The 1,010,356-nt window shown below is 44.8% G+C and overlaps 10 protein-coding genes and 2 long non-coding RNA genes across 28 annotated transcripts in view; 5 read left to right on the top strand and 7 right to left on the bottom strand.

Moving 5' to 3' along the window:
- LOC147125075 (uncharacterized) overlaps window positions 1-12,608 on the bottom strand; it is a 200,179-nt gene extending 187,571 nt beyond the window's left edge. Inside the window, exon 1 of the mRNA XM_085997025.1 lies at window positions 12,242-12,608. Within this exon, the coding sequence (XP_085853151.1) occupies window positions 12,242-12,304 (63 nt within the window). The 5' untranslated portion in view covers window positions 12,305-12,608. The remainder of the gene's footprint in view (window positions 1-12,241) is intronic.
- Window positions 12,609-36,845: 24,237 nt separating this feature from the next.
- LOC147125074 (tumor necrosis factor ligand superfamily member 10-like) lies at window positions 36,846-52,668 on the top strand. Its single transcript, XM_085997013.1, has 5 exons — window positions 36,846-37,169; window positions 48,707-48,856; window positions 50,320-50,365; window positions 50,786-50,866; window positions 52,146-52,668. Exons 1-5 carry the CDS (start codon window positions 36,999-37,001, stop codon window positions 52,577-52,579), a joined length of 882 nt encoding a protein of 293 aa, XP_085853139.1. The 5' UTR covers window positions 36,846-36,998; the 3' UTR covers window positions 52,580-52,668.
- Window positions 52,669-54,920: 2,252 nt separating this feature from the next.
- Window positions 54,921-298,900, bottom strand: LOC147125073 (ATP-binding cassette sub-family C member 5-like). Its single transcript, XM_085997000.1, has 30 exons — window positions 298,221-298,900; window positions 273,193-273,362; window positions 271,223-271,378; window positions 240,522-240,669; window positions 207,968-208,201; window positions 205,796-205,969; window positions 194,152-194,299; window positions 192,184-192,332; window positions 191,327-191,434; window positions 183,361-183,726; window positions 170,718-170,789; window positions 160,159-160,283; window positions 155,334-155,406; window positions 147,650-147,853; window positions 143,782-143,907; window positions 141,328-141,439; window positions 136,190-136,402; window positions 115,930-116,114; window positions 115,315-115,461; window positions 102,309-102,438; window positions 94,698-94,851; window positions 87,616-87,744; window positions 85,767-85,953; window positions 77,625-77,714; window positions 75,002-75,191; window positions 73,939-74,098; window positions 73,668-73,746; window positions 72,059-72,172; window positions 64,626-64,790; window positions 54,921-62,155 (listed from the first exon to the last, which is right to left on the bottom strand). The coding sequence occupies exons 1-30, from the start codon at window positions 298,260-298,262 to the stop codon at window positions 62,045-62,047; spliced, it is 4,461 nt and encodes a 1,486-aa protein (XP_085853126.1). The 5' UTR covers window positions 298,263-298,900; the 3' UTR covers window positions 54,921-62,044.
- A 1,938-nt stretch (window positions 298,901-300,838) lies between these two features.
- Window positions 300,839-662,571, top strand: LOC147125071 (ecto-NOX disulfide-thiol exchanger 2-like). 10 transcript variants are annotated; one of them, XM_085996960.1, is made up of 18 exons: window positions 322,583-322,719; window positions 357,283-357,347; window positions 477,868-477,915; window positions 530,561-530,704; window positions 530,852-530,910; window positions 553,933-554,067; window positions 579,097-579,252; window positions 590,702-590,908; window positions 600,438-600,671; window positions 602,111-602,323; window positions 606,720-606,826; window positions 608,828-608,942; window positions 631,412-631,596; window positions 636,498-636,605; window positions 639,147-639,203; window positions 641,499-641,604; window positions 651,554-651,639; window positions 660,589-662,571. In XM_085996960.1, the coding sequence occupies exons 6-18, from the start codon at window positions 553,977-553,979 to the stop codon at window positions 660,724-660,726; spliced, it is 1,803 nt and encodes a 600-aa protein (XP_085853086.1). In that variant the 5' UTR covers window positions 322,583-322,719; window positions 357,283-357,347; window positions 477,868-477,915; window positions 530,561-530,704; window positions 530,852-530,910; window positions 553,933-553,976; the 3' UTR covers window positions 660,727-662,571. The 10 variants fall into 10 exon arrangements, with proteins under 10 accessions (XP_085853036.1, XP_085853086.1, XP_085853060.1 ...); XM_085996910.1 differs by lacking the exons at window positions 322,583-322,719; window positions 530,852-530,910 and adding an exon at window positions 300,839-300,998 and having other exon boundaries at window positions 477,868-477,960; XM_085996934.1 differs by lacking the exon at window positions 530,852-530,910 and having other exon boundaries at window positions 322,585-322,719.
- Window positions 310,922-322,645, bottom strand: LOC147125072 (uncharacterized). 2 transcript variants are annotated; one of them, XR_015079523.1, is made up of 3 exons: window positions 322,261-322,645; window positions 315,678-315,762; window positions 310,922-311,147 (listed from the first exon to the last, which is right to left on the bottom strand). It is a non-coding gene; the product is annotated as an uncharacterized LOC147125072 (long non-coding RNA). The 2 variants fall into 2 exon arrangements; XR_015079522.1 differs by lacking the exon at window positions 310,922-311,147 and adding an exon at window positions 311,715-313,963 and having other exon boundaries at window positions 322,261-322,638.
- On the bottom strand, window positions 642,558-666,593 carry LOC147125070 (uncharacterized). The gene is made up of 2 exons (XR_015079527.1): window positions 666,441-666,593; window positions 642,558-649,708 (listed from the first exon to the last, which is right to left on the bottom strand). It is a non-coding gene; the product is annotated as an uncharacterized LOC147125070 (long non-coding RNA).
- Window positions 666,594-687,415: 20,822 nt separating this feature from the next.
- Window positions 687,416-712,535, bottom strand: cetn2 (centrin, EF-hand protein, 2). Of its 2 annotated transcripts, XM_085996876.1 has the most exons (7): window positions 711,770-712,535; window positions 700,923-701,081; window positions 699,977-700,105; window positions 699,266-699,403; window positions 696,783-696,861; window positions 696,374-696,436; window positions 687,416-687,812 (listed from the first exon to the last, which is right to left on the bottom strand). In XM_085996876.1, exons 1-7 carry the CDS (start codon window positions 711,779-711,781, stop codon window positions 687,772-687,774), a joined length of 621 nt encoding a protein of 206 aa, XP_085853002.1. In that variant the 5' UTR covers window positions 711,782-712,535; the 3' UTR covers window positions 687,416-687,771. The 2 variants fall into 2 exon arrangements, with proteins under 2 accessions (XP_085853002.1, XP_085853010.1); XM_085996884.1 differs by lacking the exons at window positions 687,416-687,812; window positions 696,374-696,436 and having other exon boundaries at window positions 696,495-696,861; window positions 711,770-712,530.
- A 13,141-nt stretch (window positions 712,536-725,676) lies between these two features.
- On the top strand, window positions 725,677-741,330 carry nsdhl (NAD(P) dependent 3-beta-hydroxysteroid dehydrogenase NSDHL). Its single transcript, XM_085996865.1, has 7 exons — window positions 725,677-725,802; window positions 726,031-726,192; window positions 734,541-734,687; window positions 734,791-734,919; window positions 736,919-737,061; window positions 737,764-737,866; window positions 739,211-741,330. The coding sequence occupies exons 1-7, from the start codon at window positions 725,782-725,784 to the stop codon at window positions 739,541-739,543; spliced, it is 1,038 nt and encodes a 345-aa protein (XP_085852991.1). The 5' UTR covers window positions 725,677-725,781; the 3' UTR covers window positions 739,544-741,330.
- Window positions 741,331-746,243: 4,913 nt separating this feature from the next.
- LOC147125067 (SLAIN motif-containing protein-like) lies at window positions 746,244-786,407 on the top strand. 4 transcript variants are annotated; one of them, XM_085996827.1, is made up of 8 exons: window positions 746,245-746,840; window positions 754,179-754,324; window positions 770,241-770,390; window positions 776,106-776,246; window positions 778,069-778,374; window positions 780,545-780,682; window positions 782,346-782,682; window positions 784,164-786,407. In XM_085996827.1, the coding sequence occupies exons 1-8, from the start codon at window positions 746,353-746,355 to the stop codon at window positions 784,228-784,230; spliced, it is 1,773 nt and encodes a 590-aa protein (XP_085852953.1). In that variant the 5' UTR covers window positions 746,245-746,352; the 3' UTR covers window positions 784,231-786,407. The 4 variants fall into 4 exon arrangements, with proteins under 4 accessions (XP_085852972.1, XP_085852961.1, XP_085852981.1 ...); XM_085996846.1 differs by lacking the exon at window positions 770,241-770,390 and having other exon boundaries at window positions 746,244-746,840; XM_085996835.1 differs by lacking the exon at window positions 780,545-780,682 and having other exon boundaries at window positions 746,244-746,840.
- Window positions 786,408-791,573: 5,166 nt separating this feature from the next.
- On the bottom strand, window positions 791,574-808,184 carry vamp7 (vesicle associated membrane protein 7). Of its 3 annotated transcripts, none has more exons than XM_085996775.1 (8): window positions 808,064-808,184; window positions 806,327-806,489; window positions 803,135-803,192; window positions 802,577-802,714; window positions 799,462-799,552; window positions 796,666-796,733; window positions 795,680-795,749; window positions 791,574-794,107 (listed from the first exon to the last, which is right to left on the bottom strand). In XM_085996775.1, exons 2-8 carry the CDS (start codon window positions 806,470-806,472, stop codon window positions 793,911-793,913), a joined length of 768 nt encoding a protein of 255 aa, XP_085852901.1. In that variant the 5' UTR covers window positions 806,473-806,489; window positions 808,064-808,184; the 3' UTR covers window positions 791,574-793,910. The 3 variants fall into 3 exon arrangements, with proteins under 3 accessions (XP_085852901.1, XP_085852906.1, XP_085852915.1); XM_085996780.1 differs by having other exon boundaries at window positions 808,004-808,082; XM_085996789.1 differs by having other exon boundaries at window positions 793,921-794,107; window positions 795,680-795,772.
- A 130-nt stretch (window positions 808,185-808,314) lies between these two features.
- On the top strand, window positions 808,315-863,187 carry polr1d (RNA polymerase I and III subunit D). The gene is made up of 5 exons (XM_085996799.1): window positions 808,315-808,587; window positions 832,007-832,104; window positions 848,952-849,028; window positions 861,019-861,101; window positions 863,058-863,187. Exons 1-5 carry the CDS (start codon window positions 808,546-808,548, stop codon window positions 863,115-863,117), a joined length of 360 nt encoding a protein of 119 aa, XP_085852925.1. The 5' UTR covers window positions 808,315-808,545; the 3' UTR covers window positions 863,118-863,187.
- A 79-nt stretch (window positions 863,188-863,266) lies between these two features.
- LOC147125064 (endothelin receptor type B-like) lies at window positions 863,267-905,946 on the bottom strand. Its single transcript, XM_085996812.1, has 8 exons — window positions 905,612-905,946; window positions 880,558-881,110; window positions 877,894-878,006; window positions 873,539-873,743; window positions 871,159-871,308; window positions 870,290-870,423; window positions 867,722-867,830; window positions 863,267-864,904 (listed from the first exon to the last, which is right to left on the bottom strand). Exons 2-8 carry the CDS (start codon window positions 881,017-881,019, stop codon window positions 864,758-864,760), a joined length of 1,320 nt encoding a protein of 439 aa, XP_085852938.1. The 5' UTR covers window positions 881,020-881,110; window positions 905,612-905,946; the 3' UTR covers window positions 863,267-864,757.
- Window positions 905,947-1,010,356: the final 104,410 nt, after the last annotated feature.

Genomic DNA, 1,010,356 nt, shown 5'->3' with positions numbered 1-1,010,356 from the left:
GCATATCCAAGTACTTTTTAAATGTGATGAGGGTTTCTGCCTCTACCACCCTTTCAGACAATGTGTTCCAGAGCCCTACTGCCCTCGGAGTGAAAAACTTTCTCCTCAACTCCCCTCTAATCCTTTTACCAATTACTTTAAATCTATGCCCCCCTGGTTATTGACCTCTCTGCTAAGGGAAATAGATGCTTCCTATCTGACACAAAGCTGGGTGGGAGGGTAAGTTGTGAGGAGGATGTCGTGAAGCTCCAGTACGATTTGGACAGGTTGGGTGATTGGGCAGAAACATGGCAAATGCACTATAATGTGGATAAATGTGAGGTTATCCACTTTGGTGGCAAAAACAGGAAGGCAGATTATTATTTGAATGGCAATAGATTGGGAGAAGGGGAAGTGCAAAGAGACCTGGGTGTTATTGTGCACCAGTCGCTGAAGGTAAGCATGCAGGTGCAGCAGGCGGTTAAGAAGGCAAATGGTATGTTGGCCTTCGTAGCAAGAGGGTTCGAGTACAGGAACAAGGATGTCTTGCTACAGTTGTACAGGGCCTTGGTGAGACCACACCTTGAGTATTGTGTGCAGTTTTGGTCACCTTACCTGAGGAAGGACGTTCTTGCCATGGAGGGAGTGCAGCGAAGATTCACCAGGCTGATACCTGGGATGGCAGGAATGACGTATGAGGAGAGATTGTGTCGATTGGGCTTATACTCACTGGAGTTTAGAAAATTGAGAGGGGATCTCATCGAAACCTATAAAATTCTGTCAGGTCTGGACAGACTAGATGCAGGAAGGATGTTTCGGATGGCCGGGGAGTCCAGAACCAGGGGTCATAGTCTAAGGATAAGGGGTAAGCCATTTAGGACTGAAATGAGGAGGAACTTCTTCACCCAGAGAATGGTGAACCTGTGGAATTCTCTGCCACAGAGGGCGGTGGAGGCCAGTTCATTAAATATATTCAAGAAAGAGTTGGATATATTTCTTGAGGCTAAAGGGATCAAGGTATATGGGGAGAAGGCAGGGACAGGGTACTGAGTTTGGATGATCAGCCATGATCTCATTGAATGGCGGAGCAGGCTCAAAGGGCTGAATGGCCTACTCCTGCTCCTATCTTCTATGTTTCTATGTTTCTATGTTTCTATCTAGGCCCCACATAATTTTATACACCTCAGTTAAGTCTTCCCTCAGCCTCCTCTGTTCCAAAGAAAACAACCCCAGCCTATCCAAACATTCCTCATAGCTAAAATTCTCCAAACCTGGCAACATCTTCGTAAATCTCCTCTGTACCCTCTCTCGTGCAATCACATCTTTCCCGTAATGTGGTGACCAGAAGCACAAGGGGACAGGACCTTGGAACATCATGTTGACTGCATTTCTATCAAGAATCCATTTGAAATCTTATACTTTTTGTCCATTTTTAATCTATTCTGATAGTTTTTTAAATATCTGACAGAGAAGACAACAACAGGAACATCAGAGACAAGGTTAACTTAAAAGGACGGAAATGCTGGAAGAACAGGCAAGTAGGAAATGTTGCCCCAAATGTCCTGAATTTAGACATGATACATAAACAGGAGCTCTTAACAATAAGTACCATTGCAGAATTTCTAGAAGAAATAATTTGTAGAAGAAAGAATGGAGTAGGTGTGTTTAATATTTGCTTAAGTATTGGGATTTTGATTCTCACTATAAAAACCGACCCTCTAACTTGATTAAGCAATCTGTTTATTCTGTAAGTATAGGCAAGATCTGTTTTATTGATTCCCACTATAATTCGAAATAATTTTGTTTTGAACATTGTCTTTTGTATATCTAACCATACAGGAAGCGTGGAACAAATTGTAAAGCAGATTATTTTATAATGTGTCACTTTAGATTTGCTGAGAAAATGCCTACTTTTTAATCAGGCTACTTATTTGATAATTGTCATTTGGCTGACTCAATGAAATTCTTCAGTGGTGATAAAAGTTATTTGTTTTAACCACATTTGGCTGACTCCTATTTCAGAGAATTACATAAAATAACATAGAAATTATGACACAGAGACAGGCCATACATCCCAATCAGTCTATGTTGCCAATTATTCTCTACATGAACAGTAATCTTAATTAACCACATGAGCAGTAGTCTTGATCCCATGTACCCACTCTGTTTCAATATCTGTTTATTACATCTTTCCTTCAAACCACCTATCTAACTTGTTCTTAAATGTTGACATGAGCCGGAATTTTCTGGGGCGTAGGTGGGCAGGATTTGATATTTGATATTTTTGACAGCGAGTCAGAAACCTGCTGTCAACTTGCTCCCATGCGCCTTTCCTGATGTCGGGTCTGTCAGCGCTGAGTAGACCCGACAGGCAGCGGTGGGCAACTCAATTCAGGTAATTAGTGGCTTGTTTAGAGCCACTTAAGAATGATTTTCAGCTTACCTTTTGTATTTGACAGCTCGCCCATGAGGTCCATGCTGGTCGTGGACCACGTCTGTCAAGCTGAGGCGGGAGTTCAGTGGCCAGTGAATCAGCTGATGAGTTGACACATTCAAATGTCAAGTAAAAGCTCCCACCTTACAGAGATATCTTCCCTCGGCCACAAGCTGCTCCTCACTGCATTTCCACAACAGATTCACCGTGCTGCAAGTCTTTACACAAGTCTCCATCCAGTCTGACCTCATTACCTCTCTCACCATTGACAGATCGCTTCTGTCATCTCTACTTCACCTGCCCTCGATTCCATCAGCATGGGTGCCCTTTATACTCTCTCACCTTGGTCCTCAGAATCCCACTACGATCAGCCCCAACACGAGCAGCACCAGGCACACAAGCAGCACCAACAACAACACTAACCTTCTCCGCAGTCAACTGATCCTGCACAGGACAGAGGGCATCAGCAGCCGACCACATTGCTGCCCAGGAGGCCAGGGATGGCCTCACCATGGCCACATTTACTTCACTTGACGCTGTACACCCTGGCTGCCACATGATGCGCTAGGTTGGCACCACTCCACACCAACACCATAAAGCATCCCTACAATGCCCAAGCCATTCTTTTCACACACATGACCATTGTGTCTCACCATTCACTGCCACTCACTAAGCCACTTCCAAAGGTGCACACAAATCTGTCCAAGAACACAGTGGCCTAGAAATTCGGTATAGCCCCGTTTGGGGCGTTAGATTTGGCGAAGTGCAAAGACTACCGCCAGTTGCGACTTAGCGCCACCTGGCGCGATATTGGGTCGTTGCGCCCCTGATGGTGTTTGCGGCGGTAAATCAGGCGCTGCACGCGACTCTTAAGGCGCTAACGCGGAGGCGCTACCCAATATCGCTGCGGCGCGGCAGAGCGCAGGTGCGGTCAATAATCACTGATCCCGAGACACACTGGCGCCGGACAGCTCTTAAAGGGGCGGGTCAATTAGGATCACCAGACAAAGCACTTCCTGGCACACCTTAAATTCGGTTCAGACTTACCAGAGGTACTCCAGGCTGTGCAGACATGCTGAGGGTGAGGCAGAGGTCTGAGCGCTTTGATGAGGTGGCCCTCCAGGCTTTGGTTGGCGCTGTGGAGCGCCACCGTCAGACACTGTACCCTGAGGATGGCAGGAGGGCGCCACCTGCTGAATACTGGCGCGCCTGGAGGGAAGTGGCTACCAGAGTGGCATCCAGGAGCGTGGTCCATAGGAGTGCGGTCCAGTGCAGAAAGAAGTTCAACGACCTCACTCGGGTCGTCAGGGTGAGTGCATTTTCCACGATCTTATTCATCCCTCCATGTGCATCTGACTTTATGGCTAGAGGGTGTCCGAACCCCCAGAGGCCATCTGTCAGCCAGCACCTGTGGCCCTTTCTGGAAAGACACATGCACATGCTGCTCACTGCATGATGTGAGGGCTATTCAACTATGGAGGGCAGGTGATGTGTGCTCACTTCATGATGTAAGGGCTATTCAATCATGGGGGGCAGGTGATGTATGCTCACTGCATGATGTGAGGGCTGTTCAACCATGGGGGGCAGGTGATGTATGCTCACTGCATGATGTGAGGGCTATTTAACCATGGGGGGCAGGTGATGTGTGCTTATTGCATGATGTAAGGGCTATTCAACCATGGGGGGCAGGTGATGTGTGCTGACTGCATGATGTAAGGGCTATTCAACCATGGGGGGCAGGTGATGTGTACTGACTGCATGATGTAAGGCTATTCAACCATGGGGGACAGGTGATGTGTGCTCAGAGCAGCATGCTACAGCAATTCCCATCCTTTCTCTTGCAGGCGAAGCTGGGCCAAATGAGGCGCGAGCAAAGGCGCCATGGAGGAGGTGCGCCTAACATCCAAGCCCTCAGCGAACTGGAGGAGAGGGTCCGGACGATCATGGGGACCCGGCTGAGTGCTCCTGTCACCTCTGCATCTGCCGACCCCATAGTGGCCTATGATGGTAAGGTTCTCACCTTTTGGATCTCTCCCCTACCACTTGTTCCCCCCACCAGCACGATCTCTGATTGTCGACCCACTCCAGTACATTGCAGCACTCATGCCTCCCTCGCTGCCATCCTGACCTGACGCTAAAGGCACTCCTGTTCCTCCCTCCTTTCAGCTGCTGACTCGTCCGAGGAGGAGGCGGGCCCTCAAGCTGCAACTATGGGTGACTCTGGAGGCGATGATCACGAGGAAGCCGGACCATCTGAAGAAGCCTCAAGCGAGACAGCGCACGGCGGACTGGGGGCACACCTTCTCGGGAGGGGAGCGGGGGGGCCAGCTCGGACGAGGAGCCAGTTGCGGGCACCAGCGGGCTGCAGCAATGCAGGGGGAGTAGGGAAGCTCGGGGGCCGTCTCCCCGGAGGGCGAGTCAGGTGACGATGACTGCTGCACAGAATGCAGAGGAGGTGCGTGCCCTCTCGCAGATGAGCGCCCAGGCTGGCCGGAGGCACACTGAGCTCATGGCTGCAGTGGCCAGGTTGCCTGAAACCATCGAGACACTGGCGACCAGTGTCCAAGACATCGGTGCAGCACAGGCCCGGAGTGCGCAGGACTTCGGGTCAGCATTGGAAAGGTCTGTCCAGGGCTTCAGCGGAGCAATGGAGAGGACTGTCCAGAGCTTCAGCGAAGCAATGGAAAGGAGTGTCCAGCGCTTCTGCGGAGCAATGGAGACGAGTGTCCAGCGCTTCAGCGGAGCAATGGAAACGAGTGTCCTGGGCTTGGCCGAGGCAATGGAAAGGACTGTCCAGGGCTTCACTGAAGTAATGGGACCTGCCATGCAAGTGCTAAGTGCTGCCACGCAGTCACTTGCTGGTCTCCGACAGACGCAAATGGAGGCCACGTGACCAGTGACTGCTGCCACCCTCGATGGCTCAGGCATGATTACCTGGGGCCCTCACAGCACCACAGCAGGCCAGCAATCTGTGCTCCAACAGATTGCTCCGGATGCTGAGGTGTTGCCCCATGGGAGTGCCAGTGTGTTGATGGAGCAGGGAGGTGCTGTCCTCTCTCAGGATGACAGCATGCCTGCTGCCACCACTGGCACTTCACCACTGCAGCTGCCAGCACCTGCAGGACAGACTGCCTCCACCCATGCACAGGTGGAGCAGTCAGCTGCTGGGCCCTCTAGGCCCAGAGGTCGTCCAGGACGCACCTCAGGGGCATCTGCGCTCAGGGACAGTCAGCAGGCCTCCCCCAGCCTTGCCGCAGCCACTGGGGTCCCCTTAAGGAGGAGCTCCAGGGTGGGAAGGGGCCAGAGTAGTAAAAGACCATGATCCCCATCAGGGGGCAAGAACTGAGGGGTGCCCCTGTCCAGGTTGACGCAAGCCCAGACGAATGTTTCTGCTGATTGTAATGTTTTATTTCACCAGTCTCACGGGAGGGAGAGACAAATGTTTATGCTGATTGTAATGTTTTATTTCACCAGTCTCACGGGAGGGAGAGACAAATGTTTTTGCTGAATGTAATGTTTTATTTCACCAGTCTCACGGGAGGGAGAGACAAATGTTTCTGCTGATTGTAATGTTTTATTTCACCAGTCTCACGGGAGGGAGAGACAAATGTTTGTGCTGAATGCAATGTTTTATTTCACCAGTCTCACGGGAGGGAGAGCCAAATGTTTTTCTGTGTGAGTTCTGATTTCTGATCGTTTTGTTTAATCATGTTGGAAGGGAGCACTTTTGTTGTAATAAACACTTTGTTCATTTAAAATGGCCATGCCTGCTCTTTACATGCATCTTGCCCTTTACAGGCTTGGGGGTATGAGGTCAGTTCCATTCCTGTTCTTGGATTGGCTACAATCATTCCGTCAGAGGGGCCTAGAAGCAATTTCTGATCAGCCTCAGACGCACGGCCCTTCCAGCTAGTACCTCCCTCCCATCCTCCTCCTCCTCCTCCTCCTCCTCCTCTGCTGGGGTGGCAATGTCTGCTGGCATTGGCTGGGAACGTAGGATAGCAAGGTACTGGAGCATGCAGCAAATAACCACGAAGCGTGAGACTCGATCAGGCGAGTACTGCAGTGCTCCTCCGGAATGGTCCAAACAGCGGAACCGCTGCTTCAGCACGCCGATTGTGTGTTCCACAATGTTCCTCGTGCGCTGACGGCTCGCTTTGCAGTGTTCTTCAGCAGGGGTACTGGCCATCTGGAGCGCGGTCATCAGCCACGGCCACAGAGGTTAGCCCTTGTCCTCGAGAAGCCAGCCTTCTGGGTGATTCGGGGACTCGAAAAGGTCTGCAAAGTAGTCTGGCGCAGGATGAAGGCATCTTGGCTGCTGCCTGGGAACTGCGCATTCACTGCGAGGATCAGCTGTCGGTGGTGACAGACCTGATGCACATTCAACGAATGAAACCCCTTGCGGATGCGGAACTCCTCCGGATTGAATACAGGCGCCCGCAAAGCCACGTGCGTACACTCAATCGCACCCTGCACCATGGGGAAGCCCGCTATCTCTGCGAAGCCCTCTGTGCGCTTCCGGTGCTTGTCCGGGGTCATTGGGAAGGAGATGTACTGCCGCCTCCTTTTCAACAGGGCATAAGTCACTTGATGGATGCAGCAATGCTCCGCAAACTGGGAGATGCTGGCTATGTCTCCAGTTGCAGCCTGAAAAGAGCCGCTCGCGTAGAAGTTCTGGACAAAAGTCATCTTCACAGCCACCAGCAGAGATGTCCTGGACCTTCTCTGAGGCTGCAGATTTTTCCGAAGCAGGTGGCACAGCTCAGTCACCACCTCCTTTCTAAAGCCCAGCCTTCGGACACAGTGCTCCTCCGGCATGTCCATGTAGGAAAACTGCTGTTGGGAAACCCTGCCAGCATAAGGTCTGGTGTGGTGACGTCTGTTGGGCCAGCTCCGTCTGGCCATGCCTGCCCCCCTCTCCCTGCATCTCAGTGACCTTTGCAGATGATGCAGCAGCAGGACGTTCCCCTCCAATGCAGGCCCCATAATAAGTGCCCACAGGAAGGTTCCCCATTGTCAAGGCTCACCAACAGCAAGGCGATGGTCAGATGGCTGCCGTTCCTCTGCCAGCGTGGGCCCAGTGGTCAAATGGCTCTCAGTGTGCAGGTCAGCAACTCTTTGTAGCTCTCGAGGAAGTTGTGCACCAGAAATGTCTGCCGTTTTTAAACCACACCAGTCCCCTTTAAATAACGCTCCTCCAGCCCGAAAGCGACTTGGTAAGGCCCAGGAAAACTGTCACTAATAGCGCCAGGCGCTACGGAGGGGGGCGCCACTGAATTTCCCGTCTGGGGCGCCCAAAAGGCGTTGCACACTCAGATGACGTCATAATTAGCCTGTGCCCATGAGCGAGCGCTAAGCGTTAGCGCCGGCGCTAAATGCATGCTCAATATGGGGCGAGGCGCTAAACGCCTTGCGCCCCACCGGAATTTGGCTATCGCCCCAGTTATTGCCCTCTTTAGGTGCTAATCCCTGGCGCAACCAACCGAATTTCTAGCCCAGAGTGTTGAAAATAAAGGTTTCAATGTTTGACACCACATTAACAGAAACTTTACATGAACGTTGCATAAAACACCCAAGTGCCTATCCTTGTGTGTTGTTAGTTGGTATGATTGCACTAGGATGAGGGTAAGTGTGAGGGGTGGCTAGTGAGATGGGGATGTGATAATATAATAGAGAGATGGATGGGTGGAGGTCTAAGGTAAGTTGGTGTGAGTAAGGATGTGCAGGAGTAGAGCAGGGAAGGCAGAGTGATGGGGATGTAATGAGAGGCACAGCAGGATGAGGTTGAGTGTGGCTTTGTACTAACATTTCATGATCTACTGAGATCATTGATAGGTTTGCGCCACTGCAGCCAGATCCTCCTGACCACATCCCTGCTTGTGCCCTCCTGTAAAATGTACAACCAGGCTGTGTTGTTGTCCTAGGGAGGTCTCTTCCGCCCATGGGAAAAGAGGCCCTCCCTGCGTGCTGTGACTCCCTCCATAAGCATATGGGAGAATGTGGGTGCAACCCTGTACCTTTGTGCAGTCATTGTCAATGTTTGCAGCACCTCAATGCTGTAGAATACTGACAGCACAAATGTCAAAATAAATTTGGACATGGTCCCTTTAAGGAAACCGGCTGATGATGCATCATCAAATGGTGTCACCAGACCCAGTTCCTCTAATTAGCCAGGGAAACCGTGGCTAACAAGGGAAATTAGGGATAGCATAAGATCCAAGGATAGGACATATAAATTGGCCAGAAAAAGCAGTAAACCTGAGGATTGGAAGCAGTTTAGGATTCAGCAAAGGAGGACAAAGGGATTAATTAAGAGGGGGGAAATAGAATATGAGAGTAAGCTTGCAGGGAACATAAAAACTGACTGTAAAAGCTTCTATAGATAGGTGAAGAGAAAAAGATTGGTGAAGTCAAGCGTAGGTCCCTTGCAGTCAGAATCAGGGGACTTTATAATGGGGAACAAAGAAATGGCTGACCAATTAAATACATACTTTGGTTCTGTCTTCACAAAGGAGGACACAAATAACCTTCCAGAGATGTCGGGGAACATAGGGTCTAATGAGAGGGAGGAATTGAATGAAATCAGTATTTGTAGGGAAATGGTGTTAGGGAAATTGACAGCATTGAAGGCCGATAAATCCCCAGGGCCTGATAATTTACATCCTAGGGTACTTAAGGAAGTGGCCCTAGAAATAGTAGATGCATTTGCTGGTCATCTTCCAAAATTCTATGACTCTGGAATAGTTCCCATGGATTGGAGGGTAGCTAATGTAACCCCACTATTTAAAAAAGGTGGTAGAGAGAAAATGGGGAATTATAGACCGGTAAGCCTGACATCGGTAGTGGGGAAAATGCTAGAGTCCATTATAAAAGATGTAAGAGCAAAGCACTTGGAAAACAGTGACAGGATTGGACAAAGTCAACATGGATTTACAAAAGGTAAATCATGCTTGACTAATCTACTGGAATTTTTTGAGGATGTAACTGGTAGAATAGATAAGGGAGGACCAGTGGATGTGGTGTATTTGGACTTTCAGAAGGTTTTCAATAAGGTCCCACATAAAAGATTGGCATGCAAAGTTAAAGCACATGGGATTGGGGGTAAGGTACTGACTTGGATAGAGAACTGGTTGGCGGACAGGAAGCAAAGAGTTGGAATAAACAAGTCTTTTTCCGAGTGGCAGGCAGTGACTAGTGGGGTACTGCAGGGATCGGTGCTCGGACCCCAGCTATTCACAATATATATTAATGATCTAGACGAGGGAACTAGATGTAATATCTCCAAGTTTGCAGACGACACAAAGCTGGGAGGGCGTGTGTGCTGTGAGGAGGATGCAGAGAAACTCCAGTATGATTTGGATAGGTTGGGTGATTGGGCAGATGTATGGCAGATGCAGTATAATGTGGATAAATGCGAGGTTATCCACTTTGGTGGCAAAAACAGGAAGGCAGATTATTATCTGAATGGCAATAGATTGGGAAAAGGGGAAGTGCAATGAGACCTGGGTGTCCTTGTGCACCAGTCGCTGAAGGTAAGCATGCAGGTGCAGCAGGCGGTTAAGAAGACAAATGGTATGTTGGCCTTCATAGCGAGAGGATTCGAGTACAGGAGCAAGGATATCTTGTTGCAGTTGTACAGGGACTTGGTGAGACCACACCTTGAGTATTGTGTGCAGTTTTGGTCGCCTTATCTGAGGAAGGATGTTCTTGCCATGGAGGGAGTGCATCTAAGATTCACCAGACTGATGCCTGGGATGGCAGGAATGATGTATGAAGAGAGATTGGGTTGATTAGGCTTATATTCACTAGAGCTTAGAAGAATGAGAGCGGATCTCATTGAAACTTATAAAATTCTAACAGGACTAGACATACTAGGTGCAGGAAGGATGTTCCCGATGGTGGGGAAGTCCAGAACCAGGGGTCAGAGTTTAAGGATAAGGGGTAAGCCATTTAGGACTGAGATGAGGAGGAATTTCTTCACCCAGAGAGTGGTAATCCTGTGGAATTCTCTACCACAGAAGACAGTTGAGGCCAACTTATAAAATATATATTCAAGAAGGAGTTAGATATATTTCTTAAGGCTAAAGGGATCAAGGGATATGGGGAGAAAACAGGGACAGGGTACTGAACTTGGATGATCAGCCATGATCTCATTAAAAGACGGAACAGGCTCGAGGGGCCGAATGGCCTACTCCTGCTCCTATCTTCTATGTTTCTATGTTTCTATGAAAAGCACTGGGTGGGCTTAACAAGTCCTATCAAGGGAAATTCATTTCACAGAGCAGGATGGAGCCAGCACTGGGGTTGGGACCTGCCATTGACGTCGTCCACCACGGACCTGCCAAGGTGAACAAAATCCCGGCCATGGTCTCTGCTTCAAGCATTAACTCTGGTAGTACATTCCACAGCCTGACAACCCTCTGTGTAAAAAAAACCTTTCTCCTTCTGTCTGTCCTAAATCTCTTGCATTTGATCTGAGATCTATGCCCCCTTTTCTAGACCCCACAACCAGTGAAAACAGTCTGTTTCTATCTACTCTGTCCCATCGCTTCATAATTTTAAACACCTCTGTCACATCACCCCTTAATCTTTTCTGTGCTAACAAAAACAGCCCCAGTTTTTCAAGTCTTTCTTCATATATATCTCATAATGAGGCACCATCCTAGTAAATCTGCACTGTGTCCTCTATTGCCTCAAGATCCTTCCTATAGTGTGGGACCCAGAACTGTGCAGAGTAGTCCCAACTGTGGTCTTACTTTATATGAATCCGCCATTGCATTTCAACTTTTATATACTGTACCTCTTGCTAAAAAGCCCAGTATTCCATTAGATTTTTATGATATTATCCACTTGAGGCACTGTTTTTAATGTCTTGTATACCTGAATCCCCAAATCACTCTGCTCTTCCACATTATCCAGTTTTCCCCCATTCAAAGTACAATTATTACTTTTTTAACTAAAACGTACCTCCTCACATTTACTGACATTGAATTCCATCTGCCACTTTATTGCCCATTATCCCCACCTGATCAATATTCCCTTGCAGCTTCCTTTGGTCCTCAGAATGAGTTATTATGCCTGAATCGCAATGTAGTCTCTTCCCCCCAAAGGGGCACAACTCAGACAGGTGCAGGTTGGCAAGAGCCTAAGCTTAAGGAGCCCTTAGTGTGCATAGGGTACTACCGAAGCTTATCCAACGTAAACCTGCACAGCTTATCAACATAAAGCACTGGTTAGCTTCCTGCTGCTTGTCAAGCATTGCAGTGGGAAGAATCCCAGCCGCCCCCCGCCCCCACTGACAGGTCTACCCCTCCAGGTCCCATTAATGAGCTAGGTTGACGATCAGCCGAATGGCCTCCTTCTGTGCCGTAAATTTGTAAGATTTCTATTTCTATGATTTATATCAGTGGTCCATTGAACCTGCCCGGCTCACATAAAGGATTACAAAAGCAAAATACTGCGGATGCTGGAAATCTGAAATAAAAACAGAAAATGCTGGAAATACTCAGGTGGTCAGGCAGCATCTGTGCAGAGAGAAACAGAGTTAACTTCAGGTCGATGACCCTTCGTCAGAAATGGAAAAAGCTGGAGATCATAAAGGATTGCTGAGTCTGCCCTGGATGGTTAAAGTGGTTACAATCTCCCATCACCAAACAAGTCCTATTGAAGCCAACCCAACCCCAAAGAGGTCCTGTTTAGCTCCCCTCCTCGTTAGGCAACTTGGGAACACTCCCTCGGCAGACGAGTGATCAACACGACATTGAATTCTCAGAGTAATTTTTTTAAATTCGCAAAGCCACAACCAGCTTTATTAAATATTTTACTCACATCTCTCTCCTGGACCTTGCGAAGGGCCGCATCTTTGGAATACGAGGACAGGTAGGCTTTCATCTTGCCTGGCCCTCGGGGTGTGCGCTGCACTCGGAGGCTGGCCGGGGGAGCGAGGGCCGCCCGGGCTGTTTCACTTCCACCCTCAAGCGGTTTGCAGAGGCTCTGGTTGCCACTGGCCTTGGTTGTTAAGGAACTATTTACCCGTTGTCAAGGCCGGGCGTTCTGTTGAATCGGGCTATCTCAAAGCTCTGGCGGACTCCGGCCTGCCCCCCGCGACTGGTCAGCTCACCCTCATCAACAACAACAACAACAAGCAGCACCTTTTCACCCGCGCTGTTTATCGGTGTCACCATGGAAACGGCATCAGGGCCGGCGAGAGTTGGAAGCCTTGGTGCCAGCTAAACAACTCCTTAGCAACCAAGATTACAATAAAAACAGAACATGCCGGAGGTGCAAATCCGCCAATAGCTCCCCCTCAAGAAAAAGGATGATCGCCTGTCTGGGATGATTAAAATGTGATTTTTTTAATTCGTTTATAATGGGTGGTTCTGCTGCACAGGACGGGAGGAAAAAGACTGGGAGAGCTATAGTGATAGGGGATTCTATTGTAAGGGGAATAGATAGGCGTTTCTGCGGCAGCAAATGAGACTCCAGGATGGTATGTTGCCTCCTGGTGCAAGGGTCAGGGATGTCTCAGGGCGGCTGCAGGGCATTCTGGAGGGGGAGGGTGAACAACCAGTTGTCGTGGTGCATTTCAGTACCAACGATATAGGTAAAAAATGGGATGAGGTCCTAAAAGCTGAATATAGGGAGTTAGGAGGTAAATTTAAAAATAGGACCTCAAAGGTAGTAATCTCAGGATTGCTACCAGTGCCACGTGCTAGTCAGAGTAGAAATAGAAGGATATTTCAGATCAATACGTAGCTAGAGGAATGGTGCAAGGGGGAGGGATTCAAATTCCTGGGACATTGGAACCAGTTCTGGGGGAGATGGGACCAGTACAAACTGGACGGTTTGCACCTGGGCAGGACCGGGACCGATGTCCTAGGGGGAGTGTTTGCTAGTGCTGTTGGGGAGGGTTTAAACTAATATGGCAGGGGTTTGGGAACCAGTGCAGGGAGACAGAGGAAAGGGAAGCAAGGATAGAAACAAAAGACAGGAAGAAGAAAAGCAAAGGTGGAAGGCAGAGAAATCAAGGGTGTAAATCAAACAGGGCTACAGTAAATAATAATTCTAAAAGGACTAAGAGTTTTAAAAAAATAAGCCTGAAGGCTTTGTGTTGTAATGCGAGGAGCATTCGTAATAAGGTGGATGAATTATCTGTGCAAATAGATGTAAACGGATATGATGTAATTGGAATTACGGAGACATGGCTCCAATGTGACCAAGGCTGAGAATTCAACATCCCGGGGTATTCAATATTCAGGAAGGACAGGCAAAAAGGAAAAGGAGGTGGGGTAGCATTGCTGGTTAAAGAGGAAATTAACACAATAGTAAGGAAGGATATTAGCTCTGATGATGTGGAATCTGTATGGGTAGAGCTGAGAAATACCAAGGGGCAGAAGATGTTAGTGGGAGTTGTATACAGACCCCCAAAGAGTAATGCTGAGGTTGGGGATGGCATTAAATGGGAAATCAGAGATGCGTGCAATAAGAGCACAGCAGCTATCATGGGTGACTTTAATCTACATATAGATTGGGCTAACCAAATTAGTAACAATATTTTGGAGGAGGAATTCCGAGAGTGTATATGGGATGGTTTCCTGGACCAATATGTCGAGGAACCAACTAGAGATCAGGCCATCTTAGACTGGGTATTATGTAATGAGAAAGGATTAATTAGCAATCTTGTTGTGCGAGGCCCCTTGGGGAGGAGCGATCATAATATGATAGAATTCTTCATTAAGATGGAGAGTGAAGTCGTTGACTCGGAGACTAGGGTCCTGAATTTAAATAAAGGAAACTATGATGTATGAGGCGTGAGTTGGCTAGGATGGATTGGGGAATGTTACTTAAAGGGTTGATTGTGGATAGGCAATGGCAAACATTCAAAGATCGCATGGATGAACTACAGAATTTGTTCATCCCTGTTTGGCATAAAAATAAAACAAAAAAGGTGACTCAACCGTGGCTAACAAGGGAAAGTAGAGATAGCATAAGATCCAAGGAGAGGACATATAAATTGCCAGAAAAAACAGCAAAACTAAGGATTGGGAGCAGTTTAGGATTCAGCAAAGGAGGACAAAGGGATTAATTGAGAGGGGGAAAATAGAATGTGAAAGTAAGCTTGCAGGGAACATAAAAACTGACTGTAAAAGCTTCTATAGATATGTGAAGAGAAAAAAATTGGTGAGGTCAAGCGTAGGTCCCTTGCAGTCAGAATCAGGGGAATTTATAATGGGGAACAAAGAAATGGCTGACCAATTAAATACATACTTTGGTTCTGTCTTCACAAAGGAGGACACAAATAACCTTCCAGAGATGTCGGGGAACATAGGGTCTAATGAGAGGGAGGAATTGAATGAAATCAGTTTTTGTAGGGAAATGGTGTTAGGGAAATTGACAGCATTGAAGGCTGATAAATCCCCAGGGCCTGATAGTTTACATCCTAGGGTACATAAGGAAGTGGCCCTAGAAATAGTAGATGCATTGCTGGTCATCTTCCAAAATTCTATAGACTCTGGAATAGTTCCCATGGATTGGAGGGTAGCTAATGTAACCCCACAATTTAAAAAAGGTGGTAGAGAGAAAACGGGGAATTGTAGACTGGTAAGCCTGACATCGGTAGTGGGGAAAATGCTAGAGTCCATTATAAAAGATGTAATAGCAGAGCACTTGGAAAACAGTGACAGGATCCGACAAAGTCAACATGGATCTACAAAAGGTAAATCATGCTTGACTAATCTGGAATTTTTTGAAGATGTAACTGGTAGAATAGATAAGGGAGAACCAGTGGATGTGGTGTTTTTGGACTTTCAGAAGGCTTTCGATAAGGTCCCGCATAAGAGATTGGCGTGCAAAGTTAAAGCACATGGGATTGGGAGTAAGGTACTGACTTAGATAGAGAACTGGTTGGCAGGCAGGAAGCAAAGAGTTGGAATAAACAGCTCTTTTTCCAAGTGGCAGGCAGTGACTAGTGGGGCACCGCAGGGATCAGTGCTAGGACCCCAGCTATTCACAATATATATTAATGATCTAGGCGAGGGAACTAGATGTAGTATCTCCAAGTTTGCAGACAGCACAAAGCTGGGTGGGCATGTGTGCTGTGAGGAGGATGCAGAGAAACTCCAGTACGATTTGGACAGGTTGGGTGATTGGGCAGATGCATGGCAGATGCAGTATAATGTGGATAAATGCGAGGTTATCCACTTTGGTGGCAAAAACAGGAAGGCAGATTATTATCTGAACGGCAATAGATTGGGAAAAGGGGAAATGCAACAAGACCTGGGTGTCCTTGTGCATCAGTCGCTGAAGGTAAGCATGCAGGTGCATCAGGTGGTTAAGAAGGCAAATGGTATGTTGGCCTTCATAGTGAGAGGATTCGAGTACAGGAGCAAGGATGTCTTGCTGCAGTTGTACAGAGCCTTGGTGAGACCACACCTTGAGAATTGTGTGCAGTTTTGGTCACCTTATCTGAGGAAGGATGTTCTTGCAATGGAGGGAGTGCAGCGAAGATTCACCAGACTGATACCTGGGATGGCAGGAATGATGTATGAAGAGAGATTGTGTCGATTAGGTTTATATTCGCTAGAGTTTAGAAGAATGAGAGGGGATCTCATTGAAACTTATAAAATTCTAACAGGACTAGACAGACTAGGTGCAGGAAGGATGTTCCCGATGGCGGGGGAGTCCAGAACCAGGGGTCAGAGTCTAAGGATAAAGGGTAAGCCATTTAGGACTGAGATGAGGAGGAATTTCTTCACCCTGAGAGTGGTGAACCTGTGGAATTCTCTACCACAGAAGGCAGTTGGGGCCAACTTATAAAATATATTCAAGAAGGAGTTAAATATATTTCTTAAGGCTAAAGGGATCAAGGGCTATGGGGAGAAAGCAGGGACAGGGTACTGAATTTGGATGATCAGCCATGATCTCATTAAATGGCGGAACAAGCTTGAGGGGCCGAATGGCCTACTCCTGCTCCTATCTTCTATGTTTCTATGTTTATGGGATGTGGGCATCGCTGGCAAAGCCAGCATTTATTGCCCATCCCTAATTGCCCTTGAGAATGGATCAGAGCTGGTGGAATTCATTCATGTCATTGCCAACACAATGGGGGTCTCCCATTAATGGAAAGTTTTTTTTAATTTCACCCCCCCACCATTTACAAATGATAGAAGCAGAAATAAAAAGGCAGAAACTACTGGACGTAGAGGGCAAATGAATCAGCCTCCGAAGGAGAAAATTGTTAATTATTTGGGTATCACCCTTTATGAGAACACCCAGCACTGTTCATCTATCTTTCTCTTTGAAATGCAGATCAACCTCTGCATTTTCAGGATCTTCTGTTTTTTGTAAATATATGTCGTTTTTTCTGACAATTACAATATAATGAAAATTACATAATTATTTATATCAATTTTGATACCGAATACCAGAAGCAGAACTGAATGCATCCTCCATCTGGACTTTGGAGAAATCAAATCTTACACTAAAATTTTCTATAGAACACATATATCAAATAAAATAACATATTTGAATCATCTCTTCCATTGTTGTTCAGCCATAAAATATTAAGGAATTTACAAATCTGAGTATCTAGGTTAAAGTCAAAGTCCTGATTTGAGATGCAAATAATCTAATCTTTGAGCCAATGATTTGAATTCAGAAATTGTTTTACTACTCATCTCTTACCGTACATATTTCTGGAAAGTGGAACTAGCTCAGGGTGTAATTTAAAACTCTTTTCACTCACCCCATCCCCCTCATATGCCTTCACTCTAACCTTAAAAGAGCACCTTCTGCTACACTGGTGTGAATTGTGGTTTTTCTGAGCCTGATTTAGTCTGAGTCAATTTAGTACAAATTATTGTTGAATTAAGGGTTCCACACTCATTAGAATCTGAGAAGAGTTTTCCAACACTAATTTCGGTGTAGCCTGATCCTGCTCCTATTTCGTGTGTCTAATTCTGTTAGATTCAGGAGATGGTTCTGTGATAGTAGATTGGCGGTTAGGATCAGGTCAGCCATGATCTTATTGAATGGCGGAGCAGGCTCGAGGGGCCGATTGGCCTACTCCTGCTCCTATTTCTTATGTTCAGTCATTGGAGGGAAGGAGACATTCTTCCTATGGGACAGGGCTGGATTTGAACTCTATTCCAGGAAGTAAAAATGTCTGCACCAACTCATTCCACTTAGATTCCCGAGAACAAAATATTTAGGGGAAGTCCTCTGTATCTAATCCTCAGAGAAGACCTTTATAAATAGAATTATATGGACCTTGCAAATGGAAACAGACCACAGCACTGACAAGCAAAACTGAAGGATAGCACTCTGCAGACAAAGCTCATCCTTGATGTCATCAGCTGTTAGTCCTCTTGAAAGGTCGTAAGTTTGATCCCTGGTCTGCATTCTGATAGCTGATCTCTGGCTGAGGTGGCATCAGGGGCACTATAATTGTCCTTAGCACCCTTGGGCTAGGCCAGGGAAATCTACCAGGGTTTTTGGTCCTGATTGCAATGTAGGGATTCCTGTTGAAAGTATGGCATATGTGACATCAAGTAAGGAGAGGATTCAACTCACTCATCAACAGAATGACCAATTAGGCAAGATACAAGAAGGTTGTTGGTACCAATGCAAACAGCCTAGCATGACGAACGAATTGGAAACTGAGTATTCAAAAGAGAAGGGGGTAAAAATCTATTAAAATATTAACTTTTGTAAAGATGTCTGGAACCAAAGCAAAATTCTTGTGCATTTTATAGCTAAATTAAGCACATTGTAACTTCAAAGTCGGTTTGCAATGTATCTGTGACTAGCCACTGATGTTGCTCATGGGTAGTCTAGGCTCTGGAGTATGGTGTTCAGCTACAAAAATAGATAGGTGTTTAAACTAGTCTATCCCTTTCAGGCTGCTCTTCAGATTCCTGTGGGGATAAGGTTTAAATAGACAAGACCTGAGATCAATTAGTAGCTATATGCTGATGGAATTTCTATTGACTGATATCTACTTGTAAATCCCCAGCTCCTGGCCTAGGGCAGAAGCCTGTCTATCAAAATCAGAAAAACTACTAGGAAATAATTTACTTTCTTTTTAAAATATTTTTGACACTCTGAAGTGTGGCACATACATGCTACATACATTGTTATGCATATATAATCATTTCTGTGCACAGTTAGCAATTACTGTAAAATTGTTATTTTAGTGTTAAACTATTTCTACTATTATTCACATTGTGCAATGTATTTTTATTACAAGCTCCAAGGATTATCACTCAAATCATCAATAAAATAATTAAGGGTAGAACAAAGAGTAAACCCATCGGCAATTTTGAATCACATTTTTAAGCACTAAATATATGTGCAATTAAATAATTTTGGAAGATAAATGTTTATGAACAACCTACCACATCATTCTGCTAAATTTAAATTACTCTAGCTCATAAAATTACTGGAATTCATCATTACTATCATACAATTACAGAAAAATGTTATACTGTGTAAACAATATATGATTTTTTACAAACAAGCTATTATGATTACATCATGTAATGTAGAAAAGCTAAAGGAATGGTAACAAATATTATAGAAATTGAAATTAAATTCTGACTATTTTGATAAAATACATAGCACAAAGCAAGCCTTCTCAATGCAAACATCAGAGAAGAGGAACCATAGGGTAATGGTGCATAAAATTTGCCAGTCCAGTTTAGAAAATAAAAGGACAGGATGCAGAAACATATGTAACACTGTTTCTTGTAGATTAGATTTTTTTAATGCTATCCTGACACCTCATCAACAATGCCCATTTAATAAAATCAGAGCCGGCTTAATACCTCTGAACTGACTTATGGTAAATGTGGTTGATATTTTCTACAGTGAAGTAAATGATTATAATGTATATAAACAAATAGTTCGAAGTATCAGTTATAATGATATGAGCAACTATGGCTACTTTTCTTTCTGCTGGAGATTTTTTTCAGTCAGCCTCAGCTCCACCTTCAGCCTTGATGTGCTTTGAGATAATGCCGTCCTTAGTTTTTGAAAATGTATTTATTTACCAGGCATTATTAGCCTATGGCATTTCAATGCCCACTTGTTGCAAGAAAATTAATTTGCCAAGAACTATTTCCTTTTAATAAATTGCTTCACTAAAAGATGAACCACACAGTCCCTGGAGCATCTCTTATGCCTCGGTGAGCTTCAAAGCACCACTTTGCTTCAGTTCCTGCATTTGGAAAATAATCTAAACTGATTTTCAACAGTCTGGTCATCCATTTCTGGTTATTAAGATGTTTAATTTTCCTGATTTAATTTTAGGTTCTACTGGATACCTTAAATTATCAATAAATTAACAAATGTTAAAGCGTGAAATTTGTGCATTATTGCCTGGGTGGTAAATCTGTTTAATTACTGTCCATATATCTTCAACAGCCACAGACAGGGTAATTTCACTGGATATATTTACTGGTACACAGATGGTGGCCATAATCCCCAGAGTTAAGCTGTTTTGTTCCAGATAATATGTATTAGTCAGTTTAACAATTTATTTTAATGGGAAATATAATTTACCATAACTAAAATCGAACTAAAAGGACACAGTATATTTATGGAAAATCGGTATTCATTAGCTAAAGGCCTTTCATATTGCAGGTAATTGCCCACCAAGGAACTGTATAATGACAATTTTATAGCAAATTATCGACACCCATTAAATGGACTTTAAAAGTACCTGTATCTACAGACAGCTTTCTATGAAATCAAATTCTCAATTAGTGTACAGTGCCAAGATCCACTGAAAACTGGTTCCTGTGCTATAATCCTTTGATTACTTTCAGTGTTTTTCTTCATGTTACATGGAACTTTCCACATTACTGCAAATAGCCCTAGAACCATTAACATGTAATGAAAATCAGTAACTATTGTTGTGCCTATGATTCAATGTAATCCAGTGCTCCAGTATACTCCTGGCACTCCACTTCGGACAAACACATAACATTGATTATTGAAGCAATTTGCCAAAGTGTTATAAATGTGGGTGAGCACCTTGGGACCAGTGACCACAATATGATAAGGTTTACAGGGAAAGTCAGTCCATAAACTAGGACATCAGATTGGATTAGGGCAGATTTAAGAAAGATTTTTAAAAATGAGTACTACATTGTCCACTTTTCAGCCTTCTATCCACACGCAATAAAGCCCTAAAATATAATCTCTAGGGCTTCTGCAATTTCCTTCTGAGGACTGAGCTAGTTGCAGTAAGGTGGAAGGAAAAATTGGCACACTGGCCTGTACAGCATCAGTGGCATGTTTACAAAAAATAGATTGCAAAGGTATAGAATAATTATATTCCATTAAATAAATAAACTACTAGTAGCTTTAGCATGCCATGGATGAATAAAGAGGTTAGAAACCAATTAAAATTGAAGAAGTGGGCCTTCGTTGTCACTGGGCCAAAATCCTGGCACACCCTATCTAACAGCATCATTAGGGAACCTTTACCACATGATTGCAGCCGCTCAAGAAGAAGCCCCACCACCACCTTCTCAGGGTGGCTAGGGCTGGGCAATAAATGGCAGCCTTGCCAACAGTACTCACATCCCAAGTGTGAATATTGAAAAAATGTGGACCATAATAATAAAAACAAAACTAAAGGAGAATATAAAAAAATGAGAAACCAAGTTAAGACCGGGAAAAAGATTGTGTATGAGGAAATATTTCCAAAACAGTCAAAGGAAACAGTATTTAATAAGTATATCAGTAAAAAAGAATTGTTAAAAGCAAGGTGGTACCTCTGAGAGAAGAGGATTGTCAATTTGTAGATGATAATGAAAAAAATGGCAGAGGTATTTAATAAGTACTTTGCAGCGGACATTACTAAAGAGAAGGATATTGGAGAGGAGGTGTATCCTGAAATGGTTAAGAGTGAGATGAGCAATATTATGATGGATAAACGGAAAATTTTAGATAAGTTAGACTGAAGGCAGACAAAGCATCAGAGCCCTACAGGATACATCCTATGATCTGGAGAAAGAAATTGCAGAAGCCCTAGAGATTATATTTTAGGGCTCTATTGAGTGTGGATGTAAGCAAGAAGACTGAAAGGTGGCCAATGTAGTACTCCTTTTAAAAAACTGAGACAAAGCTAATCACAGAATCAATCACAGAAACCCCACAGTGCAGATAGAGGCCAATTCGGCCCATCGAGCCTGCACCGACACATATCCCACCCGATCCCCGTAACCCCTACACCAACACATATCCCACCCTATCCCTGTAACCCCACGTATTTAATCCCCCTAACACTAAGGGTCAATTTATCATAGCCAATCAACCTAACCCGCACATCTTTGGACTGTGGGAGGAAAACGGAGCACCCGGAGAATCTGGGTAATGGTAGGCCAGTTATCTTAACTTCTGTTGTAAGGAAAATTTTAGCGTCCCTAATTAAGGATGAAATTACCATGTATCTAGATAACAAGAAAATAGTTAGAAGTAACAAACAGAGATGTTAAAAATGGATGATTATGCTTAACAAACCTAATAGAATTCCTTGAGGAAGTAATAGACGTGGTAAATAGAGGAAATGCAATAGATGTGTACATGAACTTTAGGAAAGCTTTTGACAAGGTACCATGTAGGAGATTATTACAGTAAATAAGGGATGTGGAATTAGGGGAAGATAACAAACTGGATTAAACATTCATTAGAAGGGAGGAAATAGACAGTATGGGCTGGATTTTGTCAATGGGGGCGCGTTGGGGGTGGGACTGCTGGTTTTCGGGTTTCAGTCCCACCTCCAACGATGTCTGACCAACCCATGCTATTTTCCCTTGATTGACCTTGTTAAGCCCACCCTGCGGGCTTAGCTGGCCAATTAAGGGAAAGCCAGTGACAGACGTCAGGGTATGACGTTTCATCTGTCAACATGATAATCTCTGTTCTAATGTGAGCCCTTGTACTGAAGGCTCACCAAGACTTCTCTCCTCAGCAGAAAGCAGGTGGCTGCTGCATCTGAGAATGCAGCAGCCATTCTGTCATCTCTGCCGTTGAGATGAGGCACCTCCGGATCCCCAAGGGTTGAAGCCTGCAGGAAGAAGCAAAGGTAAGTAAACTTTTTCTAACACTTTACACTCACCTCTCACACTTACCTCTCCACACTTGCACCCATCACTCACCTCTACAGCGGACTTTTCGATCCCTCTCACCCCCACAGACCCAATGCTCACCTCGCTGACCCTGGCGAGGTTTGCAGCCATCGGGAAGCCCGCACTTGCAGGGGTAAAATGGGGATAAGCCTCAAAACTGCCTGTTAACTACCTGTTGACATGCAGTTAATTGACCCTAATCCCCTTCCCACCTCGAGGAGACGGGTCCCTGCGCAAGTCGGGGACCCGCCTCCCGGGAAGATGGCATGGAGACGGGTTGGGAGTGGGGTCGGTACCCACTCCGTTTCTGCCATCTTCTCGGCAGTCCCGCCTCCATACCCGCCTCCCCAGGGCTGGGAAAATTCCCCCCTAAGAGTTAAGGGCAGTTTTTCAGTGTGGTTGGAAGTGGGTAGTGGTGTCCCACTGGGTTCCGTTCTGAGGAAACTTCTGTTCACTGTGTATATCAAAGATGTGGATAGTGGCCTAAGAGATTTAAGAAAGAACTTGCCTTTATATAGTACCTTTCATGGCCTCAGGACATTCCAAAGTACTTTTGAAGTGTAGTCACTGTTGTAATGTAGGGGAACACAGCAACCAATTTGTGTACAGCAAGGTCCTACAAACAGCACTGAGCTAAATGCCCTGATAATCTGGTTTAGTGATGTTGGTTGAAGGATAAATGTTGGCCAGAACACCAGGAAAACTTGCTGCTCTTCTTCAAATAGTGTTATGGGATGTTTTATGTCCACCTGAGAGGGTCTTGGTTTAACATCTCACCATAAAAGACAGCATCTTCAACAGTACTGCACTAGAGTGTCAACTTAGATGGTTTTCTCAAGTGTCTGGCGTGGTGCCTGAATCCATAACCTTCTTCGTCCCATACTTTTATTAGTGAATCATTAACTACAGAAAAAAACTGACATTCTCCTGTTTTTCAGTGAGAATTTCATCCTGTAATACTGTTGGCATTGCTCATTTGTTCAGTGTTCTATTTTCATTGTGCAGTGCACAAGCACTGATCAGACAACTCAGAGATAAGAATCAATACTTATTGCCCCTTTTTAATTGTATTTTCTCTTTGTAGCAAGGCTTTTAGTTCTGAGCTAGTTGTGAGATTTCTTTGCATGGTCTTCAATTTTATCCCCAAGTCTTAAGCCCCTTTTGGCCTCCATGCTCTCACCTGAATCCTCCATTCCTTTCTGCCGGTATCCTACTCTCTGCCAAATCCTCCACTCACATCTGCTGGCCTCCCCTAATCCTTCACTTTCTCCTACTGTTCTCCCGCTCGCTCCCCAAGTCCTTCATTGTCTCCTATTAGTCTCCTGCTCCCTCTCCCCAATTCGCAAGTGTTGTTCCTGCTGGCCACCTGATCTTTATGCTACCCTAAACTTTTATTTTTAAAAATTCATTTTTTAAAATCCCCTAAGGACAAATGAGAACACATCATGGCCTCACCCCTCCCTATCTCTGTAACCTCTTCCCACCTTGCAACCCCCTCCAGAACTCTGCATTCCTGCAACTCTGGCCTCTGGTGCATACCTCCCTCCCTTTGCCCCATCATTGGCGGTCGTGCTTTCAGCTACCTAGGCCCACGCTCTGGATTTCCCGCCCTAAACACTTACACCTCTCCATCTCCCTCATCTCCTTTAAGGCCCACCTCTTTGACCAAGTTTTTGGTCACCCCTTGTAATAGCTCCTTCTTTGACTCAGCATCCATTTTTATCTAATTAAACATCTGTAAAGCGCCTTGGGACGATTTTCTTTGTTAAAGGTGCTATATAAATGCAAGTTGTTTTAGTTGCTTATAGACACCAACATTGAGGTTCAATTCCCCATTAGAGATATTAAAGAAATTTCTACATTTTATTTTAACATTTTCTTTCCTCAGCAATAGCTTATCAATTGCAACCACAATGAATTAACATTTTTTCAAGTTAGTGAGAATTTCTTTTCAGCTTCGTAAATTTTCCTAGGTAAATTCTACGCTCGGCAAGGTGAGGTATATTGACATTTCAAAATGAATGACTTCTCATTTCAGGCACTCAGTTTCAAAATCGAGCAGGTGTAACTACGTAGGTATGAAGGGCGAGTTGGCTAAGGTAGATTGGGAAACTACATTAAAAGGTATGATGGTAGACAAGCGATGGCTAGCATTTAAAGAATTAATACATAATTTACAACAAATATACATTCCTTTAAGGCACAAAAACCCCACAGGAAAAGTGGTCCAACCGTGGCTAACAAGAGAAGTTAAAGATAGTATTAGATCAAAGGAAGAGGCTTATAATGTTGCCAAAAAGAGTAGTAAGCCTGAGGATTGGGAGAAATTTAGAATTCAGCAAAGGAGGACCAAGAAATTGATAAAGTAAGGGAAAGTAGAATATGAGAGTAAATTAGCGAGAGACATAAAAACAGACTGTAAAAGCTTCTATAGGTATGTAAAAAGGAAAAGATTAGCGAAAGTAAATGTGGTTACCTTACAGGTTGAGACAGGAGAAATTATAATGGGGAATAAGGAAATGGCAGAGAAATTAAACAAATACTTTGGGGATGATTTTGCCAATGGGGGCGCGTTGGAGGCGGGACTGCTGCTTGTCGGGTTTTAGTCCCGCCTCCATCGACTTGTGGCCAACCCGCCCTATTTTCCCTTGATTGACCTTGTTAAGCCCGCTCAGCGGGCTTAGCACACCAATTAAGGGAAAGCCGATGACAGAGAACGTCAGCATATGACGTTTCATCTGTCAAACATTTTTGACAGATGAATTGTCATCATTTGACAGCTTTGAGAAGCTGTCAAACACTGACATTCTCTGTTGTTTGGTGAGTTCTTGTACTCAAGGCTCACCAAACCTATTTCCTGAGCAGAAAGCAGATGGCTGTTGCATCGGAGAATGCAGCAGCCATTGTCATCTCTGCCGTGGAGATGCCGGAGCCTCCAGATCCCCAACGATTGAAGCTTGCAGGAAGAAACAAAGGTAAGTAAACTTTTTCTAACTCTTTTCACTCACCTCACATACATACTGCTCCACACTTGCACCCATCACTCACCTCCACAGTGCACTTTGGACCCCTCTCACCCCCACAGACCCACTGCTTCCCTTGCTGACCCTGGCAGGGTTTCTCGACATCGGAAAGCCCGCACCTCTGTTGGAAAAATGGGGATAATCCTCTTAACTGCCTGTTAACTACCTGTTAACAGGCAGTTAAGTGGCTGTAATCCGCTTCCCGCCTCCAGGAGACGGGTCCCAGCATTCTGCCATTTTCCCGGCAGTCCAGCCTCCAAACCTGCCTCCCCAGGGCTGGCAAAATCGCCCACTTTGTGTCTGTCTTCACAGAAGAAGACGCAAAAAAGCTCCCAGAAATAGTGGAGAACCAAGGGTCTAGCGAGAATGAGGAACTGAAAGAAATTTGTTTTTGTAAAAAAATAGTATGGGAGAAATTAATGGAACTGAAAACCAATAAGTCTCCTGGACCTGATGGCCTACATCCTAGGGTTTTGAAAGAGGTGGCAATAGAGATAGTGGATGCATTGGTTGTCATCTTCCAAAATTCCACAGATGATGATACAAAGCTAGGTGGGAAAGTAAGTTGTGAGGAGGATGCAAAGAGGCTTCAAGGAGATATAGACGGGCTAAGTGAGTGGGCAAGAACATGGCAAATGGAATATAATGTGGAGAAATGTGAAGTTAGACACTTTGGTAGGAAAAATAGAAAAGCAGAGTATTTTTTAAATGGTGAGAGATTGGGAAATGTTGGTGTTCATAGGGACCTGGATGTCCTTGTACATAAATCACTGAAAGTTAACGTGCAGGTACAGCAAGCAATTAAGACAGCAACTGGTATGTTGGCCTTTATTACAAGTGGATTTGAGTATAAGAGTAAAGACATCTTACTGCAATTATATAGGGTCCTGGTGGGACCACACCTGGAGTATTCTGTACAGTTTTGGTCTCCTTACCTAAGGAAGGATATACTTGCCATAGAGGGAGTGCAACAAAGATTCACCAGACTGATTCCTGGGATGTGGGGGGATTGTCCTTTGAGGAGAGATTGAGTAGACTAGGCCTATATTCTCTGGAGTTTAGAAGAATGAGAGGTGATCTCATTGAAACATACAAAATTCTTACAGGGCTTGACAGGGTAGATGCAGGGAGGATGTTTCCCCTGGCTGGGGAGTCCAGAACCAGGGGTCACAGTCTCAGAATAAGGGGTCAGCCATTTAGGACTGAGATGAGGAGAAATTTCTTTACTCAGAGGGTGGCGAATCTTTGGAATTCTCTACCCCAGAGGGCTGTGGAGGCTCAGTCGTTGAGTATATTCAAGACAGAGATCAATAGATTTTTGTACATTAAGGGAATCAAGGGATATGGGGATCAGGCAGGAAAGTGGAGTCGAGGTAGAAGATCAGCCATGATCTTATTGCTTGGTGGAGCAGGCTCGAGGGGCCAAATGGCCTACTCCTGCGCCTATTTCTTATGTTCTTATGTAACACCAGTCTTTAAGTAGAGTTGTTGGAGAATGGAATAATTAGCCACATGGAATATCTGAAGCAGAGATCTTTGCACCTTTTAAGGAAGAAAGCAGGTCTGTAGAATTTGTTTTGGATTACTGTAGCACAGAGCCAGCACATGCACAGTGGGCCAAATGGTCTCCTTCTATGCTGTAAAAAATTGGTGGTTCTAAGGTTTTAGATGCAATGTATGCTGCCCCTTCAATCTACCTCTGTACCAAACGGCCATACACCTGGCCTCCCTGAATGAGAACACCAAATTAGGGTCAGTTTTGTGTTGTGGGCCTATGCCCACTAGGAACTGATGCAAGACTGCCAAAACTGATTTCTGGTGGGATTTTTGCAGCCATCAGACAGAGGAGACCTTGATCTGATCAGTCTGGGCTGATTCAAAACCAGGTTCCAAAAAGGAAAGATCCAATTACTGGGATTTATATATTGAGACTATGAAAGTTTTAACTAAAAAACATTCTTCGAATAGTTTCCTCTGATGAGAGACATACCGCCTTTTCTTCATAAACTATGCTGATGCATATGTTAATCTGTTTATTTTTACAAGTTCACATTGAATTAGAATAATGCATAAATCAAAGTTACAGCAATGCATTAATGAGTTACCGGAGGAAAAGGTCATTGAAGCAAACCTTGGATGCTGGGAATTATTGACAAGAGCTATGTTATGTATCTTGTGTTTCAAATTTTTTAAGAAAGTCCAAAAGAGATTAAAGATGCTTTTAACATTATTAATGTGGGTGTTCAACTTCTAATCTTAGAACCGAGTGAAATTAAAATATATAAAAAAAGAAAAACTTGCATTTATATAGCGCCTTTCACGGCCACCGGACATCCCAAAATGCTTTACAGCCAATCAAGTACTTTTTTTGACGGGTGGTCGCTGTTGTAATGTAGGAAACGCAGCAGCCAATTTGCGCACAGCAAGGTCCCACCAACAGCAATGTGATAATGACCAGATAATCTGTTTAATGATGTTGATTGAGGGATAAATATTGGCTACCAACTGAGCCACGGCTTTTTTTTATTCATTCCAGGATGTGGGTGTCGCTGGCAAGGCCAGCATTTATTGCCCATCCCTAATTGCCCTTGGGAAGGTGGTGGTGAGCTGCCTTCTTGAACTGCTGCAGTCCTTGTGGTGAAGGTACTCCCACAGTGCTGTTAGGGAGGGAGTTCCAGGATTTTGACCTAGTGACGATGAAGGAATGATGATATATTTCCAAGTCAGGATGGTGTGTAACTTGGAGGGGAACTTGCAGGTGATGGTGTTCCAACGCGCCTGCTGCCCTTGTCCTTCTAGGTGGTAGAGGTCGTGGATGTGGGAGGTGCTACCGAAGAAGTCTTGGCGAGTTGCTACAGTGCATCTTGTAGATGGTACACACTGTAGTCATGGTGCACCGGTGGTGGAGGGAGTGAATGTTGAAGGTGGTGGATGGGGTGCCAATCAAGCGGGCTGCTTTGTCCTAGATAGTGTCGAGCTTCTTCAGTGTTGTTGGAGCTGCACTCATCCAGGCAAGTGGAGAGTATTCCATCACACTCCTGACTTGTGCCTTGTAGATGGTGGAAAGCTTTGGGGAGTCAGGAGGTGAGACGCTCGCCGCAGAATACCCAGCCTCTGACCCGCACTTGTTACCATAGTATTTATGTGGCTGATTCAGTTAAGTTTCTGGTCAATGGTGACCCCCAGGATGTTGATGGTGGGGGATTCGGCGATGGTAATGCCGTTGAATGTCAAGGGTAGTTAGGCTCTCGCTTGTTGGAGATAGTCATTGCCTGGCACTTGTGTGGTGCGAATGTTACTTGCCACTTATCAGTCCAAGCCTGAACGTCATCTGTATCTTGCTGCTTCCGGGCATAGACTGCGTCATTTTCTGAGGAGTTGCGAATGGAACTGAACACTGTGCAATCATCAGCAAACATCCCCAACTTCTGACTTTATGATGGAGGGAAGGTCATTGATGAAACAGCTGAAGATGGTTGGGCCTAGAACACTGCCCCAAGAAACTCCTGCAGCGATGTCCTGGGGCTGAGATGATTGACCTCCAACAACCACAGTCATCTCCCTTTGTGCTAGGTGTGACTCCAGCCAGTGGAGAGTTTTCCCCCTGATTCCCATTGACTTCAGTTTTACTAGGGCTCCTTGATGCCACACTCGGTCAAATGCTGCCTTGGTGTCAAGGGCAGTCACTCTCACCTTACCTCTGGAATTCAGCTCTTTTGTCTATGTTTGGACCAAGGCTGTAAAGAGGTCTGGAGCTGAGTGGTCCTGGTGGAACCCATACTGAGCATCGGTGAGCAGATTATTGGTGAGTAAGTGTCGCTTGATAACACTGTCAATGTCACCTTCCATCACTTTGCTGATGATGGAGAGTAGACTGACGGGGCGTTAATTCACCGGATTGTATTTGTCCTGCTTTTTATGGACAGGACATACCTGGGCAGTTTTCCACATTGTCGGGTAAATGCCAGTGTTGTAACTGTACTGGAACAGCTAGAGGCACGGCTTGTTCTGGAGCACAAGTCTTCAGCACGACAGCCGGGATGTTGTCGGGGCCCATAGCCTTTGCTGTATCCAGTGCGCTCAGCCATTTCTTGGTATCACGTGGAGTGAAATTGGCTGAAGACTGGCTTCTGGCCTCAGGAGGAGGCTGATATGGATCATCCACTCAGCACTTCTGGCTGAAGATGGTAGCAAAGGCTTCAGCCTTGTCTTTTGCACTCACGTGCTGGGCTCTGCCATCATTGAGGATGGGGATATTCATGGAGCCTCCTCCTCCCATTAGTTGTTTAATTGTCCACCACCATTCATGACTGGATGTGGCAGGACTGCAGAGCTTCAATCTGATCCGTTGATTGTGGGATCGCTTCACTCTGTCTATAGCATGCTGCTTCCGCTTTTTAGAATGCATGTAGTCCTGTGTTGCAGCTTCCCCAGGTTGGCACCTCATTTTTAGGTACGCCTGGTGCTGCTCCTGGCATGCTCTTCTGCACTCCTCATTGAACCAGGGTTGGTCGCCTGGCTTGATGTTAATGGTAGAGTGAGGGATATGCTGGGCCATGAGGTTACAGATTGTGGTGGAATACAATTCTGCGGCTGCTGATGGCCCACAGCACCTCATGGATGCCCAGTTTTGAGCTGCCAGATCTGTTCTGAATCTATTCCATTTAGCACAGTGGTAGTGCCACACAACATGATGGAGGGTGTCCTCAGTGTGAATACGGGACTTCGTCTCCACAAGGACTGTGCGGTGATCACTGCTACTAATGCTGTCATGGACAGATGCGTCTGTGACAGGCAGATTGGTGAGGACGAGGTCAAGTAGGTTTTACCCTCGTGTTCATTCTCTCACCACCTGCTGCAGGCCCAGTCTGGCAGCTATGTCCTTCAGGACTCGGCCAGCTCGGTCAGTAGTTGTGCTACCAAGCCACTCTTGGTGATGGACATTGAAGTCCCCCACCCAGAGTAAATTCTGTTTCCTTGCTATCCTCAGTGTTTCTTCCAAGTGGTGTTCAACGTGGAGGAGTACTGATTCATCAGCTGAGGGAGGGCGGATGGTGGTAATCAGCAGGAGGTTTCCTTGCCTATGCTTTACCTGAACTCTTGAGACGTCATGGTGTCCAGAGTCAATGTTGAGGACTCCTAGGACCACTCCCACCCGACTGTATACCACTGTGCCACCACCCCTGGTGCTTCTGTCCTGCCAGTGAGGCAGGACATACCAAGGGATGGTGATGGAGGAATCTGGGACATTGGCTGAAAGGTATGATTCTGTGAGTACATGTCAGCTGTGGCTCAGTTGGTAGCATCCTCGCCTCTGGGTCAGGAGATTGTGGGCTCATCGTCCCACTCCATGTGACTTGAGCACAAAAATCTAGGCTGACACTCCAGTGCAGTACTGAGGGAGTGCTGCACTGTCGGAGGTGTCGTCTTTCAGATGAGATGTTAAACCAATGTCTGCCCTCTCAGGTGGATGTAAAAGATCCCATGGCACTATTTCGAAGAAGAGCAGGGGAGTTATCCCTGGTGCCCTGGCCAATATTTATCCCTCAATCAACATCATTAAACAGATTATTTGGTCATTATCACATTGGTGTTTGTGGGAGCTTGCTGTGCGCAAATTGGCTACCACGTTTCCTACATTACAACAGTGATTAAACATACTTCATTGGCTGTAAAATGCTTTGAGACGTCTGGTGTTCATGAAAAGCGCTATATAAATGCAAGTCTTTCTTTTATGCCAATGTCGGGAGACGAGCGGCTGAGCGGCAGCGGTTATTTAAAGCAACGGCGAGGACCAGGTAGGCCTCAGAGCGGTGAGAGCGGACCTGCGGGAGATGAGACGGCTGAGCGGCGGCAGTTATTTAAAGCAGCGGTGAGGACCAGGTAGGCCTCAAAGCGTACTAATCTCCAATCTCCAATCTCCGAGCTCAGAGGGAGGGAGAGAAGTAAAAAGTAATCGAAGTGTGACGTCACCAGAAAGCAGGTAAGTGATTGGTTGGTGAGTATTTCTCTCTTTTTAAACTTTAACTCTGTGGTTTATAGTTTTTAAGCTCTCTGTGGTGTAGCGGGGACTGCTGGTAAACCAGGGCCCTTAAATATAGCATTTAACTGTAGTGTAATTGGTGGGATTGATTTGATTTAAATTAATTTCAATTAATTAAAGGCTAAGTCATGACAGGAGAGCCCGGCCCCATGGTATGCTTCTCCTGCGCTATGTGGGAACTCAGGGACACTTCCTGTGTCCCTGACAACCATGTGTGCAGGAAGTGTGTCCAGCTGCAGGTACTGGCAGACCGCATTGCGGTGCTGGAGCTGTGATTGGATAATTACTGGACCATTCGCAATGCTGAGGACGTCGTGGATATCATGTTTGAGCAGTTGGTCACACCGTAGGCAAAGGTTGGATAGGCAGAAAGGGAAGGGGTGACCAACAGACAGAGTACTAGGCGCAGCCAGGTAGTGCAGGGGTCCCCTGTGGACATCCCCCTCTCAAACAGATACACCACTTTGAGTACTGTTGGGAGGGATGGCTTATCAGAGGAAGGCAGCAGCAGCCAACTTCCTGGCACCAGGGGTGGCTCTGCTGCACAGGATGGGAGGAAAAAGAGGGGTAGAGCTATAGTAATAGGGGATTCTATTGTAAGGGGAATAGATAGGCGTTTCTGCGGCCGCAAACGAGACTCCAGGATGGTGTGTTGCCTCCCTGGTGCAAGGGTCAAGGATGTCTCAGAACGGCTGCAGAACATTTTGGAAGGGGAGGGTGAACAGCCAGTTGTCGTGGTGCATATAGGTACCAACGATATAGGTAAAAAACGGGATGAGGTCCTAAAAGCTGAATATAGGGAGTTAGGAGGTAAATTAAAAACTAGAACCTCAAAGGTAGTAATCTCAGGATTGCTACCAGTGCCACGTGCTAGTCAGAGTAGAAATAGGAGGATATTTCAGATGAATACGTGGCTAGAGGAATGGTGCCAGGGGGAGGGATTCAAATTCCTAGGACATTGGAACCGGTTCTGGGGGAGGTGGGGCCAGTTCAAACCAGACAGTTTGCACCTGGGCAGGACCGGGACCGATGTCCTAGGGGGAGTGTTTGCTAGTGCTCTGGGGGAGGGTTTAAACTAAAATGGCAGGGGGTTGGGAACCTGAGCAGGGGGACAGAGGAAAGGGAAACAAGGGTAAAAACAAAAGATAGGAAGGAGAAAAACAAAAGTGGCAGTCAGAGAAATCAACGGTTTAAATCAAACATGGCCACAGTAAATAATAATTCTAAAAGGTCTAAGAGCGTTAAAAAAACAAGCCTGAAGGCTTTGTGTCTTAATGCGAGGAGCATTCGTAATAAGGTGGATGAATTAGCTGTGCAAATAGAGGTAAACGAATATGATTTGATTGGGATTGTGGAAACATAAATCCAGGGTGGCCAAGGCTGGGAACTCAACATCCAGGGGTATTCAATATTCAGGAAAGATAGGCAAAAAAGATAGGGAGGTGGGGTAGCATTGCTGGTTAAAGAGGGGATTAACACAATTGTAAGGAAGGATATTAGCTCTGATGATGTGGAATCTGTATGGGTAGAACTGAGAAATACCAAAGGGCAGAAAACGTTAGTGGGAGTGGTATATAGACCTCCAAACAGTAATGCGGATGTTGGGGATGGCAGTAAAAGGGAAATTAGAGAAGCATGCAATAAGGGGACAGCAGTCATCATGGGTGACTTTAATCTACATATAGATTGGGCGAACCAAATTAGTAACAATACTGTGGAGGAGGAATTCCTGGAGTGTTTACGGGATGGTTTCCTGGACCAATATGTCGAGGATCCAACCAGAGATCAGGCCATCTTAGACTGGGTATTATTTAACAAGAAAGGATTAATTAGCAATCTTGTTGTACGAGGCCCCTTGGGTCGGAGCGATCATAATATGATAGAATTCTTCATTAAGATAGAGAATGAAGTAGGTGACTCAGAGACTAGGGTCCTGAATTTAAATAAAGGAAACTACGATGGTCTGAGGCGCGAGTTGGGTAGGATTGATTGGGGAATGTCACTCAAAGGGTTGATGGTGGATAGGCAATGGCAAACATTCAAAGACCGCATGGATGAACTACAGAATTTGTTCATCCCAGTTTGGCATAAAAATAAAACAAAAAAGGTGACTCAACCGTGGCTAACAAGGGATATTAGGGATAGCATAAGATCCAAGGAGAGGACATATAAATTGGCCAGAAAAAGCAGTAAACCTGAGGATTGGGAGCAGTTTAGGATTCAGCAAAGGAGGACAAAGGGATTAATTAAGAAGGGGAAAATAGAATATGAGAGTAAGCTTTCAGGGAACATAAAAACTGACTGTAAAAGCTTTTATAGATATGTGAAGAGAAAAAGATTGGTGAAGTCAAGCATAGGTCCCTTGCAGTCAGAATCAGGGGACTTTATAATGGGGAACAAAGAAATGGCTGACCAATTAAATACATATTTTGGTTCTGTCTTCACAAAGGAGGACACAAATAACCTCCCAGAGATGTCGGGGAACATAGGGTCTGATGAAAGGGAGGAACTGAAAGAAATCAGTATTTGTAGGGAAATGGTGTTAGGGAAATTGATGGGATTGAAGGCCGATAAATCTCCAGGGCCTGATAATCTACATCCTAGGGTACTTAAGGAAGTGGCCCTAGAAATAGTAGATGCATTGCTGATCAACTTCCAACATTCGATGGAATCTGGAACAGTACCCATGGATTGGAGGGTAGCTAATGTTACCCCACTATTCAAAAAAGGTGGTAGAGAGAAAACGGGGAATTACAGACCGGTAAGCCTGACATCGGTAGTGGGGAAAATGCTCGAGTCCATTATAAAAGATGTAATAGCAGAGCACTTGGAAAACAGTGACAGGATCGGACAAAGTCAACATGGATTTACAAAAGGTAAATCATGCTTGACTAATCTACTGGAATTTTTTGAGGATACAACTGGTAAAATAGATAAGGGAGAACCAGTGGATGTGGTGTATTTGGACTTTCAGAAGGCTTTCGATAAGGTCCCGCATAAGAGATTAGCGTGTAAAGTTAAGGCACATGGGATTGGGGGCAAGGTATTGACTTGGATAGAGAACTGGTTGGCAGACAGAAAGCAAAGAGTTGGAATAAACGGGTCTTTTTCCGAGTGGCAGGCAGTGACTAGTGGGGTACCGCAGGGATCGGTCCTTGGACCCCAGCTATTCACAGTATATATTAATGAATAGATGAGGGAACTAGATGTAATAGCTCCAAATTTGCAGATGACACAAAGCTGGGTGGGTGTGTGTGCTGTGAGGAGGATGCCGAGAAACTCCAGGATGATTTGGACAGGTTGGGTGATTGGGCAGAAACATGGCAGATGCAATATAACGTCGATAAATGTGAGGTTATCCACTTTGGTGGCAAAAACAGGAAGGTAGATTATTATCTGAATGGCAATAGATTGGGAGAAGGGGAATTGCAACGAGACCTGGGTGTCCTTGTGCACCAGTCGCTGAAGGTAAGCATGCAGGTGCAGTAGGCGGTTAAAAAGGCAAATGGTATGTTGGCCTTCGTAGCGAGAGGGTTTGAGTACAGGAATAAGGATGTCTTGCTGCAGTTGTACAGGGCCTTGGTGAGACCACTGATGTGCCATCTTTCATCACAACCACATCTTGAGTATTGTGTGCAGTTTTGGTCGCCTTATCTGAGGAAGGATGTTCTTGCCATGGAAGGAGTTCAGCGAAGATTCACCAGGCTGATACCTAGGATGGCAGGAATGACGTATGAGGATAGATTGTGTCGATTGGGCTTGTACTCGCTGGAGTTTAGAAGAATGAGAGGGGATCTCATTGAAACTTATAAAATTCTGACAGGACTGGACAGACTAGATGCAGGAAGGCTGCTCCCGATGGTCGGGGAGTCCAGAACCAGGGGTCACAGTCTAAGGATAAGGGTAGGCCATTTAGGACAGAAATGAGGAGGAATTTCTTCACCCAGAGAGTGGTGAACCTGTGGAATTCTCTACCACAGAAGGCAGTAGAGGCCAATTCATTAAATATATATTCAAGAAGGAGTTGGATATATTTCTTAAGGCTAAAGGGATGAAGGGGTATGGGGAGAAAGCAGGGACCGGATACTGAATTTGGATGATCAGCCAGATCGCATTGAATGGCGGAGCAGGCTCTAGGGGCCGAATGGCTTACTCCTGCTCCTATCTTCTATGTTTCTATGTCAGGCTGTTGCTTGACTAGTCTGCCAGACAGCTAACACTTTAAAGTGACAAGTTAACGTAAGAAGCGTCAGACTACGGTTATTTGAGAGTCTTAAATTGCAATAGCTATTGTAAGATTTTGGACCATATTTTCCGATTGGAGGCTTCCCGCGTGCGGAGGCCTCTGATCTGGAAAAAATCTACGCACTTACCTGAGGGCTCCCGAGGTGCATATAGTTCCGATCCTGGGCCTCTCTGACTCCAAGTGCGCAGGGCCCATGTATCCCAGAGGCGCTTGCGGTTCGCAAGTCTCCCTGGGATCACGTGGGCCATGGGGAGCCAAAGAAAGAAGGGAATGTCCCTTCATACACTTGACAGATAGACCTGTCAAATATATGAATGGAGATCAATGAAAAAACATAGTAAAACTTTAAATAAATTTTTTTAAATCTCCTTTTTAAAATTAGTTGAAATTACAATAAATTAAATATTTTAAACAAAAATTTTATTTTTTGAAAAAATAATTAATGTTTTTTACGGGGCTAAAAATAAACGTACTTTTTTAAAGTACTTTTAAAAGATAAATGACTGGAAAAAAAATTTAAAAACTTTTTTCAACTCTTATCCTGGTAAAAGCAGGCCTTACACCTGCTTAAGAATTCTAAGGGTTTTCTGCGGGCGGAGGGGCTCCAGAAAGGGGAACTCTCCACCCGCAGAGGCCTTTCTCCAGGGCAGGCGTCCGATCTGTCAAGAGCATTCTTGACAGATCGGAAATGCCAGTTTTCAGCGCATGTGCTGTGCATGCCTGAAACCGGCATTTCCGATGTTCCTACGGGTGGGTACACAGTGCGTACACACCCATAGGGATCGGAATATCCGGGCCATAGAGTTATGATTTTTAAACCATTTAGTCATTTTTTTTTTGCTATCAAACTTGTTGCACCTACCCTGAGCTTGACTGTGATTACACAGCTAGCTTTCAGAATAACTTTAAAGACATTGTAAATGACTAAAATCTCAAAGGGAAGGGTTGGAGTTGCTAGGCATGAGACCACTCCCAGGAGACGCTGTGAGTGCCAAAGAAAATCTCTAACGTCACTCAGCTCAGGAACGCTTCCGTGTTCGCTTGGCGTTGATCTCGGTTTGCGGCATTTTCGGGAATTTCCATCTCCCACTCAAAGTGGGTTAATGCTGCTGAAAGTTCGCAGTGTCAGGTGAAGAAAATGACCTCGACGCCACTGGTGGATTACAATGACCAAAAACTCGCCGAAAATCTGACGGGTGTTGAAAACAGAAAATGGGGCATTTGTATGCTCATTTTGGGATTTATAGCTTTTGGAGAAATGTGTGCGACTTTCTACTTTTTCTGCTATTTCACTGATCAGATCGATCAGGTAAGAACAATACCAACTGTTGGCATTGCCTATAAAATATGTTAAAGACATAAACCGATGCAGAAACAGAAACTGTTGTACTGTTATTAAATTTGCAATGGCTTCCAACTTCCAACTCGCTCAGTACAAACAAGTTTATTTTTTTAAGTGCGTAATAAGCGATTTAGGGTTTACAGAAAGGCATCAAAATAGAACCAAGATGTCGGGCTGCAGGAAATATTCATCACTGTGGTGATTCCACTCTTCGCCGACAAAAGTACTAATTTAAAAAAAAGTTTTTCGCAGCTGTTTAATCCTGCCGAACATTTATATAACGCAGGAGTCGCAGACCCTATTAACAATAGAGCTTTTGCAAACAAATGAGAGTTAAATTTAAAAATAAAATGAATCTATAACTTAATGAAAACGAAAGCAGCAACTTTTCCACTGCGCCATGTACATTTCAAGCGCACTTCGGAAAGGGTGGAGTTCGGGGAATTCTGATCCTTGAAATGGATCCGCTCACTACATTCATTTATGAAGGCATAATAATTCAACATCTCCGCAGTTACATTCACAAACAAGCACAACCATAATCACTACAGTGAAACTGGCAGAAACAATCACAAATTACATCCTTTGTGACTGTGACAAAGGTAAACTATCACTCCTCATCCTTCTCGACCTGTCTGCAGCCTTTGACACGGTTGACCACTCCATCCTTCTCCAACACCTCTGCACTGTGGTCCAGCTGGGTGGAACTGCACTCGCCTGGTTCCATTCTTAACTAATCGTAGCCAGAGAATCACCTGCAACGGCTTCTCTTCCCACTCCCGCATCGTTACCTCTGGTGTCCCCCAAGGATCTATCCTTGGCCCCCCTCCTATTTCTCGTCTACATGTTGCCCCTTGGTGACATCATCCGAAAACACAGCGTCAGTTTCCACATGTACGCTGACGACACCCAGCTCTACCTCACTACGTCTTCTCTCGACCCCGCCACGGTGTCCAAATTGTCAGACTGCTTTTCCGACATACAGTTCTGGATGAGCAAAAATTTTCTCCAATTAAATACTGGGAAGACCGAAACCATTGTTTTCGGTCCCCACCACAAACTCCGTTCCCGAGCCATTGACTCCATCCCTCTCCCTAACATCTGTTTGAGGCTGAACCACACTGTAACCTTGGTGTCATATTTGACCCTGAAATTAGCTTCCGTCCACCTATCTGCAGCATAACAAAGACCGCCTACTTCCACCTCCATAACATCGCCCGTCTCCGCCCTTGCCTCAGCTCATCCGCTGCTGAAACCCTCATCCATGCCTTTGTTACCTCTAGACTTGACTATTCCAGTGCACTCCTGGCTGGCCCCCCACATTCCACCCTACGTAAACTTGAGGTCATCCAAAACTAGACTGCCTGTGTCCTAACTCGCACCAAGTCCCGTTCACCCATCTCCCCTGTGCTCGCTAATCTACATTGGCTCCCGGTTAAGCAGCGCCTCGATTTCAAAATTCTCATCCTTGTTTTCAAATCCCTCCATGGCTTCACTCCTTCCTATCTCTATAATCTCCTTCAGCCCCACAACCCCCCATCCCCCCCCCCCCCCCCCAAGATATCTGTGCTTCTCTAATTCTGCCCTCTTGAGCATCCCTGATTATAATCGCTCAACCATTTGTGGCCGTGCCTTCTGTTGCCTAGGCCCAAAGCTCTGGAATTCCCTGCCTAAACCTGTCCGCCTCGCTACCTCTCTTTCCTCCTTTAAGATGCTCCTTAAAACCTACCTCTTTGACCAAGCTTTTGGTCACCTGCCCTAATTTATCCTTATGTGGCTCGGTGTCAAATTTTTTGTCTTAATATACTCCTGTGCAGTGTCTTGGGACGTTTTACTATGTTAAAGGCACCATATAAATACAAGTTGCTAAAGAGAAATCCACTTACATAGCATAATTCTGTCTCCATAGTGAAATTCACACAGACACAATTTCAATCTCTGTATACTGTACACACAAGCACCAATCCAATTCTCCGTACACTGAAATTCTCAGACACAATTACAATCTCTGTACACCATCAGCCTATGCAATGAAATTCACACGCAGGCACAATTCCACCGTGTACACTGAAATGCACCTACAGTTCGCTCAGTTCTACAATAAAAGAGATGTACAAGACAGTTCTTTTGAAATAATTTTTTTCAACAGCCCCGATCCCATTTAATGTTTGAAATAACTTATTTGACACCTATTGTCCAGGCATATTAATGTCCAGCACTAATTGGTATAACAGTTGATGAACTCATATTTGCTTTTTTAACATATATTTGCAGCCCATACTCACAAAGCTGTGATTTTTGTATGCCATTTCCAACCCTTGACCACCACAGAACTACAAAACAGGCTTACTTTGCAAGTGCTAAGTAAGTTCCAGTTGTTAAGGAAGAAATTTTAAATAACTTCAACTAATTTACCATTGAACGACTTCACCCATTCTGTGCTTCCGGGTAAGCAGCTGTGTTTGCCATTAATTTACAACCAGAAGTGCTTTTTTGGTGGTTGATCTGAATATAAGTGCTGATGTTTATTTATTGGACTAATGTTGGCATTTTTATTCCTACCTCATTCCTCTTCTATGTTTTGTTAGGTTATTTTTACTCCTGTAAGGTTTGGATCACAGGTCACACACAGATTACCCAAAGGGTCCTAGGAGTTGTAAAGCTTTTTATTAGAGAGCTACAGTTTAAGTTAAGTACAACACGCAATCAAGATAGACATAGTAGACATACGACTGTGACAAGCAGCTGGTATCGGTCTCGATGGGACAGACGGCTGGCGTGCGCGAACAGCTCTTCCCTTCCCTTCACCGTCTGTGCTAAAAGCTCTTTTGATATCTCTTTTACTCTTTTTAGGGGTGTGCCCAGGGTAGATTATCAAAGATACAGTCAACAACCTTTCTAGCACACAAACAGCAGACAGCTAGTCTGGAAACAAGGTCACCGCCACGGTACAGAATGTTATAACATCCGCAGTGAACCAAGAACATAAGCAAATTTTAAGCATCTATCCAATTATTCTAACACCAGTCTGAAGAGACTTTTTTGTCTCAAGTTATTTCTCCCAAGTCACGATTTCTTACACTCTTTAGGTTCCTTTCCCTCCTCCCACCCCAATTGATTGTTGTAGAAAAAACCCTGCATCCAGACCCCTGATGGTGAAAGAAAGACTTTGAATTTATATAGCACCTTATCATGTCTTTCAAAATATTCCAAAGCTCTTTACATATAATGAATTACTTTAAATCAATAACCATTGTTCTATAGGCAAATGCAGCAACAAATTTGCACAAAGCAAAGTCCCACAGACAGCAATAAGATGAAAGAGCAGTCAATCTATTTTTTTGGTGGTTTTAATTCAGGAAAGAATTTTGGCTGTGCATCCCCTGCTCTTCTTTGATTATTGAATGGGATCTTTAACATCCTATGCAAGGTTGACAGGACCTTTGTAGTGTCCGTGTGTAGATAAAGACACTGAAGACAGGAGTTGGTTCATAGGTATTTACTAAGCAAGTCTGGGGGGGGGGGGTTTCTAAAGGATATACACAATACACAGGCTTATATAGCCCAAGTGGCAATTACCGGCATTACGCACACCTGGGGCTCTTAAAGGCACATATACCATAATTGCTCTTAAAGGCACATACACCACAATTCCTCCCCTTCTAGCTAACTAGTACATCATATTTTAAGTAATTATTAATTACATATTATATGCAAAATAATATACATTGCTGTATTAATTAATTATAAGTTAGTCTCTCAGGAGGCTTCCTGACTCGGTCCGGATAACGCCTCGGGGGTGTAGTAGTTTCTGGTGGTGTAGTAGGTTCTTCTGGCAAGGCTGATTCGGCTTGAAGGCCAGTGTTGGGTTCATCGGGCTCCAGTATCACCGGATCGGAGGTAGATATGGGTATCTCTACTTCATCGTTAGATGTATAGAGTGCTGGTGTAGGTTGTCCCTTTTCGGGTGACTTGATGATTTGGTCAGCATGGCGCCTTATTATGCTGTCTCCGATGTCCACGGTATACATCAGTGGTCCTAATCGTGTGCAGATAGTTCCAGGCTGCCATTTCTCGGTACGGTAGTCCCGGGCCAAAACCGGTTGGCCTATCTGGAAGGCCCTAGTTGGCCTTTCATTCATGCCCTGAAACTGCCGGTTCTCCACGTCCCTTCGGATGTTGGGCTTGACCAAATCCAGCCGGCATCTTAGGTTTCTATTGTAGAACATCATGGCGGGAGCTTGGTTAGTAACCATATGCGTTGCATTCCTATATGCAAATAAGAAGTTATCCACCTTGTGCTGAAGTTTTATGTCTTCATTACCCATGGCCTTGATGGCCTTCTTGAAGGTCTGGACAAACCTTTCAGCCAATCCATTGGTGGCGGGATGGTATGGGGCGGACGTGTAGTGCTTTACCCCATTGTTCTTTAAGAACTTTCTGAATTCTTCGGACACAAATTGCGGTCCATTATCAGAACATATCTGCTCCGGCAGCCCATTCCTGGCAAATATGGTCCTTAATACTGTGATGGTTTTTTCCGTGGTGGTGGAGGACATCTTTATTACCTCCGGCCACTTGGAGTGTGCATCAACTGCGATTAAGAACATTGAGTCCATAAATGGACCAGCAAAGTCGATGTGCACCCTTTGCCAGGGAGATGAGGGCCACTCCCATGGATGTAGAGGGGCCTGTGGCGGAGCATTTTGGACCTTCTGGCATCCTAGGCAGCTCTTGGTCATGTCTTCGATGTCTCCATCGATACCTGGCCACCATACAAACGCCCTAGCTAGGTTCTTCATTTTCACTCCACCCAGATGCCCCTCGTGAAGCTCCTTTAGCACTTTATCCTGGAGTTTGGGTGGAATCACCACTCTGGATCCACACATCAAGGTTCCTCGGCACACTGACAGCTGTTCTCTTCTTTGCGAGAATGCTGGCAACAGTGGTTCGCCATGTGCTGGCCATCCCTTCACTGTTAAATCGTAGACCCGTGAGAGAGTAGGGTCATTTCTTGTCTCCCTTTCAATGGCAGAATTTGTCACCGGTAGACATTCCACTATGGTAGAGTGGAATATCTCTGCTGGGTCTACTGTAGGTGCCTCTTCTATCGTTGGCAACGGTAGGCGTGATAAACCGTCAGCATTCCCATGCTGTTTTGACCCTTTGTATTCAATGTTGTATTGGTGTGCCCCTAGAAAAAGGGACCACCTCTGTAGTCTTTGTGCCGTCATAATGGGGACACCTTGTTTAGGGTTGAATATGGAGATGAGGGGTTGATGGTCAGTCAGCAAGGTAAATTTTTGTCCGTGTAGGTAATGGTTGAATTTCTTCACTCCCCATACCAGGCTGAGTGCTTCCCTGTCTATCTGGGCATAGTTACGCTCAGCTGAGTTCAATGAGCGTGACGCAAAAGCTATCGGCCGTTCCGAGCCACAGGGAATCTATGGGACAATACCGCTCCTATGCCGTAAGGGGATGCATCGCACGCCAGTCTGATTGGTAGTGATGGGTTGTAATGAGCCAAAATTTTCTCGGATGTGATTAAGTCTTTACATTTATGGAAGGCACGTTTACAGTCTTCGTTCCATTTCCAAATCACTCCTGTCCGTAGAAGATCATTAAGAGGGTGTAGAATAGTTGATAAGTTCGGTAAAAATTTATGATAGTAATTTATTAATCCCAGGAATGACCTTAATTGTGAAACATTTTCAGGTGCTGGGGCTTTTATAACTGCTTCAATTTTTTCAGGTGACTTATGCAACCCTTCCTTATTAATTATGTGGCCACAATATGATATCTGATTTTGGAAAAATTCGCACTTGGGGCGATTTGCTCGTAGGCCTCGTTCTTTCAGCCTAGTGAGCACCTGCTCCAAATTGGCAAGGTGCTCGTTGTCGTTTTCTCCTGTTATAAGGATGTCGTCTAGGTAGCATTGAGTCCCCGGAATCCCTTGCAGGACTTGCTCCATAGCTCTTTGCCAGATAGCTGGAGCTGATGCTATTCCAAAAACCAGTCGATTGTACTGGTACAGGCCTTTGTGTGTGTTTATTGTGAGATACTTTTTTAGAGGTCTCCTCAACCTCCATCTGTAGATATGCCTGTGCCAAGTCAATTTTTGTGAAATGTTTCCCTCCGGATAGTGAGGCGAAAATATCTTCTATCCTCGGAAGAGGATACTGTACCGTGTGAAGGACCGGGTTTACAGTCACCTTAAAGTCCCCACAGATGCGAATTTTTTTCTGTTCCTCAGAGTTATTTTTCAATGTTTTTTTCATGACTGGAACGATGGGTGTTGCCCATTCGCTCCAATCTATTTTGGATAATACGCCTGCTTTTTCCAAATTCTTCAGCTCTGCCTCGACTGCCGGACGTATTGCGTATGGCACCGGTCTTGGCTTAAAAAATTTTGGAATTGCTGTATCTTCCACTTTTATTGAGGCGGTGATGCCTTTCAAGGTTCCTAGTTTCTCTTGAAACACTTCTTTGGTGTTAGCCAAGATGTCTTTTAATCGTTCAGGTATGATGTCATCATTGTTTTTTTCCTTACTGGTCACCGTCAGTGCCTGAATGGAGTGCCAGTCTAAACGTATCTTCCTTATCCATTCACGTCCCAACAACGGTGGACCACCATCTTGTAGAATGTATAAATACAACTTTTGTATTTCTTTGCCATTGTATACCACAGGCACCCTTATTTTTCCTTTGGGGTAGACTTTCTGCCCCGTATATGTTTTTAAGATAATGGATGTGTCTTTTAGAGGTATGTGCGAAAATAGCCTCTCGTAATCTCGTCTATTTATTACGGTTAGAGCTGATCCTGTATCTAGCTCCATTTTAACTGGGGACCCTGCTATTGTGAGGGTAACCCAAATGGTTTGGTAATCCTCTTTGGCAAGTACATTATGTAATTTGAGACAGCTTAGTCTCTTGTTGTATCTCTGCAGCTCCTTTTGCTGCTGCTTCGTATGATACAGCCATACTGAAAGCTTTGTCCAATGTTAAATCTTTTTCAGAAAGCAGTCTTTTTTGTGTTCCTTCACTTAAGAGACCGCAAACAAATTTGTCTCGAAGATAATCCGATAGTCCTGCTCCGAATTGGCAGTACTTTAATAGCTTTCTTAATTCGTTTAGGTAATCAGCGTTACTTTCATTCTTGTGTTGATTTCTCTTGAAGAACTTGAATCGTTCCGCTATCAGCAGCGGTGTTGGGTTTAAATGCTCCTGCAGGGTATCAACAATTTCTTTAAAAGTCTTGTCCTTTGGTTTGGCTGGAGTGATTAAATTTCGTAACAGCCCGTATGTCTTCGCGCCCATTAAGTTCAGAAGTACTGAAGCTTTTTTTTCATCTGTTATTCCATTTGCAGTGCAATAAACCTCTACTCTTTCCACGTATGTGGTCCAATCTTCTATTTCGCCATCAAAAGCCTCAATATTACCAGATTTAGGCATTTCAGAAAAGATATGGCGCTTCCCGCGCTTTTTTTTTCTCTGTAGCAACGATATGGCGCTTCCCGCGCTTTCCCGCCGCTGCTACCGATAACAACGCTGTTTTACTGTGGTTTCCGTTTATTCACTGTTGGAGACTCGTTCCCAACGGAGGTCTAAACGCTGACCTGCTTGCCACGCCGGCCGTCTCTCGAGTGCACCCTCCCAGTCCGTTATTGCTTGCCTCCGATTTCGCTGCCTGTCTCAGCTGTAGAGCCCGCCACTGGAGCTCCAGCCTGACGCCCAGGAAGGATTAGCGCAGTATCTGTCACCAGCTTGGCCAGCTGGTGAAACCACAGTTTCTCTTACTTCCTTGAGTCTTCTGGACGCTGGAGGAATCGATGTCCTTGAGGTGCTGCCGAATTGCAGGTAAGTCCGTTTCCACTTCGTCGCCACTGTAGTGTCCGTGTGTAGATAAAGACACTGGGCCAGAAATTCCAGGCCAGAAGCGTGAGTACGGTCGGCTTACTCACGCTTCTGGCCGTTGGAAATGCCGGCGTTCAGCATGAACAGCGCATGCGGGGAACGCCGGCATTTCCAGACCTCGAGCGCGTGCGACTGCACAGGCAGCGCTTGCGCAGTGAACTTCGTGGATTTCATTCATGAAATCCGTGAGGGTAAGTCCTTAGAAGTTACACTTGTAAAAAGCAAGTGTAAAGTTGTTCATTGGCTGCGGAGGAAGATATATTTTATCGTGGAGCTTTTGAAATGCAATATTTTTGTTTGGGAAAGGGAGGGAAGTTATTTTAAGAAATTTTAAGTAAGTTTTAAAGTTTAAATTTTTTTTTTTTTTTAAAGGGTTTTCAGAACGGTAGGTAGAAGGAGCAATTGTGGCTGTGTGAATGGAATGTGAGAATGAGTTATGTATGTATGTCCACATATATTCCTTTACGTATACGTATGTATGTTTTATATTCCTTTACTAATGTGTATGAATGTATGTTTTTAATTATGATTTTCCAATAAGTTACTTTCTCTGAAAGTCATAATTAAATAATACATTCATACACATAAATAAAGGAATATATACATAACACGCAAAGGAATATATACAGACATACATACTTTCAGAAGCTCCACGATAAGAAATATCTTCCTCCGCAGCCTGTGGAGCAACTGTACCCATGCTTTTTCCATGTGTAAGTTGTAATGACTGGACCTCACTGAAAGCATTAACGAAAGCGGCGAATTATACTGCGCACGCGCTGCCTGTGCAGTCGCACGCGTTCTGCCTCTGAACCCCTTCGTTCAGAGGACAGGAAATGCCGGTTTTCCCCACATGCACTGTGAATGCTGAAAACCAGCATTTCATCCGGCCAGATGCGTAAGTACCCCGACCGTACTAGCGCATTTGGAAGGGAATTACTGGGCCAACATTTTACATGTCAATAAAATAAAAAATTTAACAATTGCACGACTTGCCCCCTCGCATCTGCGACTGAGGGCCCAAGGAGGTGCATTGCGCAAGAGGTCATCATCGTACGTATCCTCACACTGTTCCCTTTGGGGAACTGTATGAAGTGGTGGAAGGATTTATGGCCGTGATTAACGCTCATTCCGTGACCGTAACCATCTTTGAACCAGCCATTAGGGTGGTTAGTCCTATGGCGGGAGGGTTTTACGGGCTCCCACAACCCATCTGAGGGGGGAGGGGCCACCAACACCCACGGACGCAAGTATCCCGCTGGATGTCCACCCAGAATTTAAAGTTGGAACTCCGACTCCACTTGCCGGGACTGTCTGGAGTGGGGTTCAAAACCCTACTCCTTCTGGCCCAGCGGCGGGGATGCTTACTGCTACGCAAAAGGCCCACTCCGCACAAAAGGTGACACCCATACGTTTCCTGCGCCTTTTCCCTCCCCGTGACTGGAGCCCTATGCTGCCATTTCACGTTGCTAATTGGATTGGGCCTTTGTCATAGCGGTAGGATCCCCGCCGCTGGGCCAGATCAGGGTAGGGTTTCGAACCCCGCTCCAGACAGTCCCGGCAAGTGGAGTCGGAGCTCCGGCTCTAAATTCTGGGTTGACATCCAGTGGGATATTTGCGTCCGTGGGTGTGGGTGGCCCCCCCTCCTTGTATAGCTTGTGGGAGCCCGTAAAACCCTCCCGCCATAGGACTAACCGCCCTAATGGCTGGTTCAAAGATGGTTACGGTCACGGAATGAGCGTTAATCATGGCCATAAATCCTTCCACCACTTCATACAGTTCCCCAAAGGGAACAGTGTGAAGACACGTATGACGACGACATTGCTAAATAAATAAATGGAATTAAAAAAATTCTTTTAGGGCTTTTAAAAGTCTTTAAATTGCTTTAATTCTCTTTAAAACTACTTCAGATTACTCAAAATAATGTAAACATTTAAAAAAGTTTATAAAAGTTACCAAAATCTTCAAAAAACTTCCAAAAACCTATTTAAACTGCTGCTTTGCATGTAAAAATCCTTAGCAGCTTGACAGAAACATTGGGGGCGTGTCCAGTGAAACTGAGACCTCAAGGGGCGTGTCTCACTTACACTGCACGCTCCTGGCTTCGTGCTGGCTGCACTCCTGGGCGGCGTGACGTCATACGCTGCCCGGGAATGTGCTTTCTATTTCTGCAAGTTCAGGCGTCCCAGAAGCTGATCGGCACGAGCGCGGGGTAAGTGCAAATATGGGGCTTGCACGCGCTGCAAGCCCCGTTCTGGAATTTCTGGGCCACTGAAGACAGGAGTTGGTTCATAGGTATTTACTAAGCAAGTCTGGGGGGGGGGGTTTCTAAAGGATATACACAATACACAGGCTTATATAGCCCAAGTGGCAATTACCGGCATTACACACACCTGGGGCTCTTAAAGGCACATACACCATAATTGCTCTTAAAGGCACATACACCACAACCTTGATTTAACATCTAATATGAAGGATGCACTTAAGATAATGCGGTATTCCCTCAATACTGTACTAAAGTGTCAGTCTAGATTATGTGCTGAAGCACTAGAATGGGATTTGAATGCACAATCTTCTGACTCAGACATGAGAACTCTACCAGCTAAGCCAAAATGAAACAGTGTTGGCCAACATCCATCTGCTAGGAGGTGTAGTGAGAGTATGTTGACCTGATTGATAATTTTTCTCTTATCTGTTAAGAGTTTGCCTTGTTTCTATTCAGTGCCTTCCCAACAGCATAGCTGAACTTGGATATTCACTGAATAGGGAATTATCCTGTCCATGCCATGACACAGTACCTTATTATAGTAATCTGGGATGTTATGATTAAGGTTATCCACCAGGTGGTGCTGTAGCCAATGCTGCTGCTAAGGTCAGGGGTTGCTTCCTGCTAAGGTCAGGGGTTAGCTTCCTGTTAAGGTCAGGGGTTAGCTTCCTGCTCAGGTCAGCAAAGGTGCAGTGCCTGGAAGCAGGCCTGCCTGGTTGTCTCGCAGTCGTTCAATAAAGTACTCGTCTTAATCCTCATACCTCGCCTCTTCGAGTTCTTTGTCTCACTACATGGATTTATCACATTTATTAAAGCAAGCTTGACTTATTCCTGACTTAGTTCACCACTGGAAGCATGAAAACATCTCCAGGAAGGTATTTCTCTCCCCCTCTACCAAAGATTCAGTGGGTATATACCAGGTGTGGTCCTGAGCTAGGCCTTTGGTTCAATCCCCAGTCTATGCTGAGTTAGGTGATCTCAGCAGGATGGTGATGGAAGAAGTGTTGTCAGGCTAGGGAGAGGAAAATCTGCTAGAGCTCGTCTCCTGAACAATACCTAGTGGTTCCTGGATGAATGTGCAATCGTGGTGGATACATTGGGTAAGGATGTTGGCAAATCGACTGTGATGCCCTTATAATTGAACAGTCAGTCAATATTCACCATCTGATTTCAGACATTAAAAATGGCCAACTGGGTGAGGTACTAGCAGGTCGTCAGGACTTCCCAGCACCAGTTACCACCTTCTTGAGAGAAGGCAAGAAAAAAAAGGGATAAAATAAAACTAAACATAGCAAATTAATCATTCCTTCTTTTTCATAACCAGATGCAGCAGAAATTGAATTCTGATCATTATCCAGGCCGATGTCTCCAGTACCTGAATTCGTACGTCGATGATTTAGGAGAGAGTGAGGTGGCTGTTGAAGATCTTATATGTGATAGATGGCTCAAGAATGTTAAGTTTGTAATCAACCAGGTAAACTCTATACTGATTTTCATCCTTGTGGTTAGAGCACTGAATTTTTGAGTAGTTTCAAAAAATAATAGATTTGTTTTTACAGCAGCTTAGCATTAAATGTATATCGTTAATGCTGAATAAATGGCTAAAGTGACAGTAAAAATATAAGGCCCAAGGAGACAACAAGATGATTAATTTATATTGGGCCTTTAATGTAAAGAAGTGTCCCCAGGCACATCACAAATAGGCATAAAATAAATGATGCTGATCTAGGAACGGAGAGATTAGGAGGACTGACCAAAAACCTGGTCAAAGAGGTGGGTTTTGAGACGGTTTTTAAAGGTGGAGAGAGAGGTTGAGAAGCAGAAGGGAGTTGCAGAGAGTAGGACAAAAGTGGCAGAGGGCTCTGTTACCACTGGCGGGACAAAGGGCGCAACAGAAGACTGGATTCAGAGGAATAGAAACATAGAAGATAGGAGCAGGAGTAGGCCATTCGGCCCCTCGAGCCTGCTCCGCCATTCAATGAGATCATGGCTGATCATCCAAATTCAGTACCCTGGCCCTGCCTTATGAATACAGCATTATGAAGGGCTGGAGGAAATTGCAGAAAGAGGATGGAGCGAGATAATGAATGGATATATAGATGAGGACAATGATTTTAAATTCAATACACTTGGGCAGGAAACCTGTGTAGATCAGCAAAGACAGGGTTGATGGACAAGCGAGAGTATAGGAGAGAATACAGGTGGCAGAGTTTTAGATAAAGTTGGCGTTTATCTACACTCCTCATTGAACCAGGGTTGGCCATCTGGCTTGATGGTGATGGAGGAGTGAGGGATATATCGAGCCATGAGGTTACAGATTGTGGTGGAATACAATATTGCTGCTGTCGATGATGGCCCACAGCACCTCATGGATGCCCAGTTTTGAGCTGCTAGATCTGTTCTGAATCTATCCCACTTAGCGCAGTGGTTGTGTCACCTGTGAAGATGTCTGTCTGTTCAGAACCTCTGAATGTTTGATATGGCTCTGCCTGTCTGTCCATCTAATATGTCAGTCTGAAATCACAAGATAATTATAGATAAGAGAAGCCATCCACCCCATTTTAATTCATCCATCCAGACAAATTCTAAAGTCTCCCCTTTGTAGCACCTTAAACGATGTATGTCCTTCCTGCGGCACATCTGTTTTTCTGTGCAAAGTGAGCTTTATGAACTCATGAACTAAATATAAATTGCAGTGATGTTTTGTTCAGAATAACCTGATGTACAGACTGGCCCAGCAAGGTAAAAACTACCTCATGTCATCACATGAATGACAATAGCCAGGTATTTCAGCTGAGCCCCTTTAGTTCAAGCCCCCTGTGCAGACAGTTAATTATTTAATAAAATTTAAAATAAATTGCCTTTTCATTTCTTTTCGTACACTTTGGAACAGAAATGCTTCCTTTAAAATGCTCATTTTATTTAATTATTTTTCAGCGTCTGCAATCTGATGTGAAGAATTTGATATACAAGGAATTGAAAGGTGAGGTTTACCGAAATAGAGATACAATTATGCACTTTTTTTTTGAGGTGTCTAGTAGGCTGACCGACAGTCTGTTTGAGGTGTATGATGCAGCAGTGAATTAGACTGCAGAAGTCTGGCCCTCACCTGTTTTTTTTCTGCCAGCTTGAACAAACCACTAGAGAATGCCTAACAGCAGGACTGGGTCAACTTTCCCTTCGCTATCTCCATATCTGCCTGGGGTATCCCAATACTTAGCCAAGATTGGGAATTCCCCATACAGCGAGGAGAGAATTAGCAAATAGTTAATCTGAGGAGTAATATGTTAATGCACGACATTGCTGAGTTGTGAAAAGTGTATTAAGTTAGTGCATCTAGAGTCAGTGACATTTTAGTAAAGGTAAATAAAAAGATATTTTAACACAATTTCTTTCCCTTTAGCACACAATGCAACATTCCTGGGTCCTGACAAACCAGCTATCCATTTAATTGCACAGCACAGAAACAAGCCTCCAAATAATGGTAAGCAATGCTTTGCACTAACCAATTGCATTGTTCTCAAGGAAAAGTATAATTCATTTCTCAGCCAAAAGAATTACAACCAAATGTTTTCATTTCCTACACTTACTAATCTGAACAAGCCAAAACAAACCGAATATAATATTCACCATCTCATTTTCAGGCAGCGTTCCCATCAGTGGTTTTGGTTTTCTAAATTATAATTAAAGGTACAACAATGTTACAAGTTAAAACTCTCTTTGCAGTTTTAAAGTTTCTCACTATTTCAAAACATTCATCTATTAATAGGGTGACACAATGATTACCATGTTTATCCTTTCACTTCTAGACCCTGAATTTGAATCTAGAGTGATGGGATAAAAAATGTCTTTCTCTGCAGGCTAAGGGTCATTTGTGCAATGAGTTCCTCATGAGTGTGAGCCTACATTACAAAACTATCCCTGATTTGGCATAACATTGGCACTATATTGGCAATCTCATTCAGAAATACCACAAGGATGGCTGCTGTGAGAAATGTTAAATGTCATACTGGTGCAGAAGGTGCTCTTTTTAAGATTGAAGTTAAGGCGGGTTAGAGCACAGATTGATATCTATAGGGCCAACTAAGAGCCACACACTACCCCAAGTGGTAACAGGAGGGTCCTGATGTCCTATTTTAGCCTGGGACCTGCAACATTATGCCACACCTTATTTACAGACCGAGTTGAGTTCTCTGTTGAGAAAGCCATCATCATACCACAGCAGTTTCAGTGCTCAAGCAGTTGGGTTCACTCTTGGTGGCTATATAAACCTAAGCCACCTGTACCCTGCAAAGGATCATAATTTCCCACCTTGCTGTCTGAATATCATAAACACCCCCCTCCCCCCACCACCACCTTTAGGCATGGTAGTGTGACTCTGCCGGTATTTCCCTGTATTTCTCTCGCTTTTGTTAGAGAGAAAAATGGAGATGGGTTTCTCCCAACATTCATAACATTAATTAAGGTGCCTCTGTGTAAACTATAGACCTTATATTGATTGGGCGGACTCACCTGTTTCCATGTTGTAACTTCTATATATTTCTATTGCAATTAGATTTTGTAGCAAGAAAAAGACATATCCCTATGCATTAGCAGAAGATTAATACATATTGTATGATTACATATTGTTTTATATGGTGCAATGCTCCTGCCCTTTTAAGACAGTGCATCTTCTGACTTGCTGTGAGCAGTGTCACAGGAGATTTGTCAAAATATTTTTTTAAAGATGCGTTTAATTCCATATTCTGACATTTTCTTGGCAGCGCCATCTTACTTTGCTCGTGCCAATGGACATGATGTACTCTACTGGAAAGACATAAAAGGATTTACAGTGCGTGAGGGTGCCATAAAATACCATCATGGAGAAATTACCATTCCCAAGGATGGCATCTACTACATATACTCCCAAGTTTCTTTCCGGCATGTACAGAAACCAGACAGAGAGAATCAACATTACAAGCTCTTTCTACAGTACATTTACAAGATGTCCATGTATTATTACGAGCCTATTCTTTTAACTAAAGCTATTTTCACCAAATGTTGGTCAAAAGAGGCCAGGTTTGATGTGTACACAAGTTTTCAAGGAGCCCTCTTTGAACTACAGCAAGGGGACAAACTATTCATAAAAGTAACAAATGCAAGTACTGTGGCTGTTAATGAGGGGTCAACATATTTTGGTGCTTTCATGATTTCTTAGATGTAATGATTAAATCTGTGACTACATCAGCCTAAACTGAAATTCTGTAGAACAGTCTGCAATTGATATTAAATTTTATTCCAGCTTAAGACTCTGTCCTTATGGTTTCAGATCTCCCCTGCCCCCAAAAAACATGATTACAGTCTCCTAAGTAGAAAAGAATACAGTAATATATTTTTAATGTTTACAATCCTGCTGGAAGAGTTCCCCTGCTGTTTGTAGCAAAATCATCAATGTGAATATGAGGAACGCGCTTACAATTTTGACTACAAATAGCACACAGATAAAAGCTTCCTTCTGCGTTATGCACAGAATCCAAGTCACGTGCACTGGGCACATCTAAATCAGACAAAAATGCATGGGCTAAGTCAATTGATCCATTGTCAAATAATGGAGTAACCTTGAGTTTATAAATGAAACAGTGAACTATGAGTGTTGGAAGTGAACTGCGAGTGTTGGAAGTGAACTGCAGGTGAGTTAGCATCTGAAAGAGAAACATAGAAGATAGGAGCAGGAGTAGGCCATTCGGCCCCTCGAGCCTGCTCCGCCATTCAATGAGATCATGGCTGATCATCCAAATTCAGTACCCTGTCCCTGCTTTCTCCCCATATCCCTTGATCCCTTTAGCCTTAAGAAATATATTCAACTCCTTCTTGAATATATTTAATGAATTGGCCTCTACTGCCTTCTGTGGTAGAGAACTCCACAGGTTCACCACTGGGTGAAGAAATTCCTCCTCATCTCTGTCCTAAATGGCTTACCCCTTATCCTTAGACTGTGACCCCTGGTTCTGGACTCCCTGACCATCGGGAACATCCTTCCTGCATCTAATCTGCCCAGTCCTGTCAGAATTTTATAAGTTTCAATGAGATCCCCTCTCATTCTTCTAAACTCCAGCAAGTATAAGCCCAATCGACCCAATCTCTCCTCATACGTCATTCCTGCCATCCCAGGTATCAGTCTGGTGAATCTTCGCTGCACTCCCTCCATGGCAAGAACATCCTCAGATAAGGCGACCAAAACTGCACACAATACTCAAGATGTGGTCGGAAAGGTGTTTTGTGTCTGACCCTTCATCAGGTTGTGCTTTTTCACCACTTTCTCTTTTAATTAATGAAGTGCTGTCACCTGCATATTTATATCAACACAATACCTAAGACACAACTTTTGTTAAATTCTGTTTAAAATAACATTATAACTACATTAACAATTAAAATTTCAGTTGAGTTCATTGTCCTGAATCTTTTGCTGATGACAGTGCACAAGTGAGTTTATAGGTTAGAAATCTCCTGTTTGTTTATTGTGCCCAAAAATATCAGACGCAAATTTGAATACAAAAATAGGACCGAGGGTAAAATCAGGATGGTATTTATCTCATTAGTAGATCTGGCTCAGGTGCTGTGGCACATTTGAGTTTTTGCTTCATTGTACGGCCCCGTGAATTGGTAGAATGCAGGTCGTAATGGCTGCAGTTTACCACATGGAAAACTTTTAAACTTGGCTCCCCCACAGGGGATGGAGCGAGCAGAATCTTCTTGGGGAGGAAGAAAAAAATTGGAGCAGGACACCTGCAGGTTTTACTGTGCAGTTATTAAATCACATGATACCCTCTAATTGCACTTGTGAAAAAGTGATTATGGATGACCCTTACTAGCAATTTAACAAGCATGAGTTATTAAAAACAAACCTGTGCAGCATAAAAACTAAGGGCAAGATTCTAAAGAGGAGGATGGGAGTCTCCGAGGTGCTCGGGAAACCTGGGGGGGGAAAAAAAGACTTGCATTTATATAGCACCTTTCATGACCGCCGGATGTCCCAAAGCATTTTACAGCCAATGAAGTACTTTTTCAAGTGTAGTCACTGTTGTAATGTAGGGAGGCCGGGTTTCCCGCAGGCCCTGCCGACTTTAATGGCAGGGCCTGATTTGCATGTGATGCCTCAGTTTCCCGCCTGCAGCCAGCCAGATTGAGAGGCTGGCTGGCTGTGGGCGGGTAGACCTGTGGCACTAGGCCGCAGAGAGGGAGGGATCCTGTGGGGGCTGGGGGCCAGCCGGCCACAGCAGCATGAGGGAGGACGGGGGGGTCAGAGGACGATTGCGAGCCGGGAAGCGGCCGCAGCAGCGGTGGGGGGTGTTCAAGGATGATCCCATTTTTTACATTTTAACTACTCCCACGCTCCAAACCTACCCATTTTTTTTTAGGTTAAAATTACCCCCTAAGTTTCTGAAGGCTTTAGAATTAACAACCTAGTCATTTTTTTTTTAAATGGAGAAATATTATCTAACTGATTTTAAACACGTCAGCATTCTACAGTAATACAGAAAAAAGACAATAGCCACCACTACATTATAAAAATAGTTTTATTGTTTTATAAGTTCCATTTTACATCCAAGGAAGTCTTTGATTACATCATCATACAGAGAGACAGATTTATGAATGGAACCATGGCAGGTAAAAATGGCAAAAAAAGGCAGTAATTTGTTAGGAAGCTGTGAAGGATGAATCGAGCTGAATATTTTACTGCCCCATAGCTGAAAAAGGGACAAGACCTTTCAATCTCGTGTGTGGGTATTATATATATATATATCTCAATACCTTTACAGCAAACTAGTACACATATAGGTCTCTGACAATTTTGAGTACAAGACATTTGTAACAATATCATCCAGAAAAAATACTGTAAATATTCATGCATTTCAGCAGTATGCACCAAGGTAGTACACAACATGCAAACACTCAAATATAAATACTGTGCATGAAGATAGTCATTGCAGCAACATTATCTTCCTCAGCTTTGGTTAAAATGTACAATCAATGAATTGTGCAGAATATCTCATTTATCAAGTAATGATAGACTTTAGTCCAATAGCTACAAATACACTGTCAAATTAAATGTACCTGATCAAACATGACGAAAGCACCTATTTCTGATGGTTTAAAGAGGCAATGGCCCACTCAAGTTTTTTTTTACTGAAAACCTTGGGTGAAGAGTCAAGGCCCATATTGCAAAGCTTAAAAAAGGAGAGAAGACAAGCAAAATTGACTAGTAGCTTTTAGATAACCCAAGCTTGGGTTTTAAAGCTTGTAGATTGTTGGAAGAAGAGAGGACTAAGTCAACGTAAGGATAGTTTTGAGGTTCAGGGAAAGATTATTAATAGACTTTGTGATGTTTTTATTTCAGCACTGCGAGGGTGCAGGGAGAAGAAAGATGTGTGTAGGGCAGTGTATTAGGAGCATAAAAGGAAAAAGAGAGCAAAGTTCACAGTAGTAGAGGTAAAATATAGAAAGTGACGAAAAAGATTATAGCAAACACTATGGGAGAGAATTTCCACTGGGTTTTCCAATCTCCCACCATAATTTTGGTGGAATATCGGGAGAAACACTGGAGAAAGTGTAATTGACTGTTTTTAGCCATTTACACCATTGTACCAGGAATTCCGCCGAAGTTACAGCAGTAGATTGGGAGAACCGCTACAGAAATTCCAGGTGTATGCCTTTAATCATACAAGTGGTTGATGTAACAAGTAGTAACATTCTGAGTACCTGTTACACAGATACAGTCACTGTACCTTTACACAGAGAGAAAACAATCTGTTAAAAGTTAATTTGGCAGTTGATGGGACACATTTACACTTTACACATTTGGAGCGCATCGCTAACGGCATCAGAGTCTGCTTCCCTCACTTGAAGGGGAAGGGCCAATGATGGTGCACAACCTACTTGTCGGCAGTTCTGCGTTGCAAGGCAACCTGGGTGACTGCCATTACAGCCCCAAACACTATCACAAAGTGGAGGGCTTGGACATCTTGCAGCAAAGAAACATCAAAAACTTTGAGCAGGTACCAGATTGGTGCAAATATTAAAGGTTGGCCTACCTGAAAACCATTCCCTTTAATTAGCGCTCCCCAAGCGGCCAGCCAAATCGACAACACTTCCTCTTCCTGCCGTTGTTCACGTCCGGCGCTACAGCAGGGGGCGGGAAGCAATTTCACATCCGGGGCGATAACGAGGCGCTGGGCACTCTATGACATCACAATCTGTGAGGCAGTAGAGGCCCAGGTGGTAAGAATTACCGGCACGGAAGTTCGTGAGCGTCACTGCATTCGCCGCGCCCGGTCACTAACCCCTTAGCACCCCCCCCCCCCAGGCACTAACAGGAGGTGCTAACACAGAAACATAGAAGATAGGAGCAGGAGTAGGTCATTCGGTCCCTTGAGCCTGCTCCGCCATTCAATGCAATCATGGCTGATCATCCAAATTCAGTACCCTGTCCCTGCTTTCTCCCCATATCCCTTGATTCCCTTAGCCTTAAGAAATATATCTAACTCCTTCTTGAATATATTTAATGAATTGGCCTCAACTGTCTTCTGTGGTAGAGAATTCCACAGGTTCACCACTCTCTGGGTGAAGAAATTCCCCCTCATCTCTGTCCTAAATGGCTTACCCCTTATCCTTAGACTGTGACCACTGGTTCTGGACTCCCCCGCCATCGGAAACAGCCTTCCTGCATCTAGTCTGTCTAGCTAGTCCTGTTAGAATTTTATAGGTTTCAATGAGATCCCCTCTCATTCTAAACTCTAGCGAATATAAGCCTAATTGACCCAATCTCTCTTCATGCGTCATTCCTGCCATCCCAGGTATCAGTCTGGTGAATCTTCGCTGCACTCCCTCCATGACAAGAACATCCTTCCTCAAATAAGGCAACCAAAACTGCACACAATACTCAAGCTGTGGTCTCACCAAGGCCCTGTACAACTGCAGCAAGACATCCTTGCTCCTGTACTCGAATCCTCTCGCTATGAAGGCCAGCATACCATTTGCCTTCTTAACCGCCTGCTGCACCTGCATGCTTACCTTCAGCGACTGGTGCACAAGGACACCCAGGTCTTGTTGCACTTCCCCTTTTCCCAATCAATTGCCGTTCAGATAACTGCCTTCCTGTTTTTGTCACCAAAGTGGATAACCTCGCATTTATCCACATTATACTGCATCTGTCATGCATCTGCCCAATCGCCCAAATCATACTGGAGTTTCTCTGCATCCTCCTCACAGCACACACGCCCACCCAGCTTTGTGTCGTCTACAAACTTGGAGATATTGTATCTAGTTCCCTCGTCTAGATCATTAATATATATTGTGAATAGCTGGGGTCCTAGCACCGATCCCTGCGGTACCCCACTAGTCACTGCCTTTTACTCGGAAAAAGACCCGTTTATTCCAACTCTTTGCTTCCTGTCTGCCAACCAGTTTTCTATCCAAGTCAGTACCTTACCCCCAATCCCATGTGCTTTAACTTTGCACGCTAGTCTCTTATGCGGGACCTTATCGAAAGCCTTCTGTAAGTCCAAATATACCACATCCACTGGTTCTCCCTTATCTATTCTACCAGTTACATCCTCAAAAAATTCCAGTAGATTAGTCAAGCATGATTTACCTTTTGTAAATCCATGTTGACTTTGTCCGATCCTGTCACTGTTTTCCAAGTGCTCTGCTATTACATCTTTTATAATGGACTCTAGCATTTTCCCCACTACCGATGTCAGGCTTACTGGTCTTTAATTCCCCATTTTTTCTCTACCACCTTTTTTAAATAGTGGGGTTACATTAGCTACCCTCCAATCCATGGGTACTGTTCCAGAGTCTATCAAATTTTGGAAGATGATCAGCAATGCATCTACTATTTCTAGGGCCACTTCCTTAAGTACCCTAGGATGTAGATTATCAGGCCCTGGGGATTTATCGGCCTTCAATGCCGTCAATTTCCCTAACACCATTTCCCTACAAATACTGATTTCTTTCAGTTCCTCGATCTCATTAGACCCTATGTTCCCCGACATCTCTGGGAGGTTATTTGTGTCCTCCTTTGTGAAGACACAACCAAAGTATGTATTTAATTGGTCTGCCATGTCTTTTTTCCCCATTATAAATCCCCCTGATTCTGACTGCAAGGGACCTACGCTTGACTTTACCAATCTTTTTCTCTTCACATATCTATAGAAGCTTTTACAGTCAGTTTTTATGTTCCCTGCAAGCTTACTCATACTTTATTTCCCCCCTCTTAATTAATCCCTTTGTCTCCCTTTGCTGAATCCTAAACTGCTCCCAATCCTCAGGTTTGCTGCTTTTTCTGGCCAATTTATATGTCCTCTCCTTGGATCTTATGCTATCCCTAATATCCCTTGTTAGCCAATGTTGCGTCACCTTTTTTGTTCTATTTTTATGCCAAACGGGAATGAACAAATTCTGTAGTTCATCCATGTGATCTTTAAATGTTTGCCATAGCCTGCCTATTCACCGTCAATCCTTTAAGTAACATTCCCCAATCCATCCTAGCCAACTCGCGCCTCATACCATTGTAGTTTCCTTTATTTAAATTCAGTACCCAAGTCTCTGAATCAACTACTTCACTCTCCATCTTAATGAAGAATTCTATCATATTATGATCGCTCCTCCCCAAGGGGCCTCGCACAACACGATTGCTAATTAATCCTTTCTCATTACTTAATACCCAGTCTAAGATGGCCTGATCTCTAGTTGGTTCCTTGACATATTGGTCCATGAAATCATCCCGTATACACTCTAGGAATTCCTCCTCCACAGTATTGTTACTAATTTGGTTAGACCAATCTATATGTAGATTAAAGTCACCCATGATAACTGCTGTGCCCTTATTGCATGCATCTCTAATTTCCCATTTAATGCCATCCCCAACCTCAGCATTACTGTTTGGGGGTCTGTATACAACTCCCACTAATGTTTTCTGCCCCTTGGTATTTCTCCGCTCTACCCATACTGATTCCACATCATCAGAGCTAATATCCTTCCTTACTATTGTGTTAATCTCCTCTTTAACCAGCAATGCTACCCCACCACCTTTTCCTTTTGGCTGTCTTTCCTGAATATTGAATACCCCTGGATGTTGAATTCCCAGCCTTGGTCACCCTGGAGCCATGTCTCCGTAATCCCAATTATATCATATCCGTTTACATCTATTTGCGCAGCTAATTCATCCACCTTATTACGAATGCTCCTCGCATTAAGACACAAAGCCTTCAGGCTTGTTGTTTTAACACTCTTGGACCTTTTAGAATTATTGTTTACTGCGGCCATGTTTGATTTACATCCTTGATTTCTCTGACTTCCACTTTTGCTTTTCTCCTTCCTGTCTTTTGCTTCTATCCTTGCTTCCCTTTCCTCTGTCTTCCTGCACAGGTTCCCAACCCCCTTCCATTTTAGTTTAAACCCTCCCCAAACCCTAACCAACCGAATTTCTCCCCCTCAGTGCCTGATTGTATTTCTCCATACTACTGATTATTTGACTTTCTGACATGAATACTCATTAATATATTCTTTTTGTTGCTTTGTTGAGCAACAGAAGTAAATGAATTGCATACATATATTATACACAAGATCCTAATATTTACAATGAAAAGATTGCTGCAGGCAAGAAGTTTATAATTCACTCGCTGTTCATTTGCCCTTGATTAGTTCATTGGAAATTATGAATTTCCCCATAATAAACATGAAACATTTTATAGAAATATTTCTAAATACATAACAAAAAGTAAATGCTAGTATTTATTTAATTGTAATGAGATCAGTACTTTAGAGGTTTCAGTGCTAGTGCTGACTATCTCACAGGATGCGATGTCTTTGAGGTTATTTACATAACACTGTTAAATGTTAATATTTTACAAATATAACAGTTCAAGATGTTTAACCTTTTCCACAGAAAAAAAGTGATTAATATAAGAACAGTCCTCAAACGTTCAGTCACCCTTCCTCCGCTCCTCAAAAATCAATTGACAGACTTGCTCTGATCCAGTCAGCATGTGCTACAGCCACGAGAGCCCTATTTATTATTGTCAAAGCATAGCAGAGACTTTAAGGAACTCTGGATATTGATGTCTGCTCAATGGTAGACACTAGGATTATATTTTCTGAACATTGACTATGAATGGTCAGAAAATGTGGTCCTGTATCAGTATCTACTGATGTACTATGTATTATTAAACACACTGATATTAATGAATAGTCCTGACCCTATCCTCCACAGCTTGTAAATGTTGAAGGTTCTTCAACAAACACTGATAAAACAAGACAGATAAAACAATCAATGTTTTACACTACCAGGTAACCCAATTGGGTTTAATGACCTTACCAGCTCTATTGGGTTTCATTGAAAAGCTTTCTTATGGCAAAAAACTCTGGTTGCTATGGAGATACATGCTGAAACTTTTAATCAAGAACGTTACCAGAAGCTTCTCACTCCAAAGATTTGTAAATAGTGACCCAGTGACAGCTGCAGCTGTGTTCAGGAGCATATGCCTGTGAAGCAGCTACCTGATTGGCAGTTAGCTACACATCACTGGATGTCACCACTCTGCTGGTTCCAGTTACACAGAGCCTCAAATTGCACAGTGGACCATTAGTGCATAAAGGGCTTGTAATGAACCGCAAATCATTTTTGAAAATCATTTTTTTTTAACTGAAGGATCTATGGCACCTTGTAATTTCCTGTTAACTGTTCCTGAACTGCATGCATTTTGCTTTCATAGAATGGTGCACAAGTGTGAAATATTGGTGTCTGCTCCAAATAAGAGAACTGTGGAAATTAAATTAAGGATAATGCCAACCCCCAGGAATTCTTCTACAGAGTGAATCCACAACTAATAATGAAGAATGACTTTTTTTAAATGAATGTTATACTCCCCTTTATGAAGCAAGTAGATGGGCCCAAAGTGCTGGTGTTCTGTATAAAATAACAGAAGACTTACTGGTGATAACACAAAATTGTATTGACAAAAAGTCACTAATTCTGGTAAACCAAAACTAGAAAGGGTAAAGTCCTTTAAAGGGAAAGAAAATGCATTTGTTGTGGATTTTGTACCGTTTTTAGCAAAATAATTGCTGGGTTGCAAGATTTCCTTGCCCGCCAATGTTTCATTGAATCTTACACTTCTGATACTTTGTTTCATAAATGTGTATTTACCATTCATTCCTTCTGGTTAACATTCAAAGATTAGCTTTTGGCAAGGGGCAGTTAATTTAAAAGGAAGCCCTGCTCTTCAAAGTAGAAAAGAATTTATCAATTTAAAAATAACCCAAAGCTGCTCTGCACATATTTTAAAACTGGGATCAGATCTGTTCCATTCCCGAGGAGCAGTATACTGCAGAACTGCACTTAAAGCACTCTTAAGCCAATTACTCTGTGTATATTTCATTAGATATTCCCCCTTTAAAGACATAACCACTGTGCAAATTATATGATGGTCTGTGGTGGCTGTAAGATACAATAAATAAAGTATGCATTATTGACATTTTACTTTGAATCACTTTATCCATCCACAAAGCATCCCCAAATTTTTTTCAGCTTCTTATGATAGGAGGTCCCTCAGAGAGGCTGCATCACATGGTCAGGCCGCGACAGTCTGGTGAATTCCGACTTGGCTGCTGCTCAAGGAGACTAACCGCTGGATGGTGGCGCTATTATCCTGTTCTCCACTGTGCTGAGCATTGCATGGAATCTTGAATTATCATCGGAGAGCAGGACACCTGGGCTGTCAAACTCAGCAACCTAATAAGTAGAGAAAGTGATTCTTAGCATAAAAAGCTCTGTTACTGGTTGCCATTTACGGTCATCAGAAATCAGTGCTCCTAATATTGTCAATTAAAAAGAACAATTCTTCCCCCTCTCCCACCCCGCTGCAGGAACTAAAACAAATCCTTTTAATTACAGATGTACCCTCTCGTGAACGCACTGCTTCATTCTGGGGTATGTCTGGACAAATGGTGAGAATCTCCCAGTGCCTTGCCCAAGTGGTCATTCTTTGTATGTGAGCCTTGATAGCAAGTGTTGGTTGGGTATTCGGATGTTAGGGGACCTCTTACATTTTTAAGTCTTTTTATCCCTTTTACTCCAGATATTTTTGGTTTCTTTATATCAGACTACTCTTGTAGGTAAGTCCAGGGTCAGACTGGCTCCCCCAAAAGGAAAAGGGGTGCAGCAATAATACAGCGCTATGGAACCATTCATGGGAGCACTGGGATACCTCCCAAATTCCCATATGGGCAATCCACTCCGAGTAAGTCTTCATTCCCTATGTACTTGAGAGTGTTTAGGACTTGCCCTGATATCTAAGAATGTTTAATAGTGTGTTTAATAAATGTTTGATGCATTTAAGGGGAGGCTAGATAAGCACATGAAGGAGAAGGGAATAGAGGGGTATGCTGATAGAGTGAGATGAGGAAGAATGGGAGGAGGCTCGATTGGAGCATAAACACCAGCATGGACTTGTTGGGTGGAATGGCTTGTAACTGTGCTGTACATTCTATGTAATTCTATGTCATAGTATGCCCAGGATAATGAGCAGAAAGTCCTCCTTTGGATTTGCTGTACTATTGATTCTATGCTGTGCCTCCACAGGATTCTCCTCATCTTCAAGAAGTGGCAGAATGACAATATACTAGATCTTGTTTTAGCCTTTAACTGGCAAATACATTTATTGGCCAGTAAGTGAAGAAATTAATAAATAGCAAAAACATAATGACCCACATTTTGCTGGTAATAATAACGGCAAGGCTCGGTGTTATAACAGGGTAAATCTGACAGCAACTTCTAGCGTCCGCACATGCGCAATTAAATGCGGAAAACCAGAAGCTGCTGTCAGAGATACCCCATTACTCCACAGGGTGCGCTGTTGCAGTCCTCACCAATAGACCCGGCATTGAAGTGACTGCAACAGTGTGAACCTTCTGTACTTGCCCACTAGTTCAACACTAAAAGTGGCTGAAAAAGCATTAGGAGTAAGTGAGTTTTTGACGACGTAATAAGTGATAATTATTTCTGAACAACCTCTCTGGCCCTGAAAAATTAATTTTACAAGTATGGAGTCTCAGTCCCTCAGAAGAAAATGAATGTTGGAGATTTTTAAAAATATATATATATTTTGTTTTTCTTTTATCTTTCTCCCTTAATCCCATCTTATTTCCCAATCTTTATTTCGCTTTCTGTACATCATTTAAATCTGATTTATATTTCCTGCTTTATACTTCCTGGTTTGGACTCTGCTTGTCTCAGTGCAGATTCTTCAATCTGATTGGTTGAAGAGCCTTGCTGTTTCTTGTTCTGCTCACAAACACCACAGATCCCCTGTAGAGGGCACCATGCTGAAACAGACACTGGTTTAGTGGAAATCTCCGCTGACAAGCCCACAAAAACTCTGTGGGCAACTGTCAGTGAGGTGAATGGCGAGTACCGTTCCTTCACCACTGAGAGCAAAATCAGGGCCAACATATTTTCCCAGTAATTGTTAAACTTTACTAACTGCCCATATATAATGGAAAATAATAGTTTGCAACTCTGCACTAAACTAATTGTAATCAATCTTCTTACGTACTGAATCGTTTTTCTTTTTCTCATGAACTACAGGAGTTATCTACCTTAACTAATACCTTTTCAAAGTCTCAGATAGATTGTCTTTGATTAAATTGATTTATTTGAACAGTACGAGCTAATAAATACCCCAGAAACAATTACGTGGGCTTTGTTGAATTTAAGTAACTGTCTGTTAAATTCAAAAGCAGCCAACAATCAGACACTTATTTGAACAAATATCATCACATAATTCTGTTTGAGTTGTGGCTTGGCTCCTCCCTCAAGCAAACTGACTTGAGATAACTGACTCATCTTTGAAACACTGTATTGAGTTAAGCCGTGACATGATTTCTGTGAGTGAAGCTGGTTTTAAGCTCTTTCTGTATTGTGACTGAATACCAAGCTAAAACTTAGACAAAAAATGTTCATTTTATCATAGGGGCGACATGGTCACTCCATTCCATCTCCTAAAGCGACGTTCACCTGTGCACTCTCAAGCAGGGATCATTTTTATTCCGAGCAGGAACCTTGGGTGTGTTTTTCCCCTCTTTAACCCAGGGGGGCTGAGGCCAATTGTAGCAGAAAACAGAATTTCAAAATAAATCAGCTTTCAGTCTCCAACAACTGATCTAGTTGCAAATGTTAACTCTGACAAGCAAAAATATCTTACCTCCCCTTGGTCCAGCACCATGATCCTGTCACAGTTCAGCACTGTGTGGAGTCGATGGGCTATGATCAGCATTGTACAATCGGAAAAAGCCTCCTGAATGGTCTTATGAATCAATACATCGGTATCTGTATCGATGGCAGCTGTGGCTTCATCCAGCAGTAAAATCTACATTGAAAGAACACATTTCAAAGTTACAGCACTGAGCTGGAAAGTACCATTTGGTGGAATGCAAAACAGAAGAACAGATGAAAAAAAAGTGCATGCAACTTATGCTCACCATGACCCCTAACCAGCCAGGCAATTTCCTGGGGGAGACAAAAAAAAATAGAAAAAAATTCTAGGGAATTTTTGGAAACTCAGGAGATTCCTCTCCAACCCCCGCACCCCCCCACCGCCACCTCCCCAAAGGTGATCAAACAACTTCCAGGAGACCATGGTGACTGGAGGATTCATCCCCCAGAACCACCTACCTTCTACATGTAGTTATGTTGGCCACACTCAGAAACTCATTATCCAGCTCCCTTTTGAATCCTTGTAACGAATCTGAACTAATTGCATGAGCTGGCAACTTGTTCTCGAGGTATAAGTCTCTGAAAATAAGTACTTCCTGACATCTAACCTAGTTCTGTGCTCATGTAACTTATACACTTGTCCGCTGGTCCATCCTAACCTATGTAACTTAAATAGCCAATCCACATGGACCAAATCTAATCCTTTCATTATTGTAAAGACATTAATCATATCTACTCGAAGTCTACACTTTTCTAGAGCAAAAAGCCCAAGCTCTCTAAGCCTATCATAGTAACTAGAAGTCTTTAAACTAGGTATCAATCTAGTGGCTCCCCTGAACCTTCTCCAGGGCTTCTATATTATCTACCATGTGAGGGGACCAAAACAGTACAATACATTCTAAATGAAGCCTAACCAAGGTCTTGTACAAACACAGTATAGCATCTTTTGTTTTCTATTGACCCAACCTAGAAAAACATCCCAAACACAATTTGCTTTTGCAATAGCTTCGTGACACTAGTCTTGGACATAGAATCATAGAAGTAGGCCATTCAGCCCATCGAGCACTCAGCTAGTCCCACTCCCCTGCCCTTTCCCCTTAGCCCTGCAAATTTCTTTCTTTCAGATACTTATCCAATTCCCTTTTGAAAGCCACGATTGAGTCTGCCTCCACCACCCTTCAGGCAGTGCATTCCAGATCATAACCACTCGCTGTGTAAAAAAGTTTTTCTTACGTCACCTTTGCTTCTTTTGCCAATCACCTTAAATCTGTGTCCTCTGGTTCTCGACCCTTCTGCCAATGGGAATAGTTTCCCTCTATCTACCCTGTCCAGACCACTCATGATTTTGAACACCTCTATCAAATCTCCTCTCAATCTTCTCTGCTCCAAGGAGAACAACCCCAGCTTCTATCAACGTAACTGCAGTCCCTCATTCCTGGAATCATTCTCGTAAATCTTTTCTGCACCCTCTCTAAGACCTTCACATCCTTCCTAAAGTGTGGTGCCCAGAATTGGACACAGTACTCCAGTTGGGGCCGAACCAGTGTTTTATACAGGTTCATCATTATTTCCACACTTTTGTACTCTATGGGCTCGATTTTCATTGAGCCGTGGAGTCGGGCTTGGAGGCATGCGGGGGGTTAAAATCACAAAAACTGGAGGGCGGGACCCCCCCCCCCACCCACCCCGCCTGGTTCCCAACTCCGAGCAATTTTAATTCAGGCGTGTCTGATGGTCCCGACTCCGTTCCACATCCAACAGGCGGGACTGGTCTTTAAGGCCCTTAATTACTACTAAATGGCCTCTATAATCCTATTTTAACAGGCCCTTGCAACTTTAACCCTTCTCCCAAGTAAAACACGCCTGGTGGGAATCACGAATGTGAAGCCTGGCGGGAGCACTATTGGATTGCTGACTATCAACTGCAGGTCAACCATTAAAGAGGAGATTTGATCACCCATCATTTGCAGGTGGCAGGACTTACTGGTCTCAGGCCTGGGGCAACTTTTCGAAGGCTTAACCACACCTGTGGAAGGTTGGAGCCTCACACCATCTCCAGTGTGGCCTCCTGGGAAACCCCTCTCGCCACCTTCACTCAGCGCTTCCGCAACGGAGGCATATACCAGAAGCATGGAAGCCATTTATTTCCTTCCCATCTGGGCATTAGAGGAGCTTGAGCACCAGCCGCAGCAGCAGCAGAACCAGGAGCAACAGCAGCACCAGCAGCACCAGCAGCGGCTGCTGCTCACCCACCTGAGGCTGCACAGACCAGAAGGGGCCAGCGCCTGGAAGCCCGTCGGCACAGGAGATACCCCCCAAACAGGGTCTACAGACGCAGGGTCACCTATCTCAACATGTCTGAGCAGCAGTGCCAAAGGCGGCTCCGACTTTCGCAAGAGGTAGTGACTGACATCTACGCAATGCTACAGCAAGACCTGCTGCCCAGAGGACCAGGTGGACAAGCATTACCAGTGGCCATCAAAGTCATCACCGCACTCAACTTTTTTGCCTCAGGCTCATTCCAGAGATCAGCAGCAGACATCAGCGGCATCTCCCAGGCGGCCGCACACACTTGCATAACGCAGGTAACCGATGCCCTCTTGGCCCTCGTGCACAATCACATCCATTTCACCAAGGATCGAGCAAGTGTCACGGCACGAACGGTTGGATTAGCTCATCTGGCAGGCTTTCCAAGGGCACAGGGCGTCCTTGACTGCACACATGTGGCCCTTAGGGCACCCCATCGCAATCCAGGTATTTTTATCAACCGCAAGGGCTTCCACTCCCTTAACGTTCAGCTGGTGTGTGACCACAAGAAAGAGATTTTGCATGTTTGTGCCATGTACCCTGGCAGTTGCCATGACTCCTTGATACTGCGCCAGTCTAGTGTGCCTCCGCTATTCAGTCCACCAGAACAACTTAATGGATGGCTACTTGGAGTCAAGGGCTATCCCCTGAGGACGTGATTGATGACGCCGTTGAGGAGTCCATCCAACGAAGCTGAGGAGCGCTACAACTCCAGCCACATTTCCACCAGGTCCATTACTGAACAAACCATCGGTTTGCTGAAGATGCGCTTCAGATGCCTGGATAGATCAGGTGGAGCCCTGCAGTACTCAGCAGCCAGGGTCTCAAGAATCGTCGTGGTTTGCTGTGCACTTCACAACATGGCACAGCGTCGTGGCTTGCAGATTCCTGAGGACCAAGTGGCTCCTCACATATCCTCCTCAGATGAGGAGGGGGAGGAGGAGGGCGAAAACGAACATCCTGCAGAGGCCCATCAACCAGCGGCAGCATTACGCGAGAACATTGCTGCCTGGGATGCAAGGAATGCACTCATACTGGCCAGATTTGCTTAGCCTAGTCAATCAGACACTTTTGCCTCGCAGCTTCTTATCTGAGCAGCCAAGACCCTGCGGATTCCTAGCTATTTGACCAGCATACTGACAATTGCAAGTAATCCTAAGCCCTCAATGTGAAAGTCCCATTCGCGAAATGACACATGCCACAACTACAGCAGTAGCCATCATACTTTTTATTAACATTATTAATCTGATGGCTTTTTCTAACAATACATCAAATTTCACCCAAGTGACTATCCTTGTGACTACTTGTGCTTTATCTTCCTCTTACGCGTGCTCCTACATAGTGGTTCCCCTGTGGCTTCAGCAGACGTGGAGGCCTCTTGCTCACTTTCCTGTTGCTCCTGTCTCGACACCTTTGGCGGGCGTCCTCTGGGGTGGCGAGCTTGTGAGGGCTCGTCAACAGTCTGCTGCTCCTGCGGCTGTGCAGGGGTTGAGACGTCTATCTCACTTGGGTGTGGACTCCGGTGGGGCTCTGACCGACGGCTCTGCAGTGGCATGGAAGTGTGAGCGCTTGGAGAGGAACCCCCACTTCCTTGAGGTCTGCCAGCAACTTCCCTCTCATGGGTCAGCTCCCCCTCCACGCCTGCAAGTGGCTGGAGAGCACCTTGCTGCACATCAGGGGGGGTCATGGGGACCCGTATCTGCAATGGCAGTACTACTCAGAAGGACTTCCATGAAGATCTGGTTTCTATGTTCAATAGATGCCCATCGCTCCTCAAGAGATGTCATTCTACTCTGAACAATGACCATGTTTTCCATACCCTGGCGACCAAGCTCCTCCATGGCTGTAGCCCGCCTCTCCTCTACCTTAGCCATCCTCTCCTGTACGGTAGCCAGCCTTACCACGGAGGAAGCAATCGTTTCCACAGAGGTAGCCATCCTTTCAGTGTTGATGCGTTCATGCGCCAATGACTCCACAAAGGCTCTGCTCATGTTCGCTATGGACTCCTCCATTCACTCCACACTCGCAGCGACCCTAGAGACAAAACCTGCCAGAGACTCCTGCATCTGTGCCTGGAGTTCCATCACCTCTGATCTTATGGATGGACCCAGAGGCAGAGGGTCAACATGCTGCTGAGCCGAGCTGGCAGAGTCCTGCGCCCTCCAACTAGGACACTCCACTGCTGTCCCTGTCTCCACAATCTGCTGATGCTCACTTGTGAGCTGTGATACACCAGGTGACAACACTACTCTATGTCCCGAAGGTCCCACTGAGGTGCGAGTATCTGCGCTGGTGCTGGGTGCACTGAATTCTGCTCCCTCAGAGGTTGCAGCTTCCTCTGAGGAGTCTGGCTGCTCAGCCTCTTCTTCCTGGCTAGGGGGGACGGATGCTTGTGATGGTCCTGTGGGGGAGTAAAGGAAAGAGTCAGAGATGTGACGCAAAGGCTACAGGCACATAGCTTTTTGCAGATGCTCATAAGTGCATCTGTTACAGCTTCACAATCATTATCAGTGACTCATGCAATGTCAGAGAGATGGGAAACTTTTCTGTCACCAGCTTGCTGTGTTGCACCCGTCTGTCCGTCCCCCATGCGCGAATCATCCTCAATGCTGATGATTTCCAGGGCGGCCTCCTCCCAGGAGGTCAGGTAGGATATTGAGGGTGGCCCTCCTCCTGTCCTGGCTCGCTCTCTCTTGTTGTGAGCTCTCTTTTCCTGCAATGAGGGAGACAAGTGGAGGTTGAGTGAGAATGAAGGAGTGAGTGTAGAGATTGCATAGCACAGATCCTTAGAAGGAGACAAAGATGGAGTGAGGATGCAAGACCAAGGGCCCTCCCTGTGTGTTGTCAGTTGTGTTCAAAGCATCAGAGTGATAGGGAGTGTGAGGGCTGCATGGTGGAATAGTTATGTGAATGTGAGCATAGAGAGAGAGGGAATGGGTAAGGGTGCATGGATGTCAGTGTCAAGTGGGGTGTAGAGGAAGAGATTGCTAAAGCCGAGTGCTGGTGAGGAAAGGCAATGGGGATCAGATTGAGGGTGATGGGAAATTCATACTTTTCCAGTGCGCTGAAGGTCATGAAATCTTTCCTGCACCGTATTCAGGTTCGCCGTGTGACTCCCAAGGAATCGACCTCCTCAGCCACCTGCATCCACACAGCCTTGGTCTGAGTGGGAGGCCTCTTCCTCCCTGATGAAGGGAACAGGACCTCCCTGTGGGCCCTAGCCCCATCCACCAATGCCTGCAGTGCCGCCTCGTCAAAGCGAGGAGCTGCTCTTGCCCTCCCACTTGTCATCTTTCCTGCAGGTCCCTCTGACACCAAATGGAGGAAGCTTGGAAGCCTGCAGAAGAAGCAAGGCTTGCTGTGGACCTTAAATGCAGCAGCAATGATGACGTCATCGGAGGGGACTTTCAGTTATGAAAAACCCCTTTGCAAACAAAGGCTTCCCACACGTTGGAAATCAATTGGCCAATTGAGTTAAAATTGCATCAATCTCCCACATCCATTTAGATTCGTGTGGGAAACACGAAATTCGGATAACACGACAACAGCCCGCACCTGAGTTAAAATTGTGCCCTATACCTTTAGCTGAGAATGACACCTATCCCTGTTTTCCCGTGAACTAATTTCTTTAAGCACGTAAAAATATTTCTGCTTAAATCTGATTTGCATTGTACATTTTGGCTTAGTTTTACTCTTCTTTTAACTCTAGGGACATACATGGCTTCCTTTTGTACAAGGGTGGTTTTGATGGCATTCCGTTTTTCTACCATGCTGCGTAGGAACATAGGAACAGGAGTAGGCCATTCAGCCCCTCAAGCCTGTTCCGCCATTCAATGAGACCATGGCTGATCTGCGATCTAACTCCATATACCTGTCTTTGGCCCATATCCCTTAATACCTTTGGTTAACAAAAATCTATCTATTTCAGATTTAAACTTAACAATTGATCTAGCATCAATTGCCATTTGTGAAAGAGAGTTCCAAACTTCTACCACCCTGTGTGTGTGCAGAGGTGTTTCCTAATTTCACTCCTGAAAGGTCTGGTTCTAATTTTTAGACTATGCCCCCGAGTCCTAGTCTCCCCAACCAGTGGAACTAGTTTCTCTCTATCTACCCTATCTGTTCCCTTTAATATCTGAAAAACTTCGATCAAATCTAACCTTCTAAATTCTAGAGAATACAACCATAATTTGTATAATTTCTCCTCGTAATTTAACCCTTGCAGTCCGGGTATCATTCTGGTAAACCTACGCTGCACTCCCTCCAAGGCCATTATATCCTTCCTAAGGTGTGGTGCCCAGAACTGCTCACAGTACTCCAGATGTGGTCTAACCAGAGCTTTATATAGCATTATTTCTACCCGGAGTGGGCCTTCGGCATAGCAGTAGCATCCCCGCCGCTGGGCCAGAAGGCGTAGGGTTTCGAACCCCGCTCCAGACAGTCCCGGCAAGTGGAGTCGGAGCTCCGGCTCTAAATTCTGGGTTGACATCCAGCAGGATACTTGCGCCCGTGGGTGTGGGTGGCCCCCCCCCTCGTATGGGTTGTGGGAGCCCGTAAAACCCTCCCGCCATAGGACTAACCACCCTAATGGCTGGTACGAAGATGGTTGCGGTCACGGAAGGAGCGTTAATCGCGGCCAGAAATCCTTCCACCACTTCATACAGTTCTCCAAAGGGAACAGTATGAAGACACGTACGACGACGACTTCTACCCCCTTGTATTTTATTCCTCTAGATATAAAGGCTAGCATTCCATTAACCTTTTTGATTGGCTAATTGGACTGCCTAATTAATCAGGTTCAAGTCACTTACTATCTTTGCAAATCTAGCCCCCTTAAAATCTGGCATTAGCATTACATTTTCAGCAGCTTATGTTACCTTGAAGCCTCCTCTTCTCCAAAAACATAAGTAGCTTTCTTAATTTTTGTTCATTATTTAAATTCCTGATACAGAATCACCTCTGTACTTTAGTACCTGAAATATCTCATCAAAAACTCTGGATTTCAAGCCCATATCTCATGGCTTGTTAACCCTTCAAGCTGATTGGCCGTTCTTCACTTCAACCAATATTTTTTCCAGCATGAAAGCTGCTGAAGGATACCTTTGAAACTTTTACCTTGCTGTGCTGAAGCAGGGCCCGAGCCACACACAATAGCTGCCTCTCTCCCACAGAAAAATTATCTCCATTTTCCATGACTTCAAAGTCAAATTTCCCATTCAGTTGAGCTACCTGTGAAATCCATACATCCAAAAATGTGATACATTAATAAAGTCAATTCAATTGTTCCAGACTTTGTCTTTCAAGAACTGAAAATCTATTTCCTTTCTTATCACAAATATTTTGGTAAATTTTTGATTTCATCAATCTGAGAGATGTTAATTCCAAACAATGGAACACATTCCCATTTTAGGCACTGATTGTTAGCATCAAGCAATTCCAGGTCAGGGGTGGCACAGGTTAGATGCCGAGTAAAGCTTCCCCTTTTCTGTTCAATAATGCACCTCATCTCTAAAGAGTACCACCTATTGGCAGGTGACAGTTGTAGTTCTGAGCTTATCCTGAGGGCAAACTGAACCCAATACAAAATCCCTTACTGCGGCTTGTGACTAGTGAATTTTAATGCAACTGAATGAATGTCACTTGTATGGAATAAAACTTACTGATCAGCAGGAGTGTATATTCTATCATTTGTTTTAAGTTGTACTTAAGATTTTACAAGGAGCTGCCAGCGCAGAGAATGTCATTGTGTGAATGTGAGTTCAAAGTATTCATTCAGTTATGTCAGAGACTAACCAATAACTCATCACTGAAAAATTTCTCGGAATTTTTTCCTATGGGCCGTGTTTGAATCCAGACCAAACAAATGGGGTTCAGACTTGTCTCTGATGATGGATCCTTTGTATAATAGGTGTGATTTCAATGCAGCTTTCAGTGACCTAATTTCCACATCATTGTGCTGTTCTCACTAGTTGATAGGATTGTAACAATCTCTGCACAAGAAAATGGAAAGTAACACACTGTTGCAGCAAGATGTGCTCCTCTGGAGTTGGGAAAGCTTCAGAAGAGTGCATCTTGCTGCAGTAAGGAAACCCAGTCAATCAGTGGAATACAATTGGGAAACCTAACTAATCAATGGAATAAAATGAAAACCCTGCCATTTGAACGAATAAACCAGGCAAAGTCCAGCTTATCAAGGGAGTTGACCAAATTTTAAAAATTCTATTTGTACTGGAATTAAAGCAAATCAGTGACATCACAGAGCAGAGTCATCAAAGTCTCTTGAACTACAAAAACTGCACAAAATATTCCTTCAAATAGTTGAGCTGCTAATTTGCTCCATATAAATATAACTTGCCACAAGGTAGTAGCGTTATATGATGAGCCTGTCATTCAAGCTATCCTGACAGTCTCACTGTAGAGTCTTTAAAAAATGAAATGACACCTCTTTGAAGCACCATAGGACATTTTTCTATGTTAAAGGTGCTCTCTCAATGCTTGTTGTTGTCTTTATATGAATCCGTTGAAAAATAACAACACTAAAGACAAGTATGCTGCTCTGTGATGTGACAAGGCAGCCTTGTGATCTCACAAAGTTATAACAATGGTTATGACATCAGAGGAGACACTATGACCTAATTAAATATTATAGACAAATAAAACCTACCAGGTACATGTGATACAATCAAAATTTGTTACTTGTCACTCGTATTTAACTAGTACTTACACTTTCTTTCATGTGAGCTCTTCCTAATGCATCCCAAATTTGAGCATCAGTGTACTGATTATAGGGGTCAAGGTTTGACCTGAAAATAAACACAGAATCATAAAAATCTCCATAATGTGTCTTCATGGTTAATATAGCTGTGATGCTGCCCCGAGGATCCAGGCTTCAGCTATACGAAGATTTTTTTCACATATGCTACAGTCTACACTCCCCAATCTATTATTCCCAAGATACCAGATCGCTAGCACCCTTAGTTTCATCAGATACATACCTGACAGTCCCAACAAAGAGCATGGGTTCCTGTGGGATAATGGCTAGCTTCTTTCGCAGGTCATCTAATCCAATGTCACTAATCTTCACACCATCTATTGTAATGGAGCCACTGCAAATTTCTACCAGTCTGAACAATGTCACGCCCAGGGATGATTTCCCTGTGTATAAAACCATGACACCGAGTAAATTAATACTTTTTGTTAGTATTCACCTTCTTCCCTCAAGTTTCTTTCCATTCATAAAATGACTCAGTCATCACATAATCTCCTCCAGCTAAGTGGGTGAGGCAGTAATGACTATAGTGGGAAGTATGAGGGCATTAATTTCCTCCTCGCCACCCACATGATTTAATTATTTTCCATCTAGAAATGTAACAGAAAATGGCTAAAACTTACATACTTAATTGAACGACAGGCAGTCCTGGGACTCAATCTCATAACCTTTTGTTTGGGCATCATGTCTTGAAGCACTAGAGCTATTTCCCCAAATGGTTTAGTTATTTAAGGTACTTTTTAAACTAATGAGAAAGCTTCTTACAAACTTTTAAATGGCATCACAACAATAAGGTTCTCCGACAGCTCAGTGGTGTCAGATACACCAGGAGATTCTTCCTTTTATGTACCAATTCATAATGACAAATGTCAGCAAAGTAAGTTCCTGACTATTTGCAGAGCAAAACTGCTTATTTAATAACAATGATAATGGTGGAGAAATGTAGTCTATCAAGATTTTACACTAAACATCCTTCCAGACAGCTTTGATAGCAGAAACTTAAAAAAAAACTTCAGTCTAATCCTTTAGTAAAAATTAAATCTGTAATCTGAATTATTAACTGCACACAGTGCCAATTCGGAGAAACAAAGGGTCCTTTATTAGAACCCAATGATTCAAGATTCAATGTCCTGATTCCAGGTTAACTGTCAGAATGATGTCGCTTAGGTTAAAATTCCCCACCATTATTTAATATAAATAACACCATTTGAAAATGTTTGACAACCTCTTCAATTAATTTCAACATTTTTCAAAAATAATTTATAATATAAAAAAGAGAAAATACACACCTGAGCCTGTTCTTCCCACAATTCCAATCTTTTCCCTAGGTTTGATGGTAAATGTAACTTTCTTCAGCACAAGTGGTAGGTTGTCACGGTAACACATTTCCACTTCATCAAACTGGATTTGTCCTTCCTGAGGCCAGTCAGGGGGAGGTGCTGTCTCTGGAATATGGGATGGTGCTTCGGATTCCAAATTCTGAAAGTGATACAGAATATAAAAGATGACAATACCAAATTGTAACAGTAACATGGCAGTCATCAAACAATAAAGGGTTTGATGACAAAAGATGGTTGGGGCAAACGTCTTGTGTAGAATCCTCTCTTCATTAACATGAAGTTTCTTCCCTGTGATATCATGAATTAAGAGGTGCTATATTACTGCTCACAGGGTGCCTCTGATCAGCAGCTTATAGGCACAACACGGAAAACAAGGCAAGACAAGGAGGCACTGTATAATTGTACAATATAAATTCCCCATCAAGATTGTGTCGCAGTTCAGTAGAAAGCAATTGCACGTTAAATTATTCAGTGATGAATCACTTCTTACAGACTTCTGAGTGGGGTGTGTAGATCATTCTGTGTGGAAGGAAACCCTAAGATTTAATCATGAGGTAAAATACTTCGGAAGTGTGGTTATTATTTAATGATTTTAATATATTATTAAGGTGGCATGACCTGTTTGGACACCATTCACACCTTTGACTGCTGTGATTATCTCTCTGCCGAGGTGCGATAAATGGCAGTTGGAAAGGTTACCTGTAAACATCTGACATGATTCTCTGACTATATAAGCTGTGTCTTTATGCATTTCTCCACTTCACCTGAAGAAGGAGCAGCGCTCCGAAAGCTTGTGATTTCAAATAAAGCTGTTGGACTATAACCTGGTGTTGTGTGACTTCTTACATTAAGGTGGCAAGTAGTGGACAGGGATAAACAGGCTAAGAGACAGACAAAATCAAAACAAACAATGGTTCAGAAATTCGGGTCGGGGGCTTCCCGCGGGTGCAAGCCCCCGATCTGCACTTACCTTGCGCGCCGGCCGTTGAGCTGAGGACCCACGTGGAATTCCAATCCGGGGCCTGGTTCAGCTGCCGGCACGCAGTGCTTGCGTATCCCAGGGGCGCAGTTAGTTCGATGTGTCCCCTGGGATCACGTGGGCCATGGGGAGCTAATCGGAGCAGGGAATGCTCCATTCATAAGTCTGACAGGAAGTGCTGTCAAGACTTATAAATACTACGGCCCCAAAATAGCACTAAATCTTCAAATACATTTTTAAAAAACATCACATTTTTAAAATAAACTATAAATTACATGAAATAACTATTTTAAACAATAATTTAAATTTTTGAAAAAAATAATTTTATTTTCTAACGAGGCTAAAAATAAACTTACCTTGCTTTAAAGTATTTAAAAATAATAAACCTATGGAAAAAATGTTTTAATTTTAATTAATTCACCATTTACCTTGTAAAAAGCAGGCCTTATGCCTGCTTTTCACATTTCTAAATTCTGCAGGCTTACCCTCCCGGGAAAACCTGTGAGAAAAACCGAAGTTCGATGCACACGCGCAGCCTCTCCTGCGCACGCATTCGACCTCTGAACCCCTTCGTTCAGAGGAACAGAAGTGCCGGTTTCCCACGCATGCGCAGTGCATGCAGGAAACCGGCACTTCCATTGGGCCTACGGGTGAGTAACCCGTGCGTACTCACCCGTGGAGACCCGAATTTCTGGACCATTGATTAAAGGATACTATTGATATTGAGCCAAGAGCTGAAAATCCGTGGCCCTTCTGGTGCACACCCATAATTCAGCCAGGAGTGCACCGGAAGGTATGGAAGTTAGACCAAGATCTAATATTCAGGGTTTTGGCCTTGTGTTGGGGACTCAGCATACCTTGTAAGTGGTAGAGCCACCGCGCATCTCCGAATTGTGTTTGTGGAGTCCACCAGGGGGTCCAGGCTGGACTATGTGAAAGACCAAAGTGACAGTGTAAGTCAGTGTGTGGAAAGACCTAAATGGAAAAGTGACAACAGGCAAAGTTGACTTGGAAGTATATAGCCAATACTTCATTGCCACTGGGTCAAAATTCTGGAACTCCCTCCCTAACAGCACTGTGGGAGTACCTTCACCACATGGACTGCAGCAGTTCAAGAAGCCGGCTCACCACCACCTTCTCAAGGGCAATTAGGGATGGGCAATAAATGCTAGCCTTGCCAGCGACGCCCACATCCCATGAATGAATTTTAAAAAACAGCTGTAGCACTGGCAAAGAGGAAAGCATGATGGCAACATCTGTAATGAAGACTGACTGATTGTGCCATTAGGTCAGGATTCATAGTTTTTAATAAAGTTCTTTTATTCACACTGTCCCACATCTCAGATCTATGTGATTTTGATAGAACAGATATCTAACAGAGCTACAGTAGCATGTATCTGGGGGGAAAAAAGGCGATTTGATTTTGAAACTTACCACTGTGGGACAGAGACACAGCTAAATACTTCACACACAAGCAGTTATTGAACAATAATATTTCCATTTTAAGTACATTTTACATGTAAGATTTAACCTGTAAATTACTGGAACCAGTGTAAATGTGATCTGAGCTGCAATCAGAGCTACAAAACTCACCGTTATGTAATGCCTGATCCTTTCTACTGATGTGAATCTGGCTTCTGATTCTGATGCTAAGCGGACTGTAAACTGAAAGAGTCCTGTCAGCTGATTGATAAAAACAAAGGGAAAGGAGATATTCTTATGAGAAAAAATAAATTGTCAGTAGAGTGTATTTTATTAGCTAAAAGACTAATTTAGTCAGAGATACTAGGCAGCAGTTTGTTGAAGTAAAAATTTTGATCAAAAAAAATTGCATGTAAAAGCATTTTGGTGAGGACAGAGGCACCTTACTCCAACACATTATGCGGTGACATTCTTAAGGCAGAGATCTGTGCCCTCAGTCCCTCACGTGATGAGTTCCCGATTCCAGCTGTGCCCAGGGACAGCATGCCTCTTTTTATATTGAGAAAGTGAGGTGAAAGGCCAAGGCCCATGGTTCAGGACATTAAGGTTGATATGCATGAGGAAAAAGATGCTAAATCAAGCAGTAATGGTTAGATGACATTAAGCTTGGATTTTAAAAGCCTGTAGATTGTAGGGGAAAGGGAAGACTGAGGAAGTTAAGCAGTTCCATAGATGTATGTTCCTGAGAAAGAATGAGTTTGAATGGAAGACTGTACGATGAGTCCCTGGGGTCAATTTTAACTTGGGGGCAGAAATTAGGGGTGCGGGAGATGAAGCGGGTGGCTATCCATCTGGTCGCCTGGAGCGTGAGGCCCAGAAGATTTTCACTCCAAGGCCTCATTTGAATACCCCAAAATTGTTTGGTACCTGAGGCCAGCGGGAATCACATCAACGACAGCAGGCGGGAATGGAAAGTCGCAGGGAGAGGGGGTTAACCACGGGCAACATATGTAAACAGTCCCCGGCAAGGTAAGTGAGAAAGGAGAGAGAGAGAGAGAAATTAAGAATGGTGGGCAGGGGAGGCTGGATGTATCTCTGTGGGCCAGGAGGAACACTCCTGCTCTGCCTGGCCCACAAAGAGTCCATATAAAGTTATTTTTTCAAACTTACCTTGGCCTCTTCTGGCCACTCCACAGACTCTCGCCATGTAAACCTGTAATCCATGCTGTGCATCATGTGATACTAGAACATTCACTAATAATGTCACAAATGAATCTTATCCCTTTTTCTCTTTCCTTTCCTGAAGGCAGTGATTCATGTGGAGGTCACTTTCACAGAATAACGGTTCTTCAGTACCTCACACAAATTGCCATTATTCGTTAGTGAACTTATAGGCCTAGAAATTCAGTTTGGGGCGGCCAGCTCGCTCGCGCCCAGAAAGTACCGCTGCGCGCGGAGCCACTTGCGCCCGCCGGAAATTCAGTTTCAGCGCCCCAACTCGAAGGCGGCCGCTATTCAAGGGTTTCGGCGCCCCCGCTTGGGGCGCTGAAACTGAATATCGGCGCGCTAGGTGCCGCAGCGCCACCCGCTGCGGAGTGGCAGGCTGCGGTACTGCAGGCCTTCCTCCCTCTCTTAAGGGGGAGGTGCCTGCAACAGCGAGATCGCCGCTTGCTAGTGCCGGCAAATGAGCCCGGCACCACGGAGAAGTGCCGGGCTCCCGGAAAACAGCCGGCAATGCCGCGGGGGGGGGTGGTGGAGGAGGCCGGGGAAGGAGGTGCGGGCAGGCGGCCGCTGAAAAAGTGGCCGACCGCACCTCCGCCTTAACTCACCCCACTAACGTTACAGGACGGCCCCGTTTTCTGATCGCTGTTTGCGGCCGCTGCGGAAGAGGCGGCCGCAACTAAATATGGCGGTCAGGCCGGTAGCGGGGCGGTAGCGGGGCACTGCGCACACCGATGACGTCATCGGTGGCGGCGCAGCACTACTGGCTAACGCCGCCATTAGCGCAGCGCTGAATATCGGCGAAAGCTCAGCAAGTGGCGCAAAAGCCCTCTTTGGGCGAAAACTGGGCGCAAAGCCTACTGAATTTCTAGCCCATAGAGTCATGGGCCTAGAAATTCGGTATAGCCGCGTTTGGGGCACTAGTCCTGGCGATGCGCAAAGTTTAGCGCCAAGCGCAATTTAGCGCCACCTAACACGATATTGGGTTGCAGCGCCCCTAAAGGTGATTGCGGCACTAAATCAGGCGCTACACGCTACTCTTAAGGCGCTAACCCGGCAGCGCAACCCAATTTCGCGGCGGCGGGGCGCAGCGAGGGTGCGGTCAATAATCACTTTCCCTGAGACACAGTGGCGCCGGCCAGCTCTTAAAGGGGCAGGTCAATTGGCATCACCAGACACACTCACTGCCTTGTAGGCCTTCAAAGCGGTGGGAGCCTACCTGTGGCGCACCAGCCTAGCAAGACATGGAAAGGGTGAGGCAGAGGGCGGAACGCCTCACTGATGGGGCATTGGATGCTTTGGTTGGCGCAGTGGAATCAAGGCCAAGGAAGATGGTCGGAACGTGATTTATGTTTTGGACAGTCTCCCGGGTGTGAGAGGCAGTTATGTGTCAATGTATTAGTTTTGCTTTCTTGTGCCATAGCTTTCTCATGTTTGAAGGAACCACATTTTGTGTAATGAAACACTTTCTTCATTTACAATGGCCATGCCTGCTATTTACATGCATCGTGCCCTTCACAGGCTTGGGGGTATCAGACCGGTTCCATTCCTGTTCTTGGAATGGCAGCAAGCATTCCGTGAGAGGGGCCTAGAAGCTACTTCTGATCAGCCTCTGACGCGCAGCCTGAGAAGAGCCGCTCGCGTAGAAGTTCAGGCCAGCAGCCATCTTCTCAGCCGCCGACAGAGATGTACTGCACCTTATCTGAGGCTGCAGATCTGGCTGAAGCAGCTGGCACAGCTCAGTCACCACCTCCTTTCTAAATCGCAGCCTTCTGACACACTGCTCCTCCAGCATGTTCATGTAGGAAAACTGCTGTCAGATAACCCTGCCAAGCGTAAGGTCTGCTGTGGCGATGTCTGTTGGCCCTCCTCCGTCTGGCCATGCCCGCCCCCCTCTCCCAGCGTCTCCGTGCCCTTTCCAGATGATTCAGCAGCAGGATGTTCCCCTCCAATGCAGCCCCCATAATAAGTGCCCACAGGAAAGTTCCCCGTTGTCAAGGCTCACCAACAGCAAGGTGATGGTCAGAAGGCTGAAGATCGTCTGCCTGCGCTGGCTCAGTGGTCAAATGGCTCTCAGTGTGCAGCTCAGCAACTCTTTGTAGCTCTCGAGGAAGTTGTGATCCAAAAATGGCTGCCGCTTTTAAACCACACCAGTCCCCTTTAAATAACGCTCCTCCAGCCCGAGAGCGACTTGGTAAGGCCCAGGTAAGCTGTCACTAATAGCGCCAGGCGCTACGGAGGGGGGTGCCACTGAATTTCCGGTCCGGGGCGCCCAAAAGGCGTTGCACACTCAAATGACGTCACAATCAGCCTGCGCCCATGAGCGGGCGCTAAGATTTAGCGCTGGCGCTAAATGCATGCTCAATATGGGGCGAGGCGCTAGGCGCCTTGCGCCCGCTCGGATATTGGCTAGTGCCCCACTTCTCGGCCTCTTTAGGCATTAATCGGTGGCGCTAACAATCGAATTTCTCCCCCATAGAGTTATACAGCACAGAAAGAGGCCCTTTGGCCCATCGTGTCCGCGCCGGCCATCAAACCCTATCTATTCTAATCCCATTTTCCAGCACTTGGTCTGTAGCCTTGTGTGCTATGGCATTTCAAGTGCTCATCTAAATGCTTCTTGAATGTTGTGGGGGATCCTGCCTCTACCACCCTTTCAGGCGGTGAGTTCCAGATTCCAACCACCCTCTGGATGAAAAAGTTTTTCCTCAAATCCCCTCTAAACCTCCTGCCCCTTACCTTGAAACTATGCCCCCTGGTTATTGACCCCTCTACTAAGGGGAAAAGTTCCTTTCTAACTACCCTATCTATGCCCCTCATAATTTTGTACACCTCAATCAGGTCCCCCTCAGCCTTCTCTGTTCTAAGGAAAACAACCCCAGCCTGTCCAGTCTCTCTTCATAGCTGAAGCGCTCCAGCCCAGGTAACATCCTGGTGAATCTCCTCTGCACCCCCTCCAATGCAATCACATCCTTCCAATAGTGTGGTGACCAGAACCACACACAGTATTCCAGCTGTGGCCTAACTAGCGTTTTGTACAGCTCCATCATAACCTCCCTGCTCTTATATGCTATGCCTCGGCTAATGAAGGCAAGTATCCCATATGCCTTTTTAACCACCTTATCTACCTGTCCTGCTGCCTTCAGGGATCTATGTACATGCACACCAAGGTCCCTCTGATCCTCTGTCCTTCCTAGGGTCCTACCATTCATTGTGTATTCCCTTGTCTTGTTAGTCTTCCCAAAATGCATCACCTCACACTTTTCAGGGTTAAATTCCATTTGCCACTGTTCTGCCCATCTGACCAACCTGTCTATATTGTCCTGTAGCCTGAGGCTTCCCTCCTCGCTATTTACCACTCCACCAATTTTTGTGTCATCTGCGAACTTACTGATCATGCCTCCAACATTCATATCTAAATCATTAATGTACACTACAAACAGCAAAGGACCCAGTACCGATCCCTGCGGTACCCCACTGGACACAGGCTTCCAGTCACAAAAACAACCTTCGACCATCACCCTCTGCCTCCTGCCACTAAGCCAATTTTGGATCCAATGTGCCAAATTGCCCTGGATCCCATGGGCTCTTACCTTCTTGACCAGTCTCCCATGCGGGACTTTGTAAAAAGCCTTACTGAAGTCCATGTAGACGACATCAACTGCACTACCCTCATCCACATACTTAGTCACCCCCTCGAAAAATTCAATCAAATTGGTTAGACATGATCTACCCCTGACAAAGCCATGCTGACTATCCTTAATTAATCCATGCCAAGTGGAGACTAATTCTGTCCCTCAGAATTTTTTCCAATAATTTCCCTACCACTGATGTTAGGCTCACTGGCCTATAATTCCTTGGTTTATCCCTACTACCCTTCTTGAATAATGGTACTACGTTAGCTGTCCTCCAGTCCTCTGGCACCTCCCCTGTGGCCAGAGAGGTTCTGAAAATTTGTGTCAGAGCCCCTGCAATCTCCTCCCTTGCCTCACACAACAGCCTGGGATTCATCTTGTCTGGGCCTGGGGATTTATCCACTTTTAAGCCCGCTAAAACCGCTAGTACCTCCTCCCTCTCAATACTAATTTGTTCAAGTAGATCACAATCCCCCTGCCTGATTTCTATGCCTACATCGTCCTTCTCCATAGTGAACACAGATGCAAAATATTCATTTAAAACCTCACCCACATCTTCCGGCTCTACACACAGATTGCCACTTTGATCCCTAATGGGCCCTACTCTTTCCCTGGTTATCCTCTTGCCCTTAATATACTTATAAAACACCTTGGGATTTTCCTTTATTTTGCCCGCCAGTGTTTTTTCATGCCCCCTCTTCACTCTCCTAATTTCTTACTTAAGTACCCCCCTGCACTTTCCATACTCCTCTCGGGCTTCCACTGTTTTTAGTCCTTTGTATCTGCCAAAAACCTCCCTTTTTTTCCTAATCCATTCTTGTATATCCCTTGACATCCAGGGTTCCCTGGGCTTGTTGGTCCCACCCTTGACCTTTACTGGAACATGTTGGCGTTGTGGGAACATAGAAACATAGAAGATAGGAGCAGGAGTAGGCCATTCGGCCCTTTGAGCCTGCTCCGCCATTCAATGAGATCATGGCTGATCATCCAAATTCAGTACCCTGTCCCTGCCTTCTCCCCATATCCCTTGATCCCTTTAGCCTTAAGAAATATATCCAACTCTTTCTTGAATATATTTAATGAACTGGCCTCCACCACCCTCTGTGGCAGAGAATTCCACAGGTTCACCACTCTCTGGGTGAAGAAATTCCTCCTCATTTCAGTCCTAAATGGCTTACCCCTTCTCCTTAGCCTATGACCCCTGGTTCTGGATTCCCCGGCCATCAGAAACATCCTTTCTGCATCTAGTCTGTCCAGACCTGACAGAATTTTATAGGTTTCGATGAGATCCCCTCTCAATCTTCTAAACTCCAGTGAGTATAAGCCTAATCGACCCAATCTCTCCTCGTACGTCATTCCTGCCATCCCAGATATCAGCCTGGTGAATCTTCGCTGCATTCCCTCCATGGCAAGAACATCCTTCCTCAGGTAAGGTGACCAAAACTGCACACAATACTCAAGGTGCGGTCTCACCAAGGCCCTGTACAACTGCAGCAAGACATCCTTGTTCTTGTACTCGAACCCTCTTGCTACGAAGGCCAACATACCATTTGCCTTCTTAACCGCCTGCTGCACCTGCATGCTTACCTTCAGCGACTGGTGCACAAGAACACCCAGGTCTCTTTGCACTTCCTCTTCTCCCAATCTATTGCCATTCAAATAATAATCTGCCTTCCTGTTTTTGCCACCAAAATGGATAACCTCACATTTATCCACACTATAGTGCATTTGCCATGTTTCTGCCTAATCACCCAACCTGTCCAAATCGTACTGGAGTTTCATGACATCCTCCTCACAGCATACCCTCCCACCCAGCTTTGTGTCGTCTGCAAATTTGGAGATATTACATCCAATTCCCTCGTCCAGATCATTAATATATATTGTGAACAGCTGGGGTCCTAGGCCCGATCCTTGCGGTACCCCACTAGTCACTGCCTGCCACTCGGAAAACGACCCGTTTATTCCAACTCTTTGCTTTCTGTCTGCCAACCAGTTCTCTATCCAAGTCAATACCTTGCCCCCAATCCCATGTGCCTTAATTTTGCACGCTAACCTCTTATGCGGGACCTTATCGAAAGCCTTCTGAAAGTCCAAATACACCACATCCACTGGTTCTCCCTTATCTATTTTACCAGTTACATCCTCAAAAAATTCCAGTAGATTAGTCAAGCATGATTTACCTTTTGTAAATCCATGTTGACTTTGTCCGATCCTGTCACTGCTTTCCAAGTGCTCTGCTATTACATCTTTTATAATGGACTCTAGCATTTTCCCCACTACCGATGTCAGGCTTACCGGTCTATAATTCCCTGCTTTTTCTCTGCCACCTTTTTTGAATAGTGGGGTAACATTAGCTACCCTCCAATCCATGGGTACTGTTCCAGAGTCTATCGAGTTCTGGAAGATGACCAGCAATGCATCTACTATTTCTAGGGCCACTTCCTTAAGTACCCTGGGATGTAGATTGTGGGTGTTGGTCAGGCTATTCACCCGTGGATGGAGAAGGAAGAGATAGCACAGGTGAACCTGATCTTGGCCTCACCCAATGTTTAGACACCCACTTTCCAGGATGGGCCAATGTACAGCAATCAAAAGCAGGAGCCCTGGCTAAATGTTCTCCTCCACTGCTCGGGCCACTGAGGACAAGCGTAGTCACTCTGGCTGAAATCTTACAAGTTCATTATAAATTAAACTAAACTAATAAGGGGGAAAATTTGGGTTGTGCCCCCTTTGGGGTGCTAACTTCACCGGAGGCGGGGTGCTACTGGAAGTGCTCCCGCTCCCTCTTGGGGCATTCCCATTCAATATCGCGGCACTACGTGCAACAGCGCCACGCGCATCGGCATGTTGCGCCGCGGTACTACAGGCCTCCCCCCTCTGATTAAAGGGGAGGGGCCTAGCGCAGTGTGCACCGGGGCCCTGCTGGACCACTGGGGAGTGGGGTGCCGGCAAAAGAGCCCGGCACTCAAAAGGAGTGTCGGGCTGACCGATCGCGGCCGGCACCCCGCGGGAGGAGGTCAGAGAGGGCAGGTGCTGGCAGGCGGCCCAAAACAAAATGGCCGCCTGGCACCTACCCTTTAATTTGCACTGCCCCGGCCGCAAACATGGTACCCTGACCCTGTCAAACATAGCGTCCGGCGGTAAGTTTGTGGCCGGGGCGCTGCGCATGGCAATGAAGTCATCGCCGGAGGCACAGTGTCGTGGGGCGCTACCGGCTACCGCCGCCGCTAACCTCCCGCTGAATTTCGCTCGGGGCACTAACGGGAAGCACAAAGCAACCGAATTTTTCCTCCTAACTGTTTTATTAAATGACAGCTATCGGGGCACGAGTTCAATGCTGGAACCTAATTATAGGGGCCATCATCTAACTTTTCTGACCAGCTTCCAGTTTTGTTACTCATTCACAGGTAAATATTACAAATGACTTGCAGTTGGGAGTTTCTTAATTTGAAGTTACCTGGACTGCATGGGAGATGGCAAGGCCTGCATAGGCTGGTGGAATTCTTCCATGCATGAAAACCACCATTGCTGACACCACGGTGATGAGTATGATGCTTATGAGATCGAGGCGGACAGCCAGCCATCGCATGCCGCAGCTGAATAGGAAATGTGGACTTTGATTACAATCCAGTAGCTCCTGGTACCTGAGAAGGAGTGGCACCAACACAGAATTAAGTGGCAATAAGTCTGATTTCTGCAACGCTGGGTGTGTATTACAGATGTGCACTGAGATTAACTACATCAACCAACAGCAAAACAGCTTCAATAGTTATGCAGGATGTTCTGCCACCAGATGTCAGCAGTGTCGTTTCTACACGATTATTTAGTAGCTACACTCATGACATCTACCAGCACAAAAGCAGGTATTACCAATTAACTGGCAAAACGTGGCTAAAATATGTGTTTTGGTTATATTTTTCTAATTCAAGCTTCGGAAACAGATAGAGACTATATTCACCTTAGAGAACAATATTTATTCTACGTCTATTTTTATTTAGTATAGAAATTGTGTTAATTTGACATCAAAATAGTGTGATTTTAGTGCCTGCATGTTTTACAAATAACATTTAATTTTAATTTTTGTTATTGGCTTTTCATAATTTTATGTACAAATGCAAGTTTCATGATCCTGCATTGTGTTTTCAAGCGGCTAATGGATTGGTACATTAAATTTGTTGTCATGAGAGAAGAAAGAATGTGCATTTTTTAGTGCCTTTCACATCCCCAGGACATCCTAAAGCACTTCACAGCCAATTAAGTACTTTTGAAGTGCAGTCGCTGTTGTCATGTAGGCAAACATGGCAGCCAATTCACCCACAGCAAGGTCCCACAAACTAAATTGAGATAATTGACCAGATAATCTGTTTTAGTGATGTTGGTTGAGGGATAAATGTTGGCCAGGACCCTGGGAGAACACTCCTGTACTTCTTCAAATACTGCCATGGGATCTTTTGCAACCACCTGAGCAGGAAGACTGAGCCTCAAGATGATGACTCATCCAAAAGAAGGCAGCTCGAACCGTGCAGCACTCTCACAGTCCTGCAATGAAGTGTCAGTTTACATTATGTGGAATGGGTCTTGAAACCACGTCTCTCTGACTCAGAACACTTTAGGTAGATCAAGGCAATTTGATTCTTATTGATCACTGGCGTTCACTGATGCAAGGAATACATGGGCTGCTACCTATGTCCAACATGATGTCCGTTCCACCTACCTATAATAATACATTAAAATTTTACATCTACACGGACTTCCTGTCCACAAAACCTTACTTGCAGTTGTCTTGTTTTTGTCATACATTTGTGTCAACTTTTTCCACTATAAATTCCTATGTCCACATTTATAATGGAAACTGCCTGTGTAAACTTGTCACACTGTAATTATTCTCTCCAACCAGAGCCTCAGTTCCAGCCAACTCTACTTCTCTTGGTTCCCACATTGCTGTAAATTTTGCTATTTAAATATAAATATTAATAGTACGATGTGAAAAAAGGAAAGGCTGTATGGCTTTAAAATGGGGATTAAATTACAACTGTGCACTGGTCCAATTATCCCCCGCACTCTAATCCCATTTTATCTGATGACTACACTTGGCATCGTCTCTCCATGTACAATACCACAGAAGACTGACATGTTTAAAATATAATCCTTTCTATAGCTCTTTGTGACTATTATATAGGGGCTCTACTATATTTTAATGTAACTAGTTAATATCTATTTGATCTTTTACATATATTAATTGTGCTTCGTTGTACAGTTAATATATTTTAGCGTTTTACTTTGATGAGAAAGTATTTGCTACTCACTTTTGCAGGAACTCACTTTCCTTGTCATAAGCGTGGATGGTGGCCAAACCCTGGATACTGGAGGTAATGTGAGATGTAAACGGTGACTGGCTGATACTGTCCATACGCTTAAGCTCACGAACTAACACCCTGCCAAGAGGCACAGAATTCAGCATATTACTACCAATTATTCACTTCCTTTCCACTCCAATTTTTTTCCGGAATGATTATTTGCACTGCTTTTTTGACTTTCTCTGCGCATGCGCGCCCATTTGGTACTGTGCATGCGCACTCGATTCTTCGGCTCTGTGCGGAGAAGGTCAGGGGATTGGATGGATGGGGAGTTGGGGAGGAAAGAGGGGCTCAGAGGGGAGAGAGGGAGCAAAGAGGATTGAAGGGGGGGAGAGGAGAAGGGATCAAAGGGGGGGGGAGAGAGGAGAGGGGATTGAAGGGGGAGGAGAGAGCAAAGGGGATCGAAAGGGGAGGAAAGAGGAGGGGGGATCAAAGGGGGGGAAAGGAGAGCAGATCAGAGGGGAAGAAGGTCAGGAACTTGTTGGGGGGTGGGGGGAAGGTCCTAACCTGGGAGGGTGAGCCCTGTCTGTTCTCTGAAAGCAGTAGTGTTAGCACTGTGAGCTCTGTCTGGAGCCTGGCTGTCACAATGAATGGATCAAATTACACATTGCAAAGATCTTGATTACTCAGGCAGGCAGGATCTAATTACACATTCCAGACAAACTGCTGAGTGTGTCTTGTCCTCCAAGGGGACCAATCAGAAATCTGGTCTTGTCATCGAAGGGGACTAAACAGAACTTTGGTACTGCAAATACATGCTGCCATTTTTTTCCTCTTTTCTTCCCTTTTGACCCAAAACAGAAATGTACTGAGATACGGTTCCAAAGTTACTGGCAGCCCTCTGTTACTTCACTCTAGTGCCCATTCTTCATCTGTGAGCCTAGATAGTGAATATTCGACTATATGTTTCGCAGCCAAGTCCAATCATTCAATGTCCATGCATGTACCCTTTCCAGCAGAGTAGAAACACTGGTTGATTTTTTTCTGCTCCCTAACTCAGCGACAATGAAGCTAGCTGTAGAGTCCCAGCAGTATTTGAGCTGAGATCAGCTCACTTACCCCATAACAGGAGTGTTATGGAATTCTCTCCACTTGCCTGGATGAGTGCAGCTCCAGCAACACTCAAGAAGCTCAACACCATCCAGGTCAAAGCATCCTGCTTGATTGGTACCCCATCCACCATCTTAAACATTCACTCCCTCCACCACCGACGCACCATGGCTGCAGTGTGTACCATCTACAAGACGCACTGCAGCAACTCTCCAAGGCTTCTTCAACAGCATCTCCCAAACCCACAACCTCTAACACCAAGAAGGGCAAGGGCAGCAGACGCATGGGAACATCACCACCTCCAAGTTCACCTCCAAGTCACACACCATCCTGACTTGGAAATATATCATCGTTCCTTTATCGTCGTTGGGTCAAAATCCTGGAACTCCCTCCCTAACAGCACTATGAGAGTACCTTCACCATATGGACAGCAGCGGTTCAAGAAGGCGGCTCACCACCATCTTCTCAAGGGCAATTAGGGATGGGCAATAAATGCTGGCCTTGCCAGTGAAGCCCACATCCCATGAACATAAGAACATAAGAAATAGGAGCAGGAGTAGGCCAATCGGCCCCTCGAGCCTGCTCCGCCATTCAATAAGATCATGGCTGATCTGATCCTAACCGCCAATCTACTATCACAGAACCATCTCCTGAATCTAACAGAATTAGACACACGAAATAGGAGCAGGATCAGGCTACACGGCCCCTGGGCCCGCTCTGCTACCCACAGGGCCATGTCCGATCCGAACCTAGACTCATGTCCAAATTCCTGCCCGCTCCCCGTAACCCTTAATTCCCTTTACTTCTAGGAAACTGTCTATTTCTGCTTTAAATTTATGTAATGCTGTAGCTTCTACAGCTTTTTGGGGCAGCATATTCCGTGGCAGCACGGTGGCATAGTGGTTAGCACTGTTGCCTCACAGCGCCAGGGCCCCGGGTTCGAATCTGGCCTCGGGTGACTGTCTGTGTGGAGTTTGCACATTCTCCCCGTGTTTGCGTGGGTTTCCTCCGGGTGCTCCGGTTTCCTCCCACAGTCCAAAGATGTGCAGGTTAGGTTGATTGGCTATGATAAAATTGACCCTTAGTGTTAGGGGGATTAAATACGGGGATAGGGTGGGATATGTGTTGGTGTAGGGGTTACGGGGATCGGGTGGGATATGTGTCGGTGCAGGCTCGATGGGCCGAAATGGCCTCTATCTGCACTGTGGGGTTTCTGTGATTCTGTGACCTACCACCCTCTGAGTGAAGTAGTTCCTCCTCATCTCAGTTTTGAAAGAGCAGCCCCTTATTCTAAGACTATGCCCCCTAGTTCTAGTTTCACCCATCATCGGGAACATCCTCCCCGCATCCACCCAATCCAACCACTTCACAATCTTATATGTTTCAATAAGATCGCCTCTCATTCTTCTGAACTCCAATGAGTAGAGTCCCAATCTACTCAACCTCTCCTCATATGTCCATCCCCTCATCCCCGGGATTAACCGAGTGAACTTTCTTTGTACTGACTCGAGAGCAAGTATGTCTTTTCTTAAGTATGGACACCAAAACTGTGTGCAGTATTCCAAGTGCGGTCTCACCAATACCTTGTACAACTGAAGCAATACCTCCCTATTTTTATATTCTATCCCCCTAGCAATGAAAGCCAACATTCCATTGGCCTTCTTAATCACTTGCTGCACCTGCATACTAACCTTTTGAGTTTCGTGCACCAGGACCCCCAGATCCCTTTGTACTACAGTACTTTCCAGTTTCTTGCCATTAAGATAATAACTTGCTCTACGATTTTTCCTGCCAAAGTGCATAACCTCACTTTCCAGTATTGTATTCCATCTGCCAAATCTCTGCCCACTTACTTAGCCTGTCTATGTCCCCTTGCAGGTTTTTTATGTCCTCCTCACTCACTACTTTCCCTCCCATCTTAGTATCATCTGCAAACTTTGATATGTTACACTCGGTCCCCTCCTCCAAATCGTTAATATAGATTGTAAAGAGTTGGGGACCCAGCACTGACCCCTGCGGAACACCACTAGTTACTGATTGCCAGTCTGAGAATGAACCATTTATCCCAACTCTCTGCCTTCTGTTAGATAGCCAATCCTCTATCCATGCCAGAATATTACCCCCAATCCCATGATTTTTTATCTTAAGCAATAATCTTTTGTGTGGCACCTTGTCAAATGCCTTTTGGAAGTCTAAATACACTACGTCCACTGGTTCCCCTTTATCCACCTTATATGTTACTTCCTCAAAGAACTCCAGCAAATTTGTCAAACATGACTTCCCCTTCATAAAACCATGCTGACTTTGTCCTATTAAATTATGATTATCCAAATGTCCTGTTACTGTCTCCTTAATAATGGACTCCAAAATTTTACCTACCACAGATGTTAGGCTAACCGGTCTATAGTTTCCAGCCTTCTGTCTACTGCCCTTTATAAATAAGGGTGTTACATTAGCAGTTTTCCAGTCTGCCGGGACCTTTGCTGAGTCCAGGGAGTTTTGGAAAATTATTACCAATGCATCCACAATCCCTACCGCCACTTCCCTCAAGACCCTAGGATGTAAGCCATCAGGTCCAGGTGATTTATCCGCCTTGAGTCCCATTATTTTACTGAGTACCACTTCCTTAGTGATTTTGATCGTGTTTAGCTCCTCCCCCCCTATAGCCCCCTGTTTGTCCAGTGTTGGGATATTCTTCGTGTCCTCTACTGTAAAGACTGATACAAAATATTCATTCAGTGTTTTTGCCATCTCCATATTTCCCACCATTAATTTCCCGGTCTCATCCTCTAAGGGACCAACATTTACTTTAGCCACCCTTTTTCTTTTTATATAACTATAAAAACTCTTACTATCTGTTTTTATATTTTTTGCTAATTTATCTATCTTCCCTTTCTTAATCAATCTTTTTGTTATTTTTTGCTGTCTTTTAAAGTTTTCCCAATCCTCTATCCTCCCACTAGATTTGGCTACCTTATATGCCCTTGTTTTTAGTCGAATACTATCCTTCATTTCTTTACTTAGCCACGGATGGCTGTCTTTTCTTTTACACCCTTTTCTTCTCAGTGGAATATATATTTTTTGGAAGTTGTAAAATAACTCCTTAAATGTACACCACTGATCATGTATCGTCTTACCCTTTAATCTATTTTCCCAATCCACTCTACTCAATTCCGCTCTCATGCCTTCATAATCTCCTTTATTCAAGCTTAGCATGCTTGTTTGAGATCCAACCTTCTCACCCTCTAATTGAATATGGAATTCAACCATGTTATGGTCACTCATTCCAAGGGGATCCTTTACTGGGACATTTTTAATTAATCCTGTCTCGTTACACAGGACCAGATCTAAGGTTGCTTGCCCCCTGGTCGGTTCAGTTACATACTGCTCAAGAAACCCATCCCTAATACACTCAATGAACTCATCCTCAAGCCAGCCCTGCCCAATTTGATTTGTCCAATTAATATGATAGTTAAAATCCCCCATAATTATAGATGTTCCCTTATTACAAGCCTCAACTACTTCCTGATTGATACTCCGTCCAACAGAGTTGCAACTGTTCGGAGGCCTATAGACTACGCCCAATAGTGTTTTTTTCCCCTTATTATTCCTTACCTCCACCCAAACTGTTTCATTATCCTGATCTTTTGACCCAATATCATTTCTCTGTATTACAGTGATTCCTTCCTTTATTAACATAGCCACCCCACCTCCCCTTCCTTCCTGCCTGTCCTTCCTGATCGTTAAATAACCTGGTATGTTTAATTCCCAGGCATTGTCACCCTGCAGCCATGTTTCTGTAATGGCCACAAAATCATACCCATATGTAGTTATTTGTGCCATTAACTCGTCTATTTTGTTACGAATGCTACGTGCATTCAGATAGAGAACTTTCAAATATGTTTTGTGACACTTAGTTCCTGCTTTTGCCCTTTTTATTACTTTACCTTTTACTCCATACCTTCTGCCCCTTCCTGACATGCTCTGGTTTTTAATTTCCCCACTGCTACCTAAATCTATGACCTTCTCTGTTGTCATTTTTATTATTTGCTCTCTAGGAACCTCCCCCCGCACTAGTTAGTTTAAAGCCCTCTCTACAGCCCTAGTTATATGATCCACCAGGACTCTAGTCCCAGCACTGGCCAAGTGAAGCCCGTCCCAACGGAACAGCTCCCTCCTGCCCCAGTACTGGTGCCAGTGTCCCAGGAAGCAAAACCCATTTCTCCCACACCAGTCTTTGAGCCACGCATTTAACTCTCTAATTTTATTTGTCCTAGCCAAATTCGCTCATGGCTCAGGTATATTATTACCCTTGAGGTTCTGTTTTTTAATTTGACCCCTAGCTGCTCATACTCCTTTAACAGAACCGGCTTCCTAGTCCTATCTACGTCGTTTGTACCAACATGGACCACGACAACTGGATCCACCCCCTCCCACTGCAAGTTTCTTTCCAGCCCAGAGGAGATGTCCTTAACCCTGGCACCGGGTAGGCAACACAGCCTTCGGGACTCTCGCTCTCAGCTGCAGAGAACTCTATCTATCCCCCTAATAATACTATCCCCTACCACTACAACATTTCTATTTACTCCCCCCTCTTGAATGGCCCCCCATTCCACGGTGCTGTGGCCAGGTTGCTCATTCTCCCTGCAGTCCCTGCTCCTGTCCCCACAGGGAGTAAGAACCTCGAACCTATTGGACAAGAGCAAGGGCTGCGGCTCCTCCAGCTCTACCTGCTGGATCCCCGTACCTGCCTCACTCGTAGTCACACCGTCCTGTCCCTGACCATGGGCTACATCTGAATTAATTAACTTCATAGGTGTGACCACCTCCTGATACACAGAGTCCAGGTACTTCTCCCCCTCCCTGATGTGTCGCAGTGTCTGAAGCTCAGACTCCAGCTCATCAACACGGAGCTGGAGTTCCTGTAGCAGCAGACACTTGTCACAGACGTAATCACCATGAGCCTCAATGGGGTTCACCGGCTCCCACATCTCGCAACAGTAACACATCACCTGCTCCATTCTATGTAATTAATTACATTTTTTATTCTTAGTTATGGACACCCTCTGCCCGATTTTAGATGCTAGTATCCCCTTTAATTAATTGGATTTAAATTAAATCAATCCCTCTAGTTACACCAGTTAAATGGTTTACCAACAGTGACTCTGCACCAGAAAGGCCTTATTAACTCCAACCCACAGAGTTAAAGTTTGAAAAGAGCACCTAACACCCCACTTACCCTAACTCACACTTACCCAAACTCAGAGCACTCTTTGATGACTCGCACTCAGTGCTTGCTCGCACTAGGACTGGTCTTTTTATACTGTTTGTTTGTTTACAGCCAAATGAGTCACCCCTGCTGATTGGTTAGAAAACTGGTTTCCACTGCCTGCTGTGCCAATTTACTCCTACTGCAGTGTAACCTTGTTTTACTCTTCTTAAACCAACAGAATCCCAAATATTTAACTTTTCCCCTTGAATGAATAAAAAATACATGAATCAAATCAGGGAACCATCCTAGTATGTATGGCTCAGGCCCAAACAACACAGTTCATTCAGTCAGCCACAATGATAGCCCCCCGAAATTGATTTTTTTAATTACATATTTTTGGTTGTCAGCCTCTTGATGGCATTATTAGAACATCACTGGTTTTGTTGCCCACACAGCAGTTGAGGCATACAACTCTCATTAAAAGAACATTATCTTGTTAACACAGAGTTTGGTCAATATTATTGTGTCATAGCTCCTAAAGTTCATCTTTAAAAAAAAAAAAGTTTATGCAATTGTTAAAACCAATAAAGCGAAGATTAAGTCATGGAAACAGATTATATCCCACCTATAGTCCAATAGTAGTAAATAATGATTCTGTTTGACAGGCTAGGAACTCGGACTAGCTGCAAGACTCCTCGAACAGAGCAATCTCTCCTCTCCATTAATATTAGATTTATTGAAATAGGGAAATGAGCCAAAGGGACGTTACCTTGAGATCCTGTTAACTATCATGAAGATAATGCTGAGTGGTAACACTGAAATGAGGAACCACGGGAAGACTGAGCTGACGACACCGAGACAGAACAATATAAGAATGATATTCTGAATCAACATCTCAGTCTGAGTGGTCAGCCGCACATCCACTGAAAAGAGAACAGGTAGAATATTTGAGTTGAGAAACTTTATTTTCCCTTATGACACATGTGCACAATATTCCTATGTGTGCTCTTTCTCAACAGATATACAATAATTATAAAGGAGAAGGTATACAGAGAAATTGAGCACCACAGATTAAAGACAATGGGGGAGAAATTGGGTGAGCAGCGCCACCTGTTAGCGCCTAAAGAGGCAGGCAGTGGCTGTAGCGCCACTGGCTGCGCCTCCCGCGATATTCAGGAGGGGCGCTAATGGTGGCGTTAGCCTGTTGCGCTGCGCCGTCACCGATGACGTCATCGGTGTGCGCAGCGCCCCATTCGTGCCCCGTTTGCGATATTTGGTAGCGAACGGCGCAGTTGCGCCGTTCGCTACCCGCGCCCGGTTCACGGGGCCTTACTGTGCCGGCAGCGGCGCAAGTTAAGGTGGAGGTGCGGGGTGGCCACTTTTTCGGCGGCCGCCTGCCATCACCTCCGTCCCCGGCCTCCTGACCCCACCCCCCCCTGCGGCATTGCCGGCTGTTTCCCGAGAGCCCGGCACTTCTCCTTGGTGCCGGGCTCATTTGCTGGCACTCGCGAGTGGGGATCGCGCTATTGCAGGCACCTCCCCCTTAACAGTGGGAGGAAGGCCTGCAGTACCGCAGCGTGCCGTGCCGCAGCGTGTGGCGCTGCGGCACGTTGCGCTGCGATAATCAGTTTCAGCGCCCTAAGAGGGACGCGGAGCGCCTCGAGCCTCGCCCCGTGTCCCTTGAGGGGCACTGAAACTGAATTTCTGGCGATTGGTATTACTCCGATCGCTGCGCTAAATCCTGCGCTCAGGCGACTTTTGCGCCACTTTGGCGCCCCAACCCAATTTCTAGGCCATTACCTCTTCTGTATGAAATGGAGCTCCTGCTGCAGTCGACTAAAATGGTGTAACTGGCTGGTGGACATGTTTAGGATAATGAAAGCCAAAGGGGATACATAGAAAAGCAAACTAATCTGAAACTAACTATTACTAAGGGGTTACAGAGTGCATTGTGCTTCAAAGCTCTTTGCAGGGATCTGACACAATACTTCCATCTTCCAGCATGACCAGAAAATGAAATGAGCCAACTAACTTTTTACTATGGCTGCTGACAGAATATAATCTTCCATAGGGCTAGGCTGTTCTAGTCAACTATTCATCCCCTCCAGAGGTGCAATATTCCACTACTGTCATGCGCTCTCCTGCAAAGAGATGTTAATACTCGCTTGTTGAAAGCAATTAAATTGGAATGACAGTTGACATGAGCATTTATGCCTTTACCCTTTGGCTTTTACTTCCAGAGCTAGAAAATCACATTTATAATTGTTACTCAGAGAAAAATGCACAATGGTGTGCAGCAAGACTCATCCTGAAAAATGTCATAAATCTAAATTTAGTAATCATGAATCATAATCATTTTGTGTTTGTTGAATACACTATAGTTCCCACTGTTGCCCGGTTTTATTCTCTACCTTTTGATGTACTTGATATCGCTTAAGTTTATATGAAGATTGTTGTGTATGTCCCTTTAAGGGAATAACTGGTCTCAGACTGCAGTACCGGCAGTGACCATCCCTGTATAAAAGGCCCTGGCAGGCTTCTGTAGTTTCAGTTTCCAGATTGTCTCCATTCAGTAAAGACTTGTTAAACCAACTCCTGCATTCCGTGTCTCCATTAACACACGGATTTAATACTGGCGACGAGTAAGAAACGAACTTACCTGCAACTCAGCAGCACCTCAGACGACGTTATTGAAGGTCGAAGTTGGAAAAGAAAAAAAAAAATAATCCAAAGAAACTCGAGAAACGGGTGTCGACCGTGGGCAACCGCCCTCCAAATCATCGGATTGAAAACTTGCAGGGGAGACTGTCAAGAGCCAGGCTTGGTTCCCCAGTCTGTGGTTTCCCAGCGAATCGGGCTGGTGGCAGGTAGTGCACTGATCCTTCCTGGGCTGCGGCGGGCTAGAGCTCGATCGGGTGGCTCTGCAACGGGGCCGGGCAGCGAGTCGGGAAGCAGAGAGAGAGAGAGGGAGGGTGGAGCACACAGGGCGCGGCCGGTGCTTCGCAGCCGGGCAGCGTTTGGACCTAAGAAGAGGGAGGGAAGTGTCCCAGAGGGTCCGCTCCACGACGGGAACGGTTAAAAATAAAAATACCGCGGAGAGCGGCGTTGACAGCAGCGGCAGCGGCGGGAAAACGCGGGAGGCACCATCTTAACTCGGCGGGGAAGAAGGAAAAGCGCGGGAGGCGCCATTTTGATCCATCGGGGACGAAGGAAAAGCGCGGGAGATGCCATCTTAGATTTTCAAGATGCCAAAGACTGGCGATATCACTGCCTTCGATAATGCAATGGAAGACTGGACCACGTATGTGGAAAGAGTCGAGGTATATTGCGAGGCAAACGAAATAGCCGAGGGGAAAAAGGCATCGGTATTGCTAAATTTAATGGGCGCAAGAACGTACGGCTTATTGCGGGACCTGATTACTCCAACCAAACCGAAGGCGAAGAGTTTTAATGAAATTGTTGCTATCCTACAGGAACACCTAAATCCTACACCGCTGCTGATAGCAGATTTAAATTCCACAGGAGAAATCAGCATAAAAATGAGAGCAATGCTGATTACCTTACGGAACTACGCAAGCTATCAAAGCACTGCCAGTTCGGAGCAGGACTGGCAGATACCTTACGGGACAAATTTGTCTGTGGACTCCTGAGTGAAGGAACCCAGAAGAGGTTACTCTCAGAGAAAGAGCTGACGCTAGATAAGTCTTTCAGCGTGGCAGTATCGTATGAAGCAGCAGCAAGGGGAGCTGCGGAAATACAACAAAAGCCACAGGAATACGGCACCCACGAAATGACACGGGGATTTGCAAAATGTTATCGCTGCGGCAGAACAAACCATGACCAGAAGGACTGCTGGTCCAAGGACAAAATATGCAGGCAATGCGGAAAGATGGGACACATTGCACGAGTTTGCAGGTCTGAGAAGAAGACCAACGACAATAAAAAGGCTACTAAGGAACCGTACAGGAAAGTACAAAAGATGACGGACAGTAGTTCCGAAGACCAGATGAGCGATAGTGAATCCGGGAACAAGAGACTAAGCTGTCTCAAACTTCACAACGTAATCGCAAAAGAGGATCACCGAACCATTTGGGTCACCCTCACGATAGCAGGGTCTCAAGTCAAAATGGAATTGGATACAGGATCAGCTCTAACCATCATGAATCGACGAGACTACGAGCGGCTATTCTCACACATACCCTTGAGAGAGACATCCATTGTCTTGAGGACGTATACGGGGCAAAAAGTATACCCCAGAGGAAAAATAAGGGTGCCTGTCGAATACAACGGCAAGAAAATACGGAAATTGTATCTCTACATTCTGCAAGATGGTGGACCACCGTTATTGGGACGTGAATGGATCAGAAAGATAAGTTTAGACTGGCACTCCATTCAGGCACTGACGTCACTCCTGGACAATTGTCAACAATCTTAGCTGACGCCAAAGAGGTATTTCAACAAGAACTGGGCACTCTTAAAGGCGTAACCGCCTCGATAAAAATAGAGGAGAATACAATTCCCAAGTTTTTCAAAGCAAGACCGGTACCATATGCAATTCGCCCAGCCATCGAGGCAGAGCTGGAGAATCTGGAGAATGCAGGCGTGTTATCTAAGGTAGACTGGAGCGAGTGGGCGACACCCATCGTTCCTGTCTAGAAGAAAACGTTAAACAATAAGTCTGAGGAGTCAAGGAAGATTCGCATCTGTGGGGACTTCAAGGTGACGGTGAACCCAGTCCTTCACACAGTACAATATCCTCTTCCAAGGATAGAAGATATCTTCGCCTCACTATTCGGAGGGAAGCGTTTTACAAAAATTGACCTAGCGCAAGCATATTTGCAGATGGAGGTTGAAGAATCCTCTCGGAAGTATCTCACGATAAACACTCACAAAGGTCTTTACCAGTATAATCGACTGGTATTCGGAGTAGCATCAGCTCCAGCGATATGGCAAAGAGTGATGGAACAAGTCCTGCAAGGGATTCCGAGAACTCAGTGTTACTTGGACGACTTCCTAGTGACAGGTGAAGATGACAGTGAACACCTTGCCAACCTAGAGCAGGTGCTCACTAGACTACGTGAACATGGGCTATGAGCCAATCGCCCCAAGTGTGAGTTTTTTAAGAAACAGATATCGTATTGTGGCCACGTGATTGATGAAGAGGGGTTGCATAAGTCCACTGACAAAATTGAAGCGGTAGTTAAGGCTCCAGCGCCTGAAAATGTGTCACAACTGAGGTCATTCCTCGGATTGGTGAATTACTACCATAAGTTTTTGCCGAATTTGTCCACAATTCTGCATCCACTGAACGCCCTACTACGAACGGGAGTAGCATGGAAATGGAGCAATGAATGTAAGCGGGCCTTTCAGAAGAGTAAGGACCTAATCACTTCAAGAGAAGTATTGGCTCACTACAACCCATCACTACCGATAAGACTGGCGTGTGATGCGTCTCCCTACGGCATTGGGGCGGTACTGTCACATAAATTCCTTGATGGTTCTGAGAGGCCGATAGCTTTTGCGTCACGCTCGTTAACTTCAGCCGAGCGTAACTACGCCCAGATTGACAGAGAGGCCCTCAGCCTGGTGTGGGGGGTGAAGAAGTTCAATCACTACCTGCACAGTCAGAAATTTACTCTACTAACTGATCATCAACCTCTCGTCTCCATTATCAACCCTCAGAAGGGCGTACCGATAATAATGGCACAACGGCTACAGAGGTGGTCCCTTTTCCTAGGGGCACACCAATATGACATCGAGTACAAAGGAACTAAACAGCATGGGAATGCTGATGGATTGTTGCGCCTACCGTTGCCGACGGTGGAAGAAGAACTGGCAGTGGATCCAGTGGAGTTATTCCACTCGACTATTGTCGAATGTCTCCCTGTGACGAATGCAAACATAGAAAAGGAAACACGAAATGACCCGACACTCTCCTGGGTCTATGATTTAATGGTGAATGGATGGCCAGCACATGGCGAACCACTGCTGCCAGCATTCTCGCCGAGAAGAGAACAGCTGTCAGTGTGCAGAGGAACCTTGATGTGTGGATCCAGAGTAGTAATTCCACCCAAATTGAAGGATAGAGTGCTCAATGAGCTTCATGAGGGTCATCTGGGAGGGGTAAAAATGAAGAACTTAGCCAGAGCGTTTGTGTGGTGGCCGGGAATCGATAGAGAAATCGAAGAGATGACCAAGAGCTGTACAGGATGCCAGAAGGTCCAAAACGCCCCACCACAAGCCCCTCTACATCCATGGGAGTGGCCCTCATCTCCATGGCAAAGGGTGCACATTGATTTTGCTGGTCCCTTTATGGACTCGATGTTTTTAATTGCGGTGGATGCACATTCAAAGTGGCCAGGGGTAATAAAAATGTCCTCAACCACCACAGAAAAAACTATCACAGTCTTACGAACCATATTCGTCAGGAATGGGCTGCCTGAACAGATTTGCTCTGACAATGGACCACAGTTTGTGTCTGAAGAGTTCCGGAGGTTCTTAAAGAACAATGGTGTTAAGCATTACACATCCGCCCCATATCATCCAGCCACTAATGGATTGGCCGAGAGGTTTGTTCAAACATTCAAGAAGGCTATCAAGGCAATGTGTAATGAAGATATACCCCTACAACACAAGGTGGATAACTTCTTGTTTGCCTACCGGAATGCGACACATGCGGTTACCAACCAAACTCCAGCCATGATGTTCTTCAATCGAAGACTACGATGCCGCTTGGATTTGGTTAAGCCAAACGTCCGAAGAGATGTGGAGAACAGGCAGTTTCAGAATATGAATGAAAGGCCGACCAGGAGTTTTAAGATAGGTCAACCAGTCTTGGCCCGGGACTACCGCACAGAGAAATGGCAGCCAGGAACGATCTGTACACGGCAAGGACCTCTAATGTATACCGTGGACGTTGGAGAAAGCATTATAAGATGCCATGCTGACCAGATTCTAGAGTCACTGGAAAACCTCAACTCCACACCACGATCTGATACACCTGGCGATGAAACCGAAGTACCAATTGCATCTACCGCAGAATCGGTGATATTGGAAGCAGGCGAACCAAACAACGACATTGATCCCGACTCAACCTTGCCAGAAGAACCTGATATCCCAAAGAGGCGTTATCCAGACAGAATCAGGAAGCCTCCTCAAAGACTGAACTTATAATTGCTTAATTTCAACTAATGTATCTAGCAACCGTAATTGTAATTAGTTATTATTTAGTTGTTAAATGAATGTTATGTTCTGTTTATCTAAAAGGGGAGGAATTGTTGTGTATGTCCCTTTAAGGGAATAACTGGTCTCAGACTGCAGCACCGGCAGTGACCATCCCTGTATAAAAAGCCCTGGCAGGCTTCTGTAGTTTCAGTTTCCAGATTGTCTCCATTCAGTAAAGACTTGTTAAACCAACTCCTGCATTCCGTGTCTCCATTAACACACGGATTTAATAAAGATGGTTGCAAATTTTCTTTTGAAAAATCCAATTTAAGAGAATTTACAATTTTGTTAGTTATTTATTATTTTTCACTCTTCAGAAAGACACTGATGCTAGAGCTAGTAACAACAGAGCTAATCATCTGATAATAGTATCTGTCGGCTGCATTGTGCAGTCAGAAAGCCCTTCTTATATTGCATTAGGACCTCAGTCTGAGTGGCACCGATATGCAATGTCAACAGAGCACTGTTTCCAGAAGGTCCAACAGAAGTTTATATCCTGTCAGGAGCCATAGAAAAAAAATTGCTTGGCCTAGATCATTCCCTTATTCAGCTTGGAAGAGAAAAGAATAAAGACAGATCACTGCAAAGAGGATCTCACAGCACAAACGAGTCTGTGGTGATGTAATTGCATCAGTAATTTCTGCCACTGAAAGCTGGACCTAGGCAGGATTGCTCTAGTTTTTAATTTATTTATTTATCTCCCATTTTGACATACAGCTGTGTACAGGGCATGGAGTAATGCTCTAGCAATTACAAACTCAAAGTTTTGCGAGATGCTCCTTTGCAGGGATGCTTTCATGTGCTTGGCTGTTAGTTCTGGGCTGACACCCAACTTGTACAGTCACTTCTCATATCAACGTGCACCTAAAAGCATTTCATACCGATATGAAAGTGGCAGTATAACTGCACTCCGTGAGCTACCTGAGGATACAGTGAATGACTAATTTCACTTCTTTTTTCCTCTATATGTGAGAAATGCCCAGCCTTAGCTTGCTGTTTCTCCTTAACAATTGTTAGAGGTATGATAATTGCCACATGGGAAACAGACATGAATGCACATCCTACAACCTGTGCTACTCAACACAGTATTGAAGTTTTAACATAGTAAGTAAATAAAAAGTGTATCTATTTAAAATTTTATACAACCAGGCCTTACCTTCATCCATATCCTTAGCAAACCTATTTAGAATGCGTCCCAGAGGTGTTGTGTCAAAAAACTTCATTGGGCTCCGAAGAATTTTTTTAAATAGAGCATCATGTAGCTTGGAGGAGGCCCGGAGTGTGCACTGTTCAGAATAGATGGTACATACAGTAATTACTAAAGATTTAAATAACCAATAGCACAGTAGAACTCTGATACTATCAATTCCTCCAGCAGGAATAAGCTCACCATCACTGAATGCTATTTAACGTGTGATGGAAAATACTTACGTACTGGATTCATAAATAGGATTTTGGTAGCCCAATGTTTAAAGGCCCTAGCCTAGATCGTCTTCTCCAGTTGTAATGTCACCAGAAGTGTGGTAGGGTGGGACTTCCGCCTGCCTGTTTGACCTGGCGTTGACCCCAATGAATTTTCTCGGATCAGCTTAATTTAAACAATAAAGGTGAGCGCACAATGGTCTTCCCATCCCTGTGGCTGTTTAAAGGGAAAGGCATCATGAGCAACTGTCTTTGTTCTGGGAAGCAGGATTGCCAGTTGTGAAATACTTGGAATTTCTGGTGCAGAATGCACAGCCCTCAAATTTTCAATGCCATTCATAGAGGTACTGCTGATTCAAAATAGGATAACAACAGCAGAGAGATCAAACAGAAGGAGGGTGTGGCACACAACCCATTGAGAAGGAATAGCCATGATTCAGAGAAATACACGATACCATGAACAGATTTCTAATATTATTAATAAAAGACATACTGGGTTTAAAAGACACAAGTCTCAGCAGACAGGCTGTAAATAGAAATACAGGCTTCCGAGAAAAAGATCAGTTGATAACAAAGTTGTAAACAGGCTTTGAAATGGGAAAGGGATATTGACCAAGAAACTAAGACCCTATTGAAAAGCAAAGACTTGCTTCCGAAGAGTCTAGAGTTTGGGTGTAACACAATGGGAAGACCCAAGTTAAGTGTTAAGAGCTAACATGTTGGAACAGAAACACAAACATTAAAAGAGGCATGTGCCTTTGAAAACATAGCATGAAGTAAAGAAACCTGCTGGTCAAATAGTTTTATGTTAAACTTGGATGACAGGAAACACGATTAAATATGCAACCAATTGAGATAGCTAGAAATGCATGAACCACCCTGGTCAAAGTGTCTTTAATTTAGATATAGTAAAAGCCATACCAACAAGACTTTGAAGATATAACTTCAATAGAGACACCAAGCAATTACATTGTTTTTGTGTGAAACGTGGACTACTATGGAGACTCAGCATCTGTTAAAACCAGTAAAGCCAAAATTAAGAATTGAATGGAAAGCATTTTGTAAGAATGACATCAAACAGAAACCATAGCTGTCATTGTTTTTATGAAGGTTTTTGGAACACCTAAAAGTAGAGAAATAATTATGCATGCAATAGTAGAATTGATAGTAAAATAGAAAGCATTCGAAAGAGGTATCAATAAAGACAATTAGCTGACATCAGCAGAGAACATCAAAGAAGAAACCACTGCTAAAAGAGTATAAAATAAGACCTTGTTTAACAGAAGTCAGAACACGCTGAATGGGCAGGGCATTGTATTGATTTCCTTGTGGGTTCAATGATGAGACATTTATATAAAAGAGAATAACTTTTAATCTAAGGTTTGTTCAAGAATTCATACAGCTTTTCAGGACACACCATGCTTGAGCTGCAGCTAAAGTGAAACTAAAAAGCTCAGCCTGCTTGTCTGTGTCACATGACCTCTGCTGCTCAGGCACAAGCAATCAAACACAGACAAACATGCTGTAAGGCATAAGTAGTCAAACACAGACAAATATCATCACTATTTGCTGATATCATTACATCTCCCTTTCTTAAAACAAAAGTATTTTACTTTTAACTAACAACATGTTTTCTTTGTATTAATCTGCATTTTAACTGTAACATTTAATGAACTTACATTATCATTATCATGATCAAAGTTTTTTACCCTTGATGCGCTATCAACAATACCAAAGACTACGAAATGGACTTATATGAAGTAGGCTTTTATTGACTAAGAACTAGAGCATGCCTCTGCAAGTGAATCCATCCTAAGAGCTCCCGGGGGAAGGGTGGTGAGTCACCTTTATACCCGGGCTTAGGGGTGGAGCCAGGGGCTGAGACATGCCTGGACTTGTACAGGGTTAACAGTGGTTTACCACACAGGCATGTACAGGTTAACAGTGGTTTACCACATTCACCCCTCGTTTAAAAAAGAGTCCGGCGGGGTGAAGTGTTTCAAAAGTTCATATACGAAAGTCTCTCCGGGGCTCTTGTCTGCCGTAATGATCTTCATGGTGCCGGTTGCGGCGGTTCTTTGCCCGCGGCCGCTTCTCGCGTGGGACGGAGCACTGGCGTGTCGTCCTCTCGGGGTAGGGATGGCACCGGCATGTCGTCAGTTCGTGGTAGACACCCCGGTGGTGCGTCGTGGGTAGTGGTGGTGGGTGGAGGTAGTGGATGGTGATCGATGGTGTTTCGGGTGGTAACTGAGGGTGCGAGGTCTCGAATTGAGACTGTGTCCTCCCGCCCGTCAGGATACGCCACGTAGGCGCACTGTGGGTTGGCGTGGAGGAGGTGAACCTTTTCGACCAGGGGGTCCGTCTTATGGCTCCTCACGTGTTTCCTGAGCAGGACGGGTCCCGGAGACGTCAGCCATGGCGGTAGTGATGTCCCCGAGGTGGATTTCCTGGGGAAGACGAACATCTTCTCGTGAGGGGTGGCGTTTGTGGCACTACAGAGCAGTGATCGTATGGAGTGGAGCGCATCGGGGAGGACATCTTGCCAGCGGGAGATTGGGAGGCCCTTGGATTTTAGGGCGAGCACGGCGGTCTTCCACACCGTTGCGTTCTCCCTCTCTACCTGTCCGTTACCCCGGGGGTTGTAGCTGGTAGTCCTGCTCATGGCTATGCCCTTCTCGAGCAGGTACTGGCGCAGCTCGTCGCTCATGAACGACGAGCCCCTGTCGCTGTGGATGTAATTGGGGAAGCCAAATATGGCGAACAGGTCGTGGAGGCACCTGATGACTGTGGCGCTGGTCATGTCCGGGCAGGGGATGGCGAAGGGGAAACGGGAGTACTCGTCAATAATATTGAGGAAGTACGTGTTGCGGTCAGAGGAGGGAAGGGGCCCCTTGAAATCGACGCTGAGGCGTTCGAAGGGGCGGGTGGCTTTAATCAGGTGTGCCCTGTCTGGCCTATAAAAATGCGGTTTGCATTCGGCGCAGACCTGGCAGTTCCTGGTCATGGTCCTGACCTCCTCGATGGAGTAAGGCAGGTTGCGAGCTTTAATAAAGTGGAAGAACCTGGTGACCCCTGGGTGGCAGAGATCATTGTGGAGGGTCCGTAGCCTATCGACTTGTGCGTTGGCACATGTCCCACGGGATAGGGCATCTGGGGGCTCATTAAGTTTCCCGGGCTGGTATAAGATATCGTAGTTGTAGGTGGATAACTCGATCCTCCACCGCAATATCTTATCATTTTTGATTTTCCCCCTTTGTCTGTTGTTAAACATAAATGCTACTGACCGTTGGTCAGTGAGCAGGGTGAAACGTTTACCGGCCAGGTAATGCCTCCAGTGCCGTACAGTCTCCACTATCGCCTGGGCCTCCTTCTCAACTGAGGAGTGTCGAATTTCGGGGCCCTGGAGGGTCCGTGAAAAGAAGGCCACGGGTCTCCCCGCCTGGTTAAGGGTTGCGGCTAGGGCGAAGTCGGATGCATCGCTCTCCACTTGGAAAGGGATGGGCTCATCCACTGCGTGCATTGTGGCCTTCGCAATGTCCTCTTTTATGAGGGTGAAGGCCGCACGGGCCTCTGGCGTCAGGGAGAAGGAGGTTGACTTGATGAGGGGCCGGGCTTTGTCTGCATAGTTGGGCACCCACTGGGCGTAGTAAGAGAAGAACCCTAGGCATCTCTTCAGGGCTTTTAGGCAGTTGGGGGGGGGGGTAGTTCCAGGAGGGGGCGCATTCGGTCGGGGTCGGGGCCGATGACTCCGTTTTCCACCACGCAGCCCAGAATAGTGAGGCGCGCGGTGCGGAACATACATTTTTCTCTGTTGTATGTCAGATTCAGCCGTTGGGCCGTACGGAGGAATTTTTCTAGGTTGGCGTCGTGGTCCTGCCGGTCATGGCCGCAGATGGTGACGTTGTCTAGATAGGGGAAGGTGGCCTGCAGCGCGTTCTGGTCAACCATCCGGTCCATCTCCCTTTGGAAGACTGAGACCCCGTTGGTGACGCCGAAGGGGACTCGGAGGAAGTGGTAGAGGCGACCGTCAGCCTCGAAGGCCGTGTACTGGCGGTCCTCAGGCCTGATGGGGAGCTGGTGGTATGCCGACTTCAGATCAATCGTCGAGAATACCCGGTATTGTGCTATCTGGTTGACCATGTCAGATATCCGGGGAAGTGGGTATGCGTCTAATTGCGCGTATCGATTGATTGTCTGGCTGTAATCAATAACCAGGCGCTGTTCTTCGCCGGTCTTTACTACCACCACTTGGGCTCGCCATGGGCTGGTGCTGCCCTTGATAATCCCTTCCCTCAGGAGTCTTTGTACTTCTGATTTAATAAAGCTCCTATCCCCGGCACTGTACCGCCTGCTTTTAGTAGCAATTGGCTTGCAGTCTTTGGCGAGGTTAGCGAACAACGGGGGGGGTTTGACCTTCAGGGTGGACAGGCTGCATACTTTGCGCGGCGCCGTGTTTAAATTCTGCTGGCTGCAGACTGTAAGTGGGGGCAGGGGCCCGCCATATGCCATCGTGACGCTCTCCAGATGGCACTGGAAGTCTAATCCTAGCAGTACGGGAGCGCAGAGCTGTGGCAGGACGAGGAATTTAAACTCTCTGTACTCCACGCCATTCACTGTCAGAGTCGCTACACAGTAGCCGCCGCCGTCCGCCGTATGGGACTTTGAGGCCATAAAGACCTGGTGGCGTGTGCGCATAACCGATAGGGAGTAGCGTCGCACCGTGTCGGGGTGGATGAAGCTCTCCGTGCTTCCGCAGTCAAAAAGGCAATTTGTGGCATGGCCATTTACCTTTACGTTCATCATGGACCTGGCTAGTTGATGGGGCTAGATTGGTCCAGGGTGATGGAGGCCATCGTCGAGGTCGGTGGGTCGCTGTAGTATTCGCCCGCGCCGAGGGCCTGGTCCCGAGATGGTGTCCAAGATGGCGGCCCGCACGGCTCACACGTGGTTGGTGGGGTCCAAAATGGCGGCCTGTACGGTTCACACGCGGCGCTGCTGGAATTGGGGGTCGATTTCGCCTTGCACACTCTCGCGTAGTGGCCTTTCTTGCCGCATTTGGAGCAGGTCGCGTCCTTTGCTGGGCATTGCTGTCTGGGGTGCTTGGCCTGGCCGCAGAAGTAGCATTTCTGGCCTCTGGTCATTGCAGCTGTAGTTGGGCTGCTGGCGGCTTGTGGCCTTACCGGGTCCCAAGATGGCTGCTCCCGTGGCATCCACGTGGCCATCCGGTCAGGGGGGTAGGCGTCCATGTTCTGGAGGGCCACATCTAACGAGTTAGCGAGGGCCACCGTCTTCTGCAGGTCGAGCCCCCTCTGTTCCAGCAGCCTCTGCCGAGTATAGTTGGATCTGATGCCGGTTACGTAGGCGTCTCGGATCAGGTCTTCCGTGCATTCCTTGGCCGTCACCGCTTTGCAATTACAGTCCCGGCCGAGGATTCTCAGTGCCAGTAAATATTCAGCGCCCGATTCCCCGGGGCGCTGTTTTCGGGTAGCCAGGTGTCTGGCGTAGACCTCGTTAACAGGCCTCACGTATTGTTCCTTTAGCGTCGCGATAGCGGCCGCGTAAGTAGTGGCGTCTCGGATGATCGAGTAGACTCGGTGGCTCACCCGTGAGTTCAAGACAAGCCGTTTCGCGTCATCTGTAGTGACAGTAGTGCTGGAGGCCTCAGGAAGGCTTCGAAACAGCTCAGCCAGTGTTCAAAGTTATTGGCTGCATCTGCTGCTTGAGGATCCAGGTCTAAACGTTCCGGCTTCAAGATTTGCTCCATGTTGAAAATTAGTCAATAAAATTGATGCGCTATCAACAATACCAAAGACTACAAAATGGACTTATATGAAGTAGGCTTTTATTGACTAAGAACTAGAGCATGCCTCTGCTAGTGAATCCATCCTAAGAGCTCCCGGGGGAAGGGTGGTGAGTCACCTTTATACCCGGGCTTAGGGGTGGAGCCAGGGGCTGAGACATGCCTGGACTTGTACAGGGTTAACAGTGGTTTACCACACAGGCATGTACAGGTTAACAGTGGTTTACCACAACCCTTGCTTTGTGTGTTCACATGAAATATGTCAATACACTAGAACTTGAAGAAAGAATAAGATAACATTACTTCCTTCTATAACAATAGTCCTTAAATTTGCTCAATGAGTCTCTCAGGAGGCTTCACGTGTCTTGAGGATTTTCTGATTGATTGTCCTTGAATCTGAGTTGTTGCCTCAGATGATTGGTTCTCAGCTGTGTGATCAGGTTGTTCAACAGTATCAGTCTCTTGACCTGCTGTGGCTGGTTCCATGAGAAGATCTCGACGATTTCTTCTCAGAACAGCACCCTCATCTGTCTGAATGGTGTATGATCTTGGTTGAACTTCACTCAGGACAGTTCCCTTCTCCGTCCATGTGTTTGTTTTGTCTTTGAACCTTACTTGGTCACCAGTGTGGAGTTCAGGTAGGTTTTGTGTTCCTCTGTCATAGTAGTACTTTTGCTTTTCTTTCTGTTGTTCTTTGAACTTCCTCACTTTCTCCCCCTCTTTTGTTTTCAGGAGGTTCTCCGGGATGGGTAGGTTTGACCTTAGCCGACGTCCCATCAGGAGTTGGGCTGGTGACATACCACACTCGAGCGGCGTTGTGCGGTATACAAGCATGCTTTGGTAGAAGTCAGTTCCACTGTCTTTTGCCTTGTACATCAGTCTTTTCACTGTCTGGACCGATTTTTCCACTAGTCCATTGGACTGTGGATAGTGAGGACTTGACGTTGTGTGGACAAAGTCCCACTCTTTGGCAAAGTGTCGGAAATTTGCATTGTTAAACTGGGGTCCGTTGTCTGTTAAGACCTCGCTTGCCACGCCATGTCTGGAGAATATGGCTTTCATACTTCTTATCACAGCTTCTGCGGTGGTGGTGTACAGTCTACAAACCTCTGGATACAGGGAGTAATAGTCTGTGACGACAAGATAGTCCTTCCCTTGACATACGAATAGGTCAGCGCCTACCTTCTGGTAAGGTCTGTCTGGTGCTGGGTGTGGCTTTAGTGGTTCTACCGGATTGCTTGCTCAATATTTCAGGCATATTGTGCAGTTTGACACCTCATTTATCACATCTTGGTTCATTCGTGGCCAGTACATCACCTCTCGTGCTCTTTTCTTACACTTTTCGATTCCCAGATGTCCTCCGTGGATCTTTTTTAGCATCTCTTTTCTCAGACTCTTTGGGATAACTATTTTACTTCCTTTGTAGATGATGTCTTCGACCACTGATAGTTCCGCCCTGCAGTTCCAGTACTCTGCTATGTCAGGTGAGCAGTCTTGCTTCATGTTGGGCCATCCATCCAAGGTGCTTTTCTTCAGTCGTCTCATTGTTTCATCTTTGTTTGTCTCAGTCTTTATGAGCTCCATTTTTGCATCTGCTATGGGCAGTGCACTTGTGATCATGTCCACGTAGGCGTTCACTTTTTCATCCATTTTGGTGTTTGCGGGCTCACTTGGGTCAACAGCTCTGGACAACGTGTCTGCTGTATACATCAGCTTACCCGGTGTGTACGCAACATTCAGTGTATAGCGTTGCAGCCTGATCATCATTCTTTGTATTCTAAGCGGACAGCTATTTAGTGGCTTTTGGAACAATGCAATCAAGGGCTTATGGTCAGTCTCTACACTGATTGCTTGTCCTGCCACAAACTGGTGAAATCTTTCACAGGCGTATGTGATGCTGAGCAGCTCCTTTTCTATTTGAGCATATCGCGTCTCCGCGTCTGTCATTGAGCGCGATGCATATGCAATAGGTTGCCAGTAGTCATATTGTTGCAGAAGAACAGCACCGAGCCCACTCTGTGATGCATCTGATGATATCTTGATGGGTCTCGCTGGGTCATAAAACCTCAGAACTGGTTCCTCTGTGAGCAGTTTCTTTAGATCGCTCCATGACTTCTCATGCTCATGATTCCATTCCCATTCTATGTTCTTTTCAGTTAGTCTTCTCAGTGGTGCTATTTTTTCCTGAGAGGTTGGGTATGAATTTACCCATGTAGTTGATCATTCCATTAAACCTCTGCACGTCTTTTTTGCATTGTGGCCTTGGCATATTCTCAATGGCGGACACCTTTCTGGGATCTGGTCTGATGCCCTCACTGCTAAGGATATCTCCCACGAATGTCAGTTCTGTCACCCCGAGCTGGCATTTCTCTCTATTCAGCTTCAGGTTTGTTTTCCTTGTTGCTTCCAGCACTTTTTTCAGTCTCTCGTCATGCTCAGTTCTCGTGGTTCCCCATACTATGATGTCATCCATTGATGTATCAACTCCCTCCAGGTGCTCATAGATCATATGGATAGTCTTGTGATACACTTCAGGAGCTGAGGCAATGCCAAATGGTAACCTTAGGAATCTGTATCTGCCATATAGAGTGTTGAACGTGCACAGTCTTGAACTTGCTTCGTCCAGCTTCATCTGCCAAAATCCTGAGGATGCATCTAACTTGCTGAAATATTTTGCATTTGCAAACTGTGCCATGATTTCCTCACGTGTAGGAAGCTTGAAGTGCTCTCTCTTTATTGCTCTGTTTAGATCTCTTGGATCCAGGCAAATTCTGAGCTTTCCATTCTTTTTGTCCACTACGACGAGGGAACTCACCCACTCAGTTGGCTCATCTATCTTCTGAATCACGTTCAGGCTTTCTATCCTGTCCAACTCTGCCTTCAGTTGCTTTTGACGAGCAAACGGAACTTTTTGCATGGATGTATGACCGGTGTCATACTTTTATCTACTCTGATCGTGTGTTCTCCTGGAATGCAGCCTAGACCCTTAAATAGGTCTTTGTACTCTTTCATGAGTTCATCATAGACTGTCTCTCCTTCGCTTTCCACAACGAGGACTCTCTTTACCAGGTTCAGTCTCTCACAAGCTTTTAAACCTAGTATGGCTTGCACATCCTTTGGCACCATGATTAATGCTAGCGTGTGCTCTCTGTCCTTGTGTGTTACTTTGACAATGCATTTTCCTTTCACTGGTATATCAGTACCTGAGTATCCGGTCACTTTCACTTGTATTCCATGTAACTTTGGTCTGGGTCTAATTCTCTTAAAATCGGTCTCTGATATCACATTAACTTGTGCTCCAGTATCCAATTTAAATGGAATGTGTATGTCGTTCACTTTTAGTGTCAACATCCAGTCTCTTTCTTCTTTTTTGTTTTCAGACACCACATCTACATAGAATTCCTCTATCTCGCTTTCATCTACTGTATGGACCTTGCTTTGTTGCACTTGGTTCTTACAGCAACGGGCATAATGGTTGTTTTTGTTGCATCTATTGCATGTTTTACCATATGCTGGACACTTTCTTGGTGGATGCTGCGTACCGCATCGACTACATGACTTCCGATTGTCCCTTTCATTTTCGTTTGCTGGCCACGTCTCTTTTTTCACATTGGCGCTCTCTTTGTTAAACGGTTTGTATCCATTCTTTCTCACTGCATCCACGTTGCAGCTACTGTCACTGAACAGCTCCTTTGCCTGCAACTTCACAGTCTCTGTAGCCCTACACAGTGCTATGGCTTTTCCCAGGTCTAGATCTTGCTCTCTTAGCAGTCTTTCCCTTAGACCATTATCTGGAATACCACACACCAGTCTGTCTTTTATCAGTGAGTCTGTGAGTCCCCCAAATTCACACGATTTGCTTCGGTTTCTCAGTTCAGTCACATACTGATCAATAGTCTCGCCGATTTTCTGTACACATGTGAAAAATTTGTGCCTCTCAAAGGTCACATTGCGTTTAGGTATGCAGTAGGCCTCAAACTGTTCCATTATTTTATCTAGCTTCATTTTGTCTCCATCAACGGCAAATATGAAATTATTATATACCTCCAGCGCTGCATCACCCACTACATATAAGAACACGGACGATTTCTGTTTATCACTTTTCTCGTCAGCTCCGGTTGCCGCTAAATACAACTCTAAACGTTGTTTGAACCTTCTCCAATTTTCAGCCACATTACCTGACAACTGAAGCGTCACCGGTGGGAGTAAACCTTCCATTTTTCACTTCGTTAGCTATTCTCCAAGGTAAGTAACGATTTTCACTTCTGGCTTGCTAATATGTGGAGAGCTGATTTCGCTTACTTGCCACAGCTCCTTTCACTGTCCCATCGAGTTGCTAACTTCCGATTTTTTCTCTTCATCTCTTTCAATCGAGCCACTTCTGACACCATGTATTGATTTCCTTGTGGGTTCAATGACGAGACATTTATATAAAAGAGAATAACTTTTAATCTAAGGTTTGTTCAAGAATTCATACAGCTTTTCAGGACACACCATGCTTGAGCTGCAGCTAAAGTGAAACTAAAAAGCTCAGCCTGCTTGTCTATGTCACATGATCTCTGCTGCTCAGGCACAAGCAATCAAACACAGACAAACATGCTGTAAGGCATAAGTAATCAAACACAGACAAATATCATCACTATTTGCTGATATCATTACAGGCATCTCTCAACTTTCCAGAGGCATCTCTGTAAGTCTTTAACTATGAGTCTCAGGAAGTCAGATTGATTTTGGTGGATGTTCTGGATTTAGAAATAAGTAAGAAATAAGAAATGTAATGAAGTAAAGATTTGAGAATAAGGATCTCTGAGAAATAAGAAATGTAAGCTAATTGTATTTTGAATTGTTAATGTTGCGACTGATTCAACAGATGTTAACTGAATGTCGGCTCTTAAATAAAACTATACGGCCTAGAAATTCGGTGGCACCCCATTTGCGGTGCCAATCTTGCCAGGGCACCGGAAGTACCGCCCCGGAAGGAGTCGCGAGCGCCTGCCGGAAATTCAGTTTGAGCGCCCCAAACGGAAGCGCAGCGCTACTCGAGGCACCCTACATCCGTCTTGGGGCGCTGCAACTGAAGTTCGCAGCGCAACGTGCCGCAGCGCCACACGCTACAGTACTGCAGGCCTTCCTCCCCTTCTTAAAGGGGAGGGGCCTGCTGCAGCGCGATCTAAGATCGCGAGTGCCGGCAAAAGAGCCCGGCACCGAGGAAAAGTGCCGGGCTCTTGGGAGACAGCTGGCACAACGCGGGGGGGGGGGGCAGCTCAGGAGGCCGGGGACAGCTGCGCGAGGAGGTGCTGGCAGGCGGCCAGCAAAAAAAATGGCCGCCCCGCACCTCAGCACCTCTACCGCCACAGGTAGGCCCCCCTGAACCAGTCACAAATTGCGACCGGCGTTACAGCAGGGGGTGCTACCAAATTTCGCAATCGGGGCAGTAGCGGGGCGCTGCGCAGCGCTAACGGCTAGCGCTGCCATTAGCGCCCCGCTATATTTCATGGGAGGCGTGGCCAGTGGCACTAAACCCACTAAGTGCCATCTTTGGGCGCTAACTGGTGGCGCAGCCCACCGAATTTCTAGGCCTATATTTTTAGAATTGTCTCAAAGAGTAATTCTGCATAGACTCGCGAACCCACAAATTCTGTACACTCTTTTGTAAGGAGTTGCAGAATTCTGGGGGATATTCCGGACCCTTATAATATCCGGAAGGTTACAGTCTAGTTCAACTTATTAAAAGTACTATCCGGAGGACGGTAACATCTTTAGTCGCTCCTTTCCTTTAGGGAGAGATAGCCTGAACCTTTAGACCCATTTAGGCGTCTTATGGAATTCGGCTATCTCCAACTTAAGTTGAAGGTGAACGTCTGGGGAATACGCCTGATATGGAATAGCCCAAAAGGGCTAGGACTGTAATTATCCCTTCACCATTGCCGGCTGCAAGAGTCATTTGTGCCAAACTGGTATGGGAAATCTTCTCTTGGTTAACACAGCCCCTTATTTCATGAACAGTCCTATCTACATCTTCCCCCTTTCCATTTCAGCATCTACCCTTCTCAGTACACATCAACTCATGCAACTCCCATTCATGCCAACTCATTAAATCTGAAGCCCTGTTTGGAATGTTGGCGAGGAAAAGTATTAAAGGGAATTGCCCAAAGTAAGTGGTCCTGGCAGCAGGGGCCATCTCCATAACACCCCCTTCCCATCCCCACCTCCCCCACATGGCTACTCAATGCTACAGGATATTTACTGACCTTACTATGTCAGGCAAGGTAAAAATAGTCAGTCACACCATCCAAGGATGTACACCTAAGCACATTTATCACTTACAATCATGTCTCCTTCAGTCTTGAATTTCTTCAAGAGCTTACTATTAATGTCCAAGTGGTGCCATGGACTGTTTTGGAAGTGGCTTAGATGAGATGGCATGAATGGGCGATGTGTAGCTTGATGCACACTGAGAAGGGTCTGTAGATGCTGACATGTTTGTGATGGGCTGACTTAGGCGTGCATTTCAGCTGCCCAGCAGTGGGCCCGGGCTAAGATTGCAGTAACCACAGCGACGGCGGGAACGGGACAGCAAGTCTTTCCCCACCATTTTTGGGATGCTGCTGCCCCGCATCCACCGGACAGGAAGCCTCAAAATCTCCCCTTTATTTTCTAGCTTGCATCCGAGAAAATGGACAACTTAGGAATAGCAGAGCACTTCTGTGATGATGCACAGAATCCTAACTAAAACAAGCATTTTGCTTATTAGAATGAGGGGCATGATTCAACAAATATCCAGTAATACAGCAAAAGTCAGGAGCTAGGTTTCATTACCAAGAAGGTTGTAACAGTGGGATGTTCATCGATGACCCTTAATATTCTGTCTTGATCAAAATTTAAATAGATATTGAATGGGAGGAAGAGGTTTGTTTTTACAAATAACACATTTCAGCACCTTAACAAATGTATAACCACGGAGAGCCTTGAAGAGTAGTACGGCCACCATGGAGAGAGCGTAGACGCAAGTGTAAAATTTCTGATTCGGATGGTCTCTCATGCTGTTGCTGATGTAGGTCACATTACCTTCAGTAACTGACGTATTCTGAAAAATAATGTCAGGTACAATGTTCAAACAATCTCTTAAGGAGTCAGTCCACAATGATTGAGGCCAATGTTAACGTTGCTGTCCTCAGTTCATCGAGATAGTTATCGCTGTGTACGATATGAATGCAACACTGAATTTTGTTTTTTGTTTAAGCTTTGCGGTTCTGTTGCAGTTTGAAGGCTTTATGTGACATAGGGCCTAAAGCACTAGTTTGTGATACAGGATCTGCAGCTAATATCAGTTTATTTTTAACATAACAAATTATAAACAAGTTAATGACCCTGAATGCTTGACAGTTCCCTATTGTGCAATTAACAAAGGGCTGCAATTTGAGAACTTTTTAAGCCAGGCTAGATATGAACAGGGTTATTGTGTCTGCATGTTTCAATCATGCTAGTTGTAGCTTGCTGAGACATCTGTATTTGTTACTATATGTACCATGTTATAGCACTTAAAACAACTCACCCCACTGCCCTGCTTAATCCAGTAGCTGAGCCACCAGTTACTGAAAGCTATGCTGCCTGCTGTCAGTACGAACAGAAGAATGTTCACAAGGAAGATGAGAGTACCTCCTGCAGCCTTGATGTAAATTCCATAGGTTGACCAGGACACAGAACCACCAGCTTTTTCCTCTGCTTCCATAAGCTGGTCTGGTAGCAAAACAAATTGTAAATATCAGCACAGTACTTTTTACAATTGAAACTTTACTCTCATGTAACTCTCTTTCATTCTGTTTCACTGCAACTCTCGATTTCACTGAATTTGATGCACTTAACTTTCAGTACACTACATTTAGGTCTGTGGTTGAGTGTGTTATAAATTTCCTCAACTAAATTCTTTATTTAAGTGACTAAGGGGCTTGAATGAATATTAGGCACATTATAATATGTTTTAATATTTGCATGTAAGCATACTAAAATTGTTAGAATCTGACACAGCAAATATCCAAGTGAGTAAGATAAGGCGACAAAGGAAGAAGTGTGTTTTTTGTGACAGATTTTCAGGTGAAACACATTGGTTACAAAAAGAAAAATTGTTGCAATCCAAATGATCAGAATTGTAAAGAATTCTGTAAATTGTGTCTGACTAACTTGATTGAATTCGTATTCGTTGATGAGGTAACAGAGAAGGTTGATCAAGGTAGTGCAGTAGATGTATATATGGACATTCAGAAGGCATTCGGCAAAGTGCCACACAGGAGGCTTATTAAGAAGGTGGAAGCCCATGGAATTAAGGGGAAAAGTGGTGGTATGAATACAAAATTGGCTCAGTGACAGGAAGGATGTTTTTCGGACTGGGAGGTGGTTTGCAGTGGTGTTCGACAAGGATCGGTTTTGGGTTCATTACTCTTTGCAATTTTTATAAACGACCTGGACTCAAGTGTAGGGAGCAGCATTATAAAGTTTGCAGATGACATGAAGCTTGGCAAAGTAGTAGTTCATGATGAGGATAGTTATAGGCTTCAGGATGACATAGACAGGATGGTGAAATGGGCAGAAGCATGGCAAGTAGAGTTCAATGCGGAGAAGTGTGAAGTGATGCACTTTGGGAGGACTAATATGGAAAGACAGTATACAATAAATGGCACAATTTTGAAAAGTGTAGAGGAGCAGAGAGACCTTGGTGTCCATATACACAAATCCTTAAAGGTGGCAGGGCAAGCTGCTAAGGTGATTAGAAAAGCATATGGGTTACTTGGGTTTATAAATAGAGGATTAGAATATAAAAGTAGAGATCATGCTAGAACTTTATAAATCACTGGTTAGGCCTCAGCTGGAGTATTGTGGACAATTCTGGGCACCACACTTCAGGGAAGATGTAAAGGCCTTAGAAAGGGTACAGAGGAGGTTTACCAGGATGTCACCAGGGATGAGGGACTTCAATTATGAGGAGAGGTTGGAAAAGTTAGGACTGTTCTCCTTGGAACAGTGAAGGTTAAGAGGTGATTTAATAGGAGGTTTCCAAGAGGATGAGAGGTTTCAATAGAGAAAATAGGGAAAAAATATTCCCTCTGGTGAGTGGGTTAATAACTAGAGGTCATAGATTTAAAGGGGGGAATTTTAACCCCCCCCAAAAAACACGGGTGGGTTGGGGTCGGGTGGGAATTTAAAGTGTTAAAAATCTGAATCCTGACCGGAACCCATCTACAACCCGCCCACTTCCAGTTTTAATGGAGGTAGGATGGGGGGCGGGCAGCCAACCCGCTCTCAGTGGCCCATTTAAATATTATAATGAGGCTGGCGTGCCTCAGTTTTAACCACCATTTTAAAGTTAACAGTGGCTGGTCGGGTTTTGCAGGCCTCATTAAATCCGCCAGCTGAAGTAAGGCGAGGACTCCTGGATCCAGGAAGTAAGTGTAAAGGCACTTGCCTCCTGGATCCAGTGTCCTTGCCTAATCCATCCCGCACGATTGGAGGCCCCCCCGACGAGGCCTCCGATCCCCCCCCCCACTGCCTCCGATTCCCCCCTCCCCCCAGGCCGCCGATCGCCTTCCCAGCCTCCAGCCTCCCCGCAATGCTCCTCTGGCCCCCTCCCCATGCTCCTCTGGCTCCCCGATGAACCCCCGTCCCCCACGCGATGCTCCTCCGACCCCCCGATCATACTCTGCCCCCACCCCCGTGCTCCTTCGGCCCCCCGATCATACTCTGCCTGCGCCCCCCCCCCCCGCTCCGTGCTCCTCCGGCCCTCACTCTCTGTGACCTAGTGCCGCAGGCCTACCTGCCCACAGCCAACCAGCCTCTCCATCTGGCTGGCTGCGGTTGGGAAACAGAGGTTTCAAATGCAAATCAGGCCCTGCCGTTAAATTTGGCAGGGTCTGCGGGAAACCCATTCCTCTGGGTTTCCCGACCGCTTCCAAGTAGCACACCCCCCCACCCCCTGCCAACCTGCCAATGTATTCAAATTTAGGCCAAAATCATTGGAAAATAATCTAGAAGGATGAAGAGGGGAATTTTTTTTCCTCCAGAGAGTTGTCGGGATCTGGAACACTATCTGAAAAGGTGATGGAAGCTGATCCCATAAATAATTTGAAAAGGGAGTTGGACAGGTACTTGATGAGGAACTTACAGGGTTACGGACAAAAAGCTGGGATGTGGGACGAAGCATGACTGCTCTTTCAAAGAGCCAGCATGGGCACGGCGGGCCAAATAGCCTCCTTCTGTACTGTAAGTTTCCGTGATTCCAGTTTCTATGATTCTATGAACTCAAAAATCATCAGGAATTCCAGAGATTGGGGATTTTTTCAGAAGCATTGGAAATGGTCAATGCCCACTTCCATCATGGGAGGGAATTGGGGATGGAACTGGGCATTGACCATTTCCAATGCTTCCCAGTTCCCATGGATTGGAGGGTAGCTAATGTAACCCCACTATTCAAAAAAGGTGGTAGAGAGAAAACGGGGAATTATAGACCGGTAAGCCTGACATCGGTAGTGGGGAAAATGCTAGAGTCCATTATAAAAGATGTAATACCAGAGCACTTGGAAAACAGTGACAGGATCGGACAAAGTCAACATGGATTTACAAAAGGTAAATCGTGCTGGACTAATCTACTGGAATTTTTTGAGGATGTAACTGGTAGAACAGATAAGGGAGAGCCAGTGGATGTGGTGTATTTGGACTTTCAGAAGGCTTTCGATAAGGTCACGCATAAGAGATTAGCGTATAAAGTTAAAGCACATGGGATTGGGGGTAAGGTACTGACTTGGATAGAGAACTGGTTGGCAGACAGGAAGCAAAGAGTTGGAATAAACGGGTCTTTTTCCGAGTGGCAGGCAGTGACTGGTGGGGTACCGCAGGGATCGGTGCTAGGACCCCAGCTATTCACAATATATATTAATGATCTAGACGAGGGAACTAGATGTAATATCTCCAAGTTTGCAGACAACACAAAGCTGGGTGGGCGTGTGTGCTGTGAGGAGGATGCCGAGAAACTCCAGTATGATTTGGACAGGATGGGCGATTGGGCAGATGCATGGCAGATGCAGTATAATGTGGATAAATGCGAGGTTATCCACTTTGGTGGCAAAAACAGGAAGGCAGATTTTTATCTGAATGGCAATAGATTGGGAGAAGGGGAAGTGCAACGAGACCTAGGTGTGCTTGTGCACCAGTCGCTGAAGGTAAGCATGCAGGTGCAGCAGGCGGTTAAGAAGGCAAATGGTATGTTGGCCTTTGTAGCGAGAGGGTTTGATTACAGTAACAAGGATGTCTTGCTGCAGTTGTACAGGGCCTTGGTGAGACCACACCTTGAGTATTGTGTGCAGTTTTGTTCGCCTTATCTGAGGAAGAATGTTCTTGCCATGGAGGGAGTGCAGCGAAGATTCACCAGACTGATACCTGGGATGGCAGGAATGACGTATGAGGAGAGATTGGGTCGATTGGGCTTATACTCACTGGAGTTTCGAAGAATGAGAGGGGATCTCATTTAAACTTATCAAATTATAACAGGACTAGACAGACTAGATGCAGGAAGGATGTTCCCGATGGCGGGGGAGTCCAGAACCAGGGGTCACAGTCTAAAGATAAGGGGTAAGCCATTTAGGACAGAGATGAGGAGGAATTTCTTCACCCAGAGAGTGGTGAACCTGTGGAATTCTCTACCACAGAAGGCAGTTGAGGCCAATTCATTAAACATATTCAAGAAGGAGTTAGATATATTTCTTAAGGCTAAAGGGATCAAGGGAGGTGGGGAGAAAGCAGGGACAGGGTACTGAATTTGGATGATCAGCCATGATCTCATTGAATGGCGGAGCAAGCTCGAGGGGCTGAATGGCCTACTCCTGCTCCTATCTTCTATGTTTCTATGAGGGAAGCATCGGTGACCAGTGGCCTCTTAGATAAGTGGATAAGGAACACAAGGGTTAAAAGCTTGTAGGATGAAAGAAGCAGTATCTTCAAAAAAAGGACAGTGCTGACTTCAGGGAAGGAATCTATGGGAAAGAAATTACTGAACTTCCGTGCCGGATGCAGTGATGGCGTTGGTTAATAGATAAATTTGAATTATATATGACCACTACACAACCATATGGCTAAACCTAAAGGATGTGCGCCAAAGGTGGGGTGCCTGACAGACAATTAACAAAACTCTTCACACAAGTGTCTGCTGAGAGAGTGTCTTAATGAATGCAGAGGCATAGCAGTGAACAGTAAAGCGAACATACTGAAACATTATTGCACTGTAATATTTATTTTTCCACCAATGCAGCCTGTTTGCTTAAAAGTTAATGTTCAGAACACACCATTTAACTTGCTTGAAATAAAATAAAAGTTGGATTATTTCTATTAATATCAACAGGGCCAGAAAATGAAGAATGGAAAATATTAGATTTCCACAGAGAGCGGATCATTAAACAGTATACCCTAGAGCCTAGCAGATAACAAGCCATTAAATGGCTCCCATACACTGAATCAACAGAGGCTAAGAGACAAAGTGGGAACCGTTTAATGTCGAATAACCTCCTCAGCTTTGAAATTTAAGATTTTACAGAGATAGTGTTCGTGAGATAGTGTTGTACATGGCCTGGCTCCTCTAAAGTGATTTTGACCTCGACAGTGCCTGCCGCAAAAATAATTCACTCAGGGATGACAGTGCATTTTAAAACTGTCATCCATCCTGATTACTAACTTTGGCGCTTTAAATTGATCACTGAAGGGGTCTTGTTGCCCTGTAAAGCGAGCTCCATTTTGCTGTGAGACCTCACATAGATGAGGTGAAATTACACTGAGGATGTACTGGGTCTTCGGCAATAGTGTGAAATGGGCAATAGTGAATTGGCAGCCTGTTTTATACTGCATTCAAAGTCAACGAAAAAGAATATTATCTGGGAAAGAAAATGGGCTGTGCTTCATTGTTGCCGATTTTGCGCTACCACCAAAGACCAATATCACCCCCACTACGTCACCACCAATCCGGTCTGCTGCCACAAAATTTGTATTTTAATAGATTTTAGATTAAATGCTATACTAAATGCCCCAACGCTACAGTGCAATGTTTTCGGCACAGCAGCACAACGTTTACTGTATACCAAACTTTCCCAACATTTCACACAACTTTAGTTTACTCAGATCATCTTTTAATCCAGCTCCCTTCAAAATTCCATTTCATTTTAAAATAGATTTTCCCTTTTTGTATCAGAGATGAGAATTTCATATTCAGCCGCTTTGTTTTCAATAGTGATAGTCACTTTACGGCAAAAGTTCCTTGCTTTTTGACAAACAAACATGGAAGCAGGAGCTAGCCCAGGAATATCAATGTCTCCATTTATCCATATTCCCATCTTTGGTGTACATCTTTTACTCCTCGTCAGAATGTTTAAACCTGCACCTTTATCCTATGTGAAATGAATTCAGGCAGTTTCACCTCAGTTCCTGTAGTAACTGTGAACCCACAGCAGAAAGCTAACACTGAGCAGTAATTTCACTAAGAAAGGCCTCAAGGATGGCAGTTGTGGGAAATCGATTTGCCCCACAAGTGTGGGGAAGAGGGATTCTCTTCTGAAGTTAGAATAGAGAAGAGGTAGCTATACTTTGCAGCTGGGGATGTTGGATTTGAATTAGCAGTGCTTGATGCTGAAACAGAACATTTTCCATTCACCGGAGTTAACATCCCTCAGCTTGACAAGGACGAAGCTTCAAAATAAAATTAAGGTTCTTCTATGTGCTTTGTGTTGATTAATACAAGACAGCTTTGTTGGCATAGAACATAAGAAATAGGAGCAGGAGTAGGTCATTTGGCCCCTCAAGCCTGCTCCACCATTCAATAAGATCATGGTTGATCTGATCATGGCCTCAACTCCACTTTCCTGCCTGCTCCCCATACCCCTTGACTCCCCTGTAACTCAAATATCTGTCTATCTCCAGCTTGAATATATTCAATAATTCCACCTCCACAGCTCTCTGGGGTAGAGAATTCCAAAGATTCGCGACCCTCTGAGAGAAGAAATTCCTCCTCGTCTCCGTTTTAAACGGGCGCCCCCTTATCCTGAAACTGTGCCCCCTAGTTCTAGATTCCCCCACAAGGGGAAACATCCTCCCTGCTTCTACCCTGTCAAGCCCCCTCAGAATCTTATATGTTTCAATAAGATCACCTCTCATTCTTCTAAACTCCAATGAGTATAGGCCCAATCTGCTCAACCTTTCCTCATATAGCCTTAAGATAGCTTAATCACCCTAAGTATACAGTAGAGTTCCTCTATAAGGCTGTTCCAAGGGAGCCATTCCAAAAGTGACTTTTAAAGAGTGGATACCATAGATGTATTAATGAAGATACCACAAGTGGTTTTATATTTCAGGCTATGCAATATCAGGATATATCTAGCATGGTGTCTGTTAGTAAAGGTGTCATAATCAACCAGTGCTATGTCAAAGATCATAATGTATTAGACAGCCTTATAAAAAGAGTCTGCTGTACTCATCATATAGAAAAGCAAATTGCAGAGTTTATAACATAAGTCACATTACTGTTTTACTTGCCTTTCTGTGTTTCTTCTTCTGGAAAAAAATCCCGACTAATTAAATCATCTGATGCTTCACCATGCAGATCTTCATCAAACTCCTTCTCACTGTTGAAATCTTTTACCATCTCTACCCTGGGCTCCAGATCTCTGGGTTCTGTCCTGAACAAATAACTTAAATCACCCTCACTCCATTCAATGCTGTCCTCATCATGCATTTGGATAACAACAGGCTTCCATCGAAAAACTGCAGACTTTTTACCATTCAACATCACTTCTGGTTTCTCCTCAGGATCTATCTGCCTGCAGTCCTTTACTTGTTCTTTTATGCTCTTTTCCTGTTCTGGTACTAAGCTGCCCACCATTTCTTTTCTAATTTCAGTATTGTTCGCACTTTCTGCAGCTAGCACAAGGTTCATGCTTGTTAATACAAGGAATGATAGTTAACACATAACACAATAGACTAGTACCAGTAATGGAAAGGTAAGATGTAGGAACTGAATGGATCAATAGTCGACCTGTACCAGCAGAGGGATCACAGATATGAGCCTACAGCCCTGATCCAGAACTTCAGGGTTCCATTCTATTTCCTAGATTTATGCAGGCTTTTGACAGTAGTGGTACCAAACTTGTGGATACTGAATAGCAGAGGGATTATATTTCATAAAACTAACAAATTGTGGTAGATTTTGACATATAACCAATTTATGAACTATACAATTATTTAAATCAACATATACATTTTTTATTCTTATTTTCTCCTTCTGAAAATGCTGACTCATGCTGGTTTATGCTTCCACAGTTGGTGGCAGCTCCAACACAGAGGCCATTCTTCACAAAAGACCTTGACAGTGAATGTCAAAGTGCTATTTTAATTATATTAATCACTCCACCATTGGTGGCCGTGCCTTCAGCTGCCGAGGCCCTAAGCTTTGGAATTCTCTCCCTAAACCTCTCCACCTCTCTCTCTTCCTTTAAGATGCTCCTTAAAGTCTACCTCTTTGACCAAGCTTTAGGTCATCTGCCCTAATATCTCCTTCCGTGGCTCAGTGTCAAATTTTGTTTGATAACGCTCCTGTGAAGCGCCTTGGGATGTTTTACTATGTTAAAGGCACTATATAAATACAAGTTGTTGTTGTGTTCAATTGTGGGGGGCCTTCACAGTCAAGTCTGACCCTTTGCTTATCCAACATCCATACATGAACACTTTCCAGCAGATGCCACTGGAAACCCTGATTCTTCCTTGCCCAGGGTTGCTTTGGTCAATTGTAACTGCCCTACTAACACCCTGGCTCAGATTAGCTAATCGAGCACAGAACTGTGATAAAACTTGGGACCTTCTGGGTCTGAATGGCTCAGTACCATACCACACGTTGTATACTGCATGTTAGCTTGACTCATTTGGTAGCATTCTTGCCTTCTGGCTTGAGTGTATAATTTTGGCTGACACTCCAGTGCAGTACTAAAGGAGTGCAGCATTTTTGAATGTGCCATCCTTTCAAGCAAAGTTTTGTATGCCTGTTTGGGTACATGTTCTGAAGATTAGCAGAGTATTTTTTCTTGTATCCACAACCAATATCACCTAAAGACAAATTGATTGGTTCTACATGAAAGAAAATATACAAATGAAAGTATATTATATACCGACTCAGCTATTATGAATGTTATAACATGTTTTAGTAGTGCTGAAGATATTAATATTAGACAACAATAATAGCTTACAAGTTTTATTATTTTCTTTATCCTTTCAGAAGGGAAAAGTTCTTCCATTTTCTCCCTGTATCTCCACTAAAATTAATATGGACTAGCTGCTGAAAGATGCACGAAAGGCCAGAAAGACTCTCGTCTGATATGCCGATGCTCCCCAAGCAGGGGGGGCCTGGCCGCCACTCCGCCCCAAGCAGGGGGGGCCTGGCCGCCACTCCGCCCCAAGCAGGGGGGGGCTGGCCGCCACTCCGCCCCAAGCAGGGGGGGCCTGGCCGCCACTCCGCCCCAAGCAGGGGGGGCCTGGCCGCCACTCCGCCCCAAGCAGGGGGGGCCTGGCCGCCACTCCGCCCCAAGCAGGGGGGGCCTGGCCGCCACTCCGCCCCAAGCAGGGGGGGCCTGGCCGCCACTCCGCCCCAAGCAGGGGGGGCCTGGCCGCCACTCCGCCCCAAGCAGGGGGGGCCTGGCCGCCACTCCGCCCCAAGCAGGGGGGGCCTGGCCGCCACTCCGCCCCAAGCAGGGGGGGCCTGGCCGCCACTCCGCCCCAAGCAGGGGGGGCCTGGCCTCCACTCCGCCCCAAGCAGGGGGGGCCTGGCCGCCACTCCGCCCCAAGCAGGGGGGGCCTGGCCGCCACTCCGCCCCAAGCAGGGGGGGCCCGGCCGCCACTCCGCCCCAAGCAGGGGGGGCCTGGCCGCCACTCCGCCCCAAGCAGGGGGGGCCTGGCCGCCACTCCGCCCCAAGGAGGGGGGGCCTGGCCGCCACTCCGCCCCAAGCAGGGGGGGCCTGGCCGCCACTCCGCCCCAAGCAGGGGGGGCCTGGCCGCCACTCCGCCCCAAGCAGGGGGGGCCTGGCCGCCACTCCGCCCCAAGCAGGGGGGTGTTGTGTCCATCAGTAGTAAGACACAAGACTGCAGGAGAACGGTACAACAGGTGTTTACTCAACGTGGCTCACTCTGGAACTGAACTGTACAGATTACTACTCAGTGTTATATACCGGTGTGGTCACTGCCGGTACTACAGTATACATGAGCTGTAAAAAGTAGTTCCCCCCTTAAAGGTATATACATTACAATTCCTCCCCTTTTAGATTAACAGTACCATAACACTCATTTAACAATTAAATATCAAACTAATTACAATTAACACTTTTAACATACAACGTTAGCTGAAAATAGTCCATTTATATATTCAGTCTTTGGGGAGGCTTCCTGATCCTTTCTGGATAGCGCCTTTCCCGAGTGTCTCGCTCTTGGTGCGGAGGCGATTCTGGCACTCTGTCGTCGGTTGGGTCATCAGCTTCTGATGCTATTGTTTCTGGGGTAGATGCGACCTGTACGTCGGGTTCCTCACCAGGTACGTATGGGCGAGGCATGGGGTTGACTTGTTCCTGTGACTCTAGGATCTGGTCAGCATGGCGTCTCACGATGTTCTCCCCAACATCCACTGTGTACATTAGTGGGCCCTGCCGTGTGCATATCGTTCCTGGCTGCCACTTTTCTGTTCGGTAGTCGCGGGCCAAGACTGGTTGCCCTACATTGAAGCTCCTTGTTGGCTTCTCATGGATGTGCTGGAATTGCTTACTCTCAACATCTCTTCGTACGTTTGGTCTGAGCAAATCCAGGCGAGATCTTAACCTTCGGTTAAAGAACATCATGGCCGGGGCCTGGTTGGTGACTGCATGTGTCGCATTCCGGTAGGCGAACAGGAAATTATCCACCTTATGCTGCAGCGGAATGTTGGCATTGTACATAGCCTTTATTGCCTTCTTAAAGGTTTGTACGAACCTCTCAGCCAATCCATTTGTGGCTGGATGATACGGGGCGGATGTGTAATGCCTTACCCCATTCTTCTTCATAAACCTCCGGAACTCTTCGGACACAAACTGTGGTCCGTTATCGGAGCAAATCTGTTCTGGCAAGCCGTTCCTGGCAAAAATGGTCCGTAGGACTGCAATAGTTTTCTCCGTGGTGGTGGAGGACATTTTGATGACCTCAGGCCATTTCGAGTGCGCATCCACGGCTATTAAAAACATTGAGTCCATGAATGGACCAGCAAAGTCAATATGCACCCGTTGCCATGGAGATGAGGGCCACTCCCATGGGTGTAGAGGGGCCTGTGGTGGTGCATTTTGGACTTTCTGGCATCCTGAGCAGCTCTTGGTCAGGTCCTCGATTTGTTTATCGATTCCCGGCCACCACACATAAGCCCTGGCAAGGCTTTTCATTTTTACCCCTCCCAGATGACACACATGAAGCTCATTGAGCACTCTATCCCTTAACTTGGGTGGAATTACCACTCGGGATCCACACATCAAGATCCCCCGGCACACTGACAGCTGTTCTCTTCTTGTTGAGAATGCTGGCAACAGTGAGTCACCATGTGCTGGCCATCCCTTCACCGTCAAATCGTATACCCAAGACAATGTCGGGTCATTTCGGGTCTCCTTTTCTATACGAGCGTTAGTTACCGGTAGGTATTCAACTATAGTCGAATGAAATATTTCGACAGGATCCACTGCTGGTGCTTCCTCCGCAGTAGGCAGTAGCAGGCGTGATAGCCCATCAGCATTTCCATGCTGTTTCGTGCCCTTATATTCAATCTCATAGTGGTGCGCCCCTAGAAAGAGTGACCATCTTTGCAGTCATTGCGCAGTCATCACCGGAACGCCCTTCTTCGGATTAAAAATGGAGACAAGAGGCTGGTGGTCAGTCAGCAAGGTGAATTTCTGCCCGTGCAGATAGTGATTGAACTTTTTCACTCCCCACACTAGGCTGAGGGCCTCCCTGTCAATCTGGGCGTAGTTACGCTCGGCTGAGGTTAGTGATCGTGACGTAAAGGCTATTGGCCTCTCTGAGCCGTCCGAGAATTTGTGCGACAGCACTGCTCCAATGCCGTAGGGTGACGCATCACACGCCAACCGAATTGGTAGTGCTGGGTTGAAATGGGCCAATACTTCTTTCAATGTGATTAGTGTTTTGCTCTTCTGGAAAGCTCGTTTACATTCGTCACTCCACTTCCATGGCACTCCAGTTTGCAGTAGGGTGTTCAGTGGGTGTAGTATTGTAGACACATTTGGCAAGAACTTATGGTAGTAGTTTACCAGCCCGAGGAACGACCTCAGTTGTGACACGTTTTCCGGTGCTGGAGCCTTGACTACTGCCTCAATCTTTTCTGGGGACTTATGTAACCCCTCTTTATCGATAACGTGGCCACAATACGAGATCTGTTTTTTTAAAAACTCGCATTTGGGGCGGTTAGCTCGGAGCCCATATTCCTTCAATCTAGTGAGCACCTGCTCCAGGTTGGCGAGGTGATCACTGTCATTTTCGCCCGTGACCAGGATGTCGTCCAAATAACACTGGGTCCCTGGGATTCCTTGCAGGACTTGTTCCATTGCCCTTTGCCAAATAGCCGGAGCTGATGCTACCCCGAATACCAGCCGGTTGTATTGGTAGAGGCCTTTATGGGTGTTGATTGTGAGGTATTTTTTTGATGCTTCTTCTACCTCCATTTGCAGATACACCTGGGCCAGATCAATCTTAGTGAAACGTTTCCCTCCAGATAGCGAGGTGAAAATATCTTCAATCCGCAGAAGTAGATATTGCACGGTGTGAAGGACTGGGTTAACTGTTACATAGAAACATAGAAGATAGGAGCAGGAGTAGGCCATTCAGCCCTTCGAGCCTGCTCCGCCATTCAATGTGATCATGGCTGATCATCCAAACTCAGTACCCTGTCCCCGCCTTTTCCCCATATCCCTTGATCCCTTCAGCCTCAAGAAACATATCCAACTCTTTCTTGAATATATTTAATGAACTGGCCTCCACCGCCCTCTGTGGCAGAGAATTCCACAGGTTCACCACTCTCTGGGTGAAGAAATTCCTCCTCATTTCAGTCCTAAATGGCTTACCCCTTATCCTTAGACTATGACCCCTGGTTCTGGACTCCCCGGCCATCAGAAACACCCTACCTGCATCTAGTCTGTCCAGACCTGACAGAATTTTATAGATCTCGATGAGATCCCCTCTCAATCTTCTAAACTTCAGTGAGTATAAGCCCAATCGACACAATCTCTCCTCATACGTCATTCCTGCCATCCCAGGTATCAGCCTGGTGAATCTTCGCTGCACTCCCTCCATGGCAAGAACGTCCTTCCTCAGGTATGGTGACCAAAACTGCACACAATACTCAAGGTGCGGTCTCACCAAGGCCCTGTACAACTGTAGCAAGACATCCTTGTTCCTGTACTCGAACCCTCTTGCTACGAAGGCCAACATACCATTTGCCTTCTTAACCGCCTGCTGCACCTGCATGCTTACCTTCAGCGACTGGTGCACAAGGACACCCAGGTCTCTTTGCACTTCCCCTTCTCCCAATCTATTGCCATTCAAATAATAATCTGCCTTCCTGTTTTTGCCACCAAAGTGGATAACCTCACATTTATCCACATTATAGTGCATTTGCCATGTTTCTGCCCAATCACCCAACCTGTCCAAATCGTACTGGATTTTCCTGACATCCTCCTCGCAGCTTACCCTCCCGCCCAGCTTTGTGTCATCTGCAAATTTGGAGATATTACATCCAATTCCCTCATCCAGATCATTAATATATATTGTGAACAGCTGGGGTCCTAGGACCGATCCTTGCGGTACCCCACTAGTCACTGCCTGCCACTCGGAAAACGACCCGTTTATTCCAACTCTGCTTTCTGTCCGCCAACCAGTTCTCTATCCAAGTCAATACCTTGCCCCCAATCCCATGTGCCTTAATTTTGCACGCTAATCTCTTGTGTGGGACCTTATCGAAAGCCTTCTGAAAGTCCAAATACACCACATCCACTGGTTCTCCCTTATCTATTTTACCAGTTACATCCTCAAAAAATTCCAGTAGATTAGTCAAGCATGATTTACTTTTTGTAAATCCATGTTGACTTTGTCCGATCCTGTCACTGCTTTCCAAATGCTCTGCTATTACATCTTTTATAATAGACTCTAGCATTTTCCCCACTACCGATGTCAGGCTTACCGGTCTATAATTCCCCGCTTTTTCTCTACCACCTTTTTTGAATAGTGGGGTAACATTAGCTACCCTTCAATCCATGGGTACTGTTCCAGATTCCATCGAATGTTGGAAGTTGATCAGCAATGCATCTACTATCTCTAGGGCCACTTCCTTAAGTACCCTGGGATGTAGACCATCAGGCCCTGGGGATTTATCGGCCTTCAGTCCCATCAATTTTCCGAACACCATTTTCCTACAAATACTGATTTCTTTCAGTTCCTCGCTTTCATCAGACCCTATATTCCCCGGCATCTCTGGGAGGTTATTTGTGTCCTCCTTTGTGAAGACAGAACCAAAGTATGCATTTAGTTGGTCTGCCATTTCCTTGTTTCCCATTATAAATTCCCCCGATTCTGACTGCAAGGGACCTACGCTTGACTTCACTAATCTTTTTCTCTTCACATATCTATAAAAGCTTTTACAGTCAGTTTTTATGTTCCCTGCAAGCTTGCTCTCATATTCTATTTTCCCTTTCTTAATTAATCCCTTTGTCCTCCTTTGTTGACTCCTAAACTGCTCCCAATCCTCAGGATTATTGCTTTTTCTAGCCAATTTATATGTCCTCTCCTTGGATCTTATGCTATCCCTAATTTCCCTTGTTAGCCATGGTTGAGTCACCTTTTTTGTTTTATTTTTGCGCCAAACTGGGATGAACAAATTCTGTAGCTCATCCATTCGGTCTTTGAATGTTCGCCATTGCCTATCCACCGTCAACCCTTTGAGCGCCATTCCCCACTCAATCCTGCCCAACTCGCTCCTCAGACCATCGTAGTTTCCTTTATTTAAATTGAGGACCCTTGTCTCTGAGTCAACTACTTCATTCTCCATCTTAATGAAGAATTCGATCATATTATGATCGCTCCGACCCAAGGGGCCTCGTACAACAAGATTGCTAATTAATCCTTTCTCATTGCATAATACCCAGTCTAAGATGGCCTGATCTCTGGTTGGTTCCTCGACATATTGGTCCAGGAAACCATTCCGTAAACACTCCAGGAATTCCTCCTCCACAGTATTGTTACTAATTTGGTTGGCCCAATCTATATGTAGGTTAAAGTCACCCATGATGACTGCTGTGCCCTTATTGCACGCTTCTTTAATTTCCCTTTTAATGCCATCCCCAACCTCCACCTTACTGTATGGAGGTCTATATGCCACTCCCACTAATGTTTTTTTCCCCTTAGTATTTCTCAATTCTACCCATACAGATTCCACATCATCAGAGCTAATATCCTTCATTACAATTGTATTAATCCCTTTTTTAACCAGTACTGCTACCCCACCTCCCTTTCCTTTTTGCCTATCTTTCCTGAATATCGAATACCCCTGGATGTTGAGTTCCCAGTCCTGGCCATCCTTGAGCCACGTTTCTGTAATCCCAACCAAATCGTATTCGTTTACCTCTATTTGCGCAGCCAATTCATCCACCTTATTACAAATGCTCCTCGCATTAAGACACAAAGCCTTCAGGCTTGTTTTTTTAACACTCTTAGACCTATTAGAATTATTATTTACTGTGGCCACATTTGATTTAAACCGTTGATTTCTCTGACTGCCACTTTTGTTTTTCTCCTTCCTATCTTTTGCTTTTATCCCTGTTTTCCTTTCCTCTGTCTCCCTGTTCAGGTTCCCAACCCCCTGCCATTTTAGTTTAAACCCCCCCGAACAGTGCTAGCAAACCTCCCCGCAAGGATATTTATCCCGCTCTGGTTCAGGTGCAACCCGTCCGACTTGTACAAGTCCCACCTTTCCCAGAAGCAGGCCCAGTGATCCAGGAAACTAAAGCCCTCCCTCCTGCACCAACTCTTTAGCCATGCATTCATCTGCTCTATCCTCCTATTCCTATACTCACTAGCACGTGGCACCGGGAGTAATCCAGAGGTTACTACCTTTGAGGTCCTGCTCTTTAATCTGCTACCTAGCTCCCTAAATTCTTGTTGCAGGACCTCATCCGTCTTCCTACCTATGTCGTTGGTCCCAATGTGAACCACGACCTCTGCCTGTTCCCCCTCCCCCTTCAGAATGCCCTGCAGCCATTCAGTGACATCCTTGACCCTGGCACCAGGGAGGCAACAAACCATCCTGGAGTCACGTCTACGGCCACAGAACCGTCTATCTGTTCCCCTTACGATAGAATCCCCTACCACTATTGCTCTCCCACTCTTTTTCCTCCCTTCCTGAGCAGCAGCAACACCCCCGGCGCCAGGATGTTGGCTGCTGCTGCCTTCCTCTGGCGAGTCATCCCCCTCAACAGTATCCAAATTGGTATACCTGTTTAAAAGGGGGATGGCCACAGGGGTCTCCTGCACTACCTGCCTGCTTCTACTACTCCGCCTGGTGGTCACCCATTTCCCTCCTGCCTGTGCAGCCCTACCCTGCGGCATGACCAACTCATCAAACGTGTAATCCACGACCCTCTCAGCATCGTGAATGCTCCACAACCCATCCATCCGCAGCTCCAGCACCTCAATACGGCCCGTTAGTAGCTGCAGCTGGATGCATTTCCGGCACACGTTGTCATCAGGGACACTGGCAGCGTCCCTGAATTCCCACATAGAGCAAGAGGAGCATAACACGGGGCTGGGCTCTCCTGGCATGACTTACCCCTTTAATTAATTTAAATTAATTCAATACCACCAGTTAAAGATATACTCTAGGGCGCTTATTTACCAACTGTCCCCACTACACCACAGAGACCCAAGAAAATATAAACCGCAGAATTTAAGCTTGTAATAAAAGAGATACTCACCAACCAATCACTTACCTGCTTCCTGGTGACGTCACACTTGGATTACTTTTTACCTCTCTCCTCTGCTGTTGAATTGGTCACTGCCCCCTCACAGGTCCGATGCTCTGATCGGGCCTCACCTCGCAACTGCCGCCGATTTCAAACTGCCGCCGCTTTTAAGCTCTGCCGGTCACTGCCCCCTCACAGGTCCGATGCTCTGATCGGGCCTCACCTTGCAACTGCCGCTGATTTCAAACTGCCGCCGCTTTTAAGCTCTGCCGGTCACTGCCCCCTCACAGGTCCGATGCTCTGATCGGGCCTCACCTCGCAACCTTAAAGTCCCCACAGATGCGAACCTTCCTTGGTTCCCCAGGCGTGCTGCTGAAAGACTTTTTCATCACAGGGACGATGGGTGTAGCCCACTCGCTCCAGTCTACCTTGGACAGTACTCCTGAACGTTCCAAACTCTCCAGCTCTGCTTCGACGGCTGGGCGGACCGCATAAGGTACCGGTCTGGCCTTAAAAAATGTTGGGCTTGCGTTTTCTTCGATTTTAATTGTTGCTGTCATGCCTTTTAGTGTTCCGAGTCCTTGCTGGAACACTCCTTGCGCGTCGGTTAGGATCTTTGACAGTCGCCCAGGTGTGACGTCGTCATCCTTTTTGGCAGCCACAGTCAGTGCTTGTATGGAATGCCAATCCAGCTGTATTTTCTGGATCCATTCACGTCCCAGTAATGGTGGTCCTCCATCTTGCAATACATACAGGTCTAGTTTTGGTGTTTCCTTGCCGTTATATATAACGGTCACTCTTATTTTTCCTTTGGGGTAGACTTTTTGCCCCGTGTACGTCTTCAAAATAATTTTTGTGTCTCTCAAGGGTATGTGTGAGAATAGCCGCTCATAGTCCCGTCGGTTTATGACTGTTAGGGCTGATCCTGTGTCCAATTCCATTTTTACCTGGACTCCTGCTATCTTGAGAGTGACCCAAATGGTTCGGTGATCCTCCGTTTTGATCACATTATGTAGTTTCAGACAACTCAGCTCCCTGCTTTCGGAGTCGGTATCACTCTTTTGTTCGTCTGAACTATTCTCCGTCACCTTATGTACCTTCTTGTAGTTTACTTTTGGAGATTTCTTATTGCTGGTTTTCTTTCCCGACCTGCAGACTCGTGCTATGTGTCCTACTTTTCCACACTGTCTGCACACTTTGTCTTTGAACCAGCAATCACTGTGGTCGTGTGTTGTTCTGCTGCAGCGATAGCACTTCTCTGTTCTGTATGACATTTCGTTTGTGCCATATTCTTGCGGTCTCTGTTGTATCTCTGCAGCGCCCCGTGCTGCTGCTTCATATGATACCGCAATGCTGAAAGCCTTGTCCAGCGTAAGGTCCTTTTCAGATAAAAGCCGTTTCTGGGTTCCTTCACTTTGAAGCCCACACACAAACTTGTACCTTAAGGTATCTGCCAGTCCCGTTCCAAACTGGCAGTGTTTCGATAGTTTGCGCAGTTCTGTTAAATATTCAGCATTGTTTTCATCCTTATGCTGGTTCCGTTTGTGAAACTTGAATCTTTCTGCTATCAGCAGCGGTGTGGGGTTTAAATGTTCCTGTAGTATCGTCACTATGTCTCCAAAACTCTTTTCCACTGGCTTCGCTGGGGTTACTAGATTTCGTAATAAGCCATACGTCTTTGCACCCATTAAATTTAACAATACCGGCACTTTCTTGTCATCTGACACCTCATTTGCCTTGCAGTATACCTCTATTCGTTCGACATATGTAGTCCAATCTTCGACTTCATTGTCAAATGCGGTGATACTGCCACTCTTCGGCATTTTGGGTGTGGTTTAAAATGGCTTAAAATGGCGTCTCCCGCGCTTTCCTTCCTCCCCCGCTGCTGCCAACGCCGCTCTCGGCGGTCCTCGTGGCAATGGCGGCGCCCTGTAGGTTTCGCGCACTTCTCCTGCGCTGCTGCCAACGCCGCTCTCGGCGGTCCTCGTGGCAATGGCGGCGCCTCGCGGGTTTCTGCGCGTCTCTCTCCCTCTCGACGCTGCTCGGCCCCTGAACACCGGCTGCGCCCTGTGCGCTCTGCCCTCTCTCTCTCTCCCGTCGACGCTGCTCGGCCCTTTGCTGTGCCGCTCGGTCGGGCTCTAGCCCGCCGCTGTCCGGGAAGGGTCTGCGCACTACCTGTTGCCAGCCCGTTTCGCTGGACCACCGCGACTGGAAAGCCAAGCCTGGCTCTCAACAGCCTCCCCCGCAATTCTCGAGTCTCTGCTGGATGACTGGGCGGTTGCCCGTGGTCGACGCCCGTGTCTCTGGCCTTGACCTCCAATCTACTGGTCTCCAGGAACGAATCCCTGGGAGGTGATGCAGAGTTGCAGGTAGGATCGAATTTGCCTCGTCGCCAATGTTGTGTCCGTCAGTAGTAAGACACAAGACTGCAGGAGAACGGTACTGTTAGATCCGTGTATCTTGATGTTGTGTCCTTCAATAATTAGACAAGACACTGCAGGGAACAATCAACAGGTCTTTACTGAATGAGGGTTACTCTAAAACTAATTGTACAGATCCCTACTCAGGGTTTATATACAGGTGTGGTCACTGCCGGTACTACAGTATACATGAGCTGTAAAAAGTAGTTCTCCCCTTAAAAGGTACATACACTACAGGTACAACAGATGTTTACTCAACGTGGCTCACTCTGGAACTGAACTGTACAGATTACTACTCAGTGCTATATACAGGTGTGGTCACTGCCGGTACTACAGTATACATGAGCTGTAAAAAGTAGTTCCCCCTTAAAGGTATATACATTACAGGGGGGCCTGGCCTCCACGCCGCCCCAAGCAGGGGGGCCTGGCCGCCACTCCGCCCCAAGCAGAGGGGGCCTGGCCTCCACGCCGCCCCAAGCAGAGGGGGCCTGGCCTCCACGCCGCCCCAAGCAGGGGGAGCCTGGCCTCCACTCCACTCGTAACAAACAAGCCTAAAATAAGGAACTAAACTGTTGGATGGAGGAGGAGGAGGAGAAGGAAATTCTGATCTACCACTTTATGGAGTTGTGTGTTAATGCTATAACCTATTGCATTTAACTGCCATCACATATTTTGCTGATTACAATTTCCTTAATTGTCAGGAGTTTTCTTCAGTACCAGCTGCATGATTGGGAATTGTTTTATTTGGCTTCTTCACTGATTAGAACATCTGCTATACCTACAAAATATACAATCTATGCTTAATTTTAGCACTCAAGGGCCTAGAAATTGGATAAGGCCCGAAAACAGGCAGTTGAAAGTGGTCCAGGCAGCAGGCAAAATTTGTGCTGCCTGCTCATTATAATGATTAGAGCACTGATCTCAGTGCTAAACGTGCTGCTGATTGGCTTACCATTCAACAGGGGGACCAATATCTGGTGCAGTCTAATGGCCAGTAAAGTTTGACAGGAGTTAATTGAAATTATGAAAGGAATTTACAAAATATACTACAGAGATGGGTTCAAATATGAGGGGACACAAGTTAAAAAAAAGTTGAAGGGAACTCAGATCAGACTTTTTTTTTTCAAACAAGATAACATGTGTGGAATAAGTTACCAGGGAAAGCCATTGAAGTGAAAAGTGTAAATTAACTCAAGAAGCAATTAGATATCTATTCAGAGAGAAAAAGGATTAAAAGGAGATTGTAGGGTAGGGTTAAGAGCAATCAAAAGACACGCTTGTTGAACCAAATTGTCTTTACCTGTTCCTAAAAATTCTCAAGTTCATTATTTTCAAATCTACATTCACTTGCCTCCATTCTCGTCTGGCTCCATTGTTTGAAACGTTGTGCTGGAATCTGCCGGACTCTGTTTTGACATCACTGGTAAACTCTGCACAGACTCGCTCACTCTTACATCACTGCCTTGCAGCTTGATATATGATCTACTTCCAAAAACCTTAACCTGGTACATGAAATCTCCCTCAGACACCACCTTGCGGATCACTACTGTTCCATATCCTCGACCTGATGAGAAAGAATTTATGAAAATATTTGCTTGCAGAGGAACACCTAACTTTCTGCTTCATTAGACTTACAATCGAAACAGGGAATCTCAAACAGGTACATATTTGAGAAACTCAATTCAGAGACATGCAGGGCTGGATTTTCATTGAGGAGTCGGGTAGGAGGCGGGACTACAACTTTTGGAGTTGTAGTCCCGCCTCCATCGAGTTGTGGCCAACCCACGTGATTTTGACTTGATTGACCTTGTTGAGCCCGCCCAGCGGACTCAGCAGGCCAATTAATGACCACCCGGCAACAGGTGACGTCACAGATTAATATTTAATCTGTCAAGACCTTTTGACAGATGAAATATCAGTGTTTCACAGCTGTTTGAGCTGTCAAACACTGACAATCTGTACTCTAAGTTAATTCCTTCCTCTCAGGCTGATTTGGAGATCTCCCCAGAACAGAAAGCTGAATGCTGCAATTTTTGACAGCTCGCAGCCATTCTGCTTTCTGTGCCGGTGAGATGAGGGACTCCCGAGAACTGAAGGAAGGAAGGCTATAAAGGTTAAGTAAAGGTTAGTAGAACTTCTTTAAACAATTAACACACACCAAACACACTTACCTTTGCACTCATGCACCCATCACTCACCTGAACACCGAACATCTCGACCCCTCCAAGCCCTTCATCTCGACGGTCCACCTCCTCTAACTTGGCGTGGTTTGGAGCCGTCGGGAATCCCACACTTCAACATTAAAAATAGGGATTAGGCTAAAAACTGCCTGTTAACTACCTGTTAACAGGCAGTTAATTAGTACTAATCCCTTCCCACTTCGGGGAGGTGGGTCCCAGTGCGGGTCGGGTGCCCGCCTCATATGAAACGGGCATGGAGGCGGGTTGGGTACGGAATGGGTTCGGGACCCCCGATTTCGGGATTTTAACCCCCCACACAATCCCGCCTTCTCGGCCCAATGAAACTCCTGCCCATAGAGTTCTATTACTCCTTCAAATACCTCTCTGTATTTTCTTGAAAGGACTCAAACATTGGCTGTCCTACGCCTCTGTCTGTGTAATAGTAAGTCATCTGGGTAACAAGTTAATAGTTTTAAATGATTTACAGTAATAAAGAATTGGCCTGCAAAATGCACTTGGCCACAGAGTTCCTCCTTTGTGGCAGGTTTAAAATAACAGGTCAAAATATTTAAAGCAGTATCAGCCCACTGATACCATTAAAGGGACATGTTGCATTGAAACCTTTAGGGGCTCATTTTAACTTTTATCGCCGGATGAAAAACAGCCGATGCAAGTCAGCCACCCGTTTTACACCCCGGCCGATCACCTACCGCTCGTTTTACACCCCGCCCGATCACCTACTGCCCATTTAAACACCCCGCCCGATCACCTACCGCCCATTTTACACCCACCCGATCACCTACCGCCCGTTTCACACCCGCCCGATCACCTACCGCCCGTTTTACACCCCGCCCGATCACCTACCGCCCGTTTTACACCTGCCCGATCATCTACCGCCCGTTTTACATCCGCCCGATCACTTACCGCCCGTTTTACACCCCGCCCGATCACCTACCGCCCGTTTTACACCCCCCCGATCACCTACCGCCCGTTTTACACACGCCCGATCACCTACTGCTCGTTTTACACCCTGCCCGATCACCTACCGCCCGTTTTACACCTGCCCGATCACCTACCGCCCGTTTTACACCCTGCCCGATCACCTACCGCCCGTTTTACACCCGCCCGATCACCTACCGCCCGTTTTACACCCGCCCGATCACCTACCGCCCGTTTTACACCCGCCCGATCATCTACCGCCCGTTTTACACCCGCCCGATCACCTACCGCCCGTTTTACACCCGCCCGATCACCTACCGCCCGTTTTACACCCGCCCGATCTACACCCCGCCCGATCATCTACCGCTCGTTTTACACCCGCCTGATCACCTACCGCCCGTTTTACACCCGCCTGATCACCTACCGCCCGTTTTACACCCGCCCGATCTACACCCCGCCCGATCACCTACCGCCCGTTTTACACCCGCCCGATCACCTACCGCCCGTTTTACACCCGCCCGATCACCTACCGCCCATTTTACACCCCGCCCGATCACCTACCGCCCGTTTTACACCCGCCCGATCATCTGCCGCCCGTTTTACACCCCACCCGATCACCTACCGCCCGTTTTACACCCGCCCGATCACCTACCGCCCGTTTTACACCCGCCCGATCACCTACCGCCCATTTTACACCCCGCCAGATCATCTACCGCCCATTTTACACCCGCCCGATCATCTACCGCCCGTTTTACACCCCGCCCGATCACCTGCCGCCCGTTTTACACCCCACCCGATCACCTACCGCCCGTTTTACACCCCGCCCGATCACCTACCGCCCGTTTTACACCCCGCCCGATCACCTACCACCCGTTTTACACCCCGCCCGATCACCTACCGCCCGTTTTAAACCCCGCCCGATCACCTACCGCCCGTTTTACACCCCACCCGATCATCTACCACCCGTTTTACACCCCGCCAGATCATCTACCGCCCATTTTACACCCGCCCGATCGTCTACCACTCGTTTTACACCCGCCCGATCACCTACCGCCCGTTTTACACCCCACCCGATCACCTACCGCCCGTTTTACACCCGCCCGATCACCTACCGCCCGATCACCTACCGCCCGTTTTACACCCCGCCCGATCACCTACCGCCCATTTTACACCCGCCCGATCACCTACCGCCCGTTTTACACCCGCCCGATCACCTACCGCCCGTTTTACACCCGCCCGATCACCTACCGCCCGTTTTACACCCGCCCGATCATCTACCGCCCGTTTTACACCCCGCCCGATCACCTACCGCCCGTTTTACACCCCGCCCGATCACCTACCGCCCGTTTTACACCCCGCCCGATCACCTACCGCCCGTTTTACACCCGCCCGATCACCTACCACCCGTTTTACACCCCACCCGATCACCTACCGCCCGTTTTACACCCGCCCGATCACCTACCGCCCGTTTTACACCCGCCCGATCACCTACCGCCCGTTTTACACCCCGCCCGATCACCTACCGCCCGTTTTACACCCGCCCGATCACCTACCGCCCGTTTTACACCCCGCCCGATCACCTACCGCCCGTTTTACACCCGCCCGATCACTTACCGCTCGTTTTACACCCCGCCCGATCACCTACCGCCCGTTTTACACCTGCCCGATCATCTACCGCCCGTTTTACACCCCGCCCGATCACCTACCGCCCGTTTTACACCTGCCCGATCACCTACCGCCCGTTTTACACCCCGCCCGATCACCTACCGCCCGTTTTACACCCCGCCCGATCACCTACCGCCCGATCACCTACCGCCCGATCACCTACCGCCCGTTTTACACCCCGCCAGATCATCTACCGCCCATTTTACACCCGCCTGATCACCTACCGCCTGTTTTACACCCCGCCCGATCACCTACCGCCCGTTTTACACCCGCCCGATCACCTACCGCCCGTTTTACACCCCGCCCGATCACCTACCGCCCGTTTTACACACCGCCAGATCATCTACCGCCCATTTTACACCCGCCTGATCACCTACCGCCCGTTTTACACCCGCCCGATCACCTACCGCCTGTTTTACACCCCGCCCGATCACCTACCGCCTGTTTTACACCCCGCCCGATCACCTACCGCCCGTTTTACACCCGCCCGATCACCTACCGCCTATTTGACACCCCGCCCGATCACCTACCGCCCGTTTTACACCCCGCCCGATCATCTACCGCCTATTTGACACCCCGCCCGATTTTCTTTTCCAATTGGGGTGTAAAATGGGCAGCCAATTTGCTTTCGGTCATTTTTCACCCTGCGATAAAGGTTAAAATGACCCCTATTTGGCTTTTACTCTGAAGTTAGCAGAGTTCTTTTATCACACAAAAGAAAAGGCTAATTGTTATTATTTTAGTCAAGGCCAAACAAATTAACTCTTGAAATAGCTATTTTTTTTTTAATGGAGTTTCATCTGGTGTCCATCCATCTATTTATAGCACCATGAGCTGTGGGAACTGCATGATTACCAAGTCAATCATCAATGGCCCTCTTTTCATTGGGTGCTGCTCTCTGGTAATGTCTTCTCTTGGTAATATTGTTCCCGTCATCGAAAAGTTACATTTGATCCCATATGTAGCGGCAACACTCCTACACCAACTCTGCACCCGGTTTTCCTACTCAGTGCATCCACTACCCCAATGGCTGGTCTGCGAGACTTCACCCTAGGCCTCGACTTCAGCTTTGGACCCAATCCTGGCCTGCACCCTAAGCCTGGATTTACTGCACTCACAGTAAACACAGAGGCCAGCCTTACCCTGAACCTCAGCCTCAGCTTGCACCCACTCCCCAAACCCATCATGTCCGTATCCAATCTGGGACCTAGTCTGAGTCTAAGTCCGAGCCTGAAACATCTCCCACATCTACACCAACCACAACCCAAAGTCATAACTTAACTGCAGCTTTTCCCCACAATGCTGTGCCGCAATGCCCAACTACCCCCAGTTCGGTCTGTGGTCTCCAGTTCAAATATCAACTAGTTTTCTAGTTAAATAAAATCTTTGTGTTTACATGCAGTTATATAGTTACAGATGATACATATACATTTAGAATCTTGTGTTAGTATATATTACATATATCATATTAATTGATATAACCTATCTCACATACATATACAGATATATATGGACACACATATGATAGAGACAAACTCCTCACCCATCAGAAAAGGACTTCAACCTAGCTTCCTCCCCCATTGAAAACACATTTTAACCACATGCCCTCCCCTTTTCTTAGAAAAGGACTTCAACAAGCCACTGCATCATCAAGTTAAGTCTGTGGATGTTATTATATTTACGGATGGTTTTTCATCCCTCATACCTTCCTTCTTCTTTCCATGCACAATGGACACCGACTTGCTCATAGACAGAAGATTTCCAGGTTTATTTCCAGCTTTCTTGGCAGTGTTTCTTAAGTTCTTCTGAATAAGGTTCTGGAATTTAATGTGGTACATTGATGTCAATTATCTGACATATCATCGGCCCGAATTTCCTCTTGGTTTTTCTGCACAAGAATGGCAGAAGTACAGTGTAATGCCAATTTTCAGTGCACTAGATTGAGGAATTCAGGCGTAAATGACTTGTGCCTGTTTTTACGCTATGCCCGATCTTCTGTGCCGATTCAGCAAAACCTCCACCAAAATCACTCATTAACATCATTCCACCCTCATGCAAAAGACTGGAGAATGTGAGTCTTCTGTAGTTACATCAGTTGTGAATGGGCTGTAAATTTACACCCAAAGTTTTAGGTGCAGTAGGACCCAAAGTCAAATTTCTGGTGACTTGTGGCTTTTTTAATTTATCCTCACTGAGACCAACACTGTATTTTCTGTATCTTTGTATGCATTTTTATGCCATCTAAATGAATTACATTAAAAACTGAAAAGCTTTCACAATTGCATTTTATTGAACATGCTATGCGTAAATGATGGTTTGATGGCAAAACTGTCAAATACTGAACAACATTAAAGGGCTGGCTCTCGGAAGCTGGGCTGCTTAGTGCATGCATACAAATTAATATTCCGTCATACAGGTGGACAACGCATCTTGTTCTCATTGGCAGCAGACCATCTTACCACGTCTCACTTTGATTGAGTGTACCCACGAGCTATAAGCTGTTATTGGACGTCAGGCTGCTATTGCACACCAAACTGAATCATGCCTAGAGCTAAAGCTTGAATTATTCGAGAGCTATGCAAAAGTAGCAGCATAACTCTGGAGTCTGATCAACAATCTGATTTAATTTTACTTTAAAGCAGGAAGAATGAAACTCCTGGCTCTTGAAGGTTTTAAGTCAGTTTTCCAGTTTGTAGACAGCATTGAAGTTTGAGTATTCAGCAGGGCTTTGGGTCAACACCCACTACCACAGCTCAGCAATAAAGTATATTGAAAATGCTGAAGAGTTTTTGTACCTTTAGCCCCGTATATTCAGCTAATGTTTCGTTCTTAGTCTGCTTTTGTTACAATGTACATACACGTACATGAATGTACATACATCAATGTGCCTGCACCACCCAACTGACTTCCAGAACCTGAACATTTTAAGAAATATAACTCCAATCTATGCAGCTACTGTTCATTCAAATACAAACCAGTCTTGGACTGTTTCAGTATAACTGTCGGCTTAAATGCAAAAATGTCTGATTTTTCACTTTTATCATTTTGAAAACAAGAGTGAAAATCAATATCACACACTTCATGTATTGGTTGGCAAGGCATTGAGGTTAAGACATTCAATTATCAAGCAACCTATCCTTTGCTCCTCAGTTACCAGAATCTATACTTATACTTTCCTATATTACAACAGGTGATTCTACTTCAAAAGTACTTCATTGGCTGTAAAGCGCTTTGAGACGTCCGGTGGTTGAGAAAGGCGCTATATAAAAGCAAGTCTTTCTTTTTTACTGGGTTGGGAGGTTACTGCAGATGCCAATGTTCTACTACCAAATCTACTAAACTGCGCATTGCATCAAAATCTCAATGGAAATACAAGCAGACACCTGGGAATATCAAGCATGATATTTCAGTACAAAATTCTTAACTACATCATGTCAACATGTACAATAGTAAATTATTGAAAATAAATTAGGATGACCCCAATGGCTCAGCATAGTTTATCCAGTGAGCATCTGACCCACGCAGACCGGGAAGGTCTCTGTTTCAATCTCTGGTCTGTGCTGAATTAGCTGATCTCTGCTAGGATAGATGCCTCAGGGGTAGGAAGGGGAAAATAATTCAGAGCTCTCACTCCTGATCACCACCCAATAATCCTCTTAGATGGGCACATGTGTATGCCTGATAAAGATAGGCAGAGTGCCCGCTATGATTGGATAGCACTTAGGTGAGGTACTAGGTAGCAACGGGCACCTGTGAAATCAAACCCCAGCAAGGAATCTACACCTTCAGAAGCGGGGAGGATATAAAACTCAGAAGGAAAGAATAATAAAAATAATATAAATTACCAGAATTATTTACCAATTTTTAGAGCTTCTTCATGATAAATATTTACGAGCAGGGAGGTGTAGACTACAAGTGAACAGACCCACTCCACTATTGTTTTTCCAGGAAGCTGTCGTGTATAAGTTTACAATGTTAAATTAAATGAGACGTCCAGTGGTCATGAAAGGCGCTATATAAATACAAGTCTTTCTTTCTTTCCTTCTTTTCCATCCCCTGGAACTTCATTCAGCTGTCTATCTGACACATGACTCAAGGTGTACTCTATGCTGATGGTGTCCTTCTCTATGGAGATTATTTGTCACCGTGTTACACTTACAGCTTGCTGCATGCTATTAAATAGGGCAGCATAGTCTTCATTAAGAGTCATCAGTTCCTCATGTGTGCCTTGTTCTGCAATACATCCATCCCGCATGAATAGCACTTCATCACAGTCTACAAGATACTGTAAAGGATAAGCAATCAAATACATAAGAATTGAAAAAAATATATATTTCAGTTTTTAATCCCCCTTCCTACTTCTTTATTAATATTCAGATTTCATTGAATTTGGATCAAATTATTGAGTGAAACTAATTGCGAACAAGTATGTGCTTTATCAGGGCAAAAATAAGACAGAATGCGTGTTATCAAAAAACTTTGAGTTAAATCAGAGTTAATCAGGAAAACTTTGAAAAGAACAAATAATTTCCTTAACCTAAATAACCGTAGCTGTATTCACAAATTATAATGCTAAAAAGGAGCCGACGTGCATCATTAACGATTCCTTCACTAGAAGTTTCAGCTGTGGCTCAGTTGGTAGCACTCTCGCCTCTGAGTCAGAACGTTGTGGGTTCAAATCTCACTCCAGGGACTTGAGCACATAAAGTTAGGCTGACACTCCAGTGCAGTGCTGGGGGAGTGCTGCACTGTCGGAGGTGCCGTCTTTTGGATGAGACGTTAAACCGAGGCCCCGTCTGCTCTCTCAGGTGGACGTAAAAGATCGCATGGCGCTATTTCGAAGAGGAGCAGGGGAGTTATCCCCGGTGTCCTGACCAATATTTATCCCTCAATCAACATAACAAAAACAGATTATCTATTGCTGTTTGTGGAATCTTGCTGTGCGCAAATTGGCTGCCGCGTTTCCCACATTAAAACAGCGACTTCACTCCAAAAGTACTTCATTGGCTGTAAAGCGCTTTGAGACGTCCGGTGGTCATGAAAGGTGCTATATAAATACAAGTCTTTCTTTCTTTCCTTCTTTTCCATCCCCTGGAACTTCAATCAGCTGTCTATCTGACACATGACTCTATACTGATGGTGTCCTTCTCTATGGAGAAAAGATGAAGCACTCCCTCTGCCAAACAGGAAAGTGGCTGTTGTATTGCAGAACCTGCACTATGCTGATAATGCTCTGACGAGGCCACCTTCCATACTAGTGCTTCCGACATGTCTTCCTTTTTCCTCAACCGAGGATTCCCCTCTACCTGTGGTTGACACGGTCCTTGACAGTGTCCGTTCTATTTCCCTTCCCCTCCCTCCCGGAATCACAATAGGGTTCCCCTTGTCCTCATCTTTCACCCCACCAGCCTCCACATTCAACGGATCATCCTCCGCCATTTCCGCCAGCTCCAGTGTGATCCCACCACCAAACGCATCTTCCCCTCACCTCGCCTTTCAGCATTCCGGAGGGACTGCTCCCTCCGCGACACCCTGGCCCACTCCTCTATCAACCCCAACATCCCTTCCCCCGGCACCTTCCCGTGCAAGCGCAGGAGATGCAACAGATGCCTTTACCTCCTCCCTTCCCACTGTCCAGGGCCCCAAACACTCCTGCCAGGTGAAACAGTGATTTACTTGTACTTCTTGCAATGTAGTATACTGTATTCGTTGCTTACGATGCGGTCTCCTCTACACTGGGGAGACCAAACGCAGATTGGGTGACCGCTTTGCGGAACACCTCCATTCAGTCCGTAAGGGTGACCCCGAGCTTCTGGTTGCCTGTCACTTTATTTTTCCGCTCCACTCCCACTCTGACCTCGGCCTCCTACACTGTTCCAATGAAGCTCAATGTAAGCTCGAGGAACAGCACCTCATCTCTCGATTAGGCACTTTACAGCCTTCTGGACTCAACATCGAGTTCAGCTATTTCAGATCATAACCTCTGCCTCTATCATTTTTTTTCTGTCTCATGTGGCAGCTGTTGGTCATCCTGCCAGTGCCATTTACACTTCATCTAGAGTCCTCTTTTGTTTTTTAACTTGTCCCATTACCATCTCCTTTTGCCTTGTACCATCATCCCTTTTGTCTCTTAGGACTAGAAATTCGGTGGGCTGTGCCACCAGTTAGCGCCTAAAGAGGGCACTCAGTGGCTTTAGCGCCACTGGCCACGCCTCCCGCGATATTTAACGGGGCGCTAATGGCGGCGTTAGCCTGTAGCGCTGCGCCGCCACCGATGACGTCATCGGTGTGCGCAGCGCCCCGCTACCGCCCCGATCGCGATATTTGGTAGCGCCTGCCTCTGTAACGCCGTTTGCAAATCGCGCCCGGTTCACGGGGCCTACCTGTGGCGGTAGTGGCGCAAATTAAGGTGGAGGTGCGGGGCGGCCATTTTTTCGGTGGCCTCCTGATCCCCCCCGCCCCCCGGGCAGTGCCGGCTGTGTCCCGAGAGCCTGGCACTTCTCCTCAGTGCCGGGCTCTTTTGCTAGCACTCGCGACCTCTGATCGCGCTGGTGCAGGCCCCTACCCCTTAAGAAGGGGAGGAAGGCCTGCAGTACCGCAGCGCGCCGTGCCACAGCGTGTGGCGCTGCGGCACGTTGCGCTGCGATATTCAGTTTCAGCGCCCCAAGAGGGACGCGGGGCGCCTCGATCAGTGCCCCGCGTCCCTCTTGGGGCGCTCAAGCTGAATTTCCGGCAGGCGCAACGGCTCCGATCGCAGCGGTAATTCCGGCGCCCAGGCGAGCTTGGCGCACCGAATTTCTAGGCCTTAATCTCTCCTGCCTTCCATCCCATCACAGACCTTTCCTTTTGTTCTTTCCTCCCCTCCCCCTTTCCCTGCCCCTACACTTGCTTAAAAACCTGTTCCATCTCCAACTTTTCCCAGTACTGACAAAGGATCTTCGACCTGAAACGTTAACTCTGTTTCTTTCTCCACAGATGCTGCCTGACCTGCTGAGTATTTCCAGCATTTTCTGTTTTTATTGCTGATAATGGTTCCTGGTTTTAGGAGTTTAACCTTAATTTTGGAATTTATCTTTTGGGGATTATTTATCAGTTTCAATTGGGTTCACACTAAAGGTAGTTTACTGGTTAAGCACAGTGGGGTAAGATTTTGGCAGGGGTTCTCCCGATCATCTGGCGTAACTTCGGCGGAGAATTAGTGGAAACTCAAGCGAGCATCAGTATCATACAAAGCTATTTTTTCCTTAGAGACTGACAGGTTAAATTAAAGGCCTCAGTACCAACAATATAAAAACACCTACAAAGCCAACAGCACTTGGTCACATTTAAAATATAGTAAAACATGGTCAAATTACTACATGGCTTTCCCCCCACCTTATTTTACAGAGACAAGGGGCAAGAAACGGAAGGATCAGCAACATCAGAGGGATCAACAGGAGAACACCCAGGAAAGTGCTTATGTGAGGCTTGTGGTAGACAATGTCAGTCAAGTATCGTCCTGAATAGTCATCAATGCACCCATCTACCATGAACTTGTGCTCCCTTCATTGTTGACATCATCAGCCTTGAGTACAAAGGAAACACTCGTACTATATTCTAACTGAAGGGTGAATTCCAGATCACCAGTGGCAACTGAAACAGTTTTATGCTCCCATAAACACAAGCACTGTCTCATTTATATTATAGCACTGTCAGTGGAATCAGGGCTGCAGTTAGAAGATGCACAGTAACATAAAGGGGCATTCGTAATTCAAGAAAACTGAAACAGACAACTAGGATACTCACAAACAAAATTGCTTGTCATTCAGATTTTTTTTGAAATGCTAATTTTGGTTTGTGTTACAAGATGGCTTCAATAACAATATATATTACAAGGATGCAATGTAACTGTTCAACATCAAAGTGAAAATTGTATTGCTGGCTTGCATTGGCAGGATGTACAAGTAGTTTCATCTCCTAAATCCCCTGTTCACACAATATGTATCTTCAGGTTTAATTATAATGAATGTTATTGAATTTGTACCTACCTGAAGCTGATGGGTTACAAAGAGAACAGTCTTCCCCTTCATTCCTGATTTAATAGCACTGGTAAACATGTGAGCTCCGACATGGGCATCTACTGCACTCAGTGGGTCATCTAGCAGGAAGGTATTTCGATCACTGTATAGAGCACGTGCAAGACTAATCCGCTGCCGTTGTCCTCCACTGAGGTTGGCACCACGTTCTCCAACCTGTGGTGAAGATTTGTGAACCTAATGATATCTGAATATCTGAGAGTGATTTTTTTAGCTACAACTACCGTGAGGATTTTTGATCTTTTAACAATGTTGAATTGCGCTTTTTAAAAAAAAACACATTCAGTGAATTCCACCTCGCTCAAAAATGTTACTTAACGCAATGATACAATTAAAATGGATGTCCAGCAACTTAGGCTACAAGTAACGTAAAAATAAATTACAATTACCAGTCATAAATCGAGCATGCATGGTTGATTGTTTTACATCATGCGAAATTTCAGGTTTTTATAATAGCTTTGAGCGCCCATAATGTAATTATGTAATAACTTGCCTGACCCACAAGAAAATACAAAAAGAAACTTGTTCAGATCAAAACACACATTTTCAGCAAAGGGACTGTATTAGCTTTCGTCAATGATTTGGCAGTTTAATTATCAGTAGTGATGGGTGTAACAGTTAAAAACATACCAGTGGGGGTGCTACAACTGGCTCGTGTCCCTGACCCAGAACAGTGAGTGAAGGAATTCAGCCAGGGTTCCTGGTCCTGATTGATGTCCAGTGATCTCCTGTTAGAAAATATACTGCAGTGGTCACTGGGAGAGGACAGAATCTGGTTCTGTTGTACCTGCCCATATCTGAGCTACCAACACTCATGTTTGAGATCGCACATGAAAAATGGCTATTTGGATGAGGGGCAAGAGGGTTGCTAGTACCCATGAAACCATACCCCAGCATGAATAACAATTCGCAAAAGAGTGGAGAAAAGGGGATAAAAGTTCAGATATGCTTAGATAAAACAGTCAGGCCAGGCGGCATTCAATTTGTATTCCCACTCTGCACTAGTCACTAAAAGGACCTTGTATTCAAGCAGGATTCATACAACTGTGTGGAGTTTGCACATTCTCCCTGTGTTTGCATGGGTTTCCTCCGGGTGCTCCGGTTTCCTCCCACAGTCCAAAGATGTGCGGGTTAGGTTGATTGGCTATGATAAATTGACCCTTAGTGTTAGGGGGATTAAATACATGGGGTTACGGGGATAGGGTGGGATATGTGTTGGTGTAGGGGTTACGGGGATCGGGTGGGATATGTGTCGGTGCAGGCTCGATGGGCCGAAATGGCCTCTATCTGCACTGTGGGGTTTCTGTGATTCTGTGAACTGGGTTATCGTGTTATAATGTCTCCCTCGCCCATTTTCTGTGTCCCCATCCTGACTTCTCACACTGTCCCTTGGCTTCTCCCTACTCCCTTTCCCAGCATCTCACTTCTTTTTAACAATCTCCAAAGCTGCTGGTTGCCAAAGTTATTCATTCCTAAGGAAACACATTCAGTCCTGCCCTTGGCTGATTTTCATAATTCAGTAATAACTTCCATATGGTAAAAGCACAACCTACAGATACTTACTTATGGAAACTAAAGTTTCCTTAAATTGTTAACAAGAATCTGTTCTGCATACCATGTCTGTGCATCAGAGCAGCCATACACCAGTGAGTAAAAACTTCCTCTCCTCCCTCTTTCAAAAGCCTCCTTAAAATTCACCTCTCGGATCAAGCCTTCAATCATCACTCCAACCCCCTATTCACCATTGCTCAGTGTCTGGTCATTTCTGCCTCTATAAAGCACTTTGGAACATTTTACTACATTAAAGGTGCTATAAGTGGGCAAATAGTTTTTGTAAAAATAAGATAATGAGCTGAAGTTCTACAACAACAACAACTTGCATTTAAATAGCGTCTTTAATGTAGTAAATCATCCCAAGGCACAGAGAAGGCCTTAAAGGATAAGAGAGAGGTAGAGAGGCGGAGAGGTTTAGGGAGGGAATTCCAGAGCTTAGGGCCTAGGCAGCTGAAAGCATGGCTACTGTTGTGTATGTACCTTTAAGAGAGAACTGCTTTTATACTGTAGTACCGGCAGTGACCATACCTGTATATAAAGCCGTAACAGGCTTCTGTACTATCAGTTCCAGCATACCCTCTGTTCAGTAAACACCTGTTATTATCGTTCTCCTGCAGTCTGTGTGTTATTGATACGCGGACACTACACTGGCGACGAGCAGGTTCGAACTCACCTGCAGTACTGCATCACCTCACGGGGATCCATCCCTGAAAAGAAGCTTCTTGGAGGTCGAAGTCAGAGCAACGGGCGTCGACCGCGGGCAACCGCCCAGTGATCCATCGGAGTTCAGAGAATCGCAGGGGAGGCTGTGGAGAGCTGGGCTTGGCTCCCCAGTCAAGGTGTTCCAGCAAATCGTGCTGGTAGCAGGTAGTGCGCTGACCCTTCCGGACTGCGGCGGGCTTGAGCTCGATCGAGCAGCTCTGCAAAGGGGCCGTGCAGCGTCGTCGGGAAGGAAAAGAGAGAGAGGGTGGAGCACACAGGGCGCGGTCGGTGCTCAAGAGCCAGGCAGCGTTAGAGAAAATAAAACGAGGGGAAGGAAAAGAGAGACGCGCCGAAGCCGCGGGGCGCCGCCATTACTCTTTAGAACGCTAGGAGCAGCGTTGGCAGCAAGGGGAAGAAGGAAAAGCACGGGAGGCACCATTTTATTCCATTGGGGAAGAAGGAAAAGCGCGGGAGGCGCCATTTTAATCCATTGGGGAAGAAGGAAAAGCGCGGGAGGCGCCATTTTAAACCACCCAAGACGCCGAAGAGTGGCAGTATCACTGCTTTCGACAATGAAATAGAAGACTGGACCACGTATGTGGAAAGAATTGAAGTGTACTGCAAGGCAAATGAGGTGGCCGATGGAAAGAAGGCGTCGGTATTATTAAATTTGATGGGCGCGAGAACGTACGGCCTATTGCGGAATTTAATTACCCCAGCTAAACCAATGGAGAAAAGCTTTGAAGAGATTGTCAATATCTTACAGGAACATCTAAACCCTACACCGCTGCTGATAGCAGAAAGATTCAAGTTCCATAAAAGAAACCAGCACAAAGATGAGAGCAATGCTGACTATCTTACGGAACTACACAAGTTATCGAAGCACTGCCAGTTCGGAGCAGGACTGGCAGATACCTTAAGGGATAAGTTTGTCTGCGGGCTCCAGAGTGAAGGAACCCAGAAACGACTACTTTCAGAAAAGGACCTGATGCTAGAAAAGGCTTTCAGCGTGGCAGTATCCTACGAAGCAGCAGCACAGGGAGCTGCGGAAATACAACAGAAACCACAAGAATATAGCACTAACGAAATGGCATATGGAGCAGAAAAGTGCTATCGCTGCAGCAGAACAACCCATGATCAGAAGGACTGCTGGTTTAAGGACAAAGTATTCAGGCAATGTGGAAAAGTGGGACACATAGCAAGAGTCTGCAGGTCGGGAAAGAAAACCAACACTAAAAGAACTACTAAGGAAAAGTACAAGAAAGTAAAAAAAATGACAGACAGTAGTTCAGAAGATCAGGAGAGTGATAATGACTCCGCGAGCAGGAGACTAAGTTGTCTAAAGTTACACAATGTGATCGCAAAGGAGGATCACCGAACCATTTGGGTCACCCTCATGATAGCAGGGTCCCAAGTAAAGATGGAATTGGATACAGGATCAGCCCTAACTGTCATGAATCGACGAGACTATGAGCGGCTATTCTCACACATACCCTTGAAGGACACGTCCATTGTATTGAAGACATACACGGGGCAAAAAGTCTACCCCAGAGGAAAAATAAGGGTGCCCGTTAAATACAACGGCAAGGAAACACAGAAACTGTATCTATATATACTATACTACAAGATGGAGGACCACCATTATTGGGACGTGAATGGATCCAAAAAATACAATTGGATTGGCATTCCATTCAGGCGCTAACTGTGGCTGACAAAAAGGATGACGACGTCACACCTGGACGACTGTCAAAAATTCTAACTGACGCGAAAGAGGTGTTCCAACAAGGACTTGGGACTCTAAAAGGAGTAATGGCAACGATAAAAATTGAAGATAACGCAAACCCAAAATTTTTTAAGGCCAGACCGGTACCGTACGCGATCCGCCCAGCCGTTGAAGCAGAGCTGGAGAGTCTGGAGCATTCATGTGTGCTGTCCAAGGTGGACTGGAGCGAGTGGGCCACACCCATCATTCCTGTAATGAAGAAATCATTGAGCAGCACGCCTGGGGAGCCGAAGAAGGTTCGCATCTGTGGGGACTTTAAGGTAACTGTGAACCCAGTCCTGCACACAGTACAATATCCACTTCCATGGATAGAAGATATTTTCGCCTCACTATCTGGAGGGAAACGCTTTACGAAGATTGATTTGGCCCAAGCGTATCTACAAATGGAGGTGGAAGAAGCATCTAGAAAATGCCTCATGATAAACACTCACAAAGGTCTTTACCAGTACAACCGACTGGTATTCGGGGTAGCATCAGCCCCGGCTATTTGGCAGAGGGCGATGGAACAAGTCCTGCAAGGGATCCCGGGGACCCAGTGTTATTTGGACGACATCCTGGTTACTGGCGAAAATGACAGTGAACACCTTGCCAACCTGGAGCAGGTGCTCACTAGATTACAAGAATATGGGCTACGAGCCAACCGCCCCAAATGCGAGTTTATCAGGAGACAAATCTCGTATTGTGGCCACATGATTGATGAGGAGGGGTTACATAAGTCCCCAGACAAGATTGAGACAGTAGTCAAGGCTCCAGCACCGGAAAATGTGTCGCAACTGAGGTCGTTCCTCGGGTTGGTGAAATACTACCATAAGTTCTTGCCGAATTTATCTACAATTCTGCACCCACTGAACGCCCTGCTGCAAACTGGAGTAGCATGGAAATGGAGTGATGAGTGTAAGCGTGCCTTTCAGAAATGTAAATGCCTAATCACTTCAAAAGAAGTATTGGCCCACTACAATCCAACACTACCGATTCAGTTGGCATGTGATGCGTCTCCCTACGGCATTGGAGCGGTGCTGTCACACAGATTCCTTGACGGTTCAGAGAGGCCAATAGCCTTTGCGTCGCGCTCGTTAACCTCAGCCGAGCGTAACTACGCCCAGATTGACAGGGAGGCCCTCAGCCTGGTGTGGGGGGTGAAGAAGTTCAATCACTATCTGCACGGGCAGAAATTCACCCTACTGACTGATCATCAACCTCTGGTCTCCATTTTTAACCCAAAGAAGGGCGTTCCGGTGATGACGGCGCAACGGCTGCAAAGATGGTCCCTTTTTCTAGGGGCACATCAATACGACATAGAGTACAAGGGTACGAAACAGCATGGAAACGCTGATGGGCTGTCGCGCCTACCGTTGCCTACGGCAGAAGAAGCACCTGCAGTGGACCCTGTTGAGATATTCCATGCGACCATCGTCGAATGTTTGCCTGTTACAAATGCAAGTATTGAGAAGGAAACCCGAAATGACCCGACACTCTCTCGGGTCTATGATTTGACGGTGAAGGGATGGCCAGCACATGGCGACTCACTGTTGCCAGCAGTCTCGCCAAGGAGAGAACAGCTGTCAGTGTGCTGGGGGACCTTGATGTGTGGATCCCGAGTGGTAATTCCACCCAAGTTGAGAGATAGAGTGCTCAATGAGCTTCATGAGGGTCATCTGGGAGGGGTAAAAATGAAGAGCCAAGCCAGGGCGTTTGTGTGGTGGCCGGGAATCGATAAAGAAATCGAGGATATGACCAAGAGATGCACAGGATGCCAGAAAGTCCAAAACGCTCCACCACAGGCCCCGCTACACCCATAGGAGTGGCCCTCATCTCCATGGCAGCGGGTACACATTGATTTTGCTGGTCCATTTATGGACTCAATGTTTTTAATCGCCGTGGATTCACATTCAAAATGGCCGAAGGTCATCAAAATGTCCTCCACCACCACAGAGAAAACTATTGCAGTCCTACGGACCATCTTCGCCAGGAATGGCTTGCCAGAACAGATTTGCTCCGACAATGGACCACAGTTTGTGTCCGAGGATTTCCGGAGGTTTTTGAGGAATAATGGGGTAAAACATTACACATCTGCCCCATATCATCCAGCCACAAATGGATTGGCTGAGAGGTTTGTTCAGACCTTTAAAAAAGCAATAAAGGCGATGTATAACGACGACATACCACTACAACACAAGGTGGATAATTTCTTGTTTGCTTACCGGAATGCGACACATGCAGTCACCAACCAAGCTCCAGCCATAATGTTCTTTAACCGAAGGTTAAGATGTCGCCTGGATTTGCTCAAACCAAACATAAGACAAGATGTTGAGGATAAGCAATTCCAGCACATCAATGAGAAGCCAACCAGGAGCTTCAAGATAGGGCAACCAGTCTTGGCCCGCGATTACCGAACAGAAAAATGGCAGCCAGGAACGATATGCACACAGCAGGGACCACTAATGTACACAGTGGACGTTGGAGAGAGCATCGTGAGACGCCATGCTGACCAGATTCTAGAGTCACAGGAACAAGTCAAACCCATACCACGAGCATGCGCACCTGGTGATGAACCCGAAGTACAGATTGCGTCTACCTCAGAATCAGTGGGATTGGAAGCTGACGAACCAACCAATGACAATGAGCCAGAATCGACTCCGCCACAAGAACAGGATACGCGAGAAAGGCGCTATCCAGCCAGGATCAGGAAGCCTCCTCGAAGGCTGAATTTATAAATGATTACTTCAGTTGATGTATATAGTACAGAGAAAATTGTAATTGAAATTCGTTATTATTTAATTGTTAAATGAATGTTATGTACTGTTTATCTAAAAGGGGAGGAATTGTTGTGTATGTACCTTTGAGAGAACTGCTTTTATACTGTAGTACCGGCAGTGACCACACCTGTATATAAAGCCGTAGCAGGCTTCTGTACTATCAGTTCCAGCATACCCTCTGTTCAGTAAACACCTGTTATTATCGTTCTCCTGCAGTCCGTGTGTTATTGATACGCGGACACTACAGCTACCAGTGGTGGAGCCATTAAAATCAGGGATGCACAAGAGGCCAGAATTGACTCCATTATCCCAGCTCATGCTTTTGTGGATGAGTGGGTTACTGTCAAATTTTAGGTCTCGTTACTCCCTTCAAAGTATTTATAATGAATGAATGACTTGCATTTATATAGCGCCTTTCACAACCTCTGGAAATCCCAAAGTGCTTTACAGCCATTAATTTACATTAATTTAACACCTTCTGACCCAATTCTAGTAATCTTTCATATCAAAATGTGTAGCATCATAGACCTCATCAAATGTATATATCCTTACAAATCCTGCTGCAGTAATTTTCAAACAAACAGCAAACAATAAAGCTGCACACTGTAGTGGCTCAATGTATTCTTGGGTTAACAACATAGATTAAATTCTCTGATCCCATGCGCCCCATGGGTAGCCGAGCGCAAAGAAGGTTTAGGTTGAAGAATCAGTGCTACAGTGCTGTAGGCTCTATCTATGACCTGTGCTCCCTTTAGTGTGGCTCTCCACTGGGAACATGGGAACCGTGAATTTGAACATGTGTCAAATCAGAGTAGTTTACACTGGTGCACAAAATACTTACCTCAGTCATGTCTCCACAAGGTAGATTTTCTATGTCAGGATACAGACAACAAGCCTCCAACACGTTATTATACCTGAGGAGATGTAAAAAAGGAGATAATGTTTGTTTTCTTGCTGGTCCATGCAGTAGTTAATGATAATATAAGTTTAACAAAGTCCAACTATTTTTCTGCCTGCTTAGAATGCTAAAAATCCAATATACTCTTTCATTTTATGTAACACCTGAGCGCCATTTCCAACGTTCTGCTTTTAAAAGGAGAATGTGAGTGTAGAGAAGCTGACTACTTGAAGTTCTCAATGTAACATGATCATGTTGGATTTTGTATAATGCCATCACATTGGGGTCGATTTTCAGTGTGCCGTGAGGCAGGCTTTTAGGCGTGTGGGGGGCTAAAATCCCGAATTCGGGGGCCCCGACACCATCCCACCCAAAACCCGCCTCCATGTAAATTTCAAAGGAGGCGGGTACCCGCCACGTGCTGGGACCTGCTGACCCGAGGCGGGAAGGGATTAGTGCCAATTAACTGCCTGTTAACAGGTAGTTAACAGGCAGTTTTTAGCCTAATCCCTATTTTGAAGGTTGTCATGTGGGATTCCCGACGGCTCCAAACCACGCCAAGTTAGAGGAGTCGGGCCGTCGGGTTGAAGGACTTGGAGTGGTCGAGATGTTGGTGTTCAGGTGAGTGATGGGTGCATGAGTGCAAAGGTAAGTGTGTTTGGTGTGTCTAAAGTGTGTAAAGAAGTTTAAATGACCTGTACTTACCTTTACAGCCTTCCATCCTCTAGGTTTCAGGAGTCCATCATTCAGCCGGCACAGAAAGCAGAATGGCTGCGATCTGTCAAAAGTGACAGCCTGCAGCTTTCAGTGCCGGCGAGATTTCTAACTGAGTCTGCGTAGAAGGACTCAGGTTAGAAGTAAGACTGTCAGTGTTTGACAGCTTCAAACAACTGTGAAACACTAATATTTCATCTGTCAACACGTCTTGACAGATGAAATTTCAGTCTGTGACATCACCTGTTGCCGGGTGGCCCTTAATTGGCCTGCTGAGCCCACTGGGCGGGCTCAACAAGGTCAATCAAGTGAAAATCGCGTGGATTGGCCGCATCTCGATGGAGGCGGGACTACAACCCGAAAGTTGTAGTCCCGCCTCCTTCCTAACTTCTGAATGAAACTCCAGCCCATTGCGTTTGTGCCTGCCCAATAATGCATTGTGTTACGAGTGGCGTCATTTATCCAGAGTCAAACCAGTGCCAAGCACAGTAAGGTAAATTCATCACCCGGTGCCTCCTGTGGGGAGCTGCACTTAAAAGGATCGTGGGTTGAAGATAGGGCAAAAACACTGTAGCATTCATTCTCCAACTTGCACTCACTTCACTCCCCACTGGGAGCACATAAACAATTAATTTATCCTAGTGAGTCTCAAGAAAATATCGTTTAAAACAAGAAGTTTTCCATATATAATGAATTTCATTATCAAGAGTTTCCTACTGCTGATTTCCTAGCAGTTTCATTCAAGGAAGAAAGCAGCATGCTTATTTACAGAAACAATCATCCCAGTTTATGACTGCTACATTCTTAACCAATAAATTTGTGATTGCTAGTTTAATATACAGAATCATTGTATTTCTTGTCTCTTCAGGTTGTGAGGTTGACATGGCACTAAAGCTTCACAGGATAGGTTTAGCTACTGAAACCAATTGTTTCCTCTCGCAGAACTTGAATGAACACTTTTAAAAAGTGTAATTTATGGTTCGTTCACACTACAAATTTAGCAACGGTGCAAAGCGATTTTAGCTTTGCATCAATGATAAATGGGTGGAGCGTCAATCAGATGTGAGGGCCTAACCGACTCTGAAGCAAAACAGAATGAGCTGATGGAGCCTCACTCTGCTTCGCCATGGCATCACATTGAATTGTGAGGAGTGTTGACCAGGATACTGCCTGTACTTTGACTAGAACATCCACCTGAAGAGATAGGCAGGCAGGACTTCTCAAATGAAGGATGGTGTGGAGATGCCGGAGTTGGACTGGGGTGGACAAATGTAAGAAGTCACACAACACCAGGTTATAGTCCACCTGATGCAGGGTCATCCAGACTCGAGTCGACATTGGCCTGTTCTCTCTACACAGATGCGGCCGGACCTGCTGTGATTTCCAGCCAAAAAAAATGTTTTTTGTCTGTTTTTTTGTTTTTCATACAGACCCCAGCATCTGCAATATTTGACCCCTTGTGACCCCACCTCATTGTTCTTTGATGTAATGTTTCCCTGACTGACCTGTTTGGACACCATTCACACCTTTGACTGCTGTGATTATCTCTCTGCCGAGGTGTGACAAATGGCAGTTGGAAAGGTTACCTGTAAACATCTGACATGATTCTCTGACTATATAAGCTGTGTCTTTATGCATTTCTCCACTTCACCTGAAGAAGGAGCAGCGCTCCGAAAGCTTGTGATTTCAAATAAAGCTGTTGGACTATAACCTGGTGTTGTGTGACTTCTTACAAATGAAGGATGGCACCGATGACAATGTTGCACTCTGCGAGACTCAAGGGTCCTAACTTGCCATGAAAACCCAGTGTTCAGCAGACTCACTGAGGCACTGTCAGCACTTCTTAAAGGGACACACACATCTTTCGGGTAAGTTTGCATTTAAGCTTTTGGACTGGACTTTTTGATTTTATTGAAGTAGTGACTTGCTGCAATACATGTTAAAAATAATTTCAGTTGGATGCTTGCAAGGGCTCGGATGGTAAAGAAAGGCCTCTGAGAAGACAAAAAGTGCTGCAACTACTCAGCAGGTCAGGCAACATCCGTGGAGAGAGAAACAGAGCTCATGTCTCAGGTCGAGATGCTACCTGACCGGCTGAGTATTTCCAGCATTTTATGCTTTTATTTCAGATTTACAGCATCCGCTCGCAGAGGGAAGAGGAGGACGCAGAATGGGAGGAAGCAGAAGAGGAGGAGGCAGAAGGAAGGATGCAACCTAGACAGCCTCTTTCTGGCCGGGATATCCAGGATGGAATCATCCCCCTGCAGTACCAGTGACCACAACCCCAATTCCCTTTTCAACATTTGTCCCACACCTTATCTTCCCTCTGTTACTGACCATCACAGCGTCCTCTTGGCCATAATGCTGAAAGAAAAGCCACCACAAAGCAAACTTTTCAATCCAACTTTATACATCCATCCATCCAATATGACATTAAGAAATCAACTCATCACCCTTATGCATTCTCTTAGTGACTGTCTTGTGTGTGCCTTTGCCTATCCTACTGATGTCACACAGTGCTACCCAGTGGCTGCAGCATGGCTGGTGGAAGGCTGCTGACTTTCAGTGGGGGGCACTGCAAATGGCCTTTCTGGTCGACCTTGAGGAGCTGGTGGCTGGGAGTGTGAAATCGAGTGAGGTGTTTCTTCTTCTTCACTCTCCTCTCCCTCTTCTTGGCCAACCACTGGCTGGGCAGGCTGCATTTCTTGGGTGTGTAAAATGAGGAAGACACAAGGGTGGAGTTGTGATGAGGGAAGGGTGGGAAAGAAAGAGGTCTATGTGAGAAGGAGGGTAACGTATGAGGATGCCAGCATCTTGTATCCTTTCAGGCCTGCCGCTGGCCAAGGGCTCAGCCATGACCCTGCCAAGAATGGCCAGCACCATCTCCTCCAAGGGGGTGAGGTGAAGCTAGGAATGGGATGTGTGCCTCATGATTGGTGCAGATTGTTGGTAGGTGAGTGATTGGGCGGGGGTGGGTGGGGTTTGGGGGCGGGGGGAGTCATGCATCGAGCAGTATGAGGGGCTAATAATGCAGTTGGTAGGAGACAGCTTTTGAAGATGCATTCACTGACCTTGCCCACTGGTCTGAGATCATGAAGCTTGTTTGGGCACTGGAGCCAGGTGGTGGGGGCAACACTGCTGGCAGGGATGGCCTCAGTAATGTGGTCCCACATCATTCTTTCTGGAGGGCCCCCTGGCTCCTGTGGGTAGAGGACCTCTCTTGCAGTGTTGACCCCCTGCACAAAGCTGGAGTGCTGTGTGCTTCTTCCCTGGCTTGTTAAACCATTTATGTTAGTGCCAAAGCACTTCTACCATTTTTTGAGGTGCAGAAGGGAATTAGACTTTAAGAGCTGATGATTCCTAGTTGGGAATGTATTTTCAAATGTTAATTTTTTTTTTAAGGCAGTAGAGCTGCAAGGGCTGAAATGTGCATTTTTTGACTTCATTTTTATTTTTTATCAGTTCAGAAGGCATTGCCCTTTTAAGCAAATGACAATGCATTGCCCCTTTAATATCCCACAATGTCAAGCAAAATCATAGTGTTGCTTCCAGAGGCTGTTGGAAGATGCAACACCGCTTCTAGACACCACATTCAGGACCGATGCCTGCACTAACGCCACCAGGAGGGCATTACATGGTCTGTTTAGTGCTGGGCTACTAATCTTTAATCCCCAGCTTGAATTTTTCTCGACTATAGCACGACCATTTTCAGCGGCCGTTAACCCAAGGCAACTTTCGTGTCGCAGTCGAATTTCTAAAGCCTTTATCTTTGTGACTCTGTCACTTTCACACAGTGCAGCTGAAAAGAAGCAAGGAAATCACATTGTACAGGTAACCTGTAGCTCTCTATATGTAAATGAACTGAAGTAGAAAAATGCATGTGTGTGGCATTTAGGCAACATCAAAGAGCCTGCCAACATTCATTGTCGATGCTCACACATGAAGGACGGCTGCCTGGGTGAAACGGTGAAGAGCCTCTGGCACCTGTGGAACTGTATTCCGGAAATCATCAGCAAGGACACAATTATCCCCCAAAATAATGGTGAACTCTTACCTTTCTTCCTCATAATTTTTGCCAAACAAGATATTATCACGTAAAGATGTGTTAAGAAGCCATGCCTGTTGAGCTACATAAGCAAAAGTGCCTCTCACTGCAACGGTCCCTTCAAGTAGTATCAGCTAAGAGTTGGATAAAAGACACCACAGTCAATAAAATGCAATCAAACACACAGGTGAACTCAAAGTTTGTATTAGCAAGTTTTTAATTAATTTAGCATGGATTTATTGGTGAACTTGCACTGACAATGAACAGGAATTTACATTAAGAAATTTGATAAGACTTTTAAAAATATAGGCATTGTATGATCACCAGATCTCCCAGTGAAAATAAGGATAAAAGAAACAGATAAAAACAATATGCAGCTTAGCAGTAGATCACATTTTCTTCAAAAAGTAAAAGAAACAGAACAACTCATGTCACCTAAAATAGCATCACCGATGGTTAGCGAATCTATGCATATTAATGTACTATTTATTCACTATGGGGGTGGGGGGAAACACATAAACAGCAACAACCCAAGTAACTTTCATTTAAGTAATCTTATTACCCAAGACATAACCCTTTGGCTGAAATTAAGGGTTTATATCAGGCACTTTTACAAAATTTTCATGTCACTTATTTTTCCACAAAAAGTTGTCTATACCTACAAACAGGAAGTAGCTTGCTTGTATTAAAAACCCAGCTGCTGTGTGATATTAGTAGAATCCTGGTAGGAAAACAAAACAAGTCAATTTATCTAATGCACATCAGTGCAGAGAAGGTTGTGCCAAACAAGATTCAAAATTAGACTCAATTCGTCTATTATAGATATTAAAAAATCCAACACGTTTTATTTGTATGCTTTAAAGTAGAGCTGTAGCAATGGAATTTATTACATGCTTTGGTTATGTTGTGGCTTTATAGTTTTATTACTGCCCATTTGGTGGTTGTAGAAATGTTGGGGTCGATTTTAACTTCCCCCACCTGGAGGAAACTATTTGGGGGTCAGTTAAAATGAAGCGGGGGACTTACCCACTCCTTTCACGCTGATTGCAAGTTTAAATTGCAGGCATAAAACATAAGAAATAGGAGCAGGAGTAGGCCATGCGGCCCCTCGAGCCTGGTCTGCCATTCAATAAGATCATGGCTGATCTTCAACCTCAACTCCACTTTCCCACCCGATCCCCATAAGAGTCCAAAAATCTATCTATCTCAGTCTTGAAGATACTCAACGGTTCAGCACCCCGCCCTAAGGTGACGGGGTCCAATTTAAATATGCAGATCGGGCTCTGGATGTCATCAGAGCCCTATCTGCTATTTTAACCCGAGCCCTGAATGGGGGAACTGCGATGGCCAAACCTGCCAAAAACAGGAGCCAGGATCAGACAAGGTCCAGCAAGGCAAGTTTAAATCATTTTTTAAAAAATTTTTTCTCAAGTTTCCTTGTGTGGGTCAGGTGGAGCAGGAGTGCTCCTCTGGAACCCACAGGGAAATCGTGGGCCTCCCATGCCATGGGAATCCCCCTTTCCCCGACAGAGATTCTCCTGGGACCACTCCCTTGGGTCCCAGGTAGCAGACTTCTGCCGCCTGCTTTTGACGACGGGGCAGCCGACTTCCCGCCATTTTGGTTGTGAAGTCAGCAAATGGCCCTTAAAATCGGTTGAGCCTCCCTGATACCATTCCCAGATGCGTTGGCGGCTCACTTTTCCGCATTCTTGCCCAGGAGTTAAAATTGAGCCGATGTGTTTCAGTAGTTTTTTTCCTTTGCTTCCTGTATTACCTCTTACAGCACATTCACTGGATATGTACCTCATTACGTAATACTCTGTAAAGTTCTGGTCGCTACAGTACAAAAAGGATATTTTAGCTAGTGAAACGATACAGAAAAGAGCAACCAAAATGATTGAGGGGATAGAGTGATTGGATTATTAGGGGCAACTATGTAAATTGAGCATGTTCTTACTGGAAAAGAGAAGGTTGAGAGGTGATCTGATTGCTGTTTTTTAGGATTCTAAGGGGATTAGATAATGTAGACCATGACAACCTATTTCATCTTGTCCAGAACAGTAGAATCAGAGGACACGTCCTGTGCTTGAAGAGGGGTCAATTCAAAACTAATCTGTGGAAACAATATTTCAATGAGAGAAATATTTTTGTTAGGCAAGGTTATTAAGTAAGAAGTCACACAACACCAGGTTATAGTCCAACAGCTTTATTTGAAATCACAAGCTTTCGGAGTGCTGCTCCTTCGTCAGCAGCGCTCCGAAAGCTTGTGATTTCAAATAAAGCTGTTGGACTATAACCTGGTGTTGTGTGACTTCTTACATTTGTCCACCCCAGTCCACACCAAGGTTATTAAGGAATACGGAACCAAGGTAGATGGAGTTAAGGTATAGATCAGCTATGATCTAACTGAATGGCGGAACAGGCTCGAGGGGCTGATTGGCCTATTCTTATTCCTATGAGTGAGTGGTCAATCTATAGGGAGATGGTGGAAGCAGTTAGTATTGATTCATTCAAATACAAATTAGGTAGATTTCTTCCAGAAAATAACATTTTGGGATACAGTATATATGAGTAATTTGAGACATGACTTTTGGTAAGCGTAACATGCTTGGGGGGGAAAAGGTGACTTTGGACCTATGGTTCCTAAAGCTCTCCACCACTGGTGTTCACCTCGTGTCATTTCCGGGTTTGTTGTAGACTAATTAATTAAGGTCAATTGCAATGATTAGTCAACAACTCCCTTATCATTGTTTCAGGCGACTACCGGGATGGTAGATGGCGAATGAGATGGACCTTTTTCATCCAGTTCCTCATTAAGTTCCTATATGGTTGGCTGCAAGCCTCTTGTTAAAATAAAAAGCAGAGTGTATCACTGTTAGAGGTAGAAAGCAGCAAATTTTAGTATAATATATTCATTATGTTACGGAGTAGAAATCAAAGCTGTTGATGGTTTAGGGATAAATTAATGGATCCATTTATATAGCACCTTATCAAGTCTCTCTGAAAAATCTAAAAGAGCTGCATATATGATGAATTACTTTAAAATGCAGAAGTTAATGGAAAGGAAAATCAGGAGAGGTGTATAACGGGTGGCTGATCCAATATCGCCCATTTTACACTATCACCGAAAGTGAAAATGATCCCCAATAGTCTCTTCTGTGAATCTCTGAGCCATTATCTATCATGTTTGAAAACAGGCACTTCTTGCAGGGATATTCTAAAGTTAAATGCTGTTAAATATTTATAAATGATAATTATGCTATTTTAATGACGACTTTTTTTGTTAAAAGTAACATATTTCAGCTCTACTTAATAAGCTTGATATACTTTAATGCAACATTTCCAATATTAGTTCTCATTAGGAAGTAGGTTTAACTGTGATCTTGTCGGATACAACCTCCTTGGCTCTGGCTCAAACATGACAGGAACCTCGGTCCTTGCCAGGCCAGGATGACCACCAATTTTTTTAATCCAGTTGTCCAAAATGAATACTTTGAGAAACTAGCAAAGCATAACCTATGATTTCATACATCAATCCATCAGGTGACTACCTAAAATCCAAGCATAATTTGGAAAAATAAGTAAGACTTCAAGGGGGAGAAATTCAGTTGATTGCGCCACCCGTTAGTGCCTTAAGAGGGCGATAAGTGAGGCGCAAGGCAGCTAGCGCCCGGGCATGGCGAGACCTGCGCCTCTCGCGAAATTAAGCAGACATTTAGCGGCGGCACAAAACCGCAACGCCTGCTCAGCTGCGCGCGCAGCTCCTGACATCATTTCATGGCGCAATGCCCTTGGGGCGCCCCAAACCGGAAATTCAGTGGCGCCCCCCTCCTTTCCGCCTGTTGCTCCCAGCGACTGGTTGACTGGAACAGTTCCCAGTCGCTGTGGGGCGCTATTTAAAGGGGTCTCTTCCTGGCTTCTTTGTGGTAGCCATTTTTGGACCACTCCTTCTGTGAGAGAAAGAGAGATTTGCAGAGAGACAAAGGGAGAGAGGTTTCTGCATTGAGTCAGCGCTCAGAGGTACTTTTGGCTTGGGCCCAGAACTTTGTAGTTGGTTTGCTTTTTCACTGGCATAACCTTGAGTGGCCACATACTATGGGGGCTGCAATGGGTAGAAACGTTGGGCTTCTCCATTACATTGAAAGGGCTCAGAGACGCCGAGAGAGAGTGCCAATCATGGCCAGACGAAGGAGGGCCAACAGGTGTTGGCACAGGAGACCTTACCATCCCAGGGTTTTCCGCCAACAGTTCTCATACCTCAACATGTCTGAGGAGCAGTGTTTTCGGAGGCTGCGATTCAGCAGGGAGGTGGTCACTGAGCTCTGCCACCTGCTTCAGCCAGATCTGCAGCCTCAACTGAGGAGCAGGACGTCTCTGTTGGTGGCAGTGAAGGTGACAGTGGCTCTCAACTTCTATGCCACCGGCTCCTTCCAATCCGCTACTGGGGACATTGCCAATATCTCCCAGTTCACAGTGCATTGCTGCATCCGTCAAGTCACGAATGCCCTCTTTAAAAGGAGACGTCAGTACATTTCCTTCCCCATGACCCTGGACAAGCAACAAGAGCACGCAATGGGATTTGCAAGAATAGCAGGCTTCCCCATGGTCCAGGGCGCCATTGACTGCATGCATGTGGCTTTGCGGGCGCCGCAAGAGAATGCCGAGGATTATCACAACCGGAAGGGGTTCCATTCGTTGAACGTCCAGTTGGTGTGTGACCACAGACAGCTGATACTCGCTGTCAATGCCCGCTTTTCAGGCAGCAGCCACGACGCTTTCATCCTGCGCCAGACTTCTGTGGCAGACCTTCTCGAAGCCCCGGCTCACCCAGGTGGCTGGCTTCTTGGGGACAAGGGCTATCCTCTGTGCACCTGGCTGATGACCCCGCTCCGTGCGCCCAGCACCCCTGCTGAAGAATGATACAATGAGAGCCATCAAGTGACCAGGAACATCATTGAGCACACAATCGGCGTGCTCAAGCAACGGTTCCGCTGTCTGGACCATTCCGGGGGAGCCCTTCAGTACTCACCTGAGCGAGTCTCCCATTTCGTTGTAGTGTGCTGCATGCTGCATAACCTGGCAATCCTCAGGACTCAGCCACTGCCACCAGACATTGGAGCACCAGCGGAGGAGGAGGAGGAGCACCAAGACGGGAGGGAGGCACAAAGTGCAAGGGCCATCCGTCAGCGGCTTATTGCAAGTCGGTTCTAGGCCCCCTCTGAGGGAATGGCTTCTGCCATTGAAAGAACATGAATGGAACCATTCCGCAACCCCTAAGCCGGTCAAGGCAACAAATAGTTCAAAGAGCAAACATGCACATTCTGAATAAAGACACTTCTTTATTTAACAAACTGTGTGCCCTTCCCGCATGACAAAGTAATAGAGAGAAACCCCCAAAAAAGCAGTCAGACACATAACTGGCTCTCTCAACCTGGAGACAATGAACAAAACAGTAACCAAAAAATGACCATGATCCTCGGCCTTCCATAAAACATTTAACAGCATTTTGCCACACCTCCTACTTTTTGCCCTTCGAGGGTGATCTGCTTCGCTTGCGAGATTCGCCCCTTCCTACCGTGCAGCTCCTCCGCAATGGGACCCCAGTGGCTGCAGCAAGGCTGGGGGAAGGCTGCTGAGTGTCAGAAACTGAGTCGGCAGATGCCCTTGAGGGACGGCCTGGACCAGCTCTGGGCCTGGAGGGCCCGGCTGCTGACTGCGCCAAGCCTGCATGGGCGGCAGCAGTCTGTCCTACAGGTGGTGGCAGCTGCAGTGGAGAAGTGACAGTGTTGGCAGCAGGAATGCTGCCATCCTGACAGAGGACAGCAACTCCCTGGTCGGACGACACACTGGCACTCCCACGGGACAGCACTGCAGCATGCGGAGCAATCTGCTGAAGCACAGACTGCTGGCCTGTGGCGCGGCGAGGACCCCGGCGATTCGTGCCCAATCCAGCGAGGGTGGCAGCAGTCAGTGCTCGTGTGGCCTCAATCTGCGTCTGCATCAGACCAGCCACTGACTGCATTACACCACTAAGCACTTGCATGGAAGCCGCCTGTGCTGCGCCGAAGTCCTTGAGACTCCTTGCCTGTGCTGCGCCAAAGTCCTGCAGGCTTCTTGCCAGTGCTGTGCCGAAGTCCTGGACACTCCTTGCCAGTGACTCACTGGATTTGGGCATCCTTGCCACTGCAGCCATGAGCTCAGTGTGCCTGTGCTCCGCCTGGGCGCTCATTTCAGCGAGGAGCGGCATCTCTTCTGCGCTCACTGTAGCAGGACTCGAGGCCAGACTCTCCCTCCGGGGAGAAGGCCGCCGAGCTTCCCTACCCCCCCCCCCGCATTGCTGCAGCCCGCTGGGCCCCGGAGCTTCACCCTCCTCAGACCATTCCACCCTGCTCCCCTCCAGGGAAGACGTGTCCCCATTATGGCCATGAGCTGCCTCATCTGAGAGTGGCACTGATGGTCCAGCTTCCTCTTCCTCCTCGCCTTCAGAGTCACTCACAGTGGCAGCTTGAGGGCCCGCCTCCTCACCTGGTGAATCAGCATCTGAAAGCAGGGAGGTACAAGAGTGGCTTTAGCGTGAGGCCAGGGCGGCAGCGAGGGAGGCATGAGTGCTGCAATGCACTGTATTGGTTCAATAGTGGCAAAGGATGCTGGTGTGAGGCACAAGTGGAAGGAGAGAGGTCAAAAAGGTGATGACCTTACCATTGCTGTCCAGAACAGGGTCGGCATCTCCAGTGGCGATGGGGCCAATCATCTGGCCTGCCATAATCCGCTGGACTTGCTGCTGCAGATTGGTGAGGGCTTGAAGGTGAGTCCGGCCTCCCCCGGTCCGTTGCTGCTGCCTCCTGTTATGGGCCAGCTTGCCCTGCAAGAGAAAGGATGGGCTCGGAGTACAGTGTGAAGCCCTGATCTTGGCTGCACTGCCTCCCATGGTCAAATAGCTCTTACAGTGTGTAAAGTGCTGAATGTGCGTGTGAGTTTCATGAAAGGCCCATAGGTGTTGGATGAGGGCTGGGCATTGGGGCTTTCAGGACCCTTTGGCCATAAAGTGAGGTGGACATGCAGGAATGAAGAGGATACTGAAAAGGGTACTCACCCTGACGACCCGAGTGAGGTCGTTGAACTTCTTCCTGCATTGCACAGGGGTCCTAGGCACCATGCTGCTGGAGGTCACTCTGTGAGCCACCTCCCTCCAAGCTTTGTGATAGTCATTGGGCAGCGGCCTCCTGCCACTGTCCAGGAACAGGATAGATCGCCTGCACTCCACCGCACCAACCAGAACCTGCAAGGCCCCCTCACTGAACCGCTGCGCTCACTCCCTGGCCCTCTCCATGGTCCTAGGCGTTAGAATGTGGCAGCAGGTCTGTCCAGGCCGAGAATCAGGGCTCCGATGCGCAGGGTGTGGCTGCAATCCAAGATCGAACCTCCACTTTAAGAGCTGACCGGCGCCAGCGTGTCTGCGTGCAATTGTTAACTGGCCGCACCTGCGCTGCGCCTGCCCTCGGTGGTAGCGCCTCGCTTCTCCGGCTTAGCGCCTTAAGACAGTCGTGCAGCGCCTGTTTTAGTGCTCCAAGCACCTCCTGGGGCGAAGCAGTTCAATTTAGCAGTAGGTGGCGATAATTTGCGCCGGGCGCTAAATTTCGCGCCCGCTCGAGTATTACGCCCCAAACGTGGCGATACTGAATTTCTCCCCCCAAATGTTATAAAAGTGAATTTTGAACATAAAAGAATCTTAATGAAAGCTTAAGTGTCATCTCTAACCGTCATTTCCACATTATGAAGTGTATTCTCGGTGGAAAACGGGTTAATAATACTCCATGTATGTAATACTTTACTGAAAAAGACAATTATGGATGGTCTTTAAAAATTCAAACAGAATCAACAAGAGCAGCCATGTGGACTTTTTCACATATTTGTCAAGAACATTGCAGTCTTCACAGCCAACCATAACATTTACTCATTGTCTGCTGTTTCAATTAATTTATAAACTATCTCATTGCTCTTTCCTACTGCAATTTGTCAACTATACACAGCCCATTAACTTCATATTTTAAACAAAGATTGTCATTGAGTTGAGGAGAATGGGGAGGTAAACAATATTGGGAACAGCCAAAGTCATTTCCAATATCAATGAACAACACATCAGTGGACATAGGACATAATAAAGCTTGGAACAAGGAAAGAAAATTTGGCCCATCAAGGCTGTTCCTTCCAAAATCCATGCACAATTATATTATCTTGCATTCTATTCAACTCATTTAACCTAGAAGACAGGAACTCAGAGTTCTAATTCTCACTAATTGCATTTCACAGGCAATGCATCCAATTTGCCATTATGCTCCATAGAATATTTGACCATCTTAGGTCTACATTTATCCTTATAACCTTCAATTCTATTTCTAAATAGGTATTTATCTACCATTTTTTAAATGTCCTTACATACTATTAACTGCATTTGCTGTGAGTCTACATCTGCTGGGGGGAGCGGGGGAAATGTTATCTGCTTGTAGTCTCCAATGTTGCTTTAAGGTTCTTAATTTTGTGCGTATTTTCTCTCGATCTATGATCCCAGTTTAAGTTAGTGCCTTGTTTTTCTCCACATTATTCGTCCATCTTTTCATTTTATTGACCTGAATCATTCCACATTATTATTCTTTTATCCAATGAAAACAAATTCAGTTCTGTCAGTCTCTGTTTGTAATTTAAAGTATTAAATCCTGGGATTATGCAAACTGCTTTCTCTAAATCCTCCTTAACATATCAATGTCTTATTGAAGGTAGTAACAAAATAGCATGCAGTGTTCTAAAGGTACCGAACTTTGACTGATATTGCAAGCTCAGAAGTAAATCATTACCTTTCTCACTTTTGTAATTCAAATTAAATTAGATTAACTTTACAAAATAAAATATACTGCATTGTGTTAACTAAATCCATTTCTAGGCAATATTGATATAAAACAAATTCCTGATGCAGTAAAAGGTTTTCAGGTCACAATTTAATCCTCACTTACTGAGTCTTGGTATAGCGAGTCCTGTTTTGCACAAATGACGTTTTAAAAGAATCTAAGAATGTAGAATTGAGGAAAGGCTATTTAGCCTATCCGGCTCACCTTTTCATTTAGGCCCATTTAGAGGAATTATCAGACCATTTTCATATCCCTTCTCTTTAAAGTAGGCCCCTCTTGAATGAGTTATAAGCTTTTTTTCACCTAACTTATTAATTATAACAGGACTGCAATGTAATACAGGTAGACTATCCTTTATCCGAACTTCCGAAAACCTCTAAAAACCAAAAGTTTTTTCGTTCAGTGTAAGTCGTGCGCACGACATGACCAGAGTGGCGCACGACTTACGCTGAGCAGGGCAGAGGGTCACAGAGTTCCCTCCTGGGTAGGAGATTGCAGGCCGAGCCGAGCAGTGTGAAGGAGGTACCGGGAGAATGAACCCGACAATACAGCAGCCTGTCCGATAGCTGCAGCGGCCTGTCCGATATTCTTTTCTCCCCCCCCGACCCCCACCCCCGACCCCCCGCCGACCCCCCCGCCGACCACCACCCCCCGCCGACCCCCACCCCCGACAAATTTCCCAGTCTTATAAAATACCTTCTGAAATCCGAAATTTTCCGAAAACCGAAACACGGCTGGTCCCGAGGTTTTCGGATAAAGGATAGTCTACCTGTACTTTATGAATACAATTCAACCATGATCTCTTAGTGGACAGTTATGCATGTTGCCCACGTAATGGTGTGTGTTCACCTTCAAGGGCACCAATTCACTACGCCAAAATGCCTTCTCACAGATGAAATAGTTGTTTACAATTGAACAGGAGTGACTGTGATTTATTTGGCAGATTGCTTTGCCTCCCTTTTCTTTGACAGTTCAATAATGCACGAAAGTCTTAAATTGTTAGAAATAGAGACTGTCTGCCTTCAATGTCTGAAGTATCAGGATCGGCATGTTTCCAAATAACTTTGAAACGTCAACCTATTCTAACAACTGGATTTAATGCATCTACATTGGAACAGAGGATCTAATTACTAAACATGAGATTTTAATTATTAAAACATCATCTGAAAGGTGAAGATGTGTTCTCTAAACAATCATACTCTAGTTATGACTGAGCATGCGATGGGTAGTACCTGTGAAAACATGTGACATGCAATATTCATTGAAAGCACGGTTGCTGATTACATTGGGTTTACATGATGTGAAAATATGCCACGAGTGGAAAGAAATGTTATGGAAATGAAAATGATGCATCAAGCAGTAATCCTACCATTAACTTTGTTCTATTTGCTTCACCTTGCTCTCTTCCAACTCTTCTGGGCAGCTTCTCCAGTGATTGAAGGCTCTTTCCAGCTCTTAATGTTATTCACAGCTTAATCTGTTTTAATTCTATGTTAAACTTTTTTAAAAGAGAAATAAGACCTATGATGTACTTGTAATCTTTAACGGTAAGGCACACTATCAAACAAGAGACCACTTTGTTTATTCAGGATAACAATTGTAAAGATTTCGGAGGTATATTTTTTAAAAAAAAACAATTTTATTTCAAATGGAACCAGGTCTTACCTGGCCCAGGATAGCGGCTATCAGGGAACTTTTTCCACTTCCCACACTGCCACAGATTCCCACCAGTTTACCCTAGAAAATAAAAGGGGGAATAAAAGTTATAATGTATTGAATGGGGACATATTCCCAGACTTTTAAGATGCAAGCAGGAACAGGTAATGTAGATGCAAGACGACTAGCTGGATGGCTGCTAGAGGATCAAGGCTATCCACTGCAGCTATGGCTGGCACAGACCATCAGCACCCTTAAACAAAGGACCAATCTTCACTCAGAGGGTTGTGAATCTTTGGCATTCTCTACCCCAAAGGGCTGTGGATGCTGAATCGTTGAGTCTATTCAAGGCTGCAATAGATAGATTTTTGGACACTAGGGGAATCGAGGGATATGGAGATTGGGCAGGAAAGTGGAGTTGAGGTCGAAGTTCAGCTATGATCTTATTGAATGATGAAGCAGACTGGAGGGGCCATTTGGCCTACTCCTGCTCTTAATTCTTATGTTCTTGTGTTCTTATGTGATAGTGCAGCCCAGCCAAAAGGTCCAAAATTATTGTTGCCTGCCGTATATTATAACACCTTTTTCCTGCAAAGGGACCTTGGCATGGAGCGGGGAGGCGGGGGTTGAGAAGACAGGTAGTGTCAACCAGTGGCAGAAGATGACCTCAACCAAGAATGGGAAGACATAGTTGCGCAACCAGTCTCTCAGTAAGTGTCCGAAAGTGGGCTCTATTAGTTGATATATTTACATATGCACAGCAGGTATTTTCACATGTGCCCCATATCCTGGACAATCCCTTCACATGATGGATGATATAGTGGCCTTGGAAAAGGTTCAGAGGAGAGCTACAAGAATGATTCCTAGCTTAAAATAACTGTAGTTACTCAGATAGGCTTAAAGAGTCTATTTACTTTAGAGCAGCGTAGACTTAGAGGCAACCTGATAGAGGTATATAAAATAATGAAAGGGCTGAATTGTGTGCCTATATTGTGTACATATTCAATAGGAATAAAAAGATCACTGCAATTCGGTCTAACTACACACTCTCACTAATGATAGACCTTCCCCTTAATCACCAGAAACTCCACTGCTCCTTTGAAAATCACCGATTAATTGAACAAGCATTACCTTTCTCATGCATAAATTGTTTATCAATCATGTGCTTAAAAAAAATCCTCATAACATAAACAGCAAATTCGACTTTTTATATCATATATCAAGGAAGGAATCCATTATCAGTTCTGTGTCAAAAATTCTGTATTTTTGTCTTGTTTTGGCTTGGTGATTATCCTTTCAAATCCAGTCACAATATAAAGTCAGCTGCAGTTAATTTCCATGTTCACAACCTAAACTGATACAAATGTTTTAAGGTTTGTAACCTGTCTCCAAGGTTATAGGCTTCAGAGAGGAACCAGGCTACATAATTCAAACATAAACACTAGTGTTTGATTGGTTCAATTATGTATTTGACTGCCAGTTCTTTTTTGATTGGCCAGTTATTTAAATCGAGGGAGCTACAGCAACTATTTGAGGCATTTAAGTAAATTGAATTGTTCACATCAGAGAGAATTGGTTTGGAACCTGCGGGACGGGCTTCACTTGGCCAGTGCTGGGACTAGAGTCCTGGCGGATCATATAACTAGGGCTGTAGAGAGGGCTTTAAACTAACTAGTGGGGGGGAGGTTCCTAGAGAGCAAATAATAAAAATGACAACAGAGAAGGTCATAGACTTAGGTAGCAGTGGGGAAATTAAAAACCAGAGCGTGTCAGGAAGGGGCAGAAGGTATGGAGTAAAAGGTAAAGTAATAAAAAGGGCAAAAGCAGGAACTAAGTGTCACAAAACATCTTTGAAAGTTCTCTATCTGAATGCACGTAGCATTCGTAACAAAATAGACGAGTTAATGGCACAAATAACTACATATGGGTATGATCTTGTGGCCATTACAGAAACATGGCTGCAGGGTGACAATGCCTGGGAATTAAACATACCAGGTTATTTAACGATCAGGAAGGATAGGCAGGAAGGAAGGGGAGGTGGGGTGGCTATGTTAATAAAGGAAGGAATCACTGTAATACAGAGAAATGATATTGGGTCAAAAGATCTGGATAATGAAACAGTTTGGGTGGAGGTAAGGAATAATAAGGGGAAAAAAACACTAGTGGGCGTAGTATATAGGCCTCCGAACAGTGGCAACTCTGTTGGACTGAGTATCAATCAGGAAATAGTTGAGGCTTGTAATAAGGGAACATCTATAATTATGGGGGATTTTAACTATCATATTAATTGGACAAATCAAATTGGGCAGGGCTGCCTTGAGGATGAGTTCATTGAGTGTATTAGGGATGGGTTTCTTGAGCAGTATGTAACTGAACCGACCAGGGGGCAAGCAACCTTAGATCTGGTCCTGTGTAACGAGACGGGATTAATTAAAAATGTCCTAGTAAAGGATCCCCTTGGAATGAGTGACCATAACATGGTTGAATTCCATATTCAATTAGAGGGTGAGAAGGTTGGATCTCAAACAAGCGTGCTAAGCTTGAATAAAGGAAACTATGAAGGTATGAGAGCGGAATTGAGTAGAGTGGATTGGGAAAATAGATTAAAGGGTAAGACGATACATGATCAGTGGTGTACATTTAAGGAGTTATTTTACAACTTCCAAAAAATATATATTCCACTGAGAAGAAAAGGGTGTAAAAGAAAAGACAGCCATCCGTGGCTAAGTAAAGAAATTAAGGAAAGTATTCGACTAAAAACAAGGGCATATAAGGTAGCCAAATCTAGTGGGAGGATAGAGGATTGGGAAAACTTTAAAAGACAGCAAAAAGTAACAAAAAGATTGATTAAGAAAGGGTAGATAGATTATGAAAGTAAATTAGCAAAAAAAATAAAAACAGATAGTAAGAGTTTTTATAGTTATATAAAAAGAAAAAGGGTGGCTAAAGTAAATGTTGGTCCCTTAGAGGATGAGACCGGGAAATTAATGGTGGGAAATATGGAGATGGCAAAAACACTGAATGAATATTTTACATCAGTCTTTACAGTAGAAGACACTAAGAATATCCCAACACTGGAGAAACAGGGGGCTAAGGGGGGGAGGAGCTAAACACGATCAAAATCACTAAGGAAGTGGTACTCAGTAAAATAATGGGACTCAAGGCGGATAAATCACCTGGACCTGATGGCTTACATCCTAGGGTCTTGAGGGAAGTGGCGGTAGGGATTGTGGATGCATTGGTAATAATTTTCCAAAACTCCCTGGACTCGGCAAAGGTCCCGGCAGACTGGAAAACTGCTAATGTAACACCCTTATTTAAAAAGGGCAGTAGACAGAAGGCTGGAAACTATAGACCGGTTAGCCTAACATCTGTGGTAGGTAAAATTTTGGAGTCCATTATTAAGGAGACAGTAACAGGACATTTGGATAATCATAATTTAATAGGACAAAGTCAGCATGGTTTTATGAAGGGGAAGTCATGTTTGACAAATTTGCTGGAGTTCTTTGAGGAAGTAACGTATAGGGTGGATAAAGGGGAACCAGTGGACGTAGTGTATTTAGACTTCCAAAAGGCATTTGACAAGGTGCCACACAAAAGATTATTGCTTAAGATAAAAAATCACGGGATTGGGGGTAATATTCTGGCATGGATAGAGGATTGGCTATCTAACAGAAGGCAGAGAGTTGGGATAAATGGTTCATTCTCAGACTGGCAATCAGTAACTAGTGGTGTTCCGCAGGGGTCAGTGCTGGGTCCCCAACTCTTTACAATCTATATTAACGATTTGGAGGAGGGGACCAAGTGTAACATATCAAAGTTTGCAGATGATACTAAGATGGGAGGGAAAGTAGTGAGTGAGGAGGACATAAAAAACCTGCAAGGGGACATAGACAGGCTAAGTAAGTGGGCTGAGATTTGGCAGATGGAATACAATACTGGAAAGTGTGAGGTTATGCACTTTGGCAGGAAAAATCGTAGAGCAAGTTATTATCTTAATGGCAAGAAACTGGAAAGTACTGAAGTACAAAGGGATCTGGGGGTCCTGGTGCACGAAACTCAAAAGGTTAGTATGCAGGTGCAGCAAGCGATTAAGAAGGCCAATGGAATGTTGGCTTTCATTGCTAGGGGGATAGAATATAAAAATAGGGAGGTATTGCTTCAGTTGTACAAGGTATTGGTGAGACCGCACCTGGAATACTGCGTACAGTTTTGGTGTCCATACTTAAGAAAGGACATACTTGCTCTCGAGTCAGTACAAAGAAGGTTCACTCGGTTAATCCCGGGGATGAGGGGATGGACATATGAGGAGAGGTTGAGTAGATTGGGACTCTACTCATTGGAGTTCAGAAGAATGAGAGGCGATCTTATTGAAACATATAAGATTGTGAAGGGGTTGGATCGGGTGGATGCGGGGAAGATGTTCCCGATGATGGGTGAAACTAGAACTAGGGGGCATAGTCTTAGAATAAGGGGCTGCTCTTTCAAAACTGAGATGAGGAGGAACTACTTCACTCAGAGGGTGGTAGGTCCATGGAATATGCTGCCCCAAAAAGCTGTAGAAGCTACATCATTACATAAATTTAAGACAGAAATAGACAGTTTCCTAGAAGTAAAGGGAATTAAAGGTTACGGGGAGCGGGCAGGAATTTGGACATGAGTCTAGGTTCGGATCGGTCATGGCCCTGTGGGTAGCGGAGCGGGCCCAGGGGCCGTGTAGCCTGATCCTGCTCCTATTTCGTGTGTCTAATTCTGTTAGATTCAGGAGATGGTTCTGTGATAGTGGATTGGCGGTTAGGATCAGATCAGCCATGATCTTATTGAATGGCGGAGCAGGCTCGAGGGGCCGATTGGCCTACTCCTGCTCCTATTTCTTATGTTCTTATGTAGTTAGGCTACACCAATGTACCTTCCACAGTGGTAAGTAGAAGTGGTAACAAGAGACACAAATAATCCATGTGTTAGGGTTAATTTAAAATAAAATTGATTCAGTATAGAAATTGCAACTATTTGTCAGTTTCCTTTCAAAGAGCCAGATAGTATAGCTTCTGCAGTACATGTGTTATTGTTACAAATTTGGGTTTGCTATAGATACCTTCTCCTGTTCAGTGATGTTAATCGATCCTGTAATTGGATCCCATATCCGTTATATGCTGAAGTTGGCTTACACTGCCCAATATCTTTAACCCAAGGGATGTAACAGTGGCCCAGAAATTGGTGTTGGGGGCTTCCCGCGGGTGCAAGCCCCCGACCTACACTTACATAGCGCACCGACAGTTGAAGCCTGGCCCTGCGTGGATTTCCTGTCAGTGGCCCGGTTCAGCTCCCGGCGCACTGTGCTTGCGTGATCCAGCGGCGTAATTAGTTCGATGAGCCGGCTGGGATCACGTGAGCACTGGGCAACCAATCGGAGGTTGCAAAAGTTAATTCATGAGTTTGATAGTAAGAACTGTCAAACTCATGAAAACTCCGGGTGCCCAAAACAGTACTTAAACTTCAAATAAAAGTTTTTAAAAATCCCACTAATTAAGTGAACTATTAATAACTGTAAAAAACTAATTTAAACAATTATTCAAATTTTTGAAAAAAATAATTTTTTAACAAATCGGGTCTAAAAATACTTACCTTACTGTAAAGTCTTTAAAAATAATAAACCAGTGGAAAAAAAATTCTAACTTTAATTGATAGACCACTTACCTTTTAAAACTAAGTACTTACGTCTGCTTTTTTCTCGCATAAAAACTGGAGGCCTTATCGCACGGGCAACCCTGTAAAAAAAAAGGAATTTCAGCGCGCACACGCAGACTCCTGCGCGCACGCGTTTGACCTCTGAACCCCTTGGTTCAGAGGAAAGGAAATGCCGGTTTTCCGCGCATGCGCTGCGCATGCTGAAAACCGGCACTTCCATCGGGCCCACGCGTGAGTACACGGTGTTTACTCACGCGTTGGGACCCGAATTACTGGGGTATCATGTGTCCGGCTTGATATGTGAATGGGATATCATATCTTTGCATATGTTCCCACTTATGATTGGACTCACTTAATTCAATCAGTATAACTTGTTTTATCATAATACAAAATAATCAGCACACTACACTTTCCCATAATAGTAGATTGTCTTGCTGGATTAAACAAAATAACTTTAAACTACCATCCAGCATCTTAACCTGCTGAGTCTGGGGAAAGCTTGCCCTCACAGCTTTCTGTTTAAAATCCTAATTCACTGCAAGTGTCTCAGTCTCTTTTTTTTATTTCACTGTGTTCGCAACCTGAGGAGAAGGCAAAGGTCAGACAGCCGCTGCTATGTACCTGGGGCCAGGGACCTTCTACCATAGTGATTCTGATGAAAAGTACATCCGAAACATCATAACCTGTCTTTTCTCTATACCGATGCTGCTGTGCATCTCTAGCATTTTCCATTTTTATTTCAGAATTCCAGCATTTGCAGGTTTTTTTTTTAACCTTTTTATGGTAACTAACCGCAAACTTGGTACATCTTCCTGTTTAGCCTTGGCTTTCAAAAAGATGAGATAAAAATTGAATACATAAGTAAACCAAGATTTAATTAAGGCCGCATATGCATATATTTCAATGAAACATTCCAGATTCAGTCCTCAACAATTTAATAAAAATGCATTTTTACTTACTGAATAACCATAAATTAGTCATAGAGTCATAACGGCATAGGAGGCCGCCATTGGGCCCATCGAGTCCATGCCGGCTCTCTGTAGAGCAATCCAGTCAGTCCCATTACCCCGTTCTATCCCCGTAGCACTGCAAGTTTATTTCCCTCAAGTGCCTATCCAGTCTCCCCTTGAAAACATTGATTGTCTCCGCTTCCACCATTTCCGTCGGCAGCGAGGTCCAGGTCCTCCCCACTCGCTGCGTAAAAAAAGTTTTGCCTCACATCTCCCCTGTATCTCTTGTCCAAAACCTTAAATCTGTGTCCCCTAGTCCTTGTACCATCAACTAGTGGGAACAGCCTTTCCCCGTCTAGCCTATTCAAACATGTCAATTTTGTACACTGCTATCAAATCACCCCTCAACCTCCTTTGCTCTAATGAAAACAAATCCAGCTTCTCCAACCTGTCCTTGTAGCTAAGATCCCCCATCCCCAGAACCATTCTGGTAAATCTCCTCTGCACCCTCTCAAGTGCCTTCACATCCTTCCTAAAGTGTGGTGACCAGAACTGGATGCAATACTCCATTTGTGGCCTAACCAGTGCTTTATAAAGGTTCTGCATAACTTCTCTACTTTTGTACTCAATACCTCTATTTATGAAGCCCAAGATCCCATATGCTTTGTTAACCACTCTCTCAATATGTCCTGCCACCTTCAGGGACCTATGCACATTAACTCCCAGGTCCCTCTGTCCCTGCACACTCTTTAAAACTGTGCCATTAAGTGTATATTGCCTCTCCCTGTTCCTTCTGCCAAAATGCATCACCTCACACTTCTCTGTATTAAATTCCATCTGCCACTTGTCTGCCCATTCTGCTAGCCTTTCTTTGTCCTGTTGCAGTCGATTGGTATCATCCTCACTGTTTGCCACACCCCCAAGTTTGGTGTCATTGGCAAATTTAGAAATTCTACGCTGTATTCCAATATCCAGGTCATTTATATATATATATCAAAAAAAGCAGTGGCCCCAGCACTGACCCTTGGGGAACACCACTGTCTACCATCCTCCAGTCTGAAAAACAGCCATTTACCACAACTCGCTGTTTTCTGTCCTTATGCCAATTCCTTATCCAAGCTGCCACTGACCCAACTATTCTATGAGCCTCAATTTTGTTAACCAGCCTTCAATGTGGTACTTTGTCAAATGCCTTCTGAAAATCCATTACATTCCCTTCATCAAACCTACCTGTTACTTCATCAGAAAATTCAATTAGATTAGTCAAACACAATCTGCCTTTTACAAATCCATGTTGGCTCTCCTTAATTAGCTTAAACCTCTCCAAGTGCCTGTTAATTTTTTTCTTGATTATTGTTTCTAAAACTTTACCCACCACTGATGTTAAACTGTAGTTACTAGGATTGCCCTTACACCCTTTCTTGAACGATGGTGTCACATTTGCCACTTTCCAATCCTCAGGCACCTCCCCCATATCTAGGGAAGATTGGAAAATTATGGCAAGCCCTTCCGCTATCTCCTCCCCCAATTCCCTTAGAAATCTGGGATGCAAGCCATCTGGACCAGGTGACTTGTCCACTCTAAGCATACCCAGCCTTTCTAGTACATCCTGTCTATCAATTTTCACCCCTTCCATTGCTTCTACCTTTTCCACTTCTACCGATATTTTGTCAGCATCCACCTCCTTAGTAAACACCGATACAAAGTACTCATTGAATATTCTAGCCTTGCCCTGTGCCTCTAAGCATAGATCACCTTCTTTGTCCCTAATAGGCCCCACCCCGCCTCTTACTACCCGCTTAATGTTTACATGCCGGTAGAAGATTTTTGGATTCCCTTTTACGTTAACCGCCATTCTACTCTCATATTCTTTCTTGCCAATCTTATTTTCATCTTCACTTCCCCTCTCAACTTATTGTATTTGGTCTGGTTCTCCCTTGAAGAATTCACCTGACATTCATCATACACCCTCTTTTTTTGTTTCATATTCTTCTCTATCTCCCTCATCATCCAAGGAGCCCTTTCTTTGGTTCCCTTACCCTTCCCTCTTGTTGGAATGTACCTAGCCTGTACTTGGAACATCTCCTCCTTAAAGATCACCCATTTTTCCATTATAGTTTATCCTGTCAGTCTTTGGTTCCATTTTACTCTGGCTAGATCCTTTCGCATCCCATTGAAGTTAGCCCTATTCCAGTTTAGAAGTTCTCATAATATATTAGATGCTATACACCCCTGTTATAAAACAGTGTATCCTCCAGCTCACTGTGCACAATGCCATGGGAGATTTGCTAGTCTCGTAACACACACACATTTAGTGTAAGTCCATCATGCTCCAGTCACACTCCAGACATCATGGCCGGAATCATCATGAATAATCATCATGGCCAGACATCATGTTCCAACACCATCATCAAGTTTGCGGATGACACCACGGTAGTAGGCCAGATCACCAACAACGATGAGTCAGCCTACAGGGAGGAGGTCCAGCATCTCGTGAAGTGGTGCGCCGATAACAACCTGGCCCTGAACACCAAGAAAACAAAAGAAATCATCGTGGACTTCAGGAAGTCCAAAGGCGGAAGTCACACCCCCATCCACATCAATGGGGCTGTGGTAGAAAGGGTGGACAGCTTTAAGTTCCTCGGAGTCCACATTACGGAAGACCTCTCCTGGTCCCTCAACACCTCCTCTCTGGTGAAGAAGGCCCAGCAGCGCCTATATTTCCTAAGGAGGCTGAAGGGATGTAATCTGTCACCCCTGATCCTCTCTAACTTTTACCGCTGCACAATAGAGAGCATCCTGACGAACTGTATCACAGTATGGTATGGCAACTGTAGCTACTATGACCGGAAAGCCCTGCAGCGGGTAGTCAAAACTGCCCAACGCATTACCGGCACCCGGCTACCGACCATAGAGCACATATACCAGAAATGCTGTCTACGGAGGTCACGGTCCATCATCAAAGACCCTACCCACCCCAGCCACAGTCTGTTTGCCCTCCTGCCATCTGGGAAACGCTACAGATGCATTCGCACCCGTACGACCAGATTTAGGAACAGCTTCTTTCCCAGGGCTGTCATCCTACTGAACCCCACAAATAAACTCTAAAGCCTGCACATCTGCCAATGCACTTTATATGGTTATATTTATGTTAATATACTACAAGCCAAATGTATGTTGAATGGTTAAATGTCTTAATCCAAATGTACACTCTCGGAAGCCGCAAGCCTACATTTTGTTGTACTGCACTTGTGCACTAACAATGACAATAAAAGTTGATTTGATTTGATTTGAATTTTGCCGGCACTCAGAGTGCAGTTTTGGAGGCGGGTCCACTGTCAAAATCACAGATTGACAGCAGGTCAGTATCCCACTGTAAACCTGCCTCCTTCTCAGTTTCCCAAGTGTCGGGTCTGTCATCCCTGAACAGACCAAACACCAAGCAGCAGGTCAGCCAATTTAGATACTTAAGTACTTGTTAAAAGGTAGTTAAGCACCATTTTCCCATGTACTTACCATTTTACCAGCTTTTTTATGAGGTTCCCGGAGATCGGGTATCATGTCGTGTTCTCAATGACTCTACATTGCTGTGAATAGGTGACAGATGCAAAAGTGGTATAAAACCTACCATTTCACAGCTGTTCATTTCCCAATCTTAGAAGCTGGAGCCTTCATGATTTGGAACCCACTTTTGAGCTTTATGCAGTTTGGAAGTGTTTGAAGTAAACTCTCTATTCATTGTCACCTCCTCGGAGCAACCTCTCTCACCATTGACAGATCACTTCTGTCATCTCAACTTCAGCTACCATCTATTCCAGCAGCATTGGTACCCTTGAAAAAATCTCACCTTGGTCCTCAGACTCCCACCACGAACAGCCCCAATACCAACATCACTAGGCACACCAGCATCACCAACAACAAGACCAACTTGCTCCGCAATCACCTGATGCTACACAGGACACAGGGCATCAGAACCCAACCACATTGCTGCCCAGGAGGCCAGAGATGGCCTCACCATGGCCAGATTTACTTCATTTGATGCTGTACACCCTGGCTGCCACATGATGCGCCAGGTTAGCACCACCCCACACCAACACCATAAACATAGAAACATAGAAGATAGGAGCAGGAGTAGGCCATTCGGCCCTTCGTGCCTGCTCTGCCATTCAATGAGATCATGGCTGATCATCCAAATTCAGTACCCTACAAAGTCCAAGCCATTCCTTTCACACTCATTACCATTGCGGGGGTGGGGGGGGGGGGGAGGTGGAGGGGCTCTTATATCTCACCATTCACTGCAACTCACTAAGCCACTTCCAAAGGTGCATACAAATCTGTCCAAGAACGCAAAGTGTTGAAAATATAGATTTCAATGTTTGACAGCACATTATCAGAAACTTCACATGAACATTGGCTAAACCACCCAAGTGACTACCCTTGTGTGTTGTTAGTTGGTATGTTTGCAGTAGGATGAGGGTGAGTGTGAGGGGTGGCTAGTGAGATGGGGAAGTGATAATGTAGATAGAGAGGGATGGGTGGAGTTGCAAGGTAAGTTGGTGTGAGTAAGGATGTGCAGGAGTAGGGTAGGGAAGGCAGAGTGATGGGGATGTGACGAGTGGCACAGCAGGATGAGGTTCAGTGTGGCTTTGTACTAACGTTTCGTGATCTACTGAGATCATTGAAAGGTTTGCACACTACACCCAGGTCCTCCTGACGACATCCCTGCTTGTGCCCTCGTGTGCAATGTGCAACCAGGCTGCATTGGTCTCCTGAGGAGGGAGGAGTCTTCCTGCATGCTGTGACTCCCTCCATAAGCATATGGAAGGAGTCATGGGAGAGCCTGGGTACGGCCGTGCACCTTTGTGCAGTGCTTGCCAGTGTTTGCAGCACCTCAATGCTGTAGAACACTGACAACACAACTGTCAAAATTAAGTTGGACATGGCCCCTTTAAGGAAACCGGCTGATGACGCATCATCAAATGACATCATCAGACCCGCTTCCTTTTAATTGGCTGGGAAACGTGCTGGGTGGGCTTAACAAGCCCCATCAATGGAAAAATTTTCTCACAGCGGGATGAAACCGGGAGCGGGGTCGCTGTCCGGTACCTACCTCGACCGCACTTAGCCTGCCTCAGTATGCGAAATCGTGGCCCATATTCCAATGTGCTACACTGTGTTACAAAAGTTTTTTGAAAATTACAAACAAAAGCAATCACTTAATGGCAAGAGAAAATGCTGGAAAAACTCAGCAAGTCAGGCAACATCCGTGGAGAGAAATTTGAGTTGACGTTTCGGGTTTGAAGAAGGGTCAAACCCGAAACGTCAACTCAAATTTCTCTCCACGGATGTTGCCTGACTTGCTGAGTTTTTCCAGCATTTTCTGTTGTTATTTCGGATTTCCAACATCTGCAGTATTTTGCTATCCCACTTAATGGCAAGGTTCTCTTCACCTGCAGCCTGAAATTTACAGCACTTTCTAATCTGCAAAGTTCTCTGACTAACTTGTTGACTCAAAGGGACATAACTCCACCTTTACAGCAGAATAATACATTTTAGCTCTACATGGTATAACACTTCTTTCCTTATTAAACAGCATATGATCTAATTTTGCATGAGCAGCACCAAGGTTTGTTTGCTTGTATTTGAAATGTTTTTAGGTTTTGCAATGATTCACTAAATTTGTATTACTAACATTTCCCATCACATTGGTACAGTGGAGGGGGAACTTTACCAATCTTGGGATTAAGGCACATTATTGAAAGATTACTGAGAAATTTTTAGTTTGCGTTCAGCCATGCTGCACCTGACCAGAAGTTAAATAGTTGTCCCCTTCCCACCGATGACATCCCTGATAAGCACAAACATGCATCGTAAAAGTACATTTTAAAAAGTTACATTTCTGCTTCGAAATAAAGTTTGTAGCTGAAAAAAATGGTCTATATGTTCCTAATGAAAGACTTAAAACAGAACAGGAATCCTGATGCACAGCATCTTGAAAACATTATTAAGTATACCTGTTCCACAGTTAGGTTGATGTTGTGCAAGGCTTTCTGGAGTTTGGGTTTTGGAGATGATAAGTTAGCATGTATGTTGTCACGGGTAAATTGCATTTTAGTGCCAAGTAACAGATGATCATTTTGTTCAGCAAGTGAGTTTTCTGGGTCAGCTTCAATATACAGATTCAGCTTTTTCTTGCTCAGCACTTTCTCCTTCCTTTCTTTCACCTTCTTCATTTCATCCTTGTTTACGTTTGATTGCCTCTCTAAGGAGCAGGTACTGCTGCTTTCCCATGCCAAGCTAGCGTCACAAAACTCTATGGCAATATGTGGACAATCGGGCTGTTTCCTTACAACTTCTAGTTCTTCCATTAAAAGCAAATGCTGAAGAGATGAGAAGAGGAGACAAATTGTGATCAAAGCAATGCACAATGTTCCTAAAATATTGTTAAAATACTGAGTTTAGTACTTGTGGAACATCCAAAAATTCAAGGTGGGAAGGAATTTCTTCCCTCTGATTTAGACTTCCAAAAAGTGAAAGTAGGACATTATACAAATGCAAGCTGTTGTTGTTGATTAACAGCTATTTAATAGTTGATTGGCCTCGATCATGAGGTGGATGAAAAGTGGCCAAATTCAATTCATTTGGGACTCTTTAAAGTCAGCACCTCGCATCTCTCCCAACAAAAAGAACCTTACATTTTATGTACGTATTTGGCAATATCAGCCATTTTCATTGCATTTACAGGTTTTTTTTTTCAAATTCAATCATGGGCTTTTGCTCATTGTTTTCTCCTAACTTTTCCTTCTTGAAGGCTTTGCTCTTGAAAGTTCTTATATTAACATCCAAAATATTTGACACTGACTTCAGGTACAGCGTTCTCAGTGAGAAACTATACTGGAAATCAATGGAAATAAAAATTGGGAGAAATGTAAAATGGGCTGCCGACTTGCTATCTCCCATGCTAACAAAGCATTGAGATTTAGTTCTAGGGGTATAGAATTCAAAAGCAATGAAGTTATGTTAAACTTATATAAGACCCTGGTCAAGCCACACTTTGAGTAGCACAGTTCTGGTACCCATACTATAATTAACAACTATTTAATAGTTGATTGGCCTCGATCATGAGGTGCTATCAGGAATAATATGAACCCTCAATGAACCCTCCTACACTAGGGTATGGTCCCCATACTATAAAAAAGGACAGAGAAGCACTGGAGAAAGTGCAAAAAATATTTACAAGGGTGGTACCAGAACTGAGAGATTATAGCTATCGGGAAAAATTGAACAGGTCGAGGTTTTTTTTCTTTAGAAAAGAGGAGATTTCGAGGTGACCTGATAGAGGTTTTTAAAATTATGAATGGATTGGACAGGGTAGATGTGGAGAGAATGTTTCCACTTATAGGAGAATCCAAAACTAGGGGCCATAAATAAAAGATAGTTACTAATAAATCCAATAGTGAAATAAGGAGAAATTTCTTTACTCAGAGCAGAACTCGCTACCACAGGAAGTGGTTGAGGAAAATAGCTTAGTTGCTTTCAAAAGGAAACTAGATGAGTACATGAGAGAAAAGGGAATAGAAAGATATGCTGAAAGGCTGAGATGAGGCAGATGGAATGGGAGGAGACTCGTGTGGAGTATAAACACTAGCAGAGGTGACTTGGGCCAAATGGCCTGTATATTCTATGTAATTTTACACTACTGCACAAAGTCAAGACCTACCCCAATGAGTGGGCCATTCTATTTCTGGTGTCTACCATACCCTAGTGTAGGAAGGTTAATTGTTTGCTTGATGGCATAATATCTCATATTTAAAGCCTAATGCTAATTTTCAGTTCATTGGGAATGCAGGCTTGCATATCAAGACTAATTTTTGTGTGTAAGTGTTGGGGAAAATCCCAATTGTAACAAATACCACGGTGGAATTTTCTATTAAAAAAACTCAAATGCAACCTGTATGTAGCAGATTAACACTATTACACACAGGAATAAGAGTCAATTAACAACCTGCAGTAGTAGTTCTTATTATAGTATTAACATCCAAAATATTTGACACTGACTTCAGGTACAGCGTTCTCAGCGAGAAGCTATACTTGAATCAATGGAAATAAAAATTGATTCCCTGATTGTAATATTTAAGACTGTGATAACTCTGTTGTTTAATAAGCAAAGTCTCTGATCCTTTCAAACTTCCTATTAAGGAGGAATTTTGGTGATCGGCAATTTTCTTCCTTGGAAAGACAAGTCAAACTTTGCTGGATTTTAAACTGTATGTTGTGGGCAAATTTACTCACTCAGATACAAAATTATTCTGTGAACAGCCAAGCTGACCCATTTTTACACAGCAGAGAGTGACCTAGTCGTGTGTATCACGTGACCACATCAATCTTCAGCTCCTGAATTTTCAACAAAATGGCCTTCGGAACCGGCTTTCAACCAATAAAAGCTTTATTTGTTAGAACAGTGTTTTCCAATAGAAATTGCTGACTAGCCATGGCTGTGGCTACATCAACACCATTTTAGCCACATGCATTAATTTTTGTAGAAACCACCTTACATACACTCTCACAATACAGGTAAACATACTTCACATGTGCATATTTACTTAACAAGCATCTACTAACCATTCAGTAATCAAGGAAGTAAAGCACTCACAACGATCAAAAAACACTCACACACTCTGCTTTTATCTTATTATTTACCAACAAATGCATAAAAAGGCAAATAAATAAAGCACAGAAACTTTATTCAACTTTAAACTAGAATCTGTCCAGGGGATCTGTGGGAGTCAGAGCTGGAGGATTTACTAAAAAAAAGTCAGTAAATTAAGTAAACTCACTATCACTCAGTGGAAAGCAGAGAACTAATAATAGTTGTGGCAATGTAACAGTGATTCAAACAAACACAACATGTACTATTTTGTAGGAAAGTAAATTGAATAACAGTGGGGAAAAAACTATTAAATTGCTAATTTATTACTGTGATACTGTGGCGGAGCCACTAAGGGACTCCGATCAAATGTATATAATTCCCTTTAACAATATGTTAGCTGCAGCCTGAGTCTGTATCTTTGTATATACTGTTTGCATGTACAGAGCGCGGTCCCTTTAAGAGCGCGGGCAAACGCGATGACGTCACGCCGTTCATCACGTGATCCCCCACCGGCGGGAAAAACGTGATGACGTCATGACGCCAGCCACGGGACCGCCCAAGCAGTCCTCGTGGAGCATCTGAACTGACTAGACCGTATTCGTAGTTCTATTGCAACTGTTTGTTCAACTCAATTAGTTTTACATTAAACATCGTTTGTTTGATCGCCTGAGTCGACCTCAGTCTCTTGATAGGAACTAGACATTCCTACATTGGTGACCCCGACTTTTGCGAACGGTTTTCGCAGAAGGAACGAAGCATGGAAACAAGCGCCGTTGCATTGAAGCTGCCGCAATTCTGGGAGCAACAAGCGACCGCGTGGTTCATCCACATCGAAGCCCAGTTCGCATTACGGAACATCGTTGCGGATCAGACCCGATATTTTTACGTGGTCTCCGCACTCGACAGCTCCACCGCGTCGCGGATCGTCAGCCTGCTTGAGAACCCCCCGGACGACCGCAAGTACGAAACAATCAAGGTGCGGTTGTTACAGGTCTTCGGGCTCACGAAGTCGGAGCGCGCCCGCCGACTGCTCGCTATGCCCGGCCTCGCGGACTCCAAGCCGTCTGAGCTCATGAGCCAAATGCTCACACTCCTTGGCTCCAAACCGGAATGCTTCCTCTTTAGGGAGCTCTTCCTCAGTCAGTTACCGGAACAAGTACAAGCTGCCCTGGCCAGGTCCGAAGTCACAGACTGCGCAGCGCTTGCTGCCGAAGCAGACAAGATTTTCACGGTGACGCAGCAGTACTGCGCTGCCACGAGGTGCCCATCCCCCACAGACACCACCTCAGCTCCTCAACCTTCGGGGCTGTGCTCCTACCACGTACGGTTTGGCGCGAAAGCCAGATGTTGCCGCCCTCCCTGCAGCTTCTCTCCCAAAAAAACCCAACTGCAACCCCGGAAAAAGAAGAACGGGTCTGACGGGTGCCCCGCGACTGCAATGGCAATCGGAAATTCTGGCAAGCTATTGTTCATCACCGATTCCATCTCTGGTCGGCGATTCCTATGCAACACCAGCGCACAGTGCAGCATTATACCCGTGTCCGCTATTGATATTCAAGCTGGGAGGCAGGGCCTCTCACTCAAAGCGGCTAATGGCGGAGCTATCTGGACCTTCGGCAAACGGCGGGTCCAGGTGTGCTTCGGCGGCCAGCGATTTGTTTGGGAATTTGTTACGGCCAGGGTTTCACAAGCCATCCTCAGTGCGGATTTACTGTGCGCCAACGGCCTTCTGGTCGATGTGAGGAACCGGCGGCTGATCAACGCGGCCACGTTTCACTCCATTCCTTGCCACTGTGGTACCACCATGTCGCGCATAGTCTCCTGCGCTTTCCCAACTCCGGATGAGTTCGCTCGCCTGCTCGGTGAATTTCCAGACCTGACCAGACCTACGTTCTCCTCTACGGCCACGAAGCATGGTGTGGAACACCACATCACTACCACCGGCCCCCCGGTCCACGCGCGGGCCCGGCGCCTCGAACCCGGCAAGCTGGCGGTCGCGAAGGCGGAGTTCGCTACGATGGAACGCCTGGGGATTATTCGCCGGTCCAATAGTCCCTGGTCTTCGCCTCTCCACATAGTTCCGAAACCTGGCAGCGGATGGCGGCCATGCGGCGACTATTGGCGACTTAATGACGCTACCACTCCTGATCGATACCCGATCCCCCACATTCAGGATTTCTCTGCTCATTTGGCTGGGAACACCGTGTTTTCCAAGGCGGATCTGGTCCGAGGCTACCACCAGGTCCTGGTACACCCGCAGGACGTGCAGAAGACCGCAGTCATCACCCCATTCGGCCTTCTTGAATTTTTGAGGATGCCTTTTGGGTTGAAGAACGCTGCCCAGGCCTTCCAGCGCCTCATGGACTCCGTGCTGTGGGGCCTAAAGTTCCTTTTCGTCTATTTAGATGACATCCTCGTGGCCAGTCGAAATAAGAAGGAACACATCGTGCACTTACGCACCCTCTTTCGTCGCCTCAGCCAACACGGCCTGATTCTCAACCCGGCCAAGTGTCAGTTTGGTCTGCCCCACATTGATTTCCTGGGACATCGCATCACATCGGAGGGAGCGGTGCCTTTGCAAGCAAAGGTAGAGGCGGTGACATCCTTTCCGCGCCCGCAGACCATCAAGGCCCTGCAGGAGTTCCTCGGGACCACCGCTTCGTGCCTAAGGCAGCTCTGCTCATGCAGCCCCTGTACGAGGCCCTCAAGGGCAAGTCTGGCAAGGATCCAGTAAGCTGGACGGTTGACATGGACCGGGCGTTCGTTGACACAAAAGGCACCCTTGCCAACGCGAACATGCTGACGCACACGCTGCCAGGTGCCACCATTGCCCTCACCACCGTGTCAGACTACACCATCGGCGCAGTGCAGGAACAGTGGGTAAATGGAACGTGGCAACCGCTGGCGTTCTTCAGCCGTCAACTACGGCGAAACGAGCGGAAGTACTGTACCTTCGACCGGGAGTTGCTAGCTCTTTTTCTGGCCATCCACCATTTCCGGTTCTTGCTGGAAGGATGTTCTTTCACTGCTTCTGTAGACCATAAGCCACTAACGTTCGCTATGGCCAAGACTGCCGAACCGTGGTCAGCCCGACAACAACGTCAGTTAATGTTTATCTCTGAATTCACTACTGATATTCAGCACGTGGCCGGTAAAGACAACCTGGTGGCGGATTGCCTCTCCCGCGCGACCGTTCAGGCAGTCCAGCTCGGCATCGACTATGCCCTCATGGCTGCGGATCAAGCCTCGGATCCAGAAGTGCAAGCTTACCGAACCAGCCCCTCTAGCCTCCAAGCGGCCGATGTCAAATTCCACGCCGCAGGCACCACGCTACTTTGTGACGTCTCCGTAGGAGATCCTCGCCCTATCGTGCTGGTCGCCTGGCGCTGAAAAGTGTTTGACGCCATACACGGGTTGTCACACCCTGGCATGAAGGCCTCGCAAAGGCTGATGTCATCCAAGTTCGTTTGGCGGGGCATGCATATGGATGTCCGCGACTGGGCCAACACCTGCGTGGTCTGCCAAGAGGCCAAGGTGCAACGTCACATCAAAGCTCCATTGGCCACCTTCGCTGTTGCGGAGCGACGGTTCGATCACGCGAATGTGGACCTGGTGGGGCCACTTCCACCTTCTCATGGGTTTACACATATCCTTACGATGGTAGACCACACCACTAGATGGCCAGAGGCAGTTCCCTTGTCATCCACCACTTCGGCAGACGTAGCCAGGGCATTCATCTCCTCTTGGGTCGCCCGTTTCGGGGTACCGGCGGACATCTCTTCTGATCATGGACCGCAATTTTCCTCTGAGCTCTGGAACGCAGTGGCTCAGGGGCTCGGCATCAAGCTACATCGCACCACAGCCTACCATCCACAGGCGAACGGCCTGTGCGAGCAGTTTCACAGGTCACGCAAAGCCGCACTGAGGGCCAGCCTCCAAGGCGCTGGATGGGTGAACAGTCTACCATGGGTCCTGTTGGGTCTTCGCACGGCACCCAAGAAAGATCTTCGCTCATCCTCGGCAGAGCTCGTCTATGGCCAGCCGCTACACATACCAGGGGATTTCCTTCCGACTCCAACAGAGCCATGGTCCGCATCCAATCAACTCATCAGCCACCAGGAGGCCGCCAGGTGTTTTGCACCAGTACCAATGTCGCATCACGGCTTTCAGAGCTCCCACGTCTCAGCAGAGCTGAAGAACGCCGAATATGTGTTCATCCGCCACGACGCTCATCGGGATCCGCTCAAGGCCCCTTACACTGGTCCTTTCCGCGTGCTGGAGCCGGGAGACAAAACTTTCTCGGTGGATATCAGAGGTAAACCGGACCACATTTCGGTTGACCGGTTGAAGCCGGCACACTTGGACCTTGACCGCCCGATCGAGACCGCACAGCCACCAAAACGTGGCCGACCGCCCACAGTCGCCGTGCCAGATCAAGCGCAACCGCCCGCCAGCCCACCCGCCGTCCAGCAGCTTCCACTCCAAGTGTACAGAAGTCGCTCTGACAGGCTTGTCAGGCCTCCTCGCCATTTCACTTTTTCTGTTAAAGACAATTCTGGGGGGGCGCATGTGGCGGAGCCACTAAGGGACTCCGATCAAATGTATATAATTCCCTTTAACAATATGTTAGCTACAGTACAGCCTGACTCTGTATCTTTGTATATACTGTTTGCATGTACAGAGCGCGGTCCCTTTAAGAGTGCGGGCAAACACGATGACGTCACGCCGTTCACCACGTGATCCCCCACCGGCGGGAAAAACGTGATAACGTCATGACGCCAGCCAAGGGACCGCCCAAGCAGCCCTCGTGGAGCATCTGAACTGACTAGACCGTATTCGTAGTTCTCTTGCAACTGTTTGTTCAACTCAATTAGTTTTACATTAAACATCGTTTGTTTGATCGCCTGAGTCGACCTCAGTCTCTTGATAGGAACTAGACATTTCTACAATACAATCATTTCTCCTTTCTCAGCTAATGACAAATGTCACGATGCAATGACGCCTCAATTATCCACCAATTCCCATTATCTATCAAGCAGGTTCCTGTCATTATGGCAGGTAATGGAAGTTGTACTGTATATGTTTGTGACAGCGTGCAAGCAAAAGTTTACAAAACCAGCCAAGGAGACAGTCTTTTTCTAGGACCGGCCTACGGTCTATAGGTTAACAACTTAAATAGAATGCAATTAAAATATTCAATAAAATATTCAGCTGTAATCAATAAATAACATTTTACTAGCTTAGCATCTGCTTAAATGCTTCAGGAATCTTGTACACACTTCAAAATTTGTGTGGTAAATTAATATTTCATTGTAACTCGAAAGCTATACCTTAAATCTGCCCACAGCAACAGATGCCTCAGACAGGGCTTTTACAGATATGGGTGTGATCTTCAGGGCAAAGGTCATTGCATTAAAGACTGCAACAATTGTAAATGCCTACAGGGATAAAAGAAAACAAAATTAGAATTTGTAATAAAACAGAAAATGCTGGAAGCATGCAGTAGGTTAGTCAGCATCTGAAACAGCAAAACAAGTTGACATTTCAGACGAAATATTTCATTAGAATGATTAGAATCAGTGCAGGTTAAACATCCAGCATTCTTTTTGCTGATACATCTACTGCAAGTTTAGTTCCAAGATGAACACATGGTGGATCTTTAATAAATCACATATCTGGTCCAGTTACCCATATTCAAAAAGAACAAAATGTTCAGAATGACTCGTGGGATGGTAGTCTGGCAGGGCTGGGCACTGTGAAAAGTCAGGATGCTGCTTTACACTTGTGACAGAGAAGGAGTAACAAGCAAAGCAATAGCCTGTATGAACCTTTCTCTCACACCATGTCATTGCAGATCAACGTTGAGAGAGTACTGAGAGAATGTAGCTTCTCTGTTCTCTTGGTTGGGAATTATATATTAGATTGTGACTGTAAATTAATTACAATTTTGGATGCAATTTGAGCATTGTGGTCATGGCAACCATCTTTTGGATGACTTTGAGTGTTTCCACAAAACTATGAACTTTCTTGAGGTCCTGGCTAAGGATACAATGCCACACTCAAATAAAAAGAAAAGTCTCGGTCTAGTTGTAGGTTAACCAATTATAGCCCACATTAAATAGACCAGAGCCGTAACAGTGGAGCTGAAGAAGCTGCCATGTTACTACATTCCTGTGATTGTGCTTACCTGAGCTGCAGTGAGATCATATCCCATTACCATGTGCAGTGTGAATGTGCAGCTACTGGATACTACTACCACAATTGGAGCAACTCCAACTGTGATGCTCTGCATATAGCCTGCTTTCTCCAGAAAATGTCTCTCTCTGCTTCTGATCACTGCAACAAAATATGAAGATAATCAAGCATGTTTTCCAAGGTGATCCAGAAAAATTGTTCACTTGGGGAGGGGTTCAAATACCAAAGGACAGAAGTTAATAATTATGAAGTTAGGACTAAGAAGGGAAGTCATGTGGAACTTTAAAAAAAAAAGTACGATAGACTTCTGGAATAAGGTAACTGGAGTATTAATTGGTTCAATATGCAATTAGACACATTTCTGGAGGGATATGGTGGAAGGTAAATAGAGTAGAGATCCCCAAAAAGGGACAGATTTGTTGAACCATATTGCCTTTTCTTGTTCCTAAAACTTCTGAAGTTCCATCAGGCTTCATGAGTTTTCTCTATAATCCATTTTAATGACATTTATACTCAGATTGGCTAAAATTCAGTTGCTATGGACAGCTATTTAAAATATGTTTGCAGTCGCATTTTCTTTAGCATCAGTGATCCTTTCAATGTAAAAAAAAATGTCTGGGATCATGGCTCACAACTCAAAATACTGGTAGTTCTTTCTGTTTCGCCTCAGCATAGGTGAGACTCAGGGGCACTGATAAGAACCTCCAATTTTATGGAATAGATAAGTAGAAAAGACTGGAATGTCCACTGTCAAGAAGCCAGATACAATTATTTTTTCCCCATCACAGAATTAGCTTTGTCTACCAAATCGCATGTGCTGCAGGCATTCTGCATACTCAGCGATTCTGGCTGCCTTCCATATATGACAGCCCTCAGGCACCCTGTCTGTCTTCCATGTCTGTCTGCCTGCCTGCCTTTTTACCTTGACTTGTCTCAGAACAAAATAAACTATTTTCAAATCTCACTTAATTTTCTGCAAAAAAATTAATTAATTAGTTTGAAGATGTGTCTCTCAGATTTTTAATTGAAACTATAAATCATCTCCTAGCTATGTCATATAGTCGTAGGTCATTGGCTCATCCATATGAGGAATTACTGCTATCAACCATGTTATCGCATTTTACAACCAAAGTCCAGACATATCACTGACAGCTGGAAAGAATTAATCATGGCAAGTTCATTTTTTTCTGTGAAAACTGAAAGCAGTGATCAAACCATCTTAGTTCATTCTCATGTATGTTTTAGCAACCAAATATGAAATGGGATTGGGAGAGCTCTTGGAGTGGATCAGAAGCCCACCCTTCTCTACAATATAGTGGAGATTTAAACTAGGGGAAAGGGAGAAAATGTAAATAAAGATACAAAAAGGAAACTACAATAATAGTTATGTTAATTATTATACCAATGAAGGCCCCTGTACTAGCAGATCCAGCACATGTTCTGCAAGGTCAGACATTTCCACTTCTAAATAAGTCAATCTTGTTAAAGCTGAATACCAGAAATAAAAAATCATATACAGAATACAGTATCCCTAATGTGCACGGTAATGTAGTGGTTAGTTACGGGATTTAGTAATCCAGAGACCTGGAATAACAATCCAGAGAACAAGAGTTCAAATCCCACTATGGCAGTTTGAGAATTTGGATTCAAAAACCTGGTATTAAAAGTTCGTATCAGTAAAAGTGATAATGGATTATTGTAAAAAAAAACTCAACTGGTTCACTTTAGGGAAGAAAACCTGCCGTCCTTACCCGGTCTGGCCTATATGTGACTCCAGTCCCACGCCAACATGGTTGACTTGTAACTGCCCTCTGAAGTGGCTCAACATGCCACTCAGTTGTATCAAACCACCACCTTCTCAAGGCAAATAGGGATGGGCAAAAAATGCCAGCCTTGCCAGCAACACCCGCATCCTGAGAATTATTATTTTTTAAACCATTTGTTCTCACAGTAAACTTACAGTGAACTTTCTCGGCAAACAATTTTTCCCAGGTGTACATCTTGATGAACCTGATGCAGTTTAGAATCTCATTCATCAGTCGCACACGTCTGTCTGTGATTGTAATGCATTGCTTCCTGAAGTAAGTTGTCAGCCTGGACATAAACATCTGGGAAAAAGGAACATTGTCTGTCAAAGTTAAATCTGGAAGTGAGCTAAGGTGGTAAATCCATAAGGAAGTAAATCACCATTAGTATCTTTTTTCCAAGCTTGTGTTCTCAGCACACGCATTCTTAACACTATCAACTGAGATTGCTACCACAACAGCCTCAGCTGATAAAGATGGCAACCAGACATGTAGCCTCATGTAATGCTGATGGCAATACATTTGCTTAGAACACAGAGATAATAGTGATTAATAGCACCAGTACTGAAAAGGTTAATCCTTGAACAACATTTGATAAACAAATCACAACTCACTTGCAACAAAAACAGAAAATGCTGGTAAATACACAACAGGTCAGTCAGTATCTAGGGCCAGAAGAGACAAATTAATGTTCAGGCTTCTTCAGAACTGAAAAATTAAAAATGAACAAGTATTTTAATAAAATCAGAACAAAGGGGCGTGGAGGGAAACGAAAACAAACAGAGAGAGGAAGCATCAGTGGAATGGCTGTAACCTGCCTAAAAGAAAAACAGGTGGTGGTTAGATAACTGAAATGATCTTTACAGCAGGCAATGGAAAGAAGCTTGAAAGAAATTAAAGACATCATAGGAACAAAGAACATGTGACTGGCTAAGGCAGTGAGAGGCTTGGTTTTAGCCTGCTGTTTTTCTCTTTTCGTGGTAGTGGACCACGCAATGTTTTGCCTGCATTTCCGGTTTTAATTTCACATCTGATCTGCAGGCTTCCTGTGTTTTCAATATCTACATATTATCCCTTCTTCCTTGGGTTGCAGTTCATAGCTTTAGCTATTCACATGTTTTTTGATTCCCTGATGTCTTTACATCAGGAAATGGAAATAACCATTAAAGAACATCGCCGTCATCTAACAGTCTACTGTTTTTCTTTTCAGTAGATAACAGTTAATTTCATCAATATTTCTCTGTGTTTGGTTTTTTCTCTCCCCTTCCCTCTGTGCTGATTCTATTAAAATGCTTATTCATCTTTCATTGTTCACGTCTGAAAAATGAAAGATGACTGACCTGTGTGTTTCTAATATTTCTGACTTTATTTTAGATTTCTAGCATTTGCAGCTTTTTGGCTTTTGGTTTGCATTTCTCACTTGCAGTCCACTTCTACCCTGGATACCACTGAACTGGTTTCTGTTTGTAAAAACCTTATAACACAGCCCATTTTAATATCTACTAGCAGAGCACCTGTGGTGTTGACCACAGTAAATTAGAGGATTAGCTGTTTTATAAGGACAGGAGGATTACACCATGTAAAATGGAATCACAGAATCACAGAATCACAGAAACCCCACAGTGCAGATAGAGGCCATTTCGGCCCATCGAGCCTGCACCGACACATATCCCACCCGATCCCCGTAACCCCTACACCAACACATATCCCACCCTATCCCCGTAACCCCACGTATTTAATCCCCCTAACACTAAGGGTCAATTTATCATAGCCAATCAATCTAACCCGCACATCTTTGGACTGTGGGAGGAAACCGGAGCACCCGGAGGAAACCCACGCAAACACGGGGAGAATGTACAAACTCCACACAGACATGTATTATTCTGGTGCAAAGGTGTAGCTGTATGTAATCTGATATGTCTCTTTAGGGCTAGCTGTAAATACGTACATCCCAGGCTCAATTAGAGGCTAATTGCTGGGGAAATAGATTGGCAGCTGGTATAAATCTCCAACATCTCACCAAGGATAGAAGAAAGCATCAGGAAATGCCTGATTAACTTTCTCTTTTTTATATATATATTTGGGCTGATAAGTGGCAGGTAACATTCGCGCAACAGAAGTGCCAGGCAATGACTATCTCCAACAAGCGAGAGTCTAACCACCTCCCCATGACATTCAACGGTATTACCATCGCCAAATCCACCACCATCAACATCCTGGGGGTCACCATTGACCAGAAACTTAACTGGACCAGCCACATAAATACTGTGGCAACAAGAGCAGGTCAGAGGCTAAGTATTCTGCGGCAAGTGTCTCACCTCCTGACTCCCCAAAGCCTTTCTACCATCTACAAGGCACAAGTAAGGAATGTGATGGAATACTCTCCATTTGCCTGGATGAGTGCAACAACACTCAAGAAGCTCGACACCATTCAGGACAAAGCAGCCCACTTGATTGGCACCCCATCCACCACCTTAAACATTCACTCCCTCCACCACCGGCGGACCGTGGCTGCAGTGTCTACCATCTACAAGATGCACTGCAGCAACTCGCTAAGGCTTCTTTGGCAGCACCTCCCAAATCCACGACCTCTACCACCTAGAAGGACAAGGGCGGCAGGCGCATGGGAACACCACCACTTCCAAGTTCCCCTCCAAGTTACACACCATCCTGACTTGGAAATATATCGCCATCCTTCATCGTCGCTAGGTCAAAATCCTGGAACTCCCTCCCGAACAGCACTGTGGGAGTACCATCACCACACGGACTGCAGCAGTTCAAAAAGGTGGCTCACCACCACCTTCTCAAGTGCAATTAGGGATGGGCAATAAATGCTGGCCTTGCCAGCATTGCCCACATCCCATAAACGAATAAAAAAAAATATATTATATATAAGAAAACAGAGATGGCAGAGTTAGCTCCAAATCCAACTTCCAGCTGTTTTTTGAGACCGCCAAAAGTTGAAGTACAATTTTGTCTCAAATGCTTGAAAACATCATGAAGTGAACAGTGTTCAAGCAACCATCTGTGGACCCCAATAGGGTAATGTGGAGCATCTATGGACCACAAATTGACCACTCTCATCGCCTAGTGGACCCCGCCATGATACAATTGTGTTGCCCTGCAAGATGTTTCTGTACAAGTTTACACTTGTGGAATAAAATTTCAAGTACACAGATAATTCGATGGGACTCCAACAAAATGGTATAAATTGAGCCCAAATATTTTGGAATAAAATACACACATTAGATCTGCTTGTACGCACTCCACTATCCCTACTTGAAATATTCTACCTCTTCGTATGACTACGGGGGTAAAATTTTGATGGATGTTCTCCTACTCGTCCATTGTAACTTCAGCAAAAGAGTCGCAGAAACCCCGGAAAACCAGCATAAATACCAGTTCTGCTGTTCCCTTCCACTGAAGTTATGGCAGCTGATCGGGAGAACTGCTGCAGAAATTCATCCCTATCTCATTTACAGTGTAATATTTTTTTTTCCTAGATCTGTCTTATAGACAAAAAGTTTCAAAATTTGTGCTAAAATATTCCAAAAATATAAAAAATTAGAAATTTATTCTAAGTGCCAAATAAGTCTTCAAGTTACAGAGTGGGTGTGTAGGGATGTCATTCAAACAATATTTGGGCACAGGGTACTATAGAAAATCTGCAAAGATTTGCATAAATTTTAACACAGAACAATGATATTGGACGAGTCTGCTAATAGTCATTGTCAAGCAAGATCAAGTTATAATACCATCATTATTCCTAAAAGTGGCTTTTGCATTTTGAGAGCACGTTTCTTTCCAAAACATCATCTTTGTTTGCTTATGAAATTAAAGCAGCTTTTCTAAAAGGGCTCTTTTTGTTCCACAACTCCCAATTAGTTGTGTTATGACAAGTTCATTTTAGTTTTTACTGTGCCATTGGCTGCTATCTTTCAAAATCTTCAAAGATGGGCGACAAAAGAAGCACCTATCATTGATGGTTCCAGCTATACCAATTGTTTTACAAGAGTATCTTGTTTTACATTAACCTATGAAAACTCAAGGACTGCCTTTAAAAGTTCATATCTCAAGAACGAAAGGTGTAATTTGTGCTTGCGCAATGTAGATTTCTTTAAGCAGGTGACACTATAACAAAGGAATAGGATTGATGAGAAAGAGAATCAGGAAGAGATCAATGAAGTAGGGGCAACACAAATTGGCAGAGTAAAAGAGAAAGATAGATTGGGAAAGGTTCATACAAAACAGAAAGTATTTTTTAAGAAATGGTCAATGGAATAGGAATAGGACTACTGTGTTTCTATGTCTTCTTTGTAATGACAATCTATTTAGTCAAGCTCTCTCTACTCATTCACACTTGGATTTGAACCCTGATCCTAGAGGGGAAAGTATAGTTACTGTAAACCTCTGCCCCAACACAATTCCACAAGAATTTACCTTTAATAACTTTAAGTGAAATGGAAACAGAAAAACAGATAGCTTCTGTAATGATCAGTAACATGTCATTCTAGAATGGTACACTAGGTGGAGCTGTATGTTTAGCTGTATGTATATAAGAGTGGGACTACCAACGATGCACTAGGCTACCCAGAAGGCAGAAGTCAAGATGGATGCTGTACAAGTCCACATGGCATGGATAAAGTGACTAGCTAGAAGCTAGCTGTTCATAATGAAAACGGCTAGTTATTAATGAACATAACATGGTACCAGGAGTTGTAAAATCTGCTGAATATTGTGAAATGCGACATGGAGAATTTGAAGCCACCGGAGGGTTTGAAACTCACGGGGAATGTCGACTGCAATTGGCGGACTTTCAAACAACAATTCGAACTCTACATTTCCGCCATTGGATTCGGTACGATGCCAGATGCAAGGAAAATAGCGTTGCTGCTCACGGTTGCAGGCCCGCAGGCGATAGAGGTATTTAATACATTTGTATTTAATCAAGAGCAGGACAGAAAAAAATTGGACGATGTGCTAAAGAAATTTGATACACATTGTTCTCCCAAAAAGAACGAAACTTATGAGAGGTACGAGTTCTGTTCACGGACATAGCAGCAAAATGAGACTTTTGATAGCTTTGTGACCGATCTGAAACTGAAAGCACAGACATGTAATTTCTCTGAACTGAAATCATCCATGATTTGTGACCAGATTGTGTTTGGTATTCATGATAAAAAGGTCAGGGAACGTCTGTTGAGAGAAACCGAACTAACATTGGAAAATGCTGTGAAAATATGCCAAGCCAGTGAACTAGCTCAAAAGCACACGAAGACTTTCAGTGAAAATAATAATAATGCGATTGTAGTAAGTGATAGTGCTGCTGTCGGTGCTGTGTCCTACAAAGGAAAGAAACGTGGGCAGAGCAGAAATGAAAAGCAATCGGAGGAAGGAATTTTTAATTGTACATGCTGTGGTTACAAACACCAGTCACGAAAATGCCCAGCATTTGGAAAAATGTGCACAAAATGTCATGGAAAGAATCACTTTGCCAAACAATGCTTTTCAAAAGTAAAAACAAAGAAAGGGCAACAAGTCAATATAATTGAGGACACTGATTTCAGTGAGACATTTTTTGTACGAATGGTGTCATGTGACAATATCAAAAAGGATACAGAAAATGTGCAGCCCTCAGGAATGGACAATGCTGAACATAAAGTTAATGCAGTAAAAGAGAACAAATGGATGATGCCACTGCAGGTAAATGGAGCATTAGTTACATTGAAACTAGACACTGGGGCAAAAGCAAACTTAATCAGTATGAATGACATTAAAAATATGAAAGAAAAGCCCAAAATACAGAAAAAGTCAGTACTACTGTAGAATTATAATGGATAGAAAATAGATAGCTTAGGTGTATGCAGACTTAAAGTGACAGTCAAAGACAAAGTGCATCATCTCATGTTTTCTGTTGTGGCTGAAGGAAGTGATTCACTACTAGGTGACAAAGCTCGTGAGGACTTAGAACTGGTCAAGAGAGTCTACCGTATAAACTGTGCCATAAACAGACCAGATGACTCAGTGGATTCTGTAGTGAGTAATTTCCAGGATGTGTTCAAAGGGTTTGGAGTTCTACCATTCACTTACAAGATCCAGCTAAAGGAGGATGCTCAGCCAGTGGTACATGCTCCACGGAGAGTTCCAGCACCCCTGCGTGATAGGCTCAAGAAAGAACTGGACAGAATGACCACACTAGGAGTCATCAGGAAAGTCGAAGAGCCAACAGACTGGGTTAACTCCATGGTATGTGTAAAGAAAAAGAACAATGATCTAAGAATATGCATGGATCCAAAGGACTTAAATGCAAACATAAAACGTGAACACTGCTAGATTCCCATGCGAGAAGAAATCACCAGTGAAATGTCAGGTGCCAGATACTTTACAAAGCTCGATGCCTCACAAGGATTTTGGCAACTAAAACTGGATGAAGAGAGCACCAAATACTGTACCTTCAACACACCATTTGGCAGGTATTGTTTCCTCAGAATGCCTTTTGGGATAATATCTGCATCTGAAATCTTTCATAGAGCGATGGAACACATAATTGAAGGTCTGGAAGGAGTTCGGGTCTATGTTGATGACATCATCATCTGGGGCTCCACACTGAAAGAACACAATGAGAGACTGACTAAAGTGCTACAGAGCATACGCCGGAATGGACTGAAGCTCAACAAAGCCAAGTGTTAGTTTGGCGTCCAGGAAGTCACTTTCCTAGGAGATAATCTATCTGGTAAAGGAATAGAGCCAGATATGGAAAAAGTAAACGCCATACTCAACATGCCCCGACCCACTGACAAAAAAGGAGTGCTACGCATCATGGGGATGATAAACTTCATTGGAAAGTTCATTCCTAACTTGTCAGCCAAGACAGCCTGTCTGCGAGACCTGCTACATAAAACAAATGAGTTCGCATGGACAGAAAGACATGAACAAGAGTGGATGGAACTCAAAACAGTGCTGACAACCACACCTGTACTCACCTTCTTTGACCCAACAAAGAGAATCAAAGTGTCAACGGATGCATCAAAAGATGGCCTAGGCGCGGTCTTGCTACAAGCAGAGGGTGAAGATTGGAAGCCTGTTGCCTATGCCTCCAGGTCTATGACTGATTCTGAGTGTCGATATGCCCAGATTGAAAAGGAATGTCTAGGCTTGGTAGTTGGACTAGAAAAGTTCCATGGCTACATATATGGACTTCCCACCTTCACAGTTGAGACAGACCACTGCCCACTGGTTGCCATCATAAAAAAAAACCTGAATGAGATGTCTCCAAGGATTCAACGACTCATGATGAAGCTGCAAAGATATGACTTTGAACTGATCTACACACCAGGCAAACACATTGGCCCAGTAATTCGGGTCGGTGGCTTGCCGCGCGTGCAAGCCCCTGATATGCACTTACCCGACGCGCTGACATTTCACCTCCAGGGACGCCTGGAATTCGTGTTTGAAAAAGAAGATTCCCGGGCAGCGTCTGACATCACGCCGCCCAGGAGTGCAGCCAGCGCGAAGCCTGGAGCGCGCTGTGCAAGTGAGACACGCCCCTTGAGGTCTCAGTTTAATAGGACACGCCCCCAATGTTTCTCACAAGCTGCTAAGCATTTTTACATGCAAAGCAGCATTTTAAATAGGTTTTTGGTATTTTTATGAAGCTTTTGGTAACTTTTATAAACTTTTAAAAACGTTTACATTATTTTGAAGAATCTGAAGTAGTTTTAAACAGAATTAAAGCTATTTAAAGACTTTTAAAAGCCCTAAAATAATTTTTTTTATTCCATTTATTTATTTACCAATGTCGTCGTCATACGTGTCTTCACATTGTTCCCTTTGGGGAACTGTATGAAGTGGTGGAAGGATTTATGGCCGTGATTAACACTCATTCCGTGACCGTAACCATCTTTGAACCAGCCATTAGGGTGGTTAGTCCTATGGCGGGAGGGTTTTACGGGCTCCCACAAGCTATACAAGGAGGGGGGGCCACCCACACCCACGGACGCAAATATCCCACTGGATGTCAACCCAGAATTTATAGTTGGAGCTCCGACTCCACTTGCCGGGACTGTCTGGAGCGGGGTTCGAAACCCTACCCCGTCTGGCCCAGTGGCGGGGATCCTACCGCTATGCCAAAGGCCCAATCCGATTAGCAACGTGAAATGGCTGGAATGAGCACAATTCACGGCATTAAAAGAACTCACAATTGAACTGATGACCTCAGCAATCTCCTTAACGAGGTGGAGGCGCAGCGCCTGCTCATCATTGGTAATGAGAAGTCAAAGGCGCCGCAAAAAGGACAGATGATAGCTTGGTCTTTCAAGTGGCAGCATAGGGCTCCAGTCACGGGGAGGGAAAAGGCGCAGGAAACGTATGGGTGTCACCTTTTGCGCGGAGTGGGCCTTCTGCGTAGCGGTAAGCATCCCCGCCGCTGGGCCAGAAGGAGTAGGGTTTCAAACCCCGCTCCAGACAGTCCCGGCAAGTGGAGTCGGAGCTCCAACTATAAATTCTGGGTGGACATCCAGCGGGATACTTGCGTCCGCGGGTGTAGGTGGCCCCCCCCCCTCAGATGGGCTGTGGGAGCCCGTAAAACCTTCACGCCATAGGACTAACCACCCTAATGGCTGGTATGAAGATGGTTATGGTCACGGAAGGAGTGTTAATGTGGCCAGAAATCCTTCCACCACTTCATACAGTTCCCGAAAGGGAACAGTGTGAGGATACGTACGACGATGACCTGTTGCGCAATGCACCTCCTTGGACCCTCAGTCGCAGATGCGAGAGGGCAAAGCGTGCAATTGTTAAATTTTTCATTTTATTGGCATGTAAAATGTTGGCCCAGTAATTCCCTTCCAAACGCGCGAGTACGGTCGGGGTACTTACGCGTCTGTCCGGAGGAAATGCCGGTTTTCAGCATGCACAGCGCATGCGGGGAAAACTGGCATTTCCTGTCCTCTGAACGAAGGGGTTCAGAGGCAGAACGCGTGCGACTGTACAGGCAGCGCGTGCGCAGTAAAATTTGCCGCTTTCATTCATGCTTTCAGTGAGGTCAAGTCAATACAACTTACACATGAAAAAAGCATGAGTACAGTTGCTCCAGAGGCTGCGGTTGTTTGGGAAAGGGATTAAAGTTATTTTAAGAAATGCTGAGGTAAGTTTTAAAGTTTATTTTTGTTTTTTAAAACGGGTTTTCAGTACTGTAGGTAGAAGGATCAATTGTGGCTATGTGAACTGAATTTGCTGTGTTTATTAAATGTGAAAATGACTCCAACATTTTTAAGAAAGAAACTTTTCATCAGTAATATATTCTTTTAAGTAATTATGTATGTATGTCTGTATATATTCCTTTGCGTGTATGAATATATTCCTTTACTTATGTGTATGAATGTATGTATTTAATTATGACTTTCAGAGAAAGTAACTTATTGGAAAATCATAATTAAAAACATACATTCATATACATAAGTAAAGGAATATAAAACATACATACATATACGTAAAGGAATATATGCGGACATACATACATAATTACTTATTACTGATGAAAAGTTTCTTTCTTAAAAGTGTTGGAAATGTTACATTACTCATTTTAGAACACTCATTCTCACATTCAATTCACACAGCCACAATTGCTCCTTCTACCTACCGTACTGAAAACCCGTTTAAAAAAAAAAAAAAATTTAAACTTTAAAACTAACCTCAGCATTTCTTAAAATAACTTTGCTCCCTTTCCCAAACAAAAATATTGCCTTTCAGAAGCTCCACGATAAAATATATCTTCCTCCGCAGCCTTGGACCAACTTTACACATGCTTTTTTCAAGTGTAACTTGTAAGGACTTACCCTCACTGAATCCATGAATGAAATCGACGAAGTTCACTGCGCACGCGCTGTCTGTGCAGTCGCACGCGCTGTGCCTCTGAACCCCTTCGTTCAGAGGACCGGAAATGCCGGCGTTCTCCACATGCACGGTGTTTCCTGAACGCCGGCATTTCATCCGGCCAGATGCGTGAGTACCCAGACCGTACTCACGCATTTGGACCCGAATTACTGGGCCATAGTGTTAGCAGATGCACTATCCCGAGCACCCACAATGAGTCATGTGAGCTCTACTGAAGAAGACGTGGATGTTCATGTGAGTATGGTCACTGCTGCGCTGCCCGTGTCAGACACAAAATCAAAGCAAATAGCAGAAGAAACAGTAAAAGATACAGTATTACAAACAGTAATAGAGAACATTCACAATGGTTGGCTAAAAAGTTCCTGTCCAAAGTACTATCACATCAGGTCAGAGTTGAGTGTCGCAAGTGGACTATTACTAAAACAGAACAGAATAATCATTCCACAGGCTCTACGTCAAGACATGCTCAAAAGGATTCATGAGGGACACCTCGGAATTGAAAAATGCAAAAGGAGAGCAAGAGACACTGTTTATTGGCCTGGCATAAATAAGGACATTGAGAACATGACAGGCGAATGTGAGACATGTCAGAAACACCAAAACAAACAAGCAAAGGAACCAATGATAGTAGCTGACTTACCAACAGCACCATGGCAAAAGGTTGGTATGGACCTTTTTCATTTGAATGGTAAAGAATATCTAATAGTGATTGACTACTATTCTAACTATCTTGAGATGGCGCTGCTCTCAAGCACCACAGCAAGCAGTGTCATAATGCATGCTAAATCCATCTTCGCCAGACATGGAATTCCCAGGATTGCCGTTAGCGACAATGGTCCGTGCTTCAACTGTAAGGAGTGGCAACAGTTTGCAGCACAGTATGACTTTCAGCACATCACATTCAGTCCTTTGTATGCTCAATCGAATGGTAAGGCAGAAAAAGGTGTTCAAGTTCTCAAACAGCTACTGAAGAAAGCGACAGAAAGCAAGTCTGATCCTTATCTCGCCCTGCTGAGCTACCGAGCCTCACCTTTAGACTCTGGTTCTTCACCTGCTGAACTCCTAATGGGTCGCAAGTTGCGTACCACGCTACCCTGCTGTGCAAAAGAAAAGCAGAGTAAGGAACTAAGACAGAGACTTCAACTGTTAAAGCTGAAACAGAAATCATACTGTGACAAGTCATCCAAAACTGAAACCATTGACAAGGGATGATGTTGTCAGGATTGAGGATCCAGATGCATGGTACAGGAAAGCTACAGTTCTTGAGGAAGTAGGACCAAGGTTAGAACTGAGGAAGGACAGATTCTCAGGAGGAACCGCCGTTCCCTCCTAAAAACACAAGAGACTATCCAAGAGCAGATTGATGACAATGCCGCAACTGCATCTTGTCAATTACCACCAGAACAATCTAACACAAACACACATACAGGCTCTCATGAAAACACATCAGACTTACCCGTGCTGAGAAGATCCACACGTGAAGTAAAGAAGCCTGATAGACTTAATCTTTGAGTACAAAGAAAACTATAATGAAAATGTATTGACTGTTGTGAAGATGTTTATGTCGTTATGATTGATTAATATTGATTTTGTTTAACCTCAAAGAAAGGGGGATGTAATGATCAGTAACATGTCATTCTAGAATGGTACACTAGGTGGAGCTGTATGTTTAGCTGTATGTTTATAAGAGTGGGACTACCCACGATGCACTAGGCTACCCAGAAGGCAGTAGTCAAGATGGATGCTGTACAAGTCCACATGGCATGAATAAAGTGACTAGCTCGAAGCTAGCTGTTCATAATGAAAATGACTAGTTATTAATGAACATAACAGCTTCCTTTATCATTTTCATCTATATTCTCTATCAATCTAACCCACTAGAAGAGAATTATGTACAGTGCCTACCAGTAATGGATAGATAAGAATGAAGACAGCTGATCCCAGCAGGGCAGTAGGTCCAAGGAACAATGCAGTGTAGATGATTCCTAGTATGGCAACAAGGGGGCCTCCCGTCAACATGGATCCCACAGAGGCCACTTCAAAGAGTCGCTGTCCATCGTTTGAGCAGATGTTCACCAACTGAAAGAGAATGACAAGCTCAATGGAAATCTCGTCATCTGGTCAGCTAGTTTATACTTCCCTATATGCAATTGAATAGTGAGAGTTGAAAACTCCTCCCATCAGGACACAGCTTAACGTGATGCCTTCAAGTAATAAAATATCCCAAAGTGTTTCACAGAGGATGAAGATACCAAGCAGTAAAACAACAACAACAAACTTTATATATATAAATCACTTCACACACGCAGCAAGATTTCTTAAGTGTGTTTATCAATAAAGAGAGGGATATAGTGGACATTAAGCTTGAGGAGAGGGGAGGGGATTGGTGAGGTTAGGATGGGTAATCAAAAACACAGGTGAATAGGAGTGTTGAAAGCAGGAAGGGAGGTGGCAGGGCTGAGAATCAAGAATTCCAGAGGGCAGGTGTATAAGGGCTGAACAGGTGGCCATCAATGACGGAGTGAAGGAAGTGAGGGATGACAAGTCTGGTGTTAGAGGAGCGAAGGGTGTGTGCTGGGACATGAAGCAAGAGGAAGTCACTAATGTAGTGTGTGGTGAGGCCACAGAGGGATTTGAAAATGGGGCCAAGAATTTTGAAATTGTCACACTGGAGCAAGGAATTCAGTGGCATTTCGAAAGGACAGGGGGGATGGAAATGTGGGGCTTAGTGCATATGAGGACATGGGCTGAAGTTTTTCAGACGAGCTAAAGCTTGTGGAGGATTGTTGCAGGGATGTCAACTAGAAGAGCATTGCAAAAGTCAAGCTTTAGGTGATGAAAGAGGAAAGTTAGGAGAGATAACCATGGTTGACTCACTCCCACTCTGCCCTCACCCCTGCACCACTACCTCAGCTATTCATGCATTGTCTGTGACTTGAAATTGTTTTTAATTTATATGCCTCCTATTATGTCATGTAAATATTATATCAGCCATTTAGCCATCTCCTGTTTTCCACTTCAGCCCTTTACAGCTTTATTTATTCATTTTCTTTTGAGTGTGTGTATGAGTCGTGTGTTTTCCTTCCCCCTCATTTTGTTCTGTTCCTTTTTAAATGCTATTCATCCGCAATATTTTTCTGTACTGACAAAGGGTCTACACTTGAAACGTCAACTCCTCTGTTCTCTACAGATGCTGAATGATCTGCGAAGTGTTACCAGCACTTTTGGTTTTTCTTTCAGATTTCCATCATCTGCAGTTTCTTGCTTCTTGTCTTTTGTAGGCATGGTTGAAAAGACTGTTTTCAAAAGCTTCCTCAAAACCTGAGACAGAAACAGTAAGGCTGAGGGTTCCGAGAGGGAGTTCCAGAGAGTACGGCTGAGGCTGATGGTGGAGTGACGGGAGGGTGGGATGCGCAAGAGGAGAATCTTAATTTGTTTTGCTCTCTCCTTCACTTTCATCACTGCTCCATGTTTGTTTCTCGCCCTCCTCATTTTCATGCCTCTCCCTCCTCACTTTTGCCCCATTCTCCCCCACCTCCCCCCCCACCTCACTTTTGGCTCTCTCTCCCATCCTTTACTTTTGTTTCATCCCTCCCTTACATTTTTCATTTATCTTTCTTTTCCCTCAATTTCATCTCTTTTCTCTTGTTTTTGTATTTCACTTATGCTTTTGACCTTCCCTCTTCTCCTCTTACTCATTCCTCATTTTATCTCTGCAACACTTGTCTTTTCCCTTTGTTTTATACAGTATTGGGACTGTCACATGTGAAGAGGATAGCGGCAGGGAGCAGGACTTTAAGCAGAATGGGGAGCCAAACTTTAAACTAAGCCAGGGGAAGGGTTGCTGAAATAACATTTCACAGGCTAGCTCAGGCTAAAGGTTGCTCAAAACTTTCCTGACCATCCTGAATATGGTTATGCTAGTAATTCTGAGAAAAAGATTTCATCAAGCGATTTTCCTTGCTAGCTGTATTAATTCTGTTTCAGATGCTCCTCTGCCACTTGAGTATTAAAATAGATAGATCTAGATAAATAGAAAACGTTCTTGTACGCGACACACAACGAGGAAATGCTTACTTCTCCAACCGTCACAACTTTAGTGTTTCGTAGTTTAAGAATTTTTTCAAAGGCCAGGGTAAGTAACGCTCCCCGGAGTCGAGTTCCAGTTCGATAGTTTAAAGCCCACGTCAGAGCAAATGACCATGAACGCACCAGCTCTGCTGTAAAAATGCCCAACACTAAGAGCAGCCCATACTGAAGGTTTGATTCTGAGGCTTGTGCATACTCTAACAGTCTCCTAATGACAAGAGCCTGTTGGAAAAACACAAAGTGTCAATATCTAGATCATCAAATCAAATCAAATCAACTTTTATTGTCATTGTTAGTGCACAAGTGCAGTACAACGAAATGTAGGCTTGCGGCTCCCGAGAGTGTACAATTTGGATTAGGACACTTAAACATTTCAACATACATTTGTACATATATATTAGCATAAATATGACCATAATAAAGTACTTTGCAAGATATTGAACTGTTAATATGCAAAAAAAATTAAGTCAATGCTCTTAGCACATAGGAAAGGAACTATATGGCAGTGCAAGGTTTTAGCAGATTGTAGCTGATGCAGTGAATGCTTTTTTCAAGGAGTGACATTGAGAACGAGAAAAGTCTAGAATACATTTAGATAAACATAAATTCAATGCAAGATTTCAAAGTTTCAATTATACATGGAATGTACGATTTTGCAATTTCATTTTTTGTTTAAGAATGTAACTGTTTTCCATTTTTCAAAACATCTTGGGAGCTAAATTGGATAGCCCTGAAAACAGGCCTGGAGATCACGATGCACGATTAACCCGCGCCCGTTGATTGCAATGCAGGCAGCACACCAACTTCATGCTGCTCTGCATCCAGCCAGCACTAACCGCGCTGTTCATTGGCTGGACGCATCAGGAGGGGGCCAATATCGGGAGTAGCTAGCACCAGTGCTTAAAGCTAGCCTGCACCTCTTAAAGGGGAGGTACATTGTGGTTGGAGCAGGTGCTGGAAGTCGTGGTTGAAGAGAATCAGACCTGAAAAGAGTAAGGAATGGTACAGCAGGGGGGGAGAGCAGGCTCCAAGGTTTTTTTGATGCTGCACTTGGAGGTCTTGGTGGAGGAAGTGGAAAAGAGGAGAGATGTCCTGTATCTGCAGGGGGGAAGGGGGCCCTCCAGACACACAGTCACAAGGCAGTGGGAGCAGATATCTGTGGAGGTTAATGCTAGGAGTCAAGCCCCAAGGACCTGGCTGGAGTTCTGCAAGAAGTTCAATGACCTCACATGAGTGGTCAAGCTCAGTGAATGCATCTTCAAATGCCAGATCCTACTAACTGCACCAGTAGCCTCAGCCACTGCTCAAATCACCACAACCCCATCACTCACCTACCAACAATCTCTATCAATCAGGCTGCATACCTAACATTCATATGCTTCACCTTGCCCTCACACACTGCTGCAAGCCTCACACTCACATCTCACAGCTCACACACACACTGCCAACTATTCAACCATGACAACCACATCAGCCAAACACATTGCACGACACTGACTGACACACTTCCCTCTCTCTTGCAGGACAAGGTTGCACACAACTGAAGGCAGCAGGCGCTAACCGGAGGGGGGCAGGTGCCTGCTTGTCATAACCCCCATGGAGGAGATGGCGCTGGCCATTATTGGGATGGTCACTGCTGCCAGCGGTGGGGCTGAAACCATCGATGATGACGGTATCCTCAAACCTAATCCTCCTTCTCACATCCACTTCCCCCTCATCCCACATTCTCTTCTGATTTACAAGCTGCAGATAGTGTAAGCATGCACCTCTTACTTCCCACCACCCCCACGCCCCGGCTCCCGCACCACAACCTTAGCCTTGTACCTTTTTCCTTTCAGATTTCCAAGAGGTGCAACCTGGTCAGGCAGTGGAGGAACACCAAGAAGAGAGTGATGATCAAGACACAGCACCATCACTTGATTTCACACTCACAGCCGCCAGCTCAGATACTGACACTATGCGTATCTTAGAGGATAGATTAGAGGCAGGATCTGCATGTGGTGAGACATTTAGCACAAGTGGTCTGCAGCCAGGGTAGAGGGCAAGGACTGTGCAGTTGCCAGCTTGCCAGAGGGCGAGGTCACTGATGGGTTGTGCTGCAGAGCACTCGGATGAGGACTTCAATGGGGCGGCCTACAGAAGGCGGCTGATGGGTATGCACAACAAAATGCTTGGTGCATTGGGAAACCTGTAGAAAGCCTGTGGTTAATGTGAAGGAGCACAGAGGAGTCCAGCACTGACTTTTTGCAGAGTTTGGAACCCACTCTTTCCAGCATGGAAGTGGTGATCAACAGCAATGCAAACTCAGACTGCTGCCATCATGGCTGTGGATTACAGTGTGTAAAGGGGCTTGCAGAATGTCACAGCAGTCCAGGAATCCTTCAACAGATTACTAGGATTGCTGAGGTGCCACCCTGGGGGAGTGGCAGTGACTCCATGGAGCACAAACCTGCTGTCCTCTCTCAGGAAGACAGAATTCATCCTCCCACCCCTGCCACTCCGCCAGTGCCCTTGCCTGTCAGCCAGCCAGCCCAGACTGCTGCTGCCTATGCCAAGATGATGCAGTCCGTAGCTGGGCCTTCCAGGCCCAGAGCTGCTTGAGTACATCCATCAAGGCCATCTGCAGTCTCCTCCACTGAAAGTCAGCAGCCTTCCAGCAGCCATGCTGCGGCCACAGGGGTAGCACTGCGTAGGAGCACTAGGACGGGCAAAGGCACATGGAAGACAGGCACTAAGGGAATGCACACTGGTGATTAGTTGACTTTTGTATGCAATATGGCATGATTTGATTTATAAATTTGGTTTGGAATGTTTATTTTGTGGTGGCTTTTATTTTTGCATTGTGGCCAAGTGGATGCTGTGATGGTCAGTGACAGAGGGAAGGTAAAGTTGGTGAATGTGGAATTGAGGTTGCGGTTACTGGTATCGCACTCGATGAGTTCTTCACAGACAGCCTGGGCAGAAAAGAGCTGTCTAGGTTGCCTCCTCCCTTCCTGTTCTTCCTCCTCCTTGTGCTCCTGCTCCTCAGAAGTAAGAGAGGGTGGGGGGACAGGAGGTGACATTCAGGTAAAGGGATTGAGGAGCTCACCAAGAGCATTGCTCTATCAACTGTTCCATGACTTGTCTAGCTGTAATGAGTTCTCCTGACCCAGTCCGTGGTTCTCTCTTGCTTTCACCAATTCCTCCTCGTTTGATGATGTCGCTTATTGTTGCTGTGTTTCCTCCAAACCTAATCCTCTTTGCATTGCAGGTTGTGCGGAATGCAGCAAAATACAATGTTGCGGCCCACTTTGCCTGGGCCATATATTAGGGATTACCAGAGTGATCAATGCATCTGTTGGCAAGATAATGTATTGGTTTCTCTGGCAAGGAGGGCATTGTTAATGTGTTTGATGCAGTTGTGCACTACAGACTGGGAGATACGGATGATGTCCCCTGTGGCAGCCTGGAAGTAGTCTGTGGTGTAAATGTTAAGGGCAGTGGTGATTGACAGTTATTGGCAAAGCATGACCCACCCCCGGTCTACCAGGCAGCAGGTCCTGTTGTAGCATGCTGCACTGGTCAGCAACAAACTGCCTGGTGAAGCGCAGCATCCTCCTGCACTGCTCCATAGAAATATCCAAGAAAGCCACTCTCTTGGCTTATAGACCATGTGGGATGGATAAGGCCTTCTACAAGCAGCCCTCTCTCACCTGCTATCTTCTAGCAGGCTTAACTGCTTCAGGCTGCTCCTTTTCCTCCAACTGTTTGTCCATCCAAAGGAGTGAAGCAAAAACAGTATAGTGCTTAATGAGGATAGGTAAAGGGAAAAACAAATCAGAAAAAGTGAACTGGTAGCTCAGAGCTGACTTGGAAATGCACTACTCACAATGGCCCAAAGATCCTACTGACCTGAGTGCCTGCAGGTGAATACAGCTGCCCGTCATGTAAATCAGTTTGTGAAGTCAATGGCGCTATATTTTACTTAGTGGATTGGCCACTGGGCGGGACTTCTGACCCGCCCAGTTAAAATTGCGCCAGAGTCCATATGATATCATCGGGACCCTATTTGAATGGATTCGTGAGACATCCACCTCTTGCTAACGGATGAATTTCCAACCCTCAGTCAGCTGCAGAGTCAAAATGCTGGTCGGTTCTGCAGAAACAAAATGGCAGTCGGCCAGTTTCTGGTGGGAACGGACAGTAAGTTGATTTTCCCGTTTTTAACCGATCACCCACCCGTTCCCGCTGGTATTATTGGGTAAAAATCAGGTCCATGTAAAATTGAACCAACGTTACCATTGTACTACTGGGCTGAGTTATGTCATTTTATGAGACATGGTTGTATTATAAGAAACAATCGTAACAAAGTGATTCTGAAGTTTATAACCGGGCTCTTTCTGCACGTGGAAAGTACTAAATAAACAGAACTCCATGACAACCTTTTTTGGTATCTCTGGTAAGCGAAGAAAGAAGTGGTTTTCAATCAATGTTGCACATTGCTCAGGTTGCTGGCAGAATATATATTTAAAATCATATTATTTAGTTTGGTTTAATGCAGAATAACTCAAGCAAGCTAAATGTGGCAGTATACATAAACCTGAGGCACAAATGAATCATTCCTCTCGCTACCATCAAAAGCCACCTGAAAGCCTACTTATCCACCATGACTTTGGTCACCTCTCCTAACTCTTGCCTTGCTATCGTACAGCATTTGTTTTATATCTCTGTGAAGCAACTTGGGAAATATTACTACTTTAAATGCAAGTTGTTGTTGGACGACTGGAGAGTGATGATTAAAACCAGTAGCACTTATTGTGAACATTACTAAGTAATATCACTCCCTGTGTTAATGTCATAGAAACATAGAAGATAGGAGCAGGAATAGGCCATTCGGCCCCTTGAGCCTGCTCCGCCATTCAATGCGATCATGGCTGATCATCCAAATTCAGTACCCGGTCCCTGCGTTCTCCCCATACCCCTTGATCCCTTTAGCCTTAAGAAATATATCTAACTCCTTCTTGAATATATTTAATGAACTGGCCTCCACCGCCTTCTGTGGTAGAGAGTTCCACAGGTTCACCACTCTCTGGGTGAAGAAATTCCTCCTCATTTCTGTCCTAAATGGCCTACCCCTTATCCTTAGACTGTGTCCCCTGGTTCTGGACTCCCCGACCATCAGGAACATCCTTCCTGCATCAAGTCTGTCCAGTCCTGTCAGAATTTTATAAGTTTCAATGAGATCACCTCTCATTCTTCTAAACTCCAGCAAGTACAAGACCAATCGACCCAATCTCTCCTCATACGTCATTCCTGCCATCCCAGGTATCAGCCTGGTGAATCTTTGCTGAACTCCTTCCATGGCAAGAACATCCTTCCTCAGATAAGGCGACCAAAACTGCACACAATACTCAAGATGTGGTCTCACCAAGGCCCTGTACAACTGCAGCAAGACATCCTTGTTCCTGTACTCAAACCCTCTCGCTACGAAGGCCAACATACCATTTGCCTTCTTAACCGCCTGCTGCACCTGCATGCTTACCTTCAGCGACTGGTGCACAAGGGCACCCAGGTCTCGTTGCACTTCCCCTTCCCCCAATCTATTGCCATTTAGATAATAATCTGCCTTCCTGTTTTTGCCACCAAAGTGGACAACCTCACATTTATCACATTATATTGCATCTGCCATGTTTCTGCCCAATCACCCAACATGTCCAAATCATCCTGGAGTTTCTCGACATCCTCCTCGCAGCACACACGCCCACCCAGCTTTGCGTCATCTGCAAACTTGGAGATATTACATCTACTTCCCTTGTCTAGATCATTAATATATATTGTGAATAGTTGGTGTCCAAGGACCAATCCCTGCGGTACCCCACTAGTCACTGCCTGCCACTCGGAAAAGGACCCGTTTATTCCAACTCTTTGCTTTCTGTCTGCCAACCAGTTCTCTATCCAAGTCAATACCTTGCCCCCAATCCCATGTGCCTTAACTTTACACGCTAATCTCTTATGCAGGACCTTATCAAAGGCCTTCTGAAAGTCCAAATACACCACATCCACTGGTTCTCCCTTATCTATTTTACCAGTTACATCCTCAAAAAAATTCCAGTAGATTAGTCAAGCACGATTTACCTTTTGTAAATCCATGTTGACTTTTTCCGATCCTGTCACTGTTTTCCAACTGCTCTGCTATTACATCTTTTATAATGGACTCTAGCATTTTCCCCACTACCGATGTCAAGCTTACTGTAATTCCCCGTTTTCTCCCTACCACCTTTTTTGAATAGTGGGGTTACATTAGCTACTCTCCAATCCATGGGTACTGTTCCAGATTCCATTGAATGTTGGAAGATGATCAGCAATGCATCTACTATTTCTAGGGCCACTTCCTTAAGTACCCTAGGATGTAGATTATCAGGCCCTGGGGATTTATCGGCCTTCAATCCCATCAATTTCCCTAACACCATTTCCCTGCAAATACTGATTTCTTTCAGTTCCTCCCTTTCATCAGGCCCTATGTTCCCCGGCATCTGTGGGAAGTTATTTGTGTCCTCCTTTGTGAAGACAGAACCAAAATATGTATTTAGTTGGTCTGCCATTTCTTTGTTCCCCATTATAAATTCCCCTGATTCTGACTGCAAGGGACCTACGCTTGACTTCACCAATCTTTTTCTCTTCACATATCTATAAAAGCTTTTACAGTCAGTTTTTATGTTCCCTGCAAGCTTATTCTCATATTCTATTTTCCTCTTCTTAATTAATCCCATTGTCCTCCTTTGTTGAATCCTAAATTGCTCCCAATCCTCAGGATTATTGCTTTTTCTGGCCAATTTATATGTCCTCTCCTTGGATCTTATGCTATCCCTAATTTCCCTTGTTAGCCACGGTTGAGTCACCTTTTTTGTTTTATTTTTGTGCCAAACTGGAATGAACATTTTCTGTAGTTCATCCATGCAGTCTTTGAATGTTTGCCATTGCCTATCCACCGTCAACCCTTTGAGTGACATTCCCCAATCAATCCTACCCCACTCGCGCCTCAGACCATCGTAGTTTCCTTTATTTAAATTTAGGACCCTAGTCTCTGAGTCAACTACTTCATTCTCCATCTTAATGAAGAATTCGATCATATTATGATCACTCCGACCCAAGAGGCCTCATACAACAAGGTTGCTAATTAATCCTTTCTTGTTACATAATACCCAGTCTAAGATGGCCTGATCTCTGGTTGGTTCCTCGACATATTGGTCCAGGAAACCATCCCGTAAACACTCCAGGAATTCCTCCTCCACAGTATTGTTACTAATTTGGTTAGCCCAATCTATATGTAGATTAAAGTCAGCCATGATGACTGCTGTGCCCTTATTGCACGCTTCTTTAATTTCCCTTTTAATGCCATCCCCAACCTCCACCTTACTGTTTGGAGGTCTATATACCACTCCCACTAACATTTTCTGCCCCTTGGTATTTCTCAATTCTACCCATACAGATTCCACATCATCAAAGCTAATATCCTTCCTTACAATTGTGTTAATCCCTTCTTTAACCAGTACTGCTACCCCACCTCCCTTTCCTTTTTGCCTATCTTTCCTGAATATCGAATACCCCTGGATGTTGAGTTCCCAGCCTTGGCCATCCTGGAGCCATGTTTCCATAATCCCAACCAAATCGTATTCGTTTACCTCTATTTGCGCAGCCAATTCATCCACCTTATTACGAATGCTCCTCGCATTAAGACACAAAGCGTTCAGGCTTATTTTTTTAACGCTCTTAGACCTTTTAGAATTATTATTTACTGTGGCCATGTTTGATTTAAACCGTTGATTTCTCTGACTGCCACTTTTGTTTTTCTCCTTCCTTTCTTTTGCTTTTATCCTTGTTTCCCTTTCCTCTGTCCCCCTGCTCAGGTTCCCAACCCCCTGCCATCTTAGTTTAAACCCTCCCCCACAGCACTAGCAAACACTCCCCCTAGGACATCAGTTCCAGCCCTGCCCAGGTGCAAACCGTCTGGTTTGAACTGGTCCCACCTCCCCCAGAACCGGTTCCAATGTCCCAGGAACTTGAATCCCTCCCCCTTGCACCATTCCTCTAGGCACATATTCAGCTGAAATATCCTTCTATTTCTACTATGACTAGCACGTGGCACTGGTAGCAATCCTGAGATTACTACCTTTGAGGTCCTATTTTTTTATTTACCTCCTAACTCCCTATATTCAGCTTTTAGGACCTCATCCCGGTTTTTACCTATATCGTTGGTACCTATATGGACCATGACAACTGGCTGTTCACCCTCCCCTTCCAAAATGTTCTGCAGCCGCTCTGAGACATCCTTGACCCTTGCACCAGGGAGGCAACACACCATCCTGGAGTCTCGTTTGCGGCTGCAGAAACGCCTATCTATTCCCCTTACAGTAGAATCTCCTATTACTATAGCTCCACCCCTCTTTTTCCTCCCGTCCTGTGCAGCAGAGCCACCCCTGGCGCCAGGAAGTTGGCTGCTGCTGCCTTCCTCTGATAAGCCATCCCCCCCCAACAGTACTCAAAGTGGTGTATCTGTTTGAGAGGGGGATGTCCACAGGGGACCCCTGCACTACCTGCCTGCGCCTAGTACTCTGCCTGTTGGTCACCCGTTCCCTTCCTGCCTGTCCAACCTCTACCTGCGGTGTGTCCAACTCGCTAAACGTGCTATTCATGACTTCCTCGGCATTGTGAACGCTCCAGTATGCATCCAGTCGCAGCTCCAGCGCCACAATGCGGTCTGTCAGTAGCTGCAGCTGGATACACTTCCTGCACACGTAGCTGTCAGGGACACAGGAAGTGTATCCAGCTGCACCACATAGCGCAGGAGGAGCATACCACGTGGCTGGGCTGTCCTGCCATGATTTACCCTTGAATTAATTGAAATTAAATTAAATCAATCAATCCCACCAATTACACTACAGTTAAATGGTTTACCAACAGTCCCCGTTACACCAGAGCGACCTTAGTAACTATAAACCACAGTGACATATTGTAGATATAGGGCAAATATTTGAGGTAAAGGAATATTTTAGATCTGAACTGACTGATTGTCCTTACTTTTGATTTCAGCATCCAACCAATTCAGGGAGTAAAATGAACAACGCTGCAAAATTGAGGCTTCGTAATTCCAGAAAAGGGGGTGAATAATGTAATTAAACCAAAAACATTATTCATCATAGTCAGCCATAAAGCAGCCATTTAATTTTAATAAAACAATAGGCTTGCAATTACTGATTACTTAAAACATCCTTCAGTAATACAATGGGGTCATCTCATTTTTAGCATATGTTGAAGTATTTTCCCAGTGTCTTATGGGATTATGATGGTCGTGAAATGGGATCACATTGCCAAGGAATCTCAACGAATTGATGAAGTACAGTCCAATTTATAATTAGTACTGTACTGTTAGATCCGTGGTTCAGTGGATAAATAATTACACGGATGCTGTACATAAACAAATAACAGGTCTTTACTGGAGGGTAATCTCTAGACTGGGGTACAGAGGCATGCGCACAGCTTATATACCGGTGTGGTCACTGCCGGTACTACAGTATACAGGAGCTGTAAAAAGTAGTTCTGACTTAAAGCATATACACTACAATTCCTCCCTTTTTAGATTAATAATACCCCCTTAATATTCAAATAACAATTACATTTTTACATGTACATTCAATAACAAAAGTCCATTTATAGATTCAGTCTTTGGGGCGGCTTCCTGACCCTTTCGGGATAGCGCCTTTCCGGAGGTTCTTGTTCTTGGTGCAGCGGCGATTCTGGCCCCCTTTCATCGGGTAGTTCATCGGGTTCCACTGCTACTGGGTCTGAAGTAGATGCTACCGGTATGTCGGGTTCATCCCCAGGTACTCAACTCCATTGTATCAAAGAACCTTCCAAGTGGGCCAGGAGTTGCTGATGATAAGGAGCCTGATGCTGAATGAGAACCATCATCTTCTTGAATGGAAGCAGAGGAACTCTGGGCTGACTGCTGTGAGCTTTGAGTGAAGTTGTTGCATTTGGATAAATGCTGCTGCATCTTTGTGGCATTCTTTACATGTGGCTTTCTACAGTGTTTGCACATGTACACAGTCTTTCCATCTTTAATGCCTGGGGTAAAATGCTTCCACACATCCGACGGTAAACGTGGCATTGTTCTATGCAGAGAAATAAAGGGCATTCATCTCTGTGTCGAACTGCGGTCAATCAGCACGATTGCAACAGGGTGAGTACATTTTTGCTGATGCTCCATGTGATGGAAGCATGACCTGTACACACACGACGCTACATCACCAATAGTGTATTATTTTGTATATTTTAAATTGAAGGACAACAGAGTTCAACAAGTAACTGGTTTATTTGGTATAAAGTCTGATTTACTTACTGCATCATCACAACATCAGCAGAAAACAAAATGACTTCCCTCAGGACCCCTAACCTGGATCTTAAAAAAACTATAGCAGTCTTACAGATGCCTGCAGGCCAATCACAATTCGATATGCAAATATTACAAATAGAGGGAGCTAATCGCTCATCCACTCATCCAACCAATCAGGACACATTTGTTCACAATCACACACAAAACTTGTAATTATTAAAACAAGCCAAGTAAGAAGATAAACATATATTGATTAAGAAATTCCTTAATAATTAAGATTCCATCTCTGTTAGTAATTTTAAGAGAGGACCTGTGGAAAAAAAAGAAAGAAATACAAAAAAAACAACATTATGCTAGCATGTGCTTTTTTGGGCAAAATTCCCAAAATTCCCAAGCTAAACTTCCCGTGGAAAATTTCCTGAAATTTACCGGAAATTTAGCGGAAACTTTCCACCCCTTTGTAACCCTATACTCGAGACATGGGGTTGACGCATTCCTGTGATGCTAAGATCTGATTGACGTGTCGTCTCACAATGTTCTCCCCGACATCCACTGTGTACATTAATGGCCCCTGCCTTGTACATATCGTTCCGGGTTGCCACTTCTCTGTTCGATAGTCCCGGGCCAAGACTGGTTGCCCTACATTGAAGCTCCTTGTCGGCTTCTCGTTGATGTGCTGGAATTGTTTGTCCTCAACATTTCTTCGCACATTTAGTCTGAGCAAGTCCAGACGAGATCTCAACCTTCGGTTAAAGAACATCATGGCCGGGGTCTGGTTGGTAACTGCATGTGTCGCGTTTCGGTAGGTTAATAAGAAATTGTCCATCTTATGTTGTAGTGGAATTTCCTCGTTGCACATGGCCTTTATCGCCTTCTTAAAGGTTTGTACGAACCTCTCAGCCAATCCATTGGTGGCTGGATGATACGGGGCGGATGTGTAATGCCTTACCCCATTCCTATTCATGAATTTTTGGAACTCGTCGGACACAAACTGTGGTCCATTATCAGAGCAGATCTGCTCTGGCAAACCGTTTCTGGCAAATATGGTCTGTAGGACTGCAATCGTTTTCTCTGTAGTGGTTGAAGACATCTTTATCACCTCAGGCCACTTTGAATGAGCATCCACTGCTATTAAGAACATTGAGTCCATGAATGGACCAGCGAAATCAATGTGCACCCGTTGCCATGGAGAGGAGGGCCACTCCCATGGGTGTAGAGGGGCATGTGGTGGTGCATTTTGGACCTTCTGGCATCCTAAGCAGCTCTTAGTTAGGTCTTCGATTTGTTGATCGATTCCCGGCCACCACACATAAGCCCTAGCTAGGCTTTTCATTTTCACTCCCCCCAGATGACCTTCATGTAGCTCATTTAGCACTCTCTCCCTTAACTTGGGTGGAATCACCACTCTGGATCCACACATCACTGTCCCCTGGCATACTGACAGCTGTTCTCTTCTGGATGAGAATGCTGGCAACAGTGAGTCGCCATGTGTTGGCCATCCCCTCACCGTCAATTCATATACCCGTGACAGCGTCGGATCATTGCGGGTCTCCTTCTCTATATCCGCATTTGTTACTGGCAATCGTTCAATTATCGACGAATAAAATATCTCGATAGGGTCCACTGCTGGTGCTTCCTCCACAGTAGGCAGTGGCAGGCGCGATAGCCCATCAGCGTTCCCACGCTGTCTCGTGCCTTTATATTCGATTTCATATTGGTTCGCCCCTAGAAAAGGGGACCATCTTTGTAGCCGTTGCGCAGTCATCACCGGAACGCCCTTCTTTGGATTAAAGATGGAGGCAAGTGGTTGGTGGTCAGTCAGCAAGGTGAACTTCTGCCCATGCAGATAGTGGTTGAATTTTTTTACTCCCCATACGAGGCTGAGGGCCTCCCGGTCAATCTGGGCGTAGTTGCGCTCGGCTGAGGTTAGTGACCGAGACGCAAAGGCTACTGGCCTCTCCAACCCGTCTGGGAATTTGTGCGACAGCACCGCTCCAATGCCGTAGGGTGATGCATCACATGCCAAACGAATTGGTAGTGCTGGGTTGAAATGGGCCAACACCTCTTTTGATGTGATCAATTCTTTACACTTCTGGAAAGCTCGTCTACGTTCGTCATCCCACTTCCATGGTACCCCTGTTTGCAGTAGGGTGTTCAGCGGGTGTAATACCGTAGACAAATTTGGTAAGAACTTGTGGTAATAGTTTACCAGCCCGAGGAACGACCTCAGTTGTGACACATTTTCTGGTGCTGGAGCCTTGACTGCTGCCTCAATCTTGTCAGGGGACTTATGTAACCCCTCTTCATCGATGACGTGGCCGCAATACGAGATCTGTTTCTGGAAAAACTCGCATTTGTGGCGATTAGCTCGTAGCCCATATTCCTTTAATCTGGCGAGCACCTTCTCCAAGTTAGCAAGGTGATCACCGTCATTTTCGCCCGTGACCAAGATGTCGTCCAAATAACACTGGCTCCCTGGAATCCCTTGCAGGACCTGATCCATCGCCCTTTGCCAGATAGCCGGAACCGAGGCTACTGCAAACACCAGCCGGTTGTATTGATAGAGACCTGTAATGAAATCTCTTTGTCTTGATCCTGTATTCGTTTTGCACTCATGTATATTACCCTCCCCCACTGTGTATAGTTTCACTTCCTCTTTCCCAACTAACCTGGGAGGTTCCAGGTCTTGGCTCTTGGCTCCGCCCCTGACTTCCCTTACGTAAAGATCCCAGGATCTGTATGACTCATTCCTGTGAACCAGTCGGCATGTTGAGATGGGAGCTCTGATCTTAGTGATTAAAAGCCAACTTGTTTAAGTCTATAACTTCTAGTTTTGTGGTTATTGAAGACCCATCAATTTTAATCACTAAAGAATACTAGGATGGATCGACTCCTAAAACCAGAGCATCTGGACTTGGATCCACATTCTGCTGAAGCATCAAATCAATTTGGACACTGGCTCAAATGCTTCGAACTCTTTGCGGGGGCCTCATCCGCTAGCGAGGTAGATAAACTAAGTCTACTGACTACTCGTGTAAGTCATCGGATTAATTCGTTCATCCGGGACGCCACCTCTTACACGGAGGCCATCACTATCCTGAAGGCCCAATACCAGAGGCCGGTAAATGAAGTGTACACCAGACATCTGCTGGCTACACGCAGGCAGCGACCAGAGGAATCAATGGACGATTTCTTACAGGGCCTAAAGGACCTGGTCCGGGACTGTAACTGCAAGGCCGTGATGGCCAACGCGTACTCTGACGAATTGGTCCGCGATTCCTTCATCACGGGCCTCAAATCAAATTATATCCGGCAGAGACTGCTGGAGAAGGAGGTCCTGGACTTAAAAAAGGCAGTGGCCACTGCGCGATCGCTGGACGTGGCCCAGAAAAACTCTGACTCTTATTCTTCCGGCCATGTGGCCCTCACCGCCTCGTGCGTGCCGAGGGGGCCGCCATCTTGGAATCAGCCATCTTCCCCATCCAGGTCTCAGACCAGCTCTACGCCGCCGCAGTCCCCACACAGAAGTTCACCCAGGAGTCCTACTACAGCGGCAATGTCTCGAGGCCCGAAATGCTACTTCTGCGGCCAGGCCAAGCACCCCAGACAACGATGCCCAGCGAAGGACGCTACATGCTTCAAATGTAAGAAAAAGGGGCATTTTAGCAAAGTCTGCAGGGGGAATCCGATTTCCAACTCCGTCACCGCCTCGTGCATGCCGTGCGGGCCGCCATCTTGGGATCCGCCATCTTTTCCCAACTCAACGGCCGCCCAGGGCCCAACAGTGGCTTCGATCACGGTGGATCAATCCAGGCCACACCCGTTATCAAAATCCATGATGGACATACAGGTAAACGGCAATTTAACTAAATGTTTATTTGACTGTGGGAGTACCAAGAGTTTTATCCACCCTAGCCTAATGTGGAAGTACAGTTTCTCACTTAGACACAAAATGGCTTCCTAAGCATAGAATAAAAACTCAAATGGCTGACAGCATGATTCACTAATCAGTTTCAAGGGGATGAGACAATTTTAGGAATGCTACATACATACTCCTTATCTGTGACAAGCTTAACAAGGAGCCTCGTTTACCAAACAAATAGCCAAGGACAGGATAAGGTAAACATCGGCCCACAGGCTCAGTTGGTACAGTGGGAGAACAGAAGGATCCCATAATAAAGGATTAATTAATCTTATCTCAAGGTATTTCTGTTCGTTATTCTAACGAAGCCTGGAATACGTTGTTCCAATAATTCGCAAGGTCTGTGCCTTTGTAATCAGGTATGATTCAATACTATGTCATGTGGCATAGAAAGCCTGTTTTGTTTCTGTTTCTGTACTGTATAAATGTTACAAATTCTGTATTACTTTGAAGAGGTCTGATGTAGCCCTTGACTACACAACTCTTCCCTTGCAAGCAAATAAAGCCTGTCTTTAATGATACTTTGTGTTTAAGAGTCTTACTCGGGAGTCGAGACTTCGACAGTATTACTTGGAGGTTCCACTGAGATCGCTTGCTGCCTTTCGGTAAGTCACGGACAAGGACATCGTGAATCTCTAATGACAGATCCTGAATGGCCACAGTGATGTTTTATCACATAAAAGGATTTCTCATTAAATATTGAATTGGTGTGGTCTGTTTCTTCCGACGGGAGTACTGCGATCTAGTTAAGACTCATGTTTCGGACTTGAGTTGAATCCTGTAAATTTGCTTCTTTTATTGTTGACCACTGAAAGGAGGAGAATACTGACAACTCAAGTCTTTAAAGAAAAAGTATCGGGCAAAGAAGGCAAGAGGAAAGTCGACAGGGCTGAGTCCCAGACAGATAAGGTACCAAGTTAAAACTGCAGTATCAAGGGTGGGTCCCTTGAGCCAGGGCTGAGTCCCGCGGCAGAAAGTATCGTTTGAGAATTGTCACTGTAATTTTTTTTAAGATCTGTATTATCAGGTCCAGGATTATTCTCCGTTGAGATACCTTCTACGAGGGTTCAAGCCCCTCGCATTAAAGCATAAGGATTTTATATGAACATAGAGGTTAAGAATTATCACAACCATTGTTTTCCGTTTTGTTCGTTGATTATTGACAACATTAAGACAGAAGACTCTCACATAAAGTATAAGTTAAATGTTAAGGACTCAGCTTGTAGTGGCGTACAACGCAAACTGAGAATTGACTATTTGTTTAGTTTAGAGTATAAGATAAATGTCTGAATATTTGGTCTGTTTGCCTGTTTGGGCGGCTGCATTACTTGTCATTTCTTTGACTGTTGTTATTACTTGTTATTTTTCATCACTTATGGTCCTTTGGACAGTCAGTAACAGTCGTAAGGGGGTAAGGGGTGAAACTTGCGATCTAGAAGAAGAGAGCCTAGTTAAAAAAAACAAAAAAAACATACAAACTAAGATGGGAGCTGCACAGAGCAAGATACCAGGAAAAAAAAGGAACTCCCGCTTCTTATGTCTTTACCTACTATGGTCAGATATCCATAAATGATTTACCTAAGTGGGCTAGATGGACCAAGAAAGACAGACACCCTTTCCCCGTGGATGGTGAATTATTATTATTATTTAATCTAGATAGAATCACGTGTCTAGAAAACTGCCTAGCAGGCAGAGACCCACGTAGAAGGGGTGCAAAATCAGTAAATTGGTCTGCCTTCTCAGACTGGAAAAGGGAAGCAGAAAAACGTAAAGAGCGCAGCATATTAACTAGCAAAATTGAGAACAAAAATAAGAGATCTAATGAATAAATTGATTAAACAAGAAGAGATTACACTAATGCCTTTAAGACAAATCCCGAAGCCCACCGCCCCTCCTTGTGAATATCCTCCCATTCCCACAACTCATTCCAGTAATGACGAGGATGAGGGATGGTTCAGAACACCAGCCCCGCCTCCTGACTACGAAGCACAACAACCAGCCGCAGCAGCTGCTGAACCACCTGACCCCGGTGCTGCAAGGCAGGAGAACAGACCCAACACTAGGTCTGTGACTGCCAGTCAATCAAACCAAGGAGGAGCTGAACGAATTGGTGCTTTTCCACTCAGACGTTTCCCCAATGTCCACAATGTTGACGGAGCTCCAGTCGCTGTCCACTGCTCATGGACAGCTGGTGAGCTTAGGACAATAATTCATGAATTACCCGATCCCACAGAGAACTTAGAAAAGGCAATTAATGAGCACAAAAGTATTATCTGCCACCAGCCCACCATTGTGGATGTTGACCAGCTATTTAGAGCTTGGTTAAAAGATACCAAATACTGCCTTTTGACAGAAGGCGCAGGCCAGGATAGGTTTCAGCTTTTCGAAAACCATAGAACAAATCAAGGCTGGAATCCAGAAACCTTACCTGATGATGCATTCTGGACTGAATTATATAGAGTAATGCATGTCAAATTCCCTAAAAGGATGAATTGGACAAAGATAATTGAGACAACTCAGAAAAGGGATGAAGACGTTGAGGATTATATGGAAAGAATGGAAGCAGTTATGGGACAGCATTCGGGTATGGCAAAAGAAAATTATCAAATCCCTTTAATTAATGCCCTTGTAAACGGCCTCAGAACAGAACTTAAGGAACCGTTGACTTTAGTTTGCCTTGACTGGAGACATAAAACCATTCCTGAATTGACACAAATCTTGAAAGGAATACAGGAAAGGAATAAAGATCAAAAGAGTAAAATTTCTTTGTTAATGGAGCAGGCAGCTTCTCCAGCCCCGACCGCCCAGACTACTATTTACTACCAGGGTCAGAACAGGGGACGAGGTAGAGGATATAACAGAGGTAGATTCAGAGGCAGGGGTAGAGGTGGTGGTGGCAGGGGCCAGTGGAACGGAGGAGGAAATACAAGCACATGTTTTAATTGTGGTCTGATTGGCCACTGGAAAGCCAATTGCCCTTACCCAACACCGCACAATCAAGGTTGGGAAGGTACACCCAACAATATGAGTACCCAAGCCCAGCTTCACAATCGTCCGCAGGCAAATTTCACTACAGGGAATCCCTGGGAAACTCAAAATACGGGAGGTTAATCCGGAGTCCCAGTGCAAAATTATTCAGCATGACGCAGAGACGCAGCCCCAGACGTTAGCCACCTCCTGCAGTTACCCTTAGTGTCAGTAAATTCTAGAGAGGAGCCATATCTGTCTATACAAATGCAGGGCAAGAAAGTCCCTTTTCTCGTCGGCACAGGAGCCACAACCTCACTATTGACAAAACAATACGCTACAGGAATTCCATACACTGACAAGGATGTTACCTGCATAGGACTTTCTGGTGTCTCACAGACTCTGACATGGTCACAACCGTTACAAATACGAGCAGATAATTTTTCTGCCCAACATGCTTTTTTGTTATCAGACGACGCCCCCATGAACCTTTTAGGGAGAGACTTGTTGTGCAAAATGCAGACAACAATAATTTGTTCAGAAAAGGGACTGCAGATACACGTTCCGACTGATAGATGTACTATGTGCCTTTTACAAGAACATCTGGCACATGAATCTGCATTGCACTGCCTTTTATGAAGGCACGGGAAAAGACATGACTATAAAAGACAGTTACTCAATTAGATCCCGTTGCACGTGGGTTGCCTGGATGCCTGCCAATTCTAGCTGCTGCCTATTACGCTGTACAACAGGCTCAAGGCATCACGCTTAATCACCGAACTGTTTTGTTTCTACCACATTCAGTGGAAGTACTGTTATCAAAATACGCCACTCAGCATCTAACATCAGCCCGTAGCAGCAAATATGAGGTTGAACTGTTATCCAACTCCAATCTCATAATTCAAAGATGTTCAGTTTTGAATCCAGCCACGCTGCTACCAACAGAAGAGGACGGAATCCCGCACTGCTGTGACACGGTTACCCAGTTAGCTACCAAGCCCCGAACAGATCTATCTGAAACTCCTGTTCCTAATAGTGACTTGGTATTCTACGTAGATGGATCGGCCCTTAGGGATGATAAAGGATCACCGAGGGCTGGGTATGCCGTTTCAGATGATCATTCAGTTGTGGAAGTGCTCTCACTACCTCAATCATTTTCAGCGCAACAAGCAGAACTCTTCGCTCTTACCAGAGCTTGTATATTGGCTACTGATCAAACTGTTAACATTTATACCGATTCCAGGTATGCTTTTGGAGTTGCTCACGATTATGGACAGATCTGGAAATTAAGGGGGTTTCTAACTTCCTCAGGATCAACTATTAAGAATGCTGAGCAAATCAATAATCTTTTAAAGGCTCTAGTGTGCCCCACTAAGATTTCAGTTATTAAATGTTAGGCTCATACAGGCAGTCAGGATCAGATATCCTTGGGTAACGAGCAATCAGATAGAGCTGCTAAATCAGCCGCTCCGTCGGATACAGGGCCACAGGTCTCAGCCTTTGTTTTGCGTCAACAAAAATCAGATAATGACCCACCTTCTATTAATGATGTTTTAGCCTTTCAGTCACAGGCTAACCCAGACGAAGTGTTAGCTTGGGCAAGGGATTCTTGCTTTAAAACGCCTGAAGGGGTATGGGTTCACCATGACGGCCGCATGGTGGCGCCTAAATCTTTACTCCCATGGATTGCCCGATGCGTTCACGAGTTCACGCATGTGGGCAAAGGAGGGATGGCAGACTATATTAATCAAACATGGTATGCACCAGGTATTTCGGCAATTGCAAAACAAATCAGTGAAAGGTGCACCACATGCCAGGAAATGAATCCAGGTAAAACAGAGAAAGTACAGCCTGCCTCCCACCCGAATCCATCAGGCCCTTTTGTAAATTTGCAAATGGATTTTATTGAATTACCTCCATGTTTAGGAGTTAAGTATGTGTTAGTAATTATAGATATGTTTTCAAGATGGGTCGAAGCCTTCCCATGTAAAAAGAATGATGCTGTAACAGTAGCAAAGTGCTTGTTAAAAGAAATCATACCAAGGTTTGGAATACCTATGCAGCTTTCAAGCGACAGAGGATCGCACTTCACTGGAGCAATTATAAAAGAACTATGTAAAGCTTTGCAGATTAACCAGCATTTTCACTGCAGTTATTATCCACAATCCGCAGGACTGGTGGAAAGACATAATGGAGTGCTGAAGAATAAACTTTCTAAACTTTGCAATGAAACTGGACTTAAATGGGTCGAACTATTACCCTTAGCATTGATGATAATGCAAGCAGCAACTAACAGGACAAATGGACTGTCTCCACATGAGATTGTTATGGGACGACCCCTAAGACTGCCATTCTCAGCACCATTTACGGTGAAACAAATGGACATGGCTATGCTAAACTATTGCATTGCATTAACTAAATGTATTTCCAGCTTTCACCAACAGGTAAAGGAAGCTCAAACGAGTCCAGCAGAGGGAAAGTGCCACGACTTGAAACCAGGAGACGACGTCTACGTGAAGGTTTTTTAAAAGAAAGAACGGTCTGCAACCACGCTTCGAAGGACCATATCAAGTGCTCCTAACAACAAACACAGCCATAAAAGTCAAGGAAAGATCTTCCTGGATTCACGCATCCCACTGCAAGAAGGCACCGAATAGAGACAATTGAATTTTGAAAGACTCTAACAATGAAGACGTTACTTATATTTTGTATACTAATCGGACTACTGAGTCTAATATGCCAAGGAGATGGGGAAAGATCCCGAAAGAAACGAGAATTACACGTGAATACTTTTTTGTACATGTCTTACGAATATGCTAGACGCAGTAAGTCAGTATGAAAACCCAAAGAACCAAGGCTGGGCTGACTGGATAGTGGGAGGATGGCTGGGATCAGTAGGACAAATATTATTGCATGGACTGGTAGTAGTAATAGCCCTGATTGTATGCATTGCTCGGTTTGTCGCAACGATTAAGTGTTGTTGCAATAGGTTAGGCAAGGCAGTCTTGCCTGCAATGAATATGATGATACAGAGAGAAGTAAAGTCAGTAGAGGAAAAGAATGGTCCCCTAGATGAGGAACTGAGACGATTGAATAAAATACAATTATAAGGATTAGAAGACTTAGACAAAATATATACATATATATTCCACATGCTCTCCTCTTTCTGTAAAACATATTTTTCCACTCAAATGAGAACTGCAGGCTAATATAAGCTGCAGGAAAATTAGAACTGCAGGCTAATATAAGCTGCAGGGAAATTAGAACACTGCAGGCTAACATAAGCTGCAGAACTATACAAAGACATAAACCTGAAATCAAATCAAACATAATTAAACCCTACAAGAACACACGCCCAAACACTAATAGACAGAGAAGAAAGACGATCTTAGACAAGGTCAACCATCAATACAGGTAAATCCCGGGGATGGTTCAAAACGGCAAAGAAGTCGGTATCCTTGGCTAAAATCTAAATTTGGTATGAGGACCGATAGGAAGAGGTTAATTTCAGTTATGTTGTCCTAGTAAGGACAAAAGGGAAGAATGTGGAAGTACAGTTTCTCACTTAGACACAAAATGGCTTCCTAGGCATAGAATAAAAACTCAAATGGCCGACAGCATGATTCACTAATCAGTTTCAAGGGGATGAGACAATTTTAGGAATGCTACATACATACTCCTTATCTGTGACAAGCTTAACAAGGAGCCTCGTTTACCAAACAAATAGCCAAGGACAGGATAAGGTAAACATCGGCCCACAGGCTCAGTTGGTACAGTGGGAGAACAGAAGGATCCCATAATAAAGGATTAATTAATCTTATCTCAAGGTATTTCTGTTCGTTATTCTAACGAAGCCTGGAATACGTTGTTCCAATAATTCACAAGGTCTGTGCCTTTGTAATCAGGTATGATTCAATACTATGTCATGTGGCATAGAAAGCCTGTTTTGTTTCTGTTTCTGTACTGTATAAATATGTTACAAATTCTGTATTACTTTGAAGAGGTCTGATGTAGCCCTTGACTACACAACTCTTCCCTTGCAAGCAAATAAAGCCTGTCTTAAATGATACTTTGTGTTTAAGAGTCTTACTCGGGAGTCGAGACTTCGACACTGGTACGGCGGCGCTCATTAACGGTAACCCCTACACGGAGCAGAATTGCTATGGCTGCTAAGCCCCACACTTCGGACATTTTGGGCTACTGTGTGGTAACACTGACTGTAAAAGGCACGGACTACAAGGATTTTAAACTCCTCGTGATGCCAGAACTCTGTTAATGTAATCTTGGGCCTGGACTTCCAGTGCCACCACGAAAGTGTCACGCTAGCATATGGCGGGTTCCAGCCGCCACTCACAGTCTGTGGCCTATTAACCTTAAAAATCAGCCCGCCCTCTTTATTCGCTAATCTCGCTCCGAACTGTAGGCCCATAGCGACCAAAAGTAGACGGTACAGTCTGGAAGACAGACACTTTATCAAGGCGGAAGTGGACAGACTCCTGCGGGAAGGCATTATTGAATGCAACACCAGCCCGTGGCGTGCCCAAGTAGTCATAGTTAAAAATAGCGAAAAGAAACGGATGGTAAGTGACTACAGCCAGACTGTTAATATTTATACCCAGCTGGGCGCCTACCCTTTACCCCGCATATCAGAAATGGTCAAGCAGATTGTGCAATACCGAGTCTTCTTGACTATCGACCTCAAATCCGCGTATCACCAGCTCCCCATTAGAACGGAGGACCGCCCATACACCGCCTTCGAGGCGAACGGGCGCCTCTACCATTTTCTCAGAGTGCCCTTCGGGGTAACAAATGGGGTCTCGGTCTTCCAACGTGAGATGGACCGCATGGTTGACGAGAATAAACTACAAGCTACCTACCCCTATCTGGACAATGTCACTATCTGCAGGCACAACCAGCAAGACCACGATCTAAATCTTGCGAGATTTTTAAAAACTGCCCTAAAGCTGAATCTAACCTACAACGAAGACAAATGTGTCTTCAACACAACCCGTCTCTGTATCCTCGGCTGTGTGGTGGAAGATGGGGCAATTGGACCGGACCCTGACCGATTACGCCCCCTAAAGGAACTGCCCCTGCCACACAATCCCAAAGCTTTAAAAAGGTGCCTGGGATTTTTTTCGTATTATGCCCAATGGGTGCCCAATTACTCTGATAAGGCCCGACCCCTCATTAAATCGACGTCCTTCCCACTATCAGCTGAAGCTCAGGAGGCTTTCACCAGTATTAAACAGGACATTGAAAGGGCTGCAGTGTGTGCAGTGGACGAATGCATTCCCTTTCAAGTCGAAAGCGATGCGTCAGACTTTGCCTTAGCTGCGACCCTCAATCAGGCTGGGAGACCTGTGGCCTTCTTCTCCCGAACCCTTCAGGGACCTGAAATCAGGCACTCTTCTGTCGAGAAGGAGGCATAGGCTATAGTGGAGGCAGTGCGGCACTGGAGACACTACCTAGCCGGCAAACGTTTCACCCTGCTCACCGACCAGCGGTCGGTGGCTTTCATGTTTAATAACACACAAAGGGGGAAAATCAAGAATGACAAAATACTCAGGTGGAGGATCGAACTATCCACGTTCAACTATGATATTATGTACAGGCCGAGAGCCCTTAATGAACCCCCAGACGCCCTATCGCGGGGAATGTGTGCCAGCATTCATACGGACAAATTACAGGGTCTCCACAACGACCTCTGTCACCCAGGGGTCACCCGACTATACCATTTTATGAAGTCCCGCAATCTGCCCCACTCCATCGAGGAGGTCAGGGCAATGACCAGAGCCTGCCGCAAGCCTCGTTTCTACAGGCCTGACCGTGCACACTTTATCAAAGCCACACGGCCATTCAAGCGCCTAAGTCTGTGTAGTGTCCGTGTGCAGATCAAGACACTGAAAACAGGAGTTGGTTCATAGGTATTTACAAAGCAAGTCTGGGGGGGGGGGGGTTTCTAAAGAATATACACAATACACAGGCTTATATAGCCCAAGTGGCAATTACCGGCATTACGCACACCTGGGGCTCTTAAAGGCACATACACCATAATTCCTCCCCTTCTAGCTAACTAGTACATCATATTTTAAGTAATTATTAATTACATGTTATATGCAAAATAATATACATTGCTGTATTAATTAATTATAAGTTAGTCTCTCAGGAGGCTTCCTGACTCGGTCTGGATAACGCCTCGGGGGTGTAGTAGTTTCTGGTGGTGTAGTAGGTTCTTCTGGCAAGGCTGATTCGGCTTGAAGGCCAGTGTCGGGTTCATCGGGCTCCAGTATCACCGGATCGGAGGTAGATATGGGTATCTCTAATTCATCGTTAGATGTATAGAGTGGTGGTGTAGGTTGTCCCTTTTCGGATGACTTGACGATTTGGTCAGCATGGCGCCTTATTATGCTGTCTCCGATGTCCACGGTATACATCAGTGGTCCTAATCGTGTGCAGATAGTTCCAGGCTGCCATTTCTCGGTACGGTAGTCCCGGGCCAAAACCGGTTGGCCTATCTGGAAGGCCCTAGTTGGCCTTTCATTCATGCCCTGAAACTGCCGGTTCTCCACGTCCCTTCGGATGTTGGGCTTGACCAAATCCAGCCGGCATCTTAGGTTTCTATTGTAGAACATCATGGCGGGAGTTTGGTTAGTAACCATATGCGTTGCATTCCTATATGCAAATAAGAAGTTATCCACCTTGGGCTGAAGTTTTATGTCTTCATTACCCATGGCCTTGATGGCCTTCTTGAAGGTCTGGACAAACCTTTCAGCCAATCCATTGGTGGCGGGATGGTATGGGGCAGACATGTAGTGCTTTACCCCATTGTTCTTTAAGAACTTTCTGAATTCTTCGGACACAAATTGCGGTCCATTATCAGAACATATCTGCTCCGGCAGCCCATTCCTGGCAAATATGGTCCTTAATACTGTGATGGTTTTTTCCGTGGTGGTGGAGGACATCTTTATTACCTCCGGCCACTTGGAGTGTGCATCAACTGCGATTAAGAACATTGAGTCCATAAATGGACCAGCAAAGTCGATGTGCACCCTTTGCCAGGGAGATGAGGGCCACTCCCATGGATGTAGAGGGGCCTGTGGCGGGGCATTTTGGACCTTCTGGCATCCTAGGCAGCTCTTGGTCATTTCTTCGATGTCTCCATCGATACCTGGCCACCACACAAACGCTCTGGCTAGGTTCTTCATTTTCACTCCACCCAGATGCCCCTCGTGAAGCTCCTTTAGCACTTTATCCTGGAGTTTGGGTGGAATCACCACTCTGGATCCACACATCAAGGTTCCTCGGCACACTGACAGCTGTTCTCTTCTTTGCGAGAATGCTGGCAACAGTGGTTCGCCATGTGCTGGCCATCCCTTCACTGTTAAATCGTAGACCCGTGAGAGAGTAGGGTCATTTCTTGTCTCCCTTTCAATGGCAGAATTTGTCACCGGTAGACATTCCACTATGGTAGAGTGGAATATCTCTGCTGGGTCTACTGTAGGTGCCTCTTCTATCGTTGGCAACGGTAGGCGTGATAAACCGTCAGCATTCCCATGCTGTTTTGACCCTTTGTATTCAATGTTGTATTGGTGTGCCCCTAGAAAAAGGGACCACCTCTGTAGTCTTTGTGCCGTCATAATGGGGACACCTTGTTTAGGGTTGAATATGGAGATGAGGGGTTGATGGTCAGTCAGCAAGGTAAATTTTTGTCCGTGTAGGTAATGGTTGAATTTCTTCACTCCCCATACCAGGCTGAGTGCTTCCCTGTCTATCTGGGCATAGTTACGCTCAGCTGAGTTCAATGAGCGTGACGCAAAAGCTATCGGCCGTTCCGAGCCATCAGGGAATCTATGGGACAATACCGCTCCTATGCCATAAGGGGATGCATCGCACGATAGTCTGATTGGTAGTGATGGGTTGTAATGAGCCAAAATTTTCTCGGATGTGATTAAGTCTTTACATTTATGGAAGGCACATTTACAGTCTTCGTTCCATTTCCAAATCACTCCTGTCCGTAGAAGATCATTAAGAGGGTGTAGAATAGTTGATAAGTTCGGTAAAAATTTATGATAGTAATTTATTAATCCCAGGAATGACCTTAATTGTGAAACATTTTCATGTGCTGGGGCTTTTATAACTACTTCAATTTTTTCAGGTGACTTATGCAACCCTTCCTTATTAATTATGTGGCCACAATATGATATCTGATTTTGGAAAAATTCGCACTTGGGGCGATTTGCTCATAGGCCCCGTTCTTTCAGCCTAGTGAGCACCTGCTCCAAATTGGCAAGGTGCTCGTTGTCGTTTTCTCCTGTTATAAGGATGTCGTCTAGGTAGCATTGAGTCCCCGGAATCCCTTGCAGGACTTGCTCCATAGCTCTTTGCCAGATAGCTGGAGCTGATGCTATTCCAAAAACCAGTCGATTGTACTGGTACAGGCCTTTGTGTTTATTGTGAGATACTTTTTAGAGATCTCCTCAACCTCCATCTGTAGATATGCCTGTGCCAAGTCAATTTTTGTGAAACGTTTCCCTCCGGATAGTGAGGCGAAAATATCTTCTATCCTCGGAAGAGGATACTGTACCGTGTGAAGGACCGGGTTTACAGTCACCTTGAAGTCCCCACAGATGCGAATTTTTTTCTGTTCCTCAGAGTTATTTTTCAATGTTTTTTTCATGACTGGAACGATGGGTGTTGCCCATTCGCTCCAATCTATTTTGGATAATACGCCTGCCTTTTCCAAATTCTTCAGCTCTGCCTCGACTGCCAGACGTATTGCGTATGGCACCGGTCTTGCCTTAAAAATTTTTGGAATTGCTGTATCTTCCACTTTTATTGAGGCGGTGATGCCTTTCAAGGTTCCTAGTTTCTCTTGAAACACTTCTTTGGCGTTGGCCAAGATGTCTTTTAATCGTTCAGGTATGATGTCATCATTGTTTTTTTTCCTTACTGGTCACCGTCAGTGCCTGAATGGAGTGCCAGTCTAAACGTATCTTCCTTATCCATTCACGTCCCAACAACGGTGGACCACCATCTTATAGAATGTATAAATACAACTTTTGTATTTCTTTGCCGTTGTATACCACAAGCACCCTTATTTTTCCTTTGGGGTAGACTTTCTGCCCCGTATATGTTTTTAAGATAATGGATGTGTCTTTTAGAGGTATATGCGAAAATAGCCTCTCGTAATCTCGTCGATTTATTACGGTTAGAGCTGATCCTGTATCTAGCTCCATTTTAACTGGGGACCCTGCTATTGTGAGGGTAACCCAAATGGTTTGGTAATCCTCTTTGGCAAGTACATTATGTAATTTGAGACAGCTTAGTCTCTTGTTTCCGGAGTCGCTATCGCTATTCTGGTCTTCGGAGCTATTGTCCGTCATCATTTGTACCTTCCTGTACTTTTCTTTATTGATTTTTTGTTTTCTGTCAGTGGATTTATTTTGTCCAGATTGGCATACCCGTGCAATGTGTCCAATCTTACCACATTGCCTGCATGCTTTGCCCTTGAACCAGCAGTCCCTCTGGTTATGGGTGGATCTGCCGCAGCGATAACATCTTCCGAACTCCTGTGTCATTTTATGGGTGCCGAAGTCCTGTGTCTCTTGTTGTATCTCTGCAGCTCCTTTTGCTGCTGCTTCGTATGATACAGCCATACTGAAAGCTTTGTCCAATGTTAAATCTTTTTCAGAAAGCAGTCTTTTTTGTGTTCCTTCACTTAAGAGACCGCAAACAAATTTGTCTCGAAGATAATCCGATAGTCCTGCTCCGAATTGGCAGTACTTTGATAGCTTTCTTAATTCGGTTAGGTAATCAGCGTTACTTTCATTCTTGTGTTGATTTCTCTTGAAGAACTTGAATCGTTCCGCTATCAGCAGTGGTGTTGGGTTTAAATGCTCCTGCAGGGTATCAACAATTTCTTTAAAAGTCTTGTCCTTTGGTTTGGCTGGAGTGATTAAATTTCGTAACAGCCCGTATGTCTTCGCGCCCATTAAGTTCAGAAGTACTGAAGCTTTTTTTCATCTGTTATTCCATTTGCAGTGCAATAAACCTCTACTCTTTCCACGTATGTGGTCCAATCTTCTATTTCGCCATCAAAAGCCTCAATATTACCAGATTTAGGCATTTCAGAAAAGATATGGCGCTTCCCGCGCTTTTCTTTTCTCTCTGTAGCAACGATATGGCGCTTCCCGCGCTTTTCCGCCGCTACTACCGATAACAACGCTGTTTTCCTGCAGTTTCCGTTTATTCACTGTTGGAGACTCGTTCCCGACGGAGGTCTAAACGCTGACCTGCTTGCCGCGCCGGCCGTCTCTCGAGTGCACCCTCCCAGTCCGTTATTGCTTGCCTCCGATTTCGCTGCCTGTCTCAGCTGTAGAGCCCGCCGCTGGAGCTCCAGCCTGACGCCCAGGAAGGATTAGCGCAGTACCTGTCACCAGCTTGGCCAGCTGGTGAAACCACAGTTTCTCTTACTTCCTTGAGTCTTCTGGACGCTGGAGGAATCGATGTCCTTGAGGTGCTGCCGAATTGCAGGTAAGTCCGTTTCCACTTCGTCGCCACTGTAGTGTCCGTGTGTAGATAAAGACACTGAAGACAGGAGTTGGTTCATAGCTATTTACTAAGCAAGTCTGGGGGGGGTTTCTAAAGGATATCCACAATACACAGGCTTATATAGCCCAAGTGGCAATTACCGGCATTACGCACACCTGGGGCTCTTAAAGGCACATACACCATAATTGCTCTTAACGGCACATACACCACAGTCTGGACTTCAAGGGACCCCTTCCCTCTGCCGACCGTAACGTATACTTCCTCAATATCATTGATGAATATTCCCACTTCCCCTTCGCCATTCCCTGCCCAGACATGACCAGTGCCACGGTCATCAAGTGTCTCTGTAATCTATTCTGCATGTTTGGCATGCCGAACTACATACACAGCGATAGGGGGACGTCATTCATGAGTGACGAGCTGCGCCAGTTCTTGCTCTCGAAGGGGATAGCCACTAGCAGAACCACTAGCTACAACCCCTGGGGTAATGGGCAAGTGGAAAGGGAGAATGCTACTGTTTGGAAGGCTGTCACGTTAGCCTTAAAGTCAAAAGGCCTTCCGACCTCCCGCTGGCAGGAAGTCCTCCCAGACGTGCTCCACTCCATAAGGTCTCTGTTATGTACTGCCACTAACGCTACCCCTCACGAAAAGATGTTCGTTTTCCCCCGGAAATCCACCTCGGGCATATCTCTACCCGCGTGGCTGACGTCTCCGGGGACAGTACTATTGCGGAAGCACGTGAGAGGCCATAAAACGGACCCCCTTGTGGAAAAGGTACAGCTCCTCCATGCAAACCCTCAGTACGCCTATATCGAATACCCTGACGGGCGAGAGGACACTGTTTCCATAAAAGACCTCGCTCCCTCGGGGAGCGGAGAGAACGATGGGAGACTACCCGATGAAGACCTACACTACAAAGAGACAGGACGCCCAGAGGTATCAATACCCAACTTTAACCTGGAGGACACTGCAGATGACCTGGAAGACACTGCGGAGGCCCGGGCAGCAGAGGAACCAGAATCCACTCCCCTAGAGGCACCCCAACCGGCTTTGCGCCGATCACTGAGAACTGCAAAACCTCCTGACAGAGACTCACTTATACCAACTTTTAAGAAACATCACCCCGATGGACTAAATCTATAGAAGGGGTGAATGTAATGAAATCTGTTTGTCTTGATCCTGTATTCGTTTTGCACTCATGTATATTACCCTCCCCCACTGTGTATAGTTTCACTTCCTCTTTCCCGACTAACCTGGGAGGTTCCAGGTCTTGGCTCTTGGCTCCGCCCCTGACTTCTCTTACATAAAGATCCCAGGATCTGTATGACTCATTCCTGTGAACCAGTCGGCGTGTTGAGATGTTAGCTCTGATCTTAGTGATTAAAAGCCAACTTGTTTAAGTATATAACTTCTAGTTTTGTGGTTATTGAAGGCCCATCAAGACCTTTATGGGTGTTGATCGTAAGGTAATGTTTCGAAGCTTCTTCTACCTCCATTTGCAAGTACGCCTGGGCTAGATCAATTTTGGTGAAGCGTTTACCACCAGATAGCGAGGCGAAAATATCCTCAATTCGTGGAAGTGGATATTGCACCGTGTGAAGGACTGGGTTCACTGTCACCTTAAAATCCCCACAGATGCGGACCTTCTTTGGTTCCCCAGGCGTATTACTCAACGACCTCTTCATTACAGGAACGATGGGTGTAGCCCACTCACTCCAGTCTACTTTGGACCGTACTCCTGAACGTTCCAACCCTTCCAGCTCTGCTTCAACTGCTGGTCTGATCGCATAAGGCACTGGTCTGGCCTTCAGAAACTTTGGGCTTGCATTATCCTCTATTTTAATTGTTGCTGTTATGCCTTTTAGTGTTCCGAGTCCCTCCTGGAACACTTCTTTTGCGTCAGTTAGCATTTTTGACAGTCGTCCAGGTGTGACGTCATCATCTTTTTTGGCCTCCACCTTCAGTGCCTGTATGGAATGCCAATCTAAATGTATCTTCCGGATCCATTCACGTCCTAGCAGTGGTGGTCCTCCATTTGGCAATACATATATATCCATTTTAGGTATTTCCTGACCTTTATATGTCACTTTCACCCTTATTTTTCCTTTGGGTAGACTTTTTGCCCCGTATACGTCTTCAAGATAATCTCTGTAGCTTTCAAGGGTATGTGTGAAAATAGCCGCTTGTAGTCTCTTTGATTTATGACTGTTAGAGCTGACCCTGTGTCCAATTCCATTTCCACTTGGACTCCGTCTATCTTGAGTGTAACCCAGATAGTCTGGTGATCCTCCAGTTCGGTTACATTATGTAGTTTCAGACAACCCAGCTCCTTGCTTCCGGAGTCTGTGTCACTTTTCTGTTCGTCTGAACCACTGTCCATCACCTGGTGTACCTTTTTGTACTTTTCCTGTGGAGATTTCTTACTGTTGGTTTTCTTCCCAGACCTGCAGACTCTTGCTTTGTGTTCTGCTTTCCCACACTGTCTGCACACTTGGTCCTTGAACCAACAATCTTTCTGGTCATGTGTTGTTCTGCCGCAGCGATAGCACTTCCCTGTTCCATAGGTCATTTCATTGGTGCCATATTCTTGCGGTCTCCGTTGTACCTCTGCAGCGCCCCTTGCGGCTGCTTCGTGTGATACTGCCATACTGAAAGCTTTGTCCAGCGTAAGGTCCTTTTCTGATAGAAGCCGTTTCTGGGTTCCTTCACTTTGTAGCCCACACACAAACTTGTCCCTTAATGTGTCTGCTAGTCCCGCTCCAAACTGGCAGTATTTCGATAGCTTGCGCAGTTCCGTTAGGTACTCAGCATTGCTGTTGTCTTTGTGTTGGTTCCTTTTATGGAACTTAAATCGTTCTGCTATCAGCAGCAGTGTGGGGTTTAAGTGGTCCTGTAGGATTTCTACTATGCTTTCAAAATTCTTGTTTACCGGCTTCTCTGGGGTTATTAGATTTCGCAGTAACCCATAAGTTTTTGCACCCATGGAATTTAACAGAACCAGTGCTTTATTAGCATCTGGCACTTCATTCGCCCTGCAGTACACCTCAATACGTTCCACATATGTCGCCCAATCTTCGACTTCATTGTCGAACGTAGAGATACTGCCACTCTTCAGCATCCTTGGTTGTGCGTTAACTATCACCAATGGCACCTCCCACGCTTCCCCTTCTTCTCCGCTGGCACAAAATGGCATCTCCCGCGCTTTCCTTCCTTCCCGCGCTCGCCCGTCTTCTCCGCTGCGGCTCAATGGCGTATCCCGTGCTCTCCCTGCTTCTCCGCGACTCAATGGCGTCTCCCCTTGCTTCGCCCCGCGGACCCTGATCGGCCCGTGATCCCTGGCTGTGCTCTGCGCGTTCTTCTCTTGATATTTGTCAACACCGCTCAGTCTAGAACCCGGCTGTTTCTTACCCTCTCTCCGGTTTGCAGTATTTTCCCTCGACGCCGCTCGGTGATCAACCCCCGGCTGCGCCCTGCTCTCTTCACCCTCTTTCTTACCCCGTCGACGCTGCTCGGCTCTCTCTCTCTGCCGTCGGTCGGCTCCAGCTGCCGCTGCTCGGGAAGGGTCTGCTCTGGACCTGTCGTTGGTCTCTTACTGCTCGTTGTGGCTGGGGAACCAAGCCCGGCTCTCCACAGCCTCCCCAGTGAAGTTGGATCTCTGCCTGACTGCTGGGCGGTTGCTCGCGGTCGACGCCCGTGTTCCTGGACTCGACTATTTTTTTTTTTAATGTTGCAGGTAGATTCGCATCGACACTCGTCGCCACTGTTAGATCCGTGGTTCAGTGGATAAATAATTACACGGATGCTGTACATAAACAAATAACAGGTCTTTACTGGAGGAGGGTAATCTCTAGACTTAGGTACAGAGGCATGCGCACAGCTTATATACCGGTGTGGTCACTGCCGGTACTACAGTATACAGGTGCTGTAAAAAGTAGTTCTGACTTAAAGCACATACACTACATGTACAAAATTCACAGATCGAGGAAGCACTTCAGTCACTAGTGAGTTTCTTATTTTATTTATACTCCAATTAAAACCAGTCTGCCAATAAACAGATCATAAATTCAAATCAGTCTCAGTAAAAAGTACAGATTATATTTTATCCAAAATCAGAGCATAAAGACTGCCAGGAAAATAAATACTTATTTTCTTGTCTGGTCTGTAAAATTAATAAAATTCCATCAAACAATAAGAATAAAATGCAGAATACTGTTGCAGAGAGCAAGGCAATCTCTAACTTTCAAGTACCTTTGAATTCTCAGTAAGAGTTTTACAAACATTCTGACAGCCTTGCTTCATTAAATGTGCTATGACTCATACTTGTTTTGCACCAATTAATAATTTATTCCTTATTAAGAACTCGGTTATTTAATTCAGCAAGACAGTCAAGCAGGTTTTTACAAGGACTTACAACTTACTGTAGTTTATTCATCAGCACTCGTCTGATCTGCTACAGTGAAACAAGATCCTAAAGGCAAAAATGGAACAGAGACGCAACATCTATCTTTCTACATTTCTGCAGTGTTTTGAAAGAAAACTGTTTACAATCCAGCTATCACAGTACATAATAAAGACATTTTGCATCTTGAAAGTATGGAAGTGCTTAATATGGTGGACTGTCCCAAATTAAAGTCCAAATGTTGTTACTGTCTTGTAGTATCTAGCTCAAGTGAACCACACAGTATAACTCGTGTTTCAGAAAGTTTATCAAAGGAAATATCACTCACAGGACCAACAAAGCTAGCTAGCATTGTAATCATCAGACAACCAACAGCGATGAAAGCCCTTGTTTGACAGAACCGCCACGCTACTCGTCCCAGTGAGGCCTTCTCTCGTCCATGCTGCTTCAGTTCATCCTGCCATAGCTTCTCAAATCTGTATTAACAATCAACAGAATTGAATAGATCAACAAACTAGAAATAATGCAGGGCAGGATATACTTGTGATTTTTTAAATAAAATTAAACAGGATGTTTTAAAACAATGTAATGAGTACAGGTGCTTTTATAACACAACTTAAAAAGTATCTTTGTATAAAAACCTTGTAAAGTCAGTCGCATAATCAATATTATGTATTTGGTCAAGACACAAAAGTTTATGATTCTGCTTACTGAAATCACTCCGAGGCAGCCCTGCAAACATATTACCTACACAGAGCTTGAACTCACATTCCAACTGGATTACAATCCAAACAGACTAACTCTGGGATAGCACTACATATTGACTAGCAGCTGTGGCTCAGGGGGCAGCACCCTCGCCTCTGAGTCAGAAGGTTGTGGGTTCAAGTCGCACTCAGAGATGAGCAATAAATCTAGGCTGACACTCCAGTGCAGTGCTGAGGGAGTGCTGCACTGTCGGAGGTGCCGTCTTTCAGATGAGATGTTAAACCGAGGCCCCATCTGTTCTCTCAGGTGGACGTAAAAGATCCCATGGCATTATTTCGAAGAAGAGCAGGGGAGTTATTACATTTTTATTATTACATTTTTACTTATATTTTTTATCCACACCTTTGTTTTGGCCTTTCCCCCCCACCTTTCTTTTTTTTCTCTCTCCCACATGGCAGCTGTCTCCCATTCTGCCAGCGCATTTCACACCTAATCTAGAGCTGTCTTTTGTCTCCACTAGTCCTATCACCATCTCGTCTCGTTTTGAATACCTCTTAATGTCTCTTCTCTTTTGTTCTCTCCCAGCCTGGCCTCTTAATCTATTTCATTTCCTGTGCTTCTTTAGTCTTGTGTAAGAAGTCACACAACACCAGGTTATAGTCCAACAGTTTTATTTGAAATCACAAGCTTTCGGAGCACTGCTCCTTCGTCAGGTGAAGTGGAGAGATGCATAAAGACACAGCTTATATAGTCAGAGAATAATGCAAGATGATTACAGGTAATCTTTCTAACTGCCATTTATCACACCTTGGCAGAGAGATAATCACTCTCTGCCAAGGTGTGATAAATGGCAGTTAGAAAGATTACCTGTAATCATCTTGCATTATTCTCTGACTATATAAGCTGTGTCTTTATGCATCTCTCCACTTCACCTGACGAAGGAGCAGCACTCCGAAAGCTTGTGATTTCAAATAAAACTGTTGGACTATAACCTGGTGTTGTGTGACTTCTTACATTTGTCCACCCCAGTCCAACACCGGCATCTCCACACCATCTTTAGTCTTGACAAAGGGTTTTCACCCAAAACGTTGACTCTATTTTTTCTCCATGGATGTTGCCTGGCCTGTTGAGTTTTTCCAGCATTTTCTGTTGTTATTTCGGATTTCCGCATCTGCAGTATTTTGCTATCGTACTAGTGTTTGGTTCACTGCCACATCTCTTCTCGGAATGCCTACCTTGAAGTTCTGCTCTTCTCTTCGACGGGATCTCCGTTTGGCTCTTCAACCTTGTTCATCCTCATTACTTTCAGTTTCCCTTCTCGTGTTTGATCAGGTATCTGCCAAGACTCGGTTTCACAGCCACATAATTTTCCTCAGCAACTGTCTCTGGTTCTGACTTATTCCACGTGGATTCCAACTAAACTTCCACCCTTCATGTTTCGGATCCACCCAGGATTACAAATATCTCCAAGATATTCATCGTTCCTCGAACTACTGCTCTCGCCGCGTCTTGAGATCCACGCTCACCTGCCACATGAACACTCTCGACCTCTCTCTTCAGCAGCACCGACGCACTCTATCTCAAAGCTGTCCGGGTCCACAGTTCCATTTCATCCTTCGACTCATCCGACGCTTCAACAAAAAACTTTTTTTCTTCCTTTTCGATGTCAAGGATCGCAAGCTTCATCAACTCTTAAACATCAACGCCCCTCCGGAACCTTCTTCCCCTTCACTTTCCTCTGACCCCCCTTCTCCCAATCTCACCCCATTTTCACTATCCCCTCTGATCTTCCTCTCGCTGACCCCGAACGATCAATCCTCAGCAAAGGCCTGAGCTTCATCCCCTTACGCCCCCACCTCAATGAATTTCGAGCTCGGCACGATGTTGAGCTCCTTTTCCGCCGCCTTCATCTCCGTGCCCACTTCTCTGGCCAGGAGTCTTCCCCCCGCACGGCTGACCCTTTCTCCCGCTTTCAGAATTCACGTTCTACCTGGACCCCTCCCCCTGGCCTCTTACCCTCTCTAGATCTTTTCATCGCTAACTGCCGCTGTGACATTGGCTGTCTCCATTTCTCTGCTCCCCTCACTCACTCCAACCTACCTCCCTCTGAACTTGCAGCACTCCATTCTCTTAGATCCAACCCTGACATTGTCATTAAACCTGCTGACAAGGGTGGTGCTGTTGTTGTTTGGCGAACTGACCGCTACCTAGCGGAAGTTAAATGCCATCTCTCTGACATCTCCTCCCACCTCCACCTGAACCATGACCCCACTACCGAACATCAAACCACCGTTTCCAAGACTGTCACTGACCTCATCTCTGGAGATCTTCCCCCTGCGGCCACCAACCTCATAGTTCCCCAACCCCGCACAGCCCGCTTCTAGCTCCTTCCCAAGATCCACAAACAAGACTGCCCTGGTAGACCCATCGTTTCAGCCTGTTCTTGCCCCATGGAACTTTAACAGTTTCCAGTTTCCTGGCCCCAGCCACTTCCTTTTCACCATGGACGTACAATCCCTCTACACCTCCATCCCTCACCAGAATGGCCTGAGGGCGCTCCGCTTCTTCCTTGAACAGAGGCCCGACCAGTCCCCATCCACCACTACCCTCCTCCGCCTGGCTGAACTTGTTCTCACATTGAACAACTTCTCCTTTAACTCCACTCATTTCCTCCAAATTAAAGGTGTTGCTATGGTTACCCGCATGGGTCCTAGCTATGCCTACCTTTTCGTGGGATATGTGGAACAATCTTTGTTCCAGTCCTACTCGGGTCCCCTCTCTCACCTCTTTTTCCGATATATTGATGACTGTATCGGTGCCGTTTCCTGCTCTCGCCCTGAACTAGACAATTTCATTCACTTTGCCTCCAATTTCCACCCTTCCCTCACCTTCACATGGTCCATCTCTGACTCTTCCCTTCCCTTCCTTGACTTCTGTCTCCATCTCTGGGGATAGGTTATTGACCAACATTCACTACAAGCCCACTGACTCCCACAGCTACCTGGACTACACTTCCTCCCACCCTGCCTCCTGTAAGGACTCTATTCCATTCTCCCAGTTCCTCCGTCTCCGCTTCGACAATGTCACCTTCCACACCAGTGCTTCCGACATGTCTTCCTTTTTCCTCAACTGAGGATTCCCCTCTACCGTGGTTGACACGGCCCTCGACCGTGTCCGTTCTATCTCCCGCACTTCTGCCCTCACCCCTGCCCCTCCACGGGTGTTGCCTGGCCTGCTGAGTTTTCCCAGCATTTTCTGTTGTTATTTCAGTTATCCCCAGTGTCCTGGCCAATATTTATCCCTCAATCAACATGACAAAAACAGGTTCTCTGGCCATTATCACATTGCTGTTTGTGAGAGCTTGCTGTGCGCATATTGGTTGCCACATTTCCTACATTACATTACACTTCAAAACTACTTCATTGACTGTAAAGAGCTTTGGGATGGCCGGTGGTCGTGAAAGGCGCTATATGAATGCAAGCCTTTCCAAGTATTGTGCGAGGTATTGAGATTTCATTACAGGTTTTCTTGGCCTTCCCTGAAAAAAATGATTGATACAGAAATGACAGCAGTAATTATAAGCCTGCCACTTTTTGCAGAGCCCAAAGGCAATAAGTAAGGACCGGTTTGTGCTAACATGGGCTAATTTTACAAATTCATGCCTCCACTGTGGAGCATTACCTGCTAGAAGTGCACATCAACAATTTGGGCACAGAGGGCAGATGGTCCCACAGAATTTTCCATCTAAACTTTGTGCTGGGGGTGAAAATTTACTCTATGCTGTGCAGTTTTGCGTCACAGAAATTACCGGGTGGCTTCCCCAAAATCAAATAGTCCATGTTAAAATTGTACGGGTGGCCGCACGACTGGTGTCCTTCGTTTCGGTCAGCACAAAATTCACATAAAAATGTATTATAAAAATTAAAGCTTATAATATTACATCTTTAAGAGGCTATCTGGAAGAACTGCTGTGCTGTAATATGTGATTATGTAATATGGAAAATGTAACAAACAATGAATCAGACGTGATCAATAGCCCGGAGCTACAAGCCTCCAAGTGAGTGTTATAAGGAAAGAACTGGGGTCTGTTTTTACCCATGTTATTGCTGAGGATGAGCTGCGTGGGAACTACTCCTGGACTTGGCCACTCTCAATCATGATTTTGTTGTTCCAGCTTTTCCTCACTATTGAGATCTGCTGCCACAATGTTTACCCTTGACCCCCCTGCCTCGTACCAGAGCTTCCAGATCACTTCATCACTTTCAGCTTATCCCAGTTCTCAGAGTCCGACTGAGAATCAGGCAAAAAGTCAAGTGCTCCAAATTAACTCTCACATAAGCATGGAATTTCAAATAGGAAAACTCCAAACTTGGTGTCTCCATAGTGAATGTAAATTGCTAATGCTAAGATCATGTTTGGTCCTGAAAAATGATGTACCACACAAAAGATTGACTTTTCTTTTCCTATCTGGTTTAAACTTAAAAATACATAAAATAGCTCTTCTAAAAAAAAAAGACCTCCAGCCAAAAAATGGACAAGTGGCAATCCCAACTAATTGAGTTGTACAGTACAACGTATGCTATGCATATGTGAGATTGAATAATCGAGAATTTAGCCCCGAGATGTCAAAAGTAATTTAAGAAGGGCTAGTTAAACATTAAGGTAAAGTTAATGATTGCAGCTCCCTCGATGGACAAGTACACTTCTAAGCCATACAGATCAGGGGGTCCCAGCATGGTTCTCATTCTGAGCTGAATTAGCTAGTTTCAATCAGGGCAACACATGGGTTGCTAAAATAGGTTTTAGTGCCCCTGGATTTTTGGAGAAATTAGCCAGGATTCCCAATCCTAATCAGTAACTCTGCTAGAAAATGTGCATGTATGGATGTCGGATGAGGGCAGGATCATGTGTGGCCGTGATGCTTCCAACAATCAAATAGCCTGGCAAATGTCCTAAGTCAACTAGATACCATAGTGACTGGCATCGTAGAACTTTACCCCATTAAGTCGTCAGTGCATTCAGGAGAAAAGTCAGTCAGAGAGCATATTAGAAGAAAAGAGGATTTTTTTTTAAATGAATAAAAATTAAACATTTTAAAAATTCACAAAGATTTAAGGCTAAATCTTTTAAAACCCTTCACTGTCGCAAATCTATGTTTTTGAATTTTTGTTCTCATGCAGGGAATGGAAAACTTTATGGAAAATATGTCTCTCTGTATTCTATTTCAACGATGTGCTTTAACCTCAACCTCAGAGGATCATTGCCTTAGGCTGGTCCCAAAGGTCAAAAGATTGTGTACCAATCCACTTCGCCACTCAGCCCGAAAGATTTGCTTTTCTTCATTAAAAAACAAATTTCAAGAGGACAATAAGCAGATATTCTACCAATGTTCTTCCATATGATGTTAACTCACGCATCCAGTTCTCACAAATACCTTGTGGTGAAAAAAAAAATCAGCAAAAAGAAAAGTGTTGCTGCATTGTGACATATATATTACCATGCATCTGTCTGTTTGAAAGCTATGACCAAGCTGTTTCGGGGCAAGAAAGTAGGCATTGGTAACTGATATCTGTAATGTATATACCTTTAAGGGGGGAACTACTTTTTACAGCTCATGTATACTGTAGTACCGGCAGTGACCATACCTGTATATAGCACTGAGTAGTAATCTGTACAGTTCAGTTCCAGAGTGAGACACGTTGAGTAAACACCTGTTATACCGTTCTCCTGCAGTCTTGTGTCTTACTACTGACGGACACAACATTGGCGATGAGACAAATTCGATCCTACCTGCAACTCTGCATCACCTCCCAGGGATTCGTTCCTGGAGACCAGTAGATTGGAGGTCAAGGCCAGAGACACGGACGTCGACCACGGGCAACCGCCCAGTCATCCAGCAGAGACTCGAGAATTGCAGGGGAGGCTGTTGAGAGCCAGGCTTGGCTTTCCAGTCACGGTGGTCCAGCGAAACGGGCTGGCAACAGGTAGTGCGCAGACCCTTCCCGGACAGCGGCGGGCTAGAGCCCGACCGAGCGGCACAGCAAAGGGCCGAGCAGCGTCGACGGGAGAGAGAGAGGGCAGAGCGCACAGGGCGCAGCCGGTGTTCAGGGGCCGAGCAGCATCGAGGAGAGGGAGAGAGACGCGCAGAAACCCGCGAGGCGCCGCCATTGCCACGAGAACCGCCGAGAGCGGTGTTGGCAGCAGCGCAGGAGAAGCACACGAAACCTACAGGGCGCCACCATTGCCACGAGGACCGCTGAGAGCGGCGTTGGCAGCAGCGCAGGAGAAGCGCGCGAAACCTACAGGGCGCCGCCATTGCCACGAGGACCGCCGAGAGCGGCGTTGGCAGCAGCGGGGGAGGAAGGAAAGCACGGGAGATGCCATTTTAAGCCATTTTAAACCACACCCAAAATGCCGAAGAGTGGCAGTATCACCGCATTTGACAATGAAGTCGAAGATTGGACTACATATGTCGAACGAATAGAGGTATACTGCAAATGAGGTGTCAGATGACAGGAAAGTGCCAGTATTGTTAAATTTAATGGGTGCAAAGACGTATGGCTTATTACGAAATCTAGTAACCCCAGCGAAGCCAGTGGAAAAGAGTTTTGGAGACATAGTGACGATACTACAGGAACATGTAAACCCCACACCGCTGCTGATAGCAGAAAGATTCAAGTTGCACAAACGGAACCAGCATAAGGATGAAAGCAATGCTGAATATTTAGCAGAACTGCGCAAACTATCGAAACACTGCCAGTTTGGAACGGGACTGGCAGATACCTTAAGGGACAAGTTTGTGTGTGGGCTTCAAAGTGAAGGAACCCAGAAACGGCTTTTATCTGAAAAGGACCTTACGCTGGACAAGGCTTTCAGCATTGCGGTATCATATGAAGCAGCAGCACGGGGCGCTGCAGAGATACAACAGAGACCGCAAGAATATGGCACAAACGAAATGTCATACAGAACAGAGAAGTACTATTGCTGCGGCAGAACAACACACGACCACAATGATTGCTGGTTCAAAGACAAAGTGTGCAGACAGTGTGGAAAAGTAGGACACATAGCACGAGTCTGCAGGTCGGGAAAGAAAACCAGCAATAATCTCCAAAAGAAAAGTACAAGAAGGTACATAAGGTGACGGAGAATAGTGCAGACGAACAAAAGAGTGATACCGACTCCGAAAGCAGGGAGCTGAGTTGTCTGAAACTGCATAATGTGATCAAAACGGAGGATCACCGAACCATTTGGGTCACTCTCAAGATAGCAGGAGTCCAGGTAAAAATGGAATTGAACACAGGATCAGCCCTAACAGTCATAAACCGACGGGACTACGAGCGGCTATTCTCACACATACCCTTGAGAGACACAAAAATTATTTTGAAGACGTACACGGGGCAAAAAGTCTACCTCAAAGGAAAAATAAGGGTGACCGTTATATATAACGGTATGGAAACACCAAAACTAGACCTGTATGTATTGCAAGATGGAGGACCACCATTACTGGGACGTGAATGGATCCGGAAAATACAGCTGGATTGGCATTCCATACAAGCACTGACTGTGGCTGCCAAAAAGGATGACGACGTCACACCTGGGCGACTGTCAAAGATCCTAACCGACGCGCAAGAAGTGTTCCAGCAAGGACTTGGAACACTAAAAGGCATGACAGCAACAATTAAAAGCGAAGAAAACGCAAGCCCCAAATTTTTTTAAGGCCAGACCGCTACCTTATGCGATCCGCCCAGCCGTCGAAGCAGAGCTGGAGAGTTTGGAACGTTCAGGAGTACTGTCCAAGGTAGACTGGAACGAGTGGGCTACACCCATCGTCCCCGTGATGAAAAAGTCGTTGAGCAGCATGCCTGGGGAACCAAGGAAGGTTCGCATCTGTGGGAACTTTAAGGTAACGGTGAACCCAGTCCTTCACACCGTACAATATCCACTTCCGCGGATTGAAGATATTTTCGCCTCGCTATCTGGAGGGAAACGCTTCACTAAGATTGATCTGGCCCAGGCGTATCTGCAAATGGAGGTAGAAGAAGCATCAAAAAAAAACTCACAATCAACACCCATAAAGGTCTCTACCAATATAACCGGCTGGTATTCGGGGTAGCATCAGCTCTGGCTATTTGGCAAAGGGCAATGGAACAAGTCCTGCAAGGGATCCCAGGGACCCAGTGTTATTTGGACGGCATCCTGGTCACGGGCAAAAATGACAGTGATCACCTTGCCAACCTGGAGCAGGTGCTCACTAGATTGCAGGAATATGAACTCCAAGCTAACCGCCCCAAATGCGAGTTTTTTAGAAAACAGATCTCGTATTGTGGCCACGTTATCGATAAAGAGGGGTTACATAAGTCCCCAGAGAAGATTGAGGCAGTAGTCAAGGCTCCAGCACCGGAAAATGTGTCACAACTGAGGTCGTTCCTCGGGCTGGTAAATTACTACCATAAGTTCTTGCCAAATTTGTCTACAATACTACACCCACTGAACACCCTACTGCAAACTGGAGTGCCATGGAAGTGGAGTGACGAATGTAAACGAGCTTTCCAGAAGAGCAAAACACTAATCACATCGAAAGAGGTATTGGCCCATTTCAACCCAGCACTACCAATTCGGTTGGCGTGTGATGCGTCACCCTACGGAATTGTCGCACAAATTCTTGGACGGCTCAGAGAGGCCAATAGCCTTTGCGTCACGATCACTAACCTCAGCCGAGCGTAACTATGCCCAGATTGACAGGGAGGCCCTCAGCCTAGTGTGGGGAGTGAAAAAGTTCAATCACTATCTGCACGGGCAGAAATTCACCTTGCTGACTAACCACCAGCCTCTTGTCTCCATTTTTAATCCAAAGAAGGGCGTTCCGGTGATGACTGCGCAACGACTACAAAGATGGTCACTCTTTCTAGGGGCGCACCACTATGAGATTGAATATAAGGGCAAGAAACAGCATGGAAATGCTGATGGGCTATCACGCCTGCCACTGCCTACTGCGGAGGAAGCACCAGCAGTGGATCCTGTCGAAATATTTCATTCGACTATAGTTGAATACCTACCAGTAACTAACGCTCATATAGAAAAGGAGACCCGAAATGACCCGACACTGTCTCGGGTATATGACGTGAAGGGATGGCCAGCACATGGCGACTCACTGTTGCCAGCATTCTCGACAAGAAGAGAACAGCTGTCAGTGTGCCGGGGGACCTTGATGTATGGATCCCGAGTGGTAATTCCACCCAAGTTAAGGGATAGAGTGCTCAATGAGCTTCATGAGGGTCATGTTGTGTATGTAACTGTTCTACCTTTAAGAGAACTATTGTATGTAACCGTCCACCTTTAAGAGAACTATTTTAGGTGTGGCACTACTTTATCTTGGCTGCTGTATACTGTAATACCGACGGTGACCACACCGGTATATAAGTGCTGTGTCAGGATTTATTGGGCAGATTCGCCCTGACCTTCGAATAGTAAAGTCCTGTTAAAGTTACTCTTGTAGTCTGTGTATTAATTCGCCATAATACCTACAGACTTTACAGTGGCGACGAGTTCGATCTTACCCTGCGGCAACAATACTTCCGAAGCAGTTAACGAGCGTCGAGAAGAGGCACCCGCCCTCGTCGTTCTGCTGAGAGAAAACTCGAGTCTGCAGAGCAAGGAAGAAGGAAGAATTCAGACACGAAGCCTTCCATCAGCAACAGGCACTGATTGTCCCTTCTGCCATGGTGGTGAGTGAGCCGATCAGCACGAGAAGCAAGTCGGCCACGGTGACTGAGTAAAGGGAAAATAAAAAAATAAACGGAGGATAAGGGCGGTGAACTCGACCACGGTCGGGGGAAAGGAGCCGGACAGAAGCCGGGCCCAGAGGCGCTGAGACTGGGGCAGCGTGGAGCACGGAAGCCGCGGTACAAGCGGGCTGGGAGACGCAACGGCGTCGTGAGACAGCTAGACCGCGACCGGCGAAAAAGGCCGGGCAGCGACCGAGGCCACGAAGCGCTGCGACCGGGATCGTAAGGCGCGGGAAGATATAAAAATAAATAAATCGCGGAGAACTCAGCCGCAACCGGGGAGGAAAGCACCGGACTGCGAGAGGGCTGGGAGGCGCGATTGGAAGCCGCTGAGGGAGAGACAGAGCCCGAGCGAGCGGGAGAGAGCCCGAGCGAGGGAGACTGAGCGAGATCCAGCCCAGCGGCTGAAACTGTTCGCCGTCAACGGGTTGTACCCAGCGCCGGTTGCCGAGAAAAGGGAACAAGGAACGCACTGAAGCCGACGCGCAGGCTGCGAACCCCGAAAGCCAGCGGTCGTCGCCCGAGGGAAAAGCTTACCCCTCCCGCCAGGGGAAGAAACGCGGGAAGCCGCCAGTAGGCGGGGAAGAAGACAGAAGCGGGAAACCGCCATTTTGAAAGTGGGCGGGGAAAGAAGACAAGCGCGGGAAACCGCCATTTTGGAAAAAAAAAGTTAAAGAAATATTTCGTTGTTGTTTCTCAGGAAGAGGGTGAAGATGCCTAAGCGTAGTAACATCAACGGTTTCGATTCCGATGTGGAAGATTGGGCCACGTATGTAGAACGCATCGAGATATATTGTAAGGCCAATAAGATAGCAAATTATGACAAAGCTCTAACCTTACTAAACTCAATGGGTGCGAAGACATACGGGTTATTGAAGCATCTTCTATCACCAGCTAAACCGGCGGATCAGTCTTTCGCTTATATTGTTGCTGTCCTGAAGGATCATTTGAACCCCGCACCGCTGATGTTAGCGGAACGATCTAAATTTTACGTGAGAACGCAACTAAAAGAGGAAAGCAACGCAGAGTACCTGGTTGAACTGCGTAGACTAGCAAAATACTGCCAGTTTGGGGTAAATCTGTCAGAGGCACTGAGAGACAAGTTCGTGTGCGGAATGTCGAAGGAAGAAACACAAAAACGACTGCTCGAAGAGAACGATCTTACACTTGAGAAGGCTGTCCTTATTGCAGCATCGCACGAAGCCGCAGCGAGAGGCACGGCGGAAATGCAGCGGAAGACAGCGGTACTCAGTATGGATCAAATGACTTCGGGTACAACGAAATGTTATCGTTGTGGGAAGACAACACACGATCAGAACCAATGCTGGTTTAAAAACCAGGAATGTAGGAAATGTGGCAAGCCTGGTCACATAGCTAAAGTATGCCGGTCAGGAAAGAAGACCAGCAATAATAAGTCACCGCAGAAGAAGTACAGAAAGGTACATAAGGTGACTGGGAAGAGTACAGATGAACAGAATTCGGATTCAGACTCCAACAGCAAGGAACTGGGTAGTCTGAGGATTCACAATGTGAGTAAAGAAGCTGACCGACAAACTATCTGGGTCACACTACAGATTGCAAAAGTCCAAGTGAAAATGGAAGTGGACACCGGATCGGCGTTGACGGTCATGAATAAGGAAGATTACAAAAAGTTGTTCAAACATATTCCCCTACGGGATACGGAGATAGTATTGCAGACATACACGGGGCATAAAGTATACCCCATCGGAAAGATAAAAGTCAAGGTGAGACACAAGGGCAAAGATCACCGAGGAATGGACATGTATGTGCTACCCGAGGGAGGTCCACCACTTCTGGGACGGGAGTGGATCAGGAAAATAAAGATAGACTGGCACTCACTAAACACAATGACGGTAGATTCCGGAAAGGAAGATGTCAAACCTGAACGGTTGTCCAGAATATTGGACGAAGCTAAAGAGGTATTTCAGCAAGGACTGGGAACACTGAGAGGAATTAAGGCAAAAATCAAGATTGCAGAACATGCAAGCCCAAAATTTTTCAAAGCCAGATCGGTACCTTACACGATACGACCTGCTGTGGAGGCAGAACTGGAAGAGCTTGAACGTTCAGGGGTACTGTCTAAGGTGGACTGGAGTGAGTGGGCCATGCCCATTGTTCCCGTCATGAAGTCTTCATCAAGTAACAAGCCAGGGGGACCGGGAAAGGTCCGCATCTGCGGAGACTTCAAGATCACAGTTAATCCGGTGCTTCACACGGTACAATACCCGCTTCCGCGGATTGAGGATATCTTTGCTTCATTGTCTGGCAGGAAACACTTCACCAAGATAGACCTGGCACAAGCATACTTACAAATGGAAGTCGAGGAAGAGTCGCGCCAGTATCTCACAATCAACACACACAGAGGCTTGTATCGTTATAATAGACTGGTTTTTGGGGTAGCTTCGGCTCCAGCAATTTGGCAGAGGGCCATGGAGCAGGTCTTACAGGGGATTCCAAGCACTCAGTGTTACTTGGACGATATCCTGATTACAGGAGAGGACGAGGAGGAACACCTCGCAAATTTGAAACTGGTGCTCACCAGGTTGAAGGAATATGGCCTTCGAGTTAATCGCCAGAAATGTGAGTTCTTCCAGAAACGGATCTCGTACTGCGGTCATGTCATTGACCAAGAGGGGCTGCACAAGTCACCTGACAAGATAGAAGCTGTCGTGAAGGCCCCTGCCCCGGAAAATGTATCACAGTTGAGATCGTTTCTGGGGTTGATTAATTATTACCACAAGTTTCTGCCAAATCTATCCACGGTGCTGCATCCGCTGAATGCTCTGTTGCGGAAAGAAGTACCATGGAAGTGGAGCGAGGACTGTAAGAAGGCCTTTCGCAGAAGCAAGGCGTTGATTACCTCTGAGGAAGTGTTGGCTCATTTCAACCCAACGTTACCTCTTCGTCTAGCTTGTGATGCTTCCCCTTATGGAATTGGAGCAGTACTTTCACACAAGTTACCAAATGGCTCGGAAAGGCCAGTCGCATTTGCGTCCCGATCATTGACCTCCGCTGAGCGAAATTATGCTCAGATAGATAGGGAGGCCCTCAGCCTTGTGTGGGGAGTAAAGAAATTCAATCATTACCTGCAGGGCAAGAAGTTCACATTACTGACAGACCACCAGCCGTTGGTGTCCATATTCAACCCTAACAAGGCCGTTCCCACGATGACAACGCAAAGGCTACAGAGGTGGTCCGTGTTACTTGGGGCACACCAATATGACATCGAATACAAAAGGTCCAAACAGCATGGAAATGCTGATGGGTTATCGCGCCTACTGTTGCCAGTAGTAGAAGAGGCGGCTACAGTGGACCCGGTAGAGGTGTTCCACTCATCCATAGTGGAATGTCTACCAGTAACAAATTCGATGATCGAAAATGAAACAAGAAATGATCCGACTCTCTCACGAGTCTACGATTTAACGGTGGAGGGATGGCCAGCACATGGCGAACCAACGCTGCCCGCATTTTCGCAAAGAAAAGAACAGCTGTCAGTGTGCCGAGGAACCTTGATGTGTGGATCTAGAGTGGTGATTCCACCCAAACTTCAGCATAAGGTGCTAAAGGAGCTTCATGAGGGGCATCTGGGTGGAGTGAAAATGAAGAACCTAGCAAGAGCGTTTGTGTGGTGGCCAGGTATTGATGGAGACATCGAAGAAATAACCAAGAGCTGTCTAGGATGCCAGAAGGTCCAAAACGCGCCACCACAAGCTCCTCTGCATCCATGGGAGTGGCCCTCATCTCCTTGGCAAAGGGTACACGTCGACTTTGCTGGTCCATTTATGGACTCAATGTTTCTAATCGCGGTGGATGCACACTCCAATTGGCTGGAGGTAATAAAGATGTCCTCCACCACCACGGAAAAAAACATCACAGTATTACGGACCATATTTGCTAGGAATGGCCTGCCGGAACAGATCTGTTCTGATAATGGACCGCAATTTGTGTCCGAAGAATTCAGGAAGTTCTTAAAAAGGAATGGGGTCAAGCACTACACGTCAGCCCCATACCATCCCGCCACCAATGGATTAGCTGAAAGGTTTGTCCAGACCTTCAAGAAGGCCATAAAGGCCATGGGTAATGAAGACATCAACCTACAACATAAGGTAGATAACTTCTTGTTGGCGTACAGGAATGCAACACATGCGGTCACAAACCAAACTCCCGCCATGATGTTTTTCAATAGAAGACTAAGATGCCGGCTGGATTTGATTAAGCCAAACGTCAGAAGGGACGTAGAGAACCGGCAATTTCAGGGCATGAATGAAAGGCCAACTAGATCCTTTCAGATAGGTCAACAAGTTTTGGCCCGGGACTACCGTACCGAGAAATGGCAGCCTGGAACTATTGGGAAAAGGCTAGGGCCGCTGATGTATACCGTGGACATTGGTGACAGCATCATAAGGCGACATGTTGACCAGATCATAGGGTCATCCACAAAGGACCAACCTACTCCACAACCTTACACGGCTAATGTTGAAGCAGAGATACCCAGAGCACCTACCTCCGATCTGGTAATACTAGAATCAGATGAACCTGACACTGTCCTTCAAGCCAAATCGACCTTGCCAGAAGAACCTACTACCCCGCCGAAAACTACTGCACCACCGAGGCGTTATCCGGACAGAGTCAGGAAGCCTCCAGAGAGACTGAATCTGTGAACTGTTTTGCATAAGTTGTATATATGTTATGATGTTATGTTAATAGGGAATAAGTATGTTGTAAGCTAAAAAGGGAGGATTGTTGTGTATGTAACTGTTCTACCTTTAAGAGAACTATTGTATGTAACCATCCACCTTTAAGAGAACTATTTTAGGTGTGGCACTACTTTATCTTGGCTGCTGTATACTGTAATACCGACGGTGACCACACCGGTATATAAGTGCTGTGTCAGGATTTATTGGGCAGATTCGCCCTGACCTTCGAATAGTAAAGTCCTGTTAAAGTTACTCTTGTAGTCTGTGTATTAATTCGCCATAATACCTACAGACTTTACAGGTCATCTGGGAGGGGTAAAAATGAAAAGCCTTGCCAGGGCTTATGTGTGGTGGCCGGGAATCGATAAACAAATCGAGGACCTGACCAAGAGCTGCTCAGGATGCCAGAAAGTCCAAAATGCACCACCACATGCCCCTCTACACCCATGGGAGTGGCCCTCATCCCCATGGCAACGGGTGCATATTGATTTTGCTGGTCCATTCATGGACTCAATGTTTTTAATAGCCGTGGATGCGCACTCGAAATGGCCTGAGGTCATCAAAATGTCCTCCACCACCACGGAGAAAACTATTGCAGTCCTACGGACCATTTTTGCCAGGAACGGCTTGCCAGAACAGATTTGCTCCGATAACGGACCACAGTTTGTGTCCGAAGAGTTCCGGAGGTTTATGAAGAAGAATGGGGTAAAGCATTACACATCCGCCCCGTATCATCCAGCCACAAATGGATTGGCTGAGAGGTTCGTACAAACCTTTAAGAAGGCAATAAAGGCTATGTACAATGACAACATTCTGCTGCAGCAGAAGCTGGACAATTTCCTGTTCGCCTACCGGAATGCGACACATGCAGTCACAAACCAGGCCCCGGCCATGATGTTCTTTAACCGAAGGTTAAGATCTCGCCTGGATTTGCTCAGACTAAATGTACGAAGAGATGTTGAGAGTAAGCAATTCCAGCACATCCATGAGAAGCCAACAAGGAGCTTCAATGTAGGGCAACCAGTCTTGGCCCGCGACTACCGAACAGAAAAATGGCAGCCAGGAACGATATGCACACGGCAGGGCCCACTAATGTACACAGTGGACGTTGGGGAGAACATCGTGAGATGCCATGCTGACCAGATCCTAGAGTCACAGGAACAAGTCAACCCCATGCCTCGCCCATACGTACCTGGTGAGGAACCCGACGTACAGGTCGCATCTACCCCAGAAACAGTAGCATCGGAAGCTGATGACCCAACCGACGACAGGGTGCCAGAATCGCCTCCGCACCATGAGCGAGACACTCGGGAAAGGCGCTATCCAGAAAGGATCAGGAAGCCTCCCCAAAGACTGAATATATAAATGGACTATTTTCAGCTAACGTTGTATGTTAAAAGTGTTAATTGTAATTAGTTTGATATTTAATTGTTAAGAGTGTTATGGTACTGTTAATCTAAAAGGGGAGGAATTGGTAATGTATATACCTTTAAGGGGGGAACTACTTTTTACAGCTCATGTATACTGTAGTACCGGCAGTGACCACACCTGTATATAGCACTGAGTAGTAATCTGTACAGTTCAGTTCCAGAGTGAGCCACGTTGAGTAAACACCTGTTATACCGTTCTCCTGCAGTCTTGTGTCTTACTACTGACGGACACAACAATATCAACCACCAAACTCAAGCTGAACAGGTAAATGGAGAGCTGTTTCAACACGCAAGAATAGCTGGCTAAACAGTCTAAGCAATATATAGGCCAGTGGGCATTATTAACTAGTCAATATCAAATGTTGGTGTTCTGTACACTTGATTGACTATTTATAAAGCATAAAATAACCTGCACAACATTCCTTAAAGTGAAATTTGACTCAAAATCCTTACCAGTATATAGGGTAATGTGATGATATGAGACAAATGCAAAAGAAAAAATTCTAAAATTTGTGGAGTACAACTGTATTAACCAGAAGTAAAGGATGTGCGCCCACAATGCAACAGAACTCTTTGAAGTTTAAAACATCAGTTTAAATGCACTTTGTGGGAAATTGGCAGGCTGCAAAAGACAACTTCTTTTCCCCACCTCAGCAATCGCTCACTGTAAAATCAGAATGTTAAGGTAACTGAAGCAAATAAAAAACCTGCTGTTTTTCATTTTACTGTAAATGCAAAACCTGCCCAAAACAATACGAGTCTCAGCCCTGAAGTTTTCATTCTTTCACAATATTCTGTAATATATTTCTGGAAAATGAAGCATAAGTAAGGGAGATGGCAACTACATGTAACTAATATTAATGCAGCTACCATGGCATTATTCACAGAATGAAATAAAAAGGAAATTGATGCAAAATTACATCAAATTAATTATTAAAAAGCTTGCGTATGTTTGCATTTCCTGTTGCTCATGTTACTATTTAGCATTTAACCTATGTAAATATTTAGAATCCTGTATGTAAACAATTGCCTGTAACAATGTAGATGCAGGCTCTGGCGAGTAGGTGGCATTGTGGAGCAGGTTCCTAAAGTCCTTTCTAGTACCATCTTGCATATAAAACTAACTTCCATTCATCAACTGACTGTGGGCAATGCCTTGGATAATTTACTGGTTAAAGTGTAAATAGTGTATCTCCTGTTGTGTTGCTGATAGGAATTCTGGTGAAATTGGGCTGTATTTTGCGACCCCTACGGGTGCGTACGAGGTGCGCACGCGCCTGTAGGGGCTGCGCAAGTTCTGGGTTTTGGCATGCGGAACTTGTGATCTGTCACGAATCCTCTTGACAGATCCTCCGCATCCCCAGGAGTTGGGCCTCTGCGGGTGGAGAGTTGCGTTATTTGCCCAACTTCCGCCCACTGAATGTCGGTGAAATTCTTACACCTGGTAAAAGCAGGCATAAGGCCTGTTTTTACCAGCATAAGAGTTTTAAAAAATAGAAAAATAAAATGTTATCACTCATTTATACATTAAAAACCCTGTCCAATAAGGTAAGTTTATTTTTAGCCCCGTTAAAATATATAGGGCCTGAATTTCTGATTGGAGGCTGCCTGCGGGTGGATGCCTCCAATCGGAAAAAATCTACGCATCTGCTGGCTCCGTAGGTCCCGAGACTTCTGATCCTGGGCCTCTGCTCTACAAAATGCACAGTGCCCAGGTGTCCCAGGGACGCATTGCGGTTCGCAAGCGTCCCTGGGATCACGTGGGCCATGGGGAACCAATCAAAGAAGGGAATCCCCCTTCACACTTTTGACAGGTCTCTACGCATAGACCTGTCAAAAGTATGAATGGGGAGCACTTAAAAAAAAGTTAAATATTAAATTATTTTTTTTTAATCACATTTAAAATTAATTAAAATTACATTAAATTAAATATTTTAAACAAAAATTTAATTTTTTGAAAAGAATTAAAGTTTTTTACAGGGCTAAAAATTAACTTACTTTTTTTAAAAGTACTTTTATTTTTTTAAACTCTTATGCTGGTAAAAGCAGGTCTTACGCCTGCTTTTACCAGGCATAAGATTTTTAAAGGCTTTCAGTGGGCGGAAGTTGTGCAGAAAGCGGAACTCTCTGCTCGCGGAGGCCCTTCTCCCGGGCAGGCGTGCGAGCTGTTAAGAAGATTCCCTTCTTTTATTGGTTGGGCCGGCCCACGTGATCCCAGGGGCACTTGCGAACCGCATGCGCCCCTGGGATACGTGGGCCTCTGCCCGCGGGTACCCGGAGAGACCCAGGATTGCAAGCCTCCGTATCTCCCAGGCCACCAGGTAAATGCGTAGATATTTCACAGGTCGTCGGCATCCGTCCGCGGGGCGCCTCCGATCGCAAATGTTGGGTCACTGTGTTTCCCAGGAAGTAGATATAGTTTGGTGCTGAAAGTGAGGGCGTTAATTAATTAATTGCTGAATGTCCTACTGGCCCCAAAGCCTAATTGCATCTTTTCAGTTGTTCTCTTTTCGGTGATTAATTTGCAGTTGGCCCACTCTCGTCAATTGTATCTATTCAGGGCACATTTAATTAATTAATTCATTACCAGCTAGCGTGATTTCTCCCCAAAGGATGTACTCAGGACAAATGTATTCAACTTTTTAATTCATGCCTGGCCTGGTGCCACTGGAGCCCAACTGCATTTATTTAGGATCGATTGATTTATTTAATGAATTAGCAGCTGCTGCCCCCCAAAAAAGCTCCATTGCATTTGTTGAGGTCCCAATTACTTATTAAATTCCAGGGTGATCCACTGCTCCGAAATCCTGAGTCCATGTATTGAGGGCAGATTTATTCATTTAAATTGAGTTTGGTTGTTCCGCTTCCGAATCCTGAATCCATGTAATGAAGGCAGATTCATTTGTGTATATATTGGTACTCCCGTATTTATTGACATGGTTCATTGCTGGCTGGCTTCTGTCCTGCCCCAAAGCCCGATATCATCTTGTCCCATTCCACCAGGTAAAATTTATCAAGACTTACATTTATTAGTAAAGTTAATCGTTAGCTGGCCTGCTGACTCCAAAGCTTAGATCCATTCTGGTCCACACTCACAAAGACCAATAGCATTTATTTAGGTCATATTTATTAATATATTAATTGCACCTGGCCCGCTAGCCCTGTATTTAGGCTGCATTTATTTATATAGTTTATTTAATTAATTAATTGCCAGCTGGCCTATTGTTCCTGAAACCTGAGTTTATCTGTTCACACCATCTTTGTCTGAAAATTAAAAGTTCCATTCACTTTTAAAAGATTATATAACGTTACAAAATACTCTTAATGGAAGGGTAGCTGGAGGATAGAGTTTGAGATACAACAATGTCACCTATGGTTGGAGGACTGAAAGGTTAGTATAGTTATAATATAACAGATGATACGTTAGTCCTTATGCTTATAGGGAGCTCAAAGGGTTGGATAGGTGACAGAGAGTTATAGTTGAAACAATTACTTGCCAGCCTGATCTATTTCAGAATGGCTTTGGTCCAGGATAGTCTTCCCATCAACCTTCAGACCAGTTTGTGTTGGCCCTTGGGCACATCAATACATGTCCTACCCACTCCAGTCTGCTACACCTGTATATCCTGCAGGTGGTCTATCTGTTATCCAGTATTTACACCTGGGCTTGCAAAATGTAATATTAAAATTGTCAACATATCAGAATACTGTACTTTTTTCTTTCTATAATAACTTGAGTGTTCTAATCCATTATCAGAGAATGCATGAATATAGGATAATACACAGGCTAGCTTATGATAAAAGATAGTGGGGGAGAAATTGGGTGGAGCCGCAAACGGGGCGCCAAGCTCGCCTGGGCGCCGGATTTAGCGCAGCGTTTGGAGCAGTAGCGACCGCTGGAAATTCAGCTTGAGCGCCCCAAGAGGGACACGGGGCAAGGCTCGAGGCGCTCCGCGTCCCTCTTAGGGCGCTGAAACTGAATATCGCAGTGCAACGTGCCGCAGCACCACACGCTGCGGCACAGCGCGCTGCGGTACTGCAGGCCTTCCTCCCATTCTTAAGGGGGAGGGGCCTGCACCAGCGCGATCGGAGATCGCGAGTGCCAGCAAGAGAGCCCGGCACCAAGGAGAAGTGCCGGGCTCTCGGAAAACAGCTGGCAATGCCGCGGGGAGCGATCAGGAGGCCGGGGACGGAGGTGCTGGCAGGCGGCCGCCGGAAAAAACGGCCGCCCCTCACCTCCACCTTCATTTGCGCCACTGCCGCCACAGGAAGGCCCCGTGAACCGGGCGCCATTTGCGAACGGCGCTACAGAGGCGGTCGCTGCCAAATATCGAGATCGGGGCGGTAGCGGGGCGCTGCACACACCGATGATGTCATCGGAGGCGGCGCAGCGCAACAGGTTAACGCCGTCATTAGCGCCCCAGCTAAATATCGCGGGAGGCACAGCCAGTGGCGCTAAAGCCACTGAGTGCCCTCTTTAGGCGCTAACTGGTGGTGCAGCCCACCGAATTTCTAGGCCAGTAAGCTCTTCCCAGTCCTCCTCCTTCCCCATTGAAAAACAGTAAGTCAGCAATGACTTGGACAACAGCATGTAAATGGTGCTTTGAGTCTGCAATGAATGCAATATAAAAATTATGAATTCTATAATGAGGCAGAATGCCATTTACATCAGATTTTATTTCCAATATAAACTGCAGCATTTGTAGATTTTGTATAATACTGTAATATGTTAAGTATTTTGTAGTTTCCTTGCTATTCTGGATTGTAAAGCATTGCCTCTTTAATTTTAATATTGAAGTTAACGTTGTTTGCAGCTGGGTTTTTTTTAAAAGATGGAAGTAAATGTAGATAATAAGGGATAGTAGCAGGAGGGCAGAAGAGGCAATGCAGCACTCCCTCAGTACTGCTCTGAAGTGTCAGCCTAGCTTGTGTGGTCAAGTCTCTGGAGTGGGACTTGAACCCACGACCATCTGACTCAGAGATGAGAGTGCTTCCACTGAGTCAAGACTGACACCCAACAGGGAATTAGACAAGCATTTGAAGAAATATTAAAGAGTACAGGGAAGCAGCCAGGAAATATGATTGGAGCAAATAGCTCTAATCTTGAGCTACCACTAGCTCAGGCAAAATGGGTTCCTTCCATGCTGACATTACCATGATCCTCTGATAATAAGTCAGTAAACTACAAAAAGTAATTAATTGTGTGAATAACTTTGACAGTTTTAACAGTGATAAGACATTATGTAAATGGACATACTGTACTTTTCTTTTTATAATAACATGAGTGTTCTAATCCATTATCAGAGAATGCATTGAATATATGGTAATACATAGGCTAGTGTGATAAAAGATAGTGAGCTCTTCCCAGTTCTGCTCTTTCCCCATTCCAGTGTCCTTACCTAAAAAGAGACTGTTTATGCCACATCATATCTCTGCACTAAAATATGTCTGAAAGGGGGCAAGGAATCGAGAATAAGACATTTGCAGTGACTGTGAAGTCCAATGTGTACAATGGATTACCCAGCTGGCTATTGATAAAAACATGACAGAAGGTGGGTATTAAGGAGGAATGTTACACGCGAAAATAAATTCCTCACGTTATTCTACTTATGACCTATCGGGGCAGAAGCAAATTTTCTCGATGTATAATTTAAATGGATTAAGTTCCCAAGATCTTTTTTCTTCATTTCCAATGAGTAGACTCTAAATGCTTGGGAAGTTTTGATTGTCTGATTGAGGTATCTTGTTAATAACTAATGGGTTTTTCTGTAGCTTTCAAATTTTAACTCTACTGGACTTTATTTGTTTCTTGCATTAAAAGCATCTAGTTTAAAATGAATTTCCCCTACGAGTTCTGGGATCAATTAGTAATTGTGCAAAGGAAAATTATTGACCAGAATAACAAATTTCTTGGCAAACTGAATATATACATTACAAAAATCGCATGAATACTATTACAGAGGAATAGTGTGAAACAAGAATCTTGATCCAAGACAAGAGACCAAAATAGCTGCAGGCTGCTGCTGGTGCCATACAGACTGTACACCAAGGGAAAGCATCTGCAAACTGAATGACTATCAGCATGAAAAAATTTCATGTGGAAAAACCTTTCAAGCATTTTGTTTTCTCCTAGTTCCACTTTATGTTCCATAATTGCATTGAGACAAGCTATTATAAATTTCAAGGCTGTTCTAAATAATATCTCAGGTTCAGCATCACCATTCTCTTCTGTATGTGGATCCCATATTCCTTACAGTCAGGAGATTTTGTTTACTGCCCAATATCTAGTCATACAATAGTGTGACCTGGGATAATAACAATGAAAACACCTTGTTATATAAACTGGATACCATAATCTCACGTGCCTCCACAGGCGCTTCACCAATCCTCCGAAAGGCGAACTGATCAGCAATTTAATGAGACAAAGTCAAATGTAAATCATTAAATTGGTTTATTTTGCAATTGTGACGTGAACGTACAGCGTAACAATTATAATAAGTCTCATTCACTTTAACTTAATTTCAGTAAAACTCCTCGTAGAATAGAAAATAAAATAACATGCCACACTATCCCCATTAGCAAGCTAAATATTCACATTTTTGAGTCAGCTCTTTCTCTGAATCTGACCAGCTGTATATTGAAGGAAAAGGCCCTGGCCCCCATCTGAATCTCTGTTTCAGCAGATCTTCTGGGACTGACTCCAGAACATGTGTTTCTGTCATTTGTTCCTAGCTGGCCAGGAAGCCAGCAGTTTGTTCTCTGATTCTCTCCTTATCCAGCAGATTTCCCATTTGATCTGCCAGGCAGAACAGCTAACATGCCCCAGCCAACCCTCCCTGGAAAATGTGGGTCCCAGACAGACAACTTAATTCTGTGTATGCATGAATTCAGCCTCCCCCCAGCTTTTCTTGTGCAAATGCTGACTGGAAGTCTCCAGGATGTGATAACGTTGGCTGCTGAAGAATCCTGAGCGGGGTAGGCCCAACGCCTGTCCTGCTCATCAGGAACCAATTTTGTAGAGGGGACCTTCAAACAGACATTAGGTCTCTCATTAACATACTTAAGGGACCGCACCCCTGTTTTAGACATCCACCTGGGCTGTCGAAAAAACGGTCTTCACAAGGTTAGCAGTGGGACCAATGCCTGCACAGATTGTGCACGGGCTGTCCCACTGCTAAACTGGTACAATTTGCACCCGTTTTACGCCTCAACAATGGGTACAACACATACTAATTTCTACCCCTATATCTTTTTCACATTAAATTTTAGATGGGCTAATATATTATGAATCATTGACAACTGTTTTCTAAAAGGACTTTTGTTGACTTTGCCTGCGGTACAGCAAATACAATCTAGGGATATATACACTTGTGTGGGGGCTCTCTATAGCCAGCGAGTCTCCTGAAGGGAAGCCACTATAACTTGATTGCATCAGCAATTGAGTCAGATTTTTGAAATGTTGAACACATGTATGTTTGTATTCTCTGATCAATGCCAGGCTATTTGATGCATAAATTAAGCTCTCTATAGGTAGGCCAGAGTGATTGATCTAGTAATTAAGCAGATAAAGTAGGCTCTAGTTCAAACACCACCCATCTGAAAGGTATAATTGATTGTTAAAGCCTGGTTTAAGTAGTATAAGGGCTACTGGCTTCCCTGGACTTTCAGTTTTTTGCGTTAACTGGGCTATTTGCAACACAGTAGAAGTGCCGCAATACGATCTCCAAATAGTCAGTTAAAAGATTCTCTAGGTATTTGGTTACTTATTTTTGGGACAGTTTAAAGCATTATATTGTTGATCATTATTCTCTATTCCTATTGCTTCTGTATAATCAGAAATCTTGGAGATATCAATGTTTTACAGTTTCTGCTTTTTTTTTTAAAGAGAGGAAAAGAACGTTTGTTGAGAAGCCTATGCAAATTTTGATCCAAATGATTAAGTAAAAGGATTTTTTAAAATCCTGTGGTATGCTATTCCCATTCATAGCATGCATAAGGATGTATGCTTCTGATCACTGGAGGTGTGGATCTGCCGATAGAAACTACACTTTGCTATGAACATGGATAGAAAGAGTTGGGAAACACCCTGAATTTTAATACTCTTCTATATCCGTGACTTGATAACTGTGATGAAGTGAGCAAATGACAAAGATCATTCACTTATGCAAAATGAAAGCTTGTCATCACTAGTGTAGAGAAAATTCTCTTCTGGAGAATTAAAGGAAGGTTCAGACAGCAAGGGCTCTGCTCAAACAGAAAGTGCTGCTGAGCCAAACTATCCCTAAGGCTTAAAAATAAGAAGTTTTGGAAGGCGATATTGATGAAAAACCAAGTGATGCATATCACATTCATGGAATTAATCTGGAAATCTTTAATTAAAATTCAGACTCAAATGGGAATGCTCATGTAGGCCCAATTATGTCTTAACCAATGAACGGCCATCTTGAATAATGGTCACAATATTCAGCTGCATCCTTTTGTGGTACAGAATCTGTATAATGGTGGACTAATTATAGTCAGGAAACTTATGAATACAGGATTTAACCAGGAATCAAAAGAATCACAAGTTACTGTGAGTGTTAAAGGATGTGCTTAGCATATCTTTGTTTCCAGAGCAATTGTACCCGGAGGACGAGATCAACCAACATGGGATAAGCTGTAAAAGGAAGTTCTCTATTTCAGGAAACTGGTAAACAATCCCATTAGTGAGAGCCCATCCTAAATGGGAGATGCCACTAGTTAAGCTTAAAGCTCTTTATTCAAAACTGCTGAAAGGCTGATGCGTACGGTTAGCTCTTTCCTTCAGTAACAAACTGCAGTTCAAGACACTAGATGTGTTCCCTGAATTAACTGTTTTAGCAAGTATTGCTATTGAATAAATAGCTGAGATTCCCAATGTAATTTCCTACACTAAAGATGTGTGAACAAGTCACTGAGTTAATTGAGGTAAAATTAACTAGTTACTAAGTTCCACAATAAACAACAGACAGAATCTTAAGAGAATTTGGCAGAGGCACAGTTCAGTAAATGTTGAGTCTTGTCGCAAAGCAGAATAGCCAAGAAAATCTTACTAAACTCCCTAATCTGATTTGATGGAGGGACATATATCTACTTATTGGTCTCACTATTGGAAAACTGCTAATGTAACACCCTTATTTAAAAAGGGTAGTAGGCAGAAGGCTGGAAACTATAGACCTGTTAGCCTAACATCTGTGGTTGGTAAAATGTTAGAGTCCATTATTAAGGAGACAGTAACGGGACATTTGGATAAACATAATTTAATAGGACAAACTCAGCATGGTTTCATGAAGGGGAAGTCATGTTTGACAAATTTGCTGGAGTTTTTTGAGGAAGTAACATACAGGGTGGATAAAGGGGAACCAGTGGACGTAGTGTATTTAGACTTCCAAAAGGCATTTGACAAGGTGCCACACAAAAGATTATTGCTCAAGATAAAAAATCACGGGATTGGGGGTAATATTCTGGCGTGGGTGGAGGATTGGCTCTCTAACAGAAAGCAGAGAGTTGGGATAAATGGTTCGTTCTCAGATTGGCAACCAGTAACTAGTGGTGTTCCGCAGGGGTCAGTGCTGGGTCCCCAACTCTTTACAATCTATATTAACGATTTGGAGGAGGGGACCAAGTGTAACATATCAAAGTTTGCAGATGATACAAAGATGGGAGGGAAAGTAGTGAGTGAGGAGGACATAAAAAACCTGCAAAGGGACATAGACAGGCTAAGTGAGTGGGCTGAGATTTGGCAAATGGAATACAATACTGGAAAGTGTGAGGTTATGCACTTTGGCAGGAAAAATCATAGAGCAAGTTATTATCTTAATGGCAAGAAACTGGAAAGTACTGTAGTACAAAGGGATCTGGAGGTCCTGGTGCACGAAACTCAAAAAGTTAGTATGCAGGTGCAGCAAGTGATTAAGAAGGCCAATGGAATGTTGGCTTTTATTGCTAGGGGGGTGGAATATAAAAACAGGGAGGTATTGCTGCAGTTGTACAAGGTATTGGTGAGACCGCACCTGGAATACTGCATACAGTTTTGGTGTCCATGCTTAAGAAAAGACATACTTGCTCTCGAGTCAGTACAAAGAAGGTTCACTCGGTTAATCCCGGGGATGAGGGGGTGGTCATATGAGGAGAGGTTGAGTAGATTGGGACTCTACTCATTGGAGTTCAGAAGAATGAGAGGCGATCTTATTGAAACATATAAGATTGTGAAGGGGCTTGATTGGGTGGATGCAGTGAGGATGTTCCCAATGATGGGTGAAACTAGAACTAGGGGGCATAATCTTAAAATAAGGGGCTGCTCATTCAAAACTGAGATGAGGAGAAACTTCTTCACTCAGAGGGTGGTAGGTTTGTGGAATTTGCTGCCCCAGAAAGCTGTGGAAGCTACATCATTAAATAAATTTAAAACAGAAATAGATAGTTTCCTAGAAGTAAAGGGAATTAAGGGTTACGGGGAGCGGGCAGGAAATTGGACATGAGTCTAGGTTCGGAATGGTCATGGCCCTGTGGGTAGTGGAGCCTGGTTCTGCTCCTACTGTGTTCTAATTCTGTGTTAGATTTCAGGAGATGGTTTTATTCCTGTTCCTGGCTGGGGTGGAGATCGCCTTTACAGAAGGTAAGTACTGTAGAAAATATAGGGACAGAGTGATCTCCTGGAAGAATTTCGATCGCCTAGATGGGTCGGAGAGGAATTTCCCAGATTTTTTTCTCCCAAATTGGCCATTGGGTCTTTATCTGGTTTTTCGCCTCTCCCGGGAGATCACATGGGTTCTGGTGGATGCAGAGTGATAGAAGATTTGAGGTTAGGATCAGATCAGCCATGATCTTATTGAATGGTGGAGCAGGCTCGAGGGGCCGATTGGCCTACTCCTGCTCCTATTTCTTATGTTCTTATAAGTAGTTGACCATGTTTTAAACTAAAGCTTCTAATGGCTCAAATAGCCAATACTATGATGTTAGAAGTAACGTGGAAGAAGGAATAGACTCCAAGAGAAGTTAAAGATCACCAATTGAGAAGGATCTCAATCAATTTTGATATTAAGTCGTCTTAATTTTGTGATTTTACTTGTATTCTTCTAATTACAGCTCGGAATAGATTCTATTATTCTGCCTTTATAGCTGGTATAACCATACCAACTAGGTTACTCATTTTAATGGAATGATTTAGCATTAATTTACATATGCCCCAGGACTGTTATGTATGGAATGGTAGCGTGACATATCCCAAGTGTGATTGAGTCTACCATAGTACATTGTAAAGAAGGACATATCATCTCCTCTTTCCAAGGAGGGAGGGGTGATTTGTAGGGAAAATTCCCTGTAAATTGCATGAAGTGTGTTCTCAAAATGGAGTTTTAGTAAAAGTGGCCACACAATATGGTAGTTAAAGTGAATGCTGGGAAAACTAGCATTAAGTACTGAGCTCAGGAACAGCTTGTTAGTGGGACATAACTGTCATGCCCTGTCTAATCCTGTGAGGATGCTTTGTTAAATGAAGATTGAAAAGTTAGGGAGTAAAAAAAAATTGAACTTGGTATGCGTAGGCATTTGTGCCTCATTAACTTTGACATCTTACAGAAACTTTACGTGACTGTTCACAGTGAGTTGATACCAAAAGAGCTGAACCCTTCATGTCACCCATTTTGGTCAATTGAATGGAAAGGGGATTCACTTTGAATTTACGGTATATAAGTGGGTGCTTGGCACACCTCTCAGCAGACTCTTTCTCAGGTGTCATTTCTTTTAATTTAGAAGATTCTCTGTCTTCTATAGTAATCTTTATCTAGCAGACGTATAAGGGTACTTTCACAAGAACAAAGTATATTCAGGACAGAGAGTAAGAGGTCATATAAGTCAGATACAGGCAGAGGTAAATGTGTCACTTAACTTGTACAGTTAAGTGAGATCAAGAAAGCCAGCTAGCTCAGATACCATCATTCATGTGTAAAGCAGATTCAGCCAAAACAGAGAATCCAAGTTGAGCAGATAACCCCACTGTCCCAGAGAAGGAAGATCAACTCAACCATGCTGCTCATAAGGACAAAATAGTATAAGCTCTTGAAACACTGATAACCACATGCACGTCGACTCTAATCTATTCAATACACAATGCTGTTAACAATCTAAGGAGTTTCTCACCAATTTGCAGTAGTTTCAAACACTGATCTCAACTAATGTTTGAGATTCAGCAATCCAGTTAATATTGAATTAGAGTAATACATTGAGCTGCCTTTACAACCTGTTATTCAACTTGTTAAGTAACTCTCTTAATTGTTATTCCAGTTGCTAGGTAGCCTATAACAATTGTTATCTATTAATTGTTTGTGTACTCATTGTATAAATTTAAGTGATAATTGTGATTTTGTAGTTAATAAATAGTTGTTGATGCATGACTTGTCATGCAATTTCTTTTTTAATAATTTGACAACAAAGGGTTCATCATTCATTCACTTAGTACCTTGTACAGCGGTTGGTGCTGTTCCCTGCATTTCTCTTGCAATTGACGTGTAGTGAAGAGCATGTCCATTGTGCCCCTTAGTGGGTGGAATTCGCATTGAGACTCTGGGAGGAGCTCTTCAGCCACTGGGAAAAGACGATTGAGGAGGATTCTCACGATGACTTTCCCTGTGGCAGACAGCAGGGAAACTCCTCTGTAATTACCGCAATCGGACTGGTCACCTTTCTTGAAGATGGTCATAATTACAGCGTCTGAGATCGCCTGCCATGCTCTCCTCCTTCCAGATAAGAGAAATTAGTTCTTGAATTCACGCCAGTAGTGTTTCTCCACCATGCTTTAGTGCCTCGGCAGGGATTCCATCTGCTCCTGAGGACTTGTTTTTCTTCAGTTGTCGGATGGCCTTTTCAATCTCTTGCTGGGCTCGGGTTGTGTTGAGGTGGTGGCGGGTAGCATGCTGCGGGATGCTCTACTCGGAGCTCCGACATGACAAGAGAGCCCCAGGTGGGCAGAGGAAACGCTTCAAGGACACGTTCAAAGCCTCCTTGAAAAAGTGCAACATCCCCACCGACACCTGGGAATCCCTGGCCCAAGACCGCACAAAGTGGAGGAGAAGCATCCAGGAGGGCGCCGAACACTTCAGGTCTCTTTGCCGGGAGCAAGCAGAAGCCAAGCACAAGGAGCGCACGTCAGCCCAAGCACCCCACCCACCCGCCCCTTCAACCACCGTCTGCCCCACCTGTGACAGAGATTGTAGGTCCCGCATTGGACTCATCAGTCGCCTGAGAACTCATTTTTAGTGTGGAAGCAAGTCATCCTCGGTTCCGAGGGACTGCCTAAGAAGAAGACGGCGACTTAGTAGCTAGCGGGTATCCTAATTGAGGGTTGGTGAGGTGAACTTGAATTCAATCTGAATTGGATGATGCAATACAGTTCGGCAAACCAAACTTCGGCATCAGTCACTCCTTGACTTAAACTAGGCACTAAGGAACCATTAGTGATGAGATAAGGTGAGGAGGTTAAGAATTTGTCTGGTTGCTTGACATATTTGTAGGGATACCGAAACCCAATGTTCTTACACTAGGTTGTTGCAATGCCGTGACACACAATGCAACAGGATGTGGATTTGTAAATCCAGGTCTAAGGTCAGACTAGCCATTGATGAAGGGGAGAAAACAGAGGAAGAATTGTTGAAACAGACAACTCATTACTACTGTCAAGCACCTTCTGTTGGGCAATTACAGAATGGTATTAGCAATGGTCTAGGAGACCACTAGCCACCTGATGCAATGAGGGGAGGGGTTAAAGAAAATAGAAAATTATAGTAACAAAACAGCTAGATAAAAATATTAAAGCAAAAATAACTAATACAAGTCATATCTCATCTTTTGGTGTGAGGGGATTCTTGATCAATATACAAATTGCTATGGTAGCCATAAAAGTGTTAACAAACATCATTCTACTTCAAAATATTTTAAAACATTTGTTACCAATCCTTTGTTGCCCTGAGGACATTAAAAGTCAACCTCATCATGTGGAACTGCACGTGTAGGCCAGAATGGATAGGGAGGGTGACAGCTTCTCTTCCCTGAAGGATCATGATCATTCTATCTGCTGCCAGCCCACTAATTATCAGATTTATTGAATTCAGTTTAACAACTTGCCATAGTAGGATTTGAACTCGCACCCTCTGGATTGCTATTCCAGTACCATAACCACAAGGCTACTGTACTCAAAGACCTCATACTGTACATGCTACTTTTGCAGATGAACACCGGTGCATCTTATTAAGTGAATACAAAAGTCAGCTTTGAAAATTATAAACAACAGGATCGATCTTGTTGCTCTGATCTCTATATAGAGTTACTGAAATGGCATGACAAAATGCAGCAATAGAAGCAATTCCAGACACTTACCGTCGAGAATTTACTTCAGAGGATTCATTGCAGGACAAGTTCCAGAGATCAGTCATTTCCAGCCGAGAATACTTGTAGGCCTTCCATGCTAGAGGAGAAAGCCAGTTCAGGGTCATGAAAGAGAACAGGCCTGAATTGTCAATTGGATGCTTGTGCCTGTAAGAAAAAGGTACCCTTTTAAACTGGCATCAACTGAAAGTTTCTTAACCATTTGACACTAGTGCATCTGTCAATTAGCCGTATTAGACAAGTAAAGCTTTTTATCTGGATGATAATACATACATTATGGTTAAGATATTATTTTGTTCACTGTAGTGTTAGTACATACAGCAGGCCCAGCTAGCTCACTCATTATAGCATAAGACTCTTAATCTCAGGGCCATGGGTTCGAGCCCCACGTTGGGCGCTTTATGTCTACCTCCAAAAGGCGTTTGATAAAGTGCCACATAATAGGCTTGCCAGCAAAGTTGAAGCCCATGGAATAATAGGGACAGTGGCAGCATGGATACGAAATTGGCTAAGTGACAGGAAACAGAGCGTAGTGGTGAATGGTTTTTCGGATTGGAGGAAGGTGTACAGTGGTGGTCCCCAGGGGTGGGTACTAGGACCACTGCTTTTCTTGACCTATTAATGTCTTAGACTTGGGTGTACAGGGCACAATTTCAAAATCTGCAGATGACACAAAACTTGGAAGTATAGTGAACAATGAGGAGGTTAGTGATAGACTTCAAGAAGTCAGACAGGCTGGTGGAATGGGCGGACACGTGGCAGATGAAATTTAATGCAGAAAAGTGTGAAGTGATACATTTTGGTAGGAAGAACGAGAGGCAATATAAACTCAAGGGTACAATCCTAAAGGGGATGCATGAACAGAGACCTGGGGGTATATGTGCACAAATCGTTGAAGGTGGCAGGGCAGGTTGAGAAAGCGGTTAAAAAAGCTAATGGGATCCTGGGCTTCATGAATAAAGGCATAGAGTACAAGAGCAAAGAAGTTATGATGAACCTTTATAAAAAAACTGGTTCGGCCTCAACTGGAGTATCATGTCCAATTCTGAGCACCGCACTTTAGGAATGATGTGAAGGCCTTAGAGAGGGTGCAGAAAAGATTTACAAGAATGGTTCCAGGGATGAGGGACTTTAGTTACATGGATAGACTGGAGAATCTGGTGTTGTTTTCCTTAGAGCAGAGAAGGTTGAGAGGAGATTTGATAGAGGTGTTCAAAATCATGAGGGGTCTAGACAGAGTAGATAGAGAGAAACTGTTCCCATTGGTGGAAGGGTCGAGAACCAGAGGACACAGATTTAAGATGATCGCCACCTGATGTGCACTGCACATTATAAGAATTTCCAGAAGCAATGCAGCTCTAACAGCCTGCATACTAGCTGCACGCAAACCTCATTAAATGTCCCCAAATTAGGGCACCATCCCATAATGTGCCTGTAGAATGCTACAGGTTCTGAGCACTCGCAGCACTGGAAGAAAAGCCCATGCCCTAGTGATAGGTGTTGCTTCTTAAAGGGATGAAATGTTGTGTCCATCATTGCTAGCCCCTGCCTTATTTTTCTCACCCAAATGGTAATTTATATTTCAGTGTACCTTATATCTTAAACATACAAACCATCTGCTAGATCTATTCCTTTTACCATGGTTATTTCATACCAGAGTGCCTTCATGGGTATCCATCTGTATTTGCATGATTGGGAGAGGAGGTGGAGGTTTAGAGGAGGCATGCAGATAGCTGTTAATATTGCATCTGCCTTCAACTTGTATACCACGGAGTTCCTCCTAATTACAGATGTGCATATATCCCAACCTGTAGTGCAGAGTTGCATCGCACAGATCACAGATGTCTTGGTTGCTCACACGACTCAAGTTCCCTTGGGAAAATCAGTTTGTCTGGATCCCCCAAACTGTATGGTACTGTCCTACTACTGATGCTCTGGTCTGGTCTGGCATGTTTACTTACTTATATGTTGTTCGGAAGGGTTTGAATAGATGGAGACTTTGGTGGTACTTCCCCTTGTGCATTTTTCCCTCTTCCTCCAGCATCTGTAGGTTAGAGCTGGCAGAATTGCTGAAGGGAAACCCTTCTTCTTGACGTTCTTTCTCGGGTGCATTTGGGTAAAACACCTGATTCTAACAAGAGAAAAACAAAGTTGTAGGAACATCAGAAATATGTTTGATACCTGTAATTATATGGCAGAATAATTTGTGTCTTCTACCGTATTGAATCAATCACATTTTATTTGGTGCTGGCAGTATAAGGAAACTGATGGATTAGATTAGCTTTAGGGATTTGGATTTGAACCCAACCCAGATTGATGGAATGAAAATCTTTGTTGGCTATATATCAAAATGAAATGGGTTTGTATAATTCCAACCAGTTCCTAGTGGGCTAGGACGCACATGGGCAAAACTGTTTGTAAATTCATATTAAACTAACCATCTCAATCAGACAATCTGTGGCAAATGGGGAAAAAAATAAACTGGGCAGTAAGGGATTAACTTCTGATAATAGAGAAAAGGTAGATTGTTGGAGCCGAATTGTGAAAGCTTTCTCAGCATCTTGTCAGGTTATAACTGAACTTGGAGAGCTTCATGCTAACATTGGGTTCCTAAAATGGGAAAGTGCTTTATTTTCCATCACTAACATCATTCACAAAAGAAAAATCACCAAAATGATGAGCTCAAAAAAAAAATGTGGCAGTTGAAGCATGTGTTTTTTACTCTGCGCCTAACTAGTAATTTTGTTTTGTCAATACAGATCCAGCACTGATCAATGTAATACAGTTGCGAGACATACACTGCATGCATAACTTTAACACTGATTTACTTCACACTCAAATAAAACACGGGTCCACTTCTGATCAAGATTGCCAACATAATACCATAACAATGAATCTAAACCCCAGCCCTCTGCCTGTTTGTTTCACCTTCCCATCAACTGCTCCAGTATGAATTGTCTATTTCTCATATTATCTATTTAAACAAATTGCATACAAAACAAAACCTCAGAGTTTTTTCTCCAGGACCATCCAAAGCTTTCCATAGTGCTAATGGATTTAACGTGCTATTTTCCATTTACTGTACCTACGCATTATGTTGATATTTTGCAATTGGAAAGAGAAGAAAACTTCAGGAATTATTAATGTATTTCCATTGCCAGTCTATGCATCAAGCTGTGTTTAAAGGGTTTGTTAATAAATACTGGCTAACTCAGAATTTGGAAAGACTTACTCATATACTCTGCATTCATTTTATATAGACACCCACTAACCACTAAGCAGAAATAATAGCATTGCTTCCTAGTTTATTACCAATTAAGCAAATATTTTACTTCAGCAAACTGTCCCTTTGTTCGATTCTTAAATTGGTTAATACTGAAATTTGCAATAGAAAGATAATACAATGTTCCCCATTGAGATTTGTTTTACTTCAGTTATCCTTCTCATGGAAGTTATTGTAATATTATTGCAGTAACCCATTTACAAGTGGCAAGCAGATTGGCCCATAATCAGAATAAACCAGGTGCAAAGTTAAGAGTTGGCTTACTGCCAAGAGATAAAATGCAGCAGCACTTTATTGCAACTTTAATGGGTAATGCTTAGACACACTTTATAAACACATGTCCTGGGAGTAAAAGAATGATACTGAGTTTACAGCACTTCTGGTGTGCAGAGGTGGTGGAGTCGTAAAGTTGTCAGCATTTTTTTCTTTCTCTACTCTGAAAAAGGAACATTTTTAGCATCACAGATAAACCTTGGCTTGTACAAATCTCCTGAAAAAGAAAATAACCAATGCTGAACTAAATACACCAAGTTAGCCACTTATTGTATTAAGGAATGAATTCAATCACCTGCAATTTAACTTTGTAATTTTTTTAACATATAAACAAATAGCATTGCTCACACTACAAGCTAAAATCCAACCGGCTTTTGTTACTGCCCATGGTCTTAAATCAACCCACTGCATTTTGGTTTAAATTGTGACAAGATTCTCTTATTTTTTTTCTCTCATCACTTTTCTCTTGTTGGACTCCTTACTGTGGTATTATTCCATGGAATCTTTTTGGTATTTCTCCCAAGTGGGAATTATTCATGTGTGAACTTTGACAGCTAACATTAGTAGGATATTTAACCATGGGGGCATCAAAGCTGGTCCAAACATGTCCTCACCCAACACCGTCACATGCACACTTCCAGCAGAGTGTGCCGCATAGTGATCAGGAGTGGGAACCCGGACAGGAAGTCCCCTCCCTACCTTAGTGGAACAGCAGTCTATTGCTGCTCTGGTTCATATCAGCTAATTCAGCACAGACTGGGGTTCCAACTTGGACCTTCCTGGTCTGTATGAGTAACTACTTTTTGGATATATTCACAGCCACTGGGGGAGTGACCGTGGTAAACTATCCCTCCTCATCCTTCTCGACCGGTGTACAGCCTTTGACATGGTTGACCACACCATCCTCCTCCAATGTGTCTTCTCTGTTGTCCAGCTGGGTGGGACTGCCCTCGCCTAGTTCCATTCTTACCTATCCAGTGGTAGCCAGAGAATCACCTGCAATGGCTTCTCTTCCTGCTCTCGCACCGTCACCTCTGGTATCCCCCAAGGATCTATCCCTGGCCCCTATTTCTCATCTACATCCTGCCCTTCAGCATCATCATCCAAAAACACGTCAGGTTCCACATGTACGTTGCCAACACCCAGCGCTACCTCGCCACCACCTCTCTCGACCAATGTTCCCTCTAATTTTTTTGGGCGCCGTGCGGGCCATTCAAAATACCGCGTAGGCACGGTATTTACAATGAAAAGCCAGGAAGCTGGCTGCACAGGATCCATGGAGCACTGTGCGGTCGCGAGAATGTTGCTCTCAACCCCTCTACTGTCTCCGATTCATCAGACTGCTTGCCGACATCCAGTACTGGATGAGCAGAAATTTCCTCCAACTAAATATTGGGAAGACTGAAGCCATTGTGTTCGGTCATTGCCACAAACTCCGTTCCCTAGCCATCGACTCCATCCCTCTCCATGGCAACTGAGGCTAAATCAGACCGTTCGCAAACTTGGTGTCGTATGTGACCCCGAAATGAGCTTCCGACTACATATCCGCTCCATCACAAAGACTGCCTACTTACACCTCCGTAACATCACCCGACTTCGCCCCTACCTCCGCTCATCTGCTGCTGAAACCCTCATCCATGCCTTTGTTACCTCTAGACCTGACTATTCCAATGCTTTCCTGGCCGGCCTCCCATCTTCCACCCTACATAAACTTGAACTCATCCAAAATTCTGCTGCCCATATCCTAAGTCGCACCAAGTCCCGTTCACTCATCACCCCTGTGCTCGCTGACCTACATTGGTTCCCTGTCTGGCCGCGCACTTCAGTTAAAAAATTCTCATTGTTGTTTTCAAATCCCTCCATGGCCTCGCCCCTCCCTATCTCTGTAATCTCAGTCAGCCCCACAAACCCCCCAATCCCTCCCCCCCCCCCCCCCGCTGAGATATCTGCGCTCCTCTATGTAGTGTATGTACCTTTAAGAGAGAACTACTTTTACAGCTCCTGTATACTGTAGTACCGGCAGTGACCACACCTGTATATAAGCCTTGCGCATGCCTCTGTACCCCCAGTCTTGAGACTACCCTACTCCAATAAATACCTGTTGATTGTTAAGTTACAGCATCCGTGTGGTTATTGAAAAACATCATACTCTCAGAATCACGGATCTAACAGTGGCGACGAGTGTCGATTCGAATCTACCTGCAACTCTGCATTTCCCTTCGAGGATTCGCTCTGGAGGACAGTGGAAAAAAGTCGCGGCCAGAAGCACGGGCATCGACCACGAGCAACCGCCCAGTCGTCCGGCAGAGAGTGAACATCGCAGGGGAGCCTGTGGAGAGCCGGGCTTGGTTCCCCAGCCACGATGATCAGCAATAGACTGACAGGTACAGCGCAGACCCTTCCCGGACAGCGGTGGCTGGAGCCGACCGATGGTGGAGAGAAAGCCGAGCAGCGTCAACGGGGTAAGACAGAGGGTGAAGCGCACAGGGCGCAGCCGGGGGTTCAAAACCGAGCGGCGTCGAGGAAAAACAACACTTAGAGAGAGAGAAGGTAAAGCAGCAGCCGGGTTCAGGACCGAGCGGCGGAAACGGGAAAGGCGCACAGAAAAAAAAAAAACGTGCAGGGCACAGCCAGGGCTCAAGGGCTGAACAGTGTCCGCGGGGAGAAGAAGGGAGAGCGCGGGAGACGCCATTGAGCCGCGGAGAAGAAGGAAGAGCGCGGGAGACGCCATTTTTAGAAGCCGCAGCGGAGAAGAAGGGCGAGCACGGGAAGGAAGGAAAGCGCGGGAGACGCCATTTTGTGCCAGCGGAGAAGAAGGGGAAGCGCGGGAAATGCCATTTTTGACAGTTAAATCACACCCAGGGATGCCGAAGAGTGGCAGTATCTCTACGTTCGACAATGAAGTCGAAGATTGGGCGACATGTGGAACGTATTGAGGTGTACTGCAGGGCGAATGAAGTGCCAGATGCTAGGAAAGCACTGGTTTTGTTAAATTCCATGGGTGCAAAAACTTATGGGTTACAGTGAAACCTAATAACCCCAGAGAAGCCTGTGGACAAGAATTTAGAAAACATAGTAGAAATCCTACAGGACCACTTAAACCCCACACCGCTGCTGATAGCAGAACGATTTAAGTTCCATACAAGGAACCAACACAAAGACGAAAGCAATGCTGAGTACTTAATGGAACTGCGCAAGCTATCGAAACACTGCCAGTTTGGAGTGGGACTAGCAGATACGTTAAGGGACAAGTTTGTGTGTGGGCTGCAAAGTGAAGGAACCCAGAAACGGCTTCTATCAGAAAAGGATCTTACGCTGGACAAGGCTTTCAGTATGGCAGTATCACACGAAGCAGCCGCAAGGGGCGCTGCAGAGATACAACGGAGACCGCAAGAATATGGCACCAATGAAATGTCCTATGGAACAGGAAGTGCTATCGCTGCGGCAGAACAACACACGACCAGAAGGATTGTTGGTTCAAGGACCAAGTGTGCAGACAGTGTAGAAAAGCAGGACACATAGCAAGAGTCTGCAGGTCTGGGAAGAAAACCAACAGTAAGAAATCTCCACAGGAGAAGTACAAAAAAGTACACAAGGTGATGGACAGTAGTTCAGACGAACAGAAAAGTGACACAGACTCCGGAAGCAAGGAGCTGGGTTGTCTGAAACTACATAAGGTAACCAAAATGGAGGATCACCAGACTATCTGGGTTACACTCAAGATAGACGGAGTCCAAGTGAAAATGGAATTGGACACAGGATCAGCCCTAACAGTCATAAACCAAAGGGACTACAGGCGGCTATTTTCACATATACCCTTGAAAGCTACAGAGATTGTCTTGAAGACATACATGGGGCAAAAAGTCTACCCCAAAGGAAAAATAAGGGTGGAAGTGATATATAAAGGCCAGGAAATACCTAAAATGGATATATATGTATTGCCAGATGGAGGACCACCACTGCTAGGATGTGAATGGATCCGGAAGATACAATTAGATTGGCATTCCATACAGGCACTGAAAGTTGAGGCCAAAAAAGGATGACGACGTCACACCTGGACGACTGTCAAAAATGCTAACTGACGCAAAAGAAGTGTTCCAGGAGGGACTCGGAACACTAAAAGGCATAACAGCAACGATTAAAATAGAGGAAAATGCAAGCCCAAAGTTTCTTAAGGCCAGACCGGTGCCTTATGCAATCAGACCAGCTGTTGAAGCAGAGATGGAAGGATTGGAACGTTCAGGAGTACTGTCCAAAGTAGACTGGAGCGAGTGGGCTACACCCATCATTCCTGTAATGAAGAGGTCGTTGAGTAATACGCCTGGGGAACCAAAGAAGGTCCGCATCTGTGGGGATTTTAAGGTGACGGTGAACCCAGTCCTTCACACGGTACAATATCCGCTTCCACGATTGGAGGATATTTTTGCCTCGCTATCTGGAGGTAAACGCTTCACCAAAATTGATCTAGCCCAGGCGTACTTGCAAATGGAGGTAGAAATAGCCTCGAAACAATACCTTACGATTAACACTCATAAAGGTCTCTATCAATACAACTGGCTGGTGTTCGGGGTAGCATCGGCTCCGGCTATTTGGCAAAGGGCGATGGATCAAGTCCTGCAAGGGATTCCAGGGACCCAGTGTTATTTGGACGACATCCTGGTCACGGGCGAAAATGACAGTGATCACCTCGCCAACTTGGAGAAGGTGCTCACCAGATTAAAGGAGTATGGGCTACGAGCTAATCGCCACAAGTGCGAGTTTTTCCAGAAACAGATCTCGTATTGTGGCCACGTCATCGATGAAGAGTGGTTACATAAGTCCCCTGAAAAGATTGAGGCAGTAGTCAAGGCTCCAGCACCGGAAAATGTGTCACAACTGAAGTCGTTCCTCGGGCTGGTAAACTACTACCATAAGTTCTTACCAAATTTGTCCATGGTATTATACCCACTGAGCACCCTACTGCAAACAGGGGTACCATGGAAGTGGAATGACGAACGTAGACGAGCTTTCCAGAAGTGTAAAGAATTGATCACATCTAAAGAGGTGTTGGCCCATTTCAACCCAGCACTACCAATTCGTTTGGCATGTGATGCATCACCCTATGGTATTGGAGCGGTGCTGTCGCACAAATTCCCAGACGGGTTGGAGAGGCCAGTAGCCTTTGCGTCTCGGTCACTAACCTCAGCCGAGCGCAACTACGCCCAGATTGACAGGGAGGCCCTCAGCCTAGTATGGGGAGTAAAAAAATTCAACCACTATCTGCATGGACAGAAGTTCACCTTGCTGACTGACCACCAACCACTTGTCTCCATCTTTAATCCTAAGAAGGGCGTTCCAGTGATGACTGCACAACGGTTACAAAGATGGTCCCTGTTTCTAGGGGCGAATCAATATGAAATAGAAAATAAAGGCACGAAACAGCATGGAAACGCTGATGGGCTATCGCGCCTGCCACTGCCTACTGTGGAGGAAGCACCAGCAGTGGACCCTATCGAGATATTTTATTCGTCAATAATTGAACGATTGCCAGTAACGAACGCGGATATAGAGAAGGAGACCCGCAATGATCCGACGATGTCTCGGGTATATGATTAGACGGTGAGGGGATGGCCAACACATGGTGACTCACTGTTGCCAGCATTCTCATCCAGAAGAGAACAGCTGTCAGTATGCCAGGGGACAGTGATGTGTGGATCCAGAGTGGTGATTCCACCCAAGTTAAGGGAGAGAGTGCTAAATGAGCTACATGAAGGTCATCTGGGGGGAGTGAAAATGAAAAGCCTTGCTAGGGCTTATGTGTGGTGGCCGGGAATCGATCAACAAATCGAAGACCTAACCAAGAGCTGCTCAGGATGCCAGAAGGTCCAAAATGCACCACCACATGCCCCTCTACACCCATGGGAGTGGCCCTCCTCTCCATGGCAACGGGTGCATATTGATTTTGCTGGTCCATTCATGGACTCAATGTTCTTAATAGCAGTGGATGCTCATTCGAAGTGGCCTGAGGTGATAAAAATGTCCTCAACCACTACAGAGAAAACGATTGCAGTCCTACGGACCATATTTGCCAGAAACGGCTTGCCAGAGCAGATTTGCTCTGATAATGGACCAGAGTTTGTGTCTGAAGAGTTTTGAAAATTTATGAGAAGGAATGGGGTAAGACATTACACACCCACCCCATATCATCCAGCCACAAATGGACTGGCTGAGAGGTTCGTACAAACCTTTAAGAAGGCGATAAAGGCCATGTGCGACGATGAAATTCCACTACAGCATAAGGTGGACAATTTCTTATTAGCCTACCGAAACGCGACACATGCAGTTACCAACCAGACCCGGCCATGATGTTCTTTAACCGAAGGTTGAGATCTCGTCTGGACTTGCTCAGACCAAATGTGCGAAGAAATGTTGAGGATAAACAATTCCAGCACATCAATGAGAAGCCGACAAGGAGCTTCAACGTAGGACAACCAGTCTTGGCCCGTGACTACCGAACAGAGAAATGGCAACCCGGAACGATATGCACAAGGCAGGGGCCATTAATGTACACAGTGGATGTCGGGGAGAACATTGTGAGACGCCACGTCGATCAGATCTTAGCGTCACAGGAACGATTCAACCCCATGTCTCGCGTACCGGGGAATGAACCCGACATACCGGTAGCATCTACCTCCGAAGCAGTAGCCGTGGAAACCGATGAACTAACTGACGAAAAGGGGCCAGAATCGCCTCCGCACCAAGAACAAGAACTTCAGGAAAGGCGCTATCCCGAAAGAATCAGGAAGCCGCCCCAAAGACTGAATCTATAAATGGACTATTGTTGTTTAATGTATATGTTAAAATGTTAATTGTTATTTGAATATTATGTGTACTGCTAATCTAAAAGGGGAGGAATTGTAGTGTATGTACCTTTTTAAGAGAGAACTACTTTTACAGCTCCTGTATACTGTAGTACCGGCAGTGACCACACCTGTATATAAGCCTTGCACATGCCTCTGTACCCCCAGTCTTGAGACTACCCTACTCCAGTAAATACCTGTTGATTGTTAAGTTACAGCATCCGTGTGGTTATTGAAAAACATCATACTCAGAATCATGGATCTAACACTCTAATTCTGCCCTCTTGAGCATACCTGATTATAATCGCTCAACCATTGGTGGCCGTGCCTTCTGTTGCCTAGGCCCTAAGCTCTGGAATTCCCTGCCGAAACTTTTTTTAACATTCATTTATGGGATGTGGACGACGCTGGCAAGGCCAGCATTTATTGCCCATCCCTAATTGCCCTCGAGAAGGTGGTAGTGAGCCGCCTTCTTGAACTGCTGCAGTCCGTGTGGTGAAGGTACTCCCACAGTGCTGTTAGTTAGGGAGTTCCAGGATTTTGACCCAGCCACGATGAAGGATCGGCGATATATTTCAAGTCAGGATGGTGTGTAACTTGGAGGCAATGGTATTCCCGTGCGCCTGCTGACCTTGCCCTTCTAAGTGGAAGAGGTTGCAGGTTTGGGAAGTGCTGCCGAAGAACCCTTGGCGACTTGCTGCAGTGCATCTTGTAGATGGTAGACACTGCAGCCACGGTACACCGGTGGTGGAGGGAGTGAATGTTTAAGGTGGTGAATGGGGTGCCAATCAAGCAGGCTGCTTTGTCCTGGATAGTGCTGAGCTTCTTGAGTGTTGTTGAAGCTGCACTCATCCAGGCAAGTGGAGAGTATTCCATCACACTCCTTATTTGTGCCTTGTAGATGGTGGAAAGGCTTTGGGGAGTCAGGAAGTGAGACACTCGCCACAGAATGCCTAGCCTCTGACCTGCTCTTGTTGCCACAGTATTTATGTGGGTGGTCCAGTTAAGTTTCTGGTCAATGGTGACCCCCCAGGATGTTGATGGTGGGGGATTTGTTGATGGTAATGCATTTGAATGTCAAGGGGAGGTGGTTCGACTCTCGCTTGTTGGAGATAGTCCTTGCCTGACACTTCTGTGGCGCGAATGTTACCTGCCACTTATCAGCCCAAGCCTGAACGTCATCCAGGTCTTGTTACATGCGGGCATGGACTGCTTCATTATCTGAGGAGTTGTGAATGGCACTGAACACTGTGCAGTCATCAGTGAATAACCCCATTTCTGAGCTTATGTTGGAGGGAAGTTCATTGATGAAGCAGTTGAAGATGGTTGGGCCTAAGACACTGCCCCGAGGAACTCCTGCAGCGATGTCCTCGGGCTGTGATGATTGACCTTCAACCACCACAGTGATGCATTATGATTAATCACAAAGCTATATAAAATGATCCTCACCAAAATGAAAGACTTGTATTTATCTTGCACCTTTCATGACCTCAGGACATACCAAAGCGTTTACAGCCAATTAAGTACTTTTTAAAGTGTAGTCGCTTTTGTAATGTAGAAAATGTGGCAGCTACTTTGCACATATCAAAGTCCCAGAAACAGTAATGTGATAATGACCAGATAAGCTGTTTTTTTAATGATGTTGGTTCAGGGATAAATATTAGCCAGGACAACAGGGAAAACTCCCCAGCTCTTCTTCAAAATAATGGTGTGGGATCTTTTATGTCCATTTGAGGGACAGACAACTGACAGACAAATTCTCAGAGCTGAAGCAGCTCCTCCATTGAGACTACACCTCACGGTTTCTTTTCACCTCTCATCTGAAAGACGGCACCTCTGACCGTGCAGCATTACCTCAGTACTGCACTGTAGTGCTGGCCTAGATTTTATGCTCAAGTATCTGGTGTGGGACTTGAACCCATAGTCTTCTGACTCAGAGGTGAGAGTGCTACTACTGAGCCACAGCTAATCTAATCAGGAGAGGGAGGTTGAGAGATAGAGGGGTTTAGGAAGGGAATTCCAGAATGTGGGGCCTAGTCGGCTGAAGGCACGGCCACCAATGGTGGGTCGAAGGAAGTGGGAGATGCATGACAGGCAGTGTCACATTGGAGCAGCAGGGAATGTTCTTCTGAAGTTGGGACAGAAGCATATTGTCAGTCCAGAGTAGTGAGAGCTTTACTGTTGATCTGGCTGTGCTATGCTTGACCTGGGGGTGCTTGATGCCAACACTGGAAGCTTGAAATGGGAAGAGTTCTATTCCTCAAATTAATATCCCTCGCCTTGATGAACACAAAAAAAATTATAAAATAAACTTTGAAAACTATTCACCACAGATACCACCCATGTGTTTTACTCACTTGGCATGTAGCCTAAGAATAGAATAATATACTAAAGCACAACAACCTAAACTTCATTACACAACAGAACCGTAGAAAATCACTGCAAAAATTCTAACCATCACTCAAAAGTATGTCAGGGCTCCCACTGAAGTATCCAAACTTCTTCATGTAGGTCAAAGCAAATTGTTGAAAAAAGATCGATCTCAATTTTATAAATGTTATTTGGTGGAAGAAAAGAAGCAATTAAAAATAGCATTTTTAAATGAATATTACACTTGCAGAATTTGCAAGCATCAGGCTCCTACACTGAGATTTTTTTCCTCAACAACAACTGGCATTTATATAGCCCTTCAGTGTTGCAAAATGTCACAAGGTTCTTCACAGACATAGACAAAAATAACTGGACACTGAGACAAAGGAGGAAATATTAGGAGAGGAAGGTGTTGAGGCAAAAGTCATTAGAAAAGGAATGACAGTGTGGGGCCTAGATGGCTGAAGGCTCAGCCATCAAGTGTGGGGCAAAGGGAGGAGAGAGTGCACAAGAGGCTAGATTCAGAGGAGTGGAGAGTTTGGGGGTGGGAGGGTTGCACTGAAGGAGGCTACAGAGATAGGATGGGGCAATGATATAAACACAAATATAAAAATTTTATATTTAAGGTGTTGAGAGATCAAGGGCCAATGTAGGTCAGTGTGTATAAGGGTACTGTACAAGTAGGAGTTGGTGCGAAATAGGGTACGAATAGTAGAGTTTTGGCTGAGCTGAACTTTACAGAGGGTCGAGGATGAGATAAGAAGGAGTAGGCCATACGGCCCCTTCGAGCCCACTTGGCCATTCAATAAGATCATGGCTGATCTTCGACCTCAACTCCACTTTCCCACCCGATCTCCATATCTCTTGATTCCCCTAGAGTTTAAAAATCTATCTATCTCATCCTTGAATATACTCAACGACTCAGCATTCACAGCCCTTTGGGAAAAGAGAAATCCAAAGATTCACAACCCCGAGAGAATAAATTCATAGAAACATAGAAGATAGGAGCAGGAGTAGGCCATTCGGCCCCTCGAGCCTGCTCCGCCATTCAATGCGATCATGGCTGATCATCCAATTTCAGTACCCGGTCCCTGCTTTCTCCGCATACCCCTGGATCCCTTTAGCCTTAAATATATACAACTCCTTCTTGAATATATTTAATGAATTGGCTTCTACTGCCTTGTGTGGTAGAGAATTCCACAGGTTCACCACTCTCTGGGTGAAGAAATTCCTCCTCATTTCTGTCCTAAATGGCCTACCCCTTATCCTTAGACTGTGACCCCTGGTTCTGGACTCCCCGACCATCGGGAACATCCTTCCTGCATCTAGTCTGTCCAGTCCTGTCAGAATTTTATAAGTTTCAATGAGATCCCCTCTCATTCTTCTAAATTCCAGCGAGTACAAGCCCAATCGTCCCAATCTCTCCTCATACGTCATTCCTGCCATCCCAGGTATCAGCCTGCTGAATCTTCGCTGAACTCCTTCCATGGCAACAACATCCTTCCTCAGATAAGGTGACCAAAACTGCACACAATACTCAAGCTGTGGTCTCACCAAGGCCCTGTACAACTGCAGCAAGGCATCCTTGTTCCTGTACTCAAACCCTCTCGCGACAAAGGCCAACATACCATTTGCCTTCTTAACCACCAACTCCACCTGCATGTTTACCTTCAGTGACTGGTGCACAAGGACACCCAGGTCTTGTTGCACTTCTCCTTCTCCCAATCTATTGCCATTCAGATAATAATCTGCCTTCCTGTTTTTGCCACCAAAGTGGATAACCTCACATTTATCCACGTTATATTGCATCTGCCATGCTTTTGCCCAATCACCTAACCTGTCCAAATCATCCTGGAGTTTCTCGGCATCCTCCTCACAGCACACACGCCAATCCAGCTTTGTGTCATCTGCAAATTTGGAGATATTACATCTAGTTCCCTTGTCTAGATCATTAATATATATTGTGAATAGCTGGGGTCCAAGGACTGATCCCTGCGGTACCCCACTAGTCACTGCCTACCACTCGGAAAAAGACCCATTTATTCCAACTCTTTGCTTTCTGTCTGCCAACCAGTTCTCTATCCAAGTCAATACCTTGCCCCCAATCCCATGTGCCTTAACTTAACACGCTAATCTCTTATGCGGGACCTTATCAAAAGCCTTCTGAAAGTCCAAATGCACCACATCCACTGGTTCTCCCTTATCTATTTTACCAGTTACATCCTCAAACAATTCCAGTAGATTAGTCAAGCACGATTTACCTTTTGTAAATCCATGTTGACTTTGTCCGATCCTGTCACTGTTTTCCAAGTGCTCTGCTATTACATCTTTTATAATGGACTCTCGCATTTTCCCCACTACTGATGTCAGGCTTACCGGTCTGTAATTCCCCGTTTTCTCTCTACCACCTTTTTTGACGAGTGGGGTAACATTAGCTACCCTCCAATCCATGGGTACTGTTCCAGATTCCATCGAATGTTGGAAGATGATCAGCAATGCATCTACTATTTCTAGGGCCACTTCCTTAAGTACCCTAGGATGTAGATTATCAGGCCCTGGGGATCTGTCCGCCTTCAATCCCATCAATTTCCCTAACACCATTTCCCTACAAATACTGATTTCTTTCAGTTCCTCCCTTTCATCAGACCCTATGTTCCCCGACATCTCTGGGAGGTTATTTGTGTCCTCCTTTGTGAAGACAGAACCAAAATATGTATTTAATTGGTCTGCCATTTCTTTGTTCCCCATTATAAATTCCCCCGAGTCTGACGGCAAGGAACCTATGCTTGACTTCACCAATCTTTTTCTCTTCACATATCTATAAAACCTTTTACAGTCAGTTTTTATGTTCCCTGCAAGCTTACTCTCATATTCAATTTTCCCCTTCTTAAGTAATCCCTTTGTCCTCCTTTGTTGAATCCTAAACTGCTCCCAATCCTCAGGTTTACTGCTTTTTCTGGCCAATTTATATGTCCTCTCCTTGGATCTTATGCTATCCCTAATTTCCCTTGTAAGCCATGGTTGAGTCACCTTTTTTGTTTTATTTTTATGCCAAACTGGGATGAACAAATTCTGTAGGTCATCCATGCGGTCTTTGAATGTTTGCCATTGCCTATCCACCGTCAACCCTTTGAGTGACATTCCCCAATCAATCCTACCAAACTCGTGCCTCAGACCATCGTAGTTTCCTTTATTTAAATTCAGGACCCTAGTCTCTGAGTCAACTACTTCATTCTCCATCTTAATGAAGAATTCGATCATATTATGATCGCTCCGACCCAAGGGGCCTCGTACAACATGATTGCTAATTAATCCTCTCGTTACATAATACCCAGTCTAAGATGGCCTGATCTCTGGTTGGTTCCTCGACATATTGGTCCAGGAAACCATCCCATAAACACTCCAGGAATTCCTCCTCCACAATATTGTTACTAATTTGGTTAGCCCAATCTATATGTAGATTAAAGTCACCCATGATGACTGCTGTGCCCTTATTGCACGCATCTCTAATTTCCCTTTTAATGCCATCCCCAACCTCCGCATTACTGTTTGGAGGTCTGGTCTATATACCACTCCCACTAACGTTTTCTGCCCCTTGGTATTTCTCAGTTCTACCCATACAGATTCCACATCATCAGAGCTGATATCCTTCCTTACAATTGTGTTAATCCCATCTTGAACCAGCAATGCTACCCCACCTCCCTTTCCTTTTTGCCTATCTTTCCTGAATATTGAATATCCCTGGATGTTGAGTTCCCAGCCTTGGCCACCCTGGAGCCATGTTTCCGTAATCCCAATCAAATCCTTTTCGTTTACCTCTATTTGCGCAGCTAATTCATCCACCTTATTACAAATGCTCCTCGCATTAAGACACAAGGCCTTCAGGCTTGTTTTTTTAATGCTCTTCGACCTATTAGAATTATTATTTACTGTGGCCATGTTTGATTTAAACAGTTGATTTCTCTGACTGCCACTTTTGTTTTTCTCCTTCCTATCTTTTGCTTTTATCCTCGTTTCCCTTTCCTCTGTCTCTCTGCTCAGGTTCCCAACCCCCTGCCATTTTAGTTTAAACTGTCCCCCAGTGCACTAGCAAACACTCCCCCTAGGACATTGGTCCCGGCCCTGCCCAGGTGCAAACCGTCCGGTTTGAACTGGTCCCACCTTCCCCAGAACCGGTTCCAATGTCCTAGGAATTTGAATCCCTCCCCCTCGCACCATTCCTCTAGCCACGTATTCATCTGAAATATCCTTCTATTTCTACTCTGACTAGCACGTGGCACTGGTAGCAATCCTGAGATTACTACCTTTGAGGTCCTATTTTATTTATTTACCTCCTAACTCCCTATATTCAGCTTTTAGGACCTCATCCCATTTTTTTTTACCTATATCGTTGGTACCTATATGCACCACAACAACTGGCTGTTCACCCTCCCCTTCCAAAATCTTCTGCAGCTGCTCTGAGACATCCTTGACCCTTGCACCAGAGAGGCAACACACCATCCTGGAGTCTCGTTTGCGGCCGCAGAAACACCTATCTATTCCCCTTACAATAGAATCCCCTATTACTGTAACTCTACCCCTCTTTTTCCTCCCGTCCTGTGCAGCAGAACCACCCCTGGTGGCAGGAAGTTGGCTGCTGCTGCCTTCCTCTGATAAGCCATCCCCCCCAACAGTATCCAACACGGTATCCAATACGGTATATCTGTATCCCTGAATTTCCACATAGCGCAGGAGGAGCATACCACAGGGCCGGGCTGTCCTGACATGACTTACCCTTTAATTAATTCAAATTAAATCAAATCAATACCACCAATTAAATTATATACTCAATGGCCCTTGTTTAACAACTGTCCCCGCTACACCACATAGACCCTAGAAACTATAAAACACAAAATTTAAGCTTGTAAAAAAGGAGAGAGAGAGAAATACTCACCAACCAATCACTTACCTGCTTTCTGGTGACGTCACAGTTCGATTACTTTTTACTTCCCTCTCCCGCTCTCGGAGCTGAGATTGGAGATTGGTAAGCCTACCTGCTGCTGCCGCCGCCGCCTCGGGGTCGCGTTTAAATACCGCCGCCGCTTCCCACACAGGTCCGCACTGCTGCCGCTCCGGGGCCTACCTGCTGCTCTGCTGCCTCGGGGTCGCTTTTAAATACCGCCACCGCCGCTTCCCACACAGGTCCACACTGCTGCCGCTCTGGGGCCTACTTGCTGCTCTGCCGCCTCGGGTCACTTTTAAATACCTCCTCATCCCAGTCCTAAATGGCCAACCCCTTATCCTGAGACTATGCCCCTTAGTTCTTGACTCGTAACCAGGGGAAACAACCTCGCAGCATCTACCCTGTTAATCCCCTTCAGAATCTTATATGTTTCAATGAGATCAATGCTCATTCTTCTAAACTCCAGAGAGCATAAGCCTAATCTACTCAAGCTCTCTTCATAGGACAACCCTCTCGTCCCAGGAATCAATCTAGTGAACCTTTGTTGCACCGCCTGTAACGCAAGTATATCCTTCCTCAGATAAGAAGACCAAAACTGTGCACAGTACGCCAGATGTGGTCTCGCCAAAGGCCTGTACAATTGTAGCAAGACTTCCTTACCCTTGTACTCCAACCCCCTTGCAATAAAGGCCAACATGCTATTTGCCTTCCTAATTGCTTGCTGTACCTGCATGCTAACTCTGTGTTTCCTGTACAAGGACACATAAATCTCAACACCAATATTTAATAGTTTCTCACCATTTAAAATAGTGTTTTTCTATTATTCCTACCAAAGTGAATAACCTCACATTTCCCCACATTATACTCCATCTGCCATCTTATTGCCCACTCACTTAACCTATCTATATCCCTTTGCAGGCTCTTTGTGTCCTCCTCACAGCTTACTTTCCCACCTAGCTTTGTATTGTCAGCAAACTTGGATGCATTACAGTCAATCCCTTCACCTAAGTCATTAATATAGATTGTAAATAGCTGTGGCCCAAGCACTGATCCTTGCGGCACCCCACTAGTTACAGCCTGCTAACCTAAAAATTACCCGGTTATCTCTACTCTCTGTTTTCTGTCCGTTAACCAATCCTTTATCCATGCTAATATATTACCCCCAACCCCGTGAGCCCTTGTCTTGTGTAGCAGCCTTTTATGTGGCACCTTATCGAATGCTTTTTGGAAATCCAAATATACTACATCCACTGGTTCCCTTTTATCTACCCTGCTAGTTACACCCTCAAAAAACTCTAATAAATTTGTCAAACACAATTTCCTTTTCATAAAACCATGTTGACTCAGAAAATCATAATATGATTAGGCAAAGTGCCCTGTTACCACTTCCTTAATAATGGATTCCAACATTTTCCCCGACGACTGATGTCAGGCTAACTGGCCTGTAGTTCCCTATTTTCTCTCTCTTTCCTTTCTTGGGGTTACATTTGCTACCTTCCAATCCGCTGGGACCGTTTTAGAATCAAGGGAATTTTGGAAGATCTCAACCAATGCATCCACTATCTCTGCAGCCACCTCTTTTAGAACCCTAGGATGTAGGCCATGAGGTCCAGGGGATGTGTCAGCTTTTAGTCCCATTAGTTTCTCAAAATCTTTTTCTCTACTGATATTACTTTAAGTTCCTCACTCTCATTAGCCCCTTGGTTTACCATTATTTCTTGTCTGCTTTTTGTGTCTGCTACTGTAAAGACAGATACAAAATATTTATTTAAAGTCTCTGCCATTTCCTTATTATAATTTCTCCTGTCTCAGCCTCTAAGGGACCAACACTTACTTTTGCTACTCTCTTCCTTTTTATATACTTGTAGAAGCTCTTACAATCTGTTTTTATACTTCTTGCTAGTTTACTCTCATTCTATTTTCACCCTTTTTATCAGGTTTTTGGTCATCCTATGCTGGTTTCTAAAGCTCTCCCAATCTTCAGACTTACTATTATTCTTTGCAACATTATAAGCCTCTTCTTTTAATCTAATACTATCCTTAACTTCTTTAGTTAGCCACAGATGGAATACTTTTCCTGTGGAGTTTTTATTTCCCAATGGAATGTATGATCAGAATAGTTGAGTCTGGAATTAAAAAAGGTATGGATGAGGGTTTCAGCAGCTGATGGCCTGAGGTTGGTGCAAAAGATGGAAGTGGAAATTGGTGGTCTGTGTGTTGGATAGGATATGGAGTCATAATCTCAGCTCAATGTTGAAGAGGATGCCAAGGTTGCAAGTAGTCTGGTTTAGCCCAAGTCAATAGTTGGGGAGTGGGATGGAGTCAGTGGTAAGGATACTGGGGTGTTGATGATGATAGCTTCGGTGTTCCCAATGTTTAGAAATTGCAACCTATCCAAAACTAGATGTCAGACAAGCAGTCTGATAGCACAGAGACATTGAAGAGGTTGAGAAAACTGATGGAACGATGGTCAAGGATGTTATCAGCTTACATGTGGATGCCAACCATAAGGTTGATTTTAACTCTTCCTCGCGAGGCGTAAAACAAGCAGCCGACCAGCTGCCGCCCATTTCCTGCTCAGCGGGAACAATTAAAATCAACCCCCACATGTCAGAAGCATTATAAAAAGTTATTTTTTTACCTTCAATTAACTTGCTCATCCTTTAGCACGTGGATAGCATGTTTAATGAGTTGGTCACATTGCAGGTAAAGGCTGCACAGGCAGGAAGGGAATGGGTGACCGCCAGGCAGAGTAGTAGGCGCAGGCAGGTAGTGCAGGGGTTCCCTGTGGACATCCCCCTCTCAAACAGATATACCGCTTTGGATATTGTTGAGGGAGATGGCTTATCGGGGGAAGGCAGCAGCAGCCAACTTCCTGGCACCGTGGTTGGTTCTGCTGCTCAGGACGGAAGGAAAAAGAGTGGGAGAGCTATAGTAATAGGGGATTCTATTGTAAGGGCAATAGATAGGCGTTTCTGTGGCCGTAAACGAGACTCCAGGATGGTATGTTGCCTCTCTGGTGCAAGGGTCAAAGATGTCTCGGAGCGGCTGCAGAGCATTTTTGAAGGGGAGGGTGAACAGCCAGTTGTCGTGGTGCATATAGGTACCAACGGTATAGGTAAAAACCGGGATGAGGTCCTAAAAGCTGAATATAGGGAGTTACGAGGTAAATTAAAAAATAGGACCTCAATAGGTAGTAATCTCAGGATTGCTACCAGTGCCACGTGCTAGTCAGCGTAGAAATAGAAGGATATTTCAGATGAATACGTGGCTAGAGGAATGGTGCAAGGGGGAGGGATTCAAATTCCTGGGACATTGGAACCGGTTCTGGGGGAGGTGGGACCAGTACAAACTGAACGGTTTGCACCTGGGCAGGACTGGGACTGATGTCCTAGGGGGAGTGTTTGCTAGTGCTGTGGGGGAGGGTTTAATCTAAAATGGCAGGGGGTTGGGAACCTGTGCAGGGAGACAGAGGAAAGGGAAACAAGGATAGAAGCAAAAGACAGGAAGGAGAAAAGCAAAAGTGGCCGTCAGAGAAATCAAGGGTTTAAATCAAACATGGCCACAGTAAATAATAATTCTAAAAGGTCTAAGAGTGTTAAAAAAAAAAAACAAGCCTGAAGGCTTTGCGTCTTATTGCGAGGAGCATTCATAATAAGGTGGATGAATTAGCTGCGCAAATAGATGTAAACGTATATAATATGATTGGGATTACGGAAACATGGCTCCAGGGTGACCAAAGCTGGGAACTCAACATCCAAAGGTATTCAATATTCAGGAAAGACAGGCGAAAAGGACGTGGGGTAGCATTGCTGGTTAAAGAGGAGATTAACAGAATTGTAAGGAAGGATATTAGCTCTGATGTGGATTCTGTATGGGTAGAGCTGAGAAATACCAAGGGGCAGAAAACGTTAGTGGGAGTTGTATACAGACTCCGAAACAGCAATGCGGAGGTTGGGGATGGCATTAAATGGGAAATTAGAGACCCGTGCAATAAGGGCACAGCAGTTATCATGGGTGACTTTAATCTACATATAGATTGGGCTAACCAAATTGGTAACAATACTGTGGAGGAGGAATTTCTGGCGTGTATATGGGATGGTTTCCTGGATCAACATGTCGAGGAACCAACTAGAGATCAGGCCATCTTAGACTGGGTATTATGTAATGAGAAAGGAATAATTAGCAATCTTGTGGTGCGAGGCCCCTTGGGGCGGAGCGATCACAATATGATAGAACTCTTCATTAAGATGGAGAGTGAAGTAGTTGACTCAGAGATTAGGGTCTTCAATTTAAATAAAGGAAGCTACGATGGTATGAGGCGCGAGTTGGGTAGGATTGATTGGGGAATGTTACTCAAAGGGTTGACGGTGGATAGGCAATGGCAAACATTTAAAGATCGCATGGATGAACTACAGAATTTGTTCATCCCAGTTTGGCATAAAAATAAAACAAAAAAGGTGACTCAACCGTAGCTAACAAGGGAAATTAGCGATAGCATAAGATCCAAGGAGAGGACATATAAATTGGCCAGAAAAAGCAGTAAGCCTGAGGATTGGGAGCAGTTTAGGATTCAGTAAAGGAGGACAAAGGGATTAATTAAGAGGGGGAAAATAGAGTATGAGAGTAAGCTTGCAGGGAACATAAAAACTGACTGTAAAAGCTTCTATAGATATGTGAAGAGAAAAAGATTGGTGAAGTCAAGCATAGGTCCCTTGCAGTCAGAATCAGGGGAATTTATAATGGGGAACAAAGGAATGGCAGACCAATTAAATACATACTTTGGTTCTGTCTTCACAAAGGAGGACACAAATAACCTCCCAGAGATGTCGGGGAACATAGGGTCTAATGAGAGGGAGGAACTGAAAGAAATCAGTATTTGTAGGGAAATGGTGTTAGGCAATTGAAGGCCGATAAATCCCCAGGGCCTGATAATCTACATCCTAGGGTACTTAAGGAAGTGGCCCTAGAAATAGTAGATGCATTGCTGGTCATCTTCCAAAATTCGATAGACTCTGGAACAGTTCCCATGGATTGGAGGGTAGCTAATGTTACCCCACTGTTCAAAAAAGGTGGTAGAGAGAAAATGGGGAATTACAGACCAGTAAGCATGACATCGGTAGTGGGGAAAATGCTAGAGTCCATTATAAAAGATGTAATAGCAGAGCACTTGGAAAACAGTGACAGGATTGGACAAAGTCAACATGGATTTACAAAAGGTAAATCATGCTTGACTAATCTACTGGAATTTTTTGAGGATGTAACTGGTAGAATAGATAAGGGAGAACCAGTGGATGTGGTGTATTGGGCAGATGCATGGCAGATGCAGTATAATGTGGATAATTGCGAGGTTATCCACTTTGGTGGCAAAAACAGGAAGGCAGATTATTACCTGAACGGCAATAGATTGGGAGAAGGGGAAGTGCAAAGAGACCTGGGTGTCCAGTCACTAAAGGTTAGCATGCAGGTGCAGCAGGCGGTTGAGAAGGCAAATGGTATGTTGGCCTTCGTAGCGAGAGGGTTCGAATACAGCAACAAGGATGTCTTGCTGCAGTTGTACAGGGCCTTGGTGAGACCACACCTTGAGTATTGTGTGCAGTTTTGGTCGCCTTATCTGAGGAAGGATGTTCTTGCCATCGAGGGAGTGCAGCGAAGATTCACCAGACAGATACCTGGGATGGCAGTAATGACGTATAAGTAGAGATTGGGTTGATTGGGCTTATACTCGCTGGAGTTTAGAAGAATGAGAGGGGATCTCACTGAAACTTATAAAATTCTAACAGGACTAGACAGACTAGATGCAGGAAGGATGTTCCTGATAGCGGGGGAGTCCAGAACCAGGGGTCACAGTCTAAGGATAAGGGGTAAGCCATTTCGGACAGAGATGAGGAGGAATTTCTTCACCCAGAGAGTGGTGAACCTGTGGAATTCTCTACCACAGAAGACAGTTGAGGCCAATTCATTAAATATATTCAAGAAGGAGTTAGATATATTTCTTAAGGCTAAAGGGATCAAGGGATATGGGGAGAAGGCAGGGACAGGGTACTGAGTTTGGATGATCCGCCATGATCTCATTGAATGGCGGAGCAGCCTCAAGGGGCCGAATGGCCTACTCCTGCTCCTATCTTCTATGTTTTCTATGTTTATTTCCCAGTGTCTCACTTTGTGAAGTGCCTTGCTATATTACATTAAAAATGCTACATAAATCCAAGTTATTGACAGTAAAAAGTGTACATGGCTCTCACCAGACTGCTGCTCAGATTTTGGGGCTTACCACCTCAAATTCTTAAACACAGATTCTTAAACTCTTAGGGCTGGATTTTGTGAATGGAGACAAGTTGAAGGCGGGACTGCTGCTTGTTGTGTCAATGTCCCACCTCCATCCTCGCCTGAACAACCAGAGGGATTTTCCCCTGATTGAGCTTGTTAAGCCCGCCCTGCGGGCTCAGCAGGCCAATTAGGGAAGAAGTCACTGACAAAGCATGTCAATGTCAGATGTGCTATCTGTCAAGGCTTCTTGAAAGAAGAAATGTCAGCTCTGTGAAGCTGTCAAACACTGACATTCTCTGTAGTTTGATGAGACCTTGTGTTCAGGACTCATCAAACCTTTCAACTTTTTAAATTTCACATGGCTGTTGGTTCAGAGGTTCCAACAGCCAGTCTGTGAAATCGACAAGGAGGATGTCAGCTCTCCCGATCCAGCATGGCTGAAGGCTGTAGGAAGAAAACAAGGTAAGTAAACAATTTTTTTTAACTTATCACTCGCCTTGCATACTTACCACTCCACACTTGCACCCATCACTCACCTCTACATCTTACTTCCAGGTGCCTCCGACCGCCGCAGACCTCCTCCACGTCTCTTCCAACCAGGCGGGGTTCTGAGGTCGGGAAGCCTTCACCTGTGAAGGTAAAATGGCACTAATCCTTTTTAAAAAGGATTAAATGCCTTTCCCGCCTCCAGGAGACGGGACCCGAAGCAGCACATCTTCCCGCCTCCTGGCAAAAGGGCATGGAGGCGGGATCGGGGTGGGTTCGCCATCCGCCCCCACTTTCTCCGAATTTACTGGCTGTCCCGCCTCCATGCCTGCCTCCTTGGGGCTTAGAAAATCCAGCCCTTAGCTCCTTAAACATTCCTACACAGTCTCTGCCATGGTTATAAATAGGCAGGAACAAGGTCATCCAGTTTTCTTACTTTTCTTCTCAAGGTGAATGTCATGGCTGATCTTCGACCTCATCTCCACTTTCCTGCACTATCCCCATATCCCTTGATTCCCTTAATAGTCAAAAATCTATCGATCTCTGTCTTGAATATACTCAATGACGGAGCCTCCACAGCTCTCTGGGGTAGAAAATTCCAAAGATTCACCACCCACTGAGTGAAGAAATTTCTTCTCATCTCAGTCCTAAATGGCCGACCCCTTATTCTGAGACTGTGACCCCTGGTTCTAGACTCCCCAGCCAGGGGAAACATCCTCCCTGCATCTACCCTGCCAAGTCCTGTAAGAATTTTGTATGTTTCAATGAGATCACCTCTCATTCTTCTCAACACTAGAAAATATAGGCTTAGTCTACTCAATCTCTCCTCATAGGACAATCCCCCCATCCCAGGAACCAGTTTGGTGAACCTTTGTTGCACTCCCTCTGACAAGTATATCCTTCCTTAAGTAAGGAGACCAAAACTGTACATAATACTCCAGGTGTGGTCTCACCAGGGCCCTATACAATTGTAGTAAGACATCTTTACTCTTATACTCAAATCCTCTTGTAATAAAGGCCAATACACCATATTTGCTTTCCTAATTGCTTGCTGTACCTGCATATTAACTTTCAGTGGTTCTTGTACAAGGACACCCAGGTCCCTCTGAACACAAACATTTCCCAATCTATCACCATTTTAAAAATACTCTGCTCTTCTGTTTTTTCTACCAAAGTGGATAACTTCACATTTCTTCACATTATATTCCATTTGCCATGTTCTTGCCCACTCACTTAGCCTGTCTATATCCCCTTGAAGCCTCCTTGCATCCTCACAACTTGCATTCCCACCCAGCTTTGTATCATCAGCAAACTTGGATATATTACATTTGGTCCCCTCATCCAAATCATTGATGTAGATTGTGAATAGTTGAGGCCCAAGCACTGATCCTTGCAGTAACCCCACGAGTTACAGCCTGAAAATGACCCTCTGATTCCTACTCTCTGTTTTCAGTCCGTTAACCAATCCTCAGTCCATGCTAGTATATTACACCCAATTCCATGAGAGCTAATTTTGTTTAATAACCTTTTTTGTGAGGAATCTTATGGAATGTCTTCTGAAAATCCATAAATATCTACATAAATGCCCTGGTGCCCGGCACCCACTTAGAATAACTTACTCTAAAACTACATTAAATCCCACTTGATTGCAAGTGGAACACTGGTACCAAACACTGAGACTATGATGGAGCCGGATAATCTTTATCGTTGCCTTGCTGTCAATAAATACATTGTAGAGTTTAACTGTGTGCAGGACCATGAAAACACGATTTTTTGTTTTGGGATTGATGGGATGTAATTTGGTTTCACATTTTAAAATGAAATAATCGTGTGCAAGTTCACGATTGGCACCTGTGAAAAAAATAACTAACAAAATAATAAAAAGATCTAATCTACCGTGTCGACACAAAAAATGCAGTGGGGGCGGGCGAGTGCTGCAGACATTCGCTTGCCTTTATGGCGTTTGCCCTGTGAATAAAGACCCATTTATTGAGGGGACTCCCTCAGTCACATCACAAAACGCTCCTGACACTGCTAAGGAAGACCTTTATGTTCAGCGTGATTTTAACGTCCTTTTTAGTGTTCGTAGGTGAAGTGGCTGTTTACAAAAAAACATGTGAATTGATGACAGAGGTACAAATTGTAAACATCAAAAAAAAAACTCTCAAAAAGCGTTCTTCGCGTGAAAATAAGAAAGTGGGGAGAGGAAAACACAACCTCACAGAACAATTCAGGGCGATCTGTGCATCGATTTTTAAAAGCTCCAAGATCTTCCGCCTTTATTTGAAATTTAGTTACTAAAGTGTTGCTGTTATGTTGCGATTATAAGATAGCACGCCAATAATAAATGACTCAGATAATCATGCGCTCAATAGTTAAACCGAGTTAAGGCTAGTGTTGGTCTCTACATGACCGTACAGAACTAGACCAACAGTGAAGCTGTTGAATATACCTTCTGAAATTCCAAGACTATTTAAAGTGGCAGCGCTATCATTACAGTGTTATGAACTACTTATGTGGACTTACAGCCGTGGGATCAGGACTGAAACAAGCCTCGGCCTTTTCCATGCAAGTCTAAGTGGTTGTTGTAGAAGTAGATCTGTCTCCGCATCTGTTGTCCTGTGTTCCCACAATGTGATCAGAATCAGCTGGAACTGCAGACACTACCCTCTGTCGTGTCGTCATTGGCACCAATGCCAATCACATTGCGACGTTCACAGCCCTAGTAACAAGGTCACATGAACATAAACAAGTATAGATCGCAATGCAACAGGCAATTGGAGAAAGGAATCAGATTCAAAGGGATTACATGTGCCGGGGGAATCATAACAGAATTATCGGGGGTAGAGCAATATATGTATGGAGAATCGCAATAGGACAGTCACAATTTGGACGACATATAGGTAGAAATTACAATATAGCGTTCAGTCATGGGGCAACATAACTATATAAGACAATTACAATAGAGCATTCTGTGATGGGATAAGGTCATCATAGAAGTCACAAAAGTCAGTGATGATCCAACAGTTACATTCACATCACCACAGTCGACGCTGGGACAACAATTATACCGAAATCACAGTCAATAATGGGACAATTTAACTATATGAGGAATTAGAACAGGTCAGAATATTACAATATAAGACAATTAATTCCATACAGGACTGAGTCACAATCCCATTAAAATATGTAATAAGTGATAACCACCCATACAGGGCGAATACATGTGAATATTAGTGATTACATAATGCAAGTCACTAAAATGGTCATAGCACTTCACAAGGAGTTGTAAATCCCTATGCTATAAACACATATAAGAGTGATTAAAACGTGACTGATAGTGAAAAAGAAACTGGATAAACACACTAATCACAGCATAGCTGTTGTAGTAATTGTGCTATATTTACAGTATAGACTAGGCACGTGGGCCATCATCAAACACAAGTGCATAGAACTACACATGTGGCAGTGTTTCCGTTAGAGAAGTAGATTCAATTGGATCCGACTACCCTAGATTAGGCAAATAGGTATTCGGTGAAATTTGATGTGGAGAAATGTGAGGGCATACATTTTGGAAATGAAGGGACCAAGTGTACTCTTTTGTGTTGGGTGTTTAAACAATTGGTCTGTAAATTAATAAAACCTTAAAGTAACCTTAACAAATTAAATTAAAATTTAATTGGCCGGGGTGATGATGCACTCCAGTCCCCGCGGCGCCCACCGGTCGCGGAAGGAGGGGCCGAGTGCAATGTATCCAGGTTTGCTGACGATACAAAACTAGGTGGAAAAGTAAGCTGTGAGGAGGACACAAAGAGCCTGCAAAGGGTTATAGACAAGTTAAGTAAGTGGGCAATAAGGTGGCAGATGGAGCATAATATGGGGAAATGTGGGGTTATTCACTTTGGTATGAAGAATAGAAAAACAGAATATTTTTTAAATGGTGAGAAACTATTAAATGGTGGTGTTCAGAGAGATTTAGGTGTTCTCATACAGGAAACACAGAGTTAGCATGCAGATACAGCAAGCAATTAGGAAGGAAAATGGCATGTTGGCCTTTATTGCAAGGGGGTTGGAGTACAAGAGTAAGGAAGTCTTACTACAATTGTACAGGGCCTTGGTGAGACCACACCTGGAGTGCTGTGCACAGTTTTGCTATTCTTATCTAAGCAAGGATATACTTGCCTTAGAGGTGCAAGGAAGGTTCACTAGATTGATTCCTGGGATGAGAGGGTTGTCCTATGAGGATCGATTGAGTGGATTGGGCCTATACCCTCTGGAGTTTAGAAGAATGAGAGGTGATCTCATTGAAACATATAAGATTCTGAGGGGGATTGACAGGCTAGATGCTGAGAGATTGTTTCCCCTGGCTGGAGAGTCTAGAACTAGGGGGCATAGTCTCAGGATAAGGGGTCAGCCTTTTAAGACCGAGATGAGGAGAGATTTCTTCACTCAGAGGGTTGTGAATCTTTGGAATTCTCTGCCCCAAAGGGCTGTGGATGCTCAGTCATTGAGTATATTCAAGGCTGAGATAGATAGATTTTGGATTCTAGAGGAATCAAGGGATATGGAGATAGGGCAGGAAAGTGGAGTTGAGGTCGAAGATCAGCCATGATCTTATTGAATGGGGGAGCAGTCTCGAGGGGCCATATGGCCTACTCCTGCTCCTAATTCTTTGTTCTTATATAAGGACAGGACATATACACTAAATGGTAAAACTATAAACTAAGTGGATGAGCAGAGAGACTCCAGAGTTCAGATAAAGATCTTTAAAATTGGGGGAACAAATTTATAAAGCCATAAAAGCATATTGGATCCTAAGTTTTATAAATAGGGACATAGAGTACAAAATCAAAGAGGTAATGCTAAACTTATATAAATCATTGGTTAGGCTGCAGTGAGAATACTATGTGCAGTTTTGGGTGGCCTACTTTAGAAAGGATGGTAAGGCCATGGAATGGGTATAGGAATGATTGGTTTCAGCTTTGGCTCATTGGTAACACCTTTACCTCTGAGTCAGAAGGTCATGGTTACAAGTACCACTCTAAGACTTGAGCACATAATCTTGGCTGATACTTCAGTGCAGTACTGAGGAGATGCTGTCTTTTGGATTAGATATTAAACCGAGGTTATGTCTGTCTTCTCAGGTAGATATAAAAGACCCCATGGCACCATTCAAAGAAGAGAAGGGAAATTCTCTTGGTACGCTGACCAACATTTATCCCTCAAGAAACACCACTGGAACAGTTTAATTGGTCATTTAAATCGTTGCTGTTTGAGGGACCTTGCTGTGCACAAATTATAATAGTGAGTACAATTCAAAAAGTAATTAATTGGCTGTGAAGTGCTTTGGGACATTCTGTGGTCACAAGTTCTGTCTTGTTTTTACTAAGATGGTACCAGGGAAACTGGCTTTAGTTATAAGAAGATACTAGAGAAATTGGGGCTCTTTTCATTAGAATAAACATTGAGAGGAGATTTGATAGAGATATTGAAAAATGTGAAATGTTTCGATAAAGTAAATAGGGGAAACAATTCCCACTGTTGGTGAATTGGTAACTGGAGACCATAAATTTACGATAATCATTAAAAGAGCCACAGGCGAGATTAGGAGAACCTTTGACACAAAGGGTTGTTTGGGGCGTGGAATGTCCTATTAAGAACTGTGTGGAAGAAACATCTATAATAGCTTTCAAGAGGAAAATGGATAATGTTTTGAAAAAAGAAAAATGTAAAAGGGAAGGATATGGGAAAAAAAGAGGAATGGGATTAAATGGATAGCTCTTTCAGAGATCCAGCATAGCATGATGGACTGAATAATTTCCTTCTATGCTGTAAAGTACTATGATGTTGTGCTTCTATTTAAACATGGAATGTAATAGACAAAATTAATACAGGCTCAAGCACACAGGGATTCTCGTCAAAGTGCAAGGATGCATTTACACACTATCTTTAGTATCGCAGCAAAGTGGTTGCAGTAGCATTACTAGATCATATTAAACTTCAGAACCAGAAGTGAAACTCCCTGTGCCAGATCACAAACCATAATGTAAATTCAATTTGCTGCAGTTTGGGTTCAGAAGCGCAGAGTAGAGGAAAGGTATGGCTGGAAGTTTGCTAGGAAAGCGTGAAAAATGGAAATTGAAGGGAAAAGCTTTGTAGAATTGGTTGTTCCTCCTGGGATAATACTGATTTTTATAATTGCTTAGAAATTTTACTAACTGTGTGATACGTCATTGTGTACATACAATGTTACAATCACAATGTCACATCGAGATTTTGTACCTATTTGGCCTGGAGGTAGTTTGGGGTTCATTTATAATATGACGTTGCTATGAAATTAATTTTGGTTCATTCGGTGTTAACTTCTAGTAACACACAAGCTATTGGGATGCTGTTTAGGGCAATTAGCTGGAATACCAGTTGTCTCAGAATTGTGTTTTTCACAAATCAGATTAACTTGAGGCAATGGGGCAGGGGGTGGCTGTTAATACATTCTTGAGAGGTTTGCACCTATAATATTGAATGGGTTTCATTCATTGAATACAACCGGAGGCCTAGCTAAACAGGCAATGTAGGTGCCATGGCTCCCATACCAAGGTGGGGGGAAGGTTCCTCATTTGAGATGGTAGTATTTGATTTTTCAGTTCAGTGAACCAATCCTTAATGAAAGCCAGGGGCCGGGCAGATGCTAAGTTTTTGGTTTCCTCTCTCTGGGAAAAATGAAAGTCCAGCACAGATTTTGGGTCAGGAACAGTCCAAGAGGGAGAGATGGCTCTTTTACTAAAGTTAGTGCGAGTCAATTCAGTGATGCTGACTTCTAAAGTAAGACAGTCTCATATCAAAATGCAATTTTGTGTAATTTAATATTTCTCATTACAAGAAACAATAGGAAAAAAGTAAATTTCGCTGTGAAAACAGTACTCTGTTGATTCATGTATTTCATGCAATAAACCAGTTTGTTGGTTTACAATTGGCCTTGTCTCAGAGTGCTTTTTAATCCGTCTTCTGCAAGATGGGAGAAACGCAAGTGGGGGGCAAATGTGATATCACAGCATCTAATACACATAATGTAGGGTCATTTTACAGTCTCTGGGTCATGCTATAGTTTAATTAGATATTGGGTAGTAAAGATACCCTCCAGTTCACAGGGGATGAGAGATCTGCTTAAGGGAGTGACCAATGACCAGGAACGCCCAAAAAATATATTGCGCAGACCAGAAGTTTGTAACAAATGTCAGCAGGCTCCATAGCCCTTTCAACCCAAGAAGTAAGATCAGGGTTTGCAGGAGCCAATATGAATCTGCTCTTCAAACCCTAAGCAAACCCGGCAGTAAATCGCTCCTATTTTGTTTACTGGACTGTGACACTTTTCACAATTTGAGATGGGGTTGGAGCAGTCACCATGTTACATGGATATTAATGTTGCATATTATATTGGTCCAAGAGCATTAAAATATTAAAAATGTATTGGGGAAGTAGCTATTATTAAATAAAATACTCTTTAATTTTACAAGAATTTATTTGGGGATCTGTGGGGTATTTTATTTAAACTATTATTCCAGTGTTGAATTTCAAAAGTATTGTTACTATGAGTATCCAATAGTGCTTTAATATGAACTAAGACAGCATCTGGTGTACTTGTGCGAGTTTGTACATTGTGGATGGATTGTTGGCGCACTTTGAAAGATCCTGGAATAATGGCCCAGATGTGGGGACCCTTGAACGGCACAAAAGAAAGAAGAAATTATGGAGTAAGTGACTTACACCATTATTTATGCCACTCCATATTTTCCTGAGACTTTCGGGTCGCTCTGTCATTACCCGCCACAAAAACAGCTGGAAGGTAATTATCACAGCCCCCACCCCACCATGAAATCAATGGTGATTGCAATTTTCTTGCATTTAAGCCAGTTTTCACTCCACCGCCACTGAAAAATAATGGCGCTGGAGGCCTGGCAGTGGCTTGATTTAATGGCACAGAAATGGCTGGAATGGCACAGTTCATGGCGAGCAACGTGAATTGAACTTTTTTCTCTCACCCTTTAAGATCACACTATATTTGTGCCGCAATTTGCTGGAAATGCGAACTGATAATGGCACAGCGATATCAACATTGCATCTGTGACCTCATGAATGTTGTGCCCAATAGTCCATCTCCTTAAACAGAAATTTAAGGATAAAGAAACAGAGTGAATGACAAAAAGGAAATAGGGTCAATTAGAGTCAAATTAGATACAGAAAGAGAAATATAGGGAAAGAAATAGAGTGGATAAACAGAGAGAGAAAAAATGACAAAGGAAAAGTAAAAAGAACAATCAGAAGAAGAGGACTTTGTAACCAAGTTGTGTTTGGGAATTGTTGTATTGGTCCTTGAGAAGTTAATAATGAGTGAATGGCAGGGTAGGTGTGCGAAATGTACAAACATTCTTACTCATATCCCAAAATGATTCTCTACCTAATTTGCCTTTCTGAGTGTCAAAATGCTTTGGATCCTGAAAATTATTGCCTTCTGACACTAACAGGAGTGTGGATGGCAAGACTGGCACAACAATACTGCCAAGATAGATTTTTAAAAAGTTTAAAAAACCTTTAGGAACAATTCACTACCTGCTGGAGTGAAACTCCACAGCTTCATTTGTTCCCTTTCTGGCCCACCAAGGTTGAGTTTCATGTCAAGACCATAAATCACGTCATTAACAGGGTCATTACAAAATGAATTAGCAGCTCTAAATGGCAGCGGCAAGATTCATTCGTATTTTTGGCGCAAATTGAGCAATTTCATGACATGCAATTAATTTCAATGGAGAGGCTCACGGCGAGGTTGCTATCTTTTCTGTTTTGATGAGGCTAATGGCGGAGTTGCACAAATCGCCCAACAATTTGTGGAGAATCGGAACTCGTGGTGATCTCTTCTTCGCCACAAATTGCTGGATTTTTTGAGAACTAATAATGGCATGTGCCGTTAATTTGTTATTTTTCCAGCAACTTCTGGGCCATTGACTTTATAATGCATTCACAGATTGCATTTAAATCAATAGCAAAATACTGCGGATGCTGGAAATCCGAAATAATAACAGAAAATGCTGGAAAAACTCAGCAGGCCAGGCAGCATCCAAGGAGAGAGAAACAGAGTTAACGTTTCAGGTCGAAGACCTTTTGTCAGAACTGGAAAAAAGGCAGGAAATGGAAAGCAAGTTTAGGGGCTGGAAAAAGGGGGAGGGGATGAAAGAACAAAAGGGAAGGTTAGTGATAGGATAGAAAGCAGGAGAGATTAAGAGACATTAAGAGATATTCAAGGCAAGAGGAGGTGGTAATGGGACAAGTTAAGGAAAAAAAGGATGGCTCTAGATGAAATGTGAATTGCGCTGATGAAAGGTCTTTGACCTGAAACGTTGACTCTATTTTCTCTCCACGGATGCTGCCTGACCTGCTGAGTTTTTCCAGCGTTTTCTGTTGTTATTTCGGATTTAAATCATGTATTTAATGTGTTTGTTAATCAGGACATGGGGGGTGAAATTTGGTATCGCCCATTTTGAGGCGCGAATATCGGCTGGGCGCAAAGTTTAGCGCCCGGCACAAATTATCGCCGCCGGCTGCAAAATTCGCCTTTCTCGCCCCTGGAGGTGATCGGAACGCTAAATCAGGCGCTACACAACTCTCTTAAGGCGCTAAGCCCAAGGAGCGAGGTGCTACCTCAGAGGGCGGGTGCAGCGGAGGTGCTGTCAGTTAGCGACTGAACACAGACACACTGGCGCCAGTCAGTTCTTAAAGGGGAGGGTCGATCTTGCTCTTCAGCTATGCCCTGCTCACTGGAGCCTTGAATCTCGGCCTGGACAGACCTGTGGCGAAATCTTCCAGCCAGGGGCTATGGAGAGGGCCAGGGAGCGAGCACAGCGCTTCAGCGAGCGTGCCTTGGAGGCTTTGGTTGGTGCGGTGGAGCGCAGAAGATCTCTACTGTACCCAGAGAGTGGCAGGAGGCCTTTGCCAAGTGAATACAGAAAAGCGTGGAGGGAGGTGGCTCACAGAGTGACCTCAAGCAGCATGGTGCCTAGGACCCCTGTGCAATGCAGGAAAAAGTTCAGCGACTTCACTCGGGTCGTCAGGGTGAGTGTCTTTTTTCAAAACCTCCTCATCCCTCCATCTCCACCTCACTTTATGGCCAGGGGGTCTTGAAAGCCCCAATGCCCAGCACTCATCCAACACCTATGGCCCTTTCATGAAACACACATGCACATTCCACTCTTTGCATACAGTAAGGGCTATTCAACCATGGGAGGCATTTCAGGCAAGATCATGGCTGCATAGAGTAAGGGCTATTCAACCATGGGAGGCATTTCAGGCAAGATCATGGCTGCATATTTGCTCAGACGCTGTCCTTTTTCTTGCAGTCAAGCTGGCTCATAATAGGAGACAGCAGCAACGGACCGGTGGAGGGCGGCCTCACCTTCAAGCCCTCAGCGATCTTGAGCAGCGCATCCACAGGATTGTGGCAAGCCGGATGCTTGGTCCCGTTGCCACTGGAGTCGCCGACCCCGTTCTGGCCAGCACCTTTTTGTCCTCTCTCCTTCCACTTGTTCCTCACAACAGCAGCCTTTGACACTTTCAATCCAAATCAGTACATCGCTGCACTCATGTCTCCCTTGCTGCCGCCCTGTCCTCACGCTAAAGCCACTCTTGTACCTCCCTGCTTTCAGATGGTGATTCACCAGGTGAGGAGATGGGCCCTCATGCTGCCATTGGGAGTGAAGGTGAAGGCGAGGAGGAAGAGGAAGCCGGACCATCAGCGCAACCCTCTGCCGAGGCAGCCCATGCCCATACTGGGGACACGACTTCCCTGGAGGGGAGTGGGGGGGAATGGTCTGATGAGGGTGAAGCTCCAGGACCCAGCGGGCTGCAGCAACGCGAGGGGGTTAGGGAAGCTCGGGGGCCTTCTCCCCGGACGGCAAGTGTGGCCTCGAGTCCTGCTGCACTGAATGCAGATGAGGAGCAGGTCCTTGCTGAAATGAGCGCCCAGGCGGAGCAAAGGCACACTGAGCTCATGGCTGCAGTGGCAAGGATGCCCGAATCCATTGAATCACTGGCAAGGAGTGTGGAGCACTTCGCTGGAGCACAGGCGGCTGCCACACAAATGCTAAGTGCTGCAATGCAGTCAGTGACTGGTCTCATGCAGACACAGATTGAGGTCATGCGAGCACTGACTGCTGCCACCCTCACTGGATCGGGCAGATTTCCTTGGGGCTCTCACCGCGCCACAGCAGGCCAACAATCTGTGCTCCAGCAGATTGCTCCGCATGCTGAGGTGCTGCCCCGTCGGAGTGCCAGTGTGTCGGTCGAGCAGGGAGTTGCTGTCCTCGCTCAAGATGACAGCATTCCTGCTGCCAACACTGTCACTTCTCCACTGCAGCTGCCACCACCTGTAGGACAGACTGCTGCCGCCTATGCAGAGTTGGAGCAGTCAGCAGCCGGGCCCTCCAGGCCCAGAGCTGGTCCAGGCCGTCCCTCAAGGGCATCTGCAGTCTCAGTTTCTGACACTCAGCAGCCTTCCCCCAGCCTTGCTGCAGCCACTGGGGTCCCATTACTGAGGAGCTGCAGGGTAGGAAGGGGGCAATTTCGCAAGGGAGGCAGATCACCCTCGAAGGGCAAAAAGTAGGAGGTGTCGCAAAATGTATTTCATTGTTTTGTTGAAGGCCGAGGGTCGTGGTGAAATTTTTGTTACTGTTTTGGACATTGTCTCCAGGTTGTGAGAGCCAGTTATGTGAATGACTTTTTTTTGGTGTTTCTTTCTATTACTTTGTCATGCGGAAATGAGACACAGTTTTTGGGAAATAAAGAAGTGTCAGTATTCAAAATGTGCATGTTTGGTCTTTGCACTCATTGTTGCCTTGACCGGCTTAGGGGTTGCGGGATGGTTTCATTCAGGTTGTTTGAATGGCAGAAGCCATTCCCTCAGAGGGGGCCTAGAACCGACTTGCTATGAGCCTTTGACAGATGGCCCTTGCACTTTGTGCCTCCCTCCCGCCTTGGTGCTGCTGATGACCATCCTCCTCATCCTCCTCCTCCTCCTCTGTTGGTGCTCCAATGTCTGGTGGCATTGGCTGGGTCCTGAGGATTGCTAGGTTATGCAGCATGCAGCACACAACAACGAAGTGGGAGACTCGCTCAGGCGAGTACTGCAGGGCTCCTCCAGAATGGTCCAGACAGTGGAACCATTGCTTGAGCATGCCGATTGTGTGCTCAATGATGTTCCTGGTAGCTTGATGGCTCTCGTTGTAGCGTAGCTCAGCAGGGGTGCTGGGCGAACGGAGCGGGGTCATCAGCCAGGTGCACACAGGACATCCCTTGTCCCTGAGAAGCCAACCTCCTGGGTGAAGCGGTGCCTCGAAAAGGTCTGCCACAGAAGTCTGGCGTAGGATGAAGGCATCGTGGCTGCTGCCTGGAAAGTGGGCATTGACAGCGAGTATCAGCAGTCTGTGGTCACAGACCAACTGGACGTTTAAGGAATGGAAGCCCTTTCGGTTGCGGAAATCCTCGGCATTCTCTTGTGGTGCCCGCAAAGCCACATGCGTGCAGTCAATGGCGCCCTGCACCATGGGGAAGCCCGCTATCATCGCAAAGCCCGTTGCGCATTCTTGCTGCTTGTCCGGGGTCATGGGGAAAGAGATGTACTCTCATCTCCTTTTAAAGAGGGCATTTGTGACCTGATGGATGCAGCAATGCACCGCGAACTGGGAGATATTGGCGATGTCCCCAGTAGCGGATTGAAAGGAGCCGGTGGCATAAAAGTTGAGAGCTACTGTTATCTTCACTGCCACCGACAGAGACGTCCTGCTCCTCAGTTGAGGCTGCAGATCTGGCTGAAGCAGGTGGCAGAGCTCAGTGACCACCTCCTTGATGAATCGCAGCCTTCGCAAACACTGCTCCTCAGACATGTTAATGTACGAGAACTGTTGACAAAAAACCCTGGAAGGGTAAGGTCTCCTGTACCGACGTCTGTTGGCCCTGCCCTGTCTGGCCATGATTGCCACTCTCTCTCTGCGTCTCTGTGCCCTCTGAATGTGATGGAGAAGTACGACGTTCCCATCCATTGCAGCCCCATAGTATCTGGGCAATCAAAGCTATGACAGTCAAAAAGCAAAGTACCTGCAAAGTTCTGGTCAGAAGCCAAAACTACCTCAGACAGCGTTGACTCAATGCAGAAGTCTCTCTTTGTCTCTCTCCAAATCTCTCTCTCTCTCAGAACGAGTGGTGCAAAAATGGCTACCACACAAAAGCCAGGAAGAGGCCCCCTTTAAATAGCACCCCCCCCAGCCCCACAGCGACTGGGAAGCGTTCCAGTCAACCTGTCGTTGGTCGCGCCAGGCGGAAAGGAGGGGGGGCACCACTGAATTTCCAGTCCGGGGCGCCCCAAGGGCATTGCACTCTCAAATGACGTCAAAATCTGCGTGCGCAGGAGATTGGGCGGTATTGTTTAGCGCCGCCGCAAAATGTCCAATTTCGCGAGAGGCGTAGATATCGCCGCGCCCGGGCGCTAGTTGGTTTGCGCCCCACTTAGCGCCCTCTTAAGGTGCTAACGGGTGGCACTACCAACTGAATTTCCCCCCCATGGTATTTACAACCCCATGAAGCCCGAACCTTTAATAAATCAAGACTTTGAAATGCTAATAATGAGAAGGTTGTTCTGGACAGCAAAACTTACATGTTGATTTGGATGTGTAGCTTCTTTGGTTTACTTATTTTGATTTTAAAACAGAATTTTGTCTATTGCATGCCATGTTTAATCCTTAAATGTAATTGGTTAAGGAGCTAGACTGTTGGCCCCGTCGTTCACTAAGGTCCCAGATTCCCCGTTATCAGCTCACACTTTCAGCAGTTTGCGACGCAAATTTTTTTCGAATTTAAGGATGAGGAAAAAATCCAACTCACGGGGCACGCCCCGCTCCAACATAAAATTTCACGTGCAGAAATGTAGTTTACATCAGAATCTAAGTTAGAACCAGGCGGTAGTAATGTAGCATGGTTGTTGAGTTCAGCACGTCAATTACCACCGTACAAAGAACTCGCAGTTAGTGGCTCTATCAGTACATTGGCTATGCCACTTCTGATTCGCTATGTCCGCTGCGGCCTATTCCAATTAGAAATGCGGGAAAATATGAAGTAAGTTATCAACAGGGAGATTGGCGTGTTGACGGCGTAATTTGCAGTGTATGTTGGTGATCTCACCGTTACAGGAAAATCTGGGGCCAATGTGCTCCTACTTCGAAATAACACTTGAGTATGTTACCAGAATAGCTCTAGATACATTCATGTGAAAAACTTATGGCTATTGGAGTCTACTCGACCTTACCCGCCTCTTTTACGAAAAAGCTGACTTATTTTTCCTTACAACTCGTCGTGAGTCTAAGCTTCCTACTACACAGATACAAGAACAAAACCAATTTCAAGGTTCCTGCTGCTTGTTATTGTTGGTTTTAAAACAATCGCTTCAGTTCGCCAACTAGCACGAGCCTGGAGTTTTAGCTTCATAGTGTCAGAAACGTGGCTTACTCTAGGCAGTGAGGCTCTTTGCTGTGAAACAGAGTGTGAAGGGCGAGGGATTTCATCTGGTTTGAGTGGCCCTGGGCGGGTACACAAAGGACATATGCAATGCCTAATAGAGATTAGAGATTGTTGCGTCAGAAACAGCGCCGCCCGGGTAATACGCTCGCTGCTCAGCACTGATAACAAAAAGATTGGGCTCAAAGTTAAGGGAAAAGTCGGGAATAACTGGAACTCAAAGTCAATTTGTGCAACTACAATAAGAGAAAGCGATCGTTTTACAACAGCAATCGTTCACAAATTGATTCGTTAATTTGTAGAATGCGCAATATAGACTCGCAAAAGAAAACATAACAATCATGGTTTTAATTTAACCCACGTGAACTTTTAGACAACGTATCTGCTAAATTGACGTTTTCAGGACGGTCAGGCTATGATGCAGTCGGGTCTATAAGGGCAGTAGATATTCATGTCTCTTTTAGGTTAAGATAATGCATTTTCACCATTAATGGTTCGGTTATGACGAGTCATTTTCTATCATGGTCTCCAGATCATTTGGTAGGTAAGCCTAATAAAATCTTGTACGCGATTTTTTTCTGCTTTACAAAGTAAGTGGTAGCTCAACACACTGGTAGAATAAGTTTTCGCATGTGATTCTTCACTTAACCAGTTCCCAATCAGACCTCTTAAACCCTCGTTTTAAATTTTAATTACGGTTTAGCCATAAACATATCGCTCAGAAAAGTGGCAATTGCACATAGGATCCCACTCCATATGCTGACCGTAATTTCACTCTTTCGGCTGCAATGAAGGTTGAGGGGCATGTTCACAGTTTCGACCAGCCCGTTGAGTGATCATTCGGCACTTTTCCTTCTGCAGCGAGAGAAAATAAGCAGGTAGGTCCATCTCCAAGACGTCCTACCAAGAACAAATTAGGTAGACTTGTTGAAGTGAGTAATTGGGGAAATATAACTCAAATGTGGGATAAAAATCTAAAATTCTTTAATCTCCCAGACCACAGCCAAGATATGAGGTTGAAAAATCCCTACGCTTGAATTTGAACATCATTCCTTACCACTCAATAATGTAACTAATGATTGTGTATGTACAAGCAGTTTTCAACCTTCTTCAATTGTAATATAACACGTGTATACTGTTGCAAAATAAGATTGTCTTATCTTAGCACTGCCTCCTTTTAATAATTGCTATTTCAATGATAGGCACTTGTGCAATGTCACTAATTCATTGTGACTTATAACCCTGCAGTTCTTGCATTACAAATACATCAAAATATAATCAATCTGCTATAAGCACAAAATGAGCCTGAACAAGGGCTGTTGCAATCTGATGCAGTTTTTTGAATATAACATTAATTCAGGATCCCTACTACAGCTATTGACCTAGCATCAATATTTTACTTAAGATCCAAAATGCAGTAATAGTGATCACAGGAACTTTACCAGAAACAAATATCAAAAGGAAATATTAATAGTATAGGTGTGCGGTAGCATCAGTGTTTTATTTATCCAAAACAGTTACATTTCTATTAATACATGACCTCTGCTGGCCTGGGAGAGCATCCAGAATAGTTCATGCTCACAATTCCTCTGCTTCCATACCACTCCTTGAATATGTGAGCATATTCCTCACCTATATGTTTTGGACAGTTTTTTTAAATGAGGTATACAGAATTTACATACTTTCCCAGATCATGGTACATGAATGAATGCTAAATTACAGATTTATGGTAGTTGCTGATACACATATTAAGAGTTTTCTATACAGTTCAGTACATTTGGGTGGCATTAATTGCTGAAATGGCTGATTCTGATTTCAACCTGCTCTTCTGAGCATTTGCCTGAAGCTGACGGGGTCCAACAATTTCATTGTGCTCCCACTGCAATTTTAACTTGGGGCTGAGCAGGGAAGGCACTGTGGCTTTCCCTACAGGCTGAAGCTAGTCAGCTAGTGTAGTGGTTATGTCAATGGACTATTAATTCAGAGGTCTGGACGAAAAGGTCAGTTCAAATCTCACCATGCCAGTTTGACAAACAGTTTTAAAAATTGGAAATAGAAAAAGTTGTTTTGTCATAGCTGATTCACTAATGTCCTTTAGGGAAGGAAACCCACCGCTCTTATCTGGTCTGGCCTATATGTGACTCAAGTCCCATGTAAATGTGGTTGATCACCTTCTGAAGTGACCTAGCAAACCATTCAGTTGTATCAAACCACCACAAAGAATAACAGCATGGTGGGATAACCTTCAGTACAAACACTGTGGCGATTCAAGGCGGCGGCTTTTCAGCACCTTCTCAAAGGCAACTAAGGATGAGCAATAAATGCCGGTCTTGCCAGTGAAACCCACCATCCAAGAATTACTTTTGTTAAAAAAGAGGATTGGCACAAGAGACTCAAAAGGTAATTTTTTTGTTTTTCTTTGTGGGGCCAGGAGGAGCAGGAGTGCTCCACTGGGCCCCACAAATAAAGTTTAGGCCTCCCCTGCCCCAGACTCCCCCTACCCCCATGCCTCCTGCAAGACCCTCCCAGAACCCCTTTTCCCACATCTACCTGCATGTTGGTAGGCAGCCATGGGTTGCCTGATTTCCTGCAGGCTGCCAGCTTTGTCCACTTTCCACCTGTTCTGGGTGGCATGGTAATGAGGCCTGGCAGTTAAAATACCTGTGGACTTGTGCTGCTGCTGGGCAGGTGGGAAATTAATTCGCCAATACAGTTTCCTGCCAGAAACCTGCATGACTCTGAATGCATGGCAGATGTTTTGATTGTTCCCACACATGCTATTCTTAGATTGTAGGTCATAATCGTCGCTGAAGATTCTGAAAAGGTTTTTTTCTCTCCACTCCTCTTCTCTGACGGTCTGTGTCATGTTGTGGTAAGGTTCCATCAGCACTATTTACCCTCTGGAACATGATCTAAGTGGCCATTCATCAGTTGTGAGCCTCAAAATACAGTATGCATTAAAAGACTATTCAACCATTGTGAGCATCTCTACCCACTGAAACTAGTAAACTGTGCACAGATTTGGGATCAAACCTTGGACTATGTTGATCTGTATGACTCAGTATCACACTAGCACTATTCATTGATCCACTAAAGGATCAGGGCAGATCTGAAAGGCTGTGTTGGAGGATTGAATTCTTAGTAACATGCTGCTCTGGGATACTGAGTGCCAAAGAGAGGGACCAATGGGATGGTGGGGGTGGAGGGGAAGAGAAAATGGTCCATGCATACAAGGTGCATGCCTATTTGATACTCATAATATCCCTGAATTATTAAGTTGTCGATTTCTTTATCACAGGGTCCTGATGGATCTCAAGGTAATCTTCTACATTGCTGTTAAATAAACTGATCGGATTTCAAATATGCAAAATTGGGAATTCAAATTTGAAAGCACAGAAGTTATATAACTGATCGACTGCTAATGCTTTATTGTGTTAGTGCTTTATGTTATCTCTTTTACCGATTGTAGACATTCATTTTTCCAATGCAGGTTGATCTCCCATAGCATTGCTCATCGATAAAAGTAAAAAGACATTTTGTGTCTCATTTCCTCTGTCTCCCTGTTTCTAACTCTTCTTTGTCTTTCTGTTTGTTTTCCATTTTTGCTGTCTCCGTCTTTTTATTTGTCTCTCTGTATGGCTCTTGTACACTTCTTTCGTTGTTTCTGTATCTCACTGCTGGTAACTACTTTTCTTGCACTCTTTCTCTCCCACTTTCTGTAAGAAAAATAGGCAAATCTACATAACCTTGTCATATGCTCTGAATCACTGACAATGTTCTGAGGTATGATATCCAACTCAGTTATTTAAAATTACCACTCCTAGGATATTCCTGAAACACAGAAAAAAAAAATCATTGTCCAAGGTGGCTACCTGTCCTCCCATATTCCCCAAGTTGTTGCTGACGAGCAACAGATTTGAGTCTAATTTTGCAGTAATCCTGCAGGGTATGGGTATAGCAAGCAAAAACAATAAAACCTGAAGAAATAACAGTCTATTCTCGTATAGAAAGACTGAAAATGGGGATAGAAACTGTGAAACAAAGGATCTATAATTGGAGAGAATGATTAACCAGCATGTAAAGTCTTTAAAGAAGAAAATTGTGTTTTTACAGAGACGTAGGAAACTGTATGCCCATCTGTTCTAAATTCTTCACATTAGGAGGGTAAGTCATTGCAGCAAATTGAATTAATGGATCTAGAGACAACTCTGTTTTTGGGGAAAAAGGGAAATGGTGAGAAGGCAGGTATTGAAGTTTAGATCAATTGACAAGGGAAGCATGATGTATAATTGTATGCTATTTTATGCTGAGCATGAGAGCACTGGCACAGTACAATGGAGCAGGGACAGACATAGGCTAAGTCCCATTCTCCTTTATTTTTGATCGGAGTCATGTCAAGTGATGATGCACTGAGCTTCGAAGGAGAAACTCAAGAGTGCTCAGTGGGGTCTGGATGGTCTCTGATGCCTCCTGGCAGTTAGCTACAAGAAGTAGTGGCAGCGACCCGGGAGCAAGCTATGTGCTCACCCCATCAGCTGCATGCATCAGGCCAGGTAGTTAAAGGAAAGGGGAATATAATATTTTAAAAAAAGAGAAAAATATATACCAAAGAGTGATTGATGGTCTACCTTGTATGGAATTTATTTTAAAATAAGTAAGTAGCTGAGTCATACTGACTGGTAAGGTCCTAGGTTTGATCCTCGTTGGTACTGTTGGCTGATCTCAGCTGGAGTGGCAGTAGGAGTTCTACAATTGCCCTCCGCACCCCTAACTGCCCTCACCATCTTTGCAAAAACTGACCCAGAATTCACACTCCTGATCACTATCCAGGGAGCGTTACTGGAAGTGCAAGTTTATGGGCATGGGCGGGGGCAGGATTTGATGTGTTTGATGCTCATGCAGATAAATAGCCTACTGGCACTCACTATCGAGGCTCACCTGAATAATAGCCACTTGCGCAAGTATTGAAAGGTTCCTGTGTACTGAAAGGTTCCCGTGGAACAGTATTCTAGTGCGAAATCAATACTTTAGGAATGGAGGATAGGAAAAGAATGAAAATGTAAAGGATGTTAGGGGGTTCTTGTTACCATGCAAACATTCCTAGAAGTAAAACCTTATCCTTACTAAAGTGTTAGCTTGGCTCAGTTGTAGCACTCTTGCATAAAGCTATGGATTCAAGCCCCACTACATGACTCAAGCACATAATCTAAGATGAGATTTCAATGCAGCATTGAGGGAGGGGCCATCTTTTGAATGAGACATTAAACTGAGGTCCTGTCTGACTGTTCAGATGGATGTAAAAGATCCATGACACTTTTTTGACAAAGAGTAGGGAGTTTTCACAGTATCCTGGCCAGCATTTATCCTTCAACCAACATCACCAAAACAGATTATCTGGTTAGTTACTCATTTGCTATTTGTGAGGCCTACCTTGCTGTGCACAAATTGGCTTCCACATTTGCCTCGATAACTTCAAAAAAGGAAAGTAATTTGCTGTGAAACATTTTGAAATGTCCTGAGGATGAAAAACACTATATAAATATAAATTCATTTGTTATATTTTTCTTTTTAACTAAAAGGAAATAGAAATCTTAATTCAGAATAGAACCTTTTTAATACAGGGGTATCTGACTATTGGACTACATGGAGTCAACTGAGGTGCATTCTATTTTATTCTACCCTCTCCCAAATGGTTTAGGTTGAATATTATTTTGGAATGTAGTCCACCTAGCATGATACACTCTGATGTGAGATTGAGGCTACTTCTAAACATTGTTATTCATTTGCATAGAGGCTCATTTAAAATGTTTTTTTTTAAAATCCTTGTACACTGGGATATTATTGTATAGAATCCTAGATACTTACAGCACAGGAGGCCTGTCGTGCCTGTGCTGGATCTAAAAGAGCAGTTGTGCCAAGTCCCACATCCCCGCTTTTTGTCCGTAACCCTGGAAGTTCCTCATCCTCAACGACCTGTCCAACTCCCTTTTAAAATGATTTCTGGAATCTGCTTCCACCACCTTTTCAGGTAGAGCATTGCAGTTTCTGACAACTGAGTGAAAAAAAATTCTCATCTCCCCTCTAGATCTTTTGCCAATGATTTTGAATCTATGGCCTCTGGTTATTGACCCACTTGCCAGAGGGAATAATTTTTCTATATCTACTCTATCAAAACCTCTCATCATCTTGTAAACCTCCATTAGGTCACCTCTCAACCTCTGTTCCAAGGAGAACAGTCCTAACTTTTCCAACCTCTGGGCACCAGCATATAGGAGTAGAAAAGAGGAATAAGGTGCATGAAAGAGTGAGTGTGTTGGATAGTACTAGAGAATGAAGTAGTACTAGAGGCGGAAGTAGTACCACATTAGATAAGAGACTAAAAAAGACTACGAAAAATTCAAAAATGGGTTTAGAATGCATGTACGTAAACGCACAAAGTGTGGTGAATAAGGTTGGTGAGCTACAAGCACAAATAGCCGTGGGGCAATATGATGTGGCAATAACGGAAACGTGGCTTAAAAACGTTGAGGACTGGGCACTTAATATTCAAGGGTACAAGGTGTTCAGAAAAGATAGGGAAGGAAAAAAGGGAGGTGGGTGGCTGTGCTGATTAAGGAAGACATTGTGATGTTGGAAAGGGAGGATGTTCTTGAGGGGACAAGTACAGAATCCATTTGGTTAGAGTTGAGGAGCAAAAAGGGTATGATCACGCTATTGGGGGTATTCTATAGGCCTCCAAATAGTGAGGGAGGTAGAGGAGCAAATCTACAGGGAAATCGCAGCGATATGCAAGAGCTATAGAGTGGTGATATTGGGGGACTTTAATTACCCAAATATCGATTGGGATAATGCTAGGGTAATGCGAAAGGGCGTGGAGGAATTTCTGAAATGTGTTCAGGAGAATTTACTTGACCAGTATGTTCTTGGCCCAACTAGGAAGGAGGCATTGCTGGATCTGGTGCTGTGGAATGAGGTGGGCCAGGTTGACCAAGTGTCTGTGGAAGAACACTTGGGTACGAGTGATCATCGTATTATAAGATTTAGATTAGCAATGAAGAGGAGCAAGGAACAATCTAGAGTGGAACTTCTAAACTGGAATAGGGCTAACTTCAATGGGATGCGAAAGGATCTAGCCAGGGTAAAATGAAGACTGACAGGAAAAACTCTAACAGAACAATGGGTGATCTTTAAGGAGGAGATGTTCCAAGTGCAGGCTAGGTACATTCCAACAAGAGGGAAGGGTAAGGGAACCAAAGCAAGGGCTCCTTGGATGACAAGGGAGATAGAGAAGATGATGAAACAAAAAAAAAGGGTGTATGATGCATGTCAGGTGAATTCTTCAAGGGAGAACCAGACCAAATACAATAAGTTGAGAGGGGAAGTGAAGATGAAAATAAAATTGGCAGAGAGAGAATATATGAGAGTAGAATGGCGGTTAACATAAAAGGAAACCCCAAAATTTTCTACCGGCATGTAAACAGTAAGCGGGTAGTAAGAGGCAGGGTGGGGCCTATTAGCGACAAAGAAGGTGTTATATGCTTAGAAGCGCAGGGCAAGGCTAGAATACTCAATGAGTACTTTGTATCTGTGTTTACTAAGGAGGTGGATGCTGACAAAATATCAGTAGAAGTGGAAAAGGTAGAAGCAATGGAAGGGGTGAAAATTGATAGACAGGATGTACTAGAAAGGCTGGGTATGCTTAGAGTGGATAAGTCGCCTGGTCCAGATGGCTTGCATCCCAGATTGCTAAGGGAATTGAGGGAGGAGATAGTGGGAGGGCTTGCCATAATTTTCCAATCTTCCCTAGATATGGGGGAGGTGCCTGAGGATTGGAAAGTGGCAAATGTGACACCATTGTTCAAGGGTGCAAGGACAATCCTAGTAACTACAGGCCAGTCAGTTTAACATCAGTGGTGGGTGAAGTTTTAGAAACAATTAACGGGCACTTGGAGAGGTTTAAGCTAATTAAGGAGAGCCAACATGGATTTGTAAAAGGCAGATCATGTTTGACTAATCTAATTGAATTTTTTGATGAAGTAACAGGGAGGATCGATGAAGGGAATGCAATGGATGTTGTCTACATGGATTTTAGGAAGGTGTTTGACAAAGTACCACATAGAAGGCTGGTTAACAAAATCGAGGCTCATGGAATAGGTGGGTCAGTGGCAGCTTGGATAAGGAATTGGCTTAAGGACAGAAAACAGTGAGTTGTGGTAAATGGCTGTTTTTCAGGCTGGAGGATGGTAGACAGTGGTGTTCCCCAAGGGTTAGTGCTGGGGCCACTGCTTTTTATATATATATATTTTAACACCTGGATATTGGAATACGGAGTAGAATCTCTAAATTGGCCAATGACACCAAACTTGGGGTTGTGGCAAACAGTGAGGATGATACCGTCAACTGCAACAGGACAAAAGAAAGGCTAGCAGAATGGGCAGACAAGTGGCAGATGGAATTTAATACAGAGAAGTGTGAGGTGATGCATTTTGGCAAAAGGAACAGGGAGAGGCAATATACACTTAATGGCACAGTTTTAAAAAGCGTGCAGGGACAGCTGGACATGGGAGTAATGTGCATAGGTTCCTGAATGTGGCGGGACATATTGAGAGAGTAGTTAGCAAAGCATATGGGATCTTGGGTTTCATAAATAGAAGTATTGAGTACAAAAGTAGAGAAGTTATGCTGAATCTTTATAAACACTGGTTAGGCCACAACTGGAGTATTGCATCCAGTTCTGGTCACCATACTTTAGGAAGGATGTGAAGGCCCTTGAGAGGGTGCAGAGGAGATTTACCAGAATATTTCTGGGAATGGGGGATCTTAGCTACAAGGACAGGTTGGAGAAGCTGGAATTGTTTTCATTAGAGCAAAAGAGGTTGAGGGGTGATTTGATGGAGGTGTAGAAGATTATGACGGGTTTGGATAGGCTCAATGGGGAAGGCTGTTCGCACTAGTTGATGGTACAAGGACTAAGGGACACAGATTTAAGGTTTTGGGCAAGAGATACGGGGGGATGTGAAGAAAAACTTTTTAACGCAGCGAGTGGTGAGGACCTGGAACTCGTTGCCGACGGAAGTGGTGGGAGCGGAGATATTCAATATTTTCAAGGGGAGACTGGATAGGCACTTGAGGGAAATAAACTTGCAGGGCTACGGGGATAGAGCGGGGGAATGGGACTGACTGGATTGCTCTGCAGAGAGCCGGCATGGACTCGATGGGCCGAAAGGCCTCCTTCTGCGCCGTTATGACACTGCTCATAACTGAAGTCCCTCATCCCATGTAACATCCTGGTAAACCTCCTCTGTACTCGCTAAGGCCTGTACATTTTTCCTTTAGTGTGGTGCACAGAATTGCCCACTAAACTCCAGCTGAGGCCTAACCAGTGATTTGCAAACTTCTAGCATGATCTCTTTACTTTTATATTCTATTTCTCTATTTATAAACCCAAATGCTTTTTTAACTGTAGTGATCAATAGCATGTCATTCTATAGTGGACACTAGGTGGAGCTGTATATAGCTGTATGTCTAAGACTACACTACCCAGCTGTATGATATTAAGACTACATTACCCATGAGGCACTAGGCTACCCACAAGGCAACAGTCAAGATGGCAGCCTGCACACAGGAGCACACATGGAAGCATCTACAAGATGCTGTACAAGTCCACATGTGTTCAATAAAGTAACTAGCAAAAGCTAACTGTGTTCATAATAAGTGTCTATTTATTAATGAACATAACATTAACCACATCAACTTATCCTGCCACCTTTAAATATTTGTGTATATGGACATCAAGTCTCTCTGGTCATCTTCACTTTTAAAAATCGTGCTATTTATACTATACTGCCTTTCCATATTACTTCTCCCAAAATGCATCACTTCACACTTCTCCCTATTGAACTCCATCTGCCAGGCTTCTGCCCATGTCACCATCCTGTCTATGTCATCCTGAAGCCTATAACTATCCTCATCACTACTACTGTACTTTGCCAAGTTTCGTATCATCTGCAAACTTTATAATGCTGCTCCGTACATCTGAGTCTAGGTCGTTTATAAAAATTGCAAGAGTAATGGACCCAAAACTGGCTAGCCTGCAGTTTCCTGGTTTATCCTTCTCTTTCTTGAATAGTGGTATAACATTAGCAACACTCCAGTCCTCTGGCATTACTCCTGTATCCAATGAGGATTGAAAGATTGTGACCAATGCCTGTTATTTCTACCTTTGCTTCTTTCAGCAACCAAGGATACATTCCATCTGGACCAGTAATGCTAATCTTTTTAGTACATCTCTATATATTACTATTCTGTCCATAACTTCCCTCTCTTTTAGTGTAACCTTTACAGCACCCACTTCCTTTGTTACTCATTTAATAATTTAGCCATGTCCTCTGCCTCTACATGAAGATGCGTTTTTTCTGAAAATAGGATTTAAGGGTAGAAATATTTCTAATGAGGTTTCTATCACTTGCTACTTGTAACATTACTGGTTATATAAGATTCAGTTTGTTACTGACGTGTGTAATAAATACCAATATAGTTAGCCCTAAGTTTGGAAACCTGCCATAGTGGATTGTGGAAAATTCTGTCTGTTTTCAGCTCAGCGATTGGAGTGCACCTTTGAGGTATTTCACTTGTGTGGAACAAAGTAACCCAAACCACACAGGCTTTCTTTTAATGATTTATAAATAAAATTATCACCTGACTTATAATGGTCCGTTTGCCTTTAGAGTAACTCCTTTTAAAAATTCTTAATATGTAAACCAGACACAAAGTACATTTTCTTACACTTATTTCTGTATTATAATTGAGGTATTAGTAATTAAGGTTTTAAAATATTTTTTGAAAAACAAAAATAGTATTCCAACCACAAATCCCACCTTCCTTCCTTTCAACATTTTGATTTTCGACTTGTCAAAATATGGCAACCCTGTCTACACGACTTAATAACTAGTTTACTTTAGTATTTTGTGAACTTGTATGCCGATTAACAAATCTCAATCTTTCGCTGATTTTCTGGGAAGTGAATTAGTGATGGACAAATCAAACTGCAACACTGCCACAGCAATTATTAAGTAGACTGGCTAGGATGGTTTTCATGATTTTGTTTGAATAAAAGGATGGTAACGTTGAAGAGTCTATGTACAGTCACTGATGCATATTTTAGAAGCGTTTTATTTTATTCTAATAAAAAGGTAAAACTTTCCGTATAGTCTATGACGCGTGAACCTGAAATATTCAGGAAACTTAAGTCTATACTTCCGCTAATACAGTAGCAAAATACTATACTTCCGCTTGTTGATACATATTTGACCCAGTAAGCCCTTTCCATTCTAAATTGCTAATATTATTACCATATTTGTCATTCCTGTCGTTAACTGAAAAGTCATTTTAAGAGTATCTGATTTAATTATCCGACACTGCAAGACCGGAAAACATGGCATCAACACACACAAGCTGTTATTTCTGTTTCAACTCCAATTGATACGTTTCATTTTACTTCAACCAGTTGAGTTTCTGGCACTTTGTTTCCACAACTGAGCATTGTTTTTTACATAACCCCTATAAAACGGATATTTCTCTATATTCTAGACGTTAATCTTGTTATGCGTTATCGCAGAAATCTGAAAATCTATAAATATTTTTTGATTCTGTTGCTTGTAGCATTCGAAGGATAAAGTTTAAACTTATTTAAAAAAAAAACTCTTAAACGAATAACCTCGTGAGTAAAATTAACCTTTTAAAAAAAAAACTTGGCAATACGACCAGGGAGGAACCCTAATTCAAATCTTCGTGAGTTCTGGCTTTATTTCACACAATTTGTACGAATCCCTCCATCAGTAATCTGTGTGACGGGTTGAGGTGTTTGTTTAAAAGGGTGCCATTTCGCAAACTCGGGGGCGCACGCAAATGTCAGGAAAAAAGGCGAAGTCCAGGCATTCCGGTGTTTAACCCCTTTTGTGGGATCGCACACGCGTTTATAAGCAAAAATCCCTTCAAGGAGATTAGTCCTCACCTGAGAGGAAATAAAACGAAGTGAAATCCGATTTCCTCTTTCTTTTTCACGTCCCCCTTCGCACAGTCAGAGGCGAGCGGTTGTATATATTTACCGGAATCATGTATAACAAGAAAAAATTACTGAGTACGAATAAAATCAATATAATGAAGATCAACAAGACAGGAACCATCCGCTCGAGCTCTGCGTCCACTGAAAACATGTCCGGGTGGGCGGTACCGGTTCCTCCTCCCGATCGTCTCCACGGTAACCAGACAACCCCCGATAGCGCTGCGCTTGCGTAGTCTGAGCGGCGAGGTGTGCTGCGCTGGTAACCTCCTCCCTTCGGCCCAATCACATGATCGGGGTTGGAGTGCGGCCCATCTTGTCCTGCCACAGCACCTTGTCGTTTAACTGCATGGAAACGCGGAACCGTCGATAAGGTCGGCAGTCGAAGCGGCGAGGAGCGCTCAGCGAATGGTGAGTGTTTTAAGAGTTAAACCAGTGATTGCAATTATGACTGTGTGTCTTTCATTTCATTGTAATCCGTTCACTTCAGATGCTTTATTTTCTTGTGCAGCAAATGGCGAGCTTCCCATTTTTGATTGTTGAATATGTATAGCTGTTAATGTACAATACTTTACCCCTCCCCCACACACACTCCCTGTGCATACTCCTGTTTTTTTTCAAATGTGAAACGAATTGACTAGTATTTAATTGTTTTGAGTCCACATCGTGCCTGGTTGTAACACCAAGCGCCTCCTGCCGGAGAGTGTTTGTAGATAGCTGGAGCCGGGTGGTCCGGCTGGTCCCCCGTTCCGTGAATCAGCGTATTGTTGTTGCTATGGGTTATTGCGTTAGTCAGGGTTTGAAGATTTAAAAAAAAAAAAAAAATTCTTGTAAATTTAAAGATGGGCTTTAATTCGGTGTAATGTACTAGCACAGATACAAGTGGAATAAAAACAGGAAATGCTCAGCAAGTCCGGCAGCATCTGTGGACCGAAAAACTAGTTAATGTTTCTGACCTTTTCTCAGAACAGCGACAAGTGGACATGGCTTTTTTGAGTGCTCCTGTTATAATCGTTGTAACTTTAAGGTAGCGACAGAATAAATGTTCCACAAACTCCTAATACTGAATCTTATAAAGTAAAATTGGAAGAGAATGAAGGAGACAGTAAAGTTTACATTATTTGACATTCAGTTGTGTTTATAATTCTCTGCAAAATTATTATTTCTCAAACGGATACTTATGTTGGTGCTTTTTAATAACCATTCTTGTTGGTCATATAATTTGAAGAATAATTTCTTGCCAATCTTCGAAATGTTTGGATTTTTAAAATCTTTAAAAGTGTTTTTGAACAATAGAGACTAGGCCATACAGGTGTGTTCCAAACCTTTTTCCGGATATAAAATTATACTCCAGCCAGTCTCCTGTCTGAGTATGTAAAAGAAATGCTACAAAAACACTCTTTTTAAATTCTCAAAATCGATATAGAACACTAAAATTGGTACTTTAACATCCCAAAGGTGGGCAAAAACAAAAGTGGGTTAATCAGATGGTTTATATAGTTATATAATCAAATTCCTAAAATTGTTTTGTTTGTGTATATCAAATTTCTTTTGCATTCTTGAAATGTATTTTCCTATCTTTTTTTAAAGTTTCTTATTTTACAGCAAATAGACTGCCCTTGTAGGTAGGATGATCACTCTGCTCCAGGTCTTTACCAACACCCAGGGAGCTTGACCTTTAGCCATTTTTAAAATTCAGTCTTTCTGTGGGGCATTGCCTCACCCCCATTCCTAGGTCACTTGCCACAACGATTGTGGTTGTGGCACTGGTGTCATCTCTATTGGTTAATTAAAAATGGTGCTGCCCCTATTCAGTTTATTTTCCTATACCATACAAACAAGGTGGGAACTTGCTGTGTTGTAACTCAACCATACGTATCCTGCTACATCATGGTATTGTTTGTTGGGTTGCTACTGCCTGGTCCTTACTTAGCCTGTTGTGATACTAAAATTGTTTTGGTTTCTTTACCCAGTGTGAAGTTTAATCTGTAATCTGGACTGAGAGTCCAGATAAATTAAGAAATGATTGCTGCAAATTCACTTCAGTAAATGTTCTCTTAACATTTAATGGATTTAGTTTTGGTGAGTGCCATTGGTTTGAGCACAAGTAAATTGTTGCTTCTGTAAATCAGAAGATTCAAGTGGACATGAGGCAAAAGCATTTTACTACTTCCCGATCTGAGCAGTTTAGACTTTTGCCTTGTTTGGTATTTGAAACAGATGTCAAATTCTCATGGTAATTTGGCTGAACATTAGTTCTTTTTGTAGCATTAAGTGTTCCAGGCAAAGCAGGACTCTTAATTGGTCTAAACTCACAAGAAATATTCAGATAAGTGTTGGATCATCTTGGAATTCTGGTTAAGTGGATGTGTGGTGCCACTTCCAAATCCTATTTGGCTAAAACAGCTGTTGCTGATGCTTCTCCATTCTGCTGTCTCAAAGTGGGCACTGAGTCTTTTTTAAATGGTTTGTGAATTTTTAGTTTTATGAGACTGTCTCCTGACATTTTAAGTTCCCATACACATTAATCTAGGAATGGCTTGGGTAAAAACCCATAAATTCAGTGAATAATAAGTTTTATATTAACTTGTTCTCGAGACTTGGGCAAAACTTGATTTTATTTGCCCTGAGGATGATGTTGGCGCTATTTGCTGAATTGTATTTGTGCTGCTGGTGCTCCCTCACTGATGTTGGTGTTGGGTGAGGAATTCCAGGATTTTGACTGGGCATTGATGAAGGAACCACATTATATGTTCCAAGCCAGGATGGTGTGTGACTTGGCAGGGAACTTGCTGGTGATAGTGTTCCCATAGTGTCAGGACTGTGCATTACTTGGAGGGGAGCTTGGCACTGATCGTATTCCCATGATGGGTTGTTGTTGCTCTTCTTGGTAGATGTCGTGGGCTGGGTGGTGCTGCCAAAGTAAGTTTGGTAAATTGTTGCAGTGCATCCTGTAGATCGTACTTAGTGTAGCCACTGTGCTGGTTGTGCAGGGAATGTTTATTGAGCGCAGCGGTGGGGATGCCGATCAAATGGGCTACTTTGTACAGGATGGTATTGTGCTGCTTGAATGTTATTGCAGCTACACCCATCTAGTGAGTATTGAGTATTCCATCACACTTCTGACTTGAGCCTTGTAGATAATGGAGAGGCATCCAGGATCAGGTGAAGAACCACTCATTATATCTAGCCTCTTTCCTGCTTTTGTAGCCACATGGTTGATGGGCTTGGTCCAGTTAAGATTCTGGTCATTGGTGACTCCCAGGATGTTGATTGTGGTGGACTTGTCAACAGTGGTGCCATTAAAGGTCAAGAGAGGTGGTTGGGCCCTTTGTTGTTTGAGATGATCATTACCTGGCATGAATGGTACCTGCCTCTTGTCAGCAGATACTGTCCTGGTCCTACTGTAGGCTGGCATGGGCTGCTTCATTTACTGAGGAAGTGTGACTGGCGCTAAACACTAGAATTCTCAGCCAACAGCCCCACTTCTGGCCTTATTATGGATGGAAGATTATTGATGATGCAACTGAAGATGGTTGGGTGAAGGAACTCCTGCAGCAATGTTCTGGGACTGTGATAATTGGCCTGTGCCAACCATCTTCCTTCGTGTCGAGTATAATTCGAGACACTTGGGGAATTTCTCCTTGACCCTGACTGACCTTAGTTTTATTAGGGATTCTTAGTGCCATACACGGTTGAATGTTACCTTGATGTTGAGGGTAGCTACTCTCATCTGTCCTCTGGCATTCGGCTCTTGTGTCCATGTCTGGATCAAAGAAGTGACAAGGTCTGACAAAACACGAACTGAGCATCAGTGAGCAGGTTATTGGTGAGTTGGTGTTGCTTGTTGACACTATTGAAAACTGCTTCCATCACTTTGAGGAAGATGATTGGTGGTAATTGGCCAGGTTAGATTGGCTTGCTTTTTGAGTATAGGATTTATGGAGAGGCTGAGGCCTTTGTGTAAAGACTTCAGTGAAGATATTAAAAGCACAAAATAACAGTTCAGAAAATGGTTTCTGTGGATTGAGTTTTTCTTTTTGCAATTGTATAGTGTCAAGAAAAGCTGCAACACATTTTGCTGCAACTTAAGTTCTCCACTTTATTTTAATTTTTAATCTCCATGGTGTGATGAAATATGCCATTCATCAGGCACTCTGTATTCTGTGTTTGATTGTGCCTGTGACAAGCAGGGGAGTTTAGTTTCAGTTTCATTTCCTTACCTGTATTGTGTGTAGGGCTCCGCCCATACCTGGCCCCTACTTAAGCAGGCCCCAGCGTGTCTCACAGGCAGTACAGCAGATCTCTGGATGAGAGACACTTCTCCACTGTGTATTACTTTCTGAGTTAATAAAAGCCTTGCTTTGCTCCGTTAACGTTGAGTCTCGGATTCATTGAGGCACATCAATTTTATTAACTCAACTTTCAACGCAATGGATCAACTCTTGAAACCCGAACGTTTGGATTTGGACCCGCATGCTTCGGACGCATCGGCACGATTTGGACACTGGTTTAAGTGTATGGAATTCTTCCTGGACAATTCCGCAGCCATCACAGACGCTACGGACGCTGAAAGTATGAAACTCGGAATCCTGCGGAATTGGGTAAGCCACCGGGTTTACCCCCTCATCCAAGACGCCGACACGTACCCGGCCGCCTGCGACATCCTAAAGGCGCATTACCAGCAGCCTACGAACGAGGTGTACGCTAGGCATCTGCTCGCTACTCGCACACAGCGACCTGCTGGATGAGTTCCTAGTCACCCTGAAAACGCTTGGCAAAGACTGCAAGTGCCAAGATGTAAAAGCCGCAGTGTACACTGACGAGCTTGTTCGTGATGCCTTTATCACAGGCCTCAGCTCCACTTACATCCGGCAGAGACTACTGGAAAAAACGGGATTGGACCTCAAACAGGCTGCGGACACAGCGCGATCCCTGGATGTGGCCCAGAGAAACTCGGACGCCTACTCTTCAGCCCACGCCGCCACGTGTGCACCAAGGGCGCTGCCATCTTGGAAGGCATCTTCCCAGCCCGACACCGTCGGGGCCCCGCTCTCCTCCCCCCAGAAGCCCTACGACAGCCGTGACGCGTCGGGGCCCCAACTGCTACTTCTGCGGGCAGCCGAAGCACACCAGAAACCTGTGCCCGGCGAAAGGCACCACCTGCTTTAAGTGCGGTAAGAAGGGGCACTTCGGGAAGGTTTGCAGAGGGAACCCCGCTGGAAAACCAGCCACCGCCGCGTGTGCGCCGTGGGAGCGGCCATCTTGGACGCCATCTTGCCTGACCTCGTGGGGTCCGCCATCTTGTGAGCAGACAGCGTGGACGCCATCTTGTCTCGATCAGGGCCCTACAGTGGCATCGGTCACAGTGGACCAGACCAGACCAGACCGCACCCGCTATCCAAATCCATGGTGGACATCAAGGTAAATGGGTGCGGGGTTAAATGTTTAATTGACAGTGGAAGCACGGAGAGTTTTATCCACCCTGAACTAGCACAACAACTCTCTCTAACGGTGGTCCCTGCTCGGGGCACCATCTCTATGGCTGATAAAACCCAGACATCGACCATTATGGGTTACTGCGCGGTACAATTGTCCGTTAACGGAACTGTATACGATAATTTTAAATTACTAATCCTGAAGAGTCTATGTGCGAGCGTGATCTTGGGCCTGGATTTCCAGTGCCACCACCAAAGCATCACGCTCAATTACGGTGGGTCCCAGCCGCCCCTCACAGTGTGCGGTCTGGCTACCCTGAAGGTAAAGCCGCCTTCGCTATTCGCGAACCTTACTCCCAACTGCCGGCCAATAGCGACCAAAAGCAGGAGGTACAGCTGGGAGGACAGGCGGTTTATCGCGACCGAGGTGGACAGGCTGCTGAGGGAGCGCGTTATTGAACGCAGCAACAGCCCGTGGCGCGCCCAAGTGGTGGTGGTGAGGGGTAGCGAGAAGAAACGGATGGTGATCGACTATAGCCAAACGATCAACATGTACACCCAACTAGACGCCTACCCGCTACCCCGCATATCAGAAATGATGAACCAAATTGCCCAATACCGGGTGTTCTCCACCATCGACCTCAAGTCAGCGTACCACCAGCTCCCTATCAGACCAGAGGACCGCCCGTACACCGCCTTCGAGGCAAACGGACGCCTCTACCAATTCCTCAGAGTCCCCTTTGGGGTGACCAATGGGGTCTCGGTCTTCCAGAGGGAGATGGACTGCATGGTTGATGACCACCACTTGCAGGCAACCTTCCCCTACCTCGACAACGTCACCATCTGCGGTCACAACCAGCAGGATCACGACTCGAACCTCGAGAGGTTCCTGAAAACCGCACAAAAACTCAACCTCACTTACAACGAGGACAAGTGCGTTTTCAACACCACGCGCCTCTGCATACTAGGCAGCGTGGTGGAGAATGGGGAAATCGGACCAGACCCCGACCGATTGCGCCCCCTACGGGAGCTGCCCCTGCCCAACACTCCCAAAGCCCTGAAAAGGTGCCTGGGGTTATTTTCTTATGCCCAATGGGTCCCCAACTACTCCGACAAAGCCCGCCCCCTCTTGAAAGCATCCTCCTTTCCGCTCTCTGCTGAGGCCCACGCCGCCTTCAAAAGCATTAAGCGGGATATTGAACGGGCCACGCTACAGGCAGTGGACGAGAACACTCCCTTTCAAGTGGAAAGTGATGCGTCTGACTTTGCCTTGGCGGCCACCCTCAACCAGGCGGGGCGGCCCGTAGCTTTCTTCTCGAGGACCCTCCAAGGGCCCGAGATCAGACACTCCTCCGTGGAAAAGGAGGCCCAAGCCATCGTGGAGGCAGTGCGCCACTGGCGCCACTACCTAGCCGGCAAACGCTTCACCCTACTTACCGACCAGCGGTCGGTAGCGTTTATGTTTAATAATAAACAGAAGGGGAAGATTAAAAATAAGATTCTCAGGTGGCGGATCGAGCTCTCCACCTTCGAGTATGACATCATTTACCGGCCAGGGGCCCTTAACGAATCCCCCGACGCTCTCTCTCAAGGGATGTGTGCCAGCGCCACCGGGGATCGGCTACAGACCCTCCACAATGACCTCTGCCACCCAGGGGTCACACGGCTGTTCCACTTCATAAAGTCCCGCAACTTACCCTACTCGATTGAGGAAGTTCGGTCTCTGACCAGGAACTGCCGCACTTGCGCCGAGTGCAAGCCTCGGTTCTACCGCCCAGATAGAGCCCACTTAAAGCTACACGGCCCTTTGAGCGGCTCAGCTTAGATTTCAAGGGCCCCCTCCCGTCAGTCGACCGCAATGTTTACTTCCTGAACATTGTGGACGAATACTCCCGTTTCCCATTCGCCTTCCCCTGCCCAGACATGACCAGTGCCACGGTCATTAAATGCCTCAACAGCCTGTTCGGTATGCCGAGCTACATCCATACGGATAGGGGGGCGTCCTTCATGAGTGAAGAGCTACGCCAGTACATGCTGTCCAGGGGGATCGCCACGAGCCGTACCACCAGCTACAACCCCCAGGGTAACGGCCAGGTGGAGCGAGAGAACGGGACAGTATGGAAAGCAGTCACTCTAGCTTTAAGGACCAAGGGCCTCCCTATCTCCCGCTGGCAGGAAGTCCTCCCAGATGTGCTCCATTCGATACGGTCGCTATTGTGTACTGCCACTAATGCCACGCCTCATGAACGAATGTTTGTCTTTCCCCGGAAATCCACCTCGGGCGTATCCATGCCGCCCCAGGTCCGGTATTTGTACGAAGGCATGTGAGGGGCCACAAGACGGACCCTCTCGTGGAGTCAGTGCACCTACTCCACGCCAACCCCCAATACGCGTATGTCCGGCACGCCGACGGAAGGGAGGACACCGTGTCCATAAAAGACGTCGCCCCAGCCGGTAACGACGACAACCATGACAGCAACAACGATCACAGCAACTCTTACCCACCCACTATCCTTTCATCATCCCTGGAAGAACATCGCCCAACGGTGCCCCCACCAACTACCCCTTCAACAACCCTGGCGGCGCCCCCGGCAGAGACCCAGGAGGCCACCGGGGACACCCAGCCGACACCCGCGGCACCACAACAGCTACGTCGGTCACAGAGGACTATCAAACCCCCGAACAGACTAAATCTGTAGAAGGGGTGAATGTGATGAAATATGCCATTCATCAGGCACTCTGTATTCTCTGTGTTTGATTGTGCCTGTGACTGACAAGCAGGGGAGTTTAGTTTCAGTTTCATTTCCTTACTTGTATTGTATTGTATGTAGGGCTCCGCCCATACCTGGCCCCTACTTAAGCAGGCCCCAGCGTGTCTCACAGGCAGTACAGCAGATCTCTGGATGAGAGACACTTCTCCACTGTGTATTACTTTCTGAGTTAATAAAAGCCTTGCTTTGCTCCATTAACGTTGAGTCTCGGATTCATTGAGGCACATCACATGGTATTAGCAGTTTTTGCCTATTTAGGGTGTTCTGTTATCATGTTCTTTGGGAACATGATGTTCCCACTCCTTGTGTACGAAATATAAGAGCTTGATCTAGTATTTAAAAAAACCTGACTCCTCCTCATTATAAATTGCACAACAATAGTTGCAGAAGGGTGGCAACATTTTTTTTCTATTTAAGATGTTGATATTAATTCTTTAATGTCTCTCTGGAATATTTGAACAAACTTAAAGGCTAACAAATAATGCTGAATCCAGTTTTCCTCAGAGAATGTGGATGATGCCTTGATGTCGAGGGTAGTCACTCTCACCTTGCCTCTGGAATTCAGCTTTTGTGTCCATGTTTGGGCCAAGGCTGTAATGAAGTCTGCACATAGTAACTTATTGTTTGAGGAAGGAGTCCTCTACGCATTTGGGAATTCCATTTACTCCTTTTCTGTCACAATCGATAAGTGGATAATTGAAATTTCCACAGCAATAACTTTGGTAGGAATAACTATGTTCCCCCTAACTTTGTGTGCGTGGTCCCTTTAACGGGCTGCGTGGCTCATTCAAAATCTCCCATTTGCAAAGCCGGACCCGAGCTGCGCGGGACCTGCAGACAGCTGCATGACTGCGTAGCTTAGTGGGAATGTTGATTCCTACTCAACTTTGTAATCTGACTCCAGGTTTCCTCTTGCATTTCCTTCCTGCAATTTGGAGGTCTGTAATACACCCCTACTAATGTTAAAAAGTCCTTTTCTTTTATCTTATCATTAACCCTCTCTACAGCATGCATTCCCTCTTTACCAATATTTTCTCCTTTCCTATCTTTTATATCCCTCCTAAATATTCTGATATTTTTGCTTATTTTCCTATCTTGTCCAGTTTGCAGCCAGGTTTCGGTTGATTTCCTTTCTGTGGAGGGGGATGGAGATCTTCTCACAGTGGAGTAACGCGGGTGCCTTGTTTTCTTCACCGGCGGGGGGGGGGGTTCGTGATTTCTATTGCAACATTGGAGGGGTTGCACTGTTTGTACGGCTCCTCTGCTGCTCATGTGCCATTCAACTGGGGTTCTCAGCTTTTTTCGTGATCCAGAGAGAAGGCTGCTTGTTGGCTGTTTTATTTTGCTCGGTCTCTTTGATTCTTGCTCAGCGAGAGGGAGAGATTCTTGCTCGGTGGTGGGGTGGGTGTTTCTTGCTGAGTAATAGTGGGGTGGGTTGCTATTTTTGCTCAGCAGAAGAAGGATGTTTGCTGACTTAATTCTATGCACCTTTACCACTTGCTTCACTTGTATGTATTTAATATAATCACTCTAAGCCTACCATGAAAAAGATACTTCTGACTCGGGGTTTCCATTTTCTTCTTCCATTGAATATTACGGTTCGTCCCTTTCAGTTCCCTCTGCATTGCAGATTTTGGTGAAACTTGTTCGTCGGGTGCGTGATGCTGTTGCTCGGGGTTGCAATTCTGCCTTGGGGGATGGAGAGCTGCGATTCCTGCTTAGAGAGGGGTAGAGGTTCATTGTTTCTTGCTTAGTGGTTAAGGGTGGTTTTTTAATAGCAGGTGATGTACATTCACCACTCATTTTCAGTTCTGATTGATTGTACACGGGTACTCTGCTGCAAAGCCAAAAGCTTCCGACGTTTTTTTCTCTGCATCGTTTTCCATTCCTTGGGTGCCATTGCGTTTGGCACGTCCTCTGTTTTAACTTCTGGTTTCTAGACCACATTTTGAATTGATACTCTGTGCGTGGCAGGCATTAAGGAATTCTCCCAAATACTTTGAGACATGTATTTTAGGATTTTTTTAATAAACTGATTTCTGAGCGCAGATGTTTATTTATAGTACTTTCTGCTCTATTTAATGGCTCCAGGGAGGCCACAACCTCTTGTTTTAAGAAAGCAGTTAATGAAGCTTATTTAGGGTTGTGATTGGGGTGGTCAGGCAATGTGAATTCATGCCCCATTGCTTTCAACTTGCCACATAACAATAGCCCGGATCTTGCGGTAGTAATGATGGCGAAACTGTCAGCATTCGCCTCATTACTCCTCTGAAAGTGACGGCAACTTCTGGAGTCAGCGCATCGGCAGATAAACGCGGAAAAAAAATAATTGTTTGTGGAATGTCAAATTTTTCCATTTAATATGGTAAGATATACATGTCTTTTAATACATATATATTTATAAGAGTTTGTTTGCTATTCAGCTTCTATCTTAATCCTATGTGTATGTCTCGATCTTTATTTTGTTCTGTCAAAATTTATAAAAAAATAAATTATAACCTGTGCAGTTTACTTCCTGGTTTGCTGCCTGTGAGACTTCTTCAATGTGATTGGCTGCTTAGCCTGTTTGATGACATCACTGTTGCTGGACGCTGGAGATTCACTTGATTTGGCGCCAGATTCAATCTAAAGTTGGGAGAGCTGAAATTCACGTGACAGAGATTGCTGGATCTTTGTAGGCAGCTTTCTTCGAGTCAGCGGCAAGCGTTGTTGCTTCGCTGCTGACAGCAAATTCTGGGCCATTCTATTTAAAGTGTCACTCACTGCTGGAATTCTGAGACCACGCAATGTTTTTAATATAATATTAACTCTCCACCCATGCTGCAAACACCAAATGAAACAAGCTCATGGAGTTCTTTGTCTGCAGGATCAAAACCACCTATGCAGCTGCCTCTACTTTGCATTTCCCTCCTTTCCAATCTCCTTTGCACCCTAGCAACTTCCATCTTTCTGTAGATATTTCTTTACATTAAAGTGCATTATTAGTGCAAATTGTTATTTGCTGCCTTCTATTGGGTATTCCATGTAGCTCTATATCTCTGTTTGGGGGTGGTGGTGGTTGTTAATTTCCTCCTCCTGTTGGGTATTCCATCTGGATCTATATCTCTGTTGGGGTTGTTGATTCTCTCCTCCTGTTGGGGGTTGTTTTTGATTTCCCTCCTCCTGTTTGGTATCTATATATATAAATCGGTACTTCTGTCTGTCATCGCGTGTGCGTCTGTCGGGTATGCGCTCGAAAGTTACAGGGCGTACCTACGCGCGCGTTACCTCCAAAGAAAGCTTACGCTTCCGAGATGGTTTTAAGCGTATTTACGTTTCGGCCGGGCTAAAATCGCGCCCGCGGTATCCCAAAAACCTTAACATTCCGCTCATTAGCATCTCATTATCCGCTCATTAGCGACAGAGTGACCTCGAGCTCGACCAATCGTACACCGGGTTGCTGGCGTGTGCCGCCGGGCCAATCGGTGCGTGTGTGGCCGGGCCTTATCCTTGTGAACCGAGGTGAGTCGCCGCCATCTTGATTCCAAACTTTTCCTTTTTCCCGCTTTCTGCGTCTTAAAAAAAAACGTTGCTTTTAAAAGACATTGTTTTTAAAAAAAAAAAAAAATGATTTAGAAAGTAATTAACTTATCTAATCTCATTAATTTTCCTACCATTCCCCGTTTTTCCAGGTAGGCCTAGAAGCCTCGGCGTCTCCTCTGCACCCACGCCCGAGCTAGGCACCTCCCGGCCCCACTCGAAGGCTGGAGGGCCGAGCCTCAGCCCAGCGCCGCTAGGGTGCGCGCGCAGCAGGAGCTGAGACGCGGCGTCTCTCTCTGGCTCGGCCGGGGGGCGGGGCTTGCTGAGCGTCCAGTGTTACCCTGGCAACCGGGCCCGCCGGACGTCTCGCACAGCTGCAATCGGCGGTCTTCACCTCCGGGGGGGGGGGGGGGCGCGCGCAGCAGGAGCAGCTGAGACGCGGCGTCTCTCTCTCTGGCTCGGCCGGGGGGCGGGGCTTGGTCAGCGTCACGGTTACCCTGGCAACCGGGCCCGCCGGCCGAGCCAGAGAGAGACGCCGCGTCTCAGCTCCTGCTGCGCGCGCAATCGGCGGTCTTCACCTTGGGGGGAGGGGGCGCGCGACCCTGGGGGGGGGGCCCCCTCCCTCCCTTCCCCGCCCTTCTCCCCGCCCTCCCTTCCCCCCCCCTGCCCTCCCTTTTCCCCCCCCCCCGCCCTCCCCTCTCTCTCTTTCCCCCCCCCCCCCCCCCCAGTCGCGCTCTCTCTTTCTCTCTTCCCCCCCCCCCCCCCCCCCCCCCCCCCAGTCGATCGCTCTCTCTTCCAACAACAACATGCCCTCGAAAAAGCCTCGGCACCGCCGGGCACTTCAGCTAGTTCCATATATAGCCTATCTCTTGGGTTAATTGTGTAACTTGTTGGGGCATTGTATGAACTATTAAATCTGAATTACAGACACGAATTAATAATGCTTCCCATCCCCTCTTGCAGAGAGAGAATCTGTTGAATGTTGTGAGTAACGATAGATGCAAAGTCAAAATTTAAGAACAAGTTACAACTGGTGTTCCTGAATTTATGTATGCTTTAAGATTATTTTATAATTATTTTTGCCAAAGGGAAAAGTTGAAATCAAAATAAAAAAGATCAAATGCAGCGGGGTTTGGGAGTTCCTGAGTCTCTTTTTTTTAAATCTTGCTTTCAAAACCTGTTCTATACGTCCGTGCTGTAACCCAATGTCACTTGCCTAGAATGCTAGAGTAGATGTTGGGAGAGATATAATGGCCTCTCCTTCACCTCAGTTAAATCTTACAAAGGTCACATTTTAAGTGCACTAAGATCCTTGAAATCTAGTATTGTCAGAAATGTGCCCTGCGGTTCTTAAAACATACCCTTGTCAGTCTTGTGTGGTCATCTCTGCATCGACTCGGCTTTTTGTTCCCTTGCCTTTTTTTCTCAAAAAGCAATCCTATATAATTGGTTTTGGTTTGAGTGTCACTCTGTATCCCAGCTATTTGAGACTCTTTGTGCTTCAATGCTAATTCCCTCTGTAAAGAGAATGCATTTAATTTAAAATATTGCAGGAACACAGCTACACTCAAGACCTCAATTAATACAGGTATAATAGAAAAACAATTTAAGATTGTAGACGTTCTCTCAGCTGGTTATTTGACTGAATTTTACGATAGTACAGTATTTGCAGTGAATTGCAACACCTTTCATCTAACTGCATAATACAAAGAATATGCTATGTCTGAACCTAATCCAATTATAAAAGTGAAAAAAGATTAATTGCTGATTGCATTTGCACAGTTGATCTATTTTAAGTTAAATAGAACCTAGCTCTTTAGTTTTCACTCTTTGCACTGTAAATATATTAACTAAATGAGCAGATTCATTTTCTTAGTAAATCTTGTTTCTCATTTAAATTTTTATTGCTTTTTAGTGCTTGGTTGTCATTAGTAAACTGATGTATTTGCTAACTCTTTTATTAAAAGAACTTTGTTGAACCATGGCTTACAATTTATTAACATTCATCAAAGAAGTGAGTTAGTGTTCTGTTTTTAAAAAATACATTGAGCAAGAAAATGATTACATTTAAATTAAAATGAGAGGGGGGAAAAAGAAGTGCAAATTGATTTGGAGAAATAATGAAAAGGAAGTTGAATACAAAAAGGAACAAAATAACATCTGGAGTATTGTAGGTACAAACAAGGGAAAGAGAGAAATAAAATGAGACCACAAGGACTGTTGATATTCCAACATAGTATCCCATGGAAGGTGTAGAACTTGCATTTACAGCTTTAGTTCCTCACAGTGCACATCTCTCATCTTAACCACACCACCAGGGCTGTGCACAGGAGCAGATGTGGCAGCAGGCAGTAGTTTTATTGGTTGTTTGAAACTTTTTGTAGAGAAAAAGAAAAGAAAGACTTGCGTTTATATAGTGCCTTTCACGACCACCAGACGTCCCAAAGCACTTTACAGCTGATGAAGTACTTTTTGAAGTGTAGTCACTGTTGTAATGTAGGAAACGCAACAGCCAATTTGTGCACAGCAAGCTCCCACAATGTGATAATGACCAGATAATATGTTTCATGTGATGTTGATTGAGGGATAAATATTGGCCAAGACACCGGGGATAACTCCCCTGCTCCTCTTCAAAATAGTGCCATTGGATCTTTTACGTCCACCTGAGGAGGGCCTCAGTTTAACGTCCCATCCAAAAGACGGCACCTCCGACAGTGCAACACTCCCTCAGTACTGCACTGGAGTGTCAGCCTAGATTTTTGTGCTCAAGTCTCTGGAGAGGAGACCTTTTGCGGAAGATTTGCATACCTGAGTGTGGGTGCAACCAAAATAGAAATTGTCTTCACAGTTAATATTGCTTGGAAACTTTCCTGTTTGTTTTCCAAAGGAATCCTTGCTGTTAAGAGAAATTCCAATAGGTAGGTCTGAGCGGAAACATTAGGCCGTATTTTGCAGCCTCTACGGGTGCGTACAAGGTGCATACGCGCCCATAAGGGCCGCGCAAGTTCCCGGTTTAGGCATGCGAAGCGCATGCGCTAACGCCCAGAACTTGCGATCTGCCAAGAATCATCTTGACAGATCGTAGCCACCCCCAGGAAAGGGCATCCGTGGGTGGAGAATTGGGCTATTTGCCCAACTTCTGCACACTGAATGCCTGTGAAATTCTTACACCTGGTAAAAGCTTTTACCAGCGTAAGACTTTTAAAGGATATCAAAAAACTTTTTTTCATTCATTTAAACATCATAAACTTACCTTATTTTACAAGTGTTATTTTTAGACCATTTAAAATAAGTAAATTATTTTTTTCAAAAAAAATTTGTTTTAAATAGTTAAATGCAATTTTGATTAATTTTAAATGTGATTTTAAAAAAATTATTTAAATGTAATTTTGGGGGTATTCCAATTCATACCTAATGGAGGTTCCATACATGCGGATTCTCCATAAGTATCATTGGTTGGTTGAGCCAGCCCACGTGATTCCCAGGGGCGCTTGCGAACTGCATGCACCCCTGGGATAAGTGGGCCTCCATGCAGGCCTACGCATAGAGGCCCAGGAGCACAAGTGTCCGAACCTCCGGGACCATCAGGTAGGTTCGTAGATTTTTTGCAAGTCCGAGCCCGCGGGAAGCTTCCGACCACAATTTCAGGCTCATTCCAGAACTTCGGGTGAGTACGCGCTGGGTACTCACACGTAGGCCCAACGAAAGTGCCGGTTTCGTGCATGCATTGCGCATGTGCGGGAAACCGGAACTTCCGTTCCCTTAAAAGAAGGGGTTCACAGGTCGAACGCGTGTGCCGGAGAGGCAGCGCGTACGACTGGAACTTCCATTTTTTTCCCCAGGTTTTTCTGGGAGGGTAAGTCTCCAGCAGCTACGCTTATAACATAACGTAAGTGGTGAATTAAGTAAAATTAAAACCTTTTTTCCACAGGTTTATTATTTTTAAATACTTTTTAAAGAAAGGTAAGTTTATTTTTAGCCCCGTTAGAAACGAATTAATTTTTTCAAAAATGTAAATTGTTGTTTAAAATAGTTAGTTATTTTATGTAATTTATAGTTAGTTTAAAAATGTGATTTTATATAAAAAAAAATTTAAAAAAAATTATTTGAAGTTTATGTTTTGGGGCTGAATTGTATTCATAGATTTGACAGGTCTTCCTGTCAAATCTATGAATACAGATTCCCTGCTACCATTGGCTCTCCGTGGCCCACGTGATCCCAGGGGACGCTTCGAACTAACTGCGCCCCTGGGATACGCAAGCACTGCGCGCCGGCCGTTTGAGCAGGTCCAGGATCGGAATCCCACGCGGGCCCACAGCACAACGGCTGGCGCGCTAGGTAAGTGCAGGTCGGGGGCTTGCACCCGCGGGAAGCCTCCGACCCGACTTTCTGGGCCAGCCACACATCTATGCATCAGGATTGTTTGGGCAGTGCAGAATCATAGAATTTGATAGCATGTAAGGAGGCATTCAATCCATTGCATCTGTGCTGGCTCTATGTAAGACCGCTGGCTCTATGTAAGACCTATCAACTTAGTCCCTTTTCCCTGCCCTTTTTTTTAAAAATAAAGTTTTTTTCACATTTTTAAGTTATGGCTTCCACCACTGTTTCTGGTTGAGTTTTCCCTGTCTTAATAGCTCTCCATGTACAAGAAATTCTCTTAACATGTCCCTGCATTCTTTTGGTGGTGACCTTAAATTTATGTTTAGTTGCTGATTCATTGGCCAGTGGAAAGAGTTTTTCATACTTTCCTCACCAAAGACCCTCAGAATTTTAACATCTATCAAAACTGCTTTTAACCTTTTTCTCCTAGCGAAGAGCCACAGTTTCTCTAGTTTCTTCTAACTAAAGCATCTCATCTCCAGGGTCATCTTTAAGTTTTTTCTGCACCCCGTCATGAATTTTTCATAAATTAAGGGATCTGGACTGGACACACTATTCTAACTGCTGCCTAAACAATTTGTGTATGTCTAGCATTGCCTATTTGATTTTTACTCTGCATATGTATAAAATCTAGCATCTCTTTAATTAAAAAAAGGATAATTTGATAAGTTTAAAAAAAAAAAAAAAAAAAAAATATTTGTTTAATATAAATAAGTTCTGTCTTTACTCTTTCACACAACGGTCCCAACACTGACCACTGGAGGATACCAGCCCTCCAATTAACCACTATTGGGTTTTCTATCCTTTAGCCAATGTCCTATCCAATATGCCATATTCTTTTTAATACCACGAACCTTAATTTATCATCCAGCCTCGTGTACCTTATCAAACGCCTTTTGAAAATCCATATACATGATATCCTCTGTATTTCCTTTATCAGTGCACTCAGTTCCTCAAGGAACTCTTAAATTTTCCAGACATACAAATTCCCTTTTACAAATCCCTACTTACTAACCTTAATTAACACTCTCTATGAATTTTGTCCTGTGCTATGACCACTAGTAGCTTACCCACTACTGATCTTAGGCTGGAAGTAGGATTCTTTTAGGCTGCAGTTCACAGTCTTGGCTTTACCAAACCAACTGTCGTAGCTTAGCATAGTTGTTTTGATCTCTGTACATCTTCAATTTTTTCATCATGACCAGAGTTACAGGCTGCACTTGATGTCGATGACAGAATTTGGAGATCATAAGTGATCATCATTTGGTGCCATAAGTTTAAACAGCAACAACTTGTATTTATAGCACCTTTCACGTAGTAAAAAGTCCCCAAGGTGCTTCACGGGAGTATTATAAGACACAAAATTTGACAACCAGTGTAAGGTGTTGATTCAAGTTATGCAAACTTTAACTAACTTAGAACGCAGTAACAGGACTCTGAAATTGAAACTCTGTTTACAAGAAGCATGAACAAATGGATATGATTTTATGCAAAACCTTTGTAAAGAGCTTTTCAACTACCCTAATAATTGGGATAGAATCAGTGTAAAAGGCATAGAGAGCGCAGAATTCTTAAAATGCATTCAGGAGAACTTTTTAGCCAGTACGTAGCAAGCCCAACAAGATGGAGGGGAGGGGCAGGGAGGGGGGTGGTTCTGGACTTGAGTTTAAGGAATGAAGCTGGGCAGGTGGAAGGGTGGTGGTAGTGATCATCATTCGGTTAGATTTAGCGTAGTTATGGAAAAGAACAAAGATGGACCATGAGTATAAGTTTTCTATTGGGGAAAGGCCAATTTTACAAAGCTGAGATGTGATTTAGCAAAAGTCGATTGGAAACAGCTACTTGAAGGTCAATAAGTGTCAGAGCAGTTGGTGGCATTCAAGGAGGAGATGGTGAGGGTTCAGTGCAAATATGTTCCCACAAAAAAAAGGGTGGGACTCCCAAATCTAGAGCCCCCTGGATATAAAGGAGCATACAGAGTAGGATAAGGCAAAAAAGGAAAGCTTATGTCTGATACCGAGAGCTAAATACTGCAGAAAGCCTAGAGGAGTAAAGAAAGTGCTTGGGGTGAAATTAAATAAGAAATTAGGAAAGCAAAGAGAGGGCATGGAAAAAATATTGGCAAGTAAAATCAAGGAAAATCCAAAGATGTTTTATAAATACATAAAAAGCAAGAGGATAACTAAAAGAGTAGAGCCTATGAGAGACCAAAAAGATAACCTGTGTGTGGAGGCGGAAGATGCGGGCATGGTTCGTAATGAATACTTTGCGTCTGTTTTTGCAGAAGAGAGGGACGATGCAGGCATTGCAGATGAGGAGGTGTGTGAAATATTAGATGAGATAAACCTAGCGAGAGGGGAAATATTAAGGGGTTTAGCATCTTTGAAATTAGATAAATCGCCAGGCTCAGATGACATGTATCCCAGGCTGTTAGAAGCAAGGGAGGAAATAGCTGAGGCTCTGACCATCATTTTTGAATCCTCCCTGGCTACAGGTGTGGTGCCGGAGGACTGCTAACATTGTACCATTGTTTAAAAAGGGAGAAAGGGATAAACCGAGTAATTACATGCCAGTCAGCCTAACCTTGATGGTGGGCAAATTATTGGAAAAAATTCTGAGGGACAGTGTTAATTGTCATTTAGAAAATCACAGATTAATCAAGGACAGTCAGCATGGATTTGTTAAGGGAAGGTCGTGTCTGACTAACTTGATTTGAATTTTTTTAGGTGGTTACAAGGAGGGTCGGTGAGGGTAGTGTGTTCATGTAGCCTGTGTGGATTTTAGCAAGGCTTTTTACAAGGTTCCACATGGTAGACTGGTCAGAAAAGTAAGAATTTTAGCTATGAGGAAAGATTGGATAGGCTGGGCTTGTTTTCTTTGGAGCAGAGACATATTGAGGTGTACAAAATTATGAGGAGCCTCGATAGAGTGAATAAGAAGCACCTATTTCCCTTAGCAGAGAGGTCAATAACCAGGGGGCATAGATTTAAAGCAATTGGTAAAAGGATTAGAAGGGAGTTGAGGAGAACTTTTTTACCCAGAGGGTGGTGGGGGTCTGGAATTCACTGCCTGAAAGGGTTGTAGAGGCAGAAACCCTCATCACATTTAAAAAGTACTTGGATATGCGCTTAACATTATTCCCCATGTCAATTATCACTTACCAAACTTGAACTCATTTAGAATTAATTCCTTTTCTACAATTACGACTAATCAATTGTCCCACCTCATCAGATACGCATACACTCTAATTTTCAGCAGCATTTGTAAAAACAGATACAAAATATTTATTCAATATTTCAACAAACTTTCATCCTCCTTAACTAGATTTCCCCCTCTTCATCTCTCTAATTGTAAGACCATTCTAAGAAGAATGGGGTTATTTTCCAATCTTCTTTCATTTCTCTATGCTGTCTATATTCCTCAGGATATTTTGTGGTGTTAGCCCTAATTTTAGTTTATACCTTCATATTTAAGTTTGCTTAGTTTTAATCTGTGCACTGATGGAACTTCTAATCTTCGTAACTCCTTTTTACCTTTTTATAAATACCCCCATACCAAGGCTCCTACAACCAAATGTCATTTCACTGTTGCCTACTGGCCCTCCGATTTCAACATGAATAGCTTCTGTCTGTCCTCATCCCAAAACCACCTCCCTGCCTCGTCTAGATCCCTGCCGTGTTTATATCATTCAAGTTTTCTCTGTGTTCACTCGTGTGCTCGACTTGGTTGCTGCTCCCTTTCTCCATCTCTGTCCCTTTTCAAAATCATCATCATCTCCCCCCTCCTGGAAAAACCCACCCTCAACCTATCTGTCCGATGCAACTACTAATCAATTGCTCCCAAAACTCTGTTCAAATCTGCCCAGTCTGGCTTCCTTTCCCCCACCCCCCTCCCAACTGTTCTCATGGCATGACAATAGCTAGTAACAAATGATACATTTTATCAGAGACTTTCAACTTTTTTGTTTGAGGCCCCCATCCCGAATTATAAAAATTCCACGGACCCCCTTTAACATAAAACAACTTGTATTTATATAGCGCCTTTAACATAGCAAAATGTCCCAAGGCGCTTCACAAGAGCGTTATCAAACAGAATTTGACACCAAGCCACATGAGATACTAGGGCAGATGACCAAAAGTTTGGTCAAAGAGGTAGGTTTTAAGGAGTGTCTTGAAGGAGGAAAGAGCGGTAGAGAAGGGGAGATGTTTTGGGAGGGAATTCCAGAGCTTGGAGCCTTGGTGGCTGAAGGGCATGGCTGCCAGTGGTGGAGCGATTAAAATCGGGGATGCTCAGGCCAGAATTGAAGGAGCACAGATTTCTCGGAGGGTTGTAGGACTGGAGCAGATTACAGAGATAGGGAGGGGCGAGGCCATGGAGAGATTTGAAAACTCATACAATTAAACATATAGGGCTAGAAATTGGGCACCTTGGTGCCTCCCGTTATCACCTCTGGGGGGGCAATAACAGAGCACTAATCACTTACCAACCGGGCGCGGCGAGAAGCTCCACTCCCGCTATAGGAGGTTTGCGGCGGCGGTATGACGTTGCACCCCGATTTCCTTCCCTCGGATATCGTGATGTCATCGCCTTGCGTATCGCCCCGGTAGCGCATCGGACCCGAACTTTGGTTCCGCCCCCTGCAGCATCACCGGGCGAAAACGGCTGCAGGAGGCGTTCATCGGGATGCCGGGCGCTTCGGTTTTGATACTTAAAGGCGAGGTGGCCGAGGTAAGTGGAAAATATTCTCAAATGCTCTTTGATCGCTGGCGAAGAAAATTGGGAGGAAAAACCCCCCAAAAAATCAACCCGGCATGCTGCTACAGTGCATCGGGCTGATCGGGCCGGATCGCGGCTGCCGTCAGGACCAGGTAAGTGTTTTTCCTTGCAGAGCCTGCAGCGGTGCCCTTCCCTTTAAGGGAGGACAGGAGCCTTCCAATACGCTTGATTTAGTGCTCCACTTGCTTCCTGGAGCGCGAAACCAAATTTTTTAAAAGTTGAAAAACATTAGTGCATGGCACTAATGTTTTTTAACTTTTAAAAGTTCGTGCCGCAAAAGGGGCAATACTGAATTTCTCTGCCATAACCTTTAGGGATTAGTGATGGATATTAGGACTATGTGTACAGTTAGAGGTTGGGTATTACGTAAGTGTTTTGCGTTAGGATTTTATGATTGCGGGTTAGGGATCGGGGTTACAGTTAACATGTTCAGATTAGGGTTGGGGATACCAATATTGGGAACAACACTCTGGAAGGTATGGGGAGCTGGCCCTGACCAGTCACCATTTGTCCATCATTTACAGATGCTCCCTGAGAGTTCCCAGTACTTGCTGTTGTTCCCAATGCTTGACGCTTGCACTGCGCTTTCCAGCTGGGGTGAACCCCAGAACCGAGCAGGTCCTCCAACCAATCTGAGTGTGTGAGGGGCGGGATGTTGTACAGAATCTGGTCATTTTTGTCACACCTCTTAAAACCTTCTCATGGACCCCTGGATGAAAACCACTACTTTATGACTTTGGCTGTGGTATGTTATCTCACCTTTTCCTCCTCTGCCTCTCCATAGCTTTCGATACAGTTGTCCAGATCATCCTCCATCATTCAGTTTTATGGGACTGCTCTTGCATGGTTCCATTTTTACCTACCAATGCATCTCCAGCAATGACTTCTTTGCCCACCCACGCATTGTCATTCTGGAGTCCAAAAATGATGGTGGGCTTCTCCATTTCCTTATCTGCATAATGTCCCTTGTGGCATCAAGGAGCCCTAAGAAAATTGAAGTCAATGGGAATCAAGGGGAAAACTCTCCTGGAGTCATACCTAGCACAAACTTTAAACTAACTTGGCAGGGGGATGGGGTACAGAGTGGAGCTATAGTAGGGGGTGATTTACAGCCAAATACAGAGGAAAAAACAAGTCAGCTGGGAAGGCAGAGCAAATATGTGAAGGCAAAAGGGAATATGGCAGGGCTGGAAGGCATTTATTTTAATGCAAGGAGTCTTGCAAATAAGGTGGTTGAACTGAAGTTGTTGTTGAACACATGGGAGTACGATATTGTTGCTATCACGGAGACATGGTTGAGGGAGGGTCAGGACTGGCAGCTCAATATTCCGGGGTATAGAATCTTCGGGGGAGGGGGTGTTGCAATATTAATTAAGGAGTCAATTACTGCTGTAAGGAGGGATGATATATTAGCGGGTTCCTCTAATGAGGCCTTATGGGTAGAACTTAAAAACAAAAAGGGGGCAAGCACTTTGCTGGGAGTGTACTATAGGCCCCCAAACAGTCAGGGGGAGATAGAGGAACAGATATGTAGGCAAATCTCAGAGAAGTGAAAATAATAGGAGGGTAATAGTGGGGGATTTCAACTTCCCCAATATAAATTGGGATAGTCAGAGTGTGAAAGGCTTAGAGGGTGCAGAATTCTTAAAGTGCATCCAGGAGAGCTTTTTGAGCCAACATGTAGAAAGTCCTACAAGAGAGGGGGCGGTACTGGACCTAATTCTGGGGAATGTAGCCGGGCAAGTGGTGGAAGTATCAGTAGGAGAGCATTTTGGCGACAGTGACCATAATTCGGTGAGATTTAAGGTGGTCATGGAAAAAGACAAAGACGGCCCGGAAATAAGGGTTCTAAATTGGGGGAAGGCCGATTTTAATATGAGAAGGCAGGATCTGGCCAAAGTGGACTGGGAGCAGCTACTTATAGGAAAATCCACATCAAAACAGTGGGAGACTTTCAGAAGGGAAATAGAGAGAGTACAACGCCAACATGTTCCTGTAAAGGTCAAGGCTGGGACCAACAAGCAAAGGGAACCTTGGATGACAAGGGATATACAAAAATGCATTAGAAATAAAAGGGGGGCTTTTGGCAGTTACGAAAGACTAAAGACGGAAGAAGCCCTAGAGGTGTATAAAAAGTGCAGGGGCATACTTAAAAAAGAAATTAGGAGGGCGAGGAGGGGCCATGAAATAACACTGGCGAGCAAAATAAAGGAAAATCCTAAGATGTTTTATAAGTATATTAAGGGCAAGAGGATAACCAGGGAAAGGGTAGGGCCCATTAGGGACCAAAGTGGCAATCTGTGTGTAGAGCCAGATGATGTAGGCGGGGTTTTAAATGAATTTTTTGCATCTGTGTTCACTATGGAGAGAGACGATGCAGACATAGAAATCGGGCAAGGGGACTGTGACATACTTGAACATATTAGCATCGAGAGGGAGGAGGTGCTAGCGGTTTTAGCAGGCCAAAAAGTGGATAAATTCCCAGGCCCGGACGAGATGTATCCCAGGCTGCTGTGGGAGGCAAAGGAGGAGATTGCAGGGGCTCTGACACAAATTTTCAGAACCTCTCTGGCCACAGGGGATGTACCAGAGGACTGGAGAACAGCTAATGTAGTACCATTATACAAGAAGGGTAGCAGGGATAAACCAGGGAATTACAGGCCAGTGAGCCTAACATCTGTGGTAGGGAAATTATTGGAAAAAATTCTGAGGGACAAAATTAGTCTCCACTTGGAGAGGCAAGGATTAATCAGGGATAGTCAGCATGGCTTTGTCAAGGGTAAATCATGTCTGACAAATCTGATTGAATTTTTCGAGGGGGTGACTAGGGGGGTGGATGAGGGAAATGCTGTGGATGTGGTTTACATGGACTTCAGTAAAGCTTTTGACAAAGTCCCGCATAGGAGACTGGTCAAGAAGGTAAGAGCCCATGGGATCCAGGGTGCCTTGGCGCGTTGGATCCTAAACTGGCTGAGTGGCAGGAGGCAGAGGGTGATGGTCGAAGGTTGCTTTTGTGACTGGAAGCCTGTGTCCAGTGGGGTACCTCCGGGATCGGTACTGGGTCCCTTGTTGTTTGTGATCTACATAAATGATTTGGATGAGAATGTGAAAGGTATGATCAGTAAGTTCGCAGATGACACGAAAATTGGTGGGGTGGTAAATTGTGAGGAGGAAAGCCTCAGGCTACAGGACGATCTAAACGGGTTGGTCAGATGGGCGGAAAAGTGGCAAATGGAATTTAACCCTGAAAAGTGCGAGGTGATGCATTTTGGACGGACAAATAAGGCAAGGGAATACACAATGAGTGGTAGGACCCTAGGAAGCACAGGGGGTCAGAGGGACCTTGGTGTACATGTACATAGATCCCTGAAGGCAGCGGAACAGGTAGATAAGGTGGTTAAAAAGGCATATGGGATACTTGCCTTCATTAGCCGAGGCATAGAATATAAGAGCAGGGAGGTTATGATGGAGCTGTACAAAACGCTGGTGAGGCCACAGCTGGAGTACTGTGTGCAGTTCTGGTCACCTCACTATAGGAAGGATGTGATTGCTTTGGAGAGGGTGCAGAGAAGATTCACCAGGATGTTACCTGGGATGGAGCGCCTCAGCTATGAAGAAAGACTAAACAGGCTGGGATTGTTTTCCTTGGAGCAAAGAAGGCTGAGGGGGGACCTGATTGAGGTGTACAAAATGATGAGGGGCATAGACAGGGTAGACAAAGAGGAACTTTTCCCCTTAGGGGGGTCAATAACAAGGGGGCATAGATTCAGGGTAAGGGGCAGGAGATTTAGAGGGGATTTGAGGAGGAACTTTTTCACCCAGAGGGTGGTTGGAATGTGGAACTCAATGCCTAAAAGGGTGGTAGAGGCAGGAACCCTCACAACATTCAAGAAGCATTTGGATGAGCACTTGAAATGTCATTGCATACAAGGCTATGGACCAAATGCTGGAAAATGGGATTAGACTGGACAGGGATGGATGGGCGGCGCAGACACGATGGGCCGAAGGGCCTCTTTCTGTGCTGTAAAACTCTGTGACTCTATGAAGGGAAGATGGTGGTGGTTGTTGTTGATCAATCATCTCCGCACAAAGGAAGATGGTTGTGGTTGTTGATCAATCATCTCGGCCCCAGGACATCGCTGCAGGAGTTCCTCAGGGCAGTGTCTTAGGCCCAACCATCTTCAGCTGCTTCATCAATGACCATCCCTCCATCATAAGGTCAGGAATTGGGGATGTTCGCTGATGATTGCAGTGTTCAGTTCCATTTGCAGCTCCTCAGATAATGAAGCAGTTCTTGCCTGCATGCAACAAGACCTGGATGACATTCAGGCTTGGGCTGATAAGTGGCAAGTAACATTCGCGCCACAGAAGTGCCAGGCAATGACTATCTCCAATAAGCGAGAATCTTCAATAACCTTCCCATGACATTCAACGGCATTACCATCGCTGAATCCCCCACCATCAACATCTTGGGGGTCACCATTGACCATAAACTTAACTGGACCAGCCACATAAATACTGTGGCAAAAAGAGCAGGTCAGAAGCTGGGTATTCTGCGACAAGTGTCTCTTCTCCTGACTCCCCAAAGACTTTCCACCATCTACAAGGCATAAGTCAGGAGTATGATGGAATACTCTCCACTTGCCTGGATGAGAGCAGCTCCAACAACACTCAAGAAGCTCGACACCATCCAGGACACAACAGCCCGCTTTATTGGCAACCCATCCACCACCTGAGGAACTCCTGTAGCGACGTACTTAGGCTGAGATGATCGGCCTCCAACAACCACAACCATCTTCCTTTTGTGCTAGGTATGACTCCAGCCAACGGAGAAATTTTTTCCCCCCTGATTCCCATTGACTTAAATTTTACTTGGGCTCCTTGATGCCACACTTGGCCAAATGCTGCCTTGATGTCAACAGCAGTCACTCTCACCTCTGGAATTCTGCTCTATTGTCCATGTTTGGACCAAGGCTGTAATGAGGTCTGGAGCCGAGTGGTCTTGGCGGAACCCAAACTGGGCAATGGTAAGTGCTGCTTGATATCACTGTCGACGACTCCTTCCATTGCTTTGCTGATGATGAGAGTAGACTGATGGGGTGGGAATTGGCCGGACAGGACATACCTGGGCAGTTTTCCACATTGTCGGATAGATGCCAATGTTGTAGCTGAATTGGAACAGCTTGGCTAGAGGTGCGGCTAGTTCTGGAGCACAGGTCTTTAGCACGACAGCCAGGATGTATCCAGTGCTCTTGGCTGTTTCTTGATATCACGTGGAGTGAATGGAATTGGCTGAAGACTGTCTTCTGTGATGGTGGGGACCTCGGGTGGAGGCCGAGATGGATCATCCACTCGGCATTTCTGGCTGAAGGTGGTTACAAAAGCTTCAACCTTGTCTTTTGCACTTGCGTGTTAGGCTCTGTCATTATGGAGCCTCCTCCTCCCCTTAGTTATTTAATTGCCCACCAACATTCATGATTGGATGTGGCAGGACTGCAGAGCTTTGATCTGATTTGTTGGTTGTGGGATCGCTCAGCTCTGTCTATCGCATGCTGCTTCTGCTGTTTAGCATGCATGTAGTCCTATGTTGCAGCTTCCCCAGGTTGGCACTTCATTTTTAGGTCTTAGACATTTTTAGGTACACTGCTCCTGGCATGCTCTTCTACACTCCTCATTGAACCAGGGTTGGTTGCCTGGCTTGATGATAATGGTAGCGTGAAGGATATGCTAGGCCATTAGTTTACAGATTGTGGTGGAATACAATTCTGCTGCTGATTGCCCATAGCACCTCATGGATGCCCAGTTTTGAGCTGCTAGATCTGTTCTGAATTTATCTCATTTAGCACGGTGGTAGTGCCATACAACACGATGGAGGGTGGTATCAGTGCGAAGATGGGACATTGTCTCCACAATGACTGTGCTGTGGTCACTGCTACCAATAATGGCCCAGAAATTCCAGAACGGGGCTTGCAGCGCGTGCAAGCCCCGTATTTACACTTACCCCGCGCTACTGCCGATCAGCTCCAGGGACGCCTGGAATTGGTGTTTCCAGAAGAAGAATCCCGGGCAGCGTATGACGTCACGCCGCCCAGGAGTGCAGCCAGCGCGAAGCCAGGAGCGTGCAGTGCAAGTGAGACACGCCCCTTGAGGTCTGTTTCACTGGACACGCCCCCAATGTTTCTGTCAAGCTGCTAACCATTTTTACATGCAAAGCAGCAGTTTAAATAGGTTTTTGGAAGTTTTTTGAAGATTTTGGTAACTTTTATAAACTTTTTTAAATGTTTACATTATTTTGAGTAATCTGAAGTAGTTTTAAACAGAATTAAAGCAATTTAAAGACTTTTAAAAGCCCTAAAAGAATTTTTTTAATTCCATTTATTTATTTAGCAATGTTGTCGTCATACGTGTCTTCACACTGTTCCCTTTGGGGAACTGTATGAAGTGGTGGAAGGATTTATGGCCATGATTAACGCTCATTCCGTGACCGTAACCATCTTTGAACCAGGCATTAGGGCGGTTAGTCCTATGGCGGGAGGGTTTTACGGGCTCCCACAAGCTACACAAGGAGGGGGGGCCACCCACACCCACGGACGCAAATATCCCACTGGATGTCAACCCAGAATTTAGAGCCGGAGCTCCGACTCCACTTGCCAGGACTGTCTGGAGCGGGGTTCGAAACCATACCCTGATCTGGCCCAGCGGCGGGGATCCTACCGCTATGACAAAGGCCCAATCCGATTAGCAACGTGAAATGGCAGCATAGGGCTCCAGTCACGGGGAGGGAAAAGGCGCAGGAAACGTATGGGTGTCACCTTTTGTGCGGAGTGGGCCTTTTGCGTAGCAGTAAGCATCCCCGCCGCTGGGCCAGAAGGAGTAGGGTTTTGAACCCCACTCCAGACAGTCCCGGCAAGTGGAGTCGGAGTTCCAACTTTAAATTCTGGGTGGACATCCAGCGGGATACTTGCGTCCGTGGGTGTTGGTGGCGCCCCCCCCCCCCCCCCCTCAGATGGGTTGTGGGAGCCCGTAAAACCCTCCCGCCATAGGACTAACCACCCTAATGGCTGGTTCAAAGATGGTTACGGTCACGGAATGAGCGTTAATCACGGCCATAAATCCTTCCACCACTTCATACAGTTCCCCAAAGGGAACAGTGTGAGGATACGTACGATGATGACCTCTTGCGCAATGCACCTCCTTGGACCCTCAGTCGCAGATGCGAGGGGGCAAGTCGTGCAATTGTTAAATTTTTCATTTTATTGACATGTAAAATGTTGGCCCAGTAATTCCCTTCCAAATGCGCGAGTACGGTCGGGGTACTTACGCATCTGGCTGGATGAAATGCCGGTTTTCAGCATGCACAGTGCATGTGGGGAAAACCAGCATTTCCTGTCCTCTGAACGAAGGGGTTCAGAGGCAGAACGCGTGCGACTGCACAGGCAGCGCGTGCGCAGTATAATTCGCCGCTTTCATTAATGCTTTCAGTGAGGTCAAGTCATTACAACTTACACATGAAAAAAGCATGGGTGCAGTTGCTCCAGAGGCTGCGGAGGAAGATATTTATTATCGTGGAGCTTCTGAAAGTATGTATGTCTGTATATATTCCTTTTGCGTGTTATGTATATATTCCTTTACTTATGTGTATGAATATTATTTAATTATGACTTTCAGAGAAAGTAACTTATTGGAAAATCATAATTAAAAACATACACATTAGTAAAGGAATATAAAACATACATACATATACGTAAAGGAATATATGTGGACATACATACATAACTCATTCTCACATTCCATTCACACAGCCACAATTGCTCCTTCTACCTACCGTTCTGAAAACCCTTATTTAAAAAAAAAAAAAAAAAATTTTAACTTTAAAACTTACTTAAAATTTCTTAAAATAACTTCCCTCCCTTTCCCAAACAAAAATATTGCATTTCAGAAGCTCCACGATAAAATGTTTCTTCCTCCGCAGCCAATGAACCACTTTACACTTGCTTTTTTCAAGTGTAACTTCTGAGGACTTACCCTCACGGATTTCATGAATGAAATCTACGAAGTTCACTGCGCAAGCGCTGCCTGTGCAGTCGCACGCGCTCGAGGTCTGGAAATGCCGGCGTTCCCCGCATGCGCTGTTCATGCTGAACGCCGGCATTTCCAACGGCCAGATGCGTGAGTACCCCGAGCGCACTCACGCCTTTGGCCGCGAATTTCTGGCCCAATGTCATTGGAGAGATATATCTGCAACAGGTAGATTGGTGAGGATGAGGTCAAGTAGGTTTGTCCCTTGTTGGTTCTCTCCCCATCTGCCACAGGCCCAGTTTGGCAGCTTTGTCCTTCAGGACTTGGCCAGCCAGTGGTGCTACCGAGCCACTCTTGGTTATGGACATTGAAGTCCTCCACCCAGAGTACATTTTGTGCTCTGTTTCAGTGCTTCTTCCAAGTGGTGTTCAACATAGAGGAATACTGATTCATCAGCTGAAGGAGGGCAGTAGGAGGTAATCAGCAGGAGGTTTCCTATGCCATGAGTCGATGTTGAGGACTCACAGGGCCACTCCCTCCACTGTGGCCACTGTGCCGCCACCTCTGGGATGGTGACTGGAGTCTGGGACATTGGCTGAAAGGTATGATTTTGTGAGTATGACTATGCCAGGCTGTTGCTTGGCTAGTTTGTGGGACAGCTTTCCCAATTTAGGGACAGCTGTTAGTGAGGAGGACTTTGCCAGATCGACTGGGCTGGGTGTGCCTTTGTCGTGTTCGAATCCAGTGCCAAGGTAGATGCCGGATGATCCGTCCGGTTTTATTATTATTTTTGTTTTTCATAGCGGACATTAGTGAACCAGATGGGTTCTTATGGTAGTTTCACTAGCTTTTTATTCCTGATTTATTTAATTAAGTGAATTTAAATTCCCCAGCTACCGTGGTGGGATTTGAACTGGCATCTCCGGATTATTAGTCCAGGTTACTAATCCAGTAATATAACTACTGTGCCACTGTACCCTGCTAATACCCAATAAATTACAGTAACAAAGTTGGACCTGGCTTTTATTTAGAACTTTTTGAATTATCTTGTTTCTTTCAGTACTTCAAAGATGGTTTATTTGCATCTCATGCAAGTCTAAGTAGCAGCTATCACCAGGTTAAGACACCAAGGACCATTTGAGCAGAATACAACCAAAGTTGAAAAGGAGAAGAGGAGAAAATTAAGTGAATCAGTTAGTATTTGTAAGGTAATATCAAGTTTGGGGTTTAAAAAACTGAGGTTATAGAATGAAGGAAAGACTTGTGGAGGTAAAGATTGCCATAATTTTGAGGCCTGTCAAAAGAATGCATGTGATGAATCTTAATTGCAGCACAGATATGCAGGATTAGAATGGAACACAAAATGAAAGTTGAGTGCTGAGAATCATACTACTGATAAAGTGGAAAAAGACCAGAAAGGTTCTAACAGAGATAGAAAGGGGTTGGATACTGTAAGTGAAGAATTGCTTTTCAGACGACAAGCTTTGTTTTGTATCTTGTCCAGGAGTGCAAGAGATATCAGAAGAGCCTCTACAGGTATGTTGGTTTTTAAGTATTGGCTAGACTTGGATTTAGTAGAGAATAAATGTTGTTGAGGAACAATTATAAGCGTTCTATTTGAGGTCAGAGGAGATGGCGAGGCCCAGAATGTCTAGTTGAAGGGCATGGGGTGGAGCCATCAAACGTAAGAGATGGTAGCTGTTGTTTAGACTTGGTTGAGATATAAAATAATTATCTTCGAAGAATTGAATAAAAAGCAAGAGTTTCACTGCTCCATTGAATGGCATGGGAAAAAAATCAAGGTGTGGTGGTGACTGAGTATTGCGAGAGAATGGGCCGAGTCTGGTCAAAACTTGTTTGTCCAGTTGCAAGCGCAGGATGGTGCAGTTGACTTGTGGTGCATCTGCTGCTTTTAAAATAAGAAAATACAATGTTCACAAAACTTCACAGCTTGAAATTATTGTAAAATTTGGAATGTATGTTTCTATACAGTAAATATGTATCTCATTTAAAGGTTATTAGAATGAGGCAAAGACTTGTGGAGGTACAGATTGCCATAATTTTAAGGCCAGTCAAAAGAATGCGTGTGATGAACCTGAATTGCAGCACAATTATGTAGGGATAAGGAAGAGCTTACTGGATTAGAATGGAACACTAGATAAAAATTGAGTGGAGCACTGAGAATCACACTACTGATCAAATGGAAAAAGACCAGGGAATTTCTGTATCACACTTAAGTATAAATAGAAAGAAAGCCTATCTGCAGAGAAACATCCCAATGAACACACAGTATATCCTAGTTTCAGGAGTTACACTTAATAAAAAGTATATGAAGAAAGACAGTCTGACCTCTAGTTGATCTAAGGATCTGCCCAAGAACAATTAGCTTCTAAAAAAGACTTGCTCATTACAAGTTGCACACAGCTATACTGTACTTTAATGCCAGATAATATATTGGGCGTGGTACAGTACAATTTCATAAAATAGCATAGCCGTTGATCTACTGTGAGCCGTATTGTAGTTACTGAACTTTATGGCCATTCTGCAACTCAACAAACTTGGTGTGTCAAAAATCTATGAATACTAAAGTGGAGGCTCTTTCTTTGGTGTAAAAAATGGGCTAGCTTATAAGAGACAAAATTGAGCTTCTGAACAGTTTCTGCCTGCTTGAGTCTATTGAACTTTTGTGATGTGAATAAACTGTCTTTTGTGAAGAATTGAGGAAGCAAGATTTTTATTACTCTTTTGAAAAGCATGGATGAAGTCATTGAACTTTTTTCATTTGGGAGTTCAGACTTTAAGATTTTGTGTTTTCAAAGAGCTGAGCAATTTGCCTCCGAGGCAGTAAGCGGATAAATAGCCTTCAAAGGCTTCCTCAGAAGCAATAAGCTTCTGCGAGAAGTGTGTCAACTTTGATCAAAGAAGTAAGTTTCTGAGGAAGCCTTTGAAGGTGAGAGAAGTAGCAAGGCAGAGGCGTACAAAGATAATTTGAGTGGAGGGGTATGATTGCTGAAGGCTCCATTACCTATGGTGGAATGGAAGGAGTGGGGACAGACACACAGCTGTCAAGAATCAGGGCAAGGAATGTGAGCTGGGACCTAAAACTGTATGGGGTTGCAGAGGTTGAACTTGGCCATAAAGGGAATTATAAATGAGGACAAGGATTTTCAAATCAATATGCTGGCAGATAGGAAGCCAGTTGACACTGGTGATGAGTGTCGTAGGTGAATGGATGTTTTACGGGATTGGTTTTAGGTAGCAGAAATTTCTGAGTTGGTGTTTGTGTAAAGTGTAGCTCCGGAGATCATGAAGCGGGGCTCTGGGACTCGTCTGCATTTAGCTGGAGGAGGTTCTAGCTCCTCCCAGACTTGATATTGGACAGACAGCACAGCAACAGTTGTGGAGTTGAGGGTGATGAGGTAAAGCTGGGAGTTGTTGGCATACATATGGAATCTGACCCCATGCTTACAGATAATGTTGCTAAAATGCAGCACTTCTATGAAGAATACTAGGTAAAAGAATGGAGCCTTGGGGCGTGCCAAGGTGACTTGCAGGGACGGGAAGAACGTCCATTGTAATCTATCCAGAGATAGGTAGGAATGGAACCATGAAACGGCGATGCCACAGAAGAGGACCACAAAAGACAGGCAATAGCAGGATGGAGTGGTGAATCATATTGAAGGCCCTGGAGGTTGAGAAAGATGAGGAGTGATAATTTACCACTGTTGGAGTTGTGCGGAATATCATTGGTGACTTTGATCAGGGTGGCACTAATCTATGCACTGCAGTGAGATGACGTGAGATATTGATCAGGAAAGTCTGCCTCTGATGAATTGTCAAATAAATGGGTATTTTTGTGCATTTGCAGCACAATTTGCATGTTGTGGACATTTTAAACCCCTTTGGAGATTTCAAGCAATGTCCATATCAAACAGAAAATTGGTATCAAACAAAACAGATCCTTGAGGATTGTTGCTGTTAATTTTCATTAATGATTTAGAGGAGAGCTTAAATGGAATCATTTTAAAATTTGTTGAAGCCATGAAAATGTGTGTGTGTTTGTGGGGTTGGGTGGGGGTTAGAAATTCAGATCAGTAGGTAGCAGGCTGATTTAGACAAGTTAGAAGAATGACCAGTGTGTGGCAGATGTCACTTAATGTGGACATGTGCAATATCATGCTTTTGGTATTGGGACTCCAGGCATGTTTATACCATATAGGTTTATCCATCAAAAGTAACAGATCAAGGAAGAGATCTGGGGGTAATAGTTGATCAAAAATGGACAAGCAATCTCTGGTGTTTACGGTTGTACCACTAGGATTATCAAATATAAAATGTAGAGCAATATATTTGGGCTAAGAAGGCTTTATTATGACTGCACTTGGAGTATTATTGCGCTTTGGTCTGCATATACAGTGAAGGCTCTGGACAAGGTGCAGAGGAAGGTAACCAAGTGATATCTAACATTAGTGTTCTTAGTTATGACATTAACAACAATTTCCATTTATGTGGTGCATTTTAATATAGAGAAACATCCCAAGGGATGTGAGAGCTTGGCCAAACAAGTAGATTTTAAGGAGGAGCTTAAAGGAGAAGAGGGATGGGCAGAGATGGAGGGATTTAAGGAAGGAATTCCAGAGGATGGAGCCTAAGCACCTGAAGGCGTGGTTACCAATCTGAATTGGTAGTGAGGGTATGACGTTTGTGGTGGGGACTGAAGACGATGGCTTTGGTCTTCCCAATGTTTAACTGGAGGAATTTAAGGCTCATCTAAGATTGGAATCGACATGATAGCAGAGAGGCAGATGGTAGAGCTAGGTGTCCTCAGCATGTATGTGGAAGCCATGTCTGCATATCATGTTGCCAAGGAGCAACATGTAGATTGTGGGTGGGGGGGTGTGTCAAATGTCTGGCCTGTGGAATAGTTATATCTAGCCTGTGGTGTCCTGTGCAGAGTCTCCTGGAATGGGAGATGAATCCCCTGGGTGCTGCTTCTTGTGCCTTTTTAAATTTCAAAAAGAAAGACTTGCATTTAAATAGTGCCTTTCAGCCCCAAAGCGCTTTACAGTCAATGAAGTACTTTTGAAGTGGAGTCACTGTTGTAATGTAGGGAACGGGGCAGCCAATTTGCGCACAGCAAGCTCGCACAAATAGCAATGTGTTAATGACCAGATAATCTGTTCTTTTAGTGATGTTGCTCAAGGCATAAATATTGGCTAGGACACTGGGGAGAACGCCCCTGCTGTTCTTTGAAATAGTGCCATCGGATCTTTTACGTCTACGTGAGAGCAGACGGGTTTAACGTCTCACCCGAAAGACGACACCTCCGACAGTGCCGCGCTCCCTCAGCACTGCACTGGAAGGTCAGCCTTTTTGTGCTCAAGTCTCCGGAGCAGGACTTGAATCCACAACCTTCTGACTCAGGCGAGAGTGTTACCCACTGAGCCATGGCTGACCTGATTTTGTGCTGTAGCAGCTCCACCCCCACGCTTGCGCGGTTGGACTAGAAGAGAGTGACCAGAGCCTAGGGGGCAAGAGATTGGGACTTGGTGGGAATAAGAGACTGAGATTGGGACTGAGGAGAGGGGGGCGGGAGGTGGAGGGAGCAAGAGACTGACATTTGGACTTGGTGTGGGGAGGGGGCTGGGTACTGGAGGGCATTTAGGAGAGTGGGGCTCGCGGAGGGAGAGGGTGAAGGGCCTGTGGGTCAGAGAGAGGATGACGGGGAATTGGGGGTTGGGATGGAGCTCGGGAGAGGTAGACTAGATGAATGGGGGTTGGAGAATAGGGCTCGGGTGGGAGGAGACAGCGAGACCATGGAATGCTTGTTGGGATATTGGGGCTTGGGCGGAGGGAAAAGGAGAGACTGTGGTTCAGGCGATTGGGGCTTGGGCGGTGGGGTATGTGTGGGGCCCAGCTTTTAACCTGCTTTAGTGGGGGGGGGGGGGGGGAAACTTCTCGCATCTTAATTGTAACTTCTCCTTCCTGTCTTTTTCTACTGGACTCAACTCTAGTATAAATAGTTCTGTAAATTAAAAAGTGTTTCTCAATTTATTATCTTGATTTAGCACCAGTTTGCCATATCATCCTGGCGCGTATCTTCGGGTAGAGCTGGAACCAGTACTGCTTTCTCGTGAGTAATCTTCTCTTGCATCAAATTGTGAGGATGATAAGGTTATTGTGGCTTCATTTTTAACATGCTAATTTATTATAGCCAAGTATTCAGGAGCAGCTTGATGACTAATACTGCATGCTTCTGTTTTACTTGCATCATGTTGATGTTTCTCATTTTCTCTTGGCATAGCTTCAAATCTCAGCACTTGAGACTAATGCATGGCCTAGCTGTTTAAGTTTAAAAATACAGAAATGCATGGGGAAATTCAGTGGATGTAGTAAACATTGACTTCAGTACCTCCTTGGTCGAGGTACCGCATAGGAGATTATTACAGAAGATTAAGGGTTTCTGGAATTGGGGTAGGACAGGAAACTGGAGCAGGACATAAGAAATAGGAGTAGGCCATAGGGCCCTTTATGAGCCTGTTCTGCCATTCAGTAAAATCATGGCTGATCTTCTACCTTAACTCCACAATACCCATCCTGCTTGATTACCTTTAATATCCAAAAATCTATCGATCTCTGTCTTGAATATACTCACCGACTCAGCATCCACAGCCCTCTAGGGTAGAGAATTCCATAGATTCACAACCCTTTTGAGTGAAGAAATTTCTCCTCATCTCAGTCCAAAATGTCTGACCCATTATTCTGAGACTGACCCCTGGTTCTAGACTCCCCAGCCAGGGGAAACATCCTCTCCGCATCTATCCTGTCTAGCCCTGTAAGAATTTTATATGTTTCAATGAGATCACCCCATCTTCTAAATTCTAGGGAATATAGACCTAGTCTCCTCAATCTCTAGTATTAGGCCAATCGCTGCCCCCCCCCCCCCCCCCCCCCCCATCCCAGGAATCAGACTGGTGAACCTTTGTTGTACTCCCTCTAAGGCAAGTATATCCTTCCTTCGGTAAGGAGACCAAAACTGTACACAGTACTCCAGGTGAGGTCTCACCAAGGCCCTATATAATTGCAGTAAGACTTCTTTACTCTTATACTCCAATCCTTTTGTAATAATGGTTAACATACGATTTGCTTTCCTAATTGCTTGCTGTACCTGCATGTTAACATTCAGTGATTTGTGTACAAGGACACCGAGGTCCCTCTGAATAACAACATTTCCCAATCTCGCTCCATTTAAAAAAATGAGATTTTGTGCATGTGTGAAATTTTGAATGGGATGTGCAACCCATTAATGGGACCGCACAACCCCCAAAAAATTAGGGGGCACATTGGTTACAACATCAAAACACTTCTGTTAGATTTCCCTTTCATAAATCTGTGTTGACTCTGCCCATCTGATGATTTTCTAAGTGCCCGGTTACCACGTCCCTGATAATAGATTCTAGCATTTTCCCTATTACTGATGTCAGGCTAACCGGTCTATAGTTCCCTGTTTTCTCTCTTCCCTCCTTTCTTGAGTAGCTGGGTTACATATGCTACCTTCCAATCTGCGAGGTCAGTTCTAAAATCTAAGGAATTCTGGAAGATCAAAACCAATGCATCCACTATCTCTGTAGCTACTTCTTTTAAAACCCTAGGATGCAGGCCATTTGTCAGCTTTTAGTACTATTTCTTTACTAATAATTTCTTTAAGAGCCTCATTCTCACTGGACCCTTGGTTCCCCACTATTTCCGAATGTTTCTTGTGTTTTCTTCCATGAAGACAGATATAAAACAGGAGGAGAAGGACTTCAAAGAGGGGATTTGAGAACCTCTTTTATGATGTCCCAATGTCCTGAAAGGTATTTCACTGCCAAGCCTAGGGAAATGGCAGGTTACATCAGGTTATGTTATAGTGAGGGCCCACAAGTTGAAAGGTATGCAGGTTTATTAACAACCGGGAGTCCCAGCATGAACAATTATTTTGTGTGGGTTACTGGTATGGAAGTGGAGGGGGTGGGTGGCAGGCGAAGGAATATCTTCTAAAACCTAAATTTAGATTTATTTGGTTGTTGCCTTGGCCACTTTATTTCGTTGCCCTTGTATGATTTTACTCCTATGTATCTGAATACAGCCAGCACGTCCTCCAGAAATGGCTTCTCTTCCTGCTCCTACAGTCATCTCCAGATTCCCTCAAGGTTCCATCCCTGACCACCACCTCTTCCTCATCTACTACATACTGCCTCTTGGTAACATTTTCAGGGATCACCCTGATCTACCTCTCCACCAGTTCTCCTGATCCTACGACTGGTTTTGTTGCCAGACTGCTTATGTGACCATCATTGAGCCACAACTTTTTCCAGGTTCACATTGGGATGACCAAAGCCATCATTTTTGGCCCCCACTGTAAACTTCACTCCCTTGCCACTGATTTAATTTCCTTCCTCAGTTACTTGAACATTTTAACCAGATCGTATGAAACCTTGGTGTCCTGTTTGACCCTGAGCTGAGCTTTAAATACCACATTCTATCCATCACCAAATGATCTGAGCCTGGACACAATTGTCCAGCTCTGCCCCCCACAGCTGAAATTCTTATCCATGCTTTTGTCCCTTTTGACTTGATTATTCCAATTCCTTTCTTTCTGGCCTCCCATCCTACACAAACTTTAACTTGTCCAAAAGGCAGCCACCTGTATCGTGTCCTATGCTAATTCCTGCTCATCCATCACCTCCACACTGCCTCACTATTCCCCAATATATTAAAATGGAGCTTCTCATCCTTGTGTTCAAATTCCTCCATGGTTGTGGTACATCCTACCTCTGTACTTGCTTCAGCTATATATTTCCTACCAAGCTCTTCATTCCCTTGACCATGAAAGAAAGAAAGACTTGCATTTATATAGCACCTTTCTTCTCCACTTCTCTCTCCTTCTGAAAAGTCTTTTCGGAACCCATCTTTTCAGCTAGGTTGTCGATGACTGATCCTAATCTTTCCCTTCATGGCTCAGCATCAGTTTCCCTGTCTCTTTCCATTTGTGAAGTGCCTTAGGGTGTTTTCTTACCTTAAAATTACTATATAAATTGATATTCATCGTGTCTGTTTACATAACCACTATTTTATGATGATTACATTGTAACATGATTTGCAAAGCTGCAGTAATTTTAACAGGTGACGTGATCAGAGGATATGAGCTTGAACTAGGAGCATATGGCTGAGGAAGCTAGTGTAACAAGCGACATATTGAGCAGTCTTAAACAGAAGCATATCCTGTGACCTTTGTGTACTCCAGTATCCTCTTCTGGGTATATCTTGGCATGGTGTAGGAATATTGATGATCCATTCTGTATGCTTTGCTGGGTTTCAGTATTGTTTAACATATAGTGGAATTATGTAATCGAGCATCAAAAATGAGATAGGAGAATTCTGTTTGTTCGTGATCTTGTTCTTGCTATTCCTGAAAATCGTGTTGTTAAGTGAGAATTAAAACAAGCCGTAAACAGGATAACTGAAAATACCAAGATCAGCAAGTGGAAATTTCTATTTTTTTATGTACATTTAATGTTGACTTTGAATTACTTGGCTTAAGCCCAGCCAGCAGTATACCTGTTGCTTTACAGACATTAAATTGAAAGAAAAAAGGACACGAGAAGTGACTGTACGTGCATTTTATTTTAAGGAAATTTGGATGTTTTCTAAATACTGGGATAGTGTTTTTGAGGGTTAAGCACTGCACTTAACAAAAGCTTTTTATTAGATCTAGGTTAGGGCAACAAGACTCCCTGCAGAAAGCTATTTGTCACTAGGACAGGACTTAAAGCACTGCTTGTTGTTCAGAGATTTTATCCAGCAAGACTGCTCTTGTTGTACATCATTTTGTGTCAGAAGCCTTCGTGTAATACTTCCTATCCATCATTCATATTTCTTGGTCTTTCAACTTCAATATTCAGCAGCCTGCACAATAAAACATTCCAGGCATGGTGATGTAAGCAATCTGAGTGGTCTGTATTGACGATGATGCTGATTACAACAGTGACTCCACTTCAAAAGTACTTCATTGGCTGTAAAGTGCTTTGAGATGTTCGGTGGTCGTGAAAGGCACTATATAAATGCAAGTCTTTTTTTTATGCCAATTCTAGACATCACACTTTAGGAAGGATGTCAAGGCCTTAGAGAGGATGCAGAGGAGATTTACTAGAATGGTACCAGGGATGAAGGACTTTAATTATGCGGGGAGACTAGAGGGTTGTCTTCCTTACAGCAGAGAGGGTTTGTGGTAAACCACTGTTGTTGTTGCACACTGTTGTGCCTATGCATGCCTCAGCTGACTCCGCCTCTGGCTCCACCCACATACCCGGGTATAAAGGTGACTGCTCTGCAGCCCCCTGCCCTTTTGGATACCAGGCAACCACGAGCGGCATGCTCTGTTCTTTGCTAATAAAAGCCTATTAATTAACTCTCTGTCTTTTATGAGGAATTGATAGCGCATCAATTTTATTAGCAAAACAAAATGTCGGGTCCAAATGCTGAACAGCAGGAGCTGCATCAACTGACGGCGCCAAACGCTGAGCAGCAGGCGCTGCTGCGAGCCCTCAGACCAACATGCCTGGACCTAGACCCCCCAAGAAGCGGGTTCGGCTACCAAATTCGCACAATGGCTGCGCTGCTTCGAGGCTTACCTGGAAGCCTCAACTGTGACCCTAGACGAAAACAAGCTGAAAATCCTGGCCTCAAAGGTGAGCCACCAAGTTTATACACTAATCCAGGACGCGACGACCTACGCGGCGGCTATCGATCTGCTTAAAGGGCAATACGCACGCCCGGTAAATACGGTCTATGCCAGGCACCTCTTAAGATCCCGCAGACAGCAGCCTGGGGAATCGGTGGAGGCCTTCCTACGGGCACTACGGATACTCGGCCGAGGCTGCGATTGCAAAGAAGTATCAGCCGCAGCACACACGGAGGGACTGATCCGAGATGCTTTCGTTGCGGGTCTAAGGTCCGACTACTCCCGGCAGAGACTGTTGGAGAAGGGAGAAATAGACCTGAAAAAGGCAGTGTCCCTCGCGCTCTCGCTCGACGCGGCCCACAGGAATATGGACGCTTTCTCCCCTAACCGCTCCACACCGTGGACGCCGCAACCTTGGGTCATGGGACCGCCACCTCCAACTGCTGCAGCGATGTCCAAAGCACAGAAATGTTATTTTTGTGGCCAGGCAAAACACCCCAGAGCACGCTGCCCGGCGAAAAACGCTACCTGCTCCGGCTGCGGGAAGAAAGGACACTATGTCAGCGCCTGCAAAGGTAAAACCGCTAACGCCAGCAGCGCCGCGTGTGAACCGTGGGGGCAGCCATCTTGTCCGCCATCTTGGGCTCCCCCAGCCGCGTGGGGATCGGGATCATGGGCTCCGCCATTTTGGACGCCTCCAACTTCAATCACGGGGGACCCGGACTCAACCACCGCCTCATCTGACGACCACATCGACTCGCTTGACCATACGCTGGCCTCCGTGACGCTGGACCAATCTCTCCCTCATCAACTGTCCAGGTCCATGATGGACATTACGGTGAACGGCCGTGCCACTACCTGGCTTTTTGACAGCGGGAGCACGGAGAGCTTTATCCACCCTGACACGGTGCGCAGTCACTCTCTCCCGGTCCTGCTGACGCGCCATCGGATCTCTATGGCTTCCAAAGCCCAGTCAGCGGACGTCGGTGGCTACTGTGTAGTGACCCTTTCAGTACGGGGCACAGAATACAAAAATTTTAAACTTCTGGCCCTGCCCCATCTCTGCGCTGCCGTTCTACTGGGGTTGGATTTTCAGTGCCACCTTAAAAGTGTCACATTAGCGTACGACGGACCCCTCCCCCCACTCACAGTCTGCAGCCAGCAGCTTTTAAATCGCGCATCAGGGTTAAGGGGAGATTTGGTAGAGGTGTTCAAAATCATGAAGGCTTTTGATAGAGTAAATAAGGAGAAACTGTTTCCAGTGGCAGAAGGGCTGGTAATCAGAGGTTAAAATTTTAAGGTAATTGGCAAAGGAACCAGAGATGACGTGAAGCATTTTTTTACACCGAGTTATGATCAGAAATGCACTGCCTGAAAGGGTGGTGGGAACAGATTCAGCAATAACTTTCAAAAGGGACTTGGATAAATACTTGAAGGTGAAAAATTTGCAGAGCTATGAGAAAAGAGCAGGTTAGTGGGACTAATTGGATAGCTCTTTCAAAGTGCCGGCACAAGCACGATGGGGCAAATGACCTCTTTCTATGCTGTATCATTCTGTGATGAGCTGTAAAAATGTTAGTAAGCTCAATGATGCAACTAAGAAAAGGCAAACCTAATTACTGTAATATAAATTTTCGCAGCATTAGAAAAATGCAGGAATGAACATAACGAAGTGTACAGGAGGTGAGACTGATGCAATACATTACCTATAAGCCTGAAAGAGGAATACATAAGTACTGGTAACTATAATGGTATCAGTGGTGGAATTCAAAATGCCTCGATTTTGTTCTATATAAATAACTGATAGAAAATTCTGAGGTGGTCATATGTGGCTCACAAGCCCATGTAATACAGGTAATGAATCCCAGACAACTGTTTTATTTGCACTTCTTGCTCGTTAGCTTGTTCTGTTTAATTTTTGTGGGCTTGGAGATTTGGAAGGAGCAGTTCTCATCAGTTGGCAGATAAGTCTTAAATAACAATGCCAAGATCTGTTTGTTAATATCAGCAGCTTGATTTATGCAAATTAATGGTAATTTTGACTTAATATTATTTGCAGCCAATGAGTCTCCACGGTATGCATTTAAGCAGCTCACAAAAATGACCAGTTTGGACACTCCTACTTCTACTGATGCTGCGTGCTTGATTCCTGTCAGTGTGCAATAAGAAAATTACAACAAAAAGCTACTTTTTCAGCAGGAAATATGATCTGATGCATATTTCCACATGAGTTCAGCAGAGTTCACAAATGACTTAGTCAGTTCACGTATGGAGCCAAGGCATGTGAATGGTGTTAAGGTACAGATCAGCCATGATCTCATTGAATTGCAGAACAGACTCGAGGGACTGAATGGCCTACTCCTGTTCCTGTGTTCCTAAATGATTATAGATAGATTTAATCTCCTCGAACTGAGGTTGGGTGCAGAATGCCTTTGTGAACTGTGTAATAAGAACTGTGTATCTGTGGACTGTGAGGGTGGTTACGGCTAGAGTGTGCCTGTGGGGAAGGGGAGTATTTCTAAGTGATTGTTCTGGTGGTTATTGGAAAAGTGAAGGTTGTTCTATTGAATATAAATAAAACTAATTATCACTTTTTAAAGCTAATTTGTACAACTGAAACGATGGCTTGTTTAAAAATGTACCAGAATGTACCATTTTAAAAGTAAAAATTCAGAATATCCTGGGGAGAATGTACTTTCCCATCCGCCCCACCCCCTGCCCCCGGAACCCCTTAAAAATGTGCTTACCAGAGGCATCCGGATGGGTGGTCAGCAGTATGCATGATTCTAAATTTTCTGCCTACATCCTTACAGTATACTTTTGTCAGAAAGAACCAAGTGCCACTACAGTTGCACAGTCTGTCAATGCCAGTTTCTTTCGAGGGCTTGAAATACTGTGCAAAATGTAATGGCAAATTCAAAATCACTGGGCACAGTGTCAAAAATTGATTTTGTCTATGTTGTATTTTTATTCTCTTCCCCCCTCAAATTTTAGGGGATAAAATCGATTTCTCCCTTTTTGGGGCTGTGCGTTTCATTAAGCCAGTGGTTCTCTAGAATCAAACCAGCTGCAGAAGGCTGGTTTGACTCTTCGGACTGCTAAAATTGTAATTGCAAGCTTATTTACCCGCTTGCTTTGTTTTGAAGTTAGTCAAGCAAATGAGGGAAAATCTTAGTCTATCTAGGTGTTAGAAAGTTACACCTGGCCCTAGAGAAGGAGCACATGGTGTTCGCCGATACACTTGAGGCCTTCTGCGACCAATGGGGACTAGAGTGTGTAGTCAACATGGGTGGAAAAATTCTTATTTAATTTGATAAGCTTCCTTTGTTTTTATGATTTTTGGTTTACAACAGCAACTTGTATTTATATAGCGCCTTTAATGCAGTAAAACGTCCCAGGCGCTTCACAGAAATGTTATAAGCCAAAAAAAATTGGCACCAAGCCACATAAGGAGAAATTAGGGCAGATGACCAAAAGCTTGGTCAAAGAGGTAGGTTTTAAGGAGCGTCTTAAAGGAAGAAAGAGAGGTGGAGAGGTTTAGGGAAGGAATTCCCGAGCTTTGGGCTGAGGCAGCTGAAGTCCTTTAATTTAAATAATGCAGAAACATTTTAACCCCTGGAGAAGGCTGCCATGTAAATTCATGGGGCCAAATTTTGCGGTCAGCATTGAACAAATGGCACCAGCCATTCATTACACTTTCGCTTGCCCACAGACTTTCTGTGGGATTTTTGCACTGCAGCCTGCTGTGAATAGAAAGCCATTTTGGTGCAGCACCCTCTACAGGGGTTCTGGAATCTGTGAACATGGCAAGCAACTGTGTTTCCTTAGCCAATCAAATTGAAGGATTGTGACTGAGCAGCACAGAGTCCGAACCAGGAAGTGTAAGTTACAATAGTTGATTCAGTGTCAAATCATGTATAGAAAGCAAAATAAAGAGAAGGAAAGAAAGATGGGATTAAGAGAGAGAGAGAGAGATAAGAGACAAAGAGAAAAGTTACTTGAATTTTAAAAAAAAAAAGTGAAGGAATGAGACTCCTCGCTTGTAAAATTAATTTTCAGGGTTTTTTTGGCAGTAATTAAGACTTATCACACCATTAATAATGTACTTACACTGGAATGAACAAACCTTAACTTTTACTGGTGAGTTTAGTGGCTATCTAGCACGTAAGTACCGCAACTTCACACCCTTCCATGCATTTGAATACTGAGCCTCTTGGCGAGATACCGGTATAACAAAGCTTCTGGAGGAGTAGGGCACTTGGACAGCAACTTTCTGATTTCCTCATTTTAACTGTGCATGTGCAGTCACTGGAAGTTGCAGTCTGATTTACACTTAACGGTGAGTGCTGATAGCCTCTGTTATTTTTACTGAAAAATCCAGGCCATAGTGTTTAGGTGTATTATGCTAAGATAGGATTCTTTATATAATGAGAGAGCAGAATGAGTTCTTCCTCCAACAGGATGGTGGGAAAATCAGAGGGTAGGTCAAACTGCTAATATCACGCATCACATGTCACCTAGTCTGGAAGCAGGAGTGGTGCAGGGTGATCTAATGAAATTGACTCTGGACCCCACAAAGTCTCATGGCTTCAGGTCAAGCATAGACAAGGAAACCTCCTGCTGAGTACCATCTACTGCCCTCCCTCGGCTGATGAATCAGTACTCCTCCATGTTGAACACCACTTGGAAGAAGCACTGAGGTTAGCAAGGGCACAGAATGTACTCTGGTTGGGGGATTTCAATGTCCATCACCAAGAGTAGCACCACTACTGACCGCGCTGGCCGAGTCCTGAAGGACATAGCTGCCAGACTGGGCCTGCGGCAGGTGGTGAGAGAACCAACAAGAGGGGAAAAACCTACTTGACCTCGTCCACACCAATCCACCTGTCGCGGATGCAGCTGTCCATGACAGTATTGGTAACAGTGACCACTGCACAGTCCTTGTGGAGAAGAAGACTCGTCTTCACACTGAGGACACTCTCCATCGTGTTGCGTGGCACTACCACCCTGCTAAATGGGATAGATTCAAAACCGATCTAGCAGCTCAAAACTGGGCATCCATGAGGCACTGTGGGGCAGCAGCAGCAGCAACAGAACTGTATTCCACCACAATCTGTAACCTCATGGCCCGGAATATCCCTCACTCTACCGTTACCATCAAGCCAGGGGACCAACCTTGGTTCAATGAAAAGTATACAAGAGCATGCCAAGAGCAGCACTAGGCGTACCTAAAAATGAGGTGGCAACCTGGGATGCTGTGACACAGGACTACATGCATGCTAAATAGCAGAAGCAGCATGCAATAGACAGCGCTAACCGATTCCACAACCAACGGATCAGATCAAAGCTCTGCAGTCCTGCCACATCCAGTCATGAATGGTGGTGGACAATTAAACAACTATCGGGAGGAGGATGCTCCATGAGCATCTCTATCCTCAATGATGATGGAGCCCAACACATGAGTGCAAAAGACAAGGCTGAAGTGTTTGCAACTATCTTCAGCTAGCAGTGCGTGAGTGAATGAGGGGTAAGGCTTGCAGATACGGTTTATTCAGCAGGGTAAGGGCTATTTACCGTATAACTATTCGGACTTGCTGTTTATTCAGAATAACTTGCATTTAAGTAAGTAAGTAGTCAGGAAGCTACACTGTAAACTAAGTGACCTAATTACAAATGTAATTAAATCTAATTAAATAAATCAAGGTCATATAAGGATGGCAGTGTACCACAACTGCAGCATGTGGGAGTTTGCAGTAAGTGCCTGCATCTTGAACTTCAGCTCAGAGTTTTTGAGCTGGATTTTGCAGTGCAGATATTGCGGGGCATCAGGAATGGGGAGAGTTACCTGGACACTGATCCAGGAGGCAGTTGCACCCATTAGGTTAGGTAGTGGTACAGGTCTGGTTAGTGGTCAGGGACAGGAAGGTGTGATTGCAACTTGGGCAGGTAAGGGGACCCCAGGTGCAGTGCTTGAGGAGCCTCAGCCTTTGCCCTTGTCCAACAGGTATGAGGTCCTTGCTGCCTGTGTAGATGAAGGAAAAGCCTGCAGGATGGATGAGCAGGCTGACCATGGCACCATGGTGCAGGAGGTCATTCCAGTGGGGGGAGTGAAAGGGAATGTAATTGTGGTAGGGGAAGTATAGTCAGGGGGATAGATACTGTTCTCTGCAGCCACGACTGAGAGTTTCGAAGGTTGTGTTGCCTGCCCGGTGCCAGGGTTAAAGACATCTCACGGCTGGAGAAGAACTGGGAGAGGGAGGGTCCAGTTGTCATGGTCCACATAGGAACCAACGACGTAGGTAGAACTAGGAATGAGGTTCTGCTGAGGGAGTTGGAGGAGCTAGGATCCAAATTAAAAAGCAGAATCTCAAAGGTGGTAATCTCTGGATTGTGTCCTGAGCCGTGCGTAAATTGGCATAGGGACAAACAGATTAGAGGTTTAAATGTGTGGCTCAAAGAGTGGTGTGGGAGGCAGGGGTTTCAGTTCATGTGGCACTGGCACCAGTATTGGGGAAAGAGGGAGCTGTTCTGTTGGGACAGGCTCCACTTAAAATTTAGCAAAGGAGGACCAAGAAATTGATAAAGGGAAAATAGAATGAAACTAAAACAGCGAGAGACATAAAAACAGACTGTAAAAGCTTCTATAGGTATGTAAAAAGGAAAAGATTAGCAAAAGTAAATGTGGGTCCCTTACAGGCTGAGACAGGAGAAATTATAATGGGGAATAAGGAAATTGCAGAGCAATTGAACAAATACTTTGTGTCTGTCTTCACGGAAGAATACGCAAAAAACTTCCCGGAAATAGTGGAGAACCAAGGGTCGAGCGAGAATGAGGAACTGAAAGAAATTAGTATTAGTGAAAAAGTAGTACTGGAGAAATTAATGGGACTGCAAGCTGTTAAATCCCCTGGACCTGATGGCCTACATCCTAGGGTTTTGAAAGAGGTGGCTACAGAGATAGTGGATGCATTGGTTGTCATTTTCCAAAATTCCATAGATTCTAGAACGGCTCCCGCGGATAGGAAGGTAGCAAATATAACCCCACTATTAAAGGAGGGAGAGAGAAAACGGGGAACTGCAGACCAGTTAGCCTGACATCAGTAGTAGGGAAAATGCTAGGATCTACTATTAAGGACGTGGTAACAGGGCACTTAGAAAATAATAATAGGATTGGGCAGAGGCAACATGGATTTATGAAAGGGAAATCATTTTTGACAAATCTGTTAGTTTTTTGAGGTTGTAATAAGCAGAATAGATGAGGGGGAACCAGTGGATGTGGTGTATTTGGATTTTCAGAAGGCATTCAATAAGGTTCTCCACAAGAGGTTATTTAAAAAAAAAAAGTTAGGGCTCATGGGATTGGGGGTAATATACTAGCATGGATTGAGGATTGGTTAACGGACAGAAAACAGAGTAGGAATAAACGGGTCATTTTCGGGTTGGCAGGCTGTAACTAGTGGGGTTACTGCAAGGACCAGTGCTTGGGCCTCAACTATTCACAATCAACATCAATGATTTGGATAAGGGGACCAAATGTAATATATCCAAGTTTGCTGATGATACAAAGCTGGGTGGGAATGTAAGTTGTGAGGAGGATGCAAGGAGGCTTCAAGGGGTTATAGACAGGCTAAGTGAGTGGGCAAGAACATGGCAAATGGAATATAATGTGGAGAAATGTGAAGTTATCCACTTTGGTAGGAAAAATAGAAAAGCAGAGTTTTTTAAATGGTGAGAGATTGGGAAATGTTGGTGTTCAGAGGGACCTGGGTGTCCTTGTACACGAATCACTGAAAGTTAACATGCAGGTACAGCAAGCAATTAGGAAAGCAAATGGTATGTTGGCCTTTATTACAAGAGGATTTGAGTATAAGAGTAAAGACGTCTTACTGCAATTATATAGGGCCCTGGTGAGACCACCACACCTGGAGTATTGTGTACAGTTTTGGTCTCCTTGCCTAAGGAAGGACATACTTGCCATAGAGGGAGTGCAACGAAGGTTCACCAGACTGGTTCCTGGGATGGGGGGAATTGTCCTATGAGGAGAGATTGAGTAGTCTAGGCCTATATTCTCTGGAGTTTAGAAGAATGAGAGGTGATCTCATTGAAACATACTAAATTCTTACAGGGTAGATGTAGGGGGGATGTTTCCCCTGGCTGGGGAGTCTAGAACCAGGGGTCACAGTCTCAGAATAAGGGGTCGGTCATTTAGGACTGAGATGAGAAATTTCTTTACTCAGAGGGTGGTGAATCTTTGGAATTCTCTACCTCGGAGTGCTGTGGAGGCTCAGTAGTTGAGTATATTTAAGACAGAAATCGATAGATTTATGAATATTATTGGAATCAAAGGATATGGGGATAGTGCAGGAAAGTGGAGATGAGGTAGATGATCAGCCATGATCTTATTGAATGGCGGAGCAGGCTCGAAAGGCCAAATGGCCTACTTCTGCTCCTATTTCTTATGTTCATATTTGTATTGCATCATTAACGTGGAAAAACTCCCCAAGGTACTTCACAGAAGAGTGAGCAGGTGCAAATGTACGCAGAGCCAAAGAAGGGGATATTAGGATTGGGTGATCAAAGGCTTGGTCAAAGAGGTGGGTTTTCAGGAGGTTCTTAAAGGAGAAGAGAGAGGTAGACCCAAGATAATCAAGCTTGGCTTCCGTAGGTGTTGGACTTTAAGGAGTTAAGACCAACTAAATACATATTTTGGTTGTCTTCACAAAGGAGGACACAAATAACCTCCCAGAGATGCTGGGGAACATAGGGTCTGATGAAAGGGTGGAACTGAAAGAAATCAGTATTTTGTAAGGAAATGGTGTTAGGGAAATTGATGGGACTGAAGGCCGATAAATCCCCAGGGCCTGATAATCTACATCCTAGGGTACTTAAGGAAGTGGCCCTAGAACTAGTAGATGCATTGCTGATCATCTTCCAACATGAGATGGAATCTGGAACAGTACTCATGGCTTGGAGGGTAGCTAATGTTACCCCACTATTCAAAAAAGGTGGTAGAGAGAAAATGGGGAATTACAGACCGGTAAGCCTGACATCGGTAGTGGGGAAAATGCTAGAGTCCATTATAAAAGATGTAATAGCACAGCACTTGGAAAACAGTGACAGGATCGGACAAAGTCAACATGGATTCACAAAAGGTAAATCGTGCTTGACTAATCTACTGGAATTTTTTGAGGATGTAACTGGTAAAATAGATAAGGGAGAACCAGTGGATGTGGTGTATCTGGACTTTCAGAAGGCCTTCGATAAGGTCCCGCATAAGAGATTAGCGTGTAAAGTTAAGGCACATGGGATTGGGGGCAAGGTATTGACTTGGATAGAGAAACATAGAAACATAGAAGATAGGAGCAGGAGTAGGCCATTCGGCCCTTCGAGCCTGCTCCGCCAGTCAATGAGATCATGGCTGATCATCCAAATTCAGTACCCTGTCCCTGCCTTCTCCCCATATCCCTTGATCCCTTTAGCCTTAAGAAATGTATCCAACTCTTTCTTGAATATACTTAATGAACTGGCCTCCACCGCCCTCTGTGGCAGAGAATTCCACAGGTTCACCACTCTCTGGGTGAAGAAATTCCTCCTCATTTCAGTCCTAAATGGCTTACCCCTTATCCTTAGACTATGACCCCTGGTTCTGGACTCCCCGGCCATCAGAAACATCCTTCCTGCATCTAGTCTGTCCAGGCCTGACAGAATTTTATAGGTTTCAATGAGATCCCCTCTCAATCTTCTAAACTCCAGTGAGTATAAGCCCAATCAACACAATCTCTCCTCATACGTTATTCCTGCCATCCCAGGTATCAGCCTGGTGAATCTTCGCTGCACTCCATCCATGGCAAGAACATCCTTCCTCAGGTAAGGCGACCAAAACTGCACACACTACTCAAGATGTGGTCTCACCAAGGCCCTGTACAACTGTAACAAGACATCCTTGTTCCTGTACTCGAACCCTCTTGCTACGAAGGCCAACATACCATTTGCTTTCTTAACCGCCTGCTGCACCTGCATGCTTACCTTCAGCGACTGGTGCACAAGAACACTCGGGTCTCTTTGCACTTCCCCTTCCCCCAATCTATTGCCATTCAAATAATAATCTGCCTTCCTGTTTTTGCCACCAAAGTGGATAACCTCACATTTATCCACATTATAGTGCATTTGCCATGTTTCTGCCCAATCACCCAACCTGTCCAAATCGTACTGGAGTTTCACGACATCCTCCTCACAGCATACCCTCCCACCCAGCTTTGTGTCGTCTGCAAATTTGGAGATATTACATCCAATTCCCTCGCCCAGATCATTAATATATATTGTGAACAGCTGGGTCCTAGGACCGATCCTTGCGGTACCCCACTAGTCACTGCCTGCCACTTGGAAAACGACCCGTTTATTCCAACTCTTTGCTTTCCATCCGCCAACCAGTTCTCTGTCCAAGTCAGTACCTTGCCCCCAATCCCATGTGCCTTAATTTTGCACGCTAATCTCTTATGTGGGACCTTATCGAAAGCCTTCTGAAAGTCCAAATACACCACATCCACTGGTTCTCCCTTATCTATTTTACCAGTTACATGCTCAAAAAATTCCAGTAGATTAGTCAAGCATGATTTACCTTTTGTAAATCCATGTTGACTTTGTCCGATCCTGTCACTGCTTTCCAAGTGCTCTGCTATTACATCTTTTATAATGGACTCTAGCATTTTCCCCACTACCGATGTCAGGCTTACCGGTCTATAATTCCCTGCTTTTTCTTTACCACCTTTTTTGAATAGTGGGGTAACATTAGCTACCCTCCAATCCATGGGTACTGTTCCAGAGTCTATCAAGTTCTGGAAGATGACCAGCAATGCATCTACTATTTCTAGGGCCACTTCCTTAAGTACCCTGGGATGTAGATTATCAGGCCCTGGGGATTTATCGGCCTTCAGTCCCATCAATTTTCCTAACACCATTTCCCTACAAATACTGATTTCTTTCAGTTCCTCCCTTTCATCAGACCCTATGTTCCCCGGCATCTCTGGGAGGTTACTTGTGTCCAAGACAGAACCAAAATATGTATTTAGTTGGTCTGCCATTTCATTGTTCCCCATTATAAATTCCCCTGATTCTGACTGCAAGGGACCTACGCTTGACTTCACCAATCTTTTTCTCAGAACTGGTTGGCAGACAAAGCAAAGAGTCGGAATAAACGGGTCTTTTTCCGAATGGCGGGCAGTGACTAGTGGGGTACCGCAGGGATCAGTCCTTGGACCCCAGCTATTCACAATATATATAAATGATCTGGATAAGGGAACTAGATGTAATATCTCCAAATTTGCAGACGACACAAAGCTGGGTGGACGTGTGCGCTGTGAGGAGGATGTCGAGAAACTCCAGGATGATTTGGACATGTTGGGTGATTGGGCAGAAACATGGCAGATGCAATATAACGTGGAGAAATGTGAGGTTATCCACTTTGGTGGCAAAAACAGGAAGGCAGATTATTATCTAAATGACTAGATTGGGAGAAGGGGAAGTGCAACGAGACCTGGGTGTCCTTGTGCACAAGTCGCTGAAGGTAAGCATGCAGGTGCAGCAGGCGGTTAGGAAGGCAAATGGTATGTTGGCCTTCATAGCGAGAGGGTTTGAGTACAGGAACAAGGATGTCTTGCTGCAGTTGTACAGGGCCTTGGTGAGACCACATCTTGAGTATTGTGTGCAGTTTTGGTGCCTTATCTGAGGAAGCATGTTCTTACTATGGAAGGAGTTCAGCGAAGATTCACCAGGCTGATACCTGGGATGGCAGGAATGACATATGAGGAGAGATTGGGTCGATTGGACTTGTACTCGCTGGAGTTTAGAAGAATATGAGTGATCTCATTGAAACTTATAAAATTCTGACAGGACTGGACAGACTAGATGCAGGAAGGATGTTCCCGATGGTCGGGGAGTCCAGAACCAGGGGACACGGTCTAAGGATAAAGGGTAGGCCATTTAGGACAGAAATGAGGAGGAATTTCTTCACCCAGAGAGTGGTGAACCTGTGGAACTCTCTACCACATACCACAGAAGGCAGTGCAGGCCAGTTCATTAAATATATTCAAGAAGGTGCTGGATATATTTCTTAAGGCTAAAGGGATCAAGGGGTATGGGGAGAAAGCAGGGACCGGGTACTGAATTTGGATGATCAGCCATGATCGCATTGAATGGCGGAGCAGGCTCGAGGGGCCGAATGGCCTACTCCTGCTCCTATCTATCTTCTATGTTGCTATGTTTCAAAGGAGTTCGTAGCCCGCTCAATATAAAAATAATTGGAGGGAACATTGATTACTGGCGCATCAGTCTACTCTCAATCATCAGCAAAGTGATGGAAGGTGTCATCGACAGTGCTATCAAGCGGCACTTACCAATAACTTGCTCATTGATGCTCAGTTTGGGTTCCGCCAAGACCAGTCGGCTCCAGACCTCAATACAACCTTAGTCCAAACATGGACGAAAGAGTTGAATTCCAGAGTTGAGGTGAGAGTAGCTGGCCTTGACATCAAGGTAGCATTTAACCGAGTGTGGCATCAAGGAGCCCTAGTAAAACTGAAGTCAATGGGAATCGGGGGAAACTCTCCACTGGCTGGAGTCATACCTAGCGCAATGGAAGATGGTTGTTGGAGGCCAATCATCACAACCCCAGGACATCGCTGCAGGAGTTCCTCTTCAGCCTTCTTTATCTTTGACTTTCTCTCCATAAGGTCCAAAGTGGGGATGTTCATTGATGATTGCACAGTGTTTAGTTCCATTCGCAACGCCTCAGATGATGAAGCAGTCTATGGCCGCAAGTGGCAAGACCTGGACGACATTCAGGCTTGGGCTGATAAGTGGCAAGTAACATTCGTGCCATTCAGGCTTGTTTGGCAATGACTATCTCCAACAAGCGAGAGTCTAACCACTGCCCCTTGACATTCAACGGCATTACCATCGCCAAATCTCTTTTCCACCCCCCCCCCCCCCCCCCCCCAAACCTATCAACATACTGGGGGGGTCATCATTGACCAGCAACTTAACTGGACCAGCTACATAAATACTGCGGCTACAAGAGCAGGTCAGAGGCTGGGTATTCTGCAGCGAGTGTCTCGCCTCCTGACTCCCCGAAGCCTTTCCACTATCTACAAGACACAAGTAAGGAGTGTGATGGAATACTCTCTTCTTGCCTGGATGAGTGCAGCTCCAACAACACTCAAGAAGATTGACACCATCCAGGACAAAGCAGCCTGCTTAATTGGCACTCCATCCACCACCTTAAACATTCACTCCCTCCACCACCAGTGCACCATGGCAAGATGCAGTGCAGCAATTCCCCAAGGCTTCTTCGACAGCACCTCCCAAACCCGCGACCTCTACCACCTAGAAGGACAAGGGCAGCTGACTCATGGGAAGACGTTCCCCTCCAAGTCACACACCGTCCTGACTTAGAAGTATATCACCGTTCCTTCATCGTCGCTGGGTCAAAGTCCTGGAACTCCCTCCCTAACAGCCCTATGGGTGTACCTTCACCAGAGGGTCTGCAGCGGTTCAAGAAGGTGGCTCATCACTACCTTCTCGAGGGCAATTAAAACTGGGCTTTGCTAGCGATGCCCACATCCCAGGAATGAATTTAAAAAAAAATGCTTATTCACACTGAACCTGACAGTACCAAGATAGTGTACTATCCTGAGCTGAGCTTCAAATTCACTAAGACAGTTTGCTGCCACCTCTGCTGCAGGAATGTTTGGTACAACAAAGGCATAATTAATTCGGGCAACTAGTGTACTGAAGTTTTTCCCAGTGCAGTACTTTCATAGTCAACAAACTGCAGATCCTGAAGCTACTGGCATCTTTTTTGTATGGATAAAAAAGAGTAAGTATATGTGGGGAAATATTTAATTTTTAATGAAAAAATACAATTATTGTTTTCTGTGGATAATGCACTTTGTTTTTAAACCAAATGATTGCATTGGTAGCTGCATAAATTATAGAACAACCTGAATACCATACAAACAAAATTACAAATATCTAAAATAGAGTCATGCAATTGGAGGTGGGGGGTGGGGGCGGGGTGGGTAACCTTGGGTAATCCTTCACATCGAAACATTTGCATCAATTTCTGGTATTAGAATACTGTTTGGGAAGAAAAACCAAGGTGGTAGCGATACAGTAACAATGCGATTAAGTCATGGTTTTATTGTACCAGAAACCGAGAAGCTGAATGGCTCAAAAAACATGGCATAATATGCCTTAGAGTATCTTGATATTTTCAGTTTGTAGCCTAGTTGCAATTGAATAAAAGCATGCATTTCTGGAGTTCGGGTAAAGGCACATTATTAAAGGAGCACACAGCTGTGTAATACACCTAACTCATGGTATAGATGATTGGCAAGTGACCCAAGCTGCCAAGTATGGAAAGCGTTGGCACTGTCTTTCCCCCATTTAGAAAACCAGATGTTTGACGTTTATCTTATGTTGCATGTGATGAGTGACATTTTACAGATTTCTGCTATTTCCAAAAGCACTTTTTTGCTGCTAAAAAAGAACTTGCATTTATATAGTGCCTTTCGTGTCCTTGGGATATCCCAAAGCACTTCACAACCATTGAATTATGTTTAAAGTGTAATTGCTGTTGTTTTCTAGGGTAAATTTTTCACATCTATTAAATACCCTGGAGCTATTTGCAGGATTTTCAATTATCTTTCCTGATGTGATCTGCATAGTATAAATTCAAGTACTGCCATGAGCTTTTTAAAATTTCAGTAAGATTATATATTTTTTCATCAAAAATAGCCTCTTTGTACTAGATGCGACAAAGTTGTGAACTCATTCTTTGCAAACAGACTTGTGATTTCATACATAGAGCAGAGGAAATCCCTCCCCCACCATCCCTTTATATTCATTGCCCCTTTTCTGTGATCATGTGGAAATCCATTTAATCCTAGATATTAACGCAAGCTATTCCTGATTTTTCAGTACTTTTCTGTAAATTGCTGCACTGCAGTTGAAGTGGGGATATGGAGATCGGCATGCTAAAAATATGAACCTTGATTCACATCAAAATAAGTGACAAGTACAGTAAAGACACTGCTAAGCTGAATTAATATGATTATTGCCTTGACATTTATATTGATAAGCCTCTTGCATTTACAGGCTTTGCAATTTTTATGGTTATTTGCTGTCAGTCAGTATTGACACTTAAACAAAATGTAAATGACTTGAACCTTGCCTCTAGCACTCAAATTTCACAGCTCTGAAATGTATTCATTTAGACTGTAGTTTTAAAATAGGAAAAAGAAAATGCCAGAGAGGGAAAAGTGCTGGCTGCTTTGATATAAAGCATGACTTGGGTGCTCTGTTGAATCAGTGTTGATGGGATATGACAGCTGTGTTCAGATCTCGATAAGTTGGATACACACAGTTGTTGACTGAAGGGGAATGAAAATCAGATCTTCCAGTTGCAGTAAATTTATGTTTTTGAGAGCCTAACTGTTGTAAAAACACCTGTGTATTAGCAAAAGCTCGTTCTAAAAACCTATTATTAATGACCGTTTTCGATGTGATGTGCTGTCCTGTGCAAACAATGGACTGAAGTTGGATAATTATGTGAAAATAGAATGCAGAGAGGAAAAAGAATGAAAAGCAAGTATATTGGCTCTAGATAATGCACATAAGCAATACTTCAACTTGCTTCGTAGTATCTTTTGAACAACATGATATGGCTTGATATTTGAAAGACTTTCTTTTGCAGCTTGATAAGTGATTGAGCTGCTGGCACTTCGGCACCAAAAATAGTTCTTCTGATAACATATGAACATAAGAAATAGGAGCAGGAGTAGGCCATTCGGCCCCTCGAGCCTGCTCCGCCATTCAATGAGATCATGGCTGATCTGCCTCAACTCCATTCACCGGCCCTATCGCCATATCCCTTGATGCCCTTACGAGTCAGAAATCTATCGACTTCTGTTTTGAATATACCCAATGACTGAGCCTCCACAGCCCTCTAGGGTAGAGAATTCCAAAGATTCACCAGCCTCTGTGTGAAGAAATTTCTTCTCATCTCCGTCCTGAATGGCCTACCCTTTATCCTGAGGCTGTGGCCCCTGGTTCTAGACTCCCCAGCCAAGGGAAACATTCTCCCAGCATCCACCCTATCGAGCCCTGTAATAATTTTGTATGCTTCAATGAGATCCCCCCTCATTCTTCTGAATTCAAGAGAATACAGACCTAGTTTACTCAATCTCTTCTCATACGACAGTCCCGCCATCCCAGGAATCAATCTCGTGAACCTTCGTTGCACTCCCTCTATGGCAAGTATATCCTTCCTTGGGTAAGGAGACCAAAATTGTACACAGTACTCCAGGTATGGTCTCACCAAGGCCATTTACTCCTGTACTCAAATCCTCTTGTAATGAAGGCCAGCATACCATTTGCCTTCCTAATGGCTTGCTGTAACTGCACATTCACTTTCAGTGACTCATGGACAAGGACACCCAGGTCCCTTTGAGCATCTGCATTCCCCAATCTTTCACCATTTAGGAAATACTCTGCCTTTCTGTTTTTTCTACCAAAGTGGATAACTTCACATTTATCCACATTATATTCCATCTGCCATGTTCTCGCCCACTCCCTGAGCCTGTCGAGATCCCCTTGAAGCCTCTTCACATCCTCTTCACAACTGATACTGCCACCTAGCTTCTGATAAAGGATAAAACAGGGATTTTTTTTTGTATGCAAGTTGTTTAGCTACATAGTGCTAATGGCTATTATTGCTCACAATTTGGATAACAAAACAAAAGGGAAGACTAAGAAATAGTAAGCAAGACTAAGCTGGTGAAGGGATAAGACACATCGCTGGAACAGCAGTGAAGTTTTTTATTCTTGTGCTTGCAAAAGTTGACTTGGGATTGCTTGTTTCTGATACAGTATGAAAGCGTAGAAATGGGTTTCATTCGCAGCACTGACATCCCTTGTGTTGATGGATGAATTCTGATTCTATTTACCGCTTTCTTCTGTAACTGGCTTGGTGATTGTCTCCTGTTGAAAACAGTTGAAATTCCAGTGTGTATACATAGCCTATTATGCTCAAGGCAAAATGGTTTCCTACCTTCTCCCACAATGATAGCACTGGAGCATTTATTCTGATGCAAATTATGGACATTTCTAAAATGCCTTTTTTATGTTCAATTTGCTAACTGAATGGAGCAGCAATTTCTCATAAATATTGTAATACACCATGTAGATTAGCAGATGCCTTCAAAAAAACTAGAGGTTTTAAAATTAATGTATGCATATCTGATTTTTGGCATGTCACTGCTCATGTCATGAATTTTTTTACAAGGTATGGACTGTAGTGCAGTAACTAAAGACTGTATGTAGTTCAGAGGTAGGATCTGTTGATTCAGTTTTGCTTTTTTTAAAAAGCACCTAAAGCAACATTTTTCTGCTATTCGGATAAAATTTTATTAACGATATGCAAGTTTCTAAACATCAAGTTTTATGGTTAAAATTGACTCAGTATGTACGTAGTTAAAATAAATTTGACACTGGCAGTTTGTGAACCATGTACAGGATGGATGGTTGTTGGAGCTGCTTAAAAGTTGTGGTCTGATGAAATCTTAATGAATTGTAATTCCTTGGGGCATGAATCAATTTATTCCGTGACGCAAGCTTTTGAAATTTTGATGCTGCATTTTGTAGGATTTGGACAAAGAAATAATGAAGAGGTGGCGCAAAGGATAGAAGCAAGACATTTACTGTACTTTTGAACAAGGCCAAAAGTATAAAATTGTAACATGAGGACCAAGGAGATATATTGGAATTATGAGGAAAATGGAAGCCGAGCAGTGCATAAGGACATCAAAATGGTGGCGGGAGTTAACTTGAGTTGCTAAGTAAATTATTGATAACATTTTCTGCAAATAATCATTTTTTTGTGTCGTCTTGGAAAAGTCTTCGTATTCCCTTTTGTGGTTCCTCTGGATTATGTATCCTTCTCAGGCCAAGACAATGTTCATACTCTCAGATCGCTCTTAATGCTGATTTCTAACGTGTCTGCTCGGAAATGAGTGAAAGTGGCCTGTTATGCTCTCGCTAAAATTCCTCACCCCATCTGCCCCCTTTCTCTACCTTGGAAAGTAGCATTCTTGTACTTGGCACTACCTTCTGATGGAAGGTCAGAACCACATGGAGCATGCACCTCCCATAGCTCGGATTACTGCATATTGGACTACCAGGCATTAAACTACTATCCAGTATATTAAAATATTTGATAGTTGATGATTTCGAGAACATAAATGGCAAAGTAGCTTTGTGAGTTGCAATTTTTAAAAAATTGATACCATGTCTTTATGTATTAAAGAGTTTATCTCTCAATATACAGTACTCATTTTCTCATTAGGTATTTGGGCCTAGAAATTCAGTATAGCCACTTTTGGGGCAGTAAAGTCGGGCGGGCGCTAAAGTTAGCGCCCGCCGGAAAGTGGAGGCCACTTCGCCGATATTCAGTAGCTTTGGCCAAGGAGTTTGGGCGAGCGCTGAAACTGGCGTTGCACCCCTATCTTTAGGCGCTAAGCCGGCGGTGCAGAGTGATAACGCCGAGGCCGGGCGCAGCGCAGGTGTGGTCATGTTTTGATTGACAGCAGACACCCTGACACCAGCCAGCTCTTAAAGGGGGAAGGGTCGACTTGGTCTGCTGCCACGCCCTGGATACTGCAGCCCTCCAGCTAGGCCTGAACACTGCTGCTGGACCCAAATAGCACCTGAAGCCATGCAGAAGGCCCGTGAACGAGCGCAGCGCTTCTCAGAGCATGCTTTGAGGGTGCTGCTTAGGGGTTTGGAGAAGAAAAGAGATATCTTGTGCCCGGACAGTGGCAAGAAGGCTCCCAAGAGGCTGTACAGGAGAGCCTGGAGGGAAATCGCCCAGAGGGTCACAGCCAACAGCGATGTCCCCAGGACTGGTGACCAATGCCGCAAGAAGTTCAACGACCTCACTCGGTTGGTCAGGGTGAGTACCCTTTCCAGTGTCCTCCTCATCCTTGCATGTGCACCTCACATTATGGGCAAAGGGACCTCAAAGGCCTAATGGCCAGCCCTCCTCCAGCAGCTATGGCACTGGCATGATCATCAGTAGCACTTTCTGCACTTGACACACTGGCCAAGCTATTCGACCATGGGAGGCAGTGCACACAACAGGGCACCACACTGTACTTAGAGGCCGTCCTTTCTCTTGCAGGCCAAGCTGGCGCAGAATCTGAAGAGCCGGACTGTCACCGGGGGAGGCCGTGTCCAGTTCCAGGAGCTCAGTGACCTGGAGGAGCGCGTGGCTCGACTCATGCGTGCCCGGGTGATTGGCCCCGTTGCTATTGGAGATGCTGACCCTGTGCTGGGCCCCAATGGTAAGGACATGACCGTTTGGACCTCTCTCGTTCCCCTTGCGCTTCAGATCTACATCCTTTGCCACTGTCCCACCAATGCGCATAATGCCACCACTCATGCCTCCCTCGCTGACGCCCTGTCCTCACTCTAAAGCTACTCTTGCGCCTTCCTGCTTTCAGCTGGTGAGGAGGAGGTCCCTGAAGCCGCGAGTGTCAGTCCCTCGGAGAGGAGGACGACGAGGACCAAGAGGAAGGCGGCACATCGGGGGAACCCTCATCCGCGCCAGGGGATGGCAATGGAGGGGACACGTCTTGCCTGGAGGAGAGCCAGGGGGAAGTGTTGCAGGGGTGTGTAGCTCCTGTGCCCAGTGGTGTCCAGCCACGCGGGAAGGGTCGGGCAGCACGGCTGCCTTCTCCCCAGAGGGGGGGGAAGTGTTGCAGGGGAGGGCAGTTGCTGGGCCCAGTGGCGTCCAGCCACGCGGGAAGGGTCGGCCAGCTCGGCGGCCTTCTCCCCAGAGGGAGAGTCCGGCCTCCAGTCCGGAGACGGTCCTCGCCCAGGAGGTGCGCCTCCTTGATCAAATGTCCGCGGATTCGGAGCGGCGCCACACCGAGTTCATGGGGGTTGTGGGACAGTTGCCTCAGGCCATTGAGTCCCTGGCTCATAGTGTGGCCGATTTTCGGGGACTCACAGGCCAGGGGTGTCGAACAACTCGCGGCAGCACAGGACGCGAGTCGAGAGTTCATGAGTGGTGCCGTGCAGACACTGGCTGGTCTGATACAGGCACAGACCAGGGCAGTACGGGCACTCACTTCTGCCACACTCGCTGTGTCACGGACGCATCGCCAGGGCACCCGCCGCGCTGCTGCAGCACAGCGGTCTGGCCTTCACCAGATTTCTGCGCTTGCTGCAGTGCCAGCCTGGCCGAGTGCCAGTGTCTCTGGCGACCAGCGAGCGCCTGGCATCAGCCAGCTTGCCCCCATTGCTGCAGCCGCCACTGCCACTCCCCCAGCAAAGCTGCGACGAGCTGCTGGAGAGACTGATGCTGCCCAGCCACAGCTGCAGCAGTCAGCAGCCGACCCCTCCAGGGCCGGACCTCGTCTAGGCCGACCCCCAAGGGCATCTGCCGTCACGCTTTGTGCCCCTCAGGAGCCTTCCCCCAGCCTTGCAACACCCACAGGGCCCAGGTTGAGGCGGAGCAGCAGGTCGGGCAAGGGCCGGAGAAGCCTGCACAAGGACTCGCCCTCTCGGCACACCAAGTAGAGTGTGTTGCCAGATGTTTTTTTAGATGGGGGTGTTTGTGTTCTGTATGGGGGGGTTTGTCTTGGTAAGGCCGAGGATGAAGGCCAATTGGATGGACAAGTTTTGTTATTCCTCCGCAGGTTGTGGGAGTGAGATATGTTTTTGACTTTTTTGGGGGTCTTGTCTGTTTTTGTGTTTCATGTGGGAAGGGCCCTGAGTTTGTTAAATAAAGCTTTTTATTTATTCAGCTTGTCCAGGTGTCATGTTTCAAGTGGTTGTTGCGTTAACCGGCTGAGGGCTTGCGGAGCGGCTGCATTCAGGTGCGTTCATTGCCACAAGCCATTCCCTGAGAGGGGGCCTAGAAGTGTCGTTCAATAAGCCGCCGGCGGACGGCCCTTGGACCTTGTGGCTCCCTCCTGGGCTGGTACTCCTCCTCCTCCTCCTCGTGGTCCTCCTGCTCGTCCTCCTGAGGTGGTGGTCCAACGTGAGGTGGCAGTGCCTGAGTCCTGCGGATAGCCAGGTTGTGCAGCATGCAGCAAATGACGACGAACTGGGAGACTCTATCCGGCGAATATTGTAGAGATCCGCCGGAACGATCCAGGCAGCGGAACCGTTGCTTGAGGACGCCAATCGTTTGCTCTATGATGTTCCTTGTGGCTTGATGGCTTTCGTTGTATGCCTCCTCCGCAGGGGTCCTGGGCGCGCGGAGCGGGGTCATGAGCCATGTACACAAAGGGTAGCCCTTGTCCCCGATAAGCCATCCCCTTGGGGGAGGCTGTGCCTGGAACATGTCAGCCACAGTAGTCTGGCGCAGGATAAATGCATCGTGGCTGCTTCCTGGAAAGCGGGCATTGACAGCTAGGATGCGCTGCCTGTGGTCACACACCAGCTGTACATTGAGGGAATGGTAGCCCTTCCGGTTGCGGTAATCCTCGGCATTGTCAATAGGTGCCCGCGTAGCCACATGCGTGCAGTCAATGGCGCCCTGCACCATGGGGAAGTTGGCGATCCTGGCAAATCCGACTGCACGCTGCTCCTGCCTCTCTAGGGTCATGGGGAAGGAGATGAATTGGTGTCTCTTTGCGAAAAGGGCATCGGTGACCTGCCGGCTGCAGCGATGCACGGCGAACTGGGAGATGTTCGCTATGTCCCCAGCAGCGGCTTGGAAGGAGCCGCTTGCATAAAAGTTCAGAGCCACCGTGACCTTCACTTCCACTGACCGAGACGTCCTGCACATCAGCTGTGGACGCAGATCTCTGTGAAGCAGCTGGCAGATCTCTGCAACCACCTCCCTTCTGAAGCGCAGCCTCTTAACACAATGCGCGGCAGTCATGGTGAGATAGGACACCTGCTGCCGGTATTCCCTGAGTGGGTAAGGCCTACGTTGCCGACGCCTGATGGCCCCTCTGCGTCAAGGCATGGCTGCCCCTCTCACACAGCGTCTGCGAGCCCTTCGCACATAATGCTGGAACTGAGGGTTGGAACCCCATGCAGCCCCCATAATATACTTGCAAACAGTGAAATCACAATGAGTCAAATTTCCAAGCTCTGGCCAGAAGCCAAAAATACCCCTCCTGTCTGTTCCTTGGTCTCTGTCCAGAAATCCAAAGCACTAAAGTCATTGCAGCAAAATGGCTGGCCTTTATAGTCCAGTCTGAGTGCCCTTTAATTAGCGCTCCCAGAGGCCCACAGGGCCTCTGCTGCGTTCCACTTCACAGTTCTTAACAGCGCCACGCCCACATTGGGCGGGCGCCACTGAAGTTCCGGTTTGGGGCGCACAAACAGCGTTGCACGACGAAATGCCGTCATAAGCTGCGCGCGCAGCTGAGCGGGCGCCAACACTTTGCGCCGACGCTAAATGTCAACTGAAGTTGGGCGTAGGCGCAGATCGGCCTGCGCCCGGGCGCTAAGTGCCTAGCGCTCGAAATCTTCTACTCTTATGGCGCTAACGGCTGGCGAACGCAACTGAATTTCTAGGCCTTGATGCCTAATAATTGGGGGTCTAAAGTTTGTGCTGCTCTACATTTTGCCATGAGTTAAATTGACTCTGGATAGGGTTTTTTTTTAACCGTTCTGCCTCCTTTTGAAAACAATTGGATCTCTTGCATAACTTTCTATAGTCAAGGCCACAGTGGTTTTTCTACCTTCTATTGCTACCATTGGTTTCTGTAACACTGCACTCGTGCATTTATTCTAAAGCAAATTGCGCATATTTCGAAAATACCTTTATGTTTAATTGCTAACCTGAATGGAGCAGCAGTTTCTCAAATATCGTAATACGTCATGTAGATGAGTAAATGCCTTCAAACAACTAAAGGTTTTAAAGTTAATGTATGCATATCTGCATATGACTGCAGGTGGAATAGGTTACTGTTGAATCTTAATGCTGAAGTTTAATGCTAAGCTTCAGAGCTTCTGCCAGCCGTTAATCTGAATTATTTGAGTTGCTTGCAGCAACTGCCCTTTAATGAAGTACTTGGATTATAAATGTTTAGTGAGCTGAGAATACTGGGGTTTGGGTTCTATTTTTTTCCTAGGTTATACATTAGCTTTCTCCAAATATACCAACAAAACCAAGCTATGCATAGCAGTAGATAAACATTATGGCCCAGAATTTGCTGGAGTGGGGCAGCTCGTGGCATGCTCCATTAGTTCGACCGTTTTCCTCGCCCTTCAGCTCAATTTTTTTTTTGCGCCTCAAATTGGTGGAAGTGCAAACTGATAATGTGGTGAGGTCAGTGGGGTATCTGGGACCTTGGTGAACGATGGGATCAACAGTCTATCTCCTTCACCAATTAAATTTAAGGATCGAGAAAGAAACTGGAACAACGGAGAAGGAAATTGGGTGAATTGGGTCAAATCGGGTACAGAAAGAGAAATGGATAAAGAGATAAAGGAAAAAAATTTAAAGTTTTAAATCTCTAAGACCAATTTACTACCTGCAGAAATGAGACTCCACAATTTCAACTGTTCTCTTTCTGGGCTGGAGAGGTTGCGTGGTATTGCAGGAACATAAATTTCATCATTAATAGGGTCCTTTGCTGTTGAGAACCAGCCCTAACTTTCTGCAATTAGTTTAATTGGTAATTAATGAGAAATGCAACAATTTTTTTGCGACTCACTGGGCGGTTGAATGGTGAGCTGCCGTTTTCGCCATAGTTTGTGGCACAAATCGTCCAGCAATTTGTGGTGATTTGCAACTTTTAAAAATATTTTATTCATTCATGGGATGTGGGTGTTGCTGGCAAGGCCAGCATTTGTTGCCCATCCCTAGTTGCCTTTGCGAAGGTGGTGGTGAGCCATCTTCTTTAACCGCTGCAGTCAGTGTGGTGAATGTACTCCCAAAGTGCTGTTAAGTAGGGAGTTCCAGGATTTTGACCCAGAGACAATGAAGGATCGGCGATATATGTCCAAGTCAGTATGGTGTGTGACTTGGGTGGTGGTGTTCCCATACACCTACTGCCCATGTCCTTCTAGGTGGTAGAGGTCATGGGTCTGAGAGGTGCTGTCGAAGAAGCCTTGGGGAATTGCTGTAGTGAATCTTGTAGATGGTACACACTGCAGACACGGTGCGCCAGAGGGAGTGAATGTTTAAGGTGGTGGATGGGGTGCCAATCAAGTGGGCTACAGTACTTTGTCCTGAATAACAACAGAAATTGCTGGAAACTCAGCAGGTCAGGCAACATCCGTGGAGAGAAATTTGAGTTGACTGGAAAGAAAATAAAATAGATCGAAGGCAGGGCTGCGATCGAACAAAAGAAGTAAAAGAGACAATAAAAGGTATTTGAAACCAGACGAGATGCTAATATGCCAGTGGAGACAAAAGACAGCTGAGATTAGGTGTGAAGTGTACTGGCAGGATAGGAGACAGCTGCCAGGTGGGAGAGAGAAACAAAAGGAAAGGGGGGGGGGGGGGGAAGGATTTCCAGCATCTGCAGTATTTTGCTATAGTACTTTGTCCTGGATGGTGTCGAGCTTCTTGAGTATTGTTGGAGTTGCACTCATCCAGGCAAGTGGAGAGTATTCCATCACACTCCTGACTTGTACCTTGTAGGTTGTGGAAAGGCTTTGTGGAGCCACTTGCTGCAAAATACCCAACCTCTGACCTGCTCTTGTAGCCACAGTATTTATGTGGTTAATCCAGTTAAGTTTCTGGTTAATGGTGACCCCCCAGGATGTTGATGGTGGGGTAATGGACGATGGTAATTACATTGAATGTCAAGGGACAGTGGTTAGACTCTCTTGATGGAGATGGTCATTGCCTGGCACTTGTGTGGCGTGAATGTTACTTGCCACTTATATCAGCCCAAGCCTGGATGTTGTCCAGGTCTTGCCACTTGTGGGCACGGACTGCTTCATTATCTGAGGAATTGCGAATGGATCTGAACACTGTAATCATCAGTGACCATCCCCACTTCTGCCTTTTATGCTGCAGGGGAAAGTCATTGATGAAGCAACTGAAGATGGTTGGGCCGAGGACACTGCTCTGAGGAACTCCTGCAGCGATGTCCTGGGGCTGTGATGATTGGCCTCCAACAACCGCAGCTATCTTCCTTTGTGCTAGGCATGACTCCAGCCAGTGGACAGTTTACCCCCTGATCCCCATTGACTCTTTGGTGCCACATTTGGTCAAGTCACATTTGATGACGAGGGCAGTCATTCTCGCCTCACCTCTGGCATTGAGCTCTTTTGTCCATGTTTAGACCAAGGCTTTAATGAGGTCTGGAGCTGAGTGATCCTGGTGGAACCCAAACTGAGCAGCGGTGAGCAGGGTATTGGTGAGTAAGTGCCACTTGATAATCCTGTTCACGCCCCGTTCCATAACTTTGTTGATGATTTGAGTGTAGCCTGATTGGGTTTTCATTGGCTGGATTGAATTTATTCTGCTTTTTGTGGACAGGACATACCTGGGCAATGTTCCACTTTGTCTGGTAGATTACTGGACTAGCTTGGCTAGAGGTGCAGATAGTCCTGGAGCACAGGTCTTCAGCACTACAGTCGGGATGTCGTCTGGGCCCGTAGTCTTTGCTGTCTGGGGTGCAGGGTATCTCTTTGTCGCCACAAATTGCTGGACGATTTGCATACTAATAATGGGGGCGCATTAAACTCAACGTTATTTTCCCAGTAAATCTAATGTAGATGTACTTTATGATCAAATTATTGTGAATATATTATGAAAGTGTTTTATAAAACTAGATATTTTGTGCAATCTTGGAAAAGGACATAGTTCGGAACTTTTGTATGACAGAATATAAAGTTATCTATGAAGTAATTTTCTGCGTAAAGGCTTCAAGATAGCTTTTTCACTTCTGCACATTCATTGTCTTGGTCATCGGGGTACTTAATTGTACAGTCGTTGGAATTGTAGTTGAAATAGCTGCAGATACTTTGTAGCTGTGCATAATGCAAAGACTGCATGCAGATTGATAGTAAATAACACTTGGCTGCGGTGCATGTTTAAATGCTGTTGTATGTTGGTTTTTATTAAAAGTGCTAAAGTATTGAGATTAATTTTTAACCTCTACTGCAGTGATCAGAGGTGCATATTTTAAACTGTTGATCTATAGATTATGAAGTGCATTGTAATACTGATTAACAGAAACGTATCAATGTGGCGCATATTTTACATGGTAACATCTCCCACAGCATTGCTTGTGATGAGTTGAAATCTGTTGTTTTGTGTTATCTAATGCAGAATGTATTATCAGGGACACTGATATGTGCATAAATAGGGCAAATTGTGTTTTTATTACTGTTTTGGAAATTTTGTTATTTTCAGGCTTGAATTCTAAGTTTGTGAATATTTACAGGGAAGCTGTAAATCAGTGACTTTGAACAGTGATAAGTTCGTAAAGTTTTATCACTTTTTTAGAAAACCCAGGATACAGAAGAAGATGGTAGAGAAGATGTTCCAAGTTGCACATTGATGAGAGAGAGCTTTTCTGAACTAGATCCAGCTGTAGAGGGCTATAGCGGTGAGGTTTTGGGTGTTGGGATACTGCTCCTGAGGTTTGGGGATCAGGGTCATGGAGTATGGGAGCAGTAGTGGTGGACTTGCAAAGGAGAACCCAAAAGGGGATTTTAGGATTCGAGGTACTGGAAGGTGTTTTAAAATTCTGATGTTTAGGAGCTTTGAGAAGGAGGTACCCTAATCTGCTGGGAATGGAAGAGAGGTGTTGGTAGCACTGTGGGGGAGAATCCTAGGGTGTGGTAGCGATGTGAGGTCAAACATAATATGGCAGCACATAGGATGGCAGAGGTGAGATATGGGGCTGGAGTACTGGGAGCGGGTTTTGGGATGTGGGTCAATAGTGGATGGAAAAACATAAATGCTCGGTGTGGAAGCGTTGGGAGTGTTGAGGTGGCAGAAGGTAGTGGGAAAGAGGGAAGCTGTTGATGCTCAGGTCAGGTGGAGATCTGACCCTATCCGGAGGTTTCTTGAGTGTTTCCCAAAGAAAGAAATTTGCATTTGTATAGCACCTTTCATGACTGCATGACGTCCCAAAGTGTTTTACAGCCAATGAAGTACTTTTGAAGTGTAGCCACTGTTGTAATATAGGTAACATGGCAACCAATTTGCGCACAGCAAGCTCCCACAAACAGCGATAAAATGAGTGGCGAGATCATCTGTTTCAGGTGTTGGTTGAGGTATAAATGTTGGCCCAGAACAGCGGGAGAACCCCCCTGCTGCTCTTAGAATAGTGCTGTGGATCTTTTGCATTGAGAACTCCAACATATGCAGCGAAGACACAGGACTTGATGATTCCTGCACCCTCAATTCTACCAGCCAAACTTAAGGAAGTTTCTTAATTGGAGAAACCATAGCTGAGTGTGTTAAATAATACAAATTTTCCCATGTGACTGCTGTGGATACCCTGTGGATAAATAATTCCTGCTCCCCCCACACCCCACCAGATGTCACTGCTGTCCCTTCCCCCCCCCCCCCCCCCGGGATATCAGTATTATTTAAAATAACTGCTACGTACTTAATTTAATTGGGTTTTCCCACTGCTGATGAACAAAACCCTCCCTCCCTCCTGAATTACATTCAAGGTCAGGTTTCAGGGCTTTGGATTTTTAATAAAGGTTTCCCAAGGAAATCGTGTTTATTACTCACATCTGTACCATCTTGAGAGCAGTAATACCGTTTCTATGATTAGTTGTTGGGATCTGCACACAGTATACTAGATAGAATTTTAACAATGCTTTATTTATTCTGCCAGGACCAGTCGGCTCCAGACCTCATTACAGCCTTAGTCCGAACGTGGACAAAAGAGCTGAATTCCAGAGTTGAGGTGAGAGTGACTGCTCTTGACATCAAGGCAGCATTTGACCGAGTGTGACATCAAGGAACCCTAGTAAAACTGAAGTTGATGGGAATTGGGGGGTGGGAGAGCTGTCCACCGGCTGGAGTCATACCTAGCTCAAAGGAAGGTGGTTGCTGGAGGTCAATCATCTCCACTCCAGGACATTGCTGCAGGAGTTTCACAGAGCAGTGTCTTGGGCCCAACTGTCTTCAGCTCCTTCATCAATTCCCCAATCAGAAGTGGGGAAACTTAACTGGACTAGCCATGTAAATACTGTGGCTACAATAGCAGGTCAGAGACTGGGCATTCTGCGGCGAGTGTCTCACCTCCTTGACTCCCCAAAACCTTTCCACTGTCTACAAGGCACAAGTCAGAAGTGTGATGGAATACTCTCCACTTGCCTGGACGAGTGCAGCTCCAGCAACACTCAAGAAGCTCCACCATTCAGGACAAAGCCCGTTTGATTGGCAGCCCATCCACCACCTTAAACACTCCCTCCTCCACCAACGCACAGTGGCTGCAGTGTGCAATGTTCCAGTTAAGCTGCGTAACCACGCAGCTGTCAGGAGGTTTCGCGCAGGCCGATCACCGGCTTTTCGGTGGGACATTTTGCGCATGCGCGAAATATTAAATCGACCGCGCAGTCTGTTAAAGTGACCACGCACCCAAAAAAAAAGGAACATTGGCAGTGTGTACCATCTACTAGATGCACTGCAGCAACTCGCTAAGGCTTCTTCAACAGCACCTCCCAAACCCGCGTCCCCTTCCACCTAGAAGGGCAGCAGGCACATGGAAACACCATCACCTGCAAATTCCCCTCCAAGTCACACACCATCCTGACTTGGAAATATATCGCCGTTCCTTCGTCGTTGGGTCAAAATCTTGGCATTCCCTCCCTAACAGCACTGTTGGGGGAGTACCTTCACCTCACAGGCTGCAGTGGTTCAAGAAGGCGGCTCACCACCACCTTTTTTAGAGCAATTATGGGTGGGGAATAAATGCTGGCCTTGTCAGCGACGCCCACATCCCATGAACGAATAAAAAAAATACGTTGTTGCAAGGGGGGTTGTATACTACCTTTATTTGCCTTTTGTGTTGTAGCTGAGCACTGTGCTACCGATTTCACCAATTTATTTGTTATATATATGTCTCGGATGTATTTGCTCACCACTTTCGGTTTAATACATTGTGCCTCTTTTGGTTCCTTGCTTACATACTAATTATTTTATACTTAATGAATTGCCTCTCCCACCCATTAACCCAGTTATCTGAAAGATCTAAATCCTTCTCTATATGGATGCTTTGTTCATTATGTGCTTCCAGTTTTGATATCTGCAATTTTGTTTTGTATTGCACTCTTATCCTGGTCATTAATCTATTGAAGTTTTGTTTTTAGCATGTATCAGTTGTATTGCACCTTTCAAAGGCCACACTTAAGAGCATTGCACCAACATCCATATGGCACAAATTTAAGGATTGGTTTTAAAGGCATTCCTTAATACCCCTAATAGTAAATGTAATGGTATATACATTCGAGGCATGTATCTTGAACCTGTTTGGCTCGGCTTGGGTCAGCTGTAATGAGTATCGGGAGTTATGGGTTTAGGTTAGGAGAGGAGTAGCAGTCAGGATTTCAGATAGGGAGATGGAGGCCTGTTCCATCTGTCCACTGGATGAGCAAAGTACAAGCTATTTTCATCTGATTTTGTAAAAGCAGTGCTGTAATAAAACGTAAGGAAAATAATTTTTTTCCCCTTGACACAACATTAACCCTTTGGGTACTTGATTTTTATTTTTGTTTACAAAATTGGCATTTAAAAATCTAGCATTCCAGTGTGAATATTTTAGATAATTTCATGCTTTGTTGCAATAAAATTGCATCAGAATTGTCTACTGTATCAATTGAAGCAATAAAGGATTCTATTTGTTTACAATTATTGGTTAAATTTGTACATGTACTTTAAAGAAAAAAATCCTGTCTTAAAGCATTATTCATACTAGCTCTGTGACTTACTGCTAAATAAAACTACATTGGCTCAGACATTCCTGTGAATATAATAATTCAAACCAGATGAAAGGACTTTCAATTTTCACTGAAGGGCAAAGAGAAAGGTAGCTTGTAATAGCCTTAAAAGTCAACATTAAATTTTAACAAATTACATTGTTAAAATTATCTATGAAAATCCATGGTATGTCATTTGGTTCCAATTAAATAAAAGGAACCTCCAGCTCTTTTCACCAGCAGCCAGAGGCATGAATGTAAACGTGGAACTCAAAGTAATGGAAAAGCTACAGTATTATGGAAATAGAGCAAGCGTCTTAAACAGACTCGATTAATAAATAAACAAGCTCGTGCTTCAGCTTCTGACTGATGTTTCCTTGCCCAAGTTTGGAGACTCTGAAATTTAGTAGTTAATCAAATCAGCCTGATTACCTGCCATAATAATAATAATCAACTTTATTGTCATTGTTAGTGCACAAGTGCAGTACAACGAAATGTAGGCTTGCGGCTCCCGAGAGTGTACATTTAGATTAAGACATTTAAACATTCAACATTCATTTGGGTTGTAATATTGAAATAAAGAATAGATTTGCCTTTCTAATCTAGGCTTTATTAACTTAAAAATCCTGTCGCACATCTTCAACACCCAGTCCCAACTAAAGGCTGGAAAGAACTGAATTTAAGATGGCCACCACAAATCACATGACATCAACTACCAATGAGATTACAGCATATATCCCAAGGCAGGAAACAAACAACCAATCACAATACTTCTTACTAAACATAAAGAATAATCACCACAAATACATTAACATAAACATAATAAAGTGCATTGGCAGATGTGCAGGCTTTAGAGTTTATTTGTGGAGTTCAGTAGGATGACAGCCCTGGGAAAGAAGCTGTTCCTAAATCTGGTCGTTCAGGTGCGAATGCATCTGTAGCGTCTCCCAGATGGCAGGAGGGCGAACAGACTGTGGCTGGGGTGGGTAGGGTCTTTGATGATGGTCCGTGACCTCCGTAAACAGCGTTTCTGGTATATGTGCTCTATGGTCGGTAGCCAGGTGCCGGTAATGCGTTGGGCAGTTTTGACTACCCGCTGCAGGGCTTTCCGGTCCTAGTAGCTACAGTTGCCATACCATACTGTGATACAGTTCGTCAGGATGCTCTCTATTGTGCAGCGGTAAAAGTTAGAGAGGATCGGGGTGACAGGTTACATCCCTTCAGCCTCCTTAGGAAATATAGGCGCTGCTGGGCCTTCTTCACCAGAGAGGAGGTATTGAGGGACCAGGAGAGGTCTTCCGTGATGTGGACTCCGAGGAACTTAAAGCTGTCCACCCTTTCCACCACAGCCCCATGGATGTGGATGGGGGTGTGACTTTATTTCACAACTTAAATTGCCCCTGAATCCCATCTTCCCACTATCATTTTTAAGAAGACAGTTACTTTCACCATTTACTTATTTATATATTTGAAAAACTCCTGTTCATCGCAATCTAGCATTCAGTGCTGTTTTGGTTTCTCATTACTTATTCGCTTTTGCTTATCTTATAATTTACCCAAGCTTCCTGCACACTTAATGCCACCTGCTATTCCCTAAATACTATTTATATCCTTGTTCAATCACATTAGTGTCTGGTGCCTTTTATCTGTTTTGATTTGGCTTGAGTGAATTTTGATTTTACCTGTACCAGTATTTTCTCACTTCCTACTATTTTGTTGTAGATCTCTCGGCAATTAACATTTTAAACACGTTTGTATTCCCTCGATATCCCTTTTAAAGTGCAGTATTTTTGTGCCCCTGTTGTCTTTGAGCTAATGAATGTTTCATTTCTAATATGATCCATGGATCCAGATGCTGAAGATTTGGTCTACAATAGCGGCTCACCATGTTGGCTGTTGGACAGATTGAATAAGAAATTAATCATGTACCCTTTTAGAAATGTCCACTTCTCTTTTAATTTCTCCTTTTGATTTTTTCCCAATCAATAATCCTTCATGATTAATATTCTGGCCTCTTTTTATAGACTGTCCTGGTCTGCAAAAAAACTTTCCCTTTTTATCCTCTTTCCTGTCCAGGAGGTCGATAACATCAAAGATTAATTATCTTTTCTCTGCTGTCTCTGATCTCTGTGCTTGCCAACCAGCAGCATTATTTCTGATGGGCAATGTTTTGGCGGCCTGATATCTTTGTTGGTGTTTGCTGACAAAAATCAGTGTGGATTCACCCATCAACACTCCTCCCACAGCCTCCTGCTGCGAATGGAAGTAATTCTGGGTGATACATACTGCAGACAGGGAATTCGCAAGAGAAAGGGTATCTCGCAGCTGCTATCCTTTCTGTTAGCAGCAGCATTTAGCTAGGAGAGAGTGTGTGGGGGGAGGGGGTGGAATAGATGGCGATGAAAGGGTGAGAAAACAGAGTGATGCTGGGAGGGGGGCTAGGGAGAGGGAGGGAGGAAGAGCGAAAGAGAGGGGAGAATTGGGGAAGAAAGCTGGAAGTTGTACATTGGAGTGTGGAAGAAGAAAGTCCCAACATTAACTGAGGAAAGAGGACAAGAAGAGTGCAAGCATGAACTGAAGAGGGGAGAAATGAGTGCCAGCTTGAACTGGCGGAGTGGGGGATGCGGTGGGAGTTACCAGCATGAACAGAGGGTGGGGAAAGAGTGCCAACATAAATTAAGGGGAAAGAGCGGTGCCAATTTGAAGGTGGAGGGGGGTTGTAAAAACGAGAAGAGTGCCAGCTTGTATTGGGTTGGAGGAGCGGTGAGAAATGTGCCTGCTTGAATTGAACAAAAGAGGGAGAAGAGTGCCAGCAAGAATTGGGAATGTTGGAAGTGGGGAGAATGTTTCTATGAAAGAGCGGGGAATTGGATGAAGTACAGTGTCCCTACGAACTAGGGCAAGAGGATTGGATATGGAACGGGATTACGGAGTTAACCTTTAAAAGAAAAAACAGACTTGCATTTATATAGCACCTTTCATGTTCACCGGACGTCCCAAAGCGCTTTACAGCCAATGAAGTACTTTTTGAAGTGTAGTCACTGTTGTAATGTAGGAAATGTGGCAGCCAATTTGCACAGCAAGCTCCCACAAACAGCAATGTGATAATGACCAGATAATCTGTTTTTAGTAATGTTGATTGAGGAATAAATATTGTCCAGGACACCAGGGATAACTCCCCTGCTCTTCAAAATAGTACCATGTGATCTTTTACGTCCACCTGAGAGTCGACGGGGCCTCGGTTTAACGTCTCATCCGAAAGATGGATATTTTTTGGGGAAGTAATGATCTGGTTGGTCTGCTGAAAGTCACTTCATTTTTTTAAACTAAAAGTGCTCAAAATTAAACAGAATCCATCACTTTTAGAGTAAACTGTATCTTCTGCACAATTGTTTGATTAGAATGGGGAAAGTTTGGGATGCTGTTTCTTGAAATGTTCTAACTTGGGGTACCCTATTACACAGAAGAGGTGTCTGTTTGCTGATATTGAAAATAAGGCTGAATTCAAAACATTTTTGCATAAATAGAAGCTTACAGTTTAGATAAATAGTTTCGATACTGCATTCTTGCAAGTATGGCACAAACCTAACCATCCATTTTAATAAAAAGGAAATTATTTGTCCCCCAATATTTTTACCACCTTCCCTTTCTCTTCCTCTTTCAGTCTCCCATCTTGAGTATCTGCTATTACTGCTGTGTAAGCATCCCTTAAGGCATGCTTGAGAGCAGCCTGGTGTAACTTGTCCATTGACTGTCTTTCCTTCTTTCTGTCTTTTGATCTTTCTCGCTCGCTGTCGTTCTTTCGCCCCTGTTCTTTTTCTCCCCCCTCAAACAATTTAGCAAATATTGGGATATTGTAGAAGTGAACCCATATCCTTTTGCTCTGCTGCATATTGGCAATGGATTGCCTACCATTCATGATTTATAATGGAAATAAATGACCTTTACTTGTAGGGGCTTGGTTACAGTTTTGATTTTAATCCAAAAGGAATAAGTACTTTTGAAATTTTGTGCTGACTACTTCATTGATGGTGCCTTTGAACAAGATTTTTTTTCTTGCCAGAGATGAGCTGTATTCATTTATAGCTGTTTGACAAAATCATTATTTTATAAAGTATATTTTCCAGCAGAGAGAACATAATGTGTATATTGCTTCACAACATTTTGGAAAACTGCCTGTCTGAAATGAAAATATCTCGCACATTTTATTATTCTGAATCCATGTACTCCTAATCAGTTTTCACATTTATGATTCCCTGAAGTTCTGATCCAATGCAAACAATTTATTTCAGGAAGAAGAAAAGAAAGAAAAATAAGACTTGCATTTATATAGCGCCTTTCATGTTCACCGGACGTCCCAAAGCGCTTTACAGCCAATGAAGTACTTTTGAAGTGTAGGAAATGCGGCAGCCAATTTGCTGTTTGTGGGAGCTTGCTGTGCTCAATGTGATAATGACCAGATAATCCAGTTTTTAGTAATGTTGATTGAGGGATAAATATTGGCCAGGACACAGAGGATAACTTCCCTGCTCCTCTTTGAAATAGTGCCATAGAATCTTTTACATCCACCTGAGACATACCATCGGCTGTTTTTTAATTGCTTTTCATAAAACCGGCTTAAAAGTAGTGTATAAAAAGCTGGTGAACAGGATGCTTTAATTAAAACAAAAGCAAAATACTGCGGATGCTGGAAATCTGAAATAAAAACAGAAAATACTGGAAAACACTTCAACCAGGCAGCATCTGTGGAGAGAGAAACCGCGTTACTGTTTCAGGTCGTTCATCGACCTGTGAATGCTGGTAGGTAAGGGTATGAAAAAGGCCATTTTGGGTTTTATAAACCGGAACGTACAAGTAAAGGGGTAATACATTTGTGTATCCTCACGGCTGGAGAAGAACTTGGAGTGGGAGGATCCAGTTGTCGTGGTCCATCCATGTCGGAACCAACGACATAAGTAGAACTAAGAATGAGGTTCTGTTGAGGAGCTAGGGTCTAAATTAATGAGCAGAACCGTAATAATCTCTGGATTACTACCTGAGCCATGTGCAAATTGGCATAGGGTCAAGCAGATCAGAGAGTTAAATGCGGGGCTCAGAGTGGTGTGGGAAAAAGGGGTTCCAGTTCATGGGGCACTGGCACCAGTACTGGGGAAAGAGGGAGCTGTTCCGTCGGGGTGGGTTCCACTTAAACTGGCCCGGGACCAGCATCCTGGCGAAACAAATAACTAGGGTTGTAGATGGGGCTTTAAACTAAAAAAAAAAGGGGGGTGGTCAAGTAAGGGGAAATTTAGAAATCTAAAAAAGGTCAAGGCAATAGAGCAGTGTAGCGATTTGGGTAAAACGAAGCAGAGTGTGACAGGAAGGGATAGAGAGTTTAATGGTCGCAGAGAATAAGGTCAAAGCAGGGAATAATGGTATAACATTTTAATTAAAGGCTCTTTATCTGAATGCACGAAGCATTCGTGACAAGATCGACGAACTAGTGGCACAAATAGAGATAAATGGGTTTGATCTAATAGCCATTACAGAGACATGGTTGCAAGGTGGCCAAGGTTGGGAACTAAATGTTCCAGGGTACTTGACGTTTCAAAAAGACAGGCAGAATGGAAAAGGAGGGGGAGTATCCCTGATAAAGGATGACATGAGGACAGTAGCGAGAAAGGATCTCTGCTCGGAAGATCAGGAAGTAGAATCAGTATGGGTGGAGATGAGGAATAACAAGGGGCAGAAAACACTGGTAGGAGTAGTATATCTTCTTAGGCAGTCCCTCGGAGCTGAGGATGACTTGTTTCCACATTAAAAAATGAGTTCGCAGGTGACTGATTCGTCCAATGTGGGACCTACAGTCTCTGTCACAGGTGGGGCAGACGGTGGTTGAAGGGGCGGGTGGGTGGGGTTCTTGGGTTGACTTGCGCTGCCTGTGGTTGGCTTCCGCTTGCTCCCGGCGAAGAGACTTGGTGTTCGGCGCCTTCCCGGATGCTTCTCCTCCACTTTGTGCGGTCTTGGGCCAGGGATTCCCAGGTGTCGATGGGGATGTTACACTTTTTCAAGGAGGCTTTGAGGGTGTCCTTGACACGCTCAAGGAGTAGTACAGGAAACTTTTTTTTATCCGGCACGGACGGGACCGACGTGGTGCCAGTTCATCAAAAATTCCGGATAACCGAACGCTATAGTAAAAGATACGGAGAGCTGACCGCTCCGTATAAAGCAACAAACCCTGTTGCTTAGCGACAAGTTCAGAACAATGGCCACAAGTTGCAAGCGTCTCTGTAGCTTAGCAACAGCTGCAGCCACACCCTTGCACAGCAACAGATGGAGGAACGCAAGTCAATATGAAGTAAAACCTACTCCTGAATTTTGCCGGTTAACCGAGATTTCCGGTTATTTAGGTGCCGGTAAATCGAAAGTTTCCTGTATATAGGCCCCCTAACAGTAGCTATACCGTTGGACAGAATATTAATCAAGAAATAGTAGGAGCTTGCAACAAAGGTAATGCAATAATCTTGGGGGACTTTAATCTTCATATAGACTGGACAAATCAAATTGGCAAAGGTAGTCTGGAGGACGAGTCCATGGAATGCATTCGGGACAGTTTCCTAGAACAATATGTCATGGAACCAACCAGGCAGAGGCAGCAGGCTATTTTAGATCTTGCATTGTGTAATGAGACGGGGTTAATTAGCAATCTCATAGTAAAGGATCCTCTCTGGCAGAGTGATCATAATATGATAGAATTTCACATTAATTTTGAGAGTGACTTGCCCAAGTCCGAGACTAGAGTCTTAAACTTAAATAAAGCCAATTACATAGGTATGAGGGGTGAGTTGGCTAAGGTAGATTGGAAAAATAGATTAAAAGGTATGGCAGTAGATAAGCAGTGGCTAGCATTTAAAGAAATATTTCATAATTCTCAACAAAAATACATTCCATTGAGAAACAAAAACTCCATGGGAAAAGTGATCCAACCGTGGCTAACTAAAGAAGTTAAGGATAGCTTTAGATTGAAAAAAGAAGCTTATAATGTTGCACCAAGTAATAGTAAGCCTGCGGATGGGAGAGTTTCAGAAATCAGCAAAGGTTGACCAAAAAATTGATAAAAGGGGAAAACATAGAATATGAGAGAAAACTAGCAAGAAATATATATGCAGATTGTAAGAGTTTCTACAAGTATGTAAAAAGGAAAAGAGTAGCAAAAGTAAACATTGGTCCCTTAGAGGCTGGGACAGGAGAAATTATGGGGAATAAGGAAATGGCAGAAATGTTAAACAAATATTTTGTATCTGTCTTCACAGTTGAAGACACAAAATGCATACCAAAATGATGGAGATTCAAGGGTCTAATGAGGGTGAAGAACTTAACGTAATTAATAGAAGTAGAGAAAAAGTACTAGAGAAACTAATGGGACTAAAAGCTGACAAATCCCCATGACCTGACATCCTACATCCTAGGGTTCTAAAAGAGTTGGCTGAAGAGATAGTGGATGCATTGGTTTTGATCTTCTAAAATTCCCTAGATTCTGGAATGGTCCCAGCGGATTGGAAAGTTGCAAATGTAACACTGCTATTCAAGAAAGGAGGGAGAGAAAAAACAGGGCACTACAGGCCAGTTAGCCTGACATCAGTCGTGGGGAAAATGCTGGAATCCATTGTTAAGGAAGTGATATCAAGTCACTTAGAAAATCATAACCTGATTAGGCAGAGTCAACATGGTTTTATGAAAGGGAAATCGTGTTTGACAAATTTATTAGAGTTTTTTGAGGATGTAACTAGCGGGGTAGATAAAGGGGAACCAGTGGTTGTAGTATATTTGGATTTCCAAAAGGCATTCGATAAGGTGCCACATAAAAGGTTATTACACAAGATTAGGGCTCATGGGGTTGGGGGTAATATGGTAGCATGGATAGAGGATTGGTTAACAGTCAGAAAACAGAGTAGGGATAAATGGCTCTTTTTCAGGTTGGCAGGCTGTAACTAGTGGGGTGCCGCAAGGATCAGTGTTGGGGCCTCCGCTATTTACAATCTATATTAATGACCTAGAAGAAAGGGACCGAGTGTAATGTATCCAAGTTTGCTAATGATACAAAGCTAGGTGGGACAGTAAGCTGTGAGGAGAGAACACCGGCCGGAATTTTGCCGGCGCTTGGGGCGGGTTTGGAGGCGGGACATCTGGCAAAATCGCAAAGATTGACCTGGCAGGAAACCCGCCTCCAATCAATCTTCCCAAATGTCTGGTCCCCGATTTGCGCATGGATCTGACAACTAGCAGCGGGAAGAGGATTATAGCCACTTGACTGCCTGTTGGAGATTAATGGGCTCTTTTTCAATTTTGACACATCTACTTTGGGCTTCCTGACATCCAGACACCACGCTGGGTAAGTGTGGCGTGTTGTGAGTTTGCTGTAATGTTTCTGCATTGATGACAGTTGCAGAAGTGGTGTGAAGGAGCCAATGGTGCACTGGTGAGTTTGAGGTAAGAAAATGTTGGGAAATTCATTTTTAATGCATTTAGACTTTTCTGTGGGTAACACAATTGTCTAGTCCCACCTCATTTGGGAGAACCTCTTACCAGTGACAGATCACTTATGGATCCTAACCTGCAGCTGCCATCTGTTCTAGCCTAAGGAGGGAGTCACTGGAGAGCCTGGGTGCAAGAACTCACCTGTGAAGTCATTGTCCGTGTTTGCAGCACCTCAATGCTGTCAAACACTGAGAAATGAGCGGTCAAAGAAAAATTGTGCATGGTCCCTTTAAGAAAACCGGCAGATGACACATCATCAAATGACGTCATCTGACCGGCTTCATCTTAATTGGCCAGCAAGCCCACAGGGCGGGCTTAACAAGGCCAATTGACGTAAAATCACGTCTGTGGGCCGGATGTAGTTGGGGGCGGGACTGGAACCCGGAAGCCACCTGACCCGCTCCCAAGCAGCAGCAATTGATAAAATCACGGCCAAACAGTCTGCAAAGGGATACAGATAGACTAAGTGAGTGGGCAGTAAGGTGGCAGATGGAGTATAATGTAGGGAAATGAGGTTATTCACTTTAGTAGGAAGAATAGAAAAACTGAATTTTTTTTAAATGGTGAGAAACTTTCAAATGTTGGTGTTCAGAGAGATTTGGGTGTCCTCATGCAAGAAACACAGTAAGCTAATATGTAGGTACAGCAAGCAATAAGGAAGGTAAATGGCATGTTGGCCTTCATTGCAAGGGGATTGGAGTATAAGAATAAGGAAGTCTTGCTACAATTGTGCAGGGCCTTGTTGAGATGACACCTGAAGTACTGTGCACAGTTTTGGTCTCCTTATCTAAGGAAGGATATACTTGCCTTGGAGGCAGTGCAATGAAGGTTTACTAGATTGATTCCTGGGATGAGAGGGCTGTCCTATGATGAGAGATTGTGTAGAATGGGCCTATGCTCTCTAGTTTAGAAGAATGAAAGGTGATCTCATTGAAACATGCAAGATTCTGAAGGGGATTGACAGGGTAAATGTTGAGAGGTTGTTTCCCCTGACTAGAGTGTCTAGAACTAGGGGGCATAGCCTCAGGATAAGGGGTAGGCCATTTAAGACTGATGAGGAGGAATTTCTTCACGGAGGGCTGTGAATGCTGAGTCATTGAATATATTCAAGGCTCAGATAGATAGATTTTTGGACTCTAGGGGAGTCGAGGGATATGGCGATCGGGCAGGAAAGTGGAGTTGAGGTCGATGATCAGCCATGATCTTATTGAATCAAGGGGTCGTTTGGCCTACTCCTGCTCTTATTTCTTATGTTCTTATAAGGTTGAAAGCTACAAATGAGAGAAGGACTAAGCTCTTGAAAGGATTCAATTCTTAACATTTTTTAATTGCTGTATCTGCTTACAAAAGCATAATCTAAAAAGTTCCTCAAGATAAACTACAGACTGTTTTCAAAATAAGTAGTGAAATAACTGCAAAAGCTTTAGGGCATTGATGAACGAAATGTAAGCTTTAGCTAGGTCAGATGTTTCTTGTCAGCCTAAAAGCAGCAATGAGTGATTTTGTATGTAGAGAGAGAGGAATAAATCTGGCCATTCATCATCTTGAATATCAGATGACTTGCATGTAACCCATATAATCAAACTGGGAGGTTTTTACAAACAATAAGTACAACTGATGAATAGTTTTTCTTCCCAGTGTTAAAATATGTCTGTGGGCTCTTAAAGAGACAATGGCCTATTTTGCTAACTGAATTTTAAATGGTGTGTGCAACATTTTTTAACCTAGTTAAGAATTCTGATTCTGCTGCTGGTATCGACTCCAGTTTAGCGGTGCCGGTCGCTTCTTTAAGCGGTCTAGTTGCCTGCTTTTTTACGGAAGCTTCTTTCCATTGCTCTATCAGTTTGCGCGATACTGGACCCGGGAGCATAACAATGAAACTCCATTCTGGTTTGGGCCATATCGGCATGTCTAAAGAACGTGTATTCCTTTAATTTCTCAGAAGGTGAATTGAGTTAATAATTAGATGAGACGTTTGGTTTGTTTCATTAAGCTGTTGTATTCTGCAGTAGGCTAAACAAACAACGCTAAGTATGATAGACACTTTGTACAATCAGTATAAACATCTGTCCCCATAGCATTACAAAAATAAGTAAAACACATATGCTAGCCCCACAAACTCTACCTGACCAGACTAGGGGATCCATGCTTACTGCCTGTGACTTTTGGTACCTGTGTTAATTCTTTAAAAAGCCTTTTTCCAAACACCAGCAGAGATCAAAGAAATTTGTCAACACCAATAGACATTGCTAACGAATGACCAATCTTTGGAATCTGTGCTAAATATAACTGCCTATCCAACATTATAATTGCCTCTCCCCTGCATATGGATGGCCAACCCTGTATGCAGCTGTTTGGGGAAACTGCTCCCTTTCAGGCAAGCTTTTGCCAAAAACACACAGTAAGACAGCTTGTCCTATTCTTGAATAAATATGGCCACAGAATCCCAAACTGTGATCTATAGTGTAGTACACAGCAGTAAGGCTATCACTTCTGAGCAATGCAAAACGGATTCCAATGCGTACTGACATGAAAATGACAGTACAACTCGTCAAGTTGGTGATGTGACTCTTAAACACAAAGAAACAAAAGCTGTGCGACTAATTTCTTTTCTGAAATGCCATATTTCATTTTGAGGGGAAAAAACACACTCCTTTGCTATATCAGACTTTGCAGGATAGAAAAATGTTTCAGTTAGCTTTATAAATCTAAACTTTAGTTTAAAGTTGCTTTCAGGGTCAAGAAAATGTAATGTGATGTATTTTCTTTTCTGAATAATATATATTGTATAAGGGATGCACACAAAATACACCTGTTCCCATTGATATTGTTGTTAAAAACAAAACACCCTTTATGGATATACTTTGAAACCACATCCAGTAGTAATTAAAAATTGTTACAAACTATACCCATAGATCTTGAAAGTACAGTAATTTATCTTGAATTCAAAGTTTCTGAAATGCATAGTATCTCTGGAGTAGTAACTGTTTCTGTACTAGCTTCCTTGTCCTAAATATCTTGGACAAATTACAGAATATGATTTTGTTCAACATGTCTATTCCCAGTGTTTGCTTAATAGCTGCAGCTGTCATGAACCTGGAATTTCAGGGATTGAAGCTTCCAGTGCTTATTTGAAACTGGTGGGTGGGGAAACTGAAATCATGGTTGGCTAGGGGTCAAATTGCAGACACGTGGCCCATGCGTATGGGTGAAATCAGGCAAGACATCAGAATGAAGAATTGTAATGCTGCTTGGTCATCTTTCATTTTCATAGCAGACAGTTCATATTTGTTTTGGCACTGGGTACAGTCAGGTTCAACCCAGATTGAAATGGACATTAGCTATAATAAGAGAAACTTGGAAGAAAAACTGCTGCGCCTGCTGCCTGAGGTTGTGCTCTCCTCAACTACTGCCAGGAAATTATTGTTTGCCATCGGTCTGCTCGTGAGACCAGACATGCATCAAAAAAAGGTGCATTTCAAAATGCAGACAATAAAATATTGCAACTGTATTTGAGTTTTCAGTAGGATCTGCTGGAGTCTGAGCAATTCACTTTGGATATACATGGTGTAAAATGGCTGCTGCACATTCATTAAAGTAGGTTTATTTATGCAATTTGAGTATATATTTATGTAATGTTTGATCTCTTTTTCTCTCTATGTTTTGTTTTAATTTTAAATGGATTTTTTCAGACGAGATTACATGAATCAAACTGTTACTGGTCAACATCAATTGATCTATTATTTGTGGCCATCCCATTTTTAATCACTTTTAAAACAAAGCACTTTGAATTAAAGCCTTGAAAAGTCCTTTTTTTGTTATACAAGGCATCCAGAAGACAAAAACAAAAATTTCAGAAACTCTGGTGCTGAAAGTGGAGTTATCACAGATATAATGGTGATAGTCTTTGGGGGAGGTGGTTGGGAATCTGCATAACTCTGGCTGTTACGGAGTCTCTGTCCTTGTAAGAAATATCTTTGCAAAGCCCCTTGGCAGAAATGAAGAGAAGCCAGGAAGGGAATATAACAATTTGAGATGCACCATGTAATAGTGAAGTATGGGTGGAAATTGGAAGCATAGTTAATTAAATTTTCCAGATCAGAAAGGGTGGGAAGTGCTACCAATGCAGTCATTTATGTAACAAAGGGAAGAGGTTAGGAAGGGGCTTGAGTAGAACAGCAACAGAGTGTTCCATATATCCTAGAAAAAAACTTGAATATCTGAGACTCATGGAGGTTGCCACAGCAACATCTTTTACCTGGAGGAGTTAAGAGAAGTTGTTCAGGATGAGAACAAGCTCAGCCATGCCCAGGAGGTCAAGCTCAGCCATGCCCAGGAGGTCAAGCTCAGCCATGCCCAGGAGGTTAATATCGAATGCAGAAAGATTGGGCTGCTGTTCAAGGAAGGAGTGGTGGGTCCATGATGTGACTGATCTCAAAAAGAAGCACTTTGTGATTTCCAAAGGATTGATAAGTCACTGTAGAAATGCAAGTTCTTTCTTTCCTTTCTTTGCATATGCAAATGGCGTAGTAACAGATTGGGGCTTCTGAAGTTAGTTGCAGCTTCTGATCAAGTACGAACTTCAGGCTGCTGTTCTGCAGAAAGAAGTGACTCATACCTGGACTTGTTAGCACAATCCAATGCATTCAGTGTATTACAGCACAGACCAGCAGGATTGGATTTATTATCACTGCTACGGAAGCTAAATCGGCAATTATTAGGATTAGATTTTGATTGAAATTGTATTTTTGGGAACAGGTAGAAGTGGTGTTGGAATCTTTTTTGATAAAACAGTGGAGCATGGTTGCGATGACTCAAGATGGCAATGAAAAGCAGGATCTCTTTCAAGAACCCCACCCCGCTGCCCCACCACCCACTCAAAGCTACTCCAAAATTTGGCTCTGATGAAGCCTTTGTGGTTCTGCTTCAGAGTGCCCTTATAAGTTATATTAGTTTTAAGTGTTATCCATGCTGTTGAGGTTTGCATAACTGTTGCTTCCAGGCCACCTTTGGTCCTGGATCAGTAACTCATGGGTTATAAGTAAAAAGGGGAATATCCAAAGTTTGGAGGATATCTATAAGAGTTTGTATGAAAGGAGAAATCTTACTATGACTGTGTGGCTCCCAGAGACTCCAAGTTATCCTCTCCCTTTCCGATTGGACCACTTGTGGGACTCATCATGAAAGCAACATTGTCAACTGAGATGGACCAAACTACTCAGGGTAGTGTCCTAGGTCTGACTATCTTCAGCTGCTTCATCAATGACCTTCCCTTCATCATAAGGTCAGAAGTGAGGTTCTTTGCTGATGATTGCACAGTGTTTACCTCCATTTGCAATTCCTCAGATAATGAAGCAATCCATGCCTGCATGCAGCAAAACCTGAAATGAAGAGTTTAATGTAGTCTGATACTTTGAGCACAGATTTTAAAATGGAAAATAATCCTTGTATACCCAGTCGTCTTTTCGTCTTCCTCACTTCATCCCTTTCCCTTTTGGAGTTCTTTTCCTGCAGTATTTGGTAACTTTCTCGCATGTAATCCACAATTTAAAAAAGGACATGACTGCTGCCAACAAAGTTGAAGTAGTTGTGCATGCTCAGTTTGTGTTTTTTTGGTTGTTCGCTAACTGAAAAAATATTTTCGCCATTACAAAAAAAACACTTCCAGAGAGAAAGGAGGGGAGGGGGTGGTGAAAAGAGATCGCTACTGCTGAACAGAGCCGCATCAGGAAAAGAAAATCTGCGCCAGCAAAACACAGTAAACATCCATTAAACCTGTTGCTATGGGAACCCGCATGGGTCTTAGCTATGCCTGTCTTTTCGTGGGATATGTGGAACATTCTTTGTTCCAGTCCTACTCTGGTCCTCTCCCTCACCTCTTTCTGGTATATTGATGACTGTATCGGTGCCGTTTCCTGCTCTCGCCCTGAACTAGATAATTTCATTCCCTTTGCTTCCAATTTCCACCCTCCCTTAGCTTCACATGGCCCATCCTCGACTCTTCCCTTCCCTTCCTTGACTTCTCTGTCTCCATTTCTGGGGATAGGCTATTGACAAACATTCTCTATAAGCCCACAGCTACCTGGACTACACTTCCTCCCACCCCACTTCCTGTATGGACTCTATTCCATTCTCCCAGTTTCTCCGTCTCCGCCGCATCTGCTCTGATGATGCCACCTTCCATACTAGTGCTTCCGACATGTCTTCCTTTTTCCTCAACCGAGGATTCCCCTCTACCATGGTTGACACGGCCCTTGACGTGTCCGTTCTATTTCCCGCACTTCTGCTCTTGCCCCTTCCCCTCCCTCCCGGAACTACAATAGGGTTCCCATTGTCCTCAACTTTCACCCCACCAGCTTCCACATTCAACAGATCATCCTCCGCCACCTCCAGTGTGATCCCACCACCAAACACATCTTCCCCTCACCTCCCCTTTCACCATTCCGAAGGGACCACTCCCTCTGCGACACCCTGGTCCACTCCTCTATCACCCCCAACACCCCTTCCCCTTTGCCCAGCTCCTTCACGTGCAAGCATAGGAGATGCAACACTTGCCCTTTTACCTCCTCCCTTCCCACTGTCCAGGGCCCAAACACTCCTTCCAGGTGAAACAGTGATTTACTTGTACTACTTGCAGTTTAGTATACTGTATTCGCTGCTCACGATGCGGTCTCCTCTACATTGGGGAGACCAAACGCAGATTAGGTGACCGCTTTGCGGAACACCTCCGTTCAGTTCGTAAGCTTGACCCCGAGCTTCCGGTCGCCTGTCACTTTAAGTCTCCGCTCCACTCCCACTCTGACCTCTCCATCTTTGGCCACTTACACTGTTCCAATGAAGCTTGAGGAACAGCACCTCATCTTTTGATTAGACACTTTACAGTCTTCTGGACTCGACATCGAGTTCAACAATTTCAGACCATAACTTCTACCCCTACCTTTTCATTTTTTTTCTCTCTCACATGGCAGCTGTCTATCATTCTGCCATTGCCATTGCCACTTCATCTAGAGTCATCTTTTGTTTCTTAACTTGTCCCATTACCATCTCCTTTTGCCTGCACCATCATCCCTTTTGTCTCTTAATCTCTCCTGCCTTCTACCCTATCACAGACCTTCCCTTTTGTTCTTTCCTCCCCTCCCCCCTTTCCCTGCCCTTACACTGGCTTAAAAACCTGTTCCATCTCTTTTTCCAGTTCTGACAAAGGGTCATCGACCTGAAACATTAACTCTCTTTCTCTCCACAAATGCTGCCTGACCTGAGTATTTCCAGCATTTTCTGTTTTTAATCCATTTTTATTCATTTTCTTCTCCTTTCCCTTCACACGGAGCTTGTGCTCCGTACAAATAAAACTCCAAAACCCTCCCCCCACAAATTAATACTTAAACCAACCCACGCCATTATACATTATCAAACCAACTCATAGCTCCATAGATTTCAATGATTTAGGTATGCGATATGATTATTATTATACATTCATACTTAAACCAACACAGATTTATGCGCAGCTTCTGGTTCGTTGGCAGCAGTCACTATGTTTATAAAAAAAAAAAAAAATTTTTAAATGAAGGAATGTTTGACACAATTTTGTCTCATTTTTAAAAATTGGTTCTTGCTGGTCAGAAGACATGCACAGCGTTAAATTAGTTACTGCTAGCCTGTTTGCTCAGGCTGCAAAAAGAATACTTTGATAAAGTCTCGCATAAGAGGTTAGTGTGCAAAATTAAAGCACATGGGATTGGGGGCAATATACTGGCATGGATTGAAAATTGGTTAACAGACAGGAAACAGTAGGAATAAATGGGTCTTTTTCAGGATGGCAGGCGGTGACTAGTGGGGTAACGAAGGGATAAGTGCTTGGGCCCCAGCTATTCACAATATATATCAATGATTTGGATGAGGGAACCAAATGTAATATTTCCAAGTTTGTTGACGACATGAAACGAGATGGGATTGTGAGTTGTAAGGAGGATGCAAAGAGGCTTCAAGGCGATTTAGACAAGTTGAGTGAGTGGGCAAATACATGGCAGATGCAGTATAACGTGGATAAATGTGACGTTATCCACTTCGGTAGGAAAAACAGAAAGGCAGAGTATTATTTAAATGGTGATAGATTGGGAAATGTTGATTTACAAAGGGACCTGGGTGTCCTTGTACACCAGTCACTGAAAGCAAACATGCAGTTGCAGCAAGCAGTTAGGAAGGCAAATGGTATGTTGGTCTTCATTGCAAAAGGATTTGAGTACAGGAGCAAGGATGTTTTACTACAGTTATACAGGGCTTTGGTGAAACCACACCTGGAGTACTGTGTGCAGTTTTGGTCTCCTTACCTACGAAAGGATATACTTGCCATAGAGGGAGTGCAGCGAAGGTTCACTAGACTGATTCTCTGGGATGGCAGGACTGTCATATGAGGAGAGATTGGGTCGACTAGGCCTGTATTCACTAGAGTTTAGAAGAATGAGAGGGGATCTCATTGAAACGTATAAAATTCTGACAGGGCTAGACAGACTGGATGCAGGGAGGATGTCTCCCCTGGGGGGGTCTAGAACGAGGGGTCACAGTCTCAGGATATGGGGTAGCACATTTAGGATTAAGATGAGGAGAAATTTCTTCACTCAGAGGGTGGTGAACCTGTGGGATTCTCTACCACAGAAGGCCGTGGAGGCCAAGTCACTGAATATATTTAAGAAGGAGATAGATACATTTCTAGACACAAAAGGCATCAAGGGGTATGGGGAGAGAGCGGGAATATGGTATTGAGATAGAGGATCAGCCATGATCATATTGAATGGCGGAGCAGGCTAGAGGATCAGCCATGATCATATTGAATGGCGGAGCAGGCTTGAAGGGCCGAATGGCCTACTCCTGCTCCTATTTTTCTATGTTTCTAATACACATTCCAGGCTGCTTGCTGGACGGACCTCCAAGACAAGGCCTTAATTTGCATTCATCACTCACTGCTATTATCCTTGAATGGGAACCCATCTCACTGATCAGTCAAAATTTTGGAACTAGTCAATGGGTCAAACCATTCAATTACAAGCACCCTTTTATTTGATAACTAAAGTTGTGGGCAAATATTTTAAATCTTGTGAATGTTTGAGATGTTAATGTAGTTGAGCAATATACTCTCAAATTCCTCTACAGATAGTCCAGAAAAACAAATGACATTAAAGAGCTATATCTTAGAAATCTTATCTTATCTATATATATAAATCGGTCCTTCTGTCTGTCTGTCCTCGGGTGTGCGTCTGTCCGGCTATGCGCTCGAAAGTTATAGAGCGTACCTACGCGTGCGTTACATCAAAAGAAGGCTTACCGTTCCAAAATGGTCGTAAGCGTATTGACGTTTCAGCCGGACAAAAATCGCGCCCGCGGTATCCAAAAAACGTTCAACATTCCGCTCATTAGCATATCATTATCCGCTCATTAGCGATAGAGTGACCTCGAGGTCGACCAATCGTACACCGGGTTCCTGGCGCGTGCGGCCGGGCCCTCCTACGGTCGAGTGACGGGACGATTGACCAATCCTACGCTTTGGTGACCTGACGGTCGACCAATCGGTGCGTGTGTGGGCGGGCCTTATCGTTCTGAACCGAGGTGAGTAGCCGCCATCTTGATTCCAAACTTTTCCTTTTTTCCCGCTTTCTGCGTCTTTAAAAAAAAAACATTGCTTTTAAAACACACATTGTTTTTTAAAAAAGTTAATTACTTTCTAAATCTTTTATCTAATCTCATTAATTTTCCTACCTTTCCCCGTTTTTCCAGGTAGGCCTCGAAGCCTCGGCCTCCTCCGCACCCACCCCCGAGCTAGGCACCTCCCCGGCCCCAGTCAACAAGCGGCCCCAATCGCCGCCATCTTTGTGAAGGCTGGAGGGGCGGGCCTCAGCCGAGCGCCGCTAACCCCCCGCCACCTTAGTAAAGGCGGGTGGGGCAGGAGTCAGCGCGCGCGACTTGAGTCCGGCCTGGCCTCACGCGGTAGGTTGCACGGCAGCATCTCTCTCTCTGCTCTTGAAGCCGGCTCGGGCGGGGGGCGGGGTCTCTCTGTTCTTGAAGCCGGCTCGGGGGGTGGGAGCGGGGTCGGGCGGGGGGCGGGGTCTCTCGGCTCTTGAAGCCGGCTCGGGCGGGGCTCCAGAGGTCGGGGGCGGGGCTCGGGGATTCCCCCCCCACCCCCCCCTGCCCCCTCCCCTCCCCTCCTTTCCCAACCCCTTCCCCCCGCTCCCTCTCCCCTCCCTCCCGCCTCCTTCCCCGCCTCCCCCTCCATGTCCCCCCCCCGCTCGCGCTCTCCCCCCCCCCCCCCGCTCGCGCTCTCCCTCCCCCCCGCTCGCGCTCTCCCTCCCCCCCGCTCGCCGCTCTCCCTCCCCCCCCCCGCTCGCGCTCTCCCTCCCCCCCCGCTCGCGCTCTCCCTCCCCCCCCGCTCGCGCTCTCCCTCCCCCCCCCCGCTCGCGCTCTCCCTCCCCCCCCGCTCGCGCTCTCCCTCCCCCCCCGCTCGCGCTCTCCCTCCCCCCCCGCTCGCGCTCTCCCTCCCCCCCCCGCTCGCGCTCTCCCTCCCCCCCCCCGCTCGCGCTCTCCCTCCCCCCCGCTCGCGCTCCCCCCCCGCTCGCGCTCCCCCCCCCGCTCGCGCTCCCCCCCCGCTCGCGCTCTCCCCCCCGCTCGCGCTCCCCCCCGCTCGTGCTCTCCCCCCCCCACTCGCGTTCTCCCCCCCCGCTCGCGTTCTCCCCCCCCGCTCGCGTTCTCCCCCCCCGCTCGCGTTCTCCCCCCCGCTCGCGTTCTCCCCCCCGCTCGCGTTCTCCCCCCCCGCTCGCGTTCTCCCCCCCCGCTCGCGTTCTCCCCCCCCGCTCGCGTTCTCCCCCCCCGCTCGCGTTCTCCCCCCCCCGCTCGCAGTTCTCCCCCCCCGCTCGCGTTCTCCCCCCCCGCTCGCGTTCTCCCCCCCCCGCTCGCGCGCTCCCCCCCGCTCGCGCGCTCCCCCCCGCTCGCAGCGCCCCCCCCCGCTCGCGCGCCCCCCCCCCCGCTCGCGCGCCCCCCCCCCCCCGCTCGCGCGCTCCCCCCCCGCTCGCGCGCCCCCCCCCGCTCGCGTTCTCCCCCCCCCGCTCGCGTTCTCCCCCCCCCGCTCGCGTTCTCCCCCCCCGCTCGCGTTCTCCCCCCGCTCGCGTTCTCCCCCCCCCCCCCCGCTCGCGTTCTCCCCCCCCCCCCCGCTCGCGTTCTCCCCCCCCCCCGCTCGCGTTCTCCCCCCCCCCCCGCTCGCGTTCTCCCCCCCCCCCCGCTCGCGTTCTCCCCCCCCGCTCGCGCTCTCCCCCCCCCCCCCCTCGCGCTCTCCCCCCCCCCCCCGCTCGCGCTCTCCCCCCCCCCCCGCTCGCGCTCTCCCCCCCCCGCTCGCGCTCTCCCCCCCCGCTCGCGCTCTCCCCCCCCGCTCGCGCTCTCCCCCCCCGCTCGCGCTCTCCCCCCCGCTCGCGCTCTCCCCCCCGCTCGCGCTCTCCCCCCCCCGCTCGCGCTCTCCCCCCCCCCCGCTCGCGCTCTCCCCCCCCCGCTCGCGTTCTCCCCCCCCGCTCGCGTTCTCCCCCCCCCGCTCGCGTTCTCCCCCCCCGCTCGCGTTCTCCCCCCCCCCGCTCGCGCTCTCCCCCCCCCCCCCCCCCCGCTCGCGCTCTCCCCCCCCGCTCGCGCTCCCCCCCCCCCCCCGCTCGCGCTCCCCCCCCCCCGCTCGCGCTCCCCCCCCCCCCCGCTCGCGCTCCCCCCCCCGCTCCCCCCCCCCCCCCCCGCTCGCGCTCCCCCCCCCGCTCGCGCTCCCCCCCCCCGCTCGCGCTCCCCCCCCCCGCTCGCGCTCTCCCCCCCCCGCTCGCGCTCTCCCCCCTCGCGCTCTCCCCCCCCCCCCGCTCGCGTTCTCCCCCCCCCGCTCGCGCTCTCCCCCCCCCCCCCGCTCGCGCTCTCCCCCCCCCCGCTCGCGCTCTCCCCCCCCGCTCGCGCTCTCCCCCCCCGCTCGCGCTCTCCCCCTCGCGCTCTCCCCCCCCGCTCGCGCTCTCCCCCCCCCGCTCGCGTTCTCCCCCCCCGCTCGCGTTCTCCCCCCCCCCGCTCGCGTTCTCCCCCCCCCGCTCGCGCTCTCCCCCCCCCCGCTCGCGCTCTCCCCCCCCGCTCGCGCTCCCCCGCTCGCGCTCCCCCCCCCCCCGCTCGCGCTCCCCCCCCGCTCGCGCTCCCCCCCCCCGCTCGCGCTCTCCCCCCCCGCTCGCGCTCTCCCCCGCGCTCTCCCCCCCCCCCTCGCGCTCTCCCCCTCGCGCTCTCCCCCCCCCCCGCTCGCGCTCTCCCCCCCCGCTCGCGCTCTCCCCCCCCGCTCGCGCTCTCCCCCCCGCTCGCGCTCTCCCCCCCGCTCGCGCTCTCCCCCCCCCCTCGCGCTCTCCCCCTCGCGCTCTCCCCCCCCCCGCTCGCGCTCTCCCCCCCCGCTCGCGCTCTCCCCCCCCCGCTCGCGCTCTCCCCCCCGCTCGCGCTCTCCCCCCCCCGCTCGCGCTCTCCCCCCCCGCTCGCGCTCTCCCCCCCCGCTCGCGCTCTCCCCCCCCGCTCGCGCTCTCCCCCCCCGCTCGCGCTCTCCCCCCCGCTCGCGCTCTCCCCCCCGCTCGCGCTCTCCCCCCCGCTCGCGCTCTCCCCCCCCCGCTCGCGCTCTCCCCCCCGCTCGCGCTCTCCCCCCCCGCTCGCGCTCTCCCCCCCCGCTCGCGCTCTCCCCCCCCGCTCGCGCTCTCCCCCCCCGCTCGCGCTCTCCCCCCCCGCTCGCGCTCTCCCCCCCCGCTCGCGCTCTCCCCCCCCGCTCGCGCTCTCCCCCCCCCCCCCCCCCCGCTCGCGCTCTCCCCCCCGCTCGCGCTCTCCCCCCCCCGCTCGCGCTCTCCCCCCCCCGCTCGCGCTCTCCCCCCCCGCTCGCGCTCTCCCCCCCCCGCTCGCGCTCTCCCCCCCCCGCTCGCGCTCTCTCCCCCCCCCGCTCGCGCTCTCCCCTCCATGTCCTCCCCCCCCCCCCCCCCCCCGCCTCGCGCTCCCCCCCCCGCTCGCGCTCTCCCCCCCCGCTCGCGCTCTCCCCCTCGCGCTCTCCCCCCCCCCCTCGCGCTCTCCCCCTCGCGCTCTCCCCCCCCCGCTCGCGCTCTCCCCCCCCCGCTCGCGCTCTCTCCCCCCCCCGCTCGCGCTCTCCCCTCCATGTCCTCCCCCCCCCCCCCCCCCGCTCGCGCTCCCCCCCCGCTCGCGCTCTCCCCCCCCCCCGCTCGCGCTCCCCCCCCCGCTCGCGCGCCTCCCTCCCCCCCGCTCGCGCGCTCCCCCCCCCCGCTCGCGCGCTCCCTCCCCCCCCCGCTCGCGCGCTCCCTCCGCCCCCCGCTCGCTCGCCCGCTCCGCCCCCCCGCTCGCTCGCCCTCTCCCTCCCCCCCCCCCCCCCCCCCGCTCGCTCTGCCCCCCGCTCGCTCTCTGCCCCCCGGCGCGCCCCCTTCTTCCCCCCCCCCGCGCGCTCTCCGCGCTCGCTCGCTCTCTCTCGCTCTCTCTCTCTTGCTCTTCCAACAACAACATGCCCTCGAAAAAGCCTCTGCACCGCCGGGCACTCCAGCTAATTTAATATAAATAGATAACAGTTGGTCTGAGACCTTCAGAATATGAAGCTAATCAGAAGGCAATATGAAGTTAATCAGAAGGCTATGTGATAGAGTATAGCCACATAAGTCATGATCATAATTCAAAGGTCAGTGTTATGTTGAGGCTTAGAACAAGGCAAATTGTTGTTGGGACATTTTGAGGAGAATAATAAAGTTTGTAATTACTGTAGTTACACTGTTTTAACTGTATATTGTTCATTTACCTGATTGATGCTCATTAAGACTTATTACGGCGTTCAAAAATTGACTTACACTGGAATGGACAAGCCCTAACTTTTTCTGACGAGTTTATTGGGTATCTATCGCGTAGGTACCTCAATTTCACACCCTTCCATGTGTTTGAATGCCGAGTCTCTTGGCGAGACACCGATATAGCGACGCTTCGGGAGTAGCTGGGCAACTCGGACAGAAACTTCCTGATTTCCACAGTTAACTGCGCATGCCAAAAGTTGCTGTCCAATTTACATTTTAATAACGGTGGACACTGATAGCCTCACCGTTATTTTTATCGCAAAATCCAGGCCATTGTTTTTGAAGTGCAGTCACTGTTGTTTTGTTTGCACATGTGGCAGTCAATTCACACATAACGGGGGCCCATAATGGAATACTGAAAAATCTTTGCTGTAAAAATGCTACCAGGTTTACAGAAGTAGATTGTTACTAATATAGCAAAATTTCCATTTTAAACTTAAAATGTTTAAGTCAGCAAGGTTAGTTTGGATTAGGCTCCATGTATTGTTAACAGCTTTCAATATTTTTATATTAAAGTCTAGTTAGTTCTGCTCTCTGATAAGCTCAACTTCAGCAAAGATTTCTGAATCTTATACACCTCATCCTTCTGAGTCTGTATAGTAAGGTTTGTAGTCACTTTCCTTCTGGGATGCTTGGGTCTGCCTCCGGGACATCAGAATGATGAATCTCCATCTAACATTGTACTAGTTTTCTATTGAATGCCTGTTCTCTTGGTAGCACTAACCTTGTTTTAGTTACCAGAAACTTAACTTTTTTTTGCATACAAGTAATCCTCTTTCAAAACCCTCCTTAAAACCCATTATATTGACTAAACTTCTCCTAAAATCTAATTTAGCTTGGTGTCTATTTTGGTTTGTTTAAACCTCTTGTGAAGTACCTTGAAACATTTTTCTGCATTAAAGTTGCTATATAAATGCAAGTAGTTGTTGGAAGTGACAAATCATGGATGGTGGTTTCAGTTGTAATGGCGATAAGGTAGAGATGTACATGAGCAATGTTGACTTTCAAAGCAGAATAAACACTTCTGATTGTGGCTCAGGCTATAAACTACAGACCAAATTTATTGCCAATAAATAGTTATGACAACAGTAGCAAAGAAAAACAATAATGTGCAGAACATTACTAGTCCTCTTCAAAATATGGAAAATAATAAAAAGTTGCATCTCTTAATTTGTTCTCTGGATAGGGATAATGCTGGCAAAGATGTATTGCCTATCCCCAGTTGTCCTGAGAAGGTGGTAATAGACCTTGAATTGCTGAATATTTTGTGGTGATGGTGCTGATGACAATGAAGGAATGAAAGGCTATGTCCAAGTCAGGATGGCATATGATTTAGAGGGGAACTTGCAGATGGTGGGTTTCCATGACATTATTTTTCTTGTCCTTCTTGGCTTTAGAGTTTGCAGGGCTACAAAGTACAGTTGAAGTAAGCTTGGTGAGTTGATGCAATGCATCTGTAGACAGTATATACTACAGCCACAGTGTACCAGTGGTGGAGGGGGATTTTATTTGAGTTCAGTGGCAGAAGCACCAATCAAGTGGGTTTATTTGTCCTGGATGAAGTTGAGCTTCTGGAGTGAGTAGCAACTGACTCCATCCCTCTCCCTGACCACTGTCCGAGGCTGAACCAGACAGTTCGTAACTTTGGCGTCCTATTTGATTCTGAGCTGAGCATCCGATCCCATATCACAGAAATCACAGAAACCTCACAGTGCAGATAGAGGCCATTTCGGCCCATCGAGCCTGCACCGACACATATCCCACCCCCGATCCCCGTAACCCCTACACCAACACATATCCCACCCTATCCCCGTAACCCCACGTATTTAATCCCCCTAACACTAAGGGTCAATTTTATCATAGCCAATCAACCTAACCTGCACATCTTTGGACTGTGGGAGGAAACCGGAGCACCCAGAGGAAACCCACGCAAACACGGGGAGAATGTGCAAACTCCACACAGACAGTTACCCGAGGCCGGATTCGAACCCGGGTCCCTGGAGCTGTGAGGCAACAGTGCTAACCACTATGCCACCGTGCTGCCCTATCCTCTCCATCACCCTCTCCGTAAAATCTCCCGTCCCCGGCTGAAACCCTCATCCATGCATTTGTTATCTCTAGACTTGACTGTTCCAATGCTCTCTGGCTGACCTCCCACCTTGCACCCTCCGTAAACTTGAGCACATCCAAAACTCTGCTGTCTGTATCCTAACTCGCACCAAGCCCCGTTCACCCATCGCCCTGTGATCGCTGACCTACGTTGGCTCCTGGTCTGGCAACATCTCAATTTTATAATTCTCATCCTTGTTTTCAAATTCCTCCATGGCCTCGCCCCTCACCCATCTCTGTATCCTCCTTCAACCCTACAAACCCCCAAGATCTCTGCGCTCCTCCAATTCTAGCCTCTTGCGCATCCAGTTTTCATTGCTCCACCATTGGCGGCTATGCTTTCAGCTGTCTCGGCCCTAAGCTCTGGAATTCCCTCCATAAACCTCTCTGCCTCACTACCTCTTTATCCTCCTTTAAGACGCTTCCTAAAACCAACCACTTTGACCAAGGTTTTGGTCAGCTCTTCTAATATCTCCTTGTGTTGCTTTGTGTTAAATAATGCTCCTGTGAAGCACCTTGGGACATTTTACTACGTTAAAGGTGCTTTATAAATGCACGTTATTGTTGTGGCTGCACCCATCCAGGCAAATGATGAGTATGCCATCGCACTCCTGACTTGAGCCTGTAAATGATGGCGAGACATTGAGAGGTCAGGAGGTGAGCCATTCATTTTAGAATTCTCAGCTTCTGCCTTGTTCTTGTAGCCATGGTGATTCTATTAAGCTTCAGGTCCATGGTGGTTGATGATGGGGGCTTTGCAATGGTAGTGCTGTTGAAGGTTGGGAGGAGTGGTTGAACCTTTTCTTTGTGGTGATGGTCATTGTCTAGCACTGGTGGCACAAATGTTACATCCCACTTGTCAGCTGAAGCATGGTGGTGTTCAAGTCCTGCTGTAGGCTGGCATGGGCTGATCCATTATTGGCCAAGTGACGAATGTAGCTGAAAACTGTAGAATCATCAGCGAACAGCCCCGCTTCTGATGTTGGGATGGAAGAAAGGTTAGTGAGAAAGATTCTGAAGATGGTTGGGCCAAGGATGTTGCTCTGAGAAACTCTAGAAGTGGTGTCCTTGGCCTGTGATTGCTGTCCAAAGTCCACGATCATCCTGTGCAACAGGTATGACTCCAGCCAGAGTTTTGGCCAATGGTCCTTGGTGCCATACTTGGTCAAATGCAGCCTTGATGTTGAGTGCTGCTAATCTTGCCTCCCCTCTGGATTCAGCTCTTGCGCCCATCTCTGGACCAAGGCTGTGATTAGGTCAGGGGCCAAGATCTAAAGAAACCTGAACTGAGCATCTGTGAGCAGGCTATTAGTGAGTAGGTAGTACTTGATGGCACTGTTGGTTACTTCTTCCATCACTTTGCAGATGATTGGCAGTACTGAGCTGGGTAAGATTATCCAGTGTTTTGTGGATATAATCTGCCCAGGCAATTGTACACATTACCAGGTAGCTGCAGCTTGATTAAGGAGTCAGCTAGTTCTGATGTGTAGGTCAGCAGCACTATAGGGTCCGTAACCACTGTTAGGTTCAGTGTACTCGGCCACTTCTTAATGGCATGTGGAGTGAACGGAATTGGCTGGACTCTGGTACCTATGGCATGTGGAGTGACTGGAATTGAATGGACTCTGGTACCTATGGCATGTGGAGTGACTGGAATTGAATGGACTCTGGTACCTATGGCATGTGGAGTGAACGGAATTGGCTGCACTCTGGTACCTATGGCATGTGGAGTGAACGGAATTGGCTGCACTCTGGTACCTATGATGTTGACATCAGGAGGGGGGCAAAGTAGATTTATCCACTTGGCATTTTTGACTGATGTCTGCTGCACCGTGGTTGAAGATGGAAATGTTCATCGAGTCTCCTCATTCTGTTAGTTGCGTAATTGTCCTGTGCTGAAGCTCAGTGTAAAACTATACCTGAATCAAGATGCTAATCTTCTGCATTCTTCTGCCTATCTCTGTCTCTGCTGAATTCAGGCAAACCTGTTTAAGATATACTGTATGTTCTTCAATATTTGACTGGAACGAAGGTGATCAAACAATGTATCTCTTGAACTCCCATCAGGTATGTGCTTTAAGAGGCACGTAGGATGTTTATATTTGAATTGATCAGTTTGGCCCTTGGAAAATTAACCTGTTCCAAATGCTTTGGATGAACCATCTCCCATTCCCTCATCTCCGAAAAATTGTTTATTGTAACCATCACATATCAAGGACTTCACGAATCTTACCACAGATGGCTTGTCTGCAACAATCTTGATGTGCATCAGCCAGATTATGTCATGTCTTTAATTTAGTCTAGTTTTTTTATCCCTGAAGGTACAATAATAAAAATACAAACGAAGAAGAAAAGCCAACACCAAAACATTGCATTATGTAACCAGGGGCTCCTTGGGAGTGTGTCCGATCTCCCACACCGAAAAATTTAAAAATAATTGTAGCTAGAAGAATGGCAGATTAATTATACCATGTTCAGGAGTGCATTGTTGTAGTGTACTGCTCCATTGTTTTAAATGATCACTGAACTTCCAAGAACATATATCCTAAACTGCTTGGTAGTTTTAGTGTAAAGCTCCATCTCTGAGGGGAGAGAAAACTTTTCCAGAAGTAGAGGAGCTTTTTAGGGAATGATATTGAGGAGGATCGTTGGAGCCCAAATTGCCCCGACTTTCCTAGCTAAAGAACTTATTTAAAAAAAAAAAATCAACTGTGCAATTCTTGTGTTCACTTCTGAGAAGTCCCAACCAAAATGTTTAGCAATCAAATGAAATCTTCAACATTAGAAATTAAAAACAGTGCCGTTTGAATGATGATAAATGCATTATAGTTCAAAAACTGCAAGACATAGATTTGCCCAGGTCACATGCAATACAATTCCCATAGTTTTATATTGGGTATTTAAATCCATAATTAATGCATTCACAAAATTTCAACTGACTCGCAGCTTCAGAATGCAGTGTATAAATCCTCTGGTTTCAAAGGATTCTGTATAGAAGACTGTTATTAATAATTGAATAGGCACATTTGATGCAAAGCATGAAATATATTAATGACTGCAGAGATACTGACTAGGGAAAGATACTGAAGGTATAATCACAGTGGGAAAGGGGGATAGACCTTGGATCCAAAATGCTATGTTAATAAGTTTAAATGACATCACAATATGAGAGCACTTTTAATGATTAATTTTAAATGCAATGCATACCAGTTAATGGATATCATGTTAATGTTTGGTGGAGGGTGTAGTTGTTCAGTAACAGATTCATTTTCCTATACCTGTACTTTGATTCTTGCCACATCAACTGAATTAGCTGGACTCAAAAAAATTAAATCCAGATGAAACAAAAGCACTGGTTGAGTTAAATTTGCTTGTAGATATTTTTGCCTATTGATACATCCTGATGATTGCTGATTGTATTTTAGTAAAGAAATGAAATGTAGTGGGTGTGATTGACTAATTGCTGTTCAGCTATCCCAGTGCTAAGGTGCATATTCTCTTAGTAAAATAAAAAGGAGCTGTTGGAGTATAAAGGCTTTCATTTTTAAGCAGTTATGTTGGCATTTTCTTCATATATATTTATATTCCCTTTCTGTTTTTATGTATGCAGTAGTTTGTGCTGAGTTGTAGTTCCAATGGTAGAAGTCACCAAGTGCCCATTGTTTGTGGGCTCCTGGAGATTGACTATCAGCAGGGTATTGAACGGGGCTTTCACAGACAAACTTGACCAAATTTCCCACCATGTATTTTAACAAAGCTGATTGAGAAATAATTTATTTCTGGGAGGCAGTCAGTAATGGTCAACATTTTCTCAACAGTTCAAGCACTCAATCCTTCCCTACGAATACATGCACACCTACACATGCATCTTCCACACCCAGCATTGTTTCTCTTATTAGGTACCGAAGAGCCCTTTTGAGGCAGTTGAATGGAATTACTGTATTGTAGGCAATAGGTTCCTCTTCCATTTCAAGCCTTGATCACTGATATTTAGAAATGGGTGGTGTTAAATTGCTTTACCTTATTTTGTGGCATGTGACAATGTTGCCCATTTCCTTTGTTTGCTTTGGACATTGAACCATTGGTAGGACTAATTACAGTACTTGTTTCAGTGTGACATCCACATCATCAAATGCCATAATTTTCAGATGGTCGGTTCCCCAGTCGGTTTCTTCTCACTGGTACTTCAATTTTAATCAACAGCATGTTTTAAAGTGCCAATGAATGACTTTCCAGCTGGCACAGTAACCAGCTGGTCTTATGGTTAACAACTATTCTGCTTACCACCCATTTAATATTAGTCTGAATTGAAGTACCAGTGAGGGGAGGGGAGTGGAGCTGAGCATGTGTTTAGTCTGCAAGACCAGCTGTTACATTACCAGCTGAAAACTTCACATTCACCATTGTGCTTGACGGAGGGAGACTGAACACCAGCAGCAGTAACAACAACAACTTGCATTTATATAGCATTTTTAACATCCTAAGGTGATTCACAGGAGCGTTCTCAGATAAAATTTGGTACCGAGCCACACAGAGATATTAGGACAGGTGACCAAAAGCTTGGTCAAACAGAGGTTTTGAGGAGCAACTTAAAGGAGAAAAGAGAGGGCGAGGCTTTTTTTGTGGAGCGGGGAGTAAGAAATGTAAGTGCAGACTGTTGTCAATTCAGCTGTAACTTCAAGTTTAAAATAAAATAATTCTGGAACCCAGACCTTCAATTCTTCTCGTTGTAAAAGAGGTAAAAAACAGTGCATATGATTATTAACCTGTCAACATACCAAGGAAGGTGTATTCCTGTGACTTTTGACATTTTTCCTGCAAGTGCTCCTGATTTTCAGCCATTTTACCAAGATAAAATCACTTGCTTTGGATTTGGAACAAGTAACTAATCCCAGGTAGCATAGTGGACTAATCTACCCAAGATAAATCTAGCTTCTTGCCTTCCTCCAAAACCTCTGGAGCACTGTACTCTACTAAAACTTAAACCTTTCTTTTGAATCTTTGTTCACCTTTACCAGTGGAAGGGGAAAGGTTCCATTCTTCTTATGACCAGCCTGTGAACTGTTTCACCAATTAAAAATGGGACAGTCTCCTCATTGAATTAAATCCAGAGAGTTTAATCAGAATTTTTTTGAACCTGTTTGGCACTGTTGAACCAAGAGTTTGCAATGCAGATTGTTTGGGATTTTGAACTAGAGCTTTTTGTTAATTTGTTTTCCATTGATACCAAGATACCTTTCGCTTCTTGTATTATTGTTCATGACTCCAGAAGCCATGAATTTATGCCCCACTTTGGAAGGTTGGAACTGGAAGATTAGTATTACTATTGTTGAAGGTTGGAAGGCTATTTACTCCATAACATAGAGTTTTGCTACTAGTATCCACCTTTGGGACAACGATGGAAACTAATAGACTAAAATGATCACGTAGCTGTTGCTGGGTGTGGCACAGGCTGTTGCTGGGTGTGGTGTCTTGTTTTGCACACTTTGTACAAAAATAATAAATTGCAGGACAACGGAGTATTACAGTTTAACTCATTTATTAAGCAATAGGTCTGTGATGTTACTCATACAGCACAGTGGGGACAAGATGGAGTTGGGACCCCTGGCCTGGGTCTTCTAAACAATAGTAGTCCTTACATATGCCTGCAGGCCAATGACAACTCAGCATGTGATCACATGTGAATATAATAGGTATTCCTTACAAATGCCTGCGGGCCAATGATAATTCAAAATGCAAATGTTACATCCCCTTTTAAAAGAAAAATGTTATGCATTCTGCATTACTTTTGAACCTTTCTTCTACCTAATGTTCTCGGTAGCATAAACATATAAGTAAACTCAGCATTTAACGAGCGCTGAAAACATCTCAACGTTTCAATAACGATGTACAGTTTTTTTTTTAGGGCAGCGATCCGCCTACACCCTTTGACAGTTCACAAGTCAAGGATAACTCTAGGCTTGGCCTCTCGTCCCGACCTTGTGTGGTATGGAACTGAGCATGCTCCTGAATCGGTCAACAAATCCGGTTCAGGTTTAGGTTCAGGTAAGTATGATGTGTTTTGTGTATTGCTCTGTTCATCACACTCTGTTGAACTGATCCTCTCGTCGGAATGACGGTGTTGTTCCTTGGTGATCAGGAGGTGGCTGCGATTGCGGCGGTACACCTGTCCTTCTGGGGTGCAGACGTGATACGATCGCTCAGTGTCAGCTGGCTGGATGACGACTGCTGGCTTCCAGTAGTCATGCTCCTGGATTCTGACGGATTCTCCATTGTGCAATGGCGGCAGTAGTGTAGCTGACCTGTCATAGTATCTCTTTTGGTGTTGCTGTCACTGTACACGTTTTGCATGCACTTGCTTGCAGCTGACGACCTCTGGCTGCAGCTGCTGGTTGGTGCTCGGAAGGATTGAGCTAAGTCTGCGGCTCATCAACAGCTGTGCTGGTGACTTGAAGTTGTCAACCGGAGTGTTGCGGTACTCAAGGAGACTGATGTAGGGGTCTCTTTTGTCCGCTTTGGCTTTGTCCATGAGTGTTTTTGCAATCTGGACAGTTTTTTCAGCAAGGCCATTACTTCAATTCAATTCAATTTTATTTATCATTGTGCAGTACACACGTTTGCTGCATATATGAAATGTTGATTTTTACGAGTCCTCCCAACATTGGAATAAATATGGCATAGCAATGATAAAAATACTAATAGAAATACAGTAATAATAAAACAACAGTAATAAATAATAAATTATTCGTTCATGAGTCTTATGGCCTGAGGGTAGAAGCTGTTTCGAAACCTGCTGGTACGAGACCGTATGCTTCGATATCTCTTACCAGACGGGAGCAGGGTGAAGAGGTTGTGGCTGGGGTGGCTCGCGTCTTTGATTCTCAGGGCCTTCCCCCCGGCACCTCTCGGGGTAGATATCCTACACAGCAGGTAGTTTAATTCCTATAGTATGTTGTGCAGCTTTCACCACCATCTGTAGAGCCTTGTGGTCTGTGGCGGTGCAGTTGCCATACCAGGTAGTGATGCAGCCGGACAGGATACTCTCGATGGTGCACCGGTAGAAGTTGGTGAGAATCTGGGGGGCCATTCCAAATTTCTTCAGTCTCCTGAGGAAGAACAGGTGTTGGCATGCCTTCTTGGTTACGACGTCGATATGATGTGACCACGTTAAGTCCTCTAATGAATACACCCAGGAATTTGAAGCTGCTAACCCTCTCCACCTCAGCCCCTTCGATGTAGATTGGGGTGTGTCCCTCCCCCTGCCGCTTCTTGTAGTCCACGATCATCTCCTTTGTTTTGCTGATGTTGAGGGAGAGGTTGTTGTACTTGCACCATTCTGCTAGGGCTCTCACCTCCCTGTAGCCTGTCTCGTCACCATCTGTGATCAGGCCTACAACGGTAGTGTCATCAGCAAACTTGATGATGGAGTTGGAGTTGTGCGTGGCCACGCAATCGTGAGTAAACAGGGAGTACAGAAGGGGGCTGAGCACACAACCCTGGGGAGCTCCTGTGTTCAGGATCAGTGTGGAGGAGGTATTACTGCCTATTTTCACCACCTGGGGTCTGCCCATCAGGAAGTCCAGGATCCAGTTGCATAGGGAGGTGTTTAGTCCTAGCTCACTGAGCTTGTTGACAAACTTGGAGGGGATAATGGTAGTGAATGCTGAACTATAATCAATGAACAACATTCTCACATAGGTGTTCCTCTTATCCAGGTGTGAAAAGGCAGTATGCAGTACAGTGGCGATGGCATCATCCCTAGATCTGTTTGGGCGGTAGGCAAATTGGAGTGGGTCCAGTGTATCAGATAGTAAGGAATTGATGTAGGTTTTGACCAGCCTCTCAAAGCACTTCATGATGACAAGTGAGTGCTATGGGGCGGTAGTCGTTTAAACAGGTTACTTTTGTTTTTTTGGGGACTGGAATAACGACGTCATCTTGAAGCGGGTGGGGACTACAGACTGGTACAGTGAACGGTTGAATATATCCATAAACACGGCTGCTAGCTGGTCAGCGCATGCTCTAAGGACACGCCCAGGGATTCCATCTGGACTGGGTGCTTTGTGGGTGTTCACTCTCTTAAAAGTCTTACTCACGTCAACCACTGAGATTGAGAAGACCCAGTCGTCCTGTGCCGCGGGCGCCCTTGTAACAGGCCAGTTGTTGTTGGCCTCAAACCGGGTGTAAAAAGTGTTGAGCTCGTCTGGGAGAGAGGCATTACTGGGCATGACACAGCTGGGTTTCCCTTTGTAGTCCGTAATAGATTGTAATCCACGCCACATCCTTCGCAAATCTGAGCTATGATAGTGTGACTCCACTTTGTTCATGTATTGTCTTTTTGCATTTTTGATGGTTTTCCTGAGTTCGTACCTTGATTTCTTGTACTCATCCATGTCCCCAGAATTGAATGCGATGGACCATGCTTTTAACATAGCACGGATATCGCCATTTACCCATGGTTTCTGGTTGGGAAATGTTCATACAACAATCCTCGGAACAACGTCGTCTATGCACTTGTTTATGAAACTAATGACTGAATCTGTATATGTGTTGATGTCATTGTCCGAGGCATTCCGGAACATATCCCAGTCAGTGGAATCAAAACAGTCTTGTAACAGTGTCTGATTGATCCGACCAGCGTTGTAGAGATCTCATCACAGGCTTTTCCTGTTTCAGTTTTTGCCAATAGGTGGGTAGCAGCAGGATGGAGTCGTGATCTGATTTGCTGAAGGGAGGGCGGAGGAGGGCCTTGTATCCATCCCGGAACGGAGTGTAAACGTGATCTAGTGTGATCTTGGCTTGCGTTGGGCAGGTAATATGCTGATGGTACTTGGGCAGTACTTTCTTCAGATTGGCTTTGTTGAAATCGCCAGCCACGATGAATGCAGCCTCTGGATGGGAAGTTTCAAGCCTGCTAATGGTCCCATACAGCTCGTTTAGTGCCCTATTTGCGTTGGCCTGTGGTGGAATATAAACCGCTGTAATGATCATGGATGAGAACTCTCTCGGGAGGTAGAAGGGTCGGCATTTGATCATCAGGTGTTCGAGGTCGGGTGAACAAGAAGATGTAAGTAGTTCCACGTCGGAACACAGGAGTTGTTGATCATGAAACATACTCCGCCCCCTCTATTCTTCCCCGAATCCTTTGTTCGGTCTAGCTGGTGAATGTTGAATCCCTCTGGTTGAATGGCCGAAGCTGGCATCGATGGATCAAGCCAAGTCTCAGTGAAAATCAAGACATTGCAGTTCTTAATGTCTCGCTGGAAGGCGAGCCTCCCCCTCAGTTCGTCCAGCGTATTGTCCAGTGACTGCACATTCGCCAGGAGAATACTCTGAAAGGAGGGGGGCGATGTTCATGTCGCCTCAGCTTCACTAATACACCTGCTCGTCTGCTCCGCTTGCGCCATCGTCGCTTCCTGATCACAGGAATGAAGTCCGGTAAGCTGGTGGGAGGGTAGATGGTAGTAGCAGCAGAATCCCAGTTCAAAAAATCGGGGGTAGGTCCTACATCCCCGGACGATCTTATGTCCAGAAGTGATTGACGGTCGTACCAGATAAGCGAAGAAACAGTTCGTACAAAAGTGTTTAATAATAACAAAATGATAAATAAGGTGGAAAGTTGGGGACGAGCTCGTAAAACGGCGGCTACGCTCGTCGACGCCATACTGGGTTTGGTGAGGGGAGGAGAGAGACCTGGCTGCGGAATCTAGAAGAGGAGCGGTGAGAGGGCGAGAAAGGATCCTGGGAGCGGGTCCTGGCTAGTTAGGGGTGGCGGGGCGGGCGGCAAGGCTGGAGCCCGGGAGCAGGTCCTGGCCAATGGGAGGGGCAGGTGGAGCGGCGAGGCCTGGGCCCTGGAGTGGGTTCTGGCCGGCGGGGGGAGCGGCGAGGTTGGGGCCCGGGAGCGGGACCTGACCAGCGGGGGCGGGGAGCGGCTAGGCTGGGGCCCAGGAGCGGGACCTGACCAGCGGGGGCGGGGGGAGCGGCGAGGCTGGGGCCTGGGAGTGGGTCCTGTCCAGCGGGGGCGGGGAGCGGCTAGGCTGGGGCCCGGGAGCGGGAGCTGACCGGGGGCGGGGAGCGGCTAGGCTGGGGCCCAGGAGCGGGACCTGACCAGCGGGGGCGGGGGGAGCGGCGAAGCCGGGCCCAGGAGCAGGTCCTGTCCGGCGGGGGGAGCGGGCGGAGAGCGGCGAGGCTGGGGCCCGGGAGCGGGACTTGACCAGCGGGGGCGTGGAGTGGCTAGGCTGGGGCCCGGGAGCGGGTCCTGTCCAGCGGGGACGGGGAGTGGCGAGGCTGGGGCCCGGGAGCGGGACCTGACCAGCGAGGGCGGGGAGCGGCTAGGCTGGGGCACAGGAGCGGGACCTGACCAGCGGGGGCGGGGGGAGCGGCGAAGCCGGGCCCAGGAGCAGGTCCTGGCCGGCGGGGGGGAGCGGGTGGAGAGCGGCTAGGTTAGGGCCCAGGAGCGGGACCTGACCAGGAGCGGGACCTGACCAGCGGGGGCGGGGGGAGCGGCGAAGCCAGGCCCAGGAGCAGGTCCTGGCCGGCGGGGGGAGCGGGCGGAGAGCGGCTAGGCTGGGGCCCAGGAGCGGGACCTGACCAGCGGGGGCGGGGGGAGCGGCGAAGCCGGGCCCAGGAGCAGGTCCTGGCCGGCGGGGGGGAGCAGGTGGAGAGCGGCTAGGTTAGGGCCCAGGAGCGGGACCTGACCAGCGGGGGCGGGGGGAGCGGCGAAGCCAGGCCCAGGAGCAGGTCCTGGCCGGTGGGGGGAGCGGGCGGAGAGCGGCTAGGCTAGGGCCCAGGAGCGGGACCTGACCAGCGGGGGCGGGGGGAGCGGCGAGGCTGGGGTCCGGGAGCGGTTAAACAGTAGAATACTTAAAAAATAAAATTTAAAAAAAACAACTAAACTACTAATACTCAAACTAGAATGCTAAATACTAAACAGTAGAATACTAAAAAAAAACTTAACAGTACGATATATTAAAATACAACATTAAATACATTAAATACAACATTAAAATACCAGTTGGGGAGGAGCTCGTAAAACAGCAGCCATACAGGCCTGCGCTATATCCTGTCAATCAGGATCAGACTTTGAGGGTAATGTGGGCTTGACGTGACATGTGTGAAATCCCATGCCTTGGCAAACGACTCGAACTCTTGATTTGTATTGGGGGGCCATTGTCTGAGACTAAAGTCTCTACCATACCATGCCTGGCAAAGGCTGCCTTTAGCTTGTGGATCACAGCTGCAGATGTGGTGCTGTGAAGCTTGTCCAGTTCAAAAAATCTGCTGTAGTAATCAACAGTCACTATGTCGTTCTCGTTGTCCCATGTGAACAGATCCGTTGCCGCGACCTGCCAGGGCTTGTCTGGGATACGGTGAGGTATCATGGGCTCTTTGACATTTGATGGGCGGCGTTCTAGACAAATGGAACATTTTCCAACAATGTCCTCAATGTGTTTGCACATTCCGGGCCAAAACATAATGTCACGTGCTCTTTGTTTGCATTTTTCCATGCCCATATGTCCAGCATGAATTTTTGTCAACATCTCTTCTCTGAGACTGGTAGGAATGATGATTTTCTCCCCTTTGAAGACGATTCTGTTGATTTGTGACAGTTCGTCTCTGGTTCCAGAATTCAGATATGCTTTGAGGGCATTGCCTCCTTTCCTCAGGCCATCCTTCATGTATGACTTTGCTCAGCAGTGTGAGTTGTGCATCTTTCTCTGTTCCTGCTCTGATCTCCTTCAGTTTTGAGTCACTCACAGGTAAGCTGTTGTACACCATGTGCACCTGCACATCCATGCCTTCACTGAGGCTAAGAGACTTTCTGGAGAGCGTGTCTGCGACAGGAATGTCTTTGCCTGAACGGTGAATGATTGTGAAGTCGTACTTCTGTAGCTGAAGGATCATTCTCTGTAGCATTGGTGGGGCTGCGGCTAGTGGTTTCCTCATGATTGACTCGAGGGGCTTGTGGTCGGATTCCACAATGACTTGTCGGCCGTAGACGTACTGGTGAAAACGCTTACATCCAAACAGAATTGCATATAGCTCTTTCTCGATTTGAGCACAGTTGATTTCACTGTCTGAGAGAGATCTGGAAGCGTAGCCAATGGGCTTTCCTCCTTGCAGTAATACTGCGCCTAGTCTGTACTTTGACGTGTCCACTTGTAGTCTGAGCTCTTTGTTGGGGTCGAAGTAGGCAAGAACTGGTCCTGGTTCTCTGGTGATTAGGTCTTTCATTTTCTGAAATGCTGTGTCATGTTTGTCCCACAGGAACTCATTGGATTGTTTGAGCAACTGACGCATGGGTGCGTTGATTTCGGAGAGGCTCGAGGCAAACTTGGCTAAGTAGTTAACCATGCCTAGTACTGTCTCTAGCTCTGCGCGGTTCTTCGGCGGCTCCATCTTCTTGATGGCGGAGATTTTCTCTGGATCTGGCTTAATGCCATCAGTTGAGAGGCGATGCCCGAAATAACTGATCTCGGTGGATCCGATTATGCAATTCTCAGGGTTGAGCCGGATACCTTTCTCCCGTGATCTTTGTAGCATCGCACGGAGGTTCCTGTCATGTTCCTCTCTATTCCTGCCATAGGTGAGGATGTTGTCTACGATTGCGACTACTCCGTCGAGGCCTTCATAGGTTTCGTCGATTTTCCGCTGGAATTCATCCTGAGCTGAGATAAGACCAAATGGTAAACGCAGAAATCGGTAGCGTCCAAATGGTGTGTTGAACGTTGCTAGCTTAGATGACTCTTCCGTGAGCTTGATAGTCCAGTATCCTGATCGTGCGTCCATTACACAGAAGTAACGTGCTCCCACTAGCTTGGGTGTGATGTCATCTAGCGTTGGTAGAGGGTACCGAGGGCGTTTGATAGCCTTGTTCAAATCTCTGGGGTCGAGACAGACTCTGAGCTTGCCTGTACGTGGTTTCTCAACCACTACTAACGCATTGACCCACTCTGTCGGTTCTGTTTCCCGGACGATGATTTCTGTATTCTCCATGCTCTGCAGCGCCTCCTTCAGGCGACTACATAGAGCAAGGGGTATCCTTCTCGGTGGGCAAACCACAGGGGTTGCTGCTGGGTCAAGGTGAATAGTCCGATTCCTTTGAAAACGTCAGCAAACTCCTCCATGACTGTCTGCTTCTCAACTGGTGCTGTCAATGATAGCACTAGCTTGATGAGGTCCATGTCTAAACATGCCTTTAGACCTAGCACTGGAGGTGCTCGAGTGTCAACAATGTAAAAGTCCAACATCCTGTCGCTTTCTTTGTACTTGCATTTCATCACGCATGTGCCTTTTACAATGAGCTGCTCACCCCCATAGCTGGTCAGTCTGCGTGAGGTGGGCTGTAGCTCACACTCATCCTTCAAGCTGTGATACTCACTCAGAGGAATTACATTAACCTGCGCTCCAGTGTCTAGTTTAAACCTAAGTTTTCCTCTATCAATATCGGCAAAGGCTTGCTCAGTCTCTGAAATCTGTTTTTTCCTGTGACACAATCAATAAACAGTTCCTCTGCATTTGGCTCTCTATCTGGCATTTGGCTGTCACTCACTGTGTGTACTGCTTTCCGAAAACAGTCCTGCAAACTTTAGCAAAGTGGTTCCGTTTACCACATTTTGCACATTGCCTTCCTTTGGCAGGGCAGTACTCCTTTTCCCCATGCATCTGGTTTCCACAATATCCACAGTTTTTGAAGCGTTTTATGTCTGTGTCGCTCATTTTTAGAACTCTCTCTGTTCTTTCTGTTCTGAAACACGCTCTCTGGGCATTGTTCTTTGGTGTGTGTCTATTAACTGCGTGCACTGTCTGTTCACTCGAGCTGCTCGTGGCGCCGGTTATGGTTTTCAACTGTGCTTGGGCTATCTCGTGCGATCTAGCTATGTCCATAGCTTTGTCCAGCGTTAGCCCGGACCCAACATTCAAAAGTTTCTCTCTCACTTTAGATGAATGTATTCCAAACACGATGCGATCTCTGACCATCTCATCTTTATCTGCATGTACACAGTCTTTTACCAGCAGTTTTAACTCAGTCATGAACTGTTTAAACGACTCACTAGCTCCTTGTACTTTCTCCTGAAAGTTGTACCTAGCGAATATCGTATTTGTCTTGGGCATCACATATGTTTCAAAACGGTCAAAATAACTTTTCAGTACTTTTGCTTCATCCGCGGTGAGAGACCATGTGTTAAAAATGTGTCTCCCTTTTTCTCCGATCCACAGGAGTAGGTAGCTGCATCTTTCCTCCTCCCCTTTGCTTTTCAAGGGACCCGAGAATATCAACTCCACGTATTGCTTGAACTTGCGCCATTCTCTAGGTAAGTTCAAAGATTCCCAATTCATTCGAGGCGAGGGAGCTCCAACGATGTCCATTTCAAATCCCTGTTCTGACACCATGTCTTGTTTTGCACACTTTGTACAAAAATAATAAATTGCAGGACAACGGAGTATTACAGTTTAACTCTTTTATTAAGCAATGGGTCTGTGATGTTACTCATACAGCACAGTGGGGACAAGATGGAGTTAGGACCCCTGGCCTGGGTCTTCTAAACAATAGTGGTCCTTACAGATGCCTGCAGGCCAATGACAACTCAGCATGTGATCACATGTGAATATAATAGGTATTCCTTACAGATGCCTGCAGACCAATGATAATTCAATATGCAAATGTTACATGTGGCACAGGCTGTTGCTGGGTGTGGCACAGGCTGGGCTGTGGTAGAGATGGTACCAATTGCCACTTGAGTTGTCTGGCAGTTTAATACTGGGAATTGATGCATTGATTTGTTGAACATGTAACTGATATTTTGATAGAACTTTAGTTTCCTTCACTGTTTGCTTTTGATGTAGATGTCATTTTGTATGTCCTAAATCTAATGCTTTTTGATTGACAAAATGAATTTCAACACTAGAGCCATACAGCACTTTCTGCGTGAGCAGCTAGATCCAGAGACTTGGAATACAGTCAGAGAATCAGATGTGTCTGGCTGGACCAGGCAAAACTTTTCCAGATGTGATGATCCTTTTTCTTTTATTGTATCCAGCAGTTTAGGACCATTGATCTGCTTTCAGCACACATTTCCATTGTTTTCATCCCTCAAGATGCCACGTTTCCATTTGACCAGTACGAAACATACGGCTATTTGTTCCTCTCTCCCTAACTAGAGGTTTAACTCTGTTTCCTTGTGCCAAGGCTGCCATTATATGCTGGAAAATTGTGGATTCATGGTGGGATTGGCTCTAGGGGCATGGTAACATACCCTGCAGAGGAGATGCAGAGGAGATACAAGTCGGAAGATGGGAATACACAAGACTAATTAAGTATTTTAATGTTGTGTTTTAAATCCTCTGAGATCCCTGCGTTCCTCCAATTCCGGCCTTCTCTTCCCCGATTTCTTTCGCCCCACCATTGACGCTATGCCTTCAGCTGCCTAGACCCTAAGTTCTGGAATTCCCTCCCTGAATCTCTCTGCCCTGCTTTTAAGATGCTCCTTAAAACCTACCTCTTTGACCAAGCTTTTGGCTCGGTGTTGAATTTTGTCTGATAACGCTCCTGTGTGTAGCACCGTGGGACGTTTTACTATAAAGATGCTATATAAATGCAAGTTGCAGTAAAGCAAAATGTCTTCATGCAATTTTTTTTTTCCAAAGGGGATGAGCTGATTGGTAGTTTAGGTACTTAAGCTTCGATATTATTTCCTCATGGACTGGTAAATAATCAATTTGTTAAGCTAATCAAACGCCAAACATCCATTGTATTGGAAAGTCTTTGATTCCTTTTCATGGCTGTGAACAGTGAGACATATAGACTGACATAAACCGGTTTTTGAAAGAGAAAGTTTTATAAAGCATTGAGGCCCAGCTAAAGGCTGCGAGAAGGATACAGTGTAACCAGGTTAGAAATTAGTTTTACGTCGAGCAAGACAACCCACTTGATGTGGACAAGTGCAGTGTGCTTTTTTTTTTATTATGTGAAGACAAGTTGTGCTGATTGAACTAAGTAACTCTGATCATAATTGTTGCTCTGTATGTTCAGTCACTGAAATAAAACCGCTCACCGAGTTGTATCGAGCCTCATCTCACTGTTCAATCTGTGGATGGCAGACCAAGTGAAGAAGTGTATGTGTGAAAAGCACAGATATTCATTTCAGGACACAAATGGGGTACTATTTGTTACACCCCGGTGTTAGACAATTGTGCAAGCAGATATAGGGCAGTCATAGAATGATACAGCACAGGAGGAGGCCATTCGGCCCATCGTGCTTGTGACGGCTCTTTAGTAGAGCTATCCAACTCATCCCACTCCCCCGCTCTTTCCCCATAGCCCTGCTAATGGTTTCCCTTCAAGTATTTATCCAATTCCCTATTGAGAGTTACTATTGAATCTGCTTCCACCACCCTTTCAGGCAGTGTATTCCAGATCACAACAATATGCTGTGTTTATTAAAAAAAAAAAAAAAAAAAAAATTTTTTTTAAGTCGTCGCTGGTTCTTTTGCCAATCAGTACCCAGAATTGGTAAAAGAAGCAATGAAAGTGTTGCTACCTTTCCCAACAACATACATTTGTGAAACATCATTTTCTGCTGTGGCAGAAATGAAGACAAAGTACAGGTCCTGTCTGGAAGTGGAGAATTATTTACGTGAGTCAGTCAAACATCACACCAAGGATAGAAAGACTCAGCAATGAGAAGCAAGCACACCCATCTCACTGATATCTGTAAGTAAATACTGGTTTTCTTAAAAAGCATTATTGAAACACTCTTTACATGCAGCACTTTCATAACATGAATATTATATAGCATTATAATTTAGATGGGGTGGGGGGATCAGTGATTACTAATCCATTTGAAAAGGGCCCTTCAACCAAAAGTTTGAGAACCACTGCCATAGAGGGCTTTTATCAGGGAAAAACTGGGCCAATTGGGGTGCCGGTGAATTCTGGCAGAAAGGGCACCTCAATTGGATTGCAATCCCACAAAGCTGTCAACATTATGGAATGTCTGAGGAAAGGTCATCGACCTGAAACGTTAACTCTGTTTCTCTCTCCACAGGTGCGGCCTGACCTGCTGAGTATTTCCAGCATTTTCTGTTTTTATTTCAGATTTCCAGCATCTGCAGTATTTTGCTTTTGTAACATTATGGAATTGTTAGTAATAAAGTTGAACTTTTATTTATTTTTCCCAGAGTGATATCAAAATAGTAATTTACAGTTCCAAACCAAGCTAAGTGAGTTCTGACTATAAATTATTCAATTTGACAGATCTGCAGATGCCAACAGGTGGGGGGAGTATGCAACCTATGCCAACTTCCATCAAAGTATTATGTTCAGACTGGTTATGTGAGTGAGTGACGCCATTGAACCTGAGAAGGTATCATTATTTGTAACACAGTTCTTAATTCAAATAATCTGGGAATTTAACTTTTTCGTGGCAATAAAATCCCATATTGCTGTATAATTTACATTGCTTAATTCAAATGATTGGATAATTGAACTTTCCTTGGTGAAAAGACTGACTTTGAATTCTGAGAACTAGACTGTATATTACTATACAGGAAACTTTGTGCTATCCGGCACCCACGGGACCGAGCTGCTGCCGTTGCCTCAAAACTGCCATACTCTCCAGAGTTAATGTTGAGAGATACGGAGATTCTTATCTCCGTATTTGACAACAAACACTGTTGCTTAGCAACAGCTTCTAAACACTCGTGTGTGGCCCTAAAGCTCTGTAGCTGAAGCTGTTGCTATAGTTACAGACCTTGCACAGCTTGACTGTTCAAACAAAGCAAAAAAAACAAACAAAAAGAATAAAAAACGGCGGCTGATTTTTGCCGGTGGCTCCAGATTGCCGGATAGCTCACCTCCGGATAGCACAAAGTTTCCTGTAGTTTAAATTGCAAGATGGCATCACATTGCACTTTGAAAAAAGGAAGACTTGCATTTATATAGTGCCTTTCACGAGCACCGGACGTTACAAAAGCGCTTTACAGCCAATGAAGTACTTTTTAGAGTGTAGTCCCTGTTGTAATGTCGGAAACACGGCAGCCAGTTTGTGCACAGCAAGCAGCAATGTGATGACCAGATAATCTGTTTTTATTATGTTGATTGAGGGATAAATATTGGCCAGGACACCGGGGATAACTCCAAAATCGTGCCATGGGATCTTTTACATGCACCTGAGAGCAGACTCAGTTTAATGTCTCATCCAAAAGACGGCTCCTCTGGTACAGTACAGTACTGAGTGTCAGCCTAGATCTTGTGCTCAACTGGAGTGGGACTTGAACCCACAACCTTCTGACGCAGAGGCGAGAGTGCTACCCACTGAGCCACAGGTAATTCCTTCCTTTCAAATGTTGTGGGCATATATTATGGCCTTTTTTGAGTTTTTGGGGGGCAGTCAATTTTTTTGAAGCTCTAGTTTTCTAGGTTAGCATGTATGCAAAATAAAAAGGGTGCATAATTTTAAAAACTGCATTTTCATAATGGTCATGGAATGCAGAGTAGAATAATTCAGGTAAGGACTTGTTTGTTTCCTTATTTAAATATATTCTCACACTCATGCATACACTCACGCATATATACACTCTTCCGTGGCTCAGTGGGCAGCACACTCCGCCTCCGAGTCAGAAGGTTGTGGGTTCAAGTCGCACTCCAGGGACTTGAGCACATAAATCTAGGCTGACACTCCAGTGCAGTGCGGAGGGAGTGCTGCACTGTCGGAGGTGCTGTCTTTCGGATGAGACGTTAAACCGAGGCCCCGTCTGCTCTCTTGGGTGCACGTAAAAGATCTCATGGCACTATTTCAAAGAAGAGTAGAGGAGTTATACCTGGTGTCCTGGCCATTATTTATCCCTCAACCAACATAACAAAAACAGATTATCTGGTCATTATCACATTGCTGTTTGTGGGACCTTGCTGTCTGCAAATTGGCTGCCACGTTTCCCACATTACAACAGTGACTGCACTTCAAAAGTACTTCATTGGTTGTAAAGCGCTTTGAGACGTCCGGTGGTCGTGAAAGGCGCTATATAAATGCAAGTCTTTTTTCTTTTTCTCTCTCGCACATGGATTTTCGTGTGCTCTCGTGTTCTCTGTTGCTCTCTTGCTCTTGTTCTTGTTCAAATGTCCTTGATATCTTTCTGCACTTAATCACGATCAAAATGCCTGGATAATGTGGCCTTCAACTGAGATATATTGGTGTTATTAGTTGGATATGTAGTTTTAAAATGAGAAGGTGCAAGATTTAATTTCCCTTTCTGCCCCCCCAACCCCCCACCAATGTTGAAGTTAACACTGTATGATAAATACATTGGGATTTATGTATGTTCCTACACAGGAACTTTATTGAGCACAGATGGCACACTGTTCATGTGATGTTAGATGATGCATGCATTAATACTATTTTCTGCAATATTATATGACGCCTTTGAGAGTGAAGTGGGATAATAGAAGATCTGACCTTGATACTCGACGAATGTCAGACTACTGCATATTATTATGGTGACTGCACACAGATGGATTTAATTTAGACCATGTCAAAATAAATGCACTATACACTGAGCTAGGGCTGAATCTTACCAAAAATTATGTTCCGTTGCAACAACTTTATATAGCAAAGTTTATATTTTGAATAAATTTGGGAGAACTTTAATCTGATAACATCTCCTCTGAGTTACTGAGATGAGATTGGGCTTTGTTTTTGATTGAAACTGTTAATGGTGAGCATTTTATGTGCTGGAGAAAGAGAATACATGACTGCATTGAGTGGTAATCTTGCAGCCGTATACAGAAGTTGAACAGAGATTGTAACCGGTCATTGCTATATTGAATATTTGCTTCCATTCAAACATTCAAAGAATGAAAGGCAACCTTTGAAGGATTTTTGACTGAGATCTGTTGGTACTGTGAACAGTTAGGGGGAAAAATTCAGTATCGCCCTTTTTGGGGCGCCATTATCGGCCGTGCGCAAAGTTTAGTGCCTGGCGCTAATTATCGCCTCCGACGGCAAACTTGGCTTTTATCGCCCCTGGAGGTGATTGGAGCACTCAATCAGGCGCTTCACACCAGTCTTAAGACGCAAAGGCCGAGGAGCGAGGCGCTTCCTCAGAGCGCTGGCGTAGCAAGGAAGGGCAAATCAAAATGAACCTGCATAGTGCTGCTCAGTACTCAAAAACTCCTTCACACAGCGTTGAATCTCTCCAGAAGTCAGTCTCTCCCCCTCTTTCTTTTTCTCTCTCTCTCTCTCTCTCTCTCTCTCTCAATGCATGGTGCAAAAATGTCACCAACAAAAAAAGGCAGGAAGCAGTCGCCTTTAAATAGCGCTCCCCCAGTCCCTTTCTGACTGCAAAACACTCCCTTCAACCTGTCGTTGCTAGCCGTAAGGCAGGGGGCGCCACTCAATATCCAGTCCGGGGCGTTGCGCACTCGACTGATGTCACGATCTGCCGGCGCAGGAGATTGTGGCGGTAGTGTTTAGCGCTGCCGCAAAATGTCTAGTTAATTTTGCGAGCGGCGCAAACGTCGCCGCGCCTGGGCGCTAGTTGCTTTGCATCCCATTAGCGCCCTCTTAAGGCGCTAACAGGAGGTGCAAACAACTGAATTTTTCCCCCTTAGAATTGGTCATCTTGGAGAACAGTAAGAGTGAGAAGTTTGTATAAGAGACTTATGCCGATGTTTTGTAAAGGAGTGTATTTTTCAAAAAACAATCCAGCTTGATACGGTTTTGAATACAGTAGCCATGGATAAATTAATGGATTGTATTAGTGCATCTTTATTATATATATGTTTATTCATAATACAGTGCCCTACATCTTGAATCATCCATGTTACTCCTTTGGATGCTGTGCAAAGCATCAATAATCTTCTGGACTTGGTGCATAAAATTGTATACAATATTCGAAATGTGGTCACACAGATGGTTTGTGTATTAGTAGAATAACTTGTCTTGATTTTTTGTCAAAATATCCTCGGGTTACATTCCAGTAAATAATTAGCCTTGTTAAGTTTCATGTCGCTACTATCTATCCTACTTACTATCCATCTCTCTCGTCCTGCCTCTTGCCCTCTCTCATCCCCCTCGCACTCTCCCCACCCCCTCCCACTGTTTTGAGTACAGTCTTGATTATACAGTAACGGCCACTGAAGTAGATATAATTCTCAATTTATATGGTAGGATCATTAAAAACCATCTTGGTCAACCTTTTTCCATGCAGTATTCTTTAGTATCTTTTTAACTGTATATGAAAGAGCATAAAAACTAATCCTTGCAACAATAGAAGGGTGTTTTTTTATGGGATCAGGGCGTCACTGGCAATGCCAGCATTTATTGCCCATCCCTAGTTGCCCTTGAGAAGGTGGTGGAGAGCCGCCGCCTTGAACCGCTGCAGTCCGTGTGGTGAAGGTACTCCCACAGTGCTGTTAGGGAGGGAGTTTCAGGATTTTGACCCAGTGACGATGAAGGATCAGCGATATACTTCTAAGTCAGGATGGTGTGTGGCTTGGAGGTGAACTTGGAGGTGGTGGTGTTCCCATGCGCGTGCTGCCCTTGTCCTTTTAGGTGGAAGAGGTCGCGGGTTTGGGAGGTGCTGCCGAAGAAGCCTTGGCAAGTTGCTGCAGTGCATCTTGTAGATGCTACACACTGCAGCCACGGTGCACCGGTGGTGGAGGGAGTGAATGTTTAAGGTGGTGGATGGGGTGCCAATCAAGCGGGCTGCTTTGTCCTGGATGGTGTCGAGCTTCTTGAGTGTTGTTGGAGCTGCACTCATCCAGGCAAGTGGAGAGTATTCCATCACACTCCTGACTTGTACCTTGTAGATTGTGGGAAGGCTTTGGGGAGTCAGGAGGTGAGACACTCGCCGCAGAATACCTAGCCTCTGACCTGCTCTTGTTGCCACAGTATTTATGTGGCTAGTCCAGTTAAATTTCTGGTTAATGGTGACCCCCAGGATGTTGATAGTGGGGGATTCGCCGATGGTAATGCCATTGAATGTCAAGGGGCACTGGTTAGACTCTCGCTTGTTGGAGATAGTCATTGCCTGGCACTTCTGTGGCGCGAATGTTACCTGCCACTTATCAGCCCAAGCCTGAACGTCGTCCAGGTCTTGTTGCATGCGGGCTTGGACTGCTTCATTATCTGTGGAGTTGCGAATGGCGCTGAACACTGCAGTCATCAGCGAACATCCTCATTTCTGACTTTATGTTGGAGGGAAGGCCATTGATGAAGCAGCTGAAGATGGTTGGGCCTAGGACACTGCCCTGAGGAACTCCTGCAGCGATGTCCTGGGGCTGTGATGATTGACCTTCAACCACGACAACCATCTTCCTTTGTGCTAGGTATGATTCCAGCCACTGGAGTGTTTTCCCCCTGATTCCCATTGACTTCAGTTTTACTAGGTCTCCTTCATGCCAGACTCGGTCAAATGCTGCCTTGATGTCAAGGGCAGTCACTCTTCCCTCGCCTCTGGAATTCAGCTCCTTTGTCCATGTTTGGACCAAGGCTGTAATGAGGTCGGGAGTCGAGTGGTCTTGGCGGAACCCAAACTGGGCATCAGTGAGCAGGTTATTGGTAAGTAAGTGCCGCTTGACAGCACTGTTGATGACACCTTCTAACACTTTGCTGATGATTGAGAGTAGACTGATGGGGCGGTAATTGGCCGGGTTGGATTTGTCCTGCTTTTTGTGGACATGACATACCTGGGCAGTTTTCCACATTGTTGGATAGATGCCAGTGTTGTAGCTATACAGGAACAGCTTGGTTAGAGGCGCGGCTAGTTCTGGAGCACAAGTCTTCAGCACGATAGCCGGGATGTTGTCAGGGCCCATAGCCTTTGCTGTATCCAGTGCGCTCATCCGTTTCTTGATATCACGTGGAGTGAATCGAATTGGCTGAAGACTGGCTTCTGTGATGGTGGGGACCTCGGGAGTAGGCTGATATGGATCATCCAGTCGGCACTTCTGGCTGAAGATGGTTGCACACGCTTCAGCCTTGTCTTTTGCACTCACGTGCTGGGCTCCACCATCATTGAGGATGGGGATATTCTTGGAGCCTCCTCCTCCCTTTAGTTGTTTAATGGTCCACCACCATTCACGACTGGATGTGGCAGGACTGAAGAGCTTTAATCTGATCTGTTGATTGTGGGATCGCTTAGCCCTGTCTATAGCATGCTGCTTCCGCTTTTTTAGCATGCATGTAGTCCTGTGTTGCAGCTTCCCCAGGTTGGCACCTCATTTTTAGGTACGCCTGGTGCTGCTCCTGGCATGCTCTTCTACACTCGTCGTTGAACCAGAGTTGGTCCCCTGGCTTGGTGGTAATGGTAGAGTGAGGGATATGTCGGGCCATGAGGCTACAGATTGTGGTGGAATACAGTTCTGCTGCTGCTGGCCTACAGCGCCTCATGGATGCCCAGTTTTGAGCTGTTAGATCTGTTCTGAATCTATCCCATTTAGCACGGTGGTAGTGCCACACAACACGATGGAGGGTGTTCTCAATGTGAAGACGAGACTTCGTCTCCATGATGACTGTGCGGTGGTTACTGCTGCCAGTGCTGTCATGGACAGATGCATCTGCGACAGGTAGATTGGTGAGGACGAGGTCAAGTAGGTTTTTCCCTCGTGTTGGTTCACTCGCCACCTATCGCAGGCCCAGAATGGCAGTTATGTTCTTCAGGACTCAGCCAGCTCGGTCAGTAGTTGTGCTACCGAGCCACTCTTGGTGATGGACATTGAAGTCTCCCACCCAGAGTACATTCTGTACATGCCCTTGCTACTCTCAGTGCTTTTTCCAAGTGGTGTTCAACATGGGGGAGGGCGGTAGGCGGTTATCAGCAGGAGGTTTCCTTGCCCATGTTTGACTTGAGGCCATGAGACTTCATGGGGTCCAGAGTCAATGTTGAAGACTCCTAGGGCTTCCTGACTGTATACCACTGTGGTGCCACCCCTGGTGGGACAGGACACATCCAGGGATGGTGATGGAGGAGGTCGGGACATTGGCTGAAAGGTATAATTCTGTGAGTATGACTATGCTTGACTAGTCTGTGGGACAGCTCTCCCAATTTTGGCACATGTCCCCAGATGTTGGTGACGAGAACTGGGCTGGGTGTGCTGTTGCCGTGGCCGTAGCCGGTGCCGAGTGGTCCGTCTGGTTCCATTCTTATTATTTTGTTTCGTAGCAGTTAGTTACAACTGAATGACTTGCTAGGCCTTTTCAGAGGGCAGTTATGAGTCAACCACATTGCTGTGGGTCTGGAGTCATTTATAGGCCAGACCAGGTAAGGACATTAGTGAATCAGATGGGTTTTTACGACAATCCGATAATTTCATGGTTACCATTACAGAGACTAGCTTTTTTATTCCAGATTTATTTAATTAACTGAATTTAAATTCCCCACCTGCCGTGGTGGGATTTGAACTCCTGTCTCTGCATCATTAGTCCAGGCCTCTGGATTACTAGCCCAGTGATATTACCACTACGCTACCATTCCCACTTGTATGACCCAAGTATTTACATCTTATCTGCATGTACCACATACTTGATTAATTAACATTTTCAAAATCAGTAGCAGTCAAGAGTACTTGATGAAGATAAGTTTTGTTTGTGCCCATTTTGGAGATGTGGGCTGAAAAGGCTTATGTAATTATAAAGAAAAATTGTTGTCTTCTTGAATGTCTATTGATGGAAATTCACACATGGATAAGCAGAGCTCTAATTAAATATTCGTGAGGGTTCTTTATTGATGTAAGTTTAGCCAGATGTGTCTCTCTTCTCGCAGTATGCTGTTGATTCCTGTTTTTTTTCTTACTGTTACTGTAACCAATACCACAGTCTGCCTTGGAGGAACAGTGGAACCTCAGCTGCCATTCTCCGAGCCATATAGCCAAAATTAGTGCAATAAAATAAAAGATGTAGCTTGGGTCTTTCTGAAAGCCAGACAGTGTTGATAGTTGTTGTCGTGAAAGGATATTTACTAGTCCTAGCCCCTTTGGGGCTACCCCGGATCAGGCGTATTTCTCAGACGTTCACTTTCAACTAAAGTTTGAGGTAGCCGAATCCTAAAGACGCTTAATTGGGTCTAAAGGTCTGAGCTATCTCTCCTTAAAGGAAAGGAACAACCCGAGAATGTTGCCGTCCTCCAGAAAGCGCTTTTAATAAGTTTAGCTAGACTGTAACATCCCGGATATTATGAGGGTCCGGAGAACTCCTTCAGAATTCTGTAACTCTTCACCAAAGAGTGTACAGAGATTGAGTTTGCGAGTTATTGATACAGAAGACTTATGTGAGACAATTCTAAAAATATATAGATTTATTATTAAAAGAACCGACATGCAATTTACAGTTGGTGAATCAGTCAATCGCAACGTTAACAGTTCTAAAAAGAGGAAAAAACACGATATTTTTAAGAGAATCTTACTTTTAAATCTTAACTTCGCTATAGTATTACAGTTCTTAAAGTTTTCTGTACAGGATATCCATCAATATCAAATATCTTTGATCCCCGAGGTACAAAGAGTGGTAGACCACAGAGCCGTCTCTGAAGTCGAGAATCGCTTTGCCCGATTAAAGCGACTCTGATATCCCATTTGAGACTTCAATATTTATACCCTTTTTCAGTTGTATTTCCCTTAAGGTTTCTGCTGACCCAGGTTCATTATCTCTATTCATCTTTCTGCTGACCTCTGCAATTCTTTACTGCTACATCAGCTTGTAATATTCCAGAATCTTGTCGCATCTGCAGGTATTCTGGGTTCACCATATAAAATGGTGTGAAGGGCAGGTGTCCCTTATTTTGTCATCTTTTACGAGGGCAGATGCTCCTTTATATTATGTGCCATCTTTACGAAGTTTAAATTAAAACACCTTATCCAGGGTGGACCATTGTTTTTTGTTCCCAAAGGTCAGCTACTCTGAGCCATGCACCTTCTGTTTCAATAAGGTTATTTATTCAGGGTCAACAACTTGTCCTGCTTCAATAAGGCCAGAATTCTTTCATAAGAGAGTGTATTTTTCTAAATAGGTTATATGGCTTGTTCCTTCGCAGTCTCCTCTTGATAGAGTTGGCTAAAAATAGCATGACACTGCTATTGAGAGGGCATTTACACTTTTTCAAGACTGGTCCAAAGTTTGATTTCTTTCTATGAGATAAAGCACTCTTTTCTAAGGTTGACCACCTCAAAAACTTGCAAGAGGAACTAATAGAACACTATTATAACTCCAGAAGGAACTGAAAAATGTTGTGCACGCAGTTTTGTTTCAGCTTAGTTGCTAGACTGTAGGTATTTGAGTACATGATTGAAAATAGCCAGACTTACGAAACTTGATTGTGTTTTTCTCAAACAAGGAGGAAAGGTGGTAAATGCCCAGGAGGAATTTGTTCAGCTACCTTTGGGATTTGGAGAGATGCAGAACTTCACCCCAGGCAGTCAAATAAAGGGGATGAGTTGATGATCATGGTCTATCCATATTTTACATAGTTTGCAAAAGGTACAGGCCTTTCTTCATTACAAGTTTATGTTCTCCTTTTCTGAAGACATCTCTCTAGAGTTATTGGATCACTGCTGTGATTTTGTTGGTGCAGAGAGGACTTGTATGATCAGACAGTCAGATAAAGTATGCTGTTTTCCTGCAGCTGACCGGTCTGGATATTTAGCCAAATATTTCCCCTTTTATTAGTCCTATGACAGTTACAGCCTTTCTAGTTCATAAGCAGTTTCTTACTCTCCCACCAGCTTCCTTCACAGGCTTAACGATCCATCTCTGTCAAGTGCCTGACACTGCTGTGACTGCTCAATAAAGCTAACAAATCTGCTTTTCTGGCATCTGCAGATGACCACACAGATTTAAACTTCTGGGCTTTGTAGATGATTCCAAATGCTGTGGTAAAATTGGCTAAAAGTGTCTCCGTTTACTCTCCTCTAGCGCAGCCTGTCACTGACTCAACTGAAGAATGGGGTTCTCTCAAGCTGATTGTTTGCTTGTTCCAATTGCTAATTGAGTTATTAATTGAAGTGCAAGGACTCCTACACTTTGCTGATTAGTGCTGGCTGCTCAGAACTGATTAGTCAAGAGCTGGGAACTTCTTGCTAATGTGAACCCATTTGATTGGCTTTTCTGTTTGATCTGTTCAACTGTAATAACTCTTGATTGCCTGCTGTGTTATTGGACATTATACTTGCAGAATGGGCGTGTAATTGGTAAATTAATTTCAATATCGATAAATATGAGGTGGTGCGTGTTGGTAGAAAGAATAAAGAGGCCACATACTGCTTGGATAGTGAGGGGGTGATTTTATCTCAGTTGCGGGCTATTGTGTTATCCGAATTTCGTGTTTCCCACACAAATCTAAATGGATGTGGGAGATTGATGCAATTTTAACTCAATTGGCCAATTGATTTCCAAAGTGTGGGAAGCCTTTGCAAGGGGGTTTTTCATGACTGAAAGTCCCCTCCGATGATGTCGTCGCTGCTGCATTTAAGGCCCCACAGCAAGCCTTGCTTCTTCTGCAGGCTTCCAAGCTTCCTCCATTTGGTGTCAGAGGGACCTGCAGGAGAGATGACAAGCGGGAGGGCAAGAGCAGCTCCTCGCTTTGATGAGGCGGCACTTCAGGCATTGGTGGATGGGGCTAGGGCCAACAGGGAGGTCCTGTTCCTTCATCAGGGAGGAAGAGGCCTTCCACTCGGAGCAAGGCTGTGTGGATGCAGGTGGCTGAGGAGGTCGATTCCTTGGGAGTCACCCGCAGAACCTGGACACAGTGCAGGAAAAGATTTCATGACCTTCAGCGCACTGGAAAAGTGAGTGTGAATTTCCCATCACCCTCAATCTGATCCCCATTGCCTTTCCTCACCAGCACTCAACTTCAGCAATCTCTTCCTCCACATCCATGCACCCTTACCCATTCCCCCTCTCTCTATGCTCACATTCACATAACTATTCCACCATGCACTCCCTCTCACTCTGATGCTTTGAACACAACTGACAACACACAGGGAGGGCCCTTGGTCTTGCAACCTCACTCCATCTTTGTCTCCTAAGTATCTATGCTATGCATACTCTACACTCACTCCTTCATTCTCACTCAACCTCCACTTGTGAGCTCTCTTTTCCTGCAATGAGGGAGACAACAAAAGAGAGCGAGCCAAGACAGGAGGAGGGCCACCCTCAATAGCCCACCTGACCCCCTGGGAAGAGGCTGTCCTGGAAATCATTGGCATTGAGGATGATTCGCGCGTGGGGGACGGACAGACGGGTGCAACACAGCAAGCTGGTGACAGAAAAGTTTCCCATCTCTCTCTTTGACATTGCATGAGTCGCTGATAATGATTGTCAAGCTGTGACAGATGGACTTATGAGCATCTGCAAAAAGCTATGTGCATGTAGCCTTGGCATCACATCTGTAACTCTTTCCTTTACTCCCCCACAGGACCATCACAAGCATCCGTCCCCCCCTAGCCAGGAAGAAGAGGCTGAGCAGCCAGACTCCTCAGAGGAAGCTGCAACCTCTGAGGGCGCAGCATCAGCAGAATTCTGCGCACCCAGCACCAGCGCAGACACACTCACCTCAGTGGGGCCTTCGGGACATAGAGTAGTGTTGTCACCTGGTGTATCACAGCTCACAAGTGAGCATCAGCAGATTGTGGAGACGGGGACAGCAGTGGAGAGTCCTAGTCGGAGGGCGCAGGACTCTGCCAGCTCGGCTCAGCAGCATGTCGACCCTCTGCTTCTGGATCCATTCATGAGATCAGAGGTGATGGAACTCCAGGCACAGATGCAGGAGTCTCTGGCAGGTTTTGTCTCTAGGGTCGCTGTGAGTGTGGAGCGAATGGAGTCCATAGCGAACATGAGCAGAGCCCTTGTGGAGCCATTGGCGCTTGAACGCATCAACACGGAAAGGATGGCTACCTCCGTGTTAAGGCTGGCTACCGTGCAGGAGAGGATGGCTACGATAGAAGAGAGGAGGGCTACGGCCATGGAGGAGCTTAGTCGCCAGGGTATGGAAAACATGGTCATTGTTCAGAATAGAATGACATCTCTTGAGCGATGGGCATCTATTGAACAGAGAAACCAGACCTTCATGGAAGTCCTTCTGAGTAGGACTGCCATTGCAGATACGGGTCCCCATGGCCCCCCTGATGTGCAGGAAGGTGCTCTCCAGCCACTTGCAGGCGCTGAGGGGGACCTGACCCATGAGAGGGAGGTTGGTGGCATACCTCAAGGAAGTGGGGGCTCCTCTCCAAGCGCGCTCACTTCCATGCCACTGCAGAGCCCTCGGTCAGAGCCCCATCGGAGTCCACACCCAAGTGCGATAGACGTCTCAACCCCTGCACAGCCGCAGGAGCAGCAGACTGTTGACGAGCCCTCACAGGCTCGCAACCCCAGAGGACGCCCGCCAAAGGTGTCGAGATAGGAGCAGCAGGAAAGTGAGCAAGGGGCCCTCCACATCTGCTGAAGCCACAGGGAAAGCACTACGTAGGAGCACGCGTAAGAGGAAAATTCTGCACAAGTAGTCACTTTGGTGAAATGTTGTGTTTATTGTAAAAATGCCATCAGTTGGTTCTTGTACATAAAAATTCTGATGGCAACTGTTGCAGTTGTGGCGTGTGTCATTTCGCGAATGGGACTTTCACATTGAGGGCTTAAGATTACTTGCAGTTGTCAGTATGCTGGTCAAATAGCTAGGAATCCGCAGGGCCTTGGCCATTGTCGATGCTCAGGTAAGACGCTGCGAAGCAAAAGTGTTTGATTGACTAGGCTAAGCAAATCTGGCCAGGATGAGTGCGTTCCTTGCATCCCGGGCAGCAATGTTCTCGCGTAATGCTGCCGCTGGTTGATGGGCCTCTGCAGGATCTTCATTTTCGCCCTCCTCCTCCAAGGAGGAGGAGGAGCAGGAGGAGGATATGTGAGGAGCCAGTTGGTCCTCAGGAATCTGCAAGCCACGACGCTGTGCCATGTTGTGAAGTACACAGCAAACCACGACGATTCTGGAGACCCTGGCTTCTGAGTACTGTAGGGCTCTACCTGATCTATCCAGGCATCTGAAGCGCATCTTCAGCAAACCGATGGTTTGCTCGATAATGGATCTGGTGGAAATGTGGCTGGAGTTGTAGCGCGCCTCGGCTTCGTTGGCTGGCCTCAATGGCGTCATTAGCCACGTCCTCGGGATAGCCCTTGTCTCCAAGTAGCCATCCGTTAAGTTGGTCTGGCGGACTGAATAGCACAGGCACACTAAACTGGCGCAGTATGAAGGAGACATGGCACAAACATGCAAAATGTCCTTTTTGTGGTCACACACCAGCTGAACGTTGAGGGAGTGGAAGCCCTTGCGGTTCACAAAAACACCTGGATTGCGATGGGGTGCCCTAAGGGCCACGTGCAGTCAACGACGCCCTGCACCCTTGGAAAGCCTGCAGATGAGCTAATCCAACCGCTCGCGCTGTGACACTTGCTCGATCCTTGGTGAAATGGATATGATTGCGCGAGGGCAAAGAGGGCATCGGTTACCTGCGTGATGCAAGTGTGTGCGGCCGCCTGGGAGATGCCGTTGATGTCTGCTGCTGATCCCTGGAATGAGCCTGAGGCAAAAAAGTTGAGTGCGGTGGTGACTTTGGCCACTGGTAATGGTTGTCCACCTGGTCCTCTGGGCAGCAGGTCTTGCTGTAGCATTGCGCAGATGTCAGTCACTACCTCTCGTGAAAGTCAGAGCCGCCTTTGGCACTGCTGCTCAGACATGTTGAGGTAGCTGATCCTGCGTCTGTAGACCCTGTTTGGGGGGTATCTCCTGTACCGACGGGCTTCCAGGCGCTGGCCCCTTCTGGCCTGTGCAGCTTCAGGTGGGTGAGCAGCAGCCTGGTTCTGCTGGTGCTGCGGTTGGTGCTCGAGCTCCTCTAATGCCCAGATGGGAAGGAAATAAATGGCTCCCATGCTTTGGTATATGCCTCCATTGAGGAAGCGCTGAGTGAAGGTGGCGAGAGGGGTTTCCCAGGAGGTCACAATGGAGATGGGTTTTGAGGCACCAACCTTCCACAGGTGTGGTTAAGCCTTGTAAAAGTTGCCCCAGACCTGAGACCACGAAGTCCTGCCACCTGCAAATCATGGCTGATCAAATCTCCTATTTAATGGTTGACCTGCAGTTGAAAGTCATCAATGCAATAGTACTCCCGCCAGGTTTCACATTCATGATTCCCACCAGGCGTGTTTTACGTGGGAAAAGGGTTAAAGTTGCAAGGGCCTGTTAAAATAGGATTGTAGAGGCCATTTAGTGGTAATTAAGAGCCTTAAAGACCAGTCCCGCCTGTTGGATGCGGGACGGAGTCGGGACCATCAAACACGCCTGAGTTAAAATTGCTCGGAGTCGGGAACCAGGCCGGTGGGTGGGGGGGGGGGGGGGGGGGCGTCCCGCCTGCCATTTTTTGCGATTTTTAACCCCCCGCCCGGCTCAAAGCCTGCCTCATGGCCCAATGAAAATCAAGGCCTAAGAGTCTGAATGGGATAGAGGAGCAAAGGGATCTAGGGGTACACATTCACAAATAACTAAAAGTAGTGACACAGCTTAATAAGGCCATTTAAAAAAAAAAGCAAACCAAGCATGGGGTTCATTTCTAGAGGGATAGAATTGAAAAGTAGGGAAGTTATGTTAAACTTGTCTCGAACCTTGGTTAAACCACACATGCAGTACTGTGCACAGTTCTGGCCTCCATATTATAAAAAGGATATAGAGGCACTGGAGAAGCTAAGATTTGCTAGAATGATATCAGAACTGAGAGGATATACTTATCAGGAAAGGCTGAACAGGCTGAGGCTCTTCTCTAGAAAAGAGAAGGCTGAGCGGTCTTTAAGATACTGAGGGTATGATAGGGTAGACGTAGTGAAAATGTTTCCACTTGTAGGGGAGTCCAAAACTGGAGGCCACTTATAAATCCAGTAGGGCATTTAGGAGAAACTTCTTTACCCAGAGTGGTTAGAATGTGGAACTCGCTGCCAGAAGGAGTAGTTGAAACTAGATAAGCACGTGAAGGAGAAAGAAATAGAAGGATATGCTGATAGAGTTAGATGAAGAGGGGTGGGAGGAGGATTGTGTGGAGCATAAACGCCCGCATAGACCAATTGTATAAATCTCGGCCGAATGGCCTGTTTCTGTGCTGCAGACTTGATGTAACGATGATGTGCTTTGGACTCTTTTTCTGGTTTTCAATGTTCACACTTTTTGGATGTTCTAAGCATCACTAAGTTATTTGTCAGTTTTGAATTTTTAGCTTCTCCACTTTCAAAATTACTTGTAGATTTCTGCTCGATTTATGCAACTTCGAGACATTTCTAAAACAAAAAGCAAAATGATGCAGATGCTAGAATTCTGAAATAATGGATTTCTCAGAGGATGCCGAGAAACTCCAGTATGATTTGGACAGGTTGGGTGATTGGGCAGATGCACTACAATGTGGATAAATGCGAGGTTATCCACTTTGGTGGCAAAAACAGGCAGGCAGATTATTATCTGAACGGCAATAGATTGGGAGAAGGGGAAGTGCAACGAGACCTGGGTGTCCTTGTGCACCAGTTGCTGAAGGTAAGTATGCAGGTGCGGCAGGTGGTTAAGAAGGCAAATGGTATGTTGGCCTTCATAGCGAGAGGATTTGAGTACAGGAGCAAGGATGTCTTGCTGCCGTTGTACAGGGCCTTGGTGAGAGCACACCTTGAGTATTGTGTGCAGTTTTGGTTGCCTTATCTGAGGAAGGATGTTCTTGCCATGGAGGGAGTGCAGCGAAGATTCACCAGACTGATGCCTGGGATGGCAGGAATGACGTATGAAGAGAGATTGGGTCGATTAGGCTTATATTCGCTAGAGTTTAGAAGAATGAGAGGGGATCTCATTGAAACTTATAAAATTCTAACAGGACTAGACAGACTAGATGCAGGAGGGCTGTTCCCGATGGCGGGGAGTCCAGAACCAGGTGTCTCAGTCTAAGGATAAGGTCTAAGCCATTTAGGACTGAGACGAGGAGGAATTTCTTCATCCAGAGAGTGGTGAACCTGTGGAATTCTCTACCACAGAAGACAGCTGAGGCCAATTCATTAAATGTATTCAAGAAGGAGTTAGATATATTTCTTAAGGCTAAGGGGATCAAGGGGTATGGGGAGAAAGCAGGGACAGGGTACTGAATTTGGATGATCAGCCATGATCTCATTAAATGGCGGAGCAGGATCGAGGGGCTGAATAGCCTACTCCTGCTCCTATCTTCTATGTTTCTATGTATAAACAAAAAATGCTGGAAGCACTTAGCAGGTCAGGCAGCATCTGTGGAGAGAGGAAGGCAAGGTTAACATTTCAGGTCTTCTAACCTTTCATCAGAACCTTGGTCGGAGCAATCATAATATGATAGAATTCTTCATTAAGATGGAGCATGAAGTTGTTGACTCAGTGACTAGGGTCCTGAATTTAAACGAAGGAAACTACGATGGTCTGAGGCGCGAGTTGGGTAGGATTGATTGGGGAATGTCACTCAAAGGGTTGATGGTGGATAGGCAATGGCAAACATTCAAAGACCGCATGGATGAACTAGAGAATTTGTTCATCCCAGTTTGGCATAAAAATAAAACAAAAAAGGTGACTCAACCATGGCTAACAAGGGAAATTAGGGATAGCATAAGATCCAAGGAGAGGACATATAAATTGGCCAGAAAAAGCAGTAAACCTGCGGATTGGGAGCAGTTTAGGATTCAACAAAGGAGGATAAAGGGATTAATTAAGAAGGGGAAAATAGAATATGAGAGTAAGCTTTCAGGGAACATAAAAACTGACTAAAAGCTTTTATAGATCTGTGAAGAGAAAAAGATTGGTGAAGTCAAACGTAGGTTCCTTGCAGTCAGAATCAGGGGAATTCATAATGGGGAGCAAAGAAATGGAAGACCAGTTAAATACATATTTTGGTTCTGTCTTCACAAAGGAGGACAGAAATAACCTCCCAGAGATGTCAGGGAACATAGGGTCTGATGAAAGGGAGGAACTGAAAGAAATCAGTATTTGTAGGGAAATGGTGTTCGGGAAATTGATGGGATTGAAGGCTGATAAATCCCCAGGGCCTGATAATCTACATCCTAGGGTACTTAAGGAAGTGGCCCTAGAAATAGTAGATGCATTGCTGATTATCTTCCAACATTCGATGGAATCTGGACCAGTACCCATGGATCGGAGGGTAGCTAATGTTACCCCACTATTCAAAAAAGGTGGTAGAGAGAAAACGGGGAATTACAGACCGGTAAGCCTGACATCGGTAGTGGGGAAAATGCTAGAGTCCATCATAAAAGATGTAATAGCAGAGCACTTGGAAAATAGTGACAGGATTGGACAAAGTCAACATGGATTTACAAAGGGTAAATCGTGCTTGACTAATCTACTGGAAATTTTTGAGGATGTAACTGGTAAAATAGATAAGGGAGAACCAATGGATGTGGTGTATTTGGACTTTCAGAAGGCTTTCGATCAGGTCCAGCATAAGAGATTAGCGTGTAAAGCTAAGGCACATGGGATTGGGGGCAAGGTACTGACTTGGATGGAGAACTGCTTGGCAGACAGAAAGCAAAGAGTTGGAATAAATGGGTCTTTTTCCGAGTGGCAGGCAGTGACTAGTGGGGTACCGCAGGGATCGGTCCTTGGACCCCAACTCTTCACATATATTAATGATCCAGACAAGGGAACTAGACGTAATATCTCCAAATTTGCAGACGACACAAAGCTGAGTGGGCGTGTGCTGTGAGGAGGATGCCGAGAAACTCCAGTATGATTTGGACAGGTTGGGTGATTGGGCAGAAGCATGGCAGATGCAATATAACGTGGATAAATATGAGGTTATCCACTTTGGTAGCAAAAACAGGAAGGCAGATTATTATCTGAATGGCAATAGATTGGGAGAAGGGGAAGTGCAACGAGACCTGGGTGTCCTTGTGCACCAGTCGCTGAAGGTAAGCATGCAGGTGCAGCAGGCGGTTAAGAAGGCAAATGGTATGTTGGCCTTCGTAGACAGAGGGTTTGAGTACAGGAACAAGGATGTCTTGCTGCAGTTGTACAGGGCCTTGGGTGAGACCACACCTTGAGTATTGTGTGCAGTTTTGGTCGCCTTATCTGAGGAAGGATGTTGTTGCCATGGAAGGAGTTCAGCGAAGATTCAGCAGGCTGATACCTGGGATGGCAGGAATGACGTATGAGGAGAGATTGGGTCGACTGGGCTTGTACTCGCTGGAGTTTCGAAGAATGAGAGGGGATCTCATTGAAACTTATAAATTCTGACAGGACTGGACAGACTAGATGCAGGAAGAATGTTCCCGTTGGTAGGGGAGTCCAGAACCAGGGGTCACAGTCTAAGGATAAGGGGTAGGCCATTTAGGACAGAAATGAGGAGGACTTTCTTCACCCAGAGAGTGGTGAACCTGTGGAATTTTCTACCACAGAAGGCAGTAGAGGCCAATTCATTAAATATATTCAAGAAGGAGTTAGATATATTTCTCAAGGCTAAAGGGATCAAGGGGTATGGGGAGAAAGCAGGGACCGGGTACTGAATTTGGATGATCAGCCATGATCGCATTGAATGGCGGAGCAGGCTCGAGGGGCCGAATGGCCTACTCCAGCTCCTATCTTCTATGTTTCTGTGTTTTGAAATGTTAATCCTATCTTCCTCTCTCCACAGATTCAGCCTGAACCTGCTTCGTGTTTTCTAGCATTTTCGGTTTCTACTCTAGATATCTCTGTTGTCTCTCCCCTACCTCCCCCACTTTGCAGGTTCCAGCACTGTCATATTTTAAAATAGGGTTTCTTTTAAGCTACATTATTTTCCAGCTCATCTATGTGGTACAGAATCTGACAATTTAGATATTAAAAATAGTGTATTGTAAGAGAATTAAAAACAGTGAAAATCAGGGCCACTGATTTATAGAATTTGACTTATTTAGTTACCATTTTTACCGAATGGAAGTCCTAGAGTTTTACTGGTGTTTTGCTGATTGAATGTGGTCATTCTGGTTTTTTTTTACATGAAAACAGTAAATCGATTACCTTGATAATTAAAAGATAAATAAATAAATAAATCTGATATTGATTTTATAACGAGTAGTTTTTCTTTGCCAAGAGGCAGTCCCTGGTACCTTGTCGTAATGGTCATTCTTTAGGTATGAGACTGTGTCAGCAGGTTATTCTGTTGCAGAGAGCATCACCGCCAAAGAAAATTATTTTCTCACCAGACATTCACACACGCATGTTCCCAGAAGTTGCTGCTAGATAGCAATCAGCAGTGACTGATTTTCCCTTTCCGACATCACCTAAGAGTAATTGTAGCCCTCTACTGCAATTTGACCGAGCTTAGCACAACGAGGGGATTGAAACTTGTGACTTTCCTGGTCTGTATTGGTTTGCTACTTTATGCCTTAATCAGAGAGCCTTTGAATATTTTTTTATGCCCATCATTTCATCAGTCTTCTAATGTAATATGTCCAGTTACCATTGTAATTTTATATACTATAAAAATCACAGACCATTGTTCAGAATGCAAACCATTGCATAACATTGCTTTGCAACAGAGGGTAATTTTACACATGGCACACAGACAACATTTTAATACTTGGCACATTTTGGCGAAGCTCTTGGTGGATTTGAATTCACAAAACACCTTCTTGGTCTTGTTGAATACTCTTACAGTAATGTATTTAGGCATCTGCTTTGAGGCAGCTTCTGTCTTTTGCATAATTATTGTTCACTAAACACACATGAACACATGGGTAAAAGCGATAACTATCGTCTGGTTTGCCATGAGAAATTCCATGTGAAATCCAGTAATATACAGTTCATAGATGACTAAATATTCTGTGGAGAAATGTTGATTCACTCGTATTAGAACCATGGGAAAGTCATTTTTAAATCTTGACCAGCTACAATTTACAGATGAAGAATACAACATTTGGGAAGCAGAGCTTTTTTTATTGCATCAGTTTTGAGTGCCTATCCGTTATAGGTCGGTAGTCGGCAAGAAAGTGATCGGAATGGGAATTTCATAATCACATCTTTTTGTGGGTTGTTTTTAAAGAGTGGCCACTTAAAACCTCTTGAACCCGGACTAAAATTTGAACATTCCTAATCAATTTCTTTAATGTGAAGATTATAGTAGCATCACATTTGTAAGGTTCCGTTTGTGACAGTACCTCTTAATTAACTTGCAGGATATTTCTGCTTCGCTCCAGTTTTCAAAGTACAATCGTGGTCCCAAACAACAGGAATGATGAATGATTCACATCACCTCAATGCAGGGATTTTCCAAATACAGAAGAATTTGATAAATTAATGTCCATTGCAGTGTCTTTGTTCTGACAGTTTCACTTTGATGTTCATAGATTTATCTTGGCTTGACTTGCATTGTAGTTAGACATCAATAACTGCATTAACTGCCACAGTAACTTGTCATACAGCAGGCTTTTCAATTTAACGGTGCTGAATATATTTAACATTTTGTTTTCATGTTTGTACAGATACAGTACTGTAAATTTGCTAATACATTAAAATCTAAATCCGTGTTCTTCCTGGATTAAGGCTGTCACCAGATACAATTCATTTCATCTAGCCTTAATCATACAGATTCAGGGGTTAAGTTTAAGAGTAAACACCTCCCGTGCCATGTATCTCGAAATGTTAAAATAGTAACTGACTTGCCATGCTGTTAAGTACATAAGAACATAAAAAGTAGGAGTAGACCATAGTAATTGATCTCATAGTAAAGGATCATCTAGGAAAGAGTGATCATAGCATGGTTGAATTTCAAATTCAGTTGGAGGATGAGAAAGTTGTATCTCAAACCAGTGTCCTGATCTTAAACAAAGGCAATTACAATGGCATGAGGGCAGAACTGGCTAAAGTGGACTGGAAAAATAAGTTAAAGGGTAAGACAGTTGAAATACAGTGGCGGACATTTAAGGAGATATTTCATAACTCTCAACAAAAATATATTCCAGTGAGAAAGAAAGATTTTAAGAGAAGGGAGCACCATCCGTGGCTAACTAAGGATGTAAAGGATGATATCAAATTGAAAATGAAGGCATACAATGCTGCCAAGATTGGTGGGAGACCAGAGGATTGGGAAATTTTTAAAAACCAGCAAAGGATGACTAAAAAAAAAGATGATGAATTATGAGAGTAAACTGGCAAGAAACATTAAAACAGATAGTAAGAGCATCTACAGGTATATAAAAAGGAAGAGGGTAGCTAAAGTAAACATTGGTCCCTTAGAGGATGAGACTGGGGAATTAATAATGGGGAACGAGGAAATGGCAGAAACTCTGAACAAATATTTTGTATCCGTCTTCACGGTAGAAGACACTAACAACATCCCAATAATGGATAATCAAGGGGCCACAGAAAGGGGGGAACTAAAGACAATTACTATCACTAAGGAAATAGTACTTGGTAAAATAATGGGACTAAAAGATGACAAGCCCCCTGGACCAGATGGCCTACATTCCAGGGTCTTGAAAGAAGTGGCTGCAGAGATCGTGGATGCATTGGTTGCAATATACCAAAATTCCCTGGACTCTGGCGAGGTCCCAGTGGATTGGAAAACCCCAAATGTAACACCCCTATTTAAGAAAGGAGGGAGACAGAAAGCAGGAAACTATAGACCAGTTAGCCTAACATCTGTCGTTGGAAAAATGCTGGAGTCCTTCATTAAGGAAGCAGTAGCAGGGCATTTGGAAAATCATAATACAGTCAAGCAGAGTCAGCATGGTTTTATGAAAGGGAAATCATGTTTAACAAATTTGCTGGAGTTCTTTGAGGAGGTAATGAGCAGGGTGGACAAAGGTGAACCTGTGAATGTGGTGTATTTGGATTTCCAGAAGGCATTCGATAAGGTGTCACATAAAAGGTTACTGCATAAGATAAGAGCTCATGGAATTGGGGGTAATATATTAGCATGGAGAGAGAATTGGCTAACTAACAGAAAGCAGAGAGTCGGGATAAATTGGTCATTTTCCGGTTGGCAAAAGGTAACTAGTGGGGTGCCACAGGGATCGGTGCTCGGGCCTCAACTATTTACAATCTACATTAATGACTTGGATGAAGGGACCGAGTGTAATGTAGCGAAGTTTGCGGATGATGGGTGGGAAAGCAAGCTGTGTAGAGGACTCAAAGAACCTGCAAAGGGATATAGACAGGCTAAGTGAGTGGGCAAACATTTGGCAATGGAGTATAATGTGGGAAAGTGCAGGGTTATACACTTTGGCAGGAAAAATAAATAAGCAAATTATTATTTAAATGGAGAGAGATTACAAAATGCTACAGTTCAGGGGGACCTGGGGGTCCTTGTGTGAAACACAAAGTTAGCATGCAGGTACAGCAAGTAATCAAAAAGTCAAATGGAATGTTGGCTTTTATTTCAAAGTGCTTGGAGTATAAAAGCAGGAAAGTCCTGCTACACATGTACAGGGTATTGGTGAGACCTCACCTCGAGTACTGCATACAGTTTTGGTCTTATTTAAGGAAGGATATACTTGTATTGGAGGCAGTTCAGAGACGATTCACTAGGTTAATTCCAGAGATGAGGGGGTTGACTTATGAGAAAAGGTTGAGCAGGCTGGGACTATACTCATTGGAATTTAGAAGAATGAGGTGATCTTACTGTAACATATAAGATACTGAGTGGGCTCGACAAGGTAGATGCAGAGAGGATGTTTCCCCTCGTGGGGAAATCTAGAACGTGGGGGCACAGTTTTAGAATAAAGGGTCGCCCTTTTAGAACTGAGATGAGGAGGAATTTCCTCTGAGGGTTGCAAATCTGTGGAATTCTCTGCCCCAGAGAGCTGTGGAGGCTGGGTCATTAAATATATTTAAGGTGGAGATGGATAGATTTTTCCAAGATAAGGAAGTGAAGGGTTATGGGGAGCGGGCGGGGAAGTGGCTTTGAGCCCAAGATCACCCATGATCTTATTAAATGGCGGAGCAGGCCCGAGGGGCCAAGTGGCCTATTCCTGCTCCTATTTCTTATGTTCTTATACGGCCGCTAGAGCCTGCTTCACCATTCAGTAAGATCATGGCTGATCATCGACCTCGGCTCCACTTTCCTGCCCGTGCTAGTTATATCCTCAAAAAAAAAACTCAATGGAGTTGCCAAACGTGATTTCCCTTTCATATAACCATGTTGACTCTGCCTAATCCCCTTCACAAGGTGAGAAGAGCCTCAGCCTAGCCTTTAGGATTGGTACAGCTGCATTGTCAGTGTTGAGGTTTTTATTGTTACTGATATGAACATCTACACACAATATCTTTAATGTCCTGCAGTGTCACTATTTAGAACAAGAAAAGTAAATAATCAATACAAACAAAATAGAAATGTTTAAACAGCAGACTGCTTTTAATATAAACCACAACCTGTTCAATAAAACAATTTCTTGCAAGAAATGATCTTTCCTTTCAGCTGGATTATATGTACAATCTGGCTGAGTTATTTTCTTTATAAATTACCTGTGATCGCTGTTGCCTGAGCGTTGGGGGAGGGTAATGTGGTTGGAAGGTATGGAAATGAATCAAAACTTGCATTAGAACCCAGTGATATTATGGAAGTACAGGAAACTCTCTTTTTTATCCGGCACCGACGGGACCGTGTTGCCGGTTTATCAAAATTTCCGGATGACACAGAGGGTTATCTACCGAGGCTATTTTTAACAAAGAAACATTTAAAAAAATCAAGAAATGTGCAGTACACAGTAATTGGGTACTCACCTACAGAATGTTGTTAAATGGATGGTGGAAGATGCTTGATTAAGTACAGTACTGCCAGCTGAGGGTAATCTATAACTCTTTAATTACTTAACAGTAAAACAAAACTTAAACGACTGTACAGTACAGTATAAAGTACTGAAGTTGACTGTACATTTATTCCAAGTCAACTGGTTCATCAGGAATATCCATGTCAGTTGGGTCATCAGGATCATGCACTTCAACAGATTCTTCAGGCACTTCCACTGATTCAACTCTTGGAAGCTTTCCTAAACATGTCCCGGATGTTTGCTTGCTTAGTGGACTCTTGCCTTTTTTGTAGAAAGGTGGAATGCAGAATATGGAGGTGCATAACTTCTTGGGCAGAATAGCAAGGATGCCTTTCAGCAAATTTGAGGAATAAAGCAAATCCTTCTGCAGCTTTAGCCCAAGAAATCATCATCTCTTCAGAAATCTCATCCTCTTCACTTTCCATCTCGCTTACCTTTTCTTTCTTTGGATTCAAAACATTCGCCATTATTTCATCACCACTTAGCATATGCACAACAGCAACTTCTCTATCTGCATCAACCCAGTGCTCAATATCACTTACACTGAGGTGACGTAGAGGGTTTGCTGGGTCTACATTTTTCACCATGCCAGCCATTTCCATTATTGTACTCCTCTTGGGACGAACATTGAACCCATGAAATTCCTCCTCTGAAGAAGAACCTTCAGCAAACATTACAGAAGGCCACAATTTGCGGCAGGCTTGTCTCAAATTGTGACCTTTCACCAAGTTCCAGGAACATGCAGCATTAAAGATGGCATCTTTAAGATTGTATTCCTTCTGAAATGCGTGAATATTGTCATCTTGGCTTATCAGTTTACGTAGGAAGTCTTGTAATGACACTTGAGATTTTGGATAACGCCCTGGTCCATAGGTTACAACTTGAGAAGTTACATTTGGTGGCAAATAAATGGTGAAAATATTTAATTAATTAATTCAATTTTATTTGTTATATATGCAGCAAATGTGTGCACTGCACAATGAAATGTTGATTTTTAACGAGTCCTCCCAACATTGGAATAAATATGGCATAGCAATGATAAAAATACTAATAGAAATACAGTAATAATAAATAAAACAACAGTAATAAAAAATAATAAATTATTCATTCATGAGTCTTATGGCCTGGGGGTAGAAGCTGTTTCGAAACCTGCTGGTACGAGACCGTATGCTTCGATATCTCTTACGGGACGGGAGCCGGGTGAAGAGGTTGTGGTTGGGGTGGCTCGCGTCTTTGATGATTCTCAGGGCCTTCCCCCGGCACACCTCGGGGTAGATATCCTGCACAGCAGGTAGTTTAATTCCTATAGTATGTTGTGCAGCTTTCACCACCATCTGTAGAGCCTTGCGGTCTGTGGTGGTGCAGTTGCCATACCGGGTAGTGATGCAGCCGGGCAGGATACTCTCGATGGTGCACCGGTAGAAGTTGGTGAGAATCTGGGGGGCCATTCCAAATTTCTTCAGTCTCCTGAGGAAGAACAGGCATTGGCATATCTTCTTGGTTACGACGTCGATGTGATTGGACCACGTTAAGTCCGCCGTAATGAATACACCCAGGAATTTGAAGCTGCTGACCCTCTCCACCTCAGCCCCTTCGATGTAGATTGGGGTGTGTCCCTCCCCCTGCCGCTTCCTGTAGTCCATGATCATCTCCTTTGTTTTGCTGATGTTGAGGGAGAGGTTGTTGTACTTGCACCATTCTGCTAGGGCTCTTGCCTCCTCCCTGTAGCCTGTCTCGTCGCCATCTGTGATCAGGCCTACAACGGTAGTGTAATCAGCAAACTTGATGTTGGAGTTGTGAGTGGCCACGCAATCGTGAGTAAACAGGGAGTACAGAAGGGGGCTGAGCACACAACCCTGGGGAGCTCCTGAAACCAACTCGGATTCATGCGGATGGGCTCTACAATTATCAAGCAATAAAATGCATTTGCTATCTTCAGGTTTCCCTATTTTACGGAAATGTTCCCTCACAGATGGAACAAAAATATGATGGAACCAATTCGAAAAGATTTCTTTATCCATCCAAGCATTTCTTTGAGCTTTGTACTCAACAGGTAAGTGCCTCACATTTTTAAATGCACAGGGATTTTCATACTTCCCAATGACTAGAAGTTTAACCCAGTGTGATCCAGCAGCGTTCGCACATGGTTACACGATCTTTATTTTTCTTGTAACCTGAAGCATTAGCCTCACTAACCCCAGCAAGCGTTGATTCTGGTAAAAACCTCAAATAAGCCAGTTTCATCGGCATTGTATAGCTGTGCTGGCGACAAATCATGTTGCTGTACAATCCGATTGAAATAATCGCAGTATTCTTCTGCGGGGTCGCGATCAGCTGATTTCTTCTCCCCGGAAATATCGAGTCGTCGTATCCTATGCTGTACCTTGAAGCACGTTAGCCATCCCTCGGAGAAAGCACACTTGTCAGTAAGCTCTATCTTTGCGTAGAAATCCTTCGCTTTTTCGATCAGCATGGGTCCAGAAATCGGAACACTCTCTGAACGCTTAAGAGAAAACCACTCAAAGCATGGTATCCAGCTCTTCAAGCTTAGGCTTGCGAAGCGTACGCCGTTTCTCTACACCCTTGGATGTCTCCGAGCTTGAATAAAACTTGAGCAGCTTATCCTTCTGCGATTTGATGTCATAGATTGTTGACGAACCGATTTTGAATTCATTCATAATGTTGATTCGCTTCTCTCCCCTTTCTAGTCGTTGGCATATGTCGATTTTCTGTTTTAAAGTTAACACCACTCTCTTCCTTTTGCTTGGACCAACTTTTGGGATTTCCATAATCCATAATACCAGCAGCGTGGGAGACGCACAGTACCCCTGTAAATTGGCGGATCAGAAGAGACTACCGGCAGCGCGGGAGAGTCAGACTCCTGTTACGGGGTGTTGAGGTGTTCCGACTTCCGACAGCGCAAAGAAGCCGAGTAGTGGCAATTTGGACTACCCCCACTGACTAACTCGGCCACCGCGGAAGACTTGGACTTGGCAACATTGCCGGTTATTGAGGTGTTGTTTTCGGAGCGAGAATTTTGCCGGTTAATAGAGAATTCCGGATATTTAGGTGCCGTTTAAACGAGAGTTTCCTGTAATGTTACTGCGATCAAACATTTGAACTCGGTAGAAAACACTTTGTGAGCTACTGAATTCATTACTGCATCAATAAAAACAATCCATTATGAATTAACACATTGGCCCAGAACTTGGTGTCGGGGGCTTGCCGCGCGTGCAAGCCCCCGATGTGCACTCACCCTGCGCGCCGACATCTGAAACCTGGCCCGCAGTGGATTTCCTTTCAGTGGCCAGGTTCTGATGTCGGCGCGCTGTGCTAACCTGACCCAGCGGCGTAGTTAGTGCGATGTGCCGGCTGGGATCAGGTGAGCACTGTTCAGCCAATCAGGGGAGGGGAAACTTCATTCATAAGTTTGAGAGTAAGAACTGTCAAACTCATGAAAAGTACTGCACCCCAAAACACTACTAAAACCTTAAATAAAATTTAAAAAAACATCCCAATCATTAAATTAAGTATAAATAAGTTTAAAAAAATAATTTAAACAATAATTATTTTTTTGAAAAAAATAAATTTTTAATAAAAAGGGTCTAAAACTAAACTTACCTTATTGTAGATTATTTAAAATAATAAACCTGTGGAAAAAAAAATTCTAAATTGCACTAAAACACCACTTACCTGTAAAAATAAATACTTGCGTGTGCTTTTTACAAGCGTAAAGACCGGAGGCCTTTACACATGCGCAAATCCCCCAAAACAGAGGAAATCCAAGACGCACGCGCTGCCCCCTACAGCGCACGCGCTAGCCTCTTCAACTCTTGGGTTGGAGGAGAGGAAATGCTGGTTTTCAGCGCATGCGCTGTGCATGCTGAAAACCGGCATTTCCTCCGGCCAGATGCGTGAGTACCCCTTCCGTACTCACGCGTTTGGGGAGGAATTACTGCCCCATTAATTCCTCAGTGACAAAAATCATGTCCATTTAGTGCTTTCCCATAAACGTCAGCTGACTATTTTCTCATTTAGACTTTTTCATTTGTATCCTGGAAGGGATACAATAAGAATGTGAAGATTTCTTCTTCTCCAAATAATGGAGTAAGATTTACAGACCAAATACTTATGAAATCCTAAAGTTTGTGGGTTTTTTTTCATTTGTTCATGGGATCTGGGCGTCGCTGGCAAGGCCAGCATTTATTGCCCATCCCTAATTGCCCTCGAGAAGCTGGTGGTGAGCCGCCGCCTTGAACCACTGCAGTCCGTGTGGTGAAGGCACTCCCACAGTGCTGTTAGGTAGGGAGTTCCAGGATTTTCACCCAGCGACGATGAAGGAACGGTGATATACTTCCAAGTCAGGATGGTGTGTGACTTGGAGGGGAACTTGGAGGTGGTGGTGTTCCCATGCGCCTGCTGCCCTTGTCCTTCTAGGTGGTAGAGGTCATGGGTTTGGGAGGTGCTGCCGAAGAAACCGTGGCAAGTTGCTGCAGTGCACACTGCAGCCCCGGTATGCTAGTGGTGGAGGGAGTGAATGTTTAAGGTGGTGGATGGGGTGCCAATCAAGCGGGCTGCTTTATCCTGGATGATGTCGAGCTTCTTGAGTGTTGTTGGAGTTGCACTCATCCAGGCAAGTGCTGTCAAGGACATTCACTCTCACCTCACCTCTGGAATTCAGCTCCTTTGTCTATGTTTGAACCAAGGCTGCAATGAGGCCAGGAGCCGAGTGGTCTTGGCGGAACCCAAACTGGGCATCAGTGAGCAGGTTATCGGTGAGTAAGTGCTGCTTGATAGCACTGTCTGGTTGGGCCACTGATTTCAGGGGAGGGCCAAAAATTGTAGTTGAAGTCAAAATTTGCAGGGTCATAGCCCAGGATACTCAAACAACTGAGTGCCTCTTAATTTCAGCTATAAACACTGATAATTACAGCACAGTATTCTGAATGCCATATTAAAGCTCAAGAAAGTTATAGTGAATAAGGAACTTAAGTTAGTTGTAGGTATCAAAATCATCACTCCATTTCTGAGAATGTGAGCCACTTGAGATACTGAGATAGGTGACCAAAACCTTGGGAAAGAGGAAGATTTTAAGGAGCGTCTTGAGGAGAGAGGCGGAGAGGCTTAGAGGGAATTCCAGAGCTTGGGGCTTAGGCACGACCGCCAATGGTGGAGCGATTAAAATCGGGGATGTGCAAGCGGCCAGAATTGGAGGAGCGCAGAGATCTCGAAAGCTTGTAGGACTGAAAGAAGCTACAGAGATAGGGAGGGGGTGAGGCCATGGAGGGATTTGAAAACTAGGATGAGAATTTTGCCAGACCAGGAGCCAGAGTAGGTCAGCGAGCGCAAGGGTGATGGGTAAATGGGACTTAGTGCAAGTTAGGATACAGGCAGCAGAGTTTGGGATGAGCTCCAGTTTGTGGAGGGTGGAAGGTCGGCCAGGAAAGCATTGGAACAGTCAAGTCTAGGGGTAATAAAGGCATGGATGAGGGTTTCAGCAACAGATGAGCTGAAGCAGGGGCGGAGTCGGGCAATATTACGGAGGTGGAGGTAGGCGGCCTTGGTGACGAGTCAAATACGACACCAAGGTTAGGAACAGTCCAGTTTAGCCTCAGACAGTGGCCGGGGAGAGGGATGGAGTCGGTAGCTAGGGAACGGAGTTTGTGGCGGGGACCGAAGACAATGGCCAAGATATTCAGACCACGGGCCTCCCGCGGGCGGAGGGCTGCGATCTGGAAAAATCTGCGCCTTTACCTGAGGGCTCCCGGGAGGTGCACAGTTTCACTGCTGGGCCTCCAAACTGCTGGTGTGCAGGGTCCACGTAGCCCAGAGGCGCAGGTAGTTCGCAGCTGAGAAGGGAGCCAATCAGAGAAGGAAATCACAAAGGAAGACCTGTCAAATATATGAATGGAGATCACCCCCAAAACATAGTAAAACTTCAAATAATTTTTTTTTTTAAATCACCTTTTTAAAATGACTTGAAATTACATATATTAACTATTTTAAACAAAAATTTTAATTTTTGAAAGAAATAATTAAAGTTTTTAACGGGGCTAAAAATAAACTTACCTTTCTTTAAAGTATTTTTAAATGATAAATCAGTGGAATATTTTTTAAAACTTTTTTCAACTCTTATCCTGGTAAAAGCAGGCCTTACGCCTGCTTTTACCAGGCGCAAGAATTGTAAGTGTTTTCTGCGGGCGGAGGGTCTCCAAAAAGCGGAACTATCCGACCGCAGAGGCCCTTCTCCCGGGCAGCCCGAGGATCTGACAGATCGGAAATGCTGGTTTCCAGTGCATGCTCGAAACCGGCATTTCCAATGTCCCTACGGGTGGGTACACAGCGTAGGGATCGGATTATCCGGCCCAATGGCTTCGGCCTTCCCAATATTTGTTGGAGGAAATCTCTGATCATTCAGTACTGGATGTTGGACAAGCAGTGTGACAAATCACAAACAGCGGAGGGGTCGAGAGGTGGTGGTGAGGTAGAGCTGGGTTTCGTCAACGTAGATGTGGAACCTGAAGTATTTTCGGATGATGTTGCCGAGGGGCAGCATGTAGATGAGAAATAACTTCACAATCAACCTTTGTTGCCAAGGTTACTGCCTAGTTACTGAGCATTCCACTTCAAAGGTTCAATTATAAAAATTCTACTACTTGGCTTGATAATAATATCTGATCTATGTTAGGACAAATGAGCTGTGGAAATGGTTGTAAATATTTGTCGAAGTGTTATCGAAGTTTGCCCCTGTTTGTCACTGTTGGAATTGTGTTCTACAAAGCCTCTGTCCACCCGCTGATGGAATTATGTGCCATGTTTATGCCAGAAGCCTAAGAGCTGCTCTGGCTGCACCTCAACGTTATGTATTAATCAAAAAAACCTGTCCGGAATACTGGTGATGAAATGCCATTCATCACTTTTGCTGTTTGTGGAACCTGTTTTCTTGCCATTGCTTGGAATGTCGTTCCTTCTATATGGAAGTTTAGACATCAAAATACCTGTCACTTGCTCAACTTGGATTGCTGGAGATTGCGTTAAGAGATGGGAAATTTCTGACTGCCTGTTGATACTGGTGTACTTTTCTGTGTTCTCAGCAACTACCAGGGCCAGTTTCATCTGTTGTGATTATTGTTGTTTGCATCCTATTATGTCACTTAATATGCACACACAATAAAAATGGATGGAATTCGAATTTCAAGTTCCCTTTTTAAAAAAAAAAGTTATTTTTAAAAGTACAATACTTTAATTTCCAGAATTTGCAGATTTTCCTTTTTAATTTACAGCTTTAAAAGAAAATGCTGGAAATGCACAGTAGGGCAATCAACATCTGTAATAAGAAAAGACCGATTATGGTGTTTCAGCTGTGTGGCCTTCATGGCTAAGAGAGAAACGGGTATTTAAGTAAGGCTGGAAATGTAGAAAGAAATGGGTTGGGGGCAAGAGGGGAGAGAACCAAGAGATACACCAATCACAGAGAGGGAATTAAGGTGTTAAATAATCTGCAAACTGCTAAATCGAAAACAGGTGATTAAGATAGTCAGTGAGATAATAGACATGTAGAAAGGAATGGAAATCCTGGGACAGCCAATTTTGATTTTTCCTATCATTTTGTATTGTGTAATGCTATTCCTACCTTTTATCAGAAACTAAAAATTAAATGGATGTGGAATCAGCAGTTTAATGCTATCTTAATGAGGGCTTAAAACAAGACCCAGTGAAATAAACAAGCTCTGAATGAGTGAAAGGGATCATTTATTAGTCAGCAGTGTTATCTTATTGATAAACAATTAAGAGTGCCAGGAAAAAAATGCAAACCACTGCAAACTTGCAAAATACAATTGCAATGTGTTGGTATGGTTACATCAAAATAAGACAATTCCATTAATGAGGATTTTTGAGAATTTTATTTGGTCTAGATTTACTTGCTTAGAATTCCCTTCACCCTTTGTTGCTCTGACACACAGTAAGTATAGGATGATGATTTGTTTCGGTATTTCTTTGCCACTTATTTACTTGAATAGCCCTACTGTATTTCACTGAGTAGAACTGCTAACTATTCAAAACATCATTAGTAAAATTAATGGGATTATAAAATTCCACTGCTACTCAGACTTGTTTATAGAAAGTTTAAAAACACAACACTTGAACGTAAGTGAATGATCAGTTGCAAATCTGATCTCTTCATTAGAATAGCGCAGCTGAGGCTCGCAAGTCAGTTTTTCATGATATATACGCTCGTTCCAAATTTGCTATTAATTTTTGTAGTAGTTTTTTCTGCCTCCCCTTATTTATGTTAACTGCATGAGTGGTGTTGCTTGGGACATTGGAATCATAACCAGGATACATACAGGAAACTTTTTTTTATCCGGGACCGACGTGGTGCCAGTTCATCAAAAATTCCGGATAACCGAAAGCTATAGTAAAAGATACGGAGAGATGAGAGCTCTGTATAAAGCAACAAACCCTGTTGCTTAGCAACAGGTTCAGAACAATGGCCACAAGTTCCAAGCGTCTCTAGCTTAGCAACAGCTGCAGCCACACCCTTGCACAGCAACAGATCGAGGAAGGCAAGTACAATATGAAGTAAAACTTAGCTGAACCTACTCCTGAATTTTGCCGGTTAACCAAGATTTCTGGTTATTTAAGTGCCGGTAAATCGAAAGTTTCCTGTAAATGTTATTATGTAGTCTTTTCTTTATCTTCAGTTAGTTTTCAACCTGTTTAATTGCATGATATAAAGTTTGGTTTCTTGGCTTCACTAAGCTTTGTTAAATAGAGATTAAGGGGCAAAATTGTATCCATTCCATTTCCCTTTGAAGTGAATATGAAGTGAAGCTTCGCCCTGTACCTTAAGATATTGAAAGCAGCAGGAATCCCTTGCTGGAACCATTCGTACAAGCTTCTTATTGATTATTTTTATTCTGCAAAAACTCACAAAAGCTGTTGCTCATCATTAAGTAATGAATGATTAAAGAAGCTTAATGTATTTCTTGAATATTCCATGCTATGTGTATTATGAAAATTAACAAGTTCAAGCATTAACAAATGGGGTGTTTGTTTCTGAAGATTTTTTAAATCTGTAAAATATAAATGAGCTTGTAAAAGCTTTTTTATTTTTTTTCAAGCTGTGCACGTTTGTTGGCGCTAGTGGTTATTGGTCTGGTCCTGTACAACTTGAGTATATAATACAAGAGGCTTATTGGACTCCCTACGGTTTAGTGTTTCCTAATGGCAGGAGTGGTGAAGCAAAAGAAGCAGTGTCTGTTTAGATGGGCTATGCATAAGAATGTTTTTGGTGCATACTGTATTGATGTTCAAGCTTTTTAAAGTAGATTTGAAGTGTATTTTTAACAAAAAAAACCCCTATTTTGTCAGCCATCTTTAATCACTAATTTAATTTTTGATTTCCAATTTTCTAATTTTAAAAGCATAGTGTACTACCTCCTATAAGCTTTGTCTAGTACACATGCACTTTTCAGGAATGGTTACTGGATAGAAAACTGGAGTGGGAGCTTCGGACTGATTTTATTCCTGCCCCACTCCCCCACCTTCCTGTGTCCAGGGGAGTTGAAGCCAATTGTGTTTGTCCCAGCTAATTCATCACAGACCAGGAAACAAACCCGTGAATCTATTGGCTATGGCTTGGTACTACATTGGGTGATGTCTTTGCCCATTGGGAAGCTTAATGTGTCTACCTGTATAGAATACTATATTTGCCACCTTGGGGGAAAAAAAGCCACCAGTGCCTCTGGTAGGATCAGGTTTCCTTCTCACGACATTCTGTGTTGCCTAACTTTCTTGAAAATTAGCAGCTTTAAGTTTTCTTCAAAACAGAAGAATTTAGAGCTCAGTTTTTCCTGTTGTGCCAATGGGCAAAAGACCTCTTGGCACCAACAATTTTGCGGTCAGCGGCAAAGGAATAGCATTCGCTGTTCCCCATTGTTGACAGCGGCCCACAAAGTTTTTTGGGGCTTTTGAGCTGAGAATTGCTCTAATCCGGCGTCTGATCCAGTGTGGTGCGCTCTACCGGGGATCTGTGGTGTTTGTGAGCAGGAAAAGAAACAGCAAGGCTCTTCACCCAATCAAATTGAAGAATACTCACTGAGACACGCAGGCTGGAATTTTGCTGGCGCTCAGTTTGGAGGCGGGACTGCTGTCAAAATCACAAAGATTGACCGGGTAGGAAACCCGCTGTCACCCCGCCTCCAATCAATATTCCCAAGTGTCGGGTCCCCGATTTGTGTACGGACCTGACACCTAGCGGCGGGAAGAGGATTATAGCCACTTAACTGCCTGTTAACAGGTACTTGATAGTTGTTAGCAGGCTCTTTTTCCATTTTGCCGCTTCTGCCTCAGGGTTCCCAATGCCCGGACACAACGCCAGGTAAGTGTAGCGTGTTGTGAGTCTGCTGTAATGTTTCTGCATTGATGACAGCTGCAGAAGTGGTATGAAGGATCCAATAGTGCACTGGTGAGTTTCAGAGGTAAGAAAATGTTGAGAAAATCATTTTTAATGCACTTACACTTTTCTGTAGGTAACAAGTTTTGAATTGGATGTCTAGTCCCACCTCATTGGGAGAACCTCTCTCACCAGTGACAGATCTCTTCTGTAATCTCGCCTGCAGCTGCCATCTGTTCTAGCCTAAGGAGGGTGTCACTGGAGAGCCTGGGTGCAAGAGCTCACATTTATACAGTGATTGTCAGTGTTTGCAGCACCTCAGTGCTGTCAAACACTGAAAAATGAGCTGTCAAAAAAAATTGTGCGTGGTCCCTTTTAAGAAAACCGGCAGATGACGTGTCATCAAATGACGACATCATCGGACCAGCTTCCTCTTAATTGGCCGGCAAGCCCGCAGGGCGGGCTTAACAAGGTCAATCGACGTAAAACCACGTCCGTGGGCCGGATGCAGTTGGGGGAGGACTGGAACCCAGAAACCAGCTCCCAAGCTGCATCTGTTTACAAAATCGCAGCCGCAGAGTCTAAACCAGGAAGTATAAAGCTGGAAATACAAATTAGATTTAGGTCATGTACAGAAAGTGAAATAAAGATTGGGAAATACAGATGGGATTAAGGGAGAGATAAAAGAGGCAGACAGAAAAAGTAAAAAAAAATTATTTAAATTTTTTTTTAAAATCTCCAACACTAATTAACTTCTGAAGAAATGAGAATCCACACTTGTAAAATTAAATTTTCAGGTCCGGCTGGGTTGCTTGGCAGTAATTATCATTTATCACACCATTAAAAATTCACCAGCCCTAACTTTTTATGACTTCTTTAGTGGGGAACTAGTGGGCAAGTACCCCAAGTTCACGCCATTGCATTGATTTCAATGCTGAGTCTATCGGCGAGTACTACGACGCACCTTGTGGAGGAGTGGGGTATCTCTGACAAGAGTGCTACCACATGAGGCACAGCTGACACTTAATTTGTGGTCTGACATCAAAAAATATTATCAAATTTATTGAATTCAGTTTCACAATGTGTCGTGACGAGATTTAACCTCAATTTCTGGGTTGCTAGTCCAGTACCATGACCCTACCATACTTTTTGGGGACTAAGATGTGTGGAGGGGGCTTTGTTGGACAAAATAAAATCCAGCTGATGCAAGGATGGAAGACTGTTACTAGGGCTTCACTTCATATTGAGTTCAAAGGAAAATCACCTAAGATAAATGGGTCCTGAAAGGAACATCCTTGGGTTACTCCGTTCAATTCAATGAGTAATTCAGGAGATCCATTTTATTCAAACATTTTTGTTTTCCTAGTTTCTTTAATGCTTCTTTTCATTGACTGATGTATTTTCAGCCATATAGGGTCTGGGAGCACTTGGAAGGGGTTCCCAGGATCACTGGAAAGGGAGGTAAAGGAACATTGGTGCAGGTGCCAGGATCTGAGAGAGGAAAAAGACTTGCATTTATATAGTGCCATTCATGACCAGCGGACGTCTCAAAGCGCTTTACAGCCAATGAAGTACATTTGAAGTGTAGTTACTGTTGTAATGTGGGAAACGCGGCAGCCAATTTGCGCAATGTGATGATGACCAGATAATCTGTTTTTGTTATGTTGGTTGAGGAATAAGTATTGACCAGGACATCGGGGATAACTCCCCTGCTTTTCTTAGAAATAGTGCCGTGGGATCTTTTACGTCCACGGGGCCTCTGTTTAACGTCTCATCTGAAAGACGGCACCTCCAACAGTGCAGCACTCCCTCAGCGCTGCACTGGAGTGCCAGCTTGGCTTTATGTGCTCAAGTCCCTGGAGTGGGACTTGAACCCACAACCTTCTGACTCGGAGGCCAGTGTGCTACCAACTGAGCCAGGGGTCCTTGAATCTAGGAGCATCGTGTGGGGGGGGGGGAGGGCGGGTGCAGTTCTGCAATCAGGAATCACTGGGAATGCAATGTAGGGGCTTCTGAGCACTGAGAAGGGGTCCTGAGGATCTGGAAGTGGGGAGGATGGTCCTGGAGTCCATCTGAAGGTGGATTTGGGGCAGTGAAAAGGTAGAGTCTGTTAGTATTTGGGGGTTGCTAGGAACATTCTGAGGGAGCAGGGTATTGCTGTTTTGTGAAGATGAGACATCCAAGAGAATGGGACCCAAATTGCCAATGACCCCATTAGAACCATCAGTTCTCAACCCACACAGCATTTCTGCCTGTCAAATCCCTCCCCAACCCTTCTGCGCAGCCCCTTTATCTTCCTCAAATATTCTGTCACCACTTTGCCCATTGTCAGCTGATTCCTTTGCTGACTTATACAGTCTTGAACTACTTCAGCAAAAACAAAAAATACTGAAAACAATGCGCCAGTCATTATCTGTGGAGATAACAAATATGTTAATGCTTCAGGCATGCAACTTCAGAACTGAATAACAAAGTTTCATAAACAAAAAATTAGGTCATAAAACGCTCCATATGTGTAACTGCATGTCAACATCACAGCAGCTCTTGTGCTTTTTACATTATAAAATTATTTGGAAGGCATATTCATTTTGTTATAACGTAACCAGTTAAACTAATTATGTTTGTGTTCTAGCATGTTTTAACCTAAGCCTGTGTGTATGTATGTATGTATTTTTATATATATATATATATATATATATGTACAGTATATATCTCCATTGTCCAAAATATAAATATATAAATTCATTTTCAATTAAAATTATTCCTACAGGAAAAAAGAGATGTCTCCAAAGAGTGCTGTTCAGCTGTTTAAGGTGCTGGTGAGCAGCCCTGACCAGCAATTTAAACAGCTGATCAATGAACTGTAAAAGCCCACTGTATTGCTGAGCCTGTGATATACATCAAACTTTTACAGTATTGAAGTTGACTGGCTTTTTTAGTCACCTCAGCAGATTTAAAGATCTCATTGAAACTTATAAAATTCTAACAGGACTAGACAGACTAGATGCAGGAAGGATGTTCCCGATGGCGGGGGAGTCCAGAACCAGGGGTCACAGTCTAAAGATAAAGGGGTAAGCCATTTAGGACAGAGATGAGGAATTTCTTCACCCAGAGAGTGGTGAACCTGTGGAATTCTCTACCACAGAAGGCAGTTGAGGCCAATTCATTAAATATATTCAAGAAGGAATTAGATATATTTCTTAAGGCTAAAGGGATCAAGGGATATGGGGAGAAGGCAGGGACAGGGTACTGAGTTTGGATGATCAGCCATGATCTCATTGAATGGCGGAGCAGGCTCGAGGGGCCGAATGGCCTACTCCTGCTCCTATCTTCTATGTTTCTATGTATTTCTGAAACTGGCACTCTGAGCATAGCACTGCTCAACATTCACCATTACTTTAAACAATACTCTGTTCAAGAGGGGTTAGATACTGGGCTGTATTTTGCGACCCCTACAGGTGTGTACGAGGTGCGCCCGCGCAAGTGCCGGGTTTAGGCATGCGCTAAAGCCAGGCACTTGCGATCTGTCAATGACAGATCCTCCGCATCCCCAGGAAAAGGGCCTCTGTGGGTGGAGAGTTGCGCTATTTGCCTAACTTCCGCCCGCTGAAAGGCCGTGGAATTCTTATGTCTGGTAAAAGCAGGCGTAAGGCCTGCTTTTACCAGCATAAGAATTTTTAAAAAATAGAAAAATAAAATTCACTCACTTATACATTTAAAAACCCTGTCCAATAAGGTAAGTTTATTTTTAGCCCTGTTAAAACATAAAATTAAATGATTGTTTAAAATATTTAATTAAATGGCATTTTAATTAATTTTATATAAGTAATGTTTAAAAAAAAATTTAATTCATGTGTTTGTGTATTTTTTAAGTCATCCCCATTCATACTTATGACAGTTCCGTACGTACAGAACTGTCAAAGGTATGAATGGGGATACCCTTCTTTCATTGGTTGGGCTGGCCCACGTGATCCCAGGGGCGCTTGTGAACCGCATGCTCCCCTGGGATACGTGGGCCTCCACATTTCTACCAGGAGAGGCCCAGGATCGCAAGCCTCCGTATCTCCCGGACCACCAGGTAAATGCGTAGAAAATTTGATGATCGGAGGCATCCGCCCATGGGAAGCCTCTGATCGCAAATTTAGGGAACCAGAGCTGCCTGAGTGGTGACCTAATAGAGGTCTTTAAGATTAGGAAGCATTTGATGGGTTAAATAGTGTATGATTCTTACCAGTAATTGGCTAGATAATGGCCCATAATTTGCTGTAAACAATAACAGTGAAGGTAATGGCGCTCGCAGTTATTTATGCGCAAATGCTACAGCAACTTCAGGTGAGGGAAGAGTGCGGTTAAATGCGGAAATCCAAATGTTGTCAGAGATGTGCGCTCCACTGTTAGCTTTGCAAAAACGGCATCTCACATGTTTGGCTCAGTATTGAAATGCATCGAACGCCGTGAAGTTGCTTTGTTTGCCCAGTAGATACAAGCTAAACTGGCTGCAGAAAGTTGAGTCTTGTCCATTTCAGTCGCAGTACCCTTTTAATGACGTGATAAATGTTAATTATTGCCAATCAACCTTTCTGACACTGAAAATGAACTATTACAGATGTGAAGGTTCATTCCTTCTTTTTCTTTCTGTTGCACTCTCAATCCAATCTGTCTTTCCAGCATTTTCTGTTGTTATTTCGGATTTCCAGCATCTGCAGTATTTTGCTATCGTACTAGTATTTGGTTCACTGCCACGCCTCTTCCAGGAATGCCTACCTTGAAGAAGTTCTGCTCTTCTCTTCGATGGGATCTCCGTTTGGCTCTTCAACCTTGTTCATCTTCATTACTTTCAGTTTCCCTTCTCGTGTTTGATCAGGTATCTGCCAAGACTCAGTTTCACAGCCACATCATTTTCCTCAGCAACTGTCTCCGGTTCCGACTTATTCCATGTGGATTCCAACTAAACTTCCACCCTTCATGTTTCGGATCCACCCAGGATTACAAATATCTCCAAGATATTCATCGTTCCTCGAACTACTGCTCTCGCCGCATCCTGAGATCCACGCTCAACGCCATGTGGCGCCACATGAACACTCACAACCTCTCTCTTCAGCAGCACCGACGCACTCTATCTCAAAGCTGTCCGGGTCCACAGTTCCATTTCATCCTTCGACTCATCCGACGCTTCAACAAAAAACTTTTTTTCTTCCTTTCCGATGTCAAGGATCGCAAGCTTCATCAACTCTTGGACACCAACGCCCCTCCGGAACCTTCTTCCCCTTCACTTTCCTCTGACCCCCCTTCTCCCAATCTCACCCCCTGCCACGTTTTCACTATCCCCTCTGACCTTCCACTCTCTGACCCCGAACGATCAGTCCTCAGCAAAGGCCTGAGCTTCATCCCCTTACGCCCCCACCTCAATGAATTTTGAGCTCGGCACGATGTTGAGCTCTTTTTCCTCCGCCTTCGTCTCCGTGCCCACTTCTTTGGCCAGGAGTCTTCCCCCCGCACGACTGACCCTTTCTCCCGCTTGCAGAATTCCCGTTCTACCTGGACCCCTCCCCCTGGCCTCTTACCCTCTCTAGATCTTTTCATCGCTAACTGCCGCCGTGACATCGGCCGTCTCCATTTCTCTGCCACCCTCACTCACTCCAACCGACCTCCCTCTGAACTTGCAGCACTCCATTCTCTTAGATCCAACCCTGACATTGTCATTAAACCCGCTGACAAGGGTGGTGCTGTCGTTGTTTGGCGAACTGACCTCTCCCTAGCGGAAGCTGAACGCCAACTCTCCGACACCTCCTCCTACCTCCACCTGGACCATGACCCCACTACCGAACATCAAACCACTGTTTCCAAGACTGTCACTGACCTCATCTCCTCTGGAGATCTTCCCCCTGCGGCCACCAACCTCATAGTTCCCCAACCCCGCACAGCCCGCTTCTAGCTCCTTCCCAAGATCCACAAACAGGACTGCCCTGGTAGACCCATCGTTTCAGCCTGTTCTTGCCCCACGGAACTTATCTCTTCCTATCTCGACTCTATCTTTTCTCCCCTTGTCCAGTCTCTTCCCAAATACATCTGCGACTCTTCGGACGCCCTCCGCCACTTTAACAGTTTCCAGTTTCCTGGCCCCAACCGCTTCCTTTTCACCATGGAAGTACAATCCCTCTACACCTCCATCCCCCACCAGGATGGCCTGAGGGCGCTCCGCTTCTTCATTGAACAGAGGCCCGACCAGTCCACATCCATCACCGCCCTCCTCCGCTTGGCTGAACTTGTTCTCACATTGAACAACTTCTCCTTTAACTCCACTCATTTACTCCAAATCAAAGGTGTTGCTATGGGTACCCGCATGGGTCCTAGCTATGCCTGCCTTTTCGTGGGATATGTGGAACACTCTTTGTTCCAGTCCTACTCAGGTCCCCTCCCTCACCTCTTTTTCTGATACATTGATGACTGTATCGGTGCCGTTTCCTGCTCTCGCCCCGAACTAAACCATTTCATTCACTTTGCCTCCAATTTCCACCCTTCCCTCACCTTCACATGGTCCATCTCTGACTCTTCCCTTCCCTTCCTCGACTTCTCCGTCTCCATCTCTGGGGATAGGTTATCGACCAATATTCACTATAAGCCCACTGACTCCCACAGCTACCTGGACTACACTTCCTCCCACCCCACCTCCTGTAAGGACTCTATTCCATTCTCCCAGTTTCTCCGTCTCCGCCGCATCTGCTCCGACGATGCCACCTTCCACACCAGTGCTTGCGACATGTCTTTTTCCGCAACCGAGGATTCCCCTCTACCGTGGTTGACACGGCCCTCGACCGTGTCCGTTCTATCTCCCGCACTTCTGCCCTCACCCCTGCCCCTCCCTCCCGGAACCACGATAGGGTTCCCCTTGTCCTCACCTTTCACCCCACCAGCCTCCACATCCAACGGATCATCCTCCGCCATTTCCACTACCTCCAAAGTGATCCCACCACCAAACGCATCTTCCCCTCCCCTCCCCTTTCAGCATTCCGTAGGGACCGCTCCCTCCGAGACACCCTAGTCCACTCCTCTATCACCCCCAACAGCCCTTCCCCTTCACCTGGCACCTTCCCGTGCAAGCGCAGGAGATGTAACACCTGCCCTATACCTCCCCCCTCCCCACTGTCCAGGGCTCCAAACACCCCTTCCAGGTGAAACAGCGATTTACTTGTACTTCTTGCAATCTAGTATACTTTATTCGCTGCTCACGATGCGGCCTCCTCTACATTGGGGAGACCAAACTCCGATTGGGTGACCGCTTTGCGGAACACCTCCGTTCAGTCCGTAAGGGTGACCCCGAGCTTCCGGTCGCCTATCATTTTAATTCACCACTCCATTCCCACTCGGACCTCACCGTCCTTGGCCCCTTGCATTGTTCCACGGAAGCTCAACGTAAACTCGAGGAACAGCACCTCATCTTCCGATTAGGCACTTTGCAGCCTTCCGGACTCAATATCGAGTTCAACAATTTCAGATCATAACCTAGGCCCCTATTACATTTTTACTTTTTTTTTTATTCCACCCCTTTGTTTTGGATCTTCACCCCTCCCCTTTTTTTTTCTCTCTCCCACACGGCAGCTGTCTCCCATCCTGCCAGTACACTTCACACCTAATCTTGCCGTCTTTTGTCTCCACTGTCCTATTACCATCTCGTCTGGTTTTGAATACCTCTTAATGTCTCTCTCACTTCTTTTGTTCCATCGCAGCCCTGCCTTCGATCTATTTTATTTCCTTTCCAGTTTGAAAAAGGGTTAGACCCGAAACGTCACTCTAATTTCTCTCCACAGATGTTGCCTGGCCTGCTGAGTTTTTCCAGCATTTTCTGTTTTTCCCTCCCTTTATCTCTTTCTGTACCTGATTTGGCATTGAATTCACCCACTTTAATTTACACTTCCTTCTCAGTCCTTCTCAGCAATTTCACAATCCTTCAATCTGATTGGTTAAAGAGATACACAGTAGCTTTCCCTGTTCACTCTGGTCCCAGATGGCCTACTCCTGCTCCTACTTCTTATGTTTCCCTTGCTGCGCTGTTATCGGCTCCCACTTTCAGCAACTTGCCACGCAAAATATTTGTACAGATGCTCTGCCACAGCAAATTATGGCCCATTAACGAAGGACACACGTTTAATGTAGTTACAGAAAGAATTAAATGGGATTTTGGAAAAAAAAATGCACAGAAGATTGTTGGTTTGTGGCAGAGAATTCCATATCCTAAGGCCATAATTCTTCTAAAAGGGAATTAGATAGTTGTTTGAAAAAGTGAAATATTAAAGAATATGGGCCTTGGGTATAAACTATTGAGAACATTTATTGAACAAACACCTTGTATGTTGTGACTGGATTTAAAAGGACAGCCATCAAGCCAAAATTAAGTGATGCTTAATGGATATTCCCCAATGTGTCCTTCAAGGCAGTGTCCACAGCTAGCTTTCCTAATGGATATTTCCTCAACGGTTGAAGATCTTGATTGGGCCACCATGTGATTCAGTGTCATAACACAGCTGGAAAGTAGCTTTCATTGAGATTATATAAAAAAAACTATTGACAGTCTAGAAATAATTATTGTAACTTAAATATCACTTTCAGGGAAAATGATGCTCCTGAGGACACATGTCGTCATCATCATCCTATTTTATTTTCCCTTCCTGACTTCCATTTATTGACCTATCAAAATAGTTTTACTTTGCAAGTTTTTCCTCAGAATTATATCATTTGCTTTTCGAATTTATAGCTAGTTTGCAGGAGGAAAGTAAAGTGGATGCTCTTGGACACCATAATCTTTTCCCTCATGAATGGTCTCTCCACAAGATACTCACAAAATGGATCTCGATGCCTATTGCTTTCAACCTGGTTGTATCTACAATGATGTGGTAATTTCTCTTGCTGATAACATTAGAATTGAGGAAGACCAGTCAGAAGGCAAACAGTTAATTATTGATCATGTTTGACCTGACTGTTTGACGCTGCCTTTCAAGGAGTCCAAATCCAATGATGGCTTTCCAAGATAGTCAAATTTCTGTCTTGGGCTCAAGGTCAGAGGTTGGACTTTCGGCATCTTATTAACACTGCTAAGCTTGCCACTTTTGTATCTCAGATACGTTTTTTCTTCTTCTTCTTAGGCAGTCCCTCGGAACCGAGAATGACTTGCTTCCACATTAAAAATGAGCTCGCAGGTGACTGATTAGTCCAATGCGGGACCTACAGTCTGTGTCACAGGTGGGGCAGACGGTGGTTGAAGGGGCGGGTGGGTAGGGTGCTTGGGTTGATGTGAGCTCCTTGCGCTGCCTGCGCTTGGCTTCCGCTTGCTCCCGGCGAAGAGACTCGAGGTGTTTGGCGCCTTCCTGGATGCTTCTCCTCCACTTTGTGCGGTCTTGGGCCAGGGATTCCCAGGTGTCGGTGGGGATGTTACACTTTTTCAAGGAGGCTTTGAGGGCGTCCTTGAAGCGTTTCCTCTGCCCACCTGGGGCTCTCTTGCCGTGCCGGAGCTCCCGAATAGAGCGCTTGTTTCGGGAGTCTCGTATCGGGCATGCGGACATTGTGACCCGTCCATACGTTTTTTACCACATTCCTGACTGAAATCTGTGTGTCTTATAAAAAGTTCCCTCCTATTGTTTCTTGTAAAATGCTTTCATTTTGTGATGTGAACTTAATGCTCTCCATAAGCATTGACCTCCATTTTAAACCACTTGCTACTGGTCATTTGAAATATTTATTCTTTAATTATTTTTCCTAACCAGTTATTTCTCCATGTATTATCAGTGAGTTTCAAGCTATAGATTTTAGCAATGGCAGTCCCTTAAGAAGAGATTAGTCCTTCAGCTTAATTTTAGGATTTTGTTGTAGGTAGTCTTTGAGTTTGATAGCAAACTTTTATGTTTATCCACAAAATCCAGCCGATAGTTTGAATTCCATTGCACTGGGAAATCTGTTCTTATATGTCAATAAACTAATCTACATATACCGATCGGGTCTTTATTCTTATAAGGAAAGGAAGGTCATTCAGTCGTGAGTAATTTGAAGAGCATATTTTACTCCAGAAATCATGCACCCAGAGCTATGTTGTTCATCTGAGACATTGCAGAAAAAAAGTGACCACTTTTCTGTATTGTTGTAGTTGTTCAGAAATGCAACTACCAAAGTGAAGTTATTTGAGGAGGTATAAAATTTCAATTTTGGAATTTATTTCTTTATTTGTAAAACAGCTGAGTTGGTCATTTGCAACTTTGAGAAATGGAAAATATATATTTTAATTGTGTACTTTAACATGTCGCTTCAAATCATGAACTTTATTGATTGGGTTTGTTTTCTTTTTTAAACAGGAAACTCGTTGATTGGCTGAAAGAATCATTCTGGACAACTTTAATACTGTATGGAACAGCTTGATTTTGACTATAGATGCCACCGAATACTTCGTAAATATCCTTCTTTCAAAGGAGTGGCTCAGAATATGCAGATTAGTCTATATAGAAAAATTTGTAAATGACATGCACTTCCCATCCACAATCCTTACGTCGTGCTTTTTAAGGTCAACATTTAACTTTGAAATTGCTAATATAAACATTTAAAATAGAAATTTGCATGAAGCATTCCTGTGTAAGGCAGGGACAGGGTACTGAGTTTGGATGATCAGCCATGATCTCATTGAATGGCGGAGCAGGCTCGAGGGGGCGAATGGCCTACTCCTGCTCCTGTCTTCTATGTTTTAAATAATGCTGCATGTCATAAGCAAAATACTGCAGATGCTGGACATCTGAAATAAAAACAGAAAATGCTGGAAATACTCAGCAGACCAGGCAGCATCTGTGGAGAGAGAGCAGCATTGACGGTTCAGGTCGATGATCTTTCATCAAAACTGGAAAAAGTTAGAGGTAACAGGATTTAAGCAAGTACTGAGGCAGGGAAAGTGGGGTGGCGGGGTAAGGAAAGAACAAAAGGGAAGGTCTGTGAGGGGGTGGAAGGCAGAAGTGATTGTGACAAAAGAGATGATGGTGCAAGGCAAAGGGGAGTGATAATGGGACAAGTAAAGAAACAAAAGATGGGTCTAGAGGAGCTGAAAATGACAAAAGCCGAATCATTACCAGCAACAGCTATCTGAAAAATGGAAGCAGTGGTTATGATCTGAAATTGTTGAACTCGGTATTGAGTCTGGAAGGCTGTAAAGCGCCTAATGAAAAGATGAGGTGCTGTTCCTCGAGCTTCTGTTGAGCTTCATTAGAACTGTGTAGGAGGTCAAAGACAGAGAGGTCAGAGTGGGAGTGGGACGGAGAATTAAAGTGACAGGCGACCAGAAGTTCACGGTCACGCTTGCGGACTGAACGGCGGTGTTCCACTAAGCGTTCACCCAATCTGCGTTTGATCTCCCCAATGTAGAAGAGACTGCATCGTGAGCAGTGAATACAGTATACTAAATTGAAAAGTACAAGTAAATTGCTGTTTAACCTGGAAGAAGTGATTTGGGTCTTGGACTGTGGGAAGGGAGGAGGTAAAAGGGCAGGTATTGCATCTCCTGCACTTACATGGGGAGGGGGTGTTGGGGGTGATTGAAGAGTGGATCAGGATATTGTGGAGGGAACGATCCCTTCTGAATGCTGTGAGGGATGGGGAAGATGTGTTGGCATCACGCTGGAGGTGGTGGATATGGTAGAGGATGATCTGTTGAATGTGGAGGCTGGTGGGATGGAAGGTGAGCACAAGGGTAACCTTATTGTGGTTTTGGGAGGGAGGGGAAGGGGTGAGAGCAGAAGGCATTCCTTGAAGAGAAATGGCAGTGAATTAAACCCTAATACAAAAGCAAAATACTGCAGATGTTGGAAATCTGAAATAAAAACAGAAAATGCTGGAAACACTCAGCAGCTTAGGAAGCATCTGTGGAGTGGAAAACAGAGTTAACGTTTCAGTTCAATGACCTTTCGTCAGAAGTTAGAGATGTAACAAGTTTAAAACCAGTACAAAGCTGGGACAAGGGGAGGAGAGGAAAGAACAAAAGGGCAGGCCTGTGAGGCATTCCTGGATGAGAAGTGGCAGTGAATTAAACACTAATTCTGCTCTAATGCGATGGTAGCCAAGGGGTGTGGGAAGAATTGGGGGAGGGGATGGAAAGGCTGGCACTGAAGGCCACTTTCCCCCATCCCCACTCTTAAAAACAGCCTGCAGCATTTGGCAGCTCCTTCTCCCACCGTGCCACCCGCTAACTCCCACCCAACAAGAAAGAAGAAAAAGACGAGCAGCAGAAGATAGAGAAAAGCTAAAAGATATGTTAATGAGTGAGAAGCAGGAGAGACAGACAGACAGGTATAAGAGAAAAATAGCAACATGAAGACAGCAGAGAGGTAAAAGAAACCATGTTCTCTAACTTAACTGTGTGCAACACCATGGGAGATCAACTAGTAATACATTAAACATTTTACATCTGCACAGAAGTCCTGTCAACCTTTTTCATTATAAATTCCCACGTCCACAATTATAATGGAAACTGCCTATGTAAATTTGTCATTCTGTAATTTAACCCTCCCGACACTAGTGGTGATGTACCTCAGTTTTGAATCTGCAAGCTCCTTAGCCAGTACTGCAGAGAAATTCATATGCTCCAACCAACTCTACTTCTGCTTCCCAAATTGCTGTGTATCTTGCTGTTCAGCTATGAATTATAATAGAAAATAAAAATAAGGACAGAATGTGCAACTTTAAAAGGATTGTGTTACATCTGTGTGCCCTGGTCCAATTATTAACCCCAGTTAACCTGATAGCTACATTTTCTCTTAATGCCCTGTGTGAAAAGCTATGGGAGACAGACTAGTTTTTAATTAATTTTATTTTAATTTTCTTTTTAAACTCTCATCTTTCTATCATCTTATGTGTCACAAATTAACTCTGACCTCTTCAATTCTTTGTACATAGTCGTCCCTCTCTTATTTTACAAACCATTCATACCTACTGTTTTAAAATGGCCTCACTGCCCTTTTAAAATTGTAAATCCTCAATTCTGTGTGGGGGAGGGTAATTATCCTAACCTAAAACTACTTGCTACAAATAAGTCATACTGTAATTTGATTATACATGAATATTAGATGCATGCAACAAACTCCGAGCAAAATCAGTTGATGATGTGTTAATTAATTCCTTTGAAAAATGACTTGATTAATGCCCGAGTAGAAATGTAATTAATGGTTAAGGAATAGGCATTGATTGAGAAAATAGGAAATTCCAGCCAATACTTTGGTTACTGTGACTAAGGAAAAATTATGAGTGAAGAGCTGGAGATGGATATATATTCAGTTTTTCTTACTTCCATTTGGTTGGGAGAAATTTTACAGATTTTTTTTCTTGGGAGTATAAGGGGTTTTCTCTGATACTGGTCCCCCGTTACACACGGTTCTTGGACATCAGGATTTATAAAAACAAAATACACACGGCACAGGGTTTTGGCTCAACCTTTGATTCGTTGGTTTATTGAAGTTGTTGGTTTCTGTTGGCATTCGTATTCAAAAGATTCAAGGCCCGGCCCATTGTCTAGGCCTGCACTGAAACTCATTATTCGGGGGCCATGGTCTAAGGTGGACAGTGTAATCCCTTAAGGTACATGAATATGCAAATGTTCTTGTATCTTCCCTTTAGATTCGTATATTAGATTGTCTGTGAGCCAGTCTCTTGAAGGTTCATAGTTTTGGCTGCAGTGTTTGAATTAACCCTTTATTGCCTAGTTCTTTTTGCAGGCTGTGCACTTCTGGGTTTTTATCTTTCATAATCCAATGTTTTTACTGTTGGGGAGGAATCGATCCTACAGGAGATTACCATATTGTGCAGCAACACAAGAACATAACATAAGAAATAGGAGTAGGAGTCGGCCCTTCGAGCCTACTCCGCCATTCAATGAGATCATGGCTGATCTTCTGTCTCAATTCCATTCACCAGCCCTATCGCTATATTCCTTGATGCCCTTACTAGTCAGAAATCTATCGACTTCTGTTTTGAATATACCCAATGACAGAGCATCCACAGCCCTCTGGGGTACAGAATTCCAAAGATTCACCACCCTCTGTGTGAAGAAATTTCTTCTCATAGAGTCATAGAGTTTTACAGCACAGAAAGAGGCCCTTCGGCCCATCGTGTCCGCGCCGCCCATCCACCCCTGTCCTGTCTAATCCCATTTTCCAGCATTTGGTCCATAGCCTTGTATGCAATGGCATTTCAAGTGCTCATCCAAATGCTTCTTGAATGTTGTGAGGGTTCCTGCCTCTACCACCCTTTCAGGCAGTGAGTTCCAGATTCCAACCACCCTCTGGGTGAAAAAGTTCCTCCTCAAATCCCCTCTAAATCTCCTGCCCCTTACCCTGAATCTATGCCCCCTTGTTATTGACCCCCCTACTAAGGGGAAAAGTTCCTCTTTATCTACCCTATCTATGCCCCTCATCATTTTGTACACCTCAATCAGGTCCCCCCTCAGCCTTCTTTGCTCCAAGGAAAACAACCCCAGCCTGTTTAGTCTTTCTTCATAGCTGAGGCGCTCCATCCCAGGTAACATCCTGGTGAATCTTCTCTGCACCCTCTCCAAAGCAATCACATCCTTCCTATAGTGAGGCGACCAGAACTGCACACAGTACTCCAGCTGTGGCCTCACCAGCGTTTTGTACAGCTCCATCATAACCTCCCTGCTCTTATATTCTATGCCTCGGCTAATGAAGGCAAGTATCCCATATGCCTTTTTAACCACCTTATCTACCTGTTCCGCTGCCTTCAGGGATCTATGTACATGTACACCAAGGTCCCTCTGACCCTCTGTACTTCCTAGGGTCCTACCACTCATTGTGTATTCCCTTGCCTTATTTGTCCGTCCAAAATGCATCACCTCGCACTTTTCAGGGTTAAATTCCATTTGCCACTTTTCCGCCCATCTGACCAACCCGTTTATATCGTCCTGTAGCCTGAGGCTTTCCTCCTCGCAATTGACCACCCCACCAATTTTCGTGTCATCTGCGAACTTACTGATCATACCTTTTACATTCTCATCCAAATCATTTATGTAGATCACAAACAACAAGGGACCCAGCACCGATCCCTGAGGTACCCCACTGGACACAGGCTTCCAGTCACAAAAGCATCCTTCGACCATCACCCTCTGCCTCCTGCCACTCAGCCAGTTTAGGATCCAACGTGCCAAGGCACCCTGGATCCCATGGGCTCTTACCTTCTTGACCAGTCTCCTATGCGGGACTTTGTCAAAAGCTTTACTGAAGTCCATGTAAACCACATCCACAGCATTTCCCTCATCCACCCCCCTAGTCACCGCCTCGAAAAATTCAATCAGATTTGTCAGACATGATTTACCCTTGACAAAGCCATGCTGACTATCCCCGATTAATCCTTGCCTCTCCAAGTGGAGACTAATTTTGTCCCTCAGAATTTTTTCCAATAATTTCCCTACCACAGATGTTAGGCTCACTGGCCTGTAATTCCCTGGTTTATCCCTGCTACCCTTCTTGTATAATGGTACTACATTAGCTGTTCTCCAGTCCTCTGGTACATCCCCTGTGGCCAGAGAGGTTCTGAAAATTTGTGTCAGAGCCCCTGCAATCTCCTCCTTTGCCTCCCACAGCAGCCTGGGATACATCTCGTCCGGGCCTGGGGATTTATCCACTTTTTGGCCTGCTAAAACCGCTAGCACCTCCTCCCTCTCGATGCTAATATGTTCAAGTATGTCACAGTCCCCTTGCCCGATTTCTATGTCTGCATCGTCTCTCTCCATAGTGAACACAGATGCAAAAAATTCATTTAAAACCCCGCCTACATCATCTGGCTCTACACACAGATTGCCACTTTGGTCCCTAATGGGCCCTACCCTTTCCCTGGTTATCCTCTTGCCCTTAATATACTTATAAAACATCTTAGGATTTTCCTTTATTTTGCTCGCCAGTGTTATTTCATGGCCCCTCCTCGCCCTCCTAATTTCTTTTTTAAGTATGCCCCTGCACTTTTTATACTCCTCTAGGGCTTCTTCCGTCTTTAGTCTTTTGTAACTGCCAAAAGCCCCCCTTTTATTTCTAATGCATTTTTGTATATCCCTTGTCATCCAAGGTTCCCTTTGCTTGTTGGTCCCACCCTTGACCTTTACAGGAACATGTTGGCGTTGTACTCTCTCTATTTCCCTTCTGAAAGTCTCCCACTGTCTTGATGTGGATTTTCCTATAAGTAGCTGCTCCCAGTCCACTTTGGCCAGATCCTGCCTTATCATATTAAAATCGGCCTTCCCCCAATTTAGAACCCTTATTTCCGGGCCGTCTTTGTCTTTTTCCATGACCACCTTAAATCTCACCGAATTATGGTCACTATCGCCAAAATGCTCTCCTACTGACACTTCCACCACTTGCCCGGCTACATTCCCCAGAATTAGGTCCAGTATCGCCCCCTCTCTTGTAGGACTTTCTACATGTTGGCTCAAAAAGCTCTCCTGGATGCACTTTAAGAATTCTGCACCCTCTAAGCCTTTCACACTCTGACTATCCCAATTTATATTGGGGAAGTTGAAATCCCCCACTATTATTACCCTATTATTTTCGCACTTTTCTGAGATTTGCCTACATATCTGTTCCTCTATCTCCCCCTGACTGTTTGGGGGCCTATAGTACACTCCCAGCAAAGTGCTTGCCCCCTTTTTGTTTTTAAGTTCTACCCATATGGCCTCATTAGAGGAACCCGCTAATATATCATCCCTCCTTACAGCAGTAATTGACTCCTTAATTAATATTGCAACACCCCCTCCCCTTTTACACCCCCCTCTGTCTCGCTTGAAGATTCTATACCCCGGAATATTGAGCTGCCAGTCCTGACCCTCCCTCAACCATGTCTCCGTGATAGCAACAATATCGTACTCCCATGTGTTCAACAACAACTTCAGTTCGTCCACCTTATTTGCAAGACTCCTTGCATTAAAATAGATGCCTTCCAGCCCTGCCATATTCCCTTTTGCCTTCGCATATTTGCTCTGCCTTGTTTTTTTCTCTGTATTTGGCTGTAAATCACCCCCTGCTATAGCTCCACTCTGTACCCCATCCCCCTGCCAAGTTAGTTTAAACCCCCCCCAGCAGTGCTAGCAAACCTCCCCGCAAGGATATCGGTTCCCCTCTGGTTCAGGTGTAAACCGTCCGACTTGTACAAGTCCCACCTTTCCCAGAAGCAGACCCAGTGACCCAGGAAACTAAAGCCCTCCCTCCTGCACCATCCCTTTAGCCACGCATTCATCTGTTCTATCTTCCCATTCCTATACTCACTAGCACGTGGCACCGGGAGTAATCCAGAGATTACAACCTTTGAGGTCCTGCTCTTTAATCCTTCACCTAGCTCCCTAAATTCTTGCTGCAGGACCTCATCCCTCTTTTTACCTATGTCGTTGGTACCAATGTGGACCACGACCTCTGGCTGTTCACCCTCCCCCTCCAGAATGCCCTGCAGCCGCTCAGTGATATCCTTGACCCTGGCACCAGGGAGGCAACAAACCATCCTGGATTCACGTCTACGGCCACAGAAACGCCTATCTGTTCCCCTTACTATAGAATCCCCTACCACTATTGCTCTCCCACTCTTTTTCCCCCCTTCCTGGGCAGCAGGAGCACCCCCAGTGCCAGGAAGTTGGCTGCTGCTGCCTTCCCCTGGTGAGTCATCCCCCTCAACAGTATCCAAAGCGGCATACCTGTTTGAGAGGGGAATGGTCACAGGGGTCTCCTGCACTACCTGCCTGCTTCTATTGCTCCTCCTGGTGGTCACCCATTTCCTATCTTCCTGTGCAGCCCTTCCCTGCGGTGTGACCAACTCACTAAACGTGTTATCCACGAACCTCTCAGCATCGTGAATGCTCAACAACCCATCCACCCGCAGCTCCAGCGCCTCAATGCGGTTTGCTAGTAGCTGCAGATGGATGCATCTCTGGCACACGTGGTCATCAGGGGCACCGGCAGTGTCCCTGAATTCCCACATAGAGCAAGAGGAGCATATCACGGGGCTGGGCTCACCTGGCATGACCTTCCCTTCACTTAATTTAAATTAATTTTCTATCACCAATTAAAAATATCTCTAAGGCGCTTGTATAGTCTACCAACAGTCCCTGCTACACCAGAAAAGACCCTAGTAACTATAAACTACAGAGTTTAAGTTTAAAAAAGAGAAATACTCACCAACCAATCACTTACCTGCTCCCTGGTGACGTCACACTCTGATTACTTTTTACCTCTCTCCTCTGCTGTTGATTTGGTCCCGCCTCTGCTGAACCCGCCGGTTTTAAGTGCCGCCGGTCGCGCTGCTGCTCTCCCACAGGTCCAAGCTCTCTGACCTCGCCTCTGCTGAACCCGCCGGTTTTAAGTGCCGCCGGTCGCGCTGCTGCTCTCCCACAGGTCCAAGCTCTCTGACCTCGCCTCTGCTGAACCCGCCGGTTTTAAGTGCCGCCGGTCGCGCTGCTGCTCTCCCACAGGTCCAAGCTCTCTGACCTCGCCTCTGCTGAACCCGCCGGTTTTAAGTGCCGCCGGTCGCGCTGCTGCTCTCCCACAGGTCCAAGCTCTCTGACCTCGCCTCTGCTGAACCCGCCGGTTTTAAGTGCCGCCGGTCGCGCTGCTGCTCTCCCACAGGTCCAAGCTCTCTGACCTCGCCTCTGCTGAACCCGCCGGTTTTAAGTGCCGCCGGTCGCGCTGCTGCTCTCCCACAGGTCCAAGCTCATCTCAGTCCTGAATAGCCTACCCTTTATCTTGAGGCTGTGGCCCCTGGTTCCAGACTCCCCAGCCAAGGGAAACATTCTCCCAGCATCCATCCTATCAAGCCCTGTAAAAATTTTGTATGCTTCAATGAGACCCCTTCTCATTCTTCTGAATTCAAGAGAATATAGGCCTAGTTTACTCAATCTCTTCTCATACGACAGTCCCGCCATCCCAGGAATCAATCTCGTGAACCTTCGTTGCACTCCCTCTATGGCAAGTATATCCTTCCTTAGGTAAGGAGACCAAAATTGTACACGGTACTCCAGGTATGGTCTCACCAAGGCCATTTACTCCTGTACTCAAATCCTCTTGTAATGAAGGCCAGCATACCATTTGCCTTCCTAATGGCTTGCTGTAACTGCACATTCACTTTCAGTGACTCATGGACAAGGACACCCAGGTCCCTTTGAGCATCTGCATTCCCCAATCTTTCACCATTTAGGAAATACTCTGCCTTTCTGTTTTTTCTACCAAAGTGGATAACTTCACATTTATCCACATTATATTCCATTTGCCATGTTCTCGCCCACTCACCGAGCCTGTCGAGATCCCCTTGAAGCCTCTTCACATCCTCTTCACAACTGATACTGCCACCTAGCTTTGTATCATCAGCACATTTGGAAATGTTACATTTAGTCCTCTTATCCAAATCATTGATATAGATTGTGAATAGCTGGGGCCCAAGCACCGATCCTTGCGGTACCCCACTAGTCACAGCCTGCCATCCTGAAAAAGACCCATTTATCCCTACTCTTTGTTTTCTGTCTGTTAACCAATTCTCAATCCATGCTAGTATATTACCCCCAATTCCATGTGCCCTAATTTTGTTCACCAACCTCTTGTGTGGGACCTTATCGAAGGCCTTCTGAAAATCCAGATACACCACATCTACCGGTTCCCCTTTACTCCACTAGTTACATCCTCAAAGAACTCCAATAGGTTTGTCAAACAGGATTTCCCTTTCATAAATCCATGTTGACTCTGCCCAATCTTACTATTAGTTTCTAAGTGCCCAGCTATCGCATCCTTTATAATAGATTCCAGCATTTTCCCAACTACTGAGGAGGCTAACAGGCCTGTAGTTCCCCGTTTTCTCTCTCTCTCCTTTCTTAAATGGCGGGGTTATATTTGCTATCCTCCAATCTGCAGGAACCGTTCGAGAATCTATAGAATTTTGGAAGATGACAACCAATGCGTCCGCTATTCCAATGACCACCTCTTTCAAAACCATAGGATGTAGGTCATCTGGTCCTTGGGATTTATCGACTTTTCATCCCATTAATTTTGCTAGTACTGTTTTTTTACTAATTTCTTTAAGTTCTTCATTCTTGTCACACCCTTGGTTTTCTTGTATATCTGGGAGGTTTTTTTGTCTTCCTCCATGAAGACAGAAACAAAGTATTTATTTATTTAATTTCTCTTCCATTTCCTCATTCCCCGTTATAAATTCTCCCATCTCTGACTGTAAAGGACCTACATTTACCTTCGCCAGTCTTTTCCTTTTCACATACCTATAGAAGCTTTTACAATCCGTTTTTATATTTTTTGCTAGTTTGTGCTCATATTCCATTTTCCCTTTCTTTATCAATTTCTTGGTCCCCCTTTGCTGATTTCTAAAAAGATCCCAATCCTCAGGCTGACTGCTTTTTCTGGCAACTTTATAAGCTTCCTCCTTTGACTTAATACTAGCTTTAGTTTCTTTTGTTAGCCATAGTTGGATCACTTTTTCTTTTGGGTTTTTATGCCCTAGAGGAATATATGTTTGTTGCAAATTATGCATTATTTCCTTGAATGTTAGCCATTGTATGTCCACCTTCATAACTTTTAGTGTAGTCTCCCAATCTACCATGGCCAACTTGTCCCTCATAGCCTTGTAGTTTCCTATGTTTAGATTGAAGACCTTAGTTTCAGATTGGACTACATCACTCTCAAACTTAATGTAAAATCCAATCATATTATGGTCACTTGTCCCTAAAGGCCCCTTTACCACAAGATTATTGATTAGCCCTTTCTCATTACACAGTACCAGATCCAGAATAGCCTGTTCCCTGGTTGGTTCCTCCACATACTGATCCAGGAAACCATCTTGCATGCATTCCAAGAATTCGTCCTCCACACCATTAGTACTAATTTGATTTGCCCAGTCAGTATGTAGATTAAAGTCCCCCATGATTACCGTATTGCCCTTGTTACATGCACTTCTAATCTCTTGATTGATACTGTGCCCTACATTACCATTACTGTTTGGTGACCTATTCACAACTCCCACCAATGTTTTCCGCCCTTTGCTGTTTCTTAGCTCCACCCAAACTGATTCCAGTTCTACATCACGATCTGCCAAGCCAAGATCTTTTATTTCTACCGTACCGATCTCATCCCTTATTAACAGCGCTACGCCACCTCCGTTTCCTTTTTGTCTGTCCTTCCTAAATGTTGAGTACCCTGGAACATTCAGTCCCAGCAACCATGTCTCTGTAATGGCAATTACATCATACCCATTTACTTCTATTAGTGCCATTAATTCATCCACCACTTAGGTTCCCAGCCCCCTGACAAACCAGTTTAAATCCTTCCCAACAGCACTAGCAAACCCCCCTGCGAGGATGTTGGTCCCATTTCTGCCGAGGTGTAACCCATCCAGCTTGTACAGGTCCCACCTTCCCCAGAATCTCCTATTTCTGCTCTTGGTAGCACGTGGCACTGGGAGTAATCCTGAGATTACTACCTTTGAGGTCCTGCTTTTTAATTTATTTCCTAGCTCCCTATATTCTGCTTGCAGGACCTCGTCCCTCTTTCTACCTATGTCGTTGTTATCGATATGGACCATGACCTCTGGCTGTTCCCCCCCCCCCCCAACTTCAGAATGTCCTGCAGCCGCTCAGTGACATCCTTGACCCTGGCACCAGGGAGGCAACATACCATCCTGGAGTCACGTCTGCAGCCACAGAAATGTCTATCTGTTCCCCTTATGATAGAATCCCCTATCACTATTGCTTTCCCACTCTTTTTCCTCCCCTCCTGTGCAGCTGAGCCACTCGTAGTGCCACGGACTTGGCTCTTGCTGCATTCCCCTGAGAAACCATCTCCCCCAGCAGTATCCAAAACAGAAAATCTGTTGGCAAGGGAGATGGACCCAGGGGACTCCTGCACTACCTTCCTAGTTCTTTTACTCTGTCTGGCGGTCACCCATTCCCTGTCAGCCTGTGCACTCTTTACTTGCGGTGTGACCACCTCGTTAAACGTGCTATCCATGAAGATCTCAGCCTCGCGGATGCTCCACAGTGACTCCAGCCACAGCTGCGGCTCTGAAACGCGGATTTCGAGTAGCTGTAGCTGGAGACACTTCCTGCACACGTGTTCGCCCTGGACACTGAAAGTGTCCCTGACTTCCCACATAGCACAGGAGGAGCACTCCACGCTGCCGAACTGCCCTGCCATGTCCTACCTTTAATTTACTTCCTTTAAATTAAAAAATACTAAATACACTAGGGACCTTACTTCAATTTAAACACTACTTACTCTAAACTAGAGACCTTACTTTTACTTTAACGACTGGACTGTAGAAATATTCACCAGGTCCTACTTACCAATCAGCTCCTTCCCTTGTGCCGACGTCACTTTCGAATGTTGTCTGCTGAGGTCCGCTCTCGCTGCTGCTCCCAATAGCTCAGTCTGGGCCTCGAGCCTCGGGCTTTATTTCCTCGCTCCTCCTTCGCCTGTTCCCTCACAGAAGCATTATTGGTATTAGAATACATTTTGCTACAATTATGCTAAGCTTTTGGTATTGGTACCACACCATTGTGTATGCTGTATTGATGTCTAGTGCGTAGTATAACACTGCTACTTAGCGATGTAAAATATGATATCGGTAGTGAAACTACTTGGAGAATTGTCTTTTGTACTGTTACTGATGTTCACGACTGCAAACTGCAACGTAACTGCTGCCAACATGTTTCTGGCAGCAGATGAAACAAGTACATAGTGAAAAGGGATGGAAGTTTATTTGGTAATTATGAGTTAGATCTGTACACTTTGACGTTTCTAATGATTGGAGTTCCATTCGTTCAGTAAAAATGAAAATGGGAAGTATAGCATACAAAGAGACCCTCTTATTTCAAGTGCATATATATGAAACTCCCAGGTCCATGATATTCAATATTTCTAAATGGTGCAGTTAGAGGCTTTGCTCTGCATTCACATCTCTGAACACAGTTTTTGGCATTGCACCAAACCCAACTGTATAATTGGAGCATTACAAAGTGTGTCACCTGCTTAACTGCTCCTGGCTGCAGGAGAGATGGGGGTGGTGTAGCCATTTGCAATTATGGGATGAGATGATGATACAGCATGTTGGATCACTAACTTGTGAGGTGAAGATGAGATTTCTCTTTCCCTTTGCTCCATTTCGGATCTGAATGTATTGTTATGGAAAGGTACAACGTGAAAGGAGAAAAAAAGGGAAGTCTGATGAAGAGATGTTATTAGCCGCTGTTGTGCATCTCTGAAAATTGTATTGGTTGAAGCCAGATCCATACTTAGTTAATTAGATTGGGAATTGAAATTAAAAAGATGGAGCTGCATTGTTAGCAAAAATGGTGGAGTAAGTTCAGTGAGCTACATGGCTTCTTCCTGTTGCTGTTCATCTGTGGATGGAGGAACAATGGGGACAGTGCCAAGCAGGTGAAAAATTCGGTGGAGGCATTTATGTAGTTGTTGGCTGAGGCCAGAATGATTGATTGTGTCTAATTTCCCCCTATGTTTGGCTGAATTGTGTATTTGGAATTCATTACTCTACAAGAAAAATGCCCATTTGGATGAAGTATTAAAATGTTGCCAATAATCTCTGGACCATATACCCTTTCATTTCACTGCCTTCAAGAGAGATGGGGAGAAAAGGACACCGCAGCTGTGCAGCCTCAGAGGTTGCAGCATAAGGCAAAGCATGGCACACTCTCTTAAAATAATTAATTTTAGTGAAGAGAGGTGCCTTTAGTGATGCATTACTACTGGCCCTGTCCTGCTGTAGCACACAACAAATATCCAGTGAGACTGTTGTAGCATAGTTGCAGTACTGCTGTGCATGCTGGTACCAGTGCAGTGAAGTGTCTGTACAGTTCCAATAAAATGTATCCATTAGTAATGCTAATTTTTTTTGAGTGCATCAGATTTCACAGGTCACTTATCATATTCTGAAGTGCTTCAGAAAATAGTTGTAAATTAAGTAGTAATTTCTAAACAATGGCCCAGAAATTCGGGTTGGATCTTCCCGCGGGTGCAAGCCTCCGACCTGCACTTACCTAGCGCGCCGGCCATTGAGCTGTGGGCCCACGTGGGATTCTGATCCTGGGCCTCCTCCAACTGCTGACACGCAGTGCTTGTGTATCCCAGGGCGCAGTTAGTTCGATGTGTCCCCTGGGATCACATGGGCCATGGAGAGCCAATGGTAGCGGGGAAATGCCCATTCATAAAATTGACAGGAAGAGCTGTCAAAACTATAAATACTATAAGCCCCAAAACTTCACTAAAACTTCAAATAATTTTTTTTTAAATCACATTTTTAAAGTAACTATAAATGACATAAAATAACTATTTTAAACAATAATTTAAATTTTTGAAAAAAATAATTACATTTTCTAACGGGGCTAAAAATAAACTTACCTTTCTTTAAAGTATTTAAAAATAATAAACCTGTGGAAAAAATGTTTTAATTTTAATTAATTCACCACTTACCTTGTTAAAAGCAGGCCTTGCGCCTGCTTTTTACATGTGTAACTCCTGGAGACTTACCCTCCCGGAGAAACCTGCAAAAAAAACGCAAGTTCCATGCGCACGCGCTGCCTCTCCGACGTACGCGTTCGACCTCTGAACCCCTTCCTTTAAGGGAACGGAAGTTCCGGTTTCCTGCGCAGTGCGTGCATGAAACCGGCACTTCCGTTGGGCCTATGGGTGAGTACCCCGTGCGTACTCACCCGTGGAGACCCGAATTTCTGGGCCAATGTGGTTAAGATATTTAAGCATGCAGTGCCGACCGCCTCACTTTGTTTCCTTTTGCTTTTTTTGTCCTCAAAAGTGTGTTGAAGTATAATCACGTTGCCCCATTCTACCTTAGAGCAACAGCTGTTCTTGCAGCAGTTGAGCTCCAGTGGATTGGAGCAGATACTTAATCAACTGATATAAAAAATTGGTTTCTCAAACCTCTGTGACATTATTTTTTAAAGGGTATTGGGTGAAAGCCTTGTTTATTCATTAATCTTGCACAAGTATTTTAATAAAATCATATAGAAATATCTTAGAACACAAGCTGCTACCAATTGTCACTTCTTATGATTTTTTTGTTTACAAAGTAGTTTCCCCCCCCCCCCCTGCCCTTATCCAATTCGTCAAGCCAGGGGAGCCGAATTCTCCATAACAGCTGTCAGTGCTGCTTCATGATTAGCCAGCAGGTGCTACACTTTAAGTGTAATGAGCTTGATAGTTCGTATCTTTTCTCCACACAAGACGGGGAATTACATCTGAAATTCATGTTGACAACTGGCAAAGCTTAACTGATGTAGGCAGCTAAGTTTGAGTGATAAAGCTTGCAACCTTCAGATTACAGGTTGGGCCATCAGCTGCTGCAGAGTGTTTTAAAATAGTTTAGATGTCATCAGTTTCAGGATGCAGTTAATAAAAAAAAATACAGTTCTTTCTGATATTGCTATATTACAAACTGATCAGTGCAATATTCCTCACGGTTGTATGCTCAATCTCTGCTTGTTTCTTCTTCCCCATCCCCATTTCAAAAAGCCTTAATTTCCTTCGATTTATTATTTTGTTGGAATCACAAAAAGACAGGAACAATTATTCAGTCACAGCATTGAAACGATTCTAGCAATGCACAAAACAAAGGCCATTACTGTCTTTGTAAGAGGAAGATAAAGAAGCTGTTATTTAGGCTGAAATCAATTAGCTGATGTGATTCAGTATCTAAAATCCTGGCTGTATTGATTAACCAATTACTATATCAGTTGAAGAAATCCATCTTTGGGATATTGAATTCCAAGTAATTTTGCTAAATTCTACAATAATTTCTTCCTTGACCGAATGCACTTTGCTTTGATTGATTCAATGTTAAGATTGTTGTGGGCTCCAAGGTCAGTATCAGTCATCCTTAAAACTATGCAATGCAGCCTGTGCCTATCCAAGTTGTTTGCCTTTGCCACCCTCTAGTTTTGATAGCAGCTCAGCAAGCTGTGTTGCGTCTGGAGGAGTTCTTTGCAGGCATGCAAATCATGAGCTCCTGATTTGCTGCCTGCATACTGCTTCTGAAGGCATCGATGTATGAAATCCCTTATGAATTCACAGATGAGCATAGTGCTAATTGCTTTCCCACCTGCCCTTCCCTTCCCCTGAACAAGTCAGCTCTTAACTGTCACTCACTCAAGACAGATGGTGACACATCCAGCACTGGATCAGAAGAGCCAATTCTAGCCTGTGCCCTGAAGGTTCCTGTAATTTCCATTGCCTCCCTTTTGTGTGGCGGTATTAGTAGGATCTCTTATTTGTCTGTGCTTGCAGTTAGCTCTGTTGCTTGTGTGGTGCTGAGATTTTTAGGAGCATTAAAACAGAGCGTGGCTTTGACAGCTCTTTTCCCAGTCTATGGAACAGAAAGCACATTCTGCTCATTAAGAAGTGATTGGGAATGTACCTTGTCCAGTATACAGGTAATGTAGGTCCTTTGGTATGCTTCAGATATTGTTTCATTGTGCATGTTCTCTATTTTGCTGACGATTTTCCTGTGGAATGCTGTCTGAAAGTCGTAGGGATTCAGAGCTGAAAGATGCTGTCTGAGGTTAACTGCCTTTTTGTCTCTAAGCAATTTGTTGATTTAAAATACCTTTGTGTTTTCTGTTTTAAATCTTTGTTTGAAACTATCAATGTTTAATTTTGTTTTTGAGACTTAACATTTTTCTATTGGTAGAAGCAATTGATAATTCTGCAGTGCAAGAATTTCAGTCTTTGTGCTTCTTAAACCTTTATCATTTGTTTTGGCTTTACTGAATCCAGTATTCTTGCAGAATAATTACATGATGTAATATTGTTTGCCGGTTGTTATTTTTAGCTCCCAGCTTTGCTATGAAGGTTAATGGGGATTCATGACCAATAGCTTTTTGTTCGAGTAGCTGCTGAATATTATGTGTAATTAAATGGTGAGGAATGATTGAACTATATCATTGCCTTTTGATTCTGGGAAAGGACGATACTTCATTGTGTATTGCAGAGAATCTGTATGAATTACACTGTTACTGGACTTCTATTTATCAAGATGCCCATGCCGTACAGAAATGGATTGTCGTTACCATAGCCTTTTAAAGGGTAGAATGCACTATAGGGAGATGACAACATAGTTTAAACTAATGCAGAAATACTTGTGTTTTAATTTATCAGAGGTTTGATTGTGTGTGGATTTGAATACTGTATCTGAAAGGTCCATAGAGGTGTCTTTGTACTGCTGGCTGGCATTTAGTCAGTTGAATCCTCCTGTCATTTTATCAGCCTGTGAATCGTCTAGAGTTGTTCATCAACCTCAGTGTTTTCATTGGGAGGTAGGAAATGATGACTGGCAAAAATGGTATTGTACAAAATTACCCACACAGTGATGTGCTGAAACCTTTTTTTTAAAAAAAAGATGGTTTTCAAAAACGTACTTTCCTTTTGAGACTGTAGAATTTTATATCTGAAAATGTTGCTTGTTTCTTGTAGTTAGACTTTATCATCAATCTAGTTATACTAACATGCTGATTTTTTGTTGTTGCCAGAAATGTAATATAGCATAAATTGTGCTTGGTCTCTTGTAATATATTCTTCAATACATAGATGTAGCGGCTTCAAGAAAATAAAAGATAAACTTTATTTTAAATCATTCAGGCAGTTTGTGATACTAGCCTTGCAATTTGCCACATGATGAACTCTTGATCTTAAGCGTGAAGGAGCCAAGTAGAAGGAAGTTTTTACAAGAGAAAGGGAAAACTATATATCAAGTCAATCAGCACACAGTCTAACACCTCTAACTCAGCCAACTAACTTGAATGGCATTGCAAATAAGTCAGCCACCTACCATCTAAGTTGAGAAATGGTTCACCTCTGAGGTAGAAATTGAATCAGGAGAAACTAACTTATAAACTTGCATTAATATTGTGCTCGTTGCATAAAGCAATGTCTCCGAGCACTTTACTGGGGGGAAGTGGACACTGAACAGGAAGTGAGAAATTTAGAGTCAGACGGAAGGCATTGTTGAGAATATTTTAGAAGATAGTAATTTCACTTCTGTCAGAAGTCAGTTTAGGAGAGCAATAATGGCGCTATATTTCTAGTAGATTAATGCGTTTCTTGACATTTCAGCAATGTTACTTTATCTAATTGATTTATGCGAAGCATGCCAAAGCTAATGGTGTATAGAAAGCATGTTCTGCTTGGTGCAAAGAATATTCATTCCTCTGAGTTAGGATACTTTAAAGGGGATTATCAGCCTGGAGGAGCAACTTTTAAGGCAAAATAGTCCTCTTTCCCCAACCCGCCCACACAGAAAAAGCATTTTGTTTTTACGAAAAGATTAATGTGTCTTTTCTTACTGAAGATATTTCAGTTTGTGCCTATTACAAAACGTCCTGCTGGAAATCCAATTAAAAATTTGCTGATCTTTGAAAGACATAAGAAACGTTGGATAATTTGGGAGCATGAAAAGGCCTGCCTCTCTCTAGTTGACCTCAACTTTATCTTTCTGCCTTCTTGCTATATCCTTTAATTCCCTTTTTCTCCAGAAATGTATATTCAGTGGTCCCTCAAACACATATTCACCATTTGTCTCCCTAGTAACTTTTTCTTGATGTTTATCATTAGCGGCCTTGTTACATAAATATCATACAATTTTTATAGGCTGTGACTAAAATTGATTTTTTGGTTGTTGTGGGAAATATGTAAGTCAGCATTCAGCATGTGTGGCAGTTTGCATCAGAATTTTCCATATGTTAGTCTCTGGAATAACACAACTGGATAGCTAAAGAAAAGTGCAAATGTAGCACTTACATATTTGTGAAAAATTGAGATTAGAAATTATTAGGTCACTCTGCACCCAGACATATGTTCGAGTGTTTGAGGCCAAACTTAAATCTAAATCACATCAATCAGAATAGTGTCACTGTGTATTGAAATTTGTTGAGCCTTAGTAAGCATTGAATTCTCATTCATCACACACCAAATTGAAGTGCATCAATCAGAATCTTATATTGAAGATGGCGTAGACATTAAATTTCAACATATTTTCTTTAGATACAAAATGAGGAAGCATGCCTATTTGAATATAGAGCTATATACAGATGCTTAAGTACTTTAGGTTCTGTTGAATTTACTAGTTTTAATATTGTACAAAAATATCTAGTGAATGTAATCAAAAAATATAATGGGGAGGTTGTGTTTTTAATTAGGTAACGCTAAGGTTAAAGAAGTTGGTTCCGAACAGTGTCTGGTTTACAGACTTCGCTGACCTCATTTCTTAACATATCATTTTAAATCACATTTTAAATGTCATTTTATATCAGCAAGTCTGAGTTGACACAAATTCATAAATACTACAAACCATTTCCCCCATTCTATTTTATGAAAATATTATGCACAGGCGCGATGGGCCAAATGGTCTCCTTCTGTGCTGTAACATTCTATGATTCTATCTTCTATGTTTCTATAGCAGGGACAGGGTACTGAATTTGGATGATCAGCCATGATCTCATTTAAATGGCGGAACAGGCTCGAGGGGCCAAATGGCCTACTCCTGCTCCTATCTTCTATGATTTTACAAAACTGCTAATATTTTTCCTGAAATTTGTTGGTAGCCAATCACACTTTTTTATGGTTTGATAAATGCTTATACCACTTAGTTTTTGTGCTAAATATTTACTCAAAGGGTTTTCATGCCATTAGAAAATTGGCTTTAAAAAAAAAAATCAGCATGATTTCTGACACCTCTCCCCACATTAATGTTCTTTCCCCTTTAGTGTGAATTAATTTATCTGGCTGAACCTGCTGACCTTCAGAGCTCATGGAGTACGCACATTGTTTGAATTTTTATTGTGTTACCGGATGTCATGTGGAGATTGTTTGGGGTCCCGGAAATGGACCTTAAGGGAAAGGGCTGGTTGCTATTTCACAGATCACAGAAATCACAGAAACCCCACAGTGCAGATAGAGGCCATTTCGGCCCATCGAGCCTGCACCGACACATATCCCACCCGATCCCCGTAACCCCTACACCAACACATATCCCACCCTATCCCCGTAACCCCACGTATTTAATCCCCCTAACACTAAGGGTCACATTTTATCATAGCCAATCAACCTAACCCGCACATTTCTGCAAAGAACCTTTGACATTTTGTGTACAACAATTTCAAAGAAACTTTATCATTGCTTATCACTAGACTTATCAATTAATAACCATTTCATATTCCAGTGCTGCATTTAGCAAGAACCTTGTGTTCAGAAGGCAACACTGTAATATAAATGAAGCGGGTGCATACTTTTGGACAATGAATACCACCGAGCAACTCCAGAAACGCAGTTCCACTGATGTTGCCAAATCTGTCCTGCAGTCTAAATGGGGCAAATTCAGTGCCACAGAAACCAGATTGTTTTGTGGGGCATTAAGTATTTCAATAATTATTGGTTATCATGAATTTTTAAAAATAATCAGAATCATGCAGAAACAAACCATGTGCCAAAACTATAATTGTTTCAAATAAAGGAATTGCGGTAGAAATTGCAGCAAATGGTGAACTGTACAGTTTTTTAAAACAATACACGGTATTTTGGTAGTCAAATATATTGCACTGATGCAGGCAGGAACAGATTTACTTTAGGATAAACTACTATTTTAAGGAAGCAGTGGTACACTTTTAGGCCCGTGATAGCCTGTTTCTAAAGATGCTAATGATTAGAAATGAGTGTACTGTAACTATTTGCAGTATTTTCAGTTACAGTGATGGTTTGATTTGTAAATGTAGTAAGTAGAAAATATTTTCTGTGGCAAACCTCACCAGCCAGATGAATGTCAGTTCATTGCTATTTTTCTGATATAAAACTTGGTTATATTTCCTTAGGTTGACTTTTTTCACTCCAAATAAACAGATAGTAGTTGAAAGTGCAAATGTCAGTTTACTAATACAATAGGTGAATCCGTAATTTGAATGTGTAGTCTGTGTTTGCTGGATACCTGAGACACATTTGTGTTGTTTAGCAATGCAAACGAAATGTGCTAAGTTCCAAAGGTGGCTTTTTTTTTTACAAGAGATAAATAACAAGAAGTTGCTAGTCTTTTGGTATATACTTACATTATCCATTCTTTACTTGCTGCTATGCTATAAATGAGACACGGATAAACCATCTACAGATGTTCATACATAATAGACTCTAGTCTGAGTTTCATTTTCAGATTAACAAGCAATGATGCTGAAAACGTACACATTAGAGTAGATTTTTCTTTGTCTCAAATCATTGGCTATATGTATCTTGAAAATGGAATAATGTGAGACTTTCACTTTAACAGCAAGTGCTATCCTTGCTATTGGTTCCTGAATCTTGGGAGCATGTGGCAAGAAAAACATCAAATAGGATCAGTGACAAGGGAATCAGTTTGATCGGAATATACATTTCTGGAGAAAAAGGCAATTGCAGCATTTTGCCATACATGGAAAAACAAATAATTAGCATTTACACATTTGTTTACAATTGCCTTTTTTAATTTCTGCAAAATTTGTTAGAAAATTACTATTCAAGGCCAGTGACACTAATATTGTTTGATCCTGTCATCTTGGAAACCTTAACCAGATTATCAATTTAGTTGAACTCACAGTACAAATTTAATTAATATGGGGAACTTGGAGACTTACCAAGCTTGTGAATTTTTCACTTCACTCCTTGCTGACGTCCTTGCTTTACCCACTACAAACTACAGCTCGACCTGAATGCTGCACCCTTACCAAGCTTCTCAGCCCTCTCGAGCTCCTCTGGCTTCCCATATCCCAGAAACTTACTTTTAAAATCCTTGCTTTCACCTTGAAATCTCCAAGAGTAATCTTGCCTTTCTCTACCTTAATGATCTTCTGCAGCTCTATATATCTCTGTGCATCCTTTGATCTTTTAATATCTGCTTATGTGAGGAATGCTATTGAAAATGTAGGTTTTTAATCCAACCATTTTGCTGCATTTCATCCATGCCGATTAAATATTTAGAGCTACTGTTAGTCTCAAAGTGCAGACTTTTGCAGAAACAGATGGACATGGACAATGTAGAAGTGAGTTGAGAAAATGTGCATCTGTAAGAATCAGCCCCTGAAAACTAAAGTGAGCCAGCACAGCTGTACCAAATAGGAATTCAGGGTTTGTTTTGGGGGCTTTTACAGTGCACAGTAATTAGGCTAGTTTGCAAATATTCATTGGTATTGTTAAATAGATTCAGAAAGAGGTGAGTGCAGAAAATAATGAAGTCCCTCTGGCTGTTCAGTATGGTGAGGGACATTACAGGTGAATAAATAGGTCATAGGCTACATTTCTGCCCGTCATGTATCATAATTAAACTTCCACAGGCAGGTTATTGTATTTGAGTAAATGCTTTTGTTATTGTCATTGTACGCTGGAAGATTATTACAAATGTTGTTTACTTAACTGTAATAAGTGTGTTCTTTGCAAACAATCTAATTTAACAAGCTCCTAATTTTTAACATCATTTTAAACAGTGATCTTAACTGTATTTGCATCCTAACTGCACGCTCTGAACTTGTGCATCACAATGGGTGACTGTTGCATCGGTAGGATGGGTGATTGGAACTTTTGTAACCTTTTTTGCAGAATAGATAGAATTGCTCTTGTTGCTGTTTTGGTGAAATGGACAACTGATGTCTCTACATGAGCTTTACTCAGAATAATGTATAACTAATGTAAATCAGTGGTACAACTTTTTACACGCACATCAGGGCAAGCAATGATCGATGTTCAAAACTGACTTATAAAAGGTCTTTGAGCTCTCTTCGCATCTTATGTTGCTGATTATCTATCCTTCAACCAACATCACAAACAGATTATCTGGTCATTATCACATTGCTGTTTGTGGGACTGCGCTGTGTGCAAATTGGCTATCACATTTCCTACGTCATAACAGTGACTACACTTCAAAAGTACTTTGGTACTTCATTGGCTATAAAGCGCTTTGGGATGTCCTGAGGCCGTGAAAGGCGCTACATAAATACAAGCCTTTTTTTTTCTTATACATTGGCAGGGCTTGACCCTCCTTGGAGTTGGAAAAATTCTTTGTCTATGCTGATAAAAGTGAAATTAGCAAAGTTAAATAGCTTTAGCAAAGTGAATTATAGTATGCCTAATGACAATTTCAGTTTCTGTCATATTCCAGTACTCTGAACAACTGTATAAGCACACCACCAAACCTGTAAGCTGTTGTAGACCATATAGCTGATATAATTGCTGCACACTTGACTATCCCATTACCTCTACGCAGTCAGTGAATGCTGATGCAGATCTTGTGATGCAAACATTAATCGGTCAGACATTGAAAATTGTTACAAAAAGAAAATACTGCAGATGCTGGAAATCTGAAATAAAAACAGAAAATATTGGAGACACTCAGCAGGCCAGGCAGCATCTGTGGAGAGAGAAACAAAGTTAACGTTGCAGTTCGATGACCTTTTGTCGGAACTGGAAAAAAGCAGGAAATGGAACAGATTTTAAAGCAAGTTTAGGGGCTGGGAAATGGGGGAGGGGATGAAAGAACAAAAGGGAAGGTCTGTGATAGGATAAAAGGCAGGAGAATTAAAGAGACATTAAGAGATATTCAAAGCAAAAGGAGATGGTAATGGGACAGGTTAAGAAACAAATGATGCTCTAGATGATGTGTGAATGAAAGACAGCTGCCATGTGGGAGAGAAGAACAAAAGACACAAACAAAAAGTGTGGATAAAAAATATATATATATGATAGGGGCCGAGGTTATGATCTGAAATTGTTGAACTCTATGTTGAGTCCAGAGGGCTGTAAAGTGCCTAATCGAGAGATGAGGTGCTGTTCATAGAAACATAGAAGATGGGAGCAGGAGCCGGCCTCGAGCTTACGCTGAGCTTCCATGGAACAATGCAAGAGGGTGAGGTCGGAGTGGGAGTGGTGCGAAGAATTAAAGTGACGAGCATGGGGTCCGTCCCCCTTACGGACTGAACGGAGGTGTTCCGCAAAGCGGTCACCCAATCTGCGTTTGGTCTCCCCAGTGTAGAGGAGACCACATCATAAGCAGCGAATAAAGTATACTAAATTGCAAGAAGTTCAAGTAAATCGCTGTTTCACCGGGAAGGGGTGTTTGGAGCCCTGGCATGTGTTGCATCTCGTGCCGGGTGAAGGGGTGCTGGGGGTGATAGAGGAGTGGACCAGGGTGTCGCGGAGGGAGCGGTCCCTACGGAATGCTGAAAGGGGAGGTGAGGGGAAGATGCATTTGGTGGTGGGATCACGCTGGAGGTGGCGGATATGGCTGAGAATGATCCGTTGAATGTGAGGACAAGGGGAACTCTATCGTGGTTCCGGGAGAGAGGGGCAGGGGTGAGTGCGGAAGATAGAACGGACGCGGAAGATAGAACGGACACGGTCGAGGGCCATGTCAACCACTGTAGAGGGGAATCCTCGGTTGAGGAAAAATGAAGACATGTTGGAAGCACTGGTATGGAAGGTGGCATCGTCAGAGCAGATGCGGCGGAGACGGAGAAACTGGGAGAATGGAATAGAGCCCTTACAGGAGGCAGGGTGGGAGGAAGTGTAGTCCAGGTAGCTGTGGGAGTCAGTGGGCTTGTAATGAATGTCAATAACCTATCCCCGGAGATGGAGACGGAGAAGTCGAGGAAGGGAAGGGAAGAGTCTGAGATGGATCATGTGAAGGTGAGGGAAGGGTGGAAATTATCTAGTTCAGGACGAGAGCAGGAAATGGCACCGATACAGTCATCAATGTACCGGAAAAAGAGGTGAGGGAGGGGACCCGACTAGGACTGGAACAAAGAGTGTTCCACATATCCCACGAAAAGGCAGGCATAGCTAGGACCCATGCGGGTTCCCATAGCAACACCTTTGATTTGGAGGAAATGAGTGGAGTCAAAGGAGAAGTTGTTCAATGTGAAAACAAGTTCAGCCAGGCGGAGGAGGGTGGTGGTGGATGGGGACTGGTTGGGCCTCTGTTCAAGGAAGAAGCAGAGCGCCCTCAGGCCATCCTGGTGGGGGGATGGAGGTGTAGAGGGATTGTACGTCCATAGTGAAAAGGAGGCATTTGGGGCCTGGAAACTGTTAGTGGCAGAGGGCGTCGGAAGAGTCGCGGATGTAGGTGGGAAGAGACTGGACAAGGGGAGAAAAAATAGAGCTGAGATAGGAAGAGATAAGTTCCGTGGGGCAAGAACCGGCTGAAATGATGGGTCTACCAGGGCAGTCCTGTTTGTGAATCTTGGGAAGGAGGTAGAAGCAGGCTGTGTGGGGTTGGGGAACTATGGTGTTGGCGGCCATGGGGGGAAGATCTCCAGAGGAGATGAGGTCAGTGACAGTCTGAAAATTGTTCATACGTCTGTGCTACTTAAAATACCAAAGAGAATTTGCAGAAATTAATCTTCATACTTTAAGCTTTGCTTCATACTATTTGTGTAGCAGATATTGTAGTGTACCCTACCTCATGCATGCATGCTAACCTTGTGACATGGGTTCGTAATCGGTTGGGGTGTAGGGATAAAGGCAACATTCTCTGATTGGCAGGATGTGACAAGTGGTGTCCTCCAGGGATATGTACATGGGCCTCTGTTTTTCACCACATATATAAATGACTTGGATGAAGGAATAAATTGTTGTATGTCTAGCTTTGCAGATGCCAGTAAGTTATGCAGATGAGAGCAGGAAGTTACAAAGGGACATAGACAGACTAAGTGAGTGGGCAAGACTATGGCAGGTGAATTTCAGTGTGTGGAAGTGTGGTCATCTACTTTGGATCCAAGAAAGACAAATTGGAATATTTTCTTAATGGTTAGAGACTAGGAGCTGTGGAGGAGCACAGTGATTTGGGTGTCCATGTGTGTAGATCACTAAAAGCTAGTGCACAGGTACAAAAAGTAATCAAAAAGGCTAATGGAATGCTGGACTTTATCTCAAAGAGGTTGGAATACAAAAGCAAGGAAGTGATGCTTCAGTTGTACAGAGCCTTGGTCAGACCCCATCTGGAGAACTGCGTTCAGTTTTAGGCATCAAACCGCAGGAAAGATATATTGGCCTTGGAGTGGGTACAGCACAGGTTCACCAGAATCACACCAGGACTTGCAGGGTAAAATGATGAAGACCGGTTACATAAACTTGGTTTGTATTGCCTTGAGTTTAGAAGGTTGAGGGGTGGTCTAATTGAGGTGTTTAAAATTATAAAGGGATTCGATAGGGTAGATACAGAAAAATTATTTCCTCTGGTGGAGAAATCTAGAACGAGGGGGCTTAATAAAATCAGAGGTAGGCCTTTTAGGATTTAAATCAAGAAGCACTTATTCACACAAAGGGTAGTGGAAATCTGGAGCTCTTTCATCCACAGTTATTTGGGGAGACAGAAATACTTGCATTTATACAGCTTTCCAAGTGGTAATGGTCGCGGGTTTAGGAGGTGTTGTCGAAGAAGTCTTGGCGAGTTGCTGCAGTGCATTCTGTGGGTAGTACACACTGCAGACTGCTTTGTCCTGGATGGTGTCTGCGACTTAATGTTGGGCAGCTGCTTGGACACCTTTGACATTGGTGGGATAGACAGTGGCAATGAAAAGGTAAAGCTGGGTGCTGTAAGCATGCATAAGAAAATGAACCTTATGTTTATGGATTTTTTTCCTAAAGCTAGCATATAAATGAGAGGGGGGGGGCAGAAGTTAAGGCAGCCGTCTTGATGATTCACTCCACAATAAAGCTAAACAATTGGAGGGTCAATGTTTGCACCTTTACTGATAATACAGCTTCCTCACATTGTTGGGCACTGCCAGTTCTCTGAATAAATGCAATACCACCCAAGCAAAACAAAAATATTCTTCACAGCCAATTAATTTTTAAAGCAAATTTTGTTAGTAGCATTCTGTTTCTAATTGCTGTTGTATCTTTAGGTTTCTGTTTTTCACAGTAATATTATTAAATGCTATGTTTTGCTGACTTGTCCAGCATGTCTTGACCTTGGTTATATTTATTCTTGCTTCACTCCAACATTACATGCAAAACTGCCTTAATTAAATCAAGCTACACTACAAAAACTGTACACCAGTCCCCAATGTATTACTTAATCACAATGTGATGGCTTTGAGAGATTTCATCCACTTCATCAACTTTCATTACATTTATACTTTAAAGCTCTAATAAATCATTGGATGTTATATCTTAAGCATATCATTAAGCATGTCATTTGTTGCTCTATAATACATCTTTAGGTAACTAAATAAGTATTTTTTCCAATCTCTCCCAGTAACCATCATTAATAATAACAGAACTGTGGTGTGCACTGATAATTAAACAGAGCTCACGTATTGCAGGCCAACGAGATGCAATGCTGCCTCATTAACAGACAAGTAAAAAAATATTGCGTGTGCCTAATGCATGTCTTTACACAGATGGTTAAACCCTGACCATGTCCTGTGTGCTATAGGGCAGCAATCATGTCCATTTGTAGTTGTCCCAGCTGTTCACTATAGGTGGCATTTATTTGAATCTCTCTGGTGGTGATGGCATGTTAATGGGGTCTTGGTCCTGTGTAATGGTGTTAACCACAGAATTTCACAGGAAAATTAACGAATGATATTTCTTGGAGAGCAACGATCAGTGTTCATCATCCGATGATTATAACAGCAAATTCTTGAGTTTTAATGTGTTAAGGAAGGGTTATTTTAACTAGTTCTTTGGTATGCTAAACAGATTCAGGCCATTGCCTCTTTTGTGGCCTGCATAAATCTATTTAAAATTACATTGATTTTGTTTTGCTAATGTACCATTTCAAAACGTGTCAAATAGACTTCTTTTTCATTAGTATTCAGTCACCAGAGCTTTTGTGAGATAAATAGTTTGCATTTTTGTCCTTGATGTTTCTAAAAAATCTGTCAACGGTTCAGGCTTACTTTTAAATTGAAAATTTTGTAGCTAGTATCACAATGAGTCTTCCCCTAGCTTTTATAATTTATCTATCAAATGGAAAGGGAATACCCACTGTACATCACCAGAATGGCATGAGTGATTACATTTCTCTTTTTAACCATTAAATACTTATTAAAATATACATTAAAAGTAAGGTTTGCTGTTACTCAAAACATCATTCTAATTAATTAAATAAGTGTGATCTGTTTGAGCAGAAATTGCCACCCTTGTCTAAAATTACCATCCATATGTCAGAGCTGTCGCCATCTCGGAAGTGTTGCAAGAGATCACAGTGAGTGAGACATGCTATAAATCTATTTATCCATAAGGATTAGTGTTTATCTTTCAGAGTGAGATACATCAAAATAGATTAAAAAGCAATAAGCTGCAAATGCAAACATAAAAATGCAGGTAACACTCAGTAGATTTATCAGAATGGAGAGAACAGGTAAATCAATGCTTCAGGTGTAGGACAGTTCTGATGAAGGGTCCCCACCTAAATCATTAACTTATCTATGTTCTCCACAGATGCTGACTGACCTGCTAAGTGTTTCCAGCATTTTCTGTTTTTGTTTCAAAATAGATTGTATTTTTTTAAAGACCAAAATAAATTACTTTCACTCCAAGTGAGTGGTATTTCATCACACGCAGATTGGGTATAAACCCTTGTAAGGAGCATGTTGAGGCTTCTACTCTGGCCACTATCTCAGGCTGAACCAGACCTTTGAAACCTCTGTATCCTGTTTAAACCAGAGCTGAGCTTCCAACCCCATAGCTTCTCCATCATGATGACCATCTACTTCCACTTTCATTACAGCTCCTGTCCTCCTCTTGGTTCCTGTCCTATTATTCATTATTATTCAGTGATTTTGGTATTTTCTTCTGTTTATTATCGTTTTCTCTTCAGGCAAGACTCAGCTTTGGGTTATTTCTTTCCTGTTATCCATTTAGAAATGTACTTTTTCCTAATTCCTTGTCATTCACACTCTTAACGCTCCACTCTTTCTTCTCTGCGGCCATTTAGTTTTTTCTTTCTTTGATAGCTTGCTTCTTCCAGATTTTCCATTGTTCCAAGTGTCCTCTGTTTTCCTTTTCCCTTATTCCTCAATCGGAGTTTATCACCTCCATGAATAAGGCACTGAACTCGCTGCCTATGCAACCAGGTCTCGAGCTTCTTGCCTTTTGACCATCCAGGTCTCAATTTCCTCTTCCCTGGCTTGCCACTGAATTTGCTTCGTTCTCCAAGCCTCTCACTTGCAACTCTTTTTACCTGGAAACGTTGTGATATCTTTCACACCATACTACTACTAGATCATATAGTACCAATAATTTGAACAAGCATCCCTGAACATGGAGCAAACCCAGCTCTCATACTTAGTTGGAGTAATCTACATTAAAATAAATACATTTTGTACATGAGCAATGTCAGTACTGTCGAGCACAGCTGCTATAAGCTAAATCAAAGCCTGCCTAGTTATTTACTTTTCTATTTATTTGTTCTTGGGATGCACATCCCTAGTTGCCCTGAGAAGATGGTGATAACAATTGCTCTTACAACTGGGTGACTTGCTAAGCCCCTTTAAAGGGCATGAAGAGTCAACCATGTGGTGTGGGACTGGAGTCGCATGTAAGCCAGACCAGGTCAGGGTTGGCAGCAGGTTCTTCTCCCTGAAGGACATTAGTGAACTAAAATCAAACTACTCCAGACGCTTAAAATTTGAAAGCGTAAACAGAAATCGCTGGAAATACTCAAGACCTGAAATGTCGAATGACTTATTTCTCCACAGATGCTGCCTGACCTGACAAGTAAAGCTTTTTCTTGCATTAGTGAACTGGATGAGTTTACGATAATCTGGCAGCTTTCATGGTCATTATTTTCTGGTGCCAGCCCACAAATTACCAAATGTATCGAATTTAGCTGTACAACTTGGGAACTCCCAACCTCTGGATTGCTAGTCCAGTGCTATAACCATTAAACTACTGTATCCATAGAGAACTACGAATAAAATTGAGTTTCAATAACATAACAGTGTATGTTGATATCATAAAGCTATTTTTAACCTGTCCTGAGCTTTGGCAAACTTTGACGACAGATCTGAGTAGCATATATTATGTTACCATGTTATTCCTAGTAACCATTTAAGCATCTGTATCCTGACCTATGTGTTGCTAAATCCTAGGCATACGGCACAAAATTTCACACATTAATCCAGCTATTTAAGAAACGTTTCACAATCTCAGGCATTTTAATACCTTGTTTAAATTATACTTGAAATGCAACAGATCTTTTATCATCATTGGAGTGTGTGGGGTGTGTGGGGAGTGGGGGGTGTGGTAGGATTGCACTGTTAACCATGTCTGTAAGTTCAAGTGTGGTAACGTTTTGCTAGTAAACTCTTCAGTTCTAATACTTATCCACTGTGCTGTTTATATCAGTGATATTGGAGTAGTGTTGTAGCCAGGAATTTGATTTAAGTCATAGAACCTGCTACTCGAGACACTTTCAGACAGATTCTTAATAGCACCTCAAGCATCTGAAATATTATTCCTGACCCTTTAATAAGTTCTGTGCAAAGTGTATTTCGGTTACCAAGGGCCAGGTGATGCTGTGAGTTGGTGTGCTGCTGTAGTATGCTCTGGAATGACAGTGACAAAAGTTTAGTTATCATCTGCCATGTTCAGAAGTGGGGTGCAGGATGGGGATGGTGGGATTTTGACTTAAATTCTGATCTGTTTGCTGCTGTTAAATATTAATTGAAAGTTTCAACAGTCTACCCACTAGCTCAAAGTGTATCCAGTGAGTAAAAGCCTTGGGTTTGATGCTGGTCTGCTGAGTAGGTTGATCTTAGCTAGGGCAGTAGCAGAGCATTCCAGATGGCCTCGGCGCCCTGGGTTAGGGAGCACGAATCTGCTGAGGGTCCACTTAACTGTAAGCTGGATGAGTGCCAATTCTACACACAAACTGCTGGAAGCAATCAGTAGGTGAGACAGCATCTGTGAAGTAAGGGAAAATTTTCAGGTATAACCAAAGATGATAATGTTTTCTAAACCGAATCTGGGGACACGCAGGGTGGGAGAACAACAAAATAGCCAGGACGCGTTTCAAGAACACCAGCATGACAACTTTGTTGCTTCTGCTAGTGGAATATGCATAGAGACAACGCCATTTTCACTTTACCCCAAATCTCGAATCTTGCGTGTGTTCTGGCAATAGTGCTGTTACCATCTATACTTGTCCCCGAATACCCTAACTATTACTTTCTCAATTTTAAATCTGTTCTAAACAGTCTGAGTTTCCATATAAGGTGTGAAACACCCTCTGTCTCAGAAGGTTTCAGAAACCTCTTCCCGGTGGGAGAATTTAGAGCTTGCCTTATTCAGCAAAAAACACATCATGCACCATACTAATCTGAGGTGAAGTAAATCCACTCCCCCACCAGCTCTCGCTGCGCCCTCGGCTTCTCCCGCGCATTTTAAAGGTTCTGCCCTTCAGCCAGTCACTCTTGGCCAAAACATGGGGTCAGGTGACTCAATCCCCCAGAGTGAAGTGTGGCCTCCGCTATCAATGGGGCCTTTTCTCCGCCGCGCTGCATTGTGGGAAGGTGGGGGCCACCATCATTGCCCCCGTTCAACTGGCCCCAGGAATCCGTTCCTGAGCTCAAACCAGGCAGGAACTAGCCGTGAATCTCCTTCCGGGTTTCTGTACATTCGCATTTAAAAAAACAAAGACTGTATACGGGGCGTGTTTTTTGAACCGGGGCCTCCTCCGGGGATATCGTTTGCCCAGGGACACAGTACCTAATCTGGCGACTGTCCCCAGAAAATGGGGACGTATGGTCAGCCTAGTATAACCCTTCATCAGAACTGGAAGATATTACAGACCAACAGCTTAAAAGGAGCAGAGGAAAGAAACGGGGTTGGGGGGTGGCGGGGGGGGGGGTGGTGGTGGTGCGAGAGAAAGAGAGACCACGCACAATAAAAGAAAAAGAATGACTTGTAACTAGATGGAGAACAAAAGATGATTAAATGACAGAAGTGATAATAGTGTATTACAAAAGAAGACATGGTGTGAGAAATGAGAGAAATAAAAGATATATATGAAACTCAATGTGTGAATTATTAAAGCAGGGTAGCTAAGTGCAGAGGGAAGCATGAGAAATTGTCAAAAGGGAGCAGGCTTCAGTGGCAAGCAGTCTGGTGGAAGAAAAAGGCAGGCCAACACCAGGGTTGCAGACCACCCAGCCAGCAGTGTACTGATAGGGGATCCCAGCCCAAGCATCAACCCACTTCCTCCCTAATCCCTGGAAATGCTGGCATACCCATCATACATTCCCTGTACCTATTGTCAGAGAGAAAATGGGAGCTATGGTTAAGGTCTGAAGCTGTTGGTCAATATTAAGGCCAGAGGGCTCCAAACTTCCTCATAGAAAGATGAGGTGCTGTTCCTTAAGCTTGAGTCAAGCTTCATTGGAACAGTGTAGAAGGCCAAGGAATAGAAAGATCAAAGCAGGAGTGGCACGAAGACTTGGTGGTAAGCAGCAGGGAGCTCTGGGTCACAGCTGGGATAGAGTACAGATGTTCAGCAAAGAAATCACCTAATCTGCATTTGATCTCCCCAGCGTAGAGGAGCCATAATAAAACACATTGGCATGTTCAGAAGAAAGTCACAAATGATACCAGTTTAGGGAAGAGAGCCATCAATACTTGGTTTGGTTTTAGCTTTTCTGCTGGGTAGCTTGAACTGAACTTGAGGTATTTACAGTTGTTGAAGTGAGGTAAGAAGGAATTCTCCAATCCGATGCTATTGATTGAATTATGTTGCTCCAGGATGTTCTCCCTCCTTCAGGTAACCCCAGTGGGGGAAAAAAATCATGCCATTGAAATAAAACAACGAAGGAGGCAGGCGTATTCCTTCCAGTAAAAGGGGAAAGCAATTGCTGAAGAACATGAGAAGTTTATAATCCTGAAGCACCATCAAGCACTTTCCTTAAGCACAGTAGTCTGGAACTTTCTGAGCATTAATGTGAGCTGACTGTGACCCTTCTAGTGCCTTTGTGTCTCTAGTGCTTTCAAGTGTGTTCCTTATATCCACTGAGGCATGTATAATGTTCTTATACAGTGCTACTCAGTCCATGAAGTACCCGCAGGAACTGCTCTAGGGTTTCAGTGCTGACTTTCACTTGCATCAATAGTGTTTGTTCAGTGGTGCATAAACTAACTCTGTCGAATTACATGGGTAACACAAAAAATCCTGCTGTATGTATGTACACTAAGCACAAATGGTTTAAACTAACCATGACATCTGGATTAATCATGGAAGCACTTTAAGTTGCAATTTTTTTGTATTACAATTTACATAAACCACAACATTGAATCAAGACCATATAGCAGTATCGGTGAGAGAATTTGCATTTATAAGGCACCTTTCTCATCCTTAAAACATCCCAAAGTACTTCACAGCCATTGAATTGTAGTCCCCATTGTAGGTACACGTGGCAGCCCATTTGTGCAGAGCAATGTCCTATAAAGAGCAGTGAGTTAAATAACAAGATAATCTGTTTTGGTGGTGTTGGTTGAGGCATAAATGTTGGCCAGGACACCAGGAGAATGATTGCTTTTCTTGGAATAGAGCCATAGGATCTTTTATGTCCACTTGAACAGGCAGTCAGGACCTCAGTGTAACGTTTCATCCAAAAAACAACACATCTGAACGCAGCACTCCCTCAGTACTGCACAGAAGTGTCAGCTGAAATTAGGCGTTCAAGTTTCTGGAGTAGGGTTAAACCCACAAGCTTCTGATTCAGCAAGAGTGCTACCATTAATCCAAGGCCAACACTTAAAAGTTAGAAATGGCAAGTTATTACTGGTTGCACTAGTCGTTTTTAAAAAGAAAATTCCCACTTGAGTTGAAGAAATATATATTTAACTGCAACAGCAAAATACTGTGGATGCTGAAAATCTGAAATAAAAAGAGAAAATGCTGGAAATACTCAGCAGGTCAGGCAGCATCTGTGGTCAGAGAAGCAGAGTTAACATTTCAAGTCGATGACCTTTTGTTAGAACTGCTCCCAGGTATTGTGACAATGCAATGATAGGTGCAGTTATCAAATTACAGTATTTGACCTTTTTTGTCCAAATAGTCCATAAATCATTCCCCTAAAACAGATACTAGCCATTAGGTCACAAAATAGTCAGACTGGTGATCTACCAGTTTGTTTTTATGATTTCTTTCTCTGTTTTCATTTGTTGCAATTTTTTTTAATTTGGAAAGAAATAACAATAATCTGGAGATATCCGAATTTCAGCAGTGGTTCCATTGCATCACTGTAAAGACGCAAGTGACACACCACTGGCATTGTTCACATCAAAATGTTAATGTTAGCTGTAATAGTGCAGATTTGAACCAAAAGCAGCTTGTCCATTAAAGAGCCCATCTCCTGTCCCATACTAAGTCCAGTTCACCCATTTCCCCTGCCCTCCCCAACCTTCCTGTCCTCCGATGTAGAATTCTTGTCCTTGTTTACTATTGCCTCTGTGGCTCCCTCACCCTACCTCTGCATCCTTCCCTAGCCCTTTATCCGAGCTCGCACCGCTTTAAAAAAAATCTTTCAAACCTATCTTTTCACCCATGCATTTTGGTCAGCTCTTCTAATTTCTTCTGCTGCTGCTCAATCCTGTCTTTCTTGTGGATAGCAGCTTATTACATGAGAGATGCTGTTCAAAAGCCAGTTGCTGAGTAGGGTTTGCACTTTGCTGTTGAATTAATGGAGATATAAATGTGGTTTGCTGTAATAAAAGCTAAACGTAAACTGTTGGTCTGAACATGAAATAGAAGAAGGGGAACATCAATGATGAGTTTAGTTCTCCGATCAGGTTCATAAAGTTTTACGGGAAAAATGCAATATATAGCTTTTCATGTCCCTTGCTATTGCTTTCCACGCAAGCATCAAATCAAGCCAACCAAAGCAAAAGTAAGTCCTGTCATATGGACTGGAAGCTGTCTTCAAGTAGTGGTAATATATTTTAGTGTGTGAAGGAGCAGCCTGTTGTGGCAGGACTGATTCTTACAGTTTCCCATCATTAATCCCCTTCTGACGCACATTCTCTGCTTCTGTGAAGTGTTAGTTCCTGGTTGAGAAATGGCAAAATTAATAGGTTGCTTATAGGTCAATCTGGAATTTGTTTTGCCCTAGTAGAAATGCCTTCAGGAGAACAAGGGAGAAAATTGATGAGGGAAAATAGAGTCTCATGTTCTATCGCAACAGTTACTGAGTTATGTCACCAATATAGTGATTTTAAATTCCTTTCCAGGAAGCAGAGGCATCTCCTGTCAAAGCAGAGGAAGATGGAATATGACATGAATTAACATTTGTACATTTCCTGAATCTCAATGATTGACAAACAACAGAAGGCTTATTTAGCTTAACTTTCCTAATGCAGGCAAGATACTTCTTTGAAAAAAATTAAATTTAAACAAAAGCACAAAGGTGGATGTGATCTGCTGGATTTGCCTCTTAGTCCCATTATTACACACTAAGGGAAATGATTCAATCAAATTTCTAATTAAACACATGGGGGGGAAAAAGCATTGGTGTGCTGCTAAGAGTATGTATGAGCATTATCTGGATTATTTTTTTCATCAATTTCTGTAACATCAGCAATAATTCATGCAGATTCTCTTAAATTGCTGATTGGCATATGAAACCAATTAAGAAATGATTCACATTAAGAGCTTTAAGGAGTAAAATAAAGCCTTACAACATTAGTTCAGAGCTCTTTTATTTTCAGTTGTGAGTTTGGAGTTTAGTGATTTTAGAAAGTGAAAAATTATTGTAGTATACACTGGAATTCAAGACAAAAGAAACATAAAGACCTATAATTAAGTGGCGGGAGCATACATGACCAGGTTATAAGTGAGGACTGGCAGGTCAATTGTATTTTGTCCTTCTGTTCTTAACTACAGTTTGCCATTTAACACTTGTTATCTTCTAGCAATAACATATTTAGTGTCCTATGACAAGTTGTCGTTAATGACAGATAGCTTGATTGAAGTGTAAAACTGCTATCGACTCGCCATTCCTCACTTGCAACCTAGTCATGCAATGCCCATTGTAATTTAATTATAATCCTTTGTTACTTTATCGTGAATCCCAATGTATAGTACACAATAGTCTTTTTTGTCTATTATCATTAAACATTAAATCCATAAATGACAATAAAACCGTACAATAAAATGGCTGAGAGCAGTTAATAGGGCTTTACTTGTTGCTGGTGAAACATTGCTAATTGTTTCATATGTTGATCAGCAGTTTAAGGGATCTGAATGAATTGTTACTGATGTTACAGGCAAAATCACATAAACTGATGAAATAACTCATCCTGATAATACTCGTACATTATCTCAGCAGTACCCCAACACCTTTCTTCATGTCTTTAATTTATTAGAACTTGAAAGTATTTAAAAAAAAATATGTATTAAGACAAGCAAGGTCACAGCTGCCTTTGTCTTACTAATTTAATTTTGTTTTCAAAAGTATCTTATGAAAATTTAGCTAAATAAAGCTTCTGTTAATGTGGGAAAATGGGAATACACCATGCTTTGGGAGGAGATGCCACTACTTCCTTGAGATGAATTCAAAATTAATACATTAGGACATGATGCCATAGCTATAGAATATGGGACCTTTTTTTCTTTGTCAATTTTCTCTCTTCCCCTCAACTTCTAGAAGCAATTATTCCTGGCTATTAGGGAGGATCAATTTAAAAAAACAACATATCCTATCGTAGGTTGTATCATTTTTTTGTACATTACACAATTGAGTACTTATTAAGCAGATTTTAGCATAATGACAAAGAAACTTGTAAAGTCAGTGTCACTATATTAGAATTTTAGTGAACTTTTAGGAGAGGTGATGTTGCCACTAGGTCACTACTTGTGTAAATGTTGAAATTTAGACTCGATCAGCTGTCAACAAAAGCCTGATTGACTGGAAACCAGCTTCCTGGTCTTTGTTAGTGCCATTCTATGTCTGGACTCTAGAGGATACATGATGGTAGGTTGAATTGAGAAACCCCAAGACTTTTCTTTCCTCACCTATGTGGAAGCACCTGCCTGACCTCTGCCAAGTTTCCCACAGTGGCGCAACAGATTACAAACTCATTGTGCAACAATTACGAGAACACGCTCGAAGCGTACAAATCTGTGAATATATTTCCATTAGTGTTTTGAAAGATAGAGTGGCATATTGTGTTAATAATCCAAATGTGTTCTAATGTGGAGTGATAGGGCACATGTATTCATCCATAATTTGTCAAATACTAACTTTGGATTTCAGCCATTCCACTGAGGTTTCACCTAGCAGAGACAATGAGCTGGATTTTGCCAATGTGGGTGCGTTGGGGGCGGGACTGCTGTTTGTCGGGTTTCAGTCCCGCCCCCAACGGCGTCTGGCCAACTCACGCTATTTTTCCTTGATTGACCTTGTTAAGCCAGCCAATTAAGGGAAAGCCGGTGACACACGACATCAGCGTATGACGTTTCATCTGTCTCAAATTTTTTGACAGATGAATTGTCAGCGTTTGACAGCTTTGAGAAGCTGTCAAACACTGACGATCTCTGTTCTATGGTGAGCCCTTGCACTGAAGGCTCACAAAAACCTATTTCCTCAGCAGAAATGCAGCAGCCATTCTGTCATCTCTGCTGTTGAGATGAGGCACCTTTGGATCCCCAAGGGTTGAAGCCTGCAGGAAGAAGCAAAGGTAAATAAACTTTTTCTAACACTTTACACTCACCTCTCATAAAGACACTTGCACCCATCACTCACCTCCACAGCTGACTTTTCTATCCCTCTCACCCCCGCAGACCCACTGCTTGCCTCGTTGACCCTGGCGACGTTCGGAGCCGTTGTGAAGCCTGCACTGGCAGGGGTAAAATGGGGATAAGCCTCAAAACTGCCTGTTAACAGGCAGTTAATTGGCTCTAATCCCTTTCCCCACCTCGAGGAGATGGGTCCCTGCGCGATTCGGAGACCCGCCTCCCAGGAAGATGACACGGAGGCGGGTTGGGAGCGGGGTTGGTATCCGCTCCCAGTTTCTGCCATTTTCTTGGCAGTCCCCCCTCCCCAGGGCTGGGAAAAATCCCCCCAATGGATTTCCTAACTGAGATGGAAAAAATTGGGAGGGGATATTAGTTTTTCCCCAGTGGCTGGCTCGAAGTGAAACATTGGCAGGCACCTAGAAGCAGTTAGTTGGCTGCCTATCCTTATTGGGGAATCCTCTAGGGAAACCAAAAAGGAGTTCAGTAAAATTATTTTAAAATGCAAGAATTTACGGGTCAATTTTACCTTTACATTTTTGAATTCCAGCTTTTACTGAAACGTGTCACTGGGATCAATGGTAGCAATGTAAATTTGCAATACAAACTAAACACATCTTCCCCTCCCCTTTCAACATTCCGAAGGGACCGTTCCTTCCGCGACACCCTGGTCCACTCTTCCAACACCCGCTCCCCTTCCCACAGCACCTTCCCATGCAAGCGTAGGAGTGGCAACACCTACCCTTTTACTTCCTTCCCGCTGTTCAGGGCCCCAAACACTCCTTCCTCTACATCGGGAGTTCAAACGCAGGTTGGATGATCACTTTGCTGAACACCTTCATTCAATCCGCAGGTGTGACCCTGAGTTTCTGGTTGCCTGTCATTTTAATTTTCCGCCCCACTCCCACCCTGACCCTCTGTCCTTGGCCTCCTGCACTGTTCTAATGAAGCTCGAGGAACAGCACCTTAGCTTTCGATTCGGGCTCAACATCAAGTTCAACAATTTCACATCATAACCACCGCTAGCCAGTTTTTCGGATAGCAGTTGTTGGTAATGATTCTGCTATTCATGTAATCTCTCCTGCCTTCCACCCTATCACAGCCCTTCCCTTTAGTTCTTTCCTCACCTCCCCTCTTTATTTGCTTCTGTACTTACTTAAAACCTGTCACATCTAACATTTTCCAGTTCTGACAAAAGGTCACTGACCTGAAACATTATTCTGTTTCTCTCTCCACAGATGCTGTCTGGCCTGCGGAGCCTGGCCTCCGCTGTTTTCTGTTTATATTTGTAGCAATGAAAAATTGTGGCATTACTTGCTGTTAAGTTGTAACCTGTTGTGAATAGTTCATAACCTTTGGCTAAAACTGTCAGTAGCGTTAACATTTGACAATGTTGTCTCAAACATGGCACCCCATTGATTATTTTAAAGGAGAAAGTAGCTGGTCGGTCGGTGTGAGTTCCCAAAGCAGAATTTTTTTCTCCTCCATCCATCTCACTAATCTGAAGTTGAAAAAATAAATTGAAATCTAAATGGTTAAATTCTACTCTTTTTTTTGTGCCCTCCCTTGAATAATTAACTTAATTTTTAAGAAATTCCAACAATGTTCCAGACCTTTATAACTACTTGAGTCTTATCTTTAACCTTTACACAAATTGGGGCAGTAACTAGTGTTAACATTCATTTAAATTCTAATTTAGTTACATTTTCATTACAACAGCTTTCTTCAGTCATTGTGCTGAAGTCCACTTTTTAAGTATTACTTAATTACTATGTAATTTACATAATTATTAATGTCATTGAGCTTTTCAATGATACTAGTTCTCAAGCATTCGCCTGTGAAGTAAAGCACGTTCTAAATCATAATTATTGCAGTCAACATAGCAGATGGTGCTGTACCCTGTAGGCTGGCTGACATTATTAGGAAAAGGATTATATTTTAAAATGGGTAATTTGTTTTATTACTGTGGAAGTTTATTAATATACCCATATTTGTTATAGTCTTATTTCATATTAATATGGTTGTTGAACAAAAAAAAATTCAAACCTAAAGCATAGAAATTTAAATTATCAGCCCATAGTACAATCAAATGTTCAGATGGTTTATAGGATGAACCGAGTGGATATGGGGGCTGAAATGTAATTAAAGTTTTTCAAATGGATTTATGTAAAGACTGAAAGTTGCCCTTTCGGTTACTGTCCCCTCTTTTACTCAATGGCTGTAAATGGTATTGCACAATTCTCCAAAACAGTCATAGATGGCTTCTCACAATTTAACTCGATTTTATTTTCAGATTTCTAAACTAAATTCATGTTGAAAATTCAGCGTTACATTATTTTATTGTTTGGCTTTCTTAATGGTTAATAAAAGGAGAAACGTAACATTTTTACTTCAGCGATATAGCAATGTTGAGGTGAAATTGATGTCTGAGCATTAGGAGACATTATTAAACAAATACTAACGCCAAAAAGGTTACAGTTTCCAAACATAATGCTCTAATTTACTTTACCTACTGTGGCAACTTACCACTCGATGCTTTTTCTAAGAACCTGGATGTGGACTAAATGTAGTCTGTAAATTAGTACTGATGTCCTCAAGCAATACTGTAGCCCTTTTACTGACCGATACAATAAAAGTGCTCTCGAAACCCCCATAGTGTTTATTTTAAATCAAATGCACAGTCGAACCAATGAAAATGAGTTAACTTGGGTGTCAATTTGGAGATAAACTAGTTACCAGTACCTCCAAATATTAAGGACAATCATGATGTATAGTAAGTGGATTTTAATTCAAGCGACAGGTTTCCAGTCCCTTTTGATCTCCTTTCTTGCTTTCTGCCGTTTTTCTGCCTTCAATGGTAAGATGCATCTGCATATTACACTAAAACTGCATTAAAAGTGGCTTTGGGGAGGGAGGATGAGTCAGGTCTCTCTTATTTCATCATCACTGAGCCTTCAGCATCTGTATTTTGATACCATTGGAGCTTTCTAGCATTTCTGCTCATAGATGCACAATTCTAATGCAGACCATTTCCAATATTAGGAGCTTGGCTGAGGACCACTTCTTGGGTCAAAGTGTGTTGGCCAATATTGCAGCAGCAAATTCAGTGGGGGAAGGGAGCAAGCTCAGGGCCTAAAGGATTCTGGGGGTGGTTGGACTACATTCTGTATTGATTTCTGTGATTCTGACCATTTGTCTGTGAAAACTGTAAATCAGTGGCCTTGATTATTGTGTTCGGTTGCTTTGCAAATGCACTGAATAACCCACTTTTAGTGCCGATAGCTGATCTCTGCTAGTTGGGGCCCTACAGTTTTTTGTTTAAGCAGTTTCCGCAAGCACTAATAGGAGTTAATGAACTTGATCACCAGCTGAAATGATGGAAATCATTGTGAGACATCTGCTGCCAGTCATTCTCTTACACTGTTGGTCTCAGTATTCCCTCCATTGATTCCCTGACTCTGTCATCCATGATTTCTGTGAAAATAAAATGTATTTAAGTAAAATTAATCAAAGGAGATAAACCATAAAATGGTACTTAAGTGAGTACTAATTCTTTTAACTGTAATTTTAAAAGGAGTTCTGATAGTGGAAGTTTTTCATTGAGCATTACCAGTGTTTTATATCTCAATTAGTTGTTGACCCTCCTATTATATGCAAAAAAAATTGTATTTCAGAAAGTGATGGCAATACACAACAGGCTCATCAGCATTTGATAATGGGAAAAATAATAACATTTCAGGTGTAAATCTTGATCAGAACTGGTAGATTGACATACAGGTATCTTGCTTTTAGGGGCTTTCTTGTGTTTAGTGATTGATCTCTCTACCAATTTCCCTGAAGCACTCGTTTTTTTTTCATTTCTCTTTTCAGATGTTGAAAGACTTACTGTGTTTCCAGCATTTTCTCTCTTTATTATCAATTTCCAACATTTTTTTTTAACCTCTACTTTAAGTTTTCTGTCCCTAGTCTGTACTATTCTCCAAGCATTTCCATTAATATTTGATTTAACATGAACAAAAAATGGCAGATGAATTTTAATATATACAAGTATAAAGTACAGCAAATAGGAAGAGAAAATGGGCACGCACGTATTCCATGAATGATAGTGAAACAGCTAAAGATGTGGTTGAAAAGACTAGGGCCGGCGGGTCCGTGGCGGGCAATGTCGGTGTAGGGTCCTGACCCCGCTGCTGGCTCCATCCTGGCCTCTGAAATGATTTTCCAGAGATTGGGCTTGTTAAGCCCACCGAGCGTGTTTGCCAGCCAATTAGAGGAAGCGGGTTTGATAACGTCATCAGCCAGTTTCCTTAAAGGGACCATGCCCAAATTTAGTTTGACATTTGTGCTGTCAGTGTTCTACAACATTGAGGTGCTGCAAACACTGATGAGGACTGCACAGAGGTGCAGGACTGCGCCCAGGCTCTCCCATGACTCCCTCTACATGCTTATGCAGGGAGTCACAGCAGGCAGAGAGGTTCTCTTATCTTCCCATGGGCGGAAGAGACCTCCCTAGGAGATCAACACCGCCTGGTTGTATATTGCAGAGGAGGGCCCAAGCAGGGATGTGGTCAGGAGGACCTGGGTGCAGTGCCGCAAACGTTTCAATGATCCCAGTAGATCACGAAACGTTAGTACAAAGCCACACTCAACCTCATCCTGCTGTGCCTCTCATCACATCCCCATCACTCTGCCTTCCCTACCCTACTACACATCCTTACTCACACCAACTTACCTTGCACCTCCACCCATCCCCCTCTCTCTATATTCTCACATCCCCATCTCACTAGCCACCCCTCACACTCACCCTCATCCTAGTGCAATCATACCAACTCAATCATACCAACTAACAACACACAAGGGTAGGCACTTGGGTGTTTTATGCAATGTTGATGTAACGTTTCTGTTAATGTGGTGTTAAACATTGAAACCTTTATTTTCAACACTTTGCATTCTTGGACAGATTGGTATGCACCTTTGGAAGTGTCTTAAGGAGTTGTAGTGAATGATGAGACATAACGGTACCACCACCCACCCCCCCCCCCCCCCCAGCAATGGTGATGTGTGTGAAAGGAATGGCTTGGACATTGTAGGGATGCTTTATGGTGTTGGTGTGGGGTGGTGCCAACCTGGCACACCATGTGGCAGCCAGGGTGTACAGCATCAAGTAAATCTGGACATGGTAAGGCCATCCCTGGCCTCCCAGGCAGCAATGTGGTTGGGTGCTGATGCCCTGTGTCCTGTACAGCATCAGTTGATTGCGGAGAAGGTTGGTGGTGCTGCTGGTGTTGGGGCTGATCATGGTCGGATTCTGAGGACCAAGGTGAGAGAATTTCAAGGGCACTCATGCTGATGGAATAGATGGCAGGTGAAGTAGAGATGACAGAAGCGATCTGTAAATGGTGGGAGAGGTAATGAGGTTAGACTGGATGGAGACTTGTCTAAAGACTTGCAGCATCCTGAATATGTAGTGGAAATGCAGTTTAGAGAAGCTAGCAGTTTAGGGAAAAATCTCAATCTGCTGGGAGCTTTGACTTGACATTTGAAGCTGGCAACTCTTCAGCTGATTCAATGGCCACTGACCTCCTGCCTCAGCTTCACAGACAAGGTCTAGGCACAGCGGGACACCGGTAGGTGACCTGTCAAGTCCAAAAAGCTGGGGAAAAAAACATTGATAATTTGCTGTAAACAAGCCACTAATGATTTTAATTGCCTCCCCCCGCTGTTGCGTGTCGGGGTCTGCTCAGCGCTGACAGACCTGACATTGGGAAAAGCGTGTGGTGGCGGGTTGACAGTGGGGTCCCGACCCGCGGGGGGGGGGGGGAAAACCACTTTCCCACCCGACCCGCCACCGATCACGCCCGCTGTTCCCCCGCAAAATCCAGCCCTAGGAGTCAGACTTGATGCTCAATATGTCTAATCAATGCAGAACAGCAATCAGCAAAGCCTGTAGAATGTTGAGCTATATACCTAAAATAGTACAATATTCAGGAAGCTGTGATCAAACTGTTCAGTGTTTTGGTCAGACCGCAGCTCAGTACTATGTACTTCTTCTTAGGCAGTCCCTTGGAACCGAGGCTGACTTGCTTCCACATTAAAAATGAGTTTGCAGGTGACTGATTAGTCCAATGCGGGACCTACAGTCTCTGTCACAGGTGGGGCAGACGGTGGTTGAAGGGGCGAGTGGGTGAGGTGCTTGGATTGACATTAGCTCCTTCCGTTGTTTGCGCTTGGCTTCCGCTTGCTCCCGGCTAAGAGACTTGAGGTGTTTGGCGCCTTCCCGGATGCTTCTCCTCCACTTTGTGCGGGCTTGGGCCAGGGATTCCCAGGTGTCGGTGGGGATGTTAGACTTTTTCAAGGAGGCTTTGAGGGTGCCCTTGAAGCGTTTCCTCTGCCCACCTGGGGTTCTCTTGCTGTGTCGGAGCTCCGAGTAGAGCGCTTGTTTTGGGAGTCTCGTATCGGGCATGCAGACAATGTGACCCGTCCATCGGAGCTGATTGAGCGTGGTCAAAGCTTCGATGCTGGGGATGTTGTCCTGAGCAAGAACACTGACATTGGTGCGCCTATCCTGCCAATGGATTTGCAGGATCTTGCGGAGTCAGCATTGGTGGTACCTCTCCAGTGCTTTGAGGTGCCTGCTGTACATGGTCCATGTCTCTGAGGCATACAGCAGGGCGGGTATCACTGCTGCCCTGTAGACCATGAGCTTAGTGCCGGGTTTGAGATCCTGGTCTTCAAACACTCTCTCTTCCTCAGGTGACCGAAGGCTGCACTGGCACACTGAAGGCAGTGTTGGACTTCGTCGTCGACGTCTGCCCTTATTGACAGTAGGCTCCTGAGGTATGGAAAGTGGTCCACGTTGTCCAAGGCCTTGTCGTGGATTTTGATAATCGGGGGGGCAGCACTGTGTGGCGGGGGCAGGTTGGTAGAGGACCTTTGTCTTACGGATGTTTAGTGTAAGGCCCATGCTCTCGTACGCTTCGGTGAAGGTGTTGACGATGGTTTGGAGTTCGACCTCCGAGTGAGCGCAGATGCAAGCATCGCCTGCATACTGTAATTCGACGACAGAGGATGGGATGACCTTGGATCTGGACTGGAGGTGACGGAGGTTGAACAGTTTCCCGTTTGTTCTGTAAATTAGCTCCACTCCAGTGCTCAGTACTGTGCCCAGTTCCATTGTCAAGAAACAAGGGATACGTTCAAGCACGGGAGACTGTGCAGATAAATTCCATAAGGCTGATTCCTAGTCTAAAAGGTATACATTATAAAGCAATACTGGAGAAACTTGGGCTTTTCAACCCAGAGAGGAGTTGTCTTGAGAGTTAATCTTATAAAAAGTATGCAAGATAGTTAATGGTATGGAAAAGGTAAATCTAGAATATTAATTAAATTGTGAAAGCAAGAGAAGGGGACAGAGGTTCAAACTAGTAAAAGCTAAATTTAAGATTGTTGGCAAGTTCTTCACGTAAGAGTGATCAACATATGGAATTGACTTTCAGATACAGCAATGGATGTGAAAATCGCGTAATAATTTAAGACACAATTAGATCCTGCAGTGGGGAATATAAGTTTTTTCTGGATTGATGAAGATCATCCAAGTGGTCCTCCTCATCTATAATTATCCTGTGAACTGTTGGCGCAAAGCATCAAAACTTGTTAGATTCAAAAGATTATTTGCAACAGACTTCAAGCGATAGTCTACCATAGGTTTATATCTGGATTTCTCACTTATTATCTGGACTGAGGGTTTATGGTTATTATGTGTGGGTGGCCTTCAAGACAGGTTCACTGTATATCATTAGACTAGAGAAATATAAAAATTGGATGTGTGGATTTCTTTATAACTACATCACCTGGATCAATCTTAAATATGTAAAACTGTTATCTATATACTAGAACATAAAGATGTCCTGAGATATAAATAGTATCCAGAGATATTGCTCTGGAAACATTACTGTATTGCCAGATTCTGCCATAAACATGGTGGAAAGATGTTAAAAGGCCCCAACATACAGAGCATTATGCCTCTACAAAAATATTTTGGTGAATTTATTTGAATGCACCACTGAGAAACGAAACACTTCTCCATTTCAGACAGTCAGCATCAAGCACTCCCATGTCAAGTACAGCACAGCAAGCCGTAGAGTAAATCTTTCTTTATTCTAATACAGGAAACTCTCGATTTACCGGCACCCAAACAACCAGAAATCTCGGTTAACCGGCAAAATAATTCAGGAGTAGGTTCAGTTTAGTGGCCATTTCTTGATTCTTGGCTGTGTAATCGGTGGGGCGGGGGGGTTCCTGCACTTGTTGCTAAGCAACAGGGACGCTTGGTCTGTGGTCGGGCTTCTTGCACCTGTTGCTAAGCAACAGGGAAGCTTGGATTTGTTGCTGTGTATGGAGCTCCGTACCTTTTAACTATAACTCTCTGTAATCCGGACTTTTTGATAAACCGGCACCACGCCGGTCCCATCGGTGCCGGATAAAAGAGTTTCCTGTAACTTGATTATGTCCCAACCTCAGAAGATCAGCTCCTCTTGCAACAATGTGACATTTTCTACTCCAGCTGTTGTGGCTTTTCAGAGTGAGGTCGGCAGTTAATGTTGAATTCACTGCATCGTTGTGACATGGACCCAAGTCCACTAGGAACTGAGTTGAGACTGGTCAAGCTCATTTGAAATAGTGAGAGAACTTTTATCCCCTCAGTCTGAACTGGATTCAACAGAATCCAAAAGTGAAAGGGCAATGTGCTAAGCTACCCATGAGTACCAATTACACTTGTTAGAAGGGATGTAACTGTAGGGAGATTACTTTGAATATAGAGTTTATACCACTGTGCTTTTTGAATGTTGTGGAATGCAAACCCTTGTGTTAAAACATAACCAAACTTCTCCATAGGGCCCAAGAGACAAACGTGGTTCGAACAGCTGTAAAGCAGAACCACTTGCATTGATATTAAGCAGCAGGTTTTTGAGAGTGCACCCACTGACGAGTATTACATTTCACACAGTTACTCTACTTACGCGTTGATTGGTAAGCGTTATTTATGTCCTGATCCCTGATGGAGTGTGCCAAAAATGATTCATTGCAGGTCAGGTTAAAAAAATTTTAAGGCTCCCAATAGGTGCCTGTACAAAATAACTCTGCACAATTCAGTGCCAGCTAGCAGGTGTACTTCTCAAAGAGCCCGCTTGATGTCTGTATTCACAGGCTAAAAAAAATTGTGGATGATGATTCGGTGTAAACTAATAGATATAGTAATTGTATGGAACATGGTTCAGCACTGCACTGTTTCGTGTTCCAACTTGCAGTGTCTCTGAGTGACTGACTACTGATTGATGCTCACTGATCCTGAACAATGAGTTCCCATTTTTGCAGTCTTGGGTAGGAAGTGAGCAGAAGACCAATGATCTCGGGCAGAGGAGGAGGAAAAACTAGTTGGTCGCTTCACTCTGGGTAATGTTTTATGAAGCTGCTAGCAAATGGATCAAGAGCCGCATTGGCAAAGTCCTGAGAACTAGTCAGGGAGTGGTGTGTGATAGTCGGAAAACTAAATAAGAAACTGCTGTCTTCTCAAATCTGTATGAAGTAAAGTGGCAAGAAGTTTAAATATAAAAGAACTACCCTCTACACTGATATTCCCCTTTAATACTACCTGACCAAAAATTTGTATTTTCTGGTGGCTGCTTTTTTTTATAAACCGTGTTACTGGACTTGTAATCCAGAGGCCTGGACTAATGATCTGGAGACACTAGTACAAATCCCATCACGGCAGCTGGGGAATTTAAATTCAGTTAACTAAATAAATCTAGAATAAAAAGCTAGCAACAGCCTGACATAGTCATACCCACAGAATCACACCTTGTCCATGCTTGGACCAACGCTGTAATGAGGTCTGGAGCCAAGTGGTCCTGGTGGAACCCAAACTGGACATCAGTGAGCAGGTTATAGGTGAGTAAGTGTTGTTTAATAGCACTGTCAACGACACCTTCCATCACTTTGCTGAGGATTGAGAGTAGACTGATGGGGCGGTAATTGGCCAGTTTGGATTCGTCCTGCTTTTTGCGGACAGGGCATACCTGGCAGTTTTCCACATTGTCAGATAGATGCCAGTTTATAGCTGTATGCAGGAATAGCTTGACTTGAGGCGCGGCTAGTTCTGCAGCACAAGTCTTCAGCACATCAGCCGGGTTGTTGTCGGGGCCCACAGCCTTTGCTATATCCAGAGCGCTCAGCTGTTTATTGATATCACGTAGAGTGAATCGAATTGGCTGAAGACTGGCTTCTGTGGTGGTGGGGAGCTCAGGAGGAGGCCGATATGGATCATCCACTCGGCACTTTTGGCTGAAGATGGTTGCAAACGCTTCAGCTTTGTTTTTTGCACTCATGTGCTGGGCTCCACCATTGTGGTGGTTGGAGGTCAGTCATCACAGCTTTGGGACATCGCTGCAGGAGTTCTTCAGGGTAGTGTCCTAGGCCTAACCATCTTCAGCTGCTTCATCAATGACCTTCCCTCCATCATAAGGTCTGAAGTGGGGATGTTCACTGGTGACTGCACAGTGTTCAGTGCCATTCACAACTCCTCAGATAATGAAGCAGTCCATGCCCGCATGCAGCAAGACCTGGATGACATTCCGACTTGGGCTGATAAATGGCAGGTAACATTCGCGCCACACAAGTGCCAGGCAATGACTATCTCCAGCAAGCGAGTGTCTAACCACCACCCCATGACATTCAATGGCATTACTATCACTGAATCCCCCACCATCAATATCCTGGGGGTCACCATTGACCAGAAACTTAACTGGACCAGCCACATAAATATTGTGGCAACAAGAGCAGGTCAGAGGCTGGGTATTCTGTGGCGAGTGTCTCACCTCCTGACTCCCCAAAGCCTTTCCACGATCTACAAGGTACAAGTCAGGAGTGTGATGGAATACTCTCCACTTGCCTGGATGAGTGCAGCTCCAACAACACTCGAGAAGCTTGATACCATCCAAGACAAAGCAGTCCGCTTCATTGGCATCCTTAAACATTCACTCCCTCCACCACTGATGTACCATGGCTGCAGTGTGTACCATCTGCAAGATGCACTGCAGCAACTCGCCAAGGCTTCTTCGGCAGCACCTCCCAAACCCGCGACCTCTACCACCTAGAAGGACAAGGGCAACAGGTGCATGGGAACACCACCACCTCCAAGTTCCCCTCCAAGTCACATACCATCCTGGCTTGGAAGTATATCATCGTTACTTCATCGTCGCTGGGTCAAAATCCTGGAACTTCCTCCCTAACAGCACTGTGGGAGTACCTTCACCACACGGACTGCAGTGGTTCAAGAAGGTGGCTCAGCACCACCTTCTCAAGGGCAACTAGGGATGGGCAATAAATGCTGGCCTTGCCAGTGACGCTCATATCCCCTGAATGAATATTTTTTGGGGCTGAAACTTCAACAGGCAGATGTGAAGCGGAGCAGAACCCAGTGCCGCTGAAACTGAAGGGCACCGACCCTGTTCCAAATTGCAGCTATGGGTTCATTAGCATATTCGGTGTGGCAGCTACTACCTGAAAAGGTAAATTTAGAGAAGCCCTCCCTGATCCGCCTGTCTGAAGACTGAATGGCACCTAGCTGCTCCACTCAGTCATCTCTGAGACCCTTCTCAGGGAAGAAAGAAACAAACATGGAAAGATTTTTGGCTTGAATGGGAGTCATTTCTCTAGCAGAATAAGGTAATCAATCCCCTCTGAGATAAATTACCTTATTTCTGGCGACGTCTAGGAGACTTTCCTGGTGTCTCAGCAGGTTTCACATCAGTTCTCAACTGAAATGAGTTACACTGAGGCTTTTTAAGGGCAGAATTCCTGTGGTTCCTGGGAACTCGCCAGTCATGATCCCTGACATTGGTGAGGGGTGAGGGATGGGTGGTGCGGGTGAGCGGGCGGAAGATCTGTACACGGCCTCACCTATTAGAAAATGTCAAAATCCAGGTACAAACCAGTTCTGCCCCATTTTTTGGTCCCCACTCTGGTGCTCTGTGCCAAATCTTGGAATTTTAGCTCTAGTGTATTTGTTAAAATGTTCCTGGAAGAGAATACTTCTGGATGAGAGGGACCTGTGCTCAATCGGTGTTATAAGGCAATTTTTCAGAAGAAATCAGTTCAGCTACAAGTTTTAGTTGGATGCCTTGTGCAACAGTGAAAATTGAATGAAGCCTGTGAATTCCGATTTGAAGTAGCTGAAAGCTGTTTATGTTCATACGATTGCAATGACATGAGAGTGGGTAAATGATATCGCCAAAGATTAAAATTAAATTGGATCTCAGTGCTTGTATAATGAAGTGATGTTTGGAAATAATATGCATAAAAAATAGTTTGTTTTCCTCTAATGCCTACAGGCATTCAGTCATTACTGGAGAAAACAGTTTTTTTCAACAGCATTTCATTTGAATTAAAAGGGAAAGTGTCAGGAGTCATGCCGCTGTTACCATCCTATGAAACTTATGACCTAATAGAGCATACAATTTATTTCACAACAACAAAGTGTTTTTTTTTTAAAAATCTTCAGACAAGTATCAATAGAGTTTTGAATACAAAATCCATAGTCTTTTTTTTATTCGTTTATGGGATGTGGGCGTCGCTGGCAAGGCCAGCATTTATTGCCCGTCCCTAATTGCACTTGAGAAGGTGGTGGTGAGCCGCCGCCTTGAACTGCTGCAGTCCGTGTGGTGAAGGTACTCCCACAGTGTTGTTAGGGAGGGTGTTCCAGGATTTTGACCCAGCGACGATGAAGGATCGGCGATATATTTCTAAGTCAGGATGGTGTGTGACTTGGAGGGGAACTTGGGAGGTGGTGGTGTTCCCATGTGCCTGCTGCCCTTGTCCTAGGTGGAAGAAGTCGTGGGTTTGGGAAGTGCTGCCGAAGAAGCCTTGGCGAGTTGCTGCAGTATTAAACTACTTTGGCATAATGGCCTATTTCTGTGCTGTAAATTCTAATGTAATTCTATGTAAAAATGTGCATCAAAGGGAAAACACTTTAGGGACTGGATTGGAATCCATATTAGCAGAGAAAGTTGCATGTATTTAAAAAAAAATATTCTCATGAAATTTGGAAATTGGTTAAATTAATTGCCCCAGTCTATATCTTCTGTCAATAACACTCCATGCACAGTACAGGCAGAAGGCTGACTAATGTGGTAAGGAAGGAGATGGTGCTAAGATGCCTTGTTTCGTTCTCCATAGTAGTGCAAGTACAATTAATTGCTGAGTGCTAAATGAACATTTTGCAATGGAGCTGTGTTCTTATGGACATTTAAGGAAGACTTTTTATAACACCTTATCTTGACTATTCTATTAAGAATTTTAAGAGAATTTGTTTGCATTACATGTAGTTGAGTACGTCCCAAAAGTCTACTTAATGAGCAATTTCAGAATTGAACTACTGACACTAAATAAAAAGCAGCCTCTGGTACAGTGTTATATGGATGTAAATTCTCTCTTCAGAACTACCTTCTCAGTGCCATTTGATTATTGCCCCTGAAAAACATTCACCGCACCAATGCGGATACTGCGTCAGTAGATTATGATACGGAGAGATTGAGTGAACATTTGAGGGATGGAGTTTGTGTTGTATCCGTTCCACTCTATTCAGTTTTCTTCGGCTTGAGGGACTGTTTGCAAATACTGTCTGCTGAAAATATCATTGTTCCTGTTTGAATAATGAAGTCTTTGCTCCTAATTATAACATAATGCACATATGCTAATTTTTAGAAATCAGTGCTGCAACGTGAGCTGCCGTCAATGGGTAGTTTGTAATAATCTTCCTGCTTGTTTTGTGTACATATCAACGGTCAGCTTACTGGATTCTCTTATTTTCTTGTTGACACCAAGGATAAAATAGCCTAATATTGAAACTACTTATTTTTAGCCATAGAGTCATAACAGCCATTCGGGACAGATTTTATTTATAAACCGTTCTCATTCATAAGGCAAGTAGTTGGAGAAGGAAAAAAACTTCCTATTCTGCATCTGATGATTGTTTTAAAATTGAAGACCTAAGTGAAAGCAAAATAAATGGTGCAACGTTTCTCTATTGTGAGAGACAACAGGACATGCCTGTTCCAGACAAGAGAAAGAACAGAAGGCCTGCCGCAGACTGAGTCTCTGATGCAGCATCATGGGGGAAACCTGAAAGCCTGAATGTTACTTTTTTTTGTAAAAGAATCGTGTTCCAGGACACAAGATAAATATGAATTGAGGAAGCTCATTGTAGCCATCCATTCAGAAATAAACCTACAGTCCCTGCCTCTCCATCGCAGAATCTAGCTGACTCTTAGACAATTCAAAGGTTTTTTCCTGCAGTGCCATGGCTGGAATGATAGACTGCAACATACCAAGTATAGTTGTCAAGTGTAGTAATTAAGTAAAAATGATCACCTAGCTATAAAGTATGTACTTGATGTTTACTAACTAGTTCATTATAGCGAGGCTACAATATAGTAGGATTTTAGTTCTATGGGTGTAAGAAATATGCACAGCCCAGTGTGGTATAAGTGTATCATGATGTATTTAGTTTCTATTGAAGATTTGCTTGTGTTGTAAAATTTTTAATATTTTAATTCTAATCCAATCAAAGTGTTTTGCTACTTATGAGATTTGTCTGTAACATTTTCCAAGGGTGTTTTTTATAGATGGACAATTAATAATGAAAATAGAAAAAAAACTGCTTCTGTTCCTTAAAATGATTTGATTTTTACAGTGCTGAATAAAGAGATTGTTCATAAACATGGTTAGCACAGATACTGAAGCTTTCTTAAATTTGAGCATTACAGCTGAATAAAATTGTGAAGAATTTGCAAAATATGGATATTTCAACAGGATTGTATGTATCTTCTGAATATCTTGGGAAAAAATAGCCATGGAGAAAAAGCGGTGTCCTCTATTTAAAGTTTCATGCTTTCGGTTTTCTTTTTTGTGAAAATAAATAAGGTCTCAATAACCTGACTAAACAGGAAGGCACAGAGAAGCTGAATCTGTTCAGTCTTTCCTTTTTGAACTCCATGTCAAACTAAGGGGGACTAATTGGATAGCTCTTTCAAAGAGCTGGCACAGGCACAACGGGCTTAATTGCCGCCTCCTGTGCTGTATGATTCTGTCCGCTTGTTGCCTGATGCACTCATAGATTGTGTTTCGGTTGTACCTTTTAACCACTAGTTAATACATTTTCTCCTTGTACACAGAGGCTAATGTGCTATCCTTATTCTCTGACTTTTACAGGGCTTAACCAGTTGCCCTTTGACCCTGCAAACAACAACGAACCACTGCAGTTTAATGATGCAAATAGCCCACTGGTGACAGAATGTTCCATTGACCGTTACAGCAAACCAATCAAGAAAAGGAGACGGAATAGTATAGCTGCAGGTAAGGACAGCTAGACTGGCATTTCCTGCTTTATTGTGGCTCATCAAATTGTCTTTAGGTGTAATGTTGTTATTGCTTTAAATCTGTGGCAAAGGTTACGCAATAGGAGAAAAAAACACGCATTTATATGCCTTATTGTGTCCTCAGAACTTGCAAACATGCTTCATAACCAATTGATTATTTTTGAACTGAAGTCCCTTATGCAGGTGAGTGCAGCAGCTTATTTGCACACAACAAGGTTGCATAAATAGAAAGTGAATGAATGGTTATATGATCTCCCACTCTTCGAATAGTACCATTCACCTGAGCTGGCAGGCACAGCTCTGGTTTAACATGTCGTCCAAAAACAAGTAATATGCACAGAATATACGATTTTACCATTTCCTTAATCTCTTCACAGTAAGGTAGGCTATTACAGTCTTTTATAAAAATATAAATATCAAAGGCCCAATTGTTTGGTAATGAAAGTCCTCTATATTCAGTACTAGACTAAACTGGCCACCCTGTGTATTGCCATTCAGTGTAATGCACTGCAGAGACCAGAGGTATAGGTGGTTAGTTCCAGCTGAAATCAATTTCAAACCTCTCCAAAGTTCAGGCATTTCTTTACTATATTGCAGCAGTTTATACAACTGATTGTATAAACTGCTGCAATATACAGGAAACTTTCAATTAACCGGCACCTAAATAACCGGAAATGTCGGTTAACCATCAAAATTCAGGAGTAGGTTCAGGTAGCTTTTATTTTTTTTACTCCATTTGTTGCTGTGCAAGGCTGTGGCTGCAGCTGTTGCTGAGCGACAGAGACGCTTGCAACTTGTGCCCATTGTTCTGAAGCAAGCAACAGGGTTTGTTGCTTTATACGGAGCTCTCAGCTCTATATCTTTTACTATAGCATTCGGTTATCTGAAATTTTTGATGAACCGGCACCACGTCGGTCCCGTCCGTGCCGGATAAAAAAAAGTTTCCTGTAGTAAAGAAATGCCTGAACTTTGGAGAGGCCTGAAATTGATTTCAGCTGGAACTAACCACCTATACCTCTGGTCTCTGCAGTGCTTTACACTGAATGGCAATACACAGGGTGGCCAGTTTAGTCTAGTACTGAATATAGAGGACTTTTATTACCAAACAATTGGTTTATATAGTCAATTATTGTCAATTTATCAATCAACTGAGGATGTATATGACTTTAAAATCATTGCAATTCGTGTAATAAATCCCATCAAATCGGGTACAGGATAATGGTTATGTTATTGACTAGTAATCTCACCAAATTGAGAATTTGAATTCAGTTTTAAAATAAAATCTGGAAATAAAAAGCTGGTAAAAGTGAAAGTAACCATGAAGCTGTCGGATTGTTGTAAAAACCCAACTGGGTCACCACGGTCCTTTTGGAGAAGGAAACCTGCCTGGCCTGGTCTATATGTGACTCCAACCCCACTCCAATGTGGTTGACTCTTAACGGCCCTCTGAAGTGGCCTAGCAAGCCACTAATGGCGGTTCAAGAAGAAGGCCCACCGCCACCTTTTCAGGGCAACTAGGGACCTGCAATAAATGCCCGTCTTGCCACTGGCACCCACATCCCAAGAATGAATTTTTTTTTAATTCAAAGTTGAATTGTTCCCACTCATGTTTAAAGTTATCATTTGTTCTGTATTATGTGCACTGGGAATTTCCTTGGAGCTTCTCCCATGCTCCTCCATAACTTCCAATATATGGAAAATAGCAAGAGGAAACTCACGTCAGATGCAGCACATTGGTGCACAAATTTAATTTTAAAAAATAGATCTTTAAAAGATGTTTAGTAACTAATGTCACAAGCAGTTTTGATTTTCCATGGCTTCAAAGTAATTTATTAGCAAACCCCTTTTTTTTCTTTTAGGAATCATCCAAAATATAATTGTACTGTATATCTCTGGCAGAGCAATGATTTTTTAAAATCCAAATCAATATCTTTTCTTTTTCATATTGTTAAGAAGAAGCTGAGTCAATTAGGGAAATAACTGCTTCTTGAAGTTTCACTGCAGATACTCTAAGAAGGCATTGTAAAATATGCAAAGCTTCAACCCTGCAGTTACAGGCAATTTATTATGGGTTTCTTGTCCCTTCCAACTTGCACAGATTGCTTGGGGTCAGAAATATGCAAGACTAATAGCAACATTCTTTTGGGATGTTTTGTGGCAACACTGAGTATCAAAAGCATCGTGCACCATCAAATGAGCTAGGATTGCCACGTGGAAGGGGTCTGTTGCTCAATGCAATATACTATAAGTGTTCTGGAGTATGTTTTTTGGGGGGAGGGGATTAGAGAGATGGTCAAAATAATTTGAGTTTCAGATTAGTTTTTCAAAATGGCCGTGACATACAAATGAGCTGACACAGGAATTTGGGGAATCCTTCGGCTTCATCACATTGTACCTTGTTTACAAATGAGGCTTGCTATTTTGTGGGTTAGCATTATCGCCCTAGAGCTGCTTTAATAGTAAGTGAGGCCCATGCCAGTGCCCAGAGATGTGGGTATCATCAAGCATGCCAGTCAAATTGGGTGCTGCCTGTAACCACTATTAAACATGTTTTGTGGAGAAAACGAAGTGCACGATGAGTAAAGTTCCCCACCTTGGGTAACGTAATGGGACCTTATCGTAGTAATTGAATATGGACATCTAGAGAGATGTGCAGAATTATATAATGTTTTGTTTCCTTCCTGAGAGCTATTAAACTAATTTATTGATTTTACCTGTATTGTAATTATCTCTCTCTAGTTATACCTGAACAGAGCATTCTGTAGAACTTGAGGAATCTTGAATTTTACAGAATAATAGGCCTATTTAAAGTGAATTTAAATGCAGCAAGTCAATGGTTCATCTTCCCAACCCTGCACCGTCACATCAGGAGCCCCCAAAAGAATCCAGCCTTAAGTGCTTCTTGTTCCTCGTCTAACCACTCTCCCTTGGTGACATCACCCACATGACATGAGGTCAGCATCCACATGTAAGCTGACAAAATAATCTACTACTTCTCCACTCCCTGCGATTTCCTTTGGCTAAACATTGGGAAGACTGAAGCCATTGTTTTCAGTAACACTGAAATGAAGTTCCCACTCCATATCCTGTCCATCACATTGCCTCACCCTCCCTATCTCTGTAACCTCTTTCAGTCTCTTTCTCTCTCTCCCCCCCCCCTCCCCCACCCCCCATCTCTTCATTCCTCTGATTCCAGCCTCTTGACTATCAGCTCTCCCTTTGCCTCACCGTTGGTGGCTGTGCCTTCAGCCGCCTAGGCCCCACGCTCTGAAATTCCCTCCCTATCTGCTTTCACCTCACCTCCATTTACATTCTCCTCAGAACCCGCCTGTTTGACCAAACTTTTGGTCACCCTTCCTAATCTCCTTTGGCTCAGCGATATTTTTTCCTTATGCCTGTGGAGCCTTGGGATGTTTTTCCACGTTAAAAGTGCTATTTAAATTCAAATTTCTTATACATGAACCTGGGTATTTAATTAGTGCCTTAGTTTTATTTGAACGCATCTGTTGTTTATAAAACTGTAAATATTATTTGAGTTGCAAACTTTGTTTTTTACGGTATAGTCTTGTGAGCTGTTTGATGCAGAGGTTTCTTATCCTTGAAAATTAAGAGAGTGCCATGTGATGCAGGACAATGAGTTTAATTGATTTCATAATGGAGGATCTGAAGGTACATTGGATCATGTAAAATGACGTAGTAATACCAACTTCGCATTAAATTCTGATTGCAGGGTAATTCTGCCACTGGTACATATGCTAACATTTTGATGTTTAGTTCCTACAAATAAAAGAAAGTTGTGCAAATAAGGATGTACCTTATTCAAGCCACAGAAACCCCAAAAAATTAGATAAATATTAAAATTGAAAATATTGATGTACTTCGAAAATACTGCGACTAAAATTGAAGTGAAGAACTAAATTAACATGAAAATCCTCTCTCAGTTCAGTTCAGTTCAGCTCTCTCTCTCTCTCGAGGCCCTACGGAGATGGACAAAGAATACATTTGGTTGGGCGGGGGGGGGGTGCGGGTGGTGGGGGGAGAAATGACAAAACTTCAAATCATTTATGTAGTGAAAATAATAACATTTTAAATATAGATAGATCCCACCAGGTTACTCTCCTTGCACAGTCGATAAAATCTATAATGTCGCTGAGACTCAGAGCTGAGAAAGGAACTTTCTGCTGCTCCACATTGTCACCCTGTAGCCAACGCATGGAACTGCAGACCTAAAATGGTTCTTTAAGTATTCTAGCATCACAGACTGTTGCATTAATGGGAAAATCCTATTAAAGCATGCAAGGCAGATGTCACAAGGTGTGGACGCAATTAACATTGGGAACATTGACTTAGGACTTTTGATTGGAAATAAAAATTTACATATATATGAGTTGAGGGCAATGGCAGTAAACTATTACTTTGAGGATGAATGAAATAGGTTATCTAAGGAAGCTTTTTAAAAATTAATTCATGGGATGTGGACATTGCTGGCGAGGCTAGCATTTATTGCCCATCCTTAAATGCCCTTGAGAAGGTGGTGGTGAGCAGCTGCCTTGAACCGCTGCAATCCCTGAGATGAAGGTACTCCCACAGTCCTGTTGGGGAGGGAGTTCCAGGATTTTGACCTAGTGACGATGGAAGAACGGCGATATATTTCCAAGTCAGAATAGTGTGTGACTTGAAGGGGAACTTGGAGGTGGTGGTGTTCCCATGCGCCTGCTGCCCTTGTCCTTCTCGGTGGTAGATGTCACGGGTTTGGGAGCTAAGGACATGGCTGCACACTTGAGGTTTCTTTGACCTGATGGGGAATAGTTCATGTCATGTATCCCTTCACCTGATCAATCCGCTCTCTCCTCTTCGCTCTTCTCTTCCCCTCTTCGCTCCTCTCTTCCCCCCTTCGCTCCTCTCTTCCCCCCGTCGCTCCTCTCTTCCCCCCCGTCGCTCCTCTCTTCCCCCCGTCGCTCCTCTCTTCCCCCCGTCGCTCCTCTCTTCCCCCCTTCGCTCCTCTCTTCCCCCCCTTCGCGCCTCTCTTCCCCCCCTTCGCGCCTCTCTTCCCCCCCTTCGCGCCTCTCTTCCCCCCTCTCTTCCCCCCTTCGCGCCTCTCTTTCCCCCTTCGCGCCTCTTTCCCCCTTCGCGCCTCTCTTCCCCCCTTCGCTCCTCTTTTCCCCCCTTCGCTCCTCTCTTTCCCCCCTTCGCTCCTCTCTCTCTTTCCCCCCCTTCGCTCCTCTCTCTCTTTCCCCCCTTCGCTCCTCTCTTTCCCCCCTTCGTTCCTCTCTTTCCCCCCTTCGCTCCTCTCTTTCCCCCCTTCGCTCCTCTCTTTCCCCCCTTCGCTCCTCTCTTTCCCCCCTTCGCTCCTCTCTTTCCCCCCTGTCCCCCCTCCATTATATCTACTCTTTTGCTAAGGGCAAGGTTTAAGAGTTTTCTGTTTGTTGGCCTTCTGCAGAGAGTAATTTATTCACGGAGGTGGAAAGCAATGGTGTTACATCTTGTGGCTGAGCCTTTGTGAGCCTGAAGCAGTCATTTAATCTGAGATAGTCTGGCCAAGCATTGATGACTATCCTCTTTCCTGTTAATCAGTACCAGCATAGAGTCACAGTTAAGTGAGATGAATTGAGCACTATTAATGGCAAGTGTTCAATTCTGGAAAAACTGGCTGGCAGATTAAAAAGCATTGTAGACTATATTGCTGGCAGCAGGAGTGTACCTTGCTGACATACACCTCCTGCTCCTAGCAGTGCTGCTCTCCTTCAATTGAGACGTGCAAGTCTCAATTGAACAACTGGAGCATTGCTGCTGAAATGTTAGGCAAGTGTCAGCTTAGTTGTTCCTGCCGAGAAAGCTAGCAGCACTGTCTGTTTTCTTTTTTTTAATTCCCACTTCACCTCCAGTAGATCAGCTGTTTTTGTCAACAGAGGAATTAATTAAAGACGGAGCTCGGCAAGACAGATCAAATTGAGCTGTGTGCTTTTTTTTTATATTCGTTCGTGGGATGTGGGCGTCGCTGGCAAGGCCAGCATTTATTGCCCATCCCTAGCTGTGCTTGAGAAGGTGGTGGTGAGCCGACTTCTTGATCCGCTGCAGTCCGTGTGGTGAAGGTATTCCCACAGTGTTGTTAGGGAGGGAGTTCCAGGATTTTGACCCAGTGACGATGAAGGAACGGCAATGTATGCCCAAGTCAGGATGATGTGTGACTTGGAGGGGAACTTGGAGGTGGCGGTGTTCCCATGCGCCTGCTGCCCTTGTCCTTCTAGGTGGAAGAGGTCGCGGGTTTGGGAGGTGCTGCCGAAGAAGCCTTGGCGAGTTGCTGCAGTGCATCTTGTAGATGGTACACACTGCAGCCACGGTATGCCAGTGGTGGAGGGAGTGAATGTTTAAGGTGGTGGATGGGGTGCCAATCAAGCAGGCTGCTTTGTCTTGGATGGTGTCGAGTTTCTTGAGTGTTGTTGGAGCTGCACTCATCCAGGCAAGTGGAGAATATTCCATCACACTCCTAACTTGTGCCTTGTAGATGGTGGAAAGGCTTTGGGGAGTCAGAGGTGAGACGCTCGCCGCAGAATACACAACCTCTGACCTGCTCTTGTTGCCATAGTATTTATGTGGCTGGGCCAGTTAAGTTTCTGGGCAATGGTGGCCCCCAGGATATTGATGGGGGGGTCACCATTGACTAGAAACTTAAATGGAGTTGGACACCCTGTTTTAGACAATCATAGATAATGCTACAGCAAAGCATATCAATCTTTGTTTATCTCTCCTGTTTTACATGATGCATTCCTACTCCATGTACTTACTATAAGCAAAAGATTGAACCGACAACCTGTTCCCAGGCTTCTGCCAGTGTCTCTGTTGAGCCAGCTGTAAGAAAATGTTACCACTATTCCTCTTGCAGTGCAAACTCCTAGGCCACCTGTGACTTTACTGGTGACCTGGCTGAAATTGGGAGCTTTTTGTGTGTGGGGGGGCATAAACTCACTGAAGGTTTTAGGGGTCTTCTCATACTCGTCATCTAGGACTATAAGCAAGCCCTCGCTTCCTATGTGCTGGTGTGATCTTTTTATATGCACAATATCTGACAATGCAGAGCCGAAGGTCGAGCAGATCATCCTTGTTACTGTCATTTGCTCATTGGAGAAGACGGGTCTCTCGTTCTAGCATTCAGGTTACAGAAGAATAATTGCTCTGTCAAACATATGGCTTTGGTATAATCTACAAATCCAGTTTATTAAACAAAAAATAAATTAAACTGTAGTCATTAAACCATCAGATTTCACTTAATGAGCACCACCTCAATTCAAAAATAATAAAAATTGCAACATTTCACGAGCTCTTCCAATAGCACTGAACTGAGCCAGCATCCGTACCACAAAACGTGCACATGAAGTTTAGTCTACTCCACTGAGACTTTGCTTGTTCACTTCTACACAGGTTGTGTAGTGTATGTGCCTTTAAGAGCCCCATGTGTACTGTAATGCCGGTAATGGCCACTCGGGCTATATAAGCCTGTATATTGTGTTGTATCAGTTAGTTCCCCTCCAGACTTTGTTTAGTAAACACCTATGAAACCAACTCCTGTCTTCAGTGTCTCTATCAACACACAGACACAACAGTGGCGACGAGGATGCGATTTAACAGTGAAGGGATGGCCAGCACATGGCGAACCACTGTTGCCAGCATTCTCGCAAAGAAGAGAACAGCTGTCAGTGTGCCGAGGAACCTTGATGTGTGGATCCAGAGTGGTGATTCCACCCAAACTCCAGGATAAAGTTCTAAAGGAGCTTCACGAGGGGCATCTGGGTGGAGTGAAAATGAAGAAAAAGAAAAAGCTGTGGTTTCACCAGCTAGCCAAGCTGGTGGCAGGTACTGCAATAATCCTTCCTGGGCGTCGGGCTGGGGCTCCAGCGGCTGGCTCTACAGATAGGCCAAGCAGCGAAAGCGGAGGCAAGCAGTAACAGACGGGGAGGGAGCACTTGGGAGACGGCCGGCGCTGCAAGCAGGTCGGCGTTCAGACCTAGAGAGAGAGTCCGGCGGGAACGAGTCTCCAACTGTAAATAAATAAATAAAAAGAACGGAAACCGCGGGAAACAGCGTTGTCATCGGCAGCAGCGGCGGGGAAGCGCGGGAAGCGCCATATCTTTTCTGCAGAAAAGAAAAAAGCGCGGGAAGCGCCATTTTATTTCTAGGATGCCTAAGTCTGGCAATATTGATGCTTTTGATAACGCGATAGAGGATTAGACCACATATGTGGAAAGAGTGGAGGTATATTGCACCGCAAATGGAATAGAAGATGAAAAAAAAACTTCAGTACTGCTAAATCTAATGGCCGCAAAGACATACGGGCTGTTACGAAATTTAATCACTCCAGCCAAACCAAAGGACAAGAATTTTAAAGAAATTGTTGATACCCTACAGGAGCACTTAAACCCAACACCGCTGCTGATAGCGGAACGATTCAAATTCTTCAAGAGAAATCAACACAAGAATGAAAGTAACGCTGATTACCTCACCGAATTAAGAAAGCTATCAAAACACTGCCAATTCGGGGCAGGACTAGCAGATTATCTTCGAGACAAATTCGTCTGCGGTCTCTTAAGTGAAGAAACACAGAAAAGGCTGCTTTCTGAAAAAGATTTAACACTGGACAAGGCTTTCAGTATGGCTGTATCATACGAAGCAGCCGCAAGAGGAGCTGCAGAGATACAACAAAAGACACAGGACTTCGGCACCCATGAAATGACACACGGTTTCGAGAGATGTTATCGCTGCGGCAGATCCACCCATGACCAGAGGGACTGCTGGTTCAAGGACAAAGCATGCAGGCAATGCGGAAAGATTGGACACATTGCACGGGTATGCCGATCTGGACAAAAAAAATCCACAGACAGGAAAAAAAAAAATCAATAAAGAAAAGTACAGGAAGGTACAAATGATGACGGACAGTAGCTCCGAAGACCAGAAGAGCGATAGCAACTCCAAAAACAAGAGACTAAGCTGTCTCAAATTACATAATGTAATTGCCAAAGATGATTACCAGACCATTTGGGTTACCCTCACGATAGCAGGGTCCCCAGTTAAAATGGAGCTAGATACAGGATCAGCTCTGACCGTCATAAATCGACGGGATTACGAGCGGCTATTTCCGCATATACCTTTAAAAGACACATCCATTATCTTGAAAACATATACGGGGCAGAAAGTATACCCCAAAGGAAAAATAAGGGTGCCTGTTGTATACAACGGCAAGGAAATACAAAAGTTGTATTTATACATTCTACAAGATGGTGGTCCACCGCTGTTGGGACGTGACTGGATCAGGAAAATACGTTTAGACTGGCACTCCATTCAGGCACTGACGGTGACCAGTAAGAAAAAAAACGATGATGACGTCATACCTGAACGATTAAAAGACATCTTGGCCAACGCCAAAGAAGTGTTTCAAGAGAAACTAGGAACCTTGAAAGGCATCACCGCCTCAATAAAAGTGGAAGATGCAGCAATTCCCAAGTTTTTTAAGGCAAGACCGGTGCCATACGCAATTCGTCCAGCAGTCGAGGCAGAGCTGGAGAATTTGGAAAAGGCAGGCGTATTATCCAAAATAGATTGGAGCGAGTGGGCAACACCCATCGTTCCAGTCATGAAGAAAGCATTGAATAATGATAAATCTGAAGAACAGAGAAAAATTCGCATCTGTGGGGACTTCAAGGTGACTGGAAACCCGGTCCTTCACACGGTACAGTATCCTCTTCCGAGGATAGAAGATATTTTCGCCTCACTATCCGGAGGGAAACGTTTCACCAAAATTGACTTGGCACAGGCATATCTACAGATGGAGGTTGAAGAGGCCTCTAAAAAAATATCTCACGATAAATACACACAAAGGTCTGTACCAGTACAATCGACTGGTTTTCGGAGTAGCATCCGCTCCAGCTATCTGGCAAAGAGCTATGGAGCAAGTCCTCCAAGGGATTCCGGGGACTCGATGCTACCTAGACGACATCCTTGTAACAGGAGAAAATGACAACGAGCACCTTGCCAATTTGGAGCAGGTGCTCACTAGGCTGAGAGAATGGGGCCTATGAGCAAATTGCCCCAAGTGCGAATTTTTCCAAAATCAAATGTCATATTGTGGCCACATAATTAATAAGGAAGGGTTGCATAAGTCACCTGAAAAAATTGAAGCGGTCATAAAAGCCCCAGCACCTGAAAATGTTTCACAATTAAGGTCGTTCCTGGGATTAATAAATTACTATCATAAATTTTTACCGAACTTATCAACTCTTCTACACCCTCTTAATGAACTGCTACAAACAGGAGTAATTTGGAAATGGAGCGAAGACTGTAAACGTGCCTTCCATAAATGCAAAGACTTAATCACGTCCAAAGAAGCTTTGGCTCATTACAACCCATCACTGCCAATCAGACTGCCGTGCGATGCATCCCCTTACGGCGTGGGAGCAGTATTATCGCATAAATTCCCTGATGGCTCGGAACGGCCGATAGCTTTTGCATCACGCTCATTGAACTCAGCTGAGCGTAACTATGCCCAAATCGACAGGGAAGCACTCAGCCTGGTATGGGGAGTGAAGAAATTCAACAGTTACCTACACGGACAAAAATTTACCTTGTTGACTGACCATCAACCCCTCATCTCCATATTCAACCCTAAAAAGGGTGTTCCCATTATGACAGCGCAAAGGCTACAGAGGTGGTCCCTTTTTCTCGGGGCACACCAATACAACATAGAATACAAAGGATCAAAACAGCATGGGAATGCTGACGGGTTATCGCGCCTACCGTTGCCAACGGTAGAAGAAGCACCTACCGTAGACCCAGTGGAGATTTTCCACTCTACCATAGTCGAATGTCTACCAGTAACAAATTCTGCCATTGAAAGGGAAACTAGAAATGACCCGACTCTCTCACGAGTCTACGATTTAACAGTGAAGGGATGGCCAGCACATGGCAAACCACTGTTGCCAGCATTCTCGCAAAGAAGAGAACAGCTGTCAGTGTGCCGAGGAACCTTGATATGTGGATCCAGAGTGGTGATTCCACCCAAACTTCAGGATAAAGTTCTAAAGGAGCTTCACGAGGGGCATCTGGGTGGAGTGAAAATGAAGAACCTAGCCAGGGCGTTTGTATGGTGGCCAGGTATCGATGGAGACATCGAAGAAATGACCAAGAGCTGCCTAGGATACCAGAAGGTCCAAAACGCTCCACCCCAAGCCCCTCTACATCCATGGGAGTGGCCCTCATCTCCCTGGCAAAGGGTACACATTGACTTTGCTGGTCCATTTATGGACTCAATGTTCTTAATCGCGGTTGATGCACACTCCAAGTGGCCGGAGGTAATAAAGATGTCCTCCACCACCCCGGAAAAAACCATCACCGTATTAAGGACCATATTTGCCAGGAATGGGCTGCTGGAACAGATCTGTTCTGATAATGGACCGCAATTTGTGTCCGAAGAATTCAGGAAGTTCTTAAAAAAACAATGGGGTTAAGCACTACACGTCCGCCCCATACCATCCCGCCACCAATGGATTGGCTGAAAGGTTTGTCCAGACCTTCAAGAAGGCCATGAAGGCCATGGGTAATGAAGACATAAAACTTCAGCACAAGGTGGATAACTTCTTGTTCGCATACAGGAATGCAACACATATGGTTACAAACCAAACTCCCGCCATGATGTTCTTCAATAGAAGCCTAAGATGCCGGCTGGATTTGATCAAGCCCAACATCAGAAGGGACGTGGAGAACCGGCAATTTCAAGGCATGAATGAAAGGCCAACTAGAACCTTCCAGATAGGTCAACAAGTTTTGGCCCGGGACTACCGTACCGAGAAATGGCAGCCTGGAACTATCTGCACACGACTAGGACCGCTGATGTATACCGTGGACATCGGAGAAAGCATAATAAGGCGCCATGCTGACCAGATCATAGAGTCATCCGAAAAGGGACAACCTACACCACAACTCTATACGCCTAACGATGAAGTAGAGATACCCATATCTACCTCCAATCCGGGGATACTGGAACCCGATGAACCCGACACTGGCATTCAAGCCGAATCAGCCTTGCCAAAAGAACCTACTACACCACCAGAAACTACTACACCACCGAGGCGTTATCCGGACCGAGTCAGGAAGCCTCCAGAGAGACTGACTTATAATTAATTAACTGCAGCAATGTGTAGATTATTTTTCTTGTAACATGTAATTAATAATTACTTAAAATATTATGTACTGGTTGGCTAAAAGGGGAGGAATTGTAGTGTATGTGCCTTTAAGAGCCCCATGTGTACTGTAATGCCGGTAATGGGCACTCGGGCTATATAAGCCTGTATATTGTGTTGTATCAGTTAGTTCCCCTCCAGACTTTGTTTAGTAAACACCTATGACAGGTTGTAGTACAGGAAGAAGCAAACTGCTGTCGGCTGGTATGAAATATAGTTCGTGCCCATTTGAAGTTCAAACTGGACCAATGGTGACTTTCTAATTTCCTTTCACAATTAAATAAGGCCGTCGTCAATCACCTGTAGGATTCAAAACAGAGATTGCATGCTTCCATGGGTCCATGGTCCCTGGTGGGTCAACAGCCCTGGTCTATGTATGCCCTAGGATCAGATTTAGCTAGAATTATAGAATGTTACAGCACAGAAACAGACTATTTGGCACTGGTGTTTTTCTCCTCTTAAGCCACCTAGTGTAATCCCACACTCCTGTTCACTCCCCATGCCTTTTAATATTGCACTTTTTTTCCCTCGAGACACTGTAATTCCAGTTTAAAATAATTTAAGGACTCTGAGACTTCACCTCCAATGCTTTCAGATGCCAAGACCCGTCGCCCATTGATCCCAGGACCAGCTCCATTTATCCCAGAATCTTTCTTTCCAATGTTTGGGCCCTCCAAGATCCTGGGACCCCTTCAAAATACTGCTGGACACTGAGACCCCATTACAGTACTGCCAACCCCTTCTCAGTGTTTCCTGATCCCAGTGCCAACCCCATTCCAATAAATCAGTATCCCTGGGAATATTACTTCGTCTAATACCCATGTTCTTCTAAAAACTCCAACTCACCTCTGAGTAACACCACAGGCGATCCGCTACTAGATATAAAAGGTATAGCAGGTGAAATTCAACTCCAGATTTCTTTCTACATTAAAGGCTCTATATAAATGCAAGTTGTTGTCAGTTTTTTAATCTTGTATTTACTATCTGATCCTCTTATCCAACATTTATTCCCTCCTTTTCTAAAAATGTTGACTCATCTTTGCCATTGTTTTGCAAACTTTGAATCCGGAGGAGTGATACGTGATCATTGGGCACACAATGTGATGGTCAAAAAACAGTCCCATGAACGACGTCATCCCATAGCTCCTGCAACCACAGCCGTTGCGTAAAGTGAGAGTATTTTCAGAGTAACAAATTATGTAAAATATTTTACCTGGCAGTATTTTCAAGATTCGTGTGTGCAGATCCTGTGTCGTATTGCATGTTAGATTTTGCACTAGCAATTGCTGCATTAAAATCTATCTAGCTTTTTTATATTTGCTTCTATTATTTTAAAACCAATTTTAATCTATCCTAGTGATCTCTTTACAAAAAGAGAGGGATGCATAGCAACACAAATTTGAAATATGGTAATTTGAAGCACTGCTGGGGAAAGTCTTTTGAAGAGGCACAGCAGCTTTTAATCTATTGATTTGAAAGGCAAATGAATGAGATTTATCATTCTGCTGTACCAGATTACAAATCAGCAGCTGATGGCAGTAATAATTGCTCTGTGTGCAAAAGTGCAGCTATATCTCATCAGAAAGCACAACCACTCCAGGTATCACTAAAGCAATCAGGAATAGAATGGCATTCACCGCAGGGGTGTCCGTGGTTGAAATGACAATCTGTAGGATGCTGAGCTGCTGACATTTTCCTAATCTTTGTTGTGAATATGTAATGGACTGCTGTTCCTAATGAACTGGATAGAAACACCACAAGAAGCCAAGATATTGCATTCCAGTGGACTTAAAAATAGGTTGATTATTTTAGAACAATTTTGGAGAAGGCGGGCCTAGGCCTTGTTTTTAATTTTTATATTTTTTGAATCCTTTGCTGAGGTACCCCAAAAAGGGTGACATTTTTGTTTTTGCATGAGGTTTAAAAACAGTCAAGACGTAAAGAGGACTTCACTCATTTCTATTCCATATGGAAAATGGCAGTGTTAGTGTTGAGGATGCTGGGAGCAGTATTAATGTCAGTTAGCATCTTCCACAGTGGCCAATAAACAGCACTGATATATTACTGCTGCCAGTACCAGTGGGAGAATGATCAAACAAGGATCCAATTAACAAAAGTATCATTGCACATTTCAAATTTTAAACTTCACATGCCACAGTGCAATAAAGTACGCAAACCAGATTTCATTAACCCTGACACTCTTACAGATTGTATCTTTTAAAAAAAAATCTGATAGTGTAAATCAGGATGTCCATGGAGGACTCGATCCCTACAAATTAAAATTCACAATGAAAAGTGGAAACCCAGCAGAGTGGGAGAGCTATAAAAAACAACAAAGAAAGTATTAAGAGCTGCAAAAAAGAATTCAAAAAAACTTGCAAGAGATATTAAGGCTAACTAATAGTTTTTATAAATATATTAATAACAATACTGTGGAGGAGGAATATACGGGATGGTTTCCTGGACCAATATGTCGAGGAGCCAACTAGGGATCAGGCCATTTTAGACTGGGTATTATGTAATGAGAAAGGATTAATTAGCAATCTTGCTGTGCGAGGCCCCTTGGGCCGGAGCGATCACAACATGATAGAATTCTTCATTAAGATGGAGAGTGAAGTAGTTGACTCAGAGACTAGGGTCCTGAATTTAAATAAAGGAAACTACGATGGTATGAGGCGTGAGTTGGGTAGGATTGCTTGGGGAATGTCACTCAAAGGGTTGACGGTGGATAGGCAATGGCAAACATTCAAAGATCACATGGATGAACTACAGAATTTGTTAATCCCAGTTTGGCATAAAAATAAAACAAAAAAGGTGTCTCAACCGTGGCTAACGAGGGAAATTAGGGACAACAAGATCCAAAGAGAGGACATATAAATTTGCCAAAAAAAGCAACAAACCTGATGATTGGGAGCAGTTTAAGATTCAGCAAAGGAGGACAAAGGGATTGATTAAGAGGGGGAAAATAGAGTATGAGAGTAAGCTTGCAGGGAACATAAAAACTGACTGTAAAAGCTTTTATAGATATCTGAAGAGAAAAAGATTGGTGAAGTCAAGCGTAGGTCCCTTGCAGTCAGAATCAGGGGAATTTATAATGGGGAACAAAGAAATGGCAGACCAATTAAATACATATTTTGGTTCTGTCTTCACAAAGGAGGACACAAATAACCTCCCAGAGATGTCGGGGAACATAGGGTATAATGAGAGGGAGAAACTGAAAGAAATCCGTATTTGTAGGGAAATGGTGTTGGGGAAATTGACGGGATTAAAGGCCGATAAATCCCCAGGGCCTGATAATCTACATCCGAGGGTACTTAAGGAAGTGGCCCTAGAGATAGTAGATGCATTACTGGTCATCTTCCAGAATTCGCTAGACTCTGGAACAGTACCCATGGATTGGAGGGTAGCTAATGTTACCCCACTATTCAAAAAAGGTGGTAGAGAAAAAACGGGGAACTATAGACCGGTGAGCCTGACATCGGTAGTGGGGAAAATGCTAGAGTCCATTATAAAGGATGTAATAGCAGAACACTTGGAGAACAGTGACAGGATCGGACAAAGTCAACATGGATTTACGAAAGGTAAATCATGCTTGACTAATCTACTGGAATTTTTTGAGGATGTAACTGGTAAAATAGATAAGGGAGAACCAGTGGATGTGGTGTATTTGGACTTTCAGAAAGCTTTCGATAAAGTCCCGCATAAGAAACTAGCGTGCAAAGTTAAGGCACTTGGGATTGGAGGCAAGGTATTGACTTGGATAGAGAACTGGTTGGCAGACAGAAAGCAAAGAGTCGGAACTAACGGGTCGTTCTCCGAGTGGCAGGCAGTGACTAGTGGGGTACCGCAGGGATCGGTCCTAGGGCCCCAGCTGTTCACAATATATATTAATGATCTAGACAAGGGAATTGGATGTAATATCTCAAAATTTGCAGACGACACAAAGCTGGGTGGGCGTGTGTGCTGTGAGGAAGATGCCCTGAAAATCCAGTATGATCTGGACAGGTTGGGTGATTGGGCGGAAGCATGGCAGATGCAATATAATGTGGATAAATACGAGGTTATCCACTTTGGTGGTAAAAACAGGAAGGCAGATTATTATCTGAATGGCAATAGATTGGGAGAAGGGGAAGTGCAACGAGACCTGGGTGTCCTTGTGCACCAGTCGCTGAAGGTAAGCATGCAGGTGCAGCAGGCGGTTAAGAAGGCAAATGGTATGTTGGCCTTTGTAGCGAGAGGGTTCGAGTACAGGAACAAGCATGTTTTGCTGCAGTTGTACAAGGCCTTGGTGAGACCACACCTTGAGTATTGTGTGCAGTTTTGGTCGCCCTATCTGAGGAAGGATGTTCTTGCCATGGAGGGGGTACAGCGAAGATTCACCAGGCTGATACCTGGGATGGCAGGAATGACGTACGAGGAGAGATTGGGTCGATTGGGCTTGTACTCGCTGGAGTTTAGAAGAATGAGAGGGGATCTCATTGAAACTTATAAAATTCTGTCAGGACTGGACAGATTAGATGCAGGAAGGATGTTCCCGATGGCCGGGGAGTCCAGAACCAGGGGTCACAGCCTAAGGATAAAGGGGTAAGCCATTTAGGACAGAGATGAGGAGGAATTTCTTCACCCAGAGAGTGGTGAACCTGTGGAATTCTCTACCACAGAGGGCAGTGGAGGCCAGTTCATTAAATATATTCAAGAAGGAGTTGGATATATTTCTTAAGGCTAAAGGGATCAAGGGATATGGCGAGAAGGCAGGGACAGGGTACTGAATTTGGATGATCAGCCATGATCTCGTTGAATGGCGGAGCAGGCTCGAGGGGCCGAATGGCCTACTCCTGCTCCTATCTTCTATGTTTCTATTAAGAGAAAGAGAGTAACTAAAGGATATGTGGGCTCATTAAAGACGGTCCCAGGTGATACTGTAATCGAAAATAAGGAAATGGCACACTAGTTAAATGGATACATTGCATCTGTCTTCACAGTAGAGGAATAGGACAAAATACCATTGGTACAAGTGAATGTAAAAACCACCCCAGGGTGTTAAAAGAAATAGATGAGGAATTACAGATGTGTTGGTAATAAACTCCAAGTTCTCTTAATTTGGGAATTGTGCAGTTGGATTGGAAAATTGCTAATGTCTCTCCATTATTTAAGAAGGGTGAGAAAGAGAAACCAGGTAATTACAAACCTGTCAGTCTAATGTCAGTTATGAGGAAGTTACTAGAATCTGTCATTGGGGACAGAGTGACTGAGCACATGGACAAATTTGAGATGATCTGAGAGAGTCAGCATAGATTTGAAAAGGGCAAGTCATGCCTGACTAATTGAATTATTTGAAGAGGTCACTAACATGACGGATAAGTGAGTGTCTATGGATGTTATTTATATGGACTTCCAGAAGGCATTTGATAAGGTTCCACACAAGAGATTATTAGCAAAAATGAAAGCACACGGGATAGGAGGCAACCTTGCAACATGGATTGGAAGTTGTTTGGGAGGTAGGAGACAGAATAGGGATAAAGGGTACGTACTCTCACTGGCAGGATGTGACAAGTGGTGTTCTCCAGGGATCTGTACTGGGGCATCAGATTTTCATATTTATCAATGACTTGGATGTAGGAATAGAGTTGTATATCCAAGTAGCGCAGATGGTAGCAGGAAATTACAAAGGGACATAGACAGAATAAGTGAGCGGGAAACAATGTGCCAAATGGAGTTTAATGTGGGAAAGTGTAAGGTCATTCACTTTTGATCCACGAAAGACAAATTTTCTAAATGGCGAGAAACTTGCAACTGTGGGTGAGCAAAGATTTGGGTGTCCATGTGCACAAATCACAAAGCTAGTGGGCAGGTACAAAAGATAATCATAAAAGGCTTATGGAATATTGCCCTTTATCTCAAGGTGGTTGGACTACATAAATTATGAAGTTATACTTCAGTTGTACAAAGCTTTTGGTCAGAGTACTGTGTTCAGTTTTGGGCACCGAAACTCAGGAAGGGGTACAGTGCAGATTCACCAGAATGATACCAAGGCATAAAGGGTTAAATTATGAGTACTGGTGGTATAAATGTGGTTTCGAAGGTTGAGTGGTGACCTAATCAATGCCTTTAAAATGACAAAGGGATTCGCTAGAGTAGATGCACAGAAACTATATCCTCTGATGGGGAATCCAGATCAAGGGGGCATAAACTTAAAATTAGAGCTAGGCCATTTACGAGTAAAATCAGGAAAAACTTTTTCATGCAAAGAGTAGTGGAAATCTGGAATTCTGTCCCCAAATGCCTGTGGATTCTAGGTTAATTTAAATTTTTAAGACAGAAATCGATAGTTCTTCTTGTTAGGTAAGTATATCAAAGGTTCTGGAGCAAAGGCAAGTAAATGGAGTTGAGATGCAGATCAGCCAATAGAATGGCAGAATAAGCTCGAGGGGGCTGAATGGCTTGTTCCTATATGTACAGGGAAAGTGTTATATATTTATCAATTGATGCTGCTTTTATATTAGAATTATTGTTGGAGGAAGTCCCAGCTGTAGCATGAACATTATAATGGGCCGGATTTTGCAGTAAGCGGCAAGCGAACGGCACTCACCATTCATTACGCTTACCCTCAGACTTTCTGTGGGCTCATACAGTACGATTTACAGTTGTCAGACAGTTAAAGCAGTGCGGCATCCTCTACGGGGGATCTGGGACCTGTGTGAACGGGCAAGCAACTGTGTATCTCCTTAACCAATCAGATAGAAAAACCTTACTGAGGCAAGCAGAGTCTAAACTAGGAAGTGTAATGTAAAATCATGTACAGAAAGTGCAAGGAAGATGGAATTAAGAGAGGGAGATAAGAGTCAAAGCGAAAGTTAAAAAAATATATTTTAAAAAAATCTCCAACAATAATTAAAATCTGAAGGAATGAGACTCCACACTTTTTTAAAAGTAAATTTTCAGTGCCAGAGCAGTTGTTTGGCAGTAGTTAAGACTTCTCATGCCATTAAAAAAAATTACTTACACTTGAAGCCCTAACTTCCTGGCGCGTCTAGTGGGTAAGTACCACAACACCACGCCCTTTATGTACTTTAATGCAGAGTCTCCCGGCGAGGTACCAGTATAACGAAGCTTGTGGAGGAACAGGGCAAATCCGACAGCAACTTGATTTCCACATTTAACTGCGCCGGAAGCCGCTGTCCGATTTCCTCCTTACTAACGGTGAGCACTGATAGCCTCACCATCATTCTTACCGCAAAATCTGGGCCAATGGAAACGTAGTGGGATTAGTGAATTGAGGTGACCGTGGATGCTCTTTAGATCTGGTTGCAGGCGGGCTGTGGTTTCAGCCCATGTTATATAGAACTTTTCCTGGCATCTGGTCTAAAACCATAAATTTAAAGTTGTAAAAATAACTTGTAAGCAGCTGTGGTTTCAGCATTGCTGTCAATGGCCTAAAATCCATCTTGCAAAGTAAGCAGGGCAAATTCAGAGCAATGGATGGTTTAATGCATTGCGCAGAGCTGCTTTCTCTGACGATTCTGCAATGCATGTACAATATAACAAACACAAGCCAGATGGATAAAATTTTACCAGTCAGTTGAATCCTTTTATCATACATACAGCAGGACTTGTCTTCTGGATTTCTGAGATCTCTGCAGGCGAGTGCATCTGTTGCTTGAATTTGATGGTCCTAATTAAGTCATGTATGCTGTGAAGTCTCCTAGCAAGCCTTTTTTGTGTTTTTATGATGTGTTTTTTTCGCTCAGAAAATAATGAAGAATGTTGTGAAAGAACAAATTATGTTTTGTCTTGCGCCTAGCTATCAGGTGGCCTGTTCCTTCCTCCCCCACAGCCTCTTCTGCAGTGGGCTTTGTATAGAAGGGTCACTGCACATTGAGACATGGAACTGGCAATAAAACTGGATGCCTGAGAGGACTCTGCAGTAGAAATAGATCAGCTAAAGTGTTGACTTGACAACCTTGCCACATTTATCAGAAACAAATATTGTCACAATAAGACGGCTGCCTGATAAATACCTCAAAGGAATGCAGGAAATGGCACAGCCAAAGTGTAAACTTCAGCAAGAGACAGATGGCAGATCTCTAAATGGGATCAACATGTACCTGAGCTGAATTTAAAAAGAGGACTGTACAAAATAGATGAGACACGGCCCAGCAAAATAACTGATGTGTAGTCCTTAGCTCCCTCTATTCCGTTAGAGAAATAAATGGGTATAACCTTCAGCACCAATCTCCTTGATGGTCTCATCAGTGTGATGGGGCAATCATGTCTGTACTCAGTGTGCCTACCAAATAGTAGAATTCACTACTATAAATTGTAATTTATATGTAATAAAGAACCAAGTGTCTGAAGGTACTGTATCTGACTCGATACTCATAAGCTCACTTAAACTTTGCACACAGTTTATGACACCATCGAATCAGTTGATCGAGATTACAATGCAGCAATTCACTTATTCTTTGTGCAGTGCAAAATAAATGATTTAAAATTGCTACAGCTCCTGAGCATATTGTTCACTATTATATCCAGTGTCCCGTTCTTTTATATTTATGTTCATATGAACCTATTCGTATTGAGTTATTAAAGAAATGATGGCTGCATTAAGCGTCTGTCATTGACGTTTGCTTTGATGCTAAAATGGTAGCAGTCAGGTGTTGGGCCCCCACCAAACAGGCATCTACCAATTCCACTCCACTTTGATATTTTTGCTAGCCTGAGTTTTTTCTAATTAAAATTTTATTTAATTTAACAACCATTGTATTGCACATGGATGTGACTGGGAATAAAAAATGAATAGTACAATGTTTGCTACATATTTGAAAGTTGAAAAATTAGAGAGAGGACTTCAGCCTGGGTGTATTTTTTGGCAGCCTGCCACACAAAAGGATCACATGACAGAGGAATGGTGTTTGGCATCAGGGAAGGGGGGAGGGGGATTTAAAGAGAAAAGAAAACATAACTCAAATGGAAAGGAGCAATCTTAAATCTGTGCTTAACAGCCACTCCAAGAGAGATTATTTTAAACAGTAGTGTCCATCTGTGAACAGAGGCTTCACACTTGTCATTTTTCTAGTTATGAAGTATGATTTATTTCAGTTTTTAATAAATTACTGCAGCATTAGCATTCTACTATTAGTGTGAAGCTGAGTAGACCCTACTTCTATGCATTTCAGAGAAATTGCTCAAGGTGGATGCTTATGCACTTAGTTTTGTCATAGTTACAGGAAATGTTTTTATCTTGGACGTAGGTTGATGTATGTAATATATTTATGAAAATGTGGAGCTGAGGGTGGAAATGCATTTATAATAAAGTGACCTCTTCATCTGAAAACAGTTAGCTGGTGTACTAATGCAATTGAGGCTCCATTTAAATTGCTTAGAGTCGTGGAAAACAGTCTTTCTGCTTATCCTTGAAATCAAATGTGCAAAGGAATTTGAAAAATGTATATTGTATAGAAGATTGATTTCAAACTGTGTTCCAAGATCATCAAATTCGTGTCTGTTTGGGACCAGGCTATTGTGAGTAGTGTGTTGAGAAATCTGTTGATGTATAATAGTATAAAATGTTGGCAGCATTGTTAATTGATACTAATTACTGTATCAATAATGTTAATAGTTTGAGAAAATTTGTCTTTTTAAAAAAAAAAAATCTAAATACCTATTGCATAAAGGTTGTTAAATTATTATATTTGGCTTCTTGTACTAGCTTCTTGGTTGTATAGACTATAGTATTGTATTTTTCAACATGTGACAAATGAATGTAAACTGATTGCTGCTCCCAGTGGAACACTATGCCCAAAGGAAATGCAAGTTGGACAATTGTCTCCAACCCCTGCTCCCCACTAGGATTGCAAGATCACTGAATCTGCCCTTTAATCTCTTTCCACTGTGTGAGCTTTATCTTAATAGTTTACTGTACTACATCTCTGAGGACCACCTTTTCTTAAACTTGCTCAGACTCTCGGCCAGAATGTGGGACTGAGCATTCGGAGCTACCACTTCCAACTGGTGAAACCACCTGGCTTCTACTGAGAAATTAATTAACAAATGAGGGGAAAAATTGACCATGGCAGGAAAAAAGTTTGGCTCTTGTCCTCCTGCATAACAGTTTCAACCATTTTTTATTTTATTTAGATGTTCTATTCTGGTCAAATTAAAATAAAATAGAAATATAGATATTTTTTTAATCCATGAATATCCAAGGCATTGTGCATTGGTGTTGCTGCATGTGAGAGAGCAACTGAGTGATGCTGCAGACCAGCAGAGCGCAACTTTGACTTCGTAACCGAGTTTTCAAAATCAGATGCATTGCTGAGAGGAGCTGATAAATGGAGGCCATTTACTACTTCAGATGGAGCGCGGTCATTGGCTGCAGGGATATAGTACATTCACATGAGTTTGATAGTTGGAGTCTATTAGTATCTACACTACTGAGATCTCCACATTTAATCCAAAAGGCTGTGTTTTGTTAAATCTGATGGGTTAAATCTGTTTTTTTTAAATATAGTCCCAAACGAGTGTCGAATCGCTTTGCCGATTTAATTCCCATTTGCAACTATAAATAAAGTATCAGTTGCTCCCCTGGTGGCTGAGTTGGTAAATGCATATGAAGGTGTGCATCTGAGCTATACAGGCTAGGAAAGCCCCAGGTTTTGTCCCTGGTCTCTGTTGAGTTCACTGATCTCAGCTGGGATGGCGATAGAGGCACTAAAATTGGGCTAGGATTTGGGGGGGAATCAGTTCCGTGGCAGGTGGCCGTAATGCCACCCCAACATAAATCGGTGCCTTCAGGACAGTAGATGGGAAATTTAGTTTTAAAAATACAGTTGGTTATTTAAAAAAAAAATAGTTACAGAGAAAAGGAAGAAAAGGGTCCTTGGCAGTTTATTTGTTCGGGCAGAAATTTAAATTAGTTTGTTATGAACAATCACACTTGTGAAACTGCAACATTATTTCTATTCTTCATTTGCAACAGATGGTTTCAGAAATCTAGCCTTAGACTCCAGCCCAGTACTAGGAATGTCATTATCGGACCCAACAGCTTGGACAACAGCCATGAACAACCTGGGAATGGGACCAATGGGAATGACTGGACAGCCGCTTATGTCAGGTATACTTTCTACTTGGGTTCTGTAGGTCAACAGAAACTTTCTGGTGCCTCTCCCAATTATATTTATGTTGATCGATGCTGGATGCTGCTGTCCTGGGGAACTTGCTCAGTTTCAAAGCTTAAATGCTACGGGTTTAATTCTGAACTATGACCTTCTTTATGAATAGTTTCTTATCTCAAGATTTCACAGCTGTTTGATGATACAGTGACGTACAAAATCTATTTATCTTCAGTTTAAAATGAAAGCAACTTTTTCAGGGTTAAAGATTTTTCTCTATTGCCAGTGGTAATAAATTTATTTCTGTTGAATGTGGATCTGTTCTGGAAACAGCTGGGTGTCAAGTATAACCCGGAGTGCATTTTGGGTGGACAAGGGCGGGTCAAATGCGAAATGCAGACATTTTTCAGGCCTGGGGTATTTTAGCTGCCAGGTTTCATTTAAATGCTGCAGGTCCACTTTCTGCCAGCTTGCAGGTGTCAGGAGGGTCTCGTAGAAGGGAAGGGGGAGGGTGTGGGGGGAATTCTGGGTAGGCAGGGCCACAACTTTCCTTGTGGGACCCAAAGGACGACGACTCCTGGCCCCACAAAGGAATTTCTTTCACTTTGCCTGGAAGGCAAGGGCGGCGATGACAACAACATTATTATTATTATTGACATTTAATAATTTACTTAATTGACATTTAGTAAAACATCCCAAGGTGCTTCACAGGAACGTTATCAAACAGGATTTAACACTGAGCCACATGAGATATTAAGGCAGATGGTCAAAGATGTTGGTTTTAAGGAGCATCTTAAAGGAAGAAAGAGAGGCAGAGATATTTAGGGAGGGAATTCCAGAGCTTAGGGCCTTGGCAGCTGAAGGCACGGCTGCCAATAGTGCAGCAATAAAAATCGGGGATGCTCAAGAGGCCAGAATTGGAGGAATGCAGCTATCTCGGAGGGTTGTAGGGTTGGGGGAGATTACAGAGATAGGAAGGGGTGAGGCCATGAAGGAATTTCAAAACAAGGATAAGAATTTTAAATTGGAGGCGTTGCTTAACTGGGAGCCAATATAGGTCAGCGCGCACAGGGGTGATGGGTAAATGGGGCTTGGTGCGAGTTAGGACATGGGCAACAGAGAGAAGGAACAGGACAGGTTCTTGTCAACAACTGGGATTCAGGGCTATTAGAAATGCATTAAGTGAATAATGTGGATAGGTAGGCTAGATGGAGTGAAGATCTACTATATTCCTCAGTAGGGAGAGGAGGGCAGTCTAGTTACACAGACAGTATCAATACTGTTCCTTATTGGTCAACGGTAAGCCAACTCAACAGGAAGCATGGGCTGCGATGCAGAAAGAGATCGATCCTCCGAATGATTTTCCATTTAAAATGACTGTCAAAATTGGCAAACTATCCTGTCAGAGAGCCTGAGTCTAGTTATGTACACAGAGTAGGATTCAAACTCAAGCTTCCCATTTGGGAGCCCATTATGATGTTGAAGTTGCTTGATTATAGCTCCCATTTTCCTATTTAAGGAAAAAAGAAACTGGATTTCATCCTTTTTTTGCTAAATTTGCAAATGCACTTTGATTAGTTTTATACATTGTAAACATGAAAGTCCTGAAAGGAAGAATTAACTGCTAAAATTGTAACTTCCTTTTCTGATTATAAAAAGAACAGGAAATATACCATTAGAATTGTGAAGTACAGTCTGAGATGAGATTAATAAATATTCACAAAATATGGAGATTTGCGAAACTTCCAAGGAAAGTAGATTGATGTTGGACCTTGGAAAAGGGCAGCTGAAGAGGTTGATTTCTAAAGGTATTAATAATAAATGGTCTTTTTTCCCATTTTATTGTTCATTATAGAAAGGGCGACATTTTATCCGACACAATTGAGATCAACCTGTTACTGCATTAATGAAGGTCAACATGAACTTTTTAAATGTCACAATTCCCTGCTGTCATTATAAGCATTATGACCAAAACTGGTTTTCTTTTTCAATGTGTTATCTATCATAGGATGTGCTGAAAGACAAGCTGAAGCTTACTTTTTGAAAAACAATCTCCTGCTCCTGTTTCTTATGTTCTTAATCAGTAAACTTTGATCCTCCTTCCCTCTCCTTTCCCTCCTTTGCCCATTCCACCACCACCCAGGTGGCAGATTAGGTAAAGCATTGAATGACATTGTTGATCTCAATTGTCATGTTAGGGCGAGTGGGGCACAATTCAGGATTCCCAGCCAGAAAAGAGAAAAGTCGACTAGTGTTCCCACATGTCTATCGACGAGATGAGGACAGGATCAGTCTCTGGTGTGACACCCCTATTGTCCAAATAGTTTGCCAACATTCATTATCTGGGCTCACAAACTATTGCTTGACCTTCCTACTCTCCAGCCACCGTCCCAGGCTTGACTCCCTCTTGGATAAGCTCATAACTTCCCTCTGTGCCTCTCTTTGAAGGGCCCATCGAAGCACTTGTCGCTGCCAACTTACGAGCAGCAACCCCAACTGCCCCATCTTACTCTCTCGCCTACCTTCCCACCCAGCGTGCTTGCTTGGAGCTAATCCTGCTAATCTCCTTCCCATCCCACTCATCCTTCCCACCACTAACCCCGTGGACTCTGCCAGAGGAGCAACAATCACTGCCCCTCTCCGCATCTCCCTCCAGAATATCTGTTCACTTGTGAACAAGGCCTTTGCCATCCATGACCTTATTGTGGATGATTGCATTGACATCCTTGCCTTGACAGAAACTTGGCTCATGGGTAATGGCACCTTGCCCCTCACTGAAGCTTCCTTGTCTGACTATACCTTCCACCACCTGCCCCGCCCAAACCACTGGGGTGGGGGTTTGGCCCTTAAAACCAAATCTCACTTTGGTCTGTTCTCTTCCTTTGAGCACCTCACCTGGTTCCACCCCTCTCGCCTCTCCCTTAAAATCCTTGTACTCTACTGCCCACCCAAGCCCCATACCATGTTTCTCACCAAGATATCCTCCGTGCTTTGCTCCCTCGGCCTCTGCACCGAGCGACTACTCATCCTCAGTGGTTTCAATGATTTCCCTTGGTATGGCCCCCACCTTCGCTCCTTTAAGTCCAAGGGACGCAAATTTGGTTGAATGGTTAAACCAGTTGTGGGCCATAAACATCGCCAGATCTGGCTGGACCACATAAGCACTGTCGGACCCAGCTCTCCTCTGCCAAAACTTCTCCCTACTCCCAGGGTCATCCTGGAATGCAAATATTACCCCTGACTTTTTTTCCATTACCAACCGCATCCTTAAACCCTTCTTCCCTGCCCCCTCCAGGTTTGAACCTCTGTAATCAGGTTTCCATCTGTGCCACAGCACTGAAATGGCCCTAATCAAAGTCACAAATTACATCCCATGTGACTGGTGCACTATTCCTCCTCAACCTGTCTGTAGCCTTTGACACAGTTGACCAAACCATCCTCCTCCAACGCCTCTCCGTTGTCCAGCTGAATGGGGCTGCCCTCGCCTGGTTCTACTCTAACCTATCCAGTTGTAGCCAGAGAATCTCCTGAAATGGCTTCTCTTCCCACCCCGCACCGTTTTTTTCTGGAGCCCCCTAAAGATCTATCCTTGGCCTTCTATTACTGATCTACATACTACCCCTTGGTGACATCATGAGAAAACACATCAGGTTCCACATTTACGCTGACGACACCCAGGTCTACCTCACTACCACCTCTCTCAACCCCTCCACTGTCTCTATGTTGCCAAAATGCTTGTCCTGTATACAGTCCTGGGTGAGCCAAAATTTCCTTCAATTGAATATTGGGAAGACTGAAAACATTGTCTTCAGTCCCTGCTACAGACTCCATTCCCAAGCTACCAACTCTATCCCTCTCCCTGGTCACTGTCTCAGGCTGAACCAGACTGTTTGCAACCTTGGCGTCCTATTTGACCATATGCTAAGTTTCTAACCCCATATCCTCTCCATCACAAAGATTGCTTACATCCACTTCCATAATATCATCTCTGCCCTTGCCTCAGCCCATCTGCTGCTGAAATCCACATCCATGCTTTTGGTACCACCAAACTTGACTATTCCAATGCTCTCCTGGCCGGCCTCCCATCTTTCACCCTCCAAAAACTTAAGCTCATCCAAAACCCTGCTGTCCGTATCCTAACTCACACTAAGTCCCATTCACCCATCACTCCTGTGCTTGCTGACCTACATTGGTTCCCAGTTAACGAAAGCCTCGATTTTTAAAATTCTCATTCGCGTGTTCAAATCCCTCCATGACCTTGTTCCTCCCTATCTCTGTACTTTCCTCCAACCCTACAACCCTCCGAAAACTCTACTTTCTCCAATTCTGGCCTCTTGTTCAGCCCTCACTTCCTTTGCCCCACCATCGGCAGCCATGCTTTCAGCCATCTAGGCCTTAAGTTCTGGAATTCCCTTCTTTAGGATGCTCGTTAAAACCTACTACTTTGACTAAGCTTTTAGTCATCCATCCTAATATCTCTTTCTTTGTCTGTGTTAAATTTGTCTGATTATGTTCCTGTGAAGCACTTTTGTGGCATTTTATATGTTAAAGGCGCTATATAAATGTAATTCAACTAAATAATTTTACAGTAACAGCAGAGCCAAGTGGAAGACGGGGACAATTTTTTGCTAGAGTAACTAGAGGAGCACAGCATTAGGGATTGGAGCACTGATCCTTCATAGTCGCTGGGTCAAAATCCTGGAACTCCCTCCCTAACAGTACTGAGGGAGTACCTTCACCACACAGACTGCAACAGTTCAAGAAAGCGGCTCACCACCACCTTCTCGAGGGCAATTAGAGATGGGCAATAAATGCTGGCATTGCCAGCGACGCCCACATCACAGGAACGAATAAAAAAAGTGGAACACAACAATGGGAGTTCAGGCAGTGAAGAGGTCATACCATTACTGCCTCGGGGGGGATGAGAGGATCACTGCATTGGCAGCTCAGGTTAGAGAGGATGCATAATTGGGTTGCAGAAGATTTTTAAGGACCATACCTTCATTCTGGCCCACTTTAACTGCTACCCTATGTTGTAATCAAAAATAATTCTGTTTTTCAAAGCTGTCAGAAAACCAGATTTTTGTTATCTAGTGCTTAATGAAATAAAATACTAGTCAGTTAGCATTAAAACCAAATATTTAATAGATATGAAATAACAACAGAAAATGCTGGAAACACTCAGCAGATTGGACAGCATCCATGGAGAGAAAAAAACCAGAGTTAACGTTTCAGGTCTGTGACCAGGTCTGTTTTTCTCTCGCCACGGATGCTACCTGACCTGCTGAGTGTTTCCAGCATTTTCTGTTGTTATTCCAGATTTCCAGCATCCACAGTATTTTTCTATTGTATTTAGTAGATATCCTAGCTTGAGGAGGCACTCAGGGTGAAACTCTCAGCACTTTTGACACTACCCATGAGGTGAGAAATAAAAATAGGAGCCCTGACAAACTTATAATTGTACAGTTTGTTGCTCTATTTGCAACTCCTCAGATGAAGCAGCAGTCCATGGCCGCATGCAGTAACATCCAGGCTACGGCTGATAAGTGGCAAGTAACACATGTGCCACATAATTGTCAGGCAATGACCATCTCCAACAAGATAGAGCCTTGGCATTCAGTGGCATTACCATCGCCAAATCCCCACCATCAACATCATGGGGGTTACCGTTGACCAAAAATTCAACTGGACAAGCCACATAAATACTGTGGCTACTAGAGCAGGTCAGAGGCTGGGTATTCAGCGGTGAGTGGATCACCACCTAACCAATGTTCCCTCTTTTTTTTATACTGAGCGGGACACGAACGCCTTTGAGCGCGACCTTTTCATCCATGGGCAAAATTTACTACAACAACAGCTCTCACAGCAACCACTTAAAAGCATATATACTGTAGTGCCATATTGCCACTCCACTAGTGGTCTCAAATCATGAGACAGTCAGACAAGGTTCTATACAAGTTTAACATAACTTCTCTGTTTTTGAATTCTATTCCTCTAGAAATGAACCCCAGTGCTTTATTTGCACTTTTATAGCTTTTTAAACTTGCGTTGCTACTTTTGATGATTCGTGAATCTATACCCCTAGATCTCTTTGCACCTCTACCCTATTTGGACTCTTAGTTTCCAAGGAGTAGGTAGCCTCCTTATTCCTTCTACTAAAATGCACCACCTGACACATCTATATTGAAATTCATTTGTCATTTACATGCCCATTCTACAAGTTTGTTTATGGTAGAATTAATTAAAAGCTTTTAGTTTGTCATGTACAAACTCTTATTTAAAAAAAAAAAAATGACTTGTCAGAAATGACTGGTATATAAAAGAACTGCATAATAATGCGTTAGCACTTCAGAAACGTCACTCAGTTACACGGTTATGCATCAACAAACAATCCAAAAGCTGAAAGAGGCATATTTATTCATGCAATTAGTATTCATTTTAAAGTTTTCAATGTATTAGCCCATCCCTCAGGTCACTATACCAATGGCTACACAAGCAGCAGGGGCAGCGGCTTTCCTATGGCGCTGACGTGCTGTACGCCCACACAAGTAATTAGAATATTAATCACAATGCAACCAGACAACCAACTTTAGTGCTTTAGTTCGCAGTATTAAAAAGAACTGAACAAAAATGAGTATCCGTATTTTCAACTTTAATCACTTCCATTAATAATCGTTGTCTTCTTGAACTAGCACCCCCCCCCACCCACCCACCCACCCACCCATGTAACATGTCAGAAATGCAGCATTTATTCACAAGTGCAGAAAACCGCATACACAATTTGTGTCAGCGAATTAAACAAAAAGCAGGAAAAGCTATGATTTAACAGAAATAAACATTCATCTTTCTTCCTGGACAGGAGAATCAATCAGACGTACTTGGAAATGTTTACTAATATGTTGATGGAAAGATGTTAATTTGTGAATTTTGCTTCTAATGTTTTTCTCTCAAACATTCTCCACACTATTAATTCCTGCTCTTATCACGAAAAATGTCGAATTATTTTAGGTACTTCACAATTAAATAGCGGGAAACAAACTTCATTGTACTCTCAATTTTTAATCTATTTCAAACATTTATACCAAATCAAAATTGTACATTATCAGTTTAATCGCAGTATTTTCTGTGTCTTAATAAACAAATAGTGGTTTCTTCTAAAGTAGCTTCCTGCAATTTTTATACATCATATACATATCTCTTGTTTCTATTAACTATTTACTAAACGATTAAGAGGAAATCTATTTTTACATTATTTCTGGGACTTGTTGGGACTATAGAACAACAGACAAAATAAAATGGTTTGTGTTTTTCCCTTTTGGTTCTCTTCCTAAACGTCTTAATATATTTTTTTTAAGTAATATGTAACTCCTACAAATCCTCCCCCTCCTCAACAGCATGGTTGCATGTTTGTGTAAAGCTACTCACTTCACTCAATTGCTCAAAATCAAATAGAGATATTTAAATTTTAACACGTTTTAAGCAGTTCAGAGCCTCCTTAAAAGCATTTGGACTTCAAGACTGTGTTGAAACATGTTTAGATGAGGGGAGAATTGAGTTTTGCTTGTTTCTTCCAAAATCATATTCTAAACTTAGGGGAAAAAAATGTTTTTAACACTTTTTTGTGAAAAGTTCATTAAAAATCTTGAAATTCTTTCAAGTATCGTTGCAGCTTTGACAGAAGAAATTGCTCTAAGTTTCTCTTTCCCTCTTCAACGCATGTTAAACATTCAACAAAAAAGTAATAAAATATGCTCTAATTCCAGACGGAGCTCATAAGAGAGAAAGTGAATAAAGTGGTTAAACTCCCCAATCCTAAGAAGGCGGTGAGGTTATCTATCCCCAGCCTTGGCAATGAGTTGGGATCAGTTTTGGAGAAGTTCTTTCCTCTTTTTCTTCTGCTATTCCCTCCGTCTCTCAGACTCTGAGGTACAAACAGGGGCACAATCATTTTCCCCTTTCTCACAACATGATTTAAATAACCCTGATAGACTCTTTCAAAAAGGGGACAACACCTGGCAGAATTTAACTGGAACTTAGCATGGGACATTCAACATAACTTTGCTGTATTTTTTAACGACTTTAAACAATTTTCTGAATTAAAAAAAAAATTCTCATTTTTGTTTCACCGGGGACCTCAAAAATTGTTTGGTTTAACCTCCTTCCAGCAGCCATTGTACATGTGTTGCGCCTCCACCTGTGTTGTTCTAAAGTGCGGCCGCCACTCCGTCCCCGGGAACGGACTACACGTGTCTCCACAGAAATAAGTACTGACAGAATCCTGAGACAATGCTCACCGGGTTCCAGGGCTCCGTATCTTAGCAAATGCTGTTCTAATTTGCATCGGTTCTGAGGTCACAAACTACTTTCTGTGAGGATTCCCGAGCTATTGTATATTGAGCCTCTCTTTTCGCCCCCCCCCGCGCCCTGCTCCAGCTTACTGCACGGCCTTTGAATTTTAAGTGCGCGGGACCTTACAAATCGTTGCCTGGCTGCGCAACCGTTCACCTTACAGAGAACATTGCCTACAACCCTCCGAGATCTCTGCGCTCCTCCAATTCGGGCCTTGTGTGCATGCCTTCAGCTAGCCACACTCACTGCACCATCCAACACAAGAGGCAACTTTTGTTGCCCCTGGGCAGTTTGAATTCATCAGCAGACAGATGTGCTAATTGGTTTCACCTGTAGATAGTGAGGTGCCTCAATATATCTAAAAATATAAACCTGACGCTGGAATTCTGATTTTCAAAAGCAAGCTCCAATTTTCCTCAATTTTTATGTTGTTATGGTTTTTATTAGCTTTCATCAGCAGCAAGACTAAAACCATATATCCACCTCTGGTGCAATATTGGATTTAGTAAAAAGTAGCCAATAAAGTAAGTTAAACTCGTGTTAATCACTCTTTTTGTCCCTCTGCTAAAATGCTTCCTTGCTTCACCTAATGATTGAAAGCCTGATCTTACAAACCCATCTGCAGTAGGATCATTTTATTTTAAAAAGCGGATTCACGTACAGCTCAAACTTCACACAAACTAATTTCTCATTTCCTCTCCTAAAACTTTCTTACTCACCTGTTGCGGGTAAAACTTGGTAACTCACTCACTCACTGGTAACAGGTTTAATAAGAAGATGAGGTGCACATGGTTATCTACCAATCTCTCCCACCGATTTTTAAAGCTTCGTCCAGCCCCCATAGTAGTAGCCGGCTGCACTGAGCTGGCCCACTCCGATTTGCCCCCCACCCGGTGAGCGGGGAGTTTCTGTAATACAGGCCCCCTGAACTTTGGTGCCAAAGGAGAAGGAGGGACACACTACCCTCATCACTATGGGAGTCAGGGATCTCCAAGGTGAACTATATGAAAGAATAAGTTGATCTGGCGCGGGTAGGGTCCAAACCTGTGCGGTGAGTTGGGATTTCCAATCTAACACCTTTACCACTCGGCCACCACAGCTGCTGGGAGCCGGCTGAGCTCGGCTCTTCTACAGCTTGTGCCTGCAGCACGTGGAACTTCTCAGAGGACATCACCCACTCCCCCTGTTATGTGGCCGCTGTGATGAAATATATTCCATTCATCACTGCCTGTGACTGTGGTCGGTTTCAGTGTCATTTCCCTTCCCCCAGTCCTCATTGTATTATGTATTGGAATGTGCTGTGTGTAGGGCTCCGCCCATACCTGGCCCCTTTTGTAAGCTGGCTCAGTCTGGCCTCAGCCTCCAGAAGGAAGACATCTCTCTCTTTTACGTGTTACTTTCTAAGTTAATAAAAGCCTTGTTTTGTTTCGCTAACATCGAGTCTCGGAACTTATTGAGGCACATCAGCCGCTGCCCCAACTCTCTTGTTAATTTCCACTTGGGTTCGGCTCTGAGGTTGCAAGACTCGCAAGCGACTCTCTGTCTGGATTCCTGGGCCATTGTGCATTGGCCCCTCCCCAGCTCCAGCTGTCCAGCTCTCTGTGCAGCCTTTGAATTGAAGTGCGCCAGAGCTCGGATCAGTGTGCAGCCGCGCACCTTAGAGGGAACAGTGCTCCTAATTCCCCAAAGGCCCTCTACCACCTACAAGGCAGAGGTTAGGAGCCTGATGGAAGACTCTCCATTTGCCTACATGAGTGCAGCTGCAACAACATTTAGGAAGCTCAACACCACCCAGTAAAAGCAGTTCCAAACTCCCCTCCACGCCACATATCATCCTGACTTGGACATGTATCGCCGTTCCTTCATCATCGCTGGATCAAAATCCTGGAATTCCCTACCTAGCAGCATTGTGGGAGTACCTTCACCGTGTGGACTATAGTGGTTTTAGAAGAAGGCCCACTACCTTCTCGAGGGCCACTAGGGATAGCTAATAAATGCTGCAGCGACGACCATATCTTGAGAATGAAAAGAAATTAGCAACATAAAGTAGATTCAGCCAAAAAATACCTGGATTTTTTTTTTCAAACTTAGCATCTTTGAGGTGGCAGGACAAGTTGATAAAGCTGGTAAAGAAGCATACATCATCCTGGGCTTTATAAATAGAGGCAAGAGTACAAAAGAAGGAAGTTATGATAAACATTTATAAATCACTGGTTAGACCTCAGCTGGAGTATTGTGTCCAATTCTGGGCACCACACTTTAGGGAAGATGTCAAGGCCTTGGAATGGGTGAAGAGGAGATTTACTAGAACTGTACCATGGATGAGGGACTTCAGTTATAAGGAGAGACTAGAGAAGCTGGGATTGGTCTCCTTGGAGCAGAGAAGGTTAAGGGAGATTTAATTTAAATCTTGAAATTATTTTCATGTTTAAAATTATAAACGGTTTTGATAAGAGTAGATAAAGAGAAACTGTTTCCAGTGGCAGGTGGGTTGATAACCAGCGGACATAGATTTAAAATAATTGGCAAAGGAACCAGCGAGAGATGAGGAATATTTTTACACAGCGAGTTATGATCTGGAATGCACTGCCTGAAAGGGTGGTGGAAGTACTGTATATTCAGTCATAACTTTCAAAAGGGAATTGGATAAATACTTCATAAGGAAAATTTTGCAGGGCTATGGGGAAAGAGCAGGGGAGTAGGACTAATTGGATAGCTTTTTCAAAGAGCCGGCACAGGAACAATGGGCTGAATGGCCTCCTGCGCTGTAAGATTCTATGATTAAGTAGTAACTAACCATTTAATAACTGATGTTTAAATCTAGAAACATAATTAGCAGCTTCAATGGTTAAAATAGAAAATGCATATTGAATCTTTACACACTTAAATATGATCTTTCTTGGCTTATTTTTTAAATTCCAAGGCCTACAAATTCAGTTGTTTGCGCCAGCCGCTAGCGCCTTAGGAGGAGGAGATGTGGGGCGCTAGGCGGCTAGCGGCCGGGCGCAGCGCGATCTGCGCCTCTCCCCAACTTCAGTAAAGATTTAGCGGCGGCGCAAAGCCTTTGCGCGCGCTCAGCTGCGCGCGCAGATCCTGACGTCATTTCATCGTGCAACGCCCTTTGTATGCCCCAAACCGGAAATTCAGTGGTGCCGGCCTATTGTGCGCCTGGCGCCCCTAGCGACTGGTAGAGGGGAACGGTTCCCAGTCGGCGCGGGGGGCGCAAATTAAAGGGCACTCCTCCTGCAGTAGAAAAGGCAGCCATTTTGCAAAACTCCTTCTTTGTGAGAGACAGATCTTTGCAGAGAGACAAAGGTAGAGAGCTTTCTGGTTTGGCTCAACACTCGCACAGGTACTTGTGGCTTCAGGCCACAGCTTTGCACTTGTCTTTAACTTCAGAGCCATATCATTGATTGGAAACATATAATGGGGGCTGCAATGGGTGCAAACGTTGGCCTTCTCCATTGCATTCAAAGGGCTCAGAGACGCCGTGAGAGAGTGGCAGTCAAACAAATCCACCCTCCCCTTTAAGAGCTCACCGGCGCCAGAGTGTCTGCCGTCAATCAGCAACTCGCCGCACCTGCGCTGTGCCCGCCCTCGGGGGTATCGCCCCGGGCCACCGGCTTAGCACCTAATGATAGTCGTGCATCGCCTGTTTTAGCGCAGCAGCAACCTCTTGGGGCGATGCCACTGAATATCGGCGAAGGTGGCGCGAAGTTGCGCCGGGCGCAAACTTTAGCGGCCGCCCGGCTGTCGCGCCCCAAACGTGGCTATACTGAATTTCTAGGCCCAAATCTCTTGCCATTTCCAACCTATCTTTGTACTTTGGTTGTACCCTATGCAAGAAGAGTTTTGTCTTTGGCTGCTGCATGCCATTGATTGAGATTGTGTTGGCAGTGCAAAGTTAGTGGTAGCTTTTTTAAACAGAAGTCTCTCCTCTGGAATGTCTTTGGTTACCCATAAACTGCAATTAACCCCCCCCCCCCCCCCCCCCACCCCTCCCCACACACAAATGGGTCATTAACCAGTCAATTAAAGAAGAAGCCAGTAAGTTGGAAGAAATGTCACATATAACCTGAGGCTTGATCCTTCCCATGGGAAAGGATACAAATTATATTTTTATGAATGTAAGTATATTCCCATGCATATTTAAAGTACAAAACCACATCTTCCCCCCAGGCCAGATATAGCCCATGCTAGTAGCACAGTTGTTTGGCAATTTGTGGGCCAGGCTCATAGAAAGGAATGAGGCAACAATTAAGGCAAGGCAATAACAACAACTTGTATTTATATAGCACCTTTAATACAGTAAAACGTCCCAAGGCGCTTCACAGGAGTGTTATAAAACAAAATTTCACAGAGACCACATAAGGAGAAATTAAGGCATATTACCAAAAGCTTGGTCAAAGAGGTAAGTTTTAAGGAGCGTCTTAAAGGAGTTAAGAGAGGTGGAGGGACTTCCAGAGCTTGGGGCCGAGGCAGCTGGAGACACGGCCACCAATAGTTGAGCGATTAAAATCAGGGCTGCTCAAGAGGCCAGAATTAGAGGAGTGCAGATACCTCGGGAGTTTTGGGGCTAGAGGATATTACAGAGATAGGGAGGGGTGAGGCTATGGAGGGATTTTAAAACAAGGATGAGAATTTAGAAATTAAGGCATTGCTTAACCGGGAGCCAATGTAGGTCAGCGAGCACAGGGGTGATGGGTGAATGGGACTTGCTGAGAGTTAGGACAAGGGCAGCCGAGTTTCGGGTGACCTCAAGTTTACGTAGGGTAGAACATGGGAGGCCAGCCAGGAGTGCGTTCGAATAGTCAAGTCTAGAGGTAACAAAGGCGTGGATGAGGGTTTCAGCAGCAGATGAGCTGAGGCAGGACCGGAGGTGGGCAATGTTACAGAGGTGGAAATAGGCGGTCTTAGTTATGGCGCATATGTGTGTTCGGAAGCTCATTTCAGGGTCAAATATGACACCAAGGTTGCGAACAGTGTGGTTCAGCCTCAGACAGATGCTAGGGAGAGGGATGGAGTGAGTGGCTTGGCAACGGAGTTTGTGGTGGGGACCGAAGACAGTGGCTTCGGTCTTCCCAATATTTAATTGGAGGAAATTTCTGCTCATCCAGTACTGGATGTTGGATAAGCAGTCTGACAATTTAGAGACAGTGGAGGGGTTAGGAGAAGTGGTGGTGAGGTAGAGCTGGGTGTCGTCAGCGTACATGTGGAAACTGACGCCGTGTTTTTGGATAATGTTACCAAGTGGCAGCATGTAGATGAGAAATAGGGGGCCAAGGATAGATCCTTGGGAGACAACAGAGGTAACGATGCGGGAGTGGGAAGAGAAGCCACTGCAGATGATTCTCTTGCTACGATTAGCTAGATAAGAATGGAACCAGGCGAGTGCAGTCCCACCCAGCTGGACGATGGTGGAGAGGCATTGGAGGAGGATAGAGTGGTTAACCATGTCAAAGGCTGCAGACAGGGCTAGAAGGACGAGGAGGGATAGCTTACCTTTGTCACAGTCACATAGGATGTCATTTCTGACTTTGATGAGAGCCATTTCGGTACTGTGGCGGGCGGAAACCTGATTGGAGGGATTCAATCATGGCGTTGCGGGAAAGATAGGCATGGATTTGGGAAGCGAGAACCTGTTCATGGACTTTGGAGAGGAAAGTGAGGTTGGAGATGGGGCGGTAGTTTGTAAGGACGGAGTTGTCACAGGTTGGTTTTTGAGGAGAGGGGTGATAATTGGAGCTTTGAAGGCGAGGGGAGCAGTACCTGAGGAGAGAGAACCGTTAACGATATCAGCTAACATGGGAGCCAGAAGAGGAAGTTGGGTGGTCAGCAGTTTAGTGGGAATAGGGTCGAGGGAGCAGGTAGTGGGTGTCGTGGCCACGATGAGCGCGGAGAGGTCACGAGGGGAGATTGAAGTGAAACTGCAGAAAGATACGAGTTCAAGGCTTGGGCAGGGAGGAACCTTAGAGGAAGTTTGGCCCGGTGGGCTAGGGGAAGGAAGGGAAGCGGCAGAGGCAGCTGATAGGATGGTCTCAACCTTAGAGACGAAGTTTATGAGCTCCTCGTACTACTTGTTGGAGGAGACAACAGGGAGGGGTTTAAGTAGATGATTTGCTGTAGAGAAAAGAAGTTGGGGTTATCTTTGCAGTCCAGAATGATGCTGGAATAGTGAACAGTTTTGGCAGACGAGAGCAGGAAGCGATAATGCTTTGTGGTCCAGTCAGATCTAGCGGTGAATGGTTAAACCAGTTGTCTGCCATATCTGTTCAAGTCTGCGTTCCTTGGACTTAGGGAAGCGAAGATGAGGGCTGTACCAGGGGGAACAGCCAGGGTGAGAGAGAGTAATTGTTTAATTGGGACTAGGACACCAAACGTGGTGGTGAGGGTGTGGTTGAGCAGATTGGTAGCTGCAAAAATGATGTGGTGAATGGAGGGCCAAAGGATGGACAGTTGGGATTTCCCAAGTGCAGTTGTAAGTGAGTTAGGAGAGAGTTAGTTCCAGGGGCGGACACAGAAGGAAGTAGGGTTGAGGGGGAAAGTGGGATGTGGGTGGGGAGTGATACATGGAAGTGGTCAGAGATGCCCTCACCTTGATTTGACACGACAGAAACATAGAAGATAGGAGCAGGAGTAGGCCATTCGGCCCCTCGAGCCTGCTCTGCCATTCAGTGAGATCATGGCTGATCATCCAAACTCAGTACCCTGTCCCTGCCTTCTCTCCATAGCCCTTGATCCCTTTAGCATTAAGAAATATATCTAACTCCTTCTTGAATATATGGGTGTAGCGAGGCCAAGAGAGATGGCAAGATCAAGGTGGTGGCCGTGAATATGGGTTGGGGAGTTTACATGGAGGAAGAGATTAAGGGAGGATAGGAGGGTAGTGAACTAGAAGGTAGAGAAGAGCGAGCGAGCATGATGAATTGAGATGGTGGTTGAAATCACCGAGGATGAGAAGTCGCTCGGTGCAGGTGCTGAGGGAGGAAAGCCGTGAAGCTATCTTGGTGATAAAATTTTTATGGTACTTAGGTGGGCGGTAGAGAATGAGAATTTTAAATGAGAGGTGGGAGTGGGTGGAACAAGGGAGATGCTCAAAGGAGGAGAAAGTGCCAGAGGAGTAGGGGGACAGACCAAGGTGTGATTTGGTGATGAGAGCCACACCGCCACTGCAGTGGTCTGGGCGGGGCAAGTGGTGGAAGGTCTAGCCAGGCGGGGAGGCTTCATTTAGGGGTAAGGAGTCTTCACCCTCAGCCAGGTTTCCGTCAAGGCCGTGATATCGATGCAATCATCCATGATAAGCTCATGGATAAATGTAAGAAATCTCACAACACCAGGTTATAGTCCAACAGCTTTATTTGAAATCACAAGCTTTCGGAGCGCTGCTCCTTCGTCAGGTGAAGTGGAGAGATGCATAAAAACACAGCTTATATAGTCAGAGAATAATGTCAGATGTTTACAGGTAATCTTTCTAACTGCCATTTATCACACCTCGGCAGAGAGATAATCACAGCAATCAAAGGTGTAAATGGTGTCCAAGCAGGTCAGTCAGGAAAACATTACATCAAAGAGCAATGAGGTGGGGTCACAAGGGGTCAAATGTTGCAGATGCTGGGGTCTGTATGAAAAACAAAAAAAGACAAAAAACATTTTTTTTGCTGGAAATCACAGCAGCTCCGGCCGCATCTGTGTGGAGAGAACAAGCCAACGACAACTCGAGTCTGGATGACCCTACGTCAGGTGCGGTTACATGTAGCATGACATGAACCCAAGATCCCGGTTCAGGCCGTCCTCATGGGTGCGGAACTTGGCTATCAGTTTCTGCTCGATGATTTTGCGTTGTCGTGTGTCTCGAAGGCCGCCTTGGAGAATGCTTACCCAAAGATCGGAGGCTGAATGTCCTTGACTGCTGAAGTGTTCCCCGACTGGGAGGGAACACTCCTGCCTGGCAATTGTTGCGCGGTGTCCGTTCATCCGTTGTCGCAGTGTCTGCATGGTCTCGCCGATGTACCATGCTCCGGGGCATCCTTTCCTGCAACGTATGAGGTAGACAACGTTGGCCGAGTCACATGAGTATGTACCATGTACCTGGTGGGTGGTGTCCTCACGTGTGATGATGGTATCTGTGTTGATGATCTGGCATGTCTTGCAGAGGTTGCTGTGGCAGGGTTGTGTGGTGTCGTGGTCGCTGTCCTCCTGAAAGCTGGGTAATTTGCTGCGAACGATGGTCTGTTTGAGGTTAGGCGGCTGTTTGAAGGCGAGTATCCGTTGTCGCAGTGTCTGCATGGTCTCTCCGATGTACCATGCTCCGGGGCATCCTTTTCCCTCCCAGTCGGGGAACACTTCAGCAGTCAAGGACACCGTGCAACAATCGCCAGGCAGGAGTGTTCCCTCCCAGTCGGGGAACACTTCAGCAGTCAAGGACATTCAGCCTCCGATCTTCGGGTAAGCATTCTCCAAGGCGGCCTTCGAGACACACGACAACGCAAAATCATCGAGCAGAAACTGATAGCCAAGTTCCGCACCCATGAGGACGGCCTGAACCGGGATCTTGGGTTCATGTCACGCTACATGTAACCGCACCTGACGTAGGGTCATCCAGACTCAAGTCATCGTTGGCTTGTTCTCTCCACACAAATGCGGCCGGACCTGCTGTGATTCCAGCAAAAAAAAATGTTTTTTGTCTTTTTTTGTTTTTCATACAGACCCCAGCATCTGCAACATTTGACCCCTTGTGACCCCACCTCATTGCTCTTTGATGTAATGTTTTCCTGACTGACCTGTTTGGACACCATTTACACCTTTGATTGCTGTGATTATCTCTCTGCCGAGGTGTGATAAATGGCAGTTAGAAAGATTACCTGTAAACATCTGACATTATTCTCTGACTATATAAGCTGTGTTTTTATGCATCTCTCCACTTCACCTGATGAAGGAGCAACGCTCCGAAAGCTTGTGATTTCAAATAAAGCTGTTGGACTATAACCTGGTGTTGTGTGATTTCTTACATTTGTCCACCCCAGTCCAACACCGGCATCTCCACACCAAAGCTCATGGATGGCAAGGGACTTGTTCACAAGTGAACGGACATTCTGGAGAGCGATGCGGAGAGGGTCAGTGAAAGCTGATTCGCTGCCAGAGTCCATAGGAAGGAAGCTCACGAGGCAGTTGGAGTTGCTGCTCGTGAGAAGGCAACAACGCGTGTCTCGATGGGCCCTTTGGAGGATGCCAAAGAGGCACAGAGGGAAGCTGTGGGCTTATCTAAGAGGGAGTTAAGCCTGAGACAGTGGCAGGAAAGTAGGAAGGTCGGAGAGTAATGAAGGGTTGGGGTAGAGATTTGGGAGGCAGAGTACCTGAGACAAGAGAAATGAAAGGAAGCATGATGACAGGAGAGAGCAGTCAAGGAGGGATAGAGAGAAAAGAAAAAGGGGGAGGAAAACATGGAAATGGAAGTGATCGGTTCGGGTTCGGAGCGGCAGTCAAAATATGCACGTGAATGGACACGGGAGAAACTCAAGTTACATAGGCCTAGTTATGTAGCAATTATTGGGATACATATTTCCTGGTAGTAACAGGGAATAGATAGGAAACAATAGGCGGGAGGCCAAGTTAAAGTCAGAGATCCCGTGGAGAGTAAAGTTGATGTAGGTAGGATGGAGTCGGCATGGAGCAGTGACGAACTGTTGTCGAAGTTCAGAGACAGATGTAGCGGACGAGTGAAATCCAGAAGTGGGAATGAGGATCCAGGAGATGTGCAGAATCGGTTGCAGAGCAGAATGATGATGGCGAAGTAGGAGGTCACCATAGATCAGAAGCGACGGAGAAATGTAAACCACTAGCCAGAAACCAACAAGCTGAAAAACCAGTAGAACGAATTACCCAGCTCAGCTGGAAACAGCAGCGGTAGGGGAAGGGCTGTAGATGACCAAAGCTACTTTAAAATTTTAGCAGCAGAACAGCAAATCGGAGACCCAGCAGATGAGTCTTGCGGTGTAGTCCAGTGCAGAAGCATAGTCTTGATGTCCAGAGAAGTCCAGGAATTCGGAAACCAAATTTGAGAAGCAACCCAGCACAGAACGGAATTAAATGAAGTGCACGTAAACAGAGTATTTCATTTGGGAATTTGGAAAGAGTGGGGGGTGGGAATTTTTGGTAAGTATTGGGTAAGTAGAAGCTGTAAATAGTAAAATTTAGTTTAACATTTTGATTTAAATCTAGAACTTTAAAAACTGTAGTTAACAGAAGCTGCCTGCCAGTGTCAGTCAGCTGTAAGTGTTTGTCTTGAATAGGTGCAAATCACAGGGAGCAGGGGAGCTGAGTCAACACTTGTAAATTGGGTGAGGCTCCTAGAGTATAAAAGTAATCAGTTTTGCAAAGCACAGAGCGGTCTGCACAGAATGGAATTAAACGGAGTGCATGTAAACAGTGTTTCATTTAGGAATTTGGAGAAGAGGGGGAAGGCGTTGTTGTTTTTTGCCTATACTACTTGTAGTGCTTTGTGTTACAGGTAGATATTTAATTTAATTTAATTACCCATAACTTAATCTAGATCAATTAAGTAGTCAAGAAACTGTAAACTAAATTACTTAAATACAAATTTAATTAAACAGAACAAGGCCTCATAGGGATGGCAGTGCAGGCGGTGTGCCTCAACTGCAGCATGTGGGAGTTTGTGGAGAGCATTGTGATCCTGGACAACCACGTTTGCAGTAAGTGCCTGCATCTTGAGGAACTTCAGCTCAGAGTTGTTGAGCTGGAGTCTGAGTGCAGACATTGCAGGACATCAGGGATGGGAGAGTTACCTGGACTCTTTGATCCAGGAGGCAGTCACACCCCTTAGGTTAGGTAGTGGTATGGATCTGGTTAGTGGTCAGGCACAGGAGGGTGTGACTGCAATTCAGGCAGGTAAGGGGACACCAGGTGAAGTGCTGGAGGAGCCTCAGCATTTGTCCTTATCCAACAGGTATAAGGTTCTTGCGGCCTGTGTGGATGAGGGAAAAGCCTGCAGGATGGATGAGCAAGCTGACCGTGGCGCAGGAGGCCATTCAGGTGGGAGGAGTGAAAGGGAATGTAGTTGTGATAGGGGACAGTATAGTCAGAGGAATAGATACTGTTCTCTGCAGCCACGACCGGGAGTTCCGAAGGTTGTGTTGCCTGCCAGGATTAAAGACATCTCTTCGCGGCTGGAAAAGAACTTGGAGTGAGAAGGGAAGGATCCAGTTGTTGTGGTCCACATAGTAACCAACGACATAGGTAGAACTAGGAATGAGGTTCTGCTGAGAGAGTTTGAAGAGTTGGGGTCCAAATTAAAAAGCAGAACTTCAAAGGTAATAATCTCTGAATTGTTACCTGAGCCAAGCGCCAATTGGCATAGGGATAAGCAGACTAGAAGGGTAAATACATAGCTGAAAGAGTGGTGTGGGAGGCAGGGGTTTTGCTTCATGGGGCCCTGGCACCAGTACTAGGGAAAGAGGGAGCTGTTCCATTGGGATGTGCTCCACTTAAACCAGGCTGGAACCAGTGTCCTGGCAAATTGAATAACTAGGGCAGTAGACAGGGCTTTAAACTAATGAAGGGTTGGGGGGGAGGAGGGTTCAGGAAAGAGTAAATTTAAAAGCAGCAAGAGAAATGTCAAGGCTCTAGAGCAGAGCAGAGCTTGGGTAAAAATAAACGGAGTGGGTCAGGAAAAGATAGAGTAACAAAGGTAATAGGCCATCAGGGAAAAATAGCTAAAGGCACTATATTTGAGTGTGCGAAGCATTCGCAACAAAATAGATGAGTTAATAGCAGAGGTGGAAATTATTATTTTGAAGTGCCCTGTTACCACGTCCTTAATAATAGATTCTAGCATTTTCCCTATTTCTGATGTGGTTGCAAAGTGACCAAGGTTGGGAACTAAATATTCCAGGGTACTTAACTTTTAGAAGAGATAGGTAAAATGGAAAAGGAGATGGGGTAGACCTGATAAAGGACTGGATAAAGACAGTAGAGAGAAAGGATCTTGGCTCCGAAAATGAATAAGTAGAATCAGTTTGGGTGGAGCTAAGAAACAGCAAGGGGCAGAAAATATTGATGGGAGTTGTTTATAGGCCCCCAAACAATAGTTGTAATGTAGAGCAGAGTATAAATCAGGAAATTAGAAATCAAGGGTATTACAGTAATCATGGGGGACTTTAATCTACATACAGACTGGGCAAACCAAATTTGCACTAATAGTATGCAGGACGAATTCATGGAATGTATGCAAGGTCGTTTTCTCGATCAGTATGTTGAGGAACCAGCTAGTGAACAGGCTATTTTAGATCTAGTATTATGCAATGAGAAAGGGTTAATTAATAACCTTGTAGTAAAGGGGCCCTTAGGGAAGAGTGACCATAATATGATAGAATTTTATATTAAGTTTGAAAGTGATTTAGTTAAATCTGAAACTAGGGTCTTAAATCTAAACAAAGCAAACTACGTAGGTATGAGGAGCGAGTTGGCTAAGGTAGAATGGGAAACTACATTAAAAGGTATGACGGTAGACAAGCAATGGCTAGCATTTAAAAAATGTATACATAATTTAGAACAAGCATACATTCCTTTAAGGCACAAAAACCCCACAGGAAAAGTGGTCCAACCGGGGCTAACAGAAGTTAAAGGTAGTATTAGCTCAAAGGAAGAGGCTTATAATGTTGCCAAAAAGAGTAGTAAGCCTGAGGATTGGGAGGATTTTAGAATTCAGCAAAGGAGGACCAAGAAATTGATAAAGAAAGGGAAAATAGAATGCGAGAGACATAAAAACAGACTGTAAAAGCTTCTATAGGTATGTAAAAAGGGAAAGATTAGCAAAAGTAAACATGGGTCTCTTGCAGGCCGAGACAGGAGAAATTATAATGGGCGATAAGGAAATGGCAGAGAAATTAAACAAATACTTTGTGTCTGTCTTCACGGAAGAAGACGCAAAAAACCTCCCAGAAATAGTGGAGAACCAAGGGTCTAGCGAGAATGAGGAACTAAAGGAAATTAGCATTGGTGAAAAAAATGGGACTGAAAGCAGATAAATCCCCTGAACCTGATGGCCAACATCCCAGGGTTTTGAAAGAGCTGGCTATAGAGATAGTGGATGCATTGGTTGTCATCTTCCAAATTTCCATAAATTCTAGAATGGTTCCTGCGGATTTGAAGGTAGCAAATGTAACCTGACTATTTAAGAAAGGAGGGAGAGAGAAAACGGTGAACTACAGACCAGTTAGCCTGACATCAGAAGTAGGGAAAATGCTAGAATCTATTATTAAGGACGTGGTAACAGGGCACTCAGAAAATAATCATAGGATTGGGCAGATTCAACATTGATTTATGAAGAGTTTTTTGAGATTGTAACTACCAGAATAGATAAAGGGGAACCAGTGGATGTGGTGTATTTGGGTTTTCAGAAGGCATTCAATAAGATGCCACACGAGGTTATTAAACAAAACTAGGGCTCATGGGATTGGGGGTAATATACTAGCATGGATTGAGGATTGGTTAACGGACAGAAAACAGAGTAGGAATAAACGGGTCATTTTCGGATTGGCAGGCTGTAACTAGTGGGGTACCACAAGGATCAGTGCTTGGGCATCAGCTATTCACAATCTATATCAATTATTTGGATGAGGGGACCAAATGTGATATATCCAAGTTTGCGAATGATACATTCCCACCTAGTTTTGTAATAAAAACAGAAAATGCTGGAAATACTCAGCAGGTCAGGCAGCATCTGTGGAGAGAGCAACAGAATTAACGTTTCAGGTCGATGTCCCTTCGTCAGAGTATTTCCAGCATTTTCTGTTTTTATTTCAGATTTCCAGCATCTGCAGTATTTTGCTTTTGTATAGGTGGGAAGGTAAGTTGTGAGATGGATGCAAAGAGGCTTCAAGGGGATATAGACAGTCTAAGTGAGTGGGCAAGAACATGGCAAATGGAATATGATGTGGAGAAATGTAAAGTTATCCACTTTGATAGGAAAAATAGAAGAGCAGAGTATTTTTTAAATGGTGCGAGATTGGGAATTGTTGGTGTTCAGAGGGATCTGGGTGTCCTTGTACACAAATCACTGAAAGTTAACCTGCAGGTACAGCAAGCAATTAAGAAAGCAAATGGTATGTTGGCCTTTATTAAAATAGGATTTGAGTATAAGAGTAAAGATGTCTTACTGCAATTATATGGGGCCCTGGTGAGACCACACTTAGAGTATTGTGTACAGTTTTGGTCTCCTTACCTAAGGAAGGATATATTTGCCATAGAGGGAGTACAACGATGGTTCACCAGACTGGTACCTGGGATGGGGGGATTGTCCTATGAGGAAAGATTGAGTAGACTAGGCCTATATTCTCTGGAGTTTAGAAGAATGAGAGGTGATCTAATTGAAACATACAAAATTCTTACAGGGCTTGACAGGGTAGATGCAGGGAATATGTTTCCCTGGCTGGGGAGTCTAGAGCCAGGGGTCACAGTCTCAGAATAAGGGGTCAGCCATTTAGGACTGAGATGAGGAGAAATTTCTTTACTCAGAGGGTGGTGAATCTTTTGAAATCCCTATCCCAGAGGGCTGTGGAGGCTCAGTCGTTAAGTATATTCAGGACAGAGGTGGATAGATTTTTGGATATTAAGGGATATGGGGATAGTGCAGGAAAGTGGAGTTGAGGTAGAAGGTCAGCCATGATCTTATTGAATGGCGGAGCAGGCTCGAGGGGCTGAATGGCCTACTCCTGCTCTTATTTCTTATGTTCTTACGTTCTCGCTGAGAGAAGCAGAGAGCAGGCGTAAGGGTGGGGGGGGTGGGTAATGGCGGTTTAAAATAGCAGTTAACTTGTAGTTAGGGCTAAAGTGCACCAACTAATGGAGCGCGGGGAGCTTGAACAGTGGAGGCGAGGAGATGTGGGAAAGAAAGGGCAAAGGATGGCAGCAGATTCCCATGGATAGAGGTGAAGCCATGAGGAGCTCCCTATGGAACTGCTGGCCTAGCAGCAGCCATCTTGTAACATTTCAAGCTGCTGACCAGGTAATTTTTATTACTTGCTGGCTGCAGATGGACTTTGGGATCAGTACATGGATAAGCCACAACAACAAACAACAGCAAAACTTGCATTTATATACCATTGTTATAAGTCTTTTGTAGAGACCTTCTCGGGGTCAGTGGCATGTGACACTCCCTTTTACATGCAAACTCAAAACTGCCCAATTTCTACTTAAACAATAGCATATCCCAAAGCTGTAGCAGTGATGTGTTATGAACCAGATATTCGTATCATTTGCACATGCCTCCACGCCTCTTCAATAATCCTAAAGGCAGACATCCGGTAAGACAGGATAAGATACAAATTGGTAAACTGCTTTATTCTGGTATGAACACACACAACAACAGTTATGACCGGCTGTGGCTCAGTTGGTAGCATTGTCGTTTCTGAATCAGAAGGTTGTGGGCTCAATTCGCCCTCCAGAGAATTGAACACAAAAATCTAGACTGACACTTCAGTGCTGTACTAAATGAGTGCTGCGCTATTGGAGGTGCCGTCTTTTGGATGAGGCATTAAACCAAGGCGTAAAAGATCCCATGGCACTATTTCAAAGAAGAGCAGGGGCGTTATCTCCGGTGTCCTGGCCAATTTTTATCCCTCCATCAACATCACTAAAACAGATTATCTGGTCGTCAACACATTGCTGCTTATGGGAGCTTTCTGTGCGCAAATTGGCTGCTGCGTTTCCTACACTACAACAATGACTACATTTCAAAAAGTATTTAATGGTTATAAAGTGCTTTGGGACGTCCTGAGGTCATGAAAGGCGCTATATAAATGCAAGTCTTTTACCAGGCTCACTTAATTCAATCAGTGTAACTTATCTTTGCCTAGTTCAAAAATTCAGTGGGTCGTCTGCTTGGCGTAAACAAAACCACTCCTGCATTCTCCTTGACCTGACAGAAGCTTGCCCTTGCAGTTTTTGTATGAAGACCTGACTTGGCTGAGTGTCTCTTTTTTTATATATCCCTTATTCCTTTGTTCACAACCAGAGGGGAGGGCCTTTGTCAGCACCGCTGCCCAGCAACCAGGAACCTCCAAACACAATCAATTATCACAACAGGCTAACAAATTGCTTATTGTTTGCAGTCTTAGCATTTTAATTGCATTTTTGTCTCTGCGCCTTTTATTTTAAACCTGTGTGAATGTACTTTGCTTTAAGATACATCCTTTAAAGTGACTTTTTTTCCTAAAATCCTTTCAGTGGAAAAATTAGCAAAAAATCCCAAAAGGTGCCCAGGCCTTTAACATCATATAAAATGTTCCAAAGCACTTTATGGAGGTAAAATCATGTACCAAGCAGAAATGGGATGTGACCGAAGGCATAATCAAAAAGAGAGCTTTTGAGGAGCAAGACCAAGGGGAGGGGCTTTCCAGAATTTGCCATCAAGATTGGAGGGAGAGCAGAAAGAGGAGGGATGCAAAGGAGGACAGAATCCGCAGTGTTCTCTGGCACTTAGGGCTGGAGGAAAGTGCAGAAGTAGGAAAGGACAAGGCCAACAATTGGTTTGTAGATGAGTGCAAGGATTTTGAATTCAATACATAAGGGTTAATGAAAGACTAGCAAGGCTTAAAAGGTTCTTTTGACCTAGCAAAGTGCAAGTGATTATCAAACCTTCACATTTTTTGTATCCCTCTTTCCAGAGTTTGATCGAGGCATTAGCATGATGACCGGAATGGCACCTATTAACCCAATGATGCCTGGATTGGGCATCGTCCCTCCGACAATTCCTCAAGACATGCTTGTAGTCAAGGAGATCATCCATTGTAAAAGCTGTACACTTTTTCCTCCAAATCCAAGTAAGTGTGTGAGTAGCAAGAGAATAATTAATTGTTGATGGCAACTTACAGTTATTTTTCATGATTTATTTATATCTTGCTTCTGATGGATTTTTGTGAACCGTGCATTCACCAACAAAAGGCAATATTTAGCCGATCACCGGATTTGTGCTAAAGAATAGAACAGTGAAAGGCTTCAGTGCACTGAATAAATTTCCTTCAGTGTACTTTTAATCGATGTACTCCCATCAAGGACAAACTGTTCAATTGTATCATTGCCATAATATCATGAGAATAGGCAACTTAGTTGGTGTAGGAGGAAGGGCTTCAGATTCCTGGGGCATTGGAACCGGTTCTGGGGAGGTGGGGCCTGTATAGACGGGACCCAATATCCTCACAGGGAGGTTTGCTGGTGCTGTTGGGGAGGGTTTAAACTAATTTGTCAGAGGGATGGGCACCAGGATGTAACATTAGAAAGGGAAAATGAAGTGTTCAAAGGATTGGGAGAGGCAGAGAGCACTAAAGTAAGAAATAGTAAAGTATTGGGTGGGGTCCAACTAAGAGAGAATACAGGATGTTCTAAGATGGGGTTACAGTGTATGTATGTGAATGCACGAAGCGTAGTAAACAAGGTAAGTGAGCTGCAGACGCAAATAGCCACATGGCAATATGAAGATTTGTGACAATAACTGAGACCTGGCTCAAAAAAGGGCAGGATTGGGGATTAAATATTCCTGGTTATAAAGTGTTCAGGAAAGATAGGGAAGGAAAGATAGGAGGTAGTGTGACAGTATTGGTTAAGGAGAATGTTACAGTGCTGGAGAGGGAGGCTGTCTTGGAGGGGTCAAGGGCAGAATCTATATGGCTAGAGTTAAGAAATAATAGAGGTGCCATTACACTACTAGGTGTATTCTATAGACCTCCAAATAGTGGGAAAGATATGGAGGAGCAAATTTGCAGAGAAATTACAGAGAAGTGCAAGAACTATGGAGTAGTAATGGGGGACTTCAACTATCCTAATATAGACTGAATTTCTGAAGTGTGTTCAGGAGAACTTTCTTGATCTGTATATTTCCGGTCCGACGAGGGAGGAGGCATTGCTGGATCTGGCTCTGGGGAGTGAGGTGGGTCAAGTGGAGCAAGTGTCAGTAGGTGAACATTTAGGGAACAGCGATCATAATATCATACGGTTTAGATTAGCGATGGAAAAGGACAGGGAGCAATCTAGAGTAAGAATATTTAATTGGGGGAAGGCCAATTTCAGAGGAATGAGAATGGATCTGGCCCGGGTAAACTGGAATCAAAGATTGGCAGGCAAAACTGTAAGGGAACAATGGACTACCTTTAAAAAAGAAATAGTTTGGGTACAGTTGAGGTACATTCCCACGAGGGGGAAAGGTTGGGCAACTAAAGTCAGAGCTCCCTGGATGACGAAACAGATAGAGAATATGAAGAAGCAGAAAAAGAGTGCGTATGACAGATGTCAGGTTGCAAATACATCCGAGAATCAGGCTAGATACAGAAAGGTCAGAGGAGAAATGAAAAAGAAAATAAGAGGAGCAAAAAGAGGGTATGAGAATAGAATGGCAGCCAACATAAAAGGTAATCCAAAAGTCTTCTATAGGCATTTAAATAGTAAAAGGGTAGTAAGAGGAGGGGTGGGGCCAATTAGGAACCAAAAAGGAGACCTATGCATGAAGGCAGAGGCTATAGCTGAGGTAATAAATGAGTACTTTGCATCTGTCTTCACCAAGGAAGTTGCCATAGACATAGTGAAGGAGGAGGTAGTGGAGACACTTGATGGTATAAAAATTGATAGAGGTATTAGAAAGGCTGGCTGTACTTAAAGTAGGTAAGTCAGCAGGAGCAGATGGGATGCATCCTAGAATGCGGAGGGAATTGAGGGTGGAAATCGCAGAGGTACTGGCCATAATATTCCAATCCTCCATAGATACGGGGGTGGTGCCAGAGGACTGGCAAATTGCAAATGTTACACCATTGTTCAAAAAAGGGTGTAAAGATAAACCCAGCAACTACAGGCCAGGCCGTTTAACCTTGGTAGTGGGGAAGCTTTTAGAAACAGTAATCAGGAAAAAAATTAAGAGTCACTTGGATAGGTGTGGATTAATTAAGGAAAGCCAGCATGGATTTGTTAAAGGCAAATCATGTTTAACCAACTTGATCGATTTTTTTGATGAGGTAACAGAGAGGGTTGATGAGGGTAATGCAGTTGATGTAGTGTACAAGGATTTCCAAAAGACGTTCGACAAAGAACCACATAATAGGCTCGCCAGCAAAGTTGAAGCCCATGGAATAAAAGGGACAGTGGCAGCATGGATACGGAGTTGGCGAAATGACAGGTAACAGAGAGTAGTGGTGAATGGTATTTGGCCTGGAGGAACGTAAGTGGTGTTCCCCAGGGGTCGGTTCTAGGACCACTGCTTTTCTTGATATATATTAATGACTTGGACGTGGGTGTACAGGGCACAATTTCAAAATTTGCAGATGACACAAAACTTGGAAGTATAGTGAACAGTGAGAAGGAGAGTGATAGACTTCAGGAAGACATAGACAGACTGGTGAAATGGGCGAACAGACTGGTGAAATGGGCGAACATGTGGCAGATGAAATTTAACGCAGAAAAGTGTGAAGTGATACATTTTGGTAGAAAGAATGAGGAGAAGCAATATAAACTAAATCGTACAATCCGAAAGGGGATGCACGAACAGAGAGACCTGGGGGTATATGTGCACAAATCGTTGAAGGTGGCAGGGCAGGTTGAGAAAGCAGTTAAAAAGGCTTTCAGGATCCTGGGCTTCATAAATAGAGGTATAGAGTACAAAGGTGTGAAAATTATGATGAACCTGTATAAAACACTGGTTCGGCCCCAACTGGAGTACTGTGTTCAATTCTGGGCACCACACTTTAGGAAGGATGTGAAGGCGTTCGAGAAGGTGCAGAAAAGATTCACGAGAATGATTCCAGGAATGAGGGACTCCAGTTACGTTAATAGACTGGAGAAGCTGGGGTTGTTCTCCTTGGAGCAGAGAAGATTTGATAGAGGTGTTCAGAATCATGAGTGGTCTGGACAGCGTAGATAGGGAGAAACTGTTTCCATTGGCAGAAGGGTCGAGGACCAGAGGGCACAGATTTAAGGTGATTGGCAAAAGAACCAAAGGTGATGCAAGAAAAAAATGTTTTTACGCAGCGAGTGGCTAAGATCTGGAATGCACTGCCTGAAAGGGTGGTGGAGGCAGACTCAATCTTTCCAAAAGGGAGTTGGATAAGTATCAGAAGGAAACAAATTTGCAGGGTTACGGGGAAAGGGCAGGGGAGTGGAACTAGCTGAGAGTCGGCACGGGCTCGATGGGCCGAATGGCCTCCTTCCGTGCTGTAACCATTCTATGATTAGTTATTAATCAAGGTTTCAGATTATCTGCTGACTAATGAAGGTGAGGCACCACCAACGAAAATACAGTAGTTTGTTACAACAATGTTTAGTTGTTTTTTTGACTGAAACAGTAACACTGCAGTAAAAAAAAATCTGGACAACAATGACAGAAAAGATTTATGCTTTCTTTCATGCTTTAGCACTTGATTATGTTGGACCCAACTTTGAATTCATTGATTTGATTAAACTATAAAATGCTGATATTATTGTCCACTGTTGTTATCTTCATTACCTTCCACCAGTAGCTGTGATTAAAAGATATGAAAGACAACAATGCACTTATCGAGGAGGCTAAGATAATTCAGCCAATTGGAACTTTCCTTCTTCCCTTACACAAATATATTGTCTGAAAGATGCCTCAAAACTGCTGTCAATGTTGATACTAATAGGAAGCATTCTGGCTTTTTTGTTGAAAGGCTTTCAATCCTGCCACGTGCAGCATTGTGAAAATTGAATTGAAATACAAATGACTGGTAAACTGGTTGTACTATGAACCTGCATGCACCTGGTGAGAGGGAGATGAGTTCATGTTGAAGTAATCGGCACACCATACCTCTTGATTTCCCAAACACTGATTAATGAAAGGGATAGTTGTTAATTGCATTTAACCTAAGAGTGTTAAGAGGCTCAGAGCTACAAGTTACACAAAAAAATTCTCCAGTCCCGGAGCAATCACACACACGTAACCCAAAAACCTCTATTGTAAGTATAATTGTGAAGACCTGTTCATTTATATGTTCAAAATTATATGTTCTGTACTGTATTTGAGTAACTTCAATCTATTTTCAGTGCACTGCCAAGAATGCACAACTGTCATTCAAATGCATGATGGGATACTATTGATGTAGTCTTCAGGAAATATTTGTTGATCAAAAATATTACTCCGTTACTAGCACAAGATTCAAAAATCTCTTCCAAAGCTGTAATAGTGAAACTTACTCTACCTTGACAGCAAGTACTTGAAGGATACCTTCTGCATCATTATTTCATGAAAGTCAGTGTGAGGGTATTTGAGTAACTGTGACCTGTTTTATCTCTCGTTACTAAACATCACAGTTGCTCCTGCAGTGGGGCAGTGTGCATTTTCTGAACTAGGTGACACATATTCCAGCTGCTGCTTTGCCGCCAACACTTAATTGATACACTTTTTCTTCCAAAGTAGAGCCACAAAGCTTGACAAAATTGCATTGGTATTTGGCATCTTCTCAAATATTTGAAAACAAGCCAAAACAGACTGTCAATCAATTATATAGTCTCATGAGATTTACCAATGTATATTGATTGGGAACTGTTCCCTTTTATGAAGTTGAGGGTGGTGAAAAAGTGGAATCTGTGGAAAAGTCCTGCTCTAATGAATCAATTAAAAATCTTTCTTTACATTCTAGTTAATATAGTTGACCTGTCTACTGCACCAGTCTGACATTTCTATTGTTCATACAACTTTTACAGCCGGTGTTATCAGAATGCTCAAAATAAAGTTAAAATTATTCAGATTAGAACTTTGTGGAAATGTAATGACGAGAATGTTGAAGTGCAATGAAAATGTATGTCTGTTTAAAAGTTAAGTTTGCTTTCAAGCTTTCTTCTTTCCTAGTGATGCATTTAATTGGTTACTAAGCCTTCAAAGGTCATCGGGCGACTGGTAGCTTATTTTATTGGAATATCATTCCTGTTACCACTGGGAACTGAACGAGTATGTTAGACTTGTATCCAGCCCAGACACTTTGGATGAACAACTGCACTCTTTTAGACATCTGCAGTATGTGAAATGTATTTGACAGTCTAAATCTGTTTCCTACTGTCCATCAGTGCAGAGTACAGACGTGCCAAACATGGCATTAATTTGGCTATTTCACTCCTGGGAAACTACACTGATAAAGACTGTGGGAAATAGAAGTACAGGAAACTTTTTTATCCGGCACCGACAGGACCGGCGTGAAGCCAGTTGATCAAAAAGTCCGGATTACAGTGAGGTATACTTACTAAGGTACGAGAGCCCCATACACGGCCACAGATCCAGGCGTCCCTGTTGCATGGCAACAGGTGCAGGAACCCCGGTTACATGGCCACAGATCCAGGCGTCCCTGTTGCATGGCAACAAGTGCAGGAACCGCGGTTACACGGCCACAGATCCAGGCGTCCCTGTTGCATGGCAACAGGTGCAGGAACCCCGGTTACACGGCCACAGATCCAGGCGTCCCTGTTGCATGGCAACAAGTGCAGGAACCGCGGTTACACGGCCACAGATCCAGAAACCCCGGTTACACGGCCACTAATATGAAGTAAAACTTACCTGAACCTGCTTCTGAATTTTGCCGGTTAAGAGAGATTTCCGGTTATTTAGGTGCCGGTAAAAAGAAAGTTTCCAGTAGATCTTTTCTGATGAGATTAAGGTGTATTGCCAGGACTAAGAACACATTATCATTTCAACTAACCGATGCCTTATCTGTCCTGGGGATAGAATCTGAAACAGAAGTATGTTTTCTTGGTATTTGGGCATTTTTTACCAAATTACGTTGGTATTTGGCATCTTCTTAACCATATGATTTTACTCTGCATCCAGTATTGTATGTCTGTTTGGCTTAGTTGGTCGTACTCTCATACTTGGGCCAGAAGTTTGAGAGTTCAAATTATTATTTCTTCCATCTGCTCAATTGGTTGATTTCAGATGGGCAGCAATTGGTTACTACAGTTGGTTCAAGCTCCCTAGGTGATGAAGGGATCGAGTGCAATGTATCCCAAGTATACTGATGATACAAAGCTAGTTGGGAAAGTAAGCTGTGAGGAGGACACAAAGAGCCTGAACAGGGATATAGACAGATTAAGTGAGTGGGCAATAAGGTGGCAGATGGAGTATAATGTGGGAAAATGTGAGATTATTCACTTTGATAGGAAGAATAGAAAAACAATATTTTTTAACTGGTGAGAAAATATTAAATGTTGGGTGTTCAGTGAGATTTAGGTGTCCTCGTGCAGGAAACACAAAGTTAGCATTCATGTACAGCAAGCAATTAGGAAGGCTAATGGCATGTTGGCCTTTATTGCAATGGGGTTGTAGTACAAGAGTAAGAAAGTCTTACTACAATTTTCGTAGCACCGCCTTAGAGGTGATGCAACAAAGATTCACTAGATTGATCCCTGGGATGAGAGGGTTGTCCTATGAGGAGAGATTGAGTAGATTGGGCCTATACTCTCTGGAGTTTAGAAGAGAGGTGATCTCACTGAAACATATAAGATTCTGAGGGAGATTAACAGGGTAGATGCTGAGAGGTTGTTTCCCCTGGCTGGAGAGTCTAGAACTAGGGGGCATAGTCTCAGGATAAGGGGTCAGCCATTTAAGACTGAGATGTGGAGGAATTTCTTCACTCAGAGGGCTGTGAATCTTTGGAATTCGCTACTCAAAAAGGCTGTGGATGCTGAGCCATTGAGTATATTCAAGGCTGAGATGGATAGATATTTGGATTCTAGGGGAAATGAGGGATATGGGGATTGGGCGGAAAAGTGGTGTTGAGGTAGAAGCTCAGCCATGATTTTATTGAATGGCGAAGCTGGCTTGAAGTAAGTCATTGAACACCAATGGAAAGGCACCTCACTCCACATTAACTGTACCAGCTCTTCCTAAATTCCATTCCCAGATGAATCTAGGCATAGTAGAAGTTACGTATGCAATAGAAAATATTGACTGTACAAATAACTTTCAAACGCTCTTGATGTTTCTTGAAAATTTTCATTTCTTTTTATTTAAATAATTTACTAGAGATGCCAATTCCATTTGTTCTTGATTTCTCATGATTGAGAAAGTAAGCTTACAGCACGGTGGCATAGTGGTTAGCACTGTTGCCTCACAGCGCCAGAGACCCGGGTTCAAATCCGGCCTTGGGCGACTGTCTGTGTGGAGTTTGCACATTCTCCCCGTGTTTGCATGGGTTTTCTCCGGGTGCTCCGGTTTCCTCCCACAGTCCAAAGATGTGCGGGTTAGGTTGATTGGCTATGATAAATTGACCCTTAGTGTTAGGGGGATTAAATAGGTGGGGTTACAGGGATAGGGTGGGATATGTGTTGGGGTTACGGGGATCGGGTGGGATATGTGTCGGTGCAGGCTCGATGGGCCGAAATGGCCTCTATCTGCACTGTGGGGTTTCTGTGATTCTGTGATTATAAGTAAAGACACATACAATAAAATAGTTTTGCTATCTAATTTTCTAATGCATGGTATTTATTATAAATTAAATATATGGCTCACTGGTACAGTATAGTTGATGTGGTTCTCTTATTTTAATATATTATATAGAGCCTTTCCCCTACAGGTGCTGTAATTGAGGAGCAGTGAGACAATGGGTCAGAATTTGTTGGAAACTTGTATCATAGTAATGGTGCATCAACGGCGTGCGCCATTACTTAATTGTAAAAGTTCCAGGAAGTAACGGAGTAAGCAGGTTGCACCATTAGTTGTGCTGCAACATAATTAGCTGGGAGTTTTGAACCGCTCTGCTGATACCCTTGCACAATCCGAGAAAAATCCACTTTCACAGCTCTGCCCATCATTGCAGTCAGTGCCGATTGTGAATTTCCTGAGTTTACGCCCATTTTCATAATACAGCCTCTTAGACTGAAAAGTAATGGACCAGATGAACTGGTATTGATGTGATTTATGGCCCTCACAGGACTCTCGGCCTGGGAGGTCAACAAAGGGACCATAAAAGCTGTAGATCCTCACTCCAGCGGTGTGGAAATTGTTCTCCGATATTGTTTTTGTAATTTTCTGGCCGGTTTTGCCAGCCAGAGTCCTGTTGGTGTCTGAAGACAACTTTCAGGACTCCCACCTCTATGCGCGATATGGAGGTGAAAACATTGCAATGGCCTATCCAGACGAGATGCCCGTAGAACTGGACGATCCCGACCCGCTGAGCCAATGGGTGGTGGCTTCCCAGAGAAGGGCACGATGGCAGTGGCCAGAGAACAGCTGGTGGCTCAGGTGTTTGAACAGTGATAATCCCACCTCTGTCCCTCCCCCAGCCCAAGTCACACCAGCTGCAGCAGGAAGGCTGGAACAATTTTGCCATGGACTGATCCATGTGGGATCGTGAACCCAAAGAAATAAAAGCAAGATTGAAATATATGATTGACCTTTTATTCAGTACAACAGTGCAGTAATAAACAGTCAACAAACAGTGTCATTGTAAAAGCAGATGGGAACAAAGAAGCAGTAAAATGTAATCAAGAGGCAACTACTGAAAACTGAAATCTTTTAAAACTGGCAGACAAATGGTGAATTCTGCACCCCTCTACATACAGCGTACTGTTGGGCAACAACATAGCAGGCGCAACACGGAAGGTAGCCAAGGACTAAAAGGCCAGCAGTGATATTAGAAATTGTACAAACACTTTCCTGTTGTAACACTTTAAATGGAAAATTGTTCAACAATATGAAACAATTTTTGAAAGAACGAATGTCAACACAAATTCTTATAAAAAATAAGAATTATAAACTTCAGACTATTTACAAGCAATTCTGCAGTCCTATGGGGTAACTTAGGTACCACTGAGGATAAGAATGAGGAGTAGGTGGTCTGTGCAGGCAGGGGGCTATCCTACTCCTTCATGCCCATCAATACACAGAAGAAAGGTTAGGTGAGTTGGTGTGTAAGAGGTGCACATGTCCAAGTGAGAGGGGACTTGGCAGGCATTGCAATGTTTTCTTCAGCAGAGACATGGGTCCAGAACTTTGGGTTGGAGGCTTCCCGCGGGTGCAAGCCTCCGACCTGCACTTGCCTAGCGCGCCGGCCGTTGTGCTGTGGGCCCGCGTGGGATTCCGATCCTGGGCCTGCTCCAACTGCCGGCGCACAGTGCTTGCGTATCCCAGGGGTGCAGTTAGTTCGAAGCGTCCCCTGGGATCACGTGGGCCATGGAGAGTCAATGGTACAGGAAACTTTATGCTATCTGGCACCGACAGGACCGAGCTGTTGCCGTCCCATCAAAACTGCCAGACAAACCAGCGCTAATGTTGAAACATACGGAGATTTTGAGCTCCGTATCTGGTAACAAACCCTGTTGCTTAGCAACAGCTTCAGTGAGACCTTGCAGAGCCTGACTGGTGAAAAAAAGCAACGAAAAGAAAAAAAAACTAACAAAACGGCTCCTGATTTTTGCCGGTGGCTTGAGTATTCCAGACAGTTAACCTCCGGATAAACCAAAGTTTCCTGTAGCAGGGAATCTGTATTCATAGATTTGGCAGGAAGACCTGTCAAATCTATGAATACAATTCAGTCCCAAAACATCACTAAAACTACAAATAATTTTTTTTTTTTAATCACATTTTTAAAATAACTATAAATTACATAAAATAACTATTTTAAACAATAATTTAAATTTTTGAAAAAAATAATTATAGTTTCTGTGGTGTATGTAACCTGTTCCACCTTAAGAGAACTACCTTAAGAGATGTACTACTTTCTCTTGGCTGCTGTATACTGTAATACCGGTGGTGACCACACCGGTATATAAGTGTTGTGTAGGGATTTGCTGGGCAGTTCAGCCCTGACCCCCGAATAGTAAAGACCTGTTAAAGTTATTCTTGTGGTCTGTGTCCAGTGATTTATAATAAGCTTAACTGGGACACACAGACTTAACAGTTTCTAACGGGGCTAAAAATAAACTTGCCTTTCTTTAAAGTATTTAAAAATAATAAACCTGTGGGAAAAAATGTTTTAATTTAACTTAATTCACCAATTGCCTTGTTAAAAGCAGGCCTTGCGACTTTACAAGCGTAGCTCCTGGGGACTTGCCCTCCTGGAGAAACCTGCAAAAAAAACGGAAGTTCCAGGCGTACGCGCTGCCTCTCCGGCGCACGTGTTCGACCTGTGAACCCCTTCCTTTAAGGGGACGGAAGTTCCGGTTTCCCGCGCATACACAGTGCATGCACAAAACCAGCACTTTCGTTGGGCCTACGCGTGAGTACCCAGCGCGTACTCACCTGTGGGGATCCGAAGTTCTGGCCCATGAAGCTGTCAAATGCATCAGCAGCCCACTTTGAAAAGGCTGTTCCCTTGGTAATAGACTTTTATGACTAAATTGCCTTTGGGTTCTGTCCTGAGTAAGCAAATGCATCTCCATATGAAAGCACCTGATCGTGCCCCTCATCTCCAAACACTGAATTAAAAGGATAACCCCTTTCTAGTTTAAGCCTCTTAAAAAAAAAAAAAAAAACTGTTAGCGATAGATAACTTTCAATTATTTTTCTCTGCAACTTTTAATAAACTGCCGAGTTCTGAATTAAAGCCCAGAGAATGCTTACCTTGCCTGCCCCGGTCAGGTTGTTGTAGTTCTTTCAGCACTGGTTGCCCGAACAAGGAATTACCGACATGGCACTCTGGGTCCTGGCTACCTCCCTCCATGCCACCTGACTCAACTTGCCAGGAGCCCTTACCCTTGGTGTCCCCCAGTAGCCAGTCTTGTCAAAGCTCCAACTCAGCCAGTAGGTCACACAGGTCCTCATGCCCAAAGTTTTGGGCCCGTTTCTTTACATCCTTTTGCAGCATCTCTGGGGGAAAAGAGGATGTGCAAACACTGAAAATTACTTTTTTCAGCATTTTGCACACTTTTGTTTAATTGATTTAAGAACATGCAACTCCCATAACTCCTAATGCCAAGACGCAATCTCAGTTATGATGCCTACCCTCAGCTTTTTATAGTGCCATTGGTTGGTCTGCATGGTAAGCCATTGGCCGTATCATGAACGAGGTCCCTGATTCGTCATTGAGCTCGCGGCACAGTAGCCAGATCGATTTTCCGGCACACTTTGGCGCAAGTATAGTGCAAGATGAACGGCGTACGTTGCACATCACACTGTTTCAGCAAATTCTGACCTGTAATCTAACTTTGTCTTGGTAAAAATTGAAGAAAGCAGTTAACGAAAACAGCAATTTGATGTTTGAAGTTGTACTACTGTAGCTTTATATGTTTGTATGTTTATGTATATAATCTCCTACAGTTTTAATTCTTCAAGCTTTTTTTATTTAGGTCTTCCACCACCTGCTATACGGGAGAGGCCTCCGGGATGCAAAACTGTCTTTGTTAGTGGCTTACCAGAGAATGGTTCAGAAGAGATGATCACTGAGGTTTTTGGACAGTGTGGTGAAATCATAGCCATTCGTAAAAGCAAGAAAAACTTTTGCCATATTCGGTTTTCAGAAGAATACATGATCGACAAAGCTCTGTTTTTGTCAGGTAATTTTTGTTTTGTTCTTAACGATTTTTTGTTTTGTTAGCTTTTTAAAATGTTATTTTTTAGAGAATCGTATTTACTTGAAAAGTTTCACACTAAATAATCATGATAGTTGCTGAAGACTATGAGCATAGTTTTTCATGGAGCTTAAAGGAGAAATATACGGCCTGGAATTGGGATCGGTAGCGACCGTTGTTTGGGCGCTACGGGTGCTGTTTGGGTACCAAAATTGCGTCCAATGTGGCGCGCGCACTTGTAGGGCGAATTGCGCCGGACGTCATAATGGTGAGGGTGTTTTCACGCGTGCAGCTAACATCTGCCGGAAGTATGCAGAGCAGGCAGATCATGACACCAATCAGTGTGCAACACTGATTTGATGCCAACAGTGCCATTTCGTAGGTCAATGCTCCTGCCAACATCCTCTCTCAAGCTCACACAGATGAATACGCGTTCAACAGCAGGAAGAACGCCCCCCTCTCTTCTCCCCCACCACCACCACCAGTGCCTTTTAAAGGGTTTATCAACTACTTACAGGTTAGTTGCTGGTTGTTGTTTTCTTCAGGCTGTTGCTATGATTCTACAAGTGTTTGGTGCTTTCTATAGTTGTTCCAAGTTGCAGAACTCTACAGGGAATAGCATGGCAGGTGCTGAAAGACTTTTTGCTGACTTCAAGGCTTCTGCACAAACCACTTGCTGCTAGCCATGGGTGCACTAGTAGGCATTCCCCTTGGAATACAGCATCACTTAGAGAATGAACAAAAGCCACACAGAGCAGGACAAGCTGCTGGAAGAGGGGGGGAGGCGGTCGAGAGGGAGAAAGGCTCTCAGCAGGAGGCCATATCTTTTCAGGGAGCAATTCTCCTACCTGAATCTCAGCAAGGAACAATGTGTGAGACGTCTATGCTTCACTAAGAACATCCTCACTGAAATCTGCTACCTACTGCAGCCACAACTGTAAACTCAAAGCAGGGCAAGGACCGCATCGCCACTGACTGTGAAGGTGGCCATTGTGATGAACTTTTATATGTCTGGCTCCTTCCAGGCTAGAGCTGGAGATATTTGCAACATCCCTCAGTTTGCTGTCCACTGTTGTGCAAGGTGGTCATTGAGGGGCTCTGTTCAGAGAGCTAACTACATTTCATTCTCTATTGCCAGAGAAAAGCAGGCGGAGCGAACACTTGGCTTCACTTGGATTGCAGGCTTCCCCATGGTGCAGGGTGCCATTGACTGCATGCAGATCGCATTGCATGTCAACTCTGCCCTGTACCAGAACCAAAAGGGATTCCACTCCCTCAACGTCCAGCTGGTGTGTGACCATACTCAGCGCATCATGCAGGTCCCCGGTCATGATGCCTTCATTCTGCGTCAATTTGCTGTGCCAGCTGCATTTCAGCACCACGCCAAACCAAAGGGCGACGAGGGCTATCTGCTGACGATATGGCTTATGGCTCCAGTGCATAACCCAAGCCAATGTTTCCTCGTTTTTAGGATGTGCAGCCCTTTTAAGGGACTGCACAACCCATTCACAACTCTACATTGAAAAAGCCTGTCCCGGGCTGTGCAGGACCGACAGAGGTGCACAGTAGGGAACGTTGACCCACGCACGCGTAGGCAGCATGCATACAATGAAAGCCATGCTTCCACACAAAATGTGATAGAGCAGACCATTTGCGTGCTGAAACAATGCTTCTGCTGCCCTGCAATGCTTGGCAGAGTGTGTGTCAAGATTCTTGGTGGTCTGCTGCATGCTGCAAAATCTCGCCATTATGAGGGCACAGCTCTTGCCTCCGGCTATATGGCCAGCAGCTGAGGAGGCAACCTAGACAGCCCCTTTCTGCCTGCGCCGTCAGTGAAGAACTCATCAGAGCGCGATACCAGTAAATGCAATCCCAATTCCCCATTAACTAACAGTCCCACACCTTTCCTTCCCTCTGTTACTGACCATCATCGCGTCTACTTGGCCACAATGGAAAAAATAAAAGCCGCCACAAAATAAACACTCCAAACCAATTTTATAAATGAAATCATGCCATATTGCATACAAAAGTCAACTAACCAGCCTTGTGCATTCCCTTAGTGCCTGTCTTCCATGTGCCTTTGCCTGTCCTCGCCCTCCTACGCAGTGCTACTCCAGTGGCTGCAGCATGGCTGGTGGAATGCTGTTGACTATCAGTGGAAGAGATTGCAGATGGAGGATGACCTCGAGTAGCTCTGAGCCGAGAAGGCCTGGCTTTGGACTGCACCATCTCTGCATGGGTGGCAGCAGTATGGGCTTTTTGGCTGACCAGCAACAGCAAGGGCACTGCCGGAGTGGCAGGGGTGAGAGGATGAATGCTGTCTTCCTGAGAGAGGACAGCAGGTTCATGCTCCATGGAGTCACTGCCACTTCCCCATGACGGTGCCTCAGCAATCCTAATCTGTTGGAGGACAGATTGATGGACTGCAGTGACACCCTGCAAGCCCCTTTGCACACTGTAGTCCACAGCCATGATGACAGAAGTCTGAGCTTCCACTGCTGCATTCAGACATTGGGCGGCTGCTGCTTGTGCTGCAATGGAAGCTGCGACATTGGCCATCAGATGCTGCATCATGGTTGGGTCCACAAGTGTGTGAACAGAGTTGGCCACCACTTCCATGCTGGAAAGGATGAGCTCCAAGCTCTGCACAAAGCCCTGTGCCAAGTTGGCGTTGGACTCCTTGATATTGACCGCAGGCTTTCTGGCAGGCTTCCCAATGCACTAAGCTTTTTGTTGTGCATATCCATCAGCGTTCTTTTGTAGGCCACCCATCGAAGTACTCATCTGAGTCCTTTGTAACAGAACCTGTCTGTGACCTTGCCTTCTGGTGAGCTGGCACCTGCGCTATCCTTGCCCTCTGCCCTGGCTACAGCTCACTCGTGCCCGGTGTCTCGCCACATGCAGATCCTGCCTTTAATCTATCCTCTAAGATATTCGCAGTGTCAGTATCTGAGCTCATGGCTGCAAGTGTGAAATCAAGTGACTGTGTTGTGTCTTCGTCATCACTCTCTTCTTGGTGTTACTCCACTTGCTGGCCAGGTTGCACTACTTTGGTATCTGAAAGGAAAAAGGCACAAGGGTAAGGTTGTGGTGTGGTGGGGGGGGAGAGTAAGGGATGTATGCTTACACCATCTGCAGCTTGTAAATCAGAAGAGTGTGGAATGAGGGGGAAGTGGGATGTGAGAAGGAGGATTCAGTATGAGGATGCCATCATCTTCAATGGTTTCAGCCCCGCTGCTGCCCACAGCCTCAGCAGTGGCTATCTCAATAATGGCCTGCACTGTCTCCCCCATGGGGGTTAGGATATAGAAACATAGAAGATAGGGGCAGGAGTAGGCCATTCGGCCCCTCGAGCCTGCTCTGCCATTCAATGCAATCATGGCTGATCATCCAAGTTCAGTACCCGGTCCCTGCTTTCTCCCCATACCCCTTGATCCCTTTAGCCTTAAGAAATATATCCAACTCCTTCTTGAATATATTTAATGAATTGGCCTCTACCTCCTTCTGTGGTAGAGAATTCCACAGGTTCACCACTCTCTGGGTGAAGAAATTCCTCCTCATCTCTGTCCTAAATGGCTTACCCCTTATCTTTAGACTGTGACCCCTGGTTCTGGACTCCCCCGCCATTGGGAACATCCTTCCTGCATCTAGTCTGTCTAGTCCTGTTAGAATTTTATAAGTTTCAATGAGATCCCCTCTCATTCTTCTAAACTCCAGTGAATATAAGCTCAATCGACCCAATCTCTCCTCATACGTCATTCCCGCCATCCCAGGTATCAGTCTGGTGAATCTTCGCTGCACACCTTCCATGGCAAGAACATCCTTCCTCAGATAAGGCGACCAAAACTGCACACAATACTCAAGATGTGGTCTCACCAAGGCCCTGTACAACTGCAGCAAGACATCCTTGCTCCTGTACTCAAATCTTCTCGCTATGAAGGCCAACATACCATGTGAGTGATGGGGGTGTGGTGATTTGAGCACTGGCTGAGGCTACCTGTGCAGTTGGTAGGACATGGCATTTGAAGATATAATCACTGACCTTGACCACTCGTGAGCTTATTGAACTTCTTGCAGCACTACATCTAGGTCTTCGGAGCTTGACTCATGGCATTGACCTCCACAGCTACCTGCTCCCACTGCCTTTTGACCGTGTGTCTGGAGGGCCCTGTTCCCCGCTACAGATACAAGACATCTCTTCCTTTCCACTTCCTCCACAAGACCTCCAGTGCTGTGTCTGAAAACCTTGGAGTCCGCTCTCTTCTCCTGTTGTGCCATTCCTCACTCTTTGCCAGGTCAGAATCTCTTAAGCCATGACTCCCAACACCTGCTCCAGCCACAATGCACCTCCCCATTAAGAGGTGCAGGCCAACTTTAAGCAGTGCAAGCTGGTTTTAAGTGGTGCTAGTCTCTCACGATATTTGCCCTTTGCTGATGCATCCAGCCAATGAACAGCACAGTTTGCGTTGGCTGGACGCAGAGATCATTTCAATGAACAGGTAGCACGAAGTTTGTGTGCTGCCTTCAGTGCAATCAATGGGCGCGTTGTAATCGCGCATCGCAATCCCTGCGCCCGTTTTCGGGGCTATCCAATTTAGCCCCCACTGTTTTAAATATATATTTGCAACAAAGAACTATGATTAACTAAAATCTTTGGTATTTTTTCTGTCTATTTCGTTTGAGGTTTTTTCCTAATACTGATAAACAGGTGACTAGACCTGGAGTCTAATCACCACTTCAGGTATCTGAATTAACATCAATAGATACAGTCAATCAGCTTCATGATCTGACTAATTTCAACTGTGTAAGTTGATTGTCTAACAATGCTGTTGAACTTGCTCACTGCTCCAAAAAAATTTCCAATGATGGCATCAATAATCACTATTTAAAGAAAAATATTCCAGAAAGATAGAATCAGACAGGAAAAAAATTCTTAACTTTAAAAAAAAAAAGTTGATATGGTTTTCCATTGTTGAAGTAGAGTACTTTCTGTAGTCTTTCAACATCCATAGATCAATTATAGTTTTCTCAGTTCCTATGTTCGAGCGGTGGTGTGTATAAAAGGTGAGCCTGAGCGCGGGTAGGCCTCAGAGCGGCAGCGGCGGGAACTCGAGCGGTGATGAGTATAAAAGGTGAGCCTGAGCGCGGGTAGGCCTCAGAGCGGCAGCGGCGGGAACTCGAGCGGTGGTGAGTATAAAAGGTGAGCCCGAGCGCGGGTAGGCGTACTAATCTCCAATCTCAGGGAGGGAGAGAAGTAAAAAGTAATCGAGGGGTGACGTCACCACAAAGCAGGTAAGTGATTGGTTGGGAGTATTTCTCTCTTTTTTAAAACTTTAACTCTGTGGTTTATAGTTTTTAAAGTCTCTGTGGTGTAGCGGGATAGTTTGTGAACCAGGGCCCTTAAATATATCATTTAAAAAAAATAATAAATTTAATTAATTACATAGAATGGGAGAGCAGGTGATGTGTTACTGCTGCAATATGTGGGAGCTGGTGGACACCATTGATGTTCATGGTGATCACAACTGCAGTAAGTGTTCGCTGCTCGAGGAACTCCGGTTCCGTGTTGATGAGCTGGAGTCCGAGCTTTAAACACTGCGACACATCAGGGAGGGGGAGAGTTACCTGGACTCTGTGTTCCAGGAAGTAGTCACACCAATTAGATTAACTAATTCAGATGTAGTCCGTGGTCAGGGACAGGAGGGTGTGATTATGAGTGAGGCAGGTACGGGGATCCAGGAGGTAGTGTTGGAGGAGCCGCAGCCCTTGCGCTTCTCCAACAGGTTCGAGGCTCTTACTCCCTGTGGGGGCAGGAGCAGGGACTGCAGGGAGGATGAGCAACCTGGCCACAGCACCGTGGAATGAGGGGCCATTCAAGTGGGGGGAGTAAAAAGAAATGTTGTAGTGGTAGGGGATAGTATCATTAGGGGGATAGATAGGGTTCTTTGCAGCCGAGAGTGAGAGTCCCGAAGGCTGTGTTGCCTGCCCGGTGCCAGGGTTAAGGACATCTCCTCTGGGCTGGAGAGAAACTTGCAGTGGGAGGGGGAGGATCCAGTTGTTGTGGTCTATGTTGGTACCAATGACATAGATAGGACAAGGAAAGAGGCTCTGCTGAGGGAGTATGAGCAGCTAGGGGCCAAATTAAAAAGCAGAACCACAAGGGTAATAATCTCTGGATTATTACCTGAGCCACGTGCAAATTTGGCTAGGGTAAATAAAATCAGAGAGTTAAATGCGTGGCTCAAAGACTGGTGTGGGAGAAATGGGTTTTGCTTCTTGGGACACTGGCACCAGTACTGGGACAGGAGAGAGCTGTTCCGTTGGGACGGACTTCACTTGGCCAGTGCTGGGACGAGAATCCTGGCGAATTGAATAACTAGGGCTGTAGAGAGGGCTTTAAACTAATTAGTGGGGGGGAGGTTTCAAGAGAGCAAAAAATAAAAATGTCAGCGGAGAAGGCAATAGAGCAAGGTAGCAGTGGGGGAATTAAAAACCAGAGCGTGTCAGGAAGGGACAGAATATATAAAGGTAAAGTAGTAAAGGGGGTAAAAGCAGGAATAAATTGTCACAAAACATATTTAAAAGTTCTTTATCTGAATGCACGCAGCATTTGTAACAAAATAGACGAGTTCACGGTACAAATAACTACACATGGGTATGATCTGGTGGCCATTACAGAAACATGGCTGCAAGGTGACCATGACTGGGAACTAAACATCCAGAGGTATTTGACAATTAGGAAGGACAGACAGGAAGGAAAGGGAGGTGGGGTGGCTATGTTAATAAAGGATGGAATCACTGCAATAGTGAGAAATGATATTGGGTCAAAGGATCAGGATAGTGAAACAGTTTGGGTGGAGATAAGGAATAATAAGGGGAAAAAGTCACTAGTGGGCGTAGCCTATAGGCCTCCTAACAGTTGCAACTCTGTTGGTCGGAGTATAAATCAGGAAATAGTTGGGGCTTGTAATAAGGGAACAGCTATAATCACGGAGGATTTTAACTTTCATATTGACTGGACAAGTCAAATTGGGCAGGGCAGCCTTGAGGAAGAGTTCATAGAGTGCATTAGGGATGGGTTCCTTGAGCAGTATGTTACTGAACCAACCAGGGGGCAGGCAATCTTAGATCTGGTCCTGTATAATGAGACAGGATTAATAAAAAATGTCCTAGTAAAGGATCCCCTTGGAACGAGTGACCATAACATGGTTGAATTCCAAATTCAGTTGGAGGGTGAGAGAGTTGGATCTCAAACCAGCGTACTAAGCTTAAATAAAGGAGACTATGAAGGTATGAGAGCAGAGTTGACTAAAGTGGACTGGGAAAATAGATTGAAGTGTAAGACGGTACATGGGCAGTGGTGTACATTCAAGGAGATATTTCACAACTTTCAAGAAAAATATATTCCACTGAGGAATCCATGGCTAAGTAAAGTAATAAAGGATAGTATCCGACTGAAAACAATGGCATATAAAGTAGCCAAATTTAGTGGGAGGATAGAAGATTGGGAAGCATTTAAAAGCCATCAAAGAATAACTAAAAGATTAATTAAGAAAGGGAAGATAGATTATGAAAGTAAACTAGCAAAAAATATAAAAACAGATAGCAAGAGTTTCTACAGTTATATAAAAAGAAAAAGGGTGGCTAAAGTGAATGTTGGTCCCTTAGAGGACGAGACCGGGAAATTAGTGGTGGGGAACATGGAGATGGCAAAAACGCTGAACAAATATTTTGTATCAGTCTTTACAGTAGAGGACACTAAAAATATCCCAACACTAGACAAACAGGGGGCTATAGGGGGGGAGGAGCTAAACACGATTAAAATCACTAAGGAGGTGGTACTTGGTAAGATAATGGGACTAAAGGCGGATAAATCCCCTGGACCTGATGGCTTACATCCTAGGGTCTTGAGAGAAGTAGCGGTAAGGATTGTGGATGCATTAATGGTAATTTTCCAAAACTCCCTGGATTCAGGAAAGGTCCCAGCAGGTTGGAAAACTGCTAATGTAACGTCCTTATTTAAAAAGGGAAGCAGACAAAAGGCTGGAAACTATAGACCAGTTAGCCTAACATCTGTGGTTGGTAAAATGTTGGAGTCCATTATTAAGGAAGCAGTAACAAGACATTTGGATAAGCATAATTTAATCGGACAGAGTCAGCATGGTTTTATGAAGGGGAAGTCATGTTTGACAAATTTGCTCAAATTCTTTGAGGACGTAACAAACGGTGGATAAAGGGGAACCAGTGGATGTGGTGTATTTGGACTTCCAAAAGGCATTTGACAAGGTGCCACACAAAAGATTACTGCACAAGATAAAAAATCATGGGATTGGGGGTAATATACTGGCATGGGTGGAAGATTGGCTATCTAACAGAAAACAGAGAGTTGGGATAAATGGTTCATTCTCGGGTTGGCAATCAGTGACTAGTGGTGTTCCGCAGGGGTCCGTGCTGGGACCCCAACTCTTTACAATCTATATTAACGATTTGGAGGAAGGGACCGAGTGCAACGTATCCAAGTTTGCCGACGATACAAAGATGGGAGGGAAAGCAGTGAGTGAGGAGGACATAAAAAACCTGCAAAAGGACATAGACAGGCTAAGTGAGTGGGCAGAGATTTGGCAGATGCAATATAATGTTGGAAAGTGTGAGGTTATGCACTTTGGCAGAAAAAATCAAAGAGCAAGTTATTATCTAAATGGAGAGAAACTGCAAAGTGCTACAGTACAAAGGGATCTGGGGGTCCTGGTGCATGAAACACAGAAGGTTAGTATGCAGGTACAGCAGGTGATCAGGAAGGCCAATGGAATCTTGGCTTTTATTGCAAGGGGGATGGAGTATAAAAGCAGGCAAGTCTTGCTTCAGTTATACAGGGTATTGGTGAGGCCACACCTGGAATACTGCATACAGTTTTAGTTTCCATATTTAAGAAAAGATATACAGTACTTGCTCTCGAGGCAGTTCAGAGAAGGTTCACTCGGTTGATTCCGGAGATGAGGGGGTTGACTTATGAGGAAAGTTTGAGTAGGTTGGGCCTTTACTCATTGGAATTCAGAAGAATGAGAGGCGATCTTAACGAAACATGTAAGATTGTGAGGGGGCTTGATCGGGTGGATGCAGTGAGGGTGTTTCCACTGATGGGTGAGACTAGAACTAGGGGGCATAATCTTAGAATAAGGGGCTGCCCTTTCAAAACTGAGATGAGGAGAAACTTCTTCACTCAGGGTAGTAAATCTATGGAATTTGCTACCTCAGAGAGCTGTGGAAGCTGCAACATTAAATAAATTTAAAACGGAGATAGACATTTTCCTAGCTGATAAGGGAATTAGGGGTTATGGGGAGCGGGCAGGGAAGTGGACGTGAGTCTAGGTTCAGATCAGCCATGATCCTATTGAATGGCGGAGCAGGCCCGAGGGGCCGTATGGCCTACTCCTGCTCCTACTTCTTATGTTATGTTATGCATTTCCATGTCATGATATATGTGAGTTTTTTTTATACTTTTGGGCCTCAACAGGTTATCGAATAAGAATAGGCTCCAGTACAGATAAGAAGGACACAGGCCGCCTGCATGTTGACTTTGCTCAAGCTAGGGATGACCTTTATGAATGGGAGTGTAAACAGCGTATGATGGCAAGAGCGGAACGCCATCGACGAAGAGTGGAAGAAGATAGATTTCGACTACCTTCACCTCCACCAATAGTGCATTATTCAGAACATGAAAGTGCTGCACTGTCTGAAAAACTTAGAGGTAATTTAAAAGTTCTGCACCATAAGTCTTTTGTCCTTAGTTTAAACCTTTTGAGAGCAACATTTTATTAGTGCTTCCAAAATAGGGTCTTTTTCACACCCACCTATATATAAAAATTTTGTACCTAACAAATGCCTGTTACACTTTTTTTCGCACATGCCAGCCAACAATAATAAATTAAAACAGAACAATGTTAAAAGGAAAGTGTTAGAAAAGAGATGTATAATCAGTCATTTTCTGCTGTTTTTTCCACTCCCGACGACCTGGCCTTTCTTCACGAGCATGAGCCAGGGATCTACAAGCTGCTGCCGATCTACAGAAACCTCCCACTAACGAGCCTTAATTTGTTTTGGGATGTGCCTATTTCAACAATTTCCCCACGGGGGAAATACCAAAACAGTAGCCTTAAAAGGACATTCTATGGCCATCTTGGCAGCTAACAACAAGCCCATTGCAACAAAGGCCTCAGCAGCAAAAAATCTCTGGAGCAGCAAACCCAGCACCTTCAGATCTAACGGTAATGAGGGATTACAGAAAAATAATAAATAGCATTTGGCCTACATAATGCCTGCTTAAATTGAGAAATTGTCAATTTAAAGCAGGTATTAATTATGATTGAGACCAGAACAAGGGTAGGTGAAGCACCACTGGAAGCATCAGAAGCTTAAATCTCAGTAGAAGGATTAGACTTGTATTGTAGAATAGGAGATGGAATACCTGCTGGGAACAATCATTTAACCTTAGTTGAGGGAGATAACCATGATAGCAAGTTAGAGTGCAGCAACCTCTGCATTTGGAATACTGGATGGCTTTGATACAAGAGACATCTGTATGAAAGGTGCAGATCTCTTGTGACTGACTGGCCAAAGCACTCCCAAGACCAAAGAGATATACAGCAGTGTAGTGGTTATGGCATTGGACTAGCAATCCCATGAGTTTGAATCTGACCGTGGCAAGTTGTGACATTGAACTCAATAAATCAGGTTATTTCAAGGCTGACACCAGAACAACATATTACCATGAAAACAGTACTGTAGATTGTTTACAAGGCCAACTGGTTCACTAATATCGTTCAGGGAAGGGTACCTGCCAATCCTACTCGGTTTGGCCTACACATGACTCCAATTCCACACAACGTGGTTGACTGGCATATCAAGCCATTCAGTTATAACAGTAACTGCTGCGAATCAGAAAGAGAGTCCATCCACACCTTCTCAGAGCAACGAAGGATGCAGCCTTGCCAGTGTTGTCCACATCCTGAGAAAAAATGTTCAAAAAAAAAAAAAAAAATTGTTCTAAAATATTCAAACACCCAGTCAGTTGCAGGACAGAGAGCAACTGGCATGCAAGTATTCTGTTTAGATTGCTTTTGAACAGTTCAATCTGGTTTCTTCCTTTTCTTTGGCTTGCATTTGACTATATCAATCTCTTTCTTGCAGATGATGCAAAATTCTCTGAAGCTGTTCAGATCCTTTACACCTGGCTGGAACGAGGTGAAGTGAACCGTCGATCAGCAAACATCTTCTACTCCATGATCCAGTCAGCTAACAGCCACATTCGAAGGCTGATGAATGAAAAAGTTCTACATGAAAAAGAAATGGAGGAAGCCAAAGAGAAGTTTAAGCATGCTCTCTCAGGGATTGTAGTTCAGTGTGAGTAATAACTTAATTCTTCAACACTTGCAAAGTAGAAAGCACTAGTACTTTCCACCTTTTAACACTCTATTTTCTTTTTGCTCCATTAAATTAAATATCCACCTTTATTTCTATAGCAAGAAAAGTATGACCAAAACATGAGGTACACCTCATAAAACATATGTAATAATGCATGTACTGCATTCAGATCTAGACATAAAACAGAAATTAGATGAGTGGCTCAGCAGTTGTTATCTCCACATACCCTTGAATTGAATTGCCATAATGCTGACTCCAGACACACCAATCACCCACTTAGTGCATGCTTACAAAGATGCCTTAAAAACAAAAGATACAGAGTAATTTGGAAATATGACGCAAGCAATCCCTCTTTGTATTCCTGCTCCCTTCTTCATGCACTACAGCCAAAGATGTCACTCATGTATCATGCTCCAGGTACCAAAACATTCTTGCGTTGGCAACTGGGGCATGTGCAAAATCAACCTGCTATACGCACTGTGTGGGGAAATCATATATCAAAACCCACGCAAGGCCTTTCTTCCTCTTTCATGCAGCTTCTAAATACATAAGGGGTTGGTTTAGGAGGGAAAACAGTGCAACACTGTCCATTATTAGGCAATCTATCATACAGAAACTATATTAATCATATAGTTCCTCCGTACATACGATTAGTTCTGAAAGCGTACCTCTGTTTTCTTTTCACTAGCAACAGTTTACACTGTTGTTAAATTACAGGAAATTTACAGTCACTATGTCTAATTGGTCTTTTCACATCTAATTATGTACTCTTTATAATCTTTTGATGAGGTTCAGCAAAAGTTTAGTTTTTGAAGTTCATCTTTAAGTTTACTTTGTCAAGTTTTCCAATTCCACAAACATGCTATTGGGTTTCAGTTGCTAGTTGGGCATGATTTGTGGCACTTTGAGCATCCCCACCTTTCTTAATGATGATATCCACGTTTATGATTTGCATATCTTGCTATGGTTCCTTCCCAGTGACTGATGTTCACACATTGGGTTAGCATTTCCTATCAACACATAATTTCCAAAATTCTGCACCATGTACCAAGCTCAAATATACTGGAAAGCAATGCTCCAAATTCATACAACTTACTCAATATTCAGCACAGAGATCTCGAATGCCAATATATCTATGAAGAACAACTCCAACTCAGCAAGTTAGGAAAATTCTAACAAATAGAATATCAAAAGTTGAGTCAAGCCCTCATTGACTTAGTAGGATGGGGAGAAGTTGTCTAGGTTCTTATGGGCTGCCACAACTTCCTGTAGCTTAAGCCAACTGCTTAAGCTCCTTAACATCAGCATTTGGACATCATTATTGCCTGCAGACATGAAAGCAAAAATAACTAAGTTACCTAATTGCAGCTTTATAATACAGTGTAGGGTACAGTCTTGTGTCTTCCAGTAGTCAATGCATAAGAACAGTGGGAAATTAAAAATGGCAGGAAATAAATAAAATAAGTATATGTAGCATTGCACCTTGAGCGTTATTTGTGGGTAGAGCAGGCAACTTGGAGTTAACAAGTTCAGAGCAACCAGATTAGACAGTATATTGTGAAGAAATCTCTAACAGCTACTCTATTAATGGTGGTAAACTTAAGTGACATGAACAACTAAAAGAAACTTAAAATAAAATAGCCTTAATTGTTAGCCTACTGCAGGCATGCAACACTTTTTTAAGAGTTAATAAATTATTCAGCTGATTATATATTGTATCTTATGCCACCCAATGCTAGTCAGTGAATTGGAATACTGCGTATTAACTGTCATCAGTAAGAGGCAAATTAAACTTGGTTCACAAACATTCAGGACCAATTCTGAGACCTGCTAATTGTAATAAGTGCATCTGCATAACACCCTATGCTTTAATTAGATAATAGCACAATACAGAAGTGAACAACTGTTACAATCAATGAGTTGTAAATAGGGAAGTGGAGATTTGTTACTTTATAGGGAAATAAATAGTTTTAAGTACAGTACTGTGTAAGGCAACAGTGTTCCAAATGCTGTTTTGGCTATAGAACAATGATAGGGTTTGCAAAGTGACAATCAATATTGAACAGGCTGTAAACAGTTCTGTCAAATCTATGTTAAGTGGTTTCCCATATCATTTATTTCTCTTTCACAACTCCACTTGGTTTTAAATGTAAGACCTGTTTAGTTCCAAATTTAAATCAGTTCACTCAAATTTTTGTGTCATAACTCTACAGAAATTTTGGATGTTTTTGGAGGTAACAATTGTAATCTCCACCCCTCCCGGTTTTAGGTTCCTCCGTGGTATGTATATTTTCTCACCCAAGAGAATAGTCATCCCACTTCTCCCATACTATTGTGAATGCCAATTTGCAATCTGCTGGTAAAAAAATAAATGAGAACAGTTCAATATGAATTCTGTCCCTTCCCGTGGTGAAGAACTAAATATGCAGACAATCTAAAACATAGGAATTCTGCAATGGTGGAATTCTCCCCATTAAAATAATACATGCAGTTTGTCATTACTTGTAATTTTTATTAATTTCAGGGCACCAATTAGTATCTGACCTACAACTAATAATTAATTGTACTAATCTCAGTAGGTAGGGTGAAGTTGTTGTTTACATGTTTACCTGTACTGAAGTCATATTTAAGATCAGTTAAATTTACAGTGGAGTTAGGATTGGGATCCTTGTGAAAGACCATTTGATTTAGCAACATAGAAAGTATATGACCAGAAAAGATTCAGGAATCCATCTGGCTGCTCCCTAAATCAAACGTCCTTCAATTGCTCACTCACTGAAATACCTGTCCAATTCTTCCTTAATGATTTTTTCCACATACTCTGCCTCCACTTCTGCCTTCTTTGACAAATCTTATCTGTCTATGCTTCTTCTCTCTTCTAAGCTTGAGCTGTGCCTCCAGGTAATAAACTTTGTGGCAATCTCAAATGTATTATTGGATTCATTTTATATTTATATATATATGAGAATCTTGAATAATATTTCCCTTAAGCCGCCTTCTAGAGAAAGCAATCATGGGCTCTTCAATTTCTCCTAACTGCTAAAATGCCTCAAGTTAGGTTCCCTTTCCAACAGTGTCTACCATGCCTGAATATCCTTGCTTAGTATGGTGACATGATACTCCAGGTATGGCCATACCAGTGCCTTGTACAGACTCATTATCACCTCTTGGGATTTGTGCTCCCTCTCTCTGGGTATATATCCCAAGATCCAGTTAGCTTTGCTTTGGAAATTAGAGGGAACTTGGCCATTCTTGGGCAGCTCCTTGGAACCATTCAATAGCAGCATTGGTACCGGGGGTTAGGAGCAGCTTTTCTTCCCACCCTCTTTGCCATGCATGACTTGGGGAGCTAAAGAGAAAGAGAGAATATAAAATGTGTACTTTTATATTTTTTTCAAACAAAATAAATACACACAGATTAAATGCAGATGTTTCCAGTTGGACCTCAAACCTCTCTTTACAGATCCCTCCATGTCCTCACTACTCCCCACACCACTGCGGTCCTACGCTCCAGCCTGTGCTCTTCATTCCTCCGGCTCTGGCCTACTGAGCACCCCACCACTCCCCCTCCATTCAGTCATTGGCGACAGAGAGTTCATCCTTCTTGGCCCACCTCCCTGAAACCCTCCCGAAACCTCTTTGACATGCTACTTCGCCCCTTGCTTTTAAAAGTCATCTCAAAAATCTATCATCTTACCCATACATTTGGTTATCTTTTCTCATTTTCTACTACCAATACTACTACTCAATGTGTGTTTCTGTTCTGGGAAACTCATTATGATTTCTACAAAAAAAGTCCTGAAATGCAAGTTGTTGGATCTAAGCACAAGTTTTAGTTGCTGATTAAGTAGAAAAATATATACAGTAAAAAGACCAGCTGCTTTTGTTAACTAAAGTTACAACAATGTTGTGATCATTCACAATGTGGTTATGAGCAATGATTCCAACTGGTGTCATTCTATTTAAATAGACATGTTCTCCTTCTGTCACGCTTGTTTTAAAATTTATGTTAGCCAGCAGTCACAGAAAGATCCATGCTATGTCTCCTGTGGAATAATTTAAACACCTCCAGAGGCGGGACTCTTGAAAGAGGAAATGTATAGGTTTGATTCTTTTTAATATCTAATTTGTTTAGGAATGGAAAAAAATACATATGTAGTTATAAAAAATGGGCAATGAACCTGAGGAAGGTACACGCCTACAAAACCGTGCAAAGTAAGTACAAGTTGGGGTCACTTTACACTGATCACAGAACTGCACTGACCACGGTAGCCTGCTTGCCTGCCTGACTCCCTTCCTCTTTTACTTCTCTACTCCTCACTAAATGCCTGGTGGGACCATAAACTGGGTTATTTGACTCCCTTGTTCACCAAAGTTGAGCAGATTGTCTCCGTTTTCCACTCTTCCTCCAAGCAAAAGGCGTGGGACCATTTCTCAAAAGCTCAGCGCAAGAATCTGCATATGTGGCGAAAACAAGCAGAGGTTAGTAATTTTTTCGTTCTCTTAATTTGTTTTGTGTACATACAATTTCAGCAGAATATCAATGAAAATACTTACAAGCAGTTAAAAGCGAATCTGGCATTTATGTGGGGGTGGTGGGTTTGGTAAAAAGTTTTTTGCTTATCCAAGTAAGAAATGTCGATGCTGGGGAATGGAAAACTTTTTCCAATTTTATTACGCAATGGTAACCGAGTACTCCAAGATCAGTTATAGCATGGCTAATGCAGAGTAAATACCTTTTACTCTTGCTCCAACAATTTCCCCTACCTTAGAACAGGATTGCCTATTGTGAATCTCCTTTTGCCTGTACCCACCATCTTCTTGGCCTTTCTAAATGAGGTTGCCAGTTTCGTATTTAATAGTCAGTTTATGCTGTTGGCTCGTGACCTCTAGAAACAGCATTGAAAGTGGCCAAATATTTGGCACAAGAGGCCCTTGCAGTCAGCAAAGAGAGGAGAGCTACATCTCCTCAATATAAACTGGACTCAATCCTCTGTTCCAAAGGTGAAGGCCAGTGTGCTAACTTACTGTGCGACCACGCCTCCAAAATACTTTTTATTTTTTAAATTGGTGATCTCATTTGGAATAGCATAAGACCCTAGAAAAAAATGTGTATCAAATGTAATTCCAAAACTAAATCACCTAGTTTTATATACAGTCACATTGAATTAAAAATACACTATGTTCAGGAGGATTATAACAGTTAAGGTAAGTTACTTCGGACTATTTACCAGATATCATAATGATAGACCCACAATAAGTGTTTGGAGATGGTATAGTATATATTCACAGGCATTCTTTGTCATATTTCTTATTCAGCAATACCTACCTTTACTTGTCCGTGTTATCTCCATAAACTCAGTAAAGTAGGTGCACCCTCATCTATGAGAACATTTAATTGTCAATTAATTAATACCATCGTAGTCATCTCTTCCCATCTGCGCTAGAAAATTGGTGAGTACAAATTGAACTAATTTCTCAAGGAATTCAAATACAGAGTTTATGGTGCATAAAACTGGCCATATTGTTTTAAAGTAAGGTGTGCTTCATTCCACTCAATTCTGGGGCTATTATCTTGTGTTCCTCTAAAATGACCTGTACTCCAAAGGTAAGCTCATTTTCAATAACATTTACATCTGCAGTAGCTGAAATGCATCTTTAGGAAGATAAAGTGTGTGCTAAGTTTCTAGATCAAAGGAATTTACGGTAAGCAGATTGTCGGCCCGCCCATACGGAGTGAAGCACAACTACTGAAGGGCTGCACACCAATAACATTTATACTTAAAACTAGAGTAATGGAGAGGACAAAGCAAAGCTGAGTTTGTGCTCCTTTAGGAGCAGAAAGAGGAGCGAGTTTGAACAACTGCTCAATGTGGATTATCACATCTCATTCGAAAGTAGAAAAGAACAGTTTCTTAATGGTTTGTTCTATTTACTCTACTTTTTAAACGGTATTAATTATATCATAGATTCTAAGAGTCTTATACCTGTTTCTTTAGGGAGACTGAAGTTTCCCAATCTTTAAAATATAATGCTCACTTTGTCTAGAAGTATTATGCAATCACTGTGCCATTAAACCCATAGAATTTTGAATGACCTAAACCATTTTTATCTAATTGTTTTTCTGTTAACTAATTTAAAAATCATACACGTCTACCTTTTTAAATGACATTTTTAACATTACAATGTGATCGTATGAACATTTAGGGTTTGTGTTACAGCTGTCACTTTTTTAATCATTTTTCTTACATGTTCACAAATTTAACTTTGTACATTTTCCAGATTTGAAATGTAATTTGCATATATTTTCCAAAGTAGCAAATGTTTTGAAAATTGGTCCCTTAGTTCTCATGGAAATCTCTGAGCTTTACAGCAAACGTGAAAAGAAGCAGATGGCAGGTATATGTCAGTGGTGTAACAGCCAGTTCTGCTTGTGGAGTGCTCCTTGTGAAATCAATCAAAAGCTTCTGTCCCCATCCTCAGGAAATTCGGAACATCCATAATGATGAGCTTATGGGTATTAGGCGTGAAGAAGAAATGGAGATGTCTGACGATGATATGGAAGAAATGCCAGAGAACAGACTAACAGATGAATCAGGTATGAGGTGCTGAGATAACGTAAACCTTCCAAAATGTATTGTAGTTCAATTTCTTTTTTAAATTGAACCATTGTGTGGGCAGAACAGTCGTGCCTTAACTTTAAGATCTTGAAAAGCACTCATCACCTTTAACATAGTAAAACGTCCCAAAGCGCTTCACAGGAATGTAGTCAGACAAAAATTGACACCGAGCCAAAGATGGAGATATTAGGACAGGTGACCAAAAGCTTGGTTAAATGAGTAGGTTTTAAGGAGTGTCTTAAAGGAGGCCAGAGAGGTTTAGGGAGGGAATTTCAGAACTTGGTCCCTATATTGGGATAAAAGGGGCAGTAGTAGCATGGATACAAAATTGGCTAAGCGATAGAAAACGGAGTTGTGATGAATGGATGTTTTTCGGACTGGAGGGAGGTATACAATGGAGATTCAGTACTAGGACCACTGCTGTTTTTGAGGTATATTAATGACTTGGACTTGGGAGCAATGTTACTTCTGAGCTGCACAGCTCTCTGCCAGTCCGGGACTAGTTTTTTCAATGTTAAATTTCTGTGAAGGGACCGCACACCCAACAAAAAAATTAGGGAGAACATTGCTTGGGTGTACAGGGCACAATTTTGAAATTTGCAGTTGACATGAAACTTGGAAGCGTAGTAAACAGTGAGGAAGATGGTAATAGACTTTAAGAGGACATAAGACAGGCAGGTGGAATGAGCGGACAAGTGGCAGATGAAATTTAACGCAGAAAAGTGTGAGGATATATTTTGTTAGGAAGAATGAGGAGAGATGATACAAGCTGAATGGTACAATTTTAATGGGGGTGCAAGAAGAGAGAGACCTGGGTGTGGTTGTAGCAGGACAGGTTAACAAAGTAATTAATAAAGCATATGGGATCCTGGGCTTTATAAATAGAGGCAGAGAGTACAAAAGCCAGGATGTCATGCTAAACCTATATAGAACACTAGTTCGGCCCTAGCTGGAGTATTTGGACTTCCAAAAGGCATTTGACAAGGTTCCACACAAAAGATTACTGATCAAGATAGGAAATCACGGGATTGGGGGTAATATACTGGCATGGGTGGAAGATTGGCTATCTAACAGAAAACAAAGAGTTGGGATAAATGGTTCATTCTCGGGCTGGCAATCAGTGACTAGTGGTGTTCCGCAGGGGTCAGTGCTGGGACCCCAACTCTTTACAATCTATATTAACGATTTGGAGGAAGGGACCGAGTGCAACATATCCAAGTTTGCCGACGATACAAAGATGGGAGGGAAAGCAATGAGTGAGGAGGACATAAAAAACCTGCAAAAGGACATAGACAGGCTAAGTGAGTGGGCAGAGATTTGGCAGATGCAATATAATGTTGGAAAGTGTGAGGTTATGCACTTTGGCAGAAAAAATCAAAGAGCAAGTTATTATCTAAATGGAGAGAAACTGCAAAGTGCTACAGTACAAAGGGATCTGGGGGTCCTGGTGCATGAAACACAAAAAGTTAGTATGCAGGTGCAGCAGGTGATCAGGAAGGCCAATGGAATCTTGGCTTTTATTGCAAGGGGGATGGCGTATAAAAACAGGGAAGTCTTGCTGCAGTTATACAGGGTATTGGTGAGGTCACACCTGGAATACTGCGTGCAGTTTTGGTTTCCATATTTAAGAAAAGATATACTTGCTCTCGAGGCGGTTCAGAGAAGGTTCACTCGGTTGATTCCGGAGATGAGGGGGTTGACGTATGAGGAAAGGTTGAGTAGGTTGGGACTCTACTCATTGGAGTTCAGAAGAATGAGAGGCGATCTTATCGAAACATATAAGATTGTGAGGGGGCTTGATCGGGTGGATGCGGGGAGGATGTTTCCACTGATGGGTGAGACTAGAACTAGGGGGCATAATCTAATAAGGGGCTGCCCTTTCAAAACTGAGATGAGGAGAAACTTCTTCACTCAGAGGGTAGTAAATCTATGGAATTTGCTACCCCAGAGAGCTGTGGAAGCTGTAACATTAAATAAATTTAAAATGGAGATAGACAGTTTCCTAGCAGATAAGGGAATTAGGGGTTACGGGGAGAGGGCAGGGAAGTGGACGTGAGTCTAGATTCGGATCAGCCATGATCCTATTGAATGGTGGAGCAGGCCCGAGGGGCCGTATGGCCTACTCCTGCTCCTACTTCTTATGTTCTTATTGAGTCAAATTCTGGGCACCACAATTTAGGATGGACATGAAGGCTTGGGAGAGGGAACAGAAGAGATTTTCTAGAATGGTTCCAGGGATGAGGAATTACAGTTACGTGGATAGACTAGAAAAGCTGGGGCTGTTCTCCTTAGGACAGAGAAGACAAAGAGGAGATTTGATAGAGGTGTTTAAAATCATGAAGGGTCTAGATCAGCGGTTCCCAACCTGTGGTCCACGGACCACCAGTGGTCTGCGAGGGTACTGCAGGTGGCCCGTGAGAAAAAAATTATGATAATGTAATAATATAATCACATGCACCTCGTATGTATCATGTTCGATACACATTGTGGTCCGCAAAAGCTTTTGATGACGATGTAGTGGTCCGCATAAAGGAAAAGGTTGGGAACCGCTGGCCTAGATAGAGTAAATAAAGAGAAACTGTTTTGAGTGGCTGAAGGGTCGATAACCAGAGGGCACAGATTTAAGGTGATTGGCAAAAGAACCAGAGGTGACATGAGGGAAAATCTTTTTTACGCAACGAATGGTTAGGATTTGGAATGTACTGCTTGATAGAGTGGTGGATACGGATTCAATAGTAGCCTTCAAAAGGGAATTGGATAAATACTTGTAGGAGAAAAAATTGCAGTAATAAGGTGTGAAAGCGGGGGAATGGGACTAACTGGATTACTCTTCGAAAGAGCCAGCGCAGACTCGATGGGCCGAATGGTCTCCTTCTGTGATGTACTATTCTATGATTCTGTGGCTGAAGGTACAGCCATTCAAAAAATATTCCGATGCTTACAGTAATTGCACTATTTGTCATCTTTAATTTCCCTGTAAAATAAATTTATTGAAAGGCCTTGGACTATTGCACTTGGAAGAGATAACTTGTGTCAGTTTGGCTCAGTTGATAGCACTCTGACCTCTCAGTTAGAAGATTGTGGGTTCAAGTCCCATTCGTATGATTTAGGTGGTGATTGAAGATCCCATTGCACAATTCTCTGTGTTGTAGCCAGCATTATTTCCTCAATCATCACCATAGAAAGTTACAGCACAGAAGGTGGCCATTTCGGCCCATCGTGTCCGCGCCGGCCAACAAAGCTATCCAGCCTAATCCCACTTCCCAGCTCTTGGTCTGTAGCCCTGCAGGTTAGAGCATCCCAAGTGCACATCCAAGTACTTTTTAAATGTGGTTAGAGTTCCTGCCTCCAGCACCCTTTCAGGCAGTGAGTTCCAGACCCCCATAACCCTCTGGGTGAAGAAATTTCCCCTCAAATCCCCTCTAAACCTTCCACCAATTACTTTAAATCTGTGCCCCTGGTTTTTGAACCCTCTGCTAAGGGAAATAGGTCCTTTCTATCCACTTTATCTATGCCCCTCATAATTTTATACACCTCAATAAGGTCTCCCCTCAGCCTCTTCTGTTCCAAGGAAAACAGACCTAGCCTATCCAGTCTTTCCTCATAGCTAAGATTCTCTACTCCCGGCAACATTCTTGTAAATCTCCTCTGTACCCTCTCTAGTGCATTCACATCTTTCCTGTAATGTAGTGACCAGAACTGCACGCAGTACTCTAGCTGAGGCCTAACTGGTGTTTTATACAGTTGAAGCATAACCCCCCCTGCTCTTGTATTCTATGCCATGGTTAATAAAGGCAAGCATTCCGTATGCCTTCTTAACCACCTTATCTACTTGGCCTGCTACCTTCAGGGATCTGTGGACATGCACTCCAAGGTCCCTCTGTTCCTCTACACTGCTCAGTGTCCTACCATTTAATGTGTATTCCCTTTCCTTGTTAGCCCTCCCCAAATTCAGTACCTCACACTTCTCCGGATTGAATTCCATTTGCCACTGTTCTGCCCACCTGACCAATTTATTGACATCTTCCTGCAGTCTACAGCTTCCTTCTTCAGTATCAACCACACAGCCGATTTTAGTATAATCTGCAAACTTCTTAATCATACCCCCTATATTCAAGTCTAGATCCATTGATATATGTCACAAAAAGCAAGGAACCAAGCAAAAAGCAGCAGAACCCCACTGGAAACAGCCTTCCAATCACAAAAACACCCATCAACCATTACCCTCTGCTTTCTGTCTCAGAGACAGTTTTGAATCCAACTTGACACTTTGCCCTGGATGCCATGGGCTTTTAACTTCGTGACCAGTCTGCCATGTGGAGCCTTATCAAAAGCCTTGCTAAAGTCCATATAAACTACATCAAACGCACTACCCTCATCTACCCTCCTTATTACCACCTCAAAAAATTCAGTCAAGTTTGTCAGACACGACTTTCCCTTAACACATCCGTGCTGACTATCCTTGATTAATCCGTGTCTTTCTAAATGAAAATTTATCTTGTCCTTCAGAATTCTTTCCAATAATTTACCCACCACCGAGGTTAGGCTGACTGGCCTGTAATTACTCGGTCTATCCTTTTCTCCCTCTTTAAACAAGGGTACCACATTAGCAGTCCTCCGGCACCACACCTGAAGCCAGAGAGGATTGAAAAATTATGGTCAGGGCCTCTACTATTTCCTCTTTTGCTTTGCTTAACAGCCTGGGATACATTTCATCCGGGCCTGGGGATTTATCCACTTTTAAAGCTGCTAAACTCCTTAATACTTCCTCTCTCACTATGTTTATTTCATCTAATATTTCATACTCCTTCCCCCCTGATAGCAATGTCTGCTTCGCCCCTCTCCTTTGTGAAAACAGACGCAAAGTATTCATTAAGAACTATACCGACATCTCCTGCCTCCACATACAGATTACCCTCATACTCTCTAATAGGCCCTACCCTTTCTTTAGTTATCCTCTTACTCTCAACATATCCAAGTTTGCCGACAATACAAAGATGGGAGGGAAAGCAGTGAGTGAGGAGGACATTAAAAACCTGCAAAAGGACATAGACAGGCTAAGTGAGTGGGCAGAAATTTGGCAGATGGAATATAATGTTGGAAAGTGTGAGGTTATGCACTTTGGCAGAAAAAATCAAAGAGCAAGTTATTATCTAAATGGAGAGAAACTGCAAAATGCTACAGTACAGAGGGATCTGGGGGTCCTGGTGCATGAAACACAGAAGGTTAGTATGCAGGTACAGCAGGTGATCGGGAAGGCCAGTGGAATCTTGGCTTTTATTGCAAGGGGGGTGGAGTATAAAAGCAGGGAAGTCTTGTTTCAGTTATACAGGGTACTGGTGAGGCCACACCTGGAATACTGCGTGCAGTTTTGGTTTCCATATTTAAGAAAAGATATACTTGCTCTCGAGGCAGTTCAGAGAAGGTTCACTCGGTTGATTCTGGAGATGAGGGGGTTGACTTATGAGGAAAGGTTGAGTAGGTTGGGCCTCTACTCATTGGAATTCAGAAGAATGAGAGGCGATCTTATCAAAACATATAAGATTGTGAGGGGGCTTGATCGGATGGATGCGGGGAGGATGTTTCCACTGATGGGTGAGACTAGAACTAGGGGGCATAATCTTAGAATAAGGGGCTGCCCTTTCAAAACTGAGATGAGGAGAAACTTCTTCACTCAGAGGGTAGTAAATCTATGGAATTTGCTACCTCAGAGAGCTGTGGAAGCTGTAACATTAAATAAATTTAAAACGGAGATAGACAGTTTCCTAGGAAGTGGACGTGAGTCTAGGTTCGGATCAGCCATGATCCTATTGAATGGCAGAGCAGGCCCGAGGGGCCGTGTGGCCTACTCCTGCTCCTACTTCTTATGTTCTTATATATTTATAAAACATCTTTGGGTTTCCTTGATTTTACTTGCCAAGAATTTTTCATGCTCTCTCTTTGCTTTCCTGATATCCTTTTCTGTACTCCTCTAAAGATTCTGGAGTCTTTAGCCCTCGGTATCTGTCATATGCCTCCCTTTTTTTCTTTATCCTACCCTGTATGTCTCTAGACATCCAGGGGGCTCTAGATTTGTTAGTCCCACCTTTTTTCTTTAAGGGCACATATTTGGTCTGAACCCTCCGGATCTCCTCCTTGAATGCCTCCCACTGCTCTGACACTGATTTACCTTCAAGTAGCTGTTTCCAGTCCACTATGGCTAAACCCCTCTGAGCTTAGCAAAATTTGCTTTTCCCCAATTTAGAATTTTTATTCCTGGTCTATCCTTGTCCTTTTCCATAACTACCATAACTCTAACAGAATTATGGTCACTAGCACCAAAATGCTCCCCCACTGATACGCCTTCTACCTGCCCAGCTTCATTCCCTAAAACTAAGTCCAGAACCGCCGCCTCCCTTGTTGGGCTTGTTACATACTGGGTAAAAAAGTTCTCCTGGATGCATTGTAGGAATTCTGCACCTTCGATACCCTTCACACTAATTTTATCCCAGTTAATATTGGGGTAGTTGAAATCCCTTACTATTACTGCCCTATAGTTTTTGCACTTCTCAGAAATTTGTCGACATATTTGTTGTTCTTTCTCCCTCTCACTGTTTGGGGGTCTGTAGTACACTCCCAGCAGTGTGATCGCCCCTTTTTTGTTTTTCAATTCGACCCATATGGCCTCATTTGATGATCCCTCCAGCATATCGTCCCTACTCACAGCTGTAATAGTTTCTTTAATCAATACCGCGACCCCCCTCTCCCTTTTTACCTCCCTCTCTATCCCATCTGAAAATCCTGTAACCAGGAATGTTGAGCTGCCATACCTGCCCCTCTTTCAGCCACGTCTCTGTAATAGCTATAATATCATAGTCCCAAGTATCTACCTGTGCCCTCAGCTCATCTGCCTTGTTCGCTATACTCCTTGCATTGAAGTATATACCATTTAGTACAGGCAAACCTCTTTGTTGTCTACCATCTAGCCCTTGATTCCTCTATCCTTCCAATTTACTTTATACATTTTTGTTTTCCAATTCCAGTTTTTCTTCCCTCCCTATTGACTCTATACTAAGGTTCCCACCCCCCTGCCAAGCTAGTTTAAACCCTTCCCAACAGTACTAGCAAACCCTCCCATGAGGATATTGGTCCCGTTCCCGTTGAGGTGCAACCCGTTTGGCTTGTAGAGGTCCCACCTCCCCCAGAAACGGTTCCAATTCCTCAGGAATCTAAAGCCCTCCCTCCTACACCATCTCTCCAGCCACGCATTCATCTGCTCTATCTTCCTATTTCTGTACTCACTAGCACGTGGAACTGGTAGTAATCCAGAGATTACTACCTTTGAGGTCCTGCTTTTTAACCTCTTTCCCAGCTCCCTAAACTCTGCCTGCAGGACCTCGTCCCTCTTCCTACCTATGTCATTGGTACCGATATGGACCACGACCTCTAGCTGTTCACCACCAAAAGCAGATTAACTAGTCATTCATCTCTTTGCTGTAACACAAAATGGCTGATTTGTTTGTCTACACAGCAACAGTGACTGCATTTCAAAGCAATTTGTTGTTTATAAAATGTTATAGGATCTTCTGGAGTGTATGTAAAAAGGAAAATATTAGTGAAAGTAAACATGGGTCCCTTACAGGCTGAAACAGGAGAAATTATAATGGGGAATAAGGAAATGGCAGAGAAATTAAACAAATATTTTGTGTTTGTCTTCACGGAAGAAGACGCAAAAAACCTGCCGGAAATAGTAGGGAACCAAGGGTCTAGTGAGAATGAGGAACTGAAAGAAATCAGTATTAGTAAAAAAAAAGTACTGGAGAAATTAATGGGACTGAAAGCCAATAAAGCCCCTTGACCTGATGGCCTACACCCTAGGGTTTTGAAAGAGGTGGCTATAGAGATAGTGGATGCATTGGTTGTCATTTTCCAAAATGCCGTCGATTCTAGAACGGTTCCCGCAGATAGGAAGGTAGCAAATGTAATCTGACCAGTTAGCCTGACATCAGTGGTAGGGAAAATGCTTGAATCTATTATTAAGGACGTGGTAACAAGGCACTTAGAAAATAATAATAGGATTGGGCAGAGTCAACATTGATTTATGAAAATAGTTTTTTGAGGTTGTAACTAGCAGAATAGATAAAGGGGAACCAATGGATGTGGTGTATTTGGATTTTCAGAAGGTGCCACACGAGGTTATTAAACAAAATTAGGGCTCATGGGATTGGGGGTAATATACTAGCATGGATTGAGGATTGGTTAACGGACAGAAAACAGCGTAATGGGTCATTTTCGGGTTGGCAGGCTGTAACTAACGGGGTACCGCAAAACCAGTGCTTGGGTCTCAGCTATTCACAATCTACATCAATGATTTGGATGAGGGGACCAAATGTGATATATCCAAGTTTGCTGATGATACAAAACTAGGTGGGAATGTAAGTTGTGAGGAGGATGCAAAGAGGCTTCAAGGAGATATAGACAGGCTAAGTGAGTGGGCAAGAACATGGCAAATGGAATATAATGTGGAGAAATGTGAAGTTATCCACTTTGGTAGGAAAAATAGAAAAGCAGAGTATTTTTTAAATGGTGAGAGATTGGGAAATGTTGGTGTTCAGAGGGACCTGGGTGTCCTTGTATACGAACCACTGAAAGTTAACATGCAGGTACAGCAAGCAATTAAGAAAGCAAATGGTATTTATTACAAGAGGATTTAAGTATAAGACGTCTTGCTGCAATTATATAGGGCCCTGGTGAGACCACACCTGGAGTATTGTGTACAGTTTTGGTCTCCTTACCTAAGGAAGGATATACTTGCCATAGAGGCAGTGCAACAAAGGTTCACCAGACTGGTTCCTGGGAAGGGGGACTTGTCTTATGAGGAGAGTTTGAGTAGACCAGGCCTATATTCTCTAGAGTTTAGTAGAATGAGAGGTGATCTAATTGGAAAAATACAAAATTCTTACAGGGCTCGACAGGGTAGATGCAGGGATGATGTTTCCCCTGGTTGGGGAGTCTAGAACCAGGAGTCACAGTCTCAGAATAAGGGGTCGGCCATTTAGGACTGAGATGAGGAGAAATGTCTTCACTCAGAGGGTGGTGAATCTTTGGAATTCTCTACCCCAGAGGGCTGTGGAGGCTCAGTCGTTGAGTATATTCAAGACCGAGAGCGATAGATTTTTGGATATTAAGGAAATCAAGGGATATGGGGATAGTGCAGGAAAGTGGGGCCATGATTTTATTGAATGGCGGAGCAGGCTCGAGGGGCTGATTGGCCTACTCCTGCTCCTATTTCTCATGCTCTTATGTTCTTACGGACTATGACTTCTGGCTGTTCCCCTTCTCCCCGCAAAATCTTCTGCACCTATTCAGTGATGTCCTTTACCCCAGCACCAGGAAGGCAACACACTCTGACTCAAGTCAGAGGTTGCAGAAACACCTGTCTATCCCCCTGACTATTGAATCTCCTATGACCACTGCATTTCTATACTTTGCTGTGCCTCTGTGCAGTCATTTGCCCCATGGTGCCATGGATGTGCTCTAAACTGCACTCCACCCAAGGTGTCGTCGCCCTCACAGGTATTCAGCACTGAAAACCGGTTTGAGAGTGCCACACCCCCGGGGGATTCCTGCTCTGCCTACCTCTTCCTAATCTGCTGGACGGCCACCCACTTACTATCCTGCTAAACTCTCTGTAGCTGCAGCGTGAGCGCCTCCTGGAACGTGCACTCCAGGAAATTCTCCACCTCCCTTATGTCCTGCAACTCTGAGCTTGAGTTCGAGCAACTGGAGGCACTTCCTACACATGTGGTTATCCAGGACCCAAAGCGTCCTGCATTCAGGGTTCGGGTGTCCTGGAGATCCCATGTGGTACAGGAATTGCAGACAGCGGGCCTCAGCTTTCTCATCATTTTGTTTATAATGGACAAATTTCACACTGCACGAAATTAAAATTGGTTTTCGAAGCCCTTAATATTTGTTTAGCAGTCAATACGTTGTTAAAATCCCAGTTACACCTAATCCCTTTGGGTCTAACTTTTAGTGGGGAATTTAACAGCGTACTTGCTGTGGAAGAGCCAAAGTTTTCATCAGTTTCATTGATTTACGAGACTTCACTGATTGCTGGTTCTGGGGGCGGGGGATGATGGGGGAGTGTTGCTGTGCACAGCACAGCCAATTTTTGAGCTGTCATTGACAGACCGCAATTTCGGGATTTCCACATGTACCAAATCCCAAAGTTGCGGTCAGTTTCAAAGGTGGAATGATGGCGAACGCTGCCAGTTTGCCGTCATCCCAACCGCAAATTTCGGGCCATAGAGGTTAAAATTAAACAGAAAAAGGAGACTTATGATAAATGTTGGGTTTATAATTCAGTAGAGAATCAAGCTGAATGCAAAAAGTACACGGGAGAACAAAAAATGAAATAAGAGGGGCAAAGAGAGTGTATGAGAATAGATTAGCAGCTAACATAAAAGGGAACCCAAAGGTTATTATAATATAAGCATATAATAGTAAAAGGGTAGTCAAAGGAAGGCTGGGGCCAAAATGGAGATCTTGTGGAGGTAGAGGGCATGGCTGCAGTATTAAATGAGGACTTTGCATCTGTCTTCACTAAAGAAGAGGATACTGCCAATGTCACAGTAAAGGAGGAGGTAGTAGAGAAATTGGATGGGATAAAAAAATAGATAAAAGGCAGGTACTTAAAAGGTTGGCAGTGCTCAAAGTAGAAAAGTCACCTGGTTCGGAATGGGATACATCCTAGGTTGCTGAGGGAAGTAAGGGTGGAAATTGTGGAGGCTCTGGCTACAATTTTCCAATCCTCCTTGGATATGGGAGTGGTACTGGAGGATTGCAAATGTTACATCTCCAGGGGAGAAGGATAAACCCAGCAATTACAGGCTAGTCAGCCTAATGTGGGTGGTGAGGAAACTTTTAGAGACGTTAAACTGGGACAAAATTAATTGGCACTTGGGAAAAAATATATGGGTTAATAAATAAAAGCCAGCACGGATTTTTGATGGCAAATCATGTTTGACTAATTTGATTGAGTTATTTGGTGAAGTTATGGAGAGGGCGGATGAGTGTAGTGCAAAAGGCATTTGATAAAGTAGCACATAATAGACTTGTTAGCAAAGTTAAAGCCTGTGGGATTAAAGGGGCAGTGGCTGCATGGATACAAAATTGGTCACGGGACAGAAAGCAACGAGCAGTCCTGAATGGTTGTTTTTCAGACTGGAGGGAAGTGTGCAGTGGTGTGCCCCAGGGGTCAGTGTTGGCACCACTGCTCTTTTTGATGTATATTAATGACCTAGACTTGGGTATACAGAGCATAATTTCAAAATTTGGAGATGACATGAAACTCAGAAATGTAGTAAACAGTGAGGAGGATAGTAACAGACTTCAGGAGGACATAGACAGACTGGTGAAATGGGCAGACATATGGCAGATTAAATTTAACAGAGAAGTGTGAAATGATTCATTTTGGTAGGAAGAATGAGGAGAGGCAATATAAACTAAATGGTATAATTTTAAATGGGGTGCATGAACAGAGACACCTGGGGGGGGTGTGTACATACACAAATCTGTCTCATCCCATGCTTTCCTTTATAAAATGCTGGTTAGGCCCCAGCTGGAGTATCATTGCAGAAAGCTGAATAAAATAAAATGGTTTGGACAGCTTCAAAAAGACATTCCAGTAGGTTAAGAAGGCAGCTGTATAAAAAAAATCAAATGTCACCAGAAACAGGAACCCCAGTGACTGTAACAACCTGCTGGATTAGTAAGGCTTTTATGTTTCCGGGCACTGAATTAAATACACAAAGCTGACCCCATGGCAACACTACAGTATTTGTCATGTTCCAAAAATTTCTTCTGGCCCTTTCCTTTCCTTCACCCTACCCCCTTGCCCATTTCCTACATTGTATCGTGCTGTGAAGCAGGCACTACCAAGCTCCTTGAATGGCTCAGTAAATATATCCAGTGAGGAACTGAACCACACAGACCAGTTTCCCCTGTCTGCTGTAAGAAACGTTAGTACTAAATCCTGCAGAGTACCTTTACAGTATGTATCGAAGAACTCCAATATGTATTTATATTGGCTGAAGGGTATCGGATTGATTTTCTATATATAAAGTACTAGTCAGTTTCCTGTAACGGTAACAAAATCAAGTACGATAGCAAAATACTGCGGATGCTGGAAATCCGAAATAACAACAGAAAATGCTGGAAAAACTCAGCAGGCCAGGCAACATACGTTGACTCTATTTCTCTCTCCATGGATGTTGCCTGGCCTGCTGAGTTTTTCCAGCATTTTCTGTTGTCATAACAAAATCAAGTGTTGTTTTTCAGGTAAAGTGTTGCCTCCTCTGACAGGAGGGTATAATAACAATAATGAGTGTGGCAATTATACCCTCCCGCTAGTGGTGGTGCTGCAGTGTCATCACTGGGTTAGAATATGATTACAGCGTGACAAGTTTACATAAGCAGTTTCCATTATAAATGTGGACATAGAAATTTATACCGGAAAACGTTTACTAGTAAATGCAGATGTAAAATTTTTAATATTAATAGCACATCTTCTATGGCATTTGCACATAAAAATAAACAAAAATAAGACTTGCATTTATATAACGCCTTTCACGACCACAGGATGCCCAAAGCGCTTTACAGCCGATTAAATACTTTTTGAAGTGTAGTCACAGTTGTAACATAGGAGACGCAGCAGCCAATTTGCACACAGCAAGCTCCTACAAACAGCAATGTGATAATGACCAGATAATCTGTTTTTGTTATGTTGATTGAGGGATAAATATTGGCCAAGACACCATCGATAACTCCCCTACTCTTGGAAATAGTGCCATGGGACCTTTTACGTCCACCTGAGAGGGCAGACTTTAGGTTTAATGTATCATCCGAAAGACAGCACCTCTGACAGTACAGCACTCCCTTAGCATTACACTGGAGTGTCAGCCTAGATTTCTGTGCTCAAGCCTCGAGTGCAACTTGAACCCACAACCTTCTGACTCAGAGGCAAGTGTGCTACCAACTGAGCCACAGCTAACAAGTCAAAGGTCAAGACAAAGTGAATTTCCCTCAGAGTACATTAATGGTGGTATAGGTATGGGGGTCTGTAGCTTTCACCCCCATATACCTATACAATTCTGACCCCATTTATTAACAGTATATATTACCGTGAGAAATTTACAGCTGTGCCTTTCTATTTTTTCCACTACATCACAAGTAATATTGCTAGTGTTCTTATTTTCTAAAGCAAATATAATGAACAAATATGATTAGCAGTGAATACTAAATAATTTATTTTTTAGCTTCTCGTGACTCAGTTCATGATTGTATTGCTCAATGTGGTGCTAAGCCTGATTTGAATCTCTGGTCTATGCTGAGTTGGATGATCTCACCCAGGTAATGGTAGGTGACTACAGTTGGTCTCAGCATTCCTGATCGAAGGAAATCATGGCGAGAAATTGACCATGGCCCCATCTGCTATTCAGTGATTCCTGCCAGAAAGTCACATGTGGATTTTGTGAGGACGGGATTAGGCTTAATCATGATGCCCCTCATGATGAAATACCCAATCCACATTTGGGCCTGGAGTTTCCGCTCGGTTGTGCTGGTTTTCTGGTGCAATTCGCCCAAAAGATTGCGGTATTTTAAGCGCAAATTACGTTCCGCGCAAATCGAGTTTCGCGCTCTTTTGTGCTAGTTTCAAAAATAGCACACTAGAAGCAGGCCCCACCCACAAAACTGCCCACGCCCCAGGAAGAATTAATCACCATTGGAAGTTTCCGCTAATTGCGCTCATCTGCAAGCCTTCGAGGAGGCTCTAAAAATTAAGTTGGTTCTTTGGGGTGCAAGGACACTAATAGGAACATTTTAAAAGCTTTTGGATATAATCTTTTTAATTTACTAAGAAACTGACTACTGTAACCCAATATAACTAGGAAATGGTTCTGTATATTTTGTAAAAAGTAATTTTCATTAATTTAAAATTGAGTTACTCATAGGTGGTGGATTGACAGTGTGATTAAAAATGCTTATTTTTTGTGCTAAACCCATTTCCAGCTGTATGAATCAAACTGCACCAAGTTACCACTCTTAAATATATCAAGGAATCGTTTTTAAAACAAGTTTTTGAAAAAAATAAGTTTTAAAATGCTGCCCGATTGCGTTGATTCATGGCAGATTTTGCATTCGGCATTATGCAAGTGAGTTTGAGCAGAAGCTCTTGTGGGTGGGTGGGGTGGGGGAGCGAGCAACACTCTCCAAAACAGACGCAATTTGTGCCCATTTCGCCGATTGTATCCAAAGTGGAAACTCTACCCCTTGCTGTCTGGGCTCACATATGAAGAATTACCAGTTGGATGAGATATCTGAGGTTGGACAGTACCCATGGAATCAGCATTTTCAGGAGAGAAAAGGAAGGGAAAAATTGGGAGTGAGAAAAAAAATTAGTTCCCCAATCCCATTTTACTTTGGCAGCATATGTAAATTTGGAGATGAGGAAGCAGAGAAAATATTGTTTTACAACATGGAAAGATAATTTGGTGACAAAGAGTCAATGAATTGGTATAATTTGAGTGGGTTAAATTAATGTGAAAAACTCTTTATATTGACTGGAAGCAATGTGATGAATTACAGATGACTGCAACATAGAGGGTGGGCATGTATGTCACTGCTCTGATTGCATTTGCTTCCTGAAACAGTTTAATTGTTTCCCACTCTGGCATTTCTCCTCAGCTGAACGATGCCTTGACTAATGCTCAATAATTCATCTTTTCAGCATCTGGAAATGCCCTGACAGATATTCTTGCAATTATATTCTTAAGTGTTTCACATACAAGTTCACCTTGTTGATGAATAAACCTATCTCCAATAGGCTTAATGGAGCCTGCAAGATAGCTTTTCTCCCAGAAGGTTTCAATTTATTCTACACTGCGGGCCTACACACTGATTTCTTCAATCAGCTCTGAACTGACTTGTAACCAGTCATCATGTGCACACATTTCAAGTAATTGAAGCTTGTGTTGCTATGGTAACTATTATTTACCAGCAAAATGAGCCTTCATCAATAATTTCAGAATGCTATTTGCAAAGCCTACCAATTAAATGAATGCAATTATGCTTTCCCCACACAAACACGGGTTTTTTCAAGTTTCAGTCTGAGAGTTTAGGCTTTTAGGCTTTTCTCTGAGCTGCAGCACTGTAATATGTTTGTCATCAAGGGGGACCTTAAGCTGAGTACTTTGAAGGCTCTGGTTTTTGTTGGAATGAGGTACAAGTTTGTATACAAATGTATATTTCTGTCACAAATGAATTTGGTTCTCTGCCTACCATCTGCAGCCAGCATTTTTCATGTCTTTTGGGAGCTAGACTTTAGGAAAAATCATGACTAAATAACAGTTAGTAAATTGAATAGCAGGTGCTGGAAATCTGAAACAAAAACCGGAAATGCTGTAAACATTACTATAACATTAATAAGAGAAGATATAGGTAAGCGAAATCAATCAGCAGAGACTTTATGGTTAAAAGCGAGGACTTAAAACTGTAACGGGAGTTGTCTACAGGCCTCCTGATCGCAGTAATGAAGTGGCAGAATGTATTAATTCAGAGATTAGAGAGGCTCTGAGCAAAAGCAAAGTTGTTTTAATGGGATACTTTAATTTTCATATAGATTGGGAAAAGTAGAGTAGCTCAAGTCAGAAAGGTAGTGAATTTCTTGAGTGCATTCAAGATTGTTTCTGGAGCAATACGTTCTAGACCCAACAAAAGGGCAGGCCATACTAGATTTCATAATGAGTAATGAGCCAGATTTAGTTGTTAATCTAAGAGTAGGGAAACATTTATCCTAACAGTGATCATAATATGATTTTGGTGAGGCTAACTTTAATGGAATGAGGTGGAGACTGATGACAGCAAACTGGCCAAAACTGTTATAGGGCAAAACTACAAATGAACAATGGAAGGTGTTCAAAAAAGAATTTAGTTTAATACAGGACTAATATATACCCCTAAGGGGAAAGAGCTCTACTTAAAAAAGCGGCCGTGGTTGACAAGAGGTGAGAGAACATAAAACTAAAGGAAAGAGCATATAAAAGTGCAAAGAGTAGTGTAAATCCAGGGGACTTGGAGAGATATAAAGAACAACAAAGGAAGACAACAAAGATATTAAGATGCAAAAAGGAATACGAAAAGAAACTTGCAAGGGATATCAAGATTAACACAGTTTTTACAATTAAATTAGAAGAGAAAGGGTAGTCGAGGGTAATGTGGGCCCTTTAAAAACAGATGGGTGTAAAATTACAAATGAAAATAAAAAATAGCAGACTTGTTGAATAATTACATTGTCAGTCTTCACAGTAGAGGAAGAGGATAATATACCTGACATTCCATGGAAATTAATAATGAATCAAGGACTGGAACTCACTAAAGTTAACGTAAGCAAGAAAACAGTATTGGAAAAAATAATGGCACTGACAAATCTCCAGGACCTGATGGTTTCCACCTCAGGGTGTTATTGAAGGTAGGTGAGGAAATTGCCATAATCTTCCAAAGCTCTCAATTCAGGAATTGTCCCTTTAGATTGGAAAATTGCAAATGTAACTCCATTATTTAAGAAAGCTGAGAGAGAGAACCCTGGAAATTATAGACCTGACATCTGTTGTGGGGAAGTTATTGGAATCTATAAGGGCAGAGTGACTGAGCACTTAGATAAATTTGAGCTGATTAGAGAGAGCCAACATGGATTTGTAAAATGTAGGTCATGTCTAACAAATCTAATTGAATTTTTTGAGGAAGTAACTAAAGTAGTAAACAGGGGAATGTCTATCAATGTAGTTTATATGGATTTCCAGAAAGCATTTGATTAGGTTCCATATAAGAGACTGTTTGCTAAAATTAAAGCTCATGGAATTGTAGGAACATTATTGACCTGGTTAGGTGATTGGTGAGGGGGTGGAAGACAGAGAGTAGGGATAACATGTATGTACTCGAATTGGAAGGAAGTGACTAGTGGTGTCCCACAGGAATCTATTCTGGGGCGGCAACTATTCACTATATTTATTAATGACTTCGATATCACAATAGAGAGCCATATATCCGAGTTTGCCAATGACACAAAGATTGGAGCTATACTAAGTAGTGTAGACAGGAGCATAAAATTGCAAAGCGACATTGATAGATTAAGTGAGTGGGCAAAACTGTGGCAGATGGATTTCAGTGCAGGCAAGTGTGAGGTCATCCATTTTGGACCAAAAAAGGATCGATCCGAGTATTATTTAAATGGTGAGAAGCTTGGAACAGTGGAGGTCCAAAGAGATTTTGGAGTCCATGTACACACTAAAATGTATTAGTCAGGTACAAAAAGATAATCAAAAAGGCTAATGGAATGTTAGCCTTTATAACTAGAGGGCTAGAATATAAAGGGGAGGAAGTTTTGCTGCAGCTATATGAAGCCTTGGTTAGATCATGCCTGGAATCCAGTGTACCGTTCTGGGCACCTCACCTTAGAAAGGATATGTTGACATTGGCAGGAGATTCACCAGAATGTTACCCAGGCTCCAAGGGTTAGATTATGAGGAGAGATTGCATAAACTAGACTTGTGTTCTCTGGAATATAGAAGATTAAAGAGTGATTTGATTGAGGTTTTTAGGATTTTGAAAGGAATTGTTAGGGTAAATAGAGAAACTTTTTCTGCTGGTGAGGAAGCCTAGGATAAGGGGACATAATAAGATCAGAGCCAGGCCATTCAGGAGTTACGAAACACTTCACGCAAAGGGTGGTAGAAGTGTGGAACACTCTCCCACAAAATGCAGTAGATGCTAGCTCAGTTAATAATTTAAAATCTGAAATCGATAGATTTTTGCTAGACAAGGGTATAAAAGAATATGGAGCCAAGGCGAGTAGATGGAGTTAAGATACAGATCAGCCATGATCTCATTGAATGGCGGAACAGGCTCGAGGGGCTGAATGCCCTACCCCTGTTCCTATGAAACACTCAGCATGTCACTGAGCATCTGTAGAAAGAACAAACCGGTTAATGTTTCAGGTGTAGCCCATTCATCAGAATAGGAAAAAATTACAGATAAACAGCATTTATAAAGGAACAGAACAAAGGGAAGGAAGAGAGAAAACACGCACACAAAGGAGGGAGTTAGCACAATGACCTGTAAAGTGCTTAAATGAAAAATGATTAAATGGCACAAGTAATATTAATAAGACACCATTATAGCACTAGCTGCTCAGGCTAGATCACTTTGACAAAAAAAAATGACGGCTTGTGTTGGCAGCTGGATGTCTACACAAATGAGGTAGAATTGCTAAAATAGGAGCAGGCTAAGCTCGACCACACTAAAAAAAGAGATCACAAAGGTCCAACAGCTAGAAGTACTGCAACAGACACTGACTCCACTCACTTCTTCCAAATTAAAGGTGTTGCTATGGGAACCCGCATGGGCCCTAGCTATACCTGCCTGTTCATGGGATATGTGGAGCATTCGTTGTTCCAGTCCTACTCGTGTCCTCTCCCTCACCTCTTTTTCCGGTACATCGATGACTGTATCGGTACCATTTCCTGCTCTCGCCCTGAACTAGATAAGCTCATTCACTTTACTTCCAACTTCCACCCTTCCCTCACCTTCACATGGTCCATCTCCGACTCTTCCCTTCCCTTCCTTGACTTCTCCGTCTCCATTTCTGGCGATCGGCTTTCAACAAACATCCACTACAAGCCCACTGACTCCCACAGCTACCTGGACTATACTTTCTCCCACCCAGCTTCCTGTAAGGACTCTATTCCATTCTCCCAGTTTCTCCATCTCCGCCGTGTCTATTCTGACGATGCCACATTCCATACCAGTGCTTCCGACATGTCTTCCTTTTTCCTCAACCGAGGATTCCCCTCTACTGTGGTTGACACGGCCCTTGACCGTGTCCGTTCCATTTCCCGCACTTCTGCTCTCACCCCTTCCCCTCCCGCCCAGAACCATGATAGGGTTCCCCTTGTCCTCACCTTTCACCCCACCAGCCTCCACATTCAACGGATCATCCTCTGCCATTTCCGCCACCTCCAACATGATCCCACCACCAAACACATCTTCCCCTCACCTCCCCTTTCAGCATTCCGAAGGGACCGCTCCCTCCGCGACACCCTGGTCCACTCCTCAATCACCCCTAACAGCCCTTCTCCTTCGCCTGGCATCTTCCCGTGCAAGTGCAGGAGATGCAACACATGCCCTTTTACCTCCTCCCTTCCCACTGTCCAGAGCCCCAAACACCCCTTCCAGGTGAAACAGTGATTTACTTGTACTTCTTGCAATTTAATATACTGTATTCACTGCTCATGATGGGGTCTCCTCTACATTGGGGAGACCAAACGCAGATTGGGCGACCACTTTGTGGAACGCCTCCGTTCAGTCCGTAAGGGTGACCCTGAGCTTCCGGTCGCCTGTCACTTTAATTCTCTGCTTCACTCCCGCTCTGATCTCTCTGTCCTCTGCCTATTACATTGTTCCAATGAAGCTCAACGTAAGCTCGAGGAACAGCACCTCATCTTTCGATTAGGCACTTTACAGCCTTCCGGACTCGACATCGAGTTCAACAATTTCAGACAATAACCCCTGCCCGCATTTTTCATGCTGTATGATTTCGCCATCCCCATTTGCAACATTTTATCTTTCCTGCCTCTTACATAAGCACAGTATGTTCCTTCAATTCCTTCCTCCCCCGTCTCTGCACCTGCTTAATATCTGTCACATCTCCAGCTTTTTCCAGTTCTGATGAAGGGTCCCAGACCTGAAACGTTAACTCTGTTTCTCTCTCCACGGATGCTGCCTGGCCTGCTGAGTATTTCCAGTATTTTCTGTTATTTCAGATTTCCAGCATCCGCAGTATTTTGCTATTGCAACAGGTATTGATGGCTTCTTTATAAAAAAAAAAAATCACTAAAATACTGTTTAAAGAGAACTTTGTTGACTGTTATAAAACGATTTGTGAAGTATATTACTACATGCGTCCCCACCCACTCCACTTATTAAGTGCAGGTGAAGGACTACATTTTTGGGTCATAATCAAAGACTTTGCATCATTGAATTATGGTGCTAGGAAGAGGATTTAGTTACTTAACTCAATAGCAAGTTGAAGAGCTAAAATTTCATCCTAGCTTGAGGTTTTTTCAGTCAAGCCTTTGTCTACTTATCAAACAAAGAATTGAATACAGTGCAATGTATCCCCCTCCATCAAAACAACACCATTAGAAGGTGAAGTTGCTTTCTCCATTTCAGACATGCCTTTACCCTCATACAAAAGCAAAATACTGCACATGCTGGAAATCTGAAATAAAAACAGAAAAGAAAGTGCCAATTAGGCACTTCACAGTCTTCTGGGTTCAACATTGTGTTGAATAATTTCAGATCATAACCACTGCTCCCATTTTTTCGGACAGCAGCTGCTGGTAATGGTTTTGCTGTTGTCATTTCCAGCTCCTCTAGACCCATCTTTTGTTTCTTTACTTGTTCCATTACTGCCCCCTTTTGCCTTGCACCATCATCCCTTTTGTTATTTAATCTCTCCTGCCGATCATAGACCTTCCCTTTTGTTCTTTCCTCCCCTCCCCTCCCACCGCCTCTGTATTTGCTTAAAGCCTGTTACATCTGTTACTTTTTCCAGTTTTGATGAAAGGTCATCAACCTGACACGTTAACTCTATTTCTCTCTCCACAGATGTTGTCTGACCTGCTGAGTATTTCCAGCATTTTCTGTTTTTATTTATGCCTTTACCTGCACCGCCTTAGCTATTCACACATTCTGTATTTTTCAATTTCTTTCATTATGCTTCTTCCTATTGTCTCATGTTAATATCACTTTAACCCATCTCCTGTTTCCTGTTTTAGCATTTAAGTAGTCATTCTACTTCCTCTGTCGTGCATGTATGTGTGTTTTGCTAGGGGTCCAGTTCTAATCAGATAGCTGCCTTATATAAGTATAATAATCAGATTAAATTTTGGAGGTCAATGTTCCCTGTAAGCTGTGCTTTGTTCTGCGCGGCCTGTGTGCGGTCCCTTTAAATTTCTGCGCATTCGCGGTATTTACAGTGGAGAAACCGGTGAGCATTTTGTTCCAAAAATGCATTAGGAAATTGGCTGTGATTCTGCACATAACTCTTTTTCTCACCAATTTTTGCTAGCATATAGTTGGGCATCCACTGGTGCTTTGCCTGAAGGGCAAGTGCAGCAGGTTATTTGACCACAGGAGATTTTGGAGGTGAGTCCAATCTGCCCTCTTCAACATCCATGCATTTGACCTTGCACGATGTAATAGTATAATACTCAGAAGTAAGAAACCTAGTTGATTTCCCCACCCAAACCCAGGAGCACTGAGGCCAATTGTAGCGGTTGAAATCAGCTAACTCATTAGACCAAAGATCGAACTTGAGACCTTTCTAGTCTGTAAGGTAGAGCTATTTGCTCAATAAACCTGATGGGTCAACAGGAAAGCTCCATTCTGTTCCTTTTTTAAATCACTCATTCTTTTGTTTACTTTCATCCATATCCAAATAAAGGTACTTACTATTTGCTTCATCCTTGCCAACGTCCTTCGCCTCCACCCAGTTTCTTTCTCCTTTGAATCCCCCTCCAAAACCAAGAGAACTGAATGGCCACCTCATGACTGGCCCACTGGAGACTCCCCATCTGATTTTTCTCTCCAGCCAGCAAATGCCTGGCCTCTGCTTGGTGCCTACTTTCCCTTTTAAAAGGGATCTGTAATTAAGGACAAGAAAAGCAGATGGTGTGTACTTAACCATACGTCAGCCCCATGCCAGTCATGTTTGCCTTGATTAATTTGGTATACAATCTACTCTCGATAATCTAAAGTCATTTTTTCCACTTAAAAACTGTCCAATAATTTGAATTAGGTGATGTAAATAACATGGCAAAGTGGTTATTTAATACAAAAAAAATTAATCAGCTCCTTTGAATTGAGTGATTCTGAATTGTGTAATTGTGGCATCAGTGTGAGAAGCCGACATGAGTGAGGTTTCAATTGCCCGCTGGTCACTGCAGGTGCAGGGAATTACTGATGGATTAATGTGACCACAGGTGCACGTGCGCCTGAATTTCTGGGTGTAATGTGATGAGCGCCCCGAAAGGGTGCAATCTGCGGAAACTTGCCGAGCTGATCTGGGGGAGTGGCCAGTTTTACGAGCAAGGACTGCTTCTGGGCGAATTGACTTTTGAACCAGCGTAAAAGAGCGCAAAAACTTGAGCATAAGTGGTTATGGGCGTAACTCACTTACGTTTTAAATTACGCAATCTTTTGCGCTATTTCAGTTGATTTCGCCCAGATTGCGCTAATATTTGGGCGGAAAGCATGTGGAAACTCCATGTCACTGTATTTAAGACTGGTGATTTTTTTTTTTTCAACCTCATTTTAAACCTTTTTTCTTTTACCGTCATTATAGTACTAGCTGCTCAGGCTGAAGCACTTAAAGAAGAGAATGACAGCCTGCGTTGGCAGCTGGATGCCTACAGAAATGAGGTAGATTTACTAAAACAGGAGCAGGGTAAGCTCTACCACACTGAAGAAGAGAACGCAAAGGACCAACAGCTAAAACTACTGCAACAGACTTTGCAAGGGATGCAGCAGGTACTGATGGCTCCTTTATTTAAAAAATCACTAAAATAACTATTTAAAGAGAATTTTGTTGACATTTTAGAACTATTTAAAGTATATTAACAGAACCTGCAACTCCAACCTGTCCTTCCCCCCCCCCCACCCCACCCCCAACTACCCTCACTTGTCCTTTAGGTCACAACTTTTTAGTGAAGAGTAAAAAATTATATTCTTGGATCATAACTTATGGCACTATGGTGAAATTTCAGCTGTTTAGCACAATAGCAAGTTTAATAATTAACACTTCATCCTAGCTTGAAGTGTAGCACATCAGGCTGCTGTGTCCACTTTACCAAACATAAAGTTGAATACAGAGCATTTGCATCTCTCTCCAGCAAAACCACACCATTAGGAGGTGGGGCTGCATTTTGCCTAAATGCAAAAGATACATTAACTACTTCTGAACAAAAATTTGAATTTGCCTATGGATGAGCAGTTTGGGATGATTGGTTTGGGATTTCAGGAAGCTTGCATACAAATACATTTTGTGTTGCAACATGTCATATATAAGTGGGCTTTACTGTATAGGGTATAACTTGTTACAATATAAATATAAATTGGGATAGTCAGAGTGTGAAAGGCTTAGAGGGTGCAGAATTCTTAAAGTGCATCCAGGAGAGCTTTTTGAGCCAACATGTAGAAAGTCCTACAAGAGAGGGGGCGATACTGGACCTAATTCTGGGGAATGTAGCCGGGCAAGTGGTGGAAGTGTCAGTAGGAGAGCATTTTGGCGATAGTGACCATAATTCGGTGAGATTTAAGGTGGTCATGGAAAAAGACAAAGACGGCCCGGAAATAAGGGTTCTAAATTGGGGGAAGGCCGATTTTAATATGATACGGCAGGATCTGGCCAAAGTGGACTGGGAGCAGCTACTTATAGGAAAATCCACATCAAGACAGTGGGAGACTTTCAGAAGGGAAATAGAGAGAGTACAACGCCAACATGTTCCTGTAAAGGTCAAGGGTGGGACCAACAAGCAAAGGGAACCTTGGATGACAAGGGATATACAAAAATGCATTAGAAATAAAAGGGGGGCTTTTGGCAGTTACAAAAGACTAAAGACGGAAGAAGCCCTAGAGGAGTATAAAAAGTGCAGGGGCATACTTAAAAAAGAAATTAGGAGGGCGAGGAGGGGCCATGAAATAACACTGGCGAGCAAAATAAAGGAAAATCCTAAGATGTTTTATAAGTATATTAAGGGCAAGAGGATAACCAGGGAAAGGGTAGGGCCCATTAGGGACCAAAGTGGCAATCTGTGTGTAGAGCCAGATGATGTAGGCGGGGTTTTAAATGAATTTTTTGCATCTGTGTTCACTATGGAGAGAGACGATGCAGACATAGAAATCGGGCAAGGGGACTGTGACATACTTGAACATATTAGCATCGAGAGGGAGGAGGTGCTAGCGGTTTTAGCAGGCCAAAAAGTGGATAAATCCCCAGGCCCGGACGAGATGTATCCCAGGCTGCTGTGGGAGGCAAAGGAGGAGATTGCAGGGGCTCTGACACAAATTTTCAGAACCTCTCTGGCCACAGGGGATGTACCAGAGGACTGGAGAACAGCTAATGTAGTACCATTATACAAGAAGGGTAGCAGGGATAAACCAGGGAATTACAGGCCAGTGAGCCTAACATCTGTGGTAGGGAAATTATTGGAAAAAATTCTGAGGGACAAAATTAGTCTCCACTTGGAGAGGCAAGGATTAATCGGGGATAGTCAGCATGGCTTTGTCAAGGGTAAATCATGTCTGACAAATCTGATTGAATTTTTCGAGGGGGTGACTAGGGGGGTGGATGAGGGAAATGCTGTGGATGTGGTTTACATGGACTTCAGTAAAGCTTTTGACAAAGTCCCGCATAGGAGACTGGTCAAGAAGGTAAGAGCCCAGGGGATCCAGGGTGCCTTGGCGCGTTGGATCCTAAACTGGCTGAGTGGCAGGAGGCAGAGGGTGATGGTCGAAGGATGCTTTTGTGACTGGAAGCCTGTGTCCAGTGGGGTACCTCAGGGATCGGTGCTGGGTCCCTTGTTGTTTGTGATCTACATAAATGATTTGGATGAGAATGTGAAAGGTATGATCAGTAAGTTCGCAGATGACACGAAAATTGGTGGGGTGGTCAATTGCGAGGAGGAAAGCCTCAGGCTACAGGACGATATAAACGGGTTGGTCAGATGGGCGGAAAAGTGGCAAATGGAATTTAACCCTGAAAAGTGCGAGGTGATGCATTTTGGACGGACAAATAAGGCAAGGGAATACACAATGAGTGGTAGGACCCTAGGAAGTACAGAGGGTCAGAGGGACCTTGGTGTACATGTACATAGATCCCTGAAGGCAGCGGAACAGGTAGATAAGGTGGTTAAAAAGGCATATGGGATACTTGCCTTCATTAGCCGAGGCATAGAATATAAGAGCAGGGAGGTTATGATGGAGCTGTACAAAACGCTGGTGAGGCCACAGCTGGAGTACTGTGTGCAGTTCTGGTCGCCTCACTATAGGAAGGATGTGATTGCTTTGGAGAGGGTGCAGAGAAGATTCACCAGGATGTTACCTGGGATGGAGCGCCTCAGCTATGAAGAAAGACTAAACAGGCTGGGGTTGTTTTCCCTGGAGCAAAGAAGGCTGAGGGGGGACCTGATTGAGGTGTACAACATGATGAGGGGCATAGATAGGGTAGATAAAGAGGAACTTTTCCCCTTAGTAGGGGGGTCAATAACAAGGGGGCATAGATTCAGGGTAAGGGGCAGGAGATTTAGAGGGGATTTGAGGAGGAACTTTTTCACCCAGAGGGTGGTTGGAATCTGGAACTCACTGCCTGAAAGGGTGGTAGAGGCAGGAACCCTCACAACATTCAAGAAGCATTTGGATGAGCACTTGAAATGCCATTGCATACAAGGCTATGGACCAAATGCTGGAAAATGGGATTAGACAGGACAGGGGTGGATGGGCCGAAGGGCCTCTTTCTGTGCTGTAAAACTCTATGACTCTATGACTCTAAGGCAAACTAGATTAACATGTTCTGATGTTGTGAACTGAGAAAATAAAGTTGAATCAGAGATACATTGCTGCTTGGAAATGAGCTTTAGTAAAGCAAGCAAGAGTATTTTATGAATATCAGTAGTGGCGTCATCAGTGATATTTTTGAGAATATGTCACTAATTTTTTTTATTTGGCAAGGCCAGCATTTATTGCCCATCCCTAGTTCCCCTTGAGAAGGTGGTGATGAGCCGCCTTCTTGAACCGCTGCAGTCAGTGTGGTGAAGGTACTCCCACAGTGCTTTAAATGAGGGAGTTCCAGGATTTTGAGGTCGATGCCGGGTGGTCCGTCCGGTTTTATTCTTAATTGTTTTTCATTACAACTGAGTGGCTTGCTAGGCCATTTAAGAGTCAGTTAAAAGTCAACTACATTGCTGTGGGTCTGGAGTAAGGATGGCAGATTTCCTTCCCTAAAGTACATTAGTGAAGCAGCTGAGTTTTTACGACAATCCGATAGTTTCATGGTCACCATTGTTGATACTAGCTTGTTATTCCAGATTTATTTGATTAACTGAATTTAAATTCCCCAGCTGCCGTGGTGGTATTTGAACTCGCGTCTCCGGATCATTAGTCCAGGCCTCTGGATTACTAGTCCAGTAACATAAACACTGCTAGTGTTCCCACTCCCAGAAGTGCTGTATACAGGAAACTTTCTGGTATCTGGCACGGACGGGATCGACGTGGTGCCGGTTCATCAACAATTCCGGATAACCGAACACTATAGTGAAAGATACGGACCTTAGAGCTCCGTATAAAGCAACAAACCCTTCAGAACAACGCCCACAAGTTGCAAGTGTCTCTGTAGCTTAGCAACAGCTGCAGCCAAACCCTTGCCTTCCTCCATTTGTTGCTGTGCAAGTAATAAAAGTTACCTGAACCGACTCCCGAATTTTGCCGGTTAACCGACATTTCTGGTTATTTAGGGGCCGGTTAATCGAAAGCTTCCTGTATATGGTCCCTGATATAGCCTGGATACTTGTGGAAGCACTCTTAAGTAAACAAAGCTGTCACCAGGATGTCCACTAACAGTGGTTGTAGGAATTATTGCTGCTGACATCATCATACCGCTTTCCTAACAGCCTATAAAAATTGAATATATCCTGCTGAAGGATCCTTTTATTTTCCAAGACTTAAAAAATGTTCTCAGTTTTATATTGAACTGATTCCCATTCATCTGCATGCCGCACATTGTGTACATGCTGTCTTGCAAATGTGCAGTTGCTGGTTTAACTGGCCCCTTCTTGGCACATGATTTTTTGCAGTCCAGGAACTGAGCTACAGCGGAGATGAAAATCCTTGAACAACAGGTGTTTATGACTGCATCGTATGAAATGACTATGATATTGTATCACATAATTTGTAGCATTATCATACCACCTGACACTGCATTGATCTGGCCTACTATTTTATTGAATGTTTCAGGAAATGCATGTGATATAGCAACCTGACTGGAACATCTTTGCTGTGAATCACCAATCGGAGCTAGCTATAACCATAGCAACTGGTTTGTTGTAACTTAAAAAAATTATTATTGGCGATAAGCTTAGATGAAGGAACAAGGTCCAAAGCACAGAACACCACCAACATTAGCTGCGTATCCTAAGGATTCGGCAGCACCCGTAGTACAAAAAATAATTTGCTGCTGCTATAGGTGGTGGCTCGCTTGCCCATCAATGGGCAAGTCTTCAATTGTGCAATAATCATTGTATTCTACAATGTTATAAGCATTATCCTCTATCTACATATAATGAAGAGATGAAAAATAAAGGATATGCAATGGCGAAGATTAGAATATGGTTCACATTGAGGGTGAGTTTGTTGTGTTGTTCTCTCCTTATTAACAGCAACTTCTGAACTTGCGAGAAGAATGTAAAAGTAAAGAATCTGAATTCCAGAAGGCAAAGGAAGAAAAAGAAAAAGCAGAGATGTTATTGGAGACGCTTAAAGAAAAGGTGGGAGCATAGGAACTGCATCAGTAAACTTCCAGTAGTTCCAGTTTCTGAGCATATCCTTTAAAAGTAATTCTTCCAGTTATTGATCCTGGGCCTTGTTTAAGCAGGGCTCAATGATAAGCTAAGACAATTACTTTTTATGGCTTACCTATCCTTTAACCCTTACTACCCCATAAAGACTCCAAAGCCACACTCCTGTATTTGCTGTAGGCAGATATAAAGAATATTTTTTATGATCTTTGACTTTGTGGCTCTTAAACATACAATTAATGTGCATGTGATAGAACATTAAAACAGTTGGAAGTCAAATATCAATGTTTTTTACATAAATCTTGGCTGTGGGCTTCTCTGTAATCAGCAGAAGCTATGATTGAAGCAGGTTGACCTTTTTTCGTTCTCACTTCCTTCCCCCTCTCCAACTCCCATAAATGGAGCATTTCATTTCTATGAGCTAGTGGAGGCTGTGTATTGTGGACTAACTCCCACCTAAAGAGAATGTCTCTTCACACACTCTTGCTCTTGATTTTTCTAAAATATTCTCCATCTGACCCCACCCCCAATAAGGAAACAAAGTCCTGCAATAAATGTGTGCAAATGAGAGGTAGCCCTGAATCTGAACCATACAACTTTACGGGGAAGTCGAGCATTCCGTCACATGGGTTATTGGTAGTTGCATGTGGGTGAATGGTAAGCCTAGTCTTTTCACCACTAAATCCAGAATTGAATGATACTTAAAGATAACATTCACTTCGTCTTTAGCTTCATAGAAAAGTCAAAAATTAAAGGACTATGAGAAGAGTTGTTTTTTAGCTTGGGAATGAGTCCATAGCCTAACGCCTACAATAATTGCAGTAACACAAGTATGGCCATCTGCTTTCACAAACGTTGTACTGAGAATGTAGACAAATGGAATGTCACCAATAGTTTCCTGGAGTCATGGGTAATGTTTGTTATTGAACCAATGTAAAGAAAAACCAGGATTGCAAATTACTGTCATTCTAGATACAGTGGGAAAAAATGTTTTCCAATTCTGATCTCAAACCTTAGTTGACCTATCTTCTGACTTCACTTTAATTATACATGATGTATTCACCACACAGTCACAAAAGAAACTATAGTGAAATGTGCATTTGAACCATTGTTGGTATTGTGAAATGCAGATGTATTAACAGGGATGCAGTGTGGGATCTGCTGTCTTCTGTTTATTCTTAATAGGAGGTATTCAGCCAATTGTGTTGCTGGCTGTTTGCTAGAGCAATCGAAAAATAATACCAGAACCCTCCTCTGTCCCCATAGCTCTGAATCTTCCTCTTAAAATATTTATCCCATTTTCCCTTAAAACATGCAGCGGTCTCTATCTTAACCATTCAGTGGCAAAGCATTCCATGCTCTAACAACAGAGTAAAAAATTCTTCTAAATTTTCTACCACTGTTAAGTTGATGTCGCCTCATTGGTGACTCTCCATCCAAATGGAATAGTCTTTCCTTATTTACCCTGTCAAAACCCTTCATGATTTTAAAGTCCTTTATTAAATCTGCTCTTAATCTTCTCAGTTCCAGTGGAAATAGTCCCAGTGTATGACGTTTCTCCTCATAACTATAGTTCTGCATCTCTGGTGCTATTGCTGGTCCTTTCTATAATAGAATGCCCAAAACCACGCACATTAACTATTCCCTAAATATTGCCCTGTACAAATTTATCATTACTTCTTGACTGTTGTACTCTATGCCCCTATTTATAAAATCCAAATTGCTGGTGGTGTTTTTTTCAGGGCTTTATCTACCTGCACTCGCACTTTGAGAGAATGATATATTTGAACCTCTAGGTCTCTCTTCATTCACGTCCTTCAATGTTGTTCCATTGAGTGTATACTTCTATCCTTTACCTTTCCTTCCAAAACTTATTGCCTCACACTTATCCACATTAAATTGCATCTACCATCTGTCTGTCCATTCTGATAACCTAATATGTCCTGATGTATTTTACAGTCCTCCTTGCTATTTACCAAACCCCTTACTTTTGTATCATCAGCAAATTTTGATACTGTGATTGCTATGCTCAAATTATCCGTATCTTTCTTAGTTGTCTGGATTTTGGTCTTAGGATAAAATTGCAATACTTGTCAAGTATTGAAGATACACCTCTATTCTACAACAGATTACCTTAACAGCAGTTTGATATTTCCTCTTAACTTACTTCCAATGTTCCTGCTTTTGTACACTTTTAATAATTTAATTTGCTTTAAAGTGTGGTTTATTTGTTTGGAAATTCCCTGTATCCTATCCAGACAGTTTGGAAATCAGCTTGTTTGTTGAAATTTCCTCAATGGAAACAAAATATGAGTAGCTAAAAATCCTCTGATGATCAATTGCTTGTACAAATTGTCAGACTATACATAAAGGCTGACTGTTGGATACCTGTCCACTAACCACACAGAGACATGGTCAGAAATTCATAATACTGCACAGGAGTACATTGCAGAAAATTACTGCACATTATTTCCTCAGTATGACAAATTAATTTGTACTATTTAAATTTAGGAGGAGAGTGCAGGTAGAGATGCTATGGAGGAAAGCGATGACGAAGGAAATGTGAGTGTATGTCTTTTAATTTTTTTTAAAAATCCTCCATTTGACAGGTGTTATCATTTGCATTTATTAATTTTGGAAACAATCCACTGAATGTTAATTTTCTGTTAGTGCAAATTAATTTGCAGACCAAATGGTCTTAAGCTAAAGATAAAGCTGCGGGTGTACAGTGCATTTGTGCTCACGATAATTTTGCCCTCTGTGGAACTTGGACCCTTTGCCATTAGAAGATGAAGCAACTGGAATAGCAACACCAAACATGTATAGAATCTTTCGTTAAAAGATGCTGCAGTGCATCAGCATATGGGCTGGATATGTCAGCATGTCAAGCATTGGCGTCTCGAAGCCAGGTTCTCCAGCCAGCTGATGGCAGGTACAAGGACAGCAGGAGGTCTGAAGAAACATTTCAAAATATCCTGAAACAAAGACTCATGATTGTGACATTCATTTGGAAATCTGGGAAAATTTAGCCAAAGATCATGTCAGTCTGGAAATTCATCAAGAGGCGTTGCACCACACACTTCAGTCAATAGAGTGTTAACAGCAAACAAAAGCATTGCCCCAGAAAAGCCAACAGTTGGACGTGTGATACATGTTACCATCAGTGTGCATGGCACGTTGTTGAGTGAAGCCACTCCCACTAACAGTAAAGACTATGGCCTAGAAATTCGGTTGAGGCGCCAAAGTGGCGCCAAGTTCGCCTGGGCGCTGATTTTTGCGCAGCGTTCGGAGTAATACCGATCACCAGAAATTCAGTTGAGGCGCCCCTAGAGGGAGACGGGGCGAGGCTCAAGGCGCTCCGCGTCCCTCTTAGGGCGCTGAAACTGAATATCGCAGCCACACGCTGCGGCACGGCACGCTGCGGTACTGCAGGCCTTCCTCCCATTGTTAAGGGGGAGGGGCCTGCAACAGCGCGATCCCTGATTGCGAGTGCCGGCAAAAGAGCCCGGCACCGAGGAGAAGTGTCGGGCTCTCGGGAAACAGCCGGCAATGCCGCGGGGGGGGCGGTCAGGAGGCCGGGGACGGAGGTGCTGGCAGGTGGCCGCCGAAAAAAGCGGCCACCCCGCACTTCCACCTTAACTTGCGCCACTGCCAGCACAGCAAGGCCCCGTGAACCGGGCGCAGGTAGCGAATAGCGCTACAGCAGCGTTCGCTACCAAATATCGCGATCGGGGCGTTAATGGGGCGCTGCGTACACCGATGACATCATCGGTGGCGGCGCAGCGCAACAGGCTAACGCCACCATTCGCGTCCCCGCTGAATATCGCGGGAGGCGCAGCCAGTGGCGCTACAGCCACTGACTGCCCTCTTTAGGCGCTAACAGGTGGCGCTACTCACCCAATTTCTCCCCCATGACTCTTTGTGCTTGTGTGTCATAGTCATCTTCATTTTTGAAGTGACTTACATTGTTATTACCCTCATACTACTGGAGTCAGTAATTTCTGTAAGCTAAATCCCCTCTAAAGTCAATAAGTACCCTGTACCCCCTGTTTGAACAAACATATGCCCAAAACATGAACACAAAACCAGAAATTAACAAAAAAAACATTTTGTTCAAGATAATTCTTCATCAAAAATAGACTGCCGAAAGTTCTAGAAATGCATAGCAGTTTCAGTATACATTTGTGAAGAGAAAAGATTAGTTAACATTTTGGGTGTGTATTCGTCATTAGAACTGAAAAATAAAAAGCATTCTTTTTCTCTTTGTTAGTGCTGTTTGATTTTCTGCCATTTCCCTTTCAGGAGTTCCTTTATTTTATAGTTATTTAAAATGCATGATTTTCAAGATACCCCTTTTGTTTTCTGTCCTATTAAGGAGATTACATCTACTTTCCAGTTCTGATGAAAGATCTCCATCTTTCTTTTCTCTTTACAGACGCTGGTGGATCCGCTGTGAATTTCCAGTGTTTTCTGTATAGGATAGAGATGGGTCGGCAGGACTTTAGGGATTGTGGAAGTGGAGCTGTTAAGTGCGGGGTGGGTGGGTGGTTAATGCTGGTGTTTATAAAGTGCTGCTCCAATGTGCCGTTGCCCTTATCGTGCCAGGTGCTGAATTTGGTTGTTATGTGGAAAGGATAGGCAGGTTCCATTCTGTGTTAACAAGTTCAGTGCTATTATGGGGAGCTTTCAAGCCTCAATTAGCCTTTTCTGAGGGTCTGTGAAGTAAACATTGCTGCTTACCAATGGTACACTGATTAATAGGCAATTGGGTTTTCTTTTTTATAAATTAATATAAAAGTTGAAACTATGCTTTAGTGTCAGCTAAGCAATGTTTAATGACCTATCTGTTTCACTCTACCACAGAACAGCACAGGATGTATAATACTGGGCTCCAGTCAAGAAAAGGATGGAGAGTTGGACAGGGTCATCACGGGGCCTGTCCGATCAGAGAGGGAAGCACTGCTTGTGGGTAAGAGACATTACAAGCGTAACACAGGATTTTTACCCATTTAAAAAAGTTTGTGCGTTTATGAAACAGAACAGGAAATTACTGTAGCGTTACGCAATGTGCATCTGGTTGATTACCATTCAGTTTAGCAGAATGTTGTTACTAAAGTGAAAAATGCGAAAGGGAAAATTGCTGTCATCGTTTAAGAAATTACCACCATTATACTGCAATTTTGGTCAGGTGATCTCTTTTCCCCTCCTCAAGACAAACAAGTAATCGTCTTAATTTGTTTTCTCATGTCAACGGCATCTATCTTGGTTGCTGCCTATGCAGAGTAACTCAAATCTGTTAATGTTATGAAAGAAACAAATCTATCTCAATCAATCAAACCTGATTCTATACACCACTCTCTGGACTCTTTATGAACAGACTTACTGCAGTGCCATTGTTTTACAGTTAGATTCTTGTGAATTATGATTCATAATTCATAATCAAATATATTTTGAAAGTAAAAGCTGACTTGATGGAGACAAACACAGGAGTGTAAATTATAGTTTTTCAATGCATTAATAATATAAATGTACTAAATAATTTTGAGTCAGGATTTTTCAAGGAAAAATAGATTAGCTATCAATTAAAGGTGAATGTGGATTTTGTTCAAGGCGCTATAAATGCAAGCTGTTGTTGTTGAATTATTGATTATGTACTGCAGGGTTGTCCCGTGATTTGGCCCTTGAAGCCCGAGCAACTCAGTCCTATTTGTACTTCTATTTCTAATTTGCTGGTTTGACCTGTTTTAATTTTGTGAACCTGGAGGATTAGAATGAAATGTCTTTAATGCTTTTACCTCATTGTTGGATAAATGCTAAATCAGAACACCAAACTCTGTTTAATATTAGCAACTTGAGAACATTGACTTGAACTTTGTGTGCCCCCTGTCCAAGGCACCATGGAATAGCCCACAAAAACAAAACGTTTTTACAGGATGATTTTAATGGCATTTCAGCAGCAGTACCAAAAGTATAATAATTTTAGAAAAGCAGTTTTAACAATAACTGGTATTTGTATAGCATTCCTTGTGTAAAGGAAGCATCTTTGAGTACCTGCTGATGCAAATAGATGCCACTCAAGCAAGGAAATGTTGACATTTCTACTATTGGTGATCTGCACTACTATGTAAGAACAACATAAAGCAAGGGATGAGAAAGAAAGGACCATTCAGTCCATCACATCTGCTGTCTCCACCATCTACAGATAATTAGCTCTTTTGTAGACCCAATTAACCTCCGTATTCCTGCAAAACATCTTCCTGCCCCATCCCAAAGTTAAATGGAGTCTTCTACTTATCTAATCTCTCATATAAATTATTCATCCCCATATCCTCCCCAACATAAAGGCAGCCGACTTCCACTTCCATTGAGAAAACCAAAGCAATTATCTTCAGTCCCCAACACTGACTGCATCCCCTTCAACAGCCACTGCCTCAGGCTGAAACAGACTGTTTGCAACCTCAGATTCTTGTTTGACTTCAAGCTGAGTTTCCAAGCCCATATCCTTTCTGTCATAAAGACAGCCCACTTCCATCTCCATTACCTGCCTACGTCCCTACAAACCCACAAACATGCCTTTGTAACCTCCATACTTGATTACTCCAATACTCCTTGCTGGCCTCCCATTGTCCAGCATTCATAAACTCCAGCTGGTCCAAAACTCTGCCACTGATATCCTATGTCACACCAAGTTCCACTTGCCATTACCTCCAATCTTACTAACCTATATTGGTTTCTGCTTCCCCAAAAACTCAAAATTAAAAATGTTGTCCATAAATCCCTCCATAGCTTCACCCTTACCTATCACTATAGTCTCTTCCAGCTCTATTACTCCTTATTTGAACTCTCTGACTCCAGCCTCCTGTACGTCCTCGTCCCTATGCCCCAACATTGACGACTGTGCCTTCAACCGCCTAAGTCTGACTCTCTAGAATTCCCTCCCTAAATTCCTCTATCTCCCAACGTCACTCCTTAAAACTCACCTCTTTGAGCCACCCTCCGAAACGCTCCTGCTTTGGGTCAGCATCTGTTTTCCTCGTGCCTTGGCACCTTTTTCAATGTTATAGGCATATTAAAAATGCAAGTTATTGTCTTGCAGATGTAATGGTTCATCATCATCAACACATTCAGTTATCTTTATCTGCACTTAGCTTTATAATTCTTTAAACCTGTTCTTAGCATGATATTCATCCAGCTTAGTTGATGCTTTACCTGGCATATCCTCTCCTCTGTTACAAAGACTTGAGCACATAATCTAGGCTGATTACCCAGTGCAGTACTGAGGGAGTGCTGCATTGTTGAATGTACCATCTTTTGACTGAAAAGTTAAATCTAGAGATATATGTTAAAGATCCCATGATACTATTCAAAGGAGAGCAGGGAATTTTTTAGTCAGCATTCCTCCTTTAACCAATACCACCAAAAACATAATTGATCATTCATCTTATTGCTGTTTGTGAGATTTTCTGTGCAGAACATGGTTGTTGTATGTGTCTACGTAACAACAGTAACTGCACTTCAAAGCAATTAATTATATGTGAGCCTCTTTGGGGTGTCACTGAGGGATGCGATAAGCTGCTATATAAATGCAAGTTCTTATGTTGTAATGGGGATGGAAATTCATTAATTTTTAGTTTTATGCCCAGGTCTCTGGTTTTGTGCTTAGAATCTAAATAACCTGCTTGTGTTCATATTATAAATTCTTGACTCCATTTTAAAAACTTGGGTCAATGTTTCCTCCCAATCTTCTTTGCTCCAATGCAAACAAGTTCAGTTTTCTGAATTTCTTTTCATAACGTGAAGCCTTAAATCCCAGAATAATTCTTGCTGCACTTCCCTAAACCCTCTTTAATACATCTGTTGTTTTACAAAGGTAGGTTGCCCCAAACTTCGCACAAATAACATTTCTTATGTCTGTCATCTATATCGCGACTGTCAAGCTGTCATTTAGTTTACTTCTTCCTCATTGGTTAAATACATGTGTTGGTGTCTTTCTAATTGATTATTTCTGTTCATGTTATTTGCCAATCATATAGAAAAAAAAATTACCCTTCAATTTCAATTTAGTCCTAATCACATTCCACTGGAAAAAATCTGGAGTTACAGCTGCCTTGACCATTTTTCACCCACCCAACTATGTACAACAACAACTTGCAGTTATATAGTGCCTTTAACATAGTAAAACGTCCCAAGACGATTCACAAGAGTATTTATAAGACAAAAATTTGACACCGAGCCACATAAGAAATTAGGGCAGTAGGTTTTAAGGAGCATCTTGAAGGAGTTGGAGAGGTTTAGGGAGGGAATTCCAGAGCTTAGCGCCTAGGCAACAGAAGGTACGGCCACCAATGGTTGAGCGATTATACTCAAGGAATGCTCAAAAGGCCAGAATTAGAGGAGTGCAGATATCTCAGGGTGGGGGGGGGGGGGCGATTAGAGATAGGGAGGGGCGAGGCGAGGCCGTAGAAGGATTTATAAACAAGGATGAGAATTTTGAAATCGAGGCGTTGCTTAACCAGGAGCCAATGTAGGTCAGCGAGCACAGGGCTGATGGGTGAACGGGACTTGGTGCGACTTAGGACACGGGCAGCCAAGTTTTGGATGGCCAAGTTTACGTAGGGTAGAATGTGGGAGGCCGCCCAGGAATGTGTTAGAATAGTCAAGTCTAGAGGTAACAAAGGCATGGATGAGGGTTTCAGCAGCGGATGAGCTGAGGCAAGGCCAGAGACGGACGATGTTACGGAGGTGGAAATAGGCGGTCTTGCTTATGCTGTGGCTATGTGGTCGGAAGCTCATTTCGGGGTCAAGTATGACACCAAGGTTGTGAACGATGTGGTTCAGCCTCGGACAGATGTTAGGGAGATGGATGGAGTCAGTGGCTAGGGAACGGAGTTTGTGGCCAAAAACAATGACCGATCTTCCCAATATTTAATTGGAGAAAATTTCTGCTCATCCAGAACAGGACGGAAGGGGCAAGGGTTGTTTTTTTGAGGAGAGGGGTGACGACGGTAGATTTGAGGGAGAGGGGGACAGTACCTGAGGAGAGAGAACCGTTAACAATGTCTGCTAACATGGGAACCAGAAAAGGAAGTTGGGTGGTCAGCAGTTTGGTGGGGGATAGGGCCGAGGGAGCAGGAAATGGATCTCATGGACAAGATGAGCGCGGAGAGGTCATGAGGGGAGATCGGAGAGAAACTGGAGAAAGATGAGTTCAAGGCTTGGGCAGGGGGAAACCCTAGAGGAAGTTTGGCCCAGTGGGCTAGGGGAAGGAAGGGAAGTGGCAGAGGCAGCTGAATGGATGGTCTCAGTCTTGGAGACAAAGAAGTCCTTGAGCTCTTCACACTTGTTGTCGGAGGTGAGGGTGGAGGAGAGGGGTTTAAGAAGATGGCTTGCAGTAGAGAATAGAAGCCGGGGTTTATCTTTGCATTCCAGAATCATTCTGGAATAGTGAGCAGTTTTGGCAGACGAGAGCAGGACCCCATAATGCTTTGTGGTCCAGCCAGATCTGGTAGTGAATGGCAAAACCAGTTGTCTGCCATATCCGTTCAAGTCTGTGTCCCTAAGGGAGCGAAGATGAGGGCCTGGCCAGGGTGAGAGAGAGAGACTAATTGTTTTAATAGGGACTAGGGCATCAAAGATGGTGGTGAGGGTGTGGTTGAGCAGATCAGTAGCTGCAGAAATGTTGTGGTAAATGGAGGGCCAAAGGCTGGACAGTTGGGATTTCATAAGTGCCGTTGTAAGAGAGTTGGGAGAGTTTTTTCCAGGGGCGGACACAGAAGGAAGTAGGGTTGGGTGGGGGAAGGGGGATGTGGGTGGAGAGCGATACAAGGAAGTGGTCACAGATGGCCTTATCTGCGACTTAACATAAAATGTATCACATAATTACATTAAAAATTGAGGGTGGGAAATCATAGACCTATTCCTAAACTTGGCTTCAACAACTTTCTTCCTCTCAAAAATAGCACAGTGCCCTGCTAGGCTTCTGATCACTTGACAAACGTTCATCCCCCAAACTTTGTAATTCTCATCCAATCAGCTAACTCACTAAGTTTGGGCACCTTTCAATGTCAAGCCCCAGGTCTGACTCAAGTCACATTCCAATGCATGTCCCTCAACAAAACTAGCATCTACAAGAAAAAAGTCTGGTTACAAATTTCATTTATACAAAAACAATGTGCTGCTGAATGTTAGCTTCTCCTCATCTTTCTCTATCGGACAAACTGAATTTGGAAAACACCAGCAATTGTCAGCTTTCAGCTACAAAACTTTAGGTTAATTTTTTTAGTTCAAAAGTAACTTCAATGGAATGGGGAAGGAGATGGGAAACAGGCCTCTGAGTAGTAGAGAAACAGAGAGACTCTCTCTTTGGGGCCCAGTTGACAGGCAAAGTGAAAAAGACACCCTATGGAGATAGGGCGAGAGAGAAAGAAAGAAAGAGACTGTATTTGAGGGGTTGGGGAGAGACCCTTGATGAGGGACCAGATGACAAGAAGAGAGATTCCTTTTATGGAATGTAGAGAGAACCTGTTAAAGGGGGCACAGAGGAACCATGTTGAGATGAGGGGAACAATAACACACGCATACACCACATACCCCACACCTGAGTGGGAGAGGTATTTGTGGGTTCAAGCACTTCTCCAGAACTTAAATGTACAGTTTAGGCTGATACTCCTATGCTGTACCGAGGATTGTCAGACTTGCAGTCCATCTCATGAGATAGTAAATCAGATTCTGTCTGTTCCAGTGGTTCAGGTGCACTGCACTATTTGAAGAACAGCGTTTTCTCAGTGTCCTGGCCAGAAATTCCTCCTTCAACCAAAAGAAAAACAATTAGCCAGTCATTCATCTCATTGTTGTTTCTGAGACCATGCTGTGTTAAAAATGGCTGCTGTTTCTAACTACATGACAACAGTTGCTGCACTTCAAAGTCATTATTTATATATGAATTCCTTTGAGATATTTCCAGAATTATATGCGAATTCCTTTGAGATATTTCCAGAAGACATGTTACAGCACTATATAAATGCAAACTTATTTTATTTAACTGCTGCCCAGGTGTTTGAGTCCCATGCCATAAAACAGCATATTCTCCAACTGATAAGAACATAGGAACAGGAGTAGGCCATTCATCCCCTTGAACCTGTTCTGCCATTCAATTAGATCATGGCTGATCTGCATCTCAACTCCATCTACTTGCCTTGGTTCCATATCCCTTGATGTTCTTACTTATCAAAAATCTGTCAATCTCTGTTTTGAAATTTTCAAGTGACCTAGCCTCAACAGCTTTTTGGGGAGAGAGTTCCAGATTTCCACTGCCTTTTGTGTGAAGAAGTGCTTCCAGACATCACCCCTGAACAGCCTAGCTCTAATTTTATGGTTATGCCCCCTTGTTCTGGACTCGCCCGCCAGAGGAAATAGTTTCTCTCTACCTCCCCTATCAAATCCTTTATTCATCTTAAACGCCTCAATTAGATCTTCTCTATACAAGGGAATACAAACCTGGTCTATGCAACCTGTCCTCATAATTTAACCCTTTTAGTCCCGGTATCATTCTGGTGAATCTACGCTGCACCCCCTCCAAGACCAATATATTCTTCCTGCGGTTCAGTGCCCAGAACTGAACGCTGTACTCCAGTTGCGGTCCATCCAGAGCATTATACAACTGTAACATAACTTCCACCCCTTTGTATTCCAGTGCCCTTGCGATAAAGGCTAACATTCCATTAGTCCGTTAAATTATTTGTTGTACCTGTCCATTAGCTTTTAGTGATTCCTGTACATAGACCCCTAAATCACTCTGCTCCTCCACAGTTCCTAGCTTTTTACCATTTAGAAAATACTCTGATCTATCTTTCTTAGGTCCACAGTGGATGACCTCACATTGAACTCCCATCTGCCATAGTTTTGCCCACTCATTTAATCCATCAACGTTCCTTTGCAACTTTTTGCTACCATCTACACTACTTACTGTGCCATCTAACTTAGTGAACTTGCTATAATCAGTGCCCTGAGAGATCCACTAGTATTCCAAATGTGATCTCATTACCAGCAAATATCAGTTAAGGAGCATTAGAAACAGGAGGGTGCCTTTAAGCCTCTCGGGCCTGCTCCGCCATTCAATTCGATCAATCCATTTTCCCACCTTTTCTCCATAATCCCTTGATATACTAACCGAACAGAAATCTATCTGTCGTGAAAGCTCCAATCGTCCTAGCATCCACAGCCTTTTGGGGGAGAGTGTTCCAATTTTCTACTACCCTTTGTGTGAAAAAGTTTTTTTTACCAAAAAGACTTGTTCCTGTCTGTACAACAATCCTAAGGAAGATTTGTAACTTCATAAGAAGAAAAGGAGAATATTGGGAAATGGTTGCTATACCTGCTGTGCTGTAATTGAATTCCTTCTTCGCACTAGAGCTATAAATTACCACTATTACCCTGAGCTGTTCCTGAAGTTGCTTTCAAATTGGTTAAAAATTGTTGATTTATATCCATTTGCATTACTTTTGGTATTGCAACTGTATTTTTTTTTAAAAAAGAAAAATATTAATTCTCAACCTGAAGTACACTGAGATTGCAGTGACATGGGCAAAAACAGAAAATCAGGTCCTTTGGTCAGTGTGGTGGACCGCGAACTGATGGTAACTAAGGAACAACCAATTGCCAATAAAAATGAATAGCATATTCAGTTTCAGTTCATTATTTAGTTCTTATTTCTACCTAAACAATCACCTGTCCTTATTGGATCAGGACAATCGGGTCTTTCCATTTGAGATTTATATAAGTAGAAAATAAATCATTCCCTTGAGTCAGGAAAAGAAGCTGGCAGTAAATAAAGGGACCAAGTACAAGGCTTAATGGGGAGGAAAAAATTAGTTTTATTAAAGGGAGATCTCTGACTCAACTCACCACGCTTTCCCTGTTTAAAAAAAAAAAAGTATTTTCCAGTTGCTCCTATGTGGGACAAACATAATATCAGTTGAAGAACAAAAAGGCAAGAATAACAATATGTCCAATCTTGAGTAATAGGTTGAAGACAGTCATCTGGCTGCACACTTTCAGGGTGGTGGGTGAAGTTACTAAAGAGAAAGTTCAAAGAGAAAAAGTTAATGTTCAGAAGATGACCTGAATCTACTTTCACCACTCTCCACCGCCCCCCACCGCCACCTCCAACAATTTAGTTGTCTTCTCTCCTGAAAGCGATGAGTCCTGCTGGGGTGCAGTCCCTGGGTACCAGTCATCTCTGGTACATTCAAGTGACCATTCTTCATGTGTGAGTTTAAGCAGTGAGTTCTGGTGGACACTTTGACAGTGTTGGTATTATTGCTGAGTCCAATCACACCATTACATCAGTCCACTTGATGCACTTTCCAAAAGGCATTAGAGAATTGCAATCAAGAGCTGAAATCCTAGTTCTGTATTTGCACCCTGTTATCTAATGTGACTCAGGAAATTATTGCACCTCTGCTACTGTCCTGGCTGAGATTAGCAACTCAACACAAACCAGAAATCAAACCTGGGACCTTTCTTTTCTGAATAGATCAGTGCAGTGGCATTTATCCACTGAATCATCAGAAAGCTGGCCTGATTCTAATCTACTTTTAAAAAGTGGATAAATAATAGAGCCAGTAGAGTTCTGTAATCCCTCTATTACCCCATTGATACTGGCAACTGGAAGTAGGATTGGACCTGAGGTTAGCTACAATCTGTCCTCTGACACAAAACTGTAAATCAGACACAAAACTGTAAATCATGCCCAAACCTTTACAGTTTTATGATGACTCATCTCATGAGGTAGGTTTTAGGCTGATGCCTGTTTGATTGCATGATAGCATAGATGTTTGGCAGAGTTTAACATTGATCAGTCCTTTCATCATAATTGATGAGTATTCTTTGTGTGATTTATTTAATCGGTTGATATGTCTCATGCACTTTTATGCCTGATAGTGTAATTTGTTTTAATATATTTGCTCTTCAGGTGTGGGCAACATGAGCAAGACCGTATTGTTCATCCCTAGTTGTCCTCGGGGCATAAAGAAAGACTTGCATTTATATAGCGCCTTTCACAACCACCGGACATCTCAAAGCACTTTACAGCCAATGAAGTACTTTTGAAGTGTAGTCACTGTTGTAATGTAGGAAACGCGGCAGCCAATTTGCACACGGCAAGCTTCCACAAACAGCAATGTGATAATGACCAGATAATCTGTTTTTGTTATGTTGATTGAGGGATAAATATTGGCCGGGACAACAGGGATAACTCCCCTGCTCTTCTTAGAAATAGTGCCATGGGATCTTTTTCGTCCACCTGAGAGAGCAGACGGGGCCTCGGTTTTACGTCTCATCCGAAAGACGGCACCTCCGACAGTGCAGCACTCCCTCAGCACTGCACGGGAGTGTCGGCCTAGATTTTTGTGCTCAAGTCCCTGGAGTGGGACTTGAACCCACAACCTTCTGACTCAGGTGACAGTGCTACCAACTGAGCCACAGCTGACACAACCACATAGTGTGAGACTGGAGTCACATGCCAGCCAGACAGGGTGGGGTTGGCAGACTCCATTCCCTGAAAGGCATTACTGAACTGTTAGGGCTTTTAGAACAATCCAGCTGCTTTTCATCATCATTTTCTGTTGCTGGTCTGCAAATTACAAGATTTACTGAATTCGGTGTAACAATTCGCCACGATTTGAACTCGACCTCTGGGTTACTACTCCAGTACCATAACTACAAGGCTACCGTACCCTTATAAAATAAGTAATAAAATTCTCTTTTCAAGCAACACTAACTTGTATGCGCTGTGGTTCTAAGTAGTAACATTGAATTTTTGTGTGTCTTTACTTATCTCTGGTAGGATATTATAGAAATAGAGGAATGTTTGCATCTTTTAACCTTTCACCCTAAAATAGTGTACTTTTTAATTCCAGGTATAATTTCTACATTTCTCCATGTCCACCCATTTGGCGCCAGCATAGACTATATATGTTCTTATCTACAGCAACTGGATGCCAAGGTAAATTAGAAATGCTGCTTTGATTGCCTGATTAGTGACCTAACATTATTTATGTGAAGTTCTCATTGCTTAGTTAAAGCACAAATAAGCCAGTTCCTCCTAGAAGTCAAGAAAAGTTATCACTGCTAATTCCTATGAAAGTTGCATTGGTTCTCAATGCATTAGACAACTTTGGTCAGATTATATTCAAAAGGTATACTTGTTGGCTTAACCTGTAAAGCAAGTTTCTGCTCTGTCATCATCATTCTGTAAGAATTTTGACTTCCAATGAAATTCTTCAAACCATAAAGAGTCTAATTTATACTGATAATTTTATTGCCCACTTGGTGCTGATCAGAAAATAGTTTTATGAAATGAATATTTTTATATTACAATAAAGGTGTAACATAAGGATGGAATTGCAAAATAAGATACTTATCAAAATTGCCTGCGTTCGATGAATTAAGACCCGTTTTGGGGACTTGGCAGCCTTCATGTTTTTCCCTCCACCACCGCCAGCATTTATTGCCCATCCCTAATTGCCCTTGAGAAGGTGGTGGTGAGCCGTCTTTCGAATCGCTGCAGTCCGTGTGGTGAAGGTACTCCCACAGTTCCAGGATTTTGACCCAGCAACAATGAAGGAATGGCAAAATATTTCCAAGTCTTGCAGGGGAACTTGCAGGTGATGGTGTTCGCATGCGCCTGCTGCCCTTGTCCTTCTAGGTAGCAGAGGTCACGGGTTTCGTAGGTGCTGCCGAAGAAGCCTTGGCGAGTTGCTGCAGTGCATCTTGTAGATGGTACACACTGCAGCCACGTTGCGCTGGTGGTGGAGGGAGTGAATGTTTAAGGTGGCGGATGGGGTGCCAATCAGGCGGGCTGCTTTGTCCTGGATGGTGTCGAGCTTCTTGAGTGCTGTTGGAGCTGCACTAATCCAGGCAAGTGGAGAGTATTCCATCACACTCCTGACTTGTACCTTGTAGATGGTGGAAAGGCTTTGGGGAGTCGGGACGTGAGAAACTCACCGCACAATACCCAGCCTCTGACCTGCTCTTGTCGCCACAGTATTTATGTGGCTGGTCCAGTTTAAGTTTCTTGTCAATGGTGACCCCCAGGATGTTGATGGTGGGGGATTCGGCGATGGCAATGCTGTTGAATGTCATGGGACGGTGGTTAGACTCTCGCATGTTGGAGATAGTCATTGCCTAGTACATGTGTGGCGCGAATGTTACTTGCCTCTTATCAGTCCAAACCTGGATGTTGTCCAGGTCTTGCCGCATGTAGGCATGGACTGCTTCATTATCTGAGGAGTTGCAAATGGAACTGAACACCGTGCAATCATCAGCGAACATCCCCACTTCTGCCCTTATGATGGAGGGAAGGTCATTGATGAAACAGCTCAAGATGGTTGGGCCTAGGACATTGCCCTGAGGAACTCCTGCAGCCATGTGCTGGGGCTGAGATGATTGACCTCCAACAACCACAACCATCTTCCTTTGTGCTAGGTATGACTCCAGGCAGTGGAGAGTTTACCCCCGATTCCCATTGACTTCAATTTTACTAGGGCTTCTTGATGCCACACTTGGTCAAATGCTGCCTTGATGTCCAGGGCAGTCACTCTCACCTCTGGAATTCAGCTCTTTTGTCCATGTTTGGACCAAAGCTGTAATGAGGTCTGGAGCCGAGTGGTCCTGGCAGAACCCAAACTGAGCATTGGTGAGAAGGTTGTTGGTAAGTACCGCTTCATAGCTCTGTAGACGACACCTTCCATCACTTTGCTGATGATTGGGAGTAAACTAATGGGGTGGTAATTGGCCAGATTGGATTTGTCCTGCTTTTTGTGGATAGGACATACCTGGCCAGTTTTCCACATTGTTGGGTCGATGCCAGTGTTGCAGCTGTATAGGAACAGTTTAGCTAGAGGTGCGGCTCGTTCTGGAGCACACGTCTTCAGCACGACAGCCGGAATGTTGTCGAGGGCCCATAGCCTTTGCTGTATCCAGTGCGCTCATCCATTTCTTGATATCACGTGGAGTGAATCGAATTGGCTGAAGACTGGCTTCTGTGATGGTGGGGACCTCAGGAGGTGGCTGATATGGATCATCCACTCAGCACTTTTGGCTGAAGATAGTTGCAAACACTTCAGCCTTCTCTTTTGCACTCGCATGCTGGGCCCCACCATCATTGAGGATGGGGATATTCATGGAGCCTCCTTCTCCTGTTAGTTGATTAATTGTCCACCACCACTCACGACTGGATGTGGCAGGACTGCAGAGCTTTGATCTGATCCATTGATTGTGGGATCGCTTAGCTCTGTCCATAGCCTGCTGCTTCTGCTGTTTAGCATGCATGTAGTCCTGTGTTGCAGCTTCCCCAGGTTGACACCTCATTTTTAGGTACGCTGGGTGCTGCTCCTTGCGTGGTCTTCTGCACTCCTCATTGAACCAGGGTTGGTCCCCTGGCTTGATGGTAATGGTGGAGTGAGGGATATGCCAAGCCATGAGGTTACAGATTGTGCTGGAATACAATTCTGCTGCTGCTGATGGCCCACAGCGCCTCATGGATGTCCAGTTCTGAGCTGCTAGATCTGTTCTGAATCTATCCCATTTAGCACGGTGGTAGTGCCACACAACACGATGGAGGGTGTCCTCCGTGTGAAAACAAAACTTCGTCTCCACAAGGACTGTGCAGTGGTCACTGCTACCAATGCTGTCATGGACAGATGCATCTGCAACAGGTAGATTGGTGAGGACGAGGGCAAGTAGCTTTTTCCCTTGTGTTGATTCTCTCACCACCTACCGCAGGCCCAGTCTGGCAGCTATGTCTTTCAGGGCTTGGTCGGTAGTGGTGCTACTGAACCACTCTTGGTGATGGACATTGAAGTCTCCCACCTGGAGTACATTCTGTGCCCTTGCCACCTTTGGTGCTTCTTCCAAGTGGTGTTCAACATCGAGGAGTACTGATTCATCAGCTGAGAGAGGGCAGTAGGTGGTAATCAGCAGGAGGCTTCCTTGTCCATGCTTGACCTGAAGCCATGAGACTTCATGGGATCCGGAGTCAATGTTGAGGACTTCCAGGGCCACTCCTTCCCGACTGTATATCACTGTGCTGCCACCTCTGGTGGATCTGTCTTGCCGATGGTACAGGACATACCCAGGGATGGTGATGGAGGAGTCTGGGACATTGGCTGAAAGGTATGATTCTGTGAGTATGACTATAGCAGGCTGTTGCTTGACTAGTCTGTGGGACAGTACTCCCAATTTTGGCACAAGTCCCCAGATGTTGGTGAGGAGGACTTTGCAGGGTCAACTGGGCTGGTGTGCCGTTGTCATGTCCACAGCTGGTGCTGAGATCGATGCGGGTGGTCCATCCGGTTTTATTCTTATTGTTTTTCGTAGCGGTTTTTTACAACTGAGTGGCTTGCTAGACCATTTCAGAGAGCAGTTAAGAGTCAACCACATTGTTGTGGGTCTGGAGTCACACATAGGCCAGACCAGGTAACGATGGCAGATTTCCTTCCCTAAAGGACATTAGTTGTAATGGTGGTGAACGCTTGCAACCACAAATTTCGGACCCATATTTTGTGCACTTTGAGGGAAGGTGGGATTAGACCAGATAGCTCCAGTGAGGAAGTTACCATTGGCATAGGCTTGATGGGTCGGGTGGCCTCTTGTACATGAAATCTCATTTTGGAGCACCTTTACTTTTAAATGTCGACAACTGAATACTACACGTAGCTGATATCCAGTAGATTTCATGCATGAATATTAATAATGGCATAATCAGTGTTGCCTCAATAAAAAATAATTACAATTAAAGACATGTGCTTTTGTATGCAGTGTGCTTTGAATATCACTTTGAGAGAATTGTAGGCCGGAATTTTCTACAGGTAGGCAGGTTGAGGCTGGGGGGCCTCCAAGGCGGGCGGGCGGCCGGTTTCCCGCAGGCCCTGCGACTTTAGAGGCTTGAGAGGCCGGCTGGCTGTGGGCGGGTAGGCCTCCTATGCAGAGAAGGTGCGAGGGGTTGTCCGGGGGGCGGGATCGTGGTGGGGGGAGGCAGTTGGGGATTGGCATGGTCAGGTATCGGGGGTTGTGGGGGTGTGGCAGGGTGGGGATTGGCGTGATTGGGGTTGGGCGAGAGGGGAGTCGGCAGTTGGGAATTGTGGGAGGTGGGTGTTGTCAGTCGGGAATTGCGGGAGGGGAGGTTGGCAGTCAGGGATCGGGGGGGGTCAGCAGTAGAGAATTGTGGATCCCGGGGCGGGGGGGGCGGTGGTGTCAGCCAGAGCATCGGGAGTGGTGGGAAGAGGATCCGGGCTGACCACCGGAGGATTGTGGCCGGCCTCAGCATCATCAGTGGGGGTGGGGATCGGAGGCCTCGTGGGGAGGTCTCCGATCACAAGGGGTGGGTTAGGGAGGGACCCTGGATCCAGGAGGTCGGTATAAAGCCAGTTACCTCCTGAATGCAGCAGTCCTCGTCTCGGTTTAACTGCTGGCTTTCACGAATTGTGTGAAACCCGTCCCCATGCAGTTACATTCAAAATGGAGGTTAAAAAAAGAGACTTCCAGCTTCATTATAATATTTAAATTGATGTACTGCCCCCCCGGGAGTGGGTTGGCCACCCACCCCCCCCCTGTCCAGCCTCCATCAAAACCAGAAGTGGGCAGGTTGGAGGTGGGATCAGGTCGGGAATCCCATTTTAAAAAATTTAACTGCCCCCACGTTCCAAACCCACCTGTTTTTTGGGGGGGGAAATTTCGGCCCTAGTCTAGAGGTTTTTGAATGTATTTTTTTTACTTTGGAAACATACTTGCTGAGACTAGGTGCCAAGTCTAATCAGTCAAACTCTGCAGTACTGCAGCCTTTACAGTGTAAAGCAGCAAGGAATGAGATTGGGGATGGGATTCAGTCACCATCTATCTTCAAAGAAAATAAAAGCATTGTCTGATCCAGAATATTTTCACATAAGAATGTCAGCTATGTTCATGTGACCCTATTTAATGGTTTCCTTTTTTTAAATGAAGTAGTCTTGTAAACTTTCATAACATATCCTGAAGAGGTAACAGAGAGAGTAGACAATGGTAATGCAATAGATGTAATTTATCTGGATTTTTAAAAGGCCTTCGATAAGTTACCCCATAATAGACTGATGAACAAGTTCCTCGGAGTCCACATCACGGAAGACCTCTCCTGGTCCCTCAATACCTCCTCTCTGGTGAAGAAGGCCCAGCAGCGCCTATATTTCCTAAGGAGGCTGAAGGGATGTAACCTGTCACCCCTGATCCTCTCTAACTTTTACCGCTGCACAGTAGAGAGCATCCTGACAAACTGTATCACAGTATGGTATGGCAACTGTAGCTACTATGACCGGAAAGCCCTGCAGCGGGTAGTCAAAACTGCCCAACGCATTACCGGCACCTGGCTACCGACCATAGAGCACATATACCAGAAACGCTGTTTACGGAGGTCACGGACCATCATCAAAGACCCTACCCACCCCAGCCACAGTCTGTTCGCCCTCCTGCCATCTGGGAGACGCTACAGATGCATTCGCACCCGTAAGACCAGATTTAGGAACAGCTTCTTTCCCAGGGCTGTCATCTTACTGAACTCCACAAATAAACTCTAAAGCCTGCACATCTGCCAATGCACTTTATTATGGTTATGTTTATGTTAATGTATTACAAGCCAAATGTATGTTGAATGTTTAAATGTCTTAATCTAAATGTACACTCTCAGGAGCCGCAAGCCTACATTTCGTTGTACTGCACTTGTGCACTAACAATGACAATAAAGTTGATTATTATTATTATTAGAATGTGGAGTCAGGGGACAAGTAGCAGAATGGATTGCTGGCTGGCTTCAAGACAGAAAGTAGAGAGTAGGAGTAAAGGGTAGCTATTCACAGTGGCAGATGGTGGGTAATGGTGTTCCACAAGGATCAGTGCTGGGACCACCGTTGTTCACAATTTACATTAACAATTTAGACTTGGGAATCAAAAACACAATTTCTAAATTTGCAGATGACACCAAATTGGGGAGGATAGTCAATACTGAGGACAGCAACAAATTACAGGAAGACATTAATAAACTTGCAGAATGAGCATATAATTGGCAAATGAAGTTCAACACAGATAAATGTGAGGTATTACATTTTGGTAGGAAGAATAGGGAGGTCACTTATCACTTGGAGGGTGCAAGTCTAGGTGCGGTAGAGGAACAAAGGGATCTAGGAGTACAAATACACAAATCACTAAAAGTTGCGATGCAGGTTAGCAAGGCCATAAAAAAAAAAGCAAACCAAGCACTAGGGTTTATTTCTAGAGGGATAGAATTTAAAAGTAGGCAAGTTATGCTAAACCTGTATCGAACCTTAGTTAGACCACACTTCGCATACTGCCTACAGTTCTGGTCGCCATATTATAAAAAGGATATAGAGGCACTGGAGACGATGCAGAGAAGATTTACAAGGATGATAGCAGACATGTGAGTGTACACATATCAGGAAAGGATGAACAGGCTGGGGGTCTCTTTTGAAAAAAGAAGGCTGAAGGGTGACCTAATAGAGGTCTTTAAAATGATGAAAAGCTTTGATAGCGTGGATACAGAGAGAATGTTTCCACTTGTGGGGAAGAGCATAACTAGAGGCCATCAATATAAGATAGTCACCAAGAAATCCAATAGGGAATTCAGAAGAAACTTCTTTACCCAAAGAGTGGTGAGAATGTGGAACTTGCTACCACAGGGAGTGGTTGAAGCAAATAGTATAGATGCATTTAAGGGGAGGCTAGACAAGCATATGAGGGAGAAGGGAATAGAGGGTTATGCTGATAGATTTAGATGAGGAAAGACAGGAGGAGGCTTGAGTGGAGCATAAACGCCGGCATGGACTGGTTGGGCTGAATTACCTGTTTCTGTGCCGTATATCCTATGTAATCCTATGTAGTTAACCTTAACTTCAGAAGGGCACTCCATTTTCCATACCAACAAATTGTACTTTTTGTCTCTAAGTGAGACTGCATTTATGTGCCAATAATACTAACTTAAGGAAGTTGTTCCATGATTGCTCATTGGATAAGTTTTTGGGTTAGTGATCTCTGCTACCATTCTGCATTCTTGAATAAAATAATCTATACGTTTCCAAATTTAGTCACTACTGTGTTCTGAGTTAGTTTGACTTTTCCCTGTTGGCTTTACAGGTAAGTATGTGAGTTGGTGCTTTGAGGTAAATGAAGAAAAAGTGCTGATTTAAAAGAGCGTTTTGTCTGTACTCCACTGGGTACTGGATTGAGGCTCATTTCATGCAATTTGGCAGAAAATATTTATCTTCATCAGTTTGGGCTGGTTTTAAACCTAGATCCCAAATCCAGAAGAATAGTCTTAAAGCTGTGTCACTTGATTGCTACTCCCCTTTATCACATATTATTCAAGATACTTGATTCAGCATCTCGGACCACTCCCGTAGGGGAGTGCGCACTCCTTGTGACTTGGAGTCAATCTTTACCTGCCTAATAGTGAGCATAGGGATTGAACAGAAAATCTTAGTCACTGTGTTTCAACTTAATGATCAGATCCTGTTTCCTCAAGTGATCTTTCTTTACTTTGGAAAGTAGTAGAACAAACACTCCACTGGACCGTGGTCTAGGCTATAAACTTGCTAACAGATTTATTAACCTGTAAATAGGTAAGTGAACAGAAGCAATGAGACTGTAGATTTACAGAAGTTACAGGCTTAAATGCCCCTCCTCAGAAGATAGAGCCTGACACAGTGACCTTAAGTAGCAGTCATGCTATCAAAGCGAGGTGTTGAACAGAAACCAGGTCCATCAGGGGAAGCCTGGAATTAGGGTGGTGAGTCGCCCATTGTTGTTTTCACAGGTATCCTAGTATCAGGTGATTGAACATCATTGTCAAACAGATCTATTGCCTGCTCTATCAATCTGAGTATGTTGCGTGGACCAGGGAGGTTTTGGAAAGGAATGCGGGAAAAACAATTTAAAAGGGGGTTGAGGTGCAATGGATGGGTTTGAGATCAGTCTGATGGGATGGAAGTCTCCTCAGACCTATAGATATAAAGATTCTATGTAAAATTAGTTTATGACAATCCCAACCCAGTTCTTTGTGGATATAGGCTCCCTCCCTTCTCTGGCAGCAATAATTTGGCCCTTACTGCCACTAAAGAGACCAATAAAGATGGCTGATTTAGGAAGTATCACACTGATATAGCACAAGGGGTACTTTTCTGAGGCTGTGGGGCAGATTAGACAAAGATTTACTCTGCTTTTGGCTCATGTTGTACTGGATCTAAGAGTGCCTGATGCTGAAACTGGGTCCTCAAAGCAGAAAATTTTGTCAAGCAGTGATATCCTTCCTCCTGAGCACAAAACATCTCCAACATTTTAAATGTTTCTAAGAATTCAAGAGTTTGTGTTTCTGCTCGTACTGTGTTTCATTGATAGACTTCTTTTACCAATGCAGCCTTTCAATAAGCATTACTGCTTACTGTCCTATCGAAAAGATCGCACAAATTCAAATATTTCTTAACACTAATGGATCTTGGTGATGTTGCTCAGGGACTTGGAAGAATTTTGTGATTACTTGTCATGCAGGTCCATGGGGGCACTTTTTTAAAGCTGGGTGTATCGTCCCGGGGCTGAGGCTCGAGGATGAAGCGTGAAGGGAGTGAGTGGAGCTTAGCTAGAACACTTGGGGTATGCCTGCAAGGGAGGGGCTGGAGCATGAGGGGGAGGGAGTGGAGGGAGAGCTGCAACACAGGGAAGTATGGGAGTTGTGCAGTGCAAGGCACAGACACCTTAATTGAGTCTCAGGTTTGTGGAGGCCCTCTACATCATACTGTAAATTGTTTTGCTGATTTACGCTCATAACCTCTATCATTTTATTGTTCGGAGGATATGATTATCCACACATGTCCCTTGAAACAAGCAATTATCATTACTGTCTGTGTTCTCTATGCAGATCTCTCCCGGTGAAATTGAAGGCCTCATGACACGGTTGCATCATGTGTTCCAGCAGGAGATAACTGGAGTTGGTGCAAGTTTGGAAAAACGGTGGAAATTTAGTGGCTTTGACGGAATCAAGACTCTCCAGAACTAGTAACTTAGTGAATATTCACAAGATCACAGGACTACTGCATATCCCTCAGTGCTGTTTCTGACTAAAGTAGATACCAGATTTTTTTTTTAAAGATTGGTTTCTATGACTTTTTTAAAAATGAGAAATCCTCAGGCTTGAGCAGTATGAGCTGCACCTGGAAACAGGCTTAATGGACAGAATTTTGTTGATCAAACACCAAATATTGGGTGATAAACTGTGCTGTGTAATTATTGTTGGTGTAGAAAATGGAAAGTTCCATGGCTGAAGAAGTAGTACAAGTAAAGTTATTGCCAAGAGAAAAATAGAAAGGCAACAACTTGAACAATGAAAACTAGACCGAGCATTCTTTTCCCTCACACACAAACCATTGTGTCGCTCCTCCAATCTAGCTCAATGTTACAAATATAGTACATCTACCAAGACATTTGTTTTAATTTTTTTGTCATAACAGGGTATATTCTTTCAAATTCCTAACACATCTGTAGATGCTTTTATTGGCCCAATTTCTTCCATCTTAATGAAGTGCTGGTGGGAATCAAAAAGCACTAACAAATATTGTACCCATCCCCCGCCCCCATTAAAAACAAGTTTTCTGAGAAGCTACTGATTTTATTTATTTTGTGATATGGCTCAATTCCAGTGTCTAAAGGGTCTGCAGACCCTTTTCCCATTCCTGTTTCCTCATCTCATCTCTCTCTCCCGAAGGTGGTCATGCATAGTGGGGTATTGTTCCATGGACATTGGCAGTTCTCCAGTACCCTCACTTAAGTGGCCGTACTTTGTGTGAATTTGGATAGTGAGTTATGGCAGGCTATTTGAATGCAGGGAAGTATCAGCAGTGAGCTTGATTTTGTCCTTGTGTAACATCCACACAAGTGCACTTTCAAATAAGAGTCACTGAATATTGTGTGGGAGTGGGAACCTTGGCAGATTTTTCTGCTTCTTAGTCTGGAGACTGAGGTCAATTGCAGTTATCACTGGCCCAGCTGAGATCAGCAATCGAACTTGGAACATTCTTTGTCTGTGCAGCTCAGTTCCACATCACATGGTAATAAATACCCACAAAACTATTTGGGTAATCTTGTGCGAATTCACCTTTGTCTACAGCGGAGTAAATGTGGGTAAATTTGTTCAAGTCGCCCATAGCAGAGTCAACCTCCAATTCAGACCATTCTTTCATCCAGAAGTAGCCTAATTTCAGATAGGTTGAAGTTTTATTATATAATAGGTTGTAAGAAAAACTGGATTTTTCTATCCCCAATCCTCTGTGGCAAATGGAGAGCACAAGTTTGCATGTCATGCTATTTCTATGGGTATGCACCTGCAGTATTAGTGACTGACCTTTGCCCTCACTTCTGTCATTGATGTATATGAGGAAAGGTGTTTGCAATGGGCTGAGCTAAATGGAATGAAATCTGATTACTACCCTGCTCCATATATGGATGGATCGAATGGAGGTTAATGTTAGCTACATACACCCTACTGAAGATACAAAACGTAACATGGGAAAGAATGCTCCATTTTCAAAATGTTTATAAGTTAAAACTGGAGCAGAATGTGCCAGTACTTGTGTTTGAAAAGAAGAAATATGAACATTGTTAACATGTATTCAGGTCCAAAGTGCTGTATGTTTAAGTAAACAGATAATATTTAGTGACAGAAATCGTTTACATCACAAATCTGTGACAAAAAGGAAATATCCCTGTTATACTTTAATTTCTTTATATCTCTGGAATTGATCTAGCAGTACATTTTGGACAATATATCTAGTTTGTACAGGCTAAGCTACACTGTATTGATAAAAGTTGTATTTTTAGTGATAAATTATTTTTTACAAAGCTTTAATACTTGAGAGTTTACTTGGTCTCTGTTCCAATGGGTGAAGAACAGGAGCAGCAACATCTACCGTTAGTTATAATGTAAGAAGCTGAGAGTTCTTTCTGCTGTTTTATTATGTTTTATACCACCTGTATGATGTGATGGACAGTAGCATTCTGCTGCTGTCTATTGCTCACTGATGCTTGTTAAAGTCTTAAAGTACATTTAAAAAAAAGTAGTGTAAGCTGTGTGTTATTTAGAAGTAATCATTAACAAGTGCTAGTTTACACGGCATGTTACAGGTGATGGAGTTGCCAACATTGTTTCATGTGCAATAGGCTCATAATTCACGAGTGCGGAGGTTTAGCATACAATAATACCTGGAGCTCAAAATTTCCAGTAAGATGTTCTGTTTATTCTGTGGGCACAAATGATCCCTAGAATCTTAACACAGCCTTCACCATTGTGAACTACCTGAGCGACTAGTAACTATGAAGTGATCATTTGCATATGTATTACTCCGCTAAGTAGAGCGATTTGAACATTTCTGTTAAGTGAATAAATAAAAGTTCCTTGAAAAGATCAGTGCATATGGTTTGATACTGAACTTTATAGATTAACAAGGTTCCAGGTTCAATCCTTATGTGTGCTAAATCGGTTGATCTTAGCTGGTATCATGGGGCAGTGCATTTGGCTTTGATGCCCTTGGGCTAGGAGGTGGGGGGGCGGGTAGAATCAGCCTGCTCCTGCTAGAATGTGTAAGGGATTGTATAGAATTACATAAAAGTTACAACACAAACAGGCTGTTCATCCCAAGTGGTTTATGTCAGAGTTATACTCCACACAAGCCTCATCCCACTCTAATTACTTGTTCCCACCCTGCCCCATATCCCTCTATTTCCTTCTCCCTCACGTATACATCATGACTCCCTTTAAATGTGTCAGCCATCTTTTAAATGCGAGAAAAGGAATTGAGCTTTGCTTTCATGCCCCAGCCATCAAATGGTTTGCTACCATTTGCTTTCCAGCTTCATTTTCTGGCCAATATTTATTCCTCACCAATACTACCAAAAACAGATTACCTGGCCATTTATCTCATTGCTATTGTGGGACCTTGCTGTGCGCAAATGAGTTGCCGCAATTCCCTACATTATAACAATGACTACACTTCAGAAGCACTTCATTGGCTGCAAAGTACTTTGGGATATCTTGAGGCCGTGAAAGACGCCATGTAAATGCAAATTCTTCTATTTTTGAAGAGTGGCTATTTGGGTGACAAACCAGAGAGCTGCCAGTGAAGCCAGACATTGGCAGGACTCGTCATCTTCAAGAAAGGAAGGGGAGGAAATTAGAAGGAAGATTTTTTAATTAACATATGAGCTGAATAAAACAATTTTCTTATTTGCACCCATTGTATTCACTGCTCTGAACCAAATCATTTAATAGTTTATACCTATTAAATGAACCTCTTTTTGATGAGGTTCCACATTTATCTAGGTTTACAGCTGAGAGCTTGTGTTATGCATTGATTGTTACTTCAACAATATCCTAAATGGCGCAAATTTACAGATCCTTTACAACTGCAAGAAATTGTACAACAGAAAATTACTAATTACTAATATTTTGGATAATTTCTGATTATTAGGAACACCTCACATATGAGAAGAGAATGAAATTATCATTAATGCCCATGGAATAAAACCTAACTTGACTGAGTGGGATACTTTGGTTAACCGTGTATCCTTTGTTTCGAGGAATTTCTACAATAAAATTTTAAGCAGGGAAAGGGATTGTATTTCTGAATGCTCTAATCATTTTGCAATATGTCCTCACGATTAGCAAGTTGTATTTCAATCCTGTTTTGTGATTTATTAGAATGGATTTTTAAAAGGTTTTATAAAGAAATTATTTAAATGGCTGAAATTTGGTTCGCATTTGATTGAAAAATGAGTTGCTTGCTGTGACTGATTTCTGCTTTCAGAAATACTGAGAATAATATCCAATCAACACTCATGTTTAATTATCTGGTAACTGGCTTCCCACAAATGATACAGTGGTGGCGGGACGGGTCTAAACTGTACTTTTAATAGTTAGACATAGTGCACAAAGAAAATCTCCCTCACTTGTGATTCAATGACGAGATTAGTTCAGATGAAAAAGCCCTCTGGAAACCAACCCTGCTGGCTTCTGAGACATCTTGTTAATATGCACCTGAACAGGCAGGCGGGACGTTGGCTTAGAGTCTCTTCTGTAGAACGGTGCCTCCTACAACAGACTCCTTCAGTACTGGACTGGAGTGTTGACCTGTATTACGTGCTCAAACACTGATCTAGAGACAAGAGTGCTATCAACTGAATCAAGCTGACACAGAATCCTACTATACTTAAGTGAGGCATATTTACAAGACACTCTGGTTTTTCAACAGATGGGAGAGAAGTCACACAATTGTTAAACCCACAGTAGGTAATTCAGCAATGAAAGAGTTAATTCGAACATTGATCTGAAAGGGCATTTGCTTTAATTTAGGTCAACATGAAGTTAATTTTGAACAAAATGAGTTGACATTGTACAAGTTAATCAGATGGTTGAATGATTATCTTAAACCTGTAAGTTGTCTCATTAATGCAATAAAAGTTTCCCTAATTGGTTACTTCAGTTAAAACAGATTATGTTATCAAAATTTGGCTTTAATTGTCAGTTAAAGTGGTCAAAATGTAAAAATGCAGAGCTAATTAAATGCAAAACAGCTAAGTCATCAACTGCTTCTTGATGCATTGCTGTTAAACATAAAAAATTCCAAAGCAAAACTGTAAAAGATGATTAATGACGGCCCAAAAGACCAAGAGTATAAATGCCTGGCTAGTTTCCTAATCAGGTTGATTAATTTCTAGCACACTAGTACTTTACATCCACACAGCTGCAGGAACTATTTATTAGTTCCTGCATTTGTATGGAAGTTTCACAATATATTGCTTTCTTGTTGAGGGAGGAGTGAAAAGGAAATAGCTGGGTGTGTGCCTGCAGTAACAGGGATGACAGTTTGGGGAAACAGTAATATTTTTCTTCTTTGCACACAATGACGGCACCAATCCATCTCTGGTAAGTTACAGCAACCAATACCACCAAAAAATGATTAACTGGTCAATTATACTATTGTTGCTTATAGAAACTTGCTCTGTGAATTTTGGCTGCTGCATGTGCCTACATAATAACAATGACTACATTTCATAAGTAAATCATTAGCTATGAAGCATTTTGAAACTTTGTGAGGACACAAAGGTGCTATATAGCTGCAAATGTGTTCCTCCCTTCCTTGGAATAACTTGTTCCCTTAGGAACACCAGAATTGCTAGATGAAAAAAGGACTCTGGTCCTACCATCCTGGTAGTTGCATGATACATAGGCCCAGAAATTCGGGTCGGGGGCTTCCCGCGGGTGCAAGCCCCCGACCTGCACTTACCTTGCGCGCCGGCCGTTGAGCTGTAGGGCCCCGTGCAATTCCGCTCCGGGGCCTGGCCCAGCTGCCGGCGCGCTGTGCTTGCGTGTCCCGGGGCGCAGTTAGTGCAATGTGTCCCCTGGGATCACGTGAGCCATGGGCAGCTAATCGGAGGAGGGAAAAGCCCATTCATAAGATTGACAGGAAGACCTGTCAAAACTTATAAATACTACGGGCCCCAAAATAGCAGTAAACCTTCAAATACATTTTTTTTTAAATCACACTTTTTAAATAAACTATAAATTACATTAAATAACTATTTTAAACAATAATTTAAATTCTTGAAAAAAATAATTTTATATTCTAACGGGGCTAAAAATAAACTTACCTTGCTTTAAAGTATTTAAAAATAATAAACCTGTGGAAAAAATGTTTTAATTTTAATTAATTGACCACTTACCTTGCAAAAAGCAGGCCTTACGCCTGCTTTTTAAATGTGTAAATCCTGCAGGCTTAGCCTCGCGTGAAAACCTGTAAAAAAAATAAAAAAAAAACTAAGTTCAAAGCGCACGCGCAGCCTCCCCTGCGCGCGCGTTCAACCTCTGAACCTCTTCGTTCAGAGGATCGGAAATGCTGGTTTCCCGCGCATGCGCAGTGCATGCAGAAAACCGGCACTTCCATTCGGCCTACGGGTGAGTACCCTGTGCGTACTCACCCGTGGAGACCCGAATTTCTGGGCCATTAATAATGGCGTCGTTGACTTATCACAGCAATCAACAGACCCAGACATGACGTGTGGAAAACCCCCAGTAGTAGAAATCTTTGGCAACAATAGGTCCAGAGTCATCTGTTCCACCCAAGCATGCTACCCGTGCCAAATTGTTGCAAGTGACTCCTATATTGTATCCCAAATTTTAATTAAAAAAAAAGAAATTCATCTAATTTGCATTTGAATGAATCAACACTCTCTGCTTCCACCTTCTCCCTAGGGACCTGTTCGCTAGCTTTATCACTCGCTCACTGAAGGAATATTTCCACAGATTAGTTTTGAATTTACGCCCCTTCAAGTGCAGGCCATGTCCTCTGGTTCTACTGTTCTGGACAAGGTGAAACAGCTTGTCATGATCTACATTATTTAGTTCCTTTAGAATCGTAAAAACAGCAATCATATCTCTTTTCCTGTGTGAACATACCTCATTTACATAATTTCTCCTCATAATCCATCCCCTCAATCATTCTGCTTGTCTCTTATGTATCCATGAGTTTTGAAGTTTATGGAAGATGAAACTTTGAAGGCCAGCGAGGAGGGTGTTGGAGAAATCAACATGAGGTCACAAAAGTATAGATTTGGGTTTCAGCTGGATGGAAATGAGGTTGAAATGAAGGTGTAAGTAAGCATTCATGATGGCGGCTAGAATACGGCATTTGAAACTCCTGGGTTGAGCAGGAGACCGAGGTTGCAAACTATCTGGTGTAGCCTGAGCAAGCAATCGGAGAGAGATGCAAACAGGCAAGGATACAGAGTTTTTGGTAGGACCAAAAATAATGGCTTTGGTTTTCCCAATGTTCAATTGGAGGAAATTCTGGCTCCTTCACAACTTGATGTTGGCTAGGCAGTCTGACAACATAGAAGATAGGAGTAGGCCATTTGGCCCCTCGAGCCTGCTCCGCCATTCAATGAGATCATGGCTGATCATCCAAATTCAGTACCCTGTTCCTGCCTTCTCTCCATATCCCTTGATCCCCTTTAGCCTTAAGAAATATATCCAACTCCTTCTTGAATATATTTAATGAATTGGCTTCTACTGCCTTCTTTGGCAGAGAATTCCACAGGTTCACCACTCTAGGTGAAGAAATTCCTCCTCATCTCTGTCCTAAATGGCTTACCCCTTACCTTAGACTGTGACCCCTGGTTCTGGACTCCCCGACCATCGGGAACATCCTTCCAGCATCTAGTCTGTCTAGTCCTATTAGAATTTTATAAGTTTCGATGAGATCCCCTCTCATTCTTCTAAACTCCAGCGAGTACAAGCCCAATCGACCCAATCTCTCCTCATACGTCATTCCTGCCATCCCAGGTATCAGCCTGGTGAATCTTCGCTGCACTCCTTCCATGGCAAGAACATTCTTCCTCAGATAAGGCGACCAAAACTGCAGACAATACTCAAGATGTGGTCTCACCAAGGCCCTGTACAACTGCAGCAAGACATCCTTGTTCCTGTACTCAAACCCTCTCGCTACGAAGGCCAACATACCATTTGCCTTCTTAACCGCCTGCTGCACCTGCATGCTTACTTTCAGCGACTGGTGCACAAGGACGCCCAGGTCTCGTTGCACTTCCCCTTCTCCCAATCTATTGCCATTTAGATAATAACCTGCCTTCCTGTTTTTGATACCAAAGTGGATAACGTCGCATTTATCCACGTTATATTGCATCTGCCATATTTAATATATTTAATGAATCACCCAACCTGTCCAAATCATGCTGGAGTTTCTCGGCATCCTCCTCACAGCACACACGCCCACCCAGCTTTGTGTCTTCTGCAAACTTGGAGATATTACATCTAGTTCCCTCGTCCAGATCATTAATATATATTGTGAATAGCTGAGGTCCAAGGACCGATCCCTGCGGTACCCCACTAGTCACTGCCTGCCAGTGAGCCTAACATCAGTGGTAGGGAAATTATTGGAAAAAATTCTGAGGGACAGAATTGGTCTCCACTTGGAGAGGCAGCATAGCTTTGTCAAGGGAAGATCATGTCTGACCAATTTGATTGAATTTTTCGAGGGGGTGACTAGGTGTGTGGATGAGGGTAGTGCAGTGGATGTGGTTTACATGGATTTCAGTAAGGCTTTTGATAAAGTCCAGCATAGGAGACTGGTCAGGAAGGTAAGCCCATGGGATCCAGGGTGCCTTGGCACATTGGATCCAAAACTGGCTTAGTGGCAGAAGGCAGAGGGTGATGGTCGAAGGTTGTTTTTGTGACTGGAAGCCTGTGTCCAGTGGGGTGCCGCAGGGATCGGTGCTGGGTCCCTTGCTGTTTGTGGTCTACATTAATGATTTGGATGTGAATGTAAAAGGTATGATCAGTAAGTTCGCAGATGACATGAAAATTGGTGGGGTGGTAACTAGCGAGGCGGGAAGCCTCAGGCTACAGGACGATATAGATGGGTTGGTCAGATGGGCGGAAGAGTGGCAAATGGAATTTAACCCTGAAAAGTGTGAGGTGATGCATTTTGGATGGATTAACAAGGCAAGGGAATACACAATGAATGGTAAGACCCTAGGAAAGACAGAGGATCAGAGGGACCTTGGTGTGCATGTACATAGATCCCTGAAGGCAGCAGAACAGGTGGATAAGGTGGTTAAAAAGGCATATGGGATACTTGCCTTCATTAGCCGAGGCATAGAATATAAGAGCAGGGAGGTTATGATGGAGCTGTACAAAACGCTGGTAAGGCCACAGCTGGAGTACTGTGTGCAGTTCTGGTCGGCACACTATAGGAAGGATGTGATTGCTTTGGAGAGGGTGCAGAGGAGATTTACCAGGATGTTACCTGGGCTGGAGCGCTTCAGCTATGAAGAAAGACTGGACAGGCTGGGGTTGTTTTCCTTGGAGCAGAGAAGGCTGAGGGGGGACCTGATTGAGGTATACAAAATTATGAGGGGCATAGGTAGGGTGGATAGAAAGGAACTTTTCCCCTTAGTAGAGGGGTCAATAACAAGGGGGCATAGATTGAAGGTAAGGGGCAGGAGGTTTAGAGGGGATTTGAGGAAAAACTTTTTCACCCAGAGGGTGGTTGGAATCTGGAACTCACTGCCTGAAAGGGTGGTAGAGGCAGGAACCCTCACAACATTCAAGAAACATTTGGATGAGCACTTGAAATGCCATAGCATACAAGGCTACGGACCAAATGCTGGAAAATGGGATTAGATTAGACAGGGCTTGATGGCCGGTGCGGACGCGATGGGCTGAAGGGCCTCTTTCTGTGCTGTATGACTCTATGACACTCGGAAAAAGAGCCGTTTATTCCAACTCTTTGCTTTCTGTCTGCCAACCAGTTCTCTATCCAAGTCAGTACCTTGCCCCCAATCCCATGTACCTTAATTTTACATGCTAAAATATTTGTGGAATTGAGGGAAGTGGTGAACTAGATGTCTGCATAAATATATAAACTTACCCCATGCCAATGGATGGTGTTGTCAAGGACAACATGCAAATGTAAAAATGGAGAAAGCAAAGGATGAAATCTTGGGGTACACCAGAGGTGACCTTGCGAAGTGAGAGAAGCCATTGCTGGCGATGAGCTGGCTGCATTGGGACAGGTAGGAATCTAATCATGCAAAGGCAGACCCATGTAGATGGACAAGGGAGAAGAGGCATGATCAACCATGGTAAACACCGCAGTGAGATTCAGGAGAGATATTGTGCCATGATCATAGAGGATGTCACTGGTGAATTTGACCAGTGAGTGGAGGGAAAAGCAGACTGAAGGGATTCATAGAATCAAAGAATGGTTACAGCACAGAAGGAGGCCATTCAGCCTGTCGAGCCTATGCTGGCTCTCTGCAAGACCACTTCACCTAGTCCCACTCCCCCGCCCTTTCCCCATAGCCCTGCAAAATGTTTTCCTCCAGGTACTTATCCAATTCCTTTTTGAAAGGCATGATTGAATCTGCCTCCAACACCATTTCAGGCAGTGCATTCCAGATCACCCGCTGTGTGAAAAAGTTTTACCTCATGTCGCTTTTGGTTCTTCTGACAATCACCTTAAATCTGTGTCCTCTGGTTCTCGACCCTCCTGCCAATGGGAACAGTTTCTCTCTATCTACTCTGTCTGGACCCCACATGATTTTTTGAACAACTCTATCAAACCTCCTCTCAACCTTCTCTGCTTGAAGGAGAACAACCCCAGCTTCTCCAGTCTAGCCACGTAACCGAAGTCCCTCATCCCTGGAATTATTCTTGTAAATCTTTTCTGCGCCTTCTCTAAGGCCTTCACATCCTTCCTAAAGTGTGGTGCCCAGAATTGGACACAATACTCCAGTTGAGGCCAAACCAGTGTTTTATACAGGTTCATCATAACTTCCTTGCTTTTGTACTCTATGCCTCTATTTATGAAGCCCAGGATCCCGTATGCTTTTTTAACCGCTTTCTCAACCTGCCCTGCCACCTTCAATGATTTGTGCACATACACTCCCAAGTGTCTCTGTTTGTTCCAGCACCCTCTTTAAAATTGTACCCTTTAGTTTATATTTCTTTCTACCAAAATGTATCACTTTGTACTTTTCTGCGTTAAATTTCATCTGCATGTGTCCACCCATTCCATCAGCCTGTTTATGTCCTCTTGAAGTCTATCACTATCCTCCTCACTGTTCACTATACTTCCAAGTTTTGTGTCATCTGCAACTTTTGAAATTGTGCCCTGTACACCCAAGTCCAAGTCATTAATATATATCAAGAAAAGCAGTGGTCCTAATACCTACCTCTGGGGAACACCACTGTATACCTTCCTCCAGTCCGAAAAACAACCGTTCACCACTACTCTGTTTCCTGTCACTTAGCTAATTTCATAACCATGTTGCCACTGTCCTTTTTATTCCATGGGCTTCAACTTTGCTGGCAAGCCTATTATGTGGCACTTTATCAAATGCCTTTTGGAAGTCCATGTACACTACATCAACCGCATTGCCCTCATCAACCCTCTGTTATCTCATCAAAAAACTCAATCAATTAGTTAAACACGATTTGCCTTTAACAAATCTGTGCTGGCTTTCCTTAATTAATCCACACTTGTCCAAGTAACTGTTAATTTTGTCCTGGATGATAGTTTCTAAAAGCTTCCCCACCACCGAGGTTAAACTGACTAGCCTGTAGTAGCTGGGCTTAGCCTTGCACCCTTTTTTGAACAAGGGTATAGCATTTGCAATTCTCCAGTCCTCTGGCACCACCCCTGTATCTAAGGAGGATTGGAAGATTATGGTCAGTAGCTCTGCAATTTCCACCTTAACTTCCCTCCACATCCTAGGATGCATCCCATCTGGTCCTGGTGACTTATCTACTTTAAGTATAGCCAGCCTTTCTAGTATCTCTTTATCAATTTTTAGCCCATCCAGTATCTCATCTATCTCCTTTCACTGTGACTTTGGCAGCATCTTCTTGGTAAAGACAGATGCAAAGTACTCATTTAGTACTTCAGCTATGTCCTCTGCCTCCATGCATAGGTCTCCTTTTTGGTACCTAATCGTCCCCACCCCTCTTACTGTTTACGATTTATATGCCTATAAATGGGAAATTGTGCGAGAGGTGAATGCAAAGTTAGGAGGCAGCAATCTGCGCCGCCTCTATGGATGCTTGGGGGTGCCAGATTGGAGAGGGATGCCGGTTACAACTTCAGGCCTGGCAAACAGTTGCAGATAACCTTGAAATAGGGCCTCATTGATCTCGTTGGTACATTAGGTCTGATTTGCACAGGTCAGTGGCCATGCAGACCTGGTGCCTATTACACTTGTGCTTTTGAATTGAGTGACTTGACTCCTCCTTCAAGTAAACCTACCAACTAATCCCAACAATGTGTTGAGTTGAGGTTTCATGATTTCTGTAAGTGAAACTGGTTTTTAAACTCCTTATCTGCCATGACAAAATAAAAAACCACAATACCATGCTAAATCTTGGTCAAAATGCCTCAAGCTCTGTGATTGCTATTTTGACTCCTGTGTCAACACTGTATTTTCAATTTCTGGGATATTTCTCAGTGAATTCCAAATGATTGTCACAGAAATCTGCATATGTGACATTCAACAACTGGGGTATGTAACACACAATTTTTATCATTAAATAAGTCCAAATTCCATTTTTATCACATTGTATTCTGGGATGTTTACGATCGGTGGTGGTTCTGGGTTTGCCAGCACTTTTGTGGAGGTTGTGGGATTTAGCAGGAGGGTAGATATTCCTCACTGTTTATAGTTAAGAGTTCTGATTTGCTGAGCGAGTCACGAGAGCATGATGCCAAAAGTGTGATGGGCATTAGTACGCACTGATATACCACATATGTTCTTATATTAATAGTATTGCTCCTGTGGCATTGCTCACAGTAAGTTGGGTGATATGGCAGCACTGGGGAGGGGTAGATTGAAGAATATGGCAGTACGGCAGAGGGTGAGATATTAAGATTTGATAGTAGGGGGGGGGGGGAAAGAGATCTTGAGATTCAAAATTGTGTCAGAGCTGCATCATTAAACCTTAATGTAAAAATAGTTATTTTGAAATTCTACATATAAACAGAAAGCACAGACTGACCACAGTGGCATTGGTGGTAATGAGAGGGAGGGAAAGTAAACTTTTTTTTAAGTCAATACTGAGGCCAAAACCAAGTAGGGCTGCAATAAAGTGAGTTGCATTTAATTTTTGTTGCTCAATTTAAAGTTTTACTTATTGTTAGTTGTTGAGAAAGCGGTTGATTGTCAGGGTTGGGAGTTAACCATGTGGTAAGAATGGGCCAATCAGGTGCAATAAATCTGCCTAGGAATTACAATAGTGACTACACTTCAAAAAGGTATTTCATTGTCTGTAAAGTGTTTTGGGACATCCGGTGGTCATGAAAGGCGCTGTATAAATGCAAATCTTTTTTTCTAGGCTACAATAAGCTAAGCATGATATTAAGTAGTACAGGGAAATGTGTTCCTGTAACGCTTCACTGTAAAGCTTTAATGTAAGTGTCTGATAACACTTGCTATATGCAATCTTTTTAAATCTTGTATAGTCTATTACTACTTGTACAGAGAGCTACTAGGGTGCAGATTCAAATTCAGTCCAGTTCTGATGAATACTCCCAACTGAAACATTAATTTATCTTTCTCTTTCAAATCCTGACCTATTTACATAGACATAGATACATAGAAGATAGGAGCAGGAGTAGGCCATTCGGCCCTTCGTGCCTGCTCCGCCATTCGATGAGATCATGGCTGATCCTTTAATTCAGTATCCCGTCCCCGCCTTCTCTCCGTAACCCTTAACCCCTTTTGCCCGTAGAAATATATCTAATTCCCTCTTAAATATATTTAATGAGCTGGCGTACACTGCCCTCTGTGGCAATGAGTTCCACAGGTTCACCACTCTCTGAGTGAAGAAATTCCCCCTCATCTCTGTCCTAAATGGTTTAGCCCTTATCCTTAAATTATGTCCTCTAGTTCTGTTCTCACCCGCCAAGGGAAACATTCCTTCTGCATCCAGTCTGTCTAGACCTGTCAGAATTTTATACACTTCTATGAGGTCCCCTCTCAATCTTCTAAACTCCAGTGTGTACATCCCTAAACTGCATAGTCTCTCCTCATAGGTCATTCCCGCCATTCCTGGTATCAGCCTGGTGAATCGCCGCTGCACCCCCTCCATGGCAAGAACATCCTTCCTCAGATGAGGCGACCAAAACTGTACACAGTACTCGAGGTGTGGTCTCACCAGTGCCCTGTACAGCTGCAGCAAGGTATCCCTGTTCCTGTATTCTAACCCTTTTGCTATGAAGGCCAGCATACCGTTTGCCTTCTTGACCGCCTGTTGCACCTGCATGCTCGCCTTCAGTGACTGGTGTACAAGAACACCCAGGTCTCTCTGTACTTCCCCCTCTCCCAATCTATTGCCATTTAAATAATAATTTGCCCTCCCGTTCCTGCACCCAAGGTGGATAACTTCGCACTTGTCCACATTATAGTGCATCTGCCATTTATCCGCCCAATCGCCCAGTCTGTCCAAATCGCTCTGGAGCTTCCTGGTCTCTTCCTCTGAGCCCACCCCCCCTCCTAGTTTAGTGTCGTCTGCAAATTTGGAAATGCTGCATCCGACTCCCTGATCCAGGTCATTAATGTAAATTGTGAACAGCTGGGGGCCCAGGACAGATCCCTGTGGTACCCCACTTGTTACTGCCTGCCATTCAGAAAATGAGCCGTTTATTCCAACTCTCTGTTTTCTATCTGACAGCCAGTTCCCTATCCACGCCAATACTTTCCCCTTTATCCCATGAGCCTCAATTTTCCATGCTAATCTTTTATGTGGGACCTTATCGAAGGCCTTTTGGAAGTCCAGGTACACCACATCTACTGGCTCTCCCCCATCTATTCTACCAGTTACTCCCTCAAAAAATTCCAATAGATTAGTCAAGCACGATTTACCCTTTGTAAATCCATGTTGACTCTGTCCTATCCTGTCCCCATTTGCTAAGTGCTCCGCTATTTCATCCTTAATGATGGACTCCAGCATTTTGCCCACAACTGATGTAAGGCTTACAGGTCTGTAATTACCTGCTTTTTCCCTACCCCCCTTTTTGAATAGTGGGGTAACGTTAGCTACCCTCCAATCCATCGGCACTGTTCCCGAGTCTAATGAATTCTGAAAAATCATCCTTAGTGCATCCGCTATCTCTAGGGCCACCTCCTTCAGTACCCTAGGATGCATGTTATCAGGCCCTGGGGATTTGTCCACCTTCAATCCCTTTAGCTTCCTTAACACCATATCCTTAGAGATATTGATTTGCGTCAGTTCCTCCTTTGCCAATGTCCCTATTTTTCCCGATATCCCAGGGAGGTTTTTTGTGTCTTCCTTCGTAAAGACTGACCCAAAGTATGCATTTAGTTGATCTGCCATTTCCTTATTTCCCATTATATATTCCCCCGTATCTGACTGCAATGGACCAACTTTGGTTTTCACCAGTCTTTTCCTTTTGATATATTTATAAAAGCTTTTGGAGTTAGTTTTTATATTTTCCGCCAGCTTGTTTTCGTAAGCTATTTTGCCCCTCTTGATCATGCCCTTTGCCCTCCTTTGCTCTATCTTAAACTGTTCCCAATCTTCCGCTCTGGCGCTTTTTTTGGCTATTTTATACGCCCTATCTTTGGATTTTATGCTGTCTCTAATTTCCCCTGTTATCCACGGTTGAGTCACCTTTTTAGATTTCCTTTTATGCCAGATTGGTATAAACAATTTTTGCAATTTTGTCATTCTATCTTTAAATGTTTGCCATTGTTTATCTACCTCCAGTCCTCCCAGGAATGTTGTCCAATCAGACCTACTCAGTTCCCGTCTCATGGCATCATAATTCCCCTTGTTTAAATTCAGGACCTTAGTCTCTGAGTCAATTTCTTCGCTCTCCATTTCGAGTGAGAAATCGATCATGTTATGATCGCTCTGACCCAAGGGTCCCCGTACAACAAGATTACTGATTAGTCCCTTCTCATTGCACAGTACCCAGTCCAATATAGCCTGTTCCCGAGTTGGTTCCTCGACATATTGATCCAGATAACCATCCCTTAAACACTCAAGGAATTCCTCCTCCTCATTATTTTTACTGATTAGGCTAGTCCAATCTATATGTAAGTTAAAGTCACCTATGATGACAGCTGTGCTCTTATTGCACGCTTCTCTAATTTCCCTCGTGATGCCCTCCCTAACCTCTATTTTACTATTTGGAGGCCTATATACCACTCCTATTAATGTTTTTCGCCCCTCGCTATTTCTTAGCTCCACCCATATAGATTCTGTATTAACTGAGTTAATATCCTTCTTTTCAATTGCATTTATCCCCTCTTTTACTAGCAATGCTACCCCTCCTCCCTTTCTTTTTTGTCGATCCTTCCTAAATACTGAATACCCCTGTATGTTAAGCTCCCAGCCCTGCTCACCCTGCAACCATGTTTCCGTAATCCCAATTAGATCATAATTATTAACCTCTATTTCCACAGCTAATTCATCTACCTTGTTCCTGATGCTTCTCGCATTAAGGTATAAAACCCTCAGGCTTTTTTTATGCTCACATTTTTTATGAATTAGTTTGGCCCTTTGTTTTTTGTTCCTCACCCTTTTACCATTTATTTCTGTCTGCCTTTCACTTTCCTCTATTTCACTACATAGGTTTCTAGCCCCCTGCCATACTAGTTTAAATGCTCCCGAACTGCTTTATCAAAAATTACCCCGAGAACATCAGTTCCATCTCTGCACAGGTGTAGACCGTCCCTTTTGTATAGGTCACACCTACCACAAAACTGGTTCCAATGCCTCAAAAATTTAAAACCCTCCCTCTTACACCACTGCTCAAGCCACGTATTTAGCCTAACTATCCTGTTCTCTGTACTCTTACTAGCACGTGGCACTGGTAGTAATCCAGAGATTACTACCTTCGAGGTCCTACTTTTTAGCTTGGCTCCTAACTCCCTAAATTCTACTTGTAGGACCTCTTCCCTTTTTTTAGCTACGTCGTTGTTTTGCATTTCTATCCTTTCCTTTGTTTAGTTGAGATTTCCAGCATTGACGATATTTCTTTGTAAATTTACATGTGCACATATCCAGCAGTTCTGTCTCCATTTATTTTCAGCCTACAATATATGAGTATATATATTTTATGCTGTTGTTTGCCAACAACACCCTGCTATTAGAGAACCGTATAATTGGCAAAACAGTGCAACTGTGATCACTCATTTTCTCTCAAATAGCTCTTTATTTAGAATTCATTCCTTAAACATTAGCACACATTGTTTTCTTCTGACCTGTATTTCATAAACTGTTTCACAGCAGTCACTTTAGAATTGGTTTGAGAAACTCCACTATTGATTCCTCAGTGGTGGTTTAAGGGCTTTTAAATTAACAAACTGTTGAGCAGAAAAATAAAATGGGTAGCCTTGGACATACTTGACAGATGATCACAACCTCAAGTTGTAACATGATCCGTATTTAATAACTGATACTGGTTCATGGAGTAATTGTTGCCCAGAATAACTAGCACACTGTAAAATAAAAGTACGCACTTACTGCAAGTTTAATCCGAAATAATTACATCACGCATGGATAACATTAAAAACACCCACAACTCTTGGCCAAGTGAAAATGGACCGAAACAAAATAAAACATTGGGAATTCTCTCACTATTCACCTTAGTAAACAAATTTCAGTGTTCAGCTGGATGGCATTATCTTGCTCATTCTTTTAATGCCTCAAGATCGTATGTACAGCAACTCAAATACCACTTCACATCCTTCGCCTGAAAGTTACCCACCATAGCTTTATGTACTCTCAGGCATCTACGATTATTGCAATCTACATAAGCAAAGGATGTTTAACTTGCAAACCCATTGAATTACCTCTGAACTGGTTCCATTCCTAAAGTCAATTCATGGACTTCTATTCTTGCAAGACAAATTTAGAAAGAATAGCCTTTAATATGTCTTTTTTTAAATAATTTATGGGCTCTACTTCAACCACAAGTTTGTGGCAGAGAATTCCATATTCTAACCACCTTCTGTAGAAATTATTTTTCTAACTCTGCCCTCTAATTCTTTTTCGAAGACCCTAGGCCTTTTCTATCTGAGCATGAAAGGTAACTCCACGGCTCCTCCTCATCTTGCCAATATGTTGATTTAATTATCTAAGGAAGGGTAAGCATTCTGCATTAGAGTCATACTTGCAACATATCTGACGACCAGGAGTGACAATTGCATGCTGTTCTTCATCACATTACTGAATGTTCTCCTGTCGTGCTTATTCTCATTGCTCAACCTTTCCCTCCCCATGAAGCCCTCAGCTGCACCCTTGATAAAGTACAGTGTCACAAGGTATTGTTTTTTGCATCAAAACCATGATTTGATAGGGAGAGGTAACCGTAATCAGATTTAAAATTTAACACAGTAAAGCTATTCATTTAACCTATGATCTTTGATCACAAGTTCTTCAATAAATGATTATAATTAGGATGTGAGGTTTTAGGTTTTAATCTGGCTTAACTCATGTTTATGTCCTTTTCCTGCATTGAAAATTTCTGACTTAAACCAAAAAGACTGTCACTATTGTCAAATGGTTAAATGGAGCACGATGACAACTACAAATTGTGTCGTATTGAGAGACGCTATTGTGTAAGCTACACATCATTAATCCAGTGAACTGAAATAATAGTTATAGTGAGGCAAAACAGTACTTTGTTGAATTTTGCCTCAAATTATTTATCACTTTCTGTATAGTCACGTAGAACACCAGAGGGGGCTCTTTCTGGTATACTGCACGGTTCCTGCTGTATACTGCAATTAATTGCATAGCTAATTTTCTTTGTTGTAGCCCCACATTGCTAACTGCAAAAAGATAGAGGCAGGGCTGGGTGTGGGATCATGGTCTTAATTTTGAGATTTGCTTTACTGATGAACATTCATTGAAAACTTTATGAATCTTTGATTAATATGTTGCGAGACACAAAGGTGAATGGGGAAAAAGATGGATTTCTATTTTTAAAATCAGAGATTCAGTTCCTGCTTTTCATTTTATAAATTTTTAGTGATACTACTCAAAAACTGGACTGCCGAGGTGGTAACCTTACCCGCTTGGCTCCGTGCACACCTAAACTTCACTCTCTCCAAGTTACCATTCCCGAAATTCCTACTGGCTACTCCTTTTGGTAACTGTTATTTTTATGAACAAAATTCCTTTTAATGTGGATGCAACCTATTGTGTATAGTGTTCTACATAGAAAGTAAGTGCAAATAAAAAGACTACACCTTCTCTCCAGCAAACAAAATACAGAAAATGATCTATGCAATACATTTCACTATACAGCAGTAACAGTGCAATGCAATAGCAGGAGCGCCCTCTGGTGTTCTACATGACAGATTCTCAGTCACAGTCTTCTTAGGCAGTCCCTGGGAACCAAGGATGACTTGCTTCCACATTAAAAATGAGTTCGCAGGTGATTGATGAGTCCAATGCGGGACCTACAGTCTCTGTCACAGGTGGGGCAGACGGTGGTTGAAGGGGCGGGTGGGTGGGGTGCTTGGGTTGACTTGCGCTGCCTGCGCTTGGCTTCCGCTTGCTCCCGGTGAAGAGACTCGATGTTCGGCGCCTTCCCGGATGCTTCTCCTCCACTTTGTGCGGTCTTGGGCCAGGGATTCCCAGGTGTCGGTGGGGATGTTGCACTTTTTCAAGGAGGCTTTGAGGGTGTCCTTGAAGCGTTTCCTCTGCCCACCTGGGGCTCTCTTGCCGTGCCGGAGCTCCGAGTAGAGCACTTGTTTTGGGAGTCTCGTATCGGGCATGCGGACAATGTGACCCGTCCATCGGAGCTGATTGAGCGTGGTCAGAGCTTCGATGCTGGGGATGTTGGCTTGAGCAAGAACACTGAGGTTGGTGCGCCTATCCTGCCAATGGATTTGCAGGATTTTGCGGAGGCAGCATTGGTGGTACCTCTCCAGTGCTTTGAGGTGCCTGCTGTACATGGTCCATGTCTCTGAGGCATACAGCAGGGCAGGTATCACTGCTGCCCTGTAGACCATGAGCTTAGTGCCAGGTTTGAGGTCCTGGTCTTCAAACACTCTTTTCCTCAGGCGACCGAAGGCTGCACTGGCACACTGAAGGCAGTGCTGGTTACAGTTTAATCATTCAGGTTTTAATTGAATCATCATCCGGGTGCCTGTGGTGCAGAGAACTGATCCGCCTCTGTTTCCTGCTGATCTAATTACTTGGAGTGAATTGCAAGCTCCTACTGCTCGTCAGTTGCATCGAGGACAATGTATATACCCAGTGCTGCCCCTGCCCCCTCCACCAGCCCCAGCCAGCAGAAAATGTGGTGGTAAATAAATACAAGTCTGTAATAAACCAGAATTTCCAGTCATTTGTTCTCCCTCCATGTAAAAATAGAACCAGCTAGCATCCTATGTGGGAAGATTACCTAGGATTTTATCTCTAAAAAATGTGGGCATGGAGACCTGGCCCCCCTCTGCTATATGCACAACGTTTATTTTGGGGCATGCTCTTAGTTCTTTTTGTCTTGGCATTAGGAACAGATCTCCATGCCCCATATTTTGTGGTCAACGGCAAAGCAAAGGCGCTCGCTCGCCGCTGGCCCCGAAGAAAGCTGCCCACGATGATCTTGCGATCTCTGTGGCGAGAAGTTCGCCTTTTTAGACGTTCAATTGATTGCAGTGCTGTGAGCGGCAGTGACGTCAACAACTGTCTAAGCAACCAATCCCATTAAAGAATTCTCACACACACGAAATGAAAAACTGCTTTAATCCAGACTTTTTAAAAATGTTACTGAGAATGAAATAAAGATTAGGAGTTTCACATGGGAAAAGATGGAAGCTGAAAAATCAATAACAAACTTTAAAGCACTGTGAGAAGGAAGTTTTTTTTCTAAGTATATTGAATTCGTGAAAGAAGAATGTTTTGTAGGAATGGTGGCTGAATTTACTTGACGATTCTGGTGGACTTCTCTTGGAAGTAAGCTGGGCCCTGGACCCCCATCTAAACTGGGATTTTCTATAAAAGGGTAGAGCCTCTGGCACCCTTTACAAGCAAGTCACAGATGTGGAGGGGGGGGGCGGGAGCGTGAAGTTACTTCACTGGGAGTTCCCAATTCCCTAAATCCACAAGGGACCTGGCCTAAATCTGGAGGCTGGTGTGCTAGTGAGACTGCGTGTACTAACCTCCAGCAGTGCACAGGTGGGTCCCACTGGGAGGTGTCCAAGTCAAGGTACAATCTAGAGCCTGGAATAGGAAGGAAAATATTTTTAATGAAAAATATTACTAATGGGGGTGGGGGAGGGAGAAGAGAATGGGTCCAGATGGCTACTAGGATCACAACCTGTGGATTTTTAGGTCCATTATGTTTTATTTAAAACACTTCCTCAATGTCCATTTAACAGGTTGTATATTCCATGACTTAAAAAAAACCCTCTATAGTATGTACAGTATTCTATAACCCAAGTACTGCATACACCACTACTCTGAAACAGACAATAACAGCAGCTTACATTTGTAGAAGACCTTTCACATAACAAAACATCCCATGGCTTTTTTGGGGGGAATGATGGTCAGCAAGTAGGAAGTAGAACAGAGGTGCGGGAGGTGTCTGAAGAGAGTCAGATAAATTTCAAGGAGGCTTTTTAAGGTGGAGAGAGAAATTTAACAAAAGAATACAAGAGCACACAGGAAGGAAACTATACATGTTATGTTATATCTCACAAAAGTTCAAAACCACAAGACATTCAGCTGATCTTGCAAGATCACAGGTAGGTAATTTTGAAAAGAACAAAATCACAAGTCTTGCAACTAAATTGCATAAATTGCTAAGTCTGGTACACTTCCATCTCAGTTATTTTTTGTTTTTATTGCAATTGTTCTTCACAGTGTACAGTATTCAAGATAGCAAATGAGCAATGCAATGTGCCTTGGCTTGCAGATGACCCCTAAAAACTGATTCTGCAGACAGCTGCTAATATTGAGAGGTTACTGCTGTGCTCATTTGCTGAGTTTCCAGATTTTGTAAACTTTGTCCCAGTTCAGCCTTAGCAAGTACATGACTTTCTCAGTCTGGGCTATTTTCCATAAAGTCTTAATCTACGCTGGCTAACCGGGTAGGTGTTGCATTTGTTGCCACCACAGTTGGATACACTGATAGGATGGAGCCTAGGATCAGGGGAAACAATAGTGCACTGCTTCATGGGCCTGCTTATATTATGTGCTGTGTGATTTTTCTGATCATGCAGCATCTTTTGCTACTAGGATTGGATCTTGCAAGAGTGTTCCTTGGAAAGTAATAAAATGGTGTGGAAATTGTACAGTATTGATGGGGTATTTTTTATAATAAATCAGACTGCACAAACTAAAAAATTAAGTGTTTTTTTTCCACATTAACAAGATTGAAGTTGTTCATACAGTTGAATAATAATCCAGTGAATTAGTTCAAATCCCAGCATGGCAATTTGAGAATCTGAGTTCTGTTTTTTAAAATCTAGAAATAAAAAGCTGGTATCAGTAAAAGCTAGCGCGATGGTGTCATAAAAACCCAACTTGTTCACGAATATCCTTTAGGGAAGGAAACCTGCCATCTTTACCTGGTCTGTCTGTGCAATTTCATTCACACACTAACGTGATTGAGTCTTAACTGCCTTCTAAAGTGGCATAGCTAGCCATCAGTTGTATCAAAACCAGTACAAAGAATTCAAAAGGGCGGCCCACCACTGCCACCTTCACAGGGCAACTAGGGATGGGCAATAAATGCCAACCTTGCCAGTGATGCCCACATCCTGAGAATTTTTTTTTTTTTAGTACAGTAATCACTAGGAGCAACAGTCATTCATAATTAGATGTTACAGCACCAGAGTTCAAAATGTGGAGGTTACTGGACAAGAAGGCAGGTATTGCAATTACTGATGTCATGGTACCACCCATTTCTTCTTCTTAGGCAGTCCCTCGGAACCGAGGATGACTTGCTTCCACATTAAAAATGAGTTCGCAGGTGCCTGATGAGTCCAATGCGGGACCTACAGTCTCTGTTACAGGTGGGGCAGACGGTGGTTGAAGGGGCGGGTGGGTGGGGTGCTTGGGTTGACGTGCGCGCCTTGCGCTTGGCTTCCGGTTGCTCCCAGCGAAGAGACTCGAGGTGTTCGGCGCCTTCCCGGATGCTTCTCCTCCACTTTGTGCGGGCTTGGGCTAGGGATTCCCAGGTGTCGGTGGGGATGTTACACTTTTTCAAGGAGGCTTTGAGGGTGTCCTTGAAGCGTTTCCTCTGCCCACCTGGGGCTCTCTTGCCGTGCCAGAGCTCCGAGTAGAGCGCTTGTTTTGGGAGTCTCATATCGGGCATGCGTACAATGTGACCCGTCTATCGGAGCTGATTGAGCATGGTCAGAGCTTCGATGCTGGGGATGTTGGCCTGAGCAAGAACACCGACGTTGGTGCGCCTATCCTGCTAATGAATTTGCAGGATCTTGCAAAGGCAGCGTTGGTGGTACCTCTCCAGTGCTTTGAGGTGCCTGTTGTACATGGTCCATGTCTCTGAGGCATACAGCAGGGCGGGTATCACTGCTGCCCTGTAGACCATGAGCTTAGTGCCGGGTTTGAGGTCCTGGCCTTCAAACACTCTCTTCCTCAGGCGACCGAAGGCTGCACTGGCACACAAGGCGGTGTTGGATTTCGTCGTCGACGTCTGCCCTTGTTGACAGTAGGCTCCCGAGGTATGGAAAGTGGTCCACGTTGTCCAAGGCCTTGTCGTGGATTTTGATAATCGGGGGGCAGGTTGGTAGAGGACCTTTGTCTTACAGATGTTTAGTGTAAGGCCTATGCTCTCATATGCTTCGGTGAAGGTGTTGACGATGGTTTGGAGTTCGACCTCGGAGTGAGCGCAGACGCAAGCATCGTCTGCATACTGTAATTCGACGACAGAGGATGGGACGACCTTGGATCTGGACTGGAGGCGACGGAGGTTGAACAGTTTCCCGTTTGTACACTTTCATAATCATCTATTACTGAGTTCAGGCTATTACAACCTTCACCTTTCTCTGCAAAAGGGCAGACTAAATAAGATTTTACTAAAAATTCATCAATATACCTAAAGAGACATAGACTACACTCCCAATTTCTTGTAAGTGGATCCAAAAATAGAAGTAAACACTACTTGGCACAACAAACTATTGCAGGAGTTGACGGAAATGAATTGAGGCACAAACATGGTGCCTACCTTTATAGGTAATGAGAACAGAAAGCAACAATATAACTGATGTCATGGCTTTCTTTTGCTAGGCCGAGCTTGTGTTTCCCAAGAAGCAGAAGAGGGCCAGACTATGATGATGTCTGGAGAATGTGGAATAAATAAGAATTTAGAATTTACAGGGACACCAAGAAGCATTCTTTGAGGTAAACAGGATCATAGAATGATACAGGCCATGTGGCCTGTCGTGCCTGTGGCGGCTCTTTGAAAGAGCTATCCATTTAGTCCCACACCCCTGCCATTTCCCCATAACCCTGCAAGTTTTTTTCCAGGATCTCCGAGGAGCTGTACAAGTAATTAAAATTGGATCCACATGTTCCCTCAAATTAACTTGATAAACATGTTTAATCAATTCAGTTTCAGTAAAATATGCAGACACAATCTGCAAATTGGCATCTGCCTTTTTAGCCAGGGAGCTAGTCTCTCGGGGTTACATTGGTCAATTAACGATGTACTGGGCAAAACAAAAATGACACACCAGAGATAACCAGCAATTAAACCAAATGGTTATAAAAATAATTTATATCACGAAAAATACTCCACTGGGTGCATGGAAATTAAGCAACCTCCTTTATCTCATAACAAAACAAGAACAGTGGAACGTTCCAGGTCCAACAGAGGTATCAGGTAATGGACTCCGTCCCTCCAAACACAACAGGGACAATAGGCTAGGGCTTAAGACATACGCTGGGAATTTCCTCTGGTTCTCCCAATTGACCACCGTAACTTAGGCGGATGATCAGGGGATACCCTGTTCACACTACGCAAAAAGGGTTTCTGCCAAAGCCAATTAGGAGAACCCAAGAGGAAATTCCTGGCAATAGACCTTTGCTCGATGTCCTTATCTTTTTGGGAAACACAGCAATAACCTTTCCCAGAATACCAAAACATAACTTGCCATCCATAGTCTATATTTTACAGGTGCAGGATCATCTGAACTGCACTCATTTGCATCATCCACAAATTGAATTACCATGGTTCTGGCTTATCTAACATTTATTTTGGTTATTTAGATTATTGGAATCTGTAGAATAAATTAACAGTCCTGTCCAGTTGTCTTCGATTTTTTTTAGCCATCTTTTATCTGTATCGTTAATTGGGGTCTACTGTGGAATTCTCTGTCCTATCAAAATATATCTGCAAAGAAAATGCAGCAAGTAATGTAATACTTAGTCAAAGGGAATCCATGGCCGGGATTTCACCGGCGCTGAGGACGGGATCGGAGGCGGGTCAGCTGTGAAATTTGATATGATTGACAGCAGGTCGGGATCCCGCTGTCAACCTGCCTCCACGCTAGTCTCCCAGGTGTTGGGTCTGTCAGCACTGAACAGACCAGACACCAAGCGGCGGGGGAGGCAATTTAGATCATTAGCTGGATTGTTAAGAGGCAATTAAGTATTATTTTAAGCTTACCTTTAGATTTTGAGAGGTCGCCAATGGTTTCCTCGCTGCTTGGGGATCACGTCAGGTAAGGAGGTCGGGTGTTGTGTCAGCATGGGATGATTTACCAACTGGACAGCTGCAAATGATTTATAAAAGCTCCCATTTCTTAGCTGTTCACTTTCCAAGGTTAGAAGCTGTTGCTTACTGCATTTGGAAGACAGATTGAGCTTTATGCAGCATGCAAGTGTTTGGAGCAAGCTCTCTATCCTGTGTCACCTCAGCAGAACAACCTCTCTCACTATTGACAGATCGCTTCTGTCATCTCAACCTCACCTGCCATCTATTCCATCAGCATCGGTGCCCTTGGGGAAAAAAAAAAAAAAAAAAATCACACCTTGGTCCTCAGAATCCCACCACGATCAGCCCCAACGTCAATATCCACCTTCTCCACAATCAACTGATGCTGCACAGGACATCAGCATCCGACAACATTGTTGCCTGGGACGTCAGGGATGGCTTCGCCATGGCCGGCTTCACCATGGCCAGATTTACTTCACTTGACGCCGCATACCCTGGCTGCCACATGATGTGCCAGGTTGGCACCACCCACACCAACACCATAAAGCATCCCTACAATGCCCAAGCCATTCCTTTCACTCACCATTGTGGGAGGGGTACCGTTATGTCTCACCATTCACTGCAACTCACTAAGCCACTTCCAAAGGTGCACACAAATCTGTCCAAGAACGCAAAATGTTGAACAGCACATTAACAGAAACTTAATAGCGAAAACACCCTAGTGCCGATCCTTGTGTGTTGTTAGTTGGTATGATTGCACTAGGATGAGGGCGAGTGTGAGGGGTGGCTAGTGAGATGGGGATGTGATAATGTAGATAGAGAGGGATGGGTGGAGGTGCAAGGTAAGTTGGTGTGAGTAAGGATGTGCAGGAGTAGGGTAGGGAAGGTAGAGTGATGGGGATGTGATGAGTGGCACAGCAGGATGAGGTCAAGTGTGGCTTTGCAGTAACGTTTCGTGGTCTACTGAGATAATTGAAAGGTTTGCGCCATTGCATCCTGGTCCTGACGACATCCCTGCTTGGGTCCTCCTGTGCAATCTGGCTGCGATGGTCTCTTCCGCCCATTGGAAGGGAAGTCATATGGAGGGAGTCATGGGAGAGCCTGGGTGCAGCCGTGCACCTCTGTGTAGTGCTGGTCGGTGTTTGCAGCACCTCAATGCTGTAGAACACTGCCAGCACAACTGTCAAAGTAAATTTGGATATGGGCTCTTTAAAGCTGATGACACTTCCTTTTAATTGGCCGGGATCCTCGCTGGGCGGGCTTAACAAGCCTAATCATTGTAAAATCACTTCAACAGACTGGGATGGAGCAGGCAGCGGGCTGGGACTGCGCTACTGACCCCGGCCACCCCGGACCCGCCTCAGTAGACAAAATCACAGCCCATGTTTCTTCTGGAATTAAAACAATGCCTGTTATACAAGTTTAATGCCCCTGGCTACAGAACACACAAAGGCCTTTTGCAACTGCAGTACTTGCCTTTTTATTAGGAGATTAAAAAGGTGCAGGGTAAAAATATGAAAAATACTTATTACAGTTGAATAAAAGTGAAAATATAATTACCAGATATTATTACACTGTTTATGTAACTATTTTAGAAAGCCTGTAATTTTAACAAATTTCTTGCAACAAATTATGAGAGAAGGAAAGCTAGACGCTATATCCTTAACTTAAAACGGGATTACAATTAATTGGATTTTACAAAATACATAAATAATGACTATCTATTACAAAGTATACACCCAAGTTTCATTGTCCAATTTAGGATGAATAAGTGCACTGTTCTTGGCAGGATGCAATGCAGATAGTTCTACCCGTGATATTCATCCTCTCTCGGCCATCCATCGTGGTGTAGTGAGATTTCCTATCAAAAGGTATAATCTTCATTCTTTGAATGTAGTTCAGCGTCCAGTAAAATTTCCACCATCCAATGACAGAAATATACTTTGGGCACAAACCCTTTAAGAAATTTGTGTCATTACACAATCATCTTGTTTGGGTGGTATCCCTCACTCCATTGTATACAAGGTCTCCGTCTAGACTGCACGCTTGGTTCTTTGACCAGATAAGGTAATCAAAAAACTGAAGTTGGTACATGGAATCTAAATGTGCACACAAAGCACCTGCAAGTGAACCAGATAAGAGAACCAAGGGACCAACAGAGATAGGGAGCTTTGTTTGTGGTGGCTGATGAATAATCAAAGGAGAAAGACTATACCAACAGTACATCATTTAGTATCCTCCTTCAGGCAGTCAACCTCTACACACAAATAGTTACATTAAAATAATAAAGAATGTGTGTGGGGGGCAGGGGTCATATATCAAGGCTAACTTGGAGCAAAGCAGTTCCAAAGTGCTTTTCATCCAAGTGGTCATCAATAGTGCTGAGTACATTGTCCTCAGTATTCTTACTTCTCTATAAAAAGCTGAAGCTGTGATCAACAACAAACTGGTACTTCATTCAATGGATGGTTGGTGAGATGGCAGGTTATATTCTGGCACTGGTTTCCCGAAGTAAATTAAATTCATATGATTTTTGGTAAGAACAATGGATGTGATCTTATGACTGCCCCGTATGAATACCAAATAAGATATGGTAGGCATGCTAACACGGCATGACATTCATTATAACCCTATGAACTGAAATGAGGGTTGTGGGGGGGGTAATGCTTTTAAAAAGTAAGAAAATTAATCTTGAGAAACCATAGGTTCAAACAATTCGACCTCTATTTTCTCAGAACAAGATTCAAATCATAGGTAGAATTTAATTGGCAAATGAGGAGTTTGACTTTGCAGATGCCTTTCATGAACCTCAACATAAATCAGATGTTCCCAATTAAAATTTCTCAAAGGCAGATGGTAAACCAAGAATCTACCTGGACAGTTGATGGCTTAGGTGAGAGATCCTCATTAATAGCATCAAGATAGACTAGTTAGGATGACACACCTTATTAGACTAGTTAGGATAACACACCTTATGTGATTCCTACATTAATTGAGATTGATGAGATTCCTACATTACAACAGTGACTACACTTAAAAAGTATTTCATTGGCTGTAAAGCGCTATATAAATGCAAGTTATTTTCCTTTGTGTTCTTGACACCAACAGACAAATCGTTTCCACAAACCATTACAAACCCTCAAGCCTTCTATAATGCTGGAAAGCATTCAGTTGAATTAAAGATACTTTGCTTAAGCTTGGCCTTTGAATTGGAGATTGCCATTTGGAGTCTTATCTAACTTGCCGTGTTAATGCGTCTTGACCAAATGGGATTTGCAGGGATCAATCAATTTCCCTAATAAAACGGTCAAAGAAACTAGAAGTGGCAGAAGTTTGGAGGTATCTTGATAGAGGAAAAGAAGAATGGCAAAATGGCGAAAAGATGGTCACTCCCCGCCACCACCCCAAATCAGTAGCAGGAGTGTGACTATGAGGTCGTAGATACAGTGCCGTAAATGTTTCACTAAACCTGATTCAGTCAGGAAAGGTCAGCAGACAGCAATATTTACCCAAATCCTGCAATGCGCCCCCTCTGACTCTCTAGTCAATCCTACTCCATTCACAGCACTCCTCACCCCCACATCACTTTCATCAACACCAATTGGACCAGTTTGATTCACCTCCACCCACTCTCATTACACATCCTGAAATGGCACCATGACCGCTTTCCTCAAAGGCATACCATTCCCACTCCCAATGCCCGATTTTCACTTTCACCACCATATGCACTGCATCCATCGGATTTATATATTCCCAAGTCACTCATAGATCTGCCATACACCCCTTGCAGGGGAAGAGACTTCAAAATGCCAGGGAGAGGGCCAGGACCAGTGCAGGGCCACTGGGGCTGGTTGAGTGACCCCGGCAGAGAAGGCATTAGAAATCAGCGGCATCTCTAGCAACTTGAGCATCGGAGATAACAAGATTGGTGGACCAGGATGACTGGTTTATTCTTGCAGACCCACAACTCCCACAAAGCAACTTCGCCCTCAGTGGACTTCAACAACTCTGATCAACTGTTGTGCATATCAACACTTTCAAAGTACCATTACTAAATCACTTTATTCTCACCTCCAGGGCCATTACATGAAAACCACAATCACCTACCTGTAGAGTACGAAAACTCCGCAGAGGACTGATACCGTACTGGCATAGACCTGTTAGGCCAAATGGCCTGGTTCTGTACTGTAAATTCTATGTAATTCTGAGGATGCACCATCACAGGATACATGCGTTGCAGGTACCAGCGCAGATCCCAGCACATCGGTTAGGCCTCTTCGGTAGATGTACAGGACCTGGTGACTCTCATGGCATAAGTGAGCAGGAGCAGACAGTGATGGCATGGACAGCTGAGGAGAGTACATTTCCTCCAAGCTCTGTTCAACAGGACAGAGATGCAGAACCCAGGGGACCAACAATTAAAACAAGAATGCTTGAGGCACAGCAGCAATTGTGCGAGGTATTGATGTCCTGCCAGGCACACTGTCCACAATGGCAGAGAGGATGGAGGAGTCCAATTCCACCATACGTAATGTCGCAGGGTTTCTGCACTCCGCAATGTACCATGGAACGTGTGGCCACCTCCATGGAAACAGTAGCTGGGCACTCACATGAATAACTGCTACCAGCCATTGTGGCCAGCCTCCAGACTCATACTGTCGCTGTGCAGACTCTGGGTGTGAGGGTCTGTTCCAGAATCAACAAGTTGGTGGACAGACTAGATCGGGGGGTTCCAAGGTGTCACTGATCCACTCCATTCTGCTCTCCCGCAGACAGGTAGAACTGATGTCGCGCTGCTCCAGGGGAGAGAGGATGGTGGAACAGGCGAAGCAAGTGCAGACCTTTCTCAGGACATCTGCACGTCTCATCCATTTCCACCCCCTCAACCAATACCAGACATGGTGCCTTAAGTCCAGCTGGACCAGACTGCCCCTGCACGAGTGCAGGAGAAACAGTCAGTGGCAGGGCCTTAACAGGCTCCAGCACCTAGAGTCGTCAGCTGCGAGCAGCTCCAGGAGACTGAGAAAGTACACAGCAGCCTGCCACCACATCTGTTGAAGCCATATAGAAGTGGCAGAGATAGAAAGAGAAAGACTAAATAGATCACAGAGGGATAGCACATGGGTGTTTCATTATTTTGTTTTTTTATGATTTCACTTTTGGAGCATATGAAAACAATTGTCACTCAAACCATTCCTGTGTGCACCATGATTAAATGGCAACTTCACTGTCTGATTTTCATTTCATAGGTGTGGAAGGTGGAGATATGTCTTGGCAGTCACAACCTGGAGGACATGAAAGCAGTGGATTAAGGGTTCCAGGACTGTTTGTGTAAGGGGGTATGGTTGCATGAGAGTGGTCGAGGTGACACCTGTCTAACTGAATCGATGAGCTAGAAGAAAATCCCTTGTATCACAGGCAGCAAGATGCTGGCCGTACTCTGGCTCACTCACCATTCTGTTCTTCATCAGAAGAAGAATCCTCAGCGCCTTCTTCCTCCTGCACCTCCAGTCCTCTTTGCCGAGTAATAGAATCATAGAATGGTTACAGCCAGAAGGAGGCCATTCAGCCCGTCAAGCCCGTGCCGGCTCTCTGCAAGAGCACTTCAGCTAGTCCAACTCCCCCGCAAATTTTTTTCCTTCAGGTACCTATCCAATTCCCTTTTGAAAGCCATGATCGAGTCTGCCTCCACCACCCTTTCAGGCAGTGCATTCCAGATGATAACCACTTGCTGCGTTTTTCCTCATGTCGCCTTTGGTTCTTCTGCCAATCACCTTAAATCTGTGTTCTCGACCCTTCTACCAATGGGAACAGTTTCTCTCCATCTACTCTGTCTAAACCCCTCATGATTTTGAAAATCTCTCCTCAACCTTCTCTACTCTAAGGAGAACAACCCCAGCTTCTCCAGTCTATCCATGTAACTAAAGTCCCTCATCCCTGGAACCATTCTTGTAAATTTTTTCTGCACCCTCTCGAAGGCCTTCACATCCTTCCTAAAGTGCAGTGCCCAGAATTGGAAACAATACTCCAGTTGAGGCCGAACCAGTGTTGGATAAAGGTTCAGCATAACTTCCTTGTTGTTCAAAATGCAGAATGCCACAATGATTCTGGAGACCCAGCCTGCCAAATACTGGAGCGAGCCTCCAGGCCTGTCAAGGCACCTAAACCACAACCTGAGCTTTCCAATGGCCTGTTCGACCACCTCGTGGTCATGTGGCTGCTGTTATACCTCTCCTGCTGTTGAGTGATGGGGTTACTGTGGCATTCATGGTCTCCGAAAGCACTGCCCCTCAGAGAGGTCAACAAAGCTGAGCCTCTGTCTGTACACCCTATTAGGTGGGTAGGGCCTGCTTCCTGCATGGCCCCTATGTTGCTGTCTTCTTTGCTGCCAACCTGCAGCTCCCTCCTCAGCACAACCTTGCTGCCAGTGCTCCTCTTCCTCCTCTTCTTCAGTTCAATGCAGTACAGCTGTAGCAGCATCCATCATCAACTTCTCCTTTTCCAAGTGTAGAGTATCAAAGTCACAATCCCAAATAATCTATTCTCACAAAACCGTAGCCCACAATGAACCGAGGAAGCACGTGTGAGTGCAGCAGTTTATTTTAGATCACGTCTCCATAATTTTAAGCACATTTGTAAATGAGACTAATCCTGCCACTGTTGCCCTGGTGACTTTGCCGGCCCGCACGGACCCTATGCTGCAGCAGTTAAATTTAATTTAGATGCCAATTACATCATAGGACCCCGGTTTAAATATATTGATGAGACGCCTGCCTCTCCATAGGAAGAGACTCCTCGGCCCCGACAATCACCGCAGTTACTATCGCGGGAGCCGGGAATGCAGCGGGTTGAAGGCGGGTTGCTCGCTTTCAAAATTTAGCCCTTCATCTGACCCTATCCCACCCATTGGTGGGGGGTTAAAATCGAGGCCTACATGTTTATTTCTGAACAAAAGAACCATGTGTGCTCGAGAATAATCTATTCTCATTTGTATATTATTCCAAGTCCATTAGCACATACCCCAGTTATTAAACCCCCTCAGCTTCATTCTCTGCATAGGACAAAGCTTTTCCTTACTGGTAATTTTGTGTAGAGTTTGTACATGGACAACCACTGACTATATAACACAAGAAAGGCAAAAAAGGTCATTTGGCACACAAAGCCCCCTGCTTCTGTAAAGGTAATTGCGCAAAGCTCCAGAATATCTACCCATCAACACATTTTCAATATTGAAATCTTGTCAGTTAGTTTCCACAAAAGACACTTTCTTGGTCACAGAACCTTGCATGTTCCATATCGTATCTGGTTAGGAATGGGATTGAAACCTGTAGGGCTAAGTGTGGAGAGAGATAATTAAATAGTCTAGGGAACATTGGGCTAAAAATTGAGTCGCGCCCCTAATGGGGTGCTAACTTTGCCAGGGCGCTAAAATTAGCGCTCCGCAACGGAAATTGAGTGGTAGCGCCCCAAGAGAGAAGCGGGACGCTACTGGAAGCGTCCCACCTCCCTCTTGGGGCACTGCGAGGGAATATTGCAGGTCTTCCTCCCCTTCTTAAAGGGGAGGGGCCTTGCGAAGCACAACCCGGGGCCTAGCTGGGCCCCTGGGGATCGGGACTGCCGGCAAAAGAGCCCAGTACTCGAGAAGTGCCAGGCTCATGGAGCGCAGCCGGCACTCCGCGGGGGGGGGGGGGGGGGGGTGGGTGGGGGGGGTCAGGAGGCCGGGGACGGGAGCAAAGGCAGGTGCTGGCAGGTGGCCAGCAACAAAAATGGCCGCCTGGCACCTCACCTTTAAATAGTGCCTCCCCAGCCGCAGGTAGGCCCCCCTGACCCCGTCGGACATGGCATCCGGCAGTAAGTCAGGGGGCGCTACCGAAGATCGCAGCTGGGGCGCTGCGCACGGCGATGACGTAATCACCGGCGGCGCGCTACCGGTTACCGCCGCCACTAACCTCCTGCTGAATTTCGCGGGAGGCGCTGGCGGCGCCGCGCCCGGGTGCTAGTTGCTTTGCGCCCTGTTAGCGCCCTCTTAGGGGAGGCGCAAAAGAAACCGAATTTTTCCCCTATTTTATTTTATTTATGGGTTGTGGGCATCGCTGGCAAGGCCAGGATTTATTGCCCATCCCTAGTTGCCCTTGAGAAGGTGGTGGTGAGCTGCCTTCTTGAACCGCTGCAGTCCGTGAGGTGAAGTTACTTCCACATCCTGTGAACTAATAAAAAAAAAACTCCCACAGTGCTGTTAGGGAGGAAGTTCCAGGATTTTGACCCAGCGACGATGAAGGAATGGCAATATATTTCCAAGTCAGGATGGTGAGAGACTTGGAGGGGAACTAGGAGGTTATGGTGTTCCCATGCACCTGCTGCCCTTGTCCTTCTAGGTGGTAGAGGTCAAGGGTTTGGGAGGTGCTGCCGAAGAAGCCTCGGCAAGTTGCTGCATTGCCTCTTGTAGATGGTACACATTGCAGCCATGGTGTGCCGGTGGTGGAGGGAGTGAATGTTTAAGGTGGTGGATGGGGTGCCAATCAAGAGGGCTGCTTTGTCCTGTGATGTTGGAGCTGCACACATCCAGGCAAGTGGAGAGTATTCCATTACACTCCTGACTTGTGCCTTGTAGATGGTGGAAAGGCTTTGGGGAGTAAGGTGGTGAGACACTCGCTGCAAAATACCCAGCCTCTGACTTGACAGTATTTTTGTGGCTGGTCCAGTTAAGTTTCTGGTCAATGGTGACCCCCAGGATGTTGATGGTGAGGGATTCGGCAATGGTATGCCATTGAATGTCATAGGGAAGTGACTAGACTCTTGCTTGTTGGAGATGATCATTGCCTAGCACTTGGGTGGCGCAAATGTTATTTGCCACTTATCAGCCCAAGCCTGAAAGTTGTCCAGGTCTTGTTGCATGCAGGCACGGGCTGCTTCATTATCTGAGGAGTTACAAATGGAACTGAACACTGTGCAATCATTAGCGAACATCTCCACTTCTAATCTTATGATGCAGGAAGGTCATTGATGAAGCAGCTGAAGATGGTTGGGCCTAGGACACTACCCTGAGGCACACCTGCAGTGATGTCCTGGGGCTGAGATGATTGGCCTGCAACAACCACAATCATCTTCCTTTGTGCTAGGTATGACTCCAGCCAGTGGAGAGATTTTCCCGATTCCCATTGACTTCAATTTTACATGGGCTCCTTGATGCCACACTTGGTCAAATGCTGCCGTAATGTCAAGGGCAGTCACTCTCACCTCACATCTAGAATTCAGCTCTTTTGTCCATGTTTGGACTAAAGCTGTAATAAGGTCTGGAGCCAAGTGGTCCTGGCGGAACCCAAACTGAGCATTGGTGAGTAAGTGTTGCTTGATAGCACTGTTGGCGACATGATAACTAATTCAGTTTATCCAGTTCTTTTTTAAACTTAGAATTCCTGGGATTTCATCTATAAAATACAGGATAAAAAGAATGAAATGCCTTGCTAATTTGCCCAGGGTCAGTTTAAAGAACTCACGGTTGGGCCCTGATATTTACCGGGGGGGGGGGGGGGGAAGAGTTATGGACGGGAAACCAGATGCCTGCAGATATTAACAGGATTGACAGGCTGGCTGCCTGTCAGGCGGGAAGCCCTGTGGCACAAGGAGCAGAGAGTAGGTAGAGAAGGAGAGCAATTGCGGTCGGCGGGGGGGGGGGGGGGGGGGGGGGGGGCGGGGATTTTAAAAAATCACAGGGGGCGGGGTAGAGATTAGAGATGGGGAGGCGGTGGTGGGGAAATCAGCGATCGTGGAGCTGGATGCAGGTAAGCTTGTTGGGCCTGGTGGAAACACTCCTGCTCCTCCTGGCCCACCAGCAGTGCTGTAAATGCACTTACCTTATGGATCAGGCCCATCTCGCCTCCTTTTACCTGCCGGGTTTCCCGAGGCCCGGGAAACCCGGCCGAAATGGGTTAAAATGAAAAAGCTTGTAAAAATGGAGGCACGCAGCCTCCTTAAATGCTTTTACCGACTGATCTGCCTCCTGAGCGCAGATTGGTCACCCGCCCATGTCCTGACTCCTTTAAAACTGGAAGTGTGTGGGTTCGAGGCGGGTTGGGGTCAGGTTTGACATTTTTCAAATTTTAACTTCTCACTTGACCCATTATTGGGGGTTAAAATTACCCCCTTATCCTCACTTGCTTAGCCATTTTCAACTGTAATACAGGCAACTTGCCTGTCTATCAACTATGTCAAAGAATCTTCAGTAATCTCTAAATAGGTTTAATCCAACTTGTTCTGTAAAATGCATTCCCTAATAAGTCCCTGTGCAGCCTCTACTGACCAAGTGCTCTTATGCATTTATTCCAACTTCCTGCGGTTTCTTTAAATATGCAGAGTATAAATGAATCTCAGAGCTAGAAATCTAAACCAGCTCCATGAAAAGTTAAAGTATACTAAACATACCTAAGTTTGAACAATACCAATAGGTTTCTTCAGATGGCAGATGAGGTCTTGCAGAGGTGAAAGCTGTTTCACAAAAAGGCAATGAATGGTATTAAGGCGTCATGTTTACAATAGCCCCAAATAAAAGTGAAATACACCTTTTTAATATCACTTTTATATCCCAGTTAGGTAACTATAATCTCCAATAATGGCATTTCTCTCACCTATGAGAAAGAAAAACACAATTTACTTAAGTAACCTGGCTCCTTCTTTTGTATGCAGTGAAAGTCATTAAGTATTCTCTTCCATACATACACACATCCTCAGGTTACGATTGCCTTTATCCACTGTCCGGCTATTCAATAAGCGTGCATTAGAGCAAAAGAGTGAAACAGAAGTGACATGCGTGAAAGAGTACATTAGTACAAACTTGTCTTTTTCATGATTCGAAGGAACTCTTGTTCGTTCACTTCCCCATCACCATCTCGATCTGCTTCATCGATCATTTCCTGTGTACGGACAGGGAAAAAGATGAGGCAGACATTCAAAAATAATGCCAAAAAAATAGGTTTAGTTGCAATTTTTACTACTGTTAACGTAAAATTATAAGTGAAGCTGTCTGGTGTTATAATAGAAATAAGGAGTTGAAAAGCTAAACTCAAATCAATTTACCCTTCCCTGATCCATAAGAATCTTTACTATGGAGTTAGAGCAACATAACCAAAGTGTTCCGACCCCCAAAGAGTCCCTGGAATGCCTAACTGCAGTAAGAGTTCTTCTTGTTGCAAAATATTAAGTAGAGTTTGCTGTTAAAAGTTCTTAAGCATATTTTTCAAGAGACTGATTTTATATCCCATTTTTCCTCTTTTTCTTTTGTACAGATTCACGTGGCCATACACCTCTTTCAGCGATAACAGCTGGCAGGCAACAGGCTATGTCGCCATCTTAGCTGAGCTTCTACTAATTTCTAGGAAGTGTAACCAGGGAATCACCTGCATTGTTACCTCTGGGGTCCCCCAAGGATCTATCCTGTTCCCCCTCCTATTTCTCACCTACATGCTGCCCCTTGGCGGCAACATCTGAAAACACAGCTTCAGTTTCCACATGTACACTGACGACACCCAGCTCTACCTCAATACCACTTCTCTCGACCCCTCCACGGTCTCTAAATTGACAGACTGCTTGTCCGACATACAGTTCTGGATGAGCAAAAATTAAATATTGGGAAGACCAAAGCCATTGTTTTCGGTCCCCGCCACAAACTCCGTTCTCTAGCCACCGACTCCATCCCTCTCCCTAACATCTGTCTGAGGCTGAACCACACTGTTCACAACCTTGGTGTCATATTTGACCCGGAAATGAGCTTCCGACCACATATCCGCAGCATAACAAAAACCGCCTACTTCCACCTCCATTACATCGCCCGTCTCCGCCCTTGCCTCGGCTCATCCGCTGCTGAAACCCTCATCCATGCCTTTGTTACCTCTAGACTTGACTATTCTAACGCACTCCTGGCTGGCCTCCCACATTCCACTCTACGTAAACTTGAGGTCATCCAAAACTCGGCTGCCCGTGTCTGAAATCGCACCAAGTCCCGTTCACCCATCATCCCTGTGCTCGCTGACCTACATTGGCTCCCAGTTAAGCAGTGCCTCGATTTCAAAATTCTCATCCTTGTTTTCAAATCCCGCCATGGCCTCGCCCTTTCCTATCTCTGCAATCTCCTTCAGCCCCACAACCACCCCCCACCCGAGATATCTGCACTCCTCTAATTCTGCCCTCGAGCATCCCTGCTCATCCCTTGCCTAATAACAACTTGTATTTATATAGCGCCTTTAACATAGTAAAATGTCCCAAGGCGCTGCACAGGAGTATTATAAGACAAAAAAATCTGACACCAAGCCACATAAGGAGAAATTAGGGCAGGTGACCAAAAGCTTGGTCAAAGAGGTAGGTTTTAAGGAGCGTTAAAGGAGGAAAGAGAGGTAGAGAGACAGAGAGGTTTAGGCAGGGAATTCCAGAGCTTAGGGCCTAGGCAACAGAAGGCACGGCCACCAATGGTTGAGCGATTATAATCAGGGATGCTCAAGAGGGCAGAATTCGAGGAGCGCAGATATCTCGGGGGGTTGTGGGGCTGAAGGAGATTACAGAGATAGGGAGGGGTGAGTCCATGAAGGGATTTGAAAACAAGGATGAGAATTTTGAAATCGAGGCGCTGCTTAACCAGGAGCCAATGTAGGTCAGTGAGCACAGGAGTGATGGGCGAATGGGACTTGGTGCGAGTTCCTTCCAAGGCAAAATATATCCTTTGGTGCAGTGCCCAGAACTGTACACAGTACTCCAGGTGTGGTCTAACCAAGACTTTGTATAGCTGTAGCAAAACTTCCTCCCCTTTATATTCTAGCCCTCTAACACTTCATTAACCTTTTTGATTCATTTTTTTGTATAACGCTATGGAGAGAATTACAGATCCTATGTAGTTAATAAAAACAGAAGACAATTATAATGGTGGCACAGTTATTTCAGAAACTAAAATACTTTAGTCCTCAAAGAGATCAATTCAAATGTTTAAATCCATCTTTTAGATGAGATATTAAACCGGGGACCCGCTGCCTGTTCAGGTACACGCAAAAAAAACACGTGGCACTTTTTCAAAGAAAGTGGGGAGGTCTCCATATGTACTGGTCATCCTACATCCCTCACCCAACATCACCAAAACAGATCAACAGGTTATTCATCTTATTTGCTTTTTGAGAGACCTTGTGTGCAAATTGGCTGCTGCTTTTACCTGTAACAGTGACTGCACTTAAAAAGTGATTCATTGGTTGTAAAGCGCTTTGGGACATCCGGAGGATATAAAAGGTGCTATATAAATGCAAGATCTTTCTTTTATGAAATATGCAACAAACTCACCTGCAACTCTTCATCCGTGAGGTTTTCTCCAAGTTCCTTTGCCACACGTTTCAGGTTTTTGAATGAGATTCGCCCAGTTTCATCATCATCAAACAACCTAAAGGCTTTCAGAATTTCCTCCTTTGTATCTTTCTCAGCCTGAAATAAACAGCCAAATACAACGAGATTCAGTTTGCAATTTTGTGAAATATAGAAATAGTTTCCATGCATCAGTTAAGCTCTCCAGGCATTGTATTGTCACACAAAAGGGAGAACTATGTTAAGATGCTGCTCAAGTGGGATTATCAGTAGACAAACCCAAGCTCAATTGCACTTCTAAATGTTGCAGGCAGTTAGTTTACTGATAAATGAAGGCTAACATCAGGGATGTATACCAAACCCTACATAATTCTATGAACTTGACACTCCTCTCCTACTACACAGAATGGCCCATAACTCAGTGAAGGCTGCGGTGGTGGGGCAGGGTTAACCAGCCACTACATAGATTTCTTTCCATTGAGTCCTCCTGCTGACTCACTGGGATTAATCAGTAGTTTGTAGAGGATAAGAGATAGCAAGTAGGGAAGAAATTGCACACCTTCTACATTGGGGGTTTCTAGCATATAGTGCGAAAGCAAAACCCAGGCCTACAGATGAGATGTTTAGCTCCTTTCACCATGAAATATTTTTTAGAAAGGAACGCAACAAAGTCTATTTCGCTTTAAAAATTACCATCTTTTGCGTGATCACAGCCAAAAATTCATTAAAGTCGATCTTCCCAGTGCCTTCCTTATCAATTTCTGCAATCATCTTCTTTATTTCTTCTTTCTTGGGTTCAAATCCCAAAGCTCTCATGGCAACCTGGAAAAGAAAATAAATTGAAAAGCTATATATTTGTTGTGGTCAATTGAAGATTGAAAAACAAGTGGCTGTTAGGGGTTTCTATATACACAACACACCTTTGCCAAGTGGATTCATTCAACAAATTGAAACTTAAAACATCTTTCTACTGGTAGAAGGAAAAGTGTGCACAGTAACTGAGAAAAATCAGGTTCTTGTTGATTCACCATCCTCATGAAACATAACTGGAAAGTCACATAATTCATTTGTGTAGATCAAAAATAGATGTAGAACTGGTAATGTGTTACTGCTGATGTAAAATATAAGGCATTCAGTTCAGCATTATTCTGTATATGTGTTTGAGAAAACTCACCACAGATATGAAATGTTCATTTGTAAATTAAACTTTGTATAGAAGCAGTAAGCAACCCTGGTACAAATTACAAAGTAGTTACAGCACAGAAACACGCCACTCGACCCAACAGGTCCATGCCAATGTTTATGCTTCACACGAGCCTCCTCCCATCCCTTTTCATCTAACCCCATCCAGATATCCTTCTATATCTTTCTCCCTCATGTGCTTATCTTGCTTCCCCTTGATTTCACAGTTGCCCAGACATACCACAGTACTGATATTCAGTTAGTGAGTGACAATTTAAGGGAAGTCAGGGCATTACTTGAGACGCAAAAATGTTTGTTACAGGCAATGTTCAAGAAGACTGCTACTACAAAAAACAAAGACCCACCAATTGTTATGAGCACTGATAGTTTTCTAGCTACAGCAAGGTCAAGGGACATCAACATACTGAAATCATTTAACTGCTAGAGTAGCCTATACCTTTAATTCTTTGACATCAATAGATCCAGCACCATCTGTATCAAACAGGTCAAATGCTTCTCTTATTTCCTGCTTTTGTTCTTCAGTAATTTCTGGTTTTGGTCCAGGCTTCTTCCTTTGTACTGTTGCACTCAAAGATGTTTTTTTATAGACAGAGGTCTGCAACATTGGAAACATAATCATTTTTTTTAAAGAAACTGAATTTTCTATAAATACTTCTCAATGGAAGCATGTTTCTTTGCAAATTTCAACAACAACTTGCATTTATATAGTGCCTTTAACATAGAAAAACATCCCAAGGCACCAGTGACAAAGAATGGGAAAATGGATACCAAGCCACAGAAAGATCAAGAGGGGTGATGAAAAGCTCAGTCAAAGATGGGATTTTAAGGAGGGTCTTAAAGGAGAAGAGGCAGTGGAAGGTTTGAGAGGAAATTCCAGAATCTGGGGCCTCAGTAACGAAGGGGGAGGAGATCCACAAAAGGCCAAAATCAGAGGAATGGAGGGTTTGGGAGGGAGGGTTGTTGGGTTGGAGGAGGTTACAAAAAAAAGGAGCAAGACCATGGAGATATTTAAACTATGATGAGAGTTTAAAATTTGAGGCATTTAGGAACCAGAAGCCAATGTAAATCATCAAGGGGAACGGGTGAGCAGTACTTGATCTGGGATAGTATTCGGGCAACAGAGGTTTGGATGAGCTGAAGTTTTCCCTCAATCAACATCACCAAAAAAAATGTAACTGGTCATTATCACATTGCTGTTTGTGGGAGCTTGCCGTGCGCAAACTGGCTGCCGCATTTCCTACATTACAACAGTGACTACACTTTTTTTTAAAAAGCACTTAATTTGGGATGTCCAGTGGTCATGAAAGGGGCTATATAAATGCAAGTCTTTCTTTCTTTCTTGAGGGTGGAGAATGGGAGGCTGGCCAGGAGTGCATTGGAATAGTTGAATCAAGAGGTGACAAGGGCCACGAATGAGGGTTCCAGTAGCTGATGGGCTGAGATATGGGCAGAGACAGACAATGTTACAGAGGCAGAAGTAGGTGGTCTTTGTGATGTAAAGAATATGGGGTCAGAAACTCAGCTCACGGTTGAACTTGACACAGAGGGTGTGAATAGTATAGTTCAACCCGAGACAGTGGCCAGGGAAGCAGATGGAGTCAGTGGCAAAGGTAAGAGTTTATGTTCATCTTGGCATTTTCAAATTTTCATAGTCATATTACTTGAGTTTTTGTAATCTATGTAAAAATCCAGTCAAGTTATCTAGGTACAGAACAATGCTTCTCAAAATACAGGACATGCACAAACATACCTGGAAAGGTAGCATGTGAGGAAATGCTCTCCCCATAATACTTCTCAGCCCACAGGGGAGGTTGGCAAAATTTACAGTTTGTAGTGCAGAAGATTCATTCAAAGAATATAGCTACACTTGAAGGTGTAATGTTGAGTGTAAGATCATACTATATGTGTACTAGAATTCCTTTAAATATAAATAATTTGGGAGTGGGGAGAAAGACACCTTGAAGAGCCTTTCACTGGAAATGGGTGGGATAGAATGATAGTGTATTGCATGTTTCCTCTGGAAGGAACAAGCTTGATGGGCCTATAAGCCTCCCTCCACCCGGTTAACCTTCTCTGCCAATTTCCACCCCTCCCCAACACCCCCCACCTCACGTAAAAGGTGTATCTTTGCTAGGGTATGGTTTCATGTGTGCCAGGCAGTCTCTTGTACCTTGCCCATATGGCTATTATTCATAGAATCATAAAATGATACAGCACAGGAGACCATTCGGCCCATCATGCCTGTGCCGGCTCTTTGGTAGAACTATCCAATTAGTCCCACTCCCTTGCTCTTTCCCCATAGCCCTGTATATTTTTTCCCAAGTATTTATCCAATTCCTTTTTGAAAGTTACTATTGAATCTGCTTCCACCACCCTGTCAGACAGTGCAATCCAGATCATCACAACTCACAGCGTTAAAAAAATTCTCATGTCACCGCTGGTTCTTTTGCCAATCACCTTAAATCTGTGTCCTCTGGTTACTGACCCTTCTGCCACTGGAAACAGTTTCTCTATCAAAATCCTTCATGATTTTGAACACCTCTATCAAATCTCCTCTTAACCTTCTCTGCTCCAAGGAAAACAACCTCAGCCTCTCTAGTCTCTCCACATAACTGAAGTCCCTCATCCCTGGTGCCATTCTAGTAAATTTCTTCTGCAACCTCTCTAAGGCCTTGCCATCCTTCCTAAAGTGTGGTGCCCAGAATTAAACACAATACTCCAGCTGAGACCTAACCAGTGGTTTATAAAGGTGATACGCTATTAATTACTCATAAAAGACGGAGAGTTAGGAGAGTAACTAAAAGGCTTTTATTAACAAAGAACAGAGCATGCCTCTCGTGGTTGACTGGTTTCCAAGAAGGCAGGGGGCTGCAGAGCAGTCACCTTTATACCTGGGCATGTGGGTGGAGCCAGCTGAGGCATGCATAGATACAACAGTGTGCAACAACAACAACGGTGAACAACAATAACAGTGGTTTACCACATTCACCCCTTGTTTAAAATTGAGTCCGGCGGGGTGAAGTGTGCTAAAGGTTCGTGTAAGTAAGTCTATCAGGTGGCCTTGTATGCCGTCCTGATCGTCGTGGTGGCGGCGGTGATGGTGCAGCATCCAACGTTGAATCTGGCGTCTCATTGAGTGGTTGGGTGGTCAATGACGGGTCCTGGGGCTGCGGCATGCCGTCTACAGGGGTTGCGTTGTGGGTAGTGGTGGATGGCAATGGTAGTGTTTCAGGGGCACCCGAAGGTGCGAGGTCTCGTATGGAGACTGTGTCCTCCCGCCCGTCCGGGTACGCCACGTAAGCATACTGGGGGTTGGCGTGGAGGAGGCTCACCCTCTCGACCAGGGGGTCCGTTTTATGGGACCTCACGTGCTTCCGCAGTAGGACGGGTCCTGGAGACGTCAGCCATGTCGGTAGCGAGGTCCCCGATGTGGACTTCCTGGGGAAAGTGAACATTTTTTCATGGGGGGTGGCATTGGTGGCCGTACAAAGCAGTGACCGAATGGAGTGGAGTGCCGCAGGGAGGACCTCCTGCCAGCGAGAGGTCGGAAGGCCCTTAGATTTTAAGTTTAAGAGGACGGCCTTCCAAACCGTCGCGTTCTCTTTCCACCTGGCCGTTCCCCCGGGGGTTGTAGCTGGTGGTTCTGCTTGTAGCAATACCTCTCGTGAGCAGGTACTGACGGAGTTCGTCGCTCAAAGGATGAGCCCCGGTCGCTATGGATATAGCTAGGGAAGCCGAACAAGGCGAAAAGGTCATTCAGACATTTAATGACCGTGGTACTGGTCATGTCTGGGCAAGGGATGGCAAACGGGAATACTCATCAATTATGTTGAGGAAGTACACGTTGTGGTCAGAGGAGGGGAGGGGCCCTTTAAAAATCGACGCTCAGGCGCTCGAAGGGGCGAGTGGCCTTGATCAGGCTTGCTCTGTCTGGCCTATAAAAATGCGGTTTGCACTCGGCACAGATTTGGCAGTTCCTGGTCATGGTCCTGACCTCCTCAATGGAGTAGGGCAGGTTACGGGATTTAATGAAATGGAAGAACCTAGTGACCCCCGGGTGGCAGAGGTCATTGTGGAGGGTCTGCAGTCTATCAACCTGCGCGTTGGCGCATGTACCACGTGATAGGGCATCTGGGGGCTCATTGAGTTTCCCGGGCCGGTACAAGATATCGTAATTGTAGGTGGAGAGTTCAATTCTCCACCTCAAGATCTTGTCGTTCTTGATTTTGCCCCTCTGCTTATTGTTAAACATAAAAGCTACTGAACGCTGGTCAGTGAGCAGGGTAAATCATTTTCCGGCCAGGTAATGCCTCCAATGTCGCACCGCTTCCACAGTGGCCTGGGCCTCCTTTTCGACAGAGGAGTGTCGAATCTCGGGGCCCTGGAGGGTCCTTGAGAAAAAGGCCACGGGTCTCCCCGCCTGGTTAAGGGTTGCAGCTAGGGCGAAGTCGGATGCGTCGCTCTCCACTTGGAAAGGGATGGACTCATCCACTGAGTGCATTGTGGCCTTCGCAATATCTCTTTTTATGAGAGTGAAGGCTGCATATGCCTCTGCTGTCAGTGGGAAGGAGGTGGACTTGATGAGGGGTCTGGCTTTGTCCGCATAGTTGGGCACCCACTGAGCATAGTAAGAGAAAAACCCTAGGCATCTCTTCAGTGCTTTTTGGCAGTGGGGGAGGGGGAGCTCCATAAGGGGGCGCATTCTGTCGGGGTCGCATTCTGTCGGGGTCGGGGCCGATGACTCCGTTCTCCACTACGCAGCCAAGAATGGCGAGGCGCGTGGTGCGAAACATACATTTGTCCTTGTTGTATGTTAGATTCAGCCGCTGGGCCGTACGGAGGAATTTCTCTAGGTTAACGTCATGGTCCTGCTGGTCGTGGCCGCAGATGGTGACGTTGTCTAGATAGGGGAAGGTGGCCTGCAGCGCGTTCTGGTCAACCATTCGGTCCATCTCCCTTTGGAAGACCGAAACCCCGTTGGCGACGCCGAAGGGGACTCGGAGGAAGTGGTAGAGACGACCGTCAGCTTCAAAAGCTGTGTACTGGCGGTCCTCAGCCCTGATGGGGAGCTGGTGGTATGCCGACTTCAGATCAATCGTCGAGAACACCCGGTATTGTGCTATCTGATTGACCATGTCAGATATGCGGGGGAGTGGGTATGTATCTAACTGGGTGTAGCGATTGATCGTCTGGCTGTAGTCAATAACTAGGCGCTGTTTTTCGCCAGTCTTCACTACCACCACTTGTGCTCGCCATGGGCTAGTGCTACCCTCAATAATCCCTTCCTTCAGGAGTCTTGCTACTTCGGATTTAATGAAGCTCCTAGCCCCAGCACTGTACCGCCTGCTTTTGGTAGCGATGGGCTTACAGTCGCGGGTGAGGTTAGCGAAGGGGGGGGGGGGGGGGGGAGGGAGGCTTTAAGCGTGGAGAGGCTGCAAATGGTGCGCAGCGGGCGATTTAAAAGCTGCTGGCTGCAGACTGTGAGTGGGGGGGGGGGGGGGGGAGGGGTCCGCCGTACGCTAATGTGACACTTTTAAGGTGGCACTGAAAATCCAACCCCAGTAGAACGGCAGCGCAGAGATGGGGCAGGACAAGAAGTTTAAAATTTTTGTATTCTGTGCCCCTTACTGAAAGGGTCACTACACAGTAGCCACCGACGTCAGCTGAATGGGATTTGGAAGCCATAGAGATCCGATGGCGCGTTGGCCGGACCGGGAGAGAGTAACTGCGCACCGTGTCGGGGTGGATAAAGCTCTCCGTGCTCCCACTGTCGAAAAGGCAGGTAGTGGCGCGGCCGTTTACTGTAATGTCCATCATGGACCTGGACAGTTGGTGAGGGAGAGATTGGTCCAGCGTCACGGAGGCCAGCGTATGGTCGAGCGAGTCGCTGTGGTCGTCAGACGAGGCGGTGGTCGAGTCCGGGTCACCCGCGATTGGAGTTGCAGGCGTCCAATATGGCGGACAAAATGGCTGCGCCCATGATCCCGATCCCCACGCGGCTGGAGGTGTCCAAGATGGCGGACAAAATAGCTGCGCCCATGATCCCGATCCCCACGCAGCTGGAGGTGTCCAAGATGGCGGACAAGATGGCTGCCCCCACGGTTCACACGCGGCGCTGCTGGCGTTAGCGGTTTTACCTTTGCAGGCGCTGACGTAGTATCCTTTCTTCCCGCAGCCAGAGCAGGTAGCGTTTTTCGCCGGGCAGCGTGCTCTGGGGTGTTTTGCCTGGCCACAAAAGTAACATTTCGGGCCGTTGGACATCGCTGCAGCAGTTGGTGCCGGGGGTGGCGGTCCCATGACCCAAGGTTGCGGCGTCCACGGTGCGGAGCGGTTAGGGGAGAATGCGTCCATATTCCGGTGGGCCGCGTCTAGCGAGAGCGCGAGGGACACTGCCTTCTTCAGGTCGATTTCGCCCTTCTCCAGCAGTCTCTGCCGGGAGTAGTCGGACTTGAGGCCCGCAACGAACGCATCTCGGATAAGTTCCTCCGTGTGTGTCGCGGCCGATACCTCTTTACAATCGCAGGCTCGGCCGAGTATCTGTAGTGCCCGTAGGAATGCCTCCACCGATTCCCCGGACTGCTGTTTGCGGGATCTCAGGAGGTGTCTGGCATAAACCGTATTTACCGGGCGTGTGTCTTGTCCTTTTAGCAGATCGATAGCCGCCGCGTAGGTAGTTGCGTCCTGGATGAGCGTGTAGACTTGGTGGCCCACCTTGGAGGCCAGGGTTTTTAGTTTGTTTCCATCTAGTGTCACGGCTGAGGCTTCCAGGTAAGCTTCGAAGCAACGCAGCCATTGTGCGAACTTGGTAGACGAACCCGCCTCTTGAGGGTCTAGGTCCAGGCATGTTGGTCTGACGGCATGCAGCAGCGCCTGCTGCTCAGCGTTTGGTGCCGACATTTTGTTTTTGTTAATAAAATTGATGCGCTATTAATTACTCATAAAAGACAGAGAGTTAGGAGAGTAACTAAAAGGCTTTTATTAACAAAGAACAGAGCATGCCTCTCGTGGTTGACTGGTTTCCAAGAAGGCAGGGGGCTGCAGAGCAGTCACCTTTATACCTGGGCACGTGGGTGGAGCCAGGGGCGGTGCCAGCTGAGGCATGCATAGATACAACAGTGTGCAACAACAACAACGGTGAACAACAATAACAGTGGTTTACCACAAAAGGTTTAGCAAAACTGCCTTGCTATGGTACTCTAGGCCTCTTAATAAAGCCAAGGACCCTGTATGCTTTTTTAACAGCCTTCTCAACTTGTCCTGCCACCTTCAAAGATTTGTGTACATACACCCCAGGTCTCTGTTCCTACATCCCCTTTAAGCTTGTACCATCTAGTTTATATTGCCTCTCCTCATTCTTCCTACCAAAATGAATCACTTCACACTTCTCGTGTGTGCTCTCAGTGAGTCGTTTGGCATCGCAGCCAAACCGGATCCTAAACGACACACATTTCCAGCAGGGGTGCCTAGATACAATCAGGGGTAGACACTTTGGTCAGTTCTCCCCTCCCTAACACAAAGGCAGCTCCCATAGCCCTGGCTGAGATCAGCACAGACCAGGTGTTGAACCCAGGGCTTTCTTGGTCTGTATAGCTCAGCTACTCCCTGAATATTTGAAGAAGCTCGATCAATAGCTGTTTCTGGTTCCATTGTTGCTTATATTCACTCTTCCCACGTAGCTGCCACACACTCCGCCCCCATAATTTGTTGAAGGGCAAGCTGGAAATAATGTTTTGAACTTCAGGTGAAATCTTTGATATTTTGGTCCACGACCAATATGGGAGATTACAATACCCATATCACAAGCTTACAGTTTTCAATGAACAACCTGCAACATGTTGTCAATAAAAGGCATTTTATAAAAGTTATTTTTTTCTCCTATCCAATTTTTCACACTAATTGCTTCTCCCACAGGCAGTGACTCATGCGAGAGTGCTGCTCCACTTATAGCAGTTACGCATTAGTACCATGCCCTAGACTGAATGTTTTGGGATACTGATGCTATCAACCATCACAGCTAAATCTAACACTTTACCATCACTTTTCCAGCAGGTGATTTCTGGCTAGCAATTGGGGAAGGGGGGTGCAAGGAATTTGGTAGATTTAATTTCCTAGTCTAGGGGATACTGAAGCCCACTGATCCCCAGCTAATATAGGCCAACTTGGAACAAACCAGATCAAACTCTGGATTCTCCTGCAGTGTATGGCCCATTGCCACAACACGACACTTACTCTCTGATTCTTGTGGCAAGTTTTGTGATTCTTGATTTGAGCTGCTGTTCTGCTTGAGGTGGGGCGTGGGTGGGGATATAAACTTTTCTAATAAGCTTGGTTTGTGGCTAACGGAGTTTGTTCTGAAGATACAATTTTTCCAACATGGTACTCAATGCTCACTTCCCTTTGGTTATTACCAGTGGCGCTTTCTGTATCAATGTTTGAGCCTGTTTTTTGCAAAAATTCATCTGCAGCGGAGATCTAATTTGGATCCTATACAATTTCTGTATTGTGCAGGAACATGGAGGGATCTGCTGACTAAGAACCTCTCTCTTTTTTATTCATTCCTGGGATGTGGGCATCGCTGGCAAGGCCAGCATTTATTACCCATTCCTAATTGCCCTTGAGGAAGTGCTGGTGAGCCGCCTTCTTGAACCGCTGCAGTCTGTGTGATAAAGGTACTCCCACAGTGCTATTAGGGAGGGAGTTCCAGGATTTTGACCCAGCGACAATGAAGGAGCGGCGATATATTTCCAAGTCAGGATGGTGTGTAACTTAGAGGGGAATTTGCAGGTGATGGTGTTCCCATGCGCCTGCTGCCCTTGTCCTTCTAGGTGATAGAGGTCGCGGGTTGGGATGTGCTGTCTAAGAAGCCTTGGCGAGTTGCTGCAGTGCATCTTGTAGATGGTACACACTGCAGCCACGGTGTGCCGGAAGAGGAAGTGAATGTTTAAGGTTGTCCTAGATATAGGCATGCAGACTGTTGACTCTCCAACCATTTCATGTAAAAGTTGCAAAGCAAATTTGTCATGATGTTCCTTGCTCAATTGTAGGATCTGGCAGGGCTACCTTGAATGTATGGGCAGCTTGTCAATTGAAATTTGTTAGGGTTCAACACCAAGTATTATCTTTGGATTCCTCCAATTCTATCTCCTTGTCGGGGACTTATTCCTGACTTTTAGCTGGGTGAAAGCAAGTCAGTGAGGTACATTGGCTCAGAACAAGTTCATCATTGGCAGAGGCCTAATTTGAGAAATGAAGTTCAAGAGCTCAAACAATCCAAGAAGCCTAGATGATCTGAGCTGGAGCTGCAAACCCTGCATAATCCTTTTTGATACAGGGCTGCCATCAGATACATGCAGGATGGGCTCTTCAACCTTACAGGTGCCTTCTAGCTGTTTCAGGCAGGGTGAGAAAATGAAGCAAACAAGGCACCCCTACACAAATTCTCCATCAAATGCCCAAACTGTAATATGTATATTTTGATCATGAAAATAAAATGCTAATTATAAAGAATATCAAAATAGTCTTGCAGGGAGCCTTTTGAATCATAAGAAAACCGTCAGATTTATGCACACCAAGAAAAAAAATTCGAGAGATTAGTTTGTTTTTAAGCAGCACAGTGATGGTGATAATGTATCTGCAAGAACAGTCTAAATGTAGCATATCTTGATTGTATGACCACTGTAACATTTTCAGTTCGGCAATAAAATTTGTTAGGGTTCAACATCAAGATCTCTGGATTTCTCCAATTCTATCCCCTTATCAGGGACTAATTCCTCACTTTTGTCTCTGCAATCTAAAGTCCATATAGATTGTTCTTGCAATGAAAAGATAATGGCATTTCCTCTGGGGAGAAAACCCATCCTAATTTGTTATGGTTATTGAATAGAATAGCAGCTTGCATTTATATAGCACCTTTAACATAGTAAAACATCCCAAGGCACTTCACAGGAATGTTATCAGACAAAATTTGACATTGAACCACTGCAGAGGGAGATGGAATCATCTTTCATTCATTCAGCAGCCATCTGGAACCCGAGGCGAGTAGCTGTATGTTATGTACTAATGGGTTTCCTCCGGGTGCTCCGGTTTCCTCCCACAGTCCAAAGATGTGCAGGTTAGGTTGATTGGCTATGATAAATTGACCCTTAGTGTTGGGGGGATTAAATACATGGGGTTACGGGGATAGGGTGGGATATGTGTTGGTGCAGGGGTTACAGGGATCGGGTGGGATATGTGTCGGCCATTTCGGCCGATCGAGCCTGCACCTCTATCTGCACTGTGGGGTTTCTGTGATTCTGTGATCACCTAAGTAACAGTGTTAATAATGGAGGACCAGTGTCAGGTTGCAACATAGACTATAAAAATTAACTGTGCCAGGTGCATAATTTAATATTGAACACTGAATGATATATTCTGTTGTACCATTAATCTATAGAACAACAAATGTGTTATTGTGCTTATGATGATTAACTTCTATTAACCAATACTAATTATTAGTCAGTTTTTGGAGCATAATCTAGCCTGACCCTCCAGTTAACTGTTACAAAAGGTCAATACTAATGGGATTGTTAGAGGCGCCAATTTTGGATGAGCTGTTTAACCGACCCCGTATGCCCTTTCAGGTGGATCCCATAGCATTATTCAAAGAAGGGCAGCGGAGTACTCTCAGTATCCTCGTCAACAGTCTTCCCTCAACCAACGTCTGCAAAAACGGATTCACTAGTTATTCATCTCACTGCTGTTTGTGGGACTTTGCTGTACATAGCAAAACAAGTGATAATGCTTCCTCTGGTAAGCTGTGAGTTAAACTACACTTCAACCAGTCTTATGCTGTGCTCCTGCTGGCAGCAGAACAGTGGTTTAATGTTAATCAGTTTATGTAGGATGATTCAAAGGAAGATAAATTATATGTCATATACAGAACCCTAGATACATATAGCAAATCCTTTTTCCTCGACATGTTGGGGGACAGAACCACACCCAAGACCCTTTGGCCAGCCTGTTAAATAGAATCTACTTTGCCTACATTAATTGCCCTACATCTAACGCTCAACGTCCTCCCACAAAATTAGTTCCTGGCGTTCCAATCCCCCCATTTTCACCTTTGATTCCCAATTCTTCCTCCCACCCACTATTCCTCTTTAATTCTCAAACCCCTTCATTCTCTCATTATTCACTTGCTATTGTCAGCAAGTATCAGTGACCCACTAACAGGAAGCCTCCGGCTTTCCCCTGAATATGTTGATGCACCGGCCAGAACATAGGACCAGAAGGGCCTCTACTCACCTTCGCAGCCATTTCGCACCCTCTGGACAAAGTGTTGAGAGCAGAATTGCAGTGCCTGAGCTATCGTCTGGACAAACACGCCAAAAGGAACCACCATAACAGCCGCTCCACCAATCACAGTCCAGCGACGCTAGCAACCATCATCCAATTCCACCAATGGGGGGAGGGCGGTCGTCAATCATCCTATCCTGGGGCCCGGCTTAAACAATCTTCCACCAATCATACTGCAGGTCCCGCATTCATGTAGCTCCAACAGCGCTGATTGGTTAATACCTCCAGCCTCTTCAGTTTGATTGGTCAATTTTGTGACGCAACCAATCACTGACAGCTCCAACGCGAGCTCCAGTTTTAAAGGTGAAATAAACAGAGAAAATGCTGGAAAGACTTGGCAGGTCAGGCAGCACTTGTGCAGAGGGAAACATAGTTAATCTTTCAGCAGAATTGGAAATGGGACACAGGAGCCGCTGTAATCGGTCAGCCGCGGTAAAATTAACGAGCGGCGATTTAATCACCTCTTTGTAAACAAGGGGCCGACTTTCAATATATCCAAACACATTCAGCCCCTGCCTGGCAAAAATTGAACCTTCTTTGTAAACTCTCCAACATTCCATAAAGTTTCCCCCACCTATTCCATCAAGAACAATAATCTAATAGCAAAATACTGCAGATGCTGGAAATCTGAAATAACAACAGAAAATGCCGGAAATATTCAGCAGGCCAGGCAGCATCCGCGGAGAGACAAACAGAGTTAACGGCCCCGATTTTCCTGGAGCCGTCGGGCGGGGTTTCAGGCGGACGGGGGCCTGAAAAAAATCGCAGAAATAGGGGGGTCCAACACCCCCCCACCCACCCCGCCCGACTTTCGCCCCCGTGTTTCAGCGCGACCCGAATCAGTCCCGCCCGCAGCAGGCGGGACTGGTCGGCGGGAGCCTAATGATCAATAATTGGCATGTTTAATCCTATTTTCAGGGGCCCTTGGAATTTTCAGCCTTTCCCCACGTAAAACACGCCTGGTAGGAACACCGCTGATGAAACGTGGCATGAACAATATCGGCTTGCTTGCTTTCAGCTGCAGGTCAATCAGGAATGAAGAGATTTAATCAGCCAGCATTTGTAGGCTGCAGGACCTTGTTGCTCAAGGCTTGGGGCAACGTCTTCAAGGCTTAGGCGCAGCTGTGGAAGGTTGGAGCCTCACACACTTCTCCAGTGTGAGCTCCTGGGAAGCCTCTCTCAGCACCCTAACTCAGCGCCTCCTCAACGGAGGCATGTCAGAAGCATGGGAGGCCTTTTGTTCCTTCCCTTCTTGGCATTAGAGGATCTCCAACAGCAGAGGAGGCTGCAGCAGCACCAGCAACAACAGCAGATCCAGCAACAGCAGCACCAGCAGGAGCGACAGGCTGTGGCTCAGCCACCTGAGGCAGCACAGGCCAGAAGGGGCCAGCGCATGGAAGGCCGTCGGCGCAGGAGATACCCCCCAAACAGGGTCTATAGACAGGGTGAGCTACCGCAACATGACTGAGCAGCAGTGCCAAAGGTGGCTCCGACTTTCGCGAGAGGTAGTGACTGACATCTGCGCAATGCTACAGCAAGACCTGGAGCCCAGAGCACCAGGTCGACACTCCTTACCAGTGGCCATCAAAGTCACCACCGCACTCAACTTTTATGCCTCAGGCTCCTTCCAGGGATCAGCAGCAGACATCAGCGGCATCTCCCAGGCGGCCGCACACACTTGCATCAAACAGGTCATCGATGGCCTCTTTGCCCTCGCACACAATCACATCCATTTCACCCGGGATTGCGCAAGTGTGAGGGCGCGAGCGTGTGGATTAGCTCAGCTGGCAGACTTTCCAAGGGTGCAGGGCGTCATTGACTGCACACGTGGCCCTTAGGGCACCCCATCGCAATCCAGGAGTTTTTGTCAACCGCAAGGGCTTCCACTCCCTTAACGTTCAGCTGGTGTGTGACCATAAGGAGATTTTGCATGTTTGTGCCAAGTACCCTGGCAGCTGCCATGACTCCCTCATACTGCGCCAGTCTACTGTGCCTCTGCTATTCAGTCCGCCAAACAAACTTCAGGGATGGCTACTTGGAGACAAGGGATATCCCCTGCGGAGTTGGCTAATGACGCCGGTGAGGAGACCAGCCAACGAAGCTGAGGAGCGCTACAACTCCAGCCACATTTCCACCAGATGCATAATCGAGCAAGCCATCAGATTGCTAAAGATGCGCTTCAGATGCCTCAATAGATCAGGTGGAGCCCTACAGTACTCATCAGCCAGGGTCTCCAAAATCGTTGTGGTACGCTGTGTGCTTCACAACATGGCACAGCGTCGTGGCTTGCCGAATCCGCAGGACCAAGAGGCTCCTCACAGAGCCACCTCGGATGAGGATGATGCTGAGGAGGAGGAGGAGGACGGAAATGGGCATCCTGCAGAGGCCCGTCAACCAGCGGCACCAGTGCACGAGAACATTGCTGGGCGGAATGCAAGGAACGCACTCATCCTGGCCAGATTTGCGTAGCCTGGTACCTCAAACACTGTAGCCTCGCTGCTTCTTAACTGACCATGGACAGTGGCCCATCCCTGCGCATTTCTACCTATTGGACCAGCTTGCTAACATCTGCAAGTAATCCTAAGGCCTCAATGTGAAATCCCCATTTGCCAAATGACAGACGCCACAACTCCAGCAGTTGCCACCAAATTTTTTATGTACAACAAAGTGATGGCATTAAAACTATATGCAAGGCTTCTCACCCAAGTGACTACCCTTGTGATTAGTGGTGCTTTATTTTTCTCTTACGCGTGCTCCTACGTAGTGGCCAAAGGTCGGATCGTGAGCGGGAGAAGCAGGCCACCACTTGGAGCCGGCAACAGTGAGGAGGAGGCCGCAGTGATGAGGAGGATGGGGCGGCTGAGGGACATCGTGCTCCCACTGCCACTGGAAGCCATTGTATTGACTTTCTGAACACGGTGCTGTATGAATAGCTGACGTGTCCATGGGGAGTAAGCATTCCATTGTAATTGTACTTGTACTGGTTGATATGCCTATCAATTAGTCCAATAAAAGGCGACGAGTTAAGAACGTAACTGAAGGTTTTTATTGGCTAAATAACAGAGCCCACCCTCGTGGGTGATCCGATCCAACAGGGAGGAATACTAGCCAGTCAGCTACCTTTATACCTGGGCAGGTAATGGGCGGAGTCGGAGGTGGTCAGCCCAGGTATAACAGTGCGACAAGAGGCGACCTCGTGTAGTGATGTGACAGTGAGAACAGTGAGAACAATATACAGTGATAACTATAACAGTGGTTTACCACATTCACCCCTTGTTTAGATTAGAGTCCGGCGGGGTGAAGTGTATTACCAGCTCTGGTATGTCAGTCTGTCCGGAGGCTTCGTTAGCCTCTCCGATCGTCGCAGCGGCGGTGTTACATTATCCGGTGTTAAAGCTGGTGTCTGCGTAGTCGGCAAAGGCTCGTGGGGTTCCGGCATGCCGTCTACCTCGGCTGGACTCGGGGGGTTGGGAGGGGGGGGTGAGGGTGCGAGGTCTCGTAAGGAGACAGTGTCCTCCCGTCCGTCTGGGTAAGCCACATAGGCGTACTGGGGGTTGGCGTGCAGGAGGTTCACCTTCTCGACCAGGGGGTCCGTTTTATGGGCCCTCACGTGCTTTCGCAGCAAGACGGGTCCCGGAGAGGTCAGCCAGGTTGGTAGGGTGGTTCCCGTAGTCGACTTCCTGGGGAAGACAAACATTCGGGCATGGGGGGTGGTGTTAATGGCAGTGCAAAGTAGTGACCGGATGGAGTGCAGCGCAATCGGGAGGACCTCTTGCCAGCGGGAGGTTGGGAGGCCCTTAGACTTTAAGGCTAAGAGGGTGGCCTTCCATACCGTCGCGTTCTCTCTTTCCACCTGGCCGTTCCCTCGGGGGTTGTAGCTGGTGGTCCTGCTTGCTGCAATACCCCTCTCCAATAGGAACTGACGGAGTTCCTCGCTCATGAAGGAGGCGCCCCGGTCACTATGTATATAGTTCGGGAACCCGAACAAGGCGAAGAGTTTGTTCAGGCATTTAATGACCGTGTTACTGGTCATGTCTGGGCAGGGGAAGGCAAAGGGGAAACGGGAGTACTCATCAACGATGTTGAGGAAGTACACATTACGGTCGGATGACGGTAGGGGCCCCTTGAAGTCGATGCTCAGACGCTCGAAGGGGCGGGTGGCCTTGATCAGGCTTGCTCTGTCCGGCTTATAGAAGTGCGGTTTGCACTCAGCACAGATCTGGCAGTTCCTGGTCATGGTCCTGACCTCCTCGATGGAGTATGGCAGGTTGCGGGCCTTAATGAAATGGTAGAGTCTGGTGACTCCGGGGTGGCAGAGGTCATTGTGGAGGGTCTGAAGTCTATCACTTTGCGCGCTGGCGCATGTAATGCGTGAAAGAGCATCAGGGGGGTCGTTCAGTTTACCGGGCCGGTACAAGATCTCATAATCATAGGTGGAAAGCTCGATTCTCCACCTCAAGATTTTGTCGTTCTTGATCTTGCCCCTCAGCTTGTTATTAAACATGAAGGCAACCGAGCGTTGGTCGGTGAGGAGGGTAAATCGTTTGCCTGCCAAGTAGTGCCTCCAGCGCCGTACTGCCTCCACAATTGCCTGGGCTTCCTTCTCGACCGACGAGTGTCGGGTCTCGGGGCCCTGTAGGGTCCTTGAGAAGAAGGCTACCGGCCTACCCTCCTGGTTAAGGGTAGCGGCTAGGGCGAAGTCGGATGCATCGCTCTCCACTTGGAAGGGGATTGACTCATCCACTGCGTGCATTGTGGCCTTGGCTATGTCTCCCTTAATGAGGGAGAAGGCCGCGCACGCCTCTTCCGTGAGGGGGAAGGATGTGGTTTTCAGGAGGGGTCTGGCTTTGTCCGCATAATTGGGTACCCATTGGGCATAGTAGGCGAAAAGCCCCAGGGTTCTCCTAAGTGCTTTTGGACAGTGGGGGAGGGGTAGCTCCATGAGGGGGCGCATTCTTTCGGGGTCGGGGCCGATGACTCCGTTCTCTACTACACAGCCAAGGATGGCAAGGCGCGCTGTGTTAAACACGCATTTCTCCTTATTGTAGGTGAGGTTCAGCCGTTGGGCTGTACGGAGGAATTTCTCCAGATTCACGTCGTGGTCCTGCCGGTCGCGGCCGCAGATGGTGACGTTATCTAGGTAGGGGAATGTGGCCTGCAGTCCGTTCTGGTCAACCATCCGGTCCATCTCCCTTTGGAAGACCGAGACCCCGTTGGTGACACCGAAGGGGACCCTAAGGAAGTGGTATAGGCGCCCATTCGCCTCGAAGGCGGTGTACTGGCGGTCCTCGGGGTGGATAGGGAGTTGGTGGTAGGCCGACTTAAGGTCGATGGTCGAGAATACGCGGTATTGTGCAATCTGATTGACCATGTCAGATATGCGGGGAAGGGGGTATGCGTCCAGCTGGGTGTATCTGTTTATGGTCTGGCTGTAGTCGATGACCAGGCGATTTTTATCGCCGGTCTTAACGACCACGACCTGGGCACGCCAGGGGCTGTTGCTCCCCTCGATGATGCCCTCCTTCAGGAGACGCTGCACCTCAGAGCTAATGAAAGCTCTGTCCCCAGCGCTGTACCGCCTGCTCTTGGTAGCGACGGGTTTGCAGTCGGGGGTGAGGTTAGCGAACAGGGAAGGTGGCGGCACCTTGAGGGTGGATAGGCTGCAGGTGTTACGCGGTGGGCGGTTTAACCTTCGCTGGTTGTCGACTGTGAGTGGGGGGAGGGGTCCACCGTATGCTAGGGTTACACTTTGGAGGTGGGATTGGAAGTCCAGCCCTAGTAGGACGGCAGCGCAGAGCTGGGGGAGGACGAGGAGTTTAAAGTTTTTATACTCTGTACCCTTAACCGACAAGGTCACAGCACAGTAGCCGCTAATGTCCGTGGCGTGGGACCTCGATGCCATCGAGATTCGGTTGCGCGTTGGCAGGACAGGGAGGGAGTAGTGGCTCACCGTGTCTGGGTGGATGAAGCTCTCCGTGCTTCCGCTGTCGAACAGGCAGGTCGTGGCGTGGCCGTTTACTTTGATGTCCATCATCGACTTGGACAGGTGGTGTGGGCGGGCTTGATCCAGAGTGACGGAGGCTAGCGTGTAGGTAAGCGAGTCGTTGTCGTCTGCGGGCGAGGCGGTCGTCGGGTCCGGGGGCCCGGTGGCAGTCGGGCGTGGTGTGTAAAATGGCGTCTCCCACGAGGTAGGACAAAATGGCGGAGAAGATGGCTGCCCCCATAACTCACATGAGGCACTATTGGGGTCGGTTGCCTTGATCAAAGATGGCCGCCCCCATGACTCACGTGTGGGGATACTGGCCTCAGTTGCCGTGAAAGAAGATGGCCGCCCCCACAGTTCGCATGAGGCACTGCTGGCCTCTGAAGATCCGCTCCTGCAGGCCTTAGAGAAATGGCCTTTCTTCCTGCAGGTTGTGCAGGTAGAGTTCCTGGCTGGGCAGCGCGACCTCGGGTGCTTCTCCTGGCCGCAAAAGAAGCAGCCGGCGGCCCGATCGCGGGTGCCCGATGTCGGAGCCGGTACCGGGGGTGGCGGGCCCGGTCGGGTCCGGGACGCCGACGCTGAGGTAGGTCCCGGGGGCGGCGCTGCGAAGGGTATTGCGGTAGGGGTCGGGCCCGAGTCCCAGGGTCGCGAGCAGTACCTGGAAAACGCCTCCTGGTCCTGATGGGCCACCTCCAGGGAGAGAGCGAGGGCTTCAGCTTTGTCCAGGTCGAGGTCTTTAGCTTCAAGCAGTCTTTGCCGTGAGTAGTCGGACCGTAGGCCTTTCACAAAGGCATCGCGGATATTATCTTCCGTATTTTCAACAGCCGTCACCGCTTTAAAGTCACAGTTCCTGCCGAGTGCTCTTAGCGCCCGTAAAAATTCAGCTACAGACTCTCCTGGCTGTTGCGGGCGGGATCTTAGGAGGTGCCTGGTGTACATGTAATTTACCGGGCTGCGGTACTGCTGTTTCAGTAGGTTGATAGCGGCCTCGTACGTAGTCGTGTCCTGTATGAGTGCGTATACTCTCGGGCTCGCTTGGGCGTTCAGAAGTCTTAGTTTGGATCTCTGCGGGGCGCCGGATTCTTCCAGGTAGGATTCGAAGCAGTCCAGCCAGTGTTTGAAGTTGAGGGCTGCGTTTGGTGCCTGTGGGTTTAGATCCAGGTATGGTGGTTTCAAGGCTTGCAGCCAAGCCGGCTGGTGTGGCCCGTTGTCTGGAGGCTGCTGTTGCTGTGCTGCTGGGTGAGCTCCTTGCTGTTGCTGTTCATTATCAGACATCTTTAAAATTTAGCCAATAAAATTGATATGCCTATCAATTAGTCCAATAAAAGGCGACGAGTTAAGAACGTAACTGAAGGTTTTTATTGGCTAAATAACAGAGCCCACCCTCGTGGGTGATCCGATCCAACAGGGAGGAATACTAGCCAGTCAGCTACCTTTATACCTGGGCAGGTAATGGGCGGAGTCGGAGGTGGTCAGCCCAGGTATAACAGTGCGACAAGAGGCGACCTCGTGTAGTGATGTGACAGTGAGAACAGTGAGAACAATATACAGTGATAACTATAACAGTGGTTTACCACACTGGTTACATATGGCAAATAAAATTGAATTGAATTGGTACCCCCGTGGCTTCAGCAGATGTGGAGGCCCCTTGCTCACTTTGCTGCTGCTCCTGTCTCGACACCTTTGGCGGGCGTCCTCTGGGGTGGCGAGCCTGTGAGGGCTTGCCAGCAGTCTGCTGCTCCTGCGGCTGTGCAGGGGTTGAGACTCCTATCTCACTTGGGTGTGGACTCTGGAGGGGCTCTGACCGAGGGCTCTGAAGTGGCATGGAAGTGAGAGCGCGTGGAGATGAGCCCCCACTTCCTTGAGGTGTGCCAACAACCTCCCTCTCATGGGTCAGCTCCCCCTCAGTGCTGCAAGTGGCTGGAGAGCACCTTGCTGCACATCAGGGGGGCAATGGGGACCCATCTCTGCACTGGAAGTCCCGCTCAGAGGGACTTCCATGAAGGTCTGGTTTCGGTGCTCAATAGATGCCCATCGCTCCTCAACAGATTTCATTCTATTCTGAGCACTCATCATGTTTTCGATACCCTGGCGACTAAGGATGGCCGTAGCCCTCCTCTCCTCAGCTGCAGCCCTCCTCTCCTTGGCCGCAGCTCTCCTCTCCTTGGCCGCAGCTCTCCTCTCCTCGGCCGCAGCCCTCCTCGGCTGCAGCCAGCCTTACCACGGAGGTAGCCATCCTTTCCATGGTGATGCTTTCATGCGCCAATGACTCCAATAAGGCTGTGCTCATGTTCGCCATGGACTCCTCCATTCGCTCCACACTCGCAGCGACCCTGGAGACAAAACCTGCCACAGACTCCTGCATCTGTGCATGGAGATCCATCACCTCCTCTCTTGCCGATGGACCCAGAGGCATAGGGTCGACATACAGCTGAGCTGAGCGAGGCCTGTGCCCTCCGACGAGGACTCTCCACTGCTGTCCCTGTCTCCACAATCTGCTGATGCTCACTTGTGAGCTGTGAAACATCAGGTGACAACACTACTCTATGTCCCGAAGGTCCTCCTGAGGTGTGAGTGTCTGCACTGGTGCTGGGTGCGCTTACTTCTGCTGACGCTGCACCCTCAGGCTGGAGCTTCCTCTGAGGAGTCTGGCTGCAAAGCCTCTTCCTCCTCTGCAGTGGGGACGGGGGCTCCGGATGGTCCTGTGGGGGAGTAAAGGAAAGAGTTAGAGATCTGATGCCAAGGCTACTTGCACATTGGATTTGGCAGATGCTCATAAGTCCAAATGATGTAGCTTCAGAATCATATCAGCGACTTATGCTATGTCAATGAGAAAAATGGGAAACTATTCTGTCACCAGCTTGCGGGCTTGCTCCTGTCTCTCCTGCCCCAGCATCCACAGGCACGTCAGCCCCAGCAATCTCCATCACTGCTTCCTCCCAGGGGCTCAGGTGGGCGATTGAGGGTGGTCCTCCTCCAGTCCTCGCACGCTCTCTCCTATTGTGAGCTCTCTTTTCCTGCAATGAGGGAGACAAGTGGAGTTTGAGTGAGAGTGCGGGAGTGAGTGTAGAGGTTGCATAGCATAGATACTTAGAAGGAGACAAAGATGGTGTGAGGCTGCAAGAGCAAGGGCCCTCCCTATGTGTTGTCAGTTGTGTTCCAAGCATCAGAGTGAGAGGCAGTGTGAGGGCTGTATGGTGGAATAGTTATGTGAAGGTGAGCATGGAGAGATAGGGAATGGGTAAGGGTGCATGGATGTGACTGTGAAGTAGGATGTGGAGGAAGAGATTGCTGAAGCTAAGTGCTGTTGGGGAAAGGCAATGGGGATCAGGTTGAGGGTGATGGAAACTTCATACTTACTTTTCCTGTACAGTGAAGGTCATGGAAGCGCTTCCTGCACTGTATCCAGGTCTGGCAGGTGACTCCCTGAGAGTTGACCTCTGCAGCCACCTCCATCCATGCAGCCCTGGTCTCTTTGGGAGGCCTCTTCCTCCCCGAGCTAGGGAAGAGGACCTCCCTGTGGGCCCTTACCCCATCCACCAATGTCTGGAGTGACATCTCATCAAATTTGGCAGCAGCTGGTGCAGGCTCCTCTGCCATTCTGCAAGACTGGTTGGGAAGCCTGCAGAGGTTGAAAAGCTTGCTGGACACTTTCAAAGCACCACAAATGATGACATCACACTGTGGGGCTTTCTGACTGGAAATGGACAATTAGCAAGGGTGTCCACATGCTGGAAATAAATTGGCCAATTGAGGGAAAATTGCATGCAGCTGGCTGACCCATTTGGATTCGGGTCGGAACCCGACATTTCCCCGCACCTTCGGGAAAATCGGGGCCAACGTTTCAGATCTGGGACCCTTCATCAGAACAATAATCTGTTGGCAGGAATTTTAGTTGCCGTTTGAAATGGTCCCTGGAAACAGCAGAAGACTTTGGACCAGCTTCAGGAGATCCTGAGTTGCGGGGCCCTGGGAAACCACACTATCTGCTGGTTACTCTGCAAACAAAGATTCTTTGTAAGTACATCTTTCACTTTATGAAATCATTTGAACCAAAAATGCTTCACCTTCTCCTTGAATTAACTTGTTGATGGCAGAAATGTGTATATTCTGCCACCATTAATCTGTTAAATAAAACTCTTAACTATATCTGTGTATTTCCTCTCTTCACCACTTGATTGCCAGTCGTCACGTTTTTATTACACGTTTATAAATTCCTAAATCTACATTCATAATGTAAACTTGGGCTGTATAACTGCCACCAGGTTCCCACAAATCTCTGCAGATGCTTAAGTTCTGAATATTTTTAGTTACCAATTTTTTTGCACAGTAATTGAAATCTCTAATATCCAAAATAAGGGTGTCTTTTAAAAAAAGGAAAATTATATATTTCACAACATGATTAAGTTTACCCATTAAATTGTCTTTCAATGCTTTCTTTTAAAGTATTTACTTGAATGTTCCAGATTTTTCCAAAAGCCTTTTGATATTTTTGCCCAGAATTGGGACAGAGCTGATTTGAGTCTGCTTATTTTCCCTGAAGGCATCGATATCATTTAAATGGCCCTACCAAGTTTTTTTTCTTTAGCTTCCAGCAGTTTCTGCTCAAACTTAAAACATTTGAAGAAAAACTAGGGCAAATTTCATATTCAGTTTTTTAAATACACTGAGAAAAATGTGTTCTGATTACATGCTTGTTTTAGTCTTTGTGATATAAAATAGAAAGTGAAAGGAGAAAGTGTCTGTCTGTCTTTATTTCTATGTTACATCAATTTTTGGAAAAACACCATTTGAATTCTGAAGCCAGCTAATTACTTCGCCTGTTTGTTGACTGTTAATAGGTCAATGCTTACACCTGTGAGACAGAGATTCTAATTTCCAAAACCTATGAGACAAAAGGGGGGGAGGGAAGAGAGAAGCAAACAGGCAATTTCCTTCCTCATTTGGATTTAATTTGAAAAAAGTTGATTTTTGAAAGTAAACAAACCCCCTAAAGGAATTAGGTAGGAGGTGGGGTACTAGTTGATTGGTGAAGTGGCCTCTGCCATCTTGCTACCTGCCTTTTGGGAGAGTGGGTAGATGCTAAGGGTGAGACAATTGACAGTGGAGCATAAAGGCGGAGGTGGGTGATATTGAGGTGCAAATTGGTAATCTTTATAATTGTGAGATTATGGGGTTAGAAGCCTAGCTTGCGGTTGAATAGGTTGCGGAGATTATAATCAATCTGCTTCAGCCTGAGAGAGTGGCTAGGGAATGGGATGTGGTGGGTGTAATGATATCAGCAAATAGTGATGATATTTGTCTGTGTTTGATTACTTATGCCTTACAGCATATTTGTCTGTGTTTTTGATTACTTGTGCCTGACCAGCAGAGGTCATGTGAGAGACAAGCAGTCCAGAGGAGTTTTACTTTGTTTCTTTCCAGATGCATCACAGCATAGTGTGTTCTGTAAAAAGCTGTAGAAAGTCTTGAACAAGACTTTAGATTAAACAACATTCTCTTTCAGAAATGAGTCTTTATTGAACCCAAAAAGAAATCAAAACAGTGGGGGCTAAGGACATGGCTTTAGTCTTTCCATTGTTCAACTGGAGGAAATTTTGTCTCATCCCAGACTGTATATTGGACAAGCAGTCTGACAGTGCAAAGGCAGTGGAGTTGTCATCTGTGTACATGTGGAAGCTGATCCAATTTCTGCAGATGATGTTGCCATATCATCACTGCAGTGGTGGAAAGTATAGTTGAGGAGAAGCTTCAGTAAGGTGTCACTACCTGTGAGCCCAGTTTCAGTCAAGAATTACAGGCCTCGTCTTTGGGTCAACTTGGCTCAGTGGTGGTACTTTACTTTGTCAAAAGAACTTGAGTTCAAGCTCCATTGTAGGACTTGAACACAATGTAGGTTGACACATCAATGCGGCACTGACAGACTGCTACATTGTCAGAGCTGCTGTCTTTTTTAATGGGACCAAGGCTCTGTCTGCCTGTTTAAATAGTGCCTTGGTATCTTTTACATTCATTTAAAGAGCAGGGCAGTAGGCCACCAATCATTCCTCAACCAGCACCAACAATAGCAAAATACTGCAGATGCTGGAAATCTGAAATAACAGAAAATGCTGGAAACACTCAGCAGGCCAGGCAGCATCTGTGGAGAGACAAACAGAATTTCAGGTCTGTGACCCTTTGTCAGAACTGGTAAAAGTTGGAGGTTTTAGCGGGTGCAGAGGCAGGGAAAGGGGTGGTGGTGATGGGAGGAAGGAACTTAAGGCACAATCTGCGCTAGGATTGAACTCAGGAGAAATAAAATGTTGCAAATGGGGATGGCAGAATTATCAACAGAGGTCTTTTACCTCCTCCCTTCCCACTGTCCAGGGCCCCAAACACCCCTTCCAGGTGAAACAACAATTTACTTGCAAGTCTTGCAATTTAGTAAACTGTATTCGCTGCTCACGATGTGGTCTCCTCTACATTGGGGAGACCAAACGCAGATTGGGTGATCGCTTTGCAGAACACCTCTGTTCAGTCCATAAGGGTGATGCCAAGCTTCCGGTCGCTTGTCACTTTAATTCTCCCCTCCACTCCCACCTTGGCCTCTTACACTACACAGTTCCAATGAAGCTCAACGTAAGCTCGAACAGCACCTCATTTTTCGATTAGGCACTTTACAGCCTTCTGGACTCAACATAGAGTTCAACAATTTCAGACCATACACACCCCCCCCAAAGGCCCATTTTTTCCCCCCCAGACAGTAGCTCTTGATGATTCTGCCATCCCGATTTGCAACATTTTATCTCTCCTGAGTGCAATCCTAACACAGACTGCCTCTAGTTCCTTTCTCCCATCACCACCTCCCCCACCTTCCCCTGCCTCTGTACCTGCTTAAAACCGGTTACATCTCCAACTTTTACCAGTTCTGACAAAGTGTCACAGACCTGAAACGTTAACTCTGTTTCTCTCTCCACAGATGCTGCCTGGCCTGCTGAGTGTTTCCAGCATTTTCTGTTATAACTGGTCACTTATCTCGGTGCAGTTTGTGGGATCGTGTATGCAAATTGGCTGTTGCATTTGCCTACATAACAAGAGTGACTACACTTCAAAAATAATCAATCACTTGCCTGGGAAGCATTTTAGAAGGTCTTAAGGATATGGAAAGTGCTATATAAATTTAAGTTCTTTTACTTATGTTTTTTAAATGACTGTCTACTGTAGCTTGGGGTATGAAATTAAGCCGCCCCCGCAGGAAGTTACAGATGTTTAAATTTATCGGCGACCTAATTTTCTTTTCACGATTTACCGTCGCAATGTGCGGGAGGCACTGGCAAGTCGGTCCCTCTTAAATGAAACCCCGCCTGACCGCCGGATTTCTTTTGCTGGTTAAAAGGCAATGCGAGGGAGGACGTCCCACGGGATTTATTCCTCATTGTACTTTCGACAACCCCGAACCACACTCAGTTTATTGTTGTACTTCACCTGTCCAAAAAGGCCACCAGCTGCTAAGCACCCAGTTCAAAAACATTGCACAGCCTATATACCCAAGTTTATTTTCTCAAAATACATATCCAACTCCCTTTTAATATTCCTGGTATAATCCGCCTCAATGACATTGTGCAATCCATTCTAAACACTTACCGGCCTATGTGTTAAGTAGTTACATGATACTGTAGCTCAATGTAGTATATTATGAATGGGTTTATATGGAACGTTGAAGTTGGTCACCCTGAGGAAACGGGGCTAAATCCAATTCCGATTGGTCATTGCTTCACGTGCCATCACCGGCCCATGATCACCCGATAATTTGATTGGATGGTGGGGCTGTCACCTGGTCAACGTTAGGCCAGATGGGGGCATTTACACCAATCAGAAGGGACAGGGCCACCGCTTGGCCCAATGGAGTTTAAGAGGTGGAGCTGACGGTGCTCTGGTCGCGGTCGTGTACATCTTTGCAGGGTGAAATACGCGAATAAACGCCACTTTGTTGCGGAAGATGGCTACGCGTTCGCGGGTGGTGAGTGAGTATTTAATTGGCGGTGTTTGAGTTAAGGTGTGTAGTGTAACAGCGCGGAAGATGGAGATTTGTTTGGATGCATAATGAACGGAGTGGGAGAGAGAGGGAATGAGGAAAACATTGATGCACGTGTGCAGACTGTCTACAACCTGCAGTGTCCATAATGATAGTCACTTGTCTGGCTAAGATCTTGTAAAAATGTGTTTTTTTTTCATTTTTGTTTTATAGCACAATAAGAAATGTACTGTTATCGGGGGCTCAGGTTTTTTGGGCCAACATTTAGTGAAGAAGCTTCTGGAGAAAGGATACGTTGTTAATATTTTGGATGTCCGAAAACCATTTGAGATTGAAGAAGTTCAGTTCTTCAGTGCAGATCTGTGCTGTAAAGAGGTTGGTATAAATGATACTTTAATTCTAACACTACAACATTTAATACTCAGTTTCTTATGCCATCTGTTCGCAAAAAGAGAAAAAGCTCAGCTTTGATTTTTGAATTGCTGATGAAATACCAAGAACAGAAAGTTGCACTTTTCGTTTGAATACAATTTGATTAACAGGAATGAACAACTAGCTATCAATCGCGATGCACCTGTAATAATCTTAACATTTCGCAAGCAATTCTCATGATGCACCTAGGGTTGCCAACTCTAGTTTGACACATTCCTGGAGATTTAATCGTGATAATTGATCACATGGCATTTGCCCACTGTTTGCAAACGTTCTTGTATTTACCTTAGTTGAGTGTCTTAGTATCACCAAGCCCCAAATAAAATATTTGACTTTGTTTTATAGTGAGATGAATAACACAATAAATCAAAGAAAAATTTAAGGATAAGTAATGTTTAAATAAAAACTACTTCTGTGATGTTTCTACAGCATCAACTGCAATGAGAAACACCCAAGTAAATACCACTGATACAAGTAACTTCTAACTAAAGTTTTCATGCAATTTTATGACTTTTACAATACACAGCAAGTTATAAAAATAATAGTCAAACCTAATTCAATTCACTGAGTCCCACACCCCACCACTGAAGCCCAGCGTCAGGGAAGTGAGGTTCAGTCCACAAAGTGAATCACCAAAGTTGCCTGACTCCCAGAACAAAATACATTGGCCTGGATTTTGTGGTGGTAATGACGGCGAAACTGTTAGTGTTCGCCATCATTGCTCCTCTGAAAGTGACAGCAACTTCTGGAGTCAGCACATATGCAGACAAATGTGAAAATCCAGAAGTTGCTGTCAGTCATTCCCTGCTCCTCCACAGGTTGCACTGTGCCAGCTCCAGGGAGTTCAATCAATTCAAATGACACTGAAGGAAGAAAACTTCTCCTATTCTGCTGGAATGTCGCTGATTTAAACCCCCCCCCCGCCAGAAAAAGTTAAGCCTTGTTGAAAGAGGTGTAACTGGGTTTTAATGGCGCATTGACTGCTGAACTACTGTTCTGGACCTGAAAAAATAATTTTATATCTGTGGAATGTCCAATTTTGCCATTAATATACGATTTACATGGTTTTTAAAATGACCTTTGTTAAGTCTGTGTGTTCCAGTTATATTTAAGGTTAATTACTGACACAGACTACAAGAATAACTTTTCAATAGGTCTTTACTATTCGGAGGTTAGGGCTATACTACCCAGCAAATTACTACACAGCACTTATATACCGGTGTGGTCACCACCGGTATTACCGTATACAGCAGCCAGAGAAAGTAGTACGTCTCTTAAGGTGGAACAGGTTTAAGTTCTCTTAAGGTGGAACAAGTTACATACACCACAATCCTCCCTTTTTAGCTTAACAGTTATATCCCCATTTAACATAACATAATAACATATATACATATACAACTTCATGTAGAAACAGTTCAAAGGTTCAGTCTCTCAGGAGGCCTCCTGATTCGAGTTGGATAACGCCTTTCAGGGGTCTCTGATTCTTGTTGCTGAGGTGACTCCTCTAGTTGGTCTCTTATGTCTTGGACATCATCATCAGGTACATTCACTGCCGAGGTAGATGCTTCAGGTTCACTAACTTCTTCCACGGTTGTCTCTGTCGTAACCATGGGTTCGACCCTTGTTCTCGATTCTACCAGTTGGTCAGCATGACGCCGTATTACATTTTTACCAACATCTACCGTGTACATCAGGGGTCCTTGTCTGGCCCGAATTGTTCCGGATTGCCATTTCTCGTTTCCATAGTCCCTGGCCAACACTGGTTGTCCTACCTCGAAACTCCGAGTGGTCTTGTTATTTATATGCTGGAACTGTTTGTTTTCAACTTCCCTCCGCACATTTGGTTTTAACAAGTCCAACCTGGACCGCAACCTCCTGTTATAAAACATCATGGCAGGGCTTTGGTTTGTCACTGCATGAGCGGCGTTTCGATATGCCAGTAGAAACTTGTCCACCTTATGTTGTAGTGGAATCTGATCTTCGCTCATGGCCTTTATTGCCTTTTTGAATGTTTGTACAAATCTCTCGGCCAACCCATTTGTAGCCGGATGATATGGGGCAGAGGTATAATGTTTCACCCCATTCTTCTTTAAGAATTTTTGGAATTCTTCTGACACGAACTGTGGTCCGTTGTCGGAACATATTTGTTCTGGCAATCCGTTCCTTGCGAATATCGTTCTTAACACCGCAATTGTCTTTTCTGAAGTAGTGGTAGTCATCTTGATCACTTCTGGCCGTTCAGAATGTGCGTCCACCGCAATTAGAAACATGGAGTCCATGAATGGACCAGCAAAGTCAATATGTACGCGTTGCCATGGGGCTGAAGGCCATTCCCATGGATGCAGCGGTGCAATCGGAGGTGCATTTTGCACTTTTTGGCACCCTGAGCAGCTTTTCGTCAGCTCCTCTATCTGTTGGTCGATACCCGGCCACCACACATAAGCCCTAGCAAGGCTTTTCATCTTGACTCCCCCCAGATGACCTTCATGCAGTTCCTTTAGAACTCTTTCCCTTAACTTAGGAGGAATAATCACTCTCGTTCCATACATCAATGTTCCTTGACAGACGGACAGCTGGTCTCGTCTTGCCGAGAATGCCGGTAACAGAGAATCACCATGTGCTGGCCATCCCTTCACTGTCACCTCGTAGACTCGGGACAGTGTCGGGTCGTTCCTGGTTTCTCTTTCAATACTTGCATTGGTGACTGGTAAACACTCGATGATGGTCGAGTGAAATAACTCAACAGGGTCAACCTTCGTTGTCTCCTCTTCTTCAGGTAGTGGCAGGCGCGACAGCCCATCAGCATTACCATGCTGCTTTGTAGGTTTTGAATTCTATCTGATATTGATGTGCCCCTAGGAAAAGGGACCATCTCTGGAGTCTCTGTGCTGTCATCACCGACACACCCTTCTTAGGGTTAAAAATGGATACCAACGGCTGATGGTCTGTCAGAAGCGTAAACTTTTGGCCCTGCAGGTAATGATTAAACTTCTTTACTCCCCACACAAGGCTGAGAGCCTCCCTATCTATCTGAGCATAGTTGCGCTCAGCGGAGGTCAATGATCTGGATGCGAACGCGACTGGCCTCTCCGTGCCATTTGGCAACTTGTGTGAGAGTACTGCCCCAATACCATATGGAGAAGCATCACAAGCCAAACGAATAGGCAGTGTTGGGTTGAAGTGAGCCAACACTTCCTCTGAGGTTATCAATTCCTTGCTTTTGCGAAAGGCCTTCTTACAGTCCTCGCTCCACTCCCATGGTACTCCCTTCTGCAAAAGAGCGTTCAGCGGGTGCAGTACCGTGGATAAATTTGGCAGAAACTTATGGTAATAGTTAATCAATCCTAGGAACGACCTCAACTGAGATACATTAACCGGAGCGGGAGCCTTCACAACCGCTTCGATCTTGTCAGGAGACTTATGAAGTCCCTCCTGGTCAATGACATGGCCACAGTACGAGATCCGCTTCTGAAAGAACTCACATTTCTGCCGATTAACTCGAAGTCCATATTCTTTCAATCTGATGAGCACCAGTTCCAAATTTGCGAGGTGTTCCTCGTCACCATCTCCTGTAATCAGAATATCGTCCAGGTAACATTGTGTGCCTGGAATTCCCTGTAATACCTGCTCCATGGCCCTCTGCCAAATTGCTGGAGCCGATGCCACTCCAAAAACCAGTCTATTATACCGGTACAAGCCTCTATGCGTGTTGATCGTGAGATACTGGCGTGACTCTTCCTCAACTTCCATCTGTAAGTACGCCTGCGCCAGGTCTATCTTGGTGAAGTGTTTCCCGCCCAACAATGAAGCGAAGATATCCTCAATCCGCGGAAGCGGATACTGCACCGTGTGAAGCACCGGATTAACAGTGATCTTGAAATCTCCACAGATGCGAACCTTCCCTGGTCCTCCCGGCTTGTTGCTCGAAGGACGTTTCATCACGGGAACAATGGGCGTAGCCCACTCACTCCAGTCTACCTTAGACAGTACTCCTGAACGTTCTAGCGCTTCCAGCTCCGCTTCCACAGCAGGTCGTATCGCATAGGGTACCGGTCTGGGTTTGAAAAATTTTGGTTGTGCATGTTTTTCAATCTTGATGTTTGCCGTAATTCCTCTGTGTTCCCAGTCCCTGCTGGAACACCTCTTTAGCATCGTCCAATATTCTGGACAATCGTTTAGGTTTGACATCTGTTTCCCTGGCATCTACCGTTAGTGCTTTTAAGGAATGCCAGTCCATATTCATTTTTCTAATCCACTCCCGTCCCAGTAGTGGTGGACCTCCTTCAGGTAGCACATATAAGTCCATTCCTTGGCTTTCTTTGCCCTTGTGGACCACCTTTACCTCTATCTTTCCGATGGGGTATACTCTTTGCCCCGTGTATGTTTTCAATACAATCTCCGTATCCCGTAGGGGAATATGTTGGAATAACCTTTTGTAATCTTATTCATGACCGTCAATGCCGATCCAGTGTCCAATTCCATCTTCACTTGGACTCCTGCTATCTGAAGTGTGACCCAAATTGTCTGGAGGTCTGCTTCCTTACCAACGTTGTGTACTCTTAAGCTACCCAGTTCATTACTGCTGGCGTCTGAATCTGACTTCTGTTCGTTCGAACTGTTCTCTGTCACCTTGTGTACCTTTCTGTACTTTTCCCTGCGGTGACTTTTTGTTGCTGGTCTTCTCTCCTGACCGGCATACTTTAGCTATGTGACCAAGCCTGCCACATTTTCTGCATTCCTTATTTTTGAACCAGCAGTGGTTCTGATCGTGCGTTGTCTTTCCACAACGATAACATTTTACTGTACCCAAGACCATTTGATTTGTGCTGAGTTCCGGTGACCGTAGCTGCATTACCGCCGTGCCTCTCGCTGCGGCTTCGTGCGATGCTGCCATAGCGACAGCTTTATCAAGCGTCCGCTCATTCTCCTCAAGCAGTCGCTTTTGTGTCTCTTTTAACAATCCACACACAAATCTATCTCTTAGCGCATCTGTTAGTCCTGTTCCAAACTGACAGTACTTTGCTAGCTTACGCAATTCAATTTAAAAATTCAGCATTGCTTTCATCTTTCAGCTGCTTTCTGCTGTAAAATTTAAATCGTTCCGCTATCATCAGCGGCGTGGGGCTTAAATGATTTTTCAGGACAGTAACAATATCCGCGAAAGTCTTATCCGCCGGTTTCTCTAGTGATAGAAGGTGTTTTAATTGCCCGTATGTCTTCGCACCCATTAAGTTTAATAAGGTTAGTGCTTTCTCCCCATCTGGTATCTTATTTGCTCTACAATAAACTTCTATACGTTCTACATACGTGGTCCAATCTTCGATGTCACTATCAAAAGTATTAATGTTCCCATGTTTAGGCATTTGCAATTTTTTTTTTCCAAAATGGCGGCTTCCCGCGCTCGTCTTCTTCACCCGCTGGCTGCAATGGCGATTGCTGTGCTGCTGCCGGTCTCGCCTCCCCAGTGGTTAACAACTCCCCCGACGCTGCTTCTACTCCACCGCGGCTCCCGTGGGCATTCGCGCTTCCCTGCCGTCGTGCCTCGCAGCCCTTGCAGCCCGGTTATGTGCACCCGCTGCGTTCGAGTTCACCGCGGCTCTCGCGCCTTCAGCTGCCCCAGTCGCTGCGCCTTTCGGCCCGAATGCGGCCCGGCCCTTTTCACCGGCCGCGGTCGATTTCACCACCCTCTTTCCTCCGTCTTCCCTCCCCTTCGCTACAGCCAACGCGGCCGACTTTCGCTGATTGGCTTACCCACCACCGTGGTAGAAGGAAGATAGCTGTCTGCCACTGATGGGGGCTTCGAGTTCAGAATTTCTCTTCTTCACTCCGGGTCCTCGATGCCTCCCGCGCGACGTGCTGTTCAGCAGGATGATGAGGGTGGATGCCTCTTCTCGACGCCCGTTCTGAGGACGAAGCTGCCGTGGATGTAAACTGCCGCAGGGTAAGTTCGGACTCGTCGCCACTGTTAAGTCTGTGTGTTCCAGTTATATTTAAGGTCAATTACTGACACAGACTACAAGAATAACTTTTCAATAGGTCTTTACTATTTGGAGGTTAGGGCTGTACTACCCAGCAAATTACTACACAGCACTTATATACCGGTGTGGTCACCACCGGTATTACTGTATACAGCAGCCAGAGAAAGTAGTACATCTCTTAAGGTGGAACAAGTTACATACACCACAACCTTGTTTGAAGTTTGTCTGATCTTTCAGCTTCTACCTTAATCCTATGTGTATGTATTGCTCTCCAAGAGTTATAAAAAGTAAATTATAATCTGCATTTTATTTCCTGGTTTGCTATCTCTGAGAATTCTTCAGTGTGATTGGCTGCTTAGCCTGCTTGATGACATCACTGTTGCTGGACGCTGGAGATTTGTTTGATGTGGCGCCAGATTCAAACTAACATCGGGACAGCTGAAATTCACGCCACAGAGATCGCTAGATCTTTGTGGGCAGCTTTCTTTGAGGTCACCGGTGAGCACCGTCGCTTTGCCGCTGACTGTAAATTCTAGGCCACTATACAACAGTGCACATCACAGGCCAACATGATCTCTACTTCGCTCCAGTTTGTATTTCTCTCTCTTCCTCCCCAGTTTGTTTTTTTTCCTGTTTTTTTTTCTCTTTCTCTTTCTTTTTCTCTCTCTCTCTCTCTCTCTCTCTCTCTCTCTCTCTCTCTCTCTCTCTCTCTCTCTCTCTCTTTCCCCCCCCCCCCCCGTTTGCATCTCTCTTTTTTTCTTTCTCTCTCTCTCTTTCTCCCCCCTCCCACCACATGGAGTTTCCAGGTGATTTTCGTTGACCCAATGCTGTCATCCTCACAACCTTAGAAGCAGTGCGCTCTGAATAGTGCGGGGACTAGTATGACGCAGACATCGCGGTTTGGTTGCAAACCACGGCAGCAGGGGTACCGCACATACAAGGACTGTTCCTCCCGAGTTGTCGCCAATCGCCCATTCTAGTAGAAGGGAACCCTAGATGCAGCTGTAACAATCTTTATAACATTTCTGAAGCAGTTAATGAATTACTAATCTGGTAGACAAGTTCTGAATCTAGCTGTAGCGTGTGCAACATTTATTCTAAATCATTGTAAAACAGAATTTTTAGGACAGAAGGAAGCAATTTGGCCCATTATACCCATGCCAGTGCTAGCTCCCTAGCTGGAAGCATTCAATCTCATTTCCTTGCTCTTTTCTCATACCCTATTTTTTCACACCTCTGTGACCTGGGTTCAAATCCAGCCCAGATTGGTGGGATGAGAAGCTCCTCTGCCTGTTGGAACAGAACACTGTGGTGCCATATCAGTTAATGTTGTGTAGCCCAGTTTTAAAATCCAAACATTGTGGTACTGGGGGAGAAGGAATGAAGAGTCACTGAAGTTTAGGAATTATGTGATAAATTTGAGGAAACATATCTTGTTTAAAGTAGGATTGCAAGTTATAGGGATAAGTATGGACAGAGATTTCTTGCCCTGGGACTGTGTGAATAACATTGTTTGGGAAGCAACTGACTAGGATTTGAATATTGTACATTGTAAACTTGATTATTCTAGAGTTTCACTTTACCTCTTGGATTGAGGAGAAACTTCCCTCGAGGGATTAGATACATTGGGGTAGCTTTCATGATGGACAAATCATATGTGGACTGTGGAAAGAATGGATTCAAGTGGTCAAGTGGCTTGTTCTTTTCCACACCATGCTCTTACTTACAACAAACCAATCAGTTTTTTTTGAGTTGAGTTATTTGTTATGCCAATGGGCTGTTTGCCCAACCGCATCACAAGGTTCCTGTCCCTTAAGAAATTGATGTGAATCTGTATGAGTCTTTAGTATAATGGAGCACCCTCTCAGCAGTGTGCCAATGTAATATACCTACCCGAGACCAGATATTTATATCACTATATTAATGTAATTTGATGGTGACGTGATAACTTGATGTCTGCTGTTACATTTCACATGCATTATTTGTGGTCATGATGATATCTGGGCATCTCGCATTTTCCTAGTTACAGGAAATTATATCAAAATTAACACTTTTAGTAGTGAATAAGGCAGCCATTGGGGACCAAGAAAGCAAATCTAGAATTTTATATTTTATGGCCTTGCCCCTCCCCCCAAAACACAAACTTTCAGGCTATTTGCAGCCAAGAGGAACTTGTTGTCCAGTAAGTCTCCACAGGTTGTTCATCTAGTTAATTTTGGTGTCAAGTATCCTATGCTGTTTGTATGCTTTAGTGTGTATTTTAAGTAAAAAGTCAACAATGGAATTGCAAATTAATAAATTGTGGTTGTTTAGGATATACTGCCAGCAGTTCAGGATGTGAGCATCGTATTTCACTGTGCCTCTCCAGCACCTTCCAGTGACAACCGAGAACTCTTCTATAAGGTTAATTACACAGGGACCAAAACTATAATAGAAGCATGTAAGGAAGCCGGTGTTCAGGTAAGAAATGGTACATTGCAGCTTTATAACCATTTCTACGCTTTCTTCCCCCCACCCCCCCCCGGCACCTTTTGTGACTAACAGTTTTTTTTCTTGCACACAGAAACTGGTGCTGACTAGTAGTGCTAGTGTTGTATTTGAAGGCACAGACCTAAAGAATGGCTCTGAAGACCTACCATATGCTAAGAAGCCCATTGACTACTATTCGCAAACAAAGATCTTACAGGAGATGGTAAGTTTAATTGTCTTGACATTAATTTGAACGTAAAAGTGAAGATGAAGTTATATATTTCTGGTAGTCTTGGATATGGCACGGCTGAGTGATGTAAACTTTACTGAAATACTTAATTGTTCTATATTTTTGAATTTCAAGTTTTTAATTTTTTTTTTAACTATATACAAGTTACATTACTAGTAAGGGTGCAAACACTTGCTCCATGAAAATTATCATCTCCGCACAGATGGCTCCGCCCACCCCTCTACCACAACAATGTGCCTCCCACTCAATCTTGGGAGACCACCACCGCTGCACTAATGTAAATGTTTGTTTGCCATACCAGGCATGTTTATGGTCTCACTGAGATTGCTAATTTGTGCTGCTTTGTGTAGTTTAACACTATGGGTCAAAGGCCACAAGGAGTTTGGTTGAGAATGCTGAAAAGTCGCTACTTGCAACAGACAGCCAGTCAGTGATCAGTGTGACAACCCTGTGTGCTACCCAGTTCCTCAATAAATACTTTCTAAAAGTGAGTTAGAGGTTTTTTTTTTGCTGGTCTCCTGGTTTGGTTTTCTGGGAAATTTTACACTTATTTGTAAATTTCAGATTCTACTCTTGGCCCCATGTGCTAATTGCAATTTTTGTTTAATTTGCCAATTTGAAAGATAAAACAAATTTATATCTCTGCCCACCCTAACTTGAAATGGCTTTTCAACTTTTTAGACTTGAACTGTGTAGTGTTTACTCTGCCAATGATCTAACTGGGGTTAAAGGGGGACATTGGGTTTGAGCACAGGAACAAGGATGTCTTGCTGCAGTTGTACAGGGCCTTGGTGAGACCACACCTTGAGTATTGTGTGCAGTTTTGGTCCCTTATCTGAGGAAGGATGTTCTTGCCATGGAGGGACTGCAGCGAAGATTCACCAGGCTGATACCTGGGATGGCAGGAATGACGTATGAGGAGAGATTGAGTCGATTGGTCTTATACTCGCAGGAGTTTAGAAGAATGAGAGGGGATCTCATTGAAACTTATAAAATTCTAACAGGACTGGACAGACTAGATGCAGAAAGGATGTTCCCGATGGTCGGGGAGTCCAGAACCAGGGGGCACAGTCTAAGGGTAAGGCATAAGCCATTTAGGACAGAGATGAGGAGGAATTTCTTCACCCAGCGAGTGGTGAATCTGTGGAATTCTCTACCACAGAAGGCAGTAGAGGCCAATTCATTAAATATATTCAAGAAGGAGTTGGATATATTTCTTAAGGCTAAAGGGATCAAGGGATAGGGGAGAAAGCAGGGACAGGGTACTGAATTTGGATGATCAACCATTATCTCATTAAATGGCGGAGCAGGCTCGAGGGGTCGAATGGCCTACTCCTGCTCCTATCTTCTATGTTTCTATTGCTCTGAGGAAATGCTTGCAATATAAAGTTCTTGCTTCCCCTTCTCCAGTGCATACATTTTACTCCCTTGTGCTGATTGGGAAGTTTCTCCAGTTTTTGAACTTGTGCAGGAAAGTTTAAAAACTACTTTTCAGTGCAACCAAATGATGACCTCCTGTGCTGTGTTCAATTCTCTCGCGCTCTCTCTCCAATCACCAACAATAATATTCCTCTTCAGTTTGGTGACTGCAACTACCACTTTGTGCACTTGCAAAGTTTTTAATGTAAAACGATCCTGGGTTGAAAGAATAGTTTTAGCTGAAAAAGGTTAACCAACTAGCATTTAAGTTCATGCAGACCAGCCTGTACTTGCATTTGAAATTTTGTATGGGGGTTAGTTACTACTGTAAATTCTGGTGTCACATTTTTGTAGTCTTTTTGCCTATTTTATGGTACTCTTGACCAGCCAGTAATTGCAAATTGTTCTAGGTATTTTGGCATCTGCATTGGCCACATCCAAAACATTGTAGCCATGAGAAAAAAAATTGTCTGTTACATTGATGGAAGTGAATGCTGTAGCTTCTTCCCTACTTGCATGTTCACAATTAACTTTTTATATTTTTATATTACAGGAAGTTCTTGGTGCTAATAATCCAGATCAGAACTTCATGACCGTTGCAATTCGTCCTCACGGCATTTTTGGACCACAAGACCCACATTTAGTACCTGTCCTAGTACAGGCTGCCAAGAGTGGCAAAATGAAGTTTATGATTGGGTTAGTACTGTATAGATGTAACTATGCATTTAGTAATAAGTGTGTCATACTATAACTGAACTTGTGGGGGGGGAAAGGCATAACCAAGAAATGACCAGTCAGAAGCTAACCATAACTTTCTGATTGATTGATTGGGGTGTGGGATTATTTGGATGGTAAGTTGTAGGAAAACACAACCCTTTATACAATATGCTTCTTTTCTACTTCAGCTCTTCAAAGACAGAATGAAAGCAGTAATTCTGCTCATTCTGTGCTCTGTTATTGATAAATAGCATCACCTTTGAACTGTACTGTCAAATCAATTTCCATCTCTCGTCGTGACTTTAAGTGCCTAAAGGGCCAAAGATTGATTTCAATGAGAGAACTTAATTGGAGCTTGTACTTGCTGCACTCGTGGAGTTTAAACAGTGCAAAGGAGGATGGTACACCATCTGCTGTGGAAATGGGGAGATGTCTATTTCCCTTTTTGTGAGTGGATGAATGGATCACATGGTCTCTGATATTAGGGGTTGGCAGTATCCACTCTGACTTTTTTTAATGGGTTTTGTTGTTTTAAGAACTCTACACAAACATGGTTTAAAGTGAGGTGATGGGCAGTTTAGCTGTTAATTATCATTCCTGGAAATCTGTTAGATGTGACGGTAATATTCTGTTGCCTGGTTTATTTCATGGCCTGATAAAACTGTGCTTATACATTTACAGCAATGGCAAGAACCTGGTAGACTTCACCTACGTTGAAAATGTTGTGCATGGGCTGATCCTGGCAGCAGAGAATCTTCACCCAAAGTCTCACATCTGTGGCAAGGTAATGGTTGACGATGTGTGTCTGCATAAATATCTCCTAAGCAAGCTTTTTCAACCTTGTTTTGATGAATCTCACATTTTTAGCTCTCCCCACACTTGTTTCCTATTGATGCTTCACTGCTCCATTGATGGTGCAGGGACAATTTAGTAATAGGACACTAAAATTTGTCTTTTGACAATCTGACTGCAATTTTTCCTGATGGTGGTAGTGGTCTGTATAGCCGAGAGACCCATTGTTAGCTTTTACTGGAGGATAGAAGGATCAGCCTGTAGCAGAGCCCCAGAGGGGGGACTTAACAACAACTGCTGGCGCGAGCCATTTACCAATGTGACCAGCTGCACTATGGCACCCTGCAAAGTTCTCTGCACAAAAACTTCTTTGCTCCCTCTAACAGCACTCTTGCTGGTAGAAGTGAACTGGTTACATCAGGGGGGTAATATTAAATAACTTGTTTGTAATGAAACCTCTAAATAGCTGTAACACAGCAACTGCATACAGACCCAGCATAAGCCATCTCAGGAGACAACCAAAGGATTAATTATTGATAATTTTACATTGTATGTATTACTGTAATATTGGCAAGTGTATTATAATCTAATTACTTTAATAGATTGAACAGTTTGTGACATTTTATTAGAAAGAAAGAACTTTCATTTATATTGTGCTTTTCATGACCTCTGGACATCCCAAAGCATATTACAGTCAATGAAGTACCTTTTGAAGTGTAGTCATTGTTGTAATGTAGGAAATGCAGCAGCCAATTTGCACATAGCAAGGTCCCACAAACAGTAATGAGCTAACAACTAGATAATCTGTTTTTTAGTGATGTTGGGTGAGGGGTAAATATTGGCCAGGACACTGGGAAGAACTCCCCTGTTCTTCTTTGAAATAGTGCCATGGGATCTTTCATGTCCAGCTGAGAGGGAGAGGGCAGACAGGACTGCTGTTTAACGTCTCATCCGAAAGATGACACCTCTGACAATACAGCACTCCCTCGGTACACAAGTGTCGGACTAGATTATGTGCTTAAGTCTCTGGAGTAGGATTTGAACCCACAACCTCAGTTGAGAACGCTACCACTGAGCCAAGGCTGACACCCTTTAAAATCCTGCAACATTTACATTTACATAAAATTAGCTTGGCAGATCTTGATGTTGCCCTCTTCTCATTCTCTCCCCACCCCCCATCTGCAATAGTTAACAAAGATTACAGTTAGAAAATATTATCATAAACCATGTTGTCATTTAACAAAATTGTCAATAGTGTTTGTGGGTTAATTTGGAAGAACTCCTGTTTTGTAATATGTTCATTGCTTTCTTGACTTTTTCTTTTTAATTCCAATAGGCTTATCATATCACAAATGATGAACCGATTCCCTTCTGGACCTTCTTGTCTGAGCTTTTAGTTGGATTAAATTATGATCGTCCAAAGTATCACATACCATACCTGCTGGCTTATTATTTGGCCTTCTTCCTTTCAGTTTTGGTGTTTCTACTAAAACCATTTGTGACCATTAAACCTACATTCACTCCCATGCGAGTAGCATTAGCAGGAACATTCCACTACTACAGTTGTGAAAAAGCAAAGAAAGATCTAGGATATAAACCTGTTGTTTGCCTGAGCGAAGGAATCAAGTATACAATTCAAAGTTTCACATACCTCAGTAGATCAAGATAACTGCAGTTTCAGCCAACCCATTATTTGTTAATCTACTTGGTTCTCAATCTGGTGGTAGCAAGTGGATTGGAATATCTGGGTTGATTGTTGCTCTTATTCATGCCATGATTGAAATAAGTCTTACCAGTTCTTGACTGGGTTGCAAGGCATGGAACCCAGTGTAAAACTTGTAAAACACTGATATGGTGACCTTGACCACCTCTCTGAAGGGGAAAAATAGTTGTCTATCTTGTTCATTGGCATTGTTTCCTGTGGCTCATTATAAAAAGGCACTATTGGATATAAAGCAGCAAACACTGACCTTGTACTCCCTATGGATACTCTAGATCAAAAATATTTGGTGACCAGAAGGCCCTGTAACACAGAAAATACTTGTGCAGTATCCATTGCTTCTTTAGGCTATTATTCAAGCTGATGTTTTAAAGCAAACTAATGAACAATTCAGCTCATAAGCTGGAAAGATGCACTTTTGCTCATTTGACTTGTATGTCAAGTTGAGACTTTATTGGTAAGGTCTTCCATGTGAAATGTCTGGGATTCTCTTGACCCTTTAGCCTTATTTAAAAAAAAAAAAAAAAAGTACCTCCCAAAGGTTGATATCGTGTAGCTCTCTGGCTTTTTATGGCCTTGATTTAAAAAGACACACACATGTTCAGCTCTTGTATTGCACACTGTGCAGCTTTTGTGTTTCATGTTGTATTCTAACTGTTTCTGGTAAACTTAGTTTTAAATTATAAAATAATTGGAAAGCCTCCCCAAATCAGTAATCTGAATTTTGCTTTGCAACATTGGCACTGTTGCAGTTGTATCAATGTATAATTTCTGATCTTTTAAATAAGATGTACATAAGCAATCAGAAAATGATCCCCTTTTTATGGTGTTGTGATTAATTATTTAAATAGTTTGGTCTAAGCTGGGTTTGTGATATTGCCATGAAGCTGCCGGTGACTGCTGTTCTGGTGTCGTGCTGCCATTCCTCATTAATTAACTCTTCCTTCAGAGATATTACACATTTTCTATATTTCATGACAAAAATTGAATATTTTGTTCATGGTTTTTTTCTTTACTGTGTTAACCTGTTTAAAAGTGGGTTTTTAAAATGCCATGTTCAGGATGGGGGTTATCCATTCATTTAAAAGCTAACATTAGTTAGAATTAGATGGAAGATCTGTATTAAATCTTTGAAAAGACTAAGGATCCTTAACAGGTAAAATATTAGGATATTAAATGTCCCGTGTCCAATTAGAACACTTCCTGAATACCGTTCGAAAGATTGGTATCTGCCAAACTGTTGGCTCATTACCGTGCAAATATCATTACAATAAACTGTTACTCAAAGGGAATCCTGGACATTAATCTGTCAGAGCTACCTACTCTTAGTTTGGTTTTGCTCTGGCTGTAAGGTACAGGGATGAACTGTGGCTCCTTGGGAATCCACCAATGTAAATCCTAAAAATACTCTCTTCTGTTGGTCAACTAAGGATGTAAACTACCATCTCTGTCTGATTAATATTTGTTTATCCTAAGCTTTGTAGGAAACTTTTAAGGGATCTCACCTAACTAACTTATCTGTTTAATCCTTTGTGAACTGGCTGCAGATGCTGTACTTCAACTGATTAAACATGCTACTTATACTACTGCTTCTGTAAATAACTGTATCCATGAATAAGTATTTATTTGTTGAATCTGTCACACAAAATGTCTCTGCCTGATGTCTATCTTCTGAATTGATGAGATGTAATGGCATTTCTGTGTATTATCCAGTAACAATAAAAAGGTTCAGGGTTCACTGGTATGCTATTAAAAATTACGTTCTGAATACGGTCACATTTTGCATCGTAGGGAACAAGGGCTTGCCTGTGGAAGAGGACTTTTGCATTGGGCACAAGAAGTATTTGCAGCGAGCTTGAATTATCAGTTCGAGAACTAAAACCCAGCAGGATTCCTTTTTTAAATTATGATGATAGTGTCTGAAAACAAAATAGAAAAATACATTTTGGACTTGACTATAGCATGGACTAATTGCTAACCATGATCTTGTAAATATTAATTTCTGTTGATGTATTATACCAAGTCAAAACAAAACTCTTATATCTTTCTTGGTTACTTCTGCTTTTAATAATCCATGTCAGAAAGCTCTCTCTTGAGGGAACACTGTCCTTTCACTACTCTAATTTGGGTTTGAGTGTACCGAGACTTTTTTCTTGGTGGGTTGGCAATAGGTTAGCAGAAACTCTTTATTCTGATGGGAGACTTAGATGTCCTAAGTGTGCCACAGAAGGTTGACTTGATTCTGAACTTACTAGGCGTGGCATCTTGGAGCCATTGTGACTCCAAAGAGCCCCTGCTTACTGTTTCTACTCTCCTCCTCCCACCTCTCCCCCCCCCCCCAACCATTGCACATTAGCCAAGTGATCTGCATGGTTTCTAGCACTACCCAGGCTAGATACTAGGAGCTTCATGCAAATCTCATGATCAGTACAGCTGACCACACTATGAGTACAGTGCCACAGCAGAGACACATGCTGTACCCCATTTAAAAATGGTTGCCTTCTGCAACCCAATCATGGTAAATACTGAGCTCTAGATATGAACATGTATTCTGAAAGCCAGGGTCCACCTAGCTCCTTCCAGCAATTGTGATTTCCGTTATACAATGGACACCTTGCTTTAGCAGGTAGAAGGTTTTATACAGGGTAGATTACAATGTACCAGCCACCTTGATGTTCTACCTGTCCAAGTACAGTACTGTAGTGCAGTCTTATCACCAAATACTTAATCCAGTTTCTCGGGTGAGAATTTGCTAGTCAAAATATTATTGATGAAGGCATCAGATAGGGTCAGTAAAAGTAAACAACCTGACCATTATTTTTGGTGATCTCATGTTTTGAAAATGGATAGAGGTTGATACAATGGTGGATGGGGGACCTCTGAAAAGATCTTGTCCTTGACAGTCTGGCATATGGTCCCAGCAGCCTGGAAAGGAACTTCAGCAATTAGATCTTCTGCCGCCTCCTCCTGTTCATCTTTGTCTCCCACGTGTCACTGATTGTCCTCCTCTGCTGGGTGTACCAGTTATTCCTCATTGTATTACAAAGTTGTGCAGCATGTAGCAGACTACGATGTCCCTGGAGGCATTGGCCAGGCTATATTGTATGATGCTGCCTGATTTACCAAGGCATCTGAAATGCTTCAAGATGCTTTGATGTGTTTGAGAATTATTTTGGTAGTTTCATGCACCTCATAAGAATCTGCATTCAACAGCTGTTCATGGCTTTTGTAAAAGTGTCATGATCCAAGGCTCTGTAGAATATCCCCCATCTTGTAGGAGCCAACCTTGCACTCTGGCTCAAATAATGGAGTTGTGGTGGATTGCGTTTAAAACAAATTATCATGGCCGGAGCCCACGGGGTCCCAACATAGAATGATACAGCTCAGGAGGCCATTCAGCCCATTGTGCCTGTGCAGGCTCTTTGAAATAACTATCCAATTAGTCCCACTCCCCTACTCTTTCTCATTAGCCCTGCAAATTTTTCCCCTTCAAGTATTTATCCAGTTACTATTGAATATGCTTCCACCGCCCTTTACAGGCAGTGCACTCCAGACCATAATTTGCTGTGTAATTTTTTTCCCCTCATGTCGCCGCTGGTTCTTTTGCCAATTACTTTAAATCTGTGTCCTCTAGTTACTGACCCGTCTGCCACTGGAAACAGTTTCTCCTTATTTATTGTTATCAAAACCATTCATGATTTTGAACACCTGCATCAAATCTCCCCCTTAACCTTCTCTTTTCTAAGGAGAACAATCTCAATTTTACTAGTCTCTCCGCATAACTGAAGTCTCGCATCCCTGGTACCATTCTAGTAAAACTGCTCTGCCCCCTCTCGAATGCTCTGACATCCTGAAGTGTGGTGCCTAGAATTGGCCACAATACTCGAGCTGGGGCCTAACCTGTTTTTATAAAGGTTTAACATACTTTCCTTGCTTTTGTACTCTATGCCTCACTTTATAAAGCCAATGATACAGTATAAGTTAACAACCTTCTCAACTTGTCCTGCCACCTTCAAAGATTTGTGCATGTACACCCCCCCAGGTCTGTTTCTGCACCCCCTTTAAAATTGTACCATTTTGTTTATATTGCCGCTCCACATTCTTCCTACCGAAATGAATCACTTTACACTTCTCTGCGTTAAATTTCAACTGCCATTCGTCTGTCCATTTCAACAGTCTTCCTGAAGTCTATTACTATCCTCCTTTGCGGAACACCTCCGTTCAGTCTGTAAGGGTGACCCCGAGCTTCTGGTTGCCTGTCATTTCAATTCACCGCTCCATTCCCACTCCGACCTCACCGTCCATGGCCTCTTGCATTGTTTCACTGAAGCTCCGCGTAAGCTCGTGGAACAGCACCTCATCTTCAGATTAGGCACTTTACAGCCTTCTGGACTCAATATCGAGTTCAACAATTTCAGATCATAACCTCGGCCCCTATTATATTTTAATATATTTTTTATCCACACCTTTGGTTTGTGCCTTTTCCTTTTTTTCTCTCCCACATGGCAGCTGTCTCTCATCCTGCCAGCACATTTCACACTTCATCTAGAGCCATTTTTTGTCTCTTTACCTGTCCTATTACCATCTCATCTTGAATATCTCTTAATGTCTCTTCACCTCTCAGACCTTCCCTTTTGTTCTTTCATCCCCTCCCTCATTTCCCAGCCCCCAAACTGGCCTGTTAATCCGTTTCATTTCCTGCTTTTTTCTCCGTTCTGAAGAAGGGTTTCGACCTGAAACGTTAACTCTGTTTCGCTCTCCACGGATGTTGCCTGGCCTGCTGAGTTTTTCCAGCGTTTTCTGTTGTTATTTCGGATTTCCAGCATCTGCGGTATTTTGCTATTGTATTACTATCCTCCTCAATGTTGACTACATTTCCCAGTTTTGTCATCTGCAATCTGAAATGGTGCCCTACATACCCAAGTCCAGGTTATTAATATATAACAAAAAGAGCAGTGGTCTTAATACCGACCCCTGGGGGACACCACTCTATACTTCCCTCCAGTCTGAAAAACAACCATTCACCACTACTCTCTGCTTTCTGCCCCTTGGCCAATTTTATATCCACACAGCCACTGCCCGTTTAATTCCATGGGCTTCAACTTTGATAACAAATGTATTATTTGGTACTTTGTCAAATGCCTTTTGAAAGCCCATATACGCAACATCAACCACATTATCCTCATCATTCCTCTCTGTTGCACATGGGCAACATCAGTGATGGCCTAAACTTTTGAGAATCCTATTATTTGGATAACGTGCACTATTTTTTCATACTGATCTCAGTTGGAAAAGTGATATAATTGCTTGCACTGGCAAACAAGGCATTAGTCACTGGGGTGTGTAATGCACCCTTGGGAGATGTAGAGACTGGAGAGTGCATGTGGATTCACTGAAGGATCATACACTGAAAATGCTATCAAAAAGTATAACTGCTTGCACTGGCAAATAAGGCATTGGTCATGTACTTGATGCATGGGTGGATTATAGTTCAACTGATGTCTGCGTTACCTTGGAATGAAGCTGAGGTATAACAATTAAATTTTGGGCTGACCTTAACAGCTACTGGCAGTGCTGTGTATGTGTTAGAGTTTGGTTGGAGGTCAGGCTCCAGCAGGCAGCACAACTATGTCACAGCCTCTCAAGAATTTAAGTCTACGAAGAGAGTATCTCAAACAACTCCAGATAAGTGCACCTTTCTCTGTAAAACAGAGCTGAGGTTTAAGGAGCGTCCTAAAGAAGAGAGAGGTAGAAATGTTGGATTCAGCTTGTCCATTTCCATTGTCTGGATCAGGGCTGTGACGGTGTCAGCAGCATAGACACGGACTAATCACACTGCATTAAAATGACTATTGGGACAAACTCATTTTTTCACTAGACAGAAAATAGATGTTTTAATTTAATCTCCTCTGGTACTGTCCCCCTCCCTTTCAAATATTCCATCATCACTCCCTCCTCAAAAAAAAAACCCATGGCCCCTGTCATTGCAACCTACCACCTCATCTCCAAACTCTCTTTCCTCCCCAAAGTCCTTGAATGTGCAGTCACCGCCCAAATATGTGCCCACCTTTCCCACAACTCCATGTTTGAATCTCCAATCGGGTTTCCTGTGCTAATACTCCGCAAGTGGCTTGCTGTCACTTTTGTGTCTGATAAAGCTCATGTAAAATGCCTTGCTATGTCAAAGGCACCATATAAATGCAAGTCGTTGGCTGTTGATGGTAGATAGTTTAAAGATAAATCTATGTACTATCAGAATACAATCAGGTACTAAAATTTGAGAGGAGAAAGAAATTAAGTACATACATGATTATGCACTTAATTTGTTATTTGTAAAAACCTAAATGATGCATTTGAAGCACACAATGAAACTGTTCGGTTATTAGAATATTAATTGAAAGTTGCATAGCAAAAAATTGTCCAGATTTGGTCCGTTAATCTCTGATTTTGCTTTCCAGCAGGTGCAGTATTTTTTTTGGTTGTAGTCAGTTGGCGGCGGTTTAGTATCCGGCGCTGCACCTTCCGCGTTTCCTGATTGGCTGTTGTCGACATGTTCGTTCATTTTTTCAAACCGTGGGCCAATTTAGCGCCAAATTCGGTCGGCGGGAAACTGCGCAGGCGCTTGCGGCGCGCTCGGGCTCTGCGCATGACAGCGTGTGTGGGGTCAGAGGTCGCCTTTATCTAAGATGGTGGCGGGAGCGGTGTGGACGGTTGGCCAGTGAGAACGATCGGACAATTTCGGCTGTTGTGCACAACCAATGGTGGGACCCAACGAAACCGAGCCCGAGAGGGGAACGGAGGCCGGGGCACTAGCCGGCCCGGGACGCGCGGCCGCCACCGTGGCCACGCTGCCCGATGCAGACAAGGAGGTGAAAAAGCTGCAGGATTTGGTCAAAAAGCTGGAGCTGCAGAACGAGCAGCTGCGGTGCCGGAGCGGCCGCGGCGGGAGAGGGGACGGGGGTGGGAGCGAGCTCGGGGCGCCCCCTCCGGCCAACGGGGCCCCCCTGCAGCCGCCCGAATGTGCCGGGGACGTCCTGGATCTGGAGCTGAGCCCCGGCGACCCGTTCCTGTCCGACTATGAGGCGTTGTTCAGTAGCTGGAAGGCGGAGGTACCGTGCACTGTCCTGACGGGCGTCACCAGGTGCTGGGTGCGGTGCCCGGAAGGGGTTGAAGAGCAGCAGCAGCCGGTATACCTGGAGGAGGATGTCCTGGACCTGGACTCGGGCACCGTGGAGGAGGACAGTTGGTAAGTGCTATCGATGCATGGCTGTGTGGATTGCACTTGCCAGTCTGCAGTTCGCACTATTCTCTTCCGATTTTTAAAAAACTGTCTCCTTAAATTCCCGTTGTCAAATTCCGGAAAGTTGCTGTTCTACTATTGCAGTATCCTCCCAGGTCAGTTCCCGGACAGTGACTGTCGAGGACTAATTTCTGCGGTAACAGAATTGTATTGGTCAGATGTTTGGGGTTGTCTTGGATCATTTGACTTTCGACACTTCCCACGTTATTTTGAGTAACTAGAGGACAATTTGTTCGCTACATTTTAATCCGGTTGTAGCTTTTGACATTGCATTTCATATGCCTAAATGTTTTTTTTAAAGTCAATAAGTGTTTTAAGTGAGTTATTGGCTGGAAAGTTATAGTGCTGGCTGTGGTGTTGAAAATCTATTTATGGTGTTGGTAATTAAAATTCATGGAGTAGTGTCTTCAAGTAGAACATTGGCAGAAGTTTGCTGAGTAAGTTTTTTTAGTTTATTGGGCAGTTGAGTTGGTCTTCAAAAGTATTAGTCCGAAAAGGCCTCTTTTTCATAGAAAGGAAGTTTCTTCTCCCCTATGTTTTAAACCTAGGGATACTTTATTGGGCTAAAATGTTGGTATTATCTGCTAATTTGAATTTAGCAGTGATTTTAGTCATTTAAATTAATTTGAATTGTGACATTAATTTAAGAGTAGACTAACACACATTCTACTGGTAATAAAATCAGCTGTTGGGATACAACAACTTGCATTCATATAGCACCATTAACATAATAAAACATCAAACAAGCTGCTTCACAGGGGCATTATCAGATACAATTTAACACCAGGAGATATTAGTACAGGTGACAAGCTTGGTCACGTTTTAAGGAGCATCTTGAAGGAGGAGAGGGATAGACCATGGAGGTGTTTAGGGAGGGTATTTTAGAACTTAAGACCTGGACAGTTGACGGCACGGTCACAAATGGAAGGGCGAAAGAAATCGGGGATGCACGAGGCCATAATTGGAGGAACTTCCCTAAATGCTTCACAGATAATGAAGTACTTTTGAAGTGTAGTCACTGTTGTAAAGTGTAGGGAAACATGGCAGCCAATTTGTGCGCAAGTTCCCACAAACTGCTATGAGATAAATTATCTGATTTGTTTTTTGATGGTGGTTTTGGGATAAATATTGACCAGGACACCGGGGTGAACTCCCCTGCTCTTTAAAATCATGCCATGGGATCTTTTACATCCATGTGAGAGGGCAGATAGGTTTTGTTCACAAGTGAATGGACATTCTAGTAGGAAGTGTGGAGAGGGGTGGTGATTGTTGGCTTGCTGGCAGTCCAAGGTGGCAGTGGTGGGTGGGGTGAGTGGGATAGGAAGGAGGTTGGTGAAGTTGCATCCCAGCAGGAATGTTTGGTGGAAATAAAAACAGAAAATGCTGGAACTCTTCTTCTTAGGCAGTCCCTCGGAACCGAGGATGACTTGCTTCCACATTAAAAATGAGTTCGCAGGTGACTGATGAGTCCAATGCGGGACCTACAGTCTCTCACAGGTGGGGCAGACGGTGGTTGAAGGGGCAGGTGGGTGGGGTGCTTGGGTTGACGTGCGCTGCCTGCGCTTGGCTTTCGCTTGCTCCCGGCGAAGAGACTCATGGTGTTCGGCGCCTGCCCGGATGCTTCTCCTCCACTTTGTGACATCTTGGGCCAGGGATTCCCAGGTGTTGGTAGGGATGTTGCACTTTTTCAAGGAGGCTTTGAGGGTGTCCTTGAAGCATTTCCTCTGCCCACCTGGGGCTCTTGCTGTGCCGGAGTTCCGAGTAGAGCGCTGGTTTTGGGAGCCTCGTATCTGGCATGCGGACAATGTGACCCGTCCATCAGAGCTGATCGAGTGTGGTCAAAGCTTCGATGTTGGCCTGAGCAAGAACACTGATGTTGGTGCGCCTATCCTGCCAATGGATTTGCAGGATCTTGCGGAGGCAGCGTTGGTGGTACCTCTCCAGTGCTTTGAGGTGCCTGCTGTACATGGTCCATGTCTCTGAGGCATACAGCAGGGTGGGTATCATTGCTGCTCTGTAGACCATGAGCTTAGTGCCGGGTTTGAGGTCCTGGTCTTCAAACACTCTCTTCCTCAGGCGACCGAAGGCTGCACTGAAGGCGGTGTTGGACTTCGTCGTCGACGTCTGCCCTTGTTGACAGTAGACTCCCGAGGTATGGAAAGTGGTCCACGTTGTCCAAGGCCTTGTCGTGGATTTTGATAATTGGGGCGGTACTGTGTGGTGGGGGCAGGTTGGTAGAGGGTAGAGTTGGTAGAAATACTCAGTCGGTCAGGGAGCATTGGTGGAGAGGGAAACGGTTAACGTTTCAGGTCGATGACCTTTCGTCAGAACTTTTTTTCCAGTTCTGACAAGGTCATCAACCTGCAACGTTAACTCTTTTTTCTCCACAGATGCTGCCTGACCACCTGAGGAGTATTTCCAGCATTTTGTTTTTATTTCGGAATTCCAGCATCTGCAGTAATTTGCTTTTGTGCTGGGTAGAAATGTCGGTGCGCGAGGAGGATGGGGCAGTTGTGGTTGCTGCTTGTAAGGGGGCAACGATGATTGCCTTGGTAGAATGCTGAGACACACAGGGTAGCTACGGCCTGACTGCTTTCCTTGGTAAAGAAACTCCTTTTTAAATAGGCTTGTTCTTTTGGCTGCAGTCAGTTATTCAGATATAGTTGCCCAGACTCTGATAATTTTGGGGAGTTGGAGGGTGAAGTGGAATCGGAGGGATTGGGCAATGGTGGTGAAAGAGGTAAGCGACAGAGAAAAGCATATCTACTTAGTAAAATTAAGTACTTTCCAGTAGGGAGTATGACAGTTTAGTGGAAGAGCTATTTTACCAATGTATTTATTTTTTAAAAAGTGCCGAGGGTGAGCTGCAACAAAATGTGGCAAAAGCTAAAATTAGAATTCTGGATTGTCAGTTTGGCTCAATGTCAGCATTCCTTTCCGATTCAGAAGGTTGTGGGTTCAAGCTGCACTCCAGGACTTGAGCACATAATCTAGGTGACACTTCAGTGTAATACTGAAGAAGTGATGCATTGTTGGAAGTATACTTAGTTTCAACTACGATGTTGAATCAAGGCCACGTGTACTTGTTCAGGTAGGATGTAAAACCTTTTTTTTTTTTGGAAGAGCAGAGAATTCTTCCGTTGCCTTCAACCAGCACCTCCAAAGCAAATGATCTATCTGGTCATTCTATCTCCTAAGTTATGTATTGGACCTTATTGTGTACAAATAGCTACTATGTTTGCTTTAAAAACTGGTGACTATACATCAGAAGTAATTCATTGGCTGTGAAGTACTTTGGGATGCCCTGGGGGTGTGAAAGGTGTTGCATAAAGTTTGTCCTTTCTCCCTCTTTCCCCCCCCCCCGCCATTACACTTTGTTGCTGCAATATTGGCCCGGATTTTGCGGTCAGCGGAGAAGTAACTGCGCTCGTCATTTGCTACACTGACAGCTGGCCAAATAGTTTACGCGGGCTTTTGACTTGCTGTCATTGGGCATCTGATCCAGCGCTGCACCCTTTACCGGGGGAGGGGTCTGTAAGCAAGGCAAGAAACAGTGAGGCTCTTCAACCAGTCAGATTGAAGAATCCTCACTGAGACATGCAGAGTCCAAACCAGGAAGTATAAATTAGTTTTAAATCGTGTACAGAAAGTAAAAGAAAGATGGGATTAAGAGTGAGATAAAAGAGGCAGACAGGAAAAAGTGAAAACAATTTTTACTTAAAAAAAAAAATCTCCAACACTAATTAATTTCTGAAGGAATGAGACTCCACGCTTGTAAGATTACATTTTCAGGGTCAGAGGTTGTTTGGCAGTAATTGTGACCAATCATGACGTCAAATTCAATTACACCTGAATGTACCATCCCTATCTTTTTCTGGTGTGTTTAGTGGGTAAGTACCACAACTTCACACCCTTGTAGGATTGCAAAGGGGTGGAAAGTTTCCGGTAAATTTCCGGAAATTTTCCACGGGAAGTTTAGCTTGGGAATTTTGCCCAAAAAAGCACATGCTAGCATAATATTGTTTTTTTTGTATTTTTTTTCCACAGGTCCTCTCTTAAAATTACTAACAGAGATGGAATCTTAATTATTAAGGAATTTCTTAATCAATATATGTTTATCTTCTTACTTGGCTTGTTTTAATAATTACAAGTTTTGTGTGTGACTGAACAAATGTGTCCTGATTGGGTGGATGAGCGATTAGCTCCCTCTATTTGTAATATTTGCATATCGAATTGTGATTGGCCTGCAGGCATCTGTAAGACTGCTATAGTTTTTTTAAGATCCATGTTAGGGGTCTTGAGGGAAGTCATTTTGTTTTCTGCTGATGTTGTGATGATGCAGTAAGTAAATCAGACTTTATACCAAATAAACCAGTTACTTGTTGAACTCTGTTGTCCTTCAATTTAAAATATACAAAATAATACACTATTGGTGATGTAGCGTCGTGTGTGTGTACAGGTCATGCTTCCATCACATGGAGCATCAGCAAAAATGTACTCACCCTGTTGCAATCGTGCTGATCGACCGCAGTTCGACACAGAGATGAATGCCCTTTATTTCTCTCATGCTCACAGCCAATGTGTACTGGAAGAGATTTTTCAATGTTATTCGCCCTGCATACTGTCCTCCCACCAGACATGCTTTGTCTACTTATTTGCTGGAGGCTGAGTATAACAGAGTCCAAGGAAAGCTCAAAGAAACGATAGCGATGGCAGACTGTGGTGCGGTTATCTTAGATGGGTGGTCAAATGTACGAGGGGAGGGCATCATAAACTACATCGTCTCCACTCCTCTCCCAGTGTTCTTCAAGAGCACAGAGACACGAAGGACAACAGACACACAGGCACATACATTGCTGATGAGCTGAAAGCGGTCATCAACGATCTTGGATCACAAAAGGTCTTTGCAGTAGTTACTGACAATGCTGCGAATATGAAGGCTGCTTGGGCTCAAGTGGAGGAGGCCTACCCTCATATTACGTCTATTGGGTGCGCAGCTCATGGGCTTAACCTGCTCCTCAAGGACATCATGGGTTTGAGAACCATGGAAGCACTGTACAAGGGAGCCAAGCAAGTTAAGTATGTCAGGGGAAAACAGGTAGTTGCAGCAACCTACAACTCCAAGCAAATGACAAAGAACAAGAACACCACGCTGAAGCTGCCCAACAACACTAGATGGGGTGGTGTTGTCATAATATACAACAGCCTTCTGGAGGGTAAGGAGTCGCTGCAAGAAATGGCAATATCCCAGTCTGGGGATATGGAAACCACCATCAAGAAAATACTGCTGGATGATGTGTTTTGGGAGAGAGTGGTTAGCAGCCTTAAACTACTCTCACCAGTAGCATCTGCAATTGCTCAGATTGAAGGAGATGACGCTGTCTTGTCAGATGTTCTCAGGCTTTTTACTGATTTAAAAGAACAAATCAGCATTGCCCTACCCACATCCCTGCTGCTCAAAGCAGAGGAGAAGGCAATTGTTCAATTCATACAGACGCGTCAAGAATTTTGTGTCAAGCCGATTCATGCTGCAGCATACATGCTGGACCCAAAGCATGTTGGGAGACCAATACTTTCTGGAGAACAGATCAACAGCGCTTACAGTGTGATTTCTACCCTCTCACACCATCTCAATCTGGATGTGGGCAAAGTTCTGGGAAGTCTGGCAAAGTTCTCTACCAAGCAAGGTCTTTGGAATGGGGATGGGATATGGGAATCATGCAAGCATATCAGTGCACATACCTGGTGGAAGGGACTTTGTGCATCTGAGGCCCTGTCACCTATTGCATCGGTGATACTCCAAATCCCACCTTCATCAGCGGCCTCTGAACGAAACTGGTCACTTTTTGGGAATACGCATACAAAGGTGCGCAACAGGCTGACTAACAAGAGAGTGGAGAAACTGGTGGCTATCCGGGCGAACCTACAACTTATTGAGCCAGATACAGAAGTGTCCACCACACAGCTAGACACTGACAGAGGAGGAAATGGACACGTCGGAGCCAGAGTCCGAGAATCAGGAGGAGCAATGAGGAGTAGAAGACTCAAAGGGACAAAATAAGGACAAATTACAGGCTAAATAAGCTGACGCTCTTATTTTATTTTAGATGGGTCTTTTTTGTGGGGGTTCAATAAAGTTCAAAATTATAACCTAAATAAAGTTTTGAAAGTCTGTTTTTATTTGTATGGAACAGTATGTCTATTTTGATGACAAAGATAATATAAGGGTCAGAGACAAAAACCATCAGTGTGCAAAAAAACTCAATTCCCATGGAAAGTTTCCTCTTTTAAAAATTCCCAGAATTTTGCAACCCTACACCCTTGCATTGATTTCAGTACCCAGTCTATTGGCAAGGTATTGTTCTAGCGTAGCCTGTGAAGGAGCAGGGTAACTCTGACCACAACTTCCGGATTTCCATGTTTAACTGCACATGTGCGTACTCCGTAAGTTGCTGTCCAATTTACTCCATAACAAGATTTATCTAGGTAGAGTTGAAGTGGGGCGGAGTGTGTGCACAATCTGTTTCCAAAGAAGTAGTTTTGTAATTTTCCCAAAGGGTGCTTTGGTATAGTAAAATTTCCAATGGAATAGCTGCAACATTTTCCTAAAATAGTGGTTTGTGCTCAAAAATTACTGAGGTATTAACTAACTTGTGTATAATATTCAATAGCACACTATCCAATAGCACGCTAATAAGTAGCTTCAATGTGCTTCAAAATCTAATGTAATCTGGATCTTTAGGCTCCATACATTCCAATCTCCTTGTAATACGTTTTGTTTACAACTTTGAGGAACCTGTCCTGAATTCTTGTCAATCGTGATAGTTGTGGAATGTACGCTAACCATCTATTGTGGACTTAACCACTCATATCATAGCCTCTCGATATATTCTATCGATATTGTACTGTTTTAAACAAAATCCATTGACCAATTTTAAAAGCATTAAAAAAAACTTAAAGTTCAGATGCAAACTTTCTAATTAAAAAAAAATCTATTTTACAGGCGTCAAAAATTGAAGGGATTTTGATAGTTCTCGTCAATCAAATGCATAAACCACCAGATGCTTAAATTGTCAATTTGTGCAGTCAAAAAGGTTAAGATGGATGAACAGTAACTAGGAAAAACTGTATATTGGTAGAGACATTGGGATGTTTGGGTTTAAGATGCATCCCATGAGTATCCTTGTAGTTTCCTGCTATCCACTATTACTGCAAGTTTTGTTCTGAAGTTGTCTCTCTGGGGGAAGGAACTTATATTATCTCTTCTCCCTTTTTTTAAAAAAGGTTGTATGTTTCACCAAAGAAGACCGCAACAACAGATTCAGACCAGAAGACCCAAAACCCTCTGAAATGGTGCAGACAGGTGCTTGATCATCCTAGCCCAGAGACTGAAGCTGCATGCCGTAGTCTCATGTACAGACTTGATCAAGGTAAGTTGTGTGTGCAAGTTGGGTAAAATGCTTTCTGCGTGTGTGGCTTTCCACAGATGATTAAAGATCCATAAACGAATGGTAGAAAGTTGTGTACTCCGGGGTGGATCTGCTGGTCCTGTAGGAGAAAATGTCAAGCTTTATTGAAACCTATATTTGGTCTCTTGAGTGGCGACTGCTCTGGCTTCATGTTTCCCTCTAATTGGCAGGTTATCAACTGTAGAAGAAAGCCTGAATTGTCCTTTGCTAAAATCATTGTTGCCAAGTTCCCTTTTTAATATCTTTTTGACTTGCTTCATGATTTGTAGATGTTAACCACTTGACTCCTTTATCATACTATGTAAATAATGTCTATTCTAGCTATTCACTGTTGTCCTGATGCACCAGCAGATGTTTTTTGTTGCAGGTCGGTCAAAAACATTTATTTTTGTAAGTCTGTTTACTTTATTCAGTCATTCTGTCTCTGGCATTTGTGTCATGTACAAGTTACTGTGAAGTCGTTTCAAGTGTTGGCAAATTTAGTGGCAGCAGTGCATATGTTGTGGAAAGGTATAATAACCTCCTTAACCAATCCTGAAACTTTCAGGCATAAGCATGGCACCATCTGTTGTCTCAGGAATGAGTCTGCATGCTTTGAAATTCCTGGTATCAGTCTTCAGTAGATGCAACATTTTGTTGAGTTGTCTGAGTCTTGTTTAATTAATTTAACTGAGATGTAAGGCTGGATTATGAGGACCATCTACTCACCTGATTTTTTTGGGTACGTCTTTTCATCCCTGCGATTCCTCCTTTCCTATTCACGTGTTCTCTCATTGCATTCTTTTACACTTTGTTAGATTGTAGGCTGACTCATGCTTTTTTGGGATGTTCCAATGGTTTTGGTTCAATCTTGTTAGATTGGTTATGATTAAGTAAAGGAAATTAGTGAATACTCCTAAAACTTTCTTCAATCAAGACGAAACAATGCTGGAAATGAGCAGGTTGGTCACCTGAAAAAGAAAGATGGGTTAATGTTTCAGGTGTAACCATTTTTTGGGCTCTGCATTCAAGCATTTATGGGTTTTTGAACACACATCTTTTATTGGGTACATAATATTGCTTGCTTTCTTGCTGTCTGGCCTTAAGTGAGAATATTGGACTGAATACTTCAATTAACTATAATCTGTAATTAACCTATTAGCAGAATTCCTGTTTTTTCCATCACAATGGAGTGAAATTTTCATTTGTCTAATCCTAATTCCTTTTCATCCTTGACAATCCTAGAATGGTAAAAGAAAAATAAAGACTTGCATTTATACAACACAGAAGGAGGCCATTGTGCCTGTGCTGGCTCTTTGAAAGAGCTATCCAATTTGGTCCCACTCCCCTGCTCTTTCCCCATTAGCCATGCAAAATATTCCCCTTCAGGTAATTATCCAATTCCCATTTTGAAAGTTATTGAATCTGTTTCCACCACCGTTTCAGGCAGTGCATTCCAGATCATAACTAGCTGCGTAATTTTTTTTCATGTTGCCTCTGGTTCTTTTGCTAATTGCCTTAAATCTGTGTCCTCTGGTTACCGACCCTTCTGCCACTGGAAATAGTTTCTCCTTATTTACTCTATCAAATCTCTTCCTGACCTTCTCTGCTCTAAAGCGAACAACCACAGTTTCTCTAGTCTCTCCATGTAACTGCAGTCTTTCATCCCTGGTACCATTCCAGTAAATCGCCTCTGCACTCTCTAAGACCTTCCTAAAGTGTGGTGCCCAGAATTGGCCACAATGCTCTAGCTGATGCCTAACTGGTGTTTTATAAGGTTTAGCATAACTTCCTTGCTTTTGTACTCTCTGCAGGTTGCCTGATTTATTTTTTCCAGAGCATCCGCTGTGTGTGTGTGGGGTGAGGTGTGTGTGTGTGTGTGTATATAGCCCTTAATCTTGTTCCTAACCAAATATTCATTTGCCTTGTGGTTTTTTTAATTCAAAACTTCATCTGCTTTAGATGGGTGTTTATTTCACTTTCACTAATTTTGTAGGAGGAAAAACTCCATGTCCAGTCTGAGGCTTGTTAATTTTTAATACGTTGAGTGGAGCTCTAAAGGTCTGAGTAACCACACTTTGCAATTATGTAGTGCTTTTAGTGTAGTAAACATTTAAAGTTCTTCAGTGAAAAGCAAATTTGCATTTATATAGTCTCTTATGTCATTGAGGCATCCCACAGCCAAGAAATTACTTTTTGAAGTGTATTCTTTTATTTGGCAGGCAAACTTGGCAACCAATTTGTGCACAGCAAGGTCCCACAAACTGCAATGAGATGAATAACCAGTTAATCTGTTTTTTGGTGATGAATGTTGGTTAAGGCACAGCAGTCCTCTGCTCTTCAAAAGAACCTGTCCTGCAGTTCTCTTGCGCCCATTTGAACAGGCACTCGGGATCTTGGTTTTAATGTCTCATCTGAAAGATGGCACCCTGACAATGCTGCACTCCCTCAGTACTGCACTGAAATGTCAGCCTGAATATGTGCTTAAGACCTGGCATGGCACTTGAACCCATAACCTTCTGACTTGGTAAGAGCTCTACTAACTGAGCAAAGCTGACACTCAAAAGCTGAGTAGTAGTGGCAGAAGAATAAGGAGCGATGGACCAAAGCATGGTTAAAGAAATGCTTTGAAGTGAATCTTAAAAATAGGGTGAGACGTAACCAAGCATCGAGATTCAGCGATGAACTGCAGAGCGTAGGGCTAAAGTGGTTGAAGATCACGCCACGGATGGTAAAGCAGAAGGAGGGGGTTGCGCAAGAGGTCTATTAAAGGGCACAGGCTGGAAGGTAGGGCTGGAGTAAGATTTATTGGTGAGGATTTTGAATCCAGTATGTTGAGGGATGGGGTGCCTATGGAGGTTGACAAGGATATGGGTGATGGGCAAGACTAGGTGGGAACATGGGGAACAGGAGAAGGCAATTCAGCCCCTCAAGCCTGGTCTGCCATTGTATTGGGTTATGGCTTATCTGTACCGTAACTCCATTTATCTGCCATTTTTTCTATAACCCTTGAGGGATACCCTTACCTAATTAAAATCTTATCTATCGCAGTCTTGAAAATTTCAATTAACTCAGCATTCACAGCCTTTTAGGGGAGGGATTTCTACTACCCTTTATGTGGGGGGGGGGGGGGGGGGGTGGGTGGAGGGAAATGTTTCCTGTCTTCACTCTTGGCTACCTTGCTCTAATTTTAAGATTATGCCCCCTTGTTCTGGGTTCCCCCACTAGAGGAAATAGTTTCTCTATCTACCCTATTGAATCCCTTTATCATGTTAAAGGTGTTGATTAGATTACCCCTTAACTGTCTAAACTGGCATACAAATCAAGTTTATGCAACCTGTCACAGAAACCCCACAGTGCAGATAGAGGCCATTTCGGCCCATCGAGCCTGCACCGACACATATCCCACCCGATCCCCGTAACCCCTACACCAACTCCTCATAATTTAACTCTTTAAGCCTTGGTATAATTCTGGTGAGTCTGTATTGTACCCCCTCCAAGACCAATATATCTTTCCTGAGATGCAGTACACAAAATTAAAATGTTTCAGGTGGCTCTGTACAACTGAAGCATCGCTTCTTTTGATTTTAAATGCCAACATTTCATTAGCCTTTTTGATGCCTTTTGTCCCTGTGCTCTAGCTTTTAATTTATGTACATAAAGATCTAAATCCCTTTGCTCCCAATTAAGAAAATATTCTTTGGGTGGGACAGGTTGTTAGTTTTGGAGGAGTTGGGAGTTTGTATATGTAAGTAAGTGCAACAGCCAATTGTGTATTGCAAAATCCAGCAAATGAGAAATTGACCAATGAATCTGTCCTTGGTGATAGCTGAAGGAGGAATGTTTGCCCCAACACCAAACTTTCTGCTCTTCAGATAGTGCCATGGAATCTCTTGCATCCACTGGAGCAGGTAAATGGGAGCCTTCAATACAGCACTCCTGCAATACTGCACTGAAGTGCAGCCTCGATAATGTCCTGGAGTGGAGCTTGAACCCAACACCACCTGATTTTAGTAGTGAGGATGTTATTAACTGAGCAAAGTTGACGTGGCAAGTACAATAATTAGCTTTAACTGCTTCACACTTAACTAGTTGCTTTCATTAAATTGTATACAAAATCAGAACTGGATTTTAGTCCTGTGCATTTTCTGTTCCATTGTGAGCATTTTTTTTTTTGTTGCTAAAATCAATTTGCCTCTGAATTTGTCTTTCCTTTTTGATAGTTTGGGGGAAAATCTAAACCATAAAACACTTATTTGCTCATGTACAGAAAGGCAGTTTCTGTAAGCATCGCTTTCTATAAAGCAAAGCTTGAACTTTTATAAATGCTGTGATTGACTCATACCATGGACTAAATTACCCCTGAATTACTGCACATGCTCTAGAGATTGATTACATGATCTGTTGTCACATCTGAAAGTTGGTAAAAAAACAGTCTATTATGCCAGACTAAAAATTGTATTTATTTACAAGAGAATATACAGAAGCAATGAGTTAACAAGATAGTGGTACACTACTTAAAGATAAAATCAGTCCAAGTGGCTAAAATATTCTTTTTACAATGTATTTCATACCAAGCTAAGCAGCTAGGTGGAGTATTATAAAATGACTGAGAAGTACTCTTCATTTAGTTTTATGAAAATTGTAAACACAAGGGACCCAGAATGGATTTCTGAAACTCTAGTCACTGCTCACCCACCCCTATCCCCATCCAGTGCTTTTTCATTTCACCAACTTCTGGCTTCCATGACAGTTTATAAAAAAAAAAAAAAAAAATCCAATTAACTGTCCATTGCATGATTTCGTAATAGGGCTGTTCAAGAACAGAGGGCGAGAGAAAACCGGGAACTATAGGTGAGTTAGCCTGACATCAGTAGGGAAAATGCTAGAATCTATTATTAAGGATGTGGTAACGGGGCACTTGGAAAATCACTGATTAGGCAGAAGTAACATGGTTTTATGAAGGGGAAATTGAGTTTGACAAATCTTAGTTTTTTTTAGGGTGTAATTATTATAGGGTAGATAAGGGGGAACCAGTGGATGTAGTGTATTTGGATTTTCAGAAGGTATTTGATGAGGTGCCATGCAATAGGTTAGGGTTCATGTGATTGGGGGTAATATATTAGCATGGATTGAGGATTGGTTAACAGACACAAAACAGAGTAGGAATACACGGGTCATTTTCCGGTTGGCAGGCTGTAACTAGTGGAGTGCCGCAAGGATCAGCGCGTGGGCCTCAGCTATTTACAATCTATATCAATGACTTGGGTGAGGGAACAGAGCTGTAATATAAATAACAGAAAATGCTGGAAAAACTCAGCAGGTCAGGCAACATCCGTGGAGAGAAATTTGAGTTGACATTGCGGGTCGAAACCCTTTCAAAACGTCAACTCAAATTTCTCTCCACAGATGTTGCCTGACCTGAGTTTTTCCAGCATTTTCTGTTATTTTGGATTTCCAGCATCTGCAGTATTTTGCTATCGTCGTAGAGGTGTAATATATCCAAGTTTGCTGACTAGACAAAGCTAGGTGGGAAAGTAAGCTGTGAGGAGGACGTAAAGGGATATAGACCGGTTAAGTGATTGGGCAAAAAGGTGGCAGATGGAGTATAATGTGGAGAAGTGTGAAATTATCTACTTTAGTAGGAAGAATGGAAAAGCAGAATGTTTAAGAGGTGAGCGACTAGTAAATGTTGGGATTCAGAGGGATTTGGCTGTCCTTGTACATGAATCACAGACCGTTAAAATGCAGGCACGGCAAGCAATTAAGGAGGAAAATGGTATTGTAGGGGTTTGCAGTCTAAGAGTAAGGAGGTCTTGCAATTATATAGGGCTTTGGTGAGATCACACCTGGAATACTGTGTACAATTTTGGCCTCCTTACCTAAGGAAGGGACATCGTTGCACCCCCTCTAAGGCAAGTAAGGTTCACTAGATTGATTCCTGGGATGAGAGGGCTGCCCTATGAGGAGAGATTGAGTAGAATGGGCCTATACTCTCTGGAGTTTAGAAGAATGAGAGGTGATCTTATTGAAACATATAAAATTCTTAGAGGGCTTGAGAGGGTTAGATGCTGAGAGGTTGTTTCTCTTGGCTGGAGAGTCTGGAACCAACGTTCCCTAAAAGCTGCATGGCTGCGCAGGGATTCCACGCAACTGGCTTTTAATGCAAAAACCACGCATGCGCAGTATTTTGGGACTGCAGCGCCAAAAAAATTAGAGGAAACATTGTCTAGAACTAGGAGTTCTAGTCTCAGGATATGGTGTTTTAGGACTGAGATGAGAAATTTCTTAACTCAAAAGGGTTATGAATGTTTGGAATTCTTAACCTCAGAGGGCAGCGGATGCTCAGTCATTGAGTATAATCTAGACTGCAAGAGAGATTTTGGGACACTAGGGGAATCGAGATATATGGGGATAGGATGGAAAAGTGGCGTTGATGGAAAAGTTCAGCCATGATCTTATTGAATGGTGGAGCAGGCTCAAGGGGCCGTATGGCCTACTCCTGCTCCTATTTCTTGTTCTTATGTAACCTTCCAGCAGAAAGACCCAATTGTTGCAAACCAATTCAGTAGAGGTACCTTCCAAATGTTGGGAATTGCAGATTCAAATGTACAGGAATAATTAATCTGATAATTTCTAAGGCTATTATTGGTGATGTGTTCTATCTATGCTCATACGATTTGAGTAGGTTGTCTCTGATCTGATGGTGGTAATTTTATTCTGGTTACTTTATGGTCCAAAAAAACATGAGTATTCTGCCTTGGGACATAGTTAAACACAACGTCCCCTGTAGGCTGCACTATATTCTGCGTGGCCTGTTTCTTTCAATGCGTGGTTCCTTTAAATTTCTGCGCATTCACGGTATTTCCACTAAAAGCTTGTGAGCAACCTGTGCGGGAGTTTGCAGATTAATGCACGCGCGCAGCTTAGAGGGAACATTGAACATAGTGCAAAGGTTGTTCAGAATGATCTTTGGCCAAAATCATTCTACAGAAACCTTTGAATGTTTTTGCAACACGATCTCAAATTCTGCTGGTGCCTAAAGTACTGTACTTTGGAACTTGGGCTCTAAATGATTGTTCTTTTTTGAGAAAGAAATTGCTTTATGCATTTCCGCAGTTTCTCTTTTATTTTCTGCTGTAGAAAGTATCTGCAGGGGAGTGAATTATATTCATATAAGTCCCATTGGAGGATTAGATCTAGCACCCTTTTTTAAACATGATTCTGCTTGATAGCTTAGTTGGGTGTAGCGGTGTCTATAGTAGTCTTGGACCTTAATAGCATCTAGCAAATCATTCGCATATCATAAAAAAATGCAACTGATCTTCATGTAGATATTATTGCTAGTATATCCAACTTTAGTGTTGAGTATATGCCATACCTATAGCAACTATTCATGGGAAAATTCATGTTTGCAACCTCAGTTTTGAATCACTGCATTTGTGATTTTTTTAAACATCCTTAAATTGATGGTACTGTGTTTGGACCTAGTATTATTACCATTTAAAAATTATTTTTTCAAACTTTTTTGAAAATTCACAATTTCCTATTTCCTTTCACAGGTATTTCTGATGGAATCCCATATCTCAACATTTTGTGAAGATAATGGATTGTAGTTACTAAACTAAATGAATTTCCAGAGAATACAAATGTTTTGTTTGTCAGTAAGGTGTGTTTCTTTGACTAAAATTCAGTTTTGTGGTCATGCAGGCCTTCATCTGTACCGATCAATAGTAAGTTTCAAACCATACATACAAAGGCATGATTCAATTGTAATTGAAAGTACTTTTACTATGGTGGAGTATAGTTGTTAAAATGTTGAAGTGATGCACTTTGCTACATGTAACTCAATGACAATACAGGCTTTTTGAAGCTTTCTGGATTGCCTACATTTTGAGTATGTTCTGGTCATTACGAATTTTGCCTGCTGCCAGTGCATGCTGGAAGAGTGCAGGATTGCTGTCTGCAATTTTTCTGTCCATTTGTGGACAGAAAATTGTGGCAACAAGTCTGCAATTTTGAGGTGTCCGTGCTCAAGGTAGGAATGGACCTTTTTTTGAGAATGAAATAGTTTCCCAATTTTGCAAGTATTGACATGGTGTATTCCTAGGTATGAAGTAGCACAAAGGCCCCTTCTTACTCTGTCGCAAAGGTGTGCCTTAAATCTAAACTCAGGCTGCACCTTTATTGCTCCAGGTGAGAATTTTTTATAGCCACCAGGAACTCCTCACTTCACACTTGCATCTGATAGAGAAAACTTGTCCCATCAGTCTGGCCTAATTTTAAACCTCTGCATCAGAGGTATAACCCCCAGCATATTTGTCTGTCGCAAATACGTAAACGCCCGTATGGAATATGCAGGACAGTTGGGTAGGAGCTATTTTGTTAACGTGTGGAAACATCCAATACAGAAAATTTCAAGATTTGGATATGTAGAGTCTGAGCAAGAGTAGCCTACAAAGTGAATTTCAAAACAATGTGCAGAAATGGAATTTGATTTGGCATTTATTGGGCAAAATGTTTTTTCAAAATTTAGTGTGGCCTGAACAACAACTAATGTATTGAAGGGAGTTTTAAGTACCATATGCTACTGTGTCCTGTGCATATTTTTTAAAATCTGTAATGGGAAAAATGTAATAGTTTTGTATTTGTTAAAATATAAAACAAAATGGCCCAGAGGCTTTTTTAGATGACTAGCTCATTTAGATGTAGTTACCAAACATGCAACATTCCTAAAGAGATGCTGGATTCTAGTACAAATATTTGTAAATGTGACTTCATGCATGTATTACAAAGATCAGGTATGGAGTATATCTTGTAATGCAATAAGTAAACCAGAAGCTGATCGTATTTATGGGAATAGATTTTGTAAAAATCAGGCTGCAATTTAACTACAAACTGTTCTTGGTATAAAGCTTAATGCAATAAACTTTAATAAAATTGACATTTTATACTAATATATGTAGCATGCATGATGTAGGTGAAACAATAAAGCTGAAAGTGACACAGGATTTAAAAGCATAAGGTATCGCACCACTAGTATTGCTAGTTTTCTGGGATGGAAATATTCTGTACCATTTGTACTGTAGCTCTTGTTTGGTTTAGTAATGGTACAATGTGACTGAATCCTGTCTGAAATAATTGTAGTGCATGACTAAATTATGCCTCAAGCTCCATCACTTTTTGCAGCAAGACGGAAATAAGGAACGGATCATAGCCAGTATAACTAAGTTGTAGCTCTGGGGCAGTAACTCTATATTCTTGCCTTTTTAAAAACAAACTCACCATTGTCTAGTTGCAAAAACTGTCATGTAAAATAATGCTCAGACACAGCAAAACAAGTTAAGTTTTGTTATGTTATTACAACAAAATATGCAACAGCTTGGGTCATCAAACATGTAAAATGTGGTAGCCTAGTCTCAAAACACTTTTTACATTTTCATACCAAAGTAAGGGAATGTTTAAGTAAACATATCTAAAAAGGTTAACAGGAAAGAAAGACTTGCATTTATATAGCACTTTTCACGACCACCGGATGTCTCAAAGTGCTTCACAGCTAATGAAGTACTTTTTGAAGTGTAGTCACTGTTGTAATGTCAGTGTTGTATATTGTGAATAAGATATACAAAAAAATCTACTTGTGTATTGCTCTGAATGCAGCCAACTATAACCATTAAGCAAGCTTGCTGGGATTTGCCATAGCTGGTGGTCAGGAATTTCAGTATTTTGAATGCGTTCTCTTGCATGTCAGTGGATTTGACCTATTGCCTCTTAAGCGAAGGGGGCGCTAGCTTGGCGAGCTAATGGCAGTACTGTACATAATGTGGACTGTGATGACGAGGGCCATATGGCACCACCACTGGAAAACTGGTTCTTGGTATTCTCCATGGTATTGCCATCTGGTTAGTACTTCTGTGTAGACTCTTGATGTCTGGCAATAATAACAATGTTCTGTGCCATTGAGGAACAAGTCTCCAGCATTTAATTTTCCATGTTATTGGCTCATCTTTTGTCAGAAAATTTGGACCAAGATGGTGTTTTTGACCCGAGCGCCTTGTTTCCCCAAACCTCCTTGAGAATGGAATTTGATTCTGTTGCGCGATACTGCTACTCCATATTGAGGTTTTAAAAATTACACCGTTTGCACTAATGTAAAAGTCTTTATTAGAACTATAAGTGGCTTCTCTGTTAAATGCTCTACTCGAAGTTAGCCAAATTAGTATCCACATTACAACTGGCATTACACATTAAATACAGTAGCCAATTACATTGCATCACTCAGCAGTTTTCTTGGTCTGTCAACAGTTATTCAACAATTTCCCTCTTGATTCCATGTAACAAAGAAACCGAATCTATTGGGCCGTTGCAATATATGGCAAAAAGATGATCAGAGCTTTTAAATATATTTTTTTAAAAAGGAGCCAGGATGTAAACTAAACTTGGTTGGCTTCTATGTATATTTTTTTTATACCAGTTTTTAAAAGTGGCAGCAATATGCATTCGCTTTCCATTAATGCAGTTTTTAGGGAAAAGGAGATAGTGTTTTTATTGTGCAAATAAATACGTACTTCGCCTATAAGCTGGAACACACATTGAATATAACTCTGTACTGAATGTAACTCTGTACTGTTGAGTTTAATTGAAAATAACGAGGGCTAATGCGGTTATCTTACTGTTTTCTTTGTACCCATGTGATACTTGGCAGGATTTCAGATCAGAAACTGTTTCTTTCCTTTCTCTTCCCCCCCCCCCCCCCAAACTGAGTGACTGAACCCCTTTAGATTACTAAAACACTTTGATGTATTAGTATCAACGAGCTTTATTGTTGCAATAAGTAAATTTGTATTTAGATTAGGTTTTTAATTTGAATATATAGCTTTTTCAACAATATGGTCTCTTATTTTTGTCTTACAATCAGGCAGAGGAATGGAACAGTATTTACTATTTTGTACTCTTGCTGAGCACTAGTAGGTACAAGAACACAATAAGTCCTATGTAATCAGTTCAGATTAAATTCCCTGGCCCTTAACTGCTGCCCTCCCTCAAATTACAGGAGATTGTTGGAATTATTTACGACTTTCACATCTCCTACATTAGGTGTTAAGAGTAAAGTTTGTAGACTTGAATCCACTTTTAACATAAAATCGCACAGAAACACGATCTCCCAGAGATCTTTTATTTAACCACTAACACACAGATTAAATAAGAACCCAACTTAACTTGTCCTGGAGTCTTCAAGTGCCCGGTTGGCCAAACCGGCGCCCAATTGAAGTCTGTTGGAATCTTTAAATGTTTTCTCTTCGTTAGACTAGGATACATTTATCCTGGCTGACTGCAGTTTAAAAAAAAAACTCAGTATTGTCAGTTCTTGTATTCTTTGTGTTCAAAACGTCTCTTGCATGTACAGCTTAATGATTGGCTCATTCAACCATGGCTTTTTTCCTTGTTCGTGATTGGTTCAACATTTAGTGGAGTTACTTCATCATGGGTGTCATTTGGTGCAGTTTAATGAGTGTCTTATCTCAAGACCATGCTGGTCCGTTCCACTGGTTGTATAGCAACTCCAGACCTGTCCCTGGCGGCAACTGCTTTTACCTGAGGAATGTCTGTTAAAAATGTTCCTCCATGTTCTTTGTTCTCAACTTGCATTTTAAAGTGGTATAGCTGTCATTAAAAGTTTTTTCTTTTATATTAAAATTCTTCATGTCAGATGTTTAAAACAGATTTCCCTTCAAGATTGATGTATCAAGCAATGATTTTCCAAACTCTCTGGTTTCTTGGAAGTTAGTCCCAATGCCATCAAAAGTAAGGGGAGTTTGTATTGTTTGGGAATTAGGGTGTTTGCTCTTAATTGACCATTTACAGTCATGGTTACACCCTGCCCTCTTTAAAAAGCATATTTTCAGGACATCTAAGGACAAAAAAATTGATAGTTGGATCTAAATATTAATTACAATCAAACTGAAGGTGACCATAAAACTAATCACCAGATAGTTACTTCAACTGTTTCCTAGTGTATAATTCCTTCAACAGTTACCCAGGAATGACTTTAAAGAAAGGATGTTGGCAGTGAATGGTATGGAGTCTATTTTTAAATAAACCAACAAAAAAACCCTCTTGCATCCACTACTAACCCATGGGTACCAAGTTACCAACTGGAAGGATTTAAAAGGTGGTAATGCCAGAAGAGTTTTTTTGTAGGCAACTAACTCCCTTTACACTATGTAGAAGGCACCTCCATATTCTATTCTTTTACTCTGCCATGTTAGTGTGGAAGTAAATCCTTTGTGCCACATAAGGGCCGGGCAGTGACTATCTCCAACAAGAGAGCGTCTAACCACCGACCCTTGACGTTCAACGGCATTACCATTGCCCAATCCCCCAACATCAACACCCTTGGTGGGGGGAGGGGGGGTCACCATTGACCAGAAACTTAACTGGACCAGCCACATAAATACTGTGGCTACAAGAGCAGGTCAGAGGCTGGGTATTCTGCGGTGAGTGTCTCACCTCCTGACTCCCCAAAGCCTTTCCACCATCTACAAGGCACAAGTCAAGCGTGTGATGGCATACTCTCCACTTGCCTGGATGAGAGCAGCTCCAACAACACTTGAAGCTCAACACCATCCAGGACAAAGCAGCCTGCTTGATTGGCACCCCATCCACAACCTTAAACATTCACTCCCTCCACCACCGGTGCACCGTGGCTGCAGTGTGTACCATCTACAAGATTCACTGCAGCAACTCGCCAAGGCTTCTTCAGCAGCACCTTTCAAACTCACGACCTCTACCACCTAGAAGGACAAGGGCAGCAGGCGCATGGGAACATCACCACCTCCAAGTTCCCCATCCAAGTCTCTCACCATCCTGACTTGGAAATATATTGCCGTTCCTTCTTCATTGCTGGGGCAAAATCCTGGAACTCCCTTCCTAACAGCAGTATGGGAGTACCTTCACCATGTGGACTGCAGCGGTTCAAGAAGGCGGCTCACCACCACCTCATGGGCAATTAGGGATGGGCAATAAATGCTGGCTTTGCCAGTGACGCCCAGATCCCAGGAGCAAATTTTAAAATATCAAAGAAACAAATGATGTTTTAAAGTTTTGGATTTAAGTACAGTATTACCATTCAAAGAATTCTGCCTACATGCCTGCACAAGGCTGTTGTTCCTGACTCTAGTCCTAGGAAAGGATTTAAATGCCAAAATCCAGAGAACCAACAGAACTTTGGCAGCAGCCTCATTCCCAGCACTGGCTCCAGCCTCCGCTCCTTGTAACTCATTGGTTACTGGTGTCAAACTACCCGACGCGTGGCCAGCTACCTGAGCTGCTTACTTGGGTCACAGGTGCCCTTTTTCTGACATGGATTCTGGAAATGAAGTTAGATGTAGTTCAAAAGGGGGCTTCCAAATTGTTAGAGCTCCAGCTTGAGTGAATAACATTTGATCTGAAGGATAACTGTCTTGATTAGCTAAGTGAACTTTTTTGATTAATTATATAGTTTACCTTCCTTATCCATTATTTGCCATCAAGTTGCTGTGTGCCCTATTTAAGATCAAATGGGAAGGTAGCCAAGAACAAGTAGAAAACTCCTTAATTGGAGGGGATATCAATTGCCCTGAGCCCGAAAAAGAAGAACCAAAAAAGAGTTGAGAAAGAAAAAATGAAAAGTACCGTTCAGCTATTTGGATACAATATAAACAAGAGGAAAGGGGATTGCTTTTTTTCTACCTTGCTACAGTTTTGATGGTGGGCAGGGAGTTACTGTTATTATCCTGATGGTGTTCATGCAGATGGTTACATAATGTTTATTATTTGCTCTTGTACCACAGTATCTGTCTGTGCGCTCGAAAGTTAGAGCGTACCTACGCGCGCGTTACCTCCGAAGAAAGCTTACGCTTCCGGGACGGTCGTAAGCATATTTACTTTTCGGTCGGACAAAAATTGTTCGCGCCTTATGCAAAAAACCTTCAAAATTAAACTCATTATCTGCTACTTAGCATTGATTGACTGACGTCAAGGTTCGACCAATCCTGTGCCGTCACGATTGACCAATCCTACAGTACAGTCCCCTGATGGTTGGCCAATCGGGGTGTGTGTGGGGGCGGGACTAATCGTTTTCATCTCGGGGATGTGGCAGCCATTGTTTCACTGCCATTCAGCTTCCAGCTCAAACTACTTTGATCATCCAGCTTTGAAAAAGTTAGTATCTCTTTTTAAAAAATAACAAGATTTACCAAAAACGTTTTATAAGTACTTTCACTTTCATCTTTCAAGGTATTAAAAGGCAGAAATGTTGCCTGGCAGCAGATTCACAGAGGGACAGACAGACAGACAGGGCCTGAAAGCCTGGGACTCCATTTAAAATGTTGCCCGGCAGCAGATTCACAGAGGGACACAGAGAGGCCCCAAAGCCTGGGACTCGATTTAAACCGCCCGGCCCAAAACAGCCCTGGCAAAGCCGGGCTCCCCCCCCCCCCCCCCAGCTAGTATGGTATATAGGAAAGGTTCCCGTTCATTAGTCTAAAACCATGCAAATGAAAGATTATCATTAACTGTCTTGGTATAGTAAGCAGCTAGGTGGGTTTCAGATTGCTTTTATCCACCCTACTGCAGTAAACCCAGGTGTGAGCTACTATCAATTTGTTAACATAGTACAGGTACCATTAACAGTAATTTCACATTTGTCGGCAGATCTTTTATTTAAAAAAAAAAAACCCCACTTCTACTTGGATTTTAAATTGTGCAGTTGCCCATATTGCTTTAAACAGGTGGATAAACACAAGACCAAATTTATTTCACCAATTGTGTGTATATTTAGAAGGCTTGCATGGAATAATATAACTCCTATCTGTAGGGTAGCAATTCAACAGTAAAAGAGCTGACTGGACTGCTATCCTGGTACAAGAAGAATTGACCACTGAGTAATGCAGAAAAAGTTGTTGATGCTTTGCTCTAACCTCTTCAATGTCTGAACCACTGCAACTAATGCAGTTTCAATTCAACCAAAGTCAATCGGTACAGGTACAGTAGAGTGTAGTTACCTCGGTTTAAAGGCAAGTAAAGTGGACTGATCTTTATATAAAGAAGGAAAACTTGTGCCTTGCTGAATTTTTCATAAATGTTCCAAAGTGCTTTGAATTACTTTTGCAGTACAGTGTCTATCATTGTAGGTGAATGTGGCAGACACTTGGCTTGTACAGTAGCTGCAAGTAGCAATATGAATGAAGTTAATCTATTTTTGTTGTTTTTGATTGAATAATGTTGTCCAGGACATCAGGAGGACTACCTGATCTTCAAATAGCGCCAGGATTTTTAATGTCCACTGGTACATGCAAATGGGACATTGTATGGACAGAACCTTGGTGTACTCCCTCCATATTGCACGTGAGTTTAGATTGTGCATTAAAATCCTGGAGTGGGATTTGAACTCGCATTCTTCTGACTCAGTGCTACCATTTCAGCCAATCTGAAATTGTACCAATGTAAATGAATGCTGCATTTCCAGTGGTCCATGGAATATAGCTCCCAATAAGTATGTTACTTAGTGTGATGTGGTAGATTTTGTTTTGTTACTCCAATATTTACATTGATGACTAATGATCTGGGTGGTATTAATCCACCTGCATGTGATAATTTCTTACTACAATCAATTTTTCTCAATGTTTATTCAAGTTGTAAGTAAGGATCAACCCTAGGATGCTCAACCAGGCAATGCCTGCCCCAAAAATCATGAACTGACTCATTGCAGTATAGAGGCAGTGTGAGTACCTCCACACTAGTTAAAAGTAGATCTGAACCAGAGCCAGGTTACTTTTTGAAGTACAGTGTCAATGTAACCTTCATGCCTGTTGCATTTGTGTCTAACCGTGCATGCGTTTCTGCTTTTCCATTCTAGCCAACAGATGGAGAAACATCTATTGCACTCCGTTTACATCAGCCTGTGCTTATAGCTCCAACACAGATGTCACTTCGTGTAGCAATCTCTTAAACTCTTCCAGTTTCCTCAAAACGTCTACTAAACCAGTACTAACCTATGGCAGTTCAGGTATGGTACACCTGTCCATTAATAAAGTGTAGATTTTTATAAAACATTTTAAATTGTTAACATTGCTTTTCCCTTTGTACAGACTGATGCATGTTCTGTTGGAGCTTCTTCCAGGTTTCATCAGTGTAAGATTTGAAACTAACTGCATGATGGGTGTTGCTTTTTGGCTAGCTACATGGCTTTCATGAAAACTCACTGGTCTGTTAGTCCCAGGACAATTGCATATTATTGCTTTCAAAATAGAAACTTTGCATCTTAAATTAGAAACTGAAGCGCACAGACTATACCAGCACTTGTTAGCATCCAGAACCTTTACTTTAGACAAACTGGGATTCAAGTTATTTTGATAACTTATTGCCAAAGGTACATGTTTAAATGGAGCACATTGTATCAAAATGGCTTGAATAGCTATATACTTAGTCATTAATACTCCTCAATTTAGTGGCCAGTTCCTCCATAAGGAGCATGGTTTTTTTTTATTGAAAACTTAAATTTTTGCTCTGCCTGCTCTAGAAAATGCACAGCTTATCCAGCAATGTACAACAAGGTTCCAGCTCCTGCAAAGGGACAACATTTTGCATATTGATAAAATCATACCTGATGTGGCAGGAACGCTGTTTTTATTTATTAAAAAAAAAAAAAAAATACTGGGTGTGGGGGAAGGAAAATCATTTTATGAAGCCATGTCGTACATTTGGATTAGAAAGTTCTGAACAACTGGAGCAGGAGACTGATAATTGCATCAACACTAAGTTTGGACTTTGACAAGTAAGAATTTCTCATCTTGACTGCTGTTTGACAGGCAACAAGTAAACTTAACTCCAGATGAAAAATTCATTGTCAAAATCCAATACCTCTGCATCTAATGCATTTGTTAATCACTTCCTGTGTCCTTCCAAAACCGCCTTAAATGTAAATATTGATTTGCTATAGAAAATTGTTTCCTGGTGTTCCCTCGGAACAATGAAAGAACAGGCTAGTTTGTCCTGTATATTTTAATGAGCTTCTGGATGAAGAAATTATAAAACCAGGGCCTGTGGGACCAGGCACATTACTTGTGTTACAGTAATAGTTATTTCCCCTCCTTTCCTGAAGGCACTACCTTCCATGGTTGTCCTCTTCTTCAAGTGCCTATTTATTCAGAGCCCAGATGGTGAACGTTAGAAATGCTGTTTGACTTTGGGAGGCATTATTTCTGAGTCTTGTCCTGTCCTCACTAGATTTCAACATGCAATTTCTAGTAGGGAATATAGGCTAGTGATCAGAAACAGAATCCCTGGCTCATCTCTGTCTCTCTCTATCCCATGCACTCACTCTTGCTATCTTCCGCGCTCTCTCCCTTTCTCCCTCGCTCGCGCGCTAATACAAATTGTGTTGTCTCCATTGCTATTCTGCCTTGGGATCAACTAAATCATGTCAACATCCAGATTAAGAATTTAATGTAGGGCCATTGTGGATTGGGTGATTCAGTGCTCAACCATTTGATGCACTGAACTATTGAGAACACACTAGATATCTATTGTATCAAAATTAGACATTTATTTAAAAATGGCAGAGTGCTATGTTTGCCATTTCAGTTACTTTAATTATAGAAATGTGCTTGCTCTCATTCAGTGGTCTATGCATTAAAAGTAAGCTGTTGACTTGCATTTGAAGGGCTAATAGAACACTGCTCTCCCTTATGTTCAAGGATGGCTGGTAAACTAGAATCTTGCACTGCTGCAGTAGGGGCTGATATTGGGATTAAGAGTGGTTGGGGGTGGTGGCGGTGGGCGTTATGTCTGACCTGTGCCGTACTAAATGTTCTGTGTCTGTGCAATTAATGAACAAGTGTCTTAAGGCTGCACCTTGCAACCTAAATGAGTCTTGGGGGTTGGGGGGGTGGTGGAGTAGGGGGAAACAGTGAATGGGCAGGGTATGGGTTCTGTGTTGGTACTGGAAAAGTAATTGACATAATGAGATGATGTGAGGCATTTGTAAATACCTTATTTTGAAAAATTCAGTTGTCTTTACAATGTCCATTGAGATTTTTGAACTCTGTCTTGGTTCTAATGGTTAGGAAAATTTGAAGAATTAGAGCGTTTAAATATTTAATCCTGTGGTAGCTCACTTCCTCAGCTGAAGGTGTTGACTTGTGTTTGTAGTATGGTCCTCCAGACAGGTCATCCAACAACACATTGTTCATGTATCCATTCTTCATGTGAGCCTTGGTATTAAGGGTCAGTAACTAAACCTACATAGCAGAGCCCAATTCAGTCTTTTCCCAACATTCACAAGTTTGATTTTTTTTAAACAGTGGTCAGTAATTGGGTCAGAGGTTCTAGGGCTTCACGCCAGCTACACAGAACCCCAGATCCAAGATGCCGTTGTGATGTAATGCTGTAAGTGGATGCCAAAGTAGCTTTTATGATCAGTGATTGATTGGCAAACTATCCAAACATCCCGACCAGACTTTCATCGAGAATATTTTCTTTTTAATTTTGTCCCATTTTTTTTTCCCCCCTGAAATTACTGACTTTTGCTAAGGTACAGTCTCTGGTGCCAGCAACCCTCCAATAATTTGCCCACATTTCCACTCTTATCGAAGTCATGTCTCAGGATTTTTTGACCATTTTGCCACAAAGGATTTTGGGTAGAAAAGTTACTTTTTATGTTGATTTTCTTTAAGCAGTGTATTCCCAAGTTTTTTTTAATGCTAACAGAGATTGCACAAGCAATACATTAATTTCTCGGTAATTGGAAAACCCCTCCTCCCCATTGTTTTGGAAAGTAATTTGATCCCTGTTCGTGAACAGTACAAACTAAAAACACAGGCTGGAGCACAGGCAGGCAGAGGATTTTGAAACATAATGGTGTTGCAAAAGCTTTAGCCATGCTCAGTCAGAAATGTTGGTGGAATCAAAATATACTGGCCTCTATCTTAAACATGCCGTATATAAAATAAAATCATCTGTCTGGTGATTACATTTTCATTCTAAATCTAATTTGCTAACAATGCCCTTTAGCTGATCGATCTTGCACTTTGGTCACCTACATGTGCTCCACTTGCATTTACCATTAACCTAGTCTCTGCTTTTGGTTGGTGACCAATGTTCCTTTTGCGCTTGAAGTTCATCGAGGCAGCATCTGATAGCTGATGCGTAAACATTCAAGTTCCAACCAGTATTGCTATCATACTATGGGAACATTGGTCACTAACTAGTACTTTAGAACCATTGCAAAAGCCAAGTACACAGCAGTGCTGTGAAAGAATGGACTGGGAATTAGATTGTGGTCTGCTGGATCAACAGGCGGAGGAGAACTCCATGCCATGCAGTTATGACACTGGTGCAAGTCGTGCTGCTGATCATATTGGGTCATCCCAACACCTAGATGCCACAAAACACAGTGCCTCAATAGAAGTGAAGTCCAGGCAAACACACTAAGGCAGTCAGATTAGTTTTTCATAAATTGAATAAGCTGACAATAGAACTTGTGCTCATTTTCTAAAGCAAGAGGCTGCCGGATGTTTTGTATCGCAAGATTATATGGAGAAGAGGTTTCTTCCCTGGTGTCATAATTGTGGGAAGGATTCTGAATTTCATCCTAAAGGTGGTCTCATTTACAAACTGTTCAATAATACAACTGTGGTCTGGGCTATCAAATTCCTGTCCCAAGTTGAAGTTGAGTTCTATTTAACGCTGGAGATCATTGTTCCATTACCTCGCTCCTCAATCGTACCACACTGGTCAGAAGTAATGCAGGGTTTCCATTACATTGAGATGTGTAGACGGAATGAATTTAGTTATCAAATGAAAATAAAGCCCAAACTTGTTATTGATGGGGATTGGCACATTTCAGGTGAAGGCCTAGCAAGGGGCAAACGGCCTGAGATCTTTTGTAAAAATACTCTGATCAGTGTCCATATTACCAATATCTTGGTTTGGTAATTGATAATCTTGGTCTTGATTTTAACTTCTCTGGAGACTATGAATGGAATTTATCCTTTCACAAAAGGAAGAATGTTTTTTTTCTCAGCAATTGCACTCCCAGAAATCTCACGCTTCAAAACAATGTGTTTTGGAGGTTTATGAGTAGTTCATTATAGGGTTATTTTAAATTGTCCTGCAGCAGGCCCTCTGATTTGTAAAAGGGTATGTGTAATATATCTTGTATGTGGAGATCTGGAGCACAGAAGTGAATGCCATACAGACATTCAGATAAATGTGGATTGGATTGGTGAAGTGTTTCTTTAGGAATATGTGTAGCAGTTTTGCATAATACAGTTGATCCCAGATGTCTCCACAACAGATCAAACAGAACAGGTAAAAGTAATAAACTTCAACTGGAGGTTAATACTGCCAAATACAGTTGAATAATCAAAATGGCATCTTAAATAACTTGGGATTCCTGCCTGTCCTTAAAAAGAGGCTTTTGGCTGCATTCATTAGTATTGTTAGTGCTATGTCTGTTAGCTAGTAGAAATAGCCCCAATGTGCCCATGAAGTGACAGGGTCAAAATAAAATGACGTAAAGGTGAAATATATGGAAAGTGCAACAGATGCAGCATTTAAAGTATTCTCACACACAATCAATTTGTGTGGTATTAAATGTTGCCGAGAGGTGTTGAAATGGCATATTTGGCATTTAGCATGTACAGTAGATTTTTGAGTGCTCATCCATGGTGAGATGCCTTTTGACATGGCAAACATACATTGAAAAATAGCAGGCAGTGGGTAGAACTGTTGTAGCAGATATATTTAAGTGACTTGACTTTTTACATGGAGGACCAAGATAATGGCTGAAATATTGAAGTAATATTTTCTAGCACGTTGTAGCATTCTGAAGTGCATAAAGAAATCTTTGTGTGCCACCACGTTTAATATATACTGTGTTCATGATTTTAGTATTGGCAACAATTTACATTTGGTACTCTAAGAAGTCGCATGGTTAGGTGGAGGGTACAGCTCCCTCCACTCTGCTACAATAATATTCCTTTGCTCTAAATTGGAGCCCTCTTGCTTCCTCCAGTGTGATTTTTGTTCTCTAATTGCTCACACCAGCCATCCTGATTGAGCTTGCCAAGGCAGTAGCAGTTTGTGCTGTGGGACCCTGTCCAAATGGATTTCAACAGTCCACACACATTTCACATGGGACACTTGTAGGTAGAGAACACTAGGTTTGGACTTGTTTTTCACTACGGAGATGAGTTCAAGTTTATAACCCATTGCACCACCCAATTCTCGTGTTTCATTATATTTTATTGTAAACATCGATTGTTCTGTTTGTAGTGCAGTGCTGTGTATTTTGGTAAAAAGTAAATGAGTCTGACGTGTGCTGTGTATAGAATGGTCTTGTTAGGATTTTGTTTTTAGAAAAGATTAACGTGTAGAACATAATTAATACATTTGCAGTCTTTAGTTAATTGTTACTAATTGTCTTTTCAAATTAGCCTTTAAAACCGTGTAGGATTAAACCAGTAGGGAAGTAGTAATATTACAACCTGACGTCCTGGGTTAAAGCACTGTTATCATGGCTTTGTGTTTTTGCATGTGCTGCTGGCAAAGTAATGTAGCAAACTAAGTACCTGACTGTACTGATAGATCAAGTATTTGCATCTGCCTAATATCCAACCATTGGATTTGACTACTTTTGTGAATCATTTCCTGTAACTTGGCCTTTATTGGTTTATTACTACTTTTCATGTTTGTTCTGTCCATCTCTTTGGTCCTGAAGGCTATCCAACCATTCACTCTGCACTGAGTTCCCAGTCATCCATTGACAGTGAGCTAAGCACCTCCGATGACTCGATCTCTATGGGGTATAAATTGCAAGATCTGACAGATGTCCAGATCATGGCTCGATTACAGGAAGAAAGTAAGTAGTCTGTCTATCTGTCTGTCCTCACGTGTGCGTCTGTCTGTCCTCACGTGCGTCTGTCCGGCTATGCGCTCGAAAGTTATAGGGCGTACCTACGCGTGCGTTACGTCGAAAGAAAGCTTACCGTTCCGAAATGGTCGTAAGCGTATTTACGTTTCGGCCGGACGAAAATCGCGCCCGCGGTATCCGAAAAACGTTCAACATTCTGCTCATTAGCATCTCATTATCCGCTCATTAGCGACAGTGACCTCGGTCGACCAATCGTACGCCGGGTTGCTGGCGCGTGCGGCCGGGCCCTCCTACGGTCGAGTGACTGGACGATTGACCAATCCTACGCTTCGGTCACCTGACGGTCGACCAATCGGTGCGTGTGTGGGCGGGCCTTATCGTTCTGAACCGAGGTGAGTCGCCGCCATCTTGATTCTAAACTTTTCATTTCTTTTTCCCGCTTTCTGCGTGTTTCTTTCCAAATCTACATTTCCAGCAAAAAAAAAAGTTGCTTTTAAAACACACATTGTTTTTAAAAAAAAAAGTTAATTAATTTGTAAATCTTTTCTCTAACCTCTATAATTCTCCTACGTTTTTCCAGGCCCGGGGCCTAGGCTTCTCCAACTGCCAGCAGCGCAACTCTAGACCCAGGCTCCCGGCCTAGGCAGAGACAAACACTGGCAGAGGAGAGAGGGTGTGCTGCCTCAGCTCCATTCCCAGGGTCAGTAGGTGGGGAGGCTTCATAAGCAACTGGGGTAGGTCGCAAGCCCCAAATAATAATCTGAAGATCCTGTGTTTGCAGCTGAGGAAATTTCTTCTGCAGACAGCCCCAGGTTAACGGCAGCCATCTTTGTCAAGGAGGGCGAAAAGTTTCATTGCAACGCCATTTTGATTCAGTGTGTAACAGAGTGCCTGCGTGGCCATCTTAGTACAGGAACATAGAGTGGGTGGGGCTTCTGTGCTCCAAATCGGGTCCTGGTGACCGAGAGAGACACAATCGGCTGTGTGGGCGGGGCCTAATCTTTCCAACTGAAAAGCAAGCGGCGGCCATTGTTTGTGGTACAACACTGAGAGGTGAGGACCCCTTTTTTAATAAAAAGATTGGTGAGGTTGTAAAGTGTATTATAGAAAGATTTACCAAAAATGTTTTATAAGTACAGGAAACTTTGTGCTATCTGGAGATGAGCTATTCGGCAATCTGGAGCCACCACAAAAATCAGCAGCCGTTTTTTATTCTTTGTTTATTTTCCTTTGTTTGAACAGTCAAGCTGTGCAAGGTCTGTAGCTATAGCAACAGCTTTAGCTGCAGAGCTTTAGGGCCACACCCAGTGTTTAGAAGCTGTTGCTAAGCAACAGTGTTTGTTGTCAAATACGGAGATAAGAATCTCCGTATCTCTCAACATTAACTCGGGAGAGTAGGGCAGTTTTAAGGCAAGGCAGCAGCTCGGTCCCGTGGGTGCTGGATAGCACAAAGTTTCCTGTACTTTAAGTATATCTCCCCCCCCCAACTCTTTCTCGCCCCCCCCCCCCCCGGGTCGCTTGCTCTCTTTCCCCCCCCCTCCAACAACAACATGCCCTCAAAAGACCCTCGGCACTGCCGGGCACACATATATATATTTATTACATATATTTTATTACATATATATATATTTATTACTATTAACTTATTTTCATTGTGTAAAATGTTTATAGTGTGGCTGTGGCAGTTGTAGTGCATTGCATCAGATATCGATGGGTGTCTGGATGAACTTTGAGGTTGTAGTTTGTTGAGGGAGAAGAGAAATAAAACCGCAATGACTTATGGAAATCTTTTTTTTTTTTTTTTTTTAAGGTCTTCGTCAGGATTATGCCTCCAGTTCAGCATCTGCTTCCCGCCGTAGCTCCAGTGCCTCTCTCAATTCCCTGAGGAGAGGTACTTATAGTGATCAGGAGTTTGACACTTATAGTCTGGATGATGAAGATGAATATGATTACTCTTTATCCCAGCACAGCGTGCACAGATATTCACCTTCTCCACGAAATTCACCTCGATCGCAGTCTCCGGTTAGAGGAGCAGCAACCGCAGGAAGAGCTCGGCCTTCACGGCGCTGTTTGCAGGGTCGCGTGTCTGAGCTAATGAATTATACAAAGAATCAAGGTACCATACCAGTTTGAATCTATAGTTCAATTGAGTGAGGGGTTCCTCGAGTTTTTATTTCGAGGGAGTGAAAAATTACCGTGAATATTTTTGAGTACAGTTCTTTCTTTCTACATGGAAACATAGAAACATAGAAGATAGGAGCAGGAGTAGGCCATTCGGCCCCTCGAGCCTGCTCCGCCATTCAACGAGATCATGGCTGATCATCCAAATTCAGTAGCCCGTTCCTGCCTTCTCTCCAGATCCCTTGATCCCTTTAGCCTTAAGAAATATATCCAACTCCTTCTTGAATATATTTAATGAATTGGCCTCTACTGCCTTCTATGGTAGAGAATTACACAGGTTCACCACTCTCTGGGTGAAGAAATTCCTCCTCATCTCAGTCCTAAATGGCTTACCCCTTATCCTTAGACTGTGACCCCTGGTTCTGGACTCCCCGACCATCGGGAACATCCTTCCTGCATCTAGTCTGCCTAGTCCTGTTAGAATTTTATAAGTTTCAATGAGATCCCCTCTCATTCTTCTAAACGCCAGCGAGTATAAGCCCAATCGACCCAATCTCTCCTCGTACGTCATTCCTGCCATCCCAGATATCAGCCTGGTGAATCTTTGCTGCACTCCCTCCATGGCAAGAACATCCTTCCTCAGATAAGGCACCCAAAACTGCACACAATACTCCAGGTGCGGTCTCACCAAGGCCCTGTACAACTGCAGCAAGACATCCTTGTTCCTGTACTCAAACCCCCTCGCTACGAAGGCCAACATACCATTTGCTGCCTTCACCGCCTGCTGCACCTGCATGCTTACTTTCAGCGACTGGTGCACAAGGACACCCAGGTCTCATTGCACTTCCCCTTCTCCCAATCTATTGCCATTCAGATAATAATCTGCCTTTTTTTGATACCAAAGTGGATAACCTCGCATTTATCCACGTTGTATTGCATCTGCCATGCTTCTGCCCAATCACCCAACCTGTCCAAATCATCCTGGAGTTTCTTGGCATCCTCCTCACGGCACACGCCCACCCAGCATTGTGTCGTCTGCAAACTTGGAGATATTACATCTAGTTCCCTTGTCTAGATCATTAATATATATTGTGAATAGCTGGGGTCCAAGGACCGATACCTGCGGTACCCCACTAGTCACTGCCTGCCAGTTGGAAAAAGACCCGTTTATTCCAACTCTTTGCTTTCTGTCTGCCAACCAGTTCTCTATCCAAGTCAATACCTTGCCCCCAATCCCATGTGCCTTAACTTTACACGCTAATCTCTTATGCGGGACCTTATCGAAAGCCTTTTGAAAGTCCAAATACACCACATCCACTGGTTCTCCCTTATCTATTTTACCAGTTACATCCTCAAAATTCCAGTAGATTAGTCAAGCACGATTTACCTTTTGTAAATCCATGTTGACTTTCTGATCCTGTCACTGTTTTCCAAGTGCTCTACCGTTATATCTTTTATAATGGACTCTAGCATTTTCCCCACTATTGATGTCAGGCTCACCAGTCTGTAATTCCCCCGTCTTCTCTCTACCACCTTTTTTTGAACAGTGGGGTAACATTAGCTACTCTCCAATCCATGGGTACTGTTCCCGAGTCTATCGAATGTTGGAAGATGACAGCAATGCATCTACTATTTCTAGGGCCACTTCCTTACGTACCCTAGGATGTAGATTATCAGGCCCTGGGGATTTATCGGCCTTCAATCCCGTCAATTTCCCCAACACCATTTCCCTACAAATACTGATTTCTTTCAGTTCCTCCCTTTCATCAGACCTTATGTTCCCCGACATCTCGGAGGTTATTTGTGTCCTCCTTTGTGAAGACGGAACCAAAATATGTATTTAATTGGTCTGCCATTTCTTTGTTGACATTGTCTACATTGGACTTGTGATTTCAAAAAATTGTATTTTAGATACTTTTTAGTGTGTGTATAATAAACATCCCTACTTTTGGATTATTTTGTGGGAAAGGTGCTGGTCTTCTACAAGTTTTTTATGTTGCTTGCGCAAAACATTTTTGTTCTTGGAATGTGGGCAACACGAACAAGATGGTATTTATTGCCCATCCCTAGTTGCCCTGAGCATGAAGAGTCAACCACATGGCATGGGGCTGGCGTCACATGCAGGCTGGATTGGCTAACGGTCTTGTTTCACTTCATTCCATTAGAGGAAATGCGTCGCAGTATGCCCAACCTAGCCAAGTCTGGGATTCGCTGCTCTGACTCTGGCAGAAATAGTCGAAGCTTTGAATCTAATCTGCAAATGCCCAACAGTCGAATTTCACGGTTGCAGCAGTCTCCAGCCGGTATGTCACGTTGGATTTATTCTGAAAAGTAGGAAGAACCTTAACTGATCAACCATGCTATGCATAAATCTCCAGCTTTAACAGAAATGTGAAATTAGTCTGCCAGAATAAACTTGTGGTATGTGTGGCTCCCTCGCCTTCTGTTTTCATTGCTGAAATTTTCAAAGTAAAATTAAACACCAAAAGAGGCTTCTATTCACTTGTTATCCTCAACACCCAATAATGCTGGCCAGTCCAACTAGGAAATCACAGGACCATCAATCCATTTGAGGAACTTTATAGTCTTGCACCTTGTGGGACTTGGATATCTGAAGGATTTTTAGATTGTGCAGCTTTGGCATCAGGATTTATGTGGTCTGCTGTTCCTGTAACAAACCTCACTCTCAAGCTAATAAATGTGGCACTAACAAAATTCACTCTCTGCAATTGGAAAGGAGAATGCCCCCCTTGGCAATGGAGTAGGCCTTTGATCTAGGACTAGATTGGCCTCATCGTTATTGTAGTCTAATAGTTAAATGGGCCTGGAAGGATACAGAGCAAAACTCTCTGCCAACTGACCTGGAAACTTGGGCCTTGAGGTAATGTTTACAGCGTGGTACCTGGTTAGCGCAGTGACTAATTCCTCAACATTGTGATCTAGACAGGAACTCGTTGGTATAAACTTGCTGTAGAAATTTGATTGAAAGAACTTGGATATCAACGTTGGGGTGGGGGCGGTGTGAAGGCCAAGTGAAATGCGCATGTACTATAAATGCGTGCCAAGGAAGGGAGTTTTTTTTTTTTTAAAGCTGGCTTTTCTTTCCTGATAAATATGACACTTGTAGAATTATACATGTTCAGTATAGATTTTTAACATGTTTGTGTACCTAAATTGTAATTGCCAAATTCTGGGCCGTCTGCCAACTCTATAACCATGGTGAGAAGGACTTGCTGTCAGTTCATTTTTAGGATCAGGTAGTGAGGCAAACAATCCCAACAAATTGAGAGAGAATATGGCTGGAGCCAAAGGTCAGAGGTGGTAGTTGCTGTGAATGGATTTGAGAGATTGAAATTAAATTGTCTTTTTAAAGAATTGGGGGTTGGCTGGGTGGAGGGAAGTGTCAATGGGGATCATGGAAGAGATCAAGATACAACTATTGACCATTGCATTAAGAGAAATGAAGGCTGTGCAGTCTGAGGGCAAATAATGTGTGAAGGAAGCTGCTGATGAAGTGAAACCATCAACAAATGTGTGAATAGGATTGAATGATGAGCAGAAGTGGTAATTGATATGGAGAAAGAACAGAACTAGCCCTTGGCAACCCTTGAAACATCCATCAACTACAGTGTAAATAAAACTATAAACTATTTATCCTGTGCTGTGAAGCCACACGCACTGAACCAGCCATGAATCAGTAACTAATTTGTGTACTGAGCTATCAAATGTATCACAGAAGTTTGTTTATTAGAGTTGAATGGATACATTGAGATGTTCACCCCATTTATGGTGTTTTGGGGAATTTGTGGTAATGCTTTTAACCTTTTTTGAAAATTTCCCAGTTCATCAATCCATAATTTCAGTTTAGCAGTCAAATGTTCCAACGGTATGTAAAGTAGGTTTACGTGGAAGATGCTGCTTAGGAGAACATAATAGTGCCTTGTTCATTTCTTCTCATTTGTCTAGGTCCATCTACTGGGAAGCTCAGGTACACCACTGGTAACAGCAACCAGACTCTCCTCTCAAACAGACAGCCAGTGAAAGCAATTGCAAACAGTAACTCTCCTTTAACGACAAGGCATCCAGTGAAAGCAACAGGATACCCAGGTTCTGGGAGCACTGTTCGTAGAATCCAGTCTCCCACTTGTTCAAGCACTTCATCACCAACTGGCATTGCCTCAACTGGAAGATCCTCTAGCTCTGCTCCTGTGCCCAGGAGCACCCCTGCCAAGTCACGAGTTACTGGCGCTTGCACTGCCACTACCACAGTTTCCAAGAGCAAGCTTTTGCAGCCAGCAAGGAGGTAAGTGTAATGTATTGGTGATTTCAGATTAAAGATAAAAGGAGCAGAACTTGATGGTGCATGTCCTTGGGAGTTCTTTTAAGTGTCCTCATTTTGTGCAGACCTCCTGCTTGAGGTTATTGAGCTCTTTGGTGGTTTCCCTGTTATTATGGCTGTTCTAGCCTTTTCTGCTGCTGTCTGATCTGCAGGAAACGTTTGAGCTCAGTTAAAGGTTGTGCAATACGTGCTAAACATCTCTGTCCTTGGAAATAAGAATGGGAAAGGATCATCTTGCTCAAGACATGAATTTTGTTTAAAGGGACATTGTTCCACATAATCTCCCCAAATATATGGTTTGCTGACCAACTCAAATTTGCAAGAGGATTTATTTTCTTTTTCTTTAAACACCAATGTTCTCTCTAATGGGATTGGTTCTTTCATGGGTTATGGATATATTGGTACCAGTTGTGGCTGTTGTTCAGATGTGAGCCTTCATGGTGTTGCAGGCGATCCAACCATATTTAAGATAGCCTGCAACACCATGAAGGCTCACATCTCCATTTCAACTGTGCTCAAAGAATGAGGGACCCCGTGGCTTCCTCGCCCCCCCCCCCCCCCCCCACCTTCTCTAAATGTGGTTTATCTTTGACATGTCCTCGTGTCCCTCTAATTTAAAGTAGTTCAAAGTTAAGTTAATTATTTTTCATTCTTCTGCCTTGGTCAAAAACAACTAGAGTATTCTGTTTATACAGTGCCTGTTGTGAATTGTTGGAGAACATGTCTATTTTGGTTTTTCACATTAGTCTGGCTGGACAATCTTAAAACAGAGCCTTCTGGGCCCAGCTGCTTAATTAAGAGGAATCATTTGTGTCTGAGCAGCCTGTCCACGGTCTGCTAATGCACCACCATTTTTGTAGGAATAAAGATGATGCTTCACATTGCAACCAGATTTCATCAGGTGCTCCATCCAAGCAGGCGTGGGACTCTTTAGAACATCATCACATTGGAAACTCTGCTTGCCGAAACACTTAACCAACTTAATATTAATCTTTTAACTTGCAAAAGATTTCTGCCCCTCAACATGCATATTATCAGTTTTTTTCCCCTTTTCTGCCTGTTTCATTAGTTCTGAGCCATTATTGGTCAATAAAAAAATTCAAATTACTGGAGATGAAGAGATTATAAAAGATTGGGGGAAAATTAGGAAATGGCAAAGAACACAATAAAAGGCAGAGTAATTGGAGAATATCCAGATAGTCATGCAATTGATGCACAGCAAAAAGATTAGAGCTGGATGGAGAGAAGATAATCCAGCACATAGAGGGGTAGCAGATTTGTGCCAGTAAGATGCTGCTTGGGGACTGGCCGTTACAAGTAGATTCCTACAATACACTGGATTGAAGCCAAACTAGCTGCTTTACTTACTACATTTTTAAGTTTTGTGAGCTTGGTTTTGTGTTCTATTTTAATATTGTGATTGGAATTAACTACTCTATTATCAGGGCTCTGCAGCTACCGAAGACGCACAGCACTGTGACAGAAGACAAGTGGAAAGAAGGCTGTTACTGAGGAAAGCCCAAAGACACTCAAACTGCTGGCATCTGATGAAGTGAAAGCCCAGCTGGCTGGGCAGAAGTCCAATTTAAATCAAACACGGGGGAAAAAAAGTCCAATTTCTGACGACGAAACATTTTTTTCTAAAGACTGGTTTAAATGTTAGTGGCCATCTGTGCCAGGATTTTGATTCCTGTTCCTGCTGATTACATCAGCCCAGTTGTATAAAGCCAGGTTGTGCCATTAGGTACTAGTTTACATATTTATGCATTGCAAACCCAAACTGACAGTGAACTTGAGGGTAAAATTATGTAACAAATAAGACCTTTAAATAGCAAAAGCAATCACATTTTGCCTTGATGCTTTTATCATCAAACTTTTTTTTTTCCATTCCTAATTTAAACAAAAGTGTATGACAGAAGAAGGCAAAATAACTGGGCTCTGTGCTTGGAGATGTCTGTAGTTGCCAAGTATTTGAACATTCCTTTGCTTAGTTCTATTCTGAGACTCAATTTATGTAAAGATTGTTTCACAAAATCACAACATTTTCCTGTATGTGTTAGTGTTGCAATTAGCCAGGATATGTTGTTCATGAACAACAAGACAACAGGACTTTTATGTTCCTCTCAAGTGGTTGCCAGTTACATTGTACAAGAGCAACAGGGAACATTTCTTATCTGTCACAAGGTTGAGGAGTATCTAATAACATCTTTACAATGCCCCAAATATTGTATTTTGTGGCGTGGGAGCTTAAAATGATTTATTATATTGTGAATTCTATGGAGGAGAGAACCAATATCTAGGTTATTCTTTCTGGTATCTCTCTTTGGAGCAGCCACCAGTTTCCCTAGTGCAGAGCCAGAGACCCTTACTGCACAAAGTCAGATGTTTCATGTTTGCACACTGAATTTCTGATGTCTGGTGGTACTTTCAACCACACTCACCTGCCACCTAGAATTGACTCAAATGAAGCCAGAAGACATCTGAGCAAAGATCAGTTGGGAAGATACTTGTAAAACCTAAGAATGGAGGGGTCAGCAAGAGAGAAACTTAACCCATCTGTCTTGCTATTTCGGTATGAAATTAAAATTTTTAATTGTAACAGTACAACATTAATATCCAATTTTACCTTGTTTGGCATACCTGAAATGGACTGTATTAAAACTTTGATCATCTGGGACTGTTTGGACTGTGACAATTTGGCACCAACTGAAGCACAAGTTTTTCTTGGTATTATTTGACATCCTCTCCCTGCCACATTCTCTCTTCCCTCATCTCTCTGTCTCTCCCACCCCCGCCCACATGCTTCCACATATTTAGTTACAGCATTTGCAAAGGAATCTCGTTACCTGATAGAACTACTCTCAAACTCATTTTGCGGCCCCTGGCCAATCCACTGAACAAGAAGCTGGTTGTTAAGGTTGGGGATGATTAATGAAATGCTGAAAGTGTTCTCATCTCATTAAAAGCACTGTACACTTGACTTGTAACTGAGAGTCATTAATGAACTTGGTTAGCAGTCAGTCAAACAGACACCTTGCTGCAGTTAGGAAAAGGTGCAGCCACTTTGTTTAGTGGTTTAAGTTTTTCAGTCAGCTTGGTGGGGGGGAAATATACTTGCTCCAGGAGTCTATTGCATGTTATAATCCTAAATGGATAATGACCGGCTTTAATTTGGCCAGTATGGCTCATTCACACAATTTCCCTAGCCAGGTTTGAAGGGTAAAATGCCTCAATTACACTGTCTTTCCTTGGGGTTGAGGAAAATATTAATTGTGGGATGGTTAGTAACAAACTGGCTGGAGTATGGGATCCAGGCTTCAGACAATGTTTCTTCTACAACTAGCCCCCCCTTGTGAGTTAGTAAGGTCTGTGCTGTGATGTGGATTTTGCTGTTGCTGTTCTTAAGCAGCTGATTTACACAACCAGCTTTGTTTTCATTTTGTATTTTAGTTCTTAAAGGACGTTACTGAAGGATCTTTGAATTTGTGTATTGCGGAGTCTTTATAAGATAGAAGCGTTAAAAGTCTGCTTATTTTCAGTTGTATACTAGCATGAAGTCTTGTATGTGTTTTTATTTCTTCTATGCTGGCATTAATTGGGTAAATGTTAATAAGTGTAAAAGACATTCTACTTGAATTTCTTAGATAAATGAAACTTTTTAAATTAAAATTGTCATTTTTATCTATTGACTTGCAGCAATGATTTTCAACCTTTTTTAACCCCTCAGCTGGGCTCCTTCAAATACTGACATACTCCCAGGGCCTCTGACCTAATTGCAATAAGGCAATGGCAGGGACATTGGAAAACAGTGCTATCATTAATATTCAGCAAGCAAAATAACCCATTTGTTCCTGGTAGCTGGAAAGGCTGCATTTATTGCCCACGTGGTGAGCCATCTCCTTGAACTGCTGCAGTCCTTGTGGTGATGGTGTTCCCACAATGATGTTGGGTAGGGAATTCCAGGATATTGGCCCAACAATGTTGAAGGAATGGCAATATATCCAAGACAGTATGGTGTTTCCATGACATTGCTGCTCTTGTCCTTTTGGTAATAGAAGCTTATGGGGAGGTTGTGTATGATTGCTCCATAGTATTTAATGTGTAACATGCCACTATAAGTTGAGGTGAATGGCATCAATGCACATGGATGTGGTCTAACTTTGTATAGCTGTAGCAAAACTTCTTTATATTCTAGCCCTCTATTTATAAAGGCTAACATACATTTTAGTGATCTGTGTACATGGACCTCCACTGTTCCTAACTTTTCACCATGAGCTTTAATTTTAGCTAACAGTCTTTTCTGTGCAACCTTATTGAATGCCTTCTGGCAGTCCATAAAAACTACATCTGTAGATATTCCCTTGTCTACTACATTACATAGGATATATGGCACAGAAACAGGCCATTCAGCCCAACCAGTCCATGCTGGTGTTTATGCTCCACACGAGCCTCCTCCTGTCTTTCCTCATCTAAATCTATCAGCATAACCCTCTATTCCCTTCTCCCTCATATGCTTGTCTAACTTCCCCTTAAATGTATCTATATTTGCTTCACTCCGTGGTAGCGAGTTCCACATTCTCACTATCTTTGGGGAAAGAAGTTTCTTCTGCATTCCTTATTGGATTTCTTGGTGACTATCTTATATTGATGGCCTCTAGTTATGCTCTTCCCCACAAGTGGAAACATTCTCTCTGTATCCACGCTATCAAAACCTTTCATAATTTTAAAGACCTCTTAGGTCACCTCAGCTGCCTTTTTTCAAAAGTGACCCAGCCTGTTCATCCTTTCCTGATATATATATACCCTGGTATCATCCTTGTACATCTTCTCTGCACCCTCTCCAGTGCCTCTAGCCTTTTAATAATATGGCAATCAAAACTGTACACAGTACTCAAGTGTGGTCTAACCATGGTTTAATATAGGTTTAGCGTAACTTCTCAATTCTATACCTCTAGAAATAAACCCTAGTGCTTGGTTTGCCATTTTTATGGCCTTGCAACTTTGTGGTTTGTGTATTTGTACTCCTACATCCCTTTGTTCCTCTACCCCACCTAGACTCACACCCTCCAAGTAATAAGTGACCTCCCTATTCTTCCTACCAAAATGTAATACCTCACATTTATGTGTTGAACTTCATTTGCCAATTATATGCCCATTCTGCAGGTATATTAATGTCCTCCTATAACTTGTTACAGTCCTCTGTTACTTCCTCAGACATGACCTACCCTTTACAAATCCATGTTGTACAGTAATGAGATGTGAACCTGACTGGCAACAATCATGCTTGGATCATTTATCAGGATTATAATGGTCTTCTAAAATTTCTTTAGATTAGTTATACAGAAGTGGCTGCTACTCCTTGCATTATCTAGCAAAATTAAAACAAGAACATCCAGCTGCATAGAATTGATGATCCATGTTTAAAACATTGATTTTAAAATCACTGGTGCAGATCATTATTCATACATAAGACAGTGACATCCAGAAAGTCTCTAAATCTACTTTGTGACAATTGTAAAGCAGATAATGTCTGAGGAAGAAGTTGAAACATAGCTGAAATTAATTCAGTATACAGTACATCAAAACTCCTACAGAAATTTTATTCTATTGTGCCCAGATTAATAGCAAATTCCAACTGTACTAACAGTTGCAAAAGCTCCTGAGACTTCTGTATGGTCTTCAAATCAGCCAGTTAGTGTGGGACTGAACCAGCTAAACTACACAAAGCTTCATTTGGCTCACAATGTCCTATATTGCAAAGCAAGAATCAAGATTTTTAGTTATTGTCTCCAAGGAATTAGTGAGACATTTTCTGCATCCCAACTGTAAGTCAGCATTTTCCTTAAAACAGTAACTAACTATTCGACATAAAACATTGAGACTTGGAACTGGAGCATGATTGTATCCTCAACTGGTAAGTGTCATTGAGGAAGGTTGAACCTTCTTCCTTGCAGGTTTGAAATTTAAAGCCAAAGTGGTTTAAGGTTCTTAAGTTATGACCTAAAATCCTGTGTTTAATTGGTATCTTACTAACTTTAGTCCCAAGCAGAAATCAACACTTTGTTGGGAAGGTACTTTTGATTGCTGTTAAGCTCTTCTAAACCCAGGTTTGCTGCAATGTTAAGTGTTTGCAAACGCCCATTTTTTCCAAAGGGTGTGTCATAGAAGATAGGAGCAAGAGTAGGCCATTTGGCCCATCGAGCCTGCTTCGCCATTCAATGAGATCATCCAAATTCAGTACCTTGTCCCTGCCTTCTCCCCATATCCCTTTAGCCTCAAGAAATATATCCAACTCCTTCTTGAATATATTTAAAGACTTGGCCTCAACCACCTTCTGTGGTAGAGAATTCCACAGGTTCACCACTCGGTGAAGAAATTCTTCCTCATCTCTGTCCTAAAATGGCTGACTCCTGGTTCTGGACTCTCTGACCATCAGGAATATTCACAGAAACCCCACAGTGCAGATAGAGGCCATTTCGGCCCATCGAGCCTGCACCAACACATATCCCACCTGATCCCCGTAACCCCACGTATTTAATCCCTCTAACACTAAGGGTCAATTTATCATAGCCAATCAACCTAACCCACACATCTTATATTCTACCTGCATAAGTTTCGATGAGATCCCCCTCATTCTTCTAAACTCCAGCGAGTATAAGCCCAATCTCTCATATGTCATTCCTGCCATCCCAGGGATCAGCCTTGTGAATCTTTGCTGAACTCCTTCCATGGCAAGAACATCCTTCCTCAGATAAGGTGACCAAAACTGCACAGTACTCAAGGTTTGGTCTCACCAAGGCCCTGTACAACTGCAGCAGGACATCCTTGCTCCTGTACTCAAACCATTTGCCTGCTGCACCTGCATGCTTACCTTCAGAGACTGGTGCACAAGGACACCCAGGTCTCGTTGCACTTCCCCTTCTCCCAATTAGTTCAACTGTTTGTTTATATACTTTGTTTCATTAGCACAAGTAGTCCAATTGTAGTTAGGTTTTAATACTTTTTTATATTTCTTGGGGCTGGCATAAACTCACCAAGTAAAAACTGGTAACATTGAGATAAAAAGTGCTACAGAATGGAGCTAATAACAAATGAAGAGATGATTAGTGTCTGTAAAATAAACTTAAGACCAGAAGGATGACTACAAATATATGATCCAACAAGCCCATCAAAGCCTCAATAGAACTTTAACTTGTCAATGCAATTTAAATTTTCCTTCAATCTGGGCACATAATAGATCACAGTAGCTGATAGCAGTTTTGTTGATATCCTGTACTAAATGCTGAAAATTTCAGCTACCACACACACACACACACACAAAGAATACTAGCTGGAGTGCCCGGCAGTGCCAAGGGTTTTTTGAGGGCATGTTCGCAGAGCGAGAGCGGGGGGGCGCGAAGGAGGGAGGGGAGCCAGCAAACCCCCTCCCCGTGTTGGTCCCTGTCTGCGCCGGAAGCCTAGGACTGGAGTTGCGCTGCTGGCCGTTGGAGAAGCCTAGGCCTCGGGCCCCTGCACTGACATGGCCCAGCCTACCTTTTAATACCTTGAAACTTAAAAGTACTTATGAAACATTTTTGGTAAATCTTTCTATAACATACACTTTACAACCTCACCAATTAAAAAAAAGGGGTCCTCACCTGTCAGTGTTGTATCACAATGGCCACCACTTGCTTTTCAGTTGGAAAGATTAGGCTCTGCTCAGTGGATTGTCTGTCCCAGTCACCAGGACATGATTGGGAGCACTGAAGCCCCACCCACTTTTTGTTCCTGTACTAAGATGGCTGCATATGCACTCTTACTGAAACTTTTTGCCCTCCTTGACAAAGATGGCTGCCATTAACCTGGGGCTGTCAGCAGAAGAAATTCCCTCAGCTGCAAACACAGGATCTTCAGATTATTATTCGGGGCTTGCAACCTACCCGTTGCTTATGAAGCCTCCCCACCTACCAACCCCGGGAATGGAGCTGAGGCAGCACACCCTCTCCCCGTGTTGGTCTCTGTCTAGGCCGGGAGCCTGGGACTGGAGTTGCGCTGCTGGCAGTTGGAGAAGTGGTTATGCTGATAGGGTTAGGAGGAGGCTCACATGGAACATAGACCAGTTGGGCTGAATGACCTGTTTTTTGTGCTGTACATTCTGTAAGACTTTGCCCTCTTGTGCCAAGCTAGTATCATTGACTGCTGTAGGATCATCTGCCCATTTGGAGCTGTCCTCAAAGGATCAGAGTGCAAGCATAATCTCATGGAGTTGGATGACAGGAGAGGCATTGGAGGAGAATAGTGTAGTAAACTGTTGAATGCTACATAAAATGAGTGAGGATTGATAACACAGATTTCCTCCTCCCAAGTAGACTCACTCCAGTTTGATCTGGTATCCGGTGGCATAACTGGATTTAGGCTGCATTTACACTAATGGTGCAAAGCAAAACTGCAATCACATTGATGCTGCAATTTGTGTTTGGGTTATTGCACAAATTGAAAAGCTCAATTATTCAAGAATTAATCATACTTTAAAATTCATACTAAGATTGCAAAGAGTTTCAAATTTCTATAATTCAAACTAGCACATTTGTTTAAACCTTCATCTATGTAGCTTGTTTCCTGTTAGCGAGGCCATATTAAACCCTACTGTAAACTAACATTCAAGCACAATGTTTTTCTTTATAAAGTATCATTGGCTAACTAGTCTAGTACCTCAATCAATAAGTTGTCACATTACAATTAAATGAAGTGTAATAACTTACCAATGCAAATGTGGCTATATGCAATAAAATTACCCCTACACAGGATGATTTAAGTGCAGAATTGGACAACACTCACCACTGCTCTCCAGAGTCCAGATAGTGAAGCTATAGAGCATAAGCCCTCTCAAATTTAGCTGCTGTATAGCAATGTCAAAACAAAATGTTGACACAAAGTTCTATGTTTAAACAATTTATTTTTACCATTCAATATAATGCAAAGTAAAAGAGCAAAAGCTTCTTATACACAGCCACAATTTATATATAATTACAATTGTTACCTAAGACATGTTAACAAGAGTAAGATTCTATGATTTTATACATTCCCATTTTATGCAGTTTTAAAACTTGAACAGTGATCTGAATACTCATCCTCTCTAGGCGGCTGGTGTGGGATGGGTGCAGTTTGGTTAGAGGACAGTATTTCACATGAATCTTCTATTAGTGAGAAAACCTCTAATGGAGTATATGGGTGTGGGCATTTCAGTATGATGAGGCATAGGATGTACCAGTGAGCTACATGAAGGACTGTTAATTAAAAGACAGCTTTTGTCATCTAGGGTTGCTTTGGTCTACACACTGCTTGAGATGCATTCAAAATATGGAAAAAAAGACAAAGGAACCTGAGCATAAATCTGGGTAATCAAATAATTGTCATTGACTTAAATACATTTGCCCCAAAATCACGTTAACTCAAAGCCCTCCTTTTGTAAATTTGCGCTTGTTAAAAGCAGGGATGTGGTAGCTCAAACATAAGTTGCAACACTAATGCCATTGAGCAGATTCGAGGTGGGTGTTTAACAGATGTGTCATTAAAACATGGAACTAAAATGCAAGTGCAACAGATTTGAGAAAACAGTATTTTAGCCCTAACAGAACCCAGTTGCAGGGAGGCTATGATTTATACTTGACAATAGCTCTTAAGAAATTATGTTTATAATCACAGGCTGAGACTTTGATGCAACCCTCCCATCTTGTTATTCCAATATTGATACAAAATATAAATGCTACATTTCTCTCTACCAAACATGGACCAATTAATTAATAGGAACCATTCTCCACAGCATTTTACCCAACAATTTGCACAATTGTGACCCAAGTGTTTTGGCAATACAAATCAAAAATAGACTTTCTTGTGCTCTTAGTCCCAATGAGATTCTAACATCAGTGTTAATATATGCACTGGGAAATGGACTAAAACTGGCCAAGCCCACTTGAGCTAGGAGCCTTACTAGTTCCATCTCATGTAGCTGAGCCAGATATAAATCCATATCCCACCTATTTGAAAGGAGCAGTGTTCTTATCCATGGTCACCCAGTCCTTCACATCAGAAATATGGAGGGGTGACCTTCACTTCTCTTGAAATGGATGCAAATCCAGATCTGACATGAAAGGCAGCACCACCACTTAAAAAAAAATTAAAAAAAATGAAACCACAAGTCCCTGAATATTCTCTAACTTGAAAAGCTCAGTGATTTGTCCAAATCCACAAAATGGCAGGAACTTGTGGTTTCATGATTTTAAAAAAGGAACTTTTTGCCTCTGGATCCAGAAACATGGAGACTGCATCTAGAGGCTGCTCAAGAAGCTGATTCAGGTTGTTTTATAAAAAATCTCAAAACATTTTAACTGACACTTATTCTGGCTGTAAAGGGATCAAAGCAGCACAGATACACACTGAACTATAAAAAAATATACAAAGAAGTTTGGTTAACAGAAGCTCTACATACAGCAGCATTACTAGTAATCATTTAGGTACACAATCACCACAGTATTTGTACCACACCTGCTGTAACTTGTATGCTGGGATGTATTGTATATAAATAGTGGCCAGGTGACTGGCATAAGAAACTTATTTACATTTTTACATTTGTCCAGGAAGGATTGCCATTCATTATGGCTTTTTTCTGCATGTCCTTACTTTTGCTTAATACTGTACCTCAGTTCTGAAGATATGCAACACTTCATCCACTTTCTAAACTATTGCAAAATAGAGCTATTTAGCATTACAGTTGCCCAATTTGCATTGAGGTGGACAGATGGTCAACATCCCTGGACAGTTCAGAGGAAGTATTGCCATCATTCTCTTTCTACCCAGATAATTCAGGATGTTGCATCATTCTCAACAGATTTTACAGGGGGAAGCAGGGTGGGGGGTAGCAGAAGAGAAAAGATAATCACAATTAGGTAAGTGTTGCTCTAATGGACAGTGATGACTGGAGAATCTTTGCATACAATTTTAGAAAGTGCTCAACAGGTTGATTTAAGTCACTCACTAATGCACTTCATTAATTTTTTTTTAAAAAAGTTATTAGAACAATTTTTATTTCACAATCACTGAATACTGTTCCAATAATATGGTTTTGTATTTCAGTTGCAATGCAGTAACTCCTTCAATTAATATGAAAAGTATAAAAATGTCTGAAATATAAGGCAAGCAGAAACTATAGCCTTTCAATACATGGTAGCTGGAGGCAGAAGAGATGAAATATTACACGGCAGATCTCCAATGAAATCCTCGTGCCACTGGTTAAAACTAGGTTTCTCAGTTTTTCTCTGACCAATAGGACTATGGTTCTTGCTCACTTCTTGACACAGGTTGGCCATGAGAGACCGCCACATGCTGCTGACACAATGATGTAAATGACAACCTGCAACACAAGATATTTAGTTGATATTACAAAGAACATTTACACAGCAGGTTTTATCCTAGGCTTCTTTCCCCTCTCATCCCCACCCCCCACATCTTCACTAAACAATATACTCAATAGCACTTACAACAGATGAGCAGCACACTGGAGAGGAAAGACCGAGCAGGAAAGCTCTTGCCACCATTACATGTAAAGTAGGAACAAATCATACCATTGGAAGCTGTAGGATTTTCTGTCTTCAAGACATTGAAGTTCCACTGCGCTAATAATTTATTGTGCAGTTCAGTCCGAGGAGAAATACTAATTTGTGTCCTTCCTTCTTGAAATCCACTTTTCCACTAATGAAAAAGCCCCAGGTAAAGAACTTGTTTATTAAAAAAAAATCTTCAGCAATAAACAACTGGTTGCTTCTTCCACTGCAGTAGTTGCACAGAATGGGAATTGAGTGTTTATTAAGAGTTGATGTTAGGCCAACTGAGTTGACAAGCTTGATGAGTTGAAGGACCTGTTATCATCTTTGACTTTTGCTAATGCTCAGATTTCAGTTGGAGTTAAAAATGCAAATGTTACTGATTATGTTTGAGGAATGCCCAACATTCTGAATAGGCCCTTAACCAGTACTTAAGTAGCTTAACACTAACAATTTAGAGAGAACTTTCACCACCAAGAACACCTTCATAACATGTGGAAACTTGGTAGCGGTAAAAATTAATACTCCTGCTGGTGCTTTTCTCTACATTGTCCTATACTGTTACTTAGTTTCCCTACCCCACTCAGGACCAAGGAAATCAGGCCCTATAATAAAAGGGAAGTAACATTTTAAAGACTCAAAATAATCCCATCACAAGAAGGACTTTAATATAAATTACATAAAGTCTGCATGCACATGGGAGGTCATATATAAAATAACTAGCACTTTGTGAAGGAGGGATTGCAGAGGTTCTTACTTGGAGTAAGCAGTCTTTTAACCAACATGAATCAGCCCTCATCTAAATCTCCACCTGCCGTGCCATCCCCCAATAACTTTGAATAAGACTGTCATGTAAATCCCATTTCCCAGGAAGAGAAATAAATAGTGGATTTTGAGCTACAGACCAGGAGAAATTAAAATTACATTAAAAACAGCACAAAAACAGAAAGCTTGCATTGATATAGTGCACTTCATGATCTCAGGACATCCTAAAGTGCTTCACAGTCAATGAAGCAGTTTTGACGAATGGAAATTGTCGAGTGCAGATTTCTTCCTCGACTGGGGCCATTTGATAATTGTATAAATTGAGGAGACTGGGCCAGCTGTCTTGTCAAAATTAAACCCATTCCATTCTCCACCAGAAACTCAATCCCCTTTGCAAGCCACTTCAAAGGGGAAGGAAATATCAATAGTTTTGCAATGCAGCGGAGGAACAATGTTTAGCTTATGACATGCCAAACACCATGTATGGGGCCCCCCAGACAGGGGACATTTTGTACTAGTGGATTTCAGAGAAGGGAAGCATTGTCTGATGTGAGAGTTCATGGACATTATTTTGTAAGCCCTAAAGACACCTACATTACAAAGAGAAATGTACTTACAATTGCTACAATGGCAACAATGATTGTCAGCTTGAGGTTTTTCATACACATCGCTCTGGCCAGGTTTCTGCTGGTGGTTTTAAATGAGACCGACTATAAAAAATAAAACCTACATTTGATTTTTGATTCTAAATAGAGCAGAGAAAATATGTAAAATGAATGCTTTGCATGAGCACAATCATTGTGTTGTGGATTGAGGTGGGGGGGGGGGGGGAAAGGGGAGAAGAACAGGGAGGAGTTCTCCCCTCACTACCTTTTAGTGCTTGAAGACAAAAAGGGCAAACACCAATACAATATATGCACAGATTACAAGGAGAAAATCAACACAAGGATAACAATTCATAAATAATGTACCAGACATACTTGCAGTTTCAAACTATTTGCCCCTGCCCCAATTTCCAGACCGCACTTCACAGACAAGTCCAATGTCTATACAGATAGAATGCAAAATTGCTTGAAAGTCTCAATGCACAATTTGATTTCTGACCACTAAACCATCCCCGGGGTTGACAGAAGATCTGTACAGCCATCAAGCAGAAAACAAATGCTATTGGCTGCCTCCAAAGACGGAGGGGAGGGGGGGGGGGGGGGGAAAAAGAATAGAAAGTCACCTCAAGGAGGCAGGGGTTCCACCTCATTACTATGGCAGCAGTACTGTATAGTAAATTAGTGGCAGCCTTGTAATGTAAAGGGGCCATAAAAAGGGGAGATCATAACTTCTTGTTCTACACAAAATAGTTTTAGGAAGTGATCAGAGGACAAAGGTTAAGTTTTACCATGGAATTGAAAATACATATTGAACATTCAGAAGTGGACTCCTCCCATTAATGAGCAACACTGAATATTACACATCTCTCCCACCCTCCACTATAAACATTGGTTATTCAGAATTCACCCAGGTTTACTGGTGTGAAATCATCCTAGAGCTCAAAAGTTGGCTTTGTATTTTAGTGCAAGTTATTCTAAGAAAGGCACTGGATACTCACAGAATCCACTAAGTTCTCAGTTTTGTCAATCAGCAACTCTAATTTTTCTCCTCTTTGTGCCACCAAATCTGTACATTGGAAAAAGTTGCCAGGTCATGTCAGGTCACAAAGAAACCAAAGCAGCAAAGTGACGAGATTATGAAATCAGTTAACATATTTCAGACTGAAATCCAATTTTATTCTTACCCATAGCATAGTTTGCAGCAACTTGTTCATGCTAACAGATTTTAAATTAATTCCAAAAAACTTGCCTTTAAATGTAGGAAACATTCCACGGTGCTTTACTTGGTGTTGGGGGGTGTAAGAATGACTGGTGCAGGACAGGATGCAAAGTTAGGGTTGGGTGAGGCATTGGAGGGATTTGAAGAGGAGAGCTTTAAAATTCAATGCGCTGCTAGACAGAGAACCAACATAGGCCAGCAAGGGCAGGAGTGGGCCTTTGTGGGAGAGGTTATAGACAGCTGAGTTTTGAACAAATTGGAGTTTACAGAGTTTTGGGGGGGGGGGGGGAGGAAAGAGATGGGGGCCAGCAAGGAGGACTTGAGATAAGAATTTAGAGGTGACAAAAGTGTGCACAAAGATTTCAGCAGCAGTGGGGGTAAGGTAGGTGTGGAGGTGGGTGATGTTGCAGAGGTTCAAGTAATTGGTGATGGGTAGGAGGTTGGGTTTGAAGCACCACTGTGTTAAACAGGACACCAATGGGAACCATATAGAAGAATATAGGCCCTGGCTTTTTGGGGGGGGGGGGGGGGGGGGGGGAAGAACGCATCACTGCATAGTGCAGAAAAAGGCGGCATTGCGAGAAATATGGTGGTCGAGTTCAGATATGTAGGAGTGGAGCTGTACTATCAGCCCAATGGAGTTAGGCAACAAAGGAGTGGTAATGGAGGAAGATGTGGTGGTCAAATTTATTAAATGCTGTGGACAAGTCAGAGGGAAGACATGCCAAAGGTAGGCTTGGTGCTGTGAGCAGGACAGAAGCTGATTGGAGGCGATTTGAAGAGCATTTTGGGAGAGATAGGGATGGAGCTGGGTGGTGATGGCACGTTTGAGGGCCTTAGATAGGGAAGGGAATGGCATCCTAGTTGGACTGCACAGATGTATTGAAGGTAGGCCTGAAAAGGTGGGGTAAATACCCTGGTTTTGAAAGGGAGGGTGATGTTCCTGAGCCATTTTATGATTCAGCAAGCATGGGCATCAGGAAGGTAGTTGAGTGGTCAAGCGTTCAATGGAGGAAAGGATGAAGGGAGCAGGAAGAAGAGATGAGCTTAGAGAGGATAGGGGTGGGGGGAAAGATGGGAAAGAAATTGCAGAGTGACAGGAGGGTTATAGGTAGGGAAGGTAGGTCAGCAGCATTGGGAGATGAAGGAAAGGCAGATGATACAGATTGTCTCAATAGAGAAACAAATATGCACTCTGCACTTGGTATTGAAGGGGAAGCTGCAAGGGTAGGGGAAATGAATTTGAGTCAGTGACTCATGCAGAAAAGGAGACATAGATTGTCCTTCCCCTTCTGGATTATCCTGCGAGTAATAGGAGGATATTCTTGAAGGCGGTGAGGCACAGTAGCACTTAACACGGTTGCGACAAATCTGGCCATGAATGTTTAGATCAGTTGTGAGAAGATGGGGACTGTAGCAAGGATGGAAGATGATCTGGTGGGAATGAGGGCATCAAAGGCAGAGTAGAGGAAGCAATGGAGCAGTTAACAGTGGCAGAAGAATCGTAATGAGTGGACAATCGGAGAAGGAGCAGAGTTCATGGGTGAATTAATGATGGTGTTCACTGATGGGCTTTCCCCCAGGGACAGATGTTGGCATGAAAGGACACTAGACTAAAGTCAGAGACAGCCTAGTCAGTGATCAAGTGCATAGAGGTCACAAGAGATGGCAAGGTTGAGGAGGCGGCCTTGGGTGGGACAGTTTATGTAAAAGGAGATTGAACAAAGATAACAGAAGTTGGGAGAATATGTTAAATCAATCTTGTATAATGAGAGGGAGCTAGGAGAGTATATATTTGTTGAGCTTGGAAAGCAAATAAATCAAAGATAGGGTTAGAATAATGCAAGTTTCAGAGTAGTTTCTCCTTCATATTTACTTAACTTTCCTTGAACTAGTCATTTTACTGAATGTTCATAGAAGTCAAGTCATTTCTGTGTGTGATAGAAGTAGGCTAATGACTAAAAAGGTCAAGCCTCTTTCAAGGCCATTTTAGAATTCCTCACTACAAGTAATAAATGATACAACAGGAAAGAAAACTGTTTCAATCTTGCAACGGTGGTCATAATGTTTATTTAATCACCAGATCTCAGCCTTGCTTTAATACAAATACCACAGCACTTTGCACAACCTGCTCTCTATTTCTCATGATCATTAACATCCTTGCCACAAACTACTCTCCACTTTCTGGGAATACTAACTGGAAACAAAGGATTAAAAACACTTGAAAATTAAACTGAGGATTTTAATTATACAAGATTGATTTAAGGCATTCACAAACACTGGACACATGCAATGGTACAAAAACAGTAGCAACGGATAGTCCAATGGTGCCACATGTTAGCACATCAACATTGTGCCTTAGAATGGCATTATCAGGGGATCAACTCACCACATGATAAGTTGTACAACTCACTTGGGGCAGAGGTACTGGTGTATTTCAATAAGCTTTTATCACAAATCTTAGGTGATTAGTTATAAACAGCCAGCCTGCAAGAACTTAGTGTGCAACAACTTAAGTCAAGAAAACTAGATTTTCAAAACTGAATGCTATATACACCTTCATTTTCATACATACCAATATTTCGGACCATGATTCCTTTCAACTCATCTACTTGTGCTTGAGTCTCCGAAATGCGATCCGAGTTCTTGTTTTCTGACAAGTGTTTCTAAAATCACATGTGACAAGTTCAATACCCTCTATTTAAAAAAAGGTCAGATGCATATCCACATGACACCCAAGCAGGCACTGTCGCTACATTCAAGCTGCTGTTGTTCAAACATCCAATTGCAAGGAAAACAGCTAGTGTTGCATGCCTGCCAACCCAGAATTTGAACCCAGCATCAGAATCTCTTCCCATCTCCCTTGTTCCCTATGCCAAAGAATGTTTTTTGTAAAAAATCAGGGTAATGGCCCAGAAATTCAGGTCTCCACGGGTGAGTACGCATGGGGTACTCACCCGATGGAAGTGCCAGTTTCCTGCATGCACTGCGCATGCGCAGGAAACCGACACTTCCGATCCTCTGAACGAAGGGGTTCAGAGTTCGAACGCGCGCGGAGAGGCTGCGCGTGCGCTTTGAACTTAGGTTTTTTTTCCCCCTCGCAGGTTTTCCCGGGATCGTAAGCCTGCAGTATTTAGAAATGTAAAAAGCAGGCGTAAGGCCTGCTTTTTTACAAGGTAAGTGGTCAATTAATTAAAATTAAAACATTTTCCCCCCCCACAGGTTTATTTTTATAAATACTTTAAAGCAAGGTAAGTTTATTTTTAACCCCGTTAGAATATAAAATTATTTCTCAAAAATTTAAATTGTTTAAAAGTTATTTAATGTAATTTATAGTTTATATTAAAAAGTGTGATTTAAAAAAAACTTTATTTGAAGGTTTAATGTTATTTTGGGGCCCGTAGTATTTATAAGTCTTGACAGGCCTTCCTGTCAATCTTATGAATGGGCTTTTCCCTCCTCCGATTGGCTGCCCATGGCTCACATCGCACTAACTGCACCCCTGGGATACGCAAGCACAGCGCGCCGGCAGCTGGACCAGGCCTCAGATCGGAATTCCACGGGGCCTTACAGCTCAAATGCCGGCGCGCAAGGCAAGTGTAGGTCGGGGGCTTACACCCGCGGGAAGCCCCCGACCCGAATTTCTGGGCCATTATCATATAAATTTGTTAATTGTGCTGGAGGCACAGTGACATTATAAGTGGTCAGTAACATTCAATAGTGACAACTTAAAAAACAGGATCTCATATCTACACTGTTACTGTAAACTTATTTAATAATTTGAATATGAATGATTTTGTTGAGATAACCCATTACTACACTATAGGATCAATGGGCAAGTTCACATAACTTCATAGTTAGTGTCTTCACTCAAGACCATTTGCTGAAGTACAGAGACCACCATGGTCAATAATGGGGTAGTTTCCAGCTCTATGAACTCAAATATATATCATGTGTTTGGAATCAACCATTTTTTTCTCCTCCTCAATGTCACCCTGTTCCTCACATAACCCTAGTTTATACCATCTTACTCTTCATACAATCCTCACCTTCCTTAGTCTATGGCATCCTATTCATAAATGCACACAGAAGTGACTATCCAGTTTAACTAAAATATTTAGTCTACAGACATTATGTAAAGCAGAACTAACAGTTGTCATTAGACTGAAGATAGAGACAACAGATTCAGAGCAGAGCGATGATAATTCTCCTCTCTTTCTCCTGAAGGCACATACTCCTCTGGCACAGTTACTGTGACAGGAGCTCTCTGGTCCTATTCTCCATGTATAAGCCTAGACAATGAGTGTGGGCATGATATTCGATTATGTAGAGCATCGGTTAATCATGATTTTGTCCTCATCTGAGGAGTACCTGCACATATTCCATGGGAGGGGTATCACTGGATAGAACACAAGAGTAGGCCATTCAGCCCTTCGAGCCTGCTCCGCCATTCAATAAGATCATGGCTGATGATCTACCTCAACTCCACCTTCCTGTCCTATCCCCATATCCCTCGATTCCCTTAGTATCCAAAAATCTATCGATCTCTGTTTTGAATATACTCAACGACTGAGCTTGCACAGCCCTCTGGGGTAGAGAATGCCAAAGATTCACAACCCTTTGAGTGAAGAAATTTCTCCTCATCTCAGTCCTAAATGGCCAACCCCATATTCTGAGAGAGTGACCCCTGGTTCTAGACTCCCCAGCCAGGGGAAACATGCTCCTAGCATCTACCCGGTCAAGCCCTTTAAGAAATTTACATGTTTCAATGAGATCACCTCATTTCTTCTAAACTTGAGGGAATATAGGTCTAGTCTACTCAATCTTTCCTCATAGGACAATCCCTTCATCCTAGAAACCAGTCTAGTGAACCTCTGTGGCACTCCCTCTAAGGCAAGTATATCCTTCCTTGGGTAAAGAGACCAAAACTGTAGTCAGTACTCCAGGTGTGGGCTCACCAAGGCCCTATATAACTGTAGGAAGACTTCTTTACTCATATACTCCAATCCCTTTATAATAAAAAAGGATAACATACCATAGTACTCAAGAGGCGAGAACCCAGACCATTGTTTCCCTTCCTTACCCTACCCAGACGTGCTGAGGCTATTTAAAGATGGGATCAGCTAACAACACAGACTGAGAATTGAACCTGGAGCCTTCTGGTCAATGTAGCTTAGCACTGTATTGAGTGGTGACTTTAGCCACTATGCCCAGGGGAGATGATCACAAGCTTTAGATCACCAACGTGTTATGAGAAGCTAACAGTTAAATCTATATTCTATTTGGGGGGGGGGGGGGGGAAAAGAGGGTAAAAGGTGATTACAGTACAAGATCAAGAAGCTGCAAACTAAACCCAACTGCAAATAAAGATACTCCTTAAAACTTTTGGAATAGACTGTCTAGGGGCAAAAAAAACTGACTGAATTGAAGCATACAGGAAGAAATCAAAACAATTCTTGATTTGGCAGAGTAGTGGGACACGAGGATGGGTGAGGCAGGATGAAAGAAAGTTAAGGCACAAATAGGAGCTGGATATATGACCAGCCTTTCTACATTTCTAGGTTTTAACTGGTACACAGAACAAACTGTCCATCTTTTACTCAGAAGGAGATGTTCCTCACAGGGAACACAACTGTCCTTTCCCTGTAATACATCATTACACTGAATAGATTGAGAGTTGGCACACTCACCATTTGTGCAGCCAACACGCTGGAGAATTCACTGTTCATTGCGTAAGGCAATGCTGTCTGTGCCCTTGAACCATATGTGGTCTGAAATCTTTTCTTTATTTCATTTAGAAAGGTAAATGCTCTTGATCGTTCAAAATCCTGAAACGTGAAATAGAACAATATTTTTAACTAAATGAATCTTTAGCATTTGAAAAAAAAACACAAGTTTCAAAGGACTCTATAGTTATACTATGGAGGACAAGAGTGTCAGCACAATTCTTTCTCAACACCAACTGATACAGGCCTGTCCCCTCCTCCCCCCAACATTATCACTACAATCAGGAGACATGAAATGCCTAGAGACAGACATTTTGATCTGGATTAAACTGCATTCTTACAACATGCCAAGAAAGCAGTCAATGCAATTTCTAAATAACAATCTCCATCAAAAGCATAAACTCATTTGCAGAACCAAAATTCTGAGTGCAGTTTGCACAATCTCCATACACAGACTCCACACCACGTTTAACCACATGCCATTAAACCCCCAAAGGTTACTTGTTTACATTTCATACTTACATCATCTGTGATACACAGGTATATTATCCTATCTTGGCAAATATAATGAAATAAATAACTGGAAAAGGAGAAGAAATTGGTTAGTACGCAACAACGGCTGGTTAAGCTGAACAGTTTATAGTATTCATTTAGCAATGATTCTAGCAAGTTCTGTGACTAATGATTTGCAGTGTGACAATTGGGTGGAAGGGAACATAAGACGTAGGAGCAGGAGTAGGTCATTTGGCCCCTCAAGCCTGCTCCGCCATTCAATAAAATCATGGCTGATCTGATCTTGGCTTCAACTCCACTTCCCTGCCCGCTCCCCATAACCCTCGACTCCATTACCACTCAAAAATCTGTCTATCCCCACCTCAAATATATTCAATGACCCAGCCTCCACAGCTCTCTGGGGAAGAGAATTCCAAAGATTCACGACCCTCAGAGGAAATTCCTCCTCATTTCCATTTAAAAATGGGTGCCCCCATATTCTGAAATTATGCACCTTAGTTCTAGTTCCCCCACAAGGGGAAACATCCTCTCTGCTTCTACCCTGTCAAGCCCTTTCAGAATCTCATGTTTCAATAAGATACCCTCTCATTCTTCTAAACGCCAACGAGTATAGGCCCAACCTGCTCAACCTTTTTTCACAAGACAACCCTTTCATCTCCAGAATCAACCTTCTCTGAACTGCCTCCAATGCAAGTATACCCTTCCTTAAATAAGGAGACCAAAACTGTACGCAGTACTCTAGGTGTGGTCTCACCAATGCCCTGTACAGTTGTAACAGGACTTCCCTACTTTTATACTCCATTCCCTTTGCAATAAAGGCCAACACTCCATTTGCCTTCCAAATTACTTGCTGTACCTGCATGCTAACTTTGAGATTCATGTACAAGGACTCCCAGATCCCGCTGTACCGCGTCATTTTGTAATCTCTCCCCATTTAAATAATTTGCTTTTTTATTTTTCCTACCAAAGTGGATAAACACTCATTTTCCCACATTATACTCCATCTGCCAGATTCCTGGCCACTCACTTAGCCTATCTCTATCCCGGTGGAGATTCTTTGCATCCGCCACACAATCTGCTTTCCCACCTATCTTTGTATCAGCAGCAAATTTGGCTACATTACACTCGGTCCCTTCATCCAAGTCATTAATATAAATTGTAAATAGTTGAGGCCCCAGCACTGATCCCTGCGGTTACAGTTTGCAATCCTGAAAATGACCCATTTATCCCGACTTTGTTTGTTAGCCAATCCTCTATCCATGCTATTACCCCCAACCCTGTGAGCTCTTATCTTGTGTAGTAACCTTATGTGGCACCTTATCGAATGCCTTCTGGAAATCCAAATACACGACATCTACTGGTTCCCTTTTATCCACCCTGCTCGTTACATCCTCAAAGAACTCCAGCAAATTTGTCAAACATGATTTCCCCTTCATAAAACCATGCTGACTCTGCTTGACTATATGATGATTTTCTAAATGTCCTGCTACCACTTCCTTAATGATGCACTCCAGCATTTTCCCAATGAAAAATTGTTCGGCTAACTGGTTGATAGTTGCCTGGTTTCGGTCTCCTTTTCTTAAATAGGGGCATTACATTTGTGGTTTTCCAGTCCGCTGGACCTCTCCAGAATCCAGGGAATTTTGGTAGAAGAAATGCATAATTTTGCAACTATTTAGATACACATGAACATTAGCTCATATACCTGTATAACAGGAAATTATCTGTAGAAGCTTCTGCAGTTGTATGCAATGTTCTCAAAATGTCTCAGAGCAATTCACAAGGTGAGAGATGTACATCGAGCAAGAAGTTAAGAAATTTAGGTGGGGAGATTAAAGATGCAGTCAGAGATAGGTTTGAGACTTTTGATGGCAGGGAGATGTTAACAAGTTGAAGTGGTTTTGGAGAGAAATGCTAGTGGGCAGAGGTATAATGGCTGAAAGATTAATCTCTGATGGATGAGTGTGTCAGGGAACAAACAGGAGCCCAGAGTCAGAAGAAAGCAGGCTACATGCTGGGGCATGTGGCTAAAGAATACTCAAATAGCTTGTGGTGAGATAGTAGATTTGAAAATGGATTCCCTGGGGCACAAGGAACCAGTAGAGCCTGTGAGAAAGGGTGGGAAGTCGATGAGTGTGTTGAATTTAGTGAAGGAGAAGACGACTGCAAGCACTGAATTCAATTAAGTGAAGCTTGTGAGGGGTGGAGTCAGCCAATGAGGCCAACAGTAGAAAAACTGACTATCAGATGATGCAAGGTGTAGATGAAGAGGACAATAAAACAGAATTTTACAAATGTAGAAGACACTGATCTTGGTGATAGACCAGGTGTGGGCTAGGAAGTTCACCTCACACTGGCAAGGATTGTATTACAAGGTTGTGGCACTGGAAAGGGTCAGATAACACCTACAAAAGCAAAGCTATAGTAAAAGTCATGAATCCACATTCTGTTACAGGTTAGCAATCGGTTATTGCAAGTTTTACCATACAGCTTGTTATAGAACATTTAAGATGTTTTAAAACAAACTTAAAGCTTGAAGAGGATTTAGTGGGCATTGTCCTTTCACTTCTGGGTCATGAATTCAAACCCAGCTCTGTGTGGATGAAAGTCTCTCCTCCCCAATGCCAATGTAAAATGAATTTGGGCTTATTACATAAATGCACCAAGTTCAGCAGTAACTTGACATTCTTACTCAAAGGCCACAGGTACGTGGAGATGGGAAATGTTACATTGGTACAAGAGGGGGTTCTTTTCTGATGCTGAGAAACACGAATAAAGCAGAGTCGAGGCAGCATTACTCTGCATCAAACAGCTGTTATAACTCGAGCTCAAGCTAGTTGACTGGTGCCTAAAATGGGAAAGCATTCAAATCCCTCACCTTAGTAAGCAAAGTGTATTGTTGGCTTAGCGGTAGTGAATCATTCCATTAGTTCACAATATTCGCCAATAGAAGAGTGTGACGATAAAAAAAAACCAAGAACAACCTTAGTAAGCATAAAATTGAGAGAAAAAATAAGCCTAGACCAAGGTCACAATGGGGTTAGCTTGCAGGAAGAGGGGTTTCTGTAGGATGTAATGTTCACAAAGAAGCAATACACCAATACATACTGGAAAGAATAATTCACCACTTAACAAGTTTTAAGACCATACATATATCGCTTACTCGTACACCCTTCTCAGACCCAAGGTTCTCAGACTTACTTTCCATGGGAGTAGGTCAGCTTATTATTTTCTGATGGAATCTTTGATAGTATCTGTTCAGTCACTTCCAAAAAATTCCCTCCACACCAGGCATTCTTTGCAAGGATGGTAGTGCCTCTTGCAACTACTGCAAACAAGATAGCCATGGCTCCTCTGAAAGGTGCTACAAGATACAAGACACAAAACTGCATTGCAGTTAACCTGCAATTACTACACTTCAGAAACAGATGAAATACTCCTACCATCAACACATTCTTATCTACATTCACATCTTAAGGGGTGAAAATAGTTTTAAACATATTTGGTCTATACATACCTACCAAGGAGGGGGCCAAAAGAATTGAACAGTCAGACTTAAAACATTACACACATAGCACCAACTCAAACTGGCATACAAAATGGAACTCAGAGTATTTAACATTCATTTTCTTTCAAGCCGAGAATGGGGTATCAGCCATGAATATGCCGGAAGAAACTTGCAATACATTAACTACTTTTATTTCTATAGCATCTTTAATGTAGAAAAATATCCCAAAGCAATTCAGACAAAAGAAAACTTTAAACAAAAAAATGGATGCCAAGCCAAGGGAGATATTAGGAGGAGTCACCAAAAGTTTGGTATGGGGCAAATTTTATGGAGGTTCTTAAAGGGGGAAAGAGGGAAACGGAGAGGCCAAAGGGTTTAGGGGCAGAATTCCAGTGTGTGAGGGTTCGGTAGCTAAAGGCACAGCTGCCAATGATGGGTGAAGGGAGGGGAATGCAAGAGGCCAAAATCAGAAGTAATGTGTGTTTGGGAAGGGGAGGAAGGAGGGTTGTAGGTTCAGAGGTTGTTAGAGATATGGACAGCAAGACAATGAAGGGCTTTAAACACATTTTACTTTGTCCAAGTGCAAGTCCCATGCACTGATAGAATAAGCTATTTGCTTAGTGTCAATTTTAATGTTGGTCCAGAAATTGTATTTTCAATTTCAAGTTTTACTTTTATTATTCTCAAAATATAACATTTTTTCAACATACAGATTCAACAGCTAATCTAAGAGAAAGATAGTTATCCAACACACAGTATTAGTATTACAGACCCTGACTATACTGAACCAATACCAAACCTTAATATACTCTATACTAAATTATACAAACTCAGGACAAGTAAAAACAAGTTAAATAGTCAAACACAAATAGGAACAACAAACAAATCTAATTTTCTTTCACCCTTCCCAAAAACTATTTAGCATATTGGTACAAAAATACCAAGGGGAGGAACTCTAAAGTCACTTAAGAGTATTATACAAGAGGTATAATGGTTTAATTCATCACAAACTACTCCCACCACCAATGACAGACCTATAATTATCAGTAGCTCATTTTCATTTTATATAGTTCTAAATGCTCTCCCAAACAAAACCCAAGTTTGAAAGACAAGAGTCTGAAACAGATCTTCCAACTCGTTCCCCTTTCGAGGGACATTTTCATTTCTAAACAACCATCCGAATTTCACAATATACATAGTTAGTTTGTTTAGTGGGAAATCTTATAACATAGAATAAACGAAGTGATTTATAACAAGTCAATTAATTAATTACACTTTTGACACCTAAATCTGCACCCTAAATAAATGTTCCTCAGATTGGAAGATTAGGCATTTTCACTGTGAAAGTGAAGAGAATAGGAGAACCTTACATCCACTAGAGCACTTTGCTGCAGTCCTAGTGAAAACCCCAGTTAGCCAGAGCTACCTACCTCCCTGAACCTCCTCCTGTCCCAGGCCTTGTTGTCCTGAAACAGCTCCCTCTCCACACACTTCCGGTCAGGTGCCCTGACTCACTGCGCATGTACTGATTGGCGAGCCCAGCCTTTACATACTGCGCATGTGTAGATCTGGAGCGTTGCCCCGCAGCACAAAGCAGAGGCCGAGCCTGGAACTGTGGGAAGTGTAGTTTGTGCCGCGAACCACTGGTTGACCGTAATCGGAGCCTTATTAACGCGCGAGGGCTGTCAGAAAATAAACTTTTATTTAAAATAATGGAAATTGTATTTTCTTATGACTGCGCGGCGTAGCGGCCCATGAGCTGCGTGGAGAGGATCCTCGAGACGAAGCGGGTCTGTTGACCCACAAGAAACTACGACTCCCAGCATCCCGTGCGGATCATGCCGCCTGGAGTGACGTACAATCTGTGCGCCGGCGAAAGCAGACAGAATCGAGACAGAGCGGCAGCGTGAGCATGGCAACGGCCGAGGGGGCAAAGAAACCGGTCCTGGAAGTGGTGAGTACAATCTATTGATTCACTGGGAAAATCAGACTATCTGTAGAGTAATAATAATAATAATAATCTGCGTGTAAGAGGATTACTCTCTCTGAGCTAATAGCTACACAGAATCTACAATGACATAGAATCTACAGCACAGAAACGGGCCATTCGGCCCTACTGGTCTATGCTGGTGTTTATACACCACACGAGCCTTGCCCATCCCACTCTAATTACCCCTTCCCCTCTGTTCCCTTTTCCCTCTTCCCTCGTGTATCCATCAAGCTTCCCTTTAAATGGATCAATATCATTTGCTTCAACCATTCCATGTAGCAACGAGTTCCACATTCTCATCACTCTCTGTGCAAAGAAAATCATCCTAAAATCTTTATTTGATCTATTAGTGGCTATCTTGTGGCTATTATGCCCCCTTGTTCTGGACTCACCAGCAAGTTTCGCCACATCCATCCTTTTGAACCCCTTCTTCAGTATGTCCTTCCTCGGATAAGGAGACCAAAACTGCACAGTACTCCAGGTGTGGTCTCACCAAAGCCCTGTACAATTGTAGTAAGTCCTCTATCACATCTCCTCTTAGTCTTCTCTTTTCCAGAGAAAAGAGCTCTAGCCTGCTCAATCTTTCCTCATAGTTGTAACCTCTCAATTCTGGTAACATTCTTTTCTGTCTCCAGTGCTTCAATATTCTTTTTGAAGCAAGAACATAAGAATTAGGAGCAGGAGTAGGCCATATGGCCCTTCCAGCCTGCTCCACCATTCAATAAGATCATGGCTGATCTTCGCCCTCAACTCTACTTTCCCACCTGATCCCCATATCCCTTGATTCTCCTAAAGTTCAAAAATCTATCTGTCTCGGCCTAAATATGCTCAACGACTGCAGATCCACAGCCCTTTGGGGTAGAGAATTCCAAAGATTCACAACCCTCTGAGTGAAGAAATTCCTCCTCATCTCAGTCTTAAGTGGCTGGAGGAAAAAGTTGGAGATGGAACAGGTTTTTAAGCAAGTGTAGGAACAGGGGAAGGGGAGGAAAGAACAAAAGGGAAGGTCTGCGATAGGATGGAAGCCAGGAAAGATTAAGAGACAAAGGGATGATGGTGCAGGCAAAAGGAGATGGTAATGGGACAAGTTAAGAAACAAAAGATGACTCTAGATGAAGTGTAAATGGCAGAATGATCGACAGTTGCCATGTGAGAGAGGGAGAAAAACAAGATAGGGGCAGAGGTTATGGTCTGAAATTGTTGAACTCGATGTTGAGTCCAGAAGGCTGTAAAGTGCCTAATCGAAAGATGAGGTGCTGTTCCTCGAGCTTACGTTGAGCTTCATTGGAACAGTGGAGGGGAGCACGGTGGCATAGTGGTTAGCACTGTTGCCTCACAGCGCCAGGGACCCGGGTTCGAATCCGGCCTCGGGCGACTGTCTGTGTGGAGTTTGCACATTCTCCCCGTGTTTGCGTGGGTTTCCTCCGGGTGCTCCGGTTTCCTCCCACAGTCCAAAGATGTGCGGGTTAGGTTGATTGGCTATGATAAATTGACCCTTAGTGTTAGGGGGATTAAATACATGCGGTTACGGGGATAGGGTGGGATATGTGTTGGTGTAGGGGTTACGGGGATCGGGTGGGATATGTGTCGGTGCAGGCTCGATGGGCCGAAATGGCCGCTATCTGCACTGTGGGGTTTCTGTGATTTCTGTGAGTGTAAGAGGCCGAGGACCGAGAGGTCAGAGTGGGAGTGGAGCGGAGAATTAAAGTGACAGGCGACTGCAAGCTCGGGTTCACTCTTATCGACCCAATGGAGATGTTCTGCAAAGCGGTCACCCAATCTGCGTTTGGTCTCTCCAATGTAGAGGAGACCGTATCGTGAGCAGCGAATACAGTATACTAAATTGCAAGAAGTACAAGTAAGTCGCTGTTTCACCTGGAAGGAGTGTTTGCGACCCTGGACAGTGGGAAGGGAGGAGGTAAAAGGGCATGTGTTGCATCTCCTGCGCTTGCACGTGAAGATGTCGGGCGAAGGGGAAGGGGTTTTGGGGGTGATAGAGGAGTGGACCAGGGTGTCGCTGAAAGGGGAGGTGAGGGAAAGATATGTTTGGTGGTGGGATCACGTTGGAGGTGGCGGAGAATGATCCATTGAATATGGAGGCTGGTGGGGTGAAAGATGAGGACAAGGGGATCCCTATCGTGGTTCCTGGAGGGAGGGGAAGGGGTGAGAGCAGACATGCGGGAAATAGAACGGAAAAGGTCAAGGGCCATGTCAACCACAGTAGAGGGGAATCCTCGGTTGAGGAAAAAGGAAGACATGTCGGAAGCACTGGTATGGAAGGTGACATCGTTAGAGCAGATCCACTATCTCTGCAGCCACCGCTTAGAACCGTATGATGTAGGCCATCAGGTCCAGGGGATTTGTCGGCTTTTAGTCCCATTAGTTTCTCAAGTACTTTTTCTCTACCGATATTAATTACTTTAAGTTCTTCACTCTTATTTGCCCTATTAGCCCCTTGGTTTCCCACTATTTTTTTGTGTCTTATACTTTGAAGACAGATACAAAATATTTGTTTGAAATCTCTGCCATTTCCTTATTCCCCATTATAATTTCACCAGTCTCAGCCTCTAAGGGACCAATGTTTACTTTTGCTACTCTCTTCCTTTTTACATACTTGTAGAAGCTCTTCAATCTGTTTTTATATTTCTTGCTAGTTTGCACTCGTATTTTATTTTTTCTCTTATCAATTTTGTGGTTAACCTTTGCTGGTTTCTAAAGCTCTCCCAATCCTTAGACTTACTACTATTCTTTGCAACATTATAAGCCTCTTTTAATCTAATACTAGCCTTAACTTCTTTAATTATCCACGGATGGATTATTTTTCCCGTGGAGTTTTTATTTCTCAACGGAATGTATAGTCGTTGAGAATTTTGGAATATTTCTTTAAATGTTTGCCACTGCTTACACCTTTTAATCTAATTTCCCAATCAACGTAGCCAACTTGCCCCTCATACCTATGTAATTGGCTTTATTTAAGTTTAAGACTCTTGTTTCAAGCTTAAGTATTTCACTCTTCAACCCAATGTGAAATTCTATCATATTATGATCACTCTTCCCCAGAGGATCTTTTACTATGAGATTAATAATTAACCCCGTCTCATTACACAATACAAGATCTAAAATAACCTGTTTCCTGGTTGGTTCCATGACGTATTGTTCTAGAAAACTGTCTCGATTGCATTCCATGAACTCGTCCTGGAGTATGGAGACTAGAATTGCACACAGAAGTGTGGTCTAACCAGGGTTTTATAAACATTTAATATTACCACCCTGCTTTTGTATTCTATTCTTCTAGAACGGTGTTGTCCAGTACATTCGCCACATCTGGCTAATTGGGAATCCAGATGCGGCTAATACATTTCTGATTAGGAAATAAACAATGAGTAATAGACAATGTCCTTGGGTATGGGGTCTCAGTACTCCTATTACATAGAATTTACAGCACAGAAATAGGCCATTCAGCCCAACTAGTCCATGCCAGTGTTTACACTCCACATGAGCCTCCTCCCACTCTTTCTTATCTTCCAAGGAATAAGAGCCCTCCTTATTTCTCCTACTAAAATTAACCACCTCACCATTATATTGAATTTCATTTGCCATTTATCCACTCACTCTACAAGCCTGTTATTGTCTTTCTGTATTTTGGTGCAGTCCTCCAGCTTATTAGCTGAACTCCCTAATTTGGCATCATCTGCAAATTTTGACGCCATAACTCCCAATTTCTGAGTTTAAATCATTTATGTATATGGTGAACAACAGTGGTCTGTAGGGGGTGGTGTGTGGAGTCAGCTTTGCCCCTGACTGTTTTGAGCGGTTCGAATCGCTCCCACACCCCTGGGTTCTAGACTCCGGACTTGGGTACAGGCTGCGATACAAAATTGGAGTAGACAACTGGGTTGATGCAAGAAAACTGTATTTTATTTAGAGTCACAATAGATTACACACTTAGATTACTGGAGTAGTTACAGACATTCAAGAGTACACTTAATTAAGAATGGGGAACACATGGCACAACGAGGGAAAATCACATTAATAATCCCCCTACCCTTGTCCCACCCCCAATACCTAACTAAATTGTACTACAAGAACCAGGGATTATGCTCACCAATAGGGGTTTCTTGACAGTTCGAATCCTGTCAGTTAAGCCGGTTGCGTTTTTGGGGTTCGCTCTTTGTGTCCTTTGGGGCCCGCCATTACCACGTGGTCCCAGTCTTAGAATCTGTGAAGATTCTTCAGTTGGGTGGAGTCCACGATGATTCTGGAGACCCTGGCTGCTAGGTACTGCAGGGCTCCACCTGATTTATCCAGGCATCTGAAGCGCATCTTCAGCAAACCGATGGTTTGCTCGATTATGCCTCTGGTGGACATGTGGCTGGAGTTGTAGCTCTCCTGAGCTTTGTTGGATGGGCTCCTCAACGGCGCCATTAGCCACGTCTTCAGGGGATAGCCCTTGTCTCCAAGTAGCCATCCGTTAAGTTGGTCTGGCGGACTGAACCGCGGAGGCACACTAGACTGGCGCAGTATGAAGGAGTCATGGCAACTGCCAGGGTACTTGGCACAAACATGCAAAATTTCCTTCTTGTGGTCACACACCAGCTGAACATTAAGGGAGTGGAAGCCCTTGCAGTTGACAAAAATACCTGGATTGCGATGGGGTGCCTTAAGGGCCACGTGTGCAGTCAACGATGCCCTGCACCCTTGGAAAGCCTGCCAGATGAGCGAATCCAACCGCACGCGCCGTGACACTTGCTTGATCCTTGATGAAATGGATGTGATTGTGCGCGATGGCAAAGAGGGCATCGGTTACCTGCATGATGCAAGTGTGTGCGACCGCCTGGGAGATGCCGCTGATGTCTGCTGCTGATCCCTGAAATAAGCCTGAGGCAAAAAAGTTGAGTGCGGTGGTGACTTTGATGGCCACTGGTAAGGGTTGTCCACCTGGTCCTCTGGCCTGCAGGTCCTGTTGCAGCATTGCGCAGATGTCACCCACTACCTCTCGCGAAAGTCGGAGCCGCGTTTGGCACTGCTGCTCAGACATGTTGAGGTAGCTGACCCTGTGTCTGTAGACCCTGTTTGGGGGGTATCTCCTGCGCTGATGGGCTTCCATGCGCTGGCCCCTTCTGGCCTGTGCAGCTTCAGGTGGGTGAGCAGCAGCTTGGCGCTCCTATTGGTGCTGCTGCTGTTGGTGCTGTTGTTCCTGGTTCTGCTGGTGCTGCGGCTGGTCTTCGTGCTCATCTAATGTCCAGAAGGGAAGGAAATATATGGCCCCCATGCTTCTGGTATATGCCTCAGTTGAGGAAGCGGTGAGTGAAGGTGGCAAGAGGGGTTTCCCAGGAGGTCACACTGGAGATTGGTGTCAGGCTCCAAACTTCCACAGCTGTGGTTATGCCTTCTAAAAGTTCCCCCAGACCTGAGACTACAAAGTCCTGCCACCTGCAAATGATGGCTGATCAAATCTCCTCTTTAATGGTTGAGCTGCAGCTGATAGTCAGCAATTCAATTGTGCTCCTGCCAGGTTTCACCGTCGTGTTTCAGAACAGGCGTGTTTCACGTGAGAAAAGGGTTAAAATCGCAATGGCCTTTCAAAATGGCATTATAGAGGCAATTTAGTGCTTGTTAAGGGCCTTAATGGCCTATCCCGCCTCTTGGAGGCGGGACGGAGACAGGACCATTGGACACAAATTAATGAAAATTGCTTGGAGGCGGGGTTGGGCCCGCCCGCCAGTTTTTGCAATTTTAACCCCCCGACACGCTTCTAATCCCGCCTCCACGGCCCAATGAAAATCCTGCCCATTGTCTTCGATTCCCCGCCACAAACTCCGTTCCCTAGTCACCGACTGCATTCCTCTCCATGGCTACTGTCTGAGGCTGAACCAAACCGTTCGTGACCCTGGTGTCATCTTTGACCCTGAGATGAGCTTCCAACCACATATCCACTCCATCACCAAGACCATACCATCTTCTGACTCCGCCCCTGCATCAGCTCACCTGCTGCTGAAATCCACATCCATGTCTTTGTCACCTCTCGACCTGACTATTCTAATACTCCCCGGGCCGGCCTCCCATCCTCCACCCTACTTAAACTTGAGCTCCTCCAAAACTCTGCCCGTATCCTAACTCGCACCAAGTCCCATTCACCCATCACCCCTGTGCTCGCAAATCTACATTGGCTCCCAGTCCAGCAATGCCTCAAATTTAAAATTCTCATCCTTGTTTTCAAATCCCTCCATGGCCTTGCCCCTCCCTATCTCTGTAACCTCCTCCAGTCCTACAATCCTCCGAGATCTCTGTACTCCTCCAATTCTGGCTTCCTGTGCATCCACGATTTTAATCGCTCCACCATTGGCAGCTGTGCCTTCAGCTGCCTAGGCCCTAAGCTCTGGAATTCCCATCCTAAACCTCGCTGCCTCGCTACACCTCTCGCCTCCTTTAAGACACTCCTTAAAATCTACCTCTTTGACCAAGCTTTTTGTCATCTGTCTGAATGACTATCTCCTTAGGTGGTTCGGTGACAAATTTTGTTAGTTACCGCTTCTGTGAAGCGCCTTAGGATGTTTTACTATGTTAAAAGTGCTACATAAATGCAAGTTGTTGTTGTTGTTGTTGAAATTACAATCCTACATACCATTTTCAAGCATTGGCTTGGAACTGTTTTACTTAGGCAGCACTGAAATCTACCTGATGTTGGCCTGTCTCCAGCAGGCAATGTATCAATTTAAACCAGAGCAAGTATCTGTTCAGCGGTTGTTGTCAGATACAGGATGTTAGACATCAAGCAAGGCAGAGGAGAGTGCTTAAAGGCAGATACCAATATCGGCTGTGGTCTGATACTAATAAGTTGATATTATGTTGATTTGATATAATAAGTAATGTAGACTGATATTCAGTTGATTCCAACTACTATCATCTAATGGGCTGTAATGTTTGTGTAAAACTGCACATATTCATATAATAGTGATATAGGATAGACTGGTAAAACATACGTTGTGTATAGGGATACGTTAGACATCTGTGAGGAACTATCTATAGTTGAGTCTGAGATATCGAGGTGCACAGGGACTAGGAACTATTTGGTGTAACAAAACTTTGATAGATCCAGATTTCAGGTCCTCGCCCTGGAGAGCTGTGCTGGTACATACAATATGGTCGCCCTCTGCATTGTTCTCCAGTTGTTCTGTTGCATTCTTGCTTTCTGACTCCTGGTCAGCTCTGTTTTTATCTATCCGCTAGGTTTGTCTCTTTAAATCCGGGAGGTTCAATGGCAAAAGAAACATCAGTGAGAGAATGCTATTACCATATTCAAAAATATGAATTCAGAAGTATCACTGACTTGGGAGACTACACTAAAAGGTATGAAGGTGGACATACAATGGCTAACATTCAAGGAAATAATGCATAATTTGCAACAAACATATTCCTCTAGGGCATAAAAACCCAAAAGGAAAAGTGATCCAACCATGGCTAACAAAAGAAATTAAAGCTAGTATTAAGTCAAAGGAGGAAGCTTATAAAGTTGCCAGAAAAAGCAGTCAGCCTGAGGATTGGGATCTTTTTAGAAATCAGCATAGGGGGACCAAGAAATTGATAAAGAAAGGGAAAATGGAATATGAGCACAAACTAGCGAAAAATATAAAAACAGATTGTAAGAGCTTCTATAGTTATGTGAAACGGAAAAAACTGGCGAAGGTAAATGTAGGTCCTTTACAGTCAGAGACGGGAGAGTTTATAACGGGGAATGAGGAAATGGCAGAGAAATTAAATAAATACTTTGTTTCTGCTTTCACGGAGGAAGACACAAAAAACCTCCCAGAAATATGAGAAAATCAAGGGTGTGGCGACAATGAGGAACTTAAAGAAATTATTAGTAAAAAAACAGTACTAGCAAAATTAATGGAACTAAAAGTCGATAAACCCCAAGGACCGGATCACCTACATCCTAGGGTTTTGAAAGAGGTGGCCATTGGGATAGTGGACGCATTGGTTGTCATCTTCTAAAATTCTATAGATTCTCGAACGGTTCCTGCAGATTGGAGGATAGCAAATGTAACCCCACTATTTAAGAAAGGAGGGAGAGAGAAAACGGGGAACTACAGACCTGTTAGCCTCACATCAGTGTAAGGGGTGGTGTGTGTGGTCAGCTTTGCCTCTGACTCCTGAGCGGTTCGAATCGCTCCCACTCCCTTGGTTCTAGACTTTGGACTTATTTGGGGGTTGTAATGAAATTGCAACAGACAACTGAGTTTGTGAAAAGAACTTGGATTTTATTTGAGACAGGAAAATATACACAACACAACAATCTTATCACTCTAAAAAGGGGGAACACTTTGGAATATATGAGGGAGAATAACAATAGACAAAATACTTCACCCCTCCCAATCCCACTACACTGACTAAGTTGGACTCCAGAGGACCAGGGAAAATGCTCACCAAACGACTTTCTTGACAGTTGTAGAGGTTTGCGATTTCGGGATTGTAATGAAATCTGTTTGTCTTGATTCTGTATTCGTTTTGCACTCATGTATATTACCCTCCCCCACGGTGTATAGTTTCACTTCCTCTTTCCTGACTAACCTGGAAGGTTCCAGGTCTTGGCTCTTGGCTCCGCCCCTGACTTCTCTTACATAAAGATCCCAGGATCTGTATGACTCATTCCTGTGAACCAGTCGGCGTGTTGAGATGTTAGCTCTGATCTTAGTGATTAAAAGCCAACTTGTTAAAGTCTATAACTTCTAGTTTTGTGGTTATTGAAGGCCCATCAATTTTAATCACTAAAGAATACTAGGATGGATCGACTCCTAAAACCAGAGCATCTGGACTTGGATCCACATTCTGCTGAAGCATCAAATCAATTTGGACACTGGCTCAAATGCTTCAAACTCTTCGCGGGGGCCTCATCCGCTAGCGAGGTAGATAAACTGAGTCTACTGACTACTCGCGTAAGTCATCGGATTTATTCGTTCATCCGGGACGCCACCTCTTGCACGGAGGCCATCACTATCCTGAAGGCCCAATACCAGAGGCCGGTAAACGAAGTGTACGCCAGACATCTGCTGGCTACATGCAGGCAGTGACCAGAGGAATCAATGGACGATTTCTTACAGGGCCTAAAGGACCTGGTCCGGGACTGTAACTGCAAGGCTGTGACGGCCAACGCGTACTCTGATGAATTGGTCCGCGATTCCTTCATCACGGGCCTCAAATCAAATTATATCCGGCAGAGACTGCTGGAGAAGGAGGTCCTGGACTTAAAAAAGGCAGTGGCCACTGCGCGATCGCTGGACGTGGCCCAGAGAAACTCTGACTCTTATTCTTCCGGCCATGCGGCCCTCACCGCCTCGTGCGCGCCGAGGGGGCTGCCATCTTGGAATCAGCCATCTTCCCCATTCAGGTCTCAGACCAGCTCTACGCCACCGGAGTCCCCACACAGAAGTTCACCCAGGAGTCCTACTACAGCGGCAATGTCTCGAGGCCCGAAATGCTACTTCTGCGGCCAGGCCAAGCACCCCAGACAACGATGCCCAGCGAAGGACGCTACATGCTTCAAATGTAAGAAAAAGGGGCATTTTAGCAAAGTCTGCAGGGGGAATCCGATTTCCAACTCTGTCACCGCCTCGTGCGTGCTGTGCGGGCCGCCATCTTGGGATCCGCCATCTTTTCCTGACTCAACGGCCACCCAGGGCCCAACAGTGGCTTCGATCACGGTGGATCAATCCAGGCCACACCCGTTGACAAAATCCATGATGGACATACAGGTAAACGGGAATTTAACTAAATGTTTAATTGACTGTGGGAGTACCGAGAGTTTTATCCACCCTAGCCTGGTACGGCGGCACTCATTAACGGTAACCCCTACACGGAGCAGAATTGCTATGGCTGCTAAGCCCCACACTTCGGACATTTTGGGCTACTGTGTGGTAACACTGACTGTAAAAGGCACGGACTACAAGGATTTTAAACTCCTCGTGATGCCAGAACTCTGTGTTAATGTAATCTTGGGCCTGGACTTCCAGTGCCACCACGAAAGTGTCACGCTAGCATATGGCGGGTCCCAGCCGCCACTCAGTCTGTGGCCTATCAACCTTAAAAATCAGCCCGCCCTCTTTATTCGCTAATCTCGCTCCGAACTGTAGGCCCATAGCGACCAAAAGTAGACGGTACAGTCTGGAAGACAGACACTTTATCAAGGCGGAAGTGGACAGACTCCTGCGGGAAGGCATTATTGAATGCAGTACCAGCCCGTGGCGTGCCCAAGTAGTCATAGTTAAAAATAGCGAAAAGAAACGGATGGTAATTGACTACAGCCAGACTGTTAATATTTATACCCAGCTGGACGCCTACCCTTTACCCCGCATATCAGAAATGGTCAACCAGATTGCGCAATACCGAGTCTTCTCGACTATCGACCTCAAATCCGCGTATCACCAGCTCCCCATTAGAACGGAGGACCGCCCATACACCGCCTTCGAGGCGAACGGGCGCCTCTACCATTTTCTCAGAGTGCCCTTCGGGGTAACAAATGGGGTCTCGGTCTTCCAACGTGAGATGGACCGCATGGTTGACGAGAATAAACTACAAGCTACCTACCCCTATCTGGACAATGTCACTATCTGCGGGCACAACCAGCAAGACCACGATCTAAATCTTGCGAGATTTTTAAAAACTGCCCTAAAGCTGAATCTAACCTACAACGAAGACAAATGTGTCTTCAACACAACCCGTCTCTGTATCCTCGGCTGTGTGGTGGAAGATGGGGTAATTGGACCGGACCCTGACCGATTACGCCCCCTAAAGGAACTGCCCCTGCCACACAATCCCAAAGCTTTAAAAAGGTGCCTGGGATTTTTTTCGTATTATGCCCAATGGCTGCCCAATTACTCTGATAAGGCCCAACCCCTCATTAAATCGACGTCCTTCCCACTATCACTTAATGAACCCCCAGACGCCCTATCGCGGGGAATGTGTGCCAGCATTCATACGGACAAATTACAGGGTCTCCACAACGACCTCTGTCACCCAGGGGTCACCCGACTATACCATTTTATAAAGTCCCGCAATCTGCCCCACTCCATCGGAGGTGGTCAGGGCAATGACCAGAGCCTGCCGCATCTGTGCGGAATGCAAGCCTCGTTTCTACAGGCCTGACCGTGCACACCTTATCAAAGCCACACGGCCATTCGAGCGCCTCAGTCTGGACTTCAAGGGACCCCTTCCCTCTGCCGACCGTAACGTATACTTCCTCAATATCATTGATGAATATTCCCGCTTCCCCTTCGCCATTCCCTGCCCAGACATGACCAGTGCCACGGTCATCAAGTGTCTCTGTAATCTATTCTGCATGTTTGGCATGCCGAACTACATACACAGCGATAGGGGGACGTCATTCATGAGTGACGAGCTGCGCCAGTTCTTGCTCTCGAAGGGGATAGCCACTAGCAGAACCACTAGCTACAACCCCCGGGGTAATGGGCAAGTCCAAAGATGTGCGGGTTAGGTTGATTGGCTATGATTAAAAAAAATTGACCCTTAGTGTTAGGGGGATTAAATACGTGGGGTTACGGGGATAGGGTGGGATATCTGTTGGTGTAGGGGTTACGGGGATCGGGTGGGATATGTGTCGGTGCAGGCTCGATGGGCCGAAATGGCCTCTATCTGCACTGTGGGGTTTCTGTGATTCTGTGAATGCTACTGTTTGGAAGGCTGTCACGTTAGCCTTAAAGTCAAAAGGCCTTCCGACCTCCCGCTGGCAGGAAGTCCTCCCAGACGTGCTCCACTCCATAAGGTCTCTGTTATGTACTGCCACTAACGCTACCCCTCACGAAAAGATGTTTGTTTTCCCCCGGAAATCCACCTCGGGCATATCTCTACCCGCGTGGCTGACGTCTCCGGGGACAGTACTATTGCGGAAGCACGTGAGAGGCCATAAAACGGATCCCCTTGTGGAAAAGGTACAGCTCCTCCATGCAAACCCTCAGTACGCCTATATCGAATACCCTGACGGGCGAGAGGACACTGTTTCCATAAAAGACCTCGCTCCCTCGGGGAGCGGAGAGAACGATGGGAGACTACCCGATGAAAACCCACACTACAAAGAGACAGGACGCCCAGAGGTATCAATACCCAACTTTAACCTGGAGGACACTGCAGATAACCTGGAAGACACTGCGGAGGCCCGGACAGCGGAGGAACCAGAATCCACTCCCCTAGAGGCACCCCAACCGGCTTTGCGCCGATCCCTGAGAACTGCAAAACCTCCTGACAGACTCACTTATACCAACTTTTAAGAAACATCACCCCGATGGACTAAATCTATAGAAGGGGTGAATGTAATGAAATCTGTTTGTCTTGATTCTGTATTCGTTTTGCACTCATGTATATTACCCTCCCCCACGGTGTATAGTTTCACTTCCTCTTTCCCGACTAACCTGGAAGGTTCCAGGTCTTGGCTCTTGGCTCCGCCCCTGACTTCTCTTACATAAAGATCCCAGGATCTGTATGACTCATTCCTGTGAACCAGTCGGCGTGTTGAGATGTTAGCTCTGATCTTAGTGATTAAAAGCCAACTTGTTTAAGTCTATAACTTCTAGTTTTGTGGTTATTGAAGGCCCATCAGGGATTCTCTAAGTGTGGCAGTTGGGGCCTGCCGTACCCCGGACGTGGTAGAAGACTTCACCTGTGTTCGTTTTTCAGTCTTTGCGTGTCCGCTGATGCGGTCGGGTGCGTTTTGGATCTATCGGGTAAGCACCCAATTTAGTTTGGTTAGGTATAGGGTTTAGAGTTAGGAAAATTGATGGGACTGAAGGCCGATAAATCACCAGGGCCTGATAATCTACATCCCAGGGCACTTAAGGAAGTGGCCCTAGAAATAGTAGATGCATTGCTGGTCATCTTCCAGAACTCGATAGACTCTGGAACAGTACCCATGGATTGGAGGGTAGCTACTGTTACCCCACTATTCAAAAAAGGTGGTAGAAAAAAAGCGGGGAATTATAGACCGGTAAGCCTGATATCGGTAGTGGGGAAAATGCTAGAATCTATTATAAAAGATGCAATAGCAGAGCACTTGGCAAGCAGTGACAGGATCGGACAAAGTCGACATGGATTTACCAAAGGTAAATCATGCTTGACTAATCTACTGGAATTTTTTGAGGATGTAACTGGTAAAATAGATAAGGGAGAACCAGTGGATGTGGTGTATTTGGACTTTCAGAAGGCTTTCGATAAGATCCCACATAAGAGATTAGCGTGCAAAATTAAGGCACATGGGATTGGGGGCAAGGTATTGACTTAGATAGAGAACTGGTTGGCGGACAGAAGGCAGAGAGTTGGAATAAACGGGTCGTTTTCCGAGTGGCAGGCAGTGACTAGTGGGGTACCGCAAGGATCGGTCCTAGGACCCCAGCTGTTCACAATATATATTAATGATCTGGACGAGGGAATTGGATGTAATATCTCCAAATTTGCAGACGACACAAAGCTGGGTGGGAGGGTAAGCTGTGAGGAGGATGTCGAGAAACTCCAGTACGATTTGGACAGATTGGGTGATTGGGCAGAAACATGGCAAATGCACTATAATGTGGATAAATGTGAGGTTTTCCACTTTGGTGGCAAAAACAGGAAGGCAGATTATTATTTGAATGGCAATAGATTGGGAGAAGGGGAAGTGCAAAGAGACCTGGGTGTTCTTGTGCACCAGTCGCTGAAGGTAAGCATGCAGGTGCAGCAGGCGGTTAAGAAGGCCAATGGTATGTTGGCCTTCGTGGCAAGAGGGTTCGAGTACAGGAACAAGGATGTCTTGCTACAGTTGTACAGGGCCTTGGTGAGACCGCACCTTGAGTATTGTGTGCAGTTTTGGTCGCCTTACCTGAGGAAGGACGTTCTTGCCATGGAAGGAGTGCAGCAAAGATTCACCAGGCTGATACCTGGGATGGCAGGAATGACGTATGAGGAGAGATTGTGTCGATTGGGCTTATACTCACTGGAGTTTAGAAGATTGAGAGGGGATCTCATCGAAACCTATAAAATTCTGTCAGGCCTGGACAGACTAGATGCAGGAAGGATGTTTATGATGGCCGGGGAGTCCAGAACCAGGGGTTATAGTCTAAGGATAAGGGGTAAGTCGTTTAGGACTGAAATGAGGAGGAATTTCTTCACCCAGAGAGTGGTGAACCTGTGGAATTCTCTGCCACAGAGGGCGGTGGAGGCCAGTTCATTAAATATATTCAAAAAGGAGTTGGATATATTTCTTAAGGCTAAAGGGATCAAGGGATATGGGGAGAAGGCAGGGACAGGGTACTGAATTTGGATGATCAGCCATGATCTCATTGAATGGCGGAGCAGGCTCGAAGGGCCGAATGGCCTACTCCTGCTCCTATCTTCTATGTTTCTATGTTTCTATCAAATCTTACCCAGGGGTAAGTCAGGATAGCTTGTAGAGTGGAAACAAACTTGCGAATCCGGTTTCTTCCAGGTTGGTTTCTTGTTGGTCGCGGTGGCCCAATATTACCTTATTGTTGGTAATACTGTTGGTTGTTTGTTTCTTGGGGCCCTTGGTTTCCGCGATTCTTTTCTCCTTTCCTTCCGTTCTCCTTCTGTTGTCCTTCCGTCAATCTCCGATTCTCCGACTGAGTCGAACTGACAAAGCAGGCCTCAATTATACCATTTGAGGCCTTGCTTATCTGCCCGCCAAATCTTCTCTGGCCCATTGTAAATTTTGGCGGGCTCGTTAACAGTAATAGTTTTGAAATTCTTTAACGGGTTTCGAACTGGTCCCATCTATTTTTAATTGCTTTAAGTTGGTGTAAACTAGGTTCGGGATGGTCTGTCGAAACCTAAATTGGCTTTAAATGACTGTTTAATCTTTGGTCCGATTAATAAGTTTTGTCCTCTCCTGCTGGGGCCAGGGTCCCTTTTGTTGGTCAGTGGCATGTACTGCATTATGCATACTCTTGATGGCTCTGTAATTTTGGCAGGAACTGCTCTTCTGTAGGCCTTTTGTCATTTATGTGAAATGACTGAGACAGCCCAGAACATTCCCAGACAGTTTGGCTTATGCCAATACCCAAACTGCTTGTTTTACAGAGGCCTTCCACAGGCCTGGACATGCCCTTTCAAAATAACCAAAATCCTGGGGTTTTAACTTTAAGCTCCCTTTTGGCCCAACATTCTTTAAAACAGTAATCTTCTTGGTTTGAGGGAATCTTTAGAATTTTGCAAACCTTATATCAGTAGTTGGGAAAATGCTGGAATCTATTATAAAGGATGCAATAACTGGGCACTTAGAAACTAATAGTAAGATTGGGCAGAGTCAACATGGATTTATGAAAGGGAAATCCTGTTTAACAAACCTATTGGAGTTCTTTGAGGATGTAACTAGTGGAGTAGACAAAGGGGAACCGGAAATGTGGTGTATCTGGATTTTCAGAAGGCCTTCGATAAGGTCCCACACAAGAGGATGGTGAACAAAATCAGGGCATATGGAATTGGGGGTAATATACTACCATGGATTGAGAATTGTTTAACAGACAGAAAACAAAGAGTAGGGATAAACGGGTTTTTTTCAGGATGGCAGGCTGTGACTAGTGGGGTACCGCATAGATTGGTGCTTGGGCCCCAGCTATTCACAATCTATATCAATGATTTGGATGAGGGGACTAAATGTAACATTTCCAAATTTGCTGATGATACAAAGCTAGGTGGCAGTGTCAGATGTGAAGAGGCTTCAAGGGGATCTCGACAGGCTCAGTGAGTGGGTGAGAACATGGCAGATGGATATTAATGTGAAGTTATCCACTTTGGTAGAAAAAACAGAAAGGCAGAGTATTTCCTAAATGGTGAAAGATTGGGGAATGCAGATGCTCAAAGGGACCTGGGTGTCCTTGTACATGAGTCAGTGAAAGTGAATGTGCAGGTGCAGCAAGGCATTAGGAAGGCAAATGGTATGCTGGCCTTCACTACAAGAGGATTTGAGTACAGGAGTAAAGAAGTCTTACTCCAATTATATAGGGCCTTGGTGAGACCACACCTGGAGTACTGTATACAATTTTGGTCTCCTTACCTAAGGAAGGATATACATGCCATAGAGGGAGTGCAACGAAGGTTCACAAGATTGATTCCTGGGATGGCGGGACTGTCGTATGGGAAGAGATTGAGTAAACTAGGCCTGTATTCTCTTGAATTCAGAAGAATGAGAGGCGATCTCATTGAAGCATACAAAATTATTACAGGGCTTGATCGGGTGAATACTGGGAGAATGTTTCCCTTGGCTGGGGAGTCTGGAACCAGGGGCCACAGCCTCAGGATAAACGGTAGGCCATTCAGGACTGAGATGGGAAGAAATTTCTTCACACAGAGGGTGGTGAACCTTTGGAATTCTCTACCCCAGAGGGCTGTGGAGGTTCAGTCATTGGGTATATTCAAAACAGAAGTCGATAGATTTCTGACTAGTAAGGACATCAAGGGATATGGCGATAGGGCCGGTGAATGGAGTTGAGGCAGAAGATCAGCCATGATCTCATTGAATGGCGGAGCAGGCTCGAAGGGCTGAATAGCCTACTCCTGCTCCTATTTCTTATGTTCTTATGACTTCTGGTCTTGTGCCAGACATTCCACACACTGACTACAGTTGAAGAGAGGAAAGCGAGAAAGCAGCAGCCTGGTGCTAGAGAGTAATTTTAATAGTTTTACACAAAGGACTGGGACTGGGACCATGCTTGAGTTTCATACAACAACACTTCATGCAACAACACTCCACTGTGTACTCTTTCTGTATAATTTGATGATCGGTGTCAGAGCAAGCCTGATGGTGGGTGAAGGCATCAGCAGCATGAAGCTGGTGACATTTTTATTTCTGCTTGAGGAAAACACCAATTTGCCATTGTGTACAATAAAACAATTGCGTAAAAATCGCACTTGCAAACTATATGTCACTGTTGCTCACTAAATTTTTATCAAAGGCCCTTGTCACAACTATTGACTAGCTTGAGGGCCACTCTCCGAAATGCTGCAATAGAATACACCATTGAATGATGAAAAAATGGGTTTGTGCACGGTGATCTGCTTTTACTCATAGTACTGTGGATAGTTGCTGAGGAGGCCAAGCACTTCTGCATGTAGAGGAAAAAAACTGCAGGACCCTTTTTAATAAGACCCTTTCACTTGTTCTACACAAGCAGGGATGACCTAGTTCCATTCATTATTTCTTTTGCAGAGCAAGTGAAGAAAAGCAAGTAACTCTGAATCCTACTTCAGTCAATATCCCACACCCTGGTAGGCGCGTGGATCAGCACATTTTCTGAGAGCTATAGGCAGAGAGATGATTGGCCAGCTAGAGACTGTACTGAGAGGACGGTAGGTTGTTATTGGAAGGATGAGATTAAATGGTCAAAGGTCCTTCTTTATCTTATCTTGTTTAATAGTGCAGTTACGCAATGGCATTGATTGGTTTAGGAAACTTGCAGACTGCGTCACGAGTAGAATGATTATCTTTATTTTGTTGTCTGAGATCTCTGAATCATTCCTGGGATTCAGCAAAACTTTGTCTCGTCAGTGTCCTGGTAAGATTCGTCATCAACAACAACTTGTAGTTATATATAGCATCTTGCAACATAGGGAAACCTTGCGGGGGTGGGGGGTGAACAGTCATTCAGCATGAGCTGGGGAGATGACTGAAGTTATGTTTGAACAGGTAGATTTTAAATTACTTTTAAAAATGGGAAGAGATGCAGCAAGGGGAAGAGGCTAGATAAGTTGACCCCAGAGAGCGTAGTGGAGGGGTTGTTGCCAAGAGATGGCAATGAGGGAGTTGGCGTTGATGCTTTGGGAGAACCAGTGGCAGGTGCTGCAGTGAATGTAGTGGATGCATAGGTTGGAGCAGAGGGAAGCCGTGGGCCCATCCTCTTTGGCTGATGTTATGTAATATAGAAGATATAAAATGCAGCAGACATGGACCGGAGTATAATGGCCTGGATTTTGCTCTCCGCGGCGAAGGTACGACTTTCGCCCTTCACCTCGCGTACAGTTGTCCAGAGACTTTTCACTGACTTGTCAGCAGGGATTTCCACGAATATGGCTGTTTCAGCACAGCGCCCTCCACAGGGGATCTGTAGCGTCTGAACAGGGAAAGCAACAGCGAGGCTCTTCAACAGAAATATTAAATAATTATTTTGCTTCAGTATTTACCAGGGAGATAGAACAGGTGGACATGATGTTGGATGATGAGATTAGTAATGAGATAAGTGCATTTAAAATTTTAAAAAGGGGATATATTAAATAAACTAATCAAACTCAAAGAGGATAAAACCCCATGTCTGAAGAGATAGCAGAGAGATTACTACGCATATTTAATAATTCGTTAGAAAATGGTGTAGTGCCAGAGGACTGGCGGATAGCTAACGTAATACCGATATTTAAGAAGGGGGATAGAACATTTCCAGAGAATTATAGACCAGTCAGCTTAACATCGGTGGTAGGAAAAATAATGGAATCCCTACTAAAGGAGAAAATAGAAGAATACCTAGAAACCAAAAATATAATAATGAATGGTCAGCATGGATTTCAAAAGGGAAAGTCTCGTTTGACCAACCATATTGGATTTTTTTGAGGAGGTAACTGATAGAGTAGACAATGATAATGCAGTAGATGTAATTTATCTGGATTTTCAAAAGACCTTCGATAAGTTACCCCATAATAGACTGATGAACAAGGTCAGCGAATGCGGAGTCAGGGGACAAGTAGCAGAATGGATTGCTGGCTGGCTTCAAGACAGAAAGCAGAGAGTAGGAGTAAAAGGTAGCTATTCACAGTGGCAGAAGGTGGGTAGTGGTGTTCCACAAGGATCAGTACTGGGACCACTGCTGTTCACAATTTACAATAACGATTTAGACTTTGGAATCAAAAACACAATTTCTAAATTTGCGGATGACACCAAATTGGGGGGGATGGTCAATACTGAGGAGGACTGCAACAAATTACAGGACATTAATTAACTTGCAGAATGAGCATATAATTGGCAAATTAAGTTCAACACAGATTAATATTACATTACATTTTACACAGGTACATTTTGGTAGGAAGAATAGGGTAGTCACTTATCACTTGGAGGGTGCAAGTCTAGATGGGGGTCAAAGAACAAAGGGATCTCGGAGTACAAGTACACAAATCACTAAAAGGTGCGATACAGATTAGTAATGCCATAAAAACAGCAAACCAAGCACTAGCGTTTATTTCTAGAGGGATAGAATTGAAAAGTAGGGAAGTTACACTAAACCTGTATCGAACCTTGGTTAGACCACGCTTGGACTACTGCGTACAGTTCTGGTCACCATATTATTAAAAGGATATAGAGGCACTGGAGTGGGTGCAGAGAAGATTTACAAAGATGATACCAGAAATGCGAGGGTATACATATCAGGAAAGGATGAACAGGCTGGGTCTCATTTCTCTTGAAAAAAGAAGGCTGAGGGGTGACCTAATAAAGGTCTTTGAAATTATGACAAATTTTGATAGAGTGGATACAGAGAGAATGTTTCCACTTGTGGGGAAGAGCATAACTAGAGGCCATCAATATAAGATAGTCACCAAGAAATCCAATAGGGAATGCAGAAGAAACTTCTTTACCCAAAGATGGTGAGAATGTGGAACACACTACCACAGGGAGTGGTTGAAGCAAATAGTATAGATACATTTAAGGAGAGGCTGGACAAGCATATGAGGGAAAAGGGAATAGAGGGTTATGCTGATAGATTTAGATGAGGAAAGATGGGAGGAGGTTCGTGTGGAGCATAAACGCCGGCATGGACTGGTTGGGCCGAAAGACCTGTTTCTGTGCTGTATATCCTATGTAACCAGTCAGATTGAAGTATCCTCACACAGACATGCAGACTGTCTACCAAGAAGTAGAAAAACAGGAAAAATAAATTACATTTAAAACATGTACAGGAAGCGAAATAAAGATTGAGAAATACAGATGAGATTAACGGAGAGAGATAAAAGACAAACAGAAAAATTGATTTTTTCTTTCAAATTTGCAACATTAATTTTCTTCTGAGGGACTGAGACTCTATACTTGTAAAATTAATTTTTCAGGGCCAGAGAGGTTGTTCAGTAATTATCACTTATTACACCGTTAAAAACACACTCGCTCCTAAATGCACCAGCCTAACTTTTTCAGCCATCTTTAGTGCGGAACTAGTGGGTAAGTACCCTAAGTTCACGCCATTGTAATGATTTTCAGTGCCGATTCTATCGCCGAGGACTGCAACAGCGCACTATGTGGAAGAGCAGGGTATCTCTGACAGCAACTGTTGGATTTCCACGTTGAACTGCACATGTGCGGACGCCAGAAGTTGCTGTCAGTTTTACCCTGTACTAATGGCGAGCACTGACGAGGCGAAAATATATTTATAAACTCAGGGATATACCTGTTTATACACTGTATGAATGGAACCGCGTTTATGTGTTCAACCATAAATGTATTTTGATGCTTTGGCAACATAAGATGTACCTTATCATGCCAATAAAGCGATTTGTATTGTATTGTATTGATAGCCTCTCAATTATAATTACAGCAAAATCCGGGCCATTAAAGTTGCTGTGTAGGACTAGTCTGTAAAGAAGTTAAAATTGAGAATTTGGTTTGAAATGATTGTTTATTAAATTCTGAAAAATGTACATTTACTTGCATGTTTATATGAAGTTATTATACATTCTTGTTGCACGGTGCTTTTGCAAGCAGTGTATTGATAACAACCAGGGTTCCCTGATATAAATCTGCTTGCATGGGATCAAGGCAGGTCAGAGATTGAATATTTTTCTTTATTATGTTTATCCTACAATGGACTGATGAGGGCAGGTTATTACCCTTCATGGTCAGTGTATGGGTTGAGCTTCCGTTGAGCTTAAAATGGCTAGCAACAGGAACCTCGGTCACACTTGTGGACTGAGGTGTTCAGTAAAGCGGTCATCCAATCTGTGCTTAGTCTCCCTAATATAGAGCAGCAAATACAGTATACTAAATTGAAACAATTGCTGAGAACTGATCAGTTCGGGGTCAGAGAGGGGAAGGTCAGAGGGGATAGTGAAAACACGGCAAAGGGTGAGGTTGGAAGGAGGGATGGGGTCAGAGGAAATTGGAAGGGAAGAAGGATCCGGAGAGCTGTTGGTATCTAAGAGTTGTTGAAGCTTGCGATTCTTGACACCTGAAAGGAAGATAAAAAGTTTTTTGTTAAAGTGGCAGATGAGGCGAATAATGAAACAGAACTGCGGATCAGGACAGCTGAGATAGTAAGTCAGTGCTGCTGAAGATAGAGGTCGAGAGCGTACATGTGGCGGCACATGGTGTTGAGCGTGGATCTCGGGAGGCAGCAAGAGCAGTGGTTTGAGGAATGCTGAATATCATGGAGATTTGTTTAATCATGGGTGGAGAAGAAACATGAAGGGTGGAATTTCAGTTGGAATCCACGTGGAATAAGTCAGAGCCGGAGACAGTTTATGAGGAAAGAGATGTAGCTGTGAAAGCAAGTTTTAGTAGACACCTGATCAAACACAAGAAGGGAAACAGAAAGCAATGAAGGTGAACAAGGTAAAAGAGACAAACGGAAATCCTGTCGGAGAGAGGAGAGAAGAACTCCTTGAAGGTGGGCATTCCTGGAAGAGAATTCTGTGAATAGTTGCATCCTGAAAATTACTTTAATAGGTGGTTGTTGTGAACATTTAATGAGATTTTTCCATGTTGCAGCAGTGCCACCAAGAGCCTCCTGCTGGTGTTGCAGTGCTGCTAACAGTTCTCCACATTGCTCCTGGAAAGAAGTTAAGCCCCAATTTTAGCCTGGGGCAGGAGTGCGGTGTGCACCGGCTGGGCTGGGGGGAAAGCACACAAGACTATGCCAGAGTGAGGCCAGGGCTATTTTAACTCCCGAGCCTCCTTTTTAATTTCTGATATTGGACTCCTGCCCAAAGCCGATGGAAATAATGCAGTGGCCGCCGGGCGGGAGCTTGCAGGTCGCTGCGGGGTCTCTAGCACCAATAATAGCATTGCTCAGGATGCTTATACTGGGGCCGTGCGGGCTGTGGGCTCCACCATCTCCTCCGCCTTGGATAAGCTGGAGAACTGAATAGCAGAGGACTCCCCTTGCGCCATGGATGTGCTACATTCTGCTCTCCTGCATATTAGTGGAGTTCTGAGTCCCTCTGCTATAGGCCTATACACCCTATTTGTAGGGCAAGGACGAACACGTGCTCCCCTCTTCCTCTGTGGATTCCCTGCAGCTCCATGTATTCCTCCCACTTGCTCCTCCTGCTTCTCTTCCTCTAACCAGAATGGAGTGGCTAAAATGATTCCCATTTTCTGATGTAGCTAATACTTCCTTGAGCTTCCTCAGGTTGTGCAGCAACTGCAATAAAAAAAAACAACCAAATACTACAGAGAAATGCAAACAAGATTGGTACCAAACAATTCCAGCAATCTAAGTTATAGCAGATGAGTGCCCTTTTAAGTAGTTTCCAACCTGACTTACTCCAAATAAGTGTCAGGGAACTAAATACATCATAGGACTCGGATTTGATTATATGCACGAGGCTTCTGCCTGTTTTATGCTTAGCCAACTTTCTGTCTGTGGTGCCACATTCCCTTTAATACCCTGTGCCTTAATTGTATTAACAATGCACTTATGTGGCAGTGTATCAAGTGCTTTTTGAAAATCCATGTACACAACACTCACCCATGAAATTTCTTTTTATCAATGCGCTTCCATAATTTCCACAAAGAACAATGCTTATTGCTGAAGAAGGAGTTAGAAATGTTTCAGGATCTGTGCACGTGGGGTCTGTGCTGTATTATGGTCAGGTGTTTGTGTTATGTACAGGAAACTTTCGATTAACCGGCCACTAAATAACCGGAACGCTCTATCCACCGGCAAAATTCAGGAGTCGGTTCAGATAACTTTTTTTACTTTTAGTTACTTTTTTTACTCCATTTGTGGCTGTGCAAGGGTGTAGCTGAACCTGTTGCTAAGCTACAGAGACGCTTGCAACTTGTGCCGATTGTTTTGAAGCACAGGGTTTGTTGCTTTATACGGAGCTCTGAGCTCCGTATCTTTTACTATAGCGTTCGGTTATCCGGCATTGTTGATGGACCGGCACCAGGTCGGTCCCGTCCGTGCCGGATACCAGAAAGTTTCCTGTAGCTGTTTTGCAGTGGAGAGGGTTCTGAGGGCTTTTTCCTAGTTGGGGTCCTGAGAGATTTGTTGTGATTAGAGAAGTGAGCAGTAATGATTATGAGGACAGGGAATCTTTTTGCTGTTTCTGTGGTGGGTGGGAGGAAGGCATCAGCACTGTCTTGTGTTCAAGGTTTATTTGCTATATCACTGATAGTCTCCATCTCTTCCAGGTACAGGCAGAAGGCTCTGATGATTCCAGTGTTACGTTTGTATTACATGATGAGGACCACACTCTCGGGAACTCCCTACGATACATGATTATGAAGAAGTAGGTAGTTTTCCTTTGTCTAATAAAATAGTTGGAAACTACACGGCTGGAAAGATTAAGCCAAGGAGTGATCCTTCTACCAATAGCCCTCCTCAACCCAGATCCATGGTTTGAAAATCAGATCTCTGTTCAGAAAGATACTACTGTACTTGCTTTATTCTTAAATCCAATTGGAGAGTGTGAGCATTATTGTTTAATTTTAACAATTTTCTCTTTGTTGTATGATCATAATGTGCTCTGATGAGAAAAATTGAGAAATGATCTGTGATCAGTCTTTTGGGGCATTATGGGATTAGGCAATTGCATGACTTCAGAAAGTTCAAAGACCGGATAAGATTTTGTCCCAGTGTTTTTTCTCTAAATGGATACTGGTCCTGTTAGTTATGTGGAGAGTAAACTACCCCCTGTACATTCAAAAAATGAGAAGGACCATAGCAAATGTGTGTACACTTTATTCCTTCCCTATTCACACAGTCAGCAGTATTTACCTTGCGAAGAGCAACAGTTGATTCTGAGGGTAGGGTTACTTTGGTTCCACTGCAAAACTAGATTGAAACCATTTCAACTCCTTGCTTCATGACCTTTCACATCCTTTAGTGAATAACTTCTATTCCACCTGTATGTATGTGACATGAGGCTACCAAGTTGAGCATACAGACAGATATTGTTGGAATGCTCCCTGATGTGTGCTGTTGTATAGATTCTGCAAGGAGCTGGGGCCATGCAAGCCCCACCTGACTTTCAGCATTTGGTACAAGAGGAAAACATTGTTTTGAGGAATGAGTTACTGCAGATCTTGGAAAAAGTGTCAACTGAATATCTTCAAATATAATGGGACTTAATATGGCCTGGTGTTATTTACTGGAATTTACAATAATTTTATTATAGAAGTAGTCATGCTAATAGTGGCAGCATTAATTCATCACAAATGCAAAAGGGACCAGTGCAAAGAAATATTTAATACACGAGAGAGCTGAAGTGTCTTAAAAAATAAGCATGTTATTGAGAGGAGATGGAGCTCTGAATGCTGCAGCCACTGTGTAGAGTGGGGAGGGAGGCAGCGTGTTGTCTTTGACACAGTTTTCATATAACTGGTTGATAAAACCAGGAATATACCATGGATTTAACTGAAACATTGAATCTTCTCTCAAGTTTACTTTATATGTTTCTGATTTTTAATCTTTCTAGCTTTCCTGCTATATATTCTTTTAATTCCACATTTTTGTTTTGTCTTCTGTCTGAGCTCTATAGATACTTTTGAATTTGGTGCTATAGATGGGTATGGCAGCATAGTGGTTATGTTACTGGACTAGTAATCCAGAGGCCTGGATTAAAGATCCACCGTTCAAATACCACCATGGCAGCTGGGGAATTTAAATTTAGTTGATTAAATCTGGAATAAAAAGCTGGTATCAGCTACTGGATTGTTGTAACTACTGGATTGTTGTAAAAAAAAACATCTGGTTCACTAATGTCCTTTAGGAAATCTGCTATATGTGACTCCAGACCCACAGCAATGTGGTTGACTCTTAACTGCCCTCTGAAATGGCCTAACAAACCACTCAGTTGTACCAAACCGCTACGAAAAACAATATTAAGAATAAAACTGGACAGACCACCCGGCATGGACCTAGGCACCAACTTCAGACACGACAATGGCACACCCAGCCCAGTAAACCCTGCAGTCCTCCTCACTAACATCTGGGGACTTGTGCCAAAATTGGGAGAGTTGTCCCACAGACTAATCAAGCAACAGCCTGACATAGCCACACTCTCAGAATCATACCTTTCAGTCAATGTCCCAGAGGAAGGACAAACCCACCAGAGGTGGCGGCACAGTTGGGAAGGAGTGCTCAACATTGACTCTGGACCCCATGAAGTCTCATGGCTTCAGGTCAAGCATGGGTATGGAAACCGCCTGCCGCCCATCCTCAGCTGATGAATCAGTACTCCTCCATGTTGAACACCACTTGGAAGAAGCACTGAGGTTAGCATGGGCATAGAATGTACTCTGGGTAGGGGACTTCAATCTCCATCACCAAGAGCGGCACGGTAGCACCACTACTGACCGAGCTGGCTGAGTCCTGAAGGACATAGCTGCCAGACTGGGCCTGCGACAGGTGGTGAGAGAAGCAACAGGAGTGAAAAACCTACTTGACCTTGTCCTCACCAGTCTACCTGTCACAGATGCAGCTGTCTATGATACTATTGGTAGCAGTGACCACTGTACAGTCCATGTGGAGATGAAGCCCTGTCTTCACACTGAGGCATCCTCCATGGTGTTGTGTGGCACTACCACCGTGGTAAATGGGATAGAGTCAGAACAGATCGAGCAGCTCAAAACTGGGCATTCATGAGGTGCTGTGGGCCATCACCAGCAGCAGAATTGTATTCCACCAGAATCTGTAACCTCATGGCCTGGCATATCCCTCACTCTACCATTACCACCAAGCCAAGGGACCAACCCTGGTTCAATGAAGAGTGCAGAAGAACATGCCAGGAACAGTACCAGGCGTACCTAAAAATGAGGCGCCAACCTGGGGAAGCTACAACACAGGACTACATACATGCTAAACAGCATGCTATAGACAGAGCTAAGGAATCTCACAAGCAACAGATCAGATCAAAGCTCTGCAGTCCTGCCACAGCAGTTGCGAATGGTGGTGGACAATTAAACAACTAATGGGAGGAGGAGGCTCCATGAATATCCCCATCTTCAATGCTGGCGGAGCCCAGCACGTGATTGCAAAAGACAAGGCTGAAGCACTTGCAACCGTCATCGGCCAGAAGTGCCGAGTGGATGATCCATCTCGGCCTCCTCCTGAGGTCCCCACCATCACAGAAATCAGTCTTCAGCCAACTTGATTCACTCCATGTGATATCAAGAAACAGCTGAGCACACTGGACACAGCAAAGGCTATGGGCCCCGACAACACCCCAGCTGACGTGCTGAAGACTTGTGCTCCAGAACTAGCCGTGCCTCTAGCCAAGCTGTTCCAGTACAGCTACAACACTGGCATCTGCCTGACAATGTGGAAAACTGCTCGGGTATGTCCTGTCCTCAGAAAGCAGGACAAATCCAATTCGGCCAATTACCGCCCCATCAGTCTACTATCAATCATCAGTGATGGAAGGTGTCGTCGACTTACTCACCAATAACCTGCTCACCAATGCTCAGTTTGGGTTCTGCCAGCTGCTCCATCAATGACCTTCACTGCATTAAAAGGCCAGAAGTGGGGATGTTCGCTGATGATTGCACAGTGTTCAGTTCCATTCGCAACTCCTCAGATAATGAAGCAGTCCATGCCCGCATACAACAAGACCTGGACAACATTCAGGCTTGGGCTGATAAGTGGCAAGTAACATTCGCACCACACAAGTGCCAGGCAATGACTATCTCAAACAAGAGGGATTCTAACCACAGCCCATTGACGTTCAATGGCATTACCATTGCCGAATCTCCCACCATCAACATCCTGGGGGTCACCATTGACCAGCCACACAAATACTGTGGCAACAAGAGCAGGTCAGAGGCTAGGTATTCTGCGGCGAGTCTCTAACCTCCTGACTCCCCAAAGTCTTTCCACCCTTTATAAGGCACAAGTCAGGAGTGTGATGGAATACTCTTCACTTGCCTGGATGAGAAGCTTTACACCATCCAGGACAAAGCAGCCTTCTTGATTGGCAACCCATTCACCACCTTAAACATTCACTCCCTCCATGACCAGTGCACCGTGGCCGCAGTCTGTACCATCTACAAGATGCACTGCAACAACTCGCTAAGGCTTCTTTGACAGCACATCCCAAACCTGTGACCTTTACCACCTAGAAAGACAAGGGCAGCAGGTGCATGGGAACACCATCGCTCCAAGTTCCCCTCCAAGTCACACACTATCCTAACTTGGAAATATATCGGTGTTCCTTCATCATCGCTGGGTCAAAATCCTGGAATTCCCTCCCAAACAGCACTGTGGGTGTACCTTCACCACATGGACTGCAGCAGTTCAAGAAGGCGGTTCACCATCACCTTCAAGGGTAATTAGGGATGGGCAATAAATACTGGCCTTGCCAGTGACACCCACAACCCAGGAACGAATAAAAATAAATATAGGGGCCTAAGGAGAGGAAAATGAATCCAGGGCCATGCATAATGCAGAGATAGCCATAGGAGAAAATGAAGTGAGGCCACTAGTCAGTGCAGTGAGAGCTACTGGAGGAAAGTAGATCGGGGTTGGGGCAGAGAGCTGGGAGAGACAAATGAAGTGGTGCAGTGGGGAGAGAGGGTTAGTATTTCGTTAGGAAGTAGGAGGCAGAGCATGGATAAAGGGTTTGTTCTCTGATTGGTGGGTTGTGATAAGTGGTGGTCTCCAGGGATCTGTGCTGGGGCCTCTGCTTTTCACTATATATATATATTAATGACTTGGATATACAACTCTCTATTCCCTCATCTCAAGTTTGCAGATAAGGCCCCGATTTTCCCGGAGCCGTCGGGCAGGGTTTCAGGCGGGCGGGGGCTGAAAAATCGCAGAAATTGGGGGTCGTGACCCCCTTCCCCGCCCCACCCGACTTTCGCCCCGGTGTTTCAGCGCGACCCGAATCAGTCCCGCCCGCCGCAAGCGGGACTGGTCGGCAGGAACCTAATGATCAATAATTGGCAGCTGTAATCCAATTTTAAGGGGCCCTTGCAATTTTCAGCCATTCCCCACGTAAACCACGCCTGGTGGGAACACCGCTGATGAAACCTGGCGTGAACAATGTTGGCTTGCTTACTTTCAGCTGCAGGTCAATCAGGAATGAAGAGATTTAATCAGACAGCATTGGTAGGCTGCAGGACCTTGTTGCTCCAGGCTTGGGGCAACTTGTTGAAGGCTTAGGCACAGCTGTGGAAGGTTGGAGCCTCACACACTTCTCCAGTGTGAGCTCCTGGGAAGCCCCTCTCACCACCCTCACTCAGCGCTTCTTCAACGGAGGCATCTGCCAGAAGCATGGGAGGCCTTTTGTTCCTTCCCTTCTTGGCATTAGAGGATCTCCAACAGCAGAGGAGGCTGGAGCAGATGCAGCAACAACAGCAGCTCCAGCAACAGCAGCTCCAGCAACAGCAGCTCCAGCAACAGCAGCTCCAGCAGGAGCGACAGACTGCGGCTCAGCCGCCTGAGGCAGCACAGGCCAGAAGGGGCCAGCGCATGGAAGGCCGTTGGCGCAGGAGATACCCCCCAAACAGGATCTACAGACACAGGGTGAGCTACCTCAACATGACTGAGCAGCAGTGCCAAAGGCTGCTCCGACTTTCACGAGAGGTAGTGACTGACATCTGCGCAATGCTACAGCAGGACCTGGAGCCCAGAGCACCAGGTCGACATTCCTTACCAGTGGCCATCAAAGTCACCACTGCACTCAACTTTTATGCCTCGGGCTCCTTCCAGGGATCAGCAGCAGACATCAGCGGCATCTCCCAGGCGGCCGCACACACTTGCATCAAACAGGTCACCGATGCCCTCTTTGCCCACGCGCACAATCACATCCATTTCACCAGGGATCGCGCAAGTGTGAGGGCGCGAGCGCTTGGATTAGCTCAGCTGGCAGACTTTCCAAGGGTGCAGGGCGTCATTGACTGCACACATGTGGCCCTTAGGGCACCCCACCGCAATCCAGGAGTTTTTGTCAACCGCAAGGGCTTCCACTCCCTTAACGTTCAGCTGGTGTGTGACCACAAGAAGGTGATTTTGCATGTTTGTGCCAAGTACCCTGGCAGCTGCCATGACTCCTTCATACTGCGCCAGTCTACTGTGCCTCCGCTATTCAGTCCGCCAAACGAACTTCAGGGATGGCTACTTGGAGACAAGGGATATCCCCTGTGGTCTTGGCTAATGACGCCGTTGAGGAGACCAGCCAACGAAGCTGAGGAGCGCTACAACTCCAGCCACATTTCCACCAGATGCATTATCGAGCAAGCCATCAGATTGCTAAAGATGCGCTTCAGGTGGAGCCCTACAGTACTCATCAGCCAGGGTCTCCCAAATCGTCGTGGTATACTGTGTGCTTCACAACATGACACCGCGTCGTGGCTTGCCGATTCCGCAGGACCAAGAGGCTCCTCACAGAGCCGCCTTGGATGAGGATGATGCTGAGGAGGAGGAGGAGGAGGAGGAGGAGGAGGACGGAAACGAGCATCCTGCAGAGGCCCGTCAACCAGCGGCACCAGTGCGCGAGAACATTGCTGGGCGGAATGCAAGGAACGCACTCATCCTGGGAAGATTTGCGTAGCCTGGTACTTCAGACACTGTAGCCTCGTTGCTTCTTAGCTGACCATGGACAGTGGCCCATGCCTGTGCATTTCTACCTATTTGACCAGCTTGCTGACATCTGCAAGTAATCCTAAGGCCTCAATGTGATATCCCCAGTCGCCAAATGACAGACGCCATAACTGCAGCAGTTGCCACCAGATTTTTAATGTACAGGAAACTGATGGCATTAAAACTATATACAAGACTTTTCACCCAAGTGACTACCCTTGTGATTAGTGGTGCTTTATTTTTCTCTTACGCGTGCTCCTACGTAGTGGTGCCCCTGTGGCTTCAGCAGATGTGGAGGCCCCTTGCTCACTTTCCTGCTGCTCCTGACTCGACACCTTTGACGGGCGTCCTCTGGGGTGGCGAGCCTGTGAGGGCTCGCCAGCAGTCTGCTGCTCCTGCGGCTGTGCCGGGGTTGAGACTCCTATCTCACTTGGGTGTGGACTCCGGCAGGGCTCTGACCGAGGGCTCTGAAGTGGCATGGAAGTGTGAGCGCGTGACGAGGAGCCCCCACTTTCTTGAGGTGTGCCAACAACCTCCCTCTCATGGGTCAGCTCCCCCTCAGCGCCTGCAAGTGGCTGGAGAGCACCTTGCTGCACATCAGGGGGGCCATGGGGACCCGCGTCTGCACTGGAAGTCCTGCTCAGAGGGACTTCCAAGAAGGTCTGGTTTCGGTGCTCAATAGATGCCCATCGCTCCTCAAGAGAGGTCATTCTATTCTGAGCACTCACCATGTTTTCGATACCCTGGTGACTAAGCTCCTCCATGGCCGTAGCTCTCCACTCCTTGGCCGCAGCCCTCCTCTCCTCGGCCGCAGCCCTCCTCTCCTCGGCCGCAGCCCTCCTCTCCTCGGCCGCAGCCCTCCTCTCCTCGGCCGCAGCCCTCCTCTCCTCGGCCGCAGCCCTCCTCTCCTCGGCCGCAGCCAGCCTTACCACGGAGGTAGCCATCCTTTCCGTGGTGATGCTTTCATGCGCCAATGACTCCAATAAGGCTGTGCTCATGCTCGCCATGGACTCCTCCATTCGCTCCACACTCGCAGCGACCCTGGAGAAAAAACCTGCCAGAGACTCCTGCATCTGTGCATGGAGATCCATCACCTCCTCTCTTGTGGATGGACCCAGAGGCATAGGGTCGACATACAGCTGAGCTGAGCTGGCAGAGGCCTGCGCCCTCCGACGAGGACTCCACTGCTGTCCCTGTCTCCACAATCTGCTGATGCTCACTTGTGAGCTGTGAAACACCAGGTGACAACACTACTCTATGTCCCGAAGGCTCCCCCGAGGTGTGAGTGTCTGCGCTGGTGCTGGGTGCGCTTACTTCTGCTGATGCTGCGCCCTCAGAGGCTAGAGCTTCCTCTGAGGAGTCTGGCTGCAATGCCTCTTCCTCCTCGGCAGTGGCGACGGGGGCTCCGGATGGTCCTGTGGGGGAGTAAAGGAAAGAGTTAGAGATCTGATGCCAAGGCTACTTGCACATTGGATTTGGTAGATGCTCATAAGTCCAAATGATGTAGCTTCAGAATCATATCAGCGACTCATGCTATGTCAATGAGAGAAATGGGAAACTATTCTGTCACCACCTGTCTCTCCTGCCCCAGCATCCACAGGCACGTCAGCCCCAGCAATCTCCATCACTGCTTCCTCCCAGGGGGTCAGGTGGGCAATTGAGGGTGGTTCTCCTCCAGTCCTCGCTCGCTCTCTCCTATTGTGAGCTCTCTTTTCCTGCAATGAGGGAGACAAGTGGAGCTTGAGTGAGAGTGCAGGAGTGAGTGTAGAGATTGCATAGCATAGATACTTAGAAGGAGACAAAGATGGTGTGAGGCTGCAAGACCAAGGGCCCTCCCTATGTGTTGTCAGTTGTGTTCCAAACATCAGAGTGAGAGGCAGTGTGAGGGCTGCATGGTGGAATAGTTATGTGAATGTGAGCATAGAGAGGGGGAATGGGTAAGGGTGCATGGATGTGACTGTGAAGTGGGATGTGGAGGAAGTGATTGCTGAAGCTGAGTGCTGTTGGGGAAAGGCAATGGGGATCAGGTTGAGGGTGATGGAAACTTCATACTTACTTTTCCTGTACGGTGAAGGTCATGGAAGCGCTTCCTGCACTGCATCAAGGTCCGACGGGTGACTCCCTGAGAGTTGACCTCTGCAGCCACCTCCATCCATGCAGCCCTGGTCTCTTTGGGAGGCCTCTTCCTCCCTTAGCTAGGGAAGAGGACCTCCCTGTGGGCCCTAACCCCATCCACCAATGCCTGCAATGAGTTCTCGTCAAATTTGGCGGCAGCTCGGCCTCTGCCGCTGGCAGCAGCTGGTGCAGGCTCCTCTACCATTCTGTCCGACTGGTTGGGAAGCCTGCAGAGGTTGTGAAGCTTGCTGGAGACTTTAAAAGCACCACGAATGATGACATCATAATGTGGGGCTTTCTGACTGGAATTGGACACTTAGCAAGGGTGCCCTCTCTTTTTATTCGACCAAAAACAAGTTCACAAATAAACTGACAAAAACCCAATAGCCCTTTTAAATAGCCCTCCACCAATCAAATTAAAATTTGGTTGTCCAGATTAATTATGCACTCCAGTCCCCGCGGCGCCCACCGGTCACGAAAAAGCTCGAGCGTGCCGGCGGACACCGCGTGCTCCATCTCTAGGGCCACCCGGGCGCGAACATGGCCACGGAAGAGGGGGAGGCAATCCGGTCGGACGACCCCCTCGCTCGCCCGCTGCCAGGACCAATTAATGGCTTTCTTGGCCAGGCCCACGAGGAGGTCCTCCGACCCGCCCGCTCCCCTCCGCACGGGGTGACCGTAGATCAGGAGCCTTAGCAAGGGTGCCCACACGCTGGAAATTAATTGGCCAATTGAGGGAAAATTGCGTGCAGCTGGCTGACCCATTTAGATTCGGGTCGGAACCTGACAATTCCCTGCACCTTCGGGGAAAATCGGGGCCTAAGTTAGGAAGCACAGTAAGTTGTGTGGAGGAGAGAAGGAAGTTACAAAGGGACATAGACAGACTAAGTGAGTGGACAAAACTATTGCAGATGACATTTAATGTGTGGAAGTGTGAGGCCATTCACTTTGGATCCAAGAAAGACAAATTGGAATATTTTCTTACTGGTGATAGACTAGGAATTGTGGAGGAGCAAAAGGATTTAGGTGCACATGTACACACATTCGTAAAAACTAGTGCACAGGTACAAAAAGTAATCAAAAAGGCTAATTGAATGTTGAACTTTACTGGAATTCAAAAGTGAGGAAATTATGCTTCAGTTGTACAGAGCCTTGGTCAGACCCCATCTGGAGCACTGCGTTCACTTTTGGGCATCAAACCTAAGGACAGATATAGGCCTTGGAAGAGGCACAGTGCTGATTCACAGAATGATGCAAGGGCTTAAAGGATTAAATTATGAGAATCGATTGTATAAACATGTCTTGTATTCCCTTGCATTTAGAAGGTTGAGGGGCGATCTAATCATGGTATTTAAAATGATTAAGGGATTCAATAGGGTAGATACAGAGAAGCTGCTTGTTCATTGGAGAGTGAGAAGGATTCAGGCTGGATTGCAAGTGACATTTGCCTGTAAACATTCCTGCAGTGTGTGTGCATCAGTTACTGAATTCCTATTATACCTCTTGCCCTTGAACATTCTATACCTGATAGAGACAGTCTCATTGGAAAACCATTTTCTATTATTCCACTGTAAACTTCCGACTGAAGACATGGGCAAATAATGTTTTTGGGAATGACTCAGACCAAAAAGGCAATTTACGGAACTAGATCTAAGCAGGCTTTTAAGCTTCTATTCTTTCACTGACTTATAACCACAACCTTTTTTTAATCTTCATTCAAATCAAGGACAGCAAGAAATAAGTCAGAAATATAAAACATAAAACAAAAGAATAACCAATAGTGAAATTCTCCTCAAGCACTTAGAGGGGTTCATAGAAACAACTGAAACAAATATACGAATATACATACGAACATACGAATTAGGAGCAGGAGTAGGCCACTCGGCCCTTCGAGCCTGCTCCGTCATTCAATAAGATCATGGCTGATCCGATTACTCCACATTCCCGCCTACCCCCGATAACTTTTCACCCCCTTGCTTACCAAGAATCTATCTACCTCTGCCGTAAAAATATTCAAAGACTCTGCTTCCACCGCCCTCTGAGGAAGAGAGTTCCAAAGACTCACGACCTGCTGTGAGAAAACATTTCTCCTCATCTCTGTCTTAAATGGGCGACCCCTTATTTTTAAACAGTGACCCCTAGTTCTAGATTTTCCCACAAGAGGAAACATCCTCTCCACATCCACCCTGTCCAGACCCCTCAGGATCTTATGTGTTTCAATCAAGTCACCTCTTACTCTTCTAAACTCCAGTGGATACAAGCCTAGCCTGTCCAACCTGTCCTCATAAGACAACCCGCCCATTCCAGGTATTAGTCTAGTAAACCACCTCTGAACTGCTTCCAACGCATTTACATCCTTCCTTAAATAAGGCGACCAATACTATACACAGTACTCCAGATGTGGTCTCACCAATGCCCTGTATAACTGAAGCATAACCTCCCTACTTTTGTATTCAATTCCCCTCGCAATAAACGATAACATTCGATTAGCTTTCCTAATTACTTGCTGTACCTGCATAGTAACCTTTTGCGATTCATGCACTAGCACACCCAGATCCCTCTGCACCTCAGAGCTCTGCAATCTCTCACCATTTAGATAATATGCTTATTTTTGATTCTTCCTGCCAAAATGGATAACTTCACATTTTCCCACATTATACTCCATTTGCCAGATCTTTGCCCACTCATTTAACCTATCTATATCCCTTTGTAGCCTCCTTATGTCCTCTTCACAATTTACTTTCCTACCTATCTTTGTGTCATCAGCAAATTTAGCAACCATACCTTCGGTCCCTTCATCCAAGTCATTTATATAGGGGCAGTAATTCGGGTCGGGGGCTTGCCCCGCGTGCAAGCCCCCTATCTGCACTTACCCGACGCGCCCGCCGGTCACCTCCAGGGACGCCTGGAATTCCATTTTGAAACTGAAGAATCCCGGGCAGCGTCTGACGTCACGCCGCCCAGGAGTGCAGCCAGCGCGAAGCCTGGAACGCGCTGTGCAAGTGAGACACGCCCCTTGGGGTCTCAGTTTAAAAGGACACGCCCCCAATGCTTCTCACAAGCTGCTAAGCATTTTTACATGCAAAGCAGCATTTTAAATAGGTTTTTGGTACTTTTATGAAGCTTTTGGTAACTTTTATAAACTTTTAAAAACATTTACATTATTTTGAAGAATCTGAAGTAGTTTTAAACTGAATTAAAGCAATTTAAAGACATTTAAAAGCCCTAAAATAATTTTTTTTATTCCATTTATTTATTTAGCAATGTCGTCGTCATACGTGTCTTCACACTGTTCCCTTTGGGGAACTGTATGAAGTGGTGGAAGGATTTATGGCCGTGATTAACGCTCATTCCGTGACCGTAACCATCTTTGAACCAGCCATTAGGGTGGTTAGTCCTATGGCGGGAGGGTTTTACAGGCTCCCACAAGCTATACAAGGAGGGGGGGCCACCCACACCCACGGACGCAAATATCCCACTGGATGTCAACCCAGAATTTAGAGCCGGAGCTCCGACTCCACTTGCCGGGACTGTCTGGAGCGGGGTTCGAAACCCTACCCCGTCTGGCCCAGCGGCGGGGATCCTACCGCTACGCCAAAGGCCCAATCCGATTAGCAACGTGAAATGGCTGGAATGAGCACAATTCACGGCATTAAAAGAACTCACAATTGAACTGATGATGACCTCAACAATCTCCTCAACGAGGTGGAGGCGCAGCGCCTGCTCATCATTGGTAATGAGAAGTCAAAGGCGCCGCAAAATGGACAGATGATAGCTTGGTCTTTCAAGTGGCAGCATAGGGCTCCAGTCACGGGGAGGGAAAAGGCGCAGGAAACGTATGGGTGTCACCTTTTGCGCGGAGTGGGCCTTTTGCGTAGCGGTAAGCATCCCCGCCGCTGGGCCAGAAGGAGTAGGGTTTCGAACCCCGCTCCAGACAGTCCCGGCAAGTGGAGTCGGAGCTCCAACTATAAATTCTGGGTGGACATCCAGCGGGATACTTGCGTCCGCGGGTGTGGGTGGCCCCCCCCCCCCCCTCAGATGGGTTGTAGGAGCCCATAAAACCCTCACGCCATAGGACTAACCACCCTAATGGCTGGTATGAAGATGGTTATGGTCACGGAAGGAGTGTTAACGTGGCCAGAAATCCTTCCACCACTTCATACAGTTCCCGAAAGGGAACAGTGTGAGGATACGTACGACGATGACCTCTTGCGCAATGCACCTCCTTGGACCCTCAGTTGCAGATGCGAGGGGGCAAATCGTGCAATTGTTAAATTCTTCATTTTATTGACATGTAAAATGTTGGCCCAGTAATTCCCTTCCAAACACGCGAGTACGGTCGGGGTACTTACGCGTCTGGCCGGAGGAAATGCCGGTTTTCAGCATGCACAGCGCATGCGGGGAAAACCGGCATTTCCTGTCCTCTGAACGAAGGGGTTCAGAGGCAGAACGCGTGCGACTGTACAGGCAGCGCGTGCGCAGTAAAATTCGCTGCTTTCATTCATGCTTTCAGTGAGGTCAAGTCCTTACAACTTACACATGAAAAAAGCATGAGTACAGTTGCTCCAGAGGCTGCGGAGGAAGATATTTCTTATCGTGGAGCTTCTGAAAGGCAATATTTTTGTTTGGGAAAGGGAGGAAAGTTATTTTAAGAAATGCTGAGGTAAGTTTTAAAGTTTATTTTTGTTTTTTAAAACGGGTTTTCAGTACTGTAGGTAGAAGGATCAATTGTGGCTATGTGAATTGAATTTGCTGTGTTTATTAAATGTGAAAATGACTCCAACATTTTTAAGAAAGAAACTTTTCATCAGTAATATATTCTTTTAAGTAATTATGTATGTATGTCTGTATATATTCCTTTGCGTGTATGTATATATTCCTTTACTTATGTGTATGAATGTATGTATTTAATTCTGACTTTCAGAGAAAGTAACTTATTGGAAAATCATAATTAAAAACATACATTCATACACATAAGTAAAGGAATATAAAACATACATACATATACGTAAAGGAATATATGCGGACATACATACATAATTACTTATTACTGATGAAAAGTTTCTTTCTTAAAAGTGTTGGAAATGTTACATTACTCATTTTAGAACACTCATTCTCACATTCAATTCACACAGCCACAATTGCTCCTTCTACCTACCGTACTGAAAACCCGTTTTAAAAAAAAAAAAAAAAAAAATTTAAACTTTAAAACTTACCTCAGCATTTCTTAAAATAACTTTCCTCCCTTTCCCAAACAAAAATATTGCCTTTCAGAAGCTCCACGATAAAATATATCTTCCTCCGCAGCCTTGGAGCAACTTTACACATGCTTTTTTCAAGTGTAACTTGTAAGGACTTACCCTCACTGAACCCATGAATGAAATCGACGAAGTTCACTGCGCAAGCGCTGCCTGTGCAGTCGCACGCGCTGTGCCTCTGAACCCCTTCGTTCAGAGGACTGGAAATGCCGGTTTTCCCCGCATGCGCTGTGCATGCTGAACACGGGCATTTCCTCCGGCCAGACGCGTGAGTACCCCGACCGTACTCACGCGTTCAGAGAGGAATTACTGGGCCATTAATTGTAAAAAGTTGAGGCCCCAGCACTGATCCCTGTGGCACACCACTCATTACATCTTGCCAATCAGAAAATTACCCATTTATGCCTTCTCTCTGTTTCCTGTTAGCTAGCCAATTTTCTATCCATGCCAATATATTACCCCCTACACCATGAGCTTTTATTTTCCGCAATAACCTTTTGATATGGCACCTTATCAAATGCCTTCTGGAAATCTGAGCACAGTACATCCACCAGTTCCCCTTTATCCACAGAACATGTTACTTCCTTAAAGAACTCCAATAAATTGGTTAAACATGATTTCCCTTGCGCAAAACCATGTTGACTCTGCCTGATTACTTTGAACTTTTCTAAGTGCCCTGCTATAGCGTCTTTAATAGTAGCTTCTAACATCTTCCCTATGACAGATGTTAAGCTAACAGCCTGTAGTTTCCTGCTTTCCGTTTCCCTTTTTGAATAAAGGAGTTACATTCGCTATTTTCCAATTTAATGGAACCTTCCCCGAATCTAGGGAATTTTGGAAAATTAAAACCAGCACATCAACTATCTCACTAGCCACTTCTTTTAAGACCCTAGGATGAAGTCCATCAGGACCCGGGGACTTGTCAACCCGCAGCTCCAACAATTTGCTCAGTACCACTTCCCTGGTGATTTATAATTTTCTTGAGTTCCTCCCTCCCTTCCATTTCCTGATTTATAGCTATTTCTGGGATGTTACTTGTATCCTCTATAGTGAAGAATGATGCAAAATACCTGTTCAATTCAACTGCCATCTCCTTATATTCCATTATTAATTCCCCAGACTCACTTTTTATAGGACCAACACTCACTTTGTTAACTCATTTCTTTTTTAAATATCTATAGAAACTCTTACTATCTGTTTTTATATTTCTAGCTAGCTTTCTTTCATACTCTAATTTTTCTCTCCTTATTAATCTTTTAGTCATTCTTTGCTGTTTTTTATATTCTGTCCAATCTTCTGACCTGCCACCCATCTTTGCGCAATTATATGCTTTTTCTTTAAGTTTAATACTATCTTTAACATTTTTAGTTAACCACGGATGGTGGGTCCTCCCCTTGGAATTTTTCTTTCTTGTTGGAATGTATATATTCTGTGTATTTTGAAATATCCCTTAAATGTCTGCCACTGCAACTCTATTGACCTATCCCTTAACCTAATTTGCCAGTTCACTTTAGCTAGCTCTGCTTTTATGCCCTTATAATTGCCCGTATTTAAGCTTAAAATACTAGTCTTGGACCCACTCTTCTCTCTCTCAAACTGAATGTAAAATTCAATCATATTATCGCTGCTACCTAGGGGCGCCTTCACTGAGGTCATTAATGAATCCTATCTCGTTGCACAATACCAGGTCTAGTATAGCCTGCTCTCTGGTTGGCTCCAGAACATGCTGTTGTAAGAAACTATCCTGAAAACATTCCATGAACTCCTTATCTATGCTACCTTTGTCCATCTGATTTTTCCAGTCTATATGCAGATTAAAACCCCCCATGATTATTGCCGTACCCTTCTGACAAGCTCCCATTATTTCTTCCTTTATACTCCATCCTACTATGTGGTTACTGTTAGGGGGCCTGTACACCCTCCCACAAGTGACTTTTTGCCTTTATTATTTCTCATCTCTACCCAAACCGCTTCTACATCCTGGTTCCTGAACTTGGGTCATCCCTCTCTATTGTGGTAATATCATCATTAATTAACAGAGCCACCCCTCCACCTTTTCCCACCTTCCTGTCCTTCCTAAATGTCATGTACCCTTCAATATTCAGGTCCCAATCTATGTCATCCTGCAGCCATGTTTCTGTAAAGTCTATCAGATCATATTTATTTATTTCTATTTGCGCTCTCAGTTCATCTGTTTTGTTTCGAATGCTATGTGCATTCAGATGCAGAGCCTTTAGTTTTGTCCTTTTATTATTTTTGTAACCTCTAGCCTTATCTGTTGATTTACTTTTAGATTTGTACTCTCTATCCCTTCCTGTCACAGTCTGTTTATCATTTCCCATATTAATACCTTTCTCTATTGCCTTGTCTCTAATCTTTGAATTACCACATCTTTCCAAATATATATGGGAATTACCTCTTGTTTGAATTCTGAAGTTAATTCAAAGTCAACCATTGTGTGATATACCTCGCTGTGCACTATGGTGAACATTCCAAATTGACCTGAAACAAATTGCTTCCTACAGTTGGCTAAAATTATTAAAATTTGTTCCAATTTAGAAACTGCTAATATCTTTTAGCTACAGCCTGTAAAGCATCACATGTTTTGTGAATAAACTTGTGATAAGGAGTCGTCAAATAATCACGTTGATTGTATTTGTTGATGCAACACTCATTCATTTTTACTTGTGATTGAGGTCTCATTCCAAATTATTAACAGCTTGGGAGTGTTACTGAAGTTTAGTAACCGAGAGCTACTGAACTGCAGCAACACCCCTAGTCTGTACAAAGTTTAGGGTGCACCTTAGATCTGCCTCTACCCCACCTGCTGAGGTGAACTACACCATTTTAACAGCATTGTAATTTGAAAGAGTCAGCTGGCAACATCCAATAGCCTGGATCTATATATGGAAAACCCAAATTGAAGGAGCAGTGGCTGTTATTCATCGGTGCAGATCATTCCCTTCCCTAGTCCCACTTTGGTCAAGGTGGATTCACTAAAATTACAGAAATTCCATGTGTAATGTTACAAGACAAAAATTACTTAAGCCAAAGTCAAGAAATTATCTTTTGGAAATGAAAGGTCTTTTAAGACTACAGAATTGTTTTATAGTCTGGGTTGTATTTTTATCTTTGTTATTATCCACATTTTAATACTAATTTTCTTTCTTTTTTTTCTCAGCCCAGAGGTAGAATTTTGCGGCTACAGCATCACTCATCCATCAGAAAGCAAAATTAACTTCAGAATTCAAACAAGAGGTAATTCCCGTATATATTTGTTTCAGTTGTTTCTATGAACCCCTCTAAGTGCTTGAGGAGAATCTCACTATTGATTATTCTTTTGTTTTATGTTTTATATTTCTGACTTATTTCTTGCTGTCCTTGATTTGAATGAGATTGTTGTGTGTAGATATATGGCACTTGTGATGTGTATGTGCAAGTGCATGTTTCTGCTTCTTTGATGGACACATGGTGAGAAATAATTGCTGTTCAGTCAACAAGATTGGGGAATTTAAGAAATTCAGACAACTAGTCAGTAAGCTTTCAAATGTTTCTGTGGAGAACCTGCAATGTCAGTGCCTAAGATGCTCCTAGCTTGCTGATTGCCATGGCTGGATTTCTATCTAATGTATCTATTAACTTGTAATGATCTCAAACATTTGAATTTTCAAAAATCTCTAATTTTCTCTCTTACTTAATCTTTCCTAAGGGCTGGGTGTGATTGAACATGAACTGGTAACTCTATAGTATCCGACCAATTAGCCATTATTCTTGCGTGAACCTGGATACCAGGCTCACCCTGAAGGGCAAGGGCAATCTTAGGGTTCCTCTTCTCCACAGCTAACCACCTCTTCACCCACCATCCCACACTTACTTCCAATGTCAAGTGTGAAGAGCTCATGGATTTCTACATCTGAGATTGAGGTCATCAGAGTAGCGGCTTCTGCTCAGGTTCTCCAATAAGTCTTCCAGCCCTGATTCCCTGTCACTTTGCAGTTTCTCTCCTAGCTACCTTATCTCCCTCCAGTCCACTGAAACGTCCCTCGCCACAGTCACAAATGACATCTTCTGTGACTGGTGCGTAATTACCTCCTCGATCTCTTTGCAGAATTTGAATAGGTTGACCAAGTCTTCCTCCTCCGTTGCAACTCCACCATTGTCAAACTCTAACGGAACTGCCCTTGTCCTATCTTTCAGAATTCAGTCCTGTTTATCGGAATTCAGCCAATGTACCCCCAGCAATGGCTTCTATTCCTGCCCTTGTACAGTCATCTCCAGAGTCTTCCAAGGTTCCATGCTTACTACCTCCTCTACCTACTGACATATTGTCCCTCATCGACAGCATCTGCAGATACAGGGTCAGTTTCTATTTGGATGCTGATGACACCAGGTCTACCTCACCAATATCGCTCTTGATCCTATGACTGCTCTGTGCTGTCAGAGTACATGTTTGACAGCAACTGCAGGATGAGCTATAGCGGTTTCCAACTTAACATCAGAAGACCCACGTCATTATTTTCTGCTCTCACATAAACTCTGCTCCCTTGCTACTGATTTTTTTTCTCTCTTCCAAGCCACTCGTTCAGGCTGAACCAGATTGTGCAAAACCTTTGTACCTGTTTGACCCTGAGCTGAGCTTCAAATCCCACATCCTATCCTCTGCTGAGTTCTTACATTAGCATTGCTTACCTCAGCCCCATGCCACTGAAGCCCTTATCCTTATCTTTGTAATCTCCCTCTCCCTCTCCTCCCTCTCCCTCTCCTCCCTCTCCCTCTCCCTCTCCTCCCTCTCCCTCTCCTCCCTCTCCTCCCTCTCCCTCTCCCTCTCCTCCCTCTCCCTCTCCTCCCTCTCTCTCCTCCCTCTCCTTTCCTCCCTCTCCCTCTCCCTTTCCTTCTCCCCCTCCTCCCTCTCCTCCCTCCTCCCTCTCCGCTCTCCTCCCTCTTGCACTTCGCACTCCTCCCTCTCGCTCTCCTCCCTCTCGCTCTCCTCCCCTCTCTCTCCCTCCCCCTCTCTCTCCCCTCCCTCTCCTCTCCCTCCCTCTCCCCTCCCTCTCTCTCCCTCCCTCTCTCTCCCTCCCCTCTCTCTCTCCCCTCCCTCTCTCTCCCCTCCCTCTCTCTCCCCTCCCTATCTCTCCCCTCCCTATCTCTCCCCTCCCTCTCTCTCCCCTCCCTCTCTCTCCCCTCCCTCTCTCTCCCCCCTCCCTCTCTCTCCCCTCCCTCTCTCTCCCCTCCCTCTCTCCCCTCCCTCTCTCTCCCCTCCCTCCCTCTCCCCTCCCCCCTCTCCCCTCCCCCTCTCCCCTCCCCCTCTCCCCTCCCCCTCTCCCCCTCCCCCTCTCCCCTCCCCCTCTCCCCTCCCCCTCTCTCCCCCCTCCCCCTCTCCCCTCCCTCTCTCTCCCCTCCCCTCTCCCCCTCCCTCTCCCTCTCCCCCTCCCCCTCCCTCTCTCCCCCTCCCTCTCCCCCTCCCTCTCTCCCCCTCCCTCTCTCCCCCTCCCTCTCTCCCCCCTCCCTCTCTCCCACTCCCTCTCTCCCACTCCCTCTCTTCCCACTCCCTCTCTCCCCCCTCCTCTCTTCCCCCTCCCTCTCTCCTCTCTCCCCCTCCCTCCCCTCCCTCTCTCCTCTCTCCCTCTCTCTCTCTCTCTCTCTCTCTCTCTCTCTCTCCCCCTCCCTCTCTCCTCTCTCTCTCTCTCTCCCCCTCTCTCTCTCTCCCCCTCCCTCTCTCCTCTCCCCCTCCCTCTCCTCTCAATTCAATTCAATTCAAATCGCTTTATTGGCATGACAAGTTACATCTTATGTTGCCAAAGCATCGGAAAACATTCATGTTTGTTCACAAAAATACAGATCTATCCATACAGTGTATAAACAGATATATCCCTGAGTGTATAAATATATACTTTCATATAATTTATATATACTCTTTTCTTATATTTACTGGTTGTCCCTCTGTTTATGGCAAGCTGTAACATAGTGTGCCGCTAGTGTTATGCAATTTCTCTCTTCCCCTAGTAGGTATGGGAGTTTTTGGTCGTCATTCAAATTTCTGAATTCCGGGCATATTTTTGTGAATTTTGGGTAGAAATTCTCCCTTATGCCCTGATATTTTCTACAAGCTGTGAGGAAGTGCATCTCTGTCTCCACCACTCCCTGACTGCAGTGAGAGCATATCCTGTCTTCTCTTGGTAGCCGTGTCTGTCTGTGTCTACCTTTTTCGATCGCCAGGTTATGTTCACTAAGTCTGTACATTGTCAAAGTTTTTCTCAGTTTGCTATCCTTTACCATGGTCAGGTAATCAGCCATGTTGTATTGTCTGTTTAGGGCCAAGTAGCAATTGAGTTTGCTTTGGGTTTTTGTTGTTTCTGCCCAATATGACAGATATTTTTCCTTTTGCTTAGCGACGATTGTGTTGGGTCGAATTCTTTGTGTTACGCTGTCACTGTCCTGGGGCTGGTTATTGTTAGTAGTGTTAGTAGTTACTTCACTGAGTCCCAGGACTAGTTGACTGAGGGTATTCTTCTTTATGGTCCTCTCTTGGCATTTCAGGGCTTCGTAGTGATAGCATTGGGGGTTGCTCATTTCTAGGTGTTTCCAAAATTTGGTGGCTCTTTTTTGGATAGTGATTATTAATGGATATTGGCCTAGTTCTGCCCTGCATGCATTGTTTACGGTTTTCCTTTGAGTCCGGAGTATACTTTTACAGAATTCTGCATGTAGGATCTCAATTGGGTGTTTGTCCCATTTGCAAATTCTTGTTGTGTTTGCGGTCCCCACACCTCATTGCCATAGAGTGCAATTGGTTCAATTACTGATTTGAAAATTTTGAGCCAAATGCTAATTGGGATTTCTATTTGGATTGATTTTTTAATGGCATAGAAAGCCCTTCTTGCTTTCTCTTTCAGTTCATTCACAGCCAGTTTGAAATTTCCCGTAGAACTGATTTTTAAGCCCAAGTATGTGTAGTTAGTGGTTTGTTCAATTTTGGTTGTTCCTAGTGTGAAATTTATTTTTGGGTCCCTAATGTCTGGATCTTTTGCTGGAACACAAGGACTTTGGTTTTTTGGGGATTTATTGTCATGGCCCAAGTCTGGCAGTATGACTCCAGCAGATCCAGGTTCTGCTGTAGACCCTCCTTAGTTGGTGACAGCAGAACCAGGTCGTCTGCATAGAGGAGGAATTTAACCTTGGATTCATATAGGGTGAGGCCGGGTGCTGTAGATTGTTCAAGTAGTTTTGCCAATTCATTTATGTAAATATTAAAGAGTGTCGGTGAGATTGGCGAGCCCTGCATCACCCCCCGCCCCTGTGGGAAGTATTTTGTTTGTTTGTCTCCAATTTTAACTGCACATTTGTTGTTTGTATACATTGATTTAATTACATCATATGTTTTGCCCCCTACCCCGCTTTCGATAAGTTTCAGGAATAAACCGTCATGCCAGATGGAGTCGAAAGCCTTCTGGAAATCTATAAAGCATGCGTAGATTTTGCTTTTGTTTTGATGAATGTGTTTGTCAATTAGGGTCTGTAGGGTAAAGATATGATCTGATGTTCTATAGTTTGGCAGGAATCCAATTTGGCTTTTACTCAAGACATTGTGCTCCTCAAGGAAGTTTATAAGTCTTTTGTTTATGATGCTACAGAATACCTTCCCCAGGTTACTGTTTACACAGATGCCTCGATAGTTATTTGGGTCGACTTTGTCCCCACTTTTGTATATGGGCGTTATGAGTCCTTTGTTCCAGATATCAGGGAAGTAACCGACACTCAGAACCAAGTTGAAGAGTTTTAGGATAGCCAGTTTCATTTTATCGTCTGTGTGTTTAATCATCTCGCTTAGTATGCCGACTGCCCTGCAAGCTTTTCCTGGTCGCAGGTCCTTGAGTTTTTCAAAAAGTTCTTTTTCTGTTATTATGGAGTCTAGCGGGTTTTGGTTATCTTTTATGGCCATTTCTAGCTTTTCCAGTTTTTTGCATATTTGGTGTTGCTCTGGCCTTAGTGTGTTTTTCTGGTATAATTTTTCAAAGTGGTTTTCCCATGTGTCTCCATTTTGAATGGCCAATTCGTCGTGTTGTTTTTTGTGTAATGTATTCCAGTTGTCCCAGAAACAATTGGAATCAATGGATTCCTCAATGGAGCTGAATGTATTCTTAATATATTGCTCTTTTTTGGTTCTGAGTGTGTTTCTGTATTGTGTTAGTGTCTGACAATAAGTAAGGCGTAATTCCTCGTTTTCTGGATGTCTGTGTTTTTGGTTTGATATTTTTCTAAGTTTTTTCCTCATGTTATGGCAATCTGGTCAAACCATATTTCATAGTTTTTTGTTTTGGGTTTGTTCTTGCGAGCTTTCAAGTTTGACCTTGTTGCCAAATTATCAAAAATATTGTTTAGGTTATTCACTGCCCGGTTTACGCCTTCTTTATTGTGAGTGTATATGTTATCCAGAAAGGTGTCCAAGAGAGCTTGAGTTGACTCATTGCTAATTGCTTTCTGGTATTTTTCCGTGTCGTTTTTGGCCCATCTGTACGATTTTTTGGTGTTGTACAGTTTACTGGGTTGTGTTTCTGTGTTGTTTGTTTCTGTCTTTTTAAGATACATAGTAATTTGACTGTGATCTGACAGTGTTGTTTGTGGTTTGACTGTGAATGCTCTGAAAGAGGATGGGTCCAAGTCCGTAATCATATAGTCTGCGGTGCTGCAGCCAAGAGGTGAGCAGTAGGTCGATCTTCCTAGGAGGTCTCCTATGAATCTACCATTGACAATGTACAGACCCAGGCTTCGACAGAGCTGCAGGAGATGTTTTGCGTTGGTATTTGTCTGCTTGTCGCAGTTATGCCTGTATGGAAGGGAAGGGATATCGAAGTGGTTATTCCCGAATATGTAATTGTTTCCCTGATTATTGGTGAAGTCTGGTTCTTCTCCAAGTTCTTGAATTGAGGTCACCACAGATCAACATGTTCCCCAGGGCCTGGTATTGGATAATTTCCCCCTCAATGTTGGAGAAGGTGTCCTCTTTAAAGTACGGGGATTCCATTGGGGGGATATAGAGTGCGCAAATGAAAACATCTTGTGTGTTAGAGATAATCTCCCTCTCAATTTTGAGCCACATGTGGTTTTCGCCCTTTTTTATAAATTTGATGTAATTCTTAAGCTCTGTTTTAAACCAAATCAGTATGCCTCCGGAGTCTCTGCCTTGGGTTACTCCTGGTAATTTATTGGCGGGGACCACCAGCTCTGTGTACCCTTGGGGACGGCCATTGTGTCCTTTTCCTTTATACCAAGTTTCCTGTAAAATGATAATATCTATATCTTTAGTTTCATCTATGAACTCTGGGGTCCTACTCTTCACGTCGAGCACCGAAGAGCGTAGACCTTGGATATTCCAGGTCGAAATATATAAGGATTTCATGTTAAGTTTGATCTTTTACTATGATATGTTAAAGAATGACATGTGTTTGTCGTGTCTAAATGTGGGAAAAAAAGATCATCTCCGTTGTCTATAAATGTTAATACTACTTGGTTACAGTTCTTTCTATTAATTAGTCCTTGATTTTTTTCATTTTCTCCCCCTTCTTCTCCCCCTTCTTCTCCCCCTCCTTCTCCTCCTCCATTACACCTCTCTCCCCCTCCCTCTCCCCCTCCCTCTCCCCCTCCCCCCCCTCCCTCTCCCCCTCCCTCTCTTCCCCCTCTCTCTCCTCCCTCTCTCCTCCCTCCCCCTCCCTCTCTCCTCTCTCCCCCTCCCTTTCTCTCTCTCTCCCCCTCCCTCTCTCCTCTCTCTCCCCCTCCCTCCTCTCTCTCTCTCCCCCTCTCTCTCTCTTTCTCCCCCTCTCTCTCCTCTCTCTCCCCCTCTCTCTCTCCTCTCTCTCCCCCTCCCTCTCTCCTCTCTCTCCCCCTCCCTCTCTCCTCTCTCTCCCCCCTCCCTCTCTCCTCTCTCTCCCCCTCCCTCTCTCCTCTCTCTCTCCCCCCTCCCTCTCTCCTCTCTCTCCCCCTCCCTCTCTCCCTCTCTCTCCCCCTCCCTCTCTCCTCTCTCTCCCCCTCCCTCTCTCCTCTCTCTCCCCCTCCCTCTCTCCTCTCTCTCCCCCTCCCTCTCTCCTCTCTCTCCCCCTCCCTCTCTCCTCTCTCTCCCCCTCCCTCTCCACCTCCCTCTCCCTCTCCACCTCCCTCTCCACCTCCCTCTCCACCTCCCTCTCCACCTCCCTCTCCTCCTCCATTACCCCTCTCTCCCCTCTCTCCTCTCTCTCCCTCTCTCCCCCTCCCTCTCCCCCCCTCTCTCCTCTCTTCCCCCCCTCCCTCTCTCCTCTCTTCCCCCCTCCCTCTCTCCTCTCTTACCCCCTCCCTCTCTCCTCTCTTTCCCCCCTCCCTCTCTCCTCTCTCTCCCTTCCCTCTCTCCTCTCTCTCTTCCCCCCTCCCTTTCCTCCTCTCCTCTCCCTCTCCTCTCCCTCTCCTCTCCCTCTCCTCTCCCCTCCCCTCCCCTCCCCTCCTCTCTCCTCTCCTCTCCATCTCCTCTCCCCCTCCCTCCCTCCTCTCCCTCCCTCTCTCTTCTCTCTCCCTCTCTCCCCCTCTCTCTATCCTCTCTCCCCTCCTCCCTCTCCTCCCCCCCTTAGTGTCAGCTGTGGCTCAGTGTGTAGCACTCTCGCCTTTGAGTCAGAAGGTTGTCAGTTCATGTCCCACTCCAGGGACTTGAGCACAAACATCTCAGCTGACACTCCCGTGCAGTACTGAGGGATTGTTGCACTGTCAGAGGTGCCGTTTTTCTGATGAGACGTTAAAGTGAGGCCCCGTCTGCTCTCTCGTGGATGTAAAAGATCCCTTGGCTCTATTTCGAAGAGCAGGGATATCTATCCCTCAATTAACATAACAAAAACAAATTATCTGGTCATTATCACATTGCTGTTTATGGGATCTTGCTGTGCACAAATTAGCTGCTGCATTTCCTACATTACAACAGTGACTACACTTCAAAAAGTACTTCATTGGCTGCAAAGTGCTTTGGGACTTCCTGAAGTTGTGAAAGGCGCAAGTCTTTCTTTCTTTCTTTCTTTCTTTCTTGCAAACTTCTCTAGAATTAGAATTAGAATTCCCTCCCACATCCATCAGTTCTCTGACCGGCCTTTTGTGTCTATCCTCCATTTGCATCATCATTGGTGGTAGAACCCTCAGGTACCTTGGCTCTATAATGTGGAGCACCCTTCCTAAGCCCCTTCACCAATCCATTTCAAAACCGAATTTTTTCATCTGGGTTTTTAATTACCCCTGATCTTTCACTTCTGTCAGTGCATATTTCTCTGTCTACATTTCCATTTGTGAAGCGGCTTGGGATGTTTTTTATTTTAAAAGAGGCTATATAAATGCCAGTTACTTTTATTTGACCATGGAGGGTATCACAGCTGATTATCTTATTATTCTTATCCTCACCTGACATCTGCACATGCACTTACAGAGTACGCTGGGCTTTTCTCTCCTTTACTCCAAGGATGCTGAGGTCAGTTGGTCACAGGATCAATCCTCCATCCTGGCTGATGTTTGACTAACTCAGCTACTGATGGAGGATTGATCCTGTGACATCATTGTCAGTACAACTCGGTACCACACCTCACATGTACCTCCGTACATCTGTTCTGTTCGCGAACTCAGTAATATCTTTTTTATAAAAAAATTGCATATTACTGTATCTGGCTCACAAAATTGAAGCCTGCAGTAAGCAAAGATTTTAGGTCCCCAAATCAATCTGTCCTAATCTGAGATTTACACAGAGCAGGCCTAGGTTAACTGGGGGAGAAATTCGGTATCGCCCCGTTTGGGGCGCAGTTATCGGCCGGGCGCAAAGTTTAGCGCCTGGCGCTAATTATCGCCTCCGACTGCAAACTTGGCTTCTATCGCCCCTGGAGGTGATTAGAGCACTAAATCAGGCGCTACACACCTCTCTTAAGGCGCTAACGCCGAGGAGCGAGACGCTACCTCAGAGCGCTGGCGAAGCTCATGAAATGTCAGTTAGCAATAGGACACAGACACACTGGTGCCGGCCAGTTCTTAAAGGGGAGGGTCGATCTTGCTCTCCATCCACACCCTGCTCATTGCAGCCTTGAATCTCGGCCTGGAGAGACCTGTACATCAATTCTGCTGGAAAGAACAATGGAGAGGCCCAGGGAAAGAGCTCAGAGTGCAGCCCCCGTAGTCTCTTCTAAATCGATGATGTGGAGATGCCAGTGTTGGACTGGGGTGGACAAATGTAAGACGTCACACAACACCAGGTTATAGTCCAACAGCTTTATTTGAAATCACAAGCTTTCGGAGCGCTGCTCCTTCGTCAGGTGAAGTGAAGAGTTGCATATAAGCACAACATATATAGTCAGAGAGTACTGCCAGATGATTACAGGTAATCTTTCTAACTGCCCTTTATCACTCCTCGGCAGAGAGATAATCACAGCAATCACAGGTGTGAATGGTGTCCAAACAGGTCAGTCAGGAAAACATTACATCAAAGAACAATGAGGTGGGGTCACAAGGGGTCAAATGTTGCAAATGCTGGGGTCTGTATGAAAAACAAAAAACAAACAAAAAACTTTTTTTGCTGGAAATCACAGCAGGTCCGGCCACATCTGTGTAGAGAGAACAAGCCAACGACGACTCGAGTCTGGATGACTCTACGTCAGGTGGGGTTACATGTAGCGTGACATGAACCCAAGATCCCGGTTGAGGCCGTCCTCATGAGTGCGGAACTTGGCTATCAGTTTCTGCTCGACGATTTTGCGTTGTCGTGTGTCTCGAAGGCCGCCTTGGAGAATGCTTACCCGAAGATCGGAGGCTGAATGTCCTTGACTGCTGAAGTGTTCCCCGACTGGGAGGGAACACTCCTGCCTGGCGATTGTTGTGCGGTGTCCGTTCATCCATTGTCGCAGTGTCTGCATGGTTTCGCCGATGTACCATGCTCCGGGGCATCCTTTCCTGCAACGTATGAGGTAGACAACGTTGGCCGAGTCACATGAGTATGTACCTGGTGGGTGGTGTCCTCACGTGTGATGATGGTATCTGTGTTGATGATCTGGCAGAAATCGTCGAGCAGAAACTGATAGCCAAGTTCCGCACTCATGAGGACGGCTTCAACCGGGATCTTGGGTTCATGGCACGCTACATGTAACCCTACCTGACATAGAGTCATCCAGACTCGAGTCATCGTTGGCTTGTTCTCTCTGCACAGATGTGGCCGGACCTGCTGTGATTTCCAGCAAAAAAATAGTTTTTTGTTTTTCATACAGACCCCAGCATCTGCAACATTTGACCCCTTGTGACCCCACCTCATTGTTCTTTGATGTAATGTTTTCCTGACTGACCTGTTTGGACACCATTCACACCTGTGATTGCTGTGATTATCTCTCTGCCGAGGAGTGATAAAAGGCAGTTAGAAAGATTACCTGTAATCATCTGGCAGTACTCTCTGACTATATATGCTGGGATTATATGCAACTCTTCACTTCACCTGACGAAGGAGCAGCGCTCCGAAAGCTTGTGATTTCAAATAAAGCTGTTGGACTATAACCTGGTGTTGTGTGACTTCTTGCATTTCTAAATCGATGCAAGGAAGGTCAAATCAAAATGAACCTGCAAAGTGCTGCTCAGTCACCCAAAACTCCTTCACACAGCGTTGAATCTTTCCAGAAGTCAGTCTCTCTCTTTCTCTCTCTCAATGCGTGGTGCAAAAATGTCACCGACAAAAAAAGGCAGGAAGCGGCCGCCTTTAAATAGCGCTCCCCCAGTCCCTTCCCGATTGCAAAACACTCCCCTCTGCCTGTCGTTGCTAGCGACAGGCGGAAAGGCAGGGGGCTCCACTCAATATCCGGTCTGGGGCGCTACCAGGGCGTTGCACGCTCGACTGACGTCACAATCTGCGGGCGCAGGAGATCGTGGTGGTAGTGTTTAGCGCCGCCACAAAATGTCTGGTCAATTTCGCGAGCAGCGCAAACATCGCCGCGCCCGGGCGCTAGTTGCTTTGCACCCTGTTAGCACCCTCTTAGGGCGCTAACTGGAAGCGCAAAGCAACCAAACTTTTCCCCCATTATCCCTTAATGTTTATTAGTGCAGATATCGGAGAGGCCAAATGAATTATAAGGTTGCATTTGTGAAGGTGATGTGTGTTATACCACACCAGAATGTTGAATAGCTTTTACAAAGAGATTGGCTTCTACGTTAAACAGGACAGCTTCGGAACTTGATTTTTATTTGTACTCAGCATTGCTGAAGGTGCATAGCGTCAAGAAGCGATCTGGCTTATTTTGGTTTCTAAGCAAACGACTAAATTTGCAAGGATATACTCTTACAATAGGCCAAATGCACTGTATGCTTACACTACAATCACTAGACTCAAATTACCCCTGAGCTTTTGTCCTCAGTTATTTATTTTCCAATTCATGAAAATATTCTGTACCTATCATGGGAGTGAGATTGATGACTTGGCAAGGATGCAGGGTTATAATTTAAATGGTTTTCTTTCCCTGAGCCAAAAGAAATATTTGGGATTTTGTCCAGTCAAGGTCATCCTGTGGGATTAGGGAATGAAATACACCATCCTGGACTCTGACTGTGTCTGGATCTATTCTGAGGGAACATGCTCCCTTTTGTATAAATCTGTGACTGGAGATTTGAGGAAAGAATTCAACATTCCTTCTTGGGCTTTGAGTTATTCCATGAATAAATGACTGTAAAGTGCACGACGATATGAGCTGTTGTGTCCTGCTGGCTGAAGCCTGTAATCCTGATGGCACAATGGTCAATCAAACATAATATTGAATAGTTTTATCTAGTTTTCACTCCTACTGCTTTCAGCCTTGTTGGTAACTGACCAAGTGCCCATGCTGTTCAACTAGGTTTATTGTTTCCAGATGAGAACACTACATTCCAGACGATTATAGTATGAGGAAAGGCCATTGTATTTTGCTGAAGATATACCTCTAACCAAGCAGTTTCAGCAGTGGAAAGGTATGACAGTGAGCACTGCCTTCCACAACAGAACAGTGTCCCTTGAATGCTGCATCTGCCCATAAAACTGTAGCTATATAACCCTATCAATATTGTAATTGTGGAAAAATTTACAGCAATGTTAAAGTATTTGAACAGAGTAGGAAGGTTGAAGAGCTTAGAAGCATTTTAATGCTAAGAGTCTGTGGGGAAATGGTGAATTAGAATTGTGTATTGTAAATGTGCTACAGTAATGCTGCAGTGGACTTGAAGGGGTTAATTACTGTGTATTGTGAATTATTTTTCAGGGGGAATTCCATCTGTAGAGCCTTTTCGCAGGGGTCTCAATGAACTAATGACGGTCTGTCAACATGTGCTGAATACATTTGAGGTGAGTCTCAAATCAATTTAACTGTTTCAGTGCATGGCTGAGACTTCCTGGCAGAGGGCTGCAACAGTGAATATGAGATTCTGCAAATTATCCAAAAATCATTTGATTGTGCCTGAGGCTATTCAATTACTGGTTGTTGTCATTGTCTTGCAGTAGCTATATGTTTAAAATTAGGGTTTTCCTGCATTAGTGGACTAAGCCTGCACAGTGTTCTATAATTTAGGGGTACGGTAGCACAGTGGTTATGTTACTGGACTAGTAATCCAGAGGCCTGGACTAATGAGCTAGAGACATGAGTTCAAATTCCACAACGGCAGCTGGGGAATTTAAATTCAGTTAATTAAAAAAATCTGGAATTTAAAAAAAGCTAGTATCAGTAATGATGATCATGAAACTATCGGATTGTCGTGAAAAACCCATCTGGTTCACTAATGTCCTTTAGGGAAGGAAATCTGCTGGCCTTACCTGGTCTGGCCTATGTGACTCCAGACCCACAGCAATGTGATTGACTCTTAACTGCCTTCTGAAATGGCCTAACAAGTCACTCAGTTGTACCAAACCGTTCACCTCCCAGACTACAGCGGTTTCTCAAGGGCAATGGGCAGTAAATAGTGGCCTTGGGGTGAACATGGTGGGGACCTATTAGGTCAGGTTTCTGCCCCCCACTTTTTATTGGGGCTTTCCTTATGACAGTTGGGTGCCCCAGCATTGGCATGTCTGAAGAAGATTGACATAGTGGCCTGCCCTGGGTCAGCAGAGGCCCTGGGAAAGACTTCACAAGGGAAGTAAAAAACTCTTTGTTGAACTTCCGCTCCAAGACGATTTGAAGCCCACAGGATCTTCTGGCTGCTACAAGGCCCTTTCTAATGTACTTTTGTGAAGCACTCAGCAGTGCTTGGTGGTCATTTTATACTAGTGTGATTTACATCTAGCATTATTCGGGTGGCAATGGTGGAACAAGTATGGAATTTAGGCATCATGTCATTACCACATTATTTAAATATGCCTGCCAGATTCAGACAAACATCTCAAGTTGTTGTCTATTGTGTCCCAGTTCCGAATAGTTTATTGCTTTATAGAAACACATACACATCCCCCACCTTACAAAAACTCCAGCTCAACCAAAAGTCTGCTGACCATATTATATCCTGCACCAAGCTCCACTCACCCGTGACCCCTCTCCTTGCTGACCTTCATTGGCTTCTGGTCCCCCAATGCCTAAAACTTAAACTTAAAATTGCCATGATTGTGTTTAATTCCCTTCATGGCCTACCCCTCCCTACCTCTGTAACCTTCTTCAGCCCTACAACCACCCCTGATGACGGCATTCCTCTGACCCAACCTCTTGTGCATCCACCTCGCCCTTCACCCCATTATTGGTGGCTGTGTTTTAGAGTTTAGGTCTCAAGCTCTGGCATTTGCTCCCCAAAGCCCTTCATTTCTCCACTTCCATCTCTTCTTTTTAAGACCACCCTTAAAACCCATTTCTTTGACCAAGCTTTTGGTCACCCTCCTAATCTTTCTTTCTTTGGCTTGGCATCTGTTTTTCCTTGTGTCTTTGTGAAGCACCTCGCCACCTTTTTTTCTACGTTAAAGGCTCTATATAAATGTAAGCTGTTAACATTCTGTGTTTTTAAGTTAGATAGAATCAAAAATTGCCACAATGAATCTTTTAAATTGAAGGAAAAGTTTGTTTTATTAAATTTACATTGAAAACACAATATACAGTAATGAAAGAAGTTCTACATGTAGAGTAACCGCTGATAGTTGAATTATAAGTGTATTTACAGTAACTACACCAGTGTGAGTATGTATTTTAACTACATCAGTTAGGAAGTGCTAATTCTTCCCAATTTGAACGCAGCAATACACAAATATACTTTCACAGGACTATCAGCTTGTCGCAAAGCATTCTGTCTCGCTGTCACATCACTGATGATTAATTTTTTCTTTCAGGTCAGTATGAAAGAATACAAAGAGCAGCATAAACAAGAAGAAGCAATGGATCAATTTTGATAAGGCACATGCATATATAATACTGTACATTTTTATATTTTGAAAATTAAACAGATTTAAAAAATTAAAATGAGATATTTTGATGGCTTAAAATAACCCTCATGGAATCCCAGCCACACCAATTGGATGCAGCTGATTCTTTGGTTGCAAAGTCAGTAAATATTTAGATTCCCTGGTTGATCGTCCCTTGGTTTAACTCGAGGGTCTGAGTTTGCAATTCCAGATACACAGGTTGCAATGCTGAACAGCAAGTCCCACTCAAGATCATGTTTATTTGTGTTTTGATCTTTCCATTTTCTCTGATGCAATATATTCATGTTGGCTGCCAGCTGCTTATAAATAGACGACAGGCATGCAATGTACCCTGGGGATGTAAGGAGACTTGTGTGTTTGTGTACCTATTTCACGAGGCAAGGGCACTGTTGGCCTTGTTAGTGACACACAGCTCTGATAACAAAAGGTAGACTGTGCAAACCTTAGAATAAGAAGACACCGAGGGAAAAATAGCCACCTGGCTAGCTTCCCGAGGTCGAAAAATGTTTGGATGTTAAAATGTGCTTTCTCTAGGTGTTTGGGATGGTACAAAATATGACTCCCTCTTTTGTTGGATCAATAATACTGTGTGTATAGTAGTATAGTGTGTATAATTAGTTCTGAATTATTCAAAATCAATGAAAATTGTTGTCCATAAGAACTAACTTGACAAAATATTCTAACTATATCGGGTTAATGTGGGTAAAACTGAATTTAATTGGGAGCAGTGGCCCTTTTCTATTACCTGTCCCAGGTTCACTGTACACTCTCTTACTTTTCCACTTGTGATCAACATGTCCCCTTCCTGTTGTAGCACAGGTTTCTGCTAACTATAAAAGTTAGCTTTGGCCTAACTTTACAGGCTTTTCACTTCAACCCAAGGAATTTATTAATAATGTGTTTTTAAGGTTAGTTTGTAATGTTTAACCCTGATTATTTTAAAAATATTGATTGCAAATGAAACAGCTGTCAAAATATACTGAACTAGGAATTGAGTACAGTACAGATTCAGAGAACATTTAATTGAGAATTCCATGAACAAAATAATAATGATCTGGTGCAGAAACACTGCAGCATAACTGGTCTGTGCATGCCCGTGCAACACAGCTTTACAGATAGCCACTAGGGAAGACAAAAGGGTTTCATTTAAAGTGGGCATGCCTTCCAGGAGCAAGGCCTCTCCCAGGGGATCAGGACATACTTGCAGTTGCATGTTTCTTTACAATTTCTTGGAAAATTGGCAGTGCTTAAACTTCCCATGGTTAGAAATCTTTAGTAAAATAAGGCTGTTTTTCAGTTTCTTGTCGTCATTCCAAGGTAGTCTCTGACCAGAAGGGTAACCTATTTGTACTTTAGTTTGATGATCTCTTTGGTAAATAAGCATTGAAGTGGGTGATGATATAAAGATGTAGCTTAATACTGAAATGTAGGGGTTCCGAGGGAAAACGTTTATTTTTTTCATTATTGCAAACATTCAAAGGCTCACAATGTGCAGATAGACACCTGCTTTGGATTTACTAAAATATAATGCATACGAGTTCAGATATGAAACCGCTTTATATGGCAGTGGAGAGCCAGGAAGTGCTTTCCTACTTTTTGAAAAAAGTTCAAGTTGAGCTGTACTTGTTGCTGAAGCGCGAGCTGCTCCGATCCAGGCCGTTTGCATGGCCATTGGCTTTCCACTTGACAACAGTCATTTTCTCGTCCATTGGTGTGCTCAGAACTGGCTGCTGACACCAGCAGCACAAGCAGGACTGAGTGGGCAATACAAAATAAATTAGGAGGGAATTAACAGATGCAATCAACACATTCTAACCTAAGCAAGCCCAGTTTAGAAAGATTTAAAATTTTTGATTCATTTTTTGTGTTTTTCCCCCTCATTGCCCAAGAGGCAGATGACCTGTTTTCAGCCTTTTGCTATTTTTCATCCAACAGCTAGAAGATGCATGATGTTTCCCTCATTCTCTTCACAGAGGCATCTTACAATTATCTTCTAAGGGCTTGAGTGATATTAGAAATTATTGAATGGGGAAGCAGCCCAACCTGCATCCAATAACAACTAGCATTTATATAGCACCATTAATGTAGAAAAGGCTTCAAGGCATTTTACAGGGAGTAAGGGAATGAACTCAGCCATGGAGGGAGAGACTGGGAAAGGTAACTGAAAGCTTGGTTGAAAAGATGCATTCTGAGAAGGTTTTTACAGCTGGAGAGCAGTGGAGAAGTTTAGGGAAGGAGTTTGAAAGAGTAGGGCCAATTTGACAAGGCTATGCCACCAATGGTGGCATGAAGGGTGGGAGGGTGCACAAAAGGCTAGAGCTTGGACGACTGCAGAGTATGGGAGGGCAATATAAAATTGCAAGAGGTTGCAGAGATAGGGATTTGAAGATAAGAATGGGGATTTTAAGTTTAATACCTTGGGTAAAAGGGAGCCAATGTAGGTCAGTGACAATGAGAGTGATGGATAAGTGGTACAGAATTAAAACTGGTTGAGCTTTGGACAAGATGGAATTTATGGAGGGTGGAAGATGAGAGTAGCTTAACACGTGAATGGCAGCAGAGATATTGTAATGGGGTGAGGGAATTGAAAGTGAATTATTGGCTGAAGAAGTGGGAGAGTTTTTTTCCAGGGTTGTGGAAAGGAAGCAAGATGTGGGTGGAAATGGAGATGAGGAAGTAGAATGAAAATGGCCTTGAGAGCTGGGGGGCAGAGAGGTCACAAGAGATGGCGAGATCAAGGGGGTGGCAGTAGTTAGGATGGGGTAACTTATGTGCAGAGTAAGATTGAGCGAGGGCAAGAGAGTAGAGAAATTGGAGGAGAGCAGACGAGGGAAATTAAGCTGGAAGTTGAAGTCACCAAGAATGAGGACTTGCTTTGATGCAGAGGCAAAGGGAGGATATCTCACTGAAAGAGTCAGCATGGAACTTGGGAGGCAGTATATGACAAAGATTTTGAGTGGAAGACAGTGGGGTGCTTAGTGGAGAAGTTGGTCAGAAGAGATGGGGAGAGGCAAAAGTGTGACTTAGCAATAAGAGCTGTGTCATTGATCAGTGGATAGTGATAGAAAGTATAACCAGGCAGAGGGTCCTCGGTGTGAGGAAGAAATTGCCGCCTATAAGCCATGTTTTTGACTAAACCAAGGTGTCACATTCATCCACAAGGCAAGGACCTTGTTTGCATTCTCGAAGGCAATATGAAGTGGGGTTGTGATTGGTGATTTGCCAACGTAAACCACTTTTATGGTGTATGTTGGGTGCACTGTACCACTGAATATTAACTGTTTGCCCTATTTTTTTTTTTAAGTTCATAACGTAAGAACATAAGAAATAGGAGCAGGAGCCATGCAGCCCCTTGCTCTGCCATTCAATAAGCTCATGGCTGATCTTAGACCTCAACTCCAGTTTCCTGTCTGATCTCCATATCCCTTGATTCCCTTAGAGTCCGAAAATCTATCAATCTCTGTCTTGAATATACTCAACGACAGAGCATCCACAGCCCTCTGGGGTAGAGAATTCCAAAGATTCACAACCTACTGAGTGAAGAAATTCCTGCTCATCTCAGTCCTAAATGGCCGGCCCCTTATAATGCATTTGGGGAGGGCTAACAAGGAAAATGAATACACATTAAATTGTAGGACACTGAGTAGTGTAGAGGAACAAAGGGACCTTGGAGTGCATGTCCACAGATCCCTGAAGGTAGCAGGCCAGGTAGATAAGGTGGTTGCCTTTATTAGCTGTGGCATAGAATACAAGAGCAGGGGGGTTATGCTTCAACTGTATAAAACACTAGTTAGGACTCAGCTAGAGTACTGCGTGCAGTTCTGGTCACCACATTACAGGAAAGATGTGATTGCGCTAGAGAGGGTACAGAGGAGATTTACAAGGATGTTGCTGGGAGTAGAGAATCTTGGCTATGGGGAAAGACTGGATAGGCTGGGTTTGTTTTCCTTGGAACAGAGGAGGCTGAGGGGAGTCCTTATTGAGGTGTATAAAATTATGAGGGGCCTAGATAAAGTGGATAGAAAGGACCTATTTCCCTTAGCAGAGGAGTCAAAAACCAGGGGGCACAGATTTAAAGTAATTGGTGGAAGGATCTGAGGGGAAATTTCTTCACCCAGAGGGTTGTGGGGGTCTGGAACTCACTGCCTGAAAGGGTGGTAGAGGCAGAAACCCTAACTGCATTTAAAAAGTACTTGGATGTGCACATGGAATGCTGCAGGGCTATGGACCAAGAGCTGGGAAGTGGGATTAGGTTGGACACAATGGGCCAAAATGGCCTCCTTCCGTGCTGTAACTTTCTGTGATTCTATGATTATCCTAAGACTATGACCCCTAGTTCCTGATTTCATTTGAGGTGCTGAATGGATTCAGAACACACCCAGTGAAGGGAGGTCCTGTCACGTGCATCCATATGTCTGGTTAGGGAATAGTATTGTCAGGATCTTGAAGCTGGTCACTACTATCTGCCATCCTCTTGAAGGATGGTGTGCACTGCAAGAAACTTTGCATAGAGAAGAAAATAAATTAAAATAATGTCTGGTTTGTACATTTTTTTTAAAGTCCAAACTTACCTTGAAACAGTTCTTGAATTTTTGACTGACGAAGTATAGTGCCACTGGGTTTATGCAGGAGTTGAGCGAAGCCATATTAATCCCAATATAATCCAGAACCAGAAGAAAACTGTGAACAGAATCAGCATAAAAATCAACCATGTTGCAAGTTAGTGTCCTTTTGCTGTTAACAATCGAACATCAGTATTTTCCTAGCACATGGTAGTGGGTGGCCGTGGGCTGTTCCCTACCTGTTTTCTAATTAATGAAATTTTAGTGGCATACTATTAACCCACTGTTCTTCAATCTGGGAACTGAGTTCCAATTAACTCTAAAGTGATTGAATAAAGAGATTGAATGAAGACCTCTTCTCTGGCATTTGTAAGAGTCAGAAATTAAATGATTATGGGGTAGTTTTTTCACAAATCCTAATGGCCATGAGTACACAACTTACGAATGGTCATTCTACCGCCCCCCCTATCTACTTAGTTTCTTTAATTGGGAACAAATTGAGTTTCTTTTGCTGTTCTTCATCTAATGTTTAAATTTTTCTGTAAGAGCAATATACATAGAGACACAATAATTTCAGATGTCATCTCTGCAGCTTTACTGACTGTCTGTCTATTGCTTCATGTGCTATATAGATCCAGTTAAAAAATTGCATGCACGATTTGACTTGGAAACTGCTGCCATAAAATGTGATATACTTGTCCTAAAGAGGTGCGTCGTCCTGATCGATTGAACCTATACTATCCGAGACTACACAAGTGCCCTCATCCCTCAATCATGGAAATAGAGTTGGCAAGGTAGTTGACTCAGTATAGCAGAAAAAAACATTGTGCTCGTGTGTATTGGCTTCCCATATTATTAGATGTGGAAAAACCTACTCTGACCTGATACGCCCAACTTGCCCAATGCAGCTGTCCAGTGTAGAGCTTGTTAGGAGCCTTTGCGTAAAATGTAACCTCCGGCTAATTAAGGCATCAGAAATGTAATTTATGGGATGTTATGTTTTGAGATTTTTCGACAATTTCTTCACAAAATCTTTGGATAAATTAGTTACTTTTAAATGTCATCACATGTTTAGAAAAAAGCGGAGGTGACACATGTTTAATATGCTAATACACTAGACATTGAACTTGTTCTCCCCATGTTTGTAAACCATAAACACATTGTTAGCCTGTGTCAGTTATCTGTAAACACATTGCATTGGAAAGTCCCTGGTCTCTGGTTCTGAATGGAAGGAGATTAAAAAAAAACAGAGACAGAAACATGGGCAGGCAGTTAGGTCCAACAAAGGCTGTGAGAAGTTTAGAATGCAGGAAAGTAGTTGGGAGTTACAGGAAACTCTTTGGTATCCGGCACCGATGGGACCGGCGTGTTGCCGGTTGATCAAAAATTCCGGATGACGAAGAGAGTTATTTACCGAGGCTATTTTTAACAAAGAAAAATAAAAAAATCAAGAAATGTGCAGTATACAGTAATTGGGTACTCACCTGCAGAATGTTGTGTTAAATGGATGGTGGAAGATGCTTGATTAAGTACAGTACTGCCAGTTGAGGGTAATGCAATGCAATGACTACCAGCAGCATGGGAGACACGCTGTAAAATGGCGAATCAGAAGAGACTACCGGCAGCACGGGAGAGCCAGACTCCTGTTACAGGGGTATTGAGGTATTCTGACTTCCGACAGCGCCAAGAAGCCGAGTAGTGGCAGTTTGGAGAACTACCCCTACTGACTAACTCAGCCACCGCAGGAGACTCGGAAACATTGCCGGTTATTGAGGTGTTGTTTTCGGAGTGAGAATTTTGCCGGTTAATAGAGAATTCCGGATAGGTGCCGTTTAAACGAGAGTTTCCTGTACTTTGTTTAAGTCTAGCAAGATAATTTATCAATGTAGGTAAATGTGGCATTTTCATTATTTTGTAATACACTGATTTAAGCAAATGAGTTTGGTAGCATAAGGAAGGTTTGCACCTCAGATGCACTCATAGTGGCACAGTCATCACTGGAATTTATGGGGCCAGTGGGGCCATGCAAATGGGGAGCTCTCCCACTGGCTTCACAAACTCTACTGGGGTCAGTACTGGCGGGTGCAGTTCCCAAGTAACCTCTAGGATTGTGGTCCATGGTCCCATAATCTTCTTTTCTCAAGCTCACATGCATCCCCTCTGGTGTCTCCTTAAATATGTTTAATATTTTTGGAGTGTTTTTCTGTCCAATTTTATTTACCAGTTTTAACATTCTCAGTTTTTTTTTGCAGCAAGGAAAAATAAAATGGAGATATCCTACTTCAGGAGAAGTAATTACAAGTATGTGTGTAACAGGTGCAGTTTTGACAGAAGAGCGAGTAATTGCGAGTATCTAAAACATTTAGATTTGGAGGAAGTGTGTGTGTGACACATTTGAAGTGTATCTTGGTTTGATACCTGGGGTAGAGGGCACTGCAATATATAACAACAGCCATGCTTTGATTCATCGTCTTGTTTGTTGTCAGTGCTTTACCTGAACTGAGAAACCAGAGTGAAGGACCAAGATCCACAAAATAGAAGCCAAGGCATCTTTTAAAATATACCAGAAAAACTTGCCTGAGCAGTTCACATCTGTTGGGGTCTTGCTCATCATAAATAGTTTTCTTCAGGATTCTGCTTAAATGCAGCGGGAGCCAACACATAGCAAAGATAACCACCAGACAGAAGACTGTTTTAGCCACCTCACGTCGCTGAGAAAAGTTAAAAGAACCGTGTGAGCATTTCGCCATGTCTGTTAGGTCTATTGCGCTAACAGAATAGCTGAGATCATCTTAGTAATATTGTGCTGGCATTTGAGCAAAGACCCATTAGATAAATGTAAGTTGTAAAATGTTTCTTTATATGGAAGGGAAAACACAGTTAATGTTACAATCCCATTCACTAAGTGTTGACTTAATCTTTTTAATTCATTGCACAGTTGGTCCTGTTTCCACAATGTTCTTGGTTTGATAGCTGGCGAGGATAGTACTGGGATAGTACAGATAATTGTCTCCTCCCTTCCATTAGGTTCATTATCTTGTCTGTTGTCAGTGCTGTGCCTGATAAAGCATGCTGCTTGATGGAAATGAGCTGTTACTGAAAGTCAAAGCAAATCTCTAGCCACATGGTTTATTACACTGAAGTGTGGCCAAAGGAGGCTGAAGTGTAGAGCTATTGAATAACAACAGAAAGTGCTGGAAACACTCAGCAGGTCAGGCAGCATCGAGGAGAGAGAAACAGAGTCAACGTTTTGGGTCGAACCGTTCGTCAGAACCAATAGAGCTATGGATCCTGGTGTAAAGTGCATCATGTTAAAGATGAACAAGTTTTGGGACTCTAAATTTGGCAAGATTTTGAGACTTTGTTTTCAGAGTGCCAGCTTACTTTTCTCTAGTCTGTAGTTTCTACTTGTATTTTGGTGTATCTGAGTGTTGCAGATGCCTTACCTGTTTTATATGATCATTGAGAGCGATTTGCATCCCATTCCTCCTGCTCAGCATCTCGCAGGTCATGAGAGTGTAGAATATACCGGTGCAAGCCAGAGGCAGACAGAAGTAAAAGCCAAACAGCCACCAATCCTTCACATTCTTGTAGAACTGTACAAAAATAGCACAAATAGTATGAGCTTATAATAGACAAACAACAGCTACCTAAATTCTCCACTAAGCACAATGTGTAGCACAGACCTACTTTTACACACTGAAGAAAATAGAAATTGGAAATCTAATTTTGAAAAAAATCCTAGCACAGTCCAGTGTGGTAGTTTTCATTGGACATGAGTTGGGAACTGCCTGGTTCTTTTAGACGAACTTATGTATGTATGATGGTAAAATAACACTAGCTCCATCCTTACTGAGAAATATCCTGATGTCACCAGAAGCAATTTGAGATTCAGAGAGGTCATTTTACTCAACTTTTGTATTGGTTTAATAAAAGGCAAAATACTATGTAATGTAAGAAGAAGCAGAACCTGATTCTAACCAGGGAAGAAATAAATCAAATACACCACTAAGCTATCTGGATTGGAGCTGCATTTGTGCACGCCCCCCACACTGTCTAAATCAGGCTTGTGTTTTAATTACTTCCTCATTTCCAGATTGAAGGAATATTCAGTATGCCCTTGTGTCTGGATTGGAGCTAGGTTTGGACACTGCACCAGAATTCAGATTGGAGCTGTGTTCAGCCAGCCTTGGGAATCAGGGGGAAAACTCCCCACTGGTTGGAGTCATACCTAGCACAAAGGAAGATGGTTGTGGTTGTTGGAGATCAATCATCTCAGTCCCAGGACATCGCTGCAGGTGTGCCTCAGGGCAGTGTCCTAGGCCCAACCATCTTCAGCTGCCTCATCAATGACCTTCCCTCCATCATAAGGTCAGAAGTGGGGATGTTCGCTGATGATTGCACAGTGTTCAGTTCCATTCGCAACTCCTCAGATAATGAAGCAGTCCATGCCTGCATACAGCAAGACCTGGACGACATTCAGGCTTGGGCTGATAAATGGCAGGTAACATTCACGCCACACAAGTGCCAGGCAATGACGATCTCCAACAAGAGAGAGGCTAACCACTACCCCTTGACATTTAACGGCATTACCATTGCCGAATCCCTCAATATCAACATCCTGGGGTCACCATTGACCAGATACTTAACTGGACCAGCCACATAAATACCTTGGCTACAAGAGCATATCAGAGGCTGGGTATACTGCAGCGAATGTCTCACCTTCTGACTCCCCAAAGCCTTTCTACCATCTACAAGGCACAAGTCAGGTGTGTGATGGAATCATTTCCACTTGCCTGGATGAGTGCAACTCCAACAACTCTCAAGAAGCTTGACACCATCCACCACCTTAAACATTCCCTCCCTCCACTACCGGCGTACCGTGGCTGCAGTGTGTATCATCTACAAGATGCACTGCAGCAACTCGCCAAGGCTTCTTCGACAGCACCTCCCAAACCTGCGACCTCGACCACCCGGAAGGACAAGGGCAGCAGGCATATGGGAACACCATCACCTGCAAGTTCCCCTCCAAGTTACACACCATCCTGACTTGGAAATATATCGCCGTTCCTTCATCATCGCTGGGTTAAAATCCCTCCCTAAAAGCACTGTGGGAGTACCTTCACCACACAGATTGCAGCGGTTCAAGATGATGGCTCACCACCACCTTCTCGAGGGCAATTAGGGATGAGCAATAAATGCTGGCCTTGCCAGTGACGTCCACATACCAGGAAAGAATAAAACCTTTTTTAAAAAGTTCACAACAAAACTGCATTTTATTTGGAGCTGCGTCTAAAAGAAAGACTTTTATTTATATAGCAAATTTTGCGACCACAGGATGTCAATGGAGTACTTTTTGAAGTCTAGTCACTGTTGTGGAAAAGACGGCAGAAAAATTGCTGACATCAAGGTCCCACAATCTCCAGCCTTGTCCATTTGGTGGCGGGAGACAGCCTTACAATATGCTAATGAGGCCCTGCCGTTAAGATCGACAGGGCCTCCACGCCCCTGGCCTTGCCGGGCTCTTCTGTCGATTTCAACCTCCCTGGCTCCCCGTTAATATTGGGGACCTTGAGGCTGGGTCAGAGCTGTGTTGCGGTTATCTCTTTCAGGACCTGGATTCAGAACTTCTCCTTTCCCTCCCCCCTCCCACGTCCAGATTGAGCTGTATAATACAGGTAACAATGAACTAAATAGGTCAAATATTCACATCCAATACACAAATTGGATTGTCATTTCCAAATTTTTTAATAATCTTGTTCTTCTTGACCCACTCTCTTTAAAAGTTAATATAAAAGTTTGGAAGAGTTTTACAGTGACACATACCTCCATGAATACTGATGACTGAGATAGGTGGAGCAGACACACTTTCAGTTCTTCTCCCCGATATTTAATCGAGACCATATCAAACCCTATAGCTTCTGGAATTGCTAAAACAATCGAGATTACCCAAATGGCTGTCACTTCCAGTGCTTTCCTCAAGGGAATCCCAATCCCCTGGATTCGGCTCCAAGAGGCCACAGCTCGGTACCTGCAAAAAAAAACATCAGGCAAAAAGCTTCTCGTTAAAACATTTTCATTTTGAGAAAGACAGTGATGATGCTCAGTGTATTAGTGACAGACCTGGTCCCTCGCGATCATTTCAGCACAGCAGAATGGTTCTGATAATTAGTGCAATTTACCAACCTAGTGGATGTCATTAATGGGATTTAAAAAAAACATACTAGTTGCTTTCCCATAGCGCTGCTCATGGACAAAATAAATTGTGTCTTCATGTAATTAGGGCTGAATTCCTAATGTAGCAGTTGGGGAGCGGCCCCATCTGGCAGCACACAAGGCTCACAAAATTGGGTGGGTAGACCTCAGTGTACTCGTCGCTGAGCTCCCAACTCTGTAGGGAGGAAAAGCTTTGGTAGTTTTTCAGGTAGCGTATCAAGTGTACGCTGGCCTTGTGCTACAATATTATGTAAATGCCTGAGAATTTTACCCGCAAAGAAATCACTGCTGTTCTGAGCCTCAGCTCTTGATTCACTGAATATATGTATAGAACAGGTACTTCTCTTTTCCAGAAAAAAGAGTCCTAGCCGGCTCAATCTTTCCTGATAGTTGCATCCTGTCAATTTTGATAACATCCTTGTAAATCTTTTCTGCACTTTCGCCAGTGCTTGAATATCCTTTTGTAACCTGGAGACCAGAACTACGCACAGCACTGCACGTGTGATCTCACCAATCTTCTGTATAAATTTAACATTACATTCCTGCTTCTGCTGGATCATGTGATGACTGTTACTAGTGCTAGCACCTCTGCGTCTGTGTTGGCTGGCTGTTTCTCTCCCCTACATGTCTCTTCTGCAGTCCTCTGAGGCAGCTAGCAGGGTTATCACCCTAAGAGATCAAGTCCTCATCTGTCTCCCTTCTTATCATTCTCCAGGTACTGGCTGCCTCTCATGGATGATCACGGTTCTGCATAGGATAATGACTTTGCCTACCACAAAAGAGAATGAAGCCTGCCATCAAGGTGGCCACTTGCCAATCCCTTAGCCTCTATAGACCAGAAGTTAGAGCCTCCTGTAAGTTGGAGTCCAAGGACTCCATAGTGTTTAGGACCCCTGTTCTCAGAGATGCACTGGAGTTACCACTCATTTTACTATACTCTGCAAATTTCCAAAACCTTCTTGCATGCTTACCCAATGTTGGAGCAGTGCTTTTACATGCTCTCCACCATTCTTTCAGGGAACTCTGAAGATTCTCAAAGGGTTATGTTAAAATGCTAGGAGAGACAAAGCTTGGAGCTGTTGTTTCTGTGTCAGGAGTGTAAGTTCTAAATGCAGAGTCTTACGCTTCTCGATTTATTAAAGGAAGTTATACACAAAGACAACATACATGATGATGCCTGCGGGAAACCTTGCGTTACAATTGCTGAGCTCAGTGGCAGGGTGATCAGCTCCAAGTCTTCCTAATTTCTGAGTTACAAGATCTCGCTTTTATCCCTCAGCTACATCATCACCTCAGGTCCTGCATTCGGTAAACGTTATCCTCAGTTTACGCTAACTTACATTAGCTCAACATTCCAAAAACTCTAACTAGGTGGTATTAGTGGGTGAAAGTTCCAAGTGGGCCACAGGACATAACATAAACCATCTGTCTCCTTATATGTATAAGAATGTGTCCAAGAATGCTGTGAATGCAACCCATTTTTTATTTTAAAGTCAGGCAGAAGGCTGTTAGATCGGGAGGGATAGCAACATGACTGTCATTTGGGATTGGACGGGTGGGAAGGCACCATGTCAGTGTTAGGTTGGGCACAGTTAGATTGGGCAGGATAGAGCTGGGATAGACTGAGGCAAAGAGCTTTCATAAAATACTGAAGGAAGCTGAAAAAGGTGAAAAATAAAAGTAAAAATTAGGAACACGCCTGCCTTGTGTGTTCTTTTAGAGATCTGATTGGTATGTGGTGTCATGTTGGGATGATTGGTTCATGCTAAGCACGTGACATACTGAGCAGTACCCAAAATTCATCCACATGGTTTGACAGGCAGTTAAAGACCAGCTGGTCCATCAAGTCTGCCTCACACTCAAGATGGCCAGTCATATCGATCGTATTTCAATATTACAGATATACAATTCTATATTACAGGCACAAAACTTTTAGTAATATATCAATATGCACTATCACTTGTGTGTACTATATTGTACTATTATGGGCATGTACAAGTAAATGGTATGCTTTTATATATACAGTTAACCATCATAATGAGTATTTGGGTGTTAGCCCAACATATCCACACAGACACAGATAATCGTGAGTGAATATAATCAAACATATATGCAGGCGCCTTTACACACACATTTTTATAATATAAGCTTGGAAAATTCATGCTGTGATAGATTACAATGGGAACATTTTCATTGTGGTTGTGATGGTTTTTGTGGCCTTTGACTTTTCCAGGGCTTGAATTTGCGATAGAAATGATGCCACTTTAAGATCAATGTTGAAAACACAAATCATGTTTCTACAGTATATGAAATGCCTTCATGCATAATACAACACCTAATATTAAGTTATGGCATCTGAGCATGATCAAACCAGCTGACAGTCAGGAGGTCATAGCAAATCCTTAGCAAAGATGACATTATCTGCTCATCTTCCAGTCCACGGTGGCTTGTTACGGGTTGCAAATTTAGTCTTCATTACCTTTTCAAAAGTAAATATGCACACTGGAACATAGGCCGCGATTTTGCCGGCGCTCAGAGAGGCGAGTCAGAGGTTAAAGTGTTATTGATTGACGGTGGGTCCCGAACCCGCCGTCAACCCGCCTCCAAACAGCTTTCCCAAGTGTCGGGTCCCCAAATTGCGAATGGACCCGACACCTAGCGGTGGGAAACGGATTAAAGGCAATTACCTGCCTATTAACAGGTACTTGTCAGAAGTATTCAGCCTGTTTTTCGATTTTCCCGCTTCTGAGTTAGGTTTCCTGATGTCCGGACACCACGCCAAGTAAGTGTGGCGTGTTGTGAGTCTGGTGTAATGTTTGTGAAAATATGACCGCTGCAGAAGTGGTCTGAAGGATGCAATGTTGCACATGGTGAGTTTCAGAGCAAAGAAAATGCTGATTACTGCATTTTTAAACCATATACAGATTTCTTTAGCTTACAAGTTTTTAAATTCAACTATATGTCCAGTGCCACCTCATTGGGAGAACCTCTCTCACCAGTGACAGATCGCTTCTGCCATCTCACCTGCAGCTGCCATCTATTCCAGCATATGGAGGGAGTAATTGGAGAGCCTGGGTGCAAGAGTTCACCTTTGTGCAGTGATCGTCAGTGTTTTCAGCACCTCAATGCTGTCAAACACTGAGAAATCAACTGTCAAAATAAAATTGTGCATGGTCCCTTTAAGGAAACCGGCAGATGACGCATCATCAAATGACGTCATCAGACCCGCTTCCTGTTAATTGGCCAGTAACAAGGTCAATCAAGGGAAAATCACGTCTGTGGAGCAGAGGCAGCTGGGGGCGGGACTGGAACCCGGAAACCAGCTGTCCCGCACCCATCCCGACACGGATCACAAAATCGCGGCCATAGTGTTGCGTTTTTGCAAATGTCTGGTGACTGGAATATTGGCAATATGTGTGCAAGGATCCATTCACAACATCAGTGAAAATCATGCAATACCCTTTACTGTCACTCAATATTTTCAGAGAACTTTATAAAGAATGGATAGTATGCTATTTACAAAAAAACATTTATGACATTTGGTTGCAGGAAATTAAAAGTAAACCTGGCACTGAGTTTAAGGGTGGGTGCTTTATCTTGCTGATGTTGAGTTTATAAGGTGGACCAGTAGCATGGCACCTTTGGGAATGAGCCCAGTGTCTTTACTAAGGCTAGCAATTATAGTATATTCGGTGAAAATAGTTAAATATTTTGTCCTAATCCAAATCAGATAATGCTAATGTCTGGAGTTAAGTGTGGCTACTTAATCCAGGGAGAGGTTTTGTTTATTATATTACCTTTTTGGCAACAGTGGTTAGTCATGTTAGCCGGTGGCTATTTAATTTAGTTCAGTAATAAACTGTCTGTTGCTATAACTGATCATCACTGTAATAAGCGCATCTTTCACTAGTTAATTGTTTGAATAAGTTGCAAATAAAGTAATAGTGCCTGAGAGCTCTTTGTACCTGTCAATGCTCAGTGCGCACAGACTGAGGACTGTGATACCAACGGATGCCTTCTGGATAAATGGTACAAGCTTACATACTTCAACTCCAAAAGGCCAGTCTACAGCCAGTAGCTATTTAAAACAAAAACAACAGAAATTGAATGCTATTAAGATATTAGAAACATGCAATAATGGAACAAAATATATTCATAATTATATTTTTATGATGAATAAACAGTCATAACACATGAAAAGCTTTGCCCCATAATATTCAAGCCATTGCCAGTGGCACCATGCTGATTTACGAATTATATGGCTTCATTCCCACAATTTACAACATTCTCAGTCTTGGCTGAATTGTCCTAGGAAACTGAAGGTGAGGAGCTGCTCCCACAGGTTAGATGGAAGGGCAATCATGATAAATTACCCAAGACAAATGTTGCACATCTCCAAATAGTTACATGTAGAGCATCATTGGCAGAGTCTTGGAGGAGAATGTCTGCCTCTGTTCCCCATCTAGCCACAGAAAGGCATGTTCCATGAGAAATCTTGAAGTGAGGGAAAACTAACAAAATCTAAAGGAAGGGGGTAAATCTAAGATTCTCATTGATTGGCAAATATTGATTGATTGTACGTTACATCCAATCTAATTTTGTCAAGAGTGCCCTGGCTATAAGGAGGATGGAGTACTCGTCAGAGGAGATACCTCACGTGAAAGATTTCCTTGGGTATTCCTATGGAGAAGTTGCTCTCTTCAGAGGAGATGCCTTACGTGGAGTTCCCACAAGGAAGGTATCAATGTGTGAGTTATATCCATGGGCAGGATTTTCTAAGCAAGTGCGGTACATAAGGGAAAATGTTCCATATAGTAAAGATCTCTAGAGAGGGGGTCCTCTATGTGTGTTCCCAAGAGGATAACCTGCTCACATACCATTGGGTTGGTGACTACCAATACTGCAGATAAGATTGTTCTCCAGTTTATATGATTTGGGAGTGATTTAATGAAACTATATGCAAATATAAACAATTTGGAACAACTAGAAATTGGTACATTTTCTAAAACGTATTTAGTTTTGTTTCAATGCACTTTAATAGCAGTTTTTCAACATATGACCCATTGGACAAGACCTTGTTTAGTCACATCTTTACATTTCAGTTTCCAAATTTTCCTTTGACTTTTTTTATATTAACTATCCTATCTGCAGCACTTTCCACAACAACATAGCAACTTAATGATACCAACTCAATGATAGCCCCCCTCCCCCTCCTTCCCTTCCTTTCTCCGGCCCTGACCCCTGATCCTCTCTCCCGCCCGATCCATTGCCTAGCCCCGATCCCCTGTTCTCTCTCCCCACCCCCGATCCATTTAACGGCTCGGCCCTCACCTTCCCTCCCTCCCTCCTCCGTGCGGCTGCAGACCTACCCGCCCCCAACCCGCCAATTCTTAATATTGCATAGACAATTAGAGAGAGTGGCAACAGCCTGGGGGGTCAAAGATGAGGTGGAACTGAGTGTTAATAACGCACATGTAGAAGCTGATACACATGCAACTGGATAATGTCACTAGGGTAGCATGTAAATGATGAAGAGAAGGGGACTCAGGATGGAACACTACAGCATAGAGGGAGAAGCTGTTGGAGACAATATATGGTGAGACACGTAGGAGTGAAATCCTGAATTAATTGTGTGTTTATCTGCATTACGAAGAAATCCATAATACACATCCAGGCCTTGGTTCTGTTTCATCAATAATATGCACATATAAGTTCACTGTCAGTGTCAACAATTGCGTATTAACTATAGCTGACTCCAGATACATAAGCAGTTAACTCTAATTAACCAGTGGATTCTGCTTGGCCTGTGGAATTAGCTCAATAGGTTGAATAGCTTTTGCACATTCCATTGGCCTTAGTTCAGCTAGTTTGAAGCCCAACATAATTCTTCTGTGATTTGACTTAAGTTCTCACCATTTCATGGAGATGTGCTGATTTTGATTCCAACTGGTATTTCATATATATGACTGGGTTATATTGCAGAATGGTTTTTGTTATGGCTTTTTTCATAATGTACAACATTGCATTTTATGTAGATAACTTTTCTGGGCTTTGTACAGTTACATTCTTTTGCAACCTCTGCTTTAGTTTACTCCAAGCCAGTGTAATAGAGCCTGATCCTGCTCCCTGATCGAGCCTAATCCCTTTCCCTAAAAGATGTATATTTCTCCTTCCTAATGAAGCTTGATTATTCTTCCCAAAAGATCCTAGTTCTTCTTTCCTAATAATAATCTTTCTCTTCTTCCTGATATAACTTGATAATTTTTTTCAGTGAAGCCTAACTTTTTTGTCAGTTCTGGTCCTTCTCCTACTCCAAATAGACTCATTCTTCCTCCATAAAGAACCTAATCCTTCTTAGAGTCGAATTATTTTATATCTATAGCACTTGATCTTTCCCCCTCCATAATAAAGTCTGTCTCTTTGCAAACATACCCTAGCCAATTTCCTTTCCTCCCACAGAACAGCTCAGCCCTTTTCTAAGAACCTGATCATTCCTGGTCTATACAGCCTTATCTACCCAATAAAATCTGGCCTTCTCACGGTAAAGCTTGTTCATTCTCCCCACCCATCAAGGAGTCATGCCTTTTCTCTATAGAGCTTATTTGCTCCTTCTCTGATATTCATCATACCTTATATACGGTAACTGGGATGTCTATAAGGATGTAGAGCAGATCTCCCAGGGCAAGACTGGCAATCAAGACATTCGGTCCATTCCTCATACATTTGTTCTTGTAGATGATTCGGAGCAGTGTGGAATTTCCAATGATTCCCACCACAAAGATCATGCAGGAGACCACAGAATTGATGTATTTGAAATCATGTTGTATTTCTGTCTGTTTAATGCACATAGGAGGCGATAAAGACCTAGTTGATTTATCTGAGGGGATAGCAGTATTCTGATATCCATCCGTATAGGGCAGTACAGCTTTAAGTCTTGGTGGGCTTGGAGTAGGAATTCTGTTTGGTTTTAGATTTTCTGTAATAAAGTTCCTACTGGAAGTATTTTTGGAAGATGCTTCTTGCCCATGAGTAATGACAATCTGACAGGTTAGTAGAAGAGCGAGAAAAACCACAGTGTTCGCTGCAGCCATTTAGTGATTGGAATCAGGAACAGATTCACAAGTAACTGATAGATTTGCACTTAAATGGCAACGATGAAGAAGCCTTTTCTTCAGCAGGGAGCTAAATAAATGAAGAACAAAGAACAAAAATAAGATCTCACGAAAAATACAATTGACTTTCTTACTTCATCTTTAACTTCTATTTTTTTGAAAAATCTGAAACTGGAATGCTTCTGTCAGAGCTGCTGTGGTCCTTTTACTGGCTTTTCTTTTTTATTTTAGAGACAATTTTTTTTAGAGCAGTATACCTCCAAATAAACACAGGAGCGCATGTGGGCTGGATAAACATGCCTGCCTAATACCATAAATGATACAAGATCAGTTCACTTAAAATATGAGATTTTGTACTTCTTTGGGGTTCATTTTACATTTTCCAATAATTATGATCCTATTTTGTAATATGTTGGTGCTGAACATCTGCTGATAAAGTATTAGAAGGTTTTCTAACTTGTGATAGTTGCACTGATTAATCATGGAGACTAACACGGGTCACACACTGCAGTGGTCGAGTGAATCTTCAAACCCACAGGCTCTGAAGAAGATCAACTCACAATTGTTCACTACAAAAGTTTGCAAGTTCACCTTCTGAGCTGTGGACTTCGAAATTCAAATTGCAAGGCACTCCTGACCACACTTATTTTTAAGTAACTTCCACGGTAGTAATGAATTAAATGTGGGCATTGCTTTGCCTTTTGGCTCAGAGTCTGAAATACAACTTGTTCTGACCCAGTGTAATTGCCACTCAGTTTCTTGGTGCACTTTGCTTTCCTGCTGTGCTGCATTTTCCTCTTAACATTTTGTGCCAACAATAAATTCTGCCCTGCATTATTAAAACCAATGAGCAAATTAAGAATGTACTTTTCATATTAAGTGCTTGCAGTGTTTTCATATTACAAAACAACTTGCATTTATATAGCACCTTTCACAACCTCAGGATGTTCCAGTGTGCTGCAGACAAGGTCAAGCCAAAGCTCCTTTTCTCCTTAACCAATTGCATCCTGAAACCTTTCCCTCACCCTCTTCACCTTCACCCTAATAGTAAGGAAAGGAAAGAAGTTGCATTTTATAGCACCTTTCATGGCTCCCGGATGCCCCAAAGCACTTTACAACCCGCCCACTTCCAGCTTTAACAGAGGCAGGATGGGGGAGGGCAACCAACCCGCTCCCACGAGGCGGGTCAGTAATTTAAACATTATAATGAGGCTGCGTGCCTCATATTTAACCACCTTTTAAATTTAAGCCTGGATGGCTGAGTTTTCCGGGCCTCGGGAAACCCAGTGGCTAAAGGGAGGCGAGGACTGCTGGATCCAGGAGGTAAGTGCCTTTCCACTTACGTGCTCGATCCAGTTTACCTGCTTCACCCACCCCTCGGGTGATCGGACACCCCTCCCGACCCTTCTGATCTCCTCCCAACTCTTCTGATCTCCCCCCCCCCCCGACTCTTCTGATCTCCCCCCCCCGACTCTTCTGATCGATCTCCCCTGACCCCGGCCTCCAATCTTCCCTCTGACCTCCGATCTCCCCTCTACTCTGGACCCCGATCTTTTCTCTGGCCTCTGATCGCCCTCCCCCCAACCCCCAGCCTTTCCAATCCCTCGCTCCTCTATATTCCCTGGCTGCAGCCTGGTGCCGAAGGCCTACCCGCCCATCAGCCAACCAGCCTTTCAATCTGGCTGGCTGAGGCTGGGAAACGGAGATAAAAAATGCTAATCAGATCCTGCTGTTAAAGTTAGCAGGACCTGTGGTAAACCCGTCCTCCCGGGTTTCCCGACCTCAAAGCAGGCCCCCCGCTCCCTCCCCACCTCCGAGTTAATATCCAGCCTGGAGTATCTGTGACCTGGCCTAGTTTCCTACCATTCTGGCACACCCCTGCTAAAGTTATGGCAGAAGTACGGCAGAACTGTTGTAGATTTTTGGGGCCTCCATATCCTAATAACTTCACATAAAAGAAAATGCCACTTTATGCTTCTAGCACTAATTTTGAGTTTAGCTTCCTTTATTACTGAGTCACTGATCAGTGGAAATAATCTTTCAATATTTACCCTATCACGTAATTTTGAACACTTCTATAGATCCTCAATTAACCTTCCAATAAATATAACTTTAGTTGTTGAAGCCTCTTGTCAAATCCTCTCATCCTTGTTATCATCCTAATAATAATCATTCATTCCTTCATCATTGTTGTATCAAAATGCAAGAACTCCCTACCTAACATCATTGAGCAACTTCACCACATGCACTACAGCAGTTCAAGAACAAGGCCCACCACCACCTTCTCAGGGCAGCTAGGAATGGGTAATAAATGCCGGCTTTGCCAGATATGCCCACACCCCGAGAATGAATAATAAAAAAAAGTCTACATTGCACTTTTTATGGCTCCAATATCCTTTCTAAATTGGATTGCCAAAATGGCACACAGTACTGCAACTGAGGTCTAACCATACTCATCATCACCTTTGTATTCAAGGCCTCTAGATAGAAAATGCAGAATCCCATTTGTCCTTTTTATGTTTTGTTTCCATGTACAGTACAATACAGTTTTCTGTCTTTAAATTATTCACTTTAAATTTTCACGTGCACACACATACAACAAAGAAGCAGATTGAGCTATGAAGTGGAAAGTGAAAAATCTTTCAAAAAATTGCATTAGACCATCATCCTCCAGAGCTGTGAGCAGCATGCATGCATCAAATGATACCCCTCCAGAAACAGGACCAGTCTGTTTCAGTACGAACCTTCTACTCTTCAGCTTTTGAAAAGTTTGGGGTAAGTGTTAGATCCGTGGTTCAGTGGATAAATAATTACACGGATGCTGTACATAAACAAATAACAGGTCTTTACTGGAGGAAGGCAATCTCTAGACTGGAGTACAGAGGCTTGCGCACAGCTTACATACCGGTGTGGTAACTGCCGGTACTACAGTATACAGGAGCTGTAAAAAGTAGTTCTGACTTAAAGCACATACACTACAATTCCTCCCTTTTTAGATTAATAATACCCCCTTAATATTCAAAGAACAATTACATTTTTACATGTACATTCAATAACAAAAGTCCATTTATAGATTCAGGCCTAGAAATTCAGTTGCTTGCGCCAGCCGGTAGCGCCTTAGGAGGAGGAGATGTTGGGCGCTAGGCGGCTAGTGGCCGGGCGCAGCGCGATCTGCGCCTCTCCCCAACTTCACTAGAGATTTAGCGTCGGCGCAAAGTCTTTGCGCGCGCTCAGCTGCATGCGCAGATCCTGACGTCATTTCATCGTGCAACGCCGTTTGTGCGCCCCAAACCGGAACTTCAGTGGCGCTGCCCTTCTTTGCGCCTGGCGCCCCCAGCGACTGATAGAGGGGAACGGTTCCCAGTCGCTGCGGGGTGCGGGGGGCGCTATTTAAAGGGGACTCCTGCATTATAAGTGACAGCCATTTTGTGCCAATCCTGTGTGAGAGACAAAGGCAGAGAGCTTTCTGCTTTGACTCAGTGCTCGCACAGGTACTTCTGGCTTCAGGCCAGAGCTTTGCATTGGATTTCACTTTCAGTGCCATAGCCTTGAGTCGCCACATATACTGTAATGGGGGCTACAATGGGTGGAAACGTTGGCTTTCTGCATTGCATTCAAAGGGATCAGAGACGCCGTGAGAGAGTGCCAGTCATGACCAGACGGAGAAGGGCCAACAGGTGTCGGCACAGGAGGCCTTACCCACCCAGGGTATACCGCCAGCAGTTCTCATATCTGAACATGTCTGAGGAGCAGTGTGTTTGGAGGCTGCGATTCAGAAGGGAGGTGGTCACTGAGATCTGCCACCTGCTTCGCAGAGATCTGCAGCCACAGCTGAGGAGCAGGACGTCTCTGTCGGTGGCAGTGAAGGTGACGGTGGCTCTCAACTTCTATGCCACCGGCTCCTTCCAATCCGCTACTGGGGACATTGCCAACATCTCCCAGTTCGCGGAACATTGCTGCATCCGACAGGTGAACAATGCCCTTTTCAGAAGGAGACGTCAGTACACCTCCTTCCCCATGACCCTGGACAAGCAGCAAGAGCGTACAATGGGATTTGGAAGAATAGCGGGCTTCACCATGGTCCAGGGCGTAGAACTGATGAACCAGCATTGGTCAGGCCTTGCTTCAGGGCTGCAGTGCGCAGGGCATGGCAGCCAGACAAGTCCACCCTCCCCCTTTAAGAGCTGACTGCCGTCAATCAGCAACTCGCCGCACCTGCGCTGCGCCCGCCCTCGGGGGTATCACCCCGGATCGCCGGCTTAGCACCTAATGATAGTCGTGCATCACCTGTTTTAGCGCAGCAGCAACCTCTTGGAGTGATGCGACTGAATATCGGCGAAGGTGGCGCGAACTTGCGCCGGGCGCAAACTTTAGCGGCCGCCCGACTGTAGCGCCCCGAACGTGGCTATACTGAATTTCTAGGCCTCAAGTCTTTGGGGCGGCTTCCTGACCCTTTCGGGATAGCGCCTTTCCGGAGGTTCTTGTTCTTGGTGCAAAGGCAATTCTGACCCCCTTTCATCGGGTAGTTCATCGGGTTCCACTGCTACTGGGTCTGAAGTAGATACTACCGGTATGTCGGGTTCATCCCCAGGTACTCGAGACATGGGGTTGACGCATTCCTGTGATGCTAAGATCTGATCGACGTGGCGTCTCACAATGTTCTCCCCGACATCCACTGTGTACATTAATGGCCCCTGCCTTGTACATATTGTTCTGGGTTGCCACTTCTCTGTTCGATAGTCCCGAGCCAAGACTGGTTGCCCTACATTGAAGCACCTTGTCGGCTTCTCGATGTGCTGGAATTGTTTGTCCTCAACATTTCTTCGCACATTTGGTCTGAGCAAGTCCAGACGAGATCTCAACCTTCGGTTAAAGAACATCATGGCCGGGGTCTGGTTGGTAACTGCATGTGTCGCGTTTCGGTAGGCTAATAAGAAATTGTCCATCTTATGCTGTAGTGGAATTTCCTCATCGCACATGGCCTTTATCGCCTTCTTAAAGGTTTGTACGAACCTCTCAGCCAATCCATTGGTGGCTGGATGATACGGGGCGGATGTGTAATGCCTTACCCCATTCCTTTTCATGAATTTTTGGAACTCATCGGACACAAGCTGTGGTCCATTATCATAGCAGATCTGCTCTGGCAACCCGTTTCTGGCAAATATGGTCCGTAGGACTGCAATCGTTTTTGCTGTAGTGGTTGAAGACATCTTTATCACCTCAGGCCACTTTGAATGAGCATCCACTGCTATTAAGAACATTGAGTCCATGAATGGACCAGCGAAATCAATGTGCATCCGTTGCCATGGAGAGGAGGGCCACTCCCATGGGTGTGGAGGGGCATGTGGTGGTGCATTTTGGACCTTCTGGCATCCTAAGCAGCTCTTAGTTAGGTCTTCGATTTGTTGATCGATTCCCGGCCACCACACATAAGCCCTAGCTAGGCTTTTCATTTTCACTCCCCCCAGATGACCTTCATGTAGCTCATTTAGCACTCTCTCCCTTAACTTGGGTGGAATCACCACTCTGGATCCACACATCAATGTCCCCTGGCATACTGACAGCTGTTCTCTTCTGGATGAGAAAGCTGGCAACAGTGAGTCGCCATGTGTTGGCCATCCCCTCACCGTCAATTCATATACCCGTGACAGCGTCGGATCATTGCGGGTCTCCTCTATATCCGCGTTTGTTACTGGCAATCGTTCAATTATCGACGAATAAAATATCTCGATAGGGTCCACTGCTGGTGCTTCCTCCACAGTAGGCAGTGGCAGGCGCGATAGCCCATCAGCGTTCCCATGCTGTCACAATCACAGAATCACAGAAACCCCACAGTGCAGATAGAGGCCATTTCGGCCCATCGAGCCTGCACCGACACATATCCCACCCGATCCCCGTAACCCCTACACCAACACATATCCCACCCTATCCCTGTAACCCCACGTATTTAATCCCCCTAACACTAAGGGTCAATTTATCATAGCCAATCAACTTAACCCGCACATCTTTGGACTGTGGGAGGAAACCGGAGCACCCGGAGAAAACCCACGCAAACACGGGGAGAATGTGCAAACTCCACACAGACAGTCGCCCGAGGCCGGATTCGAACCCAGGTCCCTGGCGCTGTGAGGCAACAGTGCTAACCACTATGCCACCGTGCTGCCCTGAGTTTCACTAAAAAAAAATAAACTGACATTCCGTTCCAAATCTGTAAGATTCTATACAGATACAGAATCTCCCAAATCATTCACAGATGGATTGAAAAACAAGAATGCCAAGTTATATTCAAATTGTTAAAAGCATGAACTAGGCCCACTCAGTATTGCACTTTCCCCTTTAGTGCTCTCTGCTGCTAATGAACTACAGTTTGGGACATAAGTAAAGTTCACTGTCTCGTGCCTTTATATTCTATTTCATATTGATTCGCCCCTAGAAACCTGGCCTAGAAATTGGGTTTTGGCGCAGCCAGGGCTTTAGCGCCGGAAGTTAGTGCCGGCGCTAAGTCCCCCTGCGCGCGCCAAAAATTCAGTAGCGCCGCGCCCAAACGGCTGCCGGCGCTACTGGAGGGTTTCAGCGCCTCCCAATGGGCGCTACCTGCCCCATTGCGGCGCTGTTCCGGCGCTGCGGCGCCCGATGCGGTGCGGCAGGCTGGGGAAGTGCAGGCCTCCTCCTTCCGTTAAGGAGGAGCTGCCTGCACCTGACCGCTGGCCGTTGACGGCTGAATAAAAATGAGCCCGGCACCTCGGAGAAGTGCCGCGCTCGCGGCCCACACGCATCTGTGCCGCGGGGGGTCTTGGAGGAGTCCGGGGAGGGAGGTGCGGGCAGGCGGCCGCCGGGGAAGCGGCCGGCCGCCGCGCGACCTTAATGCGCCGGCGCTAACTTCAGCAAGGCACCTTTTACAGAACGTTGCTTGCAGCTGCCACGGGCGAGGCGGCCGCAACTCAATTTCGGAGTTCGGGCGGGTTACCACGGCAACCGGGACGCTGCGCACACCGATGACGTCATCGGTGCCGGCGCAGCGCTACCGGTGCAACGCCGCTTTAGGGCCCCACTCAATTTTTCAAATGGCCATAACTCTGGCGCTAGTCCCTCTAGCGCCTCAAAAGCGGCACTAAGGCTAGTGAATTTCTAGGCCAGGGACCATCTTTGTAACTGCTGTGCAGTCATTACTGGCACGCCCTTCTTAGGATTAAAGATGGAGACAAGTGGTTGGTGGTCAGTCAGCAAGGTGAACTTCTGTCCATGCAGATAGTGGTTGAATTTTTTTACTCCCCATACTAGGCTGAGGGCCTCCCTGTCAATCTGGGCGTAGTTGCGCTCGGCTGAGGTTAGAGACCGAGACGCAAAGGCCACTGGCCTCTCCAAACCGTCCGGGAATTTGTGCAACAGCACCACTCCAATACCATAGGGTGATGCATCACATGCCAAACGAATTGGTAGTGCTGGGTTGAAATGGGCCAACACCTCTTTTGATGTGATCAATTCTTTACACTTCTGGAAAGCTCGTCTACGTTCGTCATCCCACTTCCATGGTACCCCTGTTTGCAGTAGGGTGTTCAGCGGGTGTAATACCGTAGACAAATTTGGTAAGAACTTGTGGTAATAGTTTACCAGCCCGAGGAACGACCTCAGTTGTGACACATTTTCCGGTGCTGGAGCCTTCACTACTGCCTCTATCTTGTCAGGGGACTTATGTAACCCCTCTTCATCGATGACGTGGCCGCAATACGAGATCTGTTTCTGGAAAAACTCGCACTTGTGGCGATTAGCTCGTAGCCCATATTCCTTTAATCTGGCGAGCACCTTCTCCAAGTTAGCAAGGTGATCACCGTCACTTTCGCCCGTGACCAAGATGTCGTCCAAATAACACTGGGTCCCTGGAATCCCTTGCAGGACCTGATCCATCGCCCTTTGCCAGATAGCCGGAGCCGAGGCTACTCCAAACACCAGCCGGTTGTATTGATAGAGACCTTTATGGGTGTTGATCGTAAGGTAATGTTTTGAAGCTTCTTCTACCTCCATTTGCAAGTACGCCTGGGCTAGATCAATTTTTGTGAAGCGTTTACCACCAGATAGCGAGGCGAAAATATCCTCAATTCGTGGAAGCGGATATTGCACCGTGTGAAGGACTGGGTTCACTGTCACCTTAAAATCCCCACAGACGCGGACCTTCTTTGGTTCCCCAGGCATATTACTCAACGACCTCTTCATTACAGGAACGATGGGTGTAGCCCACTCGCTCCAGTCCACTTTGGATAGTACTCCTGAATGTTCCAACCCTTCCAGCTCTGCTTCAACCGCTGGTCTAATCGCATAAGGCACTGGTCTGGCCTTCAGAAACTTTGGGCTTGCATTATTCTCTATTTTAATTGTTGCTGTTATTCCTTTTAGTGTTCCTAGTCCCTCCTGGAACACTTCTTTTGCATCAGTTAGCATTTTTGACAGTTGTCCAGGTGTGACTTCGTCATCCTTTTTGGCCTCCACCTTCAGTGCCTGTATGGAATGCCAATCTAAATGTATCTTCCGGATCCATTCACGTCCTAGCAGTGGTGGTCCTCCATTTGGCAATACATATATATCCATTTTAGGTATTTCCTGACCTTTATATGTCACTTTCACCCTTACTTTTCCTTTGGGGTAGACTTTTTGCCCCGTATACGTCTTCAAGACAATCTCTGTAGCTTTCAAGGGTATGTGTGAAAATAGCCGCTTGTAGTCTCTTTGATTTATGACTGTTAGAGCTGACCCTGTGTCCAATTCCATTTCCACTTGGACTCCATCTATCTTGAGTGTAACCCAGTCTGGTGATCCTCCATTTCGGTTACATTATGTAGTTTCAGACAACCCAGCTCCTTGCTTCCGGAGTCTGTGTCACTTTTCTGTTCGTCTGAACCACTGTCCATCACCTGGTGTACCTTTTTGTACTTCTCCTGTGGAGATTTCTTACTGTTGGTTTTCTTCCCAGACCTGCAGACTCTTGCTATGTGTCCTGCTTTCCCACACTGTCTGCACACTTGGTCCTTGAACCAACAATCTTTCTGGTCATGTGTTGTTCTGCCGCAGCGATAGCACTTCCCTGTTCCATAGGTCATTTCGTTGGTGTCATATTCTTGCGGTCTCCGTTGTATCTCTGCAGCGCCCCTTGCGGCTGCTTCGTGTGATACTGCCATACTGAAAGCTTTGTCCAGCGTAAGGTCCTTTTCTGCTAGAAGCCGTTTCTGGGTTCCTTCACTTTGTAGCCCACACACAAACTTGTCCCTTAACGTGTCTGCTAGTCCCGCTCCAAACTGGCAGTATTTCGATAGCTTGCGCAGTTCCGTTAGGTACTCAGCATTGCTTTCGTCTTTGTGTTGGTTCCTTTTATGGAACTTAAATCGTTCTGCTATCAGCAGCGGTGTGGGGTTTAAGTGGTCCTGTAGGATTTCTACTATGCTTTCAAAATTCTTGTTTACTGGCTTCTCTGGGGTTATTAGATTTCGCAGTAACCCATAAGTTTTTGCACCCATGGAATTTAACAGAACCAGTGCTTTATTAGCATCTGGCACTTCATTCGCCCTGCAGTACACCTCAATGCGTTCCACATATGTCGCCCAATCTTCGACTTCATTGTCGAACGTAGAGATACTGCCACTCTTTGGCATCCTTGGTTGTGCGTTAACTATCACCAATGGCGCCTCCCGCGCTTCCCCTTCTTCTCCGCTGGCACAAAATGGCGTCTCCCGCGCTTTCCTTCCTTCCCGCGCTCGCCCGTCTTCTCCGCTGCGGCTTCGCAAAATGGAGTCTCCCGCGCTCTTCCTTCTCCGCGGCTCAATGGCGCCTCCCGCGCTCTCCCTGCTTCTCCGCGGCTCAATGGTGTCTCCCGTGCTCTCCCTGCTTCTCCGCGGCTCAATGGCATCTCCCCTTGCTTCGCCCCGCGGACCCTGATCAGCCCATGATCCCTGGCTGTGCTCTGCGCGTTCTTCTCTTGATATTTGTCGACGCCGCTCAGTCTAGAACCTGGCTGTTTCTTACCCTCTCTCCGGTTTTGCAGTATTTTTCCTCAACGCCGCTCGGTGATCAACCCTTGGCTGCGCCCTGCTCTCGTCACCCTTTTTTTTATCCCGTCGACGCTGCCCGGCTCTCTCTCTCTGCCATCGGTCGGCTCCAGCCGCCGCTGCTCGGGAAGGGTCTGCTCTGGACCTGTCGTCAGTCTCTTACTGCTCGTTGTGGCTGGGGAACCAAGCCCGGCTCTCCACAGCCTCCCCAGTGAAGTTGGATCTCTGCCTGACTGCTGGGCGGTTGTTCGCGGTTGACGCCCGTGTTCCTGGACTCGACTATTTTTTTTTTATGTTGCAGTTAGATTCGCATCAACACTCGTCGCCACTGTTAGATCCGTGGTTCAGTGGATAAATAATTACACGGATGCTGTACATAAACAAATAACAGGTCTTTACTGGAGGAGGGCAATCTCTAGACTGGAGTACAGAGGCATGCGCACAGCTTATATACCGGTGTGGTTACTGCCGGTACTACAGTATGCAGGAGCTGTAAAAAGTAGTTCTGACTTAAAGCACATACACTACAGTAAGCACAGTTTAAGGGACACTCTGATTTGAAAACTACCTTAAAGCCAATAGACTGGCCATCAGGAAAGGTTTTTTCTGCAACTGATCCATTATCTGGTGCAGAAGGAACTATTGCAATGTTGTTTCATGCAGATCTGATTTTTTTAAGTAAAAGTTGCATTTAGTAACAGCAAACATGATTAAGTGTGTCTGCCTGTTTTGGATGGAAATCTCACTAGCCTCAATGTTTTCCCCTCAAATACCCTGCTTGGTAGATTTATCATTCTGAGTATATTTTTCTTGATATTTATTCCAAATTTACTTTCACTCATTTTTATTTATGTCCTTTGATCCTACTGTTTTGGCATACTTTAAGTATGGGTTTTGTTCATCTATACCAGTTAAGAACGTACGGCCTAGAAATTCAGTCTGGCCACTTTTGGGGCGGTAAAGTCGGGCGGTCGCTAAAGTTAGCGCCCGCCGGAAAGTGTAGGCCACTTCGCCGAAATTCAGTAGATTTGGCCAAGAGTTTGGGCGAGCGCTGAAACTGGCGTTGCACTGCTACCTTCAGGCGCTAAGCCGGCGATGCGGACTGATAACGCCGAGGCCGGGCGCAGCGCAGGTGCGGTCATGTTTTGATTGACAGCAGACACCCTGACGCCGGCCAGCTCTTAAAGGGGGAAGGGTCGACTTTGACTGCTGCCACGCCCTGCATAGTGGAGCCCTGCAGCTAGGCCTCAACACTGCTGGTGGACCCAAATAGCGCCTGAAGCCATGGAGAAGGCCCGTGAACGAGCGCAGCGCTTCTCCCAGCATGCTTTGAGGGTGCTGGTTAATGGTGTGGAAAAGAAAAGAGAGATCTTGTGCCCGGACAGTGGCAAGAAGGCTCCCAGGAGGCAGTACAGGAGAGCCTGGAAGAAAATCGCCCACAGGGTGTCATCCACCAGCGATGTCCCCAGGAGTGCGGACCAATGCCGCAAGAAGTACAACGACCTCACTCGGATGGTGAAGGTGAGTACCCTTTCCAGTGTCCTCCTCATCCTTGCATGTGCACCTCACATTATGGGCAAAGGGACCTCAAAGGCCTAATGGCCAGCCCTCCTCCCGCAGCTATGGCACTGGCATGATCATCAATAGCACTTTCTGCACTTAACACACTGGCCAAGCTATTCGACCATGGGAGGCAGTGCACACAGCAACAGGGCACCACACTGGCCAAGCTATTCGACCATGGAAGGCAGTGCACACAGCAACAGGGCACCACACTGGCCAAGCTATTCGACCATGGGAGGCAGTGCACACAGCAACAGGGCACCACACTGGCCAAGCTATTCGACCATGGGAGGCAGTGCACACAGCAACAGGGCACCACACTGTACTTAGAGGCCGTCCTTTCTCTTGCAGGCCAAGCTGGCGCGGAATTTGAGGAGCCAGTCTGCCACCGGGGGAGGCCGTCCCCAGTACCAGACGCTCAGTGAGCTGGAGGAGAGCGTGGCTCGACTCATGCGTGGCCGGGTGACTGGCCCTGTTGCCATTGGAGATGCGGACCCTGTACTGGGACCCACTGGTAAGGACATGACCGGTTGGACCTCTCTCGTTGCCCTTGCGCTTCAGATCTACATCCTTCCCACTGTCCGACCAATGCGCATAATGCCACCACTCATGCCTCCCTCGCTGATGCCCTGTCCTCACTCTAAAGCTACTCTTGTGCCTTCCTGCTTTCAGCTGGTGAGGAGGAGGTGGTCCCTGAAGCTCAGAGTGCCAGGCCCTTGGAGGAGGAGGACGACGAGGACCAGGAGGAAGGCGGCACATCGGGGGAACCCTCATCCGCGCCAGGGGATGGCAATGGAGGGGAGACGTCTGGCCTGGAGGAGAGGCAGGGGGAAGTGTTGCAGGGGGGTGTAGCTCCTGGGCCCAGTGGGGTCGAGGCACGCGGGAAGGGTCGGGCAGCACGGCGGCCTTCTCCCCAGAGGGGGGAAGTGTTGCAGGGGAGGGCAGTTCCTGGGCCCAGTGGGGTCGAGGCACGCGGGAAGGGTCGGGCAGCTCGGCGGCCTTCTCCCCAGAGGGAGAGTCCGCCCTCCAGTCCGGAGACGGTCCTCGCCCAGGAGGTGCGCCTCCTTGATGAGATGTCCGCGGCATCGGAGCGGCGCCATAAGGAGTTCATGGGGGTTGTGGGACAGTTGCCTCAGGCCATTGAGTCCCTGGCTCATAGTGTGGTCGCTTTCGGGGAATCACAGGCCAGGGGGGTCGAGCAACTCGCGGCAGCACACGACAGGGGTGTCCAGCAACTCGCGGCAGCGCAGGACAGGGGTGTCCAGCAACACGCGGCAGCGCAGGACGCGAGTCGCGAGTCCATGAGTGGTGCCGTCCAGACACTGGCAGATCTGATGCGGGCACATACCAGGGCAGTTCGGGCACTCACTTCTGCCACACTCGCTGTGGCGCGGAGGCATCGCCAGGGCACCCGCCGCCCTGCTGTAGCACAGCGGTCTGGCCTCCACCAGATTGCTGCGCTTGCTGTACTGCCAGCCCGGCCGAGTGCCAGTGTCTCTGGCGAACAGCGCGCGCCTGGCATCAGCCAGCTTGCCCCCATTGGTGCAGCCGACACTGCCACTACCCCAGCCAAGGTGCGACGAGCTGCTGCTGAGACTGATGCTGGCCAGCCACAGCTGCAGCAGTCAGCAGCCGGCCCCTCCCGGGCCGGGCCTCGTCTAGGCCGACCCCCAAGGGCATCTGCCGTCACGCATTGTGGCCCTCATGAGCCTTCCCCCAGCCTTGCCACACCCACAGGGCCCAGGTTGAGGCGGAGCAGCAGGTCGGGCAGGGGCCGGAGAAGCCTGCATAAGGACTCGCCCTCTCGGCACACCCAGTAGAGTGTGGTGATAGCGGGTTTTTTTATATAGGGGTGTTTGTGTTCTGGGGGGGGCTTATTTTGGTAAGGCCGAAGATGAAGGCATTTTTTGTTTTTATGGGGGTGTTTGTGTTGTGGAGGGGGGGGCTTATTTTTGTAAGGCCGATGATGAAGGCCAATTGGATGGGCAAGTTTTGTTATTACTCCCCAGGTTGTGGGAGTGACAGATGTTTTTGACTGTTTTTTGGGGGTCTCGTCTGTTTTTCTGTTTCGTGTGGGAAGGGCCCTGAGTTTGTAAAATAAAGCTTTTTATTTATTCAGCATGTCCAGGTGTCATGTTTCAAGTGGTTGTTGCGTTAAGCGGCTGAGGGCTTGCGGAGCGGCTGCATTCAGGTGCGTTCATTGCCACAGGCCATTCCCTGACAGGGGGCCTAGAAGTGTCATTCAATAAGCCGCCGGCGGACGGCCCTTGGACCTTGTGGCTCCCTCCTGGGCTTGTACTCCTCCTCCTCCTCCTCCTCATGGTCCTCCTGCTCGTCCTCCTGAGGTGGTGGTGCAACGTCAGGTGGCAGTGCCTGAGTCCTGCGGATAGCCAGGTTGTGCAGCATGCAGCACACGACGACGAACTGGGAGACTCTATCCGGCGAATACTGTAGAGATCCGCCGGAACGATCCAGGCAGCGGAACCGTTGCTTGAGGACGCCAATCGTTTGCTCTATGATGTTCCTTGTGGCTTGATGGCTTTCGTTGTATGCCTCCTCCGCTGGGGTCCTGGGCGCGCGGAGCGGGGTCATGAGCCATGTACACAAAGGGTAGCCCTTGTCTCCAATAAGCCATCCCCTTGGTGGAGGCTGTGCCTCGAACATGTCAGCCACAGTAGTCTGGCGCAGGATAAATGCATCGTGGCTGCTTCCTGGAAAGCGGGCATTGACAGCTAGGATGCGCTGCCTGTGGTCACACACCAGCTGTACATTGAGGGAATGGTAGCCCTTTCGGTTGCGGTAATCCTCGGCATTGTCGATAGGTGCCCGCATAGCCACATGTGTGCAGTCAATGGCGCCCTGCACCATGGGGAAGTCCGTGATCCTGCCAAATCCGACTGCACGCTGCTCCTGCCTCTCTAGGGTCATGGGGAAGGAGATGAATTGGTGTCTCCTCGCGAAAAGTGCATCGGTGACCTGCCGGATGCAGCGATGCGCGGCGAACTGGGAGATGTTCGCTATGTCCCCAGCAGCGGCTTGGAAGGAGCCGCTTGCATAAAAGTTCAGAGCCACCGTGACCTTCACTTCCACCGAGAGAGACGTCCTGCACATCAGCTGTGGACGCAGATCTCTTGAAGCAGCTGGCAGATCTCTGCAACCACCTCCCTTCTGAAGCGCAGCCTCTTAACACAATGCGCCGCAGTCATGGTGAGATAGGACACCTGCTGCCGGTATTGCCTGAGTGGGTAAGGCCTACGTTGCCGACGCCTGATGGCCCCTCTGCGTCTAGGCATGGCTGGCCCTCTCACACAGCGTCTGCGAGCCCTTCGCACATAATGCTGCAACTGAGGGTTGGAACCCCATACAGCCCCCATAATAAACTTGCAAACAGTGAAATCACAATGATTCAAATGTCAAAGCTCTGGCCAGAAGCCAAAAATACCTCTCCTATGTTGTCCCAAATCAGTAAGCTCTGTTCCTTGGTCTCTGTCCAGAAATCCAAAGCAGTAAAGTCATTGCAGCAAAATGGCTGGGCTTTATATGTCAGTGTAAGTGCCCTTTAATTAGCGCTCCCCGAGGCCCACAGGGCCTCTGTTGCGTTCCACTTCACAGTTCTTAACAGCGCCACGCCCACATTGGGCGGGCGCCACTGAATTTCCGGTTTGGGGCGCACAAACAGCGTTGCACGACGAAATGATGTCATAAGCTGCGCGCGCAGCTGAGCGGGCGCAAACACTTTGCGCCAGCGCTAAATGTCTACTGAATTTGGGCGTAGGCGCAGATCGGCCTGCGCCCGGGCGCTAAGTGCCTAGCGCTGGAAATATACCCCTCTTATGGCGTTAACGGCTGGCGAACGCAACTGAATTTCTAGGCCTACATGTTTTGCTAAGGTCCCCCCCTTAATTGCGTTCTTTCTAAACTAAAGCTTAAGGGGGAGAAATTGGGTTGCTTTACGCCTCTTGTTAGCGCCCCTGGATGATGGAGGAGAGGTGTTGGAGGAGGATGCTGTGGTCAACCGTATCAAAGGCTGCAGACAGGTCGCGAAGGACGAGGAGGGATAGTTTACCACGGTCACAGTCACATAGAATGCCATTTCTGATTTTGATAAGGCCATTTTAATACTATGGTAGGGGTGGAAACCCGAATGGAGAGATTCAAACATGGAGAGGAAAGGGAGGTTGGCAATGGGGTGGTAGTTTGCAGGGACAGGGGGGGTTAAAGGGTGTGTTTTTTGAGGAGAAGGGTGATGACTGCAGATTTGAAGAGGAGGGGGACAGTACCTGAGGAGAGGGAACTGTTAACAATATCAGCTAACATGGGGGCCAAGAAGGGAAGTTGGGTGGTCAGCAGTTTGGAGGGAATAGGGTTGAGGGAGCAAGAGGTGGGTTTCATGGACAAGAAGAGCTTGGAGAGTGCATGACAGGAGATAGGAGAGGAACTAGAGAAAGATGGGAGTTCAGGGCTAGGGTGTGGCGAAACTTGGGGAAGTTTGGCCCTGTGGGCTGGGGGAGGGAGGGAAGTGGCAGAGGCAGCTGAATGAATGGTCTTGATCTTTGTGGCAAAGAAGTCCATGAGTTCTTCGTACTTGTTGTTGGAGGTGAGGGTGGAGGAGGCAGGGGAGAGGGTGGAGGAGGCAGGGGAGAGGGTGGAGGAGACGGTTTGTAGTGGAGAAGAGAAGCTGGGGGTTATATTTTCATTCCAGATGATGCTGAAGTAATGAGCAGTTTTGGCAGAGGAGAGCAGGACCTGTTAGTGCTTTTATTAATCCTCATTATTACTATATGTGTTGTGTACCCTATGGAGATGTAAAACATAATTGACCAGAATTTGCTGTCAAAATAATGGTGAGGCAATTGGTGTGCGCCGTTATTTATGCATAAATGGTACAGCAACTTCAGGCGAGGAGCAGATGTGTAGTTAAAGGTGAATATCCAAAGGTTGCTGTCCGAGTTGCACTGCTCCAACATTAGTGTTGTGAAAATGGCATTTTGCTGTCTGCCTCACCATTGACATGCATTGAATGGCCCAGATTTTGCGGTAAGAATAACGATGAGGTTATTATTATGCCCGTGTATGATTGAGACACGGACAGCAGGAGTTGAACAAAACAAGTCTTTACTGAAAGGAGTCAATCGGGAAACTGAAACTACAGAGGCTTACTAGCGCCTTTTATACAGGGGTGGTCACTGCCGGTACTGCAGTCTGAGACCAGTTCTTCTCTTAAAGGTACATACACAACAATTCCTCCCCTTTTTAGATAAACAGTACATAACATTCATTTAACAACTAAATGATAACTAATTACAATCACAATTACGGTTGCTAGATACATTGGTTAAGTTTAAGCAATTATAAGTTCAGTCTTTGAGGAGGCTTCCTGATTCTGTCTGGATAACGCCTCTTTGGGGTATCAGGTTCCTCTGGCAAGGTTGAGTCGGGATCAATGTCGTTGTTTGGTTCATCTGCTTCCAATATCACCGATTCTGCGGTAGCTGCAATTGGTACGTCGATTTCATTACCAGGTGTATCAGATCGTGGTGTGGAGTTGACGTTTTCCAGTGACTCTAGAATCTGGTCAGCATGGCGTCTTACAATGCTCTCTCCAACGTCCACGGTATACATGAGACGTCCTTGCCATGTACAAATCGTTCCTGGCTGCCATTTCTCAGTGCGGTAGTCCCGGGCCAAAACTGGTTGACCTATCTTAAAACTCCTGGTCGGCCTTTCATTCATATTCTGAAACTGCCTGTTCTCCACATCTCTTCGGACGTTTGGCTTAACCAAATCCAAGCGGCATCGTAGTCTTCGATTGAAGAACATCATGGCTGGAGTTTGGTTGGTAACCGCATGTGTCGCATTCCGGTAGGCAAACAAGAAGTTGTCCACCTTGTGTTGTAGGGGTATATCTTCATTACACATTGCCTTGATAGCCTTCTTGAATGTTTGAACAAACCTCTCGGCCAATCCATTAGTGGCTGGATGATATGGGGCAGATGTGTAATGCTTAACACCATTGTTCTTTAAGAACCTCCGGAACTCTTCAGACACAAACTGTGGTCCATTGTCAGAGCAAATCTGTTCAGGCAGCCCATTCCTGGCGAATATGGTTCGTAAAACTGTGATAGTTTTTTCCGTGGTGGTTGAGGACATTTTTATTACCTCTGGCCACTTTGAATGTGCATCCACCGCAATTAAAAACATCGAGTCCATGAAGGGACCAGCAAAATCAATGTGCACCCTTTGCCATGGAGATGAGGGCCACTCCCATGGATGTAGAGGAGCTTGTGGTGGGGCGTTTTGGACCTTCTGGCATCCTGCACAGCTCTTGGTCATCTCTTCGATTTCTCTATCGATTCCCGGCCACCACACAAACGCTCTGGCTAAGTTCTTCATTTTTACCCCACCCAGATGACCCTCATGAAGCTCATTGAGCATTCTATCCGTCAACTTAGGTGGAATTACTACTCTGGACCCACACATCAAGGTTCCTCTGCACACTGACAGCTGTTCTCTTCTCGGCGAGAATGCTGGCAGCAGTGGTTCGCCATGTGCTGGCCATCCCTTCACCGTTAAATCATAGACCCGTGATAGTGTCGGGTCATTCCGTGTTTCCTTTTCTATGTTTGCATTCGTCACAGGGAGACATTCGACTATGGTCGAGTGAAATAACTCCATTGGATCCACTGCAAGGTCTTCTTCTTCCACCGTCGGCAACGGTAGGCGTGACAATCCATCAGCATTCCCATGCTGTTTAGTTCCTTTGTACTCGATGTCATATTGGTGTGCCCCTAGGAAAAGGGACCACCTCTGCAGCCGTTGCGCTGTAATTATCGGTACGCCCTTCTGAGGGTTGAAAATGGAGACAAGAGGTTGATGATCGGTTAGTAGAGTAAATTTTTGACCATGCAGGTAGTGATTGAACTTCTTCACCCCCCACACTAGGCTGAGGGCCTCTCTGTCAATCTGGGCGTAGTTACGCTCGGCAGAAGTTAACGAGCGTGACGCAAAAGATATCGGCCTCTCTAAACCATCAAGGAATTTATGTGACCGTACTGCCCCAATGCCGTAGGGAGACGCATCACACACCAGTCTGATCGGCAGTGCTGGGTTGTAGTGAGCCAATACTTCTCTTGAAGTGATTAAGTCCTTACTCTTCTGAAAGGCCCGCTTACAGTCATTGCTCCATTTCCATGCTACTCCCGTTCGTAGCAGGGCATTCAGTGGGTGCAGGATTGTCGACAAATTTGGCAAAAACTTATGGTAGTGATTCACCAATCCGAGGAATGACCTCAGTTGCGACACATTTTCAGGCGCTGGGGCCTTAACAACCACTTCAATTTTGTAACCCCTCTTCATCAATCACGTGGCCACAATACGATATCTGTTTCTTAAAAAACTCGCACTTGGGGCGGTTGGCTCGTAGCCCATGTTCCCGTAGTCTAGTGAGCACCTGTTCTAGGTTGTTAAGGTGTTCACTGTCATCTTCACCTGTCACAAGGATGTCGTCCAAGTAACACTGAGTCCCCGGAATCCCTTGCAGGACTTGTTCCATCGCTCTTTGCCATATCGCCGGAGCTGATGCTACTCCAAATACCAATCGATGATACTGGTAAAGACCTTTGTGAGTGTTTATCGTGAGATACTTCCTAGAGGATTCTTCAACCTCCATCTGCAAATATGCTTGTGCTAGGTCAATTTTTGTAAAACGCTTCCCTCCAGACAGTGAGGCAAAGATGTCTTCTATCCTTGGAAGAGGATATTGTACTGTGTGAAGGACTGGGTTCACCATCACCTTGAAATCCCCACAGATGCGAACCTTCCTTGGCTCCTCAGACTTATTGCTTAACGTTTTCTTCATGACAGGAACGATGGGTGTCGCCCACTCGCTCCAGTTGACCTTAGACAACACGCCTGCCTTCTCCAGATTCTCCAGCTCTGCCTCGACGGCTGGGCGAATTGCATATGGTACTGGTCTTGCTTTGAAAAACTTGGGAATTGCATTCTCTTCTATTTTTATCGAGGCGGTTACGCCTTTAAGAGTGCCCAGTTCCTGTTGAAATACCTCTTTGGCGTTAGCTAAGATTGTTGACAATCGTCCAGGAGTGACGTCTTCATCTTTTTTACCATCCACCGTCATTGCATGAATGGAGTGCCAATCTAAGCTTATCTTCTTGATCCATTCACGTCCCAATAACGGTGGTCCACCATTTTGCAGTATGTAGAGATACAATTTCCGTATTTTCTTGCCGTTGTATTCGACAGGCACCCTTATTTTTCCTCTGGGGTATACGTTTTGCCCCGTATACGTCGTCAAGATGATGGATGTCTCTCTCAAGGGTATGTGTGAGAATAGCCGCTCGTAGTCTCGTCGATTCATGATGGTTAGCGCTGATCCTGTATCCAATTCCATTTAAACTTGGGACCCTGCTATCGTGAGGGTGACCCAAATGGTTCGGTGATCCTCTTTTGCGATTACATTGTGAAGTTTAAGACAGCTTAGTCTCCTGTTCCCGGATTCACTATCGCTCATCTGGTCTTCGGAACTACTGTCCGTCATCTTTTGTACTTTCTTGTACGGTTCCTTAGTAGCCTTTTTGTTGTTGCTGGTCTTCTTCCCAGACCTGCAAACTCGTGCAATGTGTCCCATCTTTCCGCATTGCCTGTATATTTTGTCCTTGGACCAGCAGTCCTTCTGGTCATGGTTAGTTCTGCCGCAGCGATAACATTTTGCAGATCCCCGTGTCATTTCGTGGGTGCCGTATTCCTGTGACTTTTGTTGAATTTCCGCTGCTCCCCTGGCTGCTGCTTCGTACGATACTGCCACGCTGAAAGCCTTATCTAGCGTCAGCTCTTTCTCTGAGAGTAACTTCTTCTGTGTTCCTTCACTCAGGAGTCCACAGACAAATTTGTCCCGTAGTGTATCTGCCAGTCCTGCTCCGAACTGGCAGTGCTTTGATAGCTTGCGTAGTTCCGTAAGGTACTCAGCATTGCTCTCATCTTTATGCTGAGTTCTCCTGTGGAATTTAAATCTTTCGGCTATCAACAGCGGTGCAGGGTTTAGGTGTTCCTGTAGGACAGCAACAATTTCGTTAAAACTCTTCGCCTTCGGTTTGGCTGGAGTAATCAGGTCCCACAATAGGCCGTACGTTCTAGCGCCCATTAAGTTTAGCAATACCGATGCCTTTTTCTCATCGGCTATTTTGTTTGCCTCGCAATATACCTCGACTCTTTCCACATACGTGGTCCAGTCCTCTATTGTATTATCAAAGGCAGTGATACAGCCAGTCTTCGGCATCTTGAAAATCTAAAATGGCGCCTCCCGCGCTTTGCCTTCTTCCCCGATTTAACAAAATGGCACCTCCCGCGCTTTGCCTTCTTCCCCCGCTGATTAAGATGGCGCCTCCCGTGCTTTTGCCTTCTTCCCCGCTGTTGCTAGTGCTGCTTTCCGCGGTTTCCGTTGCAACCTGCAGCTCCTCGTGGTTTCCTGCGCGTTTAATATTTCTTTTTTTTAAATTATTTTCCCGTCGTGGAACAACCCTGTGGGACTCTTGCCTCCCTCTTCTCGGGTCTATACGCAGCCCGGCTTCGTAGCACCGGCCGCGCCCTGTGTGCTCCACCCTCTCTCCTCTTCCCGACAACGCTGCTCGGCCCCGTTGCAAGCCACCCGCTCGAGTTCGCGACCGCCGCAGCCCAGGAAGGATCAGTGTACTACCTGCCACCAGCCCGATTAGCTGAAGCACCGTCGACAGGAACCAGGCCCCGCTTTCGACAGCTTCTCCAGCAATCTTCAACTCCGCTAACACAGAGGCGGATGCCCACGGTCGACGCCCGTTTCTACTGCTTCTTTCTTCCTTCTGGCCTCGACCTCTGCTCACTTCGCTGCAGGAATGGATCCCAGGAGATGGTGCAGACTGTAGGCAAGTTCGTATCTGCTCGTCGCCAGTATTATGTCCGTGTATGATTGAGACACGGACAGCAGGAGTTGAACAAAACAAGTCTTTACTGAAAGGAGTCAATCGGGAAACTGAAACTACAGAGGCTTACTAGCGCCTTTTATACAGGGGTGGTCACTGCCGGTACTGCAGTCTGAGACCAGTTATTCTCTTAATAAAGGTACATACACAACAGTTATCAGCGCTCACAGTTATTACGGTGTAAATCGGACAGCAACTTCTGGCATCCGCACATGCGCGGTTAAACATGGAAATCAGGAAGTTGCTGTCTGAGTTGTCCTGCTCCTGCATAAGCTTCACTCTAACAGTATCTCGCCAAGAGACTCGGCATTCAAACACGTAAAGAGTGTGAAGGTGCGATACTTATCCACTAGATACTGACTAAACACGCCAGAAAAAGTAAGCGCTTGTCCATTCAAGTGTAAGTGCATTTTTAATGGGGTAGTAGGTCTTAATTACTGCCAAATAACTTCTCTGGCACTGAAAATATACTTTTATAAGTGTGGGTCTCATTCCTTCAGATTTTAATTATTGTTGGAGATTTTTTAAAACCCATTTATTTTTACTTTGGACAGAATTTTCAGAGGTAAGAATGGGTGGGTTGGAGGCATGGGGGGAAGTGAAAGTTGAAAAAATGTGAACCCTGACCCCAACCCTCCTCCACCCCACTCACTTTCACCTTTAACTCAGGAGGGACGGGGGTGGGGGGAGGCCAGACTGCCAACCCGCTGCCAAGAGGTGGGTTGACAATTTATATATTATAATGAGGACTGAAGCCTCTACTTTAACTTGCTTTACAGGTTTTACTCCAGGCAACCTCAGCCTCGGTGAGCAATGCCCTCAGAGCTGCTCCTGCTCCACCGCCGTAACCTCAGCAAAGATGCACTTGAAGTTATGGCTCCCTCCCCTCAAGCTCCACCACTAGCAGTCTGCCCCTCCCCGGGATCAGGCTGACTTCTGGGCAAGGAACCCACACATGACATCGCATGCATGCCGTGGAGATAAAATTGCACAGTGTGCCGGGAAACCTGACCTTCTGGGTTTCCTGTCATCTCCTGGGTCCCCCCACACCATGCGGGTGGGACCCGGGAAAATCCAGCCCCTTGTCTTTGTTTCTGTTGTGTATGTACCTTTAAGAGAAGAACTGATTCTATACTGCAGTACCGGCAGTGACCACCCCTGTATATAAAGCCATAGCAGGCTTCTGTACGTCAGTCTTAAGTGTTTACAGTCAATTTGTTTTTTTTTGGTACGAACAAAAAGAGTATCCTCTGTTCAGTAAATACCTGTTATTATTGTTCTCCTGCAGTCCGTGTATTATTTATACTCGGACACTACAGTTTCTTTTATCTTTCTCTCTTAATCCCATCTTTCCTTCCCTTTCTTTATTTTGCTTTCTGTACATGATTTTACATTGAATTAAATATTCTAACTTACACTTCCTGGTTTAGACTGCGTGCCTCTGTAACGATTCTTCAATCTGATTAGTTGAGGAGACACGCTGTTGCTTGTCTTGTTCACTGCACAGGTTCTAGAACCCCTGTAGAGGGCACTGCGCTGTTTTGACTGTCTGATAACTGTAAATCGTAGTGTAAATGCCCACAGAAAGTCTGTGGGGATGTGTAAGCGTAATGAACGGCAATCAGTGTTTGTTCGCCGCTGACCGCAAAATCTGGGCCAATATCATGAAGTTGCTGTATTTGCCTGGTAGATACGAACTAAACCTGCTGCAGATATTTAAAGCTAGAATGTAAGTACCCTTTTAACAACATGATAATTGTTAATTACTGGCAATCAATTTCTCTGGCACTGAAAATTAACTATTACACATGTGGAGTCTCATTCCTTCAGGTTTTGAATTTTTCAAGGAGGTTTTTAAAATGTTGAATTTTAAATGTTATCATGTTTCTTCTTACTTTTCCTTTCTGTCTCATTTTTTTCTCTCCATCTTAATCCAATCCTTTCTTTCCATCTCTTTATTTCTCTTTCTGTACCTGATTTGACATTGAATTCACCTGCTTTAATTCACCCTCCTTCTCAGTCTTTCTGCTGTTTAGTTCCCAATACTTGAATCTCATTGGATAAGGAGATACCCTGTTGGCTCCCTGTTCACTCAGGACTCAGATGCCCTGTTTCCCTTGCTGCACCATTATCAGCTCGCACTTTCAGCAACTTTGTGGGCAAAATTGTTTTGAGTTGAAGGGTGCAGGGGCAAGTCTAACTAATGGCAGACGCAGTTAGATGCCCTGCTACAGCAAATTCTGGCCCATTGGGCGGGAATTTCCTCAGAGCTGCTCCCAATCTGTTGCTGTAACTTTACCAGAAGTGCGGCAGAAGCTCTGTTCCTCTCCATCGCCATAACTTCGAGAGCATCTCTGCTGAGGGCCATTGTTGTTTTAATGAATAATTGATGCCATAATCCTAGGCAATTTACAAATCAAAAATTTCCAGTGGGTGAACTATACTTTTTGCAGCGAGATTTCTGTCAGCTGTTTATTAAATCCCTATATAATCTTATTTAAAACTGTTAAAAAAGATAGCTTTTATAATCTGTCTTGGAGTTGCCATAATGGTGTAATTTGTGAAGTCCCAGATCTAGTCATGATGTTGTACTGAAGCTGTGTTTTGTCACAGGAGGATGAGTTACCAGATCCATGACCTGATAATGAGATGAATTTTGTTAAAAATACACAATCCTTTCTTCAAATTCTAAGCACAATTTATCAGCTCACTTCAATGTTTCTATTCTGACAGTTTATATTCGAGTGACCTCCACATTATAAGATAAAATAAACAATGTTCTATCCCTTGTCCTTTTTGCTTTAAATTGTGACTGAATTTCCGCCCATAAATATTTATACTTGTGCAACTTTATTTATCAAATTATTGTTATTTGAAGCTGCTTTTGTTCCTCCACCCTTTCTTTTATTTTATATTCTCCCACTTTTCCTTTCTCCTTCTGCGAAGAAGTCTCTATCAAAACAAAATCTGTTAACTAATAATAAAACTGTTTTTTTTTACCTTTTTCCTTTTCCTGTCTGAGATGAGATATCCAACGGAAGCAAAGTCACAAACTTACTGATAGTCCACAGATTCCACTCCAGCGTGCTTCACATCATTAAACAACTTCAAGGACAGAAGTTCTGATTTAAGCTCTGGATCCTTGCAGTGCTGGGAATATGATTTCTAAGGCACTTCCTTGCAGTGAGCTTCTCTGAGAATTGGCTGTGCAACATTGAGGAGGTTTTATAGACTTCAGTTCCTCAGAGCCTTGGGGCTGAGACTATTGGCACCAATAGCTAAACAATGCAGAAACTGTGCCTCAGATAGGACAGCTCTTCACCAGCAGGTGGCTACAGCAAATGGACCTCCACCGTTGAACTCAGGACTGCCTGCAGCCGCATTTTAATCAATCTGAATTAGATTCTTATCCACTTTGAATATCATATATTTTTAATAATTTGATGTTCCCACATTCAATTAAAAAGTTTTAAAAAGCATGAAAGTTCCAAACTGTATTAAAGGACATATGTCCTTTTCAAATCAATCAAATCAAATCAACTTTTATTGTCATTGTTAGTGCACAAGTGCAGTACAACGAAATGTAGGCTTGCGGCTCCCGAGAGTGTACATTTAGATTAAGACATTTAAACATTCAACATACATTTGGCTTGTAATACATTAACATAAACATAACCATAATAAAGTGCATTGGCAGATGTGCAGGCTTTAGAGTTTATTTGTGGAGTTCAGTAGGATGACAGCCCTGGGAAAGAAGCTGTTCCTAAATCTGGTCGTTCGGGTGCGAATGCATCTGTAGCGTCTCCCAGATGGCAGGAGGGCGAACAGACTGTGGCTGGGGTGGGTAGGGTCTTTGATGATGGTCCGTGACCTCCGTAAACAGCGTTTCTGGTATATGTGCTCTATGGTCGGCAGAAAGAGATGCTCAGAAAGATGTGATCTATGTTTAAAAAAATACTGTTCAAGAATGAATAGGGCACTGTTCTAATAACTAGGGCAAGTGATTTATCATTCATTTGTGCTTCGAAACTGCCGTTTAACTACCTCCAGGACCTTGTATCTAAAACGATTGTACTCGGGCAGCAAATTGAGCTACAGGTGGGAAGTGCAGAAATATATAGTATTTCACACTGCATCAAATCACGTGCACTACTAAAATCTAATTAGATTGATAGCATAAACATTGTAACACACACTGCAAGCATTGTGAAATTTCTGCAAAAATGTAATGAGACACGCAAACCTTAATCTAGTCTCAAATCTAACAGTAAGCCTTACTACTAATCTTCAATGCAGCTCAAATCCAATCAAAGCTGCTATTTAATCAGTGACTAAAGGATGAATGTTAACCAATAGAATAAAAATTAAAAGATCCAGTCAAACTTACATTTAACACACAATGCACTGTCAGAACTATACACAGTCAGAGCAATCCCCAGTCAACAATACAGTCAGAGCAAAGCACAGTCAGAACAATCCCCAGTGAACAATACATAGTCAGAACAATGCACAGTCAGAACAATACACAGTCAGAACAATCCCCAGTCAACAATACAGTCAGAGCAAAGCACAGTCAGAACAATGCACAGTCAGAACAATCCCCAGTCAGCAATGCACAGTCAGAGCAATGTGCAGTCAGAACAATGCACACAGTCAGGACAATGCACAGTCAGAACAATGCACCATCAGTACAATGCACAGTTGTAACAATGCACAGTCAGAACAATACACAGTCAGAGCAAAACACAATCAGAATACACAGCACAATGCACAGTCAACAATGCACAGTCAGAACAACGTGCAGTCAGAACAACGTGCAGTCAGAGCAGTGCACAATTAGAGCAATGCACAAACAGAGTAATGCACAGTCAACATAATCCCCAGTCAGAACAACGCACAGTCAGAACAATGCACAATCGGAACACCGCACAGTCGGAACACCGCACAGTCGGAACAATGCACAGTCGGAACAATGAACAGTTGCAACAACACACAGTCAGAACAACGCACAGTCAGAACAATGCACAGTCTAACAATACCCAGTCAGAACAATGCACAGTCAGAACAGTGCAGTCGCAACAATGCTCAGTCAGAATAACTCACAGTCGTAACACTGCACAGTTGGAACAAAGTAAATGTCAGAACAACGCAGAGTCAGAACAATGCACATTCCGAACAATGCACATTCAACAAAGCACAGTCAGAACAATGCATAGTCAGAACAACGCACAGTCAGAACAACGCACAGTCAGAACAACGCACAGTCAGAACAACACACAGTTGGAACAATGCACAGTCGGAACAACGAACAGTCGGAACAACGCACAGTTGGAACAACGAACAGTCGGAATAACGCAGAGTCAGAACAACGCAGAGTCAGAACAATGCAGAGTTGGAACAATGCACAGTCGGAACAACGCACAGTCAGGACAGTGCACAGTCAGAACTGTGCACAGTTGGAACAAAATAAAGTCAGAATAATCCCCAGTTAACAATACACAGTCAGAACAAAGCAGTCAGAACAATGCACAGTCAGTACAACACACAGTCAGAACAACACATAGTTGGAACAAAGCACAATCAGAACAATACACAGTCAGAACAATGCACAATCAGAGCAATGCACAGTCAGGATAATCCCCAGTCAGAACAATGCACAGTTGGAACAACGCACAGTCGGAACAACGTACAGTCGGAACAATGCACATGCAGAAAAAAGCACAGTCAAAACAATGCAGTCGGAACAACGCAGAGTCCGAACAATGCACAGTCGGAACAATGCACAGTCAGGGCAACGCACAGTTGGAACAAAATAAAGTCATAATAATCCCTAGTTAACAATACACAGTCAGAACAAAGCAATCAGAACAATGCACAGTCAGTACAACACAGTCAGTACAATGCACAGTAAGTACAACACACAGTCGGAACAACGCACAGTCGGAAGAATGCACAATCAGAACAATACACAGTCAGAATAATGCACAGTCACAATAATGCAAAATCAGAGCAATGCACAGTCAGAATAATCCCCAGTCAGAACAATGCACAGCTGGAACAATGCACAGTCGGAACAAGGCACAGTCGGAACAATGTACAGTCAGTACAAACCCCATTCAGAACAATGCACTTTCAGAACAATGCACAATCTAACAATTCCCAGTCAGAACAACGCACAGTCATAACAATGCAGAGTCGGAGCAATGCACAGTCTGAACAATGCACAGTCAACAACGCGCAGTCAGAACAATGCTCAGTCAGAACAATGCCCAGTCAGAACAACGCCCAGTCAGAACAACTACTAGTCAGAACAATGCACAATCAGAGCAATGCACAGTCAGAATAATCCCCAGTCAGAACAATGCAGTCAGAACCATCCCCAGTCAGAACAATGCACAGTCAGAACAATCGATGTCAGAACAATGCACAGTCAGAACAATGCACAGTTGGATCAACATACAGTCAATTCTACCAGTTACATCCTCAAAAAATTCCAGTAGATTAGTCAAGCATGATTTACCTTTTGTAAATCCATGTTGACTTTGTCCGATCCTGCCACTGTTTTCCAAGTGCTCTGCTATTACATCTTTTATAATGGACGCTAGCATTTCCCCCACTACCGATGTCAGGCTTACCGGTCTAGAATTCCCCGTTTTCTCTCTACCACCCTTTTTAAATAGTGGGGTTACATTAGCTATCCTCCACTCCATGGGAACTGTTCCAGAGTCTATAGAATTTTGGAAGATGACCAGCAATGCTATTTATAGGGCCACTTCCTTAAGTACCCTAGGATGTAGATCGGCCTTCAATCCCGTCAATTTCCCTAACACCATTTCCCTACAAGTGCTGATTTCATTCAATTCCTCCCTCTCGTTAGACCCTATGTTCTCCGACATCGCTGGGAGGTTATTTGTGTCCTCCTTTGTGAAGACAGAATCAAAGTACGTATTTAATTGGTCTGCCATTTCTTTGTTCCCCATTTGTTCACCAATCTTTTTCTCTTCACATATCTATAGAAGCTTTTACAGTCAGTTTTTATGTTCCCTGCAAGCTTACTCTCATAATTTATTTCCCCCCTCTTAATTAATCCCTTTGTCCTCCTTTGCTGAATCCTAAACTGCTCCCAATCCTCAGGTTTGCTGCTTTTTCTGGCCAAATTATATGACCTCTCCTTGGATCTTATGCTATCCCTAATTTCCCTTGTTAGCCATGGCTGAGTCACCTTTTTTGTTTTATTTTTATGCCAAACAGGGATGAACAAATTCTGTAGTTCATCCATGCGATCTTTAAATGTTTGCCATTGCCTATCCACCGTCAACCCTTTAAGTAACATTCCCCAATCCATTCTAGCCAACTCGTGCCTCATACCATCATAGTTTCCTTTATTTAAATTCAGGACCCTAGTCAACTACTTCACTTTCCATTTTAATGAAGAATTCTATCATATTATGATCGCTCCTCCCCAAGGGGCCTCGCACAACAAGATTGCTAATTAATCCTTTCTCATTACATAATACCCAGTCTAAGATGGCCTGATCTCTAGTTGGTTCCTCGACATATTGGTCCAGGAAACCATCCCGTATACACTCTAGGAATTCCTCCTCCACAGTATTGTTACTAATTTGGTTAGCCCAATCTATATGTAGATTAAAGTCACCCATGATAACTGCTGTGCCCTTATTGCACGCGTCTCTAATTTCTCATTTAATGCCATCCCCAACCTCAGCATTACTCTTTGGGGGTCTGTATACAACTCCCACTAATGTTTTCTGCCCCTTGGTATTTCTCAGCTCTGCCCATACAGATTCCACATCATCAGAGCTAATATCCTTCCTTACTATTGTGTTAATCTCCTCTTTAACCAGCAATGCTACCCCACCTCCTTTTCCTTTTTTCCTGTCCTTCCTGAATATTGAATACCCCTGGATGTTGAATTCCCAGTCTTGGTCACCCTGGAGCCATGTCTCTGTAATCCCAATTATATCATCTGTTTACATCTATTTGCGCAGCTAATTCATCCACCTTATTACAAATGCTCCTCGCATTAAGACACAAAGCCTTCAGGCTTGATTTTTTAACATGCTTAGTCCTTTTAGAATTCTTATTTACTGTGGCCATGTTTGATTTACACCCTTGATTTCTCTGCCTTCCACTTTTGCTTTTCTCCTTCCTGTCTTTTGTTTCTATCTTTGCTTCCCTTTCCTCTGTCTCCTTGCACAGGTTCCCAACCCACTGCCATTTTAGTTTAGTGAACAATGCACAGTCAGAACAATGCACAGTCAGAACAAGACACAGTCAGAACAATGCACAATCAGAACAATACAGAGTCATAACAATGCACAGTCATCAACGCGCAGTCAGAACAATACCCAGTCAGAACAACTACCAGTCAGAACAATGGGCAGTCAGAACAATGCACAATCAGAATAATCCCCAGTCAGAACAACGCACAGTCAGAACAATGCACAGTCAGAACAATCCATTTCAGCACAATGCACAGTCAGAACAATGCACAGTTGGAACAGTGCACAGGTGAATCAACATACAGTCAGAAAAATCCCCAAGCAACAATACACAGTCAGAACAAAGCACAGTTGGAATAACAAACAGTCGGAACAATGCACAGTCGGAACAATGCACAGTCAGAACAATGCACAGTCGGAACAATGCATAGTCGGAACATCGCATAGCCAGAACGCGACACAGTCGGAACAACGTACAGTCAGTACAAACCCCATTCAGAACAATGCACTTTCAGAACAATGCACAGTTGAACAAATCCCCTGTCAGAACAACACACAGTCGGAACAACACACACTTGGAACAATGAAAGTCAGAACAACACAGAGTCAGACCAACACAGAGTCAGAACAATGCATAGTCAGAACACCGCACAGTCAGAACAAGACACAGTCAGAACAATATACAGTCAGTACAAACAGTGCACTTTCAGAGAAATGCACAGTCAGAATAATCCCCAGTCAGAACAATGCACTGTCAGAACAATGTACAGTTGGAACAGTGCACAGTTGGATCAACATACAGTCAGAACAATCCCCAGTCAACAATACAAAGTCAGAACAAAGCACAGTTGGAACAACGAACAGTCAGAACAACTCACAGTCGGATCCCCGCACAGTCAGAACAATGCACAGTCAGAACAACGCAGTCAGACCAATGCACAGTCAGAACAATGCATAGTCAGAACATTGCACAGTCAGGACAAGACACAGTCAGAACAATGTACAGTCAGTACAAACCCCATTCAGAACAATGCACTTTCAGAACAACACACAGTCGAACAATCCCCAGTCGGAACAGCCCACAGTCAGAACAGTGCACAGTTGGAACAAAATAAAGTCAGAATAATCCCTAGTTAACAATACACAGTCAGAACAAAGCAATCCGAACAATGCACAGTTGGTATGATGCAGTCAGTACAATGCACAGTAAGTGCAACGCACAGTTGGAACAGCACACAGTCGGAACAATGCACAGTCGGTAGAATGCACATTCGGAACAACGTACAGTTGGAACAATGCACAATCAGAACAATACACAGTCAGAATAATGCACAATCAGAGCAATGCACAGTCAGAATAATCCCCAGTCAAAACAATGCACAGTTGGAACAACGCACAGTCAGAATAAGGGACAGTTGGAACAACATACAGTCAGTACAAACCCCATTCAGAACGGTGCACTTTCAGAACAATGCACAGTCTTACAATCCCCAGTCAGAACAATGCACAGTCAGAACAACGCACAGTCAGAACAACGCACATTCAGAACAATGCTCAGTTGGAACAACGAACAGTCTGAACAACACACATGTGGAACAACGCATAGTCAGAACAACGCACAGTCGGAACAATGCAGAGTCAGAAAAAATGCAGAGTCGGATGAAGCACAGTCGGAGCAATGCACAATTGGAACAATGAACAATCAGAACAATACACAGTCAGAACAAAGCACAGTCAGAACAATAGAGTCAGAACAATGCACAGTCAACAACACGCAGTCAGAACAACGCCCAGTCAGAACAACTACCAGTCAGAACAACTACCTGTCAGAACAATGGTCAGTCAGAACAATGCACAATCAATGCAATGCACAATCAGAGCAATGCACAGTCAGAATAATCCCCAGTCAGAACAATGCACAGTCAGAACAATGCACGGCCAAAACAATGCACAGTTGGAACAATGCACCATCAGAACAGTGCACAGATGGAACAATATACAGTCAGAATAATCCCCAGTTAACAATACACAGTCAGAACAAAGCACAGTCAGAACAACACACAGTCGGAACAACTCACAGTTGGAACAACGGACAGTCAGAACAATGCAGTCAGAACAACGCACAGTCGGAACAATGCATAGTCGGAACATCGCACAGTCAGAACAAGACACAGTCGGAACAACGCACAGTCAGAACAATAACCAGTCAGAAAACGCACAGTCAGAACAACGCACAGTCAGAACAACGTAAATGTCAGAACAACACAGTCAGAACAACACACAGTCGGAACAATGCACAGTCGGAACAACACACAGTCAGAACAAAGCACAGTCAGAACAACATAAATGTCAGAACAACGCAGTCAGAATAATACACAGTCGGAACAATGTACAGTGAGAACAAAGCACAGTCAGAACAACACACAGTCGGAACAACGTAAATGTCAGAAAAATGCAGAGTCGGAACAACGCAGAGTCAGAACAATGCACAGTCGGAACAAAGCAGAGTCGGAACAACATACAGTCAGTACAAACCCCAGTCAGAACAACGCACAGTCAGAACATTAACCAGTCAGAACAACACACAGTTGGAACAATGCACAGTCAAAACAACACAGAGTTGGAACAACACAAAGTTGGAACAATGCACAGTCGGAACAACACACAGTCAGAACAAAGCACAGTCGGAACAACGTAAATGTCAGAACAATGCACAGTAAAAACAAGGCACAGTCAAAACAACAGACAGTCGGAACAACATACAGTCAGAACAACGAACAGTCAGGACAATGCACAGTCAGAGCAGTGCACAGTTGGAACAACATACAGTCAAAACAATCCCCAGTCAACAATACACAGTCAGAACAAAACACAGTCAGAACAACGCAGTCAGAACAGCGCACAGCCAGAACGCACAGTCGAAACAACGTAAATGTCAGAAAAACGCAGAGTCGGAACAACGCAGAGTCAGAACAATGCAGAGTCGGAACAACGCACAGTCGGAACAACATACAGTCAGTACAAACCCCAGTCAGACCAACGCACAGTCAGAACATTAACCAGTTTCAACAACACAGTTTGAACAATGCACAGTCAAAACAACACAGAGTTGGAACAACACAAAGTTGGAACAATGCACAGTCAGAACAAAGCATGGCCGGAACAACGTAAATGTCAGAACAATGCACAGTCAAAACAAGGCACAGTCAGAACAACGTACAGTCGGAACAATGAACAGTCAGGACAATGCACAGTTAGAACAGTGCACAGTTGAAACAACATACATTCAGAACAATCCCCAGTCAACAATACACAGTCAGAACAAAACACAGTCAGAACAATCCCCAGTCGACAATACACAGTCAGAACAAAGCACAGTCAGAACAATGCACAATCAGAACAATCCCCAGTCAACAATACACAGTCAGATCAATTCACAATCAGAACAATACACAGTCAGAACAATGCACAATCAGAACAATACACAGTCAAAACAATGCACAGTTGGAACAATGCACAGTCAACAACGCACAGTCAGAACAATGCACCATCAGAACAATGCACAGTTGTAACAAGGCACAGTTAACAACATGCAGTCAGAACAATGTGCAGTCAGAACAATGCACAGTTGTAACAAGGCACAGTTAACAATGCGCAGTCAGAACGCGCAGTCAGAACATTGCACAATCAGAGCAGTTCACAATCAGATCAATGCAGTCAGAACAATCCCCAGTCAACAATACACAGTCAGAACAAAGCACAGTCAGAACAATCCCCAGTCAACAATACACAGTCAGAGCAATGCACAATCAGAACAATGCACAGTCAGAACAATACACAGTCAGAACAATGTGCAATCAGAACAATATACAGTCATAACAATGCACAGTTGGAACAATGCACAGCCGGAAGAATGCACAGTCAGAACAACGTACATTTGGAACAATGCACAATCAGAACAATACACAGTCAGAATAATCCCCAGTCAGGACAATGCACATTCAGAACAGTGCACAGTTGGAACAACATACAGTCAGAATAATCCCCAGTTAACAACACACAGTCAGAACAAAGCACAGTGGAAAAATGCACAGTCAGAACAACGCACAGTCGGAACAATGCACAGTCAGAACAACGCACAGTCAGAAAAAATGCAGAGTTGGAACAATGCACAGCTGGAACAATGTATAGTTAGTACAAACCCAATTCAGAACAATGCAATTTCAGAACAATGCACAGTCTAACAATCCCCACTCAGAACAATGCACAGTCAGAACAGTGCAGTTGGAACAATGCAGTCAGAACAACACAGAGTCAGAACAATCCCCAGTCAGAACAATGCACAGTCAGAACAGTGCAGTCGGAACAATGCAGTCAGAACAATGCAGAGTCGGAACAATGCACAGTCAGGACAATGCACAGTCAGAACAGTGCACAATCAGAACAATACAAAGTCATAACAATGCACAGTCGGAACAATGCACAGTCAACAACACACAGTCAGAACAATACACAGTCAGAACAATGCAGTCAGAACAATACACAGTCAGAACAATGCACAATCAGAACAATACACAGTCAGAACAATGCACAATCAGAACAATACACAGTCAGAACAATACACAGTCAGAACAATGCACAATCAGAACAATACACAGTCAGAACAATGCACAATCAGAACAATACACAGTCAGAACAATGCACAGTCAGAACAATACACAGTCATAACAATGCACAGTTGTAACAATGCACAGTCAACAATGCACAGTCAGAACAATGCACAATCAGAGCAATGCACCATCAGACTAATCCCCAGTCAGAACAATGCACAGTCAGAACACACAGTCGGAACAATGCACAGTCAGAACAATGCACAGACAGAACAATGCACAGTCTAACAATCCCCAGTCAGAACAATGCACAGTCAGAACAATCCCCAGTCAGAACAATGCACAGTCAGAACAATCCCCAGTCAGAACAATGCACAGTCAGCACAGTGCAGTCGGAACAACACACAGTCGGAACAACGCACAGTCAGAACAATGCAGAGTCGGAACAATGCACAGTTGGAACAATGCACAGTCGGAACAATGCACAATCAGGACAACGAAGGCTGTGTTGCCTGCCCAGTGCCAGGGTAAAGGCCATCTCCTCTGGGCTGGAGAGGAACCTAGAGTGGGAGGGGAAAGATCCAGTTGTCGTGGTCCATGTAGGTACCAATGACATAGGTAGGACAAAGAAAGAGGTTCTGCTAGGGGAGTATGAGCAGCTAGGGGCTAAATTAAAAAGCAGAACCACAAAGGTAATAATCTCTGGATAACTACCTGAGCCACGTACAAATTGGCATAGGATTAATAAGATCAGAGAGATGAATGAGTGGCTCAAAGATTAGTGTGGGAGAAATGGGTTTTGATTCCTGGGGCACTGGCACCAGTACTGGGATAAGAGGGAGCTGTTCCGTCGGGATGGGCTTCATTTGAACCAGGCTGGGACCAGTGTCCTGGCGAATTGAATAACTAGGGCTATAGATAGAGCTTTAAACTAAATAGTGTGGGGGGGGGGGAGGGATACGCTGAGCGGAAATTTAAAAAGTCAAAGAAAAATGAGAAGGCAAAAGTGCAGGGTAGCGATAGGGGTAATGATAACCAGAGTGTGACAGGAAGGGACAGAGCATATACACATAAGAGTGCATCAGAAAGAGGGGTCAGAGTAGGGAAAAATGGTAAAAAGACAAAATTAAAAGCTCTATATCTGAATGCATGCAGCATTCGTAACAAGATAGATGAATTGACAGCACAAATAGAAATAAATGGGTATGATCTGATAGCCATTACAGAGACATGGTTGCAAGGTGACCAAGGCTGGGAACTGAATATTCAGGGGTATTTGCCATTTCGTAAGGATAGGCAGAAAGGAAAAGGAGGGGGTGTAGCTCTGTTAATAAGGGATGAGATCAGTGCAGTAGTGAGAAATGATACTGGCTTAGAAGATCAAGATGTAGAATCAGTTTGGGTGGAGATAAGAAATAATAAGGGTAAAAAGTCACTGGTGTGAGTGGTCTACAGGCCCCCAAACAGTAGCCACACTGTAGGACAGAAAATAAATCAAGAAATAATAGACGCTTGTAAGAAAGGTACGGCTATAATCATGGGAGATTTTAATCTTCACATTGATTGGACAAAGCAAATTGGCAAAGGTAGACTTGATGAAGAGTTCTTAGAGTGTATACGGGATGGTTTCTTGGAACAATATGTTGTGGAACCAGCCAGGGAGAAGACTATTTTAGATCTGGTAAAGTGTAACAAGGCTGGATTAATTAATCATCTTGAAGTGAAGGATCCTCTTGGGAAGAGTGATCATAGCATGGTAGACTTTTAAATTCAGTTTGAGGGTGAGAAAGCTAGGTCTCAAACTAGTGTCCTGAACTTAAACAAAGGTAATTACAAAGGTATGAAGGCAGACTTGGTTAAAGTGGACTGGGAGAATATATTACAGGGTAAGACTGTAGAAAAGCAGTGGCAAACATTTAAGGAGATATTTCATAACTCTCAGCAAAGATATTCCAGTGAGAAAGAAAGGGCTGGATTTTGCTAGGGCCGGGGAGGCGGGATTGGAGGCGTGTGGGGGATAAAAATCGCAAAACTGGCGTGCGGGCCCAAACCCGCCTCCATCCCGCCTCCACGCAATTTTCCTAAATTCGTGTCTGCTGGTCCCGACTCCGTCCCGCCTCCAGGAGGCGGGATAGGCCCTTAATGCCCTTAACAAGCCCTCAATTGGCTCTATAATCCCATTTTCCTAACCACTTGCAAGTTTACTCGTTTTCCCACGTGAAACACGCCTGGTGGGAAACACACATCTGAAACCTGGCGGGAGCACAACTGGCTTGCGGAGTAGCAGCTGCAGCTCAACCATTAAATGGCAGATTTGAACAGGCTTTAATTGCAGGTGGCATAACTTTGCTCTCTCAGGTCTGGGGGATCTTTCAGAAGGCATACCCACAGCTCTGGAAGTTTGCAGCCTGACAACCATCTCCAGTGTGACCTCCTGGGAAACCCCTCTCGCCACCTTCACTGAGCGCTTCCTCAACTGAGGCATCTACCAGAAGCATGGGAGCCATTTTTGTCCTGCCCTTCTGGATATTACATGAGGCCGCCCAACAGCAGCAGCAACAACAGTTGCGCCAAGCTGCTGCTGCCCCACCTGAGGATGCACAGGCCAGAAGGGGCCAGCGCATGGAAGGCCGTCGGCGCAGGAGATACCCCCCAAACAGGTTCTACAGATGCAGGGTCAGCTACCTCAACATGTCTGAACAGCAGTGCCAAAGGCGGCTCCGACTTTCGCGAGAGATAGTGGCTGACATCTGCGCAATGCTGCAGCAAGACCTGGAGCCCAGAGGAGCAGCTGGACACCCCTTATCAGTGGCCGTCAAAGTCACCATCGTACTCAACTTTTTTGCCTCAGGCTCATTCCAGGGATCAGCAGCAGACATCAGCGGCATCTCCCAGGCGGCCGCACACACTTGCATCAAGCGGGTAACCGATGCCCTCTTTGCCATCGCGCACAATCACATCCATTTCACCAAGGATCGAGCAAGTGTCATGGCGAGAGCGGTTGGATTTGCTAATCTTGCAGGCTTTCCAAGTGTGCAGGGCATCGTTGATTGCACACATGTGGCCCTTAAGGCTCCCCATCGCAATCCTGGTATTTTTGTCAACCGCAAGGGCTTCCACTCCCTCAACGTTCAGCTGGTGTGTGACCACAAGAAGAAAATTTTGCATGTTTGTGCCAAGTACCCTGGCAGTTGCCATGACTCCTTCATACTGTGCCAGTCTACTGTGCCTCCGCTATTCAGTCCGCCACACCAACTTAACGGATGGCTACTTGGAGACAAGGGCTATCCCTTGAGGACGTGGCTATTGACGCCGCTGAGGAGCCCATCCAACGCAGCTGAGGAGAACTACAACTCCAGCCACCTTTCCACCAGAGCCATGATCGAGCAGACCATTGGTCTGCTGAAGATGCGCTTCAGATGCCTGGATAGATCAGGTGGAGCCCTGCAATACTCAGCAGCCAGGGTCTCCAGAATCGTTGTGGTTTGCTGTGTGCTTCACAACATGGCACAGCGTCGTGGCTTGCAGATGGCCGAGGACCAAGTGGCTCCTGACATATCCTCCTCAGATGAGGAGGAGGAGGGGGAGGAGGAGAGCGAAGACGAACATCTTGCAGAGGCTCATCAACCAGCGGCAGCAGTGCGCGAGAACATTGGTGGCCGGCATGCAAGGAACGCGCTCATATTGGGCAGATTTGCTGAGCCTCGCCCATGAGGGACTATTGCCTCGCATCTTTTTACCTGAGCACTGACAATAGCCAGGAACCAGCTGACTTCTAGCGATGTGACCACCATACTGACCTCAAAGTGAAAGTCCCATTCGCGAAATGACACACGCCACAACTACAGCAGTAGCCAACAGATGATTTATTAACATTATTCTGATGGCTTTCAACCATAACACATTAAATTCCACCCAAGTGACTACCCTTGTGACTATTTGTACAGTTTCTTTCTCTTACGCGTGCTCCTACGTAGTGGTTCCCCAGTGGCATCAGCAGATGTGGAGGCCCCTTGCTCACTTCCTTGCTGCTCCTGTCTGGACACCTTTGGCGGGCATCCTCTGGGGTTGCGAGCCTGTAAGGGCTGCGCAACAGTCTGCTGCTCCTGCGGCTGTGCAGGGGTTGAGACGCCGATCTCACTTGGGTGCTGACTCAGGTGGGGCTCTGACCGAGGACTTGTCAGTGGCATGGAAGTTTGAGCGCTTGGAGAGGAGCCCCCACCTCCTTGTTCTCTGCCACCATCATCCCTCTCATGGGTCAGGTCCCCCTCAGCGCTTGCAAGTGGCGAGAGAGCACCTTGCTGCACATCAGGGGAGCCATGGGGACCCGTGTCGGGACTGGTAGTCCTTCTCAGAGGGACTGCCATGAAGGTCTGGTTTCTCTGTTCAATAGCTGCCCATCGCTCCTCCAGAGATGTCAGTCTAGTCTGAACACTCACCATGTTTTCAACACTCGCGTGACTTATCTCCTCCATGGCCGTAGCCAGCCTTTCCACGGAGGTTGCCATCCTTTCCGTGGTAATGCGTTGATGCGCCAATGACTCCACAAAGGCTCTGCTCATGTTAGCGACGGACTCCTCCATTCGCTCCACACTCGCAGCAACCCTGGAGACAAAACCTGCCAGAGACTCCTGCATATTTTCCTGGAGTGCCATCACCGCTGATACTGTGGATGGACCCAGAGGCAGAGGGTCGACATGCAGCTGAGCCGAGCTGGGAGAGTGCTGCACCCTCCGACTAGGACTCTCCACTGCTGTCCCTGTCTCCACCATCTGCTGAGGCTCACTTGTGAGCTGTGATACACCAGGTGACAACACTACTCTATGTCCCGAAGGTCCCACCGAGGTGTGAGTGTCTGCGCTGGTGCTGGGTGCGTTGCCTTCTGCTGACGCTGCGCCCTCAGAGGTTGCAGCTTCCTCTGAGGAGTCTGGATGCTGAGGCTGAACCTCCTCCTGCGTCCTGGAGACGGGAGCTTGCGATGGTCCTGTGGGGGAGTAAAGGAAAGTGTCAGAGATGAGAGGCCAGGGTTACCTGCACAGTGCTTATTGCAGATGATCAGAGGTCCATCTGCTAGAGCTTCCAAGTCATTATCAGCGAGTCATGCAATGCAATTGAGAGAGTTGGAAAACTCTTCTGTCACCAGCTTGCTCTGCTGCACCGGTCTCTCCGTCCCCCACTTGTGTGTCGTCCTGGATGCCGACGATCTCCAGGATCGCCTCCTCCCATGGGGTCAGCTGGGCTAAGGAGGCTGTCCCTCCCCCTGTCCTGACTCGCTCTCTTCGGCTGTGAGCTCTCTTTTCCTGCAATGGGGGAGACAAGTGGAGTTTGAGCGAGAATGAAGGAGTGAGTGTAGAGAATCGATGGCATAGATGCTTAGAAGGAGAGAAAGATGGAGTGAGATGGCAAGACCAAGGGCCCTCCCTATGTGATGTAAGTTGTTTTCATAGCATGACAGTGATAGGGAGTGTGAGGGCTGCATAGTCCATTAGTTAGGTGAATGTGACCATAGAGAGAGGGACTGGGAAAGGGTGCATGGATGTCAGTGTCAAGTGGGATGTGGAGGAAGAGATTGGTAAAGCTGAGAGCTGGCGAGGAAAGGCAATGGGGATCAGATTAAGAGTGATGGGAACATCATACTCACTTTTCCAGTGCGCAGAAGGTCATGGAAGCGTTTCCGACACTGGATCCATGTTCTGCTGGTATTCGAGCTGGCGTTCACCTGCTCTGCCACCCTCAGCCACACAGCCTTGGTTTGCTGGGGTGGCTTCTTCCTCCCCGAGGAGGGGAAGAGCACCTCCCTGCTCTCTGTCGCTCCCTCCACCAATGCCTGGAGGGCTGCCTCGTCAAATCTGGGGGATGCCTTACTCTGATGTGTCGCCATGATTGATGATGGTAGCAGCAGCTGCCAGGGCCAGAAGCTTGGCAGTCTGCTGAAGTGAGCAAGGCTTGTGGAAGTCTTTAAATGAAGCAGCAGTGATGATGTCATCGGAGGCGAGCTTCCCACCTGAAAAGCTCACTGGCTAGGGGTTCCCACACGTGGGGAATCAATTGGGCTATAAAATCAAAATTGCATCAATTTCCCACATCGTTCAGGATTCGTGTGGGAAACACGAAATGTGGGGAACATGACCCCAACCCGCCCCCGTAGCAAATTCCAGCCCAAAGACTCTAAGGATGAACCATCCGTGGCTAACTAAGGAAGTAAAGGATAGTATCAAATTGAAAACAAAAGCATACAATGTTGCAAAGAATATTGGAAGGCCAGAGAATTGGGAAATTTTTAAAAACCAGCAAAGGACGACTAAAAAAATGATAAAGAGAGGGAAGATAGCTTATGAGAGTAAGCTAGCAAGAAATATAAAAACAGACAGTAAGAGCTTCTACAGGTATATAAAAAGGAAGAGAGTAGTTAAAGTAAATGTTGGTCTCCTAGAGGATGAGTCTGGGGAATTAATAATGGGAAACAGGGAAATGGCGGAGACTTTGAACAAATATTTTGTATCGGTCTTCACGGTAGAAGACACTAAAAGCATCCCAATAATGGATAATCAAGGGGCTATTGGGGTGGGGGGGGGGACTTAAAACAATCACTATCACTAAAGGGAAAGTACTAGGCAAACTAATGGGACTAAAGGTGGACAAGTCCCCTGGGTCCTAGAGTCTTAAAAGAATTGGCTGCAGAGATAGTGGATGCATTGGTTGTAATTTACCAAAATTCCCTGGATTCTGGAGAGGTCCCAGCAGACTGGAAAACTGCAAATGTAACGCCCCCATTTAAGAAAGGAGGGAGACAGAAAGCAGGCAACTATCGACCAGTTAGCCTAACATCTGTCATTGGGAAAATGCTGGAGTCCATCATTAAGGAAGTGATAGCAGGACATTTAGAAAATCATAATACAGTCAAGCAGAGTCAGCATGGTTTTATGAAAGGGAAATCATGATTGACAAATTTGCTGGAGTTTTTTGAGGATGTAATGAGGATAAAGGGGAACCAGTAGATGCCGTGTATTTGGATTTCCAGGGGGCATTCGATAAGGTGCCACATAAAAGGTTACTACACAAAATAAGAGCTCACGGGGTTGGGGGTAATATATTAGCATGGATAGAGGATTGGCTAACTAACAGAAAACAGAGAATCGGGATAAATGGGTCATTTTCAGGTTGGCAAACTGTAACTAGTGGGGTGCCGTAGGGATCAGTGCTGGGGCCTCAACTGTTTACAATCTGTATTAATGACTTGGATGAAGGGACCGAGTGTAATGTAGCCAAATTTGCTGATGACACAAAGATAGGTGGGAAAGCAAATTGTGTGGAAGACGCAAAGAATCTCCAAAGAGATATAGATAGGCTAAGTGAGTGGGCAAAAATCTGGCAGATGAGTTTAATGTGGGAAAATGTGAGTTTATCCACTTTGGTAGGAAAAATATAAAAGCAAATTATTATTTAAATGGGGAGAGATTACAAAATGCTGAGGTACAGAGTGATCTGAGGGTCCTTGTACATGAATCACAAAAAGTTAGCATGCAGGTACAGCAAGTAATTTGGAAGGCAAATGGAGTGTTGGCCTTTATTGCAAAGGGAATGGAGTATAAAAGTAGGGAAGTCCTGTTACATCTGTACAGGGCGTTGGTGAGGCCACACCTGGAGTACTGCATACAATTTTGGTCTCCTTATTTAAGGAAGGATATACTTGCATTGGAGGCAGTTCAGAGAAGGTTCACGAGGTTGATTCCGGAGATGAAGGGGTTGTCTTATGAAGAAAGGTTGAGCAGGTTAGGCCTATACTCATTGGAGTTTGGAAGAATGAGAGGGAATGTTATTGAAACATATAAGATTCTGAATGGGCTTGACAGGGTAGATGCAGAGAGGATGTTTCACCTCATGGGGGAATCTAGGACTGGGGTCATCATTTCAGAATAAGGGGGCACCCTTTTACATTGGAAATGAGGAGGAAATTCTTCTCTCAGATGGTCGTGAATCTTTGGAATTCTCTTCCCCAGAGAGCTATGGAGGCTGGGCCATTGAATATATATTTAAGGTGGAGATAGACAGAGATTCAAACGATAAAGGAGCCAAGGGTTATGGGGAGCGGGCAGGGAAGTGGAGTTGTGGCCAAGATCAGATCAGCCATGACCTTATTGAATGGCGGAGCAGGCTCAAGGGGCCAAATGACCTACTCCTGCTCCTACGTTTTATGTTCTTATGTTACAGTCAGAACAGTGCACAGTTGGAACAAAATACAGTCAGAACAATCCCCAGTCAACAATACACAGAAAAAAGCACAGTCAGAACAATGCACAGTTGGAACAATGCACAGATGGAACAACGCAACAGTCGGAACAATGCACAGTTGGAACAAATCACAGTCGGAACAAACCCCAGTTGGAAAAATGCACTGTCAGAACAACACACAGTTGGAACAACGCACAGTTGGAAAAATGCACAGTCGGAACAACGCACAGTCAGAACAACACACAGTCGGAACAACGCACAGTCGGAACAATGCACAGTCGGAACAAACCCCAGTTGAAAAAATGCACTGTCAGAACATCGCACAGTCAGAACACCGCACAGTCAAAACAATGCACAGTTGGAACAATGCATAGTCGGAACAATGCACAGTCAGAACACCGCACAGTCAAAACAATGCACAGTTGGAACAATGCATAGTTGGAACAATGCACAGTCAGAACACCGTACAGTCAGACCAGTGCACAGTTCAAACAACATACAGTCAGAACAATCCCCAGTCAACAATACACAGTCAGAACAACATACAGTTGGAACAACACACAGTTGGAACAATGCAGTCGGAACAATGCACAGTTGGAACAACACACAATCGGAACAAACCCCAGTCAGAAAAATGCACTGCCAGAACAACGCACAGTCAGAACAATGCACAGTCAAAACAACGCTCAGTCAAAACAACGCACACTCAGAACAATGCACAGTTGGAACAATGCACAGTCAGAACAATGCACAGTCAGAACAATGCACAGTCAGGACAATGCACAGTCAGGACACCATACAGTCAGACCAGTGCACAGATCGAACAACATACAGTCAGAACAATCCCCAGTCAACAATACACAGTCAGGACAAGGCACAGTCAGAACAATGCAGTCAGAACAACGCACAGTCAGAACAATGTACAGTTGGAACAATGCACAGTCAGAACAATGCACAGTTGGAACAATGCACAGTCAGAACAATGCACAATCAGAACAAACCCTAGTCGGAAAAATGCACGGTCATAACAATGCACAGTTGTAACAATGCACAGTCAGAACAATACACAGTCAGAACAAAGCACAATCAGAATACAGAGTCAGACCAATGCAGTCAACAATACACAGTCAGGACAAGGCACAGTCGGAACAAACCCCAGTCAGAAAAATGCACTGTTAGAACAACGCACAGTCAGAACAATGCATAGTCAAAACAACGCTCAGTCAAAACAACACACAGTCAGAACAATGCACAGTCAAAACAATGCTCAGTCAAAACAATGCACAGTCAGAACAATGCACAGTCGGAACAACGCACAGTCAGAACAAACCCCAGTCAGAACAATGCACAGTCGTAACCACACACAGTCGGAACAATGCACAGTCGGAACAATGCACAGTTGGAACAAACCCCAGTCGGAAAAATGCACAGTCAGAACAACGCACATTCAAAACAATGCACAGTCAAAACTACGCTCAGTCAAAACAACGCACATTCAGAACAATGCACAGTTGGAACAATGCAAAGTCAGAACAATGCATAGTCAAAACAACGCTCAGTCAAAACAACACACAGTCAGAACAATGCACAGTCAAAACAATGCTCAGTCAAAACAATGCACAGTCAGAACAATGCACAGTCGGAACAACGCACAGTCAGAACAAACCCCAGTCAGAACAATGCACAGTCGTAACCACACACAGTCGGAACAATGCACAGTCGGAACAATGCACAGTTGGAACAAACCCCAGTCGGAAAAATGCACAGTCAGAACAACGCACATTCAAAACAATGCACAGTCAAAACAACGCTCAGTCAAAACAACGCACATTCAGAACAATGCACAGTTGGAACAATGCAAAGTCAGAACAATGCACAGTCAGGACACCATACAGTCAGACCAGTGCACAGATCGAACAACATACAGTCAGAACAATCCCCAGTCAACAATACACAGTCAGGACAAGGCACAGTCAGAAAAATGCAGTCACAACAACACACAGTCGGAACAATGCACGGTTGGAACAATGCACAGTCAGAACAATGCACAGTCGGAACAAACCCCAGTTGGAAAAATGCACTGTCAGAACAATGCAGAGTCAGAACAATGCACATTCAAAACAACGCTCAGTCAAAACAACGCACAGTCAGAACAATGTACAGTTGGAACAATGCACAGTCAGGACACCGTACAGTCAGACCAGTGCACAGATCGAACAACATACAGTCAGAACAATCCCCAGTCAACAATACACAGTCAGGACAAGGCACAGTCAGAACAATGCAGTCAGAACAACACACAGTCAGAACAATGCACAGTCAGAACAATGCACAGTTGGAACAATGCACAGTTGGAACAATGCACAGTTGGAACAACACACAGTCAGAACAAACCCCAGTCAGAACAATGCACAATCGTAACTACACACAGTCGGAACAACGCACAGTCGGAACACTGCACAGTTGGAACAATGCACAGTCAGGACAACATACAGTCAGACCAGTGCACAGTATGAACAACATACAGTCAGAACAATCCCCAGTCAACAATAGAGAGTCAGGACAAGGCACAATCAGAACAACACAGTCAGAACAATGCACAGTCAGAACAATGCACAGTCAGGACACCGTACAGTCAGACCAGTGCACAGATCAAACAACATACAATCAGAACAATCCCCCATCAACAATACGCAGTCAGGACAAGGCACAGTCAGAACAATGCAGTCAGAACAACACACAGTCGGAACAATGCACATTTGGAACAATGCACAGTCAGAACAATGCACAGTCAGAACAAACACCAGTCAGAAGAAAGCACAGTTGGAACAACACACAGTCAAAACAATGTACAGTTGGAACAATGCACAGTTGGAACAATGCACAGTCAGAACAATGCACAGTCGGAACAAACCCCAGTTGGAAAAATGCACTGTCAGAACAATGCACAGTCAGAACAATGCACAGTCAAAACAACACTCAGTCAAAACAACGCACATTCGGAACAATGCTCAGTTGGAACAATGCAGTCAGAACAATGCACAGTCAGGACACCGTACAGTCAGACCAGTGCACAGATGGAACAACATACAGTCAGAACAATCCCCAGTCAACAATACACAGTCAGGACAAGGCACAGTCAGAACAATGCAGTCAGAACAACACATAGTTGGAACAATGCACAGTTGGAACAATGCACAGTCAGAACAACACACAGTTGGAACAATGCACCGTCAGAACAATGCACAGTCGGAACAAACCCCAGTTGGAAAAATGCACTGTCAGAACAACGCACAGTCAGAACAATGCACAGTCAAAACAACACTCAGTCAAAACAACGCACATTCGGAACAATGCTCAGTTGGAACAATGCAGTCAGAACAATGCACAGTCAGGACACCATACAGTCAGACCAGTGCACAGATGAAACAACATACAGTCAGAACAATCCCCAGTCAACAATACACAGTCAGGACAAGGCACAGTCAGAACAATGCAGTCAGAACAACACATAGTTGGAACAATGCACAGTTGGAACAATGCACAGTTAGAACAACGCACAGTTGGAACAACGCACAGTCAGAACAAACCCCAGTCAGAACAACGCACAGTCGGAACAACACACAGTCAGAACAACGCACAGTCGGAACAATGCACAGTTGGAACAAATCCCAGTCAGAAAAATGCACAGTCAGAACAACGCACAGTCAAAACAATGCACAGTCAAAACAATGCACAGTCAGAGCAATGCACAGTTTGAACAATGCAGTCAGGACACCATACAGTCAGACCAGTGCACAGTTCAAACAACATACAGTCAGAACAATCCCCAGTCAACAATAGAGAGTCAGGACAAGGCACAGTCAGAACAAAGCAGTCAGAACAATGCACAGTCAGAACAATGCACAATTGGAACAATGTACAGTCGGAACAATGCACAGCCAGGACACCGTACAGTCAGACCAGTGCACAGATCAAACAACATACAGTCAGAACAATCCCCAGTCAACAATACACAGTCAGGACAAGGCACAGTCAGAACAATGCAGTCATAACAACACACAGTTGGAACAATGCACAGTTGGAACAATGCACAGTCAGAACAAACCCCAGTCAGAACAACACACAGTCGGAACAACACACAGTCAGAACAACGCATAGTCGGAACAATGCACAGTTGGAACAAATCCCAGTTGGAAAAATGCACAGTCAGAACAACGCACAGTCAAAACAATGCACAGTCAAAACAATGCACAGTCAGAACAATGCACAGTTGGAACAATGCACAGCCAGGACACCATACAGTCAGACCAGTGCACAGTTCGAACAACATACAGTCAGAACAATCCCCAGTCAACAGTAGAGAGTCAGGACAAGGCACAGTCAGAACAATGCAGTCAGAACAATGCACAGTCGGAACAATGCACAATTGAAACAATGCACAGTCAGAACAATGCACAGTCAGGACACCGTACAGTCAGACCAGTGCACAGATCAAACAACATACAGTCAGAACATTCCCCAGTCAACAATACACAGTCAGGACAAGGCACAGTCAGAACAACACAGTCAGAACAACAAACAGTTGGAACAATGCACAGTCGGAACAATTCACAGTTGGAACAATGCAGAGTCGGAACAATGCACAGTTGGAACAATGCACAGTCAGAACAAATCCCAGTCAGAACAATGCACAGTCGGAACAACACACAGTCAGAACAATGCACAGTCAGAACAATGCACAGTCGGAAAAATCCCCAGTCAGAAAAATGCGCAGTCAGAACAACGCACAGTCTAAACAATGCACAGTCAAAACAATGCACAGTTGGAACAATGCACAGTTGGAACAATGCACACTCAGGACACCGTACAGTCAGACCAGTGCACAGTTCGAACAACATACAGTCAGAACAACGCAGTCAGAACACACAGTTGGAACAATGTACAGTCGGAACAACGCACAGTTGGAACAATGCACAGTCGGAACAACGCACTGTCAGAACAATCCACTGTCAGAACAACGCACAGTCGAAACCATGCACAATTGGAACAATGCACAGTCGGAACAATGCACAGTCAGAACAATGCCCAGTCAGAACAGTGCACAGTTGGAACAACATACAGTCAGAACAATCCGCAGTCAACAATACACAGTCAGAACAACGCACAGAACAATGCACAGTCAGTACAACGTGCAGTCGGAACAATGCATAGCCAGAACAATGCACAGTCGGAACAACGTACAGTCAGAACAAACCCCAGTCAAAACAACACACAGTCAAAACAATGCACAGCTGGAACAACGCACATTTGGAACTGAAGGGATATTTACTAGTCCTAGCCCCTCTAGGGCTACCCCGGATCAGGTGTATTTCTTAGACGTTCACTTTCAACTAAAGTTTGAGGTAGCCAAATCCTAAACACGCTTTATTAGCTCTAAAGGTCCGGGCTATCTCTCCCTAAAGGAAAGGAACAATCCGAAAATGTTACCATCCTCCAGATAGCACTTTTAATAAGTTTAGCTAGTCTGTAACATCCCGGATATTATGAGGGTCCAGAAAACTCCCCCAGAATCCTGTAACTCTTCACCAAAGAGTGTACAGAAATTGAGTTTGCGAGTTATTAGAGTCATAGGGGGAGAAATTGAGTATAGCCCCGTTTGGGGTGCCAGCCTCGCCAGGGCGCTAAAAATAGCGCCCCAGAAGCATTTGCGGCTGCCCGCCGGAAATTGTGTGGTAGCGCCCCAAAGGGAAGCGCTGCGCTACTGGAGGTGCCCCGCATCCCTCTTGGGGCGCTGCGACTGAATATCGTGGCGCAACGTGCCGCAGTGCCACATGCTGCGGCACGTCGTGCTGTGGTATTGCAGGCCTTCCTCCCCTTCTTAAAGGGGAGGGGCCTTGTGCAGCGCGATCTAGGGCCCAGCTGGGCCCCCGAGGATCGCGAGTGCAGGCAAAAGAGCCTGGCACCGAGGAGAAGTGCCGGGCTCTTGGAACACAGCTGGCACTCCGCAGGGGTGGGGTTCAGGAGGCCGGGGATGGGAGCGCAGGCAGGTGCTGGCAGGCGGCCAACAACAAAAATGGCTGCCCCGCACCTCTCCTTTAATTTGCGCCTCCCTGGCCGCAGGTAGGCCCCCCTGAACCGGTCGGACATAGCGTCTGGCGGTAAATCAGGGGGCGCTTCCAAATATCGCGGCCAGGGCGTCAGCGGGGCGCTGTGCACACCGATGACATCATTGGTAGCGGCGCAACGCTAACGGCTAGCGCCACCACTAGCATCCTGCGGAATTTAGCGTGAGGCGTGGACAGTGCCGTGCCCGGGCGCCAGTTGGCTTGCGACCCACTTAGCGCCCTCTTAAGGCGCTAACGGGTGGCGCAGCCAACTGAATTTCTCCCCTATAGAGTTTTACAGCACAGAAAGAGGCCCTTCGGCCCATCGTGTCCGCACCGGCCATCAAGCCCTGTCTATTCTAATCCCATTTTCCAGAACGTGGTCCATAGCCTTGTATGCTATGGTGTTTCAAGTGCTCATCTAAATGCTTCTTGAACATTGTGAGGGTTCCTGTCTCTACCACCCTTTCAGGCAGTGAGTTCCAGATTCCAACCACCCTCTGGGTGAAAAAGTTTTCCCTCAAATCCCCTCTAAACCTCCTGCCCCGTACCTTGAAACTATGCCCCCTGGTTATTGACCCCTCTACTAAGGGGAAAAGATCCTTTCTATCTACCCTATCTATGCCCCTCACAATTTTGTACACCTCAATCAGGTCCCCCCTCAGCCTTCTCTGCTCTAAAACAACCCCAGCCTGTCCAGTCTCTCTTCATAGCTGAAGCGCTCCAGCCCAGGTAACATCCTGGTGAATCTCCTCTGCACCCTCTCCAATGCAATCACATCCTTCCTATAGTGTGGCGACCAGAACTGCACACAGTATTCCAGCTGTGGCCTAACTAACGTTTTGTACAGCTCCATCATAATCTCTCTGCTCTTATATTCTATGCCTTGGTTAATGAAGGCAAGTATCCCATATGCCTTCTTAACCACCTTATCTACCTGTCCTGCTGCCTTCAGGAATCTATATACATGCACATCAAGGTCTCTCTGATCCTCTGTCCTTCCTAGGGTCCTACCATTCATTGTGTATTCCCTTGCCTTGTTAGTCCTCCCAAAATGCATCACCTCACACTTTTCAGGGTTAAATTCCATTTGCCACTGTTCTGCCCATCTGACCAACCTGTCTATATCATCCTGTAGCCTGAGGCTTCCCTCCTCGCTATTTACCACTCCACCAATTTTCGTGTCATCTGCGAACTTACTGATCATACCTCCTACATTCATATCTAAATTATTAATGTACACTACAAACAGCAATGGACCCAGCACCGATCCCTGTGGTACACCACTGGACACAGGCTTCCAGTCACAAAAACAACCTTCGATCATCAGCCTCTGCCTCCTGCCATTATTGTTATTGATACAGAAGACTTATGTGAGACAATTCTAAAAATATATAGAGATTTATTAAAAGAACTGACATGCAATTTACAGTTGGTGACTCAGTCAATCGCAACATTAACAGTTCTAAAAAGAGAAAACATACGGGCCTAGAAATTCATTAAGGCGCTGCCAGCTTTGCGGCCAGTTACCGCCTAAAGAGGGCTTCTGCGCCAAAAATGAGTTTGCGCTGATATTCAGCGCAGCGGTATTGGCGGCGGTAGCCGTTAGCACTGTGCCGGCACCGATGACGTCATCGGTGTGCGCAGTGTCCCGGTTCCGCCCCGAAACCGGCCCGATCCCCATATTTAGTAGCGGCCGCCTCCTCCGAAGCGGCCGCAAACAGCGACCAGAAAACGGGGCCATGCTGTAGCCTTAGTGGGGCGCTTTAAAGGGGAAGGTGCAGCCGGCCGCTTTTTCAGCGGCCGCCTGCCCGCACCTCCTTCCCCGGCCTCCTCCACCCACCCCCCCGCGGCATTGCCGGCTGCTTTCCGCGAACCCGGCACTTCTCCGTGGTGCCGGGCTCATTTGCCGGCACTCTCCAGCGGCGATCTCCCCATTGCAGGCAGCTCCCCCTTAAGAGAAGGAGGAGGCCTGCAGTACCGCAGCCTGCCGCTCCGCAGCGGCTGGCGCAGCGGCGCCAAGAGCGCTGAAATTCAGTGTCAGCGCCCCAAGCGGAGGCGGGCACACCCTGGCATAGCGCCCGGTTCCGAATTGGGGCGCAAACACTGAATATCTGACGATCGCTAATGGCTCCCCGCCCAGCGCTAACTTTTGGGCGCGAGCGAGCTGGCCGCCCCAAAGTGAATTTCTAGGCCACGATCTTTTTAACAGAGAATCTTACTTTTAAATCTTAACTTCGCTACAGTATTACAGATCAATATCAAATAACTTTGATCCACAAGGTACAAAGGCCTAGAAATTCAGTGGGCTTTGCGCCCAGTTAAGGCCCAAAGAGGGCCTCTGCGCCAGTAGAGGAGGTTGCGCTGATATTGAGCTCGGCGGTCATGGCGGCGGTAGCCGGTAGTGCTGCGCCGGCACCGATGATGTCATCGGTGTGCGCAGTGCCCCGTTTCCGCCCCGATGCCGGCCCGACCCCCATATTCAGTTGCCGCCGCCTCCTCCGTGGCGGCCGCTACTAACATCCGGAGACTAGGGCCTTACTGCAGCCTTAGTGGGGCGCATAATGGTGGAGGTGCGGCCGGCCGCTTTTTCGGCGGCCGCCTGCCCACACCTCCTTCCCCGGCCTCCTCCACCACCTCCCCCGCGGCATTGCCGGCTGCTTTCCGCGAGCCCGGCACTTCTCCGTGGTGCCGGGCTCATTTGCCGGCACAATCCAGCGGCGATCTCCCCGTTGCAGGCACCTCCACCTTAAGAGAAGGAGGAGGCCTGCAGTACCGCAGCCTGCCGCACCGCATCGGGTGGCGCAGCAGCACCTAGAGCGCTGAAATTCAGTTTCAGCGCCCCAAGCGGGGGCGGGCACACCCTGGAACAGCGCCCGGTTCCGACTTGGGGCGCAAAAACTGAATATCTCACGGGCGCAACTGGCTCCGCGCGCAGCACTAACTTTTGGGCGCAAGCCAGCTGGCGGGCCCAAACTGAATTTCTAGGCCAAAGGCCTAGAAATTCAGTATAGCCACGTTTGGGGCGCTACAGCCGGGTGGCCGCTAAAGTTTGCGCCCGGCGTAACTTCGCGCCACCTTCGCCGATATTCAGTTGCATCGCCCCAAGAGGTTGCTGCTGCGCTAAAACAGGCGATGCATGACTATCATTAGGCGCTAAGCCGGCGGCCCGGGGTGAAACCCCCGAGGGCGGGGGCAGCGCAGGTGCGGCGAGCTGCTGATTGACGGCAGACACTCTGGCGCCGGTGAGCTCTTAAAGGGGGAGGGTGGATTTGTTTTTTTGAAAGGCCGAGACTGGTGTATTTGTGTTTTTTGAAAGGCCGAGACTGGTCGATTTGTGTTTTTTGGGGGGGCTTCTCTCCATTAGTTTGTAATGTGGGAAGGGCAGAGGTTTCAAAGAAATAAATGTTCTTAAATCGCACTGTCCATGCTTTCTTTTGGAAGTCCTGGTTGCCCTGCTCGGCACAAGCCATTCCCTGAGAGGGGGCCTAGAACCGACGTTCAATAAGCCGCCGACGGGCGGCCCTTGCACTTTCTGCCTCCCTCCTGTGCTGGTCCTCCTCCTCCTCCTCCTCCTCCTCCTCTGGCGGTCCTCCAATGTCTGGTGGCTGTGGCTGAGTCCTGCGGATAGCCAGGTTGTGCAGCATGCAGCACACGACCACGAAATGGGAGACTCGCTCAGGCGAATACTGTAGGGCTCCTCCGGAACGATCCAGACAACGGAACCGTTGCTTCAGGACGCCGATTGTTTGCTTAATGATGTTCCTGGTTGCTTGATGGCTGTCATTGTATCCCTCTTCAGCAGGGGTGCTGGGCGCACGGAGCGGGGTCATCAGCCATGTGCACAAAGGATAGCCTTTGTCCCCGAGAAGCCATCCTCGTGGGTGAGGCTGGGCCTGGAACATGTCTGCCACAGAAGTCTGGCGCAGGATGAAGGCATTGTGGCTGCTGCCTGGAAAGCGGGCATTGACAGCTAGGATGAGCTGCCTGTGGTCACACACCAACTGCACGTTGAGCGAATGGTAGCCCTTCCGGTTGCGGCAATCCTCAGCATTCTCCAGAGGTGCCCGCAAAGCCACATGCGTGCAGTCAATGGCGCCCTGCACCATGGGGAAGCCCGCTAATGCTGCAAAGCATATTGCACGCTGTTGCTGCTTGACAAGGGCCATGGAGAAGGAGATGAACTGACGTCTCCTTCTGAAAAGGGCATTGGTCACCTGGCGGATGCAGCAATGCATGGCAAACTGGGAGATGTTGGAAATGTCCCCAGTAGCGGATTGGAAGGAGCCGGTGGCATAGAAGTTGAGAGACACCGTCACCTTCACTGCCACTGACAGAGACGTCCTGCTCCTCAGATGTGGCTGCAGATCTCCGCGAAGCAGGTGGCAGATCTCAGTGACCACCGCCCTTCGGAATCGCAGCCTCCGAACACACTGCTCGTCAGGCATGTTCAGATATGAGAACTGCTGGCGGTATACCCTGGGTGGGTAAGGCCTCCTTTGCCGACGCCTGTTGCCCCCTCTCCATCTGGCCATGTCTGCCACTCTCTCACGGCATCTGTGAGCCCTTTGAATGCAATGGAGAAGGCCAACGTTTGCACCCATTGCAGCCCCCATTATATGTTTCCAATCAATGATATGGCTCTGAAGTTAAAGACAAGTGGAAAGCTGTGGCCTGAAGCCACAAGTACCTGTGCGAGTGTTGAGCCAAACCAGAAAGCTCTCTACCTTTGTCTCTCTGCAAAGATCCGTCTCTCACAAAGAAGGAGTGTTGCAAAATGGCTGCCTTTTCTACTGCAGGAGGAGTGCCCTTTAATTTGCGCCCCCTGCGCCCCGCAGCGACTGAGAACCGTTCCCCTCTACCAGTCGCTAGGGGCACCAGGTGCACAATAGGCCGGCGCCACTGAATTTCCGGTTTGGGGCGAACAAAGGGCGTTGCACGATGAAATGACGTCAGGATCGGCGCGCGCAGCTGAGCGCGCGCAAAGGCTTTGCGCCGCCGCTAAATCTTTACTGAAGTTGGGGAGAGGCGCAGATCGCGCTGCGCCCGGCCGCTAGCCGCCTAGCGCCCCACATCTCCTCCTCCTAAGGCGCTAGCGGCTGGCGCAAACAACTGAATTTCTAGGCCAAAGAGTGGTAGACTACAGAGCCACCTCTGTAGCCGAGAATCACCTTGCCCGATTAAAGCGAGTCTCATATCCCATTTGAAACTTCAATATTTATACCCTTTTCCAGTGGTATTTCCTTTAAAGTTTCTGCTGATGCAAGTCAATTATCCGTATTCATCTTTCTGCTGACCGCTGCAATTCTTACTGCTACATCAGACAGAATCTTGTCTCATCTCCAGGTGTTCTAGGGTCACCATATAGAACGGCATGAAAGGCAGGTGTTCCTTATTTTATGTCATCTTTACGAGGGCAGATGTTCCTTATCTTACGTGCCATATTTATGAAGTTTAAATTAGAACACCTTATCCAGGGTGAACCACTGTTTTTGTTCCCAAAGGTCAGCCTGTCGGAACCATGCACCTTCTGTTTCAATAAGGTTATTTATTCAGGGTCAACAACTGTCTTATCTCAATATCCATAATTCTTTCATAGCTATTTCATAGTTAGGTTTCTAAATTTCCAAATCCAGTTTGTCATGTTTTAATAAGGCCAGAAGTCTTTCATAAGATAATATAATTTTCTGAATAGGTTATATGGCTTATTCCTCCACAGGAACAATGCAGTCAGAACAATGCACAGTCGGAGCAATGCAGTCGGAACAATGCACAGTCGGAACAATGCGCAGCTGGAACAACGAATAGTTGGAGCAATGCACAGTCAGAACAATCCCCAGTCAGAACAATACAGTCAGAACAATGCACAGTCAGAACAACACACTGTTGGAACAACGCACAGTTGGAACAATGCACAGTCGGAACAATGCATGTTGGAACAACGTACAATCAGAACAATGCACAATCAGAACAATCCACAGTCAGAACAATGCACAGTCAGAACAATGTACGATCAGAACAATCCCCAATCAGAACAATCCCCAGTCAGAACAACGCGCAGTCAGAACAACGCACTGTCGGAACAATGCACAGTCGGAACAATGCACAGTTAGAACAATGTACAGTCAGAACAATACACAATCTGAACAATCCCCAGTCAGAACAATGCACAGTTGGAATAATGCACACTCAGAATAATGCACACTCAGAACAATGCACAGTCAACAATGCACAGGCAGTACAATGCGCAGTTTTTAAAAATTCGCTTATGGGATCTGGGCGTCGCTGGCAAGGCCAGCATTTATTGCCCATCCCTAGTTGCCCTTGAGAAGGTGGTGGTGAGCTGCTTTCTTGAACCGCTGCAGTCCATGTGGTGAAGGTACTCCCACAGTGCTGTTAGGTAGTGAGTTCCAGGATTTTGACCCAGCGACGAAGGATCGGCGATATACTTCTAAGTCAGGATGGTGTGTGATTTGGAGGGAAACTTGGAGGTGGTGGTGTCCCCATGTGCCTGCTGCCTTATCCTTCTAGGTGGAAGAGGTTGCGGGTTTGGGAGGTGCTACCGAAGAAGCCTTGGCGAGTTGCTGCAGTGCATCTTGTAGATGGTACACACTGCAGCCACAGTACGCCGGTGGTGGAGGGAGTGAATGTTTAATGTGGTGGATGGGGTGTCAATCAAACAGGCTGCTTTGTCCTGGATGGTGTCGAACTTCTTGAGTGTTGTTGCAGCTGCACTCATCCAGGCAAGTGGAGAGTATTCCATCACATATGTGCGTTGGAACAATGCACACTCAGAACAATGCACAGTCAACAACGGACAGTCGGAACAATGCACAGACAGAATAATGCACAGTCAATAATGCACACTCAGTACAACGCACAGTCAACAATGGACAGTTGGAACAATGCACAGACAGAACAATGCAAAGTCAGAACAACGCACAGTCAGAACAATGCACAGTCAAAATCAAACCAAACCCACAGAGTTGGAGCAAGCAGTGCTAGCCATTTGGCACCCAATCGATGCAACCAAGAGGCGGGAATGTCAATCTAGGCCACTGCAATGCTGCGGTCGGGCTGCTGAAACCAATCATTGCAACTCACAAATAGGGTAATGTTTAATCAGAGCAATGATGAGTCCGGGCAGTTGTACCAGTTAAAAGGGAAGCCATGCATGCTTAAGACACTGAATTAATGGAAGGCAACAGTGGCGTTCTTCCAACTTGTCTGACTTTATTAAGTCATTACACTTCTTCTAGCTCAGGTGTATGGGATAGTGCTCATGCCATTCACGCTGGAAGCCATTTTTTGCCAGCCTTGTTGGGTAACTCGATTAGGGGTTCTGTATCTCTCGGTCCCAAACAGAGCTCCTCACCTGTGCCTCATTTCATGCAATGGAATTTCTGTAGATTAATCTGAAAAAGAAAGTACTTTCTACATTGCAAGGCTGCTTCTAGACACTTTGAACCCCCAAAAAGGTTGCTGCCTTGAATAGTGAAAAACCGCAAGGGCTACCCTTTTAAACTGCTACAGTCTTTTACATCCTGCAACAGTACCTGAGTCCCTTCCCGTGATATTGCTTAAAATTTCCATGGAGTACTACTAGGGTGGAGACTGGTGCGAATAAAAAAGGGTAATATTTTAAAAAACATTTGAAAACCCTACTCTGTTAAAGCCTGTACCAACATAAATATTCCCCTTTGATAGATGCTAAATAATTTCACAATCATTTGGCCCCTTTCAGACTTGCAGATCACTCAAAGTTGTGTCTTGTGGTTTGGGTGTAATTAAGTCTAGGTATTTCCTCAAAGACTTCCACACTTATACTAACAAAGATTGCTGCCTTTAATTCTTAATGCCTTCAATATGCTGTTTAGAGAATGGGCTTCATTTTAATCCTACACAAAACTGTGCATAAAACCCTTTGGTACATAGCAGTGGCAAACCTGCTGTACCGATTAATGTCAGCTAAAAGGCACTGGTAAAAATGTTGGACAAAGGTTAGAAGCAGTGCTCTGAATAATAGCTCATGAGGGTTGGATTTAAGTCTGAGGCACAGGCAGGGTATTGAATGTCATGAAATATTCAGAACAATTAGGATATACATTATGCAGGTTAATTTCTTCTTCAATCACTAACAGAGTGCAACTTCACTCAGTGTCACGTTTTGTGAGTTTGGATATATTCAGACTAACGCACCACTGACTGAGAAGCTGATCAAAACACAATAATTCTGATGAGCCATTTGTTAACCTGCTAACTGTGCACTACTTAAACTCAAATCTGCAAAAGTTGCCTAATCCCCTTGTGCAGTCCACAGCCTCTGGTGCTTTTGTTCTGACTGGCTCAGTTAAATGTATGGGAAACCCAATATACCCAGAAGGACCTGCATTAGTTCAGGCCTGCAATCTCCATCTTTCTGCTTTTTACATAAGAGCCCTTTGGTAAATACCAGCTACAAATCTACCGTACCAATTAATGTCAACTAAAAGGTATGAAAAGCTCTGTGAACTTGAGCTCATCCAAAAATCTGCTGCCCATATCCTAACTCGCACTTAGTCCCATTCACCCATGACCCCTGTGCTCACTGACCTACATTGATTCCCGGTCCAGCAACGCCTCAAATTTAAAATTCTCATCCTTGTGTTCAAATCTCTCCATGGCCTCATCCCTCCCTATCTCTGTGACCTCCTCCAGCCCTATAACTCTCAGGCAACTCTGCCTTCCTCTATTTCTGGCCTTTCCTGCATCCCTAATTTCCTTCACCCCACCATTGGCGGCCAGGCCTTCAGCTGTCTAGGCCCTAAACTCTGGAATTTCCTCCCTAAATCTCTCTGCCTCATTTTCCTCCTTTAAGACGCTCCTTAAAGCCTACTTCTTTGACCAAGCCAGCAATATCAAACCGCTTCAGCGGTTCAAGAAGAAGGCCCACCACCACCTTCTTAGGGCACTAGGGATGGGCAATAAATGCCGGATCTGCCAGCAATACTCACATCCTGAAAATGATTGAAACAAATAGTATTAAGCTGCTATTATATCTCTGGCCAGTTTTCACATCTGTAATTCAAGTTGCTATCCAAAGGAGTAAAATGCATGATTAGCCAGCTATTAACAGAGCCAAGAGAAAAGTTAAACTACAAATTACCATTGTCATCCCAACAGTTACTGCAGAAATCTATAAAAAGACAAGAATGAGCTATTACTTTCACATTTTAATTTATATCACTTATTATGTGTTGTAGAAAAAGTTGTTGTGGAGATATGGTAGCATAGTGGTAATGTTACTAGACTAGTAAGCCAAAGGCCTGAACTAATAACTCATAGAGACGTAGGTTCAAATCACCACCACGGCAGCTGGGGAATTTAAATTCAGTTAATTAAATAAATTTGGAATAAAAAGCTAGTATCAGTAATAGTGACCATGAAACTATTGTCGTTAAAAACCCATCTGGTTCACTCACGTTCTTTAGGGAAGGAAATCTGCTGTCCTAACCCAGTCTGGCCTATATGTGACTCCAGACCCACAGCAATGCGGTTGACTTTTAACTATCCTTTGAAATGGCGAAGCGCATGCACTAAAAACCGGCATTTCCAATCTGTCAAGAATCCTTTTGACAGATCGGACGCCTGCCCTGGAAAAGGGCCTTGGTGGGGGCGAGAGTTCCGCTTTCTGCAGAATGTCTGCCCGCTGAAAACCCTTAGAAATCTTACACCTGGTAAGGCCTGCTTTTGCATAAGAGTTTTAAAAAAGTAATTTATAATTTTAAAATACTTTTAGAAAAGGTAAGTTTATTTTTAGCCCCTTAAAAACTTTAATTTTTTTTTTGTTCAATATATTTAATTTAATGTAATTTTAACTCATTTTAAAAACGTGATGGTTTTTCTTTAATTTATTTAGGCCTAGAAATTCAGTTGGTTGCGCCAGCCGTTAGCGCCTTAGGAGGAGTAGATGTTGGGCGCTAGGCGGCTAGCGGCCGGGCGCAGCGCGATCTGCGCCTCGCCCCAACTTCACTAGAGATTTAGCGGCGGCGCAAAGTCTTTGCGCGCGCTCAGCTGCGCGCGCAGATCATGACGTCATTTCCTCGTGCAACGCCCTTTGTGCGCCCCCAACCGGAAATTCAGTCACAACGCCCCATTGTGCGCCTGCGCCCCTAGCGACTGTTAGAGTGGAACGGTGCTCAGTCGATGCGGGGCGCGGGGGGCGCAAATTAAAGGGCACTCCTCCTGCACTATAAAAGGCTGCCATTTCGCAGCACTCCTTCTTGACAAACGGATCTTTGGAGAGAGGCCAAGGTAGAGAACTTTCTGCTTTGGCCCAACACTCGGACAGGTACTTGTGGCTTCAGGCCACAGCTTTCCACTTGTCTTTGCCTTCATTGACATCTCATTGTTTGCCAGCATATTATGGGGGCTGAAATGGGTGTAAACGCTGGCTTCCTCAATTACATCCAAAGGGCTCACAGACGCCGTGAGAGAGTGGCAGCCCTGGCTAGATGGAGAGGGGGCAACAGGCGTCGGGAAAGGAGGCCTTACCCACCCAGGGTATACCGCCAGCAGTTCTCCTATCTCAACATGTCTGAGGAGCAATTTGTTCGGAGGCTGCGATTCAGAAGGGAGGTGGTCACAGAGATCTGCCACCTGCTTGGCGGTGATCTGATGCCACAGCTGAGGAGCAGGACGTCTCTGTCGGTGGCAGTGAAGGTGACGGTGGCTCTCAACTTCTATGCCACCGGCTCCTTCCAATCCGCTACTGGGGACATTGCCAACATCTCCCAGTTCGCCGTGCATTGCTGCATCCGCCAGGTGACCAATGCCCTTTTCAAAAGGAGGCGTCAGTTCATCTCCTTCTCCATGGCCCTTGCCAAGCAGCAACAGCGTGCAATGGGCTTTGCAGCATTCGCGGGCTTCCCCATGGTGCAGGGCGCCATTGACTGCACGCATGTGGCTTTGCGGGCACCTCTGGAGAATGCCGAGGATTACCGCAACCGGAAGGGCTACCATTCGCTGAACGTCCAGCTGGTGTGTGACCACAGGCAGCTCATCCTAGCTGTCAATGCCCGCTTTCCAGGCAGCAGCCATGATGCCTTCATCCTGCGACAGACTTCTGTGGCAGACATGTTCCAGGCACAGCCTCACCCACGAGGATGGCTTATCGGGGACAAAGGCTATCCTTTGTGTACCTGGCTGATGACCCCGCTCCGTGCGCCCAGCACCCCTGCTGAAGAGGGATACAATGAGAGCCATCAAGCGACCAGGAACATAATCGAACAAACAATCGGTGTCCTGAAGCAATGGTTCCGCTGTCTGGATCGTTCCGGTGGAGCCCTACAGTATTCGCCGGAGCGAGTCTCCCATTTCGTGGTCGTTTGCTGCATGCTGCACAACCTGGCTATCCGCAGGACTCAGGCACTGCCACCAGAGATTGGAGGACCACCTCAGGAGGAGGAGGAGGAGGAGGAGGAGGAGGACCAGCACAGGAGGGAGGCAGAAAGTGCAAGGGCCGCCCGTCGCCGGCTTATTGAACGTCGGTTCTAGGCCCCCTCTCAGGGAATGGCTTGTGCCAATGTCAGCAGATGAATGTAGCCGCTCCACAAGCCCTCAGCCGAGCAGGGCAACCAGGACTTAACCAAAAAACCATGCACACTGCAATTTAACAACAATAATTTATTGCAAACCTCTGCCCTTCCCACATTACATCCTCATGTGGAGAAGCCCCCTCCAAAAACACAAAACTACCAGTCTCGGCCTTACAAAAAGAAAGACACCAGTCTCGGCCTTACAAAAACACAACTGCACCAGACTCGGCCTTACAAAAAGAAAGAAAGACACCAGTCTCGGCCTTACAAAAACACAACTGCACCAGTCTCGGCCTTACAAAAAGAAAGAAAGACACCAGTCTCGGCCTTACAAAAACACAACTGCACCAGTCTCGGCCTTAGAAAAAGCACCAGGCATTTGTGCATTCCTTCTACTTTTTGCCCTGCGAGGGCGATGCCTTTCGCATCCTTGCCTGGCCCCTGCCCGCCCTGCAGCTCCTCCTCAATGGGAGGCCAGTGGCTGCAGCAAGGCTGGGGGAAGGCTGCTGAGGGGCAGATGGCGAGACGGCAGATGCCCTTGGGGGTCAGCCTGCACCAGCTCTGGCCTTGGAGTGGCCGGCTGCTGACTGCTCCAACTCTGGCTGGGCGGCAGCAGTCTGTCCAGCGGCTCGTAGCAGCTGCAATGGCGGAGTGGCAGTGTCGGCTGCAGGAATGGTGCCAACCTGGCAGATCGCAGGTGCTCGCTGGTCGCCTGAGACATTGGCACTCGCACGGGCCAGCACTGCAGCATGCGCAGCAAACAGCTGAAGAACAGACTGCTGGGCTGCTGCTGCGCGGCGAGTGCCCTGGCGATGCCTGGCTGATCCAGCGAGGGTGGCAGCAGTTAGTGCCCGTGTGGCCCTGGTCTGTGTCCGCATGACAACAGCCAGTGAATGGATGGCACGACTGAGCACTTGGCTCGACGCCGCCTGTGCTGCCGCGAAGTCCTGTAGACTCCTGGCCTGTGCTGCTCCAAATTGCTGCACGCTCCTTGACAAAGACTCAATGGAGTCAGGCATCCTTGCCACTGCAGCCATGAGCTCATTGTGCCTGCGCTCAGCCTGGACGGCCATTTCCTCCAGGAGCCGCACCTCCTCTGCGCTGACCGTCGCAGGACTGGAGGCCGCACTCACCCTCTGGGGAGAAGTCCGCCGAGCTTCCCCACCCCTCCCGCGTTGCTGCAGGCCACTGGGCCCCGGAGCTTCACTCTCCTCCGACCCTTCCCCCCGGCTCCCCTCCAGGGAAGACGTGTCCCCTACATCGCCATGGGCTGGCGCGGCTGAGGGTGGCACTGATGGGCCGGCTTCCTCTTCCTCCTCCTCGTATTCCGAAGCGCTGACAGTGGCAGCTTGAGGGCCCGCCTCCTCACCTGGCGATTCACCATCTGAAAGCAGGAAGGCACAAGAGTAGCTTTAGAGTGAGGACAGGGCGGCAGCGAGGGAGGCATGAGTGGTGCCATTCACTGCATTGGTCGGACAGTGGCAAAGGATGCTGATCTGAGGCGCAAGTGGAACGAGCGAAGTCAAAAAGGTGATGCCCTTACCATTGGTGCCCAGAACAGGGTCGGCATCTCCACTGGCGACGGGTCCAATCAGCCGGCCTGCCATAATGCGCTCCACACGCTGGTCGAGGTCGGAGAGCTCTTTTACGTCAGGACGGCCTCCCCCAGTGTCAATTCGTTTCCGCCGGTTGTGCGCCACCTTGGCCTGCAAGAGAAAGGACGGCCTCTAAGTACAGTGTGAAGCCCTGATCTTGTCATAACTGCCTCCCATGTTCGAATAGCTTGTACGGTGTGAAGCCCTGATCTTGTCTGCACTGCCTCCCATGGTCGAATAGCTTGTACGGTGCGAAGCCCTGATCTTGTCTGCACTGCCTCCCATGGTCGAATAGCTTGTACGGTGTGAAGCCCTGATCTTGTCTGCACTGGCTCCCATGGTCGAATAGCTTGTACAGTGTGTAAAGTGCTGAATGTGCAAGTGATTTTCATGACAGTCCCATAGTTGCTGGATGAGGGCTGGCCATTAGGGCTTTCAGGTCCCTTTGCCCATAAACTGAGGTGCACATGCAGGGATGAGGAGGACACTGGAAAGGGTACTCACCCTGACAACCCGAGTGAGGTCGTTGAACTTCTTCCGGCATTGCACAGGAGTCCTGGCAACCACGCTGTTGGAAGACACCCTGTTTGAGACCTCCCTCCAGGCTTTCCGGTAGGCGCTGGGCAGCGGCCTCTTGCCACCTTCTGGGAACAGAACATGGCGCCTGCGCTCCACTCTGCCAACCAGCAGCCTCAGGTCACCGTCGTTGATGCGCTGCGCTCTCTCCCTGGCCTTCTCCATAGCCCTGGGCGTTGTGCAGGTGAAGCTGAAGTGGTCAGGCCTAGGTTGAGGGCTGCAGTGTGCAGGGCGTGGCAGGCAAACAAATCCACCCTCCCCCTTTAAGAGCTGACCGGCGCCAGAGTGTCTGCCGTCAATCAGCAACTCGCCGCACCGGCGCTGCGCCCGGCCTCGGGGGTATCGCTCAGCACCGCCGGCTTAGCGCCTAAAGATAGTCGTGCATCGCCTGTTTTAGCGCAGCAGCAACCTCTTGGGGCGATGCGACTGAATATCGGCGAAGGAGGCGCGACTTTGCGCCGGGCGCAAACTTTAGCGGCCGCCCGACTTTACCGCCCCAAAAGTGGCTATACTGAATTTCTAGGCCAGAATGTTTTAGTGACTTTTTGGGGTGATCTCCATTCATATATTTGACAGGTCTATCTGTCAAAAGTATGAAGGGGGATTCCCTTCTTTCATTGGCTCACCTGGCCCACGTGATCCCAGGGACGCTTGCGAACCGCATGCGCCCCTGGGATACGTGGGCCCTGCGCATTTCGACTGTGGAGCGGCCCAGGAGCGGAAGTGTCCGGACCTCGGGAGCCCTCAGGTAAGTGTGTAGATTTTTTTCCGATAGGAGGCATCCGTACACAGGAAGCCTCCTATCGGAAATTACGGGCCAATTTCTACTTGGATCATTGCTAAAACTCAAGAAAGTAAGAAAAGGATGAAAAAAGGCACAATTAAGCTAAGGTAGTAACAACATCTCAAGGTGCTTCACAGAGGCATAAGGAGAAAAGTTGAGCCAAATGAAGGAGGTATTAAGAGGGATCGAAGAGTTAGGTTTTAAGGGAGGTCTTAAAGGAGGAGAGTGAGGTGGAGAGGCAGAGAGGTTTAGGGAGGATATTTTAGAGCATGGGACTATGCGGTTGAAGGCACTGCCACCAATGGTGGGATGAAGGGAGGAGGATGCAAAATAGGCCAAAGTCAGAGGAATGCAGAGTTCGCATTTTACATCGCTTATGACACCATGTTTATGGGTTTCAGTGGCAGTCCCAAAGGTTTTTCAATTCTGTTTTTTTTTGAAAGAACCTTTAAGGACACTATTATGAGCAATTGAATCTGATTGAAGTCAAACTTAGATAAATCTGAAAATTATAATCATCATAAATGGAGCTAATTCCTGTGTGAAAGTCTGTTTGGCTTGGAGTATAATAGTGAAAGCATGTCAAACTATATATTAAATAATCTTCTGTAATCATATTTCAGTTTGTTGAAGCAAGTTGTGCCTAAATGCATGTTCAATAACTATAATCATATCAAGACAATTCTCTTTTGAACTTGACAGAGAAAATTGGGTCCCGAGAAGTGCACACATCGCAGAACCTGGTTTTCAGCATGAAGAACAGGGAGAATTCAGGTGTTTTTTCCAAAAATAAGGAGGGAATCAATTTTAACTGACCCACCAACCTAAAAAGACTTGGAATTTATAGTGAATATAGGTTTAAAGAGAAACTTTAATATGCCTTAACTATTTACAACCAATTGTTTGTAGGTCTCCCTTGATTTGGGTTCTCACCATACTCAAAGGTCAGATATAATACCGTGTCTGACGTTATCAATGAAGTGCTTGTTGTTGCATTAAATCTAATAAACAGCAAGGAGTAGATTTTCTTGTTCCTGTGCCTGGGTGTATTGATTTGCCTGGGCTCAGTAGCTAGGGGAAAATTGAGCGGGGTGCAGCACACATTCATAAAGGAGACAGCCAAAATTTCTGTTCATTTTAATTAAAAGACATAAAATCGGGCAGGTTCCCTTCTGGACGTGCACTCATCCCCATGCAGTTTTCCTTTATGTGATACGCCCAGGTGCAGAAACAGAAAAATCTGCCCATAAAAGACACAAGTTGTTGAAAGTTAACAGATTCTGAGATCAGGTTCTCAGTGAGTAAGTATTCCAGATACCTTCCAATCCAAATTTGGAAATGGTTTACAAATAAGACTAGGCAAGACATGTGTTAAGAGTCACTCTGGTGAATGCTTTGTTGGGCGCTATCACCATCACCAATGGGATTTATGTGACTAGGGGCCCCACCTAGTCCCCACTGAAAATGCAGCTTGTTTCTGTTGCGGCTGTGCACCCAAATGAATCACTCCTGCTCCTTTTTCAGCAGGATCCTCATTAAGCAAGCAGCATGATAATCAACTTATGAGAGACCCGTTTATCTTCTGATGCTTGGGTGGAAGTCCTGCAAGACCGTTATAATTGTATGTTAAATGAAAGCTGTTAACAGTCTCAATTTAAAAGCACAGAAGTAGAAAACATTAAGGCCTAGAAATTCAGTTGTTTGCGCCAGCCGCTAGCGCCTTAGGAGGAGGAGATGTGGGGCGCTAGGCGGCTAGCGGCCGGGCGCAGCGCGATCTGCGCCTCTCCCCAACTTCAGTAAAGATTTAGCGGCGGCGCAAAGCCTTTGCGCGCGCTCAGCTGCGCGCGCAGATCCTGAGGTCATTTCATCGTGCAACGCCCTTTGTGCGCCCCGAACTGGAAATTCAGTGGCGCCGCCCTTCTTTGCGCCTGGCGCCCCCAGCGACTGGTAGAGGGGAACGGATCCCAGTCGCTGCGGGGCGCGGGGGGCGCTATTTAAAGGGGACTCCTCCTGCAGTATAAGTGGCAGCCATTTTGTGCCAATCCCTCTGTGTGAGAGACGGATATTTGGAGAGAGACAAAGGCAGAGAGCTTTCTGCTTTGACTCAGTGCTTGCACAGGTACTTGTGGCTTCAGGCCAGAGCTTTGCATTGGATTTCACTTTCAGTGCCATAGCCTTGAGTCGCCACATATAATGGGGGCTGCAATGGGTGGAAACGTTGGCTTTCTGCATTGCATTCAAAGGGATCAGAGACGCCGTGAGAGAGTGCCAGTCATGGCCAGACGGAGATTGGCCAACAGGCGTCGGCACAGGAGGCCTTACCCACCCAGGGTATACCGCCAGCAGTTCTCATATCTGAACATGCCTGAGGAGCAGTGTGTTCGGAGGATACGATTCAGAAGGGAGGTGGTCACTGAGATCTGCCACCTGCTTCGCAGAGATCTGCAGCCACAGCTGAGGAGCAGGACGTCTCTGTCAGTGGCAGTGAAGGTGACGGTGGCTCTCAACTTCGATGCCACTGGCTCCTCCAATCCGCTACTGGGGACATTTCCAACATCTCCCAGTTTGCCGTGCATTGCTGCATCCGCCAGGTGACCAATGCCCTTTTCAGAAGGAGATGTCAGTTCATCTCCTTCTCCATGGCCCTTGTCAAGCAGCAACAGCGTGCAATGGGCTTTGCAGCATTCGCGGGCTTCCCCATGGTGCAGGGCGCCATTGACTGCACGCATGTAGCTTTGCGGGCACCTCTGGAGAATGCCGAGGATTACCGCAACCGGAAGGGCTACCATTCGCTCAACGTTCAGCTGGTGTGTGACCACAGGCAGCTCATCCTAGCTGTCAATGCCCGCTTTCCAGGCAGCAGCCACGATGCCTTCATCCTGCGCCAGACATGTTCCAGGCCCAGCCTCACCCACGAGGATGGCTTCTTGGGGACAAAGGCTATCCTTTGTGTACCTGGCTGATGACCCCGCTCCGTGCGCCCAGCACCCCTGCTGAAGAGGGATACAATGACAGCCATCAAGCAACCAGGAACATCATTGAGCAAACAATCGGCGTCCTGAAGCAATGGTTCCGCTGTCTGGATCGTTCCGGTGGAGCCCTACAATATTCGCCGGAGCAAGTCTCCCATTTCGTGGTCGTGTGCTGCATGCTGCACAACCTGGCTATCCGCAGGACTCAGCCACTGCCACCATAGATTGGAGGACCACCTGAGGAGGAGGAGGAGGAGGAGGAGGAGGAGGAGGAGGACCAGCACAGGAGGGAGGCAGAAAGTGCAAGGGCCGCCCGTCGGCGGCTTATTGAACGTCGGTTCTAGGCCCCCTCTCAGGGAATGGCTTGTGCCAATGTCACCAGATGAATGTAGCCGCTCCACAAGCCCTCAGCCGAGCAGGGCAACCAGGACTTGCAAAATAAAGCATGGGCAGTGCGATTTAAGAACATTTATTACTTGGAAACCTCTGCCCTTCCCACATTACAAACTAATGGAGAAAAGCCCCCTCCAAAAACACAAAACGAACAGTCTCGGCCTTACAAAACAAAGAAATACACCAGTCTCGGCCTTACCAAAAAAAGAAAGACACCAGTCTCGGCCTTACAAAAACACAACTACACCAGTCTCGGCCTTTCAACAAACACAAAGCATTTGGCCAGACCTTCTACTTTTTGCCCTGCGAGGGCGATGCCTTTCGCATCCGTGACTGGCCCCTGCCCGCCCTGCAGCTCCTCCTCAATGGGACCCCAGTGGCTGCAGCAAGGCTGGGGGAAGGCTGCTGAGGGTCAGATGGCGAGACGGCAGATGCCCTTGGGGGTCGGCCTGCACCAGCTCTGGCCCTGGAGGGGCCGGCTGCTGACTGCTCCTACTCTGCTTGGGTGGCAGCAGTCTGTCCAGCGGCTCGTGGCAGCTGCAATGGCGGAGTGGCAGTGTCGGCTGCAGGAATGGTGCCAACCTGGCAGATCGCAGGTGCTCGCTGGTCACCTGAGACATTGGCACTCGCACGGGCCAGCACTGCAGCATGCGCAGCAAACAGCTGAAGAACAGACTGCTGGGCTGCTGCTGCGCGGCAAGTGCCCTGGCGATGCCTGGCCGATCCAGCGAGGGTGGCAGCAGTTAGTGCCCGTGTGGCCCTGGTCTGTGTCCGCATGACACCAGCCAGTGAATGAACGGCACGACTGAGCACTTGGCTAGAAGCCGCCTGTCCTGCCGCGAAGTCCTGCAGACTTCTGGCCTGTGCTGCACTGAATTGTTCCAGACTCCTGGCCTGCGCTGCATTGAATTGTTGCAGACTCCTGGCCTGTGCTGCTCCGAATTCCTGCACACTCCTTGACAGAGACTCAATGGAGTCAGGCATCCTTGCCACTGCAGCCATGAGCTCAGTGTGCCTGCGCTCAGCCTGGACGGCCATTTCCTCCAGGAGCCGCACCTCCTCTGCGCTCACCGTCGCAGGACTGGAGGCCGCACTCACCCTCTGGGGAGGAGTCCGCCGAGCTTCCCCACCCCTCCCGCGTTGCTGCAGGCCACTGGGCCCCGGAGCTTCACTCTCCTCCGACCCTTCCCCCCGGCTCCCCTCCAGGGAAGACGTGTCCCCTTCATCGCCATGGGCTGGCACGGCTGAGGGTGGCACTGATGGGCCGGCTTCCTCTTCCTCCTCCTCGAATTCGGAATCGCTGACAGTGGCAGCTTGAGGGCCCGCCTCCTCACCTGGCGATTCACCATCTGAAAGCAGGGAGGCACAAGAGTTGCTTTAGAGTGAGGACAGGGCGGCAGCGAGGGAGGCATGAGTGCTGCCATGCACTGCATTGGTTGGACAGTGGCAAAGGATGCTGATCTGAGGCGCAAGTGGAAAGAGCGAGGTCAAAAAGGTGATGCCCTTACCATTGGTGCCCAGAACAGGGTCGGCATCTCCACTGGCGACGGGGCCAATCAGCCGTCCTGCCATAATGCGCTCCACACGCTGGTCGAGGTCGGAGAGCTCTTTGACGTCAGGACGGCCTCCCCCGGTCTCACGTTGCTTCCTACGGTTGTGCGCCACCTTGGCCTGCAAGAGTAAGGATGGCCTCTAAGTACAGTGTGAAGCCCTGATCTTGGCTGCACTGCCTTCCATGGTGGACTGGCCCTGACAGTGTGAAGCCCTGATCTTGGCTGCACTGCCTCCCATGGTGGACTGGCCCTGACAGTGTGAAGCCCTGATCTTGGCTGCACTGCCACCCATGGTCGAATAGCTTGTACAGTGTGAAGCCCTGATCTTGGCTGCACTGCCTCCCATGGTGGAATAGCTTGTACAGTGTGAAGCCCTGATCTTGGCTGCACTGCCTCCCATGGTGGAATAGCTTGTACCGTGTGTAAAGTGCTGAATGTGCAAGTGATTTTCATGACAGTCCCATAGCTGCTGGATGAGGGCTGGCCATTAGGGCTTTCAGGTCCCTTTGCCCATAAACTGAGGTGCACATGCAGGGATGAGGAGGACACTGGAAAGGGTACTCACCCTGACAACCCGAGTGAGGTCGTTGAACTTCTTCCGGCATTGCACAGGAGCCCTGGCAACCACGCTGTTGGAAGTCACCCTGTTTGAGACCTCCTTCCAGGCTTTCCTATAGGCGCTGGGCAGCGGCCTCCTGCCACCTTCAGGGAACAGAACATGGCGCCGGCGCTCCACTCCGCCAACCAGCACCCTCAGGTCACCCTCGCTGAAGCGCTGTGCTCTCTCCCTGGCCTTCTCCATAGCCCTGGGCGTTGCACAGATGAAGCAGAAGTGGTCAGGCCTAGCTTGAGGGCTGCTGCAGTGTGCAGGGCGTGGCAGGCAAACAAATCCACCCTCCCCCTTTAAGAGCTGACCGGCGCCAGAGTGTCTGCCGTCAATCAGCAACTCGCCGCACCTGCGCTGCGCCCGCCCTCGAAGGTATCGCCCCGGACCGCCGGCTTAGCGCCTAATGATAGTCGTGCATCACCTGTTTTAGCGCAGCAGCAACCTCTTGGGGCGATGCGACTGAATATCGGCGAAGGTGGCGCAAACTTGCGCCGGGCGCAAACTTTAGCGGCCGCCCGACTTTAGTGCCCCGAACGTGGCTATACTGAATTTCTAGGCCATAATCTTGGCTGACACTTCAGTGTAGTACTGTGGGAGTGCTGCTTTGTTGGAGGTGTTGCCCTTCAGGTGAGATGTCAAACTGAAGCCCCATCTGCCCTTTCTGCTCTTTCAGGAGGACATAAAAGATGTAATTGCCATGAAGTTCTCCCAGTGTTATAGCCGATATATTAAAATTAGGCTGAAAAAGCTCTAGGCCTAGAAATTGGGTTGGTAGCGCCGGCGCTGAGCGCCTAAAGAGACCTAGAATTGGGGCAAAACCCTATGTTGGGGCGGACGCTATGAAGATAGCGCCATCTCAGATATTGACTATACATTTAGTGCCTGTGCAAAGTGTTTGCGCGCGCCTGCGAGCGCAAGCGGCTCATGACGTCATTTCAGTGTGCAACGCCTTTTAGGAGCGCCTGAGCACATATTGGGTGGCGCCTGGAGCCTTAGCGCCCAGCGCTATGAGTGACAGTTCGAGGGAGGGCTAACAGGCCCTTCTCGGAGTAGGGGGGCGCTATTTAAAGGGGACAGCTCTAGTGCAGAATCTTCTGCCACTTGGCCTGCTCATTGCGATCGCTGCTAGAGAGAGTTGGCGAGCTAATGTGGAGCGGAGTTCTGGGAATTTAGCTTTACAGTACTTGGGACCTTCAACCCTGTCCGAAGCACTTGCAGCACTACACCTAAAAGCCTTTTGACCAACTGGCATCGGAATGGGAGCTTGTTTGGAGGGCCACGGCCTCATCGCCCAACACTGTGAAGGGGCAGAGAGACGGCGGGAGGGCTGGGATTGGCCAGAAGGAGGAGGGGCAATGGAGGTCGGCCAATCCGACGGGATGCTGCGAGGGTTTTTAGGCAGCAGGTGACAAGCCTTGACATGTCGGAGGAGCAGTGTTTGGAAAGGCTCCGAATCTGGAGGGACATTGTTACTGATCTGTGCCACCTGCTTGGTCAGGATCTGCAGCCGCGTGAACGCTGCAGAACCTCTCTGTCCGTGATGGCTAAACTGACTGATGGCCTCCATTTTTATGCCAACGGATCCTTTCAGTCAGCCATTGGGGACAATGCGACTGCCACTCAGGCTGCAGTCCACTGTTGCATCCGGCAAGTGACAGATGCCCTTTATAGGCGAACGCGTCAATTCATTACCTTCCCTCGAACCCTGCACAAGCAGGCGGAGGAGGAGGAGTATGAGGAGGAGGAGGAGGAAGAGCAGGCGGAGGAGGAGGAGGAGGAGCAGGAAGCAGATGGAAGGGCTGCTGAAAGTGGAAGGTCCATACATCAGAGGCTCCTCTGGACTCCTGTCGACACCCCTGTGGCGGAATGATGAGAGTCTTAACTCATGCACACTTTGGATGTTTGAGGGCCTCTGAATGCCAGCATCACTGAAAGTAGTCACATGCACCATGCCACATTGAAACTTCTGTTTATTGGCACAAAAGTCTTTCATTACAGCTAAACAACGTAATGTCAGCAGGAACCATAACTGTAAAAAAAACTGTGAACTGTTCGGCAAAGCCGCAAAACTCAACCAACCTTCTGCAAATATAACAGCAGGTGAGGGTGTCCTTGAATTTGGACAAACAAACGTCTCAGCACCTCCCTCTACAACTGGCCCTTTGAGGGAGAACGACTTCTCTTTCGCGCCCGGCCCCTTTCCTCCCTGCTGCTCCTATGTAATTGGACCCCAGTGGCGGGCTCAAGGCTGGGGGATGCCTCCTGACTGTCTGGAAGCGCAGAAGCCCCTGAGGGACGGCCTGGCCGACCTCTGGGCTTGGAGGGTGCGGACGCAGGATGCTTGCTGTGACCATGGCTGGAAGCAGTGTGGCCTGCAGGTGGTGGCAGCTGCAATGCAGGCGTCCCAGCGCTGGCATGTGCAATGGTCTCCTGCCGAGAGAGGACACCTGCACCATGGTCGGATGACACACTGGCTATCTGAGGGGAGCGGCTCGGCTCATCCGCCAAAATCGCATGCTCCACTGATCCCTGGCCTTGTACGGGAGTGGAAGGGCCCGGGGTGATCCTGTCTGATGCAGAGAGGTTGGCTGCAGTGAGAGATCGCGTTGCGTCAATCTGGCTGTGGAGGAGGCCAGCAAGTGACTGCGTGGCAACAGTGAGGACCTGTGTGCCAGGTGCCAGTGCTTCGGAGAAGGCCTGGACAGTTCTTCCCATAGCTTCGGACAAGCCAGGTGCCGACTGCTCCACTGCCTCGGACAAGCCCTGCACAGACCTTTACAGGGATTGTCCGAAGCCCTGAACAGTCCTTTCCATAGCCGACTCAAAGCCGTGGACAGTCCTCTCCATTATTGGGCCGAAGCCCTGGATAGTCTTGTCCATTGTTACCCCGAAGCCATGGATAGACCTGACCATTGTTTCCCCGAACACCTGGAGAGTCCTCTCCATTGTTGCCCCAAAGCCCTGCAAAGTCCTCTTCATTGTTGCCCCGAAGTCCAACATACTCCTAGCCAATGAATCTATTGACTCAGGCATCTTCTCCACTGCAGCCATCAGCTCCGTGTGTCTGAGCCGGGCCTGTTTGCTCATCTCAGCCAGGCGACGGACCTCATCTGCACTCTGTGCAGCAGTCATTACGACCTGCCTTGCCCTGCGGGGAGACGGTGGCCGCACTTGCGTATCCCCCGTGCGTGGCTGCATGCCGCTTGGTCCGGCAACTGGTTCATCCTCAGAGCCACCCCCCCTCCCTTCCAGGGGACTACTATCCCCAGTCTGTAGATGTCTCAGCTCCCCGGATTCTGCAATGGCTGGTCTGGATTCCTCCTGGTCCTCGCCTCTGGTGGCACTAGCACTGGCAGCTTCAGCGCGTTGAGCCCGAGTTGGTGCTGCTTCATCTGAAAGTGGGAGGTGGAAGAGTGGCTTTAGCAAAAGGACAGCTTTGCTGAAAGGCATGCCAGATTGCGGCAAGGCTCTGACATGGCTGCACACTGAGGATGCATGCTGGCGGGGGGACCAAGTGGAAGGCAACAGGTGAAAAAGGTGAGAGTCTTACCCTCGCTGTCGGTAATGGGGTCTGCAGATGCAGTGGTCACAGGACCAGACAGACATCCTCCAAGTGTCTGGTGCACTCTCTCCTCCAGATCCGTGAGAGTGACCACTTGTGGAGGTCCGCCACCGGTTCGACGCTGCTCCTTTTGAATCATCGCCAGCTTGGACTGCAGGGGAAATAAGGGGAAGTTCTGTAACATGATGCCTTGAGACCTCATCGCATGCCCCCCATGGTGCAAGAGCCCTTACAGGAGGCCTTGAGACCTCATCGCATGCCCCCCATGGTGCAAGAGCCCTTACAGGAGGCCTTGAGACCTCATCGCATGCCCCCCATGGTGCAAGAGCCCTTACAGGAGGCCTTGAGACATCTGTCCATGTGTGTGGCCAGAAAGGGCCATGGGTGCTTGCTGACAGATGGCCATTGGGGCATCATGGCAACAGGGTGGCCGAAGTCAGCTGCAGATGGAGGGAAGCACAAGTTTGGTAAACCATCACTCACCCTAACGATCCGTGTGAGGTCGTTGAATTTCTTCCTGCACTGAACAGGGGTCCTGGTCGCCATGCTGCTGGAGTTGACCCTCACAGCAACCTCCCTCCAAGATCGTCGGTAAGCCTTCTGATTCGGCCTCTTGCCATTATCCGGATACAGGACCTCTCGACGGTGTTCAACTGCAGCCACCAAGTGGTCCAGGGCCTCAGTGCTGAAGCGCTCTGCTCTCTGTCTAACCTTCTCCATGATGAACAAGTTTGTACCGCCAGACAAGGGTGAGCGCCGAATCTGAGGCCTACAGGGCGTTGGGTGTTGAAGCTCAGGCTGACTGACCCACCCCTTTAAGAGCTGGCCGGCGCCTGGAAGTCTCGTGCTTTCCCGTAATTGAGTTCACCTGCGCTGCGCCCGTCCGCGTCGATATTGAGTAGCGCCTGACCTTTTGCGCCTTAAGAGCACCGTGCAACGGCTGATTTAGTGCCTCAATCCCCTTTCGGGGTGATGCAACCCAATATCGCGCCAGGCGGCGATAAGTTTCGTCTGGCTATAAACTTTGCGCATCGCCAGTTCTAACGCCTCAAGCGGGGCTATACCCAATTTCTAGGCCCTAAGGTTTTGTGGGAGTTTGGTATAGCTGGCTATAAATGTGCAGAAGGTTTCTTGGAAAAACTCTGTGGCATCCATATGTGGGCCATATCCCTGGTAAATTGAACCATTGGGAAGCCTTACTTTGGCAGCTATCTTAAGGTGTGCTATCTTATATTAAAACAGTGATTACACATTAAAATTACTTCATTGGCTGTAAAGTGCCTTGGGACATCCTGAGGTCATGAAAGGCACTATATAAATGCAAGTTCTTTCTTCTTTCTTTCACTATTCTTCCTTCCACCAGCACCAGCAAAAACAAATGATCATCTTCGCCGCATGGGCAGTAATCTGGCGGAGCAGATTGCGTGCCCCTTATAGAATCTGCTGGATTTCCATTCCATTGATTTATAGCTGTCAGCTTTGGTTAACTGGTAGCAATGTTGCCTCTGAGCCAGATGATTGTGGGTTCATGCCCCCCTCTAGAGATTTGAGCAAATAATCTAGGCTGACACTCCAGTGCAGTACTGAGGGAGTACTGCACTATTGGAGGTGCCGCCTTTTGGCTGAGACATTAAACTGAGTCCCCGTCTGCCCTGTCAGATGGTCGTAAAGATTGCAAGGCATTATTTGAAGAAGGCCAAAAGGTTCTCTTAGTGTTCTGGCCTATGTTTGCCACACAATAAACATCACTAAAACGGGTTATTTGGTATTTATCTCATTAATGTTTGTGGGACCTTGCTGTGCACAAAATGGCTGTTGCATTTCTTCATCTTACAACAGTGACTACACTTCAAAAGTACTTCATTGGCTGTAAAGTGCTTTGGCTGACCTGAGGTCATGAAAGGCGCTATATAAATGTATGATCTTTCAATGAAATGAAAATCGGTTGACTTCTATAACAGGTGGGCAATCCGCTCTGCCAGATTACTGTCTACATGGTGAATTTTACCCCAATCATTGGTCATTCACCTCATTGCTGTTTGTGGGACCTGCCACATTTGCCTACCTAAGAACAGTAAATACACTTAAAAAGAAACTGATCAGATGTGAAGTGTTTTGGGATGTTCTGAATGATGTGATAAGGCACTACATAAAGCTTTTACCTGCCCATTTCCTAACTGAAAATACAATCCTGCTTCCTTTTCTCTCTCTAAGAAAAGGTTGCAACTTTCATCTGCCATGAAAACATAACAAGTATTTTATCTGTGTTGATAATAAGAAGTTTCTAGTGGGCTTCCTCAAGTATCTCATTTATGACCAATGGCATTAGTGCAGCAGGAAGTTTACAGGATTCTGACATTGTTAAATTAAGGCATGTCCTGTCATAACTCCTTGCTGGAGAGAGCCCAGGCTGAATTTGTCAGAAACCATAACATGAGACTAGTTTACAACGTCTACGGGCAATCCGGCTAGATTGGCACAGTTCCAGGGGATATTCCCACCTTGTTAGGAGCATCTTTGTAAGTCAGTCCTGTCAGGTTTGCAGCAGCTCCACGGAGAGTCCCATCTGGCTTGGAGCAGCTCTGTAGGCAGTCCTGGCTGGTTTGAAAGAGGCCCATGGGCAATCTCAGCTGATTTGTGATGGTTTCATGGTTCAGTCCTAGCTAGTTTTCGAAGCACCATGGAACAGTGTGTTTTGTGACCAAAAGGACCAGTCTATCAGACTGGTGATGGTACAGTTCTGGATCTACCTGTAGATGTGACCTTTCAGTGACTAAAATGAGCCAACTCCTCCACTCCCTAAAGACATGGGTGTTGTTCAGTGTCTGGAAGAGTTCCATCATTCACCTGCAAATCTATCCCTTTTGTGATTGGGAAGAGCCGACTGCACATGTGGCTCTGCAAGTCTTTACTAACACCCATGGATCAGTTTACTGTATGCCACTGAATTGGTATAAAGGAAAGAACAGCAATCGAAATCAGTGCAGATCTCAGTGCAATCTGCTTATACAACAGAACTTAACTCACAAACTCTGATGCTTCCAGTAATACACATTTGACGGCTGTATTGATAGTAATTCTTCTTGAATAGTTTATTATAAAAAAACAATGTTACATAAAATCAATTTGTGAAACTCTCTTGTAGTTGTTGCAGTCATGGGATTGAGTTTACTAGTATTATCACAGAAGGAGCATTGTGTAAGGACTTTGATTTCATTTAACAAAATCAGACATCCTTTATAAAACTAGTCACAGGACTACATTTAGTAAACTTAGCACAAAAGGGGTTTTGTGATGAATATTGTTCTGCTAAAATCAAATCCCTATTTAGTGTTAAATGAATTATCTGACTACATGTATGATCTACTTTGTGAAAAATGATTTGTCAGAAGAGTTTGGAGTCTAAATTGGATAGCCCCCGAAAACGGGTGCGGGGATCGTGATGTACGATTAACCCATGCCCGTTGATTGCAATGCAGGCAGCATGCCAACTTTGTGCTGCCTGCTCATTTGAATGATCTCTTCCTCCAGCCACCGCTAACTGTGCTGTTCATTGGCTGGAGACATCAGCAGGGGGCCAATATCGTGAGTAGCTAGCATTTTTAAATTAAAAAAAAATGTGTTTATGGGATGTGGGCGTCGCTGGCAAGGCCAGCATTTATTGCCCATCCCTAATTGCCCTTGAGAAGGTAGTGGTGAGCCGCCTTCTTGAACCGCTGCAGTCCATGTGGTGAAGGTACTCCCACAGTGCTGTTAGGTAGGGAGTTCCAGGATTTTGACCCAGTGATGATGAAGGATTAGCGATATATTTCCAAGTCAGGATAGTGTGTGACTTGGAGGGGAACTTGGAGGTGGTGGTGCTCCTATGCGCCGGCATCACTTAAAGCTAGCCTGCACTGATTAAAGCTAGCCTGCACCTTTTAAAGGGGGGGGGGTGCATTGTGGCTGGAGCAGGTGCTGGGAGTCGTGGTTGAAGAGAATCTGACCTGGGAAAGAGTGAGGAATGGCACAACATGGGAGAGAGCAGACTCCAAGGTTTTCGGACGCTGCACTGGTGGTCTTGGCAGAGGAAGTGGAAAGGAGGAGAGATGTCCTGTATCTGCAGGGGGTAGGAGGCCCCCCAGACACACAGCGAAAAGGCAATGGGAGCAGATAGCCATGGAGGTTAATGTTAGGAGTCAAGCCCTGAAGACCTGGATGCAATGCCGCAAGAAGTTCAATGACCTCACACGAGTGGTCAAGCTCAGTGAATGCATCTTCAAATGCCAGATCCTACCAACTGCACCAGTAGTCTCAGTCACTGCACAAATTACCACACCCCCATCACTCACCTACCAACAATCTCTATAAATCACGACTCATACCTAACATTCATATGCTTCACCTCACCCTCACACACTTAGCACTGCTGCAAGCCTCACATCCACATCTCACAGGTTGCACACACTGCCAGCTATTCAACCATGACAGTCACGTCAGCCAAATAGATTGCACAACACTCACTGACACAATACCCTCTCCCTTGCAGGACAAGGTGGTGGAGTGGCAGTGGTGGAAGATGAATGCTCTCATCCTGAGAGAGGACAGCAAGTTCATGCTCCATGGAGCCTCTGCCATTCCCCTGGGAGGCACCTCAGCAATCCTGGTAATCTGTTGGAGGACAGATTGCTGGACTGCTGTGAAACCCTGTGACGTAAGAAAACTACTAGGCACTTGGTCTAAGCGTTAAACAAAGCTTTAATCAACTGTTTTACAACATGGAGGTCTAGTTGTGTCCTTCACTAGTTCTTGTTAAGAATGTCCTGCGCAAGCTGGGCCCGTGCCCGAGTATTTATACTCTCCCTGGACAGCGCCACCCACAGGCCGCTCAGTTGATTCATGTCACCCTGCAAGCCCCTTTGCACACTGCAATCCACTGCCATGATGGCAGCAGTCTGAGCTTCCACTGCAGCACTCAGACATTGGGTGGCTGCTGCTTGTGCTGCAATGGTGAGAGACAGGCATGCCTGCATGACCTAACCCCCATGGAGAAGACTGTGCTGGCCATTATTGGGATGGCCATTGCTGAGGCTGTGGCCAGCGGCGGGACTGAAATCATCGAAGGTGACGGTATCCTCATATCTAATCCTCCCTCTCACACCCCACTTACCCCTCATGCCACATGACTGCTGCCAGGATACCGGGCATTGACCTGCATGATATGCTGCCTATGGTCACACACCAGCTGGATGTTGAGGGAGTGGAATCCCTTTTGGTTCTGTTATAGGGCAGAGTTAGGGTTAGGGGTGACTGCAAATCAATGTACGTACAGTCAATGGCACCCTGTACCGTGGAGAAGCCTGCAATCCTAGCGAAGCTGCATGCTCGTTCCGCCTGCTTGTCTCTGCATGAAATGCAATTAACTGTCTTTGAACAGAGAGCCTCAGTGACCTCCTTTACTCAGCAGTGGACAGCAAATTGCGAAATGTCGCAAATATCTCCAGCCTGGAAGGAGCCAGATGCATAACATCGCCACGGTAACCTTCACAGCCACTGGCAATGTGGTCCTTGCCCTACTCTGAGATTGCAGTTGTGGCTGCAGCAGGTGGCAGATTTCAGTGAGGACGTCCTTACTGAAGCGCAGATGTCTCACACATAGTTCCTGGTTTGCAACTGGTTTGTGCAGAAACCTTGAAGTCAGCAGAAGTCCTTCAGCACCTGCCACACCACTCCTTGTAGACATTTACAACTTGAAACAACCACAGAAGGCACCAAACACTTGTAGAATCATAGCAACAGCCAGAAGAAATCAGCCAGCAACTAACCTGTAAGTAATTGATGATCCCTTTAAATAGCGCTGGTGGGGGGACCTTCCTGCTGCTGAACGCGTGTTCAGCTGTGCGAGGTTAAGAGAGGGCATTGGCTGGAGCGTTGAGCTCCAAAATGGCACCGCTGGCATCAAATTAGTATTGCATGCAGATTGACGTCATGACCTGTCTGCTCTACATACTTCCAGCGGACGTTCACTGCCTGCACTAATGCCTGCACCAATGTGGCGTGCGCAGACTGCAGACACCATTTTGAAGCTCTAAAGGTACTCACAACACCCAAAAAACGGGCGCTAACGAGCCAATTTCTCGCCTATTATTTGTTAAATATTTTATTGGATAACTGCAGCTTGAGGTCTTATTTACAATAGAATACTACTCGAGAGAGTTTCTGTTATTTCTACGGGTATCCCCAGAAGGATCTGTGCAGTTACACTAAACTCTGTGGTTAATCAGGGCAATGTATTTTGAAGTCCAGTTCTGCACACTGAATCTTTCAAACAATTTACAATGTGAGTGGGGATCTCTTTTGGATTTGAGCAAGGTCTCTTTGAATTTAGGTTGACTGCAAGATGACATTTGTTGATGGGAGACTGGAACCAAGTTCATCCCCAGTGGCAACTTGTAATTTGATACCCGAGACAATGGCCTAAAAGTTTGATGGTTTAGCGCTGGCCGTTAAGGCCTGTTTTGTAGAAAAAATGGCGGCCGCCTCGCTTCCACCCGCTTCCGGTGTGGGCACAGCGGCTGCTATTTTGTTAAGGGCCATAGCACTGTCATTGACAGCGCGGGCCTTTCAAATATAAATTAGCAGATCGTGACACCAATCGGCGTGCAACGCCTGACTTGACGCCGCAACTGCTAATTTGGACGTTCTTGCTCTCCTTTACGCTGTGTCCTAATCATGCACAGAAAAGTGCGTGTGAAGTAGCCCTGCAGAGACTTTGGGCTAGATTTTTGTGGAGCCGTCAGGCGGGGTTTCAGGCGTGTGTGGGGGGGAAATCCCGAATTTGGGGGTCCCGACGTCATCCCGCCCAAAACCCCGCCCCACGTAAGTTTCAGGGGTGGCGGGTACCCGCCCCGCACTGGGAACCGCCGAAACCAGGCGGGAAGGGATTAGTGCCAATTAACTGTCTGTTAACAGGTAGTTAACAGGCAGTTTTTAGCCTAATCCCTATTTTGAGGGGTTTCGTGTGGGTTTCCCGACGGCTCCAAACCACGCCAGGTTAGAGCAGGCGGGCCGTCGGGTTGAAGGAGTTGGAGGGGTCGCGATGTTGGCGCTCAGGTGAGTGATGGGTGCATGAGTGTAAAGGTAAGTGTGTTTGGTGTGTCTAAAGTGTGTAAAGAACTTTTACTTACCTGTACTTACCTTCACAGCCTTTCTTCCTGTAGCCGTCGGGAGTGCATCACTCAGCCGGAACTGAAAGCTGAACGGCTGCGATCTGTGAAAAGTGACAGCCTTCAGCTTTGAGTGCCGGTAAGAGTTCTAACTGAGTCTGTGCAGAATGACTCATGGTAGAACTCAGACTGTCAGTGTTTCACAGCTTCAAACAGCTGTCAAACGCTGATATTTCATCTGTCAAGAACTCTTGACAGATGAAATTTCAGTCTGTGACGTCACCTGTTGCCGGGTGGCCCTTAATTGGCCTGCTGAGCCCGCTGGGCGGGCTCAACAAGGTCAATCAAGGGAAAATCGCGCGGATTGGCTGGACGTCGAAGTAGGCGGGTCAAAAACCTGAAAGGGGAAGTCCCGCCTTCTTCCCGACAGGTTCGGGAAAATCTACCCCTTTGTCAGTGCTTCTTAAAGGGACACACACATCTTTCAGGTAAGTTTGGATTTAAGCTTTTGGACTGATTTTTTAATATTTTATTGAAGTAGTGGTTTTATGCAATAGATTTAAACAGTTGTTAAAGTGTGCAGGGAGTGCTTCTGGATGCTTGCAAGACTTCAGATGGTAAAAGAAAGCTTCTGAGAAGACAGAAAGTGCCGGATATATTCAGCAGGTCAGGCAGCATCCGTGGAGAGAGAAACAGAGTTTATGTCTCAGGTCGAGATGTCCTGCTGAGTATTTCCAGCATTTTCTGCTTTTATTTCGGATTTCCAGCATCCGCTCGCAGAGGGAAGAGGAAAAAGCAGAAGAGGAAGACGCAGAAAAGGAAGAAGCAGAAGAGGAGGAAGCAGAAGGAAGGATATCAGGGATGGAAGCATCAGCCTGTGGTACCAGTGACCACAACCCCAATTCCCCTTTCCGCATTTGTCTCACACCTTACCTTCCCTCTGTTACTGGCCATCACAGTGTCCTTTTGGCCACAATGCTGAAATAAAAGCCATCACAAAGCAAACTTTCCAATCCAGCTTTATCCATATATGCATCCAATATGACATCCCTTGTGCATTCTCTTAGTGACTGTATTGCGTCTGCCTTTGCCTATCCTAGTGATGTTACGCAGTGCTACCCCAGTGGCAGCATGGCTAGTTGAAGGCTGCTAACTTTCAGTGGGAGACATGTCAGATTGCCGTGCAGGACGACCTCGAGGAACTGGTGGCTGGGAGTGTCAAATCGAGTGATGGTATTTCTTTTTCTTCACTCTCCTCTCCTCTTCTGGGCAGGCTAGATTTCTTGGGTATCTGAAATGAGGAAGGTACAAGAGTAGAGTTGTGGCGCGCAGCGGACGGGAAAGCAAGAACTGCATGCGCACCTTGTAAATCAGAAGATATTGTGGGATGAGCCCTGCCATTTTTTGCAAGTGTCAGTAGGGGAACATTTAGGAAACAGTGATCATAGTATCATAAAGTTTAGATTAGCTATGAAAAAGGACAGGGAGCAATCTAGAGTAAAAATACTTAATTGGAGGAGGGCCAATTTCAGTGGGTTGAGAACGGATCTGGCCCGGGTAAATTGGAATCAAAGATTCGCAGGCAAAACTGTAATCGAACAATGGGCTGCCTTTAAAGAGGAGATGCTTCGGGTACAGTCGAGGTACATTCCCACAAGGGGGAAAGATAGAGCAATCAAAGTCAGAGCTCCCTGGATGACGAAAGAGATAGAGAGTACGATGAGGCATAAAAAGGTGCATGACAGAGAGTATAAGTGAGAATCAGGCTGAATATAAAAAGTTCAGAGGGGAAGTGAAAAAGGAAATTAGAGGGGGAAAGATAGAGTTTGAGAATAGACTAGCAGCTAATATAAAAGGGAAACTAAAAATCTTGTAGGCATATAAATAGTAAATGGGTAGTAAGAGGTGGGGTGGTGCCGATTAGGGACCAAAAAGGAGACCTATGCATGGAGGCAGGGGGCATGGCTGAGGTACTAAATGAATACTTTGCACCTGTCTTTACCAAGGAAGAAGATGCTGCCAAAGTCATAGGCCTAGAAATTCAGTTGCGTTTGCGCCCAATTAGGGGCGAAAGAGTGGGTTGCGCCGGAAGTTGCGTCGCGCCCAAAATTAGGTGGGCCCTAACATCGGCGTTAGCCGGTAGCGCTGCGCCGGCACCGATGACGTCATCGGTGTGCGCAGTGCCCCGGTACCGCCCGAAACCACGCCGATCCCCATCTTCAGTAGCGGCTGCCTCTTCCGTGGCGGGCGCTAACAACATCGGGAGACCGGGTCCTTACTGCAGCCTTAGCGGCGCAAGTTAAGGTGGAGGTGCAGGGCGGCCGCTTTTTCGGCGGCCGCCTGCCCGCACCTCCTCCACCCACCCCCGCGGCATTGCCGGCTGGTTTCCGTGGAGCCCAGCACTTCTCCGTTGTGCCGGGCTCTTTTGCCGGCACTTGCAATCGGGGCTCCGGCTGTTGCAGGCACCTCCCCCTTAAGAGAAGGGGGAGGCCTGCAGTACAGCAGCCTGCCGCACCGCATCGGGTGGCGCAGCGGGACCGGGAGCGCTGAAATTCACTTTCAGCGCCCCAAGCGGGGCGGACACACCCTGTACCAGCGCCCGGTTCCGCTTTGGGGCGCTGAAAGTGAATATGGGGCGGGCACAACTGGCTCCGCGGCAGGCGCAAAATTTTCGGCGCAAACGTGCTGGCGGGGCTATACCCAATTTCTAGGCCATAGTGATAAAGGAGGTACTTGAGATACTGGATGGGCTAAAAATTGATAAAGAGGAGGTACTAGAAAGGCTGGTTGTACTTAAAATAGATAAGTCAACAAAGGCGGACAGGATGCATCCGAGGATGCTGAGGGAAGTAAAGGTGGAAATTGTGGCGGTACTGGCCATAATCTTCCAATCCTCCTTAGATACGGGGATGGTGCCAGAGGACCGGAGAATTGCAAATGTTACACCCTTGTTCAAAAAAGGGTGAAAGGAAAACCCAGCAACTACAGGCCGGTCAGTTTAACCTCAGTAGTGAGGAAGCTTTTAGAAACGATAATCTGGGACAAAATTAACAGTTACTTAGACAAGTGTGGATTAATTAGGGAAAGCCAGCATGGATTTGTTAAAGGCAAATCGTGTTTAACTAACTTGATTGAATTTTTTGACAAAGTAACAGAGAGGGTTGATGAAGGCAACATGATTGATCTGGTATACATGGACTTCCAAAAAGCATTTGATAAAGTGCCACATAATAGGCTTGCCAGCAAAGTTCAAGCCCTTGGAATAAAAGGGACAGTGGCAACATGGATACAAAATTGGCTAAGTGACAGGAAACAGAGTAGTGGTGAATGGTTGTTTTTCAGACTGGAGGAATGTATACAGTGGTATTCCCCAGGGGATGGTACTAGGACCACTTCCTTTCTTGATATATATTAATGACTTAGACTTGGGTGTACTGGACTCAATTTCAAAATTTGCAGATGACACAAAACTTGGAAGTATAGTGAACAGTGTGGAGGATAGTGATAGACTTCAAGAGGACATAAACAGGCTGGTGGAATGGGCAGACACGTGGCAGATGAAATTTAACGCAGAAAAGTGCGAAGTGATACATTTTGGTAGGCAGAATGAGGAGAGGCAATATAAACTAAAGGGTACAGTCCTAAAGGGGTGCATGAACAGAGAGACCTGGGGTTGTATGTGCGATTGTGCAAGAGTTTAATTCAGTCATTTAAAGGTTCTTTAGTATCAGGAGTGTTGTGGCTACTAAAAATGTGTTACATTTATTCTGACAAAATTTCAAAGTGCTACACATCGTTACATTAATGGGGGCTGTACTGGCAGTCGACCTTGCCCTCCAGGACCTACTGCGGAGGGAGCGCAGGCAGCGCAGCGAGAAAGATTGCAAGATGTGGCCTAAAAGGAGGAGGAAGGCCATCACTGCTCGCAACAGGAGGCCTTACCCTCCGAGGGTATTCAGAGAGCACTTCTCCTACCTCCAATTAAGCGAGGAGCAGTGCATTAGAAGGCTCCGCTTCAGCAAGGAGTTGGTCACCGAACTCTACCACCTCCTGCAACCAGACCTTGAGCCTCAGATCAAGTCAACCATGGCTCTCTCAGTGGCAGTCAAGGTCACCGTCGCTCTCAATTTCTTCGCCAGTGGATCCTTCCAGTCTGCAACAGGAGATATAGCTAATATCTCGCAGTGTGCCGTCCATCGCTGCATCTGGGAGGTCACAGAGGCTCTCTACAGTAGGAGAAGGACTACATTTCCTTCCCCATCACCAGAGAGAAGCAGGACAAACGTGCATGTAGCTTTGCCAGGATAGCGGACTTCCCCATGGTGAAGGGCGCCATTGACTTTGCAGGCACCACATAACAATCCTGAGGTCTTCCGTAACCGCTAGTCTGGCAGCAGTCACGATGCCTTCATCTTGCGCCAGACTGGTGTGCCAGTACTCTTCCAGCCACCACATCAAGCTCGCGGCTGGCTGGTCAGAGACAAGGTCTATCCGCTCTCCACCTGGCTCATGACTCCCTTCCGCAAACCCAGCACTCCTGCTCAGCACTCATATAATGAGAGCCATGCTGCCACCAGGAACATCATTGAGCAGACCATCGGGGTGCTCAAGCAATGGTTCCGCTGCCTTGACCGCTCGGGAGGAGCCCTCCGGTACTCGTCAGAGCGGGTGTCCCATTTCGTGGTGGTCTGCTGCATGCTCCACAACTTGGTCATCATGAGGGCCCAGCCCTTATCACCAGGGATTGCAGGACCACCTCAGGAGGAGGGAGAGGAGGAGGAGGAAGAGGAAGATGAGGAGGAGGAGGAGGAGGAACAGGAGCGAAGGAGGAGGCAGCCACTCAATCGGCCTTCCGGAAGGGCGGTCCGTGACCGCCTCATCAGACTGCGGTTCCAATAAATTAAACCCCAGATCCCCGTTGCTCACCACATCCCCATCATTCCATCCCTGTTCAGGCCATATCACAGCGCAAAGCTGAAATGAGAGACACCACAAAATCATCCAAAGCCAATTAATAAATGTATCAATAATCAGTGAACACATAGTTACAACAACAATGTTAACTATTCATCCTTGTGCAATCCCTTAGTGCCTCTTGTTACTGTGCCTTTGCCTACTCTAGTGATCCACGGCTGGTGGAAGGCTGTTGAGTGTCCGTGTGGGAGACTTCAGATGGCCTTGCAGGACGCCCTTGATCAGCTCTGGGCCCAGCTGTAGATTGCACCACCTCAGCATGGGTGGCAGCAGTCTGGGCTGGCTAAATGACGGGCAGCGACAATGACAATGGCGGAGTGCCAGTGGTGGGAGCAGGAATGCTGTCATCCTGAGAGAGGACAGCGGCTTTCTGCTCCACTGACCCACTGCCACTCCTCCGGGGCAGCATCTCAACATCACTCCCAATCTGCTGGAGCACAGATTGCTGGCCTGCTGCGACACCGTGAAAGCCCCGGTGGATGGTGGTCGACCCAGCCATGATGGCAGCAGTCAGAGCTTGCGTGGCATCAAGCTGAGATTGCATGAGAGCAGTCTGAGAATTGATGGCACTAAGCATAGACTGCATTACAGCACTAAGACATTGCGTGGCTTCCACCTGTGTTGCATTGGAAGCTGCGACAACATCCATCACACGTGGCATCAGGTCTGGGTCGCCACGGTCTCTCTGGGAGTCCACCATCCTTTGCAGACTGCAAATGATGGGCTCCATGGTGTGCGCAGAGCTCTGTGCAATGTTGGAGGTGGACTCCTCCATGCTCCTTACCATTGCAGAGAGGCTCTCAGGCACCCTTGCCATTGCACCTAGCACCTCCGTGTGCATGCCCATCACCATTCTTCTAAAGGCCTCCCCATTGAGGTTGGTAGGTGGAGATTGTTGGTGGGTGAGTGCTGGGGGTGTGGTGCTTTGGGCAGTGTGTGCAGACTGAGGTTCAGATGGTGGTATGTAGCATTTGTTGAAGCATTGACTCACCCTAACCACTTGAGTGAGGTCGTTAAATTTCTTTCTGCACTGTGTGTGTATCCTGCTGGGCTACCTCTCTCCACATGGCATGGAAGACTTGCGGTGAGGGCCTCCTGTCACTTGCCGGGTACAGCACCACCCTCCATCTCTCCACAGCGAAGACCAACGCCTCCAATGCCTGGTCACAGAATCTGCGAGCTCTCTCCCTGGGCCATTGATCTGACATAATGACATCTCCTTCAGTGTCCGGTTCCTTCTCCTTGGCCTTCTGCTGCTTGCTGAGACAGCTGCAGAACCAGCAATGCTGAGAATGAAGTTCTGCAGCCTGATTAAACCTCCCCTTTAAGAGCTGGAAAGAGCCTGTGGCAATGATGACTAGCGATTAGACTGCACCTGAAATTGCTTAGCGCTTTGAGTCTAACGCCACTGAGCTAGGTCGTTAGCGCTCCCATCCTTTCTTTGAGCGATGACACTGAATTTTGCGTGCAATGAGATTCATTAACGCCTGGCGCTAAATCGCGAACTTTTCAAATGTTAGCGCCCATTCCTGGGCAATAATAAATTTCATCCCCTATGATTCTATGATTCCACGACCATCTCAGGAGGAGGAGGAACTGGAAGAGGAGGAGGAGGAGGAAGGGAGGAGGCAGCTTGCTAATCCACGTTCTGGACGGGCTGTCCGTTAGCGCATCATCAAACTCCACTTCCCCTGAATGAAACCCCAGATCCCTGTTACTCAACACTTCCCCACCTTACCATCCCTCTGTCATGGAACATCACAGCATCCTCTTGGCCACAATGCTGAAATGAAAGCCACCACAAAACAAATATTCCAAACATAATTTATAAATGATTCATTCCATTACTACATAACAAAGTCAACTAATCACCCTTGTGCATTCCCTTTGTGCCTGTCTTTCATGTGCCTTTGCCTATTCTAGTGTTCCTACGCAGTGCTGCCCCAGTGGCTGCAGCATGGTTGGTGGAAGGCTGCTGACTTTCAGTGGGCGAGACTGCAGATGGCCTTGCAGGACGACCTCGAGCAGCTCAGGGCCTAGAAGGCCCAGCTGTAGACTTCACCACCTTGGCATGGGCAACAGCAGTCTGGGCTGGCTGGCTGGCAGGCAACAGCCAGGGCACTGGCGGAGTGGCAGTGGTGCAAGTACGAATGCTGTCATCTTGAGGGAGGACAGCAGGTTCATGCTCCATGGAGCCACTACCACTCCCCTGGGGCAGCACCTCAGCAATCCTAGTAATCTGTTGGAGGACAGATTCCTGGACTATTGTGAGACCCTGCAAGCCCCTTTCCACACTGGTAAACGCAGCCATGATGGCAGCAGTCTGAGCTTGTGTGGCAGCAAGCTGAGCTTGCATGACAGAAGTCTGAGCTTCCACTGCAGCACTCAGACGTTGGGTCACTTCCACTTGTGCTATAATGGAAGCTGAGCCATCGACAATCAGACCCTGTATCATGGTTGGGTCCACAAGTGCTCTAATGGAGTTGCCCATCACTTTCATCCTTGAAATCATGGGCTCCAAGCTCTGCACAAAGTCCTGTGCAATGTTAGAGCCAAACTCCTCCATGCTTCTTGACAGTGACAACAGGCTCTCTGGCAGGCCTGCTAATGCACCAAGCATTTCTGTGTGCATGCCCATCACCTTTCTTCTGAAGGCTGCCCCATCGAAGTCCTCATCGGAGTCTTGTGCAGCAGAATTCGTGTGTGACCTCACCCTCCGGGGAGCTCCCACCTTTCCCCCTGCCCTGGCTGCAGGCCACTTGTGCCCGGTGACTCACCATGTGCTGATCCCGTATTTACATTACCCTCTAAAGTACGCACAGTGCCAGTTTCTGAGCTGGTGCATGCGAGTGTCAGATTGAGTGATGGTGTCTCTTCTCCATCACTCTCCTCTTGTTCTTTCTGCACTGGCTGGCTGGTTGGAGTTCTTGGGTATCTGAAAGGGGAAAGGCACAATGGTAGGACCATAGTGAGGGGAGGGGTGGAATCCAAGATGTGCATGCTTACACCATCAACAGCTTATAAGTGAGAAGAGATTGTGGGATGAGGGGAAAGTGGGATGTGAGAAGGAGGATTAGGTATGAGCATACCATTATCTTCAATGGTTTCAGCATCGCCGGTCGCCCCGGCCTCAGTTACGGCCCCTCTAATGATGTCTAGCACTGTCTCCTTCAGCTGGGTTAGGATATGCAGCTGTGCCTGTCCCCCACCTAGTAGCTGCTGCTGGTGCCAGTTATGCACCACCTTGACCTGCAAGAGAAAGAGAAGTGTGTCAGTGAGTGTGGTGCAATGTGTTTGGGTGATGTGCGTGTCATGGTTGAATAGCTGGCAGTGTGTGCAAGTTGTGAGATGTGGGTGTGAGGCTTGCTACAGTGGTAAGTGTGTGAGGGTGAGGTGAAGCTATAATTGTGAGGTATGAGTCGTGATTGATAGAGATTGTTAGCAGGTGAGTGATGGGGGTGTTGTGCATTGAGCAGTGTGTGAGGCTAGTGGTGCAGTTGGTGGGATATGGCATTTGAAGATGCATTCACTAACCTTCACCACTCGTGTGAGGTCATTAAACTTCTTTTGGCACTGGATCCAGTTCCTGGGGGAAAGACTGGTGGCAGTGAGTGCTTCAGCAATCTGCTCCCACTGCCTTCTTACAGTCAGTCTGGAGGGTCTCCTGGCCCTCTGTGGGTAGAGGACCTGTCTCCTCCTTTTGACCCCCCTGCACTAAAGCCTCCAGTGCCATGTCTGAAAAACTAGATGCCCTTTCTCTGCCCTGTTGAGCCATAACTATCTTACAGTTGCCTTTACAACTATTACAATGAGGTGCTTATTTCAGAAAGCACCTCCACTTTAAGAAGTGCAGACTGCGTTTCAAACTGCAGGCTAGCTTTAAATAGAGATCACAATTCCCACGAAATTGGGCCCCCTGCTGAGCTCTGAGCCAACCAGCAGTGCTCTCAGAGCTGGGCTCAATGTTTCAATCATGTTAATTAGCAGGCAGCACGAATGTCGCATGCTGCCTGCATTACTTTCAACGGGCGCGGGCAGATTGCGCATTGCGATTCTCCGTTTTTGGGCCTTACTGAATTTTTAGCCCAAGTTAAATAAGATGTAGATTTTTTGAGGAAATTACAGCTTCCATGTGTAAAGGTGAATGTTGTATATATATGGATTTTCAGGAGATGTTTGATTAATGTCATACAAAGGACTTGCTATGAAAATGAACATACATGGTATTAAAGGGAAGTACTACATGGATTGAGAAATGGCTATGGGACAGAAAAAAAAGGTTAGGGATAAATGAATATTTTTCAATTGGTGGGATATGGTTAGGTGTGTATCTCAAGATCTATGCTGGGATTTCTTTTGTTTTCCTTTTATATAAATGATTTGGACAATGGCGCAACTGAAATAGGTATAGAAGTTTACCAATGGTGATCATTTATGGGACATGGGAATCTGTGAGGAAGAAGTCAGGAGATTACAGGAGGACATAAATAGGTTCGTGGAGTGGGCAGAATGGTGGCAGACACAGGTTAGTTCAGAGAAATGTGAAATAGAACATTTTGCGAAGAAAAACATTGAAAGGAATTATACCTCAATGGTACGATTCTTAACAGAGTGGAGTTACAGAGAAATCTAGGGGTGCAGATACAGAGCTTTAAAAGTGAGAGTGCAGCTGGAGATGCAATAACAACGCAAATGGGCTATTGGTTTTTATACATGGTAAGTCGAACATAAGAAGACATTACGTTAAATTTGCACAAGGCATTGAATAGGTCACAGCCGGAATACTGGGTGCACTTACAAGCACCCCATTATAGGAAGGATATTGGAGCCATGGAAAGGGTACAGTGAAGTTTCCTATAATGGTACAAGATATATTTAGGAGGAAGGATTTGAAAAATTGGGTCTTTTTTCACTAGAATACATAAGAACATAAGAACATAGGAGCAGGAGTAGGCCAATCGGCCCCTCGAGCCTGCTCCACCATTCAATAAGATCATGGCTGATCTGATCCTAACCTCAAATCTTCTATCACTCTGCATCCACCCGAACCCATGTGATCTCCCGGGAGAGGCGAAAAACCAGATAAAGACCCAATGGCCAATTTGGGAGAAAAAAATCTGGGAAATTCCTCTCCGACCCATCTAGGCGATCGAAATTCTTCCAGGAGATCACTCTGTCCCTATATTTTCTACAGTACTTACCTTCTGTAAAGGCGATCTCCACCCCAGCCAGGAACAGGAATAAAACCATCTCCTGAAATCTAACACAGAATTAGAACACAGTAGGAGCAGAACCAGGCTACACGGCCCCTGGGCCCACTCCACTACCCACAGGGCCATGACCATTCCGAACCTAGACTCATGTCCAATTTCCTGCCCGCTCCCCGTAACCCTTAATTCCCTTTACTTCTAGGAAACTATCTATTTCTGTTTTAAATTTATTTAATGATGTAGCTTCCACAGCTTTCTGGGGCAGCAAATTCCACAAACCTACCACCCTCTGAGTGAAGAAGTTTCTCCTCATCTCAGTTTTGAAAGAGCAGCCCCTTATTTTAAAATTATGCCCCCTAGTTCTAGTTTCACCCATCATTGGGAACATCCTCACCGCATCCACCCGATCAAGCCCCTTCACAATCTTATATGTTTCAATAAGATCGCCTCTCATTCTTCTGAACTCCAATGAGTAGAGTCCCAATCTACTCAACCTCTCCTCATATGACCACCCCCTCATCCCCGGGATTAACCGAGTGAACCTTCTTTGTACTGACTCGAGAGCAAGTATGTCTTTTCTTAAGTATGGACACCAAAACTGTATGCAGTATTCCAGGTGCGGTCTCACCAATACCTTGTACAACTGCAGCAATACCTCCCTGTTTTTATATTCCATCCCCCTAGCAATAAAAGCCAACATTCCATTGGCCTTCTTGATCACTTGCTGCACCTGCATACTAACTTTTTGAGTTTCGTGCACCAGGACCCCCAGATCCCTTTGTACTACAGTACTTTCCAGTTTCTTGCCATTAAGATAATAACTTGCTCTATGATTTTTCCTGCCAAAGTGCATAACCTCACACTTTCCAGTATTGTATTCCATCTGCCAAATCTCTGCCCACTTACTTAGCCTGTCTATGTCCCTTTGCAGGTTTTTTATGTTCTCCTCACTAACTACTTTCTGTCCCATCTTTGTATCATCTGCAAACTTTGATATGTTACACTCGGTCCCCTCCTCCAAATCGTTAATATAGATTGTAAAGAGTTGGGGACCCAGCACTGACCCCTGCGGAACACCACTAGTTACTGGTTGCCAATCTGAGAACGAACCATTTATCCCAACTCTCTGCTTTCTGTTAGAGAGCCAATCCTCCACCCACGCCAGAATATTACCCCCAATCCCGTGATTTTTTATCTTGAGCAATAATCTTTTGTGTGGCACCTTGTCAAATGCCTTTTGGAAGTCTAAATACACTACGTCCACTGGTTCCCCTTTATCCACCCTGTATGTTACTTCCTCAAAAAACTCCAGCAAATTTGTCAAACATGACTTCCCCTTCATGAAACCATGCTGAGTTTGTCCTATTAAATTATGTTTATCCAAATGTCCCGTTACTGTCTCCTTAATAATGGACTCTAACATTTTACCAACCACAGATGTTAGGCTAACAGGTCTATAGTTTCCAGCCTTCTGCCTACTACCCTTTTTAAATAAGGGTGTTACATTAGCAGTTTTCCAATCTGCCGGGACCTTTGCTGAGTCCAGTGAGTTTTGGAAAATTATTACCAATGCATCCACAATCCCTACCGCTACTTCCCTCAAGACCCTAGGATGCAAGCCATCAGGTCCAGGGGATTTATCCGCCTTGAGTCCCATTATTTTACCAAGTACCACTTCCTTAGTGATTTTAATCATATTTAGTTCCTCCCCCCCAGAGCCCCCTGTTTGTCCAGTGTTGGGATATTCTTAGTGTCCTCTACTGTAAAGACTGATACAAAATAATTGTTCAGTGTTTTTGCCATCTCCATGTTTCCCACCATTAATTTCCCGGTCTCATCCTCTAAGGGACCAACATTTACTTTAGCCACCTTTTTTCTTTTTATATAACTATAGAAACTTTTACTGTCTGTTTTTATATTTTTTGCTAATTTACTTTCATAATCTATCTTCCCTTTCTTAATCAATCTTTTCGTTATTTTTTGCTGTCTTTTAAAGACTTCCCAATCTTCCATCCTCCCACTAGATTTGGCTACCTTATATGCCCTTGTTTATAGTCGGATACTATCCTTAATTACTTTACTTAGCCACGGATGGCTATCTTTTCTTTTACACCCTTTTTTCCTCAGTGGAATATATTTTTTTTGGAAGTTGTAAAATAACTCCTTAAATGTACACCACTGATCATGTACCGTCTTACCCTTTAATCTATTTTCCCAGTCCACTCTAATCAATTCCGCTCTCATACCTTCATAGTCTCCTTTATTCAAGCTCAGCACGCTTGTTTGAGATCCAACCTTCTCACCCTCTAATTGAATATGGAACTCAACCATGTTATGGTCACTCATTCCAAGGGGATCCTTTACTAGGACATTTTCAATTAATCCTGTCTCATTACACAGGACCAAATCTAAGGTTGCTTGCCCCCTGGTCGGTTCAGTTACATACTGCTCAAGAAACCCATCCCTAATACATTCAATGAACTCATCCTCAAGGCTGCTCTGCCCAATTTGATTTGTCCAGTTAATATGATAATTAAAATCCCCCATAATTATAGCTGTTCCCTTATTACAAGCCTCAACTATTTCCTGATTAATACTCCGTCCAACAGAGTTGCAACTGTTCGGAGGCCTATAGACTACACCCACTAGTGTTTTTTTCCCCTTATTATTCCTTATCTCCACCCAAACTGTTTCACTATCCTGCTCCTTTGACCCAATATCATTTCTCTGTATTATAGTGATTCCTTCCTTTATTAACATAGCCACCCCACCTCCTCTCCCTTCCTGCCTGTCCTTCCTGATTGTTAAATAACCTGGTATGTTTAATTCCCAGTCATGGTCACCCTGCAGCCATGTTTCTGTAATGGCCACAAGATCATACCCATATGCCGTTATTTGTGCCGTTAACTCATTTATTTTGTTACGAATGCTATGTGCATTCAGATAAAGAACTTTCAAACATGTTTTGTCACACTTAGTTCCTGTTTTTTCCCTTTTTAGTACTTTCCTTTTTGCTCCATACCTTTTGTCCCTTCCTGACATATTCTGTTTTTAAATTCCCCCACTGCTACCTAAGTCTATGACCTTCTCTGTTGTCATTTCTATTATTTGCTCTCTAGAAACCTCCCCCCCACTAATTAGTTTAAAGCCCTCTCTACAGCCCTAGTTATATGATTCGCCAGGACTCTAGTCCCAGCACTGGCCAAGTGGAGTCCGTCCCAACGGAACAGCTCCCTCCTGTTCCAGTATTGGTGCCAGTGTCCCAAGAAGCAAAACCCATTTCTCCCACACCAGTCTTTGAGCCACGCATTTAACTCTTTAATTTTATTTATCCTAGCCATATTCGCTCGTGGCTCAGGTAATAACCCAGAGATTATTACCCTTGAGGTTCTGCTTTTTAATTTGACCCCTAGCTGCTCATACTCCTTTAACAGAACCGTCTTCCTTGTCCTATCTACGTCGTTTGTACCAACATGGACCACGACAACTGGATCCTCCCCCTCCCACTCCAAGTTTCTTTCCAGCCCAGAAGAGATGTCCTTAACCCTCGCACCGGGCAGGCAACACAGCCTTCGGGACTCCCGCTCTTGACTGCAGAGAACCCTATCTATCCCCCTAGTGATACTACCCCCTACCACTACAACATTTCTTTTTACTCCCTCCACTTGAATGGCCCCCTGTACCATGGTGCTGTGGCCAGGTTGCTCATCCTCCCTGCAGTCCCCGCTCCCGCCCTCACAGGGAGTAAGAACCTCGATCCTGCTGGACAAGAACAAGGGCTGCGTCTCCTTCAACACTACATCCTGGATCCCTGTACCTTCCTCACTCGTAGTCACACCGTCCTGTCCCTGACCACGGACTACATCTGCAGTAATTAAGGTTAAGGATAGCTCTAGTAGAGGCTTACAAGATTCTGAAAATTTTTGAGAGGGTAAATAGTGAACGATTGTTTCCATTGGTTGGTGAATCAGTATAAAGGGAAGCATAAACTCAGGATCATCACGAGAAGTATGAAGGAGAATCTAAAATAAATATTTTCACAAAGAGATTTATTAAAACATGGAATGTTTTACCTCAAGCGGCTACTGAAACAGATTATAATATTTAAAAGGGAATTGGATAAAGTATTTGAAAAGGAAGAATGTAAAAGGATATAGGAAAGGGCAGGAAAATTGGGATTAGAGTTGAAGAGCTAGCACTAGTAGGGGGTGTCATGGCCAAATGACTTCCTTCTGAATTGTAATTTCTATGATTCTAATGATGCTGACATTTTCACTAAAAACATCAATAGGAGAAATTTCACCCCCAATGCCTTTTTCTCAAAGATATTGGAGGTGATTTGAACTTTTATCACCTAAATGGGTGATAGCGAATTGGCCGTCCATTTTACACCTGAGGCCCAATTTTCTCTCCCATGCAAAAGAGTATCAGGCGAGGTGTAAAACGGGCGGCCGATTCGCTATCACCTGTTCTTCGGCTGGTGATAAAAGTTAAAATTTCCCCAATTGTCAGTTTGGAGCTAGTATCACAGTTTGATAGCGTGGAACAGCATTATTCTTTGTTGTGATACTGATGTAACTCTCTTGTTCCTGGGGGCATTCAGCTGCTGTGCAAGTTTATCATTTAGAAAGCCTTGAGACCCACATACAAGTTAAAGGTCTTGCATCACGCTTATTGATTATTTTCGCCTTTATAGTAAAACATAGTGATCATTGTGTTCCGTAATTACCCCCGAGGACTCCTTTAGGCCTTGTGACTGTATTCATACTCTGCCTGCTGACTCTTCATAACTTGTAATTATAGTAATTATTTTTATTTCAAAGTTTAATTACCCTTTGTCTGTGTGATTAGATACAGCTTGTTTTATAAAAGGGTCAGATAAAAGAATCAGGGAAGCAAAAGCATTCTTTTCAGTTGTGAACCTCTTTCTGCCGATAAAATATTTTATTTTGCAGAAATTCGATGATTCGTTACTATTAACCCCCAAATGATCAGCTCAAAAGTTGTAAATACTGTAAAGCAGAGAGTAGGGGTAGAGGGTAGTTATTTAGATTGGTGTAAGGTAGAAAGTGGTGTTCCACAAGGATCAGTGCTGGGACCACTGTTACTCATCATTTGCATTAATGATTTGGATTTAGGAACAAGTGACTCACTATCAAAATTTGCAGATGGTACCAAACTGGGAGGTGTAGCTAACACTGAGGAAGAGTGCAACATAATACAAGAAGACATTAGAAAACTTGCAGACTGGGCAGTTAGGTGACAAATGAACTTTAACATAAATAAATGTGAGGTGATACACTTTGATAGGAAAAAGGGAAACATCATCTACACCTTAGAAAATAAGAAGTTGAATGGGGTCGAAGAGCAAAGGGATCTAGGGATCAAAGTGAACAAATTATTAAAAGCAGTATTGCAGGTCAGCAAAGCAATTAAAATGCTAACAATACACTGGGATTTATTTTTAGGGGTATAGAATTCAAAAGTAGTGAAGTTATGTTAAACTTGAATAGAACCCTGGTCAGGCCTTAGTTAGAGTACTCTGCACAGGTCTCCATACTATAAAAAGGACATAGAAGCAATGGGGAATGTGCAAAAAGGTTTTCAAGGATGGTACCACAACTGAGAGATTGCAGCTATCAGGAAAGATTGTACAGGTTGGGGCTTTTTTCTTTAGAAAAGAGAAGACTTAGAGGTGACCTGATAGAGGTCTTTAAAATTATGAATGGGTTGGACAGGGTAGGTGTGGAGCGAATGTTTCCACTTGTGGGGGAATCCAAAACTAGGGGCCATAAATAAAAGATAGTTACTAATAAATCCAATAGGGAAATAAGGAGAAATTTCTTTACTTAGTTGGTTGGAATGTGGAACTCGCTACCACAGGAAGTGGTTGAGGCAAATAGCTTAGATGCTTTCAAAAGGAAACTAGATGAAAGAAAGGGGGAATAGAAAGATACGCTGAAAGGTTGAGATGAGGTAGATAGAATGGCAGGAGACTCATGTGGAGTATAAACACCAGCATAGACTCTTTCTTTGGAGATGGTCATTGCCTGGCACTTGTGTGACACAAATGCTACTTTCCATTTATTAGCCCAAGCTTGGATGTTGTCCAGGTCTTGCTGCATGTGGGCACAGACTGCTTCATTACCTGAGGAGTTACGAATGGAACTAACACTGTGCATTCATCAGCGAACATTGCGGGCTTTATATATAGAGGCATAGAGTACAAAAGCAAGGAAGTTATGATGAACCTTTATAAAACACTGGTTCAACCTCAAATGGAGTATTGTGTCCAATTCTGGGTACCGCACTTTAGGAAGGATGTGAAGGCCTTAGAGAAGGTGCAGAAAAGAGTTACAAGAATGGTTCCAGGGATGAGGGACTTCAGTTACGTGGATAGACTGGAGAAGCTGTTGTTCTCCTTGGAGCAGAGAAGGTTGAGAGGAGATTTGATAGAGGTGTTCAAAATCATGAGGGTTGTAGACAGGGTAGAGAGAAACTGTTCCTGTAGTGTATGTACCCATCTACCTTTAAGAGAACTATTGTATGTAACCATCCACCTTTAAGAGAACTACTTTAGGTGTTGCACTACTTTGTTGGCTTCTGTATACTGTAATACCGACGGTGACCACACCGGTATATAAGTGCTGTGTCAGGAAGTATTGAGCAGATTCGCCCTGACCTTCGAATAGTAAAGTCCTGTTTTAAGTTACTCTTGGAGTCTGTGTATTAATTAACTAAACAACTCACAGACTTTACAGTGGCGACGAGTCCGATCGTACCCTGCGGCAACAATAATTCCGAAGCAGTTAACAAGCGTCGAGAAGAGGCAACCGCCCTCGTCATTCTGCTGGGAGAAAACTCGAGTCTGCAGAGCTGGAAAGGAGGAAGAATTCAGAGACAAAGACTTCCATCAGCAACAGGCACTGACTGTCCCTTCTGCCACGGTGAGGAGTGAGCCGATCAGCACGAGAAGCAAGGCGGCCACGGTGACTGTGAGTAAGGGAAAAGTAAAAAGAATAACCGGAGGATAAGGGCGGTGCACTCGACCACGGTCGAGGGGGAAAGGAGCCGGACAGAAGTCGGGCCCAGAGGCGCTGAGACTGGGGCAGCGTGGAGCAAGGAAGCCGCGGTACAGACAGGCTGGGGACGCAACGGCGTCGTGAGACAGCTAGACCGCGACTGGCGAAAAAGGCCGGGCAGCGACCGAAGCCACGAAGCGCTGCGACCGGGAGCGTAGGCGCGGGAAGATATAAAAACTCAGCCGCAGCCGGGGAGGGAAGCACCGGACTGCGAGAGGGCTGGGAGGCGCGATTGGGAGCTGAGCGAGCGGGAGAGGCAGAGCCGACCAAGGGAGACTGAGCGAGAGCCAGTCCAGCGGCTGAAACTATTCGCCGTCAACGGGGTGTACCCAGCGCCGGTAGAGCCGAGCGAGCGGGAGAGAGACAGAGCCCGAGCAAGGGGAACTGAGCGAGAGCCAGCCCAGCAGCTGAAACTGTTCGCCGTCAACGGGGTGTACCCAGCGCCGGTTGCCCTGCCGAGAAAAGGGAAAGCACTGAAGCCGACGCGCAGGCTGTGAACCTGAAAGCCAGCGGCCGTCACCCATGGGGAAAGTGTACCCCTCCCGCCAGGGGAAGAAACGCGGGAAGCCGCCATTAGGCGGAGAAGAACACAGAAGCGGGGAACCGCCATTGAAGTGGGCGGGGAGAGAAGATAAGCGCGGGAAACCGCCATTTTCGCGGGAACCGCCATCTTGGAAAAAAAAAAAAAAATTTAAAGAAATAATTCGTGGTGTTATCAGGAAGAGAGGAAGATGCCTAAGTGGGGTAACATCAACGATTTTAATTCCGAGGTAGAAGACTGGGCCACGTATGTGGAATGCATTGAGATCTATTGTGAGGCCAATAAAATAGAAGAAGATGACAAAGCTATAACCTTGCTAAACTCGATGGGCGCGAAGACATACGAGCTCTTGAAGCATCTACTAGCACCAGCTAAACCGGTGGATCAGACTTTCGATGATATTGTGACGGTTCTGAAGGATCACTTGAACCCCACACTGTTGATGTTGGCGGAACGATTCAAATTCTATGCGAGAACGCAAAGGAAAGACGAAAGCAACGCAGAATACTTGGTCGAACTGCGTAGGCTAGCGAAACACTGCCAGTTTGGAGGGAATCTGACAGAGGCGTTGCGAGACAAATTCGTGTGCGGAATGTCGAAGGAAGAAACACAAAAACGACTGCTCGAAGAGAACGATCTTACACTTGAGAAGGCTGTCCTTATTGCTGCATCGAACGAAGCCGCAGCGAAAGGAACGGCGGAAATGCAGCTAAAGGCAGCGGCACTCAGGGTGCAGCAAATTACTTCGGGTACAACGAAATGCTATCGTTGTGGGAAGACAACACACGACCAGAACCAATGCTGGTTTAAAAACCAGGAATGTAGGAAATGTGGCAAGCTCGGTCACATAGCTAAGGTATGCCGGTCAGGGAAGAAGACCAACAATAATGAGTCACCACAAAAGAGGTACAGGAAGGTACATGAGGTGACTAGGAAGAGTCCGGAAGAACAGAATTCGGACTCACACTCCAACTGCAAGGAACTGGATAGTCTGAGAATTCACAATGTGAGTAATGAAGCTGACCGACAAGCTATCTGGATCACACTACAGATTGCAAAAGTCCAAGTGAAAATGGAAGTGGACACCGGATTGGCGTTGACGGTCATGAATAAGCATGATTATAAAAAGTTATTCAAGCATATTCCCCTACGGGATACGGAACTAGTATTGAAGACATACACGGGGCACAAAGTATACCCCATCGGAAAGACAGAAGTCAAGGTGAGATACAAGGACAAAGAGCACCAAAGGATGGACCTGTATGTGTTGCCTGAGGGAGGTCCACCACTTCTGGGACGGGAGTGGATCAGGAAAATAAAGATAGACTGGCATTCACTAAACACCATGATGGTAGATTCCGGAAAGGAAGATGTCAAACCTGAACGGTTGTCCAGAATATTAGACGAAGCTAAAGAGGTATTCCAGCAAGGACTGGGAACACTGCGAGGAATTAAAGCAAAGGTTAAGATTGCAGAACATGCAAGCCCAAAATTTTTCAAAGCCAGGTCGGTACCTTACGCGATACGACCTGCTGTGGAGGCAGAACTGGAAGAACTTGAACGATCAGGGGTACTGTCAAAAGTGGACTGGAGTGAGTGGGCCACGCCCATTGTTCCCGTCATGAAGTCTTCACCAAGTAACAAGCCAGGGGGACCGGGGAAGGTCCGCATCTGCGGAGACTTCAAGATCACAGTGAATCCGGTGCTTCACACGGTACAATACCCGCTTCCGCGGATTGAAGATATCTTTGCTTCGTTGGCTGGAGGGAAACACTTCACCAAGATAGACCTGGCACAGGCATACTTACAAATGGAAGTCGAGGAAGAGTCGCGTCAGTACCTCACCATCAACACACACAGAGGCTTGTATCGTTATAATAGACTGGTTTTTGGGGTAGCTTCGGCTCCAGCAATTTGGCAGAGGGCCATGGAGCAGGTATTACAAGGAATTCCAAGCACGCAGTGTTACTTAGACGATATCCTGATTACGGGAGAAGACGAGGAAGAACACCTCACAAATTTGAAACTGGTGCTCACTAGGTTGAAGGAATATGGCCTTCATGTTAATCGCAAGAAATGTGAGTTCTTCCAAAAACGGATCTCGTACTGCGGTCATGTCATTGACCGAGAGGGGCTGCACAAGTCACCTGACACGATAGAAGCTGTCGTGAAGGCCCCCGCTCCGGAAAACGTTTCACAGTTAAGATCATTCTTGGGGTTGATTAATTATTATCACAAGTTTCTGCCGAATCTATCCACGGTGCTGCATCCGCTGAATGCTCTGTTGCGGAAAGAAGTACCATGGAAGTGGAGTGAGGAATGTAAAAAGGCCTTTCGCAGAAGCAAGGCGTTGATTACCTCTGAAGAAGTGTTGGCTCATTTCAACCCAACGTTACCTCTTCGTCTAGCTTGTGATGCTTCCCCCTATGGAATTGGAGCAGTACTTTCACACAAGTTACCAAATGGCTCGGAAAGGCCAGTGGCATTCGCGTCCCGATCATTGACCTCCGCGGAGCGAAATTATGCTCAAATAGATAGGGAGGCCCTCAGCCTTGTGTGGGGCGTAAGGAAATTCAATCATTATCTGCAGGGCAAGAAGTTCACATTACTGACAGACCACCAGCCGTTGGTGTCCATATTCAACCCTAACAAGGCCGTTTCCACCATGACAGCGCAAAGGTTACAGAGGTGGTCCGTGTTACTTGGGGCACACCAATATGACATCGAATACAAAAGGTCCAAACAGCATGGAAATGCTGATGGGTTATCGCGCTTGCCATTGCCGATAGTAGAAGAAGCGACTACAGTGGACCCGGTAGAGATGTTCCACTCATCCATAGTGGAATGTCTACCAGTAACAAATTCGATGATCGAAAACGAAACAAGAAATGACCCGACTCTCTCACGAGTCTATGATTTAACGGTGGAGGGATGGCCAGCACAGGGCGAACCAACGCTGCCAGCATTTTCGCAGAGAAAAGAACAGCTGTCAGTGTGTCGAGGAACCCTGATGTGTGGATCTAGAGTGGTGATTCCACCCAAACTTCAACAGAAGGTGTTAAAGGAGCTGCACGAGGGACATCTGGGTGGAGTGAAAATGAAGAACCTAGCAAGAGCGTTTGTGTGGTGGCCAGGCATTGATGGGGACATCGAAGAAATCACTAAGAGCTGTCTAGGATGCCAGAAGGTCCAAAACGCGCCACCACAGGCTCCTCTGCATCCATGGGAGTGGCCCTCGTCTCCTTGGCAAAGGGTACATATCGACTTTGCTGGTCCATTTATGGACTCAATGTTTCTAATAGCGGTGGATGCACACTCCAAGTGGCCGGAGGTAATAAAGATGTCCACCACCACCACGGAAAAAACCATCACAGTGTTAAGGACCATGTTTGCTAGGAATGGGCTGCCGGAACAGATCTGTTCTGATAATGGACCGCAATTTGTGTCCGAAGAATTCAAGAAATTCTTAAAGAGCAATGGGGTTAAGCACTACACGTCAGCCCCATACCATCCCGCCTCCAATGGATTGGCTGAAAGGTTTGTCCAGACCTTCAAGAAGGCCATAAAGGCCATGGGTAATGAAGCCATTAACTTACAACATAAGGTGGATAGCTTCTTGTTGGCGTACAGGAATGCAACACATGCGGTCACAAATCTAACTCCCGCCATGATGTTTTTTTAATAGACGACTAAGATGCCGGCTGGATTTGCTTAAGCCAAACGTCAGAAGGGACGTAGAGAACCGGCAATTCCAGGGTATGAATGAAAGGCCAACTAGATCTTTTCAGATAGGTCAACAAGTTTTGGCCCGGGACTACCGTACCGAGAAATGGCAGCCTGGAACTATTGGAAAAAGGCTAGGGCCGTTGATGTATACGGTGGACATTGGGGACAGTATAATAAGGCGCCATGTTGACCAGATCATAGGGTCAGCCACAAATGGCCAACCTACTCCACCACCTTACACGGTTAATGTTGAGACAGAGATACCCAGAACACCTACCTCCGATCTGGTAATACTGGAATCAGATGAACCTGACACTGTCCTTCAAGCCGAATCGACCTTGCCAGAAGCACCTACTACCCCGCCGGAAGTTACGACACCACCGAGGCATTATCCGGACAGAGTCCGGAAACCTCCAGAGAGACTGAATCTGTGAACTGTCTTGCATAAAGTTGTATATATGTTATAATGTATGTTTAATGGGGAATCAGTATGTTGTAAGCTAAAAAGGGAGGATTGTAGTGTATGTACCCGTCTACCTTTAAGAGAACTATTGTATGTAACCGTCCACCTTTAAGAGAACTACTTTAGGTGTTGCACTACTTTGTTGGCTTCTGTATACTGTAATACTGACGGTGACCACACCGGTATATAAGTGCTGTGTCAGGAAGTATTGAGCAGATTCGCCCTGACCTTCGAATAGTAAAGTCCTGTTTTAAGTTACTCTTGGAGTCTGTGTATTAATTAACTAAACAACCCACAGACTTTACAGTTCCCATTAGTGGAAGCGTTGAAAACCAGAGGATACAGATTTAAGGTGAGGGGCAGAAGAACCGAAGGCAACATAAGGAAAAACTTTTTACGCAGCAATTGGTTAGGATCTGGAATGCACTGCCTGAAAGGGTGGTGCAGGCAGATTCAATCGTCGCTTTCAAAAGGGAATTGGATAAGCACCTGAAGGAAAAAAAAATTCAGGGCTACAGGGAGAGGGTGGGGGAGTGGGACGAGCTGAAGTGGTCTTGCAGAGAGCTGGCACAGGCTCGATGGGCTGAATGGCCTCCTTCTGTGCTGTAATCATTCTATGATTCTATGAACACCACACCTCTGACCTTATGATGGAGGGAAGGTCATTGATGAAACAGCTGAAGGTGGTTGGACCTATGACACTGCCCTGAGGAACTCCTGCAGTGATGTCCTGGGGATGAGATAATTGGCCTCCAACAGCCACAACCATCTTCCTTTGTGCTAGGTATGACTCCAGCCAGTGCAGAGCTTTTGCCCTGATTCCCTACTGGGGCTCCTTGGTGACACTCAGTCAAATGCTGCCTTGATGTCAACGGCAGTCACTTTTACCTCACCTCTGGAATTCAGCTCTTTTGTCCATGCTATGGACCAAGGCAGTAATGTCTGAAGCTGTAGTCCTGGTGGAACTCAAACTGAGTATCAGTGAACAGGTTATTGGTGAGTAAGTGCTACTTGATAGCAATGTCAACGTTACCTTCCATCACTTTGCTGATGACTGAGAGTAGACTGATGTGCCTGTAATTGGCCAGATTGTATTTGTCCTGCTTTTTGTGGACAGGGCATACATGGGCAATTTCCCACTATGTCGAGAAGATGTCAGTGTTGTTGCTGTACTGCAACAGCTTGACTAGAGGTGCATGTAGTTCTGAAGCACATGGCTTTAGCGCTACAGCCCGGATAGTGTTGGGGCCCATAGCCTTTGCTGTATCCAGTGTGCTCAGCCATTTCATGATATCATGTGGAGTGAATCGAATTAGCTAAAGACTGACATCTGTGATGGTGGGGACCTCAGGATGAGGTCGAGATGGATCATTCACTCGGCACTTCTGGCTGAAGGTGGTTGCAAACGCTTCAGCCTTGACTTTTGCACTCACGTGCTGGACTCCACCATCATTGAGGATGGGGATTTTCATGGAGTCTCTTCCTCCCGTTAGTTGTTTCAGTGTCCACTTCCATTCACAACTGTGGCAGGACTGCAGAGCTTTGATCTGATCCGTTGGTTGTGGGATTGCTTAGCTCTGTCTGTAGCATGCTGCTTCCGCTGTTTAGCATGTATATCGTCCTGTGTTGTAGCTTCACCAGATTGACACCTCATTTTCAGGTACGCCTGGTGCTGCTCCTGGCATGCTCTTCTACACTCCTTATTGAACCAGGGTTGGTTGCCTGGCTTGATTGTAATGGTAGAGTCAGGGATATGCCGGGCCATGAGGTTACAGATGATGGTGGAATACCATTCTGGTGCTGCTGATGGCCCACAGCGCCTCATGGATGCCCAGTTTTGAGCTGCTAGATCTGTTCTGAATCTATCTCATTTAGCACGGTGGTAGTGCCACAAATCATGATGGAGGGTGTCCTCAGTGTGAAAAGGGGATTTCATCTCCAGAAGGACTGTGTGGTGGTCACTCCTACCAATACTGTTATGGACAGATGCATCGGCGACAGGTAGATTGGGGAGGACGAGGTCAAGTAGCTTTTTTCCTCGTTGATTCTCTCACCACCTGCCGCAGGCCCAATCTGGCAGCTACGTCATTCAGGACTCGGCCAGCTCGGTCAGTAGTGGTGCTACTGAGCCACTCTTGGTGATGAACATTGAAGTCCCCCACCCAGAGTACATTCTGTGCCTTTGCTACCCTCAGTGCTACTTCCAAGTGGTGTTCAACATGGAGGAGTACTGATTCATCAGCTGAGGGAGGGCGGTAGGTGGTAATCAGCAAGAGGTTTCCTTGCCCATCCTGGCCTAGCAAGGCACTCAGTTGTATCAAACTGCTGCAAAAATTACACTACAAATAAAACCGGAAGGAACACTCAGCATCAACCTAGGCATTGGAGTTGGACATGACAAACAACCCTCCTCCTGACTTGTGCCAAAATTGAGAGAGCTGTCCCACAGACTAGCCTGACAGTCATACTCACAAAATCAACATTCCAGACTCGTCCATCACCATCCTTGGGTATGTCCTGTCCCACTGGCAGGACAGACCCACCAAAAGTGACAGCACAGTGGTATACATTTGGGAGAAAGTGGCCCTGGGAGTCCTCAACATGGACTTCGGACCCCATGAGCCATTTGAGAGGGCAGTTAAGAATCAACCACATTGCTGTGGGTCTGGGTCACATATAGACCAGACTGGGTAAGGATGGCAGGTCACCTTCCCTAATAGACATTAGTGAACCAGTGGGTTTTTACGGCAATCCGATAGCTTGGTCACCATTACTGATACTAGCTTTTTATTCCAGATTTACTTAAGTAACTGAATTCAAATTCACAAACTGCCATGGTGAAATTTGAAATCATGTCTTCAGATTATTAGTCCACGCCTCTGGATTACTAGTCCTGTAACAAAACCACTCTGCTACTGTACCCCTATGTATTCTATGTAATTCTATGTAAACAAAATTTACAACTGGGAAAGGAAAGACTCTGATCTCCCTTACAGTTTGGAGAAATTGTTAAATCTTTCCCACCATTTGGCCTTGCAATCCACCAATGGGGTGCACCCCATTGTATGAGAACTACCCAAAAAGCCTGAATTTGTTATTAAAATTCCCATTTGATTTTAAATCACTGTAAATAAGGTTGAATACATGTGGGATATATTGGGAAGAATGATTTGCTGTATATCCACTGGCTTAGTGGTGGATCTAACGTGTGTGGAAAGTTTGGCAGGTTCTGTCAGGCCCCCATTCCCCTTTGCGGCCATTATCATCTTCTGGCTTCACTGGCATGGAACGCAGAAAATGTCCTCATAGATACAGGCAGATATTTCTGCTAGCTGTAGGGATACCATAATAAGTGAGTTTGGACAGTCTCCACCCAGTTCTCATTAGTCATAGGCCCTTAATAGAACATTATGTATAATTGAGCACTAATTGGCAATTCACTCAGTGAAGTCACGTGGATAGCTTGTGTAACAAATGCAAACATTTGCACTGGTGCAACAGGAAGTAGTTTTCTGCGAACAAGGTTAAAGAACAGTGTCAGGGTAGAGTGGTGGGAGCTTTATTCTGCATGTAACTCTTGCTGTACCTGACCTATAAATGCCTGAAGCTGACACTAGGTGCCCAAGATGGAAAATGTTTAATTCTGTACCACTGACATCCCTTATCTTGGAAAGCACAAAATATAAGAAATTTTGTTAAAAATTACCTATTTTACCAGCATCCAAGTACATGCGTTGTAGACACAACACAAGGACTGATATCAGAATTTACATTGTCCATTGATTTAGACCAAATCTGCAAAGCCGATGGCCCAGAAATTCAGGTCGGGGCTTCCCGCGGGTGCGAGCCCCCGACCTGCACTTACCTAGCGCGCTGGCCGTTGAGCTCTGGGCCCCCATGGGATTCTGATCCTGGGCCTCCTCCAACTGCCGGTGCGCAGTGCTTGCGTATCCCAGGGGCGCAGTTAGTTCGATGCGTCCCCTGGGATCACGTGGGCCATGGAGAGCCAATGGTAGCAGGGAATGCTTCATTCATCAAGTTTGACAGGAGGAGCTGTCAAACCTATAAATACTATAAGCCCCAAAATATCACTAAAACCTCAAATAATTTTTTTTCAAAATCACATTTTTAAAATAAACTATAAATTACATGAAATAACTATTTTAAACAATAATTTATATTTTTGAAAAAATTAATTACATTTTCTAACGGGGCTAAAAATAAACTTGATAAAGGGTTTTGACCCGAAACGTTGACTCTAATTTCTCTCCACGGATGTTGCCTGGCCTGCTGAGTTTTTCCAGCATTTTCTGTTGTTATTTCAGATTTCCAGCATCTGCAGTATTTTGCTATCGTACTAAAAATAAACTTACCTTTCTTGAAAGTATTTAAAAATAATAAACCTGTGGAAAAAATGTTTTAATTTTAATTAATTCACCACTTACCTTATTAAAAGCAGGCCTTGCGCCTGCATTTTAAAAGTGTAACTGCTGGAGACTTACCCTCCCGGAAAAACCTGCAAAAGAAACGTAAGTTCGATGCGCACACGCTGCCTCTCTGGCGTACGCGTTGACTTCTGAACCCCTTCTTTCAGGGGAACGGAAGTGCCGGTTTCCCGCGCATGCGCAGTGCATGCACGAAACCGGCACTTTCGTTGGGCCTACGCGTGAGTACTGAGTACCCTGTGCGTACTCATGCGTTGGGACCCGAATTTCTGGGCCGATATGTTTTTGATCTCATCTCCTCAGCTTCGGTGGGCTATGCTATTTGAATGCAAGCACAAGGTCAATTCTATCACAGTCTGACTGGATTAGTAATAACAGGCAAGGCAGAAGGGAAAAGAGTGCTTGACTTTCCTCTTGGCAGATAACTGAGTCTCTTTGGCTATAAATCCACACATTTACTGTCTGGCTGTCAATTTGAAATGGTATCCCAAGTGAAATAATCTAAATTAATTGCCAAAAGTAAAAGAGGACAAGTTTGATTAGGCACTTTGGGCAGCAAGTATGTGTAAATAACAAATACTTACCATCATACAACAAACCTGTGGCCACTTAGCTAAACACGTTGACTTTGTAGATGTCTGTTGACTATGCTGCTGAGGACCAAGCCGCCCTCTTCTAATTAGTACAAAACTGTTACTAGAACTTCATGAAGTCATCTAATGGTAAACTGAGTTGGATTTAGGGAACAACAGCCTCTGAGGATGATTCATGGAAGTGTTTGCCTCAGAAAATAATTGTTTAAGTTGTATTTTATGCATCATGCATAATTTTGCCATAGTAATTTTTTGGAAAAATCATTGATTAGTTGTGGTAAAAATTTCAGAAGCTGTGGAAAACAGTCATAGACATGTTTTGTGGGGCAGTTCTCAATGATGTGGTTGGATTAGCTGAGAGCTTTGGATTTGGGGGCCATGCACCCTGCTACTTTCTAGAGGTAGTTTTGAGCACTGGCTGTTTCATTTGGGGCTTGGCAACATGGTTTGCTGGAATTGCCCTCATGGGTTGGGCGGGAGGCTTGATGCTTTTCAGAAATGGCTGTTGGTGGGGGGAGGGGCAGTGGTAAAACTGCTAGCAAGAGCAAGTTCAGCAGCTTTCCTGGTTTCCTAGTTTGGACCCAGTTTAAATTGGTGGGCTCACTGCAGGTGTTGTGGAAGTGTAAATAAAATGGCCAACAATCTAGCTAGCAAAATGGCTTCGCATAGGAATGAATTGCACAAAGTAATAATAGATGTTTTTAGTTTCGAAAAGGGAGTAAAAGAGGAATTTCAGCTTTGCTAAGTGCAAGCAAAGCAGAACTGGCAGTTTGCCAACTGAGGTAAGAAGGAAAAGGGACATCTGCACGTAGACCTGTGGTTTAGCATTAAGGAACAATAAAGGTCATGAGGGCTTAACTGCTAGGTAGAAGATTGAATCACTACAGGATATGGTTAACTAGCTATTGTACGGTATCCAATCACAATTCGGCACCTCAGAAAGGCATCCGCTGCGGTGAGACAAGATAGGAGCTTGTGGTCCAGGTGGTTAGACTGGTAGGGATAAGAAGCGGAATTGAAAGAATAGGCTTTGTTTAATAATAGTTGTTTTGTTAAGAAATTAGTGTTGCTAAACCAATGATGTAATAACCACGTGATTATCTGGAACTTGTTTACTCCAATGTATAAATATGAGCCTCTTGTAAACGTTCGTTGGAGTTGTAAGTATCAACCTTTGATTGTACTGCTCTCCCCTTGTACAAGTAAATAAAGGTATTGTTTGCCAGTTACCAGGCGTCTGAGCCTTGCTCGAACTTCGACAGTGTCAGGAACAGTGAGGTTGTTACTGTGGTAAAGTGCCAGTTTTGCTTGCTGCCTGGCAGAACAGGAATAGGCTTGTTTTGTTGTCTGCAAGGGGTGCACTAATTCCAACATCAACTTAGATTTGAAGTGACCTGCTTGGGGTGCATTTATAATTTGAATTCACTCAGAAATTTCTATATTCAATCCGTGCAAATAATTTTCCTCAACTTGAATTACAGAGCCCAGCTAAACGCTCAACTCATAGAATCCCACTAACAGATTAACACTCAAAAAACAGCTGATCTGCGGTGGGTGAGATTTTGTGAGCTGAGTGTTTCTTAATTGTAACGCTTAGCTGGGGCTTTGTGATTTATTTAAGGAGAATGGTTTAAATGGATAGAATGCAGAAATTATGAGTGGGACCAAATTACCAATGAACCCAAATAATTCACTTCAAATCCATATAGGACCGAATACCCCTCTCAAATGTAATGGAAATCTATTTCTGATCTGCTCCACAGGAATGACGGTCGCAGGAAAGAATGAAAATGCTTTTTATAATGATTTCTTGGTGCATTAGCTATTTTAAAGTTTGCTTTTACTATTTAAAAGGGTAATATAATTTACTTCAAGATTTGTAAAATAAATTACTGATATCTTTCACTTCTGTATCCAGTCTATTTTTTCTTTGTTACTATTCTAAAATCAATTATGTAAACAGATAAATTATCTACACAGAATAAATCAAACTTTCTATGGAACACTTTCAGCTTCTGGATTTTTTTGGCATACAGTATGTTGGATTCTTATCCTTTGGGACTTGATTTTCAAAATGTATCCATGGGAAAGTAATTTAGTAAACTGTCAATTAATTAACAAAAAAATAAAATATTGTGTTCTGTACACATTCAAAGTTACTGTTGATGCTCCTTTCAAACACACATACAAAGTAATCAAAGGGTCTTTTTAAGAAAATAAAAATTGCTTACTAAAAAGGCATTTGACATTGCATAAACTTAAAGGGTAATGAAGCCCTCTAATGGTATGTCCAATGGTAAATAAATCTTATACAAGTTGTTGTTAACACAAAACAAATCTGTGTATCAGTATGAGACATTAAACTGGAACCATGATTTTGATAGCACGTGTAGCATTGAACTGAAACTGGTTAACAACATTCAAATGAGGCCTACCAGCCAATAATTAACTTATTTGATTGTTTAGTCAACTGCATTATTCAAATAGTGTGTACGGTTACATAAAAATTGCAGTTGTGGTAATTACAGCAAAAGTACTTTGTCAGGATAACATCTTTAGTAACAACCCTTTTGCCTCACCCCCACAGAATAACGTAACAAGAAGTAGATTTTTTTTTAGATTTTTCAGTTTCATATGCATAAGATATGCAGTAAAGGCATCAGAACCCAGCACAAACACTATCAAATTCACACGAAGCAGTGCATACCAAGATGACAAAGCAAACTTATGGAGCCAAATAATAAGATGCAGTTGGAGGGGAGAGAAAGGCCAATAACTGACTATTTCTTTTCTATTTTGTTCCTAAGAGTGGCTTGGGAAAAAATTGCTTAGAAAAGAAAAGCAAACAGCATCTGGGAGCTTTGGGCAACAGCAGCTGGAGTGGGAAAACAGGACTGGTTAAGCTTGAGAATGTAGAGCCTCCTCTGATTGAATAGCCTTCTGTAGCACGTGGTTTCAGATAGAACACAGAGGAGCACTAACTAGAACATAAAGGCTTATTCTTATTCTGACTTAACACATATGATTTTACGCTTTGACAAATGACCATATTGTTGAGTACTTATCAGAGTGCAAGTAAGCCGAAGTGCAGGCATGAGATGTACAAAAATACATAATCCACAGATGAGGAGACCTGTTTTTGACCTATCCCTCAACTCCAGTTGGGTGTAGAAACTACTGTTGGTGTACTATTTTGGAGTTAACTGTGTGTTACTAAACATTTTTGGGTGAACTCTTGTCTTCCTGTTAACCACTGATGTTGCTGTTTTTAGGTGTATGGATTTGTTAAGGGAAGGTCGTGTCTGACTAACTTGATTGAATTTTTTAAGGAGGTAACAAGGAGAGTCGATGAGGGTAGCACATTTGATGTAGTCTACATGGGTTTTAGCAAGGCTTTTGACCAGGTCCCACATGGCAGACTGGTCAGAAAAGTGAAAGCCCATGGGATCCAAGGGAAAGTGGCAAGTTGGATCCAAAATTGGCTCAGTGGCAGGAAGCAAAGGGTAATGGTCAACGGGTGTTTTTGTGACTGGAAGGCTGTTTCCAGTGGGATTCCACAGGGCTCAGTACTAGGTCCCTTGCTTTTTGTGGTATATATCAATGATTTAGACTTCAATGTAAGGGGCATGATTAAGAGGTTTGCAGATGATGATTGATATATAGCCGTATGGTTGATAGTGAGGAAGAAAGCTATAGACTGCAGGAAGATATCAATGGACTGGTCAAGTGGGCAGTAAAGTGGCAAATGGAATTCAATCCGGAGAAGTGTGAGGCAATGCATTTGGGGAGGGCTAACAAGGCAAGGGAATACACTATAAATGGTAGGACACTGAGAAGTGTAGAAGAACAGAGGGATCTTGGAGTGCATGTCCACAGATCCCTGATGATAGCAGGACAGGTAGATAAAGTGGTTAAGAAGGCAAACGGGATACTTTCCTTTCTTAGCCAAGGCATAGAATATAAGAGCAGGGAGATTATGCTTGAACTGTATAAAACACTAGTTAGGCCACAGCTAGAATACTGTGTACAGTTCTGGTCACCACATTGAAGGAAAGATGTGATTGAACTGGAGAGGGTACAAAGGTGATTTACGAGGATGATGCCAGAACTGGAGAATTTTAACTATAAGGAAGATTAGACAGTCTGGGGTTGTTTTCTTTGGAGCAAAGGAGGCTGAGGGGAGACTTAATTGAGGTGTATAAAATTATGAGGGGCCTAGGTAGAATGAATAGGAAGGACTTATTTCCCTTAGCAGAGAGGTCAATAACCAGGGGGCATAGATTTAAATGAACTGGTAGAAGGATTAGAGGGGAGTTGAAGAGAACGTTTTTCACCCAGAGGGTGGTGGGGGTCTGGTACTCACTACCTGAAAGGGTGGTCGAGGCAGAAACCCTCGTCACATTTAAAAAGTACTTGGATATGCACATGAAGTGCTGTATCCTTCATGGATCAAGAGCTGGAAAGTGGGGTTAGGCTGGATAGCTCCTTTTTGGCCGGCACAGACATGATGGGCTGAATGGCCTTTTTCTGCGCCGTAATTTTCTATGATTCTATGATTCACGGTGCTTGATTTCCCACCTGCACAGTGTGCTGTCCAATGGACTGGGGATGTTAACCTGTATTTAATAATGGGTTAACTTCTTTGCTAAGGTAGCAGAGAAAGGAATTACAAAGGTGTTCGTAGGCTACTTTTCCACAAGGTAACTTTAACATAATTATCATTGGAGTGTCTCTGACTAATGAATCCTATCTAATTGGGTGGTACTCAGCAAACTGTTCATGCAGACATGCCTCGAAGACTGGATTTTGTGTTAATAATAAATTATCATTAATCAGCTTAACCTGGGTGGGGGACCAAAATGCATCAGGGAGCGTTTCTGCTTGGTGTCCAGTGTTGCTATGAAGCCATGGGTGGAAGGGGATTAAATTTTGAAGGAACACTTTACCAAGGGACACTTTAAAACAGAATTTAAAAAATTGAAATTTTCTACTAAAAAACTGTTATGGTGCGAAATTCCCCTGCTTAGCGGCAGCAGTTAAAGCCGGTTTTGGCAAAAAATGACAGCCACTTTGCTTCCGCCCACTTCCGGCGCGGGCTGCAACGGATGCCATTTTGGGCAGGTTGGTAGCGCCTACATTGCCTGCATACAGTGGATGAATTCAAATGAGGCAGATCATGACGTCATCAGCGTGTAATGCTGATTTGACGCATGACCTGTCATTTTGGATGTCCCCGCTCCAGTGTACGCCTTCTTCTGAACACGCACAGCTGAACATGTGTTCAGCTGTTCAAGGGACCCCCCCCACCAGTGCTATTTAAAGGAATACACTGTACATTCAACTTGCAGGTAAGTTGCTTTTTGGTTTTGTACTGGTTCCTGTAAAGTTTATTTGAGTAGTGCCTTGGTGTAAGACATTTAAAAAGTTGAGAAAGTGTGCAGGGAAAGCTGCTGAACGTTGGGAGGGCATTGGCTCTTAAAGGAAGGCTTCTGACTATACCACTTGTTCCCAGTCATGGGGGCTGTACTTGCACTGCAGCATGACAGGGAGATGGAGCAGAGGCAGCAAAGACAAGCTGCTCACAGAGGAGGGGAAGGGAGGGGGGCTCTCAGCAGGGGGTCTTACCCACCTAGGCTCTTTAGGGAGCAATTCTCCTACCTGTACTTAAGCCAGGAGCAGTGTAATCGGAGGCTCAGTTTCACCAAGAAGGTGATCACAGAACTCTGCCACCTCTTGGAACCAGATCTGCAGCCTCAGAGCAGAGTGGCGATGGCACTGCCAGTGGCCCTCAAGGTGACCGTGGCCCTGAATTTTTTCACCAGCGGATCCTTCCAGGCTGGAGCAGTTCACCGTCCTACACTGCATCCAGCAGGTCACAGAGGCTCTGTACCCCAGGAGCAGGGAATTCATGAAGCAGGAGGAGCGTGCATGCAGCTTTGCCAGGGTATCAAGCTTCCCCATGGTGCAGGGCGCCATTGACTGCACACATGTACGTGGCTTTGCGGGCGCTGCATATCAATCCTGAGATGTACTGCAACAGCAAAGGCTACCATTCTCTTCATGTGCAGTTGGTGTACGGCCACTCCCAGCACATCATGCTGGTGAATGTCCGGTATCCTGGCAGCCATCATAATGCTTTCATCCTGTGTCAGTCCAGTGTGCCAGCAATCTACCAGCCACCACGTCGAACCCGAGGGTGGCTACTCGGAGACAAGGGTTATCTGCTGTACACCTGGCTGATGACTCCCCTCTGCAGTCCCACCACTCGTGGCCAGCAATCATATAATGACAGTCATGCGGCCATGCTGCCATGAGGAACCTCATTGAGCAGACCATTGGGGTGCTCAAGAAACGGTTCCGCTGCCTTGACCGTTTGGGAGGTGCCCTCCAGTACATGCCAGAGTGGGTGTTCCATTTCGTGGTGGTCTTCTGCATCCTCCACAACTTGGCCATCACGGGTTCTGCGACCACCTTAGGAGGAGGAGGAGGAAGAGGAGGAGAAAGAGGAAGAAGGGTGGAGGCAGGAAGCAAATCCCCGTTCCCGATGTACTGTCCGTGAGCACAGCATCAGACTCCGGTTCCAATGAATGAAACCCCAGATCCCCGTTGCTCAACAGTTCCCCACATTACCATCCCTCTAGCATGGAATATCACAGCGTCCTCTTGAGCACAAAACTGAAATGAAAGACACCACAAAACAAATATTCCAAATATAATTTATAAATGATTATTTTGAATCTTACGTAACAAAGTCAACTAATCACCCTTGTGCATTCCCTCGTGATTGTTTGTCTATTCTAATGCTACCCCAATGGCTGCAGCATGGCTGGTGGAAGGCTGCTGACTTTCATTGGGGGACACTGCAGATGGCCTTGCAGGACAACCTTGAGCAGCTCTGGGCCTACAAGGCCTGGCTGCAGACTGCACCACTTTGGCATGGGCGGCAGCAACAGTCTGAGCTGGCTGGCTGACAGACTGGCTGCAATGGCACTGGCAGAGCGACAATGGTGGGAGCATGATGCTGTCATCCTGAGAGAGGTCAACAGGTTCTTGCTCCAGGTAGCCACTGCCACTCCCCCGGGGCATGCCTCAGCATTCCCAGCCATCTGTTGGAGGACTGATTGCTGGACCGCTGTGAGACTCTGCAATCCCCTTTTCACACTGGTAAACCCAGCCACGATGGCAGCAGTCTGAGCTTGCGTGACAGCAAACTGAGTCTGCTTGAGAACAGTCTGAGCTTCCACTGCAGTACTCAGATGTTGGGTTGCTTTCATTTGTGCTGCAATGGAAGCTGCAACATTGCCCATCACACCCAGCATCATGGTTGTGTCCACAAGAGCTCTAATGGAGTTGCCCATCACTTCCATCCTAGAAATCATGGGCTCCAAGCTCCGCATAAAGCCCTGTGCATTGTTGGAGCTGGACTCCTCCCTGCTCCTTGACAATGACAAGAGGCTCTCTGGCAGGCCTGCCATTGCACCAAGCATTTCTGTGTGCATGCCCATCACCCTTCTTCTGAAAACTGCCCAATCGAAGTCCTCATCTGACTCCTGTGCAGCAGAACTCGTGTGCGAACTCAACCTCCGGGGAGCTGGCACCTGCGCTACCCTTTCCCCCTGCCCGTGCTGCAGCCCACTTGTGCCTCACCACATGCAGATCCTGCCTCTATATTACCCTCTATAGTTCGCACAGTGCCATTTCCTGAGCTGGTGCCTGGGAGTGTCAGATCGAGTGACGGTGCCTCTTCTTCTCTATCATTCTCCTCTAGTTCTTTGTGCACTGGCTGGGTTTCTGGCAGTTCTTGGGCATCTGAAAGGAGAAAGGCACAAGGGTTGGATTGTGGTGAAGGGAGCAGGGGAAGCAAGATGTGCATGTTTACACCATCAGCAACTTGTAAGTGAGAAGAGATTGTGCGATAAGGGGGAAGTGGGATGTGAGAAGGAGGATTAGGTATGAGCATACTGTCATCATCAATGCTTTCAACCTCGCCGCTCGCCACAGCCTCAGTGACGGCCCCTCCAATTATCTTCAGCAGTCTCCTCCAGCAAAGTAAAGTTGTCCAGCTGTGCTTCCCCCATCCCCGCTTGTCTGTTGCTGCTCATGCCGGTTGTGAGCCCCCTTGGCCTGCAAGAGAAAGGGAAGTGTGTCAGTGAGCGTGGTGCAATGTTTTTGGGTGACGTGCCTGTCATGGTTGAATAGCTGACATTGTGTGCAAGGTGTGAGACGTGGGTGTAAGGCTTGCAGCAGTGGCAAGTGTGTGAGGGTGAAGTGTAACAATGACTGTGAGGTATGAGTTGCGTTTGGTAGAGACTATTGGTAGGTGAGTGATGGGGGTGAAGTGTGTGAGGCTAGTGGGGTATGGCACTTGAAGATGTATTCACTCACCTTGACCACTCGTGTGAGGTCATTAAACTTTTTCTGGCACTGGATCCAGGTCCTGGTGGCTTGCGCAGTCTCATCCCACTGCCTTCTGATGGTGTGTCTCAAAGGCCTTCTGCCCCCCTGCAGTTAGAGGACCTGTCTCCTTGGACCAAGGCCTCCAGTGCTGCATCAGAGAAGCGAGGTGCCCTTTCTCTTCCCTGTTATGTCATTGCTGCAGCTACAGTGACAATGAGGTACTTCTGCAACAAAGCACCTCCCCTTTAAGAAGTGCAGACAGCCTTTCACTCTGCAGGCAAACTTTAATTGGACAGCAGACTGCACCCGATATTGGTCGCCCTGTTGAGCACTGAGCCAACCAGCAGTGTGGTTAGCGCTGAGCTCAGCACTGCAATCATGCTAATGAGCAGGCAGCACGAATTTTGCATGCTGCCTGAACTAATTTCAATGGGCGTGGGCAGGTCATGCCCCGTTTTCGGGCCTAATCCAATTTTGCCCCTTAATCTTCATTCAGCACTGCTGGCCACGTTGTGCTGTGACAAGTGCTGCAGCAATTTCTGTCCCCCCTCCCCTCATCTGAGGTGGATGATCTGGTGGTGTCATAACAGCCCAGTGCCTGTTCAAATTCTGAGAATTAACCTAACCGTAGGAAATCGGTCGAGGAGGGTCAAGGACGCTGGCATGGGACAGGGTCTGCAGCCACTGTGACTAGAATTAAAAGTGTTCCCTCTATTTTTGCTGATGTTGATCCAGCTCCCTTATACTGTCAAGCTCAGTAACTTTCACCAATAATCCAAGTGAACTCAACAATACTGCTTACTTAAACTAAAGTATTCAGAAAGGGATAGACCAAATTTTCAACCTAAATCCGTGGCACCACTGGTATTGATCCACACAGAACCTATTGGATAAGGGAAAACTAGTTCAGTGTTTTATCTAATTGACAGCAACTGAGTGATTTTGTGATTTTCTGCCGAGCTACTGACAATTTGATTAAAGTGAGGATCAAATGATTGGCCCTGGCAGTAAGGTCTGACTTTCAGTTTATGCTAGTCTCCACAATGGAACAGGACAGCAAGGGGAAGGAAAAGAATAGGATTGAGAATTGGGAAGCAATAGGAGGAAGAACAGGAAAGGATTCTTTAATAAAAGTGAAATAAATTTGTTCAATTTTTAAAAAAGTATGAAATAAGTCAAATCACAAGGGAATGTTTCCATATCTGTCTGCTGGCAGTGACTTAGCCTGAAACTGGACAAAATGCTACTGAGACCTGGAACAGTGCCGTCAATGATAAATGAATACATTGTACATTTGTAACAACTTTCTTTCATTTATTTAAATTACATCACACAGATTGTGTTTATAATTATTTAAAATTAATTAAAGCTTCACTTCAGTGATATTTGGCTGGAACTGCCGAGTGAAAGTTAGTTATAGGGCAGTTTTTTGTTCGAACAGAGCAATCAAACTGGAGAGAATCGACTTCTTGGAAAAGTTGATCAGTACAACAAAGACAGAAGTAGCGCTGAGGGGCCAGTATTTATCTATTTGTGCAATTTTACGCGAAATAAGCATATGTAAAAAGTGGTGGAATGCTGGGAGAAAGTGACAATGCCTTAAAGTGCAGGGCCTGAGCATTTGTCTCCTCAAAAATACATACATGCCAACCATCATGGTTTTAAACTTTCAGTTAACATTTCAACTCCTGTCAGCATTTCATAACAAAAATTAACTAGGATTGGAGGTTGTCACTATCAACCAATCAGATCATTTGGACAGCTGGCGTAGGAGTTAATTAGAACCAATCAAATCAGTTGGAGGGTGAGACTGGAGGTAACCAGAACCAGATAGGTTGGGGGGGGGGGCCGGGGTGAGGCGGGGCAGGACTGAAACTGCTAAAACCAATTGGATTGGTTGGAGTGCAGGACTGGAATCAATCATTTAGACCTTTATCCCATTGTTTGTTGTGCAGAAAAAAGTAAACTGAAATTCTGAGTTACAGGTCTGTTTATTTAGTGTTTCACTTGCAAAAAAAAGTTTATGTAAACAAATAGATAAAACTTTAAAAAAATTTGCAAACCCCACACAAGCTAGTAGTGGACTCCACCATACTATCCAACGTGTTCCCACTCCTTCAATATAAACTCTCCTACCCACATTCACAGCCACCCCCTCGAGCTTGCCATCTTCCATGGCCTTTCTACTCCCATGGTCTCAATCACTGACAGAGTCATGTTCTACCACTTCATTGTATTCCTCACCATTCACATTCTTCTACTCCCCTCCATCCCCTTTTGTGTCCGTCCTTGGAAACAGCTCTTCCCAAGTCATTTACATTGCACTTTCAAATTCCCAACTGCCTAACGTTTCATTTCATCTCCTATTCACAATACTTCTGCAGCTATCGATTTGCTCAAACACAGACTCACGCTTTTGATGCCTTTGTCCCCAGCAAAACCTTTACTCTCTTCCATCCCATTTGTGCCTGCTGGTATGGCCCAATTTATACTCCCTCGAAATCAGTGGGGCACAGATGAGCATATCTGGTGCACAACTGGTTTAGCCAACCATCACCAGAACAAGCTGGACCACATCAAGTGTTGTCGGGCCTCATTCTCTTCTGCCAAATCCATCTATTACTCTAGGATCATCCTGGAGACTAAAGATAACTTCTGGCTTTCTCCACTACCTACCATCTCCTTAAACCCCTCTCCCCTCCCGCCTGCCCTCACCTCCAACAACAAGTATCAGGACCTCATGGACTTCTTTGTCACTAAGGGCGAAACCATCCATTCAGCTGCCTTTGCTGCTTTCCCCCTTTCCCACCAAGCCAAATCTCTCCCCAAGCCTGAAATTGTGTTTCTTTAGTCTCTCTCCCATCTCCCCTCAAGCCCTCTCTGAGCTCATCTTGTCCATCTTCTGCTCTCGACTCCATTCCCACTAAACTGCCGACCACCCAACTTCCCTTCGTGGTCCCTGTAGTGTATGTGCTTTAAGTCAGAACTACTTTTTACAGCTCCTGTATACTGTAGTACCGGCAGTAACCACACCGGTATATAAGCTGTGCACATGCCTCTGTACCCCAGTCTAGAGATTACCCTCCTCCAGTAAAGACCTGTTATTTGTTTATGTACAGCATCCGTGTAATTATTTATCCACTGAACCACGGATCTAACAGTGGCGACGAGTGTCGATGCGAGTCGATGCGAATCTACCTGCAACATAAAACAAAACAAAAAAAAAGTCGAGTCCAGGAACACGGGCGTCGACCGCGAGCAACCGCCCAGCAGTCAGGCAGAGACCCAACTTCGCTGGGGAGGCTGTGGCGAGCCGGGCTTGGTTCCCCAGCCACAACGAGCAGTAAGAGACCGACGACAGGTCCAGAGCAGACCCTTCCCAAGCAGCAGCGTCAATGGGGTAAGAAAGAGGGGGAAGAGAGCAGGGCGCAGCCGGGGGTTGATCACCGAGCGGCGTCGAGGAAAAATACTGCAAACCGGAGAGAGTGTAAGAAACAGCCGGGTTCTAGACTGAGCGGCGTCGACAATATCAGGAGAAGAACGCGCAGAGCACAGCCAGGGATCACGGGCTGATCAGGGTCCGCGGGGCGAAGCAAGGGGAGACGCCATTGAGCCGCGGAGAAGCAGGGAGAGCGCGGGAGGCGCCATTGAGCCGCGGAGAAGAAGGAAGAGCGCGGGAGACGCCATTTTGCGAAGCCGCAGCGGAGAAGACGGGCGAGCGCGGGAAGGAAGGAAAGCGCGGGAGACGCCATTTTGTGCCAGCGGAGAAGGGGAAGCGCGGGAGGTGCCATTGGTGATAGTTAACGCACAACCAAGGATGCCGAAGAGTGGCAGTATCTCTACGTTTGACAATGAAGTTGAAGATTGGGCGACATATGTGGAACGTATTGAGGTGTACTGCAGGGCGAATGAAGTGCCAGATGCTAATAAAGCACCAGTTCTGTTAAATTCCATGGGTGCAAAAACTTATGGGTTACTGCGAAATCTAATAACCCCAGAGAAGCCGGTAAACAAGAATTTTGAAAGCATAGTAGAAATCCTACAGGACCACTTAAACCCCACACCGCTGCTGATAGCAGAACGATTTAAGTTCCATAAAAGGAACCAACACAAAGATGAAAGCAATGCTGAGTACCTAACGGAACTGCGCAAGCTATCGAAATACTGCCAGTTTGGAGCAGGACTAGCAGACACGTTAAGGGACAAGTTTGTGTGTGGGCTACAAAGTGAAGGAACCCAGAAACGGCTTCTATCAGAAAAGGACCTTGCGCTGGACAAAGCTTTCAGTATGGCAGTATCACACGAAGCAGCCGCAAGGGGCGCTGCAGAGATACAACGGAGACCGCAAGAATATGGCACCAACGAAATGACCTATGGAACAGGGAAGTGCTATCGCTGCGGCAGAACAACACATGACCAGAAAGATTGTTGGTTCAAGGACCAAGTGTGCAGACAGTGTGGGAAAGCAGGACACATAGCAAGAGTCTGCAGGTCTGGGAAGAAAACCAACAGTAAGAAATCTCCACAGGAGAAGTACAAAAAGGTACACCAGGTGATGGACAGTGGTTCAGATGAACAGAAAAGTGACACAGACTCCGGAAGCAAGGAGCTGGGTTGTCTGAAACTACATAATGTAACCGAAATGGAGGATCACCAGACTATCTGGGTTACACTCAAGATAGACGGAGTCCAAGTGGAAATGGAATTGGACACTGGGTCAGCTCTAACAGTCATAAATCAAAGAGACTACAAGCGGCTATTTTCACATATACCCTTGAAAGCTACAGAGATTGTCTTGAAGACGTATACGGGGCAAAAAGTCTACCCCAAAGGAAAAATAAGGGTGAAAGTGACATGTAAAGGTCAGGAAATACCTAAAATGGATATATATGTATTGCCAAATGGAGGACCACCACTGCTAGGACGTGAATGGATCCGGAAGATACATTTAGATTGGCATTCCATACAGGCACTGAAGGTGGAGGCCAAAAAGGATGACGACGTCACACCTGGACGACTGTCAAAAATGCTAACTGACGCAAAAGAAGTGTTCCAGGAGGGACTAGGAACACTAAAAGGAATAACCGCAACAATTAAAATAGAGGATAATGCAAGCCCAAAGTTTCTGAAGGCCAGACCAGTGCCTTATGCGATCAGACCAGCGGTTGAAGCAGAGCTGGAAGGGTTGGAACGTTCAGGAGTACTGTCCAAAGTGGACTGGAGCGAGTGGGCTACACCCATCGTTCCTGTAATGAAGAGGTCGTTGAGTAATACGCCTGGGGAACCAAAGAAGGTCTGCATCTGTGGGGATTTTAAGGTGACAGTGAACCCAGTCCTTCACACGGTGCAATATCCGCTTCCACGAATTGAGGATATTTTCGCCTAGCTATCTGGTGGTAAACGCTTCACCAAAATTGATCTAGCCTAGGCGTACTTGCAAATGGAAGTAGAAGAAGCTTCGAAACATTACCTTACAATCAACACCCATAAAGGTCTCTATCAATACAACCGGCTGGTGGTTGGAGTAGCCTCGGCTCCGGCTATCTGGCAAAGGGTGATGGATCAGGTCCTGCAAGGGGTTCCAGGGACCCAGTGTTATTTGGACGACATCTTGGTCACGGGCGAAAATGACGGTGATCACCTTGCTAACTTGGAGAAGGTGCTCGCCAGATTAAAGGAATATGGGCTACGAGCTAATCGCCACAACTGCGAGTTTTTCCAGAAACAGATCTCGTATTGCGGCCACGTCATCGATGAAGAGGGGTTACATAAGTCCCCTGACAAGATTGAGGCAGTAGTCAAGGCTCCAGCACCGGAAAATGTGTCACAACTGAGGTCGTTCCTCGGGCTGGTAAACTATTACCACAAGTTCTTACCAAATTTGTCTACGGTATTACACCCGCTGAACACCCTACTGCAAACAGGGGTACCATGGAAGTGGGATGACGAACGTAGACGAGCTTTCCAGAAGTGTAAAGAATTGATCACATCAAAAGAGGTGTTGGCCCATTTCAACCCAGCACTACCGATTCGTTTGGCATGTGATGCATCACCCTACGGCATTGGAGCGGTGCTGTCGCACAAATTCCCAGACGGGTTGGAGAGGCCAGTAGCCTTTGCGTCTCGGTCACTAACCTCAGCCGAGCGCAACTACGCCCAGATTGACAGGGAGGCCCTCAGCCTAGTATGGGGAGTAAAAAAATTCAACCACTATCTGCATGGACAGAAGTTCACCTTGCTGACTGACCACCAACCACTTGTCTCCATCTTTAATCCTAAGAAGGGCGTGCCAGTAATAACTGCACAGCGGTTACAAAGATGGTCCCTGTTTCTAGGGGCAAATCAATATGAAATAGAATATAAAGGCACGAGACAGCATGGGAATGCTGATGGGCTATCACGCCTGCCACTGCCTACTGTGGAGGAAGCACCAGCAGTGGACCCTATCGAGATATTTTATTCGTCGATAATTGAACGATTGCCAGTAACAAACGCGGATATAGAGAAGGAGACCCGCAATGATCCGACGCTGTCACGGGTATATGAATTGACGGTGAGGGGATGGCCAACACATGGCGACTCACTGTTGCCAGCATTCTCATCCGGAAGAGAACAGCTGTCAGTATGCCAGGGGACAGTGATGTGTGGATCCAGAGTGGTGATTCCACCCAAGTTATGGGAGAGAGTGCTAAATGAGCTACATGAAGGTCATCTGGGGGGAGTGAAAATGAAAAGCCTAGCTAGGGCTTATGTGTGGTGGCCGGGAATCGATCAACAAATCGAAGACCTAACTAAGAGCTGCTTAGGATGCCAGAAGGTTCAAAATGCACCACCACATGCCCTTCTACACCCATGGGAGTGGCCCTCCTCTCCATGGCAACGGGTGCACATTGATTTCGCTGGTCCATTCATGGACTCAATGTTCTTAATAGCAGTGGATGCTCATTCAAAGTGGCCTGAGGTGATAAAGATGTCTTCAACCACTACAGAGAAAACGATTGCAGTCCTACGGACCATATTTGCCAGAAACGGTTTGCCAGAGCAGATCTGCTCTGATAATGGACCACAGTTTGTGTCCGACGAGTTCCAAAAATTCATGAAAAGGAATGGGGTAAGGCATTACACATCCGCCCCGTATCATCCAGCCACCAATGGATTGGCTGAAAGGTTCGTACAAACCTTTAAGAAGGCGATAAAGGCCATGTGCGACGAGGAAATTCCACTACAGCATAAGATGGACAATTTCTTATTAGCCTACTGAAACGCGACACATGCAGTTACCAACCAGACCCCGGCCATGATGTTCTTTAACCGAAGGTTGAGATCTCGTCTGGACTTGCTCAGACCAAATGTGCGAAGAAATGTTGAGGACAAACAATTCCAGCACATCAACGAGAAGCCGACAAGGAGCTTCAATGTAGGGCAACCAGTCTTGGCCCGGGACTATCGAACAGAGAAGTGGCAAGCCGGAATGATATGTACAAGGCAGGGGCCATTAATGTACACAGTGGATGTCGGGGAGAACATTGTGAGACGCCACGTCGATCAGATCTTTGCATCACAGGAATGCGTCAACCCCATGTCTCGAGTACCGGGGGATGAACCCGACATACCGGTAGCATCTACTTCAGACCCAGTAGCAGTGGAACCCGATGAACTACCCGATGAAAGGGGGTCAGAATTGCCTCTGCACCAAGAACAAGAACCTCCGGAAAGGCGCTATCCCGAAAGGGTCAGGAAGCTGCCCCAAAGACTGAATCTATAAATGGACTTTTGTTATTGAATGTACATGTAAAAATGTAATTGTTATTTGAATATTAATGTGGTATTATTAATCTAAAAAGGGAGGAATTGTAGTGTATGTGCTTTAAGTCAGAACTACTTTTTACAGCTCCTGTATACTGTAGTACCGGCAGTAACCACACCGGTATATAAGCTGTGCGCATGCCTCTGTACCCCAGTCTAGAGATTACCCTCCTCCAGTAAAGACCTGTTATTTGTTTATGTACAGCATCCGTGTAATTATTTATCCACTGAACCACGGATCTAACAGTCCCTATGCTAACTGACGTTATTAATAGTTCCCTCTTCTCTGATACTGCCCCCTCCCTTTCAATTACATATTCATCAACCCGTTCAGAAAAAGTACACCCAAGACATCTCTATCCTTGCAAGCTACCCCCCAATATTCAACTTCCCTTTTATCTCCAGAGTGTTTGAACGTGTTTATCTCCCGTGCCCATCTTTCCTGCAACTCACTGTTAGAATCTCTGCAATCAGATTTCTGTTCCTATAACAGCACCGAAACAGTCCTAACCAAACATACAAATGATATCCACTGGGTCTGTGATCATGGTGCATTATCACTCTTCATCCTCCTCGACCTCTTTGCAACCTTTGACAATGCATCTCTTCACTTGTCAAGATCAGTGGCACTGCCCTCGCTTGGTTCCACTGTTACCTATCCAATCATAAGCAGAGTGTCTCCAACAATGGCTTCTTTTCCCGCTCCGGCATCATTACCTCTGGAGTCTCCCAAGGATCTATCCTCTATAATTCTGCCTTTTGGTGACATCATCCACAGGCATGGGGTCTGCTTTCATATTTATGCTGATGACACCCACTCAACCTCTCCACCATCTCTCTCCTCCTCTCCACTGCCTCTGTGTCATCAGATTGCTTGTCTTCTTCTGGGCTCTTTTCAAAGTGAGTATCCCACTGACAAATGAACTGGAAAATGTGGAGAGATGACTGTGAATGCCTCCTCTTGCCTCATTTAAATGCCTGTCCTTATTCTGCACCTCTTGTAGGCACAAACACTCTGCCCCTCTTGGGGGAAGCTTCAGTAATCACCGGGCAATGTAAAGGTGGAAAAGACCTGGTATAACCGGTGTCCATCCATTTTTTTCTGTCTTTTGCACCCAGGTAATAAATGTCCCCGGTGTAAATCACAGGAAAATTAGTCCTATCCATTCTGAAGGGAGTGTTAGTGAATTGCAGGAGAGAGCACTTGCTGAAGCGCTGAGTAGGTGAGGAGGCAAAAGGGCAGGTCAAACTACAGGAGTTAGAAATTTCTGGCTGCTGGGCTAGCATGAGGGCTCCTTCAATTGCTGTGCCTAGGAATTTGGACATCACAGGGTGTGTCGATACCTTTTTACAGAGTAGTCGAAGCCATGCATTTTAGAAACGTATCGTTTTATTAAGCATCTAACAAGTTAAACTTACAGGAGTTGCAGGAGCCAGTGCTGAGCTCCGCGAATCTGCAACCCAACCTGGACACACACACACAGGAGAGAGGGAGAGAGCCATGTGTGAGACATGTGACTAATATTCCCTTTAAGCTGTGTGGCCACACAGCTGCGCAGCGGGGAGTCAGCTTTTAAATGCAAAAACCACACAAGCATGGATTTTTTAATGGGCCACGCAGTTAAAGGGACAGCGCGGCCCCAAAAAAATTAGAGAGAACATTACGTGACCATGACTCAGACAGCAAACGGGCACCCCGTGTCACACAGGGCATTCTATAAATGTTCATTGGTGAGAGTGTGCCATGCAGCCTGTACAGTTTGGGGGCAGTTATGCAAGTCCACACTCACATTTGTGCAGTGCTGCATGACTGCTTGATTGATATGCAGACCACTTTAGAGAAAGGTTGGCCATGGCTACCCAAGGGTCCTTTGCAGCAGAGCAGCATTGGCAAAGTTCTAAGCTCAGGCTTCATCTCTCTCAGAAATGTTTAAAGCGGCACTTTGGAATTGTTGAGCTCCAGGCTATAACAGCCTGTGTCCTCTGGATTTATCACATTGAGGAATCAAATAGAGAGAGCCATTCCACAGGGCTTCAACTCCCTGATAGCTGCCCAAAGGTCTGCTTCACACCAACTTCTGACCATGCTGAGGGATTGCCCAGCAGCAGGGGAATGGCAGGAATTGGCAGAGATGATAATGTTGTCTGTAAGGTTAATGGCACATCCATAACTCCCTGTCACACAAATGACTACAGGACTGATGCTCGATGTGCGAGCCCAGGCAGCCACTTTACCAGCAGCTATGGCACCAACTTCTGCCTCAGCAGGAGAGACTAGACCACCGCGACCCCTTGTGGAAAACAATGACACCCAGCAACCATCTCCTACTCACTTCCTCTTCCCACTGAAGAATCACTTAGAATGAGCACAAGATGAGCGAGTAGATGGCACACATCATACTCTTTCACAGAGGGGAAGCACTGGGGAAAAACACATTCAACACATGTACAACACACAATGTAAGGGCTAACAGCACTGTCACTAACTGACAGTAGAATGTGTCCTCGCCTAGGTATGTTAGAGATTCAAACATGCACTCCAACATAAGATAAAGATAATCTATGCACTATCTCCATATCCCTTAATTCCCAAAAATTTATCGACCTCTGTCTTGAATATACTCAACGACTGAGTATCCACAGCTCTCTGGGATAGAGAATGCCAAAGATTCACAACCCTTTGAGTGAAGAAATTTCTTCTCATCTCAGTCCTAAATGGCCGACCCCTTATTGTGAGACTGTGACCCCGTGTTCTAGATTCCCCAGCCAGGGGAAAAAACTATTGTACAGTATATCTAATAGGGTAAGAAATAGGGTAGAAGTTGGAATGTTACAGTAAGGGAATATTTCCCCTTTTTTTAGCAATAACATCAGATAAATAGAAAGTGCCTCTCACTCTATTATCCAGTATGCTTGCACCTGGCCTGTAGTAAACATTCACAGATCATTAATTCTAGACATTAGATGTGATTGCTTGAATTGTCGTTGCATATGGCTTCCCGATAGCTCAATTGGTAATGAGCATGTGTGACTGAGCCAAACAGGACAGAGGCTCCCTGGCCCAGTTCTCAGTCTATGTTGAATCTTGTTGGGGGTACCAATAAGGAGGCTATAATTGGCTTCTCCACCCCTGGACTAGGGAGGGGAAAAATTGTTGGTATTCCTGTTCCTGGAGCTACCAGTAACCCATGCTGGATAATGTGTGTGAGCGCATTGGTTGAGGGCAGGATCAGGTTCTGCTTTAATGCCCCATGATTCAGTAACCTAGCAACACTGACTGGCTGGGCTGACACATAAAAAAAAGGTTAATTGTTGAAGGTCATTTTCAGGACAAGAGTTGTAGAGGGTTAATGGCCTCAATTTATTTATTAATACTATTACTGAAATCTGAAAGAATAAATTACTCATTCATAATTCATTATAAACTAATTATGTAGTTCATTTTTTGGTGAAAAATATAAAACAAGGCAGCTGAAACAAAAAAATAATAGCAAACTATTGAGTTCAATTACTGCTCGCATGTTAGTCACACATGTAATTGATGTTTGAGTACATGTGAGAGTGGTGCTGCTTACTGGCCTGACTCTCTCATACACTAGGGTGTCTGTTTCTGGAAAACAGCTTGGAATAAAAAAGGTCACAAGTATAAAGCATGTGACCCTCTGCTGTCTGCCCAGACCTCTTTGCCAGTCACCACCCACTGTGCCACAGCTGCTTGGCCTCCTTCCATAAGGCAGCAGCTTGTTTTCTGTTTCTTTCAGCAAGCAAGAGAACTCACTACTAGAATGTATTATTCATCTGTGTCTGTCTGTGTGTAATGGAGAATGAGAATATTTCACTAAGATAGAATCTGCGCCAGCTCTTTCGAAGAGCAATCCAGTTAGTCCCACTCCCATGCTCTTTCCCCATATCCCTGCAAATTCTTCTCCTTCAAGTATTTATCCAATTCCCTTTTGAAGGTTACTATTGAATCTGTATCCACCACCCTATCAGGCAGCGCATTCCAAATCCTAACCACTCGTTGCGTAAAAATGTTTTTCCTCATGTCGCCTCTGGTTCTTTTGCCAATCACCTTAAATCTGTGCCCTCTGGCTATCGACCCTTCAACCATTGGAAATAGTTTCTCTTTATTTACTCAATCTAAATCCTTCATGATTTTAAACGCCTCTATCAAATCTCCTCTTAGCTTTCTCTGCTCCAAGGAGAACAACCCCAGCTTCTCCAGTCTATCCACATAACTCTAATCCCTCATCCCTGGAACCATTCTATAAATCTCTTCTGTACCCTCTCCAAAGCCTTCACGTCCTTCCTAAAGTGTGGTGCCCACAATTGGACATAGTACTCCAGCTGGGGCCGAACTAGTGTTTTATACAGGTTTAGGCTTTTGTACTCTATGCCTCTATTTATAAAGCCCAGGATCCCATTTCCACCCTTCCCTCACCTTCACATGGTCCATCTCTGACTCTTCCCTTCCCTTCCTCGACTTCTCTGTCTCCATCTCTGGGGATAGGTTATCGACCAATATTTACTACAAGCCCACTGTCTCCCACAGCTACCTGGACTACACTTCCTCCCACCCCGCTTCCTGTAAGGACTCTATTCCATTCTCCCAGTTTCTCCGCCTCCGCCGTATCTGCTCCGACGATGCCACCTTCCACACCAGTGCTTCAGACATGTCTTCCTTTTTCCGCAACCGAGGATTCCCCTCTACCGTGGTTGACACTGCCCTCGACCGTGTCAGTTCTATCTCCCGCACCTCTGCCCTCACCCCTGCCCCTCCCTCCCGGAACCACGATAGGGTTCCCCTTGTCCTCACCTTTCACCCCACCAGCCTCCACATTCAACGGATCATCCTCCGGCATTTCCGCTACCTCCAAAGTGATCCCACCACCAAACGTATCTTCCCCTCCCCTCCCCTTTCAGCATTCCGCAGGGACCGCTCTCTCCGAGACACCCTAGTCCACTCCTCTATCACCCCAAACAGCCCTTCCCCTGGCACCTTCCCGTGCAAGCGGAGGAGATGTAACACCTGCCCCTATACCTCCCCCCTCCCCACTGTCCAGGGCCCCAAACACCCCTTCCAGGTGAAACAGCGATTTACTTGTACTTCTCGCAATCTAGTATACTGTATTCGCTGCTCACGATGCGGTCTCCTCTACATTGGGGAGACCAAACGCAGATTGGGTGACCGCTTTGCGGAACACCTCCGTTCAGTCCGTAAGGGTGACCCCGAGCTTCCAGTCGCCTGTCATTTCAATTCATCGCTCCATTCCCACTCGGACCTCACCGTCCTTGGCCTCTTGTACTGTTCCACGGAAGCTCAACGTAAACTCGAGGAACAGCACCTCATCTTCCGATTAGGCAGTCTGCAACTCAATATCGAGTTCAACAATTTCAGATCATAACCTCGGCCCCTATTTCATTTTCACTTATATTTTTCCACTCCTTTCCTTTCCCCCCCCCCTTTCCTTTTGTTTCTCTCTCACACCTGGCAGCTATCTTTTGCCCTGCCAGTACACTTTACACCTAATCACAGCCTATTACCATCTCGTCTAGCTTCTAATCTCTTTTACTTCTTTTGGTTCTTTTATTCTTTTGTCCGATCGCAGCCCTGCCTTCGATCTAGTTCCTTTTCTCTCCAGTTTTGAAGAAGGGTCAAACCCGAAACGTCAACTCAAATTTCTCTCCACGGATGTTGCCTGACTTGCTGAGTTTTTCCAGCATTTTCTGTTGTTATTTCCCATTTATTTTATTAGCTACTTTGTTAACCCGTCCTTCCACTTTCAAAGAATTGTGTACAAGTACTCCCAGCTCTTCTGTTCTTGCACCTACTTTAACATTGTACCATTTAGTATGTATGGTCTCTCCTCATTCTTCCTACCAAAATGCATCACCTCACACTTCTATGCGTTGAATTTCATCTGCCATGAGTCTGCCCATTCCAGCAGCCTGTCTATGTCTTCTTGAAGTCTATGACATCTTCCTCACTGTTTACTACACGTCCAAGTTTCGTGCCATCTGCAAATTTTAAAATTGTGCCCTGTACTCCCAAGTCCAAGTCATTAATGTGTATCAAAAACAGCAGTGGTCCTAGTACTGAATGTTGGGGAACACCACTGTATACCTCCCTCCAGTCTGAAAAACAGCCATTCACCATCGCTCTCTGTTTTCTATCATTAAGCAAATTTTGTATCCATGCTGCTACTGCTCCTTTTTATCCCATGGGCTTCAATTTTGCTAACAAGCCTAATATGTGGTATTTTATCAGATGCCTTTTGAAAGTCCATATACACATCAATTGCACTACCCTCATCCGCCCTCTCTGTTACTTCATCAAAAAATCCAATTAAGTTAGTCAAACATGATTTGCCCTTAGCAAATCCATGCAGGCTCTCCTTTATTAGTCGTTGCTTGTCCAAGTGGCTGTTAATTTTCTCCCGGATTATTGTTTCTAAAAGTTTCCCCACCACCAACGTTAAACTGACTGGCCTGTAATTGCCAGGTTTATCCTTCTCCCCTTTTTTGAACAAGGGTGTAACATTTGCAATCCTCC

The sequence above is a fragment of the Somniosus microcephalus genome, chromosome 1 (genome assembly GCF_052327205.1).
Source record: "Somniosus microcephalus isolate GS21.2 chromosome 1, FLI_Smic_1.0, whole genome shotgun sequence".
NCBI lineage: Eukaryota > Metazoa > Chordata > Chondrichthyes > Squaliformes > Somniosidae > Somniosus > Somniosus microcephalus.
This window is presented reverse-complemented; position numbering and strand designations above follow the sequence as displayed.

Bases quoted from the DNA above. Each gene is read 5' to 3' on its own strand.
- polr1d (XM_085996799.1), top strand. From the start codon at position 808,546: ATGGCAACGGCCGAGGGGGCAAAGAAACCGGTCCTGGAAGTG. The intron at 832,105-848,951 runs GTAGGTAGTTTT...TTTTTTTCTCAG, and splicing joins CGATACATGATTATGAAGAA to CCCAGAGGTAGAATTTTGCG. The intron at 849,029-861,018 runs GTAATTCCCGTA...ATTATTTTTCAG, and splicing joins CTTCAGAATTCAAACAAGAG to GGGGAATTCCATCTGTAGAG.
- LOC147125073 (XM_085997000.1), bottom strand. From the start codon at position 298,262: ATGGAAAAGGCCGAGGCTTGTTTCAGTCCTGATCCCACGGCT. The intron at 192,333-194,151 runs GTAAGTTTACTG...ATTTTGTTGCAG, and splicing joins GTTTGCCGAGAAAGTTCACT to TGATCAGAAGCAGAGAGAGA. The intron at 77,715-85,766 runs GTAACTTCAAAT...TTTATCAATCAG, and splicing joins CCATCTCCCATGCAGTCCAG to CTGACAGGACTCTTTCAGTT.
- LOC147125067 (XM_085996827.1), top strand. From the start codon at position 746,353: ATGGTGGGACCCAACGAAACCGAGCCCGAGAGGGGAACGGAGGCCGGG. The intron at 770,391-776,105 runs GTATGGTACACC...TTGGTCCTGAAG, and splicing joins ACTAACCTATGGCAGTTCAG to GCTATCCAACCATTCACTCT. The intron at 782,683-784,163 runs GTAAGTGTAATG...CTCTATTATCAG, and splicing joins CTTTTGCAGCCAGCAAGGAG to GGCTCTGCAGCTACCGAAGA.
- LOC147125064 (XM_085996812.1), bottom strand. From the start codon at position 881,019: ATGGCTGCAGCGAACACTGTGGTTTTTCTCGCTCTTCTACTAACCTGT. The intron at 871,309-873,538 runs GTATGTGTCACT...ATTTTTGTACAG, and splicing joins AGTCATCAGTATTCATGGAG to TTCTACAAGAATGTGAAGGA. The intron at 864,905-867,721 runs GTAAGTTTGGAC...TTGCCCACTCAG, and splicing joins AATTCAAGAACTGTTTCAAG to TCCTGCTTGTGCTGCTGGTG.
- cetn2 (XM_085996876.1), bottom strand. The intron at 700,106-700,922 runs GTATAGGCTACT...TTTCTTTTCCAG, and splicing joins TTGATGTCAAAGAATTAAAG to GTTGCCATGAGAGCTTTGGG. The intron at 696,437-696,782 runs GTTTGTACTAAT...TTTGTGAAACAG, and splicing joins TCGAATCATGAAAAAGACAA to CTTTCACCTCTGCAAGACCT.
- vamp7 (XM_085996775.1), bottom strand. From the start codon at position 806,472: ATGGCTATCTTGTTTGCAGTAGTTGCAAGAGGCACTACCATCCTTGCA. The intron at 796,734-799,461 runs GTATGTATGAAA...TCCAATGTACAG, and splicing joins AATCATGGTCCGAAATATTG to ATTTGGTGGCACAAAGAGGA. The intron at 794,108-795,679 runs GTAAGTACATTT...CTTGTGTTGCAG, and splicing joins TTGTTGCCATTGTAGCAATT to GTTGTCATTTACATCATTGT.
- nsdhl (XM_085996865.1), top strand. From the start codon at position 725,782: ATGGCTACGCGTTCGCGGGTG. The intron at 734,688-734,790 runs GTAAGAAATGGT...TCTTGCACACAG, and splicing joins GTAAGGAAGCCGGTGTTCAG to AAACTGGTGCTGACTAGTAG. The intron at 737,062-737,763 runs GTTAGTACTGTA...ATACATTTACAG, and splicing joins AAAATGAAGTTTATGATTGG to CAATGGCAAGAACCTGGTAG.
- LOC147125071 (XM_085996910.1), top strand. From the start codon at position 477,918: ATGGAACAGCTTGATTTTGACTATAGATGCCACCGAATACTTC. The intron at 554,068-579,096 runs GTATACTTTCTA...CCCTCTTTCCAG, and splicing joins TGGACAGCCGCTTATGTCAG to AGTTTGATCGAGGCATTAGC. The intron at 631,597-636,497 runs GTACTGATGGCT...CCTTATTAACAG, and splicing joins CTTTGCAAGGGATGCAGCAG to CAACTTCTGAACTTGCGAGA.
- LOC147125074 (XM_085997013.1), top strand. From the start codon at position 36,999: ATGACCTCGACGCCACTGGTGGATTACAATGACCAAAAACTCGCCGAA. The intron at 50,366-50,785 runs GTGAGGTTTACC...CTTTCCCTTTAG, and splicing joins GATATACAAGGAATTGAAAG to CACACAATGCAACATTCCTG. The intron at 50,867-52,145 runs GTAAGCAATGCT...TTTTCTTGGCAG, and splicing joins AAACAAGCCTCCAAATAATG to CGCCATCTTACTTTGCTCGT.